General features: G+C 35.9%; 2 protein-coding genes and 1 non-coding gene across 3 annotated transcripts in view; all 3 read left to right on the top strand.

The window, feature by feature from the left end:
- Positions 1–45,319, top strand: part of LOC150097433 (uncharacterized) — a 364,972-nt gene extending 319,653 nt beyond the window's left edge. Inside the window, exons 10-14 of the mRNA XM_090407059.1 lie at positions 14,042–14,122; positions 14,567–14,767; positions 28,980–29,065; positions 31,596–31,707; positions 44,281–45,319. Of these exons, the coding sequence (XP_090263185.1) occupies positions 14,042–14,122; positions 14,567–14,767; positions 28,980–29,065; positions 31,596–31,707; positions 44,281–44,399 (599 nt within the window). The 3' untranslated portion in view covers positions 44,400–45,319. The remainder of the gene's footprint in view (positions 1–14,041; positions 14,123–14,566; positions 14,768–28,979; positions 29,066–31,595; positions 31,708–44,280) is intronic.
- A 62,466-nt stretch (positions 45,320–107,785) lies between these two features.
- On the top strand, positions 107,786–793,056 carry Kif3C (Kinesin family member 3C). Its single transcript, XM_090406914.1, has 16 exons — positions 107,786–108,062; positions 124,211–124,307; positions 188,355–188,510; positions 207,913–208,198; positions 267,718–267,948; positions 305,601–305,993; positions 331,953–332,026; positions 348,448–348,606; positions 416,047–416,186; positions 431,505–431,549; positions 507,119–507,234; positions 533,314–533,423; positions 543,977–544,238; positions 609,807–609,904; positions 646,597–646,702; positions 792,908–793,056. The coding sequence occupies exons 2-16, from the start codon at positions 124,233–124,235 to the stop codon at positions 793,054–793,056; spliced, it is 2,400 nt and encodes a 799-aa protein (XP_090263040.1). The 5' UTR covers positions 107,786–108,062; positions 124,211–124,232.
- On the top strand, positions 472,912–472,993 carry TRNAS-AGA (transfer RNA serine (anticodon AGA)). Its single transcript has one exon. It is a non-coding gene; the product is annotated as a tRNA-Ser (tRNA).
- Positions 793,057–1,075,870: the final 282,814 nt, after the last annotated feature.

The following is a 1,075,870-nucleotide window of genomic DNA, read 5'->3' as shown; positions in this document are numbered from 1 at the left end:
TATATATATATATATATATATATATATATATATATATATATATACAGGGTGTTCGGGATAAATTTGACAGTTTCGTAAGGAAAAAGAAAATCTTCTTTGTATCTATTAAATTTAATGAATTGACAAAAAACATTACAGGCAGAGTTAATTACAATACTATCAACAAGATTTACTCAAAATAACCACCATTAGCATCGATCACAGCTTCAATTCTGCTTCGGAACCTCGAACAAGCTGATGCTACAGTCTCCCTGGGAAGGGCCGCTAAAACTGTTTTAATTTTATCCATTAACTGGGCTTTTGTATTACTGGAAGTGCGATTGGTGTCTTTTTCAACTGCGCCCCATACAAAATAATCCATGGGGTTAAGGTCTGGGGAGTTTGGAGGCCAAACATTTGGACTGGTGAAGTCGTAGAAATTTTCAGACAACCATTTTTGACTTTTCCCAGAGGTGTGGCAAGGGGCCGAATCCTGCTGTCATACATACGGCCTACCATTGGCTACCCTTGTTATCCAGGGCTTGACTACAGTTAGCAACTCCACGAACAAAGCCCGAATTCCAATGCCAGGGTTCTTCAACACCTGTTCCTGCAGATTTGCGAGGAATTCTGCTGTACGAACGCAATCAGATCGTCTGCTAGGGATCTTTCTTCTTGCTACATCCTCGTAGTCACCATTGCAAGTCTCTAGTTCATGCCTGATTGTTTTTACTGTATTCAGGGAGCATTGGGCAGCAGTCGTAATATCCTTATTTTGATGGCGGGCACGAATCATCATGATACAAGTTATTCTCTTCCATGATTCAGGAGGGTTCCAGCTATCCATCCTTTCTCACATCTTGTATATGAATGAAGAAGGGTCCAAACTTTTAAATGAAGAGAAGTGTGTGTTAATACATGTAACTTACGGAAAAATATAATTAATTATAAATATGTCAAATTTATCCCGAACACCCTGTATATATATAAGGTCGAAAATAAGGTCGACCACAGTCGCACAAAACTTTATAAACACCAGGAAAATGCAGTTGGTTGTGTTTTGGTTTTGGTCGACTCAGAAAAAGAACGAAGTTTTTGCAGAGTAGTATAGTCGGTCTTTATGTTGAATTTCTTCAAAATCCTAGATAGTTTTGGGTAAGAGAGCTGATAAATGGTAACTGTATATAAGTGATAGGGTTGGAATCATCTTCTTGTCGAGGATGTTGGCGTGGTCTCAAACGTTTAGTGATGTTACGAGACGAATATCCATTATTTAAGAAGGTGTTTTTCAGGAAGTTAAGCTCATCGGTGCTCTGAAGGTCTTCTTCTGTGGAAGTGAGACATCTTGCTCGATGGGCAAGGGTGGAGATGATGCCCAGTTTCTGAGGAGGGAAGTGATGAGAAGAGCCATGTAAAGATCTATCAGTGTAGGTGGTTTTTCGAAAAATTGAAAATTTAAGACAGTCAGGTAATCTGCTGATCTTTAGATCCAAGAAGAGGAGAATGCCGTTAATCTCTAGTTCTGATGTGAATTTAATGTTCTGATGTTTGTTATTTAAATGGTTTAGGAAGTTTAGCAGTTCCTCGAAACTATGTCCCCAGATAAGGAAGACGTCATCAATGTAGCGTAACCACAGTTTAGAGGAACTGCAAAACTTCCTTAACCATTTAAATAACCAACATCACAACATTAAATTCACATCAGAACTAGATATTAACGGCATTCTCCCCTTCTTGGATCTAAATATCAGCAGATTACCTGACTGTCTTAAATTTTCAATTTTTCGAAAAACCACCCGCACTGATAGATATTTGCATGGTTCTTCTCATCACTTCCCTCCTCAGAAACTGGGCATCATCTCCACCCTTGCCCATCGAGCAAGATGTCTCACTTCCACAGAAGGACCTTCAAACAGAGCTTAACTTCCAGAAAAACACCTTCTTAAATAATGGATATTCATCTTGTAACATCACGAAACGTTTGAGACCACTCCAACAACCTCGACAAAAGATGAATCCAACCCTATCACTCACATACAGTTGCCATTTATCAGCTCTCTTACCCCAAAACTATCTAGGATTATGAAGAAATTCAACATAAAGACCGACTATACTACTCTGCCAAAACTTCATTCTTTTCTGAGTCGACCAAAACCAAAACACAACCAACTGCATTTTCCTGGTGTTTATGAAGTTTTGTGCGACTGTGGTCGACCTTATTTTGGCCAGACAGATAAATCTGTTTCACTTCGTCTTGAGGAGCATAGACGTTACATCTCTTACAGTAGGACACGAGCGAGCGCCCTTTCCGGTCATGTCCTCTTCTCGGCAAACTCTAACCTTGAAGAACAGCCACATCAAGTTGATTGGGAACGCACTACTAATTTATATATATGCAAAGATGAATTTGAAAGAAGAATTATCGAATCAAAAGAAATAGTTCTGGATCCTTCACAATCGAACAACAATCTAAGCTACAATTTGCCTGATTCCCATAGCGCAGTAATCCAGTACTGGCGCTCTAAAATTAGCTGTCGCACACATTCAACTCATGCCAACGGTAGCACGCTGTCACCTATTCAAATATGTCTGTTACTATTCTACTTTTTATTAGGCTGGAAAGTCCATGTTTTTTACCTTGTTATTTTGATTATGTTTTTTATTTCTCACCTGAAGAAGTCAGAGCACCGATGAAACTAGTCATGATTTATTAAAGGTTTTTGTTATACTTTCTCGAGTTCTAGTCATTTAAATTAATTTTATAAATGTATACATCCCGAGTAAATCCTAACTTCAATAATATGTGTGTGTGTGTGTGTGTGTGTGTGTGTGTGTGTGTGTGTGTGTGTGTGTGTGTGTGTGTGTGTGTGTGTGTGTGTGTGTGTGTGTGTGTGTGTGTGTGTGTGTGTGTGTGTGTGTGTGTGTGTGTGTGTGTGTGTGTGTGTGTGTGTGTGTGTTTTAATCATAATTTTACTGACTAGGAACAGTGAGATAAGATAAGATAAAAACTTTAATTAAAACCTAACTAGTTTCATCGGAATGCCGACTTCTTCAGGTGTTCAAATTACCACAAACTGGAAAAATAGCAAGATAAAACATGAACTTCTCATATGAACAAGCTAGGAATAACCACAGTCAAATTTGAACTAGCTTCCGCTTAGCGGTCTAGCGTGAGGCGTTAGTGAGTAGGAACTATTTCGAGAGCGCCAGAACTGAATTACTGCGGTGTGTGAGTCAGGTAAGCTATAACTTAAATTGGTGTTCATGTGTGAGAGGTCCAGAAATATTTCTTTTGATTCTAAGATGCGTCTTTCAAGTTCGTCAGCGCATTTATGGATATCAGTAGTAAGATTCCAATCTATTTGGTGTTGACGCTCTTCTAAATTACAGTTGGCAGAGAAAAGGACATGACTGGAGATGGCGCTTGCACGGGTTCTGTTGTAAGAGATATCACGTTGATGTTCTTCGAGACGTAGAGTGAGACCGACTTATCGGTTTGCCCATAATATGGTTTTCCTTAACTGCAGATCATTATATAAACTTCTGGGAACTGAAGTTGGTTATGTTTTGGCTTGAGTTGACTCATGAAAGAACGAAGTTTTGGTAGGGTGGTGAAGTAAGTTCTAATGTTAAATTTCTTCATAATTTTCACCAATTTTGGTGATAGAGAACTTACGTATGGTAATTGAATGTGTTCACTAGGATTGGAGTTATCTTCTTGCCGAGTTGGCGTATGTGGGTATAGACGGTTCGCAATGCCTTGAGGTGGGTATCCGTTCTTTAGGAAGGTGCTTTTTAGGTGGTTAAGTTCTAATTGAAGATCTTCTTCTTCTGAAATTAGAGATCTCGCTCGATGGGCCAGAGCGGAAATAATACCGAGTTTCTGCGGAGGAAAGTGATGAGAGGAGGCATGTAAGTATCTATCTCTGTGAGTTGTTTTTCGAAAAATCGAAAATTTGCGACAATCAGGCATCGTAGTTATCTTTAAATCTAAAAAGGCTAGGATGCCGTTCACCTCGAGTTCCGACGTAAATTTGATGTTTTGGTGGCGATTGTTCAAATGATCTAAGAAGGTTTGTAAATTCTCTTGATTATATTCCCAGATGAGGAAGATATCATCCATGTATCGCAGCCACAGTTTGGGTTTTAATGTAGCTCTTGAAACAGCTCTTTCTTCAAAGTCTTCGAGAATATGTTGGCTAACACTGGAGATAATGGGCTTCCCATAGCTAAGCCGCTGGTTTGTTTATAGATTTTTCCTTAAAATGAGAAATAGCCGGAGTTTACGCAATGCATTATTAGGGCGAAAATGTTTTGGGGGTCTTTGTTATTAACACCTCCAGGGAGCCCAAAGACTCATTGATGGAGGTCACCACTCAATCCACCAATGCCATCTGCTGCCCATTACCATTACTAGTATTTTTCACAGACAATCACAAAAATCCATGTGCATGGCGGGATTCGAACCCGCAGCCTTTTGACGGGAGCGGATACGCTAACCACTCGGCAAACTAGGCCGAATCACGAATCCGTGACATCAAAATCAACATTGACAACATCAGCTAGTATACCTGCCTTAACGCTTTCATTGTTGATTTTAATTTTTCATCCGTTGTATTGTTTCTTTTTTTTTATTGCTTACTGTGATACGTTTTACGTCTTTAGGTGTTCTAATCTTATGAAAAATAGGCACGTTCCTGATGAAGTCTACCTATCGGCCCACCAAACTATTCAAGCATTTGTAGGTTTAATAAAGTTTTGTTTTATTTAATATAAGCTTAACCATGTCGTTATTATTCGGCCTGGTTTGCCGAGTGGTTAGCATATCCGCTGCCGTCAAAAGGCTGCAGGTTCGAATCCTGCCATAGGTATGGATTTCTGTGATTGTCTGTGAAAAATACTAGTAATGGTAATGGGCAGCAGATGGCGATGGTGAATTGAGTGGTGACCTCCATGGATGAGTCTTTGGACTCCCTGGAGGTATTAATAATAAAATCATACAGGAATTTTGAATGTGATATATATTAATTTTTATTCGATAAATGACCGTAATTCACATATAAAACTTCAACAAGTCGATACTTATAATTTCTTAGTTTTGCTCATGTAAATGTTGCTTTTATGGTAATAGATCTGTCCCTGTATTTCAACCTGAGGAAGTCTGATCAAGATTCCACGAAATGCTAACACACCGTCTGCTGGCTTTGTACAGAGTGGCTGTAATTAAAGAGGAGATGTACAGAGCCTTGTAGCGAAAAAAATGTACTGAATGAAATTCAACCCTTAGCGTACGCGCACTCTGGAATATGAGGTTTTGATTTACAAAAAATTAAATAAATAAATAAACAAATAAATAAATAATAATAATAAATAAAAAGGACAAAATTCTGCCAACAGCATAGAGTCGGCGCTAGAATCACGTGATATCTACATAATCTTACTGTTTCACTGAAGTTTGGTGGATATAAGGAAGACCGAAACTGATTCGCGTCATTCTGATAAGACTGAAGAAAAATGATTTCAGGATTTGAAAATAGCGGATCTTAAGCAATGAGGCCAGGACAAGGGCACAAACGGATTATTTCTTAACAAGCTGACAAAGTTGCAGCTGTCGTCCTGGAACATGGAATGAATAACACACAAAGATCTAGCAGTGCTAGGACAATTGGGTATGCCATACTCAACTGTGTGGATAATCCTGCGTCAAATGCTAAGGTTTCTCCCTACAAGATCTTCCATACTCAAGCTTTGCTTCATGGTGATGCAGAAACTCGATCCTGACGTTTCTAGCTCGAATGGAGATGGATGATGCACGGTCGTGGAAGATCTTATGGAGTGACGAGGCACATTTTTATCTATATTATAAAAGCTAAGAAATTAGAAAAGGTGGTTATCTGCTTTAAAGCAGATAACAAATCACATGCATCGAATCAAGCAGCAGTAGAGACATGTAACCTGTGAAGATCCTCAAGGAAAGTTCTTTCTCTAGTTTTCTTCAACATTTACATTATACATGATATTAGCCGACTACTTATTTGAGTAACGATCTTCCAACACAAATGGCATAGGTATTGTCCTAATCCTGTGGCCTCTTCTCTTTTGAGAGGGTTGCAGCTGATTATTAGGGAGATAATTATGAAGCAAGGTGGTTTCCCGTTGCCTTACTTGCCGTAAGTATTTATAACTGTAGCCGTGTGTGTTCACGGGACCGGTTTGCTTGTTTTGAGGGATGAAAAACCCGTGTTACCAGAAGATAAAAACTTCCATCTCCGCATGAGAACGGTTAACTCACCTTTAGTCGAAAGAGACCAGATAGATTCCTCACGTCATGGACGGAAATCGAACCCAGATCTTTCCGACCACAGGGCTTCGTCTATACCGAAGGTTCTACGGAGGCTTATAGGTATAGTATTCCTATGCGCCTCCGTAGAACAGTCGGAGGCTCATAGTTATAGTATTCGTCCATACTTGCAACATGCAATACGACATCAATATGGTAACCAACTGGTACACAATAAATTCCATTCACCTAAACACAGTTAGATAAAATACCTAATATTATGCAATTCATTGAATTAACCAGTTGATAATAAGTATATAACAATCTGACGTTGATATTAAAAACAACAACAAAAAAGAAATAATAAATAATAAAAATTAAATAAGTTTCTTTTAAGATGAAAAAAATCTACTTAGTCTTAAAACATTTTCGATTTGTTTTCATTATTTCACGGACCCCCTCAACAAAACCTACGACCCACAGTTTGGGAATCGCTGGTCTAGAGTATCACTTATCTTAGAAGATACAATTCAAGAATGATAAAATGATCGAGTGCGTGATCTTTAGGAGGCAGCTGCTCTGTAATTAACAATATTCCACGCCTCGTCCCCATAATGCAAAGTTAATTAATAAAACCTTTGAAACTGGACCAAAATATTAGACTGCATCAATCACACATATATAGAAACACGAGAAAAACCATGACTATAACTATATATATATATATATGTTAACCTTGAGGCCTCTCCTATAAAATTTATTCATGTGTTCTCAAGTTACATTAAGCATACTGTATAAAGATTTGTCTTCTTTGAATCGTTCACCTTGGAATATTGTTAATTACAGAGCAGCTGCCTCCTAAAGATCACGCACTCGATCATTTTATCATTCTTGAATTGTATCTTCTAAGACAAGTGATACAGACTAGCGATTTCCAAACTGTGGGCCGCGGCCCCCTTGGGGGCCGTAGGTTTTTATTGAGGAGGTCCGTGAAATAATGAAAACAAATTGAAAATGTTTTAAGAATAAGTAGATTTTTTTTATCTTAAAAGAAACATATTTAAATTTTATTATTTATTATTTCTTTTTTGTTATTTTTTATATTTTAATGTAAAAAAATTACGCATTGGTGGGGGTTCACAAATTTTGCTTCCTGAGTATTTCGGCGCTTAATGAATATTAGTAAATATATGCTTATTCATATAAGTTTCATTTCAAAGCAGAAATCTAAGAATTACAATTTCAAATATTTCACCTGATATTGACTTTTTGTGTAGCAGTATTGAAACACATCCATCGCATTAAATTGTTATTAAACTTACTTTATGTTTTTAATTCTTTCTTTATTACTAATTATTTTACGTTTCATGTGCTTGTACTGCAAATGTACAATAATAATATATCTATCTATATAAAAATATGAGATAATGTGCCATGTCAAATGCGTATGTTTGTATTGAATATAAATACAATAAATATTATAATAATATATGCCTATATTACGATTTTTTTTCGAGGTGGGCCGTGAAATATTTTAATTTTTCCAAAAGGGCCCTGACATCCAGACGTTTTGGAAGAACTGCTCTAGACAACATTTAATGACACGCGTACGAAATGCACCAAGAACATGAATTGTGCATCAATACTGATCGTGTTGTATTTGAAAGAAGGAACCAAGAAATAAGGATCCATATTTTTTTCTAAACAAAGAAACGTTTGGTGCCTAATATAATTAGCTTTCATTTTATTTATTTATTTATTTTTATTTTACTCAAATAAAGAAAACAGTAAAGGGATAAAGCAAGAAAGACAATACCAGCGTGAAATGTATACCAAGCATAGGGTTTAATATCCGTCAGAACCCTTCTGTAGCATGGTTTCTGACAATCTCTGATATTGTTGATTACGTGACAAATAACGACTACAGTAGTGATTATCTCTTAGCATCAAGTAAACTCCGAATATCAGAATTTATGAAAGTAATGAAGTTCTACAGAGTGTAAAACGTCTCCAACAGAAAATAATATCAGAAACATTATTATTATTATTATTATTATTATTATTATTATTATTATTATTATTATTATTGTTCCGGGAAACTCCAATGAGTCGACAGACTCATCGAGGGAGGCCCTAAGATCATGCCTGGAACAACTATTCAACATTCACACAGTATTTATCATATCTTGCCTTGAACTCATTCACGGTCGTAAAGCTTATTCCACTCATTCACCACTCTCCAAGTAAAAAACCTAGCTCTAACACCCTTGTCAACCACGCTCTTGCCCAGCTTCCATGCATGGCCCCTAGTCCTCCCACCACCAATCATATTTTCAAAAATATCTTCTGGATCAATCTTATAGAAACCCTTCAGTAATTTGAATGTCTTAATCATATCACCCCTCCTTCGCCTATCGTCCAATTTCTGTAACCCACAAATCCTCAACCTATTCTCATAAGGGTCATTCCACAGTCCTGCTATCATCTTGGTCACTCGTCTCAGAACCCTCTCCACTTCCTCCTCATCACGAAGAAACCCTGGTGCCCATAACTGGGCACAGAAGTCCAGATGGGGTCTTATCAAGGCTCGATACAGAGAAACAACAACTTGTTTGTCTCTGCATGTTAAAGTATTTTTCATAAGCCAAGTGATTTGGTGAGATGTTTTAGTCACTTTTGCTATGTGCCCCCTAAACTTCAACTCCCTATCCACCAGCACTCCCAAATCCCTGGCTTCATCAATCTCCTGGAGTACGGTTCCACCAATGCGATATACTGCTGCTGTTCTTTTCACCCCAAAGTGCATAACCTTACACTTTGCCACATTAAACTGACATCCATTTTTCCTAGCCCAGTCCTCCAAACTATGCAAATCATCCTGTAAACTTTTGACATCCTGTGCACTCACAATTGCTCTACCCAACTTTGCATCATCAGCAAACAAGTGAACACTTCCTCTCAAATCCTTTCCAATATCATTGATGAACAAATTGAAAAGCAGTGGTCCAAGAACAGAGCCCTGCGGCACTCCACTAGTCACAAGACGTCTTTTTGACTCCACTCCTGAATAAACCACTCTCTGGTATCTCTCCTTCAACCACCCTCCTATCCATCTTACCAACCCTATATCTATCCCCATCTGCTCCAGTTTACTGATTAGGGTTCCATGTGGTATCCTGTTAAAGGCCTTGGCAAGGTCCAGTAGTATCACTGTAAACCCATTACCCCTATCCAGTTCAGCCGTCACTGTGTTATAAAACGTGAGCAAGTTACTGAGGCATGATCTACCCTTCACAAAACCATGTTGTCCCCCATACAATATCCCATTTTCATCTATCCAATTCTGTATTCTTTTCTTGACTAATTTCTCTAAGACCTTGACAATGATTCCTGATATGCTAATCGGTCGGTAATTTACAACAGCAGTCTTGGAACCACCTTTATGCAGTGGAACTATTTTCCCCTCCTTCCACCCGCTCGGGACTAACCCAGACCCGAGACTCAAATTAAACAAAATGGTCAAGGGTACTGACAATTCTTTAGCTGCTTCTCGTACTACACGAGCTGGTATACCATCCAATCCCACAGATGTATTGACATTGAGGTCATGCAATAGACTGCTCACCTCCACTTCATTCACCACAATTCCCGTATAATCTACTGGTTCATTCATTACTGCAGTGTCACCACCTGGATGATATATACTTGCAAAATGCTCACTCATTAATTCTACAATATCTACTGATTCGGTTACCTCCCTACCATCGGTACTCTTTAAAATCAATCTGCCATATACATTTTGTCTTTTACTTGCAATATATCTAAAAAACTGTTTAGGATTCTCTTTAGCCTGCATGGCCAATGTTCTTTCGTAATCCTTTTTTGCTTTTCTTACCACACTCGTCACCCTTCTGGCCTGCGCTTTATACCGTTCATGTGCCTGCCGGTCACCTTTCTCCTTAAATTCCCTCCATAGTTGTTTCTTTTTTTGCAGCTCAAGCTTCATGGTGTTATTCCTCCATTTAACCCCTACTTGATTTATTATTCGGACTCTAGGTATACAGTCAGCCATTGCTTCATGCAAGCACTTCCTAACTACCTCCCATGCACTATCAACTTCTAGTCCTTACAGTTGTACATGCCATGGCACTGAGCCAATCAAACTCCTAAGCTTTTCATACTTTCCTGCCCGATAATTCCACATGTACCCTGCTTAATTGAAAATTCTACACCTTTAGCCACCTCCCAAGTCAAGACCCTATGATCACTCTCACCGATTGGTGGCAATGTGGTAATATTTTTTACAGCCAAATCCTGAGATGTAATTACTAGGTCAAGCACGCTCTGACCCCTAGTATTTTTCATTACATGCTGTCGCAGATAGTTATCCCTTAATAACCGCATAAAATCCAATTCCTTCCTCCCGTGTGTCTCTCCTCACTCCAATCAATGCAACCATAGTTGAAATCTCCCATAATAATCACCCTCCTTCCACTCATTTCTTCTATTTGCTTGTGCATACTGTCACCACCATCTTTTCCATCACCTGGTCTATAGCAGCACCCAATTGTATATTTAGTTCTGCTAGCCACAATCTCACACCAAATGGCCTCAAATGTGCTCTTTTCTCTATCCTGCAATTCAACTTCTATTCTCCTTGGCTGGAGCTCATCAGCTATCATCAACAATACTCCTCCCCCCATTTTATTCTCTCTGTCATTCCTGAACACACTATACCCATCACATTCAATCCCACTAGCTATATCATCTACAGTCAGCCATGTTTCACTAATACCAATAACCTGTGGTCTGGAAGTGCCAACCATGGCCAAAAACTCTTCCTTCTTGTTCCTAATACTCCTAGTATTAGTGTACATGAATTTAAGACCCCCATTAGCCCCAACCCTACCTTGATGCCTTATATTAACTATCCCACTCTGGTTTGTTTTCCTTATTTGCTCTAGCATATTATATTCATTCTTACATTCAATTGCCTTCCTAAGGACTGTATATCTACTCCCCCCCCCGTAACAAATCTGGTTTCCCTGAATTTGCACATTCACTACATTCAGCAACACTCTCTCAAGTCTTCTTACACCATAACCATTCAAATGCAGGCCATCCATCTTGTATAGATCCTTTCGCCCATCAAACTCACTTTACACGTCCACAAATTCCACACCACTGATGAGTGGTGTGGAATTTGTGGAATACATAACCCTCGTATAAAATCATTCGCAATTATGGCCCTCCTTTTAAACATTTCACTGTCATACCGTGGCAAAAGACTAATCATTCTAACTCTCTCACTCTTTTCTTTTGCTTCCTCAAACAATTTATTCAGGTCTTCTATCATTTCCATTTTATCTCCTTTCAAATCATTCGTACCTGTATTATATATATTAAATATATTTATACTATAATTGTTGTTGTGGTTATATAACCATGTTGTTGTGGTTATAGCCTTGCAGCTGTTTAGGGGCAGCTATATATACACCACCACCATCTAGGGAAATGACTATGAACAAGGTGGTTTCCCGTTGCCTTCCTGGCCGTATTATATGCGCCAAGAACATGAATTCTGCATACTGATCGTGTAGAATTTGAAAATAAGGAACTAAGTCTTGTAATAAGGATCCATATTTTTTTCTAAACAAAGAAAAGTTTGGTGCCTAATATTGGGTTAGCAAATAAGTACGTTCGGTTTTTCAGAGTGGAATGAAATACATTTTATTTAATATATATAATACACACTAGTCAGTTATATATTGATCCTCTTTAAAGCAGATAAACTCCTTTTCTAATTTCTTAGCTTTTATAATATATATAAAAATGTGCCTCGTCACTCCATAAGATCTTCCACGACCGTGCATCATCCATCTCCATTCGAGCTAGAAACGTCAGGATCGAGTTTCAGCATCACCATGAAACAAAGCTTGAGTATAGAAGATCTTGTAGGGGAGAAACCCTAGCATTCGACGAGGATTATCCGCACAGTTGAGTATGGCATACCTAATTGTCCGAGCGCTGCTAAATCCTTGTGCGTTATTTATTCCGTGTTCCAGGATGGTAGCTGCAACTTTGTCAGCTTATTGAGAATAATTCGTTTGTGCCCTTGTCCTGTCCTCACTGCTCAAGATCCGCTAATTTCAAATCGTAAAATCATTTTTCTAAGATTTGTTATTGTCAATAGACCTTTTCTCTTATCCTTCAAACGCTGGAAGTCTCGAAGTACGGCATCAGGGTTCGCGTTGTGGTAGTAATGCTATATTATATGATTGTACCCTGTGTGTTCACGGGGCCTGTTTGCCTGCTTGCGGATTGAAAATCCCCAGATAAACTAGTGTAAAAAACCCTGTTGTCCACACCCAAGACCGGCTAGGCTATGGCTTAGGAAGATCCTTAATCAACGACGGGAATCGAACCTAGGACACTCCTACCCCAGGCATATGGTTGCAAAGCGCAAAGTCATTACTAACCGCACGGACTACTAAACCATAGAATAAGTCCCGGAGGTCGGTGACCGTGCAAGTCACTCACATCGACCGGAACCTTATTCTTTGTAGCATACTGCAGGACACCTCAATGCCAAGACTTGTGCAAGCAGTTATCTCGGCCAAAGGAGGATCAACATGAGGTTAGGTAAGTGGTCGTAATATTTTGACTCATGAATATATGAGAGAAAGTCGTCAAGCTAGAATCCCACATGATCCCACAAATGATTGACGATATTCAAATCAGGAGAATCATGCGATCATGCTTTGACTCATGAAGGAGGATCAACATGCGCTTAGGTAGGTGGACATAATGTTTTGACTCATGAATATATGAGAGAAAGTCGTCAAGCTAGAATCCCACATGATCCCACAAATGATTGACGATATTCAAATCAGGAGAATCATTCGATCAGGGAAGCACACAGAATGCTTGGATATTCTCTTCAAACCTAGAAGAGCATATCCAAGAAGATCTACCGAACTATATCCATTCACGGCACAGGATCCGAAAGAATTCCCATAATAATTAGCGATCAAGGTTTTAAATGGGAATCAGAGATTCCAATGCTGTTCCAATCATAATTCCAACATGAGAAAAATCCAGAGCAATCACTATACCTAGTTACTTCCATCACTATTTGCGGATATGCGTGCAGCCTGGTTGCCATAAACAGGTTGGGTGGTCATAATGTTTTTGGCTCGTGAGTATACATCATCTCTCTGAACGTGCTAGGCTCAACGGAGTTTTATGGCCAATGACTTGTCTTCAGAGAAAGTTAAGTCACACTACGATACGACAGTTAATCTTATTTTTCAAGTATGTAAACTGCATGTATTCTCTCTTGTGTGCATATTTAATATCGCTACACAAGGGCGGTTCAGAACCTACAACACGTTCGTGCTGCGGACAGTTCAGAGAGGAGAAAGAACGTACTGATATTCTTTTTGAATAGGTAGAGGGTGCGGTCTTTGTGAAAGACCGTATTTAAAAAACCTATTCCATAGCACGCAGGTAGATGGAATAAAAGAAGACCAAGGAAAAACATATACTGTATGCAGAAAAAGTTGATAATTTGGTCTGTTTGAATGTTTGGTTTTGGTTTCTAGAACAGCGTTTACAGGTTGTGTGACATTTTTTAGCCTGCTAATTATATAATGCTATTGTACTATAGGCCTTTTTGGGTGGGCAAAAAAAATATTTAGCTGTTTTTTTTTTAAGTTAAAACCTGATTTCCCCCTTTCCTCAAACAGTAATACATGTTTTCAAACTGAGTGTTTCTTTCAGGAAAAATTTACTCTCACGCCTCAGAGGCCTGCAATAACCAACACTTTGACTCATCTCAAGCCGAGTTCGTCACACTTACAAGTAAGTATTTTAAAATCTTAACTTAACATTGATAAAAGAATTAGTAGACTATTAAATGCCATCACAACTTTGATTATTGAAAAGACTGCTACTAAGACATTCATGATATGGCAAATCGTATTTTCCATTTCTTGGCATTTCTGTTTGTTGCTGCTTGTCTCTCTGACGTTGTTTCATTGGAGAGCTAAGCAACAAGTCAGTAAAATGAAATCTATTGGTCTTAGTAGCACTCATGTAAAAATGAGAAACCCTAATCACAACATTATATATTTCATTAAAATCAGAGTAGTTTGCCAGTTACTGTTTTGCGCATCTAAATACTGAACATTTTTATTTCCGATTGAATTTTATAATTTATATAGATGCATTTGGATTAAGACGTTTACACTGGATTTATCAAAGGTCTAATTTTACATTATTGTTTCTCCCTTTTATTTTATTTAGCTCAGGTGTCTGGCTCTCTGGATTGTCCCTTAGCTGGAATTTATTCGATGGAAGGTTCTCATCATCACTTTGGCCATTTGGTTGCTATCGATGACGCTAGTAAGCCTTCTTGTTCTGAATATGCAACTCTCGTCGCTGGTTGCTCCGCACTCGATCAGATGGATCTGCAGCAGGAATGTGCATCAGACCGACTGGTTAGGAGTAAGTTTTAAGTTTCTCTCTCTCTCTCTCTCTCTCTCTCTCTCTCTCTCTCTCGCATATTTCTCACTGACTGCGTGCCTGTTTGGCTGAATAAAAGATCCGTATCTGTGGAAGTAAAAGCTGTCATCCCCGTATCAGATCGGCTAACTCATGTTATTAATATTGCCGATTTCATATTGTAGTTTCGCGCTGGGATTAAGTGGTTTTTATCTGAATTGCCTAAAATTTTATGCTATTCATTTTGCTCATTATGATTCTGATCATTTTTCGGTCTTAGATGAAATATGAAACAACCTAGTAAATATCACCCATCTCTCGGAAAATCACATTTTACTAGCTACGTCCTGAGACGTTGTCTTCTCAGGACGTAGCTAGTAAATGGTCAAAAAAGCAGCTAAACAAAAACATCACACAATAATACAAGTTTTAGCACTGAGTGCTGCTTCCAGTTTGCTACAATTAGTAAGTAATGTATAGACGTTAATAATAATAATAATAATAATAATAATAATAATAATAATAATAATTTTTGACAATGACAAGGTTTATTATCATACAGAGTATTTACATATATATACATTAGACATATTTTCTGTACAGTACAAAATGCACAATACTTAATTCTCTATAAATATCATTATACATTAAAAAAAAACAACTAATTAACTATTTATTCACCATATTTACATATGGATTGGCTTGAATGTGCATACAATTCACAGTTCAATAGTAATAATAATAATGGAATGATTTTATATTAATATGCATTATTTTTCTGCATTTTGTCTTTTGTGTGTTTTTTTTTTCAATTTTTTTTTATAGATTCTATATTTAATACAGATATTTTACTTCTCGCCAAAAATTCAGTATACAAGTTACTGAGTACATTTTGTTGATATACTTGTTTGTTTGTTTGGGTGGCGTTTCTGCTTTCTTCCTCAAAGTTTATCTGAGGAAGATAATAGATTGCGGTGGTTTAATGGTTTTGTTTCACGAGCCAAGTGTAGATTTAACTGCTTATATATATATATATGTGCTTGGAAACTTATATATATATATATATATATATATAGGTATCCCTCGATTAACGCGGTTAATTAATCCCTCGATGTTACCGCGTTAATCAAATCTAATAATCAATGGTAAATATTACAATTCGTCCATGATCGATTACTCTATTAATAATGCGTTTCATATGGTACTCTTTTAGGTAAGATAAAAAATGAATGCAAAGGAAATGTTTAATAAATACTTGTACCTACATTATATACTGCAATTTTTTTTTATCAAAAGTTATCAAGAGTGGTTTGAACAGTTTTAGTTTCTTATCGGCATACATTCTACGATAATAAGCAAAATGACTCTCCAGACCTCGGCAAACAAGCAATAAAACATAAAGAAAAAACACTGCAAATATAACATATGATGGTACAAATTAAGTGGATATTGAATCCAACATTATTTCATAGCCGAATATAGAAACTACAAGAATTTCGTGCCGAATACATAGAAACTTAAAGTTTCGGAGGATGCAACCTGGTAAAGGCAACTCGTAGTAAAGATGGAGTAGGCTCCAGATCACCTTCCTTAGTATTTTCGTAATTAAAGCACATCTCCTAGAGGACATGTGTGATAAATAAGCTTTGGCTCTCTATTTCAGTAATACATGATAGTTTATTTATTTTCAGTTATTTTCAGTTTATTCAAAGCATAATAAAAAAAAATCCATACTATACTGACATCGAAGGTCGCGGTATCTCTCAGATACAATTTATTGTCAAGTATCACAAACCCTTACATAACATGTGCTAAACCAAACTGACAGCAAAAAACAGTGCGGAATATCACTCGAACATATGAATGCACAGCTATCTGTCAGATCAGCTGCGAACTCCGCAGGGGCGTTAATCAAAACTTGCCGCGTATATCAAGGGATTGGCGCAACTTATTTCGCCGCGTTAATCAAATCCCGCGTTAAGCAAGGGATACCTGTGTATATATATATATATATATATATATATATATATATATATATATATATATATATATATATACGCCCCGTGAATCCCAAATGGGAACAAATAACATTTTCGGCATAGTTTCGAACAAGACGCAAGCGAACGTAAAGTAAAAAGGTTTCTATTTAGCAACAACAATGCAATCATGCACAGTAGCAAGCGCATTCAGCGGTAATCTCCCTCGGCAGTCGGCATGTGTCTTCAATAGTTGTTCCTATGTTGATTTTGTGTTTGAGAAATAGGTTATTTGTATATTTAATTTGTATTTGTATATTTGTATATTTAGCTTTTAGTTAATTTGTATAAATATTTAGTTAATTTAATTTAACTAAATTAACTAAATAATATTAAATTAACGAAACTATACAAAAACTAAATAATACAAATTAACTAAATAATATTTAGTTAATTTGTATTTGTATATTTGTATATTAATTTGTTATTTGTATATTTGTATACTTAGCAACAATGCATCATGCACAGTGGCAAGCGCATTCAGCGGTAATCTCCCTCGGCAGTCGGCATGTGTCTTCAACAGTTATTCCTATGTTGATTTTGTGTTTGAGAAATAGGTTATTTATATATTATTCGCGATATTTTGTGCAACATGGCCCCTAGACGTCCAATCAAAAAATCTAGTCAAGAATCACAGGAAAAAAAAAGGTGAGAAATTGATCTTGAAACGAAGATGCAAGTTATAAAGCAATATGAAGCTATTAAGTCCGTCAATGTGATCGCACATGACTTCGAAAGGTCTTATTCTACAGGGACGGACATTTTCAAAAATAAGGATAAAAATCGTAGAGGCTGTGAAAGAATCTGCTTCCATTAAATCAACGATAGTGACGAAGCAACGACAAGGTCTTATCGGTGATATGGAAAAGTAACTTGCATCATGGATAGAGGACTTGAACCAAAAGCGCATACCCCTTCGCGCTATGACCATAACCATATGATATGACTATATTCCAGTTCACTATCGGAGCAATAAGAAATCGTGGATGACTCAAAAATTGTTTGCTGATGCCTAATCAACTGTTACGCGAGTGAATTGGAAAGCTGTTTTGTGAAAGAAAATGTAGAATTTAAAATTTATTAATTCTAGATAATGCTTCAACATGTTGAAGGAGAAAGCAGGACCCAATTACGACTACGAATTCAACGCTTTTTCCGGTTGGTTCATGAGAATCAAGCAGTGTTTTGCGCTGCATAATGTGAAAATGTATGGTGAATCTGCAAGTTCCGATGAGAAGCCTGCCAAGGAGTTTGTGAAGAAATTGCATAAAATTATTACGGAGGAAATTCTTTGCCGCAGCAAATATTTATTATGCATGAGACCTTCTTGTTGCGGAGAAAAAATGTCCCAGCGGACATTCATCCATAAAAAGCTATATTTTAAGGCATAAATCTATGCCTTAAAACTTATGACCGTATTGCGATTCTGTTAGGGGGGGGGTAATGTGGCTGGATATAAACTGAAAGCATTTGTGATATGGCAGAATGAGAGTCTACGAGCCTTCAAAAACATTAGGAAGCATTATCAAGTGTATCTCTGCTAATGAACTCCTCCAGTTCATTAGCAGAGATATACTATAAGGAGCCATGGATGACTCAAAAATGGTTTGCTGATGCCTACAACTCTAATGCGAGTGAATTGGAAAGCTGTTGTGTGAAAGAAAATGTAGAATTTAAAATTTTATTAATTCTAGATAATACTCCAGGCCATCCGTCCTATATCGATTTTCTTCACCAAGGTCAAGGTCATGTTTTTCCTTGTAAACACTAATTCAACTTCATTGATCCAACAGATGGATCGGGGTGGGGGATTCTTGCAGTGTTTAAGGTTTGTTATCTACAGAGAACTTTTTCACAAGCCATTTTTGCCACTGAACGAAATGACCAGACTCTCATTCATTTCTGGAAAGCATTCAGTATTTTTCATGCTATTAAAATATTGCTGTGGCTTGGGACGAAGTGACCTCTCATTGTATGAGTGGCATATGGAAAAAGACATTAAAAAGGGTTGTGCACGATTTTGGAAGTTTTGGAAAAAAATGAAGATCTTTGTAAATTGAGTGAAGAAATAGTGGCCCTAGCAATAAATCTGAACCTCGAAATGTATGATGAACTCGGAAATTGCTCCTGAAGCTTTGACCAACGAAGAATTGGTCGAACTGAAAGAACAACGCGTTGCAGAAGAGGAAGAACGAGAAAAGGAAGAGCCGCAGCCTGGTCCTTCACATAGGGAAGGTAATGAAGATGTGATTGTGCAGGAAGATTTTGGTTCATTATTCTTCTGATTTATAGTGGCAGTAACGCACAGTACAGTTTTATAATTAGGTTTAAAAATTAAAATGACAATATACTTAATACGGTTAAGTTCCTAATCCCTATAACTCTGTTGATTTAATGTATCGACTTACATCCTGCTGAATGGAAAGGAACCCTGGCGTAAGTCGAGGCATGACTCTCTCTCTCTCTCTCTCTCTCTCTATATATATATATATATATCATGGACGAGTACAAGCGCCCACGGACTACCACTGGTTGGACACGGTTTAACTTTTTTTGCAAAGTGGCTTGGATTGAGATATGTTATGTTTATGTCCTTGTAATGGTGTTTGAGATGGGGTTGTTATAGGTGTGTGTGTGTGTGTGTGTGTGTGAGAGAGAGAGAGAGAGAGAGAGAGAGAGAGAAATTTCCCTCTAATTTTCAGTCTGGCTATAATATTTATGTAGCGCCTGTTTCAGCTTTGTAGATCCCTAGGTTTCTCTCGTCGAATGGCAGTTTGTTTATCATGCCAGGTATGTAGAAGTTTCTAGTGACTTTCCGTAGTGATTACAATACTTATAGGTTATGTAGTTTGTTGACTGTGGTCTTGTTATTTAATATGTTGTTCTGGTTACTCTGTACGTTGGACGGAAGTAATGTGTTAGCATAACTATGTAGTGGCATAAGTTTTTCACCTTAAATATTTTGTGTTCTGTCCTTGCTGCTCGTGTAAGTGTGGGCTGTTCTCTTTGTTCCCAGAATATCAGTTTTACCATTTTATTTTGCAACTATTGTAATCTTTAAAGATTTTTAGTCTGTGCAGAATGTGTATGATGCAATTGCGTATCTTTAAATGTTTTCGCATAATGCTTTATAGATTAGTATTTTTGTGTGTGTGTGTCGGAGCAATGTATTTTAATCTATATAGTTTGCTTGCTATTATATTGAGTTTGTTGTGTAGGTAGTTTGCATGGCTATTCCAGCTTTGATCAACATCCAAGTGAACTGAAGTGTTGTTTTCACCTGTGTGATGGTTGTGGTTTTAGGATCGGCTTTGTGTATAGGAGGATGAATATTGGACAATGAGATATTTTGTGTCTATGCGTAGGATTTTGGGGATTTTTGAATATCATTAGCTTTGTTTTTTCAGAGTTTATATACGAGTACATATGCCTATTTCAGTTACCCAGCTAGTGAATTAGTTAATGTCGTGTTGCGTATTTGTGTAAGTGGTATTTGTGTTGTGAATGAATACTATGGCCGTATCGTCTGCCTATTGGAAGATTTTATTTTTTAAGGGAAGATGGATAATATCGTGTGCGTATTTGTTGAATAGAATGGGAGAAAGAACAGCTCTTTGTGGTACTCCACAGGTTACCGGTACCTCTTTGCTGTGCACTGATCCTACACTGTGATGTGCTTTCTGTTTTTCATGTAGGCTTTGAACTACTAGAACAGACGACCTCCGATTCCAATATGTTAGTTTGTTCGACAAGGTTTTGTGTGTTAGTGTGTCAAGCGCTTTTGTTAGGTCAATGAAAACGACTAATAGTATTCTGTTTTTTACCTAATGCAGCATTTATTAGGTATGTGAAATCTTCCAGGAATGTGAAGTAGAAGCTTTTCCATAAACACCATCCAATCGCTGTTTGATAGCACTTGGAGAAAGCCCTTCTTTGGTGAAAAACTTTATCACAGTGCGGCATACTCAATTTTTAACATTACAGCCACTTAGCGTGCCATGTGTTAATCAAACGAGTGCCTCCAACTTAATGATGGATAGAGAGTTGAAACTGGTATCCTAAGCTCCCCCACAGATGGCGCTATCTCTCATGCTCCGCTTTTTAAAATTGGTGCGAATTTTGTATGTCAGGCCGGAAACTTTTGGAACCTAACTTGAATATCATGTTGCATGTTTGTTTGTTTGGGCTTGCATTATTGGATGGACACTGTAGCTATATCGTCTACATATTGGAAAATTTTACCTTTGAGAGGTAATTGGTTAATATCATGCATATAAAATTGGAGACGGAGAACAGCTCCCTGTGGGATTCCATAGGTTACTCTGGTAACTCTCTACTACGATTGACCGGATAAGTGTGATTTATTTATTTGTTCTGAAAACAATTTCTAAACCACTTGTAGAGAGGCTCACCTGTTCCAACATGTTTCAACTTTTCTAATATAATTGCATCTATGAGTGTGTCGAATGCTTTAGTCAAGTCAATAAAGATAACTATGACAATTTTGTTTATATCTAAAATAACGTTAATTATGCTTTTAAAGTCTTCCAGGAGAGAAATTGATCCCTTATTCTTCTGAAAACTTTACTGTGTTTTTGGAATGAAATGAACCTCCTTTATATACGTTGTGATTTTTTAAGAACGATCCGCTCCATAATTTGGTTGATAATTTTCTGTATGGTACAGATTTAGTAATGGCATTTTTCACGGGTAGCATCCATGAAAATATCTATGGAAAAGGCATATTGCTGACACAGATCAGCTATGAGAAATTGATTGAAGGGAGTCAGTATGTATGTGTGTGTAAAGGAGAGAGAGAGATCATTTGTTGAGCTAGGAATGTTAAGCTGACCCACATTGATATATATATATATATATATATATATATATGTTTTAAAAAATAATAATATACTGACTAAAAACTTCGAGAAAGGAAGGAAAAACTTTAATAAACACGACTAGTTTCCGACGAAACTAGTCGTGTTTATTAAAGTTTTTCCTTCCTTTCTCGGTTTTTTAGTCAGTATATTATTATTTAATAAACTGACTAAAAAATAAAATAAACAAATATATATATATATATACTGGGGGGTGTCACCCCCCCCCTGGAGCCTACGGCTCCCAATCCCCCCGAGTTCCGGGCTGGTGAGCCGGTAAGACAAAAAACGTGACATAAAAACGTTTCAAGTTTCGTCTTATCTTTTTATATATATAAAGGTTATATAGCCTATATATAGGGTGTCCCAAAATTCACGCAAGAGGCCATTTACCCGATATGCTATTCCATGCATAACCCTATACTATATACTTTATGAATCAATAAGAAATTACAATTTTTAATTAAAAACCTGTGTTTTCTATCAAAATTACTTCTTGCCTGAATTTTGGGATACCCTGTATATACACACACACACACACACACACGCACGCACGCACGCACACACACACAATTTGTATGAATGAATGCATGAAGGTGGAAGACAATCAAACATACGCCATGTCCTAGGTAGGATTCGAATCCTCATCCTTTTGGCTGGAGAGCGGATATGCTAATCACTCGGGCAATCAGGCAGCGTGGTTAGCGTATGACATTTTCTGTATGCATTAAGCATCCTTAGGTTTTTGTTAAACCACTTCAAATATGAGAAGAGTGTTCCTAAGGTGGACGGTTTGGGGGATTTGTACAGTAATAGGAGTCATACAAGCAAGAAAAAGTGCCTTCAACCGAAGAGGCTACCAAATTTCTGAACGCCTGCTACGTACCTAATGTGTGTTCCCTAAACGCTAGAGATATAATTCAGTTCAAGAAGAGAAATCTGATCCTCACTGGAGATATGAATATTATCAAAAGTAAGGGGAAGATTGTGATTTTCTTTTAGAATAAAGACAAGGAAATGTTTTAGTAGCGCTAAGATATATTTGGTTCTCTTTCCACTGGAGAATGACAAGCAAATCACTATTTATGGATTGAGGACGAACTTTAAACTTGATTTAACGAACTGGTCTTGGTTAATTGTCGTTCACTTAATTAGTCAATTTGATAAGCTGTCTTTTGCTGAGTTGTCATTCATTGAACTATATTTTGATTATTGCTTTCAATGAATTTACTCAAATTTAAGCAGGCTTCCAGAAGAAACTTAAATCTGGAGCCACTTTCATTGACCTAACATCTGCTTATGACACTGTCTGGATCAGGGGCCTCCTCCTAAAACTAGGAAATATTATAAAGTGAAAAAAAAATTTCCAACTTTTTGATTCTATTCTCTCCAAAAGAAAGATCTGAGTCCATATTGGCAGAAAAAAGAGCAGGCCCAGATTCCTTCCCAACGGTCTTCCTCAGGGCTCTGTGTTATCCCCTATACTTTTTAACATCTACGTGTATGATATACCTCATACCAGATCAAGGAAGTATATGTACGCCGATGACCTAGCGATCTTACATCAATCCACCTCCTTTACCAACCTAGAATCAACCCCTTGAATACGGACCTGAACACCCTGGAAGAGTACTTCAAGCAGTGGTACTTGAAGCCAAATCCAACGAAAACAGTGTCCTCAGTATTTCACCTGTACAATGCAGAGGCGAATCGACAACTCAACCTCTCTTTCTGTGAAAAAATGGTAGAACACGAGCCTCACCCAAAATACCTTGGGGTGAGCCTGGACAGAAGCCTAACCTATAAAAGGCTCGTCATCAACCTCTCCAATAAAATTAAAACCAGAAATAATATAATTTCAAGGCTTGCTAGAACAACCTGGGGTTGTGGTGCAGAAGTCCTAAGGTCGTCCGCACTAGCCCTCGCATTCTCTGCAGCTCAATATTGTGCCCCTGTCTGGGAAGGAAGTACACACACTAACATTATAGACACCCAGTTAAACTCTACCATGCGCACAATTAGTGGGACAGTGAGAAGCACCCCTCTCTCCTGGCTGTCTGTTCTATCTAACATTGCTCCACCACACATACGGAGAAGACAAGCCTCGATTAAGGAATTTAATAAAGCAATGAGAAACCCACTCCTGCCCCTACACCAGACTCTCATAAACCCACCTAGTCTTCGCCTCAAATCTAGAAAGCCTCTCTGGTCCATGGACGAACTCTCTTCAGCTGCGCTGCCATCAATATCTGATATACTGTATGGAGAGAATACTGGTCCAACAATCTACCAACAAACGGCTTCCTGGTAGAAGATCTATGTGCTCCGCAGCCTGGTTTTGATCTTCCTAGGAAGGTTTGGTCATCAATAAACAGGATCAGAACTATTCAGGGCAGATGTGGCTACCTTCTACATAAATTATTTCAAGTATAAATTATCACAATACCCTTATTGTGATTGTTCTCCCGTGGCTCAGACGATTACTCATATTGTGTACGACTGCCCAAGGCGCCAATTTCACGGTGGTGGCCTACTGGACATCCACAAGGTGACGGATGAGGCCTTGAATTGGCTTTCCAGGCTAGACCTTGACCTGTAGTTGGTATTGTGGTGGCGGTGGTTATGGAGGAAACAGAAGATCACGGTTCCGTCTCACCACGAAGGCGTTATTCTCATAGTCACTCTCATAGTCCTCGTCATGGTATCAACAGAAATCCTCCTCATGTTAGAAGATGATGTAATGTGAAATGGGCCTCCTCTAATGAATCAAGTTTTCTCACACAAGACACAACTGCTCTCTAATTAAACCTAGGATACAGCTACATTTATGTTGTGAAGTGTTGTGAGAACATGCAGCTTGTTACAGCAGGACGATAATTGTACCTGGCTTGATTATGACAAGTTACTTTTACTTTATTGAAAAAAAAAAAGGAAAAACTTAGAAAGCTGGTTATGCCTTTTATGTAATGAACTTTTATATGTTAAGATTTTCATCATTTGTTGATGGAAATTGTGATTGTGCTTTTCACTTACCAGTTTCATGTAACCATAAGCATAAATAAATAAATGAATTTTCTGCATACTATGTATGGTGAGTACTCACAGAATAACCCACTTCAGATATTCTCTTATGTTTTCTGGCCAATAAAGTTGAAATGATCATTTGGTCTCATTTTACAAATAAGATTTATGCCTAAGAAGTACTGTTGAGATACATGGAATTTTTATGCACTATCATTTTAAATATATTGGCTATCCTGGTTGTTCAAGTGGATAGCATTTAAACTCTCCAGCTTTGATTTAGAATCCCACCGTGGACTGAGTTTTTGTGAATGTTTTAGGTGGTAGATGAATTTCATTAGATAGTACAATGAGTGGCATAATCAGGAAACCCTGATATGGAAAAAACCATATAACTTTGTAATGGTACTTGATATTGGTTTGCAGTCTTTCATGGGTGGGATTCACATATAAATGAATAAATAAAATTATTTACACATTTCCAATTATAAACTATTAATTATAAATAATAATTAATTTTTATTACAAATTACAACACTTTATAAAATAAAAAATATTTTAAAGTTTTAATATATGTAGTATTATAATAAAATTAAAATTATAAATTTAATATAATTTATTTTACATATATTTATCAGTAACTGTAATAATTATATATTTTCTCCGGTATTCTACCACGGTGTATTATGAATAGTTTATTGCGATTTAATTGAGGGCACAACTGCCTGAAATTGAAACATATTGAAACATCAGAATGTGAGAAAATTAATCGTTTGGTTGCTTTGGAGTGGCTTAACCAATAATAAAAAGTTTAATATACATATACTGAACTATATGACGTAGCATTTAATGAAGGCTGTTCCCGACCCATATCTCACTGAATTATGCGCAGGGAATTGAAGAAGCTTGGTATTGGCAGTCTCATGCCTATACGGAAACCATTGATTAATAAAAGCTTCTAGTTCATTGCTAAACATCGATCGCAGAAATTAATATGAAATGTAAATATTGAGAAAAATTATACATTCAGTACCTTTTCTTCATCTCTTATAATAATAGTAAATACGAAATGCTGGAATTAGAATTTCAAACATTGATTTGCTATGGCATGAATAATACAGATCATCGTGAGACATTTTTCTACCATGTTGAATTTTTTCTTGACAATTATTCATAAGACTATAACACTTTTTTATAAAATCTTTATCAAGTAGCTTTATTTTTATCCTCCTACATGTTTCGCCAATCTGTTTCTATTGGCATCCTCAGGGAATACAAATCAGTAAGCACAAAATGAAGGTTACAGACTAGGTTATAACCGATGGTTCTAAATCATACAAAAATTGGTATTGTGCGTGACAATGTGCGTGTCTCGTTAACGTGATTTATTCGTGATGACTCATGACGTAATTGTTATGAAAGTTCATTTCTTTGATGTTTAATGATCTGACAAAAGTTTTCCAAATTTCTGGTAAAATTAGACCTTGATTCTTGTTTAGGTTTTCAGTTATACGGGCGACTGTAGCTGCTTCTTTAAAGGTTCTTGAATGGTAGTTATCTTCTATGTATGGCATAAGGCTCTTATCCCACTCAATGTGATGGTTAGTAGAGGCAAAGTGGCATGAAAGGCCTGAAATGTCTTGTCTGTTATTTCTGACATATCCTATGTGTTCTTTCTTTCTCGTTTCGAAGCTTCTAGATGTCTGACCTACGTAACTAATACCACATGAGCAAGGAATATTATATACTCCAGAGTATTTGTAGAATGGGTGAGGATCTTTCGGTGATCTTAAAAATTTCCGAATAGTATTGATTGGTTTGAATGCCACTCTGATCTTGTATGGTTTTAAAAGGTTAGCTAATTTTTTGGAAAGGTTGTTGACAAAAGGAATTGTAATTGTACTGATGTATTGGACGGCATCACGTTGTCGATGTGATATATCAGTAAATAGAATCTGATTTGTAAATAGTTACTGATTTGTATTCCCTGAGGATGCCAATAGAAACAGATTGGCGAAACATGTAGGAGGATAAAAATAAAGCTACTTGATAAAGATTTTATAAAAAAGTGTTATAGTTTTCTACCATATTTAATTTGATGATTGGACATATCATTAAGCAGCGAAACAACAATAACAACAATGGAAATGTAGAGACTTAGAGAAGTAAATTAAGCAAAATGAATCACTTGTAACAAATAGTAATAAGCTTCAAGATGTTAAAGAACATGTAAATATATGATACTATTTATGATGTATTTATTCATTTACTACCATGTATTTATTTGTTATTGGTTTAATAAAATATACGTAGCCATGACAATGTTTCTGGTATATATTAAATTGCCAGAAGAACGACTGCTAATAGGTTCGATTCTAATCGCTGATTAGATGAAATTTTTCTCTACATGTTTTCAGTTGGTTTAGTCGATCTCTCGAACCGACAGACAAGGCGTTTTCTGTCCTGGGAACTTTGATTTTTTATTTAAGAAATATCCCCGAATGTTAGGAACTTATGAACTTATGAACAAGAAATGGCGTCAGTTGTCGCTCGATAACTCTAAAAAGCATCAATAGTCATTCACAAGTTATGACCTCTAGTGGTCCCGTTGCAGCGTTCCCAATTTCCAAAAAGTTTCCAAGGATGAAACCAGCTCTTTATACTCCTTTGGCGCAGTTAACAGAATGGTAATCTTGCACTGAGCGATGAAAAGCATCTACCACCTAATGACACCCACGAACATCTCTATCCGGGATAGAGATGTTCGATTTACTTTAATTTGTAAATATAGCAGACTGGCTGAAAATAAAGTTCTGACTTGGAAGTGTCTGTTAAAGAAATAAATACAATGAGATCCATAATGCTGATAGGATGCATAATTCCAACGATGGATTAAATGAAGTGACCTAAAGAGTGCCTAACTCTTTAGGTCACTTCATTCCTAACACAGAGTATAAGTGCATGGCTTTAAAACTCTCTTTTTCACTTAGCTCGATCATCTTTCCATCTCACATATACATTGAGATAATTGAAATAATTAAATTATGACTGAAGCAACTGAGATTACGATGCTATCCATTATGTCTGTTAACTGCGTGTGTTCTTCTGCCCAATTTGCCTGTTTTTGTGGGATGAAAACCCAAATTTTCAAAATTTTCAGGAATAAAAATTCTGCCATCTCCACATGAGACTAGCTAACGTGCTTTCATAAATGAGCCATTGTAAAAATTCTTGGTATCCTAGGCCACATTCTAACTCAACACTTTCTGGTAATATTTGAGTCCAATTTATAGGGGAGTCAGACCGCTAACTAGGATTATAAAGCATTATAATTATTTTGGAAAATACTACATTGCCTTATTTCCTTATTCCTATAATTCATATATCATTTTATGCAATTTAGCTATTCAAGATCTGGTGTAAACGGAAATCAAAGTGACTAGAAACATCTTAGCCAAAATTCGATATACTGAATTTCATCCGTTCCTCAAGACATCGTGATCTTAAATCGGATGGACAAATAAATGGATCCTAATTAGTTCTTATACATTTAAAATACATTATCAAAAATAAATTAATATACCAATAATAAAAATATTTTCCAGATTTAATTCCATTTTATCTTATTTCTCTTGAGTGGAAAGTTTGATTACATTTGCCAATATATTCTTTTATAAAGTTTTCTACTAATTCGAAAAAAGGGGCAGGGGAGGGGAGTGGCTATCAGTCATTGTTAAAAACAGTTTTGAATAAAGAGATTCCATGCTTACTTTCTAAAAACCGCCCTATTAATCGAAACTGAAGTGTATCATTAAACTTCAGTTGTAATTCAAAATAAATAATTAAATAAATAACAAAGTTTGTCTTAGTTCTGCTTTGTAAGATATACGTAGACAATATTAATTATGCTATCATTGATTAGCATCTGAATAAATCTAAATTGTTTACAATAATATCAGCAGGGTTATTAATGAGTCTTTTATTTATTAATAACATAAAATTGAAAATAAAGCATTATTCTTTAGTGTCTTGCTATGATCCATTAATACCGATCTCAGTTTGGGAAAAGTTGTAAGTAGTATTTAATGCACCGCGCATCTTTGTGCTATATTGCCTTGGGAGTGTCCGTCTACCCAATAAATCACTTAAAAATAGCTGCAAGCAGCTCGCAAGAAATTAATGTGCAGCACTGATGGACAAAAATACACTCGGGCTCGCGAGACGGACTTTGTGTGATGTCTTTTTCAGACTGATATTTGAACTTGAGTTTTTTAATTACAGGTTTCATGTGTCGAGGCAGCTGGGAGGAGAATGGCACCAATTACGTCATTGCTACAGCTGTCGGCACGAGGAGGCATTTTTGCATTGTAAGTCACTTATTTTTTCCTATATTAAATTCATGTTTTTTCAGTTATTATTATTATAACTCTAACAGAAGTACAGAAGATCAATCTCATTGGTTATTTAGCAATTGATTGAAGGCATAGCTTAAAAAAAAGGGAGGATTAAGTTTCTCGCACAATTTGCTTTCTAATCGAAAAGTTAATAATTACAGCAAATGCTTTTCTATCCATTAGAAGTTTTGAATAATAATTTGATTAGTCAATAAAGAGGCGACTCTTTGTAGTAATAATCAATCATGTACTCAATACTGCATGAAGATTATTTATACAAAACTGAATGGCAGACATATTATTTGATCGAAAGAATCTTGCACAATCTTCATTAGTCTTGGCGATATAAAAATTCCTGAGAAAAATTGATAAAAGCTTCTTAATAGCTGCTGTATAAAAATGTGCCCATTCCAAAATGTCTATTGCATTGACTCTCTCTCTCTCTCTTGACAACCAATTATTTGTGATGTATTGAGACTCTTACTCATCCCTCGACACCGTTCGCTTGCAGTATCCCAGTAGTGAAAACAGCTGAATGCGTCCATAATTGCTTAAAGTGCACCCTTGGGTGTCTTTAAAGTTTAGTGCCACAAGCAAGATTCATAGGTCGTATAAAATATGCAGTGAAAATGATTTCTGAAACTATCACGTGTTTACAACCAATGCTGAGTACCCACTCTGCCTGTTTGCTCTGCTGAATAAGGAAATAAAGGAAATCTACGCTGAGAAAGCAACGTTCTTCCTTGCAAGAGTCAGATTAAGGCAGTCACAATTAAACGTTCTGATTTCACAGGAGACATCAATAGCGATTTGAGTCATTGATATAAGTTAACCGTGCACAGCCGTACAATGTTCAATAATATGAATGTGTACGCAAGTCCCAGTAGCTCGGTAGGACGAATCTCTTTGTTTGAAAAGACCTTTATTAGAGTTTTTCAGTTGAACGAGTTTTCCTTCTTGGAATTTAGGTTTCTTCTGCCATAAATTAATGAAGTGAATAAGCCAGAAAAAAAAAAAAAAAAATTTATACACCAAAAAATAATATATTTAGACATGACTAAATTAAATTAAGACATGCCCTTATCCTAAAATTATGGTTACAAAAGATAAGGGCAGATTTTAAGAACCTGTAAGTACCATTATTATTATTATTTGAGATTTCTGTGTTAATGACGTAGAAGTCTCAGTCTTTGTTGTCTCGCTATGATCTCACAGGGAATAATGGAAAAGCTAAAAAAAACAACATCGTCATTTATTTATGCATTTAACTATTCATAACCACATCGGACAAGTTTATTTATTTTTCATACAAACTCTTTTCACTTTTAAATCGCTTTTCGGAGTCTTGTATATTTTGTGGATGAAAGTTACTGCACACAAGCAGTAGCAGTATTCGGTATAACTATACTTAACAGACCATTCCGTTAGTCGATGATATATAGACTGATGAAATGGTTTAAGCTCGTTTAGTCGAATATTATAGTTTCCTATTCTTGTCGTCCGTTATGACTTTGAAACTGCTTTTTTCACCAGCTGGTCTAGTTTGTTTATTTTATGGACTGAAAAATCCGTTTTTTTTTTTTTTTTTTTAAGAATCCTTCCAGTCCTATACGAGAACTGCAAACGCACTTGGATTATTTGAAAAGAACTTATAGAGGTTCTTTATTTGGATTTGAACCTAGGTCTCTCCAGTCAAAATTCATTGCCGATACTGACAGATCTATGGAGGATCGACATTAGACTACAGGAAAGGAGAAATTTCTTCCTGTAAACTGCGTCACTATATCACTACTAGAAGTAAACGTTTCAGTAATGAATGATATGAGCATGACTATATATCTTTTACAGTATTTTACTATGGCATTTTTTTCTGTAAAGAGATTTAAAATGGAAGATATTTAATTTAAACATATCATCGAGAATAAACATACAAAATCAAATCATAGCTAAAATGAGGGCTGGTGCATTTGTGGCATCTGAGAAAATAATAAATAATTCGGAGCCTTTATCCAAATCTTTGTAAATTGTTAGCATTTTGTGGTATTTCTGGAAATCGTCTCTTTCTCTCTTTGAATTTGTGTCTGAAGCAAATGTTCCTCCCTGGGACTGATTCTGTATGTGGTAGAGCAGGCGACAATTAAACAGTATTATGTTATAGAAAGAGAATATTCTTCAGCAAAAACAATCCTCGCTTCGTATCATACAAGATGAATCATTCACTATCCTAAAAACCTTTTACCTCCAAAAATTAGCCATAAGGGGTTCTAACGACAACACACACCCACACCCACACACACACACACACACACACGCACGCACGCACGCACGCACGCACGCACTCACAGGACCATTGTCTTTTGTTGCGCTTATGACTGTTTAGCTTACAAATTTACGCTTTTAGTTCTATTTTTATGAGTTTGCAGCTGACTCTATTATTCTAATCTGTATAATGTGAAAGAATATTTTAATGTGAAATTTTTGAAACTTATTTCACATATTTCAGGCGTACACAGAAAATGACAAAATCCTCCATTTCTCCGGGAGTGCTGACGGCTGTCTCAGAAACATTCAGCTCGGCAAGGACGGGTTGATAGCACTGAACGCTACTAACAGAGGTAAGATTTTCATCTTGAAGACTTTAAGAGAATAATTCAACTATTTAGTAGAAATTTTAGTAGAAAACTAAGGGACGAAACACTTTTATTTATATTCTAGAGTTCAATATTTTCTCACATATATCTTTACATTTGTATACAGTTCCAGACACTGGAATCAAGAAGTCTATCAGTACCAAATCCATTACCATGGGATTTAATGCAGAGGTTATAGCCTTGTTAATATGCATTTAAAACCACTGTGATTTTTATTGCAGCAGATCATAAATAAAAACAATTATATTGTGTGTAGTGTGGGTCTGTGATTTACTGTTAAATTGATCGTAGACGTAGTATACATGTTATTCAGTTTATCTGAAAGGCTTTACATAACTGTATATGAGAAAGAAACTTATTCAGCCCATGTATCTAAATTTTTGATAAATAAATGTTAGATTTGGTAATCAAGTGATATATACATTTGATAAATAAATTATTCTGTATTCAAATGGATTTCATCTCTGTCAATATCATGGTTCAAATCCTCTTATGAAAATTTATTTCCTCTGTTTACAAAGCAAAAACCACAGCGAGTACATGCATGCACTGGAAAGTGCAGCAAACTGCAGACCTCTATGTGGTGGACTACTTTCATTTTGTGGCGAAACCTTCTTGGCTTCTAATAGAAAACTTGAAATAACTGCTGCCGTATCTGGTTTCCAAATTTAGGACTCCCGATTTCTGTTCTGCCTGCCTTTTTACATGCATTGCTAGTGACACAAGAAGAATCTGCCAAATACATTGCGGACATCCAAATATTTCCCCATTTCAGCTTTACCATAGTGAACCCGGTTCTGCAGGCCGGCAACCAGATGATACACAGAATTGAATCTTATGATAACTCATCAGGAAGCCAGCTCCCACTTACTCTGCCAGATAGTACATGTAAAAAGTCAAGTATTAATAGTGCGCAAAGGAAACTGCCAAGGTCATGCAGTACTCAAGAGACTAGATGCTCTTCGTGTGTGTGAGGCATGACTTCGAGTCTTTCGTCTCTATTTATTACCTTCTTCCCCGAAATGTAACCACGCATGCAAGTTATCGTAAATAATTTCAATAATACTGCAGATCAAAAAAAAATTTCCGTGAGGAAACACTATAAAATAAAATAAAAATACAACAGAAACTCTTCTAAGAAAACGAATACTAATGAAGTGAGCATGAAACTCACTTCATCAGCATTCGTTTTCTTAAGTGTAATAAAAATGACGAGCACACCACTTGCAGATATCAAAACCCGACGTTTTATTCCAACAGAACCTCAACAATTGTGTCTACCCCAGTTTTTCAAAGTAGGCTCGAAGAAAAAATATTTCGGTGCGCAATAGAATAAAGCTATGTGTGGATAGTGAATAATGTTGTTGTTATATGTTAATTGAGGATTAAGTTATGGAGACAATGGGCTGTGTGGAAGTGCTTCCTTGCCAGGGTAGTAATTATAAATAATATTTCCCTTCCAACATAGGGGGCAGAATCTGTGCATTTGTCAAATGTGACGTCCCATATCAGAGATGCTAAACATTGAATTCCCTCGTTTCGATCTACTCTCTCTCTCTCTCTCTCTCTCTCTCGTAAACTTTTGCTTGCTTCATTCAATGACCTCATCTGTTTCTTTACCTTCTCAAATTCTGAGAGTCACTCTGGTGCTTTTCACATTTGCCTTTAAAGCTTAATGTTCTGCAGTCCAAATATTGAAACAAGCCTTCAAGCCTTCCTTTATACAATTTTGCTGATCAAGATAGAAGATATATCAAAATATTTGCAGTCAGCAATGAACTGTAAAAGTTGTCCATCTATCCATCTGAATATTAAATATCTTCTCCACCCTCATCTGCATTTGCATTTGCCAGCATCTCATCGGAATTAACTCTTCTTCTTTGATATACTGCAGATGTCACCTCTTCATGGTAACACAGATCATGACTTCATTGCATCTTTCTTTTATACCACTGATGCACCGGTTTCGGTACGCGAATAAATCGTATTCGACTGGTGAAGAAAGGGAACTAAAACAGCATTTTAAATTTTGTTATTATTTCGAGAGCCGTGTACATTCGTCGCTAAAATAAGTGGAAATAACCGAATTTAGAAGAATGTCGCATTCGTTGCGGCGAATATGTGAAACAGTTACAAAGTTACGTGTTGGTATCGTGAATCTCTTTCCTTTATCAATGTTGTCTATACCTGACCACTGCGTGTACAAAGGAAACTGCCTTTTATCTTAAAACTGACTGAAAACCAGTGGCGGACGGTGAAAATTTTAAATGGGGGTGCTGCATATACAAAATAATAAAAACAATAATAATTGTTTTTTCTTAATCAGTAACCAATTTATTAATAAATAAATTTACATATTAAAAAATTGCTTTATTAAAAATATTTCACTCTCACCACGAACACACACCAATAATAAAAGTTTCGTATTTCACAGAAATAATGCACGCATGCATACAATCTTATCTGTAGATAAATGTTATAGATGCAATTTATCTGTAACAAATGTACTGCGTTAGATCGCAGTACATTTGTTTCGTGTAACGATAATTGAAAAAATATAATTATTTTCATATTTTCAACAGTGACGCTTGTCATAATTCAGCCTTGTATCTATAATAAATAAATAATTATATGTCATTTTAACAGAATAAAATAAGATTTATAAAAAACTAGTTCACCCTCACCACGAATATGCACCAATAATAAAAGTTTCGTATCTCACAGAAATAACGCGCAAGCATACAATATCTCTGTAGCGACACTGCTCAAATGAGCAGTGTCTGATTCACTTGTTACGTGCAAACGAAATATCAGCGAGTCGAGCTGCAATTGACCGAACGTGATAATTCCAGCACTGCGTTAGATCGCAATGCATTTGTTTCGTAATCTAAACGTTAATCGAACAATTATTAACTATTCAATCAATGTCGAAACATAAGCTGTAACCTTTAGCATGTTGTATTGCATTTATATATATGCAATACAACATGTAATACAACATCTTGTAATTATTATTATTATTTATAAACACAAACAAAATTTATTTTTTTCATTTTTTCCTTGGGGGTGCTGCAGTGTCGCAGTGTGCTTATGTACAAGCCGCCACTGCTGAAAACTTACTTTTATCTGAGAAACTGACTGTATCAAACGCGCACATTAGTCCAGTGCTGTCATATGTAACGTGGTGGCAAAAAAGTCACATTTTAAACGTGGTGCAAAAAAAAAAAAAAAATAAATAAATAAATAAATAATAAAATAATATAAACTAAAATAAAAATACATCGATATAAGAATATCTGGTCTGTGAAGATGAGTAAAATCATGTGATATCACTTTCAGTAAGAATTATGATGTCTTTATTTCTCATTTGGCCAACTCTGTGAACGGTTGGTTTGTTGCTGTTCACTATTGAGTCGTAGGCACAATATTTTGCTGGAAACATTTTGTCCATAGCAGTTTACTTGGTAATAACAGTTATTCTGATTCTGGTTTCTCATGTCTTTCAACAATGCCATTATGGGTGATACTGTAAGTTCATGTGTACGTGCTTACGGAGAAGATCGATCCCTTGTGGAGACGATTTTTTGGTGACAAAAGACTCGCCATCCTTTAATTACGAACTTTCGAAGTGTTTCTCTTACTTGACTACTTCTTGCGTCATAAAGTAGGATTCGAGTGTCTAGTCCTTTCTCGTACCGCTTAACTTCCACCCATCCTTTATATACAGCAGTCAAGGTGGAAGGAACTTCTATTCTCGAACTCTTTTATCAGACATCACAAAATCGAGGACGGAGATATGAAACAAATCACACACGCACAGTGACGCTGATAGAGGAATATCTCAACGGTTTCAAAGCTGCGTCGTTTTGTTTTACATATAGTATACAATAACACGGGTACGATATCAGAGATAACGCTGCTTGAACTTTATTATACTGTATTACTATTTGTGGTTGATGAGGCAATGCATATAGCATGCATGCAATTGTTGTCGTATGATTCACAATGAAAACATGCACAGGTTATCTGTTCATTATTACAAGCAGAATAGGCAGCTTTACCAGAAGTATGCCGTGCACAATGAACTAAATTAACTGGTAAAGTCCTTTATGAAGTATATCTATGAACTGCTATTTCCATTCAGCACTTAGATGGGCCAAACGCGGCTGTCGATTTGGGACAGTAGACAGCGGCTCGATCTTTGAGTGAGATCTTTGTAAACTCTATCAGATCTATACACCAAAGTTTTATTTCTTTATCTACTCCAGTCGCCCTTCCATACTTCAGGTTTTTGATGGCTTTTACTATCTCAAGTAGCGATATGTACCCCTCACTGCATTCCTTTTGAATATCTTTCACTGTCACTGCTTGTTTCATTTAGCAGTCTTTCAAAGGAATTACTCCATAAATGTAAAATATCTTTATCATCAGTTTCATGTCACGTTTATCATTTCTGATTATTTTCCCAGTACTCTTTCGTCCATTTCTAAGCTTTTTCTAAAGCTACAGAATATTTTGCCACCTTCCTGATATTTATTTTCTATGTTCTTACCAAAGCTTTCCCAAGACTTTTATTTAGTTAGTTTTCTACAATGCTTCACTTTTCTACATTTTTCTCAGTATTCTCTAAGAGTACAAGCTAACTTATTTCCAGAAATAATTCATCAATTTTATTCAGAAATAATTCTTAACAATGAAATAATATTTTAATTATTTTAATAACCTAGATTTCACACATGCATTGAGGGACTAGGATTACGGTGAACTTCGGGAATACTTCAATTATTTTATTTCATTTATTTATTTCGGAACAATGATAGCTGCCGTGGTTAATGTATGAGGTTACCTGTGCAGTATAAAATGATTGTATTATAGCACCTGTAAGAGTTTCTTACTAGTGCCTGTGTACCTTTGAAAAGTCAACTTTTTTGTCCGTAAGAATAAACTGCCAAAAGAAAGACTTTTAAAGGTTGCAATCGCAAACTGGATTTTTTTTAATGTTTTCTTCTTGCGATTCCCGAATTACTCGATTGTATTTAAAAAAAAAAAAAAACGGAGAGTTTTATTCCTGCAACTTAAAAAATCCATGGAAATAGGAAGAAACATCATTAGCAAGGAACGCCATTACCGGTGGTACTGAGAGTACAGCTGCTGACTAATTTTCAAATTTAATTAGAGGTGTTCTCCTTTGGGGAATAAAATACATTAGAATATTTATTTCTTTATTTCGTTTTTCCTTTTAAATAAACCTGTTGAGCACTTTTACATACTTGATATTTCATGCCTCGTGCATATGAGAGGATTCGCAGAACACAAGTCATCAAATGATTTGGTGACGCAAACAGAAGCGTGCCCCTGTTCAGAGAATATGTCCAGGGTGTTTGAATGTAACATTAGTGAATATGGGATTTGTACACCGTTTGCCATAAGCGAGTACGAACGCCAGTTACGATTCTAACTCTTGGTGAACAGATGAACGTCTTGAACAGAAAAGAACACCAATATTTTTTGGAAAAATGAGGAAACTGCAGATGTAATGTCTTTGTGCCAGAAAAGGCTGGAGGTATAGTGGCGCACCCAGGGAGGAGGCCAAGGGGCCCTGCCCCCCCCCCCCAAAAGGAAAAAACACTAGAAAAATTTCCAAAAATAATCTTTTCCTAATTAAAATTATTTTTTATTTATTTATGTTGTGTCGTGTCTTCTATTTCTATACTACTTATGAATTAGCGGCCACATAAAGTGGGAATACCCTATGGCTCTCTAGAATCCCAACCGCTGTGAAAGCAAGGCGAACGAAGTAGTGTTCTTGCGGACCGAGCGCTACTTCGTTTGCCCGAGCCGGGCCAGAAGATATCACGGGTATCATGTATTGGCAATCACTGCAGATGCTCAGTCATAGGTCGTATGCATTCTCAAATCGTCTACTCAACTCGCCCCATCCCCAAGATTAAATCATGAGTGTCCCCCCCCCGAAGATTAAATCTTGAGTGCTCGGCCCCCTCCAAGATTAAATCCTGAATGCGTTACTGTGGAGGTAAATGTCGGTTCAAAAAGAAAGATCTCATAAAGTCTTCCGGAAAAAAAAAAAGAATAGATCCGCATTAGTGGCATTAATCCCCTCTTCATATTTTGGACAGGCGGTTTAGATACTGTAGCTGCGCAGAGGTAACGAAAACAAATCCTCGAACCCTATGTGTGTGACTTTGTACTGGGTTGGTACAGTTTTTTTTTTTTTCGCTTCCATAGAGCTTAAGTTGTGGAAGAGTATCTTGAAAATGAAGATATCCAACGACGGCCCTAGCACGATCAACATATTAAATCAGATCGAACATGTTTTGGATGCTCTTGGACTTCCGTTGCATGCCGATAGCCACCGCTTCGATCATTTGATGAGCTAAAGTCTGTTTTGGTGAAAGAATAGATTTATTGTCACAGAATTTTCTCGATATAAGGGTGTCTACCCTTATATCGAGTATTAAACTAATAAATACTTAGGTATATGAATCACACGGTAAATACTTTAAGAAAAAAAAAAACATAGCATACAATCTAACAAACATGACTTGTAATAAATAAATTAAAATATTTTATGACATTTTAGATATAAGGTATATCTAAAATGTTCCTTATAACTGTCGATGTTTCTCACTGTGTCCTCACTTCATTGTTATTCTGTTTAATGCCACCATAACAAATTTTGTTCTACTTCATCACAAACTTTACGAGTTATATACAATTTTAATAAGTGTTTTTCTACTTTTGTCGAGCATTGTACTCAGGACAGTTATTACTCCATGGCTAATGTATACGATTAACTTAAAAGGAATTTCAATGGGTAATGGAAACAAACTGTAATTTCTTTCTTGTGATTTATATAAAAAGTGTCTAGATACGGTATAAAAGTTCTAGCCTTCTTTATAAAAGAAGGAGGGAGGCCTAGGGGTCCCTAATTTAATTTTTATATGTGCATCGGATAGTATTAAACTAATAAATACTTAGGTACATGAATCACACGGTAAATACTTTAATAAAAAAACATCATAGCATACAATCTAGCAAATATGACTTGTAACATCTGGAGAAAGGATAGAAAGAGAAAGTATATGTTGATAATTCAATTTATCAAACATTTAGTAACCTAGGGAATTCCTATTCAGAAACATAACCAAAGTAAATACGAGTAAATAAATAAATTAATTAAAATATCATCATCATAACACTAATTACGGGTATAGACCATATTGGTCTGTTTCGGTCTCATTATCCATCCAATATCCTTTTTTTTGAGGTCTACCGTGCCTTCTCTTTCCAATTGGCTTATATTTTAGTATTTGTTTTGGATGTCGGGTGTTGGCGATGCGGTTTACATGTTCAATCCATTTTTGTTTATAATTGTTTAGTTTTTTTTTCTGTTGATTTTGTTTTTAGTTCTTTTAAAATGTCTTCGTTCCTTTTTTTTTTTTGATCTAATAATGTGTATTTTGTAGTTCTTCTCATAAATATAATTTCACTTGTTTTTATTCTTTGTTTATCTTGTTTGTTTATTGCCCAAATTTCACTGCCATATAATAATGTGGGCACTGCTAAGGTATTGTATATTTTCAAGCTTTATTTTTATTTTTGTACTATATTTGGATTGAGTGTTCTATTTATCAGGCCTATAATCTGTAAAAATTTTGAAGATTTTAATTTTATGTCTTTTTCTCCTTCATTAATAACTATTTTGCTTCTAACTGGAGTTTGTCCACAAAATTCCATTGTTTTATTTTTATCTATGGAAATTTTCGTTCCAAACTGTTCTACTATAATGTTTAAATTATATATTGCTCTTTGTAAATTGTCTTCCTTATCTGATATTATTACCTGATCATCTGCAAATAATAGTGTATTTATTTTGTTATTCCGGGAAATTTCTATACCTTGATTGTTTAAGGTGTTCCACTATATTAATATTTCATTAATGTAAATATTGAAAAGTGTTGGAGGCAGAGGGCATCCCTGTCTTACTCCTTGGTTTATAGATTGTTTTTCAGACAACTTTTCATTTATTTTTATTTTTATTTTATTATCTTTGTATATATTAAATATTGCATGTAGTAAAATATTAGGTATATTTGTTCTTTGTAATATATCAAACAGTATATATCTTTTTACTTTGTCAAATGCTTTTTCGTAATCTATAAACAAAAAATGAGTTTCCAAATTAAATTCTCTTCTTTTTTTCTATAATTAGTTTTAAACAGAAAGCTGCATCCATTGTAGAGCGTCTTTTTCTAAATCCATTTTGACATTCTAATAATATTTTTTCACTGTATATTTTTAGTTTATCATTAAGTATTCTGCTATATATTTTGTAGCATGTATTCAATAAACTAATACCTCTGTAGTTAGCAGGTTTTGTTTTATCCCTTTTTTTAAATATATGTATTACTATGCTTGTATTATATTCTATTGGTATTTGTCCATTTGTATATATTTTATTTAAAAATTTTAGTAATCTTTGATGAATTTTTTTCCAGCAAATTTATACAGTTCGGAATTTATCCCATCTTCTCCTGTTGATTTACCATTTTTTATTTTATTTTGGCGGTCCTTTAATTCTTTCATTGTTATCATATCATTTAAGGTATTTTGTAAGCTTCTGGTGTAATTATTTTTGATGCCAGTATTATCCGGCCAAAGATCTGTAAAGTAATCCAAGAATTCTTTTATATCTATTTCACAATTTATATTTGCAGTTTCTTTTATATCTGCATTCATGTGTTTTAGTATTTTGTACGCACTGGATCTTATTTTGTATATATCATTTTCTAGATATGATACAAAGTTTTCCCAGCTTTCTCTGTGTCTCTTTCTGGTTTTTCTTTTGGCTATTGCTCGTCTTTTTTTTATATTCAATTTCATCTTGTTTTTTGCTACTTAACCATCTTTTAAAAAGCCAGCTTTTTATTTTCAATTATTGTTTTTATTTCATTGTCCCATATATGTAATTTTTTATTTTTATAATATATTTTTTGTGTGTTCCTAGACTTTCATATGCTGCTGATGTGATAATTTCTTTAATATTATTCCATTCTTTCTCAATGTCTTAATTTTCTTGTATTTTTTTAAGTAGTAATTAATCCTCTGTTGGTATAAATTTCTTACACTTGAATAATTTAGTAGCTTACTTTGTAATTAGATTTTGTTTCTCCAGTTTGTTTATTTTTTGTATTTTTTGTAGCCAGTTTGATGGAAATCTCAGTTTTGCCTGTACTAAATAGTGATCTGTGTCAATTTCTAGCCCTCTTCCAACTTTAACGTCTAGGAAGAGGTTCGCTGCTTTTTCATTTGCTATAAAGTAGTCTATTATTGATTTTTGTCCTCTTGCACACTACGTATATTTATGTATATTTTTATGTTTTTAAAATGTATTCATTATTTTTAAATTATTATATATTGTATAATCAATGAGTAGCTTTCCATTTTTGTTTACTGTTGGTTCTCCAAATTTTTGTATATTATTGTTTGTTAATTTTTTTTTCCTTCCTATTCTAGCATTAAGATCTCCAGCGATAATTATATCGTCTATTTTATTTAATTTTTCATATATATGCCTTGTAACTCTTTGTAAAAGTAATCATTTTCTTCTTCTTTTCCTCCTTCAGGGGCACATACACTCCAACAACTGTTAAATTTTCTTTATTTAATTTTAATCGCACTTCTAATATTCTTTCATTCCAGTATGTATAATATTATTTTTGCTTTAATTGATTTATGGATCCAAATCATTGCACCAGCTTTTGCATGTATTTTTTATCCACTCCACTATATATGATATTGTAGTTAGCTGTTTCTTTTGTTCCTTTAAGTTTCTTTTTTGTTTCTGTAAGAACTGCAATTTCTATATTTTCGTCATTTAAAATTTTATCTAATTCTTCTTCTTTATGTGCAATGCTTCTAATGTTCCATGTAGCATATTTCACCACGTTTTTCTTTTCCCAAAGTTTCTTAACCTTTTCCAGTTTGTGGTCGTTTCCCACGTTTTATGTCGGGTTTGGATTTCGTTGAGACTTGAAAGTAATACGTGTTTCCCTATGTCAAGTTACTAGCATGACGATAGGTATCCTAGTGGTGGGGCTGCCACCTTAAGACAACTAGGCTTGCCTTTTTTTAGTAGATAGTGGAAACTACAGTTTGAAAGGAAAGAGTCACCCCCTTCGCCCTAGAGTTGCTCTAATAGCACTGGGGGTGGGGGGGAGTAAGAAGTAAGAGAGAGTAGAGGGAAAGAACAGTAGAAGACCAGTCTCCAGATATGATATACCAAGTGTATATTGTATGAAGTAAGATCAGGTCTAGCTTGGGTATCTCGGGTTTGCCCTGCCCGTACTAACCAATGTTTTAGCCCCTGAGAAATAAATTAAAATGAAATAAAAATATGTGATTTGTTACTAGCCAATCGGAACACTGAATAAAAAAATAAAAAACAAACTCCGATTTCGAAACAAACAACGTGTGTGTTTTCGTAAAAACAGGCAAAGGCTAGAAGAACACACACACACAAACAAATTCTATAGGCATAAGTCATTACGGGAATTAACTACTGTATTCTGTCGAATTTCGTTTCGAAAATCTGAGTCGTAAGGTGTGGCTCTGCACGTCAGCATAAATCAGAAGGTCAACGAAGAGAAAGATTTACGCATGTATTCATTTTTGCTTAGAGTAGTATGCATTAAAGTGATCCAGATATTAAATATATCCATATTAAGAGAGATACCAGTTTGGCATCTATAACTAAAATCCACAATTTAAAATCTATAACTAAGATCCACCTACATTCTTTACAAATGAGGGCTGCAATGAAGATCTGATGTTCTCTGCAAACTAAATTCTTACTAAATCCATATTAGGCTACGCATGGATGATTAAGCTCAGATTCAGCTTCATAGAAAATAGTGCTTTCCTTTTTGAACAGGATTGCATTTCTACGTTTTGACTGGATGCAAAATAGATAACGTGCCACATACACACATCTACATATACACGCGCGCGAATCGTTACGCACTGTTTTCATTTTTGTATCTTGTAATCTGTCGAGTTTTCCATGTTGCTAATATTTGTGCTTGATTTTTTTTTTTTTTTTAAGTTTTCCGAAGCACAGTGAAAGTGAGAAAGTAGTACGAATGAGTAGTTCTGTTTGGAGAATTCTGGCCACGAACGCATTTTACATGAATTCTACATTCTACATGAATTTCATGCATTTCCGCTTTATAAAGTTTCTTCATTGGTTTTCTCCACAGTTTTATTGGTTTAGACCACTCTCGAAATCTCTAAGGAGGAAACATGAAATTTAGCAGTTTAAACCTCATAGCTTTGGTTATGTAGTTTAATTATATTTAATTGTATGATATCGTAAAACATCCCCTAATTTTTATGTTTTTGTATAACACATTGATACCTGTGCAAACATTAAGAACCCTGCTTGGTTCTTAATGTTTCGTTATAACTACAGCTCAACAGAAGAAACTGAATCATCAGGAGGAAATTTGTTTGTTTCATATCACACCACATGAGTCCATCTCATCCATACTTTTAGGCTGCGTAAAACAGTGCTTCCAAATTTCTGGATGTCAGGACCCCCTTTTGAAAAATTAAAATATTTCAATGCCCCCCCCCCCCTCGAAAAAAATCGTAATATAGACATATATTATTATTATTATATTTATTGTATTTATATTCAATACAAAACATACACAGCGAATATTGCAAAAATCAAATGCAAATATCACATTTTTAGCATCTTACATAAAGATTTGACCTGGTACATTATCTCATATTTTTTATATAGATAGATATATTGTTATTGTACATTTGCAGATAATAAAGAAAGAATTAAAAACATAAAAGAAGTTTAATAATAATTTAATGTGATGGATGGGTTTTAATACTGCTACACAAAAAGTCAATATCAGGTGAAATATTTGAAATTGTAATTCTTAGATTTCTGCTTTGAAATGAAACTTATATGAATACGCATATATTTACTATTCATTAAGCGCCGAAATACTCAGGAAGCAAAATTTGTGAACCAAAACCAATGTGTGATTTTTTTCCATTAAAATATAAAAAATAACAAAAAATAAATAATAAAAATTAAATACGTTTCTTTTAAGATAAAATAATCTACTTAGTCTTAAAAGATTTTAATTTGTTTCCATTATTTCACGCCCCCCCCCCAACAAAACCTAGGGCCCACAGTTTGGGAAGCGCTGGTGTAAAAGACCAAGAAATGATCAACGTCGCTATTTTTATCTAAGAAATTGGATAGGAAATGAATACTTAATCTATACCCAATGAATATTTAAGCTTTTGACATTTAGTGAAATTTGATATTTATATATGACACATACAACTGTGTTTCTACAATAATAAATCATCTTTAATTATATTGGCCTTTGTGCATAACTGGGCCTGTATGCGTAATAACGTTCTTTATGTAATTCTTAGACTGATGTAAAATGATTTTACAGTTTATTTGTTTGTATATTTATTTTGCAGGTCTCTGTCGACAAACAGATGGAGCCACCCCTGTCTCTCCGATCCTGCTAACCGTCGTACGCATTTCTTTGCTCAGTTACATTTTCAGCTGTCAGTTAGTGGCGCCATCTACCCGGTGACGAGACAACTATTGCACATATGTGGTTAAGGTGAAGAACTGTTTTCGTTGAGAGATCAAGAGTGCGCTTATGACGTCGAAATGTAACCATCATCACTCACCGTTTCGATATTGGCGATACGTCACTTTGACCTTTCGATGTGTGTCGCTATGACTAAGTGATCACTTTCTTTCTTTTTTTTTTCTTTTTCTTTTTTTTCTTACAAAAAGAAAAAAATTCTGGTTAAGTTGAAAATTATCTTCACTCTCGAGAGACCTATTTAAAGCACAACTTCGCCAATACTTGACTATTGTCTGCAACCTTTGCTCGATTCTTTCAAACTTATCAAGACTGCTTTGAATCTCTGTTGCTGTATTTTTTGTTTGCTTTCGCTCATCACTCATGAAGGTAGCCGTCGAATATTCAGCATAATAATAACTACAAGAGAAACTCTTAACAAATTTCTGAAAATCTTTTTCAGCAAAATAAAAACTGGATTGCAAGATGATCGGGGAATGGGCAAGTGAAACAGCTCAGGGTAATGCTCACTACAACTGGCAGCTAAAACTGCAACGACGGATCAAATAAAAGTGCGAACTCTTGAGACACATTGATGATTTTACTTATGACTGAGAGGGGATTATGCAGATTGACCAGTTGCCTTAGGATGGTTCTGAACCCACACAGGTATATATGTAAATACACACCTTGTCGGCGGACGAACGCCTTACATGTCCGCATGACAGTTCCTTCAGTTAATAATGGATTTTTTTTCTTCATCTTGTAGCAGTCGGTGCCTTGTTGTAGCTGTTCACCATCTTCAGGAGCTCTACCAAGGAATGAAGCGTGAAATTAAGGTGTAGGTTGGGTTGAAACAAGAATGTCACCATGTTTCAGCACCAATCACTGAGTTGAAATAAAATTGTCAGATTTTGCTTGCTTTTTTTTTCTTTTTTACTTCTTCGAACACAATATTCACGCGCGCACATAACTTTCTTCAAAAAGTTTAATGCATTTTTCAGGACTAATTGAAGCTAATTAAAAGATAAGTTTGTAATATGATAAGGTAAGTATTACTTCCGTCGGATAAGACGAAGCATTTTTGTGGTAAAAAGCTGGGTTCGAATCCCTTCTAAGACACAAAGATCTTTACATGGTTCTGCAACGGAAGGTGAGTTAGACAGTCTCATAACGACATGGCAGGATTTTCCTCCCGAAAACTCGGGTTCTTCATGTTGTAACTACGTAAGCGGGTGAGAATAATACACACGTAGTTTATACACAGAAATGTATATTTAGGCATAAGGAGGGACGGGAAACTGAAAAAATAACGATTCCGATTTCAATTCAAGTTCAAGGGTTTTAGAAATATCAGTTTCGATTTCACTTTTATCGTTTTCCGATTCATTTTTAATCGATTTTAATTCACACAATTTGGATTCGATTCCAGTTTTTCAGATTTCTATACATGCATACATATGTTATTAGATATCTATCGTGAAATGTTTCTAGATTTTCATTTAAAAATAAAAATAAAAACTGTTCTACGATATATGTTTATTAAAATCCAACTCTTGTATAGGCTGATAATCTTGTATACGACAGACATTATACCTTTAAGTGTCTTCACTTTCTGATTCAGTAAACTCTTTCGCATTATTTCACCAACAGATGAAAATCTAACTCATTGCATTGGTAGATTTGCTGATTAAAGTTCGGGGTTCGAAACACGAATAGGAAAATGATTCTCATGAGATCATATTCCAAGTCATCAGAGAGTGGAATGTAATGCTACATTTCCCTTATTACATTCAGCGTTCACCACAGCCAAAGTCTGCAAGTAATCTCATGAAAATCAGTGACTATTCTTACTCGTGGGGGGGGGGAATTACATAGTTTTCTCCTTGTTGTATTTTTTATTAATTTAAATTTGGATTCAAATTTTTCATTTATTTTAGTTTTAGGTTCAAGTCCAAGAAAATTTCGATTTTATTGATTCGAAATCGATTCGGTTTCTACCAGCCTCGGCATACGACTAACCTTATCCTAAAATTATAGTTACCACTCTATTTTATTTATAATAGATATAGGTAATTTCGGAATGTTTTTTTAACCGTCTCCTGGACGGTTAAAAAAACATTCTAAATTAAACATGTATTACATTAGTATTATAAATGATTAGAGAACTATGATTTGGAATTCAAAATATTTAGTGACTTCCTTCAGTAGATTAAGTTGTACTGGTGTCAGTGGGAAGGGCCATTGCCAATAGAGTTTTCAAGCTGAGGACCGATCTTAATTAATGCAATTAAAAATAAAATGAGAGTATAGTAATTATATTGCATCTGTAAACATCATGATTTATAGACGACTATAAACAACTGCTGAATATTTGCTCAGTCGAAATTTCATTCTTTTCGTGAATGTTACGAACTTTCAATGGCATCCTTCTAGCCCATTTAAAGAGAATAGGATTACATATCCGTGAAGAAAAGAAACATACTCAAATTTACATATATTGTATATTTAAATTTATTTTACTTTCTTTTTTATTCAAGACAGTTATAAGTATTGTGGAGTTCTATTTCGAAGATAGATTTGTAGACTATGAATTTTTTTTCTTCAGGGTTGATGCAATACAGGTGAGCGTAAAAAACTTTATTGTAATTAGGGAGGTAGATTTTTTTGTAATTAAGTAGATAGAACCTGCACTGTTTCTTGTAGGCTTTACATGAAATAGTGCAGGTCTAAGCTTGAGAATAAAGCAGAACAGAGAAATATTCGAGTTCTTGGCTGTTTCCTATTCACGAAAAGTGAAAATCCGGTGCTCTTTGGAATGCTGGAATCGCTAGAATATTAAAAATTACTGCAAAAAAAAAAATTGCAATAATATAAAGCTTTACAACGAATTATTCATGTTGTGCAGTCTCTGCACAACATGAATATTTTTTGAATTTTTTTTTATCGACTAGAATTGTGCCCATCATATAAAATGTAATATATAACTTATTAAACAATCTAAACGTTTTGTTCGTGGTGCTCATGGGATTGATTAATTGGTTAGTTTATAGTTCATTGGCGCAAAAACAGCAAAGGTCATACTGCGCCATAGTAAAGGTTACAGCAATACATGATACGTGCTCATTATATGTGAGATTAACTTTAATCTCACTGATTTTCAAGAGTACATTATTATATTAACAACATTAAAATATTGAGAAGGATAAGCCATTTCATTTATTTATTAATACTCTATGGCCTAGACTAGTGGGTCTCAAACTTTTTTGTTTAGCAGCACACTAAAATCAATAAATAAATTTCACGGCACCCCTAGTATTATTTGCTTTTTATAGAGAGTAAAGTGCCTATTAATTGATTCTGAAAGACTCGCATATATAACTCATAAGTAAATTGATATTACAGATACTAAAGATATGAAGGGAAGCGTGTTTAAAAGAAAACATATTTTATTTAAACTAAATTGGTTTATATTCAAACAACCTCAAAACATACAAAACAAACACTATTATAAAGATTCAGATAATAAAATATGAACTTATTGTGAAATATGTGCCTGGTGTTGTTTGCATATTTCTTTATTATTAGACCTTGTTTTTGAGACACATATTCTCATCTCGTTTTCAAGAGCCTTTAGTCTTTCTCTCTTCTTTGTTTTAATATGTACTTATATCAATTAATTCTTCGGCTTCTATAAGACTTAACTCACTCATTGCTGATGTTGACTCTACAAATGGATTTCGAATCCAATCGTATAAATTGATTGAAATGTCTGGAAAATAATGGTCAATTTTTTCTTCTGACGATGTTAAATGACTGTAAATAAGCTTTTGCAGATCAGTGTTCTTACATTTTCTGGAGGCAACTTTAAGGAACATTTCTACATTATTGGTGCTTAATTTTATCTTCCACATTTTTATTTTATCTTTAAAAGCTTTAATTTTATCTGTAGATGTCAAAATATTCTCATTTCTTCCTTGCATGTTGGAGTTCAGCTTGTTCAGATGATCGAATATGTCTGTTAAATAGGCTAGTTTGGAACACCAAAAATCATCTTGTAATAATTTATAGAATTCTGGTTTGTCTTCATTTTGGAAAAACATTAATATTTCTTCTTTAAGTTCAAAAAAACGATCCAATACGCGACCTTTTGAAAGCCATCTTACTTCGGTATGAAGAAGAAGATTCTTGTAATGAGATTGCATCTCTTCACATAGTCCTGCAAATATTCTAGATTTTAATGGTCTGGCCTTGATATAATTAACCATCTGAATGATTTCTTCTAATACACTTTTTAATTCCAAGACTTTGTCTTTGCCACCAATGATTCACGATGAAGGAAGCAATGAGTCGCCTTTCATTTTCTTTTCTATCAAAGGAAACAAACCCTTTTGTAATTCCAACCATAGAAGGTGCACCATCTTACATATACCCACACAAGTTTTCCAAGATAGACCATTTGTATTAAAATATGTGTTCATTATATCAAAAACATATTTTCCCGTCGTAGTTTTTTCGAATTCCTTACGGCATAGAAATTCTTCGATAATATTATCATATTCAATGAATCGAGTAAAAACAAGTAAGTGTGCTTTACCACCGATATCAGTTGACTCATCTAACTGCAAACTGAAAAATTTTGATTCGATTATTTTGGTTATAACTGACTTTTCAATATCGACTGACAGATCATTAATATGTCTACTCATAGTATCATTTGATAATTTAATCTTCTTTATTTCTTCTTCTGCCTCAGTACCAAAAATTGTTCATGAGGCTTCATTTCCTTCGCAAATATTTCAGCGACTAAATAACTCGCTTCTTGAACTCGGTTGGAAATTGTAAAATTTCTTACAAAACGTTTACTTTGTTTTTCTTGTAATCTTATTAACTCTTTGATATTCAGGATTTTTATTCGACAAGTTGTCATGTTTTGTGGAGAAATGTCGCAATAATTTACTAGGAACCATAGCCTCATTTGATAGAACCAAACCACACAAAATACACTTAGGTCTGGGAATTAATTTATCACCACACCACGTAAATCCCATTTTTAGATAGCTCTCTTGATAGAAACGAGTTTTTACATTCTTTTTCATTGTTCCCTTTTTACATGAACTTATTCTTTCTGTTTCTGTTGTTTCATTAGTGCTTTTTTGTTACTGAACGTTAAAAATAGTCAAATCTTCATTAATGCAAATATCAGTTTTTGATAATTTATCAGTGCGAATTGGTTCGTTAGCTTTGCTACAAGTAGACATTTCTTGATCGTCAGAATCTTCACTTCTTCTTTTAAGGAAAAAAATTATTCATGGTTTTGAAGGGCATATGTAATTTTAATATTTTATTTTAAAATTTATTTCAAGTAAATAATTTTTTTTCCGGATGGAAAAAGGAAAAACGTTTGTTTACGATGTCTCTCGTTATAGTTGGAATATATAACAATAAGAAAAACCTCTACTCACTGAATTTAACGACTTTAATATCGTACTTCGTTTATTCTCACCGATGACAAAAGATTCATGATTTTTGTTTAGGGGAAATTATCATGTATAATACTTGTCACACTGAACAGGGAAATACTAAAACAGACAGAAGGTCAACTAATCATTCATTAGTTCATTTTCCCCAGTATTTATGTGCCGTCACATATCTAGTTACTACGACACACAGTGATCTAATAAAATCCCAGGATATAATATATCAGAGTGATGCAAAAAATGATAATTTTTATATACGCTTCATCCATTAAAATCAAAATATATAATTTTTTTGTTTTTGATTTAGTTATTTGTGGCAATTGAATATTTTGCTTTTTTCAAATAAACGATTCAAAATTTCGCGGCACCTTTGTAGCATACTTGCGGCACCCAGTTTGAGAACCACTGGCCTAGACCTTTACAGTTTCTGTAGTTACCAATTAGAGCAATTCTAGACTTTATTTTCAGTCAGTTTAGTCGATCTTTAGATGGAAGAGGTTATAATCCTATAAGAAACTCGAGTGTTAATAATCCTGTAATTAACAAAGTCATCCTCAAAATAAATTATAAATTACATTTATATGCTGCATTCCCTCTGGGAAAAGAAAATATATTACAAGAATTTTAATATAGATTTCCATGCTAACATAAATTCAATCTTATTATATACATATATTATATATAGTTTCATATGACTCGTCAAGGACCAGCGAGCATCTATGTACTATAAAGTATGCAAATTCATTTATTTTTTTCATGCGTAGCGTATAAATAAAAGTATGAACAATTTCGGGGAATCGAATCATGCACTAAAGGCTTCCAAAAAAAAAAAAAAAAAAAAAAAATGTTACTCGGAAATTACTTTCCGTGCAACCCGACCATGTCAGAAATGGCTTAAATGTTATCCTTCATAGAACAAAGAGCGAAATTGAAAAACTGCAGACGCGGCAAGAATTAAGCAGGGATGAAAAAAAAAAAAAAAAGCAAGTGATCCGAAAGAATAATAAAGACAGACCGAACAAACAAGAAAAAAAAGTTAAGAAGAAAATGATGCATGGAAACTCAATAATCAGGGGAAATACTTAACGAAAGCATGACAAAATCGTGTTTCTCGGGAGCAAAAAATTCACGATATTAGCCACGCTGTCCGGATGCAAAAAGATAAGTCAAAGAAAATGATTTTCTTGGTTGGTACCAATGATTTGAGAGGCCAGAAGTATTTTATGAGGGAGGATGTAAAGGAGTTCTTAGAAGAGGCAAAACTGATGAGCAATAAGGTGAAGATTGTAAGTCTCCTACCACACTATGATAGAGGCGAACTGAGGAGGAGGAGGAGGAGGAGGAGGAGATTCATAACCAATGAGTCTATATGTAGATTTTGCAGAAGGAATGATGTAAATTTTGTGGCTCTGTGGTCTCTGTTTGAAGGAAAGAAGGATTTGTACAATGGGGATGGACTGCATCTGAATGGTTTTGGTGTTAGGTGTCGGGAGAGAGAGCTTTGTTTACCGATCATGCTGACGTGCAAATTCAGGGAAACTTAAGAAATTAATGTGGAAGCAAGTAAGTGTGTGAAGGCACACATGAAGCGAGAGTGTGAGAATGACGAAGTGAGAAATCTTGTCTCTCAAGAAAAAAAAATATTGAATTGGGTAGTCAAATCAGAAAGTAAAGGTGGGTGGGGGAATAAAGAGATGTTGCCGTTTTTATTTCTATATAATAATGCAGGAAGTATCAGGAACAATATATGAAGTTTGTGAAGCACCCCAGATATCTTTTCAGATGTACCTTTAATGTATGGGATGGTGACAGTTTTTTTTTTTATAGTCTACTGTGGTAGACAGATGGGGGGATGTATGGAGAGCATTCAGTATTTTGTGTATCTTATGGGGATTATAGCCACTGGCCAAGAAGGTGTAACGTGAGTGACTGAGTTCAGCAGTGAGAGCAATATCACCAGAACGTATCGTTCTAGCTCTGTGGATTCGTGTTTTTAGAATACAATATTGTTGAGATGGGTGATGATGTGATTGTTCGAGTAAATATCTCCTATATGTGTGGGTTTTCTATAAACTGAGAATGATAAGGAACCATCTTTAAGACGTGTGATTAGTGTATCCAGGAAGGGCAGACAGTCATTAGCTTCCAGTTCCATTCTAAAATGAATTTTTGGGTGTGTCTATTCTTAGCACATTTAAATTGTCTCGCGTACTGGAGAAACTGGTTTTGTGCTCTGAAGATGCTGAGTTTCCAATTGAAATATCAGCAATAAGTTAATAAATAGTTATTTTCATCGGTCTGAATTCTCATCTATACCGTTAAAATTAATTAACATGTACGACGAATACATAAACCCTCTCACACGTTTGAGGATTCTTCGCAGAGACAATCTCGCACGCTAGACAATACGGTAAGTGGAAGTTAAAATTGGAACTACAACTGAAAAGGTTAGCCTTCTTAAAAAGGTGTGGAAACACCAATTTAATGCCGAACTGTGTCAAAATTAAGAACAAGTTTCACTCATCCAAAGCCCAGTACTTTTATAAAGGTGTGACGGATTTGTACAATGCGGATGGACTTTCTTCGAATTTCTTCGAATCAAAAGGTGATTGCAGCTGTAGAAGGACCAAACAGTGAGCGAGTTTAGTACTATTACAGGAAGAAACAAACGATACTTTCCTGGAGCTAACTAAAATAAATTCCTCCATAAATGCTCTACGCTACGAACTATTTAATATATCAAACCTGGAACTGTGGGATATCCTGGACAGCATCTCCGATACAACAGCGAACAAAGAATTCGTCAAAGTTAAAAACCAGCACCAGAGAAAATTTCAAAATCCTCCAACAACAACAACAACAAGTTCATAAAAGTTGATGGGCACTCTTCTCCTTCGTTTTTGACAATTAATTAATGGGTTGCCGAGTTTAAACATGGCCGTACCAGCCTTGAAGATGATCCATATGGAGGACGTCCAAACAGTATAATCACACCGGAAATCATTGATAAAGTGCACGATATGGTATTGGATGTCCGGCTAGTCAAAGTGCGTGAAATTGCTGAGACTATAGGCATTTCAAAAGAACGTGTAGGATATATTTTGCATGAAGAATTGCGAATGAAAAAGATTTGCACATGATCGGTGCCACGCTTGCTCACAGCTAATCAAACACGCACTCGGATGAAAATCTCTGAACAGTAATTGGAGTGTTTTAACAAGAATAAAACTGATTTTGTGCATTGATTTATTACTATGGATGAGACTTGGATTCAACATTACACACCAGAATCCAAACAGCAGTCAAAACAGTGGACAGAAGACGGTTGTTCAGCCCCAAAGAAGACAAAGTCGGTTCCATCAGCAGGGAAGGTCATGGCATCAGTGTTTTAGGATTCTAAAGGCATTTTATTTATTAAATAAAGGATAAAACAATAACCGGGGAATATTATTCCAATCTCTTAACCAGACTAGAAAAAATTCGTGAGACAGTTTGCTGAAGAAAAAAAATCATCTTTCATCAGGACAATTCAGCTGCCCACAAAGGTGTTTTGGCAATGGGAAAATTAAGGGATCTGCGCTATGAATTGTTGGAACATCCAACCTATTCCCCTGATTTGGCTCCCTCTGAATTCTATCTCTTCCCAAAACTAAAACTCTTTCTCGGTGGTCAGCGTTTTTCTTCGAATCAAGAAGTGATTGCAGCTGTAAAGGGATATTTTGCAGATCTTACTGAGAACCACTGCAGGGACGAGATAAAGGCGCTGGAGCAACGCTGGAATAAATGTATTAGTCTTAAGGGAGATTATGTTGAGGTTATACAAAATAAAAATAATTTTGAAATTATACGTGAACATAAAAAATATATCTGGCACTATGGCTATGGGAAGTCAGGTCTAGCAGACCATGCTTTAGATACCCCTACACACAGGATCGATTGGAAAAAAACAAAAGTGCCTCACATAAGTCTTTACAAGTCAGAGAAGTTGTTCCTGGAATCAACAGAAGCCTTGAAATATACTCCAAACTTCAACAAGTATGGTTGTATAAATTTGCCAAAGATTTGGGAGACAGTCATCTTAAGACCAAATTAATACCTGCTTTCTCTCTCTCTCTCTCTCTCTCTCTCTCTCTCTCTCTCTCTCTCTTTTCCAACTTAGATGGTGCCTAATTAGGACTTTAGTTTTGGCTTGTACGTCACAATTGTTCAAACTAGTCTTATTGTTATACCGGATTGTGGTTGTCTCACGTACTGTGACAAAGTGGTTTTGTGCTCTGAAGGTGCTGGATAGAATACTAGGAAGAATCCGCAATAAGTTAATAAATAGTTATTTTCTTATCATTCTGTGTTCTCATCTATACCATTAAAATTAATACCATTAAAACGGAACCATCTGGCAGGACTTAAGTCGATACATTAAATCAACAGAGTTATAGAGGTTAGGGACTTAACAGTAATAAGTATAATGTCATTTTAATTTTTAAACCTTATTATAAAACTGTAATGTGCGTTACTGCCACACTAATTACCCAAACTTCCTCCACAATCACATCTTCATTACCTACCCTATGTGAAAGACCAAGCTGTGGCTTTTCTGGTGTAACTTTTTTTTTTGATGAAAATGACCAATGTGCTTTGCTCATTCCTCTTCTTCTTTTCATCATAAATTTCTTTATAGAAAGCAAACTCATCACGTACTTTCCTTTCTACTAATAAGTAGCTTTCAACATTGGGGTCCTTGTCTTCAACCATTTTGAGAACATTGCTAATTGCAGAGAACATTTCTGCAAGACCCTTCACTGTGAATTGTTTAACTAAATCTCCTTGTTTCTCTTTTTTCTCTTCCTTTTCTTGTTCTTCTTCTTCTGCAACACATTGTTCCTCCAGTTCGACCAATTCTTCGTTGATCAACTATTCAGGGGCACTTTCTATGAGTTGAACTATGTCGTCATCATTCACTTCGAGATTCAGATTGTTTGCTAGGCTCACTTCCAAAGAACTTCCAAAATCCTGCACAAACCATTTTAATGTCTTTTTGCATATGCCACTTATACATTGAGAGATCACTTTGTCCCAAACTACAGTGATATTTTTAATAGCATGATAAATATTGAATGCATTCCAGAATTCCATGAGAGTCTGGTCGTTTCCTTCAGTAACAGAAATGGCTTGTGAAAATCGTAGATAATAAGCCTTAAACGCTACAAGAACTCCCTGATCCATCGGTTGGATCAATAAGGTAGTGTTTGGAGGGAGAAACATGACCTTGAACTTGGTGAAGATCACTGATATAAGATGGATGACCCGGAGTATCATCTAGAATTAATAAACTTTTAAATTCTTTATTTTCTTTCACACAACAGCTTTCCATTTCACTCGCATTACAGTTGATTAAGGCATCCGCAAACAATTTTTGAGTCATCCATGGCTTCTTATATCTCCGCTAATGAACTGTAAGAGTATGCTTCCTAATGTTCTTGAAGGCACGTGGATTCTCACTATGCCATATCACAAATGGTTTCAGTTTATATCCAGATGCATTATCCCCTAACAGAATTATATCACAGTTTTTAAGAACTTCGAAACCAGGCATAGATCTTAGTTTTTTGTGGATGAGTGTCCGCTCGAGTATTTTTTTTTTCCAAAAGAAGGAGGTCTCATCCATATTAAATATTTGCTGTGGCAAATAATTTTCTTCCGTAATAATTTTATCCAATTTCTCCACAAACTCCTTGGCAGCCTTCTTATCAGAACTTGCAGATTCACCATATATTTTCACATTATGCAGTGCAAAATGCTGCTTGAATCTCGTGAACCAACCGGAAGAAGTTGAATTCGCAGTCGTAATCGGGTGCTGCTTTCTTATTCAACATATTGAAGAGACTTAGTGCCTTAGCGGTTATGGTTATAGTGCTAAAAGGTATGCGCTTTTGGTTCAGGTCCTCTATACATGATGGAAGTAGCTTTTTCAATCACTGATAGGACCTTGTCGTTGCTTCGTCACTATCGCTAAACTTGCAACTTCGTTTCAAAATCAATTTCTCGCCTCTTTTTCTGTGATTTTTCTCTAGGTTTCTTAATTGGACGTGTAGGGACCATGTTGCACAAAATATCGCGAAATATTTAACGATAAATAAACAAATAACCTATTTGTTAAACACAAAATCAACAGAGGAACTGTTGAAGCCAAGTGCCGACTATCGAGAGAGGTTGCCGCTGAATGCGCTGTTGCCACTGCATTGTTACTAAATAAAAACATTTTTAGTTTATGTTTGCTTGCATCTTGTTCGAAAGTATAGTCGAAAATGTTATTTATTCCATTATGGTATCACGGACGTATCTTCGAACAGATGTAACTTGAACAGACGTAAGTCGAGGAATGCTGTATTATGCATGAGATAAAGTTTGCCAATAAATACCTTAAATCAATCAAAAACATCCACACTCATTGTGGGATTCAAGTTCGTTGCCTGTTGGTTGGAAAACAGACTCTTTACTACTTGGCCAACTAGACAAGTGATTCAAGAGTAATGTTAATGTACATCCTACATTAACACGGAAAATGCTACTGTCAACAAGCACAAATGCCGTTTTATTTTATTTTAGTAATTTAATTATTAAATGTGTATACATTTAAAACAGATTCAGTGCAATCCATTACCAATATTTTGGCTGCTGCAAGATACTGCAACATTTTAAGCATTTTAAATATTTGCACATTTTTAATAAGCTTTTTTTATTATTATTATTCCTGACCTCCATGGAGTCATGACTTATTGTGAGAGTTCCACCTTAGATAACAAGAAATGTATCATACCATTCCTTAAACTCATCTACTTTTTGCATTTTCACCATTGTTTCTTAGGCAATGCATTCCATGCTTCCACAACTCTTTGCAAAAAGAAACTTACTTCTCACCTTCTTACTACTTTCATTTGCAACTTCGAGAGATGACTCTTGTGTTTTTGTTCTTTCTCGCCATTCTAAATTTAGCTGTGAACACCACTGCATATTGCTAATATAATAAAAGCAAAAAATTCCGTATTTAGCCTAGCATCCCTATTTATATTGTCTGGCAATACTGTTCAAATTTATTCCCTACTTATTTTTTGCCTGTGGTATCGTGTCCTGCAAAACTCTGTTGTTTATGAAGACAGGCCTTCAGCCTGTCTTCATAAACAACATTGTACATCCTAATATCGTTTTTGTTTTCTGCCTCTTCATCTTCTCCATAATCTGAGTACTGAAGATCTCACAACCAGAAAGGAGCACGCTAATCATTACAGCTTTAAACAATGGAACTACCATTTCATTTCTGCTGGTCAACATGCTTCTCAATATTGCAGCAATTCTCTGGGTTGTCTTCACAATCTATGCAATAATGTCCTTTGAACTTAAAATTTTTATATACATCATCCCAATATTCCTTACTTCTTCTAGTATAACTGTACCAAGTATGAATCATCCCATTCGTGGATCCAAAATTTCAAAATCACATGTTTGGCTGTATTAAACTGGCATCCCCTTTCATTTGTACACCTATCAAGCTTATTGAAGCAAAAATCTTCAAGAGCCAAACCATCAGAACTCTTACAAATAACTTACATTGCCGTCCTGGTTGGACGAGTGGTTAGCGTATCTGCTCTCCAACCAAAAGGCTACAGGTTCGAATCCTGCCATGGGCATGGATGTTTGTGATTGTCAGTCAAAATACTACTGATGGATAATAGATGGCATTGGTGTAGATAATAAAGTTCACTGTAGTTGGTGGATTGAGTGGTGGAGATGAAGAATGTGCCCTACCTTGATGAGACTTGGATTCCTTGGAGGTGTCACGTATTAATAATCATAATAATAATTCCTGAGCTTCACATCATCATCATCTGCAAACAACCGAATATCTCCCTGCAGTCTAGTGACAATATTATTGAAATAAAAATTTAACAGCAATGTTCTAGTACTTGTGGCACTTCTCTTGTAGCCTTCCTACTCCATGATGTTACTGGCCCAAATACAACTCTTTCAATCTGTCAAAAATACTGTTAACAATCCACTAATCTGATATCTAAGCCCATTATGTTGCAACTTAATTAACCAACTTATCATGTGGCACCTCATCAAATTCCTTTAAATCAGTGGTTCTTAACCTGGGTAGTAGCGCCCCATGGGGGTGCTGTGAACACCACTGCATACTGCTAATATAATAAAAGCAAAAAATTCCGTATTTAGCCTAGCATCCCTATTTATATTGTATGTTTGGCAATACTGTTCAAATTTATTCCCTACTTATTTTTTGCCTGTGGTATCGTGTGGCGCACTTCGTTGATAATGTGTAACACTGTAGCCAATTATAATGAGTGAAAAAAGAAAGTATCGTCAATATTCAAGTTAAAATTATAAATATGGAGTTATTTAAATATAAATAATGAGAATTACCAATGTGCTTAATATGTGAAAAAAAAAAAATTCTCAACTGAAGCCTACAAGAATGATTGAGCCTTTAAGAATAAAGCATCCAAATAAAGCAAAAAAAAAAAAAAAAGACGTGGAGTACTTTCGCAAATTAAAGACTAAATTTAAATATTATCCTGGAATTAAATGGTTGGTTACACCAAACGTGTAATGTTCTAAAAAAGGAAAAGGTTGACATCGCATATCTTTCCAATATTTTCACCAAATTAAATGAGGTTAACATCAAATTGCAGGGAAGTAACAGGAATCTTATTAAAGCAAAGGGAATTATAAATGCTTTTACCAGCAAATTAACATTCTGCAAGATGAGATTTTTTGCAATTCCCAAGTCTACAAAAAAAAAAAAACAATGATGATTTAATATTAGATACAGATTTGTATTGTTATCGTTCCCATCTTCTGACACTGAAAAAAAGACCTGATTTAAGCTCATCAAAGACTTTGATGAGCTTAAAATACCCGATCGAGTCATAAATCCATTTCTGTCTGATACGACTTCTGTTCAGCCAAATTTGTGTGAAGAATTTATTGACTTAAAAAATTATTTTGAAGCTCAAGTACATTTTTCAACAGCATGAGTATGAAAGTCTTGCTAAACATGCAATGAAAGTATCCTCAGCTTTGGCAAGAAATAATATACTGCTCATTGCTTTTCCTTCTTCATACTTGGTTGAGAAAGGATTCAGCATCGTGTTGCCATTGTCAGCTAAGCAGCAAAACAGATTGCAAATAAATGAAAGAGGAGACTTGAGACTTTGTTTGTCAAACTCTGAATATGTTCATATGCTGTCTGATACTGAAAAATCAGCAGGATCTCATCAGGCTCAGGGTAGCCATTAATGATTGCCCTATTAAATAAGTAAATTTACATCTTTTTTGAATAAAAATTAATTTGTGTCAAAGTCATTAATTTTTAATTGACTGTCAGTTCAAATATATTGATGGTAACTTAAGTTTGCCTAATAATATATTATAATTATCTTGTTGAGTCATTAACCTAGTGTAAAATTGAACAAGAGGTGTCAGGCGATACAAATAGTTGATAGGGGGATACCAGACAAAAAAGGGTTAAGAACCACTGATTTAAATAATCTAAAAACATCATAATGTACGCCTTATCCTCTTCCAGTGCTCTTGTTACACTATTATAAAAGGCAACCAGATTACTAAAATAAGACTGTCTCTTCACAAATCCATCCTGGCTTGCATAAATGATATTGCTCTCAAATGCCCAATTCTGTATGCTAGTTCTTACCAATTTTTTTTTCAAAATCCTAACCATCACAGAAGAAATACAAACTGGACGAGTGGTTAGTTTGAAACCTCCATTCTACTACCACCCTTACAATGGCACTAATTTACCCCCCTTCCACTCTTCAGGATCCTGTCCCATTGCAAAACTTTTATTGAACACCATGTTAATCCCATAATCAGTTCCTTGGTACATGATGAAATCCTACTTAGCCTCTTCTTCCTCTCCACTCCCATCTTACTGATATCTAGAGTGCTCATAATTGGAATATATCCACATCATTCACTTACAATCCTTAATTCCCCCCACTTATCCCTCTAGGAATAAAACTTGAATTACCAGGATTGAACAGCCTAATAAAGTGATCAATAAATAGTTCAACTATGTCAGCTGCTTTGGTCACCCTACTACCATCTCCGTCCAGTAAGGTAATCTAAAAAAATCTGTTTAGAATGCAATGCCTAATCTCCCCTTATTCTAATTTTTCTCTCCTTACTATACTGGTTACCTTTATCATTTGAACCTTACATTCCACATGCAACTGTTCTCCACCTCTTTCCTTTCAATAACCTACTTTTCATCTATAATTCCTGTTGGATTTCTCTATTCATCCATTTCACTCCAAATTACTTTATTCACTTGACCCATCTGTTAAACCATCTTCCTTCAAATTCCTTCATCAATTACACTTGTCTTCAATTGTTCATCAATTTGTCTATTATAGTTGCCTGTCTTATAATTCCACATAAATTCCTTCTGCATGCTAATTCAAGATCATATCTCTCTCTCTCTCTCTCTCTCTCTCTCTCTCTTTCTCTCTATCTTCTTGGCTTGACTGTCACATTCAGTTTATCTTGGTACAACAAACATATTACATATACAGCCTCTAAAAAGCTTGATGTTCTTTTCCATACTAAACATTAATTCTATCTCTCAATTCCTAGTACTTTAAAAGCCTCAGATCTGACCAACCTTGGGGTAATGTTCCCATATTTGGAGTGGAGCATCCCTAAGAATTCTTAATGATATTTATTAAGAATATCATTAAGATATTCTTAATAAATATCATTTATTAATTTTATAATAAATGATCAATTGTCCACTTAATAGTTGACCCTTCCTCCACAGACTCCCTTCAGTCACTTTATCATACTGTGCCTTTTCTATAAGTACGTTCATGGCTACTGCTTCTCTGAATTGGTTGCTACCATTCCTCCACTTTCTTCTAACCAACCATGTAAGAACTAGAGCAGCCACTGGTCAACATCCATATGTTGTCCAGCTCCAAACAGACCAAACTACATTCTTATTATCTTTCTTCATTTCATCCACCTCTATTCTTTGGAATAATCCCCCCCATACTGTTTTTCCCATTGAGTATAACATCCCACTCTTTAAAAACATATCAATAGGCTACATTTTTCTCCCATGCACGCGCGCGCGCGCACGCACACACACACACACACACACACACACACACACACACACACACACACACACACACACACACACACACACAAAGGGCACTATAGTGTTACAGGTCTTGTCACCTTTCATGTGTGGGATCGTCAAAACAAAACATGAACAGCTGTCTTCAAAACATTTGTTTTGAAGACATCTGTTCCTCTAGAAGTTCAAAAATTCAGTTCCCTTAGTATGCTGCCTTCTGCGCAGTTTATATTATTATAGTTGAAGCCTACCATAATGATCAATTGTCAAACTAATTTGCATAAACTTTTATTGCTAATCACCATCAATGTTTCCTGGTCTATAGCAGCATTACACTAAGCATCTTATCCTATCTACTTTCATATCATATACTCTCAAAGCATTAGTATCATTTCCGCTCCGATTCTTTACCTTAAGAGGACCCAAATTCATCTCTTACCATGAGTAATATTCCACCATTCCTACCTTAGTTACATTCCCTATCCTGCTGAAATATGCTACACTCTTCAATTTCTATCCCTATCATAATACTTCTTAGTTAGCCATGTTTCAGTGATACCAACAATCTTTTGGAGAGACTGAGTCAATCAACGCCACAAATTTAATCCCTAATGGCATATGTATATAGTAAAAGGCAGCACATTGTCAGTATTCATATTTCTATTGTTGTGACATTCTCACAAAATCTAACAATATGTTTTTTTAATTTTAGATCCTCATTCACAATCACCCCTAGATTCACAATCTCCTCCACCTCTTTACTTTACAGCTTTATTATAAGAACTGCAAATTGCTATTATTCACCTTACTGATCTGTTATTTAATCTATACTGATCCCAATTCAGTTATTATCCTGTCATGTGGACTTCCAAATTTTAAAGCCTTATGATTTACAACATGGAATTAGACTGGAAATCACTCATGTGGCCACTCAGATAACCTCTATTCAAGCTGCTTATAAAGGCAATAATATCTGCGCTATTCTTCACAGTCCACCAAATTTACATCACCTGTAAACACCTGCATGTCTCCACTTAAACTTCTGCTGCAGTGTAAGTGGTGATGTTCTTTTCCTGGGATACCGCGTTCCCCCATGCACATGACAATATCTATCAGAATTGCCAATCTCCCATTCATTTCAGTGATCTATTATTTAATCCCTACTTATCCCAAATCAAATAATAATAACAATTTTAGCCAGCCTGGATGGACAAGTGGTTAGCATATCTGCTCTACAGCCAAAAGGTTTAGGATTCAAATCCCGCTGTGGGCATGGATGTTTGTGATTGTCTTTGAAAATACTAGTGGTGGTGCGTGGCAGATGCTGTTGGTAGTTGGGTGAGAATAAATCAATGCAAAATTCATACGTGAAAAGGATTAAAACAAAAGTATAATTTTGTTTTTATATACTGCTCAAAACAATTAGGAGATATTTTGGTTGTCTTGTAAATTATAAAGTTATAAAAATAATTTACAAATGTAACACAATTTGTAATAAATATCGATTATTTAAACAATATCTCTTCAATTACACTCTATCCATAAATAAGGCATATTTATTCATGTATAAAGTACCCAATAGATATAATTATTTCCAGAAATTTACAATTATCCGACAGAAACTAAAATAATCCACTTTACAGTTTCAGATCTTACTAATTTCTGTCACTTTTTCGAACAGAATAATAATTAAATCCGGCATCTTTTAAGGCAGAAGACAAAACTTTTCATTCAGCATTCCCCCTAACTTTGAATTAGAATGTTAATTCCAATATCTTTTATTTACTAAACACTTGTTGATGATCTCAACTCTTCCAGTTTAAAGATTCACAATGATACGATTTCTTTTCGGAATCTTCTATTAATATTCTCCTGACTGTCACAGTTTCTTTAAAACTTCCTCAGAACCTAATTCTCTGGTTGCAGTTCTACAATTTCCATTTCCTCCCACTTGTTTTCCTCATTATTATAGTGCCGGACATTGTCAGCTATCCACCACCCATCAATCTCCTCAGCGAGTATGTGCACTTTGTGTAAATGGCAAGCATGAAGTTATGTAGTAATGGCTGACACATTGTCATCGTCAGCGTTTCTCAACCTTTTTGTCCTTGCGGAACCCTTGAAATAATATCCATGTTGTAGGGAACCCCTACATAATAATTATTATATATCATTTTCTTTATTATTTATGAATTTAAAGATCATGAGGAAAACAAATATTAAGTGCTATAATAACTTTATCGTTTATTTGTAATTTTCAAAATAATAAGATAAATCAAAGTCATATAAACAAAAATATGTGCCAAAGAATTGTTATTTTTGAAACAAATATGAATAATAAAGTTTAATTTTCTAATGTGAAACCTGTGCTTGTCTTTTGGTACAAAAATACTTAATTCGCGGTCGGATTTTAGATAAACAAACACAGATTTCATCTTCAACAGAAAGGAGACGATTTCTGTCTTTGCTCTTAATACTTGTCGAACAAGAAAAAGCTTGCTCACCCATGTAAGACGATGAAAACTGCAGCAATATATATATATATTGCTTTCCTATGAATAGTAGGATACTCTTCTTTATCCATAATATGTCAAATGACATATCACGGATACGTCGACTTATCGTACTGTTCGAAAGTGGAATATTTTCAATTTCTCGTACTGCATCTTGTCCCAGCATTTTACGCACTATAATTTTACATGCAGGCATTACTAGATTCTCACCAACTGTCTGACTTTTCTTTTTCTATGCAATAATTTCTGCTACCAAATAACTTGCTTCACTGATACTGAATTTATTCATAAAAACTGCACTCTGTTTTTTCTTTCGAGATTGCAATAGCGTTTTAAAATAATCAGCACTTTTATTTCCATATCATTGTAATTTTTCGTGAAATGTCTTTTCAATTTTGCTGGACTCATTGCTGTCTTTGAAAGTTATTTGCCACAGACGAGACACAGTTGAAGAGGACAATCTGGATCACCAGTCAATGTAAAGCTCATTGATAAGTAATTTTCATTGTAAAGACGAACCTATTTTGTATTTGTGTTTTGAAATTCGGTATGAGATTCTAATTCTTCATCACTAGCCTCTTCAGAATTGTCTAGATTTTTTCTATTCAAAAATTTCCACATTTTAACGGTTAGAAATTTCTATAAAATAAAAAATGTAAAAAAGATGATAAATCACAATTAGACTAATAAAACTGAAGCACAAAACATAAATAAAGGAAAACAAAAGCAATACATGGGAAAACGGTTAGAGAGAGAGAGAGAGAGAGAGAGAGAACGGAGCAACTCCGGTATACGGTGATCGCTGTTTACGTAGTGCAAAGCACTTATGTAACCTTATTCACCATTCAGAACAAACTATCGATATATCGAATTGAAATTGTGAATATATTTTCACATAGGTTAGCTAACAGTGGTTGCCGCGTAACTCAAATGAAATTGGTCATGAAACAATAAAAATACTTAATACATGCGACACTATCATTAAAGGTATTAGATTTTTTTAAAAAAAATGGTTAAATTAAAGGTCACGAGAAAATTAGTTTATAAAACAGATTCAGTTATGTTAGTAATATAATATTTAGTAAATTAATAAAAATATAATTGAAAAAGTATAATAAAAAGAAATTAAACAAACAATCATGAAAAATCGGGTGGCCCCCCCGTTAATGCATAAGTACCAAAGAATGTAATTAATAATATTATTTAAACATAATTATTATTTATTTGAGTCTAATTTTCATAAATACATAACACCTAAATGCACAATTTGTAATGATATAACTAATAAATTGATGAAATAACAAAAATCGATTGCTCAAACTATCGACTGCAACCTGCAATCTTCCCAAAAATTACGATCACCGTAAAGTGGAGTTTAGCCGAGAAAACATACAAACTTTTCATATTAATGAGTGAATACGTACCTACACGCTAGAAAACACATAGGATTATGAGAGACCGACTGCGCTTCTCGCGTTTCTTGCTTGCACTGACTCATAAGCGACACTAGCTAGCGCTAGAACTGGCTCCAGTTGCCTTATGATAAGTGGGTCACGGACAGCATTGCCTCGCATCCTAGTGGGAGTTAATACAACTGATGCGAACTCGAATTTACTCCATTCAGAGAACGTTTATTATTTTCTTCCACTGTTTATAAGTTCATTTATTTGCCACTGCTATTCATTATTATTTCTCGCGGAACCCCTAGCAATGTCTCACGGAACCCTAGGGATCCGCAGAACCCCCGGTTGAGAAACTCTGATCTAGAGCGTCGGTTCCCAACAGGTGGTACGCGTACCCCCGGGGATACGTGCTGGGCCGTTCAGGGATACACGTAAAATAATCATATAAAATAATCATATAATCACAATGTAATAATTAATAAAATCTAAATATGAAATTTCTTCATTTGTTTTGTGATCTAGCCTGACATGTATCTATCGAACTCTTTTTTCTAAGAAATTTCGATTCTGTTTGAATTCGTTTTTCATATTTTTATAGTCCATATTTTGTTTCAATATAAAAGTTGGATTACAGAGGTTTTCATACAGTCTGATGTCCTACGGATGAATTCAATATATTATTTATTATGTCATTTACATACTTTAACAAAATTTGATATTTTAATCTTTTCGTCTTCATGTGATAAATCACTTCCTAGGTACCTGGAAATATTTACTTGTTTTAATATTTTATCGCTGTTTAACTTCTATGATAATGACCTAATTTTTTTAACATTACGTGACACCTCCACGGTGTCCAAAGACTCATCAGTCCACCAACTACAACGAATCGCAATTATTATCATCATTATCTACACCAACGCATCTACCTCCCTCCACCAGTATTTTCACATACAATCACAAACATCCATGCCAAGGAAGGGTTCAGAGTGGTTAGTGTATCCGCTACAAGAAAAGAAGAGAGAAGAAAATTCAATAAACTGATGATGATAATTATTGTATCTTAGGTTTGGCTAATAACATAAAATAGCATCTGAGCCTAAAAGTAATTGACGAATAAATTTAATTTAATGAAATTATAACATATCATTCGCTCTTGTCTGTTTACAGATTCTAGTACGTGCTTCTTCTTCTTCTTTTTTTTAATTATTTTATTCTATCGAAAGTCTTTTCTAAGTCAATGAAGCACATTGGTATTGGTTCAATAGTGATTTTTCTATTATTTATTTTAGAACAAATATAGGATTGATAAATGGTCTCCTCTTAAGTAGCCCGTGTTGTTTTTCATTATAATTTAAATGATAACGATATTATAAATAAATAAATCAACTAACACCTTTTATTCCTTTATAAGGAGTAGGCAATGTCTTTATACCCTGTCTAGCTTTTGGAGACTGAGTGGGCAGTTCAATCTCCACCTGTAGTCAATCAGAGATAGTTGACCCATGTCTATCACTAATTATAGTAGCCACCGATGAAGAGGCTGGCAAACAAGTGCTGCCATCTCTTGGTAGCTAACCATAACAAGATATGTTACTGTCTGAAATAATGTGGGTACTACGGTCAATTTTCTTGAGTCTTAGGGGATGAAAAACCCGCTTGCCCGTGCCAGAGACCGACTAACTCGGGAACCGGTCGAAGAAAGGCTTAGAAAACGTTCCTCCAGTCGGCGACTAGATTTGAACTTAAGTCAAACTTCAAGCGACCAAGCGCAGAGGACGCAAGCGCCACTTCCACAGAGCTACACAGACCGAAATTATAATTTCATTAAATTAAATGTATTCATCAATTACTTTAGGCTCAGATGCTATTTTATATTATTTGTCAAACCTATGGTACAATTATTATCATCAATTCATTTAATTTTCTTTTCTTTCTTTTAAAGTTTAGTTTCATTAAGTCCAGTCTTTTCATTTCCTGACTAACATATTTTAACTTTTCATTATAAAGTCCAACAAGTCCAACTAATTTCCTATTTTTTTTCAAAATTGGTTATTGATAACCTATTTTTGTTTGATGGTTATTGATAACCTCTTTTTGTTTGTTGGTTATTGATGGCCTATTGTTTATAACCTATAAACAATAACATATTTTTCAAAATAGATTATTCATCATCATCAAATTCCTGCCATGTACCCTCAAGGGGTATACAGGATATAATAGTACTACATAAAAAATTTACATCATTACTAACTTCCTATCTACAATTTTCCTCCAAATCAGTCTGTTACTTGTCAATACTCCAACATTATTAGATCTTATATTTCTATCGTCTAAGGCACTTTGTACCGTGTCAATCCACCTATATCTTGGTCTTCCTCTGGGTCGTTTTCCTGCCAATCTGGCAGATAACACTTGTTTTGCTAATCTTTCTTCGCCCATTCTGTTTAAGTGACCATACCACCTGAGATTAGCTCTGATAGCACATTCTTGGATGCTGACGATGTCAAGTTCTTTCCTAATATCCTCGTTTTTAATATGATATTGCCATTGATGCCATCTGTTCACGCCTCTAATCTTTCTCAGGAGTCTCATATCTGCGGTTCTCTAGTCTTTGGTCAAGCGTTTTACTTCTGACCCAGTTCTCAGATCCATAAGTTAAAACTTGTTTGAAAACTGCCCAGTATACAGCTAATTTAGTGTTCCGACTAATTTCTTCTCTTATTTCATGTGAATTTATTCAATTGACTTTCTATCATACCAGCTTTGTTGATTCTGTTGTATATTTTCATATTTAATTTACCATCTTCACTAAAAAGTAGCTGGAACAAGTAAAACATTTCAGCCTAAGTAGCTGAAATGTTTTACTTGTTCCACAGGTTCTCCATTCACAACGCAGTTGACATTTTCAAACTATTCTGCCTATTTTCATTGTCTTTGTCTTTTTATTGCTGACCTTCATACCATATCTATTACAATAGTTCAGGGAATCTTGCAGACTTGTAGCGGATTTATTTAGAAGTATAACATCGTCCGCATAAAGCAAAGAGCTGACATTAACATCTCCAATTTCGATATCAGGTTTAATACCACTTTCCTTCATAATGTGACCCATATAGATAATGAATAACAGAGGGGATAACGTACATCCTTGTCTAACACCATATTTAACATTAAACCATCTTCCTGTACTTCCTTCAATTTTAACAGCTGACTTACAATTCAAATAAAGACTAAGTATTGATTGATATAATGCTCCATTGATACCATATAACTGTAGCGTATTGAATAGCTTCTCTCTTGGCACCTTGTCATATGCCTTTTCCAGATCGACAAAACTTAAATACAGATCTTTGTTATTATATTCCCATGATTTTTCAACTGTTTGTCCTAAAGTATAGATCTGATCCTGCCAGCCTTAATAGGGAAATACTTCTGTAATTCTCACATTCAGTTTTATTTCCCTTTTTATATATGAGTACTACGAGAGCTCTGCTCCAGTCATCGGGAATTCCTCTCTCTGTCCAGGACTTCTGAACTATGCAGTGCAGCCACTGTAAGACTTTTATACCACCATATTTCAACATTTCTGGTCGAATATCATCTACTCCTGCTGTCTTTCCACATTTCAAGCCTTTGATAGCTTTTTCTACTTCAAGTATGGATATGTATTCCTGACTGTGTCTGTTGAGTGTTTTTTACCACTGTGCTATCGCTGCTTGTTTCATATAGATTATTCATAATAATAAAAATAATGTATCGCAGTGTAGAAGATAAAATAAAGAAATTGTATACTAAATCGAAGTATTAGTGCAAAAACTAATAGAAATATGTAAAATGTACAAGCAAGATTTTAAAAGTACTCTATTTTATTTCAGTATTTTTTCTATATTTCTATTGTTATCAACATTTGTGACACTTTTATTTTCTTCTCGTTTAATTTGGTACAATAATACTCTCATTGTTCTCTTTTAATGACTCATCGCAGAGTGCACTTACAATAAATAACCCACTCTCTACGCTACTTTAATCTTTCATCTTGTGTTCAGTGAATTAAGCATATATTTCTCTATTATTTCTTGCGTTTTCTGATCCACTTGTGGCCTGTATGCTGAATGAAATTGTATAATCAATTCACTATCGTTTCCCATTCTGAAGATGTTAGAACATCAGTATACTATATTTCATATGATTGTAATTATATAATGTTAGATATGCATTGCATGATCCATATTATTTCTCTCTGTTACGCTTTTCTTGATTCTTGTCATTAAAAAAAAAAAAGATCATTGATATTTAACTGTATCGTTTTGTACATCTCTGTAAAAAATAGTATAAAACGAAATTATTTTCTTTAACTTTGAGTAGTTAGGTAGCGTAGCGCTGTGAGGTACTTTTAATGCGGGGGTTTAATTCCATCCTTATCAAAAAGGAATTAAATTCATCCCCCTAAACCTGGTTTGAACTGGTTAAGCTTTGAGGTCAACGTAAGGCGTTATGTACAAGTGACAGCATCGTTTCTAGAATAGTTATAATCAGGGGGTTAATTCTTCCCCTCATCAAAAAGTCATTAAATTCATCCTCCCCCCCCTCGACCTTTGTTTCGAGATCGTATGTACTTGACTAGCGTATTTGTGCCCAGCCAATGGAGAGAGACTGACGAGACTCTACGTTATGATGTCTTCATTTCCAATAGTTTCTAGGTCATCGACTTGTTGTTTCGTTGCCTTGTTTTTGTTTTCGACCCGGGTCTGAGTCATGTCTCGTTATCAGTTTCCCCAGTTCTCTTGAAAGCGATTAGTGATTCTGTTATTTTTTTCTCATTTTTTTTTCATGGTAAAGCCAATTGTAATGTGACACTTTTCTTGGCCAGCTTCTCCTACACTTCTCGGAGAATCAAGACATTACATCGCAACAGTAACACTTTTTGTATAAAACGAATTGTTAATATCTCATCGTTTTCTAACTGTGTATTCTACACAGTTGGCACATGAAAGCCAGTTGCAGGTGTGAACATTAAACTCTTCAAGAAAAACACCTTTACTATTTAGAAAGCTGTATTGAAGAAAGTCAGCATACAAGAAAGGAATTTAATTTTTGTACACATGTTTGCTTTGATATGCCAAGACAGAGTTTATGATCTTTCCAAAACTGAGATAATTGTTTTTTCTCTGAATAGGAGAAAACGAAACAGCAGACTGCTGAAAAGAAGAAGCTAACTAGCAAGTTTAATAAATTTAATGTGGGTGTATATCCATCCCTGTTTGATTTTTTTATCACCTCAAATTAGGTAATTTTTGTACACATGTTTTCAGTGAATAATGTTCTACCCTAAACCATATACTGTCATCAACGTCCTAGTTCTTTGAAAACGTTTAGGATAACATATCTACACTGAATGAATTATCTAGTGGAGATAACGTTGTTTTGAACATAAAGTCAAATTCATTACTGAAATCTTTTTGTTTGTGCGTGTTCAGATGTTGGAAAGTTTTAATTTTCCTGGGGGGGGGGGGGGGGTCACAGGACTTACGTCATGATGTAATGATTCTGTACGTAACTGTAAGACCCCTGCTTTTTCCTTCTCTGGTATAAACTGTTTTTGTATAAAGGAGACGCTCATTAATTCAGGTTATGATACAAATATATATATATATATATATATATATATATATATATATATATATATATATATATTTATAAAAATAAATTTAACTGACTAGAACCCGAGAAAGTATAACAAAAACCTTTAATACATCACAACTAGTTTCATCGGTGCTCCGACTTCTTCAGGTGAGAAATAAAAACATAAGATATAAAATAACACGGTAAAAAATGAACTTTACATGTCCTTTTCTCGGCAAACTCTAACCTTGAAGAACAGCCACATCAAGTTGATTGGGAACGCACTACTAATTTATATATTTGCAAGGATGAATTCGAAAGAAGAATCATCGAATCAAAAGAAATAGTTCTGGACCCTTCACATTTAAACAATAATCTTAGCTACAATTTACCCGATTCCCATAGCGCAGTAATCCAGTACTGGCGCTCAAAAATTAGCTGTCGCACACATTCTACTCATGCCAACGGTAGCACGCGGTCACCTATTCAAATATGACTGTTATTATTCTGCTTTTTATTAAGCTGTAAAGTTCATTTTTTACCGTGTTATTTTATATCTTATGTTTTTATTTCTCACCTGAAGAAGTCGGAGCACCGATGAAACTAGTTGTGATGTATTAAAGGTTTTTGTTATACTTTCTCGGGTTCTAGTCAGTTAAATTTATTTTTATAAATGTATACATCCCGAGTAAATCCCAATTTCAACAATATATATATATATATATATATATATATATATATATATATATATATATATATATATATATATATATATATATATATATATATATATATATATATATCAACAGAATCAGTATCACTGAACGCAATGAAAATTGTATAATCATGTACAAAAGTAAGTATTTGGAATTTCTCACCAGTATCAATGTGATTTGATGGATTAAAGTGCTATTGCTAGATTTAATAATGGTTCTAAATATTTATTTACTATGATTGATGTATTTTCTCGTAAGGCTTGGGTTCACCCTCTCAAAAACCAAAGGAGGTTTAGAAGTATCCAGAGCTATGCAGAAGATGTTACTGGATGCAGAAGATCCTATACAGATACAGATTGACAGAGGAAAAGAATTTTGGAATAAACATGTGCGTGCTTTACTTGAAAAACGAGGGATATAATTTTTCTTTTCTAAAGGTGACACCAAAGCATCGATAGTAAAAAGATTTCACAGTTCTTTACGTGGCATGTGGCGTTATTTCACTTATAAAAATACATACATACATACACTTAGTACAGCGTCTAGGATTGTTAATATCTCATCGTTTTCTAACTGTTTGTTCTACACAGTTCGCAAATGAAAGCCAGTTGCAGGTGTGAACATTAAACTCTTCAAGAAAAACACCCTTACTATTTCGAAAGCTGTATTGGAGAAACAGCTTTCAGCATATAAGAAAGGATTTTTTAAAAAAAAAAATTCGATCACTAGGACATTACGAGAGATATTGAGACATCAATGGAATCTGATAGAATATACTGAGAATTTTATCAAAATAAGATAAAAAGTAATCAGATAATTCTGAATCGAAAACTCTCTGATGTGGTATATCAGAGCATGCCCAAAAATTACTAAGCTTGAGACGAAAAATAAAATCAAATAACTATGGATACACACCCAAATTAATCATTATTAAACTTGATAGTTATTTACGGTACTTCTTTTCGGCAGTTTACTGTTTTGCTTTCCCCGAACACTAATGCAGAGAATATGCGATGCTTTCCTGTACAGCTTGTACTTCATTTCTCGAAGGATCAAGGCTGCGGTAAAAACGAGTATTGAATGTATGTTGCGCAAAGGTTTTGAGTAATAGTCTAAAATGTTTTTTTGGAATATTTTTATTTAATTTCCAAAATTTATTAAAAAGTTCTTTTATAAAGTCTTCAGTTTCCGTATCAATAAGAATTATATCTTTTTTAATAAATGTGTCTCATTACTATTACTGGTATATTAAAGTTTGTAAACCTTTATTCTGAAAGTATTGACGATTCCTCTCGTGCGAATGAGAAATAAGGATGCAGTTTGATTTAACTATTAATGATTCTGTAAGTACCACAGAGTTTTTTTTTTTTTTTAAATCGATCACTAGGTCATTAGAAGAGAGATTGAGACATCAATCGAATCATATAGAATAGCACTGAGAATTTTATCCAAAGAAGATAAAAAATAATCAGATAATTCTGAATCGAAAACTCTCTAATGTGGTATATCAGAACAAACATATGCACAAAAATGACTAAGTTTGAGGCGAAAATAAAATAGGTATGGATACACACCCAAATTAATCATTATTAAACTTGATAGTGATTTTGTTATTTTCTTTCTTTCAGCAATCTACTGTTTCGTTTTCCCTGATTTCTAATACAGGAAAAAAAATGTCTTTTCCAATGAGAAAAAGTGATGTTCTTTTTTATGAATTTCTACTTGAAAAACACGTGTGTGTGTGTGTGTGTGTGTGTGTGTGTGTGTGTGTGTGTGTGTGTGTGTGTGTGTGTGTGTGTGTGTGTGTGTGTGTGTGTGTGTGTGTGTGTGTGTGTGTGTGTGTGTGTGTATTTACCCACCTTTAGCCCTGGGGTTGCACTATCTTTAGACTTGAACTACGTTCAGGCGCAAACTTAACTGTTTTGCTTACTTGGGAGAAGGCATAAAAAAAACCAAGTTTATAAAATTACTTGGTATCCTTAATATATATATATATATATATATATATATATATATATATATATATATATATATATAAATAAGAAAGGTTTAAATAAGAAAAATTTGATTGTTAAAAATGAGAAAATAACAGAAATCGTGGTCGGAAATCTATTCGTAGCATCAACTTCATGTGACTTTATGACAGCACGAACGTACATAACGAGGTTGTTGAGTAAGTTAATATATAATATATATATATATATATAATATATTTAATATATATGTATATATATATAATAAGAAAGGAAGTTTTTTTTAAAAAAAAAAACATCAATCACTTTTTAAATATATATATATATATATATATATATATTTAAATAAGAAAGGTTTAAATAAGAAAAATTTGATTGTTAAAATGAGAAAATAACAGAAATCGTGGTCGGAAATCTATTCGTAGCATCAACTTCATGTGACTTTATGACAGCACTCACTCAACGAGGTTGTTGAGTAAGTTAATATATAATATATATATATATATATAATATATTTAATATATATATATATATATATATAATAAGAAAGGAAGTTTTTTTTTAAAAAAAAAAAACATCAATCACTGGGGGCATTAGGAGAGAGAGAGATTGAGACACCAAAAGGATCTGATAGAATAGTACTGAGAATTTCAGCCAAAGAAGATAAACCATAATCAGAAAATTCTGAACCAGAAACTCTCTGACCTGGTATATCAGAGAAACATGACACAAAAATTGCCAAGTTTAGACGAAAAAAATAAAATCAAACAGGTATGGATACACATCCAAATTAATCTTATTAAACTGGATAGTTATTTTCTTCTTTTTACTGCCCTCAGCTATAGTTTAAATTAAATACTATCAACACACACTCTTTATATGAACATAAAAAAGCAAAAAGAAAAGGAGATTATTAATTCATAATTTTTTCTTGCATTAGAAACCGTGAGGGAAGGAAACACTTACTTACTTACTGTATTCTTCTGTCGGGGACGGGTTGAGTCTTCCATGTTTCCACAACAACCTCCAGGATTCTCAGCTTCTTGCGTGGCTGGTGAGGTACTGAATGTTGGAACTAGTTGTAACAGTCTGTTTTCATCTAAACAAGTAAAAAAAAAGATAATTCTTTCAAAATATACCTCCCTTCCCAGACTAAATACAAAAAAGCTTTTAAGAGACCTAAGTAAAACTGATAACGGATCATGACTCTGCCCTCTCCTCCCAACTGTTTTTTAAAGGGGATGAATATACATTCCTTCAGCTACCTTGAAAGGTAACCTCCTACTTTCAGTGTTTTGAAAGATCTCTGTAACATACTTTTTTATTGTTAATATATCTAGCATCATTCATAATTTTCCTAGAATCATTTTACTGTTTAGAAAATTCAATATGTTTAGTAAATGATTGTCACAAGTTTAATAAATAAAAACACAATAATAATAATAATAATAATAATAATAATAATAATTTTTTATTATGTCTCAGATAAATTACATACATAGATGCAATAATAATGATATATATATATATATATATATATATATATATATATTTTTTTTTTTTTTTTTTTTTTTTTTAAGAATAAATTTTATTTTAAGGTCAACTTTTTTGTGTCAATTATGTATTGCATTTTTTGCCTGTAATTCTCAGATTTTTGTAACCTCAATTTTTTATTACTGTGCTCTACCTTTAGTGGAATACCTGAAGAAGGTTGCAAAAGGCTGAAACTAGTTGTATCATTATCATTAAAATTTAACATTTTATTTCGGTTTAAAGTCATTTAAAATTTATTTTTTAAAATGTATCATTACAACCGAGTAGAAGATCAAGAATACATATATATATATATATATATATATATATATATATATATATATATATATATATATATATATATATATATATATATATATATATATATATATATATATATATATATATATATATATATATATATATATATATGTTAAAGAAAGATACCAAGCAATTTTAAACCTAGTTTTACTCCATTTCCCAAGTAAGCAAACAGACAAATAATGACAAACTCATGATAAAAGTAGAATAAGCTCTGATCACTAATCTTAATATTTACCCTTAATGCCAAAACATATCTCCTAGAGGAAATGTATCATGTTTTGTATTAAAGGTAAGGGGGCCACTACCCAGACCGGTTTCGACCTTTATTGAGGTGTATTTAAGTAAAGACCTCTCTAAAAATTAGGACGATCCCTAGACCACTCCATAGTGGCCGAAAGACCGTCCAACTCAGCGTTGTTCCACTAAGTGACAAGCTCACCCTGTCACCAAGAAGAACTTCTCAGCGTTGGCTCTACCCAGTGGCAGGCTCACCCCACCACCAGCCAGAGCCATAATCTCAGCGGTGGCCCTACTCAGAGACAGGCAAAAACCTATCCACAAGCAGAACCTCTCAAGGCCCGCCTCCTCCAGTTCCGATCCCTATCGGGGTCTCATCAGTAGGAGCCAGGCTAGAAATACCAAGATTTTAGTAATACAGAGCTTATAAGTATTTTACCATAACAAGTTACCATAAGGTGTTTTAAACCTTATTAAATAAAAATCTCAGGAGGAGATATAAATGTAGAAAGTATTTTACCTTGGGTAGAATAAATGTTAAAGATACCAAGCAATTTTAAACCTGGTGTTTAAAACCTGGTTTTTCTCCTCCTGAGATTTTTATTTAATAAGGTTAAAACACCTTATTGTAACTTGTTCTGGTAAAAGACTTATAAGCTCTGTATTACTAAAATCTTGGTATTTCTAACCTAACCTAACCTGACTCCCACTGATGAGACCTCAATAAAGGTCGAAACCGGTCTGGGTAGTGGCCCCCTTGCCTTTAATACAAAACATGATACATTTCCTCTAGGAGATGTGTTTTGGCATTAAGGGTAAATATTAAGATTAGTGATCAGAGCTTATTCTACTTTTACCATGAATTGCCTTGGTCTTGCACTACCTGTAGGATCAGCTAGACTTGCAACACTTGCAGGTGCAAACTTGACTTGACTTATATATATACTGTATATATATATATTCATTTTTATATAAACTGATTAAAAATCCGAGAATTATAACAAATTGAGATTTATTTGCAACGCAACATGTTTCGTCGGGATCGACTTCATCAAGCATTAAGAACATAGAAAGCTATTAAAAGACACTGAAAAGAAAAAAAAAACATTCAGACAAGCTAGAGCTATACAATTATAAAGCTATAATATCCAACTGTAAATTACAGTTATTATGAACTTGAGCTATAGTCCGTGTTAAAGTTCTATTGTTGTACACTTGTGCGTGTGTGGAACCACGAGATCGCCAGTATCTGATAGTAGAGCTGAAAGAGTCAGGCAAATTATAGCTTAGATTATTGTTCATATGAAGAGGGACCAAGATGATTTCCTTGACTCGACAATGCGGCGTTCTACCTCATCGTGGCAAATGTGTAGGTTTGAAGTTGTTTTCCAATTTACTTCATGTTGGCGGCTTTCGTTGTTCGTGTTTATTGAAAACAGGACATGGCCTGATAGGGCAGTAGCTCTGGTTCTCTTGTAAGCAATGTCTCTCTGGTGTTCCTCGAGACGTAGGAGGATAGATTTCTCCGTTTGGCCATAGTAAGGTTTTCCGCACTCACATCTGACGTTGTATACACCTGGAAATTGTAGAAGGCTGTGATATTGTTTGTAGTTGCTGAAACTTGATCTTATTTTTGGAAGAGTCGAGAAGCACGTTTGTATTTTAAATTTCTTTAAGATTCTACTCAGTTTTTTGGATAGTGTGCTGATATATGGCAAGGAGATATAACCTTTGGAGTCACCCTGTGTCTCTACGTTGCTACGTTGACGGTGGGATAATTGTTTGTTAATACTTTTTAAAGAGTAGCCATTGCTTTTAAAGGTTCATTTAAGATATTGTAGTTCTTTTTTTAGTTCTTCTTCATCTGACAGTACAGATCTTGCACGTTTGTATTTTAAATTTCTTTAAGATTCTACTCAGTTTTTTGGATAGTGTGCTGATATATGGCAAGGAGATATAACCTTTGGAGTCGCCCTGTGTCTCTACGTTGCTACGTTGACGGTGGGATAATTGTTTGTTAATACTTTTTAAAGAGTAGCCATTGCTTTTAAAGGTTCATTTAAGATATTGTAGTTCTTTTTTTAGTTCTTCTTCATCTGACAGTACAGATCTTGCACGATTCGCAAGAGTTGATATAATACCCAACTTTTGCGCTGGATGGTGATGTGAGGAGGCATGCAAATATCTGTCCGTGTGTGCTGGCTTTCTAAATATAGACACTTTTATTGATTCAGGCGTCTTGGTGAGTTTAACATCTAGGAAACAGAGGGAACTATCTTCTTCAATCTCCATGGTCAATTTGATATCCTGATGGAGGTTGTTTAATGGTTGAGAAACCTGTGAAGATTCTCAATACCGTTTTCCCATATGAGGAATATATCGTCCATATATCTAAGCCAAATTCTTGGCTTTAAACTAAAAAAGGAGATTGCCTTTTGTACAAAATCATCGAAAAAAATGTTGGCTAATATAGGAGAGAGGGGGATCTTCCCATAGCTAATCCTTTTATCTGTTTATAAAGTTTCCATTGGAATTCAAAATAGCCAGAGTTTACACAGTGAGATAGTAGAGAGAACATTTTATTTGAAATCTTGTTCTTTAAAATACGAAGAACTTCTTATGTCGGAATGTTGGTAAAGAGTGCTACCACGTCAAAGCTCACCATGATGTCAGAAGATTTGAGTTTTAAGTCCTTGATTTTAGAGACAAAATCTGTAGAGTTTTTAATATAAGAAGATTTTCTCGCATAAGCTTTTAACGATGACGCCAGATATTTAGATAACCTGTAGGTGGGTGAGTCAATGCTGTCTACTATAGGTCTCAGTGGATATGCACCTTTATGTACCTTAGGAAGACCATATAGCCTTGGAATGAGTAGGTGTAAAGAATGGATGGAAAGGCGTGTATTTCGTGGAATTTCTGTGGTCTTTTGTAGGAGATTATTGGTTCTATTGTGTATTTCTCTTGTTGGATCTCTCTCTAGAATAACTATCTGACTCTAACAATGTTAAGATTTTTTCTCGGTAGTCTATTTTATCTAGAACTACAGTTTCATTCCCCTTATCAGCTTTTAAGACCTTTTTAGAGAATTTTTTCTTCATCGGGACTTAGGACGTTATGACGATTTGTTAATCACAAAATTTTTAAGTCTGTTATGACAGTTATTTAGAGTAGATCTTTCTTGTATTGACTTAAGTAAGTTGAACTTCCTGATTAGCTTGTGTTTGTTTAAGTTTTGAGATCGTAATGCGGTGTGTACTTAATTCTTTAATATAATTCCAAGAATCAAGGTCTAAGCAGGCTGCTAATTAGTTTTCTAATGATGTTTTTTCTGTGAAAAGCAAAGATAAATTTCGTTTTGTATCGCAAATCCTCTCTGTTAAAAGATCTAGTTTAGCTTTAGTGTAAATTCGGTGCGCTCTTTCTGCAGTAATGATTTCTTTAAATTGTAGGAATTCGGAATAATTGAGGAAAACTTACATCTTTTCAAGATAAGTCTGTTGATATTAATTCCAATGCTGTTGAGTGTCTTCGCTTTCGTAAGTGCACAATTACTCTCGTCAGAAGGGAAATGATGACTACTAATATTAACTCGGAGTTGGGATATGTTCATTTATATATATATTAAAGATACTAAGCAATTTTAAATAAAACTTGGTTTTAATCCTATTTCCCAAGTAAGCAAACAGAGAAGTAAGTCATGTTTGCACCTGCACGTAGTCAAGTCCAGGCAATTCCAGGTAAAGATACCAAGCAATCTTTAATATATAACATACCCAAGGTAAAAAACTTTCTACATCTATCTCTCATCCTGAGATTTTTAATTAATAAGGTCAAAGCACATTGTGTCAACTTGTTTAGGTAAAATTTATAAGCTCTGTGTTACTTAAACCTTGGCATTTCTTAACCCCGGCTTCCACTGATGTGACCTCAATAAAGATCGAAACCGGTCTGGGTAGTGGCCCTCGCCTTTAATATATAGCATCAAACATCTCCGCTAGGGGATGTGCTTTGCATTAAGGGTAAATACCTTAATGTTTATTCCAAAATTCTTTTCCTCTGTCAACCTGTATCTGTATAGCATCTACCGCATCCAGTAACAACTTCTGCATAGCTCTGGATACTTCTAAACCCCCTTTGGTTTTGAGAGGGTGATCCCAAGCTTTACGAGAAAATACATCCATCATAGTTAATAAATATTTAAAACCATTATTAAATCTAGCAAATTGATAGATTTGATGGATTAGTGTAAAATAACGCATCTTACCTTCAGTCCTAAAATCTAAGGCTACAACTGCCATTTCGATGCTTTCTGAGAGTATTCTCTGCGTTCAAGAACAACTGCCTTTTGGTAGTATTAAAATCCCTTCAGAAGTCATCTTCAATAGCTTCTACCTGTTTTCTTGTACTTTGCGAATGCTTACTCCTCTTGAAAGTATTACGAAGAATTGAAATTAACAAAGAATTGTAATGCAATTGTATATCTATATTAACCACGCTACCGGCCAAGACGTCTATAGACGTTCACTTTATCATGGATGCGAAGTGCTTATTAAAATTGTAATACCATTGTTATAACAATGAAATATATGATGGATACGAAGCGTATGCGGATGCGTATTTGATCCATAACGGCCGGTCAGACTGTGTAAATAATGCCTTTTGATTTAATTAAATTGTTTGTGAACAACACACTGGATTGATTCTGTCAATGCACTATTCCGAAAATTTCGAACCTGAATAAGATAAAGTTTATGTGATCAATAATCAAGTCACGACTGAGTAAAGGTAAAGATTAACATAAGCGGGGAAATAAAAACAATATCTGCTTTGTTTTTAGTTTTAAAAAATGTTATATTCTCGCACTCAATATATGGTCTAACTGGCGCAGTAGAAAAACAATACCATACAAAAAACTATTGCATAAACAGAGAATATGGGATAACTTGAGTGGTGTACCCCTGGGCCAATGTTGTTCAATATATACAGTAATGGCATTAGGAAGTATCTAACAGGAGTGTTCAAGCGTTTGTTGATGATGGTAGGGAAATCAGGGATGTAGTGATATCTAGCGCTTACAGAATGATTTGGAAAGGCTGGAAATTTAGGCAAATGAATATGGCTATCAGTTTAATGTTAGTAAGTGTAAAGTTAAGAACGTTGGCGTAATAAGATTTCCAACGGCATATTATATTAGTGAGGTTATGCTACAATAAAACTGATGAAACAATGGATATTAGCATAATGGTCGACAGGAATTTGAAGTTCAAAGGTCACATAGAAAACATTGGAAATACAACACACAGGATAATTGTGAATGTTGAAGCGAACCTTGAGATTTCTCTGGTATGGTCAATCGCGCTTTACCATCTTGCAGTCCGACGATCGACTCTGAATTTGGTGGATGCTATATATATACCTGTGGGTCACTTTTAATAGGGGCAGTTAATTTATGCCTTATCAACAAAGTAATCGAAATAGAAGGAATAGAATTCCTTTTTCCTGAAATGCAGGTACCAAAATGCGTCCTTTATTCTGCAGTTACCCAATGCTTTCATATATCGTTTTGACGGTACTGAGGATATTTTTGTCTGATTACTCAGATGACGTTCGATAAAATTCAGGTCTCAATATTAGCGTATACTCTACTAGGTTTTTCTGATACAGCAGTTCTTTGATTGCCTTCCAAAATGTACGTCTTTTTTCATGTTCCGTGGTCCGTATTTGTATTCTTACAAAAGTTCCACCTCAGGGACTCTGGGTAACACGGATCTCGTGGGGGAGCAGTTCAATGTGGTATATCTTTTTAATTAGGGTAATAGACCTCTACTGGTGTTTTTATTTGCGAATTCGCAGGTGAGCTTATAATGCTGATGAAGTCTTTTTTTCTAGTCCTTCCACTGACTCCGCACCTTAGAGTCAATGGAAAGACTAGAATAAAAAGAGCGAGTAAATAAAAAAAATGAATATTTTTGTATTGAGAGAGATCTCGCCGTTGGCTACATCACCTTTTTTATACATGAACGTTGAACTAATTTAAATAAATAAGTAATTGTTTTGATAAAAATGCATGAAAACACGCAAAATATCTGAGAAAGTGAGTAAAGATAGTCGTAGGGATTCTACCGGGTCTAAAGGTAGTAGAAAGACGAAAAAAAAAAAAAAAACAACCGCTAAGAATTCACGAATTCACCCTAATAATGTTATTCTTATAATCAGTGGCCGATCGTGGGGGTGCTGCAACTTTCGAAATATACATACACACTGTGAGTACAGTGTATACATGTTTGGATAAAATATCAAAATTATGATAAACATTTTAAAAAAAAATTAAACATGAAAAAATATTGTTTATTATCGATAAAATTATACAGCTTGGTATAATTCACCAAATAGAAAAGGTGAGCATGAAAAGGGTAATCATAATGGGAGACTTTAATTATCCAAATATTGATTGGGTAGCAGTAGTATCTCGTGAGAAGAATGAAAATGCATTTATTGAGCTGTTGCGGGACAATTTTCTCAAGCAGCATGTGACAGAAGGAACTCGAGATCAAAGAGTGTTAGATTTGATGTTTGTGTCAGAAGGCGTTTCAGTTAAAGACGTAACTATTCTGCCTCCAGTTGGTGATAGTGAGTACCGCATGATTATCGACAGTGCATGGGAAGCATTTAAACAATACTTAAATGATGCGATATCAGAATGTGTCCGGACAGTTCGCAGAATAAATAGAGTAGGAGTCAAATGGATATGTAATGTTATTAAGCAAGAGATTCGTAAGAAAAGGACGATGTTGAAGGAATACCGTTTGCATAAGAATGACGTCGGTTATGAACGTTATAAGCAGCAGACTAGAATAATCGCAACTGTTGTACGGAAAACAAAGTCTGATTATGAAAAGAAACTGGCTCTACGTGCTAAAGACAACCCACAAGAATTCTATCGATATGCTGCAAATAAAAGAAAGAATGAATATGAAAGAATAACTCTTCTAAATCCAGATGGCGTGAGGGTGGATTACAGATGCAGAAGTGATTGTTCAGTTAAAGAGTGCCCATTTCGTTAAAAGCTATCAACCTGGTGAACACAACATTCAGCTCACTGTTACCTCTTCACTAGATGAAGAAACGCAGGTGTTAGGCAGAGGTATTAGAGCTGTTGCATAAACTGAATAAGAATTCCAGCAATATGAACTGATGGAATATCAGCAGTGTGCTAAAAGAGTTTTCAGCTGAACTGGCCATTCCTTTCACCAAAATGTTTAATATGAGTCTCAGAACAGGGAAAATTCCGCAGGAATGGAAGGAATGTATGGTAATTCCATTGCACAAGGGTGGTGCAAAGGCCGATGTATCCAACTACATTAATCCCTCGATTAATGCGCCCCCGATTAGTGCGCCCATATACATCTTAAAAATAAATGTTAGATTTTAAAAATTTTCTATCTATACATTTTTATGGCTAACTATTTTAAAAAATCACTCATCACAATGAAATAATTTAGTTACCGATTTAAAACATTTTAGAAAGTTATTTTAATAGCATACTACACTACTTCCATGTACACTATGTTTACTATGTTCCAAATTTTTACCGCCAAAATTTATGTCGTCTGCTATAGTACGCCCACAGATTCGATACTTCTGCGCATGCCACAAAAAGGAGAATCCATTCGGATAATCGGGTAATCAATACGTCTTCTGGGATGATTTGTTTATTATTACACGTCGGAAAATTGACTTCTCGTTTATGATCATTGTAGTTTTTAAAGTGGTAACTATTTTGCTTGTATAACAGTTGGGAAATTTTATCTATAAAGCATGTGATTTCGGGTGTTGGCGACCAATTAGTACGGCCTTCATTTCTTTCTCTCCTTCAGCATGAACCGTATTCTTGGAACCAAGCCAAGCGAAGCTCTACAAAGTGTGGAACGAATTATACTTTTTCCCATAGGTTTTTATATTCGATTAGTGCGCTTTCGATTAATGCGCCTGTTTTAAAGAACGCATTAGGCGCATTAATCGAGAGATTGCTGTATCGACCAATTAGTATATCAGGAGTGATGGTGAAGATTTTGGAAAAATTGGTTAGGGCCCACATTCAGAAATGAGTGGACAGTGAATCTCTACTTTGCAATGAACAACATGGGTTTATTAAGGGAAGGTCATGTTTTAGCAACTTGCTCACATTCTATAACAATGTTACATTGAACTAGATCAGGGGAATGGATACATCGTGATACTTTTGGATTTTGCTAAGGCTTTTGACAGAATACAGCATGGCAGACTACTGCGTAAATTGGAGAAAATGGGTTTGGGTTATACAATATTAGCACGGATAAGAGGATGACTGACTGACACATATCAAAAAGTAGTATACGGGGGATCTGGGTCTGCAAGGTTTAAGGTAACAAGTGGTGTACCACAAGGATCAGTGCTTAGTCCACTGTTATTCAATCTGTACATTAATTATATTGGGAAGGATTTGACAAGTGACATACGGTTATTTGCTTATGATGCAAAGATAGGTATTAATAATAATAATAATAATTATTATTATTATTATTACGAGAGGGCGCTATGTAGGCATACGAATGGTTGCATGGTTGTATCGCTGGTCCCGTTTTTATAGTTTTAATATGGTTTTAACTCCTGTTTTTAATTTAAAAGTGCCATAAAGTAACTCTACTTGTCACGCTGAAGACAGTGACATATAATTCATTGAAATCGGCAAAGTGGAATCCAAAATCGTGTGCTAAAAATTGAAGCGTACACCGCGGTTGCTAACGAGTATAGAACAAAGGACGTCGCCATCTTTGCAGCTGTCTAAAGGAAGAAAGGTGAGTCATGAAGTGTAACAGGTGTCAGAAGGAATTACTGTCCGACGGATGTTATATAACCTGCAGGAAATGCCATAGGAATCTTCACTTTACATGTCCCGGGCTTTCAGAAACAACCTGGCAACGCAAATCCAATGCCAAACGAGAAGAATGGAAGTGCCTAAACTGTAGAGAGAACAAAGAAACGGCACCACCCACGACGCAACTGATTACGCCGGAGGCAGAATCGGACAATGAACTGAATAGACAAAAAAATACCGGTGAGTCTTATAATTTGAGTTCCGTAAATTTATTACTAGAAAAAGGTTTAGAAAATATAAAAGCCAGCTTGGTAGATCTTGTCCAAGAACTATTTGATAAACAGAATAAAGAAATAACAAAAAAAATTAGTGAATATGAAGAGTTTGTTAAATTTAATAATTCAGAAGTTGAAGAAGTCTTACAAACGGTAAAAGACATTAAAACAGCATTAACTGACAGGCAGCACAAATTGATAAAAGACACATCGGAACTCCGTCAAGAATTTAATTCCCTGAAACTACAATACGAAGTTTTAAACCAACAACAACATAAAGAAGACCTTGTCATAAACGGTCTTCCAGAAACCGAATTCACAGAAAATCTCAGAGAGGTAATTTTAAAGTTAGGCCATGCAATTGACATCCCCCTACAGCACAATGATATTCAGACCATAAATCGGTTTCCCAGGAAGAACAAAAAACAAGGTTCGCCACGACCAGCACCAGTCATAGTTCGTCTGACAAGCAAGGCTACAAGAGACAATCTCATAAAAGCCAGCAGACTGAAAAAACCAGTAGTCAAGGATTTAAATGCATCGCAAGACGATACGCCAATCTTTCTATTGAGTATTTAACACCTTTCAATCAGAATCTTTTGTAACAAGCAAGAAAAGAAAAAACAGAAAAAAAGTATCAATTTTTATGGATCAAAGACGGCAAAATATTCTTGAGAAAGTCACAGACTTCAAAGTCTATACAAATAAAAAGCTCGGAAGATATAGACAGGTTGCCAGAGTGAAACAAAAGACTCCAAGTTAGTTCAATAAGAAGATCTCAACACAAGAAAAATGAATGTGAACCATCAGATAGATGTAATTACACCAGAATACATCAGTAATTGTACTTTCGAATCGCTTGATGCATGGAAACAAAACACAGTAAAAGCGAGAGGTCTCTCAATCTTGCATATTAACATCAGAAGCATCCTAAAACATTGCTTATTATTACAGGCATATCTGAGGAATTACACTGATATTGTTGATATATTGATTCTTACAGAAGTATCCATAACTAATGACGAAGCGACTGCTTTCCAAATTCTAGGCTTCCAACAACACAGATCATGCCGCCAAACAAAAAGAGGGGGTGGAATATTAATATTTATCAAACAAAAATTAATAGCAAAAGAAACGGCCTATCAGTTTGAGCATGCTGAAGCCTCGAAATCACTAATACCACCAATACACAGCATCCCATAATACTAAATGCTATTTACAGGCCACCAAACCTAAACATGATAAAATTCTTGCACGAACTTAATGGCTGGCTTTCAAGCTAAGAAATATGCTTAACCGTTTAATGATAATTGGCGACATAAACATAACTATTGCAAATGAAAACCAGAACAACACTGTACAATACCTAGACATACTATCCATGTATAATCTAATACCAACAATAACATCATGTACTAGAGAAGAAATATTCGGAAATACTATCACTGCCTCCTGTCTAGATCATATAAACGTCCGAGCACCACCAAATAGTTACACTGCATCAATCATAAAGTGCAAAGTAGCAGACCATTACTTCACCGCTCTAAACCTGCACACCAAGACAATATCCATGCAATGTCCCACAGAATAAAAGCGAGAGAAAACAATAATATACGAAGAAATAGTCAACCACGAAATAAGAAAAACAGACTGGGAACACCTGGCATCAGATTCAGCAGATATCTTATACAACAACATTAAACTCACACTGGAGGAAATATATAAGAAAGCTACAAAGAAAGTCCGAATTCGTTCAAAAAAACACAAAATCCTTGGATAACACAAAACTTAATCCTAGAAATACACAGAAAGGACGCTGTATGGAAAGAATTAAAGCGATATCCAAATAACACAGCTTTAAAAACTGAATATGAGATAACAAGGAATCGCCTTACAACACAAATCAGAAATGCAAAAAGAAGCTACTACAGAGACAAACTAACTTCCGCACAAAACAACATGAAACAAACCTGGCATCTGATCAATGAGATGCTAGATTTTGTTCCCAACACCACCGCCTCCTAAACCATAAAATACAGCTTCATGAAAGACCCAAAAACCTATCCAACAATTAGCAAATGACTTTAACCAATACTTTGCAAACTCCATACAAGAACTGCACAGAAATATTCCCCCAATCACAAGACCCTCCACTTGGACCACAATCAAAACAGACATTATGGTTCCCAACCATAAAAGAAGCAGAACTTCTCTCTGCAATACATCAAATCAAACCAAACAAAGGCTCAGGAATAGATGGTATCAGACCTAAAGATATAAAGCAACATGCAACTTGTTTAAGTTCTATCCTACTAAAACTAATAAATAAAATATTTAAAGCAGGACAGATGCCAAGTATGCTAAAGACCACCATAATCACACCCATATACAAACAAGGAAAAAGAAATTTAATCAGCAATTACAGACCCATAGCAACATTACCAATTATCAATCAAATTATGGAGCGGATCATACTGAAGAAACTCACAGTATACACTGAGATCTTTCATATTATCCCCAAAACACAATATGGTTTTCAGAAAAATAAGGGAACACTATCTCTGTTGGAAGACTTTACAGACGTAATTAATATCACCTTAGACAAAAAACAAAATTGCCATGGTAGTCTTTATTGATCTAACTAAAGCATTCGATACACTTACACATCAAACCTTGTTAGAAAAGCTGAGGCATGTTGGAATAGACGGGCCTCTTTACAGGTGGTTTACAAACTACCTTCAAAATAGAAAGCATATCACACGTATCTGGTCAAACCGAAGCAGAGAGCTACCAGTAACCTGTGGAGGGCCACAGGGAGCTGTACTCTCCCCAACTCTATTCAACATTTACACGCATGATATTAATCAGCTACCACTCAAAGGTAAGATATTCCAATACGCAGACGATACAGCAATAATATCCATCCATAATAACGCAAGCATAGCCCAAACAAATATGCAACATGATATAAATCTGATCATAGACTGGCTCACGAAAAACTCCATACACCTAAACTCAGAAAAGACAAAATTAATGATATTCAGAAATCGACTGACTAGACCAGTTGATAACAAATATATAACCATCCAACATCCACTTTCCAACATAAAAAACACACAGAACAGCAAAACCACCACAATCACTCAGGTTGAAACAATACGATACCTTGGAATTTACTTCGATGCAGATATGAACTGGAATAGCCACATAAACCATCTACTCAACAAACTCCGAACAATAAGTGGCAAACTCTACAGGTTAAAAGACATAGTTCCCATACGCCTAAAAACACTAATATACAAAGCACTATGCCAAAATATACTAAGATACGCTATAATAACAACATATGCTTTCTGTGAACCCTACAAATTAAATAGATTAATGTCGCTACAGTACAAAATGACAAAACTGATATTGGGAACAAGGATATAAACATTGCAATGTCAGAACACAAAATACTGACAGCAAAATACTTATGTCACTATGCAGCCTTGCTAAAACATTATTTGATGCCAACTACAGGATAGTTAGAAATACATACCTTATAACAAGACCTCAGACTACTAATTATATCACATATAAATACAATAATCACTACGGTAAGGCCACGCAAAACTTCTGCATCCCAGGCACGATAAACAAATTACCTTTTGAATACAGAAACCTTACAAACAACAATAGCCTGAAAAGAGCTCTAAGGACATACTATGAACAAGAAACACGCACCCAAAATACCATACAAACTTAATGAAACAAAATATATTCGTTCAGGCTTCCAGTTCAGCGACGCATCAAATACATTCCAAGTTATTGTGTGTGTGTGTGTGTGTGTGTGTGTGTGTGTGTGTGTGTGTGTGTGTGTGTGTGTGTGTGTGTGTGTGTGTGTGTGTGTGTGTGTGTGTGTGTGTGTGTGTGTGTGTGTGTGTGTGTGTGTGTGTGTGTGTGTGTGTGTGTGTGTGTGTGTGTGTGTGTGTGTGTGTGTGTGTGTGTGTGTGTGTGTGTGTGTGTGTGTGCGCGCGCGCGCGCGCGTGCGTGCGTGCATGCGATGCGCGTATGTGTGTGCGTGTGTGATGTGCGCGCACAGCAAAAAAAAAAAACAATACATAATAACCAACTGGTGTCATCCTCAGATAAGCTTACATATAAGCTTCGATGATGAAAGCAAAGAAATTAGTTCTCATCCAAGATGTATCATATGTAACCAAATGCATGTAATGTACGTATCACATGAAAACCAATGTATGTAATGTATGTATTATATGTAAACCAATGTACGTAATGTAAATATCACATGTAAACAAATGTAAGTAATGTATCATATGTAAACAAATGTAAGTACTGTATATAATAACTGTAACAAATGTATGCAATGTAAAAAAAAAAATTCTTTTAAATGTAAATCATGAGTTTACACTGTATGTTTGTGAGAATAAAGAAATATAATATTTAGATTGCATATGTGTAAATACTGTTCTATAATCACACTTTTTCGAACTTGAAAAAAAAATTAGTAAACTACAACATGTAATATTATACAACTTATGTAACTCTGAACAATATAATTGTAAATTATTATTATGATTGTTATATAAAAAAAACTGTTATCATCATTACTATTTAAATCTCATTATATGTAGCACAAAGTGCTGAACCTTGTAAAATAATATACTGAATAGATGATCATTGTTAAATATTTGAAAGAACAATAAAAAAAAAAAAATTTCTAAGCCTTTTTTTTTTGACCGGTTCCCGAGTTAGTCGATCTCTGGCACAGGTTAGCGGGTTTTATTCTACAGAAACTCGGATTTTTCGTCCTGTAAACTCAAGAAAATCGACCGTCGAACCCACACTATTTTCAGACATAAAAAATATTGTGTTAGGGTTAGGGACCACGAGAGGGCGGCACTAGCTTGCCGCCTTCTTCACTGTGTGCCAATGAATCAGTGATAGCCTTGGGCCAGCTATCTCTCTGATTGGCTACCAGTGGAGACTGAACTGCCCACTCAGTCTCCAAAAAGTTAGATAGGGTAAACGGCCTCGCCTACTCCCTAATCGGGAACCAATAGGCGTTAGCTGATTATTTTTTAATGTTTATCATGGTCTAGTTGAGCTGTGTTATCAATGTAAGTCAGTTTTTTTTATACTTCTTAGGTTTGTGTGTACGATAGTGAAGTTGGTATTGGTGGAAATGATGTCTGACCATTTCTTCAGAGAGTCAAAGTCCTTGAAGTTTATATTGTCTGACTGGATATGTTTGTATGTGTTTGAGATCTCCATTATATAGTTTTTAAGTAATTTCTAATCTTGTTCTTAAGGATGTGAAGAGTTAGTGTATTATATTGGTAGGCTGTGTAAATCGGGTTCACCTGTAATTATATAAACTCGAGTGTTTTCATTCTTTCTTATAAATATCTGTGAATCCTTAGTCCACAGGAACTTGTAGTTTTTCTCTGTTTTTGTCTTCCTTGCTTACTATAAAAGATTTTTGAAGTATTTTTGAGTCCAGTATTCCGTTCTATAGATTGGCGTTGGGAGTTTCTTGTCAGTTAGGCTCGTTGTTGTCGGCCTTGTTTTCTTGTTTGCTGCAAGAGTAGAGTCTCAGACTTCTGTTGGTAAAACGAGCGATGATTGGTGGCGATCTCTCTTTGTTTTTTTGTAGGCCTCGGTTAATAGAGGTGATGTCTGTGGTTGCGATTTGAATCCCGATTTTGTTGCCGATCAGTTGCATTATGTTGTTTAAGTCTTCTGTATTTTCTTTCGTTATTCCCTCAATTTGAAGTTCATTTTTTCTTTCTGTTTGCAGCATGTGTTCCATTTGACACTTGAGTGTGTTTACTTCTTTCCGCAATTCTTGATTTTCGCATTGTAGTATTTCTTGCGTTTCTATCGCTACCGTTAATTTCGCCTTTATTTCTCGCACGGTTCCTAACATTTCTTCAGAGGTCTCGTTATTGAACTGAATGTAACGTTCATACTCCTCAAATTTTTTGTTGATTTGTTCCATGTGTGTATTTAGCAAGTCTTTCACCATGAGTTTAAATGAATCAAAGTTATCTGTAATTTTAGGATCAGGAAGCGGTATACTTTGATGTGCGTCGTTACTTTTCTTTGGTGTCTGTTCTTTGTTCTTCGTTTTCTCACAGCATTGTAGACATCGCCATTCGGTTCCTTTTTTTTCGCTGCTCCTTTTGCTTTCCACGTACTTTCTGCGATCTGTGAACAGTGGAAATGTTGTTTCTGTCACATCCAGAACAATGCGGCCCGTCCCCTTCGTCGCTTAATGGCTTATTACAGCTCATTATGCTTGACCTGCGCTGTCTCGGTGACCTTTAGACTTTCTTCCGTTAGCAACTATAGTGCAACTTTTAAAATGGCGACGTCCTTTGTTCTTCGTTGGTTTGTGACTGCATTCGCTCTATGACTTTCAACACTGAAAATTTGAATATTTGTCATTCGATTTTGGTGATTTAAACGTCCCTGTCTTCAGCGTGACCAGCAGAATTAAACAGCAGCACTTTCAAATTATAAAAATCAGTTAAAAACCACTTTAAACCTATAAAACCAGAAGCAGTGATAACAACATATATACGTCAATCTGCTTACACAGCGCCTTCTCGCGCTTCATAATAATAATAATAATAATAATAATAATTCAAAATTACTTAAAATAAAATATATTCTTCTTGTTTTGTTTCACGAAAAAATATTGTTTATTATCGATAAAATTTTACAGTTTAGTATAATTCAAAATTACTTAAAATTACTATCACAAATGTTATGTTTTTGAATTGTAATGCCCAAATATTTAAAGAGATGGAGTAAACACGATAAGCACTACGAACACTCTACTACTGGCGCAAACTGCATAAACAACAGTGGAACTGCGTGGCAGACAGTGCCACATTTAAGCTAATAGCTCGCATCTCACTATGACATGCAAATGCTTGCGCGCGTAACAATGTGACACTGTGGAAAACACAGTACCGCTAACGTTCTTCAGCCTCCTAAGTTCTACAAGATGAATTTTTATTACAAAATAAGATAATTGTATAGGATTGTTGATGATAAAATTAAATATTACAAGCAAATATAAATAAATTAATAAATATATTTATATATCGAGAAAAATTGGGGGTGCTGCAGTTCTACAGTGCCTATGCACGAGCTTCCCCTGCTTAAAATATACTTTTCCAACTAAACTAATGAAAATAATGTGTGGTATAGTACAGTATAGTATAGACTAGAAATGGTAGCAAACAAAGTCCTCTGGACCGCATCCCCTTCCCCCAAAATCGAACTGTGCTATCGATCATTGGCAGTACATTCAAGTTTAACAGGCAAATAGTAGGTGTCGCAAATAATTTCTCGCTTCAATTATTTTGGATACGGTTTTTTTTTAATACACATTGTGAAATATATCATTTCACAAATAATATATTTCACTCGAAATCCAATATTCTTCTACAGATATATCTAGATTTTGCATTAAAGACAAAAGTGTAATGATTTGTATCGAAACAAGTCATCAGTGTCTATTGATGACTTGTTTCGGTACATTGCAGGAGAGGAGTGTACAAAGGATCACTCATGCAAATTGTGTAAGAGTGTGGTTAGCAAGAGTGTTAGGACTAGGTTTCTTCCTTAGAGGGTTGTGAACGGAAGGAATATGGGTTGCCAGAGGTAGTTGTGAGTGCCTCATCAGTAAATAAGTTTAAGGAGAGGTAGTGTATGAATAATGGATACCCCCACTGTGTTTTCTGATTAAATGCAGATAACTGTATAATAATAATAATAATAATAATAATAATAATAATAATAATAATAATAATAATAATAATAATAATAATAATAATAATTTAAATCTTAAAATCTTTAATAATTTTTTATTGATTGCTAAAATATTTATACATACAATAAATATCTTGTGTGACACTGCACCTTATAATTTTACAGATTTCAGCACTAAGTGCTGCAATTCCTACATTGGATTTCAATTAAAAATTTTAATAATACTTTTTTGCCTTTATATTATGTATTTACAACACATGTTCTTCTAATATTAACAATGAAGATTAAACAGAATTTTTTGTATTTTTTTAAATTTTTTTATTTATTTTTATTTTTATTTATTATTATTTTTTTTAAAGTTTGAGAAAGAGTGATTATACATACAAATTTCTGCATTTGCTTATAAGGATTACTTGTAGATGAGTGAGGCAAGTTAATCCCATCTACTTCGAAGCTTTGGTTAGCTTTTATGAAGAGAGTGGGATTTAGCCTTCACTGTTTGTGTTGTCGCTACTATTTATGTATGGGATGTGGGATGTAGGCATTGGATGCTAGTGATTTGTGATGTGTATATTAGTGTTAATGGTTTCTTAACTTTGTTGGTATATTTTCCAGAGTTCGTTTTTTAATGTTCTGTAGTTATCTACGTGTTTTAACTTTCTTGGTAGGTTGTTGAGTTGCGTGGGTATCTGATGTGATCTCACAAAAGAACCGTATGAGTTGGTGAAGGGTGTGTGTGGGGAAGTAGAGAGAGTTGTTGTTGTAGATCGTGTTATACGATATGTGTCTCTGTTGTTTCGATAGGTGATGTTGAAGTAATTCCTTGTTAATGTCATGTAGTATTCCAGGTTTTTAATGCTCAGAATTCTGTGTGTCGTCATGTGCTTGTCGGATATTGGTTGTTGCGTGTAAGGTGTCCAGATCACTGTTGACACGATTTTCCTGTGTAGTGTTTCTAATTTTGTTAGATGGCTGTTTGATGTATTTGCATAGACTGTTATTCCGTATCTGAGCAGGGATTCTCAGATACCGTGATATAGGAGTTTTTTTTTATGTTGGGTGGAATAATGTCTTTAACTTGGAAGAGTTTTGCTGCGATGATTCGGAGTTTGGTGTGTAGGTATTCTATATGTTTTGTCCATTTAAGGTGGGAATCTATATAGAGACCGAGGTATTTTGCGTGTGTTACAGGTTTGATTTCGGAACATTGGCAGGTATTTTTGTTGTTAATGCAGCGGTATGTATTAATAATAATAATAATAATAATAATAATAAAGTTTGGTAAATAAAATATGGTTTTACTGAGATCTCTTCTAATACTGTAATGTACTTCAGAAATGTGAAAGTAAAAATTAATTATTTCTCCTGTTAATAAATTAAAAACAGGAAGTAATTTTAAGCCTATTTCAATAACTTTTCTTACTGCTCGACTTTATAAGCCAAGAATGAGTGTGATATTGCCATTATTTATTAAAGTCATTTTTCTGTTAGTGTTCGAATATTAACTGGCTTAGCTACATGAGGAATATCTGCTAACCGCTCATTGCAACCTCAATAACTCGGGCGTACGATTTACGACTACTGGTATTAGAGATTCTCTGTGAGACTGGTTTCACTGGCAACGCTACATTCTCTTTATCACTTTGTGGTACTTCCTGATCGTTATAATTCAAACTGTCCTCTTTCGATTGACAGTTCTGCTCTGAAAATGAATTTTCTCTTGATGATGATGGTTTATTGCAGTGGCTCTTAACCTTTTAGTAGTCGCGGCCCCCTAAGTATCCTAAAATATTTAACGGTCCCCTAGTAACATAATAATAATCATAATTATTATTTTTTAAATAGTGGTTTTACTTTCTGATTATAATGACAAAAAAAAATTCACAAAACATAAATCAACTTTTCTTTTCTCTTAAAGTTTACCCCTTTTATAAGCGGGTAAATTTTAAGAAATAAAAAATCAGTATTACAGCACTGAAAGTTTCGAAAAGTAATTGCACTCAAGTAGCACTTAACGTTAAGTTAAGTGCTACTTAATTCGTATGCATTCGTACTAGTATTATTGTTTAAAACTTCAGAGAATCACTTCTATCATACATCCAGTCGGCAGATGTCAAGACTTGCAGTGTTGCCAGCAGCGAAAAGTCGACTTGTGGCGCCCCCACAGAAGAAACTGCTGCATTAAACTGCAGATTACTAACACAAAACGATAGTTTGGTACAAAGTAAAATAATGAGCAAAAAAAAAAAAAAAAATTTAAGAGAGTTCAAAATTTTAAAAACTAGAAACGTTCTATAAATTTTCCGCTGCCCACCGGTTAAGAATCCATGGTTTAGTGGATAAACTTCCTTCAATATCTCTGCTACTTTCTTTAAGAGGATTCTCAAATGACAAGAAGTCATTCGAAACTGATGGAATGGAGATGATACAGTTTACCTCCGGTTGGCTTTTGGTTGTCTGGCATTCTTTTTGTGATTGGCTATGGGAGTATTCAAGTGAACTTCTGTGCTCAGCATTACTTGCAATGGAAACGTCATCTGGTGTTGATGAGCGCTGAAGTTCATCATTCATTTTTTTCACCAGTCTTCACGATTGGCAAGTTTTCGATATTTTTCTTCTTGCAATACATATAATAGCAAGTCATAAGGAGAGCGGTAAGGAAGCTTACGGAGCACCAAACTAACTGCACGACCGTCACAGGTACATTACTAAATATATTACACATTCAGCATCTTCTTCGCTCTTTCTGCGATGAATGCTTAATTGAGTCTGCAGATTTATATCAACTGCTGTCCTGAACTGATTAATGTTGGCAATTGTGCTCGCTTGAACTCCATCATTTGCATGAGTGGTTATTTTATTCGTTATTGGAGGTAACTGAACATTTTAAGGGTTGTGAACGCCTGGCATTGACTTTCTGAAAGATGTATACGGAGGTCTCAACTTTGAGTTTTGATGTCTTTTTAATGAACTAAGATCTTCAAAAAAAAAAAAAAAAATTCCATCTTTGAATGTCGCGACCAAAGTTAACATTGTTTAGCTCTTCATGTTTGTGTTTTACATTTATGAACTGAATCAACCAGCAGGAGAACGTCTCGCTCAGTCAGTATAGAAAACCCCTTTGAATGAAAAGATGTTGGTTCGAATATCCCGTCTAGGACTGAAAGAACCATTATAGTACCTTTCAGCTGAAGGTGAGATAGCCGGTCCCTTATGACGGATAAACACTCGAAAATTTACAGCCATAGCACATAATGCAGCGAAGATAATGGAGCGAGGATTAACCGCCCTATCAACACACACACACACACACACACACACACACACACACACACACACACACTGATAAATTGACTATGTCCGGGTTTGAATGCTGGACAATGATACTTAACCCAGGATTATTATAAAATATATTGAAAATAATTATAAAACCGTAGGGAAACTCACGGAGATACTTTATTAGCATAGCATTTTCGCATAAATATCAATATCAGTACAAGGTCACAGAATGGCTATTAAACCTTAACAGACAATTCTAAAAGCCTACCTTAGTAGCTAATGTAAAATAAGTATAAAAATCAATAGTTTCCAGGGCCGATTGCTGGTTTTGAAATTCACGCTTGCTCTTGTTATCATTCAGGGAATGAGAGGTGTGATTGAAGTCTGATCAGAGGAATAATGAATTACTGACAGGCAAGCGGGTTTTTCCTCTCGGAAACTCGGGTTTTTCGTCCCATAAACTCAAGAAAATCGACCATAGTACCCACATTATTTCAGACAGTAACATATCTTTTTATGGTTAGGTGCCAAGAGATGGCAGCACTTGTCTGCCAGCCTCTTCATTGGTGGCTGCTGTAATTAGTGATCGACATGGGATAGCTATCTCTGGTTGGCTACCGGTGGAGATTGAACAGCCCATTGAGTCACCAAAATGCTAGATAGGGTATAAAGGCCTCGCCTGCGCCCTATAAGGGAATAAAAGGTGTTAGCTGGTTTTTTAATCTATGTTTTTCAATTTAGCTACTTGAATACAAATTCTACCATACAGTTCTTCTTTATGAACTTGTCAATAACATCGTCATAAAAAATTGGATGCAACTTAATTTTCCCAAGCAACACGTATACTTGTAAAGGCTGGCTGAAGCTCACTTGCTAGAGCTATGTTGACTGTGTATGGCCTGTGTTTAAGCAACAGAGTGAGATGACGTGAAGGGAGCAGAAATGGAAACTTTTTTTTGGTCCCTTCCAAATATACAGTGAATGTAGTGAGACCCCTGGGTAATTCTGACCACAACCTAGTTTTCATCTTCTTCCCCATGCAACAATGCATTCACAGTCACACCTGCACAAGTGTAGTCTGGCAAATGGGACAGACTCCCATTTGCCAGATAAACATTGCCAAATGGGACAGACTCTGAGACTACTATGCTTCATTCCGATGGTTGGACTATTTTCTGCAGTCTTCCAATCCAAACATATGCACCAAACACATTACCAAAGTAATCCACACTGGCATGATAACATACATTCCCCACACCACACTGAACTGCTGTCCCCTATACAAACCCTAGTTCTCCAAAAGATGTGCCAAGGCTCTACTAATAAAAAACCAGGTATACCACTTGGCTCAAATTAAGAACTCTATCCTCCTTCAGTGCCTATACAGAAGCCCAAAACAGATGCAAAAAAATTATCAATGATTCCAAAACAGAATTTGAACAAGCAAAAAGCAGTAAACTTGCAGCCTCTCCTAGCGGTAGCCATACCTTTTGGTCTCTTGCCAAAGCAATTGGTGGCAATTTTTTCCCTACACTACTCCCACCTCTATTATACCCAGATTGCTCAATTGCAACATCACCCACAGAAAAAGCTAATCTTCTGGCTTCCCCATTTGCCTGCACTGCATGCATAACCGACAATGGCAAATGCCCCCGATCATTCCAACTGGGCATTTGCCTGTATAAAGGGGGAAGGCTGTATCATCACACGGAAGTGTGATGATACAGCCTCCCCCTTTATACAGGAGTTCACGATAACATCTAGTCCCTCCCAAATTTTATCCAGGTTCTGGAACCGGCATAGGCTGACGAATCAGACCTATGGCTGGGTCAATATTCCTGACTGTGATCCCTATGTGTCCTGGACCGGTTTGCCTGCTTGCGGGATGAAAAACACCAGATAAACTGGCGGAAAAAACCCTGCTGTCCATGCCAAAGACCGGCTAACTTGGCTATGGCTGAGGAAGATCTGTGAGCTCCTCACGTCGTTGATTGGAATCGAACCTGGGACACTCCTTCCCCAGGCATATGGTTGCGAAGCGCAAAGCCAGTAGGCTAACCGCGCAGACAAAAGCGAGACAAATCGCATCCATCTAACTACCACCCTATATCACTCATCTCAATCCTATCTTACGTGATGGAAAAATTATCAATTCTAAAATACTACTCTACCTTGAAGGTACCCAGCTATTAAGCGATCACCAGTGCGGATTCCTCCGACGCCGACCAACAGGTGATCTGCTCTCACGTATCACCCATCTCTGGACATATTCCATGAAAAAATTTGGCGAATCCCAAGTAGTTGCACTCGATATCTCTAAAGCCTTTGACCGGGTCTGGAGCAAAAACTTACTAAGCAAAATTCAATCATTTGGACTGCCTCAGGACTTCTGCAGATGGATTGCCAGCTTCCTGTCTATGTGTAATGGTAGATGGCACCCTATCCTCCCACTATCTAACTAATGCTGGGGTCTCACAAGGTTCAGTTCTCTCACCGATCGTCTTCCTTCTATACATCAATGACCTACTTCAGTTGACCTCCAACCCAATACACAGTTTTGCAGATGACAGCACATTGCACTCCTTCCTTTCATTTGATAAACCTTACCCTATACCACTCACTTCAACCCACAGAATTTCCCTTAAAGCAGACCTGCAAAACATCCTCTGATGGGGCTCAGATAACCTCATCAACTTCAATGCTAGTAAAACCCAGTTCAAAAAAAGAACCATTTTCCCATAGTATTATTTTTGATAATACTCAAATCCCTGACAAGACGAAATTTCTCTTCTCGGAATTACCATGACATCAGGCCTCTCCTGGCATAAACACATCACAACCATTGCATTCTCAGCTTCCAAAAAACTGGGCTTTCTCTTTCACTCAAGACGTTACTTCATTTCAAAACAGCTGTTAACCTTATACAAATCGCAAATCCGTCCAGCTATCGAATACTGTTCTCACATTTGGATTGGGGGCTCCTAAAAGCTCCCTCAAAATGCTTGACTGAATACAGAGGAAAACAATTAGAGTGATAAATGATCCGTCTCTTACCGACTCACTCTCACCACTTTCACATAGATGTTTAGTCTCTGCAATTTGTATATTCTACAAATATTTTCATGGAAAATGCTCATCTGAAACAACATCAATAATTCCCCCACTCTGTACTAAACCCATTGGAACATGTACAGCCACCTCCCAATATTCCTTCACAGTACACCTTGAAACCCCAGAACAAGTTTCTTTTCCTTCTCCTTCATCCTTGCTACTGCTGTACTGTGGAATAGTCTTTCCCCTGAGGTATTTCCCAAGGAATGCAATATACAGGCTTTCAAATCTAATGTTAGCAAGTTCCTCCTTTCCCATCCCATTACCCATGTACGGTACTAAAATACTATAGGTTTACCAGCCAACCTCTCTTATACAGGTCCAACATAAAAAAAATATGGATAGACAAAATAAAAGGGACCTGAAAACCAAATCACAACAAGCGACACCAAACTGGACAGACCTGTTTGGACTCTAGGGATAGACGAAAGTGGAAAGAGTTCATTCTGCCTCATCATTATACACATTAATGATGGAAGAGAGAAAAAGAAGAAGAAGAAGAAAAGTTACCCCCTTTGTCCTTATCTCATTCCTATGTTATTCATGTCTATGCAGTAAATAATGCTCAGTAGCTAAAATGTCTAATCATATTTAATCTTATATCAACCAAAATATATCAAATGAATGTCCTTAGTCTATCGTTAATCAACATTACAAAATTCAGGTATACTTTTTTGTTAGCAGACTTGTTTTAACCCTCTAAATAACCTTTATTCATATTCAGTTCTTAGTCACCAGATCTGAGGAAAATAATTCAGTTCTGATATGATTAGACTTCTCAAAAATAGAACCACCACTTGGATTAGGGAAATAGCCATTTTCCTTTTCGAGATCTATTCTCGCTTGGTTTTAAAAAAGTTAGAAATTGCTAAAGCGCTTTTCGCCAGACTCTGTTGCTGTTTATAAAATATCATATTCTTATCGATCCAGTCCCGAATTCTCTATTTTAGCAATTTCTATAATATCTTAACCAACAGCCCTTAGATGCTGTCTTGGAGACTCCATCATGCAGTAGGGATTATTTTGCTCTCCTTCGAGTCCATTGTGACCTTCTCAGTACTGTGGGGTAAATTAAACAGGATTGGTCAAAAGAGCTGACCATTCCATTGGACGCTTTCGTAATACACTTGCCGATAAGCCATTGGCCATGTTCGCATTGAGGTCATGCAGTATTTTAATTACTTCCATTTCTTCAACATGTAGTCAGCATGAGTCCCCATATCAGGCATTGCATCATTACCACCTGTATGGTATTCTTTTTCAAAATACTCACTCAGTAATTCAACAATTTGGTTTAGTTCTGTTATCCCTCATCATCAACACTTTCTATAATCATTCTTCCATAGGTGTTCATCTTATTACTTGCCACATACTGAAATAACACTTTAGCATTTCTTTTGGCTTCATCAGCTAGCTTTCTCCAGTAAGTAGCTTTGGCTTTCCTTACCACACGGGTCACCCTTTTTGGTTATTTTGTGCTACTCATGAATATGCTGCTCATCTTTTTCTGCATATTCTATACACAAGTTTTTCTTTGTCTGCAACTTAATGGTGCTAATCATCCTTGTAATTGCTACCTTATTTATTATCTGACTCTGGATATACATTCTGATGCTGCTTTCTCAAATACCGTTTGACCACCTCCAGTGCACCACCAGCATCTTTCCTCTCAAATTTCTTATTCCACAGCACTAATGAAAGCCGATTCTTCAGCTTATCCTAATAATTTGTTTTGTAATTTCGCATATATCCATTCTTAAGAGGCTGATCATATTTCCTTGAGACAAATACTGGACATTGAGATGGCAAAAACGGGATGGGGGTTATGTAAGATTCTGTATTCATGAAAAAGACGATAAAAAAGTTTTATTACATAAACATACTGAGTTTACCATTATTCTTCAGTGAAAAAACCAATACAAAAAATTTAAGCAGACGTAGAGGGAATTGTATTTCATCACAATCAATCATACTATGAATATTTTTCCGATGAAGTGATCCTACGCAGCAAATTTTGATCTTTCAACACCTTATCATAAAACTTCTCACACCCCATGACACAATTTTGTCTTACAACTAACATAGCCCTCAATGTCTCAACACTTAATCTAGAAAAATATCTTGAAAGTCTAGGCGTTTTTCGCTCATTTCAGAAAAATGTATCCATTTTCGCAACACAACAGGGCATTTTTCTTGAGAAAGAAAATAAGAACGAAGCCCATCAAACATGCTTATAATTCTATCAATTGATGGCACCAAGAACATCTTAGGGCCATCAATCCCAATCTTGTATTTCCTTGTTCTAACAATTTAGCTTAATTGTTTCATGCAAAGTCAAAGGTTTTTCAGTTCTTCAACTCTGATTTGTGTATGTATTGATGTATTGGTATACTTTCACTGCAAAAGATTCAATTTCAATTGGTAAACAGTCGATATCAGCAGTACACTACAGCAGAACAAACTCCTCGTCTGCGATGCGTAACTGTTGTGAACATGTTTTTTTTTCTCTGAATAAATCACTGCAGATTCGATATTCACTGTCTAATAATGCGACTCCATGGTTATACAAATTACTGATATCCATGATATTAATATACGATTGTAGGTTATGAATAATAATAATTTATGATTGACCAATATTAAAGTATATTTGTAGTTTTTATTGAAAGCGGGACAAAACTAACATTTTTATTAAAACGACTGGACGGCCGGGAAATATGAAAAAAAAATGATACTGTCCCATTCAAAACTGTGCGTATGGTCAGCATAGATCTTCATCAGGGGAGAATGCTGATCTTGAAATTCACGTTTGCTCTTGTTATCATTCAGGGAGTGAGAGGCGTGATTGAAATCTAATTAGCGGAATAATGAATTACTGACCATTTAAAACTATATATTTAGAAATTTATGTATATTTAATCATACAAATACAACATTTATTTTACAAATGATATTCTATCTGTTTCAATTTAACTACCTGAATACAAATTCTACCCTACGGTTCTTCGAAGGTCTGAAGCTCACTGGCTAGTTCTACATTGAATGCGTATTGCCTGTGTTTAAACAACAGAGTGAGACGACTTGAAATGGTTATGCCCGCGCATGAAATCACAATGTGCTGAGAGGTCCTGGAAGCTGCTACAACCAAACAAGCCAAGGTAGCTTTGACTAGATAAGCAAGCCAAGGTAGCTTTGACTACAGAAGCAAGCATCGGCCTTCGATACACAACGCAAAATTCAATTATTGCCGCACAAGCTTAAAACGTCTTCTGTCTACAAAAAGAAAAGCCTAAACGGAATACTTATAAATGCATGCATTTATTAACAAATAAATATTTCTTCTTTCTCGATTGATGAGCTTGCACAGCAAGCATGGAGAATTCTCCCCTGAGCTTAATAGAAAATTCTGCTGCCTGCTAATCTTCAAGGTGACACCTACATGACCACATTCCCCTAATAGGCAGCATAGCTGGATTGGTAAGTAAGTTCGTGTTGCTGTGACCAAAACCACCACTCTGGTCAACAGCATCACAAGGCTTAACAAATCGTGTCTCATTACATGATGCCACATGCAGAAGCAGTACAAATTTCATTTCCTTCTCTGCTTGTGCCTATTTCTCCTCCCAATATGTCTTCATAGTTGACATCATGCTAACTTGCAAGTGCATACCAGCATATCGCCAACCTTTCTTCTCATACCCCCTAGATTATAGTACTGACCGATTATATATATTCATCCTGCTGGCCAGATTCAAATGAACTTCAGCCATCACTAGCAGACTATTGATCTCATGATCTATTTAGATCTAGTGATCATTCTATATATATATATATATATTTCTAAGCCTGGCTCCCACTGATGAGACCTCAATGAAGATCGAAACTGGTCTGGGTAGTGGCCCCATGCCTCAAATGCATAGCATCATACATCTCCTCAAGGAGATGGGCTTTGCATTAAGGGTAAATATTAAGAATAGTGATCAGAGCTTATTCCACCTTTACCACGAGTTGCCTAGACCTGTACTACTTTACGGGTCACCTAGACTTGCAATACATGCAGGCACAAACTTGACTTATTTGTCTGTTTGCTTACTTGGGAAAAACCTTACTTGGAGTAAAACCAGGTTTAAAATAGCTTGGTATCTTTAACATATATTATACCCAAGGTAAAAAACTTTCTACATCTGTCTCTCATCCTGAGATTTTTATTTTATTTAATAAGGTCAAAGCACCTTATGAAAAATTGTTTTGTTAAAATACTTATAAGCCCTGTATTACTTCACCTTGGTATTTCTAAGCCTGGCTGCCACTGATGAGACCTCAATAAAGGTTGAAACCGGTCTGGGTACTGTCCCCTTGCCTTTATTGCACAGCATCATACATCTTCTCAAGGAGATGGGCTTTGCATTAAGGGTAAATATTAAGAATAGTGATCAGAGCATATTCCACCTTTACCACGAATTGCCTAGACTTGCACTACTTTGTGGGTCACCTAGACTTGCAATATGTGCAGACGCAAACTTGACTTATTTGTCTGTTTGCTTACTTGGGAAATGGAGTAAAACCAGGTTTAAAATAGCTTGGCATCTTTAACACACACACACACACACACACACACACACACACACACACACACACACACACACACACACACACACACACACACACACACACACACACTTACTATGAAACAGTGGAGCATGGCTGAAAATCGACAAGTGATGCAGGGCTTCTACAGTTCAAACCCCTCAGTTAGGGGATTTCAGAAACGAATGTTCCAACTTTGGCTTGAACGACACCCAAACACTGAAACCTCAAGATGTAAAATGAGACTGTACTGTCTCTGAAGTGACCAAGAATATGAATGAAGCAGAACTAAATTCCAACATGCAGAATGCTAAAAATCTTGAAAAGATACAAATAGTTGAAAGAAAACTATCAGAGAAGGAACAAGAACTCGCAAGAAAAATTATCGAGCAAATGAACAGCAACCTGGAACGAATTCGGCTTCCAGTATTGAGTCAAGTACCTGAACGAAAACTGAAGCAACTCCTACAAGAGCCAATAAAGCTGCAAGGACTATTCCTACTGGAACTATTGGACAAACGAATCAACTTATATACTCTATAGCCTACGTCGTAACATCTGAATTAGGATATAAGATTAGTGAACCCAAAAGCAGTAAGTCTCAGGAACCAAAATGGAAGCATCGACTGGAGAATATTATTCTTAAACTCAGAGCAGACGTGAGCAATCTGAAAAACCTTAATAGTTGCAGATGTGGCTAAAATAAGAAGATACAGTGCACGCATTGAACAGAACAAGCAAAATTCGATGTTTGGCGCAAATCAGCACCAATTTTACAAGAAAAATTGATTGCTGCAGGAATGATAATCTTAAAGAAAATATAAATATAAATACCAGAGACAAAGAAAATACACTTAAAAACCTATGGGACAACTCTAAGAAGCACAATAACAAGGTAAAGTGGATTGAACAAATTACGAACGAATCTCAAGAACGAAAAATGGACCAATTGAAAATAACAACTGAAATGGTTCAAAGGCAAGCAAAAAAGATAAAATGGTCAACACCAGGGAAGGATGAATTACATGGCTACTGGTTGAAATATCTAACAGGCTTACACGAAAGAGTTGCTAACCAATTTTATGAATTTTTAGAAGGATAAAGGAAAGAAGAGTAGGTCACAGCAGGAAAAACATTTTTAATCATAAAGGATAAAGAAAAAGGTTCAAACCAAGAAACCTTCCAATCAATAACCTGCCTGCCAACAACCTTTAAGCTACAAACAGGCATACTAGCTGATAAAATATACAGGTATCTTAAAGCAAAGTCTCTTTTCCCAATTGAACAAAAAGGTAACAGCAAAAATTCAAGAGGCACAAAAGACCAATTGCTGATTGATAAAATGATTTTGAAAATTTGCAAACGTAGAAAAACCAACCTTCATATGGCTTGGATAGATTATAAAAAGCATTTAATTAGGTGCCTCACAGTTGGATTTTAAAATGCACAGAACTATTCGGTATTAGCGAAAACGTACAAAACCTTTTCCAATCCATCATGAAAAACTGGAAAACAACGTTGGTTCTGAATAGAGAAGAAATTGGAGAGGTAAAATAAAAAGGGGTATCTTTCAAGCTCATTATCTCCTCTATTGTTTATCTTGTCACTGATCCCATTAACTAGAATTTTAAATAAAACTGCTCATGGTTATTAAATGGCGCAAAAAAAAGTGCAAAGATATCTCACCTTATATATATATATAATGATCTGAAGTTGTACGCAAAATCAGAGAATGAACTCGTATCATTGCTTAATACTGTGCACATATTCAGTCCAGATATATCAATGGATTTTGGCTTAGACAATTGTGCAATTGCTGGAATAACAAGAAGAAAGTTTGAAGACCTGAACAAAATCGAGCTGCTCAATGGTGAAATAATCAAGTCAATAAAATTCGAAGATAGCTACAAATATTTGGGAATTTTAGAAGCATCGGAAATTTTGCACAATAAGATTAAAGAAAGAACTAGAGCAGAATACATAAAACGACTAAGAAAATTCCTTAAGTTAATGCTTAATGTTGGAAATTTGATAAAAGCAATTAATACCTGTGCCATACCTATTCTAAGATATTCCGCAGGAATTATTGAATGGACCCAGCTGGAGATGGAAGATTTAGACCAAAAAACTCGAAAACTAATGACAATGCACCATGCCCTCAATCCTGGCAGTGACATTGATAGGCTTTATCTATCATGTAAAAAGGAGGTAGAGGATTATTACAAGTAAAGTAAGTTATTGAAGAAGAAAAACGAAATTTGAATGATTATCTGCAGCAAACAACGGAAAAATGTCTAATTGAGGTAAGGAAAGAGGGTTTATTTAAACCTATGTAGAGAAAATTGGAATACAAAACCAACCAAGTTACAGTGAGAACTGAAAGATGAAAAAAATAAGGCATTGCATCAAAAGCACCTTGCAATGCCTTACAGCATACAGGACAGCGCTGACAACAACTTGACCTGGCAATGGTTGAGAAATGGAGCACTGAAGAAAGAAAACGAACTGGTAATTTTTGCAGCACATGAACAAGGCATTAAAACCAACGTTATGAAGGCAAAAATACAAAAAATCAAGAAGATGGTAAATGCAGATTGTGAAAAGAAAAGGAAGAAACAGTAGACCACATTATAAGTGGGTGCAGCAAAATCACAGAAATTGAATAAAAGGCATGATAACGTATCTAAGATAATCCACTGACATTTATGTAAAAATTATGGGTTTAATGTATCTAAATACAATTGGAAGCATAAAGTTCATCAGAAAGTGGTTGAGAATCAAAAAGCTAAAATACTCTGGAATTTCAAAATCCAGATCGACAAAAGGAGAGCCTGTGTAGCTCAGTAGAAGTAGCGTTTGCACTCTGCAGCGCTTGACCTCACGAAGAAAGAATTTGGTGGTTCAAATCTAGTCGCCGACTAGAGGAACTTTACCTAAGCCTTTTTTCGGCCGGTTCCCGAATTAGTCGATCTCTGGCATGCGCTAGCGGGTTTTTTTTCTCACGGAAACTCGGGATTTTCGTCCCGTAAACTCAAGAAAATCGACCGTAGAACCCACACTATTTTCAGACATTAAAAAAATATTGTGTTAGGGTTAGAGACGACGAGATGGCGGCACTAGCTTGCCGCCTTCTTCACTGCGTACCGATGAATCAGTGATAGCCTTGGGCCAGATATCTCTCTGATTGGCTACCAGTGGAGATTGAACTGCCCACTCAGTCTCCAAAGTTAGATAGGGTAAACGGCCCCGCCTACTCCCTTTACGGGAACAACATAGGCGTTAGCTGATTTTTTTTTTTATTAGCTCGACAAAAGTTTGAAATGTAATACACCCCATATAACAGTGGTTGAAAAAAGTGAAAACAAGGGCGTTAAGTTTATCGAAATATCAGTACCAGGAGATAGCCCGGATTGATGACAAAGAAAATGAAAAAATTACAAAGTATCGCGATTTGCAGGTCGAAGTTGAACGAATCTGGCAAAAGAAAAAAAAATGAATGCTGTTCCCATAATAATAGGTGCTTTAGATGCCATCCCTAAAACATTGAAAAAACATATTGAAGCATTCGAGTTAGATGAATTAAAAATTGGGAAGCCGCAAAAGGCCACTTTGTTCGGCACAGCATTCGTTTTCGGAAAGTATTTCCACAACTCATAGACCCTTGGGTAGGGCTGGAATTGGTGGAATATAACCAGCTTTTATACTTAAGATTGAGGAAGCAAATCAAGCTTTGATGAATATTATATATATATATATATATATATATATATATATAATATATATATATATAGTTGGCCCCTGCACGTATTGGAAGTCTAGCTGACCCTCAAAGTAGTGCAAGACCAAGGCAACTCTTGGTAAACGTAGAATAAGCTCTGATCACTAATCTTAATATTTTCCCTTAATGCAAAGCACATCTCCTGGAGGAGAGGTATGATGTTTTGCATTAAAGACAAGGGCGACCTTGCCTTTAATGCAAACCCTACCCAGACCGATTTCGACCTTTATTGAGCTCTCATGAGTGGAAGCCAAGCTAGAAATTCCAAGATTTAGTAATACAGAGCTTATAAGTATTTTACCAGAACAAGTTACCATAAGGTGTTTTAACCTTATTAAATAAAAATCTCAGGAGGAGATATAAATGTAGAAAGTATTTTACCTTGGGTATAATATTTTTATATTGGGTATAATATTGAGTATAATATATATATATATATATATATATATATATATATATAATTAATTAATTTTATTATATTTATATATATCTACGTGCGTGTGTAATGGATTTGTCCCTTGCTGAAATATTAAAAAAAAAAAGGAAAAGAAAAAAGAAAGAAAATTATTCTTAGCATAGTTTCTAGGTTTTTGAATCAATAGAGGGCGAGGAATTGTTGCTTAGAGATGTTATGCAGTCGGTATCTACGACGCGGTGCGTAGGTAACGACGACTGCGTAGGTTTTGTTGTGTGCTGAAGCTTGATGTTCCGTTAACGATCCACATGGTAGCAGCAGTTTTTCTGGAATGCGCTGATGAGTATTAGATGTCCCTGACATATAAAAAAGAAATAGAAGTTTATTTCTTTTTTAAAAGTAATTTTTTTTGCAAATATGTATTCCAGGATCTTTTCCTTTATTTTTCTATTGAATATATGTAGCAACAGAGAGCAAACTTTATGCATTTTTGCGACCTTGGCTTTAGTTATGTTGATCTACTAATACAATTGTCGATGCCATTAGGACATGCCATGTGTATTAAGAAGTTTTCACATAATCCACCTGTAACATAGGTACGCTCTTTTAAACTATTGCGTTAAGTATATTTATTGAGACTGAATGGAATAGTGACATTTAGATTCTTCAATGAATGTTTTCGAAACAGAAATTTTGATGAATGCTTAAGTAGTCTTGAGATTGTTGGACGGGAAATTGTTGCCACCAAAGGTTGGTCGATTGGTAGAGCCTCTGCTAATAATGGCTCGCAAAAACTTAAGCAAGTTTGAGCGCGGTTAGTAGTTGGAAGGCGTTCAATCGTTCGATGCTGTTGGTTACACTCTCCCTCGATGAGTCTTTGGACTCCCTGGAGGTGTCACATAATGATAATATTAACATCAGCCGTAGAGATGCAGTTCCGTTATTTTAGTCAGGAATATAATATTAAGACGACATTTTAATGAGTGCTTTGTACAGATTTTTGTAAGTATTTTATTTATGCTTTACAGGGCTCGTTACTATTCTTGTTGAATATTCTTTTCTCAAATTAGATGAAGAATTAGCAGAATAGTTTTTATTTTTTTTTTATTTTTATTCTAAATGACTTATGGTTCCATTTAAGGATGGTTCATTTTGTATCATTAATATAATGATTTGTATAAAACTGGATTTGACTGTAAACGTAGTACTCTATTACCGTAATCATAATTTTAAAACGAAGCACTACTACCAATGTGGAATTTGCAAATTATTTTTTAAGTGACCCCCACTCCCTCATCTCATGTACTATAGGTTATTAAACCTATAATACCTTTTCTTTCCTTTCGTATTGTTTTAATATAAGTTCAGAAAAGCAACAAGTTCATACATGTCACTCTGGTAATTGTTATCTTCATGAATAGTGATTATCATCATCATCTTCTTTTCTATTCATGGCAGGTTGAGTTCCTCAAAGTCTTTTTCTGCTGTCTTTTTATGAAGTTCTATTATGGGGGTAATGCTGTCAATCCATTTCTTTCTTGGATTTCCTCTGCTGGGCTGTCCTTCAATTCTGCCATTTAATAATATGTTTGGTAGTCTTTCTGGGTTCATTCTTGAAGCATGTCCAAACCAACTTAGTTGACTCCTTTTTAGTGCTGTAATTATTGTTTCTTTAAAGTTAAGTTCTTCTCTGACTTTTTCATTTGTGTTTTGTTATGTCCAATTTGTTCTATTGATTTTTCTTAGGCATTTCATTTCAAAAGCATTGAGTTTATCCATTTCTTTTTTTTTTCTTAAGATCCAGCATTCTGAACCATAGAGTACTGTGGGAATTATCATTGTTTTATATATCTTTAATTTGAGTTCTATGCTTAATCTTTTATCGTTCCATGTTTTTTGTAGTCTGCCCATTGTTATCCATCCGTTATTCATTCTGTGTTTTATGGTTTCAAAATATTCTATATCTTCAATGAACACTAATCCTAGGTAATTGAATTGCTTTACTTATTCTATATTATTGTTTCCTATTTTCATTTGGATTGCTTCCCTTTTTCTTCCTATTACAATTAGTTTTGTTTTACTAAAATTGATTTTCATATCATATTTGTTACTTGTTTGATGCAACTTGGTCAGGATATTTTCTAATTTTTCTTGGCTGTCTGTAGTGATAACTATGTTGTCAGCATACTTATATGTGTTATATTTCTTCCATTTACAGTTATGCCTTCACACATCTGTAGTCCTTGGTCTACTACTTCTTTTAGCTACAGGTTGAATAAATATGGTGACAATGGACAGCCTTGCATATGTACTTTTAGTATTGATTAAAAAAACAATGCATGCCTTCTACTTCTCTTTTGAAGATAGCACACAGAACTTTGTGCAAAGCATTTCTTCACTTATTTTATATTTTTAAGTACCTTTATTTTTATCACATTATTTCAAGTAAATAAGATGAAAATCCTTTCCCTTTTTTTTTTTTTTTTTTCACAAACCATATTATTTATAGATATAGGTATATGAAATGCACTATTTTTTGGTAACCAAGAATACACACCAAAGTCAAGTAGTAACATCACTCACTGTATGCAGCATCAGTCATGTAATAGTGCACAGTGGAGATAAAGAAAAGGTGATGTAGATAAAAAAAAATCGATATTAGAATTAAAAAAAAAGCCACACAAAATATGATCCAAAACACCCAACAATGCATAATAAAATTAGCAAAGTAGGCAACAATAATAAGACACAAATCCGATGCACAGGTGCAGATGCTTATTAAAAAAAAAAAAAAGATAAAGCAGATACCTAAAGATATTTGTTTGTTTTGTGCTGGGACAGGTATAATGTAGAATGCAAAAGGAGAAACATAACAGAAGCAGTCAAAGAAAATGAAAAGCTCCAGCTGAAACTCTGCAGTACCATGGTTACCATGAAAGCTAACCTGATCTTTTAAAATTAGTGAAACTAAGTCATCCTTCTTGATACATCCATAGCAATACTAGAAATGTGGGTGGTGCAAATTGGACACCTCTGACTTATTGAAAGGCAGTCTGATCTATTGACCTTGAGAGTCAGTGAAACCAACATATGACCACCTATGTGGAAACAGAAACAGCTATGAAAAGCAATGCATTCACCAATAAACACGTTACCAAACACCGTTAATGTGCAGCCCTTGAAAAAAAAAATGCACCAACTAATAATGCGTGCAGACACACACAAAAGAAAACAAAGATACCTCATGAAAATAAAAAAAGAAGTACACATATCACATCACCTCTTGAAAAATAAATGCCAATTACAATAAACATAAAAAAACTACAAACAATATAATGCGCAAAACAGTACATGAAATACACTTCTAAAAATACCCTTATCACAAACCACTAAAAAATGAATAACACCATATTCACAAAAAGAAGTTAACAAATCACTGTTCTGAATGCAGTTTATTATTTAAATGTGTATTTTGTATTGTATGTTGATTGTGTGGTTTTGCAGTCGTTAATTTCTGAAGCTTGTTTACTTATCTGTATCACATTTTCCAATCTCCAATTTTTGTCATGTGATTGATGGCATTTCCATTGACTTGATCACATGATCTTGCTGCGTCCTCAGTTATTGTAAAGCAATGCATTTGTATACTAATTGCATAACACTGGCACTTTTTTATTTATGTAAATATTTTTAATCATTTTAGGTTGTTTTAAGTGTACAATTCCCAATTTGGAAACACTTCAGTGAGAAATCTTTGGACAATACAGATATCTCTGTATAATTATTATTATCAGAGAGATACAGGAAGTCAAGGATTCATCAATGGTGGCTATACATCACTCACACCAGCTGTCATTCCATCTCTTAAACTCATTCACACTGGATGCACTCACTACTTCAACAGGCAAATTGTTCCAAACACTCACTTCTCCACAAGAGAAAAATCTAGCTCTCACAGCTTTCTTAACTGCACAGAAAAAATCTAACTTCCACTGATGCCCACTTGACCTCTCTTTACCTTCCATATAATTTCATCACTTGATTATGAGGGTGGTTCTATAAGTTTCTGGCCTGACTAATTTCTATAGGTGATAGAAAGAAAGCAACTGTCATTTTTCAACATAATCTCCTTTTACTTCAACACTTTTCACATCTTTGAATGAACATTTCTGTGACCTTGACAAAATAATCTGTACTTTGTCTGCAAAATGGCCTAAAACTGCATCTTTCACCTCATTGTCTTCTGCAAAATTTCTTCCTCGAAGGTCTTTCTTCAGTGTCAAGAAGAGGCAGTAGTCACTGTGTGCTAGATCTCGGCTGTAAGGTGGGTGTTCAATCTCCTGGAAGCCACAGACCTTCACTGCAGCCTTTGCAAAAGTAGCTTTATGGAGTGGAGCATTGTCATGAAGCAGGTGAATACCATGACTCAGCATTCTTCGTCTCTTCTCCTATAGTCACACAGTTTGTGTGACTAAAGGAGAAGAGTAAAGCATACCATTCTGCATTCATGGTGGTATTCCTTTCCCTGAAGTCAATCAAGAGAATTCTCTGGCAATTCCAAAAGATTGTTGATAGTCTGTGCTTTCAAGATCAAGAATGATCTTGAAAGTACAGATTGCCAAGGTCACTCAGTTCACTATGATCTTCTCAGTGGACTGAGTGATCTTGGCTTTTCTTGCAGTGCTTTGCCTGGTTTGATCCACTCCATGGATTCCCTTTTGGAAAGAGGATCATAATAAAGGACCATGGTTTCGTCGCCAGTGACAATGGATTCCAGCACTTCTCTCTGATGCTCTTTCTGAATTGAAGCTCTGACATGATGCTCAGGCCACCCACTTTGCACTGACCTCCATTCTGTGAAGCTTCTCATGAATGATGCAAAAGGCATTTGTTATAGAAAGCACCAGCCTTGCTGAGATTTCTTTGAGCTTCAGTCGTCTGTCATTGAGAAGTTCTTCTTCAACAAGAGAGACATATTCCTCAGTTATCACTTCCACAGGCCGATCATTATGATGATCATCTATGATGCTCTCTTCCTGGATGACACTGTTTAGCCCATTCCTTGGTGGTGGAATATGAAGGAAAAGCTTCCTCATAAACACCACCCAATTGCTGCTTGAAAACAGTTGGAGAAAGTCTTTCTTTCTACGGATATACAGTGATACGGATGCATTTTTCAAAATTATGGAGACAACGACCATGTTTGAATAAAAACTTTGGTTTCATATAACTAAAATCTACATTCGACATTTCGACTTTTATGTCAAGGTCATCTTCTGGAACATACAACTATACACAGAAAACAAGCTACACTACAATCAAACTGGTTTGTTAAAGATACTGACCAACCGCTACAACAATTGTTGGCCTGACCTCTGGTGAAAAAAAAAAAAAAAAAAATTATATCAATGCTAGAGTCCTATTATTAGTGTTATCTGTTGGTTGTAGAAATACATTGGGTGCAACAACAAGTATCTATCTATATACATATATTAACATCATGATTATACTTGTACATTCCAGCCAGTTGGTATGGAATGGTTTCTAATACTAGCTGAAGATTGGCTAGAGTCCTGGCTTATGCTGGATTTTATATATTAGGTAGGCTGAATGTGGGCCATCCAGATCCTTGGAATTTTCATGCCATCTTTGTTGTTGATGTTTGGGTGGTTTATCAGGATTTCACAGGCTTCCTTAAATTTCCTTTCATACCAGGTTTTTGTGTGGTATAAAGAGCGTGTGCTTTTCCAGTTGATTTGGTGTAAGGTGTTGAGCCCGTGGTCTGAGAGGCCTGCTTCCCTATAATGGTTATATTTAATGTGTCTAATGTGTTCTTTCTTATGTATAGGGATTGTCCATCCTGTTTCACCAATGTACGGTAAGTTACAGGTGCAGCAGATGCAATACACTCTATAATGTGCTAATGGGAGGAGAGGATCCTCAGAGGAGTTGAATATGGTTTTAAATTCAGTGGGTGGTTTAAAGGTGGCATTGAGGTTATAATGTTGTAGGATTCTGTTGATTTTTTCTGATAACCCTTTAATGTATGGGATGGCTATGGTTTTACTGTAATCTAGATTCGTTTTTGTTGTTGTTTTATGGAGTATTTTATTAATAGTATTTTTGTTATAGCCATTATTTATGAATGTGTTGCTGATGATTTTTAGTTCTTGTTTCAGGGCTTGTTGGTGAGAGCAAATTGTTGTAGCTCTGTTTTTAAGGGTGTTAATGACTCCATATTTTTGTGATAAATGGTGGTATGAATTAGCATGTATGTATTGGCCAGTGTGTGTCGGTTTTTGGTAGACCGTGAAGGATAGACTGCCTGAAGGAAGACATGTGACTAGTGTGTATAGGAATGGGAGTGAATTTTGATTTTCGATTTCGATGGTAAATTGTATGCGTTCGTGTTGTTTGTTCAGGTGGCTAAGGAATGTGTTTAGTGTTTGTTGCCCGTGCGGCCAGATCGCAAACACGTTGTCAATGTATCTAAGCCAGACTGTCGATCTTAGCGTGGCGAAATCAACAACCCTTTGCTCAAAGGTTTCCATGTAGAAGTTAGCGATTGGGGGGATAGTGGTCAGCCCATGGCTGTACCTTCTTTTTATAGGTAAAATTTGTTTTGCCACATGAAGTAACCGGACTGTAGTACATGGGCAAAGAGGGCTGTAATGTCGGGCAGAAATTCGTTCTGTAGTAGGAGAATTGTGTCATTGATGGGGACATTAGTGAAAAGGGCAGAAACATTGAAACTGACTAATAAGTCGGCTTTGTCGAGTGTTATGTTTTTAATTTTGTTTATAAAGTGTTGTGTGCTTTTTATGTAGGAGGGGGGGGATGACCTACCAACTCCTTGAGTGTTTCCGCTAATTTCTTGGCTAAGTGGTAATTGGGACTGTCTATTCCTTCCATGATTGGTCGAAGGGGCACATTTTGTTTGTGTATTTTTGGGACCCCATATATATTCTGGAGCAGGGGGGGGGGCATAGTGCGGTTTGAGTTTTTTTTAACCGTGTCTGGTGTCCAAGAAGTGACGGACTTGAGTAGTTTCTCTGTTTTATCCTTTATCCTTTTTGTTGGGTTATAATTTACCACTTTATGTGTGTTGTTATCGGCTACTAGTTGATTCTTCTAGTTGTTGGTGTTTATCGGTGTATTTGTGTTTATCACGGTCTACCGAAAACCGACACACACTGGGCAATACATACATGCTAATTCATACCACCACCCATCAAACAAACAAAATTATGGAGTCATTAACACCCTTAAAAACAGAGCTACAACAATTTGCTCTAACCAACAAGCCCTGAAACAAGAACTAAAAATCATCAGCGACACATTCATAAATAATGGCTATAACAAAAATACTATTAATAAAACACTCCATAAAACAACAACAAAAACGAATCTAGATTACAGTAAAACCATAGCCATCCCATAAATTAAACGGTTATCAGAAAAAATCAACAGAATCCTACAACATTATAACCTCAATGCCACTTTTAAACCACCCAATAAACCTAACACCATATTGAACTCCTCTAAGGATCCTCTCCTCCCATTAGCACTTCCTGGAATCTATTGCATCCTCTACACATGTAACTTACTGTACATGGTAAAACAGGACGGACAATCCCTATATGCAAGAAAGAACACATTAAATATAGCCATTATGGGGAAGCAGGCCTCTCAGACCACGCACTCAACACCTTAGACCAAATCAACTGGAAAAGCACCCGCTCTTTACACCACACAAAAACATGGTATGAAAGGAAATTTAAGGAAGCCTGCAAAATCCTGATAAACCATCCAAATATCAACAACAAAGATGGCATGAAAATTCCAAGGATCTGGATGGCCCACATTCAGCCTACCTAATATATAAAATCCAGCATAAGTGAGGACTCTAGCCAATCTTCAGCTAGTATTAGAAACCATTCCATACCAACTGGCTGGAATGTACAAATATAATCATGATGTTAATATATGTATATAGATAGATACTTGTTGTTGCACCCAATGTATTTCTACAACACAGATAACACTAATAATAGGACTCTAGCATTGATGTATAATTTTTTTTTTTTCACAAGAGGTCAGGCCAACAATTGTTTTAGTGGTTGGTCAGTATCTTTAATAAATCAGTTTGTGTAGTTTGTTTTCTGTGTATAGTTGTATGCTTCAGAAGATGACCTTGACATAAAGGTAGAAACGTCAAATGTAGATTTTAGTTATATTAAACTAAAGTTTTTATTCAAACACAGTAGTTGTGTATATAATTTTCAAAAATGCATTCGATCACCATGTAAGATTAAAAGAAAGGAACAGATCCACACAGCCCGCCAAAACCTAGCAACAACACAAAATCTGGTTTCAAAATTGCAATCTGAACTATCGAACTATATTAATCCAGACATTCTACAAGTACTTGAAAGAATTACTGACAATTCGGCCAAATGTACCGTGGAAAAGAATAAAGAAACACTCAAGACCAAATTCCACAGTTTGAAACAATGGCAAAATATGGCGGCCATTCACAGGATTCCATCCAGTCAGAAGACCTCCTCCCCAATAAACATGAACAATGAACAACAAACAAGGGAGACAAGGAGCAACCAACCGCTGGGAAGCAAGAACCATGTAATCAACTTATCAAGCCCCACCCTGAACAACGGCGAACTTACGCTACTGAATAAAGGACTTAATTACGCAATAGCACCTAAAAAGGTAAACAAATCGGATTTTATCTACCACATAGAAAGAGGCATCAGATCCCTACCTAACAAAATAGCCGATAAAATACGATTAGAAACTAGTAATGTAACAGAACAATCTCATAAAAACAGAACTTGCAGAAATTAAGTCATTAAAAGCCATACAAAACATAATAATAACGAAATCAGATAAAGGCAATGCCACTGTTGTGCTTGACAGGTCAACATACGTACTTCAGATGAATCAACTAGTAGCTGATAACAATTTACCCAACAATAAGGATAAAGGATAAAACAGAGAAACTACTCAAGTCCGTCACTTCTTGGCCACCAGACATGGTTAAAAAACTCAAACCCCACTGCACCCCCCCCCCCCCCCCAGAATATATGGAGTCCCCGAAAATACACAAACAAAATGTGCCCTTCGACCAGTTGTGGAAAGAATAGACAGTCCCAATTACCACTTAGCCAAGAAATTAGTGGAAACACTCAAGGAGTTGGTAAGTCAAAATTCGCTCCCGTTCCTAGACACACTAGTCACATGTCTTCCTTCAGGCAGTCTATCCTTCACGGTCTACCAAAAACCGACACACACTGGCCAATACATACATGCTAATTCATACCACCACCCATCACAAAAATATGGAGTCATTAACACCCTTAAAAACAGAGCTACAACAATTTGCTCTAACCAGCAAGCCCTGAAACAAGAACTAAAAATCATCAGCGACACATTCATAAATAATGGCTATAACAGAAGTGCTATTAATAAAATACTCCATAAAACAACAACAAAAACAAATCTAGATTACAGTAAAACCATAACCATCCCATACATTAAAGGGTTATCAGAAAAAATCAACAGAATCCTACAACATTATAACCTCAATGCCACCTTTAAACCACCCACTAAGCTTAAAAACATATTCAACTTCTCCAAGGATCCTCTCCTCCCATTAGCACATCCTGGAGTCTGTTGCATCCTCTGCACCTGTAACTTACCGTACATTGGTGAAACAGGATGGACAATCCCTATACGCAAGAAAGAACACATTAGACACATTAAATATAACCATTATGGGGAAGCAGGCCTCTCAGACCACGTGCTCAACACCTTAAACCAAATCAACTGGAAAAGCACCCGCTCTTTACCCCACACAAAAACCTGGTATGAAAGGAAATTTAAGGAAGCCTGTGAAATCCTGATAAACCACCCAAATATCAACAACAAAGATGGCATAAAAATTCCAAGAATCTGGAATGCACACATTCAGCCTACCTAATATATAAGATCCAGCATAAGTCAGGACTCTAGCCAATCTTCAGCTAGTATTAGACACCATTTCATACCAACTGGCTGGAATGTACAAGTATAATCAGGATGTTAATATATGTATATAGATAGATACCTGTTGTTGCGCCCAATGTATTTCTACAACACAGATAACACTAATAATAGGACTCTAGCATTGATGTATAATTTTTTTTTTTTTTTCTCCAGAAGTCAGGCCAACAATTGTTGTAGCTGTTGGTCAGTATCTTTAACAAACAAGTTTGATTGTAGTGTAGTTTGTTTTCTGTGTATAGTTGTATGCTCCAGAAGTTGACCTTGACATAAAGGTCGAAACGTCGAATGTAGATTTTATTTATATTAAACTAAAGTTTGTATTGAAACACGGTAGTTGTCTCCATAATTTTCAAATATGCACATGTAGATAGCCTTTCTTTGGTGAAAAATGTTATAACAGCGCGGCACTCAATTCTTAACATTATAGCCACTTAGCATGCCACATGTTAGTTAAATGAGTGCGTTCAACTGAATGACACAAGAAGGGAGTCTCCCCATAGATGGTGCTATGTCTCATGCATGGTGTTTTAAAATTGGTACGAATTTTGAATGTCAGGCCGAAAACTTTTGGAATCTACCTCGTACCTGTAACATCCTTTCAGAAGTTTATAGACCTCTATCATATCAACACTGGAGTAGTAATAAATATTCACAAAAAAAAGGTCCCAAGGACAAATGTGGAAATTACAGAGCCATTACTCTCTTGATAATGGAATCTAAGCTATATGCAAACATCTTAAAGAACAGACTAATTAAATAAACAGAAAATCATTTAGAAGAAGAACAGTGTGGTTTTTAGAAGAGGAAGAGAATACACAGATGCCTCTATCATAATACAACACATCATAGAAAAAAGAAAAGAATTTAACTTGCTCACTTTTCTTCTAATTATTGACCATGAAAAGGCATATTATCACTTGAACAGAAATCTACTCTGGAAAATATTACAAGATGATAAAATACCTCCTCAATTAATTAAAGCAATAAAAAGTCTATACAATAGAGATATATAGATATAGACTAGAAAGTCTATATATAACGTTGCATCACATTTGCAGATGGAACATTATCAGAACCTATAACTATAAATAAAGGAGTAAGACAAGGTTGCAGCTTATCCCCAATCCTGTTCAACATTTATATAAACAGAATCCTAAAAGAATGGGAAACAACTCTCAAAGATGGAATTAAACTAACAAATAATATACAGCTGAATACAATACTTCTGTTACACCTGATATCTTAGGAATATAGTATTCTCAGCTATCATGGTGTAACATGAAGAATAAATATCATAAATTAAAACCCCTGCATAAAAAAATGAATTATTTAATGGAAAATTTCTTGCATCCAGTAATATGTATAAAATGTAAGGGTTGTTGCTAAAGTAGCTGATAAAGGAAGGAATGTATTAATATCGTAATATGACTTAAAATAAGGAATTCTAACTAAATAAGTAGCTAACAAAGGAAAGTATAGATTAATATTGTAATACGATTAAAAATGAGAGTTAAGTAAATAAGTAGAACGGGGCGAGTCATAAAATACGTTATGTGAGAGATTAAGCTATTAAGTAGAATTCATAGAAAAAGTTTGAAAGGGGATTAAGTCAGGCTAGCACAAGAAAAGCAAAGCTATCGCTTAGGGCCGATCCCCAGATTGAAACATTGAGAACGGGCTTGCCGATCAAATGACGTTTAGCGGGAAAACGCCATCCTACTTGGTCGATGATAAAAAAAAAAAACAAGCAGAAGGAGGAGAAAGGAAGTAAGAAAAGGTGCCGTTAGGGGAGCAGCTATAAAAGGGTTGGTAACCCCCCTGGGGGGACACTTTTTTGGATAGTCGCTTTTGACCTTGGAGTTTGGTTTTGGTTCCGGTGGAGTTCACGAGGTTTTCCTGAGTGGCGACAGGGGTGATATCTCCTCGTCACAACACAAATGAAAGTGAGTGGGATTTCGATTCCTGTTTCCCGAGTAGGAAGCAAAGAAAAAAATTGCCATAGAGTCCTAGAAAAGGAGGGATCTTCTTCGTTTCGACGCTAGTGATAACTACGCAAAGCAGAAAGCTGTAAAGAGATCGATGTCCTCGTTGCTAATAGTAGAGCAAATATATGTGTGTTAAAGTATTCCAGAGTTACAAGAAGTTATACCAGAGGTTCGTTTGGAAAAGAATAAAGGCCCATACGAAAAGCTCAAGAAAGGTACTGTAAATCAGAACCTATGTTAGCTAGAAATTTGTCTGTGAAAAGTATTGTGATTCCAATACAGAACTGTTGAAGTTATACTAGGACTTTAGTATATGATAGAATGTGTTATGTGTAGATTGACTAGTGTTAAAGATTTGTGAATGATTAGGAGTCCTAAGGTATTTTTGCATGTCTATTATATTGCACAAGATATTTAAATGACATAATTGTGTGTTTAGTGCAAATAACGGTATAACGGAATAGTGTGAATTAAGTAATTACGTATCCTAAGAATTGAATGCTAATGTAATGTATAAAATAATTGAAATGTCACAAGTATGTGTTAGCAGTGAATAATTTGTTAATCTACTTCAGTATGAATAATCAGATAGTGTGAATTGATCTAATTTGTTCACATCAGGTGAATTTATGAATTAATGTGTATGGCGGCATAATCACAAATAGCCATATTGCTTGCTTGTAATAATTTAATGTTAGTCTTTAAGTATTTTAGTTTAGTATTTGAATTGTACCATGTTTAGAAACTTAATAAACCTTTTGTTCAATGATAAAAGAGTTGTCTGATGTTGCTAATCCAATGCACCGCTTAAAATCATCGTACCTAATCACGCGGGAAGTTTAACGTTGAGGAAAGAGATTAAGAGTCACGACTGCAATAATATTTAAATACTAAGAGATATATTCGAGATTGACTTTCTCCCTATTTATGACAACATAAATGGTGCAGTTGATAACCACTTGAAAATATTGTACTTAGTCACGCAGAAAATTTAAGTTGAGAATCGAGTTAAGTGTCACGACTGCAATAGTTACACTTTCAGATATATTTGAGTTCTTTCTCCTTGTTTATGTATGTAATATCCTAAACTAAATATCCCAAAAGGCGCAGTATAAATACAAATATTAGGGGTACTACGGGGAGCAATAACTTAGATATTGGTATAAGTTTTGGTAAAATCTCGGGCATAGAAGTTAAAAGAATATAGATAATGGGAATTTGTAAGATTAGAGTAGAAATCGTAAATTAGGACACAACACTTCATGCAGATGATCAAGTACTAATTTCAAATTCAGAAGATAAACTCCAAATTGCAACTATCCATCTAAATGAAATAACAAAACAATTTTAAATGAAAATCTCTGAAACAAAAAACAAAAGCTACGGCAATGTGTGGAAACACGATTCAAAAAGTCAAAATTACGCTTAACAATAAAATAAGACAACAAGTTATGGAATTTGAATACTTAGGAAATATAATCTTGCAATACTGATTCACAAATGGAAGCAAGACTACAAATTTACAATAAAATGAATGGCATAATTAAAAGAAATTTTGGAAAACAAATGACTAAGGAAACTCAATTAAGATTACATAATATGACCTCTAAAACATCTATCAAATTTGGAAGTAAAACTTGGATTCTAAAACAAAGAAACAGACAAAGATTGGAAGCAGCACAGATGAAGTTTTTAAGACCTCTCTTGGGACTCACTAGATTAGTGAGTCCCAGGAGAGGTCTTAAAAAGAGATTAACAGAAATAAGAGAATGATTAGATACAAAAAAACATCATACAGGAAATAGACAAATACCAGCAAAATTGGCTACACCACATGGAAAGGATCAATAGCAATAGGATTCCTAAACTAGCACTAGAATATAAACCTACAGGAAAAAGAGAGACCGTGGACGTCCAAGATTAAGATGGAAAGATCAACTTCATCTGCAGAGCAGGAACAGGACATATAAAGCCTATACCTAAATTGCACAGACAACCAGACGACAACTTAAACATTAACATGTCATGTGACATACTTGCACCTCCAGAAAAATTGCAGTATATGATTTTCCTCATATAAACCACTCTTGGTACTTTATTATAAGATGCTACGGGATTACTGAATCAAGAGTGCCTCTTAACATATTCATGCTAATTTCACAAATAATGTTACCCTCATTAGTTCAGTGCTGTATGTGAGCAGTTACTAATTTGTTAAGAAGCTTAACAGTAACAGAATAAACACCAACTGGTTCATAGTTTAATGGCCTGCTACCACCTTTCTCATACAACAACACTATCTTGGAGACACTTCCATTTCCTCCAAGTCTCATTGAACAGGCAGGTCAATTGTAATGCGAGTTACTTAGCACATTATTTTAAACACTTTGTGAAATCTCATCTTGTTCACTTCTAATTCTTACTCCTCCTCATCTCTCTCTCTCTTAGGAGTAAAACTTTGTTTACCATGATGAAATATTCTAATAGAGCAATCATTGAACATCTCCCTATATCATTGGTCTGGTGACCGAACCATTGTCTCCATCTAACAAAGTTCTAACAAAGTCATTCATCCAAAATAATTTTCTTCTTTTTAATTAAAGAAATACTTGAGATTTTCCAGGAATCATAGTGCAAGTCTCTCATATTCAAAATTTTCCTTCAGTGTATGTCAGTCACTTTCATAGCTTTATTATAATAATATAAGGGGGGGAGGGGCAGTCTGGAAAATTCTGATCTAGAACAAAAATTAATTAATTTTATGTCTTATATATCCTAAAATAAAAAGAACAAATTATTACAATTTGATGAAACATGGGGGTTAAAGAGTTTTAAGATATGTTGTTTCTTTTGGTTATATCAGTTGCTTTAATATCATTTTTGTTCTAGGTATTTATCAGAACTTTCCAGACCCCCCCCCTCTTGTAATTGCACAACTGCTCTGCTACCTTATTTTTACTTTTTTTGATAATCTCTTTCAGTTGTATTTCTCATTTGATTCCTTGGTTATTAGTTTCAATGATACTGTCACCAGACTAATAGGGAGATGTTCAGTTGATGTGAAGCTTGGGAGAGCTATTAGTAATAGCCAGTGGTGAGCTATGGAAATTTTAACAAAGGGCTTGCATCATTGATAAAAAAAAAAAAAAAAGCCTTAACCTAGCCCTTATAATACTTATATTGCGACTTTGTAGAGCTTCTGATAGATACGATAATTTCTGTAGGATATCGATCATTAATGCTAGATCTTTTAAAAATTCTAAATTGAAAAGTCTGTTTAAAAAGCCCTTATGTTTATTGTTCGATGCAAAATACTTGCATAAAGCTGGGTAATTTCTCCATAAAGCAAGAGCCGTTCGTAAACTGCAAGCTGCCCATCGGAGTCCAAACACATGGCTGATCTTTAAAATTTCGATACCAAGGTCTTTTGAAATTGTATCTAATTCTCGTTGATTTTTTGGTGATTGATGTTAAAAAGCATATAATTTATAAATAAATATTTCAAAATGATTTATTTCTTTAATGTTTTTTATCGAATTGTCTAATGCTAAGTGTAAATGATGAGCGCAATGCCAAATCACAACGTTGGGAAATTTTTGTAGAAGTTTGATTGCAACACCTGATTTGTTTCCTAACAGTACACTAGCTCAAAATGCAATGAAATGATTTTTTATATAGTTATCAGAAAATCCATATGAATTTAAAGTAGCAATTATAGTAGCATGTATACATTCCACGGTGGTATTTTCTAGTTCTACAAGATTATTAAACAAGAAGAACAAGGGGTTTGCAAATTTGAGAAAAATGTAACAAAGGGCTTTCATGAGCCCCTTATAGCTCACCACTGGTAATATCGCTGATGTTTTGGCTCTTCAAGAGAATTCAAATAAGCTGGAAAGGTGAGCAGACAAATGGGGATGTCAGTTTAATGCAGCTAAATGTAAAGTTTTAAAATTTGTGATCCACAGATGTGGAGTTATACCTGAAGAAGTAGAGGAAATAAGGAATCTTGGGATGATTGCAGATAGAGATTTGAAGTTCTGAGGACATATTGTAAAGGTTGTGAAGACATCTCAGAGAATTACTGCAGTGTTGAGGAGGATGTTGTCCATGAGAGATAAGTGTTGTGTCCCATCAGATAAAGCTTTGATCAGATCATATCTGGATTTCTGTGCTCAGATCTGGACATGGGGATTTGTAGGGGATGAAGTAACCTTGATGAGGGTGCTGATATATATATATATAACAAAAATGATATCAGAACTGTGCAATATTGATTATGAAGATAGACTGAGGGCATACAGACTGCATAGTTTGGTGGATGGAAGACAAAGGGGGGGGGAGATATGATTATTATCATGTTAGCACGGAGGAGATTTTTCATATAGTAGAACATGGGGAAGGAGCAAGAAGAAGGGAGTGGTGAGTAAAATGGTAAGAAGTTTTTCGCCTGAGAGGATGGTGAATGTGTTTAAGGAGTGATATGATAGACTTTGTGTTGACCTCCCACGATGAGTCTTGTGACTCCATGGCCGTAAGTAAAAAAAAAAAAATAGTTCACAGCTGTTTATCTTTCTCATGTGAGAACATAATCATCATTATACTTTTTTATTGTATAGCTGTATGTAAATTCCAACCTTTTAATCTAAAATTTTTTTATGTTTAATTTAAAATTTCATTTTATTTTATTTTGTCAGCTGATGATTTAATATTGAAGTTATGGCTTGTGAAACAGTGAAAGTTATAGTTCGATGCCGTCCCTTAAATCAAAGGGAAAAAGATTTAAAATGCAAAGTAAGCAGTTTTATATATTTTTATATATTTATATACCATTGCATGCACACACACACAGTGGCACACCCAGGGAGGGGGACAAGAGGTCCTGGCCCCCCCCCCCCCAAAAAGAAAAAGTTAAAAAACACTAAAAATTTTTCAAAATACTTTTCCTAATTAAAATTCATTTTTTGATTTATGTTGTGTCATGTCTTCTATTTCTATACTACTTATGAATTAGGGGTCACATAAGGTGAGAGTACCCTATAGCAGTGTTTCTCAACCTGTGGTCTACGACGATGGGACATGTGGTCCACAGGCAGACTTAAATTAACGAAATAAATATATATATTTTAATTATCCAAACAAAATAAATTAAAATTGAATAAGTAAGTAAAAATTATTGAAATAAAATGGATACTTAAAAAATAATGAAAATAGCGGCAGAATATTCATGGAATGAACATTCTGCCAGTATTTTAATTTGTAGTGGCAGAATGATGAGTAATAAAAGAGGTGTTAAGTGAACAACAATATGGCTTTATTGCTTCCACTTTCCCTTGCTGTTTTGTCAGATTTGAAGTGAACATGTGTTGTCCACATGACCACATTTCAACCAATTGCTTGTTGTTTATTGATTTTTATTGTTGAAGGGTTTCCTCCTTCAACCAAGGCTCAATATATCATCAGAAGTGCTAAGTAATACTTGGACAAAGTATGTTGTGATTTTCCAAAATACTTTTCCTAATTAAAATTCATTTTTCTATTTTGGTTGTGTCATATGTAAGGTATATTTTTAGGAAATCGTGCAACTGAAAGATAAAAGCAAGCTCCCAGTTCAGTTGAAATGCTAACTCTCTTCAACCAAATTCCATATGTGAAACTGCCATAACAACATTCACTATATATATATATTTCTTAGTTTTAACACGTTTGTGAATTTTAACACCTTCGGTTGAACTTAACTTTATTCGGTAGAACTGCTTGGGGTAGGCAAACTCACACACATCTAATTAATAACAATAGTTTTTAGTTAGATATTGTGTTTGCTGGTGCAACATATGGTTTTGCTTGAGTCTATACAGCATAGTTTCTGTATGAAGGACATGTGATTCATTAATTACTGTCATTTTTATCCCAGTTGTCTCTAATTGCACTATTTGTTGAGAAATATATTACACAGACTGCTGGTACCTTATTCACTGACATAAAAAAAGTACTTGTTTTTCTTGCCTCTGCAATATAGTGGCTATTGAGGAGGGTGTGTTGTTTACTGCGGGAGCAAGTTACTATCTCCTGCTCTGAACATGTTTCAGCTTTTTTTCATTTGTGAAGTATATGCGAAACTTTAATTTCTTTTTTTTAAAAGTAAAATCAGGCGTATGAATTATATTCGAGTAAATGCAATATCTCAATTATGGATAAGTACATTGGTACCTTCTTTAAACTGAAAAATAGCTTGGATGACAGTAATAATACAAAACGAGTCTGTAATGACAGTTTGTGTGTAGTTTCTGAAGAGAAAGAGGTCTGTAATGAATCCACAGATGGGAATCCACAGAATTCCCATCAATTTCAATGCGATAATATTAATATGCTGAATGAAAGGAAAGATTTGCTGACTTGCTGGACACTTGACCAGTGGATCTCATTCAAAGGTAAATACAATTGGTTAATTTGTTAGGAACATTTTTCTGTATTGTGACTTTTCTCCCTTTAAGGTAATTATGCCTACATTATTGTGTTATTATTCAACAATTGGTTACAGTTTTGAATGTGTATATAAATCAATATCAACAGCAGCCTGATTTCGAACGCGTGATGAAAGGAATGGTGAGGTTTGGAGCTTCCCTGTTCAAAAAGTAAATTCAATTGGTTATTTTGTATAGGGCCCCGAAACTTATTAGTTTAGAATTTAACCATTGGGAAAGCGTTTGTGTCCACCTCAAAACTCTGAAACAGAATTTGGAAACATATTTTCCGAATAACTTTTATAAGAAATTTCTGTGGGTTCATGATCCATTTCACGCTTGCAGTCACGAGAACGACCTTTCATTATCAAAAAAAAAGAACAGCTAATTGAACTTTCAAGTGACAGTGGGCCTAAAATGCAATTCCGTGATCATGGTTTGGCTCAATTCTGGATCTTGCCTTCACTGAGAAGTGAATTTCCCAAATTATCTGAAGAAGCATCGCAAATCATCATGCAGTTTTCTGCAACCTATCTTTGTGAGAAAGGATTTTCATTGCTTCTTCAAATAAAAACAAAATACAGAATTCGTCTTAGTGTGCGCCGATCTTTTTCTGAAGTTGACCAATATTGAGCCAGATAGCCAGCAACTTGCAAGAAAAGCTCATTTATGTCATTAAAAGTAAATAATAAATAATTATATCATGTTATTTATTTGTTTAATAAAAATTAAAACTTTGTTCGATGATGATACACTTTTAATTGTTTACATCCAAGTTAATTATGTTTCCATATATATTCAAAACATGCTTTTAGATTTATTATGTTATAAATGGCACAGTTTTTCCCAAATGTTGGTAATCCCCACATACGTTTTTAAAAAAATTACATAATTAGTGATCCATAGAATTGTTTTAGGCATTTTACTTGTCCTTGGGCTTAGAATGGGTAAGAAATGCTGTCCGAGCCGGGCCAGAGAGGATCGCAGGTATCATGTATTGGCCAATCATTGCCGATGCTCAGTAATAGGTTGTGTGCGATACGTTCGTATTCTGTGCTGTTTTGCATTGAGTTTGTTGAAAAGCATGTCTTGAACTTGAAACTTCTTTCCATCTCTGAAGAGTAAGTAACCTTACCATACGTAAATTCTTCAATAACATTTAAGTTAAAATTAAAATTTTAAAGTTAAATTTGTAAAACATTTTATTTTGTTTTTTGGATTTTGTGCTTCAAATTATGGCTGAAAAACGTACGCAGAGTATTTTATTGAACTATTTCAAAAAAACCAAAAAAGAATGATTCCAGTGTTAGTAGCAATGTTGGCGCTATTAATATTGTCAATACCGATTTGGATTCAGTTTCCCCAGTCATAGGTCTGACAAAACCATCGAATTATCCAGAACATCGCATGACATCGCATTTTTGAAAGAACAAACATTTAATTCTGATGATAATTTAGATGTTGTGAAAAAGTTGTGGAAATCAGAACCAAATTTTAATTTTCCTGCAACCGGTGCTGCAATTCACAACTGAAGTTTTCAATACACATGGTTTGAAAAATTTACATGGCTTGTGTACTCGCAAGTTTAAAATAGTGAGTACTGTAAATATTGTGTGTTTTTTGCACCTGCTAATATTGGAAAATCTAATTCTGAAATACCTGGGCAGTTAGTTATGCAAGGGTATAATAATTGGAAGAAAACAATTGAAAAATTTAATAATCATCAAAAAACAAAATATCATATAACGGCTGTTATGACTTACGAAAGGCTAAACAATATTCGAGATGGAAAATGTATTCCAATCAATTGACAAATTGATGTAGATAGTGCATCACAAGCTGCAGTTAATTGGAAACAATTAGAGCCGATTATAAAAACAGTAATTTTATGTGGTCGGCAAAATATATCCTTGAGAGGACATCATGATTATGGAGAATTTTCATTTGAACAGGAGCCAATCGCCATTGAAGGGAATTTTCGAGCTTTGTTAAGAATGAGAATCAATGCGGGCAACAAAAACTTGGCTGAACATTTTAAACATTCTGCCAAAAATGCTACCTACGTTAGCTGGAACATACAAAATCAAATTATAAATGCATGTAATGAAATCATTTTGAACCGTTTGATCGAAAAAATTAATTCAACGAAATGTTTTTCAATTCATGCCTATGAAACATGTGATATTTCTACCACTGAACATCTTTCCTTGTGTGTCAGGTATATAGATGAAGAAAATGAAAACAAAGTTTGTGAACAATTTTTACAATTTGTTCCTGTAACAAGCACCACAGGAAAAAATGTATCCGACAAAATATTAGAAAGCTTAAATAATTATGGCATCGATTTGTCATATTTATGTCGGCAAGGTTATGACGGTGCCTCATCAATGAGCGGAAAGTTTAATTGTGCCCAATCTCACATATCAGCTATATATCGACAAGCTTTATATGTTCATTGCGCATCATGTAGTTTCAATTTGGCAATTGGAAATGTTGTATCTGTGACTGAAATAAGAAATTGCATCGGCATAATTGAAAAGGTACACAATTTCTTCAGTATCCCCAAGAGACAGGATGTCAAGTTTGACTGACTAGGTCATGAAGCCATCATGGCCATGGTGGAATTATACGATGCAGTGATTTATACTCATCATCATCATCATCATCAAATTCCTGCCATGTACCCTCAAGGGGTGTACAGGATATGATAGTACTACATGAAAAAAATTGCATCATTATTAATTTCCTATCCACAATTTTCCTCCAAATCAGTCTGTTACTTGTCAAGACTCCAACATTATCAGATCTTATATTTCTATCATCTAAAGCATTTTGTACCGTATCAATCCACCTATATCTTGGTCTTCCTCTGGGTCGTTTTGCTGCCAACCTGGCAGAGAACACTTGTTTTGCTAATCTTTCCTTGCCCATTCTGTTTAAGTGACCATACCACCTAAGATTAGCTCTGCTAACGCATTCCTGGATGCTGACAATGTCAAGTTCTTTCCTAATATCCTCATTTTTAATATGATATTGCCATTGATGCCATCTGTTCACACCTATAATCATTCTCAGGACTCTCATATCTGTGGTCTCTAGTCTTTGGTCAAGTGTTTTACTTCTGACCCAGCTCTCAGATCCATAAGTTAAAACTTGTTTGTAAACTGCCCAGTATACAGCTAATTTAGTGTTCCGACTAATTTCTTCTCTTATTTCATGTGAATTTATTCAATTGACTTTCTATCATACCAGCTTTGTTGATTCTGTTGTATATTTTCATATTTAATTTACCATCTTCAGTAAAAATCGTGCCTAAATAGCTGAAATGTTTTACTTGTTCCAAAGGTTCTCCATTCACAACACAGTTGACATTTTCAATGATTCTGCCTATTTTCATTGTCTTTGTCTTTTTATTGCTGACCTTCATACCATATCTATTACAACAGCTATTCAATTTAGTCAGAGAATCTTGCAGACTTGTATCGGATTTATTTAGAAGTATAACATCATTCGCATAAAGCAAAGAGCTGACATTAACATCTCCAATTTTGATATCATGTTTAATACCACTTTCCTTCATAATGTGATCCATATAGATAATGAATAACAGAGGGGATAATGTACACCCTTGTCTCACACCAGATTTAACATTAAACCATCTCCCTGTACTTCCTTCAGTTCTAACTGCTGACTTACAACTCAAATAAAGACTAAGTATTGCTTGATATAATGCCCCATTGACACCATATAACTGAAGCGTATTGAATAGCTTCTCTCTTGGCACCTTGTCATATGCCTTTTCCAGATCGACAAAACTTAAATACAGATCTTTGTTATATTCCCATGCTTTCTCGACTATTTGTCGTAAAGTGAAGATCTGATATTGACAGCCTCTATTTGGCCTGAATCCAGCTTGTTCTTCACCAAGCTTTTCTTCCACAATTCTTCTCAACCGTTTCTCAAGTATACTTGCATAGATCTTGCCAGGAACACTCAGTAGGGAAATACCTCTGTAAATCTTACATGCAGTTTTATTTCCCTTTTTATATATGGGTACTATGAGAGCTCTACTCCAATCATTGGGAATTCGTCCCTCTGTCCAGGCTTTCTGAACTATGCAGTGCAGCCACTGTAAGACTCTTATACCACCATACTTCAGCATTTCTGGTCGAATATCATCTACTCCTGCTGCCTTTCCGCATTTCAAGCCTTTGATGGCTTTTTCTACTTCTAGTATGGATATGTATTCCTGACTGCATACCTGGTCAGTGTTTTTTACCACTGTGCTGTCATCACTGCTTGTGTCATTTAGCAGTTTTTCAAAGTAATTACTCCATTCTTCAAGGATATCTTTTTCTCCCGTTTTCATGTCACCTTTATCATCTCTAATTCCTTTTACAGCACTCTTTCCTCCATTCTTAAGCTTCTTCAGCAACTTCCAGAATATTTTGCCACCTTCTTGATATTTATTTTCTATATTCTTGCCAAAGTCCTCCCTTGACGTTTGTTTAGCTAGTTTTACACAGTGTTTAGCATTCTTGCATTTGTCTCTATATTCTCTAAGAGCACAAGCTGAGTTATTTGACAGGAACTTTTGGTATGCTTTCTTCTTTTCCTTCACTGCCTCTTTAACTTCCTGTGTCCACCAGGGAGTTCTGATTTTTTTATCCTTACAGATAACCTCACCACATGCCTCTCTGGCAGAATCAATCAATGTTTTCTTCAGAGTTTGCCACTGAATCTCCAAGGTTTGATTCCTGTTCTGAAACTCTTTCATTTTTTCTTCAATAATCTTTGTGTATTTTAGCCTACAGTTCACATCTGAGAGCTGCTCAACTTTTATTCGCTTTAAAACTTTCTTACATGTTATTCTTTTCAATATGAAATTCAATTTTATCCTGCTCAAGACTAAATAGTGATCGCTTCCAATTCAAATCCTCTGTACACTCTGGTGTCCTGCACCAGGGAGAAAACATCACTATGAACAATAACATAGTCAATGAGACTTTTCTTATTCCTAGCCTCTTCTCTCCATGTGAATTTGTGCACATTTTTATGTTGGAACATGGTGTTAGTAATAACCAGTCCATGTCCTGAGCAGAAATCCAACAGATATTTGCCATTATTATTAGCTTTGCTCTTTTCTCCAAATTTTCCCAAAATATTTTTGTATGTCTCACAATCATTTCCTACTCTGCTATTTAGATCACCAACAAGGACCAACTTTTCCTTTTTCATTGTGTCAGTTGCTTTTTCTAAAGCCTCAAAAAATTCCTCCACTTCTACCTTAGTAGAACCTTCTGTGGGACCATAGGCACAAATAAGTCTCATTGTGCAGTTCCCCATTCTCATATTTGCCCACATTACTCTACTTGAGACTGACTGCCATTCAAGAAGATTAGCCTCGTATTTTGTGTTGAATACTATGGCTACTCCTTCTTTTCCTTAATTGTCATTGCCTGCATATAACATTTTGTATTTATTGCTCAGAAAGATCTCACCAGTTTTGGTCTTTTTTGTTTCAGTCACTCCTATTATGTCGATCTGGTACTTATCTAATTCCTCAACTAGCTCCATTTCTTTGCCATTCAGGATTCTTATGTTGATAGTACCGATCTTTAACTCTGGTGATGTTGAGTTGGGGTTTATTTTCAGATTTGTTCCAGTAGCTGACTTTTCGCTGTTCGCCCTGGTTCCCTGGCGAAAACAACGGGGGCCTTGTTTAACCGGGCGACACCCCAGCCGGCATGAAATTTTGTCATGTTGTACCATCATTCTATATTTTGGTTTAACCAATAAGAATACAATTTGGTCGGCTAAATTACAAATTGTCAGCCCATCCTCGTCTGTTCAGTATCCAAGTAGATACCCAACAGGGTGCACCACGAGAAGGTGAGGATTGGACATTAGGTTAGAAGCCCTGGTCGGTTCTCCGCATTCCTTTAAAGGCTATGTGGAGGTCTCCTCTCAGTTATACAGCTTTGACCCTTAAGCACCCCTGATTTATAGTCTTGAAACAATAATTTCTTGGGAAGACAGAGACTTGTCCTCTAACGCAAAACGTTTGAATAATTCATTGTGTGAATTAGGTTTTATAATATCTTTATTTATCTTGCGTACACCTTATTTACATACACCTTACCATTGTTTAAAATAATGCAAAAATCTGACAGTGACCTCTTAATTGCCCTAAATTTTGTTGATGATGTTGTGGCTCAATTAAATACCATTCATGAAACACCAGTGTATAAAAGCCAATAATTTTAATATTGTAATAATTCTGTAGAAGAGTATTTCAGGAGAACTATTTTCATTCCATTTATTGATCAAATATTGACTCAACTTCAGGAATGTTTCATTCAGCACTGCAACATTTCGAAAAAATTTTTTTCTCTTCTACCAAATGGAAAAGATGCTCCAACAGCAAGTGCAATGGAAGATTTTCATCAGTTGTGTGAATTTTATGCCGGTGATTTGCCTTATACAAATCCAGCAATTTTGAACGCCGAATTCAAGTTGTGGTATAAAAAATTTGAAAAACCGTTTGCAGTAGTTCCATGCAAAAATGCCTGTGATGCAGTTTCAAAGTGTGACAAAATGATATATCCTAACATCTATAACTTATTAAAAATATTTGAAACACTTCCAGTAACAACATGCATCAGTGAAAGGTCATTTTCCAACTTGCACCTTTTTAAAAACCTATTTAAGATCTACCATGACACAATCACGATTGAATGGACTGGCTTTGCTTTGTATACACAGAGATTAATGTAACCACGACTAAAATAATTCAAGAGCTTTGTAAAAAGAAAAGAAAACTGGATTTTATTCTTTAAATATATTTTTATAATCACCTAATAAATTTTATTTAATGAATGAAATGTAACGAATTTTAGTTGAATGGATAAAAATATTTTTAATGCAAATTCATCGCATTAAAAATATTTTTATCCGTTCAACTTTGCAACCCCCCCCAAAGATTAAACCCTGGGTGCGGCACTGTACGCACGTGTGCACGCGCACACACGCACGCACGCATGCACACACACACTAAAATTAAACTAGACTAGAAAAGTTTGCTCTCTCTCTCTCTCTCTATATATATATATAAAGTAAACTTTTTTTTCATAACTGTCTGTAAGTATCATGAAATATATTTTTAATTTCAGAATTAGTTGTGTGTGTGTAACTTGCAATTTTTAGTGATTTAAAATAGTTGGTACTCAGCATTGGGCACTGATATGTTGATTAATATTAATGTATATTTGCTGTTATATTAATATCTTACTGCATGACAGGCAATAAAGGATGGAGTAACAGTTCTCTGTGTGTGTGTGTGTGTGTGTGTGTGTGTGTGTGATTAAAATCAATCCATATTGTTGCCTTTTATCTTTTCATTTAGTGATGTCATCCTTTGCAAATTACTTCAGTGTGCACACCAAGCTCTATAACACTTTTAATTATAAAAGAAAAGTGACCGATGCAAATAACAGGAAATTCTAATAACCTCAAGTGGGTTAGCAGATCAGCTGATTCCTTTAACTGCACTTTTTAATTATACATTCAGTTAAATCTATGGTTAACTATCCAGCAAATCCATTATCCAGCATGACTACATAATTAAGATGTATTTGGATGGTGTGAGATAGAAGTGAATGGAATCAAATACTTGGTGGGATGTTGTTATAGACCTGGTAATGTGGATGGTGGTGATAGGGAAATGTATAGTCAAATTAGCCAAGCAAATAAGAAAAGGATGATCATTATGGGTGATTTTAATTATGGTAATATAGACAGGAATCATGAGATAGCAACTGGAAGTAAAGAAAATGAGTTTCTTGAGTTTTTTGAGGGATAACTACCTCAGACAGTATGTAACAGAGGGCAAGCGAGGATTGAGGGTCTTGGATTTGGTCATCTCATCAGAGGATGTAATTATAAATGAGGTGCCAAATCATCTATCAATTGGTGAGAGTGACCATGAGGTGATTATCTGGGTGGTTGCCAGCAGTGTGAGGACCCTTCTGAGAAAAGAGTATATGTGGAACTACAAGAGGAGAGATTATGAAGAGCTCAGGAGACAGCTTGCAGGTGTAGCATGGAATGAGGAGTTAGTTGGAAAAGAGATCAATGCAGCTTGGGGGATTTTCAAAAACTATCTAGCAGATGCAATGTCTAAACGTATTCCAAGGGTGAGAAGGTTAAATAAGGTAGGTGTGAGATGGATGAATAAAGAGATCAAGCATGCGATACAGAGAAAAAGGGCATTGTGGAGGCTGCATAAGAGAAGTGGAAATAACCAATTTCATGAGGTCTACAAAGACCAGGCAAGGAGGGTGACTTGGTTGGTGAGAGTAGCTAAAGAGAGGTATGAACAGCAGTTAGCTAATGAAGCCAAAAAGAATCCTAAGGGGTTCTTTCAATATGTAGCCAGCAAAAGAAAGAATGATTATGGAAGGATGACATTGATTGGAGAAAATGGTATAAAGACAGCTGTTGCAGAATGTGTGCTGGAGATACTTAGTGAGCAGTTCATAAAGATCTTTCAATCTTGTGAATGTGACTTCATGGAGAGATTGAGAGCAGTTGATGATGGGGAGGAGAGACTGACTGTAAGTGAGCAAGACGTGTTTGGGGAGTTGAGTAAACTAGATATAAATAAGGCTGTGGGACTTGATAATATATCTTTGCGTATTCTGAAGGAAAGTGCCAGGCAGTTAACACCTGCCTCGACATATTTTTTTAATATGAGTCTTGCATTTGGTCAAGTTCCTAAGGAGTGGAAGGAGGGCAAGATTGTGCCACTTCATAAAGGAGGTGATCGAACTCAAGCATCAAACTATAGGCCTATCTGTGTGTCAGGTGTTGTGGTTAAGTTGTTGGAGAAGCTTGTGAGAACTAGAATCCAGATTTGGGTAGACAACAATGGTATAATCTTTGATGGACAGCATGGATTTGCTAAAGGGAGGTCATGTTTTAGTAATCTACTTACTTATAATAGTGACTGCCTCCTTGGACAGAGGAGAAGGATACACAGTAATATACTTGGATTTCGCAAAAGCTTTTGATAGAGTACCTCAGGATAAGTTGACAGTCAAACTAGAGCAGATGGGGTTGGATATTAGATTAGTGCATTGGATTGGAGACCGGCTCTCTGATAGGTATCAACAAGTTGTGTATGGGGGTGCGATATCCAAGAAAAGGAAAGTCACTAGTGGAGTGCCTCAGGGGTCTGTTTTAGGGCCATTACTATTTAACTTGTATATTAATGATATTGGCGAAGATTTGGATGGAGATATTCAGCAGATGATGCAAAGTTGGGACGAACCATAAAGAGTAGTGAAGATGTTGTGGCCTTGCAAGAAGACTTGAATAAATTTAGTGATTGGGCATGCAAATGGGAATGTGAATTCAGTGTTGCAAAATGTAAGGTTTTAAAATTTGGAAAACAAAGATGGGATGCAGAATTTATGCTTGGTGAGAATATATTGTTGGTGGTAGAGGAAATAAGAGATCTGCGAGTGATAGTGGATAGAGATCTAAAATTTAGGGGACACATCGCCAAAATTGTGAAGACAACACAAAGGCTTCTGGGAATGATGCGGAGGACACTGACATGTAGAAGTAGGGAGATTCTTGTTCCGTTGTATAAGGCTTTGATTAGGCCACACATGGACTATTGTGTCAAGATTTGGTCAACGGGTTTTCAGAAGGATGAAGATATGTTGGAAAGTGTCCAGAGGCGACTGACTGAGGTAGTTTCTGACCTCTGGAATGTTGACTGTGAAGAAAGATTGAGAAGATGTTATTTGCTGAGTCAGGTGGAGAGGAGGAAGAGAGGAGATATGATAGAGACTTACAAGTTGGTAAGGGGTTGTTATAAGATCAGTGGTGGAGAAGTTCTACAGAGAATAGTGGGTGATCAGGTGTCATCCCTGGAAACTGTATGAAGAGGGTGTCTGTGAGTAGGGGAATGAGAGGCAGGTTTTTTTCGTGCAGAGTTGTGAATGATTGGAATGCGTTGCCTGAGAGTGTGGTGTCTGCAAGGAGTTTAAGTGTGTTTAAGGCTCGGTATGATGAGATGTGTGTGTGTGATAAAAGGACCTCCCAGATGGGTCTTTGACTCCATGAGGTCTACGGGTAATAATAATAATAATAATTTACAGTTTTTGTTTCAACAGATGTATAATCATCATTGTTAGGAGTTGTATAAGGCACTGGTAGGAATACAAGGTTACATATGTTGGATACAATTCATATTAATCCATTTCATCTGTTGCCACTGGTGTTAAAGCATAAATTTTATGCTGTAAATATTTTATATGCTTAATTCACTTACTGTGCCTACCATGCTTGTTATTATGAACTATTTTCTTGACTGACTAATTTTTTTTGTAATGGAATACAGTCAATGAGAAGATAGGTATGCAGGCATCATTGAAAAAATAAATAAATAAAGAGAGCTCGAGCATAATGCAGATAACTAGCTATTTTCGGCATGGCAAAATGCTTCATTTACTGATTTGTATATTTATTTATTTTATGTGAAATAGAAATAAGTCAATTACTCATAGCAGTAATTAACTTATTTGTATCTGGTGATGGAATATACAGAATTTGCCACCATTAATACTGAATATTATTATTATTATAATGTGTCATGGAAATGTTGACAAGGAGAGAACGATTTCAACTTTGTGTTGTCCAGTTCAGACCTATGAAACGTATGCAAAGATGTCTACATGTAATGCACTAGAGAAAAATAGAGATCTACAAGTTGTCCAAATATGCCATGCAGACAAGAGTATACAAAAGAACATGTAGGTAGATTATTGTCTGTACACGAATGCCAGGAGTATCAGAAACAAAGGGGTAGACTTTATTGCCTTAGTAACTATGTTGGTACCTCAGATTGTAGACATTAGTAAGACCTGGCCAACAGAATCAGATATGCTAACTGGCGTGGAGTATACTATTTTTAGGAAGAAGAGGAGGGGTGTGCTGCTAATGATATCGGATGACTTGAGCCTAGTTAAGAGTTGAGACATATGATTCTAGTACTACAACTAACAGTATTTCATGTGGCAGTGAGTTTGATGCCATCTGAAGTGAAGTGGAATCTAACAAGATCAATTACATAGTGGGTTGTTGTTACAGACATGGTGGATCGGTTGCTAGTGATGAAGAAATATATCACTAAATAGACATGATAAGCATGAAAAGAGTAATCATAATGGGAGACTTTAATTATCCAAATATTGATTGGGTAGCAATAGAATCTCATGAGTAGTATAAAAATACATTTATTGAGCTGAACTGGGACATTGACTTTGAGTTTCTTCTGTCACATGCTGCTTGATGAAGTTGTCCCAGTTCAGCTCAATAAATGGATGCAGAATAGTTAAAGACCTAACTATTCTGCATCCAGGTGACAGTGATCATGCTGTACTCACTTGGGAAGTGACTAACTTTATGAATGTTCCATTCAGAAAAGGCTACATGCTGAACTACAAAGCATGAATTATAATGAACTGAGGAGTGTACTAAGTTCAGTCGAATGGGATTGATTGCTGGATGGAAAGAATATTGATGGTGTATGGGAAGCATTTAAACAATACCTAAATGATGCGATATCAGAATGTATCCCGAGAGTTTGAAGAATAAATAGGGTAAGAGTGAAATGGATGTGTAATCTTATTAAGCAACAGATTTGTAAGAAAAGGATGATGTGGAAGGAATACCCTGTGCATAACAATGATGTGCATTATGAAAATTATAAGCAAAAGGCTAGAATAGTCACAAATGTTGTATGGAAAGTAAAGTCTGAGTATGAAAAGAAACTGGCTGTGTGTGCTATGAAAAGAAACTGGCTGTGTGTGCTAAATACAACCCACAAGAATTCTATCGATATGTTTCAAGTAAAAGAAAGAATGGATATGAAAGAATGACTCTTCTAAATGCAGATGGTGTGAAAGTTACAGATGCAGAAGAGGTTGTTCAACTAATAAGTGCTCATTTTGTTAAAAACTATCAACCTAGTGTACGCAACATTGAGCTCACAGCTATGTCTTCACTGGATGGATAAATCCAGGTGTATCAGGATGAGTTATTAGAGCTGTTACACAAACTGAATAAGAATTCAGCAATAGGACTGATGATATATCAGCACGTGATATATCATGTCATATATCATATATCATGAGAACACTCTTTTAGTGTTCAGCTGAACTTGCTATTCCTTTTATCAAGTTCTTTAATATGAGTCTCAGAACAGGGAAGATTCCTCAGGAATGGAAAGAATGTATGGTAATTTCATTGCACAAGGATAGTGAAAATGTATCCAACTATCGACCAGTTAGTATCTCAGGAGTGGTGGTGAAGATTTTAGAAAAATTGGTTAGAGCTCGCATTCAGAAATGGGTTGACAATGAATCTCTACTTTGCAATGAGCAATGTGAGTTTACTAAGGGAAGGTCATGTTTTAGCAACTTGCTCACATTGTATAACAATGTTACCATTGAACTAGACAAGGGAAATGGATACACCATGATACTTTTGGATTTTGCTCAGGCTTTTGACAGAGTTCAGCATGGTAGACTGTTGCATAAATTGGAGAATATGGGTTTGGATTATAGAATATTATCGTGGATAAGAGGATGGTTGACTGACATATCAGAAAGTGGTGTATGGGGAATGTGAGTCTGTAAGATTTAAGGTAACCGGTGGTGTACCTTAAATCTTGGTTCGCTGTTATTTAGTCTATACATTAATGATATTGGGAAGGAATTTACAAGTGACATACATCTATTTGCTGATGATGCAAAGATAGGTAAGGTAATCAGGAATGCTGCTGATATGCAGTACTTGCAGAATGATTTGAATAGACTGGAACTGTGGGCATGGGAAAATGCATGTCAGTTCAAAGTTAGTAAATGTAAAGTCATTCACTTTGGCGTGATTAGATATTCAATGTCGTATTATATTGGTGGGATTAGGCTAGAGGACGAGGAGTCCTCTTGGGGTGTTAATAGATAGGAAGTTGAAGTTCAGGGGGTTATGTGGCAAAGATTGCAAATACAACTCAAAAGATAATTGCAATGCTGAAAAACATTCACATGTAAAGCTAAGGATATCATTTTGGTGCTTTACAAGGCCTTGATAAGATCTCACTTGTACTATTGTTTACAGGTCTAGTCTCCTGGTTTCTGTTGTGATTCTAATATATTTGGAGAGAGTGCAAAGGGGAGTGTTAAAAATGATATCAGGATTATAGAATTGGAATACTGATTATGAAGAGAAATTGAGAATTTGTTGACTGCAGACACTAGCAAACAGGAGAAAGAGGGGATGATATGATCGAAACTTCTGAAAGGGTAATAGAGGATTTCAATTTATGAAGGGTGGGGAAAGGACAAGAGGGCATCACTGGAAGCTGAGAATGAATGCCACTAAGAAGGGGTGTGGACTATATTTTTCTGTCATAGGGTGGCGCGTGATTGTGTTAAGTTCTGAATTTAACTGAAAATTAATTAATTTACATTTCATTCAGACTTAACATGTGTTTGCAGTTTTGTACATATATTATTGAAATATCAGATGTGCTAAATTACTTGCGACTTACCAGAAACGTTACTAAATTGAGGTTATTTATCCATAACTCATGTTGTAATATAAATATTGTGAATTGTTTGTGATTTAAGCTATGTTACTCTTGTGTAAATGCTTGTAAATTTGCTGGGAGAAAAGTTAATCAGATTAGATGCAGATGGCCTGAAGCTGAACACGTGAAATAAGTACGCGTGCACCAAGAATGGCAAGCAGCAGATCCCCCCCCCCCCCTTTACACACACACACATCGAGGAGCACACTAGGGAGAGTGTGGTGCTACATACTGGGAGACGTAGGGTGACTCAGGCAAAGGGGAGGGGAAAAGCAATGACGTAGAAAGGAAGATTGGCACGCGATTTAAAAACGGTAGCAGCGGCTAAGAGAGGGCTCTTTGGTCACTTTTTGTTTGGTTCTGGAACCTCCTTGTGGCACCTTCTCACCCCATGCTTCGACGAGGTCATCGAGACAAAGACTGAAGGAGCATACCGTGATATTCGTGAAAGCTTGCCGGTCAACATTTAGCCCAGCGGAAGGCAGTTTCCGATTCTCCAGGAAATAGCTGAACCATGTTGAACCAGTTGACTAGGGAACAACGGGCAATTACTTTTGGCTGCGGAGATATGTCCTGTCCGGACCACCAGTGGAACACTACAGATTATATAGAATGAGCCAGGAATCAAGAAGAGAAAGTTCAGTTGTATTGAATGAGATGGTCAAGAATAGTCCCCCAGCAAATGGTAATGTAAACCCTACATTTTGTTAAGTAACTGTGTTATGGGAGAAAGATTGTAAATTTATTGAAAGTTTATTTTTCACTTGGTTAGAGTATAATAAAATTAGTTTAATCCTTTATCCAAGTGTGAGCAAACAAAGTTTGCGCCTGAAGTATCTTCAGGACTAGGGTAAGGTGATACCACACCAGGGCAACTCGTTGCAAAGGTGGAGAAAGCTACCAACACTCCTATCTCAGTATCTCCTATAATGCAAAACACATCTCCTTGCGGATATGTCTAATGTTATGCATTAAGGGAAGGGCCACTACCCAGACTAGTTTCAACCTTTATTGAGGTCTCTTCAGTGGGAGCCAGGCCCTAGTGGAAATACCAGGCAGAAGCATTCGCAGGTCATCTCTACCTTCTCTAAATCCAGAGTAATTTATTAAAAAAGGGTGGCACACCAATTGGCAACTCCTATAGGTAGAGATGACCTGCGAATGCTTCTGCCTGGTATTTCCACTAGGGCCTGGCTCCCACTGAAGAGACCTCAATAAAGGTTGAAACTAGTCTGGGTAGTGGCCCTTCCCTTAATGCATAACATTAGACATATCCGCAAGGAGATGTGTTTTGCATTATAGGAGATACTGAGATAGGAGTGTTGGTAGCTTTCTCCACCTTTGCAACGAGTTGCCCTGGTGTGGTATCACCTTACCCTAGTCCTGAAGATACTTCAGGCGCAAACTTTGTTTGCTCACACTTGGATAAAGGATTAAACTAATTTTATTATATTGTAAATTTAGGAAGGATATTAAGTTTTGAGGTTATTAATTATGCTAAAGATTTTAGAGAAAGTTAGATTTGAAGTAGTGATAATATATGAAAATTTGAAGGAATTAGTGCAGAAGCACGTGGAGGTTACTTTGTGATTTGATAAGTGAGTAATCCTTAGCCTTGAAGTGAAGTGTATAAAAGTGCATGGCTGTTCATAGATAGAATTGCATACTTGAATTGATGTGTGTTGCTTGCTATGAGAAATTTAGAAGGTTTTGATTATTATATTCATTCTTTGATATTAGTGAAATTATATGTCTATTTATAATATGTAAATGTCTGAATTGAAATTAAATGTTCTTTTCTTTAAGTTTAACTAGTGACTTGCCTGATTTTTTATTTCTATTGCACCGTCTCATAAAATTCGAAACAGAAGCGGGAGATAAATTGATAGGGAGGCTACAACTGCAAAATAAGCTTAAGTGATTTAAGATAGTGTACTAAACTGAGTTCTGATTCCTTGATTTTGCGCTATTCAATAATCTAGGATAGGGTGGCACAGTATAATAGAAATTTTCCCTGAATCCGAAGAAGGAATCAGAACCAGTACTGAAACAAAAGGGATCGGCATTGTCCAGTAGTAACCCATTTGTCTTCAAAAACCACGTGCACTATTTTTAAGAGTGAATAATGGCCCTGAGTGAATCTCAAGACTGATAGAAAATTAGAGCATATTATTTAGACGAAACTAAGCTAGAGAGATTTAAGAAAGGAATTAAGTAAGAGTTATTCAAAGAAATTGAGTAAAAGTAATTAAAGTGAATAATATTTAAAAATAAACAAAGGCTTAAATATATATACATAACAGTTGGAATGGATTGCCATTGGATATTGTGACTGCAACAGTGTGAATGAATTCAAGAATAAATATGATGGATGGTCGTATAGTATGTGGCCTTCCTCATTGAGTCCCTGACTCCCTGGAGATCTTTCTTAATAATAATCATAATTTTACAGGTATCTTCTTAGTGTCAAGACTCCTCATGGGAGACCCACATTATTCATTGAGGCACTCACTACCTGTGGCAATCAATTCTACTCATTCACCATCCGCCAAACAAAAATCATTTCTGCACTCATATACATACTCATTTGTCCCAGATGTTAAATCTGGAATGAACACTTAAATTGTCTTTCAGTGTTTCATTCGGGATTTAACTGAGATGCAACATCTTCCTGAAAAAAAAAAAAAAAAAAAACTTGTAAATAGATAATAGTTGAATCTTTGTACATATAATATTAATAGTCTTTTCATGTAAAAATTTTATGTATAAGATTGTAAATGGTCCTTAAATAACGACAAGAAAATAAGGTATCGTAAAGGGGACTTTGTAACAAGAAGGTCAAAGTTTAGCATAAACAATCATAATCCGATTAATAACATGACTGCAGGCAAATTGTGATACGAACCGAAGGCATGTGTAAACTAACCTCGCAAAGACGCAATGAGAAGAGAAGGTGCGATGTGCAAAATATGGGTGGCGTCTACAAAATCAATGACGTAATAGGGAGAACATACGTGGAGCCTATAAAAGTTTTAGTGACACTAGTTCGAGGCTTCTTTTTGGTAGTTATTTTTCAACTCGTTCAGGTTTTGGGTGTTGGCTATCCCCTGCGGTTTTCCGTGGGTAGTTGCTTCGATGTGATGGGAATGAATAGGTGTCGTTCGGCAGCGATGATGTGGCTAAGTAGCAGGCTTGTCCAAGCATAGCATTTCATGCGACGAGACGAACAGTGAATGCCAAGGTTTCGAGTAGCACCAACGCATGTTTCTGTCTTATGGTTCCTGAGCATAAGGTTAGAAAGAAGCACATGTCCAAAGAATTATCGACTGGCCAAGACAAGGAACAAAGAATTGAAGGACAAGGAAGCGATTGGAAGAAAGTCTAAAGGAGCAGAATGAGAAATATCGTCTAATTGAATTCGTCAGGCTGGTAAAGTAGAGTTTGTCTTATTGTATAATATCTTGAAGCCAGGGTGAGCAATTGCATGTAAAATTTTTAAAACGATTTAATTCAGCTTTAACAAAAAATCTTTGTTAAAGCTAAATCCTTTAACAAAGATCTTTTGTATTAGAAGTGTAAAGTTTCAAGCATTATTGTTAATTTTAGGTTGCTGAATTGTATTGAAGTTAATTAAGGAGGAAGTGAGACTAAATCTACTGATATTTGTATTAAGTAATTGGGTTATGAGCAGGGGTTTATATCATCTGATGAGTAATACTCATTGTGAACCTTATCTTGTGTGTTAGTTTAGCTTATTTAATTTTGAGGACCTTTCAATTAGTTTAAGTTTTGTTTAACATATATCGTATTTAGTATGAATAAATTTCTTTCTCTTTTAACCCAAAATACATTTAAGTCAATGCACCACCTGCTTTAATTATAGAACCTGTATATGTAAGAAGTGTGGGAATTTAAGATAGGAAATGGTTACGACTCCAGTTAAGAGTAAATTAGTAAGGGCTTGAGTAATTCTGATAGTTTTGGAAATCGTGATAATCTCTGAATCATATCTCTGACAAGAAATTCTATCTTGTATAGGAACTAAGATGGCTCAGCTAAACAAATAAATTCTCTTAGTTCCGAAAAGGATTTGACCAGATTTTCAATCAGGGAGAAATTGGCTCTAGCTTGAGGCATTCTCTTAATTTGAAGGTTTTGCACATGACTTTTATTGAAAATAAGGCCACCGAGGATTATATAAAAAGGCGCAGCAAAAGATCTTATTTTGCAAGGAGTATAAGGAAAAAGAGAGATAAAGAACAATTAACAAGAGTTATAAAATAAAAATATAGAAAAACAATGGCATTACACAGGGATGTTTAGATGTTTTCTCGATCGCATCCCCCCCCCCCCATTAATATCTGTAGTTTTGCTGAATTTGCACTTCCAACATCTCACATAACACTTCCTCCAAACTCCAATACCATTCACATGTTAAATCAATGAATTGAAAAAAAGGGTGCATTGAAAGAGGTGATTGTTTTGGCACGCATAAATAATTTAGGTCAAAAATATGCAGTGAGAGAGGATATGAAAGAGTTGTTGAAAGAAGCAAAAATATAGAGTGAGAAATGAGAAAGAGTGAACCTGATGACTTGGCATGATATGATAGAACTGAGAATAAGAAGGGCCATGACTGCTAGCAAGTCATTCAGAAATTGTGCAGGAGGAATGGTTTGCAGTTTACAGATGCATGGAATGAATTTGATGGATGAAAGCCCATCAGGTATATACAAGTCCATTCATCCATCAAATTCCTTCCATACATCTGTAAACTGCAAACCATTCCTCCTGCACAATTTCTCAATGACTTGCTAGCAGTCATGACCCTATTTCTTCTCAGTTCTGTCATATCATGCCAAGTCATCAAGTTCACTCTCTCTCATTTCTCACTCTACATTTTTCCTTCTTTCAACAACTCTTTTATATAAGTATAAAGCTCAGGCCAGGATGGTAACAATGGTGGTAAGAAAAGCAAAAGCGGATTACGAAAGAAAATTGGCCATGCAGGCTAAAGAGAATCCCAAACAGTTTTTTCAATATGTTGCAAGTAAAAGGAAAAATGTTCATGGCAGAATGATCTTAAAAAATGCTGAGGGTAGGGAGGTAACCAAATCAGTCGATATAGTGGAATTACTGAGCGAGCACTTTGCAAGAGTATATCATCCAGGTGGTGACATTGCTGGAATGGAAGAACCAACAACAGCTTATACTGGAATTGTGATGAATGAAGTAGAGGTAACTAGTCTATTACAGAACCTCAATGTCAATACATCTGTGGGATTGGATGGTATACCAGCTCGTGTCGTACGTGAAGCAGCTAAAGAATTGTCAGTGCCCTTCACCATTTTGTTTAATTTGAGCCTCGGGTCTGGGTCAGTCCCAAGGGGGTGGAAAGAGGGGAAAATAGTTCCGCTGCATAAAGGTGGTTCCAAGGATGCTGTTGAAAATTACCGGCCAATCAGCATAACAGGAATCATTATCAAGGTCTTAGAGAAAATAGTCAAGAGGAAAATACAAGATTGGATAGAAGAAAATGGGATACTGTATTGGGGACAGCATGGTTTTCTGAAGGGTAGGTCATGCCTCAGTAACTTGCTCACGTATTATAACACAGTGATGGCTGAACTGGATAAGGGTAATGGGTTTACAGTGATTCTACTTGACCTTGCTAAGGCCTTTGACAGGATACCACATGGAATTCTAATCAGTAAATTGCAGCATATGGGGATGGATATAGGGTTGGTGAGATGGATAAGAGGGTGGTTGACGGAGAGATATCAGAGAGTGGTTTATTCAGGTGTAGAGTCCACAAGACGGCATGTGACTAGTGGTGTGCCACAAGGATCTCTTCTTGGACCACTGCTGTTTAATTTATTCCTTAATGATATAGGAAAGGATCTGAGAGGAACAGTTCATTTGTTTGCGGATGATGCAAAGTTGGGTAGGGCAATAGTGAATGCAGATGACGTCAAAATTTTGCAAGATGATTTGGATAGATTGGAGGTCTGGGCTAAGGAGAATGGATGTCAGTTTAATGTGTGGCAAAATGTAAGGTTATACATTTTGGGGTGAAAAGATTAGCAGCAGTTTACTACATTGGTGGAACTGTACTCCAGGAAATTGATGCGGCACGAAATTTAGGAGTGTTGGTGGATAAGGAGTTGAAGTTTAGTGGGCACATTACAAAAGTGGCCAAATCAGCTCATCAAATCACTTGGTTGCTGAAGAATACGTTGACAAGCAGGTTATTGTTCTTCTGTATCGAGCCTTGATAAGACCCCATCTCGACTACTGTGCCCAGATTTGGTCACCTAGGTTTCTTCTTGATGGGGAGGAGGTGGAGAGGATCCAGAGGCGAGTGACCAAGATGATAGCAGGTCTGTGGAATGAACCTTATGAGAACAGGTTGAGGATTTGTGGGTTGCAAAAATTGGTTGATAGGCGCAAGGAGGGGAGATATGATTGAGACATTCAAATTACTGAAGGGTTTCTATAAAATTAATTCAGAAGATATTTTCAAGAAAAGGGCTGGTTGTGGGAGGACTAGGGGACATCCATGGAAATTTGGCAAAAGTGTGGTTAATAAAGGTGTTAGAGCTGGATTCTTTACTTTTAGAGTGGTGAATGAGTGGAATGGGCTCCCAGAGTCTGTGGTGGATGCTGTGACAGTGAATGAGTTTAAGGTGAGGTATGATCGATACTGTATGAATGTCGAATAGTTGTGATGAATATGATTTGAGGCCTCCCTCGATGAGTCTAATGACTCCCTGGAGTTGCCCGTATTAATAATAATAATAATAATAATAATATCCTCTCTCGTATATTTCTGACCTAAATCATTTGTGCCTACCAAAACAAGCAACAATTCACTCTTCTTCAAACTAACAGCTTCACTAACATCCTTAATCTTTGCACTTTGGAAACATGCTTTCATTACTCTGTTATTAAGTACACCTCTTATCATAGAATTTTCATAAAATAATTTCTTACTACTGGTTTCTTGCACCTTCATGCTTTTTCTTTCATTCACTCTTCTGCTGTATCACAGCTAATCATTTCTTTAGTTGTGTGAATCTTCACATTAAGCTCCACATTATTTTCAGTCATGAGAGTATACTTTTATACTATCATTTTCATCTTGCCCGCCTGGTTGTCCGAGTGGTTAGCGTATCTGCTCTCAGGCCAAAAGGCTGCAGGTAATCACAAATATCCTGCCATGGGCATGGATAATGGTGATTGTCTGTGAAAATACTAGTCATTGTGGCAGGCAGTAGATGGCATTGCTGGGGTTGTCATTCGTTAGTTGGTGGATTGATTAGCGGAGATAGAGTTGTAGAGTAGGTGTCCTCCCTCAATGAGTCTTTGGACTCCCTGAAGGTGTCACGTAATAATAATGATAATAATATTATTTCATGCACTATTATTCATGGCATCCACTACAACATGTTTATTCTCCTGCCTTACATCGCTAATACCATTTAGTTCATTGTTTTACTTTCTTGTATTCATGCATGAAATAATTTTGATACATTCTCTTTACTCAAGCTTTCATACAAAAGTCCATTCACTCTTGACTGTGAATACACTGAACATGCTACATTGCACAAAATTCCTTGTGTTGAAATCATTGAATATCAAAGTCTTGACTGCAATTTGTCTTGTGAACATTGGTGCCATGTAGAATACTTTTTAAACAATATCTCGTAATAAGAATCACAGTTAAACACACTCAACTACACAGTAAAACAAAGAAAATACCACCAATAATTATTAGTGATAGTGTGACTATTTACTAAAAATGAAGACTTATATGAACAAAATGTGCAATCCTGCTGCTTCAGAGAACATGGAAAGATGATAAAGAAATATTAAAAATTTTTTATAATTTATTAGAACATGTCATTTCTTTATATTAATTCTATAAATTTAAAATGAAATGATTTTTGAATATTTCCTGAGTTGCCTCTTCATCTCATGACATCACTGTTTCTATCCATCTCCCAGTGTTTTGGAGCTGATCAGAATTCAAAAAACCTGCCGGTATAGTTAAATATTATTACTATTATTACACTACATATCCAGGGAGTCCAATGGTTCATCGTAGGAGGGCACTGAATTCTACTTTGCTAAATACATCATGCCCTCTCCACTACTACTAAATTCTCCTTTTACAACACTACTATCATCAATATTATCTACCGCTCATCATCACCAATAACATATTTTTTGTCTGTAAACTGCGTGTTCTGGAGGCTGATTTATCCTTATGCAGGATGAAAAACCCAAGTTTTTGGAAGAAAAAACCCTTTTATCCCCCCATATGATATCAGCTAACTCACCTTCAATTGAAAAAGCCCATATATGAATTCCCTTTATCATATGTATGTGTGTGTGGACCTAAAGGTTTTATTTTATAGAGAGGTTTTATGTTGATTTCAAAATTTTTTTTTATCCTTGACATTTATTTATAAATTCACAAAAGAAATTGTTTGGCTTTTTTCTTCAAACAAATGATTCAAGACATATATTATAAGAGGCAGAACTGAAAATGTGTATGAAAATTGGCATATATCTTTTAATAAATAAATAATAATAAATGGTTATGTGTTACTAATAAAATGAGGTTTTCTCATCATAGCTCAGTCTGATATACGAGAATGGTCTGAAAAGAATTAGGCCTTGACCATAGATGGCAACACTATAGCAAGATTTTTTTATTCTAAGTTGGTGCATCTGTCATAAGCATCCATGTGAAATTGCAAGTCATTCTATCAAGTAGTTTGTTTTATACAGCCGTCTGAAGCAAAACTGTTGTCGGCATCCCTTGAAATGGATAAAATTGAGTATCATGCGGTTATAAAATTCTTTGTAAAAGAAGGTTAAATGCCAAAATAAGTTCATAAAAATTTATGGGCACTCTTCTCTTTCGTTTTCGACAATTAAGAAATGGGTTGCCAAGCTTAAACATGACTGTACCAGCCTTGAAGATGACCCATGTGAAGGACGCCCAAAAATAAAAGTGTAACAACACCAGAAATCATTGATCAAGTGCACCATATGGTATTGTACGACCAGCAAGTCAAAGCGCATGAAATTACTGAAACTATAGGCATTTCAAAAGAACATGTAGGATATATTTTGCATGAAGGATTTTGCAAATAAAAAAGCTTTGTGCAAGATGAGTGCCACGCTTGCTCACAGCAGATCAAAAATGCACTTGCATGAAAATCTCTGAACAGTGCTCATAGTGTTTTAACAATAATAAAACTGATTTTGTGCATCGATTTATTACTATGGACAAGACTTAGATTCACCATACATACTTCCAAACATTAGTCAAAATAGTGGTCAGAAGCCAGCGCCAAAGAAGACAAAGTCCGTTCCATCATTAGGAAAGGTCATGGCATTGGTATTTTGGGATGCTAAACTCATTTTGTTTATTAATTATGTTGAAAAGGGTAAAACAATAACGAGGGAATATTATTCTGATATTTTAACCAGAGTAGACGAAAAAATTCATGAGAAAAGACGTGGTTTGCGGAAGATAAAAATCATCTTTCATCAGGACAATGCATCTGCTCACAAAGGTGAGCAGGTGCATTGTCCCTTAATTTTCCCATTTGGCAATGGGAAAATTAAGGGATCTACACGATGAATTGTTGGAACGTCCACCTTATTCCCCAGATTTGGCTCCTTCTGACTTCTATCTCTTCCTTGCTTGTCAGCGTTTTTCTTTGAATCAAGAGGTGATTGCAGCTGTAGAGTCGTATTTTGCAGATATTACCGAGAACCACTACAGGGACGGGATAATGGTGCTGGAGCATCACTGGAATAAATGTATTAGTCTTAAGGAAGATTATGTTGAAAAATAAAAATAATTTTGAAATATAAATTTGTTTTTTATTGATTGGCCGAGAACTTTTCAGACCACCCTCGTATGATGTAAAAACTCTATCTATATAAGTGATTGACATATCAGTCTTAACATTGGTAGTTAAACAGGATAAAAATTATTGATTGCATTAAATAAAGCTTTTAAACTGACCATTTATATGATTTAACATTTGATTATGATTTATCAACTAATTAAGGGTTGATACCTGACCAGCAACATATTTCTCAGCCTGCTGAGCTGGCACAAATTGTTTTCATGTTCTCTGTATACACCCACCCATTAGACACAGTTGGACTGATTGCAAGCATACTATTACTCTAATTTATACCAGCTACAAGCACATGACTCGTTATATGGCACAATGCACCTTGCCCACGAGAGTGTTCATTGACTTCTTTCCAAACACTGTGTGTGTGTTCATGTGCATACATATTTTATGGCTTCACCAATTTTTGTAGCAACTTCTACCATTTGAAATATATATATATGCACACACACTGTTTAGAAAGAAGTCAACAGATATCCCCATGGGCAATGTGCTTTGTGCCATGTAATGAGTCATGTGTTTGTAGTTGGTATATTTTATATACCAGCTACAAACACATGACTATTGTGTTTGTAGCTGGTATATAAATTTTGAGGAATAGGATGCTTTCAAGTCAGTGCAATTGTGTGCAGCTGGAACATGAGAAAGGAACTGATTGAGTTTGAAAGAGGCATTTTAATAGTATGCCATGTTGCAGTCCTATCTGTTCGGCAAATTGTTGACAAATTGGGACATCCCAGTAATACCATTTTGAGTTGGAAGCACAGGGAGTCAACTGCAAATGTTACCTCCGGGACGACCTACCACACTCACTGAATGTGATTATAGGGTCCTATGAAGGATAATATGTAAAAACTGCCATTTGTTGACCGACTCATTGTATGCGGAGTTCTGGACATTGACTGGAACATGAATTTGCACAAAAACATTCAGATCCAACATGGGTTTCCTTGGTAGGATCACAATATGCAACTCCCATATTAGTCGAACTAACATGCAGCTTTGTCTTCAGTGGGGCAAAGAGCATGTACAGTCGGATGTGGAAGCATAGAAAGCTGTGTTATGGAGCAGTGAATCTGGCTAAACCCTATACCAAGCAGATGAATGGGCTTGGGTGTGGCGATGCCTGGTGAATGTCTCTTACCAGAGTGGGTAAACCCACCTATGAAATTCGGAAATGACTGTGTAATGGTATTGTCCAGTTTTTCCTAGTTTGGCCTTGGACATCTGTTTGTGGTATTACAAACACTGAACTTTAAGAGGTATCTGAATATTGGGACAAAGCAGGTGCTTCCTGCTTTGTGGTATTTCTACAGAACTGACCATTGTGTCTTTCAGCAAGATAATGCACTGTATCATAAGGCTGCTGTAGCTGTGTAGTTTGTGAACATGAACGTCACCACACTTAACTTGGCTCCACAGAGCCCTGATGTCAATCCTATTGAACATCTGCAGGATGAACTAGAGCATTGGGTGAAGTCACCACAACAGTCCAGTACCCAATTACATGCATACAGGAATTGCTATTGTGCGCTTGTGGAAAATGTGCCTAGAATTGCTGCTATCTTTGCAGTGAAAGGAGTCCTACATCTTATTAAGGTGGGTGCCATGGCTGTTTGTTACTCACACTGTGGTGTCTGTTGACTTCTTTCCAGCAGTGTGTGTGTGTGTGTGCGCGCGCGTGTGTGTGTGTATATGTAGAAAGTATTTTACCTTGGGTATAATAAATGTTAAAGATACCAAGCTATTTTAAACCTGGTCTTACTCCATTTCTCAAGTAAGCAAACAGACAAATAAGTCAAGTTTGCACCTGCAAGTGTTGCAAGTCTAGCTGATCCTACACGTAGTGCAAGACTAAGGCAACTCATGGTAAAAGTAGAATAAGCTCTGATCACTAATCTTAATATTTACCATACTTGTGTGTAGAAGTGTCTAAACAGAAGTTATAGAAAGATTTCTTTGATAAGAAATACAGAAGATAAATATTAGAAATTTGAAAAAAAATTAGAAATGGAGGAAAAGTACTATGAGAAGAATAACAGATGATAAATAGAAAATGAAAACTGAAGATACAATCCTAGATATTTGGTGTAATTACTTGGAAAGATTGTTAAATGAAACAAGAAGTGAGATAACAGTGGTAGCAAATATTCAAGAGAGAGAGATAATATTGGGAGTTCATAGCATTGCCAGAGTTAAAAAAAAAAAAAGAAAAAAGCACCTGAAATGTGCTTTTCTTTTCTTTTTTAATTTTATTATTTAATTTATAACTATAAATTAAAGATGCCAAGAAATTGTATTCTTGGTGAATCCATTATTCAAGCGTGCAAACAATGTTTGTGCATGAAGCATCTTTAGGACTGGGATACTTCTATATAGAGACTAATGACTTCACATCAATTGTCTTACTATCCCATAAACACCCTTTAGGATGCATATAATCTTCTGGGTCTGGCTCTCACTGTTGAGGCCTCAATATGTCTGGGTGGTGGTGGTGGTGGTGGCCCTTCCCATAATGCATAGCATTATATGCATCCTGAAGGGGGATGTGCTTTGCATTATGGGATACTAAGGCAGTTGATGTGGGGTCACTAGCCACCATATACAAGTAGTCCAGTTGTGGAGATAGTTCACGTGCAAACTTGTTTGCTTACACTTGGATGATGAATTAAACCAAGAATATAATTTATTGTCATCTTTAATTTATGAGCTCTGAAGGTTTTACAGTAGTGATATGCATAAATCAGAAGTAGAGCTCCCATTAAATATATATATTCATGAAAAGGTAAATGAATTTCCCTACTGAGTTTTCAAGTAGGGAAATTTTAAAATAACAAAATGGTATAAATAAATGGAATTTGATGCTGACTGAGGCATCATTTGTTTAAATAAGCCCCCCCTCCCATCCTATCCCATTGTTTTTGTCAGGAAACCAGGTCAATGAAAAGTCAGCTACTTGAGCAAATCCAAACTCATCATCACTTGAGCTCAAAATTGGCATCAGTGGAAAAGCAATGGAAGGAACAGAAGAACTGGTTAAGTATCAGATAACAGGCATTACTAAAACAAAGAAAAAACCAGGTGAGATTTATCTGAGTAACAAATACAAGATGCTGTAATTTTGCAATAACAATGAGGGAAAAGAAGAAGTAGCTATACTATTCAACACTAAATATGAAGAAAATCTTCTTAGATGGCAGGCAGTATCAAGCAGCATGATGTGGGTAAATATTAAAATGGGGCAACTGGAGAATTAAACTTATTTGTGCCTGTGGTCCTATAGAAGGTTCCTAAGGGAAGAAGTAGAGGAATTTTTAGAGGCATTATGGAAGGCATCGCACACACACAAAAAAGGAAAAGTTGGTCAGCAGATTAGAAAACAATTACTAAACATATAGAAATGTTTTGGGAAAATTTGGAGAAAAGAGTAAAGCTAATAATAATGGTAAGTTCCTGCTGGATTTGTGTTCAGGATGTGGACTGGTTAGTAATAACCAATCCACATAGCTCACACAGCCACTCTCAAACAAGAGTATTTTAACATTGCCAAGTGGGATGGCCTCTGTGACGTCTATGCCTCATTCTTATGATTGAACTATTGTTTTCGGCCTTCCAATCTAAACATATGAGCCAGATGTATCACCAAAGTAATCCTTATTGGCATGGAAACATTTGTTGTCCACCTAATCTGAACTGCTGTCCCCCTAACTAAGCCTTAGTTCTCCATAGGTGTCTCAAAAAAATCAAGCATTCCATAACTGGTTTGCATCAAGAATTCCATTTTTCTTTGCTGCTTATACTGAAGCCTGAAACAGCTGCAAGAAACTATTAGTGCTTCCAAAACACTTTGAAAAGAACAAAAAGCAGGAAATTTGCATCTTGCCTGAATGGCAGCCAAGCGTTTGGTCTCTTGTCAAAGCAATTGGATGCTTCTTTTGTCCAACACTACTCCCATCCCTATCACACCCAGATGGCTCTGTTGCATCATCATGAACAGAAAAAGTCATCTCCTGGCTTCACACTCCAATGAACACATAACTGACTATGGTAAATGCCTCCCAACCATTCCATTTGCCTAATACATAATGCCTCTTCCCTTTTGCCATCAGAAGAATATTATCGAAATTAGACACTAAAAGTCTCCTGGCCTGATAGCATTCTTCCAGTTGTCTGAACTGGAAGAATGCTATCAGGCATTCTTCCAGTGAACTGACTACTGTCCTATTCTAGCTGTGTATGCTCTCACTTCACTTCACTTCCACTGAACTGACTACTGTCCTATTCTAGCTGTGTATGCTCTCACTTCACTTCACTTCCACTGAACTGACTACTGTCCTATTCTAGCTGTGTATGCTCTCACTTCACTGGTATCTACCCTGTCTCCTGGAAATTAGCATATCATGGAATCATTTGCAAGAAGAGTGACATATCATTAAAGATACCAAGCAGTTTTTATAAACTTGGTTTTAATCCTTTTTTTTCAAGTAAGCAAACAAGCAAGTAAGCCAAGTTTGCACCTGAAGTATTTTCAGGTCTGAGGCAACTCGTGGTAAAGGTACAATAAGCTCTGATCACTTGCATTATCTCCCATAATGCAAAGCACATCTCCTTGCAGACATGTATGATGCTATGCATTAAGGGAGGGGGGGCACTACCCAGACTGTTTTCGACCTTTATTGAGGTCTCATCAGTGGGTGCGAAACCCTGAGGTGGTGATACCAAGGTTGAAGTAATGCAGAACTTATAATTTTTACCTTTATGAGTTGCCACAAGGTACTTTGACCTTATTAAATAAAAATCTCAGGATGAGAGAAAGACGTAGAAAGTTTTTTACCTTGGGTATACTGTAAGTTAAAGATATCAAACAATTTTTATAAACTTGGTTTTAATCCTTTTTTTTTTCCCAAGTATATCCAAGGTAAAAAACTTTCTAGTGACATATCACTTTGAGTGACATACTATCAAACTACTGCTCTGTCTCACTCCGTTCAGTCTTATCGAAAGTAATGGAGTGAACCATCAATACTCAACTCCTGCGCTAGCTTGAAGGCACCCAGCTAATAAATAACCACCAGAATGGATTCTACCACTACTGATCAACAGGAGATCCACTCACATATCTCATTTATCTCTGGAAAAATACTACGGAATTATTTGGTGGAACAGGGTCTGTCACAAATGCCTATTAAGCAAACTCCCATCATTTGGTCTGTCTCATGACCTCTGCAATTGGACTGCAATCTTTCTAACTGGATGCATACTATGTATGATTGTGGATGATTCCTTATCCTCTCATTATTCAACTAACGCTTGGGTTCTGCAATTCCCTCTTGCCAACCTCTTCCTTCTGTATGTCATTGACCTACTTCAGTTGACTACCAACCCAATACAGAGTTTCACAAATGACAGCACATTGCAATCTTCCCTTTCATTTGACAAATTGCACTACTCTCAAACCACCTCCACTTACAGAACATCAACTTCCATGCCCTCAATTCTGATCTCCAAGCCATCTATCAATTAGGGTTCAGATAATCTCATCAATTTCAATGCTAGCAAAATTCATTTGCTTTATTTCTGCAAAGAAGAGGCATTTTCTTCCATTATTATCCTTGACAGCACCAAAATCTCTAAACAATATGAGATTTCTCTTCTTGGAATCACCCTGACATTAGGCCTCCTGGAATAAATCTCACAGCCATTGCTTCCTCAGCTTCAAAATAACTAAGATTTCTTTTTTACTCAAGGTGTTACCTCAAACAGTTATTAATCTTACACAAATCACAAATCTGCCCAGCTGCTGAATACTGCTTCATATTTGGGATGTGCCCTTAAGAGCTCCCTAAAAATATAGGGTGATAAAAATTAAAGTATCTCTGCTTAAGGCCTTGTGGAACACCACCCAGTGATCCAAATGCTGCTAAACTTTGCATACATTGCATGTCATACAAAAGCAATATCTGAGAGAAAAAAAAAGTAGTTCCAAATTTCTCCACCAAATGTATCAAATGTAGATGTAGTAATTTTTCAGTGTCTGCATGTAAGAAGGAGAAAAGTGATACAAGCATAAATAACATATTTTTATTCACTTCCATTATGCATTCTTGGGCTGTATTGTTCAATGTGCTGCCCTTCCAGATGTGCCACAAACTGCATTCTTAGAGCAGTGTGTTCATTGACAGAATGCAGCTGGTCAGGACTAATGTTGCTTGCGTGCTTCTTTATACTTTCTTTCAGTGCTGGCAAGTTATCAGGTTAATCCCAATAAACCCTGTCTTTGAGAAACTCCCAGAACCAGAAGTCATAGGGTCAGATCAAGTGAACAAGATGGCCACGCAGTGGGAAACATACAGTTGGTCACTCTTGATTCTGTGAAATGTTCTCAAAGAACGTCCTGTATTGATTGACTGACTGATTGATGTGTGGGCCTGATCCTGCATAAAAATGACTGAATCTGTGCATGCAGTTTGTAGCTGTAGCATAGCAAAATTATTTATCATATCGCAATACCTCTCGGCAGTAAATGAGGAGGCCACACAACCCGACTGGCTAATGTCCTCAAAGAAGAATGGTCCTATAATAAACAAAGCTGTAAACCTTAATGAGACAGGAACTTTGGGTCAATGCAAAGGAATTTGTTGGATTGCATGCAAGTTTTGTGTAGCCCCTTCCTGGCAGTTGTGGATATCATAGCTCTGTTCAGGTGAAAATGAGCCTTATCTCCCTACAAAATCATCCACAACCACGCAGCGTCCAACTCCACTCAAGCATGGAATGTTAAAGTGAATGCCAGTCAACTTTCAGAGCCCTGCAGGTGCAATTCCAATGTCAGGATTATCTTGAATGGGTAGAAATGCGGAATCTTCCCTAGAATTTTCCAGACAATTGTCATCATCATCATCATCATACGTATCAAGGATTTAGGCCTAGTATGGCCTGTTCCGGCCTTAAAAGTCATCATTGAATCGTTTAAGAGGACGTCCTGGTTTTCTTTTTCCTAATGGCTTGTACTTTAAGGATTGTTTTGGTAATCTTTCTGTTTTCATTCTTTGAACTTGTTCCATCCATTTATGTTTATATTTTTTAATTTTTTCAATTACTGGTTCTTGGTTTAATTCTTTCATAATATCTTCGTTTCTTTTGTGATCAAATAGGGTATACTTTGCAGTTTTTCTCATAAACTTCATTTCTGCTGTTGTTAATCTTTGTTTGTCTTGTTTTATTGTCCAGATTTCGCTTCCATACATTAAGACCGGTAGGGCTAATGTATTGTATACTTTTAGCCTGGTTTGTTTTTGAACTAGGTTTGGTTTAAATATAGAGTTAATTACTCCTGTTATTTTTAAATATTTTGCAATTTTTATGTTTATATCTTTTTCATTTTCATAAGTGATCATACATCCTAGGTAGTTAAATGAATTCACCTGTTCTAAGATCTTGTTATCTAATACTATTTTAGTTCTTGCTGGATCTTGTCCTTTAAAGGCCATAGTTTTTGATTCCGTTGATATTATCATATCATAATCTTTGGATATCTCATTTAGGTTTAAAATAGCTTTCTGTAAGTTATCTTCAGAATTTGTAATTATTATTTGGTCATCTGCAAAGAGGAGAGTGTTTAAGTTAACTGTAGGTGAAAGTTTAATTCCTTGATGTAAATTTTTACTCCATTTTATTATTATTTCATTTAAGTAGATATTAAAAAGAGTTGCTGAGAGGGGACATCCCTGTCGGACCCCTTGGTTTATCTCTCTTGTATATGATAGCTCGTGATTTAATCTTATTTGTATTTGATTATTTTCATATATACTTGTGACAGCTTTTAGGATATTATTTGGTATTTGTCTTTCTTTTAATATGTTAAATAATATGTTTCTTTTAACTTTGTCAAATGCTTTTTCAAAGTCAATAAATGCAATATGTGTTTCTAAATTATATTCTCTTCTTTTCTCTATTATTAATTTTAGGCAGAAGGCTGGGTCTATACATGATCGTCTTCCTTTTCTAAATCCATTTTGTACTTCTAGAATAAAGTTTTCGGAATATTTCATTAGTTTGTTATTTAAGATTCTGCTATATATTTTGTAACATGAATTTAGTATACTGATACCTCTATAGTTTTTAGGGTCATCTCTATTACCTTTCTTAAAGATAGGAATCACAGTTGCTTTTTTCCATTCTATTGGGGGGATACCAGTTGAGTAAATTTTATTTAAAAATAATAAGAGTCCTTCTTTGAATCTTGTTCCTACGTATTTATATAGTTCTGAACCTAGCTTATCTTCTCCAGGTGATTTTCCGTTTCCAGACAATTGTATAAGATACATTCATGTGATAAAGGATCTCATCTGTTTTTGGTCTTCATGTTAGTAATTTCCGTTATATGAACGTATTTCTGTAATATTCCAGAAGTTTGCTGGCCTTGTTGGTCAAGTGGTTAGCATATCTCCACTGCAGCCGGCAGGCTGTGGGTTGAAATCTTTCTGAAGTTCTGGATGTTTGTTACTATTATCATCCAAAGACCCCATGGAGTCAAAGATTCATTGCAGGAGGTCCCTTTGTCATACACATAGCTCATCATACTGTGCCTTAAATACATTCAAATTGTGTGCAAAACACTACACTCTCAGGTAATGCATTCCAATAATTCACAGCTCAGCTCTCCATGCAAGAAACTTGCTTCTCACTCCCTTGCTCACACCCTCCATATACAGCTTCCAAGGATGACCCCCCATGTTCTGTCCCCATCTCCTACAATTTTATGAAAACTCTCTTCAATATCGATCTTATTATTAACAACTCCTTACCAAAGTATATGTCTCTTTATCATATGTCATATCACCCCTCTTCCTCCTACCAACTAGACTGCAATTTGCATCTTCCCAATCTTTCTTTATTCTCAGCTTTCCAGAGACTGAAAATTACTTCAATCAATCACCTCTGGACACTTTCCAATATTTCTTAATCCTTTTCAAAACCAGGTGACGAAATTTTTGCATAATGGTCTGCACGTGGCCTAATCAAGACCTTATGCAGACTTTCCTTATCTCTACATGTCAGTGTCTTCTACATTATTGCCAGAATTCATTGTGTTCACCTCACAGTTTTGCAGTGTGTTCTCACCAAGAGTAAATTCTACGTCCCATCTTTGTTTTCCAGATTTTAAAATCTTACACTGTGCAACATTGAACTGTAATCACCACTTTTGTGCCCGTTCGCTTAGTCTGTTCAAGTCTTCTTGTAAGGCCAGAACATCTGCTGTGCTCATCATAGTTCTTCCCAACTTTGCATCATCTGCAAACAACAGAATATACCCATTCAAATCCTCCCCTAGTGATTTTCCTCTCCCAGGAGAGGAAAATCACTAGAGGAGGATTTGGGAGAGGAAAATCACTTGCTGATACCCATCAGATAGTCAGTCTCCAATGCAATGCACTAATCTAATATCCAACCCCCATTTTTACTGTCAACCTATCGTGATAATCAATCAAAAGCCTTTGCAAAATATAAGTATACAACTGTGTATTCATCTCCCTTGTCCAATGCAGTTGTCATTGTAATAAGTAAGCAGACTGCTAAAACATGATTTCCCTTGAGGAAATCTCTGCTGTTCAAAGATAATACTGCTGTTGTGAACCCAATTCTGGATCCAGGTTCTCACCACACTCAGTTTAATGACAACACCTGACACACATATTAGCGTATCATTTGATGCTTGAGTTTTGTCACCTTCCTTCCACTCTTTTGGAACTGGGCCCAGTGTAAGACTCATTAAACAAACTGCTACAGCAAATGTCAACACTGGCACATTCCTTCAAAACATGTGGTGATACATCATGAAGTCCCACAGCCTTATTGGCATCAAGTCTGCTCAATTCTCCTTATATCTCTTGCTCACTCAGTCAGTCTCTTTTTCCTCATCATCCAATTGCTCTCGAACTATCCATAATGTCACATTCACAAGAATGAAAGACCTTTATGAACTGCTCATTAAATATCTCAACTATATACACTTCAGCAGTTGTCCTTATACCATTTTCTCCAGTCATCCTACCATAATAATAATTATTATTTTTATTATTATTATTATTATTATTTTTTTTTTTTCCCTGGCTACGTAGGTTTTTTTTTTTTTTTTTGCTTCAATACCTAGCTGCCACTCATACTGCACTTTTGCTACCCTTATCTTAATATTACATCCTTACCAACCGAGTCACCTTCCTTGCCTGCTCTTTGTACTTCTCTTGGAATTGATTATTACCTCATGTTGCCTTCATAATGCATTCATTTTCTCTTCATTCATCCATTCATTTCACTCCTACCTTATTTAACCTTCTGACCTTTGGAATACATTTAGATAGTTCTTAAATAGCATCCAAGCAGTATTGATCTCCTTTCCACCTAATCCCCTCATTCCATGTTACAGTTGCAAGCTGTCTTCTGATCATCTCGTAATTTCCAGCCTTTTAGTTCCATATATATCCTTTGTAGGGAGATTTGACCTCATTTATAATGACGTCCTCTGATGAGATGATAAAATCCTCAATCCTTGCGTGACTTCTGTTACATACTGTCTGAGGTAGTTATCCTTCAAAAAATGGAGAAATTCATTTTCCTTGCTTTCATCTCAGGTCTTTTTTTATTTTCTATATCTTTATGAAAAACATCATACTCTTCCCTTGTCTCATTTATTTCAACAGTTTTTGGGTTTACAAACTCATTCAGTGCAACCATTTAATTCTTCTTGTTTCTGACACTTCTAGCATTTGTGTACAAACATAATAGCTCATTCCTAGATCTATAACAAGTTTCACTGATACCACTTATTACATGTGACTTCTCGATACCTTCCTTGAGCCATTTTTTTTCTCTTTACTTATCCCACAACCTTCTTCAAATCCAAATGTTCTCCCTACATCCCAGGCCATCTCATTCTCGTCTTCTCTACACACACATGCACTTCCTTTTTGAGTAACAATCTTTCTTATGGTATGCGCTCCTGTCCACTCTGCTCTTCTTGTTTCCCTGTTTGTCTTGCACACTTGCTTTCTCACATTCTCTCCACTCTTGCTACCTACTTTCATAAGCACCACTTCAATCTCTCCTTCCTTACTCTTCCTCTCTTTCACATTGCTTCTTACTTGCTCAGATTCTTTCTCTGCACTCATTTCTCTCCATTCCAGCAGCGTTCAAATTAACACTGTTCATTTGTATTATTTTCTAATATTTCCTAATATTTTCTTTGTAGCACCCTACGGTCACTTAATGTGACCGTAGGGTGCTACAAAGTTAATCTTTGAAACCTCATTCTTTGGCTGACACATTTAATGCAGAGCTCTAGCCATTGACTGGAACACGGCACTAAAACATTCAGAACCGAGGTTTACAACGTGGGTTTCCATGGTACGACTACAAAATTCAACCCCCATACTACCCACACAACATGCAGCATCATCTTTGTTTGTGCAAAGAGTGTGTGTATATTGGAAGACAGAAGCTTGGAAAGCTGTGTTATGGAGCGATGACTTACACTACATCCGCTACAGAGCAGATGGATGGATGTGGGTTTGGCAGATGCCCAGTGAATGTCTTTTATCAGAGTGCATAACCCCAACAATGAAATTTAAAGGTGGTGGTGTGATGGTGTGGTCCTGTCTTTCCTGGTTTGGCTTCTGTTTGTGGTGCCACAAACACTGAACTGCAAGAGGTATCTGAACGTTTGGACAAAGCAGTGCTCCCTACTTTGTCACAGTTCTACAGAACTGACCATATTGTCTCTTTCAATAAAACTGCTGAAAGAGACAATATGGTCTCTTTAATAGCAGAGATAAATACTGCTGCTGCTGTGACTGCATAGTTTCCATAAATGAACATCACCACACTTGACTGGCCTTTGCGGAGCCCTCTTGAGCATCTGTGGAATGAGGTCAAGGGACATCATCTTCACAACATCCCAGGATCTCATTATATATCTACATGAATAGTGGTCCAAAATTCCCATTGATTGCTGCTGTACACTTGTGAAAGTATGCCCTGTAGGAGTGCTGCAGTCATCACAGTAAAAGGAGGTCCTATATCTTATTAAGGTAGGTACCATGGCTGTTTATACTTTGCATTATGGATTCCATTGATTTTTTCCCAAGCAGTGTGTGTATCTCATGATGTTGCCTGCTCATTTTGGTTGAGTGTGCTATCATGTGGCTTATACAACCAGAGGTATAAAATTCATGTGAATTTGAAAAGTTCTTGGCCTCAACCATAGATGGCAACACTATCGGCAAGATTTTTTTTTCCTAAGGTGGTACATCTGTCATAAGCATCCATGTGAAATTGCAAGTCATTCTATCAAGTACAGGAATACCTTGCATAGCACGGTTAATTGGTTCCAAGAAGCGTCCACGCTATGCAAAACCGCGTTGTTCAAGGTCTATTTATAAAGGTTTTCAATTTAATTTGTTTATTACAAAAATTTAGGATAATAAAAATGTTTAAAAATGAAAAAAAAAATTGCTATTTTTATTAACTAAATAACAAATAAAATCCTTTTTAAACTTTTCTACAACTATTTAAAAGTTGTAGAAAACTTGTTTTCTACAACTTTTAAATATAAAAGTTGTAGAAAACAAAACAAATATTGCTTCAATTTTAGCATACAGTAATTTACTTTTTACAAAATGTTTGTTGAACCATCCTTGTCTTCTTTGTCTCTTACTAGATCTCTGTAGCATTTGATGGCATTATTGAGACTTTGTCTCACTTTGATGTTGCTTTCCAAATTCGGGTCGTCATTTATGAGAAAGTTGGAAGCTTCGTCGATTTTTCTCACAAAAGTTGAAAGGTCAGCAAAGGAAAATTCTTCAACCATGACATCAATGGGGTCATCTTTGTCTTCTTCATAGGCTCCTTGTTGTTCCAACTCTAAAAGGGTTTCATCATCCAGATCATTTGAATGAGAATCAATATATTTGTTCACATTGTTACAATCTAAACTTGTAAAACCAAGATCTTTACCCATCTGCACAATTTCTGTTGAGATTTCCTCTTTCTGTGTTGCAAAGGTAACAAAGTCCTTTGAACAATGTGGTAAGATATTATGCCATATGGCTCTCATGTTGCTTTGAGTCACATTTTGCAGTTCTTACTGACAACCACTACATGGACGGGATAATGGTGCTGGAGCATCGCTGGAATAAATGTATTTGTCTTAAGGGAGATTATTTAAAAAATAAAATTAATTTTGAAATTATAAATTCGTTTTTTCATTTTTAGGCCTAGACCTTTTCAAACCACCCTCATATATATGTACACATACATAAAATTAATGAAATATTGAAAAAAAATACTCGGTACCTTTCATGGATAGAGCTCACAAAAATTGTATATATACAGGGCTTTTTTCAGCCGGAATGGTCCGGAATGATGTTCTGGTAAGCTTTCAGGACCTTAATGGTCCTAAACACATATTTTATAAGTATTTCAAAACTAGGACTCCATTTTAAATCCTCAATTATGGTCATTGACATTGTAAATCAAGGGTCATCTTTGGTTCAAACAAGCTAGTGTTGGTATCTTGTGTTGTTGACACCGAACCTCGAAGATCGAAGTTTTCGATTAGAATCGATAGTTCGCCGGAAGCAGAACTTCTATGTGAACAATCATACAAGCAGACATTCTCTACACAAGTAGAGTCGCACTTTTACGACATTGATGAATGAGGTTAATGTATTTCATGGAAGTTTCACCAGTTTTATGCGACGAATAGTAAAATAACACAATTTTTCTTTTCCGCTCCCGCACCTAAAAAGTTAAAGCTCGAGAACAGTAAATGTAGTAATAGTGATGGGGCAAAAACAGATCCGATGGACAGTGATACAAAAACTGGAGGGATAAAACACTTGGCTGCTATGGTTGCTACAATGACGAGTAAAGACGCCCAAGATGATCTGCTCGACTGTTGGACTCTAGACCAAAAAAGCTGATTTTTGCAACAAAAATGAATGGCTGTTGGTGGAGAATAAAAACATTCGCTGTAAAATATGTAAGGAAGTCGCAAGTTTGGGATTAGAAAGGAATATGCAAGGTATGAATATTTCAAACCCATGGACAAATATTCAAATTTCTCATTATGGTAGGAATAAAAAAGAGCAAATGATTTCACTACGTAAAAAAATTCATAACCATAAGAACAGTTAAGCTCACATTGCTGCCGTTAAAATTATAGAATTTGCAAAAGAATGAAAACTGGAGTAACTTATTCAAAAGAACATGAGAAAGAAGTCACTTGTAGAATCTTCAGAACAGCATATAAAGTTGCAAAGAAAACCCAGGCTTTCAGTGACTTTGAATCAGAAATTGACCTCCAAGAATTGAATGGGAGTGACATGGGTCGAATTCTACATTCTACAAAAGCTTGTATGAATATAACAAATCATATTGGAACTGAAATGAAAAAAGTCCTTTTTAAAAAAATAATAGAGTCAAACTGTGAGATTTCCCTTTTGATTGATGAAAGCACCCCTATTAGCCAGTTGTCATTAATAATATATGTACGCACAGTTCTTCCTGATATGGAACAACACTCAAATATTTTTATTGACATTGTAGAGTTAAAAAATGTATCCGCACAAGGTATTTTCCATAGCTTGATGAATACTCTTAATGAATTGGGGTTTCATGATGATTATTTGAAAAAAAATCTTGTCATTGCCTGTGATGGAATAGCTGTGATGTTGGGTATGAAAAAAGGAGTAGTGGCTTTGATTAAGGAACGTTATCCTCGCATTTTGAGGTTCTATGGTGAGCACATTGGCATTGTGCTCACCATAGACTCGAGCTCTCTGTTAGTGATGTTGTAAAAAAAGACTTCCCAGAACAAATTAACCACTTCAAGTCATTTCTTGACAAACTTTACTGTCTCTATGACCAGTCACCCAAAAATGAAAGTAGTTGAAGATCTTGACAAGGAAATCTTCAAAATTGGAAGAGTTTTTAAGTACATGTTGGGTGGCTTCTAGTTTTAGAAGTGTTTCCAAGGTTTGGAAAGATTATGAAGCACTTGTGGCTCATTTTACAGCAGCAAAAGAAGATGTAAACAGAGAGAAGTCTGAAAGAGTAATGTATGAAGGTCTTTTGAAGGAATTAACAACTGTTGATTTTTGTTTTGGATCTTAGATTGATGTGTGATGCTCTTCAAGAATTGTCAGAGCTTAGTGTTGAACTGCAAGCAAGCAAGCAAAGGATATTACACTCTGCAAAGCTCATATCAGTGTATCAAGGCAAGAAAGTCAATGGCGGGCCTTTTTATCATGAAGCTGTACAAGCAGTTGAAAATCTGAACTCTAAAGGAGTGACTTTGGAGAAGAGGGTAACCAGTTGATCAACAAATGAGAATCATTTTCTTGATCCTACAATATTTTATGACTGTTTGAAACAACGAATGGAAAATCGCCTTGATGCAAATTCCAGAATGGACAAAAGTGTTGTATCCAGAATGTACTGAAAGGAATGTTATTTTTGGTGAGACTGAAGTGGAGAGTTTGTGTAAGAGGCTAAGAATTCCAGAACGACAGGTTGTTAGAGGTTTTCATGAATTTCTGACAGAGAAGAAAATGCCTGCTGAACTATTGCAGTTAATAAACACTATCAACAGCTTCTCCCATTTCTACTGCTTAACGTGAGCGTGGCTTTTCCCAGATGAACCTGATTATGACACCGAAAAGAACTTCTTTACAAATGAAGACTGTGATTACACTGATGTTCATCAAGCTGGTTGGGCCTCATCTGCCTGTTTTTTAACCCTTATGATATACCAATTCCTGGTTCCTGAAAGGCAGGCATCTAGCAACAGACACGAAGAGTAAGCAACGAACTCATGAAGATGGCAACACTAGCGTGACAAGCCCAATTTGGAAGCTATTGTGAAAATTAAGGTATTTTTTTAAACTTTTTTCACCTTTGCTTTAATGTTTAATGTTTTATTTCCATTTGATATATATAATATCCATTTGTCAAAAGTAAACGAATGGGAGCTTCAAAGGCCTGTTATGTTTCGATTTTATTGTGTTATGAGATTAGATGGTAGAGTTTGAGTAAACTTATATTTAGAAAAAAAGCCCTGTATATATATATATATATATATATATATATATATATATATATATATAAAATAAAAATCCTTCTCTTTTTTCCATTGGTCTTTCACAATGAATACTGAATTTTCCTATTTTCATTACTGTGGATGTTGTTCAGGTTTGCTAACAAAACCAGTAGGGCATTTGTTTTATCGTTGCTGTCATGATATTTCATCATTGTTATTGTTGCAGAATTTGTTTTAGTTTTATCCATTGTACCCTGCAATTTAGTTAGCTTTGTTTCTCTCTCTCTCTCTCTCTCTCTCACACACACACACGCACACACACACAGTTTGAGTGTTCATATATGCTTGTGATTGCTCCCCTTTTTAGAATGATTTTGTGTGGAACTGGAAAGCTGGATGTGAATCTAGTACCAACCGATAGCTTGTACAGTGTTCTTTCAAACAGTAAGTAATTTACTCCTGGCCATAATTCTAAAAGTGTATGAGGGATTTCTTATTCTATCCTTTTGAACTTTATCAGTTTTTCAGCTACTCTTAACAACATTCTCCTCACCATAGTATTAGCTGTTATATCAGTGAACCCTTCCCCTGCATGCACACTGCTGTCTCTTGGTGGGATAAAGGTCACAAGCAACAGTTCTCTGAAGGTCAAGTCATTGGAAGTGTAACTTCTAAGAACAAGTAAGCTTCATACCTTAGAGAATCCAACTTAGCAACTCAAGTCGGAAATTATAGTGTTACAACCTCGATTGAAACGAAACACCAAGATGAAGGCACCTGATAAAATGAAGTTTGAGAAAGCCCTCAGTTTGCCACAACATTGCACAAGTAAGCAGTCATTTAAGAAATGTTTTATGTAATGGGCATACTAACTGCAGTGAGTGAACTAAAGAAAGTATTGAACCAAATGAAAAATTAAAACTATCAAATGAGCCACAGTCGACTACAACCAAGTAGGTACAAGCTAATGTCGATCAGCCTGTTCTGCTATACGTGCAAGTAATTAAAACAGTGCTAAAAGCAAAGATGAATCTGAAAATAATTCTTGCTTTAAATTACTAGTTAGACCAGTGACTGAACTAAACAGCAAAGACTCTAGAGATATCCTAAAAGAGAAAAATAGATCAAAGAGAAATTGGAATCACAAAATTGAAAAGTATTAATAACTGAGGAGTCTTAATCAACTTCAAAGAAAGGCAGACATGACTTACCACCTAACGAAATCTCTAAGGAATCCAAAGGCATGTTAATATCAAATCCTAGTAAGAAATATCTTCAATGAATATTAAATTATTTCAGGAATTTACAAAGTATACTGGAATATTAATTAAAAGAAACTTTAATAAATACTTCCAATATTTTGGCAATGTGACAGCGGCATCTTCATGGGAACATAAAACTATGACTCATGCATGCAGGCACTACAAAGAGCAAATGAGGCAGAAGAGAGAAAAACTAGCATTGTTCATAGTGTCCTAAAGGTGCCCCTTAGGGCTATATTGGTTTGTTTTGGTTGTTGGGCTGAAGCTCTCAAGATGCAAACTTCCCAAATTTGGAGCAGTCTTATGCACCCAAATTTGTTGAGGTTTGGAAAGTTTTTCAAAGCTGAGGCTTATTCCATGAACAATCTTTCATATTTAAATTTGCTGCGTTGTAATAACATGGCTTTCTTCCAGGCTGTAAAAGTGACTTGCGACACGCTGACAAGCATATCAAACATAATAACTGTGATCAACAACAAGTTCAAGAACACCTGTCTCCAATCACACATACATGCACAACCAGACCTAACATTTGCACAAAGAGAACAAAGACCCAGCTTCGAAGACAACTCGAAGAAAAACTGATGTCAAAATGGTGACAACAGTTGGACCATTAACTACAGATAAGATAAACTGGTGAAAAAACCAAGTGATGCCACTAGCAGCCACCATGGAGACCAGCATGCAAGCACCACATAGGAAATGTGCAAGACCCATGCGGTCCAACATACGACTCACAAAACCCTACACATCCACTTCACCAACATCCGTGGCCTAAACTCCAACCTGAATAGTGTCCACTACCACCTACAGTCTACCAAATCCCACCTACTCTTCCTGGCAGAAACTCAAATCTCACCTCCCCCAGCACCATTTATCTCAACCTTCCAAACTACTCACTCTTCAACAACTTTTACCCCAAGGGTGGTGTCTGTGCATACATCTCCTCTGACATACCGTGCCAGAGAGCACCCAACTTTGACCTTCTTTGGTTGAAAATATCCCGCCCACTCAGTCCAATTCATCTGCTGTCTCTATCGCTCCCCCAACGCAACTAACCATCTTGAGCTTTTTAATTTCCTCTCCCTAAAAGTCGACTTTCTCCAATCCCACTTTTCCAACAGTGAAATCATCCTCCTAGGAGATTTTAATCTCCACAACACTAGCTGGCTTTCTTCCTCCAGTTGTACAGATTTTGCAGGCAGAGGTGCCGAAACATTTGCCATCACTAACGACCTTACACAACTTGTCCAGATGCCAACCAGAATACCAGATAACCCAAACCACTCCCCATACACCCTAGATCTCTTCCTCACCAATGACCCCTCCAAATACACAGTGAAAGTAGTGAGCCACCTGGGCAATTCTGACCACAACCTAGTGCTCATCTTCTCCCCCATGCAACAACGTTTACACAGACACTCCCATACAAGAGTAGTTTGGCACTATAACAGTGCCAAGTGGGACAGCCTCTGCAACTTCTATGCCACATTCCCATGGTTGCACTATTGCTTCTGGCCTTCCAACCCAAACATATGCACCAAGCTTATTACCAAAGTAATCCTCACCGGCATGAATACATACATTCCACACAGCACTCTGAACTGCCACTCTCTAACGAAACCCTGGTTCTCCAAAAGATGTGCCAAGGCTGTAGAGATGAAACACCAGGCATACCACAACTGGCTGAAATCAAGAACCTCATTCTCCTTGAAGGCTTACACCGAAGCCCATAATAGATGCAAAAAAACAACCAACTCATCCAAAACAGAGTTTGAAAGAGCAAAAAACAGGAAACTAGCAGCCTGTTCAAACGGCAGCCGAGTCTTTTGGTCTCTTGCCAAAGCAATTGGCCGTAACTTTTGTCCAACACTATTCCTACCCCTATCACACCCCGATAGCTCTACTGCATCATCACCCACAGAAAAAGCCAATCTTCTGACCTCATACTTTACTTCAAATGCATGCATAACTCACGATGGCAAATGTCCCCCAACCATTCCAGACACCCAACATACAATGCCCCCTATATCCTTTTGCCAGGATGAGATCAGAAAAATACTGCCCAAATTAGACACAAAAAAGTCTCCTGGCTCTGATGGCATCCCCCCAATTGTTCTGAAAGTTTGTGCTCCAGAACTGACCCCTATCCTATGTCACCTATATATACTCTCCTACACCACTGGAATCTACTCCACAAACTGGAAATTGGCCTATATTCAGTCCATTCCCAAGAAGGGTGACAAGTCACTGCCAGCCAATTACCGTTCTATCTTGCTTACCTCAGTCCTGTCAAAGGTAATGGAAAAAATCATCAATTCCCAACTCCTACACCATCTTGAAGACACTCACCAAATAAATGATTGCCAGTATGGATTCCGCCACTGCCGATCAACAGGAGATCTACTCACATACTTCACCCATCTCTGGACAGATGCTCTGGAGAGGTTTGGTGAATCTCAAGTGGTTGCATTAGATATCTCCAAAGCCTTTGACCAGGTCTAGCACAAAGGCTTACTAGGCAAACTGCCATCATTCGGTGTGACCGAGGACTTCTGTAGATGGATTGCCAGTTTTCTGTCCGGATGTGCACTGTTTGTGATGGTGGACTGCTCCCTATCCTCTCAATTAATGCTGGGGTCCCACAAGGTTCTGTCTTCTCATCAACCCTCTATCTGCCTTATATCAATGATCTACTGCAATTGACCTCCAACCCAATACACAGTTTTGCAGACGATAGCACACTACACTCCTCGCTTGCACTTGATAAGCCTTACCCTACACAACTCACCTCAACCTACACAACATCAACCACCACCACCCTCAACTCTGATCTCCAAGCCATCCTACAATGGGGTTCGGATAATCTCATAAATTTCAGCGCCAATAAAACCAGTTCTGTACTGTTTCCCATAAAAAAAAACAATTTTTCCCCAGTATCCTTTTTGATGATACCCAAATATCCAGAGAGTTTGAGATCTCACTCCTTGGAATCACCTTTCGAGGTGATTCCAAGGAAACCCTCCTTTCGAGTCTTCAAAATTCGAGTCATCAGATTTCAAGGAGAACTGGCCTACCAGTCCGGAACACGGGGTGGGGGGGGGGGTGGGGGGGGGGTAGGCATCATGTGTATTCAAAGTCTCCCTGTGTATGCAGGAGTATGTCAACTTTGCATCTGCTGCATCTGGAATGCTTGAATCCTTGAAACAAGTCCTTATTTATAGATCTGACCATGGATTTCTCTCCTTGTGTGCTTATTCCAACACAGCTTTTCCTATTAAGATTGGATGCATAAATGCATTTATATTGTTGAATATTTCTTCTCCTGTTGTGTGTTCTGGCAAGGGTTGGCCAGTCTGTTAACAAAATAAAAGGTTGTCATGAAGTTTTTGATTTTTTTTCGTACTTAATGAACATTAGACGAGGGCTACCGCATCAAGCGCGGGTGCGGTTAAAGAAGCGAGCCCAGCAGGTGGAGAGGATGTTGCGAGTGGGAACACTGAATGTTGGAAGCATGACTGGAAGGGGAAGAGAGGTGGCAGACATGATGAGGAAGAGGAAGTTGGACATTTTATGTGTGCCGGAGACAAGGTGGAAAGGGGGAAAGGCAAAGGAACTGGGAGATGGATATAAATTGTTCTACTCTGGAGCGAATAACGAGGGAAAAAATGGTGTAGGAATTGTGGTGTGTGGCAGAATGAAGGGTGAAGTACTGGACGTGGGTAGAAGGAACGACAGGATCATGCAAATGAAATTGGGTCTTGGAGAAGAGCGGGTGGTCGTATTATGTGTATATGCCCCGCAAGTTATTTGTACAGCAGAGGAAAAAGATGAGTTCTGGAACGGGTTAGATGAAGAAATGAGGGAATTGGAAGAAAATGAGATGGTGATTGTCGGAGGAGACTTGAACGGGCACATAGGAAGACAGAATAGAGACTGTGAAAGGGTGCATGGTGGCCACAGAGTGGGAATGATGAACCAGGAAGGAGAGAGGATTGTGGACTTTGCAGTAGCGTTTGATCTGGCAATTGTGAACTCTATTTTCTTCAAGAGGGAAGAACATTTGATAACATTTAGAAGTGGTAACAACAGCTCACAAATTGACTACATTTTGACTAGAAGAAAACATCTTAAGGTTGTGACAAATTGTTAAGTAATTCCAACAGATCAAGTAGCACAACAACACCGACTGCTGTGCACAGACTTTAAAATAAGATCGAAGATAAGAAATTCTGGTTGCCATGGGATGAAGACAATTAAGTGGTTTCGCTTAAAAGAAGAGAGTGTGAGGAATCGTTTTAGGGAGAGAGTGTTAGAGAGAATTTCGGATGGACTGGAAAGTGTACAAGATTGGTGGAAACATAATTCAAAAATAATCCTGAGCGGTGCAATCGAGGTGCTTGGTGAGACATCTGGAAAGATTAGAGAGCAGAAGGAGGGTTGGTGGTGGAATAATGATGTACAAGTGGCAGTGACAGCTAAGAGGAAGGCAAAGCAGAAGTGGGATGAGTCAAGAGTGGAAGAGGACAGAGAGGTGTACAAAGAGAGAAAGCAAGAATCCAAGAGAGTTGTGGCACAGGCGAAGGCCATGGCATATCAAGATCTGTATGATCAATTAGAAACAAAGGAAGGACAGAGAAAAATTTACCAACTAGCGAAATGTAGAAATAAAGCAGCTGAGGACATCTTACATGTGAGGCAGATCAAAGATGCTGAAGGAAGAGTATTATAGAGGGATGTGGACATAAGAAACAGATGGAAAATGTATTTTGAGGGACTTTTGAATGAGGAAAATGCAAGGACTCACAGAGGAGATGGGCAGCCTTCTGAGGGGATGGTGCAGAACATCAGTAGAATGGAAGTGACGGAGGCCATGAAGAGGATGAGGAATGGAAAAGCGGTGGGCCCCGACAGAATTCCAGTGGAGGCATGGAAGGCACTGGGGGAAGAGGGAATTGACCTGCTGTGGGACCTGTTCATGAAAGTTTGCCAACAGGAAAATATACCCGAGGAATGGAGGGAGAGTACTCTTGTTCCCATCTACAAGGGTAAAGGGGATGCACAAGACTGTAAAAATTACAGAGGAATAAAGTTGATGTCCCACACAATGAAGATCCTAGAAAGGGTTCTTGATGGTAGATTGAGGGAGGAGGTGGAGATTGCAAAGGAACAATTTGGCTTCATGCCTGGTAGATCAACAACAGATGCTATCTTTGGGTTACGACAGATGATGGAAAAATATTGAGAGAAACAAAGGGAGCTACATCTGGTATTTATTGATCTGGAGAAAGCATACGATAGAGTGCCAAGGCAAGAAGTCTGGAGGTGTCTGAGGGAGAAGAAGGTGCCAGAGAAATATGTCAGGTTGGTGCGGGAAATGTACAGAAATGTGAAGACGAGTGTTCGGACCTGTTTGGAACAGACAGAAAGTTTTCAAGTAACAGTTGGCTTGCATCAAGGGTCAGCATTAAGTCCGTTTCTGTTTAATATTGTGATGGAGGTGGTAACAGAGGAGGTGAGAGAAGATGCACCTTGGACAATGTTGTATGCAGATGACATCTTGCTGTGTGTAGATTCAAGAGAAGAAGCGGAAACTAAACTGGAAAGATGGAGAAAAGTACTGGAAGAGAGAGATATGAGACTGAGCAGAAGTAAGACAGAGTATATGTGTTGCGCAGTGGGCGGTGGCCAGGAGACAGATCTGGAGCTGTAAGGAAATGTCATCAGGAAGGTGAGAGACTAGATACTTAGGTTCAACAGTGGAAGAAGATGGAGGAGCTGAGAAGGAAGTGGGATGCAGGATACAAGCAGGTTGGAGGAACTGGAGGGAGATGGCTGGAGTGTTATGCGATAAGAGGGTGCCGATCAATCTGAAAGGCAAAATTTATATGACAGTAGTGAGGCCAGCTATGACATATGCTATAGAAACTGTGGCCCTGAGGAAAAATAACATTAGCAGGATGGAAGTAGCAGAGATGAGAATGCTTAGGTGGATGTATGGTGTGACCAGAAAGGATCATCTGAGAAATGACTATGTCAGGGGAACAGTGAAAGTTACGAACTTAGGAGCGAAAATACAGGAGGCAAGGTTCAGATGGTTTGGTTATGTGATGAGGAGGGAGGACGAATATGTGGGAAGAAGGGTTATGCAGATAGATGTGCAAGGAAGGCGGAAGCGTGGCGGTCAAAGGAGAGATGGAGTGGAGGGAGCTGGTAGAAGAGGACTTGAAGATGAAGAACTTGGATGTGGTGACAGCCCAAGACAGGAAGGTGTGGAGGAGACTCATAACAAACAGTGACCCCACTTAAGTGGGAGAAGCTGCAGAAGAAGAAGAAGAAGAAGACTTAATGAACATTAGACGATTTGCAAAATTTGTAATGTCAGAGGATTCATCAACCTGCAACGCATAATAATGACTTACGCATATTGGATAACAATGTTTATTTTATATTTTCAGCAATTTCAGTGTGTCGACTTTGCATCTGGTACAACAGCTTGAATGTTTGAATCCTTGAAACAAGTCCTTTTTTTAGATCCGACCATGGATTTCACTCTGTTCATGCTTATTCCAACACAACTTTTCCAATCAAGCTTCTTTTCCAACACAACTTTTCCAACCAGCTAAATGCATAAATGCATTTAGCTGGCTTGGTTGGCCGAGTGGTTAGCGTATCCGCTCTCCAGCCAAAACGCTGCTGGTTTGAATCCTGCCATGGGCATGGATGTTTGTGATTGCCTGTGAAAATGGTGGTCGGTGGTAGATGGCGCTGGTGTAGATGATGAAGGTAGTTGCGGTTGGTGGATTGGTGGAGACTTACAGTTGTAGAACATATGCCCTCCCTCGATGAGTCTTTGGACTCCCTGGCGGTGTTATGTAATGATGATGATAATAATAATTTCAGTGATTCTTCGATGAACAGTACTATTTGAAAGGCAAATCCAATCAAAAGACCGTTTTTGCATTTATCTCTGATCATTATTTCTGTTATTATTTTTGCTATGAGCTCGACCAAAGTTTCACCAATTGTTTCCGCTGCACCAATTTTTGCTATTAATATGTATTTTGCTATTAACACACGATATGAAGCCCTGACAATTGATATCATTTTTTGATATTCTTTTAATTTTTTTAGTTTATTTTGAAAAAATTCTACAGGTTTGTCCTTGTATTCGTTGTTTCGATTCAAAATGGTGACTTAAATTAGATGATTTCATGCTTTCAGTTTTTAAAGTTTCACCACAAATGACAAATAATGGAATAGGTTCCTCTTCATTTCCCGTTTATGAAAATCCACATTTCAAGTAATTCATTTTCTACATATGAAGTTTTTTCATCTTCTTCCTAGTTGGTTCTTTAGAGATGTCAGACGACACATCCTTATCAATTTCATATGATCCAGATAAAGTCAATGTATTCTTGTTGCTTATAGCTACTTGTACCTGCTGTATTGTTCTCTTTTGTGTGTTTTATAAATCCAGTCTATAACCAATGCTTAATACTTAAGAATTAAGCAAAAAAAATTATAATATTTATTATAAGTATTATAACTTCTGTTCATTATTAAAGCAATTATATCACTGTAAAAGTAGTACAAATCCATTAATCATTATTTTAACTAACAACAAATTTGTAATATGATCAAATAATGAAACACATTAATTAATATCTGCTTAACTGTCTTAACATTTACTAATGATTCATATAATTACTTTATTATCCGTCGCTATCATATGCTCTTCGAGTTGTTGCAGGCTCGCAATATACATTCATATATCTGAAGACAATGATTCACAAGTGATCACCCACAAATTTGCAAAACTATTCAAATGAAACAATTATCACAATTTGAGAACTCATACATAATATATAATTTATTGAGAAATGTATACTTTTAAAATAAATTTTTTTTTCTTAATAATTGTTCCACGCGTTAATGATGTATAGCCGAAAATTGCCACGTATCCTCAGGGATAAACGTAGCACACTTTGGGAAATACTGATCTACATCAAAGCCATCCACCGCCCATCACCACCACCACCACTAGTATTTTCACAGACAATCACAAACATCAGTGCCCATGACAGGGATTTGAACCCTCAATCTTTTGGCTGGAGAGCAGATATGCTAACCACTCTGCCAACCAGGCCGGCTCATAATATGTAGATAAAAAATATAAATGTAAATATAGGAAAATATAAATACAGATGTAAAAATATGAATCTAAATATGAATATAAATACAAATATTTTTGTATCTGTTATCCATTAATCAGATTATTTAGATACTACATATAATATACAATGCAACTGGAGCATATTACTATTATTGTTACCCGAAGATCCCATGGAGTCAAAGACTCATCTAGAAGGTCCCTTTGTCATACACACAGCACATCATACCTCACTTTAAACACATTCAACTTCTCTGCAGACACCACACTCTCAGGCAAGGCATTCCAATCATCCACAACTTTCTATGCAAAAAATCTGCTTCTCGCTCTCTTGCTCACATCCTCCTTATATAGCATCCAGGGATGATCTCTTGTCCTCCCTCCACCTCCCAGCATTTTATGAAAAACCTCTTCAATATTAACTTCTATGTCTCTATCATATCACCCCTTTTCCTCCTATCCACTAGACTGTAAATTGCATCTTCTCAACCTTTCCTAATATTCAACATTCCAGAGATCAGAAATTACCTTAGTCAATCGATCCTTTCCATCATCTCTTCATCCTTTTGAAAACCAGGTGACCAAATCTTGTGCACATTAGGCCACACATGGACTTATATGATGGAGCAAGAATCTCCTTACTTCTACAAGTCAGTGTCTTCTGCATCATTCCCAGAATTTATTGTTTGTCCTCACAATTTTGACAATGTGTTCTCTAAATTTTAGATTCTTATCCACAATCACTCCAGATTGTGGATAAGATCTCTTATTTCCTCCACTGCCAACAGTATATCCCCACCAAGCACAAATTCTACATCTCATCGTTGTTTTCCAAATTTTAAAACTTTACATTTTGCAACATTAAACTAGCATCCCCAATCTCATGCACATTCACTCAATCTATTCAAGTCTTCTTGTAAGGCCACATCTGCTCTACTCCTAATAGTTTGTCCCAACTGTGCATTATCTGCAGGCAACTGAATATCCCCATTCAAATCTTTCCCCAAATCATTAACACACAGGTTAAACAGTAATGACCTTAAAACAGATCCCTGAGACACACCACTAATGACTTTCCTCTTCTGGAATATTGTTTCCCCAACAACAAACTTGATACTTATCAGTTAGCCAATCTCCGATCCATTGCAATAGTCTAATATCAAACTCCATCTGCTCTAGTTTGACTATCAACTTATCATGGTAATCTATCAAAAGACTTTGCAATATGTAAGTATACTACTGTGTATCCATCTCCTTTGTCCAATGAAGCTGTCACCTTATTGTAATAAGTAAGTAGATTACTAAAACATGACCTACCTTTAGCAAATCCATGCTGCCACTCCAAGATAATACCATTGTTGTTAACCCAATTCTTGATCCTGTTTCTCACCAGCCTCTCCAACACTAACCCCAACAACTGTACCAACTATCAAATACACAGATAGGCATATAACTTGATGCTTGAGTTCTGTCACATCCCTTATGAAATGGTACAATCTTGCCTTCTTTCCCCTCCTTTGGAACTTGATCCAGTACAAGACTCATATTAAACAAATATGTCAAGGCAGATGCCAACTCTCTGGCATATTCCTTCAAAATGTGTGGTGATATTATCGAGTCCCACAGTCTTATTAACATCAGGTTTGTTCAATTCCCCATATAGCTCTTGCTCAGTTACAGTCAGTCTCTCTCACTCGTCAACTGCTCTCAAACTCTCCATGATGTCACATTCACAAGAATGAAAGACCTTGATGAACTGCTCATTAAATATCTCAACTATATCCTCTGCAGCAGTATACCATTTTCTCCAGTCAATGTCAACCGTCTATAATCGTTTCTTTTCTTTTTTTTTTTTTCTTTTTTTTTTTTGCTGGCTACATATCGAAAGAACTCCCTAGGATTCTTTTTGGCTTCATTAGCTAACTGCTGCTCATATGAAAATTTTGCTACCCTTACAAACCAAGTGTCACCATCCTTTCCAGTTCTTTGTAATTCTCATGGAATTCATTATCACCACTCCTCTTATGCTGGCTCCATAATGTCTTTTTATATCTGTATCACAAGCTTAATCTCTTTATTCATCCATTTCACACCTACCTTATTTAATATTCTAACCCTTGGAATACATTTAGACATTGCTTCTACTACACAGTTCTTGAATATCACCCAAGCTGCATTGATCTTCTTTCTGCCAATTCCTCATTCCGTGCTATACTTGCAAGCTGTCTTTTGAGTTTCTCATAATCACCAGCCTTGTATTTTCACGTATCCTTTCCTCGTAAAGGTCCTCGCACTGCTGGCAACCACCCAGGTAATCACTTCATGGTCACTCTTTGACACCTCATTTATAATAACATTCTCTGATGAGATGATCAAATTTAACACCTTCAATCTTCATGTACCCTCTGTTACATATTGGATGAGGTAGTTGTCATTCAAAAATTCAAGAAACTCATTTTCTTTACTTCCAGTTGCTAAGATCCCATCCTAGTCTATATTGCCATAATCAAAATCGCTCATAATGATCACCCTTTTCTTATTTTCATGGCTAATTTCATTATACATTTCATGGTCGCTACCATCCACATTACCAGATCTATAACAACATCCAACTAAGTACAGTAATTCGCCCCCCCCCCCTCCTTATCTGTTGTTTCAGTTATCCGTGGTCAACCCTGGTCTGAAAATATTAAATGGAAAAATTCAGAAATAAACAATTTATAAGTTCTAAATTGCACTGTTCTGAGTAATGCGAGGAAATCTTGCACTATCCTGCCTGGGACCTGAATCGAGCCTTTGTTCAGCATATCCATGCTGTATATGCTACCCAACCACTAGTCTCTTAGTAGCTGCCTTGGTTATCAGATCGACTGTTGTGTTATCGCAGTGCTTGTGTTCAATTAACCGTTACAGTATTTTACTACTTAATGGCCCCAAAGCGTAAGACTGTTAGTATTCGGACATTCCAAAGAGGATATGTAAAATGCTTTTTTTTAAAAGTGAAAAGGTAAAAGTTCTGGGCTTAGTAAGAAAAGAAAAGCATCATATGCTGAGGTTGCTAAGATCTACAGTAAAAATGAATCTTTTATCCATGAAATTGTGGAGAAGGAAAAAGAAATTTGTGCTACTTTTGCTGTTGCACCTCAAACTGCAAAAGTTTATGGCCACAGCGCAGGAAGACATGAATGGTAAATGAGTTCCAATTGATGGCAGCATGTTACTATTACTATTATTACGGGCAACTCCAGGGAGTCATTAGACTCATCGAGGGAGGCCCCAAATCATATTCATCACAACTATTTGACATTCATACAGTATCTATCATACCTCGCCTTAAACTCATTCACTGTCACAGCATCCACCACAGACTCAGGGAGCGCATTCCACTCATTCACTACTCTAAAAGTAAAGAACCCAGCTCTAACACCTTTACTACCCACACTTTTGCCCAGTTTCCATGGATGTCCCCTAGTCCTCCCACAACCAGCCCTGTTCTCAAAAATATCTTCTGAATTAATTTTATAGAAACCCTTCAGTAATTTGAATGTCTCAATCATATCTCCCCTTCTCCGCCTATCAACCAATTTTTGCAACCCACAAATCCTCAACCTGTTCTCATACGGTTCATTCCACAGACCTGCTATCATCTTGGTCACTCGCCTCTGGATCCTCTCCACCTCCTCCCCATCAAGAAGAAACCTAGGTGACCAAATCTGAGCACAGTAGTCTAGATGGGGTCTTATCAAGGCTCGATACAGAGGAACAATAACCTGCTTGTCAACGTATTCTTCAGCAACCAAGTGATTTGATGAGCTGTTTTGGTCACTTTTGCAATGTGTCCCCTAAATTTCAATTCCTTATCTACCAACACTCCTAAATCTCGTGCTTCATCAATTTCCTGGAGCACGGTTCCACCAATGCAGTAAACTGCCGCCAATCTTTTCACCCCAAAATGCATAACCTTACATTTTGCCACATTAAACTGACATCCATTCTCCTTAGCCCAGACCTCCAATCTATCCAAATCATCCTGCAAAATTTTGACGTCATCTGCATTCACTATTGCCCTACCCAACTTCGCATCATCCGCAAACAAATGAACTGTTCTTCTCAGATCATTATCTGTATCATTTATGAACAAATTAAACAGCAGTGGTCCAAGAACAGATCCTTGTGGCACACCACTAGTCACAGGCCGTCTTGTGGACTCTACTCCCGAGTAAACCACTCTCTGATATCTCTCCGTCAACCACCCTCCTATCCATCTCACCAACCCTATGTCCATTCCCATATGCTGCAATTTACTGATTAGAATTCCATGTGGAATCCTGTCAAAGGCCTTGGCAAGGTCCAGTAGAATCACCGTAAACCCATTACCCTTATCCAGTTCAGCCTTCACTGTGTTATAATACGTGAGCAAGTTACTGAGGCATTACCTACCCTTCACAAAACCATGCTGTCCCCGATACAGTATCCCATTTTCTTCTATCCAATCTTGTATTTTCCTCTTGACTATTTTCTCTAAGACCTTGACAATGATTCCTGATATGCTAATCGGTCGGTAATTTACAACAGCAGTCTTGGAACCACCTTTATGCAGTGGAACTATTTTCCCCTCTTTCCACCCGCTCGGGACTAACCCAGACCCGAGACTCAAATTAAACAAAATGGTCAAGGGTACTGACAATTCTTTAGCTGCTTCTCGTACAACACGAGCTGGTATACCATCCAATCCCACAGATGTATTGACATTGAGGTTATGCAATAGACTACTCACCTCCACTTCATTAACCACAATTCCCGTATAATCTACTGGTTTATTCGTTTCTTCAATGTCACCACCTGGATGATATACTTTTGCAAAGTGCTCACTCAGTAACTCAACTATCTCAACTGATTCAGTTACCTCCCTACCATCGGCATTCTTTAAAATCAGTCTGCCATGTACATTTTTCCTTTTACTTACTACATATCTAAAAAACTGTTTAGGATTCTCTTTAGCCTGCATGGCCAATGTTCTTTCGTAATCCTTTTTTGCTTTTCTTACCACACTCGTCACCCTTCTGGCCTGCGCTTTATACCGTTCATGTGCCTGCCGGTCACCCTTCTCCTTAAATTCCCTCCATAGTTGTTTCTTTTTTTGCAACTCAAGCTTAATGGTGTTATTCATCCATTTAACCCATACTTGATTTATTATTCGGACTCTAGGTATATAGTCAGCCATTGCTTCATGCAAGCACTTCTTAACTACCTCCCATGCACTATCAACTTCTAGTCCTTGCAGTTGTACATGCCATGGCACTGAACCAATCAAACTCCTAAGCTTGTCATACTTTCCGAATCGATAATTCCACATGTACCCTCTCTTAATTGAAAATTCTGCACCTTTAGCCACCTCCCAAGTTAAGACCCTATGATCACTCTCACCGATTGGTGGCAATGTGGTCATATTTGTTACAGCCAAATCCTCAGATGTAATTACTAGGTCAAGCACTCGCTGATCCCTAGTAGTTTCCATTACATGCTGTCGCAGATAGTTATCCCTTAATAACCGCATAAAATCCAGTTCCTTCCTCCCGTATGTCCTCTCCTCACTCCAATCAATGCGACCATAGTTGAAATCTCCCATAATAATCACCCTCCTTCCACCCATTTCTTCTATTTGCTTGTGCATACTGTCACCACCATCTTTTCCATCACCTGGTCTATAGCAGCACCCAATTGTATATTTAGTTCTGCTAGCCACAATCTCACACCAAATGGCCTCAAATGTGCTCTTTTCTCTATCCTGCAATTCAACTTCTATTCTCCTTGGCTGGAGCTCATCAGCTATCATCAACAATACTCCTCCCCCCATTTTATTCTCTCTGTCATTCCTGAACATACTATACCCATCACATTCAATCCCACTAGTTATATCATCTACAGTCAGCCATGTTTCACTAATACCTATAACCTGTGGTCTGGAAGTGCCAACCATGGCCAAAAACTCTTCCTTCTTGTTCCTAATACTCCTAGTATTAGTGTACATGAATTTAAGACCCCCATTAGCCCCAACCCTACCTTGATGCCTTATATTAACTATCCCACTCAGATTTGTTGTCCTTATTTGCTCTGGCATATTATATTCATTCTTACATTCAACTGCCTCCATAAGGACTGTATATCTACTCCCCCCCCCCCAACAAATCTACTTTCCCTGAATTTGCACATCCACTACATTCAGCAACACTTTCTCAAGTCTTCTTACACCGTTACCATTCAAATGCAAGCCATCCATCTTATATAGATCCTTTCGCCCATCAAACTCACTCCACACATCCACAAATTCCACACCACTCATCATACATAACCCACGCATAAAGTCATTTGCAATTATAGCCCTCCTTTTAAACATTTCACTGTCATACCGTGGCAAAAGACTAATCATTCTAACTCTCTCACTCTTTTCTTTTGCTACCTCAAAAAATTCATTCAGGTCTTCTATAATTTCCATTTTATCTCCTTTCAAATCATTCGTACCTGCCACAACAATCATTTCTTTCACCCTTTCCTTTTGCTCTCTAATAGATGCAGTTACGTCCTTTATGGTCGCACCAGGTTGGTACGATTTTGTCAAATCCTCTACTAACGCACCTCGTACTAACGAGTCTCCATACAGCACTCTATCCTTCATTTTGTTCATGTTCACATTCATACGTCTATTTTTCCTGTCATACCTTTTATTATTGGTTGGTTCATTCAGCCTACTTTTGTTCATGCACTCTAGCTGCTGTTTTGCTCTTTGTATCGCACTATTCAACAACGCGATCTCACTCAATGCATCTATCTCATCTTTTTTGTTCTCTGAGAAACCATTTATACTATCATTCACACTTTCTACATTCACACTCTCACAATTTTCATGTATAACCTTGCCGTTTCTTGTCATATCCCTATTTCCTTCATTCTGAAGGTTGACAAAAATATCACACTCACGATCCGAAATACACTTCAATTCCGCATTCTCCCTACATTTTCTACACACATTCAATCCTTTATTATCATCTAACCACACTCCGACCGCACTCCGCAAAGCGTACATTTCACAGCTAGTACACTGACTCATTTCTTTTATGCTACCGTTCTTTGATAACGATGGCGAACCTTCATTACTGGCCGCCATTTTCCTTCGCACAGGTGCCATAGTTATCTGTAACGTGTTTTGTCAAATTATACGTTATAACACACCAAAAATAGACGCACTAAAATACGCAAGGCAAACAAAACAAAACTACACAATATTAAGTAATTTGTATCGATAACTGAAAATGATACTTATCTTATCTGGAGCTTGCACGAACACTACACATTACGAATTCATCTAGCGGCGACTTCCCGACATAGATTTTGTTATAAAACACTTTAGTACACTAACCACGCTAATAAAGCTCCAATAATATACCAAAATTAAACACTTAAGTCCATTAAATTGAATCCAAAACACCAATAAATCAACAAAAAACACATCTCACAGGAGCTCTCCGATCTTCAGAAATGTTGCTTCAGAAAGCTTTTAGCCTATACGAAGACTTCAGCAAGGGACTACCCCTCCCCGAAATCCCCCAAGTTAGGATTTATAGTAAGTTAGGGATAGTTACACAGACTCAGGAATAGGTTTGGACTGAAAAATATAAATATTACTGGAGAGGCTGCAATTGTCAATGAAGAAGCTGCTGCCACATTTTCGGCAGACTTGAGGTTTTGAAGAAGTTGATTAAAGAGAAAGGATACCATCCAAAACAAGTCTTCATTGTGATGAAACAGGGCTCATCTGGAAGACGATGCATGCAATAAAAGTGCAAAGGCAGCACCAGAGCCTAAAACATGGAAGGACAGATTAACTCTGATACTATGTGTCAACACTGCAGGGCATATGATAAAGCCATGCATAGTGTACAGAACAAAGAACCATTGCACCCTCAAAAACAAAAAATTATCTGCCCATGTTCTTGCAAAATAATCAGAAAGTGTGGGTGGCAGCCATTTTGTTTATGGAATGGTTCCACCAATGCTTCATCCTAGAAGTGAAAAAATACTTGGAAGAAGGATTGGAATTTAAAGTCCTATTAATAATAGACAATGCATCTGACTATCCTCAATCTGTTTGCTATGAAAATGAAAATGTTGAAGTTGTGTTATTACATCTAAATACAACCTCATTGCTTCAGCCCCTTGATCAGGACATCATTGAGTTTGTCAAGGCCAAATACACCTGCCTTTTATTTAATTGCATTCAATTATCAATTGATGCAAACTCTAATCTGGACATAATACAGTGCATGAAATCATTCATTATTGCTGACGCAATAACATTCATGAAAGCTGCAGTGGATGAATTAAAACCAGAAACTGTAAATACCTGCTGGAAGAACTTATGGAGTGAAGTCATAAATGATTTTAAAGGCTTTCCAAGGATCGATGGAGAAATTAGGAATCATGCAGCAAGACAAATAGGTGGAGAAGGATTTGTCAACATGGTGAAGAAGTGGAAGAACATATTGAAGACAATTGAGAAGTGTTAACAAATGAGGAATTGGAAGAACTTGTTGAGTCATCTACAGATTAAGAGGAAGATGAAGAAGAAGGAACTGAAGCAGAACCAGCAATGTGGGCATTACTGAAATTTGCCGAAGTGTTTTGAATTGCACAGACATTAAAGTACAAAATTATAGAATACGATCCTCACATGGAACTCAGCATTACAGTTACCGTGTGATCATTGAAGGATTACAACCTCTGCAGCAACACTTTGATGAGTTAAAAAGAAAGAGACAACTTCTGATTACAATGTTCTTCCAGAAGGTTTCGGCAAAAAGACCTTCAGTTATTGAGGATCACCAACCATCAACATCGTTTGCTCCTAACATCCATTCATCAACATTGTCATGGCTCGATGATCCTCTATTGCAGCGTTTGGTCACTATAGAATCAATAGTAGCCTAACACTACATCATTCATCTCATGTAGGCATTGTATTATCTTACATCATCACAAGAAATTTAAAAAATCACAAAAAATTAAATTACTGTGCCTAATTTATAAATCAAACTTTATCATACACGAGTATGTATGTACAGGGAAAAACATGGTATATACACCCTCTGTCCAGAAACAAACTGTACTTTTGATAGAAAATAAAACACAGGCCAATTCTAATTATTCAAATCATTTATTTCAATCAATATACACTCCCTCAGCTTCGATACAGCATTTGGCACGCTCAATTAATTCATGAAATAAGTTTTTTTATATCGGTTTTTGGGATACTCTTGAGGGTTGTGGCTACTGCCACTTGAATGATTTCAACAGTGTCGTATTGCTTTCCTTTCATTGGCCTCACAATGTTCAAACGATGAGATGGTGCATTATCATGCAAAACTGACCAGCTGCCTGCATCATGATATTCATGCCATATGCGACAAATTCTCGCTATTAATTGCTTTAAAACTTTGAGATAAAACTCACCCTTGACTGTTTGGCCAGGTGGAATGAATTCTTTGTGGATAATGCCCTTGGAATTGTAGAAACAGATCAGTATTGCCTTTACTTTTGACTTCTCCAAGCGACTTTTTTTCGGATGCTCCTCTTCTGGTGGTCTCCACTGAGCGCTAGAGTGCTCATACTTAAAACACTAGGTCCTTGCAGTGTTCAATTCGATACTTTTTTGGTCATCGGTCAACTTGTGGGGAACAAATCGTGAATTCAATTTACGAAGGCACAAACTCAGTCAAAATGTTTTGCACTGTTGATTTTGGAATCCCCAGTTCATCTTCAATCAATCTCACGGATGATTTCAAGTTTTCTTTGATGAAGCCATGCACTTTTTGGATGTTAACTTTGCTCAGTCCGGTTTTTGGCCGGCCCGGCTTTTCGTTGTCCTCAAGCGTTTCACAACCACTTTGAAATTGCTTAAACCACTCGTAAACTTGAGTACAGGATAAGCATTCATCCCCGTATGCTTTTTGAAACATTTGATGCATTTTGGTAAAACTTTTACCAAGTTTAACACAAAAGTCAATTGCAGCTCTCTGTTTGAAACTCATTGACCGTTCGTCAAAACACTGTCACTCTTGGCACTATAACTCGGCTTCTAATGAAACAAATGTCATAAACAGTTGACACAACACTAATGAAGGTTGTCGCTTTTGACAACAAAAAGATACAACAGGTGGTGCCACTAGTTTCTTCTATTTTCGAAAAGTTCGGTTTTGTTTTGGCCAGAGGGTGTGTGTGTGTGTCTGTGTATATATATATATATATGGTTCGGTACTATCCTCGGTTTCAGGTATCCACGGGGAGGGGGGATCTTGGAGAATATTTTCTGCGGTTAAGGGGGAGTACAGTATTCCATTTTATTCACCTCTATCCTAAAGAATCAGGTTTTATTTAAAAAACAGAGAGAGAGAGAGAGAGAGAGAGAGAGAGTGCAGCTTGACCCATTTAAGTGGGGTCACTGTTTTTGGTGAGTCTCCTCAACATCCTCTTGTTTTGGGCTGTAACCACATCCAAGTTCTTCATCCTCAAGTCCTCCTCCACCAGCTCCCTCCATCTCTTCTTTGGCCCCCCCATACTTCCTCCTCCCCTGCACATCCATCTGCATGACCTTTCTTCCCACATATTCATCCTCCCTCCTCATCACATGACCAAACTATCTCAACCTTGCCTCCTCTATCTTCGCTCCTAAGTTCATAACTTTTACCGTTTCCTTCTCACTGTAATTTCTCAGACGATCCTTTCTGGTCACACAGCCCATCCACCTAAGCATTCACATCTCCGCTACCTCCATCCTGCTGATGCTATTTTTCCTTAGGGCCACAGTTCCATAGCATACATCATAATTGGTCTCACTATTGTCCTATAGATTTTGCCTTTTAGATCCTGGTTGTATCCTGCATCTCACTTCCTTCTCAGCCTCTCCATCCTTTTCCACTGTTGAACCTGAGTATCTAAATTCCCTAACCTTCCTTCCAGCTCCAGATCTGTCTCCTGGCCATCGTCTATTTTGCAACCTTTATATTTGTAAGTTTTGCTACCTTAATATTTGTAACTTGACAAGGGATGATAATAAACATAAAATGTGAAAATCCTAGTGGTATAATGGTACATTCAAAACCTTTAATGGTGTTAATTATGGAAAATTTAAGTTTCAAACCTTATGTTTGCAATCAGTTTTTATTTCCCAGTGATGGTTTGAATGAGGTTTGAAATATATATGTTAACCAACATCAATATGTTGTTCATTATCCATCTTTGATATTGTTTAAGAGTTCTGTGTAAGCAAATAATTTTGCTCCTTTTAATTTTGATTAAATTAATTAGTAATTAGTATATTCAATGATTCTTTAAAGAGCAGTTTATAGTGCACTTTATAGCAGGGGTTGGGCACAGCAGGTTGCTGCGCCCAACCCCCAAGTTCTGGACTGGTAGGTCGGGTTTCCTTGAATTCTGATGACTCGAATTTTGAAGGCTCGATACTCAGAGTAGCCCCTAAGTTTCAAAATGTTTCAAATAACTTGACAAAAAACGTGACACAAAAACGTTACATAAAAACATTTCATAAAAAGGCTTATCATTTTATATCTATAGGGTAGATTTACCATTGCATCAGTATAGGAAGTTGTATTTCACATTGAAAATGTTTTTTTTCCATTATTTAAATTAAGGGAATATTAAATCCCACATTGTTTTAAACCCGAATAAGAAACTCAAAGATTGGAATCAGAGAGTTTCATGCCGAATATAGTAAACTATAAAGTATCGGCGACCACTAGCATGAGCTAATGCAAGTGACCCTAGTACGTAGTACAATACCAGAGAACTCGCAGCACAGTCGGTAAAGTTCTGATCACTATTCTTAGGTATTTTCCATAATCTAAAAACACATTTCCTAGGAAATGTATGCTGTTATTACATTATGGTGGGAGGTCACTACCCAGACCGGTTTCAGCCTTTTTTGAGGCTTCATCAGTGAGTAGCTAGACCACATTAATACCAAAAAATGCAGAAAGGAAGCTTATTAGCTCTTTATATTTAATTTTTTTTTCCAGATATGCAGAATTATATAAACAGTGCTCCATTCTGACTTCTTCAGATGAAAAAGGTCAATTTATTAAACTTGGTTTAACATTGTGTTTAACATTGTGTATGTACCTCTAAAGATTTGAAGAAGAAGAAGTGTTTCAGGGCTGAAACTTCTATTTGTTTGAGATATATGGGCAACTAGAAACACAGTGAATCTGATATAAATATTTTTTAATTATCCATAACAACCATTTATCCTTTTAAAAAAAGAAAAAAAGCCTATAGACTTATGTATAGGAAAACTAGCAAATCCTGATACAAATACATCAACTCTATTCCCCATCCTATACCTTGTGGAATTTCTGTTAGTATTGTGTTATTACTTAAAAATTTAAATAATTAGTGTGGCTTATAACCCTGTCATAAAGCTACACATAGTGGATTTTCCATCGGGCATAGTTTTTGGAAAGAATATAAAAAGAGTTGCTAACTTTGGAGACCTATTTAGGTCTCCAAAGTTCGTAACTCTGGAGGAAAATTTCTTAATACTTCATACCTTAATTACTCTAACAACCACTGGAAAACAATGAGAAGCCTGATAGCAAGCATAATATTTGTAATTTTCCCATTAGTTTATATTGTTAATTGTTTTTATCGTATCATTCTGCAGATATCTTCTTTGCAAAACTGACTTGTTGGTTACATTATTAATTTATACTTGCCAAGAAATTATATTTTTATTTAATCCTTTAATCAGGTGTAAGCAAAGTTTGCATGTGCAGTATCTTCATGACTAGGCTACTTGTATATAGAGGCTAATGACTTCATATCAATTGTCTTAGTATCCCATAATGCAAAGCATGCTGATCTTCTTCATCTTCTCATCTCTGTGATTTTGGAGAAAGAGAAGTGAAGACTTGAAGTAACCTTTAATATTTCTTAAAATAGTAAGCCCATGCATTGTTACACTCCTAAGTTTACTGATGACTGTTTAAAATTATGGAGTTAAAGTAAATTAGAGTAGTCATCCTGAAATTAAGAGTACATCAGATTAACTCTAACTGCAGGATGTTAAAGGTGGTGGTGGTGGGGTGATACGTATTCTGTATTCAGCGTTCAATTTTTAAGTGATTCTGAATTCTTGATGTTATAATTTATATTGTCTTTAAATTTTAGGTTATTCTGAACATGGACTCTTCCTGTGGACAGTGTTCAATTACAAACCCTAATGATAGCTCAGCACCAGCCAAAACATTTGTGTTTGATGGTGCTTATTTTATTGGTTCTACCACAGAGCAGATATATAATGAGATTGTTTACCCGCTTGTTGAGGTAAATATTTTTATATTTATTTATTATGTCTATTATATAAGAGTTTAGTTTTAAATTGAAAGCATCATGAATATAAGAAAGTCAGGTATTCAGAAACTCAGTCATAAATTCCTAGATGGCTGTAATTAACCTGTTTGCTATCATTATTGTAAGGATATCACATAGTGGATTTTTCCACTATGTGGTATCTCCAAAGCATTTAGTGACACATTGTGAGAAGTTCACTTAACCTGTACATCACTTACCATACCTTCCTGAAATTCATTTACTGATCATGTACTCACCACTCTGATAGGCAAATGCTTTTCATTATTAAGAGAGAAAGAGAAAATCTAGTCATTAACTTCCAGGGAGAGCTCAGTTTGGTCTTGGGCAGGTGGGGGAAATCACAACCAACAAGTGGAATGAGTATGACTGGTTGTAGACCTGAACATGGATTGCTATGTTTATTTTTGAATGTCAGGAGCATCAGAAATAAGGGAGAGGAAATTATTTCACTGATCAAGTTTTGTTGTTGTTATGTGCCATCCAGTCATTTTTGACTCTTGGTTATCCTTGTGAACAATGGCTCCTCTCCATCTCACTCGGCCTCTTGTCCTTTCTTTCAGTAATAAGTTAAAGTTGGTAAGTTCTCTCATGTTGTCCATCCAACTCTTTTGTGGTCTTCCTCTTCTCATTCTCTCAATCTTCCCCAACATAACTGCCTTTTCCAATGATTCATCAGCTCGCATAATATGACCAGAGTACATCAACTTCTGTTTAGCAGTCATCTCCTCCAAGGAGGATTCTGTCTTTATATTCTCTGAAATCTTCTTATTTGTCATTCTTGCAGCCCATGAGATTCTTAATAGTCTCCTCCACACCCATAATTCAAATGAATCAGTTTTCTTTCTATCTTTCTTCTTAATAATCCAGCTTTCACATCTATATCACTATTGGAAATACCATTGCTTTGACAATTCTAACTTTCATAGCCTTACTCACATCTCTATCTTTCATAATTTTTGTCAAGTTTAACATTGCTTTTTTCTCCATCACTGTCTTTCTTTTAATTTCATCTTCACATTTACTATCATTTCTGATTCTGGACCCCAGTAAATCATAACTTTCGACAGTTTTTATCTACCTCTATTATAAATTCATTTAAATTGCCAGAAGCCATCACTTTTGTTTTGCTGATGTTTAAATTAAGCTTGGCTTTGTTATATTTTCCCTCTTAACCACCCTACCAGCGAGGTGGATGAAATAATGAGACCAAATTGCACTTCTTATCCATGTTATTCAACTGGTGTTACATAATCGTATCGAGATTTAGCTTGACATCTATAGACGTTGGCTGGTTGGAGGGTTAACCAATAGAATCAATCGCTCCAGATCTTCCTTAGTTTCTGCTGTGTATCATCTGCTCAAGTTTACTCACCGTAAAAACTGTTGAAATAAGTGAAACAAGGTTGGATGAAGATATATCCAAATGCCAGTAGTAATGGAAGAGTGTAGTGTTTTCCATGAGGATAGAAAGAACAAGATGGGAAGGGTAGTGCAAATGATAGCAGGGGATTATGCTTATGCATAGTGGAGATAATCATTTTGAGGCAGTTTGAAGTGAGATGGAGATTCACAGGAAGAGATATTTAATTGCATGTTGTTAGAGGCCATTGCATTTTGATGATGGTGATGTGAGGAAGAAATGTGTAAGAAACTTGAAACTTTGGTTATTGATAAAGTAAGGATGATCATTGTGGGTGATTTTAATTATGTTAATATATAGTGGAATGAAGAAATACCATTTGGAATAAGGAAAATAATTTCTTGAGAGACTACTATCTTAGGCAGCATATAAAGGATGACTAGCAAGGATTGAAAGTCTTAAATCAGATTATTTCATCGGAAAATGAAATGTGTCTCCTTTCTTTCCAGCTGGTAAGAGTGATCATGAATTGATGACCTGAGTGGTTGGCAGTCATATGAAGACTTCTGTAAGGAAAGGATACATGTGGAACTACAAGGTCCATGAATATGAAAAGCTCTGGGGACAACTTGGAAATATAGCATGGAATGAGGAGTTAAGAGGGAAGAAGATAAATGCTGTTTGTATAACGACTAAGAGATAATTAACAGCATCAGTGTATGACTGTTTTCTGAAGGTAAAAAGGCTTAATGAGTTAGATGTCAAAATCATGAATGAAGAGATTAAGCATGAAATCTAGAAGAAGGTATTGTGAATGCAGCACAAGATGAATAATAGGTAATGTTGGTAATATCCTGAAAGATATCTAGTGTGCTTAATCAAATACACACCACATTTAAATCTTATGTCAAAGTGGCAACTCTCATTCTTTCATCTAAGGAGAAATTCTCTTCATTATTGCATCCAGGATTATATGAAGTGACCTGTTCTTATAACCTGGCTTACTATGAAGAGACAGGAAGAACTGTTGGCATCTGCCTTGGAGAACATAAAAAATACATTTAGCACTATCATTATGGCAAGTTGGGTCTCGCAGACCATGCATTGGATACTCTTGGTTGAGAGTATCCAAAGCATAGTCTCCAAGCATCCTAGAATATCCAAGCAAACTCTTGGTTAGTGCGTAAAGTATTTACTAAAATAAAGAGCCAGAAGACTTCAGTTTGGCAATGCAAAATTATATAAATCAAGTGGATATTAAATCCAGCATAATTTCAAAGGATCTGCTGTAGGATAACTTGTAAGTGCGGCAAGTGTATTCCCATAAGCTCTCTGGTCGGTTTTCATAAGAAAATTTCATAGTTTCTACATTTGGTGTTGGAAGTTTATTGCTTGGAGTTTCCTGGTGTTGCACCACCTTATCTCAGTCCTGAAGATATTTTCAGGTGCAAACTTTGTTTGCTTACACTTGGATAAAGGATTAAACTAAATTTATTATTTCTACATTTGGCTTTGAAATAATGCTGTTTGCTTATGAAAAATACACCTCTCTGACACTTCGAGTTCCTTAGTACTGGACGAGTTTTTGCTCTCTTAAGGTTTCTGCCTGATCTCTGAGAAGAACCAGCCAGTTCGAAACAGCTGTCAGGCCAATGAAACCTTATCAAAATGGACCAATAGAAGGTGAATATATGGATGCTTGGGCAAAGCGATAATATCTTCTATAAAGTCTGCACTAGGGCAACTTGTGAGTGCTGGCAAGTGTATTCCCATCTGGTTAATTTTCATACGAAACTTTCATAGCTTCTACATTTGGCTTTGAAATAATGCTGGATTTAATATCCACTTGATTTATATAATTTTGCATCACCAAACTGAAGCCTTTTGGCTCTTTATTTTAGTAAATACTTTACACACTGACTGAGAGTTTGCTTACGAAAAATACACCTCTCCGACACTTCGAATTCCTTAGTACTGAATGATAGTTTTTGCTTTCTTAAGGTTTCTTCCGAGTCTAGCTTGCATTGAGGGAGGCTAAAATTTCTGGTGGGGGGGGGTTTCCCTTGAGAGAGAGAGCAACTTGAGTCTCCAGGGAAAGTGTTTTCAAGCATGGCTCATGTAGGACTTAGTCGGTGGAAGCTTTTTCCTGGAATACGAGCAGTTCTGCTCAGTGGTAGGGTGAACCTGTCACTGAGTGGAACCAATGCTGAGTTGGATGATCTTTCAGTCGCTCATATGGAGTGGTCTGGGGGTCGCCTAATTTTTAGAGAGGGGCTTTACTTAAGTATCCGCCTGGTCTCTGAGGAGATCCAACCAGTTTGAACATCTGTTAGGCCAGTGAATCCTTATCAAAATGGACCAATAGAAGGCAAATATATGGATGTCTGGGCAAAGTGATCATATCTTCTATGATGTCCATGCTAAAGCTTATTGAATTTAATCTGTTTGGCAAAATGTTTTCTGTACATAATAAGTTTTAAAAGAAACATGTGGAATACACATAACTGAACTTTTAAAATACTAATAAACTGCTGTAACTTGAAATGAAGTAGTTTGTTTATTAAAATTATTCTATTTTTTCCTCACTTCTTCATACTGTTGTTGCTGTTTGTTTTCAAAGTAACAAACAACATGGATTATTTTCTTCTTCTGAATAAGCCTGGTTTAGCCTAGCTTGCCTTTATCTTCTGTTTATCTCTTGTTTATATGAAACAGAGCAGCCAGTTTTGCTAATCTCTTCATCCCATGTACAATTAGATTTGGCTTTTATCTTCCAAAATCAGGGAAGTTACCATTTTAAATATTTAACATCTAGTGGCTTTTTGACAGTCATATTCATACTACTCAAAATTTTCATGATCCTGAAATTCCTATTATAATATGAGCTCCTGTTTCTCTTTTAACATATCATTCTTAAATGCTGAAAATGTGTAAAATTATGATAATTTTCTTTTGTGTTTACTTTTATTATTTATACATTGACTATTTAATTATAAATTGTAATTATCTTCTTATTTGCTTTTATAAAAATGGAAACCTTTTTATGTGAATGCCACCATGAGAATCACATGACAAAAGAAATTGCACATGTTCAGTTGCTGATAAAGATATATCTAATTTTAGGAAGGAAAAAAAAAAGCAAAAGTTTTTTAATGAAGGTAGTGAAGTAAAAATGTACAGAGATGATAGTAATAGTTGGTATGAATGACATGAGAGGTAGCATGAATCTTATCACAGGAGATGAGATTGATGTTAGGGATAATGCTGCAGAAATGTGTCAGGGGAGAGATAGTGAGTGTGTCTTGGCATGATAATATGTAGTGAAGGAAAAGAGCAGTGATAATGAATGAGATGATAGCAAGAATGTGTAGAAAGAGAAGTCTGGAATATGTAGATGCATGGAGCACATTTGAGAATAGAAGAGAGCTCTTATGCATGAGATGGATTGTATTTGAATGCAGAAGGATGCAAGCATTTGGAGAAACTGTTGGTTTCTGGACAAGTGAGCATGTTAGAGCAGAAACTAGAATCGTCAGGGTGGAAAACGTAGGAGGGATGGCCTTGTGCATAGATAGTGGCTTGAGAAATGAGAGGGTGTACATATGATGTTTTGCATTATAAATATTCTGAAAGAAGTGCACTTTGTATTATGTGATGTAAAGTTTTAACTTGCATAAAGTCATCTGCTCTCTACTTGTAAGGAATTCATTATTATTATTATTATTATTAGACACCTCCAGGGAGTCCAAAGACTCATCAAGGGAGAGTGTGCCGACAGCATCGATCGAAAGATCCCCTTCTGACTACTAACCACACTCAAATTTGCTTAACTTTTTTTCATGAACCATCATCATGACAGATTTGTCATGATGATACTTCACAGAAACTTTTGTTTGCTTTCTTAGTGTTAAAAGCAAACGAAAAAAAATTGTCATATATATACTTTCTGACTCAGTGAAAAACTTGTAACTTCACTGCATGATGAATGTGGTGTACACATTAAGGAAAAAAAGAAAAAACATAGAAAGCAGAACAATTATATATAGAAGATAGATTATTAAATACAAATTTGAATGCACAATGATGATGGCTCACAAAAAATGTTAAGCAAATTTGAGTGTGGTTAGTAGTTGGAAGGGGATCATTCGATCGATGCTGTCGGCACACTCTCCCTTGATGAGTCTTTGGACTCCCTGGAGGTGTCTAATAATAATAATAATAATGAATTCCTTACAAGTAGAGAGCAGATGACTTTATGCAAGTTAAAACTTTACATCACATAATACAAAGTGCACTTCTTTCAGAATATTTATAATGCAAAACATATGTACACCCTCTCATTTCTCAAGCCACTATCTATGCACAAGGCCATCCCTCCTACGTTTTCCACCCTGATGATTCTAGTTTCTGCTCTAACATGTTCACTTGTCCAGAAACCAACAGTTTCTCCAAATGTTTGCATCTTCTGCATTCAAATACAGGAAGAGGATATGGAAAGAGATAACAGGGATAATCAGAAATTTTATTTATTGAAAGTTTGGAAATAGAAAAAGCTGTGAAAGATATAAAAGAATAAGAATTCAGCAATGAATGAAAGGAAGTAGCGGTTAGAGAAATAAAGAGACACAAGAACTGAAGAATATAAACAATTGCATAGAGAATAAAAAAAAAGCCATCAGACAGGACAGAAATTTTTATGTTAATAAATGTGAAGAGATGAAGAGGTATGATTATGAAAGGATGTTTCATTTAGTTTGTACCTAAAGCCCACAAGTTTAAGCCCACATTGAATGTCATCAAAGATAGGAATGAAGTGGTACTAACAGAAGAGAACTAGAAATAAAAAAAAAATATAGATTGTAACAGTGCTGTAAAGAACTTTACAGTAGAGAGGATAAAGAAAATATGGAGGAGCCCCTCTTACTAAGAAAATTTTGATTTGGAATCTCTTCTACTTAGGTTGAAGGAGCAATTAAACAGCTTAACAACAATAAGGGCTCAGGTGCAGATGGAATCTCAGCAGAGTTAATTAAGGCCACAGTGAATGGAAGGATAAGAGTTCATAGATGAAGATAGGATCATGGCCTAGAGACTGGAAGAAGTCAATTTTTATTCTGCTGCAAAAGAAGTTTAATATGAAGGATTACAAAAACTATAGAACTATTAATTTAATCTCTCATTCAGCAAGATTTTATTAAAGATAATTCTGAATAGGATTGAGATTAAAGTTGAGGCATAGATGCTTGAGGAATAAACAGGTTTTAGGAAAAGCAAGGGTATCAGAGATCAGATCATTGAAAAATATAAAGAATTTTGATATCCTGTGATAATGTGTATCATAGATTATTCCCAAGCTTTTGACTGTTCATCATATGAAATTTTGGAAGGAAATGACATTAATTGGTTTCTTCAACACATTATCAGGTTGATAACTAATTTGAGCAGTGAGTAAGAAACAATGTAAGATCAGGTATTGAATTAAGTGATTATTGGCTTCAGGTTAGCAAAGAAGTTAGCAAGGATACCTACTTTTCTCCTCACCTGTTTAGTATCTATGATCAGGACATCATGTATGAAGTATTGGATGGTTAGGATTGTGGCAGATTGATCAGTAATCTGAGTCACATTAGTGATACAGTACTCCATTGTAATGATAAGGATGAACTAGGATAAATCCTTAACAAAGTTAATGAGATCAGAAAGAACAGAGGAGTTCAACTCAGTCCCAGCAAGACAGAGATTATGGTTCTCAAAGGAAATATAGACAAGGAAGCTGTCTATATTTCCTATATTAGAAGAAATCTTTGTGCCTTAATCGAATAAGAATTGAGGAAGTCAGCAAGTTCGAATACCTGGGATCCATGATAAATGTGAAGAATAGCTATTCAGAAGACAATTAGATATGGTTAAAACAAGTCAGAGATTTGTCTAAAATCTGGAAAGATGGATTGGAAAAACAATGTTGGAAAAACAGTGGTATCCAGATCCATCTGGATGCCACTGTTTTTCCAACAGTAACTTAAGGATGTGAGACTTAGAACCTAAAGAAGTCTAATAGGATAAAGATAATTGCTTTTGAGATATGTTTTTATAGAAGGCTCTTGGGGATATCATATACCCTGTTTACTAACTCTCAACAGTAGGTTTAAAAGTCTCAGTCATATCACCCTCTCCTTCTATCTACCAAATTCTGCAGTCCACAATCCCTCAGCCTGTCTTCATAACTAACATTGTACAGTCCTGATACTATCTTAGTTATCTTCCTCTGCACCCTTTCCACAGTTAATTTATCCCCTTCAAATCCAGGGGACCAAATTTGAGAACAATAGTCCAAGTGCAGTTTGCTCAGGACTTTATACAATGGAATGACAACTCTTTTATCCCTACAGGTCAGCATCCTTCTCAGTATTGCAGCAGTCCTCTGGGTTACCTTCACCACATTTGCAATACGTTCTTTTCAGGTTTTTATCTGTGAATTTCAGGTTTCTATCAGTCATCATCCCCAGATCCCTTGTCTTCCCTACATCCTCCGGTACATTTCCTCCAACAGAGTATGCAGCCTCCTATCGATGTATCCCAAACTTCAAGACTTTACATTTAGCTGCATTAAACTGACACCTATTTCATTTGTCCATCTGTCCAGTTGATTCAAATCCTTTTGCAGGACTACCACATCTGCACTATTACTAATATGAGGGAGGTTCTGACCTGACTAATTTTAGAGGTGATAGAAAACAACTGTTTTCTTAGTGTCACTTTTCAACATAATCTCCCTTTACTTCAACACACTTTTCACATCTTTGAATTAACATTTAGGTGCCTTTCAAAAAATAGTCAGTACTTTTGTCTGCAAAATGGCCTAAAACTACTTCTTTCACGTCATTGTCATCTGCAAATTTTCTTCCTTGAAGGTCTTCAATTTCAAGATGAGGTAATAGTCGCTGGTGCTAGATCTGGGCTGTAGGGCTGGAGTTGAATCTCCTGGAAGCCACAGTCCTTCACTTCAGCCTTTGCAACAATAACCGTATGGACTTGAGCATTGTTGTGAAGCAGGCAAACACCACGACTCAGCATTCCTCATCTCTTTTTTTTTTTTTATGGCATCATGCAGTTTGTGAAGGAGTGAAGCATAATATTCTGCATTCACAGTGGTATTCCTTTCCCTGAAACTCCACCAAGAAGATACTCTTCTTGGTGGACTGAGTGACCTTGGCTTTTCTCTGCCAGTGTTTTGCCTAATTTGTGCCACTCCATAGATTCTGTTTAGGAAAGTAGATATAATAAAGGACCATGGTTCATCCCCCAGTGACAATGCATTCCAGCACTTCTCTTTTTTTTTTCCTTGGCAAAGCTCTTGCAGGAACAGGTCACACGATGCTCCTTCTGAATTGAAGAGAGAAGTCAGGGCACCCACATTGCACTGACCTTCGTTATGTGAAGTTTCTCATGAATGATGCGAAGATAATTGGTATAGAAAGTCCCAACTTTGCTGAGATTTCTTTGTGCTTCAGCTGTCTGTCATTGAGCAGTTTCCCTCAGCAAGAGATGCATTTTTCTCTGTCATCTCTACCACAGGCTGACTATCATGAAGATCATCTTCAATTCTCTCTCTTCCTAAACAAAACTGTTTTGTTCATTTCTTCACAGTAAAATATGAAGGGGGACGCTTCCCCATAAACACCATCCAATTGCTGTTTGCCGTTCTTTGGTGAAAAACTTGATCGTAGCATGGTATTCAATTTTGAACACTGCATCATTCAGTTGGAGTGCCTCCAACTGAATGACACAGGTAGACTAACCTCCTCATAGATAGTGCTATCTGTCATTCACAGCATTTTAAATTTGGCACGAATTTTGTATATAACGCTGGAGACGTTTGGAACCTACCTTGTAACCCTTCCCAGCTTTACATCATTTGCAGACAACTGAATATCCCTATGCAATCCATTGACAATGTCATTGATATAAAGGTTAAACAATACAGATCCCAGTAATGAGCCCTGTGGGGACCTCACTTGTAAGTTTTTGTCTTGTTGATATTGTTCTCCCATACGACTGTCTGATATCTGTCAGATAGACAATCCTGAATCCAGTTCACTAACCTGATATCTAAACCCATGTACTGCAATATAAACATCAGTTTATCATGTGGTACCCTCTCATATATTTGATGCATTGACCGGAATATGTTGAGCAAGTTTCTTTCACAAAGGCTTAGGATCCTTGGAGGTATCCTGTAATAATAATAAAACAAATATTAAATACATGGTTACTGCAGCATCCATGCTGGACTGTAGAGCAAGCTTATTTGGCTATTCTGCATCTATTTCAGTTTTTGTACCTTCCTGTAATCATCTACTAGTGAGGCAGAAAAAATCCTATCCTTTTTTCCTTCTTTTTTTAACATTGATGATCATGATCTACAGTGTTAGTAATATATTTTTAATTAAAAGGCACTAGAGAAGAATAGAGATCTACAAGTTATGTAACTGTGTCATGCAGACTGCTGACAAGAGAACGTGCAGATAGATTATTATGTCTGTACATGAATGCTAGGAGTATCAGAAACAAAAGGGTAGACTTTGTTGCCTTAGTCAGTATGTTAGGACCTCAGATTGTGTGCATTAGTGAGGCCTGGTTATCAGAATCAGATATATTAACTGCTATGGAGTTTAAAGGGTATAGTATTTTTAGGAAGGATAGAGAGGATAGGATAAGAGGGGGTGTGCTGCTAATGATATCTGATTATTTGAATCCAGTTAGAGTTGAGACCTATGATTGTACTACTACTACTACTGACAGTATTTCATGTGGTAGTCAGTTTGAAGTCATATGGTGTGAGGTGTAGAATCTAACAAGATCAGTTACATAGTGGGGTGTTGTTTCAGACCAGGTGGATCGGTTGCTAGTGATGAAGAAATGCATCACCAAATAGAAAAGATAAGCATGAAAAGAGTAAGTATAATGGGAGACTTTAATTATCCAAATATTGATTGGGTAACAGTAGAATCTCTTGAGAAGTATGAAGATACATTTATTGAGTTGCTATGGGACAACTTTCTCAAGCAGTATGTGACAACTTTCTCAAGCAGTATGTGACATAAGGAACTTGAGGTCAAAGAATGAGTTGATTATATAGGGTGTTTCAAAAAGAATGTCTTGATTTGAAAATTGTATATCTCTGCAACCACTAACCACAAATGAATGCGACTTGTACCATGTGAACGGCCTTGGCCCAGATTTTGATACGATGACCGCTAGATGCCACTACTAGCACCCAAATAGCCGCTGCGCTTAGTTAGAATCATCTAGCTAAGCTAGATGATTCTAATTTCTAATTCTAATTCTAAGCTAGATGATTGGTATATTTCTCGGTTGGTGACAGTGACTATGTGGTACTCACTTGGGAAGTGACTAAGTTTATGAATGTCCCATTCAGAAAAGGTTACATGCTGAACTACAAAGCAGGAAATTATGACCAACTGAGAAATATACCAAGTTCAGTGGAACTGGATCGGTTGCTGGATAGCAAGATTACCGAAAATGCATGGGAAACATTTAAACAATACTTAACTGATGCGATATCAGAATATGTCCCGAGAGTTCGAAGAATAAATAGGGTAGGAGTCAAATGGATGTGTAATCTTATTAAGCAAGAGATTTGTGAGAAAAGGATGATGTGGAAGCAATATCGTGTGCATAAGGATGATGTCTGTTATGAAAATTATAAGCAACAGGCTACAATAGTCACAAGTATTGTATGGAAAGCAAAGTCTGAGTGTGAACAGAAACTGGCTCTGCGTGCTAAAGACAACTCACAAGAATTCTATTAATATGCTGCAACTAAAAGAAAGAAAGAATGAATATAAAAGAATAACTCTTCTAAATTTAGATGGCTTGAGGATTACAGATGCAGAAGAGGTTGTTCAACTAATGAGTGTCCATTTTGTTAAAATCTATGAACCCTGGTGTATTCGACATTGAGCTCACTGCTACCCCTTCACTGGATGAAGAAACTCAGGTGTGTGAGACCGAGGTATTAGAGCTGTTGTTGTTGTTGTCTTGTCTTTTGAAGAGTCTTAGATGTTTCCGTGTGCTCCTTGTACTGATTTGGCTATGTCGATGATTTTGTTTGTATAGAGCTGTTGTTCAGGATTATGATCTATTTCTTGCAAGGCTTCTGTAATTGCTAGACAGGTGAAGATGTGAGTGGGTTTCAGTTCAGTATTGGGGCAGTCGTTGCAGTTTCTATATGTTCTTGTATCATCTGTGTTGATCTTCATTCCTCTATAATGTCCTGTTCGTAGTCTTGCTATCATGATGGAGGTCTTTCTGTCAGCACTGATTTCGGGAATTTGATGTTGTATCACTGATTTCAGTGGAATTAGTTTAGCTTTTCCTAGTGCATTGGCATCAGCAAGAGTTTCTTGGTTGAGTTCTCTAGTCTATTTTGTTAATTTATCAGCTGCTTCATTGTAATCAATGCTTACATGAGCAGGAATCCATTGTAAAATGAACTTTTTCCTAAACACTTTAGTTGATTTAAGAGTTTATGGATGTCTTGTGTGAGCAGCTTGGTATTACCATTTTTGATTGCCTCCATAGCTGATCTTGAGTCACTGTAAATTATAATTCCTTCAGATTGTTGAGATGATGATAGTTTTAAGTAGGCTTCTAGTACTTTATTTATTGCATAGAGTTCGCTGCTAAAATTGGAAACGAACCTCCCAGATCCAACTTTTATTTAAAGTTTTTCACCTTTCGGGAGTAGAAGGAGAACACCAGTGCCTCCATTAATCATATTGGTGTCTGACGATCCATCAGCATAACAAATAACCTGTTTGGAGGATGAAAGAAGGTTGATAGTATTTAGGCCTTTTTCTTTGAGCATTTATTTTGGTTCTTTTTTTTTTGTACAGAGTTTGGTATGATGGAGGTATTTGAAGGTAAAGGACTGGAAAATGGAGGTTCTTTGTTTATGTGGGCATTTAGCTGATCAAGACCTATTTCTTTCTTGATAGTGTCATCATATTGTTAAGTTGATGATCTGTGAAGTCTGCATTTTTGGTTCCAATGTTCATAAGTTTTTAGGGAGATATGATCGCTTTGGTAGCTTCCGATATTATTTATGAATTTTATTGTGGCAAATTTTCATCTGTCCTCCAACAGGTCAAGCCCACATTCCTGTTGGGCTCTGATGTTGTTAGTGGATGAGACTGCACCAATGATAATCTTGGATGCTTTTGTTTGTATTTTGTCTAATTTTTTCTTTACCGATGAGGCCAAAGGTGACCAGATAGGTGCTGCATATTCCATTATTGGCCTTATTAGTGTAGTGTAAGTAGTTTTGAGGATTTTTGGCTTAGCGCACAATTTGTTCCACAAGAGCTGTTGCACAAACTGAATAAGAATTCAGCAATAGATGACATATCAGCATGTGCACTAAAAGAGTGTTTAGCTTAACTTGCTATTCCTTTTATCAGGTTCTTTAATATAAGTCTTAGAACAGGGAAGATTCCGTATGAAAGAATGTGTGGTAATTCCATTGCACAAGGGTGGTGCATATGTATCCAACTATTCACCAATTAGTATCTCAGAAGTAGTGGTGAAGATTTTAGAAATATTGGTTAGGGCTCGCATTGAAGAAATGGGTTGACAATGAATCTCTACCTTCCAATGAGCAATGTGGGTTTACTAAGGGAAGGTTATATTTTAGCAACTTGCTCACATTGTATAACAATGTTACCATTGAACTAGACAAGGGAAATGGATACACAATGATACTTTTGGATTTTGCTAAGGCTTTTGACAGAGTTCAGCATGGTAGACTGTTGCATAAATTGCAGAATATGGATTTGGAATAGAATATTATCCCTCTTATCCACGCTAATATTATAGAATATTAGCATGGATAAGAGGATGGCTGACTGACATATATCAAAAAGTGGTATACGAGGGATGTGAGTCTGCAGGATTTAAGGTAACCAGTGGTGTACCATAAGGTTCATTGCTTGGTGCACTGTTATTCAATCTGCACATTAATGATATTGGGAAAGATTTGACAAGTGACATACAGTTACTTGCTGATGAAACAAAGATAGGTAGGGTAATCAGGAATGCTGCTGATATGCAGTCTTTGCAGAGTGATTTGAATAGGCTGGAACTGTGGGCATGGGAAAATGCATGTCGGTTCAAAGTTAGTAAATGTAAAGTCATTCACTTTGGTGTGATTAGATATTCAATGTCGTATTATATTGGTGGGATTAGGCTAGAAGAAACTGATGAAGCAATGGATCTTGGAGTGTTAGTAGATAGGAAGTTGAAGTTCAGGGGCCATGTAGCAAAGTTTGCAAATACAGCTCAAAAGATAATTGCAATGTTGAAACAAATGTCGACATGTAGAGAGAAGTACAGTAAACCCTCTATTGTACGGACCTCGATTTAACGGACAAAATTTCCGGTCCGTATGTCACGTGAAAATTAACACCCTGTTAATTTTAAAATGCTTTTAACCAAGATTTGCTTATAATTAAATTAACAGGTTATTTTTTTTATTAATTTCCTGTTATTTTTAACAAATTTTGGCGAATAGGCCATCATATGTTGGAAAAACACTGTAGTAATTTAGCTGACATAAAGAGTCACCGCTCATGAAACGTGTTCGGCGAATAATTAGGACGTTCGGGTGCCATGACTTTCAGTTTGTTTACACACATTTTCATAATTTTAGGGAGTTAATTATAAAAAAAAAAAAAAACAGCAGAAGCAAGGTTTTTCAAAGTAGGATTACCTAAACCAAGTGCCTCACCATCGAACATTAACTTATCTAAAACTGTGAAAATTGTGTATAAAGGAATTGTTTTTGTTATTACAGTACTAATATTGATAAAATTGCAGTATGATGTTACAGATATTTTTATTTTAAAAAATTCGCAATTTAACGGACACTCCTTAGCCCCTACTAGTCCGTTAAATCGAGGATTTACTGTATGTCATTTTGGCTCTGTACATGGCCACCTTGATAAGACCTCACTTGGACTGTTTTGTGCAGTCTGGTGTTCTGGTTTTCATTGTGATTCTAATACAGTAGAGAGAGAGAGAGAGTGCAAAGGAGCATGTTATGCAAAAATGATATCAGAATTGTTTAATACTGATTATAAAGAAAGATTGAGAATTTCTAGACTGCAGACACTAGCAAACAGGAGAAAGAGGAGTGATATGATTGAGATTTACAAACTTTTGAAATTGTCAAACAGGATTTCAACTGATTTTTCAATTTACAGAGGAGTGGGAGAAAGGACAAGATGGCATCCTTGGAAACTAAGAATGAATGCTGCTAAGAAGGGGGTGAGGGCTAGATTTTTCTCTCATAGGGTGGTGCATGATTGGAATGGATTACCATTGGACGTTGTGGGTGCAAGCATTGTGAATGGATTCAAGGATGAGTATGATATCTGGTATATGTAGTATGTAGCCTCCCTGGAGGTCTCTCTTAATAATAATAATAATAAAATATCGTATTACTGCATCATCATCAAATTCCTGATATATACCCTCAAGGAGTGTACAGGATATGATAGTACTACATGAAAAACTACATGATAACTAACTTACTCTCTACAATTTTCCTCCAAATCAGTCTGTTACCTGTCAAGACTCCAACATTATCAGATCTTATATTTCTATCTTCTGAGGCACTTTTTACTGTATCAATCCACCTATATCTTGGTCTTCCTCTCGGTCTTTTTCCTGTCAACCTGGCAGAGAACACTTGCTTTGCTAATCTTGCTTTCCTTTCCCATTCTGTTTAAGTGACATACCACATGAGAGCTCTGCTAACACATTCCTGGATGCTGACAATATCGAGTTCTTTCCTAATATCCTCTTTTTAATACGATATTGCCATTGATGCCATCTGTTCATGCCCCTAATCTTTCCCAGGACTCTCATATCCATGGTCTCTAGTCTTTGGTCAAGTGTTTTACTTCTGACCCAGCTCTCAGATCCATAAGTTAAAATTGGCTTGAACACTGTCTTGTATACAGCTAATTTAGTGTTTTGGCTAATTTCTCTCTTATTCCATATAAATTTATTCATTTGACTTCCTACCATATCAGCCTTGTTGATTCTGTTGTCAATTCCCATATTTACTTTACCATCTTCACTAAAATTCGTGCCTAAGTAGCTGAAATGTTTTACTTGTCCTATAGGTTCTCCATTCCCAATGCAGTTGATATTTTCATTGTCTAAGTCTTTTTAACGTTGACCTTCATACCATATCTATTACAATAGTTATTCACTTTAGTCAGGGAATCTTGCAGACTGATAGTGGATTTATTTAGAAGTATAACATTATCCGCATAAAGCAAAGAGCTGAGAGTAACATCTCCAATTTGGATGTCAGGTTTAATACCACTTTCCTTGATAATGTGATCCATATAGATCAGTGGTTCTTAACCTCTGTTCCACGAACTGGTTACAAATGTTCCGCTGGTGAAAGATGGTACATGGCATCTTTTGAAAACATTACTGGCAATATTAAAACCTCTAGTAGACCAAGTTGTAAATATGATAAATTACATGAAGTTAAGATCTTTGAAAGCATGCCTTTTTAAAAAACTTTGCATATCTATAGAAGCCAAGTAAGAATCCTTGCTTTTTCACACTGAAATAAGATGGTTATTCAGAGATAAAGTGCTATTCCGAAGTTTAGAACTTAAAAATGAAGTATTGGCCTTTTTACAAAATGAAGGTATGGATGCTTTTGTAAAAATATCTTCAAAATGATATTTGGTGTACTAAAATGGCATATTTAGCCAATATTTTTAATTACTTAAATAGAGTTAATACAAGTATCCAAGGGAAAAATGAAAATATTTTGACATCCACTGACAAATTGTCAGCTTTTCATAAAAAAGTATCTCTTTGGAAAAACCACATAAAAGATTTCAAGTTACTTTCCTTCCTTAAATACACACAGTTATGACTGGATACAAAATCCATTTGGCACGGTTAATACATCGAGTTGTGAATTTTCGTTACAAGAACAATTACTCTAAAAATAAAATCCTCTGAAATAACTCTTGAGGAATTTTGGATTTTTGTCCAAGCTGAATACCCAGCTCTCTCTCCACAAGGGCACTAAGATTATTGATACAGTTTTCAACATTATATTTTTGTGAGCTCAGTTTCTCAGTATTAACTAATATAAAAACTTAAAAGCATGGAAGACTTACTAATATGGACAAAGAGATGAGGATAGCTATATAACATATTAAACCTGATATTGCTGAAATCTGCAAGAGCAGACAAGCTCAAGCATCACATTAAAATAAGTTCCATTTTTACAAAAGGCAAGTCCATGAATATGTTTACTGTTAGTTTTATGACCCTAATGCTTTTGATGTTCCCCAAATTTTTCTTATAATCAGAAGTGTTCTGTGACTTCCAAAAGGTTAAGAACCACTGATGTAGATCATGAATAACAGAGGTGATAATGTATATTCCTTGTCTGACTCCAGATTTAACATTAAACCATCTTCCTGTCCTTCCTTCAATTCTCTCGACTTACAACTCAAATACAGACTAAATATTACTTCATATAATGCCCCATTGACACCATATAACTCTAGCATATCAAATAGCTTCTCTCTTGGCACCTTGTCATATGCCTTTTCCAGATCTACAAAACTTAAATACAGATCTTTGTTATATTCCCATGATTTGTCAACTATCTGTCGTAAAGTGAAAATCTGATCCTGACAGCGTCTATTTGTCCTGAATCCAGCTTGTTCTTTACCAAGCTTCTTTTCCACAATTCTTCTCAACCGTTTCACAAGTATACTGGAATAAATCTTGCCAGAACATTCACTAGAGAAATACCTCTGTAATTCTTACATACAGTTTTATTTCCATTTTTATATATGGGTGCTGTGAGAGCCCTATTCCAATCATCCGGAATTCATCCCTCTGTCCAGGCCTTCTGAACTTTGCAGTGCAGCCACTTTAAGACTTTTATATCTCCATACTTGAGCATTTCTGGTCGAATATCATCTGCTTACTTTCCACATTTTAGGCCTTTGATGGCTTTATCTACTTCAAGTATGGATATGTATCCCTGTTGAGTGATTTTTACCACTGTGTTATCACTGCTTGTTTCATTTAGCAATTTTTCGAAGTAATTACTCCATACTTCAAGGTTATCTTTTTCTCCAGTTTTCATGTCACCTTTATCATCTCTAATTCCTCTTATAGCACTCCTTCCTCCATTTCTGAGCTTCTTCAACAACCTCCAGAATATCTTGCCAACTTTTTGATATTTATTCTCTATGCTCTTAAAGTCTTCCCATGACTTTTATTTAGCTAGTTTTATACAGGGTTTAGCTTTCTTACATTTGTCTCTGTATTTTCTAAGAGCACAAGCTGATTTATTTGCTAGGAACTTTTGATATGCTTTCTTCTTTTCTATCACTGCTGCTTTAACTTCCTGTGTCCACCATGGAGTTCTGATTTTTCTATCCTTATAGATAACCTCACCATGTGCCTCGCTGACTGAATGAATCGGTGTTTTCTTCAAGGTTTGCCACTGAATCTCCAAGGTTTGGTTCCTGTTCTCAAACTCTTTCATTTTTTTCTTCAATCATATTTGTGTATTTTAGTCTACAGTTCACATTTGAGAGCTGCTCAACTTTTATCCGCTTTAAAACATTCTTAATGTTCTTCTGTTCAACATAAAATTAAATTTTATCCTGCTCAAGACTAAATGGTGATCACTTCCAATTTCAAAAGCCTCTGTATATACTCTGGGGTCCTGCACCAGGCTGAAAATATCACTATCACCAATAACATAGTTAATGAAACTTTTCTTATTCCTTGCCTCTTCTCTCCATGTGAATTTGTTAACATTTTTATGTCGGAACATTGTGTTAGTAATAACCACTCCATGTCCTGAGCAGAAATCCAACAGGTATTTCCTGTTATTATTAGCTTTGCTTTTTTTTTCTCTACATTTTGCCAATATATTTTTGTATGTCTGACATTCATTTCCCACTCTGCTGTTTAGATCCCAAACAAGGACCAACTTTTCTATTTTCATTGTGTCAGTTGCATTCTGTAAAGCCTCACAAAATTCCTCCATTTCTACTTTAGTAGAACCTTCTGTGGGCCCATAGGCACAAATTAGTCTCATTGTCCAGTTCCCCATTCTCATATTTGCCCACATTACTCTACTTGAGACTGCCTGCCATTCAAGAAGATTAACCTCATCTTTTGTGTTGAATAGTATGGCTACTCCTTCTTTTCCTTGATTGGCCTTCCCTGAATATAACATTTTGTATTTATTGTTCAGAAAGATCTCACCAGTTTTTGCCTTTTTTGTTTCAGTCACCCCTATTATGTCGATCTGTGACTTATCCAATTCCTCAGCTATCTCCATTTCTTTGCCATTCAGGCTTCTTATGTTGTATTGATCTTGAACTCTGGTGATATTGAGTTAGGGTGTGTTTCAGGATTTGTTCCAGTGGCTGACTTTACGTTTGCCCTGGTTCCTTCCCTGGCAAAAATGACGGGGCCTTGTTTAATCAAGTGACATTCCCAGCTGGCATGAAATTCTGTCATATTGTACCATAATTTTATTTGTGGTTTAAGCAATAAGAATACAATTTGGTTGGCTAAAACCAAACTGCCAACCCATCCTTGTTTGTTCAGTATCCAGGTAGATATCAACAGGGTGCACCATGAAAAGGTGAGGATTGGACATTAGGTCAGTAGTGCTGATCGGTTCTCTACATTCCTTTAGAGCATATGTGGAGGTCTCCGCTCAGTTATATAGCTTTGACCCTTAAGCACACCTGTATTTTCCGCATTGATTATCTAATTATTTAAATGGAGAATCTGTATATTTGTCGAAATTTTGAAGACTGCTTTGTTCATAATGTACTCAAGGGAATATTTTATTTTTCTTTTACTAAAATACTTTTTTCCTCCATTTTACAGAGTGTTACGGAAGGCTACAATGGCACTGTGTTTGCTTATGGTCAAACAGGATGTGGAAAGTCCTTTACAATGCAAGGTATTCCAGATCCTCCTACACAGAGAGGAGTTATTCCACGAGCTTTCGAACATATCTTTGAGGCTATTTCTACTACAGAGAATACCAAATTTCTTGTACACGCATCATATCTTGAAATTTACAATGAAGAAATTAGAGATCTTTTAGGTGTGGACTCTAAAAAGAAATTAGACCTTAAAGAGCATCCTGATAAAGGGGTTTACGTAGCAGGTAAGCAAGAATATTTCCTGTTTATATAAAATACATAAAAAAATAATACAAAATTAGAAAGTTCAGGACATGTGTTTTAGAAAATACCCATTTTCTATAACACGTGTTTTTTATGGCAGTCCATAAGAGGTTTTATTAGTCCTGAGACCTATCTTGCATTAGTCCTGAGAGCTTAGATTCTAGATAATCTGGAAGATAACTCAATACTCTGGAGAGACAGAAGAAGGAGCTTTTACTGTTGGTAATTTGTTTTAAAATACTGTTAATATTCTAAATATCGATTCTTTGTAATTGTAGAAGGATATATAATACATTTTAGGGGGGAGGAGTGTTATTGATGATAGCCGATGAGTTGCAGCCAAGGAGTATAGAAGTTGAACTGCAGGATAGAGAAAAGAGCACATTTGAGGCTGTTTGGTGTGAGATAGAATCTAGCAGAACAAAATATACAATTGGGTGCTGCTATAGACCAGGTGATGGAATAGATGGTGGGGATAGTATGCATAGGCAAATAGAAGAAATGAGTGGAAGGAGGGTAATTATTATGGGTGATTTCAATTATGGTAACATTGACTGGAAAGAGGAGAGGGCACATGGGAGGAAGGAATTGGATTTTATGCGGTTATTAAGGGACAACTATCTATGGCAGCATGTAGTGGAAAATACCAGGGGGCAGAGAGTGCTTGACCTAGTAATTGCAACTGAGAATGTGGCTGTAATGAACATGACCATGTTGCCACCAATTGGTGAGAGTGACCATAATGTCATGACTTGGGAGATGGCTAAAGGAGTGGAATTACCAGGCTGGTAAGTATGACAAGCTTAGGTGTGTGCTTGGCTCAGTGCCATGGCATGTAAAACTGCAAGGGCTGGATGTTGATAGTGCATGGGAGGTGGTTAAGAAGTGTTTCAGGAGGCAGTGGTTGACTGTATACCAAGATTCCAAATAATAAATCAAGTAGGGGTTAAATGGATGAATATCCATTTAACCCCTACTTGATTTATTATTTGGAATCTTGGATGCATTATTTGGATGCGTTCTTAATTCCGTAAACTAATTACCAGCTCAAGCTGGTAATTAGTTTACGGAATTAACAACGCATATAAAGTATATTAATTAAAGGGTAACTTTAATGAATAACTTCTATATTTTGGCAACGTCACGTTGCCATCTTCAGGAACATAAAGATATGGTAGGTGCACGCAGGCACTAACAAAAGCAAATGAGGAAGAAAGCAAGAAATTAATATTGTTCCTAAAGTCCTAATGATGCCCTCTGGTGGGCTAATTTGGTTGTCTTGGCAGTTGGGCTGAAGTTCTCATTAATGTAAGTCTCCCAAATTTGGGGTAGTTTCATGCACCCAAATTTGTTGAGGTTAGGAACGTTTTTTAGAGCTGATGATGATTCCTTGAATAATCTTTCGTATTTAAACTTGCTGCAGTGTATTATTTTTGTTTTCTTCCAACGAATTCTATGGTGGGTATCTAAGGCATGGTCTGCCAGCCCAGAGCAGCTGTACTAGTGAAACCGGATGTAGTCTTTGTGTTCTGAAATCTTGATATTTGTTGTTCTGCCTGTTTGGCCAAAGTAGGACAATTTGCAGCTGCAAGGGACCTGGTATACACCAGGTAGGTCTAGGGGAAATGGTTGGTCTTTGGTAGAGCGGATAAGGGATGCCAACTTTTTATATGGTCTGTAACAAGAAGTAAGGTCATATTTTCTGAGGATATTGGTTATTTTCTTAGAGGTGCCCTGGATGTAGGGGATGGTGATAGATTTGGTGTAATCTTTATTGTGAAGGGGGGGGGATTGTGGTTTACTGGTTTTAGTATTTTTTGGATTTTTTTGGGGTTATAGCCATTGTGAATGTGGTTTAGTTCAGTAGTTAAGGCCTTTTCATCTGAGCAGATTAATTTTGTCCTTAAATAGTGTTTTTTATAACCCATATTGTTGTGAGGGGGGGGGATTGCTAGTGAATGTATGGGTGGGTTTTCTGTAAACAGAGAAAACCAAAGATCCATCAAGCTGGCCGGTGATTAAAGTGTCTAGGAAGGGGAGGGTGTTGTTTTCCTCTTTTTCTAAGCTGAACTGGACTCTGGGGTGTTGGTTGTTTAAGTGTGTTAGGAAGGAGTGGAGTGAGTCTGAGCCATGTGGCCAAATAGCGAACACATCATCCACGTAACGAAGCCAAATAGTGGGTTTTTGTGGGGCGGAGTTTAAGGCTTTCTCTTCAAAGCTCTCCATAAAGACATTGACCAAGAGTGGGGAAAGTGGTGAACCCATGGCTGTCCCCTCTATCTGTTTGTAGAACTTTTCTTGCCAAATGAAATAGCCTGAGTTCATTGGGAACTGAAATAGGGCTGAGATATTGGGAGGAAAGTTGGCTTGGATGAGCTCTAGGGTTTCTTTGAGTGGGATATTAGTGAATAGGGAGGAGACGTCAAAACTGACCATTATGTCAGTGTGTTGGAGTGAGAGGTTTTCTATACTGGCTTTAAAGTGGGCTGAGTTTTTTATGTGTGATGGTGTGTTGCCAGTATAGTGTGAGCATTTTGGCTAATTTATATGTGGGGGAATCAATGCCATCCACTATGGGATGTAATGGCACATTTTGTTTATGTATTTTTGGGAGTCCATATAATCGGGGGGGGGGGGATCTAGAGTTATAAGGTTTTAGATTGTTAGTGACTTCCACAGGCGAAGAAGTGACTTTCTTAAGGAGTCTGTGGAGAGTTCTAATCTGAGATCTGGTGGGATTATATTCAATAGGGAGGTAAGTAGTACGGTCTAGTACTAAAGCATTAAGCTTACCTTTGTAGTCTTTTTGATTTAGCACCACAGTGGCATTTCCCTTATCCGCTTTAGTGATTACTATTTTTTTGTTATTCTTCATTTCTTGTAGGGCTGCATGTTCGTCTTTGGATAAGTTGGCTTTTGGAGGTTTGGCTTTAGTGAGAACACCGACTACATCCAGTCTGACATTGTTGGCGATATGGTTAGGAAGGTTGCGAATCCCACGTTCTATTTGGATCATGATTTCCTTGGCAGTTATTCTTTTAGGAGCTAGGGCAAAATTGTGACCACGTGCAAGTGCGGTGAGTGCTTCGGGCTTTAAAACTACCGACGAGAGGTTGACTACAGTGTTGAATGGTGGCTGTGGTAAGGAAGTAGAATTCTTTATCAGGTTTTCGTAATTTTTCAAGTGCCGACTTCGTATTTTTTTTGAATTCTTTTCTTGCCGATGCACATGAGACGTCATAAAGTATCATCCAAAGGTCATGGCCGAGTGTATTTGAAAGCTCTTACTCTGGTGCCTGTAAGGTTTTGTTTACGTCGGCAAGGAGAACACGCATCGCGGAATTTGTTCTCTTAACAGGGCGAAGCTAGTGTGATTATAAATGCGCAGAGCTTTCTGTGAAGTAAAACGTGATTCAATTTAACACAATTAGGGATTACCTTGTTATCCCGGCAGCGTTTTAGGAACGTCAGACGACTTAGTTGTCTGGATATCTTCAACTTCATTTTGCCGTATTGACGGGCCTTTCGTGCGATGGAATCTCCGTGGATGATCACAATTCTAGTAGCAAAGCTTATACGTTGGTCATACATAACTGGGAATTAGTTTACTGAATTAACAACGCATATAAAGTATATTAATTAAAGGTAACTTTAATGAATAACTTCTATATTTATAACTTCTATAATAATAACTTCTATATTAAGCCTTAAACTCCGCCCCACCAAAACCCACTATTTGGCTTCGTTACGTGGATGATGTGTTCGCTATTTGGCCACATGGCTCAGACTCACTCCACTCCTTCCTAACACACTTAAACAACCAACACCCCAGAGTCCAGTTCACCTTAGAAAAAGAGGAAAACAACACCCTCCCCTTCCTAGACACTTTAATCACCTGCCAGCTTGATGGATCTTTGGTTTTCTCTGTTTACAGAAAACCCACCCATACTGGCAGATACATTCACCAACAATTCCCCCCCCCCCCTCACAACAATATGGGGTTATAAAAACACTATTTAACAGGACAAAATTAATCTGTTCAGATGACAAGGTCCTAACTACTGAACTAAACCACATCCACAACACTTTCTTAGCCAATGGCTATAACCCCCCAAAAAATCCAAAAAATACTAAAACCAGTAAGTCACAACCCCTCCCCCCTTCCACAATAAAGATTACACCAAATCTATCACCATCCCCTACATCCAGGGCACCTCTAAGAAAATAACCAATATCCTCAGAAAATATGACCTTACTTCTTGTTACAGACCATATAAAAAGTTGGCATCCCTTATCCGCTCTGCCAAAGACCAACCACTTCCCCTAGACCTACCTGGTGTATACCAGGTCCCTTGCAGCTTCAAATTGTCCTACATTGGCCAAACAGGCAGAACAACAAATATCAGGATTACAGAACACAAAGACTACATCCGATTTCACCAGTACAGCTGCTCTGGGCTGGCAGACCATGCCTTAGATACCCACCATAGAATAGTTGGAAGAAAACAAAAATAATACACCGCAGCAAGTTTAAATATGAAAGATTATTCAAGGAATCATCATCAGCTCTAAAAAACGTTCCTAACCTCAAAAATTTGGGTGCATGAAACTATGAAATTTGGGTGCATGAAACTACCGTAAATTTGGGAGACTTACATTATGAGAACTTCAGCCCAACTGCCAAGACAACCAAATTAGCCCGCCAGAGGGCACCATTAGGACTTTAGTAACAATATTAGTTTCTTGCTTTCTTCCTCATTTGCTTTTGTTAGTGCCTGCTTGCTCCTACCATATCTTTATGTTCCTGAAGATGGCAACATGACGTTGCCGAAATATAGAAGTTATTCATTAAAGTTACCTTTAATTAATATACTTTATATGCGTTGTTAATTCCATAAACTAATTACCAGTTATGTATGACCAACGTATAAAGCTCAGGCCAGGATGGTAACAACGGTGGTAAGAAAAGCAAAAGCAGATTACGGAAAAAAATTGGCCATGCAGGCTAAAGAGAATCCCAAACAGTTTTTTCAATATGTTGCAAGTAAAAGGAAAAATGTTCATGGCAGAATGATCTTAAAAAATGCTAAGGGTAGGGAGGTAACCGAATCAGTTGATATAGTGGAATTACTGAGCGAGCGCTTTGCAAGAGAGTATCATCCAGGTGGTGACATTGCAGGAATGGAAGAACCAACAACAGTTTATACTGGAATTGTGATGAATGAAGTAGAGGTAACTAGTCTATTACAGAACCCCAATGTCAATACATCTGTGGGATTGGATGGTATACCAGCTTGTGTCATACGTGAAGCAGCTAAAGAATTGTCAGTGCCCTTGACCATTATGTTTAATTTGAGCCTCAGGTCTGTGTCAGTCCCAAGGGGGTGGAAAGAGGGGAAAATAGTTCCGCTGCATAGAGGTGGTTCCAAGGCTGCTGTTGAAAATTACCGGCCAGTCAGCGTAACAGGAATCGTTATCAAGGTCTTGGAGAAAATAGTCAAGAGGAAAATACAAGTTTGGATAGAAGAAAATGGGATACTGTATCGGAGACAGCATGGTTGTGTGAAGGGTAGGTCATGCCTCAGTCACTTGCTCACATATTATAACACAGTGAAGGCTGAACTGGATAAGGGTAATGGGTTTACAGTGGTTCTACTGGACCATGCTAAAGCCTTTGACAGGATACCACATGGAATTCTAACCAGTAAATCGCAGCATATTGGGATGGATATACTGTTGGTGAGATGGATAAGAGGGTGGTTGACAGAGAGATATCAGAGAGTGGTTTATTCAGGAGTAGAGTCCACAAGACGGCCTGTGACTAGTGGTGTGCCAAAAGGATCTGTTCTTGGACCACTGGTGTTTAATTTGTTCATTAATGATATAGGAAAGGATCTGAGGGGAACAGTTCATTTGTTTGCGGATGATGCAAAGTTGGATATGTAATAGTGAATGCAGATGACGTCAAAATTTTGCAAGATGATTTGGATAGATTGGCGGTCTGGGCTAAGGAGAATGGATGTCAATTTAATGTGGCAAAATGTAAGGTTATACATTTTGGGGTGAAAAGATTAGCAGCAGTTTACTACATTGGTGGAACTGTACTCCAGGAAATTGATGCGGCACGAGATTTAGGAGTGTTGGTGGATAAGGAGTTGAAGTTTAGGGGGCACATTGCAAAAGTGGCCATATCAGCTCATCAAATCGCTTGGTTGCTGAAGAATATGTTGACAAGCAGGTTATTATTCTTCTGTATCGAACCTTGATAAGATCCCATCTCGACTACTGTGCCCAGATTTGGTCACCTAGGTTTCTTCTTGATGGGGAGGAGGTTGAGAGGATCCAGAGGCGAGTGACCAAGATGTTAGGAGATCTGTGGAATGAACCTTATGAGAACAGTTGAGGATTTGTGGGTTGCAAAAATTGGTTGATAGGCAGAGGAGTGGAGATATGATTGAGACATTCAAATTACTGAAGGGTTTCTATAAAATTAATTCAGAAGATATTTTCGAGAAAAGGGCTGGTTGTGGGAGGACTAGGGGACATCCATGGAAACTTGGCAAAAGTGTGGTTAATAAAGGTGTTAGAGCTGGGTTCTTTACTTTTAGAGTGGTGAATGAGTTGAATGGGCTCCCAGAGTCTGTATTGAATGCTGTGACAGTGAATGAGTTTAAGGCAAGGTATGATAGTTACTGTATGAATGTCGAATAGTTGTGATGAATATGATTTGAGGCCTCCCTCGATGAGTCTAATGACTCCCTGTAGTTTCCCGTAATAATAATAACAATTTGATGTAAAATCAGGTCTTAAGACAAGAGTACACACTATCTCCAATGTTATTCATTATCTATATGGTTTGCATTATGAAGGAAAGTGTTCTTAAGGCTAATATTGAAACTTGAAATATTAATCTCAGCTCTTTACTTTATACAGATTATGTTTTACTTTTAAATAAATCCAGTGCAAGCCTTCAGGATTCCTTGACTAAATCAAATAACTGTTGTATTGTAACAAATATGCCTGAAATGAGTTACAAAGACTGTAGAAATAGACACATTAAAAACATCAGATGCAACACGAATGGGATATCTGTAGAAAGAAGTAAAACATTTCAGCTATTTAGGCACAATTTCTAGTGAAGACAACAATGGAAAGAGGTAAAAGAATAAGTAAAGATGGAATGGTGGTGAATAATCTATGTAAGTGTGTATGGAATAAGAAAAATGAATTAATATACATGTATACATGCAATGTTCAAACCAATTTTAACTTTTCAATCTGAGAGCTAAGTTAGAAAAAAAAAGTATACAAAGTATATCAAAGTATACTGAGTTCTGTGTTCATGCAATGTGTCATACTATGGGCAAACTGAAAGATTTCTGAACATGAAGACCACATCTGGCTGATTAGATTGCACAAATTAGGCCTGGCATAGAATGGAATTGAAAATACAAACATAGGATCTGCTGGGAAACTGCAAAGCTTTTACAGATCTGCGTACAGATATGAAAGGCTATTCAAAGAAAGTACTGAAGCTCTACTTTGTAGACTGAATCCAATTGTAATTACTGCCTTACTATCCCAAAAGTTGGGGAAATTGTTATACTTAGTTGTGTTAGTAGATTGGATCATACTAATTAATTTAATTAATTATCATTTCAGCCCATTACTTTTAACATAACAAACACATGACTACTTGTACAAAGAGGGATTCAAATTTGGCAAATGCTGTACCGTTTTATTGTTCAAATTCCTTACCAGTGTTCCTCTTTCTCACTGATGATGTCTTATGCTATGTAAGATGAAATATTTGTAAAATAAATATTATTTTTTTTTTTTACTGTGGCACATATAAATTTTTAATTATACAAGAAAATCAAATTCTGGAGACAAATAGATATTAGAGTTTTGTGAAAAATTAGAGGAATTAACAGATGATATCAGTGGCAGAATGATATTAATGGCTGAATCATAATCACATTATTACATTCAGAAATGTGTGGGTAGAGCTAATCTTAGGTGATATGGTCACTTGATTAATATGGGAAAGGAAAAGTTAACAGAACAGGTGTTTAATGCCAGGAAGAAGATACAAATCAATAGGATTTTGATGGATTAATGTAGCTAGAAGTGCTTAAAATATTAAAATATAACATCTCATGGCATTGGAGTCTTGAAATAACAGATTGATTTGGAGGAAAATTGTTGATCTAAAGCTAATAACTTAAACTTTTCACATAGTACTATCATATCCTGTATACTCCCTCCCCCATCTCCATTGAGGTTACCTATCAGAATTTCATGATGCTCATTTATTACTAAAGATGCATCAAATTTTATGAAGAAGATATTTGAGATTCATATTTGGAATGTTGCAGCAGAAATGTGTCAGCGGAATGATATTTATTCCTTTGGTATGATCATTTGGAGTGGAATCTTTAAAGGTACCTATTGGCATAACTATACACAACAAATTACATGATAACCACAGTAATAAACTTTAATGAAAGTACAGATATTTCATAGTACAATAGATCATATTCAATCAATAAGCCTGCTTATTGTAAAATGCAATGAATACAACCTTTCTCTTCACATGGCCTTCATAGATTTTAAAAAAGCTTTTGATTGCATGAAAACATCATCAACAATAGAAGTTCTTAGAGATTATAGCATTGAAAAACAATTTATTAACATAATAAAATATATTTATGGATATGCTACATCAAATATGATTCTTAATGAAATAAGTGGGGATGCTTAAGGGTCAAAGCTGTATAACTGAGAGGAGACCTCCACATACCCTTTAAAGGAATGGAGAACTGACCATGGCTTCTGACCTAATGTCCAGTCCTCACCTTCTCGTGGTCCACCCTATTAGGTATCAACCTGGATAATGAATGAACAAGGATGGGTTGGCAGTTTGGTTTTTAGAACCAAATTGTATTCCTATTGGCTTAAACCACAAATAAAATTATGGTACAATATGACAGAATTTCATGCCAGCTGGGAATGTCGCTTGGTTAAACAAGGCCCCTCTAATTTTTGCCAGGGAACCAGGGCAAACAGCGTAAAGTCAGCTACTGGAACAAATTCTGAAACACACCCTAACTCAACATCACCAGAGTTCAAAATCAGTACTATCAATATAAGAAGCCTGAATGGCAAAGAAATGGAGCTGGCTAAAGAATTTGATAAGTACTAGATCGATATAATAGGGGTAACTGAAGAAAAAAAAAAGACAAAACTGGTGATATCTATCTAAGCAATAAGTACAAAATGTTATACTCAGGCAATAACAATCAGGGAAAAGAAGGAGTAGCTATAATATTCACCAATCAATATGAAGCTAATCTTCTTGAATGGCAGGCAATATCAAGTAGAGTGATGTGGGCAAATATGAGAATTGGGAACTAAACAATGAGACTTATTTGTGCCTATTGTCCAACAGAAGGTTCTACTAAGGTAGAAGTGGAAGGAATTTTTTTAGGCTTTAGAGAAAGCAACTGACACAAAGAAAAAAGAAAAGTTGTTCCTTGTTTGGGATCTGAATAGCAGAGTGTGAAATAATTGTCAGGGATACAAAATTATTTTGGGAAAATTTGGAGAAAAGAGCAAAGCTAATAATAATTGCAAATACCTGCTGGATTTCTGCTTAGGACATGGAGTGGTTATTACTAACACAATGCTCCAACATAAAAATGTGCACAAATTCACATGGAGAGAAACTGCAAGGAATAAGAAAAGTCTCATTGACTATATTATTGTTGATAGTGATGTTTCTGCTTGGTGCAAGACACCAGAGTATACAGAGGATTTGAAATAGTAAGTGATCACTATTTAGTCTAGAGCAGGATAAACTTGAATTACATATTGAAAAGAAGAACATGTATGAAAGTCTTAAAGCAAATAAAAGTTGAGCAGCTCTCAGATGTGAACTGTAGACTGAAATACACAAACATTATTCAAGAAAAAATGAAAGAGTTTGAGAACAGGAACCAAGACTTTGAGATTCAGCCAGAGGCATGTGTGAGGTTGTCTGCATTGATAGAAAAATCAGAACTCCATGGTGAACATAGGAAGTTAAAGAGGCAGTGAAAGAAAAGAAGGAAGCATATCAAAAGTTCCTGGCAAATAAGTCAGCTTGTGCTCTTAGAGAATACAGAAACAAATGTAAGAAGCTAAACACTGTGTAAAACTAGCTAAACAAAACTCATGGGAAGACTTGGTAAGAACATAGAGAATAAATATCAAGAGGTTGGCAAGATATTCTGGAGATTGCTGACTCAGAAATGGAGGAAGGAGTGCTATAAAAGGAATTAGAGATGATAAAGGTGACATGAAAACTGGAGAAAAAGATAACCTTGAAGTATGTAGTAATTTTTTTGAAAAATTGCTAAATGAAACAAGCAGTGATAGCACAGTGGTAAAAATCACTCAACAGGGATACATATCCATACTTGAAATAGAAAAAGCCATCAAAGGCCTAAAATGTGGATAGGCAGCAGGAGTAGATGATATTTGAAATGCTCCAGTATGGAGGTATAAAAGTCTTAATGTGGCTGCACTGCAAAGTTCAGAAGGCCCGGACAGAGGGACAAATTCCAGATGATTAAAGTAGAGCTCTCATAGTACCCATATATAAAAAGGGAAATAAAACTGAATGTGAGAATTACAGAAGTATTTTTCTCTACTGAGTGTTCCTGGTAAGATTTATGCCAGTATACTTGAGAAGGATTGTGGAAGAAAAGCTTGGTGAAGAACAAGCTGGATTCAGGCCAAATAGAGGCTCTCAGGATAAGATTTTTACTTTACAACAAATAGTTGAGAAATCATTGGAATACAACAAAGATTTGCATTTGAGTTTTGTAGATCTGGAAAAGGCATATGACGAGGTGCGAAGAGAGAGAGAGAAGCTATTCAAAATGCTACAATTATATGATGTTAGTGGGGCATTATATTATTATTATCATGGGCAACTCCAAGGAGTCCTTAGACTCATTGAGGGAGGCCCTAACATCATGTCAAGAACAACTATTTGACATTCACACAGTATCTATCATACTTCCCCTTGAACTCATTCACAGTAATGGCATCCACAACAGACTCTTGCAGCTTATTCCACTCATTCACCACTCTCCAAGTAAAAACCTAGCTCTAACACCCTTGCCCACCTTCCATCTATGGCCCCTAGTCCTCCCACCAGGAGTCCTATTCTCAAACCTATCTTCTGAATTAATATTATAGAAACCCTTCAGTAATTTGAATGTCTCAATCATATCACTCCTTTTCCACCTATCAACCAATTTCTGCAACCCACAAATCTTCAATCTGTTCTCATAAGGTTCATTCCATAGCTCTGCTGTTGAATTGTGATAGATTATGAAATTAAGATTTCCTATATTATCACAGTTTGACATGGGTTTCCCAATAAATAAGAAAGTAAGCACATATGTTTGCCTCTGGGTAATATAGGAGTGCAGTATATATATATATATATATATATATATATATATATATCAAATATTTCATTTTAAGAAAAATGTTGTGTTTTGGCATGGAAATTGAAATGTACATTATAATTTAAGGCAAAACTGAAGAAATGTCTAGTCTAAGAAATGTGCGACTTAACCCGTTTGGTACAGAGTCAAATGAAGGAATTTATTTAAGTTATTATTTAATTAGAGTATCCCATTCTATGTATTGTGTAAAAGCAAATTAAGTGTAAGCTAAAGTCCAAGGTTCACACTTTAACCATCCAGTACAACGTATGGCCTGAAGGAAGGAGAATTTATAAGGAAAGCGAAGCTAGAATTCATTCTCGGAAGAACACCACGCGCAAGTGAATGAGTGTGGTGCGGTAATCAACGTAATTAAGTGTGAGAATCTCCAAGAAAGAGAGGGAAAATATAAGGGTCAAGCTCCCCCCACACAAGGCTTTTTTTGATTCCTGGGTCCTGCGCTCTTGGACGTTGGCTCTCCACCTCTGCCAACGGGATGATTCCGGGTGGGCCGTAGAAGTCATGAAAGTCTTATCGAAGTTCGTGAGGCATTGCTAGCTATCTCTTCATAACAGAATAGCTAAGCTATATTGAGTGACCGATGATATAGATGTGTTCCTGCGGTTCCAGAGAAAGACCAGAACGGCACATCACCTTATCGACTCGGAGAACCTGATCGTGCTGCTATCAGAAGCGACTCGAAGAACGGTAGCCCACAAAGGTGCCTTGATGTCCAGAAGAGGCTGAAGACAGAGCAGAAAGTCATTCCATGGGATGGTAACGTAGAATGTTTAAGTATCTGATTTCCAATTAAAGATATGAGTGAACTCTGTAGGTTAATTTATGAATGGACAAGTTGTAGAGAACTTTAGTGATTATCCCATTTGGCAGTAACCTGTCGCTGTTTGGAACCCTAGAAAGGATCTGTATGTGATATAACTTTCATATATTTTGAGAGATGATTAGTGACCTTGGTAATTGATGACAAAAATAATTTAAGCTGGAAAATTATAGATATATAGGAGCTCTACGGTCCAAGTTATGATTTATGCATTATAGCGTTAGTATTGATATCAAATTTTTGCTTGGAAGGTAATTAAGTTAATCATGTACCTTATATTTTTCTTGTATATCTCTTAAGTCTTAATAAATATGTTTTATATCATCACCTGAATCCAGCCTATTTTATGAATTCAAATAGCCACTCATAAAATTACTAATGAATCTAGCGGGAGGAACATATGAAGATAGTTTAATCTTTTAGGCCGCGATTGCATGTAAAACAAAGAGAAGTGAGAGTAGTTAGATAAGTGTTTGAAATTTTATTACTGTGTATTATTTTGAGATAGCCACCTTGGATAAGAATCTTATCTATCCTCTGTATTGGCTGGTGCTGCAAAAAATAAATTCGTCAATATTTAACCGGCAGACTCTCTCAGAGGACATAATTTTAGATCCTTGTCCCATACATAGACAAAGCCCTAATGAATGAAAGGATTACACGTCACAAAATTTTGAGAGCGGCCTGAATCATGGTTTGTTTAAGAAAAAGAGAGTGATAGCTAATTTATATAACTTATTAGAAAACTATTACAGTAGCTGGAAAGCAAAGTAACTGTTTGGGAGCAGTGTAGAAAAGAATGGTAAAGCAATAGCAATGATAGGAATATACAAAGTAGAAGAAAATATAGATATAACACTGCTATCATCTTGTTCACTCGTCTCTGGATCCTCTCCACTGCCTCCCCATCAAGAAGAAATCCTTGCACCCAAATCTGGGCACAGTAGTCTAGATGCGATCTTATCAAGGCTCGATACAGAGGAACAATGACCTGTTTGTCTCTGCTTGTTAAAGTATTTTTCAGCAACCAAGTGATTTGCTGAGCTGATTTAGCCACTTTTGCGATGTGCCCCCTAAACTTCAACTCTCTATCCATCAACACTCCCAAATCCCTGGCCTCGTCAATCTCCTGGAGTATGGTTCCACCAATGTGATATACTGCTGCTTCTCTTTACACCCCAAAATGCATAACCGTACACTTTGCCTCATTAAATTGACATCCATTCTCCTTAGCTGAGTCCTCCAAACTATCCAAATCATTTTGCAAAATTTTGACATCCTGTGCACTCACTATTGCTCTACCGAACTTTGTATCATCAGTAAACAAATGAACACCTCCTCTCAGATCCTTTCCTATATCGTTAATGAACAAATTGAAAAGTAGTGGTCCAAGAACAGATCCTTTTGGCACACCACTAGTCACAGGCCGTCTTGTGGACTCTACTCCTGAATAAACCACTCTCTGATATCTCTCCGTCAACCACCCTCTTATCCATCTCACCAACAGTATATCCATCCCAATATGCTGCGATTTACTGGTTAGAATTCCATGTGGTATCCTGTCAAAGGCTTTAGCATGGTCCAGTAGAACCACTGTAAACCCATTACCCTTATCCAGTTCAGCCTTCACTGTGTTATAATATGTGAGCAAGTGACTGAGGCATGATCTACCCTTCACAAAACCATGTTGTCGACCCATACAGTATCCCATTTTCATCTATCCAATCCTGTATTTTTCTCTTGACTATTTTCTCCAAGACCTTGACAACGATTCCTGATATGCTGATCGGTCGGTAATTTACAACAGCAGTCTTGGAACCTCCTTTATGCAGTGGAACTATTTTCCCCTCTTTCCACCCCCTCAGGACTAACCCAGACGCGAGACTCAAATTAAACAAAATGGTCAAGGGCACTGACAATTCTTTAGCCGCTTCATGTACAACACAAGCTAGTATACCATCCAATCCCACAGACTATTCACCTCTACTTCATTCACCACAATTCCCGTATAAGATATTGGTTCATTCATTACTGCAGTGTCACCACCTGGATGATATAATCTTGCATAGTGCTCACTCAGTAATTCAACTATATCAACTGATTTGGTTTCCTCCTTTCCATCGGCATTCTTTAAAATCATTTTGCCATATACATTTTTTCTTTTACTTGCAACATATCGAAAAAACTGTATGGGGTTCTCTTTAGCCTTCATGGCTAATATTGTTTCATAATCCGCTTTTGCTTTTCTTACCACGCTTGTTACCCTTCTAGCCTGCGCTTTATACCGTTCATGTGCCTGCTGGTCACCTTTCTCCAAATTCCCTCCACAGTTGTTTCATTTTTTGCAGCTCCAGCTTAATGGTGTTATTCATCCATTGAACCCCTACTTGATCTATTATTCGGACTCTAGGTATACAATCAGCCAATGCCTCATGCAAACACTTCTTAACTGCCTCCCATGTAATATCATCATCCAGCCCTTGCAGTTTTATATGCCATGGCACTCAACCAATCAAACTCCTAAGCTTTTCATACTTACCAGCCTAATAATTCCACATTTACCCTGTGTTAATTGTAAATTCCACATCTTTAGCCACCTCCCAAGTCAAGACCCTATGATCACTCTCACCAATTAATTGGTGGCAACGTGGTCATATTCATTACAGACAAATTCTCAGATGCATTTACTAGGTTAAGCATACTCTGACCCCTAGTATTTTCCATTACATGCTGTCACGGGTAGTTATTCCTTAATAACCACATAAAATCCAATTCTTTCCTCCCATGTGTCCTCCCCTCCTTCCAATCAATGTTACCATAGTTGAAATCTCCCATAATAATTACCCTCCTTCCACTCATTTCTTCTATTTACTTATGCATACTATCTCCACCATCTATTCCATCACCTGGTCTATACCAGCACCCAACTGTATATTTTGTTCTGCTAGCCTAATCTCACACCAAATAGCCTCAAATATGCTCTTTTCTTTATCGTGCAGTTCCACTTCTATTCTCCTTGGCTGTACCTCATCTGCTATCATCAATAACACTCCTCCCCCCATTTAATTCTCCATCATTCCTAAACACACCATACCAATCACATTCAATCCCACTAGCTGTATCATCTTCTATCAGCCATGTTGCACTAATTGGTATTCATGAATTGAAGAAGTCCATTTGTCCTATCCCTATTTTGATGCCTTATACTAACTATCACATTCTGATTTGTTGTCCTTCTTACTTGCACGGGCATATTACACACATTCATACACTCAACCATCTCCCTAAAGTCTGCATATTTATTAACTCTAGTTTCCATGATTCTGCACATCCATTTCCACTTCATTCAACAACATATTTTCAAGTCTCCGTACACCAAATCCATTCATATGTAAACCATCCATGTTATATAAATCATTTTGCCCATCAAACTCACTCCACACATCCACAAATTCCACACCACTCCTCCTGCATAATCCACGCATAAAGTCATTAGTAATTTTGGCCCTCCTTCTATACTCTTCACTGTCATACCGTGGCAACAGACTCACCATCCTAACTCTCTCACTCTTCTCTTTTACTTTCTGAAGTAATTCCTTCAAATCCTCTCTCATAGCCATTTTGTCTCCTTTCAAGTCATTCGTACCTGCTACTACTATCTATTCTTTCACCCTCTGTTTTTAAGAGGGTGAAAGAATAGGGTGTGCTTAAGGGTCAAAGCTGTATAACTGAGAGGAGACCTCCACATAACCTTTTAAGGAATGTGGAGAACCGACTAGAGCTTCTGACATAATGTCCAATCCTCACCTTCTCATGGTGCACCCTTTTGGGTATCTACTTGGATACTGAACGAACGAGGATGGGCTGGCAATTTGGGATTTAGCCCACCGAATTGTATTCTTATTGGTTAAACCAAAATAAAAAAAATGATGGTACAACATGATAAAATATCATGCCGGCTGGGGCGTCGCCTGTTTAAACAAGGCACCCGTTGTTTTCGCCAGGGAACCAGGGTGAACAGCAAAAAGTCAGTTACTGGAACAAATATGAAAACACACCCTAACTCAACATCACCAGAGTTAAATATCGGTACTATCAACATTAGAAGCCTGAATGGCAAAGAAATGGAGCTAGCTGATGAATTAGATAAGTACCAGATCTACATAATAGGGGTGACTGAAACAAAAAAAGACAAAAACTGGTGAGATCTTTCTGAGCAATAAATACAAAATGTTATATTCAGGCAACGACAATCAAAGAAAAGAAGGAGTAGCCATAGTATTCAACACAAAATACGAGGCTAATCTTCTTGAATGGCAGTCAGTCTCAAGTAGAGTAATGTGGGCAAATATGAGAATGGGGAACTGGACAATGAGACTTATTTGTGCCTATGGTCCCACAGAAGGTTCTACTAAGGTAGAATTGGAAGAATTTTTTTGAGAATTTAGAAAAAACAACTGACACAATGAAAAAGGAAAAGTTGGTCCTTGTTGGGGATCTAAATAGCAGAGTAGAAAATGATTATGAGACATACAGAAATATTTTGGGAAAATTTGGAGAAAAGAGCAAAGCTAATAATAATAATGGCAAATATCTGTTGGATTTCTGCTCAGGACATGGACTGGTTATTACTAACACCATGTTCCAACATAAAAATGTGCACAAATTCACATGGAGAGAAGAGGCAAGAAATAAGAAAAGTCTCATTCACTATGTTATTGCTGATAGTGATGTTTTCTCCCTGGTGCAGGACACCAGAGTGTACAGAGGATTTGAAATTGGAAGTGATCACTATTTAGTCTTGAGCAGGATAAAATTTAATTTCATATTGAAAAGAATAACATGTAAGAAAGTTTTAAAGTGAATAAAAGTTGAGCAGCTCTCAGATGTGAACTGTAGACTAAAATACACAAAGATTATTGAAGAAAAAATGAAAGAGTTTGAGAACAGGAATCAAACCTTGGAGATTCAGTGGCAAACCTTGAAGAAAGCCCTGATTGATTCAGCTAGAGAGGCATGTGGTGAAGTTGTCTGCAAGGATAGAAAAATTAGAACTCCATGGTGGACACAGGAAGTTAAAGAGATAGTTAAAGAAAAGAAGAAAGCATATCGAAAGTTCCTTGCAAGTAACTCAGGTTGTGCTCTTAGAGAATACAGAAACAAATGTAAGAAAGCTAAATACTGTGTAAAACTAGCTAAACAAAAGTCATGGGAGGACTTTGGCAAAAATATAGAAAATAGATATCAAGAAGGTGGCAAAATATTCTGGAGGTTGTTGAAGAAGCATAAGAATGGAGGAAAGAGTGCTGTAAAAGGAGTTAGAGATGATAAAGGTGACATGAAAATGAGAGAAAAAGATATCCTTGAAGTATGGAATAATTACTTTGAAAAACTGCTAAATGAAACAAGCAGTGATGACAGCACAGTGGTAAAAACACTGACTAGGCATGCAGTCAGGAATACATATCCATACTTGAAGTAGAAAAAGCCATCAAAGGCTTGAAATGGGGAAAGGCAGCAGGCGTAGATGATATTCGACCATAAATGCTGAAGTATGGTGGTATAAGAGTCTTACAGTGGCTGCACTGCATAGTTCAGAAAGCCTGGACAGAGGGACGAATTCCCGATGATTGGAGTAGAGCTCTAATAGTACCTATATATAAAAAGGGAAATAAAACTGAATGTGAGAATTACAGAGGTATTTCCCTACTTAGTGTTCCTGGCGAAATCTCTGCAAATACTTGAGAAATGGTTGAGAAGAATTGATGAAGAACAAGCTGGCTTCAGGCCAAATAGAGGCTGTCAGGATCAGATCTTCACTTTATGACAAATAGTCGAGAAAGCATGGGAATATAACAGGGATCTGTATTTAAGTTTTGTCGATTTGGAAAAGTCATATGACAGGGTGCCAAGAGAGAAGCTATTCAATACACCACAGTTATATGGTGTCAATGGGGCATTATATCTAGCAATACGTAGTCTTTATTTGAGTTGTAGGTCATCAGTTAGAATTGAAGGAAGTACAGGAAGATGGTTTAATGTTAAATCTGGTGTGAGACAAGGATGTACATTATCCCCTCTGTTATTCATTATCTATATGGATCACATTATGAAGGAAAGTGGTATTAAACATGATATCAAAATTGGAGATGTTAATGTCAACTCTTTGCTTTTTGCGGATGATGTTATACTTCTAAATAAATCCGCTACAAGTCTGCAAGATTCTCTGACTAAATTGAATAACTGTTGTAATAGATATGGTATGAAGGTCAGCAATAAAAAGACAAAGTCAATGAAAATAGGCAGAATCATTGAAAATGTCAACTGAGTTGTGAATGGAGAACCTTTGAAACAAGTAAAACATTTCAGCTATTTAGGCACGAATTTTAGTGAAGATGGTAAATTGAATATAGAAATAGACAACAGAATCAGAAAAGCTGGTATGGTGGTAAGTCAATTGAATAAATTCATATGGAATAAGAGAGAAATTAGTCAGAACACTAAATTTGCTGTATACAAGACAGTGTTCAAACCAATTTTAACTTATGGATCTGAGAGCTGGATCAGAAGTAAAACATTTGACCAAAGACTAGAGACCGCAGATATGAGAGTCCTGAGAAAGATTATAGGCGTGAACAGATGGCATCAATAGCAATATCATATTAAAAATGAGGATATTAGGAAAGAACTCGACATTGTCAGCATCAAGGAATGCATTAGCAGAGCTAATCTGAGGTGGATGGTCACTTAAACATAATGGGCGAAGAAAGATCAGCAAAACGACCCAGAGGAAGACCAACATATAGGTTGATTCATATGGTACAAAGTGCCTTAGACGATAGAAATATAAGATCTGATAATGTTGGAGTCTTGACAAGTAACAGACTGATTTTGAGGAAAATTGTAGATAGGAAGTTAGTAATGATGTAATTTTTTTCATGTAGTACTATCATATTCTGTACACCCCTTGAGGGTACATGGCAGGAATTTGATGTTGTTAACATTCTTAACGTTCGCACCTGGTTGGTACGATTTTGGTAAACTCTCATCTATCAGACCTCTTTCTAAAGAATCTCCGTACAACACTCACTCTTTCATTTTGTTTACGCTCACTATCATACTCGTATTTTTCTTATTATACTTTTGCCTTTTATTAGTTGGTATACTCGGTAAACATTTTTGCCAATGCTCCAGCTGCTGATTTGCCCTGTGTATCACTCCGTGTAACCATGCGATCTCACTCATTGCATCTTTCTCATCATTTTTATTATCTGTTAATTCATTCATTCATTCTGTATGAATGAATGAATTAACAACCTTCATTCTCACTTTCGACGCCACTCTCACAGCTATTTGGTACTACCTCGCAAATATCACCATTCATACCTCACATATCACTATTTTCTACATTCTCACTTTCAACAACGATATCACTCTCACGACCTGAAACACTCTTTAAATCCTCACATTCCTTACACTTTCTGCACACATTCACTCCACTATCATTGTCTAACCAGACTCCAACTTTCTCAAGTTTTAGACAAAGATGGCGTCCTGGAATCCATTGTATTTATATTTCTCCTTATTGGCACCATGTTCACAAATAATAGTATCTATGAAATTACTAATTGGAAACTCAGAAAAAACACAAAAATTACTCAGACACGCTAAGATATGAAAAGTAAATAATACTTCATAAGATTTAAGCAAATTTACCAATTATTACTTAAAATAACACTTATCTGTTCAGGAGCTCTCTACAAACACTACGCACCATGTAGTCCCCTAGTGATAGATCAAGCAATACTTCGTCTTGGTCAATATACTTAGTCAATATTAAGGGAATTAAATTAAATAACCTAAGATTTGCTAATGATATTCTTATTATTGCAAACAATATGAAAGAATTAAAAGAAATAATAGAAGATCTAACAACTAATTCACTAGAAACTGGATTAGACATTGATTCTGAGAAAACCAAAATAATGACAAAACAAAAAGGATACGATGAAAGACACAACATTAAGGTAAACAATAAAGAAATTGAAATAGTAGATGAGTATGTATACTTTGGAAAATTGTTAACAATGAAGAAACAAGGAGTCATGGAAGAAGTGAAAAGAAGAATAGGAATGGGATAGTTGAATAACTTTTGGATAATTGAAGAGATTTTTAAACATCAAAATAAAATCTGAGAACAGAGTAAGACTGTTCAAAAAATGTGTATTGCCTTTTATGACATATCGAGCAGAAACCTGGCCAATCAAAGAGGAAATAATAGATAAAAAGAAAAGAACAGAAAGAAAACTGGAATGATGTCTACTAAGCATATGACTCAGAGATAAAATCAGAAATGAAGAAATAAGAGCTATAACTAAATTTTTAGATATTGGAGAAAACATACTTTGAAAGAAATGGATAGGAGCAGAACACATTGAAAGACTCAAGGACAATAGATGGACAAAAGTTTTACTGGAGTGGCAGCCATATGAAGGTAAAAGATCATCTGGAAGACCTGAAAGAAGATGGTCAGATGATATAAGAAAAACAATTGGAACTCTTTGGCAGCAACAAACTCAGGATTGAAACAGATGGAGAGAATTTGGAGACCTATAACCAGAAGTGGCTATAAAAAGGGTTAAAAGAAGAAGAAGAAGACATATTTCATACTGAAAATAACAGTACATCATCACTGTGTAGAAACAAGCAAATCAAAGAACAGGAATACAAGGTACATACAACAATCAGTTTACCAATAAGCACCTTGTATTGTTCTCTGATTTGCTTGTTTCTACACACCGATGATGTGTACTGTTATTTTCAGTATGAAATATATTTAACATCATTAAAGTTAAATACTGTGGTTATCATGTAATTTGTTCTTTAATGTGGATTGGAGGAGATCAATGATAATGAATGAGATTATAGCAAGCATGTATAGGGGAGAGGTCTGGAATATGTAGATGTGTGGAGTATAGAGAGTTGTATGCATGAGATGGATTACATTTGAATACAGAAGGATGAACATTTGAAGAGATTCTTGTTTTCTGGACAAGTGAATGTGTTAGGGCTGAAACTGGAATTGCAAGGATGGAACATAGTAAGGATAGCCTCATGTCAGAAGAGTGGTATGAGAAATGAGAGGTTATACACTCTATAGAGCCAGGTAGAATATGCAGGGAATAATGACAGCTTTATGAATACTAGCAATGCACTGGTTTTTCTGCATACAAATGCTAGGAGCCTTAGGAATAAAGGGAAAAAGTTTGTGAGATTGATTGATTCAGTCTCTCCCAAGATTGATGGTATCAGTGAAAAAAAATTGGTTAACCGAGGAGAATGTTCTTTGAGAAATAGAAATTGAAGGTTATTGTATACTCGGCAGGATAGTGAAGGTAAACGTGGTTGTGGAGTGTTACTCGTGATAAGAAAGGAATTGTGCCCACTCATAGTTAAAAGTAACAGTGGAAATAACACTAATGGCTTTGAAAGTATATGGTATAAGATAGATATTTATAAAAACAAGATATTTAATGGGATGCTGCTATGTATCAGGGAATATACAGGGAATATACAGGGAATGTAGATAGTGATAAGCAGGAAATGTGTAGGTAAGTTAGTCAAGTGCAAAGTGAGTGATAATTGTGAGGGACTTCACCCATAGAAATATAAACTGGGCAGAGGAAGCAGCATGCATTTTTGGATTTCTTGAGGAACTCCTGTCTTAGGCAGCATGTGGTGGAGGGAACATGAAGATTGGGAGTTTGGATTTCGTCAGAGGACCCGATTATGACTGAGATGTTATACTTGCCCCCAGTTGGTAAGTGTGACCATGTACTTCTGACTTGGAAGATGAATAGGAATGTAGAAGTGGAATTGTAAATCATGCAGCTCTCATAGATCTAGAAACCATCTTACAGCAGTACAGTGGATGAAAGAATTTGAAGGAAGAGAGGTCAGTAGTGCTTGCAAGAACCATAAGAAAAAATTGTTGACAGTAATGGCAGGTTAATATACCTTCAGTGAAGAAGATAAAACGATTTGGACTTAAATGGATGATTAGAAAAATTAAAGGAATTTCAAATGAAAATAGAGATTATGAAAGACATAAGGAGAGAGAGATGGAGAAAAGTTGCGCAAGGCACATAAGGATTAGACTAGGAAAGTGACTAGTGTGATAAGGAGAGAAAAATTAAATATGAAAGGAAACTAGTACTGCAATCCAAGGAAAATTCCAAGGAGGGATTTTTTTTGCTGTATGGTGAGTAGGAGGGGAAAATTATTGTGGACAGGATTACCTTGCTTGATGGTGATGGGACTAGGCTGACTAATGAAGATGACATAGTTGCACTATTTAATGATAAGTTTATTAGAATGTTCCATCCTGGTAAAGCAGGCTCTGTTCCTGGAGGGATTAAAAGTGGTGAAGTATTGAAAGTGAGTGAAGAGGTGGAGACTACGTGGGATTTCATCACATGTTCTAAGGGTATGTGCTGTGCCATTAACTTTGCTGCTTAATCTTGTAATGAGACATGTTCATGACAAGTAGTAGGAGTATAAGATAATGCCATTGAATAAAGGTGGTGGTAGAATGGAGATATCAAATTATATGCCACTTTCTGTTTCTTCTGAAGTTAAGATTTTGGAGAAATTGATAAGAACTCCATACAGAATTGAAGAGATGCAGACAATTTTATTTATGTAGGTCAGTGTGGCATATCCAATGAGTTTCATTCAGATACACCATATTTTTATTTATTTATTTGTTTTATTATGACATATATTAAGCAGTCTTAATAAAAGAATTGGAAAGAAATGGAGTTAATTAAATTTATCACCCCCCCCCCTCCGCTTACTGTAATGTAATAGTTTCTTTTAATATTTTGTTGTGAAAATTTAATACAGAGTTGTAATTAAATTCACCTGCCCTTGTCTTCATAAAGAGAATAAAAAATTAGTTAATAATTTAATTTTATAAAATGTTGGCATTGTTAAAATGGATTGTAACTTTAATATATGTGTTGTAAAGTATTGCCAACTTTGTATTTCATAATGGTGATGAAGACAAACGTGAACTCGAAATATACATAGTTCAAGTGCTGCACTACCTTTTGTCCAATACTAGTGAGTTTGAGGCTGGCATGCACATGCGAAGATTAGGGTCAAAAGAGTGGAGAGAAAGAAACATGGCTAGGAAACATGTGGTTACAAGGAGCCATAGTTATAGGAACGTATTCGGATAGCTGTAGACATATCTGAAATTGATTATTTCTTTCAAATGTTGCATGACTAACAGAAGATAATCTAGAAGAGGCTTCGAATATTGTTTTTGTTATGGCTGGGTAACGTGTAGATACTGTTGGCTATGAGGGTTGTTTGAAAAGTTTGGTAAAAAAAATAAGTTAAACACATTTTTTTTTTGGAAAAAATCACCTTTATTTCTCAACATAATCTCCATTGAGGTCTACACATTTGGTCCAGTGAGTTTCCAATTTATACATCCCATCTAAAAAGTAGGATTTGTTAAATTGTGCAATATAATCATTGACAGCCTTGATGACATCCTCGTACGAAGAAAATGTTTTTCCACCGAGCCAAATTTTTAAGTTTGGGAACAAGAAGTAGTCACACGGGGCCAAGTTCTGAGAAGACAGTGGTTGTGGAACCAACTTGAACCTCAATTCATGCAATTTTACCATTACGACAGCTGATGTGTGGGACAGTACATTGTCTTGATGAAAGAGCACTTTTTTGTGCACCAATCTTGGCTGTTTTTTCTTCACTTCTTCTTTTTAAACAGCCCAACAATGACACCTAATAGACTTACCCTTTTCCAAATAGTCTATCATGATAATTCGTTGGGAATCCCAAAAAACAGTGGCCATCGCCTTCTCAGATGACAAAACGGTCTTCCCTTTTTTTTTGGTGCTCTTTCACTGGGCATTGTTCACTGTTTTGACTGCTGCTTGGACTCAGGTATGTAGTGGTGGTGGATCCACGTTTCATCTACCATCACGAATCGACACAAAAAACTTGCAGATTGTGATTAAATTGCCAAACACTGTTCATTGAAATGTCTTTTCACATGCGTTTTTGACCGACAGTCAACAATAGCGGCACCCGTTGTGCACACAGCTTTTTCATGTGCAGTTTTTCTTGCAGGATATTATACATCCGTTCAGTTGAGATGCCTAAAATCTCATGCACTTTCACTCAGCTGTCTTCCATAACGATACCATGAATTTTGTCAGTAATTTCCTTCTTAGTGAGCGCAGTTGGACGTCCGGAGCACATTCATCTTCTATGGACTTATGACCACGTTTAAACTCGTTTATACAATCATTAAAGACTATTCATTTATACAAATAAATAGTCTTTAATGCTGGTGTTGAGTCCCCATGAACTGCATCTAACCCAACTTTCATATGTGCAGCTGTCCACTGCTTCAAATAAAAGTGTTTTTTCACTGCATGAAACTTTTTTCTCTCCATTTTTATGAAAATTGCAAACACAGTCATTTTAAATGTGAGAACTACGTCTCACATTTAAAATGACTGTGAAATGACATTTAAAATCACAATCGTTTTAAATGCGAGTCATTTTACCCATGTGAGAACTACGTGTCTCACATGGGTAAAATTTTGCTGGGGGTCATGAAAAATACGATATGTCCCGACACTGGTATGAATGAACGAATTGTGTCGCCGTCTATTGGAAATTTACCAAACTTTTCAAACAACCCTTGTGTTTCTGACAGATGAAAGGGTTATTGGATGTATTTGATACCAATGGATTTATGTTTTTTTATTATTATTATACAGTATCTTCATGGAGTCCGTAGCCTCATTGTGGGAGAACCAAACTAACTATTATTTACACAAAACCTAAGATACCTCTCCTTAAACTCATTCACTGTCAGGGAATTCACAACTAATTCTGGGAATCCATTCTACTCATTCACCACTCTCCATGCAAAAAATCTAGTCCACACATCCTTATACTCTTACACAACTTCTATGGATGGCCCCTATTACTCTATTTGTCATATATTTAAAAATTTCCTTCGCATCAGTTTTATAAATCCTCTTCAACATTTTGAAAGTTTCTATCATGTCTCCTCTTTTCCACCTATCAACTAAACTTTGTAACCCACATACCTTCAACCTGTCCTCATAGGAAGCATTCTTATTCTCTACCACCTTCTGGTCTCCAAGAAACACAGGTGACCAAATCTGTGCATAGTAGTCAAGATGTGGCTGAACCATAGCCTTATAAAGAGTGGTAATAACTTCCCTATTTCTACTTGTTATCATATTTTTCAACATCCAAGTAATCCTTTGAGCTATTTTACCAACTTTTGCAATATGCTCTCTGAACTTCAACTCTCTGTCCACCATTATCCCCATGTCTCTAGCCTCATTGATTTTCTGCGATCCAGTACTATCAATATAATACACCATATGCAACCTTTACAAACTGAAGTGTATAACCTTACATTTTGCAACATTAAATTGACAGTCATTATTCTTTGCTTACAGTTCCGATTTATTTAAATAATCCTGCTGTCTGCATCACTTTTATCAACTATTGCTCTCCCCAGTTTTGCATCATCAGCAAACAACTGAATATCTCCTCTCCTCTTAAATCTTTCCCTATGTCATTGATATACAAATTAAACAGTAGTGGCCCTAGTGCAAAACCCTGACGTACTCCACTGTCCCCCCCCCTCCCAAACCATGCTACGAGCTTGATATGAAAAGTAGTTATTTCTTTGAAATGGTGGGTGACCAGAATAATCTAGAAGGCCTTGAATATTGTTTCATTATGGCTGGGTAACATGTGGTTACATGTAATATGTGGTTATTGACAGAAGAAAGGGTTATAGAAACGTATATTTGGAGACCAGTGGATTTATGTTAAAGTAGTGATTTCTTTCAAATGGGGTATTCCGACCAGAGGATAATCTAGAATAGGACATGAGTTTTTTTTTTTTTTTTTGAATAAAAGAATATACAGTAGCTCAAATTTGGAAAGAAAAATATTCCAGCACAAGATATGTCTACCATTGTTTATGCAACCTTGTTTTGTTCCTATCAGTGTTTAAAAAGACAGAGCATTTTATCTCTAGCAGAAAGGTGTGTGTTTTTTCTAAATTTCTAAATAGTTTTTCTTGTGATTGTGTGTATTACATCAGTGGTTCTCAACCTTTGTGAGACCGTGACCCGGTAAATTCTTTTTTTTTTTTAGAGGACGAGGGCCCAGTCCCAGCAAATATACTCGTAAATACCTTTCCTTTTTTTTTAAAGTTCATACACTAAACTAACATAAGTCCTAGTAATTAATTATAGCATAATCATAAAGAGTACTAGTACACTAGTGGCCAAAATTGTGGAAACCTTTTGGAAAAAGTATATTTTTGAGGTTTGATGGCTCATAACACCACTTTTTTTTGGTGTAATACCATAAAATTATATATCAGTGGAAAGATAATTTAATCAAGATTGTAATGCAACGAAGTTTGTTCTATCCATATTCTATGAAAAGTTATAGCCAAATAAATTTTGATTACATAAATGATTTGTGGATGGAAGAAAGGTGTGTGCGAAGTGTGACCTGAACGAGGAACTGATGAATGCAAATATGAAATTGATGACAGAAAGTGTTAGTACCGATTGTGTCGCGAGTGCACGTTTGAAAGAGAAGGATGGTGAGAAAGAGGGACGAAAAAATGTTAAAAAATTATGAAAAAAGAAAAAGAGCGATTTGAAAACCATAACGGATGTTAAAAGGGATGAAAGTGAGGCAGAAAGAAACGAAATTGAGAGAATAAATGAAAGTAGAAATGGCGTGATGCAGAAATCGCAAGTAAAAAAAATCGAAAGAATAAATGATAGTGAAAAAAGAATGAATGATGGCGAAAGTTGGACGCATGTTGGACCAAAAGTACTGAAACAAAGAAAGATGAATGACAGTAAAAGTGAGAAGAATGATAGCGAAAGTTGGACGCATGTTAGTCCGAAAGTACAGAAACAAAGAAAGATAAATGAGAGTGAAAGTGAGAAGAATGATAGTGAAAGTTGGCCATATGTTGGACCTAAAGTACGGAAACAAGGAAGGATGAATGAGAGGGAAAGTGAGAAGAGGGGATCGAGAGTTAGAAAGTTAGAAAGATTTAATGATAGAGAGAATGTGTCGCGAGATTTGGAAGGTGAATTGGATTGGATGAGGCAAGAAATGAAATGGATGTGGAATGAAATTAAGAGAATTCAGGTCAAAACTATTAAAAAAAATCATGATGGCATGAAAGAGTTAACGAAAGATGAGCGAGTGGCATGTATGGTGACTCCATTATTAAAGGTGTGCTAGAGGATAAAATGCACAAAGTATGTTTTCCAGGTGGTAAAATGAGTAGAGTGATTGCGGCATTGGATATGAGGCGGGAGCTAGCAAAAGAGTTAATTGTATTAATTGGTACAAATGATTTGAGAGAGAACAAAGAGCATGTCAAAATGAGAGCATGTCAGATAAAAGAGAATAGTGTGACAGGAAGGGTAGTCAGTGTGTTGCCTAGGTATGATTGTAGTGAAATGAGGCAGAGAGCAAGGATTATGAATGATATTCTGGCTGAAATGTGTGAGGAGATGGGAGTACAGTTTGTTAATGTGTGGAATGAGTTTGAGGGACGAAGTGAGCTCTATAGGAGTGATGGACTGCATTTGAGTGGTTATGGTGTGAGTCACTTGGAGAGACTGCTGCTGGAAGGTAGAGAAGTGAATAGAGAGAATGAATCAGATCGAGAGTGGAGTGATGTGGAAGAGCAGGAGAGTAAGACAGGAGAGATTGAAGAAGTGGAAATGAATGGGGAAGTGAGTGGTATGAGTATAGAAAATGAGAGAATGGGTGTGCAAGAGGAGCAGGGAAACAAGGAGGCTCAGGGTGGACAGGGGTACACAGCATGAGAACGGTGGATGCTCCAAGAGGAGGTGAGAGCATGTGTAGGCAGAAAAGAAATGGGATGACCAGGGATCAAGAGGAAACAGATGGAATTGCAAAGGGTTCTGAAATGAAGAAGCAGAAAGGGAAATGGCCCCAGTCCAGCATGGAGAGATCACATCGAGTGAATGGTATCAGTGGAACTAGCTGTAGATCCAGAAATGAGCTGTTGTGTTTGTATACCAATGCTAGAAGTATAAGAAACAAGGCAGATGAAATGGTTGCACTAATTGCGTCTGTGCACCCAAAGATTGTCGGAATAAGTGAGACGTGGTTAGATGAGGATGACATCCTGACAGGAATAGAGATGGAAAGGTATGATGTGTTTTGTGAGGATAGAAGGGGTAAAAAGGGAGGGGGAGTGCTTTTTCTCTATTGATGATAGAGAAAGAGTTATGTCCATACAAGGTAGAGATGCAAGAGGGAAATAGGGCCAGTGGTTTTGAGGCAGTATGGTGTGAGATAGAGGTGAATAGAATCAAATACTTGGTGGGATGTTGTTGTAGACCTGGTAATGTGGATGGTGGTGATAGTGAAATGTATAGTCAAATAAGCCAAGCAAATAAGAAAAGGGTGATCATTATGGGTGATTTTAATTATGGCAATATAGACTGGAATGAAGAGATAGCAACTGGAAGTAAAGAAAATGAGTTTCTTGAGTTTTTGAGGGATAACTACCTCAGACAGTATGTAACAGAGGGCACATGAGGATTAAGGGTCTTGGATATGGTCATCTCATCGGAGGATGTAATTATAAATGAGGTGTCAAATCATCCGCCAGTTGGTGAAAGTGACCATGAGGTGATTAACTGGGTGGTTGCCAGCAGTGCAAGGACTCCTGTGAAAAAAGGATATATGTGGAACTTCAAGGGGGCGGGGGGTGATTATGAAGAGCTCAGGAGATAGCTTGCAGGTGTAGCATGGAATGAGGAGTTAGCTGGAAAGAGATCAATGCAGCTTGGGGGATTTTCAAAAACTAGTAGATGCAATGTCTAAATGTATACCATGGGTGAGAAGGTTAAATAAGGTAGGTGTGAGATGGATAAATAAAGAGATTAAGCATGCGATACAGAGAAAGAGGGCATTGTGGAGGCAGCATAAGGGTGAGAGTAGCTAAAGAGAGGTATGAACAGCAGTTAGCTAATGAAGCCAAAAAGAATCCTAGGGAGTTCTTTCGATATGCAGCCAGCAAAAGAAAGAATGATTATGGAAGGATGACATTGATTAGAGGAAATGGTATAAAGACAGCTGATGCAGAATGTGTGGTGGAGATACTTAATGAGCAGTTCATAAAGATCTTTCAATCTTGTGAATGCAACTTCATGGAGAGATTGAGAGCAGTTGATGATGGGGAGGAGAGACTGACTGTAAGTGAGCAAGACGTGCTTGGGGAGTTGAGTAAACTAGATATAAATAAGGCTGTGGGACTTGATAATATATCTTTGCGTATTCTGAAGGAATGTGCCAGAGAGTTGACACCTGCCTTGACATATTTTTTTAATACGAGTCTTGCACTTGGTCAAGTTCCTGAAGAGTGGAAGGAGGGCAAGATTGTGCCATTTCATAAAGGAGGTGATCGAACTCAAGCATCAAACTATAGGCCTATCTCTGTGTCAGGTGTTGTGGTTAAATTGTTGGAAAAGCTTGTGAGAACTAGGATCCAGAGTTGAGTTGACAACAATGGTATAATCTTTGATGGACAGCATGGATTTGCTAAAGGGAGGTCATGTTTTAGTAATCTACTTATTACAATAAAGTGACTGCTTCCTTGGACAGAGGAGAAGGATACACAGTAATATACTTGGATTTTGCAAAAGCGTTTGATAGAGTACCTCATGATAAGTTGACAGTCAAACTGGAGCAGATGGGGTTGGATATTAGATTAGTGCATTGGATTGGAGACTGGCTATCTGATAGGTATCAACAAGTTGTGTATGGGGGTGCGATATCCAGGAAAAGGAAAGTCACTAGTGGAGTGCTTCAGGAGTCTGTTTTAGGGCCATTGCTATTTAACTTGTATATAAATGATATTGGCAAAGATTTGGATGGAGATATTCAGTTGTTTGCAGATGATGCAAAGTTGGGACGAACAATAAAGAGTAGTGAAGATGTTGAGGCCTTGCAAGAAGACTCGAATAAATTGAGTGATTGGGCAAGCAAATGGGGATGTGAGTTCAATGTTGTTTTAAAATTTGGAAAACAAAGATGGGATGCAGAATTTATGCTTGGTGAGAATATATTGTTGGACGTAGAGGAAATAAGAGATCTGGGGGTGATAGTGGATCTAAAATTTAGGTGACACGTCGCCAAAATTGTGAAGACAACACAAAGACTTCTGGGAATGATGCGGAGGACACTGACGTGTAGAAGTAGGGAGATTCTTGTTCCATTGTATAAGGCTTTGATTAGGCCACACATGGACTATTGTGCCCAGATTTGGTCACCGGGTTTTCAGAAGGATGAAGAGATGTTGGAAAGGGTCCAAAGGCGACTGACTAAGGTAGTTTCTGACCTGGAATGTTGAGTATGAGGAAAGAATGAGAAGATGTAATTTGCAGAGTCTAGTGGAGAGAAGGAAGAGGGGAGATATGATAGAAACTCACAAGTTGATAAGGGGTTGTTATAAGATCAATGGTGGAGAAGTTCTATAGAGAATAGTGGAAGATCAGGGTAGAACCAGAGGTCATCCCTGGAAACTGTATAAAGAGGGTGTGAGTAGGGGAGTGAGAGACAGGTTTTTTTCGTGCAGAGTTGTGAATGATTGGAATGCCTTGCCTGAGAGTGTGGTGTCTGCAAGGAATTTGAGTGTGTTTAAGACACGGCATGATGAGATGTGTGTGTGATAAAAGGACCTCCCAGATGAGTCTTTAACTCCATGAGGTCTTGTTTAATAATAATAATAATAATAATAATAATAACCAGAAAAAAGAAGCACAACTTGCTTAGGTTGATATGAAGTAGCTTTCCTTCATTTGAATGTAGCCAATGAGCATGAGTGTTTAGAGAGCCAATAAGGTCACAGTAGGATTCAGCTATTGATGCTATGTATTGGAGCTGAGAACATTTTGTCAGTGTGTTATGTAATTGCTATCAAGTTGGTTGGTTTTTTTGTGTTCTTTCATTTAGTGAGCTTGTAAAACGTAATGAAATTAAAGAAATGGCACAAAGAGTTGACTGGTCACCCAGAAAGTAATGTAAAATACTACTATTAAGTGAACAAAGCTACAGTTATGAAAAAATTAGCAGAATATTGGTGGAAACTTAACCAAAGGTGGCATTTCTAAATTTTCGAAGAGGTATAAGGAGATTCATTCGCTACAAAACCAGACTTGTAAAGACAGGAAAAGGTGCACAACAGCAAGTGATAATAGAAGCATTGGGAGACTGTGCCTGCATGACAAGAAAATCATCTGGATGTATACAAGATGAAATTGCGCAATACAATGCGAAGTTGAGTGCAAGGACTGTTCGGAGCAGACTTCAGGAATTTGCTCTAAATGCTAGAATTCCATGAAAAAAGCCATTTTTATCTCTCAAACAAAGGTTCAAAAGATTAAACTGGGCTAAAACCCATGTTAACTGGACAGCGGAACAATGGGACAGAGTTATTTGGAGTGATGAGACCAAAATCTCCCATTTTGGTAGTGATGGTATAAAATACGTCAGGAGAAGAATCGGAGAAGTTTTGCATCCTGATTGCATTACACTTACCGTGAAACACCCACTTAGTGTTATGATCTGGGGTTGTATGACATCAAAAGGTATGGGCAGAATTTGCGTGATTAATGGGAATATAAATGCCCCAAAATACATAAATAAAATACTTGAGCCCAAACTGAAGCTTTCTGCACGTGATATTTTCCAAGATAATGAAGCATTTATATTTCAGGATTCAGCTCCATGTCCTGTTGTTGCTGTGTGCAAAAAGTGGTTTCAAGATAATCATATTCCACTGCTGGAATGGGCTGGGAATAGCCCAGACCTTAACCCAATCGAAAATCTATGGAGCCGACTAAAGAAACTTCTTAGTCAGGAGCAATCCACCAATAAAACCCAATTAATAGAAGCAATAATTCAATCTTGGTTTCACATTATAACAGCTGCAGAACTAAAAAATTTGGTTCACTCCATGGGAAGGCGTTGTAAGGCCATAATTAACGCTAAAGGCTACCCAACCAACTATTTTCTTGGGTATTCTTACAGTGTGAGTTAAGTATTAACTCAGATTATGAGAATTTTTGTATATCTAATTTTTTCTATGTATTTCACTTTTCTTCTTTATAACTGCTTTTCTAATAAAAAATCCTTCATAAAAGTTATTGTATTACATTCTTGATTAAATTATCTTTCCATTGATATATAATTTTATGGTATTACACCAAAAAAAAATGCTGTTATGAGCCATCAAACCTAAAAAATACACTTTTTCCAAAAGGTTTCAACAATTTTGGCCACTAGTGTATGTATGTGGTGTGGCATGTTGACAAATATATTACTTTTAAATTAGTTATCAATCACTGGACTAATGAAATCTTGTAGCATACTGTAGTTTCTTCAGGCCAACATCATTAAATTAATTTGTGCTGATTTTCTTTGACATATCCCATTTTGATCACCAAACATTTATAATTTTATTCAGTGAAAAATTGATTATTGTATTATTAAATTGATTTTAATGATGTTGGTTTGAAAAAAAACAAAAAAAAAAAAAAAACAGTAGTGAGAAAAGTATTTATGCATTGTAACTCACCATAGAAGTCAGCTGAGCAGAGGAAGCAGCAGAAGAATGTCAACCTATCCGTGAAACACTTATCACATACACACTTCAAATATTTATATATGCAAGGTATGTAATTTAATAAATAAACATTTATGAATCTCTCAATTCTAAACACTAGTGTTCCAACATTGATTAATATTTTCAATTTTAAAATGCAGCACTTTAACACAACAATTATAAGTTATTGAAAAAGTTAACTTATTTTTTTTTATTACAACTGAGTTTTTGAAGTTTTTAGTTAGGCTAGTGAGCTTTTATTGCTGTTTTCTGTCTGTTAGCTGATTAATTCTGGAATGAATTGAAGTGATAGCTAAACAGAGACAGTCAGAAAGTTGCAGGCAGTTCCTCTGTTTCTTTCTAAGCATTTTTCATGAAAAATGCTTAGAAAATTAAAATGACAAATTCCAAGAGAACCCCTCATAACCTGGCATAATTGATGCCAGTGCCTGGTATTGGGCCACAGCCTGGTGATTGAGAACACTGTGTTACAGAATACTGAAGATAAGAAGAAGAAAACTATTATTCATTTAGGATAATGAATAATAGCTTACATGTAGTGAAGATTGTGTCTAGAGAATTGTAGAAGAATAAACCCAACATTTGAAGAACTGAAGATAGTAATCATCAATAAAAGGAGTATTAATGGAAAGAAAATCAGACTTGCAGAAAAATTGGAAAAGTACCACGTGGACGTAATTGGCATTGCCAAGACAAAGAAGACAAATATCATTTGTACTAAAAATTGAGATTGCACTAAATAATACGGATAAGATATTATTTTCAGGTAAAAGTGATCGAGGAAAGGAAGGAGTAGTAGTAGAATTTATCACCACGGATGAAGATAAACTTCTTGATTGGCAGGCAGTTTCAAGTAGAGGGCAAACTTTAAAATGCCTATGGTCCCAAGGAAGAAGTGGAGGAATTTTTTTTTTGAGTCATTAGAACAGGCAACTGACATAAAAAAAATGGAAAAAGTGGTCCTTTTTGGAGATCTGAACAGCAGAGTAGGCAATGAATCCCACCAGGCATATAGTAACATTTTTGGAAAATTTGGAGAAAAGGGCAAAACTAATAATAATAGTAAGTATTTATTGGATTTCTGTTCAGGACACAGACTAGTCATTACTGATACCATGTTTCAATATAAAGATGTGCACAAGTTCCCATGGAGAGAAGATAAGAAATAAGAAGAGCCTCATTGTCTATGTCATTGCTGATAGTGATATCATTATGCTCATTCAGGATACAAGAGTGTACAGAGGATTTGAAATTTGAGGTGACCATTACTTAGTACTTAGCAAGATGAAAATGGATATCACATTGAAAAGAAAGTTTTAATGGATATCACATTGTAAGAAAGTTTTAAAAAGAATTAAAGTTGAGCAGCTTTTACAAGTAAATTGTAGCCTCGACTATACAAACATTATTGAAGAAAAGATGAAACAAATTGAAAACAAGCAAACCTTGCAGTCAAACTCTGGAGAAGACATTGATTGATTCAGCTAGGGAAGTATGTGGTGAAGTTGCCTTCAAGGATAGAAAATTAAGAACATCATGGTGGACACGAGAAGTTAAAGAAGAAAGCATACAAAAAGTTCCTAGCAAATAAGTTGGCAGATGCCTTAAAAGAATGCAGAAAAAAGTGTAAGAGAGCTAAACTATGTGATGGGAAGACTTTGATAAGAATATAGAAAATAAATATGAGGAAGATGGCAAAATGTTCTGGAGGCTATTGAAGAAGCTTAGCAGAAAGACTACTGTAAAAGGAATCAAAGATGATGAAGGTGATATAAAAACTGAAGATGAGGATATCCTACATGTCTGGAGTAATTACTTGAAAGACTTTAACCAACCAAGCAGTGACAGAACCATACTAGAAAATTTTCAAGAGGAATACAAAGAGGAGTACACATCAATACCAAGTATTGATGTTGTCTCCTTGATGCTGTAGTCTCCATATTAAATAACTGGTTGAAAAACAAAAGTTGGGAGACTGTGGTTGAACTGCATTATAGGACTAAAGTTGTATTAGAAAGCCTGATTTAACTGCAAAGAAGGATGAAAGAGTTTGGGTTATTGATGCTCAGATAGTGGGTACTGGGCATCCACTTGTCAGTCATAGGAAAAAGGTTTCATATTATGAGCAGAATATAGATGTTGCTTGAGAGATTGCAGAGTAGTTTGGGGCAGCTTCTCATTTCACTAGTGCTACCATATCCCTTTGTTAAATTTAATACTGGTTTATAATATAATTGTTAATTGATGTCGACTGCATCATTCTATTATCCTATGTCTATTAGCAACTTTGTATTTCTATCAGCTGTGCCTTTGTTATTCTTTTACATGTGCACTTTAGGCCTAACTTACTTCTACTTCACTCGGTCATAAATATAATCTTCCTAAGATAGACCTCTCTGTTAATCACTTATAATCTTCTTTATGTTTGCACTGCTAGTGAATGACCTTTGTTATTAGTCTATCCATGATAAACAGGTTACCAACTCTCACACTATGCAACTAGAAAAATTTAGTTGTTTAACGACTGTGCCATTCTACTAATTATATATTTGGTTTTAGTTAAGTGAAAAAACTTCCATAAAAATAAATGTGCCTTCTAATTTGTATATAGCTTGAGAATTAAAGTATGGAACAGAGGCAAGGTCAAATTTAACATACACAATCTCTTATAGCTAGTCGTGACGATTTTTAATCAAACAAGCTTGCAGGTTTGCTAATTTTTTGGGAAACAGTGCATTGGCAATAGATCAGGCAAGATCTATTGGCAATGCACTGTTTCCCAAAAAATTTTTTTACAAACAAAACATTTTATTTTGATTTTAGTATGAAACTACAAATCACAATGTAAGAGGAAAAAAATCTCTTTCTCAACCTAGTCATATACACATTAAGTGCAACATACAATTAACTTTCTCTTACATAACACTTGCTTAACCCTTTATATTGTTAACTCATCTAAATTTAATATACAGTTATGTGCTAACTTAGCTAATCTGTTCTTTCTATATACATAATTTACATTTGTTTCCTTTCATGACCATAACTGTTCACTTAACTAGTTATTAACAATTTCCTGTAAGCACTTTTGTTACATACATAAATTCCAACAGTAAACTTTTAAAACATTAACAAAATTTATGCTTGCTTACAGTAGCCTTTACAGATACAGTCCAGTTAACATGAACAATTCTTCAGCTAGGGTTGCTTGACCTTGCGACCTTTTCCTGGAATATGACTGTTGACTGGACGATGTCGGTTCTTCACTCTTGCAATTGCCAGGAAATTTAGGTAGATTTCTCCATCGAAAACAGGAAATGAATCAATATCTTCTGCTGTGTCCACGGATAGCTGTATGCTCTGAGCATGTCGTTGCAATCTGGCTGGAGTTCCATCGAAATATGGCCTCACCTTCACTACCAGAACTCCGTTCACCAAAAGGGACTGGCGGCAAAAGCCTCCATAATTCCAGAAGGAGAGTGATAGAGTGACCAGTGAGAATCTTCTAAATCCTCTATTCTCTATATTTTTGAGAGCCCTCTTAAAAATCTTGCCTCATTCTATGTAACCACATAATTGTTGTCAGGATCACCTGCTGGCACATAACGTCACATCAGCAGGCTCCATGCAAGACGCTATATCGTGGGTGCATGTTTTTATGTTTGCAAAAACTTGTGAATGTTTGTTTATGCACAGTCATCATTATAATCTCCACTAATCCTCTTTCCTTCATTTTACATACAACTTAATAAACTTATTTTTGTGCACTTTTACAGGAAAATTTGACATTCATTTTCTTACAACATAAATTCTATTTTATATATGTGGAAACCTCTGTAAAATCGAACTCGGAAAAAATTTAATTAATTTAATTTTTCATGAGAGATTTTACACCTTCATGGTGTATGATGCAATGAGAGTTGCAAAGACTTGGACTTTTATAGGCATTATTTCGGCAGACATAAGATCTTGTCACTTAGAGCTTTGCAGGACACACTGGTGGCTTGGCATCATCACCAACAAAAGACTTGTGGAATACCTCGTACTGGCGTGGGATAAGAGCTTTATGTGTTTTTGCTTTGGCCTTTCTGGCCTATTGGGATAAAGGCAATTGGCCTTTGGTTATACCATAATATGTAGCACTGCATTTCCGTGCAAAGTTTTATAAAATAAAATAGAAAAAGCCATTAAAAACTTGAAATGTGGAAAGGCAGCTGAAGTAGATTATATTTGACCAGAAATGCTGAAGTATGGAGGTATAAAAGTTCTGTACTGGCTACACTACATAATTCAGAAGGCCTGGTCAGATGGTTGAATTCCTAGTGATTGGAGTACAGTTTTCACAGTACCTAAGGGAATAAAACTGAATGTGAGAGTTACAGAGGAATTTCTCTTTTAAGTGTTCCAGGTAAAATTTATACAAGCATACTGAAAATACGTTGAGAAAGATTGTGGAAGAGAAATTTGGAAAAGAACAAGCTGGGTTAAGGGCAAATAGAGGTTGTCAAGATGAGATTTTCACTTTAAGACAAATAGTTGAGAAATTGTGGGAATATGACAAGGATCTATACTTAAGTTTTGTAGATCTGGAAAAGACATATGACACAGGGAAAAGCTTTTCGAATACTATGATATACGGGGTGAATGGAACATACATTATACAGAACAATACATAGTCTATATTTAAGTTGTTGTCAGCAGTTAGACGTGATGGAAATACAGGAAGATGGTTTGATGTAAAATCATGAGTAAGACAAGGATGCACATTATCTTCACTCTTATTCATTATCTATATGGATCACATTATGAAAAAAGTGGCATCACACCTGATATTAGAATTGGAGATGTTGAACTTAGCTCTTTTCTTTATGCAAATGATGTACTCCTAAACACATCTAGTACAAGTTTCCAGGATTTGCTAACTAAATTGTAAATTCACTAACTAACAGCTGTAACAAATTTGGCATGAAAATCAATAATAAAAATTACTGAAATAAGAGCCAATAGGCTTCACTTCGGCGAAGTAAAATATTCAAAATTAAGTGGATATTGAATATCACATTATTTCTTAGCCGAATGAGAAACTCAAAGATAGCTGACTAACATATCAAAAAGTGGTATATGGGAGATGTGAGTCTGTAAAATTTAAAATTTCTTCGCTCTCTTCCTAACCACATTGGTTACTCTCTAGGTGCATTGTCCTGACCATGACCTATGCTGACGATCTTATTCTCGTAGCCTCTACTTAAGTAGGTTTGCAGGAACTCCTTGACCGGGCAGTTGACTTCTTTCATGTTCGAGGCCTTACTATTAATGCAGAGAAGTCCTGCTCATTAGCTCTTGTCCCTTCTGGACATGACAAGAAGTTAAAGGTTTAGAGTATTGAGTTTTCCTTGCACGCTAGGCCATTACATTCTTTGACCATCCTGGAGGAGTGGAGATATCTTGGTGTTATGTTCACTCTGAAGGGGAGGTCTTCTATCCCTTCTGCCTTCAGTCTCTGGGCTTCTTTGAGGAAAGCTCCTCTTAAGCCAGCAAAGGCTCTTTATTCTGTCCTATTATCTTCTACCTCCTTACTATCATAATTGGTCCTTGGTAAGATCTATCTCTCGGTACTGTTCTGAATGGACAGGGCTCTCTGCTCAGCTGTTAGAGCTCTGGCTTCACCCAGACACTCCAGTTGCGTACTTTCATGCGAGGGTGAAGGATGGTGGACTTAGAGTTCCATCACTAAGGTGGCTAATCCCAGGACTTCATTTATCTAAAATATCAAAGCTTGAAATATCACACTCCCTGATCTGCAGGGAGAGAGACCTTTCTTAGTCCTATCATTCAAGAGGACTATACACGTGCCAAAGGCTGGTCCCAATACCAGGACTCCCAGATTGAGACTGCATCAGCAGAGCATAAGAGATGGCTCTGTAGATGGTGCTTGCTTGCTTGAAGGAATCGCATCTGGTGCCTCCCATCATCAGTGGGTACTGGATGGCACCAGATTACTCCTGGGTTATGAATACATTGATATTTAATTAGAACAAGAATAAACGCCCTGCCCACTAGGGCCCATACAGCCAGATGGGGCAGAGATGACATTAGCTGTAGAGCTGGCTGCCACTACAGTGAGACTTTGTCTCATATATCTTAATGATGCTTTTGCATTCATGGTGTTTGAGTGCAGAGACATGATGCCTTGGTCTCCATACTGAATAATCGTTTTAAGAACAAAGGTTGGGACACCATGGTTGAACCTCATTATAGAACTAATACTGGTGTTAGAAAGCCAGATATTATAATCAGAATTGATGGTGACATTTGGGTAGTTGATACTCAGGTAGTGGGTACTGGGTGCTCACTTACCTATTGCAATGAAAACATGTTCCAATACTATGAGCGGAATTCAGACCTTGTAAGGCAGATAAGAGAGGAGCTTGGGGCTGCCCTCCTCTTTACCAGCACCACCAGCTCTCTATGTGGCATATGGAGTACCGCTAGTTTACAATGATTTATATTCATTAGGCTTATCCAAGAAAGATTTTCAAGTGGTTTCCTTGAGGGCCCTGCAATGCACACTGGTGGTGTGGTGTTACCACCAACATATGACTAATATGATAACATGAACTGGCGTCAGGTAATACTCTTGAAAATTCTTTTGTACAGGCTTCGGCCTTCTTCAGAGTCCTTTTTAGGACTAATGTAAGAGTTGTACTGCTCACTCAGTATGAAGTTAAATAAATAAATAACTGAGAAGGATTTGACAGGCGACATACAGCTATTTGCTGATGATGCAAAGATAAATAAGTTAGTCAAGAATGTGGCTGATATGCAGTACTTGCAGAATGATTTGAAGAGGTTGGAATTGTGGGCATGAAAAAATGGATGTTAGTAAATGTAAAGTCACGCACTTTGGTATGATTAGATATCCAATATCGTATTATATTGGTGGGATTAAGCTAGAAGAAACTGACCAGACTAGGGATCTTGGAATGTTAGTAGATAGCAAGTTGAAGTTTAGGAGCCTTATAGCAAAGATTGCAAATACAGCTCAAAAGGTAATTGCAATATTGAAACAAAGGTTGACATGTAAAGAGAAATATGTCATTTTGCCTCTGTACAAGGCCACCTTGATAAGACCTCACCTGGACTGTTTTGCACAGGTCTGGTCTTTTGGTTTTCATTGTGATTCTGATACAGTGGAGAGAGTGCAAAGGAGCATGTTAAAAATTATATCAGAATTGTTTAATACTGGTTATAAAGTTAGATTGAGAATTTGTAGACTGCAGACACTAGCAAAAGGAGAAAGATGGGTGATATGTTTGAGACTTACGAACTTCTAAAAGGGTCATACAGGACAAGAGGGCATCCTTGGAAGCAGGGAAAGAATGCCGCTAAGATGGAGACAAGATTTAGATTTTTCTCTCTTAGGGTGGTGTGTGATTGGAAGTTGTGTGCAAGCAGTGTGAATGAATTCATGAACAATATGATAACTGGCACATGCAGTATGTGGTCTCCCTCAATGAGTCCTTGACTAACAGGGGGTCTCTCTTTTAATAATAATAATAATAATATTGCAAGGGTTATGAAGGCATATCGGAAAATTGCCTCAATATAGAGGAGGACATTGACTACGAGAGACATGAGGGTGGTGGTCCCATTGTATAAAGCTTTAATCACACCATCTCTGGAACAAAGGTCTAGCATTGACTTTTAACTTATCGTGAAAGGTCAATTAGCATTGACCTTTCAAGATGAGTGTTTTGACTCCATAGAGGCTGAGATAATAATAGTAATCAAGAAATCAAAAGTAGTTGGTAATACATCTGTTTTCCAGTCTGGGGTCTTCCCCCCCCCCCCCCAGAGGCAAAGCTGTATGCCATCGGATGGGTCTCCAGGTTGTGGATCGGGGAATGGCCACCAGAGATGATGGTTAGCTGTGAATAGCCAATAAGCAGTCCCGGACAAGAAGCAGCAATACTAATTGGTGAAGTGGACAACTCCAGTAACTCTATAAAATGCCACAGAAGTCCAATGACAGTACTGCGTTAAGGCAACCTTAGACTGCTCTAAACCTAAATCTATATTCTTTAGGTTAGTTTAGGTTAGAATTTTACCTCTCTCCCAAGCTCTTCAAGGAAGATTAAGAGTTTGTCAGATGTCAGATAAGTGTCGATGTGCTGACAGTAAAAAGAAAATACGATTGAAATCTGATGCCAAGGAACAAGAGAAAAGACTCATGCTGGCTTGGACGTCGCCCAGTCAAACAAGGTCCGCATCGCCAATCAAGTAATCAGGGTTGGATCGAAAAATCAGTTACTGAAAACAAAGAGAAAAAAATCAAACTCGGGCCTGTAAAGGATGGAAGATCAATTGGTACATGGAATGTCCATACACTCTGGGAAACTGGAAAATTGCAGTTGCTTCAAGAAGAAATATAGATATGATATATTGGGTATTTCAGAAATGAGATGGACACTGTCAGGAGAATCAAATGGTGGAAGAGTTCTCTGGTCAGGAAATGAAAGTAAGCATGAAGCAGGTGTAGGTTTCCTGCTAAGTAACAAGGCCTGTCAGGCAATGATAGGATACAAATCAGTTAGTGAAAGAATAATGGTTGCGAGATTCAGTGCCCAACTATTTAATATCACGACCATTCAAATATATGCAACCACTGCAGAGAGTGCAAATGAAAACATTGAGAGATTTTTCAGGGATCTACAACTAGGAATTGATGAGGTGCTGAAGCAGGATATATTCATCATTGGAGGAGACTGGAATGCAAAGATTGGCAAAACTAATACAGGATGGGAAAAGGTTATGGGAAAATTTGGATATGGAGAAAGAAATGAACGTGGAGAGATGCTTCTGGAATTTGCCACTGATGACAACCTGATGATTTGCAATACCAAATTCCAACAAAAAGATTGTCATAACTGGACATGACGCTCCTTCGATGGCAAACACAGGAATATGATCGATCTGATATTAATAGACCAGAAATGGAGAACCACAGTTCAGCAGTGCAGATCATTCCAAGGAGCTGATATTGATTTGGACCACAGCTTGGTAATTGCGAATATAAGACTAAAACTGAAACAGAAGTACAAAGGAAAGTTCCAAAAAGCTAGAGACATTATTTGCCAGCCTGGCTAGCTGAGTGGTTAGCATGTCTGCTCTTCAGTCAAGAGGCTGTGGGTTTGAATCCCGGCGTGGGCATGGATGTTTGTGATTGTCTCTGGAATACTAATGGTGGTGGTCGGCAATAGATAGTGTTGGTGTAGTTGCAGTCAGTTGGTAGATTGTGAGTGGTGGAATTAGAGCTGTAGAGTAGATGCCCTCCCTGGAGGTGACAAATAATGATAATAATAATAATAATCTCAAAACTAAATGAAGACAGGCTAAGAACAGTATATCAGAACATATTGGAAACTAAGCTTAAGATCCCAAGTGAAAAACAGAATATAAATACAAGAGCAGAATGACTGACTACAGTGCTAAAAAAAGCAGTAGAGGAAGTAATTCCTGAAAGAGAAAAGATCAACAAGAAATGGATAACTCACGAAACCATAATCTTGGTAAAAGAGAACTGAAACTTAAAAGAGATAATTCAGAGGCAGCAGATGAGTTATACCGTCAAAAATGCAATGAAGTATGGAAAGCAGCAAGATCTGATAAAGCCAAACGGTTGGAGGACCACTGCAAAAACATTGAACAGTGCTATGGAAAACACGAAACTAGAGAGGTATACAGACTTATACGAAATGTCAATAGGAAGTGGCAAACAAGATCAGTAGCAGTAAAAGATGAAGATGGTAAAGCCTGAAATAAAAATCAACTAAATACTGCAACAGAAGTAATCAAAGAACTAAAAGCAATCTCTCCACCAGCAGAGATCTTTGAAAATGACATCTTGGAAGAGGAGGTGAATAAAGCTATAAAACATCTCAAGAACAACAACAACAAGAGTCCTGGAGATGGCAACATAATAAGTGAGATGCCTAAAATATGGGGGGGAGAATCAGTTGTAAAAGAAATGCATATACTATGTAATGAAATATGGAGATCAGGGTATCCCCACGAAGAGTGGAAAAAATCGATCTTGATTGTTCTTCATAAGAAAGGCAGTGCTTTAGAATGCACCAATTACAGAACTATTGCATTAATGAATCATCTTGGCAAAGTGCTGAAGAAAATACTAACAGAACGCATGAAGGGTCATATGGAGGCACATCTTCCTGATGAGCAAGCTGGATTTCAAAAAGATTGAAGTACAGAGCAACAAATACTCACACTAAGACTAATAGCAGAGAAAGCTTGAAGAAAGAACAAAAAGATATACTGCTGTTTCATGGACTTCCAAAAAGCATTTGATAATATTGACCAAAATATAACATGGGCTGTCTTGGAATCCTTATGGTGTGGACAATAAATTGATCCTCCTGCTGAAAGATATACACAGCCAAGCACAAACAAAAATCAGGATAGCAGGTGCGACTGGAGATTGGTTTGTCACTAGTCAAGGCACAAGACAAGGGAACCCAATATCACCAGTCATCTTCATCACACATCTGGGAAGAACACTAGATAAGATTAAAGAAGACAGTGGAGGCATTTCAATAAATGGCATGAGAATAAACTACCTCTGCTTTGCAGATGACATTGTCCTGATTGAAGAATATGTAGCAAAGTTAGAACGGACATTGCAAACACTATACACAGAAGGAAAAAGATATGGACTAAATGTCAACTTTGAAAAAACTAAAACAATGATATTTGGACAACAGGAGTTATTGAACAGAGTTACCATAGACAGATTTCAACTGGAAAATGTGGAACACTTCACATATCTTGGATGCCAAATGACGCATGACTTGGACCTCAAAAAAGAGATAAAAATTAGAATAGCCAGAGCAACAAGTATTTTAAAAGCCATGAACAAAATATGGAAGAGCTGAGCTATAAAGATGCAAACTAAACTGCGCATTGTAGAAACCTGTATCTTCAGCAGCATGCTCTGTGGATGTGAGGCCTGAGTACTCCTGAGAGAAAATGAAAGGACGATATTAGCATTTGAGAGGAAGTGCTGTAGAAAGATCTTGATAATAAGCTGGATCCAGAAAGTGAACAATGAGGAAATCTACAGATGAATACAACCAAAAGAAAACCTGATCCAGAAAATAATCAAAAGGAAACTACGTCTCTTTGGCCATATATGTAGAATGAATGATGAGCGAAAAATAAAAATGCTGCTGTTTGGGATGATTTAAGGAAAGAACAAAAAAGGAAGACCAAACAGAGAATGGGATGATGACATTGACAAATGGTGCAGAAACTCTGTACACAAACTGAGTCATCTTGCACAAAATAAAATGCAGTGGAAGAATCATATCAAGATGGCATCAGACACCTATGGGCATTGGACCCATGGTTGTTGATGATGATGATGATGATGATAAGGGACTATGAAAAACTATGATAAACATTTTATTTTTTTTTGTTTTGCACCCTAGATGGTCAAACTCAGGTCTTTCTAGCCGAAGGGCATAATTGAAACAAACTGAGCTATGAAAATGGCCTAATTGGTTACCTCCAACTACATCTGTTTATCATGTGATCAAAGGCTTATGATTACAACATCAACATTGTTCAAAATAAATCGATATTGTTGATTTATTTTTTAATATGAATTTCGCCCATTAAAGGACATTAGCTATAGCACGTTAGCTACTAGAAACTTCGATCAAAACTTTCAGTTCGGCTCTTTTTTTTTTTTTTTTGTTTATTATTTTTTATGACAAAAGTCCTAGCCTAAGTCTCATAGATTAAATACTCCTTTAAGCTCACTTTTACAAACTGTAATAGTTCAGGATCAACTAACCAAACCTGCAAATGATGTCAGAATTAGTAGGCAACAAGAATTACAGATTGTATATTGATAACAGGAAAATGTTAATATATAGCAGGAACCACACATAAACAAAGGAAATGGCAGGAAACAGAACAAAAATAATGATAGACATAGAACAAAGGAAATATACTGGAAATCATACAGTGATAACTGAAAACACAAAGTATTAGTAGGAACTATACATAACATGAAAACATGAAAAAAAGTGCCAAGTGTAATGGGAGATATATAAGAAAGAGAGAATGAGAAGAGTGTGAAATTATGTTAATGAAAATCCTGAATTAATGTTTAAATTTAGAAATATTATATTAGCTTAAATTAATGTCACTTACCTGAAATCTTCATAATGAACTAAATTGTGCAGCAATCCCATTACAACTGAAAATTTAGATTCAAAAATTCTAATATAGAACTAGAATAGAATCTTACCTTATGGATAAAGAATCGTTCAAACAAAATAAACTATTATACACTAAAATGTCATAACTTTTAATTCAATTTTGAATTAAAGAAATCCTATGTTGTGCCAGATTTCTTTAATTTACAGAACAGTAGAGAACAGCATCAGTTTATGCCAGTTGTCGATCATTGGGTTTCTGTCTAGTTAGGAAGCTGACTTGTTCATACCAGCTGTGCCAATCACTTTTCTCTTCCCATTAAGCTGAGAGATGTTCATGATTTGTGTTTCCTCCAATTGGAGGAAACACAGTCCCTTGTAGTTGGAGGTAACCAGTTAGGCCATTTCCATAGCTCAGTTTGTTTCAGTTATGCCCTTTGGTTAGAAAGACTTGAGTTTGACCATCTAGAGTGCAAAACAAAAAAAAAAAAATAAATAAAATGTTTATCATAGTTTTTCATAGTCCCTTATAGTTGGAGGTGACCAATTAAGCTGCTTTCATAGCTCAGTTGGTTTCAATGATGCCCTTTAGTTAGAAAACCCCAGGTTTGAATCCCATCTAGGATGGAAAAAAAAAAACGTTTATCATAGTTTTTCAAGTCTTGAGTTAGCTAGTCTCATACAGAGGTGACAGGGTTTTTTCCCTCCTGCAAACTTGGGTTTTTCATCCCTCAACTAGGTAAATCAGGTCACTAGAATGCACAGTTGACTGACAAAAATATTATTTTGGTTACATAAGATAATGCTGTACTTGCCCATATGTGCCCTACAGCCATTGTATCATCCTACTCTAACTAACCAGTCATACAGCTGACTAACTGTCCATTATCAGAGAGCATCAAGTAGTCAAGGAATCATTGCTGGATGACATATATCACTGACACCAGCTGCCATACTTTCTCTTAAAATCATTTGTCCTTGATGCACTCACTACTTATACTAGCAAACTGTTGAGCTCACTTGCTGCTCTGCAAGAGAAAAATCTAGCTCTTATCCCTTTCATAAGAGCACACAAACTCCACTTCCATGGATGTCCATTTTCTCAATCTCTCTCTTGACCTTCAATATAATGAAAAATTCCTTCAACGAGTCTTATTTAACACCATTTCAGAAGCTGATAAACTTCTGTCATATCATACCTGTGTATCTTGTTTGCCATTGTCTATAGGTTTCATACTCTCAATCTGTCCTCATAATTTCTATTCCATAAGTATTGTTAAAGGTATTGTTAAAGAAAGAAAGAAAAGAGTGACAGAGTTAGAATGGTGAGTCTGTTACCGCGGTATGACAGAGAGGAGTTTAGAAGGAGGGCCATAATTGCAAATGATATTATGCGCAGGTTATGCGGACGGTGTGGTGTGGAATTTGTGGACGTGTGGAATAAGTTTGATGGGCGAAAGGACTTATACAAGATGGATGGCCTGCATTTGAATGGACTTGGTGTGTGGGGACTGGAAAAAGTGTTGCTGAATGAAGTGAAAATGGATGTGCAGAACCAGGGAAACTAGAACTACCAAAGAGGGGGGGAAGTGGATATCCAGACATCAGTGAGACAGTTGAGTGTAAAAATGTATATAATTTACCAGCAATAAGGACAAAAAATGGGAATGGGATATTTAGAATAACGCATCAAGATAGGGGTGGGACAAAGGGAACACTGCAATTCATATATACTAATGCCAGGAGTATTAGGAACAAGAAGGAAGAATTTTTGGCCTTGATTGGCTCTTCCTGGCCACAGGTTATTGGCATTAGTGAAACATGGCTGACGGAAGATGATATAGTTAGTGGGATAGAATGTGTAGGTTATAGTATGTTTAGGAGGGACAGAGAGAATAAAATTGGGGGAGGGGTGTTATTGATGATAGCTGAACTGCAGCCAAGGAGAATTGAAGTATTGCAGGATAGTGAAAGGAGCTCATTTGAGGCTATTTGGTGTGAGATTGATACTGGCAGAATAAAATATACAGTTCGGTGCTGCTATAGACCAGGTGATGGAATAGATGGTGGAGATGGTATGCATAAACAAATTAATGAAATGAATGGAAGGAGGATAATTATTATGGGGGATTTCAACTAATGGTAACATTGATTGGAAGGAGGAGAGGACACATGTGAGGAAGGAAATGGATTTTATTCAATTATTAAGGGATAACTATCTGAAACAGCATGTAATTGAAAATACTAGGGGTGTGAGAGTGCTTGACCTGGTAATAGTATCTGAGAATTTGACTGTAATGAATATGACCATGTTGCCACCTATTGGTGAGAGTGATCATAAGGTCTTGACCTGGGAGGTGGCTAAAGGTGTGAAATTTGTGATTAAGACAGGGTATATGTGGAATTACCATGCTGGCAAGTATGACAAGCTTAGGAGATTGCTTGGATCAGTGCCATGGCATGTACAACTGCAAGGGCTGGATGTCGATAGAGCATGGGAAGTGATCAAAGAGCATTTACAGGAGGTTATGGCTGATTGTATACCTAAGGTCCGAATAGTGAAACAAGGAGGGGTTAAATGGATGAATAACACCATTAAGCTTTAGCTGCAAAAAAAGAAACAACTGTGGAGGTAATTTAATAAAAGGGGTGACCTGCAGGCACACGAACGGTATAAAGTACAGGCCGGAAGGGTAACGAGTGTGGTAAAAACAGCAAAAGCCGATTATGAAAGGAAACTAGCTATGTAAGCAAAAGAGAATCCCAAACAGTTATTTCAATATGCTGCAAGCAAGAAAAAAACTGTACATGACAAAATGATTTTAAGGAATGACGATGGTAAAGAGTTCACTGAACCAGTTGATATAGTGGAGTTACTGAGCGTGCACTTTGCAAAAGTATATCATCCAGGTGGTGACGTTGAAAAAATGAAGGAACCATTAGTTTATATGGGAATTGTGATGAATGAAGTGGAGGTGAATAGTCTATTACAGAACCTTAATGTGAATACATCTGTGGGATTGGATGGTATACCGGCACGGGTCTTGCATGAAGCGGCTAATGAATTATCAGTGCCCTTGACCATGTTGTTTAATCTGAGTCTCAGGTCTGGCTTAGTCCCGAAGGCGTGGAAAGAGGGGAAAATAGTTTCACTGCATAAAGGAGGATCCAAGACTATGGTTGCAAATTACCGACCGATCAGCATATCAGGAGTCGTTGTCAAGGTCTTGGAGAAAGTAGTCAAGGTAAAAATACAGGAATGGATTGATGAAAATGAGATACTGTACAGGGGACAGCATGGCTTTGTGAAGGGTAGATCATGCCTCAGTAACTTGCTCAAGTTTTATAACAAGGTGACGGCTGAAATGGATAAGGGAAATGGGTTTACAGTGATACTGATGGACCTGGCAAAGGCGTTTGACAGGATACCACATGGAATTCTAATCCGTAAACTACAACATATGGGAATGGATATAGGGTTGGTGAGATGGATAGCTGGGTGGTTGATGGAGAGATATCAAAGAGTAGTTTATTCAGGAGTAGAGTCCAAAAAACGGCCTGTGACTAGTGGTGTGCCACAGGGTTCTGTTCTTGGACCACTGCTGTTTAATCTGTTCATTAACGATATAGGGAAGGGTCTAAGTGGGACAGTTCATTTGTTCGCTGATGATGCAAAGTTGGGTAGGGCGATAATGAATGCAGAAGATGTCAAAGTCTTGCAAGATGACTTAGATAGATTGGAGTTCTGGACTAAGGAGAATGGATGTCAATTTAATGTGACAAAATGTAAGGTTATGCATTTCGGAGTGAAAAGATTAGCAGCAGTATACCACATTGGTGGAACTGTACTCCAAGAGATTGATGAGGCCAGGGACTTGGGAGTGTTGGTGGATAGGGAGATGAAGTTTAGGGGGCACATTGCGAAAGTAACTAAATCAACTCATCAACTCACTTGGTTGTTGAAAAATACCTTGACGAGCAGAGAAAAACAAGTTATTGTACCTCTGTACCGAGCCCTGATAAGACCTCATCTCGACTACTGTGCCCAGATTTGGTCACCTCGGTTCCTTCTTGATGGGGAGGAGGTTGAGAGGATCCAGAGGCGAGTGACTAAGATGATAGCAGGTCTATGGAATGAACCATATGAGAATAGGTTGAAGATTTGTGGGTTGCAGAAACTAGTTGATAGGCGGAAAAGGGGAGATATGATTGAGACATTCAAATTGCTAAAAGGATTCTATAGGATTAATTCAGATGATATTTTTGAGATCAGGACTGGTGGTGGGAGAACTAGGGGACACCCATGGAAGCTGGGCAAGAGCGTGGTTAGCAGGGGTGTTAGAGCTGGGTTCTTTACTTTTAGAGTGGTAAATGAGTGGAATAAGCTGCCAGAGTCTGTTGTGGGTGCTATGACAGTGAGCGAGTTAAAGGCAAGGTATGATAGATACTGTGAGAATGTTGAACAGCTGTGTGAACATGATGTTTAGGGCCTCCCTCGATGAGTCTAAGGACTCCTGGAGTAGCCCGTGGTAATAATAATAATAATAATAATAATCGTGAAAAGAAGAGTTATAAAGATGATAATCTTTATGATTCTTCTTTTCACTCTCTCCATAGTTTTTGCCCCATCAGAACTTAGGAGACCAAATCTGTGCACACTAGTCTAGATGCATTTATATCAAGAGCTGACATTGCTTACTTATCCTTACAACTCAGTTAATTTGATCATTGCAGTTATTCTCCAAGTTGTATTTGCAACATTTGCTATGTGACCTTTGGATGTCAATTTCCTATCTATCTCTTTCAGTAAGAAGATACCCAGAGTAGACATATTAATTAAAATTATGATAACGGAATTAACTCACGTAAAATATTATTTATTAGTAGAATTTACACCTCAGTAACACAGGCATCTTCAGTAAAAAGCTAATTAAATAATAATTGACAATTCCAAAAGGTGCCACTTAAGTAGCTAATGTAAGATAACTAAAAAAGGTCATTACATTTCCTAACTTGTTTAAAAAAAAATAGATAAATAAATAAATAAATTCTGTACATATATTATTATTATTATTATTATTATTATTATTATTATTATTATTACGGACAACTCCAGAGTGTCATTAGACTCATCGAGGGAGGCCTCAAATCATATTCATCACAACTCTTCGACATTCATACAGTATCTATCATACCTGTCCTTAAACTCATTCACTGTCACAGCATCCAATACAGACTCTGGCAGCCATTCCACTCATTCACCACTCTAAAAGTAAAGAACCCAGCTCTAACAACTTTACTCACCACACTTTTGCCCAGTTTCCATGGATGTCCCCTAGTCCTCTCACAACCAGCCCTTTTCTCAAAAATATCTTCTGAATTAATTTTATAGAGACCCTTCAGTAATTTGAATGTCTCAATCATATCTCCCCTCCTCCGCCTATTTATTAGTAGAATTATTATTTATTAGTAGAATTTTCACCTCAGTAACACAGGCATCTTCAGTAAAAAGCTAATTAAATAATAACTGACAATTCCAAAAGGTGCCACTTAAGTAGCTAATGTAAGATAACTAAAAAAGGTCATTAAATTTCCTAACTTGTTTAAAAAAAAATAGATAAATAAATAAATTCTGTACATATATATTATTATTATTATTACGGACAACTCCAGAGGGTCATTAGACTCATCGAGGGAGGCCCCAAATCATATTCATCACAACTCTTCGACATTCATACAGTATCTATCATACCTGGCCTTAAACTCATTCACTGTCACAGCATCCAATACAGACTCTGGCAGCCCATTCCACTCATTCACCACTCTAAAAGTAAAGAACCCAGCTCTAACACCTTTATTAACCACACTTTTGCCCAGTTTCCATGGATGTCCCCTAGTCCTCCCACAACCAGCCCTTTTCTCAAAAATATCTTCTGAATTAATTTTATAGAAACCCTTCAGTAATTTGAATGTCTCAATCATATCTCCCCTCCTCCGCCTATCAACCAATTTTTGCAACCCACAAATCCTCAACCTGTTCTCATAAGGTTCATTCCACAGACCTGCTATCATCTTGGTCACTCGCCTCTGGATCCTCTCCACCTCCTCCCCATCAAGAAGAAACCTAGGTGACCAAATCTGGGCACAGTAGTCGAGATGGGGTCTTATCAAGGCTCGATACAGAGGAACTATAACCTGCTTGTCTCTGCTTGTCAGCGTATTCTTCAGCAACCAAGTGATTTGATGAGCTGATTTGGCCACTTTTACAATGTGCCCCCTAAACTTCAACTCCTTATCCACCAACACTCCTAAATCTCGTGCCTCATCAATTTCCTGGAGTACAGTTCCACCAATGTAGTAATCTGCTGCTAATCTTTTCACCCCAAAATGTATAACCTTACATTTTGCCACATTAAATTGACATCCATTCGTTTTAACCCAGACCTCCAATCTATCCAAATCTTCTTGCAAAATTTTGACATCATCCGCAAACAAATTAACTGTTCCTCTCAGATCCTTTCCTATATCATTAATGAACAAACTAAACACCAGTGGTCCAAGAACAGATCCTTGTGGCACACCACTAGTCACAGGCCATCTTGTGGACTCTACTCCTGAATAAACCACTCTCTGATATCTCTCCGTCAACCACCCTCCCATCCATCTCACCAACCTTATATCCATCCTCATATGCTGCAATATACTGATTAGAATTCCATGTGGTATCCTGCCAAAGGCTTTAGCAAGGTCCAGTAGAATCACTGTAAACCCATTACCTTTATCCAGTTCATCCGTCACTGTGTTATAATACGTGAGCAAGTTACTGAGGCATGACCTACCCTTCACAAAACCATGCTGTCCCCGATACAGTATCCCATTTTCTTCTATCCAATTCTTGTATTTTCCTCTTGACTATTTTCTCCAAAACCTTGATAATGATTCCTGTTATGCTGATTGGCCGGTAATTTTCAACAGCAGCCTTGGAACCACCTTTATGCAGCGGAACTATTTTCCCCTCTTTCCACCCCCCTTGGGACTCACCCAGACCTGAGGCTCAAATTAAACAAAATGGTCAAGAGCACTGACAATTCTTTAGCTGCTTCACGTACGACACGAGCTGGTATACCATCCAATCCCATAGATGTATTGACATTGAGGTTCTGTAATAGACTAGTTAGCTCTACTTCATTCATCACAATTCCAGTATAAGCTGTTGGTTCTTCCATTCCTGCAATGTCACCACCTGGATGATATACGCTTGCAAAGTGCTCGCTCTGTAATTCCACTATATCAACTGATTCGGTTACCTCCCTACCCTCAGCATTTTTTAAGATCATTCTGCCATGAACATTTTCCCTTTTACTTGCAACATATTGAAAAAACTGTTTGGGATTCTCTATATCCTGCATGGCCAATTTTCTTTCGTAATCCGCTTTTGCTTTTCTTACCACCCTTGTTACCATCCTGGCCTGAGCTTTATACTGTTCCTGCACCTGCTGGTCACCTTTCTCCTTAAATTCCCTCCACAATTGTTTCTTTTTTTGCAGCTCAAGCTTAATAGTGTTATTCATCCATTTAACCCCTACTCGATTTATTATTCGGACTCTTGGTATACAGTCAACCATTACCTCCTGCAAGCACTTCTTAACCACCTCCGATGCACTATCAACATCCAGCCCTTGCAGTTTTACATGCCATGGCACTGAGCCAAGCACACACCTAAGCTTGTCATACTTACTAGCCTGGTGATTCCACATGTACCCTGTGTTAATTGTAAATTCCACTCCTTTAGCCACCTCCCAAGTCATGACCTTATGGTCACTCTCACCAATTGGTGGCAACATGGTCATGTTCATTACAGCCACATTCTCAGTTGCAATTACTAGGTCAAGCACTCTCTGCCCCCTGGTATTTTCCACTACATGCTGCCATAGATAGTTGTCCCTTAATAACCGCATAAAATCCAGTTCCTTCCTCCCATGTGCCCTCTCTCCTTTCCAGTCAATGTTACCATAATTGAAATCACCCATAATAATAATTACCCTCCTTCCACTCATTTCTTCTATTTGCCTATGCATACTATCCCCAACATCTATTCCATTGCCTGGTCTATAGCAGCACCCAATTGTATATTTTGTTCTGCTAGATTCTCTCTCACACCAAACAGCCTCAAATGTGCTCTTTTCTCTATCCTGCAGTTCAACTTCTATACTCCTTGGTTGTAACTCATCGGCTATCATCAATAACACTCCTCCCCCCCCCTTTTTATTCACCCTGTCACTCTTGAACATGCTATACCCGTCGCATTCAATCCCACTAGCTTTATCATCTTCTGTCAGCCATGTTTCACTAATACCAACAACCTGCGGCTTGGAAGTGCCAACCAAGGCCAAAAACTCTTCCTTCTTGTTGCTAATACTCCTGGCATTCATGTACATGAATTGCAGAAGTCCATTAGTCCCACCCCTACTTTGATGCCTTATACTAACTATCCCATTCTGATTTGTTGTCCTTCGTACTCGATCAGGCATATTATACTCATTCATACATTCAACTGGCTCCCTAAAGTCTGCATATCTACTCCCCCCCCCTTAATAAATCTAATTTCCCTGGGTCTGTACATTCACTTCCACATCATTCATCAACATTTTTTCAAGTCTCCATACACCAACTCCATTCAAATGTAACCTATCCATCTTATATAAATCCTTTCGCCCATCGAACTCACTCCACACATCCACAAATTCCACATCACTCACCATGCATAACGCACGCATAAAGTCATTGGCAATTATGGCCCTCCTTCTGAACACTTCACTGTCATACCGCGGTAAAATACTCACCAACCTAACTCTCTCACTCTTCTCTTTTGCTACCTCAAGTAATTCCCTCACATCCTCTATCATTTCCATTTTGTCTTCTTTCAAATCATTTGTTCCTGCCATGATTATCAGATTATCATCCATTTCGCCCTCTGTTTTTGCACTCGAATAGATTCGCTGACGTTCTTTATGTTCGCACCCGGCTGGTACGATTTCGTCAAACTCTCAACTATCACACCTCTTAATAGCGAATCCCCATACAGCACTCGTTCCTTCATTTTATTGACGTTTACGAATATTCTATTATTTGTCGTCACAGACTTCCGCCGTTTATTAGTCAGTACATTCAGCACACATTTTTCCATACGCTCCAGTTGCCTTTTTGCTCTGTGTATCGCTCCGTTCAAACATGCGATTTCACTACTTGCATTTATCTCGCCATTTTCATTATCAGTCAAATCATCCATTCGTTCTGTATTTCTACCCTCATTTACACTTTCGACGATGCTCTCACACCCATCTGGCACTACCATGCAATTCTCTATAACACCACCATTTTCTACATTCTGACTATCGTTAACGATATCACTCTCGCCACCCGAAACACGCTTGAGATCCTCATTCTCCTTACACTTTCTGCACATATTAACTCCACTATCACCATTTAACCAGACTCCCACTGCTCTTTGCAAAGCATACATCTCACAGACAGCACATTGCATAAATTCGTTTACATCAAAACTCTTAAACAAACATGGTGATCTGGCCGCCATTTTTTTTTTATCGGTGCCATATGTACGCTATCTTATCTTAAAAATAATAATTAAAATAACACAGAAAACACACAAAAATTGCACAGATACACCAAGAAACAAAAACAAACAATACTACATAAAATTCTAGTAAAATTGCCAATTATAACACAATATACTACTAATCTTTTCAGGAACTCTCAAAAGCCGACGATCATATCAGTGCGACACCTAGCCTCAAACTAAATATATATATATATATATGCAGTTTAAATGTTAGGAAAGAATAGCTGATTTAAAAAGTACTATCTCTCATAAAGGGGGATAGATGTAGACCATCAGATCTGTTTAAGTTAGGAGAGTGAAGTAAAGTTTCACATGTTTCTTTATAAAGCCATTCTGTGAGGAACCAACTTTTGTGATGGACTCCCGTCTTGTTCCGATGAACACTAAACATTGGCAGAGCCTCTGCTACTAATGGCTTATGCAAAAAGTTAAGCAAGTTTGAGCCTGGTTAGTAGTTGGAAGAGATTCATTCGTTCGATGCTGTTGGTACACTGCTCCATCGATGAATCTTTGGACTCCCTGGAGGTGTTATATAATAATAATAATAATAATAATAATAATAATAATAACATATATCCAGTTCACAGTGGCATTTAAATTTATAGCTTGTCAGCAGAGCAGAGATCTATCAGATTAACTAGTCAGGTTTCTAGAATGGTAATAGATTACTGTTATGGAGAAATAACTAACCTGCTCATAGATATCATGTGATATAGTCACAAATTTAGTGATGAGCAGGTTAGTTATTTCTCCATAGATGAGATTTATTACCATTCTTCCATGTCCATTTGGCATTTTTATTTCTCAATGTGTAGTAGCTGTTAATGTAATGGGGTTTGAATTGATAGTGGTCAGTTTTCTTAAAAGCAACAATTTTAGAAAGTTACTGGTGTTTTTTATGTCATAAGTTACTGGTGTTTTTTATGTCATTTTGTGTAGCATACAAAAAATTGTATGCCATGAAAGATTAATCTCTATTGTTTTAGTACTGTGGATGATTTAAGTGTTAGATAATCTGGAAACCCTACTCTAGAGACCAACATGATACTTTTTCAAGCCACTTCAGATCGCTAGTAAGTGGGGGTGTAGTCTCACTCTAGATAATGGAATGTATCTATCACCTGATGACATTTATAAACATCTCTTCCTGCTATGGGATTTGAACACAGCCCACTTGTTGGAGAGTGGGTACCCTACCCACTTAGCCAACCAGACTGGTTTATTAACTATTTCATAATTTTGGATTTCTAGTTGTAATATAGCATCCTAATTATAATTAAAGTCCTAAGGGAGGTCAGAAATTTCATTTCAAACAAAAACTTTTAGTCAACATTGATAAGGAATGCACAGTATTTCTGATAAAGGGGATAAGCATAGTCTGCAGATCTGTTTCTCATCATCAAATTCCTGCCATGTACCCTCAAGGGATGTACAGGATATGATAGTACTACATGAAAATTTTACATCATTACTAACTTCCTATCTACAATTTTCCTCCATATTAATCTGTTACTTGTCAAGACTCCAACATTATCAGATCTTATATTTCTATCATCTAAGGCACTTTGTACCATTGAAAGTTTATTTTTCACTTGGTCAGACTATAATAATTTTAGTTTAATCCTTTATCCAAGTGTGTGCAAACAAAGTTTGAGCCTGAAAGTATCTTCAGGACTGTAGTAAAGTGGTACAACACCAGGTGACTCTTTGCAAAGATGGAGCAAGCTACCAACACTCCTATCTCAGTATCTCCCATAATGCAAAACACATCTCCTTGCGGATATATATAATGTTATGCATTAAGGGAAGGGCTACTACCCAGACTAGTTTCGACCTTTATTGAGGTCTCTTCAGTGGGAGCCAGGCCCAAGTGGAGATACCAAGGCAAAAGCATTAGCAAGGTCATCTCCTCCTATAGGAGCTGCCAAACGGTGTGCCACCTTTTTATTAAATTACTCTGGATTTAGAGAAAGATGTTGAAAGTTTATTTTTCACTTGGTCAGACTATAATAATTTTAGTTTAATCCTTTATCCAAGTGTGTGTGCAAACAAAGTTTGCACCTGAAAGTATCTTCAGGACTGGGGTAAAGTGGTACAACACCGGGCGACCCCTTCCCTTAATGCTTAACATTATACATATCCGCAAGGAGATGTGTTTTGCATTATGGGAGATACTGAGATAGGGGAAGTTGGTAGCTTGCTCCACCTTTGCAAGGAGTCACCCAGTGTTGTACCATATAGATAATGAATAACAGAGGGGATAATGTACATCCTTGTCTCACACCAGATTTAACATTAAACCACCTTCCTTTACTTCCTTCAATTCTAACTGCTGACTGACAATTCAAATAAAGACTAAGTATTGCTTGATATAATGCCCCATTGACACCATATAACTGTAGTACAAGTGCCAAGAGAGAATAGTTTCTCTCTTGGCACTTGCCATATGCATTTTCCAGATCAACAAAACTTAAATACAGATCTTTGTTATATTCCCATGATTTCTCACCTATCTGTCGTAAAGTGAAGATCTAATCTTGACAGTCTCTATTTGACCTGAATCCAGCTTGTTCTTCACCAAGCCTTTATTCCACAATTCTTCTCAACTGCTTCTCAAGTATACTTGCATAAATCTTACTAGGAACACTCAGTAGGGAAATACCTCTGTAATTCTCACATTCAGTTTTATTTCCCTTTTTATATATGGGTACTATTAGAGCTCTACTCCAATCATCAGGAATTCGTCCCTGTGTCTAAGCATTCTGAACTATGCAGTACAGCCACCACCATTCTTCAGCATTTCTGGTTGAATATCATCTACTCCTGCTGCCTTTCCACATTCTAAGCCTTTGATTGCTTTTTCTACTTCAAGTATGGATATGTATTCCTGACTGTATGCCTGTTGAGTGTTTTTTACCACTCTGCTATCACTGCTTGTTTTATTTAGCAATTTTTCGAAGTAATTATTCTATACTTCAAGGATAGCTTTTTCTGCCGTTTTCATGTCACCTTTATCATCTCTAACTCCTTTTATTGCACTCTTTCCTCCATATGCATTTTCCAGATTTCTAAGCTTTTTTTTTCAACAACCTCCAGAATATCTTACCACATTCTTGATATTTATTTTGTTCTTGCCAAACTCCTCCAATTACTTTTGTTTAGCTAGTTTTACACAATGTTTAGCTTTCTTACATTTGTCTCTGTATTCTCTAAGAGCACAAGCTGACTTATTTGCCAGGAACTTTTGATATGCTTTTTTCTTTTCCTTCACTGCTTCTTTAACTTCCTGTGTCCACCATGGAGTTCTGATTTTTCTATCCTTGCAGACAATCTCACCACATGCCTCTCTGGCTAAATCAATCAGGGTTTTCTTCAAGGCTTGCCACTGTATCTCCAGTGTTTGGTGCCTGTTCTCAAACTCTTTCATTTTTTCTTCAATAATCTTTGTGTATGTTAGTCTACAGTTCACTGCTGAGAGCTGCTCAACTTTTATTCGCTTTAAATCTTTCTTACATGTTATTCTTTTCAATATGAAATTCAATTTTATCCTGCTGAAGACTAAATAGTGATCACTTCCAATTCAAATCTTCTGTACACTCTGGTGTCCTGCACCAGAGAGAAAACATCACTATCAACAATAACATAGTGAATGAGACTTTTCTTATTCCTTGCCTCTTCTCTCCATGTGAATTTGTGCACATTTTTATGTTGGAACATGGTGTTACTAATAACCAGTCTATGTCCTGAGCAGAAATCTAACAGGTATTTGCCATTATTATTAGCTTTGCTCTTTTCTCCAAATTTTCTCAAAATATTTTTGTATGTCTGACAATCATTTCCCTCTATGCAGATCTGTTTAAATGAATTTAAATGATGTAGTAATATATCATAACTTACATTATGCTCTGTTCCTAAAAGGAATCTAGTATTTTTTTTTTTTTTGTATGATTTGATTCACTGTGTACGATAGCATGCAACTGAAAACATACGAACTGGTTCTTGTTAGTAACTTAAATATCACTCATAATCCCACAAAAATGCTTTGGTAAAAATGGGCAAAAAAGAAGGTTTAACCACGCTACTGGCCAAGACGTCTATAGACGTCAAGTTTATCATGGATGCGAAGTGCATATTAAAATTGTAATTCGATTGATATTACATTGAAATATATGATGGATATGAAACATATGAGGATGCATATTTGATCCATAATGACTGGTGAGGTGGTTAATATAACGGTAAATATTGCTGGATTTATTCCAGCTCATGGTGCTTATTGTACGTAAGTTCTTGGCAACAAATTTCTGTTGATTCTTTTGAGGAACTAAAAGGAAATGCAAGTGTATCTGCGAGGTATCTAATGAACACAAGAGATTTCTTGTTTTATTCTTTTAAGCATCATGAAGAAGAATAAAAATGATTATTAAAAAATACTGTCTGTTATCTGTAATCATTTTGTAAAATTTCATTTATTTCATTTTTTTCTCTTAGGTTTATCTTTGCACCCTGTTCATAATGTTCTAGAATGTGAGACAGTCATGGACCAAGGCTGGAAAAATCGTTCGGTTGGAGCAACTCTGATGAATGCTGATTCTTCTCGAAGTCATTCTATTTTTACTATTCATTTAGAAATGATGGACACTGAAGATATGAATGAACATATACGACAAGGAAAATTAAACCTAGTTGATTTGGCTGGTAGTGAACGGCAAGCCAAAACAGGTTAGTTTTTTTTTTTTTTTTTTTTTTTTTTGCATTATCTTTTTACATTTCATATATTGCTGTTTAATAGAATTAGAATACTTCCAAATTTAGAGTCTGAAGATTCATTACAGTAGATCGAACACTCACAGACCACAATAACTATCATACAGTGCCGTGAACATTAAGCATTGGAGCAGTCCCCACCCACTCTGGCAACACATTCCACTCATTCACTACTTGCCATGCAAAAAGATCACCTTTTAGCTTCCCTTCTCACCTGATCTTTGTATAGTTTCATGGAATAATCTCTTGTTCTCCCATCAGCCATTGTCCCATGCAATAATTCCCTTGTATCTATCTGGTTCCTCTTACCAAGTTATATGCTTCAGTTATAAACTAAACATATTTGGTCGTTTGATAATTAAAAATACAAACTTATTTAATACTGACCATTTACAAACATCTTACATTATAGCCTACCAGTTTCATCAGCAAACTGTCTAGCTTTTTCAAGGTGTTTACGGAAAGACATAAAAACTAGTGAATGCAAATTGAAAGGAACATAAAAACATTGTAAACAAACTAGTAGCTAAGGTTACACGTTCGCGTGACAGAGACTGAAAGGACTTATTGTTCTTATTCATTATATTTTTGAAAAATAGATATTTTTCAAAAATTATCTATACGGTGACAACCCCAGACAAGAAGAATCAAGCTCCCAGCACATTTCTACTGTAGTGATCCCTTTCATCAAGTCAATTTCTTATCAAATAGCCAGAATACTAAGAGTCTACAACATCAGAGTGGTCTTCAAACCAACCACCAGCATCAGACAAATTTTAGGATCCCCAAAAGATAAGGTGCCATTCTACAAATATCCAGGAGTATATTACATTCTTTGCTCCTGTGGTCTTGCCTACATCGGACAAACTTCACTGAGTTTAGAAATCAGACAAAAAGAACATGTTGGTGATGTAAACCACAACAGAAGTATCTCTTCCGGCTTAGTATCATTTCTGTATGTCTAACCACATGATAGAGTGGCAAAACAGCTTCATGCCATATCTGGATGACGACTACAGACATCATTTATTCAAGGTAGCCACAATAGTGTTAATAACCAGCAGAAACCTCAACAGAAATCAGGGTGCAATCCTAAACAGTTCTGTGCACAGAAATTCAAATTGGAACTCCAAATTATTGGAACTGTCACTTCTTATCTGTACTTGTCAGGTTTTTGCATTGTAACAGCAATGCTTTGGATTATCTTTACAACTTTTGTAGTGCATTCCTTGAATTTTGGTTTCCTATACATCAAGATGGCGAAATCCCTCACCTCCTGAATCAAAAGTTCCTCCAATATGAAACCTCGTTCCTTATGCTCTGACCAAAGTGCATAACTTTACACTTATCAACAGTGAAATCACATCCTCATTATTCAGTCCAAAGCACCAGTCTTTTCAAATCCTCTTCCAACAATGTTCCATCAGAACTTCCTGGCATTGCTCTTCCTAACTTAGCATCTTCTCTCAAAACCTTATAACATTATGATCACCTACCTAGTAGTGTGTTGGGCCTCCTTTGGCCAAGGTAACTGCTTACACTTGTCTTAGCATTGACACCCTGAAGTATTTTTACCAACTAGACAGATTAATGTTCCAGAGTTCATTAATGCATTTCTACCCTATAATAAATTTAGTGAAGCATTGGCTTTGACTGGTAGATACTCTGTTCTACATGATCCCAGAAATGTTCAATAGGATTCAAATCAGGAGAATTAGGTTGTCAGGGGAGTGAATGGAATGCTTGTACATGCTCTTGAACCATGTTTGCACAATGTAAACCTTTGACAAAGGTTATTGTCTTGCTAGAAGAGTCCAGAAAACCAGTGGGCCACATTACTATTGTGTAGGGCAATATCTGATTCAAAACATTTCCTGGATAAGAATTAACTGCCAAGGTGCATTCAGTGGGGAATGAGAGGACCCAGTGAGATCCATGAGAACAATCCCCATTTCTGCCAACCATGCACATTTGCATTATATTGATGTATAGTTGAACCATTGTCTCATTCACTTGAATTCTCCTTTGTGCACCTGCACCAATGTTCTGATTTCCACTGTTCTGGAACTTTTCCTTTTGCCAAACTCTTGTTGAAGAACCAATTCAAGGGTATCAGTTCTTTTCCACATTCACTTAATATTCATGATGATATCCCATTCATTTCCACAATCTTACCAACATGAAGGTTTTACTTAATATTCTAAACACTTGCTATTCATAAATTATCAGTTTTCTGTCTTCCAATTGTTATTCATCACTACTCCTAATCCCATTTACAAAGACTCATTTAACATTTCCACTATCTTTAACAGATGTGAACCTTTTTTCCATCGCCAACAATTAAAGTTATTCTTTTATATTCACTCACTCTTTCTTCTAGTAGTGACATTAGAATTCACTAGTGATTTTCTTTACTGCTGAAGCCAATCTCCTTTCATTTGCCAATTTCTTCTTCCTCACTACATTCATCACCTTTTATAGACTGCATTATTATTATTATTATTATTATATTATCTGAGACCTCCAGTGAGTCAACTACTCATCGAGTAAGACTATACATCAAACCAGCTGTCATACCTTCCCTTAAACCTATTCACACTAGATGCACTCACTACTTCAACAGGCAAACTATTTCACTCATCCCCTGTTTTGTGAAAGAAAAATCTAGCTCTTATCCCTTTCTTAGCCATGAACAAACTGAACTTCCATAGATGCTCCCCTTTTGTTCTCTCCCCATGTTTCATATAACAAAGAATTGAAATTTTTCGTTATATGAAACATCAGACCATATCCTATAACACCCAATCAGAAGTTTAGAGACCTTTGTCATATCACCCCTCTTTCTTCTGTTAACCAGAGCCTGCAGCCCACACACTCTCAATATGTCCTCGTAATCTAAATTCCATAATCCTGTTATAATATTTGTAACTCATATTTGCACCCTTTCCACAGCTTCTGTATCTCTCACTTAGAACTTGGAGACTAAATCTGCATGCAGTAGTCCTAAGAGCAGTCTTATCAAAGCCTTGTAAAGATGCCAAATGACCTCCATATCCTTACAAGTCAAGGTTTGCTTCAAGATTGCAATTATTACTATTATTACGGGCAACTCCAGGAAGTCATTAGACTCATCGAGGGAGGCCCCAAATCATATTCATCACAACTATTTGACATTCATACAGTATCTATCATACCTCGTCTTAAACTCATTCACTGTCACAGCATCCACCACAGACTCAGGGAGCGCATTCCACTCATTCACTACTCTAAAAGTAAAGAACCCAGCTCTAACACCTTTGCTAACCACACTTTTGCCCAGTTTTCATGGATGTCCCCTAGTCCTCCCACAACCAGCCCTGTTCTCAAAAATATCTTCTGAATTAACCTGCTTGTCAACGTATTCTTCAGCAACCAAGTGATTTGATGAGCTGATTTGGCCACTTTTGCAATGTTTCCCCTAAATTTCAATTCCTTATCCACCAACACTCCTAAATCTCGTGCCTCATCAATTTCCTGGAGCACGGTTCCACCAATGCAGTAAACTGACGCCAATCTTTTCATCCCAAAATGCATAACCTTACATTTTGCCACATTAAATTGACATCCATTTTCCTTAGCCCAGACCTCCAATCTATCCAAATCATCCTGCAAAATTTTGACGTCATCTGCATTCACTATTGCCCTACCCAACTTCTCATCATCCGCAAACAAATGAACTATTCCTCTCAGATCCTTTCCTATATCATTTATGAACAAATTAAACAGCAGTGGTTCAAGAACAGATCCTTGTGGCACACCACTAGTCACAGGCCGTCTTGTTGACTCTACTCCTGAGTAAACCACTCTCTGATATCTCTCCGTCAACCACCCTCCTATCCATCTCACCAACCCTATGTCCATTCCCATATGCTGCAATTTACTGATTAGAATTCCATGTGGTATCCTGTCAAAGGCCTTAGCAAGGTCCAGTAGAATCACTGTAAACCCATTACTCTTATCCAGTTCAGCCGTCACTGTGTTATAATACGTGAGCAAGTTATCCCCTGAGTTGTATTTGCAGTTTTTACAATGTAACCCTTGAACATTGAATTCCTATCCACCGTCACCAAAATCTCTAGCCTCATCTTTCTTGTAACATAACTCCGCTAATATAATATAATATGCAAAAGTGCATAATATGTTGAACTGATAGCCATTTTCATTTGCCCAAATTTACAGCCTATTCAAATCATTCTGTAAGCGCTTGATATCAGTACTATCCCCGATTGCCTTGCATGTCTTTTCATTATCAGCAAACAATTGGAAATCCCCTTCCTAATGTCATTGATGTATAGAATGAACAACAGTTGTCCAAGGACTTCTCACCTTAAATCTGGCAGATTCACACCCCCACTGCATGCCACTTTTTGATAGCTGTATTTCAACTCAAGAATTTATATTCCAAACTCATATTCTCCAGTTTATACATCAGCCTTTCATGTGGTATCCTATCAAAATATGTTAGCGAAATCCAGTGGTATCATAGTGTATCCATTCCATTTATCCAACTCTACCATAACATTGTTATAAAATATGAGCATGTTGCTGAAACCTAAAAGCTTACTAAAGGTATGCCATTGCTAAAAAGAAGTGCTGTTACTTGCACATTATGGCTTATCTCAACCCATTTCTGTATGTGAATTTTTACCATCTTCTCTAAAATCTTCATCGTCATACCAGAGATACTGATAGGTCGGTAGTTAGAAAATCTGTTTTTGCACCATACTTGTACAATAGAACTATCATACAATCTTGACATTCCTGTGGAATCTTTCCTAAGATGAGACCCAAGTTACACAAACGTGTCAAAAGCCTAGTCATTTCAGCTGAACATATCTTTAGCATACATGTTCATATTCAACCTGTCCCTATTGCCGAATTCTTATCTAGGTTATGCAACAGCTTTTCAACTTCATTGTCATGCACCTATATCTCTTATCCAGTGTAGTAGTAGTAGGAGGAGGAGCATTGTGCACCACATCATGTTATGTACACCTGGTTGATATATCTTAGCAAAGTGAGAATTCATTAACCCCTTACCATACAAAGATGTCTGTGACACGTCTTTTGTTTATTGCACCAAAATTGATTTTGAATTTTGGTTTCACATATAAATACAACCGAATATAGACGCTAGACAATCTTGTGCTTATTTCCTTTCAGCCGAGTAAAGTTGCCAATGGCGTGTATCGGTTATTTCGTTTGCGTTTGCACAAATTCATCATTATTTTTCAAATAATGATGAATTTGATCCAGCAAATCACCCTCGCCAAAAAATTGGCAGAAAAACAACCGCTTTCTGATTTTTAATTGGTACGTTAAGGGGTTAAGCGAACTATCTTACCATCTTCTGACACTAGAGTACCATCTACATTTAGTAAAGTTATTCTTCAGCATTCATTCTTTTTTTTACTTATGGCATAACAATAAAATTCTTTTGGCTTGCCTTTAGCCTGCATAGCCAATTTCTTTTTTTTTTCTATTCTAATTTGACTTTTTGCACAATACTTGCAACTTTTCTGACCTGCCCTTTTATTAATTCTCACCCATCTTCTCACAATATTCCTTCCATATCATCTTTGTCTTTGTCTTATCTTGCTTAATATGGTTGCACATCTGTTTCACTCCTGCCCTATTGTTCTTCGAACTCTAGGGATACATTCAGATACTGCATGATTTAGCCATCTTTTCAAAACTTTCCATGGAGTACTGATATCCTTCTCATTTAGTAATTGATACCATGGGACAAAATATAATATTCTCAAGTTGTTCATAATTCCCAGATTTCTAGTTTATCATGTAACCTATTCTAATTAAAACATCTATATAATTATCTACTTCACAGGAAAGAATGTCATGATCAATGTCACCAAACTGGTAGTAAAATAGTCATATTGTTAATTAACAGAGATCCCTTCTGACAATATAAAAAAATCTAACACCTTTTATTTCGAGTTTTAGTTCTTTCCTGCTTTAGAAAGTTGTCTTACAAGAACTCAATAAATTCTGCTTTATTCTTATTATGAGAGTTCTCTTTTGCCCAATCACTATTTGGATAATTAAAGTCATAATGATCATTCTCTTAGTACCCATCAGGGTAATTTGACAATGTACTTCATTTGCTACAGCTGTACAACAGCTGAACAACCAGGTCTGTAACAACACTCCACTACTTATTTCATCATTTTAGTCTGCACTTCACACGAGGTAGCCTCAAAGTAACTGCTACACATGACATTATTACTATTATTGCTTTCATGCATTTCTACCCTATAATAAATTTAGTTTAATCCTTTATCCAAGTGTAAGCAAACAAAGTTTGCACCTGAAGTATCTTCAGGACTGAGGCAACTCGTGGTAAAGATGGACTAAGCTCTCATCACTCCTTGTCTCAGTATCTCCATGCAAAGCCCATCTCCTTGCGGACATGTATAATGCTATGCATTAAGGGAAGGGCCACTACCCAGACTGGCTTCAACCTTTATTGAGGTCTCGTCAGTGGGGGCCAGACCCAGAAGTGGTGATGCTAAGGCAGAAGCATATTTATCTATATGAGTTGCCAAAAAAGGTGTACTACCACCTTGTTATTAAATTACTCTGGATTTACTGGATTATTAAATTACTCTGAATTCAGGTGCAAACTTTGTTTGCTTACACTTGGATAAAGGATTAAACTAAATTTATTATAGTCTAACCAAGTGGGAAAAAACTTCCAACATTCCTACCCTAACTGGGCTCAAGTGGTCTGATATCATTAGTAATACTGCCCCCCCCCATCCTCTCCTATCTCTTTTGTCATTCCTAAAAGTACTATGCCCTTTACACTTGATCGCAGTTATGATATCTGATTCTGATAGCCAGGTTCCACTTAGTCCACAATGTATTCAATAAAGCAATGAACTGAACACCTTTGTTCCTGATGCTCCTGGCATGTATATAGAAACATAACAACCAAACTCAAAGTATACATTTCCACTCTTTTACTAGATGCATAACCATGTTCAATGCCATTTGTATCTTTATCATGTTTGCATACCATAGCTGAACTTTCACAAACATTCTTGTCATTCCTCCTGTTATCAATATGCTACATAATATAGTACCTCAAGGAATTCAATCTAAGTAGTTAGTTTCCCTAAGTAGCTCAAGGAATTCAATCTCCGTATATCTATTTCCTGCTTCCATAGTTAAAATCACCCATTATTATCACCTTCTTGTCACACACTAGTCTCATCTGCCTAAATATTTCTTAATCATCTCCCTCTGTTTTCTGGCCTGTGCCATTACCTCACTAAATATTTAAAATGTATGTGCTTATCTCAACCTCACATCATATATCTTCAAAGCTATTATCACTGCTGCTTTCTTCAAGTTCCACATGTAGGGTACATAACTTTACTGAAAGTTGTGTCTCCTACAACTTTTCTTTTGATTTTTTGCAAATGCCATAACTGTTATATTCTATTCCCATGAGCAACATTATCCTTCATTAACCATATCTCATTAGCACCAGTGATTTCTGGTCTGACTAATTGTATCAGGATGATAAACTCTGTATGCTTATTCCTAATACCGTATATTCTTGTGTATTAGCACAATAGACTATACACCAATCCAAGGAGGTTTTGTTTCCCTGATCGACCACACACACACACACACACACACACACACACACACACACACACATACTGTCATCTACACATCAATGCTATACCAAGTTTCACATTACTGCTCTCACTTAAATGCACACCATCTGCAGCAAATAACTCTCTCCTACCTTCAAATTTGTCCCATACATCCACTCACTCAAGTTGTTCCTGCATATTCTAATTATCTTGGCATTCATTGCTGTTCTATTCAGCTTGCTACTTGATAGTAATTCAGCCACACACAATTCCCCTCTTACATTTTTCTGCTTTTGGCAATACTTGAAATCCCATGCTACCTCATTTACACTTGCCCATAAACCATATGTTCTAACCAGCACAGCCAACATTTCTGTTCCTCCTCCATCTCTCTTCTTCACATTCCCAGTCACTTTTCCTATCATTCCTTCTCTCAAACATACTTTTGACACTTGCCCATTTTCACATCTTATGCCACAGTCCATATACTACTTTCCACTGTTCTACTGTAATCATTCATCTCTGACTTATCTACCACTGACACCTTTCTTCTTACACTTATGATTACTATCCTCTTCTTTAAATGTTCTATTACATCTGCCTCAATTCGTTCCTCACTGCTTTTTGCTGATATCTTCATCATCATCAAATTCCTGACATGTACCCTCAAGGGGTGTACAGGATATGATAGTACTACATGAAAAAGATACGTCATTACTAACTTCCTATCTACAATTTTCCTTCAAATCAGTCTGTTACTTGTCAAGACTCCAACATTATCAGATCAACATTATCAGATCATCTAGGCACTTTGTATTGTATCAATCCACCTATATCTTGGTCTTCCTCTGGGTTGTTTTCCTGCCAACCTGGCAGAGAACACTTGTTTTGCTAATCTTTCCTTGCCCATTCTGTTTAAGTGTCCATACCACCTGAGATTAGCTCTGCTAACGCATTCCTGGATACTGACAGTGTCAAGTTCTTTCCTAATATCCTCGTTTTTAATATGATATTGCCATTGATGCCATCTGTTCACGCCTCAAATCTTTCTCAGGACTCTCGTATCTGTGGTCTCTAGTCTTTGGTCAAGTGTTTTACTTCTGACCCAGCTTTCAGATCCATAAGTTAAAACTGGTTTGAACACGGTATACAGCTAATATATTGTATACAGCTAATTTAGTGTTCCGACTAATTTCTCTCTTATTCCATATGAATTTATTTGACTTCCTACCATACCAACTTTGTTGATTCTGTAGTCTACTTCCATATTTAATTTACCATCTTCACTAAAAATTATGCCTAAGTAGCTGAAATGTTTCACTTGTTCCACAGGTTCTCCGTTCAAAACACAGTTGACATTTTCAGTGATTCTACCTATTTTCATTGTCTTTGTCTTTTTATTGCTGACCTTCATACCATATCTATTACAACAGTTATTCAATTTAGTTAGAGAATCTATTTTGCAAACTTGTAGTGGATTTATTTAGAAGTATAACATCGTCCGCATAAAGCAAAGAGCTGACATTAACATCTCCAATTCTGATATCATGTTTAATACCACTTTCCTTCATAATGTGATCCATATAGATAATGAATAACAGAGGGGATAATGTACATCCTTGTCTCACACCAGATTTAACATTAAACCATCTTCCTGTACTTCCTTCAATTCTAATTGCTGACTTGCAACTCACATAAAGACTAAGTATCGCTTGATATATAAAGCCCCATTGACACCATATAAGCATAGCGTATTGAATAGCTTCTCTCTTGGTATCTTGTCGTATGCACTTTCCAGATCGACAAAACTTAAATACAGATCTTTGTTATATTCCTATGCTTTCTCGACTATTTGTTATAAAGTGAAGATCTGATCCTGTCAGCCTCTATTTGGCCTGAATCCAGCTTGTTCTTCACGAAGAAGCTTTTCTTCCACAATTCTTCTCAACTGTTTCTCAAGATTACTGGCATTTGCCCGGAACACTCAGTAGGAGAAATACCTCTGTAATTCTCACATTCTGTTTTATTTCCCTTTTTATATATGGGTACTATTAGAGCTCTACTCCAATCATCAGGAATTCATCCCTCTTCTGTCTAAGCATTCTGAACTATGCAGTTGTTATGATTAAGGTTTGGTCTATTAAGTAGAGATTTAGTACTTTCTTTGAATTGCATTTCATATGTCTGTAAAAGTTTTATGTTTTACCCATTGTATCCTACATTTACAATTCCATGCTGAGCCAAGGCCGATTTCTGCAGTTTGATGGGCCAGGTGGGGTCTTGATGTTCAGAAACATGTTTGTAGACTGATCTTCCTGTTTGTCCATAGTACAACAGATTGCATGAACATGGGACAAACAGGAAGAACAGTCTACAAACAAATTTCTGAAGATCATTAACCACATCAACATCCACATGGATGAAATATATCATTCCTCATTCACTTCATATCCATGATATATCAATGTAAAATTGAGTTTGTAATTTTAATATGCACTATATCCATGACAACCTTGACATATACACTTCAAAGCCAGATGAATGTGATGTAAGAATTACAAGAAAACAGATTTTATTTTTAATAGTGATATTTTAATGGCCTGGTTGGCCGAGTAGTTAGCATATCCGCTTTCAAGCCAAAGGCTGCAGGTTCGAATCCTGCTGTGGGCATGGATGTTTGTGCTTATCTGTGAAAATACTAGTGGTGGTGGGTGATAGATGACAGTGTAGTTGCAGTTCATTGTAGTTGGTGGATTGCGTGGTGGAGACAGAAAATGTCCTCCCTAGATGAACCTTTTTACTTCCTGGAGGTGTCACATAATAATATATGATAGTATCTCCAAACATTCTACACTTGCACAACTTCTGCCCCAAATATTTTTTTAATGATATCTTCATTTGTGTTTATATTTTTCATGCTAGCTTCTTTATCATTTTGCCTTTGTTCTTTCATAGTTCCAATATTTCACATATTCCTACTCTCTGCCTTGTTATTACTGCATTTGTATCACATTTGCTATTCCTGACTTTTGCTGTGCTTTATCACTTATGTCATTATGTTATCAGTGATTGCTTTTTTCATTACCAGATCACTAGCTCAGTTTTTCGTAATGTTCTTACTGCTCTTTCACATTATCTCTGTTCACCGTCAGAATAAGAACTTCTTGTTACAGTCTCGCTATTCTCATCCTCAGTTACTTCTATATCACCACCCATTAGCTCTGCATTCATGTTGCATTTCATACGCATGCTCTCCTTCCATTTGCTAGGAAAATCCACAAATTATCTTTGGTATCGAACATATTTCACAAAACAACTAAAATTAAAATTTAATTCATTAATACACAAAGTAGCCATCACGTTTTTGATATTCAGTATATATGTTGCTCTTTACCTTTAAAGCCTATTAGAAAACTGAAAGGCACTTTACAAATGCTACAATTATGCAACTTCTAGAGCAACTTGCACATAAAAACCCACAGTTAAATAACTATGAAAATTATGTGAACCTGCAGTGTTTCTAATCACATTTACTAAATTTTTTACTCAGTTAACTTCATCAGTGAATACTTGCTGAAATAATAATATTACTTTTTATTACTTTTTAAATGAAACTTCCTCCAGAAATATTTATTTGGATATCTTCCACTCTTCTTTTATCAATCAGATTTATTTTGTATGGGGTTCTCCCCCATCCTTTAGGATGGGTTGAGTCCTACTAATGAGGGATTAAGTATGTATTTTATGACTATATCTGTTTGTGTGTGTGTGTGTGTGTGTGTGTGTGTGTGTGTGTTCATGTAGCTGGTTTGCCTATTCTGAGGGATGAAAAACCAGAGTTTCCAGGTGAAAAAACCCTCTACGTCTATATGAGACTGGCTAACTCACCTTTAGAGTAAAGAAACCAGATAAAGTGGTCTCTTTATCTGGATGGGAATTTAATGGATGGGAATTGAACCAAGGTCTTTCTGACCAGAGGGCTCTGTCTATAGCGACTGAACTACAAAGGTTTTGTCAATCAGATAAGGGTTTCAGCATAATACCATTTGTCTTATAAAAGAAACCTAAGTTAAAATCTTGTCTGTGTTTGGAGGTAGGGCTGTATAGACTTTTTAACATGTAATGTAACATGTTATTACTTTTAAAAACTCTTCTTATTGAATTTCATTTTTAGGTAGTTTCCAATTACATAAAGTTGAAATCTATTGTATGGTAAGAACTACAGATGGACCAAGATTAAATAATTCAGAATGTTCTAGAGGCCAAACACATTATACTTTTTCAAACCATTTCAAGTGACTTCAGACTTCTATGCAGAATAATGGTCTTACATGGAGGATGAAATTCTTCTACTGCCTAAGACAGTCAAAAAAGAAATAAGACAGAGATGCTGTCTTATCTCTGTTTGTCACTGTATTAATGTAAGTGTGATGCTTTGAGGTATTTAGTTCTTTTTTGCAGTATGTCCTCTGAATTTGAACTCTGTCTGCCATTACCCTTTAAATGTCTTCTTTATCAGCTTTTTGCAGTGCATTTCTGCTTTGTAGTACAGTCTGCATTTTCTTCTTCTGCTGCTTTTTTTTTCTTCCTTTCATCCTTAAGTGCATAACTTTATACTTGAATACATTCAGTTGGCAGCCATTATCCTTTTATCAGACTATCATTCTATTTAGATCGTCCTACAGGATCTCTGCATCTTTATTTTATTGCTTTCCCAGAGTAGCATTGTGAACAAGCATCTGGATATTTTTCCTCAAATTATTCATCCAATCATTGATGTACAAATTGTAAGTAGTATCCCTAGTACAGAGCCCAGTGGAATACCTCTCGATATTATCTGCCTTCTCTTTAATCCAGCTCTGCTGTACACTATTCTCTGATGTCTATCCATCAGTCAGTCTCTTATGCATTTGATCAGTTTCTTGTCCATCCCCATTTGCTTTATCTTGACGTGGTAGAATTCCTTCTAGTATCTTATGTATGTCAATGTTTAGTGGAATAAAACATACCTAAAGATATTAATTATACTTATTATTAACTAATTATAATTAATTTAATTAATATATAATTAATTTCATTATAGTATATTTTTGATTATAATATATTATTGAGCATGTGCATGCTCACACACTAGTAGGAAGGCTGATAGACTTCTTAAGGTTATAGACTGATTATAACATGGAGCTCTTGCACCCTCTATGAATGCAGTGATTTGCACTTGTTGAAAGTCTTAAAATGATGCTTCCAGATTTTTGGCAGTGTAATGCAGACAAATTTGAAGTTTGGGAATGTTGTAGTGCCGTGGTGGATTCTAGAAATAATCTCTCTCTCTCTCTCTCTCTGATTTGAACCTATTTCTGTATAGAAGGACGGTTTTCTTCCATTAGATTCAGTGATCCATATCCATGGCATGGTCTGCCAGCCTGGAACAACTGTAGTTTAGATGGAGGACATATTTTTTGTGTTCTTCCAGATGAATATTGGCAGGTTTCCTGTTTGTCCAAAGTATTTAAGCTTGCAGGGGATACTGTAAACTCCTAGATGATCCAGATGGTAAGAGGATCTTAGGTTAGCGGATAAGGGTAGCTAATTCTTGGTAAGGCCTGTTTGATGCTATACTTTTTTAAAACGTGTGTAAGTTTTCTGAGGTGCCCTGTATGTATGGAATTGTAGGATTTTATGGAGGTTGGGTTGGGTGGGTGTAGAGTTCTGTTGATTTTGTTAAGAGGAAGCCATTGGATAAAAATGTGTCCTAAATGTGATTGATATCAGTGGAGAGGCTGTTATGGTCCAAGCCAATTGTTCTAGCTCTGTTTGCTAAGGTTTTGATAACACCATACTGCTGAGAGAGGTGGTGGTGGATGTACCTACCATTATGGGTAGGTTTTCTGTATACTGAAAAAGATAAGGGTCTGTTTGCTATCCAGTTGATGAGAATGTCTAGGATGGACAGACAGTTTTTGTTTTCCTTTTCAATGGTGAAATGAATCTTTAGGTGTTGGCTGTTGAGATGTACTAAAAACGTTTCTAATGTATCCTTACTATGTGGTCAGATAAAAAACATCATCAAATTGTAGCATAGCAATATTGTGGGTTTGAGAGGGACATGGGGGCATTTAGGACCATGTTTTCAAAATGTTCCCTATAAAGATTAGCAAAGGGGTAAGAGAAGGTGGCCCATAGCTGTGCTTTCAAACTGCTTGTATGTTTTTCCTTGCCAGGTAAAATGGCCATATTGTGCATGGTGAAGGTGAATAAAGCTGATATTTCTGGGGGATAGAGAGTCTGAATGAGTTCTGAAGTTTCTTTTAGGGATATATTAGTGAAGAGGGAAGCTATATCAAAACTAACCATGATGTCAGTGTCTCTGAGGATCCAACAAGCAAGATTTTGAAGTACATATAGTTTTTTGCATGGGAAGAAATGTGGTCAGTAATGAGAGAGAGAGCTCTTTGGCTAAGTGTTTTGCTGCTTTTTAAGTAGGGGAACCAATACTTTCAAGTTATGTTCTATTTGTGTATTTTTGGTAATCCATAAAACTAGGGAGGCCTAGTGTATATGGTTTAAGTTTTTGGCTGGTTTCAGGAGACTATTTTTATCTAATAATTTTTTGAGAGGCCTTTCTGCTTTGGTGATGATCCTAGTTCTGGCATAGTGTTTTAAGTGTGGTCAATTCTGCATAAAATAATGTTCATTTTGGAGACTTTGCCAACTTTAAAATGTTGTCTACATCTAGCCTGATATTGTGGGGAAGGAAGCTGTAGATGCTATACTCTATTTTTGCTGAAATTTGCAGTCTTAGTATTTCTTTTATAGTTACTGCATATTTATGGCCGAGACTGAGGCATTTGATAGCTTCTTTCTGGAGCTGAAATGAAGACTTTTTAATCATCACATATTTTGTAGATAACTGAAACTTATTATTATTATTTTTTAATATTCTTGGCTAAATTATTATTAACTCTTGGATATGGCTAGCCTTTACTTTTATAAAACTTTTTTTTTTTCTGCCTAAGCATTGGAGATGTTAAAGAGAATCATTCACAGCTTGGGGTTCAGCATACTGAGCAGTTCATTCAGGACATGGTCAACTGGGTGATGGACCAGGTGGGCACCAGACATCTGGGCAACAAAATAATAGATCAAATGTGCAATGCTATTCTATTGATCTACTACCCAGTAAATTTAAATAATGTTTTTTTTTTGATAAATGAGTTAAAGGAATGGTATAAACATAAAATTTGAAAAATCTTGCTTATAATTAAGTTTATTTTTATTGTGTAGAATTACGGAATTGTATAGAAGTTATATTGAAATTTCCAATGCAAAAAAATGAATCAGCTATTTAATAAATATTTTCGTTTATATCATAATGACAGTATTAGTTTTTGGTCATGAAAGTTATGCAATGTAGAGCCAAAGCATGAATGAATTACCTGTTTTATATTGTTTACTACCTGATAAGACTCATGAAACATACACAAAATTATTTTATATGATAAATGAAATGTGGACATTACTTGATCCCGAAAATATAACTGTTGATTATGAAATTACCATTCATCAAGCTTTATGTATAGTATTTCAGCAAGCTAACATAAATGGTTGCTTTTTTCATTTTGTAGAAAATCCTCGTAAGCATTTAACTTCATGCTAAATGTTTTAACTTTTAACTTTAATTTTGTTTTGAATTTCATATACTTTTTTATTTGAATGTATATATGTAACATAAGTAAATATGTTTGTTAATTACAAAATAATATTAATAAATGAATTAAAAAACTGTATTTTTTCTTTATTTTAATATTATGCAATTATACGTTTTCATTTTTAAATCATTTTCGGACCACTCTTTTTAACCATCTCTTTCTTAAATGATCCTACAAATGTTGATATATGATATAATTTTTCGAAAACAAATTCTTCGAAAGTAAGTTTTTCGAATGATCAGCTCTTCGAAAAAATAACATTTTTTAATTTATCGAAAATTAAAACACCGGAGGCAAATTCACGCTGGTCAGATTAGGTCTGGATTATTATTATTTTTTTTTCAATTATGTGGAAATAACTCATAGTTCATAACTTATAACTCATAAGTCTTAACCATATTTACATTTATATATATTTTACCAATATTAACAAAAAAAAAAAAAGAATCTGCCAAAATGTTAATGAAGTTGATATACCTGCTAAGCGTGCAAAAATTTGTAAGTTTTTGTCACCCACGTGATGGTCGCCCAATTAACCGTCGCCCACTTTGCTATCGCCCAGTTGTTTCATACCCGTTCATCCTGTAGTGCTTGACTAATGCTGTTGGTATTATGGTGCATGTATCCTTGAGTTGTTCTTGTAAAATCACAAAACTAGTGCGATAGTAGATATGAAGAGCTTTGGAAGATTAAATGTGAAGCCGAACTATGTATAGTTCAGCAAAGCAGCACTCATGAAAATATCTATAGAAAAATACAGAAAGTGTTTTAGAAAGTGATTAGATCAGTGTGAGAGCAGGTTGATTTGGCCTTTTCTAGTGTTTCAAACATTTTAGGGAAATTTTTGATATTCAGTTTCAAATGTGCAAGCAGTATTCTTAGGTTTAGTAGATTTGAAATTTATATAGTGTTAGCAGTTACACAAATGAGAAATTGAGTCTTAGAATGGAAAAGGATGCTATTTAGAGACTGAGAAGGCTATGGATGTGATGTCATGTGCTTGTAGACTAGTTGTGTCAGTCATCTAGTCTGATTTTGCCTGGAGATCTGGGTATTAATGAAGTTAATGGAGAGTGAGGTAATATCCGTCATTCATGCAGGTAACTGGAGAGACCTAATTAGCTGCATGACAGGTTTACTTGGTTTTCTTGACTTTTACGAGAATGTTGGCCAAATCTGAAGAAAGGAAACTATCCATGGCAAGTAACAAACAGAGTGGAAGCTGGCAACCCATCTGCAGAATGGATGGTAGACCAAAAGATATTACTTTGGTAGGAGTCTTTTATATCAGACCAGATCAGATGCTCAGAAAATGTCAATAATAAGCATATATATATATATATATATATATATATTTTTTTTTTTTTTAATAACGAAACCTGTGGTGAGATCATAATTAAAAGAAACACACATATTAATCACAGTGAAAATTATTTAATTGTAAATATTTCATCCTAAGTATCTTAGGACATCATCAGTACAGTAGTTTAAAACAATAATAGGAAAGTAATAAAATGAAATGTCTGTCATATACACAACAGCATTTACTTCACCTCATTTTGTGAATACACCCCACATCTGGATGCAAATCCTGAAAATTTGGAGAAATATATATGGTTATAATTAAAAGAAACACACGTATTAACCACAGTGAAAATTATTTAATTGTAAATATTTCATCCTAAGTATCTTAGGTCATCATCAGGACATCATCAGTTTTCTGTAAGCTGAGAAAGAAGGAGTGCCATTAAAATGATGTGTAATTAATGTATCTAGAAGAGGCAGGCTGCTGTTTTTTTTTTTTTCCCTATAGTGAATTGAATTCACTTTGCTCTCTGTTGAGGTGGAGGAGGAAAGAAATGTGTCTGAGCCATGTAGCCACATCTTGGCCAGTCTCATGGAAAAAATACTCAAATTTTAGTCCCCACCTTTAAATCAGCCAAACAGTTAGCTAAATCTCTAATTTCACTTACTGGCCATACTTCATCTTATATAAAAACTTTCACTTTCAAATCTTTAATCCAAAATCCAGTTTTAAACAATAATGATATAATGGTATGCTTTGATGTCAAATTAAATTCAAGATACCAAGAGGTTTGATGTTGCCTTCTTATTTACAGATATCCTCCTTTCCCACACTTCAATTTACTGGAAAATGTTTTCTCCTCTTCCCCACGACATTATTAATCTTTTTAATTTTGCCACCCATACTGGTTACTTCTCTTAGAAAGATACCTTATATAAACAGACAGAAAGTGCATCCATGCATTCTCTTCTTTCCCCTTCTCTAGCCAATTTTTATATGAAACATTTTGCTAAACATGCACTCTTGATATAGCCAGTCTCAAGCACTTCGATTTGGCTAAGATATATTGATGATGTGTTCTTTAACTTTCTTTACTCATATATCTTCATAAAATAAAATGAAGATAAAATTTTAACTTCATAAAAACTTGATTTCACATTAGAGGTCATGCCTATATTAGGTTAATACAAAAAACATCAGACGCTACAAGAAATACACCACTGTTCTTAATATTACTCTCAACAGGTGGATGTCTGATTGGAAAAATATCACCCTTCTTCATCCAAAAGGGTTTGGAAGGGTTGGCAGTATCTCTAAAACAAATAAAGAAACTGCATCCAGGAGATATCCTTATCGAAGCAGCTAAAGTAGCATAATCATAAAAATTATTCCACACAACATCTGTTGGGAGAATATCCCACAACACTAAATTTTTCTAGAGGCATAACATCTGAGGGGATCTTGTTGATGTTCATGATGAACGTATATGTTCCGAACTCAAGGATCAAGAAGTGGCAGCCATAAGAAGAATCCTGATACGTAGGGATGAATATCTGATTCCCACAAGGAACATCCTTACTTTTAACAAACCAGAACTACCAACATCTGTGAAAGCAGGATATATCAGCTGTCCGGTACATCTCTGTATCCTATATCTTTCTAACAGGAAAGATAGAAAAGAACAGAACAATGCATCACATACCAGGAGGCGAAGACGCAATATACCACAACAATAGCAACAGCATCTGCTGAATCCTCTTACACTGAGAAGGCAACTGTAAAGAACATATCAGTTGAGACATTGACAAGGATGTCAGTCTTGCCTTCTAATCTTGAAAGATAGGATTTACTCACTATCTCCTTTGAATCAATAAAAAGAGAAATAATCATGAACTCATTCCTAAGGATATGCAAAAAAAAGGGTTTTCTACTATACAAAAATCATCTTACTAAACAAAATAATAGAACGTGCACTTCAGAGGATTAAAAAATATGCCTCGTCCATCAATATATCTGTTTCCCCTCAGGAAACTAAAACAATTAATATGCTGATTGCCCTAGAGGGAGTGGAATTAGAAATTTGGATAGTGGATATTTTCTCAGAAGAAGAAGAAATGATATATATACTGGTCATACACAATTCTTAAAAAAGAAAAAATCCAAGACTATCGAAAACAAAATCGCTTATCATAGGAACCAGATGATACCACCAAAAAGAAATAATGGAAACATTCTACAATGGAATTGTCACGGATTACTACAAAACATTGACAGCATTGAGGTTCTCTTGGAGAAGTATAAACCAATGTGCTTCTGGTTGCAGGAAACATACCTGAAGCTGAATGATGATATGACTCTCTGTAATATTACCATTATTCGTAAGGACAGGGCTGGAGATGGACCTACTCATGTAGGCATCACTATTCTTGTGGGCAACCATATCTCCTCTCAACATATCCAAATTAATACCAATTAATTTTTTTATAGTTGTTTCTATAGTTGTCTTCAACAACTATAGAAACAGTTGCTGTAAGACTCGATCAGAAATATAATAACAGTATATTGCATCTACCACCCTCCTGCTGCAGATGTTTCTCAAGACAACTTTGATATCATATCATAGTGACAATCTCTCCCTCATAAACACAGGAAGCAACACCTTCCCTTCTTCTTCTTTCACCATGCTTTATCCCATGTTAAATGGGGTCGGCGTTCCCATCTTTAATCTTCTTCTTCTTCTAGATTCTCTGGTCCAGGGCATCTTCCTGACTCCATCCTTTCTCCCTAAGATCCTCTGCCACCTTATCCCTCCATCTGAGTTTAGGCCTGCCTCTTTTCCTCCACCTCCATATGCTCCACTTGTTTACCAACATACTCCTCACTCCTTCTCTCTACATGACCGAACCACCTCAGCCTGCTTTCTCGTACCTCTTTCCGATCAGTTCCACCTTGATCGTCCCTCTGATATAGTCATTCCTTATCGTGTTCTTCTTTGTCACACCACTCATCCATCCCAACATCTGCATCTCCGCCACCTCCATCTTCCTCTCCTGTGCATTTGTTATAGGCCATGTCTTTGCGCCATGGAGCATCGCCAGCCTCACCACCATTTATACAGCTTTCCTTTCATCTTACAACTCACTCGCTTGTTACACGGGACCCCACTCATCTTCCTCCAGTTCATCCAGCCGCATGTTATTAGGTGCTGTATTTCCTCATCTAGGTCACCATTCCTCTCAATGACTGACCTGAGGTACTTGAATTTCTTCCCTGAAGTTAACCTTTCACCCTGGAGTTGTATGATCATATCCTCGTCACACCCCGTTGATATATATTTAGTCTTTACCCGGTTAATTTTCATGCCTCTCTTTTCCAATACCTTTCTCCACTCTTCCAGGGTCTTTTCAAGCTTCTCTCGGGATCATCGGCAAACATCGTGATCCATGGCACCTCCTTCTTGATGTCCTCCACTAGTACATCCATGACCAGATCAAAGATATAGGGGCTCAGAGCTGATCCCTGATGGAGCCCTATGACAATGGGGAACCCCTCTCTCATGCCGACACTAGACCTGACCTGAGTTTTCGCTCCCTCATACATCTCCTTCACCAACCTCACATACTTTTCCGACACCACCTTCTTCCTCATACACCTTCATACCTCTTGCCTGGCCACTCTGTCGTATGCCTTTTCCAGGTCTATAAACACCATATGTAGCTCCACCTGCATCTCCCTATATTTCCCCATCAATTGCCTTAGTGCAAATATTGCATCCGTTGTCCCTCTTCCTAGCATAAATCCAAACTGCTCTTCCACCAATTTTTGTTTCCTGCCATATCCTTCCTTCAATTACTCTTTCCCATATCTTCAATGTGTGTGACATCAGCTTGATCCCTCTTTAGTTGCCACAATCTTGAACATCTCCTTTTCCCTTGTAGATCGGGACAAGAATGCTCTTCCTCCATTCCTCTGGTATCTTTTCCTGTTGGGCTATTTTCCTCATCAGATCCCATAACATGTCTACGCCCTCGCTGCCCAAGCTTCTCCACACTTCTTCAAGTATCTGGTCTGCCCCCACAGCCTTTCCATTCTTCATTTTTCTCAGTGCCCAATACACTTCCTCTCTGCTTATGTCCTGCACCGATCCTTCATTTGCCTCTCCATCCTCACACCTGTCTCTTGGATTCTCCTCATTTAGTAGATTACAAAAATATTCTCATCTTCTTCTGATTTTGTCCTCCTCTTGTAGTACTACTTCTGTGGCATCCTTTATCTGCTTAACTGATGTTATGTCTTTCGAGGCCTTATCTCTAGCTTTTGCTATTCTCAACAACTTAGCTTCACCACCGTTTCTCTCCAGTACTTCATAAACCTCTTCAACTGCCCTCGCCTTCGCCTTTGCCACAGCTCTCTTTGCACTTTTCTTTGCTAATTTATATGCCTCTTTGTCGGCTCTGGTTCTAGTCATGTCCCATTTTTTCTTTGCTTCTTTCTTTTCCCTGATCTCCAACTGTACCTCTTCATTTCACCATCATGCCTCCTTTATCCTCGGGCGGCCCCCTTTCCTGATGTTATACTGAGCACCCCTTCTCCAATTTTTCTGATATTCCGACTGTTTACTTCACACCGTTCTTCCACATCCTTTGGTAACTTCATTCCTTCCAATTCCTTTTCTTTAAACTCATTCCTTAGACCTTCCTCTTCCAATTTCCTCAATTTATTTTCCTATCTTTCCACTGCCGTCTATTCTTCTTTTCCCCTTTTATATCACAGTCTACCACAACCAACCTGTGCTGTGCCACTACACTTTCTCCATTAATCACTTTACAGTTTTTCACCTCCTTCAGATATTTCCTTCTGAACATAATATAGTCAATCTGACTCATCCTATCCCCACTCTTATAAGTTATCAGATGTTTACTATAGCCGGGTCAAAGGCCACAGCATGCTCTACGATTCTCTTACCTTTTTCATTTCTTTCACCATTACTCCAACCCCTGTATACCCTTTCTTCACCACTTCATCACCTTCCTACATGCCCATTCAGGTCTGCTCCAATGATCACTCTCTCACCATCAGGGATTCCCATTACTAATTGCTACCTGGTCTAGTTCTCTCCAGAATGCCTCTTTCTCTTCCTCATTACAACCTACTTGTGGAGCGTATCCACACACTATCACAGCCATGCTTCCTCCAATCTCAAGCTTAACACTCATAATCCGATCGTTCTTTCGGCACACATTGCAAACTTCCCTTCAGCTCCTTGTCGATGATAATTCCAACTCTGTTTCTTCCATTCTCATTCAACCCACTGTAAAACAGTTTATATCCTTCCGCCAGCTCCTTTGCTTTATTGCCCTTCCACCTTGTCTCCTGCACACACACACACACACAAGATCTTCAGCTTCCTTCTTCTCATCATGTCTACTATCTCCCTACTCTTCTCATTCATTGTACCCACATTCAGTGACCCGATTCTTACTTTACACACTCTCTCTTTCTGTTGGACTCGCTTCTTTAGCTGAACCCGTCCTTGGTTCGGTAGTCCAAGTTTCTCCACTTCTCACAGTCCTTGGGTGACAGAACTGCATGTCGCTTATGGGGGATGTCCTAGCCATTTCCTTTCTCCATTATTCGACATTTCATTCCTGGTTTTGGCATGTTTTTTTACAGCCGGATGCCCTTCCTGATGCCAACCCTCCCCATTTATCCAGGCTTGGGACTGGCACCGAGATGGGCTAACTTGCCCTGCCCAGTGCCGGGCTCAACACCTTCTTCCATATGCCTACCCAAACATTCACTGTCATTGACTTGACTCTCTGCTCATCTTCCCTTTTCTCACTATTTAAGTGGGAAACTGATAACAACCTATTTGGGAGCAATCACTTTCCCATGATATCCACTTTTTAACATGGGCAGGGCCGTTTTAAGGTAACGGCGAACTCGGTGGCTGCCTGGGACCCCTCCGTTACCTTAAATCAGAGGCCCCCATTCTCTTATTTTTTAAAATAGAGAAACGAAACAAATTTTCAGTGCTCAACATGGGCCAGTTAAAATATTACATAACCCTAATATAACTTGATTCAAAGTATTTTATGAAAATGCTATGAGGAAAGAACTTAGAATTACTTTGAAAAGCTTACTTTAGTTTTGTTGATTGTTGTTTTCAAACTCTGGTTACAAGAAACCCGGTTAAACAAAAACTGTTATTAAACTTCTTTTTATTTCGGTGCTAAGCTATGAGTTTCTCACTTTTATGGAATTAATTAACTTGATTTGGTGCATCATATGTCGAGAGTCATGAGTTTCTGACCAATGCATTGTTGATAATGCTTATGTGCAAAAATTTTGTTCACCAAAGCTGATATAAAGCAAATTGAACCTTGGAAAGTATACCTGTATTTCTAAATTTCTATTTCAAGCACTGCAAAATATAATACATAAATGAATAGAAACTTTTTTAAATCTCGAATAACTTTCATAGCTGGAATGCCGCAACAATGAATGAATCTTCTCGTGTGGCCTGCAGCTTTCTGCTTTACAAGTTTAAACTAGTAGATAAGTATATTGTGTTATTGTCTTGGTCTAGTTTGAAAATAGTTAAAAGTTTTAGTCATAGGGGTATTACGAGAACACTCTTCCCTTCAGTATGAAACGTTACCAAAGTGGTTGTGCCAAAAAAAGAAAATGAAAGAACAGGAAAAGGCTATTCAAAAACTTCCAAAACTAACATTTTTTAACAGCAGTGAAAGTGAAGTTGTTGGGGAGAATGAAGCATGTAGGAAAAGGGAAAATACAGAATCGCCAGCAAATTCTGTTTCAAGCAAGTCCTTGTGCCGTAATAGTGCACAGGAAGAAACAACCTCTGCTGATGCTACAGCAAACGTAAGTACAAATAATGACAATTATTTGTACTTACGTTTGCTGCATTTGTACAATCTTATCTTACAGGAGTACTGGGTTCAAAAAGGAACCCAGTACTCCTGTAATGCCAAAATAATCAGTGCAGCTTTAGTCAGTCATCCCGAGAATATATGGTAGGAAGTAACAACTCAGATAAAAAAAACTAGGTATTTAACACCGGCAATGGTTGTTGAATGGAGAAACTCAACTTTGAGATTGGCTTATTTATTCTCCCACAAAAGGAAAAGTATATTGTTTTGTTTGTAAATTGTTTTCAATTTCTGATTCCCCATGTATAATGAGCAGATTCAATGACTGGAAACACGGAATAAAGGCCATTTCACATCATGAAAATGGGTGGAACACAGAAAATGCATGATGACATACTGCAGTCATTTAATAGTGCATGGGCATATAAACACACAATTGGTAATCTAGTTCGACAGTGAGTGTCAGTACTGGATAGAAGTATTGAAAAGAATAATTGCAGTTGTAAAATTTTTAGTGTCTAGAGGCCTGCCGCTATGAGGAGACAACCAAACCATAGACTCGCCTAGGAATGGCAATTACTTCGTTAATATTACTTAGCTTTCTGTACTTCGCTGAAGTACAGAAAGCTAAGTATTATTCCATATTGGTGGATCCAACACCTGATATCACACACATAGGACCAACTGACATTTATAATAAGATATGTTTTTGGAAGTATTCCTAAAGAGCGATTTTTACAGTTTATTTCCATTCATGGGCATAAAGCAGATATTCTCACTGACGTAGTCAAACTACTTTTTTTGGATCAAAATAATATACCACTAATGAACTCTAGAGGTCAGTCTTATGATAATGCAGCAGAGCATTATTATTATTATTTGACACCTCTAGGGAGTCCAAAGACTCATTAAGGGAGGGCACCTACTCTACAACTCTGTCTCCACCACTCAATCCACCAACACCATCTGCCGCTTACCACCACCACTAGTATTTCCACAGTATTTCCACAGACAATCACAAACATCCATGCCCACGGCGGGATTTGAACCTGCGGCCTTTTTGCTGGAGAGCAGATACGCTAACCACTCGGCCAGCCAGGCTGGCAAAAGTTTGTCCAGTCGGCAACTAGAACTGAACTCACGACACTCTTCATCATGCGATCTAGTACCATGTATGGCACACGCCACTTCTGTTGAGTATAGATGTTAGGGAATTACAGGATTTTTGATTATCGATGTCAGGATTATTCAGGATTACAGGCTAAAATTAAGGAATGAAATAAATAAGCATTGTATATACCATGCATGACATTCCTTGAACCTTGTAGGTGTTCATGCAGTAAATAGTACCTTAAATGTCACCATTAATTTTGATTTTGTTCAAGATCCTTACAATTTCTTTTCATCTTCGCCTTATCGTTGGGAAATGATGGTTTCACGTTTGAGATCTCGGCTTAAAGTGGTAAAGCAATTGTCAAGAACTCGGTGGGTCTGCACATGCAGATGCAGTAGGTGCTATATATGAAAGTTATGAAGAAATCAGATCGAGTTTGGATGATTTAGGAGGGAGTCAGGAATCATCAGAAACAAAGCTTACAGTTCAGGGTTTAAGAGACAAACTAGAAACAAATTTTCTAACTATTTTTTGGAATGACATATTGAAATGATTTAACAGTGTGAGCCAAGTCCTCCAGAAAGAGAGCATGAACATATCTACTGCTATGAAATTGCTTAAGTCTTTAAAGGCATTTGTAACTGAGAAAAGAAACTGTTTTGAAGACTATGAAAAGTCATGGGATAAGAACTACCAGGATTCATATAAACGAATGAAACAATGCTGCAGCACTCTAACATTTGGAGATGGTGGTAGAAACACAGATGATTCAGACGTGCAACTTAAGGGCAGCAAGAAATTTAGAGTGGACACATATTTACCGATCATAGATTCCTTGGTAACTAGTTTGGATACACGAAAAAAAGAGTACGAAGAAATATTTAATAAATTTGGTTTCTTAGAAACTCTTCATACTTTAGATGATCAAGACATAAAAACTCACTGTGATGATCTAGCCAACTTCAAAGCGAAGACCTTACTTCTACAGAACTATTCATGGAATGTCTCCACTTTAGGTCACACATGATGATGATGATGATGGATATAGAATCAATGAAGAAAGCAAACGTAGGTGATAAGACCTCAACCACAAATTTGAAGAAGACTGTGTTACCATTAACAAAATTTATGCTTATATGCATAATGAACATATGTTTTCAGTATTTCCTAATATGGAAATCTTGAGAATTTTTCTTTCAATGATGGTTACTAATGTCTGTGATGAATATTCATTTTCTAAAATGAAATTTTAGAAAATGAATATTCACTAAATTTTACTAAAAAATGAATTAAGAAACAGCATGGCACAGTCACGATTAAACCACCTAAGTTTAATAATCATTGAACATGAGATTTTACAAAATATTAACTTTGATGTCCTAATACATGATTTTACCACATCAAAATGTAGCAAAGTCACTTTATAATAATAGTTTTGCTATGGGGAAGTATGTGGGTGGGAAGTAGTGAATTGTTGTGTTATTTTTGTTTTGAACATTGGCTTCACATCCACCAATGGAGTTACTTGGGACACATAATCAAAATCGATGAGTATCTTATTATTATTACTGAACATTAGGAAATGTGATAGGGGCCTCACATTTCTCTTCCCACCAAGGGCTCAAGAAGGTGTTGATTTGGCCCTGTACATGGGCATCCAATATACTACATCACAGATATCAAAGCAGAGCAAAGTAGTAAATTGAACAAGTGACTGCTCCACCTTTTCATTGTTAGCAGATTTTGATTCTACAACAATCATTTCATCTCCTATCAGTGAAGCATGTAACAAAGTATGTTATAGCAGTAGCTGCAACTGCTCCCAAAACATATAGTTGGTTTCCACAGTTTCCTAAGCCATGATGAAATGATGATAGTTGCACTGCAGCCTAAGAAGTCCAGAATGACATGGTTTTTCCACAGGCACGTCACAACAACAAACCTAATTACTTTCACATGTGCCCAGGTTTCAGTTCGATACATCCATTGTCAGATCCAGAAGGAATTTTGGATCCAATTTACTTCTTTTATGCCAAAATCCACCAATACCAAAGAAGTATATGGAAAAAAAATACAGGAAATGAAAGGCATATATACCACCTTCTATCCCTGAGTACAATGGTTGCACAGTTGCTGATCAAGCAGCAATTGTTGACACACTTTGGGAGATTTTTTACAGAAATGTCTTCAACATCTTCTTATCCCTCTCCCAGCTTCCTTTTCCAAAAAAGCAAAGAAGAAAAATAACAAATCCATTTTTATTTGAACACAGAAGAATATAATAGGCTGTTTACTATGAAAGAAATGAAGGCTGCTTTGCTTGAATCTCATCCCACTGCTGTTGGACCAGATAATATCCATTAAGTTATGGAAAAACATCTGTCAACATCAGCCATGGATCAACTGTTGCACCTTTACAACAGAATTTTTCTGTGAGAGTGTATTTCCAGGTATCTGGCAAAAGGCAATTATAATTGCCTTTCCTAAATCAGGGAAGGATCCAAAATTCCCAGGTAACTACTGTCCAATTGCTCTGACCAGCTGCATCATTTATGTTTCCTGTGTTGCTCTCCAGAACACAATCTGACTTCTGAAAATACCATTCTACTACTGATCATCTTGTCTGCCTGGAGCCTTCCTAAACATGATCATTTAGTATTGGTTTTTCTTTGATATGGAAAAGCATATGACACTGTTTGGATATTTGGAATATTGAAAGATGTATAATTTCGGACTTAGAGAGAACTTCCTTCTTTTTAACAACTTCTTATCTAACTGAATCTTCCAAGTTCAAGTGGGAACTGCTCTATCATACCCCATAACGAAGAAGAGAGTCTCACAAGGTTCCGTTTTAAGTGTTATGCTTTTTGGAATCGAGGTCAACTTGATAGCAGAACAACTTCCTCCAGCAGAATAAGTAAAACCCTGTGAGTGGATGACTTTATCATCTTGTAAGTAATATGAGGATCATAGAAAAACAGCTGCAGCAAGCAATTGAAATAGGTGCTTGCAAATGGGTTTGGGTTTTCAGAGAAGAAGATTTTTACACTTTTGTCATAGACATGGTCTTCATTCTGACCCAGAACTTCAACTAGGACAATCACTAATTCCAGTTGCACCAGAAGCCAAGTTCTTGGGACTGATATTTGACAGTAAACTCAGTTTCCTCCCCTGCATATGTCAGTTAAGAGACAAGTACTGTAAGCAATGAGCATTCTACACACACTATCTTCCACCCACTGTGGTGCTGACAGATCTTTTATGCTTTATTTATACAGAGCATTGGTATGATCAAAACTTGATGAGTCCCAAGTCTATGCTTCTGCTAGGGAAAGTACCCTGCAATGGCTAGATCCTATTCACCATCTGGAGCATGTTGCACAACACCCATTTCTAGACTGTACATTGAGGCAAACAAACCACATTTATTGCTTCGATGCCAGCAGTTGCCTCTGTTATACATAACTAAAATAAAATTCCTGCCAGAGCACTCCATGTATCCAACTGTCATCCATAATTTGAGAATCTCAACAATATATGACAGACTGCCATAAAACCCTTTGGTTTGCAGAAAAAAAAATTCTTCTACAAATTGTAGAAATAGCCTTAGATAATATAACTCACACACCATCAAACCTACTTATACTGTGTCAATCATGCATGTAGCTTTTTTTTCGGCTAACAAAATTTTCTGCCCCCTGCTGTCATCTACTAGCATATCTTCAAAGCTCATAGAACTAATTACTCTGATTTTATGCCTGTCTACACAGACAGTTCAAAATCAGAGGATTAGTGGAATCTTATGCCATCTTAGTGGGATTGTGCAGACAATATTTTATCTGCACAATCCCACTAGAGTGTAACAGCTTTATAGCAGAGCTGTATGCAATAGAGCTTGCACTAAAATACATCAGATTTCATCGCTACCAAAAGTGCAGAATATATTCAGACTCGCAAAGTTCTCTTTAGGCAATAAGAAATTTGGAGCTACGGCAACATCCTGTGCTCTCTTTTGAATTAATCACTTTCTCTCAAAGTTATGGAAGTTACACCTTGATGTATACTTCTGTTGGATTCTAAGATATATTGGGATTAAGGGAAATGAGGCTGATGATATTGCAGTGAGGTGAGCTCATTTCGCACTCATCCACCATCTGCCTGTACCATACACAGATTATTGGCATATTATCAGACAGAAGCCCTATCCCAGTGGCAGTTATCTTGGACCAGAGAGAGACTAATAATAAGCTGTACCAAATTAAACCTGAAATTAAATTCTGGCAGTCTAGCTTGCACAGAGTTTGAACAGAGGAAGTTGTTCTTTCTCTGCTCTGCATAAGTCATCTTACACACACTTTCCTACTGAGGGGTGATGTGTGTTTTGAACTCTGGACTATCCATCACTCATATTTTAATCTCATTTCATCAACGAACACATTCATTATTTTAGCCACTTTTGTAATCTGCCAGAGGCCTACACACTTAGACAGATTTTATCAGACTCATTAACTGTCAACCTGGTTTTTGAAGTTTTTACAGAAAATTTATCTTTACCACCTTATATAAATTATATAAGGTGGTAAAGGTGGTGAATAAAGGTATGAATAAATTATATAAGGTGGTGCTCATTGGTCTAAGTTATTGTTTTAAATCTGTTTCATATTCATCTTTTGCATTTGTTTTTCTACACTGATTTTATGCTGTCTTATTTATTAAATAGTATACTTTTAAGAAATGTTTAATTTATTATCAATACACTGGTATTAATATGAGAAACTAATTAAAGTGTGTAATTAAAAAAATAAAAACATATGTAATTAAAGACCTAAAGGCCTTTAATTGCACTGCCTGTTGCTTTGGATGGGTGTTTTTGGCTGTTGGGCTGTCTGCCAATGAGGGGTTTCTCATATGAGAGGCAGTTTGATACAGCCATATTTGTTGAGGTTGGGGTAGTGGATGAGATTTGCAGCAGAGTTGAAGAAAAGCCTCTTTAATCTAAATTTTTTTCGTTGGAGTAACGTGGCTTTTTTTCTAACGATAATGTGCCAGGTGGTCTGCTAATCCTGAGCAACAATAGTGGTGAAAACACATGTAATCCTGATACTCTGATATATGGATGTTGGCGGTCCTACCTGTTTGTCCATAGCATAAATGGTTGCAACTGCAGGGTGGCACCCCGTACAATCCAGGTAAATCCAGAGGTTGTCACTGGTCTTTTGGGGGAGCAGATAAGGGTTGCTAGCTTTTTGTGCAGTTTATGAGTGGGCACAAGATTATGTTTTTTTAAGATCTTGGCCACCTTTTTTGAGATGCCATGAATATAAGGGGATGGTGATAGATTTGCTGTAATTGATGTTTGGGAGGGAGAGAGGTGCCTGGTGTTAAAATTCTTTTTATTTGATGGGAGGTCAAAAAGGGTTTTTTTTTTATGTGAGTTCTGTGTTAATTTATCTGAGCAAAGCAGTTTTGCCCAGTGGACCAAGGTTTTTATAGTTCCAAATTGTTGGAAGGGGGAGGGGTGATGCAACTGTTGATGGATGTATTTACCTATGTTAGTTTGTGTCAGTTTTCTGTTCAGAGATGCATTTGGTTGTCTTGTAACTAGGGTATCTAGGAAGGGCAGATTGTTATTTTCTGTTCTGTTGTGAATTGGATCCTAGGATGTTGGCCGTTCAATTGGGATAGGAAAGTGTGTAGGGTGTCCCAGCCATGTGGCCAGATCGTGAATACATCATCTACATAGCTTAGCCAAATAGTGGATTTTAGGGGGGGGGGGGAGAATTTAGGGCATTCTTTTCGAATGTCTCCGTGAAAAAAGTTGGTCAAGGGGAGAGAGTGGGGATCCCATTGCTGTACCCTTTGTTTGTTTGTAGAGTTTTTCCTTGCCAAACATTGAAACTGACCATTAAATCAGTGTTGCGTTGCATAGCGTGAGGTCTTGTATACTGGACTTAAAATGGACTCAGTTTATGATATGTGACGAGGTATTGCCAGTAGTACAAGAAAGCACTTTGGCTAAATGTTTAGCTAGTTTGTAGGTGGGGGTGAGTTTTTACAGTCTTCAACAGGGCATAGAGGTACATCTTCTTTATGGATTTTTGGAATCTCATAAATAGTTGTCCATAAAAGTTGTGCACAATTTGCGCTGCATGCCCAGGACACCATACACACTTCCATTTGAACAGCCAACATCGTAGGATCCAATTCACAACAGAAATAGAAAGTAACAGCAATCTGCCCTTCCTAGATACCTTGGTTACATGACACCCAAATAAATCTCTGACCTTCACAGTCTAGAATACCTCCCCCACACACACACTTAAATATATCCATCAGAAACTTTATTTCACTGGGGAAAATGAATTTGCTCTCATAAAATTGCACTTAATGCAGAACTTACCCACATAAAAAAAAAAAAAAAACTTTTTTGGCCAATGGCTACACCTCCCATCAAATAAAAATAATTTTAACACTACCCCCCCCCTTCCAAACATAGATTACAGCAAATCCAAGGCCATCCCCTATATTCATGGCATCTCAGGAAAGGTGGCAAAGATCTTAAAAAAAGCACAATCTTTTGACCATTTATAAACTGCACAAAAAGCTGGCAACCCTTATTCACTCCCCCAAAAACAGTTACAACCTCTGAATTCACCCAGAGTGTACCAGGTAGCCTGCAGCTGCAACCAATCATACTATGGATAAATGAGTAGGACAGCCAACATCCATATATCAGTGCACTAGGATTACATCAATTTCCACCACTACGGTTGCTCAGGATTTGCAGACCATTTTTTCCAATGAATCCTGTGCATATCCATCACAGGATTCATTGGAAAAAAGCCACCTTACTCCACCAAAGCAAATTTAAATTTGAGAGGCTTTTCCTCAAATCTGCTGTGGCTCTTACCAACTATCCCAACTTCATCAAACATGGTTGTATCAAACTGCCTTTCATAGGGGAAAACCCTCATCGGCAGACAGTCAACCCAACACCCAAAAATACCCAACCAAATCGGTGGTGTAATTATATACGACTTTAGGTCATTTTGTATCTCTCCATCTTTGTTACTGAAGTGTGCATGTGTTTAATACCAGTGTATTAATCACTGAAGATGTCGATTTAACTTCAGCAAAATATAGGAAGTAATAATTAAATAATTTTAGTTATCATCTAGTCTACGTTGGTTATTTCCTTAAATGACACAATGCTGGAGAATCAATGTATAACCATCAACACTAGGATTTATGATTACTGTTTTTATTTTGAATTTTAAATATAGTTTTTAAACTTATATAATCCATTTATTAGTTTATTAGTTTTTTTTGTCTTTTTGCCATTAAACCTCAAAACAAACTGATATTAGTGTCAGAACATTGAGTGTATTAATAGTAAATAAATTCTAATTTTTTTAAAATTAAAAATTAAATTTTTTTTAATTTTCAAAAAAATTTAAAAAATTAAAATATATATTAGGTTATGGTGGGGTACTTAAGGGTCAAAGCTGTATAACTGAGAGGAGACCTCCATATTGCCTTTAAAGGAATGCAGAGAACCGACCAGGGCTTCTGACCTAAATGTCCAATCCTCACCTTCTCGTGGTGCACCCTGTTGGGTATTTACCTGGATACTGAATGAATGAGGATGGGCTGGCAATTTGGGATTTAACCAACCAAATTGTATTCTTATTGGTTAAACCAAAATAAAAAATGATGGTACAACATGACAAAATTTCATGCCGGTTGGGGTGTCGCCTGGTTAAACAAGGCCCCTGTTGTTTTTGCAACGGCGAACAGAGAAATGTCAGCTACTGGAACAAATCTGAAAACACACCTCAACTCAACATCACCAGAGTTAAAGATCGGTACTATCAACATACGAAGCCTGAATGGCAAAGATATGGAGCTAGCTGAGGAATTAGATAAGTACCAGATCGACATAATAGGGGTGACTGAAACAAAAAAGATAAAAATTGGTGAGATCTTTCTGAGCAATAAATACAAAATGTTATATTCAGGCAATGACAATCAAGGAAAAGAAGGAGTAGCCATAGTATTCAAAACAAAGTACGAGGCTAATCTTCTTGAATGGCAGGCAGTCTCAAGTAGAGTGATGTAGGCAAATATAAGAATGGGGAACTGGACAATGAGACTTATTTGTGCCTATGGTCCCACAGAAGGTTCTGCTAAGACAGAAGTGGAGGAATTTTTTGAGGCTTTAGAAAAAGCAACTGACACAATGAAAAAGGAAAAGTTGATCCTTGTTGGGGATCTGAATAGCAGAGTAGGAAATGATTGTGAGACATACAAAAATATTTTGTGAAAATTTGGAGAAAATAGCAAATCTAATAATAATGGCAAATACCTGTTGGATTTCTGCTCACGACATGGACTGGTTATTACTAAAACCATGTTCCAATATAAAAATGTGCACAAATTCACATGGAGAGAAGATGCAAAGAATAAGAAAAGTCTCATTGATTATATTATTGTTGATAGTGATGTTTTCTCCCTGGTACAGGACACCAGAGTGTGCAGAAGATTTGATATTAGAAGCAATCACTATTTAGTCTTGAGCAAGATAAAATTGAATTTCATATTGAAAAGAATAACATGTAAGAAAGTTTTAAAGTGAATAAAAGTTGAGCAGCTCTCAGATGTGAACTGTAGACTAAAATACACAAAGATTATTGAAGAAAAAATGAAAGAGTTTGAGAACAGGAACCAAACCTTGGAGATTCAGTCGCAAGCCTTGAAGAAAACCCTGATTGATTCAGCCAGAGAGGCATATGGTCAGGTTGTCTGCAAGGATAGAAAAATCAGGACTCCATGGTGAACCCAGGAAGTTAAAGAGGCAGTGAAGGAAAAGAAGAAATCATATCAAAAGTTCCTGGCAAATAAGTCAGCTTTTGCACTTAGAGAATACAGAGACAAATGTAAGAAAGTGAAACACTGTGTAAAACTAGCTAAACAAAAGTCATGGGAGGACTTTGGCAAGAACATAGAAAATAAATATCAAGAAGGTGGTAAGATATTCTTGAGGTTGTTGAAGAAGCTTAGAAATGGAGGCATGAGTGCTGTAAAAGGAGTTAGAGATGATAAAGGTGACATGAAAACATGAGAAAAAGATACCCTTGAAGTATGGAGTAATTACTTCGAAAAATTGCTAAATGAAACAAGCAGTGATAGCACAGTGGTAAAAAACACTCAAAAGGCATACAGTCAGGAATACATATCCATACTTGAAGTAGAAAAGCCATCGAAGGCTTGAAATGTGGAAAGGCAGCAGGTGTAGATGATATTCGACCAGAAATACTGAAGTATGGTAGTATAAAAGTCTTACAGTGGCTGCACTGCATAGTTCAGAAAGCCTGGACAGAGGGACGAATTCCGGATGATTGGAGTAGAGATCGAATAGTGCCCATATATAAAAAGGGAAATAAAACTGAATGTGAGAATTACAGAGGTATTTCCCTACTGAGTGTTCCTGGCAAGATATATGCAAGTATTATTATTATTATTAAACAAGACCTCATGGAGTCACAGGCTCATCTAGGAGGTCTTTTTATCTCACACACATCTCATCATACCGTATCTTAAACACATTCAAACTCCTTGCAGACACCACACTCTCAGGCAAGGCATTCCAGTCATTCACAACTCTGCACGAAAAAAACCTGCCTCTCACTCCCCTACTCACACCCTCTTTATACAGTTTCCAGGGATGAACTCTGGTGCTGCCCTGATCTCCCACTATTCTCTGTAGAACTTCTCCACCATTGATCCTATAACAACCCCTTACCAACTTGTAGGTCTCTATCATATCTCCCCTCTTCCTTCTCTCCACTAGACTCTGCAAATTACATCTTTTCAATCTTTTCTCATACTCGACATTCCAGAGGTCAGAAACTACCTTAGTCAGTCACCTTTGGATCCTTTCCAACATCTCTTCATCCTTCTGAAAACCAGGTGACCAAATCTGGGCACAATAGTCCATGTGTGGCCTAATGAAAGCCTTATACAATGGAACAAGAATCTCCCTACTTCTACACGTCAGTGTCCTCCTCATCATTCCCAGAAGTCTTTGTGTTGTCTTCACAATTTTGGCGATGTGTCCCCTAAATTTTAGATCCTTATATACTATCACTCCCAGATCTCTTATTTCCTCTACTTCCAACGATATATTCTCACCAATCATAAATTTTGCATCCCATCTTTGTTTTCCAAATTTTAAAACCTTACATTTTGCAACATTGAACTCACATCCCCATTTGCTTGCCCAATCACTCAATTTATTCAAGTCTTCTTGCAAGGCCACAACATCTTCACTACTCTTTATGGTTCGTCCCAACTTTGCATCATCTGCAAACAACTGAATATCTCCATCCAAATCTTCGCCAATATCATTAATATACAAGTTAAATAGTAATGGCCCTAAAACAGATCCCTGAGGCACTCCACTAGTGACTTTCCTTTTCCTGGATATTGCACCCCCATACACAACTTGTTGATACCTATCAGATAGCTGGTCTCCAATTCAATGCACTAATCTAATATCCAACCCCATCTGCTCTAGTTTGACTGTCAACTTATCATGAGGTACTCTATCAAAAGCTTTTGCGAAATCCAAGTATATTACTGTGTATCCTTCTCCTCTGTCCAAGGAAGCAGTCACTTTATTGTAATAAGTAAGTAGATTACTAAAACATGACCTCCCTTTAGCAAATCCATGCTGTCCATCAAAGATTATACCATTGTTCTCAACACAACTCTGGATCCTAGTTCTCACAAGCTTTTCCAACAACTTAACCACAACACCTGACACACAGATAGGCCTATAGTTTGATGCTTGAGTTCGATCACCTCCTTTATGAAGTGGCACAGTCTTGCCCTCCTTCCACTCTTTAGGACTTGACCAAGTGCAAGACTCATATTAAAAAAAAATATATCAAGGCAGGTGTCAACTCTCTGGCACATTCCTTCAGAATCCGTGGTGATATATTATCAAGTCCCACAGCCTTATTTACATCTAGTTTACTCAACTCCCCAAACACCTCTTGCTCACTTACAGTCAGTCTCTCCTCCCCATCATCAACTGCTCTTAATCTCTCCATGAAGTCACATTCACAAGATTGAAAGATCTTTATGAACTGCTCATTAAGTATCTCCACCACACATTCTGCAACAGCTGTCTTTATACCATTTCCTCCAATCAATGTCATCCTTCCATAATCATTCTTTCTTTTGCTGGCTACATATCGAAAGAACTCCCTAGGATTCTTTTTAGCTTCATTAGCTAACTACTGTTCATACCTCTCTTTAGCTACTCTCACCAACCAAGTCAAGTATACTTGAGAAATGGTTGAGAAGAATTGTGGAAGAAAAGCTTGGTAAAGAACAAGCTGGATTCAGGCCAAATAGAGGCTGTCAGGATCAGATCTTACTTTACGACAATAGTCGAGAAAGCATGAGAATATAACAAAGATCTGTATTTAAGTTTTGTCGATCTGGAAAAGGCATATGACAAGGTGCCAAGAGAGAAGCTATTCAATACGCTACAGTTATATGGTGTCAATGGGGCATTATATCAAGCAATGCTTAGAGTGTATTTGAGTTGTAAGTCGGCAGTTAGAATTGAAGGATGTACAGGAAGATGGTTTAATGTTTAATCTGGTGTGAGTCAAGGATGTACATTATCCCCTCTGTTATTCATTATCTATATGGATCACATTATGAAGGAAAGTGGTATTAAACATGATATCAGAATTGGAGATGTTAATGTCAACTCTTTGCTTTATGCAGATGATGCTATACTTCTGAATAAATCCGCTACAAGTTTGCAAGATTCTCTAAGTTGAATAACTGTTGTAATTGATGTGGTATGAAGGCCAGCATTGAAAAGACAAAGCCAATGAAAATAGGTAGAATTGTTGAAATTGTCAACTATGTTGTGAACTGGGAACCAGTGCAACAAGTAAAACATTTCAGCTACTTAGGCACGATTTTTAGTGAAGATGGTAAATTAAATATGGAAATAGACAACAGAATCAACAAAGCTGGTATGGTAGGAAGTCAATTGAATAAATTCATGTGGAATAAGAGAGAAATTAGTCGGAACACTAAATTAGCTGTATACAAGACAGTGTTCAAACCAGTTTTAACTTATGGATCTGAGAGCTGGGTCAGAAGTAAAACACTTGACCAAAGACTAGAGACTGCAGATATGAGAGTCCTGAGAAAGATTTGAGGCGTGAACAGATGGCAATATCATATTAAAAACAAGGATATTAGGAAAGAACTTGACATTGTCAGCATCCAGGAATGCTTTAGCAGAGCTAATCTCAGAATGGGCGAGGAAAGATTAGCAAAACAAGTGTTCTCTGCCAGGTTGGCAGGAAAACGACCCAGAGGAAGACCAAGATATAGATGGATTGATACGGTATAGTGTGCCTTAAACGATAGAAATATAAGATCTGATAATGATAATATTGGAGTCTCGACAAGTAATAGACTGATTTGGAGGAAAATTGTAGATAGGAAGTTAGTAATTATGCAAATTTTTCATGTAGTACTATCATATCCTGTTCACCCCTTGACGGTACATATCAGGAATTTGATGATGATGTTATGGTAATTTTATTAAATTTCCTAATTTGAAACATATGCAGAACACTATTGAAACCTTTCATAAAAACTTCTTGCTTCATGCAATTTATGTGTGTGCCTTGTTTGTTTTTGGAAAATATTAATAGTACATATTTATTTTGTGCTTATTTTCTGTTAATAAAATTTACACTTATGCTATACATTTTAATTTAAAGAAGTTATAAAGAATTATTATTGAATATTGTTATTATGTTTTATTGTCTAGACATTTTTAAATTTTACTTTCTGATTTTTGGATGTTTGGTTTTGAAACAGGTGCAACTGGTGATCGATTAAAAGAAGCAACAAAAATCAATCTCTCTTTATCAGCACTGGGAAATGTGATTTCAGCACTTGTGGATGGCAAATCAAAACATATACCATATAGAGACTCCAAATTGACAAGATTGCTACAAGATTCCCTGGGTGGAAATACGAAAACTCTCATGGTTGCTTGCCTTTCTCCTGCAGATAATAACTATGATGAAACTCTTAGCACTCTTCGTTACGCCAACCGAGCAAAAAATATTCAAAATAAACCAAAAATTAATGAAGATCCCAAAGATGCATTGTTAAGAGAATATCAGGAGGAAATACAAAGACTTAAAGAAATGCTGAATTGCCAAAATCCGGTTAAAGAGTTGCATACTGGAAAAATATCTAGAAATAGTAAGATTTTATGATATAGAATTCTGAAAGATTTCATGTCACCCCGAAATTGTAACACACACGCAATCAACACACAATGTATTAAGATGTATGTAGCAAATCTTATTTATCTGGACTTACAGAACTGAAAGCCAATTGTTGGCTGTTAAAGGACTGAGTGGAAGTTTTTTATGAGGAATATTTTCTGATATATGCTTAGTGGGTCCTATTAATGGACTTTGAGACTGGAATGGAGCTCCAGTTTTAAAATGGTAAGTTGTGTTTTAAAACAGGTTGATATGTGTAAATTACCAAAAACAAGATGGTCATGAAATTAAATTTTAAATTTAGTTTTGTGAGCACCTTGTTTTTGGTAATTTATGTTTATTAACATGTTTTAAAATGTAGCTTATCATTTTTATAAAGGGAAGTGCCATTTTGTTTAAATAAGTTTTGCTATGTACAATCATGTTGAGTTTACAGTTTTGAATGGGATTATGGAGATATGATGTTACAGAGGAAATTACTTGCCAGTCTTAAAAAAAAAAAAGTGATGAACACACAATGCTAAACAATAATGAAGATATATTGCTTTTCATTAGAACATTCTGAGGACAACTAATAGTGAAATTATCTGTTCTCAGTGTAAAAAAAAAAAAAAAAAAAAAAAAAGTTATTATCATGTCATACTTAATATAATATACTTGGTATAAATATGTGTGGACATATGAATATAATTTCTTGTGCATAATGGATATTCACAGTAACACTGAATTATTGTAACACAGTAAGGAAATTAATGTTTTGCAATAATAACGCACTTCCATTAAATAAATTTCAATTGGATAGTGTTTCTTTTTGACACCTACATGGTGAGTTTGTGATTTATTTTAAAATCCCAAATGAATATTTACTTTATGACAAAATAGTAGTTGTTTTCTTCTTTGTGATGAAATAGACATCGAATTTGATCTTTTAAAATTTTGATCATTTAAAATTTTGACACAGTTATCAAACATTAAATAAAAGATTTTTTTTTTTTTTGTAAAGGATGTTAAAGAGTCTTTTTTTTCCCCCCTTTTGGTAAAGGATTTTAAATTGACCTATTAAGTAATTTGAATTCAATACAAAATTATATACTTACCTCTGCAAATATGTTCTTTAAAACTGAACTTGCAACAGCCACATTTCTCAATGTTATAGCAACATTTCACGCTTACCTCCTATCTTTTTCTTTAAGTGCTTTTCCTAATAGAGTTCAGCGACCGCCTTTGCCAATTCACTTCTGTCTTTAGTGGCTCTGTGTTCAGTTTAGTCCATGTCCTAAGTAGGTAGCAGTTTTTCTTCTTTTCACAATATTAATTAATTCTTGATTTTTATTTATTTGTCTCAGTATCTCTTCATTTCTCACCTTTTCTGTCCATGGGATCTTGAGCATCGTTATAAATATCCATATTTCAAAGGCTTCCAGTTTTTTTTTATTATATTTGCCTTTAACGTCTATGTTTCAACTCCATATAGTAAATTTGATCATTATTAGCACTTCGTCATTCATACTCGAATTTCAATGTTTAAGTCGTTGTTAAACATCGACAATCAAACTGTTTTACAATTTCAGTTCTTGATTTTATCTCCTTTTCACAGACCAAACTTTCATTTAGCCAGGATCCCAGGGATTTGAATTTGTTCACTTGTTCGATTTTATTTCCATTTAGAATTAAGTCAGCTGTTATTGAAGGGTTGTTGCTTATTATCATTTTTTTTTTGTGTTAATTTTTAGGCCCATTTCTGTGCTTTCTTTGTTGACACATTCTAGGAGTCACTGAAGATCTTGAATATTTATTGCAATTAAAGCAGTATAATCTGCCTAGCATAAGTTATTTATTAATTGGCCATTTATGATTACTATTTCCTTTCTTCCTTCTAAGGCCTTGAGGAAATAAGACTTCTGAGTAGATGTTAAATAGAAGTGCAGATAGTACACATCCTTGTTTCACACCTCTTTTAATTTTGATATTGCTTGTCCTGATGTAGTCTGTTAGGACAGATGCAGTCTTGTCCCCATTAGAGATTTTTAATGATTCTTACATCCTTATCATCTAGGCCTATTTGTTCAAGATTATATTCCTTAAATTTATTAAGTCTTTTCTGTTATAAGAAAATAGTGCCTTAATGTATTCAATCCAAACTTGTTCTTTTTTAGATGTTTTTAGGATTATCTCTCCTTTGTTAGTCCTAAGTAGCATAGGATGATTTTTCATTAATCTCGAATTCTTTAATTTTTTTTTTTTGTGAAGATTGAAGTCATCGTGTTTTTTTGTAGATCCTCAAATTCATTACATTTTTCTTTCATCCAGTTTCTTTTGCCTCTTTTATTTTAGATTTTATCTTTACCCCTGTCTTTATATTTTGTAGTATCTTTATGCAGTCTGCATTGGTCCATAAGGGATAAGATCTTGGCACTCATCCAATCCTTATGAGATGTACTATAACCCAGTATTTCTGTACTTACTTTTAATAAATCTTCTTTTAGTTTCTTTCATAATTCATTCACTTCTAGTTCGTCATCATTGGAGTTCCAAGGAATTTTTCTATTATGTTCTAATTTAAGTGTTTTTTTATTTTTATTTTTGTGTTCAAGTTTTTTAAATTTAGTTTTTTTCATCTTTTTTGTTTTCTGGATTTTCTTTAATCTCAATTTGATTTCTGCTACTAGTGGATTATGGTCTGAACCAATGTTAGCACTAGGATAGATCTTTACACTACTTCTAAAACATTGACTAAGATGTAATCAATTTGGTTTCTGACTATACTGTTGCTATTGCCTTATAGAGATTTCCATATGTAGGGTCTTCTGTTTGGCAGCTCAAACTACATATTTGTGATTATTAGGTCTTCTTGACAAAATTGTATTAAGCTATCTACTCTATCATTTCTTATTCTAAGTTCAAACTGTCCTACTGTGACTCCAGATGCACCTTTCCCTACTTTTGCATTAGTCTCCCATGATGTTGATGTCATGTTTCTTTGTCATTTTGAGTTCTTTCAGTTGAGAATAGAAAAGGTCAATTTCTGCATCATCCTTGTCTGTAGTCAGTGCATATACTTGTATAACATCGATGTTGATTGCTTTGCCCTTGAGTTGTAGGAGCATTAACTTATCAGAGAATGGAATAAAATTGAGTACACTTTTGGGTGTGTCTTTACTTATTAATATTCCTACTTCGTGAGTATTATTACTGCTTCCAGAGTAATATTAAAGAAATTCTCATTTCTTTAATAACATTTCTTAGCTTTCCATCTTCAAACATAGTTTTACATTCCATTTTCCTATTTTGATTGGTTCGCTGGAGATTCTTAGCATCCCTGTCCCATTTAAGGGATGCCGGGAACTTGGGACCATTATTCTTGTTGTGTTTGCCATGGTGGCTGGTCTCGGGGAAGGTGAATGCAGTAGTTTCCTCTCTTGCTTTCTGCATTGCACTACTGTGGCCATTACAAAAGTTCTATCCAGTCTTGAACCTTGTCAGTGTCATTCATCTTCAGCCTCATGATCAGTATGGTGTACGCTGTTACTTGCAACCATAGAAGTTAATTTGTCATATCTGGCTACTCTCTAATCCCCCCCCCCCCCCAAGACTAACATTAAAACTTGCAAGATGCTTCAGGCCTCCATGCAGTTGGTGATCTTATATTGGATGATGAAATAATTCAACTACCACCTAAAGACATTCAGAACATTCAACCTATATTTACATGACAGCATAATCATCGTCTCAAACTAACATTATCTATATGCCACATGCCTGAATACATACACTAACTCAACAAGGGCAAAACTATAATAAATTAATGAAAGAACAGTAGAATTCACATACTTGTGCTAAATGTTTGAATAGTGGTCTTTATTTTATTTTATTATTATTTTTAATTAGTGCTTTTAGGCTGGTAGGAAGATAATGGAGTGCACCAGAATTTGTTCTAAACCAATTCATTAGTTCTTTTACATTTTCATGGTTTTTGTATCGCTAAAGCTATTTTAAGTTTAATTTAAAATAATTAAATTTGATTTTTGTAGTGTCTTTGTTTTCATCCAAATCAGATGAAGTGATTTTTTTTTTTTCCAGGGCATGCTGTATTAATCCACTTTCGAGTTGTTATTATTGTAGTATGAACTAGTATGAACACCTAAAGAGAGTCCAAACTCATCACAGGAGATCCAAACTATTTACGCAAACTGTCATACCTCTCCTTGAATCCCTTACAGCCAATGCTCAAAAATGCCACTGTCAACCCATCCCATTCCATTCATTCACCACTCTCCAAGCGAAAAATCTGGTTCTCACATCCTTACTAACATTGCCTTTATTCAACTTCGTCTTGTTCTGCACCATCTTGCCAAATTCTGGGACATTTCTCCTATATCGGTCCTATAAAACCCTTGTAACTTATCACCTCGCAGATTGCCCACCATTTTGGTTATTTGCCTCTGAATCCTCTCCACCATTTCCTCATCCCCCAAGAAGCCCAGCAGACCAGACATGAGCACAGTAATCCAGATGTGGACATATCAAAGTCTTATAGAGAGAAATAAAAACAATGTTATCTCTACTAATAGTTTGAGCTATCTTAGCAACTTTAGCAGTATGCCCTCTAAACCTCAACTCATTGTCTACCACTATTCCTAATTCCTAAGCTTCATCTATTTCCTTGAGCACAGTTCCATCTATGTGTTACGCAGCATGTATTTATGTGGAGAAACTTGACTTTTCTCCACATTAAACAGATAACAATTATCTTTTTCTCATACTGACAGTCTATTTAAATCATCCAACATGCCTCCACATTGTCTTGATTAACTATTACTCTACCTAATTTTGCATCATCAGCAAACAACTGAATATTTCCTTTCATATTATTTTCTATATTGTTTATGTACAAAATAAACAGTAGTGGTCTTAGTACAGAACTTTGTGGCCAACTGCTTTCTTCTGGATACTGCACCTCCATATATCATTTTCTGATATCTCTCCAGCAGCTCCTCTTTTCCACATTACCCGTGTCACAATCATTCCAATTTGTTCTAATTTGTGTGTAATAGTGCTCTATGTGGTATTCTGTCAAATGCCTTTGCAAAATCCAACAGAATCATCATGTAGCCATTGCCTTTATCTAACTGAGTTGTCACTCTATTATAAAAAGTTAGTAAATCACAAAGCCATGTTGCTCATTATAGAGTATCATATTCTTATCCACCCATTATTGAATTTTCTTTTTGAACAATTTTTTCACTACTTTTACCACCACTTCTGAGATACTGATTAGTCTATGATTTGATACTGCAGTCTTAGAACCACCGTTATTCAAAGGAATTATTTTGGCCTTTTTCCAATCCCCTCTTCTAGAACCTGAGACTTAAGTTAAAGAGCCTAGTCAGAGGCATTTCCAATTCCCTTGCACATTCTTGCAAAATGCAAGCTAATATCTCATATAATCCCACAGTTTTATTTACATTGAGATTCTGCAATATCCTAAGGACTTCCAATTCATCCACCTCTGTTCCCATATCATGCTCTGTCACATGTCACAGCATTAACATCACTCAGATGATATACTCTTGCAAAAGTGAACACTTAGTAACTCAACAATTTTATCTGCTTCTGTCACCTTGTGTGAACCTCTGTAGCTCAGTCAGTATAGACGAAGCCCTTTGGTCAGAAAGACCTGGGTTCGATTCCTGTCAGTGATGTGAGGAACCTTTATCTGGTCTCTTTCAACGAAAGGTGTTAGCTGGTCTCTTACGGAGGTAGTGGGGGGGTTTTCACCCAGAAACTAGGATTTTAGTTCCCCCCCCCCCAGAACAGGTAAACTGGCCCCATGAAACACATGAATTACAGTCATGAATACATCCCAGCCATATGCCGGTCCTGAGCCCCGATAATATTGGGGAGGCTGGGGAAAGCAATGGTGAATTACCCTGTAAAAATCTCACCAGGAATACTTTGTGGGCAATGCCTACAAAGTCACCGATGGTTGGAAACGACTGAAAGGGAAAACCAGGTGTCACCTTGTCACCATCAGCACTCATTAATTTCCTCTTACTTGCCATGTAATGAAAGAACACTTTGAGATTTCCTTTGACCTGCTCGGCTAATTTCTTATCATTATCTGATTTTGGCTTCTTTACCATGCTGATCACCTTTCTCCTTATATACCCTTCACAAAAATTATTTATCTTTCAGCAGTGCTCATAACGACACAACACATACAGTATGCCACCCCCACGTGCCTTATCCTATGACACGTGTAGGTAAGTTATTTTTTTGGAATGCTAGTAATCTTTTCAAAATAACAGTAGATACTTTAAATACTCAGGAGTATAGGAGGGAGGGGGGTCCTTACAGCCTTTGATCTCTCAACTAGGATGGGAAATATGCATTATCCAGTTGTTTGTAGATTATTCTAATTATGTGACATTTCAGATGATTATTATTATTATGAGTGTCCCTCCAAGAAATCATCTAAGGAAGGTCCATTTTAACACATACATATTACATCTCTACTTGAACATATTTACTGAAGCTGCACTTAAAACATCTAATGGTAGTCCATTCCAAACTCTCAAATTCTACAAGAAAAACATTAACTTTACATGCTTCCCTAAAACATCTGTATCCTGCTTCCAGGAATGCTCCCTAATTTTTCCTCTGCCATCAATGTATATTACTTTCTATTCCTCCTCTATCTGTTCCTCAAACTTGGAAGACAACATTCTAATAGTCTACTTTCATATGCACAGTTCTATAAGCCAGTTATAATTTTGGATACTCATGCTGAATATTTCATCCATCTCCACATTCCCTTGGAACACAGATCTGTGCATAGTAATCCAGATGTTGTCTTGTAAAGTCAGAGAATAACTTCCTTATTCCAGCAAATTAGTGTTTTTTTTAACAGCATTTATCTCACATGATGCTGAAGGATCAAAGCTGTATAACTGAGAGGAGACCCCCACATAGCCTTTAAAGGAATGTGGAGAACCGACCAGAACTTCTGACATAATGTCCAATCCTCACTTTCTCGTGGTCACCCTGTTAGATATCTACCTGGATACTGAATGAATGAGGATGGGCTGGCAATTTGGGATTTTGCCAACCAAATTGTATTCTTATTGGCTTAAACCAAAATAGAAAATTATGGTACAATATGACAGAATTTCATGCCAGCTGGGGCATTGCCCCGTTAAAGAAGGCCCCCCTCATTGTTTTTGCCAAGGAACCAGGGCAAACAGTGAAAAGTCAATTACTGGAACAAATCCTAAAACATACCCCCAACTCAACATCATCAGAGTTCAAGATCGGTACTATCAACATAAGAAGCCTGAATGGCAAAAAAATGGAGCTAGATGAGGAATTGGATAAGTACAAATCGACATAATAGGAGTGAACTAAAACAAAAAAATTAAAAAACTGGTGAGATCTTTCTTAGCAGTAAATAAAAAATGTTATATATTTTATGCTTCAAGGAAGCATAAAAAATATAACAATTCTTTTCTCCTTCAAGGAAAAGGAGTAGCCATAGTATTTAACACTAAAAATGAGGCTAATCTTCTTAAATGGCAGGCAATCTCAGGGTAGAGTGATGTTGGCAAATATCAGAATGGGTAACTGGACAATGAGACTTATTTGTGCCTATGGTCCCACAGAAGGTTCCACTAATGTAGAAGTGGAGGAATTTTTCAGGTTTAAGAACAAGCAACTGACACGATGAGAAAGGAAAAGTTAGTCCTTGTTGGGGATCTAAAAAATAGCATTTGCAGGAAATTTGATGAGGGGTTCTTCTGGAGAGCTTCCTAGAATAGTATTGCAGGTAATGGTGGAGGGAAAGAAAGGAAGAGGAAGACCCAGATTTCAATGGAAATACAACATCAAAGATTGGACATGCTGTTCATCAGCTGCAATTCTCTTAAAGAGGAGGCCACAGGATTAGATTAGTGTGCTTTTGCTTACCACACTAGTTACCTTTCTGGTCTGTGTTTTGTCTGTTCGTGTGCCTGCAAGTCACCTTTCTCCTTAAATTCCCACCCCAATTGTTTCTTTTTTTGCAGTTCAAGCTTAAAACTGATCCAAGCAATCTCCTAAGCTTGTCATACTTACCAGCCTGTTAATTCCATATGTACTCTGTCTTAATTGAAAATTCCACACATTTAGCCACCTCCCAGGTCAAAACCTTATGTTTGTTCTCACCAATTAGTATCAGCATTTTCATATTCATTATAAACAAATTCTCAGATGCAATTATTGGATCGAGCACTCTCGAACCCCTAGTATATTCCATTACATGCTGTCTCAGGTAGTTATCCCTTAGTGACTGCATAAAATCCATTTCCTTTCTCCCTTGTGTTCTCTCCTCCTCTCGATCAATGTTATTTTAGTTGAAATCCCCCATAATAATTATCTGTCCTCCACTCATTGAGTCTATTTGCCTATGCATACTATCTCCATCATCTCCATAATAATGGCAAATATCTGTTGGATTTCTGCTCAGGAGATGGACTTGTTATTACTAACTAACACTATGTTCCAACATAAAAATGTGCAAAATGTGCAAGAGATCTTGCTTGTTCTCTCCAAGTTCACATGGAGAGAACAAGCAAGGAATAAGAAAAGTCTCATTGACTATGTTAATGTTGATAGTGCTGTTTTCTCCCTGGTGTGGGACATCAGGGTGTACAGTGGATTTGAAATTGGAAGTGATCACCATTTAGTCTTGAGCAGAATAAAATTGAATTTCATATTGAAAAGAAGAACATATAAGAAAGTTTTAAAGTGAATAAAAGTTGAGCAGCTCTCAGCTATGAACTGCAGACTAAAATACACAAAGATTATTGAAGAAAAATGAAAGAGTTTGAGAACAGGAACCAAACCTTGGAGATACAGTGGCAAGTCCTGAAGAAAACACTGATTGATTCAGTTAGAGAGGCATGTGGTGAGGTTGTCTGCAAGGATAGAAAAATCAGAACTCCATGGCGGACACAGGAATTCATTTTAGAAAAATTATGGACTCTACAACTGTGTTATAAATAACTGTTTTAATTGCCTGTTGTTTTGACTTCATATTAAGGTTATCACTATCAGCAATAACATAGTCAATGAGACACCTGACTTCGCTGAATTACATTTCGCACAGTATGCTAAAGAGACAATGATTTGATCAATAGTTATTCTACTGACATGACCTCTAGTGAGATTAGAATAAAAAATTAAATAAATAAAAATCCAGGCTACTAGAAAAAACTTGACCTTTACTCAAAACCAGGTACAAAATTTAAAATCTGAACTTTCAAGTTACTTGAATGGGTTATTCTTGAGAGGATTACGGGCAACTCGGCAAACCATATTCTTCAATCAAAGAAAGAAAATCTCATATCCAAATTTCATAGACTAAAAGATCGACAATATTTGGAAAACCAATGAACATGTTTGAATTTCTCCGCAGTGAATGTAAACAACCAACCAGCCAGTGATAAAAACAACCAACCAGAAGCAAGAAACAACAGGAGCCACCAATTGCCTTCAGTTAACATAGTCAACCTATCCAACCATGCCTTAAACAAAGATGAACTCTCGTTACTTAGCAAAGGTTTAAACTTTGCTATAGCACCCGGATTGATTAACAAACTGGATTTTATTTATAATATTGAAAGAGGCTTAAGATTCATCTGAACTACCATAGCATATATAATATATGTTTAGAAACCACTAACATTTTAAATGTAAATTATAAGAAAACAATAACGAGCAACTTTATGAAACACGAATTAACATCAATGATATCACTAAAATCAAATCCGGACATCATAATTACTAGAGCCAATAAAGGCAGTGGCACAGTTATTATAAATCAAACCACATATTTAGAAAAAATGAATCTGATACTCTTGGACAACAGTACCTCTCAACTTCTTAACTATGACCCAACCAATAGAATAAAAAAGAAAACAGAGAAGCTACTTAAATCAATCACTACATGTCTCGAAGATACAGTCAAAAAATTACTTCTACACTACACTCGTTCTATGGTCTACCAAAGATTCACAGACAAAACCCACCACTTCGACTGATAGTCAAAGGTATAGACAGCCCTAATTATCACATAGCCAAGAAATTTGCATCAACACTCAAGGAGTTGGTAGGTCATTTCCCCTCCTATATCAGAAACACACAACAATTTATAAACATAATCAAAGATTTTACATTAGAAAAAGATGATTTATTAGTCGGTTTTGATGTCTCTGCCCTCTTCACGAATGTCCCAATCAATGACGCAATCCTTCTTTTGCAGGACAAATTCCCTCTCGATATCATGACACTCTTTGCACATGTATTACATTCTGGTTATTTTGTGTGGCCAAACGCTTTCTACCTACAAAAAGAAGGCACAGCCATGGGCTTGCCATTATCCCCCCCTCCCCCTTATTGCTAACTTTTATATGGCATATTTTGGGCAATGTGCTCTAGATTCCTCTCCTTTAAAACCCAAAGTCTGGCTTAGATATATTGATAATGGTTTTGCTATCTGGCCACTGGACATTAGACACTTTCCTCAGCCACCTATACAAACAACACAAATGCATACAGTTCACAATTCAGATTAAAAAGCAGAACACACTTCCGTTTCTAGATACACTTATCACTCATCTTCCTTCTGGCAGTCTTTCCTTCACTGTTTACTGGAAACTGACACATACTGGCCAATATATACACATAAACTCCTGCGACCACCCAACATAAAAACTAGGTGTCATTAATACTCTAAACAGGGTGAAGATTTGCCCCAATGAACAAGCACTCAAAGATGAATTTAAAGTTATCAGCAATATTTTCTTAAAAAAATGGTTACAGCCAGAATACTATCAACAAAATTCTCTACAAGACCTCCACTAAAAAACAAAGATAAACTAGACTACAAGAAAACTATAACCATTCCATACATTAAAAGGACATCAAATAAAATAAACAGAATGCTACAGAAATACAACCTTACCGCCACCTTTAAACCTCCTGCAAAATTAAAGAACTTACTCAACTCATCTAAAGACCCACTGGTCCCCCCCTGGAGTATACCATATTCATTGCACTTGTAATCTACCTTATATAAGGGAAACAGGATGTACAATTCCTGTTCAGACAAAAGGAACATAAACAACACATTAAATATAATAACTACGGTGAAGCTGGATTTTCTGATCATGCCCTGAACACTTTACATTGAATTGACTGGAAAAGCACTGGTCTTTTACATCACACCAAAATATGCTATGAACATAAATTTAAGGAAGCCTGTGAGATTCTTATCAACCACCCTGATCTTAACAATAATGACAGTCTAAAAATCCCAAGCATATGGAAGGTACATATTCTACCCACTTAACCTTTTTCCCTAAGAGTTAACTATAAATAGGACCATAAGTAATTCAGAATGTTAAATCTAATATAACAATTGTCATGTTAAATTAGGACATCATTGTTACTGTAGGCAAACAATCTATATGAAAGAATGTGTCTCTGATGTTATCTTAAATAGAATATAGCTTTGATGTAGTTTTTAATTAAGCAGTTAATTAATTAATTTATTTTTATTTGTATTTATTTATTTATATTTTATTCTAATTTCACTATGCCACTAAGCGGTCATGCCAGTAGAATAATCGTTGATCAAATCATTGCCTCTATAGCATACTGCATGAAATGTAATTCAGCTTGCCTCTGTTTATATGTGTATACTCCAGATGATGACTTTAATATGAAGGGCAAAACATCAAGAAATTAAAATAGTTATTTATAACATGGATATAGAGTCCATAATTTGTCTAAAACAAACGCTGATCACTGTATAACACTAAAGAAAAGCGGACACAGGAAGTTAAAGAGGCAGTGAAGGAAAAGAAGAAAGCATATCAAAAGTTCTTGGAAAATAAGTCAGCTTGTGCTCTCAGAGAATACAGAGACAAATGTAAGAAAGCTAAACACTGTGTAAAACTAGCTAAACAAAAGTCATGTGAAAACTTAGGTAAGAACATAGAAAATGAATATAAAGAAGTTAGTAAAAAATATTCTGGAGGTTGTTGAAGAAGCTCAGAAATGGAGGAATAAAAAAGTGTAATAGTCTTATGAATAATTGTCAAGAAAAAATTCAACATAATGAACAGGATTGACGAGTTCACCAAACAAAAGGTACGCAATCTCGAAGGTTTAAAATGCAAAAAAGCTAGGTATTTAAACCATCTGACTTTTTTAAAAAGATGTAGAGACAATAGCGTGATCCCAAAATTTCTTCGTTTGAAACAATTTTATAAAACTAGACAAGCCAACTTGATTTACCAACGAACTTCGTATGCTCTTCTTAGAGAAAGAATTCGCCATACGAGATTCATGCTTAGCAAAATAGACTCACAGTGCTATAATTTATTCACAGATATCTCTAATAATCTTGACACTGAGACATGGCAACTATTAGACAATATGATTAACCACAGTTTTACCAAAACATTTAATCACAGCAAAAAGACACAAATTGATAAATTCAATTTACTGTATGATAATCATAACAACTGCAAACCTTCTCTACCAGATAAGCAAGTGATAATTAACCTATCTAAACACGTTTTAAGTAAACCTGAGATCTCTATCCTCAAAAAAGGTTTCAACTTTGCTTTAAAACCCACTGTCATTCCTAAAATAGAGTTCATCTGCAACTTAGAAAAAGCCTTCTCATTACTACCAGCTCCAACAGCTAATGACTTGTGATTAAAAAGCAGCATAATCCTTTCAGCTCAGTCAAGATCTCTTAACACCAACTCTAACCAAATGGAAAGAAGAACGCTTCTCAAATTAAGGAATAATAAAGATATCATCATACTCAAAGCCGACAAAGGTAATAATACAGTTATATTAAATACTTCAGATTATAAAGAAAAAATTAAAAATCTATTATCTGACAGGTCTGTATATGAAGTTCTCAGTAGAGATCCTACCACTAAAAATCATAATGACACCAATGAATTATTACGTGGAATGAATAATTGGCCTATAGAAATCATAAAAAAATTAAAATCGATGCACCCACTTACTCCTGGATTGTATGGCCTTCCAAAAATTCACAAAGAAGGTATACCATTACGTCCAATAGTTGATGGAATCTATTCTCCCACTTACCAACTATCCAAGTATCTTGCAAAGATTTTACAACACATTCACGTCTCGGATACTTATATTAAAAACTCAGAACATTTTATAGATAAAATAAAAAACATCCCTATTTTTGAAGAGGATATACTAGCAAGCCTGGACATCACATCTCTGTTTGCTAACATTCCAGTGGTTGAAGTCATCAACATCTTAGACAAATTGTTCCCAAGAAACATCACTACTTTGTTCAATCACTGTTTAACTTCTAACTATTTCATTTGGCAAGAAACGATCTACAAACAACTCACTGGATTAGCTATGGGTAGCCCCCTCTCACCTCCTTGTGCTGACTTATTCATGGAAGATCTAGAGAAAAAAATCTTAACCCAGATCTTTCCAAAACCGAAAATTTGGTACAGATATGTAGATGACATCTTTATCATTTGGGATCATACAAAAGAACTAATGAATTACCTCAACCAAATCAATAGTTTCCACAATACCATCAAATTCACATTCGAAATGGAAAAAGATAAAAAACTGCCATTCCTTGACATTTTAATAAAGAAACAATCCAATAATAGTATCAACCTATCTGTATACAGAAAACCTACAAATACTGGACGTTACCTCCATTTCAACTCAGCTCATCACATAGCTCAGAAACTTAGCATTATCCATAGTCTCAAGAAAAGAGCTATACAGTATACGACAGACAAGGATGACCTACTAACGGAATTAACCACAATATCCAGAGAACTTTCTTTAAATGGTTACCCTAAAAGACTCTATAACAAGATTCTATTTACTGATATACCACAATGTACTGATGTATTGGACGTCATCACAAACGTGATGACGTCCAATACATCAGTACAATTACAATTCCTTTTGTCAACAACCTTTCCAAGAAATTAGCTAACCTTTTAAAACCATTCAAGATCAGAGTGGCATTCAAACCAATCAATACTATTCGGAAATTTTTAAGATCACCGAAAGATCCTCACTCATTCTACAAATACTCTGGAGTATATAATATTCCTTGCTCATGTGGTATTAGTTATGTAGGTCAGACATCTAGAAGCTTCGAAACGAGAAAGAAAGAACACATAGGATATGTCAGAAATAACAGACAAGACATTTCAGGCCTTTCATGCCACTTTGCCTCTACTAACCATCACATTGAGTGGGATAAGAGCCTTATGCCATACATAGAAGATAACTACCATTCAAAAACCTTTAATGAAGCAGCTAGCTACAGTCGTCCGTAAAACTGAAAACCTAAACAAGAATCAAGGTCTAATTTTACCAGAAATTTGAAAAACTTTTATCAGATCATTAAATATCAAAGAAATGAACTTTCATAACAATTTCGTCATGAGTCATCACGAATAAATCACGTTAACGAGACACGCACATTGTCACGCACAATACCAATTTTTGTATGATTTAGAACCATCGGTTATAACCTAGTCTGTAACCTTCATTTTGTGCTTACTGATTTGTATTCCCTGAGGATGCCAATAGAAACAGATTGGCGAAACATGTAGGAGGATAAAAATAAAGCTACTTGATAAAGATTTTATAAAAAAGTGTAATAGTCTTATGAATAATTGTCAAGAAAAAATTCAACATAGATCATGGAAATATAATGAAGATCTGTATTTAAGTTTTAGAACTTAAATACAGATCAAGAAATTTATTTTAATTTCTTGATGTTTTATATTTCTTGATGTTATTGAAAAGGCATATGACAAGGTGCCAAGAGAGACAGAAGCTATTCAAAAATGCTACAGTTATCTGATGTCAATGGGACACTATATTAATGTTAAATCTGGTGTTACACAAGGATATACATTATCCCTCTGTTATTCATATCTATATGAATCATATTATGAAGGAGAGTGGTATTAAACCTGATATCCAAATTGGAGATGTTAATCTCAACTCTTTGCTTTATGCAGATGATGTTATGCTTCTAAATAAATCCACTATAAGTCTGCAAGATTCCCTCACTATGAATAACTGTTGTAATAGATATGGTATGAAGGTCAGCAATAATAAGATAAAGACAATGAAAATCGGCAGACGCATTGAAAATATCAACTGCATTGTGAATTGAGAACCTGTAGAACAAGTAAACATTTTAACTACTTAGGATGATTTTTAATGAAGATGGTAAATTAACTATGGAAATAGACAACAGAATCAACAAAGCTGGTATGGTAGGAAGCCAACTGAATAAATTTATATGGAATAAGAGAGAAATTAGTTAAATATCGAATTGTATATAAGACAGTGTTTAAACCAATTTTAACTTATGTATCTGAGAGCTGGGTCAGATTGACCAAAGACTGGAGACTGAAATATATCACTAGCGATATCATATTAAAAATGAGGATATTAGGAAAGAACTTGACATTGTCAGCATCCAGGAATGTGTTAGCAGAGCTAATCTCAGGTGGTATGGTAACCTAAACAGAATGGATTGGAAAGATTAGCAAACAAGCGTTCTTTGCCAGGTTTGCAAAAAAAAAAAAGTCCCAGAGGAAAACCAAGATATAAGTGGATTGATACAGTAAAAAGTGACTTAGAAGATAGAAATATAAGATCTGATAGTTGGAGTCTTGACAGATAACATACTGATTTGGAAGAAAATTGTAGGTAGGAAGTTAGTAATGATGTAAATTTTTCATGTAGTGTTATCATATCCTGTACATGCCTTGAGGGTACATGGCAGAAATTTAATGATGATGACCCCACATAATGACTTATAACCACCTTAGCAGTGTGGCTCATAAATGCCAAAACTCTAAGCTTCATTATCGACTTCCAGCAAATTTCCATTACTGCAATACTCTGTCTATAATATCCTTCATCAAAAATGCATAACCTTGCATGAGGTAACATTGAACTTATATTCATTTTCATTTGACCATATGAGCTGTCTGTTTAAATGAACGAAAAGCTTATTTATGATCCTATATAGTATTTACCATGGGTGGGTTAAGGATTGTTTTTCTATGTTTATTGCTATCAATTTATTTTATTTTTGTCAGGTTTGGAAACTCTGCTCTAGAAACCAAACATGGAACTTTTTCAAACCACTTCAGGCCTCCAATAAGCAGAGTGGTGGTCTCACACATAGCGATGAAATCAATCTCCCACCTAAAGACATTCACAAATATCTATGTCCACAGCAGGATTTGAATTTGCAGCCTGTTGGTAACTAACCACTCGGCCAACCAGGCTAATGGATGGAGGGATTCTGTATCAGCTACATTCTTAATCACTCTCTCTAACTTTTCATCATCAGCAAATAACTGGAAATCTTGCTCAAGGCTGTCTGCAGTATCATTTAATATACATGTTAAACAACAATTGCTGAGGTACAAAACCCAGCGGCACTGCTCATCCTCGTCTTCATAGAGTTTGAATTTTTGCATCTATATAATAACAGCATCTAGTTTGAAATCCTGTCAAAGGTCTGCAAAATACAGAGATAACATGGTGTATCCAGTTCTTATTCAGCTTTGCTGTTACTCTATTATAGAACATGAGTAGATTGCTAAAGCACGACTTATCTTTGTGGAAAGTTTTTGGTGTTGAGACCACATTATTATGTAATTTAAGAGTTTAATAAAAATAAGCAATTAGAACCGGACAAGTTTTTTAAGTAATAAGACTTACGTCATGGTACTGGTGATATTAAGTAAATATTAAGATTAGTGATCAGAGCTTATTCTACTTTTACCATGAGTTGCCTTGGTCTTGCACTGTGTGCAGGGTCAGCTAGACTTCAACACTTGCAGACGCAAACTTGACTTGTTTGTCTGTTCGCTTACTTGGGAAATGGAGTAAAACCAGGTTTAAAATAGCTTGGTATCTTTAACATGAATAACATTAGAGTGTTTGTTATACTATCTTATGAACTGCTTGCAGAAAGGAATGTTAGCTTAATACCATGTCATTTGCTATCTATCTCAGTTGTCAGTCACTGTAATTTGCATGCTTCATAACTTTTGATTTAATTTAGTTTAATAATTTTTTTGATTTTTTTTGATTTAATTTAGAGTATGTTAATTTCTTAACTCGAGCTTCCTTATTTAGTGTTGAAACTAAAAATTGAATGTATGAATTTCTTTAGTGTATTTTGCTTTGATATTTCAATGAACATGTTTTATTTACCTAAACCTGAGTCATGCCTGATTATGATTTTCCGATTTACCACTTATAAAAATAGAAACTCTTTTGGCAGGAAGGAATTAGAATGTGTATATAATTATAGATTTAGGTCACGACTGCAGTCTGAATCTATACGGCCGTGTTAAAATAAAACATTTTGTAAGAACGCCTCAGAATCTAGTATTGTCTCCATGAGCAAGCATCTTTTCTGCTATAGGATACTGGCTGGCACAGCATAATATAAATTTGCCAGTATCCGAAGAGGAAACAATCCTAGATGTAAGTATATTAGGCCAGATATCCGAAGAAGGTAAAAATAGCAATTGAAAGATAGAATAGGAAAATATAAATCAGTAAAATATAGTGAAAGCAGTGACATAACACTTGCAAGTAAGTCAGCATGTGCTCTGGAGGACACAGAGAAAAATAGAAGAAAGCAAAGCGTGTGTAAAACATGCTAATCATTTTTAAAGTTATGGGAAGATTTGATAAGAACAAAATTAAACATCAGAAAGGTGACAGAATATTCTGGATGCTTTTGAAAACGTTTCTTCACTTGATTATACTATAAATTAAAGATGACAAGAAATTATATTCTTGTTTCATCCTTTATCGAACTGTAAGCAAACGAAGTTTGCTTGTGAAGTCACTTCATAACTGGGCTACTTATATATAGGGATAATGATTTCATATCAGTTGCCTTAGTATCCCATAATGCAATGCATTATGGGATACTAAGGATACAACGCACGATGGGATATACTTTCAGACATGTATAATGCTATACATTACGGGGAGGGCCACTACCCAGAGCAGTTTCAACCTTTATTGAAGTGAAAAAGTAAAGGAATGCTTGTCATAGGTCTAGAGTAGTTAGTATAGAGCCTTATGGTATTATGAGAAAGAAAAGGCAGATAGATAATATGAGAGATAGAGAAAAGGTCTCTCTTTGATTTTCCCTTTCAGTCATTTTCTGACCGCAGGTGACCTTATAGGTATTATCCACAAAGTATTCCTGGTGAGAATTATTATAGGGTAGTTCATCATTGCTTCCCCCCCCCCCCATTTTATTTGCATAACGGCATATGGCTGGTACACATTCATGACTGTAATCCATGTTTGCTCACAACGCTGGTTTGCCTGTTCTGGAGGATGAAAAACCCAAGTTTCTGGACGGAAAAATCCTCTACCTCCATATGAGATCTGCTTACTCACCTTTAGTCGAAAGAGACCAGATGAAGGTTCCTCACGTTACTGACTGGAATCAGAAAAGTCCTCAGCTCTTTTATATCATCATATACCTAACCTAACCTTTCACAGCAAAAATAGACAGAATTTTATTTCCCCATGGTGATTATTGCATAATGTGGGTAGTCAACACCCCTATCCAAAAATATGATATCTTGTAGGATGTTTCTTTCTCAATACATAAATTGTCTGTCTGAACAATAAAATTTCCACAGTACAATATTATAAAGCATTTGTATATCATATTGCTGGTTTTCAAATCCAAGTTTCTTTCTAACCTTTCATAAATGGTATTTTAATTCATTAATTGTAAAAATCAAAATTCTCTTCCCATTGCTGACAGGTGGTGGGAGGGGAATGCCACTGAAGGAAATGATGATCTGATCATTTCCTTCAGTGGCAGAAATGGCTTGTGAAAAAGTTCTCCATAGATGATAAGCCATAAACACTTCAAGAGCTCTTTTATCCATCAGTTGGATCAACGAAGGAGTTCTTGATCAAAAGTATAGCTGAAAGGGAGAAACATGATCTTGATCTTGTGGTGAAGATCAACGATGTAAGGTGTTTTACCTGGAGCATTATCTCGAATTAATTAAATTTTAAATTCTATATTTTCTTTCACACAATAGCTTTCCATTTCACTCACATAACAGTTGATTAAGACACCTGCAAACAATTTTTGAGTCATCCGTGACTTTTTATTACTCCAATAATGAACTGGAAGAGTATGCTTAATAATGTTTTTGAAGGCTCGTGGGTTCTCTTTGTGTCATATCACAAATGCTGAATAGAAACCTTTTTACTTTATGCTCACTTGTATCTTGTTCAAAAGTATAGCCAAAAAATGTTATTTATTCCATCATGGGATCACAGCCGTATCTTTGAAAGGACATAAGTCGAGGGATGACTGTATATGGAATCATTGTCCTTCAAAGTGCCCACTACATCTTCGGCATATATTTTCCTTCACAGTTGAAGGAACTGTTCTTCCTTGCACAGCACATGTATTTGTTGACTTCCTGTAAGAAAGATTCATGAACCAGTTCAAAGAGCAATCGACTAAGAGTGCAACCTTGCTTGACTCCTTTTTGAATTTTGACTTGGTCTGATAGTAACCTATTAAGTAAGAGGTGAGTGGTTGAATTGGCATAGGCTCATGTAATAACAGATGGCAGCTTTTTTACTCACATCGATTTGTTGGATGAACACTATCAAATGCTTGAGTACGGACTACTGATAGCACTGCGATTGGCTACTTTTTCATATTAACTAAGCAGAGTAGATCACGTAGCAGAAACAGATTAAATTCTACTGCTCATCCTGGAACCTCGTTTACTTGTTTACTTTTAATTATGTATCTCAGTTCCCACTTTGAACCTGTTATTGATAATGTGGAAAAATATCTATATCAGATAGAGATATAGATCTCCCACTGCTGATTATGGTGTTATCTCTGTTAGGTTTTGAATGATATAGCTTGTTACAAATTCACTTGGTATGTGTACTGATGAGAGAAAGGAATTAAATAGTATAATTAGAATTGGAAGAATAAAATACCTGGCCTCATGGTCAAGGTTCTATCCCTAGACCATCAGGTCCTGAGTATTTTCTTGTCTGACATTCTTTATATGCTGTAGTAACTTCAGATGCTATAATCAGTCTGTCAATGACATCTTGAATATAAACAGGAAAGCCATTAACCCCGAAACCGGCCATGAAGTCTATAGACCTCCAGCTAAATCTGGATATGATGTAACACCCATTGAATAACTTTGAAAAGAAGAAGTGCAATTTGGTCTCACTGTTTCATCCACCTCTGCCAGTAGGGAAGTGGATGAATTACCAAGAGTTATACTTTCCCACAGTGAATTTACTGTGGGAAAATTCACTTTTGACTTCTATCTGTATGTTAATGTTTCTAATGATGTTTCTACATTCTATACAATTGTGTTAGTTTGCTATGAACACCAGCATCTCTCTTTATACAGGCCTTTCAACCTTTTTGTTTGAGAAAAGCCCTTTCCTTTCCCCATTCAATCATATTTGGTTTTACTGCTTGTTTGAATTTTAACCACATATCCCAGTTCCAGGTAACATTATTCCAGTTTGAACAGAGGGTCTGGAATTTGGTTGAAAAGATGAACCGAAAATTTGGTGGAAGTCTCCGTGGTCCAGAACTGATCTTTACTTGATCCATGCAGCGGAATTTAAGTAGAACTGAATTATGATCTGACATGTTGATGTCAAGATGTTTTATCTGAATAATCCTATTTACAAGGGAAGAAGAGATATGAATTTAATCAAGATGGGTACCAGTACCTTGATTCATGTACGTGTAGGTGTGGAGATTAGGATTGAGAATCCTTCATATGTCTACTAGTTGAGAATTGTCAAGACATGATTTTAACTGTGCATATCCCGCTTTTCCACTCCTGTAGTGGCTTCCTATTTTGTCTAATGTGGGGTTTTCAATACAATTCCAGTCTCCAACTGCTATGATGTAGGGGGCACCATATAAATATGGCTCCAATTCCTGGAAGAATTTTTCGTCTAACTGTTCCATTGGATGGAGCATAAACTTTTATAAACCTTATTACACATCCACAGTATTTCCAATCTGTTGTCAAGATTCTCTCTTCTGCATCCTTTTGGATATTACAGAATGACCTAAAGAAGTAGGCAAGAATAAGAACTCCTACTCCAGCCCTGCTAAATCTTCCAAAGCTCCAATAAGAAAGAAGAAGATACCTATCTGTTAAAGTTTTAAAATCTTTATACGGTATATGCAGAATTATGTTTCTTGAAGACACAAAAACCCGATATTATGGTTAATGTATCATGTGTCCATATAGTTTCTTGTTTGATTTGCCTTTGGAATCCTTGTACATTTAATGAGACAGTGCAGAACTATGATTAATAAAGTGTCACTGATAAGTCTTAAACTTATAGATTCTAGATGAATCTGATGCGGTTTCAATCTGTGAAGGAGCAATTGTGTTTCTTGCTTCGTGTAAACTGTTTTGCAGTTTTTTACAGTTGATTTCCATTATTTCAATTTCATGCCTATCATTTCTGATATGGAAATTTGTATTTCTTTTCATGTAGGTGATAATCGTACTGAGGAAACTTTGAATCAGTAAACTTTATTATTTTTTCCTTTATTGGTATCTTTTGGTTTCCCTTTTTAGTATGAGATGGTTTCATAGTCCATAAACTGTTCTGAGCATGAAGAGTCTTCATTTGATGATCCACAACATTCTTCATTTTTAAATTTTTATTACTTCTTTTTCTTTTAGACTTGGTTCCTTTTTTTTAAACATATCTTTTAATTTTTTTGTTTTGCCCTCAATTTTTTTTTTAATAATTCATCTTTCCTTTTTGATGATCTTGTCTTCATATTAAGTTCTTTCAGTTGTCTTATTGCTTTTCAGTTTCTTCTCCAGTTTCTCCTTGTAGAACAGTTTCCTATGTTTGCATTTCACCTTGTATCTGTTCAGTTGTTATACTATGTTCATTATTGGTAATTTCAACTAATATTGGTCCATCTATATCTGAATTTGAAAGTGGCTGCTGCAGATTTGGAATTTTGGGACTCATTTCTAGCTGGGTTGCACACTTTTTGTGATTTTACCAACAATAGTTTGTTTGAAAGTTCTGTCTTTACTAGATTGAATTGGAAGATCCAGAAACTCGTCTTTATGCTTCTCTGATATATATATATATATATTTATAAAATTAAAATTTAACTGACTAGAACCTGAGAAAGTATAACAAAAAACTTTAATAAATCATGATTAGTTTCATCGGTGTTCCGACTTCTTCAGGTGAGTAAGAAATAACATAAGACTTATAAAAATAACAAGGTAAAAAACATGGACTTTCCAGCTTAATAAAAAGAAGCAGAATAGTAACTGTCAACTTTTGCCCCTCTTACCACACTAGTTACCCTTCTGGTTTGTGCTTGTAGGTCACCTTTCTCCTTACATTCCCTTCACAATTATTATTATTATTTTTTTATAACTCCAGCTTGATGGTGATATTCATCCATTTATCTCCCACTTGATTTACTCTCCTTACTCTAGGTATGAATTTGCCATTACCTCCCTCAAGCACTCCTTTACCTTCCCATGCACTATCACCATCCAGCCGTTGCAGTTTTACATGCCTTGGCACCGATCCAAGCAATCTCCTAAGCTTGTCATATTTACCATCTCTGTAATTCCACATAGACTCCATCTTAACTGAAAATTCCACACATTTGGCCGCTTCCCAGGTCAAGACCATATGCTTGCTCTCACCATTAGTATCAGCATTTTCATATTCATTATAGACAAATTCTCAGATCCAATTATTAGATCTAGCACTCTTGAACCCCTAGTATATTCCATTACATGCTGTCTTGGGTAATTATCCCTTAGTAACTGCATAAAATCTATTTCCTTTCTCCCATGTGTCCTCTTCTCCTTCCAATCTATGGTCCCATAGTTGAAATCCCCCATAATAATTACCTGTACTCCAACTCATTGATTCTATTAGCCGATGTAGATAGCCCCTTAGACCCACTACTATTATGACACTTTATATTCTTATAAACCATTCTTATTGTACAAGTCGTTTTGTCCATCAAATTCACTCCATACCACTCCTCCTGCATAACCTACGTATCAAGTCATTCTAATTGCCATCCTCTGTATCAATTCAAGCATTTTGAGTGAGTTCTTATGGACCCCACCCCAAATGTGAGAGAAGTATTCAATAGCTGGGTAGATTTGTATAAGGTTAACAGCTGTTCAGAGGTGAAGTAACGTTTTGAGCAAAAGAGAAATCCTAGTTTTTTAAAAGCTGAGGAGGCAATGGTTGTGATGTGTTTATGCCGGGAGAGGCTTAATGTCTAGAAATGTGTGTTGTCAGAGGTAACACTGCTGTTATTTCCTTGTTCTCTCTCCCTCTACCCCTCCCCCCATCCCCAGAAAAAAAAAATCTGCTGTAGTGTATGAAACTATTCTTTCATTATTGATAATGTATAAATTAAACAGTGATCTCTCTCTCTCAGCCATACATCTATGGCATACCACTATTGAACTTTCCTTTCTGGGATTCTGTTTCTCCTATATATAGCTTGCTAATGCATAATAAACAACTCCTATCCATCTTACCAACATTATAACATTATAATATATTAATCAGGCAAAAATATATTGATGAAAAATAAAATTTATCAAAAAAAACAAAAAACTTTATAGCTTTCATTTCTCTAGTGCAACATTAGCATCATCAGAGCAAAAGAGACTGCAAGGTAAATAACATAAATTTGAATTAATTATATAATCACATATCAGGGTAAGGCATAAACTGTCATCTGGATTTCGTTGTCTGGCTTTCATTGTTACTATTTTCCCAAGGCTCTTAAGAGATTTTTTGTTCAAAAGTGGTGAACGGATGGAATGAGTTGCCAAAGGTAGTTTTGCATGCTGTGTTGGTGAATGAGTTCAGGGATAGGTATGATAGGTATTACATCAACATTTGTTCGATGTAATATTTGTTCAGGGATAGGTATGATAGGTATTACATCAACATTTGTTCGAGTGGGTCTCTCACAATGAGTCTCGGACTCGATGGAGATAGAAAAGTAATAATAATAAATAAATGGCATCACTTTGTTACTAGCTTATAGCAGTAGGATATTAAATAAAAAATTACGTGTGAATAATTCATTCTGGACTTTTGGGTTGAAAGGGTAAGAGGTTCATGTTTTCATTTCAGTAAGAATTATTTCAGTTGGTTAGAGCAGATGTCTAGGTTTGAAGAGCACACACAGTGAAGTGGGGAATGAGTAGAAATTGTGCAAATTCTCTTTTTTTTCGGTGTTTTTATTCAGATTTATTCAGTGTACAAAATCTTCACAGGATTCTGAATAATCTTGAAATTTAAAAGAATTGCAATTAATAAGTCTCATGTCCTGCCATTTAATACAGTGATCAGTATTATTGCCATGCTTACCTAATCCAGATATCGAGTTGAAAGAAATGTTCAGCTGAATGTCTAGTTTGACTAGCGCTTTTTCAGCAACATTTTTAATGTTTACAATAGTTATTCTGTTTTGATTTATATCAGATAATTGTTTAGGGACATAATTATTTAGCATATGATTAATTAGTAGATATTTCATAGCCATTTAAAAAGAGATCATTTTGTATCTGATCAGATTCACTTGCTAATATATTCTCATCAAAAATAACTCAGTCTCATTTTACAAGGATTTTAAATATGAAACTTTGATTTGATGGATGATTGGAAGAAATGATTTTCTACATCAAGTAAATTTCATTAAAGCTTGCTTTATGACATTCCCTCTCATTTGGGAAATTATCCAGAAAAATGAACATATAAATTGTTATTAGGTATTCTACTGCTGCTGTAAGTTATTAATAAACAGACACATTACTTTCAGTTTTAAGCACAATTATTTAATTGATTTAGGTGCCAGAATGCTAGTGTTACATGGGAGAAATATAAGCTGTGAAGTTTTTTTTAATAAACTTTAAATCTTTTTCCTCAATATGCAAAAATATTTTCAATATGCTACTGTCTTTGCTTCTCCAAGTCATGTACATCTTTTCACTCTGTGGTAATCAACAGGGTGATAGATGTAAGTTAATTACTAAAACACCACTTCCCTTGAAGAAATCTACATCTCCTGCTGTTATCAATTAATTCTTGGAAGATACCATAACCAACCCCATTAACATCTGAGCTACACAGGAAAACTAGCCTCATGAACACACATGGATTACAGTCAGGAATACTTAAGGCTCAGCCATAGGTCTGATTTGTCAGCTATATGCCAGTCCCGAGCCTGGATAAAAATGGGGGGGGGGGGAGAGATTGAGATAATGCTATATTAAAGGGGCCTCACAGCTGTTGTATCATATATGCTAAATAAATAAATAATAAACATCTACTCCAGATACACATACTGACCAGTAATTTAACATTTTAATATTTTATTTTTGATAATACATATTAAATAAAGATTTAAAATGATTAACATTTTAATCTTAATGCAGCAAAGCAATTTTATTCTTCTCTCATGTATTTGGGACTATCTAAATAGCCAGATCTTAAGCTAGCATGTCCAAATATATGTTCCCTTAAAACACATCTATATCCTATGAAGTCAGTCCTATTCCATTTTTTCCCCCTGATTTTTTATAAGCAGTTTTAAGTTTTATTTCTGCCTAAGATGATATTGAACTAATGACTTGTGTGATCTTATTCATCTGTTACTATTACATTAAAAAAAAAAAAGATCCCTGCCTGTATATTCATGAGATTACTTTGTTTTCTCTCTTCCCAGAAAGAAAGGCTGAACAAGATGAATCACATGATGATAATGATGTTAGTGAACATAGCGTGGAAAAGGTTATAAAGGTGGAACAAATTTAATTTTTATTATTATACTTCTCATTTCATAATTAATATTCTAATCTTTTTCTAGGCTTTAAATAAATAAATAAAAAATAAATATGTAAATAAATCATTTAAACTCCTTTTATATTGCATTGGAATATTAGGTAATAACAGCAATTGGCCGTCATCTTAACTTTTTACTATCATTGAAATTGCTGTGTATCTGACAAATTTGTATGTCAAAATAACAATTACCTTCTTTAAAGGTGCTTTGTTTGTGACTCATTTCAGATATTTTTCACTTTCTTTGTGCATTGCCACACTACTGCTAATCTAATAATGGATGCTCAGGCATTGATTATTTCATGTTGATATTTAGAGGAGAAAACATATGTGGTTGGATAATAATTAACTATCGATACAAAATTAATAACGGAAAAAACTCACGTATAAAGATTATTTAATAGTATAATTTTCGCCTGTGTGTCACAGGCATCTTCAGTACATTAAGCTCAAATTAAACAATAACTGACAATTCCAAAAAGTGCCACCTAAGTAGCGTGTTTAAAAAAAAAAAAAAAAAAAAAAAAATCTTATCTTACACCAACTACTTAGATGGCACTTTTTGGAATTGTCAGTTATTGTTTAATTTGAGCTTAATGTACTGAAGATGCCTGTGACACACAGGCGAAAATTGTACTATTAAATAATCTTTATACGTTAGTTTTTTCCATTATTAATTTTGTATCGATATGTCTACTCGCGGTATACCTCTTTTAAAACTTAATAATTAACTAATTTTTTTAGCTATTAAATTATTAGGCCAATATTTATATGGCATCTTTATGGGCACAAAGAAATATACTATGCAGGCAGGCACATCAACAAAAAGTAATACACAGGCTGATAGTAACAAGGTGGGATCCTGTAGTCCTAACTAGCATCTTTTATGGTTGTCTGGTGATGGATTCTTCTTGTACGTCTGAAGATTTTCGTCTTCTCAATTTTTGTTAACATGAAGCAGTTCAATTTATTTAGATTTGGAGCATTTTGTAGTCTGTACAGATTTAAGCTATTCTTCCAGTTTGTCCAAATTATGTTAATTTGCACGAGTAAGGACTTTTTGTACATCCTCTTTTCAAAAAGAAACTGAACTTTTGATAGAAAATAAAACACAAACTAAAATAAAATAAAACACAATTATAAATATTCAAATCATTTATTTCATTCCATATACTCTCCCTCAGCTTCGATACAGCATTCGGCACAGTCAATTAATTCATTAAATGAGTTTTTTATATCAGTTTTTGGGATACTGTTGAGGGTTGTGGTTACTGCCACTTGAACATTTTCATTGGTGTCGTATCGCTTTCCTTTCATTGGCAGATGAACTCGGGGAAGAAAAAGAAGTCACAGGGTGCTAAATCAGGTGAATATGGCGAGTGATCCAACACACAAACTTGGTTCAATTTATGAAGGCCCAAACTCTCGGTCAAAATGTTGTGCACAGTTGAATTTGGAATCCTCAATTCATCTTCAATCAATCTCACGGACAATTTTGGGTTTTCTTTGATGAAATCACGCACTTTTTTGGATGTTAACTTTGCTCAGTCTAGTTAAAGGACAGCCCAGCTTTTCATCATCCACAAGCATCTTACAACCACTTTGAAATCGCTAAACCTCGTAAACGTGAGAGCGAGATAAGCATTCATGACGATATGCTTTTTGAAGCATTTGATGCATTTTGGTAAAACTTTTACCAAGTTTCACACAATTACAGCTCTATTTGAAACTCATTTTCCGACCATTCGTCAAAACACACTGTCACTCTTGGCACTGTAACTCAACTTCTAATGAAGCAAATGTCATAAACAGTTGACACCACACTAATGAAGGTTGTCGCTATTGACAACAAAAAGATACAACAAGTGGTGCCACTAGTTTCTTCTATTTTCGAAAAGTTTGGTTTCTTTCTAGACAGAGGATGTAGATGCCTGTTTCTCTTGTGCCTGCAAACTAACATCATCATCAAATTCCTAATATATACCCTCCAGGGGTGTACAGGATATGATAACACTAAATGAAAATTACATCATTACTTACTTCCTATCTACAATTTTTCTCCAAATCAGTCTGTTACCTGTCAAGACTCCAACATTATCAGATCTTATATTTCTATTTTCTAAGGCACTTTTTACTATATCAATCCACCTATATCTTGGTCTTCCTCTGGGTCATTTTCCTGCCAACCTGGAGAGAACACTTGTTTTGCTAATCTCTCCTCTCCCATTCTGTTTAAGTGACCATACCACCTGAGATTAGCTCTGATAACGCATTCCTGGATGCTGACAACGTCAAGTTCTTTCCTAATATCCTCGTTTTTAATATGATATTGCCATTGATGCCATCTGTTCATGCCTCTAATCTTTCTCAGGACTCTCATATCTGTGGTCTCTAGTCTTTGGTCAAGTGTTTTACTTCTGACCCAGCTCTCAGATCCATAAGTTAAAATTGGTTTGAACGCAGTCTTGTATACAGCTAATTTAGTGTTCCGACTAATTTCTTTCTTATTCCATATGAATTTATTCAATTGACTTCCCACGATACCAGCTTTGCTGATTCTATTGTCTATTTCTATATTTAGTTTACCATCTTCAGTAAAAATTGTGCCTAAGTAGCTGAAATGTTTTACTTGTTCCACAGGTTCTCCATTCACAACACAGTTGACATGTTCAATGATTCTGCCTATTTTCATTGTCTTTGTCTTTTTATTGCTGACCTTCATACCATATCTATTACAACAGCTATTCAATTTAGTCAGAGAATCTTGCAGATTTGTAGCAGATTTATTTAGAAGTATAACATCATCTGCATAAAGCAAAGAGCTGACATTAACATCTCCAATTTTGATATCAGGTTTAATACCACATTCCTTCATAATGTGATCCATATAGATAATGAATAACAGAGGGGATAATGTACATCCTTGTCTCACACCAGATTTAACATTAAACCATCTTCCTGTACTTCCTTCAATTCTAACTGCTGACTCACAACTCAAATAAAGACTAAGTATTGCTTGATATAATGCCCCATTGACACCATATAACTGCAGCGTATTGAATAGCTTCTCTCTTGGCACCTTGTCATATACCTTTTTCAAATCGACAAAACTTAAATACAGATCTTTGTTATATTCCCATGCTTTCTCGACTATTTGTCGTAAAGTGAAGATCTGATCCTGACAGCCTCTATTTGGCCTGAATCCAGCTTGTTCTTCACCAAGCTTTTCTTCCACAATTCTTCTCAACCGTTTCTCAAGTATACTTGCATAGATCTTGCCAGGAACACTCAGTAGGGAAATACCTCTGTAATTCTCACATTCAGTTTTATTTCCCTTTTTATATATGGGTACTATGAGAGCTATATCCAATCATCGGGAATTCGTCCCTCTGTCCAGGCTTTCTGAACTATGCAGTGCAGCCACTGTAAGACTCTTATACCACCATACTTCAGCATTTATGGTCGAATATCATCTACTCCTGCTGCCTTTCCACATTTCAAGCCTTTGATGGCTTTTTCTACTTCAAGTATGGATATGTATTCCTGACTGCATGCCTGGTCAGTGTTTTTTATCACTGTGCTGTCATCACTGCTTGTTTCATTTAGCAGTTTTTCAAAGTAATTACTCCATACTTCAAGAATATCTTTTTCTCCTGTTTTCATTTCACCTTTATCATCTCTAATTCCTTTTACAGCACTCTTTCCTCCATTCCTAAGCTTCTTCAACAACCTCCAGAATATTTTGCCACCTTCTTGATATTTATTTTCTATATTCTTGCCAAAGTCCTCCCATGACTTTTGTTTAGCTAGTTTTACACACTGTTTAGCTTTCTTACATTCGTCTCTGTATTCTGTAAGAGTAAAAGCTGACTTATTTGCCAGGAACTTTTGATATGCTTTCTTCTTTTCCTTAACTGCCTCTTTAACTTCCTGTGTCCACCAGGGAGTTCTGATTTTTTTTTTTCCTTGCACACAACCTCACCACATGCCTCTCTGGCAGAATCAATCAATGTTTCCTTCAGAGTTTGTAACTGAATCTCCAAGGTTTGATTCCTGTTCTCAAACTCTTTCATTTTCTTTTCAATAATATTTCTGTATTTTAGTCTACAGTTCACATCTGAGAGCTGCTCAACTTTTATTCGCTTTAAAACTTTCTTATATGTTATTCTTTCAATATGAAATTCAATTTTATCCTGCTCAAGACTAAATAGTGATCACTTCCAATTTCAAATCCTCTGTTCACTCTGGTGTCCTGCACCAGGGAGAAAACATCACTATCAATAATAACATAGTCAATGAGACTTTTCTTATTCCTAGCCTCTTCTCTCCATGTGAATTTGTGCACATTTTTATGTTGGAACATGGTGTTAGTAATAACCAGTCCATGTCCTGAGCAGAAATCCAACAGATATTTGCCATTATTATTAGCTTTGCTCTTTTCTCCAAATTTTCCCAAAATATTTTTGTATGTCTCACAATCATTTCCTACTCTACTATTTAGATCCCCAACAAGGACCAACTTTTCCTTTTTCATTGTGTCAGTTGCATTTTCTAAAGCGTCAAAAAATTCCTCCACTTCTACCTTAGTAGAACCTTCTGTGGGACCATAGGCACAAATAAGTCTCATTGTCCAGTTCCCCATTCTCATATTTGCCCACATTACTCTACTTGAGACTGACTGCCATTCAAGAAGATTAGCCTCGTATTTTGTGTTGAATACTATGGCTACTCCTTCTTTTCCTTGATTGTCATTGCCTGAATATAACATTTTGTATTTATTGCTCAGAAAGATCTCACCAGTTTTGGTCTTTTTTGTTTCAGTCACCCCTATTATGTCGATCTGGTACTTATCTAATTCCTCAGCTAGCTCCATTTCTTTGCCATTCAGGCTTCTTACGTTGATAGTACCGATCTTTAACTCTGGTGATGTTGAGTTGGGGTTTCTTTTCAGATTTTTTCCAGTAGCTGACTTTTCGCTGTTCGCCCTAATTCCCTGGCGAAAACAACGGGGGCCTTGTTTAACCGGGCGACGCCCCAGCCGGCATGAAATTTTGTCATGTTGTACCATCATTTTTTATTTTGGTTTAACCAATAAGAATACAATTTGGTCGGCTAAATCCCAAATTGCCAGCCCATCCTCGTTCGTTCAGTATCAAAGTAGATACCCAACTGTTGTCTATTTTCATATTTAATTTATCATCTTCACTAAAAATCGTGCCTAAGTAGCTGAAATGTTTTACTTGTTCTATAGGGGTTCTCCACTCACGATGCAGTTGATATTTTCGATGTTTCTCTCTATTTTCGTTGTCTTTGTCTTTTTAATGCTGACCTTCATACCATATTCATTGCAACAGTTATTCACTTTAGTCAGGAAATCTTGCAGACTTGTAGCATATTTATTTAGAAGTATAACATCATCTGCATAAAGCAAAGAGCTGAGATGAACATCAACATTTTGATATCAGGTTTAATACCCATTTCCTTCATAGTGTGATCCATATAGATAATGAATAACAGAGGGGATAAAGTACATTCTTGTCTGACACCAGATTTAACATTAAACCATATTCGTGTATTTCCTTCGATTCTAACTGACAACTCAAATAAAGACTAATTATTGCTTGTTATAATGCCCAATTGACACCATATAACTGTAACATATTGAATAGCTTCTCTCTTGGCACCTTGTCATATGCATTTTCCAGTTCTACAAAACTTAAATACAGATCTTTGTTATATTGCCATGATTTCTCAACTATCTGTTATAAAGTGAAAATTTTGTCCTGAAAGCCTATATTTGGCCTGAATCCAGCTTGTTCTTCACCAGGCTTTTCTTCCACAATCCTTCTCAACCATTTCTCAAGTATACTTTTATATATCTTACCAGGAACACTCATTAGAGAATACCTCTGCAATTCTCACATTCATTTTTGTTTCATTTTTATTATGTGTCCCTCTCTGTTCTGCACTTCTGAACTATGCAGTGCAGCTACTGAAGACTTTTATACCTCCATACTTGATCATTTCTGGTCAAATATCATCTACTCCTGCTACCTTTTTCACATTTCAGGCTTTTGATGGCTTTTTCTACTTCAAGTATGGTATGTATTCCTGACTGCATGCCTGGTCAGTGTGTTTTACCGCTGTGCTGTCATCACTGCTAGTTTCATTTAGCAATTTTTCGAAGTAATTACTCCACACTTCAAGGATATCTTTTTCTCCTGTTTTCATGTGACCTTTATCATCTCTAATTCCTTCTACAGCACTCTTCCTCCGTTTCTGAACTTCTTCAACAACCTCCAGAATATCTTCCTACCTTATTTGTTTTCTATGTTCTTACCAAAATCCTCCCATAGCTTTTGTTTATCTAGTTTTACACAGTGTTTAACTTTGTTACATTTGTGTCTGTATTCTCTAAGAGCACAAGCTGACTTATTTGCCTGGAACTTTTGATATGCTTTCTTCTTTTCTTTCACTGCCCCTTTAATTTCCTGTGTCCATCATGGAGTTCTGATTTTTCTATCCTTGCAGACAACCTCACACATGCCTCTTTGGCTGAATCAATCACTTTTTTTCTTCAGGGCTTGCTATTGAATCTCAAGATTTGATTCCTGTTCTCAAACTCTTTCATTTTTTCTTCAATCATGTTTGTGTATTTTAGTCTAAAGTTCACATCTGAGAGCTGCTCAACTTTTATTCGCTTTAAAACTTTCTTGCATGTTCTTTTCAATAAGATTGAATTGTATCCTACTCAAGAATAAATGGTGATCACTTCCAATTTCAAATCCTCTGTACACTCTGGTGTCCTGCACCAGGGAGAAAACATCACTGTCAACAATAACATAGTCAATGAGATTTTTCTTATTCCTTGTCTCTTCTTTCCGTGTGAATTTGTGCACATTTTTATGTTGGAACATTGTGTTAGTAATAACCAGTCCATGTCCTGAACAGGAATCCAACAGGTATTTGCCAATTTGCTCTTTTCTCCAAATTTTCCCAATATATTTTTGTATGCCTGACAATCAATTCCTACTCTGCTATTTAGATCCCCAACAAGGACCAACTTTTCCTTTCTCATTGTGTCAGTTGCTTTCTGTTAAGCCTGAAAAAATTCCTCCACTTCTACTTTAGTTGAACCTTCTGTGGGACCATAGGCACAAATAAGTCTCATTGTCCAGTTACCCATTCTGATATTTGCCCACATCACTCTACCCTGAGACTGCCTGCTATTGAAATAGATTAGCCTCATATTTAGTGTTGAATTCTATGGCTACTCCTTATTTTCCTGGATCGTCATTGCCTGAATATAACATTTTGTATATATTGCTATGAAAAAGCTCACTAGTTTTTGCCTTTTTGGTTTCCGTTACCCCTGTTATGTCGATCTGTATTTATCCAATTCCTCAGCTAGCTCCATTTCTTTGCCATTCAGGCTTCTTATGTTGATAGTACCGATCTTGAACTCTGGCGATGTTGAATTTTGGTGGGTTTTTGGATTTGTTACAGTAGTTGATGTTTTGCTGTTTGCCCTGATTTCCTGGCGAAAACTACAACCCGTTGTTTTTCAGTTGAACTAGGCAACACCCCAGGTGGCATGAAATTCTGTCATGTTGTACCCAGCTTTGGGGTGCCTTTTAAATCAATTCTTGAATCAACTTTCAAATCAATCTGCCCCCCTCCCAAAAAAAAAAAAATATATATATATATATATATATATATATATTTTGGCTCAGTAATCACCCTCTTAAGCAAACTAACATATTTTGGAAAATCTAGGAAATAGTTTTTTTTTTTTTTTTCCCCTAGAGAGTTAATATCTGTGTGAAAAAACATAAAAACTATGTGCATTATCTGCACTGAAATCATTCCAGGTTGCAGACCATGTTGTGGGTACTGATCACCAGATACAATGGAAGGAAACCTCCCTTTTATACAGAAGTACATATAAATGAGGAACTATTGCCAGAATTCACTACAGCATTCTCCAAATCTAAACAAATATAGCAATCTTACATTATCAAAAAATCTTGAAGAACCATCATCTTGAGAACTTCATGAAGATATAATTGCTGCATCCATAGAGAGTGCCAGTTATGGCTATATGATTCTGCCTTGTTGCAGTCAATCTGTGCTTGCTTTCCTGCTGGTGTGCCTATGCTTAGTATATTATTTTTTGTTTCTGTGAGGATACCTTAAGATCAAGGTTAACTATTGACCTAACAGTTTAATAGCTAAATAAATATGGTTAATCATTGTTACTAGACATGGATTTTCTTGTCTAGTAACAAGAAAATATTGGGTACTACTACTTCTTGGAGATATTTAAGAAATTAATTACATCTGTTTACTTTTTAATATATCCTCAGGGGCTCGCTTTAGTGAGTACGGGCTTGGCAAACCCGAGGTACCTGATGCTGGACCATGCCTTACTTTATGTAATATACATCTGTTATATTATCTGTAGACTGGTCCTTCCTCTTCCTCCCTTGTTTCTTTCTTTCTTCTCTTCTTGCTCCTTCCCCCGAATGCTATTAGAATATTCGAGGGGAATCTTTCCTATTTTGCTGTGTCATTTCGTCTTGTACTAATAGGACATGATCAAACACTGTAACATGATAAAGCCATCAAACAATGTTCATACCGCATCGTCCGTTGCTCGGGTTACCAAGGGACGCGTTCAGGTTTTAGGCTGAGGAACCCGTTTGAAAATTATGTTACAGTCTCCCTTAGACACCACTCCTCAGCACTCTGCTAGAGGAAACTCCATCAATGGGCCTGCCACCCGTTTGGGGAGGTGTTTAGGGGCAGCGCAAAGAAATGGTTCTGCAAAAGGACGGAAATGGCAATGACAACGGCACCAGACTATGGCTTTGGGCAACTGGAACATCTTCTCTCTGACAGGGAAGGAGTTGGAACTGGTCGAGGAAGCCAAGCGCTACCGGCTAGACTTAGTCGGGCTTTCTTCGACCAAGAGGAGAGCCTTTGGAACTGTCGACCTGGATAAGGGGTGGAAGCTCTACTACTCTGCTGTGAGCCCAACAGTCTCTGCTCAGGCAGGTGTGGGGGATACTCACAAGCCCCCAGCTGTCAGACTGTGTTGCTGAGTGGATCCCATTGGGGGGACGGGTATGTGTGTTAAGGCTTCAGATGAAAAACCATGATTTGGCTGTGGTGCAAGCCTATGCACCTAATCTGGAGTCAGAATACTCTGCCTTCCTAGAGGAAGTGGATGCTGCTTTTGATAGGGTGGCAGACATGGAATCAGTCCTGCTGATGGGTGACTTCAATGCACATGTTGGAACAGATGACCAGACATGGAGGGGTGTGGTTGGGAGGAACGGCACCCCTGATCTTAATGCAAATGGGTTGAAATTATTGGACTTCTGCTGTACTAACAGCTTGTCCATAATGAATACTTTCTTCCAGCACCGAGAAGTCCATAAGTATACCCGGTACAGGGATACACTAGAACAAAGGTCTCTGATTGACTTCTTTATAGTCTCAGCAGACCTATTTTCCTCAGTGTTGGATGTTCGTGTGAGAAGAGGGGCAGAACTGTCAACTGACCACCACCTTGTTGTGTGCACTCTACGGCTTCAGAAACCAGATGCTACCATCAATGCTGGTAGGCCTAAGCAGCTATACCGCATGAAATAGGAGACATTGGAAAATGAAGCTGTGAGGAAGAATTTTGCAGATGACATTTCCTCCAAGTTCAAAGAGATTTTCAAGCATACTGCAGATGTCGAGGTGGAGTGGAAGCTGTTCATAACAGCTGTCAGTTGTGAGGGGGGGGGGTGGAATTGTTGGTGAATGTATCTGCTTGTATACGTGGGTTTTCTATAAACTGAGAAAACCAAGGTTCCGTCAGGCTGGCAGGTGACTAGGGTGTCTAAGAAAGGAAGGCAGTTGTTTTTTTCTTCTTCCAGGGTGAACTTGATTCTGGGGTGTTGGTTATTTAAGTGTGTCAGGAAGGAGAGGAGTGCATCGGAGCCATGTGACCAAATAGCGAACACATCATCAACATAGCAAAGCCATATGGTTGTTTTTTGTGGGGCAGAGTTTAAGGCTTTCTCTTCAAAAGTCTCCATATAAAAGTTGGCCAAGGGCAGGGAGAGTGGAGAACCCATGGCTGTCCCCTCTATTTGTTTATAGAATTTTCCTTGCAAAACAAAATAGCCTGAGTTCATTGAAATAGGGCTGTGATATCGGGAGGATATTTAGCTTGGATTAGCTCTAAGGATTCTTTGAGTGGGACATTTATGAATAGGGAGGAGACATCAAAACTGACCATTATGTCAGTGTGTTTGAGTGTAAGGTTTTCTATGCTGGCTTTGAAGTGGGCTGAGTTTTTTATGTGTGAAGGTGTGTTGCCAGTATAGTGTGTGAGGGCTTTGGCCAAATGTTTAGCTATGAAAGTTCCAGTGATAATGGCAACGTGACTTTGCTGAAATATTGGAAGTGTATTAAAATTTATTTTAATGTATATTCTATTGCACGTTGTAATTTCTTTAAGCTATTTGGTAAGAAACTAAATAATAATATCATGGATACATGGATCTTCAGAGGGAGCAAAATTGATAGTGATCACATATTAGTTGAAAGCAGATTTGAATTCATAAAAAGAACCTATACTTCAGAAGAAAAAAGATAATGAACCAACATCTAATAAACAATTTAAAATTCACCTCCTAGAGGTTTAAAAACTTATATAAAAGCAGAATAACTGATAAAATAAAACCGACCACAAACAATATTGAAACTGACTGGAAAAATATAAAGGAAAAGCAGCAGAAATATTTCAGGACACAAATCAAGGAAAAACAAAAACTGGCTCAGAACTTGGAATGATGACTTAATGGAATTAATCAAAAGAAAAAAAAAACAGGCTTTTAAAATCTATCTGCAGGATAAAAACACTGATTACTATATACAATATAAGAAATTATGGGCTGAAGTCAGAAAGCTTTCCAGAAGTATATATGCAGAGAAGACTGGAGTAAATATGTTAAATCATTAGAGCAGGATAACACTAGACCACAAAGAATAGGTTTTAAAATTTTCATGCAACTGAAAATTATGAAATAATCTAATTTCCAAAGAGGATTGGATAGAACACTATAAAATATTGTGGAATGAAAAACAAGAAATACAAAACAATGACAAAACTCACAAAGTTGAAGATACCAATATACAGGAAAGTACAGAAGAAATAGTAATGGAAGAATTAGAAAAAGAATTAAAAAACTCAAGAAATAGAAAAAGCTCGGGCCTGGATGTAATATGCATTGAGCTCTTTAAATATGCAGACAATAGCTTAAAAGAAAACCTATGTAAACTCTTCAGTAATATCTGAAAATATTAAAAGATCCCAAAAGAATGGGAAACTGGAGTAGTAATAAATATTCACAAAAAAGGTCCCAAAGACAAATCTGGAAATTACAGAGGCATTACTCTCTTAATAACAGCATCTAAACTATATGCAAACATTTTAAAGAACAGGCTAATTAAACATATAGAAAATTATTTAGAAGAAGAATAGTGTGGTTTTAGAAGAGGGGGAGGATGCACAGATGCCTCTACAATGCAACAGATCATAGAAAAAAAGAAAAGAATTTAACCTGCCCACTTTTCTTCTATTTATTTACTACAAAAAGGCATATGATAACTTTTTTGAACAGAAATCTACTCTGGAAAATATTACAAGATGATAAAATACCTCCTCGATTAATTAATACAATAAAAAGTCTGTACTGAGAAACAAAAATTTGCATCAGCTTTGCAGATGAAACATTATCAGAACCTATAACTATAAATAAAGGAGTAAGACAATGTTGTGACTTATTCCCAATCCTATTCAACATTTATATAAACAAAATCCTAAAAGAATGGAAAACAACTCTCCAAGATGGAGTTAAACTAACAAATAATAAACAACTAAATGCAATACTTTATTATTATTATTACATGACACCTCGAGGGAGTCCAAAGACTCATTGAGGAAGGATGTCTACTCTACAACTCTTGGTGTAATCTTTATTGCAGAGGGGGGGGGGGGTTGGTTTACTGGTTTTAGTATTTTTTGGATTTTTTTGGGGTTATAGCCATTGGCTAAGAAAGTGTTGAGGATGTGGTTTAGTTCAGTAGTTAGGGCCTTGTCATCTGAGCAGATTAATTTTGCCCTGTTATATAGTATTTTTATAACCCCATATTGTTGTGAGGGGGGGGACTGCTGGTGAATGTATCTGCCAGTATGGGTGGGTTTTCTGTGAACAGAGAAAACCAAAGATCCATCAAGCTGGCAGGTGATTAAAGGGTCTAGGAAGGGGAGGGTGTTGTTTTCCTAGACCCTTTAATCACCTGCCAGCTTGATGGATCTTTGGTTTTCTCTGTTCACAGAAAACCCACCCATACTGGCAGATACATTCACCAGCAGTTCCACCCCCCTCACAACAATATGGGGTTATAAAAATACTATATAACAGGGCAAAATTAATCTGCTCAGATGACAAGGCCCTGACTATTGAACTAAACCACATCCTCAACACTTTCTTAGCCAATGGCTATAACCCCAAAAAAATCCAAAAAATACTAAAACCAGTAAACCACAACCCCCTCCTCAATAAAGATTACACCAAGTCTATCACCATCCCCTACATCCAGGGCACCTCTGAGAAAATAACCAATATCCTCAAAAAATATGACCTTACCTCCTGTTACAGACCATATAAAAAGTTGGCATCCCTTATCCGCTCTACCAAAGACCAACCACTTCCCCTAGACGTACCTGGTATATACCAGGTCCCTTGTAGCTGCAAATTGTCCTACTTTGGTCAAACTGGCAGAACAACAAATATCAGGATTTCAGAACACAAAGACTACATCCAGTTTCACCAGTACTCTGGGCTGGCAGACCATGCCTTAGATACTCACCATAAAATTCGTTGGAAGAAAACAAAAATAATTCATTGCAGCAAGTTTAAATATGAAAGATTATTCAAAGAATCTTCATCAGCTCTAAAAAACGTTCCTAACATCAACAAATTTGGGTGCATGAAACTACCCCAAATTTGGGAGACTTACATTATGAGAACTTCAGCCCAACTGCCAAGACTACCAAATTAGCCCACCAGAGGGCACCATTAGGACTTTAGGAACAATATTAGTTTCTTGCTTTCTTCCTCATTTGCTTTGTGTTAGTGCCTGCGTGCACATACCATATCTTTATGTTCCTGAAGATGGCAATGTGACGTTGCCGAAATATAGAAGTTATTCATTAAAGTTACCTTTAATTAATATTCTTTATATGTGTTGTTAATTCCATAAACTAATCACCAGTTATTATCAAATCTTATATTTCTATCGTCTAAGGCACTTTGTACTGTATCAATCCACCTATATCTTGGTCTTCCTCTGGGTCGTTTTCCTGACAACCTGGCAGGGAAGACTTGTTTTGCTAATTTTTCCTCTTCCACACCTGAGATTACCCCTGCTAACGCATTCCTGGATGCTGACAATGTCTAGTTCTTTCCTTATATCCTCATTTTTAATATGATATTGCCATTGATGCCATCTGTTCATGCCTCTAATCTTTCTCAGGACTCCTCATATCTGCAGTCTCTAGTCTTTGGTTAGGTGTTTACTTCTGACCCAGCTCTCAGATCCATAAGTTAAAACTGGTTTGAACACTGTCTTGTATACAGCTAATTTAGTGTTCCGACTAATTTCTCTCTTATTCCATATGAATTTATTCAATTGACTTCCTACCATACCAGCTTTGTTGATTCTGTTGTCTATTTCCATATTTAATTTACCATCTTCACTAAAAATCATGCCTAAGTAGCTGAAATGTTTCACTTGTTCCACAGGTTCTCCGTTCAAAACACAGTTGACATTTTCAATGATTCTACCTATTTTCATTGTCTTTGTCTTTTTATTGCTGACCTTCATACCATATCTATTACAACAGTTATTCAATTTAGTCAGAGAATCTTGGAGACTTGTAGCGGATTTATTTAGAAGTATAACATCATCCACATAAAGCAAAGAGCTGACATTAACATCTCCAATTCTGATATCATGTTTAAATACCACTTTCCTTCATAATGTGATCCATATAGATAATAAATAACAGAGGGGATAACATACATCCTTGTCTCACACCAGATTTAACATTAAACCATCTTCCTGTACTTCCTTCGATTCTGACTGCTGACTTACAACTCAAATAAAGACTAAGTATTGCTTGATATAATGCCCCATTGACACCATATGACCGTAGCATATTAAATAACTTCTCTCTTGGCACCTTGTCATATGCACTTTCCAGATCGACAAAACTTAAATACAGATCTTTGTTATATTCCCATGATTTCTCAACTATCTGTCGTAAAGTGAAGATCTGATCCTGGCAGCCTTTATTTGGCCTGAATCCAGCTTGTTCTTCACCAAGCTTTTCTTCCACAATTCTTCTCAACCGCTTCTCAAGTATACTGGCATACTTGGAACACTCAGTAGGGAAATACCTCTGTAATTCTCACATTCAGTTTTATGTCCCTTTTTATATATGGGTATTATTAGAGCTCTGCTCCAGTCATCAGGAATTCGTCCCTCTGTCTAAGCCTTCTGAACTGTGTAGTGCAGCCACTGTAAGACTTTTATACCACCATACTTCAGCATTTCTGGTCGAATATCATCTACTCCTGCTGCCTTTCCACATTTCAAGCCTTTGATGGCTTTTTCTACTTCAACTATGGATATGTATTCCTGATTATATGCCTGTTGAGTGTTTTTTACGACTGTGCTATCACTGCTTGTTTCATTTAGCAATTTTTCAAAGTAATTACTCCACTTCAAGGATATCTTTTTCTCCCGTTTTCATGTCACTTTTATCATCTCTAACTCCTTTTACAGCACTCTTTCCTCCATTCCTAAGCTTCTTCAACAACCTCCAGAATATCTTACCACCTTCTTGATATTTATTTTCTATGTTCTTGCAAAAGTCCTCCAATGACTTTTGTTTAGCTAGTTTTACACAGTGTTTAGCTTTCCGTCTCTGTATTCTCTAAGAGCACAAGCTGACATAATATTTGCCAGGAGCTTTTGATACGCTTTCTTCTTTTCTTTCACTGCCTCTTTAACTTCCTGTGTCCACCATGATTTTCCTATCCTGGCAGACAACATCACCACATGCCTCTCTGGCTGAATCAGTCAGGGTTTTCTTCAAGGCTTGCCACTGAATCTCCAAGGTTTGGTTCTTGTTTTCAGACTCTTTCATTTTTTCTTCAATAATCTTTGTAGCAAAAAAATATAAAATGAAAATATCTGAAACAAAAGCTATGACAATGTGCAGAAACACCATTCAAAATGTCAAACTTATGCTTAGCAATAAAATAATAGAACAAGTTAAAGAATTCAGATACTTAGGAAATATAATCTCGCAATACAATACTGATTGACAATTGGAAGCAAGACTACAATTTTACAATGGAATGAAGCATAATTAAAAGAAATTTTGGAAAACAAATGACTAAAGAAACTAAAAAAACTGATAGTACATAATATGATCTCTAAACTATCTCTCAAATTTGGAAGTGGAAGCTGGATTCTAAAACAAAGAAACAGGCAAAGAGTGGAAGCAGCACATATGAAGTTTCTAAGACCTCTCCTGGGTCTCACTAGACAAGATAAAAAGAAAAACAGAGAAATAAGAGAACGATTAGATACAAAGAACATCACACAAGAAATAGAAGAATATCAGCAAAATTGGCTACACCACATAGAAAGGATGAATAACAATAGGATTCCCAAACTAGCATATAAATATAAGCCTACAGGAAGAAAAGACAGCTGAGATCCAAGACTAAGATGGAAAGACCAATTTCATCAGCAGAGCAGGAACAGGACATAAAAATAAAAGACGAATACCTGAATTGCTCAGACGATAACGAAAGATTTTTTAAATTGTTTCTTGTAGATGTAATTTTCACTTAGATGCGTTTGAGCTGTGTTGGGTGAATTAAATATGAAATTTATAAATGGGAATGAAGAATCAGAATAATGTGCAAGTAAAAAATAAAAGTACACTGAAAATATATTATTCTTGGATCTTATAATATTTGCATGTTAAATGGTCGAAAGGAAATATAAATTATCTAACCGATAAGGAATAGATAGAATAAATGTCGGTTGGCTAAATAAGATGGATTAAACCTTTTAGTTTCTTATGTGGCATTTTTGATTATAGTTCTAAATGAAATGATTTATTTGAGAATAAATTAGACTTGTTTTGCATAATTACTTAATTGTACACCGTGTTAACTTTTATTTTCATCAACTTTACAGTTTCTTAAATAAAAACATTATGCATTTATGTTTAGGAATATGATGAAAAGATGCAGGAATTAACAAAAAAATTTCAAGAAGAACAAGAAAGTAATGCAAGGCTCCAGCAAAATGTAGATAGATTGAAAGCATATTATGAAGAAGAGCTGGCCAAAATAAATATAAGGAAACCTGAACTAAATTCATCTAAATTGGTAAGCTTATTGTATTATGTAAATTTCTGATATGAAATGTCTGAATTAAATTTAATTTTCAGTACTAACCCAGAGTTTATAGCTATTTAAATAATAAGTATTTAAAACAACTATACTTGTAAAGTATTTATTATGATCATTATTTCTTGATCTTGTTTGAGTCACAAAGACTCATCCATGGGAGGCCAATGCTATATATCATGAGCCTATCATACTGCTCATTAAACTCATCCACTGTTTGCATTTGCTCACAAATGCAAACAGTGGATGAGTTTAATGAGCAGTATGAAACTTTACTCACTACCTAGTACCTGCTTTTGCAACTTCCAGGGAGGTTCTTTGTCCATGTTCCTTCCCCTCCTTCTAACATATGAGAAATCTCCCCATTGTCAATCTGTTAATATGTCAATCACATCCCTCTTTCATCTTCTATCTGCCAAATGCTATAATTTGTTTGCCTTCAGTCTGTCCTCATAAACCAACATTGTACAGCTCTGATATCAGTTTCATTATCCATCTCTGCACCTTCTCCAAGGTTATTCATCTTCTTTAAATCCTGATGACAAGATCTAAGCACAGAAATGCAGGAATAGTCTGAACAAAGCCTTATACAATGGGATCACTTATTTCTTGTGGTCACTGTCCTCCTTGATATAATACAGCACTCTTAGTTGTTTTTACAACCTTTGTAATGTCCTTTGAACTTAAAATTTTTATCTACAATCACCCAAAGATCCCTTCTTCATCCATTTCTTCTGCTGTAGAAATGGATGAAGAATGCAACTGAATGTAAACTTTTGATGTTTGGGATCCACAGATGGGATGCTTCATACTCACTTGGTGGAGTTAGAAGCATCCCATCTGTGGATCCCAAACATTAAAAGTTTACATTCAGTTGCAATAAACTGATGTTTATTCATTTTCCCATCATTCTAGCTTGTTCAAATTCTACTGAAGAACATAAACATCAGCACTTCTACTAATAATCTCCCCCCACCAAGATTCACATCATTTGAACAATAGTGGTCTCATTATTGAACCCCATGGAACTCCACTTGTAACAGTCCTACTCCCTGTTACTGCACCTCCATATATGACTCTCAGATATCTATCAGAAAGCAGTTATCAAACCAATCCACTCACTTTTCGATATCCATTCCATCCCATATTTTGCAAATAAAAACTAAATTATAACGTGGCACCCTGTATGGTTTTACAAAAAAAAAAGTGGTAATCCCATTGTATAGATAATACCTATTCTATCATACTACTCCTTAAACCCATTCATTGTTTGTACTCTCACTACCCTATTAGGCAATTCGGTCCATAGTTCAACCACCCTCCATGCAAAGAAACCAGCCCTCACCCTCTTGTTCATGATTTCCTTCACAACTTCAAGGGATGGCCCTTTTCCTCGCTCCTTCTCCTTGATCTATCATATGAAAAAATGCCCCACACTCTCAACCCTGTAACTGCCTCTCAACAGTCTCAAATATCTCAGTGATATCACTTCTTTTGTTTTACTGAACTTTGCAGTCCACAATTTGCCCATCTGTCCAGCTTATTCATATCCTTCTGAAGAGCTCTCTGCATCTGCACTATTAATAATAATCCTGCCCGACTTCAAATAATTTGCAAACAGCCAAATATCTCCCTGTAATCCATTGACAGCATCATTGATATAAAAGTTAAATAATATAGGTCTCAGTAGTGAGCCTTGTGGGATTCCATTTGTAACCTTTTGTTTCCTTGATGCTGCACTTTCATATACAACTCCTTTCAATCCAATTCACTAACCTGCCATCTAAACCCATGTGGTGCAACTTAAATATCAGCTTATCTTCAGCCTATCAAATACATTTGATAGGCTGAAGATAAGGCTGAATCAAAAATAATGACAGCATATGCCTTTCCTTCATCAACAGCTCTTGTTATTTTGTGATAAAAGAAAAAAACAGGTCACTGAAACACATGCCCTCCCCCCCAACAAATCCATTCCAACTCTCACACACACTTCATCATCCCATTCTGCACATGATCTTTCACCAGTTTCTCCAAAATCTCATCTACTGATGAAATACAAAATGGTCCACAATTTGATACCTTCATTTCACCATTACCCTTATGCAATGGCACTATCTTACCTCCCTCCGTACCCTGGGAACCTCTCCCATAATGAGACTCTCACTGAAAAGCCAGGCCAACAGAACTGTCAATTCTTTGATGAATTCCCTCAATACCTTTCATTCAGTCTCATTCAATCTCACTAAATTTCATTCAGTCTCACTGAATTTATTATTTTTTGCCTTATCAAAATCCAGAATACTCAGTATTTGAAAAACACTCTTCTCCTGCACTCCCAAACCTTACCTCCTTCCCATCTCTCTCTCCAGGATGAGATATCCAAATAAAGTAATCATTAAACAACTTCACCACATCCTTTGCATCAGTCACTCTACTTCCATCTTTATTTAACATAATATGTCATCTCTCCACAAGCATTTCTTCTCCTAATGGCCACAACAAAAGAATTCCCCTGAATTTCAGACTGATCTCTTCTCATATTCAAGTCTTGCCTTCCCATCACACTAATCTCTCTCTTAGTCCAAGTCCTGTGTTCTCCATTCACGTTCTCTTCCCTCACCCCATGCACCTGCAGTTCCCATTGACATCATTTGTTATCTACCCCCCCCCTCCCCTTACACTGAACTGTGGCCTCCTTTTCATTCAAGATATACAATCTTCTATTTCTGCTAATAAACACTCCCTACTAGTTCTCATGAACTGATGATATCATGGAGTTCCAGTTTCTCAATCTGCAGAACATCTCCAAGCTGATCACTACAGTTATCTGCCTTATAATTCCAAATAGATTCCTTTTTCTTTGATATCCCTGCATGTCTATCTTTGAAGTCAAAACCACATAGTCACACTCTCCAACCAGGGGCAGAGATGCCATCTAAGTTACAATCATATCCTCTGATGCTATGACCAAATCCAAAACTATTTTTTGGAATTATAGACACGTTAACACAAGAATATTTTAATATTTGCCAAATATTAAAATGAATGACTTGAGAGGCAGTGTAAATTGGGTGGCGAGAGATCTGAGATTCTTGCTTGAAGTTGTGCAAAAGAAAACACAGAGAGGGAAGATTGTGTGTGTTGCCCAGGTATGATAGTGATGAGCTGATCAAAAAAAGCAGCAATACTGAATCACATAATAGCCAGAATGTATGAGAAGAGAGGGTTTGGAATACGTGGATGCTTGGAGGGTGTTTGAAGACAGAAGGAAACTGTATGCTAGAGACTGCTTGCATTTGAATGAGGAAGGACGAAGGCATCTGGAAAAATTGTTGTTTTCTGAACGCATCATTGTGTCAATGCAGGGAAACTAGAATTCCCAGGGTGGATGGTAGCAGGGATTCTACTTATGGGAATAGGTAATTGGGGGAAGGGGGGATGATGTCAGGAAATATTGAGCCCAGGGGGGATCGAGATAGAAGCAGTGACAATTTTATGCTCTATACCAATATCAGGGGTATCCGAAATAAAGGAAATGAATTAGTGGCGCATAGCATCAGCCTGGCCAAAGATTATTGGAATCTCTGAGACGTGGTTGACAGAGGATGATATAATAACCGGAATTGAAGTGGCAGGATACATCATTTTTTGGCAGGACAGGAAAGGAAAACATGGTGGTGGAGTACTGCTTATGATAAGTGATAATTTATGTCCTCTTAGAGTAGAGGCTTTGGAAGGCAGTGACACAAATGGTTTTGAAAGCATATGGTGTGAGGTAGAAGTGGCCAAGACAGGATATTTATTGGAGTGTTGCTATAAACCAGGGAGCACAGAGGGTGGGGACCAGGAGATGTTTAGGCAGTTGAGCATGGCAAGTGCAAAAAGAATGATTGTTATGTTAGATTTTAACTACAGCAGTATAAGCTGGGAAGAGGAAAATGCAAGTAGTAAGAAGAGGATACAATTTCTGGAATTCTTGAGGGAGACAAATGTCTTTGGCAGAATGTGATGGAGGGAACAAGAGGTTCAAGAGTTTTGGATTTGGTAATAGCATCAGAAGAGCTGATAATAAGTGAGATGACATCTCTCCTACTTGGAGAGAGTGACCACATGGTTTTGATTTGGAAGATGCAGGTGTATCAAAGAAAAGAGAACATATGTGGAATTATAAGGCGAGTGATTATGGTAGTCTTAGGTATCAACTAGGGGCAGTTCCATGAAGGGCAGAATTGGAAGGCCAGGATATCATTAGTGCTTGGGAAATTGTGAAAGAATATTTGATAGCAGCAATAGTAAGCTGTATTCCATGGATGATGAAGCAGACACAATTTGGTGTAAAGTGGATGACAAATGATATCAAACAGGAACTGCAGTTGAAAAAGAGATTAGGGGAGATATACAAGGAGGGGGGTGGAGGACAGATACACGAAGAATATAAGACGCAAGCCAGGAGAGTGACCAGAATGGTCAGAAAGGCAAAACTGGAATACGAGAACAGATTGGCCCTGAGATCCAAAGAAAATCTTAGGGAATTTTTTAGCTATGTGGCCAGTAGAAGGAGAAATGATTGTGGAAGAATGATGCGGGGTAAAAATGGAAATGGAGTGACTGATGCAGAGGATATAGTGGAGTTGTTCAATGAGCACTTTATTGGAGTATTTCATCCTGGAGGAGGTTTTGATACTAGATGGATAGGGCAGGGTTTAGAGGTGCAAGAGGAGAGTGTGTTCCAAATACTGAGTACTCTGGATACTAATAAAGCTGTTGGACTGGATGGTATTTCACCACGGGTATTGAGAGAATGTGCTAAAGAACTGATAGCTCCATTGACCTGGCTTTTAATAAAAGTCTGGCTGAAAGAAAGAAAGATACCTAGGGAAGGGAGGTAAGATAGTGCCGCTGCATAAGGGTGGTAGCAGACTGGAAGTATCTGATTATAGGCCTGTTTGTGTGTCATCAGTAGTTGTTAAGGTCTTGGAGAAATTTGTGAGGGACTATATACAGTGTTGGGTAGATGAGGGTAATGTTATCTGTGAGAACCAACATGGATTTGTTAAGGGGCACTCTTGCTTTAGTAATATGATTGTCTTTTATAATAAAGTGACAAGAGCAGTTAATGAGGGAAAGGCATATACTGCCATTTTTTTTGATTTTGCAAAGGCATTTGACAGGATGCCACATGATAAGCTGATATTTAAGTTGCAGCACATGGATTTAAATGTCGAGTTAGTCAAATGGATTCTGGATTGGCTGACTGATAGGTATCAGAGAGTTGAGTATGACAGGGCAATATCAAGGAAGCAGAAGGAAGCAGTGGAGTTTTCCACAGGGCTCAGTACTGGGACCTGTATTGTTCAATCTTTATATCAATGATATTGCCAATGGATTGCAAGGGGGCATTCAGTTGTTTGCAGATGATGCGAAGTTGGGAAGGGTTATCTGTAATAGTGCAGATGTGGCAGCCCTGCAAGAGGATTTGAATAATCTAGACAGATGAGCAAATAAATAGGGGTGTCGGTTCGATGCAGCAAAATGTAAAGTCTTGAGGTTTGGGATCCATCAATGGGAAGATGCGTACTCGATTAGAGGAGCTGTACTGGAGGAGATAGGCAAGACAAGAGATCTGGGGGTGATGATTGTTAGAAAACTGAAATTCAGGGAGCATATTGCAAAGGTGGTGAGGGTAACTCAGAGGATTGCTGCAATACTGAGAAGGACGCTGACTTGCAGAGATAAAAGAGTTATCATTCCATTGTATAAGGCCCTGATCAGACCAACTATTGTTCTAAGATTTGGTCCCCAGGATTTGAAGGTTATAAATTGACTGTGGAAAGGTTATAGAGGTGGATAACAAAGATGATTTCAGGACTCTACAATATGAGTTATGAGGATCAACTGAGGGAATGTGGACTGCAGAGTTTGGTGGATAGAAGAAGGAGAGGTGATATGATTGAGACTTTTAAACTGTGGTGTGGCAGTTATAGGGTAGACATTGGAGAGCTCTTTCACTTGGTGGAATGGCAGGAAGGAGCGATTACAAGGGGTCATCCCTGGAAGTTACGAAAGGAGGCTGTGCCCAAGAGGGTGAGGAGTGGTTTCTTTGCGTGGAGGGTGGTTGAACCTTGGAATGCATTGCCTGAGAGAGTGGTTGGAGTGGGAACAGTCAATGGGTCCAAGGAGTGGTATGATAAACTTTGTGTTTCCTAAAAATGACATACGATGAGTCTTTTGACTCAATGGTGGCCTGGATAATAATAATAATAAAATATTTCAGTCTGAAACTAACAAACTATCTTCATTGGCTACATAGGAATAGTTTTTAACAGGATGGAATACCAACAATTGATCATTCAAAAGTAGAACGAGCCACCTGATGTTGCATTGCTATGCATTAAAGAAAGGAAAAATTTCATCAGAGTGATGACTAAATTATAGGTATTAATTCACAATTTCATATAATAATCTTAATTTATAAATAACATTAGATTAATGTAGGAATTAAAAGTCTTAATTTAAAAAAAAAAATTAATGTGTTATCTGGATTAAACTTTCCCATATTTTTGATAAGGATATACAGTCATTTTGATTCAAGTTAGGGCGTTGAAGTAAGGCCTCAGCACTCTCTTTGAATAGGTCTTCGAATTTATAGCGACATCTGTGTAGAAGGCGCGTCTTGGACCAGAGAGTGTTGTTGCTTGTCTCTATCCTGTACTGAGCTAATCCAGACTTATCGGATTTGTTGTGCAGAACGTATGATGTTCTTGTGTTAATGTGTCTATAATTCCTAATTATATTGTCTCAAGTGTCTCTGAAGAGTTCAAAACTCTTTTTGTTCTTTCAGTGCTAGATATTGCTTGACATTCCTCAAGAATTCTAGAATTCCATTCTCCTCCTACTACATGCAGTTTCTTCTTTCCAATTTATACTGCTATAGTTAAAATCTCCAGTAGTGAACATTCTTTTTGCACTTGCCAAACTCAACTGCCTAAACATCTCCTGCTCTTCATTCTCTTTGTTCTTTGACTTATGGCAGTATCCTTCTAAATATCTTTTTCTGCCCACCTCCACCTCACACCATGTGCTCTCAAAACCATTAGTGCTGTTGCCCTCGAAACCTCCACTTTGAGAGAACACAACTCATCACATGACTTAAGCAATACTACACTCCCACGTTTGCCCTTTGTATCCTGCTAAAAATGTTACTTTTGTTCTTGTCATTATGTCATCTTTTGTCAACCATGTGTCAATGATTCCAATAATCTTTGGATAGACTGTCGCTGTCAATGCTGTCGGTTTATCTCCTTTGTTCCTAACTCTTGTCATTTGTATAAAGAAACATCAGTGTACTGTAAGTACACTGATGTTTCTTTATACAAATATTTTCATTCCTAAACAATTATTAAAGAATAATTGTATAGGAATAGAAATCTCACTTGTTTAGAGAACAACATTCTCTCCAGATGCCCATATACCTAATTCAAATGCAAACTCTTTCTTGCATACGGTTCTTTTCTGTTCTCAAATTCACTCTAGTCATCCACGTAATCCAAGCCTTTCTTTTAACACATTCTGCTATCATACCATTCATTATTAATGATCTTTTCCCTCAGCTCTGCATTTTCATACCTAGGTTACACACTATTCTTCCTCTTACAACAAGACGGTCCGCCATCTTGCTGTAAGGTTGTTCTTAATAAAATCAATTAATTGCTGGTTGATTACTAATCAAAATATAGGGAAATGTATATTTATACTTTGCCACCCTATATTTAGATTAGCCTATGTAAAATAGAAGAATCAATCTTCAATTAACTTAGCAGTCCCTTTATTCATACTGGCCGAATTTAATATTTTACACTTAGGGCTCCCGCAAGGTTCGAACTTTTTATGAACGGTGCAACGAAAAAGAATCAGGCACACACAATATTGAAATCAATAAAACAAAACATTTAATACTAGGTTATATGACAAGTACATAAAATTAACTTTGAATTTAAGATAATACAATTAACTTGGTTCTTCAAGTCAGAACACTCTTATTGAATTAACTTCAAATCTTCAGATACTAAATTCAGAGTTCTCTCAATAAGGATTATTCACACTGTTCAATACTACAGAATTTCTTGCTAAATAAATTTGCTGGTATCACTCAGTTACACTCATATTTAACACTTACCAAGCATTTATAACATTATTAATCATGGCAGTCATTACTTCAAGGGGAATTACTTTCAAACTTCTAACTTTGCCTAAACTAGCGAAACGCCACAATAAATGTTAGGATATTCGAGACGGAGTTATCGCTTTAACCTTCATGCTGAAATAAAATTAAAATTAGGATTGTTCTTACCGGGATTAATCCTTAGTACATCAGATTTAATGTGAGCACATTTCAAAACTATATTCACTTATTACTCCGTTGGAACACTATTCAAAAGAATTCTTCAAGGAGATAACTGAATTATTATTTATCGCACTACACAATTCTTGACAGGCTTATTATAAGGCAGAATAATTATTCCATGTTTACTACTGTATAACAATTTGAGCTTTGCACAATCCTTCTTTAAAGCGATATAGGAATACATAGTAATTCTAAAACTTAGTGGATTTATTCTGAATCTTCCATTAATCTTCCGGTCTTTTAGTTATCCTATTACGGCACTAAATTCCTATTACTGCCACTGCTGACTTTACTGTCAGCTGTCTATAAGTTTTCTCGTCGTCTCCGTACACTTTTGAATGCTACTCCCTTGAATTTCCTGCCCTTGAGGGTCCTTGTTTACTTTTACCTCTCGCTTATATGCATTCCTTCTCCCCGACTAAACTTGTTCACTGGTCAACTCATTAATTCCATCTCTGCCAATTATCGAAGCTCACGCCCTACGCTCGCGCGTTCTATTTTATTTCTCTCTCCATGTCAACAATCAAAACAGAACGTAAACATAAGCATTAGCATTACATAAGGTTATACCTTTACACTCAGTAATATGAAAAATAATAATAAAAATATTATAGTTACTTAATTTTCTCCTTCACTTTCATTTACAAATAATAATAATAAAACATATGTTACAGTTCATATAAGACAGTTCATATAAGAAATCATACATAAAATTCCTCATAATATTATTGAAGGAATAAAGTAATAAAATAAATGTTATTTACTACAGAGTCCTTTGAATAACATAATGTATATTAAAATTATATAATTAAATAATAACTGATAAAATTCAAGAATAATACACGAATAATAAATCTTAAGCAAGGGACTAACAAATAATATTTAAATAAGTCTTGCTCAGTATATGGTATAATACTGAGTGTTAAATGTGAATGAATAATAAAAACATACAAAACAATTTCATTCACAGTTTAACACTTTCCCCTCAGCTCTGCATTTTCATACCTAGGTTACACACTATCTTTCCTCTTTCTGTATTCTGCTGTACAACCACAAGCATAAGCCTCAGATCTTTCGCACCTGATTCAGACTGCTTCTCAAGTTATTCAAACCCATTGTCTCATCCACTCTGTCACCTCACTTAATTGCCATAGTCATACTGTCTATCATTCTTTCAGGTAACACTCTTCTGTCATTCTATTTTGCATTCCACTGATCATTGAATCTCTACTCATCACATCTCTTTACTACTCTGTTCCTTCCTTGCTCACCTGCAGCCCTCTTCATGTCTCTCCTCTGACACTTTTCTCCTTGCTTTCCAACTTACCTGCCTTCATTTTATTCCTGCACTTGGTTACTAAGGCAATTAATGTGAAATCATTTGCCTTTCTATCACTGGTGGCTCGTGAAGTTTCAAGTTGGGGTGCTGCCTATACAAAATAATTTAAAAAAAAATGATTTTTTTCCTAATTAGTAACCAATTTATTAATAAATAAATTTATACAAAATCATTTTTAAAAAATTCTTTTTTTTTCCTAATCAGTAACCAATTTATTAATAAATAAATCTGTAATTTATTTATTAATAAATTGGTTACTGATTAGGAAAAAAATAATTTTTAAAAAATTTTGTATAGGCAGCACCCCCATTTAAAACTTCATGGGCTGCCACTGCTTTCTATACAAGTAGCCTAGTCATGAAGATATCTCATTTGCATTCTTTGCCTACCCTTGGATAAAGGATTAAACAAGAATATAATTTCGTGACATCTTTAATTTGATTTATAACAAAGTGAAAAACTATCAACAACTAGCTCTAATTTAGCATATTTTAATAATAAGGTGTTATACCATTTCACTACTTGCATATGAGAAATATATGACTTCTGCATTACTTCAACCATAGTATCTCTCCTGGGCCTGTCTCCCACTGATGATCCCACTCAATCAATCAAGAATAAAAAACTGGAAAATGATTTACAAGAAGCAGGCAACACAATTGCTCCTTCACAGATTGAAAACCTCATCAGGTTTATTGAAAATCTAGAAGTTAAAGCCCTTTCCACTGACACTGTACTAATCATATTATCTCCTTTCTGCAGTGCCATCATCAGGTTTATCGAAAATCTAGAAGTTAAAGACCTTTCCACTGACACTGTACTAATCATATTATCTCCTTTCTGCAGTGCCTCCTTAAATGCATCAGGATTCCACTGACAAATTAAACATTAAACAAGAAGCTATGTGGAAACTTATGCTACACTATAATTATTAGGTTTTTGTTTTACCATGAAACATACTTCTGCAGATATAAAGATATAAAAACTTTAACAGACACATGTCCACTTCTTTCTTATTAGAGTTTCGGAATAGCTGGAGTTCATACTCCAGCCTATTCTTGTCACCCTCCTTGGTTTCCTTCTGTAATATCCATAGGGATGCAGAAGGGAGAATCTTGACAAAAGACTGGAAATACTGTGGATGTGTAATAAGATTTCTTCTTCTTATTGTGCTATCTTCTATCGAAGGTCAGCGACCATCTTGGCGAACAAACTGCGATCTTGTGTTAATCTGAGCAGTTGTGCACTGCTCTTTCCTGTCCACGTCTTGATGTTGTCAAACCATGATATTCTTTTTCTTCCTCTAGTTCCTTTGCCATCAATTCTTCCTACCAAAATAGTTTGTAGAAGTTGGTATTTGCTGTTTCTCATGATGTGTCCAAGATATGATGTTTTTCGTTTCTTGATTATTTGTAAAAGATGTTTAGCTTTGCCAATGGATTTTAAGACATCTTCATTGGTAATTTTTTCTGTCCAATAAGATTTATAAATGTTTATACTTCATCCAATGGAGCAGTTAGATGAAAATTTCCAGGAAATTGCAACCATATCTGTATGGTTTCCCCACTACATCATAGCAGCTGGAGACTGGAATTGTGTTGAAAATCCCATATTAGACAAAATAGGAGAACACCCCAGAAGTGGAAAAGTGGGATATGCAGAGTTAAAAATATGTCTTGACAATGCCCATCTAGCAGACATATGGAAGATTTGCAATCCTAATCTCCAGGTTTGCATGCACATGAATTAAGATATTGGTACCCATCTTGATTGCATTTATATCTCTTCTTCCTTTATAAGTAGGGTAATTCAGATAAAACATCATTTATTTATATTTATAAATAAACATCTTGACATCAACATGTCAAATCATAATCCAGTTCTGCTTCAGGGAACAAAGTAGAAATCAGTTCTGGACCAGGAAGACTCCCACCAAATTTTTCTTTCATCATTTCAACTGAACTCCAGATCCTTCTAAGTGGAATTCCCTTCTCCACTTACCCAATATTACCACCTGTCAGCATTAGGAGAGAATTTAGATTTGGATAATTAATGAATTAAAATACCATTTATTGAAAGTTAGGAAGAAACACAGTTTGAAAACCAGCAATATGACATACAAATGCTTTACAGTATTGAATATTACATTATGCAATATTCACCAGCGGGAGATAAAATTCTGTTTATTTTTACTATGAGAGGTTTTTAAATTGTTCAGTCCTCGTAGTTCATTGTAGTCTTATGGTCAGCCACAGGGATGACCGGAGAGTAATCCCAAGCAGAGAAGGCTAACTCCAGACAGTTAACTCAGATAAAGCTAACCATCTGGGTATTATCAGTCACCTTTACACTTTAGTTTCGGTTTGTCTTTTAGTTGTTCATCTGCATGAGACTGGTGCAAAAGAAAAATATGATCGCCTTTGGCTAAACGATGATATTAAATAGCTGAGACCTTTCTCTCTCCCATACACTCTATCTGGCTTTTCTTTCTCCTAATACTATCAGCCTCTCTTACACCCCTATACCAACTACTCTAGGTCCGTGATGAACACCCCTTTACATTTTTTTACTTCAATAATGGTCAAACCCAGTAGTGTGCTTTTCCATAATGCATAGTGCCCCCCCCCCCCCCCCCCAAAAAAAAAAAGGAAGTGTGATTTGCATAATGGAATACTAAGGCAAGTGATGAGTAGTCATTTCCCTCTATATACAAGTAGCTCAGTCATGAAGATACTTCACATGCAAACTTTGTTTGCTTATACTTGGATAAAGGATTAAATAAGAGTATAATTTTTTGGTCTGTAATTTGATTTATGATGAAGTGAAAAAACTTTAAGCAAATAGTCAATGAGACTTCTTATTTCTCGTGTCTTCTCTCCATGTGAATTTGTGCACAATTTTTATAGGAATATGTTGTTAGCAATAACTTGTTCTGCATCTTGAACAGAAATCCCACAAGTACTTACCATTATTATTAGATAATCTTTTTCTTGAGCTGTTTAGATTACTAACAAGGACTAACTTTTCCTTTTTCATTGTCAGCTACCTTCTCTAATGCTCGTAAAATTCCTACACTTCTTTCTTAGTAGAAACTTCTGCTTCTGTAGGACCATAGGCACAAATAAGTCTCATTGTCCAGTTCCCCCATATCACTCTACTTGATATTGTCTGCCATTCAAGAAGATTATCAGCATATTTTGTAATAAACATCATATAGCTACTCTTTTGTTTGCCTGATCTTTATTTCCTGAATATAATATCTTGTATTTGTTGCTTCAAAAGATCTCACTTGTTATTGTCTTCTTTGTTATTATGGTATTATGTGTTAGTATATTTTTGCTATATTATGTCTATTTGTATATTGTGTTGTATTTATTGTTAAATTAAGATATTTCTTAAAAATTTTGTCAAAATTCCTAGCAGAACAGTAGAGCACAGTGCTGAATAAAGTCCAACTGATGCTGTAAAAAAAACTCAACATTGATGCCTTGTCTGCCCTTCCATTGCTTAACTGACAAGATAATAAGTGCTGAAGGTGAAATAAGAGATTGAAAATTCACTTTTCTTCCAGGCCAGACCCTACAATTATATTAAATAAAACTGTTTTGATTTTATTTAACACTAAATAGCAATAATCAGTAAGCAAATTATTTACTTATGACTAGGGCAACAGAAAAGAGTGCAAGTTTTCAACACTGTTTTATATAAGAATTTCTTAATGAAATTATTGTAACAAAAAAAAATGCAAAAACAAAAATTTATTGAAAATGATTTTTAATCATCCTAAGATTGTAAAGCAAAATAAGTACTGAGATTTTCTGTACTGAAATTACATGATCTTGAGAGCATACTTTTCAGTTTTTGAAGTCCTCTTTTTACAGGCAAAATAAAAAAAAATAAATAAATAAAATGTACCCTCAGTTTTCTCCAAGCTGCCTAAATCCTATGGTCTGCCTTCTTCACTCTGCAACTGGATCACCAACTTTCTCACTGGTCGCTCACTATGTGTTGTGTGGGATGGTTTACTCTCCTTAGATTTCCCCACCAATGCAGGAGTACCCAAGGCTCTGTTCTTTTACTGACTCTCTTCCTCTTGTGTATAAATGACCTGCAGTCACACACTTCCAATCCTATCCATTGCTTTGACAAACCTTGTCATGCTCAAGTAATAGAATTCTCAAGATCTCAAGATCATGACCATTGACCTGAACTCAGATTTCCTAGCTATATCCCAGTCAGACAAGTAAATTTCAGTGCCACCAAAACTCACTTCTGTTTGGTCTCTCACAAGAAAGAACTTGCATCCCTCTTCCATACCTTCAGTAATACTGAGATATCCAAAGATGAAAAGAATTCTCTTCTTGGACTGACCTGCACTCCAATCTTTCCTGGCACAATCACATTTCAACTATAGCTTCTGCAGCCACCAAAAAGCTAGGTGTACTTTTTTTGCAGAAGACACTACTTCACACCTTCATATCTGCTGACTATACAAGCCCAAATTCGCCCAGCCATGGAATATTGCTCCTATATTTGGAGTGGTGCACTAAAATCCCTTTTGAGATTTCTCAGTTTTATCTAGAAGAAGGCAATCTGGCTAATTTCTGATTTCTCTCTCACAGATGTTCAGTTTCTACCTTGTGCCTCTTCTTACATATATTTTCATGGACAGTGCTCTGCTGAATTGGCCAATATTATTCCTCAACTATCCTCCAGAATCATTAAAACAACACTCTTTTAAAGTCCACTTTGTAAACTCAATGAACCAACATCACTGCCTGCTCTTTCATTCCATCTACTTCTGTCCTTGGAACAGTCTCTCCCACTCTGCCTTTGCCAAAGATTACAATCCTCAGCTGCTTAAGCAAAATGTGAACAGATTCCTCCTTTCTGTCCATTAGGACAGAAAGGAGGAATCTGTTCACACCCCCTCCCTCTCCAATGTTCCACCCCCTCCCTCTCCAATGAGGGACTTATAACTAATTAATAGAGCTGGTTCGTCACTCCTCTGCTGCATCCCCTAAAGGCGATCTTCATGACTGTAATCCATATGTGTTCATTGGGCTGGTTTACCTGTTCTGGGTGACAAAAAACCTGGGTTTCCAAGTGACAAAACCTCCTACCTCCATATAGCAACAGCTAACTCACCTTTTGCCAAAAGAGACCAGATAAAGGTTCCTCACATCACTGACAGGAATCGAATCCAGGTCTTTCCAACCAAAGGACTTCATCTATACTGACTGAGCTACAGAGGCTCGGATCATATATATATATATATATATATATATATATATATATATTTATTTATTTTTTTTTTTTTATATAAACGTTCTTTTTTTTTATTAATGTTCTGTCTTACTTAGATACTACAAGCTCTGGAGGGAATACTACTGTCATATGGTGTTAATGGGGCATTATATCAAGCAATACTTAGTCTTTATTTGAGTTGTAAGTCAGCAGTTAGAATCGAAGGAAGTACAGGAAGATGGTTTAATGTTAAATCTGGTGTGAGACAAGGATGTATGTTATCCCCTCTGTTATTTATTATCTATATGGATCACATTATGAAGGAAAGTGGTATTAAACATGATATCAAAATTGGAGATGTTAAGTTTGCCCTTTGCTTTATGCGGATGATGTTATACTTCTAAATAAATCCGCTACAAGTCTGCAAGATTCTCTGACTATATTGAATACTTATTGTAATAGATATGGTATGAAGGTCAGCAATACAAAGACGATGAAAATAGGCAGAATCATTGAAAATGTCAACTGTGTTGTGAATGGAGAACCTGTGGAATATGTAAAACATTTTAGGTACTTAGGCACGATTTTTAGTGATGATGATGGTAAATTAAATATAGAAATAGACAACAGAATCAGCAAAGCTGGTATGGTGGGAAATCAATTGAATAAATTCATATGGAATAAGAGCGAAATTAGTCGGAACACTAAATTAGCTGTATACAAGACAGTGTTCAAACCAATTTTAACTTATGGATCTGAGAGCTGGGTCAGAAGTAAAACACTTGACCAAAGACTAGAGACCACAGATATGAGAGTCATGAGAAAGATTATAGGCGTGAACAGATGGCATCAGTGGTAATATCATATTAAAAACGAGGATATTAGGAAAGAACTTGACATTGTAAGCATCCAGGAACACGTTAGCAGAGCTAATCTCAGGTGGTATGGTTACTTAAACATAATGGGCGAAGAAAGATTAGCAAAATAAGTGTTCTCTGCTAGGCTGGCAACAAAACGACCCAGAGGAAGACCAAGATATAGGTGAATTGATACGGTACAAAGTGTCTTAGACGATAGAAATATGAGATCTGAGAATGTTGGAGTCTTGACAAGTAACAGATTGATTTGGAGGAAAATTGTGGATAGGGGGTTAGTAATGATGTAATTTTTTTCATGTAGTACTATCATAGCCTGTGCACCCCTTGAGGGTAAATGGCAGGAATTTGATGATGATTATGATGATATTTTTTTTTAATATATATTTTATATATAGATTTATGTATATATAAAACATATTTAAAAATAAATGTACAAGCCATTAGACACACATTTTATCATTTTTGTTTTCTTTGTGCTAATTTTCATACCATATTTTTTGTATATACTTTCAAATTTTTTCATTAGATGCTGTAATTCATCTTGAGTATTAGCTAATATTGCTTCTTTTATCATTTCTTCTCCGAATATATTGAGGAGAATTGGTGATAGGTTACCATCCTTTGTCTTATGCCTCTACCAATCATACATTTTTTAGTTTTTCCTACTTTTGTCTTTATTTTGGCAGTCTTGTTCATATACAATTCAGCTATTAATCTTCGGTTTCTCCAAACTAATCCTATTTTGCATAACACTTACATCAGCTTTTTGCATTTCACCACATGAAACACTTCAAGGTCAATGAAACATATATAAACTTCTTTATTTACTTCTATATTCCTTTTGCATAGTTGTCCTCACAACTCCAATTGCGTCTGTCATTGCAAATGTCTTAGGCAATATGTAACAGAGGGAACACTCTTCAAGAGTTTTGGATTTGGTTATAGCATCCGAAGAGCTGATAATAACTGAGATGACATTTCTCCCACCAGTTGGAGAGAGAGTGAACATATGGTTTTGACTTGGAAAATGAATAGACATGCAGGAGTATCAATAAGACGGGAACACGTGTAATTATAAAGCAGGTGATTATAATGTCTTAGACATCACCTTGGGGAAGTTTCGTGGATGGAGGAATTAGAAGGACAGGATATCATTAGTGCTTGGGAAATTGTGAAGGAATATTTGTTAGCAGCAATGGTAAGCTGTATTCCATGAGTGAAGAAGAGGACACAATTTGGAGTAAAGTGGATGACAAACAATATTAAATAGGAGTTATATGCGAAAAAGAGGCTATGGAAGAGATATAAGGAGACAGGTGAAGAGAAGATGCATGAAGAATATAAGACACAGCCCAGAAGAGTGACTAGTATGATAAGGAAGGCGAAACTGGAATATGAGAAAAGATTGACCCTTAGATCCAAGCAAAATCCTAGGGAATTTTTTAGCTATGTAGCCAGTAGGAGGAGAAATAACTGTGGAAGAATGACATTGTGGGATAAAAATAGGAATAGAGTGACTGATGCAGAGGGCATAGTGGAATTGTTCAATGTACACTTTATTGGAGTATTTCATTCAGGACGAGTAAATTGTAATACTAGAGGGATAGTTTAGGGCAGTTTAGAGGTGCAGGAGGAGAGTGTGTTCCAAATACTGAGTACTTTGGATCTCAGTAAAGCTGTGGGACTGGGTGGTATTTCGCCACGAGTTTTGAGAGAATGTGCTAAAGAACTGACAGTGCCTTTGACCTGGCTTTTCAATGAAAGTCTGGCTGTGGGAAAGTTGCCCAGGGAATGGAAGGAAGGTAAGATAGTGCCATTGCATAAGGGTGGTAGCAGACTGGAAGTGTCAAATTATAGGCCAGTTTGTGTGTCATCAGTAGTTAGCAAGATCTTTGAGAAAGTAGTTAGTACCATGCATTGGGCAGATGAAGGTAATGTTATCAGTGAGAGTCAACATGGATTTGTGAAGGGGCGCTCTCCATTTAGCAATGTGCTAGCCTTTTATGATAAAGTTATAAGAGCATTAGATGAGGGAAAGGCATATATTGCCATTTTCCTAGACTTAGCAAAGGCATTTGACAGGGTGCCACCTGATAAGCTGATATTGAAGTTGCACCACATGGATCTGGAAGTCAGATTGGTCAACTGGATTCAAGATTGGCTGTCCAATAGGTATCAGAGAATTGTGTATGGTGGAGCAATATCAAAGAGGCAGAAGGTTACAAGAGGGTTTCACATGGCTCAGTACTGGAACCTATATTGTTTAACCTTTATATCAATGACATTGTCAGTGGATTGCAAGGGGATATTCAGTTGTTTGCGGATGATGTGAAGCTGGAAAGGATTATTAGTAATAGTGCAGATGTGGTAGCCTTGCAAGAGGATTTGAATAAGCTAGATAGATGGACAAATGAATGGGGTTGTCAGTTTAATGCAGCAAAATGTAAGGTCTTCAGGTTTGGGAAACATCGATGGGATACCGCATACTCTATGGGAGGAGTCAACCTGGAGGAAGTAGGAGAGAGAAGAGATCTGGGTTTGATGATTAATAGAAACCTAAAATTTAGGGGACATATTGCAATGGTAGTGAAGGTAACACAGAAAATTGCTGCAATAATGAGAAGGACACTGACCTGCAGAGATAAAATGGTTATCATTCCATTGTATAAGACTCTGATCAGACTACGCTTAGACTATTGTTCTCAGATTTGGTCCCCAGGATTTGAAGGGGATAAATTAACTGTGGAAAGGGTACAAAGGCAGATAACAAAGATGGTTTCAGGACTGTACCATGTTAGTTATGAGGATCAGCTGAGGGAATGTGGACTGCAGAGTTTGGTGGATAGAAGAAGGAGGGCTGATTATGATTGAGACTTTGAAACTGTTGAGAGGTGGTTACATGGATGACACTGGGGAGTTCTTTCGCTTGGTTGAACAGCAGGAAGGTGTCATGACAAGGAGCCATCCCTGGAAGTTACGAAAGAAAACTGAGAAAGCGTGTGAGGAGTGGTTTCTTTGCATGGAGGGTGGTTGAACCATGGGATGCATTGCTTGATGGAGTGGTGAGAGCGAGAACGGTCAATGCATTTAAGCAGTGGTATGATATACTTTTGTATTTCCTAGGAGGGACCTCCCTCGATGAGCCTTGATAGACTTGTGTTTCTTAGAAAGGACCTCCCATGATGAGTCTTTTGAGTCCATGGAGGCCTGAATAATAATAATAATCTCTTATTCCACTGTCTTTTCTAAATCCAAACTGATCAGCTCCCAAAAAATACTCCACTCTGTTATACAGTTATCAATTTAATATTTTTAGCCATACTTTAGAGGCATGCGAGAGTATGCTTATAGTTCTGTAGTCACTGCACTTAGTAGGATTGCTTTTCATTTCATTTGGTGTAAGAATATTTTCTGTAAAATCTTTTGGCCAGTTTCCTGTTTTGTAAATGAGGTTGCATTGTTTCCATGTTTCTGTTATACCTTTGTTCTTCATTTGTTTTAAGATTTGACTAGGTATTCCATCTACTCCTTTCATCTTTTCACTTTTTTAATTCCTTAATTGCTGTTTCTACTTCACTCTTTAGCATTTCAGGACCTCTATCTTCTGTTGATATTTCACTTTGGTCTTCTAATTCAAGTTTCTCTGGGCTTTCATTTTTGCATAAAGTTCTTCAATTTATTCCTTCCATCTTTCACCGTGTATTTCAATATCATAAATTAATTTTCCTTACTTATCTTCTAATGGCAGCTTTCTTCTGCTTTTCTTTTTAATATTTGTAAGTTCTTTTGCTTTTTCAAACATTTTATCATATTTTCCCCTTCTATCCATTTCTTCAATTACTTTACATTCTTCTTTTAACCATTCCCCCTCTTGCTTTATCAGTTTTTCTTTTCAGTTCATTGTTAAATACTTTGCATTTTCCTCTTCCCCATGTTCAGTGTTTGCATTTTTCCATCTTCTTTCTTCCATTCTTTCTTCCATTTTTCTTATCATTTCATTTGCAATCCATGGCTTCTTAATTCTTTTTCCCTTCCACAAAATCTGTGTCCTCAGTAGCTTTTTCATATATCTAGTTTTTCAGTGGATTCCGTTTTGCATTAGTATCAATAGTTTCTTCATATATTTGTTCTTTGTTTTTTATTTTATTTTCCAATTATTCTCTGAATTTCTTACCAGCATCTCTTTTGAGTTTTTCTAGGTTCCACCTATACTTTTTTTTTTTTTTTACTTTCTTCCATTTTTCTTATCATTTCATTTACAATCCATGGCTTCTTAATTCTTTTTCCCTTCCACAAAATCTATGTGTTCAGTAATTCTCATAGAAAGGCTTAGACGTTGGTTGTACATGTTTACTAAATAACTTAAGGAAATTACGACGTACAATAAAATATACATTAAATTAAACTTTAATATATTTCCAATATTTCGACAACATCACGTTGCCATGGGAGGAAGTGGAGAGTATCCAGAGACAAGTGACCAAGATGATAGCAGGTCTGTGGAATGAACCTTATGAGAATAGGTTGAAGATTTGTGGGTTACAGAAATTGGTCGATAGGCGGAAGAGGGGTGATATAATTGAGACATTCAAATTACTGAAGGGTTTCTATAAGATTAATCCAGAAGATATTTTTGAAAATAGGACTGGTGGTGGGAGGACTAGGGGCCATGCATGGAAACTGGGCAAGAGTGTGGTTAACAGGGGTGTTAGAACTAGGTTTTTTACTTGGAGAGTGGTGAATGAGTGGAATAAGCTGCCAGAGTCTGTTGTGGGTGCTACGACCGTGAATGAGTTCAAGGCAAGGTATGATAGATACTGTGTGAATGTTGAATAGTTGTTCTTGACATGATGTTACGGCCTCCCTCGATGAGTCTGTCGACTCCTTGGAGTTGCCCAGAATAATAATAATAATAATCTTGAAAGGAGCTTGCAATAAAGACACGTGCATGCAGGCACTAAACACAGTAAATGAGAAACAAGGCGAGGAAGCTATTGTTTTTCTAAAAGTTCTGATGGTGCCCCCTAGTGAGCTATGTAGGTATTCTTAGCCGTTGGGCTGAAGGTCTACTGATGTAAGCCTCCCAAATTTGGGGCGCTCTCATGCAATCAAATTTGTTGAGGTTTGGCATGTTTCTTAGGGCGAGCTAATTCCATGAATAGTCTTTTAAATTTAAATTTGCTATGGTGTACTATTGTGGCTTTCTTGCACCATATTCTGTGGCGTGTATCTAGAGCATGGTCTGCAAGACCAGAATGGCTGTACTGGTGAAACTGGATGTAGTCCTTGTGTTCTGAAATTCTGATATTTGCTGTCCTGCCTGTTTGGCCAAAGAAGGATAACTTACAGATGCAAGGGACCTGGTATACACCAGGTAGGTCTAGGGGGAGTGGTTGTCTTTAGTGGAGCGGATAACAGATGTTAATTTTTTATATGGTCTGTAACAAGGGTCAAGTCATGTTTTTTTAGGATTCTTGTAATTTTTTCCGAGGTGCCTCGGATGTAGGGAATGGTGGTGGTTTAGAGTAATCCTTGTTGTGAGGGAAAGGGGGGGGGGTTGTGATTTACTGGTTTCAATATTTCTTGGATTTTTTGGGGGGGGAGGGGGCAGCCATTGGCTGAGAAAGTATTGAGGTTAGGGCATTGTCATTTGAACAGATTAGTTTAGCCCTGTTGTATAGTGTCTTAACAACTCCATGTAGTTGTGAGGGGGGGGTGGAATTGTTAGTGAATGTATCTGCCTGTATGGGTGAATTTTCTATAAACTGAGAAAACCAAGGTTCCATTAGGCTGATAGGTGACTAGTGTGTCTAGGGAACGGAGGCTGTGGTTTTCCTCCGTTTCCAGGTTGAACTTAATTCTGGGGTGTTGGTTGTTTAAGTGTGTTAAGAAGGAGAGGAGTGTATCAGAGCCATGTGGCCAAATAGCGAACACATCATCAATGTAGTGAAGCCATATGGTTGGTTTTTGTGGGGTAGAGTTTAAGGTTTTCTCTTCAAAGGTCTCCATAAAGAAATTGGCCAGGGGTGAGGAGAGTGGTGAACCCATGGCCATCCCCTCTATTTGTTTGTAGAATTTTCCCTGCCAAATGAAATAGCCTGAGTTCATTGTGAACTGAAATAGGGCTGAGATATCAGGAGAAAATTTAGCTTGGATTAGCTCTAAGGTTTACTTAAGTGGGACATTTGTGAATAAGGAGGAGATGTCAAAACTGACCATAAATCAGTATGTTGGAGTGTAAGGTTTTCTATGCTGGGGGAATCATTGCCATCCACTATGGGATGTAATGGCACATTTTCTTTATGTATTTTTGGGAGTCCATAAATATGGGGGGGAGGGGTATAGAGTTATATGGTTTTAATTTGTTAGTAACTTTCACAGGCCAAGAAGTGACCTTCTTAAGGAGCCTGCGGAGTTTTTTAATTTGTGAGTTGGTGGGATTGTATTCAAGAACTACTTCCGGATTCACCAGTACAGCCATTCTGGTCTAGCAGACCATGCTCTGGATATACACCATAGAATACGGTGGAAGAAAGCCACAATAGTACACCATAGCAAGTTTAAATTTGAAAGACTATTCATGGAATCAGCCTCAGCCCTAAGAAACATGCCAAACCTCAACAAATTTGGTTGCATGAGACTGCCCCAAATTTGGGAGGCCTTCAGGAGACCTTCAGCCCAACAGCCAAGAATACCTACATAGCCCGCTAGGGGGACGCCATCAGGACTTTTAGGAAAACCTAGCTTCCTCGCTTCGTTTCTGATTTACTGTGTTTAGTGCCTGCATGCATGTGTCTTTATTGTGAGTTCCTTTGAAGATGGCAATGTGATGTTGCTGAGATATTGGAAATATAGTAAAGTTTAATTTAATGTATATTCTATTATATGTTGTAATTTCCTTAAGTTATTTAGTAAATATGTCTTCAGTAGTTGTCATATATCAAGTTTTTCAATTGATTCCATTTTGTGTTAGCATCAATAGTCTCTTCATATATTTCTTCTTTGTTTCTTATTTTATTTTGCAATTCTCTGAATTCTTACCAGCATCTCTTTTGAGTTTTTCTAGGTTCCACCTTTACTTTTTTTTTATCTTTGTTTATTTTCTTAAATTGTATTCTTAATTCCAAAACAAGTAAATTAGGGTCTATAGATCTGAGTCAACATCAGTTCCTGGATATGCTAATATCCTTTTTACAATGTTTCTATACCTGTTTTGTATTAACATATAATCAATCTGGTATCTTACGATATCTCCCGGCATTTTCCATGTATCACTTCTCTGTAGAAGTTTGAAAGTATTACCAGTAATTAGTTTTTTGTGTCTTTTACAAAACTCTGTAAGTCTTTTGCCTCTCTCATTCCTTTTTCCAAGACCATATCTTCCTGTTATTCCCTTCCCTACCTTTTCAGCTACCATTTTTACCATTTTTACAATCACCTATCCAGATGATACACCTTTTGCTTCTGTCTTCTTCCGTTATTTCTTCTACTTCATTTTCATCATGGTCACTTGTGGGCATATATATCTATATAGTCATTATGTCCATGGGCTTTGCTTTCAGTTTAATCATAATCACCCTGCCACTTTTATATATTATTTTTTCTACTAAATTTTTAACCTTATCATTCAACGCGTGCTGCTCCATTTTTTTCCTCGTGTTCTACAGGAATATATAATTCTATTACCATCACTTTCAAAATCTCCTATATCTTCCCATCTAACTTCATTTATACCAACCACATCCAATATTATTCTGCATTTCTTTCTTTCTTCAAGTTCTCTAATATACCAGCTCTCAACATTGTTCTTATGTTCCAAGTTGTCACTCTTATAGTTCCTATCTTATTCTCTCCTGAACGTCTTATTTTATTCCTATTTTCCCCAATACCTGGGATCTCATTCTCATTGTCCATATGGGGGGTTTCATAGGGTAACGATGTGTGAAGCCCCATTTTTTCTTGTCAGGCATGACATTCATCATTTCCTGACAGACTCTATTAATGCTAATTGTGGAAATTAAATTTGCTGGGTTTACCACATTTCTTGGAAATAATACTGAGTGGTTTTCCATTGCCTTCCTCAGGAAACCGTTATGGTATGGTCTCAAATCTGTGAGATTAGCAGACTCCCACTGCTTAGAATAGGCTACTCCTCTCACTACTAAAGGTAGGAAAAAAAAAAAAATAGGACAGATTCACCCCTAGTCCTTGAATTACTCTAATAGCATTGGAGGGGGGGAACAAGAAGAAAACAAAAAGTATAAAGAAAGAAGAGTAGGGACCAACCTACAGATAATATAGCAGACATATATTACATGAAGTAAGGCACGGTCAAGCATCAGGCCTCGGGTTCGTCACTCCTGTACTCACTAGAGTGAGCCCTTGAGGGTGAATAGTTATTAGGGAGAATAAAATATTTAAGAATAGTTAGGGAGAAAGGGCACAATATTTAAGAATATTTATTCTTCTAACTGTTCACTAGTTTTCTGTTCAGCGCATTTAGATACCCATCCAAGTGTGATATATTTTTTTATCTGAACTAATTCAGAAGGAGAGGTGTTTCAATTATTGAATACACTTGTATTTTGAAACTTTTCTTACATAGGAAAGACATCTTGTATACTGCTATTGTTTGCAGAGCTAGTTTAAGATCATAGGTGCACTTCTGAGTAATTATATTAAAGAATATCATAATAAAATTACATACATCATATCATCATTATGTAAATCAGTATAAGCTAAATTGCCATCTGCGACTGCATTACTAGTCTTTACCTTTTCCTCCGATACTAGTATTTTATGACACTAAGAAATTTTAAATTTTATATTTAGTCTTCTTTACTGAAAAAAAAAAAAAAAATATATATATATATATATGCATTCTCCCAATGTGTAATATGTAATTACCATATATGTGGATGTATAGGACGACTGGCGTATAAGACGAGGCCTAAATTTTAGGCTATTTTTAGGTTTTAAGCTTATGTCGGTTGTATAACATGACCCCCCCCATTTCTTCTTCTTTCTTGTATTATTGCAACATTAGGTATTATTGTTATATCCGTTATTTTTATATCTATGCATATCCGTTATTTTTTCGCATAGCATAGATTTAGTATTAACACGAATTAACCTAATTAAAAGTGGTTAGCCCCAATTTTAATTAATTATTAATTTAGCATTTTTTTAAATTTTAAGATTATTAAAATTGTTATCATTTAAAATCACGGAACCAGCAACAAAACGAAGAAGGTATGAAGCTCGATTTAAAATAAGAGTAATTGAAATGGAAAAAAAAAAAATTAAAACTGTGCTGCTGCAAGAAAGTTTGACATAACCGAGAAGATGGTAGGAGAATGGAGGAAGAAAGAAGATATTTTTAAAAAAATTGGCAAAGAAAAAATGTGCGATGAGAATGGGGATCACTCGATGGCCGCAACTGGAAAATCACATTGCAGAATGGGTATTCGAACAAAGGCAGAATGGTTATCTTGTTAGAAGAAATATGATTAGAGCATATGCACTAAAATGGTCAAGATTGAATCTGGATGAAAGTATAGAATTTCAAGCTACTTCAGTATGGTGTAATCATTTTATGAACAGACAAAATCTGGTAATACGACAAAAAATGAAAATTGCTCAAAAATTACCAGCAGATCTTGACCACAAACTTTCTAGTTTCCATAAATTTATTATTCAGTTGAGACACGAACATGAATTTCTATTGTCAAATATTGGAAATATGGATGAAACTCCTATGGGCTTTGATATGATAAGCAATAAAACAGTGTAGTCTAAAGGTTGTAAGAATGTGCTAGTTTGAAGTACAGGTCATGAAAAAACAAGGTTTACGGTTGTGGTGTCATGTTTGGCTGATGGAACCAAGTTAAAGCCAATGATCATCTTCAAACGTAAAACTAAACCTAAGATAAAATTTCCTTCAGTGTTTTTGTACATTTTTTGTGAAAAAGGATGGATGGACGAAAGTGGTGTGAAATTATGGATAAATAATGTGTGAAACATGCGACCAGGTGGTATAATGAAGAAATGCAGTTTATTAGTATGGGATATGTTTTGTTGTCATTTAACTGAGAATACTAAAAGTCTTCTAGAAAATAAAAACACAAAAATTGCTGTTATACCAGGTGGTTTAACTTCTTTATTGCAACCACTAGATATCTGCTTGAACAAAACATTTAAAGATCACATGCGAGAAGAGTGGAATAATTGGATGTTGACTGGTGAAAAATCATTTACAAACTGTGGATCTGTGCAAGCTGCATCACTTGATATGTTGAGCAATTTTGTGATCAAAGCATGGAATAAAGTAAAAGTAGAGACTGTAATAAAATAATTTAAAAAGTGTGATATCTCTAATCTTATGGATGGTACAGAAGATGATCTGTTGTGGGACACCGATGGCGATGAAAATGAAATCAATTCACCGGATTCGAACTGGGATCCATATGACGATCATTTAAACAATGAATCTGAAGAACTATTTTCAACACATGATGAAGAAAATTAACATGAAAATTGAGGTTAATAGTTATTCTGACCTAATGTCCAATCCTCACCTTCTCGTGGTGCACCCTGTTGGGTATCTACTTTGATACTGAACGAACGAGGATGGGCTGGCAATTTGGGATTTAGCCGACCAAATTGTATTCTTATTGGTTAAACCAAAATAATAAATGATGGTACAACATGACAAAATTTCATGCCGGCTGGGGCGTCGCCCGGTTAAACAAGGCCCCCGTTGTTTTCGCCAGGGAACCAGGGCGAACAGCGAAAAGTCAGCTACTGGAACAAATCTGAAAACAAACCCCAACTCAACATCACCAGAGTTAAAGATCGGTACTATCAACGTAAGAAGCCTGAATGGCAAAGAAATGGAGCTAGCTGAGGAATTAGATAAGTACCAGATCGACATAATAGGGGTGACTGAAACAAAAAAGACCAAAACTGGTGAGATCTTTCTGAGCAATAAATACAAAATGTTATATTCAGGCAATAACAATCAAGGAAAAGAAGGAGTAGCCATAGTATTGAACACAAAATACGAGGCTAATCTTCTTGAATGGCAGTCAGTCTCAAGTAGTGTAATGTGGGCAAATATGAGAATGGGGAACTGGACAATGAGACTTATTTGTGCCTATGGTCCCACAGAAGGTTCTACTAAGGTAGAAGTGGAGGAATTTTTTGATGCTTTAGAAAAAGCAACTGACACAATGAAAAAGGAAAAGTTGGTCCTTGTTGGGGATCTAAATAGTAGAGTAGGAAATGATTGTGAGACATACAAAAATATTTTGGGAAAATTGGAGAAAAGAGCAAAGCTAATAATAATGGCAAATATCTGTTGGATTTCTGCTCAGGACATGGACTGGTTATTACTAACACCATGTTCCAACATAAAAATGTGCACAAATTCACATGGAGAGAAGAGGCTAAGAATAAGAAAAGTCTCATTGACTATGTTATTGTTGATAGTGATGTTTTCTCCCTGGTGCAGGACACCAGAGTGTACAGAGGATTTGAAATTGGAAGTGATCACTATTTAGTCTTGAGCAGGATAAAATTGAATTTCATATTGAAAAGAATAACATGTAAGAAAGTTTTAAAGCGAATAAAAGTTGAGCAGCTCTCAGATGTAAACTGTAGACTAAAATACAGAAATATTATTGAAAAGAAAATGAAAGAGTTTGAGAACAGGAATCAAACCTTGGAGATTCAGTGGCAAACTCTGAAGGAAACATTGATTGATTCTGCCAGAGAGGCATGTGGTGAGGTTGTGTGCAAAGATAAAAAAATCAGAACTCCCTGGTGGACACAGGAAGTTAAAGAGGCAGTGAAGGAAAAGAAGAAAGCATATCAAAAGTTCCTGGCAAATAAGTCAGCTTTTACTCTTACAGAATACAGAGACAAATGTAAGAAAGCTAAACAGTGTGTAAAACTAGCTAAACAAAAGTCATGGGAGGACTTTGGCAAGAATATAGAAAATAAATATCAAGAAGGTGGCAAAATATTCTGGAGGTTGTTGAAGAAGCTTAGGAATGGAGGAAAGAGTGCTGTAAAAGGAATTAGAGATGATAAAGGTGAAATGAAAACAGGAGAAAAAGATATTCTTGAAGTATGGAGTAATTACTTTGAAAAACTGCTAAATGAAACAAGCAGTGATGACAGCACAGTGATAAAAAACACTGACCAGGCATGCAGTCAGGAATACATATCCATACTTGAAGTAGAAAAAGCCATCAAATGCTTGAAATGTGGAAAGGCAGCAGGAGTAGATGATATTCGACCATAAATGCTGAAGTATGGTTATATAAGAGTCTTACAGTGGCTGCACTGCATAGTTCAGAAAGCCTGGACAGAGGGACGAATTCCCGATGATTGGAGTAGAGCTCTAATAGTACCCATATATAAAAAGGGAAATAAAACTGAATGTGAGAATTACAGAGGTATTTCCCTGCTGAGTGTTCCTGGCAAGATCTATGCAAGTATACTTGAGAAACGGTTGAGAAGAATTGTGGAAGAAAAGCTTGGTGAAGAACAAGCTGGATTCAGGCCAAATAGAGGCTGTCAGGATCAGATCTTCACTTTACGACAAATAGTCGAGAAAGCATGGGAATATAACAAAGATCTGTATTTAAGTTTTGTCGATTTGGAAAAGGCATATGACAAGGTGCCAAGAGAGAAGCTATTCAATACGCTGCAGTTATATGGTGTCAATGGGGCATTATATCAAGCAATACTTAGTCTGTATTTGAGTTGTGAGTCAGCAGTTAGAATTGAAGGAAGTACAGGAAGATGGTTTAATGTTAAATCTGGTGTGAGACAAGGATGTACATTATCCCCTCTGTTATTCATTATCTATATGGATCACATTATGAAGGAATGTGGTATTAAACCTGATGTCAAAATTGGAGATGTTAATGTCAGCTCTTTGCTTTATGCGGATGATGTTATACTTCTAAATAAATCTGCTACAAGTCTGCAAGATTCTCTGACTAAATTGAATAGCTGTTGTAATAGATATGGTATGAAGGTCAGCAATAAAAAGACAAAGACAATGAAAATAGGCAGAATCATTGAAAATGTCAACTGTGTTGTGAATGGAGAACCTGTGGAACAAGTAAAACATTTCAGCTACTTAGGCACAATTTTTACTGAAGATGGTAAACTAAATATAGAAATAGACAACAGAATCAGCAAAGCTGGTATCGTGGGAAGTCAATTGAATAAATTCATATGGAATAAGAAAGAAATTAGTCGGAACACTAAATTAGCTGTATACAAGACTGTGTTCAAACCAATTTTAACTTATGGATCTGAGAGCTGGGTCAGAAGTAAAACACTTGACCAAAGACTAGAGACCGCAGATATGAGAGTCCTGAGAAAGATTAGAGCTGTGAACAGATGGCATCAATGGCAATATCATATTAAAAATGAGGATATTAGGAAAGAACTTGACATTGTCAGCATCCAGGAATGCGTTAGCAGAGCTAATCTCAGATGGTATGGTCACTTAAATAGAATGGGAGAGGAAAGATTAGCAAAACAAGTGTTCTCTGCCAGGTTGGCAGGAAAACGACCCAGAGGAAGACCAAGATATAGGTGGATTGATACGGTACAAAGTGCCTTAGACGATAGAAATATAAGATCTGATAATGTTGGAGTCTTGACAAGTAACAGACTGATTTGGAGGAAAATTGTAGATAGGAAGTTAGTAATGATGTAAATTTTTCATGTAGTACTGTCATATCCTGTACACCCCTTGAGGGTACATGGCAGGAATTTGATGATGATGATGATGATGATGAGTTATTATTTGTTTTTTAAGACTTACATCTATTGTAATATTTTAAATAAATTTATGTAACAAAAAAAATTAATCTGATTTGTTTATAAACACTACCTATTTTCTTATATAACGATGTATTGTAACTATCTAAATGTTCATCCAAGAAATTAAGCTTCCCTTTTTATACTTGCCATATGAGACGACCCATGATTTCAAGGGGGTTTTCTGTAGTATTTGAGAGTCATCTTATATGCTGGCATATACGATAATTACTTCTTTTGTAAACTGTTCAAAAATAAACTGCAATCAGAAATCTCATGTCGTTAACAACCAACTACATAGCCTGTAGTCGGTTGTTATTATTCCTCATCTCTCGCACCAATGAGCTATAGATTTGAAATCTGCAATGGCCATAGATGTTTGTAATTGTTTTTAGGTGAGAGATGAATTTTGTCGTCTGATGTGAGACCACAGCACTGCTTATTGGAGGCCTGAAGTGGCTTGAGTGGTTTTCATGTTTGGTCTCTAGAGCAGGTTTCTGGCCCAGGTTAAAATGAATAAAAATTACAATGAAAACTAAATCAAAATAGATTTCATGTATAATATCATTTACATTGTTCTTTTATTTATTAAAAATAAGTCTCGATTATTATAACTATTGATTGTTGTCATTTCTGAAATCTGAGCTCTTTAATAATATATATAATAATCCTTTCTGGTTACTAGACAGTAATCGTTAGATATATTAGAAGATAATCCTAACTATCATCAGGCTGAAAGTAACATGAGATTATTCATCATGATTATGATATTTAAGTGCACCTATGATTTTAAACTAGCTCTGTAAATGATAACAGCGTTCAACATATCTTTCCTATTCAGGAAAAATGGAGCCATTTTCAAAATACATGCATATTCAATAACTAAAATACCTCATCTTCTGAATTAGTTCAGATAAAATATGTGTGTGTGTGTGTGTGTGTGTGTGTGTGTGTGTGTGTGTGTGTGTGTGTGTGTGTCACATCTGGATGGGTGTCTAAGTGTGCAGAAAAATAGTGAATGGTTCACTATTCTTAAATAAGTATTCTAATAAAGTTTAATAATATTTAATAATAAGTATTCTTAAATATGGTCCACTTTCTCTCTAAACCACCCTATTCCAGTTTCGTAAATATTGATATCCCATCAACAGAACCAGTAGTATCTAAGTAAGAACTTTCTTATGACCAAACAGAAATTAGGAAACTCACCGATCAATAAAATATTACTTCACTGTATAAGAATAAAAATATTATGAAAATCTAATTAAAATCTAAATAAATAATACATAAATACAACTATATTTTGTGAAATTTTTCTTGCACTGCATTTACTTTTCATATAACAGTATCAATGCAATATCATTTCAGTTTTCTAGCAAATAACATTTTCAGCAAATTATTTCTGTGATGAATATTTCACAGCATGAATTTTCTTGTAATGAATCGTCTGTAAACTGGTGTCAGGTACCTAGAGAAATTATTTATTGAAGTGAGACCTAATGCAGTTAGTCAAGGAAAGGAGATAATCTTGAGAGAACACTGAACATGTGTGTGTGTGTGTGTGTGGGCATGCACACGTTATTTCAGCTAGGATGTGCAGATGTAATAGTTATATATGAATGTTAGTGAGCATGGTCAACAGATGAACTGTTTTGGGTGCAGACTTTTTTTGTGTATGTCTGGGAAAAGAAGAGAAATTTGCCCATCTGAGCCAAGAAGACTGCATATAATATAAATATACAAAAAATCAAGGAGGTAACTTGTTATATCTGTGCACAAATACTAGGAGCACTAGAAAACTAGTTAGTGCAGAAGTGAGCAGTGAATTTGAGACTGTCTAGTGTGAAGTGGAGACTATCAGAATGAAATGTAAGGTGGGGTGTTGATAGTGACCTGGCTGTTCGTTTGCAGTGAACAGTGAAAAGCAGCACCAAATTACCCAAATGAACACTAAACGAGGAATCATTATCCAAATGTTAATTGGATACCCAAGAAAAATCATGATGAGGATGAAGGAGAATTTATTGAGCTGGTGCAAGATGATTTGCTCAAGCAGCATGTAAAAGAAACAACTTGAGACCAAGGCAAGTTGTGTCATCATAGTGTCAGAAAGGATTTCAGTTAAGGATGTGACTGTTATACCATCACTTGATGATAGTGATCATACCGTTCTGACTGGGGAAGTAGCCATCTGTATACAAGTTCCAATTAGGACAAGTTACATGCTAAACAACAAAGAAGAAAAGTATGACAAACTCAGAAAAATATTCTCTTTGGCCCCATTGTGAAGTAACTTTTATATCTGAGTGGGAAAGATACCTTTTCCTCACTCAGATACCACTTGGTGACAGTGATCACACTGTATTGACTTGGGAGATTGCCTATATAAATATAAATGTTCCAATTAGGACAAGTTACATGTTAAACTACAAAGCTGTCATATTTTAGGGAAATACAATGTATACTAAAATATTAATTAAAAAACTTTAATTAATACTTCCTTTATTTTGGTAATGTTACATTACCATCTTCAGGGAACATAAAAATAATGATATGTGCATGCAGGCACTAACACTAAACAAATATGGCTTAAGAAAATAACTGAAGTTGGTCCTAGAGTCTTAAAGGTGCTCCCTTGTGAGATAAATTGGGTTGTCTTGGCTGTAGTGCTGATGTTCTTAGAATGCAAGTTTCCTGTATTTGGGACAGTCTCCCTGCATCCAAATTTGTTGAGGTTTGGGTTTTTTTTTAGAGCTAAGGCTGATTCAAGGAATAATCTCTCATATTTATACTTGCTGCAGTGTAGTAAAGTCGCTTTCTTCCAGCCTATTTTGTGGCAGATAGTTCCAAAGCATGGTCAGCAAGTCCTGAGTGGCTGCATTAGCAGAACCAGATATAGTCCTTATGTTCAGATATCCTGATATTAGCTGTCCTGCCTGTTTGGCCATAGTAGGACAGTCTGCAACTACGAGAGACCTGGTATACTTCAGGTAAGTCTAGTGGAAGTGGCTGGTCTTTGGTGGAGCAGATAAGAGATGCCAATTTTTTATATGGTTTGTAACAAGTTGTCAGGTCTTTTTTTTTTTTTTTTTAGGATTTTTGTTAGCTTTTTCAGAAGTATCCTGAATATAAGGAATGGTGATAGATATGTGATAGATAGAATGGGGTTGTTATAGGATCAGTGCTGGAGAGGTTGTGCAGAAAATAGTGGGAGATCAGGGGAGAACCAGAGGTCATCTTTGGAAGCTGTATAAAGAGGGTGTGAGTAGGGGAGTGAGAGGCAGGTTTTTTTCGTGTAGAGTTGTAAATGATTGGAATGCCTTGCCTGAGAGTGTAGTGTCTACAAGGAGTTTGAGTGTGTTTATGACGCGGTATGATGAGCTGTGTGTGTGTGTGAGAGAGAGAGAGAGATAAAAGGACCTCCCAGATTAGTCTTTGATTCCATGAGGTCTTGGGGTAGTAATAATAATAATATCTCTGTAATCTGATAGTAATCTCTTTATGGAGGGGGGGGGGTTAATTGGTTTTAATATTTTAAAAATTTTTTTGGGAGTTGTAGCCATTGGCTACAAAGGTGTTAAGAATGTGGTTAAGTTCAGTAGTTAGGGCATTGTTATCTGAACTGATTAATTTTGCCCTGTTATATAGGTTTTTATAATCCCATATTGTTGGGAGGGGGTGTGTGTGATTGCTGATGAATGTATGTACCTGTATGTGTAGGTTTTCTATAAACAGAGAGAACCAGAGATCCATAAGGCTAATGTGTAATCAGAGTGTCTTGGAAAGGGAGATTGTTGTTGTTTTCTTTTTCCAAGGTAAACTGGGTCCTGGGGTGTTGATTGTGTAAGTGTGTTAAGAAGTTGTGGAGTGTGTCCAAGTCATGTGGCCAAGTAGCAAACACATCATCTAGATAACATAGCCAAATAGTAGGTTTAAGTGGAACCAAGTGTTGGCCAGGTGTGGAGAACCCATCGGTGTCCCCTCTATCTGTTTGTAAAATTTTCCTTGCCAAACGAAATAGCCTGAGTTCATGGTGAACTAAAACACCGCTGAGATATCAGGAAGAAATTTGACTTGGATGAGATTCAAGGTATCTTTGAGTGGGACATTTGATAATAAGTAGGAGACATCAAAATTGACCATTATGTCAGTGTGTTGGAGTGAGAGGTTTTCCATACTGGCTTTAAAGTGGGATGAATTTTTTGTGTGAAGGTATGTTGCCAGTATATTGTGTGAGCAAGTAACAGATAGAGGGGACAGCCATGGGTTCTGCACTCCTGGCCATCTTCTTTATGGAGACATTGGAAGAAAAAACCTTAAACTCAGCTCCACTTAAACCTACTGTTTGGCTATGCTATGTAGATGATGTTCGCTATTTGTACACACTTCACAACTTCTTAACACACTTAAACACTCTATGATCCAGTTTACCTTGGAAAAGGAAAACAATAACAATCTCCCTTTTCTAGACACTCTGATTACATGCCAGCCTGATGGGTCACTGGCTTTCTCTGTTTACAGTAAACCTACACATACAGGTAGATCCATTCACCAGCAATCACTATCCCCTCCCAACAATATAGGATTATAAAAAAAAACTGTATAACTGGGCAAAATTAATCAGTTCAGATAACAGTGCCCTAACTACTGAACTTAACCATATTCTTAACACCTTCTTAGCTGATGGCTACAGCCCCCACTCCCAAATATTAAAACCAATTACCCTCCCCCCCCATAACAGAGATTACTCTAAATCTATCACCATTCCTTATATCCGGGGTACTTCTGAAAAGCTAACAAAAATCCTAAAAAAATGACCTGAAATCTTGTTACAAACCATATAAAAAATTGGCATCTCTTATCCATTCCATCAAAGACCAGCCACTTCCCCTAGACCACCTACCTGGAGTATTCCAGGTCCCTTGTATTTGCAAACTGTCCTACTATGGCCAAACAGGCAGGACAGCTAATATCAGGATATATGAACATAAGTACTATATCCGGTTCCACCAATACAGCCATGGTCAGCAAGTGCTCTCAGCAAGTGCTGAGAGCACTTGCTGACCATGGTTTGGACACTCGCCACAAAATATGCTGGAAGAAAGCCACTTTATTACACTGCAGCAAGTATAAATATGAGAGATTATTCCTTGAATCAGCCTTAGCTTTAAAAAACTCCTGAAATTTCAACATATTTGAATGCATGTGACTACCTCAAATAGGAAGCTTGCATTCTAAGAACATCATCACTACAGCAAAGACAACCCATTTTAGCCCATTAGGGGGCACTTTAGGACTGTAGGACTGACTTCAGTTGTTTTCTTCAGCCATATTTGTGTAGTGTTAGTGCCAGCGTGCACATATCATTATTATTATGTTCCCTGAAGATGATAATGTAACATTACCGAAGTATAGGAAGTATTAATTAAAGCGGATATTAAATCCAATATAATTTCAAAACCAAATACAGAAACTATAAAAGTTTCATGCAAAAATTGGCCAGAGAGCTTGAAGGAATGCACTGCCACCATACTACGAGTTTCCCTAGCCGAATCTAATAGGAAAAACCTAAGATAAAGAGCCAGAGGCCAAAAGAGAAAAGTTTGAATGCTAAAAGTGCCTGTATACTGCTTTCTATTGGTCCATTTTGATAGGTTTCACTAGTCTGACAGCTGTTTCAAACTCATTGGTTTTTGTCAGAAAATAGACAGAAACCTAAGAGAGCAAAAACTCTCAGTACTAGGGAACTCGAAGCATCTGAGAGGTGTATTTTCCGTAAGCGAACCCTCAGATGGTGCGTAAAGTATTTACTAAAATAAAGAGCCAAAGGCTTCATTTTGGTGATGCAAAATTATATAAATTAAGTGGATATTAAATCTAACATCATTTCAAAGCCGAATACAGAAACTATAAAAGTTTTGTGCTTTACCTATTAGGTTCGGCTAGGGCAACTTGTAGTTTGGCGGTGGTGTATTCTTGCAAGCTCTCTGGTCAATTTTCACACGAAACTTTTATGGTTTCTGTATTCGGCTTTGAAATGATGTTGGATTTAATATCCACTTAATTTATATAATTTTGTATCACTGAAATGAAAACTTTAACTCTTTATTTTAATAAATACTTTACGTAATAAAGTATTTATTAAAATCAACATAACCGAGAGTTCGATTATGGAAAATACACCTCTCTGATACGTCAAGTTCCCTAGTACTGAGAGTTTTTGCTCTCTTAGGTTTCTGCCTAGTCTCTGACGAAAACCAGTGATTTTGAAACAGCTGTCAGACTAGTGAAACTTATCAAAATGGACCAATAGAAAGCAATATAAGGGCGCTTTTAGCATTCGCGATTTTCCTATTAGGTTAAGCTAGGACAACTCATAGTATGGCAGTGGTGTATTCTCACAAGCTCTGTGGTCAATTTTCGCAGGAAACTTTTATAGTTCCTGTATTCAGTTTGAAATGATGTTGGATTTAATATCCACTTAATTTCCAACAATCCCTCGATTAATGTGCCTAATGCGTTCTTTAAAACAGGCGCATTAATCGAAAACGCACTAATCGAATATAATAACCTATGGGGAAAAAGTATAATTCGTTCCTCAAATTTCTTTTTTGATCCTTAATTTTTTTGTTATGAAAGAATTAGGGTACATCTCAGGGCCTAGTAAAGAAAACCCTGAAGCTGAAAGACAATAAAACATATTCAGAATATGAATTTATTATTCTACTTCTTAACAAAGAATTGAGCTAACGTAGCATGCCAGGCATTTCTTTCATTATTATTATTATTATTATTACGGGCAACTCCAAGGAGTCCATAGACTCATCGAGGGAGGCCCTAACATCATGTCAAGAACAACTATTCGACATTCACATAGTATCTATCATACTTCGCCATGAACTCATTTACAGTCATAGCACCCACAACAGACTCTGGCAGCTTATTCCATTCATTCATCACTCTCCAAGTAAAAACCTAGCTCTAACACCCTTGCTAACCACACTCTTGCCCAGCTCCATGCATGGCCCCCTAGTCCTCCAACCTCCAGTCCTTTTCTCAAAAATATCTTTTGAATTAATCTTATAGAAATCCTTCAATAATTTGAATGTGTCAATCATATCAACCCTTTTTCGCCTATCAACCAATTTCTGCAGCCCACAAATCTTCAACCTGTTCTTGTAAGGTTCATTCCATAGTCCTGCTATTATCTTGTTCACTCGTCTCTGGATCCTCTCCACCTCCTCCCCATCAAGAAGAAACCCTGGCGCCCATTTCTGGTCACAGTAGTCTAGATGGGGTCTTATCAAGGCTCGATACAGAAGAACAATAACCTGTTTTTCTCTGCTTGTTAAAGTATTTTTCAGCAACCAAGTGATTTGATGAGCTGATTTAGCCACTTTTGTGATGTGCCCCTAAACTTCAACTCCCTATCCAACAACACTCCCAAATCTCTGGCCTCGTCAATCTCCTGGAGTACATTTCCACCAATGTGATATTCTGCTGCTAATCTTTTTATCTCAAAATGCATAACGTTACATTTTGCCACATTAAATTGACATCCATTCTCTTTAGCCCAGTCCTCCAAACATTAAATTGACATCCATTCTCTTTAGCCCAGTCCTCCAAACTATCCAAATCATCCTGCAAAATTTTGACATCCTGTGCACTCACAATTGCTCTACCCAACTTTGCATTATCAGCAAACAAATGAACAGTTTCTCTCAGATTCTTTCCTATATCGATAATGAACAAATTGAACAGTAGTGGTCCAAGAACAGAAGCCCGCAGCACACCACTAGTCACAGGCCGTCTTTTGAACTCTACTCCTGAATAAACCACTCTCTGATATCTCTCCATCAACCACTCTCCTATCCATCTTACCAACCCCATATCTGTTCTCATATGCTGCAGTTTACTGATTAGAATTCCATGTGGTATCCTACCAAATGCTTTAACAAGGTCCAGTTGAATCACTGTAAACCCTTTACCCTTATCTAGTTCAGCCATCACTGTGTTATAGAACATGAGCAAGTTACCGAGGCATGATCTACCCTTCACAAAACCATGCTGTCCCCCATACGGTATCCCATTTACATCTATCCAATCCTGTGTTTTCCTCTTGACTATTTTCTCTAAGACGTCGACAGTGATTCCTGATATGCTGATCAGTCGGTAATTTACAACAGCAGTCTTGGAATCTCCTGTATGCAGTGGAACTATTTTCCCCTCTTTCCATCCCCTTTGGACTAACCCAGACCTGAGACTCAAATTAAACAAAATGGTCAAGGGCACTGACAATTCTTTACCAGCTTCATATATGACACAAGCTGGTATACCATCCAATCCCACAGATGTGTTGACATTGAGGTTTTGTAATAGACAGTTCACCTCCACTTCATTCACCACAATTCCTGTATATAAGCTGTTGGTTCTTTCATTCCTGTAATGTCACCACCTGGATGATATACTCTTGCAAACTGCTCGCTCAGTAATTCCACAATATCAACTGATTCGGTTACTTCCCTACCATCGGCATTCTTTAAAATCATTCTGCCATATACATTTTTTCTTTTACTTGCAACATATCGAAAAAACTGTTTGGGATTCTCCTTAGCCTGCATGGCTAATGTTCTTTCATAATCCGCTTTTGCTTTTCTTACCACACTTGTTACCCTTCTTTCCTGTGCTTTATACCGTTCATTTGCCTGCCGGTCACCTTTCTCCTTAAATTCCCTCCACAGTTGTTTCTTTTTTTTGCAGCTCAAACTTAATGGTGTTATTCATCCATTTAACCCCTACTTGATTTATTATTCAGACTCTAGGTATACTTGCAGTTTTACATGCCATGGCACTGAACCAATCAAACTCCTAAGCTTGTCATTCTTACCAGCTCAATAATTCCACATGTACCCTGTCTTAATTGTGAATTTCACACCTTTAGCCACCTCCCAAGTCATGATCTTATGATCACTCTCACCAATTGGTGGAAACGTGGTCATATTTGTTACAGCGAAATTCTCAGATGCAATCACTAGGTCAAGCACTCTCTGACCCCTAGTATTTTCCATTACATGCTGTCTCATTTTTTTTTTTCATACAACTGACAGTATGGTCGTATTGCCTCTTTTACTACTTCTGCAAATTTTACTGCTTCTCTCTTCATTAGAATCAGCTTCTAAGCATTGTGCTTAAACACTTTGATTGTATGAAAAATATTTTCAAATTGTTTCTTTGAAATCTCTTTGGGCTTATCAGTGATTTAATTTTGTTCTTATTCTTCAGGATCTTCTTGCTGTACATCTAAAATTAGCAGGTCTGAATTACTCAAAATCTTTTGCACATTGTGGAAGAATGTACATCCAAATGGCTTGCATATTGCTAGCAGTAATTTCATTTGACTTTGCGACTCTCTAATCAGACTGAGATTTCTCCGGTTTGGCCAGAAAAGTCTTGGAAGGCATTCGCTTCCAAAAAAGGTGGTTTCACCGACATTAAATTTTTGTTGGACACAATAACTCCCCCCCCCCCCCCACTTCCACAATTTTCTTCAAAAATCTCTGGATAATTTGTGGCCACCTCCTTATATGTGGTTGCAGCTTTGCCTGTGATGATTAAACATTTTGTAAGCTATTTCTCTTTTTGAAACTCTCAATCCACCCAGCACTGCCGTGGAAATCTGCTTTTCTATCATTGATAACCCTTTCTTTCAAGGTTGCAAACGAGATCCATTTTTGGTTACAATCTTCGATCCAAGTAGCAAAAAGTCTCTCTAATTCAGTCATTATAATACTTTGATTTTGAGTGCATGAATGATGAACTTGAAGTAGCCTTACCTTTCTCTTTTTGAATCAACTATAAGAGGAATTTTTTAAAATTCCTCTTATAGTTGATTCACTCGTTTTTGTGTTCTTGTCCTATCTTTGCTCTGGACTCGCCTTGTTCATTTTTTCATTATCATTTCAAGTTTTCTTTCAACAAGATTACTTTTCGAATCTTTTTCACACTTCCACTTTTCTGCTCACTTATTCTTTTACTCTTGATGAAAGATTGGGAAAATACTTTAAAATAAAAAAGTAAGGAAAACAATTGCAAAGTAGGCATGAGTTATGATCAGCAAAATGTTTGGTGGTAAATTTGGAACATGGTGTACATGTTCCAAATTTACCACACTATTAGTGTAGTATGCTATTAAAAAATAGTTTTTTTAAAATGTTTTAAATCGGTAACTAAAGTATTTCATCCTGGTGAGTGATTTTTTTAAAATAGTTAGCCATAAAAATGTATAGATAGAAAATGTTCAAAATCTGTAATATTTATTTTGAAGATGTATATAGGCGCACTTATCGAATTTGGATATAGAAAAAAAATGACGCACTAAGCGGAAATGTACTAATCGCGGGCACATTAATCGAGGGATTGCTGTTTAGTAAATATTAATTAAAGTTTTTTAATTAATATTTTAGTATATGTTGTCTTTTCCTAAAATCTGACAGTTTTGTATTATCAACATATAAGTTTATGCAGCCTTAACCACAACATCCATAAGGAGAGGAAGACGACAATGTGGAAGGAATATCATAAAATTAAAAGTGAAAGGAGTTATAAAAAACATAAAGCACAGGCCAGAAAGCTAAGTTGGAATATGAAAGAAATTGGATGTGCAGGCTAAAGACAACCAAAATGAATTTTATTGTTATTCTGCAAGTGAAAGAGAGAATTAATGTGGAAGAATAACATTACCGAATGTATACGATACCCCTATGTCAGAAGCAGGTGTGATTGTTTAGAAATTGTGTGCTTGCTTCACTAAAAACTGTCATCCTGGTCTATATAACATAGTGTACAGTGCTAAGATAGAGGAGCATGAGGAGATTCCTAGAGCTGTTGCATAACCTGGATAAGAATTCAGCAACAGAATAGGTAAGGTATCAGCATGTATATTAAACGAACTTTCATTCAAAATGGCTAGCATGCAGAAAATTCACTGAAAAACATTGATTGAAAGGCAGTTTATTGAATGACAGTTTACTGAAAGCCAGGTGAGTGGATAGCATACTCGCTCTCCATCCTACAGATTGTGAGTTTGAATCTCACCTTGGGAAGAATGGATGTTTGTAAACTTGTGCTATAGATGATCATGCATAGTTCTTTTGGTTTATAAGACTTGTCTTTTTTAAAAAAATAAAAATAAATAAAATACTAATAGTGTTGATCAGATAGTTCACCTAGCCATGGCAGGAATACATGTGAGTTGAGCAACAAATCATCTTGTATAATTAGTTCTGCTTGTAATGGATACTTATTTCTATCTTTTATTATTATTATTGACATCTGACCTCCATGGAGTCAGAGACTCATCATGGGAGGCACAGATCATTGCAATCCTCATCCAACCATGCCTTCAACTGATTCAATGTGTCTACATTCACAAAACACTAAGGCAGTGCATTCCACTCACCAACCACTCTCCATGCAAAGATCCTTCTCCTCTGCTTACACCTTCCTTATACTGTTTCCAGCGATTGTCTCTTGTTCTACCCTCTCTCTCTCTCCCCCCCCATTCTATGATAAATCTCTTCCATGTCAACCTGATGACAGCTCCTGATTAGCTTATATGTCTCGATCATGTCCCCCCCCCCTCCTATTCACAAGGCTTTGCAATTTACATTCACTCAATCTGTCCTCATACCCTTATACCCTTTCCAACATATCCTCAAGTTTTAAAAGAGATATACCATGAGTAGACGTATCGATACAAAATAAATAACGGAAAAAACTCACGTAGAAAGATTATTTAATAGTATAATTTTCGCCTGTGTGTCACAGGCATCTTCAGTACATTAAGCTCAAAATTAAACACTAACTGACAATTCCAAAAAGCGCCACCTAAGTAGCTGGTGTAAGATAACTAAAAAGGTCAATAACTTTCCTAAAAAAAAAAAAAAAAAAATTTAATACAATAAAAAGTTAGGAAAGATTAGCTGATTTGTAAAGTATTATCTCCCATAAAGGGGATAGACATAAGCCATCAGATCTGTTTAAGTTAGGAGAATGAAGTAGAGTTTCACATGTTTCTTTATAAAGGCGTTCCATGAGAAACTGGCTTTTGTGAAGAACTCTTGTCTTTCTCCAATGAACTCTGTGTCTAGTGAAGATGGCATGTTCAGAAAGTCCAGACTTTTCAGGTTTAAAGTATTCAGTACAAGATTGGTGTTCTTCTAGCCGAATAGAGGCAGATCTTCCCGTTTGTCCGAAATAAGTAGTTTTAATATGTCTTTCTCTTCAAACACAGAGGAAATAACGCACATTACTATCCCTTATGTACAAGGCATCAGTGAACATATAGCAAAAGTTTTAAAACCACTGAATATTTTTGTTGCCTTTCGACCGTTTAGAAAAATCTCCACCTTTCTCACTTCTCCTAAGGACAAGCTTCCACATCTTAATCATCCAGGTGTCTACCAGATTCCGTGCTCTTGTGGATTATCTTATTTCGGAAAAACGGGAAGATCTGCCTCTATTCGGCTAGAAGAACACCAATCTTATATTGAATACTTTAAACCTGAAAAGTCTGGACTTTCTGAACATGCCATCTTCACTAGACATAGAGTTCATTGGAGAAAGACAAGAGTTCTTCACAAAAGTCAGTTTCTCATGGAATGCCTTTATAAAGAAACATGTGAAACTTTTCTTCATTCTCCTAACTTAAACAGATCCGACGGCTTACGTCTATCCCCTTTATGGGAGATAGTACATTACAAATCAGCTAATCTTTCCTAACTTTTTATTGTATTAAATTTTTTTTTTTTTTTAGGAAAGTTATTGACCTTTTTAGTTATCTTACACTAGCTACTTAGGTGGCGCTTTTTGGAATTGTCAGTTAGTGTTTAATTTTGAGCTTAATGTACTGAAGATGCCTGTTGCACACAGGCGAAAATTATACTATTAAATAATCTTTTTACGTGAGTTTTTTCCGTTATTTATTTTGTATCAACATATCCTCGTCACCAAACGTTTTATTTGTATTTTGTTTTGTTTCTAAGAATTTTCTTTAATTTACTGATGATCAGTATGCCCTTTTTACACTGAAATATATACGTAAATAATTTCCAATCATCATCAGAATAACCTCCCTTTCGTGTATCCCATCTTCATTATATAAGTTATTTTATTACAAATGCATTTCTTTTTGTCAGCAGCTTTTCTGTCTTATCAGTAACAGATATATCTTGCATATGCTAGTATTTTGTTGACTATGATAGATAACAGATACAGTCTATTTCATATAATATACAGAAGGATTAATTTTTATTCAGGAATAGGCGAAGAATTTTTTTACTCACTATATTTATTCTTTCCTAAGACTGGAATGAAAATGTTACTATCTCTAACAGAACCCTATACTGCAAAATCAAGTAAAACAAGTACTTTTATTGTATTACTAATACAGTAGAGATATTTACATTCTATGTAGTAGTATATCTAGCAACAGTAATTGTAATTTGAATAGTAATCTTATATGACGAAACACACACACACACACACACACACACACACACACACACACACACACACACACACACACACACACACACACACACAGTGCATACATGCAAGCAAAATAGTTTTATTATAGCACCAAACACAGCATCTAACTAATTGTATTTTTCCTAACAGTTTTCAAATTTTCAGTCACCAAAAATATCTAGTAACATCTGTTTATAATGCAGACATAAAGTGCAGAAGGCAAACAATTTATATAAAGCAATTTTTTTCTAAAGCAAATAAGACGTGTGTGTGTGTGTGTGTAATTTTAAATTTTAAATGGGTTTGAATTGCGTTTTTCATATCATTAAGACAGTAATTTTACCAATAAAATACTACCAAAAACTTTGCAACTAACATGCCATATGATCTCTGTGAAATGTATCTGTCTGACACAGAACATACATTCAGAAAGCGAGTTTCCACATCAGAGAAACATGCAGAATGCTGCTGGTTTCTTTAATTAATGCGTTAAACTCATTTGATGTTTGTGCATTCACCACACTGTTGGACAGTGCATTCCATTTGATAACCACTCTTCACACAAAGAACCCACTCCTTGCTACCTTGGATGCAGAGGTGCCAATTTATCAAGTGAACTAATATCTGCCCAACTGACTCCCACTGTTGTTGGCTGCAATTCATCTGTTATCATCAACAGTACCCCTCCCCTTCCTATCTGCTCAACCCTCCCTGAAAATACTAAACCCATCATATTCTATCTCTGTAATTACATCATCTGCTGTTAGCCAAGCTTCACTGATGCTTATAACTTATAGTGAGATTGCACTAACCAATGACACAAACTCCTTACTCTTATTCCTATGACTTCTAGTGTTATTATATAGAAACTGTAGCATCTCCTTAGGCTTCCAACCACCTTTATATCCTGAATTGACTACCACATTCAGTATTGTTGCCTGAGGTACTAGATTCTGCAACCTGCCACTGGTGACGGTTACGTCAAAGAATATAAAGTTATTTCATTATAAATTTCACCTAATAAATTGATTGAAAAATGATCTAACATGTAATGTTGGATCATTTTATCTAGTTAAGTAACAACATATAAGGAAATCTCTTTCATAACTCAGATACTCCAGAAGAAGGGCAAGAAGAGATTGGCTTCCTGATCTATAAAAATATCACACACAATGTCATAGACTTTAAACCTATTGAATACTAGACTTGTAATAGTAAGATTAAAAGTTTTATTCATTAAATATATTTGGGATCTCTTTTATAGCCCAGTGAATACCCTGATTTATGAAACACCTGAGGAAGACTTTGTAATAATGCAAAAGAACTGGAAAAAAAAAAGTCACCCACCAACTTCTTTCCATAGTAGGCAGTTGTCTGTATATTGAAGAATTTACAATTTTCTGTCATTTTTTATGGAATGAGGATCATTGAGAAGCAACTTCATCAAAGCAATTGATTACATATTGGGTTGTTGCAAATGAAATGGCAGATTTTAAGAATGATTGAAAAAGAAGAGAATAAAAAGAAGAAGAATACCTGTTTAATCAAAGTAATCTCCAGCAGCATCAGTGCATTGTTGCCAATGTGTGGCAAGGTCATTTATACCACATATGTAAAAATCAGTGTCTCTGGAAGTGATGAAACCCTCCACTGCCTGCTAAATTGATGCATCGTTGGCAAAGCATTTCTTGGACAAAAAATTGCTCAAATGCTGGAAAAAATGGTGATCTGTTAGGGAAATGTCAGGAGAGTATGGAGGATGAGGCACAATTTCATATCCCAAATTGTTGATTTGCTCTATAGTTGACACTACCATATGTGGTCGGGCGTTATCCTGAAGCAGTACAACTCCATGTTTATTCACAGTGCTGGTTGCTTAAGGCACAATTTGTCATGCATTTGCCACACATCTGTACAGTATTGAGCTGCATTTATCGTTTCACCTCGTGGAAGGAATGAGTAGTGAATGACACCAGCAGAAGACCACCATACAGTAAACAACATCTTCATTGGATGCAGAGGTGCCTTTGGAGTCCTTCCTGGAGCATCTTTCACTCCCAACCAATGTGACAAATGTGCACGATTGTCATAGAATATCCACTTCTCATCCACAGTGACAATTCATTGCAGGAACCTTTCTTCTTTACTTCTTAAGAGAGAAGAGCACACTTCCAAACGCCGTGCTTTGTTTTCATCAGTAAGTTCGTGAGGCATCCACTTGTCAAGCTTCCTTACTTTTCCTGTTATTGCCAAGTGCTGTGAAACAGTTGAGAAATATACATTTAGTGTCTGGGCGATCTCTCATACAGTTCGTCGTGGATTTGATTCGATTAAATCCTTTAATTCATTCGAATCAATGGAGGAAGGATGATGGCCACGGGGTTAGTTTTGTAGCATCAAATCTCCTGAGCGAAATTTTGCAAACCAATGGTAAGTGGATCTCTCATTAGTTGTTCCTCCAGCGAATGCTTTATTGATGTTTTTTACTGCAGCCACTGCAGAATTTCCCAATTTGAACTCATAAAGGTATAGCAACCTTAATTGACTGGGTTTCATGATTGACTTGATGTCGGTAGTATTCAATGTTTAATGCTCGTTGAACGAAACAAATACTATAATTGCATCATCCACGTGTGACGCTGTCACATGACATAAAAAATTTGCATATACCTCAGCGCTTGCTTTCTTCAGCAACCAGTAGAAACCTGACAGTCATTCAATGGCCATTTCATTTGCAACAACCCAATATTTTCATGGGCTCTTACTAATGGCAGGTTTTCAGCAGAAAAAAGAGTATCTGTGTAATTTGTTGCTCTTCATCCAGACCTAGAATTAAGAATGGAACAAACTGTTTTTTATAACTTGTTTTTGGCAGAAACTTACATGCATTGCACATGTTTGTCAACTAAGAAAATAGTGTGAAGAGAGCATCGGATATAATTTATATCCTATGTTGTACAGATTGATAATCTGTATTATATCTTTATTGTGCACTAGTTTGTCCAAAGCTTGATTATTCACACACTTCCTTGCAGAAGCATAAATATATGCTTCTGAAAAGAAGTGGACTTTGTTGTGGTTGGATTCCATCCACTGTCAGTGACTACTGATAAATTTCGCACATCATCCATTCAAAGCTTTATGTTGAAGCAACTGCCTTCTTTCTCTCTCTCACTTAAATGGAAACAATTGCCACTAACTATGCCCTAATAAAGTCTTTGCTTAAGCATCTTATGTGGACTAATACTTTCTCCTACACCAGGAAGTTCAGTAGACTGCCATTTGATATGCATGTAAAAGAGATTATATAGGCTGTTGATATGAATGTAGACATTCATATCAATGTACAGAACATGATAATATTCCACCATGAGAGGTTTACACATCCATTCAGTCTCTCATTGGTCCAGCCAAGAAAGTCACTCACTTCATTATTAGTTTACTTGCAGCTTCTTAATGCATGCACAACAGAATGATCTGATTTATTTTTTTACCTGTTCATACTGATGATATCTGAGTTTCCTGTTGGATGTGCTGGAATTTTTTGTTTTCCACATTGTCTGAAATTTGTTTCCACTTGAATGCAGTAACAATGATGCTGAACTCTATACCATACAGCTTTGCACTTCTATTAAAAAAAGAAAATAAATACCAAAACTGTATAATATATATATATATATATATATATATATATATATATATATATATATATATATGTATACCGTCTCACAGAGTTCTGTGTAGGCTATCTCCTCTCCTGTGTGTAATCCATATCCAGTGTTCTATGATGTTCTACCGTTATAATTTCTAATGAAGACTTAATTGTACTGGATTCCCAGCCACATTGTAATCAAGGAAAATGAGACTACAGATGAAGCTGGTAGTTTAAGTTAAACTTTCTAAGAATTATATTCTTGTTTAATCCTTTATCTTAGTAATTAAACAAAGTTTCACATCTTCACGACTAAGCTACTTGTATATAGAGCTTAATGACTTCACATTAATTGTCTTAATATGCCATAATGCAAAGCACACATCCTTTAAGGTGTATATAACAATGTGTATATAACAATAATGAGAAGAGCCATTGCTTAAACTGGTTTCAACTTTTATTGAGGTCTCATCAGTGGGAGCCAGTTCCCAGAAGAGATACACATGTTGAAGTAATGCAAAAGTCATTAGCTTCTATGTACAAGTAGCTTAGTTATGAAGATACTTCACACACGAACTTTGTTTACTTATACTTCAATAAATTATTAAACAAGAATATAATTTCTTGGCAAGTTTAATTTAATTTATAACCAAGTGAAAACGCTTTCCAACTATCGCCAGTCTAGAGTATTTTAATAATAAGATAATCCACCTTTTCATTACTTGTATATAGAAATATATGACTTATGCATTACTTCAACTGTCGTATTTGGTTGGTAGGTTGAGATTGAAGAATAAGATGGTGTTAGTTAGCGTTTACGTGTATTTATTATTAGTCTCGCGTTTTGATTAGTGTGATATTTTCGGGATTTCCAAATGATATTTAGAGGTAAGCTTTCTTTATTTTGTAACTATTTTTGCAATTATATATTGTTTAGCTGGTAGACTCTTGCAGGAGTCTACTGGATTTGTCAGTAAACCCTCCAAGATAGACAGCAATATTTAAAGACATTGGAATATTCCTTGATTACAAATGGTGTGCAAGGATGGAGAACGTAAAAGACATTAAGGATGCCATTCAAAATTTAAGATATGTCACTTGACATTCTTAAATTCATCCTAAAGAAATTTGAAACTGAATATCCTGGTTGTCTGAATCTTTGCACTCAAATTAATGACACGAAAGAAGATGATGTGGACATGGAAGGGGACTTTACACCTATTCCACCTACAAAGACTCCCAGACAGTTTGATTGCTCGCAGCAGGAGCAATCTAATAAAAGACGTAGAACTATCTGCAGATGAAATGGAAGAGGATGCAACAACACACGACACTCAAGTCACCCAAGAGAGAAAGGAAAAGTTCCCTCCAGTTATTCTTTGAGATAAAGAAAAATGGACCACAGTCTCAAGGTCCTGAGGGGAACAAAATATCAATTTCTCCTAGGCAAGAAATACCGACGAAGGTGTAAAGATTCATCCTACTACTGTTACAGATTATCACATGATGACGAAAATGTTTTACAACTCCAAATTGCTCTTCCACACCTTCGCGCTAGCTGGTGAGGAAAATCTAAAAGTGGTTCTAAGAGGGGTTGCTGAGGGCATCTCAACTGATGAGATCACAGCTGACCTCATCAGTCAAGGATTGACCCCAATCAAAGTCAGCAGGATGCTGAGGTCAGATAAAAGGCCAATGCCGCTGGTGTTGGTCGAAATCAGTAACACACAAAAAAGAATTTATGAAATAGCTGACATTTGTAAGCTCAAAATTACAACAGAACCTCTAAGGAAGAAGACATCGGCAGGGTGGTGTCACAGATGCCAAAGGTTCGGGCACGCCCAAACGCTGTGCGTGCAGAGCTGCCTACAGATGCCTGAAATGTGGTGAGGGTCACCAAACCAACTCCTGCACCAAGCCCAGATCCACACCTGCCTGCTGTGCGAACTGAAGAGTACCACATCCTGCTAATTACAAGGGATGCCTTTTCCATCCAAAAAACCATGGATCAACAAGAACGAACCACGCTTCTCCAAGCAATGACACCATAAACAACCAAGCAGGTCACCCTCCAGATCATAATCCTTTACATTCAGCTGCACAGGAAGGCACTCGACCTTCATCCATGTCCAAATCATATGCAGAGGTGGTACGAACTCAGACTCCTTCATTGCAAGAGCAAACAATCTCCAAACTCACATCAGCTCTAACCTCTTCACTTGCAACAATGCTGCACGAATTCAGCAAAGCAAGCATCTCACCATCTTCCAGAAAGATTTTATCTAGAAACCTAATCCATATTAACAGCTCTCTCTTTAAAAAATTCAAACCGAATTCCCTCATGATAACAGCATGGAATGCCAATGGCTTAACAAATAAAATTCTTGAGCTGCAAGAATTCACAAAGAGATACAATCCAGACATAATATTCATCAGTGAATCCCATCTCAGACCATCAAACAACCCAAGACCAAGAGGTTATATTCTATATAGGACAGACAGACTTAACTCTAGTGGTGGTGGCACAGCTATTTTTATTAAAAATTATTTGAGCCACAATGCATTGACCAGCCCTTAAACTGTAAACCTTGAAGTGACAGGCGTAGAGGTGCACACAAATAATGCAGGCAAACTCAAAATCTACGCAGCATACAATCCTCCCGGCATTTCTCTATTGACAGCAGACTCTATCCTCGGCTCCACGGATTTTATAATTATAGCAGGAGACCTCAACTTCAAACATATGGCTTGGATCAGGTCATCAATCAACTCCAAAGGCCTTACCTTATTCAACTACACATCACTCAACTCATCAATAGCAGCTGGACCCACTGAGCCCACTCACTACAGCCCATCAGGAAGTTTTGACGTACTAGACATAGTTATCCTCAGGAGCATCAGATATCAATACCAGCTGGAGGCATTAGAAGAGCTTAACTCAGATCATAATCCCATCCTGCTCAAGCTAGGACTTCAGGAGCAGCTATCTCACCATCATTCTTTCTTAGCATGGGACAAGCTCTCTAAGGTTCTCCCAGTCCACATCGGCCCACTTCCTGTCATTTGCAAAAAAGAAGACATAGACCTAGCTCTAAGCAATTTAACTAGGCAAACCAGCACAGCAATAGCATCAGTCACTCAAACAGAGATAATGGACCCGATTAGGGCCGAAGACAAAGCCAGAAAGCGATATCACAACACTAGAGCACCGCAGGACAAAACAACCTTAAACAACCTGAACAGACAGTTTCGAGAAGCCCTCCAGATACACAGGAATTACAAATGGGAATTCAAACTCACGGAAATCAACCCAGAAGATAAACTCATGTGGAAATTTGTAAAATCTCTTTGTATACCAAAAGACAACCCCTTTCCCCTATGAAGACCAAACTTGGAATCGCACACTTGGATGAAGAAATGTAGAAGCCCTAATTGACAATCTGGAAAATCAGTGCGGCCCATGTTATGAAAACTTAAATATTAATCTCATTTACAAAGTTCATCGTGAAGTTAGAAAAGCATTAACACAGCCTAAGGATGATTCAGAAATCATTATCCGCACATCTCCAACAGAAATAATCAATTATATATCCCATCTGAAGAACAAAAAGGCTCCCGGCCCTGACGACATTACCAATAGAATAATAAAGCTACTCCCAAGGAAAGCCATAATTCATCTAGTTAATATTACCAATTCCATTTTAAGATTCCAGTACTTTACCACAGATTGGAAAATCGCTGACGTTATACCTCTGAAAGAGCCTATGGTAATAACCTACAACTTCCCCAAAGCTACAGATCTATCAGTCTACTTTCCTGCCTCAGCAAAGTAACAGAAAAGGTCATCCTATCAAGACTACAATCAGCAGTGAACAAACATAAAATAATTCCAAATGAGCAATTTGGGTTCCGCAAAGCTCACAACACAGTGCAACAAATTCACCGACTAACAGAACATCTCGCCCATGGTTTTAACTGGCACCTTTACACTGCTGCTGTATTTTTGGATGTTGCCAAGGCCTTTGATAAGGTCTGGCATCAAGGCCTTATCTTCACACTAATTGAAAACAATATCTCAATTAAACTAGTGAAACTCATATACTCATACATTAGTGAAAGATAAATGCAAGTAAAACTTAACGGAATTGTGTCATCAAGGCGCAAAATCCTGGCTGGAGTACCTCAAGGTTCTCTCCTGGCCCTAATACTTTTCACAACTTGCATATCAGACATCCCTCTGAATTACGATTCTTCATGCCAACAACACCGCTATTCTAGCAAGGTCGCTCAGCGCTCGCCTAGCAATCACTAGGCTCCAAGTAAGTATCAATGCACTAGAAAACTGGTTCACCAAGTGGAGGATTCAGGTGAACCCCCTCAAAAGCTCAGCTATGCTGTTCTCCGGAAGAAAAGTCTGCATTAAAGAAGACATCTTCCTCTCTGGTCAAAAGAGTCCATGGCAATCTGACACCAAATACCTTCGGGTATTATTGGACAAGAAACTCCTTTTTAGCAAACACATCAATCTCATTGGCTCCAAGACTTCCAAAGTCACTGCGCAGCTCTACCCAATGATCAACCGCAAGAGCAGATTATTATTATTATTCAGGCCTCCATAGAGTCAAAAGACTCATCGTGGGAGGTCCTTCCTAAGAACATAAAGTCTGTCAAGACTCATTGAGGGGAGGTCCCCCCTAAGAAACACAAAGTCTATCATACCACTCCTTAAACTCATCGTGGTTCAACCACCCTCCATGCAAAGAAACACTCCTCACCCTCTTGCTCACAGTTTCCTTTCATAACTTCCAGGGATGGCCTCTTGTCATCACTCCCTCCCGCTGTTCAACAAGCGAAAGAACTACCCAGTGTCAACCCTGTAACCACCTCTCAACAGTTTGAAAGTCTCAATCATATCACCTGTCCTCTTTCTATCCACCAAACTCTGCAGTTCACATTCCCTCAGCTGATCCTCATAACTAACATGGTACAGTCCTGAAACCATCTTTGTTATCTGCCTTTGTACCCTTTCCACAGTTAATTTATCCCCTTCAAATCCTGGGGACCAAATCTGAGAACAGTAGTCTAAGTGTGGTCTGATCAGAGACTTATACAATGGAATGATAACCCTTTTATCTCTGCAGGTCAGTGTCCTCCTCATAATTGCAGCAATCCTCTGTGTTACCTTCACCACTTTTGTAATATGTCCCCTAAATTTCAGGTTTCTATCAATCATCAACCCCAGATCTGTTTTCTCCCCTACTTCCTCCAGTATAACTCCTCCCATAGAGTATGCAGCATCCCATCGATGTTTCCCAAACCTGAAGACCTTACATTTTGCTGCATTAAACCAACATCCCCATTCATTTACCCATCTATCTAGCTTATTCAAATCCTCTTGCAGGGCTACCACATCTGAACTATTACTAATAATCCTTCCCAGCTTCGCATCATCTGCAAACATCTGAATATCCCCTTGCAGTGGACTGGCAATGTCATTGATATAAAGGTTAAACAATATAGGTCCTAGTACTGAGCCCTGTGGGACCCCCACTTGTAACCCTCTGCCTCCTTGAAACCGCTCCACCATACACAACTCTCTGATACCGATCAGGCTGCCAATCCTGAATCCAGTAGACCAATCTGACATCCAGACCCGTGTGCTGCAACTTAAATATCAGCTTATCATGTGGCACCCTGTCAAATGCCTTCGCTAAGTCTAAGAAAATTGCAGTATATGCCTTTCCCTCATCTAATGTTCTTGTAACTTTATTATAAAAGGCTAGCATATTGCTAAAACAAGAGCGCCCTTTCACAAATCCATGTTGACTCACAGATAGTCAACATGGATATGTTGATTATCTGTGAGAGTCAATCACATCGTCTTAAGTTTATAATTAAGTTTTGCAGATGATGCAAAACTGTGGAGCATTGCAGAGTTAAGCAGATGTTAAGGCCATACAGGAGTACTTGAATTAATTATATGAATGAGCAGGTTAGTGGAACTACCAGTTCAGATTTGCAAATGTTGAACTGACAGTTCAATATAACATTTTGAAATTTGGTAATCAACAGTGAGATGCAAAGTGTACTTGGTGGAACATTTTAAAGGAAGTAGAGGAGATGAGAGATCTTAGTGTGTTGTTGGACAAGGACCTAAAATTTAGCAGCCACGTTGCACAAGTTGTGAAATCATCACATTGGATAATAACTGTGATCTAGAGGACCTTGATGTGCATATAATAAAGAGGTTATGATTTCAATATATATTGCCTTGATTAAGCCTCATATGTATTATTTTGCATAGATTGGGCACTGAATTTTCATGGTGACAAGGATGTATTAAAAAGGGTCCAGAGAGGATTCTGAAAGATGGTAACTAGTATGAAGACAGATTGAAAGAATGTAATTTTCAATGCCTTGTGAATAGGATGAGGAGGTGAGGATATGATTGAGACATATAAGTTGGTCATGGGTTGTTACCAGGTTAACGTGGAATACATTTTTCATAGAAAGGGAGAGGAGTGGTAGAACAAGAGGTCATTCCTGGAAACTGTATAAGGAGGGTGTGAGCAAAGGAGTGAGGTGAAGGTTCTTTACAATGGGGAGTGGTTGCTGAGTGGAATACTTTGCTTGATTGTATTATTCCTGAAAATTCCTACGCAATACAACAAAAATCAAGGCTTGATTTTAAATCAAGTTTGATCCGCGTTTATTAAAAATTTACCCATAATGGGCAATCATCTCGATTGTAAGGGAAGCGGCACTCCCATGGACCCTTAGCTGGATCTATCTCCTCTCCTTCTACTACTTTGATGAAGATCTACTTATTTTAATCTTTCCTATAAGGCCTTATTAGGCAACTTTTCTTATTTTATGACCCCTGTGCTATTAGAGTACTCGAGGGCCATGGGGTCTTTTCATTTGTGGCCTTGCAACTATGCCCTCTCTATTAACCTTACTGTAATTCTTCTATAATCTACTCTTTCCTCCTTCAATATACCCTATTCCTCCTATGGGTTAAAATTCGGTAGAAGGCTAGTTCAGAAGCCTTAAGGTAGCAGCCCTACCACTGAACTATTCCATCGTCAGGCTAGTCCCCCCTGACATGGAGAACATAATTCTACTAGTAAACTGACAGAAAATGATAATCGGATTGAATCTATAGGAAACGACGCTGGAATGGAAAAGGTAAAACAGAAATGGAAATGACAAAATATAATACACATAGCAAACTGGAATGTGAGAGGAATAGCATATAAAGAGATAGAATTTGGCCAATTATTAAATGAAAGAAATTTTAAAATATCAGTAATAACTGAAACAAAAAAGAAATTAAAAGGAACCATGAGAACTGAAAATTTTAATGTGATATACAGTGGAGTTGACAGAGACCAAAGAGCACAAGCAGGAGTCATGATTTGGATTCATAACTCCCTTTCAAAACAGTTAAAACATTATAAATTATGGAATGAAAGAATAATAGAAGCTAGAATAAAAATAGATAGAGCTATTTAACAATAATTGGTTTATATGCCCCAGAAGAGGGAAGAGAACAAGATAATATTGATTTTTATAATCAGCTACATAACATATATAATAAAATAAATAAAAATGATTATCTAATTTTAGCAGGAGACTTGAATGCAAGAATTGGAAACACAAAAATTAATAATAATATAGGAATACATGGAGAACATACTCTAAACAGCAATGGTAAAAAATTGATTGACTTTGTAGTTTATAATAACCTAAAAATAATGAATTCCTTCTATAAACATAAAGACATGCATAAATATACTTGGGCAGCAAGAGGATGGAAATCAATATTAGATTACTTTATACTAAATGAAAAGGCATCAAAATTTTCACTAGATGTTAGAGTTCACAGAGGATATGAAATAAGCAGTGACCACTTCCTTGTTAAAATGAAATTAAGATTACCACCTAAATGGCTACAAGTAACAAGAACAGAAAGAAAAATTGAAACATTTGTTTATAAAACTACACTATTGAATGACACAAATGTACAGCTATATGAACAAAGAATTAACCAATATCTAGACAAAATAAAACAAAATGAAGAAATAGAAATAGAATGGCTTAATATAAAAATGATACTAAATGCAGCAGCAAATGAAAGCTTAAGAAAGACCAAAAAATTCAATAAAAGGAAAAAACTGAAGATCTGTGATGATACAATGAAAGAAATAATCAAAAAGAAAAAAGAAGCCTATCACAAATGGTTAAGCAGTAAAAGATTGGAAGATGAAATAGAATATAAAAGAATAAGAGCCATGGCTAAAAGAGAAGTCAGCAAAAGACATAGAGAATCATGGAACAAATTTGTTTCTAATTTAGAACATGATTTATATAAAATAAGACCCAATGTATATAAAATTTTGAAACACTTAAATGCAGATACCAAAGAAAACATAAAATTAAACACTGAATTGAAATTAGAAGAATTTCTAAATTACTACACAGAATTTGGACAAACAAATATTTTAAAAAAGACAACTGGCAAACAATTAATGAAAAGGAAATAACTAAAGAAGGATTAGAAATCAGTCTGAAAGAAACACGAAGCGGAAAATCACCTGGAAAAGATACACTAGGTTCAGAACTATATAAGTATGCAGGAACTAGATTCAAAGAAAGACTCTTATTATTTTTAAATAAAATTTATTCAACTGGTATCCCCCCCCCCCCCCAATAGAATGGAAAAAAGCCATTTTGATTCCTATCTTTAAAAAAGGTAATAGAGATGCCCCTAAAAACTATAGAGTTATCAGTATACTAAATTCCTGTTGCAAAATATATAGCAGAATCTTAAATAGCAAACTGAAATATTCCAAAAACTTTATTTTAGAAGCAGAATGGATTTAGAAAAGGACGATCATGTATAGACCTAGCCTTTTGCCTAAAATTAATAATAGAGAAAAGAAGAGAATACAATTTAGAAACACATATTGCATTTATTAACTTTGAAAAAGCATTTGACAAAGTTAAAAGAAACATATTATTTAACATATTAAAAGAAAGACAAATACCAAATAATATCCTAAAAGCTATCACAAGTATATATGAAAATAATCAAATACAAATAAGATTAAACCACAAACTATCATATACAAGAGAGATAAACCAAGGGGTCTGATAGGGATGTCCCCTCTCAGCAACTCTTTTTAATATCTACTTAAATGAAATAATAAAATGGAATAAAAAGTTACATCAACGAATTAAACTCTCTCCTGCAGTGAACTTAAACACTCTCCTTTTTTGCCGATGACCAAATAATAATTACAAATTCTGAAGATAAACCACAGAAAGCTATTTTAGATCTAAATGAAATATCCAAAGATTATGGTATGATAATATCAACAGAAATTAATATCAAAAACTATGGCCTTTAAAGGACAAGATCCAGCAAGAACTAAAATAGTAATAGATAACAAGATCTTAGAACAGGTGAATTCTTTTAACTACCTAGGATGTACGATCACATATGAAAATGAAAAAGATATAAACGTAAAAATTGCAAAATACTTAAAAATAACAGGTGTAATTAACTCTATATTTAAACCAAACCTAGTTCAAAAACCAACCAGACTAAAAGTATACAATACATTAGCCATACCAGTCTTTATGTATGGAAGCGAAATCTGGACAATAAAACAAAAAGACAAACAAAGATTAACAACAGTAGAAATGAAGTTTATGAGAAAAACTGCAAAGTATACCCTGTTTGATCACAAAAGAAATGAAGAAATTATGAAAGAATTAAACCAAGAACCAGTAATAGAAAAAATTAAAAAATATAAACATAAATGGATGGAACACTTTCAAAGAATGAAAACAGAAAGATTACCAAAACAAGCCTTAAAATACAAGCCATTAGGAAAAAGAAACCAGGATGTCCTCTTAAACGATTCAACGATGATGTCTAAGGCCGGAACAGGCCATGCTAGGCCTAAATCCTTGATATGCATGATGATGATGATGATGACCCAGTTCAGACCTCGGACAGAGTGAAAGTGAACCACAGAACGCGACATCAAATAGCATTGTTTCCAGCCAATATATGATAACGGTTGTATAGATCTGTATTCAGTTTTTTAACAAACTTTTTTTTCATGTTCATAATACCAATAAATGAACTTGTTTTTTCGTAATTTCTTATAGTTTGTGCTTAAAACTGTAAGTTATCTTTACCCCTAAAGATGTTAATCTGACGACGAACGAAACTTGTCGGGTTTGTTTTTAGTGCTTATTTAGTTTAAAAAAAGTCTTTTTTAATAAAAAATGTGGTCACAAAACCAGAATGATTCGATTGAAGTGAATATCTGTCTGTTAAAGTTTAATGTATATGCAGAAGTATGTTTTTTGGAGAAACGGACCTGATATTATGGTGCAGCATGAATTTCCATATAGATTCTTATATAACTGGCCTGTGAAATCCTCATACACATAATGAGGCAAGAGAGAAGGGAGATGATATAATTAGTGTAGTGAAACTGATATCAACTTTTAGATTTTGGATGAATCAGGTGAGGTCTGCAATGTGTACTATGTGAAAAGTAGGGCTTTTGTGTGTAGCCCTTCTGGAAAATTCTTTTCCATTTTTTTTTTTTTCCCCAGATGTGTACCATTATTTTCATTTTATGGCTACTGTTCTTGATTTGTAAACTACTTAATTTCTTTTTGTTTAGATGGCAATCATAGTGAGGAAACTCTGCATTAGTAAACTTTATTTCTTCTTTAATTTTGACCTTTATTTGAGTGTTAAAGTGTGAGAGTAGCTCTCTGAAAAACTCTGAGTGATCTAGAAGAGCACCCTAAAGGATCGCTACTCTAAACTCATCATTCCAAGACTGGAAATTCAGCATTGGTTCCACTCAGTGATAAGCAAAACCCATTACTAAGCAGAATTTCTCTATTCTCCCCAGTAATCAAACTGTCATCAGTTGGAGCCAGAGACAGAAGAAATACCGCAGTTTTTAACCATTATCGCTACTGTCAGGATGGGTGAAGTACAAGTCCTTTTCACATTCCCCTTTGTCTGTAATGAGAGTTATTTGCAAAAAAGAAGTTTTGTGAGCAATTAAGCTCACCCTCTCAGGGCAGTTGCATTAGGTATGATCAGTTGGGAGTAGAATAGCCTTTGGTCTTTTATATTTGTGGTAATCTGTTTCATTGTAATTGACAGCTTGTATGATCAGCGGGTTTGAATGTGAACTTGACTTGACGAAGAATTTTTCTGCGAGATTGCAGAGAAGGGAGGAAATGTATGGAATGCCGGTTTCTCGATGAATCTGTGCATTTCTGATAAGCCATGTGGCATCCAGGATCATCCTCCAGCATTTATTTTGGATTCTTCGTAGTTTTGAAATATTTGATCGTGAAGTGTGACTCCATGCTGGTGAGGCGTAGGTAATAACTGGACGTATGACCATACGGTAAAGTAGAAATTTATTATGTAAGTTCAATTTAAAGCGGGGATATCATTAGTGCGTGGGAAATTGTAAAAGAATATTTGTTAGCAGCAATGGTAAGTTGTATACCACGAGTGAAGAAGAGGACACAATTTGGAGTAAAGTGGATGACAAACAATATTAAACAGGAATTGCATGAGAAAAAGAGGCTATGGAAGAGATATAAGGAGAGAGGTGAAGAGAAGATGCATGAAGAATATAAGACACAGGCCAGGAGAGTGACTAGTGTGGTAAGGAAAATGAAACTGGAATATGAGAGGAGATTGTCCCTAAGATCCAAAGAAAATCCTAGGAAATTTTTTAGCTATGTGGCCAGTAGGAGGAGAAATGACTGTGGAAGAATGATATTGTGGGATAAAAATGGGAATAGAGTGACTGATGCAGAGGACATAGTGGAATTGTTCAATGAACACTTTATTGGAGTATTTCATCATAGAGGAGTCAGTTTTAATGCTAGAAGGATAGGGCAGGTTCAAGGTTTAGAGGCACAGGAGGAGAGTGTGTTTCAGATACTGAGTACTCTGGATGTCAGTAAAGCTTTGGGACTGGATGGTATTTCACCACGAGTTTTGAGAGAATGTGCTAGGGAACTGACAGTGCCTTTAACCTGGCTTTTCCGTGAAAGTCTGGCTGCGGGAAAGGTGCCCAGGAAGGAAGGTAAGATAGTGCCATTGCATAAGGGTGGTAACAGACTGGAGGTGTCTAATTATAGGCCAGTTTGTGTGTCATCAGTAGTTGTTAAGATTTTGGAGAAAGTAGTGAGGGACCGTATACAGCATTGGGTAGATGAGGGTAATGTATATGGGGGACTGGTGCAGGGGTCTCTGTTGAGGTGATTGTTCAGTTCGTATATTAATAATACTGGAATGGATTTAAGTGGTGGTAATTTAAGTTTTGCATCATTTGTTTGCAGATGATGCAAAACTGGGGAGAGCATTGCAGAGTGAAGCAGATGTTATGGCCATACAGGAGTACTTGAATTAATTGTATGAATGAGCAGGTTAGTGGAACCAGTTCAGATTTGCAAATGTTGAACTGACAGTTCAATATAGCATTTTGAAATTTGGTAATCAACAATGAGATGCAAAGCGTACACTTTGCATCTCATTGTACAAAACTTAAATTACCACCACTTAAATCCATTCCAGTATTATTAATATACGAACTGAACAATGACCTCAACAGAGACCCCCTGCACCAGCCCCCCATATACAACTTTCTGATAGTTTCTCACAGCCAGTCATCGAACCAACTCACTAGTCTGTTATCCAATCCCATTTCTTTCTATTTAACAGCTTTTCATCTGGCAGTCTATTAAAAGCTTTTGCAAAATAGAAGAGAGAATAGGAACAGTAGAAGAGAGGGAATGAGAGAGAGTTATGTGAATGATAGAAGAGGAGAGAATAGGAACAGTGGAAGAGAGGGAATGAGAGAGAGTTATGGGAATGTTAGAAGAGGAGAGAGTAGGAACAGTAGAAGAGAGGGAATGAGAGAGAGTTATGGGAATGTTAGAAGAGGAGAGAATAGGAACAGTGGAAGAGAGGGAATGAGAGAAGAGGAGAGAATGGAAACAGTAGGAGAGAGGGAATGAGAGAAATACAAAAGAGCATTGGAACCAGGGATAGAGTGATGTCAGAAATGCAGGTAAGTAGCAGAACACAGAGAGAAAGTGTTAGAGGAGAGAGAGAGAGAGTGAGGGATGCATGTGAGCAATCAAGGAACAGGGTGGTGAGAGGTGTAATGTATGGGGACTCAATGATCCATAGTGTTCAAGATAGGATGCATGAGGAGTGTTTGCCTGGAGGAACGATAGAAAGTGTGGCTATGGCAATTAAGAGGGGTGAAAGGGTCGATGAGATGATTGTGATGGTAGGAACAAATAACTTGACAGATAGTGTAAATTGGGAAGAGAGAGATATGAGATTCTTGCTTGAGGTTGTGCAAAAGAAGACAGAGAGAGGAAAGATTGTGTGTGTGTGTTGCTAGGTATGATAGTGAAGAACTGAGCAGAAGAGTAGTAATATTGAATAACATATTAGCTAGAATGTGTCAGAAGAGAGGATTGGAATATGTGAATGCTTGGAGGGTGTTTGAGGACAGAGAGGAATTGTATGTGAGAAATCATTTGCATTTGAATGAGGATGGATGTATGCATCTGGAGAGATTGCTGTTCTGAGTGAGTTAGTGTGTCCCAGGATGGATGGTAGCAGGGGTGGCCTCTTGTGGGAATGGGTACTTGGGAGAAGGGGGACGACATCAAGTAATGCTGAACCCAGTAGAATCTAGAGAGAATAATGCTGGGTATAGAAACAATGGCATTTTTATGCTTTACGTCAATGCCAGGAGTATCCAGAATAAAGGAGAGGAATTGGTGGCGCTGATAACATCAGCCTGGCCAAAGATTATTGGGATCACTGAGACGTGGTTCACAGAAGAGGATATAATAACAGGAATAGAAGTAGCAGGGTACAGCATTTTTAGGTAGGATAGGAAGGGAAAGCGTGGTGGTGGAGTACTGCTTATAATAAGTAATGACTTATGTCCTCTAAGAGTGGATGCTTTGGAAGGCAGTGACACTAAGGATTTTGAAAGCATATGGTGTGAGGTAGAAGTGGACAGAACAGGATTTTTAGTGGAGTGTTGCTACAGACCAAGAAGCACAGAGGGTGGGGATCAGGAGATGTGTAGACAGTTGAGCTTGGCAAGTGCAAAAAGAATGATTGTTATGGGAGATTTTAACTACAGCAGTATAAATTGGATAGAGAAAGATGCATGTAGCAATAAGGGAATGGAATTTCTAGAATTCTTGAGGGACAAATGTCTTAGACAACATGCAATAGAGGGAACAAGAGTTTTGGATTTGTCATAGCATCAGAAGAGTTGATAATAACTGAGAAAAGTTGATAATAACTTGGGAAAATGTGAAGGGATATTTGTTAGCAGTAATAGTTTCCTGTATTCCACAAGTGAAGAAGAGGATACAATTTGGCATAAAGTGGATGAACAAACTTTATCAAACAGGAACTGCAGGTGAAAAGGAGGTTATGAAAGAGATATAAGGAGAAGGGGTAGAAAGCAGATGCATGAAGAATGTAAGACTCAGGCCAGGAGTGTGACTAGTATGGTAAGGAAGGCAAAACTGGAATATCAGAAGAGAGATTGGCCCTAAGATTCAAAGAAAATCCTAGGGAATTTTTTAGCTATGTGGCCAGTAGGAGGAGAAATGACTGTGGAAGAATGACATTGCACGATAAAAATGGGAATAGAGTGACTGATGCAGAGGACATAGTGGAGTTGTTCAATGAGCACTTTATTGCAGTATTTCATCCTGAGGAAGTAAGTTTTAATACTAGAGCAGGACTGTCTAACTCAGTTGGACTGCAAGCCATTTGTCATACAAGTGCATCTCAGTTGGCAGCAAAAAAATTTTCGACTAAATCCTGCACTAATTAGAATTGAAGGTAAGTGTAAGAATGAGTATAAATACATTGGAAAATTAATAATGCAAATTTTATTTACTCTAATGTGTCAGAAGAGAGGGATAAATGATTTTATTCCTCTTTCAAATGACACTGTTGGTCGCAGAATTAATGATATGGCAGGTGACGTAGAATCACAGTTAATCAAAAGAGTTAAGAAGAGCCCTTATTGTGCTTACAAGTAGACTACTGACGTTAAAAGTGATGCACAGTTAATATGCTACTTAAGATATGCACATGATAACAACATTCATGATGATATTCTGTTTTGTAGAACTTTGCCATCCCGAACAACTGGAGAAGAAATATTTCACACTCTCAATAATTACATAATACACAAAGGGATCCAGTGGGAAAAATGTATAGGCTTCTGTTCGGATGGAGCTCATGCCCTTCCAGGCAGGCAGGCATAGTGGGGTTGTTTCTATGGTCAAGCAAGCAAGTAGCTCCTGATATGAATTGGATACATTGTTTCACATAGGAAAGCATTAGCCTCCAAAGGAATGCCACCAGAATTTAAAACTGTGCTATACAACGCTGTAAAGTTAGTTACCTTATTTGTACAAAAATGGGGGACGCACCCCCATTTTTGTACACATTTTTTAGGAAAAAAACTTTATCACTGAATATTATAATGAATTTACAGCATTTCAAATATAAAGTAATAAGTAGGTCTACTTTCAACAAATACCCACCTTTTAATCGTCAAAACCCAGAAATTCATCTCCAGAGATAAATGAAGAGACACTTGATGCCTCTTCTAAATCAGAATTTGAGTCCTCATACAACAAATTGTCCTCTGTACCATCCAGTGCATTACTAATTCCACACTTCTTAAATGATTTAACCACTGTCTCAGTTTTCACAGCATCCCATGAAGCTTTGACCCACTCACAAACTTGCGAAATGCTAGGCCTCTTCCTTCTTCCTGCCGTAACCTCAAAATCTGAAGACTGCATCCAGATGTTCCACTTCTCCTTCATAAATCCCTTAAATGGTTTATTAATACAGACATCTAAAGGTTGAAGCTGACTAGTTAGACCTCCATTATAGCTGAATTTTAGCTGCGTTTTCAATTATAGCTGAATTATATTCTGAGTTTATAGCTGAGTTTTCAATTCCTTGAGTTTATTTGTAACATCGTCTCTTCTGTGAGAACGAAACTAATCCCATATTAGCATGGCAGGCTTCTTCAACAGTCCACCAGGGCACCTAGACCAAATTTTATCTATACATAACTTCATTCCTCCTCCATCCATCCAGCCTTTTGCGTGAACATGTACAAACACTCCTTTAAGCAGTTTTTCTTTGGATAGCATCTTCCTTTTAAAAATCAATACTGGGCGGCAATTTTGTGCTATCAGCACAGCAGGATAAAACAACCGTGTAGTGAGTTTTTTCGTGCCCAAAATTTTAATAGTAACACTTTTAGTGCCCTTGGAATCTACAATTTTGTTGGAGGGCACATCAAAAGTCAGGGAACCTCGTCCATGTTTCCTATTTGCACAAGTTCAAAATTTTCTCGTTTTCTTTCATTAATGACAAATCAATGAAATTCAATCATTTTTCTTCATATTTAGTTGGCATATTTTGTGATATTTTTGTTTTAGTCTGCATACATAGCTGGTTTCTCTTCATGAATCTTGAACACCATGATGTTGATCCAGTAAAGTTGGCGATCCCTCTGTTAGTGGCTATCGCTTTCGCTTGATGAATAATCATTTTTGTAGACACTGAAAGTCCTGCTTTTCTGTGGTCAAAAATCCCAGTATTCAGTTCTGCCTCAAGTTCTGGCCATTTTGTATTCCACTTTGTGGGTTATGTTTACTGTGAGTTGCTTTTTTTAAATCCTCTTCCTGATTCTGCCAAGTTCTATCATTTTATCAGTTGGGGGTGGTCCGAAATGCCTCTCTGCAGCCCTGTTTCCATGTTATTTAGCATACGCAATCACACGTAGCTTGCATGCAATATTGTAACAATGCCGATGTTTTTCAGCCATAATTTGTCAAGAAATTTAAAGAAAATTTAATGGCAGATATTTATCACCATTCACAACTGAAATTCACAATTGAAAGTTTAAACGAACAAGACACAGCTGTGATCATCGATGACAGCACATGCGCATCCACTGAACTCTACGTCAGTGTTTCTCAAAGTGTGGAATGCATACCCCCAGGGGTACGTGAAAGGTCTTCTGGGGGGTCCATGGAAATTTTCGGCTATGCATCATTAACACATAGAATATCCATGAAGTTCTAGATCGTAAAACGTTCCTATTGTATCACTAATAAGGTACAGAGACATTTGCAGGCTGTTAATATGTTTCTTAGCAAACAGTGCAATTAAAGACAACTGGGATAAAAACGGCACTAATTAATGAATCGCATGTCCCCCCCCCCCCATCCCACAGTAAATGCTGTATGACTCGAGCAAAACCATATGTTGCCTGTACAACATATGGTTTTGTTTGAGTGAACTTGTTAAAACGAAGAAATATATAGTGAATATGTTTCAGATATTATATAAGGAATTTGGTTGAAGAGAATTAGCATTTCAACTCAACTCTCAGCTTGTCTTTGTCATTTAGTAGCACGATCTTTTATTAATACCACACCAATCATATGAATGCGGATGTCTGAAGTTTGAGTAACACTGCTCTACGTAACTGGAATGCTCTCACGCACACTGCAAGGAAGCAATAAAGAAATTGCGTAACTCGGAACAGAGAAAATTTCTAGAAATGAAAATAATAAAAAACTGAGTATCGGCACACCCTGTTTTTCAGACCTATTTTCAAAGAAAAAAGTGTGTCTTATATGTCGGCAAATACGGTAATTTTATTAAAGCTCGACTGTTAAATAACAGGTTATTTTCAATACTCTGTGATGAAATGGACAGTGAATATATATACAACTTTTGCTTCATTCTGAAATTCACTGGCTTTCCAGTGGGAAAGTACTAACGTGGTTATTTCAATTAAGGCATGAAGTTTTATTATTTGTAAATGAACGTAATTCTGATTTTGCATCACTTGTTGATAAAGCATGGTTATCAACACTATCCTATCTTTCAGACATTTTTTCGAAATTAAATGAACTAAATCTCTCCCTTCAGAGAAATTCTTTAACTGGTTTTGATGCCTACGACAAAATAAAGGCATTCGAAAAAAATCTGGTGTTATGTAAAAGACAGACAATTTGCACCTTTTTCAACATTGGAATCCTTTTTAGTGGAAAATGATATTTTTGTTGATTCTGAGTTTCTGGAAAAGGTTTGTTACCACCTCAAAACTCCGAAACAGAATTTTGAAACATATTTTCCGAATAAATTTTATAAGAAATTTCTGTCGGTTCGCAATCCATTTCAGGCTTGCAGTCACGAGAACGACCTTTCATTATCGAAAAAAAAGAGAACAGTTAATTGAGCTTTCAAGTGACAGTGGACTTAAAACAATTCTGTAATCTTGGTTTGGCTCCATTTTGGATCTCGCCTTCAGTGAGAAGTGAATTTCCCGAATTATCTGAAGAAGCATTGAAAATCGTCATGCAGTTTTCTATATCCTATCTTCGTGAGAAAGGATTTTCATCGCTCCTTCAAATAAAAACGAAATACAGAAATCGTCTTTGTGTGTGTGTGTGTGTGTGTGTGTGTGTGTGTGTGTGTGTGTGTGTGTGTGTGTGTGCGCGCGCGCGCATTTATCTCCAACTGAAGTTGACCAATATTGAGCCAAACATCCAGCAACTCTGCAAGGGCTGAGAAGCTCAACCATCTCATTACTACTTACTTTTAATGTAAGTAGTAATGAGATGTATTATTTATTTGTTTAATAAAAATTAAAACTTTGTTCATTGATAATACACTTTTAATTTTTTACTTCCAATTTAATTAATTATATTTCTATATGTATTCAAAACATGCTTTCAGATTTATTATGTTATAAAAGGCACAGTTTTTCCGAAGTGTTGGTAATTCCTACATAGGTTTTTAAAAAAATTACAAAAAGTCCAAATGACGTGTAGGGAAATAAATTAAAGACACTGTTTATTTTTGAAGTAAAACTTTAATTCCAACATTCTAAATGTTATTTTTCTTGTTTTTCTGTTTGCAAAATTGTCGATGACATTGTCGTAGTCTATTTCATCACTTAGATGCTGTTTTATAGACAGTATGGCAAGATTTCTTGAACACCAAAAAAGTGCTGCCCAGGGCAGATCCCCCAGCTACGCCTCTGTAACTTAGTTGTTTGTGGAATTGTTTTAGGCATTTTACTGGTCCTTGAGCTTAGAAAGGTTGAGAAATGCTGCTCTAGGGAACTATGAGAAGGAATGTTTATTTTGCTCATGATATGAAATTAGGATAGTTAATAGTTAAAAACTGTGATGTAGGATGATTTGCATAAATGAGTAGTGTGGGCAAATGATAGCAGTTATCATTTTTATGTGGGAGAATGTCATATTAAGCACTTTGGGATTAAAAGATTATCAACCTTTTGTCTGTCAACCAAAACTGGAATTTGGTTGATAGACAGAATATGCTATAAAATTACAGAAGCAATTTTACAACTCAGAAAGAGAGAGAACAAAAGTTGAAAGTTTCATATATGTAGTTAACAGGAATATCAAGACTTAATTTTCAAGTCACCACATGAGAAGATTGGTGAATGAGTGGAGTGAGTTTTTTTTTGTCAGGGAATCAGCTTAAGTTGAGGTGTGATAGGCATTCTGAATAATTATCTGTGTGAGCCTTCAAAATCTCTCAGTACTTCTAGAAAGTGCCCCTATTATAACACACACACACGCACACACACATGAGAGAGAGAGAGAGAGAGCTAGAAGCTTCAGATATGAGAATTCTTGAGAAAAATATCGGAATTAGCATTCAAGAATGTGGAGCAGTGCTAAACTGAAAAACTGAGATTAGCAAAACAGATGTTCTGGAAAAAGAATCAAAGCAAGACGAAAATATAAATATATTCTTGCAATTATTACTGCTTTAAAAGACCAAAATGTAAGATCTGACAACCTAAAAATTGGAAGAAAATGATTAATAAAATGTTACTGATAATACTACGTTACATAATCCTCCTCTTAAATGCTATCATTGTAAAAGGTATTCTATACAGTATACCTTTTAAGGCGTCGAGGTTTTTTCCAACTATTCTTGCAACCTTAACTCAAGGATGAGGTGGTTGGTCCCATACTTCCTGGTGTATCCTATGTCTGTAGATGTGTGTGTATTCACGGGGCCAGTTTGACTGTTCTGGGGGACAAAAAACCCTACCTCTGTATGAGACTATTTCACCTTTAGGCGAAAGAGACCAGTGAACGTTCATCTCTTCACTAACGGGTATTGAATTCAGGTCTTTCCAACTAAAGGGCTTTGTCTATATCTACAGAGCTATTGAGGCTTGTTACTAATAAAATTAATTTGTTAGCTAGTTAATTTGTTGGCCAATGAATTGAAAAATTGATGTAATAAAATTGAAATTAATTTGTAAAAGAAATTGCAAAAAAAAGTAAAACATCTTGAGATAAATTATATAATTCTTTTCAGGAAAAAGAGCAAATAGACCAGTTGGAAACAATTGAAGATATCCCTTCCATACCAATGGTGGAACACAATGGACATCCTGGGCACACTAGTAATACATTATCTCCTTCACATACAGAAACCATTACTTCAGGAGAAGAGCAGTAAGTTTTAATCAAACAACTGACTTTATATATATATATACAAGGTACTGTTAGATCCTGAATGGACGAATTTTAAGAAATTATTCATTCAGAATCTAACATAAGAATTTGGCTAACTCAGATAATACCTGGTTGACAGCACACAGTTCTTAATTTATGTTGTATAGGAAGATGTGTAATAACATGTAAATCATACTAGAAAAATCTTGTAGTTGAAAACTAAACTGAAGGATTATAGGATTAATGAATTTGTAATAAGGAAATAGTAGTATAATCTTGTCCCATTAAGCTGTCTTAACCTTAATAAGTTGCCAAAGAAGTTAAGAGTATGAGTGTAAAGGTCAAGTTACATATGCACGTATATGCAAGCTACAATGTACGAGGAAGATGATGCAAGCGGGATTCCCTAGAATACAGCACCTAATGGCAGCTAGGACTTTGAGGGTCATCTTGAGGGCATGAAAACTAAGGGTCGTGTGGAAAAGAAGGGACAAAATATAAGGCAATGCATGCGATAATGCGAGGCTTTTTTCTGGTTGTTCCTGACTTCACCTCGAGGATTCCTGACTAGCGGACGGAGTAGGGACAAGCGAGAGGGTCCCATAAAGCCGGATAGCGGACAGGCATTCTGAGTAAGCTGAAATTGTGCCAGTCGCCGGATGTCCTACTCATGTAGGAGCAGAGACAGCACTGTAACGAGGCAGTGAGAAGTTCGAGTCCGGAAGAATGTAAAACAGACGGCGTAGTCGTAAGCCTATTGCAGAAGCAACCGATTGAAGGAAGACTCGAACAACACGTGGCCGTTAACAGACCTTCGGAAAAAGATTGGGTAACATAAAGACCTTTACTATATGTTTGAATGAGACAGAATTTAATGTTAGATTATATTTAAGTGGACAATTCATAGTGGACTATAATAAGGATTTGTATTTTGAGATAGAGTAATTCTGCTGAACAAAGGAATGTCAGGAGTGAAATTTTAGCTGCATGTGACAGAGATTATATGTGAATTTGTAATTTTGTAGATGATCTATACCAGAATAGTAACAGGTTGTGAAATGTGTTAAAATGTAGCATGCAATAAGAGTTTGACTTAGAATAACATAGTTAGCTAGTTTTAATGTTTTATAGTTTGTGTGTGGTTAGCAATTTGATCTGTGAGTGCTTTGTTAAATTAGCATTGAGTGACTAGCTTAGCAAGAGATTTTGAAAAGCTTAGTATAATATTCCAATTATAGTTGTAAAGTGTAATTTGTTCCAATAAACATGTTTTGTTGTATATGCCTGACTCATGCCTGATTTCGAGAATCCAAATTACCACTTGCAAAAATTTAGAACCATAGCGGGAGGGAATTTAATGAAAGTGTTAGATTATTGGCCACAATTGCAGTTAGTACCAGTATCTATTTAGTGTATATTAGAATGAATGCCAATTAACCTAGGAATATTCCCTGAATTTTGAATAAGCTCATATTATAGGACTCTGGCTTGCGCAGCAATAAAAAATAAATTTGCCAGTGTCCGAAAAGGAAGCATTCCTAGGTAGAGTTGAGTAAGGCATTCTTAAGGAAGTATATTAGTATATTATATCAATTACAAAATATAAAGGAGATATAACAGTACATCCTGAAAATAAGTGGTGACCAAACATACTGGTGGTGCAAGTGGCATGAGTGAGGATGACAGGAGTCAAGAAATATACAGTGGATATGTTTGCCATTGTATTGTAAAACTAAAAATCCCACCGGTTGTGAGATACAGTCGATGATAAATTTCTAAATACCAAAAATGTTCATCCGGATGAAATGTATTGACAAGTGCAAGTTAAGTGTATAAAGAAAGTGCCATGAGTGAAGGAATGGTGTAGGATGGTCAGTGAAGAGAGAATGAATGTGCACAGTAAAGACTAAACTGGCTGCCCATCACAGAGAATGTGTGCTTGAATCATTTTTTATTTGGGTATGCAATTCCCACACATTTCTTGTCCTTTTCTACATGAAATTGTCATAGAAACATTTACATAATTACAAGTTGTGTGCAAAATGGTTGCCAGAAATGCTCACTGATGATCACAAAACAAAATGTATGATGGTAGTAGTGAACTTTTTGGAATGGTCTCATTTTGAAACGTTATAATACGTTTCAAAAATGAATTTTTGAAACGTATTATAACAGGAGATGAAACATGGATTTCTCATATGCAACTAGAGAGTAAGCAACAATCAATGCAGTGGTGGTGTAGTGGATCTCCAAAGCAAAGAAATTCAAGCAGATGCTTCTCTCTCCAGGAAAACCATGCATATCATGTTTTGGATAGGCATAGGGCTGGATAATTTACTCAACAGAGGGGACACAATTGCTGTGTCCTCTCTGTTGAGTTTGAGTAAATTTGAGGTATAATAGCTTTTCAGATGCCCTTGTAATGATGTGAGGCTCGAAGCTGTAGCTCGTCTAGTGTATGCATTAATTTGGCCATGGACAGATTCATTGTTTTGCTCATTGACTTTATGCGTCAAATAGCAACAATAAATGCAAAGGTTTACTGTGGAATTCTAAAAAAAATTGTAGCAATTTATTTGAAAAAAAAGGCAGGTCATCCTGAAGTGTAGAGTTGTTTTGATTCACAACAATGCACAACTACACACTGCTGCTTAAACATGCCAGCTGCTTGAACAGTTCATCTGGATAGTCATCCAGATGAACCTTCCTATAGCCCCAATCTTTCCTCAGTAACTTCCATTCTTTTTCTCCACTTGAAGAGAATTTTAGCGGCTCAACAATTCAACAGCAGTGATGGTATATGAAGTCCATGAAGAATTGGGAGACAGTTAAGTTACAAAAACTTGTGCTCATATGTGACAAATATCTCAATAGAAGGGGGGTTGTCATTTCATTCATTTACACTGGAACTTAGTTTCTGGATGTGCCATATGATATATTCACTTCGCCAGTATACACAATAAGGGAAATAGAACAGTTCTTTTTCAGTTACAATTTGAAGTGTTTCTACAACTATCTAGTTGAGTGTTGTGCACTTGTCACAATTGTAATCTCTGCTCTAGAGAAGCAGGGTAGAAAACCAGTGAAATATTAGTAATTTCATTAAATAACTTTTATTTCATTTTTTGTCTCTTGATGTTGTTTATACCACGACGTACTGTTATGAAGGAAATGTTCGGACAAATTACTTTGGCAGATGCCAAGCTAATGATCATTATGGGAACTTTAACTAAAGCAGTATAAACTGGGCAGATGAAGCAACACATAGATAAAGGAAACAGAATTTTTGGATTTCTTAAAGGACAACTACTGTCTTCAGCATGAGGTGGAGAGAACACAAGGATCCAGAGGATCTGATTGTAACTGAGATGTCATACTTGCTTCCATTTGGTGAAAGGTAACCTATGTAGTCTTGACTTGTAGAATGAATAGGCATGGAGAAGGAATTTATATAGAATAATAAAGTAAGCAGCTTTGAAAAAAAAAATTTAAAACTCTCTTGGAAATCAGCTTAGAACAATACAGTGGATGAAAGAATTTAAAGGAAGAGAGGTCAGTATTGCATGGAAAATAGCTAACATTAATTACAGATATAAAAGGGGTTATGATTTAAAAGGCATAGAGAGAGAGGTAGAACGGGTGTATAAGGATACAAGGTTCAAGCTAGGAAGGTGGCTAGTATAGTAAAGATAGAAAAAAAATTATAATTCACGAGGAGACTAGTGTTGCAGTGCAGTTGGAATCCCAAGTAATTCTTTTGCTACTTAGCCAATGGGAGAAAAAAAAGATTGTGGACAGATTGACTTGCTGAATGGAGATAGCAGGTGACCACGGCAGATGATATAGATGAGCTGTTAATGATATTACTTTATTAGAGTTATATCTTGGTAGAGCAGGCTTTATATCTAGAGGTATGGGCATGAGGTAAAGAAGTAAAAGTGAATTAACATAATGGATTTGAATATGAGCGCTCTAGATATCAATAATGTAGTGGGACAAGATGAGATTTCACCACATGTTTTAAGGGAATGAGCCAAGAAACTGACATTGACATCAACTTGTGTACAGAATTTTACATATAAGAGCAATATAATTTATTCAGGCCAGCATCGATTTGGTAAAGAGTGTTCTTGTTTTCAAAATCTCTGCTTTTATTATAGAGTAACAATAGCAGTGGATGAGAGCAAAATAGATAGATAATTCCTAATATCAGAGAGTTGTATATGGGGGGGGGAGCAGGAGCAGGGAGTGGGAAGGTCACAAGTATAGTTCCACTAGTTACACTAACATATTTAGTTGTTTGGTGATGAATCTTGGGAGGATTATTAGTAATGGTGCTGATATTACAGCTCTTCAAGAAGATTTGAATAATCTGAAAAGGTGGGAAAATTAACGGGAATGCCAGTTTAATGTATGGGAGAAATACAAGAAATTATTGAGCCAGACTATATATACAGACTGACAGTTTTCAATTAACCAGTCAATGGCACTTCTCTGGGAGTAAATGCAAATTCCTGAGGTCTCCAAAAAAGAAGTGTATGGAGCAGTCCTCAGTGATATCATGCATAGTCTGCACAGCACCACACATGCAAAAGGATGACTGTGAAATTCCCCACAGATGTAATAAGTGAGCACAGCGGCCTTGTCCAGTCCTAAATCTGTTTAGCCAATTCCAGAGGTGTTAAGGTTAATTGAATGAAAAATTCATTCCTTTCTTGAGTGAAGTGCTGACACTCCACAGAACATGGCGAATGGCAAGATGGGTGTTGTATTGTTCATACATAGGTTGGTCATCAGCCCTCAGTAAATATGAATGTGTAAGATGACTATGACCTATGCTCAGCCTAACAAGAACAACTTCTTCTCTTCTATGTTTGCTAGTCTGCCAGTGCGTAATTTCTGGCTTCATCTCATGCCATTTATTGTCAGTGGTTCCTGCCATAATGACTACCATTGGTATTAGATTTGATCTTATAAGTTCTCTGTAACCTATATATAGGACTGACAAACAGTATATAGAAAAATTATCAAAAGATCTAGCAGCTGCACCTCAATTCCAATGTAGCTGGGAAATCCATCACAGCTGAATATTAAAATTATGTAATATCCCTTAACTTAAATAATTTCAAGTTGCCAAATTGAAGCCTTTGGCTCTTCATATAATTAGTAATTTATTAATATGGGATATCATCATCATCATCATCATCAAATTCCTGCCATGTACCCTCAAGGGGTGTACAGGATATGATAGTACTACATGAAAAAAATTACATCATTACTAACTTCCTATCTACAATTTTCCTCCAAATCAGTCTGTTACTTGTGAAGACTCCAACATTATCAGATCTTATATTTCTATCGTCTAAGGCACTTTGTACCGTATTAATCCACCTATATTCATGACTCATTTTTCGCGGTATTAAGAACACCACAAGCACTTTTATCAACAAAGATGTTTTATTAACGCTAATATTTCGCTGATTTTCAACTCAGCATCATCAGAGCACAACACACATGTAAACGAGACAGTGAGTGAGTGAAACAATATAATTGCAAAAGACAAAAGATCTAAAGTCCTATTTTTGGCACCCTTTAACGAAAAAAAAAAAAAAAAAAAAACAGCAGTTATCCAGGAGTTTTTCTTAGGATAACCATCTCCCAAATTTTTGGCAAATTAATGCAACCATATTTGTTAAGGTTGGGAGAATTCTTCAAAGCCATTGCTGACTCAAAAAATAATCTTTCAGATCTATAACGACTCCTAAATAGCAAATTCGTTTTCCTCCATCTAATCCTGTGTGAAAGAGTGTCCAAAGCGTGGTCTGCCAGTCCCGACTTGCCATAGTAATAGTAGCGAATGTATCTTTCATGTTCTTCCAGGCGGATGTTCACTGATCTTCCTGTTTGCCCATAATAGGCCAAGTCACAGTCACATGGAACTTCATACACTCCTGGGTGTGCTAAAGGGTGAAGTTTATCCTTTGGCGAGCGGATCAGAGTTGCCAGCTTGACATGAGGTTTGAAGGTGGTGCGAAGGCCATGTTTCAACAATACTTTGGCTATCTTTTCCGATGTACCTCTGATATAGGGAATAGAAATGGTCATGTTGTATTCTTGTGTATTAGGGGAGGGCAGAGTAATGGGCCTATGTAGTATTTTATCTATTTTGTAGGGATTGTAGCCGTTGGCTAAGAACGTATGGCACAGGTACTGGAGTTCAGTGGTCAGAGCTGTATCATTAGAACAAATGGCTCTGGCTCTGTGTGTAAGTGTTTTTAAAATGCCGTACTGTTGGACTGGATGATGATGTGATTGTTTATGTAGGTATCTTCCTGTGTGTGTAGGCTTTCTGTAAATAGAAAAAGATAGTGATCCATCTGAAAGGCGGATGACTAATGTGTCAAGAAATGGTAAACAGTTATTTGATTCTTTTTCTACTGTGAAGTGAATTTTGGGGTGTTGGCTGTTTAGGTAGGTGATAAAAGCATCCAAAGTGTCTTGTTCATGGGGCCAGATGGCAAACACATCATCTACATAGCGCAACCACACTTGTGGCTTGTATGTAGCTGTGGTAAGTACTTTGTTTCCAAAGTGTTCCATGTAAAAATTTGCTAACGGGGGAGAGAGGGGGGAACCCATAGCAATACCATTAATCTGTTTGTAGAATTCCCCCCCCCCCATGTAAAGTAACCTGCATTCATGGTAAATTGAAATAATTCAAAAATATCTGGGGGAAATTTAGACTTGATTAAATCAAGAGTGTCTATAAGTGGTACATTGGTAAATAGGGAGATGACATCGAAACTAACCATTATGTCTGAATTTTTTAGGATTAGATTTTTAACCAGTGTTTTGAAATGGATTGAATTTTTTACAAAAGTAGAGGCTTTGAAGAATTCTCCCAACCTTAACAAATATGGTTGCATTAATTTGCCAAAAATTTGGGAGACAGTTATCCTAAGAAAAACTCCTGGATAACTGCTGTTTTTTTTTTTTTTTTTTTTTTTCCCGTTAGAGGGCGCCAAAAATAGGACTTTAGATCTTTTGTCTTTTGCAATTATATTGTTTCACTCATTCACTGTCGCGTTTACATGTGTGTTGTGTTCTGATGATGCTGAGTTGAAAATTAGCGAAATATTAGCGTTAATAAAACATCTTTGTTGATAAAAGTGTTTGTGGTGTTGTTAATACCGTGAAAAATAAGTCATGAATAACTATCAACGCCTAAGCTTATCTGTTAGATAATCCACCTATATCTTGGTCTTCCTCTGGGTCATTTTGCTTCCAACCTAGCAGAAAACACTTGTTTTGCTAATCTTTCTTCGCCCATTCTGTTTAAGTGACCATACCACCTGAGATTAGCTCTGCTAACGTGTTCCTGGATGCTTACAATGTCAAGTTCTTTCCTAATATCCTCGTTTTTAATATGATATTGCCATTGATGCCATCTGTTCACGCCTATAATCTTTCTCAGGACTCTCATATCTGCGGTCTCTAGTCTTTGGTCAAGTGTTTTACTTCTGACCCAGCTCTCAGATCCATAAGTTAAAACTTTTGAACACTGTCTTGTATATAGCTAATTTAGTGTTCCGATTAATTTCTCTCTCATTCCATATGAATTTATTCAGTTGACTTCCCACCATACCAGCTTTGCTGATTCTGTTCTCTATTTCTATATTTAATTTACCATCTTCACTAAAAATCGTACCTAAGTACCTAAAATGTTTTACTTGTTCCACAAGTTCTTCATTCACAACACATTTGACATTTTCAATGATTCTGCCTATTTTCATTGTCTTTTTATTGCTGACCTTCATACCATATATATTACAACAGCTATTCAATTTAGTCAGAGAATCTTGCAGACTTGTAGCTGATTTATTTAGAAGTATAACATCATCCACATAAAGAAAGAGCTGACATTAACACCTCCAATTTTGATATCATGTTTAATACCACATTCCTTCATAATGTGATCCATATAGATAATGAATAACAGACGGGATAATGTACATCCTTGTCTCACACCAGATTTAACATTAAACCATCTTCCTGTACTTCCTTCAATTCTAACTGCTGACTTACAACTCAAATAAAGACTAAGTATTGCTTGATATAATGCCCCATTGACACCATATAACTGTAGCTTATTGAATAGCTTCTCTCTTGGCACCTTGTCATATGCACTTTCCAGATTGACAAAACTTAAATACAGATCTTTGTTATATTCCCATGCTTTCTCGACTGTTTGTCATAAAGTGAAGAACTGATCCTGACAGCCTCTATTTGGCCTGAATCCAGCTTGTTCTTCCCAAGCTTTTCTTCCACAATTCTTCTCAACTGTTTCTCAAGTATACTTGCATAGATCTTGCCAGGAACACTCAGTAGGGAAATACCGCTGTAATTCTCACATTCAGTTTTATTTCCCTTTTTATATATGGGTACTATGAGAGCTCTACTCCAATCATCGGGAATTTCCTCTGTCCAGGCTTTCTGAACTATGCAGTGCAGCCACTGTAAGACTCTTATACCACCATACTTCAGCATTTCGGGTCGAATATCATCTACTCCTGCTGCCTTTCCAAGTCTTTGATGGCTTTTTCTACTTCAAGTATGGATATGTATTCCTGACTGCATACCTGGTCAGTGTTTTTTACCACTGTGCTATCACTGCTTGTTTTATTTAGCAATTTCTCGAAATAATTACTCCATACTTCAAGGATATCTTTTTCTCCCGTTTTCGTGTCACCTTTATCATCTCTAATTCCTTTCACAGCACTCTTTCCTCCATTCCTAAGCTTCTTCAACAACCTCCAGAATATTTTGCCACCGTCTTCATATTTATTTTCTATATTTTTGCCAAAGTCCTCCCATGACTTTTGTTTAGCTAGTTTTACACAGGGATATAATGGCAATATTGCAATATGTGCGTGCAATATGGGATATAATATCCCTTAATTAAATAATTTCAAGTTGCCGAATTGAAGCCTTTTGCTCTTCGTATAATTAGTAATTTATTAGGACATCTTCTTGGCAATTCTTATAGTAGGGTATGTAAGTTCTGTTTGCTACAAACTTGGTATTAGCTAGGTCTACGTACTCACTGATGAGACCTCAATAAAGGTTGAAACCAGTCTGGTTAGTGAAACCTTCTCTCATAATGTAGAACAGTAATACAGCTCCTAGGAGCTGGGTTTCACATTATGGATAAATACCAAGAACAGTGATCGGAGCTTGCTCCACCCTTACTATGAGTTGCCTCAGTGTTGCAATATCCAGGTATTTGCTTATGCTTGGACTCGCCGAACTTATATAGTTTCTATATTCGGCATGAAACTCTTTGAGTTTTCTTATTTGGATATGAAACAATATGGGATGTAATATCTCTTAACTTAAATGGATTATTAATTTGCACAAAAATTGTTGAATCATGCAAAGCACTGTATGTGGATTGTACACAGGCAACGAGGGGGCCTGCATAGAGCTCAATCAGTCTGTATAAATCATACACTTGTGTTAGCAATTTTCTTTTATATAAACTGGGATCTGATTGGATATGATACATTTAGGAAATACAGCAGCACAGCCAACAGGGGCTCAGATCTTGAAGGTTTAGTATAGATGGGAAAGAAATTAGAGTTTTACTCTCTGTGTACATTAAATAATTGCATATAGAGATGTGATGGACTGTTAGACTTTATTAGTTGTCATAGTGAGAGGATGAAGTGCAAACTGGGATTTGATTGGATATCAGTAGTTGTTAAGATCTTGGAGAAAATAGTGAGGGACCGTGTACAGCATTGGGCAGATGAGGTAATGTTATCTGTGAGAGTCAACATGGATTTGTGAAAGGGTGCTCTTGTTTTAGCAATATGCTAGCCTTTTATAATAAAGTTACAAGAGCAGAAAATGAGGGAAAGGCATATACTGCCATTTTCTTGGACTTAGCGAAGCCATTTGACAGGGTGCCACATGATAAGCTGATATTTAAGTTGCAGCACATAGGTCTGTATGTCAGGTTGGTCAACTGTATTTATTCAGGATTGGCTGTCTGATAGGTATCAGAGAGTTGTGTATGGTGGAGCAGTTTCAAGGAGGCAGAGGGTTACAAGTGGAGTCCCACAGGGCTCAGTACTAGGACCTATATTGTTTAACCTTTATATCAATGACATTGCCAGTGGATTGCAAGGGGATATTCAGATGTTTGCGGATGATGTGAAGCTGGGAAGGATTATTAGTAATAGTGCAGATGTGGTAGCCCTGCAAGAGGATTTGATTAAGCTTAATAGATGGGCAAATGAATGGGGGTATCAGTTTAATGCAGCAAAATGTAAGGTCTTGAGGTTTGGGAAACATCGATGGGATGCTGCATACTCTATGAGGGAATGTGGACTGCAGATTTTGGTGGATAGAAGAAGGAGAGGTGATATGATTGAGACTTTTAAACTGTTGAGAGGTGGTTACAGGGTTGACACTGAGAGTTCTTTCGCTTGGTTGAACAGCGGGAAGGAGTGACGTCAAGAGGCCATCCCTCGAAGTTACGAAAGGAAACTGTGAGCAAGAGGGTAAGGAGTGGTTTCTTTGCATGGAGAGTGGTTGAACCGTGGAATGCATTGCCTGATGGAGTGGTGGGAGCGAGAACGGTCAATGAATTTAAAGAGTGGTATGATAGACTTTGTGTTTCTTATGGGGGGACCTCCCCTCGATGAGTCTTGACCGACTTTATGTTCTTAGGAAGGACTTCCCACGATAAGTGTTTTGACTTCATGGAGGCCTGAATAATAATAATAATAATAATATGATAAATTCATGAAATTCAGTGGCAAAATAAACAGGAGTTTATTGTGCTGCTGAATTTCATGAATTTCTTGCACCATCTTGAACTATCAGTATAGATGGGAAAGAAATTAGTGTGTTCTGCTGCTCTGTGTACATGAAATAACTGAACGTGGACAGGTGATGGAGTGTTAAACTTTCTTAGTTGGGACAGTGAGAAATTGCTGGATGGAATGCAAATATGCCATGGAGAAATGCTGTTGTGTTGGTGCTGTAATGTTGTCATAGCTTGTATAATCTTTTCAACATGCATGCCAAAAGGGCCAGGTAGTCTCACTTGTGATATTGAAGAATATCACTTAAAAACTAAAAATCTATTCTCTGGAAGAGACTTTATTTTTAGGATTTTGTTAAGAGACAGTTATTTCTGTGTGTGTGATAAAGCCAGTTCATTTGTTTCAAGATTAAAAGCTTTGAGTGGGTGAGGTGCAAAGGCACCAGTAGCTATCTGTAGTGATGGATGGGATCAAACCACTGCAGGCTACTCTGCCTTGCAGAACAGTAGACTTGAAACCTATAATCTCAGCTTTGAACATACAAGCATCCCATTCATTAGAGAATAAAGTTCAAAGGAGATTCAGTGCTCACTTATGCTTTTCTCTTAGTTAACTAACATGCAAGGAATGTAAGTTTTCTGTCAAACATGAGAACCAGTAACAACAGAAGCATGACTTCTGTTGTTACTGGAATAATAATTCATCCCATTCTTAACTCAGGATATGGGTGAAGAGTGTGTTTTGGCAGAAGTGTACACAGATGCTCTTTCAGCTGAAAACCCAAACCATTACTAATAGCCCATGGAGAGACACGATCATTTATTTGCTGAAGTTGTCTTTCAATTACCCTCATCTTACAAGAATGACTGTAAATTGTGAATTCATCAACATATAGAGCATTCTTACTGTTGGAGGAAACTGTTCAATAACTGAATTTTGTTTAACATCAAAGAGCATATTTAAGACAGAGGCTTATGGTCACCTTCTACTTGATTATGTGGCCGAGATAGCTTACCTCCCACTCAGACACTTGGAAAACTTGGTTAGAAAGAATGTTTTTATTAAATACAGGAAGGTTTCAATAAATACAGGAGAATACAGAATTTTTTCCCTCTGAGACTTAGGTTCTAGAGGTATTTTAATATGCAATATCTCCAAGCTGTGTCATAGGCTTTTTCCATGTTCTTGAACATGGAAAAAGCCTGTGGACTTTTCTTCCACATATTTCTAAACTGACCAAATGGTCCAACATTGAGCAATGTCTATGAACACCACATTGTGTATGGGAGAGAAAATAACTAACTGCTTTTTAAATACCAGAGAAGTCTGGCATTAATCATTTTATCCAATATCTTACAAAGACAGCTACTCAGAGCAATAGGTCAATAATTAATTAAATTAAGGGAATATTAGATCCCACATCGTTTTAAAACCGAATAAGAAACTCAAAGATTGGAATCGGAGAGTTTCATGCCGAATATAGTATAAAAAACTATAAAGGTATCGGCGAATACTAGCATGAGCTAAATGCAAGTAGTCCTAGAACGTAGTACAAACACGGGCAACTCGTTGCAAAGGTGGGGAAAGTTCTTATCGCTATTCTTGGTATTTTCCATAATGTAAAAACACATTTCCTAGGAAATGTGTGTTATTATTACATTGTGGTAGGGTGGTCACTACCCAGACCGGTTTCAGCCTTTTTTGAGGCTTCATCAGTGAGTAGCTAGACCAATTAATACCAAAGGGTATAGTGAAAAGAACTTATATACTCTGCTATACAAGTTGTCCAAAAGGTGCACCCATTAAGTTACTTAAATATAAATAAAGAGCCAACAGGCTTCATTTCGGCGATATAAACATTAATTAAATTACGGGGATATTAGATCCCACATCGTTTTAAAACCAAATAAGAAACTCAAAGATTGGAATCAGAGAGTTCCACAGAGTTTTTGCATTATGGAAAATACCAAGAATAGCGATCAGAACTTTCCCCACCTTTGCAACGAGTTGCCCGTGTTTGTACTATGTTCTAGGACTACTTGCATTTAGCTCACGCTAGTATTCGCCGATACCTTTATAGATTTTTCTATAAAGGTATCGGCGTATTTTACTATATTCGGCATGAAACTATCTGATTCCAATCTTTGAGTTTCTTATTCAGTTTTAAAACGATGTGGGATCTAATATCCCCTTAATTTAATTAATGTTTATATCGCCGAAATGAAGCCTGTTGACTCTTTATTTTTAAGGTCAGTAATTGTTTGCTTGTATTGGATCCTTTCCTGGTTTTGGGATGGCAGTGATAAATCACTTATGCTAAGAATCTGGAAACTCTTCCTGCATAAGTATTCTGTTGTATAGTCAGAGAGGATATCCATAAAAGATGATGGAAGATGTTTTATCATTCCATAATACAGAAAGATTTTAATAAATTTTAATTAGGCCTACTGCACTGGGATGAGACAGCAAAAGAGCTCTTTTTATTTCCTCAGTAATGTATGGTTGATTGTATTGCTCTAGCTCATTTATATAAAAAATGTTTAGCTGCTGTTTCTTTTGTTGCCCTTTCACTATTAAAAATTCAAGAGGATATTAAGCTATTGCTGAGATTCTAGTGAAATATTTCTCAAATTGTCTGCGGGATCAGCAACACTGCAGTCCATTATATTCCAAAATAGACAGACAGTGTGTTTTATATCTACCTTTCATTTTCTGGATTTCATCCCATACATTTTTATACTGCTTGTTTTACTAACTGATGATGGAAATTAGATCCAGTATTGTTTTTGACTCTGATGTTTTATATAATATGCCTTGACCTGAGCATGTTTAAAAGCTACTGGTTGGGTATCTATGAAATATACTAGTCCCATGTTCGGTCTTTGGCTTTTTTTTTTTTTTTTTAGTTGCTTGTTGGAGCTCTGGGTTCCACCAAGGATTTAGATAGATTGGAAATTGGGATGATGTTTTTGGAATTGCAGCTAATGCTGCTTGGACAACACATACTTCCCTATTTCATTGATAGCTGTTTAACTGACTGTGTCAACATCAAGAATTGCAAGATGATAAAAAGTACTCCATTCAGCCTGGTCCATTTTCCACATGGGCATAGAAATCACGGCTCCTGTGAAGACATAGTGCAAATAACAAGAAACTCATTGCTTCCTTATATGTTCTCAACATCTCACATGAGCAGTGGAAAAATGACAGGGGAGGATTGTAAGAGCTATTGCAGAATAGGAGCATGTAGGCAGATGTCTAGATGACATTTAGCAAAAAAAAAAAAAAAAAAAGAATGAGGAGAATAGAATGAATAATATGGGAAGAAAGGCAAAGAAAGAGAGACAGGATGAAAAGAGCCATTTTCATCCTGTCTGTGAAATAGGCAGAAGGTGCCCTCATGAGGGGGGGATCACTGTAGAAGTTGTTACCAAATACATGTAGGTATGGCTTATCACCATATTATTAAAATATTCTGGGTGAGAGAGATAGTTTTAGAAAGCTCTCACCCAGGGATAATTTTTTAAAACTCTGTTGCATGCATAGTTTATATAACATTGGTAGCCATTGATTAAAATAAATAAATAAATAAAATATTAAAATTGCACATAGAATTAGGTTCTCATTTGAACAAATATATATCTGGCACTGCATGTCAGTGTTTTTGAGGATACCATATTTTTAAGCTACACAGTGGTTTTTCTTTCTCTCTCTCTCTCTCTCTCTCTCTCTCTCTCTCTCACTCTCTCACTCTCTCTCTCTGTGTGTGTGTGTTGACTTTCTCTAAACAAGCAAAAAATAAGCCATTTGATAAAGTGTGGCTAATGTATAAGAAAGATAAATAGTTTGATTTTTTTTTTTTCTCTTTAATGAAGTTATGCTCTTGTCTTATGTTGTTAGGTTCTTTAGTCTCCTGACTTTTAAAATGATATTAGGCTCTTCACTCTTTTGGATGTTTAAAATGATGTTAGGGTCTTTAGTCTTTTAGATGTTTAAAATGATCTGTTTTAGTGAAATAACGTATTAAACAGAGATGTAATCTCGATGCTTATCAGTTGCAGTGTCTTGAATTTTTCAGGATGATATTTTTTTAAAAAAGTTTTCAAATGACAACACATTTCAGGAAAGTTGCCAGCTAAAGGAAGAGTGATTTTGTTAACCACATTACAGGTGGTTTTGTATGTTGAACTGACTGTACTGTCGGGGAGGGGGGGGGGGGGGGGGGGGGGGAAGCAATATTGGATTTTTGATTTTTTTGAGATCTTATATATTCAGCATGGTTTAACATATTTAAGCTTTTGAAAAAGCCTATAAATCTCTACATTTCTAGATAAGACTAGTTTTCATTTTTATTAATGAAAATCACATTCAGAGACAATCAGTTGTAAAAAACTTGCATAACTCAAATGACTAAGGATTGTGTAAAGTGAGACACAATTATAAAATTCAAATCAGTTATCTCTTGATATTTTATTACTCTTTGTAGGAATCCTCAAGCTATTGCTGAAATGCAAGCGCAAGCTTTAGAAAGGTAAGCAGATTTAGACCTTTTATGTTAACTAAATTAGGAAGTGTATTTTTTTCTTGATGAAAAGAAACAAGCATGATATTTGTGAGGTGCTTGGATGCACTTATTTTATTAATACAATTATTTAATAAAATAGTATTATAAACTGAAATTTTGGGGTGTGTTTCAAGCATACTCCTTATATTCCACTTATGTTTTGAATTCCAAATTCACTATAGGAAAGCGAGGATTAGACATTAGTTAGAATTTCTGGTGGTTTCTCTGCATTCTGCAAAAGAGGAGGAGACCTGTGGAGGTCACCCTTTGTTATCTAGCATACCAATTCATATGACCGAAAAAATTAATTTACTTCTTCGAGATCGTATAAAACCAAAATTGGATTTTGATCCTACGAATCGTCAACTCAGAAAATTAAATAAGCTACTTAATGAAACTTCCTCCTTAGATGAAGAAACAATCAAAAAACTTAAGACATACCATGCAAGACCTCCTAGATGTGGGGGGGGGGGGGGGTGGGGGGGGGGGGGGGTGGGGGGGGGGGGGGGTGGGGGGGGGGGGGGGTGGGGGGGGGGGGGGGTGGGGGGGGGGGGGGGTGGGGGGGGGGGGGGGTGGGGGGGGGGGGGGGTGGGGGGGGGGGGGGGTGGGGGGGGGGGGGGGTGGGGGGGGGGGGGGGTGGGGGGGGGGGGGGGTGGGGGGGGGGGGGGGTGGGGGGGGGGGGGGGTGGGGGGGGGGGGGGGTGGGGGGGGGGGGGGGTGGGGGGGGGGGGGGGTGGGGGGGGGGGGGGGTGGGGGGGGGGGGGGGTGGGGGGGGGGGGGGGTGGGGGGGGGGGGGGGTGGGGGGGGGGGGGGGTGGGGGGGGGGGGGGGTGGGGGGGGGGGGGGGTGGGGGGGGGGGGGGGTGGGGGGGGGGGGGGGTGGGGGGGGGGGGGGGTGGGGGGGGGGGGGGGTGGGGGGGGGGGGGGGTGGGGGGGGGGGGGGGTGGGGGGGGGGGGGGGTGAAAACCAATTTGTGCATGAGGTGTCACTTAAAAAAATGCTCTGGAAATGTCAAGTGCAACCACATGAATTTCTCCACTACCTGTGTCCATAGGTGGATAAGGCTCTCTGGATTAACATAAAAAGTGGATTCTCAGGTAGTAATGAAGCTGGTTGTTGATAACCTTTTCTCAAGATAAGAGTAGTGGGTGACAGTTTGATGCCATACCTTCCATTTTATGGGACATGCTTTTTTATAGTCCGCTTCTATGTTTCTAGGTGGATAATATAGGATGACTTATCTAGAGTTCAAATTTTCAGCACAACCATGGAAATCATTTGGACAAGAAAAACCTATGCCTAAAAGCTATGAAAGGATCCCTCTGTTGTCTTTCTGGGGAAAAAAAAAAAAAAAAAAAAAAATATATATATATATATATATATATAAAGGTTGGTCGATTGGTAGAGCCTCTGCTACTAATGCCTTAGTTAAGTAAGTTTGAGCGTGGTTAGTAGTTGGAAGGGAACCAATCGTTCGATGCTGTTGGCACACTCTCCCTCAATGAGTCTTTGGACTCCCTGGAGGTGTCAGATAATAAGAATATATATATATATTAAAAGCAACATGCAGTGAGCTGTTCTTGTGTAGTATAAGCCAATTTGCCTTGGCTATCTATACTAGAGTTAGAGGTGCACCAAAGCCAGGAGGTCACTTATCTTTTGTGATCACACAGTGGTACTATAAAATCTTGTATAGACAGAAATTTGAAATTAAGTTCTTTCTATACTGATTTTACTAAGGAATTTAAATTTAATGTATGGTGCAGCCGGTAGGATTTAATTCACGCATTTAATCAATAACAAATTCTGAATTAAAGTGAGCAAGTTTTGGTATTGAATCAGACAGTTATAAATTTGAAAACTTTTGTGAGTTTTTAAAATTGTTGAGAGTTAAGGAAGGTGAAATCACAAGCATGAATAATCTAATAGTGCAACTATGGATAACGTTGAGTTCTTTCGAACCATAACTCCTCAACTTCTCATTCTGCAATTTTCTGGCCAGGAGAATGATGATGATTTAGCCTTGTTTAGCTTCGTTGAGGAACCAAGGAAGGTTGGAAGATGGACTGACTTCCAACTACTTATCTTACGCAGGAGTAAACTGGTCAGAAGGCCAAGAGCTTCTTGTATTCATCCCCAATACTGAAGAATACTTTAGAATACTCAAAGTTCAAGAAAACCTTGATTTCCCAGTTCTCCAGAGTAAGAAGTCTAGGCCAAATCTCTGGAAACTCCAGAGGTGTGCTCAAGAGAAAAAAAAAGGAGAATGTGGCAGGATACTACAATAAGTTACTGACAACCACCAACAGTCTAAGCGTCTCAGTGAGGATAGCCCTCACCTCGAATGGGCAGTGTTTCACCAGTTTAGGTTAGGGTTAAAGGAAGAATTGAAAGAGGCTGACTACAAAAAGAAAATCACGAATCTTGAGGAATGTTTCCTCGCAGTGAAGGAGAGAGAGAAGGAAGCTTGGAGACATTCGTCCCACTTCTACAAACAGCCAACTTAACGTGACAAAAAAGGCAAATGGATTCCTCTTGCGAAAGTAAAAGTGAAAAGGACTCAAGCACTTGTAAGGGAAGGTCAAATAAGAATCAAAATGAGAGGGAGAAAGAGGAAGATCAGTCAACACTAATCAAGTGACTGACAGTAAAAGGAACATCCCGAAAGAAGTAGGGCCTACAAACATGGAGGAATTGCTTAATATAATTAGACACGAGGTAGAAAGGCTACAACAGCCTATGATGGACCATCTTGATGCTATTATACAGCAGTTGGCAGCTGTATAATAGTTCCTCTGAATTAACTCCACCTCAATGACAGAGGAATTATGAAGTAAAAGACAGAAAGGAGCCTCCCAAATGCTTTAATTGTAATAAATATGGACACTTGGGCTCGCAAATGTTTCAGAAACATGAGACCCACCAACAGAAATAATAGATATGAGTCCAATCTTGTACATACTCCTCATGGTTATTCAAACAAACCATGGAGAAGAGAGGGCAAGAATCGAAATTACTAAAGGAAGTCTAAAATGATCATAAAAGGAAAGGTACAAGGGTCGTCTTGTAACATATTATTAGATACTGGTTCTCAGGCCTCTGTCATAACTGGAGATTATTTTCAAGGAATAAAATCCCGTGCATGGCGAGATATTTCTAAACTGAAAAGACCGATCAGATTATCGAGACTTTCAACATCTGAGATTTATGCGACCAAGAAAGTAAGAGTTAAAATATACTTGATGGAATTTAATTTGTGTGTTTGGCAAGAATTGTTGGTCCTCCCTGGGACATCTCGCCCGAGCATGCAGATTATTCTAGGAACCAACTTTCTGGAGAGGTACAAATTCTCTTACGACTTTTCCAGAAATGAAATGTTCCTAATGGGTAATAAACAGTCAGGAAAAGGGAACCATAATTTTAGAGATAGAATTGAGACATCACGTGAAGGGAGAATGCTGAATGAAAGAAAGGTAGAGCCGACTGAATTGACTGAAAGAGGTAATGAAGAATATCAAAATAATCCGACTGATTCTTCTATTGCTTCAACATCCAAAAAGTTGTTGTCAATCCAAGACCTATCACATATCAAGCATAAGATTAGTAAATGATCAAGACAAAACAGAAGAAGAGTTAAGGGAGGTTAATCTAAAGGTAATAGAAATGAACATCATTGAGAAACCTAAGAGGTACAGAAGTTCCTATACCAAATCAAGATGGAACAGGTACAGAAAACATGAGGTTGAAATTTAGTCCCAGGGGCAGTTTAATTATGCCAACTTCCTCTGTTTTCTTTTTATGCTTAGAAAAGCTATAAGTGGATTGTTAGGTTGGAATTTAGTTATTGCTACACACTTACTAATCGATTGTGCAAGTTTTATGAGTAAGTTTAATGGAGAATTAATTAGGTTCAAAACTTTAAAAGATAGCAAGGAGAATAGGTATAATCTTGAGAGTAGAGCATATAGTTGAAAGTTTATTTTTCATTTGGTTAGAGTATAATAAAATTAGTTTAATCCTTTATCCAAGTGTGAGCAAACAAAGTTTGCGCCTGAAAGTATCTTCAGGACTGGGGTAAGGCAGTACAACACCAGGTCAACTCGTTGCAAAGGTGGAGCAAGCTACCAACACTCCTATCTCACTATCTCCTATAATGCAAAACACATCTCCTTGCGGATATGTCTAATGTTATGCATTAAGGGAAGGGCCACTACCTAGACTAGTTTCGACCTTTATTGAGGTCTCTTCAGTGGGAGCCAGGCCCAAGTGAAGATACCAGGCAGAATACCAGGCCTTACCCCAGTCCTGAAGATACTTTCAGGCACAAACTTTGTTTGCTCACACTTGGATAAAGGATTAAACTAATTTTATTATACTCTAACCAAGTGAAAAATAAACTTTCACCATCTTTCTCTAAATCCAGAGTAATTTATTAAAAAGGGGTGGCACACCTTTTTGCAACTCCTATAGGTAGAGATCACCTGCTAATGCTTCTGCCTGGTATCTTCACTTGGGCCTGGCTCCCACTGAAGAGACCTCAATATTCGCAGCATTATTCGCCAAGACGTGAAAGAGAGCTCCAGTTCGAAGAAGAAAGAACCTGTGCCTACTAGTCCAAAAGAGGATCCAGTTCCCGCATCCCGAAGAGAGAGCTCCATGCTCACTTTCTACAGAAGTACCTCGGCGTTGGTAAGACCTTTTTTCTTTTTATTGGCTCTATTACCCATTCCTTCTGGTATCTCTTCGCTTGTTGTGAGGGACACCGGGCGTTCCCCGACTTCGCTCTCCTTTACCTCCTCCCCCCTTCTACAGCCAGTAGTTAGGTCTTCCCCCAACAATGCCGTTTTTCTTACCCAGAACTAGAACGCTTGTCATCGAAGTCAAGCGGCTCCCAGATGAGCGGACGTTAGTGAAAGCTCTGATTGATACAGTAGGGGCAGAAAACATATACGGTTTCACACCGTGCTCAAAAGAAAGATTCCAAATTGTAGTCAAAAATGACCAAACAAGAAGCAAATTATTAGAGGGTTTCCCCTGTGCAGGACAAACGATCAAACCTTATTTAATAGGGAGTTTACGGAAAACGTTAAGAATAACTAGATTTCCCTTGGAATACCTGGAGAATGAAGACAACGTCAAGAAATTTTTTAGCCAATGGGGCGATATTATTAGTATCAAAGCATTTGAACATGCTGATTACAAAGGCTGGAAAACAGGTGACGTTGAAATACAGATGGATATGAAAAAGGAAGTTCCCAACTTCATTTTAGTGGGCCAAACAAGGGTCATGGTTAACTACCCGGGTGTTAAAAGATTGTGTTTCCGATGTGACTCTGAGGGTCACCTAGGGGCAGAATGCCCAAAACTACAGTGCAGAAATTGCAAATCAACAGAGCACAAAATAGTAAACTGCACAGAAGCTTGTCTCTAAAAAGTTGCTGTGTAAATTTTGATCTCGTCGATGTCTGGAGGAGGAATAACCCATCGAAGGTAGAAACAACGTGGTGCCGCGGCCAGATATCGACGAGACTAGATAGGGTGTACGTGTCCCAAAACTTGGAACAGTATGTTCAAATGACACGTCACACCACAGCACACAACATGTCAACAGACCACAAATTGGTCATTTTAAAAATTACACTCCCAGAGGTTATGGAAACAGCCAGAGGTCCTTGGAGGCTTCCTCCTACCTTTCCCAGTCTTTTTAGCGACCAGCTACAGAAATTCTGTGATGAATGGACAAACATCAACTGGGACTGCGAAAACTGGCTGCACTTTAAGTGGCAGGCTAAGGAACTGTTTCAAAAATGTGGGTGCGAAAGGGTCTACCAACAACGTAAACGGCTGAGGGATCTCTACAGGGAACTCGGCTGGTACCGGTCAAGCGAACGGAGCGGAGTTCCCTGCGGACATCTTATCAGACAGGTAGAAATAGAGCTGCAGCAAGAGCAGCAGAGTAGAGTCGATGACCTCGACTTTTGCACGAGACTCTGTCTCAGAAATTTGGAAACACCCTCCGCCGCATTCTACAATCAACAATGGGTGGCAGCAAACGATGAAAGAACGATTTACCAGATCGAGGAGAAAGGCCAGATTCTAAATTCAACCCATGAAATACTCCATCACTTTCACCAGCAGTATCTCGGCATCTTCGCTGACCAGCAAGGCACGGATGACTTCAGTGAGTGGGACATCAAACATTTTCCCGAGCATCTTAGCGCCCTGAATGACAGGCCGATAACTGCAGCTGAAATAAAAGCCACATGCAAAACAATGAAGACAAAAAAGACCCCAGGGCCAGACGGACTGGGGATAGAATTCTATAAATCTATCTGGGACCTTGTACTGCCAGCACGAGTAAAGATCTTTAACGAATTCCTCACTTCGGGAAACATCCCCGAGGAATTCGCTAAGAGCTATACAATCTTTATCCCCAAAAAAGACCGAGATTGGACCTTGTCAACTAACTGGCGTCCCATCTCCTTAACTAACCTAGACTATAAACTTTTCGCAAAAATTATCTGTACACGCACTAAGGGCGGAACAGAAAACATAATAACAAGTTCACAGGTCTATGGAATCCCAGGTAGATCTATGGAATTTAATCTCTTCCTGCTAAGAGACCTAATCAGACTGGCCAAGGAAAAAAAATACCCCCTGGCTCTTCTCTCCACCGACCTGGAAAAAGCGTTCAACAGCATCAGCCACACGTACCTACAGGACACCCTAAAAAAAGTAGGCATAGGCCCGATACTTCGGCGTACAATTAAACATATGTACGCGGAGGCCTCGACACAACTGTCTATTAATGGGTTTCTGACAGAACCAATTCGTATAAAGAGAGGGGTTAGGCAAGGCTGCCCACTAAGCCTCCTTCTCTTTTCCCTAGCATTAGAACCTCTCATCAAAAGAATAGAGAACACCCCTGCAATTAATGGTATTCCACTGCCCCAAGTCTCCAAACAGTGCAAAATAGTAGCATATGCAGATGATGTAGTGGCCACACTCAGAGACTCTGAGTCTATCTGCATCTATCTTGACATACTGCAAAACTTCAGCATAGTCAGTGGTCTCCGAGTTAATGCACAAAAAACCAAAATCAAAAATTTTGGAAATTTCCATAACACTGGACTTCCCTACAGTTTAGCGCTGCATACGCAGCTGCTAAAAATACTATGAGTTCCCTTTTCTGAGTCGCTAGCTTTACCAGTTAAAAAATTACAGGATATAAGTACGGAAAAGATAAGTCTATTCAAACCAACCTTTTTCTCCTTTTATGGCAGAGCCACAGTGATAAAAACAATCATTACCCCAATGCTAATGCCAATATCACAGGCATCACACTGCTACAAGAAAACCAATTATCCAAAAAACTCATAGATTTCTTCTGGAATGAAAAAAAACATGAGGTTAAAAAACAATACCTGCAACTAAAACATGAAGAAGGGGGGGTACGCTCTGCCTGATCTCAAAAGCTTGCTTTATGCAAATACATTCAAAACCTTACGGAAGGCCTTAAACTCAAACCATATTTCAGGCCTCCTAATTAGATATTTTATAGGACTTTTCCTCCCCCTCTTTGGAACCACGGACTATGTTGGACCCCGTGCAAGGGTTGTGCCCAAGTGGTACTGCACACTAGTAAAATCACTCACAGTACTTAGAGACAAAGGAACAGAAATCCTCACACACAAACCCAAAGCAGTATACTGGGATTTCTTCCAACTGTCCAGGCGTGATACACCAAACCTCGGGACAAACAATGAAATTCTCTTTAAAAACATCAAGAATAGCTGGGGACAGCCTTTTCATCGGGATCTGGCCTGGCGAATAGCTTATGGGCGGCTCCCGGTGAAACAGGTTAAATCTAGGTACGTACCCAGTCCGTGCGATCCCTTTTGTGATGTCTGCCGGGGCATGGAAACGGTGGAGCATTTCTTTTATTTTTGTCCACCAGCCCAACGCGTCTGGCAAAGACTGAGCACAGCACTGGGAATCCCGATGCTATCACTAGAAGAGGTCATACACCTGCAATTCCCGCCACCAGTCAACAAGACCCAAAAATTTGCCATTTTTTTAATTAACGTCTTAAAGTATCACATCTGGAAGGTACGGAAAAAATCCCAGGTACGGGACGCAAATTTAATGTACGCAGGAATAAGGAAAGGTTTCTTTTTTTATCTTCCTAAATTTCTTGCGCAAGAGAGACATCTACTAGGCGACTTTAAATTTGTGAACAAATACTGCAAACCACCGAAAACATGTTTTTTTATACAGGGACGCATCAAGCCCTGTATATTTCTTTAGTATCTCCAAAACTCCAACTAACTCTCCCTAGGAAAAGTAACAACCACTCTGTTCTTCCTCGCCACAAAGCTTTCGCTGGCACGGTTTCCTTTACTCCAAATAAGGGGGGTAGATCTGAGAACCCGGGCTGCGAAGGCTTACTGTGAGGCGGTGCTGCTTCTTGTGAGCGGCATCTCCCGGGCCAGTCTTCTACCCCATTCTAAGTCCCAATGGTACCAGGTCTGTAAGTTCCTTATTTTGTTCCCTTTCAGTTCAACTGACCGGACCTTAAGTCCTTTAATTTTTATGTAATTTAAAAAAAAAAAAAAAAAAAAAATGTTCTAACTGAAAATACTGTTTTCAAAACAGGTCAATGGATCTCCTTCATAGATAACTAGATAACTGACAAAATTATTAAGGATAAATTTATAAGTGAACTTTTGGTCAAAATTTTTATGGTTAAATTTTCTTTTTTTTTTTTTGAACAGATAAATTGAGAATATGTGTCATAGACCAATTAGCCATATAAGGCTAAACAGGTTGACTGAGGCCTCTTTTACCTCCTACTATCCTACTCTATCTTTCATTATTCTCCTCTCTTACTGTTTGTTGACCCTCAGCATGCTTTATTCTCCAAAGGCCTATGATGAGAGACATGAACTCCCATTCGACCTCAATAAAGGTCGAAACTAGTCTTGGTAGTGGCCCTTCCCTTAATGCATAACATTAGACATATCTGCAAGGAGATGTGTTTTGCATTATAGGAGATACTGAGATAGGAGTGTTGGTAGCTTACTCCACCTTTGCAACGAGTTGTCCTGGTGTTGTACCGCCTTACCCCAGTCCTGAAGATACTTTCAGGCGCAAACTTTGTTTGCTCACACTTGGATAAAGGATTAAACTAATTTTATTATATATAGAGCATATAGTGAAAGGAGGTACAACTTAGGACAAAGAGAAAATTTTAATGGGTATAATTTTAACAAGTTGATAGTCAGGACTCTGCCAGAAAATATGCAGGCATGAGGTTTTAAAAACCTCATGCCTGCATATATACACAGATATTTAAAATTAAATTCTTTCTGTACTGATTTTACTTAGGAATTTAATTTTAAATTAAATTTTACAAAAATCACGAGTAAATTACATTAATTTACTCGTGATATTTGTAAATATTTAACTGTTGAATTACTGTACAACAACAAAGAACAAAGAAAGATGTATAATTGAATTGTATTAATAGATTGCTAAAACAAAGAAATATCCCTGACAGGGTTAAGATATGACCTAAGGCTATCTCACGAACGAAGGTCAAGAATGTACGGGATTTCCCACCTTAATGCAGAGACCTAAAAGGGTGCAGGTTAAGATCCATGTAAATACCCAAGGAATTAAAGAGTAGCAAAATCCAAGGTCGATGGAGCAATATAAAAGGGGAGACATCGAGGAAGAAGGGGCGTCACGGTGAGTTCTTTTTTCATTGGAGAAGGTCAGTCGGCATAGCAGGAGTTTGTCAGGGGAAGGTTAGTCGTAGGTAGCCAGAGGACCGTTAAGAGGAGAGGCAATTATCGATAATCATCACTGGTTATGCACGCTTTTGCCCAGTTTTCTGTTCTGGCTCCCGGTTCGAGTATGTCCCATCGATTCTAGGTCAAGAGAACTGTTCCAGCCAACAGACACCCGAAAATGTTAGGTGGGTCGTTTAAGCAGTGAAAGAAGCAAGTTCTGGACTTCCAGCTGCCAAGGTGCATGATATTCGCCACCAGTATAAGTTCCCTGGTCAATGTCGTAAAAAAAAAAAATGAAACCCAGGTGTAAAAGGCAATATCGAAATAAAATAGATGGTAATGATCTCAAGTATCTACTGATGTGGACCAGATGTCTAATTACCAAGTAAGGTCTTCTATGTATGATTAACTAAAGGCAGAGATTGCTGTAACGTATTTGTTTCTTAGTATTACTTCAGGACTGAAGGCAATTAGCTAACTGGTGCAAATTTATCTGCTTAGTTGTGTAAGATAAGATTATTGCAAGACAAGAGTTAAATGTGCATATTGTTACTTATTGTTTTAAACTTGCCTGTTGTATAACACCGTAGATCATTTCTAATATATGATTTAAGTGTAGGTACATTTATTACCATAGTCTGTGTACATAATGAAAAATTGTTGATCTGGGTTTGAATAGTTTAAGATCCAAGCTAATATTGATGAGAAGAATCAGAATTAATTTCTTTTTGTCTAGTGTTAATCTTGATTGTAACTTGATTAGCATGAATAAATTGTTTTGTTTGTCAAATAAATTGCCTGATTCCTATATACCAATACACTGCTCATAAAAGTTGAACTTGTGTGACCAAAGGGGATAGTTAGCCACAATTGAAGAATAGAGTTTTACATTGCTTGATATAATGATGATAGTTAGAAGTATTTCCATGCTTAGCAAAGTGTTTTTTCTTAGGGAAGGATATTTAAATCTTATCTGCGATTTCTGATGGTGCAGTCAATAAAAAAAAAAAAAAATCAGAAATCAATATTGGAAAAATACACTTGCTGTTATAACAAAGGAATTCGGTTCTAGCCGGAGGCAAATTCCTAAGTTATAAATTTCACGTACACATGAATAAACATAGCCCTTGAGAAAGGGGAAGGGTCAAAAGGTTAAGAAAGAGGATTAACTGTAGTATTCTAAATCAAGCAATAGATAAAATAACCTCGGCGTTACGACCAAGAATTTACTACCATGATTTCCTGGGCTTGACTACCTGAGTGGCAGTCAAGACCAGGAAGCTTGACTGCCACTCAGGTAGGAGGCAAGTCCTTTGTATCCATCCCTTTTAAAAACTAATTTTTTGAGTGGTTGCAGGTTTTGGGTGGATTGTGAGATGGTCTTCATTGCAGGGATTATTTCACTTATTTGTTTGGATCCATTGTTTAGGGCAGCAGGAGGCAAAACTTGCAGTAATCAAATCTTGATATGGAGGAGGTGAAATTATGTAGATATCCATTCATCATGATTTTAGTGTCAAAAGACTAAGAATCCCTAGGAGAAGGGCATTGTATAAAATAAGAAAGGTGCACATGGTTATCGGCTAAATTACCAAGTTGAAAAGCTGGCATCTGCTATATATTTGAAAGGAAAACTGATTAAGAAGAGGTTAACAGTGTTTGGAAAATTGTGAGGATTATCTGGTATTATTCTGAGTGAATGAACAATGTCTCAGGCCATTACTAACAGAAAATACTTCATCTCTGATAGCTTTAAAAGTTTAGAATTAGAGGAGGACTAGTTCAAATTGTGACCATTGAAATCACCAAGTAAAATGACTGCACCATTTAAAGATTTTTTTCCATGTTTTTTTTTCTCCAAAACCAGATTCCCAGATTCTGTCCTCCATTTCTTCACACATGCAGTGCAGTCAGGTAATAGTGTAAAATTCTTGCGCAATAAGTTAAAATAATTAACTTATCAAGCTCAATTTTACAAGGTTTTCAGACATTTTTATGATAGAAATCATGTAGTAATTAAATGTTTTATTTTATTGTAAAATGTATTAATTAATTCCCATTGAAAGTTGTATGTAAACCTAAAGAGAGGGGATTAACCTAGATTAGTATGATGAATCAGCAAAAACAAACATTCGCAAAGTCTTGCGAATAATAAATGAGCACCCAAGATAGAGATACTCGAATGGAGGGGGGCCGAAGTGATGTCATCTTGCCGACGGGTAATCCCGGATACTGTGACATTGGAACAAAGGATTTGAAAAGATATTTAAGCGGACTGAGACGAGCGAGAAAAAAACATTTGGCTCTTAGTTTTTTCCTATCTCAGAAGATCCAGTTCCAGGTGTGTGGAGGTGAGGCTGTAATCAGGGGAACACCTGCAAGGATTCCTGGCATGTCCATGCATCCTAACAGGAGCTCTCCTGATTTCAACCTCATGTGACTACCTGCAGACGTAACAGAGACTTCGGCAGATCCTTCCCAGTAACCTGATGAGGAATTGCAGGCCGTGTTGACAGGAAATTACTCTGACTGTATCAGACAGTTTCCATAGCAAGAACCACCATATCGTCCAAATGACAATCATAACCAAGGATTAAGACACAGAGTCGAGCTATTCATGTAAAGTGATGAGGTTAAGTGAATGGTGTATGCAAAATAATCAATTGTATGTTATACCTATTAATTATAGATAGGCTGAGAGAAATATTTTCTCCCTTTGAGTATGAGAATTGTAGTCTCTTACCAATTAAAATAAAATGCTGTGTTTGATTAACAACTTTGCCTGATCATATGCCAATGCACTATCTCTAAAAAAACTTAGAGAACCTGTGTGCCAATTAGATAAAGAACTATCATGATTATCTGCATGACAATAAGTAATTTAATTATGATCTTGCCCGTATTCCTTCCCTAAATTCTCAGACTATATAAAATTCAATTAGAATGGTGTAGTCGTTAAATCAAATAAATTTTTCTGATTGAGAAGTCTGAGAAATTAGGTGACCTGCTTTCGTAGATTGACTGAAGGCTTAAAGCCTGTTTACTTGCAGTAGGAACAGAGGATAAGATTAAGAAGGATTAACTGAGAGAGATTTGTAAAGTATAATAGGGTTATATTAAGAGTAAAGTAAAACTGAGCTAAGTAAGGCATAAAGAACCAGAATAGTAACACATATAAAGTTAACAAGGTGCAATCAAGTATGGAATAAAAATGAATCACAAAATTAATAACAAAAACAAAATTAGTGCAAGGAGAAATAGAAACACAGAGAAAATAAAATATTACAATGGCCTTGTTAAGCATGTTCAATGCCATTATTAATAAATTGGGGAGCCAGCACCTACTCCATTTGAGAGTACCATGTGAAAGCAGTTTCAACAAGCAAGCCCCTACATACCCTTGACTCAACTAGATAGTAACTCATTTAGAGGCTTCCTGATCAGTTGACGAATAAGTCTGCTCTTGTTTACCTTGCAATTTGTGCATCCAAGACATGCAAGTGTGGCATATCAGAATGATTTTCATTCTGATATGCCACATTTTATGTTTTAATAAATTAGATAACTTACTTATTAAGCAATGTTATATATAAAAAAATCAAAAGATCAAAAGTGGTGGTGGTGGGCTGTAGATAGCAGTGATGTAGATGATGATGGTAGTAGAGGTTCAGTGTAGTGATGGAGAGCTGTAGAGTAGATGTCCTCCCTCAATGAGTTTCAGCCTCCTTGGGGGTGTCACAAAATAATAATAATGGCAACAGAGAGCCACAATGCATGAATTTTACAGTGTTCATTTTTTATTGACTGTGCTTATTTCTATCAGCAAATGTCAAGAATTTATTAAAATGCTTCATTAAATTCAAGAATTTATTAAAATGCTTCATTAAATTCAAGAATTTATTAAAATTTGGCCGATGTAAAAGGGCTTTTAGCCCTTTTACATCGGCCAAATTTTACTATGGAAAATTTATAGAACGCTTCTAGTTTTTAAAATTTTGAAATCTCTTAAAATAATTATTTTTTGCTCCTTATTTTACTTTGTTTCAAATTTGTATCGTTTTGTATTAGTAATCTGAAATATGCAGTTTAATGCATAGTTTCTTTTGTGGTGGAACCACAAGTCGACTTTTTGCTGCTGGCAACACTTACCTATAACATGTAGCTTATCTTGACATAACATCTGCCTACTGGACGTGTGATAGAAGTGATTCTCTGAAGTTTTAAACAATACTAGTATGAATGCATAGAGCTTACCATCGTTAAGTGCTACTTGAGTGCAATTACTTTTCACAACTTTCAGTGCTGTAATACTGATTTGTTATTTCTTAAAATTTACCCCCTAATAAAATGAACAAACAAAGAACATTATTTGATTTCTTAAATATAACAGTAAAGTTTTTACATAGTATTTAAGTAAAGTTGATTTCTATTTTCTGTTTTTTTTTTTTTTGTCATTATAATCAGAAAGTAAAACCACTATTTTAAAAAAGTTTAATTATTATTATTATTATTATTATTATATTACTACAAATTTGGGGCTGCAAAAATATTTTACGATACTTGGGGTCGCAACTACTAAAAGGTTAAGAACCACTGCTCTATGGTACTATCAAGTCCGATGACCCCTGGGATTTATTCATGGTCTCTTTTACATGGTCTTATTACTTTTCCTGCTCTCCCAATCCAAACAACTGCTTGGGCCGAGCATCTGAAATAATAAAAAGTGTTAGATATATGAAGAGCCAAAGGCTTCAATTCAGCGACATATGACTTGTTTAAGTTAAGAGATATTACATCCCATATCGTTTCTTAGCACTACCTTAAGGGTCAGTTGCTGCAGTATCCAGGTATTTGCTTGCGCTTGGAATCGCCGAACTTTATATAGTTTTTACAGTATTCGGCTTGAAACTCTTTGAGTTTCTTATTCAGCTAAGAAACGATATGGGATGTAATATCCCTTAACTTAAACAAATAAAAGTGGATTTCGAGCAGAGCTCATTAAGAAAAGGTCCATAGTGCTAGAAGAATGATGAGGATCATCTAGTATTCTGATTGGCAGGTTGTCAAATTTGTTGCCAGTTTGTTAATGGAATGAGGACTTTCATTCTACCCTCTTTTGCAAACTTCTGATCTCTCTACAGGCTCTCTGGTTCTTTAAAATATGTGCCTTTGCAGTCCAAGATATATTCAATGGCTACCAATGTCCTATCGTTAGTCAGTATTTTTGAAAGTGACGGAAAAGGTCATCAACAGCCAGTGATCCCTGATTTAGTGATCCTTGCTCTCTTTGTTTTCTGAAGCATTCTCAAAAATCTACAATATTGTGGCCTCCCACTTCGATTTTCTGATGACTGCTTGTTCATTGCATGTCATGAATGGCTTCTGCTCATTATTTTATAATCTGTGCTGGAGCACTACAGGGCTCTGTACTCCCATTCACACTGTACATCAGTGACCCTTCCCTCCTCTCTCTCTCTCTCTCTCTCTCTGTGTGTGTGTGTGTGTGTGTGTGTGTGTGTGTGTGTGTGTGTGTCTAAATTTGAATCCTATTCATAGTTTTGTTGATGACAGTACTGTCTCCTTTCTTTTTCATTTGAGAAATTTTGTAGTATCCAGATAATTCAGGCTTAAAGATCTTCCATAATCTGTCTTCATAGAGAAATGTACCAATACCTTATGTCCTAATAGAGCAGTAAAAAAGAAAGATTGGATGACTGATGAAATTCTTTCTCTCATGGATCAACGCAGATCATATAAAAATCATAATCCAACAAAATATGAAGAGGTTCGGAAAATTATTAAACACAAGATCAAAAAAGCAAAAGAAATCTGGATGAATGAAAAATGTAAAGAAATAGAAATTCTACAGGAAAAACATGACAATTTTAATCTACACAAAAATATGAAAGAGACCTCAGGTATATGTAAGAAAAAAGAATTCTGTATCCTTCGAAACAAAAAGGGAGAAATTATATCCAAAAAGGATGACAAAATACAAGAATGGGTGAAATATATAGAAGAACTCTTTACTGATAACAGACAGAACCCAGAAAATACTTATGAACATATGGAAGGTCCATGCATTCTAAAATCAGAGGTAGAATGTGCACTAAACTCAGCTAAAAATGGTAAAGCCCTAGGACCAGATAGAATACCAGCAGAAATAGTAAATTTATTAGAAGGTGACAACATTAACATATTAGTAAAGCTATTTATAAGATCTACGATACAGGCATAATCCCTCAAGACTGGTTACAGTCGACCTTCATCATGCTACCTAAAAAAGTAAATGTGAAAACTTGTAATGACTACAGAATGATCAGCCTAATGAGTCACGTTCTCAAAATGTTTCTGAAGATAATTCAAAAAAGAATATACAGAAAATGTGAAGAAGTGATACCTAATTCAGCTTTAGAAACGGCTTGGGAACAAGAGAGGCCCTTTTCTGTTCTCAGATCTTATTTCAAAAATGTATTGACCAAAACAAGGTAATATTCATTTGCTTCATCGACTTCAAGACAGCATTTGACAAAGTCCAACATGCTAAAATGATTGTACTATTAAAAAGAATTGGATTAGATGGTAAAGATATCAGGATCATTGAAAACTTATATTGGAACCAAAAAGCATCTGTTCAAGTTTATGACATTATTACAGACTCCATTAACATCGAATGAGGAGTAAGGCAAGGATGTGTGCTGTCACCTCTTCTTTTTAACATCTACTCAGAAGCCATATTTCAAAAAGTCTTGGAAGGAAGAAAGGAAGGGATTAGTGTAAATGGTGAAATCCTCAGTAACATCCGATATGCCCAATGTTACAGCTCTTCTGGCTGACAATATTCAGGATCTTCAAAATCTTTTGGAACTAATAAATGAAGAGAGTGAAAAAATGAGATTAAAAATAAATATCACCAAAACTAAATTCATGGTCATAAGTAAGAAACCAATTCTTAATTTAGCACTTTCTTTAAATAGGAAACAAATAGAAAGAGTGGCAAAGTTTAAATATCTCGGATGCTGGTTAAATGAAGATTGCAATCCAGAAATGGAAATAAAAGTTAGAATTGAAATGGCAAGAAAAAATTTTCTCTTGATGAAATCAACACTGTGTAACCGCAGTTTAAACTTAGAGCTTAGAGTACGCATGGTTAAATGCTAAGTATGGTTACTGCTGTACGGTGCAGAAACTTGGACCTTGAAGACAACATCAATAAAAAGACTTGAAACCTTTGAGATGTGGTTATACAGACGAATGTTAAAAATCCCATGGACAGCAAAAACGTCCAATCAGGAAGTACTGGAACAAATGGGGAAATCACGTGAACTTTTAGATACCATAAAAAGAAGGAAAACTGCATATCTTGGTCACCTACTTCATAATGAAAAATATAAGATACTTCAACTGATTATAAAAGGGAAGATAAATGGAAGAAGAGGACAGGGAAGATGAAGAAAATCTTGGCTGGCAGATATCAGACAGTGGACTGGTATGAACTCTGAGAGACTGCTCAGAATAGCTGAGAATCGCTCAAAATTTGCCAAGGTGGTCGCCGACTTCCAGTAGGAGATGGCACTCAAAGAAGAAGATCTCTTCACTGTTTTCAGGTGGTTGAAGATAATTTAATAAATTTCAAATGCTATCAAAACACACTCCTGTCTTATCATATAGAAGAAAGATTGTACTTCACTCTCTTTTTTTACTTTTGATAATGTTCCAATTTCCAATTAAGATCATTTACCCTCTAAATGACTATAACATGTAGCTTATCCTGACATAATCACATTATATCAGTAGCTTCCAAAACTCTTTATTTATTTATTAATTTTTCTCAAAACATGACTTCTTTCTTGCTGAACTCCTAACAATTAATAAATCCCATAATCCAGCTGACCTAGGAATCAGTGGCAGCGGTGAAAAATTTTAAGTGCAGGTGCTGCATATACAAAATAAAAAATTTAAAAAAATAAAAATAAAAATTCTTTTTTTTTCCTAATCAGTAACCAATTTATTAATAAATAAATTTACATATTAAAAATATTTCACCCTCACCACGAACAAACACCAATAATAAAAGTTTCATATATCACAGAAATAACACTCTCAAGCATATGATGGTCAGCAATAAAAGGACAAAGACAATGAAAATAGGCAGAATCATTGAAAATGTCAACTGTGTTGTGAATGGAGAACCTGTGGAACAAGTAAAACATTTCAGCTATTTAGGCACGATTTTTACTGAAGATGGTAAATTAAATATAGAAATAGACAACAGAATCAGCAAAGCTGGTATGGTGGGAAGTCAATTGAATAAATTCATATGGAATAAGAGAGAAATTAGTCGCAACACTAAATTTGCTGTATACAAGACAATGTTCAAACCAGTTTTAACTTATGGTTCTGAGAGCTGGGTCAGAAGTAAAACACTTGACCAAAGACTAGAGACTTCAGATATGAGAGTCCTGAGAAAGATTATAGGCGTGAACAGGTGGCATCAATGGCAGTATCATATTAAAAACGAGGATATTAGGAAAGAACTTGACATTGTCAGCATCCAGGAATGCGTTAGCAGAGCTAATCTCAGGTGGTATGGTCACTTAAACAGAATGGGCGAGGAAAGATTAGCAAAACAAGTGTTCTCTGCCAGGTTGGCAGGAAAACGACCGAGAGGAAGACCAAGATATAGGTGGATTGATACGGTATGAAGTGCTTTAGACGATAGAAATATAAGAGCTGATAATATTGGAGTGTTGACAAGTAACAGACTGATTTGGAGGAAAATTGTAGATAGGAAATTAATAATGATGTAATTTTTTTCATGTAGTACTATCATATCCTGTACACCCCTTGAGGGTACATGGCAGGAATTTGATGATGATGATGATGGAGCATATGATACAGAGCCCAAACGAGCAGTGTCGGAATCACTGGTAATGAGAAGTGCAAACAAATATCGGTGAGACCAGCTGCAATTGTCCTAACGTGATAATTCCGACACTGCGTTAGATCACAGTGCAATCTTTAATCGAACAATTCCAATTATTAACTATTCAATTCAATGTCAAAACATAGGCTGTAACCTTTAATGTGTTCTATTGCATTTATATAATGTTGTAAGCATTGTTATTATTTATAAACACAAACAAAATTTAGTTTTTCATTTTTTCCTTCGGGGTGCCGCAGTGTTGCAGCGCTTATGTATGAGCCACCACTGCTAGGGATATTGTTTTTACTTCTTAAAGTATTGTTTTCACTTCTTAGGTAGTTGGGTATGATATACCCAACTACCTAAGAAGTGACCCTCTCTCATAGGCATTCAGTTTCTGCATTTTTCCTCTTTTCATAGGCAATTTCATGGATATTGCTCTACTAAATTGGCCACTACAATTTCTTCACTTTCCTCTTATATAAAAACAAGCATCCACTGGTCGCTATTCATATACAGTTTAACTCCACACATATTTAACTAATATATCACCTTCTATCTGCTTCTTTTCTTTGGGACAGCCTCCTCCATAGTTTTTTTTTTTTCCAATGAATATATCCCCAAGCTTTTCAGGAAACTTGTTAACAGATCATTTTTCTACTTAACCAATCTGCTGTCATTGTTTTATAGATTTTGCAGCCTCTTGTGTATCTGTGGGAGGGGAGGGGTCAATGTTAAAAAATAAAAGACTGCAGCATAATATAACTGTACTTTCATTTAACCAAACTTTTGCTTATCCAACCAGCAAATTGATTTCTTGCTGCAGTTAGATAACCAAGGAATTACTGTATATAAGCAAAATATTTGGGACAGAGTAGTTACTAGAATTTGGAGAGAGATAACTGTTAATAAAAGTAGTGAAGCGTGGCAGGAATATTTTGAACCAGAGCAGATCATAAAGAGTAGATTTAATGTCAGAGAATGGTGCACCTAGAATCCACTTCTTATGATCAGCTCTGCTTCAAAATTTCCCTGCTATGCTTTGCTGCTGTTATCTCTTTCTCTAAATTCTGCTGTCCCAAATAATGTTTTGCTTATATCTAGTAATCCCGCAAGTATCTAGCCACTGCAGGAAATCAATTTGCTTGTTAGATAACTGAGGATCACTTAACTGTGGCACAGTACATCTTACAGAAGAATCATGTTAAATGTAATTTGTATATATGAGGTGGGTAGTAATTGTTGCAGCTACCAGGTATTTTTATAAAAATTAATGGAACTGTTTTAGATATACATGTTGTAATTTTACCATTAGAATGGTTCAGTAGTCAAACAAATTTCATTAAATTCTGTTTCATTAAATTGCTATTTCAGTTGTTTTTCACAAGAAAAAGGATCTAATTATTGTAAAATTATTATTACTATTAATTATAGTAATTATATTATTATTATTATAGTGTAAGATGAGTTTTGAGGGACAGATGAACTGAATGGAATTCATGGATGCATTTCAATGGTCTTAGTGTGAGTCAGCAGGAGCTACCAGTTCATGGAAAAATAAGTGATGAACTGAAGATCTGAGGAATTATGAGGTGAAGTAGAAGAGCTGGAGACTGGGGTAGGAGAGATTAAAGGAATTCTTATGAATGATAAATTAAAGATACCAAGAAATTATATACTTGGTTTAATCCTTTATCCAAGTTTAAGCAAACAAGTTTGCACCTGAACTATTTTCAGGACTCAGGCAGCTCATATATAGAAGCTTATAACTTTATAAGCTTCTATATATGAGCTGCCTGATACGAGTTGCCCCAGTCCTGAAAACAGTTCAGGTGCAAACTTGTTTGCTTACACTTGAACAAAGGATTAAACCAAGTATATAATTTATTGGTATCTTTAATTTATAATATAACCAAGTGGAAAAACTTTTAACATTCTTATGAATGGGTAATGTAAATGAAGACAATGAGAAAACTTTAATGTAGGATACAATTGGTGGGAAAGGGGTCAGAGAGAGACTGTTTGTGAGAAGGATGGTTTACAGAAGCAGTAGTGAATGCTTGTATGTGAGCAAACAACAAAGGAATGAGATAGCCTGTGGTGCAAGGTGAGCATTTGAATCTGGAAAAAATATAGAATAAGTTATAATAAGGAATGGTCAAGGGCAAGTGTGGGAGAAGTCACATCTGAGAATTAATGTCAATATGACTTGTTATAGACCCAGAAATGAACTACTATGCTTGTTCACGATTACCAGGAGTATCAGAAATAAGTAGAGATTGAAATTGTTCCATTGATACAGTTTATTATTATTATTCTGGCTTCCATGAAATCAAAAGACTCATTGTGGGAGGTCCTTCATAGGAAACACAAAATCTGCCGCACCACTCCTTGTACTCATTGGCCATTCTTCCTCTCACCACTCTATCAGGCAATTCATTCCACAGTTCAGCCACCCTGCATGCAAAGAAACCACTCCTCACTCTCTTGCTCACAGCTTCCAGGGATGATTGTCAACGCTCCTTCCACCTGTTCCACAAATGAAAGAACTCCCCAGTGTCAAAACTGTAACTGCCCCTCAACAGTTTAAAAGTCTCAGTGATAGCACCTCTCCTTCTTCTATCTAACAAACTGCAAATTCTTTGTTATCTGCCTCTGTACCCTTTCCACAGTTAATTTATTTCCTTCAAATGTCAGGAACCAAATTTGAGAACAATAATCTAACTGTGCTCTGATCAGGGTCTTATACAATAGAACATAAACTCTTTTATCTTTGCAGGTCTGCATCCTTCTCAATATTGCAGCAATCCCTGGGTTACTTTCACCACCTTTGCAATATAATCCTGAATTTCAGGTTTCTATCAATAATCACCTCCAGATCTCTTGTCTACACTACTTCCTACAGTACAGCTCCTCCAATCAAGTATGCAGCCTCCCATTAATGTATCCCAAACATCAACACTTTGCATTTTGCTGAATTAAACTGAAACCCCCATTCATTTGCCCATCTGTCTAGTTTATTCAAATCCCTTTACAGGGCTGCCACAACTGCACTATTACTAATAACCCTTCCCAGCTTCACATCATTTGCAAACAGCTGAATATCCCACTGCTATCCACTGACAGTGTCATTGATATAAAGGTTAAACAATACAGGTCCTAGTACTGAACCCTGTGGGACCCCACTTGTAACCTTCTGCCTCCTTGATATTGTCCCACCATACACTACCCTCTGATACCTATCAGACAGCCAATTCTGAATCCAGTTGACTAAGTTGCAGCACATGTAAACCCATGTGCTGCAACTTAAATAACAACTTATCATGTGGCACCCTGTTCAGTGCCTTTGGAAAATCCAAAAAAATGACAGTATATACCTTTTCCTCATCAACCACTCTTGTCACTTTATTATAAAAGGCAATCATGTTACTAAAGTAAGAGCGCTTCTTATCAAATTGATGTTGATTCTCACAGATAACATTACTCTCATCTGCCCTGCACTGTATGTTCCCTCACTAATTTCTCCAAGATCGTAACAATTACTGATTGAACACAAACTGGACTATAATTAGACACATCCAGTCTACTACCACCCTTATGCAATGGTACTATCTTACCTTCCTTCCATTTCCTGTATTCAGACTTTCATTGAAAAGTCTTGTCAACAAAGACAGAACTGTCAGTTCTTTAGCACATTCTCTCAAACCCATAGCAAAATACCATCCAGTCCCACAGCTTTACTGACATCCAGAGTACTCAGTATTTGGAACACACACTCTCCTCTTGCACCTCTAAACCACAAACCTGCCCTATCCCTCTAGTATTAAACTACTTCTCCAGGATGAAATACTCCAATAAAGTGTTCATTGAACAACTTCACTATGTCATCTGCATCAGTCACTCTATTCCCATTTTTATCCCAATGTAATTCTTCCACAACCATTTCTCCTTCTACTGGCCACATAGCTAAAAAATTCCCTAGAATTTCCTTTGTATCTTAAGGCCAATCTCTCTTCTGATATTCCAGTTTTGTCTTCCTTACTATACTAATCACTTTCCTGGTCTGAGTCTTATATTCTTCATGCATTTGCTCTCTACCCCTGTCCTTATATATTTTCCATAACCTTTTTTTTTACCTGCAGTTCCTGTTTGATATTGTTTGTCACTCACTTTACACCTAATTGTGTCCTTTTCTTCACTCATGGAATACAGCTTACTATTTTCCTTCACAATTTCCAAAGCACTACTGATATCTTGGCCTTCCAATTCTGCCCTCCATGGAACTGCACCAAGTTGATATTGAAGACTATTATTATCACCCACCTTATAATTCCACATATGTTCCCTTCTCTTTGATACTCCTGCATGTCTGTTCATCTTCCAAGTTAAAACCACATGGTCACTCTCTCCAAGTGGGGGAAGAGATGTCATCTCAGTTTTAATCAGCTCTTCTGAACTATGACCAAATCCAAAACTCTCGAACCATGTTGCCTAAGACATTCTCCCTCAAGAATTCTAGAAATTATATTCCTTTTTTATTACATGCATTTTCCTCTTCCCAACTTATGCTGCTGTAGTTAAAATCTCCAATAACAATCATTCTTTTTGCACTTGCCATGCTCAACTTCCTAAACATCTCCTACTCCTCATCCTCAGTGCTCCTTGACTTGTAGCAATAGCCCACTAAATATCCTGCCTTGCTGCCCACCTCACACCATATGCTTTCAAAACCATTAGTGTCACTGCCTTCCAAAGTCTCCACTCTTAGAGGATAAGTCATCACTTATCATAAGCAGCACTCCACCACCACCACCACGTTTTCTTTCCTATCCTGCCAAAAAATGCTGTACCCTGCTACTTCTATTCCTGTATTATTATTAATCTTTCATCAGCTGCATCTTGGAGATCCCAGTAATCTTCGGACAGGCTGATGCTATCAGCGCCACAAATTCATCTCCTTTATTCCGGATACTCCTGGCATTAGTATAAAGCATAAAAAGGTCACTGTTTCTATACCTCTCATTATTTCCTACAGACCCATCTGGATTCAGTATTATCTGATGTTGTCCCCCTTCCCCCAAGCACCCATTTCCCTGCTACCATTCACCCTGGGAATTCTAGTTTCCGTGCATTGACACACCGACTTTCATTCAGAAAACAGTAATCTCTCCAGATGCCTACATCCTTTCTCAATCAAATGTAAGCAATCTCTTGCATACAGTTCCATTTTGTCCTCAAATGCCCTTCCAGCATCTACTTATTCCAATTCTCTCTTCTGACACATTCTGGCTATCATGCTATTCATTAGTACTGCTCTTCTGCTCAGCTTGTCCTACAGTTTATTCAACCAAAAATTGTTGAAATAAGTGAGATGTAGTTGGATGAAAATGATGTTCTGATGAGAATCGATGTGGAGTATGGAGTGGATGCCATTGGTGATATGCCCATTCAAGGCAGGGATGCAAGTGGAAAATAGTGACAATGATTTTAATGCAGGAAAATCATTGTGAGGTAGAAAGGATGAATATTTAGTTCGGTGTTACTTATAGATTTGATAATGTGGAGAGAGATCAACACGGAAATGTAACATATTTTGCCTAGTAAATAAGAAGAGTTGAACATTATAGGTGATTTTAATTCTGGTGATATAGATTGGAATGAAGAGATAGCATCTGGGGAAAAAAGAGAATGAATTTCTTGAGTGTTTAAAGACTAATTGCAACAGAGAGCACATAGAGAATCAAGAGTCTTGGATTTGATCATCTTCTTAGATGTTTTTTGTATATGGGGTGGTATATCTCTGGGAAGTTGGTGAGAGTAACCATTAGATGATCATCTAGGTGATGGTCATCTATATCAGGGAGTACGCTGAAGAAAGGATATGACTAGAATTACAAGTCTAGTGATTATGAAATGCTTAGAGTTTCGAGCTGTATCATGAAATGAAGAATTGGATGGAAATTAGATCACTACTGCTAGAGTACTACTCAAGAACGTAGAGAAGTGATGTCTGAATACATTCCAAGGATAAAAAAAGTAGGCCTGAATTGGATGAATGAAGAAATTAAATATTATGTCTAGAAGAATAAAACATTATGGAGTGGTAATAATCACTTACGTGAAGAAGAGCATAATGAGCAGCCCAGAAATGTGGCCGAAGAACTACAAAAGTCCAGTATATGTAGCATTTAGCATATGGGGGAGGGGGGGGGAATCAGAGAGTGTTTTTAATATGTGACCAGTAGAATAAAGAATGGTTATGGAAGAATGATGTCGGTTGGTGAAAATGATATCCCCTGTTGAAAGTTTATTTTTCACTTAGTTAGACTATAATAAACTTAGTTTAATCCTTTATCCAAGTGTGAGCAAACAAAGTTTGCACCTGAAAGTATCTTCAGGATTGGGGTAAGGTGGTACAAAACCGGGCAACTCGTTGCAAAGGTGGAGCAAGCTAACATCACTCCTATCTCAGTATCTCCCATAATGCAAAACACATCTCCTTGCAGATATGTATAATGTTATGCATTAAGGGAAGCGCCACTACCCAGACTAGTTTTGACCTTTATTGAGGTCTCTTCAGTGGGAGCCAGGCCCAAGTGGAGATACCAGGCAGAAGCATTAGCAAGGCCATCTCTACCTATAGGAGTTGCCAAACGGTGTGCCACCTTTTTATTAAATTACCCTGGATCCTCGTATATTTAGTTATGCATCCGGTCACTGCATATCTAAAGTTCTTGTTGATGCATAAATTAAACTCTCGTAGCTTAATAAATCAGAAAACTGTCACATTGTCGATTTACCTGTTTTCGAAACTAGTCTGGGTAGTGGCCATTCCCTTAATGCATAACATTATACATATCCGCAAGGAGATATGTTTTGCATTATGGGGGATACTGAGATGGGAGTGCTGTTAGCTTGCTCCTCCTTTGCAACGAGTTGCCTGGTGTTGTACCACCTTACCCCAGTCATGAAGATACTTTCAGGCACAAACTTTGTTTGCTCACACTTGGATAGAGGATTAAACTAAATTTATTATTATGATATCCCCTGTGCAGGACATAGTTGAGAAATTAAATGACTAGTTCATAAAGTTGTTTCATCCTCATGAGTTTACATGATGCAGATGTTCAAGTGCAGTAGGAGGAGATGAGTAGGGATTGATGGTGTGAATAAATAGAAGATATATAAGGAATTTGATGTTAATAATTTGGTAGGACTTGATATACTTATTTAACCTGAATGGGCCATGTGCAAAATTACTGGAAAGAAGACAAAATTGTTCTGCTTTCTAAAGGGGATATTCAGACTTAGGATTCATATGATAAAAAATTCTCTGTCTAGAGTTATGCTAAAGCATTAAATAGGTTAATGAGAGCCATGATCCAGCATTATTTTTGACGGAAACATGGGTTTGCTAAAGGAAGATTTTTTTACTTATTACAAGGTGACAAGAGTGATGCATATACAAGGAGTGGCTATTAAATAACGAGACTGGTTGCGAAGACGTGGTTTATTATTACAATTGTACAGCTTAATTGTTATCCCCTTCAACATACTCCCGTCCTCTAACTATACACTGTTGCATATGAATTTTCCATTGTTGGAAGCAGCGCTGCAAGTCATCAGGTGTTATCTGCTTCAGTAGTGCTGCCATTTTCTCCTTTACCTCATCCACTGAGTGAAAATGGGTGCCCCTCAATGCGGATTTCAACTTTGGAAAAAGGTAAAAGTCGCATTGAGCTAAGTTCGGCAAGTAAGGTGGATGGTCCAACACTGGGATCTTCTTATCAGCCAGATACTGCTTTACAGACAGTGCACTGTGGGCTAGAGAGTTGTCTTGATGAGAATCCAAGCGTTGTTCTTCCATAGATCGGGTCTCTTCTTCCTCACTTCTTTCTCTCAGCTTGGCCAGAACCTCAAGGTAATAATGTTGATTAACTTTCTGACCCTCTGGTACCCATTCAACCATTACTACACCAATGATATAAAAAAAAAAAAAACGACCAGTATTGCCTTTAGTTTTGACTTGCTCATTCTTGCTTTTTTCATTCTCGGTGATGCAGGAATTTTCCAGTGCATCGATTGTCTCTTTGTTTCTGGATCTTACAGGAAATTCCATTTTCATCACATGTGATCTTCTCCTGCAAGTCCGGCTCCGCTGTAGCTGTTTCATGATGCTCATGACACAAGTTTTTGGGAAATATTTTGGTGCAGGCTTTGTTCATGTTCAATTGCTCATGCAAAATTTATCGTACAGTCTCCTTATCAATGTACACCATGTCTGCTATCATTCAAATGCTTAATCTATGATTATTGCAGACAAGTGCATTAATTTTCGCAATGTTTTGTTCAGTTGCTGCCGTGACAGGGTGACCTGGTTGTTCGTCATCTTCAACGTTTTCTCGACCTTCAGCAAAGTGTTTGTGCCATTCAAACATTCGTGCATATGGAATTACATTATCATCGTATGCCTACAACAGTTTCAAACACTCTATCGGTGATTTCTTCAATTTCACAAGGAATTTGAGATTAATGTGCTGCTCGAGTTTAAGGTTTGACATTATTCCAGCAAAGCGACTTCACACATGTTTCATTTACAACTGCCTACAGACTAACTACGAGTAACAGCGAACAATGCTTATCTCAACTGCTTCTAGAACCTTCAAGGTCATTCACAGCGCAAGCGCATTCCATTGCTATGAGTACACGATTCACAGCGCACCTCATATAGTGGTATATTTAATTTTGCAAAGGTCCTTTATAAATTCTCACATGACAAGTTGGTAACTAAACTGAATGGACAGAATTGGATAATAGATTAATGCCATTGGTTTGGATATTGGCTATCAGATAGATAGTTGTATATGAGGGTACAATATTCCAAAGAGAAAAGTCACTAGTGTGTATCCCAGTATCTGTTCTGGGAACATTGCAGTTTAACTTGTATGTTAATGATATTGGGAAAAAGTGAATAGGAATGTGCAAGTTGTTTGCAGATGATGCAAAACAACTGCAAAGTTATGTTGATGATCCAGAGGATAATGATATGTAGAAATAAGGAGGAGCTTTTTGGTTCCCTTGTATATTGCTTTAATCAGACTACATGTGGATTATTGTGGACAGGTTGCATTGCTTGGTTTTCAAATGGATGGAGTATGATTTTGAAAAAAGAGCAGAGGCTAGCAGCATGGGGAAAATAAAGTGCTTGGAATTTTAGGTAATTTTTTGTTAATAAAGTTGTGATATTCCATATAGTCTCACAGTCTTATTTAAAAAAAAAAAAAGTAAAAATAAAATAAAAAAAAAAACAGAATTCCAAACGGAGTGTGCAATGTCATGAAAGAGAAGACCGACAAAAAGTGTACCACAGGATTCTCTTCTGAAAAAAATATTTATAGTCTAAGAGGAGATATTCAGTTCTTTGTTGATAGCAATTAAACTGGGGAGAGTAATGTCAGAGATTTCTGATGTATTATGATCTTGTTACGTGTGGATTTGAATAGTTGGATGCTATGGTCAGATGAATGGTCATGTGACTTCAGTATTGCCAACTCTTTAAGCATTGGTTTTTAAACCATTGGAGATGGAAAAGGAGATATTGTATTGGTGGAATCTAACTCCAAAACATGGAGATAATGAGTGATCGTGGGGGAGGGGTATTGATAGACAGAGAACTAAAGTTTATAGGACACATGATAAAAGTTGTAAAACTTTCCTGGAACTTGATACCATAATGAAACACACAAGTAGGGATAGGGTTAATGAGGTGATTCTGCATTTCGCACATCAGGACATATTTTTATTTTTGTAAGAAGATATTGTCATTTAAATATCTGAATGATAAGGAAACATTAAAAAACATTGGAATGCTACGTATGAGAATAAATTAAGGGCATTATAGTCTACCAGAGCTTGGTGGATAGGAGGAAAATAGTAATATTATTATTATTATTGTCATGCCTCCATGGAGTCAAAAGACTCATCACAGGGGTGCAAACGTCTTGCATAAGAAGATCTTTAAACTGAGCTGAAAGTTTTCCAAAAGGGGAGATATGATTGAGACATTCAAATTGCTAAAGGGTTTCTCTAGGATTAATTCAGAGGATATTTTTGAGATCAGGACTGGTGGTGGGAGAATTAGGGGCACCTATGGAAGTAGGCAGGTTAGCAGGGGTGTTAGAGCTGGGTTCTTTACTTTTAGAGTTGTAAATGAGTGGAATAAGCTGCCAGAGTCTGTTGTGGGTGCTATGACGGTGAGTGAGTTCAAGGCAAGGTATGATAGATACTGTGAGAATGTCGTATAGTTGTGTGGAGTTTAGGGCCTCCCTCGATGAGTCTAAGGACTCCCTGGAGTTGCCCGTAATAATAATAATAAAGATGCCAAGAATTTATATTCTTGATTTAATCCTTTATCCAAGTGTAAGCAAACAAAGTTTGTGTGTGGAGTAACTTCATGATTCCGCAACTCGTAGATAGAGGCTAATGACTTCACATCACTTGCCTTAGTATCCCATAATGCAAAGCACATATCCTTATGGCCATGTATAATGCTATGCATTATGGGAAGGGCCACTACCCAGGCAGGTTTCGACCTTTATTGAGGTATTATATAAGGAAACATTTATCTCATATATAATTGAACATATCCCATAGATGAGACCTCAGTAAAGGTGGAAACAGGTCTGGGTAGTGACCCTTCGCATAATGCATAGCATTATACATGCCCATAAGGATATATGCTTTGCATTATGGGATACTATGGCAAGTGATGTGAAGTCATTAGCCTCTATATACGAGTTGTCTAGTCGTGAAGTTACTTCACGACTAGACATCATCAACAAAAAGACCAATTGAAATTAAAGCCCAAAGAAGCCCAGGTGGTTAACCTTATTTCAGGTAACTGTCTTCAGTTGCCCTTCTCTGCCTGGGATTGCTCTTCATTCATCCCTGCAATTTACCATAAGGCCACATTGAATTAAGACGATGAAACCATTTAAAAAATCTCTCACAGCAGAAATAGACTGTCACAGCAGAAATGAATATGATTGTCTCCCAGATCTTCGGCAAGATCTGGGAGACAGTCATATTAAGAAAAAACTAGCACTTTTCTAGGACTCTAGTAATATATGATAGTTTTTTTTTTTTTTTTTTTTTTTTTTTTTCAGATAGAGGGCACCAAAATCAGGACTTTAGTCTTTGTGTTGCTGCTACAATTTTGTTTAAGTACACCATGTTGTTTTAGTCTCGCGTATTGTGACAAACAGCATTTTTGTGCTCTGAAGATGCTGGTTATAATACCAGCGAAATATCAGCATCAAGTTAATAAATTAATTATTTACTTAGTTTCTGTGTTCTATTATACCGTTAAAATAATAAAAAAGTCGCATTTGATGGTTTTCAAATCCACGTTTCTTTCTAACCTTCCATAAATGGTATTTTAAATCATTAATTATAAAAATCAAAATTCTCTTCCCATTACTAATAGGTGGCGGTTACTGCAAAAAAAAAAAAAAACCATTCTGTTGTAAGTAATGGAATGCCCAACACATTACATAATATGTTCCAAATACTCAGGGCAAGAGGGCAGTTGTGGAATGCATGTTCTACTTATTAGATATGTGAAGAGCCAAAGGCTTCAATTTCTCTTCACGTATCTAATAATTTATTAGAGCACCTCACGGCAATACTCGTAGAAGGGGTACAAGTTCTGTTCGCTACAAACTTGATATTAACTAGGTCTGGCTACTCACTGATGAGACCTCAATAAAGGTCGAAACCGGTCTGGGTAGTGACCTGCTCTCATAATGTGAACAAAAATACAGTTCCTAGGAGCTAAGTTCACATTATGGGCAAATATCAAGAATAGTGATCGGAGCTTGCTCCACTTCTACCACGAATTGCCCCAGCTTGCACTACCCTTTGGGATCAGTGCTGCAGTATCCAGGTATTTGCTTACGCTTGGAATCGCCGAACTTTATATAGTTTCTACTATATTCGGCATGAAACTCTTTGAGTTTCTTATTCGGCTAAGAAACTATATGGGATGTAATATTCCTTAACTTAAGCATGTTCTACTGTTTCCAATCGGTAACAGATTTTACAGATTGGATCTCCAATGTTAAAGTACCTCCATTTGATGGTGTTGACTGAAAGGTGGCCATATGCAATTCTACAAGCAAGATCCCTGCTGTTAGGGTATCCTTGGAACTTCAGTAGATAATGAAACAAAGTATTATACACAATTTTTTCATGACAAAAGAGATTAAAGATTTCTTTATACCAAATTTTACTCCTTTTAATGGAAAGAATGTCAATGCCAGAATGTTGTCAGATTGTCTTAGATTTAAGCATAGTGTGTTGTAGTATTCAGGAATAATCTCAGTTTTGGGCCTTTATAATCATTTACTCCAAACAGGGGAAAATGAAAACCTAAGTAGTACAGGAGATGGTCTGCACATGCCTGATTGGTGTGCAATATTTTATGGATTTTTGAAACTGTATTGTTTGAGTAGCAAAATTTTAAGACTGGAATCCCAAATCCTCCATGCTTCTTTGATAGTTAAAAAAATTCCTTTTTAACTTCTTGGTATCCTTTGGACCCAAAAAAATTGCACAGGCTTACTATATAATTGCTTTTCTTCATCTTCTGTGATGTTTATTATGTAAAACTGAGCAGGAAAAATTATGGTTTTGAGTACTATGACTTTAGAAGAAAAGGAAAGTGGCCCTATTTTTTCCAGTCTTCTAAGGTTTCAAAGTTCTTATATATAAGTTCTTGAATTGGTAATATTAGGCAAGTGAAGAAGGGAATTCCAAGTATAATGAGAGGTTCTCTCTCTCTCTCTTTTAGGGGTTAGTCAAAAAGACCTACAAGATCCCATTTTCCAAAAATTTTTAATTTTGTTTTGTCTGCATTAGTAATTAATCCACTGATCTTGATAATTTTTCCATAATACCAAAAAAGATGTACATGGAATCGTTATCCTTCAAAGTGCATACCCTGCTATATCATCATCATCTCATCCGCTTGATAACAGGTTAAGTTCACTAAGAAGAAAGGTTCTCCACTTATCACGATCTTTAGCCATCTCAGTCATGAGTTTATAGCTAGGCAGATGGGAATGTTCTTTCAGCAACTTTATCCAAGTATTTCTTTTATTATTATTATTATTATTACCACGGGCTACTCCAGGAGTCCTTAGACTCATCGAGGGAGGCCCTAAACATCATGTTCACACAGCTGTTCAACGTTCTCACAGTATCTATCATACCTTGCCTTGAACTCGCTCACTGTCATAGCACCCACAACAGACTCTGGCAGCTTATTCCACTCATTTACCACTCTAAAAGTAAAGAACCCAGCTCTAACACCCCTGCTAACCACGCTCTTGCCCAGCTTCCATGGGTGTCCCCTAGTTCTCCCACCACCAGTCCTGATCTCAAAAATATCATCTGAATTAATCCTATAGAATCCTTTTAGCAATTTGAATGTCTCAATCATATCTCCCCTTTTCCGCCTATCAACTAGTTTCTGCAACCCACAAATCTTCAACCTGTTCTCATATGGTTCATTCCACAGACCTGCTATCATCTTAGTCACTCGCCTCTGGATCCTCTCAACCTCCTCCCCATCAAGAAGGAACCGAGGTGACCAAATCTGGGCACAGTAGTCGAGATGAGGTCTTATCAGGGCTCGGTACAGAGGTACAATAACTTGTTTTTCTCTGCTCGTCAAGGTATTTTTCAACAACCAAGTGAGTTGATGAGCTGATTTAGCTACTTTCGCAATGTGCCCCCTAAACTTCATCTCCCTATCCACCAACACTCCCAAGTCCCTGGCCTCATCAATCTTTTGGAGTACAGTTCCACCAATGTGGTATACTGCTGCTAATCTTTTCACTCTGAAATGCATAACCTTACATTTTGTCACATTAAATTGACATCCATTCTCCTTAGTCCAGAACTCCAATCTATCTAAGTCATCTTGCAAGACTTTGACGTCTTCTGCATTCACTATTGCCCTACCTAACTTTGCATCATCAGCGAACAAATGAACTGCCCCACTTAGACCCTTCCCTATATCGTTAATGAACAGATTAAACAGCAGTGGTCCAAGAACAGAACCCTGTAGCACACCACTAGTCACAGGCCGTTTTTTGGACTCCACTCCTGAATAAATCACTCTTTGATATCTCTCCATCAACCACCCAGCTATCCATCTCACCAACCCTATATACTTCCTATATATTCATTCAGAGTTAAATATGTTTTAGTCTATGAGCTATGTGACCAAACCATCTCAGTTGATGCTTAATGGTTGTATCTATTATGTCATTTGGGAAGTTTAAATCTATTCTGACTTGATCATTAGTCTTGTGTTGCATCCAGTGGGTGTTATTAATTTTTCTGGACATTTCATTTCAAATGCTTGAAGTTTCTTGATTGGTTGATGAGATAATATCCAGGCGTCTGAAGCATACGTAGCTGAGAGGATGATAATTGTTTTATATAATTTTAATTTTAGACTTGTTGGGATTTTTTTTTTCCATATTTGATTTAGTTTATTCATGCTGGTCCATCCTAGGTTTCCTATGTTTTACTGTTTCCATATTGTTGAGGTTACTAGAAATGAGACTACCAAGATATACATATTTATTAACTTGCTCCAATGGGTGATTTTCGAGATTTATGGAAATATTTTCTTCTTCTCTACCTATCTTCATTATTTTTGTTTTATAAAGATTTATTTTCATACCATAAGTTTTACAGGAGTCATTTAGCATATTAATAGTTTTTTCTAACTGTGATTTAGAATCTGCTAGGATAATGATATCATCAGCATATTTAATGTGATTAATGTTGGAACCATTGATTTTTACACCTGGTTCATCAGCTATGGTTTTACAGAATTCTTCTAGGAAGATGATAAAGAGTTGAGGTGAGAGAGGGAAACCCTGCATTATACCTTTCTCAACTCTGAAATCCACGATTTTAATGTTGTTCATTTTAACAAAAGCTTTGGTCTCTCCATAATAATTTGTAATAAATGTTGAAATATCCAAATCCATTTGGATATTTCAACATTTATTAAGATAGTGATCAATTTGTTTCTATTAACTGAATCAAAGGCTTGCTTGAAATCTATAAAACAACAGCATATGGGCAGGTTGTATTTCCAATATTTTTCTGCTATATTATTAATGGTGAAGATGTGGTCTATAGTAGATCTATGTGGCCTGAATCCTGCTTGGTTTTCCACTATGATTTTTTCTGTAAGCACCTGTGTTCTCTTTTGTATAATTTGGATGAGTAGTTTATAACTATGACTTAAGAGTGTTATAGGTCTATAATTTTCACATATTCTTTTGTCTCCTTTTTTGTGAATTGGTATAATAACTCCTGTTTTCCAGTCAGTTGGAATTACTCCAGTATAAAGAATTTGATTAAATAATTTCATTAAGAAGTTAATGGCTTCCTTGCCACCATATTTTCAGAGTTCTGTAGATATTTCATCTTTTCCCGTACCTTTCGAAAGTTTCATTTGGTTTATTGCATTTATAATTTTCTGCTGCAGTTATGGGTGGAGCCTTTTCATATATCATCTTTTCTGTTATACTTTCCTCCTCATATTCTTTTTGAAATAATGTTACTACATCATCAGCATATGCTAATACCTTATTTTCCTTCATAGTTAAAGGAACTGTTATTCCTCGCATAGCCTGAGTATTGTCGACTTCCTGTAAGAAAGGTTCAAGAACCAATGCAAATAGCAGTGGACAAAGAAGGCAACCTTGCTTGACTCCTTTTCGAATTTTGACCAGGTCTGACAAGAACCCATTAACTAGGAGGCGGATAGTTGAATTGGCATTGGCTTCTTTGATGACAGATGGCAGCTTTTTTACTTACACCAGTTTGTTGGTGGATGTGGAAAAGAAAGGGATGTCAGACATTTTCAAATGTTTGAGTAAGATCTACCAATAGCACTGTCATCGACTGCTTTTTCCATATTAATTAAATGGATTAAATCACATAGCAGAAATAGATTAAATTCTACTGTTCAGACTGGAACTCCATACACCTGTGTGCTTTTAATTTATGTATCTCATTCCCACTTTGAGTCTATTATTAATAATGTGGAAAAATATCTTGTAGTCAGTATTAGATAGAGAAATAGGTCTCCAGATTCTGATTAAGTTTTGATCGCTATTAGATTTTGGAATGAGGACAGTATGGCATGTTTCAAATTCACTTGGTATGGGTCCTGATGAGAGAAAGAATTAAATAGTATAACTAGAATGGGAAGAATAAAATCCCAGGCCTCATTGGTAAAGTTGTATCCCTAGACCATCAGGTCCTGGGGATTTTCTTGTCCGGCATTCTTTATGGGCTGTGATAACTTCCGATGCTGTAATGGGTCTGTGAAACCCATCTTGGATATGAACAGGAAACCCATTAATGTTCCAAGAGTTATAATTTCAAAGAGCACTATTGTCATCAAACAGTTTTTGTAGTGTTTTTTGAAAGGAGTCAAGGATGTCTTGAGTGGTGGAATGTCTTCACCATCAATGCAGATTTGAGTGATAATCCTTTCTTTGTGGAATTTAGTGAATTGTCTATCGAATAATGCACTGAAGGGCTATTATTATTACGGACAACTCCAAGGAGTTGATAGACTCATCGAGGGAGGCCCTAACATCATGTCAAGGACAACTATTCGACATTTACACAGTATCTATCATACCTTGCCTTGAACTCATTCACAGTCATGGCACCCATAACAGACTCTGGCAGCTTATTCCATTCATTCACCACTCTCCAAGTAAAAAACCTAGCTCTAACACCCTTGCTAACCACACTCTTGTGCAGCTTCCATGTATGGCCCCTAGTCCTCCCACCTCCAGTCCTATTCTCAAAAATATCTTTTGAATTAATCTTATAGAAACCCTTCAGTAATTTGAATGTCTCAATCATATCACTCCTTTTCCACCTATCAACCAATTTCTGCAACCCACAAATCTTCAACCTGTTCTCATAAGGTTCATTCCATAGACCTGCTATCGTCTTGGTCACTTGTTTCCGGATCCTCTCCACCTCCTCCCCATCCATAAGAAACCCTGGTGCCCATATCTGGACACAGTAGTCTAGTGGGGTCTTATCAAGACTCGATACAGAGGAACAATAACCTATTTGTCTCTGTTTGTTAAAGTATTTTTCAGCAACCAAATGATTTGATGAGCTGATTTAGCCACTTTTGCGATGTGTCCCCTAAACTTCAACTCCCTATACACCAACACTCTCAAATCCCTGGCCTCGTCAATCTCCTGTAGTACGGTTCCACCGATGTGGTATATTGCTGCTAATTTTTTCACCCCAAAATGCATAACCTTACACTTTGCCACATTAAATTGACATCCATTCTCTTTAGCCCAGTCCTCCAAACTATCCAAATCATCATGCAAAATTTTGACATCCTGTGCACTCACTATTGTTCTACCCAACTTTGCATCATCAGCAAACAAATAAACAGTTCCTCTCAGATCCTTTCCTATATTGTTAATGAACAAATTGAACAGTAGTGGTCCAAGAACAGACCCTGCTGCCCACCACTAGTCACAGACCATCTTTTGGACTCTACTCCTGAATAAACCACTCTCTGATATCTCTCCAGCAACCACCCTCCTATCCATCTTACCATCCCTATATCCATCTCCATATGCTGCATTTTACTGATTAGAATTCGATGTGGTATCTTGTCAAAGGCCTTAGCAAGGTCCGGTAGAATCACTGTAAACCCATTACCCTTATCCAGTTCAGTGGTCACTGTGTTATAAAACGTGAGCAAGTTACTGAGGCATGATCTACCCTTCACAAAACCATGCTGTCCCCCATACAGTATCCCATTTTCAGTTATCCAGTCGTGCATTTTCCTCTTGACTATTTTCTCCAAGACCTTGACAGTGATTCCTGATATGCTGATCGGTCGGTAATTTACAACAGCACTCTTGGAACCTCCTTTATGCAATGGAACTATTTTCTCCTCTTTCCACCCTCTCAGGACTAACCCATACCTGAGACTCAAATTAAACAAAATGGTCAAGAGCACTGACAATTCTTTAGCCACTTCATGTATGAGCTGGTATACCATCCAATCCCACAGATGTATTGACATTGAACTTTTGTACTAGACTATTCACCTCCACTTCATTCACCACAATTCCTGTATAAGCTATTGGTTCATTCATTCCTGCAATGTCACCACCTGGATGATATACTCTTGCAAAGTGCTCACTCAGTAATTCTACTATATCAGCTGATTCGGTTACCTCCCTACCATCGGCATTCTTTAAAATCATTCTGCCATATACATTTTTTCTTTTACTTGCAACATATTGAAAAAACTGTTTGGAATTCTCTTTTAGCCTGCATGGCTAATGTTCTTTCATGATCTGCTTTTGATTTTCTTACCACCCTTGTTACCCTTCTGACCTTCGCTTTATACCATTCATGTGCCTGCCGGTCACCTTTCTCCTTAAATTCCCTCCACTGTTGTTTCTTTTTTTGCAGCTCCAGCTTAATGGTGTTATTCATCCATTTAACCCCTCCTTGATTTATTATTCGGACTCTAGGTATACAGTCAGCCATTGCCTCCTGCAAACTCTTCTTAACAGCTTCCCATGCACTATCAACATCCAGCCCTTGCAGTTTTACATGCCATGGCACTGAACCAATCAGACTCCTAAGCTTGTCATACTTACCAGCTCAATAATTCCACATGTACCCTGTCTTAATTGTGAATTCCACACCTTTAGCCACCTCCCAAGTCATGACCCTATGACTTGGGAGGTGGCTCTCACCAATTGGTGACAACGTGATCATATTTGTTAGCCAATTCTGAGATGCAATTACTAAGTCAAGCACTCTCTGACCCCTGGTATTTTCCATTACATGCTGTCACAGATAGTTATCCCTTAATAACTGCATAAAATCCAATTCCTTCCTCCCGTATGTCCTCTCCTCCTTCCAATCAATGTTACCATAGTTGAAATCTACCATAATAATCACCCTCCTTCCACTCATTTCTTCTATTTGCTTATGCATACTATCTCCACCATCTATTCCATCACCTGGTGTATAGTACCCAACTGTATATTTTGTTCTGCTAGTCTCAATCTCACATCAAATAGCCTCAAATGTGTTCTTTTCTCTGCAGTTCCACTTCTATTCTCCTTGGCTGCAGCTCATCAGCTATCATCAATAACACTCCTCTCCCCATTTTATTCTCCCTGTCACTCCTGAACACACCATACCCCCTCATATTCAATCCCACTAACTATATCTTCTGTCAGCCATGTTTCACTAATGCCAACAACCTGTGGCCTGGAAGTGTCAACCAAGGCCAAAAATTCAATACAGTTATTCATATATATGTATGCCTGGAGATTAGGATTGTGAATACTCCCAATGTCTACTAGTCGAGTATTGTCGAGACATATTTTTAGCTGTGCATATCCCATTTTTCCACTCCTGGGGTGAACTCCTATCTTGTCTAATGTGAGATTTTCACATTCCAGTACAATTCCAGTCTCCAGCTGCTATCTGCTAAGTGCTGCTGCATTCTTATCTTAAAATTTATTTTTCTACTTGTTTCTGCCTTTCCACTTCTATTTCTGTGTTAATATTTCTAATGATGTTGCTACATTCTATACCATTGCATAGGTTTGCTATGAACCAGCTTCTCTCTTTATGCAGGTCTTACAACTTTTTTCTTTTGAGGAAAGCTTGTTCCTTTCCTCATTCCACCATATTCTGTTTTACTGCTTCTTTTAATTTTAACCACATATCCTAGTTTCAGGTAACATTATTCCAATTTTAACAGATTATTTGGAATTTGTTTGAAAAGATCAACAGAAAATTTGGTGGAAGTCTCCTTGGTCCAGAACTGATCTCTACTTGTTCTGTGAAGTGGAACTGAAGTAGATTTGGATTATGATCTGACATGTTGATGTCAAGATGTTTTATCTGAATTATCCTGTTTATAAGAGGAGAAGAAGAGATATAAATTCAATCAAGATAGGTACCAATACAATGATTCATTTAAATGTAAGCCTAGAGATTAGGATTGTGAATCCTCCATATGTCTACTAGTCGAGTATTGTCGAGACGTGTTTTTAGCTGTGCATATCCCATTTTTCCACTCCTGGGGTGTCCTCCTATCTTGTCTAATGTGAGATTTTCAATACAATTCCAGTCTCCAGCTTCTATAATGTAGTGAGCACTGTATAAATATGGCTGCAATTCCTGGAAGAATTTTTGTCAAACTGTTCCATGGATGAAGCATAAACATTTATAAACTTTATTACACATCCCCTATTTCCATTCTATTGTCAACATTCTTCCTTCTACACAGAGACGTAGCGAAGGTGTAGTGGGTTATCCACGGGTGGCACTTTGAACCTTTTTTAACTTTTGCAGAGAGTGTTACTCGAGACTGTGTTTTATAGAAACGCAGTCTCGAGAACTCATTTTCAAATATTTTAATATTACTGTGAATTTTCCTCACAATTGCTGTAAGTGTTACTAGTTGTGAGAGGGGTTTTTCTAAATAAAATCGATTAAGAATTACATACATTACTATGAAATAGACTTTACCAATGATCATTGACGATTTTGCTAACAGAAAAGCAAGAAAAATAACATTTTGGAATGTTGAAATTAAAAGGGTATAGTTTCTGGGAAAATTCCCATGCTACTCCCCTTAAAAATTATTATTATAATTACGGCTATTATAACCTGTTTCCACATAAGTAAACCCTTCCCCTTCTCCCCCCCCCCCAAATGCCCCCCTAAACACAATAATATATATATATATATATATATATATATATATTATTAATACATAATCTGGTTTTCCAAATTTATTTTTCCCACATCAAAACACCCCCCCATGCCCCCTTCCTCCTTACCCTCTCCCCCTCCCCCTTGTTATAAACAACCTTCAGTAGGATCATGAAATTGGAAGACATCCTAGAATCAAAACAAGGTATGTACAAAATTTTTCCACCTCTTTTATTCTGCTATAATTGCCTTCTATACTCACCCATAATGCCCTAAAATATATATACCCCTTTTTTTGAGTAATAATAGCCAATGTATTTAAAATAAGGGACACTCATAAACAAAAACAGGCTATAATAGCTGTAATTATAATAATTGAAATTAAAGTTTTATTTCAAAAATAAACATAGTGTTTTAATTTATTTCCCTATACATCATTTTGGCTTTTTGTAGTATTTTTGGTGTGTATTGAGAGGAGCAGCAAAAGCTCTAGCTACACCACTGCTTCTGCATCCATTTGGATATTATAGAATGACACAAAGAAGGGGAGGGGGGGGAAGCAAGAATAAGTACTCTTACTCCAGCTGTGTTAAATCTTCCAAAGCTCCAAAAAGAAAGAAGTGGATATCTATCTGCTAAAGTTTGTATATCTTTATATCTGCAAAAGTATGTTTCTTGGAGAAACAGAAATCTGATATTATGCTGTATCATAAGTTTCCATATAGTTTTTTGTTTAATTTGTCTGTGGAATTCTCGTACATTTAATGAGGCAATGAAGAAAGGAGATGTTATGATTAGTGAAGACCTCATCAAGTTCATCCCAAATGAACCTGATGAGGTCTTTAATCTGTGAAGGAGCAATTGTGTATCCTGCTTCGTGTAAACTGTTTTGCAGTTGTTTTCCATTATTTCAATTTCATGCCTATCGTTCTTGATTTGAAATCTAGTTACTTTCTTTTCATGAAGATGATAATCATACTCAGAAAACTTTGAATCAGTCAACTTTATTATATATTTTTTAATTGTATCTCTCGCTTTCCCTTTAGTAGCATGAGATGGTTCTTCCGTAAACTCTTTTGAGCCTGAAGAGTTTTCATTTGATGATTCACAACCTTCTCCATCTTTACATTTTTTATTAATTCTTTTTCTTTTAGATGCGGTCCTTTTTAATTTTTTTTTATTAATTTATCTTTCCTTTTTCATGATCTTGTCTGCATATGTAGTTCTTTCAGATGTTTTACTTGATTTTCTGTTTCCTCTCCAGTTTCTCCTTGCAGATCAGTTTCATTTTGTTTGCATTTCATCTTGTATCTGTTCAGTTGTTATACTAGGTTCATTATTGATAATTTCAACTGATATTGGTCTATCTATATTTGACTTTGACTTTGGCTCCTGGATCTGGAATTTTGGGGCTAATTTCTAGCAGATTTGGTCGTGCACTTTTTTGTGATTTTGCAAGTGTAGTTTGTTTAAAAGCACTGTCTTTTCTAGACCGAATTGGAAGATGTGGGAACTCTTCATTATGCCTCTCTGATATATATAGCGTTCTAATTGGCTCTACCAGTGCTCCTACTCTTTCAGCAAAAGTTCTAAAAGAACAGGTGTTAACGCGGTGTTCAGAACTTTCGCATTTCTGACATGGTTTGAGACACTGATTAGCAATATGTCTGATCTCCATGCAGTTGAAACATTTAGATTTGGTGCAGTTACCACCCAAGTAATCACATGAACCACAACACAGGCACTGCCTTTGTACTCTGGGATAGTTTAACATAGAGCAGTCGTGACTGAGTGGTTAAGGCGACGGACTAGAAATCCGTTGGGGTCTCCCCGCACAGGTTCGAATCCTGTTGGCTGCGGATTTTCCTTTGTATGTGTCAGGTAGTGAGATAGTTATGGTTGAAGAAAGCCAGAATTGCCAGAATGTGAGTTAAAATAGTGGCTTGATAGAGAATTGCGATGTACAAGATGGCAATGAGAGCGGTGATCTAAGAAAGAGTGAAAGCAACCATACTGAGAGAGAAAATGGTTTAAATGATAAAAATAATGAGGAATTATTTGTAGGAAGTGAGATCGCTAGGTTGCGCGCAGTGATACAAAATGCGCAGCGGCAATTAGAGCACCTGCAAAACTCTTTCCAGAGTGATTCGGATAACGTAAAAAAACAGTGCAAGAATGAGAGAGTTTCTAAAATGAAGGAAAGAGTGTTGTATGGTAACTCGTTATTAAGAGGGGTGATAGATGGCAGTGTAACTAAATCGTACTTACCGGGTGCGAAATTTAAGAATGTAAGTGAGAGTATTAGAGTGTAAAAACAGAGGGTGAAAGAATTAACAATTGTGGCGGGTACAAATGATTGAAAGGTCATAAATTTTTTATGAGAGAGGACTTGAAAGTATTGTTAAAGGTAGCGAAAGAAAAGAGTGACAGAGTTAGAATGGTTAGTCTGTTGCCGTGGTATGACAAAGAGGAGAGTAGGAGGAGGGCCATAATTGCAAATGACATTATGCGTAGGTTATGCAGACGGTGTGGTGTGGAATTCGTGGACGTGTGGAATGAGTTTGAAGGGCGATAGTACTTATACAAGATGGATGGCCTGCATTTAAATGGACTTGGTGTGCGGAGACTGGAAAGAGTGTTGCTGAATGGAGTGAAAATGGATGTGCAAAACCAGGGAAACTAGAACTACCAAGGAGGGGGGGGGGGGAATGGATATGCAGACATCAGTGAGACAGATGAGTGTAAGAATGTATATAATGTACCCGAGCCAGCACTAAGGACAAAAACTGGGAATGGGTCATTTAGAATAACGTATCAATATAGGGGTGGCACTAAGGCATCACTGCATTTCATGTATACTAATGCCAGGAGTATTAGGAACAAGAAGGAAGAATTTTTGTCCTTGATTGGCTCTTCCTGGCCACAGGTTATTGGCATTAGTGAGACATGGCTGACGGAAGAAGATATAGTTAGTGGGATAGAATGTGTAGGTTATAGTGTGTTTAGGAGGGACAGAGAGAATAAAATGGGGGGAGGGGTATTATTGATGATAGCTGATGAACTGCAGCCAAGGAGAATTAAAGTTGTATCGCAGGATAGTGAAAGGAGCTCATTTGAGGTTATTTGGTGTGAGATTGAGACTGGCAGAATAAAATATACAGTTGGGTGCTGCTATAGACCAGGTGATGGAATAGATGGTGGAGATAGTATGCATAGAGAAATCGATGAAATAAGTGGAAGGAGGGTAATTTATTATGGGGGATTTCAACTATGGTAACATTGATTGGAAAGAGGAGAGGACACGTGAGGAAGGAAAAGGATTTTATTCAATTATTAAGGGATAACTATCTGAGACAGCATGTAATTGAAAATACTAGGGGTGGGAGAGTGCTTGACCTGGTAATAGCATCTCACAATTTGACTGTAATGAATATGACCATGTTGCCACCTATTGGTGAGAGTGATCATAAGGTCTTGACCTGGAAGGTGGCTAAAGGTGTGGAAATTTCGATTAAGACAGGGTATATGTGGAATTACCGTGCTGGCAAGTATGACAAGCTTAGGAGATTGCTTGGATCAGTGCCATGGCATGTACAACTGCAAGGGCTGGACGTCGATAGAGCATGGGAAGTGGTCAAGGAGCATTTACAGGAGGTAATGGCTGATTGTATACCTAGGGTCCGAATAGTAAAACAAGTAGGGGGTTAAATGGATGAATAACACCATTAAGCTTGAGCTGCAAAAAAAGAAACAACTGTGGAGGTAATTTAAAAAAAGGGGTGACCTGCAGGCACACGAACGGTATAAAGTGCAGGCCAGAAAGGTAACGAGTGTGGTAAAAAAAAGCAAAAGCGGATTATGAAAGGAAACTAGCTTTGCAAGCAAAAGAGAATCCAAAACAGTTCTTTCAATATGCTGCAAGTAAGAAAAAAAACTGTATACACGGTAAAATGATTTTAAGGAATGACGATGGTAAGGAGGTCACTGAATCAGTCGATATAGTGGAGTTACTGAGCGCACACTTTGCAAAAGCATATCATCCAGGTGGTAACATTGAAAAAATGAAGGAACCATTAGTTTATACTTGAATAGTGATGAATGAAGTGGAGGTGACTAGTCTATTTCAGAACCTTAATGTGAATACATCTGTGGGAGTGGATGGTATACTGGCACGGGACTTGTGTGAAGCGGCTAAGGAATTATCAGAGCCCTTGACCATGTTGTTTAATCTGAGTATCAGGTCTGGTTTAGTCCCGAAGGCGTGGAAAGAGGGGAAAATAGTTTCACTGCATAAAGGAGGATCCAAGACTGTGGTTGCAAATTACCGACCAATCAGCATATCAGGAGTTGTTGTCAAGGTCTTGGAGAAAGTAGTCAAGAGAAAAATACAGGAATGGATTGATGAAAATGAGATACTGTACAGGGGACAGCAAGGCTTTGTGAAGGGTAGATCATGTCTGGGTAACTTGCTCAAGTTTTATAACAAGGTGACGGCTGAACTGGATAAGGGAAATGGGTTTACAGTGATACTGATGGACCTGGCAAAGGCGTTTGACAGGATTCCACATGGAATACTAATCCGTAAACTACAACATATGGGAATGGATATAGGGTTGGTGAGGTGGATAGGTTGTTGGTTGATGGAGAGATATCAAAGAGTAGTGTATTCAGGAGTAGAGTCAAAAAGACGGCCTGTGACTAGTGGTGTGCCGCAGGTTCTGTTCTTGGACCACTGCTGTTTAATCTCTTCATTAACGATATAGGGAAGGATCTAAGTGGAACAATTCATTTGTTCGCTGATGATGCAAAGTTGGGTAGGGCAATAGTGAATGCAGAAGATGTCAAAGTCTTGCAGGATGACTTAGATAGATTGGAGTTCTGGGCTAAGGAGAATGGATGTCAATTTAATGTGACAAAATGTAAGGTTATGCATTTTGGGGTGAAAAGATTAGCAGCAGTATACCACATTGGTGGAACTGTATTCCAAGAGATTGATGAGGCCAGGGACTTGGGAGTGTTGGTGGATAGGGAGATGAAGTTTAGGGGGCACACTGCAAAAGTAGCTAAATCAGCTCATCAACTCACTTGGTTGTTGAAAAATACCTTGACGAGCAGAGACAAGCAATTAATGTACCTCTGTACCGAGCCTTGATAAGACCTCATATCGACTACTGTGCCCAGATTTGGTCACCTCGGTTCCTTCTTGATGGGAAGGAGATGGAGAGGATCCAGAGGCGAGTGACTAAGATGATAACTGATCTATGGAATGAACCATATGAGAACAGGTTGAAGATTTGTGGGTTGCAGAAACTAGTTGATAGGCGGAGGAGGGGAGATATGATTGAGACATTCAAATTGCTAAAGGGATTCTATAGGATTAATTCAGAGGATATTTTTGAGATCAGGACTGGTGGTGGGAGAACTAGGGGACACCTATGGAAGCTGGGAAAGAGTGTGGTTAGCAGGGGTGTTAGAGCTAGGTTCTTTACTTTTAGAGTGGTAAATGAGTGGAATAAGCTGCCAGAGTCTGTTGTGGGTGCTATGACTGTGAACGAGTTCAAGACAAGGTAATCGCATAGTTGTGTGGACATGATGTTTAGGGCCTCTCTTGATGAGTCTAAGGACTTCTGGAGTCGCCCGAAATAATAATAATAATAATAACTTATGATGATGCCTATACCAAAATTTGGTACAGGCGTCTTCATCCATTGTGAAGGTGACATCACCAGAAAACCAGTTTGGATCTTCACCTGATAAATCCTTTTGTATGTTACTGATTTTGCCCAATTTAGAGAATGTCTGTAAAAGAATTTCATTATTGTTCTCTATTGGAAATCTTTTGATTTTTACTGTTTTTACCTGTCTCCCAACCATTACTGGAATAACTGTGCTACCTTCAAAAGTAAAATCCTGTAATAGTATTTCCCTTGTTTCCACATTTTTAACTACAATTAAATATTTCCCTCCGCCATGCCATCTGGAGTGAATGAATAAATCTTATTATCTCCAACTATCTCTTTTAAAACCTTAGTCACCCATCTCACTTCTTCACATCCTGAATTTCAATTCCTAGAGTTTCTACCCTTGGAGGAATCTCAGTTGGGGAAAAAGGCTAAAACCTTTTCATTTGATTCTAAGAGAGAGAGAGAAAAAAAAAAACTTTCAGTCATGAACTGACAATTAAATAATACCGTGATATAGAATAATTCTACACTACCACCACCAGTACTCTATTTGAGCTATTATAAAGTGGCTGCTGTGATACCCTAAAAGCAATCCCATAATGCAGATATTAACTGTACTGCCAAGGTTGAAGTAATGCTGAAGTCATTTTTCATATACAAGTAGCCAAAAGGTATCACACCTTATTTCTAAAATACCCTGGATTAGAGATAGATGTTGAAAGTAATATGTCCCCTGAAATTCAGAGGATATATTCCAAAGGTGGTAAAGAAAGTACCACAGAGGATTGCTGCAATAATGAGAAGGATGCTGACCTGCAGAGATAAGAGTAATCATTATGTTGTATAAGACCCTGATCAGACCACACTTACACTATTGTTCTCAGATTTGCTCTCCAGGATGTGAAGGAGATAAATTAATTGTGGAAAGGGTACAAAGGTGGATAACAAAGATGGTTTCAGGACTGTACAGTTATGAGAATCAGCTGAGGGAATGGATTTGCAGAGTTTGGTGGATAGAAGAAGAGGTAATATGATTTAGACTTTTAAACTGCTGAGAAGTGGTTACCAGGTTGACACTGGGAAGTTCTTTTGCATGGTTGAACAGTGGGAAGGAGTGATGACAAAGGACCATCCCTGGAAGTTACGAAAGGAAACTGTGAGCAAGAGGGTGAGGAGTGGTTTCTTTGCATGGAGGCTGGTTAAACCGTGGAATGCATTGCTTGATAGAGTGGTGAGAGTGAGAATGATCGGTGAGTTTAAGGATTGGTATGATAGACTTTGGGTTTCCTAGGAGAGACCTCCCACAATGAGTCTTGATAGACTTTATGTTTCCTAGAGGGGACATCATACGATGAGTCTTGATAGACTTTGTTTCCTAGGAAGGACCTCCTGCGATGATTCTTTTGACTCCATGGATGCCTAAATAATAATAATAATAATAGTATTTCCACTTGGTTAAACTATGAATTAAAGATGCCAAGAAATTATATTCTTGGTTTAATCCTTTATCCAAGTGTATGCAAATAAAGTTTGCTTGTGAAGTAATTTCACAACTGGACAACTCATATACAGAGGCTAATGACTTCACATCACTTGTCTTAATAAGGCTTATAATAAGGTGCGACATCTTTTGGCTACTTGTATATGGAAATATGACTTCCTCATTACCTCAACCATGGTATCACTTCTGGGTCCGTCTTCCACTGATGATACCTCAATATTGGTCAAAACTGGTCTGGGTAGTTACCCTTCCCATAATGCATTGCATTATACATCTGAAGTCATCAGCTGCTATATATGGTTGCCCTGTCATGAAGTTAATTTAAATGCAAACTTTGTTTGCTTACACTTGGATAAAGGATTAAACCAAGAATATAATTTCTTGGCATCTTTAATTTACAGTTATACACATACGAAGTGGTATCAAAAATTTTCGAGAGTAGCTCTGTTTATGATAAATTACGTGATGATGTCTAATTTGTAGATCAGGTGTTACCGTGAAATATTTGAATGTGGAACACAGTGTTTGGTTGAATTTCTAAGACATTATTACTTTAAATGCTTTAATTACTTTCAACCAATGTTTCTTGTTAGTGCTTTGATACAATATGGCGATTAAAGGTAGATCTTTGCATAGGTTAGTGTGAAAGACAAGTAAAGTGAATGATGTAATTTTTTCAAATGGTATGGTGCCTTGAATGTAGCATATATAAATGGGAAGATGTCATGAATGCTTATATGGAGAGGCTGAAGAAAAGAAAGGAGAGATTGTGGGTATGGGAAGTGCAATATTCTAATGGACCATGAAGCATTTTAAATGAGTAGGGAACATGGCATCATAATTGAAATGGTGATTGAGAAAAATTGTGCAAATGTTCAGAAAGTGTGTGGAAGTGATAGCAAGGAAAAGAGTTTGATTGACAATAAAGCATGTGATAATGATGTTGAAAAACAGAGTACAATTAAAAGACGACAAGCAAGGTTGGCAGAAAAAAAGCTTATGTGCCTCACAGTAAGATAGCAATAATGAATGATAGTGAAAAAATGATGCAAGATTTGAAAGCTAAGTTGGTGAAAATGAGGCAAGAGCTGAAACAGATGTGGAGTGAAATGAAGAAAATTGTAGATCTGTATCTTTCATGTCTACTCTATGTGGACCCAATTCCCCTGCTATCATCAGCAGCACATATAAATTCCAACCAGTTGGTTTGGAATGGTTTCCAATACCAGCTGAGGATTGCCTAGAGTCCTGAAGTATGCCGGATGTGTGCTATCCAGATTCTTGGAATTTTCATGCCACTATTATTGTTGATATTTGGGTGATTTATCAGAATTTCACAGGTGCTTCCTTAAATTTTCTTTCATACCAAGTTTTTGTATGGTGTAAAGAGTGGGTACTTCTCCAGTTGATTTGGTGTGAGGTGTTGAGAGTGTGATCTGAGAGGCCTGCTTCACCAAAATGGTTATATTTAATGTGTCTTATGTGTTCTTTCTTACGTATAGGGATTATAAGTCCTGTTTCACCAATGTACGGTAACTTACAGGTGCAGTGGATGCAATCTACTCCAGGATGTGCCAATGGGAGGAGAGGATCCTTGGAGGAGTTGAACATGTTTTTAAGTTTTGTAGGTGATTTAAAGGTGGCATTGAGACTATAATGGTGTTAGATTCTGTTGATTTTTTCTGATAACCCTTTAATGTATGGGATGGCTGTGGTTTTGCTGTAATCTAGATTCTTTTTTGATGTGGAAGTACTTTGTTAATATTTTTTATATAATGAAACCTGTAGTGAATTCATCACTAAAAAACGTAATGACTATTTAATTCGCAAATATTTCATCCCAAGTATCTTGGGACATCAGTAGTACAGTAGTTCAAACAATACGAGGAATAACATACAGGTGCATGATTACAATGTAATCTCAATTTGCATGCAGTAACATGTTATATAAGTAAATTAAATATAACTGAAAAAATTAAATAAATAAATATATATATATATATATATATATAAAGATTATTTTACACAATTTTGTATGACAATATCCCATACTTCAGGAATAGTAAGAACGTCGTTACGGTTTAAATTTGGTGTGTGTGTGTAGTAGGGCTTCAACACTTTCTTTATATAAACGTTCATATAGGGAGCAACAACTTTTACACAGATAAAGATCTGTGTAAAAGTTTTGACTTCTCCCAATGGATCCTATGGTTTGGATTTTCAGCTCCGTGTTGGGCGAGACCAGATTTCTACAGTTAAAAGACGAATGTGGTCTTGATGTTCCGAGATGCGTTTCTGTACAGACCTACTTGTCTGACCAAAGTTATAAAGAAATACAATTTTGACACTATTTACAAACCTATCAACCAAATCTATAACTTGTTACCTTCTCTTAAGGACAAACTCTCGCATCTGATGTTACCTGGCGTTTATGACATCTCGTGCTCCTGCAAATTGTCTTACTTTGATCAATTCTGATTAACCACCCAAATATCAACAATAATAGTGGCATGAAAATTCCAAGAATCTAGATGGCAGACATTCAGCCTACCTAATATTTAGTATCCAGCATACTTCAGGACTCTAGGCAACCCTCAGCTAGTATTGGAAACCAATCCATACCAACTGGTTGGAATTTATATGTATAATCACGATGTTAATATATATACATAGACTTGTTGTTGCTCCCATTGGAATTTTACAACCGATAGATAATATTAATAATAGGATTCTAGCGTTCATATAGTAATTTTTTTTTCTTCACCAGAGGTCAGGCGAATAATTGTTGTAACAGTTGGTCAGTAAGTTTAACAAACCATGTAGATTATAGTGCAGCTTGTTTCTCTATATATAGTATATATGCACCAGAAGATGACCTTGATATAAATGTCAAATGTGGATTTTGGTTAATATTAAACTGCAGTTTTACTCAAACATTGTAGTTGTCTCCATAATTTACCAAAATGTAATCAATGTTGAATAATTTTTTGATAAGCAGGAAATTTCTCTCCCCTGTTCAAACTGTTAACAGCAAGTTTTACTTTGAGGTTTTGAATTCGATGGGTTGTCATCCATGACAATGTGCCTCCCTCCTGCACATCACACATTGTTTGACAGTTCCGTTCCTAACTTCCATCAAACATGACAGTCATTCCTATCCCCCCCCATTAACCTAATCTTGTTTCCCCCCCCCCCCCGGTGACTTTTTCCTTTTTCCTAAGTTGTTAAAATTCTAGTGAAAGGGCATCATTTTGAGAAGATTCTGGTAGAATTGCAGGAGGTCTCAATATAGTCACACTTCAGGACTTCCAGGGATGTGTAGAATCATGGAAAAACTGCTGGGACCACTGTATATATGTCCTAGTTTCCACTGTTTCCTGCTTTGATGGAAACTAGGAATGAGGGCAAGTGCTTTTTTTGTTTAATGATAAAATTCTCTGTCTGCCTATTTTGCTTTCTGTTCTCACATTCTTGTCTCTGATACTACTGTCTTTTCTATTCACAAACATTTCAGTCTCACCCGTTCCACTTCTACTATTTTGCGCCACCTCTGACTTTTTTATGATCCCTTGTGCATGTCACTCATTGCACTTCATCCTAACAACAGTCCGTCCAATTGATTCAACAATGTGTATTCAACAACATTTTTCCTCATATAGCTCAGCTAGAATACTATATTTATTATTTTTACTTTCCACCATCTCAGGCCATCATTGTGCTACTTGGCAACACAGTAAATACCACACTTTTTTGTCCTTCATTCCTCAGCAGGGCTCCTGATATCCATCTTCACATTCTCCTTGTGCCCACAGCTACCACATACTTATTGATATACTTAGCACCTTTACTCCATGCACTCTGACTCTTTAGTCATGTCCACTTCTTTTTTTCCCACTGTCTTTAATGTCTTATCTCATTTTGCATATGCCTCATCTTGTTTCTCTCTCTCTCTCTCTTAATAATCTCATTTTTATAGTTGATTTTTTGCTTGGAGAGCGAATAAATGTTGCCCAGTGTTGATTAGCATAGAATGGCTTCAACATGATTTTTTTAATGTGAATCCTAACCCAGGAAAAGTTATAACCCCTATCATGCATTTAATACTGTGGGTATTGGCTAAGGCTTAGGTAATTGAGACATTTTGCTCTAGAGATCAAACATGGTTCTTTTTCAAGTTGCATCAGGCCAGTCTGCTTACTAGAGACTACCTAAACACATTTTAGGTAGTATCCTAAAATTTGCAGCCATCCATTTCTGGATTAGGATTTGAACACAAGGGCTCTTGGTTGGATGCAGATGAATGAGTTTAGGCTTAGGTGCTGGTTTATAATTAAATTTAATGGAATAAAAGCAGCACAGAGAAATAATGAAAAGGTTCAATCATTCTGATATTTCAACTTTGTCAAAGAAACATTTTCAAGAATACAATATTAAAATTGGAATAACACACACACACACAAAACAGTAAGTGGAAGAAATTAGATTATTTTAAGCCTAAAGTCCTATGAGGAACATTTTCTACGGGTGCTTTTGGCTATCCTTAGCTGCTGGGCAAGTGGCCTAAGAATTAAAGTTTCTCAAATCTTGGAAAGTTTAACACAACCATATTTATTTAGATTAGGCTGTTTTCTTTTAAATCTGGCAGCATCTTCCTTGAACACCACACAACTATAGTCAGGCAGGTTTAGCTGGCCATGCCTTTTGGTAACTTTGCACTGGATCAGGTGGAAAATAACTACTCTGTTTTTTAGAATCAGCAGCAGCAGCAGATTAAAAAAACAAAAAAAAACTAGCCTAATTTAAATTAATATGAATGTTTTAAACTTCCCAAGTCTTGGGAAACTTTAATTCTTAGGCTTCCTGCCCAGTAGCTGAGGCTAGCCAACAGCACCGTTAGAGGAAGTTCCTCAGAAGACTTTGTGCTTAAAATAGTCTAATTTCTTCCACTTATTGTTGTGTGTGATTTTATGGATGTTATTGCAATTTTGATATTTTATTCCTGAAGACGTCTCTGTGAGAGAGAGAGAGGAAATATCAGAATAATTAAACCTTTTGTTTCTATGCACAGTATTCGCTACGTAATTATCATCATCAAATTCCTGCCATGTACCCACAAGGGGTGTACAGGATATAATAGTACTACATGAAAAAATTATTATATCATTACTTACTTCCTATCTACAATTTTCCTCCAAATCAGTCTGTTACTTGTCAAGACTCCAACATCATCAGATCTTATATTTCTGTCGTCTAAGGCACTTTGTACCATATCAATCCACCTATATCTTGGTCTTCCTCTGGGTTGTTTTGCTGCCAACCTGGCAGAGAACACTTGTTTTGCTAATCTTTCTTTGCCCATTCTGTTTAAGTGACCATACCACCTGAGATTAGCTCTGCTAACGCATTCCTGAATGCTGACAATGTCAAGTTCTTTCCTAATATCCTCATTTTTAATATGATATTGCCATTGATGCCAACTGTTCACGCCTATAATCTTTCTCAGGACTCTCATATCTGCGATTTCTAGTCTTTGGTCAAGTGTTTTACTTCTGACCCAGCTCTCAGATCCATAAGTTAAAACTAATTTGAACACTGTCTTGTATACAGCTAATTTAGTGTTCTGACTAATTTCTCTCTTATTCCATGTGAATTTATTCAATTGACTTCCCACCATCCAGCTTTGCTGATTCTGTTGTCTATTTCTGTATTTAATTTACCATCTTCAGTAAAAATTGTGCCTAAGTAACTGAAATGTTTTACTTGTTACACAGGTTCACCATTCACAACACAGTTGACATTTTCAATGATTCTGCCTATTTTCATTGTCTTTGTCTTTTTATTGCTGACCTTCATACCATATCTATTACAACAACTATTCAATTTAGTCAGAGAATCTTGGAGACTTGTAGGGGATTTATTTAGAAGTATAACATCATCCGCATAAAGCAAAGAGCTGACATTAACATCTCCAATTTTGATATCATGTTTAATACCACTTTCCTTCATAATGTGATCCATATAGGTAATGAATAACAGAGGGGATAACATACATCCTTGTCTCACACCAGATTTAACATTAAACCATCTTCCTGTACTTCCTTCAGTTCTAACTGCTGACTTACAACTCAAATAAAGACTAAGTATTGCTTGATATAATGCCCCATTGACACCATATAAATGCAGCGTATTAAATAGCTTCTCTCTTGCCACCTTATCATATGCCTTTTCCAAATCGACAAAACTTAAATACAGATCTTTGTTATATCCCGATGCTTTCTCGACTATTTGTCGTAAAGTGAAGATCTGATCCTGACAGCTTCTGTTTGGCCTGAATCCAGCTTGTTCTTCACCAAGCTTTTCTTCCACAATTCTTCTCAACCGTTTCTCAAGTATACTTGCATAGATCTTGCCATGAACACTCAGTAGGGAAATACCTCTGTAATTCTCACATTCAATTTTATTTCCATTTTTATATATGGGTACTATGAGAGCTCTACTCCAATCATCAGGAATTCGTCCCTCTGTCCAGGCTTTCTGAACTATGCAGTGCAGCCACTGTAAGACTCTTATTCCACCATACTTCAGTATTTCTGGTCGAATATCGTCTACTCCTGCTGCCTTTCCACATTTCAAGCCTTTGATGGCTTTTTCTACTTCAAGTATGGATATGTATTCCTGACTGCATGACTGGTCAGTGTTTTTTACCACTGTGCTGTCATCACTGCTTCTTTCATTTAGCAGTTTTTCAAAGTAATTACTCCATACTTCAAGGATATCTTTTTCTTCCATTTTCATGTCACCTTTATCATCTCTAACTCCTTTTACAGCACTCTTTCCTCCATTTCTGAGCTTCTTCAACAACCTCCAGAATATTTTTTACCAACTTCTTTATATTCGTTTTCTATGTTCTTACCTAAGTTTTCACATGACTTTTGTTAAGCTAGTTTTACACAGTGTTTAGCATTCTTGCATTTCTCTCTATATTCTCTAAGAGCACAAGCTGACTTATTTGACAGGAACGTTTGATATGGTTTCTTCTTTTCCTTCACTGCCACTTTAACTTCTTGTGTCCACCAGGGAGTTCTGATTTTTTTATCCTTGCAGGCAACCTCACCACATGCCTCTCTGGCAGAATCAATCAATGTTTTCTTCAGAGTTTGCCACTGAATCTCCAAGGTTTGATTCCTGTTCTCGAACTCTTTCATTTTTTTCTTCAATAATCTTAGTGTATTTTAGTCTACAGTTCACATCTGAGAGCTGCTCAACTTTTATTTGCATTAAAACTTTCTTACATGTTATTCTTTTCAATATGAAATTCAATTTTATCCTGCTCAAGACTAAATAGTGATCGCTTCCAATTTCAAATCCTCTGTACACTCTGGTGTCCTGCACCAGGGAGAAAACATCACTATCAACAATAACATAGTCAATGAGACTTTTCTTATTCCTTGCCTCTTCTCTCCATGTGAATTTGTGCACATTTTTATGTTGGAACAAGGTGTTAGTAATAACCAGTCCATGTCCTGAGCTGAAATCCAACAGATATTTGCCATTATTATTAGCTTTGTTCTTTTCTCCAAATTTTCTCCAAATATTTTTGTATGTCTCACAATCATTTCCTACTCTGCTATTTAGATCCCCAACAAGGACCAACTTTTCCTTTTTCATTGTGTCAGTTGCTTTTTCTAAAGCCTCAAAAAATTCCTCCACTTCTACCTTAGTAGAACCTTCTGTGGGACCATAGGCACAAATAAGTCTCATTGTCCAGTTCCCCATTCTGATATTTGCCCACATTACTCTACTTGAGACTGACTGCCATTCAAGAAGATTAGCCTCGTATTTTGTGTTGAATACTATTGCTACTCCTTCATTTCCTTGATTGTCGTTGCTTGAATATAACATTTTGTATTTATTGCTCAGAAAGATCTCACCAGTTTTGGTCTTTTTTGTTTCAGTCACCCCTATTATATCGATCTGGTACTTACCTAATTCCTCAGCTAGCTCCATTTCTTTGCCATTCAGGCTTCTTATGTTGATAGTACCGATCTTTAACTCTGGTGATGTTGAGTTGGGGTTTGTTTTCAGATTTGTTCCAGTAGCTGACTTATCGCTGTTCGCCCTGGTTCCCTGGCGAAAACAACAGGGGCCTTGTTTAACCGGGCGACGCCCCAGCCGGCATGAAATTTTGTCATGTTGTACCATCATTTTTTATTTTGGTTTAACCAATAAGAGTACAATTTGGTCGGCTAAATCCCAAATTGCCAGCCCATCCTCGTTCGTTCAGTATCTAAGTAGATACCCAACAGGGTGCACCACGGGAAGGTGAGGATTTCACATTAGGTCAGAAGCCCTGGTCGGTTCTCCACATTCCTTTAAAGGCTATGTGGAGGTCTCCTCTCAGTTATACAGCTTTGACCCTTAAGCTGTATATTCACTACGTTAAATTCCATTATAAAGAATGGCAGATGTCCTATCCACTTAGCCACTCAGGAGGTGTGATATGTAATGCCATCCATAGAGAGAGTGTTGGAAGTTTTCCACTTGGTTATACTATAAATTAAAGATACCAAAAAATTATATACTTGGTTTATTCCTGTATCCAAGTGTAAGCAAATTTGCTCCTGAAGTGTTTTCATGACTAGAGGAATTTGTATATAGAAGCTAATGACTTCATATCACTTGCCTTAGTATCCCATAATGCAAAACACATATCCTTGAGGACATCTATAGAAGCTAATGATGCAAAGTTATGAGCTTCTGTATAAGAGTTGCCCTAGTCCTGAAAATACTTTAGGTGCAAACTTAGGGTGGTAGCGGACTGGAAATATCTAATTATAGGCCAGTTTGTGTGTCATCAGTAGTTGTTAAGATCTTGGAGAAAGTAGTGAGGGACCGCATACAGCATTAGGCAGATGAGGGTGGTGTTATCCGTGAGAGTCAACATGGATTTGTGAAAGGGGCGCACTTGATTTAGCAATATGCTAGACTTTTATAATAAAGTTACAAGAGCATTAGATGGGGGGGAAACGTATATACTGCCATTTTCTTAGACTTATTGAAAGCATTTGACAGGGTGCCAGATGATAAGCTGATATTTAAGTTGCAGCACATGAGTCTGAATGTCAGATTGGTCAACTGGATTTAGGATTGGCTGTCTGATCTGATAGGTATCAGAGAGTTGTGTATGTTGGAGCAGTATCAAGGAGGCAGAGGGTTACAAGTGGGGTCCCACAGGGCTCAGTACTAGGACATATATTGTTTAACCTTTATATCAATGACATTGCCAGTGGATTGCAAGGGGATATTCAGTTGTTTGCAGATGATGCGAAGCTGGAAAGGATTATTAGTAATAGTGCAGATGTGGTAGCCCTGCAAGAGGATTTGAATAAGCTAGATAGATGGGCAGATGAATGGGGATGTTGGTTTAATGCAGCAAAATGTAAAGTCTTGATGTTTGGGAAACATCGATGGGCTGCTGCATACTCTATGGGAGGAGTTATACAGGAGGAATTAGGGGAGACAAGAGATTGGGGTTGATGATCGATAGAAACCTGAAATTTAGGGGACATATTGCATAGGTGGTGAAGGTAACACAGAGGATTGCTGCAATAATGAGAAGAACACTGACCTGCAGAGATAAAAGGGTTATCATTTCGTTGTATAAGTCTCTGATCAGACCACACTTAGACTATTGTTCTCAGATTTGGTCCCCAGGATTTGAAGGGGATAAATTAACTGTGGAAAGGGTACAAAGGCGGATAACAAACTTGGTTTCAGAACTGTACCATGTTAGTTATGAGGATCAGCTGAGGGAATGTTGACTTTAGAGTTTGGTGGATAGAAGAAGGAGAGGTGATGCGATTGAGACTTTTAAACTGTTGAGAGGTGGTTATAGGGTTGACACCGGTGTGTTCGTTCGTTTGGTTGAACAGTGGGAAGGAGTGATGACAAGAGGTGATCCCTGGAAGTTATGAAAGGAAACTCTTTGCAAAAGGGTGCGGAGTCATTTTTTTGCATGGAGGGTGGTTGAACCATGAAATGCATTGCCTGATGGAGTGGTGAGAGCGAGAATGTTCAATGTGTTTAAGGAGTGGTATGATAGACTGTGTTTCTCAGGGGGAACTTCCCCTCGATGAGTCTTGATAGACTTTGAGTTTCTTACGAACGACCTCCCACGATGAGTCTTTTGACTCCATGGACACCTGGATAATAATAATAATAATGTCCATTTTGTTCAGTTAGACAATTTTTCTTTTCCTATTTGGCAAAATGATTCACACTGATATTAATAATTCTGTGCTGGATGGATGGAATTTAATGAAATTAATGAAATCGGGGAGGGGTGTTATTGATGATAGCTGATGAACTGCAACCAAGGAAAATTGAAGTTGTATTACAGGATAGTGAAAGGAGCTCATATGAGGCTATTTGGTGTGAGATTGAGACTGGCAGAATAAAATATACAGTTGGGTGCTGCTATAGTCCAGGTGATGGAATAGATGGTGGAGATAGTATGCATAAACAAATTGATGAAATGAGTGGAAGGAGGGTAATTATTATGGGGGATTTTAATTATGGTAACATTGATTGGAAGGAGAAGAGGACACGTGAGGAAGGAAATGGATTTTATTCAGTTATTAAGGGATAACTATCTGAGACAGCATGTAATTGAAAATACTAGGGGTGGGAGAGTGCTTGACCTGGTAATAGCATCTCACAATTTGACTGTAATGAATATGACCATGTTGCCACCTATTGGTGAGAGTGATCATAAGGTCTTGACCTGGGAGGTGGCTAAAGGTGTGGAATTTTTGATTAAGACAGGGTATATGTGGAATTACCGTGCTGGCAAGCTTAGGAGATTGCTTGGACCAGTACCATGGCATGTACAGCTGCAAGGGCTGGACGTCGATAGAGCATGGGAAGTGGTCAAGGAGCATTTACAGGAGGTTATGGCTGATTGTATAACTAGGGTCCGAATAGTAAAACAAGTAGGGGTTAAGTGGATGAATAACACCATTAAGCTTGAGCTCCAAAAAAGAAACAACTGTGGAGGGAATTTAAAGAAAGGGGTGACCTGCAGGCACATGAACTGTATAAAGTGCAGGCCAGAAGGGTAACGAGTGTGGTAAAAACAGCAAAAGCTGATTATGAAAGGAAATTAGCTTTGCAAGCAAAAGAGAATCCCAAACAGTTCTTTCAATATGCTGCAAGCAAGAAAAAAACTGTACATGGCAAAATGATTTTAAGCAATGACGATGGTAAGGAGGTCACTGAACCAGTCGATATAGTGGAGTTACTGACCACGCACTTTGCAAAAGTATATCATCGTAGAGACATTAAAAAAATGAAGGAGCCATTAGTTTATACGGGAATTGTGATGAATGAAGTGGAGGTGAATAGTCTATTACAGAACCTTAATGTGAATACATCTGTGGGAGTGGATGGTATATCGGCACGGGACTTGTGTGAAGCGGCTAAGGAATTATCAGAGCCCTTGACCATGTTGTTTAATCTGAGTATCAGGTCTGGTTTAGTCCCGAAGGCATGGAAAGAGGGGAAAATAGTTTCACTGCATAAAGGAGGATCCAAGACTATGGTTGCAAATTACCGACCAATCAGCATATCAGGAGTTGTTGTCAAGGTCTTGGAGAAAGTAGTCAAGAGAAAAATACAGGAATGGATTGATGAAAATGAGATACTGTACAGGGGACAGCATGGCTTTGTAAAGGGTAGATCATGTCTGGGTAACTTGCTCAAGTGTTATAACAAGGTGTCGGCTGAACTGGATAAGGGAAATGGGTTTACAGTGATACTGCTGGACCTTGCAAAGGCATTTGAAAGGATACCACATGGAATTCTAATCCGTAAACTACAACATATGGGAATGGATATAGGGTTGGTGAGATGGATAGGTGGGTGGTTGATGGAGAGATATCAAAGAGTGATTTATTCAGGAGTGGAGTCCAAAAGACGGCCTGTGACTAGTCGTGTGCCGCAGGGTTCTGTTCTTGGACCACTGCTGTTTAATCTGTTCATTAACGATATAGGGAAAGATCTAAGTGGAACAGTTCATTTGTTCACTGATGATGCAAAGTTGGGGAGGGCGATAGTGAATGCAGAAGATGTCAAAGTCTTGCAGGATGACTTAGATAGATTGGAGTTCTGGGCTAAAGAGAATGGATGTCAATTTAATGTGACAAAATATAAGGTTATGCATTTTGGGGTGAAAAGATTAGCAGCAGTATACCACATGGGTGGAACTATGCTCCAAGAGATTGATGAGGCCAGGGACTTGGGAGTGTTGGTGGATAGGCAGATGAAGTTTAGGGGGCACATTGCGAAAGTAGCTAAATCAGCTCATCAACTCACTTGGTTGTTGAAAAATACCTTGACGAGCAGAGACAAGCAAGTTATTGTACCTCTGTACCGAGCCTTAATAAGACCTCATCTTGACTACTGTGCCCAGATTTGGTCACCTCGGTTCCTTCTTGATGGGGAGGAGGTGGAGAGGATCCAAAGGCGAGTGACTAAGATGATATCAGGTCTGTGGAATGAACCATATGAGAACAGGTTGAAGATTTGTGGGTTGCAGAAACTGGTTGATAGGCGGAAAAGGGGAGATATGATTGAGACATTCAAATTGCTAAAAGGATTCTATAAGATTAATTCAGAGGATATTTTTGAGATTAGGACTGGTGGTGGGAGAACTAGGGGACACCTATGGAAGCTGGGCAAGAGTGTGGTTAGCAGTGGTGTTAGAGCTGGGTTCTTTACTTTTAGAGTGGTAAATGAGTGGAATAAGCTGCCTGAGTGTGTTGTGGGTGCTATGACAGTGAGCGAATTCAAGGCAAGGTATGATAGATACTGTGAGAATGTCGTATAGTTGTGTGGACATGATGTTTAGGGCCTCCCTCGATGAGTCTAAGGACTCCCCGGAGTAGCCCGAAAATAATAATAATAATAATAATGAAATGAAACTGGCAAAATTAGACTAAATAAAATTATATGTGTAGGGTATGTAAGCCGGAAATCAGTTACTTTCATGATCTATACTTTGATCCACTAATGGGCCAACAAAATGCAGTGTTCCCCAACTGCCATTCAATTTTCAACCCTGCCTTTTGATGATGTGGCCTGTTATTCACCAAGAGTGAAATTTTCAGCATGTTTACTTGCCACAGAGAGGCACTTTTCTAGTTGAAAGAAATAACAGATTATCCTATTCCAGTGAAACCTTGCTTATTGGAGACCTAAGTTAGCTGATTACATGTCACTTACTGAAGTAGATATGCTAGATTCTGTTCTCCTCTCTCTCTCTCTCTCTCTCTCTCTCTCTCTCTCCATTATGCACTGTGTGTGATAACCTTTCCTTCAAGGGCATGTGAAATGTGTAGCAATTTTGAGCCTCCTTCATTTGAGGATATAGTGGAAAATAAACAATTTCACAGCTGGCTGCCAGACTATACATGAGACTGAACCTGATAGTAATACATCAGGAAACTTCTGATCAGTTTTCACATATTCTGTTGTAACAGACACTGTCAGATTGTGCCTGGAGTACGACTAAGTAGTATGGTGTGCAGAAGTTATCATTAATGCTTGCAGTTAAAACAAAATCCTGCTAAAAATTAAAACATGCACCCATATAAAAAAAAAAAAAAAAAAAAAAAAACTATATCAACATCACCTGTGGCTTTTACACAAATTTCGATGATGTATACTACCACCTACAGGCATCAAGATCTTGACATTTATGCTGAACCCAAATTGCTGCTACAACTAGTCAACCTTAATCCCAGTTACACTTTGTATGAGTCCTTCTATCAAAAAAGGTGACCCTTGTGCACTCACATATTCCTTGCCAAATGATGCCAAATATTGAATTTTCTCTTTGACCTTCTCTGGCTTTCTTGTCCTGTTATATGGAATCAGTTGCAATGGTATAGTTACTAAGTGAACCCTTTGCAAGAGTATATCATCCAGGTTGGTGATATTGCAGGAATGAGGGAACCAACTGTTTATACGGGAACAGAGGTAAATGAAATGGAGGCGAGTTGCATATTACAGAACCATAATGTGAATATAGCTGTGGGATTGGATGGTATACCAGCTCGAGTTCCATGTGAAGCAGCAAAGGAATTGTCAGTACCCTTGACCATATTGTTTAATCGAAGTCTCAGCTCTAGGTTAGTCCCGGGGGGGGGGGATAGTTCCATTACATAAAGGAGGCTCCAAAGCTGATGTGGCAGATTACTGACCAATCAGCATATCAGGAATTGTAGTCAACGTATTGGAGAAGTTGAAGAGCAAAATACAGGAATGGATAGATGGAAATGGGATACTGTATGGGGAGCAGCATTGTTTGGTGAAGGATTGGTGAGATGGATAGGATGATTGATGGAGAGATATCAGAGAGTAGTTTATTCAGGAGTAGAGTCCAAAAGAAGGTCTGTGATTAGTGGTGTACTGCAGGGGTCTTTTCTTGGGCTACTGCAAATTAATTTGTTCATTAATGATATAGGAAAGGATCTGAGAGGAACTGTTCAGTTATTTGCCAATGATGCAAAGTTGGGTAGAGCAATATTTAATAGAGATGATGTCAGAATTTTGCAGAATGATTTGGATAGATTGGAAGTCTGGGGAAAGGAAAATGGATGTGGACTTAATGTGGCAAAGTGTAAGGTTATGCATTTTTGGGGTGAAAAGATTACCAGCTGTATATCACATTTGTGGAACTGTACTCCAGGAAATTGATAAAGCCAGAGACTTGGGAGTGTTAGTGGATAGGGAGTTAAAATTTAGGAGGCATACAGCAAAAGTGGCTAAAGCAGCTCATCAGATTACTTGGTTCCTGAAGAATACTTTCATGAGCAGAGACAAGCAGGTTATTATTCCTCTTTACCATGCCTTGATAAGACCCCATCTTGACTATTGCATGCAGATCTGGTCACCTGGGTTTCTTGTCAATGAGGAAGAGGTGGAGAGGATTTAGAGGCAATCAACCAAGATGGTTGCAGGTCTATGAAATGAACTTAACGAGAAAAAGTTGAAAATTTATGGGCTACAGAAACTGGTTGATAAGCAAAAAAGGATGATATGATTGAAATATACAAATTATTGAAGGGTTTTTTACAAGATTAATTCAGAAGGAATTTTTCAGAACAGGTCTGGTGGTGGGAGAACTAGGTGCCATTCATGGAAACTGAGTAAGGGTGTAGTTATCAAAGGTGTTAGAACTGTCTGCTTGGAGAATGGTGAATGAGTGGAATAGGTTGCCATAGTTTGTTGTGGGTGCCATGATTGTGAATGAGTTCAAAGTATGATAGATACTGTGCAAATGCTGAATAGTTCTTGGCATGATGTTTAATGTCTCCCACAATGAGTCTAAAGACTCCTTGGAGTTGATCATAATAATAATATATCATTTGTCTGTCTCTACTGCTAATGCATTCATCTATGCAAATAGTGAAGTCACATTCCTTCATCCACAACTCCAGCCAAATTTTATTTGTTTGTTTGGTTCTCTTGACCAAACTGGAAGAGAAGATGAAGTATTTGTTGTAAATTGCCAACCTCTCTGTTCACTCAGCATTCTAGATCTCGTTTTAATTATTCCTCTTTCGAAGTATACTTTTGAGTTCATTTCTTCATGTCTTCTCTTGGTAAGTAACGTAGAATATCTGCTATTTAATAACACCAGATTTTCTTACATGTTTTTTTTTTAAATTTAGCAACAGTCAATTAAGAGTTTTATTATATATGTAAACATTACGTTAAGTGTATAATGCTTTATTTCTTTTAATTAGTATTTATTTAATAATGTCTTGCATAAAAGAAATATATATAACTTACAGCTTATTGCAAACTGTAAGTAATTGTGATATTTATTGATAGCAAATAATAAATTTAGTTTAATCCTTTATCCAAGTGTGAGCAAACAAAGTTTGCACCTGAAAGTATCTTCAGGACTGGGGTAAGGTGGTACAACACCAGGGCAACTCGTTGCAAAGGTGGAGCAAGATACCAACACTCCTGTCTCCGTATCTCCTATAATGCAAAACACATCTCCTTGCGGATATGTCTAATGTTATGCATTAAGGGAAGGACCACTACCCAGACTAGTTTCGACCTTTATTGAGGTCTCTTCAATGGGAGCCAGGCCCAAGCTGAGATACCAGGCAGAAGCATTCGCAGGTCATCTCTACCTTATTGATAGCAAGAAAGCAAAAAGGCTTTACTTCAAATTTAATTTTATTTCTATAAGTTGAAAATTTGAGAGGAGAAGAAAATATTGAACTTTCCGACCAAATTTTCATGCTACTGAATAGCTGTAGTCTTGTTTATACAAAATAGTGATAATTTTGTTTTTGGTTTCACTGCCATGTTGTTTTGCTATGCTAGGTGAAAACTTTGCACAAACAATAATGTGCTTGCATAAAGTTTGTACTTCTAAGCAGGAAGTTTGATATTCTGAAAGAGAAAAAAAGAACAGCTGTTAGATTTGAACAGAATATATTTTGTTAGTTGGAAGTTTAAGGAAGTAATATAATTAACAAATGAAATTTTTCATAGTAAACTAAGTTGAAGGGAGAATAAAACTCTTAACAAGAAATTAACTAGTTTTTCCTTAAAGTAACAGACAGTTCCTTTTAAATATCAAAACTTGTTTTGATTAAATATTTTAAACATGAAAGAGATTATTTTATTTATTTATTTATTATTTTTTTTTTGTGCCCAAGGATAACAAAAAGGTTCCCATTATCAAAAAAGGGAACTTTATTTATTTTGTGATGCATTTCCAGGGAAACAAACGCTGAACTAATATGCAGTCATACCCTGCTCATATGACATGTTATTTCCAGACCACCATTGTATAGCAGATTTCATCGTATAGCAGATTGTTACCCTTTTTTTTAAAGAGTAGTCATATATGTGTGTATAACTGACATAGCTTTTTATTTATGTCAGTTATGCAAATGCAAAAATTTTTTAAATTTTGCAGGAAAGGGTTAGAAATGTTGAATGGTAGATTATCTTTTCTTTTTGTATTTCTCTATAACAGGTATACGGGTCTAAAATGTGCCCTTCCATCCAATCATCATCCAGCCCAGACAAGATGAATTCAGTCCCCTAATTAGACGTTATAAGTAATTAATGCAGCGGACTTGTCATTCCTCTACTGCATCACCTTAGGGCATGTATTTTATGTCAGCTGATGAATTTGTGATTTGTTCATTTCAGTTATTTAAAACAGTCAGGTTAGCTCTGTGAGAGTCACAGGACTTCAAAGTTAATTCAAAAGTGCTACACCTTTGCAAAGTGATATCATTGCAATTCAACTATTTCATCTGCATACATCAGAATTATTCTACCATAGCAATTAATCCATTACTTATCACTTACCAGAAGAACTCTTTGCGATTTTCTTTGGTTTGTAGGTTAACTCCTTGTACTAAGATTTTGTCTACCATACTGTTACTCTTCTGTCTATGCTATGAACTTCTGTCTATACTTATCTCTAATAAGTAGTAATTTTCATCGATTTATAGGCATAGTCCTGCTTGCTGCCAAGAAAAGTATTCCTAGAGGTATTAGACATAACTATATACATGGCTAGAGCAAAGAATGTGAATTACTTTATAATGAATATCAGATAAACAATGACCCAAAAACAGCAGACGAACTCCTAGAAAACTTGAATATATCCCGAAGGAAAAAATGGATAAATACAGTTGAAGGTATAGACTTTACTAATTCCAGCCATAAACTTTGGAGCCTTCTTAGGAAACTAGGTGGTAGTGCTCCTTTGATTAAAGAACAACCAAGAATCATCCCAGATCAACTAGCTATACATATTGTTCTTGTGTAGAGGCTTAAGTGCTGTGAGGACATTATGTTGGAGGTTTAATGGATTTTTTAACAACACTAAAAATAATTAAAATAGAATTTAATACTCCCTATATTTCGTCCTAGTCACCAGGACATCTATGGGGATTACAAAAACAATTAATGTAACATGCACACAAAAACTTACAATACTAAGCCCAACCACGTGGGTGACACTAAAGTCCTATCTAGGTGGAGCGCCCTCTAGGGGCGGTAGTAGGTGGCCTGGAATGTAAGGTGGGACCTCTGGTGATGAGTGTTTCCCAAGTCTTCGGAAGCTTAATACAACCATATTTGTTAAGATTTGGTTGGTTTCTGAGAGCTGCTGCTGCTTCTAAGAAAAGTCTCTCTTTCTTGAATTTGCTGTGGTGGAGCATGGTGGTTTTCTTCCATGATACTCTGTGGGTGGTGTCCAAAACATGGTCAGCCAAGCCTGAATGGCCATAGTTGTGTTTAACGATGTACGACTTGTGTTCCTCCAGGCGGATGGATGCTGATCTGCCTGTCTGTCCAAAGTACGCAAGCTTACAGGAACAGGGTACTTTGTAAACTCCAGGCAGAGAGAGAGGAGTGAGCTGATCTTTCGTAGAACGGATAAGGGTAGCAAGTTTGCGGTAGGGCTTATATGCTGTGTGTAGGTTATACTTTTTTAGTATCTTGGATATTTTTTCCTAAGTGTCACAGAAGTTGGGTATGGTGATAGCATTTTTATAATCGTGTTGATGAGAGGAACGGGGAATGGGGGAGGAATTGATTATTTTTTTAATACTGTGTTTGCTGTAGCCATTGGAGAGGAAAGTTCTGTGTATGTGGTTAAGCTCAGTAGTGAGGGCGGTTCCACTGGAACAAAGATTGTGGGCTCTCTTGGTAAGAGTTTTAATTATGCCATATTGTTGTGAGGGGTGGTGGTGGGAGAGTTTGTGAATGTATCAGCCTGTGTGTGTGGGTTTTCTGTATACAGTGAAGGCAAGTGTGTCATTAGGCAGGCGTGTGACTAAGGTGTCTAGGAAGGGTAAACAACTGTTCTTTCCCTTTTCCATAGTAAACTGGATTCTTGGATGTAGGCTATTGAGATGACTGAGGAAGGAGTCTAACGTGTCTCGGCCATGAGGCCAAATAGAGAACACATCATCTACATATCTTAGCCAGATAGAAGGTTTGAGTGGGGCTGAGTCTATGGCTCGTTTTTCAAAATCTTCCATATAGAAATTGGCAGGGGGGAGTGAGAGGGGGGGAACCCATGGCGGTTCCCTCTATCTGCTTGTAGATTTTGTTCTTCCAAGAGAAATACCCAGAGTTGATGGCAAAGGAAAAGAGATCTAAGATGTCAGAGGGAAAAACGTTTTCTAAAAGAGATAAAGTGTCAGTTAAGGGAATATTTAAACAAAGAGGAGATATCAAAGCTTACTAATATGTCTGTATTATTCAAGGTTAAATTTTCTGTGAGGGCTTTAAAGTGGGTCGAGTTTTTTATATAGGAAGCTGAATTTCCGGTGAGGGGGGACAGAGAGTTGGCCAGCAGTTTAGACAGTCTGTAACAAGGTGCATTGGTGGCATCTACTATAGGCATGAGTGGGGAATAGGGTTTGTGGATTTTTGGTAAACCGTATATTTGTGGGGGACAGGAGCAGAAAGTTTTAAGTTTTTTCGTGACGTCGGGGGGCCAGGAGGTTACTTTTTTAAGTAAGATTTTTAATTTCTTAACTTGTGTTTTTGTGGGGTCGTGTTCTAGCAGGATGTAGGTAGCACGATCGTGGAGGATAATATTCACAATGAATATTATGAATACAATGAACTATCTGACCATACATATCATAGATTCATATGGATTGGCTCCAGGGGGCTCAGTATTGAGGTCATCACCATTCGTTCTTTATGTTATTGATACATACTGTGAAGGATTTCAAGATGCAGTGTGTTGCTCATGGAAGATGCAAAGCTGAAAAAACATTCTTAATAATAGGCAGATGCAATGGTTCTTTGGGAGAGTTTCAGTGCACTGTGAGACAGAAAATCAGCAGGTATACCATTTTAATTTATTTAAATATCGATTTCATCTCTGAATAACTTTGTTATTCAGAGATGAATTGCTGCATATATATTTGTGTGTCTGCTAAAGGAAGTGGAGACAAATGATATTGGGGTAAACAGGACACATTGCAAAGTTGAGTTAACTGGATGATGTTTTTTGCATAGTGAAATTAATGCATTCACAGTTAAGAATGTGATCATTCCATTGTATATAATTATACCAACTGTACCAATTATACCAACTATAGTGGGTATAATTATATACAATGGAAATCTAGTCAACTGGATTTCAAGATGAAAAAATCATGCTTAACAAGAAATTATAATTTTATTTTTATCCTTTAACTAAGTGTGAGCAAACAAAAGTTTGCAAATGAAGTGATTGCATGATTCTTCAACCTTTTGGGTTTGTCCACTGTTGGACGAAGCCTCTCCCATCCATTTCTCTCTTGCAACTTGTTCCAGTTCATCCCTCCGCTTTCTTCTTGGTCTTGCTCCATCCATTGGTCTTTTTGCATGATTAGGCTGCTTATAAAGACAAAATACTTCACATCAATGTAACAAGAACTTGTTACAGTAAGATTCAAACAATAGGATGGGGTACAGAAAATTACAAATGAAGAGCTCTATCGGAAGATACAACCAAAGAAGAATCTAATGCAGAAGATTATAAAACAAGCTGCAATTATATGAACACATCTGCAGAATGAGTGAGGACTGGAAGATATAGACATTCATGTTTGATATTATGGATGGTACACTTCCTTTTGGATGTATGTTGTTATGCATTATGGGGCAAAAGATACAAGTGGATGGAATTGATATAAAAAATGTGAATTGTTCTACATATTTGGGAAGTAAAATTACATATGACTGGGACTATAAAATAGAAATAAAGATCAGGATTGCAAAGGGAAGAACGAATCTGAAGGCCACGGATAACATCTGGAAAAGTAAAGTGGCTGGCCTGCAAACAAAACTAAGAGTGCTGGAAAACATCTTTAGTGGTGTACTGTATGGATCTGAAACGTGGGTGATAAATAAGGAATCAAGAAAAAAAATTTTGGCATTTGAAAGAACTTGTTACAGGAAGATTCTAAGAATAGGATGGGGTACAGAAAATTTCAAATGAAGAACTCTATCGGAAGATACAACCAAAGAAGAATCTAATGCAGAAGATTATAAAACAGAAGCTGCAATTATATGAACACATCTGCAGAATGAGTGAGGACCAGAAGATATAGATATTCATGTTTGATATTATGGATGGTGTAACCAGAAGAGGTAGACCATATAGAGAATGGATAGACGACATAAAGTACTGGTGTGGAATGGGTGTACAGAAATTGCAACACTATGCACTGGACAAAGAAAGGTGGAAGAAGATAGTGAAGGAGGCATCAGGCACCAGTGGGCAGTGAGCCCATTGTTCATGATGGGGCAAAGGGTCACTATCCCTACTGGTTTCGACCTTTAGTGAGATCTTATCAGTGGGAATGATTACTGTAGAGATATACTGAGAGCAAAATCAATGGTGGAGTTATATTTATTGTTATTATAAATGCTGGGCCTCTGTGGTCAAAAGATTCATTGCAGAAAGTACACAACTATCACACACAAAAAAAAATCTAATCAGAAACTATGCTTCAAACAATATTAAGCATGTTTGCGTTCACCCCACTTTCAGATAATACATTCCACTCACCAGCCACTCTCCATGCAAAGAACCATTCAATTCTCCTTATTCATTTGCTCACACCATCCTTATACAGTCCAGGAATGGTCTCTTATTCTACCCTCTCTCCCATTCTTTGAAAAATTTCTGCCACATTAACCTGGTAACAACCAATGACCAATTTATTTGCCTGTCATATTCCCTCTCTCCCATTTCTAAAATTTTTCAAATTGCTTTCCCTCAATCTGTCTTCATATCTTATATTCCAAACACCAGTTTTCACCAGAAAAGATTCATGAACTAGTGAATCTTCTCTGGACCATTTCCAGTGTATCCTCATCACCATGAAAACCAGATGATCAAATCGGTTCACAGTAATCCATATGAAGCCTGCTCAAAGCCTTATTGAACAATGGAACTGTAACCTGATCTCCTCTACCGCTTTCAAAATTTCCCTGCTGAGCGTATACTTTGAATCACATCATTTCTTACCAAATTGCAGAACCTCACACTTAGCAACTATGAACTGATATTTCCAGTCACTTGCCCACTCATGAGTCTATTCAAGTCTTCCTTTAAGACACGATATCTCCTTGACTCCTCATTGTCACCTGAATTTTGCATCATCTGCAAACAGTTGCATATGTCCATTTAAACCCGTCTCAATGACATTAATATATAAGTTGAACAACAATGGCCCCAAATCCCAGACCCCTGCAGTACACCACTAGTGATTTCTTATTTCAGGATATTTCTCCCCCCACACACACACCCACATACAACTTGCTGATACCATTCTGACAGCCAATCAACTATTTACTTCACTTGTCTGTGATGCAATCCCATCTGTTTCAATTTATGAGAGTGGTCTGAAACGTTCTCAGCCTAAAAATGAAAAAACAAATTTATAATTTCAAAATTATTTTTATTTTTTAACATAATCTCCCTTAAGACATATAAACATATTCTATCACTGGAATATGTTTATTCCAGCGATGCTGCAGCACCATTATCCCATCCCTGTAGTGGTTCTCAGTAAGATCTGCAAAATACCCCCTGCAATCACCTCTTGATTTGAAGAAAAATGCTGACCAGCAATGAAGAGTTTTAGTTTTGGGAAGGGACAGAAGTCAGAGGGAGCCAAATCTGGGGAATAGGGTGAATATTCCAACAATTTATAGTGCAGATCCATTAATTTTCCCATTGCCAAAACACCTTTTTGAGTAAGGGCATTATCCTGATGAAAGGTGATTTTTTTCTTCTGCAAACTGGATCTTTTTTCACAAATTTTTTCATGAGAAAAGACCTAGTCTAGTTAAAAGATTGGAATAATATTCCCCAGTTATTGTTTTACCCTTTTCAAGATAATTAATAAATGCCTTTAGCATCCCAAAACACTGATGCCATGACCTTTCCTGCTGATGGAACTGACTTTGTCTTCTTTGGTGCTGAACAACCAACTTCTCTCCACTGTTTTGACTGCTGTTTGGATTCTGATGTGAAATGATGAATCCAAGTCTCAACCATAGTAATAAATCGACTCACAAAATCAGTTTTATTCTTGTTAAAATGATCCAAGCACTGTTCAGAGATTTTCATGCAAGTGCATTTTTGATCTGCTTTGAGCAAGCCCAGTACCCATTTTGCGCAAAGCTTTTTCATTTGCAATTGTTCATGCAAAATATATCCTACATATTCTTTTGAAATGCCTATAGTCTCAGCAATTTCATGCACTTTGACTCGCCGATCATTCAATACCATATCGTGCACTTGATAAATGATTTCTGGTGTTGTTACACTTTTTGGATGTCCTCCACGTGGATCATCTTCAATGCTGGTATGGCCATGTTTAAACTTGGCAGCCCATTTCTTAATTGTTGAAAACGAAGGAGAAGAGTGACCATAAACTTTTATGAACTTCTTTTTACATCAAACCTTCTTTTACTAAGAATTTTATAACTGCACAATATTCAATTTTACCCATTTCAAGGGATACAGACAACACTTTTGCTTCAGACAGCTGTATAAAACAAAGTGGTCTGATAGATTGACTTGCAATTTCACATGTATGCATATGACAGATGTACCAACTTAGAAAAAAAAAATCTTGCCAATAATGTTGCCGTCTATGGTCAAGGCTGAGAAATTTTCAGACCACCCTCGTAGTTACTAGCTGGTCATGTGGTAATCTATCAGGAGATTTCAAAATCAAAATATGTCACTGTATATGCATCTCCTCCTCCCCCTGCCCAGTGTTATCACTTTGTTAAATAGTCCATAAGCAAATTTGTAAAACTTGATTTCCTTTAACAAATCAATGTAATAGTTATAGAGAATACTCTATTATCAACCCATTTCTGTATCCTAGTTCTTTGTAATCTCTCCAATACTTAACAACAACATCAGACTGACCTGTAATTTGTAGCAACACCCTTATTACCACCTTTGTGAAGCAAAATAGTTTTACCTTCTTTCTACTCAGAGACTTGTGCTATTGCAAGACTCTTGTTAAACTGGTATGCAAAGGCTGTCACAAACTCTCGAACATTCCCTTAAGACATGTGGTGATATGTCGTCAAATTCTATTATCTTATAGTCATCACACTTACTTAATTCCTCATATACCTTCTGTGTGATTACAAGTAAGCCATCCTTTCCCATTTCCTCTGCACTTGTTGATCTTCTCATCATTTCACACTGATGAGGATGAAAAGCCCTGATGAATTGTTCACTGAATATTTTATCTATATCCTCTGCAGCAGTTACCACTCTGCTGTTTATCCATTAGTATCATTCTACCATAATTGTTCTTTCTTCCTTTTACTTGCTACATATCAGAAAATCACTAGGATTTTTCTTGGCATGATTTGCTAATTTTTACTTATACTGCAGTTTTGTTGTCCTTACCAACTGCATTGCCTTCCTCATCTGCTCTGTATATGCCTCATGCAACTGATTATTACCATTATTTATCTTGTTCTTCCTCCATGGTATTCCATTTTCCAGATTTTTTTGTCTTTTGATCTTCAGAATACATTCACACATTGATATTGTTAAATATCACTTATTCAGTTCCCAAGCTTCATTTACTACTTTCCACTTATTTCCTCATTTACTACTTTCCACTTATTTCCTCATTCCCTGCTGTCTCCTTATCTTCTCATAGTCACTGGCCATGTAGTTCTTCATATATCCTTTCCTCACAGAAGTTTTCATATGGCTTACCATCACTCAGGTAATCACCTCATGGTCATGCTCATCAACTTAAGGGAAATGTGACACCCTACTCACAATCACATATGCTGATGAAATGATTCTTCATGCATCCTCTGTCATGCCTAAGATAGTTGTCTCTCAAGAAATTAATTTTCCTTATTCCAGAATGCTGTCTCTTACTCCATTATGCTAATAATTAAAATCACCCTCCTTTGTTCATTAACCAAATTTACTTATAATTTTCTTTGTCATAACTGTTCACATTTCTTGGCATATAATGACATCTGAATAAATATCACTTCCTGTCAGTCTCCATTTAACACCATACTGCCTAAAAAACCATTACCACTATTCCTTTATGGCATATCCTTCACTGTCTATTCTTGTCATGATACCATCTCTATCCAACTGTGTTTCACTTATTCTGACAGTTTTGGAGTGAATAAACTCAGGCCGCTAAACTGTTTCATCATCCTTATTTCTGATGCTCTTAATGTTTGTAAATAAACATTGCAATTCACTTTTAGGTCTGTAATCAGTTCTCCAACCTGTGCCATTGGTTGTGATTTCCTCACCTGCTCATGGCCTTTATCACCACTTTCCCTATATGTCTCCTCAGACTCAACTACTGTCTTTACATTGCAGCCATCTCATTCCCATGCTGCTATCCCATACATTCTCTTCTATTTCCAACATATACCATGTATTTCTTTCTACCCCAATTTCCCAATTTCCTTGTCCATCTTGTATTCTTGTTCTCTCATCATCATCTCTCACATTATTATTATCTTTACACTCACATCAGTTCACCAGTTTTTCCTCTCTCTCTCTCTCCCAATCTTTCACTTCACCTCTTACTTTCTCAGATCTCATGTTCGCATCACTCGTTAAACTATGTTCTGGGAACAGTCCCTCCAGTTGATAAAATAAACAGGGAAGTTGAACAAACAATTAGTGTATATGGCAACAGTGTGATCATCATCAAATTCCTGATATATACCCTCAAGAGGTGTACAGGATATGATAGTACTACATTTCTTCCTTTTGCTTTTCTATACATTTTTCTATAATTTTTCATTATCATAAAGATAATGAAAAATTACATTATTACTAACTTCCTATCTACGGAGGCTGTTCAATAAGTTATAAGACTATATTTATACAGAAAACAGATTACCTTTAATCGTCATCATTTACATGGCATTTTTCGAAGTAACTACCATGAGACGCGATGCATTTGTCCCAACGTTGCGTCCACTTCTTAAACACATGTGAAAATCCGTTTTTTTTTTTAGTTCTTTCAAAACCGCCTTCGCAGCTTTTACACATGCTTTGTTGCTTTCAAAATGGTGGCCTCTTAGTGGTTTCTTGAGCTGAGGAAACAGCCAGAAATCGCACAGTGCGAGATCAGGACTGTATGGAGAGTGTGGTAGGATATCTATGTTGTGCTTCTGCAAAACGTCTACTACACAACCAGCAATATGTGGCCTTGCATTATCGTGGTGCAATAAGAAGCCATTCTTCAGCAATGGACGCTTCCTTTTGACGTGCTATACCATTGTCCGTAAAACATCCGCATAGTATGAGCCGTTTACAGTATTCCCGGGTTCTACAGCGTGTTGGTAAACAATGCCTTCATAGTCAAAAAAACATTATGGTCATAACTTTACCAGCCGATTTTACAGTTTTTGCTTTCTTGGGGATAGGCGAAGACGGATGCTTCCATTCACTGCTTTGTTGTTTCATTGTAGGGTCATCATGATACAACAAAACTTCATCTGCTGTAATGATGCGTTTTAAGAAGTTGTCGCCTTCTTGTTTCAGTCTTTCTTTCCATTCTGTGCACACATCCACTCGATGCTGCATTTGCTCTGGTTTCAAGAGTTTGGGAATCCATTGGGTGCAAACACGTTTCAGTCCCAAATGTTCAGCCATGATTAAGTGAACACTTCCCACAGAAATATTCAGGACAACATGCAGCTGGCGTACTGTAATTCTGCAATTCTCCTTGATGATAATCACTGCTGTGTTGATCATTGTCTCTTGATGGATGTTGAAGGTCTTTCCTCACATTCAAGATCTTCCACATTTTGCCTTCTTTCCTTAAAAGTTTTATGCCAGCGAAAAACACTTGCCGTTGACGTTGCTTCATCGTGAAAAGCTTTGCGTATCATGTTAAAAGTGTCCGATGCCGATTTTTGCAAACGCACACAAAATTTAATTGCATAACGCTGTTCCGAGGATGCTTCCATTTCGACGACTGGTCGCGGCTCGTAGGCGCACCGAAATAAGCTTGCGTTTAGTCACGTGACACTCTGGCACATCAGTCCATATACGCCATCTATCACCCTCTTTTGTTAATACAGACGGCAACATTTCTTTATTCCACAGAAATTAATATTGTGATGAGTGGTTTCGCGACAATTTTTTTCTTCCAAATTAGTCTGTTACCTGTCAAGACTCCAACATTATCAGATTTTATATTTCTATCTTCTAAGACACTTTTTACTATATCAATTCAATTATATCTTGGTCTTCTTCTGGAGCTTTCCTGCCAACCTGGCAGAGAACACTTGTTTTGCTAATCTTTCCTCTCCCATTCTGTTTAAGTGACCATACCACCTGAGATCAGCTCTGCTAACACATTCCTGGATGCTGACAATTCGAGTTCTGTCCTAATATCCACATTTGTAATACGATATTGCCATTGATGTCATCTATTCATGCCCCTGATCTTTGTCAGGACTCTCATATCTGCAGTCTCTAGTCTTTGGTCAAGTGTTTTACTTCTGACCCAGCTCTCAGATCCATAAGTTAAAATTGGCTTGAATACTGTCTTATATACAACTAATTTAGTGTTTTGATTCTATTGTCTATTTCCATATTTAATTTACCATCTTCACTAAAAATCGTGCCTAAGTAGCTGAAATGTTGTACTTGTTCTATAAGCCTCCATTCACAATGCAGTTGATATTTTCAATGTTTCCGCCTGTTTTCATTGTCTTTGTCTTTTAAATGCTGACCTTCATACTATATCTATTACAACAGTTATTCACTTTAGTCAGAGAATTTTGCAGGCTTGTAGTGGATTTATTTGAAAGTACAACATCATCTGCATAAAGCAAAGGGCTGAGATTAACATCTCCAATTTTGATATCAGGTTTAATACCACTTTCCTTCATAATGTGATCCATATAGATAATGAATAACAGAGGGGATAATGTACATCCTTGTCTGGTTAAATCTGACTCCAGATTTAACATTATACCATCTTCCTGTACTATCTTCAATTCTAACTGCTGACTCACAACTCAAATAAAGACTTGATATAATGCCCCATTGACACCATATAACTGTAGCATTTTGAATAGCTTTTGTTTCTCTTGGCACCTTGTCTACAAAACTTAAATATAGAGTTTTGTTATATTCTCATGATTTCTGAACTATCTGTCGTAAAGTGAAAATCTGATCCTGATAGCCTGAATTTGGCCTGAATCCAGCTTGTTTTTCACCAAGCTTCTCTTCCACAGTCCACAATTCTCGAGTATACTTGAGAAGTATACGTTAAGAAATGTATACTTCTCCGTATACCTGAGAAATGGTATATGCAAGTGTACCGTTTCTCAAGTATACTTGCATATATCTTACCAGGAACATTCAGTAGAGAAATACCTCTGTAATTCTCACATTCATTTTATTTCCTGTTTTATATATGGCTACTATGAGAGCTCTACTCCATCTTGAATTTGTCCCTCTGTCCTGGCTTTCTGAACCATGCAGTGTGGTTAAATGGTAAATGAGTTTGAGTGGTATGGTACACTTTCTGATGCTTAGTGGACCTCTAATGATGTATATTTATAAAATGGAGAAGGCACAGCAAATATCAATAATGTGTTTCTTTATATAATGAAGGAGACAAGAGTAATAATAACAATAATTAAAGCTATACGTTATCATTTTCTAGTAATTATTTATGCTTTTTAACTAGGTTGCAAGAATTACAAGATCAAATTGTAGGAGGGGAAAAAGCCAATGATATAGAACTGAAAGAAAAGAGAGCAAAAAGAAAAACTATTGCTGAAAAGAGAATCAGAGCACTTGCAGGTTTGCTAATAAATTTTCATCTTTTTAAATGGCATGAAACATCAGATTTTCTAAACATCAGTTTAGAAAATCTGAATGTTTTTATACTACATAATAATGTATTTTTATTAATTAGAATAATAAATGGATAAAATTTTAGATATATTATACATTATAGAGAGTAAATAAACTTAGAGCATTTAACATCATAAAGTGTTTTAAATACTATATATTTTTATTCCTTTCAGTTAAAAAAAAAAGAATCTTATATGTGTGTATGGTTAGAGATACCTCTCGTGATCGATCCAGTGACTCCACACATGTGCCATTTTGTATATTATTATTATTATAGAGGAGAGGGCCCCTTGTTTCAGTAATTTGCTTGCCTTTTATAATTAAGAAACAGGAATTGTCAATAAGGAGGAAAGGATATTTTGTCTTTTTTTTTTTTAGTTTCACAAAGGAAGTTGATAGTGTGCTACATTTTAAGCTGATATTTGAGTTACGGCATATGACTGACTGATTTTCCCTTTCAGTCTTTTCCATCCGTAGGTGACTTTGTAGGCATTCCCCACAAAGTATTCCTAGTGAGATTTTTGCAGGGTAGTTCATCATTGCTTCCCCCCCCCCCCCATTTTATCCAGGCTTAGGACTGGTATATGGCTGGGATGCATTCATGACTGTAATCCATGTGTGTTCACAGGGCCGGTTTGCCTGTTCTGGAGGACGAAAAACTCCAGTTTCCGGTGAAAAAACACTCTACTTCCATATGAGACCGGCTAACTCACCTTTGGTCGAAAGAGATCAGATAAAAGGCTCCTTGCATCACTGATGGGAATCGAACCCAGGTCTTTCCGACCAAAGAGCTTCTTCTACACTGACTTATCTATGGAGGCTCTACACTTTTATTTCCACCTGGAAATCAGTAGACAGCCAGCATCTTCTTCTATTGTCGAATTTCAGTGAAGTGCCACATCCTGCCACTACAGTAGAAGCAGCGTTTGCTTGTCTTCACTTGTTTATTTATTTGAATGTGCTTTTTAATGTACTGTCATCGATTTTCATGAGTTGAGGGATGAAAAAACCAAATTTATTTCGGAAAAAAACTATGTGCCAGATCGACTAATTCTGGAATGAAAAAAAAAAATAAAGATATAAAAATAAAAAGCCTATGCAGAGTAACCCTAGACTTTCTTTTGTATACCCAACATCATGGATTTTATGAGCCATGAAACTACACTATTTGAATCACTCAGATACACACGCACTCACCCATCCTCATATCTTCGGGATTCAAAGAAATGGCTTCCCTCCATTCTGTTCCTTCAGCTTTCCACTAGATCCTGTATGTCCCTTCACAAGACTGTGGTTTACAACAACTGCTGAGGTACCACTGCCCCACAAAACTGAACATAAGAGAAACCATAAGAAACTCTTAAAACCATGAACCCCTGCATTCTCAATCCACCTATCATGGCTGAACGACATGGCTCATTTGTGTTTCGCCCAACGTAATTCAATTCCACTAGAGTTACTGTATGGCTAAAAAAAGAATGCAGAATGATTGAAACAGTTGCAGAAAGAGCAAAAATGAGCTATATTATATGTATGTGCAAATTCAACTGGATTGTTCCGATTTTAAGCCCAGTAGTCTTCTGTTTGTGAAGCAAGTACCTTATGTCTGTTAGTTTGTGTGTTTACTGATGTGTTTTTCTATTTTGCTGTGGCTAAAAAGTATGTATTTTCGAGAGAAAACTTCACGAACACTGACCACAGCCGGGTGCTGCAGGTGTCCGTCTCACCAGAACATATTCATAGCTAGTTGCAATAGGAAAAAGTCCAAAATTGCTTGGTCTAAAAATGCTTCAGTTAATCCTGATTTTAGGCAGAGCTGTACAGCGAAAGCAATTCATCTAGTCCTTCTCAAATGAGTGTCCCATTTACTCACCATTTATACAGCACATAGTCATCTGATAAATACCTGAGTGCTTTGTCAAAGAAGTGGAAGTTATCAGCAATACCTTTCTGAAAAATGGCTACAGCCAAAATACTGTTGACAAAATTCTTCACAAGACCTCACTTAAAAACAAAAATAAACTAAATTACCATAAAACTGTAACCATTCCATACGTTAAAGAGATATCAGATAATATAAAAAGAATACTAAAGAAATACAACCTTAATGCCACCTTTAAACCTCCTGCAAAATTAATGAACTTATTCAACTCATTCAAGGATCAGCTTCCTCTGCTGGCCCACCCTGGAGTATATTGTATTCATTGCACCTGTAATTTGCCCTATATAGGTGAAACAGGATGCACAGTTCTTATCTGAAAAAAGGAACATAAATGGCACATTAAATTTAATAACTATGGTAAAACCAGCCTTTCTGATCATGCCCCGAATACTCTAAGAATTGACTGGAAAGGCACCTGTTTTTTACACCACACCAAATGGTATGAACATAAATTTAAGGAGGCCTGTGAAATTCTTATCAACCACCCTAATCTTAACAATAATGATGGTCTAAAAATCTCAAGAATATGGAAGGCACATATTTATTATACCTACATAACCTTTTGTCTAAGAGTGAATTATTAATAGGATCTTAACTCTAATATAACAACTCTCATGTTAATTTAGGACACCACTTTTGCTCTAATAAAACTATCAATATGAATTTGTTCTCTGATGATATTATAAATGGAATATAACTTCTTTTTTTTTTTTTTTTTTCACTAGAGGTCAAGCCAGTAGAATAACAGTTGATCAAATCATTGTCTCTTTGGCATACTGTTTGAAATGTAATATAGCTTGTCTCTGTATATATATATATATATATGTGTGTGTGTGTGTGTGTGTGTGTGTGTGTGTGTGTGTGTGTATACACCAGATGATAAAGACCTTAATATGAAGGTCGAAATGTCAGGAAATTAAAGTAATTATTTCTAACATGATTGTAGTTTCCATAATTTGTCTGAAATGAATAGAGTTCAGTACTGGGACCTTTTTATTTAACATTCATAACAGTGACATTGTCAGTGATTTGCAGGGAATATTTAGTTGTTTCAGGTAATGAGAAGTTGGGAAGGGTTATTGGCAATTGTTAGAAGGATCTGAATAAGTTGGATAGATGGGCAAAGGAATGGAGACATCAGCTTAGTACAACTAACTGTAAGATCTTGAAATTTGGGATCCATCCATGGGAGGCTGAATACTCTATTAATGGAGTATTCAGCCTAGCCTAGAGGAATGAAGGAAGCAAGGAATCCTGGGGCGATAATCAATAGAAATTTCAAGTTTACTGGAGATACCAGGAAGGTGCCGAAGGCAACCCAGAGGATTGCTGCAATATGGAGAGGAACATTGACCAGCAGAGATAGAAGAGTGGTTAATTCATTTGTATGAAAGTCTGATCAGATCATATCTTGGAGAGAGAGTACAGAAGGAGATAACAGAAATGCAGATGGACATGTGGATTGCAGTTTGATGGATAGATGATGAAAAGGTGATGATTGAGACATTAAAACTGTTGAGCGGTAGTTATAAAATTGACACAGGGTGAACATTTGTATGGTAAAACTAGGAGAAGGAACAAGGACATGGGACCATCCCTGGAAATTACAAATGAAACTTGTGAGGAGGGTGAGAAGTGACCAAATTTGATAGGCAGATGGACATGTATAGCATGTATATACTTGTTGTTTCAAGGATACTTGCGACATAAGACTGAATGATATAATTACAAGAAAGATATTTATTTAACCAAATATTTCGGTCTGGAAATAGCAGACCATCTTCAGTGGTATTACAAGAATGGTTTAAAAAATACAAGCTAGAATACTAACAATAGATCGTTAAAATTAGAACACGCCGCACAATGTTATATCACTAAGTATGAAACGAAATATTTTGATGTAGAAACATGATTGAATTTGCTATTAAAAAAAAACAAAACAATTAATTAATGAGTAATCTTGATTAGACTCTCCCAGATTTTTGATATAGATATACAGTCATTACGATTCAGGTTGGGGCGATGGAGCAAGGCCTCCACGCTTTCCTTGAACAAACGTTTGAACCTATAACGGGATCTATGTAAGAGGCGAGTCCTGGACCAAAGGATGCTGTGGTCAGTTTCAATCCCGTGTTGAGCCAATCCAGACTTTTCAGGTTTGTTGTGAAGAATGGATGATTGATGTTCTTGGATTCTTTTTTCAAGAGAACGTCCAGTCTGTCCAAAATAAGAGAGATCACAGTTGCAGAATTTGATAAACACCAGGAAGAGATAAAGTTGAGCATTTGTCTTTAGGAGAAGGAAAATGAGAAGACAATTTGTTAATAGGTGAATACATAGTTGTTAAATCATATTTCTTTAAAATTCTTACGATAAGTTCTGAAATACCGGAGATATAAGGAATAGGCACTCGACGTATTGAAATTTTGTTGTTTTGTGGAGGATTATAAGAATTGAGAAGACGTTGATTACTTTTTTCAGAAAAGCCATTGAGTTTCTTGTGTTGTTGGATAGTAGAAAGTTCTTTCTGTAGATAATCAAAAGTAGAACAATTAGTTTTGGCTCTTCTGATGAGGCATTTTATAATTCCTGTTTTTTGACATGGATGATGGGCTGATTCTTTAAGAATATAACGACCTGTGAATGTTGGTTTCCTGTATACTGTAGTTGTAAGAATATTTGAAGTTGATCGGATGAGGAGAACGTCTAAAAAAGATAACTGATTGTTTTCTTCTAATTCCATAGTAAACTTTATGCGATGATGCAAGGAATTAATACTGTTTAAAAAGGAAGGTAAAGCGTTTTTGCTGTGAGGCAAAATAGTAAATATGTCATCTATATATCTTACCCAAAAAGATGGTTGAGGGAAAATAGATGCGAAGAGGACTTTTTCTAAATGTTCTAAATAAAAGTTGGCTAAAGCTGGAGAAAGAGGACTTCCCAGCTGTTCCTTCTACTTGGCTATAAAATTTGTTTTCACATATGAAATATCCAGAATGTATTACGAAATCGAATAGTTTTATAATATCTTGAGGGAAGATGTCAGCAAGTAATTTTAAAGTTTCCTTGAGAGGTACATTAGTATATAAAGATTCTATATCAAAACTAACCATAAATAAGTCAACATCTTAACCGTAAATATGAAATTCTTTCGTCCAGACAATCCAAGCCATTCATAACTCCAGATAATTGGATCGTAAATATATCCGGACATCCTTTGACTAAAAGCGAAACCCTCATCCTGTCAAAATATGACGATAGGCGAAGGAGGGGTGATATGATTGAGACATTCAAATTACTTAAGGGTTTTTATAAGATTGATCCAGAAGATATATTTGAAAATATGACTAGGGGCCATGCATGGAAGCTGGGCAAGAGCATGGTTGACAAGGGTGTTAGAGCTAGGTTTTTTACTTGGAGAGTGGTGAATGAGTGGAATAAGCTTCCAGAGTCTGTTGTGGGTGCTACGACCGTGAATGAGTTCAAGGCAAGGTATGATAGATACTGTGTGAATGTTGAATAGTTGTTCTTGACATGATGTTAGGGCCTCCCTCGATGAGTCTGTCGACTCCTTGGAGATTCCCGGAACAATAATAATAATAATAAAAGGACATGAATTTTCTATTGTTCCAAATAAAATACCGTATATAGATTTCCTAGTTAACATTGAAAGGAATCTTAATCATCTAACCAGTGATAAAGCTAATGCTCTTTGCCTAGAAGTCGCTTAATCTCTACTTAAGGCTAAACTTCCTCCTTCCAAAATATCTCCTTCTGAAATGAAATCTTTACAGTCCTTGAGAAAAAATAATCACCTCATTATCACTAAAGCTGACAAGGGAAAAGCAACAGTAGTTATGGACTCAGCAAATTACAGAAGAAAACTTTCTCTTTTACTTTGAGATCGCTCCAATATCAAGAAATTGATTGGAATCCAACCAACAGACAACTAAAGAAATTAAATTCTCTCTTAGATGAAGTCATCAGTTTGGATAAAGACAATTGAAAGACTTAAAACTCATTTTGCAAGACCTCCTAGATTTTATGGCCTTCCAAAAATCCATAAGATTGACTATCCTCTTTGTCCAATAGTAGATTGTATTGATTCTCCTACTTACCATATAGCCAAATATCTAGCTAAATTATTGAAATCTTACATTGGCAACTCTAATTCTTTTTTAAAAAACTCCTCAGATTTTTTAGAAAAATTAAAAAATGTCTCATTACCACCTACAGATCTTATGGTTAGTTTTGATATAGAATCTTTATATACTAATGTACCTCTCAAGGAAACTTTAAAATTTCTTGCTGACATCTTTCCTCAAGATATTATAAAGCTATTTGATTTCGTAATACATTCTGGATATTTCGTATGTCAAAACAAATTTTATAGCCAAGTAAAAGGAACGGCCATGGGAAGTCCTCTTTCTCCAGCTTTAGCCAACTTTTATTTAGAACATTTAGAAAAAGTCCTCTTCGTATCTATCTTCCCTCGACCATCTTTTTGGATAAGATATATAGATGACATATTTACTATTTGGCCTCACAAGCAAAAATGCTTTACCTTCCTTTTTAAACAGTATTAATTCCTTGCATCATCGCATAAAGTTTACTATGGAATTAGAAGAAAGCAATCAGTTATCTTTTTTAGACGTTCTCCTCATCCGATCAACTTCAAATATTCTTACAACTACAGTATACAGGAAACCAACATTCACAGGTCGTTATATTCTTAAAGAATCAGCCCATCATCCATGTCAAAAAATAGGAATTATAAAATGCCTCATCAGAAGAGCCAAAACTAATTGTTCTACTTTTGATTATCTACAGAAAGAACTTTCTACTATCCAACAACACATGAAACACAATGACTTTTCTGAAAAAAGTACTCAACGTCTTCTCAATTCTTATAATCCTCCACAAAACAACAAAGTTTCAATACATCGAGTGCCTATTCCTTATATCTGCTGTATTTCAGAACCTATCACAAGAATTTTAAAGAAATATGATTTAACAACTACGTATTCACCTATTAACAAATTGTCTTCTCATTTTCCTTCTCCTAAAGACAAATGCTCAACTTTATCTCTTCCTGGAGTTTATCAAATTCTGCAACTGTGATCTCTCTTATTTTGGCCAAACTGGACGTTCTCTTGAAAAAAGAATCCAAGAACATCAATCATCCATTCTTCACAACAAACCTGAAAAGTCTGGATTGGCTCAACACGGGATTGAAACTGACCACAGCATCCTTTGGTTCAGGACTCTCCTCTTACATAGATCCAGTTATAGGTTCAAACGTTTGTTCAAGGAAAGCGTGGAGGCCTTGCTCCATTGCCCCAACCTGAATCGTAATGACTGTATATCTATATCAAAAATCTGGGAAAGTCTAATCAAGATTTCTCATTAATTATTATTATTTTTTTTTTAATAGCAAATTCAATCATGTTTCTACTTCAAAATATTCTGTTTCATACTTAGTGATATAACATCACGCGGCGCGTTCTAATTTTAACTATCTATTGTTAGTATTCTAGCTTGTATTTTTTAAACTGTTCTTGTAATACCACTGAAGATGGTCTGCTATTTCCAGACCGAAATATTTGGTTCAATAAATATCTTTCTTGTTATTACGTGATTATATCATCCATGTATATACTGTTGGACTGCACTTAAAGGGATTCAGAGTTAGCTGCCTAGAAAAAGCTTTGTTCACTGAGAGTGTGAAGCGCAAAGTTGGGGAAAACTCAGTCTATTAGCTTTTATCAAAGCAGGTGAGTTTGTTGCAGGTACCCATGAGGTAGGTAAGTGAGAATGACTAAAACATGCGGATTGTAGTCTTTAAAGCAACAAAATGGAATGGGGTAGTCAATACAAGGTGTGTAAATGTGGTTGGGGGCTGAAGGAGATGCCAAAGTTTATGTATTTTAATGCTAGATGTATCAGACATAAGAGGGAGGTGTTTTTTTGGGTGTTGGTTAGTACGATATTGCCAAAACTATGGATATTAGTGAGACTTGGGTTAAGAGCAGATAATGCAGTTGCAGGGATAGAATGTGAGGGATGTAACATTTTCAGAAGGGATGGAATATGGGATGGTGTGTGTGGGGGGGGACTGATAATACCAGATGAATTGCAGCCAAAAAGAGTAGAAGATGAAGAAGATAGGCTGTGAATGGCAGTTCATTTGCGATAATCTGGTATGAGATAAAAGCCTATTGGACAAAATATACAGTTGGTTGTTCCAGGGGATACAAATGATGATGGGGAAGACATGAATCAGCAAATTAGCATAGTGAGTGCATAATGATTGTTACAGATTTCAACTATAGAAAAGTAGATTGGAAGGTGAAAAGATGATATTCCAGGAAGCAAATGGAATTTATACAGCAAGAGGTAATTACTTGAAACAGCATGTGATGGAGGGGATGTAGAATATAAATTTGTTGGAGCTAGTTATGTGATCTAAAGATCTGTCCAAAACTAAGGTTCATAACATTGCTTCCAATCAGGGAGAGTGATCAGAGAGGTCTTGCATTGGGAGGTTGTTAAATGTGGAATTACAGGATGGATGGTAATGATAAGCTCAGATAGCAGCTTGAAGCATGGCCGTGGCTTGTTAGAATGGATGTTAACAGTGTGTGGAGGTGGTCATGAGGTATCTGTAAAAACTAATTTCAGATTGTATACCCATTGCCAAGAGGATAAATTAGGTAGGAGCCAGATGGATGAGCAGTATCATTAAGTAAGAGCTGGAAAATAAAAAAAAAAAATGTTTTAGAGGGTATATAAGGAGAAAGGTGATCAACAAGGTTGTGAGCAGCACAAGGCTCAGGTAAGAAAGGTTTCAGTTTCCAGCATGGTAAAAAAGGCAAAATCAGATTAGGGGAAGGAAATTAGCTGAGCAGGTCAGAGGAAATCCCAAAGATTCTTTTGCTGTGTGATAAGTAAACAAGGACAGATAAGTAAAGAACTCTGGACAGATAAATTTGCCAAGTGCAGATGGTAATCAGGTGATGGGAACTGAAAAAATAGTTGAGTTACTGAGTGACCACTTTGCAAGAGTCTGTTGTCCAATTTAGGATATTGGTGTGACAGATGTGACTGGAACTGACATGGGAATAGAGGTGAATTGGGAGTAATTCAAATATTGTGGAATCTCAGTGCATATATGGCCGTGGGATCTGATACATTGTTTTAAAACCGAATAAGAAACTCAAAGATCGGAATCAAAGAGTTTCATGCCGAATATAGTAACAATAAAAGTATCGACGACTACTAGCGTAAGCTAAAGCACATTGTCCAAGTACGTAGTACAAACTAGGGCAACTTGTAGCAAAGGTGGAGAAATAATGTTTACATTGCCGAAATGAAGCCTATTGGCTCTTTATAAATATTATTATTATTATTAAGTGATATTCCATATTCCACAATCCCTATATCATCTTTAACGTTCACCATTGCACACTCTCTCTTCTTTATTGGCATCACCACAGAAACCAGGAGACCAGATCTGCACACAACAGTCCAAGTGAAGTCATATCAAGAATCAGGGAATCAGGATCTCATCTAGGGAGAATACATATCACTTACACAGGTTATACTTTTTTTGTGAATTCACTCATACTGCCTACACTCACTGCCTCCAAAGGGAATCCATTCCAGTTACTCACAACTCTAGTCTATGAGAGAAAAATCTTGCTCATTCCCTTCATAAAATGAAAAATTCCATTTACTGGCGTCCTGTATGACGCTTTCCGAAATTTGTAAGTCTCAATCATATAACCCCTCTTTCTCCTGTTTGCTAGCACCTGCAGTCCTCAACTCAATCTGTCTTTATAATGCATATTCCACAATCCCTATATCATCTTTAACGCTCACCATTGCACACTCTCTCTTCTTTATTGGCATCACCACAGAAACCAGGAGACCAGATCTGCACACAACAGTCCAAGTGAAGTCATATCAAGACTTTGTAAAGAGGCAAAATGACTTCCTTATCTTTACATGTCAAGGATTATTCAGCAGTGCAATCATCCTCTGAGTTGTTCAACTCAGAGGATGATTGCACTGCTGAATAATCCTTAAATTTCAACTTCTTGTCTATTGAAAGTCCAAGTTCCCTAGCCTTATCACTTTCTTCTAACATAATCTCACTGATTAGCTAGCACATTACACCAGAATGTATGACTTCACATTTGCTAACATTGAACTGATAGTAATTTTCATATGCTCTTGATTCCAGCTGCAATATGTACCCTGCCCATCCTTGCATCATCAGCAAACAGCTGTATGTCACCTGCCAAATCCTTCCCAATGTCATTAATGTAAATATTGAATAAGAATGCCAATGGTTACCTTAAATCTTGCAGACTCACATTTCCCATATATACCTTTTTTTATTATATCTGTGATTTTTTAATCCAAGTGAATATTTTATAATCTATTGCCTTCCAATCCAGTAATCCAATGACTTCTGTATAGAACACTGGTTTTCTTCCATCTGATCCAGTGGGCTATACAGAAGTCATTACAGGCCAGAAAGATTATTTTTAGTCAACCATGGCTATGAAGCATTCTCCTAACCTGAACAAGTACAGCTGCATTAATTTGCCAAAAATTTGTGATTCTGTTATCTTAAGATCAAATCCTACATACTTGTAATGCTTCTTTTTTTTTTTTTGGAAACAACATTACAGGGCAACAAATTAGGACTTTAGATCTTTTGTCCATTAAAATTTGAATTGTTTCACTTATTCATTGTCATGTGTTGACTGTAACATATAATTACAGTTAACTTTGAAATCCAGCAAAATATAAGCCAGTTAATAAACATGTTTTTTTATAATTTAGTTTGTTGATGTTATAATCCCGGACAGACCCAATGGTTTTTTTGATAGGAGAGAATGAAAAAAATGAAAAAAATATATATATGAATGAGAAAATAGTGTGGAAGGTGTGAGTGACTGTGAAAGTTTAGGAGATTGTTTTTTTTGGGAGAGTGAATTTAGATTAAGAGTGACTGACCTGCAGAGGGAGATAGATGAGCTGAAAGAGGAGGTGGAATGTTTTGTGAATGAGAGCAGAAGTATGAAAGATAAGATTAGGAGAATGGAAGAGATAAATGCAAGGCGATTCAGAGTAGGGGAGAGAGAGAATTTTGGGAGTATGAGTGAGAGGTATGGGGGCTAGAGGAGGAAAGAATGGAAACAGTAGAAGAGAGGGAATGAGAGAGCGATATGGAAGTGCTAGAAGAGGAGAGAATGGAAACGGTAGGAGAGATGGAATGAGAGAGATGTATGGGAGTGCTAGAAGAGGAGAGAATGGAAACAGTAGGGGAGAGAGGTATGGGAATGCATGCTAGAAGAGAGAATAGCAGTAGAGGAGAGGGAATGAGAGAGACCCATGGAAATGAAAGACGAGAGAATGGAAACAATAGGAGAGAGGGAATGGTAAGAGGTATAATGTATGGTGACTCAATGATCCGTGGTGTTCAAGATAAGATGAGTGAGGAGTGTTTGCCAGGAGGAACAATAGAAAGGGTGGCTATGGCAATTAAGAGAGGTGAAAGGGTGGAAGAGATGATTGTGATGGTAGGAACAAATAACTTGAGTGGTAATGTAAGTCGGGCAGCGAGAGATATGAGATTTTTGCTTGAAGCTGTATGGAAGAAGACAGAGAGAGGAAAAATAGTGTGCGTGTTGCCTAGGTATGATAATGATGAGCTGAGCAGAAGAGCGGTGATATTGAATGGCATAATAGCGAGAATGTGTGACAAGAGAGGACTGGTATATGTGGATGCTTAGAGTGCATTTCAGGAAAGAGAGGAATTGTATGCGAGAGACTGCTTACATTTGAATGAGAAAGGACGTAGGCATCTGAAGAAATTGCTGTTCTGAATGAGTCAGTGTGTCCCAGGGAGGATGATAGCAGGAGTGGCCTCTTGTGGGAATGGATACTTGGGAGAAGGGAGACGATGTGAGGTAACACTGAGCCCAGTGGAGTCTAGAAGGGATAATGCTGGGTAGAGAAACAGTGGCATTTATGTGCTTTATACTAATGCCAGGAGTATCCGGAGTAAGGGAGAGGAATTGGTGGTGCAGATAGCATCAGCCTGGCCAAAGATTATTGGAATCACTGACACGTGGTTGACAGAAGGGGATATAATAACAGGAATAGAAGTTGCTGGGTATAGCATTTTTCGTCAGGATAGGAGAGGAAAGCGTGGTGGTGGGGTACTGCTTATGATAAGTGACGAACTATGTCCTCTAAAAGGGAAGGCTTTGGAAGGAAGCAGGACAAATGATTTTGAGAGCGTATTGTGTGAGGTAGAGGTAGGCAAGACACGATATTTAGTGGGGTGTTGCTACAGACCCAGGAGCACAGAGGATGGGGTCCAGGATATGTTTATAAACTAAGTTTGGCAAGTGCAAGAAGAATGATTGTTATGGGAGATTTTAACTGCAGTAGTATAAATTGGAGAGAAGAAGATGCATGTAGCAATAGGGGAATGGAATTTCTAGAATTCTTGAGGGACAAATGTCTTAGGCAACATGTAACAGAGGGAACAAGAGGTTCAAGCGTTTTGGATTTGGTTATATCATCAGAAGAGTTGATAATAACTGAGTTGACATCTCTCCCACCAGTCGGAGAGAGTGACCATATGGTTTTGACTTGGAAAATGAATAGACATGCAGGAGTATCAAAGAGACGGGAACTTATGTGGAATTATAATTCAGGTGATTATAATAGTCTTAGACGTCAACTTCGGGAAGTTTCATGGAGGCAGGAATTGGAAGGCTGGGATATCATTAGTCCTTGGGAAATTATGAAAGAATATTTGTTAGCAGCAATGGTAAGTTGTATACGACGAGTGAAGAAGAGGACACAATTTGGAGTAAAGTGGATGACAAACAATATTAAACAGGAATTGCATGTGAAAAAGAGGCTATGGAAGAGATATAAGGAGACAGGTGAAGAAAAGATGCATGAAGAATATAAGACACAGGCCAGAAGAGTGACTAGTGTGGTAAGGAAAGCGAAACTGGAATATGAGAGGAGATTGGCCCTAAGATTCAAAGAAAATCCTAGGGAATTTTTTAGCTATGTGGCCAGTAGGAGGAGAAATGACTGTGGAAAAATGATATTGTGGGATAAAAATAGGAATAGAGTGACTGATGTAGAGGACATAGTGGAATTGTTCAATGAACACTTTATTGGAGTATTTCATCCTAGAGGAGTCAGTTTTAATACTAGAGGGATAGGGTTGGTTCGAGGTTTAGAGGTACAGGAGGAGAGTGTGTTTCAGATACTGAGTACTCTGGATGTCAGTAAAGCTTTGGGACTGGATGATATTCCACCACGAGTTTTGAGAGAATGTGCTAGGGAACTGACAGTGCCTTTAACCTGGCTTTTCAATGAAAGCCTGGCTTCGGCAAAGGTGCCCAGGGAATGGAAGGAAGGTAAGATAGTGCCATTGCATAAGGTTGGTAACAAACTGGAAGTGTCTAATTATAGGCCAGTCTGTGTGTCATCAGTAGTTGTTAAGATCTTGGAGAAAGTAGTGAGGGACCGTATACAGTATTGGGCAGATGAGGGTAATGTTATCTGTGAGAGTCAACATGGTTTTGTGAAAGGGCGCTCTTGTTTTAGCAATATGCTAGCCTTTTATAATAAAGTTACAAGAACATTAGATGAGGGAAAGGCATATACTGCAATTTTCTTAGACTTAGCGAAGGCATTTGACAGGGTGCCACATGATAAGCTGATATTTAAGTTGCAGCACATGGGTGTGGATGTCAGATTGGTCAACTGGATTTAGGATTGGCTGTCTGATAGGTATCAGAGAGTTGTGTATGGTGTAGTATACAGTATACACATGTGGAGTAGTATCAAGGAGGCAGAGGGTTACAAGTGGGGTCCTACAGGGCTCAGTACTAGGACCTGTATTGTTTAACCTTTATATCAATGACATTGCCAGTGAATTGCAATGGGATATTCAGTTGTTTGTGGATGATGCGAAGCTGGGAAGGATTATTAGTAATAGTGCAGATGTGGTAGCCCTGCAAGAGGATTTGAATAAGCTAGATAGATGGGCAAATAAATGGGAGGTGTCAGTTTAATGCAGCAGAATGTAAGGTCTCGAGGTTTGGGAAACATCGATGGGAAGCTGCATACTCTATGGGAGGAGTTGTACTGGAGGAAGTAGGGGAGACAAGAGATCTGTGGTTGATGATTGATAGAAACCTGAAGTTTAGGGGACATATTGCAAAGGTGGTGAAGGTAACACAGGATTGCTGCAATTATGAGAAGGACACTGACCTGCAGAGATAAGAGGGTTATCATTCCGTTGTATAAGTCTCTGATCAGACGACACTTGGACTATTGTTCTCAGATTTGGTCCCCAGGATTTGAAGGGGATAAATTAACTGTGGAAAGGATGCAAAGATGGATGACAAAGATGGTTTCAGGACTGTACCAAGATAGTTATGAGAATCAGCTGAGGGAATGTGGACTGCAGAGTTTGATGTATAGAAGAAGGAGAGGTGATATAATTGAGACTTTCAAACTGTCTAGAGGTGGTTACAGGGTTGACACTGGGGAGTTCTTTTGCTTGGTTGAACAGCAGGAAGGAGTGATAAAAAGGGGCCATCCCTGGAATTTACAAAAAGAAACTGTGAGGAAGAGGGTGAGGAGTGGTTGCTTTGCGTGGAGGATGGTTGAACTGTGGAATGCATTGCCTGATGGAGTGGTGAGAGCGAGAACGGTCAATGAGTTTAAGGAGTGGTATGATAGACTTTGTGTTTCTTAGGGGGGGGGCCTCCCCTCGATGAGTCTTGACAGACTTTATGTTCTTAGGAAGGACCTCCCACGATGAGTCTTTTGACAACATGGAGGCCTGAATAATAATAATAATAATAATACCATTAAAAATAAGTTATAAATCTCTGTTCATCTCATCTGCATCTGTTGCTCACATGTCATCTGCATTAGCAGTTATTCTTTCATATTCATTCCTTCTTTTACTGGTAGCATAATGATAGAATTTTTTTTTATTGTCTTTAGCTTGCAGAGCCAGTTTCTTTTCATACTCATCATTCCATACAACAGTTATAATTCCTAGCCTATTCCTTAAATATTTATGACTGACATTATCCTTATGCTGTATTCTTTCTACATCGTCTTTTTCTTAAGAATTTTTTCTTTAATGAGATTGTATGTCCATTCCCTCCACCCCTGTTTATTCCTCATACTATAGGAACACATTCTGATATTGCATCATTTAAGTATTTTTAAATGTTTCTTATATGCAGCCAATATCCTTCTCATCTAGCAACTGTACTAAGGGACAGAACCTAGCATACTCCTCTGCAGGTCATAAATTTTTGCATTGTAGTTCAGTATGTCACAAGAATGTGCAAAAGAAATGGTATTGCCAACTTAAATCTAAACTTATGAAAAGTTCCACGGGAATGGAAGGACAAAGTAGTTCCTTTGCATAAAGAAGGTTTCAAGAGTGTTGTATGATATAATATTCAAATCTAGTCAGTATCTTGGGAGTGTGATAAAAGTATTGGAAAAGTTGATCAAAGACACAATTCAGGACTGAGTGTATAAGAATAAAATCCTCTATAGGAGCATCATGACTTTCTAAAGGGTAATAATAAGAATATGTTAAGCTTATCCCAGAAAAGGGAAGACAAAAGTTAGCCATCAGAAACCCACTCTTAGTCAGAGAGAGAGAGAGGTTAGGTACATTATCTACTTGGTCAACCAGCCTGACATTGGACTGGACCTGCTGATCCAGTGATCAGCAGGTCCAGTCCAATGCTCTTTATTCACAAATCATATTATTAGCTATACTGTTAGCAGTACCCTCTGTTCATTTTAATTTGATAAATCTTGTAATGCGCAGTCCTTCAAAGCTTCAAGATCTTCCATAATCATTTCTTCAACTCCAATCTCCTTGTCATTTTTCATTTTTTATGATAATAATGGGCTTTATGAGCATCATTCTACTATATTCTCAAAAGAAAGATCGCACTTCACTTTCCCTTACTTTTGATAATACTTAAATCCTCTGCATTTTTTTTAAAATACATAGTGTATATTTATCCCACACACAAAAAGCAGAAGAGCCTATAGCAAACAGATGCTGTATGAGGACAGGGTCAGAATGACTGTAATCTGTTGATATTCTTCTTGAACTGTTGAAGGTTGCAGTCTTTTGAAAATGCTTCATGAGGGAGACTGTTCCACAGAACTGAGATGGAATGAATAAAAGATGACTGGATGTAGCAGGTTCAGTGAGTTCAGTTTTACAGTTTGACTGTAAAAGGATGCTGAATAGCTGCAGTATGAATTCCTGTAAATCTTGCAGAAATATGAGGCATAAGATGCTAGTTCTGCTGAACAATGGCTATGGAAATATCTTTCGAAGAGACATTGCAGAAACTGATCTCCTATGGGAGAGTGGCTGAAGAGAGTCTGCAAGAGAAGTATCATTTATCAACTGGACTGCCCTTTTCTAAACAGCATTAAGAATTTTTAGGAAGATCTTAGGTGCACCATCCCATACATGAGAGCAGTATTCCACTGTTGGTTGGATTTGGGATTTATACAGTGTAAATAACTGTGTTAGTGTTAAAATCATTGATCAGATACTTTTCGCCATCTACATGCATTATCTGAATACCATAATACACCACTTTGAAAGAAGCTAACGTACATTCCCATAGGCAAGGTGCATTGTGCATATAACAAGTCATGTATTTATAGCCGGTATAAATTGGTGGAATATGATACTCCAAAGTCAGTGCAATTGTGTCCATGTGCCATGGCTGAGAGAAGGGAACTGATAGACATTGAAACAGGTTTTGTGATAGGATGCCATGTTGCAGACCTAGCTGTTCAGTAAATTGTTGACAAATTGGGCCATCCTAGGTCAACAATCAGTAATGTCATACTGAGATGGAAATGCAGGGAGTCAACTGCAAGTATCTCCAGTGGACGACCCACCACACTCATCAAACATGACTGTAGGCTGCTACGAAGGATAACGTAAAAACCATCATCTGTCAGCCGACGTGTTGAATGCATGAGTTCTGGGCATCGACTGGAATTCGAATCTGCACAAAACACTGAGATCTGAGGCTCATAACATGGGGTTTCTATATTAGAGCCACAATATGCAAACACCATATAGCTGAACCAATATGCAGCATTGTCTTCAGTGGTGCAAAGAGCATGTACTGTGGGATGTGGAAGCTTGGAATGCTCTGTTATGGGGTGACAAATTGTGCTACACCCTCTACCGAGCAGATGGACAGGTGTGGCGATGCCTAGTGAATGTCTTTAACCATAGTGTATAACCCCAACCATCAAAATTTGGGAGCATGACGATATGGTCCTATTTTCCTCTGTTTGTGGTACCACAAACATTGAACTCTGAGAAATATCTGAACATTCTGAACAATGCAATGCTTTCTTCTTTGTAGCATTTCTACAGAACCAACCATTGTCTCTTTTAGTAAGACAGTGCACCATGTCAAAAGGCTGCTGCTGTAACTGTCTGGTTTGTTGACATGAATGTCACCACCGATGACTGACCTCTACAGAGTCCTGATTTCAACCCTATTAAACATCTGGTGAGGGCAAGGGCTACCCTCCTCACAACAGTCCATGACCTCATTACATGTCTATAGGAAGAATGGCTCAATATTCTCATTGATTGCTGTCGTACACTAGTGGAAAGTTTGCCCCATAGGATTGCTGCAGTCATTGCAGCACAAGGAGGTCTTACATATTATTAAGGCGGGCACCATGGCTGTTTCTTCCTCACACTATAGTGTCCATTCATTTCTTACCAAGCAGTGTATACGCCTACACTATTTATGATATCTAAAAATTTAATTTCCTTTCAAAGAACTTCTCTCATTTCTTCAGGGCATTCAAGGTACTGTCTCCAAATGGTATTTATCTGACGAAATAGCAAGTTTTACATTTGAAAAATTAGCGTCAGTGGTTTGAATAAAGTTAAAAAATCTAGAAGAAAATGGATTCATCTTGCAAAATTCATCTTGTTGTGACATCATCCCCTTTTTCTTCCCTATTTCTGTAAAATGCATTATCACTGCAAAATAGTTATCAAGTGTAGTCAGTGCTCCCACTCTATTAGACATTCACCTTACTGAATTCAGATACTTGACCTTCAGAATATTTGTTTTGTTACATGGCTGCTACTCTTCCCAATTCTTTCCATCTTTTTGGTGAATTCTAGTTAAAAGTATATAATTTTTTACTACTGTTTCAATTTTTGTAACAAAAGGAACATCTTTAATAGAATTTAAAAGAGCCAGATTTAAATTCTATTAAAGATGTTCCCATTGATTCTTATTTGTGTATCATCCTTATTTAGCCCTTCTAAATAAGGATGATACACAAGTTTGTGAGGTCAGTAAATGATTTATTGAATTTAATTATATTTATTGAATTAGATGCTGAATTTTTGAATTATTTTTGTTTGAATGAGATGTTCATGAAACCTAAATATCTCTTTTGAAAGATCCTTGAAAATCCTGTAGTAACTAGAGTTATCATCAGCAAACTCAAGATATTTTTTAAATACATTGCAAAATGCAACTTCGTCTTCATAGCACAACCACTTGAACTCCTTCAGCTATTTATTTCTGAAAGCACATCTTACCCAATTGTTTTTACTTGATTGCACAACTCCAGTGTTAACACTTTCTGGTCCCTGCAATTTGCCTTCAGTTTTGCACTGTTTTACAAAACTTAAAAGTAGTATTTGGGCTTTCTTTCATTTATTGTTCATGATGAAGTGCAAATTCATACAAATTATCCATTAAAAAAATTGATAGGAAAGCTAATAAAATTCATGAAAACAAGATGGGTAGTACTCACTGTGGAGTTGGATTCACTTTTATAATCCAGTATTTGACTTGTCTTTGCAAGAAATGGAATTGTTCTAAATAACAGTATTAAAAAAAATCTTTTCATTATATTAAATGTTCAGGTATTTAATTAAGAATTTAATGAACTGTGAAAAGAAGCTTGGACAATAGTATATTACATCTGCACACTTGCTTAAGGATTAAATGTGAATAAGATTAAGATTTATAGATGAACTACAGTATTAAATTTAATTGTGCAATTTTAACTTTTTTTGTTTGCACTTATTATTATTATTATATTGCACTTTTGCTAGTGAAATTACACAGTTAAAAAAAGCACAATTTTTTTTTTAAATAATACATCATTTATAATGCATGTTGTGTACTGTGTATATAAGTGTAAGGTTAAATTTATTAGCAAATTTATTTTGTTAATTAATTTAATTTAACTTAAATGTATTTATTTCGTCGGTCTGGCTGGCCGAGTGGTTAGCATATCTACTCTCCAGCCAGAAGGCTGCAGGTTCAAATCGCGCCTTGGGCATGGATGTTTGTAATTGTCTGTGAAAATACTAGTGGTGGTGGTCAGCGATAGATGCCGTTCGTGTAGATCAGTGTTTCTCAACCTGTGGTCTGCGATGATGGGACATGTGGTCTGCAGGCAGACTTAAATTAATTAAATAAATATATATTTTTTTAATTATCTAAACAAATTAAAATTGAATAAGTAAGTAAAAATTATTGAAATCAAATGGAGACTTAAAAAAAACAAATATTGTGAAAATGTTCAAAGGCGGAAGCAATAAAACTATATTGTTGTTCACTTCACTCTTTTTATTATTCGTCTTTCTGCCACTAAATTTGTAGTGGCAGAATGACAATAATAAAAGATGGGTGAAGTGAACAATATTTATTGCTTCTGCCTTCCCTTGCTGTTTAGTCAGATTTGAAGTGAACACGTGTGTTATCCACATATCAACAATGGCTTGTTGTTTATTGATTTTTATTATTGAAGGTTTCCCTCCTTCAATCAAGGTGCAGTATATCTTGAGAATTGCTAAGTGATACTTGAACAAACTGTGTCCTGAGTTAACCCCAGTATTATATATTTATATATTTTTCGGAAACGTTTTTTAATAATGGAAAAGTGGCTTAGAACTAGGACTTTGAAAAGAAGGGCAAATGAAACAGGTGTAGCTAACCCTAATTGTGATACAAGTGTTGTAACGGCAAGTAAATCTGATACTATTAAAGAAGAAGAAACAAGCAGTTCAAAGAAAAAATACAGTAGGAAATATAACAGTTCATATTTGGAGTTCGAGTTTACTTGGTGTGGAGATGAAAGTGATTTCCTCAATGTGTTTTGTGTTATGAAGTGTTGTCGAATGATTGCATGAAACCTGTGAAACTCCGACAACATTTAGAAACTAAACATTGTGATGTGAAAAATAAGCCAATTGAATTTTTTCAGCAATGCTTAGGGACATTAAATCATGGGAAAGATATAGTTTCGGCCATGGGTTCCATAATAGCAAGGCACTGGAAGCATCCTATCTCTTAAGTTTGTGCATAGTGAAAACAAGGAAAGCTCATTCTATCTGGGAAAATTTGCTACTTCCAGCTGCTATAAAAGATGTGGTAAAAACTATGTTTGACAACAAGTTACTAAAAAATGTTGATTTGATTCCTCTTTCAAATGACACTGTCGGTCGCAGAATTAATTATATGGCTGGGGACATAGCATCTCAGTTAATCGAAAGAGTTAAAGAGACCTTATTATGCGTTACAAGTAGACTGCTGATGTTACAAGTGATGTGCAGTTAATATGCTATGTAAGATATGCGCATGATAACAACATTTATGATGATATTCTGTTTTGTAGAACTTTGCCATCCCCAACAACTGGAGAAGAAATATTTCACACTCTCAACAATTACATAATATACAAAGGGATCCAATGGGAAAAATGTATAGGCTTCTGTTCAGATGGAGCTCATGCCCTTCCAGGCAGGCATAGTGGGGTTGTTTCTATGGTCAAGCAAGCAAGTAGCTCCTGATATGAATTGGATACATTGTTTCATACATAGGGAAGCGTTAGCCTCCAAATGAATGCCACCAGAATTTAAAACTGTGCTATATAACGCTGTAAAGCTAGTTAATTTTTATTAAAGCTCAACCATTAAATAAATAACAGGTTATTTTAAGTATTCTGCGATGAAATGGGCAGTGAATATATATAACTTTTGTTTCATTTTGAAATTCAGTATCTTTCCGGGGGCAAAGTACTAACAAGGTTATTTCAATTAAGGCATGAAGTTTTATTATTTGTAAATGAACATAATTCTGATTTTGCATCACTCCTTGTTGATGAAGCATAGTTATCAACACTATCCTATCTTTCAGACATTTTTTCGAAATTAAATGAACTAAATCTCTCCCTTTAGGGAAATTCTTTAACTCTTCTTGATGCCTACGACAAAATAAATGCATTCATGAATAAACTGGTTTTATGGATTAATTATGTAAGAGGTAGACAATTTGCACCTTTTCCAACATTGGAATTCTTTTTAGTGGAAAATGATATTTTTGTTGATTCTGAGTTTCTTGAAAGGTTTTGTGACCACCTCAAAAATCTGAAACGGAATTTTGAAACATATTTTCCGAATAACTTTTATAAGAAATTTCTGTGGGTTCATGATCCATTTCAGGCTTGCAGTCACGAGAACAACCTTTTGTTATCGACAAAAGAACGGTTAATTGAGCTTTCAAGTGACAGTGGACTTAAAATGCAATTCCATGATCTTGGTTTAGCACAATTTTGGATCTCACCTTCAGTGAGAAGTGAATTTCCTGAATTATCTGAAGAATCAATGAAAATCATCATGCAGTTTTCTACAGCCTATCTTTGTGAGAAAGGATTTTCATCGCACCTTCAAATAAAAAAATACAGAAATCGTCTTCGTGTGTGCCGATCTTCGACTGAATTTGACCAATATTGAGCCAGATATCCAACAACTCTGCAAGGGCGAGAAGCTCAACCATCTCATTAAAAGTAAGTAATAACATAATTAGATCATATAATTTATTTGTTTAATAAAAATTAAAACTTTGTTCAGTGATGATACACTTTTAATAGTTTACTTCCAATTTAATTAATTATGTTTCCATATGTATTCAAAACATGCTTTTAGATTTATTGTGTTATGAATGGCACAGTTTTTACGAAATGTTGGTAATTCCTACTTAAGTTTTTAAAAAAATTACGAATAGTCAAAACGACGTATAGGGAAATAAATTAAAAACACTATGTTTATTTTTGAAGTAAAACTTTAATTCCAACATTCTAAAATGTTATTTTTCTTGCTTTCTGTTTGCAAAATCGTCGATGATATTTTCGAAGTCTATTTCGTCACTTAGTTGCTGTTTTATAGACAGTAAGGCAAGATTTCGTAAACGTCAAAAGAGTGCCACCTGGAGCAGTTCCCCCCCCCCCTTCTCCCTTCCTAGCTACGTCTCTGTAAATTAGTTGTCTGTAGAATTGTTTTCAGTATTTTACTGGTCCTTGGCATTAGAAAGATTGAGAAACGCTGGTGTAGAAGATGAAAGTAGAGTAGTTCGTTTTAGTTGGATTGAGTGGTGGAGACGGAGAGTTGTGGAGTCAGTGCCCTCCCTTGATGAGTCTTTGGACTCCCTGGAGGTATCATGTAATAATAATAATTATTTATTCTCATGGCAAAAGGAATACAAAGCAGTTACAGGTCATGTCCAGTCCAAAAAATGCCATTCCATGGCTGCATCTATCACCTTGTGGATGTCCTGGAGGCCCCCACCATGAAATTGGCGCCTTGGGCAGTCATTCACAATATGAATGATCATCTGGGTCACAGGGGAACAGTCACAATAAGGTTGGTCTGACAGTCTTCATTTATGTAGTAGGTAGCCACATCTGCCCTAGTTAGTTATGATTCTATTGGTAGATGATCAAATCTTCCTAGGAAGAGCAAAACCAGGCTGCGAAGCACAGGGATCTTCCACCAGGAAGCCATTTGTTGGAAGATTGTTGAACTAGTGTTCTCTCCACATGTCAGGTGTTGATGGTAAGGCAGCTGAAGAGAGTTTGTCCATGGACCAGAAAGAGTTTCTTGATTTTAGGTGAAGACTAGGTAGATTTATGAGAGTCTGGTGCAGGGGCAGGAGCGGGTTGCTCATTACTTTATTAAATTCTTTAATCAAGGCTTGTCTTCTTCGTATATTTGGTGGAACAATGTTAGATAGGACAGGCAGCCAGGGGTGAGGGGTGCTTATCATATTCTCACAAATTGTGTGCATGGTAGAGTTTAGCTGAGTGTCTATAATGTTAGTGTGCGTACGTCTTTTCCAGTATTCTGCTGCAGAGAATGCGAGGGGTGGTGCAGATCACCTTAGGACTTCTGCACCACAACCCCAGGTTGTTTCAGCAAGCCTTGAAATGATATTATTTCTCATTTTAATTTTGTTGGACGGGTTGGTGGTGTGTCTTTTATAGTTTAGGCTTCAGTCCAGGTGCATCCAAGATATTTCAGGTGAGTCTCATGTTCTACCATTTTGCCACAGAAAGAGAGGTTGAGGTATCGATTTGCCTCTGCATTGTTCAGGTGGAATGCTGTGGACACATTTATAATATGAAAAAATTACATATTTTGCTTGAAGAATTATGTGATAACATGTAATGGCAGCTCATTTTTCTCACTTCATGACTGAAATGAAACTAGAAAGTACAGTGCATAGTGGAGCATGTGGGGTAAGAAGAACACTGTATAATACTGTTGTGAGAGAAATTACGGAGGTTTTGTAACTTGATAAAGAATATTTATGAAGTAATTTGTATAGGAAGAAAAATGTTTACCAGTTATGTATAGTTATGTTATGACAGTGATGATAGGGCAGCACTTGAGGAAAAAAGATACAGAAGGTTGAGTTTTTAATGACTGTTCGTTTTTTCACAGTCATTCAAACAGAAAGAAAAATAATAAATTTCTGAACTTTCAAGGACACAAAAGGAAGATGGGAGAAAGTAAAGGTGATTGGTTTATGTTATGACTTTTAGAGAAAACCAGCAATTAAAATTTCAAATGTTTTTTGTGATTCTTTAAAAGGGAATACTGTAGTATTTTTAAGCATTTCAAATCCAGAAGCTTTATTTCCAGAGTTGGAAATAAAACTTCTTTGTCATCAGCCACTTTAACATTGATTTAGATGATGTTTTAAAATGAAAAGAAAAGTCTAAATTATGAAGAAAATAATATATTTTGAATGCATTTAGAATGGGGCTGAAAATTCACTTGCTACTCATCTCTGATAACTCACTGGTGGCGAGTGAAAAAGTGGATTTTTAGAACCTGGGTATAAATAATTCTCATTGTCCAATTTTCAGTTTTGGTGTTTTCCCATATCATTCTTCTTCAAACTCCTTACTTTTCAAGAAGATTATCTTCTTGTTTAGTGTTGAATATTGTATTTGATTCTTCATTTTCCTGATCTTGATTGCATGAATATAACGTATCATAGTAATTATCTGAAAGACTCTCAGTATATTTTTGTCTTGTTTTGGTAACATCAGTTATATTGATATGGTATTTCTCTAATTCTGTAAGTTCCACTTCTTTTCCATTCATGGTATCTATCTCAAATTCTGCTTATATTGAATTCAAGTTCCAGCAACTGAATTTTCACTGTTCACCTTGGTTTCTTCACTTAAAACAGTGCTGGCTTGTTTAACCAGGTGATATCCTAGCTTACATGACATTTCATGTAGTTTAATCCGATATGCAGAATGTGGTTTGGTTGGCTAAATCCGAAATTGTCGGCTATTCTTATTCATTCACCATCCGTGTAGGTACTTATTAATAGGTATGCACCACAATAAGGTGAGGCTTCATTAGGTCAGATCCCTGTCAGTACTATGAAGTCATTAAAAGACTGCATGGGATCATCTACTTTTCTAGCACTGGATTCTTAAGTGACCTTATAAAATACATGGAGAGAAAAAAATCAGTGTCTACAAATTGTGATTTAAGTAAGTCAAGCAAATGATGCCTCCAGTTAAACACACATATCAGCACAAAACAATAAATTATAAAGAATCATGAAAAATATTTATTAGCTAGCTTATATTTCATGGGATTTCAAATCAGCATCCTCAGAACACAGCTTGTATTACATCCTATGTGTGACAGTGAGTGTGTACACCAGTTCAAATTAGAATGGATAAAAGATCTAAAGTTCTAATGTGCCATCTTCTAATGTTGCATAGTAGAGGTGATTATAGTTAGTGTTGAAGTTGATCATAAGGGTAACTGTCCACCAAATTTTTGTCAGATGAATGCAGCCATACTTGTTGAGGATAGGAGAAGGTTTCATAGCTGCTACTGACTTTAAAAATAGTCTCTTTCACTTGTAACAACTTCTGTATAGCACATTGGTTTTCTTCCACCTAATCTTGTGTGAAGGGGGGGGGGTGTCCAAAGCATGGTCCTGTCTTGTTATAATGAGTAGTTTATGTATTTCTTGTGTTCTCAAGATAGATTTTAATGGATCTTCCTGTTTGTTTTAGAAAATTTAGTAGGGTGGTGGATTGTTCTTCTAGCACAGTTCCTCTATGAGGAACTGTGCTAGAAGAAATGCCATCCCCTGTTATTTCTTGAATTTCTCTAAACAATCCACCACCTTACTAAATTTTCTTTCCTCTTACTTTCATATTTTCTAGATATCACCGATTCCACTCTTTTCCAAACCATCATTTCTGTCTCTTTTTACTCTTCTTACTAAATACTTTGTGTCATGTCTCTCTCTTTCTTTTCCATATGCTCATCCAATCTATTGATGCTCATAAATTCTGTTACTGTGTCACTCTCACCCTTGCATTTATTTTACTTAGTCTTCCATAATCTGGCTTTCATGATTCTTCTCTTACCCTTACTCGATAAATTGTGCAGTAAGACCAAAAGAAAGCTGAAAAATCAGTTACATGTAAATCATACATGAAGGCATAATTTATTGTTATTATGATTTTATGTATATAGGGCTACAAAAGTGAATGGTAAACAGTGAGGAACAATACATAGAGTTCATTATACAGGTAAATTCTACTTCTTTGAAGTTTGAAAGCAAATGTTCCTACTAATTTTGCAGAGGCATTAGCTAAAGTTGATGATGAAGACCGAGTCATGCTGCAGGTTTACGATAACATCAACGAAGAACTGAAAGCAAAAACAGCATTGTTGAAAAGGGCTAAAAAGAAGGTAGGATGATATGAGTTTTTATATTGTTTATTTACTTAAGCAGTAACAAAAATATTTGATTTAGTTTACACACATGTTATGATAGTTATGATAAAGGAAAGAAGGTAGGTCTGATGCATGTATAGTTCTTTTTAGTCTGTTTATAGAAATTTTGTTAATATCTTATCCAATATTTTAACAAAATTTGGACAAACCAGGTAACAGTGCCTCACTTAATATGGGAGTATTCTGTAAAGTAATGCGAGCTGTTGGTGATTATTCATATCAGTGCTTCATGGTATATAATGAGCATTAAAGGAACAAATTAAGCAAATAATTTATTAAGTTGTACACTAAGTTAAAGCGAGATGGTAAATCCCGTTTTATTTTATAGCTGGGTACGAAACTCGGATCGAAATCCATAGAGTTTCATGCTGAAAAAACTATCGGCGAGCCCAAGTGTAAGTAATCACTTGGGTAGTACAACACCAGGGCAACTCCATGCAAAGGTGGAGTAAGCTCCGTCACTAACTTTAATATTCTCTCATAATGTAAAACACAGCTCCTAAGAGATGTATATATACTGTTTTACATTATGAGAAGAGGTCGCTACCCAGACCGGTTTCAACCTTTTTTGAGGTCTCATCAGTGAGTAGGTAGACCTGTAATATTAAGGTTTTAAGTGAACCGAACCTACATATACCTCTACTATAGAATTGCTGAACTGGTGTACTCTTATATTGTTATTACTACAAATAATAAGCCAAAAGACTATTTTTCTGGCGACATAAGTTAAAGGGAGATGGTAAATCCCGTTTTATTTTATAGCCAGGTACGAAACTCAGATTGAAATCTATAGAGTTTCATGCCAAAATACTGTTTCACTGGATTTCTATTCACAGTCTTCAGAGCATGATACTGAACTAGGTTTTTGCAGAAACTATTCAAATTGTAAATGAAAATGGAATAATGTTCTGTCAACGTGCCCCCAGAGGGCACGTTGACAGAACATTATTTAAGAATGACATAACAGTCATTCTTAGATAGTCATCTAGGAATGACTGTTTCCCATATATTTAACAGATTAATGCAGCCATACTTATTAAGGTTAGGTGAGATTTTCATAATGGATGTTGATTCTAAAAATAGTCTCTCAGGCATATAGTAGCTTATGTGCAGAAGAGTTGTCTTCATCCATTTAATCCTTTGTAACTTCATCCATTTAATCCTATGTAAGGGATTACTCAGAGTGCAGGCTATCAGTCGTGAATTACCTGATAATAGAGATGTGGTTTCAGTGTTCTTCGAGGTAGATGTTAATAGATCTGCCAGTCTATAGTTGAAATCATAGAACTTGACACTCCTGGATGAGCATGAGGATGAAACTTATCACTTGTGAAGAACTTTAGCTATCTTTTCAGATGTACAACAGATATAAGTGATGGGAACAGAGTGGGGACGTAACATTTTTTTTCTATTTTATAGGGGTTGTATTCATTGGTTGAAAAAAGTGTGATGAAGATAAATGGGTTCTTTGGAAAGATCGGTGTTATTAGAACAAATAGTCCTGTTCTCTGGATGACATACTGTTGAAACGGGTGATCATGTGACTGCTTATGTAAGTTTCTTCCAATGGGTATAGGTTTTCTCTAAATACAAAAGAATAATGAACCATTGAGTAAACATCTACCTATATCTACAAAACCTAGGCATGAATAATGTCTATGAAGTATGAATGGGAAGAAAAAGAGTTGTTCATTTCTTTTTTTCTGTTGCGAAGCATATTTTTGGTAGTTGGTTGAACTGTTTAAATGAGCTAAAAATGTATCTCATGTTTAAGCTATGAGACCAACAGAAAAAGACATCAACTACTGTCTTTCTTCACGTTTGTTTACATTGCACATACCTAACTTTGTAGACATAGATAGATGTCTACCAAATCGTTTATCATTCTATTATATTTATAGAAAATCTATAAATATCTATAAAAATCAATAAAAATCACAAGATCATCCATCTCAACTGAATGTCATCCAGAGAACAGAGCTGTTATACTGGATTTGCTTGTAGCATTCTTGAATGCTTGGTTTTCCAGATATTCTGTATAGAAATTAGCTGTGTACAGAATGAAACTGAAAAATGAACAGTCTCCTAAGACACACATATATCGGAATCTCCCATTAAGTCTCAGTGTAAAAGTGTATAAGCCTCTGTAGCTCAGTCGGTACAGATGAAGCCCTTTGGTCAGAAAAACCTGAGTTCAATCCCTGTCCATGATGTGAGGAACTTTTGTCTGGTCTCTTTTGACTGAAGGTGAGTTAGCCCATCTCATATGGAGGTAGGTGTTTTTCGTCCCTCAGAACAGGCAAACTGGCCACATGAACACACATGGATCTACAGCCATGAATACATACAGCAATGTGGAAGAGATATGGTCCTCACCACATTATTCTTGTCTCTAGTCAACCATGAGTCATATCCTGGTAGTCAGCCTCCTAGATGGAGACGACACATAATGATGATGATAAAAGAATATAATTATATTAAAAAAAAAAAAAAATCTTGTCCCAGTGAAAATTTTTTATGTGGCTCTCACCCAAGAAAGGTTTAATTGTGAAACCTGTAGTACATTTGTACCGTGGGTGGACTAAGCATATATTTTTCTATTTTTGATTGATTTATTTTTGTATTTTTATTTATTTTTATTACCTAATCTGGAAACCCTGCTCTAGAGACCAAACATGGAATGTTATCAAGTCAATTTCGGCTTCCAATAAGCAGAACGGTGGTTGAAGAGCAGAAACGTTAACCACTCAGCAAGCCAGGCTAGCAGATTAGGAGAAAACTGCACCCTTGTCACATTAAACCACACTGGATATATATAAAGCCTCACAAATTCATAAGCGTAGTACCCCATCATCCTATTGTTAATTGCAAAAATCCCCCCCGCCTTCAAATTTACCACTAAATCACATTTTCCTGCAACAAGCAACTCTCCCTTCATTAAAATTCCATTCATTTCAAAACTATAATAATAATAATAAAAACTTAACCTAAAAAATGCATATATCAAAATCAGCTTTGCTATTTCTTTATTTAATAAACATGCGGCACCTATAGCATTGTCTTCAATTTCGTTGAGTTCAGGAAGAATTATTATTATTATTATTATTGTTGTTGTTGTTGTTGTTGTTCAGGCCTCCACAGCTTCGAAAGACTCATCACAAGAGGTCCTTCCTAAGAAGCACAAAGTCTATCAAGACTCATCCTGGGAGGTCCCTCCTGGGAAACACAAAATCTATCATACCACTCTTTAAACTCATTGACCATTCTCTCTCTCACCACTCTATCACGCAATGCATTCCATGGTTCAACCACCCTCCATGCAAAGCAACCACTCCTCACCCTCTTGCTCACAGTTTCCTTTTGTAAATTCCAGGGATGGCCCCTTTTCATCACTCCTTCCTGCTGTTCAACCAAGCGAAAGAACTCCCCAGTGTCAACCCTGTAACCACCTCTCGACAGTTTGAAAGTCTCAATTATATCACCTCTCCTTCTTCTATACATCAAACTCTGCAGTCCACATTCTCTGAGCCGATCCTCATAACTAACATTGTACAGTCCTAAAACCGTCTTTGTTATCCAAAGATGGTTTTATGACTGTACAATATTAGTTATGATCCTTTGTGCGCTTTCCGCAGTTAATTTATCCCCTTCAAATCCTTGGGAATAAATCTGGGAACAATAGTCTAAGTGTGGTCTCATCAGAGTCTTCTACAACGGAATGATAACTCTTTTATCTCTGCTGATCACTGTCCTTCTCATTATTGCTGCAATCCTCTGTGTTACCTTCACTACTTTTGCAATATGTCCCCTAAATTTCAGGTTTCTATCAATCATCAACCTTGGATCTCATCTCTCTCCTACTTCCTCCGGTATAGCTCCCATACAGTATGCAGCGTCCCATTGATGTGTCCCCAAACCTCAAGACCTTACATTTTGCTGCATTAAACCGACATCCCCATTCATTTGCCTATCTGTCTAGCTTATTCAAATCCTCTTGCAGGGCTACCACATCTGCACTATTACTAATAACTCTTCCCAGCTTCGTATCATCCGCAAACCACTGACAATATCATTGATATAAAGGTTAAACAATATAGGTCCCAGTACTGAGCCCTGTGGGGCCCCACTTGTAACCCTCTGCCTCCTTTAAACTGCCTCACCATACACAAATCTCTGATACCTATCTGACATCCAATCCTGAATAAATACAGTTGACCAACCTGACATACAGACCTATGTGCTGCAACTTAAATATCAGCTTATCATGTGGCACCCTGTCAAATGGCTTCGCTAAGTCCAAGAAAATGGCAGTATATGCCTTTCCCTCATTTTCTGCTCTTGTAACTTTATTATAAAAGGCTTGCATATTGCTAAAACAAGAGCACTCCTTCACAAATCCATTTTGACTCTCATAGATAACATTACCCTCATCTGCCCAATGCTGTATATGGTCCCTCACTAATTTCTCCAAGATCTTAACAACTACTGATGACACACAGACTGGCCTATAATTAGATACTTCCAGTCTGTTACCACCCTTATGCAATGGCACTATCTTACCTTCCTTCCATTCTCTGTGCACCTTTCCCACAGCCAGACTTTCATTGCAAAGCCAGGTGAAAGGTGCTGTCAGTTCTTTAGCTCATTCTCTCAAAGCTCATGGTGAAATACCATCCAGTCCCACAGCTTTACTGACATACAGAGTACTCATTATTTGGAACACACTTTCTTCCTGCACCTCTAACCCTCGAACCTGCCCTATCCCTCTAGTATTAAAATTTACTCCTCCTGAATGAAATACTCCAATAAAGTGTTCATTGAACAATTTCACTATGTCCTCCACATCAGTCACTCTATTCCCATTTTTATCCCACAATGTCATTCTTCTACAGTCATTTCTCCTCCTACTGGCCACATAGCTAAAAAATTCCCTAGGATTTTCTTTGGATCTTAGGCACAATCTCTTCTCATATTCCAGTTTCGCCTTTCTTACCATACTAGTCACTCTCCTGGCCTGTGTCTTATATTCTTCATGCATCTTCTCTTCACCTGTCTCCTTATATCTCTTCCATAGCCTCTTTTGTTGTATTCATTTCCTGTTTAGTACTGTTTGTCATCCACTTTAGTGTCCCCTTCTTGACTCGTGGAATACAACTTACTATTGCTGCTAACAAATATTCCTTCACAATTTCCCAAGGACTAATGATATCCCATCCTTCCAATTCCCTCCTCCATGAAACTTCTCCAAGTTGACTTCTAAGACTATTATAATCACCTGCCTTATAATTCCACCTACCTTCCCATCGCTTTGATACTGCTACAGGTCTATTCATCTTCTAAGTCAAAACCATATGGTCACTCTCTCCAACTGGTGGGAGAGATGTCATGTCAGTTATTATCAACTCTTCTGATGCTATGACCAAATCCAAAACAGTTGAATCTCTTCTTTCCTTCTTTACATGTTGCCTAAGACATTTGTCCCTCAAGAATTCTAGAAATTCCATTCCTTTATTACTACATGCATCTTCCTCTCCCCAATTTATACTGCTGTAGTTAAAATCTCCCATAACAGTCATTCTTCTTGCACTTGCCAATTAACTGTCTAAACATCTCCTGGTCCCCACCGTCTCTGCTCCTTGGTCTGTAGCAACACCCCACTAAATATCCTGCCTTGCCCACTTCTACCTCACATAATTTACTTTCAAAATCATTAGTGTCACTGCCTTCCAAAGCCTCCACTCTTAGAGGACATAAGTCGTCACTTATCATAAGCAGTACTCCACCACCACGTTTTCCCTTCCTATCCTACCTAAAATGCTGTACCCAGCTACTTCTATTCCTGTTATTATATCCTCTTCTGTCAACCATGTCTCAGTGATCCCAATAATCTTTGGCCAGGCTGATGCTATCAGCTAAACCAATTGCTCTCCTTTATTCCGAATACTCCTAGTATTAGTATAAAGCATAAAAATGCCATTGTTTCTGTACCCAGCATTATCTCCTCTAGACTCCACTGGGCTCACTGTTACCTAAAGTCATCCCCCTTCTCCCAAGTAGCCATTCCCACAAGAGGCCACCCCTGCTACACTCACCCTGCGACACACCAACTCGTTCAGAATAGTAATCTCTCTAGATGCCTACGTCCTTCGTCATTCAAATGCAAGTGGTCTCTCGCATACAATTTGTCTCTGTCCTCAAGTACCCTCCAAGCATCCACATATTCCAATCCTCTCTTCTGACACATTCTAGCTATTATGTGATTCAATATTACTGCTTCTGCTCAGCTCGTCACTATCATACCTAGGCAACATGCACACTATCTTTCCTCTCTGTGTCTTCTTTCATACAACCTAGCAAGAACCTGATATCTCTCGCTGCCCAATTTACATTACCATTAAAGTCATTTGTTCCTACCATCACAATCATCTCATCCACGCTTTCGCCCCTCTTAATTGCCATAGCCACACTTTCTATTGTTCCTCCAGGCAAACACTCCTCACGCATCCTATCTTGACTACCACGGATCATCGAGTCCCCATACATTACACCTCTTACCACTCTATTTCTTGATTTCTCACATGCATCTATCACTCTCTCTCTCTCTCTCTCTCTATGTGCTCCCCTACTTACCTGCCTTCCTGACATCACTCTATCCCTGGTTCCAGTACTCCCTTGCAATCCTCTCTTCCACTGTTCCTATTCTCTCCTCTTCTATCATTCCCATATCTGTCTCTCATTCCCTCTCTTCCATTTATTCTATTCTCTCCTCTTCTATCTTTCACATAAGTCTCTCATTCCCTCTCTTCTACTGTTCCTATTCTCTCCTCTTCTATCAATCCCATAACTCTCTCTCACCCCTACTCTGATTCGCCTTGCTTCGTCTCTTCTATTCGCCTAATCTCATCTTTCACACTTCTCATCTCATTACCTAGACATTCCACCTGCTCTTTCAGCTCATCTATCTCTCTCTGCAAGTCATCCACTCTTATTTGCCATTCATCCTCCCAATTGAGACCATCTCCTAAAACTTCACAATGTAGAATATGCAGTAATGAAGAAACAAACAGTGTAATAACTCAGTTTGTTTATTGAACGCTCGTAAATGTTAAATCAAGCTTTATAAAATGCAGTTGGAAGCTGCTTTGCCAGTCCTGATATTATTACGAACACTGAAAATGTGAGTAGCCATAATTAACAAATAATAAGCAATAATAAAAACAAATAATAATGGAAAACGTTCTCAAGAGATTTTCCTTTTTATTGTATGGAATTTTTTGCTCAGGAATCTAGGGCATCAGCAGTAAAAATTTTAAATGAAACAAGCATAAGTAACAAAACAAAGAATTCTACAATGACAACCTGTGAACTACTTGTAAATGACACAGAGAAGCATAATCACAAGTATTTTTTTGGTCCTGAGTGCATTTGTTTTAAGCAAATGAGATATGGGATGGGATGTACAAAGAACATTTTCTCATAAGGGGGAATACTTTAGTCCATCATTAAATAAGTATAATCATACTACAAAAAAAAGTATCTTTGTGTGGTACCTTAGTCCTCTTCGAAAGGATCTAATTTCAAAGTGAAAAAGGATCATTCCATTTCAAGTCAGATGGAAGCCTTCAACTTTCTGTTTTTCATAAGAAAACCCACACCACACCTTATATCCATTCTCAGTCACATCATCATCCTTATAAAAAATATTTAGCACCATTAAAGTCTCTCATCCATTAGGTTCACACTTTATGCTCTACTGAAGCATTATTGACACAAGAAATAAATTTTGTTATGACCACATTTTTTTGTCTAACAGCTTCACCATGTCCTTTGTTAACAAGGTCATTGACAGTTTTGCAGTTTCTAAGTCACTTGCTTCTGGAATTAATCAGTCATATTGTCATCCTTGAGATCAAGGCTATTTCTTAGAGGATTGCTAGACTATTTATATCTGCTGGACTTGATGTAACTTTTCATCCTGTTAATAAATTTTCATTCTTTCTAGACCATTCAAAGGATAAACTTTAAATTCTATCCAATCCTCGTGTTTTTTCAAATACCCCAAGTAAGACAGCCTTTGTGGGCTATCTTTGGCCAGTCTGCAACTGTTCATCATGATTAACAGTTCAGCTACAGTTGATTCGAGGAGACTGATCAGACTGAACAAGTGATTTTTCACCAAAATCAGATCCTTTGGACAAAAGGCTAAGGTCCTCCACAAAAGCTTCTTTTAGAATTATTATACAAAAAAAAAAAAAAAAAATGCTCTGAAACTTCATATATCCCAATCTTAATAGAAATGATGAACAAAAGTTCTCTCTCCTTGTGGGAAATTATTCTTCTTTGTACATCCCATCCTTAGACAGTTTATTTTTTTAAATCTAATTTGCTTAAAAAATTATCATAATAACTAAACAGTTACTTGAGACTCTCCCTTTGTATGGTATTTTACATGCCATCCACATGTTCTCATTGTTCCTTTAATTACCTGTGCTTGTTTAATTTAAACTTTATACTGATGATTTCCTCAACACTTCTAGGAAATAAAAAACAATCTCTCGTGTAATTATTCTTACATAATAGCAGAATCTGAAAAAGCGAAATCAAATTAAAATTTAAAGATTTGAATTTGCACAGATAAACTGAGTAGGGGAACTGGAATTTGGATTAAGAGAATAGCAGAACTAGGAACATGAAGACTGCAAGTGTAGGAGTAGTATCTCTATTTCAGAGTGTGCATAGTGCAATCATATTGATGATGTCCTTTGGTTGGAAAGACCTAGATTTGGATTGAATCCCTTCTAGGATGCAAGGAATCTTTATAAGGGCTTTCAACTGATATTGATTGGCCATTTATGGGCAAAAACCCTGCCTATAAATGGGAGGGTTTATGATCTCAGAAACTAAATCAGGTTTTTCATACCACAATAAGAAAAACTGGCCAGGCAAAAACATGCAGTTCACATACAAAAATATATTCATATTATATAAATATATATAAACATATGTTATATATATAAACATGTGTTATATATAAATATACAACACATGTTTATATATGTATATATACACTGAGGAAGGTTTGCATTAGGAACACCCCCCCCCCCCCAATTTCCTTGTATGCCATGATTATGAAGTACATGTGATATCAATATCACGTATGGCTACTATAAATGGGCACACCTCTCCTCTATGCAATCAGTAAGTGTTTGCTTGTAATTGGGAAATGTTATGACCTAAGCCAGTTTGACCACAGGCAGATAGTTGGGGCTCAGAGGTGCGTGCCGGTATTTCAGAAACAGCTGCACTTGTTAGTTGCTTCTGCACTACTGTATCAAGGGTGTACCAGGACTGGATTAACTATGAACAGACATCTAGCAGAAGGGTTTACATTGGTCATCCATACTTGGTTGATCCTAGAGGTGAGTGTCAGATGTCACGACTGGTATCTCATCAACAGTCATAGCTCACCCACTAGTACAACAGCAGGGCAGTTTGAGTCATTTCCACATGCACAAAGCAAGATACTGTGCATGGTGCGTGTGGAAATGGCTCAAACTGCCCTGCTGTTTGAGCCATTGCTGTTGGTTCCACAGCTGGAGACCAACAAGGATACTCATGATGACAGCTAGGCATCACAAACAATGCCTCACATAGACCAAGGAATGTTATCAATGAACCCTGGACAGATGGAAGAAGGTTATTTGGGGTGATGCATCCCATTTCCTGTTGCACCATGCTGATGGCCAGGTTTGCATTTGGTGTAAGCTGCATTAATCTCCTGGTTGCAAAGTTGTAGTTCAACAGGCTGGTGGAGGTGGTGTTATGGTCTGGGGGTGCTTATTTCTCACACACCCTAGGTCTGTTGTTATTATTCCCACAAACACTGATTGGTGAACACTACAGGGACATGTTAGCCGACCATCTGCATCCATGTCTACAGGAGGCCTATCCCGATCACAATGCCATCTTTCAACAGGACAGTGACCTTATCATCAGGCTCGTACAACTACTGAGTGGTTGGAGGAACATGACAATGAATTTGCCACATTGCCTTGGCTCCCAAACTCCCCTGACTGTAACCCAATTGAACATGTATGGGATATGCTAGAACTGAGTGTGGGATCTGTTGATCCTCCTTCATGGAATGAGTGTGAACTGAGAGAGTTGCTGCACCAGACATGGGTTGGATTATGCATGGAGAATGTTCGACACCTTGTGGAATAGGTTCCTAGGCATCTGCAATCTGTGATTGCACAGAGAGGTGGACCAATGTGTTATTAGGTGGGTTATGGAAACCAGGGATAACTGGCTCTAAAGGAAAACACTACTGAAGAATGATGATAATTCTTCTCTGTGTAATAGCAGATCAGTCAATCATTTTGGTATTCTTTTCTATTGTTCTATAACATATCAGTGCATTGTATAAGTGGTGATGATGGTAATTGGTAGAGTAATAAATTTGTCAGAGAAATATTAATCCATTTTATTTATTTTCCTCTCTCCATTAGATTCAAGCATTAGAAAGAGAAGTACGTGACCTTCAAAGTGAATTTGAAATAGATAGAACAGATTATCTTGAAACTATCAGAAGGCAAGATCAACAAATTAAATTGCTGCAACAGATTTTAGATAAAGTTCAGCCTTGCCTAAGGAAGGATTGCAATTATTCTTATTTGGATCGCATTAAAGGAGAGAGTACATGGGATGAAAATCTACAAAAATGGAAAATTCCTGAATTAGTTATATGTCGCACCAGACTTCCCCCTACAGGTATATTGGTAATAAGAATTTTCAGATATTTCTGTACAATGAAAAACAACATATGCATTTTTAGTTGATGCTGCTAAGCCTTCAGAAATTGCTCAAACAGGTTCCTCACAAATGTTGTAAGAGCTTAGTCTATAAACATTCCAAATATTAAATCTCTCTGAAAATTTAAAAGTTATTTAATATTGAAAGATAAGAATTTCACTAGATACAGCTTCTGCTAGGTGATGTGTTCATCTATATGTATCATCTTTCATAATGATGCAATAGTTCATAATAATAACAGGAATTGTATTTAGATCTATATCTTTTAATGTTGAAAAAGTATGAAAGATCTTCCTAAATACAACTTCTGCTATGTAATGTACATAACAAGATGATATGTACCTCATGTATCTTTCATAATAGTGCATTTGGAGAAACAAAACAACATGCATCCTTTAGAAAAGATATGAGTTGAATTGTGACGACCAGGTGAAATATTTGTGTTGAGTTTGAATAAACTCCCCCTCTCCCATTCTCCCTCCGAACCATCTGCAAAATCGGGTGTTCATCGTACAAAACAAACAAAAGTATATTTAATTAGTTGATTGGAGTGGATTTCTGCTGTGAGGTCTAAGACACCATGGAGGTAGACAGGTAGTAATAATAGCAGGTAATAATAATAATCCAGTACTTTGTACTGCTCATGAGCTTAATGACCTCCAGAACTTTTTCTTTTTCTCGAAACTGTCATTTAATGATGCTGTTCATCCATCTAACTCCTGCCCAATTTGTCCTCCTGACTTAGCACACAGTCTGATATTGCTTTCTTTGAATAACCCTTGACTATCTCCCATGCACCTCACATCTTTTCCCTCTGGATTCTTATGCTGTGTCATTTCTTCAAGTTGGTTCCTCAGTTTGTCTTAAATCATAGGGATTTGTCTTAATCTGTAATTCCATATTCTTCATCATCATAACACTAAATACAGACCTTATGATTGGTTCTGGTCTCATGTTTAATCTAATAGCCCCGTTGAGGTCTATCCACCCTTCTCTTCCAACTTAGTTTATATTTCATTTATTTATATTTCACGATATCAAATGCTGACCCTTCACTGTGCATGTTCTTTCCAGTTTTTTTTTTTTCATTGATTTTATTTTTAGTTCTCTTAAATCATCTTTATTCCTTTTTGGGGTCTAATAATGTGTATTTCTCAGTTCTTCTCAAGAATCTAATTTCACTCATTCTTATTCTTGGTCTGTCTTGTTTGCTTATTGTCCAAATTATTATTGAGATCTACATGGAGTTAGAGACAAATTGTGGAAGATACACACTATCACACACTGAGTTTATCAAACTGGTCCCATTCATTGTGTCTGCATTCTCAAACAATACATTCCTCACCAGCCACTCTCTCCATGCAAAGAACCTGTCCTTCATTCCATTGCTCACACTCTCTTTATACAGTTTCCAGGGATTGCCTCTTGTTCTACTTCCCCCCTCTCCCATTCTATGAAAAATATTCCTTACATGTTAACCTGGTAACAACCCTGATCAACTTATGTCTCGATCATGTCCCACCTCCTGTTCACAAGGCTTTGCAAATTATACTCCCTCAATCTGTCTTCATATTCCACATTCCAAAGGCTAGTTACTACCTTTGTGAATGTGAATTTTCTCTGGACCCTTTCTAATATATCCTTATCACCATGAAAACCAGTTGACCAAATCTATGCATATTAATCCATATGAGGCCTGATCCAGGCCTTGTCCAGTAGAATCATAACCTGTTTATTTCTGCACACTAAGATCCTCTACATCAGCGCTTCCCAAACTGTGGGCCCCCTTGGGGACCATAGGTTTTGTTGAGGGGGACCGTGAAATAATGAAAACAAATTTAGTATTTGTTACACAAATTTAAACAAATTTATTAAAATGTTTTAAGACTAAGTAGATTATTTTTATCTTAAAAGAAACGTATTTAATTTTTATTATTTATTATTTCTTTTTTGTTATTTTTTTATATTTTAATGGAAAAAAAATCACACATTGGTGCAGGTTTACAAATTTTGCTTCCTGCGTATTTCAGTGCTTAATGAATATTAGTAAATATATGCTTATTCATATAAGTTTCATTTCAAAGCAAAAATCTAAGAATTGCGGTTTCAAATATTTCACCTGATATTGACTTTTTGTGTAGCAGTATTCAAACACATCCATCACATTAAATTGTTATTAAACTTTTTTTATGTTTTTAATTCTTTCTTTATTACTAATCGTTTTATGTTTCATGTGCTTGTCTGCAAATGTACAATAACAATATATCTATCTACCAAAAAAAAATATGAGTTAATGTGCCAGGTCAAATGGTATGTAAGATGCTAAAAATGTAATATTTGCATTTGATTTTTGCAATATTCGCTGTGTATCTTTTGTATTGAATATAAATACAACAAATATTATAATAACATATGTCTATATTACGATTTTCTTTTGAGGCGGGGGAGCTGTGAAATATTTCAATATTTCCAAAGGGGGCCCTGACATCCAGAAGTTTGGGAAACACTGCTCTACATCATTGCCATTATCCAATGTGACAACTTCACCACTTGTGTCATGTCCCGATTTCAGACAAAGTACAGAGACCACAACTGTGTTTGAAATAATTACTTTAATTTTCCGACGTTTCAAAGGTCATCATTTGGAGTAAACACACACACGTGTGTGTGTGTGTGTGTAGATAGATATATATATATATATATATATATATACATACACACTCAGAGACAGAGGCAAGGTATATTACATTTCGAACAGTATGCCATAGAGACGGTGATTTGATCACTGTCTCTATCACCGTTAACCCCCACCCCAATTGATAACTTTTATATAGAAGCTTTTGGGCAACATACTCTAGATCCCTTTACTTTAAAACCCAAAGTATGCCTTAGATATGTTGATGATGTTTTTGCTATCTGATCCCATGGCCACCAGACATTAGACACTTTTCTCAGCCACCTAAACAAACAACACAAATGCATACAATTCACAATTGAGAATAAAATTTTCTAGGTACACTTATCGCACATTCGTCTGGCATTCTTTCCTTCACTGTTTACAGCCTACACATACTGGCCAGTATATATACACATGAACTCTTATGTGTATATATGTGTCACCACCCAACACAAAAACTAGGTATCATTAACACACTAAAAAAAAACAGGGCTTTGAAGATTTGCTCCAGTGATCAAGCACTTAAAGTTGAATTAAAAGTTATCAACAATACCTTCTCGAAAAATGGCTACAGCCAAAATACTATCAACAAAATTCTTCACAAGACCCCACTTAAAAATAAAAATAAACTGGATTACAATAGAACTGTAACTATTCCATACATTAAAGGGATATCAGATAAAATAAACAGAATACTACATAAATACAACTTTAATGTCACCTTTAAACCTCCTGCAAAATTAAAGAACTTATTCAACTCATTCAAGGATCCACTTTGTCTGCTGACTCACCCTAGAGTATACCGTATTCATTGCATCTATATAGGTGAATAGCCTATTTGCCTTATATAGGTGAAACAGGATGCACAAATGCTATCTGCAAAAAAGGAACTTAAACAGTGCATTAAATTTAATAACTATAGTAAATCCAGCCTTTCTGATCATGCCCTACTGACATAAAATACTTATCCCTAGAGGGATGTAGCAGAGGAATGGCAAGCTGGCTGCATTAACTTGCATAAAGTTCCTAATTATGTGGACTTAACATGTCTTGGATGAATGTAAAATGGATGGATTATTAGAGAACCTCCATGGAGTAAGGGACTAATTGACAGAGGCTAAATATCACCCACATCAGCATCCTACTGTTTCTTGAATTCATTCACACTTCTTGCACTCACCACCTTAAAAGATAAGCCATTCCAACATCATACTCTGAGAGGAAAATCTTGTTCTCATCCCTTTCTTTACTGCATTCATTATCATCAGCTTCCAAGGATGCTTCTCATTCTCTCCCTGCCTTCTATAAAAAAAAATCCATCTGCCAGTATGGAAATCGGTTCAGAAGTTTGTAGGTCTTTATTATTTCATCCCTGTTTCTTCTATATGCTAGTGTGTATTTCACACATTTTCAGTCTATCCTTGTAATATACATTTCATAATCCTTAGCACTTTCGTGTGCATCACCACTATATTTGCATCGCTACATAAACCAGGAGACCAGATCTGTACACAGCAGCCAAAGAGACAAAATGACTTCTGTATCCTTACAAAGTTCTTTGTGTAACAGCATTGGTATTATCCTCTGAGTTGCATATTCATCTTTGCTATATGACTCTTGAAGTTCAACTTCCTATCAAAACTCTAAAAACCCTGGTATGATCAGTTTCTTCTTGCTTAATTGCACTAGTATAATATACTGCTGGATATTTCATCACATCAAAGTGCATAACTTAACATTTACTAACATCGAACTAGCTTTACTTATCTCCATTTCCAGTCTGTTCAAATCATTTTGCAATACAGGCAGTTTCTGATTTTCATAATAAGAGATTCCACAAACTTTACATAATTTGAATTTTACATAAATTGAATTTAATCCCTTCTTTGGTTATACAAAACCTGATTCGTACATGTTTACTGTGTATGTAGTAGTTCATTAATATATTTTAAAAGTTATTTCTGTTAGTTTCAGTCACATTATTTACACAAATTGCATTTCAATATGTAATTATTAACTCAAAGTAATGTAATACAGTAGAAATTGCATGAGAAAAGAGACGTTAAAAAATTGTTCCTTTGGCCATTCATCCTTTCTTATGTAATTATTAGAAGACGACTTGAATAGTGGCTTGTTTCTTCTCTTCATGAATCTCAGGCTAATACATATACATATACAGGCAGTCCCTAACTTACGTAACTTATGCAAATTATTGTGAAAGGGTAAAAAAAAAAAGAGAGAGAGAGAGAGAGAGAGAGAATTATAAAAATTTTAGTTAACATACCTATAATTTACATGCCATTTAATGGCATTCCTCCACAAGGTGGACAGACCATGTGACACGTGTGTACACTTTCCATGTCTTGTTTTATAATATAACATGATGTGCTATATTTTTTTTAGTTTTATATACATCTGTATTTTATTTTATTTTATTTTATTTTACAGGGTGTTCGGGATAAATTTGACAGTTTCGTAAGGAAAAAGAAAATCTTCTTTGTATCTATTAAATTTAATGAATTGACAAAAAAACATTACAGGCAGAGTTAATTACAATACTATCAACAAGATTTACTCAAAATAACCACCATTAGCATCGATCACAGCTTCAATTCTGCTTCGGAACCTCGAACAAGCTGATGCTACAGTCTCCCTGGGAAGGGCCGCAAAAACTGTTTTAATTTTATCCATTAACTGGGCTTTTGTATTACTGGAAGTGCGATTGGTGTCTTTTTCAACTGCGCCCCATACAAAATAATCCATGGGGTTAAGGTCTGGGGAGTTTGGAGGCCAAACATTTGGACTGGTGAAGTCGTAGAAATTTTCAGACAACCATTTTTGACTTTTCCCAGAGGTGTGGCAAGGGGCCGAATCCTGCTGCCATACATACGGCCTACCATTGGCTACCCTTGTTATCCAGGGCTTGACTACAGTTAGCAACTCCACGAACAAAGCCCGAATTCCAATGCCAGGGTTCTTCAACACCTGTTCCTGCAGATTTGCGAGGAATTCTGCTGTACGAACGCAATCAGATCGTCTGCTAGGGATCTTTCTTCTTGCTACATCCTCGTAGTCACCATTGCAAGTCTCTAGTTCATGCCTGATTGTTTTTACTGTATTCAGGGAGCATTGGGCAGCAGTCGTAATATCCTTATTTTGATGGCGGGCACGAATCATCATGATACAAGTTATTCTCTTCCATGATTCAGGTGGGTTCCAGCTATCCATCCTTTCTGACATCTTGTATGTGAATGAAGAAGGGTCCAAACTTTTAAATGAAGAGAAGTGTGTGTTAATACATGTAACTTACGGAAAAATATAATTAATTATAAATATGTCAAATTTATCCCGAACACCCTGTATATTGTATTTTTATTTTATATATTCGTATTTTATATACATCTGACCACAGCTGATTGTCTTGTACCTCCTACATAACATCTCGATACCGGTTGATTATGCAGATTCCCATAATCACCCACCTTGTAATTCCACATAAATTGCCTCTTGTCTGAAATCTGACCTCCTACCCCCCAAATATGTAGTCATGATCATTCTCATCACCCAGTTGGCAGTATTGGTACCTCATTCGCAACAATATCTTGTGAAGATATCACAAAATCTCGAATGCTCTAAAACCTCATGTTGCTTCTGTCACTGCATTAATTGCTCTTCAGAAACTCGAATTCATTCTTCAGTTTCCATACACTGTGTCCTCCTTCTAGTTCACATTCATATTATTAAAATCTCCCATTATGATAGTCATCCTTTTGTATGCCCAGTTAGTTTGGCTAAACATTTCATAATCAGTGCCTTCTGTATTCCCAGGCTTATGACAACATCATATTAAATATACTATTCTATTAACATGCTTGTGATGGGCCCTGTTTTGTGCCTTATGTTGCACAAGTACAGCACAAAACTCATCCCCGCATCTTAATAGATATGTGTAGGAGTGAATAATCAATTAACCTCAAAATCATCACGTGTACTATTATTTGCCACATCTGTGGCACTGATTTTAGTTGACCTGGAGAGATCTGTTTATCATTTGCCTTATAGTATCCCACATATCTCCTCTTATCTTGCCTAAAACAGATATTCATTAGAAACTAGAAATTCAATTTCTTTGTTTCCATACAAGAAAAAGATTTTGAAATTCACAAGCCTTTCATTAAAATCTCAGATTATGACACCCATTATACACATGCAAGTGAGTTTATCTAAACATTTCATGATCATTTCTTTCTGTATTCCCAGGTCTATTTAACGACATCCTATTTGATATGTTTTTAGTGCTACTGTTTTCAAGTTGGGATCTTATCATGTGATATCCAGTTCTTTCCTTTCTTTGCTTATCTTATCCTGAATTTTTTCCATTCTTCTTTTCCCCATTTTACTTTCCATTTAACTGGTGATAAGTTCAGTATGAGAGAGGACATGAAAAGGTTGTTGGAAGAGGCGAGAGTGAAGAATGAGAAAGTGAAAATCGTTAGTATTTTACCTCACTATGATAAAAATGAATTAAGAAGGAGACTATGATGGCAAACGATTCGATGCATAGGCTATGTAGAAAGAATGGATGTGAGATTTTGGATGTGTGGAGTGAGTTTGAGGGAAGATTGGATTTGTATAAGAGGGATGGCCTACACCTAAATGCGTTTGGTATCAAGTCTAGAAAAACTAATACTAATAATTGGTATGAGACCTAACACAGAGAATCAGGGAAACTAAATTATAAAGAGAGGAATGGTGTGAACGTGAGTGCAAGAGTGACAGTGTCATATAACTGTGTTAATAACGGGAATAGGCTTTGTCATGGAAATGTTGATGAGGAGAGAACGATTTTGGGTACAAACCCAAAATGATGATGCTATTAGAATCAGACCTACTAACTGGTATCAAATGTCAAGGGTACAGTATTTGTAGGAAGGATATGAGAGGAGCGGGCATACTGCTAATAACATTGCATGACTTGAATCCAGTCAGAGTTGAGACCTATGATCAGTGGTGAGCTATGGAAATTTTAACAAAGGGCTTGTATCGTTGAGCAAAAAAAAAAAAATAATAATACTTATATTGTGACTTTGTAGAGCTTCTGACAGATATGATAATTCCTGTAGGATATCAATCATTAATGCTAGATCTTTTAAAAATTCCAAATTGAGAAGTCGGTTTAAAAAGCCCTTATATTTATCATTCGATGGCTTTGTTTATTTTTTGATAAACAAGAAGATTGATGATAAAAAGCATATAATTTATCCATATATATTTCAAAATGATTTATTTCTTTAATGTTTTTTATTGAATCGTCTAATGCTAAGTGTAAACGATGAGCGCAATGCCAAATCACAACATTGGGAAATTTTTGTAGAAATTTGATTGCAACAGCTGATTTGTTTCCTAACATTTCCTTCCATGCAATGAAATGATTTTTTATATAGTTATCAGAAAATACATATGAATTTAAAGTAATAATTATAGTAGTATGTATACATTCCATGATGGTATTTTCTAGTTCTACAAGATTATTAAACAAGATGAACACAGGACTCGCAAGTTTCAGAAAAATTTAACTAAGGGCTCGCACGAGCCCTTTATAGCTCACCACTGCCTATGATTGTAGTAATACTAACAATATTTCATGTGGTAGTGAGTTTGAAGCCATCTGGTGTGAGGTGAAATATAACAAGATCAATTACATAGTGGGGTGTTGTCACAGACCTGATGGATCGGTTGCTAATGGTGCAGAAATGCATAACCAAATAGAAAAGATGAGCATATAAAGAGTAATCGTAATGGTCGACTTTAATTATCCAAATATTGATTGGGTAGCAGTAGAATCGCATGAGAAGAATGAAAATGCATTTAAGCTGTTGCGGGACAACTTCCTCAAGCAGCATGCGACAGAAGGAAGTTGTAGCAAGTTGTAAGGCTTCTGGTTCAGTATGCAACTGTAGTGCAGTGACATAATGGTCTGCCAATATACATGTTATGATGACTGCTGTATAGCTGTTTGAAGGGGGCCTGTGTATTTATGTGGTCAGTACAAGATGAAGTGATTGTAGTTTCAACTACCTCTTCTTGTATATATGACTGTATGGATGTAGTTATGTTATATGCTGATAAGAGATCTAGGTATTGTGTTGTGTTTTTATTTATGTTCATAATGTTTATATTTATGTCACCTATTATCAGGTATTTTGAGGCATCTTATTCCATGGCGAAAAACCATCTGTTTAATTCATCTAGAAATTTTGTGGTACTTAACAGGCTGGTCTGTATATTGCATTGAATATCGAGGAGTTCTCTAGTTTGGTATTTTTAACTTTGATGCATATATTTTTTGCAAATTCTAATTTATAGTTTATTTCTAGTGCTTCTAATTTATGTTTGCTGAATAATATTATACCACCACCTTATTTAGTTTGTCTGCAGTATTAGTAGTAGTAATAATAATAATAATAATAACAAAGACCTTCAAAAACAAGTCAAATTTATTAATCTGTGCAATTTGTGTATTGATAAAATAAGTGTGATGTGTGTCAACATTGTAATGTTCTTTATCTGTTGCATCCATACGAATGTAAGAGCAACACTAACCAACATCTATTTAGCCAGAAACATAAAGTTGCTAAGAAAAGTCTGAGTTGATTCAAAGCATAAGTTCATTTATCATAAGATATAATGATGGAGAAAGTGATAAAACAGCAGCATGTGAAGCTGTTGCTTCAGCAGCATGTGAAGCCTGTTATCATGAATCCAAATTTTCATGCCGAAGACTGCTTGTCAAAATTGTAAAAAAAAGAAAAAAAAGAAAGAAAAAAAAAGATTTATCAACCAAAATTTTCTTCTGCACAGAAGGAAGCAATAATCGCTAAACCCCTCCCATTTTGGCCTTAAAGAATTATGGTCAATTAATCTATTTCTAGTTTTTTTTTCCTGGTCTTCTGGACTTCATACACTAATAATGTTTAATACTTCCTCCTTTCTTTAGTTTTAAATGTAGTATTCCCCTTGATAAATAATTATATTCTTGAACTTGTTCTGTTATATCTTTATGTACGACGGTGGTCTGAAAGGTTCCCGGCCTAACAATGAAAACCGGTTTTTGTAATTTCAAAATTATTTTTATTTTTCAACATAATCTCCCTTAAAACATTTATACATCCCTTAATACGTTGATTTCAGCGCTATTATCTCATGTATAGTGAGTTCTTAGTAAGATCTGCAAAATACCCCTCCCTCAACAGCTGCATTCACCTCTTGATTTGAAGAAAAACGCTGAACAGCAAGAAAGAGTTTTAGTTTTGGGAAGAGATAGAAGTCAGAGGGAGCCAAATCTGGGGCATACGCTGGATGTTCCAACAATTCACAGTGCAGATCCCTTAATTTTCCCATTGTCAAAACACCTTTGTGGGTATGTGCATTGTCCTGATGAATTATTTTCTTCTACAAACTGGGTCTTTTCTCATGAATTTTTTCATCTAGTCTGGTTAAAAGATCAGAATAATATTCCCCAGTTATTGTTTTAGCCTTTTCAAGATGATTAATAAACAAAATGCCTTTAGCATCCCAAAAACACCGATGCCATGACCTTTCCTGCTGATGAAGCCGACTTTGTTTTCTTTGGTGCTGAACAACCGGCTTCTGTCCACTGTTTTGAGTGCTGTTTGGATTCTGGTATGTAATGGTGAATCCAAGTCTCATCCATAGTAATAAATCAATGCACAAAATCAGTTTTTTCTTGTTGAAATGCTCCAAGCACTATTCAGAGATTTTCGTGCGAGTGCATTTTTGATCTGCACGGCACCCATCTTGCCATTCTTCATGCAAAATGTATCCTACACATTCTTTTGAAATGCCTATAGTCTCTGCAATTTCACACACTTTGACTCACTGGTCATCCAATACCATATGGTGCACTGATTAATAATTTCTGGTGGTGTTACACTTTTTGGATGTCCTTCATGTGGATCATCTTCAACACTGGTACGGCCGTGGTTAAACTTGGCAGCCCATTTCTTAATTGTCGAAAACGAAGCAGAAGAGTGCCCATAAACTTTTATGAACTTCGAATGAATTTCTTTTGCCGTTTAAGCCTTCTTTTGCAAAGAATTTTATAATTGCATGATACTCAATTTTATCCATTTCAAGGGATACACACAACACTTTTGCTTCAGACAGCTGTATAAAACAAACTACTTGATAAAATGACCTGCAATTTCACATGGATACTTATGACAAATGTACCAACTTAGAAAAAAAACTCTTGCCGATAGTGTTGCCATCTATGTTCGAAGCTTTATATCATTATATCACCCATGTATCATTATTCCAAACCCTTTAGTTACTCTTTCATGTTTTCTTAACTCTTCTATATGTTAGTATGTAATTGTGTGCTGAAACAGCATTGTGTGTTTGCTTTGCTGAAACAGCACAATTTTAATATTGTGATTTTCAAATTTTTCAATTAATTCTTCTTTTCCAGTCAGTAATCTTACAGTCCAGATGACAGGTCTCAGTATTTTCTCTTTGGCTTTGCTTTCCCTATTCCTTCACTTCATATAGTCATCTGATCTTTCAAACATTAGTTTTCTTTGAGAGGTTGGGTTTACTGTTGTCTAGTGCTCCAACCCTACTAGAGAATGTCTCCTGTGTTGGTCAGGTATATTGATATATTCTTTCTTACCAAGGATGGCCATTTGGGAAGTATCAGGCCATCTCACAAGTAATGTCGTTCTTAGCATTAAGTTTTGAAAGGATATAAGAGGTAAATGACTTGCTAATTTAATCAAGTATATATTCTCCATTTGAATCAATAATGCTCTTCCAACATTGTGAAAGCTTCATAATGCCATTTCTATAGAATTCAAGAGGTTTGGAGACAAAGAAATGGCATAGGCTCAATTTCAGTGCCTCGAATGTATCATATTGTTTTCATTAATGAAATGTTGCAAACTTTGAAATAAGTGGTGATCTGAAGGTGCAAGATCAGAAGAATACAAAGAATGTGGAAACTTTACCCAGTCGAGGTCCTCAATCTTGGTACAGGTGACTCTTGCACTATGAGGGTGTGCATTATCATGATGAAAAACAACACCCTTTCAGTTAACCAGAGAACATCTCTTTTCTTTCAGTTTTACATTAATTTGATTGTTCACAGTATACTTCAATTGTGATTGTTTGGTTTTGTGGAAAGAGTTCAAAGTGCATAATACCAGCCATATCCCACCAAATGCTTAACAAAACCGTCTGAGGATGAAGATCTTCTTTAGATTGAGGTTTAGCCACTTCCTTCAGCACATAACATTCTTATAAAGTATCCACTTTTCATCCTATAGATGACTACACCACTCAAACATTGAGATTGAACCTCTCGAGAATGAAGAGCAGTTCAGATGTTGATGCACTCCCTTCGATTGTTGTTCATCAGTTTGTGAGGAACCCAATTGCCGAGCTTAGACACTATTTCAAGTTCTTGCAAATGGTGATGGATGGCTGATGATGGTGAATTAAGATCTTTTGCTAAACCTTCAACAGTTTTGCGCTAAATCTTCATCAGTTGCATTGGCATTTCTTGCAATAGCAGCTTCCAGCTTATGATTATCAAGAGAGAGCGAGACAGGGTGCCCAGAGTGAGGGGAGTCTTTCAAGCTAAAATCCCCTTGTCGAAATTTTTAGAACCATCGCTGGTACTTTTGCACATTCAAAACGTTATCGCCATACACTTCTTGCACATTTGTTACAGTGTTAGCAGCATTGTTGCCTTTTTTTTAAACTCGTAAAGTATGATGTGCCTAATGGGCTCTTCAGTGACCTCCATAGTAATAAAGAGTTATTTAAATAATAACTTATGTATGATGTTCTTGCATGGTGGAATCCCTTAGAATGAGACTGCCTCAGACTAGTGGTACTTATAAAGCTTTAAAAATTTATGTTTAGACAAGCTGAGACATGGAACCCAATTGCCGAGCTTAGACACTATTTCAAGTTCTTGCAAATGGTGATGGATGGCTGATGATGGTGAATTAAGATCTTTTGCTAAACCTTCAACAGTTTTGCGCTAAATCTTCATCAGTTGCATTGGCATTTCTTGCAATAGCAGCTTCCAGCTTATGATTATCAAGAGAGAGCGAGACAGGGTGCCCAGAGTGAGGGGAGTCTTTCAAGCTAAAATCCCCTTGTCGAAATTTTTAGAACCATCGCTGGTACTTTTGCACATTCAAAACGTTATCGCCATACACTTCTTGCACATTTGTTACAGTGTTAGCAGCATTGTTGCCTTTTTTTTTAACTCGTAAAGTATGATGTGCCTAATGGGCTCTTCAGTGACCTCCATAGTAATAAAGAGTTATTTAAATAATAACTTATGTATGATGTTCTTGCATGGTGGAATCCCTTAGAATGAGACTGCCTCAGACTAGTGGTACTTATAAAGCTTTAAAAATTTATGTTTAGACAAGCTGAGACATTTGAACAAGTACAAATAAAAAACATCACTTTTGAGATGACTTGATATATATATGTTTTACTTACATCACCTGTTCATGTCTGCTCCATGAGGTACAAGTAGGATTAGGAGAGGATAGATATGCTAATCTGTTTATTTCATTGTAATATGACATATTTTTGCAAACATCACAGATTGCCGTCGTTTATCTCATCATTAGCAGGTGCAGTTCCGTTTGAAAACATTAACAATATTTCCCACATCTTTCCTCCTTCCTATCCTTGCAGAAAATTCCTTATCATTGCATTTGTTTTCCAGCCTCTATATCAACTTAACCAAGTTTCACCTATCCTTGAATATATTACCTCATTGAGTGCATAAACTCAGCTCCCTTACTTCTAATACTCTTTGTATTAGTCATCATCAAATTTCTAATACGTTCTTTCATGAGGTGTACTGGATATTATGATGTATTTCATGAAACGTGTACATTATCATTAACTTCCTATTGACAGTTTTCTTCCAGATTAATCTGCTCTCTTTCTTCCAGGTTTGTTATTGTCAGCTCTTATATCTCAGTCGAAGTCACATCTAACTTCATCAATCTATCTACATCTTGCTCTCAAGCAGGGCTAATCTGAAGTGACAATACCACATCAGATTAGGCCTGCTCGCACACTCCTGAATGTAACAGTCAAGTTCCTTCCTAATATCTTCATATTTAATATAAATAGTTACGAGTTTTTAATAGAAATTTGAAGTTTAGAAGACTTATTACAAAGAATTGCTGTAATTAAGTAATAATAATAATAATATAACAAATTGCTTTATTTAAATTAAGGGGATATTAAATCCCACATTGTTTTAAAACCGAATAAGAAACTCAAAGATCGGAATCAGAGAATCTACGTACTAGAACTACTTGCATTAGCTCACACTAGTAATCGCCGATACGTTTATAGTTTACTATATTCGACATGAAACTCTCTGATTCCGATCTTTGAGTTTCTTATTCGGTGTAATAACAGCATACATTTCCTAGGAAATGTGTTTTTACATTATTGAAAATACCAAGAATAGCAATCAGAACTTTACCACCTTTGCTGCGTGTTGCCCAAGTTTGTACTACGTACTAGGACTACTTGCATTGGCTCACGCTAGTAATCGCCGATACTTTTATAGTTTACTATATTCGGCATGAAACTCTCTGATTCCGATCTTTGAGTTTCTTATTCAGTTTTAAAACAATGTGGGATTTAATATCCCCTTAATTTAAATAATGTTTCTATCACTGAAATGAAGCCTGTTGGCTCTTTATATTTAAAATAACAAATTGCCTTTAATACGTTTTTTCACTATCCTAATTTTTCTCAGAGCTCTTATATCTTCTGGTCTCCAGTCTTTATCAACTAGTGTGAGACCATCACCCCCACTTGGAAGCCAGAAGTAGCTTGAAAACATACCATGTGTGATGTCTAGAGGAGGGCTTCTGGACCAGGTTGTAAATTATTATTATTATCCCATCTGGTTGCTGGGATTTGAATGGGATGAAGTAACCTGTACATTGTTGATTATGAGGATAGACTGAAGACATGCTGACTGTGGTGGATTTACAAAGGGGGGGTGGTATGATTGAGACATTTTAGCTGTTGAAGGGTTATTAAAATACCCACTGTTAATCCAGTAATAACATTGGACTATCCCTGGAATGTAGAAAAGAAAGTAGTGAGTAAAAGGGTAAGAAGTAGTTTTTTGTGTGGACAATGGTAGGAAGCATTGCCTTTAGAGAATGGTGAAAGTGCAAATGTTGGGCAAATTGAAGGACAAGTACAATAGATTTTGTATTGGCTAGTGTTGATTTCCCATGTGGAATCTTGCAACTCCATGGAGTTCAAGAAAATGATGATAATAATAATATAACAAATTATCTTTAATACGATTTTTCACTCTCCTATTTCTCAGAGCTCTTATATCTTCTGGTCTCTAGTCTTTGATCCATAAATTAAAAGTGGTTTGAATGCTGTCTTGTATACTGCTAGTTTAGTGGTTTCGCTAATTTCTCTCTTCTTCAATATAAATTTATTCAGTTGACTTCCAGCAACACACTTTTGTCAATTCTGTTATCTGTTTCCATGTTTAATTTGCCATCTTCACTAAAATTATGCTTAAACAGCTGAAATGTTTTGCTTGTTCTGTAGATTCTCCATTCAGAATGCAGTTGATGTTTTCAATGTTCTTGCATATTTTTATACTTTTTGTCTTTTCCATTGCTGATTTTCATATCGAATTTATTATCTTGGATATTCAGTTTACTTATGGATCCCTACAGACATGTACTTAAATTGTTTTAAGAGAATGATATCATTTGCATAAAGTAAAGAGGTGACATTAGCATCTCTAGTTTTTGATAAGTTTAATGCCACTTTCCCATAATGTGATCTTTATAGATGATGAATAACAATGGAGATGATATACACACTTGTATCTCACCTGATTTTGCATCAAACTATTTTCCTGTATCTCCTTCAGTTCTAACTGCTGACTTACAACTTAAATATAAATTGTGTATTATATATGATGAGCCATTTACACCATGTAATCATAGTGTTTCAAACAGCGTTTCTCTTGAAACCTTGTCATATGCTGGCCTTATTGGTTGAGTTTTTAGCTTATTCAGATGTATATGATTATCTTTAGGTAGTAGATGAATTTTAACAACTAGTGTGAGACCATCACCCCCACTTGGAAGCCAGAAGTAGCTTGAAAACATACCATGTGTGATGTCTAGAAGAGGGCTTCTGGACCAGGTTGTATATTATTATTATTATTATTACGTGACACCTCCAGGGAGTCCAAAGACATCGAGGGAAGACACCTATTCTTCAACTCCACATCTTCACCACTCAATCCACCAACTACAACGAACCACAACTACCTTCATCATCTACACCAATGGCATCTAACGCCAACCACCACCACCACTAGTATTTTCACAGACACTCACGAACATCCATGCCCAATGTGGTATTCGAACCCACGGCCTTTTGGCTGGTGAGCCGATATGCTAACCACCCTGCCAACCAGGCCAGCTAAATAAGACTGGTAAATAAATAAAATAGGTACAAAAAAATTCTTAGCCAGCCTATGGTACTAGTGTACTATAGGTTTACAACTAATTAAACCTAGTGTACTATAGGTTTAATTAGGAATCCTATAAAAAGCCTTTTTCAGATTGACAGAATTTAAATACAAAACCTTGCTATGTTCCTATAATTTATCAGCTATCTGTCTTAGTGAAAATCTGATTTTGGCATTCTTTTTTTGGTCGAACTGAATTTGTTCTTCTCAAGTATGTGTGCATAAATCTTCTGGAACAACTAGTAGGGAATGCTCCTCTCAGCAAACCATCATTGAAAAATGTACACTGTTTGTCACATTGGATTTTCACCACATGCTTTGTTCCTCTTCTCACCACCATTTTGCCTTGTTAACCATAAAATTTATTACACAAAAGTTGCAACTACACCTACTAAGGAAAATTAAGCTGACAGTTGAGATTGAATTCCATAACCTTAATAGTGACATTCAGTCTCAACTATCAGCTAAATTTTCATCAAAACATATATAATATTTCACAAATATTATAGAAAATAAAATGTATCTTTGCTTAAGCAGTATTACTAGCATTCTTCTGATGCTTAATTTGAAGAAGTCCATTTTACACCACCATTTTTATGGTAGTATGAAACCTATGTAGTGGCATAACATATAATTTAGAAGGTCTAGCCTCAGAAAGTTGAATTCCACCCATCTGTGACAAGGAAAATAAAACCTGAATGAGATAATTGCAAAGGAATTGCCTAGGGTGTGTTCCATATAAGATTCTCACAAACATTTGAGAAATATTGTTGATGAGAAAATTGGTAAGTGTTCAGATCAAATAAGGGTTGTCAAGATCAGATTTTCACTTTAAGACAAGTAGTTAAAAATTGTGGGAATATAACTGAAGAGAAACTGTTCAAAATGCTACAATTATGCATAGCAGTACATAGCATGTTGTTAAGTTATGATACATCAGTTTGAATTCATAGAGGTAAATTCAAAAATGTTTCGATGTAAAGTCAGGTGTTATACAAGGAACACATTATCTCCATTGTTATTCATCACCTATATATGGATTACATCACAAAGGAGAGTAGCATTAAACCTGTTATCTAAATTTGATTTGTTAATCTGACCTCTTTGCAACAACAAGTACAACAGCAACATGCAGATGATGTTGTACTCTTAAATAAATTCAGTTCAAATTTATCGATTAGCTACTAAATTAAATTCCTCTACTAACTCCTATAAAACAAGTATCATAAAATATTTAGCTGTTATTTAGGCACAATTTTTAGTTAAGGTGAAAAATTAAATATGGAAATTGACAACAAAAATAAACAGACCTGGTATGGTAAGGAGTCAGCTGAATAAATTTATTTGGAATAATGAAATTATCCAAAACTCTAAACTAGCTGTATTCAAGACAGTATTCAAAACCAATTTTATATTATGGATCTGAGAACTAAGTTGAAAACAAAACATTTAATCAAATTCTGGAGATCAGTGATATGAGAGTTCTGAGAAAATAATAGGGGAGCTAAAAATGGCATTAAAGACTATTTTTCATATTAAAAATTCATAAATATTCATATTAAAAATAAAGATATAAGGAAGGAACATGACATTGTTGCCATTCAGGAATGTGTGAGCAGAGCTAATCTGAAGCGGAATTTTCACTTAAACAGAATGCAAGAAGAAAGATTGGCAGAACACGTGTTTGATGCCAGGTTGGAAGGAAGAAGATGTAGGTAGGATAATTGATACAGTTTCATCCTTAGAAGACTGAAATATAGGATCGGATAATATTAAGGTTTTGACAGATAACTCATGTTATACCATCATATGCATTTGTGGTTTAATATTATAGATGTGGTGAAGTTGTCTGATAGGACAGAAAAATAAGAACATCATGATAGACACAAGAAGTAAAGAAGCAGTCCTGGAAAAGAAGAAGCTAACAGATAAGCTTAGATGTTGACGATTATTCATAACTTATTTGTAATGGTATTAACAACATCATTAACAACATGATTTTATAAAACGATGTTTTATTAACTTGCTTATATTCACTGAATTTCAAATTAACATCATCAGAACACAACACAGCATGTATATACGACAGTGAGTAAGTGAAGCGATACAACTGTAGCAGACAAAATATCTAAAGTCCTATTTTGGTACCCTCTAATGTTGTAAAAAAAAAAAAAAAAAAATGTGGGAGTTGCTATTAAGATGCTAGTGTGCTCTGCATCATTCCTATAATTTGCTATGTCATTCTCACTGTTTTGGCAAAATTTCAAGTCTCTACCACCACAACTGCCCAAATCCTTTATCTCCTCCACCTCCTCCTCCAAAATATCTCCACCAATCCATCTTTGCTTTTGAAATTTGAAAACCCTACATATTGCAATATTAAAATGACATCCCCACATACTTGCCCATTCAAACAGTCTCTGTTCAGGTCCTCTTGCAAGGCCACAACATCTGCTCTACTTCCCGTAACTCTCCTCAACTTTGTATCATCTGCAAACAATTGTATATCGCCATTTAAACCCTATTCAATGTCATTTATGTGCAAATTAAACAGTGCCCCCAAAACAGACCCCTAGGGCATGCCGCTAGTGACTTTCCTCTTCTGGTGGGATATCAATCCTTATCCCCATACACAACCTGTTGCTACCTATCAGACAGCCAATCTCCAATCTACTAATCACTGTGCATAATCTACTATCCAACCCCATCTGTTCCAATTTAACTACTAGTTTGTCATGTGGTAATCTATTGAAAGCCTTTGCAAAATCTAAGTATACTATTGTATGTGCATTTCCCTTGTATTCGTCACCTTGATATAATAAGTAAGCAGATTGCTAAAACACACTCTTCCTTTAGCAAACCCATGCTGTCCATTAAAGAGAATTCTACTGCTGTCCACCCAGTTCTGAATCTTTGCCTTCACTTACTTCTCCAACACCTTGACCACAACTCCAGACAAGCAGATTGGCCTATAATTTGAAGTTTTAGTCGTGTTATCATGTCCTTTATGAAGTGGAACAATTTTTCCATCTTTCCATTCCTTTGGGACTTGGGGCAATCTAAGACTCATAATTAAAAATGTATTAAAGCTGTTGTTAACTTCCTGAAACATTCCTTCAAGACACACAATGATATACCATCAAGTCCCATGGCCTTGTTGACATCAGGTTTACTTAATTCCTCACATACCTCCTGCTCACTCACCATCTGTGGTTCCTTCCCCATTCCCACTGCTCTCAAGTTCTGCATTATGTTACAATTACAAGGATGGAATACTTTAATTAATTGTATTTATATCTATATCATTCTCCATTATCACAGACCATCATCACCCTCCCATAATCATTCTTCCATCTACTGGCCACATAAACAAAAAAACTCCCTTGAATTTCTTTTAGGTTCACAGACAGTTCATCTCAGGAAATTCATGAAATGGACAATTCATTGTGGAAAATTAATTGCGGGAAAAATCATCGCAAGGAAAATTCATCATGCAAACTATTGATCGCTGAAAATGTTATTCACTGGAAAATTGAAATGAATTGCATTGATACTGATGTATAAAAAGCAAATGCAGTGCAAGATAAATTGCAAAATAAAATTGTATATAAAAATATAATTCTATTATTATCTATGTATTAGTCTGCACTGTTATCCCAGTGACTGGTTGCTTCATAACCATATGCCTGGGAAAGGAGTGTCCTGGGTTTGAATCCCGTCGCTGACATGAGGAACTTAATATCTTTCTCAGACATAGCCAAGTTAGGCAGTTTGGGGCGAGGATTACAGGGTTTTTCTCCCAAGTGTATTTGGGTTTTTCCTCCTGCAAGCAATCAAACCAGCCCTGAGAACATAACACTTCTACAGATATAGGATACACTGGGAGGCTTAGGACCAACAACTTTATCCTCGTATAACGGTTGCAGTTATAATTTTGTAAATATTAATATTCCATCAACAGAATCTGTAGTATCAAAGTAAGAAAGAATATTTATACCATTTTAAGATGAAACAGAAATTGGGAAATTCACCATTCAATAAAATAGTACTTTCACTGTATAAGAATAAAAAAAATTATGAAAATCTAAATAAATAATGCATAGATCTGTTTCTCTTTTACTTATACGTGTCGAGAGTTTCTATTCCTTATGACTGCACATTGTATGAGGATAAGGTGGTTGGCCCTATGCCTACCAGTGTATCCTATGTCTGTAGAAGCATTACATTCTCAAGCCGGTTTGCCTGCTTGCGTGAAGAAAAAAATCCACATAAACTGGGGAGTAAAACCCTGCAGTGCTCACCCGAAACTGGCTAACTTGGCTAAATCTGAAAGATCCTAAGCTCCTCAAGTCAGCAACGGGATTCGAACCCATGACACTCCTTTCCCAGGCATATGGTCGTGAAGCAACTAGCCACTTGGCTAATCGCGTGGACTAATACATAGATGCATAATGTTTTTTTGTTTTTTTTTATGAAATTCATCTTGCAGTATCATTTCAATTTTTTAGCAATAATATTTTCAGTGAATTTTTTCCAAATTCAATAGTCCACCCCATGAATTTTTCGGTGATGAATTTTCCCCTCGATGAATTGTCGCTGATTATTTGTCCCACGATGAATTGTCCGGATACGTTTCTTTTAGCATCATTTGCTAACTGCTGCTTATACTGTACTTTACCCTTACTAAGTGAGTCACCTTCCTTGCTTCTTCTTTGTACTTCTCATGTAACTGATTATCTTCAACTTACCTTGTACCACAGGTTCTCGTCTTTCACCCCACTCTCATCCTCTTTTGTATAAATGGCCTACTCTCACAGACTTTTAATCCTATCCATAGCTTTGCCAACGATGGTACACTTCATTCCTCCTTTTCATTCAGCAAGCCTCAAACCTTGTAATTCTCAAGTATTAGAATTCTCAAGATCTACAATGAAGAGAGACCTGAACTCAGATCTCCTAGCTATATCACAGTGGAGCAAGGACTATTTTGTAAATTTCATTGCTACCAAAACTCAATTCTGTCTGATCTCTCAAAAGAAAGATCTCATGGCCCTCCCCCTTACCTTCAGTAATACTGAGATATCCAAAGGCAATCAAATTTCTCTTCTTGGACTGTACCTCCAATCTTTCCTGGCACAACCACATTTCAACTATAGCTTCCACACTTGCCAAAAAACTTCTTTTTTTTTTTTTTTTTTTGCAACTGACACTACTTTGCAGCTGCTAACTCTATATAAAGCCCAAATCTGCACAGGCATGGAATATTGCTCCCATATTTCAGGTGGTGCACCAAAATCCTCTCTAAGATTGCTCAGTTCTGTTCAGAAGAGGGCAGTCTGGTTAATTAATGATCTCTCTCTCTCTCTCAAAAACCCACTTCAGTCTGTTGCTAACACACCTTCAGTTTCTTTCTTGTGCCTCTTCTACAGATACTTTCAATATGATATGATCAAGAAATGTTTGTTTGGTGGTAAGACTTATACTTTGGCTATTCATAAGTGGAATTTTTAAAGGAAATTACAATGTAGACTAATATTAACTAAAATAAATTTAATTAATATTTCCAGTATTAATTAAATCCAGTATGGCAGAGTCAAATTGCCATCATCAGGGAACAAAATATAATAAAGTATGTGCACACAGGCACTGCACTAAGTAATGAAGATGAAGAGTAAGCCTTTAGCCGTAATCTTCATCTTCACTTTTAGACCTACTTTCAACTAAGAGTAGGCCTAAATTCATAAATAGTGCCCCCCTCGGTGGGCAAAATTAGGTGTCCTTGGCTGAATTACATAGGATAAGAGCTTACTAATCTCAAGAAATTTGGTTGCTTGAAACTTCCCCAAATTTAGGAAGCTCTCATGTTGACCTGCTTCATCTTCATTACTTAGTGGTAGTGCTTGAGTGCATGTATCTTATTATATTTTTTCCCTTGATGGTGACAATTTGACTTTGCCAAAATATTGGGAGTGTTAATTAAATTTACTTTCATGATTATTGGTCTACATTGTGATTTCCTTAAAAAATACAATTCAGGAAAGTTTTGGAGTAACAGTCAGCCCAAGAGCTGAACATTATCAAAAGTATGGAGAAGATCTGGGACCATTTTTGTGAGAAAATAAGCAAAAACATGTTTGAAAGCATTGAAGGTGACTAGGTTGTTTTCACCCTCAGTTAAGAATACTGTGAAAATCATTGTTCAGGGCACTGATAACATGAAATCTATTGGTATAAATTAAAATAATTTGAACTGTTTGTTGCCTGCTAAAACACCTGGTGCCAAGCAAAGAAAAGAAGGTTTCGGAATAATCAGCCTATAGCAATAGGAACATAGACAAAACGAAGTTATTTATAATTAATTTTCTGGTTCAAATAAGAAATGTAATTTACTAAAAGAAAGAGCCAAAGGCTTCAATTTGGTGATGCAAATTATATAAATTAAGTGGATATTAAATCCAACATCATTTCAAAGCTGAATACAGAAACTATAAAAGTTTCATGCAGAAACTATAAATGTTTCAAGCAGAAATGTAATTATTATTATTATCCAAGACCCCATGGAGTCAAAGACTCACCTGGGAGGTCTTTTTATCATACACATAGCTCATCATGCCGTGCTTTTAACACACTCAAATTCTCTGCAGACTGAAATATCTATAAATGAATGGATAAATTCTTATTATTAACACTAAAGTACTGCAAATTAAAATATAGTACAATAGATAATAGGAATAAAAAACACAGATAAAGAACAAAAAATTCAAATTGATTAGAAGAAAACAGTACAGTGTGTGTAACCAAGAGCTATAGAGGATAGAGACAAGCCACAAGACTCACCTTCTACACAGATGTCGCTATAAATGCGAACGCCTATTCAAAGAGAGTGCTGAGGCCCCTACTTCAACACCCTAACTTGAAAATCGAAATGACTGTATATCCTTGTCAAAAATAAGGGAAAGTTTAATCCGGATAGCACACTAAAAAAAATTTTTTTTTATTTGAGACCTTTAATTCTTACATTAGTCTAATGTTATCTTTAATTGAATTTATAAATTAAGATTGTTATATGAAATTGAATTAATACCTATAATTTATTCATCACTGATGAATAAATTATAGGTATTTATTCAAGCTACTGAGGATAATCTGTTAGTTTTAGACTGAAATATTTGGCAAACATTAAACTATTCTTGTGTTAACATGCTTATAATTCTTAATTTAATGTGACAAGTGTCTCTCAAGAATAGAATTCTATTCCTACATGGGGAAAACTTCACCAAAAAATCAGTAAAATAGGTATACTATCTGTAATACAAGGTAAGTTACGAGCAGGGATCATTTTTCTGAAAAAATACCGTGATAATCAGATTATTCCTAACTTTGCTAAGATAAAAGAAACCATCAAAGCTCAAAAAATCTACAGGAACACCAGCTTAGCTTTAATCCATAATCAACTCAGAGCAGCTAAACATGCTCTTGCTATTAACATTCATCAAGTTGCTGATCTCTGTACCTTTATCTCTGCAAACTTAGACCCACAACTTTCCGACATAGTTCTTAATGTGGCTAAACGCTCTATACAACATCATATAAAAACAGAATTGACATCTAAACCCCAAATTTGATGTCCTTGTATCTAGACAAATCGAGCCTTTCCATGTTCCAGATAATTAGGTCGTCAACGTGTCTGGTCGTCCTTTAACGAGTAGTGAAACATTCATCCTCTCAAAAGGACATGATTTTGCTATAGTCCCCTAAAAAGATTCCTTATTTAGATTTCCTGGTTAACATCGAATGGAACCTTAGTCATCTCTCCAGTGAAAAGGCTAATTCTCTCTGCCTAGAAGTTGCTTCTACGCTATTTAAAGCCAAACTTCCTCCTTCCAACATATCTCCATATCTCCTTCTGAAAAGAAAGTGCTACATTCCTTAAGAAGCAACTGTCACCTTGTTATCACTAAAGCAGACAATGGAAAAGTGTCAGTAATCATGGATTCTTCACACTACGGAAGAAAAATTTCTCTTTTACTTCGAGATCGCTCAACATACCAGGAACTCGATCACCCACTAACCGCAACTGAAGAAATTAAATTCCCTTCCAGATGAAGTGATAAGTTTAGATGCAGACATGATAGAAAGGTTAAAAACACAATTTGCAAGAACTCCTAGATTTTATGGTCTACCTAAAATTCACAAGACAGACATTCCTCTCCATCCTATAGTTAACTGTATTGATTCGTCTACTTATCGCATAGCCAAATATTTAGCAAAATTATTGAAATCACATATAGGCAAATCATGCTCTTTTTTTTGAAAAACTTCAGATTTCTTAAATAAATTAAAAAATATCTCATTACAACCTACTGATCTTATAGTGAACTTCAGTGTACATTCTCTATATTATTATTATTATTATTATTTAGGCCTCCAAGGAGTCAAAAGACTCTTCCTAGGAGGTCCTTCCTAGGAAACACATATCATACCACTCCTTAAACTCATTGACCGTTCTCACTTTATCAGGCAATGCATTCCATGGTTCAACCACCCTCCATGCAAAGAAAACACTCCTCACCTTCTTGCTCACAGTTTCCTTTCGTAACTTCCAGGGATGGCCCCCTTGTCATTACTCCTTCCCGCTGTTCAACCAAGCAAAAGAACTCCCCAGTGACAACCCTGTAACCACCTCTCAACAGTTTAAAAGTCTCAATCATATCATCTTTCCTTCTTCTATCCACAAAAGTCTTCAATCCACATTCCCTCAGCTGATCTTCATAACTAACATTGTACAGTCCTGAAACTGTCTTTGTTATCCATCTCTGTATCCTTTCCACAGTTAATTTATCCCATTCAAATCTTGGGGATCAAATCTGAGAACAATAGTCCAAGTGTAGTCTGATCAGTGTCTTATACAACGGAATGATAACTCTTTTATCTCTGCAGGTCTGTGTCCTTCTCATTATTGCAGCAATCCTTTGTGTTACCTTCACCACCTTTGTGATATTTCCCTTGAATTTCAGATTTATATCAATCATCAACCCCAGATCTCTTGTCTCCCCTACTTCCTTCAGTACAGTTCCTCCAATAGAGTATGCAGCATCCCATCGATGTGTCCCAAACCTCAAGACCTTGACATCCCCATTCATTTGCCATCTGTCTAGCTTATTCAAATCCTCTTGCATGACTACCACATCTGCACTATTACTAATAACCATTCCCAGCTTTACATCATCCGCAAACAACCGAACATCCCCCTGCAATCCACTGACAATATCATTGATATAAAGATTAAACAATATAGGTCCCAGTACTTAGCTCCACTTGTAACCCGCTGCCTCCTTGAAACTGGCCTGCCATACACAACTCTCTGATACCTATCGGACAGCCAATCCTGAATCCAATTGACCAACCTGATATCCAAACCCATGTGCTGCAACTTAAATATCAGCTTATCATGTGGCACCCTGTCAAATGCCTTTGCTAAATCCAAGAAAAACTCTGTAGTCCACATTCCCTCAGCCTTGTAACCCTCTGTCTCCTTGAAACTGCTCCACCATACACAACTCTCTGATCCTATCAGACAGCCAATCCTGAATCCAGTTGACCAATCTGACATCCAGACCCATGTGCTGCACCTTCAATATCAGCTTATTATGTGGCACCCTGTCAAATGCCTTCGTTAAGTCTAAGAAAATTGCAGTATATGCCTTTCCCTCATCTAATGTTCTTGTAACTTTATTATAAAAGGCTAGCATATTGCTAAAACAAGAGCGCCCTTTCACAAATCCTTGTTGACTCACACAGATAACATTACCCTCATCTGCCCAATGCTGTATACGGTCCCTCACTACTTTCTCCAAGATCTTAACAACTACTGATGACACACAGACTGGCCTATAATTAGACACTTCCAGTCTGTTACCACCCTTATGCAATGCCGCTATCTTACCTTCCTTCCATTCCCTGGGCACCTTTGCCGAACCCAGACTTTCATCGAAAAGCCAGGTTAAAGGCACTGTCAGTTCCCTGGCACATTCTCTCAAAACTCGTGGTGAAATATCATCCAGTCCCAAAGCTTTATTGACATCCAGAGTTCTCAGTATCTGAAACACACTCTCCTCCTGTACCTCTAAACGTTGCATTAAAACTGACTCCTCCAGGATGAAATATTCCAATAAAGTGGTCATTGAACAATTCCACTATGTCCTCTGCATCAGTCACTCTATTCCCTTTATCCCACAATATCATTCTTCCACAGTCATTTCTCCTCCTACTGGCCACATAGCTAAAAAATTCCCTAGGATTTTCTTTGGATCTTAGGGCCAATCTCCTCTCATATTCCAGTTTCGCTTTCCTTACCACATCTTCTCTTCACCTGTCTCCTTATATCTCTTCCATAGCCTCTTTTTCGCATGCAATTCCTGTTTAATATTGTTTGTCATCCACTTTATTCCAAATTGTGTCCTCTTCTTCACTCGTGGTATACAACTTACCATTGCTGCTAACAAATATTCTTTCACAATTTCCCACACACCAACGATATCCTGGCCTTCCATTTTCCATTTCTTCCCTTCATGAAACTCCCCGAAGTTGACATCTAAGAGTATTATAATCACCTGCATTATAATTCCACATAAGTTGCCATCTCTTTGGTACTCCTGCATGTCTATTCATTTTCCAAGTCAAAACCTTATGGTCACTCTCTCCAACTGGTGGGAGAGATGTCATCTCAGTTATTATCAACTCTTCTGATGCTATAACCAAATCCAAAACTCTTGAACCTCTTGTTCCCTCTGTTACATGTTGCCTAAGACATTTGTCCCTCAAGAATTCTAGAAATTCCATTCCACTATTGCTACATGCATCTTCCTCTCTCCAGTTTATACTACTGTAGTTAAAATCTCCCATAACAATGATTCTTCTTGCACTTGCCAACTGTCTAAACATCTCCTGGTCTCCATCCTCCATGCTCCTGGGTCTGTAGCAACACCCCACTAAATATCCTGTCTTGCCTACCTCTGCCTCACACCATATGCTCTCAAAATCATTTGCCTCACTTCCTTCCAAAGCCTCCACTCTTAGAGGACATAGGTCATCACTTATCATAAGCAGTACCCCACCACCACGCTTTACCCTTGTATTCTGATGAAAAATGCTATACCCAGCAACTTCTATTCCTGTTATTATTTCCCTTTCTGTCAACCACATAGTTCTTTATTTGATATTTGGTTTGGCCAATACATTTTTAGAATTTTTCTAAGACATTTGGTTTGGAAACTTTTTAACTGTTCTTGCATTTTACTATTTTCCATATTTCTGCTCCATAGAGGGACAGATCTAACATTACTTAAAAAGATTTTCAGTTTTGTTTTAATCTTGTATGCTGCAGATTTCGACATTTACTGTAAGCTTGTGAAAGCATTGCATACTTGGCTATTCTCTGTTTAATATCTTCATCTGTGCCACCATTTTGGCTGACTGTTGCTCCAAGATATTGAAAGTCTGTCACATCTTTCACTTGTGTGTTATCTAACTTTAGAGTTTTTTTATTTTTAAGCCTACTGAAAATACATTTTCTCTTAATCTTTCTGTTTTCTGTTAGTATAATTTTAAATTTGTATCCATATTTTGTTGTATCAAATAAATTTTTGTTAAAATTTTGATTTTTTCAAATTTATTTTAAAAGATTTATTTTGTCAAATAACTTTTTGTATTGTTTGTTGTGTCAAGGAGATTTTATTTACAAAGTTTTTGTAAATATGGGGGTTAATGTCCAGGAATTTTTTATATAGGGGGGTACTTAAACAGGGGGGTTGTATGTGGGGAGGGGTAATTGTCCTGTGACGGGTATTTTCACTATCACTTCTTCCTTCCACTGATCTGGTATTTTCTCATTTTCCAGAATAAGATTGCATGATTTAGTTATTCATTTACAGCAGCAGTGCCTTTATCTACTTTTAATAATTCAGTGTACATGTTATCATTTCCACATGCTTTTCTGGACTTTTGTTTGTTTATTGCATTGATTACTTAATTTTCAGTAATTTTTTCAATGCTTATGTTTGTGTCGTTCTTCCTGTTCTAATTTTTCAGAAGTTCTTGTTTGTTAACTTTGTCACCATTTTTTGTTGCATTCAAAGTTTCACTGAAATACTCAGCTTTTACTTCTTGTTCCTTTGTTAACAACTGTCCATTTTTATTCTTTACTCAAGTTTCCAATTTCCTTTTCTTTCCAGACAATTTTTGTGTTATTTCATATACTGCATTATATTGTCCCATGTCTTCTGCTCTCTGCGCCTCCATTGCCAGATTTTTTATGCAAGACCTTTTGTCTATTCTAGCTGATTATCGACAGAAGTATATTTTTCTTTATATATTTGATAAAGGCTTTGGACTTTGTACTCTCTTGTATTTTTATTCTTTTTCTTTCCTCAGCTAAATTCCAGGTTTTTTATGTTATCCATTCTTTGTTTACTTTTCCTCCAGTCAACTTTAAATGTTCTTTAGCAATAATTATAAGCATCTTGAAACTTTCCATTTATTATTTACCTTTTTGACAGTAATTTTCTTCTTCATCCATTTACTCTAGTTTTGTGAATCTGTTTCTAATTGATGCAACGAACTGTTCTTTTATTTCTTTATTATTTAGTTTTGCTATATTTTATCATTTCTATTCTTACTTTCATTTGTTTTATTTGCTTTTAGTTTTAATCTTAGTTTGGCTAGTGCTAAGAAATGACCTCTTCTTACCTTCACATCCAGATGTCGTCTTTTGTATTTTCCATTTAGTATTATGTGTTCGATTTGGTTTCTGGTTTTTCCATCAGGGGAAGTCCAAGTAAATTTATGGATATCTTTGTGTTTAAAAAAGACTACCTCTAACTATTAGGTCGTTTATCAATAAAAATTCTATTAATTTTTCACCATTTTAATTTATTTTACCACAAGCTTCTTTTCCTATTGCTTTACAACTGTCTTGAGTTTTTCTTCCTATTTATGTGTTAAAATCACTCATCATTATAAGAATGTCATGTTTGGGTTTTTTCTATTAGTTTTTTAGCAGTTGTTCATAAAATTTTTCCTTTTTCTTGTCATTTGTAGGTGCATTAATTTGTATTATTGACATTTTGACATACGTTGAATCAACCACCTTACTGGCCATTTTGAATCAAAAATACACATTCTCATACATTTTGTATCCATCATATATTTCAATGTAATATCAATGGTATTACAGTTTTAATATGCACTTCGCATCCATGATAATCTTGACATATATTGATAGATGTCTTGGCCGGTTAGCATGGTTAAAATGTGCAGTAATGATTCTGTCCTTTACTGGTTCCCATTTAATACTTTTAGTATTTTTATTTAGCATTAGTGCTACTCCCTTTATATGTCTGTTTTTATTACCGGAGTATTTGACTGTATGTTTATCTTCAGTTACCATCTGTCCAAAACCTACCCATCTGGGCTTAGTAATTCCCAAGATGTGTATATCATAAGCATCCATTTCTGATATAACCTGTCTTGTTTTTCCTGTTTCATATAAGGTTCTAACATTCCATGTTGCAAATTTTAAGTTACATTTTGGTGACAACATTTGACTCTTTTTCCATCTTAGAATTTCAAAAAGGTTTTCACTCTGAGACTTCATTTTTGCTGTTTTTACTTCCCAGCTGAGGTAATCACTGTCTGGTGTCTTGCAGAGTATTCTGTTCCTTTCATCAGTTATGGTGATATATTGGGTCATCTCCTAAACAAATTACTATGTGATCGATATTTCAGGGTAGTCACCAGAGGAAGCATCAGTAAACAGAGAGTACTTAAGAATGGATTACCTCATGGCTCAGTGCTTGTGCCACTACTTTTTAGCCTTTACATCGCAGATATTCCTGAAACAGCCAGCAGGAAGTTTGCTTATGCAGATGATCTAGCTTTGGCGATCAGCGACAAGTCTATAAAAAGAACTGAAGAAATATTGACAAATGATCTGGTGGCTTTATGGCGGTTCTATAAAAAATGGAGATTAACACCAAATCCTGGTAAAAGCCGAATGTTCTTGATTTCACTTCAATAACAGACTTGTAAATCACAAACCAGAGATATATGCTGATGGAACATTAATTTTGTTTAATCTGACAACTAAATATTTGGGAATAATTCTGGATAGAACTCTGTCATATAAACAGCATATGATTAATATCACTGCAAAAGTTCGCACCAGAAATAACATACCGTATATTATCACGTATAATGTGAAACATTTATGGTAAAAAATACTACTTAAAGTTAGGGGTTTGCATTATATGCGGATCCTAAAAAATATAACATCTTATTAGACTTGCACACACAATATATACTACCTAATGTCCTAGCAACCAAATCTACTTGACCCACTCGCATTCGGTGACCAAGCACACATCGTATCTGCGCATAAAGCCAGTAATGTAAATAGTGCTAATGATAGATCACCGTGAGATAGATAAAGCACAGTTAGGTATATCGGTTTAACCACAGTTCATTTTAAATGTTATTCATTAAACAAACCTAGCCTGAAAATGAGCGAACAGAAACATAAACGTTTATCTTTTGAAGCAGGATTTAAATTGCGAGTCGTGCAGTTTGCAGAAGAGCATAATAACAGTGTTGCAATGAGAGAATTTGGTGTAGCAGAGAGTAATATTAGACTTTGGCATAAGCAAAAAGACAGTCTTGAAAAAATCCCCAAAACGAAACTTGCCCGTCCTGGAGATGTAGCATCCTTTCCAGAACTCAAAGAAGAGCTAAATGATTGGATTTTGATGCAGTGACAAGATGGCATTATAGTAACAAGAAATGCAATTCATTTTTGAGCTCTACAACTCAAGCATGATAAATTCAAGGACACACCAGGTATTTCATCTTTTCTTGCTTCGCCTGGGTGGTGCAACAGATTTATGGAATGCAAAGCATTAACATTACAACACTGAACAAAAATTGCGCAGAAGTTACCAAAGCAGCTTGAAGAAAAAGTGGAGTCCTTCCATAAATTTATTATAAAATTACAGAACTGTCACAGATACGAACTTTCCCAAATTGGCAATATGGATGACATGCCCATGTACTTTGATATGCCTGGGAATCGAACAGTAAACTCGGTGAAAAGGCAACCAAATTAAAGCCGACAGTGATATTTAAAAAGAAGAAAATTCCGAAGCATATGAAATTTCCACCAGGTGTAATTGTTCACACCAATCAGAAAGGTTGGATGGATGAAGAAGGTGTAGAATTGTGGCTGGATCAAGTATGGAACATACATCCAGGTAGCTTGTTACGTCAACAAAGCATGCTAGTCTGAGATATGTTCCGGGTGCATTTAACGGAGGCAAACAAAGAGAAAGCACGTGAGCTATGTACAGACCTAGCAGTCATACCGGGTGGTCTAACTTCTGTATTGCAGTCACTTGAAGTCAGTTTGAATAAGCCATTTAAAGATCACTTATGTGAAAAATGGAGAGAATGGATGTCATCTGGTTTGGTGAAGATGACAAAGGGTGGGAATTTTCAGAAGCCTGAGATCACCCTAGTCATCAGCTGGGTTAAAGAAGCATGGGATTCGATACCATCTGAAATGATTCAACACTCATTTCTTAAATGTGGAATAAATAATTCATTGGATGGATCCGTCGATCATGTCATATACGAAAGCGAGGATGATGCACAACAAAATGGAGAGCATGAAGACGATGATGACAACTACTACACCGATGATGCAATCCCTACAGATGAATTTATAAATGAAATGTTTGATGACTCAAAAGATGAAGAAGAATTTAAGGGATTTTGATATTTTGTTTTAAAATTAATATTTTTTAACTTTAAATAATACAATTAATTCGTATTGTATTATTTATAATGTTATGGAATTATAAATAATACAAGATTAACAGATCGCATTATACATGGACATGGCATTTTAGGGCTAGTTATCAAACAAAATTTCTAGTTCGCATTATACGTTGATCACATACGCAAAAATATATGGTAGTTCAGAAGCTTTGTGGTACTATATGGGGCTCAAGTGCCACAACTCGGCGGTGCACCACTGTGTGACTAGTTTACAGTGCAGAAGAGTATGGTGCTCCTGTCTGGATTAATAGTTACCATGTCAATAAACTAGATGCTCAACTTAATTCCACTATGCATTTAATAACAGGTTGCATTAGGAGTACACCCTTACAGTGGCTTTCCACTTTGAGCCATATTGCTCCTCCGGAACTGCGATGACAAGAAGCCTTGCTTCATGAATATAAAAGAATTTTAAATAACCAAAACTTCCCAATACATGAATTTATTCAAGATGCTTTATCTTATAGACTAAAATCCAGAGGACCTGCCATAAAAACTGCCTGTAATCTTCTTTTTCAAGAATGAAGTATGGAGTAAGTAAGATGTACTTTGATTCCAAGCAGTATCACCTGAAGTTCATAATTACATAAACATCTTCCTAAAACCTTCTGGATTTGACCTGCCCAGGAATATATGGATGACAGCTAACAGGATTCGTACAGGCCATGGTGTATGTGGAGACTTACTTTCAAAGTGGGGTAAGATACCAAATCCCCAATGTCCCTGTGGAGCCGAGACCCAAACCATTCACCATATAGTACAGGAATGTGAGCTGATGGCATATCGAGGTGACTTTAAGGATATCTTTGACCTATCCCCAGAGGCAATCAATTGGATTAGAAACCTAAATGTTAAAATATGATTAATTTTCTGTCTGATGCTTGTCATAAATTTCATGTTTGTATTTTGCCTGAATGTAGATGTCTTACTTTTTATTTATATTATTATATATGTGTGTATCTTATCTATATTTATGTGTATTTTATCTTATTGTCTTTTAACACATGTGCCATACAATAAATAAATAAATCAGTTATAGTTTGTTCAAGATTTTTAGTTTCCATAATTGTTTAGTTTTTATTGGAAAGGGGGATTAGCCCTTTGCCAAACCGTTTTCCTTTCTCATCTGGTCTTGGGATCGGCTATGGCAGAGTTATTTGGGATCATTCTTCCTGCAAAATATGGCCCAGGTGTGTGTGGGTGTTGCTGCAGGTGGAAAATGTGATTAAAACTTGATGAACTGATTGAAGATAATGCCTTGTCACAATCTTTAATACTGTGGCTCATCATACACATATGATTTCTGCCAACTTGGTTATTGCAGCTCCTTCAATCTGCACTCCGATGATCATACCTTTTTGGAGGTCGCTTAGGTCTGACATCTTACACACTGACTGCACAACAGCTAATTCAACATTGACTACGGCACTGTTATGTGAAGCCAATATACCTCACATCAGGGATGATTTGCATATGCATTGAATGCACCCTCTTTCTATCGGTGTTTCCATTATTTTAATAACCCTCCCCTGTGTGTGTGTGTGTGTGTGTGTGTGTGTGTGTGTGTGTGTGTGTAGTGAGAGATAAGCTACATCCCTGTCTGACACCCTGATTAATTTCAATCTCTTCTGTTAATTTATTACCCAACTGTAACTGTATTTTTGTATTCTGATATAAACTGTGTATAGCTTGAACCAGTTGTAATGGATATCCTTGTTTTTTTAATATTTCATAATTTTCCCCTGGACTTTTTATCAAAGCTTTCTAATAATCTATAATTGCCAAATATATTATATTATATTAAATATAAAATTTAAAAAAATGCAAAAATGTATACAATTAATATGATGAGGAAAACATTACTATTTTTACAACACTTGCGGATACTTTAGGTAGGTTTTTAAATAAATTTTGTTAAATATTTTCAACTTAATTGCTTGAAACTTGCTCAGAAATAATTTCCACCGCATTCACAGCAAAAAAATATATATTAATAATATAATTTTAATATTTTTTTAATGACAATGATTCCAATTTTTTCCTATTTTATAGTATTTTCATATTATATATATATATATATATATATAATGCTCATGGCAGAATTTGAACCTGCAACTCATTAGTTGGAGAGCAGGTACACTAACTACTCGGCCAATCATACTGACAAATTACCTGACATGTATGTATTACTGTATTATAGATTTCCAAAATTTTTTGTGGTTATGGTTATGGACATAAAAAAATATAAAACAAATGGTGTGCACATAGAAGGCATGAATGTCCTGATGGCTCTCCCTATTTTTATTTCATTCCTTCAAAAATGTACTATTGTCCACTTCAAAGGAGCAATTATTAGTTTGTGTGTTATAAAAACAACTTTAAAAAATTCCTTTTCAAGAGTAACTGGAATCAGTATCAGGCATCTCTCTATCAATATTTATAGTCCTGAAAAGGAATTCTTTTGATTTCATACTGTTCAAGTGAAACAAAAAGGTGAACTCATAAGCACAAAATTTTCAAAATATAAAATTATGTGCATGCCCTCTTAAATAATCAAGAGTTTCATGATTTTCATAATTACTAACAATGTGCTGAAGTCTTTTTGCGGTGTCTCAATAGCGTTTCTTACCAGGAAGAGGTTAGGTGCAAGTTGCATATTGCTCTATTTTCTCCTCATTGAAATGTTGCTCATCTGTCAAAGTTTTTAGAAACTTCCATATTGTCTGATGAGGAGCACCTGTTAGTTTGCAGAATACATGATGCTACCCTTCACACGAGTTGTTTGTTTTTGGTCACCCTCCCAGAGCAGCATCTTAACAATTCCATAAGGCATGGCCAAAGCGAGGTGGATGATGAAGTGACTGACAATCAGGTCTGCCAATCCATGTGTTTTCTACATAGTGCAGAACAGACTGAGCTTCAGCAGGATAGTCGTTATTTTCACATAACTCTTCAAAAGCACATGCATTTATAGATGGCATAAAAGCAATTGTCAATATCATGCTTATTTTTATTGCAAATTCAGAATCGGTTTTGTATCATTGTTGAAGGCCATTTGCTTGAATGTTGTGAAATATACACTGAGCAAAGTGAAAAAAGCAACCTTTTTTGCTGAATGTTTGGAAATGCCTTACAGAACCCATTTATCAAAGCTCCAGAATCTGTCGTGATTAAATTTGGTGACAAATTTGCTTCCAGATTTTTTAACACTGTTAAAAAAATCTATGAACCAAATGTATCGTTTCTTCGAGGCATTAATGCATAAACAGCAGGAATCATATTATCATTTAAAATGTCAAAAAGAGATGGAGTAGTTTTAAAAGTGCCATCTGCATACCATTTTGTTGATTGTGACAATAACAGTAAATTTCATGGAGTAGAAAATATCAGCAATCTGTTGCCATCGTTGCAGTCATGTAAAAGGAACTCATCATTTCCATAGGTGACTATATATATACATATACGCGGAATATCTAAATTACTTAACAAACCTGGATTTGGTGGTACCTGTCCTGCTTGATTTCAGGTTGTTCAAATAGTCTTCTTTACAGAGGCATTGCTGAGCATTTGGCTGATAATGAGAAGAGGTGTATTTTCTGTGATAATTCAGTGAGTCCCATTGTTAGTTGTATCAGCTTGATCTTTAATCTCACTAAGTAGCTTCGCTGCTTCAACATGAGCCATGTTACTTACATGATTATGATTGTATAATTCATTTGGTAATGTTGACAGCTGTATGAATATGCGCATGACAGTGCATTTTTTGAAACTGATCACGTTTTCAAAAAAATCTTTTCATTTTCTTTGTCTTTTACAAGGTGTGGCTATTAAATAATGAGACTGGTTGCAAAAATGTGGTTTACTGTTACAATTGTACAACTTAATTGTTGTCCCCTTCAACATACTCCCCTCCTCTATCTATACACCGTTGCATACGAATTTTCCATTGTTGGAAACAGTACTGCAAGTAATCTCCTTTACCTTATCCACTGACTGAAAATGGTTGCCCTTCAATGCAGATTTTAACTTTGGAAAAAGGTAAAAGTCGCATGGAGCTAAGTCTGGCAAGTTGGGGATGGTCCAACACTGGGGTCCACCTTACTTGGTGGACTTAGCTCTATGCGACTTTTACCTTTTTCCAAAGTTGAAATCTGCATTGAATAGCACCCATTTTCAGTCAGTGGATGAGGTAAAGGAGAAAATGGCAGCACTACTGAAGCAGATAACACCTGATGACTTGCAGCACCACTTCCAACCCCTCCCAGTGATGGTACTGGCCCTTTTATTCTTCCTCTTTTTCTTTGCTTTTCTTCCCATATTCTTTGCTCTACTTCTCCTGAGTCTTTTTCACTACCCTTTTTCCAGACCACCATCACTGGGATCCAACGCCATGTTTGCCATGCGATGTAACCCTTGGACATCCGGAAATGGGGATCCTGGTAGTCTTGCACTACTTTTGCCCCTGCTTCAGCAAGACGGGTGGTCCAGGATGGCCTGGCCAGGGACAATCGGCTAGTGGGCTTGCCTGCAAGGGTCAACAGTGTTGCAGTAAGTCTCTCACCCCATGGTCTGGGGTCGGGATCCTAGACCTGCTGCAGTGCCGGTATAGCGTCCAGGGTACCCCTGGCGTTCCACTTCTGAGCACAGTCTTTGCTTGCCATGTAGTGGGCTTCCATGTGTGGCTCCATGGTGGGTGGGGAGCTCTGGCACCGAATTAAAAATTCCTTAAATATGAATTCTTCATCAATGTTTCAGGGACCCTAACAAAGTCCCAACCAAGTACTAATAATATAGACACAGCATGTGGAAACAGAAATAAGAAACAAAAGATACTGGATACTAACATAAATGTACCAACCTTTTTAATCATTCATGCAACAAGCAAAAAACCAATTGGGAAAATGTCACTCTTCTTTATCCAAAAAGGTTTAGAAAGACTGGCAGGACCTCCCAAAACTGTCAAGAAATTGCGTTCTGGTGAGATCCTTGTGGAAACAATGCAAACAACATTCCGAGAAACCACTGAGAGCAACAACAATGGGTGGAATACAAATTGCAGTAACACCTCACAGAACACTCAATTCCAGTAGAGGAGTGATATCAGAACATATCTGAACATATCTCCTGATGAGGAGATATGTTCAGAGCTTAAAGATCAAGGAGTGATGGGTGTGAGGTGCATCCTGATATGCAGGGATGGTCGCCTGGTCTCAACCATGAACATCATCCTTACTTTTGATACGCCTAGGCCTCCGACATAAAAGCAGGGTATCTTAGCTGTCCTGTTAGAATGTACATCCCTAACCCTTTAAATGTCAAAGATATGGACATGCCCAAACTGCCTGTCGAGGTTCTACTACCTGTGGCCAGTGTGGTAGTGAAAAACATGAAAATAAATCTTGCTGTGAAGAAAAAGCTAAATGTGTCAACTGTCAGGGAGATCATTCCATCCATCATCAGGGTATACGGATAGCTACTGGTGCCTTTCGCACCTCACCCACTCCAAGTCTCTATGTAGAAGCAAATGAACCGGCTCTATCACTGTGACAGAAACAGTGGTCTCTTAATTACGCTCTAAAAATAAAATCTCTCCCAGATCACCTGACATGGAATAGTATCTTCTCTCTGCGTTGGGAAGCTCAATATCACACACACATCAAACTGCTATACATCCTTTTGGTATGTGTATTAAAGAAACTGTGCAAGCTGTTAGTATAAATGTTGACAACATTAGCTACACTAAACATAACAGCATTCCTCCATGGCAGGTTTGCACACCATCCTGCAACCTCTCACTTTGTCAGCTACAGAAGTCTTATACCCCATCATCCATTTACCTGCAATTGTTTAATGCACACAGAGCAGCACACACTTATTTCTTACCCATCTATACTGATGGTTGAAGAACTAACACCTCTGTTGGCTGTGCTTCCTGACATTATTATCTCAAATCAGATCCCATCAGACTGCGGTAATTATACAACAGAGTTACATGCCATTCAGCTTGCACTTGTGCATATAAAAGAATACTGCTACCAAAATTGTATAATTTATACAGACTCATTGAACTCTTTACAGGCTATCTCCTCTCCTATGTATAAACCTCATCCAGTACTTTATGAAGTGCTATACCTGCTTCACAAAATGAAAATCCTTAATTTCGATGTTCCGTTCTGCTGGATTCCCAGCCACATCGGAATCAAAGGAAATGAGGCTGCAGATGCAGCTGCTCAATCAGCCCATACCTTCTCCACATACTATTTGACAGTTCCATATACCGACTACAGACAACTTATAAGATCAAAGCTAATTGCTCAGTGGGATTTAACATAGCAAGAAACATCAACAAACAAATTATATAACATTAAACCGGAAATTAAACACCGGCATTCTAGTCAATGTACAAAGAGAAGGGAGGAGGTTGTCCTTGCTAGGCTCTGCATAGGTCACAGTCACCTTACGCATTCTCATTTACTGAGAGCTGATGACACTCCCATATGTGAAAAATCCAACACAAATCTCACTATTCATCATATTCTGGTAGATTGTCAAAAATTTACACGAGAGAGGAAAGAAATTTTCACCTATCTAACCAAGCCATATACACTCAGGGAAATGCTAGCAGACTCAGGCAAATTGCATGATGTTTTTAATTTTTTAGAAAGAATTAATTTGTACAAACACATTTGACCATAAATTTGTTTATATGTAAATACTTTTTTTTTTTTTGCTTAACTTAACTTTTATACATATATATTATTCATTAGGTTAAATCTGACCAATTATGTATTACCATGGGCCTTGATCTTGTATATTTGTATCACCTTGTTGTAATTTTGTTAATATGTAAATACCATAATGCTAAACTTAAATTTTATGCATCAATGCTGTATATAATTCCTTTCTGACTCTTTAAGTATTAGTATAATAATGTTCGTTGTAATCTTACTAGATGTAGACACTGCTTTCCTTGACTTGTTTTGTATATACATATGTTAACCTATAGTTATCTATTTATGTACTGCTGAAACCTCTGCAGTAATTTTGTTTATATGTAGATACTGCATCACTTAACATACATTTTGTGTATGCATCTTATTTTCTACTTTATTTTTCTAATAATTATGTAGTGCTGTAGGACATCTTACCTATTTGTGTACTTTATAGTAATTCTGTTTATATGTATTCTAAATACTGTTTCTACTGCATTGCTAAATTTAATTTTCATCCATGCATATTGTATAATAATTCCTTTTTGCCTATTTTTGTACTGCTATGAAGGCATCTATTATAATTTTGCATATATGTAGATACTGCTTTCCTTGGCTTAGTGTTTCATATATTATTATTATTACTATTCAGGCCTCCAAGGAGTCAAAAGACTCATCGAGGGAGGTCCTTCCTAAGACATAAAGTCTGTCAAGACTCATCGAGGGGAGATCCCCCCCTGAGAAACACAAAGTTTATCATACCACTCTTTAAAGTCACTGACCGTTCTCGCTCCCACCACTCCATCAGGCAATGCATTCCACGGCTCAACCACCCTCCACACAAAGAAACCACTCCTTACCCTCTTGCTCACAGTTTCCTTTCGTAACTTCCAGGGATGGCCTCTTGTCATCACTCCTTCCCGCTGATCAACCAAGCGAAAGAACTCCCCAGTGTCAACCCTGTAACCACCTCTCAACAGTTTAAAAGTCTCAATCATATCACCTCTCCTTCTTCTACCCACCAAACTCTGCAGTCCACATTCTCTCAGCCGATCCTCATAACTATCCTTGTACAGTCCTGAAACCATCTTTGTCATCCGTCTTTGTATCCTTTCCACAGTTAATTTATCCCCTTCAAATCCTGGGGACCAAATCTGAGAACAATAGTCCAAGTGTGGTCTGATCAGAGACTTATACAACGGAATGATAACCCTCTTATCTCTGCAGGTCAGTGTCCTTCTCATAATAGCAGCAATCCTCTGTGTTACCTTCACTACCTTTGCAATATGTCCCCTAAACTTCAGGTTTCTATCAATCATCAACCCCAGATCACTTGTCTCCCCTACTTCCTCCAGTATAACTCCTCCCATAGAGTATGCAGCATCCCATCGATGTTTCCCAAACCTCAAGACCTTACATTTTGCTGCATTAAACTGACACCCCCATTCATTTGCCCATCTATCTAGCTTATTTAAATCCTCTTGCAGGGCTACCACATCTGCGCTATTACTAATAATCCTTCCCAGCTTCGCATCATCCGCAAACAACTGAATATCCCCCTGCAATCCACTGGCTATGTCATTGATATAAAGGTTAAACAATATAGGTCCTAGTACTGAGCTCTGTGGGACCCCACTTGTAACCCTCTGCCTCCTGGAAACTGCTCCACCATACACAACTCTTTGATACCTATCAGACAGCCAATCCTGAATCCAGTTGACCAATCTGACATCCAGACCCATGTGCTGCAACTTAAATATCAGCTTATCATGTGGCACCCTGTCAAATGCCTTTGCCAAGTCTAAGAAAATTGCAGTATATGCCTTTCCCTCATCTAATGCTCTTGTAACTTTATTATAAAAGGCTAGCATATTGCTAAAACAAGAGCGTCCTTTCACAAATCCATGTTGATTCTCACAGATAACATTACCCTCATCTGCCCAATGCTGTACACGGTCCCTCACTACTTTCTCCAAGATCTTAACAACTACTGATGACACACAGACTGGCCTATAATTAGACACTTCCAGTCTGTTACCACCCTTATGCAATGGCACTATCTTACCTTCCTTCCATTCCCTGGGCACCTTTGCCAAAGCCAGACTTTCATTGTAAAGCCACGTTAAAGGTATTGTCAATTCGCTAGCACATTCTCTCAAAACTCGTGGTGAAATACCATCCAGTCCCACAGCTTTACTGACATCCAGAGTACTCAGTATCTGAAACACACTCTCCTCCTGTACCTCCAGACCTCGTACCAGTCCTATCCCTCTAGCATTAAAACTGACTCCTCTAGGATGAAATACTCCGATAAAGTGTTCATTGAACAATTCCACTATGTCCTCTGCATCAGTCACTCTATTCCCATTTTTATCCCACAATATCATTCTTCCACAGTCATTTCTCCTCCTGCTGGCCACATAGCTAAAAAATTCCCATTTTCGCATGCAGTTCCTGTTTAATGTTGTTTGTCATCCACTTTACTCCAAATTGCGCCCTCTTCTTCACTCGTGGTATACAACTTACCATTGCTGATAACAAATATTCTTTCACAATTTCCCACGCACTGGTGATATCCCGGCCGTCCAATTCCTCCCTCCATGAAACTTCTCGAAGTTGACGTCTAAGACTATTATAATCACCTGCCTTATAATTCCACATAAGTTCCAGTCTCTTTGATACTCCTGCATGTCTATTCATTTTCCATGTCAACACCATATGGTCACTCTCTCCAACTGGTGGGAGAGACGTCCACTCAGTTATTATCAACTCTTCTGATGCTATAACCAAATCCAAAATTTTTGAACCTCTTGTTCCCTCTGTTACATGTTGCCTAAGACATTTGTCCCTCAAGAATTCTAGAAATTCCATTCTCCTATTGTTACATGCATGTTCCTCTCTCCAATTTATACTACTGAAGTTAAAATCTCCCATAACAATCATTCTTCTTGCACTTGCCAAACTTAGCTGTCTAAACATCTCCTGGTCCCCATCCTCTGTGCTCCTGGGTCTGTAGCAACACCCCACTAAATATCCTGTCTTGCCTACCTCTAGCTCACACCATACGCTCTCAAAATCATTTTTCTCACTTCCTTCCAAATTCTCCACTCTTAGAGGACATAGGTCATCACTTATCATAAGCAGCACCCCACCACCACGCTTTCCCCTCCTATCCTGACGAAAAATGCTATACCCAGCGACTTCTATATCTGTTTTTATATCCCCTTCTGTCAACCACGTCTCAGTGATCGCAATAATTTTTGGCCAGGCTGATGCTATCTGCGCCACCAATTCCTCTCCCTTATTCCGGATACTCCTGGCATTAGTATACAGCATATAAATGCCATTGTTTCTATACCCAGCCTTATCCCTTCTAGACTCCACTGGGCTCAGTGTTACCTGACATTGTCTCCCTTCTCCCAAGTATCCATTCCCACAAGAGGCCACCCCTGCTATCATCCTCCCTGGGACACACTGACTCGTTCAGAACAGCAATCTCTCCAGATGCCTACGTCCTTCCTCATTCAAATGTAAACGGTCTCTCGCATACAACTCCTCTCTTTCCTCAAACGCACTCCAAGCATCCACATATACCAGTCCTCTCTGGTCACACATTCTCGCTATTATGCCATTCAATATCACCGCTCTTCTGCTCAGCTCATCATTATCATACCTAGGCAACACGCACACTATTTTTCCTCTCTCTGTCTTCTTCCATACAGTCTCAAGCAAAAATCTCATATCTCTCGCTGCCCGACTTACATTACCACTCAAGTCATTCGTTCCTACCATCACAATCATCTCATCCACCCTTTCACCTCTCTTAATTGCCATAGCCACCCTTTCTATTGTTCCTCCTGGCAAACACTCCTCACGCATCCTATCTTGAACACCACGGATCATTGAGTCGCCATAAATTATACCTCTTACCATTCCTTCGCTCCTATTGTTTCCATTCTCTCCTCTTCTTTCATTCCCATACCTCTCTCTTCTACTGTTTCCATTCTCTCCTCTTCTAGCACTCCCATACATCTCTCTCATTCCCTCTCTCCTACTGTTTCCATTTTCTCCACTTCTAGCACTTCCATATCCCTCTCTCATTCTGTCTCTCCTACTACTGTTTCCATCCGCTCGTCTTCTAGCATTCCCATACCTCTCTCTCATTCCATCTCTCCTACCATTTCCATTCTCTCCTCTTCTAGCACTTCCATATCTCTCTCTCATTCCGTCTCTCCTACTGTTTCCATCCTCTCGTCTGCTAGCATTCCCATACCTCTCTCTCATTCCCTCACTTCTACTGTTTCCATTCTCTCCTCTTCTAGCACCCCCATACCTCTCACTCATACTCCTTAAATTCTCTCTCTCTCCTACTCTGATTTGCCTTGCATTTATCTCTTCCATTCTCCTAATCTTATCTTTCATACTTCTGCTCTCATTCACTAGACATTCCACCTCCTCTTTCAACTCATCTATCTCCCTCTGCAGGTCAGTCACTCTTAATCTAAATTCACTCTCCCATACAAAACCATCTCCTAAACTTCCACAGTCACTCACACCTTCCACACTATCAACTATTATTTTCTCATTCGCTCCTATCATACTACTTGTCTTCCTATTCTCCGTTCCTGGAACAACAAAGTTGGATATCGATATATCTAATGTATTTATTTCCTCCAACTGCCTGCATTTGGCGCACATACGCTCTCCACTCTCTTTAACAAGCCACATATGTAATTCCCGAGAAGCATACATGCCGCAAGTACTGCATGCCACAAAGTCCTTTATGATATTGCTAATAATTGAGTTCTTAAATGGCGGAGGACTTGGCGTTAAGCCACTTGCGACTGCTGCTGAATCCACCATCATTCCTTACTGCCGAGTAGCGTAATCTTTAATAATTATTCAATTAATAAATAAGAGGGGAAAAAAGTACAAACATCAGAACATTTAAAGTACTAAATATAATTAAATAAATGAAATATCACTAAATACAGTAACTTAGCTTTGTTTTGTCTTTCACCGTTACGCATTCGATTCCGACGGTACCAACATATATTGTATCGCGACAGCAACTAACTTCCAAAAAAAACAACCACTGAAGTACACTCGTATTCAGAGAAACAATTTAGCACTCAAAAACGTAGAAAAACGGGGGGAAAAGCGGACTATTCACCGATTAAAAATCACTTTCTTCTGCACAGCTCAAATTCACCGCCCTTATATTGTTAACTATTTTTGCACTACTGTAATAACCTCTGACCTTGTGTGTTGCTGTGCAGCAGTTCTATTTACCCAGAGATGCTGCTTTGTGAAACTAGATTCTTGTACAGACATATTGTTTACAGTTTTCTGTAAATGCTAATGTTGTAACCTTTAGTATGGCACAGTATGACCTTTGTAGTTTTTGTGCCAAATAAAGTATAAACCAACCAACCAACCAACCAACCAACCACTTCCAACAATGGAAAATTCATATGCAATGGTGTATAGATAGAGGAGGGGAGTATGTTGAAGGGGATAACAATTAAGTTGTACAATTGTAATAATAAACCACATTTTTGCAACCAGCCTCGTTATTTAATAGCCACACCTGATATAAATAAATGGCCATTACCACTCAATTTACACTTCATCTAATCTCTTAAAAAAAATTCCAGAGGCATCTTGCAATAATTGTAATTAATTACTAATAATTGGTTCTTAAACGTTAAACTTTTAAACTTACCAAAAGAAAAAAAAATATCAGAGATCAGACTTCTAAGAACATGTTACATAAAACTCTTTAACTTGGAATTTCCAGTGCAGAACTTCACTTTCAAATATGCTACTGTGAATATATTCTAAGCAAGAATATATTCACAGTAGCAGCTCCAATATCCTACTGAAACAACTTAGTGAAGCAGCTGCTTTTATACTCTGGGACCAGAGTGACAGAGAGATGTAATTAATATATATACAGTTGACCCCTTGAACAATGCAGGGGTTAGTTCCACTGACCCCCCCCCATGTGTTGTTTGAAAACCCGCACCGCATATAACTTTTGACTCCACAAAAACTGAACTACTAATAGGCTACTGTTGACCAGAGGCCTTACTGATAACATAAACAGTCGATTAACATATATTTTGTACAGTGTATATATACTATATTCTTACAAAAAAGTAAGCTAGAGAAAAGAAAATTTCATTAAACAATATCATAAGGAAGTGAAAATACGTTTAAAGTGTACTGTACTGTATTTATTGATACCATAAGTTTACATCATCTGTTTACAACATGAATCGTATGTCTGTCGATACCTACATCAATATTGTCTTATATGATACAAAACACTGTACATGTTATGTTATTATATGTTATGTATTACTAACACAAACATAGACATCAAAAATGAAAAGATAACGTGAAAAATAAATTATTCTTTAAAATAACCAAAATATATTATTGACAGGTATAATGATTCATGCATTGATAATGAAACAGCAGCAATATGATTGCTTCATGGTAGCCTAGTGAAATCGAGACAATTGCTTCCTGGTGGCCTAGCTGTACACCAATGAATGAATCATTATAAAATTTTTATTTTATGCTAATTAATTAATTTAACTAATTATTAAGAGTTAATTGTATGGGGTTATGATTAACACTGCATCTTTATATTTCTCTCAACAGCAAATGGCCATGTATGGTCTGTAAGTGTTTGTGCTGTAAGTTTAGATAAATTTTAACTTTTATAAATAGATGTTATAAATTCTGATGTTAAATGATAAAATAGACTAATATCTACATGTATTATATGCATTCATGACATATCTCACTTTTACTTAATTTTTTATATATTTCTAAGCTATGTGGTTCATCTGTGAGTTTTTTCAAATTGTCACATATCTCCAAAACTTTTTCCAATATTGAATGAATAATTTATTCATAAAAAAAAGCGTGTATAAGTGGATCTGCACAGGTCAAACCCACATTTTTCACGAGTCAACTGCATACTGAAATGACCCTTGAGGATTTAGAAAATCAGATTAACCATGATTGTGTTGAAACTAAATCAATAGTTTAACAATAATGGCCTTAAAATTAGTACAGATAAAATTAAATGCATATAGTTCACATTAACAGATAAGCCAGATTATGATATAACTATAAAATTTCATGAAACGAATTGTATTCACTCAAAATTTAACGTAATTTAGTCCAAAAAAAAATTAAAATCAGTAGTTCGACCACAGATGAGAGAACCCTTGACACTTCTGTGCATGGCAGAAGAAGGTGAATCCATTCTGATAATACGGTAATTCGTAGGATGAATGTTTATTATATATGTTGGAAAATTAGCTTTTCTTTTGTGAACATTCTATTATTATTATTAAACACCTTCAGGGAGTCCAAAGACTCATCGAGGGAGGACACCTACTCTACAACTCTGTCTCCACCACTTAATCCACCGACTGACCGCAACTACATCAATGCCATCTACCGCCGAGCACCACCACTTCCACAGACAATCACAAACATTCATGCCCACGGTGGGATTCGAACCCGCAGCCTTTTGGCTGAAGAGCGGATACGCTAACCACTCTGCCGGCTATAAGAAAGTTCGTTCCATCCTTGCAATTATGATATGAGTTGGTAGTCATATCATAATATGGCCCTCGAATTTCAACTTCCTATATACTAAACTCGAAGTTCCCTAGCCTAATCAGTTTCTTCTAGCATAATCCCACGAATATAATGTGACATAGGACATCTGATCACACCCAAGTGCATGCCTTGACGTTTACTAACATTGAACAGTCATTATCACACGCCCATAATTCTAGAAGTACTTCATTCTTGATTATTCTGCCTATCTTTGCATCATTTACAAATAGATGTATATCGCCTGTCCAGTCCTTTCCAAAGTCATTAATATATATATATATATATATATATATATTGAATAACAACGGACCAATGACCAATAACTTATCTGATCCTGGCAATCTCTATTTGATTTGAATCCAGCTTGGTCTTCTCCTAATTTTCTTTCACAATTCTTAGTCTCTCTCTCTCTCTCTTCTCGAAGATCGTTGCGTAATGTTACCTGAAACACTCGCTAGGGAAATCCACTGCAATTCGCAGATTTCATTTTATTTCTCTTATTTTAAGAAATAGTTACCATAAACTCTAATCATATGGAATTCGACCTTCTGACTGGGCATTCATAATTATGCAGTGCAGCCACTGCAAAACATTTATACCTGCATATTATTATTATTATTACTAGGCCTCCACAGAATCAAAATTCGAGCATTTATGGTTGAATATCATACATTCCAGCTTTCTTTTGGCATTTAAAGTATTTCTGATAGCATTTTCTACCTGGAGTACTGATATGTACTCCAGATTGTAATTTCTGTTGAACATATTCTACTACTGTTCTGTCACTTCTTTGCTCATTTAACAGTATTTCAAAGAAATTACTCCAGCCATCCAGATATCTTTATATTCAGTTTTCATGTCCCTTTTATAGCCACTGAACCCTTTGACAATATTTACTATCTTCTTGATATTTTTAACTTCTTTCTTTCAGAGCACATTCTGACTTACTTGCTGAAAATGTTCGATATAGTCATTTTTTCCCCCCATGCTTGCTCTTTACCTTCCAGAGTCCATGATATCTCATTCCTAATTTGTCGATGCTTATAATTTTGAAGCACAGTTTTTTTTTTTTTTTTTTTTTTAAATTTTCAAATATCGTTAGTCTTCGACTTACGACACCCATAATATGTTTACCAAATTAAGGATTACGTCCAATCTAGGACCAGGACTACGGATAATATTGGTGCCTTCAAAACATATTGGTTACTCTCAGGCGTTACTGAGAGTAAGAAAACTTCCCCAGACTTTAGGAAGAGACATAATATTGGTCTTCTCCAAATTTTCTTTCACAATTCTTAGTCTCTCTCTCTCTCTTTCTTCTCGAAGATCTTTGCGTAATGTTACTTGAAACACTCGCTAGGGAAATCCACCGCAATTCGCAGATTTCATTTTATTTCTCTTATTTTAAGAAATAGTTACCATAAACTCTAATCATATGGAATTCGACCTTCTGACTTCGACTTCCCCAGACTTTAGGAAGAGACATTGTACAAAGAATGCAGATGGAGTACAAAGCCAGACGACAGTAGATGCATGAATTGTCAAAATGAGATTGTCAAAGTGCCTCGATAAGTAGAGTATTCAATTCACAGCAATACAGCTCTCACAATTATGTTTCATACTATATATAATGGTGTCCAGTAGATCAGTTGGCATTAACTATTGCTTGCAAAACTCTCCTGCCCTTCAAGATTTTGAGAAGGGAGATTAAGAGCAACATGTCTATTTAGAGCATCCCAGACAGGCTCAATAAGGATTAACATCAGGAGACTCCTGGCTGGCTAGTCCATACATACGATGATCTTCTTGAAGATATTGATCCACGAGCTTTGCTCGATGATCCTATTCCCCCATACAGAATAGACCTGCATAGGGCTGGATGACACATAGGATTTCAGTGCTTTGTCTCTTGCAGCATTCATAGTTCCACTTGGAAGCACATACAATTAGTGTGTCCACCCAACGAGATGCTTCCCCAACCATTACACTGCATCCACCATGTGACCCTTTCACAGATATTAGAGCGATGATAACGTGGCCTGATACTTTTTGGATCAGAGCATGCCTGGTACAGCTTTGTAGAGCAAATCAGTCCACATCTGCAAACATTACTGACCCCATTGATCTTAGGTCCAGTTGATGTGGAGCCTGGTGTATTATTTCAAAGATTCACTCCTGTATGGGGAGATAGGGGCATACAGGCCACCTTCGCGAAGCCTTCTTCGAACAGTGGAAGCAGATACGAATGTTCCTGTAGCCAATGCGAGGTCAGATTGCAGTTGCTTCGGGGTAGCACTCCTGTTACGGTGAGCAGATAATCGGAGATATCAGTTATTCACAGCGGTTGTAACCTGTGGATTTCCTCCTCTGTATCTCCAGGATGCTGTTTGTGACTGCTGGACCTGACCCAAGTCTGTGAACCACGGAACGACCCATATGAAGCAATCTGGATATCTCCGCCTGACTTTGGCTGGCCCTCTAATCTTACGATGGTTCGCCAACTGTATTTATCCGTTAACCGTATTACAGCCACAACCTAGAATTTTGCTATCACCAAATGTATTGTTGTCACTCCAGACACGAAATAGAAAACCATTCCGTAATGCACGCTTTTATGCCACTGCTCATTTGTATATGATAACCGGACTTGGCATCACTTTTACATAATGTACTTGACTTTCATATGTACCTTTTCTTCTCTCCCGAATTATGGATATTTTTCTCTTTGTTCTTTATTTTATGGAAATCAGTGTGCTGTTGGACTAACTTACCGGATTCCTTTAAAATTATTATTAGTATTATGATTCAGGCCTCCATGGAGTCAAAAGCCTCACTGTGGAAGGTCCTGCCTAGAAAACACAGTCTATCATACCACTCCTTTAACTAATTCACTGTTCGTGCTCTCACTACTCTGACAATGCATTCCATGGTTCAACCACCCTCCATGCAAAAGAAACCACTAGTCAGCCGCTTGCATACAGCTTCCTTTCCTAATTTCCAGGGATGGCCCTGTGTCTTTGCTCCTTACCCATTCCACCAAGCAAAAGAACTCCACAGTGTCAACCCTGTACCACAAAGTGATAATTATTTTGCTTGTATAACAGTCGGAAAATTTTAAGCATAAAACGTGATTTCACGTGTTAGTAATGTAATGTAGGCAGTACAGTCACTAATATATTAAATGAGTGTATTGCCTACATTTGTATTTTTATAGTATCCAGTATTGGTCAGAGCTCTTGATTACACACATTGTACTATTCCTTCTAATCTGTTTAAGTTTTTTGTTCTGTATCTGTGTTCTTTATTCCTACTTATATGTTCTATGTAGTATTGTATTTTCATTTGCAGTACTTTCTTCTTCTTCTCTTCCGTTCATGGCGGGTTGAGTTCTTAAGAGACAAATTTTTGCCATTTCTTTCTTTCTGCTGTCTTTTTATGAAGTAATATTATGGAGTTTAAGTGAGTGCTTTCTTTAATGTTGTCAATCCATTTCTTTCTTGATCTTCCTTTGCTAGGCTGTCCTTCATCAATTATACCATTTAACCATGTCGCCGTCAATATGGATAAAATACATCACTCCTCTACACTTTGTATTCATCATTTATTTCAATGTAATATCAGTGGTATTACAATTTTAATATGCACTTTGCATCCATGGTAACCTGGACGTATATATACATCTTGGCTGGTTGGATGGTTAATAGTATGTTTGGTAGTCTTCATCTGGTAAGGTTCATTCTAGAAACATGTCCAATCCAGCTTAGTTGGCTTTTTTTTTTTTTAGTGCTGTAATTATTGTGTCTTTAAAGTTAAGTTCTTCTCTGACTTTTTCATTTGTTTTTCTTTCTGTCCAGTTTGTTCTATTGATTTTTCTTTGGCATTTCATTTCAAAAGCATTGAGTTTATCAGTTTCTTTTTCCCTTAAGATCCAGCATTCTGAGCCATAGAGTACTGTGGGAATTATCATTGTTTAATATATCTTTGAGTTCTTTGGTCAATATTTTATTGTTCCATATTTTTTGTAGTCTACCCATTGTTATCCCTCCATTATTGATTCTGTGTTTGATGATATCGAAATAGTCTAGATCTTCAGTGATCATTGATCCTAGGTAATTGAACTGCTTTACTTGTTCTATATTATTGTTTCCTATTTTCATTTGGATTGCTTCCCTTTTCCTTTCTGTCTTCTAGAATTTTAATGAGTTTGCTTCTGTTTATTGAGTCAAAAGCTTGTTTGAAGTCGATAAAACAGCAGTAGAGTTTTTATTTTTGTCTCTCATAAGATCTGCTAACCTGTTTAATGTGAAAATTGCATCTATTGTGCTTCAGCTATTTCTAAATCCCATTTGCTATTCTTCCATCTGTTCTTCATAGGAATGTTTAACTCTGTTTTGAAGAACCCTAATGAATATTTTATAGCAATGGCTTAGAAGGGTGATAGGTCTATAGTTAGTACAGGATCTGACATCTCAAATTTTGTGGATGGGTATGATCTGGCCTGCTCTCCATTCTGTTGGTAAATTTCCTTTCTTTAGTATTTTGTTAAACAGTTTCCTTAGGTAATTTATTATGCTTTCTCCCCCTTTTTCTAGAAGTTCTTTTTGAATGTTGTCTATGCCTGGTGCTTTACTATTTTTCATTTGTTTGATTGCTCTATGTATCATCTTCATTTAATGTCTTTTGTGTTGGAAGTTTCTTCTGGGTTGAAGGCGTCTTGGTCTATGTTTTCTTCAGATGCAAATGTTTCTTTAAAATTATTAGTCCATATTTCTTTTATTATTTCACTGTAAATTGTTGTGGTCACAACTTTTTTGCAAAATTGAAAACTGAGTTCGGTGAGTATGTTCAAATTATCTCTTTAACTATTTCATAAATGGTCTTGGAATCTGTTTTTTTATGCTTTTTCTTCTAAATATGTGATTTTTGCTAATCTGCATTTTTTGTCTTTTTCTTTTTTCAAATTTTGTATAATATTCTATTTTCTTTGTTATCTTCTTTATAGAGGTTAGTTTTGGATATTCTTTTTTTCTCCCATAAGTCCAAAATCTCTGGTGTAAGCCAATCTTTATTTACTCTTGCTTGGAAGCCCAGATGTTTTGTTGCTGTTTCTTTAATAATTTCTTCACCTTTTATCCAAGACTCCGAGACTGTATCTAAAGCAAGATTATTATCCAACTATTAATTTTTCTTTTAATGTTCTCTGATAGTTAGATCTTGTCGAGTTATCATTGAGTTTTGAGATGTCTATCTTATTTTGTTTTTGGTAGTTTGTTCTCTTTCATAGAATCTGTATTCTATGAAACGTTATAGCCAAATAACCAGAAAAAAGAAGCACAACTTGCTGATTTTTAGTTTGACTGATAGTAGTTCATGGTCTGTATCCATGGCAATCTTTTTTAATGTTTTGACATTTTGGAAGGAATGTTTCCACTTCTTATTAACGATTATATAGTCTATATGGTTTTTGATTTCATTGTTTGGTAATGTCCAGGTGTATGTATTTGTGTTGTGGCCTGTGGTAGAATAAGGTATTTGTGATTAACAGTTGAGTTATTTTGCAAAAATTAATCAAGTCCTCTCCTCTCATCTCCATGACTGAATTTTCCCATTACTTCTGCTTTATCTTCTGAGTACTGACTGACCTTTGTATTAAAATCTCCCATAATAATCAGGATATCTCTTGTACTTGTTTGCCTGATTTCTTCTTGCAATTGTTCAAGAAATTGGCTATATTCCTCCTCTTCATGTGATTTGCCTGGAGTATAAACTTCTATTATTTTATATATATGCCTTTTTCTTTTGCTTTGAATCTTACTGTGATTCTAGAAGAAATCGGTCTTACATCAGCTACACTAGTGGCCAAATTGCGGAAACCTTTTGGAAAAGTGTATTTTTGAGGTTTGATGGCTCATAACACCACTTTTTTTTTTTGGTGTAATACCATAAAATTATATATCAATGGAAAGATAATTTAATCAAGAATGTAATGCAACAAGGTTTGTTCAGTTATCTGTATTCTATGAAACGTTATACCCAAATAACCAGAAAAAAGAAGCACAACTTACTTAGGTTGATATGGAGTAGCTTTCCTTCATTTGAATGTAGCCAATGAGCATGAGTGTTTTTGAGAAAGCCAATCAAGTGTCGTCTTGTTTTGGCAATGAGCCAATAAGGTCACAGTAGGATTCAGCTATTGATGTCATGTATTGGAGCTGAGAGGAGGACATTTGTCAGTGTGTTATGTGATTGCTATCAAGTTGGTTGGTTTTTTTTGTGTTCTTTCATTTAGTGAGCTTGTAAAACGTAATAAAATTAAAGAAATGGCACAAAGAGTTGACTGGTCACCCAGAAACCGAATGTAAAATAGTACTATTAAGTGAACAAGGCTACAGTTATGAAGAAATTAGAAGAAAAATTGGTGGAAACTCAACCAAAGGTGGCATTTCTAAATTTTTGAAGAGGTATAAGGAGACTCAGTCACTACAAACCCAGACTGGTAAAGGCAGGAAAAGGTGTACAAGAGCAAGTGATGATAGAAAAATTGAGAGACTGTGCCTACGTGACAGAAGAAAATCATCCGGGCACAATGCAATGTGAAGTTGAGTGCAAGGACTGTTCGGCACAGACTGCAGGAATTTGGTCTAAATGCTAGAATTCCACGAAAAATGCCATTTTTATCTCTCAAACAAAGGTTGAAAAGATTAAACTGAGCTAAAACCCATGTTAATTGGATAGCGGAACAATGGAACAGTGTTATTTGGAGTGATGAGACCAAAATCTCCCTGTTTTGTAGTGATGGCATAAAATATAAGGAAAAGAATCTGAGAAGATTTGCATCCTGATTGCATTACACCTACCGTGAAACACCCACTTAGTGTTATGATCTGGGGTTGTATGACATCAAAAGGTGTGGGCAGAATTTGTGTGATTAATGGGAATATAAATGCCCAAAAATACATAAATGAAATACTTGAGCCCAAACTGAAGCCTTCCACATGTGATCTTTTCCAAGATAATGAAGCATTTATATTTCAATAGGATTCAGTTCGGTGTCATGTTGCTGCTGCGTGCAAAAAGTGGTTTCAAGATAATCATATTCCACTGATGGAATGGCCTGGGAATAGCCCATGCCTTAACCCAGTCGAAAATCTATGGAGCCGACTAAAGAAACTTGTTAGTCAGAAGCAACCCACCAATAAAACCCAATTAATAAAAGCAATAATTCAATCTTGGTTTCACATTATAACAGCTGCAGAACTAAAAAACTTGGTTCACTCCATGGGAAGGCATTGTAAGGCTGTAATTAACACTAAAGGTTACCCAACTAAATATTAACTCACATTGTGAGAATTTTTGTATATCTTATTTTTTCTGTTTCATTTTCTTCTTTATAACTGCTGTTCTAATAAAAAATCTTTCATAAAAGTTATTGCATTACATTCTTGATTAAATTATCTTTCCGTTGATATATAATTTTATGGTATTACTCAAAAAAAAAAGTGGTTGTTATGAGCCATCAAACCTCAGAAATACACTTTTCCCAAAAGGTTTTCACAATTTTGGCCACTAGTGTATTGAGTTTAGCAACCATTTTTTAATGATTAATGCTACACATTCTCTGTGATGGTTATCTTTCCTTGCTGAGTAAAATATGCTTGCGTATTTTATGTTGATTTTTCCATCGCCTGTCCAATGGCTCTCTGCAACTCCCACTATTTCCCATTTAAACAGTTCAAGTTCTCTCTCTATCAGTTTTAATTTGCCAGGTTTGTACAATGTTCTGATGTTGATAGCTGAAATATTATATATGCAGTTTGTGTTCCACATCTGTGTTCTCGCCTACTCCTGTTGGTCCATTGGGGGAGGGGGGTATTTCATTTCCCTCCTATCACCCTCAGAGGCATTCCAGATGCACCATCTGAGGACGTGCTCTCTATAGGTTACAGGTGTTCCCCCGGATGTTGCAGTACTTCAGTGTTAATAATAAAAATTCATCCATTCATTTATAGATGTTTCAATTACATTTCCTATCTGAACCAGAAAATTAATTTTAAATGACTTCCTTTTGTCTAGTTTCCTATTGCTATAGGCTGAAGGAATATTGTTTAGCAACAATAGTAAGCTGTATTCCATGGGTGAAGAAGCAGACAAAATTTGGTGTAAAAGTGGATGACAAACAATATCAAACAGGAACTGCAGGTGAAAAAGAGATTACTGAAGAGATGTAATAAGATGGGTGGAGAGTAGCGTAGATACATGAAGAATCTAAGACTCGGACCAAGAGAGTGACGCATATGGTGAAGAAGCCAAAACTGGAATATAAGAAGAGATTGGCACTAATATCTAAAGAAAATCCTAGGGAATTTTTTAGCTATGTGGCCAGTAGGAGGAGAAATGATTGTGGTAGAATGACATTGTGTAGTTGTTCAATGAGCAGAGGACAGAGGACATAGTGTACTTGTTCAGAGCTGATGCAGAGGACATACTGTAGTTGTTCAATGAGCACTTTATTAGAATATTTCGTCATGAAGAAAATGGTTTTAATACTAGAGGGATAGGGCAGGTGCTAGGTTTAGAGGTGAGTGTGTTCTAATACTGAGTACTCCAGATGTCAGTAAAGCTGTTGGACTGGATGGTATTTCACCATGGTTTTAAGAGAATGTGCTAAAGAACTGACAGCTCCTTTGATCTGGCTTTTAAATGAAAGTGTGGCTACAGGAAAGGTACCCAAGGAATGGAAGGGATGTAAGATAGTGCCATTGCATAAGGATGGTAGCAGACTGGAAGTGTCTAATTATATGCCGTTTTGTATGTCATCAATAGTTAAGGTCTTGGAGAAATTAATGAGAGACCATATACAGTATTGGGCATAGGAGAGTAATATTATCTGTGAAAAATGAATTTGTTAAGGGGCACTCTTGCTTAAATAATGTGATTGCCTTTTATAATAGACAGACAAGAGAATTTGACGAATGAAAGGCATATTCTGCGATTTTTTTGGATTTTACAATGGCATTTGGCAGAGTTCCACATGATAAGCTGATATTTAAGTTGCAGTGCATGGATTTAGATGTCAGGTTAGTGATCGGGATTCAGAATTAGTTTTCTGATAGGTATCTCAGAGTTGTTTGGGTGGAGGTAATATCAGGGAGGCAGAAGGTTACAAATGCAATACCACAAGACTCAGTACTGGGACCTGTATTGTTTAACCTTTATATCGATGACATTGTCAGTGGATTGCAGGAGGATATTCAGTTGTTTGCAGATGATGTGAAACTTGGTAGGGTTATTAGTAATAGTGCAGATGTGGTAGACCTACAAGAGAATTTGAATAAACTGAACAGATTGGCAAGAGAATGGGAGTGTCAATTTAATGCAGCAAAATGTAAAGTCTTGAAGTTTGGGATACATCGATCGGAGGCAGCATGCTGTGTTAGAGAAGCTGTACTGGAGGAAGTAGGGGAGGCAAGGGGGGGGTGATGATTGACAGAAGACTGAAATTCAGGGGGCATATTGCAAAGGTGGTGAAGGTAACCCCGAGTTATTGCAATACTGAGAAGGATGCTGACCTGCATCTATAAAAGATTTATCATTCCTTTGTATGACACCCTGATCAGACCGCACTTAGTCTATTGTTCTCAACTTTCGTCCCTGGGATTAGAAGGGGATAAATTAACTGTGGAAAGGGTGCAGAGGCAACTAACAAAGATGGACTGTAGAATTTTAATTATGAGGATTGGCTGAGGGAATGTGGACTGCAGTATTTTGTGGATAGAAGAAGGAGAGGTGTTATGATCAAGAATTTTAAACTGTTGAGAGGCAGTCACAGGGTGGACACTGGGGAGTTTTTTCACTTGGGGCCATCCCTGGATGTTATGAAAGGAATCTTTGAGCAAAAAGGTCAGGATCGTTTTTTTTTTTTTTTTTTTTTTTTTTTTTTTTTTTGCGTGGAGGGTGGTGGAATGCAGTGCCTGATAGAATGGTGAGAGCAAGAATGGTCAATGAATTCAGTAGTTGTATGATAGACTTTGTGTTTCCTAGAAAGGACCTCCTGCGATGAGTCTCTTGACTCCTTGGAGGCCTAAATAATCATCTTCATCATAATAATAATGATTATTTCAAAACCTTATTTTCTTTGATTGGCACCAGTTTTTTACCAGGTAACAAAACAGTTCAAATTATTTTAATTTTAACAGTAGATTTCATGTTATCTTTTTATATATAATATTGTTTATGGTGTTTTTCTAATCCCTAAAAATAAGTCTTAATTATGATAACTGTGGATTGTTGCCATTTCTACAATGTGTGGCTATTAAATAACAAGGCTGGTTGCAAAAATGTGGTTTAATATTACAATTGTACAACTTAATTGTTAACCCCTTCAACAAACTCCCCTCCTCTATCTTACACTGTTGCATATGAATTTTCCATTGTTGGAAGCAGTGCTGCAAGTCATGTTATCTGCTTCAGTAGTGCTGCCATTTTCTCCTTTACCTCAACCACTGACTGAAAATGGGTGCCCTTCAGTAAGGATTTCAACTTTGGAAAAAGGTAAAAGTCACATGGAGCTAAGTCTGGCAAGTAAGGTGGATGGTCCAACACTGGGATCTTCTTATCAGCCAGATAGTGCTTTACAGACAGTGGGCTGGAGCGTTATCCTGATGGAGAATCCAAACATTATTCTCCCACAGATCAGGTCTCTTCCTCATTTGTTCTCTCAGCTTGGCCAGAACCTCAAGGTAATAATGTTGGTTAACTGTCTGACCCTCTGTTACTCATTGAACCATTATCATGCCATTGATATAAAAAAAGACAATCAGTATTGCCTTCAGTTTTGATTTGCTCATTCTTGCTTTTTTTCATTCTTGGTGACATGGGAGCTTTCCAGTGCATTGATTGTCTCCTTCTTCCTGAATCATACCGGAAAATCCACATCTCATCACATGTGATGATCTTCTCCTGCAAGTCCTGCTTAGCTCTCAGCTGTTCCATGATGTCAGTACAAAATTGTTTCCGGATGTCTTTCTGCTCCTGACACACACTTTTGGGAACCATTTTGGCGTTGACTTTGATCATGTTCAATTTCTCATTCAAAATTTGTCGTACAGTCTCCTTATTAATGTGCACATATCTGCTATCATCCGACTGCTTAATTGGTGATCGTTGTGGACAATTTCATTAATTTTTGCAACATTTTGTTCAGTTGCTGCCGTGACAGGGTGATCCAGTTGTTTGTCATCCTCAAAAGAAAAAATTGTGAAGTCGCTTTCCCGGAATAATGCGTAATGTTAAACTCGAGCAGTGTATTAATCTCAAATTTAAAAATTTAATGTAATAATTATTACATTAAATTATATTAAAGAAAATTATAATAAAATTACATAAATTCTATCATCATGACGTAAATCAGCATAAGCTAAATTGCCATCTGTGACTACAATACTAGTCTTTACCTTTTCTGCAATACTAGTATTTTATGACACTAAGAAATTTTAAATTTTATATTTAGTCTTCTTCACGGAAAAAAAAAATTATATATAGATGTATGCTCCTAAAGTGAAATACAAGAAAAGTAATTAATTATAATTACTTTTCTTGTGAACCTTTCAAAAACAAACTCTAATCATGTCGTTAACAACCGACTACATAGTGTACCCTCTCCCACCAATGAGCTGTGGATTCAAAACTTGCAATAGGCATGGATGTTTGTAAATTTTTATGTTAGAGATGAATTTTGTCATCTGATGCGAGAACACAGCACTGCTTATTGGAGGTCTGAAGTGGCTTCCATGTTTGATCTCTAAAGCAGGATTTCCAGATGAGGTTATAGAGAATAAAAATTACAATGAAAGTAAATCAAACAATCAAAATGCTAAAAAACATTCCTTAGCCAGCCCATTCTTGTATAGCTATAGTAATGATATACTATAGCTGTACAGCTTTTGTTGGTAGTAGACATAAAGATATAACCCCCCCCCCCAAAAAAAAAATATATATATAGTGGAATAACCATGCAAACATGGCTGTGCATTGTTTTTCTACCCAAAAGATGACTCATCATATTAAAGGTACAAAGCAACCGCTTTAGAGAATTTATAATTTTTTGATAATAAGAAATGAGATTATTATGAATCAGAAATTTTATGAGGTTTGGGATAATTAGGTGGAATTACTGTACAAAATTATTGCATTCACCTATAAAATAAATATTTGCATTTTTGTTCAAAATTATTTTAAAGAATGGAACTGGAAATTTCTTACTTAAACTAGTTATTGCTTGCAGCTCTTTAGCATGTATTTGAAACTGTTGCAGGAGGTGTACTGTGATAAGGTAATGTCACCTGCACAAATGTTTGAATGGCACAAACGCTTTGCTGAAGGTCAAGAAAATGTTGAGGATGATCAATGCCCTGTCATGGCAGCAACCAAACAAAACGTTGCAAAAATTAATGTAATTGTCCACAATGATCGCCAATTAAGTATTTGGATGCTAGCAGACATGGTGAACTTCTGAGAATTGTATCTTCTTAAAGATCACTATCATGATGGATAATCTCACATAGCTTTCAGCCCCTACTGATTGTTAAGATTATTTTCTAGTATATATGTCCTATAGTGTGTCCTATTAAATTAAATTTTGTCAAATAATTAAATTTTTTGTAATGTAATATAATCATTATGATGATGATTATTATTATTCAGGCTTCCATAGAGTCAAGAGACTCATCGCAGGAGGTCATTCCTAGGAAACACAAAATCTATCATACAACTACTTGAACTCATTGACTGTTCTTGCTCTCACCACTCTATCAGGCAATGCATTCCACGGTTCCACCACCCTCTACACAAAAAAAAAAACAATCCTGACCTTCTTGCTCACAGCTTCCTTTCGTAACATCCAGGGATGGCCCCTTCTCATCGCATCTTCCTGCTGTTCCACCAAGTGAAAAAACTCCCCAGTGTCCACCCTGTAACTGCCTCTCAACAGTTTAAAATTCTTGATCATAACACCTCTCCTTCTTCTATCCACAAAATACTGCAGTCCACATTCCCTCAGCCAATCCTCATAATTAAAATTCTACAGTCCATCTTTGTTAGCTGCCTCTGCACCCTTTCCACTGTTAATTTATCCCCTTCAAATCCCAGGGACGAAATTTGAGAACAATAGTCTAAGTGTGGTCTGATCAGGGTGTCATACAAAGGAATGATAAATCTTTTATAGATGCAGGTCAGCATCCTTCTCAGTATTGCAATAGCTCGGGGTTACCTTCACCACCTTTGCAATATGCCCCCTGAATTTCAGTCTTCTGTCAATCATCACCCCCCCCCTTGCCTCCCCTACTTCCTCCAGTACAGCTTCTCTAACACAGCATGCTGCCTCCAATCGATGTATCCCAAACTTCAAGACTTTACATTTTGCTGCATTAAATTGACACTCCCATTCACTTGCCAATCTGTTCAGTTTATTCAAATTCTCTTGTAGGTCTACCACATCTGCACTATTACTAATAACCCTTCTCAGTTTCACATCATCTGCAAACAACTGAATATCCTCCTGCAACCCACTGACAATGTGAAGGTTAAACAATACAGGTCCCAGTACTGAGTCTTGTGGTATTGCATTTGTAACCTTCTGCCTCCTGATATTACCTCCACCCAAATACAACTCTGAGATACCTATCAGAAAATTAATTCTGAATCCAGTTCACTAACCTGACACCTAAACCCATGCACTGCATGTTAAATATCAGCTTTGTAGAAAGTTTTTTACCTTGGGTATCATATACGTTAAAGATACCAAGCTGTTTTAATTATAAACCTGGTTTTAATCCTTTTCCCAAGTAAGCAAACAGTCAAATAAATCAAGTTTGCACCTGCAAGTAGTGGAAGTCTGGGTGCCCCGCACATAGTGCAAGTCTTAGGCAACTCGTGGTAAAGGTGGAATAAGATCTGATCACTATTCTTAGAATTTACCCTTAATGCAAAACACATCTCCTTGAGGAGATGTATGATGCTATGCATTAAAGGCAAAGGGCCACTACCCAGACCGGTTTCGACCTTTATTGAGGTCTCATCAGTGAGAGCCAGGCTTCCAGAAGGTCAAAACTGGTCTGGGTAGTGACCCAGACCAGTTTTGACCTTCTGGAAGCCTTGACCTTTAATGCATAGCATGATACATCTCCTCAAGGTGATGTGTTTTGCATTAAGGGTAAATTCTAAGAATAGTGATCAGAGCTTATTCCATCTTTACCACGAGTTGCCTAAGACTTGCACTACGTGTGGGTCACCCAGACTTGCACTACTTGCAGGCGCAAACTTGACTTACTTGTCTTTTTGCTTACTTGTGAAATGAATTAAAACCAGGTTTATAATTAAAATAGCTTAAATATCAGCTTATTATGTGGTAACCTGTCAAATGCCATTGTAAAATCAAAAAAATGACAGAATATGCCTTTCCTTCATCAAATGCTCTTGTCAGTCTGTTATAAAAGGCAATCACATTACTTAAGCAATAGTGCCCCTTAACAAATCCATGTTGATTCTCACAGATAACATTACTCTCATATGCCCAATACTGTATATGGTCTCTCATTAATTTCTCCAAGACCTTAACTATTGATGACACACAAAACGGCATATAATTAGACATTTCCAGTCTGCTACCATCCTTATGCAATGGCACTATCTTATCTTCCTTCCATTCCTTGGGTACCTTTCCTGTAGCCACACTTTCATTGAAAAGCCAGATCAAAGGAGCTGTCAGTTCTTTAGCACATTCTCTCAAAACCATGGTGAAATACCATCCAGTCCCACTGCTTTACTGACATCCGGAGTACTCGGTTTTTGGAACAAACTCTCCTCTTGCACCTCTAAACCTCGCATCTGCCCTACCCCTCTAGTATTAAAACCATCTTCTCCATGATGAAATACTCTAATAAAGCCTCATTGAACAACTCCACTATATCCTCTGCACATATATATTCAGTAACTGATACACCTCACCCATCTAGTATTAAAACCTTCTTCTCCATGATGAAATACTCTAATAAATTGCTCATTGAACAACTCCACTATGTCCTCTGCACACATGTATTCAATAACTTAAACACATCACCTTCTGGATGGGTATCTAAAGGTGCAGAAAAATAGTGAATGATTAGAAGAAAAAAATTCTTAAATATTGTGCCCTTTCTCCCTAGCTAATCTTAAACATTTTATTTTCTCTAATAACTATTCTAACTATTACTTGGACATTCATAGTTAAGAATTTAAGGAGATCTAACACACATGTTAAAATAATTACTGTACTTAATATTAGGAAAATAACATTCGACATTTCTACCTCTGTATTGAGGTCATCAGGAAAATGCATATGTATAAAATACAAGCTACATACCACTGCACTTTACAAAGGTAAAATAAATAATTGCTTATTAATCTTTTACCTAGCCTGACCTCTTGTGGAAAAAAACTAAATCAATAATATTAAATTTAAAAAAATTAGAAATAGATTAAAAAATTAAATTCAAATAAATAAATAAAAAATAAACACATAAAATGTTTTTTTAAATAAACAAATTAAAAACAGAACTACATTGAACATACAAAAATTCATACCACCAACACAAAAACTAGGAGTCATGAACACCCTCAAACAAAGCACTACCAATTTGCTCGAATGAACGAAATCATTAACCAAACATTTGTAAAAAATGTTTGGTTAATGATTTACCATAAAAAAACTGTTCACAAGATCCTCCATAAATACCACTAAACACAAAAAAGATTACAAGAATGCCATACCCTATGTTAGAGGCATTTCAGAAAAAATAGACAGAACTCTATAAATACAACATCAAGACTACATTCAATTCCCTGACAAAATTAAGAAATTTATTCGGTTTTTCCAAAGATTCTCTTCCATACCTGACCTACCCAGGAGTTTACAAAATCCAATGTACATGTAACCTATTCTACATAAGGGAAACAGGATGCTTGATCCTAATCAGAAAAGAGGAATACAAACGACACATCAAATACCTCCATTATGGTAAAACAGGCCTATCAGACCACACACTCCAAACGTACCATAGAATTGACTGGAAAGGCACCAAGTCCCTACACCTCACCTGGTTTGAGAGAAAATTCAAAGAAGCCTCTGAAATGCCAACACAATCCAAACCTGAACAAAAATGACAGATTAATCATTCCAAGAAGGTGGAGGACCCATCTGCAACCCTTATAGCAACTGGTACAAGCCCAGAAAAAAATCTCAATATGAGGGGACTTCAGAAACGCTTAATGTAGTTCTGTTTTTTTATTTTTAAAAAGATATTTTGTGTTTATTTTTTATTTATTTTAATTAAATTTTTTTAATCTATTTCTAATTTTTTTTATAATTTAATATTATTAATTTAGTTTTTTCCACAAGAGATCAGGCTAGGTAAAAGATTAATGAGCAGTTAGAATCATTTTACCTTTGTGAAGTGCAGTGGCATGTAGCTTGTATTTTATACATATGTATTTTCCTGATAATGACCTCAAATCCAGAAGTTGAAATGTCGAATGTTACTTTCCTAATATTAAGTAAAGTAATTATTTTAACACGTGTGTTGGGTCTCCATAATTTCTTAACTATGAATGCTGACCACTGTGTAACCTTAAAAGAAAGAATTAGTTGGAAATAGCTTTTCTCCCTAAATATTTAAGAATATTTAGGGAGAATTGGGAAATCTTTTTCTCTAACCACACTATCCCAGTTTTATAAAAATTTATATTCCATATACAGAGCCCATAGTATCTAAGTAAGAAAGAATATCAATAACTTCATACGGAATAAAAAATTTTAGAACGCTGCATATAATCGAAATAATATCTAAAATATTTATTGTTTTTCGTATATGTGAATGACATGACAGTAGGATTTCAAATTTTCTTGGGATTAATTTTCCACACAGTCAATTTTCTCATGATGAAGAGTCTCCATGGTGTATTTTCTTCACAATGAATTGTGTGCAAAGAATTTTCCCACGATGAATTGTGTGGACACGGTTGTTGTTACAAGAGGATTTGAATAGTAATAATACTATTCAACAGGATTTGAATAAGTTGGTACTTTGGACTGAAGAATGAGGATGTCATTTTAGTGTTGCTAAGTGTTATGCTCTTTGTCCAGAGAAGATGGAATGAGGGTTACCACATTGGAAGAACTTTATTGTAAGAGTTACCCAAAAAATCGCTGCTATAATACAAAGGAGACATGTAAGGATGAGGAGGTAATAGTTCCACTCTATAGGGTACTAATTCAGCCTCATTTGGATTTTTGTAGATAGATCTGGCTTTATCAGTAATAAGGAAACATTGGAGAATGCACAGACTGATAACTGTGTCAGGACTCTGAAATATTGAGCATGAAGAAGATTGAGGGAATGTAGTTCATTGTTTTACATTGTTTTGCATAATTATTGCATAGAATAATGGGTGATGTGAGAACTAGAGGTCATCCGTGGAGGCCATATAAGAGTCATGAGTAAAGAGATGAAAAAGAGAAATTTTGCTTCGTGGGCTGTGAACGAGTGGAACCCATTACCAGAATGAGTAGTAAGTGCTTCAACATTGAATATGTTCAAAGCAAAGTATGATAGTTATTGTGGTCTCTGAGTATTCAACCCTCCCATTATGAGTCTTTGGACTCCATGGAGGCTTCAAAGGAATATTAATACTAATCTTTCACCCCCCCCTCCAGGTATAATGTCTGCTTTACCAGGATAAAACAGGATCATATTATTAAATGATCATTAAATAGCTCTACTGGTCACTCTACCATCTCCATCCAGCAAGTGTATCCATCAATGATAATTTTTCCTACTACTGGCCATATACCAAAAGAACTCTTTGGGTTGTCTCCTCTCATTTTTAATTTTCTCTCCATACTATATAGTTACCTTTCAAGGCTGAGCTATGTATTCCTTATGCAGCTCTTCACCAATTCTCTTACTCTCTTTTCATATGCCTTCCATAACCTCTGTCATCTGAGTTCCTGTTTGCTATTACTTAACATTAAGTAATATTTTCTAAAACACCCTGATGAGCTAAAAGAAATGATTAAAGGATTAGGTAAAGAAAGCAAAAAGCCTGGTCTTAGCATAAATATTGATAAAACTAAATAATGTACAACAAAAATATAAACTACAACCATAAAATAGAAATAAATGACAGAGAAATAGAAAATGTAACTAAATTCTTTAAATGTCTATGTCAAATAATTAACATAGATAGAAATAGGGAGCATGAGGAAAAACAAAGAATAAACCATGGATGGAGACAATTTAGAAAATAATAAAATTATAAAGAAAACATACCTGTCTGTCTTAAAACAAAAAAAAAAAAAAAAAAGTATATGAACAGTGCATCATACCAGCTATGACGTATGGAGCAGAAACTTGGAGCATCACAGGAATACTGGAAAATAAATTAGGTGCTATGCAGAGAAATGTGGAAAGATCAATGTTAAAGATAAAAAGAATAGATAAAGTAAAAAACATAGATATCAGAGGAAAAAATTATATCAGCGAATGTGATGTGCCCTGTCCATGTCTATTTTTTTTATTTCTTTAAAAGAGATCTTTAAAGAAATAAAAAAAAATAGAGATTGGCAGGGCACATCACAAGACAGGGAGACAACTACTGGAAAAAAATTTGTACAGAATGGCAAATACGAGAAGATTCAAGATGATCTGGCAGACCATCAACAAGGTGGAGAGATGAACTACATCATTCAGTGAGAAATGACTGAAATGGTTGGGCCAGAGACAGAGAAATGTAAAAAAATATGAAGGAAATCATCGTCCAGCAGTAGACAGATAAGGATTATGATGAACATTGAGATTTTGTGCTTTACCACTGATATGTTTTTAAACCTGTTTAAATTAGATAAGAACATTCATTTATAGGAATACTAACTATATTTGCTTATTTAAATTTATTTTTGTTTGTTTGTTTATTTATTTGAGGAATTCAGCCAGGAGCAAGGGTCTCTTCTTCTAGTGGTCATTCAGCACCAAGCTTTACTGGATATTTTGAAGAATGTTCTGAAGATAAATTTTTCCAGGTAACATGTTATTTGTTTTATTTATCACTTATTTAAGAGTGCAGTTCCTGTTTATTTAAACCTGTTTATTTAAAAATTTCTTAACTATGAATGCTGACCACTGTGTAACCTTAAAAGAAAGAATTAGTTGGAAGAATGCTGTTAAAATATGGCAGTCATGATATCACAGTTAATATAAATCAAATCCTTATTTTTTTGTATGTTTATGTTAAAAAAATAAATAAATAAATCAGATTATATTTCCACCACCTGAATATATTTAAAGTTAATGTGTGTACTACTATTCTATTAGAGAAAGACTGCATTACTGAAAAGGAAAAATAAATAAAAATTAAAGCATAATGAGCATTTTAGGCATCAGCTGTCTCAGACATGCTTAAACTTAATCCAAACTGTCATAATTTATGCTTTGTATCCATGTTATCTCAATGTTATCAAAATGTAATTTCAAAGAAGAGGACAGAATTTAGTGTGAAGTGGATGACAAACAATATCAAACAGGAATTGCAGGTTAAAAAGAGGTTATGGAAGATATGTAAGGAGAGGTATGGAGAGCAGATACACGAAGAATATGTCAGGCCAGGAGAGTGATTAGTATGGTATTATGTTGGAGGTTTAATGGATTTATTTATAACACTCGGAATGAATTAAATTAGAATTTAATACTCCTATATTTCGTCCTAGTCACTAGGCCATCTACGGGTATTACAAAAACTTACAATACTAAGCCCAACCACGTGGGTGACGCTAAAGTCCTATCTAGGTGGAGCGCCCTCTAAGGGCGGTAGTAGGTGGCCTGGAATGTAAGGTTGGACCTCTGGTGATGAGTGTTTCTCAAATCTTCGGAAGCTTAATGCAACCGTATTTATTAAGATTTGGTTGGTTTCTGAGAGCTGCTGCTGCTTCTAAGAAAAGTCTCTCTTTCTTGAATTTGCTGTAGTGGAGCATGGTGGTTTTCTTCCATGATACTCTGTGGGTGGTGTCCAAAACATAGTCAGCCAAGCCTGAATGGCTATAGTTGTGTTTAACGATGTACGACTTGTGTTCCTCCAGGCGGATGGATGCTGATCTGCCTGTCTGTCCAAAGTATGCAAGCTTACAGGAACAGGGTATTTTGTAAACTCCAGGCAGAGAGAGAGGGGGGAGCTGATCTTTTGTAGAACGGATAAGGGTAGCAAGTTTGCGGTAGGGCTTGTATGCTGTGTGTAGGATATACTTTTTAAGTATCTTGGCTATTTTTTCCGAAGTGCCTCGGATGTAGGGTATGGTGATGGCATTTTTAAATTCTTGTTGACTAGAGGGACGGGGAATGGGGGAGGAATTGATTATTTTTTTGATACTGTGTTCACTGTAGCCATTGGAGAGGAAAGTTCTGTGTATGTGGTTAAGCTCAGTAGTGAGGGCGGTTCCACTGGAACAAAGATTGTGGGCTCTCTTGGTAAGGGTTTTAATGATGCCATATTGTTGTGAGGGGTGGTGGTGGGAGAGTTTGTGAATGTATCTGCCTGTGTGTGTGGGTTTTCTGTATACAGTGAAGGCAAGTGTATCATTGGGCAGGCGCGTGACTAAGGTGTCTAGGAAGGGTAAACAATTGTTCTTTTCCTTTTCCATAGTAAACTGGATTCTTGGATGTAGGCTATTGAGATAACTGAGGAAGGAGTCTAACGTGTGTGGGCCATGGGGCCAAATGGAGAACACATCATCTACATATCTTAGCCAGATAGAAGGTTTGAGTGGGGCTGAGTATGGCTCGTTTTTTGAAATCTTCCATATAGAAATTGGCAGGGGCGGAGTGAGAGGGGGGGAACCCATGGCGGTTCCTTCTATCTGCTTGTAGATTTTGTTATTCCAAGAGAAATATCCTGAGTTGATGGCAAAGGAAAAGAGATCTAAGATGTCAGAGGGGAAAACGTTTTCTAAGAGAGATAAAGTGTCAGTTAAGGGAATATTGGTAAACAAAGAGGAGATATCAAAGCTTACCAATATGTCTGTATTGTTCAAGGTTAAATTTTCTGTGAGGGTTTTAAAGTGGGTCGAGTTTTTTTTATAGGAAGCTGAATTTCCGGTGAGGGGGGGACAGAGAGTTGGCCAGCTGTTTAGACAGTCTGTAACAAGGTGCATTGGTGGCATCTACTATAGGTCTGAGTGGGGAATTGGGTTTGTGGATTTTTGGTAAACCATATATTCGGGGGGGGACGGGAGTGGAAAGGTTTAAGTTTTTTCGTGATGTCAGGGGGCCAGGAGGTTACTTTTTTAAGTAAGATTTTTAATTTCTTAACTTGTGTTTTTGTGGGATCGTGTTCTAGCAGGATGTAGGTAGCGTGATCGTGGTGGATAGTGTTCATTTTACGTTTGTATTCGCTGGTATTAAGAACAACTGTGGCATTACCCTTATCCGCTCTGGTGATGACGATACTTTTTTCTTTGCGTAGTTTTTTTTTCTTTGCGAAACTACACAAAGAAAAAAGTATCGTCATCACCAGAGTTTACTATGGAAAAGGAAAAGAACAATTGTTTACCCTTCCTAGACACCTTAGTCACGCGCCTGCCCAATGATACACTTGCCTTCACTGTATACAGAAAACCCACACACACAGGCAGATACATTCACAAACTCTCCCACCACCACTCCTCACAACAATATGGCATCATTAAAACCCTTACCAAGAGAGCCCACAATCTTTGTTCCAGTGGAACCGCCCTCACTACTGAGCTTAACCACATACACAGAACTTTCCTCTCCAATGGCTACAGTGAACACAGTATCAAAAAAATAATCAATTCCTCCCCCATTCCCCGTCCCTCTAGTCAACAAGAATTTAAAAATGCCATCACCATACCCTACATCCAAGGCACTTCGGAAAAATTAGCCAAGATACTTAAAAAGTATAACCTACACACAGCATACAAGCCCTACCGCAAACTTGCTACCCTTATCCGTTCTACGAAAGATCAGCTCCCCCCCTCTCTCTCTCTGCCTGGAGTTTACAAAGTACCCTGTTCCTGTAAGCTTGCGTACTTTGGACAGACAGGCAGATCAGCATCCATCCGCCTGGAGGAACACAAGTCGTACATCGTTAAACACAACTATGGCCATTCAGGCTTGGCTGACCATGTTTTGGACACCACCCACAGAGTATCATGGAAGAAAACCACCATGCTCCACCACAGCAAATTCAAGAAAGAGAGACTTTTCTTAGAAGCAGCAGCAGCTCTCAGAAACCAACCAAATCTAAACAAATATGGTTGCATTAAGCTTCCGAAGATTTGGGAAACACTCATCACCAGAGGTCCCACCGTACATTCCAGGCCACCTACTACCGCCCTTAGAGGGCGCTCCGCCTAGATAGGACTTTAGCGTCACCCACGTGGTTGGGCTTAGTATTGTAAGTTTTTGTAATCCCCGTAGATGTCCTAGTGACTAGGACGAAATATAGGAGTATTAAATTCTAATTTAATTCATTCCGAGTGTTGTAAATAAATCCATTAAACCTCCAACATAATGTCCTCACAGCACTTAAGCCTCTACACAAGAAGACTAGTATGGTAAGGAGGGCCAAACTGGAATATGAGAAGAGATTGGCTGTGAGATCCAAAGAAAATCCTAAGGAAGTTTTAGTTATGTGGCCAGTAGGAGGAGAAATTATTGTGGAAGAATGACATTGTTGAATAAAAATGGGAATAGAGGTGACTGATAGAGATGACAGTGGAGTTTTTCACTGAACATTTTATTGGCATATTTCATTATACCAGTAAATTCTACTTCTACAAAAAAAAAAAAAAAAAAAAAAAAAAACTACTCCAGAATATTTCATATCCTGGAGAAGTTGGCTTTAATACTAGAGGGATAGAGCAGGTTCGAGGTTTAGAAGTGCAAGAGGAGAGTGTGTTTCAAATACTGAGTACTCTGGATGTCAATAAAGAAATGGGACTGGATGCAATTTCACTACAGGTTTTGAGAGAATGTGCTAAAGAACTGACAGGTCCATTAACCTGACTTTTCAATGAAAATCTGGCCAAGGGAAAGGTACACAAGGAGTGGGAGGAGGGTAAGATATTGCCATTGCATAAGGATGGTAGCAGATTGGAAGTGTCAGATTATAGACCAGTTTGTGTTTCATGAATAATTGGTGAGTTGGATAGGTGGGTGGTTGATGGAGAGATATCAAAGAGTAGTTTATTCAGGAGTAGAGTCCAAAAGATGACCTGTGACTAGTAGTGTGCTGCAGGGTTCTGTTCTTGGACCACTGCTGTTTAATTTGTTCATTAACGATATAGGGAAGGATCTAAGAGGAACAGTTCATTTGTTCACTGATGATGCAAAGTTGGGTAGGGTGATAGTGAATGCAGAAGATGTCAAAATCTTGCAGGATGACTTGGATAGATTGGAGTTCTGGGCTAAGGAGAATGATGTCAATTTAATGTGACAAAATGTAAGGTTATGCATTTTGGGGTGAAAAGATTAACAGCACTATATCACATTGGTGGAACTGTTCTCCAGGAGACTGATGAGTCCAGGGAGTGTTGGTGGATAGGGAGATGAAGTTTAGGGGGCACACTGCAAAAGTAGCTAAATCAGCTCATCAACTCACTTGGTTGTTGAAAAATACCTTGACGAGCAGAGACAAGCAAGTTATTGTACCTCTGTACCGAGCCTTAATAAGACCTCATCTCGACTACTGTGCCCAGATTTGGTCACCTAGGTTCCTTCTTGATGGGGAGGAGGTGGAGAGGATTCAGAGGCAAGTGACTAAGATGATAGTGGGTCTATGGAATGAACCATATGAGAACAGGTTGAAGATTTGTGGGTTTCAGAAATTAGTTGATAGGCGGAAAAGGGGAGATATGATTGAGACATTCAAATCGCTAAAAGGTTTCTATAGGATTAATTCAGAGGATATTTTTGAGATCAGGACTGGTGGTGGGAGAACTATGGGATACCTATGGAAGCTGGGCAATAGCTGGGTTCTTTACTTTTAGAGTGGTAAATGAGTGGAATAAGCTGCCAGAGTCTGTTGTGGGTGCTATGACGGTGAGTGAATTCAAGGCAAGGTATGATAGATACTGTGAGAATGTCGTATAGTTGTGTGGACATGATGTTTAGGGCCTCCCTCGATGAGTCTAAGGACTCCCTGGAGTCGCCCGTAATATTAATAATGAATAGTTGTTAAGATCTTGGAGAAATTATTAAGGAACCATATACAACATTGGGCAGATGAGGATAATATTATCTGTGAGAGTTAACATGGATTTGTTAGGGGGCACTCTTGCTTTAGAGATTATTAACGTTTGACTTCCATGGAGTCAGAGGCTCATCGTGGGAGGTACACACTATTTTACACGATTCTCATCCAACCTTGCTTTAAACTGATTCAATGTGTCTACAGCAACAACACACTCAGGCAATGCATTCCACTCATCAACCACTCTCCATGCAAAGAACCTACTCGTCACTCCTCTGCTCACACCATCCTTATACAGTTTCCTTTGATGGCCTCTTGTTCTTCCCCTATCTCCCATTCTATGAAAAATCTCTTCCTTGTCAACCCACTAACAACCCCTGATTAGCTTATGTTTCAATTATCCCCCCCCTCCACTCATACTCCACATTCCAAGGACCACTGACCACCTTTGTGAATCTTCTCTGGACCCTTTCCAACATATCCTTGTCACCATGAAAACCAGGTGATCAAATCTGTACACAATAATCCATAGGAGGCCTGATCAAGACCTTATACAATGGCATCATAACCTTTCTATTTCTGGATATCAGGGTCCTCTGCATCATTGCCATTATCCAATGTGACGTCTTCACAACTTCTGCAATGTGGCCCATGAATTTCATTTCCTTGTCCACCATCACTCCTAGATCTCTCATCTCCTCTACTTCTGTAAAAGTTTCCCTACAAAGTGTATACTTTGCATTCCATCATTGCTTACCAAATCTCAATACCTTACACTTTGTAACATTGAACTGATAGTTCCACTTACCTGCCCATTCATGCAACTTATTCAAGTCTGCTTGACTCTTCATTGCTCTCCCCAGTTTTCCATCATTTGCAAGCAGCTGTATATCACTAGTTAAATCCCTCCCAATATAATTAACATACAAATTGAACAACAATGGCCTCAAAACTGACCCCTGTGACATACCACTAGTGACCTTTCTCTTTCGGGATACTGCACCCCCATATACAACTTTCTGATACCTATGAGACAGCTAGTCACTGATCCAACTCAGAAGTCTGTTATCCAGTCCCATCTGTTTGAATTTATATTAGAGCTTGTCATATGGCAATCTATCAAACGCCTTTGCAAAATCTAAGTACACACCTGTATATGCATCTCCCTTATGCAAGTTATTTGTCACCTTCTTATAGTGCATAAGTAAGTTAGTGAAACAGGATCTCCCCTTAACAAACACCTGCTCATAACCACAGTGAACACTACTGTTATGAATCCATTTCTGTATACCACTTCTCGTCAATCTCTCCAGATATGCAGACTGGCCTATAACTTGAAGCTACAGCCTTATCACCACCTTTGTGCAGTGGAACAATTTTACCCTCCTTCCGCTCCCTGGGAACCAGTACTGTTGTAAGACTTTTATTGCACGTTACAGGCATGCCAATGCTACTGCCATTTCCTTGGAACATGCCCTTAAGATGTGTGGTAATATGTCATCAAATCCATGTGGCCTTATTAACATCAAGGTTATTTATTTCCTCAAAAACCTCATGCTCACCCACAATTAAGCCATACCCTCCTATGTCTTTTACACTTAAGTTCCTCATGATTCCATCCTGATCAGGATGAAACACCCTTATAAATTGAACACTGAATACCTCAACAATGTTTTCTGCAGCAGTTACCGTTCTATCACTTTCATCCACGAACTTCATCTTACGATGGTCATTCTTCCTTCTACTTGCCACATAGCTAAAAAAACTCTCTGGGGTTTTTTTCTTGCCTGATTTGCCAATTTCCTCACTAACTGAGTCACTCTCCTGGCTTGTTCTTTATACTCTTCATAATCACCAGCCTTATAATTCTACATACATCCTTTCCTTACGAGAGTCTGCATATGACTAGCAACAACACAGGTGATTACTTTATGATCACTTTCACCAAGTGGAGGAAAGTTTGAAAACCCTCTCGCAATTACATCCTCTGGTGAAATGATCAGATCTAGAACTCTTGATCCTCGCATGCCCTCCTTTATGTGCTGCCTGAGATAGTTATCTCTTAAGAACTCTATAAATTCACTTTCCTTATTCCCAAATGCTATCTCTTCATTCCAATCTATATTGCCATAATTAAAATCACCCCTAATAATTACCCTTCCTTTGTTCACTAATCCAAGTTTTTATATGTTTCTTCATCACCTCCCTCCTCATTCCCAGGCCTATAACAACATCTAGCTAAATATGTCTTCCTCTCAACCTCCACATTACACCACACTGCCATGTAACCATTGCCACTATTCTCCCCTTTCATGTCTATCTTATGTTGATTTAATTCCCCTGCTATCATCAGCAGCATTCCTCCTCCTCCTTCTTTCTTGCCCTTTGTATCCTCGCAGAACATACTGTATCCTCCTATTTCTATTCCCCTTATGATATCATCATCATTCAACCTTCTTTCACTTATGCCAATGATTTTGAAGTGAATAAACTCAATCACTGAAACCATTTCATCCCCCTTATCTCTGATCCTTGTGGCAATTGTAAACAAAAAAACAGTTCATTTTTAGGTCTATAGCCAGTCCTATCCAAACCATGTGCTGGTTGTGATTTTCCTACTACACCTGTCCAGCCACCTTTATCACCACTCACCACATATATCTGCTCAGTCTCAACTTCCCCACCCACATCATAATATACTCCATCTTCATACACACATTCACTGCTGCTTTCAACATCCACTCTCCCTATTCCATGTTTCCCTATTCCATCTCTCTCTGTTGGAAAAACTGTACTGGAGGAAGTAGGGGAGGCACAGGATCTGGGAGTACTTGCATCTGGCAACACTTTCTCCAGTACACTCACTCCAAAGCCATTTAAATGCAACCCATCACGCCTGTATAATTTCATTCTTCACTCAAACACATGCCATACATTCACAAGCTTCACTTCCTTCTCCTCCAGCTCCGCTAGCATACTATTCATGATTTTGGTTCTCCGTTGCAACTCATCATTGTCATACCTAGGCAACACACTGACAACCTTTCTTACTACACTGCTATCTTTCACGCTTATCAATAGTTTCCTAATATTCATCCTCGCATCCTTCTTATGTTCACTTAGATCATTCGTCCCTACAATCACGACTAACTCTCCTGCTCTTTTCTTCCTCATGTCCAATGCCTTAATTATCCTACTCATTCTCCCACCTGGATAACAGACCTTATATATATTCTCTCAGTAACTAGCCCTCTAATTATGGAGTCTCCATATACTACTATCCTGGAATCCCTCATCACCTCTTTTACTCTTTTTTTCTTTCATTCTATTTTCTTGCACACTTTCATTAGTTTCCACTAGATGTCTAACATCACTCCACATATTACTAATTTCATTTTTCATTTTTAATAACTGTCTCATTAAATCTTGCATTCTGACAATTTCACTTTATATTACTCCTGCAATCTTGCTACCTCTTGTTGCTTCTAGTGTGATTGTCTTATAAGGTGATAAGAGCAGTTGATAAGGGAAAGGCATATTCTGCCTTTTTTTTATTTTTTATTTTACAAAGGCATTTGTAAAGTTTACCACATAATAAGCTGATATTTAAGTTTCAGCACATGGGTTTAGATGTCAAGTTAGGGAACTAGATTCAGGATTGGCTCTCGAATAGGTATCTGTGAGTTGTGTATTGTGCGGGGGGGGCAATAAGGAGGCAGAAGGTTACAAGTGGGATTCTACTTGTGACCTTCTCACAGGGCTCATTATTTGGATGTACATTGTTTAATGATATTGTCAGTGGATTGCAGGAGGATATTCAGTTGTTTGCAAATGATGTGAAGCTGGGAAGGGTTATTAGTAATAGTGCAGATATGGTTGACCTGCAAGAGAATTTGAATAAACTTGAGCACACTGGCAAATGTGAATGGGGATATCAGTTTAGTGCAGCTAAGTGTAAAATCTTGAAATTTGGGCTACATTGATGAGAGGCTGCATACTCTGTTGGAGGAAGTAGGGGAGGCACGGGATCTGGGAGGTGATGATTAATAGAAACCTGAAATCCAGGGAACATATAGTAAAGGTAACCCATAGGATTGCCGCAGTACTGAGAAGGATGCTGATCTGCAGAGGTAAAAGTTGTCATTCCCTTGTATAAAGCTCTGATCAGACCATTGTTCTCAGATTTGGTCCTCAGGATTTGAAAGGGATAAATTAACTGTGCAATGTTAGTTATGAAGACAGGCTGAGGAAATATGGACAGGAGAGGTGATATGAATGACCCTTTTAAACTGTTGAGAGCTATTTACAGAGTTGACACTGGGGGAGTTCTTTTGCTTGATGGAAGAGGTGGGGGAGGAGGGAGCATAAGGGTCCATCTCTGGAAGTTACAAAAGGAAGCTATGAGCAAGAAAGTGAGGATTGTTTTCTTTGCATGGAGGATGGTTGAATCATGGAGTGCATTGCCTGATAGAGTGTGAGAGCACAACAACAGTCAGTGAGTTCAAAGAATGGTATGATAGACTTTGTGTTTTCAATATTGGGCCCTCCACAATGAGTCTTTTGACTCCATGGATGCCTGAATCATATTAATAATCAATGAACAACAACCACGGGTTCAATGCTGTAGGTGTTCTGATGCCATCTTCATAAGATTCTTCCACTGGATTCTATTTTGTGCAAGGTGACTCAGTTTGTGTATAGAGTTTCTGCACATTTGACGATGTCATTGCCCCATTCTCTGTTTGGTCTTCCTCTTTTGTTCTTTCCTTCAATCATTCCAAACCAACGTTTTTAATTTTCTCTCATCGTTCATTCTACATATATAGCCAAATAGATGTAGTTTCCTTTTGATTATTTTCTGTATCAGGCTTTCTTTAGTAATAATAATAATAAAGTCATTGCACCAATCAGAATGAACTCTTGTGTAATTATCTAACACTCGGTGTAAAATAATTACAAAAGAGTTCATTCTGATCATTTACTGTTATCAGCTGTTCCTGTTATTTTAAATAAATAGTACAGCTGTCATATTTTGTTTAAAATAGCAGGAACAGCTGATAACAGTAAATGATAAATAATAATAGCACAGTCAACAAGATAGGTTGTGACTTAACTTTATTTTTGACTCCAGAAAGCTTAAATTTGACTCGAGTATGATGGCCACAAGAGATAGAAATTCTAGTAGTGAAGTTTCTGCAAGTAAGGATGAGGAATTTTTTAAGTTTGTTAATCCAAATTTAGGAATACCTTCTTTCTCAGGTGGTAGTCATGAAAGCATAGAAACATTTATGCAGAAGAAATTATAGATTTAAGAAAATGGTTAGATTTCCATTTGTTAATTATACTTCGTAATAAATTATTGGGCAAAGCCAAATCGTATAATAAATTTAGTTTAATCCTTTATCCAAGTGTGAGCAAACAAAGTTTGCGCCTGAAAGTATCTTCAGGACTAGGGTAAGGTGATACAACACCAGGACAACTCGTTGCAAAGGTGTAGCAAGCTACCAACACTCCTGTCTCAGTATCTCCTTTAATGCAAAACCCATCTCCTTGCGGATATGTCTAATGTTATGCATTAAGGGAAGGGCCACTACCCAGACTAGTTTCGACCTTTATTGAGGTCTCTTCAGTGGGAGCCAGGCCCAAGCTGAGATACCAGGCAGAAGCATTCGCAGGTCACCTCTACCCATAGGAGTTGCCAAATGGTGTGCCACCCTTTTTTAATAAATTACTCTGGATTTAGAGAAAGATGTTGAAAGTTTATTTTTCACTTGGTTAGAGTATAATAAATTTAGTTTAATCCTTTATCCAAGTGTGAGCAAACACAGTTTGCACCTGAAAGTATCTTCAGGACTAGGGTACCCTAGTTTATCATAATTATCATCAAAAACCTCATTATTATCATAATCCAAGAAATCCAAGTATCCAAGAAAACTGCTCTGTTCCTTTGGGGCTGCTTTCCCACATTTCTAAATAAGAGATACATTTCTCATAAAAATTCAAAATATGCTTTTCAAAATTTTCTTTATTTACGTCTCCTTTGTTGGCATACAGAGACACCTTTTGCTTGCAAAACTCGGGGATTTTGTTTCTTCTAGCTATTAATTTTATTTTGAATTCTTTATACTTCAAAGGCTGCCATGAACAAATAAGGCTGATAATTCACTGAGTGGATATTAAAAAAAAGTCCGATTAGTTTGGGGCAACAATTTCACATTGTGAAAGGAAGTAAGGTTTCAGTCCTGCCTAAATCAGAAGAATCCTTTCCAGAGCAGGTTGCTGACTTAAAAATCTTATAGTACTGTGTGACAATACTTTTTTGTACTCAGTGTCTGCAAACTCGCAAAATTCTTTTAGTTTTTCTACACTTACTGTAAAAAATATGAAAATGTGTGTATATTTTAATTAGTCATATCTATATCAAAAGGTAGTTAATCAACACCACTCTGTACACAGTTGTGAACAATATGAGCAAAGTACCCAATTCCTGTGAATTTTAGTTTTCTGCCCATTTCTTGTTGTAACTTTGTATGAACGTTAGTTTTTGCCTTGCCTTTTCATTCCATGAAAATTTGTATTTGTGTTATCTGCACAGTATGATACGATTTTTTTTTCTATACCAACCTTTTGAAGAGTTTTAGTCATGTGTTGGATTAAAATATTTGCTCTCTCTCCTGTTAAATCATCAAATTCTCTCAGTCATACTTTAGCTCCAAAATGTGGAGCAAATATTCTAGTTAAGACAGGTACAAGTTTCATATCTAGTATGTTGGAGGCATCCACAGATATAGTAAAAATTTGGCGCTATTTAATTCATTTTGTAGTTTATCCATTACAAAAGCCGCAATTATATTATTAGCTATGGCCTCTGTTTTTGTTCTGACACTGGAATATTTTTGGTCATAAAGTTTTGAAATGAGTTTCGACTAGCAGTCACATAATTTAGAACTGATCGTGTACAACCGTGTGAAAAGAAAATATAGCTTCTTTAGCTGCACTGGCATAGTCGTCAGATTTCATCTGTTTGTTTTTTGCAGAAATTCCCCTCGTGACGAGGGGAATCCTTATATGGGCTTTTTTCAGTTGAAGCTGAGTTAGCCGATCTCATACAGTGGGTTTTTCATCCCACATACAGACAAATTGGCCTTCAGAACATATGCAATTTAGAGACAAAAAATACTGCTGTTGGTGATGATGTGCGATAGATGGGCGTAGTTGGAGAATTGAGTAGTGTGCCCTCCCTTTGACTCCCTGGAGGTGTCATGTAATAATGATAACAATCATTATTATTATTTTTATTTTATTTTATTTATATATTTATTAAAAAATAAATAAAAACATTTTATTAAATGTTTTTTTTTTAAGTGTCTTTGTGTTTAAGAATGTCACGCTGCCACCAAATCCAAGAATAAATTTACTGTTGCAGAAAAAACAAAATATGCTGTCACTCTCCTCATTCACTTATCCTAACGTCAGAAATTTAAATTCACTTTGTAATTCTGTATTAAAATGACTCTTTTATGACGTTTTTCTTTTAATGTAACTTTTGACATCATGGATTATTTTAAATACCATTAAAATTAGATAAAAATAAAAGTCAGCTACTAGAACAAATCTTGAAACACGTCTCAACTCAACATCACCAGAGTTTAAGATCGGTACTATCAACATAAGAAACCTGAATGGCAAAGAAATGGAGCTGGCTAAGGAATTGGATAAGTACCAGAAAAAAGGGGCATCTGAAACAAAAAAGACAGAAACTTGTGAGATCGAATAAATAAATACAAAATGTTATATTCAGGCAATAACAATCAGGAAAAAGGAGGAGCTGTAGTATTCAACACTAAATACAAGGCTAATATTCTTGAATGACAGGCAGTATCAAGTAGAGTGATGTTGACAAATATCAGAAAGGAGAACTGCCTATGGTTCTACTAAGGTAGAAGTGGAGGAATTTTTTGAGGCATTAGAGAAAGCAACTGACATAATGAAAAAGGAAAAGTTCGTTCTTGTTGGGGATCTAAATAGCAAAGTAGGAAATGATTGTCAGACATACAAAAATATTTTTGGAAAATTTGGAGAAAAGAGCAAAGTTAATAATTTTTTTTTATTATTATCCCATGGTATTATTATGCCAGATCATAGAGGTCAAATTAATGTATTTTATATAGCACCTTTTCTGGGTTGTTATAAAGTTCACATTTGGAAATATTCATACAATTTAGTAAATGCATTAGCAATGCTTCAGATTTTGCAGATGGGGAAGACTTTTATGCCATTGCTAAACTTGATTGGTCTTGTGTGGCCAGTCTTCAGGCAAGAGATCATTGTTGTCGCACAGCAATTAAACATGGAGTTGATGGTAGCTCCTGGTTTTACTGCTGAATACCAGTGGTTAGTCATGTCCTGGAGAACTCTTCTTATGTTTTCTTTTTAGATGGTTTTAAAAAGATCTAAATCTGTGGTATCACTTGATGTTGCAGCCATTTTTGCTACTTCATCTGCAGTTTCATTTCCCTTTAATCCCACATGGGATGGGATCCATTTGAAAATTATTTTGGAATCCTTATGTGGTTTGCTTATGGTTTTTGCTATGTCTCTAAGTATTGCTTGATGGCTAGTGTAGCAGTTCTTAATAGCCTGAAGAGCTGATAAGGAATCTGTGAAAAATATAAATTCCTTTGCGCTTTGTTTATCCAAATGTTGCAGTGCTGTGTTAATGGCTATTAATTTTGCATGGTATGAGTTGCATCCAGTACTGTTAGTTGTTTTTAGTTCTGTATTTTGAGAGCCATAGATGAGTGCGCCACTCCCAGAATTGCCATTTAGATTTTCAGAGCCATCTGTGTAGATCTTTATTAAGTGAGATCTGTATTCCATTATTTTTGAAAGAGCTAATGATCTCAAGATTTCAGGGTTTTTCTAGGCTTTTTTTCTCATGTTTCCCTATTTCCAAATTGATTACTATATTTTTCCTGTCTTGATTTGGAGGAAATGCTGGTTAGTTGGCTATTTTATTTGGACAATCAAAGAGAATTTTATTTTCCATGATTTCATGCATTGTTGATTTTTTCTTTATAAGGTTTGTTGGTTACCAATTTTTAAAACGTCCACTTGTTCTATGATGTGCAAGGTTGACTCTTTTTTCTACAAATTTAGGAAGATTTTCTTGCCACCTAATTTTTAAAGGGTCAAGGTTGGATTCAAATTCTGCTATTTTTCCAGGAGTTGTATTCCTTAGTCCACATATGATTTTAGCTGCATTTTTTCGAATTTTTATAAGCTTGTCTAAAATGGGTCGAATAATAGAGGTGTATGTGACTTTTATGGTTTTAGCATTGGCTCCCCACTCTTTACCTGAGATACTTTTCATGATATTTAGTCTTCTTTTTGCTCTGACTGCAACATTGTTGATATGTCTATTGAATCTTAGTGATGGATCCAGAGTAACTCCAAGGTATTTGGGGTTTTCATTAAATGTAATTACTTGACTGTTTAGCTTAATATTTGGTCTCCACTTTCTGAGGTGGTTATTAATAGTAAATACACAAATTTCTGATTTAGTAGGGTTAATTTTGATTTTTTTGGTTTTCAATGGCTTTGTTTAAGTGACCTTCTGCTGTTTCTAGATTGTTGTGAACTGAGAATAGGACCAAATTATCGCAAACATAGCTATCTTTGTTTGTTTATTTATCTAAGTCACTTAAGGAAATGGAAAAAAAGGAGTGGGCTCAAAATGCTGCGTTGAGGGGAAATGCTGGGAAACCCTGTCTTATTTTCACTTTCTTGGAAAAGGTATTATTTATTCTAACTCGAATTGTTCTATTTTTTAGGAAGTCATAAATCCACTTTAGAACTTTCCCTTCCCTTCTATTTCAATCTGACAAAGTTTGAAAAAGAGTTTCCGTCTCCACACTTATCAAAGGCATTGCTAAAATCTATAAAAGCTGCAATGGTGGATTTGGTAGGTTTGGTCTGGAAGTTATCTTGAATTGTCTGGATTAAGTAGAAAAAGTTGATCAGTTGTTGAGTGATTTCTTCTAAAGGCAGCCTGAAAATGTCGTAGTATACTATTTTTTTTTTTTAGATAGTAATTCAAATGTTGGAGTATCATTTTTTCCATCAATTTGCCTGGAATTGAAGTCATTGAAATTGGTCTATAACTTCCTGGTTGGTCTTGAGATTTGTTAGGCTTTAAGATTGGTATGATTGTGGCTGTCTTTCAGTCTTTTGGAGCTTTTCCTTGTTTTAGGCTATTGTTGTATAGGCAAAGTCTAGGCTAGGGAAGGAAGATGTTTGATCATAATTCCTTGTATGTTATCTCGTCCACGTGATTTATTTATATCTAGTCTCTCCAAGGCATCTCTCAATTCAGAGATTGAAAATGGATCCCAGAATAATTTGTTTTTATATTTTGGGGAATTTGCAGCATTTTTCTGGTGTCAAGTCTGTTTTGATAAGCTTTCCTAGTATTCATCTCTAGTTTGCTTATATTTTGAAAATGAAAGGCCAAAGTATTTGCGATCTTCCTGTCTTTAATTTTGTTATTTCCATTTGGATCTTTTAGCATGTTAGTCTCACTTGCCTTTGGTAGGTCTCTTTGTAAATTAGCAGTCAATTTCCCAAGTTTTGTATCTGAAATGTTTGGATTTAAGTTGTGGCAAAACTCTTGCCACCTAATTGTTTGTAATATACTATATTTTTGTTTAATTTCAGCATTTATCTTGTTGTACTCGATCCTGGTTTCTAGAGAGCTTGTAATTTTTAAGATGTTAAATAATTCATTTCGTTTAGTTATTTTACTGGCAAGTTAACCTTCCTACCGGCTAGGACGTCTATAGACGTCCAACTAAATCTGGATAAGATTCAGTCCACCTGTTTAAAGAACCTGGATAAGAAGTGCAATTTGACTGTCATGTCCATTAGAAGGTGTGATAAACCCTCACGCTGAAGAGAAAGGTTAATCGGATTATCTCCCGTTCGTAGCTGCCTCTCAGTTGCCTATAACAAGAAACGGACTTTCTTGTTCCATGCTGGTGAACTGGATTTTAGTTATATATGATAGACTAAAAATAGAGAAATTATTTATATTTTTGTTTTCTCTTTTTATTGTACAATACAGTTTTAATTTCTGGACAAAATAAAGGTCTTGCATAATTTCTTCACTTAACCAATTTAATTTTTTATTTTTTTGCGCTAATTTTTTTCTAATCGCTACTAGACAAAAGATTTTTCATTGTTCTCGAAGAAATTAATTCACGATGATTATTTGAAATATTCTTTTAAAAAAAGAAAAGAAAACCGGCTGCCGACATTCCAGATTATATTAATTTTATTTTTGTACAAAACAATCGAAATCGAATAATACTTAACAGATTTCCTTTGGCACACGCTTGAGCAACTTTGCTTTATAGAGAATAACATGAAATTCTTTTATCATATTACTAAATTTTTTCTTCATGTTGTATAGTAATCTGTACTTTCACTTTCTTGGTTTCCTTGTATAATTTGTCATTACAAAATGAAATTAACAGTTATGATTTAAATTTATATTTTCTGCATAATTCAGATATTTCATTCTCCAATTTTTAAAGTAAGCGATACATTTGCTTATTTTTATCATTCAAAATATGTATATCAAATGTGAAATTTCATTTCCATATTTATACAATAGAATTGAACTTTATTTCGCCTCTGATAGTTCAACCCCCCCCCCCCCCCCCCCCCCGTTGCATTACTATCGCACACCCGAAAACTGTTATGAAACATAGGTACAGTTTTTATTTAATTCGTTATTTTTCTCTAGTAATTGTTCCACATAACTTTAATTTTTCGATACTGAAACTATGTGGTGATTATTATAAATTAGCAAATTATAAATCAGACAATATACATATTTCCTGATAATTATAAATCAGGAAATTATGTGATATTCGGATATAGGTGAAATTAATATTTAAAATCACTCTCATCCTTCAAATGCAATATCAGAATAAAGAAAGTGAAAAACCCGAAGTTTCGAAATACATTTCGAAAGCCTGCTCTCGAAATGTATTGGTCTACAGACTGGATTCTGAACACGCCAATGTTCCGTGATGTTATGACTGAAAAACAATTCAGTCTCATCATGAAGTATTTGCATTTTCAGAATAATGAGGAATACGATCAGGCAACACATCCTTGCCCAGTCCTCAACAAAATTTATGATTTTCTGATGAAAATCCGTCAAAAATGTAGATCACTCTACATTCCTGAGAGAGACTTGAGTATCGATGAAAGCCTTATGCCATTCAAAGGTGGACTGAAATGTAAGCAGTATATTCCCAAAAAGAAAGCGAAGTATGGAGTAAAATTTTTTATGCTTTGCGAATCGGAAAGTGGATATCTTTGGGATTTCAAAAGTTATATGGGAAAGCAAACTGTAATCGAGCATGATAAATATTCGGATCTCCCCTTGTCGATGCATGCAGTAATGCAGTTACTAGACCCTTTACTGGGGAAAGGTTACTGCATTATAATGGATAATTACTATATATGTGTCCTGAACTCACTGATTTGCTTTTACAGCATCTTACAGATAGTTATGGTACTGTAAATGCAAAAAGGCGAGATATGCCTCCAGATCTGGCTTCAGGAAAGCTATCGAAGGTGGAAATCCGAATTTATCAGCGAGGGAAAGTCTTTGCACTACGTTGGAAAGACAAAAAAGATGTTTTTCTGCTATCTTCCCTGCAAATCCATCAGCGGAATCCGTGGAGAAGCATGGTTTGAAGAACGAAAAACCCATTGCTGTGTGTGCATACAACGACACTATGGGTTGAGTCGACAGGTGCAATCAGCAGCTATCATTCTACTCTGTAATGAGGAAGCAGCATAAAAAATATTACAAAAAACTGTTTGGACATGTTATTTGAATTTTGAAGTGTTTGGATTTTGTTATTTGGAACAGTTTCCTCCTGTACAAGAAAAAATGTTTGTCTACCATAACATATCTAGAATACAGAATAGAAATTGCGAAAGCATTGCTGCATGCACATGCACCTTCTTCAGCAAGCAGAAAAATAGGAAATCCTGCCAGACATCTGAGGTTGAACGCTGCTAATTCCAACCATTATCCCGAAAATCTATCACCAACGGCTAATAAAAAAAAAAACCTGCACTCAAATATTATGTATGTAATAAAAAAAAATCAGAAAGGAAACAAAAATCTGGTGCCCTGAGTGTAAAACTGCTTTGTGTGTTTACCCTTGCTTCAAGGTGTTCCATGCTGTTCAAGAATATCAAATTCTGAACAGTATGAAATAAAAAATGTTTGTTTTCAAGGCCATCAAAACAGTCCTTTTCAGGACTACAAATATTGATAGAGGGATACCCGAATGCACTGTTTCTTTTTCATCTTGAAGGCTAATTTTTAAGTTCTTTTTATGACACAGAGAAACTGGAAAGAGTATTCCAGGTAAAGCATTTCATCAAAACAATAAAAAATAATGAAATAAAATTTACCCTATATATATATATATATATAAAATGATAAGCCTTCTTATGTCATGTTTATCGAAACGTTTTGAAACTCAGGGACTACCCTGAGTGTCGAGTCTTCAAAATTCAAGTCATCAGAATTCAGGGGTGGAACCCCCTTTCGATTTATCACAATTGAAGGAGAACTAGTCTACCATACCGGAACACGGGGGGTTGGGCATAGCCCACCTAGTTAATAAATGAAATATGTAAATAATAACGGGAACATTTTCACCTTGCCAACACTCAACATTGATGTGATATGGGTTCCAAATTTCTTGTTTCGGAGATAGATATATATATATATATATATATATATATATATATATATATTACAAAGTTTTGTAATAAAAATTTCTGCTACAATGAAGTTTGGCAGAATCAACAATATTATTACCACCTTATTTCTGTTTCTCGTGTGAGAGAAAAATGGTAAAATGTCACTCTTATAATTACATGAGATGTTATAATGGCAAAAATAGTAAGAAAAAAGTCATTTGCACTTTCTCTTCAAAACACAAAGAAAGAACATTGTAAATTCAGCCAGTGGAAAAGAAAATACTACATATTTTTCTCCTGTTTATCTGATTTTTTTTCTTGTAGTACAAAGAAGAAATCACTGCATATAACATGAAGTCTGCAGGAGGGAAAAAAATCTGGAAATTGGTTACATTATAACGAATAGAGAAATCATGTCAGAAAAATTATTCACGTAAGATTCTAATCTCAGCAGACATAAAATTTTCTTTTAGATTACATATCTAAAGTAACTGAACCTTTGCTACTATTTTACACTAAAATGAATGGGTATTCCCCAAGTGATTTACGTTTGTAACAGCTGTCTTGCGAACGATTTATGAAATAAATTATCTGAAATATCTGCAGATTGATTAGGTCTATACCCCCCCCCCCCAAAAAAAAGAAGATTATGAAACGCTTATGCCCCTTTTCCTTGAAAATAATTCAAATACTCTATTTCAAGATAATTGTATGATTTAATTTTTAATTTTTGATAATAAAAGTGAAACTGATCATTATAAATTAAGCAATTATTTTGGCATAAATAATGTATAAGCATGTAAACGAAATATCAGTATTTCTGTTAGGATATAGGTAATCAACAATCGAAAAGGAAACAAGACATTCTTGACATATTCTGCACTACAGCCTGGGGCACTTTAGTGTTCTCCCCTTTCTTCTCAATAGCACTGAGAGTAATAAGCCTTCAACTTTTCCTGCAGCTAAGAGGATATTACCAAGTATTTAGAAGACATAGATTATTTCAGAAATAGCTTCCAGCATCCGAAGAAGTAATATTTAGATTTTTTTTAAAAGAAAAACAAACACAAATAATACTACTGAACTTTCTTTTGTGTGGTATGCATATAAACAATTTTGCATGGTGTAAATATAGCATATTATTTCTAAAATTTCACATAATTTCATTGGACAGTAGAACAGCTGGTTTTAGATTGCAAATAAATAGAACAGAATTAGAAGCTTCACAATACAATCTGATTGCCGTATATCTTTTGTCAAAATGGTAAAATGAAGTAATTGATTTTGAATGCTGTCTAGAAAAGCTTTCAAACCTGTATAGAAATTTAGAGTAGTTATGCAATTCAGTTCCAGGAGAGAATAAGGAGGGGGGGGGGAGCATTAGAAAATCTTCAAAATGAGCAAAAATGTTGAATCATTCCGTATATGATATTTTTCACATTATATTTTGAACATATCTATGAGGTTATGCACTAGATATTATCGTAATATGCATAATACAAATAAATAAATAAATGACGAAGGCGAAGAATCACTGCTAAAATATCATTGGATGTAAATTTTTGATACCAAAAAGACACGATCGGAAACCGAGTAATGCAATTTAGCATTTTAACATTTTTTTTAATTTTGTCTTTATGAATAACAAAAAATCGTTTCTAAATCTGAAATGTGATGATCCATATAATGCTATTTCGCTAGAAACGAAAGAAAAAGGACATATTTATTTCAATAAATATTATTTAAAAATATAAATATTTGACATAATATTTTCAAAGCAAACATTTGATAATTTTAAAATTTGAAAAAAAATTATTCAACTATTATACGTAAAGTGAAAGAACAATCAGTGCAACTCTTCCGGTGCACTGATTTGTAGAATAAAATACACCAAATTTACTATCACTAAATAGATTCATTGCAAAAGCTGATCAGTGGTCATTTCAGGATTGATTTTTTTTGCATATGTGAAATTCGTTTCAATTTTTGGGAAGAGACACAATAAATCATTTTAGAGGCAAGAAAGGTCAAATAACTTAGGACAGTAAATGAAATTCTAAGCAACACAATAGATGTAAAGACGGGGCAGGGGACACAAAGGTCACTCAGCAACAGTTAATCCACTAATGGCTATAGAATAGCCGTAATGAGATTAACAGCGGAGGAAGGTAATGGCATGATAAAAGGTAGAATGCCGACGAAGTTTTGATCCATGAAAAAAGCTAGGGAGTGTTGAATATTTCATCCACACCGGCCAGTTGGGAGGTTAATAGTAATGGCAAATACCTGTTGGATTTCTGCTTAGGACATGGAGTGGTTATTACTAACACAATGTTCCAACATAAAAATGTGCACAAATTCACATGGAAAGAAGATGCAAGGAATAAGAAAAGTTTCATGGACTATGCTATTGTTGATAGTGATGTTTTCTCACTGGTGCAGGACACCAGCGTGTACAGAGGATTTGAAGTTGGAAGTGATCACCATTTAGTCTTGAGGAGGATAAAGAATTTCATATTGAAAAGAAGAACATGTAAGAAAGTTTTGAACCAGATAAAAGTTGAGCAGCTTCCACAGGTGAACTGTAGACTAAAATACACAATTACATTATTCAAGAAAAAATGAAAGGGTTCGAGAACAAGAACCAAATTTTGCAGATTGCAGTGGTAAGCAATGAAGAAAACAGTGATTGATTCAGCCAGAGATGCATATGGGGAAGTTGTCGGCAAGGATAGAAAAATCAGAACCCTATGGTTGTTAACACTGGAAGTTAAAGAGACAGTGAAGAAAAAGAAGAAAGCATATGAAAAGTTCCTGGTAATAAATCAGTTTGTGCTCTTAGAGAATACAGAGACAAATGTAAGAAAGCTAAACACTGTGTTAAACTAGCTAGATGAAAGTCATGGGAAGACTGGTAACATAGAAAATTAATATCAGAAAGTTGGCAAGATATTCTGGAGGCAGTTAAAAAGCTCATAAATTGAGGAAAGAGTGGAGTAAAATAAATTGAGATGATAAAGGTAACATGAAAAGTGGAGAAAAAGATAACCCTGACATATGGAGTAATTACTTTGAAAAATTGGTACAGTTGCTACAGCACCGTGGTAAAAAACACTCAACAGGCATGCAATCAGGAATACTTATTCATACTTGAAGTAGAAAAAGCCATCAAAAGCTTGAAATGTGAAAAGGTAGCTGGAGTAGATGATATTCAACCAGAAATGCACCGGTCTTACAGTGGCTGCACTGCATAGTTCAAAAGGCCTGGAGAGAAGGATGAAATACAGATGATTGGAGTAGAGCTGTTATAGTACTCATATATAAAAAGGGAAATAAAACTGAATGTGAGAGTTACAGAGGTATTTCCCTACTGTGTGTTCCTGATAAGATTTATGCAAGTATACTTGAGAGACAGTTGAGAAAGATTGTGGAACAGAAGCGTGGTGAAGAACAAGCTGGACTTGGGCTGAATAGAGGCTGCCAGGATGAGATTTTCATCTTACTACAAATAATTGAGAAATCATGGGAATATAACACAGATTTGTATTTAAATTTAGTAGATCTGGAAAAGGCATATGCCAAGAGTAAAGCTATCCAAAACACTAGTTATATGGTGTTAATGGGGCATTATATTAAGAAGTACTTTGTCTTTCTTTGAGTTGTAAACGTGCAGTTAGAATTGAAGGAAGTACAGGAAGATGGTTTCATGTTAAATCTTGTGTCAGACAAGGATGTACATTATTCCCTCCGTTATCTATATGGATCATATTATGAAGGAAAATGGTATTAAACCTGATACCAAAATTGGAGATGTTCTTTACTTTATGTGGATGATGTTATACTTTTAAATAAATTCAGTACAGATCTGTAAGATTCCTTGACTAAATTGAATAACTATTGTGATAGATTTGATATGAAGATCAGCAATAATGACAAAGACAGTGAAAATAGGTAGAAGCCTTGAAAATATCGACTGCATTATGAATGGAGAATCCCTATAGAACTAGTGAAACATTTCAGCTACCTAGGCACAATTTTTAGTGAAGATGGTAAATTAAATATGGAAATAGACAACAGAATCAGCAAAGCTGATATGGTAGGAAGTCAACTGAATAAATTTATATGGAATAAGAGAGAAATTTGTCAAAACACTAAGTTAGTAATATACAAGAGAGTTTTCAAACCAGTTTTAACTTATGGATCTGAGAGCTGGGTTAGAAATAAAACACTTGACCAAAGACTAGAGACCACAGATATCAGACTCCTGAGAAAGATTATGAGCCTGAACAGATGGCATCAGTGGAAATATCACATTAAAAACGAGGATATTAGAAATGAACTCGACATTGTTAGCATCCAAGAATGTGTTAGCAAACTAATCTCAGGGTATGGTCACTACTTAAACAGAATGGAGAGGAAAGATTACAAAACAAGTATTCTCTGCCATGTTGGCAGGAAAAAGACCCAGAGGAAGACCAAGATGTAGGTTGATTGATACAATAAAAAGTGCCTTAGAAGACACAAAGATAAAATCTGATAATGTTGGAGTCTTGAGAGATAACAGATTGATTTGGAGGAAAATTGTAGATAGGAAGTTAGTAATGATGTAAGTTTTTCATATAGTACTATGATATCCTGTACACTCCTTGAGGATACATGTCAGGAATTTCATGATGATAAAATAAGATCATTCGCCAATGTAAAGTATTTTATCTGAATATTCGAGATACAACAACTCACCGAATTCATGATATAGTACAACATAATTCAAATTCCTGCAAAAATCGTTTTTGTATTGTTTTATTTTTTTCTGTTACATTTTATACAACAAATATGGGCATTTAGTTTATTTAATTGAAGTAAGGTATCTGCATGGTATTTAAAATACAAATTGTCCATACTAAATACAGATGTATAGTAACCCTGTAAATAATGAATCACATCATGATCAGCAAGAACCTTGTTATTATTTAAGATCCAGGAATAACGATTAAAAGAATTTTAAGTTTCATTAGATATAGGATAGATATTTATAATTTTTAAAAAAAATAAAAAATTGAGAGAAAGATGAAACTGATGTAAAAATAATCATAATTTATAATTATGAATCTTTTCACAATTGTTTTTGTTAGTATATAACATATAACAAAGTTTGTTTTGGTCCCTTGTTTGGTCCTTGATTTTGGCAGAGATTTCTTGCCAGCCTGGTTGGCAAGTAGTTAGCGTATCTGCTCTCCAGCCAAAAGGCTGTGAGTTCAAATCCTACCTTGGGCATGGATGTTTGTGATTGTCTGTGAAAATACTAGTTGTAGTGGTGGGTGGTAGATGCTGTTTGTGTAGACAGTTCACTGTAGTTGGTGGGCTGAGTGGTGGAGACAGAGAGCTGTAGAGTAGGTGTCCTCCCTTAGTGAGTCTTTGGATTCATTGGAGATTTCATGTATTAATAATAATAATCATAATAATAATAGTAACATGTATGATTGGCACTTGCGATGAGCCCGTTATTGATATTGTTATTATCAAAATGAAACATAATCCATTTGAAATTGTTGTACTTACTAAATTCTGTTAGTTGTGTTACTTTCAATCATTTTTATTGCAATTGAAATTTGTTACATGTTGAGATATTTCTTGTGTTTTGTCAAGACATTCTCTTTATGTTAACGATGACAGTGTGTCAGCCATTACTATGTAACTTCTTGCTTGCCATTTTCACAAAGTGCACATGCTTGCTGAGGAGATTGATGGGTGGTGAACAGCTGTCAGTATCCAGCACTGTATTAATGAGGAAAACAAGTAGGGAAATTGTATGGAAATTGTAGAACGGCAACCAGAGAAGTAGGCTCTGAGGAAGTTTTAAAGAAAATTTGAGTCAGGAGAATATTAATAAAAGATTCCAAAATGAAATCATACCATTGTGAATCTTTAAACTGGAAGAGTTGAGACCATCAACAAGTGTTTAGTAAATAAAAGATGTTGGAATTAACATTCAAATTCAAAGTTTGAGGAAATGCTGAATGAAACATTTTGTCTTCTGCCTTAAAAGATGCTGGATTTAATTATTATTCTGTGCCAAAAAGTGACAGAAATTAGTTAGATCTGAAACTGTAAAGTGGTTTAACCTGAAGAGCTCTACTTAGATATGTTGTTTATGTAGAAGAAACTGTTTTTCTCTGATAAAGAATCGGTGATTGTATGTCATATTGAGCTACATGAGGTTAGAATATTTGTACTCCAGTGAGGCAGAGAGGGTGATTGGAGCAGGTGTATGCTAAATCTACCCTATTGATATAAAATGATAAGCCTTTTTTATGTAACATTTTTGTGTCATGTTTTTTATCAAGTTATTTGAAACCCAGGGGCTATCCTGAGTGTCAAGTCATCAGATTTCAAGAACTGGCCCAGTCTGGAACTTGGGAATTGGGCACCGGGGGGGGGGGGGGGTTCTCCTTGAATTCTGATGACCTGACACTCAGGGTAGCCTTAGCGTCGAGTCATCAAAATTCAAGGAGAACTGGCCCAGCAGTCCGGAACTCAGGAGGGTTGGGTGCTGTAAGCGTCAGGGTCTGGACCCCCTCCCCCTTGAAGACTCGATACTCAGGGGCTACCCTACGTGTCGAGTCTTCAAAATTTGATTGCTCAGAATTCAAAGAGAACTGGCCTACCAGTCCGGAACTGGAGGGGTTGGGCGCTGTTAGATCTTGAATGAAGAGTTTTTTTTTTTTTTTTTGTTTAGAAATACTTCATTCAGGATTTAACAAGTTTAATAAATCAACAAAGATATACCTGTACATAGGTAAAGATGTAGATTGCTCAAGGATTTATAAATGAATACGTTTAATGTAGAATTACTCTATAGAAAAATTAAATGCAATCTGTTTTGAAGGTTTAACAATGAAAGAAATATTCTATAAAAATTTTTTATTACGATGTAAGAATAAGAGTTCAAAGTTCACTGGAAACTTTCAGATAAATGTTTGACCTGCGATATGCATGGGGAGGCAGTGCGCGCTCGTAATTCCCGGAAGACGCTGCAAAGGAAATCGTCTCATGTGCAAAAAGATCAGGGAGAAAACGTGATGCAGTGAGAAGAGGCCAAAGAAGGAACATAAAAGGAGTCTGCTCCCCTTTCTTGAGGCTTTTTTTTCTTCTTGGTCTTCTTGGGTTCCAGATAGTCCTCTGCTGCTCAGTATCGACACCTGTGGTTCCAGGATCCTGGCTCAAAACATCTTCGGAGATCAGTAGCTGAATGCGACCGTCGAAACGGCATATCAGACGGAGACAAGTGGCGAAGGAGCGGGCCAAGCTTGGACACATGGTTGGCCTTCCGTAGAGATCTGTACCTGATGATCGCCGTGAACGACCACATGTATCAAAACCAAGCCGAGCTGTTTCTAGTCCACTTCGGAGGAAGAGACCTAATAATCAGTTCCAAGTCTAGCCATGTAAAACAATCATCCAAACAAAGAACAAGCATTTCATAAGAATAGTTTAAGAATAAATAACTGATCTGATGAATTTCCTAAGAGTTGGTAATGTTCAACCCTTAGTGTTTCTTTTGTTGAGAAGGGGAAGAAATGTTATGAATTAGTAAGCAGGAACATTCTAATATAGAACTCTTAGTGATTATTTAGTAGCAGTGTCGTAGCTCCATGAACATATTAATGAGTGATTGTATAGATAAGTTATGTTATGCATGTTATGTGAAATAGTTAACGAAGTTAATAGAATAACTGTTTTGGAGGAAATTAGAGATCGGTGTATTGATAAGAGCTAAGAATTATTCTAGTAGTAATAATTCATGATAAGATTCAGTTGCATCGATTTTAGTTGCCATAATTAGCTTTATAACCCAGAATGCCATTAATTTAGCTGAGTGTATAATTTGTGGATATATATTCTAAGAATTCAATAAATGTATTTTTGTATTTTAACCTGACTTGTGGCCTGAGAATGAATCCAATGCACTGCTCATTTTAATCAGAACCTGAGCGGAATAGATTTGCTTAATTGAGACCATGACTGCAGATGAAAATTAGCATAAGTGATTTAGGTAATTTGATATTAAGTGTATTTGATAGATTGATCAGTCGTGTATATTTTCTGGGAGTTGTTGCTTGGTTAAGAGCTCTAACCTAAAGGTTAAATAGCTAAAACAAATAAATTTGCCAGTACCTAATTGAGGAGTAACTCCAGATAGTTGTTACAAAGGATTTGGCTCTAACCTGAGCCAAATTCTTTGTTTAATTAATTAATATGCATGATCAATCACAGGGCCAGTCAAAATTATTATTATTATTATTATTATTTCGGGCGACTCCAGGAGTCCTTAGACTCATCGAGGGAGGCCCTAAACATCATGTCCACACAACTATGCGATTACATTCTCACAGTATCTATCATACCTTGTCTTGAACTCGTTCACCGTCATAGCACCCACAACAGACTCTGGCAGCTTATTCCACTCATTTACCACTCTAAAAGTAAAGAACCCAGCTCTAACACCCCTGCTAACCACACTCTTGCCCAGCTTCCATAGGTGTCGCCTAGTTCTCCCACCACCAGTCCTGATCTCAAAAATATCCTCTGAATTAATCCTATAGAATCCCTTTAGCAATTTGAATGTCTCAATCATATCTCCCCTCCTCTGCCTATCAACTAGTTTCTGCAACCCACAAATCTTCAACCTGTTCTCATATGGTTCATTCCATAGACCTGTTATCATCTTAGTCACTCGCCTCTGGATCCTCTCCACCTCCTTCCCATCAAGAAGGAACTGAGGTGACCAAATCTGGGCACAGTAGTCGATATGAGGTCTTATCAAGGCTCGGTACAGAGGTACAGTAACTTGCTTGTCTCTGCTCGTCAAGGTATTTTTCAACAACCAAGTGAGTTGATGAGCTGATTTAGCTACTTTTGCAATGTGCCCCCTAAACTTCATCTCCCTATCCACCAACACTCCCAAGTCCCTGGCCTCATCAATCTCTTGGAATACAGTTCCACCAATGTGGTATACTGCTGCTAATCTTTTCACCCCAAAATGCATAACCTTACATTTTGTCACATTAAATTGACATCCATTCTCCTTAGCCCAGAACTCCAATCTACCTAAGTCATCCTGCAAGACTTTGACATCTTCTGCATTCACTATTGCCCTACCCAACTTCACATCATCAGCGAACAAATGAATTGTTCCACTTAGATCCTTCCCTATATCGTTAATGAACAAATTAAACAGCAGTGGTCCAAGAACAGAACCCTGCTGCACACCACTAGTCACAGGCCATCTTTTGGACTCTACTCCTGAATAAACTACTCTTTGATATCTCTCCATCAACCAACCACCTATCCATCTCACCAATCTTATATCCATTCCCATATGTTGTAGTTTACGGATTAGTATTCCATGTGGTATCCTGTCAAACGCCTTTGCCAGGTCCAGCAGTATCACTGTAAACCCATTTCCCTTATCCAGTTCAGCCGTCACCTTGTTATAAAACTTGAGCAAGTTACTGAAGCATGATCTACCCTTCACAAAGCCTTGCTTGCAAAGACTAGTTTCTTTTCATAATCCGCTTTTGCTTTTTTTACCACACTCGTTACCTTTCTGGCCTGCACTTTATACCGTTCGTGTGCCTGTAGGTCACCCCTTTCTTTAAATTCCCTCCACAGTTCTTTCTTTTTTTGCAGCTCAAGCTTAATGGTGTTATTCATCCATTTAACCCCTACTTGTTTTACTGTTCAGACCCTAGGTATACAATCAGCCATTACCTCCTGTAAATGCTCCTTGACCACTTCCCATGCTCTATCGACGTCCAGCCCTTGCAGTTGTACATGCCATGGCACTGATCCAAGCAATCTCCTAAGCTTGTCATACTTGCCAGCACGGTAATTCCACATATACCCTTTCTTAATCGAAAATTCCACACCTTTAGCCACTTCCCAGGTGAAGACCTTATGATCACTCTCACCAATAGGTGGCAACATGGTCATATTCATTACAGTCAAATTCTCAGATGCTATTACCAGGTCAAGTACTCTCACACCCCTAGTATTTTCAATTACATGCTGTCTCAGATAGTTATCCCTTAATAATTGAATAAAATCCTTTTCCTTCCTCACATGTGTCCTCTCCTCTTTCCAATCAATGTTACCATAGTTGAAATCCCCCATAATAATTACCCTCCTTCCACTCATTTCATCAATTATCCTATGCATACTATCTCCACCGTCTATTCCATCACCTGGTCTATAGCAGCGCCCAACTGTATATTTTATTCTGCCAGTCTCAATCTCACACCAAATAGCCTCAAATGAGCTCCTTTCACTATCCTGCAATACAACTTCAATTCTCCAAAATGTGTAGATAGCTCTTCTACCACAAGTAGTCTTGCATTTTAGAGTGAATAAGACGTACAGGTAAAAGCAACACCTTACATAATAAGAACAATAGAACAAAATAACAAAAGATACACAAAATAACATGAAAAGAACAAGATATAACAGTGCCGTAGATGTCGGGGGGGGATCCTTTCTTATATCTCAACTAGAGCCCCCTAGTTGAGATATAAGAAAGGATCAGAATCAAAGAAACTGATTCTGATGAACATTTCGTTGTGAAAATTTCTTGTGAAAACAAGGTGTTGAGTCTGGTAGACATGATTAAGTATTTGTTAAATAACCCAGTGATAGAATGAGTCGCGAATGAATTATTTTATGTTTTTTGGATAAGTAAATCCCTAAAGTGCATACTTATTATAGAAGTACTTGGATCCAATTTATTTTCTAGTTTATATGTAATTTTATTTAAATGTATATATTTTTTATTTAGTCTTGAGTTAGTGATTTTCTGGATTCTAAAAGAAATAGAGGTAAAAGTTATTGCACCAATTGAAATGAATTAAATTGGTGCAATTGATGATAAATACACTGTTCAAAAAAGATGATAAATACACTGTTCGAAATGATTAGAGGAATATTTTAGTTTCTGTCGGATAATTTATAAATTTCTGGAAATAATTATATCTATTGAGTACTTTATACATGAATAAATATTTCTTACTTATGGATAGGGTGTAATTGATGAGATGTTGTTTAAATAATCGATATTTATTACAAATTGCATTACATTTGTAAATTATTTTTATAACTTTATAATTTACAAGAAAACAAAAATATCCCCTAATTGTTTTGAGCCATATATAAAAAAATTATACTTTTGTTTTAATCCTTTTCGCCTATGACTTTTGCATTGATTTATTCTCACTAATCTCACAAATCTAGCTGTCACTTGATGAGAAGACTTCAGTAGAGATTGAAAGCAGTTTGTACAGTCGCCATTCTCAATACTGTCTTAGCATTATACACACCTTAAAGGAAGTGTGCTGTGCATCATGGGATACTGTAACATTTGATGTGAAGTCAACAGCCTCTGTATATAGTAGCCCAGTCGTTAAGATACAGCATGAACTTTGCTTGCTTATACTAGTATAATGTATTATGCCGTTTGTGATCAGCATCATGATGTTACAGTCAGTGACATAGCTCCACTGCCTGAGCTGGCCAAAACAAGAATGAGGATTTTGAGCTGTCATTACTGTGCCCCTCATTTACAAAAAAAAATCATTGATGTTGGAGATATGAATGAGGGATGGTATTCAGAATTGGATTGATAACATGTTGTCTGTAATGGCTATCATAGGTTCGTTAATGTGAGATTCTGTTTTACCAACCCACTTTTGTATTACAGCAGTTTGATATGTATTGGAAGAAGGAAATATATAAGTAAAATAATATATTTAAATTTTACTAAGGCCATTGATAGATTTCCACATCGAGGGAGGGCACCTACTCTAGAACTGTCTCCACCAACTGCAATGAACTGCAACTAGCAACAGCATCTACCACTCACCACAACCACCACTAGTATTTTTAAAGACAATCACAAACATCCATGCCCACAGTGGGATTAAAACCCTAAACCTTTTGGCTGTAAAGCAGATATGCTAACCACTCGTCCAACCAAGCCTAAAATTATTATTATTATTTGATTTGGGATAAGTGGGGATTAAATAACAGATCACTGAAATGAATGGGATATTGGCAATTCTGATAGATATTGTCATGTGCATGGGGGAACACAGTATCCCAGGAGAAGAACATCACCACTTATACAGCAGAAGTTTAAGTGGATACATGCAGGTGTTTACAGGTGATGTAAATTTGGTAGACTGTGGAGAATAGAGCAGATATTATTGCCTTTATAAACAGTTTGAATAGAGATTATCTGCAGCATGACAGGATAATAACTGAATTGGGATCGGTAGAGATTAAATAACAGATCAGTAAGGTGAATAGGGAATTTGCTGTTCTGATAATAAAGCTGTAAAGAGGTGGAGGAGATTGTGAATCTGGGGGTGATGGTGAATGAGGATCTAAAATTTAAAAAACATATTGTTAGAATTTGTGAGAATGTCACAACAATAGCAATATGAATACTGATAATGTGCTGCCTTTTACTGTATACATATGCCATTAGGGATTAAATTTATGGTGTTGATTGACTCATTCTCTCCAAAAGATTGTTGGTATCACTGAAACATAGCTAACTGAGGAGTATTATGACAGGGATAGAAATTGAAGAGTTAGCATATTTCAGCAGGATAGGGAATGTAACTAAGGTAGGGATGGTGGAATATTACTCATGGTAAGAGATGAATTTGTGTCCTCTTAAAGTAAAGAATCGGAGGGGAAATGATACTAATGCTTTGAGAGTATATGATATGAAAGTAGATAGGATAAGATGTTTAGTGTAATGCTGCTATAGACCAGGATGAGGATTATGATTATGACCAGGATGATGATACATAGATGATGATTAGCAAGAAATGTTTATGCAAATTAGTTTGACAATTGATCATTATGGTAGACTTCAACTATAACAATATAAACTGCACAGAAGGCAGCATACTAAGGGAACTGAATTTTTGAACTTCTTGAGGAACAGCTGTCTTAGGCAGCATGTTTTGTTTCGACGATCCCACACATGAAAGGTGACAAGACCTGTAACACTATAGTGCCGTGTGTGTATGCACCCAGGTGATTAAGGAGAAAAATGTAGCCTATTGATAGGTTTTTAAAGAGTGGGATGTTGTACTCAATGGGAAAAACAATATGGGGGGGGGAATTATTCCAAAGAATAGAGGTGCATGAAATGAAGAAAGATGATAAGAAGTTAGTTTGGTCTATTTGGAGCTGGACAACATATGGATGTTGACCAGTGGCTGCTTTAGTTCTTACATGACTGGTTAGAAGAAAGTAGAGGAATGGTAGCAACCAATTCAGAGAAGCAGTAGCCATGAAAGTTCTTATAGAAAAGGTACAGTGCAGTAAATATCATCAAGAATTCTTAGGAATGCTCCACTCCAAATGTGGAAACATTACTCCAGGTTGGTGAGATCTGAGTCTTTTAAAGTACTAGGAATTGAGAGACAGAATTAATGTTTAGTATGGAAAAGAACATCAAGCTTTTTAGAGGCTGTGTATGTAATATATTTGTACCGTGATAAACTGAATGTGACAGTCAATCCAAGAAGAGAGAGAGAGAGAGAGATGATCTTTTTTTTTCAAATGATAAAGGTAACCAGTATAGCAAGGAGAGAAAAATTAGAATACAAGGGGAGATTAGACATTGCATTCTAAAGAGAAACCCAAGAAGATTTTTTGCTGTGACCAGTAGAAGAAAAATTATCATGGATAGATTACCTTGCTGGATGGAGATGGTAGTAGGGTGACCAAAGCAGCTGACATAGTTGAACTATTTATTGATTAATTTATTAGGATGTTTAATCCTGGTAATTCAGGTTTTATTCCTAGAGGGATAAATGGGTGGGGGGGTAGTAAAGGATCGTAAGTGAATGATGTGGATATATTCCAATTATGAGCACTCTAGATATCAGTAAGATGTGGGGGAGGAAGAAGAAGCTAAGTGGGATTTCATCATGTGTCTTAAGGGAATGTGCCAAGGAACTGATTATACCATTAACATGGTGTTTAATAAATGTTTTGCAATGGGGCAGGATCTTGAAGAGTGGAAGGGTAGTAAATTAGTGCCATTGTAAGGGTGGTAGTAGTAGAATGGAGGTTTCAAACTATACAGCAGTTTGTATTTCTTCTGTGATGGTTAGGATTTTGAAAAAAAAAAATTGGTAAGAACTAGCATATAGAATTGGACAGGTGAGAACTATATCATTTATGCAAACCAGGATGGATTTGTGAAGAGACAGTCTTGTTTTAGTAATCTGGTTGCCTTTTATAATAGTGTAACAAGAGCACTGGATGAGGACAAGTCGTATATTATGATGTTTTTGGATTACTTAAAGCAGTGGTTCTTAACCCTTTTTGGCCTGGTACCCCCAACAGTTTGGATTGCCTATTACCTCCTCCTCAATTTTACACTAGGTTAATGACTCAACAAGATAATTATAATATATTATTATGCAAATCTAAATTACCATCAACATATTTGAACTGATAGTCAATTAAAAGTTAATGGCTTTGATACAAATTAGTTTTTACTCAAAAAGGATGTAATTTACTGTATTTAACAAGGCAATCATTAATTGCTACCCTGAGCCTGTTGAGATCCTGCTAATTTTTCAGTATCAGGCAGCATGTGAACATATTCAGAGTTTGACAAATGAAGTCTCAAGTTTCTTCCTTCATTTATTTGCAGTCTGTTTTGCTGCTTAGCTAACAATGTCAACACGATGCTGAATCCTGTATGAAGAAGGAAAAGCAATGAGAAGTATTTTATTTCTTGCCAAAGCTGAAGATTCTTGCATTGCATGTTTGGCAAGACTTTCATACTCATGCTGTTGAAAAATGTACTTGAACTTCAAAATCATTTTTTAAGTCAATAAATTCTTCACACAAATTTGGCTGAACAGAAGTCGCATCAGAAAGAAATGGATTTATGACCCATCGGGCATTTTAAGCTCATTAAAGTCTTTGAATCTTATCATCAGGTTTTTTCAGTGTTAGAAGATGAGAACGATAACAATTCAAATCTGTATCTAATATTAAATCATCATCTATTATTTGTAGACTTGGAATTGCAAAAAATCTCATCTTGCAATGCTCTGCTTGTAGAAAGTTAATTTGCTGGTAGAAAGCATTTATAATTCCCTTTGCTTTAATAAGATTCATGATACTTCTCTGCAATTTGATGTTAACCTCATTTAATTTGGTGAAAATATTGGAAAGATATGTGATGTCAACTTTTTCCTTTTTTAGAACATTGCATGTTTTGTGTAACCAACCCTTTAAGTCCAGGATAATATTTAAATTTAGTCTTTAATTTGCAAAAGTACTCCACATCCTTTTTTGCTTTATTTGGATGCTTATTCTTAAAGGCTCAATCATTCTTGAAGGCTTCATTTGAGAAAACCTTTTCACATATTAAGCACATTGGTAACTCTCATTATTTATAGTTAAATAACTCCATATTTTAAATATTCACTTGAATATTGACAATACTTTCTTTTTTTTTTACTCATTTTAATTGGCTAAAGTGCTACACGTTATCAACGAAGTGCGCCACACGATACCACAAGCAAAAAATAAGTAGGGAATAAATTTGAACAGTATTGCCAGACATGCAATATAAATAGGAATGCTAGGTTAAATACGGAATTTTTTGCTTTTATTATATTAGCAGTATGCAGTGGTGTTCACAGCGCTGGGGGGGGGGGGGGGGAGCACTACTGCCCAGGTTAAGAACCACTGGTTTAAAGGAATTTGATGAGGTGCCACATGATAAGTTGGTTATTTAAGTTGCAACATAATGGGTTTAGATATCAGATTCAGTATTTCTTATAGATTGAGAGAGTTGTATTTGAGCCAGCATCATGGAGTAGGAAGGCTACAAGTGGAGTGCCACAAGTATTGGGACCATTACTGTTCAATTTTTATTTCAGTAGTATTGTCACTAGACTGCAGGGAGATACAGAGCAACACATTTATAAATAATGGATATAACAAAAATACTATTTAATAAAGTTCTTCAAAAAAAGAATATAGATTACAGTAAAACCATAGCCATCCCATACATTAAAGGGTTATCAGAAAAAATCAATAGAATCCTACACCATCATAATCTCAATGCCACTTTTAAACCACCTATAAAATTAAAAAAACATATTCAACTCCTCTAAGTATCCTCTCCTCCCATTGGCACATCCTAGAGTTTATTGCATCTACTGCACCTGTAACTTACCTTATATTGGTGAAACTGGACTTACAATCCCTATACATATAAATGAACACAAAAAACACATTAAATATAACAATTTTGGTAAAGCAGGCTTCTCAGATCACGCTCTCAACACCCTGCACCAAATTGATTGGAAAAGTACCTGTTCTTTACATCATACAAAAACTTGGTATGAAAGAAAATTTAAAGAAGTCTGCGAAATTCTGATTAACCACCCTAATCTCAACAATAATGGTGACAAAAATTCCAAGAATTTGATGGCATGTATTCTGCCCACTTATCTAGCATACTTTTAGGACTTTAGGAAACTATTCCATACCAATTGGTTGAAATTTATATGTATAATCACATTTTTTTTTTAAATAAATATATATATATATATATATATATGTAAACTGGTTGCTCCCCAGCCCAACTCTTAATTTTGTAACCTAATAGATAATAATAATAAGACTCTAGCTTTGATGTAGGAAAGTTTTTTTTTTCCCACTAGAGGTCAGGCCAATAAATGTAGTAATGGTTGGTCAGTAACTTTAACAAACCATGTAGATTGTAGTGCAGCTTGTTTCTCTGTATTTATTGTGTATGCTCCAAAGGATGACTTTGATATGAAGGTCGAAATGTCGAGTGTTGATTTTGGTTTATATTAAACTAAAGTTTTACTCTATAACACATTGTAGTTGTCTCCATAATTTTTCAAAATGTATTGCAAATACAACTTAAAAGAAAATTGCACTGCTGAAATGAGTATTTACATGTAAAGATAAGGATGTCATTTTCAAGGCCTTGATAAGACCTCACTTGGACTATTGTATGCAGGTCTGGTCTCCTGTGTGATTCTGATAAATTGGAGAGAGAGAGAGTGCAAAGAAGAGTGTTAAAAATGATATCAGGATTATGGAATACTCAGTATAAAGAGAGATTGAGAATTTGTAGACTGCAGACCCTAGCAAACAGAAGAAAAAGGGGTGATATGGTTGAAACTTACAAACTTCTGAAAGATTCGTACAGGATTTCAATTTATGGAGGGTGGGGAAAGAACAAGAGGGCATCCTTGAAACCTGAGAATGAATGCCACTAAGAAAAATGATGGTTAGATTTTTCTCTCATAGGATTGGGAAGAGGAAAATGCATGTAGTAATAAGGGAATGGTGCATGATTGGAATGGATTTCCATTAGATGTCGTGAGTGCAAAAAGTGTGAATGACTCAAGAATAAGTATGATAGCTGGTGTGTGTAGTATGTGGCCTCCCTCGATGAGTCCCTGAATAACTGCAGGTCTCTCTTAAAAATAATAATAATAATATTTATTGAATATAAATTTCAGTTAATAAATTAACATAAATATATAAATCAAAAGAAAACACATTAAAAATAATATGATAATTCCTCTGTGCTTGTATTTTAAACAATAATTGTTTCATGTACTTTTTTTTTAGAAACTTGAGCGTGGTGAACAAGAGGATATTGCAGGAAATTATTTTAAGACTAAGAGACAATCGCAGATCCTTCATAAAGTTCAAGCAGATGCCAACAGAATGTTTCGTAAGTTGTAATGATATTTATAAACATAAATTATCAGTAAATGATTTTAATTATTTATTTTAATAAGTCAAGTAATCTGTGATTACTTGATTCACTGTTTATTATGCCTTCTTAAAAATACTTTACACAAATTACTATTACCAATGTGCAGAAAACATTGATCAATAATAACTTTTTTTTGTACTGAATTTGTCAAGATATTCTCGTCAGATTCTTTATCCAAATGCCATGTTTTTGTGTGAAGCATCTTCATGACTAGGTTACTTCTATAGAAAGGCTAATCCCTTCTCAGTTTCCTTAGTATCCTATAATGCAAAGCACTTTCTCTCTCAGATGTGTATAATGCTGTGACTGGTTTTTACCTTCACTGAGGAAATATTAAAGTGTTGGGATATTCTCCAAAAACTACCCGAGTGCTATACAATCTTAATCACTCTAAATCTCGCTGAATAACACCATCACTCTACTGAACTCATCCTCCTGACCAGAATCACTTCAGAAAACTCAGCAGTGGCAGCAAAAGCATACAACTTAGCAGAATCACTCTACTCCCGAAGCAAGCTGCCAGCCATCAGTCTGAGCCAGACCCAGAAGAGATACCAAGGATGAATAAATGCAGAAATCATGTTTCCTGTATACAAGTAGTGAAAAGGTGTATGACCTGATTATTAAAACATTCTAAAAGATAGTTGTAGAGAGTTTTGTTTTTGTTTTGTTTTTTCGTCCCAAGAAATTGTTCTTGTTTAATCCTTTATCCAAGTGTAAAAAGAAAGTTTGCACTTAAAATTATCTTAACGACTAGATTACTTGTGTATATAGAGGCTAATGATTTCAATCGATTGTTTTATTATTCCATAATACAACTAGTAAGTAGAACTTAAAATGCAATTTCCAAAAGCTTTGGATAATCAAGTTCCCTTCTAGCTGGTTGACTGGATAACTGAAAGTAATACTAAAAAATGAAACAGGAATAAAAGGGCATCTGTGCTTTGTTAACAATAGTATTTTTCATGTTAATGTCGGATGTACATCTACATTACTCTTAAATCACTTGTCTAGTTCGCCAAGTGGTAAAGCACCTGCTTTCCAACCAACAGGCTGCAAGCTTGAATCTCACCATGAGCGTGGATGTTTGTGATTGATTCAAGGCATTTTTTGGCAAACTTTATCTAGTGTATAGTGCATCAGCAAAAAAAAATTAAGTGTGTTCAAACTTTCTTAATAATGAATTGTTAAAAGTTGAAAATATTTTAAGCACATGACTGGTAGCATTAAGTTTCAGTCTGGTCTTTCAGCTATTAGGAATATCTATGATGATGCATTAGTTAATAAATTTTTTAAAAGAAAAGGATGATCCAAAATGAAAAATGCAAAACATTAAATATAAAACTTTATATTAGACTTACATTTATGATGTGTGATCTCTTCAAAAGCTATTAAATCTGAATTTGGACTTTGAAGAATGATATCTGTATATCTTAGAAGAATATATGTGTACAGGATAAATTAAGAAAATAAATAAAAAAACATAAGTTGTTGCACATCTTTTCATGAAGATAGGTGGTTCTGGGACAAGTTAGAAAGATACTTCCGAAAAATCTACAATTTCAAGGAGCTTCATTTCACTGTACAAATTACGGAAATAATTCTCCGATCTATCCAAAAGCTTTGTAGGGATCTTTGAAATAATCAGTAGAAAGCAGGTTGCTTGATAGGAAATAGTTTGCTGAACAAGTTGATGTGTCAGTGCAGGGAAACTAGAATTCCCAGGGCGGATGATAGCAGGGATGGCCTCTTGGGGGAAGGGGGACGACATCAGGTAACATTGAGTCCACTGGAATCTGGAGGAGATAATGATAGGTATAGAAGCAGTCATATTTTCATGCTTTATACTAATGTCAGTAGTATCTGGAATAAAGGAGATGAATTGGCAGCACTGATAACATCAGCATGGCCAAAGTTTATTGGGATATCTGAGACGTGGTTAACAGAAAATGATATAATAACAGGAATAGAAGTAGCAGGGTACAGCATTTTTCAACAGGATAGGAAGGGAAAACGAGGTGGTGGAGTACTTCTTAAGTGATGACTCATGTCCTCAAAGAGGACATGAGTCATCACTTATCATAGGAAGCTTTGGAAGGCAGTGACATTAATGGTTTCGAAAGCATCTGGTGTGAGGTAGAGGTGGGCAAGACAGGCTATTTAGTGGGGTGTTGCTACAAGCCAAGGAGCACAGAGGGTGATCAGTGGGAGATATTTAAGCAGTTCAGCTTGGCAAGTGCAAGAAGAATGATTGTTATGGGAAATTTTTACTATGGCAGTATAAATTGGGAAGAGGAAAATGCATGTAGTAATAAGGGAATGGAAAATCTAGAAATTTTGAGGGACAAATGTCTTAGCAACATGTAATAAAGGGAAGAAGAGGTTCAAGAGTTTTGGGTTTGGTCATAGCATCAGAAGAGTTGATAATAACTGAGATAACATCTCTCCTCCCCTGTTAGAGAGAGTAACCATGTGATTTTGACTTGGAAGATGAATAGACATGTAGGTGTATCAAAGAAAAGGGAATGTATGTGGTGTATTAAAGAAAAGGGAACGTATAAGGTGGGTGATTATAATAGACTTAGATATCAATTTGGGGCAGTTTTATGGAGGGCAGAATTGGAAGGCCAGGATAGCATTAGTTTTTCAGAAATTGCAAAGAAATATTTGTTAGCAGCATTAGTAAGCGCTATTCCACGAGCGAAGAAGACACAATTTGGTGTAAAGTGGATGGCAAACAATACCAAACAGGAACTGCAGGTGAAAAAGAAATTATGGAAGAGATATAAGGAGAGGGATGGAGAACAGATGCATGAAGAATATAAGACTCAGGCCAGGAGAGTGACAAGTATGGTGTGAAAGGCAAAACTGGAATATAAGAAGAGATTGGCACTAAGATCCAAAGAAAATCCTAGGGAATTTTTTAGCTATGTGGCCAGTAGGAGGAGAAATGATTATGGAAGAATGACATTGGGATACAAGTGGAAATAGAGTGATTGATGCAAAGGACATAGTGAAGTTGTTCAATAAACACTTTATTGGAGTATTTCATCCTGAAAAAGTAGGTTTTAATACTAGAGGGATAGGGCAGATTCAAGGTTCACAGGAGAGTGTGTTCCAAATACTTAACCCTCGTATTTCACCATGAGTTTTGAAAGAATGTGGTAAAGAACTGAAAGCTCCATTGACCTGGCTTTTCAATGAAAGTCTGGCCATGGGAAAGGTATCCAAGGAATGGAAGGAAGGTAAGATAGTAAGGTAAGACAGGCGATAGCAGACTTGAAGTGTCTAATTATATGCCATTTTGTGTGTCATTAATAGTTGTTACGGTCTTGGAGAAAGCAGCGAGAGACCATATACAGCTTTGGGCGGATGAGGGTAATGCTTTCTGTGAGAATCAACATGGATTTATGGAGGGAAAGGCATAAATTTGGATTTTGCAAAAACATTTGACAGGTTGCCACATGATAATCTGATTCTTAAGTTGCAGCACATGGGTTTACATGTCAGGTTAGTGAACTGAATTCAGGATTGGCTGTATGATAGGTATCAGAGAGTTGTGTATGATGGAGACGTATGACACCAACATCAAGGAAGCAGAAGATTACAAGTGGAGTTCCACAGGGCTCATTACTGGGTTCTGTATTGTTTAACCGTTATATCAATGACATTGCCAATGGATTGCAAGGAAATATCCAATTGTTTGCAGATGATGTGAAGTTGGGAAGAGTTATTAGTAATAGTGCAGATGTGGCAACCCTGCAAGAGGATTTGAATAAACTAGACAGATGGGCCAATAAATGGGGGATTTGGTTTAATGCAGCAAAATGTAAAGTCTTGAAGTTAGATATACATCAATGGGAAGCTGGATACTCGATTGGAGGAGCTCTGCTGGAGGAAGTAAGGGAGACAAGAGATCTAGGGATTATGATTGATAATACACTGAAATTCAGGGAACATATTGCAAAGGTGGTGAAGGTAACCCAGAGGATTGCTGCAATACTGAGAAGGACGCTGACATGTAGAGATAAAAGTCATGCCATTGTATAAAGTCCTGGTATTGTATAAAACCCACATTTGGACTTTTGTTCTCAAATTTGGTTTCCAGGATTTGAAGGGGATAAATGAACTGTGGAAAGGGTGCAGAGGCAGATAACAAAGTTGTTTTCAGTACTGTACAGTGTTATTAATGAGGATTGGTTGAGGGAATGTGGACTGCAGAGTTTGGTAGATAGAAGGAGGAGGAAAGGTGATATATTATTATTATTATTACCCCAAGACCTCATGGAGTCAAAGAATCATCTGGGAGGTCCTTTTATCACACACAGCTCATCATACCATGTCTTAAACACACTCAATCTCCTTGCACCACACTCTCAGGCAAGGCATTCCAATCATTTACAACTCTGAACGAAAAAAACCTGCCTCTCATTCCCCTGCTCACACCATCTTTATAGTTTCCAGGGATGACCTCTGGTTCTCCCCCAATCTCCCACTATTTTCTGTATAACTTCTCCAGCATTGATCCTATAACAACCACTTACCAACTTGTAGGTCCCTGTCATATCTCTCCTCTTCCTCCTCCTGTCCACCAGATTGCAAATTACATGTTCTCAATCTTTCCTCATACTCGACATTCCAGAGGTCAGAAACTACCTTAGCCAGTCGCCTTTGGACCCTTTCCGACATCTCTTCATCCTTCTGAAAACCTCTGGGCACAATATTCCATGTGTGGCCTAATCAAAGCCTTATACAACAGAACAAGAATCTCCCTACTTCTACAAGTCGGTGTCCTCCGCTTCATTCCCAGAAGCCTTTGTGTTGTCTTCACAATTTTGTCTGTGTGTCCCATAAATTTCAGATCCTTATCCACTATCACCCCTAGATCTCTTATTTCCTCCACCTCCAACAATATATCCTCACCAAGCATAAATTCTGCATCCCATCTTTGTTTTCCAAATTTTAAAACCTTCAATTTTGCAAAATTGAACTCACAACCCCATTTCTGTGCCCAATCACTCAATTTATTCAAGTCTTCTTGTAAGGCCACAACATCTTCTCAATATTGTGGCCTTACAAAATACTCTTCATGGTTTGTCACAACTTTGCATCATCTGCAAACAACTGAATATCTCCATCCAAATCTTCACCAATATTATTAATATACAAGTTAAACAGTAATGGACCTAAAAAAGACCCCTGAGGCACTCCACTAGTGACTTTCCTTTTCTGGATATCGCTCCCCCATAGATAACTCGTTGATACCTATCAGATAGTCAGTTTCCAATCCAATGCAATAATTTAATATCCAACCCCATCTGCTCTAGTTTGACTCTCAACTTACCATGAGGTACTCTATCAAAAGCCTTTGCGAAATCTGAGTATATTACTGTGTATCCTTTTCCTCTGTCCAAGGAAGCAGTCACTTTATTGTAATAAGTAAGTAGATTACTAAAACATGACCTCCCTTTAGCAAATCCATGCTGTACATCAAAGATGATACCATTATTGTCAACCCAATTCCGGATCCTAGTTCTCACAAGCTTCTCCAACAACTTAACCACAACACCTGACACACATATAGGCCTATAGTTTGATGCTTGAGTTCGATCACCTCCTTTATGAAGTGGCACAATCTTGCCCTCCTTCCACTCTTTAGGGACTTGACCGAGTGTACGACTCGCATTAAAATTATATGTCAAGGCAGGTGTCAACTCCCTGGCACATTCCTTCATAATACGTGGTGATATATTATCAAGTCCCACAGCCTTATTAACATATAGTTTGCTCAACTCCCCATACACCTCTTGCTCACTTACAGTCAGTTTCTCCTCCCCATCATCAACTGCTCTCAATCTCTCCATGAAGTCACATTCACAAGATTGAAAGACCTTTTGAACTGCTCATTAAGTATCTCCACAAAATATTTCTCAACAGTTGTCTTTATACCATTTTCTCCAATCAATGTCATCCTTCCATAATCATTCTTTCTTTCTTTTGCTGGCTACATATCGAAAGAACTCCTTAGGATTTTTTCTGGCTTCATTAGCTAACTGCTGTTCATACCTCTCTTTAGCTACCCTCACCAACCAAGTCACCCTCCTTGCCTGGTCTTTGTAGACCTCATGGAATTGGTTATTTCCACTTCTCTTATGCTGCCTCCACAATGCCCTTTTTCTCTGTATCGCATGCGTAATCTATTTATTCATCCATCTCACACCTACCTTATTTAACCTTCTCACCCTTGGAATACATTTAGACATTGCATCTACTGGATAGTTTTTGAAAATCCCCCCAAGCTGCATTGATCTCTTTTCCAGCTAACTCCTCATTCCATGCTACACCTGCAAGCTGTCTCTTGAGCTCTTCATACCCCCCCCTCCACCTTGTAGTTCCACATATACCTTTTTCTCAGAGAGGTCCTCACACTGCTGGCAACCACCCAGATAATCACCTTATGGTCACTCTCACCAATTGGTGGATGATTTTACACCTCATTTATAATTACATCCTCTGATGAGATGACCAAATCCAAGACCCTCAATCCTTGCTTGCCCTCTGTTACATACTGTCTGAGGTAGTTATCCCTCAAAAACTCAAGAAACTCATTTTCTTTACTTCCAGTTGCTATTTCATGATTCCAGTCTATATTGTCATAATTAAAATCGCCCATAATGATCATGCTTGACTAATTTGATTATACATTTCATTATCACCACTATCCACATTACCTGGTCTATAACAACATTCAACCAAGTATTTGATTCTATTCACCTCTATCTCACACCATACTGCCTCAAGACCACTGGCACTATTTCCCTCTTGCATCTCTACTTTGTATGGACGTAACTCTTTCTCTATCATCAATACACTCCCCTCCCTTTTTACCCCTTCTATCCTCATGAAACACATCATACCTTTACATCTCTATTCCTGTCAGGATGTCTTCTTCTTCCAGCCATGTCTCATTTAATCCAACAATCTTTGTGTGAACAGACGCAATTAGTGCAACCATTTCATCTGCCTTGTTTCTTATACTTCTAGCATTTATATACAAACACAGCAGCTCATTTCTGTATCTACAGCTAGTTCCACTGATACCACTCACTCGATGTGATCTCTCCATGCTCGACTGGGGCCATTTCCCTTTCTGCTTATTCGTTTTAGAACCCTTTTCAATTCCAACTGTTTCCTCTTGATCCCAGGTCATCCCATTTCTTTCCTGCCTACACATGCTCTCACCTCCTCTTGGAGCATCCACCTTTCTCACGCTGTGTACCCCTGTCTACCCTGAGCCTTCCCATTTCCCTTCTCCTTTTGCACACCCATTCTCTCATTTTTTGTACCCATACCACTCACTTCCCCATTCATAACCACCTCATCAATCTCTCCTGTCTTACTCTCCTGCTCTTCTAAATCACTTCCCACTTGATTTGATTCATTCTCCCTACTCACTTCTCTACCTTCCAGCAGCAGTCTCTCCAAGTGACTCACACCATAACCACTCAAACGCAGTCCATTGCTCCCATACAGTTCACTTCATCCTTCAAACTCATTCCACACATTAACAAACTGTACTCCTCTCTCCTCACAGATTTCAGCCAGCATATCATTCATAATCCTTGCTCTCTGCTTCATCTCGTCACAGTCATACCTAAGCAACATGTTGACTACTTTCCCTGTCACACTATTTTCTTTAATCCTTCTAAGCAGCCTCCTGATATCGATTCTGATATGCTCTTTGTCCTATATAAAATCATTCATACCTATTAAAACCATTAATTCCTTTGCTGGCTCCCTGCTCATATCCAATGCCTCAATCACTCTACTCATCCTACCGCCTGGAAAACATACCTTGTGCATCCTATCATCCAGCACACCTTTAATAATGGAGTCACCATACAATGCCACTCGCTCATCTTTCATTAACTCTTTCCTGCCATCATGATTTGTTTTAATCTTTTTTACTCGAATTTTCTTAATTTCATTCCTCATCCATTTCATCTCTTGCCTCATCCAATCCAATACAACTTCCGAATCTCGCGTCACATTCTCTCTATCATTCAGTCTTTCTAATTTTCTAGCTCTTGATCCCCCTCTTCTCACTTTTACTCTCATTCATCCTTCTGAGTTTCCATACTTTTGGTCCAACATGCATCCAACTTTCGCTATTATTCATTCTTTCGATGTTTTCCACTTTCGATTCTTGCGTCACGTCATTTTGGTTCATCCATTTTCTCAATTTCGTTTCCTTCTGCCACTCTTGCTTCACTTTCGTCCTCTATAACATCCGTTATGGTTTTTCAAATCGCTCGTTTTCTTTTTTACTGATTTTTTAACATTTTTTTGCCTCTCTTTCGAACATGCACTCATTTTCTCTGCGACATTCTTGCTACTAACATTTTCTTTCATCAATTTCATGTTAGCATTCATCAATTCCTCGTTCAGGTCACACTTTGCACATACATCCTCCTTCCATCCACCCTAAACATCCACGAATCATTTATGTAATCAAAAGAATACATATAGCACACCTCACACTTAACGAAACGACTGAACTCTAAGTTTAAAGTCATGGAATGACAAAGCCGCCGCCATGTTTCCTCTGCCGGTTACTACTATAAGGTCTAATAATAACGAATTCATAATTAAGTTTAGGCAGAAAAATTCCCCACACTAATAATACCGGTAGCGCACAACTATTACAGCAGCTCTTACTCAAACAAACACTCTTATATACTTAAGTATTCCAAGAATAACTTATCTCAATCCGGAGCTCTTCTTACACACATCCACCACGCTTGACTCACGAGTGCCCTCTGCCTGATTGAGACTTTTGAACTGTTGAGAGGTAGTTACAAGGTTTACACTGGAGAGTTCTTTTGCTTGGTGGAGCAGTAGGAAGAAGCAATGACAAGGGGATCATCCCTGGAATTTACAAAAGGAAGCTGTGAGCAAGAGGGTGAGGAGTAGTTTCTTTGTGTAGAGAGTGATTGAACCATGGAATGCATTGCCTGATAGAGTAGAAAGAGCAGGAACGGTCAATGAGTTCAAGGAGTAGTATGTTAGCATTTGTGTTTCTTAGGAAGGACCTCCCATGATGAGGCTCTTGATTCCATGGAGGCCTGAATAATAATAATAATAATAATTATTATTATTATTGTTATTATTATTCAGGCCTCAAGGTAGACCTCAAAAAAGATATTGGATGGATAATGAGACCAGAACAGACCAATATGGTCTATACCCGTATTTAGTGTTATGATTATTATTATTATAGTGGCCTTTGTGGTGACATTTAGTGAGAGTGAAATCAGAAAATTGTGAATCAGGCTTCACTTAAATGAAAGAGATGCAAATTCTGAATTTTGGATATACTTAACTGAAAAGATGGTTTCAGAAAAATTGAAGCATTTTGTGAATGAGAATTTTTTGCCAAATGAACCTGATTTGCAACCAAATAAGAGCTTGGTTGATGACAGAAATATTTTTTTTTGTTACTACTTATGAAAATTTCTGGGCCACAATACTAACATGCTTTGTTCCAGTAAAATATGTCAGTTTGTGGCTATGTAAAAAGTTGGCATATTGTGCCATATGAGAATGTGATAAAATTTTTGAATATTTTATAAAAATATGTAGATTTTACATATTTTTGATATAATTGTACAATAAATGTATTCTTAATAAACTGTGTGTGTGATTTGGTGTTATCTGCTTCATTTTTTTTTCCCAAAAACATTATTGCTTTATAAAGTAATAATGAAACAATGAGTAATGCAATGTTTAGTTTACTTTTCATATCATTTTAATTTTCAATTTTTTCTGCAAGCAAAGAATGAGCACCATTACTTATATGTTAAAAAAAGAGACACTGAGTTGAAAGTTTTTTTTTCATTTGTAATGAATTATATTAAAAATGCCAATAAATTATATTCTTGTTTAATCCTTTATCCCAGTATAAGCAAACAGTTTTCATATGAATTATATCTTCATGACTAGGATACTTGTGTATAGAGACTAATTATTATATTATTATTATTATTATTATTATTATTATTATTATTATTCAGACCGCCATTGAGTCAAAAGACTCATTGTTGGAGTTCCTTCCTAGGAAACGCAAAAGTCTATCATACCACTCCTTAAACTCATTGAACATTCTTGCTCTCACCACCTATCAGGCAGTGCATTCCATGGTTCAACCATCCGCCATTCAAAGAAGCCACTCCTCAGCCTCTTGCTCACAGCTTCTTTTTGCAACTTCCAGGGATGGCCCCTTGTCATCGCTCCTTTTCGCTGTTCCACCAAGCGAAAGACCTCCCCAGTGTCAACCCTGTAACTACCTCTCAACAGTTTAAAAGTCTCAATCATATCACCTCTCCGTCTTCTATCTACCGAACTCTTCAATCCACATTCCCTCAGCTGATCCTCATAACTAACATTGTACAGTCCTGAAACCATCTTTGTTCTCCGTCTCAGGGTCTTATACAATGGAACGATAACTCTTTTATCTCTGCAGGTCAGCGTCCTTCTCAGTATTGCAGTAATCTTCTAGGTTACCTTCATCACCTTTGCAATATGCCTCCTCAATTTGAGTTTTCTATCAATCATCACCCCAAGATCTCTTGTCTCCCCTACTTCCTCCAGTACAGCTCTTCCCATCCATGTATCCCAAACTTCAAGAATTTACATTTTGCTGCATTAAACAGAAACCCCATTCATTTGCCCATTTGTCAAGTTTATTCAAATCTTTTTGCAGGACTGCCATATTGGCACTATCACTAAAAACCCTTCCTACCTTCACATCATCTGCAAACAACTGAATATCCCCCTGCAATCCACTAACAATGCCATTAATATAAAGGTTAAACAGTACAGTTCCCAGTACTGAGCCCTGTGCAACCCCACTTGTAATCTTCTGCCTCCTTGATACTGCTCCATCATACACAACTCTCTACTCTCTGATGCCTATCAGACAGCCAATCCTGAATCCAGTTGACTAACTTGACATCTAAACCCATATGCTACAACTTAAATATCAGCTTATCATGAGGCATCCTGTCAAATGCCTTTGCAAAAAAAAAAAAAAAAAAAAAAAAAAAAAGGCAGTATATTCCTTTCCCTCATCAACTGCTGTTGTTACTTTATTATAAAAGGCAATCATATTACTAAAGCAAGAGTGCCCCATAACCAATCCATGTTGACTCTCACAGATAACATTATCCTCATCTACCCGATGCTGTATATAGTCCCTCACTAATTTCTCCAAAATCTTAACAACTACTGATCAAATACAAATTGGTTTATAGTTAGACACAACCAATCTGCTACCTCCCTTATGCAATTACTTCACATTAATTGCCTTAGTATCCCATAATGCAAAGCACATCATTTCAAGAGTGTATAATGCTATGCCTTATGGCAAGGATATTACCCAGGTTTTGATCATGTCTGGACAATTCATTGTGGAGAAAAATGATCGCCAATAATTCATCTCTGAAAAATTAATTTCACAAAAATTCTTCACAGATATATCGTGAGTAAAATAAATATTTCAAAAAATATTTTTAAAAAATGTAAGAAATTGTAAGAAATGTTTTATATATTATTTAATGTTTCAATTATATTTAGCTTTCTGAAAGTTTTTATTCTGTATAAAGTTATTAATATTCTTTCTTACTGCAGGCTCTGTAGATGGAATGTTAGTTGTTACAGAACTCGGAATGGTTAGGGAGAGAGCACCATATTGAAGAATATTTAGGGCTGCTAGTTATCCAACTAATATGTATATACAGGAATACCTTGTATAGTGTGGTTAATTGGTTCCAAGAAGAGTCCGCACTATGCAAAACTGCGTTGTTCGAGGTCTAGTTATATAAAGGTTTTCAATTTAATTTGTTTATTACAAAAATTCAGGATAATGAAAATCTTTAAAAATGAAAAAAAAAATTATTTTTATTAACTGAATAACAAATAAAATCCTTTTAATCTGATATAAAAGTTGTAGAAAACAAAACAAATATTGCTTCAATTTTAGCATACAGTAATTTACTTTTTACTAAAGTAGTCTTTTAGTGTTCGTTGAACCATCCTTGTCTTCTTTGTCTCTTCAAGTACTAGATCTCTGTAGCATTTGATGGCATTATTGAGACTTTGTCTCACTTTGATGCTTCTTTCCAAATTTGGGTCGGCATTTATGAGAAAGTCAGATGCTTCATCGATTTTTCTCACAAAAGTTGAAAGGTCAGCAAAGGAAAATTCTTCAACCATGACATTAGTGTGGTCATCTTTGTCTTCTTCTGCTTCATAGGCTCATTGTTGTTCCAACTCCAAAAGGGTTTCATCATCCAGATCATTTGAATGAGAATCAATACATTCGTTCACATTGTTACAATCGAAACTTGTAAAACCAAGATCTTTGCCCATCTGCACAATTTCTGTTGATATTTCTGTGTTACAAAAGCAACAAAGTCCTTTGAATAATGTGGCAAGATATTATGCCATATGGCTGTCATGTTGCTTTGAGTCACCTCTTGCCAAGATCATAAATAATTTGAATGGCATCTTTATTTTAAATTTCTTCCAAAATTCACTCAAAGTCCAAAAATCTTCTTCTTCTGCAGCTTTAATAGCTTGAGCAAAAGTTCGTCTTAAATAGTAAGCCCTTGAAAGTGGAGATAACGCCTTGATCCAGAATTGATGCTGCAGAATTGATGTTGTGTTTGGAGGGAAAAAATGAATCTTGACATTTTCATCTAAGTCAGTCAATAGAGTTGGATGGCCTGGCGCATTGTCTAATAAAAGAAAATTTTTAAAAGGAATTCGTTTTACAATAGCTTTTAACTTCAGGGCAAAAACAAGTTTTAAACCAGTCTTCAAAAATTGAACGAGTCACCCATGCTTTTTTATTCGAAAGCCAATGTACAGGTAAATTGTTCTTTGTAAAGCCCTTAAGAGCTCTTGGGTTTTCCGCTCTGTACACTAGCAGTGGCTTCAATTTTAAATCACATGATACATTACCTCCTAGTAAAAGTGTCAATCAGTCTTTTGACACTTTATACCCAGCTTGTATTTTTTCCTTCTCTGCTAGAAATGTGCGCGATGGCATTCTTTTCCAGAACAAGCCAGTCTCGTCAGCGTTAAAAATTTGATCATCTGTGTTTAGCCTTCCTTCTCAATAAGCTCCTTCAATTCATTGGGAAATAATTCTGCAGTTTTAGTGTCAGCACTTGCGCTTTTACCTTTGATTCTTACGTTATGGAGACCCATACGCTTTTTGAAACTGTAGAACCACCCGCTACTTGCTATAAAAGTTTCACTGGTTGTACCGCCTTCATTTTCGTTTTCATTTTCTTTTATTTTGTCACATAGACTTGTTGCTTTTGCCTGGATTATCATTTGACTCAAAGGAATCCTTTTGCTAATTACAATCTTCAATCCAGATCATTAGAAGGCGTTCCATATTTTCCATTGTAGAAGATCGATTTCTCGTGATCACTTTTGACATATAAGAAGCTGTGCTCATTCCATGTTGTTGAATCTTTTCTTTGCTCTGAATAATTGTTCGTACAGATTCATTCATTGAATTCTCGCATGCTATTTTAGCAAACGAAGCACCATTCTCATGACATTTTATAATTTCAAGTTTCTTCTCTAATGTCAACCACTTGCATTTTTTTGTTACTCCATCGGTGTCTTGTTTGTTTGTTTCGTCTCTTTTCACTCATACTTAAATAATAAAAAAATGTTAAATAATGTACATAATAAAATGCCGCAGGGGAAAGAACGTGTCTACGTGAGAGCCAATCGAATAACTACTACATAAACGTGGCTCTCGACTGTCACTTTCGGCGCCCAGGAGTCGCCGGTCAGTGTTGACAATGTTAGTGTATGTAATAATAAAAACTGCATTAGACCAAAACCTGCGTGTTCAAAACCGCGCTGTACAAGGTATTCCTATATATATATATATATATAGTTAACTATTTGCATATTCCTATTAACTATTCTATTAATAGTTAGAATAGTTATTAGGGAGAATAAAATATTTAAGAATAGTTAAGGAGAAAGGGCACAGTATTTAAGAATAGTTATTCTTCTAACCTTTTGCTATTTTTCTGTTCTGTGCATTTAGATATCCATCCAGATGTGATATATTTTTTATCTGAACTAATTTAGAAGGTGACATGATTCAATTATTATATACACATGTATTTTGAAAATGACTCCACTTTCCCTTCATACGAAAGAAAGACATATTGTATGCTGCTGTCATTTACAGAGCTAGTTTAAGATCATAGGTTCACTTTTGAGTAATTATATTAAAGAAAACAGTAATAAAATTACATAAATCCTATCATCATTATGTAAATCAGCGTAAACTAAATTGCCATCTGCGGATGCAGTATTAGTCTTTACCTTTTCCTCCAATGCTAGTATTTTATTTTTAAATTTTATATTTATTCTTCTTTAATGACAAAATATATATATAGATGCCTGCTTCCAAAGTGAAATAAGTAATTAATTACGTCTCTTGTGAGACATTCAAAAATAAACTATATCAATTATATGAAGAGTCAAAGGCTTCAATTCAGCGACATAACTTGTTTAAGTTAAGGGATATTACATCCCATATTGTCTATGTCAACTAGGTCTACCTACTCACTGATGAGACCTCAATAAAGGTTGAAACCGGTCTGGGTTTCAACCTTTATTGAGGTCAACCTTCTCTCATAATGTAGAACAATAATACAGCTCCTAGGAGCTAAGTTCACATTATGAGTAAATATCAAGAATAGTGATCGGAGCTTACTCCACCTTTGACATGAGTTGCCTCAGCTTGCACTACCTATAGGGTCAGTTGCTGCAGTATCCAGGTATTTGCTTATGCTTGGAATCGCTGAACTTTATATAGTTTCTATATTCGGCATGAAGCTCTTTGAGTTTCTTATTCGGCTATGAAACAATAGGGGATGTAACATCCCTTAACTTAAATAAACTATATCATTTTGTTAACCACTGACTAGATCGCCTACCTTCTCCCACCAATGAGCTGTGAATTCGAAACTTGCAGTGGGCATGGATGTTTGTAATTGTTTTCAGGTGAGAGATGTATTTTGTCATCTAATGTGAGACCACAGCCCTGCTTATTGGAGGCCTGAAGTGTCTTGAGTGGTTTCCATGTTTTGGTAATGGAATTTGAGCAGGATTTCCAAACCAATTTAAAATGAATAAAAATTATGACGAAACTGAAATTAGGAAAGTCACTGATCAATAAATATATTACTTTCATTGTTTAAGAATAAAAATATTATTTAAATCTAATAAAAATCTAAACAAATAATACATAAATACGTGAAAAAAAAAATTTTTGTGAAATTTATCTTGCATTGCATTTACTTTTCATATATTAGTATCAATGCAATATCATTTCAATTTTCTAGCGAATAACGTTTTCAGTGAATTTTTTCCACAATGAATTGTCCATGAACTGGTTTTGATCTTTATTGAGGTGTAAAAGTAAATTGATGTTCATTATAGGCCTGGAATAGTTAGTATATGGGTGCAAGAGAGCCTGATAATATTATGAGAAAGAAAGGACAGATGGGTAATATGAGAGATATAAAAAAGAAAACTGCCTCAGCTTTTTTTTATATCATCATATAGCCAATGGCTATCTTTTTTTTATTTTTTGCTAGTTTCATTCAGCTGAACAACCAAAAGAAGAGTTGAAACTAAAGCGCAACTATGACTGATATCCCCAGATGGTTAGTCTTATCTAAGTTAATTGCCTTGAATTAGCCTTCTCTGCCTGAGATTATTAGTACTGGAGAAGATCTACTTATGTGTGATTAGGCTAATATTTTATGGATTTTTGAAGCTATATTGTTTAAATAGCATAATTTTAACACTAGAGGCCTAAAGCCTCCATACTTCTTTGATAGTTGAAGAAATTTCTTTTCAACTTCTTGATATCAGCTGGATCATAAAAAGTGCGCAGTTTTACTATATCATTGTTTTTCTTCACCTGCTCTAATATCTTTAATATTTATTATGTACAGCTGAGTAGGTAAGATTATCATTTTAAGTACTCTGGCTTTAGAATAAAAGGAAAGTGGGCCAATTTTCTAGTCTTCCAAGGGGTGAATGGTTTTGTATATTACTTCTTGAACTAGTAATATAGGCTACATAGAGAATTAAATTCCAAGCACAGTGAGAGGCTCTCTCTTAGAGATTAGCTCCAAGGGAATGTTTTAAAAACTTTTAATTTTGCCTTGTTAGCTTTGGCAGTTAGTCTACTCATTTGTCTGAATTTAATTCTCCCAAATTGCCAAAAAAAGATTTCTCCCTCTTTCCTTCTTTTACCTTGTGGTGTTGAGGGTTAGCTAATCATCAGACCTCAAACTGTTCACAGGATAAGGTGGTCAGCCCTATGCCCTGGTGTATCCTATGTCTGTAATGTTGAGTTTTCAAGGTCAGTTTGCCTGCTTTGTGGGGTGTTTCATCCCAAGAAAAACTCTGCTGTCCACGCCAAAGACCAGCTAACTTGGCTATGGCTGAGGAAGATCCTTCAGCTCTTCATGTCACCGACGGGAATCGAACCTAGGACACTGCTTCCCCACAGGCATATGGTTGCGAAGCGCACAGCCAATAGGCTAACCACACAGACTCAAAAAAAAAGGATATATTTTGAATTGTTATCTATAAAAGTGCCTACTACATTATCAGCACATTTGAAGGAACTGTTATTCCTTGCTTGGCACATAAATTGTCAACTTTCTGATAAAAAAAAGCTCAAAATAAAAAACAATGAAAAGTGCAATGGACTAAGAGGACACTTTCATTCCTTTTTTTGAATTTTGATCCTGTCTAATAGGAACCAATTAACTACTAGGTAGGTAGCTGTATTGGCATGGTCTCCTTTAATAATGGATAGCAGCCTTTTTTCCCCACTAATTTTCGGGAGGATTTGGAACAGAAAGGGATGCTGGACATTATCAAATGGTTGAGCATGGTCCACCGATATTACTCCCATTGGCTGCTTTTTTCACATTAACTAGTCAGAGTTGATTGTGTAGCAGAAACAGATTAAAATTCCACTGCTTAGCCTTGGACTCCATACACTTGTGCACTTTAATTACATATCTCATTCCCATTTTGAGCTTGTTATTGATAATACAAAAAAATCTTGTAGTAGAGAACTAGACCTCCAGCTGTTGATTGAGCTATGATATCTATTAGATTTTTGAATGAGAATCTCATGGCTTGCTAAATGTTCACTTGGTATGTGACCTATAGAGAGAAAATAATTAAAGAATATAACTAGAATGGCAAGAATAAAATCCCTGGTCTCGTGGTAAAGTTCTGTCCCTAAATCATCAGGTCCCAAGGATTTTCTTGTCTGCCATTCTTTATAGGCTGTGGTAATTTCAACTGCTCGAATGGGTCTAGTTCATCTTGGATATGAATATGAAAGGGATTAATGTTCCAACAGGTATAGTTTCCCACAATACTGTTGTCCTGAAACAGATTTTATGGTGTTTTTGAAAGAAATCAAGAAAGTCTTGTATGGTGTTGTATTTTCACCATCCATGCAGATTTGGGTAGTAGTCCTTTCTTTATGGAATTTGGTAAACTGTCTGTTGAATAATGCAGCTGAAGAGTCATCTGTTAAATGCTGCCCTATTCTTACTTAAAATTTCTTTTTCCATTTCAGTTCCAGTTTTATGTTGATATTTCTAATGATGCCACATTCTGTACCATTATTTTGATTAGCTAGGAACCAGTTCTCTCTTTGACTATTAAATTATTTAAGGAATTTACCATGTATACTGGAATATTAATTAAAAGAAACTATAATAAATACCTCCTATATTTCAGCAATATATTTCCCATCTTCATGGGAACATGCAACTATGAGACATGCATGCAGACACTACAAAAAGCAAATGAAGCAGAAGAGAGAAACTACTGTTGTTACTAGAGTCCTAAAGGTGCCCCCCTAGCAAGCTATGTTGGGTTGTCTTGGCTGTTGGGCTAAAGTTCTCAAGATGCAAGCCTCCCAAATTTGGGGCAGTCTCATGCACCCAAATTTGCTGAGGTTTGGAAACGTTTTTAGAGCTGAGGCTGATTCCATGAACAACTTTCATATTTAAATTTGCTGTGGTATATTAATGTAGCTTTCTTCCAATGTAATCTGTGGTAGGTATCCAGAGCATGGTCTGCAAGCCCAGAGTGGCTGTACTGATGAAACTGGATGTAGTCTTCGTGTTCCAAAATCCTGATATTTGCTTTTATATTTCTTTGTGTTGCAAAATCCTGATATTGTCTGTTTAGCCAAAGTAGGACAGTTACAGCTGCAAGGGACCTGGTATATTCCAGGTAGGTCTAGGGGAAGTGGTTGGTCTTTGTTGGAGTGGATAAGGGATACCAATTTTTTATATGGTTTGTAACAAGAAGTCAGGTAATATTTTTTTAAGATTTTGGTTCACTTTTCAGAGGTGCCCCAGATATAGGGAATGGTGGTGGATTTAGTGTAATCTTTTTTCTTATGAAGGGGGGGGGGGGTTGTGATTAACTGGATTTAATATTTTTTGGATTTTTTCGAAAGTGTTTCTAATGTTTGTGAAAAGTTTTTTACCTTGGGTATAATATATATGTTAAAGATTAAATTAAGGAGGGATAAAAATCCCTTATTATTTTACAGCCAGTATGTGAAAGTTATTATTTTACATAGTTATTATTTTACAACCAGTATGGGGTAGTGACCTCTCCTCATAATGTTAAGCAGTATTACATCTCCTAGGAGCTGTGTGTTTTTACATTATGAGAAAATATCAAGGATAGTGAGGGTAGCTTGGATAGCGTAGCAAAGGTGGAGCAAGGATAGCTTGCTCCACCTTTGCTTCGAGTTGCCTTGGTGTGGTACTACCAGGTGGTCACTTACGCTTGGATTCGCCGATAGTTCGTCGGCATGAAACTCTTAGATCGTAGTTTTCGATTTCAGAGTTTCACATACTGGCTGTAAAATAATAAGGGATTTTTATCCTCCCTTAATTTAATTAACTTCGCCAGAAAAAAATAGCCGTTTGGCTTTTCATCTTAGTTATAATATAATATATAATATATGGACACACCTTTTTGGCATTCGTATAGTGAAGATATATAAGTTCTTTTCACTTAAACTTTGATATCATCCAGGTCTAGCTACTCACTGATTGAGACCTCAAAAAAAGGTTGAAACCGGCCTGGGTAGTGACCTCTCCTCATAATGTAAAGCAGTATTACATCTCCTAGGAGCTGTGGGTGTTTGCATTATGAGAAAATATCAAGGATAGTGAGGGAGCTTGCTCCACCTTTGCTTCGAGTTGCCTTGGTGTGGTACTACCAGGCAGTCACTTACGCTTGGATTCGCCGATAGTTCGTTGGCATGAAACTCGTAGATCGTAGTTTTCGATTTCAGAGTTTCACATACTGGCTGTAAAATAATAAGGGATTTTATCCCCCCCCTCCCTTAATTTAATTAACTTCGCCAGAAAAAATAGCCATTTGGCTTTTCAACATATGTTAAATATACCAAGTAATTTTATAACCTTGGTTTTAATCCTTTAAACCAAGGGTATAAAATTACTTGGTATCTTTAACATATATTATACCCAAGGTAAAAAACTTTTTACATCTTTCTCTCATCCGGAGATTCTTAATTAATAAGGTCAAAGCACCTTGTGGCAACTTACATAGGTAAAATTGATAAGCTCTATATTACTTAAACCTTGGCATTTCAGGGTCTGCCTATTCACTGATGAGACCTCAATAAAGGTTGAAACCAGTCTGGGTAGTGACCCCCACCCATAATGTATAACATCATACATCTCCTAGGAGATGTGCTTTACATTTATTTATGGGAAATACTAAGGAAAATGAACAGAACTTAATCCATCTTTACCACAAGTCGCCTTGGTGTTGCACCACCAAGAGTTACCTTGGTGCTGCACCACCACCTCCATAAGTCTTGAACCACGTTCAGGTGCAAACTTGACTTACTTGTCTGTTTGCTTACTTGGGAAAAAGGATTAAAACCAAGTTTATAAAATTACTTGGTATCTTCAACATTTAACTAATGGTGTTCCATCTATACTTAACAGGGAAAGTGATGCCTACACTTCTGGAATTTTTGGACTAATTTCTGGCTGATTTTTTCATATGCTTTTTTTTTATGATTTTACCAAATATGGTTTGTTTGAAAACACCCTCTCTGCTAGACTGAATTGGAAGATCTGGAACTCTTCTTTATGCCTCTCCAAACATATACACTGTTTAGATAGGCTCTACCTGTGCTCCCACTCTTTCAGCAAAAGTTCTAAAAGGACAGATAGTAAGGTAATGGTGATCAGAACTTTTTCATTTCAACAGGGTTTGAGACAGTGTTCAGCAATACATCAGATTTCCATACAATCAAAATATTTAGCCTTTGGGCAGTAACCACTTAAGTGGCAACCTTGTTATATTCAATGCTATCAAACTAGTCTTGCCTTTTCTTGTGCAAAAGAGATCCCAGCTCACGTACCCTTACCCTTTATAATACACAAATCACCAGACAAAATCAGATCTCTTTGCTTGGACTAACATTTACCTCCAGTCTTTCCTGGCAAAAACACATCATATCAATAGCTTCCTCAGCATCCAAGAAACTTGGCATCCTCTTTCGTTCATGAGTCTATTTTACACCTAACCAACTCTTAACTATATACAAATCCCAAATCTGCCCATGTTTAGAATACTGCACACATGTTTGGAACATCACACCTAAAACTTCCCTTAAAATCCTTGATACCATTCAGAGGTGAGCAGTTAGGCTTAAAATTGATCTCACCCTCTCTTACAGATTCACTATAGTCTCTATCTCACAGTTGCAATGTTTCAACACTGTGCCTATTTTACAAGTTCTTCCAGTATGTCAGTCCTCATTTGCATCCCACACACACAGCTCTGATGTGCTTATAGGTCCCTCGACCGCATGTGTATGGGATCAGTGTATATAAAAAAAAAAAAAGTGATCATGTGAACTACAATGTGCAGGCACTTCATCCGAACTTCAGGATAATTCACCATAACTCAGGTTGTACTGATGATAAAATTTGGTGTTGGCGTCTTCACGTTCGTTGTGAGGGTGACCCCACCAGAAAACCATTCTGGATCTTCACCTGATATACTTTTTTTTGTATGTTAATGATTTTACTCCATTTTGAGAATGTCTGGATAAGAATTTCATTACTGTTTTCTGTGTATTACTGAATTCTCTGCAGCTCAGTCAATTTTGAATGCTCTTTGGTTGGAAAGACCTGGGTTTGAATTCCATCTGGAATACTAAGAACCTCCATTATATAGTAAAACCTTTGAAGTAACTAAACATCCACACATAAACCACAGTAATTAAATTTTTAATAAGTAAATATTTCGTCCTAAGTATCTTGGGACATCATCGCTACAGTTATTACAAACAAGGAATAACACACAGTTAGAGCCAGTGGTTAAATTCTAAATGAATAAGTTCTGGGGCCCTATACAAAATAACCAATTGTATTAACCTTTGAATGCTATCTGGAGAAGCTCCAAACCTCCCCTGTCCCTTTTATCACACATTCATAATCAAGCGACTGTTGATATTGACTTTATATATACATTCAAAACTGTAAACAATTGTTGAATAATAACACACTAATGTGGGCATAATTACCATAAAGGAACAAAATTCTCAAAACAAAAAAATGTTCCTACAAAATAATCAAATGTATTTACCTTTGAATGCAATCCACTGGTCTAGTGCCCAGCAAGTCAGCAAATCTTTCCTTTCGTTCAACTTATTAATATTATCTCATTGCAATGGGAATTCTATGTTTCTGTGGATTCGTTACAGACCTCTTTCTCTTCAGAAACTACACACAAACTGTCATTACAAACTTGTTTTATATTATCACTGTCATCCGAGCTATTTTTCTATTTAAGGAAGGTACCAATGTACTTATCCATAGTTGAAATACCGTACTTACTAGAATATAACTTGGCCTTGCACCTCTGATTTTACTTTTCGAAAAAAGTTTCACATATAAAGTTACACATGAAAAAAAGCTTAAATATGTTCATGCAAACAACCTGTCCTCCCCAACAGCCACTATATTGCAGAGGCAAGAAAAAAAAACTACAGTGAATAAGGTATGAGCAGTCTGTGTAATATATTTCTCAACAAACAAATTAGAGACAAATGGGATAAAAATGACACTAATTAATGAATCACATGTCTCCTTATACAGAAACTATGCTGTATAGACTCAAGCAAAACCATATGTTCCACCGGCAAACACAGTATCTAACTAAAAACTATTGTTATTAATTAGATGTGTGTGAGTTCACCTGCTCCAAAGCAGCAATAAAATTCAAACAAACGTGTTAAAACTAAGAAATATATATATATATATATATATATAGTGAATGTTGTTATGGAATTTGGTTGAAGAGAGTTAGCATTTCAACTCAATTGTCGGCTATGCTTTTATCTTTCGGTTGCACGATTTTTTGTTAATACCGCACCAATCATATGTACTTCTTAACACGTTCGCTGCCACGCTCCTCGGGCATAGTTTGTTCCCGCACGCCAAGTGCTTTCGCGTCTTCAAGGTCACTACGAGTAATCTCGTAGCCGGCTTTCAGACAGAATTTTGTTTCATATGCCAACTACGAGTAATCTCGTATCACCCCCACCCGTATATTACATGCGCTGACGAATGTGTTTATTACATCTAGTCTCTTAAAACCTTCAGTTTGGCCATGACCAGTAAAAGAAAACTTACTAATAAAGAATTAGAAGTTTACGCTAATATGAGCGATGATGAATTTAATGAATTCATCATCGCAAATGGAAGGATAAGAGGAAAGTTCTTTCCATTTCAAATATGCACAAATTTTAAATGGTTGATGCAAAAAATCAGAATGGTAAAATTCAATTAAAACCAAATATCATTAGGGACTATAATTTGGGTATGTCAGGCATCGATCTTTCTGATCAAATGCTTTCTTGCTATTCGCCCTTATGAAAGACAATTAGATTGCCAAAGAAATTGGCAATACACATTCTTGATATATACATTCAAAAAGCGCATAAATTTTATAATATAATTACTGGAAATGCAATAACTGCGTTAAAATTTAGAGATCAATTTATTTCAGTTTTTGTTGGAACGGATAAGCTTACAGCATCACAAGCATCACAGATTATCAGCAGGATTCGGGATCTTCATTATTTGGAAATTTTACCACCTACAGAAAAAAATATTCGCCGACAAAGCCATGCCGAGTATGTACACGAAACAAACAACGACCCGAAACACGTTATTATTGTCCTGTTTGCCAGGAAAAACCACCATCGTGCATGGAAAATTGTTTTGAAGTGTATCATTCGTAATTTGAATAAATTGGTTTTTATTTTATTGATTTCATTTTGTTATTTTTATTGATTTTTATCAGTTTTAAATTGATTTACAAATTACGTGTTATACTACGGATTAGCTCGCGCTTGGCATAGGAGGTTGGTAATCGGCATACGAGCATATTCGTAGTTGGCGTCTGAGGCACATACATAATATACTATATTTTAGTTGAAATTATTTCCCTTCTTTCAAGCCCCCAGACGTGCTTTCCACTTTATTCAGAATCCAAGGGTCCAAATTAAGGTAATTACACTAAGGGTTAACTCATGTTTGGCATAGGAGGTCGGTAAATTGACATACAAGTATACTCTTAGTTGGCTTGTGAAGCTCATATATGAACTACAAGTATACTCGTAGTTGGCAGCAAATGTGTTAATAACCTGCTATTGTTGTCTGTTTTGCGTTAGGCTTAATTACGGTAAAGGGAGAAAAGTCACAAAACAGAAAAATGTTGATAAAACAGAAAAATGAAAGATACCTTGTGATGATTCTTTTTCTGGTGTGAATTTGATGCGAGGATGAAGATTGTTGATCTTATCTAGAAACGAGTATAGTACTTGTTCAGAATGACTCAATGAAAACTGCAAAGAAATCATCAGCATGTCGTAGCCAAATATTTGGTTTAGTTTCAAGCATGAAAATTTTTTCTTCAAGGTGTTCCATATATTCTAGGAGGCCTAGCATGGAAATGCCTAACCTAAGCTACACAAAAACAACATTCCACTCAGACCCACTGCAGATTCTATAAGCAGCCCGACTTATAAATTATCAAGATTTTTGTCTAACCTTCTCCGTCATCTCATAGGCCACTCAGCCTCGTCAATTAAAAATTCCGCAGAGTTTCACGCAAAAATAAAAGACGTTCAACTGTCAGGAACGGACATGCTAATTAGCTTCAACATTGTCTCCCTCTTCACTAATATTCCCCACAAGGAGACAACAGAATTGCTAACTCAAAAATTTCCATCTGATATTGTGGAATTATTCAAATTTGTTATTGCATCTGGATACTTCACATGGAAAGAAAAAAATTTACGAACAAGAGGAAATAACAGCAATGCTCTCCCTTATCACCAAACTCAGCCAACCTTTTTATGGAACACTTTGAAGAAAAAATTTTCACGATTGAAACATAAACCAAAAATTTGGATACGATATGTTGATGATGTTCTTTGAAGTCTGGAGTCATTCTGAACAAGAACTATACTTGTTTCTAGATAAGATCAATAATCTTTATCCTTACATCAAATTCATACTAGAAAAAGAATCATCACAAGGTATTTCCTTTCTTGATTGACACATCCAACATTTTCAGGTCGTTGCATTCACAATTCATTGGCTCACCATCCATCTCAAAAATATGGCATCATAAAATCATTAGTAGCTAGAGCACATAGATTTTGTTCCTCTGAAGAATCTTTAAACCAAGAATTAGAAATCATCAAAAATACTGCCATACTAAATGGATACAATCCAAAAACAACTCAAGAAATCATCAGCCACTTCCCTATGCATCAACCTAGAGAAGAACAAGCCCATTGGACTCCCATACCATATGTCAAAGGCATCTCTGAATGTCTGTCAAAAATTATAAAGAAATACAAACTTGATGCTATCTGGCATTTACAAAGTTCCATGTTCCTATAAGATGTCTTACTATGGAGAGACAGGGAGATCTATTAACAAACACATCTCTGAATATCAAGACCATGTCCTTCTTATCAAACTGCACAAATTTGGCCCCGCACACCATGGAGTTGAAAACCCAAACCATAGGATCGAAAGGAAAAACACCAAACTTCTACGTAAATCCTTATATAAACATGAGCATTTATATAAAGAAAGTGCTGAAGCCTTACATCACAGACCCAATTTAAACCGTAATGACGTTCTTACTACTATCCCTAAAGTCTGAAAAATTGTCATCCTGAATTGTATAAAATAAATTTATGTATGTTATTTTATTTTATTTTATTTATTTATAATTATATCTGATTTTATCAGATATATTTTAATTTAATTCTATAACATGCTACTGCACACATAGTGGGATTCCATTGTAATCATGTGCTCTAACTGTATGTCATTGCTAGTATTGTTTGTAATAACTGTATTGATGATATCCTAAGATACTTAGGACGAAATATTTACTTATTAAAAATTTAATTACTGTGGTTTATGTGTGACTGTTTAGCTAACTAAAAACCTTTTGCTGCGCTTTTTAACTGAAGATGAGTTAGCTGGTCTCCTACAGTGGTAGAAGATTTTTTCTCCCAGAAACTCAGGTTTTTCATAAGAACAGGCAAACCAGCCATTAGAACAGATGCAGTTAACATACATAATACACTGGACTCATAGCTCTTGAGTTGCTTCATCCTTAAATCTCAATAAACCAAACCAAATCCATGTATTTCATTGGAAATCTCTTGATTTTTATTTTTTTAACCTGGCTTCCTACAATTATAGGAATTATTGTGCTACTATAGCATTTTACATTCCAAGGTTTTTTCCCCTGGTTTCCACATATTTCTTTAACCGCAATTAAGTATTTCCCATCTGTCATGTTGGCATGAAAAAATAAATCTTGCTAGCCATAATATCTCTTTTAAAACATTAATCACTTGTATTGCTTTTTTCATATCCTGGAATTTTAATTCCTAGAATTCACACCCTTGGAGAAATTGGAACCATTATCTCAGAGGAAAATAACTTAAACTTCTGTGTTAATTATGAGAGAACCATCTCAGTCATAAGACTGAAAATTAAGGATCCCTTGATATAGAAACAATCCTATATTACCTACAAATAATGTAGCTGAGCTACTATAAAATGGCAGCTGTTATACTGACAAAACTAGTCCTGCAATTCATGTATTAACTGTACTACCAGCAGTCTTTTTAATATTTCATAAATAGTCCAGTTCTAGTGGGAATAAGCCACCATAATCACCAGCAAAATAAAATTAAATCATCAAAGCTGACAACATCCTGACAAAATTCTGAGGTATGTTAAATTGCAGGGATACCTCTCCAAGAACTCCAAGTAATCTACAAGTTTGCTTTCCGTCTCACTGAGTGATCTTAAAGGATCATTATTAAACTCATCACTCTTGACCTGAATCTCTCCAGGGTAGGAAACTCACCAGTCAATCCCATGCAGTGACAGGAACAGCCACTGAACAGAATCTCTCTACTCCCTGAGAAACAACCTACCATCAGTGGAAGCCAGACCCAAAAGAGATTCCAAGCTTAAAGTAATGCAGAAGTGATATATTTCCCATACACAAATAATGTAAAGGTGTTATACTTTATTATTGAAATACTCTAAATTAGGGCCAGTTGTAAATTTTTTTTTTTTTTCACTTGGTAATAAATTAAATTAAAATGCCAAGAAATTATATTATTTTTGATTTTGTTAATTTTCTTACATTTGATTAATTTAGGATTAAACCACATATAATTTTTTGTCATTTTTAATTTATTCCCAAGTGAATAAACGTTTTAAAATTATCTCTAATTCAGAATATTTTAATGATTTTAATAATAACACCTTTTCACTATTTGTATATGGAAAATATATGACTTCTGCATTACTTCAGCCTTGGTATAATTACTGTGTGTGACTTCTTGACTCCTTCTCATAATATTTAATAATGTTTGTCCTTGGTCTTGCCTGCTATCTGGGGGAGTAGAGTAGTTCTGCTTGCTAGTGAAAGGCTTTTACCTGTCACTGAGTGAAGCCATAGCTAAGTTGATCAGTGAACCTTTTGGATCACTCCATAATATTTAGTTTTAAGAGAAAATTCTACACAATACATAATATATACATGAAAACACAAGGTAAAAGTGTTATTTAGTAAATATACTCCCATATATTTCAGTCTGAAATTAACAGACTATTGTCAGTGGCTTAATAACAGTTTTTACAAGGTAGAATGCAAACAATTGATTTATTCAAAATAGAACAAGCTGTGTGATGTTAAATCAGCAATAACATTATGCTTTCAGTGAAGTCGAGGTTAATCATAAAAGTGTTAAATAAATTGCATATAAGTATAGCATTTTTTGAAAGGATAGGAAGGGAAAATGCAGTGGTGGAGTACTGCTTATAAGTTATGACTTATGTCCTCTAAGAGTGGATGCTTTGGAAGGCAGTGACACTAATGGTTTTGAAAGCATATGGTGTGAGGTAGAGGTGGACAAGACAGGATATTTAGTGGGGTGTTGCTACAAGCCAAGGAGCACAGAGGGTGATCAGTGGGAGATGTTTAGGCAGTTCAGCTTGGCAAGTGCAAGAAGAATGATTGTTATAGGAAATTTTTACTATGGAGGAGGAAAATGCATGTAGTAATAAGGGAATGGAATATCTAGAATCCTTAAACGACAAATGTCGTAGACAACGTGTAGTAGAAAGAACACGAAGTTCAAGAGTTTTAGATTTGGTCATAGCATCAGAAGAGCTGATTATAACTGACATGGCATCTCTGCCCTCAGTTAGAGAGAGTGACCTTGTGGTTTTGACTTGGAAGATGAATAGACATGCAGAAGTATCAAAGAAAAAGGAACATATGTGGAATTATAAGGCAGGTGATTATAATAGTCTTAGATATCAACTTGGGGCAGTTCCATGGAGGGAGGAATTGGAAGGATGAGATATCATTAGTGCTTGAGAAATTGTGAAGGAATATTTGTTAGCAGCAATAGTAAGCTGTATTCCACTAGTGAAAAAGAGGTTATGGAAGAGATATAAGGAGAGGGATGGAGAGCAAGTGCAAGAAGAATATAAGACTCATGCCAGAAGAGTGACTAGTATGGTAAGGAAGGCAAAACTGGAATATGAGAAGAGATTGGCCCTAAGATCTAAAGAAAATCCTAGGGAAATTTTTAGCTGTGTCGCCAGGAGGAGGAGAAATGATTGTGGAAGAGGTGACATTTTGGGATAAAAATGGGAATGAGGACATACTGGAGTTGTTTAATGAAAACTTTATTGGAGTTTTTCATCCTGGAGAAGTAGATTTTAATACTAGAGAAGTATTTATTTAATTAATTAATACTAGATTAGTATTTATTTAATTAATTAATACTAGATTAGTATTTAATACTAAACTTTAATTAAATTAAGGGGATATTAAATCCCACATAGTTTTAAAACCGAATAAGAAACTCAAAGATTGGAATCAGAGAGTTTCTTGCCGAATATAGTATAGTAAACTATAAAGTATCGGCAACACTAGCGTTAGCCAATGCAAGTGATCCTAGTACGTAGTACAATATCTACAATATCGGGCAACTCGTTGCAAAGGTGGGGGGAAGTTCAGATCGCTATTCTTAGGTGTTTTCCATAATGTAAAAACACATTTCCTAGGAAATGTATGCTGTTATTACATTATGGAGGGAGGTCACTACCCAGACCGGTTTCAGACTTTTTTGAGGCTTCATCAGTGAGTAGCTAGACCTATTACCGAAGTGTATAGCGAAAAGAACTTATTCTTTTCACTAAGTTCTTTTCGCTATACACTTCGGTATTAGGTCTAGCTACTCACTGATGAAGCCTCAAAAAAGTCTGAAACCGGTCTGGGTAGTGACCTCCCTCCATAATGTAATAACAGCATACATTTCCTAGGAAATGTGCTTTTACATTATGGAAAACACCTAAGAATAGCGATCTGAACTTCCCCCCACCTTTGCAACGAGTTGCCCGATATTGTACTACGTACTAGGATCACTTGCATTGGCTAACGCTAGTGTCGCCGATACTTTATAGTTTACTATACTATATTCGGCAAGAAACTCTCTGATTCCGATCTTTGAGTTTCTTATTCGGTTTTAAAACTATGTGGGATTTAATATCCCCTTAATTTAAGTAATGTTTTCATTGCCGAAATGAAGCTTATTAGCTCTTTATACTTAAGTAACTAATACTTTAATACTAGAAGGGCAGGTTCGAGGTTTAGAGGTGTTAAGAGGAGAGTGTGTTTCAAATACTGATTACTCTGGATGTCAATAAAGCTGTGGGACTGGATGGAATTTCGTCATGGGTTTTGAGAGAATGTGCTAAAGAACTAACTGCTCCGTTGACCTGACTTTTCAATGAAAGTCTTGCTACAGGAAAGGTACCCAAGGAATGGAAGGAAGTAGCAAGGCTTATACGTTGGTCAGACATAACTGGTAATTAGTTTACGGAATTAACAACGCATATAAAGTATATTAATTAAAGGTAACTTTAATGAATAACTTCTATATTTCGGCAACGTCACATTGCCATCTTCAGGAACATAAAGATATGGTATGTGCACACAGGCACTAACACAAAACAAATGAGGAAGAAAGCAAGAAACTAATATTGTTCCTAAAGTCATTAATGGTGCCCTCTTGCGGGCTAATTTGGTAGTCTTGGCAGTTGGGCTGAAGTTCTCATAATGTAAGTCTCCCAAATTTGGGGTAGTTTCATGCACCCAAATTTGTTGAGGTTAGGAACGTTTTTTAGAGCTGCTGAAGATTCTTTGAATAATCTTTCGTATTTAAACTTGCTGCGATGAATTATTTTTGTTTTCTTCCAACGAATTTTATGGTGGGTATCTAAGGCATGGTCTGCCAGTCCAGAGCTGCTGTACTGGTGAAACCGGATGTAGTCTTGGTGTTCTGAAATCCTGATATTTGTTGTTCTGCCTGTTTGGCCAAAGTAGGACAGTTTGCAGCTGCAAGGGACCTGGTATACACCAGGTAGGTCTAGTGGGAGTGGTTGGTCTTTGGTAGAGCAGATAAGGGATGCCAACTTTTTATATGGTCTGTAACAGGAAGTAAGGTCATATTTTTTGAGGATATTGGTTATTTTCTCAGAGGTGCCCTGGATGTAGGGGATGGTGATAGACTTGGTGTAATCTTTATTGTGGAGGGGGGGTTGTGGTTTACTGGTTTTAGTATTTTTTGGATTTTTTTGGGGTTATAGCCATTGGCTAAGAAAGTGTTGAGGATGTGGTTTAGTTCAGTAGTTAGGGCCTTGTCATCTGAGCAGATTAATTTTGCCCTGTTATATAGTGTTTTTATAACCCCATATTGTTGTGAGGGGGGGGGGAACTGCTGGTGAATTCTACTTCTTTACCACAGCCACCATTCAACACTGTAGTCAACCTCTCGTCGGTAGTTTTAAAGCCTGAAGCACTCACCGCACTTGCACATGGTCACAATTTTGCCCTAGCTCCAAAAAGAATACCTGCCGAAGAAATCATGATCCAGATAGAATGTGGGATTCGCAACCTGCCTAACCATATCGCCAACAACGTTAGACTGGATGTAGTTGGTGTTCTCACTAAAGCCAAACCTCCAAAAACCAACTTATCCAAAAACGAATATGCAGCCCTACAAGAATTGAAAAACAACAAAAAAATAGTAATCACCAAGGCGGATAAGGGAAACGCCACTGTGGTGCTCAATCAAAAAGACTACAAAGGTAAGCTAACTGCTTTAGTACTAGACCGTACGACTTACCTCCCCATTGAATATAATCCGACAAGCTCTCAGATTAGAACTCTCCACAGACTCCTTAAGATGGTCACTTCTTGGCCTGTGGAAGTCACCAACAAACTAAAACCTTATAACTCTAGACCCCCCCCGATTATATGGACTCCCAAAAATACATAAACAAAATGTGCCATTGCGTCCCATAGTGGATGGCATTGATTCCCCACATATAAATTAGCCAAACATTTAGCCAAAATGCTCACACACTACACTGGCAACACACCATCACACATAAAAAACTCAGCCCACTTTAAAGCCAGTATAGAAAACCTCACACTGCAACACACTGACATAATGGTCAGTTTTGACGTCTCCTCCCTATTCACTAATGTCCCACTCAAAGAAACCCTAGAGCTCATCCAAGCCAAGTTTCCTCCCGATATCTCAGCCATATTTCAGTTCACAATGAACTCAGGCTATTTCGTTTGGCAAGGAAAGTTCTACAAACAGATAGAGGGGACAGCCATGGGTTCACCTCTTTCCCCACCCTTGGCCAATTTCTTTATGGAGACATTTGAAGAGAAAGCCTTAAACTCCGTCCCACAAAAACCCACTATTTGGCTTCGTTATGTGGATGATGTGTTTGCTATTTGGCCACATGGCTCAGACACACTCCATTCCTTCCTAACACACTTAAACAACCAACACCCCAGAGTCCAGTTCACCTTAGAAAAAGAGGAAAACAACACCTTCCCCTTCGTAGATACTTTAATCAACTGCCAGCTTGATGGAACTTTGATTTTCTCTGTTCACAGAAAACCCACCCATACTGGCAGATACATTCACCAGCAGTATCACCCCCCCCCTCACAACAATATGGGGTTATAAAAACACTATATAACAGTGCAAAATTAATCTGCTCAGATGACAAGGCCCTAACTACTGAACTAAACCACATCCTCAACACTTTCTTAGCCAATGGCTATAACCCCAAAAAAATCCAAAAAATACTAAAACCAGTAAACCACAACCCCCCTCCACAATAAAGATTACACCAAGTCTATCACCATCCCCTACATCCAGGGCACCTCTGAGAAAATAACCAATATCCTCAAAAAATATGACCTTACTTCCTGTTACAGACCATATAAAAAGTTGGCATCCCTTATCTGCTCTACCAAAGACCAACCACTCCCACTAGACCTACCTGGTGTATACCAGGTCCCTTGCAGCTGCAAACTGTCCTACTTTGGCCAAACAGGCAGAACAACAAATATCAGGATTTCAGAACACCAAGACTACATCTGGTTTCACCAGTACAGCCGCTCTGGGCTGGTAGACCATGCCTTAGATACCCACCATAAAATTCGTTGGAAGAAAACAAAAATAATTCATCGCAGCAAGTTTAAATACGAAAGATTATTCAAAGAATCTTCAGCAGCTCTAAAAAACGTTCCTAACCTCAACAAATTTGGGTGCTTGAAACTACCCCAAATTTGGGAGACTTACATTATGAGAACTTCAGCCCAACTGCCAAGACTACCAAATTAGCCCGCAAGAGGGCACCATTAGGACTTTAGGAACAATATTAGTTTCTTGCTTTCTTCCTCATTTGCTTTGTTTTAGTGCTTGCGTGCACATACCATATCTTTATGTTCCTGAAGATGGCAATGTGACGTTGCCGAAATATAGAAGTTATTCATTAAAGTTACCTTTAATTAATATACTTTATATACGTTGTTAATTCCGTAAACTAATTACCAGGAATGGAAGGAAGGTAAGATAGTGTCATTGCCTAAAGATGTTAGCAGACTGGAAGTGTCAAATTATAGACCAATTTATGTTTCATCAGTGGTTGTTAAGATTTTGGAGAAATTAGTGAGGGACCACCCAGCCTGGTTGGTCGAGTGGTTAGCATATCCACTCTCCAGCCAAAAGACTGCAGGTGTGAATCCTGTTATGGGCATGGATGTTTGTGATTATCTGTGAAAATCGTGGTAGTGGTTGGCGGTAGATGCTGCTGGTGTAGACTGTGAAGGTAGTTGTGGTTAGTGGAGTGGTGGAGACAGAGAGCCGTAGAGCAGGTGCCCTCCCTCAATGAGTCTTTGTCCTCCCTGGAGGTTTTATGTAATAATAATAATATACAGCTTAAATTAAGGGGATATTAAATCCCACATAGTTTTAAAACCGAATAAGAAACTCAAAGATTGGAATCAGAGAGTTTCTTGCCGAATATAGTAAACTATAAAATATCGGCGACACTAGTGTTAGCCAATGCAAGTGATCCTAGTACGTAGTACAATACCGGACGACTCGTTGCAAAGGTGGGGGAAGTTCAGATCGCTATTCTTAGGTATTTTCCATAATGTAAAAACACATTTCCAAGGAAATGTATGCTGTTATTACATTATGGAGGGAGGTCACTACCCAGACCGGTTTCAGCCTTTTTTGAGGCTTCATCAGTGAGTAGCTAATCCTAATGCCAAAGTGTATAGCGAAAAGAACTTATATACTCTGCGAATTTTCCAAATAGGTGCAACCATTAAGTTACTTAAGTATAAAGAGCTAATAAGCTTCATTTCGGCAATGAAAACATTACTTAAATTAAGGGGATATTAAATCCCACATAGTTTTTAAAATAATATACAGCATTGTGCAGATGAGGATAATGTTACCTGTAAGAGTCAACATGGATTTGTTAAGAGGTACTCTTGCTTTAGTAATGTGACAAGAATTGTACAGTAATGTGACCAGAGCAGTTGATGAGGAAAGGTTTATTATTATTACATGACACCTCCAGGGAGTCCAAAGACTCATCGAGGGAGGGTACCTACTCTACAACTCTTCGTCTTCACCACTCATCCACAAGTATAGCGAACCTTATCATCTACACCAGTGCCATCTACTGCCCACTACCACCACTAGCATTTTCACAGACAATTATAACATCCTTGCCCACGGTGGGATTTGAACCCACAGCCTTTTGGCTGGAGAGTGGATGCACTAGGCCAACCAGGCCAGCATATTCTGCCTTTTTATTTTGCAAAAGCATTGACCAGGGTGCCACATGATAAGCTGATATTTAAGTTACAGCACATGGGTTTAGATGTCAGGTTAGTCAAATGGATTCAGGATTAGCTATCTGATAAGTATCAGAGAGTTGTGTATGATGGGGCAATATCAAGGAGGCAGAAGATTACAAGCAGGTCCTACTGGGACTTGTATTGTTTAACCTTTATATCAATGACATTGTTAGTGGATTGCAGGGGGATATTCAGTTGTTTGCAGATGATGTGAAGATAGGAAGGGTTTTAGTGATAGTGCCAATGTGGCAGTCCTGCAAAAAAATTTGAATAAACTTGACAAATGGGCAAATGAATGGGAGTGTCACTTTAATGCAGCAAAATGTAAAGTGTTGAAGTTTGGTATATATACATTGATGGGAGGGAGCAGTACTGGACTTAGTATATGAGACAAGAGATCTGGAGGTGATGATTGATGAAACCTGAAATTTAGAGAACATATTGTAAGGTGTTGAAGGTAACCCAGAGGATTGCTGCAATACTGAGAAGGTGCTACATTTAGTTAGCATCATGTGATCGCTCTCCCACTTACTAATCTTTAGGTTACCTTTATCCTTTCTCACCTGCATTCCCCTAAGCATTCTAGTTTTCCTGACTTTGCACTTCCAAATTCTTACTGAACAAAACTTTCTCTAGACTCCCAACTCCAAATTCATTCAAATGCAAACCATCTATCTGCCTTATATCAACCCTTCCTTCCATCAAACTCACTCCAAACATCAAGTTATAATGAGAAACTAGAAATTCTCTCTCTTTGCTCTTATGCACAATCTCTTCCTTCCATTCCACATTTTATAATTAAAATCTCTCTCCTTGTTACTTACCAGCCAATTTGTCTAAATATTCGATAATATTGTCCTCTGTATTCTATATTCTATAACAACTTCCTATTACATACACTATTCTTTTTATTTCACTCTCAAACCAAAATATCCTCAAAGCTCATTTGATCTTTAGTAGAATGTATGAGGGTAGCAAGCTTTCAGTGGGACCTGAAAGCCATGCAGTGATTGTATTTCTTTAAGACCCTGGCTGTTTTTTCTGAAGTCCTCAGACATAGGGGATGATGACAGCATCACTAAAATCTTTCTGAAGAGAAGGTTGAGGATTGCAGGAAGGAGTGATTATTATTATTATTATTTTTTTTTTATACTGTGGGAACTGTAGCCATTAAATAAGAAGGTGTGGTTATATATGATGAAATTCTGCTGTAAGAGAGGACTTATTGGAACAAAGGTTATAGGGTCTGTTAGTGTTAATGATACCATATGATACATTGAAGGAGGGATGGGAAAATTTGTAAATGTATCTGCCTGTGTGGGTGGGTTTACTGTATACTGAAAAAAAGACAGGTTACAATTGGATACACATGTTAAAGGTGTCCAGAATAGCTAAACTATTATTAGTTTTTTATCCATGATAAACTGGATTCTAGAGCGAAGACTACTCAGGTGAAAGAGGAAAGAATTTAATGTGTTTAGGCCATGAGTCCAAATGGAGAACACATCATCTGCATATCTTAACCAGATCGAAAGTTTGAGAGGGGCTGAGTCAAGAACTTGTTTTTCAGTTTTCAAAATATTCCATAAAGAAATTAACAAGGGGGGAGAGAGGAGAACCCATGGAGGTACCCCTATCTGGTTTGTTCTTCCAAGAGAAATATCCAGAATGGATAGCAAAGGAAAACAGGTCAGTAATATCAAAAAGAAAAATTTTTTCTTTATAAGTGATAAGGTGTCATTTAAGAGAATATTGGTGAACAGTGAGATGAGTGATAGCAAAGCTTACCAAAATATCTATTATTTAACATTAAATTCTCAGCAGAAGTTTTAAAATGGATAGAGTTTTTTATATAGGAAGTGGTATGACTAGTGAGAGTGGGGGATAAGTGCTTGCTAACTGTTTTGCTAATTTATAACATGAGGAATCTGTAGCATGTACTAGAGGTCTTAGGGGTGAGGGAATTGTGCTTGTGCATTTTTGGTAATAAATATATTGGTGGGGAGTGAGAAGGGTTTGAGTTATTTTGTGATTTCAAAAGACTAGGAATAAACTTTTTTTGAGTAGACTTTTAAATTTTTTGATCTGAGAGTTTTTTCTTTTTGATTCAAAAAGAAAAAACTCAGCCCACTTCAGTGCCAGTATAGAAAACCTTACACTCCAACATACTGACATAATGGTCAGCTTTGACGTCTCCTGCTTATTCACAAATGTCTCACTCAAGGAAAATTTAGAGCTAATCCAAGCTAAATTTTCTCCCAATATCTCAGCTCTATTTCAGTTCACAATGAACTCAGGCTATTTTGTTTGGCAGGGAAAATTCTACAAACAAATAGAGGGGACAGCCATGGGTTCTCCACTCTCTTTATGGAGACCTTTGAAGAAAAAGCCTTAGCCTCTGCCCCACAAAAACCAACCGTATGGCTTTGCTACGTTGATGATGTGTTCGCTATTTGGCCACATGGCTCTGATACACTCCTTTCCTTCTTAACACACTTAAACAACCAACACCCCAGAATCAAGTTCACCCTGAAAAAAGAGGAAAACAACAGCCTCCCTTTCTTAGACACACTAGTCACCCGCCAGCCTGATGGAACCTTGGTTTTTTCAGTTTATAGAAAACTCACCCATACAGGAAGGTACATTCACCAACAATCCCCCCTCTCACAACAATATGGAGTGGTGAAAACACTATACAACAGGGCTAAACTAATCTGTTCTAACGACACAGCCCTAAACACTGAACTAAATCACATCCTCAACACTTTCTCAGCCAATGGCCATCCCCTCCCCCCCCCAAAAAAAAATCAAAAAAATAACGAAACCTACAAACCACAACCCCCCTCCCCCTCCACAACAAGGATCACTCTAAATCCATCACCATTCCCTACATCCGAGGCACCTGAGAAAAAATTACCAAAATCTTAAAAAAACATGACTTGACCTCCTGTTGCAGACCATACAGAAAATTGCCATCCCTTATCTGCTCCACTAAAGACCAACCACTTCCCCTAGACCTACCTAGTGTATACCAAGTCCCTTGCAGCTGTAAACTGTCTTACTTTGGCCAAACAGGCAGGACAGCAAATATCAGAATTTCTGAACACAAGGACTGCATCTGTTTTCACAAATACAGCCATTCTGGTCTTGCAGACCATGCTCTGGATACATGCCACAGAATACGGTGGAAGAAAGCTACAATAATACACCGTTGCAAATACAAATTCAAAAGACTATTTATGGAATCAGCCTCAGCCCTAAGAAGCTCTCCAAACCTCAACAAATTTGGTCGTATGAGACTGCCCCAAATTTGGGAGGCTTACATCAGTAGACCTTCAGCCCAACAGCCAAGAACACCTACTTAGCCCGCTAGAGGGCACCATCAGGACTTTTTGGAGAACAATAGCTTCATCACTTCTTTCTCAGTTACTATTTTGTAGTGCCTACGTGCACGTGCCTTTTTTTGTAAGTTCGTTTTGAAGATGGCAACGTGACGTTGCTGAAATATTGGAAATATTTATTAAAGTGTAATTTAATTTATATTCGTATCTACATTGTCAATTCCTTAAGTGATTTAGTAGTGCATAACCAACGTATAAGCCTGTCTATGAGTACTATATACTTCGTGATCCCAGTTTATATCCTAGGCCACCAATAAGTACCCAGGGAGGGTGCCTCACCTAGTTAGGCCTCTAGTGTTTCATCCACACATTTCACTTAGTTTTGTATTGCCTCTATGTGTGTGTTATAAGGCTCATTTTGTACTCTCAGTCACTAAGACTTTGGAAGAATTAAATAATATTTTAATCCTTTCTCAAGTGCTGTTTCACTCCATTAAGCTCATTTTTATTATCTTACTCTCCTATACTTCACCTGTTATCATCCCTGAGATTCATTGTTCATGTTGACTGTGTAGTACAAACCATACTCATAGTTCCATCCAGAAAGGGACATCCTGGTGATGTGCATGTACTGCTTTAGCCCTGCTTCAGCAAAAGAGATAATCCTGGTTCTTCTCATCCAAAATCCATCAGTTAGTAGAGGCTTACCACTGTGAGTAAATGGGAGTGTTACAACGAGTCTGCTTCCTCATGGTTCAGGCACCTGGCCAAATGCTCACTTTAGCTCCAGTGTAATTACCCTGAAAACTACATTATATGGTGGTCATTCATGTGTAACACCATGTTTGGTAAGGAGCTTTTATTGTCCATGTGAAGTGACTACTGTAGAAATAACGGATCCAGTTTCCTGGATTTGTTATTTCTACAGGACACTTGACAAAAAAAAAAACAAATCAGAGTAGGATTTGCAGCTTCTTCACTGCAAGTCAGGTAGACAAGTGAAAAACACACAGAGTGACTAATGACCACTTCAGCTGGATGAATATTATAGTAAAATCATGTAAAACTTGGAGCCCTTTCAGTGATGCAGTATTACAGTTGGATATATTATTATTACCCTAAGACTCCATGGAGTCAGTGACTCATCTAGGTAGTCCTTTAGTGTTACACTCAGATCATCTTACCGCATCTTAAACATCCTCAAATTCTCTGCAGACAACACACTCTCAGGCAAGGTATTCCAATCATTCACAACTGTACATACAAAAAAACCTGCTTCTCACTTCCTTGTTCACATTCACACCCTCCTTATACTGCTTCCAGGGATGATCCCATTCTCCCACCATTTTCTGTAAAACCTCTTCAGCACTGATCCTGTAACAACCACTTACTAACTTGTAGGTCTCTATCATATCACCCCTCTTCCTCCTATTCACTGGACTCTGTAGATTGCATTTTCCCAACCGTTCCTCATATTTGACATTCCAGAGATCAGAAACTACCTTAGTCAGTCACCTCTGGACCCTTTCCAACATCTCTTTGTCCTTTTGAAAACCAAATGACCAGACTGTGCAAGTAGTCCATCTGTGGCCTAATCAGAGCATTATACAATAGAACAAGAATCTCCTTACTTCTACAGGTCAGTGTCCACTGCGTCATTCCCAGAATTCATTGTTTGTCCTCTAAATTTTAGATCCTTATCCACCATCATCCCAAGCTCTCTCATTTCTGCCACTGCCAGCAATATAACCCACCAAGCGCAAATTCTACATCTCATTTTTGTTTCCCAAAATTTAAAACTTTACATTTTGCAACATTGAACTGGCATCCCCAATCTCATCCCCATTCACTCAATCTATTCAAGTCATCTTGTAAGGCCACATCTGCTCTACTCCTCACAGTTGGTCCCAATTTTGCATCATCTGCAAGCAACTGAATATCGCCATTCAAATCTTTCCCGAATATCATTAACATACAGGTTAAACAGTGATGGCCCTATAACAGACCCCTCAGGCACTCCACTAATGACTTTTCTCTTCCAGGATATTGCTCTCCTTTACACAACTTGCTGATACTATCAGATAGCCAATCTCCAATCCAATGCACTAATCTAATATCCAACCCCATCTGCTCTAGTTTGACTATCAACTTATCATGTGGTAATCTATTAAAAGCATTTGCAAAATCTAAGTATACTACTGTATATCCCTGTCCTTTGTCCAATGAAGCTGTCATCTTATTGTAATAAGTAAGTAGATTACTAAAGCATGATCTCCCTTTAGCAAATACATGCATTCCATTAAAGATAATACCATTATTGTCAACCCAATTCTGGATCCTGGTTCTCACCAGCCTTTCCAGCACTCTGACCACAACAACTGTACCAACTATCAAACACACAGATAAGCCTATAATTTGATGCTTGAGTTCTGTCACATCTCATATGAAACAGCACAATCTTACCTTCTTTCCACTGCTTTGGAACTTTGATCCACTGCAAGACTCATAATAAACAAATATGTCAAGACAGATGTCAAATCCCTGGCATATTCCTTCAAAATACTGGTGATATAATATCAAGTCCCACAGTCTTATTAGCATCAAGTTTCCTCAATCCCCACATACCACTTGCTCACTTAATCTCTCCTCTTCATCATAAACTGCTCAACACTCCATAATGCCACATTCACAATAATGAAAGACCTTTATGAACTGTTCATTAAGTATCTTAACTATATCCTCTGCAGTAGTTGTTCTTGTACCATTTTATCCAATCATTGTCATCCTTCCATAATTATTATTATTTTTTTTTTTTTTTTTTGCTGGCTACTATCGAAAGAACTCTCTAGGATTCTTTTTGGCTTCATTAGCTAACTGCTGCTTATACTTCACTTTTGCTACTTTTACCAACCAAGTCACTCTCCTTACCTATTTTTGTAATCATTGAATTGATTATTACCACTGTTCTTATGCTGCCTCCATAATGCCTTTTTTTTTCTCTGTATTGCATGTTTAATTTCATCATTCATTCATTTCACATCTACCTTATTTAACCTTCTGACCCTTGAAATACATGTAAACATTTCTTCTACTAGACAGTTCTTGAATTGAACCCAAGCTGCATTGGTCTCTTTTCTAGCTAACTCCTCATTCCATGCTACACCTGCAAGCTGTTATCGTGATGTCTGATAATGAAATTTGCCCTGAACTATCAGACCAATGTAATTATGCCTGATGCCATGACAGGTATTATGCATGTCTGGTGCCAATGAAAAATACCATCTTTCAAACAAATTTCCAAAATTTATGAACATGACTTTCTCACAAACTGATTTGTCAGATTTTATATTCTGAACCCACAAACATCTTTTTAATTTTGTCTTGGTCACTGCTTCTTCTTTGGGTAATGGCCTTGTTAGGTTCAAAGCCATATTAGTTTATATCCCAAAGGAAAAAATGGGTAAATACAGTTGAAGGTTTAGACTTTACTCATTCCAACCATAAAGCTTGGAGCCTTTTTAGGAAACTAGGTGGTAGTGCTCCATTGATTAAAGAACAACCAAGAATTTTCCCAGATCAACTAGCCATACATATTGTTAACACATCACATACCCCAATCAATAAAAAGCATACAAGATATATCAAATGAAAATTAAAAGAATTTAACAAGTCTTCACCTATAACTTCTAATTTCACAAGCCATTTTATGCAGCAAGAAGTTGAAGCAGCCTTAAAGGAATTAAAGCCTAATGAGGCTCCTAGTTTTGACAACATTTATCCAGAATTTTTGCTTAATCTGGGAAGAAATGCAAGATTTTGGTTAACTAACTTCTATACTGACATACTTACAACTGGTAAACTTCCCACTTTTTAAAAAAGCAAAAATACTTTCAATTTTAAAGCCTGGTAAGTCTAATCATAAACCGGAAAGTTACCGACCTATTACTTTCTCCTTAGTTGGTGTTATAAACTCTTTGAAAGACTTATTTATAATAGAATAAGCTCCACTCCACTATACTGGCTTCAGACCAAATCATGGGTGTTGTGACCAGGTTATCTCTTTCGCAACTCACATAGAAGCTGGTTTTCAAAAATGTTTAAAAACATCAGCAGCCTTCAACACCATCTGGAAACAAGGCCTTCTATGTAAATTATATAAAATCATTCCATGTAAAACAATGTCCATATCATTAATATTATGCTAAGAGATAGAAGATTTATAGTGACTTTAGGTAATAAAACTAGCTGTGAAAGGAAGTTAAATAATGGATTGCCACAGGGATCTGTTTTATCTCCCTTATTGTTCAATCTGTATATACCTGATCTTCCCATCACTACATCAAGGAAATTTTGTTATGCTGATGATATAGCAACAACTATATACAGCATAAATGCATAAGTTGTACAGAAGAAATTATAAAAGCTGACTTAACTATAACTGAGTGAATATTTTAATAGATGGAGACTTTGTTTAAATAGGAGCAAAACAGTAATATCTTGTTTTCATCTAAATAATAACTTTGCAAATGCGGAACTAAAAATTGTATTGAACGACACTATACTTCCATATAATAAATTTCTAAGTACTTGGGAGTCGCACTTAACCATCCTCTCATTTTCAGGCAACATCTTTCAAACTTCGCATGCAAACTAAAGACACGTAATAATATTCTACAGAGACTCTGTGGCACTACTTGGGATTCAAGAGCCTCTACCCTTCGGACAACAGCCCTTTCTTTGGTATTCTCAAGTGCTGAATATTGTGCTTCTGGATAATTATTCCTCACATATGGATTATAGATTCTCAATTGAATGATACCTTAAGATTAATTAAAGGCTCTGTTAGATCAAAAAAGAGGAAACCAACTTATTGGTTACCTCTTTTAGCAGGCATTATTCCTACAGAACCTTGTAGATTGAATTCTTTAGTCCTTGATTTCAAAAAATTGCTGGTAATCCAAACCTACCTATTCATCAGGATCTCCCAACTCTTAACGTCAATTGATAGCAATCTCGCCATCCATCACTACGAGCAGCAGAAGAACTAGTTCTAAATAATTTTAATCCTTTATCAAAGTGGGAGGAAATATGAAAGGAAAATATGAAAGAATGTTTACATAATCTCTGCATAAAGGTGATCAAATCATTACAGGATCGGATCTACCTCGCAAAACCTGGATAATACTAAATAGGATTCGGACAAACCATGGCCTATGTGGAGATATGCTGTATAAATGGAACGGACATTCATCTCCAGCATGTGACTGTGGTGCTCCACTCCAGACTATGCAACATATTGTAAAAGAATTCACCTTTTGTGCTTATCAGAATGACTGATGTCAGAATATCTGAAAGGAAGCACAAAGGGTGCAAAAATAAGCATACCATTGCTGGTTTTCCATGTTACCACCTACAAGCTTATTGCCCAAATGGTGTAGCTGTTATGGTTTGAAGTGTGTGTCTGTCTACATTTAAATTTAATGTAGATAGACATTAGAATTTTTAAGCTGGTTCTTAGATATTTAACAGCTCCAGCACACCATCATAACTAAACCAATATGACCTAACTGTTGATGACACTATACAACTAGTAGTGGAGGGAGGAGAAGAGAGAGAGATGGAAAAAAAAAAAAAGATGAGTAGAATATCTCATATCAGGAGCCAAAAAAGAAGCCTTTTTTTTAATATATATATATATATATATATTATCGCATGGTATTATTACACCAGATCATAGAGATCAAGTTCATGTATTTTATATAGCACCTTTTCTGGGTTGTTATAGAGTTCACATTTGGAAATATTCATACAATTTAGCAAATGCATTGGTGATGCTTCCTTGATGTTACAGATTTTGCAGGTGGGAAAGACTTTTATGCCAATGCTAAACTTGATTGGTCTTGTGTGGCCAGTCTCGAAGCGAGAGATCATGGTAGTGGCACTGCGATTAAACTTGGAGTTGATGGTAGCTTCTGGATTTTCTGCTGAGTACCAGTGGTGTGTCATGTCCTGAAGAATTGTTCTTTTTATGTTTTCTTTTTGGGTGGTTTTAAAAATCGAAATCTGTGGTATCACTTGATGTTGCAGCCATTTTTGCTACTTCGCCTACAGTTTCGTTTCCCTTTAATCCCACATGGGATGAGATCCATTGGAAGATTATTTCGGAATCCTTATGTAGTTTGTTTATGTTTTTTGCTATGTCTCTAAGTATTTCGTGATGGCTAGTGTAACAGTTCTTAATAGCTTGAAGGGTTGCTAAGGAATCTGTGAAAAATATAAACTCCTTCAGGTTTTGTTTGTCCAAATATTGTAGTGCTGTGTTAATGGCTATTAGTTCTGCATTGTATGAGTTGCATCCAATACTGTTAGTTGTTTTTAGTTCTATATTATGAGAGCCATAGATGAGTATGCCACTCCCAGAATTGCCATTTGGATTTTTGGAGCCGTCTGTGTAGATCTTTATTGAGTCAGGTCCATATTCCATTATTTTTGAAAGGGCTGATGATCTCAAGATTTCAGGGTTTTCTAGGCCTTTTTTCTCATGTTTCCCTATTTCAGAGTTGATAACTATATTTTTCCTGTCTTGATTTGGAAAAAATGCTGGGTAGTCGGCTATTTTATTTGGACAATCCAAGGGAATTTTATTTTCTATGATTTCATGCACTGTTGATTTTTTCTTTATTCTGTTTGTTTGTTTCCAGTTTTTACAAAGTTCACTTGTTCTATGACGTGCAAGGTTGGCTCTTTTTTTCTACAAATTTGGTAAGATTTTCTTGCCACCTAATTTTTAAAGGAACAAGGCTGGATTCGAATTCTGCTATTTTTCCAGCAGTTTTTCTTAATTTTTATAAGCCTGTCTAAACTGGTTTGTGATGTTTGCATCCAGATTGACGAAGCATATTCCATTATGGGACGGATAATAGAGGTATATGTGATGACTTTTAAGGTTTTAGCATCGGCTCCCCACTCTTTACCTGAGATACTTTTCATGATATTTAGTCTTCTTTTTACTCTGACTGCAACACTGTTGATATGTTTTTTAAAGCTTAGCGATGGATCCAGAGTAACTCTAAGGTATTTAGGGGTTTTCATTAAATGTAATTAGCTGACTGTTTAGCTTAATCTTTGTTTTCCACTTTCTTAGGTGGTTATTAATAGTAAAAACACAGATTTCTGATTTAGTAGGGTTAATTTTGATTTTTTTTGGTTTTCACAGTATGTAGCTAAACTTTCAATTCAAATAAATCTACAGAGTCTATGAGAAACCTATCATGGTAACATCAAGTGGAAAGTCCTCTAAACACAGTGATATTAAAGAAATATGAACAGCTAGCACTTTTCCACCATTCTGCCTTCATATTCAGTTGATTCAGATATTCTGAATATCTCATATTTAGAGATATTCAGTTGTTTGCAGATGATGCAAAGTTGGGACGAACCATAAAGAGTAGTGAAGATGTTGTGGCCTTGCAAGAAGACTTGAATAAATTGAGTGATTGGGCAAGCAAATGGGGATGTGAGTTCAATGTTGCAAAATGTAAGGTTTTAAAATTTGGAAAACAAAGATGGGATGCAGAATTTATGCTTGGTGAGAATATATTGTTGGAAGTAGAGGAAATAAGAGATCTGGGAGTGATAGTGGATAAGGATCTAAAATTTAGGGGGCACATCGCCAAAATTGTGAAGACAACACAAAGACTTCTGGGAATGATGCAGAGGACACTGACGTGTAGAAGTAGGGAGATTCTTGTTCCATTGTATAAGGCTTTGATTAGGCCACACATGGAATATTGTGCCCAGAGGTTTTCAGAAGGATGAAGAGATGTCGGAAAGGGTCCAAAGGCGACTGACTAAGGTAGTTTCTGACCTCTGGAATGTCGAGTATGAGGAAAGATTGAAAAGATGTAATTTGCAGAGTCTAGTGGAGAGAAGGAAGAGGGGAGATATGATAGAGACCTACAAGTTGGTAAGGGGTTGTTATAGGATCAATGGTGGAGAAGTTCTACAGAGAATAGTGGGAGATCAGGGGAGAACCAGAGGTCATCCCTGGAAACTGTATAAAGAGGGTGTGAGTAGGGGAGTGAGAGGCAGGTTTTTTTCGTGCAGAGTTGTGAATGATTGGAATGCCTTGCCTGAGAGTGTGGTGTCTGCAAGGAGTTTGAATGTGTTTAAGACCCGGTATGATGAGATGTGTGTGAGATAAAAGGACCTCCTAGATGAGTCCTTGACTCCATGAGGTCTTGTTTAATAATAATAATAATAATAATATACCTAATTGCGACAGTTTCATTTGGTTTTCTTTATAGCAGCTGAAAGCATCCATTCCTTATGTTCTTAAAAAAAAAAAAAAAAAAGTCATCTTCCAGAAAAACGTCAAGTGAAATCTTCTGATATCTTTATAGAAACTTGAGATAGCAGTGTATCTAGAATAAGCAAGCATTATAAATATCCCAAATTTCTGCATAAGATCAGATGTAACAAACTTTGGCTGACCATTCTTCCCCCAGATCAAATAGAAAACACAAATGAATAGGCGATAAGCTCTCCAATTTATTCAGAATTCAAATAAATCTACAGAGTAAAGAACACATGAATTCTTACATTAGAACTATGATCGAATATCTCAAAAGATCAGTGTGTCATGGTTCTTGTTATATCTAAAGCATATATCTAAAACACCCAATAAGAACACCCACCCATCCCTTCCTTGTAGCTTTTAACTATTCTTTCTTTGTAAAGACAGAATACAGGTGAGGCCTAATCGTGGAATTTTCATCTTGTATTCTACCAAAACCCCACTCCAGTATGTCCAAATAAACACATTTCTAAAAGGATTCAGTAGGATTCTTTATTAGAGTTATTATTATTCAGAACATCCATGGAGTCACAAGACTCATTGTGGTAGGCCCATCATAGACAACACCAAATCTATCTTACCACTCTTTGAACTCATTCACTATTTGTACTTTCACCATCCTCCATGCAGAGGACCCATTCTTCCCCTCTTGTTCACAACTACCTTTCTCAACATCCTCCAACTTCCAGGCATGGCTCCTTGTCTTCTCTCTCTCTCTCTCTCTCTCTCTCTCTCTCTCTCTCTCTCCTTGTATTTTACCAAAACTCCACTCCAATATGTCCAAATAAACACAGTTATAAAAGGATTCATTGGATTCTTTATTGTCACTGAAATGCATTTCACAGTTCAACCACCTTCCATGAAAAGAACCCACTTCTCATTTTCTTGTTCATGACTTCCTTTCACAACTTCCTCCATCTTCCAGGCATGGCTCCTTCACCTCGTTCTACCATATCAAAGACCTTCTCCATGTGAGGCACCTGTTTGTGGTGGAGTGGATCTCCCAGTGATGGCACGGACCCCTTTCATTCTTCCTCCTTTTCTTTTCTTCACATATTTTTTCTCTATTTCTCCTGAGTCTTTTTTACTATCCTATCTTCCAGACTGCCACCACTGGGATCCAATGCTATGTTGTGCAACCCATGGACATCCAGATAGGAAGATCCCTTTGGCCTCTACTTCAGCAAGAATGTAGTCGTAGATGGCCCAGATCAGTCATTAGTGGACTTGCCTACAAAGGTCAAGAGTGCTACAGTAATCCACCTTCCCCATGGTCCAGGGATAGGGCCCAACGCTTGCTGTGGTGCACCACTCCCAAATACATTCATTGCTTGCTGGAGAGTGGGCATCCGTGTGTAGTTCTCTGGTGGATAGGGAGCTGTGGTGCTGAACAAAAAAATGTCTCGAGCACAAATCCTTCATCTTCACTTGTTTCAAGGGCCTAACAAATACCTGCCAAATAATGATACCATTGATATCGATACACCTTTCAATAACAGAAACAAGAAACAAAAGACTTGTTACCAGTATAAATGTACCAATTTTTCTATTCATTCCACGTAACAGGTGAAAAGTCAATAGAGAAATGTCGCCCTTTTTCATTCATTTATAAGGACTGTCAGGTTTCCCCAAAACAGTAAAGAAAGTACTTTCTAGCACTATCCTCAAAGAAACATCATGTCAACAAAAATAAAAAAAAAACTGCTCAGAGGGATCAAAAGGCATTTCTTAGATGTTCGTGATGAGGTGGTATGTTTAGAGCTGAAAGATCAGGGGATGACAGGTGTGAGGTGCATCCTGATCTGTAGGGATCAGGATGCACCTGGTTCCAACTAGAAACATCATCCTTACTTTTGATACTCCTACACCTCCAATATCTGTTCAAGCAGGATCTCCAATTGTCCTGTTAGATTGTACATCCTTAATCTGCTAAGATGCTTCAAATGCCAGAAATGTGGACTTGCCTAGACTACCTGTTATTGCTTTGCTACCTGTGCCTGATGTGTTAATAAAGAGCATGATAATCAATCTTGCTCCCCAAAGAAAGCTAATGTGTTAACTGTCAGAGAGATCATACTCTCATACATGTCAAGAAGTGGAAAAATGTAAAAGAAATACAAAAGATAAAAACAGAACAAAATATATCATCAGGATGCAAAAAGGCAGTTAGCTACTACCACACCTCTTCTGAGATCCTCTTATGCTGAGAAGGTTGAAGGTAAGAGAATGTCAACAGCTACTCAAACTCATGACTATTCTATTCCACCATTTGATAATTTGACCATACCTTACTTTAGACCTTACAAGACCATACTTTATGATTGTGAGTGTTTCTCTGTTGATCACATCAATCACATGATGTCCCATTCCATAAATGGTTCCATTTGATGAGAACCGACTCATGAAAAAAATTGGGGCAAAGTTATCACTTAAAGACAGACTATGAAAATATTGCGAGGTCCAAACAATGCCAAATGTCACATTAACTTTTTTTTAAGCACCAGTCCCTCGCACAGAATCAAAAAAAAAAAAAGGATACTTCAGTATTCACTGAAAATAGATTGATTTGCCAATGATCCTGATACATCTGAAGATGCATTGGATATTTTTCCATAGGAAGAGTAAGCAAACAAAGTTTACGCCTGAAGTATTTTCAGGACTGGGGCAACTCGTGGTAAAGGTGGGATAAGTTCTGATCACTTGACTTAGTATCTCATAATGCAAAACATATCTCCTTGCAGACATGTATACTGCTATGCATTAAGGGAAGGGTGAATACCCAGACCGGTTGCAACCTTTATTGAGGTGTCGTCAGTGGGAGCCAGACTCAGAGGTGGTGACTCGTGGGCAACTCGTGGTAAAGGTGGGATAAGTTCTGATCACTTGACTTAGTATCTCATAATGCAAAGCATATCTCCTTGCAGACATGTTATCTGCTATGCATTAAGAGAAGGGCGACTACCCAGACCAGTTTCGACCTTTATTGAGGTGTCGTCAGTGGGAGCCAGACTCAGAGGTGGTGATACTAAGGTAGAAGTAATACAAGAAGTCATATCACCATATACCAGTTTCCAAAAGGTGTCAACACCTTATTACTAAAATTCTCTGGATTAGAGATAGTTGATGGAAGTTTTTTCACTTGGCTATGTTACCAATTATATATTTGGTTTAATCCTTTATCCAAGTGTAAGCAAAGAAATTTGCGTCTGAAGTATTTTCAGGACTGAAGCAACTCGTGGAAATGGGATACTAAGGCAAGTGATCAGAACTTGTCCCACCTTTATCGCGAGTTGCTCCAGTCCTGAAAATACTTCAGGCACAAACTTTGTTTACTCACACTTGGATAAAGGATTAAACCAAATGTACAATGCTAGTTATGAGGACACTGAAGGAAAATGGACTGCAAAGTTTTGTTAGATAGGTAGTAATAGGGTTGACACTGGAATTCTTTCATATGGTTGACTGATTTGTGGTTTTATGCCACAAGGACAGCAAAAGTCATACTGCACCAGGACACAGGTTACTGTGTCCTGGTGCAGTATGACCATAAAATTAATAAAAACTTATATGGAGATAAATTAGGAATAAGTTAAAATGGATGTACATTGTTAAGTATTTGCATATTAAAGGTGTTAATGAATAGTTATCTGCACCTGGTATTAATAACTATTATTTATAAGAAGAGAAACGAATAAAGAAGTGAATAAATAAGTAAATCAAATAAAAAATTAAATTAAAAATAAATAAGTGAATGAGAAATGAAGAATAAAGAAGATAAATGAATGACTAAGTTAATGATGCTTCATTACATAGTATACATATGTATACTATATTAACATGGAAGTCTATGGGAGACCGCAGTGGACGCATTGATGTGTGAGTGTACACCTATTCTCCATTCACAGCCGCATGGGACATCACCAGAAGGAGGATGAAACAGAAGTTATGCAAAGTTGACGTACAGATTTGTGCACCACCCTGACTTCAACTTTGCATAACTTCCGTTTCATCCTCTTTCTGGTGACATCACATACAGTTGCGAACAGAGACGAGGTGTTCTCTCTCGCATCGGTGCATCTGCTGCAGTCTCCCGTACACTTCAATGTTATAGAAACAACCATTGGAAAGTAAAGAGTCCGATTTTCAAAATTGATTAATTCAAAAACTAATGATTATCCTAATTTCTCGTTGGTTGCACTTAACGATAAAAGGTAAGATATTGTCTGGTATGTAAATTTGCTCCGCTGGATACCCTGACAGTTGTCAGAAGAGCACACTCTGTTGCAATACAGCGACAAATGTGATGATTTTCTTGCTTCACCTGGCACAGGAGATGAAATGTGGGTTCTCCACTTTACCTCCAGGAGCAAACAAGACTCCATGACCTCCTGTGCACAAAAAAAATTGTTCCACTGTCCGAAAAGTCATGGCCACGGTGTTCTGGGATCGCCAATGAGTTCTGTTGGTGGACCTTGCTGAAGGGAGGACCAGTCAGTGCAGAGCTTTACTGTGCAACGTTTAAAAAACTGAAAGCCAACATTCGACGCAAATGACCAGGACTCCTGGCAAGAGATGTGCTTTTGATGCATGACAACGTTGCTACACACACCACTCCTAAGTGATGCTGTAATGATTGGGGAAACTCTGCTAAATCCTCACCTTCAGACTTCCATTTGTTCACCCCCCCCCCCTCACGAAACACCTTCCTGGATGGCATTTTACTGAGGATGAGGTAGTTCATCAGTCCATGCAATGTTGGTTACTGGTTGTGGGCATGGACTTATTTAGTACTGATATCTATCACTGGGAATGAAAACAGAAAGATTACCAAAACAAGCCTTAAAATACAAACCATTAGGAAAAAGAAAACCAGGACGTCCTCTTAAATGATTCAACGATGACTTCTAAGGCCGGAACAGGCCATGCCAGGCCTAATTCCTTGATATGCATGATGATGATGATGATGATCACTGGGACAAATGCATCAATAAATTTGGAGACTTCTTGGAGAGGCAGTGCATGGTCACTTATTTCTTGGTGTATAATTTCAGCTCCCTATTATTAAACATCCTCGAGAAAGAAAAAAAAGTGTTACCTTGCTTTTATTTAAATTAAGGGGATATTAAATCCCACATTGTTTCAAGACCGAATAAGAAACTCAAAGATCGGAATCAAAGAGTTTCATGCCGAATATAGTAAACTATAAAAGTATCGGCGACTACTAGCATAAGCTAAAGCATGTAGTACAAGTGCGTAGTACTAATTAGGGCAACTCGTAGCAAAGGTGGGTAACACTCTGATCGCTATTCTTAGTATTTCCCATAATGTAAAGCACATCTTCTAGGAGAAGGAGATGTATGATGTTATACATTATGATGTGAGGTCACTACCCAGACCGGTTTCAACCTTTATTGAGGTCTCATCAGTGAGTAGCTAGACAAAATTGATACTAAGGGTATAGCGAAAAGAGCTTATATACTTTGCTATACGAGTTATCAAAAAGGTGCACCCATTAAATTACTTAAATATAAAGAGCCAATACTTTGCTATACGAGTTGTCAAAATACATATACTCTTAGTGTTATTTTGGTTTAGCTACTCACTGATAAGATCTCAATAAAGATCAAAACCGGTCTCGGTAGTGACCTCCCACCATAATGTATAACATCATACATCTCCTAGGAGATAGGTTTTATATTATGGGACATACTAAGAATAGTGATCAGAGCTTTACCCACCTTTGCTACGAGTTGCCCTAATTTGTACTACGTGCTTTAGCTTACGCTAGTAGTCGCCAATACTTTTATAGTTTATTCTATATACAATATTGTATTCAGCATGAAACTCTTTGAATCCGATCTTTGAGTTTCTTATTCGGGCTTGAAACAATGTGGGATTTAATATCCCCTTAATTTAAATAATGTTACATCGCTGAAATGAAGCCTATTGCCTCTTTATATTTAAGTAATTTAATGGGTGCACCTTTTTGACAACTTGTATAGCAAAGTATATAAGTTCTTTTCGCTCTACCCTTAGTATCTATTTGGTCTAGCTACTCACTGATGAGACCTCAATAAAGATTGAAACCGGTCTGCGTAGTGACCTCCCACCATAATGTATAACATCATACATATCCTTCTTCTAAGAGATGTGTTTTACATTATGGGAAATACTAAGAGCTTTACCCACCTTTGCTGTGAGTTGCTCTAGTTTGTACTACGTGCGTTAGCTTACGCTAGTAGTCGTCGATACTTTTATAGTTTACTATATTCAGCATGAAACTCTTTGATTCTGATCTTTGTTTTTCTTATTCGGTCTTGAAACAATGTGGGATTTAATATCCCCTTAATTTAAATAATGTTACCTCTCCGAAATGAAGATTATTGGCTCTTTAAGTGTTACCTTACTTTTCGGAAACCCCTTGTATTACTACTAATAATGATGGAGCCTCCATAGTTCAGTCAGTATAAATGAAACCCTTTAGTTATAAACACATGAATTTGAATCCCTTGCATGAAACGAAGAATTTTTATCGGTCCTCTTCAACTGAAGGTGTGTTAATCAATCTCATATGGAAATTGGACAGTTTGACTCCTGGTGTGTTTCATCTCGCATATCTACATACATTAAGTCTGTTAAAAAACTTACTGAATAAGGAAGCCAATTGTTACCATACCAACCATTCGGTTGAGAGATAGAAGGATAAGGGGAAATAATAATTATTAATGTGTTACAAAATGCTGTAAAAAAGTTTGCAAAATGCTGATATTCTGATGTGAAGAGTAAAAAAGATAAAACTGAGAAATGTGCCCTGATGATAATCCCTCATGAATTTCATGAACAATGTTTGGGGAGCACTTGCAAGGTACTACAAAACAAAAGAGTGCTGGTTTTCATGATAAATTATTTTTAATATTAGTATCTTATGGTAAAATACTCGAAGGTTAAAATTTGTACTTTATATGTGCATCTTGTTGTTTTATGGTTTATAGTATATTTGTTTTCATTTTTAAGTAGCTGACTGTTTTCTCATCCTTTCTTTCTTTTTTCTTCCTTATAATTTAATTGTATTAACTCAGGTCACGAAATGAATTGGTAAACTAAATCAATTGTACTCCAAGATACACCTCTCAAATCATCAGTTAGTTCACTCAATACTGAAAAACAAACAAAAACCACCAGATTTAATTGATACCATGATTAAAAAATAATTTATCTCTCTCTACTTCAAAAAAATAATAAAAAATGGAAATATTTTATTATTTTTTTACTTATATATATATTTTATTACTTCATTCCTTCAAAAGAACAGAGATTATCAACTGAGTTTTCTATTCATACGGTATTCCAGTTCCAATGAAAGAAGGTGATTTTATTTGTTCTGCGTATCCGAGTACCGTATTTCATTTTAACTTTGATTTTAATAATAATAAAAAAATGAAAGACTGATGAATCTGGTAATGGTAATCAAGAAACAATAACAGGAAAGGGAAATAACATTTATGTTCACAATGAGGAAAGAAAAGGATTAAAAATTTTATCAACATAAAATATATTACATGAAATAAATACCTTAATTATTAATCTGCAAAATAGCAAGTGCGAATTATTAAAGCAGTTAGTTCAGTGTAGCACCTAAACAGTTAATGATGTTGTTACATTTGAAGATCAGAGGAAGTGAGTTGGTAGAGTGGGTCGTAACCAGCATTTTTTAATGAAATAGTGTAGAAAATATTAGTGGATCTCTCAGATTTTTACGAGATTTAAGACACAAATGGACAACACACCCCGCATTAAATAACAAAAAATATTTCATGTTTTGTTATGTTTTTGTTTTTTTATATGTAGTTGCACTTATTTCTCATTTCAATTTCATCACAATGTGAAAAAAAAAAAATTTGAAAAATACTACTATAGAGTGTATACCTATCTGTATTTTTGGGGATGCCATTTGTGTAGTTTGCTATGGTTTTCTCAGAATATAATGATAAAATATATAGGAAATCAGACTGATTAAAAAAAAATGGAAAACTTGAAAAATATTATCCTGTATTCTCATATCTTAAATTCATGTTTTACTTATTTATTTCTGTTTCTGCTTTTCCTCAAGGACAGTAGTGCCACTGCCCTTATCCCTCAAATGTCTTTGAAGACAAGTAATTGCAATTGATAAGGGAAGGATTAAACTAAGAATAATGATGAGTATCATTATTAATCACCTCAAACCCCTACCCACATCATTATGAATGATGTGGGTGGGGATTGAGGAGGTGATTGGGGAAGTATGTTAAAAAAGAAGTTTAAAAAGTTCTCTTGGAAAGTAATAAAAACAAGCATAACGAGTAAAGAAATAAAAAAAAAACTTGGGGGGAAAAAAAGGCTTAAATATTTTTGAATCATGTTCATCTTTTGTTATATTCAGATGAGCATCTCTTGGAAGATAGCATTCAAACTTCTCAAGGCTGCCAGTGGTCGACAGACCACAAGTTGGAAAACACTGCATTAAAGGAAAATTGGATTGGGTTTAGTTGTTGTGAATTACGGCCAAAGCAACCAGCCTTAATTAACTGTGTGTGTGTCTATCTGCTTTGCTTGCTTTCTGCAAGGAAAACCCTGGGGTTCAGTGAAATCCCTTCCAATACTGTATTCCATTCCATCCTGCAGGCAGAGATGCTGAAACATTTGCCATCAGTAACACGACCTTACACAAATTATTCACAAGCTGACCAGAATACCAGATAACCCGAATCACTCCCCAAATACTCTATTTCTCTTCCTTACTCTAGATCTTTCCAAATATCCAGTGAATGTAGTGAGCTCCCCCCCCCCGGGTAATTCTGACTACAACCTGTTGCTCATCTCCTCCCCATGCAACAATGCTTACTCAGTCACACCCACACTTCTCTGAATTGTTGTCCCCTATCTAAACCCTGGTCTCTCAAAAAGATGTGACAAGGCTGTAGAAATGAAAAATCAGGCATACCACGACTGGCTCAAATCAAGAACACCATCCTCCTTCAGTGCCTGTACTGAAACCCAATACAGATACAAGAAAATTATCAATGCTTCCGAAACAGAATTTGAACGGGCAAAGAGCAGGAAACTTGCAGCCTTCCCAAACAATAGCCTTTTGGTCTCTTGCTACAGCAATTGGTCGTAACTTTTGCCCTATTACACTATTCTCACCCCCTATCATACCCAGATGGCTCAATTGCAACATCACCCACAGAAAAAGCTAATCTCCTAGCTTTACACTTTGCCTCCAGTGCATGCATAACTGACAATGGCAAACGCCACCCCCCCAGTCATTCCAACTGCTCAACATATAATGCCCCTGTATCCTTTTGCCTAATTTAGTTTATTCTTTCATAAACCAGCTGTCTAATCTAATTTAGACAGCTAGTTTATGAAAGAGATCATAAACCAGCTGTCTAAATTAGACACAAAGAAAGGCTCCTTGCCCTGATAGCATTCCTCCAACTGTCCTGAAGGTCTGTGCAGCATAACTTAGTCCTATCCAATGCTATCTGTACATAATCTCTTGTTCCATTGGTATATATCCCAAAGCATGTTAATTTGACCTGTATTCAACCCATTCCTAAAAAAAGGTGACAAATCGCTGCCATCTAACTACCACCTATATCACTCACCTCAGTCCTATCTAAAGTAATGGGGAAAACTATCAATTCTCAACTCCTACTCTACCTTGAAGGTACCCAGCTGTTAAGTGACCACCAGTACGAATTCCGTCGATGCCGATCAACGGAATTCCAACGTCAATGCTGATCAACGGAATTCCAACGTTGTTTGGAATTCCGTTGATTTTGGTGAATCCCAAGTAAGGCTTACTAAGCAAACTCCCATCATTTGGACTACCTCAGGACTTCTGCAGATGGATTGTCAGCTTTCTGTCTGGACACACACTGTGCACAGTGATAGACGGCTTTCTATATTTTCGTCATCCAACTAATGCTGGGGTTCCACAGGATTCATTTCTCGATTCATTTCTCACTGACCCTCTTCCTTATGTATATCAATGACCTACTTCAGTTGACCTCCAACCCAGTGCACAGTTTTGCAGATGACCACACATTGCACTCTTCCCTTTCCTTTGATAAACCTTACCCTGCACAACTCACTTGAACCCACAGAACATCAGCCACAACTTCCCTTAATTCTGACCTCCAAGCCATCCTCATGGGGCTCACATAGCCTTGTCAACTTCAACGCTAGTAAAACCCAGTTTTATCTTATTTCCCACAAAAAAGAACCATTTTCCTCACAGTATTATCTTCGATAACACTCAAATTCCCAGACAAGATGAGATTTCTCTTCTTGGAATTACCTTGACAACAGGCCTCTCCTGGCATAAACACATCACAACCATTGCATCTTCAGCTTCCAAAAAACTAGGATTTTTCTTTCACTCAAGGTGTTACTTCACCTCTAAACAGCTGTTGCAACATCACCCACAGAAAAAGCTAATCTCCTAGCTTTACACTTTGCCTCCAATGTATGCATAACTGACAATGGCAAAAGCCCCCCCCCCCAGTCATTCCAACTGCCCAACATATAATGCCCCTATATCCTTTTGCCAGAAAGAGATCATAAATCAGCTGTCTAAATTAGACACAAAAAAGGCCCCTTGCCCTGATAGCATTCCTCCAGCTGTCCTGAAGGTCTGTGCAGCAGAACTTACTCCTATCCTATGCGTTGATTAGGTGCTACTATATGACAGTCGACTAACAAAATTTTACAAATCCGTTCTCACATTTGGAGTGGGGCTCCTAAAAGCTCCCTCAAAATGCTTCGCTCAATATAGAGGAGAGCAGTTATGATAAATGACCCCATCTCTTACCAACCCACTCCCCTCACTTTCACATAGATTATTATTATTATTCCTGACACCTCCAAGGAGTCCGAAGACTCATCGCTGGAGGACACCTACAACTGTCTCAACCACTACACCGAATCATCTCCATCAACGCCATCTACCACCTACCACCACAACTAGTATTTTTTGTCTGAAATTGTGTGTTCTGAAGGGCCGATTTGTCTGTATGCGGGATGAAAAACCCAAGTTTCCCAGAAGAAAAACCCCCCGGGAGAAAAGATGTTTGGTTTCTGCAATTTGTATATTCCATGAATATTTCCATGGGAAATGTTAATCTGAAACAGCATCAATAATTTCCCCCACTCTGTACTAAGCCCATTGGAACATGTACCACCCAATATCCTTTCACAGTACACCTTCAAACCCGCAGAACAAGTTTCTTTTCCTCCTCCATCATCCCTGCTACTGCTGTACAGTGGAACAGTCATCCCCCTGATGTATTTCCCAAGGAATACAATATACAGGCTTTTAAATCGAATGTCAACAAATTTTTCCTTTCCCAATCCACTACCCACATACGGTTCTAATGTACTATAGGTTGACCAGCCTACTTCTCGTATATATGGGCCCTGCATAAAAAAAAAACACTCCCATATGAAGACAGGCTAACTCGCCTTCATGTAAAGCCCTGATAAAAGCGTTTGGCAGCCTACATTAAAGTCAGATTTTGAAGTTATTTTGAGTCTTTTAATGAGGGTTGAATTTTTATTTTCTCAGTTTCTGCAGTTTTCTAGAAAGCAGGTTTAGAATGGTTATTTTCATGTGTGAAAGAAACAGAATGCTTTATGTATCCAACCCATGTGTTTTTTTGTTTTTTTCTGTGTTCTAGATGAGATTTTTTTTTCTAGTCAATTTTTGTGTTTTGGGGTTGGCGAGTTAACAGCATTGTTCTATATCATTTGACCAGAAGTTCATAGGCTTCACATGAATGTCTTTCCATGTGTAAATATGTTTAGCCTGAATCGACTTTTTTCTTCTTCTTGTATCTCATGCCTTCCTCGTCAACAATAACATCTGGTTGGAATTCACACATCTCACTTAATAAGTGGTGTTTTAACTACTGTGTGTAAATGTGAGAAAGAAAAGTGAAATGTTTGTTACTAATAACTAAAATTAAAAATATGGAAGAAAAAGCATCACTTTGTCGATAAAATATTTTAAAAACTGCATTTTATTCACTTCTGAATAATGTTGATTAGGTGCTGCTATATGACCATCTAACAAAATTTTACAAATCCATTTTTATTTATTTATTATGTTATTTTAATTAATTAATTTTTTGTGAAACTGGCCCAGATTTACTTTTTATATTATGTTTGTTTTAAATGCAAGTACGAGTACCATGAATTTTGGCAAACGCAATTATTAAGTGCAAAATGCAATCCTTCAATTGCCACCAATATATTTGGATCGGTGGTGGTGATCAATTCAATTTTTCCTATAAGCAGTGCTAATATTCATTCCAGTTAACTGATGGCAAATTCAGACTTCTAGAAGAAAACATTGTTCACTCCATCACTCTGTATTATTTTAAAAAAGCTTAATATTGGAATTGCTTTACTTGTTGCATGTTTTGGAATAGGTGTTTCTAACACTCTTTCAAGCAACTAATTACATGTAAGAGATTCGTTTGGCATACTGAATTTACTCTAACACCACTACCTCCTGTGGTTCTTCCTGTATGAACAATGTAGACATCTTGTAAACACCATACCATTCATAAACAACATGCACTACCCTTTGCTTTTACAGATCACCAAGCGGGAGATAAAATGTTTTTTTCCCTATGCCGGTAGCTGAAATGTTATACTATTCTGTGGTGTTTATACTATATGCTTGTAAGGTCAGAGTGCTACATGTGCCATTATTGATCCACTTTAGAGTTTTTTCATTATAAACTGAATGTACGAATCTGAATCATTTATCTGCATTGCAGTTTTTTCTTTCTTTATTGAAAACATTTTTTTATTCCTGATTAAATTACTTTTAAGTCAAGTTAGTTTAGAATTTTTTTTTTCAAGAATTTTCATCACTTATGGTTTCAATATTTAGAAAACAGGATAACAACAAAGTTCCTCAAGTGTCAGTTCTATTACTTTTTTTTTATAATCTATATAAATGACCTCTGTTCAATGGAATTGAAAGGGAACTGAATCAGATATGCTGATTTGTGATAGTTTTCTCATCAGATGACATGGAATTTGATTTATTAAGCCTGCATATGTAGTGCTGTGAAAATAAAATCAAAATGAACATTCAGAAAACTGAATATATCCAATTTGAACTGAAGTGTAAAGAAGCAATCCCACCAATTAAATATCATACCACTTCCTGCAACTCCATAGGTGACTCTTGGGCATACATGTGGATCATAATCTAAATATGAAACCCATATCTAAGCTATTACAAACAAACAGAAGCATACGTTGTATAGAATGTATAACATTAAACTCATAGTATCTCATAAATTTTTAGATACTCTATATTATGCACTGGTATACTAAAGAATTCTATATGAAATTTGTAGCTGAGGGGATCATAAAAAGAGATCCTTGGAAAATTACTCAACAAAATATTTTTAAAAATTTTCATTCTTAATCACACTGCGGTCAACAACGTAATTTAATACTCCTCAACATCAAGCATGCCTTTATTTAGTATACATTTATAGCATACTTATTTACCTACACACAAATAAACATTGTATTAATCCTCAATGACCAACAGTGTATCCTCAGACAAGAGCTACTTTTCTAGATACCTTAGGCAAAAAATAAATAAATAAATAAATAAAAAAAAATATATATATATATATATATATATATATTTTTTTTTTTTTTTTTTTGCAGCACAGTTCACATTCTTGGAACTAAGAATCTTTAACTCTCTTAACGGATAGCTCAGAATTTGAGAAAAATGGGAGCAGCTTATAAGAAAGAGGATTAACAGTATTTCTTGGATCCATAAATGACTCTGAAACATTGCTTTTATCTAGATCATAGGTTCCCAAACTTTTTCGGGCCACCGCCCACTTTGCAAGACATAAATTTTGTAACGCCCCCCATTATAACAGTTTTCCATATTCAAGCCGTTTGATATTTATGATGTAGATAGCAACTAATGATACATTGCTACTTATGCTGTTAAATTTTTAAAAAGAAGTGGCCAATATGTGCTTCATCTTGAATACAGTTATTGCTATACTGATTTTGGTGAAACATAGCCCATATGTAAAGATTATAAAATGTATGCCCGAATAACATTATGCACAGTTTCATGCAATGGTTTAAATATGAAAATGCGGAATGCAATTAAGAGATTGCATTGCATTAGTAATAATCATATTGTAATAATTAAAACACCATTAAATATATTGCAAAATTGTTTATTTCTAACTTATAAAGTAAAAATACAAAGTAAAAATAACAAATTAATGTGACATTTCATACAATGGTTTAAATATTAAGAGATTGCATTACATTAGTAAGAATCTTATTATTATAATGAAAACACTATCAAATTATGTGGATGGTTTATTTCGACTTACAAAGTAAAAATACAAATACAAAATAACAAATTAATGTGAAGGATGAACCTGGTGCATTTTTAAAGTTTGTTAATATCGGGTTCAACTTTCGTTGAAAACATTCGTAAATCACCATGCTCAATTATATGCAATCGGTTCCTTTTCTTTGATAGTAAATTCACTACAGCACTAAACCCACGCTCAACCAAATAAGAAGATAGAAATGCAATTAAAAATTTCTGCAATATTTCCCATAATCCAGGGCACAGTGTCGGTATTGATTTTTAAAGCCAAAACTCTTGGTATTCAGTTTTGAATTTTATTTTTAGTTCTTCATTTGTTGTGGGTTCTATGAGTTCCACTTCTAAATTTGATGATCCTGCTGTGCTTACATGTGAGAAAGGATCTAGAACCCAATTTGGTATATTCATGTTTAGAATACCCTTGAATCGCTCATTGAAATCAGCATGGAGAACCTCCAAGTGTTGGCAGTATGTAAGTAAATCTTCCTTTTTGAGAGAGACACCGCTGATAAATTTGAAAAGTGGCTATATTCTCCTTGGTCCATATTCTGCTTGAACAGAAGAAGTTTCCCTACAAAAGCGGCAATAATTTTTTGTTTTAATTAAATTCAATTCATCACCTTGTAGTTGTAGATTGACTTCATTAAATATTTTATAAAGGTCTGTCAAATAAGCGATGTTCATTTTTGGATGTAATCAGGTTGGCGCACGATCCGTCGTCTTTGTTTTCTAGGAACTCTGGTACTGAATCAAACAAATTGTAAAATCAATTCAGACAAATACCTTATGAAAGCCAGCGAACTTCTGTGTGAAGCAACAAACGATTGAAATCTTCATCGTTTTCACTACAAAGTTGGCTAAACAATCTGTCACTCAATGAATTGCTTCTAATCTTGTTGACTACTGTAATAACATAATGGAGCGACGTGTGCAGGCAATCACTTAAATTTTTCGCAACCAGATGTTGACAATGAAGAACACAATGTATAGCGAGTACATTTGGTACTGCTTGTTTCAAATGCGCTATGAAACCCTCGTGGTGCCCTGTCATTGCTGGAGCACCATCAGTAGCAACAGACAAAATATTACGAATAGGAATGTCTTTCTCTTAAAAAAACTTATTCATGATATTAAACATTGATTCTCCCTCTGTATCCACTTCCAAGTTTTTAGCAAATAATAATTCTTGACAAACTTTTTCTTCTTTTATGAATCGTACGTATGATAAGTGGTTCATTATTTGGGAGAGTTGATTCATCGAGTTGAATGGAAAATTGGCATGTCTTCAAATAATCGCACAATGATTTTTCAACGTCTTCAGCCATTTCATCGATTCTTCTTTGCACTGAATTATTGCTCAAAGGAATTTACCTAATGATATCTGACGCTGGCTTATGAAGCACAGTGTTTATTACTTCTTTTACTGCCGGCAAGATTAATTCCTTACTAATTGTGTGTGGTTTTCCCGCTTTTGCGATTAATAATGAAATATTATAAGAAGCTTGTAATCCTTCATTATCTTGTTTAGTGGACAACGTAAAAAGTTTTGATATAGTTAGACGTTTAAAATATTTTTCTTCTAGTACTTCAAAATAGGACAAATCTTTATCCTTTTTGTCAGCATGCATTTTAGTCAAATGCTCTTGTAGCCTAGAAGGCTTCGTTACTTCATTTGGAAACACTTTTTGGCAAATCAAGCACATGGGTAATAATTGGTTCGTAGGAGACTGAATAAAATCATATTTCAAATACTCAATACTGTACTGTCGACATTTCTTCTTATATTCAGACATAATGAAGTAATAAAATTTGCAAAAATATTCACAAAATAAAAGATTTAATTTACACTTTGTATGACTCCACTTATCTATTGCACTTTCGACTGATGATTTTTGGCAAAGCACACAAAAAATGAAACTTATTCCTAAACCATTGGTATTTATAGATTTGAAATCTAGCCTGAATCGACTTGCATGCATTGACTTGTTTGCGATACCGTCGTACTCGTGCTTTGAACAAGTCACTGCAAGCCGCCATATTCCTGTCAAAACATGCTGAATTGAGTGAATTACCTATGTAATAGTTGACCGACATACTACTAGTTAAGACTCATCTGCTGCATGGATAGGCTAAAGCCTGTATGGCACGATCAATTTTTACAGTAGCAAAAAACGAATACATTTTTTAAGTATATAAAAAATAGAAGTTAAAATATCTTGTCTGATACGTTCAATTTTTTATTTTGCACTCAAGCGTATTTTGTTCGTCCAACCACTACATTGTCCGAATAATTATAAGTAATAATTAATAAATAAAATAATTACACAAGATATAAACAACAAACCTACAAAACATAACCACAGAAAACAGTATAATAAGTTTCGAATAATATTTGCTTTGTTTTTTCCCTCTAGTTAGCAATATAAGTTAGTACTAACTAGGCTAACTAAAATTTATGATTTTATTTCTTTCTTGCCATTATTATTTTTACTCGTAATATTGAATTATATAAAATTGGGTTTATTTTTTTACAAATCAATTAGAAAGGTGGTTTTATATATTTTCTATATATTTTGAAATGAAATATAATGAATATATTTGCTACTGTAAACAGAACCTATTATACACACATATATACATACTCTATTTTCTCATTGAAATAGAAAATTGATAAAAAAAATGATCGTGTGAGATGGGCATAAGATGAATTAAAATGCAATATTTAAATTTTAAATGATTATCTAATCGCAAAATCACGAAAATAATTAATTTTTAAATATATATTATTAATTTCTTCTATACAGAGCCACCTACCCCTACACCCACTGAATGCCCCCAAATGCTTCTGATCCCACTATAGTCCCCCTAGAAGGCTTCAGTGCCCACTTTGGGAACCTATGATCTAGATCAGGGTTTCTCCAACTAGTGTTCCATGGAAGGTGAATAGGTGTTCCGTGAGAAGTTCTGGAATTTGTCATTTTAGTTTTCTAAGCATTTTTCATGAATAAATATTTTATAGTAAAAATATTCTGAGGAGAATAATATTTGTGAATATGTCGAACAGCTCAGACCCAGAACACATAATAACATTTGTATCGTTAATTTTCACACATCGAAACCTTTCAACATTTGGAAAAGGGAATGTCGCTGTTTATGACTGTTCATAAAAATTGCCTGTAAGCCCCTTACAACAATTGGTGTCATATCCTCTGTTCTCAAAACTGAAGTAAATGACATCTGTGTAACAAATGTCAGTGACCAAGCAGCATATTTTTAAACATGGAAATATTCATGAATTATCATTAATTTTTACACATTGAAATCTTTAAACAATCGGGAAAGAGAATACCGCCATTTATGACTGATCATAAAAATTGCCTGCAAGCTGATTACAACAATGGGCGTCATGTTCTCAAAACTGAACTAAATAACAGTTCTAAATGAACTAAATAACTGAACTAAATAGCAGTGTGTAAGTGCTTGTTCTGAAACCGGAGTGCTGTGATTTTTTTAAAAGTAATAGGAATACGGATTTAAATTCTAATATGAATAAGAGACAAGGCACTTTGTTTAATTTTCATATTAAGAAATCGCTTATTGAAGGTGTTTGTGAGGGAACAGATAGTGAGTCATCTACCTCAAGCCTACAAAGATCTCCAGGATCTACAAAAGGAGGGGAAAACTACCAGCACACAGGAGAAAAAGTCTGCATTCACTCATAAGCACTTATAATAATATTATAAATATATTTGGTGATCAGAATGGGATATGTCAATGAAAATCAGCACAAATTAATTTAATGATGTTTGCCTGAAGAAACTATGACATGCTACAAGATTTCATTAGTCCAGTGATTAATAACTAATTTAAATGTAATTTATATTTATCAACATGCCACACTGTATACATAAGTGTACTAATATTCTTTATGATTATGCATAATTAATTATTAATACTTATGTTAATGTATGAACTTTAAAAAATTTTGGAAAGGTATTTACGAGTAAATTTGTTGGGACCCGGCCCACGGGAAAAAAAAATCAGCTAACGCCTTTTTATTCCCGTATATAAGGAGTAGGCAAGGCGGCTTTTAAAAAAAGAATTCTTTTTACTCTTTTAACTAATTTTATAATTAATCATCATCATCATCATCAAATTCCTGCCATGTACCATCAAGGGGTGTACAGGATATGACAGTACTACATGAAAAAATTACATCATTACTAACTTCCTATCTACAATTTTCCTCCAAATCAGTCTGTTACTTGTCAAGACTCCAACATTATCAGATCTTATATTTCTATCGTCTAAGGCACATTGTACTGTATCAATCCACCTATATCTTGGTCTTCCTCTGGGTCGTTTTCCTGCCAACTTGGCAGAGAACACTTGTTTTGCTAATCTTTCCTCTCCCATTCTATTTAAGTGACCATACCACCTGAGATTAGCTCTGCTAACGCATTCCTGGATGCTGACAATGTCAAGTTCTTTCCTAATATCCTCATTTTTAATATGATATTGCCATTGATGCCATCTGTTCATGCCTCTAATCTTTCTCAGGACTCTCATATCTGCGGTCTCTAGTCTTTGGTCAAGTGTTTTTCTTCTGACCCAGCTCTCAGATCCATAAGTTAAAATTGGTTTGAACACAGTCTTGTATACAGCTAATTTAGTGTTCCGACTAATTTCTTTCTTATTCCATATGAATTTATTCAATTGACTTCTCACGATACCAGCTTTGCTGATTCTGTTGTCTATTTCTATATTTAGTTTACCATCTTCAGTAAAAATTGTGCCTAAGTAGCTGAAATGTTTTACTTGTTCCACAGGTTCTCCATTCACAACACAGTGGACATTTTCAATGATTCTGCCTATTTTCATTGTCTTTGTCTTTTTATTGCTGACCTTCATACCATATCTATTACAACAGCTATTCAATTTAGTCAGAGAATCTTGCAGACTTGTAGCGGATTTATTTAGAAGTATAACATCATCCGCATAAAGCAAAGAGCTGACATTAACATCTCCAATTTTGATATCAGGTTTAATACCACATTCATTCATAATGTGATCCATATAGATAATGAATAACAGAGGGGATAATGTACATCCTTGTCTCACACCAGATTTAACATTAAACCATCTTCCTGTACTTCCTTCAATTCTAACTGCTGACTCACAACTCAAATAAAGACTAAGTATTGCTTGATATAATGCCCCATTGACACCATATAACTGCAGCGTATTGAATAGGTTCTCTCTTGGCACCTTGTCTTATGCCTTTTCCAAATCGACAAAACTTAAATACAGATCTTTGTTATATTCCCATGCTTTCTCGACTATTTGTCGTAAAGTGAAGATCTGATCCTGACAGCCTCTATTTGGCCTGAATCCAGCTTGTTCTTCACCAAGCTTTTCTTCCACAATTCTTCTCAACCGTTTCTCAAGTATACTTGCATAGATCTTGCCAGGAACACTGAGTAGGGAAATACCTCTGTAATTCTCACATTCAGTTTTATTTCCCTTTTTATATATGGGTACTATGAGAGCTCTACTCCAATCATCGGGAATTCGTCCCTCTGTCCAGGCTTTCTGAACTATGCAGTGTAGCCACTGTAAGACTCTTATACCACCATACTTCAGCATTTCTGGTCGAATATCATCTACTCCTGCTGCCTTTCCACATTTCAAGCCTTTGATGGCTTTTTCTACTTCAAGTATGGATATGTATTCCTGACTGCATGCCTGGTCAGTGTTTTTTATCACTGTGCTATCATCACTGCTTGTTTCATTTAGCAGTTTTTCAAAGTAATTACTCCATACTTCAAGGATATCTTTTTCTCCTGTTTTCATTTCACCTTTATCACCTTTATCATTTCACCTTTTATAATTAATATCTGATTTATTTCCAACTGTTTAATTTTTGTTAGTGAACATTTTATCAAATCATTCTTGTTACAATTGTTTTTACATTATTTGATACAGTTTAGTACTTTTCTTACAAGTATTGTTACAATTCATATTTACTTTCGTGTGTTGCAGTCTTTTTTTACAATTTTGCATTATTCATTTACTTTTATATTATTCGACATTTCTTATTTATAATCTTATTGTTTTTCATACTAAAGTTACCTTTACAACACAATTTTATTTGTTTTTATTATAGCTCTGACAAATATTGGAATTTGAATATTATTGAAAAAATACCCATGGATTCTTGTTTAAAGACAGGAACTTTAACACAAGAAGGATCAAGTACTTCTGCTGACATCTACTTGTATGATTGGAGAAGATATGGAATTGGAAACTGTGGTTTCTTCAAAAGCTAATATTAAAGAACAAGAGTCATCTAAGAACAGACCAAAACGGAAGTACCATGAAAGTTATTTAAATTATGGATTTACGTGTATTGGCAGTACACATGCTCCTGATGCAATGCGTGTTTTATGTAATAAAATACTAGTAAACAGTTCTTTGGCTCCAGTTAAACTTCCTAGGCACTTTGAAACGAAACACACTGATTACAAAGGAAAAGATATACATTTTTTTAAGAGAAGACTTGACTCGCTAGAAAAATCTAAACTTCAAATGGCTACAATTGCTATAACTGAAAATGCAACAGAGGCGTCTTTTTGCATGAGTTACCACATTGCACTTCATGGTGAAGCTCATACAATTGGTGAGACGCTCATTAAGCCTTGTGTGAAAGATATTGTATCATGCATGTTAAACGAGCAGGTTGCTAAAAAAATAGATGCCGTACAATTATCAAATGATACTGTTTCAAGCAGCATCAAAGATCTTTCTGCTGACATAGAAAAAGAGCTAATTCATCGACTTAGACTTTGCAGTGAATATTCATTGCAAATGGATGAATCTACAGATTTCATAGGACTTGCTGTATTACTAGTGTTTGTTCCTTACATATTTGATAAAAGTATTGAAGAAGATTTACTCATGTGCGAATATCTACAAGAAAAACTACTGGAGAAGATATATCAACTGTATTAATAATTATATTACAAAACAGGAAATCGGTTGGGAGAAGTGTTTTGATATTTGTACAGATGGTGCTCAAGCATTGGTAGGAAAGATGAAGAGAGTTGCACCACGTATCCTGCAAGTAGCTACAAGAGCCACCAAAAGTCACTGTGTTTTGCATAAGCAAGCACTAGTAACAAAAAAGAATTCCTACATATTTAAAATCTATTTTGGATGAAGCCGTAAAAATGATCGACTATGTAAAATCTCTACCATTTCAATTCAGATTATTTAAACTTTTGTGCGATGAAATGGGTAGTGCATATAATGCACTTTTATTACATACTGAAGTGAGATGGCTATCCAGAGGAAAAGCATTATTGAGGCTTTTTGAACTTCGTAGTGAGTTAATGGTCTTCTTGACGTCACATAATTTAGGACAAAATTTTATTAAATTATTAAGAAATTCTTCATGGTTGATGAGTCTAGCGTATCTGGCAGATATTTTTACAAAGTGCAATGAAATTAACTTATCATTACAAGAAAGAATATTACAATTTTTAATACAAGAGATAAAATTGCATATTTTGATAGGAAGTTGCAATTCTGGATTTCTACAGTTGAACAGAATAATTTTGATTGTTTTCCCACCTTGCATGAATTTTTGACTGAAGTAAATTCTAAAGTAAATGAAGAAGTATCTAACGTAATTTTAGAACACTTGAATGATTTGCAATCAACCCTTTTGCAATTTTCCAAAATCCAGTGAGGACAATTCCTGGGTTCTGAATCCATTTACAGTGACAGCTAAGGCAGCAAGCTTCAGTGCAAGTGATTATGAAAAAACTAATTGACTTAATTATGACTCTGATTTAAAACAAAAACACAAGGAACTGTCAATAAATGAATTTCTGGACAAATTTAACAGAAGAGTACCCCAGCTTGTCAAAACTAGCTATTCTTGTTTTACATCCTTTTACTACATATTTATGCGAGGCAAGATTTTCATATTATGCTGCAACCAAATCAAAGTCCAGGAACAGACTTGATGCTACACCAAATATGAGAATTCAACTTTATAATATTGTGCCTAATATCAAAAGAATTTGTAATTCAAAGACCCAAAAACATCGGAGTCATTAAGAACATAATTTGCAATATACGTGTTTTACTATTTTTGTGTGTTTTGTTTTTACTAATCAACATTTGACAATAAATGATTGTTTTTTCTTAACGCTTAGGTTTGCTCATTTATTTTATTTATATTTACCTACCCTACAAAACCAGCACACAGGAGAAAAAGTCTGCATTCACTCATAAGTACTTATAATAATAATATAAATTTTTGGTTAGCAGAATGGGATATGTCAATGAAAATCAGCACAAATTAATTTAATGATGGTTTAATCGATGTTTAATTAATTATCAATCATTAATAATTAATTATCAATTCTTAATTAGCAATAAAATTAGCTAAATTACCAATTAATTATTAATTAATACATTACAAAATAACCAAGGTGTTCCGTGAACATTTCATGATTTGTGAAGTGTTCCGTCGTAGAAAAGGTTTGAGAAACCCTGATCTAGATAAACACTAATGGAGTTCATAGCAGCTTGATACACACACACACACACACACACACACACACACACACTGGGTGATCCAAAAGTCACAGAAAAAGTAAAATTTAATAATTCGAAAAGTATAAACAGTAGCACAATGCAATTTTCACAGAAATGCACAGAAAGACATGAGATTTTTTTTAATAACGAAAAATGTTATTACCAGAATAGTTACATTTGTCACCGACAGTTGACGCTGTACATGTCCCGGAGCTGCTACCTGTCACTATTTAAACTGTGAGGTACATAAATTTCAGATGTAGTGAATACTGAAGTTAAACTTTAAGCATTTAACGTTTATTACTGAAGTTAAACGTTCTGCCAAGGTGAGGCATGTTATTGTTATGAGATAAAGCACTTTTAGTTAAGCTGTATTATCAGAACTCCGAATGTGCAAGTGTGGCTTTGCGCACCTATCGTTCGATGTAGGGTATTAGAAGTGGAAAGGGACCGATGTCTTGTTCCTGACTGATAGCTATAATGAAAAGATTTGAGGACACTGGCAGTTTGGAGACACGTGCAAGAAACGGGAGACCGAAAAAAAACTATTGTAGTTCTGCACGAGATCGACACACAATCGGCAGCTTCTGCACATGGAGAATGCAGTGCGCGTTAAATTTCAAGACGAACTGGCATTTCTTATGCAACTGTGTGGCGATCACTCAGGATCATCCTCAAGAGGTATCCTTACAAAATCCAACACGCACAGGAACTGAAGCCAACCAATTTCGAGAGACATAATGAATTTGCAAATTGGGCTTTTCAACAGATGGAAAACAATGCAGACTGGCTGTCAAATGTCCTGTGGACTGATGAGGTGCACTTTTCGCTTAACGGAAGTGTAAATGCACACAACTGCTGCATCTGGGTGAGAGAGAACCCACACGCGATTGTGGAAACCCCTTTGCATCAGCCAAAGATAACAGCATGGTGTGGGTTCACTGCATCATTAATTATAGGCCCCTTTATCTTTGAGGAAGTCCACAGCGGTACATTTCGAACTGTTTCTGTCACAGGTTATGCAGCGCTTTTGAGAGAAAGCATCATTCCTTCCTTGAAAGACAGGCAAGCACTCCATCGTGTAACATTTGTGCAGGATGGAGCACCTCTTCACATCACAGGTCCTTTCCAGCACCTGCTGCAATCGACATTTGGCAATGGCCATATCCTCAGTCACTCTTTCCCGCATGAATAGCCACCAAGATCTCCAGACCTTGTGACTTTTGCTTATGGAGCTACTTGAAGTCACAGGTGTACAGAGGTCAGCTGACGTCATTGGCCATGTTGAAAGAAGCTGTTCGCCTTCATGTGACAGGAATTACAGCAGAAACCCTCTTCGATGCTGTGCAGGGTGTCGTGCCACAACTGACGTCCATTCTCATGAATGATGTCCGTCACAGTGAACATTTGTAATCCTAGCTGCGTTGCGAACTGTGTTGCGACACTGCACAAACTACTGACGTAACTGAAGCGCCACCTGTCGGTGGCAAATGTAGCTATTCTGGTAATAAAATTTTTCATTATTAAAAGAATTCCATGTCTTTCTGTGCATTTCTGTGAAAACTGCATCGTTTTATTGTCTATACTTTTCGAATTATTGAATTTTTACTTGTTCTGTTACTTTTAGATCACCTGGTATATATACACACACATACACATATGCAAAACATACATGTAAATGAAAATGTATATAAAGTATCAATAAATGTTAATAATAACAAAGAAAAAAATATTTCTAACAATTTCTTCATTGTTTAACACAACGGAATTTTGAATTGGATTTTTTTTTACCAACAATTAGATTTTGTTCCAATATTTTGCAAGATTTATTTCAAATATTTTGCAGTAACAGATGTTTAAATCTTAATCAGTGTTATTTGTTACACAGATTTTTGGGCTTTGTGAAGCTGTAATCCAAGCGACATGAGATTGCATTGCCATTCAAGCAGTTGCCAAGACCGCTAGTGGCAAGGTGTTTTACCAAATATTGGAACTGTCATACTTATACGAGAATGGTCTGAAAGGTTCTTGGCCTCGATCATAGATCGCAACACTATTGGCAATTGAGTATCACGCAGTTATAAAATTCTTTGTAAAAGAAGGTTTAATGCAAAAAGAAATTCATTTGAAGTTCTCCTTTGTTTTCGACAATTAACAAATGGGCTGCTGAGTTTAAACTTGGCCATACCAACCTTGAAGATGATCCACGTGAAGGATATCCAAAAAGTGAAAGAACAGCGGAAATCATTGTTCGAGTGCACGATATGTTATTGGATGACCGATGAGTTAAAGTGCATGAAATTGCTGAGACCATAGGCATTTCAAATGAACATGTAGGATATATTTTACATGAAGAATTACAAACGAAAAAGCTTTGCGCAAGATGGGTGCTGCACTTACTCACATGAAAAACATGAAAAAACATGATCAAAAACATGAAAATCTGTGAACAGTGCTTGGAACATTTTAACAAGAATAAAACTGAGTTTGTGCGTTGAGCTATTACTATGGATGAGACTTGGATTCAGCATTACACACCAGAATCCAAACAGTAGCCAGTGGACAGAAGTCGGTTGTTCGGTTCCAAAGAAGACAGTCAGTTCCATCAGCAGGAAAGGTCATGGCATCGGTGTTTTGGGATGCTAAAGGCATTTATTAATTATCTTGAAAAGGATAAAACAGTAACTGTGGAATATTATTCCGATCTTTTAACCAGACTAGATGAAAAAATTGGTGAGAAAAGACCGGGTTTGCAGAAGAAAAAAATCATTTTTCATCAGGAGTGCACCTGCCCACAAAAGTGTTTTGGCAATAGGAAAATTCAGGGATCTGCATTATGAATTGTTGGAACATCCACCCTATTCCCCAGATTTGGCTCCCTCTGATTTCTATCTCTTCCCAAATGTAAAAAACTTCCTTGCTGGTCAGTGTTCGTTTTTTCGAATCAAGAGGTAATTGCAGCTATAGAGGAGTATTTTGTAGATCTTACTGAGAACCACCACAGGAACGGGATAATGGCACTGGGCATTGCTGGAATAAATGTATTAAAGGAGATTATGTTGAAAAATAAAAATAATTTTGAAATTATAAATTCGTTTTTTCATTGTTAGGCTGAGAACTTTCAGACCATAATCATAATTGAAACCTCATCAAAAAGTTTATCTATTTCAACAACTCCTTTTCGAAATCAGATATGGAATTAACAAATCTTGTGGATGCTTCAACATCAGTGTACTGAAGCTCAAAATTCCGACTTGACTGTATCCAAGAAAACTGCTCTGTAGCTTTGAAACAGCTTTCTCACATTTTCTAAATAAGAAATACGTTTCTCATAAAAATTCAAAATATGCTTTTCAAAATCTACTTTATTTATGTCTCTTTCGTTGGCATACAGAGACTACTTTTGCTTGCAAAGCTGTGGGGGTGGAATTTTTTTTTTCTTTGACATTCATGTCATATTTTGCTTTCAAGAAATATGGTAACTACTTTCAGACACTTGTTAAGTTTAAAGTCATGAAAGAAGGCCACTCTATGATTAAAATGTTGCAAAAATATCCACGTGTTAGCCCTCGTGTCAGAATATCAATTTTGACAAATGAACCCATTATTAGAATTACACTTACATTATCATATTAGCAATGGTCTGTTAATATATAATATTAATTTTGACAAATGAACCCATTATTAGAATTAATCATATTAGCAATGGTCTGTTAATATATAATATTAATTTGGACAAATGAACTCATTATTAGAATTACACTTACAATATCATATTTGCAATGGTCTGTTAATATATAATAAAAGATTATTGGAGACAAAGATTTCTGTTTAATTATGCATGGAAAAATTTTACGATTGCAAATTACCAAATCATACTGCCATCTGTTCACACTACAGTGTGAAATTAACAGAACAGGATAATGGTGACTTTACTAACAAGAATACACAAACACAAAGTTCAATCCCATGTTTGTCTCATTTCCTTTAGTCAACTCTTACTACTGCAAAAGATAAATATGGCAGTCTAAAGTATAATCTTTGGAAGTTGCAATACAGGAATTAACTTGAAAATTATAATACCAAACCTAATATTCAGTTGAAATAATAAATAATTATTTATTTGTGCTGAAAAAATACATAGCATAATAAAGATGAAGAATATAGATCTTTGTAATAGATTTCATTTGATATGAACACAGATGATTAAGAAAATAACTATTTATTAACTTAAAAGCTAATATTTCACTGGTATTATATCCAGCATCTTTAGAGCACACAACACAAAGTTTGTTACAAATGCAAAACAACCACAATCCGGTGTAACAGTGGGGCTAGTAAAAGTAATTCCAGCGTGCAACACAAGACTAAAGTCCTAATATGGCATCATCTAGGTTAAAAAAAAAGAAAAAAACTTCAAAGTTTTGAAATAGTAGTCCAAATGATAGTATTAGAAAGCTTGAAAAAATGAAATAAAATAAAAGTAATAAATGTTAATTTGGTCTTAAGACGACTGTCTCCCAAATCTTTGGTAGATTTATACAGCCATACTTGTTAAGGTTTGAAGTATGTTTTAAAGCTTCTGTTGATTTTAGGAACAACCTCTCTGACCTGTAGAAGCTTCTATGCATTACTTTTGTTTCTTTCCAATTGATCCTGTGCAGGGGTGTATTCAATGCATGGTCTGCCAGACCCAACTTGCCATAGTGAAAGTGTCGGATATATTTTTTGTGTTCACTGAGGTGGATGCCCACAGTTCTTCTGTCTGTCCGTAGTAGGCTTGATGGCAAGAACAGGGCACTTCATAGACTCCTGGATGTGATAAAGGAGTGCATTTGTCCTTTGGTGAGCGGATGAGAGTTGCTAATTTTACATAAGGTTTAAATACTCTGCGTAGTTGGTGTTTGTTAAGCATCCTAGCTATCTTTTCAGATGTGCCTTTAATGTATGGAATGGTGATAGTTTTGTTGTAGTCTTCTGTGGTAGATAGAAGGGATTTCTGGGTAGCATTTAGTATGTTATCTATTTTATGGGGATTATAACCGTTGGTTAAGAAGGTGTGTCGTAGGTGAGAAAGTTCAGCAGTGAGAGCAATGTCATTGGAACAGATTGCTTTAGCTCTATGGGTTAGTGTTTTTAAGATATAAGTATCTCCGTGTATGTGTGGGTTTTCTATAAACCGAAAATGATAAGGGACCTTCTGGAAGACGTGTGATCAGTGTGTCCAGGAAGGGTAGGCAGTCATTGGCTTCTGGTTCCATTGTAAAGTGGATTTTAGGGTGCTTGCTATTTAGATGCACTAAAAATGTATTCAATGTGTCTGGGCCATGTGGTCAAATAGCAAACACATCATCAACATAGCGTAGCCAGAGACTAGGTTTGAGAGTGGCTGTGTTGATAGCTAATTTTTCCAGATGTTCTGTTTAGAAATTGGCTAAGGGGGGAGAAAGGGGCAAACCCATAGCTGTCCCATCTAATTGTTTGTATATTTTCCCTTTCCAAGTAAAATAACCTGCCTGTACTGTGAATTTAAATAGCTGAAATATATCTGGGGGAAATTGTGAATTTAGTAAGTTAAGTGTTTCAGTCAGTGGTACATTAGTGAATAATGAGGTGATATCAAAACTCACCATTAGATCTGAACTATTTAAGGTGTGGTTTTCTAAAATACTTTTTAGGTGGGTAGAATTTTTAACAAAAGAGGAAGAATTGTTTGTGTAAGTGGTTAGTAATTTGGCTAAATGTTTAGCTAGTTTATATGTAGGACTGTTTATACTATCTACAATAGGTCGCAAAGGTGTATCTTGTTTGTGTATTTTAGGAGCACCATATATTCTGGGTGTTTTAACGTGCAAGGGTTTGATTTTTTTGACAATTTCTTTTGGCCCGGAATTGACTTTGTTCAATAACTTTCACACCTTATTCTTTTGTGAGTTGGCGGGATCTCAATTTATGATTTGATATGTAAACCGGACTTGGAGCAGTGTGTGCATTTTGCTTTCATATTCTGTTGTATCCATTACTACAGTGCCGTTACCTTTGTCTGATTTTCTTATTGTAATGTGGTTATTATTGCATAGTTCTTTTAGAGCTATTATTTCTTTATGTGGGATATTATTTTTGGGAGGCTTAGAATAGATAAGGATATTGGCCACGTCTAACCTAATATAGCTGGAGGCAAGTGGTAAATCCCGCTTTCAACGGAAGCCATTATTTTGGTTTTAGGCACAATTTTAGGAGTAACGGCAACATTGTGTCCAATTAATGCACTCGTGGCCTCTTTGGATAAGGTTGTCGATGATAAATTCACAACACCACCATCTTAATGGAATTGTGGCCGCTGCGTAGCATTGCGTTGTTGGAGGATTTCAAATTTTTTCCGGTGTCAGTTTTTAACTTTAGCGAATTCTTGATTGGCTGTTGAGTCGGAGATTCTATCCAAGATATCCCATAGCTCCGGGTTCAAAATGTCAGATAATATATCACGTAGTACACTGATGGAGGAATTTATTTTTGAAAGTTCTCAGTGAGTAGCTCCAAACCTTAACAAGTATGGCTGTATAAATCTACCAAAGATTTGGAAGACAGTCATTTTAAGACCAAATTAACATTTATTACTTGTATTTTATTTCATTTTTTCAAACTTTCTAAGACTATCATTTGGACTACTATTTCAAAACTTTGAAGTTTTTTTTAACCTAGATGATGCCATATTAGGACTTTAGTCTTGTGTTACACGCTGCAATTACTTTTACTAGCCCCACTGTTACACCGGATTGTGGTTGTTTTGCATTTGTAACAAACTTTGTGTTGTGTGCTCTAAAGATGCTGGATATAATACCAGCGAAATATTAGCTTTTAAGTTAATAAATAGTTATTTTCTTAATCATCTGTTCATATCAAACTGTGAAATCTATTACAAACGTCTGACGAACACATAAACCTATCCATGTGAAGAATATAGATGAAAAAAAAAATGAAATTTCAGAAATGACTAGCATTATATATGTTTCTACAATTTCTTTGTGAAGACTCAACTTTCTTTCCTAAAAAATTTGTATTTCAGATGGAATCATTGTAAGCCATACAATGACAAAACCACCTTGTATGTAGAATGAATTACCTGAAAAAGTTAAAAAGCAGAATTCTTAGTTAATGGGACATTGGTTCTCTTTCTCTGGACAAACTAAGAGATTGGATAATACAATCAACATGCAAATATCAAATATTGCTCGCCATAGTTAGAGAAAAATCAAAAATATTATCCAAATATTAGGCATACCTGTTCTTGATTTAAATGATATTGGTTGTCCAAAATGGGAAGATATAGACTGTACTGATTCATGTTACTGGAAACATAAAAAAAGATTTTGTGCTTATATCAATTCTCAAAATGGCTGAATGAGAGGCAGAGTAGCTGTTAATAGTTTGCTGGCTTAAATTTTTCTGTCGATACAGAGGAAATGCAACAATTCATTCATTACATATAAAGCAAGAAAAAAAATGTGCTGAACGTGATGGTTGGCACAAATGATCTAAGAGGTTGTAATAATCGGGTGTCAAAGAATTAAGAACAATGTAAAGAACAAAAGATTTAAGAACGATTTAAGAAAAAAAATGTGCTGAACTTGATGGTTGGCACAAATGATCTGAGAGGTTGTAATAATTGGGTGGCAAAAGATTTATGAACAATGTTAGATATCATGAAGCAGAGAAGTGTCATTGATAATTATCAGTTAAGTAGAAGAGTGGTAATAATAAATTATATGATTGCAAGAATGTGTAAAAAAAAAAAAAAAAAAAAGAGATCATGGATATGTTGATGTTTGCAGAGTGATGGCAAAAGACAACAATTTGCAAGCAATGAATTGCATCTGAAAATGGAAGGTTTGAAGAGGTTGCTGTTCTCTGAACTAATTGAAGTATTTGTGCAGGGAATTCTGGAATTGATAAGATTCAGATTAGGAAGGAGAGGGTTATCAAAAGAATGTATTTCTGGTGATCATCTGTCTTGGAATAATTTGGATAACAGAGTGAATAAAAATCGTTTTGGGTTATTGAAATTACTGGAAAGTATACAAGGTATAAAGGTGGTATGAGAACTAAAGGAAATCTACAGCATTTTGTATAGTAATGCAAGAAATGTTCGAAATATGGTGGATGAGTTTTTGGCATTAGTGAAACGTGGCTAACAACAGAAAAAGTGAAAGTGAATTGTATTTCGAGGAGGGTTGAACGGGAGAAGTAATATTGCTGATGAGAACTGCAGAAGAAAAAAATCAAAAAGAGAGGCATGTGAATGGTAAGTAACTCATTTTTAAGTTATTACTTTGCTCCAACCAACGCAAGATTAGTTCTAAACATATGGTACATTATGTACCCCGAGAAAGATGGAGATATATATATATATATTTTTTTTTTTTCTGTTTGTCAATTTTATTTATTTTTCATTTCTTTTTACTTAGACAGGAAATCCTGCTTTAGAGATCAAATGTGGAACTTTTTTTCAAGCCACTTGAGACCTCTAAAGTTGAGATATTCATCTCTCACCTTAACGTAATCACAAGCATCCATGCCCATGGTAGGATTGAAACTCACCGCCTATTGGTAGGAGAGCAGCTGTCGGCAATCTGGTATAAAACAGTGGTCAATGGAACAAAATGTAGAGTACAAGGTGTGATGTGGAAGACACGAGTAATATTCCAGTCACTTTAAACCAAATAGGGATAGGATAAATGTACCGATGTGACATCACTGTCTGTTCTTATCAGATGTAGATAAGTGACACCATTGATCAGAATTAGGTAAGTGACGCCATTGATCAGAAGTAGATAAGTGAAGTCATTTTGAGATGTATTTTTGTGACATCATTGTAGTGGGCATCTGTGATTTCATCTCTTTCCCGGATGCATGAGTTGTGTGACACCCTGTTTTTTTGTTTGGTTATATTGGTGCATTATAGTAATTGTTCATATATAGAATTCTGGGTGATGGTTAGAGTATGGAATTCTGGGAGGTGGTGTGTTGAGTCCATTTGTCAATGACTTAACATTTATTTTGGTTCGAGCATGGAATTCTAGGTATCGGTTACAGTATAAAATTCTGGGATGTGCCCAGGTGCTGTCATCTGCCAGTGATGTGCGGTAAGCCTTTGGTTCGAGTGTGTGTGGCGCTATGGATAATGATTTTCTTGTCATTAAGTAGCGGTTAGACATTTTCTAAAATAATTAACTACTCGATCTCAGTGGTGTCCCCATCAACCTCCCCCCCCCCCCTAAACACACACAAACTCACAATTTTTTTTTTCCTGGCAACTCCTATAGGTAAAGAGGACCTCGTCATTGCTTCTGCCTGGTATCTCCACTTCTGGGCCTGGCTCCCACTGAAGAGACCTCAATGAAGGTCGAAACTAGTCTTGGTAGTGGCCCTTCCCTTAATGCATAACATTATACATATCTGCAAGGAGATGTTTTTTGCATTATGGGAGATACTGAGATAGGAGTGATGTTAGCTTGGTCCACCTTTGCTACGAGTTGCCCGATGTTGTACTACCTTACCCCAGTCCTGAAGATATTTTCAGGCACAAACTTTGTTTGCTAACACTGGGATAAAGGATTAAACTAAATTTATTATAGTCTAACCAAGTGAAAAATAAACTTTCAACATCTTTCTCTAAATCCAGAGTAATTTCATAAAAAGGTGGCATACCTTTTGGCAACTCCTATAGGTAAAGATGACCTCGCTATTGCTAATGCCTGGTATCTCCACTTCTGGTCTGGCTCCCACTGAAGAGTCCTCAGTGAAGGTCGAAACTAGTCTGGGTAGTGACCCTTCCTTTAATGCATAACATTATACATATCCATTATACATAACAGAAATTATACATTATACATAACAGAAATTAGTTTGTATGGCGACTCCATTATTAAAGGTGTGCTAGAGGATAAAATGCACAAGGTATGTTTTCCAGGCGGTAAAATGAGTAGAGTGATTGAGGCATTGAATATGAGGCGGGAACGAGCAAAAGAGTTAATTGTATTAATTGGTACGAATGATTTGAGAGAGAACAAAGAGCATGTCAAAATGAATGTCAGGAGACTGCTTGGAAAGATAAAGGAGAATAGTGTGACAGGAAGGGTGGTCAGTGTGTTGCCTAGGTATGATTGTGGTGAAATGAGGCGGAGAGCAAGGATTATGAATGATATTCTGGCTGAAATGTGTGAGGAGATGGGAGTAGAGTTTGTTAATGTGTGGAATGAGTTTGAGGGACGAAGTGAGCTGTATGGGAGCGATGGACTGCATTTGAGTGGTTATGGTGTGAGTCGCTTGGAGAGACTGCTGCTGGAAGGTAGAGAAGTGAATAGAGAGAATGAATGAGATCGAGAGGGGAGTGATGTGGAAGAGCAGGAGAGTAAGACAGGAGAGATTGAAGGAGTGGAAATGAATGTGGAAGTGAGTGGTATGAGTATAGAAAATGAGAGAATGGGTGTGCAAGAGGAGCAGGGAAACGGCGAGGCTCAGGGTGGACAGGGATACACAGCGTGAGAAAGGTGGATGCTCCAAGAGGAGGTGAGAGAATGTGTGGGCAGGAAAGTAATGGGATGATCAGGGATCAAAAGGAAACAGATGGAATTGCAAAGGGTTCTAAAATGCAGAAGCAGAAAGGGAAATGGCCCCAGTCCAGCATGGAGAGATCACATCAAGTGAGTGGTATCAGTGGAACTAGCTGTAGATCAAGAAATGAGTTGTTGTGTTTGTATACCAATGCTAGAAGTATAAGAAACAAGGCGGATGAAATGGTTGCACTAATTGCGTCTGTGCACCCAGAGATTGTCGGAATAAGTGAGACATGGTTAGATGAGGATGACATCCTGACAGGAATAGAGATGGAAAGGTATGATGTGTTTCGTGAGGATTGAAGGGGTAAAAAGGGAGGGGGAGTGCTATTGATGATAGAGAAAGAGTTATGTCCATACAAGGTAGAGATGCAAGAGGGAAATGGGGCCAGTGGTTTTGAGGCAGTATGGTGTGAGATAGAGGTGAATAGAATCAAATACTTGGTGGGATGTTGTTATAGACCTGGTAATGTGGATGGTGGTGATAGTGAAATGTATAGTCAAATAAGCCAAGCAAATAAGAAAAGGGTGATCATTATGGGTGATTTTAATTATGGCAATATAGACTGAAATGAAGAGATAGCAACTGGAAGTAAAGAAAATGAGTTTCTTGAGTTTTTGAGGGATAACTACCTCAGACAGTATGTAACAGAGGGCACAAGAGGATTAAGGGTCTTGGATTTGGTCATCTCATCGGAGGATGTAATTATCAATGAGGTATCAAATCATCCACCAATTGGTGAAAGTGACCATGAGGTGATTACTTGGGTGGTTGCCAGCAGTGCAAGGACCCCTGTGAAAAAAGGGTATATGTGGAACTACAAGGGGGGTGATTATGAAGAGCTCAGGAGACAGCTTGCAGGTGTAGCATGGAATGAGGAGTTAGCTGGAAAAGAGATCAATGCAGCTTGGGGGATTTTCAAAAAATATTTAGTGGATGCAATGTCTAAATGTATACCACGGGTGAGAAGGTTAAATAAGTTAGGTGTGAGATGGATGAATAAAGAGATTAAGCATGCAATACAGAGAAAAAGGGCATTGTGGAGGCAGCATAAGAGAAGTGGAAATAACCAATTCCATGAGGTCTACAAAGACCAGGCAAGGAGAGTGACTTGGTTGGTGAGAGTAGCTAAAGAGAGGTATGAACAGCAGTTAGCTAATGAAGCTAAAAAGAATCCTAGGGAGTTCTTTCGATATGTAGCCAGCAAAAGAAAGAATGATTATGGAAGGATGACATTGATTGGAGGAAATGGCATAAAGACAGCTGTTGCAGAATGTGTGGTGGAGATACTTAATGAGCAGTTCATAAAGATCTTTCAATCTTGTGAATGTGACTTCATGGAGAGATTAAGAGCAGTTGATGATGGGGAGGAGAGACTGACTGTAAGTGAGGAAGAGGTGTTTGGGGAGTTGAGTAAACTAGATGTAAATAAGGCTGTGGGACTTGATAATATATCACCGCGTATTCTGAAGGAATGTGCCAGAGAGTTGACACCTGCCTTGACATATTTTTTTAATACGAGTCTTGCACTTGGTCAAGTCCCTAAAGAGTGGAAGGAGGGCAAGATTGTGCCACTTCATAAAGGAGGTGATCGAACTCAAGCATCAAACTATAGGCCTATCTGTGTGTCAGGTGTTGTGGTTAAGTTGTTGGAGAAGCTTGTGAGAACTAGGATCCAGAGTTGGGTTGACAACAATGGTATAATCTTTGATGGACAGCATGGATTTGCTAAAGGGAGGTCGTGTTTTAGTAATCTACTTACTTATTACAATAAAGTGACTGCTTCCTTGGACAGAGGAGAAGGATACACAGTAATATATTTGGATTTTGCAAAAGCTTTTGATAGAGTACCTCATGATAAGTTGACAGTCAAACTAGAGCAGATGGGGTTGGATATTAGATTACTGCATTGGATTGGAGACTGGCTATCTGATAGGTATCAACAAGTTGTGTATGGGGGTGCAATATCCAGGAAAAGGAAAGTCACTAGTGGAGTGCCTCAGGGATCTGTTTTAGGGCCATTACTATTTAACTTGTATATTAATGATATTGGCAAAGATTTGGATGGAGATATTCAGTTGTTTGCAGATGATGCAAAGTTGGGACGAACCATAAAGAGTAGTGAAGATGTTGTGGCCTTGCAAGAAGACTTGAATAAATTGAGTGATTGGGCAAGCAAATGGGGATGTGAGTTCAATGTTGCAAAATGTAAGGTTTTAAAATTTGGAAAACAAAGATGGGATGCAGAATTTATGCTTGGTGAGAATATATTGTTGGAAGTAGAGGAAATGAGAGATCTGGGAGTGATAGTGGATAAGGATCTAAAATTTAGGGGACACATCGCCAAAATTGTGAAGACAACACAAAGACTTCTGGGAATGATGAGGAGGACACTGACGTGTAGAAGTAGGGAGATTCTTGTTCCATTGTATAAGGCTTTGATTAGGCCACACATGGACTATTGTGCCCAGATTTGGTCACCTGGTTTTCAGAAGGATGAAGAGATGTTGGAAAGGGTCCAAAGGCGACTGACTAAGGTAGTTTCTGACCTCTGGAATGTCGAGTATGAGGAAAGATTGAAAAGATGTAATTTGCAGAGTCTAGTGGAGAGAAGGAAGAGGGAAGATATGATAGAGACCTACAAGTTGGTAAGGGGTTGTTATAGGATCAATGGTGGAGAAGTTCTACAGAGAATAGTGGGAGATCAGGGGAGAACCAGAGGTCATGCCTGGAAACTGTATAAAGAGGGTGTGAGTAGGGGAGTGAGAGGCAGGTTTTTTTCGTGCAGAGTTGTGAATGATTGGAATGCCTTGCCTCAGAGTGTGGTGTCTGCAAGGAGTTTGAATGTGTTTAAGACCCGGTATGATGAGATGTGTGTGAGATAAAAGGACCTCCTAGATGAGTCTTTGACTCCATGAGGTCTTGTTTAATAATAATAATAATAATCCACAAGGAGATGTTTTTTGCATTATGGGAGATACTGAGATAGGAGTGATGTTAGCTTGGTCCACCTTTGCTACGAGCTGCCCGGTATTGTACTACCTTACCCCAGTCCTGAAGATATTTTCAGGTGCAAACTTTGTTTGCCCACACTTGGATAAAGGATTAAACTAAATTTATTATAGTCTAACTAAGTGAAAAATAAACTTTCAACATCTTTCAATAATCTTTCTCTGAAATCCAGAGTAATTACATAAAATGGTGGCACCCCTTTTGGCAACCCCTATAGGTAAAGATGACCTCGCCGTTGCTTCTGCCTGGTATCTCCACTTCTGGGCTTGGCTCCCACTGAAGAGACCTCAGTAAAGGTCGAAACTAGTCTTTGTAGTGGCCCTTCCCTTAATGCATAACATTATACATATCCGCAAGGAGATGTGGTTTGCATTATGGGAGATAATGAGATAGGAGTGATGATAGCTTGGTCCACCTTTGCTACGAGTTTCCCAGTGTTGTACTACCTTACCCCAGTCCTGAAGGCACAAACTTTGTTTGCTGACACTTGGATAAAGGATTAAACTAAATTTATATTTTTTTTGCATGCATAATTAAGCAGAAATCTATGTTTCTAATAATCTTTTTACATATATAACTCAAGAAATATTTTGATCTTTGTTAAAGATTCTGCTTAAAGATTCCTTTGTAGCCAAATATGCACAAGTGGTCTTCGTATAGTTGTCATTTTCTAGATCTTAAAACTTCATTAGTATTTTTCCTCATTAAATGTTAACTTTTTTTTACGATAAATAAACAGAATTGTATTAAGGGATAAAATTTAGAATTGATATATCAACTTCTAAACAGAATAACTGAGTAAAAATCTAAAATATTTTTTTGCATGCATAATTAAGCAGAAATCCATGTTTCCAATCATCTTTTTACATATATAACAGTCAATATTTTGATCTGGTTTGAAGATTCGTTTGTCACCAAATGTACACAAGCCATCTTTGTATAGATGTCATTTTATAGATCTTAAAAGATCATTATTTTCTTCCTAATTAAATTTTGACTTTTTTTTTTACCATACATAAACAGAATTGCATTAAGGTATAAAATTATGGATTTAATATCAAGTTCTAAACAATAACTGAGTAAAAATTTCACTGTAATGTAACTTAAATATTGAAAACACTCCAACAACACAAAACTTAGTTCATTTAGGTTTACAAATACATATTTATTTTGCTGAAATATTATTTATAAGTATATTCACAGAGAATAATTAAAACATGTAATTATGTAGAAATATTTCACAAGATTTAGTACACACACTTAACATTTTCAAATTAGTTTAATAATAAAAATGTTCGTTACTCACTTTTTTGGGGGAGGGCAGTTTCAGTAAATCAAAATAGCTGGTCATACAACAGAATCATAAGATTAGATATCATAGGAAGCACTATTTCATACATCTGATACGGTGTCAGTCTGGAAACCACATGATGCCTTGTTAATGATTCCAAGTATTCCTATGTCACCAAATATATACAAGCCATCTTCGTATAGTGTTCGTAAATGTCCCAAAATAACAAATCTTTATCGAATTGTATACAGTCTTGAAAGTCTAATTTAATCATCGAAGAGTTGAGATGAGTGGCTATAATCCTTCCTGTTATTCTCATGTCTGGTAATTCAGTTTCCAAAAATACTAAATGATTATCAGTGTCTTACAGTTTTGGTGAAAATCAGTTAGCTTCTTCGCAGCTAATAGAGAAAACTTTACTTACACCATCTCCTGTTTCCTCAATGATTAGTTCACCATCTTGACATTTGAGAATATTATAATCTCTAATATCCAATTCGTAATCTACTCTTGGTTGCAAGTGTTTTGTCGTTATCTATAGAAATTATCGTTCTGTATACCTATTATACCTCTCTTATCAGTCACCCTTACTTTGCAGTCACTCTATGTGTTTGCTTACAATCTGGTCCTGTCTCCTTTTCGGACATAAACGAATTTATATTAAAAAAGCTGCGCCAGTCTATATCCTATGACAGATCAATATACTACTCAGAGAGACATTACCAGTAATCCTACACGTATATAGATACTAATTCCTTCTATCAGTCGTGGCCAGATTTTATCCAATGCTACAATTCCCTCACGCTTTAGGTTCATACTTTTATGAGTGGTGAGTTGACACTCAATATCAGGCAAAACTCAGTTTAAAGGGGAAATACATATTTATTATCAACCTTATATATAACATACAATTATATCAAGGTACGCTTTCAATAAGTTAAGTCACACATATCAATGCTTATTTAAGGAAAGTAATTCATTCTAAGAACTGTGCAGTGGATGCATTAAATAATTATCTAGCAAGTTGCTAACCATAGCTTTCAACAATACAATTCTTTCTTCTGGCTATCCCCTCTATAAATTGGGGTTACCAAGTTAATTTAACTTCAATCTAAATTCTAACCATAACCCATATGATGCATGTATATTGTCTCAAATTCCCTCCAACAATTCGTCTAATTCACTTCGACAACTAGATATCAGGTTGTACCTTATTTCATTAATCACTTAGAGTTCTCTAATTAGTAATGGCCTGACATGAATCAATTTTCACAATAATTTCCTTCCTACAAACTAGTTCTGAATCATACAACAAAATTTTACATTACCCTCACTGAGTATGGAATAGGTCTGCTGATCTATACTGCCTTTGTTGTTCCTGAGAACTGGATCCTTTCTTGTGCCACATGCAGCGTCACATTTTTTTCAGGATAGGCCTTCCTTCATACGCACTTATGGCTACTTCGTTTATGGAGATTTTACTGGGGACTTCTACAAGCTTGCGAGCTCTTGCTAGGAAAGCGTTCACTGACTCGCGCTGGAATTTCCGTCAGCTGTATTTCAAGTAAACTACTTCAGTTCTCCCGCCAACATGCATCTCTGCCTATCGCACGACCTGGAACCACTTCTCGATCAGATGATCCCACAACCAAGAGTCCGGGGAAAAAAGAGCCTTGTATGTCCTTGTGCAATTGCTTATATTTTCTTTGCACAGCACACCCTTTTTCTTTTTTCTGGATCTCCTACATGGTGCTATGCCATTCTCGTTCTCATGATTATCTCAGCATTTTTTGCTATGGCAGATTCCTCGGAACTGCTTACGCACTTCACCTTCTGTGTATTATTCAGCCTCGGGCTATGCGCCAGCAAGTATTAGACCTTTGGACTTACCCTTACAAGTTGTCCAGTGGAATATTCTTATTTAACTTAATTTTAACTGAATGATATAATACAAATGATTTCCTGTTCACTTAGCAAAATCTTGAATAATATACCACTTTAATACAATGCTATACCTCATCACTCTTTCTAATTAATACATTCTTATGTGGTTTTAACTAAATGCAAGCCTTTCATTAAATTTTTAGTTAATATGTTAAGCCCTGAATGATTTGTTCATGTTCTGAATCAAAACCATTTAGGGTGCAACACAAGTATCCCAGGACATTGTTCCACCTTTGCCATATTTTCTCCCATGTGCTTCTCAATAACCACATCACAGTGGATGTATCTTCCAAAATATCGATCGGTTTCCATCCTTTTAGACCTATGTGGAGTGTTTTGTCTCGTGCTATTTTCCTGAAGAAAGAAAATTTCAATGGCTTTTGGGGCTCACTCATTATATTATATACCGGATACACAGCACAACACACAATACGAGCTCTGGCCTGAAAGAACGAATTGCAGTAAACTGAAAATGCGCTCGAGTCTTGTTCCTTATAGGATTGTTTACCCTGTCTGTTCTTAATTGGGGCAAAGTGCCCCAGTTACATCGCAAAGTAGTCATCTCTATGCCCGTCTGGTACTTTTACTTTAGTAAAATTAATGCATACATATATATATTTTTTAAACCAATAGATATATTTTTGAGGATTGATATAAGCATAAAATTGGAGGAAGAGGGGAGATATGATAGAGACAAGTTATTAAGGGGTTGTTATAGGATCAGTGCTGGAGAGGTTCTACAGAAAATAGTGGGAGATCAGGGGAGAACCAGAGGTCATCCCTGGAAACTATATAAAGAGGATGTGAGTAGGGGAGTGAGAAGCAGGTTTTTTCATGCAGAGTTGTGAATGATTGGAATGCCTTGCCTGAGAGTGCGGTGTCTGCAGACAATTTGAGTGTGTTTATAGCACGGTATGATGAGCTCTGTGTATGATGAAAGGACCTCCTAGATGAGTCCTTGACTCCATGGGGTCTTGGGTAATAATAATAATAATAAAATCTTTGGTTATGTTTCCAGTAACATGAGTAAGTACACACTATATCATCATCTTTTGGACAACCAGTATCTTATAAATCAAGAACAGGTCTGCCTAATAATTCGGATAATATTTTTGATTTTTCTCTACCTTTGGCAAGCAATATTTGATATTTGAATGTTCAATGTATTATCCAATCTCTTAGTTTGCCCAGAGAAAAAGAACTAATGTCCCTTTTCAGTTGATGGTTGTCTTTAATTAACCAAGAATTCTGCTTTTAACTTTTTCAGGTAATTTATTACACCTACAGGGTATTTTTCAGAGGAATATACTTTCTTTAAAAAAAGGTGTTGGAATTTTTTTTTCTCACTTGGTTAGACTATAATAAATTTAGTTTAATCCTTTATTTAAGTGTAAGCAAAGAAAGTTTGTGCCTGAAGTATCTTCAAGACTGAGGCAACTTGTGGTAAAGGTTAACCAAGCTCTCATCACTCCTTTTCTTAGTATCTCCCATAATGTAAAACACATCTCCCTGAAGACTTCAGGTGCAAACTTTGTTTGCTTACACTTAGATAAAGGATTAAACTAAATTTCTTTTAAAAAAAAGTGTGTCATTGTTATTTGTTCATAGAACTCCAAGCAATTCACATCTGAAGTCACTTTTATGTGAAGGAGACGATTAGTGTTTTCAGTTAAAAGTGTTTCGATCAGCAGACCAAACATTGTTCATCAGAGAAAAAATACTTTCAAAAAAATGCTTGATCGCGTCAAGCATTAGATGAACTCCATCAGCTTTTCAAAGTTTTGACATTCACTCCCATTGTGTTTTCATCATTTTGAATACTGCAACTCTTAAATTAACAACACTCTATGTGGCCTTCTGATATGCTTCTATATTTCTTCAATCTGATTGCTTGTTTTTCTCAATTTTGCTTTTAAATCTTGCAGTATTATTTTTATAATGGAAACCTCATCAAAAAGTTTGTACAACATTTCAACAACTGCTTTTCTAAATCAGATATGGAATTAACAAATTCCATGGATGCTTCAACATCTATACACTGAAGCCCAACATTCTGACTTGATATCCAAGAAAACTGCTCCGTAGCTTTGACACTGCTTTCTCACATTTTCTAAATAAGAAATACATTTCTGAAACAGAAGGTTACAAGTAGTGTTCCACAGGGCTCAGTGCGGGGACCTATATTGTTTAACCTTTATATCAATGACATTGTCCGTGGATTGCAAGGGGATATTCAGTTGTTTGCAGATGATGTGAAGTTGGGAAGGGTTATTAGTAATAGTGCAGATGTGGTAGCCCTGCAAGAGGATTTGAATAAGCTAGACAGATGGGCAAATGAATGGGGTTGTCAGTTTAATGCAGCAAATTGTAAGGTCTTAAGGTTTGGGACACATCGATGGGATGCTGCATGCTCTATGGGAGGAGTTAAACTGGAGGAAGTAGGGGAGACAAGAGATCTGTGGTTGGCGATTGATAGAGAACTGAAATTTAGGGGACATATTGCAAAGGTAGTGAAGGTAACACAGAGGATTGCTGCAATAATGAGAAGGACACTGACCTGCAGAGATAAAATGGTTATCATCCCGTTGTATAAGACTCTGATCAGACCACACTTAGACTATTGTTCTCAGATCTGGTCCCCAGGATTTGAAGGCGATAAATTAACTGTGGAAAGGGTATAAAGGCAAACAAAGATGGTGTCAGGACTGTACAATTAGTTATGAGGATCGGCTGAGAGAGTGTGGACGGCAGAGTTTGGTGGATAGAAGAAGGAGAGGTGATATGGAAGACGTTTAAACTGTTGAGAGGTGGTTACAGGGTTGACACTGGGGAGTTCCTTCGCTTAGTTGAAAAGCGGGAAGGAGTCGTAACAAGGGGCCATCCCTGGAAGTGACAAAAGGAAACTGTGAGAAAGAAGATGAGGAGTGGTTTCTTTGCATGGAGGATGGTTGAACCATGGAATGCATTGCCTGATGGAGTGGTGAGATCGAGAACAGTCAATGCATTTAAGGAGTGGTATGATAGACTTTGTGTTTCCTAGGAGGGACCTCCCTCGATGAGTCTCGATAGACTTGTGTTTCTTAGAAAGGACCTCCCACGATGAGTCTTTTGTCTCCATGGAGGCCTGAATAATAATAATAAAAATTCAAAATATTCTTTTCAAAACCCTTTTATTAACGTCTCCTTCGTTGGCATACAGAATCTACTTTTGCTTGTAAAGCTGTGGGGATGAACTTGTCTTTTCTAGCTATTAATTTTACTTTCAATTGTTGTACCTCATAGCTGCTTCTGTAGCTGAAAGCTATTAACTTTACTTTCAATTCCTTGAACTTCAAAGCTACTTCTGTAGCTGAAATTTCATTTTTTTATCAACTGTTGACACAGTTTCTTGAAAAAATTGAAGGCTAGCTTGAACAAATGAGGATAATAATTCACCGAATGGATTTTTAAAAAAATATCTGATTAGTCTTGGGCTAGAATTTTCACACATGAAAGAAAGTATGGTTTCAATCCAACCCAAATCAAAATAATACTTTGCAGACCAGGTAGCAGACTTCAGTATCTTATAGTACTGTGTGACAATACTTTTTCGTACTCAGTGTCTTCAAATTCGCAAATTTTTTTCGGTTTTTCTACTCTTTCTGCAAAAAATGTGAAAATGCAAGAGCCATTTCCTAAAAGGTTTCTGCACATTTCCTGTTGTAACTTTGTACAAACATTAGTTTACTCTGTCTTCACATTCTCCCAAAATTTGTATTTGTGTTATCTGCACAGTACAATACCTTTTTTTTTATTTTCCGTATCAAACTTTTTAAGAGTTTTAGTCACATTTTGGGTCTGCTCTCTCTCTCTGTAAAATCACCAAATTCTGACAGTCGTACTTTATTTTCAAGTTGTTGATCAGATAGTCTGTTGGAGACATCAATAGACATACTAACAGATATAGTCACTATTTAATTCATATTATACTTTATCCATTACAAAATCTACAATTACGTCATTAGCTATCGCATCTATTTTTTTTTCTGCCTGTGGAATAGTAAGGGAATAGTAAAGTTTTGACTGGCAGTCACATGATTTTAAACTTTTATCATTTACAGCCGTGTGAAAAGAAAAGAAATGTGCCTTCTCTTTATTTCTGAAAACATCATCGACAGTTACTAATATTACTACCTCTTACAGACTTTTGATGTTTTGAAGTGTCTAGTTCTGTCACTTATATGTCAGAAATTGTTGGAATGGAAAAAAAAAAAGATAGTTCATAGGAAATTAGACTTAGTTAATCTATTTTAAGTATTTTTTACATTTGTGACTGCTGTATGGTATAATCATGTGATAAATTGACGTAGATATATAATTGAATAACTTCATGTAATTGATCCATTTTTACAGTTATCACCAGCTTGTAAGTTTGAGGTGAGTTAGCCTGTCTCAGTCAGATGGGAGGCATTGCCCGGGTTTTTCATCCCCCCAGAACAGACAACTGTCCCCATCAACACCCTAACTACATTCAGAAATATTGTCCTTATGGGATGCAGTAAGGAGTGGCAACCTGGTTGCATTAATTAGCTGTAGGCAGGGCCATCGCCACATTAGATAATGCCCTGAGGATAACAATTAAATATAGCCCCTGATGGATTATAAGACAAAAATAAGAAAATCTCCAAATGCTATTTTGTTTTTATTACAAGAGAAATATTAATGCAAAACAATTACATAATAATATTAGTTAAATGTTTGCTCTACAGGGATATCACACAATAAAACTGTTTATAAGCTCTTCTAAATTTAAATTATTATTATAAGCTATGTCTGCCTCTATTGATATATTGTAGTTACTAGACCAACCAATCTTTCTTGGGTCATTGCTGTTCGCAAATAATTTTTTATCAGTTTATGCTTAGAAAAACTTCTTTCTGTACTTGCTATGCTAACAGGAATTGTTAACAATATCCTTAGGGCAGTTATAATGGGATAAATTTCTACAAGATTTTGGTTATATATATATATATATATATATGATAAAGTTTGGTGTGGACCAATTTTCTCTTATTATTTTTGAGTGAGTTTTTAATTCATATAAATCTATTTCATCTACATCTGATGTAAAATATCTTGTTTCCCTAATACGGTGCCTACTGCAATATGGCTGAACGAGCACCCTTAATTAAGCAGCACTGGGAGGCAGACTGCCTCTATCTTACACCCTGTCGACGGTACTGGCTGTAGGTCTCCTCGTTAGGGAGTGGGTCGAACTCAACCTGGCCTAGGATAGGATGAACGAGCAGATATAATATGAATAATAAAACATGGTTGTTTTATACTTAGATCTTGGAAAGGGGAAATAGAGAAAACTGCAACTGATTATTATTATTATTATTATATGACACCTCCAGGAAGTCCAAAGACTCATTTAGGGAGGGTACCCACTCCACAACTCAGTCCATCACTACGAACCGCAACTATTTTCATCATCACACACCAAAGCCATCTACCACCGACTACCACCACTAGTATTTTCACAGACAATCAAACATCCATGTCCATGGCAGGATTTGAAAGTGGATAAGCTAACCACTCGGCCAACCAGGCTGGCAAAATTGCTTGACATGATGGCAAAAAAGAAAATATAGAAATAAAGGGAACAAGAACTGGGTAGCTCTAACAGAACAACTTGCGGATACTCCTGCAATTCATCAACTGTAATTTATTGATTTAGTTTTGTTTAAAATTATCGGCAACGTTTTATTATTTTTTTCTTCTAACTCTTTAGAAATTGGCAAAGGAGTTTAGGGAAATTTTCTTAGCAGAGTGGACACTGTTATCTTCTTACTGTATTTTTTTCCTATTAATTATGGACAATTTAAAGTTTGAAATTCATTTTTTTTAAAGAAAGTTATTTAATTTTTTTTTTCTGAAAAGAACAAAAGAATATAGTATATTTTTATTGGAGGGGGAGCTAGATTTCTCTGTCTGTTGAAAAAAAGTAAGTTATAAACAGTTAAGGAAAACAACGTCTTTCTATTAGAAGCAGACTAAATATAGCAGTAAAACTACCAATTTTGTTTACAGTTTGTTGGGAATCTAATGGCTAACTGCTTTTGTTTGCTTGTGAGAAAGCCATTATGCTGCAAATGTTATTTACTACTTTTTTTTTCTTTTTTAAAAATTGGTATAATCACTGAAGCTTTTTGGTCAAATTTTAATTTAACAAGAACTCGAAAAATATTTATTAGCCATTTATTTAAATAAAAACATTTATGATATATATTTGTGTGTGTGGTTAATGATGTCAGATAAAATTCAAGGTAAAATGTATTGCCTTCAGTGAAAAAGAATACCAGTAAAGATATTGCAATACATTCTAAGATTAAGATGGTTAAATTGAGTGTTGATTGAGAGAGGACGCAGGCTAAACTTTCGTCGCGCTACTGATGTCATATTTGTTAACAACAAAGATAAAGTTCGTAATCAAATGAAAACCGCTACACTAGCTATGCGTAACCATGACAATCTTATTAACGAGATGGAAAAAACGTTTCATGTTGTCAATTGATGACCAAACAGGCTGGCTCATTCACTTAAGCCCCACTATTCAGAATAATTTTTACGTTTGCAAAAATTATTCTTAAATTTTCCGTTTGCATAATTGACGAAAATCAATGCTTTATTTGTGTCATTTATGCATATATGACTGCAACGTTTTTTAACCATTACAAGCACACTTCTTCTCTCTTCCATCATCTATGTGGATGATGATGAGGCCGAATGAACTCTTTCCACTTCTGTCTGTCCCGGGAGAGTCCGAACAATTCTGTCCAGTTTGGTGTCGCTTGTTATGATTTGATTTTCAGGTCCTCTTTTATTTTGTCTATCCATCTAATTCTGGACCTTCCGTTATTGTATTCAGGGCTTTAGATGGTAGTCTTTCTGTTCCCATTCTGGTCACATGGCCAAACCATCGCAGTCTTTTTTCTTAGATTTTGTCTATTATTGTTTTTTCTTGTTTTAGTTGTTTCCTTATGTCTTCATTTCTTAGTCAATCCATCAGTTTGTACAAGCACTCTACAAGTGATAAAAAAAAAAAAAAATAACAATTGTATTCGCTATAATTCAATGATCTTGTACCTAACCGATTTATTACTTTGCCTGATGTTTGTCTAATAAGATTATTTGTAGTCCGATAGTATTCGTGAATCATTTATGCTCGAGCTCCTTTGTGGTTACTTATACTGAAGCAAGATGAGAATATCATAGAATATACTTGACCACATGGTTGCTGAGTGGAGAAAAGAGCACTCTTAATCATTCTAATGATGTTAGTAAAGAAGCGATATATCATACATGGGAAATCAAATCTGCCTTGTAAGCAAGGAGAAGATGATGCTCAAACTCCACCTCTTGTTCGCGATGATTCCAAAAAGAAATGAAGTAATAGTTTGTACAAATCATTTGCTGTAACTGTAAGAAGGATGACATGTCATAATGTAGGGAAGATGACAATTTTGATTATAGTCACTCTTGCTGAAAAGGAGAGAAGACCGATATGTCCCATTCACATAAAGTGATTTTGCTCTCCACCTCTTGTTCACGATGATTCCAAAAAGAAATGAAGTAATGGTTTGTACAAATCATTTGCTGTATCTGTAAGAAGCATGACATGTCATAATGTAGGGAAGAGGACAATTTTGATTATAGTCACTCTTGCTGAAAAGGAGAGAAGACCGATATGTCCCATTCACGTAAAGTGATTTTGCTCTTGCTGGACTAGTCTTCTGTTGTTAGTATTTGAGCTACCAGGAATGGCACTCCTAGGATATTTATAGGATCTGTCATTGGGATTAATAACCTGTTGTTATAGAGATGTTGTGGATCACCTAAAGGTCAGTCAGCAAACTTAGTATGTCCCACATACCTGGAGTAAACACCACTTGGTTTTATTAGGGTTGGCCTCAAGTCCACTACTTTCTCCTAACGGATGGAGTATGTTAAAGAACATGTTAATAGAAATTTATGTTATCACTGAAGGTAGAGATTAAATCATCTACAGAGGCGAATGTAGATGATTTAATCTTATCCAGTCTTGAGATGGTTGATGGTAGAGGTATTGTTCACTCATCTCAGAAACGGTTCTAATACCAGAGACTAAAGTAGTGGGCCAGAAGGACAATCCTGACGTATTGTTTTGTAAAGGGACATAGAATCTGGTTTGATAGCCATTTACTATCAAACTGGCTTATTCTTGTGAGTAACTTGTCTATGTTATTGAGTGCACTGGGACGCCAGTTGCCTATGATTCTGTCATGGTGGGGGGGGGGGGGGAATATTGTGTAACTCTTGGTGAAATCCATTGGATAATGGTATGGGTAAGAAAGTGTTATATGCTGCCCTATAAACTTCTATTTCCAGGCCATCTGGCCTTGAATGTTTCTTGGTCTGCACTGCTTTATCCAGTAGTTTGATTTCATCTGTTGCTATAGAACTGTTGTGGATCACTTAAAGATCAGTTGGCAAACTTAGTATGCCCCACATATCTGGAGTGAACTCTGCTTGCTTATCTGAGGAGGCGTCTTAGTGGTCAGTAAAAGCCTCCAGAATTTCCTGAGTGTTGCTTACTGTTCCCCTGTAGCATGATTTCCTTGATGGTTTTCTTCTCTTAGCGGTCCAGAGTCGCTTTTTATAAAAGACTTTGGAAAGAGCATCCACGTATCTGAATCTCATCCTTACTTTAAAGTTTTCTTCTGCTTTCTTAAGAATTCTCCTGCGAGACTACTCTATAAGTGAAGGGTCTTCTCCAAAAACTAGGCTATTCCCCCCCCCCCAGATCGCTCTAATCACAACAGGTGGCCTGAAGGATGATTTAATTCATTATTCAGCAGTGGTTCTATTCAGTGACAAGATTCCCCGTATCATCAAGAAGAACCATTCATATCCCAGAGAAAGGTATTCACCGAAGAGGCCACCCATGAAAAAAACTAATCCCCCGAAAGCTTTGTTATGTGCGGGGTGCCTACCAAAAACTCGGGCGATCCCTCGGATCCAACAATGAGTGCTGCGAGGATCATTTAACTCAGCAGTGGTCCTACTCAGTAACAGGTTTACCCTACCACTGAGCCTGTCACTGAGTACTACTGCTGAGTAGTGAGTTAAATAATCCTTCGGATCACTCAATGTGTTTAGAGTGATCAGGAAGGGGGGGGGTGGAAATTGCCTAGTGTTTGAATAAAAACCCTTTATTTATACAGCAATCTCCGAGGAGAACCAACCAGTTCGTAACAGCTATCAGGGCCAGTGAAATCTTATCAAATGCTCTAATGGCTTTGGGCAGCAGTTGTGTTCTTTTAAGTAGTGCAGACTACGGCAACTCTAATGCCGAAGATTATACATAGAACTTACGTATTTTTGTAAGCTCTCTGTATAATATAATAAATGTTTCTTACTATTGGTCACTTCTGCGTATAGCAGTGTAAACTTCTAAAACCTAACATACTGTCCTAAAACGACGGTGTTTCATAGTTGAATTTAGCAAACTATCACCCACTATCCCTGCCTCCCATTCTCTTCAACCTTTAATAACAATACACAGCACAGCTGAGAATACCACTCATTCTGAATGAGTGGTAATCCATAGACCAAGTTTTAAAAGATTTAAACATATTTTACTGCAAAATATTTCATTTTTCTTTTTAATACAGTGCATTGGAAAAATTTCATTCTTGATGTTTTCTGTTAAATAACAAGGAAATTCTCAATTTTTCTTCTTCTTTATATTTACATTTAGGTACATTTATTTACATATACATTTACTACAAAAAATTACATGGATTGATGATATTTGGGTTTCTGCATCAAAGGAGAAGCATGCAGTTGATGATCAAGGCCTCAGAGATGCAATAAATACAGCATGTGCTTGGTATTAATCGAAGGCACACACTGTTCTCCATCTCTTCTGGCCCTTCAACTCCTTTTCAAGAATTTTTTTTTGTTTATTTATCTACACATTTTACGCAATAATAGAATGCATAATATCCGATCATTATCAGAATTATCCACCCTTTTGGGAATCCTACATTCATTAGTTTTGTGTGTGTGTGTGTGTGTGTGTGTGTGTGTCAGCGGCTCTTCTGTCTTATTAATAATAGAAGATGTCATACATACAAGCAATCCTTCAATTAATGCGTTCTTTGAAACAGGCACATTAATCAAAAATACACTAATTGAATATAATAACCAATGGGTAAAACTATAATTCTTTCCTCTTATTTCTTTTTTGACCCTTAATAATTTTTTTTTTATAAAAGAATTAGGGTATGTCTAAGGGTCTAGTTAAAGGAAAACCATGAGGCTGAAAGATAATAAAACATACTCAAAATATAAATTTATTATTCTGCTTCTTAACAAAGAATTCAGCTAACATAATTTGGTGGGCATTCTGTTTCTTTTTTTCATACAGCTGACAGTATGGCCTTATTGCCTTTTCTGCAAATTTTAGTGCTTCTCTCTTCATCAGGGTCAGTCTCTAAACATTGCTGTTTAACAACTTCGATTCTATGAAAAATATTTTCAAATTGTTTTTGTGCAATCTCTTTGGGCTTGTCAGTGATTATTATTATTTTTTTTATACTCTTCTGGATTCCCACTGTGCACTTAAATTTAGCAGGTCGGAATCACTCAATTCTCAGAATGAGATTTAATTAACTTTCATGTGAAAAGCCTTTTAAACCATTTGCACATGGAAGAATGTGCTTCCAAATGGCTCGCATATTGCTAGAAGTAATTTTATTCAACCCTTGCGACTTTATAACCAGGCTGAGATTTCTCTGATTTGGCCAAAAAAGTCTTGGAAGGCATTCGCTTCCAAAAAAAAGGCCGGTTTTATCTGCAATAAATATTTGTTGGTCACAATATTTATTCCACAATTTTCATCAACTCAAAATCTCTGGATAATTTTGCAGCGACCTCCTTATCTGCACTTGCTGCTTCACCTGTGATTAGAACATTATGTAGGCTATTTCTCTTTTTGAGACGCTCAAACCACTGAACACTAGCTTGGAATTCTACTTTTCCATCATTGATAGTCCTTCAAGATTTCAAGGTTGTAAAGAGACTTAATGTTTTTGATTTAATAATGTCAGCGCTAAGTGGGATCCGTTTTTGGTTACAATCTTCGATCCATGTAGAAAGAGGTCTCTCTAATTCAATCATTATAATACTTTGATTTCGAGTGCATGCACGATGAACTTGAAGCAGCCTTACCTTTCTCTTTGTATTCAGCAGCTATGCTTAAAATTGCTGTTATAGTTCATTCACCCATTTTTGTGTTCTTGTCCTTTCTTTGCTCTGGACGCGCTTGTTCATTTTCTTTATTATTTCAAGTTTTTCTTCCAGTGAGATTACTTTTTGAATTATTTTCACACCACCACTTTTTGCTCACTAATCCTTTTACTCATGATGAAAGGAATGGGAAAATACCTATACAATAAAATTAAAAAAAAAAAAAAAAAAAGTAAGGAAAACAATTGCAGAGGAGGCACAAGTTATAATCATCAAAATGTTATGTACAGTAATTAGCAGACGACATAAAATTTCCATGTACGCTATGTTTCAAATTTACCATTTATGGTAAATTTAGAACATAGTGTACATGGAAATAGTGTAGTATGCCAAAAAATAACTTTGTAAAATGCTTTAAATTAATAACTAAATTATTTCAACCTGGTAAGTGATTTTTTACCATAAAAAATTTGTAAAATCCGTAACATTTCTTTTTAAGATATATATATATATATATATATATACACATATAGGTGCACTAAGCAGGGGTGCATTAATCGAGGGATTGCTGTATATTTATTCCAGCTAAGCTCCAGCGCTATTATCCCATCTCTTTAGTGGGTCTCAATATGATCTGCAAAATACCCTCTACAGCTGCAGTCACCTCTTGATTCCGGAAAAAAAAAAAAACGTTGACCAGCAAGGAAGAGTTTTAGTTTTGGGAAGAGATAGAAGTCAGAGGGAGCCAAATCTGGGGAATAGGGTGGATCTTCCAACAATTCATAGTGCAGTTCCCTTAATTTTCCCATTGCCAAAACACCTTTAGGCAGGTGCATTGTCCTGATGAAAGAATCCTGCCATGGGCATTGGTGTTTGTGATTGTCTGTGAAAGTACTAGTAGTGGACAGTGGTAGATGGTGTCAGTGTGGATGATGATGAAGGTAGTTGCAGTTGATAGAGAGTTGAAGAGCAGATGCCCTCCCTCAATGAGTCTTTGGACTCCCTGGAAGTGCTATGTAATAATAATAATAAAAATAAAGAAAGCAATGTTTCAGTGTTATTTATGAATCAAAGAAATAGTCTTAATCCTGTCTCTCTTAAAGGTTGCTTCCAACTTCACATTTCTGAGGTAAGAGAGTTAAAGATTCTTGTGCCAGGAATGTGAAATGCCACTCCAGAATACTTTTTCCTGGGGTATCTGGAAAATTGGACCATCATGTCTGAAGGTATGGAGTAGGTCAGTGAGGTCAGTTAATTGCAGTGTGATTAAACATGAAAATATTCTGTTGTGTCGATTATACAATTTTCCAAGGATATTTTTGTATGCACCCTTAAGCTAAGGGTGCATACAAAATTCCACACCAAATTTTTCAGTATACCAGTGCATAATATAATCTGTAAAATTGTGAGATACTATGCATTTAACCACCTTACCAGCCATTATGGATCAAATACGCATCCGCATACTCTTTCTATCCATCATATATTTCAATAATATCAATGGTATTACAATTTTAATAAGCACTTCACATCCATGATAACTTGAATGTCTATAGACGTCTTGGCCAGTAGCGTGGTTAATATTACACCTTCTATACAATGTGTACTTTAATTTGGTTGTGACAGCTTGGATATGGGTTTTCTATTTTTGATTATGATATATGTGTATGCCCAGATACTGGTATCTATAGACTCACTGAGTAGCTTTGCAAATGCAATCACTTCTGGGGTTGCAAAAAGTTGTATGATATTTAATTGGCAGGACCTGATGCTCTTCCCTTCAGTTCAAATAGGATAAATTTAGTTTTCTGAATGTTCATTTTGATTTTGTTTTCACTGAAACGTGTATGCGTACTTAATAAATCAGATTCCTCTTTAAGGTCGTCATGTCGCTTGATGAGAAAACTATTGCCATATTATCAGTATAGCTGATTAGGTTTCCTTTCAATTCCATTCAACAGAGGTCGTTTATATAGATAATGAAAAAAAGTCTCAAGGCTCCTTACTTTTATCTAGAACTGAGACTTTAGGAACACCAGTTTTGATGAGTTGGTATTCATTCAAGCTACCGTTTCTTTGAACTGCTTGCCATCAGTTTTCTAAATAAGATTGAAACCATAGGTAGAGGAAATTCTCAGAAAGAATTTTTCTTTCCAAACTAATTTTACTTAAAAGTAAATCTAATCAAGAATAATCAGTTTTATTTTCAAGAAACAAAAGCTGCGATACAGGTAAATGATTCAAACACATACATTCCGCTAATGTTACTGGTAGTATTTAATAAAAACAAGTTTAAATTTGGTCATAGCAACATGTGGACCTTTATGACCTGGCAAACAAACATCATAACACCACAATTTTATAACATTAGGGAATGGGAATGAGCCTTTCATCCCCTGCTGGAGGTCTGTAAAATCAAAGGGCAGAGCACTATGTTTATTTCCTTCAAGGACGATTGCATTAGAAATGAATTAGAAACACACGTGTGTATACAAGCTAGCTACAATGTTTATACAAGGCGAATGACAGGAGGTGGTAGTGAAGTAAATCCCATGTGAAAAATGAATCATTACATAATACATTATTAGTCTTTTGGCTGAAAGTGTTAGAAGCACACATTTAAAACAGGTCCAATATTAAGTTTTAAAAATTTAACTGCTTATTGGAATGGACAAATGTTTTCTTGTAAAAGTCTGAATTTGGTATAATGGACTGTAATTAGATTGGCACAACTTGTAGGAAAATTGCATCATTTGCCTTGGATGCATTTCTGAAGGCTTGTATTTTGCACTTAATTATTGCGTTTGCTGAAATTCACGGTGTTATGTCGGGTTACTACCCTGTTATTATTATTTTATATTATTCACTTATCATATTTATTTTCGGCTCTTCCGTTGCCAACAAATTTATATTCTTTAAGTCGACTGCGCCAGCTGGAAACTGAAGTCTAAGATACAATTTTAAGCTACTGAAAACAATATAGGGATCAAGTGGTTTGCAGTCATGGTCCCCCTTTCTTAGTTGCTAATGGATTCCCCTACTAATTATGCATGGTCCGAATTTTAACAAGTGGTAACTCAATTCTCAGAACAATGACAGACTCATGAGGTTTGAGTTAAAGAAATACATTTATTTTAGACAAATACATATATACATTTCAGTTAGAAAATTCAATTCTAAAGAGCCTGAACTTCCCTTCCCTCTTAAATTTACATATCCAAAAAAATTTTACTCTAAAATCTTATAGTATCAATCTCACACTCTTCTTTGTATAACTATATTCAGGCTCGGTTAATTTCTGCCGAGTTGCTCAGTTCCCATATATGGGAATAACACATATACATAGATACATTCTACAACCCTAGTGTGAAGCATATCAGACGTACTCCATCTTGCAAAATTCACATGAGACAATATTCTCTCTTATGTTCAGACTTTATCCTCCCCCAAAATTCAGTTAATATTTAAATTCAAATTTAATACAATGGTAACAATGTTTCTTCTAACAAACAGTCCGAAGCCTTGGTTCCCAGCTCAGCTTAAGCTTAAGGTGTCACTTGCTCTTTAGACGTAGACAGAATGTCCAAAAGATTACAGTTCTTTAGATACAAAGTAGAAGTGGACTATATGGAGCTCCTTGACGTTCTGTTTCTTATACCCTCTTTGATTATTATTCAATCTTAATATGAAAGCTTGCATCTTACCGATCTTGCTTTTCTAGTAGCTATTGGAACTTCCTTAACTAGATTTCCGGATTTTCTCACTGTATATATCTTATGGCATCTGCGACATACTTCTATTCTTTTTGAAGAGATTCACCTCTTTGCTGCTTTATACGTTGGCATGGCTAACCATCGGCCCTTTTCTGGAACTCTGGCCACATTCCTCAGTGATGGCTACGGTCGACGCGGCACATACAACAATGGGAAATGTTGCTGGGCACGACGGCAAGCTTCACAGCTATCCAGCCTTTGATCAGGAACCAGGAACAGAAAATAAGAGGACGATTGAATTCGGCACCGAAGCCTATATAGCTCATGTGAGCGCCCTCTCTTGGTGGCTACATCACGCACATAGCGGCGGCCGATTGGTCACCGCAGCTCCGAAATGTTTTGGACATGGCTCAATACATGTATTATCTTATATATATCTTTCAGCATTCATACATAATCTTCCTCTCTTAATCAATCTACAAACATTATCTATTTAAATTATGGGTTAGTCAACATTCACTTAATATCTACAAAAAATGTTTAGACACAGTTCTGGCTTACCAAGATGCACATTTTCTTCTGGTAGGCATAAACATGTCCATATCCATGGCTTTTAACGTTACCTTATGTTGGGTCGGAAATAGGATGACAAACATTATCTATTTAAATTATGGGTTAGTCAACATTCACTTAATATCTACAAAAAATGTTTAGACACAGTTCTGGCTTACCAAGATGCACATTTTCTTCTGGTAGGCATAAACATGTCCATATCCATGGCTTTTAACGTTACCTTATGTTGGGTCGGAAATAGGATGACTCATTAAAAGTGAATCATCACTTTTTCCGACACAACAACGGTGCTTATTCTTGCATTTAAACAAATACAAGTTTATTGAAAAGTTTGCCAGCCTGGTTGGCCGAGTGGTTAGCATATCTGCTCTCCAGCCAAAAAGGCTGCGGGTTCGAATCCTGCCATGGGCATGGATATTTGCAATTGTATGTGAAAATACTAGTGGTGGTGGTCGGCAGTAGATGCCATTGGTGTAGATGATGCAGTTCGATGTAGTTGGTGGATTGAATGATGGAGACGGAGAGTTGCAGAGCAGGTGGCCTCCCTCGATGAGTCCTTGGACTCCTTGGAGGTGTCGCATAATAATAATAATAAATCTATCAGTTTCACAAAAGGCAAATGCTTTTGTGAAACTGATATTTCTTCTATTACATTTCACAGTAGGTGTTATTTTAGATATTAGCAACGAACCTCTCACTTCCCTCATTTATATTTTATACTTAAACACCATTTATTAATTGAAATGTGTGAATTTCAACCCAAATGTTATTGTTGAAAAGAAGGCATGAAATAGAAAAAAAAAATTCGATTCAGTTGAAGCGTATTTACATGGCAGATATTTACATATGGAACGACGTTGAACTTGTGGTCAAATTATATAAAATCACATTGTTAACTCGAAAACTCAAAACAGAAAAATTAAGAAACATCTCATCCAGAAAATAGAAAACTACAAAACCCAGGTGTGAATGTATACAAAAATGAAAAGAAAAAACACTCCTCCATGCTAAACTGATTTTCTACATACAGAAACTGAGAATAGAAAAATTATACATCTCATTTAACAAACCTACTGAAGAGGACATCAGCATCTTACCTTCATCTGAGCTGACTTTATCAGAGCATTTCACCAGAAGGTGAGTTAGCCTGTCTCATGCAAGGATCAAAGGTGTTTTTCCCTCCTTGAAACTTGGGTTTTTCTTCCTGAAAACAAACGAACCAGTTAGAAATACACACACAGTGATTTAAGGCCATTTGCTTCGGTTTTAATTCAAAACAACTTAACCCAATCCCATTTTCTTTATCGCTGTGTTTACTAACTTTGTTTTGCCGACCATTAGCATTCTTCAGAAGTTCAAATGAGACTTACAACCACTGCTCATCGAAATATAACAACAGATGAACATGCTTCAACTCCGCATGGTTAGCCTAGTGGCTCTGCGCTTCCCAACCATATGCCTGGGGAAGGCGTGGCCTAGGTTCGATTCCCGTCGATGACGTGAGGAGCTTAAGGATCTTCCTCAGCCATAGCCAAGTTAGCCGGTCTTAGGCGTGGGCAGCAGAGTTTTTTCCACCAGTTTATATTCTGCAAGCAGGCAAGCCGATCTCGTGAACACACACGGAATACTGACCCAGCCATAGGCCTGATTCTTCAGCATGTGCCAGTTCTAGAACCCGGATAAAATTTTGGGGGTCTAGATGGTGCCGATTCCCCCCCCCCCCATAAAATGGCTACTCACCGCTACATATTAAGTATTTTTATTGCTATTAGTTTATTAAGTGTGCACAATGGCATTCCAGGTCATTTCTCTAAAACTCCACACAATTCCTTGAAATGTTGAAAGATATTATTTTCCTGCATTCATCAGATATTCTGCATGCTTTCACTTTTTTTTATTTGACCCCCCCCTCTCTCTCTCTCTCTCCATAAAAGATTGTAAACCAGTTGTACATTAGTGATGTGGGTGGGATAAGAATTCTTGAATTATCCAAGATTGAACATAACACACTCAGCCTGCCTACTGGCATCCTCACTTTCTGCTGAACTCCAGGACATCACTGCAGACAAACTAAACATTCAGCAAATAAAACATTATTTACTGCCCTTAGGGGAAATGTTTTTAAAAAAAATATGATGCTAAAAAGAAAAATGGGACAAGCACTTTTTAAATAGAAAAATGAAATCTTGAGAGAGATATGGCTATTCTTTTTCCTTATTCCACAGCAAAGTTAAAATCAGGTCTGTCTTCACAAATATTGTGAAGGTGAATATTTTATCAAAAGGATTTAATTTTCCTTTAAACTCCTGATAGTATCCACAAAAATGGACATACATTATTGCCAATGTAGAAAAAGAATGGGAATATTTCTGAACGACTCTGCAAACCTAATGCACATTCAAACAACATCCATATTTTTCATGTGGTCTTTTTTTAGCAGCTAACTCTATATGAGATCAGCTAACTGATCTTTGGTGTTTGAGGAAAGCAGACTTGATGAATTGCATGATCGCCAAGTATGTTGAGATAAAAAGTAATAGAAAATACACAGTATGAGAGGTTTTCCAATCAGATAAAAAAAAGTTTAAGGAAGCACTTTGTGTGCGTGCGCGCGCGCGCTGCTGATCCCGAAAAAAATAAATCTAAGTCTAAACTGTTTTGTAAATAATTCTCTATATTGCATGTGCTGTTTTCATTGAAAAATTTTATTGAGAAAGGTACAAAAATTAAAAACTATTTTAAAGGTATTATGTATTTTTGTGTATTAGAAAACATTAAGAGTTCTTTGATGTTTAATTATTTATTTATTTCTGATGGAATTCTTTTCTGTGTAGCTCAGCATCTTGCATCTAATGCCATAACAAGCCAAAAAGAAACAAATGACAATTTATTATACCATTCTTCCACTTTCAGTGGAAATTTGAATAGTTCACTTGCATTAAGTAGTCAAGATCAAAATCAGAGGAAACCAGCAAGACTGGAAGCGCTTCCTTCTGGTGGTAATGGAGGATATGGTAGCAATGAAATGAACTTTACTAAGAGAACAAAAAAAAAAAACAGATCAAATGTAGGAAGTAATGAATGGCCAATATGACAATTACTGTCCCCCAAATCAAAGTGGAGGGTACTCAATGCCTTACCTCCTATTCGTCCAAGATCAGAAGAAGCCAAACATAGAAGAATAATACCCTAATTTCTTCAAAACTGGTATTTCTCTTATGGAGAAGTATTGTATTTACTTAATTTCGCATATGAAATTAGTTTTGTAAATCACTACAATATATTTAGACGATACGAAAATACTTTTATAAGGAGTACCCTTCACTATTTGACTGGCCTTTTTTCTGATGAAACTGTCCTGCAGGATGTATTGTTGAATTGGTACAAAGTTGATGTTTATTATTATTATTACTCAATAGTTGACTAGTTATCTTCACAAATAAAGAGATTAAGTTATCTTATTAATGTGTTAGTATTTTAAAGATAAAACCTAAATTATACTATTCGTTGTTACGTTTTTTTTTTTATTGTTAATGTTCTGATTGGCGTAAACATTTGCTTTCAGTAGCTTCATATTATTATTATTATCATGACCATCATTAGACCTGCTAGGAGTTAAACATACATCATGGAAGGTCACATATGCATACTGTGCCTTAAATGCATTCACCAACACTCTCAGGCAATGCATTCCAACTACCTGCCACTCTCCGTGCAAAATACCTATTCATCACCCCTCCTCCTGTCTCTAGCATATCTCCCCCTCCTATCCACCAGACTCTGCAAATTGCATTTCTTGAACCTGTCCTCTTACTCAACATTTCCAGAGACCAGCAGCCACCTTAGTCCATCATTTCTGGACCCTCTCCAACATCTCTTCATCGTTTTTGAAAACTTACAACTTGACTAAAGCCTTATACAGTAGAACAGAAACATCCTTACTTCCACACATCAGTGATTGTTCCCATCATTGCCATAATTTGCTCTGCTGTCCTCACAACTGTAGCAGGAACTTTATTTCCTTGTCCAGCATCACTCCAAGATCCTTCATCTCCTCCACCTCCTCTAAGATCTCCCTTATGAACTGCATAATCTGCATGAGATCTATGCTTTCCAGATTTTAAAATCTTACTCTTTGCGATGCTGAACTGGTAACTATATTTATTTGGCATTATTGAAGTCCTCTTGCAAAACAAAATCTACTATAATCCACTGCCCATAATTATTCCGAGCTTTTCATTATATACAAGCAACTGCATATTATTATTATTATTTAGTGGGACCTCCAGGGAGTCAGAGACTCATCGAGGGAGGCCACATACAGCTATCATACGTATTCTTGAATTCATTCACACTGCTTGTACACATCCACAACATCCAAAGGCAATCCATTCCAATCATGCACCACCCTCTGAGAGAAAAATCTAGTCCTCACACCCTTCTTGGCAACCTCATTCTCAGCTTCCGGGGATGCCCTCTCATCCTTTCCCCACCTTTCATTAATTGAAAAATTAAATCAATTGAAATCCTGTATGACCCCTTTCAGAAGTTTGTAAGTCTCAATCATATCACCTCTCTTTCTCCTATTTGCTAGTGTCTGCAGTCTACGAATTCTTAATCCGTCGTCATAATCAGTAATCCACAATCCTGATATAATTTTTAACACTCTCCTTTACTCGCTCTCCAATATATCAGAATCACAACGTAAACCAGACCTGCGCAAAATAGTCCAAGTGAGGTCTTATCAAGACCTTGTAAAGAGGCAAAATAACATCCTTATCTTTACATGCGAACTTTCATTTCAGCATATGCAAACACTCCAAGAACCCTAGCCTCATCAGTTTCTTTTAGCCTAATCCCACCAATATAATACAACATTGGATATCTAATAATGCTGAACTGAATGACTTGACATATACTGACATTGAAATGACACCCATTTTCCCATGCCCACAATTCCAGCCTATTCAAATCATTCTGCAAAGACTGCATATCAGCAGCATTCCTAATTACCCTACGTATCTTTGCATCATCAGCAAATAGCTGTATGTTGCTTATCAAATCCTTCCCAATATCATTAATATACAGATTGAATAACAGTGGTCTAAGCACTGATCCTTGTGGTACACCACTTTTTTTTTTTTTTTTTATTATTTTTTTTTTTTATTAATCTTTGTACTGTTTATGGGCAGTACTACCCTTACATCACATCCAGACTTGATATAGGCCTAAGCCTTTACAAGTGTTTTACTCTATGTTCTAGTCATCATTGTAGTCATTCTCTAGTGGCAACACCATGCCACCAGTGTGTGCCCTGTAGGGCCCTCAAGCAAAGAACTTTTATATCCTTCTGTGTAAGCCCAAGCTGTTTTAAGTCCTTATAGCTATCTGCGCTCCATACGACATGTAAAGAGATGGTGGTGCTGGTAAACCTTGGAATTGCCCCATGCTCCTCCCGTATCTTAATAACTAGATCTTGGTTATTCTTATAATAGTTTACCTTATTATTATGGCTATAGTCTAGAGGCGCCCTGTTCCCACCACCTAGGTATCAACTACCCAAACATCACCATCTCTTTTAATCACTAAGTCTGGCTTACACAAACCCGTGGAGGTCCTATAATGTGGTTCCACTGCAGTCTCCGAACCTTTGTTCTTAAAGCGATTGTTCAGTATGGAGACCATGACGTCATGCCTCCACATGTGGACCCCATGGGTGCAGAAGCAACACTGGACTATATGAGACAATGTCTCACTGTAGTGGAAGCCAGCCCTACAGTTTGAGTCGTCACTACCCTATCGAGCTATGCAGGATCAAGTAGGCAGGGCATTGATCCTCGTCCTGATAAGGTCAATATACTCAAGCCCAGGGAGGAGTCTGGTACCATCCCTTACCCAATCATGGTGGGGAGGCACCAGATATGACTCTTTTAAAGGAGCACCATCTACAGAACAGTGCAGCAGAGAATACCCATCTCTTGTGTTCTGCAGGTACTGACTCAGTTAAGGTACCTTGATAACGGGACCAGCCTTTAGCCCACCTAAAGTCTTCTTGTATTAATGGGCTACAGAAAGCCTCTCTGCAGATAGGGGAACAAGATGGTTCTAACTTCGCGGTATTCTGTCAAAAGCATTAGCAAATCCAAAAGTATCATGGTGTATCCTTTCCCCTTGTCTAGTTCAGTGATAACATTGTTATAGAATGTGAGCAAGTTGCTAAAACATGACCTTCCCTTAGTAAACCTATGTTGTTCATTGCAAAGTAGAGAATCACTGTCAACCCATTTCTGAATGCGGGCCATAACGAATTTTTCCAAAATCTTCACCACCACTCCTGATGTAATAATTGGTCGATAGTTGGATACATCGATCTTTGCACTGCCCTTATACAATGGAATTACCATACATTCCATCCATTCCTGTGGAATCCTCCCTGCTCGGAGACTCATATTAAACATCCTGGTCAAAGGAATGGCCAGTAGCTAAACACTTTTAGCACACGTGCTGATATTCCATTAGTTCCTATTGCTGAATTCTTATTCAATTTGTGCAACAGCTCTAATACCTTGACCTCACACACCTGCGTTTCTTCATCTAGTGAAGAGGTAACAGTGAGCTCAATGTTGCCTTCACCAGGTTGATAGCTTTTAAAGAAATGAGCACTCATTAACTGAACAGCCTCTTCTGCATCTGTAACCCTCACGCCATCTGGATTTAGAAATGATGTTATTCTTTCATATTCACTCTTTCTTTTACTTGCAGCATATCGATAGAATTCTTGTGGGTTGTCTTTAGCATGCAGAGCCAGTTTCATTTTTATACTCAGACTTTGCTTTACTTATAACAGTTGTGGCTATTCTAGCATGCTGTTTATAATGTTCATAACGGACGTCATCCTTATGCAAATGATATTCCTTCCACATTGTCTTTTTCTTATGAATCTCTTGCTTAATAAGATTACACATTCATTTGACTCCTACTATATTTATTCTCCGAACTCTCGGGACACATTCCGATATCACATCATTTAAGTATTGTTTAAATGCTTCCCATGCACTGTCGATATTCTTTCCATCCAGCAACCCATCCCATTCCACTGAACTCAGTATACTTTTCAGTTGGTCATAATTTCCTGCATTGTAGTTCCCATGTAACATTTTCTGAATGGAACATTCATAAACTTAGTCACTTCCCAAGTGAGTACCACATGATCACCATCACCAACTGGAGGCAGAATAGCTACGTCTTTAACTGACACGCCCTCTGACACTATAATCAAATTTAACACTCTTTGACTCAAGTTCCTTCTGTCACATGCTGCTTGAGGAAGTTGTCCTGCAACAGCTCAATAAATGCATTTTCATTCTTCTCACGAGTTTCTACTGCTACCCAATCAATATTTGGATAATTAAAGTCCCCCATTATGATTACTCTTTTCGTGCTCATCTTTTGTATTTGGTGATGCATTTCTTCATCACTAGCAACCGATCCACCAGGTCTGTAACAATGCCCCACTATGTAATTAGCCTTGTTAAATTCCACCTCACACCAGATGGCTTCAAACTCCCTGCCACATGAAATATTGTTAGTAGTGTTACTATAATCATAGGTCTCAACTCTAACTGGATTTAAGTCATCCAATATCATTAGCAGCATGCCCCACCTCCTCTCCTATCCTCTCTCTCTCCCCTTCTTAAAAATACCGTACCCATGACACTCGATACCGGTTAGTAGGTCTGATTCTAATAACCAGGTCTCACTAATACCTACAATCTGATGTTGCAACATATTGACTAAGGCAACAAACTTTATCCCTTTGTTTCTGATACTCTTAGCATTCATGTATAAACATAATAATGTACGTGTTTGTTCTTTTGTGTTGTCTCGTCTGCAGTCTGCCTGATGTAGTTGGACAACTTACAGATCTCTATTATTCTCTAATGCCTTACACATGTAGATATCTTTGCACACATATGATGGGTCCAAACCAGAAGAACACAAACTCAAAATCGTTCTCGCCTCGTCAACATTTCCATGACAAAGCCCATTCCCATCATTAACACAGTTATATTACATTGTCGCTGTTACACTCACATTCACACCATTCCTCCCTTTATAATTTAGTTTCCCTGACTCTGTATTAGGTCTCATACCAGTGATTAGTTTTTCTAGATTCCTGATACCAAATTCATTCAGATGTAGGCCGTCCCTCTTATACAAATCCAATCTTCCCTCAAACTCATTCCACACATCCAAAAACTCGCACCCATTTCTTCTACATATCTATGCATTGAATCGTTTCCCATCATAGCCCTTCTTTTTAATTCATTTTTATCATAGTGAGGTAAAATACTAACAATTTTCACATTCTCAATCTTCAGTCTTGCCTCTTCCAACAATTCTTTCATGCCCTCTCTGATACTGAACCTATCGTCATCTGAATCATTCATACCTACTACAACTACGATTTCATTTATTTTTGAATTGCTTCCGTTATATTTTTAACTTTTGCTCCAGGAAAATTCGATGTTATAACTCACTCATCTGTAGCATGTTTTGTTATAGAATCACCATACCGAATAACTTCTTTTTTTTTTTTTTTACTAACAACGTCACTTACTTGATTTCCATTATTTCCTGACTTATCTGTTTCCTTGCTTTGCTATTTCTTATTTTCCTATTCCTTTTCTTTTTTCTCCCTATCATCATTTAAACGTCTCTCAACTTTTTGCAATTTTTGCATCGTCTCTCTGATGATCTGCTTCAACTTCGCTATTTTGGTGGTTAATTCATTTTCGTTAACCTCCTCCATGTGTACAATAACCTCATTAGCAGGGCTAACCTTCTTGTTCTCACCTGCGGTGCATTTTTTAGCATTACATTTCTTGCCCTTTTTTGGCTCCATTTTAAACATATACTAAATATTGAAATATCTTAATAAAAATATATGATAAAATACTAAGTACACTATAAAACACTACCATCTACACTGGTATACTACAAAACACTAATTTTCCAAGGGAAATGCAATAAAAACAGACAGAAATCACCAACTTTACAGAGCACTAAATTCGCCAACCAACCACTATGTATCTGTGAACCAGAATTCATTACTATTCAAACTTTTCCCAGTGTTATTAACACACAAATTAAAAAGCAATGGCTCCAAAACTTCTTTTTCTGAAATATTGCTTCCCAATACCCAACTTGCTGATACCTGTCAGACAACCTATCTCCAAACCAGTGTATCAGTCTACTGTCCAACTACATTTGATCCAGTTTAATTACAGCTTATCATGTGGCAATTTATCAAAGGCCTTTGCAAAATCTAAATTTATTTATGTGTATTCTTCTTTATCCAATGCAACGTAACCTTTTTTTTGTAATAAGTAAGCAGATTGCTAAAACACAATCTTCCTTTAGCAGATCCATCAAAGAGAATGCTGCTGTTATCAACCCAGTGCTGAATCCTAGTCCTGACTAGCCTTTCTAACACTTTAATAACCACAACTCCAGACACAAATTGGCCTATAATTCAAAGCCTTTCTAATTTTAACTTTAACCATAACTCCAGACACAAATTGGTCTATAATTCTTGTCACCTCCTTTATGAAGTAGAGCAATTTTTCCTTATGTCCATTCCTTTGGAACTTATTCCATTCTAAGACTTGTATTAAAATGATATGCCATTGCTGTTGTTAAAGCCCTGGAACACTCCTTCAGTGATATATTATCAAGTCCTGCTCACATTAAGTTTACTAAATTCTATTTATATATATATCTCCTGTTCACTTATCATCAGTGTCTCTTTTCTCCATCCCTCTGCACTCAAGTTTTCCTGATTCCACATTCATGAGGATGAAATACCTTTATGAGTTACTCCTTTACTAATATCTAAACTACATCCTCTGCAGTGGTTATCATTCTGTCATTGTCACTAATATCATCCTTGCATAATAATTCTTTCTTCTAATGGCTACATATCAAAATAACTCCCTGGGATTGCTTTTAGTCTCATTAGCCAAACTGCTGCTCAAATTGTACTCTTGTTACTGTTATCAAGCACGTCACCTTTTTTGCCTGCACTTTGTACTTCTCGTGCAGCTGATTATTATCACTCATTTTATGCTGCCTCTGTAATGGACCCCTAGGAACTATCCTCCATAGTTCCTAGGGCTGGTTGGGCCCAACCAACATTAATCTCATTCCTATCCAGTTCCTCATTCCATGATATAACTGCAAGCCATCTCCTGAGTTTTTTCTAATCACCATTGTCATAGTTTCACATATATTCCTTTCTCACAAATGGCCTCATATGGTTGGCCACCCACTCAGGTTATCATTTCATGGTCATGTTCACCATCTAGAGGAAGATTTTATATCTCATTTATAATAACATCTGATAAGATGATCAAATCCAAGATCTTTTCCCCTTGTCTGCCTTCTGTTACATATTGTAATATAGACAGCTACCTATCACACTGTAAAATAGACAGCTATCTATCAACAAAAACTCCAGAAATTCATTCTCTCTCTTTGCTATCCACATGCCATCTCTTCTTTCCAATTTTTATTACCATAATTAGTCACCCACAATGATCACCGTTTTATTATTTGTCAAGCTAATTTGCCTGTGCATTTCCTTATTCATGCCCTCTACTTTACCAGATTTATTGCAACAACTATAAATTTCATCCTGTCTCCTTCTGTCTCAGACCATACTACCTCAAAACCATATTTTCTCCTTGCATCTCTACCCTGAACTCCTCTGCTGCTATTCAACAGCACTCCTTCCATCTCCATTTCTGTCAGGGTGTCTTCCTCCTCCAACTTTTTGTTGCTTATTCCAATAATTTTTGGGGCGATAAACTCAATCAATGCAACAATTTAGTTTTCCTTATTTTGAATACTTCTGATATTCATATACAAACATAATAGCTCATTTACAGTTCTGTAACAAGCCTCACATACACCACTTCTCAGATGTGAATCCTCTTTACCTTCTCTTGACTATTTCTCTTTTATCAGCAATCTTACAACTCTCACCAAACTCATACACTCCTTGCATATCAGGACATCTTATCTTTTGCACTGATACATTCACATCTAAATCCAGCATGAATACTTCTCACAGAATCTGTTCCTGTCTTCCTTTTGTTCATACCCTCTTTATTCACACCACTTACTTCTCCATTCATAAGCTCTTTTACCTTATTTCTCTGCTCTTACAAATCATCTCTTATGTCCTCAGATCTATTCACTGCAGTCATTACTCTCCTCTCCAGCAACTGACTCGCACCAAAACCATTTAAATGCACTTTGTCTCTATTATACAGTTCCATCAGTCCTTCATCTAGTATATTTACAAAATGTACTCCTTTCTCTTCATACTCTTCTAGCATATGATTCATAATCTTCACTCATCTATCATGCCTGCACAACACACTAATCACCTTTCCTACACACCATTATCTTTTACTCTCCTTAACAACCTCCAGGTATCCAATCTGACATTTGTTCCCACTACTACCACCACCATCTCTTTTGCTTGCTTATTCCTCATATTCAATGCCTCACTCACTCACTATGCTCATTCCATCTCCAGGAAAACAAAATTGTGCACCTAATCATTCACTACCTCTAATAATGGAATCTCCATACAGAACCAGTCTCAAATCATTTGTTATCTCTTTCGCATGGCCATCTTTCATTTATTTTTTCCTTGTAATGCTATAATCTTCTCGTTTTGCTCCTTGTATGATCTCCACTTTCATCTCTTCAGTCACTTCCTTACTGCCATTCCTACTTGCTATCATGTCACTCTCACTGCCATCCACACCTGCTTTCTACACACCATATTTCCTATCACTACTGCACCACCAGTTGCACTCTCCCTGCAGTTCATGCATGCTGTCACATTCCCATATCACTACTACACTACCAGTTGCATTCCCTTTTTCACCACCATTGTCACCTTACCATCAACCTTGCTTGCTTCTGTAGCTACACTAATGATCTTCCACTCTGTCTTTTGTCTGCTACCACTCACATTCGAAAACACCTTATAGTCCATAAGCATGTTATACTTTTTATATTATATACCCATGCTCTCATCTCTTCACAAGGACATCTTCAGCATCTTCCCAAGAATACATATTGCATTCAAGACACCTCACCATTTTCTAAAAGTCTATACCACTTATGTTCTTCTTTTTCCAATCTATGTCTCACTGGCATTTTGTTCAATCTCACTGCCACACAGAAATATCTATCTAAAGAAATATAGAAATATCTGAAGATTTCTAAGAAACAACTTGATACCGGTTTATTAAGATCATTCTTTAAATTTCAATACTTTAAATACAGAATGAATTAATATACAGTTTGAGCTTTTTTTACATTTTTTTTAATAAAAATAACGAAACCTGTGGTGAGATCATAATTAAAAGAAACACACATATTAACCACAGTGAAAATTATTTACTTGTAAATATTTCATCCGAAGTATCTTAGGACATCATCAGTATAGTAGTTTAAACAGTAATAGGTATAACATACAGTTAGGGCGCATGATTACAATGGAATCTCATTAAACGTGCGTAACGTGTTACAGAAGTAAAAAAAAAAATTATTTTACACAATTTTGTATAACAATTTCCCATACTTTAGGAATAGTAAGAACATTGTTGCGGTTTAAATTTGGTCTGTGTAGTAGGGCTTCAGAACTTTCTTTATATAAACGTTCATGTTTATATAAAATGTAAAAAGTTTAGACTTTTTCCAGTGGATCCTATGGCTTGGATTTTCAAGTCTGTGATGAGAGAGGCCAGATTTCTGTGGTTTAAAAAGATGAATGTGGTCTTGATGTTCCAAGATGCATTTCTGAACAGACCTACCTGTCTGTCCAAAGTAAGACAATTTGCACGAGCATGGAATCTCATAAATGCCAGGCAACATCAAAGGTGAGAGTTTGTCCTTAGGAGAAGGGTAACAAGTTGTAAATTTGGTTGATAGGTTTGTAAGTAGTGGCAAAATTGTATTTCTTCATAATGTTAGAAAGACGTTCGGAGATGCCTTTGACGTAAGGTATGGGAATCCTACTATGGACTTCTTCTTGTCTGGTTCGATGTGTGGGAAAGTGACTGATGATTTTTTGAGTTGTTTTAGGATTATATCCATTTAGGATGGCTGTATTTTTATTCTTGGTTTAGAGATTCTGCAGAGGAGCAGAATTTGTGTGCTCTGGAAACTAGTGATTTAATAATGCCAGATTTCTGAGATGGATGATGAGTGGAAGAATTGTGAATGTAGCGACCTGAGAATGTAGGCTTGCGAAAGACAGATGTAGCGATGGAACCGTCTTCTTTTCTTTGAATGTGTAAATCCCAAAAGGAGATACCCTGTGCAGATTCTTTTTCTAACATAAAGTTGATGCGATGATGAAGAAGGTTAATTTTATCTAGAAACAATTGTAATTCATGTTTGGGATGATCCCAGACTGCAGATATATCGTCGACATATCTTAACCAAATTTTGGGTTTGGGTTGAAAAAAAATTGTATTTCTTCATTTTTTTTTTTTAATTTTTTTAATATTTTTTAATTTTTATTTATTTTTTTTTACTTCTGTAACATGTTACGCATGTTTAATGAGATTCTATTGTAATCATGCACCCTAACTGTATGTTATTCCTATTATTGTTTAAACTACTGTACTGATGATGTCCTAAGATACTTTAGGGTGAAATATTTACAAGTAAATAATTTTCACTGTGATTAATATGTGTGTTTCTTTTAATTAAGTTTGAGCTAATGTAAAAAAATATAATAATGTTATTATTAAATTTTACATATGCTCCTTTAGATAATTCAGCAGTAACTAAATTGTTAATATTATATCATTTTGGGATCATTCATATATAGAATACATGAAGAAAATTTCCAAGAAATAACTTGATACTAGTTTATTAAGATCATTCTTTAAATTTCATAGGTTTAGTATCAGAGCAGAATTTCAGATTAAGACCAGCTTCTATCTTGGGACTATCAGTAAATTCATACCTAACTGTAAATGTTCTCATTTGGGCATGTGTAGATGTACGATTGTATATTTTTGCATTGGCTATGAAGCTGATTTGTATATTTGTCTAAGGTGCAATCATTATATACATATAACTGAAAACTAATAGTTAAGTGTCAGTTTTAGTTTAAATGACATTATAAGCAGGTATATATATTCTTTTTTTAAATTACTTTTAGAATCATATATATTGATAAGAGAAAAACAAATAACTTTTAAAGTTAAAGAAATACTATATATAATACTACATATACACATGCACACATTGTTACTTTGAAATAAAATTGCTCCAAGACAGTTAATACTTTATCAGAATTTTGCAATACTGTATTGAAATCATCACTAGATGACTATCTGTGTCTCGATTAATTTATCTCATCACTGGGTCTAGTTAGCTTATTTTCCTAGTAACTCACCACTGGTGAAATATTAATAAATCTTTTCTTCCATTTACATTTTAAGATAATTTTTAAATATGCATAAACATCTATTTATAAGAAAGAATAATAAATATTCTTTCTGTAAACAGAAAATTCAGTATTAGCAGTAGAGTTGCGATGTATTAAAGTATCCAAAAAGGGAAGATTGTTGTTAGATTCATGTGCAGTAATGAACTTGATTATCCTCCAAATGTTTCAGATGGAGCATTTAGAGGATAGGATTTCTAACACCATTCCCTTCGAGACTTTAAATATGACTAAGTTTTGTGGATGTCATCTTTGGAATCTGGGCTCACTCTGAAACTGAACCACATCAGTTTCTGAATAACATTAACTCCTTAGATACTCGCATGAAGTTCAGTACTGAACATGAATCTGACAACGATCTTCCCTTTTTGAATACTTTAATACATTGTTACTCTGCTGGTAATATTGAGTTTTCTGTTTACATAAAATCATCCTTTACAGGGAGATATATCCATGCATCTTTAAATCATCCTTCCAAAAAAAAAAAAAAAAAAGGCATTATCAAAAGTACACCTTGTACATCAAGCACACACAATTTGTTCTTCTTAGTCTCTTCTATTAGAAGAATTACAATAATTAAACTTACTCTATTACTTAATAGATACAGCAAGACCTTGATACAGAAAATATTTGATACTTATCATCCCTCTTCCAGATTGGAATCTGATATTAAAAGGATCAGCATACCTTACTTTAAAGGAACATCTGAACAAATAGCAAGGAAGCACCCTTCACAGATATAATTTGGACACCTTCAAACCAGCCCAAAAGTTGTCATATTTCTCACCACCTGTCAAAGATACATTATCTGTATCTTTTATCCTTGCCTTGTGTTTATCAAGTACTCTGTTCTTGTCATCTTTGCTACTTTGGACAGACTGACTGTTCTGCTACTATTAGAATCAAAGAACATTAAGATTATATAAGATTTTTGGATTCTAAAGGTTTAGGCCTTGCTTCTCATGCCATCAATGCTAGACACAGAGTTCACTGGAACTGTACTAAGATGCTCCACTACAGTAGGTTCAAATTTGATTGTGTATTTTTTGAATTGTGTGAAGCCCTATGCCACCATCTTAATTTTAATCAGACAGACTATATGCCTATTTCTAAGTTTTGGGAAGTTATTGCTGTTAATTGCTTATACATTTTTTTAAATTTATTATTATTTTTAATTAATTAATTTATATCTGTATCCACATCTCTGAACTCCTACTGTAGTGTTTACTATAGTGTTTCCTCCTACTATACAGCTGCAATTGAGAAGTGATATTATATGCATGCTGCATGATTCATTCTTATATTCATAATTTAAATGTCCTTACCAGTTCTTCTTCCTTCTCCCTGAATGAAGCTCGTGGTATACTGAGAATTTATCTAAATAGAATTTATTACATAGGAGTAATAAATTCTATTTAGTTTTCTCTTACATATGTGAAGCCATCATTCAAAAAATATAGTATATTATATTATTTCGTCAGTGGTGAGTTACTAGGAAAATTAGCTAACTAGATCCAGTGATGAAGTAAAACTATTTAAGAGTGGGAATAATAGATTTCCATTATTATATTATAGAAGCAGCACATTGTTTGCTTTGAGATCTTAGAGAGTGTTGAATGTGACGAAGAGCTCACAAGATTAAAACTTTGGCATGAGCATTGTCTTAGTATTGCTCCACTTTAAAATGACTGCTATGTCTGAGCTACTTTTCATTAAGGATTTCACTGGCCTGATGCTGTTATGAACTATTGGTTCATATCAGAAAGGCAGAACCATCCTATCAATACCATGGAATCTCTTGTTTGAAAAGTTGTATTTTCCACTAGTGAAATCTCATATGCTGCCGAAATTACAAGTATTGAGGGATAATAGAGCCTAAAAGCTTTTTTAGCATCAAAAACTATTTTAAAGAAAGAATAATAATATATATTACAGTGGATGTCTACTTACCATGATTATTTGGGACCAAAAAAAAGTTTTGTTGTTCTTCCATAAAGTTTTCAAAAAAGTCAAAAATTGTATGTGAAATATCATTTTTTGGAAAGTACTCAAAAAAATGTAAATAAAAAATAAAAAAAAAAGAAAAGAAAAAAAAAGAAATGTTGTTTTAGCAACCTGTTCTAAAACAAAAAGAACATTCACATCTTTGAAATTAAAGTTTGTTAACTCCGTACTACACCTTTGATGAGACAGTTGAATATCATTTCCTATAATTGAAAGTCAGTTTTACTGGATAAAGTCATTTTTGCAGTCACTTGGTGATCAGAATTGCTCTGCTCACAGAAGAGACAAAAATCAGGGAACTTTTACTCTCTCCTCCTCCTATCATTGGTGGGCATCACATATTTAAAAAAAAATTGGTTTTCTGATGTGGAGGAATTAGATGCTCGATATTCTTAAGAATGTGACTTAATCTGAATATAACGATAATGCCTTGAGTTTATATGCCTCATTAATTTCCTTGAATAAAGAATAAGAATCAGTTTTCCTCATGTTTTGGTTTCAACATCTTGTTCAGAATAAACAATTTAAGTGACTTCTATCCACAAAGATTGTAAATCTATATTGCCATGGATGGGATAAGATATTTTTCTATTTAATCTTTTTTACTTGTGGTTCAGAATGAGAATTATACAAGGCTTCAGTGTTATTAGTCAGGATCATATGAAGACAATAATGCTTTTAGTTTATGTGCCCCATTCATTTCTTTCAGATATTGCTTCACAAATTCTTTTGTAGTCTCTATATTCAGGTCCTGATACAACTTCTTCAATGAAGGTTAGGATTTTTCTTCAATCTGACCTAAGAAGTCTTCAGAATAAATCTATATAAGTCCTCCACATCTTCCAATGCCACTTCAAGGCAAGGATTTGCTCCAAACCTGCTTCTTCAGTTTTGTTTTGTTGTTTGGCAATTCAAAATCAGCAACGATTTGGAACTACAAATTTTTCCATGTTTGTCATTGTAATTTCTGTTCATCCTTCATATTATTAGTTCTTTAGGACATCTTTTTTTCCTAGAAAGAATAAATTTCATAAAAGTTGAAAACTTGGGAACATGAATAATAGACAAGATCTTCAAATTTTCCACAAATTTATGTACTGACGATGCATTTCTGCTCACACATTTTTATCTTTATTACATCTCCCTACTTAACCAGTTTCTTTTCAAGAAGTAGTAAAATTACTACTTGGTTTAACTAATTTTATAGTCTTGTGCAGGCATTTCTATCTCATGATACTTACTGATGATAATGTTTTACACAGTTGACAGAAACATATTAAAACATTGTGCAATGTTTTAATAATATCATATCAGCTTGTTTGATATGAAGTTTGTGTATTCAAATCCATAAACTTTTGTTTAGGTTCACTAGTTTTGTTTTTGCTTAAAACAGATTTATTAACATCATTTTCCTTTTTTTGGTGTGTGACTTCATAATTGGGGTGAAAAGTTTGTCATGTCAATAATATTGCATTGAATCACTCAAGTATCCTTTTAAGAATAAAAATTGCCCAAATGTTCTAAAACTAAAAACACATGTCTATTTGTATTCCATGAGTGTATGAGTGCACAGTCTTTTCTTATTGTCATGCATGACACAGTCAGAGAGCATTTCATTCTCTAAGCATATCTCATATCTGCTGACAAATCAGTATCATTTTCAAATTGATCCACAAACTACTTCATTTGTTTCTATGTTTATTTTCAAGAAGCAATATAAATTCCTCCTTTAGCTTTGCATGTCCTTAACTACCTTTCATAGCTGACAGTGCCATAAACAACAAATTCTCATAGAATGTTTCATTGTACCTCTTTTCTCCTTTGTTGCTACCCACATATTATAGATTGTATCCTGTGAGATCAGACCAAAAAAAAAGAAGATTTGTACTTTCTCTATGACTAATTGGAAATTGGAAACAAAAAAAAAAATCTCTAACTAATGAATAAATACACAAAAAATGGCTAAAATTGGCTGGGCATAAAAATATAGTGAGAGAACTTTCTGTTAAGTTTAATGCTTTATTCCTGAGTACACACCTCTAATATGCAGTATGAAATTGTGCTTCCTTCAACCACAAAAAAAAAAAAAAAAAATTAAATTAAAAAAATCCAATGATGGTCAAGCACATTTGACAACAATTTTCTTTGAATGCATTGCAAATTGCAAATGAAAAATTGTTGCAAGGCGTCAGGAAGTCAAGGTATATCTGTTAAGTGAACATTCACTGTATTGTTTTATTCCAATGTAGCAAAATATCCTTTTTGTTTACACCAACAAAATTTTGTCCACTACCATTTGAAGAGTGTGGCCATAGAGAATACAATAATAATGCACATGATAAAATTAAAAGAACACTTCTTCAGATTAAAATGAATAAATATATTAATTTAAATTTAATTTATAAAATTAAAATTAAAAAAAACAAAATTAATTAAAAGAACACTTCAAATGAGTTTCATTCACTGGATAGTAAAAAACATATACCCTTAATGGATGTACAGGCTACTATGACAGCCATACATGATTAAGTTTACATTATTATTAATCTCTTTATCAACAGTTTTCTTCCAAAGTAATCTTTTATTTGTCAGCACTCCACTATTGTTGTATCTAACATTTCATTCTTCTAAGGCCCTTCTGACTGAATCAATCCACCCAGATCTTGGTCTTCCTCTGGATCTCTTTCCTTCCATTTTGGCATCAAACACCTGTTTTGCTATTAATATCAAGTTCCTTTCTAATATCTTCATTTTAAATATGATTCTGCCTTCAATGGCATCTGTTCAGGCCCTTAATATTTTTCTCAGGTCCCTCATATTTGTGGTCTCTAATCTTTGATCAAATGTTTTCTTTCTAACCTCTAACCCAAATCTCATATCCATAACTTAAAACTGGTTTGAAATTGTCTTGTATACTGCAAGTTTAGTGTTTTGGCTAATTTCTCTGTTATTGCAAATAAATATCATATATCCATTTTTTTATAGATGGTTAGTGTAAGAGCTGTACTACAGTCATCTGAAATTCAACCTTCTGAGCAGGCTCTCTGAATTATGCAGTGTAGTCACCACCAAACTTTTATACTTCCACATTTGAGTATTTCTAGTTGAATATCACCTATTCCTGCTTAAATTTTCTGCTACTTTTCTGTTACTGCTTGTTTTGTTTAACAGTCTTTCAAAGTGATTGCTCTAGACATTTAGGATATCCTTATCTTCAGTTTTCATGTCAGCTTTATTATCTTTGATTCCATTTACATTAATCTTTCCTCTCTTTCTATGCCTTTTCAGTAGCCTCTAGAACATTTTGCCACCTTCCTCATATTTATCTTCTATTTTCTTACCAAATTGTTCTGATGACTTTTGTATAGCTACTTTATATCTGAACTCTCTTACATTTTTCTTTGTATTCTCTTTGGGCATCTTGACTTATTTGCTAGGAACTTTCAGTATGCTTTCTTCTTTCTCAGGACTGCTTCTTTAACTTCTTGTGTCTACTGTGGTGTTGTTATTTTTCTATCCTTGAAGACAACTTCACCACATGTCTCCCAAGCTGAATCAGTCGATGTTTTCTTGAATAATGTTTGCATAGATGAGTCTAAAGTTTACCTGTAAAAGCTACTCAACTTTAATTATTTTTAAAACTTTCTTACATATTTTTCTTTTCAGTGTGATATTCATTTTTAATCTACATAAAATTAAGTGACGATGATTTCCAGTTTCAAATCCTCTATACACTCTTGTATCCTGAACCAGCACGAAGATATTACTATCAACAGTGACATAATCATTTAGGCTTTTCTTATTCTTGAGCATGTCTTTATGTCTTAACAGAACATTGTGTTAGTAATGGCTAGTCTGTATCCAGAGCAAAATCCTGCCAATACTTACTGTTATTATTAGCCTTGCTTTTTCTCCAAATTTTCCCAAAACTTTTCTATATGTCTTTTGAAGTTCATTTTCTACTCGGCTTTTTTGTTCTCCAACAAGGATCCATTTTTCTATTTCTTTATGTCAGCTGCCTGCTCTAATGACTGCAAAAATTCCTGCACCACTTTAGAAGAACATTCTGTGAGACCATCAGCAAAAATAAGTTTCATTGTCCATTTCCACATTTTAAAGTTTACACATATAAGTCTACTTGAAATTTCCTCCAAATCAATGTTTATCTTCTTGTTTGGTGTTTATTACTATTGCTACTCCTTTCTTTTCTTGATCTTTAGTGCCTAAAATAAACCTTCTAATTATTATGTAGTAAGATCTCCTCTCTCTCTCTTCTGTTTTTCTCTTCTTTGTCTAAGTAATGGCAATTACTTGCATGTCCACATGGTACTCCAATTTCCATTCCATTAATACTCTTTATGTTGATGGTTCCTATCTTCAATTCATCTGACATTGGGTTTGTTCATCTTCTAGGTGTTGAGTTGGAGTGCCTATTATACCTTTGTTTAAACTCAGTCATCATTCTCCAAAAAACCAATGTCAGCCTTTCTAATGTCACTTAGCTTCTTGTTCTATATTGAAACTTCTTGTTTTATATCTGTTTCCTGTTGTATATTGAAAAATATATTTTGCATGTATACTGTAAAATCCCTTTAGTGACTCTTGCTATCCTGTCCTTTTTTTTTTTTTTTTTTCTGGAATATGAGTGTCTTTCAGTGGTTGTTTTTGAAGTTAGTTGTTGTCGCTATATTGTGTATTTTGGTTACCGAGAAGACGTGGTCAGAATTGGATGCATAATGGTGGAAGACAAGACGAAGATAACATAAATTTTCATTAGTTAGTTTTATTTTATTTATATGTAGTATACTTAAATGTTTTGTTTGTAATTGCTTGTACTTTTACTTATATAGTTATACTCCCTTATATTTATTTAGTGTTTAGTTGTGACACTGTTTTGAATAATGGTGGCAGCGGCAGTTAAAATTGCAAATGGCGTATCACCAAATCCTCCCCCATTTAAGGACTCCATTTTGCGTGATATTATACAGGATTTTGTAGCATGCGGGGCTTGCGGAATGTATGTGTCCCGGCGGTTGTATATGTGGCAGGTGAGAGAAGGGGAAATATGTATATGCGCAAAATGCAGGCAATGGGAGGAACTTGGTGAGTTAGAAATAACTATAACTGACCTCGTTGAGTCAGAGACAGGAGATTCTCCATGTAGAGAGATGAGTGTATGATAGAGGGCAAGAGAAATATGAATAAAATAATGAGAGTGGGGAGTATGGAAAGGTTGAATGATTGTGAAGATTTCAGAAATGATCTCAATTGGGAAGATGAATGGCAAATAAGAGTGGTTGACTTGCAGAGAGAGAGAGAGAGAGAGAGATGAGCTGAAAGAGCAGGTGGAATGCCTAGGGAATGAGATGAGAAGTGTGAAAGATGAGAATAGGCAAATGGAAGAGACGAATGCAAGGTGAATCAGAGTAGGAGTGAGAGAGAGTTATGGGAATAATAGAAGTGGAGAGAACAGGAACAGTAGAAGAGAGGGAATGAGAGAGAGATGGGAATAGTAAAAGAGGAGAGAATAGGAACAGCAGAAGAGAGGGAATGAGAGAGAGTTATGAGAATGGTAGAAGAGGAGAGAATAGGAACAGTGGAAAAGAGGGAACAAGAGAGAGTTATGGGAATGATAGAAGAGGAGAGAATGGAAACAGTAGGAGAGAGGGAATGAGAGGAATGTAAGGGAGCACTGGAACCAGGGATAGAGTGATTTCGGGAAGGCAGGTGAGACGTGGTAGGGGAGCACAGAGAGAAAGTGTTAGAGGAGAGAGAGTGAGAAATGCATGTGAGCAATTGAGGAACAGGGTGGTAAGAGGTGTAATCTATGGGGACTCAATGATTCGTGGTGTTCAAGATAGGATGCCTGGAGATACGATAGAAATTGCGGCTATGGCAATTAAGAGGAGTGAAAGGGGTGGATGAGATGATTGTGATGGTAGGAACAAATGACTTAGGAGGTAATGTAAATTGGGCAGCAAGAGATATGAAATTCTTGCTTAAGGTTGTACGAAAGAAGACACAGAGAGGAAAGATAGTGTGCGTGTTGCCTAGGTATGATAGCGTGACGAGCTGAGCAGAAGAGCAGTAATATTAAATAACATAATAGCTAGAATGTGTCAGAAGAGAGAATTGGAATATGTGGATGCTTGGAGGGCGTTTGAGGAGAGAGAGGAATTGTATTCGAAAGATTGCTTGCATTTGAATGAGGAAGGACGCAGGCATCTGGAGAGATTGCTGTTCAGAACAAGTCGGTATGTACCAGGGTGGCCTCTTGTGGGAATGGGTACTTGGGAGAAGGGGGGACAACATCAGGTAATGCTGAGCCCAGTGGAGTGTAGAGGGGATAATGCTGGGTATAGAAACAATGGCATTTATATGCTTTATACTAATGCCAGGAGTATCCGGAATTGGTGGCACAGATAGCATCAGCCTGGCCAAAAATTATTGGAATCACTGACACGTGGTTGACAGAAGGGGATATAATAACAGGACTAGAAGTTGCTGGGTATAGCATTTTTCGTCAGGATAGGAGGGGAAAGCATGGTGGTGGAGTACTGCTTATGATAAGTGACGAACTATGTCCTCTAAGAGTGGAGGCTTTGGAAGGCAGTGATGCTAATGATTTTGAAAGCATATGGTGTGAGGTAGAGTTGGGTAAGACAGGATATTTAGTGAGGTGTTGCTACAGACCAAGGAGCACAGAGGGTGGGGTCCAGGAGATGTTTAGACAGTTGAGCTTGGCAAGTGCAAGAAGAATGATTGTTATGGGAGATTTTAACTACAGCAGTATAAATTGGGGAGAGGAAGATGCATGTAGCAATAAGGGAATGGAATTTTTAGAATTCTTGAGTGACAAATGTCTTAGGTAACATGTAATAGAGGGAACAAGAGGTTCAAAAGTTTTGGATTTGGTCATAGCATCAGAAGAGTTGATAATAACTGAGATAACATCTCTCCCACCAGAGAGATGTCATCCACTTGGAGAAAGTGACCATATGGTTTTGACTTGGAAGATGAATAGACATGGAGGAGTATCAAAGAGATGGGAACGTATGTGGAATTATAAGGCAGGTGATTATAATAGTTAGCAGCAAAATGAAATATTTGTTAGCAGCAAAAGTAAGCTGTACTCCTTGAGTGAAGAAGAGGACACAATTTGGAGTAAAGTAGATGACAAACAATACTAAACAGGAACTGCATGCAAAAAAGAGGCTATGGAAGAGATATATAAGGAGACAGTGAAGAGAAGACATGAAGAATATAAGACACAGGCCAGGAGTGTGACTAGTATGGTAAGGAAGGCAAAACTGGAATATGAGAAGATATGCCCTAAGATCCAAAGAAAATCTTAGGGAATTTTTTAGCTATTTGGCCAGTAGGAGGAGAAATGACTGTGAAAGAATGACATTGTGGAATAAAAATTTGAATAGAGTGACTGATGCACAGGACATAGTGGAATTGTTCAATGAACACTTTATGGGAGTGTTTCATCCTGGAGGAGTAAATTTTAATATTAGAAGGACTGGGCAGGTTCGAGGTTTAGAGGTACAGGAGGAGAGTGTGTTCCAAATACTGAGTACTCTGAATGTCAGTAAAACTATGGAAGAGATATATAAGGAGACAGTGAAGAGAAGACATGAAGAATATAAGACACAGGGCACGGATGGTATTTCACCACGAGTGTTGAGAGAATGTGCTAAAGAACTGACAGCTCCTTTGATGTGGCTTTTCAATGAAAGTCTGGCTATGGGAAAGGTGCCCAGGGAATGAAAGGAAGGTAAGATAGTGCCATTGCATAAGGGCGATATCAGACTGGAAGTGTCTAATTATAGGCCAGTTTGTGTGTCATCAGTAGTTGTTAAGATCTTGGCGAAATTAGTGAGGGACCATATACAGCATTGGGCAGATGAGTGTAATGTTATCTTTGAGAGTCAACATGGATTTGTTAAGCGGTGCTCTTTTTTTAGTAATATGCTAGCCTTTTATAATAAAGTTACAAGAGCAGTATGAAGATGAGGGAAAGACATATACTGCCATTTTCTTGGACTTAACGAAGACATTTGATAGGGTGCACATGAGAAGATAAGCTGATATTTAAGTTGCAGCACATGGGTCTGGATGTCAGGTTGGTCAACTGAATTCAGGATTGGCTCTCCGATAGGTATCAGAGACTTGTGTATGGTGGGGCAATTTCATCGAGGCAGAGGGTTACAGGTGGGGTCCTACTGGGACCTATATTATTTAACCTTTATATCAATGACATTGTCAGTGGATTGCAGAGGGATATTCAGTTGTTTGCAGATGATGCAAAGCTGGGAAGGGTTATTAGTAATAGTGCAAATGTGGTAGCCTTGCAAGAGGATTTGAATAAGCTAGACAGATGGGCAAAATGGGGGTGTCGGTTTAATGCAGGAAAATGTAAGGTTTTGAGGTTTAGGACATATCAATGGGACATTGCATACTCTGTTGCAGGATATAGGGGAGACAAGAGATCTGGGATCGTTGATTGATGGAAACCTGAAATTTAGGGGACATATTGCAAAGGTGGTGAAGGTAACACAGAGGATTGCTGCAATAATGAGAAGGGGACTGACCTGCAGAGATAAGAGGGTTATCATTCCGTTAAATAAGTCTCTGATCAGACCACACTTGGACTATTGTTCTCAGATTTATTCCCTAGGATTTCAAGGAGATAAATTAACTGTGGAAAGGGTACAAAGTTGGATAACAAAGATGGTTTCAGGACTGTACAATGTTAGTTATGAGGATCGGCTGATGGAATGTAGACTGCAGAGTTTGGTGGATAGAAAAAGGAGAGGTGATATAATTGAGATGTTTAAACTGTTGAGAGGTGGTTATAGGGTTGACACTGGGGAGTTCTTTCACATCATTGAACAGCAGGAAGGAGTGATGACAAGGAGCCATCCCTGTAAGTTACGAATGGAAACTGTGAGCAAGAGGACAAGGAGTGATTTCTTTGCATGGAGGGTGGTTGAACCATGGAATGCATTGCCTGATAGAGTGGTGAGAGCAAGAATGGTCAATGAGTTTAAGGAGTGATATTGTGTTTTTTTGGAGGGACCTCCCATGATGAGTCTCGATGGACTTAGTGTTTCTTAGCAAGGATCTCCGTGATGAGTCTTTTGACTCCATTGAGGCCTGAATAATAATAATAATAATAATAATAATAATAAAATTATGTATCAAATCCTTAAGAGTGATGAGATTATTAACCTCCTAGTATTTAATTATTCCTAAGCTTGTCAGTTTAGTTTATTTAATGGTTCTAGTCAGTGTTATTCAAATAATTTAACAACCGGTTTGCTGCCCTAATGACCGTTTTAAGTATAAATATAATGATATACCGAAAGGTAGTTTATTATTTCATACAGTTAATATTTAAATAAGAACAATAAAAGAGGTACATACATACTAGATTATGTTATAAGAAAGAGTTTTAAAATATTAATGAAAAATATTAAATAATACCTCACAAAAAACAATAAAACTGTTATTTAAGATATTTCCATATTGCTTCTTGATTGGTGTCCTCACTTGCAATTTTCTTCACTTTTTTCCGAGCATCATTGACTGTGTGATTTATCCTTAACCATCTTTTCGCTGCAGGAGTAGGATCCCATTATTATTATTATTCCGGGCAACTCCAAGGAGTTGACAGACTCATCGAGGGAGGCCCTAACATCATGTCAAGAAGAAATATTCGACATTCACACAGTATCTATCATACCTTACCTTGATCTGACAGCTTATTCCACTCATTCACCACTCTCCAAGTAAAAAACCTAGCTCTAACACCCTTGTCAACCACATTCTTGCCCAGCTTCCATGCATGGCCCCTAGTCCTCCCACCGCCAGTCCTATTTTCAAAAATATCTTCTGGATTAATCTTATAGAAACCCTTCAGTAATTTTAATGTCTCAATCATATCACTCCTCTTCTGCCTATCGACCAATTTCTGTAACCCACAAATCTTCAACCTATTCTCATAAGGTTCATTCCACAGACCTGCTGTCATCTTGGTCACTTGTCTCTGGATCCTCTCCGCTTCCTTCCCATCAAGAAGAAACCCTGGTGCTCATAACTGGACACAGTAGTCCAGATGGGGTCTTATCAAGGCTCGATACAGCAGAACAACAACTTGTTTGTCTCTGCATGTTAAAGCATTTTTCAGAAGCCAAGTGATTTGATGAGCTGATTTAGCCACTTTTGCAATTTTCCCCCTAAACTTCAATTCCCTATCTACCAACACTCCCAAATCCCTGGCCTCATCAATCTCCTGGAGTACGGTTCCACCAATGTGATATACTGCTGCTGTTCTTTTCACACCAAAGTGCATAACTTACACTTTGCCACATTAAATTGACATCCATTTTTTCTAGCCCAGTCCTCCATACTATCCAAATCATCCTGTAAAATTTTGACATCCCATGCACTCACAATTGCTCTACCCAACTTTGCATCATCAGCAAACAAGTGAACACTTCCTCTCAGATCCTTACCTATATCATTGATGAACAAATTGAAAAGCAGTGGTCCAAGAACAAAGCCCTGCGGCACACCACTAGTCACAAGCTGTCTTTTAGACTCCACTCCTGAATAAACCACTCTCTGGTATCTCTCCATCAACCACCCTCCTATCCATCTCACCAACCCTATATCCATCCCCATCTGCTCCAGTTTACTGATTAGGGTTCCATGTGGTATCCTGTCAAAGGCCTTGGCAAGGTCCAGTAGAATCACTGTAAACCCATTACCCTTATCCAGTTCAGCCATCACTGTGTTATAAAACATGAGCAAGTTACTGAGGCAGGATCTATCCTTCACAAAACCATGTTGTCCCCCATACAGTATCCCATTTTCATCTATCCAATCCTGTATTCTTTCCTTGACTAATTTCTCTAAGACCTTGACAATGATTCCTGATATGTTAATCGGCGGTAATTTATAACAACAGTCTTAGAACCACCTTAATGCAGTGGAACTATTTCCCCTCTTTCCACCCCCTCGGGACTAACCCAGACCCGTGACTCAAATTAAACAAAATGGTCAAGGGTACTAACAATTCTTTAGCTGCTTCTCGTACGACACGAGCTGGTATACCATCCAATCCCACAGATGTATTGACATTGAGGTTATGCAATAGACTACTCACCTCCACTTCATTCACCACAATTCCCGTTCCTTTAAAGGTAGGCCGATTAGAATAATAGTCATTGTGTTTGATATATTAGAAACAGTTAGGTGACTTCTCTTCTCTGAACATATTATGTTCAATATTAGAAAAAAACCCTTTCCGCTTCTGCTGAACTTACAGCAATTGTTCTGACAATATTTTTAGCTCATTGAACACTTTCAATAATTGCATAATTCTGGGAATTTTTTAAAACATTTTCCACGAAATCTCGATTATCATTAATATCAATTTGGTAATTAAAAATGTCATTAAATACGAGCAATTGTTCTTCAGCTGCTTTCCATGGAACTAGTACTACAATATTCCAGTAATCTGGCTCCAAAAAATTGAGAAATTGTAATTTATTCCTATCTTGAAATTGGCTATAACTTGCTTTAAAATGTTCACAATCCATTATCTTTTTTTCAAATTCGTTACGATGTTTTCTAAAAGTCTTTCCCAAGTAGCCCGAGAAATGATTTTCTACAAATTTTATATTTTTGAAGGTTCTGAAGTAATTAATTCATCAACTTTTTTTTCGTATGGATCCTTTTCCTTTCCAAGCATTTGAAATGCTTTAATAGATCTTATCACGAGTTTTTCAGCCTTTATTATATCTTTATTTCTTGCTTGCAGTGCATTTGAAAGAAGAGAAATTTCATTTAAAATATCAATCATCAATGGCAAATCAATTATAAAATAAATATTTCAAGACAGGCAGTCATACCTCTGGATAAGTGCACCACACAGCTAGGGTTGACCTTAAACTAGGTCCCAAAACTCTACCAATCTTGGTCCCAAAACTGTACCAATCTTTATAATTTCAATTCCAAGTTGTTCGAATATTTTGGAAAGTCCAATTTGGTTCTTATTGGATTGATGAAAAATAGTATATATCTTATCAATAAATATTTTAAAGTGATTTACTTGCTTTATTTCCTTTATTGAATCATTTAAAACAAGATGGAGGTGATGGTTTAAACAGTGCCATGTTATTATGTTTGGAAACTCTTTTGCAATCCTAGTGCTCACGCCAGATTTTCTCCCAAGCATAACGCTGGCATCATCGGAGCAAAATCCTATTAATATTTTTTCTGGGTAGTTCTCAGTAAGCCCAACATTATTTAAACTTTCCATAACTGAAGAACATATTGTCTCTGCATCTTGTTTTTCCAATTTCAATTAGTTAACTAGTTCAACGAAAATTGTTGGTGATATAACTGAATCCTCAACTTTTAAGAAAAGTATAATAACTGGTTTGCAAGCTTGTTTTATCTCTTTATTTTTCCCTGATGCCTCAATCTGAAAACATTTCCATTCTTTTGACACATGAACACTTTTCTCTTTTATAAAGTCATATTTTGCTCAATACTCACTAGCTAACTTTTTGTTAGAAATTAGTAGTCTGTCATATTTTTCTCTAAAATTGTTATATTGTTGCACTGTCCAGCATTCAGGAAGATTATTTTCATTTTGGAGTTGTTATCATTTTTTATTTCAATAATTAATGTGCTGCTTTCTTCAAGTTGGAGTGGTTGTGCTTGTGACTGTTTTGTACCATCCAAAGTCAATTCTGATACAGATCACGATTTTGGTTTCTTATTGAAAAAATCTGTCAAACTTTGTTGCCTTTTCATCCTTTTAAGGCTACTGCAAAAAAAATTAAAAAATGTTTTATTTTAATATATTATAGAGCAGGAGCAGAGATGTGCTTATATATTTGAATATTTTTACTGGTTCTGTCCACGTGTGGACATATCATAAACTTTTATAAACAAAGCACTGTACTTATACTATTCATAAACATCAATCAGAATATACATTTCTTCATTTTATCGATACTAAACGAAAATTTCTTGTTGAATTAATAAATGGCATAGGCTATGCAAATTAAATACGATAGAATAATGTGTACGACAAACCTGTTTGTCATGAGAAAGGTGTGATAAAAACTGCATTTTTATCACAAGTTTTTCCACCTCTTCAGAAATGGGCGATAAGATAACCCTTGAAATCTATATTTCAATTGTTCATTGTGTCCTAGCTTCCTATTGGTTTTACCGATCAGAGAACACCAGCGCACTCATAATATCTCTTGGGAATTTGGGGCATAACACAAAGCTGAAACAAATGACAGCTTGTCACCCCCTGATTGTTCGGCACTTTTTCTCTTTACGCTATATGTTTGTTTACAGAAGTAACAAACGTGAAGGAATAAAACTGTAGTATTTCATCAAAAGTATAACAAGTTTTATGAAATGAATAAATATGTATTACAAGCATAGTTCCATCTAATATTTTTCACCTATGGAGGGAATGAACATTACTATGGGTATCAGTTCTGCTAAACCGGTGCAAACCGGCTGAATCCCACCACTGGTTCTAGTTCACAACAAGAATAATAAGAAAATAATTAATACTTATTTGCTCATATTTTGCTGGTTATTATTATTATTAATCTCTGACCTCCATGTAGTCAAAGTACTTGTTGTGGGAGGTCTGTTCTCTGATATTTTCAGATTTTTTTTTGTTCTGTTTGTGGACTTTTGGAGTATGCGCCTTGAACTTTGAAATCCCTTTTTCACCATCATTCCTTGGTCTCATTTCGGTTCCTTGCATTTTAGCTTTCTCTGGATAATACATTGATTATTAGGTTTTTTCAGTCTACATATGGTTGAAAAGAAGGTTCTTTTCAAACCTTACACTTTATCATATTGAACTGGTCACCATTATTCTTTGTCGACACTTTCAGTCTGTTTAAGATCTATTTAAGACCTTCAAGATCTGTACATCATTTCTTTACTAATGCCCTTCACAGTTCAGCATCATCAACTGACAATTTGATATACCTTCTGTATATCATCATTAAGATCAGTGTACAAATTAAACAGTAGTGGTCTAGGTAAAGAACCATGTGGCATACCATATATTAAATATTATTTTAATATATACCATTATCCACTTTTAGTGTGATTATTGATAAATTTTAATCATATAATTTTTGTTTTATATGATAATATATTCATTTTGTAAGTAATAGAAGAATCATTTCTGTGCACAGTAATGTTAGTGCTGTAAGCAGATTTAAAATTATATAATTCAGAAACCTTGATCTAGACACTACAAGATAGTTTTCCGAGAATGCTTCTTCATATCTGCCAAGTTAAGAAATGTTTTTAATATCTTTCTGTAGCTTCCGTGCATGTAAGGAATATTTTACAATATGTCACAGTAATATCATGTCTGAAGAGCAGCCTGTGGAAAGATTTTGCATTACTCATGTTTTTATCTAAGAGGTTTCTCTATTTTATTTATTCAAAATTGATTGGTATTTCTAAGTTATTTGTAAATTTATATATGTATGTATGTGTGTTTGTTATATTATTATTTTTTTTTATATGAATCCCACATGTGCAAAAGGTTGAAAGGTTTAGATCATTGGTTCCCAACCTTTTTCCACTTGTGTATCCCTTTTAAACCATTTCTATAAATTGTACCCCCTTGTTTTTAAAATAGCTGTTTTTAAATAGTGATACTTTTGTTCTGTGCCTGTCTTAATGTAAAATAGTGGAAATGAGGTAATGAGTTGTGAAAGGAAAATTACTACACTAAAAGATTTAAACCACAGATTTAATTTACAATATTCGTAACACAGAAATAAATATAGCTTCATGTTAATTATTGATAATGATGATGAGGACATTCATCATCCTCTACAAATGAAAACCCATATTTAATATACTTGTCACAGTATTTCCTTTTCTTCTGTGTAGTACCTGAGGCACGCACCTTTTTACTATCTCCTGGTGTGGGTGTACTCATAGCTGCAGACACATGTTGAGAATACAAAATAAATAATGGAAAAAAACTCACGTAGAAAGATTATTTAATAGTAGAATTTTCGCCTGTGTGTCACAGGCATCTTCAGTACATTAAGCTCAAAACTAAAAAGGTCAAAATATGACCTTTTTAGTTATCTTACACCAGCTACTTAGGTGGCGCTTTTTGGAATTGTCAGTTAGTGTTTAATTTTGAGCTTAATGTACTGAAGATGCCTGTGACACACAGGCGAAAATTATACTATTAAATAATCTTTCTACGTGAGTTTTTCCCGTTATTTATTTTGTATCGATATGTCTACTCACGGTTTACCTCTTTTAAAACTTACATGTTGAGAAGTATTTGGCGATGGGTTATAATCCACATAAAGTTTTGGTTTTTTAGCCATTCCTGTTTTCAACCACTGATCCATAATTGACATGCTTAAAAATTACCGACAATAATAACTGAAACTACATTAAACATTAAATAAAAAAACTACTTGAAAAGAATCACAGTTAAAGACAACGCACTTACTTATACTCTGTCAATAACTGAACTGATCAAACAGTCTGGCTACAGATGTATTTATATTTTTGGAGAAGTTCTAGAATTGTCAAAAATGGAAGGTTCATTATCTCAAATGTCATTTCTTAGTAACATGCGATTGTTCTGGAAAGGAGTATGGGTGACAACAGTGATGCATGAACTGTGCGTAATGATTGGTAGAAGAGTGGTTTGGGAGGGGTTCATAGTCGCACTCACCAATCATCATTCACTAATGTGAGCTAGTTTTGAAGTGTCTCCATTAGCGGTGATTCAAACCTAACATTTATTGTTCCATAACTAATGTTTTGCATTTTGTTTGCCTTACCTGTTTTTACGGCATTGCTGATTATTTTTCGTGTACCCTGACCAGCTCAACACATACTCCCAAGGGTATGCGTACCACTGGTTGGGAACTGATGGGTTAGATTTACTAGTAATCCCTGCTCTAAAAACAAAGTAAAGAACTTTTTGTCAAAGTGGGTGATGAAATCCATATATCACCTAAGGACATTGTTAAGCTATATTTGGTCACAATTTAAGCTGAAATATACATTGATTTTTAATTGTATGTTTATGAATCACCTGAGGATATTCATGAACTTATAGTGTCCATGGTGGGATTCAGATCCACAGCTTGCTAGTTGGAGAGTGGTAATTCTTACCTCTCAGATAACTTGTGCCTGCAAATATAAGAGAAACATAATATAGTAAAAACATTTTCTGCTACCTCATTTATATGACTCATTTATGTTGTCGGTATACAAAAAATGACCTCGTATATGAGAACAAGATCTTGCAAGCACAAGTGTCAAATTTTTTGGCTAAATGTTGCTTTAAAACAGGGAGGGCATGTTGTCAAGATGCTTTACTGACAGCTACTTGTATAGGAAAGAAATTGGTAATAAATAATTCTTTTGATAAAAAAAATTATATCTGGAATTCTTAGCATTCCAGATACAAAAAATTAAAAATAAGGATAAATAAATAAATAAACACTTGGATTGCAAAACAAACCATAAATGATTTTATAATACTTATGACCCATGCAACTAGTAGTGGATTCTAGTGGATACCTCTTTGCAACTGTAACATGTAACAGCATTACACAAAATCTCAGTCTGGTTATATTATTGTCAAGTCTTGTATATTAAGTATATTCTCTCTCTCTCTCTCTCTCTCTCTCTCTCTCTCTCTCTGTCTGTCTGTCTGTCTGTCTGTGATTTACTGTGGCAGTGACAAAATTCATGTCAAAACATAAAACTTTATATTATGTTTATTTACTTAAAATAATGAACAATTCCCTGTGATTTCTAATGATCAACTTTTGAAATCAGTATTTTCAAATAATAAGTATTTGTAAAGTAGCCTAAATTAAATAGATATCATCTAGTGCAAAGTATACCTGTAAAGATTTTGTAATCTATATTTCAGTTTTTGTTTAATTTTGATACAGTAGGAATAAAGTAATAGAGAATATTTTATACGACAAATGAAGGCACTAAGTATTTTAGACATATAAAATTCAAAAACCACGTTAGTAATAACTCAATCATCCAGGACCAGTCCAACTGTCCATGCCCACCTGTACTTTGCTGGAATTAAAAATTACATTTAAAAAATACTTTTTCACTATGTTGTTTGTTCTGTAAATTTATTTTGTATGGATAGATATGTAATATAAATATTTTTAGTAAACTCTTCTTACATGTAGAAAATACTTAAGCACTGGCTATTATTTGTGAAATTATTTGGGTAATAATCCTGATTAAATAGTAAGACAAGGGAAAGTAATGAATATATATTAATGAACCAATCAGTTTATTTTGTCTTATATGATGATGATGTGAGTTATTATTCTCAAAGAATATATTAAAAAAATAATAATAATCAGTTTTTTTGCTGTGATATTTACATTTTATTTATTTGTATATATGTGCAACAATAAAGTTTTATATATATGGCATGAAATCTGTTACTAGAGTAAACATACATTCTCCATGGTTAGCAATAATATGTTATATTACACATATTACTACAACTGACCATTGAAAATTGACAATAAAAACATGCAATATCATTGCTCGGGAGTGGGGCAGTCCACCCCCTCTGCCCTTTGCGTTTTAAGAAATACTGTCTATAGAACAGCAACTGGGTAATGAAATAGACTTCGACAATGTCATCGATGATTTTGCTGATGGAAAAGCAAGAAAAATAACATTTTAGAATGTTGGAATTAAAGATTTACTTCAAAAAAGCATAGTGTTTAATTTATTTCCCTATACGTCGTTTTGACTTTTTGTAGTATTTTTGGTGTGTGTTGAGAGGAGCAGCAAAAGCTCTAGCTATGCTACTGAAAACATGAATAACCAGGTGTCATTAAAAAGGAAGCTGCTTATATAATAATCTTATGCTTATGACCTACAAGAAGCTTAGGAAACCATTACCCCTTCTCCAAGCATCTCTGTATGATGATGATGTTTGGATAGTCTGTAAATAATAGATATCTCAATAATTTGTTTTCAAATGCAAAAGTTTGCAAAACAAGAGTTCTTAAAGGAATTTTGAAATTACATTTATTCTGATTCTGACTTGTACATTTCACTTCGAAATTTCTTAGACTGGTTAGTGAGTGACTACTCGCTAGGTAACTTGAGAATAACCACTCCATAATTTTCCATTCAGTTTGCACCTTTTGCAGATCTGCACCAAGTTAAATTCTTATATGATGTGCAGCATTTCCCAACACCATAAAAAAACTCAGTAAAATTATTCAAAATGTATCACATTTCATTGCAAACTTGAAAATAAAAAAGCGCTGGGAATTGACTGATTTATTTTATACACTAAAATAATTGGAAATATAATAAATAATGTATCTCAGATGAGCAAACAAGGATTTATGAAAAATAGATCAACAATAGATGCAATATTAAAGCAATTAATAGAGAAATCAGTTGATTACAATGAACTGCTCTACATGTGCTTTATTGATTTAACAAGAGCATAATAGTAATGGAATACAGTTAAAACATATAATAATCACATTAAAAACGAGAAAAATTCCAAAACAAATTTTTGAACTGATTAAGAACATAATCACCAATCCACTGCTAGATGAAAGCCTTTCCAAGATTACTCCAAAACTGTCTGTCCATGGCTCTCCTTTCCCATGTCACTTACAAATCTGATGATATCATCTCTCCACCTTGATTTAGGTCAGCGTCATGGTTGTTTTTCCTCTTGTGGAATCCAGTGCAGTATTTCTTTCTCCATTATTGATGGACAAAGGAATACTGCACTGGATTCCTTTGTCCATCATTGATCTTGTTTTCAAGCAATATTCCCAGCCTTGCCACTTAAGACGTTTCACTCTTCCTATTATGTCAGAGACTTGTTTGATTTCTTATCCACGTGTTCCTTTTGTGATACCAAGCATACTTTCCATACTAATTTGTGTTGTTCTTAATTTTTGAATTTCCTTTGAATATTATAGAAACATTTACATTACTAAAAGGGTTTATAAGATTGATGGAAGAGAAATATTTCAGGCAGTTGGCTAATGCTGGAAGAACAAGAAGTTATCTCTGGAAATTAAGCAAGAGTGGGGAGTACATTTTTTAGTTGGAGAGTGGTAAACAAGTGGAATGCGTTGACAGAGTCAGTTGTTGAGTGCTGTTAATGAGTTCAAAGAAAAGTATTATAGATATTGTTTGGATCAGTAGCGCACTCAGGATTTAATCTTGGGGGAGGGGAGCCCGAGTTGAGTAGACGATTTGAGAATACACTATGCATCGCATAAGACCTGTGCATGTGAAATGATCACTAATTCATAAGTAGTATAGAAGTAGAAGACACGAAACAACATAAATAAAAAAAATGAATTTTAATTAGGAAAAGAGTTTGGGAAATTTTTTCCCCTTTTTCTTTTTTTTTTGGGGGGGGGTTGGCTCCCCCCCTCTGGGTGCACCACTAGTGTGGGTTGTTTGGGTCTCCCACGATGAGTCTTTGAACTCCATGAAGGTGCCCGGATCATTATAATAATTGCAAGTTTTTGATTAACAACTTATGATGATAAGGCATACTGGGATTTTGCAAGGAAAGAAAAAAAAAATTCAATTAATGTTATTTGAAGCCATCGTATTTTTCATACATATTTAGCATAATTATTTTCTTGCAAGCATTTGAAAATAGCACGAAAAATTTATATAATATTTTCAGCAAAATTAAAGAAACTGAATAAAATACTGTATTCATTGGCCTAATTGGAAAAATAAAAGATAGCAAATATTGCCAGCAGTAACGAATGTTAAGATTGATCTCATATTTCGAAATAAGTGTAATTTATTTTATTTTCACACATGCGAAATTTTAATATCTCTCGTCAACAAACTAAATAAATAAAATGTGAAGCATAACGTTTTTATCCTTGCAATATCGTAAAGTAGTTTATGTATGTCAATTTGGAAATGTACGCGCTTTGGAAATTATTGAAGAGACATATGATGGGCTCATTGGACGTTTCATAGGAACCATTGCATGTTCCAAAGCACCGGGTAGACAGTACTGTAGTATATTTTCAGAGGAAACACTCGCATTTCTCAAGAAGCTGGTCAATATATCTACGACATCGAATTTTCTCTCTGCACCATTATTACTATTATTACTCAAGACCCCCATGGAGTCAAAGACTTATCTAGGAAGTCCTCTTATCAAACATACAGCTCATCACACCGTGCTTTAAACACACTCTCAGGCAAGGCATTCCAATCATTCACAACTCTGCATGAAACAAACTTGCTTCTCACACCTTCCAGGGATGACCTCTGGTTCTCCCCTGATCTCCCACTATTTTCTGTACAACTGCAAGGGCTGAACGTCGATAGAGCATGGGAAGTGGTCAAAGAGCATTTACAGGAGGTTATGGCTGATTGTATACCGAAGGTCCGAATAGTGAAACAAGTAGGGGTTAAATGGATGAATAACACCATTAAGCTTGAGCTGCAAAAAAAGAAACAACTATGGAGGGAATTTAAAGAAAGGGGTGACCTGCAGGCACACGAATGGTATAAAGTGCAGGCCAGAAGGGTAACGAGTGTGGTAAAAACAGCAAAAGCCGATTATGAAAGGAAACTAGCTATGCAAGCAAAAGAGAATCCCAAACAGTTCTTTCAATATGCTGCAAGCAAGAAAAAAACTACATGGCAAAATGATTTTAAGGAATGACGATGGTAAAGAGTTCACTGAACCAGTCGATATAGTGGAGTTACTGAGCGTGCACTTTGCAAAAGTATATCATCCAGGTGGTGACGTTGAAAAAATGAAGGAACCATTAGTTTATATGGGAATTGTGATGAATGAAGTGGAGGTGAATAATCTATTACAGAACCTTAATGTGAATACATTTGTGGGATTGGATGGTATACCGGCACGGGTCTTGCGTGAAGTGGCTAAGGAATTATCAGTGCCCTTGACCATGTTGTTTAATCTGAGTTTCGGGTCTGGCTTAGTCCCGAAGTTGTGGAAAGAGGGGAAAATAGTTTCACTGCATAAAGGAGGATCCAAGACTATGGTTGCAAATTACCGACCGATCAGCATATCCGGAGTCGTTGTCAAGGTCTTGGAGAAAGTAGTCAAGGGAAAAATACAGGAATGGATTGATGAAAATGAGATACTGTACAGAGGACAGCATGGCTTTGTGAAGGGTAGATCATGCCTCAGTAACTTGCTCAAGTTTTATAACAAGGTGACGGCTGAACTGGATAAGGGAAATGGGTTTACAGTGATACTGCCGGACCTGACAAAGGCGTTTGACAGGATACCACATGGAATTCTAATCCGTAAACTACAACATATGGGAATGGATATAGGGTTGGTGAGATGGATAGCTGGGTGGTTGATGGAGAGATATCAAAGAGTAGTTTATTCAGGAGTAGAGTCCAAAAGATGGCCTGTGACTAGTGTGCCACAAGGTTCTGTTCTTGGACCACTGCTGTTTAATCTGTTCATTAACGATATAGGGAAGGGTCTAAGTGGGACAATTCATTTGTTCGCTGATGATGCAAAGTTGGGTAGGGCGATAGTGAATGCAGAAGATGTCAAAGTCTTGCAAGATGACTTAGATCGATTGGAGTTCTGGACTAAGGAGAATGGATGTCAATTTAATGTGACAAAATGTAAGGTTATGCATTTCGGAGTGAAAAGATTAGCAGCAGTATACCACATTGGTGGAACTGTACTCCAAGAGATTGATGAGGCCAGGGACTTGGGAGTGTTGGTAGATAGATAGGGAGATGAAGTTTAGGGGGCACATTGCAAAAGTAGCTAAATCAGCTCATCAACTCACTTGGTTGTTGAAAAATACCTTGACGAGCAGAGACAAGCAAGTTATTGTACCCCTGTACCGAGCCCTGATAAGACCTCATCTTGACTACTGTGCCCAGATTTGGTCACCTCGGTTCCTTCTTGATGGGGAGGAGGTGGAGAGGATCCAGAGGCGAGTGACTAAGATGATAGCAGGTCTATGGAATGAACCATATGAGAACAGGTTGAAGATTTGTGGGTTGCAGAAACTAGTTGATAGGCGGAAAAGGGGAGATATGATTGAGACATTCAAATTGCTAAAAGGATTCTATAGGATTAATTCAGAGGATATTTTTGAGATCAGGACTGGTGGTGGGAGAACTAGGGGACACCCATGGAAGCTGGTCAAGAGCGTGGTTAGCAGGGGTGTTAGAGCTGGATTCTTTACTTTTAGATTGGTAAATGAGTGGAATAAGCTGCTAGAGTGTGTTGTGGGTGCTATGACAGTGAGCGAGTTCAAGGCAAGGTATGATAGATACTGTGAGAATGTTGAACAGTTATGTGAACATGATGTTTAGGGCCTCCCTCGATGAGTTTAAGGACTCCCTGGAGTAGCCCGTAGTAATAATAATAATAATATATCCTATAACAACCCCTTTAATAACTTGTAGGTCTCTATGATATCTCTCCTCCTGTCCACCAGACTCTGCAAGTTGCATTTTCTCAATCTTTCCTCATCTCGACATTCCAGAGATTAGAAACTACCTTAGTCAGTTGCTGCTGGACCCTCTCCAACATCTCTTCATCCTTCTAAAAACCAGGTGACGAAATCTGGGCACACCTAATCAAAGCCTTATACAATGGAACAAGAATCTCCCTAATTCTACAAGTCAGTGTCCTCCATATCTTTCCCAGAGGCCTTTGTGTTGTCTTCACAATTTTCGCTATGTCCCCCCTAAATTTCAGATCCTTATCCACTATCACCCCCAGATCTCTTATTTCCTACACCTCCAACAATATATCCTCACCAAGCATGAATCCTGCATCCCATTTTTGTTTTCCAAATTTTACAACCTTACATTTTTCAGCAATGCACTCATACTCCCATTCCCGTGCCTAATCACTCAATTTATTCAAGTCTTCTTGTAAGGCCACAACATCTTCTCTACTCTTCATGATTCATCCCAACTTTGCATCATCTGCAAACAATTGAATCTCCATCCAAATCTTCACCAATATCATTAATATACAAGTTAAACAGCAATGGCCCTAAAACAGACCCCTGAGGCACACTACTAGTAACTTTCCTTTTCCTGGATATCGCCCCCCCATACACAACTTGTTGATACCTATCAGATAGCTAGTCTCCAATCCAATGAACCAATCTAATATCCAAGCCCATCCACTCCAGTTTGACTATCGACTTGGCATGTGGTAATCTATCAAAAGCCTTTGCAAAAGCTAAGTATATTACTGTGTATCCTTCTCCTCTGTCCATGGAAGCAGTCACCTTATCGTAATAAGTAAGTAGATTACTAAAACACGACCTCCCTTTAGTAAATCCATGCTGTCCATCAAAGATAATACCATTGTTTTCAACCCAATTCTCTATCCCAGTTCTCACAAACTTCTGCAACAACTTAACTACAACACCTGACACACAGATAGGCCTATGGTTTGATGTTTGAGTTCTATCACCTCCTTTACAAAGTGGCACAATCTTGCCTGCCTTCCACTCCTTAGAAACTTCGCCAAGTGCAAGACTCATATTAAAAAAATATGTCAAGGCCTTCCTCAATTCCCTGACACATTCCTTCAGAATATGTGGTGATATATTATCAAATCCCAGAACCTTATTTACATCTAGTTTGCTCAACTCCCCATACACCTCTTGCCCACTTATAATGAGTCTCTCTTCCCCATCATCAACTGCTCTCAATCTCTCCATGAAGTCACATTCACAAGATTGAAAGACCTTTATACGCTCCTCATTAAGTATCTCCACACCTTCTGCAGCAGCTGTCTTTATACCATTTTCTCCAATCAATGTCATCCTTCCATAATCATTCCTTCTTTTACTGGCTACATATCGAAAGAACTCCTTAATAGTAGTGTTCTTTTAATTTTTCATTTTGTGAAAGTAATAGTGAAAAAAGCACCTAATTCATCACCTTGCATGAAGTGAAGCAAACAGGTGATATTAAATATTCACAAGGAATTCGAAATTATAAAAATAAAAAAAAAGTGGGGAATCGTTCACATATATTATTAAGAAACTCTTGGTTTGTGAATTTCTATTGGTCGCCATACTCATTATTTTCCACAAATTTATCATTGGAAGGTTACCTTGGTGGTTTTTTTATGTTGTTCCCACGAAAGGTTATCAAACCTTTACACTAGTACACTTTGTATCGTGAGTTGTTGTCTAAGGATTATTTTCTATTTTTATCAATTATATATATGTATAGAAACTTTTTTACCTTGGGTGTATAGTATGTTAAAGATACCAAGCAATTTTATATAAGCTAGATTTTTAATCCTTTTTCCGAAGTAAGCAGACAGTCAAGTTTCTGTCCGAACATAGTTCAGTAAGTCAACTTTGCACTTGAACTGTGTTCAGGTGCAAACTTGACTTACTTGGGAAAAAGGATTAAAAATTAGCTGAGTGGTGGCAAACCTTTTTATGTCCATGTGCCACAAGTTTACAAATCGAGTTGCTGACGTGCCGGTGCATGCCAAAAATTTACAAATCAAGTTGCAGATGTGCTGGGCACATCAGAATATAATTAATGCAACACTAATTAATTAACATTAATTAATACAAAATTAATTGGTGAATTTTATTGAGACAAGTTTAAAAATCGATATAGAATTTCATAATAATGAACACATAATTTGACATACACATTGTCATATCTTCTTCTACTACGCATTATTCCCGCTTCCCATGCAGGGTCCGCGTGTTACTTTAGATGCGACTTCTTGTTAGTACTACTCCCAACCGACCCGTCGCCTGGTCTGCCGCTGGGGGGGGGATATATTTTGACTGTAGAGGCGTATGTTCATGGGGCCGGTTTGCCTGTTTGCGGGATGAAAAATGCCAGATAAACTGGCGGAAAAAACCCTACTGTCATATACAAATCAATATTAACCTTTTATTAATTTATCAATATCAATTTATTGATGAGATTTTTGCTGTTGTACATGAGATGCCAAATGCTTTATATCAGGTTCATATTTTGTCACTTCTAATAATTCACACCTGGAAGTAGATTCATCAGTCATTCTATTTCTTAAACCATCTTTTATAAAATTCATTTTAAAAAATTAATGACTCGCAAGCATATGTAGAGAAAATTGATAATATAGCCATCGCTAGTTTTTTTAAACAACAAAAGATTTCAGGAATGGCATTCCAAGTTTAAATATTTCCTCTTCCGCATTCTTTTTAATTGTCCCCAATAATCGATCATTTTCCATTATTTCCAAGTCATTTCTTAAACTGACAAACGTTTGTTTCCATATTGGACTAGATTGAAAATCGATGAGTTGCATTTCTACATCTTCCAAATTGAGTTTGTCTGTTGATGTGTCCATATGCAAAATAAATTTTGATGTCTCTGCAAATTGCCTGAACTGCACAAAACTTGAAGAAAATTCGTTGATTATCAACTGAATAACTGTAGAAAACATTTGTCAATTTAACTTGATCTGTTTTTTCATGGGATTCTAGATCTGCAAAGACTTTTTGTATTTGGAAAATATCGGAAGGTATTTGAAATGACGTCACGATTAAATATTGGTAATTTAGCCTCGAATGCTTTAATTAAATCAAACATGACAATAATTGTCTTGTTTAACACCTTGCAGTTTAACATTTAATTTGTTTAAATGTAAACACAAATCAGTAGAAAACATTAATTTCGACAGTAGTATGGGTGTCACTAGTGACAAGATCAAGATAAGATAAGGAATCGTGATGTGATTGGTTGTTTATTTGATGACGTCATTGTGGGCATGATATCATGAGTTTGTGATGTTAGGAATTTCCCAGCGGGAATATATGTGTGTGTGTGATGTCACGTTGATTGTTTTGGTTCGCGTATGGAATTATGGGTGATGGTAGCGATAAAGATTTGTGTTGTGATTGGTGGAGCACTAGTGACAAAATCAAGATAAGATAAGATAAGGAATCATGATGTGGGTATGTGTTATTAGGAGATGTAGATAAGTGACGTCATTTCTTAGTTGTAAATAAGTGACGTTATTGTTTTGAATGAAAATGGGAGATATATTAGTGGATAAGGAATCGTGTCGTGATTGGTGGGACACTTCTGACAATCAAGATAAGAAGGAATCGTGACGATGTTTGTTATTATAGATTTTGGAATGTTTGGAATTTCGCTGGGACCCTCATCTGTCAGGGACATCACGTGGTGTGTTTGTTTCGTTTATTGCATTGTGGGTGATTTTAGATATAAGAATCATGACGTTATGTGTTTGGAAATTTCTGGGGAACATATGTCTCTTTGTGATATCACATGCTGTTTTGGTTTGGCTATGGAATTGTGGCGATGTTTTTGAGATAAGATATCTTGGAATTTTCCCAGGGTGACGCACATCCGTCATTCTCATGTTTTGGGTTTGGTTGTCTATAGATGAGTACTAGTTTTCCAATACATTTTGGGGTATTCCTTTCCTGTTAAAGGGTGGGAATTCTTAGAGTAGAGTAGAGTCGTGCTGGCGGCCGTGTTTAGGGTTTTCTGAATAATTTAATTATATGCGAATGTCACTCAGACATACAGTTCTTTTTGTTCTTCTGTAGATGGCTGTACTAATTTGCCATTACATTTTGGGCTATTTCTTTCCTGTTAAAGGTGGGAATTCTTAGAGAAAGACGTGATGGCGGCATGTTTCGAGCTTTTCTGAATAATTTAATTATATACTGGTGTCCCTCAAACAAGCACTTTTTTTTTGCTCCAAAGTTTTCGTTATCAGTTGGAGGTGATATTACTACAAGATTATTGGTAAATGACGACCTCTTTTTTGAATTAACGTTATCTTGTTTACAAATGTTTGGGTAATGGTGGTTTTATTTAGTTTACATGAAGAGAAAAAATCAAACGGTATTTTTAAAATAAATGGAGACTTAAAAGGTTACAATAACTTTTTGATATGTAGTCTAGAGATTCTAATGATAATTTAAATTTACTTAAGTTTTCCAGAATGATTCTTCTTAATGCAAATAGATATTCCAAAATAGTTGAATTTTTATCCACACAAAAACACAATCTTGAAAGAACGAAATTTCTGTAATAACCTGCAAAGCTTTTTGACTTTTGTTCCTTAGATTTTCTGTCCATTTGGTACACTGTTAATTCCTTAGCATTGGGTCATATGATGTTTCTAATGTGACTATATGTTTTTAGCATTCACATGATTCATTCATTCATTCATTGTGACACACATATCCTAAGTCGTGTGTTTTTCATGAGTAATACCCGGCAGTGAGCGGTAACTTCAAATTGCGCTATTCACCTTTTTCATGACTCATATTCTCTCTTTGATGTTTTGCACGGTTTTATCAGTTTGGGGAAGTACGACTGTTTTTCTAGTTTAAAATTCTTATGACACATCCTAAAATTATTCATTTCTGATTAAGGATTTTATACAGTTATTGTTTTCAACTAGATGGCTTGTTTGTTTGTTTACATTTTGTGTAGCTAGGAAACGAATTTATTTCAAATGAATAATAGCTCTATAATCTCTTATGTGGTTGCCAATTTTGTTGTATGTAGATGAGAAATCGTGTGTTTTAGGTAGGAACTCTTTGTTCCCGTGGGAAATTATTGCTGTAGTAAATTAATGCTTACATTTATTTTTTTAAAGCCAATATTGACTATTAATTTTACCTGCGATTCCTTGTGCTCTTAACCTATTTCTGTAACTGAAATTTAATTAATTTATTTTTTTCTTTAGCATTAGTAATTTTAAGTAACAGACATGCGACAAACAAGGTTTTGAACTCAACGTGGCATTTTCTTTTAGAAATTTCTTTTGCCAGCACAACAAATAAATAGTTATTTCTTATTATTTCAAATGAATATTAGCTCTGTAATATATACTTTGTTAATTTCTATGTTACCTTTTATTTGACTAATATTATCAAATTGTATTTACTGAATCTAACATACAGAAATTAAATAAAGTGAAAAAAAGACACTATTTTTTTCTTATTCTTTTGCTTTAACATTTGCGCCTGATGTTCATAGTGTATGATTTGCCACTAGTAATTCAGGTGATTTTCTCCATGTGACATTTCAAAACAAGTTGAACTATATGGCTATTAAGTTCGTTAATGTTTTTTTTTTATTTTGTCTTCCAATGAGTATTTGATATATGCATGTTGATTCACTTGATTTTATTTGCACACTATGATACCTTTTTTCTACAGCAATCTTTTTAAGAGTTTTAGTAACATGTTGGTTTGAAATATCTAATGGCTCTGTAAAATAACCAAATTTTAACAGTATTGTAACTTTTCAGGTGAAATCTCCACTAAAATTCTGGCTGTTAATTTAATACCCGATTATTCCTTTTGCTTCCAAGAGTTGCAGTTTCTTGAAATATTTGAGGGCTTGCATGAACAAATAACACTTAATTCACTGAGTCAAAAAAAAGTCTGGTTAGTTTGAGGCATGAAATTTCACAAGGAAAAAAAATGTTATGGTCTTACTTAAATTTGTATAGCACATCAATGACACCCAATTTGTTCATTTAAATTTACACATTTTATTTGAATGAAATATTATTTACAAATTGTATTTACTGAATCTAACATACAGAAAATAAAGTAAAAATACAATCTATTTTTTTTGTTCCTTAATCTTATTGTTATTTTTAATTAATTTATTTTTTAGCATTAGTAATTTTAAGTAATGGACATGCGACAAACAAGGTTTTGAACTCATAGGTTGTTGTTCAAAGGTTCTTCCCATGCTTGTGGAATTGCCATCATGTGGTTTTAGACAATGTGACTCTCATCTGAAAGTTAATTGTCATTTGATGATCATTGCGAATTTACTGTAGTAAAATTAAGGGTTGCCTATTTATTTTTTGGCACCAATTAATATACTTCTGAGAATTATTAAAAGCACAGAATCTTTCATTATGTTTCCAAAAGCATTTAAAAGTACATGTTATATTTTCACGTTTTGGGCAACTAAATTCATTTAAATCAAGAACAGGCCTCCCTATTAATCTCGTTAATGTTTTTGATTTTTCTCTTCCTTTGGCAAGTGATATTTGATATTTGCATGTTGATTCTATCATCCAATTTCTTAGTTTGTCCAGAGATAGTGAACCAATTTCCCACTTCAGCTGACGGTTATATTTGATTAACCAAGAATTCTGTTTTTTAACTCTTTCAGGTAATTCTTTCCAACTACAAGGTGATTTTATCAATGTTAAAAATTATGTTGTTAAAAAATAATTAAACATATCTTACAATAATTCCATCAGAAATACAAATTTCTTTAGGAAATAAATTTGAACTCTTATTCAAAAGAATTGACAATCAATTATAGCAATGATGACCGAAAATTCGTATTTTTCAACCTCTGTCGATTTTTCATATTCATTTTCGTTCATTCTACTTCTTAGATTATTTCATATGGCACCAAAAATAAATAGTTATTTATTATTATTATTTCACTGATTATTAGCTCTGATCTTATATTTTATGTTAACTTTCTGTTACAAAATTCTAAACAATTAGAACTTTTCACAAAGAAACTTTCAAAGAATTTTGTAGCTCACCCATTATTTTTACATTACCACTCGTAACTCGCTTGGAAATGCTTATTTCGATTCGAAATTTTTTATATAGGTATACGGCAGTGCTACATATCAAACTGTGCTAATAAGAACTTAACCTCCCAAACGGCTAGGACGTCTATAGACGTCCAACTAAATCTGAATATGTTTCAGCCCACCTGTTGAAAGAACCTGGATAAGAAGTGCAATTTGACTGTCATGTCCATTAGAAAGTGTGATAAACCCTCACGCTGAAGAGAATGGTTAATTGGATTATTTCGCGTTCGTAGCTGCAGTTGCCTATAACAAGAAACGCACTTCCTTGTTCCATGCTGGGCAACTGGATTTTAGTTATATAGGATAGACTAAAAATAGAGAAATTATTTATATTTTTGTTTTCTCTTTTTATTGTACAATACAATTTTAATGTCTGGACAAAATATAGAACTTGTATAATTTCTTCACTTAAATATTGCCTTACCTTGGAGAACCAATTTAATTTTTATTTTTTGCGCTAATCTTTTTCTAATCGCTTACTAGAGAAAAGATTTTTCTTTGTTCTCGAAGAAATTAATTACGATAATTATTTGAAATATTCTTTTGAGAAAAGAAAAGAAAACCGGCTGCCGAAGTTCCAGTTTATATGATTTTTATTTTTGTACAAAACCATAAATCGAATAATACTTCACAGATTTCATTTAGGATACGCTTGAGCAACTTTGCTTTATAGAGAATAACATGAAATTCTTTAATCGTATTACTAAATTTTTTATTCATGTTGTATTGTAATCTACTGTTCTTTGTACTTTCACTTTCGTGGTTTCCTTGTATAATTGGTCATTACAAAATGAAATTAACAGTTATGACTTAAATTTATATTTTCTGCATAATTCAGATATTTTATTCTCCAATTTTTAAAGTAAGCGATACATCTGCTATTTTTATCATTCAAAATATGTATATCAAATGTGAAATTTCATTTCCTTTCACAGTAGAATTGAACTTTATTTTGCCTCTGATAGTTTAACCCTCCCCCCGTTGCATTACTATCACACACCCAAAAACTGTTATGAAACATAGGTACAGTTTTTATTTAATTCGTTATTTTTCTCTAGTAATTGTTCCACATAACTTTAATTTTTCGATACTGAAACTATGTGGTGATTATTATAAATCAGAAAATATACATATTATTTCCTGATTATTATAAATCAGGAAATTATATGATATTCGGATATAGGCGAAATTAATCTTTAAAATCATTGTCATCCTTCAAATGCAATATCAGAATAAAGAAAGTGGAAAACCAAACAAGAAATTTCTGCCTGTAAAATATTCAGATATTGCTTGAGGCTCTTTAGTGTGCTGCATGTTCTATTGTTCTGTTTCTCAGTGGGGGTTAGTAATCTCCATTAGCTTTGAGCTGGGCAGAAAAGAATTATTAGTAAGTATATTCAAAACACAATTCATTTACAAGATGGCAAGCAGCAGTAGTAGCAGTGACACTGATAGTAAGAAAAGAAAACTTCGTGGGATGCAGAAAAGTTGGAGCCTTCGTCTTTCGAGCAGCTCTTGTTCTACCGATGAGGAGAGAAATCTTTCTAGCTCTGAAGATAGCTATTCTGCCTGTACTTTAGATATGTCTTCGTGCAGAAAATGAGTGATCACCACTGAACGTACACCAGCTTGTCCATGGTTTCCCTTCATAGGTAAGCCAGGAATTACTGAAGACTTTGACTCCAGTAATATTTTAGCTCTTTCCGTCTATTTTTAGACGATGATATTCTGCCCTTCGTAGTGGAACAGACTAACCTTTACGCTTGCCAACATCAGCAAGTTGAGTACAGTCCGCATTCTCGCAGAAAACTTTGGAGCCCAATAGATATCAACATGCTCCTTACCTTTAATAGCACTCTTGATTGTGCAAGGTATCGTTAAAAAGCCCGCTCTCGAAATGTATTGGTCTACAGACTGGATTCTGAACACACCAATGTTTCGTGATGTTATGAGTGAAAAACAATTCAGTCTCATCATGAAGTATTTGCATTTTCATAATAATGAGGAATACTATCAGGCAACACATCCTTACCCAGTCCTCAACAAAATTTATGATTTTCTGATGAAAATCCGTCAGAAATGTAGATCACTCTACATTCCTGAGAGAGACTTGAGTATCGATGAAAGCCTTGTGCTATTCAAAGGTAGACTGAAATGTAAGCAGTATATTCCCAAAAAGAAAGCGAAGTATGGAGTAAAATTTTTTATGCTTTGCAAATCAGAAAGTGGATATCTTTGGGATTTCAAACCTTATACGGGAAAGCAAACTGTAATCGAGTATGATAAATATTCCGATCTCCCCTTGTCGATGCGTGCAGTAATGCAGTTACTAGACCCTTTACTGGGGAAAGGTTACTGCATTACAATTAAATAATTACTATATGTGTCCTGAACTCGCTGATTTGCTTTTACAGCATCGTACAGATAGTTATGGTACTGTAAATGCAAAAAGGCGAGATATGCCTCCAGATCTGGCTTCAGGAAAGCTATTGAAGGGGGAAATCCGAGCTTATCAGCGAGGGAAAGTCTCACTACGTTGGAAAGGCAAAAAAGATGTTTTTCTGCTGTCTTCCCTGCACAATCCATCAATGGAATCCGTGGAGAAGCATGGTTTGAAGAGAGAAAAACCCATTGCTGTGTGTGCATACAACAACGCTATGGGTGGAGTCGACAGGTGCGATCAGCAGCTATCATTCTACTCTGTAATGAGGAAACAGCATAAAAAATATTACAAAAAAGTGTTTGGACATGTATTGGATTTTGTTATTTGGAACAATTTCCTCCTGCACAAGAAAAAATGTTTGTCTACCATAACATATCTAGAATACAGAATAGAAATTGTGAAAGCATTGCTGCATGCACATGCGCCTTCTACAACAAGCAGAAAAACAGGAAATCCTGCCAGACATCTGAGGTTGAACGCTGCTAACTCCAACCATTATCCCGAAAATCTACCACCAACGGCTAATAAAAAAAACCTGCATGCAAATGTTATGTATGTAATAAATAAAATATCAGAAAGGAAACATAAATCTGGTGCCCTGAGTGTAAAACTGCTTTGTGTGTTTACCCTTGCTTCAAGGTGTTCCACACTGTTCAAGAATTTTTAAATTCTGAACAGTATGAAATAAAAAATGTTTGTTTTTCAAGGCCATCAAAACAGTCCTTTTCAGGACTACAAATATTGATAGAGGGATACCTGAAGGCTAATTTTTAAGTTCTTTATATGACACAGAATGAAAATTTATAAGGAATAAAATATAAGAGGAACTGGAATAGTCTTTCCAGTTCCTCTGGAACTGAAAAGAGTATTCCAGGTAAAGTATTTCACCAAAACAATAAAAAATAATGAAATAAAATCTACCCTATATATATATAAAATGATAAGCCTTTTCGAAACGTTTTGAAACTCAGGGGCTACCCTGAGTGTCGAGTCTTCAAAATTCGAGTCATCAGAATTCAGGGGCAGAACCCCCTTTCGAGTTATCACAATTGAAGGAGAACTGGCCAACCAGACCGGAACACGAGGGGGGGGGGGGTTGGGCATAGCCCCCTAGTTAATAAATGAAATATATAAATAATAACGGTAACATTTTCACCTTGCCAACACTCAACATTGATGTGATATGGGTTCCAAATTTCTTGTTTTGGAGATATATTACAAAGTTTTGTAATAAAAATTTCTACTACAATGAAGTTTGACATAATCAATAATATTATTACTACCTTATTTCTGTTTCTCGTGTGGGAGAAAAACGGTAAAATGTCACTCTTATAATTATATGAGATGTTATAATGGCAAAAATAGTAAGAAAAAAGTCATTTGCACTTTCTCTTCAAAACACAAAGAAAGAACATTGTAAATTCAGCCAGTGGAAAAGAAAATACATATTTTTCTTCTGTTATCTGATTTTTTTTCTTGTAGTACAAAGAAGAAATCACTGCATATAACATGGAGTCTGCAGGAGGGAAAAATCTGGAAATTGGTTACATTATAACGAATAGAGAAATCATGTCAGAAAAATTATTCACGTAAGATTCTAATCTCAGCAGACATAAAATTTTCTTCTAGATTACATATCTAAAGTAACTGAACCTTTGCTACTATTTTACACTAAAATGAATAGGTATTCCCCAAGTGATTTACGTTTGTAACAGCTGTCTTGCGAACGATTTATGAAATAAATTATCTGAAATATCCGCAGATTCATTAGGTCTATACCCCCCCCCCCCCAAAAAAAAAGAAGATTATGAAACGCATATGCCCCTTTTCCTTGAAAATAATTCAAATACTCTATTTCAAGATAATTGTATGATTTAATTTTTAATTTTTGATAATAAAAGTGAAACTGATCATTATAAATTAAGCAATTATTTTGGCATAAATAATGTATAAGCATGTAAACGAAATGTCAGTATTTCTGTTAGGATATAGGTAATCAACAATCGAAAAGGAAACAAGACATTCTTGACATATTCTGCACTACAGCCTGAGGCACTTTAGTGTTCTCCCCTTTCTTCTCAATAGCACTGAGAGTAATAAGCCTTCAACTTTTCCTCCAGCTAAGAGGATATTACCAAGTATTTATAAGACGTAGATTATTTCAGAAATGCTTCCAGCAGCAGAAGTAATATTTAGATTATTTTAAGAAAAACAAACAAAAATAATACTACTGAACTTTCTTTTGTGTGGTATGCATATAAGCAATTTTGCATGGTGAAAATATAGCATATTATTTCTAAAATTTCACATAATTTCAGCGGACAGTAGAACAGCTGTTTTAGATTGCAAATAAATAGTACAGAATTAGAAGCTTCACGGTACAATCTGATTGCCGTATATCTTTTGTCAAAATGGTAAAATGAAGTAATTGATTTTGAATACTGTCTAGAAAAGCTTTCAAACTTGTATAGAAATTTAGAGTAGTTATGCAATTGAGTTCCAGGAGAGGATAAGGAGGGGGGGGAAGCATTAGAAAATCTTCAAAATGAGCAAAAATTTTGAATCATCCTGTATATGATATTTTTCACATTATATTTTCAACATATCTACGAGGATATGCACTAGATATTATCGTAATATACATAATACAAATAAATAAATAAATAAATAAAAGACGAAGGCGAAGAATCAACGCTAAAATACCATTGGATATAAATTTTTTATACCAAAAAGACACAATCGAAAACCGAGTAATACAATTTAGCATTTTAACATTTTTTTTTATTTTGTCTTAATGAATAACAAAAAATTGTTTCTAAAACTGAAATGTGATGATCCATATAATGCTATTTGGCTAGAAACGAAAGCAAAAGGACATATTTATTTCAATAAATTTATTTAAAAATATAAATATTTGACATAATATTTTCAAAGCAAACATTTGAAAATTCTGAAATTCGAAAAAAAAATTATTCAATTATTATACATAAAGTGAAAGAACAATCAGTGCAACTCTTCCGGTGCACTGATATACCAATATACCAATAACATTAATGACAGGATGGGTGAAGCACTAGTGTTTTTCATATTCCCCTTTATCTGTAATGAGAGTTGTTTGGGAGTGGGAGATTTGTGAGCAATTAAGCTCGCCCTCTGAGGGCAGTTGTGTTAGCTATGATTGGTTGAGAGAAGAATAGCCTTCGGTCTTTTGTGTTTGTAGTAACCAGTCTCGTTGTCATTGACAGCTTGTACTATTAGTGGGTTTGAATGTGAACTTGACTTCACGAAGAATTTTTCTGCAAGATCACGAAGAAGGGAGGAGATGTAAGGAGTGCCTATTTCTCGGTGAATCTGTGAATTTCTGACGAACCATGGTGCATCCAGGATCATCCTAAGGCATTTATTTTGGATTCTCTGTAATTTTGAAATGTTTGATCTTGAAGTGTGACTCCATGCTGGTGAGGCGTAGGTAATGACTGGATGTATTACCATTCGGTAAAGAAGCAATTTATTATGTAGGTTCAATTTGCTCTTACGGTTGATCAATGGGTAGAGCTGAGCTATGACTTTGGAAGATTTGGAGCAAATGAGATTGATGTGTTTGTTGAAAAGGAGTTTCTTATCCATTAATACCCCAAGATATTTGGTCTCTGATTGCCATGGGATCTTTTGACCAGAGAGCAGGATGTCTTCTTTGTTGCAGATTTTTCTTCTTGAAAACATTATGGCTGCACTTTTGAAGGGGTTCACTTGAATCCTCCAGTTGGTGAACCAGTTTGCTAGCTCATTGATACTTACTTGGAGTCTAGTGATTGCTAGGCGAGGGCTTAGTGATCTAGCTAGAATAGCGGTGTCGTCAGCATAAAGGGCCATAGTAGTTGTTCTTAGATTGAGAGGAATATCTGCCATGTAAGTTGTGAAAAGTATTGGGGCCAGAAGAGAACCTTGAGGTACTCCCGCCAAAATTTTGCGCCTTGAAGAAACAATTCCGTTGAGTTTTACTTGCATGTATCTTTCATTGATATATGAATATATGAGTTTCACTAGTTTAATTGGGATATTGTTTTCAATTAGTTTGAAGATAAGGCCTTGGCAACATCCAAAAACACAGCAGCAGTGTGAAGGTGCCAGTTAAAACCATGAGCGATATGTTTTGTTTGTCGGTGAATTTGTTGCACCATGTTGTGAGCTTTGTGAAACCCAAATTGCTCATTTGGGATTATTTTCTGTTGGTCCACTGCTGATTGTAATCTTGATAGGATGACCTTTTCTGTTACTTTGCCAAGACAGGAAAGAAGACTGATGGGCCTGTAGCTTTGGGGAAGTTGTGGGTTATTGCCAGGCTTTTTCAGAGGTATAATGTCCGCGATTTTCCAATCTGTGGGAAAGTACTGGAATCTTAAAATGGAATTAGTAATATTAACTAGATGCATTATGGCTTTCCGAGGGAGTAGCTTTATTATTCTATTGGTAATGCCATCAGGGCCGGGGGCCATTTTATTCTTCAGATGGGAAATGATATTTATTATTTCTGTTGGTGATATGGGGGGTTATGGTTTAGGAATCATCCTTAGGCTGACTTAGTGCATTTCTAACTTTACGATGAACTTTGTGAATAAGATTGACATTTAAATTTGCATAAGATGGGCTGCATTGATTTTCCAGATTGTCAATTAGGGCTTCTACTTTTTCTTCATCTGTTTGTGTGCAATTCCAAGATTGGTCTTTAAAGGGGGAAGTGGTTGTCTTTTGGTACGAAGAGATTTTACAAACTTCCACATGGAGTTATCTTCTGGGTTGATTTCTTTGAGTTTGGTTTCCCATTTGGAGCTCCTGTGGATCTGGAGGGCTTCTCGAACCTGTCTGTTCAAAGTGTTTAAGGTTGCTTTGTCCTGCAGGGCTCTAGTATTGTGATATTGATTTCTGGCCTTATTTTTGGCCCTGATCAGATCCATTATCTCGTCTGGGATCCAGTTAGGAGCGTGGAAGACAGTAGTTTGAGTGACTGATGCTATTGCTGAGTTGATTTGCCTAGTTAAATTGTTTACAGCTTGATCTATTTCTTCTTTTTTACGAATGACAGGGGACAGACCGATGTGGACTGGGAGAATCTTAGAGAGCTTGTCCTGTGGTATGAAAGAATGATGGGGAGAGAGCTGATCTTGAAGTCCTAACCTGAGTAGGATGGGATTATGATCTGAGTTAAGCTCTTCTACTGTCTCCAGCTGGTATTGATATTTGATGTTTCTGAGGATAAATATGTCTAATACATCAGAACTTCCTGATGGGCTGTAGTGTGTGGGCTCAGTGGGTCCAGCTACTATTGATGAGTTGAGTAACGTATAGTTGAATAAGGTATAGCCTTTGGAGTTGATTGACGAACTGAACCAGGCTGTGTGTTTGGAGTTTAGGTCTCCTGGTATAATTATGGAATCTGTGGAGCCGAGGATGGAGTCTAAGTCTGCTGTCAATAGTGGAATACTGGGAGGGTTGTATGCTGCATAGATTTTGAGTTTGTCTGCATTATTAGTGTGCACCTCCACACCTGTCACCTCAAGGTTTAGAGTTTGTGGGTTAGTCAGTGCATTGTGGCTTAAATAATTTTTGATAAAAATAGCTGTGCCTCCTCCACTAGAGTTAAGTCTGTCTGTCCTGTATAAAATATAGCCTCTTAGTTTTGGATTGTTTGATGGTCTGAGGTGGGATTCACTGATCAAGATTATGTCTGGATTGTATCTTTTTGCAAATTCTTGCAGCTCGAGAATTTTATTTGTTAAGCCATTGGCATTCCATGCTGTTATCATGAGAGAATTTGGTTTATATATTTTTAAACATAGAGAGCTGTTAATATGGATTGGATTTCTAGGTAGAATCTTTTTCTGGAGGATGGTGAGGTGCTTGCTTTGCTGAATTCATGCAGCATTGTTGCAAGTGACGAGGTTAAAGCTGATGCGAGATTAGAGATGGTTAGCTCTTGTGATGAAAAAGTCTGGGTTCTTACCACTTCCACATATGATTTGGACATGGATGAGGGTCGAGAGCCTTCCTGTGTTGTCGAATGTGAGGTATTATGATCTGGAGGGCGAACTGCTTGGTTGTGTATTGTGTCTTAGGAACTTGCTTGTAGGAACATGGTTAGTTCTTGTTGAACCACGGTTTTTTGGATGGAAAAGGCAACCCTTGTAATTAGAGGGATGTGGTCCTCTACAGTTAGCACAACAAGCAGGTGTGGATCTGGGTTTGGTGCAGGGCTATGGCACTGCCCTGTCGATGCCTTCTTCCTTAGAGGTTCGGTTGTAATTTTAAGCTTACAAATGTCCGTAACTTCATAGATGCTTTTTTGTGTGTTGGAGATTTCGACCAACACCAGTGGCATTGGTGTTTTATCTGACCTCAACATACTACTCACTTTGGTTGGAGTCAATCCTTGATTGATGAGGTCAGCTGTGATCTCATCAGTTGTGATACCCTCAGCCACTCCTCTTAGAACTACTTTTAAGTTCTCGCTAGCTAGCGCAAATGCGTGGAAGGGCAATTTAAAGTTGTCAAGCATTTTCATTATCAAGCGATAATCAGTGACAGTGGTAGGGTGAATCTTTACACCCTCTTCAGTATTACTTGCCCAGGAAAAATTGATATTTTTTTCTCCTAGAGATCTTGAAACTGAGGTCCATTTGTCTTTATCTCGAAGGATGACTGGAGGGAGCTTTCTTTTCTATCTTGGGTGGTCTGATTTTGTTGAGTTGTTATATCAACTTCCAATGTTCTGTGTCTTTTATTAGAATGTTTTTCATCAGAACAATCGAACTGTCGGCGAGTCTTTGAAGGTAGAACAGGTGTAATGTCCTCGTCAATGTCCAAATCATCATCGTCAGTGTCATTTACTTGAGTGAAGAGATTCAAGCGACCAGGATAATCTGTTTCAAATTTCTTTAGGAGGAATTTGAAAATGTCAAGTGACATATTTTTGTTTAACAACCTCTGCGTTAAATTATGTGCCATATATCGAAATATACTTAAATACACTCAAATAGCTTCATTTGATAGTGTTTGTGTGTGTAACACACGTTAATAATGTTTCCATGAAATTTTGCAAAAAGTGAATTTTTTCGTGTTTTTTAGTCAAAAATTGCTTGACTTCACCATTACAGCACAGATCGGCTGATACTCGCTGGAAAATGATTCCAGCGATATGAAAATTTTTATATAGGCATAGGGCATGCTAACTATCAAACTGCGCTAATAAGAACTTAATCGGGTGATATGCAAATTTTTAAAAAAATTCAACATTAGTTCGATTACAGCGCCCTCTAACGACATAATGTGGAAACAAGGTATAATGCACTATACAATGTATTGCTGGTTTCTTTAACAACCTCTGCGTTAAATTATGTGCCATATATCGAAATATACTTTAACACTCAAATAGCTTCATTTGATAGTGTTTGTGTGTGTAAAACAGGAAAATAACGTTTCCGTGAAATTTTACAAAAAAGTGAATTTTTTCGTGTTTTTTAGTCAAAACCTGTTTGTTTTCACCATTACAGTACGAATCGGCTGATGCTCGCTTGAAAGTGCTTCCAGCGATATGAAACTTTTTATATAAGCATAGGGCCCTGCTGATTATCAAACTGCACTAATAAGAAGTTAATCGAGTGATATGCAGATTTTTAAAAAATTCAACATTAGTTTGATTACAGCTCCCTCTAACGACATAATGTCGAAACAAGATACGAGCACTATCCTATGTATTGGTGGTTTCTTTAACAACCTCTGCGTTAAATTATGTGCCGTATAATAAAATATACTTAAATAAACTCAAATAGCTTCATTTGATAGTGTCTCTGTGTGTAAAACACGAAAATAGCGTTTCAGTGAAATTTTGCAAAAAGTGAATTTTTTCGTGTTTTATAGTCAAAAACTGCTTGTTTTCAACATTACAGCACGGATCGGCTGATATTCGCTGGAAAATGCTTCCAGCGATATGAAACTTTTTATATGGGCATAGGGCATTGCTATCTATAAAACTGCCCTAATAAGAACTTAATCGGGTGACATGCAAATATTTAAAAAATTCAACATTAGTTCGATTACAGTGCCCTCTAACGATATAATGTCGAAACAAGGAATAATGCACTATACTATCTATGTATTGCTGATTTATTTAACAACCTCTGCGTTACATTATGTGCAATATAACGAAATATTCTTATATACACTCAAACAGCTTCATTTGATAGTGTTGTTTGTGTAAAACGCGAAAATAACGTTTCGTTAAATATTGCAAAAAGTGAATTTTTTCGTATTTTATAGTCAAAAACTGCTTGTTTTCACCATTATACCACGAATCGGCTGATACTCGGTTGAAAATGCTTCCAGCGGTATGAAACGTTTTATATAGGCATAGGGCATTGCTCTCTATCAAACTGCACTAATAAGAACTTAATCGGGTGATATGCAAATTTTTAAAATATTCAATATTACTTCAATTACAGCGCCCACTAACGATATAATGTCGAACCAAGTTATAATACAGTATACTATATATCGCTTGTTTCTCTAACAACCTCTGTGTTAAATTATGTGCCATATAACGATATGGCATATATACTTAAATACTTAAATACACTCAAATAGCTTCATTTGATAGTGTTTGTGTGTGTAAAACAGGAATATTCGCTGGAAAATGCATCCAGCGATATGAAACTTTTTATATAGGCATAGGGCATTGTTAACTATCAAACTGCGCTAATAAGAACTTAATTGGTTATATGCATATTTATAAAAAATTCAACATTAGTCGATTACAGCGCCCTCTAACGACATAATGTCGGAACAAGGTATAAGCGCTATACAATGTATTGCTGGTTTCTTTAACAACCTCTGTGTTAAATTATGTGCCATATATCGAAATATACTTAAATACACTTAAATAGTTTCATTTGATAGCGTTTGTGTGTGTAAAACACGAAAATAACGTTTCTGTGAAATTTTGCAAAAAGTCAATTTTTTTCGTGTTTTTTTTCAAAATCTGCATGTTTTCAGCCTTACAGCACGAATACGCTGATACTCGCTGGAAAATGATTCGAGCGACATGAAACTTTTTATATAGCCATAGGACAGTGCTATCTATCAAACTGTGCTAATAAGAACTTAATCGCTTAATATTCAAATTTTCAAAAAATTCAAAATAAGTTCCATAACAGCGCCCTCTAACGACATAATGTCCAATCAAGGTATAATGCACTATGTATTGCTGGTTTCTTTAACAACCTCTGCGTTAAATTCTGTGCCATATAAAGAAATATACTTAAATACACTCAAATATCATCATTTGATAGCGAATGTGTGTGTAAAACACGAAAATAACGTTTCGTGAAATTTTGCAAAAAGTGAATTTTTTCGAGATTTTTAGTAAAAATATGCTTGTTTGCACTCTTACAGCACGAATTCGCTGATACTCGCTGGAAAACGCTTCCAGCGATATGAAAAGTTTTATATAGGCATAGGGCAGTGCTGTCTATCAAACTGCGCTAATAAGAACTTAATCGGGTGATATGCAAATTTTTAAAAAATTCAACATTAGTTGGATAACACCGCCCTCTAACGACATAATGACCAAACAAGCACTATACTATGTATTGCTGGTTTCTGTAACAAACTCTGCGTTAAATTATGTGTCATATAACGAAATATATTTAAATTCACTGAAATACCTTCATCTGATAGCGTTTATGTGTGTAAAACACGAAAATAACGTTTCCGTGAAATTTTGTAAAAAGTCAATTTTTTCGTGTTTTTTAGTCAAAAGCAGCTTGTTTTCACTCTTACGGCACGAATACGCTGATACTCGCTGGAAAATGATCCGAGCGATATGAAACTTTTTATATAGGCATAGGGCAATGTTATCTATCAAAGTGCGCTAATAAGAACTTAATCGGGTGATATGCAAATTTTTAAAAAATTCAACATTAGTTCGATAACAGCGCCCTCTACCTACGTAATGTCCAAACAAGGTATAAAGCACTATACTATGTATTGCTGGTTTCTTTAACAACCTCTGCATTAAATTATGTGCCGTACAACGAAATATACTTAAATACACTCAAATAGCATCATTTGGTAGCGTTTGTGTGTGTGAAATACGAAAATAACGTTTCCGTGAAATTTTTCAAAAAGTGAATTTTTTCGTGTTTTTTAGTCAAAAGCTGCTTGTTTTCACTCTTACCGCACGTATACGCTGATACTCTCTGGAAAATGCTTCCAGCGATATGAAACGTTTTATATAGGAATATGGTAGTGCTATCTATCAAACTGCGCTAATAAGAACTTAATCGGTTGATATGCAAATTATTAAAAAATTCAACATTAGTTCGATAACAGCGCCCTATAACGACATAATGAAAAAACAAGGTATAAAGAACTATACTATGTATTGCTGGTTTCTTTAACAACCTCAGCATTAAATTATGTGCCATATAACGAAATATACTTAAATACACTCAAATAGCTTCATTTCATAGCGTTTGTGTGTGTAAAACATGAAAATAACGTTTCCGTGAAATTTTGCAAAAAGTGAATTATTTCGTGTTTTTTAGTCAAAAGGTGCTTGTTTTCAATCTTACAGCACGTATACGCTGATACTCGCTGGAAAATGATCCGAGCGATATGAAACTTTTTATATAGGCATAAGGCAGTGCTTTCTAACAAACTGCACTAATAAGATCTTAATCGGGTGAAAAGGAAATTTTTAAAAAATTCAGCATTATTTCGATAACAGCGCCCTCTAACGACATAATGTCCAAACAAAATATAAAGCATTTTACTATATATTGCTGGTTTCATTAACAACCTCTCCTTAAATTATGTGCCATATAACGAAATATACTTAAATACACTCAAATAGCTTCATTTGATAGTGTTTGTGTGTGTAAAACACGAAAATATCGTTTCCGTGAAATTTTGCAAAACATGAATTTTTTCGTGTTTTTTAGTCAAAAGCTGCTTGTTTTCACTCTTACACCACGTATACGCTGATACTCGCTGGAAAATGATCCGAGCGATATGAAACTTTTTATATAGGCATAGGGCAGTGCGATCTATCAAACTGCTCTAATAAGAATTTAATCAGGTGATATGCCAATTTTAAAAAATTCAACATTAGTATGATAACATCGCCCTCTAACGACATAACGTCCAAACAAGGTAGAAAGCAATATACTATGTATTGCTGGTTTCTGTAACAACCTCTGCGTTAAATTATGTGCCATATAACGAAATATATTTAAATACAAAATAGCTTCATTTGATAGCGTTTGTGTGTGTAAAACACGAAAATAACGTTTCCGTGAAATTTTGCAAAAAGTGAATTTTTTCGTTTTTTTTAGTCAAAAGGTATTGTTTTCAGTCTTACAGCACGAATACGCTGATACTCGCTGGAAAATGATCCGAGTGATATGAAACTTTTTATATAGTCAGAGAGCAGTGCTATCTATCAAACTGCGCTAATAAGAACTTAATCGTGTGATATGCAAATTTTTTAAAAAATTCAGCATTATTTCGATAACAGCGCCCTCTAACGACGTTATGTCCAAACAAGATATAAAGAACTATACTACGTATTGCTGGTTTCTTTAACAACCTCTGCGTTAAATTATGTGCCATATAACGAAATATACTTAAATACAATCATGTAGCTTCAGTTGATAACGTTTGTGTGGGTAAAACACGAAAATAACGTTTCCGTGAAATTTTGCAAAAAGAGAATTTTTTCGTGTTTTTTAGTCAAAATAAGCTTGTTTTCACTCTTACAGCACGAATATGCTGATACTCGCTGGAAAATGCTTCCAGCGATATGAAACTTATGTAAGCATAGGGCAATGCTATCTATCAAACTGCGCTAATAAGAACTTAATCGGGTGGAATGCCAATTTTAAAAAAATTCAAGATTAGCTTGATAACAGCGCCCTCTAACGACATAATATCCAAACAAGGTATAAAGCCCTATACTATGCATTGCTAGTTTCTTTAACAACCTCTCCGTTAAGTTATGTGCCATATAACGAAATATAGTTAAATACACTCAAATCGCTTCATCTGATAGCGTTTGTGTGTGTTAAACACGAAAATAACGTTTCCGTGAAATTTGGCAAAAAGTGAATTATTTCGTGTTTTTTAGTCAAAATAAGCTTGTTTTCACTCTTACAGCACGAATATGGTGATACTCGCAGGAAAATGCTTCCAACGATAGGAAACATTTTATATAGGCATAGGGCAGTGCTATCTATCAAACTGCGCTAATAAGATCTTAATCGGGTGATATGCAATTTTTTAAAAAAAGCCAACATTAGTTCGATAACAGCGCCCTCTAACGACATAATGTCCAAACAAAGTATAATGCACTAAACTATATATTGCTGGTTTCTTTAACAACCTCTCCGTTAAATTATGTGCCATATAACGAAATATACTTATATACACTGAAATAGCTTCGTTTGATAGCGTTTGTGTGTGTAAAACACGAAAATAACGTTTCCATGAAATTTTGCAAAAAGTGAATTTTTTCGGGTTTTTTAGTCAAAATCTGCTTGTTTTCACTCAAAGAGCACGAATACTCTGATAGTCGTTGGAAAATGCTCATAGCGATATGAAACTTTTTATATAGGCATAGGGGTATGCTATCTATCAAACCGCGCTAATAAGATCTTAATCGGGTGATATGCAAATTTTTTAAATATTCAGCATTAGTTCGATAACAGTGCCCTCTAACGACATAATGTCCAAAGAAGGTATAAAGCACTATTCTATGTATTGCTGGTTTCTTTAAGAATCTCTGCGTTAAATTATGTGCCAGATAACGAAATATACTTAAATACACTGAGATAGCTTCATTTGATAGCGTTTGTGTATGTAAAACACGAAAATTACGTTTCCGTGAAATTTTGCCAAAATGAATTTTTTTGTGTTTTTTAGTCTAAATCTGCTTTTTTTCACTCCTACATCACGAAAACGCTGATAATCTCTGGAAAATGATTCCAGTGATATGAAACGTTTTATATATTAATAGGGTAGTACTATCTATCAAACTGCACTAATAAGTACTTCATCGGGTGATATGCGAATATTCAAAAAATGCAAAATTAATTCGATAACAGCGCTCTGTAACGTCATAATGTCCAATCAAGGTGTAAAGCACTATGTGTTGCTGATTTCTTAAACAATCTCTGCTTTAAATTATGTGCCATATAACGAAATATACTTAACTGCACTCAAATAACATAATTTGATAGCGTTTGTGTGTGTAAAACACGAAAATAACGTTTCGTGAAATTTTGCAAAAAGTGAATTTTTTCGAGATTTTTAGTAAAAATCTGCTTGTTTTCACTCTTATAGCTCGAATACGCTGATACTCTCTGGAAAATGCTTCCAGCGGTATGAAACTTTTTATGTAGGCATAGGGTAGTGCTGTCTCTCAAACTGCGCTAATTAGAACTTAATCGGGTGATATGCAAATTTTTTAAAATTTCAACATTAGTTCGATAACAGCGCCCTCTAACGACATAATATCCAAACAAAGTATAAAGCACAATAATATGTATTGCTGGTTTCTTTAAAAACCTCTGCGTTAAATTATGTGCCATATAACGAAATATACTTAAATACACTCAAATAGCTTCATTAGATAGCGTTTGTGTGTGTAAAACACGAAAATAACGTTTCCGTGAAATTTTGCAAAAAGTCAATTTTTTCGTGTTTTTTAGTCAAAAGCAGCTTGTTTTCACTCTTACAGCACGAATACGCTGATACTCGCTGGAAAATGATCCGAGCGATATTAAACTTTTTATATAGGCATAGGGCAGTGTTATTAATCAAATTGCGCTAATAAGAACTTAATCGGGTGATATGCAAATTTTTAAAAAATTCAACATTATTTCGATAACAGCGCCCTCTAACGACATAATGTCCAAACAAGGTATAAAGCACTATACTATGTATTGCTGGTTTCTTTAACAACCTCTGCGTAAAATTATCTGCCATATAACGAAATATACTTAAATACACTCAAATAGCTTCATGAGATAGCGTTTGTGTGTGTAAAACACGAAAATAACGTTTCCGTGAAATTTTGGAAAAAGTCAATTTTTTCGTGTTTTTTAGTCAAAAGGAGCTTGTTGTCACTCTTACAGAACGAATGCGCTGATACTCGCTGGAAAATGATCCGAGCGATATGAAATTTTTTATATAGGCATAGGGCAGAATTATCTATCAAACTGCGCTAATAAGAACTTAATCGGGTGATATGCAAATTTTTAAAAAATTCAACATTAGTTCGATTACAGTGCCCTCTAACGACATAATGTCCAAACAAGGGATAAAGCACTATACTATGTATTGCTGGTTTCTTTAACAACCTCTGCGTTAAATTATGTGCTATATAACGAAATATACTTAAATACACTCAAATTGCTTCATTAGATAGCGTTTGTGTGTGTCAAACACGAAAATAACGTTTCCGTGAAATTTTGCAAACAGTCAATTTTTTCGTGTTTTTTAGTCAAATCAACTTGTTTTCACTCCTACAGCACGAATATGCTGATACTCGCTGGAAATTGCTTCCAGCGATAGGAAACGTTTTATATAGGCATAGTTCAGAGCTATCTATCAAACTGCTCTAATAAGAACTTAATCGGGTGATATGCCAATTTTTAAAAAATTCAACATTAGTTCGATAACAGCGCTCTCTAACGACATAATGTCCAAACAAGGAATAAAGCACTATACTATGTATTGCTGGTTTCATTAAGAACCTCTGCGTTAAATTATATGCCATATAACGAAATATACTTAAATACACTCAAATAGCTTCATTTGATTGCGTTTGTGTGTGTGTAAAACATGAAAATAACGTTTCCGTGAAATTTTGCAAAAAGTGAATTTTTTCATTTTTTTTAGGCAAAAGCAGCTTATTTTCATTCTTACAGCACGAATACGCTGAAACTCGCTGGAAAATGATCCGAGCAATATGATACTTATTATATAGGCATAGTGCAATGCTATCTATCAAATTGCGCTAATAAGAACTTAATCGGGTGGTATGCAAATTTTTAAAAAAGTCAACATTAGTTCGATAACAGCGCCCTCTAACGACATGATGTCCAAACAAAATATAAAGCATTATACTATATATTGCTGGTTTCTTTAACAAACTCTCCGTTAAATTATGTGCCATATAACGAAATATACTTATTTACACTGAAATAGCTTCGTTTGATAACGTCTGTGTGTGTAAAACACGAAAATAACGTTTCCGTGAAATTTTGCAAAAAGTGAATTTTTTCATTTTTTTTAGGCAAAAGCAGCTTATTTTCATTCTTACAGCACGAATACGCTGAAACTCGCTGGAAAATGATCCGAGCAATATGATACTTTTTATATAGGTATAGTGCAATGCTATCTATCAAATTGCGCTAATAAGAACTTAATCGGGTGGTATGCAAATTTTTAAAAAAGTCAACATTAGTTCGATAACAGCGCCCTCTAACGACATGATGTCCAAACAAAATATAAAGCATTATACTATATATTGCTGGTTTCTTTAACAACCTCTCCGTTAAATTATGTGCCATATAACGAAATATACTTATTTACACTGAAATAGCTTCGTTTGATAACGTTTGTGTGTGTAAAACACGAAAATAACGTTTCCTTGAAATTTTGCAAAAAGTGAATTTTTTCGTGTTTTTTAGTCAAAAGCTGCTTGTTTTCAGTCTTACAGTCCGAATACACTGATACTCGCTGGAAAATGATCCGGGCGATATGTTAACTTTTTATATAGGCATAGCGCAGTGCTATCTATCAAACTGCCGTAATAAGAACTTAATATGGTGATATGTTTTATAAAATTTTTAATTAGTTCGATAACAGCGCCCTCTAATGACATAATGTCCAAAAAAGGTAAAAAGCAATATACTGTGTATTGCTGGTTTCTTTAACAACCTCTGCGAAAAATTATGTGCCATATAACGAAATATACTTAAATGTCCTCAAATAGCTTCATCGGATAGAGTTTGTGTGGGTAAAACATAAAAATAACGTTTCCGTGAGATTTTGCAAAAAAGTGAATTTTTTCGTGATTTTTAGTCAAAATCTGCTTGTTTTCACTCTTACAGAACAAATACGCTGATACTCGCTGGAAAATGATTCCAGCGATATGAAACTTTTTATATAGCCATAGGACATTGACATCTTTCAAACTGCTCTAATAAGAACTTAATCGGGTGATATGCCAATTTTTAAAAAATTCAACATTAGTTCGATAACAGCGCCCTCTAACGACATAATGTCCAAACAAGGCAGAAAGCACTGTACTATGTATTTCTGGTTCCCTTAAGAACCTCTGCGTTAAATTATGTGTCAAATAACGAAATACACTTAAATACGCTCAAATATCTTCATCTGATAGCGGTTGTGTGTGTAAAACACGAAAATAACGTTTCCGTGAAATTTTTCAAAATGTGAATTTTTTCGTGTTTTTTAGTCAAAACCTGCTTGTTTTCACCCTTACAGCACGAATACGCAGATATTCGCTGGAAAATGATTCGAGCGATATGAACCTTTTCATTCAGGCATAGGGCATTGATATATATCAAACTGTGCTAGTAAGAACTTAATCGGGTGATATGCAAATGTTTAAAAAATTCAACATTAGTTCGATAACAGCGCCCTCTAACGACATAATGTCTAAACAAGGTATAAAGCACTACACTATGTATTGCTGGTTTCTTTAACATCCTCTGCGTTAAATTATGTGCCATATAACGAAATACACTTAAATACACTCAAATTGCTTCATCTGATAGCGTTTATATGTGTAAAACATGAAAATAACGTTTCCGTGAAATTTTGTAAAAAGTGAATTTTTTCGTGATTTTTAGTCAAAATCTGCTTGTTTTCACTCTTACAGCACAAATAGGTTGATACTCGCTGGAAAATGATTCCAGCGATATGAAACTTTTTATGTAGGCATAAGGTATTGATATCTCTCAAAGTGCACTAATAAGAACTTAATCAGGTGATATGCAAATTTTTAAAAAATTCAACATTAGTTCGATAACAGCGCCCTGTATTCAATTTTCATCATTGTTCATAGTCAGGGTTGTGTTACTCATTTATTAAATATTTCCTGAAGATAGATCACCCTCAGGGTACAAAAATAGCGACTTTCATATAGAGAGAGGGTGATGCTCAAGGTAGATCGGCTGGAGACTGCGTTCTACCTTCAAGTTCATCGTCCCTAACGAGGGAACATGAAACTGAACGGTGTGGATTCAGTTCAACCTTTAGGTTCATCGTCCCTAACGAGGGAATATGAACCTACAGGGTGTGGAGTCAGTTCAACCTTCAGCGTCACCTTTCAAACAAGAAAGCACTGTACTATGTATTGCTGGTTTCTTTAACAACCTCTGCGTTAAATTATGTGCCATATATCGAAATATACTTAAATACACTAAAATAGCTTCAGCTGATAGCGTTTTTGTGTGTAAAACACGAAAATAACATTTCCGTGAAATTTTGCTAAAAGTCAATTTTTTCGTGTTTTTTTGTCAAAAGTTGCTTATATTCACTCTTACAGCACGAATAGGCTGATACTCGCTGGAAAATGATCCGAGCGATATGAAACGTTTTATATAGGCATAGGGCAGGGTTATCTATCAAACTGCGCTAATAAGAACTTAATCGGGTGATATGCAAATTTTTAAAAAATTCAACATTAGTTCGATTACAGCGCATTCTAACGACATAATGTCCAAACAAGGGACAAAGCTCTATACAATGTATTGCTGGTTTCTTTACAACAACTGCGTTAAATTATGTGCCATATAAGAAAATATACTTAAATACACTCAAATAGCTTCATTAGATAGCGTTTGTGTGTGTAAAACACGAAAATAACGTTTCCGTAATATTTTGCAAAAAGTCAATTTTTACGTGTTTTTTAGTCAAAAGCAGCTAGTTTTCACTCTTAGAGCACGAATAGGATGGAAAAAATAGGCTGGAAAACTCGCTGGAAAATGATCCGAGCGTTATGAAACTTTTATATAGGCATAGGGCAGTGTTATCTTTCAAACTGCGATAATAAGAACTTAATCGGGTGATATGCAAATTTTTAAAAAATTCAACATTAGTTCCGATTACAGCGCCCTCTAACGACATAATGTCCAAACAAGGTATAAAGCACTATACTATGTAGTGCTGGTTTCTTTAACAACCTCTGCGTTAAATTATGTGCCATATAACGAAATATACTTAAATACACTCAAATAGCTTCATTAGATAGCGTTTGTGTGTGTAAAACACGAAAATAACGTTTCCGTGAAATTTTGCAAAAAGTCAATTTTTTCGTGTTTTTTAGTCAAAAGCAGCTTGTTTTCACTCTTACAGCATGAATACGCTGATACTCGCTGGAAAATGATCCGAGCGATATGAAACTTTTTACATAGGCATAGGTCAGTGTTATCTATCAAACTGCGTTAATAAGAACTTAATCGGGTGATATGCAAATGTTTAAAAAAATCAACATTAGTTCGATTACAGCGCCCTCTAATGACATAATGTCCAAACAAGGGATAAAGCACTATACTATGTATTGCTGGTTTCTTAAACAACCTCTGCGTTAAATTATGTGCCATATAACGAAATATACTTAAATACACTCAAATAGCTTCATTAGATAGCGTTTGTGTGTGTAAAACACGAAAATAACGTTTCCGTGAAATTTTGCAAAAAGTCAATTTTTTCGTGTTTTTTAGTCAAATGCAGCTTGTTTTCACTCTTACAGCACGAATACCCTGATATTCGCTGGAAAAGGATCCGAGCGATATGAAACTTTTTATATAGGCATAGGGCAGTGTTATCTATCAAACTGCGCTTATAAGAACTTAATCGGGTGATATGCAAATTTTTAAAAAATTCAACATTAGTTCGATTACAGCGCCCTCTAACGACATAATGTCCAAACAAGGCAGAAAGCATTGTACTATGTATTGCTGGGTTCTTTAACAAGCTCTGCGTTAAATTATGTGCCATATAACGAAATATACTTAAATACACTCAAATAGCTTCATTAGATAGCGTTTGTGTGTGTAAAACACAAAAATAACGTTTCCGTGAAATTTTGCAAAAAGTCAATTTTTTCGTGTTTTTTAGTTAAAAGCAGCTTGTTTTCACTCTTACAGCACGAATACGCTGATACTCGCTGGAAAATGATCCGAGCGATATGAAACTTTTTATATAGGCATAGGGCAGTGTTATCTATCAAACTGCGCTAATAAGAACTTAATCGGGTGATATGCAAATTTTTTAAAAATTCAACATTAGTTCGATAACGGCGCCCTCTAACGACATAATGTCCAAACAAGGTAGAAACACTATACTAAGTATTGCTGGTTTCTTTAACTACCACTGCGTTAAATTATGTGCCACATAACGAAATATACTTAAATACACTCAAATAGATTCATTAGATAGCGTTTGTGTGTGTAAAACACGAAAATAACGTTTCCGTGAAATTTTGCAAAAAGTCAATTTTTTCGTGTTTTTTAGTCAAAAGCAGCTTGTTTTCACTCTTACAGAACGAATACGCTATTACTCGCTGGAAAATGATCCGAGCGATATGAAACTTTTTATATAGGCATAGGGCAGTGTTATCTATCAAACTGCGCTTATAAGAACTTAATCGGGTGATATGCAAATTTTTAAAAAATTCAACATTAGTTCGATTACAGCGCCCTCTAACGACATAATGTCCAAACAAGGCAGAAAGCATTGTACTATGTATTGCTGGGTTCTTTAACAAGCTCTGCGTTAAATTATGTGCCATATAACGAAATATACTTAAATACACTCAAATAGCTTCATTAGATAGCGTTTGTGTGTGTAAAACACAAAAATAACGTTTCCGTGAAATTTTGCAAAAAGTCAATTTTTTCGTGTTTTTTAGTTAAAAGCAGCTTGTTTTCACTCTTACAGCACGAATACGCTGATACTCGCTGGAAAATGATCCGAGCGATATGAAACTTTTTATATAGGCATAGGGCAGTGTTATCTATCAAACTGCGCTAATAAGAACTTAATCGGGTGATATGCAAATTTTTTAAAAATTCAACATTAGTTCGATAACGGCGCCCTCTAACGACATAATGTCCAAACAAGGTAGAAACACTATACTAAGTATTGCTGGTTTCTTTAACTACCACTGCGTTAAATTATGTGCCACATAACGAAATATACTTAAATACACTCAAATAGATTCATTAGATAGCGTTTGTGTGTGTAAAACACGAAAATAACGTTTCCGTGAAATTTTGCAAAAAGTCAATTTTTTCGTGTTTTTTAGTCAAAAGCAGCTTGTTTTCACTCTTACAGAACGAATACGCTATTACTCGCTGGAAAATGATCCGAGCGATATGAAACTTTTTATATAGGCATAGGGCAGTGTTATCTATCAAACTGCGCTTATAAGAACTTAATCGGGTGATATGCAAATTTTTAAAAAATTCAACATTAGTTCGATTACAGCGCCCTCTAACGACATAATGTCCAAACAAGGCAGAAAGCATTGTACTATGTATTGCTGGGTTCTTTAACAAGCTCTGCGTTAAATTATGTGCCATATAACGAAATATACTTAAATACACTCAAATAGCTTCATTAGATAGCGTTTGTGTGTGTAAAACACAAAAATAACGTTTCCGTGAAATTTTGCAAAAAGTCAATTTTTTCGTGTTTTTTAGTTAAAAGCAGCTTGTTTTCACTCTTACAGCACGAATACGCTGATACTCGCTGGAAAATGATCCGAGCGATATGAAACTTTTTATATAGGCATAGGGCAGTGTTATCTATCAAACTGCGCTAATAAGAACTTAATCGGGTGATATGCAAATTTTTTAAAAATTCAACATTAGTTCGATAACGGCGCTTTCTAACGACATAATGTCCAAACAAGGTAGAAACACTATACTAAGTATTGCTGGTTTCTTTAACTACCACTGGGTTAAATTATGTGCCATATAACGAAATATACTTAAATACACTCAAATAGATTCATTAGATAGCGTTTGTGTGTGTAAAACACGAAAATAACGTTTCCGTGAAATTTTGCAAAAAGTCAATTTTTTCGTGTTTTTTAGTCAAAAGCAGCTTGTTTTCACTCTTACAGAACGAATACGCTATTACTCGCTGGAAAATGATCCGAGCGAATGAAACTTTTTACATAGGCATAGGGCAGTGTTATCTATCAAACTGCGCTAATAAGAACTTAATCGGGTGATATGCAAATTTTTAAAAAATTCAACATTAGTTCGATTACAGCGCCCTCTAATGACATAATGTCCAAACAAGGGATAAAGCACTATACTATGTATTGCTGGTTTCTTAAACAACCTCTGCGTTAAATTATGTGCCATATAACGAAATATACTTAAATACACTCAAATAGCTTCATTAGATAGCGTTTGTGTGTGTAAAACACGAAAATAACGTTTCCGTGAAATTTTGCAAAAAGTCAATTTTTTCGTGTTTTTTAGTCAAATGCAGCTTGTTTTCACTCTTACAGCACGAATACGCTGATATTCGCTGGAAAAGGATCCGAGCGATATGAAACTTTTTATATAGGCATAGGGCAGTGTTATCTATCAAACTGCGCTTATAAGAACTTAATCGGGTGATATGCAAATTTTTAAAAAATTCAACATTAGTTCGATTACAGCGCCCTCTAACGACATAATGTCCAAACAAGGCAGAAAGCATTGTACTATGTATTGCTGGGTTCTTTAACAAGCTCTGCGTTAAATTATGTGCCATATAACGAAATATACTTAAATACACTCAAATAGCTTCATTAGATAGCGTTTGTGTGTGTAAAACACGAAAATAACGTTTCCGTGAAATTTTGCAAAAAGTCAATTTTTTCGTGTTTTTTAGTCAAAAGTTGCTTATTTTCACTCTTACAGCACGAATACGCTGATACTCGCTGGAAAATGATCCGAGCGATATGAAACTTTTTATATAGGCATAGGGCCTTGTGATCTATCAAATTGCGCTAATAAGAACTTAATCGGGTGATATGCAAATTTTTAAAAAATTCAACATTAGTTCGATAACAGCGCCGTCTAACGTCATAATGTCCAAACAAGGGAGAAACACTATACTAATTATTGCTGGTTTCTTTAACTACCACTGCGTTAAATTATGTGCCATATAACGAAATATACTTAAATACACTCAAATAGCTTCATTAGATAGCGTTTGTGTGTGTAAAACACGAAAATAACGTTTCCGTGAAATTTTGCAAAAAGTCAATTTTTTCGTGTTTTTTAGTCAAAAGTTGCTTATTTTCACTCTTACAGCACGAATACGCTGATACTCGCTGGAAAATGATCCGAGCGATATGAAACTTTTTATATAGTCATAGGGCCTTGTGATCTATCAAATTGCGCTAATAAGAACTTAATCGGGTGATATGCAAATTTTTTAAAAATTCAACATTAGTTCGATAACGGCGCCCTCTAACGAGATAATGTCCAAACAAGGTAGAAACACTATACTAAGTATTGATGGTTTCTTTAACTATCACTGCGTAAAATTATGTGCCATATAACGAAATATACTTAAATACACTCAAATAGCTTCATTAGATAGCGTTTGTGTGTGTAAAACACAAAAATAACGTTTCCGTGAAATTTTGCAAAAAGTCAATTTTTTCGTGTTTTTTAGTCAAATGCAGCTTGTTTTCACTCTTACAGCACGAATACGCTGATATTTGCTGGAAAAGGATCCGAGCGATATGAAACTTTTTATATAGGCATAGGGCAGTGTTATCTATCAAACTGCGCTAATAAGAACTTAATCGGGTGATATGCAAATTTTAAAAAAATTCAACATTAGTTCGATTACAGCGCGCTCTAACGACATAATGTCCAAACAAGGTATAAAGCACTATACTATGTATTGCTGGTTTCTTTAACAACCTCTGCGTTACATTATGTGCCATATAACGAAATATACTTAAATACACTCAAATAGCTTCATTAGATAGCGTTTGTGTGTGTAAAACACGAAAATAACGTTTCCGTGAAATTTTGCAAAAAGTCAATTTTTTCGTGTTTTTTAGTCAAATGCAGCTTGTTTTCACTCTTACAGCACGAATACGCTGATACTCGCTGGAAAATGATCCGAGCGATATGAAACTTTTTATATAGGCATAGGGCAGTGTTATCTATCAAATTGCGCTAATAAGAACTTAATCGGGTGATATGCAAATTTTTAAAAAATTCAACATTAGTTCGATTACAGCGCCCTCTAACGACATAAAGTCTAAACAAGGGATAAAGCACTATACTATATATTGCTGATTTCTTTAAGAACCTCTGCGTTAAATTATGTGCCATATAACGAAATATACTTAAGTACACTCAAATAGCTTCATTAGATAGCGTTTGTGTGTGTAAAACACGAAAATAACGTTTCCGTGAAATTTTGCAAAAAAGTCAATTTTTTCGTGTTTTTTAGTCAAAAGCAGCTTGTTTTCACTCTTACAGCACGAATACGCTGATACTCGCTGGAAAATGATCCGAGCCATATGAAACTCTTTATATAGGCATAGGGCAGTGTTATCTATCAAACTGCTCTAATAAGAATTTAATCGGGTGATATGCAAATTTTAAAAAAATTCAACATTAGTTCGATTACAGCGCCCTCTAACGACATAATATCCAAACAAGGTATAAAGCACTATACTATGTATTGCTGGTTTCTTTAACAACCTCTGCGTTAAATTATGTGCCATATAACGAAATATACTTAAGTACACTCAAATAGCTTCATTAGATAGCGTTTGTGTGTGTAAAACACGAAAATAACGTTTCCGTGAAATTTTGCAAAAAGTCAATTTTTTCGTGTTTTTTAGTCAAAAGCAGCTTGTTTTCACTCTTACAGCACGAATACGCTGATACTCGCTGGAAAATGATCCGAGCGACATGAAACTTTTTATATAGGCATAGGGCAGAGTTATCTATCAAACTGCGCTTATAAGAAATTAATCGGGTGAGAGGCAAATTTTTAAAAAATTCAACATTAGTTCGATTACAGTGCCCTTTAACGACATAATGTCTAAACAATGGATAAAACACTATACTATGTATTGCTGGTTTCTTTAACAACCTCTGCGTTAAATTATGTGCCATATAACGAAATTTACTTAAATACACTCAAATAGCTTTATTAGATAGCGTTTGTGTGTGTAAAACACGAAAATAACGTTTCCGTGTAATTTTGCAAAGAGTCAATTTTTTCGTGTTTTTTAGTCAAAAGCAGCTTGTTTTCACTCTTACAGCACGAATACGCTGATACTCGCTGGAAAATGATCCGAGCGTTATGAAACTTTTTATATAGGCATAGGGCAGTGTGATCTATCAAACTGCGCTAATACGAACTTAATCGGGTGATATGCAAATTTTTTAAAAATTCAACATTAGTTCGATAACATCGACCTCTAACGACATTAAGTCCAAACAAGGTATAAAGCATTATACTATGTATTGCTGGTTTCTTTAACAACCTCTGCGTTAAATTATGTTCCATATAACGAAATATACTTAAATACACTCAAATAGCTTCATTAGATAGTGTTTGTGTGTGTAAAACACGAAAATAACGTTTCCGTGAAATTTTGCAAAAATTCAATTTTTTCGTGTTTTTTAGTCAAAAGCAGCTTGTTTTCACTCTTACAGCACGAATACGCTGATATTCGCTGGAAAAGAATCCGAGCGATATGAAACTTTTTATATAGGCATAGGGCAGTGTTATCTATCAAACTGGGATAATAAGAACTTAATCGGGTGATATGCAAATTTTTAAAAAATTCAACATTAGTTCGATTACAGCGCCCTCTAACGACATAATGTCCAAACAAGGGATAAAGCACTATACTATGTATTGCTGGTTTCTTTAACAACCTCTGCGTTAAATTATGTGCCATATAACGAAATATACTTAAATACACTCAAATAGGTTCATTAGATAGCGTTTGTGTGTGTAAAACACGAAAATAACGTTTCCGTGAAATTTTGCAAAAAGTCAATTTTTTCGTGTTTTTTAGTCAAAAGTTGCTTATTTTCACTCTTAGAGCACGAATACGCTGATACTCGCTGGAAAATGATCCGAGCGATATGAAACTTTTTATATAGGCATAGGGCTGTGTTATCTATCAAACTGCTGTAATAAGAACTTAATCGGGTGATATGCAAATTTTAAAAAAATTCAACATTAGTTCGATTACAGCGCGCTCTAACGACATAATGTCCAAACAAGGTATAAAGCACTATACTATGTATTGCTGGTTTCTTTAACAACCTCTGCGTTACATTATGTGCCATATAACGAAATATACTTAAATACACTCAAATAGCTTCATTAGATAGCGTTTGTGTGTGTAAAACACGAAAATAACGTTTCCGTGAAATTTTGCAAAAAGTCAATTTTTTCGTGTTTTTTAGTCAAATGCAGCTTGTTTTCACTCTTAGAGCACGAATACGCTGATATTTGCTGGAAAAGGATCCGAGCGATATGAAACTTTTTATATAGGCATAGGGCAGTGTTATCTATCAAACTGCGCTAATAAGAACTTAATCGGGTGATATGCAAATTTTTAAAAAATTCAACATTAGTTCGATTACAGCGCCCTCTAACGACATAATGTCCAAACATGGGATAAATGGGTGGGGGGGGGGGGGGGTGGGGGGGGGGGGGGGTGGGGGGGGGGGGGGGTGGGGGGGGGGGGGGGTGGGGGGGGGGGGGGGTGGGGGGGGGGGGGGGTGGGGGGGGGGGGGGGTGGGGGGGGGGGGGGGTGGGGGGGGGGGGGGGTGGGGGGGGGGGGGGGTGGGGGGGGGGGGGGGTGGGGGGGGGGGGGGGTGGGGGGGGGGGGGGGTGGGGGGGGGGGGGGGTGGGGGGGGGGGGGGGTGGGGGGGGGGGGGGGTGGGGGGGGGGGGGGGTGGGGGGGGGGGGGGGTGGGGGGGGGGGGGGGTGGGGGGGGGGGGGGGTGGGGGGGGGGGGGGGTGGGGGGGGGGGGGGGTGGGGGGGGGGGGGGGTGGGGGGGGGGGGGGGTGGGGGGGGGGGGGGGTGGGGGGGGGGGGGGGTGGGGGGGGGGGGGGGTGGGGGGGGGGGGGGGTGGGGGGGGGGGGGGGTGGGGGGGGGGGGGGGTGGGGGGGGGGGGGGGAACTTTTTATATAGGCATAGGGCAGTGTTATCTAACAAACTACGCTAATAAGAACTTAATCGGGTGATATGCAAATTTTTAAAAAATTCAACATTAGTTCGATTACAGCGCCCTCTAACGACATAATGTCCAAACAAGGTACAAAGCACTATACAATGTATTGCTGGATTCTTTAACAACCTCTGCGTTAAATTATGCGCCATATAACGAAATATACTTAAATACAATCAAATAGCTTCACTAGATAGCGTTTGTGTGTGTAAAACACGAAAATAACCTTTCAGTGAAATTTTGCAAAAAGTCAATTTTTTCGTGTTTTTTAGTCAAAAGCAGCTTGTTGTCACGCTTACAGCAGGAATACGCTGATACTCGCTGGAAAATGATCCGAGCGATATGAAACTTTTTATATAGGCATAGGGCAGTGTTATCTATCAAACTGCGCTAATAAAAACTTAATCGGGAGATATGCAAATTTTTAAAAAATTCAACATTAGTTCGATTACAGCGCCCTCTAACGATATAATATCCAAACAAGGTATAAAGCACTATACTATATATTGCTGGTTTCTTTAACAACCTCTGAGTTAAATTATGTGCCTTATAACGAAATATACTTAAATACACTCAAATAGCTTCATTAGATAGCGTTTGTGTGTTTAAAACAGGAAAATAACGTTTCCGTGAAATTTTGCAAAAAGTAAATTTTTTCGTGTTTTTTAGTCAAGAGCAGCTTGTTTTCACGCTTACAGCACGAATACGCTGATACTCGCTGGAAAATGATCCGAGCGATATGAAACTTTTTATATAGGCATAGGGCAGTGTTATCTATCAAACTACGCTAATAAGAACTTAATCGGGTGATATGCAAATTTTTAAAAAATTCAACATTAGTTCGATTACAGCGCCCTCTAACGACATAATGCCCAAACAAGGTAGAAAACACTATACTATGTATTGCTGGTTTCTTTAACAACCTCTGCGTTAAATTATGCGCCATATAACGAAATATACTTAAATACACTCAAATAGTTTCATTAGATAGCGTTTGTGTGTGTAAAACACGAAAATAACGTTTCCGTGAAATTTTGCAAAAAGTCAATTTTTTCGTGTTTTTTAGTCAAAAGCAGCTTGTTTTCACTCTTACAGCACGAATACGCTGATACTCGCTGGAAAATGATCCGAGCGATATGAACGTTTTTATATAGGCACAGCGCAGTGTTATCTATCAAACTGCGCTAATAAGAACTTAATCGGGTGATATGCAAATTTTTAAAAAATTCAACATTAGTTCGATTACAGGGCCCTCTAATGACATAATGTCCAAACAAGGTACAAAGCACTATACAATGTATTGCTGGATTCTTTAACAACCTCTGCGTTAAATTATGCGCCATATAACGAAATATACTTAAATACACTCAAATAGCTTCATTAGATAGCGTTTGTGTGTGTAAAACAGGAAAATAACGTTTCCGTGAAATTTTGCAAAAAGTCAATTTTTTCGTGTTTTTAGTCAAAAGCAGCTTGTTTTCACTCTTACAGTACGAATGCGCTGATACTCGCTGGAAAATGATCCGAGCGATATGAAACTTTTTATGTAGTCATAGGACAGTGTTATCTATCAAATTGCTCTAATAAGAACTTAATGGGGTGATATGCAAATTTTTAAAAAATTCAACATTAATTCGATTACAGCACCCTCTAACGATATAATGTCCAAACAAGGTATAAAGCACTATACTATGTATTGCTGGTTTCTTTAACAACTTCTGCGTTAAATTATGTGCCATATAACGAAATATACTTAAATACACTAAAATAGCTTTATTGGATAGCGTTTGTATGTGTAAAACACGAAAATAACGTTTCCGTGAAATTTTGCAAAAAGTCAATTTTTTCGTGTTTTTTAGTCAAAAGCAGCTTGTTTTCACTCTTACAGCACGAATGCGCTGATACTCGCTGGAAAATGATCCGAGCGATATGAAACTTTTTATATAGGCATAGGGCAGTGTTAACTATCAAATTGCGATAATAAGAACTTAATGGGGTGATATGCAAATTTTTAAAAAATTCAACATTAATTCGATTACAGCGCCCTCTAACGATATAATATCCAAACAAGGTATAAAGCAGTATACTATGTATTGCTGATTTCTTTAACTACCTCTGCGTTAAATTATGTGCCATATAACGAAATATACTTAAATACACTCAAATAGCTTCATTAGATAGCGTTTGTGTGTAAAACACGAAAATAACGTTTCCGTGAAATTTTGCAAAAAGTCAATTTTTTCCTGTTTTTTAGTCAAAAGCAGCTTGTTTTCACTCTTACAGCACGAATGCGCTGATACTCGCTGGAAAATGATCCGAGCGATATGAAACTTTTTATATAGGCATAGGGCAGTGTTATCTATCAAACTGCGCTAATAAAAACTTAATCGAGTGATATGCAAATTTTTAAAAAATTCAACATTAGTTCGATTACAGCGCCCTCTAACGACATAATATCCAAACAAAGTATAAAGCACTATACTATATATTGCTGGTTTCTTTAACAACCTCTGCGTTAAATTATGTGCCATATAACGAAATATACTTAAATACACTCAAATAGCTTCATTACATAGCGTTTGTGTGTGTAAAACACGAAAATAACGTTTCCGTGAAATTTTGCAAAAAGTCAATTTTTTCGTGTTTTTTAGTCAAAAGCAGCTTGCTTTCACTCTTACAGCACGAATGCGCTGATACTCGCTGGAAAATGATCCGAGCGATATGAAACTTTTTATATAGGCATTGGGCAGTGTTATCTGTCAAACTGTGATAATAAGAACTTAATCGGGTGATATGCAAATTTTTAAAAAATTCAACATTATTTCGATTACAGCGCCCTCTAACGACATAATGTCTAAACAATGTATAAAGCACTATACTATGTATTGCTGGTTTCTTTAACAACCTCTGCGTTAAATTATGTGCCATATAACGAAATATACTTAAATACACTCAAATAGCTTCATTAGATAGCGATTGTGTGTGTAAAACACGAAAATAACGTTTCCGTGAAATTTTGCAAAAAGTCAATTTTTTCGTGTTTTTTAGTCAAAAGCAGCTTGTTTTCACTCCTACATCACGAATATGCTGATACTCGCTGGAAAATGATGCGAGCGATATGAAACTTTTTATATAAGCATAGGGCAGTGTTATCTAGCAAACTGCGATAATAAGAACTTAATCGGGTGATATGCAAATTTTTAAAAAATTCAAAATTAGTTCGATTACAGCGCCCTCTAACGATATAATATCCAAACAAGGTATAAAGCAATATACTATATATTGCTGGTTTCTTTAACAACCTCTGCGTTAAATTATGTCAATATAACGAAATATACTTAAATACACTCAAATAGCATCATTAGATAGCGTTTGTGTGTGTAAAACACGAAAATAACGTTTCCGTGAAATTTTCAAAAAGTCAATTTTTTCGTGTTTTTTGTCAAAAGCAGCTTGTTTTCACTCTTACAGCACGAATACGCTGATACTCGCTGGAAAATGATCCGAGCGATATGAAACTTTTTATATAGTCATAGGGCAGTGTTATCTATCAAATTGCGCTAATAAGAACTTAATGGGGTGATATGCAAATTTTTAAAAAATTCAACATTAATTCGATTACAGCGCCCTCTAACGACATAATGTCCAAACAAGGTAGAAAGCACTATACTATGTATTTAACATATCACCCGATCTTTTTCTTTAACAACCTCTGCGTTAAATTATGCGCCATATAACGAAATATACTTAAATACACTCAAATAGCTTCATTAGATAGCGTTTGTGTGTGTAAAACACGAAAATAACGTTTCCGTGAAATTTTGCAAAAAGTCAATTTTTTCGTGTTTTTTAGTCAAAAGCAGCTTGTTTTCACACTTACAGCACGAATACGTGATACTCGCTGGAAAATGATCCGAGCGATATGAAAGTTTTTATATAGGCATAAGGCCGTGTTATCTATCAAACTGCGCTAATAAGAACTTAATCGGGTGATATGCAAATTTTTAAAAAATTCAACATTAGTTCGATTACAGCGCCCTCTAACGATATAATATCCAAACAAGGTATAAAGCACTATACTATATATTGCTGGTTTCTTTAACAACCTCTGCGTTAAATTATGTCCCATATAACGAAATATACTTAAATACACTCAAATAGCTTCATTAGATAGCGTTTATGTGTGAAAAACAGGAAAATAACGTTTCCGTGAAATTTTGCAAAAAGTCAATTTTTTCGTGTTTTTTAGTCAAAAGCAGCTTGTTTTCACTCTTACAGCACGAATGCGCTGATACTCGTTGGAAAATGATCCGAGCTATATGAAACTTTTTATATAGGCATAGGGCAGTGTTATCTATAAAACTGCACTAATAAGAACTTAATCGGGTGATATGCAAATTTTAAAAAAATTCAACATTAGTTCGATTACAGCGCCCTCTAACGACATCATGTCCAAACAAGGTATAAAGCACTATACAATGTATTGCTGGATTCTTTAACAACCTTTATGTTAAATTATGCGCCATATAACGAAATATACTTAAATACACTCAAATAGCTTCATTAGATAGATAGCGTTTGTGTGTGTTAAACACGAAAATAACCTTTCAGTGAAATTTTTCAAAAAGTCAATTTTTTCCTGTTTTTTAGTCAAAAGCAGCTTGTTTTCACTCTTACAGCACGAATGCGCTGATACTCGCTGGAAAATGATCCGAGCTATATGAAACTTTTTATATAGGCATAGGGCAGTGTTATCTATCAAACTGCGGAAATAAGAACGTAATCGGGTGATATGCAAATTTTAAAAAAATTCAACATTAGTTCGATTACAGCGCCCTCTAAAGACATAATGTCCAAACAAGGTAGAAAGCACTATACTATGTATTTAACATATCACCCGATCTTTTTCTTTAACAACCTCTGCGTTAAATTATGCGCCCATATAAAGAAATATAATAAATAAATAAATAGCTAATTAGAGAGCGTATTGTGTGTGTAAAACACGAAATAACGTATACAGTGAAATATTGCAAAAATTCGATTATTTTCGTGTTATTTAGTCAACCAGCAGCTTGTTTTCACTCTACCCAGCCCGACTACCGTGACACCCGCCTGGAAAATGATCCGCGCGATATGAAAGTCTTATATATAGGCCTAAGGCCGTGTTATTTATCAACCTGCGCTAATAAGAACTTAATCGCGTGATATGCAAATTTTTTAATATTCAACATTAGTTCGATAACCAGCGCCCTCTAACGACATAATGTCCAAACAAGGTAGAGAGCACTATACTATATATTGCTGGTTTCTTTAACAACCTCTGCGTTAAATTATGCGCCATATAACGAAATATACTTAAATACACTCAATAGCTTCATTAGATAGCGTTTGTGTTTGTAAAACACGAAAATAACGTTTCCCTGAAATTTTGCAAAAACTCAATTTTTTCGTGTTTTTTAGTCAAAAGCAGCTTGTTTTCACTCTTACAGCCGAATGCGCTGATACTCGCTGGACAATGATCCGAGCGATATGAAATTTTTATGTAGGCACAGGGCAGTGTTATCTATCAAACTGCGCTAATAAGAACATAATCGTGTGATATGCAAATTTTTAAAAAATTCAACATTAGTTCGATACAGCGCCCTCTAACGAAATAATGTCCAAACAATGTATAAAGCACTATACTATGTATTGCTGGTTCCTTTAACAACCTCTACGTTAAATTATGTACCATATAACGAAATATACTTAAATACACTCAAATAGCTTCATTAGATAGCGTTTGTGTGTGTAAAACACGAAAATAACGTTTCCGTGAAATTTTGCAAAAAGTCAATTTTTTCGTGTTTTTTAGTCAAAAGCAGCTTGTTTTCACTCTTACAGCACGAATGCCCTGATACTCGTTGGAAAATGATCCGAGCGATATGAAACTTTTTATATAGGCATAGGGCAGTGTTATCTATCAAACTGCGCTAATAAGAACTTAATCGGGTGATATGCAAATTTTTAAAAAATTCAACATTATTTCGATTACAGCGCCCTCTAACGACATAATGTCTAAACAATGTATAAAGCACTATACTATGTATTGCTGGTTTCTTTAACAACCTCTGCGTTAAATTATGTGCCATATAACGAAATATACTTAAATACACTCAAATAGCTTCATTAGATAGCGATTGTGTGTGTAAAACACGAAAATAACGTTTCCGTGAAATTTTGCAAAAAGTCAATTTTTTCGTGTTTTTTAGTCAAAAGCAGCTTGTTTTCACTCCTACATCACGAATATGCTGATACTCGCTGGAAAATGATGCGAGCGATATGAAACTTTTTATATAAGCATAGGGCAGTGTTATCTAGCAAACTGCGATAATAAGAACTTAATCGGGTGATATGCAAATTTTTAAAAAATTCAAAATTAGTTCGATTACAGCGCCCTCTAACGATATAATATCCAAACAAGGTATAAAGCAATATACTATATATTGCTGGTTTCTTTAACAACCTCTGCGTTAAATTATGTCAATATAACGAAATATACTTAAATACACTCAAATAGCATCATTAGATAGCGTTTGTGTGTGTAAAACACGAAAATAACGTTTCCGTGAAATTTTGCAAAAAGTCAATTTTTTCGTGTTTTTTGTCAAAAGCAGCTTGTTTTCACTCTTACAGCACGAATACGCTGATACTCGCTGGAAAATGATCCGAGCGATATGAAACTTTTTATATAGTCCTAGGGCAGTGTTATCTATCAAATTGCGCTAATAAGAACTTAATGGGGTGATATGGAAATTTTTAAAAAATTCAACATTAATTCGATTACAGCGCCCTCTAACGACATAATGTCCAAACAAGGTAGAAAGCACTATACTATGTATTTAACATATCACCCGATCTTTTTCTTTAACAACCTCTGCGTTAAATTATGCGCCATATAACGAAATATACTTAAATACACTCAAATAGCTTCATTAGATAGCGTTTGTGTGTGTAAAACACGAAAATAACATTTCCGTGAAATTTTGCAAAAAGTCAACTTTTTCGTGTTTTTTAGTCAAAAGCAGCTTGTTTTCACTCTTAAAGCACGAATACGCTGATACTCGCTGGAAAATGATCCGAGCGATATGAACGTTTTTATATAGGCATAGGGCAGTGTTATCTCTCAAACGGCGCTAATAAGAACTTAATCGGGTGATATGCAAATTTTTAAAAAATTCAACATTAGTTCGATTACAGGGCCCTCTAACGATATAATATCCAAACAAGGTATAAAGCACCATACTATATATTGCTGGTTTCTTTAACAACCTCTGCATTAAATTATGCGCCATATAACGAAATATACTTAAATACACTCAAATAGCTTCATTAGATAGCGTTTGTGTGTGTAAAACACGAAAATAACGTTTCCGTGAAATTTTGCAAAAAGTCAATTTTTTCGTGTTTTTAGTCAAAAGCAGCTTGTTTTCACTCTTACAGCACGAATGCGCTGATACTCGCTGGAAAATGATCCGAGTGATATGAAACTTTTTATATAGGCATAGGGCAGTGTTATCTATCAAACTGCGCTAATAAGAAGGTAATCGGGTGATATGCAAATTTTTAAAAAATTCAACATTAGTTCGATTACAGCGCCCTCTAACGACATAATGTCCTAACAAGGTACAAAGCACTATACTATGTATTGCTGGTTTCTTGAACAACCTCTGCGTTAAATTATGCGCCATATAACGAAATATACTTAAATACACTCATATAGCTTCATTAGATAGCGTTTGTATGTGTAAAACAGGAAAATAACGTTTCGGTGAAATTTTGCAAAAAGTCAATTTTTTCGTGTTTTTTAGTCAAAAGCAGCTTCTTTTCACTCTTACAGCACGAATGCGCTGATACTCACTGGAAAATGATCCGAGCGATATGAAAGTTTTTATATAGGCATAGGGCAGTTCTATCTATCAAACTGCGCTAATAAGAACTTAATGGGGTGATATGCAAATTTTTAAAAAATTCAACATTAATTCGATTACAGCTCCCTCTAACGATATAATGTCCAAACAAGGTATAAAGCACTATACTATGTATTGCTGGTTTCTTTAACAAATTCTGCGTTAAATTATGTGCCATATAACGAAATATACTTAAATACACTCAAATAGCTTCATTAGATAGCGTTTGTGTGTGTAAAACACGAAAATAACGTTTCCGTGAAATTTTGCAAAAAGTCAATTTTTTCGTGTTTTTTAGTCAAAAACAGCTTGTTTTCACTCTTACAGCACGAATGCGCTGATACTCGCTGCAAAATGATCCGAGCGATATGAAACTTTTTATATAGGCATAGGGCAGTGTTATCTATCAAACTCCGCTAATAAGAACTTAATCGGGTGAAATGCAAATTTTTAAAAAATTCAACATTAATTCGATTACAGCGCCCTCTTACGAAATAATGTCCAAACAAGGTATAAAGCACTATACTATGTATTGTTTGTTTCTTTAACAACCTCTGCGTTAAATTATGTACCACGAAATATACTTAAATTCACTCAAATAGCTTCATTAGATAGCGTTTGTGTGTGTAAAACAGGAAAATAACGTTTCCGTGAAATTTTGCAAAAAGTCAATTTTTTCGTGTTTTTAGTCAAAAGCAGCTTGTTTTCACTCTTACAGCACGAATGCGCTGATACTCGCTCGAAAATGATCCGAGTGATATGAAACTTTTTATATAGGCATAGGGCAGTGTTATCTATCAAACTGCGCTAATAAGAAGGTAATCGGGTGATATGCAAATTTTTAAAAAATTCAACATTAGTTCGATTACAGCGCCCTCTAACGACATAATGTCCTAACAAGCTAGAAAGCACTATACTATGTATTTCTGGTTTCTTGAACAACCTCTGCGTTAAATTATGCGCCATATAACGAAATATACTTAAATACACTCATATAGCTTCATTAGATAGCGTTTGTGTGTGTAAAACAGGAAAATAACGTTTCGGTGAAATTTTGCAAAAAGTCAATTTTTTCGTGTTTTTTAGTCAAAAGCAGCTTCTTTTCACTCTTACAGAACGAATGCGCTGATACTCACTGGAAAATGATCCGAGCGATATGAAAGTTTTTATATAGGCATAGGGCAGTTTTATCTATCAAACTGCGCTAATAAGAACTTAATGGGGTGATATGCAAATTTTTAAAAAATTCAACATTAATTCGATTACAGCTCCCTCTAACGATATAATGTCCAAACAAGGTATAAAGCACTATACTATGTATTGCTGGTTTCTTTAACAAATTCTGCGTTAAATTATGTGCCATATAACGAAATATGCTTAAATACACTCAAATAGCTTCATTAGATAGCGTTTGTGTGTGTAAAACACGAAAATAACGTTTCCGTGAAATTTTGCAAAAAGTCAATTTTTTCGTGTTTTTTAGTCAAAAACAGCTTGTTTTCACTCTTACAGCACGAATGCGCTGATACTCGCTGGAAAATGATCCGAGCGATATGAAACTTTTTATATAGGCATAGGGCAGTGTTATCTATCAAACTCCGCTAATAAGAACTTAATCGGGTGAAATGCAAATTTTTAAAAAATTCAACATTAATTCGATTACAGCGCCCTCTTACGAAATAATGTCCAAACAAGGTATAAAGCACTATACTATGTATTGTTCGTTTCTTTAACAACCTCTGCGTTAAATTATGTACCACGAAATATACTTAAATTCACTCAAATAGCTTCATTAGATAGTGTTTGTGTGTGTAAAACACGAAAATAACGTTTCCGTGAAATTTTGCAAAAAGTCAATTTTTTCGTGTTTTTTAGTCAAAAGCAGCTTGTTTTCACTCTTACAGCACGAATGCGCTGATACTCGCTGGAAAATGATCCGAGCGATATGAAACTTTTTATATAGGCATAGGGCAGTGCTATCTATCAAATTGCGCTAATAAGAACTTAATCGGGTGATATGCAAATTTTTAAAAAATTCAACATTAGTTCGATTACAACGCCCTCTAACGATATAATAACCAAACAAGGTATAATGCACTAAACTATATATTGCTGGTTTCTTTAAAAACCTCTGCGTTAAATTATGTGCCATATAACGAAATATACTTAAATACACTCAAATAGTTTCATTAGATAGCGTTTGTGTGTGTAAAACAGGAAAATAATGTTTCGGTGAAATTTTGCAAAAAGTCAATTTTTTCGTGTTTTTTAGTCAAAAGCAGCTTCTTTTCACTCTTACAGCACGAATACGCTGATACTCACTGGAAAATGATCCGAGCGATATGAAAGTTTTTATATAGGCATAGGGCAGTGTTATCTATCAAACTGCGCTAATAAGAACTTAATGGGGTGATATGCAAATTTTTAAAAAATTCAACATTAATTCGATAACAGCTCCCTCTAACGATATAATGTCCAAACAAGGTATAAAGCACTATACTATGTATTGCTGGTTTCTTTAACAAATTCTGCGTTAAATTATGTGCCATATAACGAAATATACTTAAATACACTCAAATAGCTTCATTAGATAGCGTTTGTGTGTATAAAACACGAAAATAACGTTTCCGTGAAATTTTGCAAAAAGTCAATTTTTTCGTGTTTTTTAGTCAAAATCAGCTTGTTTTCACTCTTACAGCACGAATACGCTGATACTCGCTGGAAAATGATCCGAGCGATATGAAACTTTTTATATAGGCATAGGGCAGTGTTATCTATCAAACTGCGCTAATAAGAACTTAATCGGGTGATATGCAAATTTTTAAAAAATTCAACATTAGTTCGATTACAGCGCCCTCTAACGACATAATGTCCAAACAAGGTAGAAAGCATTATACTATGTATTGCTGGTTTCTTTAACAACCTCTGCGTTAAATTATGCGCCATACAACGAAATATACTTAAATACACTCAAATAGCTTCATTAGATAGCGTTTGTGTGTGTAAAACACAAAAATAACGTTTCCGTTAAATTTTGCAAAATGTCAATTTTTTCGTGTTTTTTAGTCAAAAGCAGCTTGTTTTCACTCTTACAGTACGAATACGCTGATACTCGCTGGAAAATGATCCAAGCGATATGAAACTTTTTATATAGGCATAGGGCAGTGTTATCTATCAAATTGCGCTAATAAGTACTTAATGGGGTGATATGCAAATTTTTAAAAAATTCAACATTAATTCGATTACAGCGCCCTCTAACGATATAATGTCCAAAAGAGGTATAAAGCAGTATACTATGTATTGCTGGTTTCTTTAACAACCTCTGCGTTAAATTATGAGCCATATAACGAAATATACTTAAATACACTCAAATCGCTTCATTAGATAGCGTTAGTGTGTGTAAAACACAAAAATAACGTTTCCGTGAAATTTTGCAAAAAGTCAATTTTTTCGTGTTTTATAGTCAAAAGCAGCTTGTTTTCACTCTTACAGCACGAATACGCTTATACTCGCTGGAAAATGATCCGAGCGATACGAAAGTTTTTATATAAGCATAGGGCAGTGTTATCTAGCGAACTTCGATAATAAGAACTTAATCGGATGATATGCAAATTTTTAAAAAATTCAACTTTAGTTCGATTACAGCGCCCTCTAACGATATAATATCCAAACAAGGTATAAAGCACTATACTATATAATGCTGGATTCTTTAACAACCTCTGCGTTAAATTATGTGCCATATAACGAAATATACTTAAATACACTCAAATAGCTTCATTAGATAGCGATTGTGTGTGTAAAACACGAAAATAACGTTTCCGTGAAATTTTGCAAAAAGTCAATTTTTTCGTGTTTTTTAGTCAAAAACAGCTTGTTTTCACTCTTACAGCACGAATGCGCTGATACTCGCTGGAAAATGATCCGAGCGATATGAAACTTTTTATATAGGAATAGAGCAGTGTTTTCTATCAAACTCTGCTAATAAGAACTTAATCGGGTGAAATGCAAATTTTTAAAAAATTCAACATTAATTCGATTACAGCGCCCTCTTACGAAATAATGTCCAAACAAGGTATAAAGCACTATACTATGTATTGTTGGTTTCTTTAACAACCTCTGCGTTAAATTATGTACCATATAACGAAATATACTTAAATACACTCAAATAGCTTCATTAGATAGCGTCTGTGTGTGTAAAACACGAAAATAACGTTTCCGTGAAATTTTGCAAAAAGTCAATTTTTTCTTGTTTTTTTGTCAAAAGCAGCTTGTTTTCACTCTTACAGCACGAATGCGCTGATACTCGCTGGAAAATGATCCGAGCGATATGAAACTTTTTATATAGGCATAGGGCAGTGCTATCTATCAAATTGCGCTAATAAGAACTTAATAGGGTGATATGCAAATTTTTAAAAAATTCAACATTAGTTCGATTACAGCGCCCTCTAATGATATAATAACCATACAAGGTATAATGCACTAAACTATATATTGCTGGTTTCTTTAACAACCTCTGCGTTAAATTATGTGCCATATAACGAAATATACTTAAATACACTCAAATAGTTTCATTAGATAGCGTTTGTGTGTGTAAAACACGAAAATAATGTTTCCGTGAAATTTTGCAAACAGTCAATTTTTTCGTGTTTTTTAGTCAAAAGCAGCTTGTTTTCACTCTTACAGCACGAATGCGCTGATACTCGCTGGAAAATGATCCGAGCGATATGAAACTTTTTATATAGGCATAGGGCAGTGTTATCTATCAAACTGCGCTAATAAGAACTTAATCGGGTGATATGCAAATTTTTAAAAAATTCAACATTAGTTCGATTACAGCGCCCTCTAACGATATAATGTCCAAACAAGGTAGAAAGCACTATACTATGTGTTGCTGGTTTCTTTAACAACCTCTGCGTTAAATTATGTGCCATATAACGAAATATACTTAAATACACTGAAATAGCTTCATTAGATAGCGTTTGTGTGTGTAAAACGCGAAAATAACCTTTCAGTGAAATTTTGCAAAAAGTCAATTTTTTCGTGTTTTTTAGTCAAAAGCAGCTTGTTTTCACGCTTACAGCACGAATACGCTGATACTCGCTGGAAAATGATCCGAGCGATATGAAAGTTTTATATAGGCATAGGGCAGTGTTATCTATCAAACTGCTCTAATAAGAACGTAATCGGGTGATATGCAAATTTTTAAAAAATTCAACATTAGTTCGATAACAGCGCCTTCTTACGACATAATATCCAAACAAGGTATAAAGCAATATACTATATATTGCTGGTTTCTTTAGCAACCTCTGCGTTAAATTATGTGCCATATAACGAAATATACTTAAATACACTGAAATAGCTTCATTAGATAGCGTTTGTGTGTGTAAATCAAGAAAATAACGTTTCCGTGAAATTTTGCAAAAAGTCAATTTTTTCGTGTTTTTTAGTCAAAAGCAGCTTGTTTTCACTCTTACAGCACGAATGCACTGATACTCGATGGAAAATGATCCGAGCGATATGAAAATTTTTATATAGGCATAGGGTAGTGTTATCTATCAAACTGCGCTAATAAGAACTTAATCGGGTGATATGCACATTTTTAAAAAATTCAACATTAGTTCGATTACAGCGCCCTCTAACGATATAATGTCCAAACAAGGTATAATGCACTATACTATGTATTGCTGGTTTCTTTAACAACCTCTGCGTTAAATTATGTGCCATATAACGAAATATACTTAAATACACTCAAATAGCTTCATTAGATAGCGTTTGTGTGTGTAAAACACGAAAATAACGTTTCGGTGAAATTTTGCAAAAACTCAATTTTTTCGTGTTTTTTCGTCAAAAGCAGCTTGTTTTCACTCTTACAGCACGAATGCGCTGATACTCGCTGGAAAATGATCCGAGCGATATGAAACTTTTTATATAGGCATAGGGCACAGACTGCGCTAATAAGAACTTAATCGGGTGATATGCAATTTTTAAAAAAATTCAAAATTAGTTCGATTACAGCGCCCTCTAACGACATAAAGTCCAAACAAGGCAGAAAGCATTATACTATGTATTGCTGGTTTCTTTAACAACCTCAGCGTTAAATTATGCGCCATATAACGAAATATACTTAAATACACTCAAATAGCTTCATTAGATAGCGTTTGTGTGTGTAAAACACGAAAATAACGTTTCCGTGAAATTTTGCAAAAAGTCAATTTTTTCGTGTTTTTTAGTCAAAAGCAGCTTGTTTTCACTCTTACAGCACGAATGCGCTGATACTCGCTGGAAAATGATCCGAGCGATATGAATCTTTTTATATAGGCATAGGGCAGTGCTATCTATCAAATTGCGCTAATAAGAACTTAATCGGGTGATATGCAAATTTTTAAAAAATTCAACATTAGTTCGATTACAGCGCCCTCTAACGATATAATAACCAAACAAGGTATAATGCACTATACTATATATTGCTGGTTTCTTTAACAACCTCTGCGTTAAATTATGTGCCATATAACGAAATATACTTAAATACACTCAAATAGTTTCATTAGATAGCGATTGTGTGTGTAAAACACGAAAATAATGTTTCCGTGAAATTTTGCAAACAGTCAATTTTTTCGTGTTTTTTAGTCCAAAGCAGCTTGTTTTCATTCTTACAGCACGAATGCGCTGATACTCGCTGGAAAATGATCCGAGCGATATGAAACTTTTTATATAGGCATAGGGCAGTGTTATCTATCAAACTGCGCTAATAAGAACTTAATCGGGTGATATGCAAATTTTTAAAAAATTCAACATTAGTTCGATTACAGCGCCCTCTAACGATATAATGTCCAAACAAGGTAGAAAGCACTATACTATGTGTTGCTGGTTTCTTTAACAACCTCTGCGTTAAATTATGCGCCATATAACGAAATATACTTAAATACACTCAAATAGCTTCATTAGATAGCGTTTGTGTGTGTAAAACACGAAAATAACCTTTCAGTGAAATTTTGCAAAAAGTCAATTTTTTCGTGTTTTTTAGTCAAAAGCAGCTTGTTTTCACGCTTACAGCACGAATACGCTGATACTCGCTGGAAAATGATCCGAGCGATATGAAAGTTTTATATAGGCATAGGGCAGTGTTATCTATCAAACTGCTCTAATAAGAACGTAATTGGGTGATATGCAAATTTTTAAAAAATTCAACATTAGTTCGATAACAGCGCCTTCTTACGACATAATGTCCAAACAAGGTATAAAGCAATATACTATATATTGCTGGTTTCTTTAACAACCTCTGCGTTAAATTATGTGCCATATAACGAAATATACTTAAATACACTCAAATAGCTTCATTATATAGCGTTTGTGTGTGTAAAACAGGAAAATAACGTTTCGGTGAAATTTTGCAAAAAGTCAATTTTTTCGTGTTTTTTCGTTAAAAGCAGCTTGTTTTCACTCTTACAGCACGAATGCGCTGATACTCGCTGGAAAATGATCCGAGCGATATGAAACTTTTTATATAGGCATAGGGCAGTGTTATGTATCAAACTGCGCTAATAAGAATTTAATCGGGTGATATGCAAATTTTTAAAAAATTCAACATTAGTTCGATTACAGCGCCCTCTAACGATATAATATCCAAACAAGGTATAAAGCACTATACTATATATTGCTGGTTTCTTTAACAACCTCTGCGTTAAATTATGTGCCATATAACGAAATATACTTAAATACACCCAAATAGCTTCATTAGATAGCGTTTGTGTGTGTAAAACACGAAAATAACGTTTCCGTGAAATTTTGCAAAAAGTCAATTTTTTCGTGTTTTTTAGTCAAAAGCAGCTTGTTTTCACTCTTACAGCACGAATGCGCTGATACTCGCTGGAAAATGATCCGAGCGATATGAAACTTTTTATATAGGCATAGGGCAGTGTTATCTATCAAACTGCGCTAATAAGAACTTAATCGGGTGATATGCAAATTTTAAAAAATTCAACATTAGTTCGATTACAGCGCCCTCTAACGACATAATGTCCAAACAAGGTAGAAAGCACTATACTATGTATTACTGGTTTCTTTTACAACCTCTGCGTTAAATTATGTGCCATATAACGAAATATACTTAAATACACTCAAATAGCTTCATTAGATAGCGTTTGTGTGTGTAAAACACGAAAATAACGTTTCCGTGAAATTTTGCAAAAAGTCAATTTTTTCGTGTTTTTTAGTCAAAAGCAGCTTGTTTTCACTCTTACAGCACGAATGCGCTGATACTCGCTGGAAAATGATCCGAGCGATATGAAACTTTTTATATAGGCATAGGGCAGTGTTATCTATCAAACTGCGCTAATAAGAACTTAATCGGGTGATATGCAAATTTTTAAAAAATTCAACATTAGTTCGATTACAGCGCCCTCTAACGACATAATGTCAAAACAAGGTAGAAAGCACTATACTATGTATTTAACATATCACCCGATCTTTTTCTTTAACAACCTCTGCGTTAAATTATGCGCCATATAACGAAATATACTTAAATACACTCAAATAGCTTCATTAGATAGCGTTTGTGTGTGTAAAACACGAAAATAACGTTTCCGTGAAATTTTGCAAAAAGTCAATTTTTTTCGTGTTTTTTAGTCAAAAGCAGCTTGTTTTCACTCTTACAGCACGAATGCGCTGATACTCGCTGGAAAATGATCCGAGCGATATGAAACATTTTATATAGGCATAGGGCAGTGTTATCTATCAAACTGCGCTAAGAAGAACTTAATCGGTTGATATGCAAATTTTTAAAAAATTCAACATTAGTTCGATTACAGCGCCCTCTAACGACATAATGTCCAAACAAGGTAGAAAGCACTATACTATATATTGCTGGTTTCTTTAACAACCTCTGCGTTAAATTATGTGCCATATAACGAAATATACTTAAATACACTCAAATAGCTTCATTAGATAGCGTTTGTGTGTGTAAAACACGAAAATATCCTTTCAATTAAATTTTGCAAAAAGTCAATTTTTTCGTGTTTTTTAGTCAAAAGCAGCTTGTTTTCACGCTTACAGCACGAATACGCTGATACTCGCTGGAAAATGATCCGAGCGATATGAAACGTTTTATATAGGCATAGGGCAGTGTTATCTATCAAACTTCGCTAATAAAAACTTAATCGGGTGATATGCAAATTTTTAAAAAATTCAACATTAGTTCGATTACAGCGCCCTCTAACGATATAATATCCAAACAAGGTATAAAGCACTATACTATATATTGCTGGTTTCTTTAACAACCTCTGCGTTAAATTATGTGCATTATAACGAAATATACTTAAATACACTCAAATAGCTTCATTAGAGAGCGTTTGTGTGTGTAAAACACGAAAATAACGTTTCCGTGAAATTTTGCAAAAGTCAATTTTTTCGTGTTTTTTAGTCAAAAGCAGCTTGTATTCACTCTTACAGCACGAATACGCTGATACTCGCTGGAAAATGACCCGAGCGATATGAAACTTTTTATATAGGCATAGTGCAGTGTTATCTATCAAACTGCGCTAATAAGAACTTAATCGGGTGATATGCAAATTTTTAAAAAATTCAACATTAGTTCGATTACAGCGCCCTCTAACGACATAATGTCAAAACAAGGTAGAAAGCACTATACTATGTATTTAACATATCACCCGATCTTTTTCTTTAACAACCTCTGCGTTAAATTATGCGCCATATAACGAAATATACTTAAATACACTCAAATAGCTTCATTAGATAGCGTTTGTGTGTGTAAAACACGAAAATAACGTTTCCGTGAAATTTTGCAAAAAGTCAATTTTTTCGTGTTTTTTAGTCAAAAGCAGCTTGTTTTCACACTTACAGCACGAATACGTGATACTCGCTGGAAAATGATCCGAGCGATATGAAAGTTTTTATATAGGCATAAGGCCGTGTTATCTATCAAACTGCGCTAATAAGAACTTAATCGGGTGATATGCAAATTTTTAAAAAATTCAACATTAGTTCGATTACAGCGCCCTCTAACGATATAATATCCAAACAAGGTATAAAGCACTATACTATATATTGCTGGTTTCTTTAACAACCTCTGCGTTAAATTATGTCCCATATAACGAAATATACTTAAATACACTCAAATAGCTTCATTAGATAGCGTTTATGTGTGAAAAACAGGAAAATAACGTTTCCGTGAAATTTTGCAAAAAGTCAATTTTTTCGTGTTTTTTAGTCAAAAGCAGCTTGTTTTCACTCTTACAGCACGAATGCGCTGATACTCGTTGGAAAATGATCCGAGCTATATGAAACTTTTTATATAGGCATAGGGCAGTGTTATCTATAAAACTGCACTAATAAGAACTTAATCGGGTGATATGCAAATTTTAAAAAAATTCAACATTAGTTCGATTACAGCGCCCTCTAACGACATCATGTCCAAACAAGGTATAAAGCACTATACAATGTATTGCTGGATTCTTTAACAACCTTTATGTTAAATTATGCGCCATATAACGAAATATACTTAAATACACTCAAATAGCTTCATTAGATAGATAGCGTTTGTGTGTGTTAAACACGAAAATAACCTTTCAGTGAAATTTTTCAAAAAGTCAATTTTTTCCTGTTTTTTAGTCAAAAGCAGCTTGTTTTCACTCTTACAGCACGAATGCGCTGATACTCGCTGGAAAATGATCCGAGCTATATGAAACTTTTTATATAGGCATAGGGCAGTGTTATCTATCAAACTGCGGAAATAAGAACGTAATCGGGTGATATGCAAATTTTAAAAAAATTCAACATTAGTTCGATTACAGCGCCCTCTAAAGACATAATGTCCAAACAAGGTAGAAAGCACTATACTATGTATTTAACATATCACCCGATCTTTTTCTTTAACAACCTCTGCGTTAAATTATGCGCCATATAACGAAATATACTTAAATACACTCAAATAGCTTCATTAGAGAGCGTTTGTGTGTGTAAAACACGAAAATAACGTTTCCGTGAAATTTTGCAAAATTCGATTTTTTCGTGTTTTTTAGTCAAAAGCAGCTTGTTTTCACTCTTACAGCACGAATACGTGACACCCGCTGGAAAATGATCCGAGCGATATGAAAGTTTTTATATAGGCATAAGGCCGTGTTATTTATCAAACTGCGCTAATAAGAACTTAATCGCGTGATATGCAAATTTTTTAATATTCAACATTAGTTCGATAACAGCGCCCTCTAACGACATAATGTCCAAACAAGGTAGAGAGCACTATACTATATATTGCTGGTTTCTTTAACAACCTCTGCGTTAAATTATGCGCCATATAACGAAATATACTTAAATACACTCAAATAGCTTCATTAGATAGCGTTTGTGTTTGTAAAACACGAAAATAACGTTTCCCTGAAATTTTGCAAAAACTCAATTTTTTCGTGTTTTTTAGTCAAAAGCAGCTTGTTTTCACTCTTACAGCCCGAATGCGCTGATACTCGCTGGACAATGATCCGAGCGATATGAAATTTTTATGTAGGCACAGGGCAGTGTTATCTATCAAACTGCGCTAATAAGAACATAATCGTGTGATATGCAAATTTTTAAAAAATTCAACATTAGTTCGATACAGCGCCCTCTAACGAAATAATGTCCAAACAATGTATAAAGCACTATACTATGTATTGCTGGTTCCTTTAACAACCTCTACGTTAAATTATGTACCATATAACGAAATATACTTAAATACACTCAAATAGCTTCATTAGATAGCGTTTGTGTGTGTAAAACACGAAAATAACGTTTCCGTGAAATTTTGCAAAAAGTCAATTTTTTCGTGTTTTTTAGTCAAAAGCAGCTTGTTTTCACTCTTACAGCACGAATGCCCTGATACTCGTTGGAAAATGATCCGAGCGATATGAAACTTTTTATATAGGCATAGGGCAGTGTTATCTATCAAACTGCGCTAATAAGAACTTAATCGGGTGATATGCAAATTTTTAAAAAATTCAACATTAGTTCGATTACAGCGCCCTCTAACGACATAATGTCCAAACAAGGTAGAAAGCACTATACTATGTATTTAACATATCACCCGATCTTTTTCTTTAACAACCACTGCGTTAAATTATGCGCCATATAACGAAATATACTTAAATACACTCAAATAGCTTCATTAGATAGCGTTTGTGTGTGTAAAACACGAAAATAACGTTTCCGTGAAATTTTGCAAAAAGTCAATTTTTTCGTTTTTTTTAGTCAAAAGCAGCTTGTTTTCACTCTTACAGCACGAACACGTTGATACTCGCTGGAAAATGATCCGAGCGATATGAAAGTTTTTATATAGGCATAAGGCAGTGTTATCAATCAAACTGCGCTAATAAGAACTTAATCGGGTGATATGCAAATTTTTAAAAAATTCAACAGTAGTTCGATTACAGCGCCCTCTAACGACATAATGTCCAAACAAGGTAGAAAGCACTATACTATGTATTGCTGGTTTCTTTAACAACCTCTGTGTTAAATTATGCGCCATATAACGAAATATACTTAAATACACTCAAATAGCTTCATTAGATAGCGTTTGTGTGTGTAAAACACGAAAATAACGTTTCCGTGAAATTTTCAAAAAGTCAATTTTTTCGAGTTTTTTAGTCAAAAGCATCTTGTTTTCACTCTTACAGTACGAATGCGCTGATACTCGCTGGAAAATGATCCGAGCGATATGAAACTTTTTATGTAGGCATATTGCAGTGTTATCTATCAAACTGCGCTAATAAGAATTTAATCGGGTGATATGCAAATTTTTAAAAAATTCAACATTAGTTCGATTACAGCGCCCTCTAACGATATAATGTCTAAACTAGGTAGAAAGCATTATACTATATATTGCTGGTTTCTTTAACAACCTCTGCGTTAAATTATGCGCCATATAACGAAATATACTTAAATACACTCAAATAGCTTCATTAGATAGCGTTTGTGTGTGTAAAACACGAAAATAACGTTTCCGTGAAATTTTGCAAAAAGTCAATTTTTTCGTGTTTTTTAGTCAAAAGCAGCTTGTTTTCACTCTTACAGCACGAATACGCTGATACTCGCTGGAAAATGATCCGAGCGATATGATCGTTTTTATATAGGCATAGGGCAGTGTTATCTATCAAACTGCGCTAATAAGAACTTAATCGGGTGATATGCAAATTTTTAAAAAATTCAACATTAGTTCGATTACAGGGCCCTCTAACGATATGATATCCAAACAAGGTATAAAGCACCATACTATATATTGCTGGTTTCTTTAACAACCTCTGCTTTAAATTATGCGCCATATAACGAAATATACTTAAATACACTCAAATAGCTTCATTAGATAGCGTTTGTGTGTGTAAAACACGAAAATAACGTTTCCGTGAAATTATGCAAAAAGTCAATTTTTTCGTGTTTTTTAGTCAAAAGCAGCTTGTTTTCACTCTTGCAGAACGAATGCACTGATACTCGCTGGAAAATGATCCGAGCTATATGAAACTTTTTATATAGGCATAGGGCAGTGTTATCTATAAAACTGCGCTAATAAGAACTTAATCGGGTGATATGCAAATTTTAAAAAAATTCAACATTAGTTCGATTACAGCGCCCTCTAACGACATCATGTCCAAACAAGGCATAAAGCACTATACAATGTATTGCTGGATTCTTTAACAACCTTTATGTTAAATTATGCGCCATATAACGAAATATACTTAAATACACTCAAATAGCTTCATTAGATAGATAGCGTTTGTGTGTGTTAAACACGAAAATAACCTTTCAGTGAAATTTTTCAAAAAGTCAATTTTTTCCTGTTTTTTAGTCAAAAGCAGCTTGTTTTCACTCTTACAGCACGAATGCGCTGATACTCGCTGGAAAATGATCCGAGCTATATGAAACTTTTTATATAGGCATAGGGCAGTGTTATCTATCAAACTGCGGAAATAAGAACGTAATCGGGTGATATGCAAATTTTAAAAAAATTCAACATTAGTTCGATTACAGCGCCCTCTAAAGACATAATGTCCAAACAAGGTAGAAAGCACTATACTATGTATTTAACATATCACCCGATCTTTTTCTTTAACAACCTCTGCGTTAAATTATGCGCCATATAACGAAATATACTTAAATACACTCAAATAGCTTCATTAGAGAGCGTTTGTGTGTGTAAAACACGAAAATAACGTTTCCGTGAAATTTTGCAAAATTCGATTTTTTCGTGTTTTTTAGTCAAAAGCAGCTTGTTTTCACTCTTACAGCACGAATACGTGACACCCGCTGGAAAATGATCCGAGCGATATGAAAGTTTTTATATAGGCATAAGGCCGTGTTATTTATCAAACTGCGCTAATAAGAACTTAATCGCGTGATATGCAAATTTTTTAATATTCAACATTAGTTCGATAACAGCGCCCTCTAACGACATAATGTCCAAACAAGGTAGAGAGCACTATACTATATATTGCTGGTTTCTTTAACAACCTCTGCGTTAAATTATGCGCCATATAACGAAATATACTTAAATACACTCAAATAGCTTCATTAGATAGCGTTTGTGTTTGTAAAACACGAAAATAACGTTTCCCTGAAATTTTGCAAAAACTCAATTTTTTCGTGTTTTTTAGTCAAAAGCAGCTTGTTTTCACTCTTACAGCCCGAATGCGCTGATACTCGCTGGACAATGATCCGAGCGATATGAAATTTTTATGTAGGCACAGGGCAGTGTTATCTATCAAACTGCGCTAATAAGAACATAATCGGGTGATATGCAAATTTTTAAAAAATTCAACATTAGTTCGATACAGCGCCCTCTAACGAAATAATGTCCAAACAATGTATAAAGCACTATACTATGTATTGCTGGTTTCTTTAACAACCTCTGCGTTAAATTATGTACCATATAACGAAATATACTTAAATACACTCAAATAGCTTCATTAGATAGCGTTTGTGTGTGTAAAACACGAAAATAACGTTTCCGTGAAATTTTGCAAAAAGTCAATTTTTTCGTGTTTTTTAGTCAAAAGCAGCTTGTTTTCACTCTTACAGCACGAATGCCCTGATACTCGTTGGAAAATGATCCGAGCGATATGAAACTTTTTATATAGGCATAGGGCAGTGTTATCTATCAAACTGCGCTAATAAGAACTTAATCGGGTGATATGCAAATTTTTAAAAAATTCAACATTAGTTCGATTACAGCGCCCTCTAACGACATAATGTCCAAACAAGGTAGAAAGCACTATACTATGTATTTAACATATCACCCGATCTTTTTCTTTAACAACCACTGCGTTAAATTATGCGCCATATAACGAAATATACTTAAATACACTCAAATAGCTTCATTAGATAGCGTTTGTGTGTGTAAAACACGAAAATAACGTTTCCGTGAAATTTTGCAAAAAGTCAATTTTTTCGTTTTTTTTAGTCAAAAGCAGCTTGTTTTCACTCTTACAGCACGAACACGCTGATACTCGCTGGAAAATGATCCGAGCGATATGAAAGTTTTTATATAGGCATAAGGCAGTGTTATCAATCAAACTGCGCTAATAAGAACTTAATCGGGTGATATGCAAATTTTTAAAAATTCAACAGTAGTTCGATTACAGCGCCCTCTAACGACATAATGTCCAAACAAGGTAGAAAGCACTATACTATATATTGCTGGTTTCTTTAACAACCTCTGCGTTAAATTATGCGCCATATAACGAAATATACTTAAATACACTCAAATTGCTTCATTAGATAGCGTTTGTGTGTGTAAAACACGAAAATAACGTTTCCGTGAAATTTTGCAAAAAGTCAATTTTTTCGTGTTTTTTAGTCAAAAGCAGCTTGTTTTCACTCTTGCAGAACGAATGCACTGATACTCGCTGGAAAATGATCCGAGCTATATGAAACTTTTTATATAGGCATAGGGCAGTGTTATCTATAAAACTGCGCTAATAAGAACTTAATCGGGTGATATGCAAATTTTAAAAAAATTCAACATTAGTTCGATTACAGCGCCCTCTAACGACATAATGTCCAAACAAGGTATAAAGCACTATACAATGTATTGCTGGATTCTTTAACAACCTCTGCGTTAAATTATGCGCCATATAACGAAATATACTTAAATACACTCAAATAGCTTCATTAGATAGCGTTTGTGTGTGTAAAACACGAAAATAACGTTTCCGTGAAATTTTGCAAAAAGTCAATTTTTTCGTGTTTTTTAGTCAAAAGCAGCTTGTTTTCACTCTTACAACACGAATGCCCTGATACTCGTTGGAAAATGATCCGAGCGATATGAAACTTTTTATATAGGCATAGGGCAGTGTTATCTATCAAACTGCGCTAATAAGAACTTAATCGGGTGATATGCAAATTTTTAAAAAATTCAACATTAGTTCGATTACAGCGCCCTCTAACGACATAATGTCCAAACAAGGTAGAAAGCACTATACTATGTATTGCTGGTTTCTTTAACAACCTCTGCGTTAAATTATGTGCCCTATAACGAAATATACTTAAATACACTCAAATAGCTTCATTAGATAGCGTTTGTGTGTGTAAAACACGAAAATCACGTTTCCATGAAATTTTGCAAAAAGTCAATTTTTTCGTGTTTTTTAGTCAAAAGCAGCTTGTTTTCACTATTACAGCACGAATGCGCTGATACTCGCTGGAAAATGATCCGAGCGATATGAAACTTTTTTTATAGGCATAGGGCAGTGTTATCAATCAAACTGCGCTAATAAGAACTTAATCGGGTGATATGCAAATTTTTAAAAAATTCAACATTAGTTCGATTACAGCGCCCTCTAACGACATAATGTCCAAACAAGGTAGAAAGCACTATACTATGTATTGCTGGTTTCTTTAACAACCTCTGTGTTAAATTATGCGCCATATAACGAAATATACTTAAATACACTCAAATAGCTTCATTAGATAGCGTTTGTGTGTGTAAAACACGAAAATAACGTTTCCGTGAAATTTTCAAAAAGTCAATTTTTTCGTGTTTTTTAGTCAAAAGCATCTTGTTTTCACTCTTACAGTACGAATGCGCTGATACTCGCTGGAAAATGATCCGAGCGATATGAAACTTTTTATGTAGGCATATTGCAGTGTTATCTATCAAACTGCGCTAATAAGAATTTAATCGGGTGATATGCAAATTTTTAAAAAATTCAACATTAGTTCGATTACAGCGCCCTCTAACGATATAATGTCCAAACTAGGTAGAAAGCATTATACTATATATTGCTGGTTTCTTTAACAACCTCTGCGTTAAATTATGCGCCATATAACGAAATATACTTAAATACACTCAAATAGCTTCATTAGATAGCGTTTGTGTGTGTAAAACACGAAAATAACGTTTCCGTGAAATTTTGCAAAAAGTCAATTTTTTCGTGTTTTTTAGTCAAAAGCAGCTTGTTTTCACTCTTACAGCACGAATACGCTGATACTCGCTGGAAAATGATCCGAGCGATATGATCGTTTTTATATAGGCATAGGGCAGTGTTATCTATCAAACTGCGCTAATAAGAACTTAATCGGGTGATATGCAAATTTTTAAAAAATTCAACATTAGTTCGATTACAGGGCCCTCTAACGACATAATGATATCCAAACAAGGTATAAAGCACCATACTATATATTGCTGGTTTCTTTAACAACCTCTGCTTTAAATTATGCGCCATATAACGAAATATACTTAAATACACTCAAATAGCTTCATTAGATAGCGTTTGTGTGTGTAAAACACGAAAATAACGTTTCCGTGAAATTTTGCAAAAAGTCAATTTTTTCGTGTTTTTTAGTCAAAAGCAGCTTGTTTTCACTCTTGCAGAACGAATGCACTGATACTCGCTGGAAAATGATCCGAGCTATATGAAACTTTTTATATAGGCATAGGGCAGTGTTATCTATAAAACTGCGCTAATAAGAACTTAATCGGGTGATATGCAAATTTTAAAAAAATTCAACATTAGTTCGATTACAGCGCCCTCTAACGACATCATGTCCAAACAAGGCATAAAGCACTATACAATGTATTGCTGGATTCTTTAACAACCTTTATGTTAAATTATGCGCCATATAACGAAATATACTTAAATACACTCAAATAGCTTCATTAGATAGATAGCGTTTGTGTGTGTTAAACACGAAAATAACCTTTCAGTGAAATTTTTCAAAAAGTCAATTTTTTCCTGTTTTTTAGTCAAAAGCAGCTTGTTTTCACTCTTACAGCACGAATGCGCTGATACTCGCTGGAAAATGATCCGAGCTATATGAAACTTTTTATATAGGCATAGGGCAGTGTTATCTATCAAACTGCGGAAATAAGAACGTAATCGGGTGATATGCAAATTTTAAAAAAATTCAACATTAGTTCGATTACAGCGCCCTCTAAAGACATAATGTCCAAACAAGGTAGAAAGCACTATACTATGTATTTAACATATCACCCGATCTTTTTCTTTAACAACCTCTGCGTTAAATTATGCGCCATATAACGAAATATACTTAAATACACTCAAATAGCTTCATTAGAGAGCGTTTGTGTGTGTAAAACACGAAAATAACGTTTCCGTGAAATTTTGCAAAATTCGATTTTTTCGTCTTTTTTAGTCAAAAGCAGCTTGTTTTCACTCTTACAGCACGAATACGTGACACCCGCTGGAAAATGATCCGAGCGATATGAAACTTTTTATATAGGCATAGGGCAGGGTTATCTATCAAACTGCGCTAATAAGAACTTAATCGGGTGATATGCAAATTTTTTAATATTCAACATTAGTTCGATTACAGCGCCCTCTAACGACATAATGTCCAAACAAGGTATAAAGCACTATACTATATATTGCTGGTTTCTTTAACAACCTCTGCGTTAAATTATGTGCCATATAACGAAATATACTTAAATACACTCAAATAGCTTCATTAGATAGCGTTTGTGTGTGTAAAACACGAAAATAACGTTTCCCTGAAATTTTGCAAAAAGTCAATTTTTTCGTGTTTTTTAGTCAAAAGCAGCTTGTTTTCACTCTTACAGCACGAATGCGCTGATACTCGCTGGACAATGATCCGAGCGATATGAAATTTTTATGTAGGCATAGGGCAGTGTTATCTATCAAACTGCGCTAATAAGAACTTAATCGGGTGATATGCAAATTTTTAAAAAATTCAACATTAGTTCGAATACAGCGCCCTCTAACGAAATAATGTCCAAACAATGTATAAAGCACTATACTATGTATTGCTGGTTTCTTTAACAACCTCTGCGTTAAATTATGTACCATATAACGAAATATACTTAAATACACTCAAATAGCTTCATTAGATAGCGTTTGTGTGTGTAAAACACGAAAATAACGTTTCCGTGAAATTTTGCAAAAAGTCAATTTTTTCGTGTTTTTTAGTCAAAAGCAGCTTGTTTTCACTCTTACAGCACGAATGCGCTGATACTCGCTGGAAAATGATCCGAGCGATATGAAACTTTTTATATAGGCATAGGGCAGTGTTATCTATCAAACTGCGCTAATAAGAACTTAATCGGGTGATATGCAAATTTTTAAAAAATTCAACATTAGTTCGATTACAGCGCCCTCTAACGACATAATGTCCAAACAAGGTAGAAAGCACTATACTATGTATTGCTGGTTTCTTTAACAACCTCTGCGTTAAATTATGCGCCATATAACGAAATATACTTAAATACACTCAAATAGCTTCATTAGATAGCGTTTGTGTGTGTAAAACACGAAAATAACGTTTCCGTGAAATTTTGCAAAAAGTCAATTTTTTCGTGTTTTTTAGTCAAAAGCAGCTTGTTTTCACTCTTACAGCACGAATGCGCTGATACTCGCTGGAAAATGATCCGAGCGATATGAAACTTTTTATATAGGCATAGGGCAGGGTTATCTATCAAACTGCGCTAATAAGAACTTAATCGGGTGATATGCAAATTTTTTAATATTCAACATTAGTTCGATTACAGCGCCCTCTAACGACATAATGTCCAAACAAGGTATAAAGCACTATACTATATATTGCTGGTTTCTTTAACAACCTCTGCGTTAAATTATGCGCCATATAACGAAATATACTTAAATACACTCAAATAGCTTCATTAGATAGCGTTTGTGTGTGTAAAACACGAAAATAACGTTTCCGTGAAATTTTGCAAAAAGTCAATTTTTTCGTGTTTTTTAGTCAAAAGCAGCTTGTTTTCACTCTTACAGCACGAATGCGCTGATACTCGCTGGAAAATGATCTGAGCGATATGAAACTTTTTATATAGGCATAGGGCAGTGTTATCTATCAAACTGCGCTAATAAGAACTTAATCGGGTGATATGCAAATTTTTAAAAATTTCAACATTAGTTCGATTACAGCGCCCTCTAACGACATAATGTCCAAACAAGGTAGAGAGCACTCTACTATATATTGCTTTTTTCTTTAACAACCTCTGCGTTAAATTATGCGCCATATAACGAAATATACTTAAATACACTCAAATAGCTTCATTAGATAGCGTTTGTGTGTGTAAAACACGAAAATAACGTTTCCGTGAAATTTTGCAAAAAGTCAATTTTTTCGTGTTTTTTAGTCAAAAGCAGCTTGTTTTCACTCTTACAGCACGAATGCGCTGATACTCGCTGGAAAATGATCCGAGCGATATGAAACTTTTTATATAGGCATAGGGCAGTGTTATCTATCAAACTGCGCTAATAAGAACTTAATCGGGTGATATGCAAATTTTTAAAAAATTCAACATTAGTTCGATTACAGCGCCCTCTAACGACATAATGTCCAAACAAGGTAGAAAGCACTATACTATGTATTGCTGGTTTCTTTAACAACCTCTGCGTTAAATTATGCGCCATATAACGAAATATACTTAAATACACTCAAATAGCTTCATTAGATAGCGTTTGTGTGTGTAAAACACGAAAATCACGTTTCCATGAAATTTTGCAAAAAGTCAATTTTTTCGTGTTTTTTAGTCAAAAGCAGCTTGTTTTCACTATTACAGCACGAATGCGCTGATACTCGCTGGAAAATGATCCGAGCGATATGAAACTTTTTTTATAGGCATAGGGCAGTGTTATCAATCAAACTGCGCTAATAAGAACTTAATCGGGTGATATGCAAATTTTTAAAAAATTCAACATTAGTTCGATTACAGCGCCCTCTAACGACATAATGTCCAAACAAGGTAGAAAGCACTATACTATGTATTGCTGGTTTCTTTAACAACCTCTGCGTTAAATTATGCGCCATATAACGAAATATACTTAAATACACTCAAATAGCTTTAACAACCTAACGTTTCCGTTCAAATTATGCGCCATATAACGAAATATACTTAAATACACTCAAATAGCTTCATTAGATAGCGTTTGTGTGTGTAAAACACGAAAATAACGTTTCCGTGAAATTTTGCAAAAAGTCAATTTTTTCGTGTTTTTTAGTCAAAAGCAGCTTGTTTTCACTCTTACAGCACGAATACGTGATACTCGCTGGAAAATGATCCGAGCGATATGAAAGTTTTTATATAGGCATAAGGCCGTGTTATCTATCAAACTGCGCTAATAAGAACTTAATCGGGTGATATGCAAATTTTTTAATATTCAACATTAGTTCGATAACAGCGCCCTCTAACGACATAATGTCCAAACAAGGTATAAAGCATTATACTATATATTGCTGGTTTCTTTAACAACCTCTGCGTTAAATTATGTGCCATATAACGAAATATACTTAAATACACTCAAATAGCTTCATTAGATAGCGTTTGTGTGTGTAAAACACGAAAATAACGTTTCCGTGAAATTTTGCAAAAAGTCAATTTTTTCGTGTTTTTTAGTCAAAAGCATCTTGTTTTCACTCTTACAGCACGAATGCGCTGATACTCGCTGGAAAATGATCCGAGCGATATGAAACTTTTTATGTAGGCATATTGCAGTGTTATCTATCAAACTGCGCTAATAAGAATTTAATCGGGTGATATGCAAATTTTTAAAAAATTCAACATTAGTTCGATTACAGCGCCCTCTAACGATATAATGTCCAAACAAGGTAGAAAGCACTATACTATATATTGCTGGTTTCTTTAACAACCTCTGCGTTAAATTATGCGCCATATAACGAAATATACTTAAATACACTCAAATAGCTTCATTAGATAGCGTTTGTGTGTGTAAAACACGAAAATAACGTTTCCGTGAAATTTTGCAAAAAGTCAATTTTTTCGTGTTTTTTAGTCAAAAGCAGCTTGTTTTCACTCTTACAGCACGAATACGCTGATACTCGCTGGAAAATGATCCGAGCGATATGATCGTTTTTATATAGGCATAGGGCAGTGTTATCTATCAAACTGCGCTAATAAGAACTTAATCGGGTGATATGCAAATTTTTAAAAAATTCAACATTAGTTCGATTACAGGGCCCTCTAACGATATGATATCCAAACAAGGTATCAAGCACCATACTATATATTGCTGGTTTCTTTAACAACCTCTGCTTTAAATTATGCGCCATATAACGAAATATACTTAAATACACTCAAATAGCTTCATTAGATAGCGTTTGTGTGTGTAAAACACGAAAATAACGTTTCCGTGAAATTTTGCAAAAAGTCAATTTTTTCGTGTTTTTTAGTCAAAAGCAGCTTGTTTTCACTCTTGCAGAACGAATGCACTGATACTCGCTGGAAAATGATCCGAGCTATATGAAACTTTTTATATAGGCATAGGGCAGTGTTATCTATAAAACTGCGCTAATAAGAACTTAATCGGGTGATATGCAAATTTTAAAAAAATTCAACATTAGTTCGATTACAGCGCCCTCTAACGACATAATGTCCAAACAAGGTATAAAGCACTATACAATGTATTGCTGGATTCTTTAACAACCTTTATGTTAAATTATGCGCCATATAACGAAATATACTTAAATACACTCAAATAGCTTCATTAGATAGATAGCGTTTGTGTGTGTTAAACACGAAAATAACCTTTCAGTGAAATTTTTCAAAAAGTCAATTTTTTCCTGTTTTTTAGTCAAAAGCAGCTTGTTTTCACTCTTACAGCACGAATGCGCTGATACTCGCTGGAAAATGATCCGAGCTATATGAAACTTTTTATATAGGCATAGGGCAGTGTTATCTATCAAACTGCGGAAATAAGAACGTAATCGGGTGATATGCAAATTTTAAAAAAATTCAACATTAGTTCGATTACAGCGCCCTCTAACGACATAATGTCCAAACAAGGTAGAAAGCACTATACTATGTATTTAACATATCACCCGATCTTTTTCTTTAACAACCTCTGCGTTAAATTATGCGCCATATAACGAAATATACTTAAATACACTCAAATAGCTTCATTAGAGAGCGTTTGTGTGTGTAAAACACGAAAATAACGTTTCCGTGAAATTTTGCAAAATTCGATTTTTTCGTGTTTTTTAGTCAAAAGCAGCTTGTTTTCACTCTTACAGCACGAATACGTGACACCCGCTGGAAAATGATCCGAGCGATATGAAAGTTTTTATATAGGCATAAGGCCGTGTTATTTATCAAACTGCGCTAATAAGAACTTAATCGCGTGATATGCAAATTTTTTAATATTCAACATTAGTTCGATAACAGCGCCCTCTAACGACATAATGTCCAAACAAGGTAGAGAGCACTATACTATATATTGCTGGTTTCTTTAACAACCTCTGCGTTAAATTATGCGCCATATAACGAAATATACTTAAATACACTCAAATAGCTTCATTAGATAGCGTTTGTGTTTGTAAAACACGAAAATAACGTTTCCCTGAAATTTTGCAAAAACTCAATTTTTTCGTGTTTTTTAGTCAAAAGCAGCTTGTTTTCACTCTTACAGCACGAATGCGCTGATACTCGCTGGACAATGATCCGAGCGATATGAAATTTTTATGTAGGCACAGGGCAGTGTTATCTATCAAACTGCGCTAATAAGAACATAATCGGGTGATATGCAAATTTTTAAAAAATTCAACATTAGTTCGATACAGCGCCCTCTAACGAAATAATGTCCAAACAATGTATAAAGCACTATACTATGTATTGCTGGTTTCTTTAACAACCTCTGCGTTAAATTATGTACCATATAACGAAATATACTTAAATACACTCAAATAGCTTCATTAGATAGCGTTTGTGTGTGTAAAACACGAAAATAACGTTTCCGTGAAATTTTGCAAAAAGTCAATTTTTTCGTGTTTTTTAGTCAAAAGCAGCTTGTTTTCACTCTTACAGCACGAATGCCCTGATACTCGCTGGAAAATGATCCGAGCGATATGAAACTTTTTATATAGGCATAGGGCAGTGTTATCTATCAAACTGCGCTAATAAGAACTTAATCGGGTGATATGCAAATTTTTAAAAAATTCAACATTAGTTCGATTACAGCGCCCTCTAACGACATAATGTCCAAACAAGGTAGAAAGCACTATACTATGTATTTAACATATCACCCGATCTTTTTCTTTAACAACCACTGCGTTAAATTATGCGCCATATAACGAAATATACTTAAATACACTCAAATAGCTTCATTAGATAGCGTTTGTGTGTGTAAAACACGAAAATAACGTTTCCGTGAAATTTTGCAAAAAGTCAATTTTTTCGTGTTTTTTAGTCAAAAGCAGCTTGTTTTCACTCTTACAGCACGAACACGCTGATACTCGCTGGAAAATGATCCGAGCGATATGAAAGTTTTTATATAGGCATAAGGCAGTGTTATCAATCAAACTGCGCTAATAAGAACTTAATCGGGTGATATGCAAATTTTTAAAAAATTCAACAGTAGTTCGATTACAGCGCCCTCTAACGACATAATGTCCAAACAAGGTAGAAAGCACTATACTATATATTGCTGGTTTCTTTAACAACCTCTGCGTTAAATTATGCGCCATATAACGAAATATACTTAAATACACTCAAATAGCTTCATTAGATAGCGTTTGTGTGTGTAAAACACGAAAATAACGTTTCCGTGAAATTTTGCAAAAAGTCAATTTTTTCGTGTTTTTTAGTCAAAAGCAGCTTGTTTTCACTCTTACAGCACGAATGCGCTGATACTCGTTGGAAAATGATCCGAGCGATATGAAACTTTTTATATAGGCATAGGGCAGTGTTATCTATCAAACTGCGCTAATAAGAACTTAATCGGGTGATATGCAAATTTTTAAAAAATTCAACATTAGTTCGATTACAGCGCCCTCTAACGACATAATGTCCAAACAAGGTAGAAAGCACTATACTATGTATTGCTGGTTTCTTTAACAACCTCTGCGTTAAATTATGCGCCATATAACGAAATATACTTAAATACACTCAAATAGCTTCATTAGATAGCGTTTGTGTGTGTAAAACACGAAAATAACGTTTCCGTGAAATTTTGCAAAAAGTCAATTTTTTCGTGTTTTTTAGTCAAAAGCAGCTTGTTTTCACTCTTACAGCACGAATGCGCTGATACTCGCTGGAAAATGATCCGAGCGATATGAAACGTTTTTATATAGGCATAGGGCAGTGTTATCTATCAAACTGCGCTAATAAGAACTTAATCGGGTGATATGCAAATTTTTAAAAAATTCAACATTAGTTCGATTACAGCGCCCTCTAACGACATAATGTCCAAACAAGGTATAAAGCACTATACTATATATTGCTGGTTTCTTTAACAACCTCTGCGTTAAATTATGTGCCATATAACGAAATATACTTAAATACACTCAAATAGCTTCATTAGATAGCGTTTGTGTGTGTAAAACACGAAAATAACGTTTCCGTGAAATTTTGCAAAAAGTCAATTTTTTCGTGTTTTTTAGTCAAAAGCAGCTTGTTTTCACTCTTACAGCACGAATGCGCTGATACTCGCTGGAAAATGATCCGAGCGATATGAAACTTTTTATATAGGCATAGGGCAGTGTTATCTATCAAACTGCGCTAATAAGAACTTAATCGGGTGATATGCAAATTTTTAAAAAAATTCAACATTAGTTCGATTACAGCGCCCTCTAACGACATAATGTCCAAACAAGGTATAAAGCACTATACTATGTATTGCTGGTTTCTTTAACAACCACTGCGTTAAATTATGCGCCATATAACGAAATATACTTAAATACACTCAAATAGCTTCATTAGATAGCGTTTGTGTGTGTAAAACACGAAAATAACGTTTCCGTGAAATTTTGCAAAAAGTCAATTTTTTCGTGTTTTTTAGTCAAAAGCAGCTTGTTTTCACTCTTACAGCACGAATGCGCTGATACTCGCTGGAAAATGATCCGAGCGATATGAAACTTTTTATATAGGCATAGGGCAGTGTTATCTATCAAACTGCGCTAATAAGAACTTAATCGGGTGATATGCAAATTTTTAAAAAATTCAACATTAGTTCGATTACAGCGCCCTCTAACGACATAATGTCCAAACAAGGTAGAAAGCACTATACTATGTATTTAACATATCACCCGATCTTTTTCTTTAACAACCTCTGCGTTAAATTATGCGCCATATAACGAAATATACTTAAATACACTCAAATAGCTTCATTAGATAGCGTTTGTGTGTGTAAAACACGAAAATAACGTTTCCGTGAAATTTTGCAAAAAGTCAATTTTTTCGTGTTTTTTAGTCAAAAGCAGCTTGTTTTCACTCTTACAGCACGAATGCGCTGATACTCGCTGGAAAATGATCCGAGCGATATGAAACTTTTTATATAGGCATAGGGCAGTGTTATCTATAAAACTGCGCTAATAAGAACTTAATCGGGTGATATGCAAATTTTTTAATATTCAACATTAGTTCGATTACAGCGCCCTCTAACGACATAATGTCCAAACAAGGTATAAAGCACTATACTATATATTGCTGGTTTCTTTAACAACCTCTGCGTTAAATTATGCGCCATATAACGAAATATACTTAAATACACTCAAATAGCTTCATTAGATAGCGTTTGTGTGTGTAAAACACGAAAATAACGTTTCCGTGAAATTTTGCAAAAAGTCAATTTTTTCGTGTTTTTTAGTCAAAAGCAGCTTGTTTTCACTCTTACAGCACGAATGCCCTGATACTCGTTGGAAAATGATCCGAGCGATATGAAACTTTTTATATAGGCATAGGGCAGTGTTATCTATCAAACTGCCCTAATAAGAATTTAATCGGGTGATATGCAAATTTTTAAAAAATTCAACATTAGTTCGATTACAGCGACCTATAACGAAATAATATCCAAACAAGGTATAAAGCACTATACTATATATTGCTGGTTTCTTTAACAACCTCTGCGTTAAATTATGTGCCCTATAACGAAATATACTTAAATACACTCAAATAGCTTCATTAGATAGCGTTTGTGTGTGTAAAACACGAAAATCACGTTTCCATGAAATTTTGCAAAAAGTCAATTTTTTCGTGTTTTTTAGTCAAAAGCAGCTTGTTTTCACTATTACAGCACGAATGCGCTGATACTCGCTGGAAAATGATCCGAGCGATATGAAACTTTTTTTGTAGGCATAGGGCAGTGTTATCAATCAAACTGCGCTAATAAGAACTTAATCGGGTGATATGCAAATTTTTAAAAAATTCAACATTAGTTCGATTACAGCGCCCTCTAACGACATAATGTCCAAACAAGGTAGAAAGCACTATACTATGTATTGCTGGTTTCTTTAACAACCTCTGTGTTAAATTATGCGCCATATAACGAAATATACTTAAATACACTCAAATAGCTTCATTAGATAGCGTTTGTGTGTGTAAAACACGAAAATAACGTTTCCGTGAAATTTTCAAAAAGTCAATTTTTTCGTGTTTTTTAGTCAAAAGCATCTTGTTTTCACTCTTACAGTACGAATGCGCTGATACTCGCTGGAAAATGATCCGAGCGATATGAAACTTTTTATGTAGGCATATTGCAGTGTTATCTATCAAACTGCGCTAATAAGAATTTAATCGGGTGATATGCAAATTTTTAAAAAATTCAACATTAGTTCGATTACAGCGCCCTCTAACGATATAATGTCCAAACTAGGTAGAAAGCATTATACTATATATTGCTGGTTTCTTTAACAACCTCTGCGTTAAATTATGCGCCATATAACGAAATATACTTAAATACACTCAAATAGCTTCATTAGATAGCGTTTGTGTGTGTAAAACACGAAAATAACGTTTCCGTGAAATTTTGCAAAAAGTCAATTTTTTCGTGTTTTTTAGTCAAAAGCAGCTTGTTTTCACTCTTACAGCACGAATACGTGATACTCGCTGGAAAATGATCCGAGCGATATGAAAGTTTTTATATAGGCATAAGGCCGTGTTATCTATCAAACTGCGCTAATAAGAACTTAATCGGGTGATATGCAAATTTTTTAATATTCAACATTAGTTCGATAACAGCGCCCTCTAACGACATAATGTCCAAACAAGGTATAAAGCATTATACTATATATTGCTGGTTTCTTTAACAACCTCTGCGTTAAATTATGTGCCATATAACGAAATATACTTAAATACACTCAAATAGCTTCATTAGATAGCGTTTGTGTGTGTAAAACACGAAAATAACCTTTCAGTGAAATTTTGCAAAAAGTCAATTTTTTCGTGTTTTTTAGTCAAAAGCAGCTTGTTTTCACGCTTACAGCACGAATACGCTGATACTCGCTGGAAAATGATCCGAGCGATATGAAACGTTTTATATAGGCATAGGGCAGTGTTATCTATTAAACTTCGCTAATAAAAACTTAATCGGGTGATATGCAAATTTTTAAAAAATTCAACATTAGTTCGATTACAGCGCCCTCTAACGATATAATATCCAAACAAGGTATAAAGCACTATACTATATATTGCTGGTTTCTTTAACAACCTCTGCGTTAAATTATGTCCCATATAACGAAATATACTTAAATACACTCAAATAGCTTCATTAGATAGCGTTTATGTGTGAAAAACAGGAAAATAACGTTTCCGTGAAATTTTGCAAAAAGTCAATTTTTTCGTGTTTTTTAGTCAAAAGCAGCTTGTTTTCACTCTTACAGCACGAATGCGCTGATACTCTTTGGAAAATGATCCGAGCTATATGAAACTTTTTATATAGGCATAGGGCAGTGTTATCTATCAAACTGCGCTAATAAGGACTTAATCAGGTGATATGCAAATTTTAAAAAAATTCAACATTAGTTCGATTACTGCGCCCTCTAACGATATAATATCCAAACAAGGTATAAAGCACCATACTATATATTGCTGGTTTCTTTAACAACCTCTGCGTTAAATTATGCGCCATATAACGAAATATACTTAAATACACTCAAATAGCTTCATTAGATAGCGTTTGTGTGTGTAAAACACGAAAATAACGTTTCCGTGAAATTTTGCAAAAAGTAAATTTTTTCGTGTTTTTTAGTCAAAAGCAGCTTGTTTTCACTCTTACAGCACGAATACGCTGATACTCGCTGGAAAATGATCCGAGCGATATGATCGTTTTTATATAGGCATAGAGCAGTGTTATCTATCAAACTGCGCTAATAAGAACTTAAACGGGTGATATGCAAATTTTTAAAAAATTCAACATTAGTTCGATTACAGGGCCCTCTAACGATATAATATCCAAACAAGGTATAAAGCACCATACTATATATTGCTGGTTTCTTTAACAACCTCTGCTTTAAATTATGCGCCATATAACGAAATATACTTAAATACACTCAAATAGCTTCATTAGATAGCGTTTGTGTGTGTAAAACACGAAAATAACGTTTCCGTGAAATTTTGCAAAAAGTCAATTTTTTCGTGTTTTTTAGTCAAAAGCAGCTTGTTTTCACTCTTGCAGAACGAATGCACTGATACTCGCTGGAAAATGATCCGAGCTATATGAAACTTTTTATATAGGCATAGGGCAGTGTTATCTATAAAACTGCGCTAATAAGAACTTAATCGGGTGATATGCAAATTTTAAAAAAATTCAACATTAGTTCGATTACAGCGCCCTCTAACGACATAATGTCCAAACAAGGTATAAAGCACTATACAATGTATTGCTGGATTCTTTAACAACCTCTATGTTAAATTATGCGCCATATAACGAAATATACTTAAATACACTCAAATAGCTTCATTAGATAGATAGCGTTTGTGTGTGTTAAACACGAAAATAACCTTTCAGTGAAATTTTTCAAAAAGTCAATTTTTTCCTGTTTTTTAGTCAAAAGCAGCTTGTTTTCACTCTTACAGCACGAATGCGCTGATACTCGCTGGAAAATGATCCGAGCTATATGAAACTTTTTATATAGGCATAGGGCAGTGTTATCTCTCAAACTGCGGAAATAAGGACGTAATCGGGTGATATGCAAATTTTAAAAAAATTCAACATTAGTTCGATTACAGCGCCCTCTAACGACATAATGTCCAAACAAGGTAGAAAGCACTATACTATGTATTTAACATATCACCCGATCTTTTTCTTTAACAACCTCTGCGTTAAATTATGCGCCATATAACGAAATATACTTAAATACACTCAAATAGCTTCATTAGAGAGCGTTTGTGTGTGTAAAACACGAAAATAACGTTTCCGTGAAATTTTGCAAAAAGTCGATTTTTTCGTGTTTTTTAGTCAAAAGCAGCTTGTTTTCACTCTTACAGCACGAATACGTGATACCCGCAGGAAAATGATCCGAGCGATATGAAAGTTTTTATATAGGCATAGGGCAGTGTTATCTATCAAACTGCGCTAATAAGAACTTAATCGGGTGATATGCAAATTTTTTAATATTCAACATTAGTTCGATAACAGCGCCCTCTAACGACATAATGTCCAAACAAGGTAGAGAGCACTATACTATATATTGCTGGTTTCTTTAACAACCTCTGCGTTAAATTATGCGCCATATAACGAAATATACTTAAATACACTCAAATAGCTTCATTAGATAGCGTTTGTGTTTGTAAAACACGAAAATAACGTTTCCCTGAAATTTTGCAAAAACTCAATTTTTTCGTGTTTTTTAGTCAAAAGCAGCTTGTTTTCACTCTTACAGCACGAATGCGCTGATACTCGCTGGACAATGATCCGAGCGATATGAAATTTTTATGTAGGCATAGGGCAGTGTTATCTATCAAACTGCGCTAATAAGAACTTAATCGGGTGATATGCAAATTTTTAAAAAATTCAACATTAGTTCGATACAGCGCCCTCTAACGAAATAATGTCCAAACAATGTATAAAGCACTATACTATGTATTGCTGGTTTCTTTAACAACCTCTGCGTTAAATTATGTACCATATAACGAAATATACTTAAATACACTCAAATAGCTTCATTAGATAGCGTTTGTGTGTGTAAAACACGAAAATAACGTTTCCGTGAAATTTTGCAAAAAGTCAATTTTTTCGTGTTTTTTAGTCAAAAGCAGCTTGTTTTCACTCTTACAGCACGAATGCGCTGATACTCGCTGGAAAATGATCCGAGCGATATGAAACTTTTTATATAGGCATAGGGCAGTGTTATCTATCAAACTGCGCTAATAAGAACTTAATCGGGTGATATGCAAATTTTTAAAAAATTCAACATTAGTTCGATTACAGCGCCCTCTAACGACATAATGTCCAAACAAGGTAGAAAGCACTATACTATGTATTGCTGGTTTCTTTAACAACCTCTGCGTTAAATTATGCGCCATATAACGAAATATACTTAAATACACTCAAATAGCTTCATTAGATAGCGTTTGTGTGTGTAAAACACGAAAATAACGTTTCCGTGAAATTTTGCAAAAAGTCAATTTTTTCGTGTTTTTTAGTCAAAAGCAGCTTGTTTTCACTCTTACAGCACGAATGCGCTGATACTCGCTGGAAAATGATCCGAGCGATATGAAACTTTTTATATAGGCATAGGGCAGTGTTATCAATCAAACTGCGCTAATAAGAACTTAATCGGGTGATATGCAAATTTTTAAAAAATTCAACATTAGTTCGATTACAGCGCCCTCTAACGACATAATGTCCAAACAAGGTAGAAAGCACTATACTATGTATTGCTGGTTTCTTTAACAACCTCTGTGTTAAATTATGCGCCATATAACGAAATATACTTAAATACACTCAAATAGCTTCATTAGATAGCGTTTGTGTGTGTAAAACACGAAAATAACGTTTCCGTGAAATTTTGCAAAAAGTCAATTTTTTCGTGTTTTTTAGTCAAAAGCAGCTTGTTTTCACTCTTACAGCAGGAATGCGCTGATACTCGCTGGAAAATGATCCGAGCGATATGAAACTTTTTATGTAGGCATAGGGCAGTGTTATCTATCAAACTGCGCTAATAAGAACTTAATCGGGTGATATGCAAATTTTTAAAAAATTCAACATTAGTTCGATTACAGCGCCCTCTAACGAAATAATGTCCAAACAAGGTATAAAGCACTATACTATGTATTGCTGGTTTCTTTAACAACCTCTGCGTTAAATTATGCGCCATATAACGAAATATACTTAAATACACTCAAATAGCTTCATTAGATAGCGTTTGTGTGTGTAAAACACGAAAATAACGTTTCCGTGAAATTTTGCAAAAAGTCAATTTTTTCGTGTTTTTTAGTCAAAAGCAGCTTGTTTTCACTCTTACAGCACGAATGCGCTGATACTCGCTGGAAAATGATCCTAGCGATATGAAACTTTTTATATAGGCATAGGGCAGTGTTATCTATCAAACTGCGCTAATAAGAATTTAATCGGGTGATATGCAAATTTTTAAAAAATTCAACATTAGTTCGATTACAGCGCCCTCTAACGACATAATGTCCAAACAAGGTATAAAGCACTATACTATATATTGCTGGTTTCTTTAACAACCTCTGCGTTAAATTATGTGCCATATAACGAAATATACTTAAATACACTCAAATAGCTTCATTAGATAGCGTTTGTGTGTGTAAAACACGAAAATCACGTTTCCATGAAATTTTGCAAAAAGTCAATTTTTTCGTGTTTTTTAGTCAAAAGCAGCTTGTTTTCACTCTTACAGCACGAATGCGCTGATACTCGCTGGAAAATGATCCGAGCGATATGAAACTTTTTATATAGGCATAGGGCAGTGTTATCAATCAAACTGCGCTAATAAGAACTTAATCGGGTGATATGCAAATTTTTAAAAAATTCAACATTAGTTCGATTACAGCGCCCTCTAACGATATAATGTCCAAACAAGGTAGAAAGCACTATACTATGTATTGCTGGTTTCTTTAACAACCTCTGTGTTAAATTATGCGCCATATAACGAAATATACTTAAATACACTCAAATAGCTTCATTAGATAGCGTTTGTGTGTGTAAAACACGAAAATAACGTTTCCCTGAAATTTTGCAAAAAGTCAATTTTTTCGTGTTTTTTAGTCAAAAGCAGCTTGTTTTCACTCTTACAGCAGGAATGCGCTGATACTCGCTGGACAATGATCCGAGCGATATGAAATTTTTATGTAGGCATAGGGCCGTGTTATCTATCAAACCGCGCTAATAAGAACTTAATCGGGTGATATGCAAATTTTTAAAAAATTCAACATTAGTTCGATACAGCGCCCTCTAACGAAATAATGTCCAAACAATGTATAAAGCACTATACTATGTATTGCTGGTTTCTTTAACAACCTCTGCGTTAAATTATGAGCCATATAACGAAATATACTTAAATACACTCAAATAGCTTCATTAGATAGCGTTTGTGTGTGTAAAACACGAAAATAACGTTTCCGTGAAATTTTGCAAAAAGTCAATTTTTTCGTGTTTTTTCGTCAAAAGCAGCTTGTTTTCACTCTTACAGCACGAATGCGCTGATACTCGCTGGAAAATGATCCTAGCGATATGAAACTTTTTATATAGGCATAGGGCAGTGTTATCTATCAAACTGCGCTAATAAGAATTTAATCGGGTGATATGCAAATTTTTAAAAAATTCAACATTAGTTCGATTACAGCGACCTATAACGAAATAATATCCAAACAAGGTATAAAGCGCTATACTATATATTGCTGGTTTCTTTAACAACCTCTGCGTTAAATTATGTGCCATATAACGAAATATACTTAAATACACTCAAATAGCTTCATTAGATAGCGTTTGTGTGTGTAAAACACGAAAATCACGTTTCCATGAAATTTTGAAAAAGTCAATTTTTTCGTGTTTTTTAGTCAAAAGCAGCTTGTTTTCACTCTTACAGCACGAATGCGCTGATACTCGCTGGAAAATGATCCGAGCGATATGAAACTTTTTATATAGGCATAGGGCAGTGTTATCAATCAAACTGCGCTAATAAGAACTTAATCGGGTGATATGCAAATTTTTAAAAAATTCAACATTAGTTCGATTACAGCGCCCTTTAACGACATAATGTCCAAACAAGGTAGAAAGCACTATACTATGTATTGCTGGTTTCTTTAACAACCTCTGTGTTAAATTATGCGCCATATAACGAAATATACTTAAATACACTCAAATAGCTTCATTAGATAGCGTTTGTGTGTGTAAAACACGAAAATAACGTTTTCGTGAAATTTTCAAAAAGTCAATTTTTTCGTGTTTTTTAGTCAAAAGCATCTTGTTTTCACTCTTACAGTACGAATGCGCTGATACTCGCTGGAAAATGATCCGAGCGATATGAAACTTTTTATGTAGGCATATTGCAGTGTTATCTATCAAACTGCGCTAATAAGAATTTAATCGGGTGATATGCAAATTTTTAAAAAATTCAACATTAGTTCGATTACTGCGCCCTCTAACGATATAATGTCCAAACTAGGTAGAAAGCATTATACTATATATTGCTGGTTTCTTTAACAACCTCTGCGTTAAATTATGCGCCATATAACGAAATATACTTAAATACACTCAAATAGCTTCAGTAGATAGCGTTTGTGTGTGTAAAACACGAAAATAACGTTTCCGTGAAATTTTGCAAAAAGTCAATTTTTTCGTGTTTTTTAGTCAAAAGCAGCTTGTTTTCACTCTTACAGCACGAATGCGCTGATACTCGCTGGAAAATGATCCGAGCGATATGAAACTTTTTATATAGGCATAGGGCAGGGTTATCTATCAAACTGCGCTAATAAGAACTTAATCGGGTGATATGCAAATTTTTAAAAAATTCAACATTAGTTCGATTACAGCGCCCTCTAACGACATAATGTCCAAACAAGGTAGAGAGCACTCTACTATATATTGCTTTTTTCTTTAACAACCTCTGCGTTAAATTATGCGCCATATAACGAAATATACTTAAATACACTCAAATAGCTTCATTAGATAGCGTTTGTGTGTGTAAAACACGAAAATAACGTTTCCGTGAAATTTTGCAAAAAGTCAATTTTTTCGTGTTTTTTAGTCAAAAGCAGCTTGTTTTCACTCTTACAGCACGAATGCGCTGAAAATCGCAGGAAAATGATCCGAGCGATATGAAATTTTTATGTAGGCATAGGGCAGTGTTATCTATCAAACTGCGCTAAAAAGAATTTAATCGGGTGATATGCAAATTTTTAAAAAATTCAATATTAGTTCGATTACAGCGCCCTCTAACGATATAATGTCCAAACAAGGTAGAAAGCACTATACTATGTATTGCTGGTTTCTTTAACAACCTCTGCGTTAAATTATGTACCATATAACGAAATATACTTAAATACACTCAAATAGCTTCATTAGATAGCGTTTGTGTGTGTAAAACACGAAAATAACGTTTCCGTGAAATTTTGCAAAAAGTCAATTTTTTCGTGTTTTTTAGTCAAAAGCAGCTTGTTTTCACTCTTACAGCACGAATGCGCTGATACTCGCTGGAAAATGATCCGAGCGATAGGAAACTTTTTATATAGGCATAGGGCAGTGTTATCTATCAAACTGCGCTAATAAGAACTTAATCGGGTGATATGCAAATTTTAAAAAAATTCAACATTAGTTCGATTACAGCGCCCTCTAACGACATAATGTCCAAACAAGGTAGAAAGCACTATACTATGTATTTAACATATCACCCGATCTTTTTCTTTAACAACCACTGCGTTAAATTATGCGCCATATAACGAAATATACTTAAATACACTCAAATAGCTTCATTAGATAGCGTTTGTGTGTGTAAAACACGAAAATAACGTTTCCGTGAAATTTTGCAAAAAGTCAATTTTTTCGTGTTTTTTAGTCAAAAGCAGCTTGTTTTCACTCTTACAGCACGAACACGCTGATACTCGCTGGAAAATGATCCGAGCGATATGAAAGTTTTTATATAGGCATAGGGCAGTGTTATCAATCAAACTGCGCTAATAAGAACTTAATCGGGTGATATGCAAATTTTTAAAAAATTCAACAGTAGTTCGATAACAGCGCCCTCTAACGACATAATGTCCAAACAAGGTATAAAGCACTATACTATATATTGCTGGTTTCTTTAACAACCTCTGCGTTAAATTATGTGCCATATAACGAAATATACTTAAATACACTCAAATAGCTTCATTAGATAGCGTTTGTGTGTGTAAAACACGAAAATAACGTTTCCATGAAATTTTGCAAAAAGTCAATTTTTTCGTGTTTTTTAGTCAAAAGCAGCTTGTTTTCACTCTTACAGCACGAATGCGCTGATACTCGCTGGAAAATGATCCGAGCGATATGAAACTTTTTATATAGGCATAGGGCAGTGTTATCTATCAAACTGCGCTAATAAGAACTTAATCGGGTGATATGCAAATTTTTAAAAAATTCAACATTAGTTCGATTACAGCGCCCTCTAACGACATAATGTCCAAACAAGGTAGAAAGCACTATACTATGTATTGCTGGTTTCTTTAACAACCTCTGTGTTAAATTATGCGCCATATAACGAAATATACTTAAATACACTCAAATAGCTTCATTAGATAGCGTTTGTGTGTGTAAAACACGAAAATAACGTTTCCCTGAAATTTTGCAAAAAGTCAATTTTTTCGTGTTTTTTAGTCAAAAGCAGCTTGTTTTCACTCTTACAGCACGAATGCGCTGATACTCGTTGGAAAATGATCCGAGCGATATGAAACTTTTTATATAGGCATAGGGCAGTGTTATCAATCAAACTGCGCTAATAAGAACTTAATCGGGTGATATGCAAATTTTTAAAAAATTCAACATTAGTTCGATTACAGCGCCCTTTAACGACATAATGTCCAAACAAGGTAGAAAGCACTATACTATGTATTGCTGGTTTCTTTAACAACCTCTGTGTTAAATTATGCGCCATATAACGAAATATACTTAAATACACTCAAATAGCTTCATTAGATAGCGTTTGTGTGTGTAAAACACGAAAATAACGTTTTCGTGAAATTTTCAAAAAGTCAATTTTTTCGTGTTTTTTAGTCAAAAGCATCTTGTTTTCACTCTTACAGTACGAATGCGCTGATACTCGCTGGAAAATGATCCGAGCGATATGAAACTTTTTATGTAGGCATATTGCAGTGTTATCTATCAAACTGCGCTAATAAGAATTTAATCGGGTGATATGCAAATTTTTAAAAAATTCAACATTAGTTCGATTACAGCGCCCTTTAACGACATAATGTCCAAACTAGGTAGAAAGCATTATACTATATATTGCTGGTTTCTTTAACAACCTCTGCGTTAAATTATGCGCCATATAACGAAATATACTTAAATACACTCAAATAGCTTCAGTAGATAGCGTTTGTGTGTGTAAAACACGAAAATAACGTTTCCGTGAAATTTTGCAAAAAGTCAATTTTTTCGTGTTTTTTAGTCAAAAGCAGCTTGTTTTCACTCTTACAGCACGAATGCGCTGAAAATCGCAGGAAAATGATCCGAGCGATATGAAATTTTTATGTAGGCATAGGGCAGTGTTATCTATCAAACTGCGCTAAAAAGAATTTAATCGGGTGATATGCAAATTTTTAAAAAATTCAATATTAGTTCGATTACAGCGCCCTCTAACGATATAATGTCCAAACAAGGTAGAAAGCACTATACTATGTATTGCTGGTTTCTTTAACAACCTCTGCGTTAAATTATGTACCATATAACGAAATATACTTAAATACACTCAAATAGCTTCATTAGATAGCGTTTGTGTGTGTAAAACACGAAAATAACGTTTCCGTGAAATTTTGCAAAAAGTCAATTTTTTCGTGTTTTTTAGTCAAAAGCAGCTTGTTTTCACTCTTACAGCACGAATGCGCTGATACTCGCTGGAAAATGATCCGAGCGATAGGAAACTTTTTATATAGGCATAGGGCAGTGTTATCTATCAAACTGCGCTAATAAGAACTTAATCGGGTGATATGCAAATTTTAAAAAAATTCAACATTAGTTCGATTACAGCGCCCTCTAACGACATAATGTCCAAACAAGGTAGAAAGCACTATACTATGTATTTAACATATCACCCGATCTTTTTCTTTAACAACCACTGCGTTAAATTATGCGCCATATAACGAAATATACTTAAATACACTCAAATAGCTTCATTAGATAGCGTTTGTGTGTGTAAAACACGAAAATAACGTTTCCGTGAAATTTTGCAAAAAGTCAATTTTTTCGTGTTTTTTAGTCAAAAGCAGCTTGTTTTCACTCTTACAGCACGAATGCCCTGATACTCGTTGGAAAATGATCAGATCGATATGAAACATTTTATATAGGCATAGGGCAGTGTTATCTATCAAACTGCGCTAATAAGAACTTAATCGGGTGATATGCAAATTTTTAAAAAATTCAAAATTAGTTCAATTACAGCGCCCTCTAACGACATAATGTCCAAACAAGGTAGAAAGCACTATACTATGTATTTAACATATCACTCGATCTTTTTCTTTAACAACCACTGCGTTAAATTATGCGCCATATAACGAAATATACTTAAATACACTCAAATAGCTTCATTAGATAGCGTTTGTGTGTGTAAAACACGAAAATAACGTTTCCGTGAAATTTTGCAAAAAGTCAATTTTTTCGTGTTTTTTAGTCAAAAGCAGCTTGTTTTCACTCTTACAGCAAGAATACGCTGATACTCGCTGGAAAATGATCCGAGCGATATGAAAGTTTTTATATAGGCATAAGGCAGTGTTATCAGTCAAACTGCGCTAATAAGAACTTAATCGGGTGATATGCAAATTTTTAAAAAATTCAACAGTAGTTCGATAACAGCGCCCTCTAACGACATAATGTCCAAACAAGGTATAAAGCACTATACTATATATTGCTGGTTTCTTTAACAACCTCTGCGTTAAATTATGTGCCATATAACGAAATATACTTAAATACACTCAAATAGCTTCATTAGAGAGCGTTTGTGTGTGTAAAACACGAAAATAACGTTTCCGTGAAATTTTGCAAAAGTCAATTTTTTCGTGTTTTTTAGTCAAAAGCAGCTTGTATTCACTCTTACAGCACGAATACGCTGATACTCGCTGGAAAATGACCCGAGCGATATGAAACTTTTTATATAGGCAGAGTGCAGTGTTATCTATCAAACTCCGCTAATAAGAACTTAATCGGGTGATATGCAAATTTTTAAAAAATTCAACATTAGTTCGATTACAGCGCCCTCTAACGACATAATGTCCAAACAAGGTAGAAAGCACTATACTATGTATTGCTGGTTTCTTTAACAACCTCTGCGTTAAATTATGCGCCATATAACGAAATATACTTAAATACACTCAAATAGCTTCATTAGATAGCGTTTGTGTGTGTAAAACACGAAAATAACGTTTCCGTGAAATTTTGCAAAAAGTCAATTTTTTCGTGTTTTTTAGTCAAAAGCAGCTTGTTTTCACTCTTACAGCCCGAATGCACTGATATTCGCTGGAAAATGATCCGAGCGATATGAAACTTTTTATATAGGCATAGGGCAGGGTTATCTATCAAACTGCGCTAATAAGAACTTAATCGGGTGATATGCAAATTTTTAAAAAATTCAAAATTAGTTCGATTACAGCGCCCTCTAACGACATAATGTCAAAACAAGGTAGAAAGCACTATACTATGTATTTAACATATCACCCGATCTTTTTCTTTAACAACCTCTGCGTTAAATTATGCGCCATATAACGAAATATACTTAAATACACTCAAATAGCTTCATTAGATAGCGTTTGTGTGTGTAAAACACGAAAATAACGTTTCCGTGAAATTTTGCAAAAAGTCAATTTTTTCGTGTTTTTTAGTCAAAAGCAGCTTGTTTTCACTCTTACAGCACGAATACGTGATACTCGCTGGAAAATGATCCGAGCGATATGAAAGTTTTTATATAGGCATAAGGCCGTGTTATCTATCAAACAGCGCTAATAAGAACTTAATCGGGTGATATGCAAATTTTTTAATATTCAACATTAGTTCGATAACAGCGCCCTCTAACGACATAATGTCCAAACAAGGTATAAAGCATTATACTATATATTGCTGGTTTCTTTAACAACCTCTGCGTTAAATTATGTGCCTTATAACGAAATATACTTAAATACACTCAAATAGCTTCATTAGATAGCGTTTGTGTGTGTAAAACACGAAAATAACCTTTCAGTGAAATTTTGCAAAAAGTCAATTTTTTCGTGTTTTTAGTCAAAAGCAGCTTGTTTTCACTCTTACAGCACGAATGCGCTGATACTCGTTGGAAAATGATCCGAGCTATATGAAACTTTTTATATAGGCATAGGGCAGTGTTATCTATCAAACTGCGCTAATAAGAACTTAATCAGGTGATATGCAAATTTTAAAAAAATTCAACATTAGTTCGATTACTGCGCCCTCTAACGACATAATGTCCAAACAAGGTAGAAAGCACTATACTATGTATTGCTGGTTTCTTTAACAACCTCTGCGTTAAATTATGCGCCATATAACGAAATATACTTAAATACACTCAAATAGCTTCATTAAATAGCGTTTGTGTGTGTAAAACACGAAAATAACGTTTCCGTGAAATTTTGCAAAAAGTCAATTTTTTCGTGTTTTTTAGTCAAAAGCAGCTTGTTTTCACTCTTACAGCACGAATACGCTGATACTCGCTGGAAAATGATCCGAGCGATATGATCGTTTTTATATAGGCATAGTGCAGTGTTATCTATCAAACTGCGCTAATAAGAACTTAATCGGGTGATATGCAAATTTTTAAAAAATTCAACATTAGTTCCATTAGAGGGCCCTCTAACGATATAATATCCAAACAAGGTATAAAGCACTATACTATATATTGCTGGTTTCTTTAACAACCTCTGCGTTAAATTATGTGCCATATAACGAAATATACTTAAATACACTCAAATAGCTTCATTAGATAGATAGCGTTTGTGTGTGTTAAACACGAAAATAACCTTTCAGTGAAATTTTTCAAAAAGTCAATTTTTTCCTGTTTTTTAGTCAAAAGCAGCTTGTTTTCACTCTTACAGCACGAATGAGCTGATACTCGCTGGAAAATGATCCGAGCTATATGAAACTTTTTATATAGGCATAGGGCAGTGTTATCTATCAAACTGCGGAAATAAGAACGTAATCTGGTGATATGCAAATTTAAAAAAAATTCAACATTAGTTCGATTACAGCGCCCTCTAACGACATAATGTCCAAACAAGGTAGAAAGCACTATACTATGTATTTAACATATCACCCGATCTTTTTCTTTAACAACCTCTGCGTTAAATTATGCGCCATATAACGAAATATATTTAAATACACTCAAATACCTTCATTAAATAGCGTTTGTGTGTGTAAAACACGAAAATAACGTTTCCGTGAAATTTTGCAAAAAGTCGATTTTTTCGTGTTTTTTAGTCAAAAGCAGCTTGTTTTCACTCTTACAGCACGAATACGTGATACCCGCTGGAAAATGATCCGAGCGATATGAAATTTTTAGGTAGGCATAGGGCAGTGTTATCTATCAAACTGCGCTAATAAGAACATAATCGGGTGATATGCAAATTTTTAAAAAATTCAACATTAGTTCGATACAGCGCCCTCTAACGAAATAATGTCCAAACAATGTATAAAGCACTATACTATGTATTGCTGGTTTCTTTAACAACCTCTGTGTTAAATTATGCGCCATATAACGAAATATACTTAAATACACTCAAATAGCTTCATTAGATAGCGTTTGTGTGTGTAAAACACGAAAATAACGTTTCCCTGAAATTTTGCAAAAAGTCAATTTTTTCGTGTTTTTTAGTCAAAAGCAGCTTGTTTTCACTCTTACAGCACGAATGCGCTGATACTCGCTGGACAATGATCCGAGCGATATGAAATTTTTATGTAGGCATAGGGCAGTGTTATCTATCAAACCGCGCTAATAAGAACTTAATCGGGTGATATGCAAATTTTTAAAAAATTCAACATTAGTTCGATACAGCGCCCTCTAACGAAATAATGTCCAAACAATGTATAAAGCACTATACTATGTATTGCTGGTTTCTTTAACAACCTCTGCGTTAAATTATGTACCATATAACGAAATATACTTAAATACACTCAAATAGCTTCATTAGATAGCGTTTGTGTGTAAAACAGGAAAATAACGTTTCGGTGAAATTTTGCAAAAAGTCAATTTTTTCGTGTTTTTTCGTCAAAAGCAGCTTGTTTTCACTCTTACAGCACGAATGCGCTGATACTCGCTGGAAAATGATCCTAGCGATATGAAACTTTTTATATAGGCATAGGGCAATGTTATCTATCAAACTGCGCTAATAAGAATTTAATCGGGTGATATGCAAATTTTTAAAAAATTCAACATTAGTTCGATTACAGCGACCTATAACGAAATAATATCCAAACAAGGTATAAAGCACTATACTATATATTGCTGGTTTCTTTAACAACCTCTGCGTTAAATTATGTGCCATATAACGAAATATACTTAAATACACTCAAATAGCTTCATTAGATAGCGTTTGTGTGTGTAAAACACGAAAATCACGTTTCCATGAAATTTTGCAAAAAGTCAATTTTTTCGTGTTTTTTAGTCAAAAGCAGCTTGTTTTCACTCTTACAGCACGAATGCGCTGATACTCGCTGGAAAATGATCCGAGCGATATGAAACTTTTTATATAGGCATAGGGCAGTGTTATCAATCAAACTGCGCTAATAAGAACTTAATCGGGTGATATGCAAATTTTTAAAAAATTCAACATTAGTTCGATTACAGCGCCCTCTAACGACATAATGTCCAAACAAGGTAGAAAGCACTATACTATGTATTGCTGGTTTCTTTAACAACCTCTGTGTTAAATTATGCGCCATATAACGAAATATACTTAAATACACTCAAATAGCTTCATTAGATAGCGTTTGTGTGTGTAAAACACGAAAATAACGTTTCCGTGAAATTTTCAAAAAGTGAATTTTTTCGTGTTTTTTAGTCAAAAGCATCTTGTTTTCACTCTTACAGTACGAATGCGCTGATACTCGCTGGAAAATGATCCGAGCGATATGAAACTTTTTATGTAGGCATATTGCAGTGTTATCTATCAAACTGCGCTAATAAGAATTTAATCGGGTGATATGCAAATTTTTAAAAAATTCAACATTAGTTCGATTACAGCGCCCTCTAACGATATAATGTCCAAACAAGGTATAAAGCACTATACTATATATTGCTGGTTTCTTTAACAACCTCTGCGTTAAATTATGTGCCATATAACGAAATATACTTAAATACACTCAAATAGCTTCATTAGATAGCGTTTGTGTGTGTAAAACACGAAAATAACGTTTCCGTGAAATTTTGCAAAAAGTCAATTTTTTCGTGTTTTTTAGTCAAAAGCAGCTTGTTTTCACTCTTACAGCACGAATGCGCTGATACTCGCTGGAAAATGATCCGAGCGATATGAAACTTTTTATATAGGCATAGGGCAGTGTTATCTATCAAACTGCGCTAATAAGAACTTAATCGGGTGATATGCAAATTTTTAAAAAATTCAACATTAGTTCGATTACAGCGCCCTCTAACGACATAATGTCCAAACAAGGTAGAAAGCACTATACTATGTATTGCTGATTTCTTTAACAACCTCTGCGTTAAATTATGCGCCATATAACGAAATATACTTAAATACACTCAAATAGCTTCATTAGATAGCGTTTGTGTGTGTAAAACACGAAAATAACGTTTCCGTGAAATTTTGCAAAAAGTCAATTTTTTCGTGTTTTTTAGTCAAAAGCAGCTTGTTTTCACTCTTACAGTACGAATACGCTGATACTCGCTGGAAAATGATCCGAGCGATATGAAACTTTTTATATAGGCATAGGGCAGTGTTATCTATCAAACTGCGCTAATAAGAACTTAATCGGGTGATATGCAAATTTTTAAAAAATTCAACATTAGTTCGATTACAGCGCCCTCTAACGACATAATGTCCAAACAAGGTAGAAAGCAATATACTATGTATTTAACATATCACCCGATCTTTTTCTTTAACAACCTCGCGTTAAATTATGCGCCATATAACGAAATATACTTAAATACACTCAAATAGCTTCATTAGATAGCGTTTGTGTGTGTAAAACACGAAAATAACGTTTCCGTGAAATTTTGCAAAAAAGTCAATTTTTTCGTGTTTTTTAGTCAAAAGCATCTTGTTTTCACTCTTACAGCACGAATACGTGATTCTCGCTGGAAAATGATCCGAGCGATATGAAAGTTTTTATATAGGCATAGGGCCGTGTTATCTATCAAACTGCGCTAATAAGAACTTAATCGGGTGATATGCAAATTTTTAAAAAATTCAACATTAGTTCGATTACAGCGCCCTCTAACGACATAATGTCCAAACAAGGTATAAAGCATTATACTATATATTGCTGGTTTCTTTAACAACCTCTGCGTTAAATTATGTGCCATATAACGAAATATACTTAAATACACTCAAATAGCTTCATTAGATAGCGTTTGTGTGTGTAAAACACGAAAATAACGTTTCCGTGAAATTTTGCAAAAAGTCAATTTTTTCGTGTTTTTTAGTCAAAAGCATCTTGTTTTCACTCTTACAGCACGAATGCGCTGATACTCGCTGGAAAATGATCCGAGCGATATGAAACTTTTTATGTAGGCATATTGCAGTGTTATCTATCAAACTGCGCTAATAAGAATTTAATCGGGTGATATGCAAATTTTTAAAAAATTCAACATTAGTTCGATTACAGCGCCCTCTAACGATATAATGTCCAAACAAGGTAGAAAGCACTATACTATATATTGCTGGTTTCTTTAACAACCTCTGCGTTAAATTATGCGCCATATAACGAAATATACTTAAATACACTCAAATAGCTTCATTAGATAGCGTTTGTGTGTGTAAAACACGAAAATAACGTTTCCGTGAAATTTTGCAAAAAGTCAATTTTTTCGTGTTTTTTAGTCAAAAGCAGCTTGTTTTCACTCTTACAGCACGAATGCGCTGATACTCGCTGGAAAATGATCCGAGCGATATGAAACTTTTTATATAGGCATAGGGCAGTGTTATCTATCAAACTGCGCTAATAAGAACTTAATCGGGTGATATGCAAATTTTTAAAAAATTCAACATTAGTTCGATTACAGCGCCCTCTAACGACATAATGTCCAAACAAGGTAGAAAGCACTATACTATGTATTGCTGGTTTCTTTAACAACCTCTGCGTTAAATTATGCGCCATATAACGAAATATACTTAAATACACTCAAATAGCTTCATTAGATAGCGTTTGTGTGTGTAAAACACGAAAATAACGTTTCCGTGAAATTTTGCAAAAAGTCAATTTTTTCGTGTTTTTTAGTCAAAAGCAGCTTGTTTTCACTCTTACAGCACGAATGCGCTGATACTCGCTGGAAAATGATCCGAGCGATATGAAACGTTTTATATAGGCATAGGGCAGTGTTATCTTTCAAACTGCGCTAATAAGAACTTAATCGGGTGATATGCAAATTTTTAAAAAATTCAACATTAGTTCGATTACAGCGCCCTCTAACGACATAATGTCCAAACAAGGTAGAAAGCACTATACTATGTATTGCTGGTTTCTTTAACAACCTCTGCGTTAAATTATGCGCCATATAACGAAATATACTTAAATACACTCAAATAGCTTCATTAGATAGCGTTTGTGTGTGTAAAACACGAAAATAACGTTTCCGTGAAATTTTGCAAAAAGTCAATTTTTTCGTGTTTTTTAGTCAAAAGCAGCTTGTTTTCACTCTTACAACACGAATGCGCTGATACTCGCTGGAAAATGATCCGAGCGATATGAAACTTTTTATATAGGCATAGGGCAGTGTTATCTATCAAACTGCGCTAATAAGAACTTAATCGGGTGATATGCAAATTTTTAAAAAATTCAACATTAGTTCGATTACAGCGCCCTCTAACGACATAATGTCCAAACAAGGTAGAAAGCACTATACTATGTATTTAACATATCACCCGATCTTTTTCTTTAACAACCTCTGCGTTAAATTATGCGCCATATAACGAAATATACTTAAATACACTCAAATAGCTTCATTAGATAGCGTTTGTGTGTGTAAAACACGAAAATAACGTTTCCGTGAAATTTTGCAAAAAGTCAATTTTTTCGTGTTTTTTAGTCAAAAGCAGCTTGTTTTCACTCTTACAGCACGAATACGTGATACTCGCTGGAAAATGATCCGAGCGATATGAAAGTTTTTATATAGGCATAAGGCAGTGTTATCTATCAATCTGCGCTAATAAGAACTTAATCGGGTGATATGCAAATTTTTTAATATTCAACATTAGTTCGATAACAGCGCCCTCTAACGACATAATGTCCAAACAAGGTATAAAGAACTATACTATATATTGCTGGTTTCTTTAACAACCTCTGCGTTAAATTATGTGCCATATAACGAAATATACTTAAATACACTCAAATAGCTTCATTAGATAGCGTTTGTGTGTGTAAAACACGAAAATAACCTTTCAGTGAAATTTTGCAAAAAGTCAATTTTTTCGTGTTTTTTCGTCAAAAACAGCTTGTTTTCACTCTTACAGCACGAATGCGCTGATACTCGCTGGAAAATGATCCGAGCGATATGAAACTTTCTATGTAGGCATAGGGCAGTGTTATCTATCAAACTGCGCTAATAAGAACTTAATCGGGTGATATGCAAATTTTTAAAAAATTCAACATTAGTTCGATTACAGCGCCCTCTAACGACATAATGTCCAAACAAGGTAGAAAGCATTATACAATGTATTGCTGGTTTCTTTAACAACCTCTGCTTTAAATTATGCGCCATATAACGAAATATACTTAAATACACTCAAATAGCTTCATTAGATAGCGTTTGTGTGTGTAAAACACGAAAATAACCTTTCAGTGAAATTTTGCAAAAAGTCAATTTTTTCGTGTTTTTTAGTCAAAAGCATCTTGTTTTCACGCTTACAGCACGAATACGCTGATACTCGCTGGAAAATGATCCGAGCGATATGAAACGTTTTATATAGGCAAAGGGCAGTGTTATCTATCAAACTTCGCTAATAAGAACTTAATCGGGTGATATGCAAATTTTTAAAAAATTCAACATTAGTTCGATTACAGCGCCCTCTAACGACATAATATCCAAACAAGGTAGAAAGCACTATACTATGTATTGCTGGTTTCTTTAACAACCTCTGCGTTAAATTATGCGCCACATAACGAAATATACTTAAATACACTCAAATAGCTTCATTAGATAGCGTTTGTGTGTGTAAAACACGAAAATAACGTTTCCGTGAAATTTTGCAAAAAGTCAATTTTTTCGTGTTTTTTAGTCAAAAGCAGCTTGTTTTCACTCTTACAACACGAATGCGCTGATACTCGCTGGAAAATGATTCGAGCGATATGAAACTTTTTATATAGGCATAGGGCAGTGTTATCTATCAAACTGCGCTAATAAGAACTTAATCAGGTGATATGCAAATTTTATAAAAATTCAACATTAGTTCGATTACTGCGCCCTCTAACGACATAATGTCCAAACAAGGTAGAAAGCACTATACTATGTATTGCTGGTTTCTTTAACAACCTCTGCGTTAAATTATGCGCCATATAACGAAATATACTTAAATACACTCAAATAGCTTCATTAGATAGCGTTTGTGTGTGTAAAACACGAAAATAACGTTTCCGTGAAATTTTGCAAAAAGTCAATTTATTCGTGTTTTTTAGTCAAAAGCAGCTTGTTTTCACTCTTACTGCACGAATACGTGATACTCGCTGGAAAATGATCCGAGCGATATGAAAGTTTTTATATAGGCATAAGGCAGTGTTATCTATCAATCTGCGCTAATGAGAACTTAATCGGGTGATATGCAAATTTTTTAATATTCAACATTAGTTCGATAACAGCGCCCTCTAACTACATAATGTCCAAACAAGGTATAAAGAACTATACTATATATTGCTGGTTTCTTTAACAACCTCTGCGTTAAATTATGTGCCATATAACGAAATATACTTAAATACACTCAAATAGCTTCATTAGATAGCGATTGTGTGTGTAAAACACGAAAATAACCTTTCAGTGAAATTTTGCAAAAAGTCAATTTTTTCGTGTTTTTTCGTCAAAAACAGCTTGTTTTCACTCTTACAGCACGAATGCGCTGATACTCGCTGGAAAATGATCCGAACGATATGAAACTTTCTATGTAGGCATAGGGCATTGTTATCTATCAAACTGCGCTAATAAGAACTTAATCGGGTGATATGCAAATTTTTAAAAAATTCAACATTAGTTCGATTACAGCGCCCTCTAACGACATAATGTCCAAACAAGGTAGAAAGCATTATACAATGTATTGCTGGATTCTTTAACAACCTCTGCTTTAAATTATGCGCCATATAACGAAATATACTTAAATACACTCAAATAGCTTCATTAGATAGCGTTTGTGTGTGTAAAACACGAAAATAACCTTTCAGTGAAATTTTGCAAAAAGTCAATTTTTTCGTGTTTTTTAGTCAAAAGCATCTTGTTTTCACGCTTACAGCACGAATACGCTGATACTCGCTGGAAAATGATCCGAGCGATATGAAACGTTTTATATAGGCAAAGGGCAGTGTTATCTATCAAACTTCGCTAATAAAAACTTAATCGGGTGATATGCAAATTTTTAAAAAATTCAACATTAGTTCGATTACAGCGCCCTCTAACGATATAATATCCAAACAAGGTATAAAGCACTATACTATATATTGCTGGTTTCTTTAACAACCTCTGCGTTAAATTATGTCCCATATAACGAAATATACTTAAATACACTCAAATAGCTTCATTAGATAGCGTTTGTGTGTGTAAAACACGAAAATAACGTTTCCGTGAAATTTTGCAAAAAGTCAATTTTTTCGTGTTTTTTAGTCAAAAGCAGCTTGTTTTCACTCTTACAGAACGAATACGCTGATACTCGCTGGAAAATGATCCGAGCGATATGATCGTTTTTATATAGGCTTAGGGCAGTGTTATCTATCAAACTGCGCTAATAAGAACTTAATCGGGTGATATGCAAATTTTTAAAAAATTCAACATTAGTTCGATTACAGCTCCCTCTAACGACATAATGTCCAAACAAGGTAGAAAGCACTATACTATGTATTGCTGGTTTCTTTAACAACCTCTGCGTTAAATTATGCGCCATATAACGAAATATACTTAAATACACTCAAATAGCTTCATTAGATAGCGTTTGTGTGTGTAAAACAGGAAAATAACGTTTCGGTGAAATTTTGCAAAAAGTCAATTTTTTCGTGTTTTTTCGTCAAAAGCAGCTTGTTTTCACCCTTACAGCACGAATGCGCTGATACTCGCTGGAAAATGATCCGAGCGATATGAAACTTTTTATATAGGCATAGGGCAGTGTTATCTCTCAAACTGCGCTAATAAGAACTTAATCGGGTGATATGCAAATTTTTAAAAAATTCAACATTAGTTCGATTACGGCGCCCTCTAACGACATAATGTCCAAACAAGGTAGAAAGCACTATACTATGTATTGCTGGTTTCTTTAACAACCTCTGCGTTAAATTATGCGCCATATAACGAAATATACTTAAATACACTCAAATAGCTTCATTAGATAGCGGTTGTGTGTGTAAAACACGAAAATAACGTTTCAGTGAAATTTTGCAAAAAGTCAATTTTTTCGTGTTTTTTAGTCAAAAGCAGCTTGTTTTCACTCTTACAGCACGAATACGTGATACTCGATGGAAAATGAGCCGAGCGATATGAAAGTTTTTATATAGGCATAAGGCCGTGTTATTTATCAAACTGCGCTAATAAGAACTTAATCGTGTGATATGCAAATTTTTTAATATTCAACATTAGTTCGATAACAGCACCCTCTAACGACATAATGTCCAAACAAGGTATAAAGCACTATACTATATATTGCTGGTTTCTTTAACAACCTCTGCGTTAAATTATGTGCCATATAACGAAATATACTTAAATACACTCAAATAGCTTCATTAGATAGCGTTTCTGTGTGTAAAACACGAAAATAACGTTTCCGTGAAATTTTGCAAAAAGTCAATTTTTTCGTGTTTTTTAGTCAAAAGCAGCGTGTTTTCACTCTTACAGCACGAATGCGCTGATACTCGCAGGAAAATGATTCGAGCGATATGAAACTTTTTATATAGGCATAGGGCAGTGTTATCTATCAAACTGCTCTAATAAGAACTTAATCGGGTGATATGCAAATTTTTAAAAAATTCAACATTAGTTCGATTACAGCGCCCTCTAACGACATAATGTCCAAACAAGGTAGAAAGCACTATACTATGTATTGCTGGTTTCTTTAACAACCTCTGCGTTAAATTATGCGCCATATAACGAAATATACTTAAATACACTCAAATACCTTCATTAGATAGCGTTTGTGTGTGTAAAACACGAAAATAACGTTTCCGTGAAATTTTGCAAAAAGTCAATTTTTTCGTGTTTTTTAGTCAAAAGCAGCTTGTTTTCACTCTTACAGCACGAATGCGCTGATACTCGCTGGAAAATGATCCGAGCGATATGAAACTTTTTATATAGGCATAGGGCAGTGTTATCTTTCAAACTGCGCTAATAAGAACTTAATCGGGTGATATGCAAATTTTTAAAAAATTCAACATTAGTTCGATTACAGCGCCCTCTAACGACATAATATCCAAACAAGGTAGAAAGCACTATACTATGTATTGCTGGTTTCTTTAACAACCTCTGCGTTAAATTATGCGCCACATAACGAAATATACTTAAATACACTCAAATAGCTTCATTAGATAGCGTTTGTGTGTGTAAAACACGAAAATAACGTTTCCGTGAAATTTTGCAAAAAGTCAATTTTTTCGTGTTTTTTAGTCAAAAGCAGCTTGTTTTCACCCTTACAGCACGAATGCGCTGATACTCGCTGGAAAATGATCCGAGCGATATGAAACTTTTTATGTAGGCATAGGGCAGTGTCATCTATCAAACTGCGCTAATAAGAACTTAATCGGGTGATATGCAAATTTTTAAAAAATTCAACATTAGTTCGATTACAGCGCCCTCTAACGACATAATGTCCAAACAAGGTATAAAGCACTATACTATATATTGCTGGTTTCTTTAACAACCTCTGCGTTAAATTATGTGCCATATAACGAAATATACTTAAATACACTCAAATAGCTTCATTAGATAGCGATTGTGTGTGTAAAACACGAAAATAACGTTTCCATGAAATTTTGCAAAAAGTCAATTTTTTCGTGTTTTTTAGTCAAAAGCAGCTTGTTTCCATTCTTACAGCACGAATGCGCTGATACTCGCTGGAAAATGATCCGAGCGATATGAAACTTTTTATATAGGCATAGGGCACTGTTATCTATCAAACTGCTCTAATAAGAACTTAATCGAGTGATATGCAAATTTTTAAAAAATTCAACATTAGTTCGATTACAGCGCCCTCTAACGATATAATGTCCAAACAAGGTAGAAAGCACTATACTATGTATTGCTGGTTTCTTTAACAACCTCTGCGTTAAATTATGCGCCATATAAAGAAATATACTTAAATACACTCAAATACCTTCATTAGATAGCGTTTGTGTATGTAAAACACGAAAATAACGTTTCCGTGAAATTTTGCCAAAATCAAATTTTTCGTGTTTTTTAGTCAAAAGCAGCTTGTTTTCACTCTTACAGCACGAATGCGCTGATACTCGCTGGAAAATGATCCGAGCGATATGAAATTTTTATGTAGGCATAGGGCAGTGTTATCTATCAAACTGCGCTAATAAGAACTTAATCGGGTGATATGCAAATTTTTAAAAAAATCAACATTAGTTCGATACAGCGCCCTCTAACGAAATAATGTCCAAACAATGTATAAAGCACTATACTATGTATTGCTGGTTTCTTTAACAACCTCTGCGTTAAATTATGTACCATATAACGAAATATACTTAAATACACTCAAATAGCTTCATTAGATAGCGTTTGTGTGTGTAAAACACGTAAATAACGTTTCCGTGAAATTTTGCAAAAAGTCAATTTTTTCGTGTTTTTTAGTCAAAAGCAGCTTGTTTTCACTCTTACAGCACGAATGCGCTGATACTCGCTGGAAAATGATCCGAGCGATATGAAACTTTTTATATAGGCATAGGGCAGTGTTATCTATCAAACTGCGCTAATAAGAACTTAATCGGGTGATATGCAAATTTTTAAAAAATTCAACATTAGTTCGATTACAGCGCCCTCTAACGACATAATGTCCAAACAAGGTAGAAAGCACTATACTATGTATTTAACATATCACCCGATCTTTTTCTTTAACAACCACTGCGTTAAATTATGCGCCATATAACGAAATATACTTAAATACACTCAAATAGCTTCATTAGATAGCGTTTGTGTGTGTAAAACACGAAAATAACGTTTCCGTGAAATTTTGCAAAAAGTCAATTTTTTCGTGTTTTTTAGTCAAAAGCAGCTTGTTTTCACTCTTACAGCACGAATGCGCTGATACTCGCTGGAAAATGATCCGAGCGATATGAAACTTTTTATATAGGCATAGGGCAGTGTTATCTATCAAACTGCGCTAATAAGAACTTAATCGGGTGATATGCAAATTTTTAAAAAATTCAACATTAGTTCGATTACAGCGCCCTCTAACGACATAATGTCCAAACAAGGTAGAAAGCACTATACTATGTATTGCTGGTTTCTTTAACAACCTCTGCGTTAAATTATGCGCCATATAACGAAATATACTTAAATACACTCAAATAGCTTCATTAGATAGCGTTTGTGTGTGTAAAACACGAAAATAACGTTTCCGTGAAATTTTGCAAAAAGTCAATTTTTTCGTGTTTTTTAGTCAAAAGCAGCTTGTTTTCACTCTTACAGCACGAATGCGCTGATACTCGCTGGAAAATGATCCGAGCGATATGAAACTTTTTATATAGGCATAGGGCAGTGTTATCTATCAAACTGCGCTAATAAGAACTTAATCGGGTGATATGCAAATTTTTAAAAAATTCAACATTAGTTCGATTACAGCGCCCTCTAACGACATAATGTCCAAACAAGGTAGAAAGCACTATACTATGTATTTAACATATCACCCGATCTTTTTCTTTAACAACCTCTGCGTTAAATTATGCGCCATATAACGAAATATACTTAAATACACTCAAATAGCTTCATTAGATAGCGTTTGTGTGTGTAAAACACGAAAATAACGTTTCCGTGAAATTTTGCAAAAAGTCAATTTTTTCGTGTTTTTTAGTCAAAAGCAGCTTGTTTTCACTCTTACAGCACGAATACGTGATACTCGCTGGAAAATGATCCGAGCGATATGAAAGTTTTTATATAGGCATAAGGCCGTGTTATCTATCAAACTGCGCTAATAAGAACTTAATGGTGTGATATGCAAATTTTTTAATATTCAACATTAGTTCGATAACAGCGCCCTCTAACGACATAATGTCCAAACAAGGTATAAAGCACTATACTATATATTGCTGGTTTCTTTAACAACCTCTGCGTTAAATTATGTGCCATATAACGAAATATACTTAAATACACTCAAATAGCTTCATTAGATAGCGTTTGTGTGTGTAAAACACGAAAATAACGTTTCCATGAAATTTTGCAAAAAGTCAATTTTTTCGTGTTTTTTAGTCAAAAGCAGCTTGTTTTCACTCTTACAGCACGAATGCGCTGATACTCGCTGGAAAATGATCCGAGCGATATGAAACATTTTATATAGGCATAGGGCAGTGTTATCTATCAAACTGCGCTAATAAGAACTTAATCGGGTGATATGCAAATTTTTAAAAAATTCAACATTAGTTCGATTACAGCGCCCTCTAACGATATAATGTCCAAACAAGGTAGAAAGCACTATACTATATATTGCTGGTTTCTTTAACAACCTCTGCGTTAAATTATGTGCCATATAACGAAATATACTTAAATACACTCAAATAGCTTCATTAGATAGCGTTTGTGTGTGTAAAACACGAAAATAACGTTTCCGTGAAATTTTGCAAAAAGTCAATTTTTTCGTGTTTTTTAGTCAAAAGCAGCTTGTTTTCACTCTTACAGCACGAATGCGCTGATACTCGCTGGAAAATGATCCGAGCGATATGAAACTTTTTATATAGGCATAGGGCAGTGTTATCTATCAAACTGCTCTAATAAGAACTTAATCGGGTGATATGCAAATTTTTAAAAAATTCAACATTAGTTCGATTACAGCGCCCTCTAACGACATAATGTCCAAACAAGGTAGAAAGCACTATACTATGTATTGCTGGTTTCTTTAACAACCTCTGCGTTAAATTATGCGCCATATAACGAAATATACTTAAATACACTCAAATAGCTTCATTAGATAGCGTTTGTGTGTGTAAAACACGAAAATAACGTTTCCGTGAAATTTTGCAAAAAGTCAATTTTTTCGTGTTTTTTAGTCAAAAGCAGCTTGTTTTCACTCTTACAGCACGAATGCGCTGATACTCGCTGGAAAATGATCCGAGCGATATGAAACTTTTTATGTAGGCATAGGGCAGTGTTATCTTTCAAACTGCGCTAATAAGAACTTAATCGGGTGATATGCAAATTTTTAAAAAATTCAACATTAGTTCGATTACAGCGCCCTCTAACGACATAATGTCCAAACAAGGTAGAAAGCACTATACTATGTATTGCTGGTTTCTTTAACAACCTCTGCGTTAAATTATGCGCCATATAACGAAATATACTTAAATACACTCAAATAGCTTCATTAGATAGCGTTTGTGTGTGTAAAACACGAAAATAACGTTTCCGTGAAATTTTGCAAAAAGTCAATTTTTTCGTGTTTTTTAGTCAAAAGCAGCTTGTTTTCACTCTTACAGCACGAATGCGCTGATACTCGCTGGAAAATGATCCGAGCGATATGAAACTTTTTATATAGGCATAGGGCAGTGTTATCTATCAAACTGCGCTAATAAGAACTTAATCGGGTGATATGCAAATTTTTAAAAAATTCAACATTAGTTCGATTACAGCGCCCTCTAACGACATAATGTCCAAACAAGGTAGAAAGCACTATACTATGTATTGCTGGTTTCTTTAACAACCTCTGCGTTAAATTATGCGCCATATAACGAAATATACTTAAATACACTCAAATAGCTTCATTAGATAGCGTTTGTGTGTGTAAAACACGAAAATAACGTTTCCGTGAAATTTTGCAAAAAGTCAATTTTTTCGTGTTTTTTAGTCAAAAGCAGCTTGTTTTCACTCTTACAGCACGAATGCGCTGATACTCGCTGGAAAATGATCCGAGCGATATGAAACTTTTTATATAGGCATAGGGCAGTGTTATCTATCAAACTGCGCTAATAAGAACTTAATCGGGTGATATGCAAATTTTTAAAAAATTCAACATTAGTTCGATTACAGCGCCCTCTAACGACATAATGTCCAAACAAGGTAGAAAGCACTATACTATGTATTGCTGGTTTCTTTAACAACCTCTGCGTTAAATTATGCGCCATATAACGAAATATACTTAAATACACTCAAATAGCTTCATTAGATAGCGTTTGTGTGTGTAAAACACGAAAATAACGTTTCCGTGAAATTTTGCAAAAAGTCAATTTTTTCGTGTTTTTTAGTCAAAAGCAGCTTGTTTTCACTCTTACAGCACGAATGCGCTGATACTCGCTGGAAAATGATCCGAGCTATATGAAACTTTTTATATAGGCATAGGGCAGTGTTATCTATCAAACTGCGCTAATAAGAACTTAATCGGGTGATATGCAAATTTTTAAAAAATTCAACATTAGTTCGATTACAGCGCCCTCTAACGACATAATGTCCAAACAAGGTAGAAAGCACTATACTATGTATTTAACATATCACCCGATCTTTTTCTTTAACAACCTCTGCGTTAAATTATGCGCCATATAACGAAATATACTTAAATACACTCAAATAGCTTCATTAGATAGCGTTTGTGTGTGTAAAACACGAAAATAACGTTTCCATGAAATTTTGCAAAAAGTCAATTTTTTCGTGTTTTTTAGTCAAAAGCAGCTTGTTTTCACTCTTACAGCACGAATGCGCTGATACTCGCTGGAAAATGATCCGAGCGATATGAAACATTTTATATAGGCATAGGGCAGTGTTATCTATCAAACTGCGCTAATAAGAACTTAATCGGGTGATATGCAAATTTTTAAAAAATTCAACATTAGTTCGATTACAGCGCCCTCTAACGATATAATGTCCAAACAAGGTAGAAAGCACTATACTATATATTGCTGGTTTCTTTAACAACCTCTGCGTTAAATTATGTGCCATATAACGAAATATACTTAAATACACTCAAATAGCTTCATTAGATAGCGTTTGTGTGTGTAAAACACGAAAATAACGTTTCCGTGAAATTTTGCAAAAAGTCAATTTTTTCGTGTTTTTTAGTCAAAAGCAGCTTGTTTTCACTCTTACAGCACGAATGCGCTGATACTCGCTGGAAAATGATCCGAGCGATATGAAACTTTTTATATAGGCATAGGGCAGTGTTATCTATCAAACTGCGCTAATAAGAACTTAATCGGGTGATATGCAAATTTTTAAAAAATTCAACATTAGTTCGATTACAGCGCCCTCTAACGACATAATGTCCAAACAAGGTAGAAAGCACTATACTATGTATTGCTGGTTTCTTTAACAACCTCTGCGTTAAATTATGCGCCATATAACGAAATATACTTAAATACACTCAAATAGCTTCATTAGATAGCGTTTGTGTGTGTAAAACACGAAAATAACGTTTCCGTGAAATTTTGCAAAAAGTCAATTTTTTCGTGTTTTTTAGTCAAAAGCAGCTTGTTTTCACTCTTACAGCACGAATGCGCTGATACTCGCTGGAAAATGATCCGAGCGATATGAAACTTTTTATGTAGGCATAGGGCAGTGTTATCTATCAAACTGCGCTAATAAGAACTTAATCGGGTGATATGCAAATTTTTAAAAAATTCAACATTAGTTCGATTACAGCGCCCTCTAACGACATAATGTCCAAACAAGGTAGAAAGCACTATACTATGTATTGCTGGTTTCTTTAACAACCTCTGCGTTAAATTATGCGCCATATAACGAAATATACTTAAATACACTCAAATAGCTTCATTAGATAGCGTTTGTGTGTGTAAAACACGAAAATAACGTTTCCGTGAAATTTTGCAAAAAGTCAATTTTTTCGTGTTTTTTAGTCAAAAGCAGCTTGTTTTCACTCTTACAGCACGAATGCGCTGATACTCGCTGGAAAATGATCCGAGCGATATGAAACTTTTTATGTAGGCATAGGGCAGTGTTATCTATCAAACTGCGCTAATAAGAACTTAATCGGGTGATATGCAAATTTTTAAAAAATTCAACATTAGTTCGATTACAGCGCCCTCTAACGACATAATGTCCAAACAAGGTAGAAAGCACTATACTATGTATTGCTGGTTTCTTTAACAACCTCTGCGTTAAATTATGCGCCATATAACGAAATATACTTAAATACACTCAAATAGCTTCATTAGATAGCGTTTGTGTGTGTAAAACACGAAAATAACGTTTCCGTGAAATTTTGCAAAAAGTCAATTTTTTCGTGTTTTTTAGTCAAAAGCAGCTTGTTTTCACTCTTACAGCACGAATGCGCTGATACTCGCTGGAAAATGATCCGAGCGATATGAAACTTTTTATATAGGCATAGGGCAGTGTTATCTTTCAAACTGCGCTAATAAGAACTTAATCGGGTGATATGCAAATTTTTAAAAAATTCAACATTAGTTCGATTACAGCGCCCTCTAACGACATAATGTCCAAACAAGGTAGAAAGCACTATACTTTGTATTGCTGGTTTCTTTAACAACCTCTGCGTTAAATTATGCGCCACATAACGAAATATACTTAAATACACTCAAATAGCTTCATTAGATAGCGTTTGTGTGTGTAAAACACGAAAATAACGTTTCCGTGAAATTTTGCAAAAATTCAATTTTTTCGTGTTTTTTAGTCAAAAGCAGCTTGTTTTCACTCTTACAGAACGAATGCGCTGATACTCGCTGGAAAATGATCCGATCGATATGAAACTTTTTATATAGGCATAGGGCAGTGTTATCTATCAAACTGCGCTAATAAGAACTTAATCGGGTGATACGCAATTTTTTAAAAAATTCAACATTAGTTAGATTACAGCGCCCTCTAACGACATAATGTCCAAACAAGGTAGAAAGTAATATACTATGTATTGCTGGTTTCTTTAACAACCTCTGCGTTAAATTATGCGCCATATAACGAAATATACTTAAATACACTCAGATAGCTTCATTAGATAGCGTTTGTGTGTGTAAAACACGAAAATAACGTTTCCGTGAAATTTTGGAAAAAGTCAATTTTTTCGTGTTTTTTAGTCAATAGCAGCTTGTTTTCACTCTTACAGCATGAATGCGCTGATACTCGCTGGAAAATGATCCGAGCTATATGAAACTTTTTATGTAGGCATAGGGCAGTGTTATCTATCAAACTGCGCTAATAAGAACTTAATCGGGTGATATGCAAATTTTTAAAAAATTCAACATTAGTTCGATTACAGCGCCCTCTAACGACATAATGTCCAAACAAGGTAGAAAGCACTATACTATGTATTTAACATATCACCCGATCTTTTTCTTTAACAACCTCTGCGTTAAATTATGCGCCATATAACGAAATATACTTAAATACACTCAAATAGCTTCATTAGATAGCGTTTGTGTGTAAAACACGAAAATAACGTTTCCGTGAAATTTTGCAAAAAGTCAATTTTTTCGTGTTTTTTAGTCAAAAGCAGCTTGTTTTCATTCTTACAGCACGAATACGTGATACTCGCTGGAAAATGATCCGAGCGATATGAAAGTTTTTATATAGGCATAAGGCCGTGTTATCTATCAAACTGCGCTAATAAGAACTTAATCGTGTGATATGCAAATTTTTTAATATTCAACATTAGTTCGATAACAGCGCCCTCTAACGACATAATGTCCAAACAAGGTATAAAGCACTATACTATATATTGCTGGTTTCTTTAACAACCTCTGCGTTAAATTATGTGCCATATAACGAAATATACTTAAATACACTCAAATAGCTTCATTAGATAGCGTTTGTGTGTGTAAAACAGGAAAATAACGTTTCCATGAAATTTTGCAAAAAGTCAATTTTTTCGTGTTTTTTAGTCAAAATCAGCTTGTTTTCACTCTTATAGCACGAATGCGCTGATACTCGCTGGAAAATAATCCGAGCGATATGAAACATTTTATATAGGCATAGGGCAGTGTTATCTATCAAACTGCGCTAATAAGAACTTAATCGGGTGATATGCAAATTTTTAAAAAATTCAACATTAGTTCGATTACAGCGCCCTCTAACGATATAATGTCCAAACAAGGCAGAAAGCACTATACTATATATTGATGGTTTCTATAACAACCTCTGCGTTAAATTATGTGCCATATAACGAAATATACTTATATACACTCAAATAGCTTCATTCGATAGCGTTTGTGTGTGTAAAACACGAAAATAACGTTTCCGTGAAATTTTGCAAAAAGTCAATTTATTCGTGTTTTTTAGTCAAAAGCAGCTTGTTTTCACTCTTACAGCACGAATACGTGATACTCGCTGGAAAATGATCCGAGCGATATGAAAGTTTTTATATATGCATAAGGCAGTGTTATCTATCAAACTGCGCTAATGAGAACTTAATCGGGTGATATGCAAATTTTTTAATATTCAACATTAGTTCGATAACAGCGCCCTCTAACGACATAATGTCCAAACAAGGTATAAAGCACTATACTATATATTGCTGGTTTCTTTAACAACCTCTGCGTTAAATTATGTCCCATATAACGAAATATACTTAAATACACTCAAATAGCTTCATTAGATAGCGTTTGTGTGTAAAACAGGAAAATAACGTTTCTGTGAAATTTTGCAAACAGTCAATTTTTTCGTGTTTTTTAGTCAAAAGCAGCTTGTTTTCACTCTTACAGCACGAATGCGCTGATACTCGTTGGAAAATGATCCGAGCTATATGAAACTTTTTATATAGGCATAGGGCAGTGTTATCTATCAAACTGCGCTAATAAGAACTTAATCAGGTGATATGCAAATTTTAAAAAAATTCAACATTAGTTCGATTACTGCGCCCTCTAACGACATAATGTCCAAACAAGGTAGAAAGCACTATACTATGTATTGCTGGTTTCTTTTACAACCTCTGCGTTAAATTATGCGCCATATAACGAAATATACTTAAATACACTCAAATAGCTTCATTAGATAGCGTTTGTGTGTGTAAAACACGAAAATAACGTTTCCGTGAAATTTTGTAAAAAGTCAATTTTTTCGTGTTTTTTAGTCAAAAGCAGCTTGTTTTCACTCTTACAGAACGAATACGCTGATACTCGCTGGAAAATGATCCGAGCGATATGATCGTTTTTATATAGGCATATGGCAGTGTTATCTATCAAACTGCGCTAATAAGAACTTAATCGGGTGATATGCAAATTTTTAAAAAATTCAACATTAGTTCGATTACAGGGCCCTCTAACGATATAATATCCAAACAAGGTATAAAGCACCATACTATATATTGCTAATTTCTTTAACAACCTCTGCGTTAAATTATGCGCCATATAACGAAATATACTTAAATACACTCAAATAGCTTCATTAGATAGCGTTTGTGTGTGTAAAACACGAAAATAACGTTTCCGTGAAATTTTGCAAAAAGTCAATTGTTTCGTGTTTTTTAGTCAAAAGCAGCTTGTTTTCACTCTTACAGCACGAATGCACTGACACTCGCTGGAAAATGATCCGAGCGATATGTAACTTTTTATATACGCATAGGGTAGTGTTATCTATCAAACTGCGCTAATAAGAACTTAATCGGGTGATATGCACATTTTTAAAAAATTCAACATTAGTTCGATTACTGCGCCCTCTAACGACATAATGTCCAAACAAGGTAGAAAGCACTATACTATGTATTGCTGGTTTCTTTAACAACCTCTGCGTTAAATTATGCGCCATATAACGAAATATACTTAAATACACTCAAATAGCTTCATTAGATAGCGTTTGTGTGTGTAAAACACGAAAATAACGTTTCCGTGAAATTTTGTAAAAAGTCAATTTTTTCGTGTTTTTTAGTCAAAAGCAGCTTGTTTTCACTCTTACAGAACGAATACGCTGATACTCGCTGAAAAATGATCCGAGCGATATGATCGTTTTTATATAGGCATATGGCAGTGTTATCTATCAAACTGCGCTAATAAGAACTTAATCGGGTGATATGCAAATTTTTAAAAAATTCAACATTAGTTCGATTACAGGGCCCTCTAACGATATAATATCCAAACAAGGTATAAAGCACCATACTATATATTGCTAATTTCTTTAACAACCTCTGCGTTAAATTATGCGCCATATAACGAAATATACTTATATACACTCAAATAGCTTCATTAGATAGCGTTTGTGTGTGTAAAACACGAAAATAACGTTTCCGTGAAATTTTGCAAAAAGTCAATTTTTTCGTGTTTTTTAGTCAAAAGCAGCTTGTTTTCACTCTTACAGCACGAATGCACTGACACTCGCTGGAAAATGATCCGAGCGATATGTAACTTTTTATATAGGCATAGGGTAGTGTTATCTATCAAACTGCGCTAATAAGAACTTAATCGGGTGATATGCAAATTTTTAAAAAATTCAACATTAGTTCGATTACAGCTCCCTCTAACGACATAATGTCCAAACAAGGTATAAAGCACTATACTATGTATTGCTGGTTTCTTTAACAACCTCTGCGTTAAATTATGCGCCATATAACGAAATATACTTAAATACACTCAAATAGCTTCATTAGATAGCGTTTGTGTGTGTAAAACAGGAAAATAACGTTTCGGTGAAATTTTGCAAAAAGTCAATTTTTTCGTGTTTTTTCGTCAAAAGCAGCTTGTTTTCACTCTTACAGCACGAATGCGCTGAAACTCGCTGGAAAATGATCCGAGCGATATGAAACTTTTTATATAGGCATAGGGCAGTGTTATCTATCAAACTGCGCTAATAAGAACTTAATCGGGTGATATGCAAATTTTTAAAAAATTCAACATTAGTTCGATTACAGGCGCCCTCTACCGACATAATGTCCAAACAAGGTAGAAAGCACTATACAATGTATTGCTGGATTCTTTAACAACCTCTGCGTTAAATTATGCGCCATATAACGAAATATACTTAAATACACTCAAATAGCTTCATTAGATAGCGGTTGTGTGTGTAAAACACGAAAATAACGTTTCAGTGAAATTTTGCAAAAAGTCAATTTTTTCGTGTTTTTTAGTCAAAAGCAGCTTGTTTTCACTCTTACAGCACGAATACGTGATACTCGATGGAAAATGATCCGAGCGATATGAAAGTTTTTATATAGGCATAAGGCCGTGTTATTTATCAAACTGCGCTAATAAGAACTTAATCGTGTGATATGCAAATTTTTTAATATTCAACATTAGTTCGATAACAGCGCCCTCTAACGACATAATGTCCAAACAAGGTATAAAGCACTATACTATATATTGCTGGTTTCTTTAACAACCTCTGCGTTAAATTATGTGCCATATAACGAAATATACTTAAATACACTCAAATAGCTTCATTAGATGGCGTTTGTGTGTGTAAAACACGAAAATAACGTTTCCATGAAATTTTGCAAAAAGTCAATTTTTTCGTGTTTTTTAGTCAAAAGCAGCTTGTTTTCACTCTTACAGGACGAATTCGCTGATACTCGCTGGAAAATGATCTGAGCGATATGAAACATTTTATATACGCATAGGGCAGTGTTATCTATCAAACTGCGCTAATAAGAACTTTATCGGGTGATATGCAAATTTTTAAAAAATTCAACATTAGTTCTATTACAGCGCCCTCTAACGATATAATGTCCAAACAAAGTAGACAGCACTATACTATATATTGCTGGTTTCTTTAACAACCTCTGCGTTAAATTATGTGCCATATAACGAAATATACTTAAATACACTCAAATAGCTTCATTAGATAGCGTTTCTGTGTGTAAAACACGAAAATAACGTTTCCGTGAAATTTTGCAAAAAGTCAATTTTTTCGTGTTTTTTAGTCAAAAGCAGCTTGTTTTCACTCTTACAGCACGAATGCGCTGATACTCGCAGGAAAATGATTCGAGCGATATGAAACTTTTTATATAGGCATAGGGCAGTGTTATCTATCAAACTGCTCTAATAAGAACTTAATCGGGTGATATGCAAATTTTTAAAAAATTCAACATTAGTTCGATTACAGCGCCCTCTAACGACATAATGTCCAAACAAGGTAGAAAGCACTATACTGTGTATTGCTGGTTTCTTTAACAACCTCTGCGTTAAATTATGCGCCATATAACGAAATATACTTAAATACACTCAAATACCTTCATTAGATAGCGTTTGTGTGTGTAAAACACGAAAATAACGTTTCCGTGAAATTTTGCAAAAAGTCAATTTTTTCGTGTTTTTTAGTCAAAAGCAGCTTGTTTTCACTCTTACAGCACGAATGCGCTGATACTCGCTGGAAAATGATCCGAGCGATATGAAACTTTTTATATAGGCATAGGGCATTGTTATGTATCAAACTGCGCTAATAAGAACTTAATCGGGTGATATGCAAATTTTTAAAAAATTCAACATTAGTTCGATTACAGCGCCCTCTAACGACATAATGTCCAAACAAGGTAGAAAGCATTATACAATGTATTGCTGGATTCTTTAACAACCTCTGCGTTAAATTATGCGCCATATAACGAAATATACTTAAATACACTCAAATAGCTTCATTAGATAGCGTTTGTGTGTGTAAAACACGAAAATAACCTTTCAGTGAAATTTTGCAAAAAGTCAATTTTTTCGTGTTTTTTAGTCAAAAGCATCTAGTTTTCACGCTTACAGCACGAATACGCTGATACTCGCTGGAAAATGATCCGAGCGATATGAAACGTTTTATATAGGCAAAGGGCAGTGTTATCTATCAAACTTCGCTAATAAAAACTTAATCGGGTGATATGCAAATTTTTAAAAAATTCAACATTAGTTCGATTACAGCGCCCTCTAACGATATAATATCCAAACAAGGTATAAAGCACTATACTATATATTGCTGGTTTCTTTAACAACCTCTGCGTTAAATTATGTCCCATATAACGAAATATACTTAAATACACTCAAATAGCTTCATTAGAGAGCGTTTGTGTGTGTAAAACACGAAAATAACGTTTCCGTGAAATTTTGCAAAAGTCAATTTTTTCGTGTTTTTTAGTCTAAAGCAGCTTGTATTCACTCTTACAGCACGAATACGCTGATACTCGCTGGAAAATGACCCGAGCGATATGAAACTTTTTATATAGGCATAGTGCAGTGTTATCTATCAAACTCCGCTAATAAGAACTTAATCGGGTGATATGCAAATTTTTAAAAAATTCAACATTAGTTCGATTACAGCGCCCTCTAACGACATAATGTCCAAACAAGGTAGAAAGCACTATACTATGTATTGCTGGTTTCTTTAACAACCTCTGCGTTAAATTATGCGCCATATAACGAAATATACTTAAATACACTCAAATAGCTTCATTAGATAGCGTTTGTGTGTTTAAAACACGAAAATAACATTTCCGTGAAATTTTTCAAAAAGTCAATTTTTTCGTGTTTTTTAGTCAAAAGCAGCTTGTTTTCACTCTTACAGCACGAATACGTGATACTCGCTGCAAAATGATCCGAGCGATATGAAAGTTTTTATATAGGCATAAGGCCGTGTTATCTATCAAACTGCGCTAATAAGAACTTAATCGGGTGATATGCAAATTTTTTAATATTCAACATTAGTTCGATAACAGCGCCCTCTAACGACATAATGTCCAAACAAGGTATAAAGCATTATACTATGTATTGCTGGGTTCTTTAACAACCTCTGTGTTAAATTATGCGCCATATAACGAAATATACTTAAATACACTCAAATAGCTTCATTAGATAGCGTTTGTTTGTGTAAAACACGAAAATAACGTTTCCGTGAAATTTTGCAAAAAGTCAATTTTTTCGTGTTTTTTAGTCAAAAGCATCTTGTTTTCACTCTTACAGTACGAATGTGCTGATACTCGCTGGAAAATGATCCGAGCGATATGAAACTTTTTATGTAGGCATATTGCACTGTTATCTATCAAACTGCGCTAATAAGAATTTAATCGGGTGATATGCAAATTTTTAAAAAATTCAACATTAGTTCGATTACAGCGCCCTCTAACGATATAATGTCCAAACAAGGTAGAAAGCACTATACTATATATTGCTGGTTTCTTTAACAACCTCTGCGTTAAATTATGCGCCATATAACGAAATATACTTAAATACACTCAAATAGCTTCATTAGATAGCGTTTGTGTGTGTAAAACACGAAAATAACGTTTCCGTGAAATTTTGCAAAAAGTCAATTTTTTCGTGTTTTTTAGTCAAAAGCAGCTTGTTTTCACTCTTACAGCACGAATACGTGATACTCGCTGGAAAATGATCCGAGCGATATGAAACTTTTTATGTAGGCATAGGGCAGTGTTATCTTTCAAACTGCGCTAATAAGAACTTAATCGGGTGATATGCAAATTTTTAAAAAATTCAACATTAGTTCGATTACAGCGCCCTCTAACGACATAATGTCCAAACAAGGTAGAAAGCACTATACAATGTATTGCTGGATTCTTTAACAACCTCTGCGTTAAATTATGCGCCATATAACGAAATATACTTAAATACACTCAAATAGCTTCATTAGATAGCGTTTGTGTGTGTTAAACACGAAAATAACCTTTCAGTGAAATTTTTCAAAAAGTCAATTTTTTCGTGGTTTTTAGTCAAAAGCAGCTTGTTTTCACTCTTACAGCACGAATGCGCTGATACTCGCTGGAAAATGATCCGAGCTATATGAAACTTTTTATATAGGCATAGGGCAGTGTTATCTATCAAACTGCGCTAATAAGAACTTAATCGGGTGATATGCAAATTTTAAAAAAATTCAACATTAGTTCGATTACAGCGCCCTCTAACGACATAATGTCCAAACAAGGTAGAAAGCACTATACTATGTATTTAACATATCAACCGATCTTTTTCTTTAACAACCTCTGCGTTATATTATGCGCCATATAACGAAATATACTTAAATACACTCAAATAGCTTCATTAGATAGCGTTTGTGTGTGTAAAACACGAAAATAACGTTTCAGTGAAATTTTGCAAAAAGTCAATTTTTTCGTGTTTTTTAGTCATAAGCAGCTTGTTTTCACTCTTACAGCACGAATACGTGATACTGGATGGAAAATGATCCGAGCGATATGAAAGTTTTTATATAGGCATAAGGCCATGTTATTTATCAAACTGCGCTAATAAGAACTTAATCGTGTGATATGCAAATTTTTTAATATTCAACATTAGTTCGATAACAGCGCCCTCTAACGATATAATGTCCAAACAAGGTATAAAGCACTATACTATGTATTGCTGCTTTCTTTACCAACCTCTGCGTTAAATTATGTGCCATATAACGAAATATACTTAAATACACTCAAATAGCTTCATTAGATAGCGTTTGTGTGTAAAACAGGAAAATAACGTTTCGGTGAAATTTTGCAAAAAGTCAATTTTTTCGTGTTTTTTAGTCAAAAGCAGCTTGTTTTCACTCTTACAGAACGAATACGCTGATACTCGCTGGAAAATGATCCGAGCGATATGATCGTTTTTATATAGGCATAGGGCAGTGTTATCTATCAAACTGCGCTAATAAGAACTTAATCGGATGATATGCAAATTTTTAAAAAATTCAACATTAGTTCGATTACAGGGCCCTCTAACGATATAATATCCAAACAGGTATAAAGCACCATACTATATATTGCTGGTTTCTTTAACAACCTCTGCGTTAAATTATGCGCCATATAACGAAATATACTTAAATACACTCAAATAGCTTCATTAGATAGCGTTTGTGTGTGTAAAACACGAAAATAACGTTTCCGTGAAATTTTGCAAAAAGTCAATTTTTTCGTGTTTTTTAGTCAAAAGCAGCTTGTTTTCACTCTTACAGCACGAATGCGCTGATACTCGCTGGAAAATGATCCGAGCTATATGAAACTTTTTATATAGGCATAGGGCAATGTTATCTATCAAACTGCGCTAATAAGAACTTAATCGGGTGATATGCAAATTTTAAAAAAATTCAACATTAATTCGATTACAGCGCCCTCTAACGACATAATGTCCAAACAAGGTAGAAAGCATTATACTATGTATTTAACATATCAACCGATCTTTTTCTTTAACAACCTCTGCGTTAAATTATGCGCCATATAACGAAATATACTTAAATACACTCAAATAGCTTCATTAGATAGCGTTTGTGTGTGTAAAACACGAAAATAACGTTTCCATGAAATTTTGCAAAAAGTCAATTTTTTCGTGTTTTTTAGTCAAAAGCAGCTTGTTTTCACTCTTACAGCACGAATGCGCTGATACTCGCTGGAAAATGATCTGAGCGATATGAAACATTTTATATAGGCATAGGGCAGGGTTATCTATCAAACTGCGCTAATAAGAACTTTATCGGGTGATATGCAATTTTTTAAAAAATTCAACATTAGTTCGATTACAGCGCCCTCTAACGATATAATGTCCAAACAAGGTAGAGAGCACTATTCTATATATTGCTGGTTTCTTTAACAACCTCTGCGTTAAATTATGTGCCATATAACGAAATATACTTAAATACACTCAAATAGCTTCATTAGATAGCGTTTCTGTGTGTAAAACACGAAAATAACGTTTCCGTGAAATTTTGCAAAAAGTCAATTTTTTCGTGTTTTTTAGTCAAAAGCAGCTTGTTTTCACTCTTACAGAACGAATGCGCTGATACTCGCTGTAAAATGATCCGATCGATATGAAACATTTTTATATAGGCATAGGGCAGTGTTATCTATCAAACTGCGCTAATAAGAACTTAATCGGGTGATACGCAATTTTTTAAAAAATTCAACATTAGTTAGATTACAGCGCCCTCTAACAACATAATGTCCAAACAAGGTAGAAAGTAATATACTATGTATTGCTGGTTTCTTTAACAACCTCTGCGTTAAATTATGCGCCATATAACGAAATATACTTAAATACACTCACATAGCTTCATTAGATAGCGTTTGTGTGTGTAAAACACGAAAATAACGTTTCCGTGAAATTTTGGAAAAAGTCAATTTTTTCGTGTTTTTTAGTCAAAAGCAGATTGTTTTCACTCTTACAGCACGAATGCGCTGATACTCGCTGGAAAATGATCCGAGCTATATGAAACTTTTTATGTAGGCATAGGGCAGTGTTATCTATCAAACTGCGCTAATAAGAACTTAATCGGGTGATATGCAAATTTTTAAAAAATTCAACATTAGTTCGATTACAGCGCCCTCTAACGACATAATGTCCAAACAAGGTAGAAAGCACTATGCTATGTATTTAACATATCACCCGATCTTTTTCTTTAACAACCTCTGCGTTAAATTATGCGCCATATAACGAAATATACTTAAATACACTCAAATAGCTTCATTAGATAGCGTTTGTGTGTGTAAAACACGAAAATAACGTTTCCGTGAAATTTTGCAAAAAGTCAATTTTTTCGTGTTTTTTAGTCAAAAGCAGCTTGTTTTCACTCTTACAGCACGAATACGTGATACTCGCTGGAAAATGATCCGAGCGATATGAAAGTTTTTATATAGGCATAAGGCCGTGTTATCTATCAAACTGCGCTAATAAGAACTTAATCGTGTGATATGCAAATTTTTTAATATTCAACATTAGTTCGATAACAGCGCCCTCTAACGACATAATATCCAAACAAGGTATAAAGCACTATACTATATATTGCTGGTTTCTTTAACAACCTCTGCGTTAAATTATGTGCCATATAACGAAATATACTTAAATACACTCAAATAGCTTCATTAGATAGCGTTTGTGTGTGTAAAACACGAAAATAACGTTTCCATGAAATTTTGCAAAAAGTCAATTTTTTCGTGTTTTTTAGTCAAAATCAGCTTGTTTTCACTCTTACAGCACGAATGCGCTGATACTCGCTGGAAAATAATCCGAGCGATATGAAACATTTTATATAGGCATAGGGCAGTGTTATCTATCAAACTGCGCTAATAAGAACTTAATCGGGTGATATGCAAATTTTTAAAAAATTCAAAATTAGTTCGATTACAGCGCCCTCTAACGATACAATGTCCAAACAAGGTAGAAAGCACTATACTATATATTGATGGTTTCTATAACAACCTCTGCGTTAAATTATGTGCCATATAACGAAATATACTTATATACACTCAAATAGCTTCATTAGATAGCGTTTGTGTGTGTAAAACACGAAAATAACGTTTCCGTGAAATTTTGCAAAAAGTCAATTTTTTCGTGTTTTTTAGTCAAAAGCAGCTTGTTTTCACTCTTACAGCACGAATGCGCTGATACTCGCAGGAAAATGATCCGAGCGATATGAAACTTTTTATATAGGCATAGGGCAGTGTTATCTATCAAACTGCTCTAATAAGAACTTAATCGAGTGATATGCAAATTTTTAAAAAATTCAACATTAGTTCGATTACAGCGCCCTCTAACGATATAATGTCCAAACAAGGTAGAAAGCACTATACTATGTATTGCTGGTTTCTTTAACAACCTCTGCGTTAAATTATGTGCCATATAACGAAATATACTTATATACACTCAAATAGCTTCATTAGATAGCGTTTGTGTGTGTAAAACACGAAAATAACGTTTCCGTGAAATTTTGCAAAAAGTCAATTTTTTCGTGTTTTTTAGTCAAAAGCAGCTTGTTTTCACTCTTACAGCACGAATGCGCTGATACTCGCTGGTAAATGGTCCGAGCGATATGAAACTTTTTATGTAGGCATAGGGTAGTGTTATCTTTCAAACTGCGCTAATAAGAACTTAATCGGGTGATATGCAAATTTTTAAAAAATTCAACATTAGTTCGATTACAGCGCCCTCTAACGACATAATGTCCAAACAAGGTATAAAGCACTATACTATATATTGCTGGTTTCTTTAACAACCTCTGCGTTAAATTATGTGCCATATAACGAAATATACTTAAATACACTCAAATAGCTTCATTAGATAGCGTTTGTGTGTGTAAAACAGGAAAATAACGTTTCGGTGAAATTTTGCAAAAAGTCAATTTTTTCGTGTTTTTTCGTCAAAAACAGCTTGTTTTCACTCTTACAGCACGAATGCGCTGATACTCGCTGGAAAATGATCCGAGCGATATGAAACTTTTTATATAGGCATAGGGCATTGTTATCTATCAAACTGCGCTAATAAGAACTTAATCGGGTGATATGCAAATTTTTAAAAAATTCAACATTAGTTCGATTACAGCGCCCTCTATCGACATAATGTCCAAACAAGGTAGAAAGCATTATACAATGTATTGCTGGATTCTTTAACAACCTCTGCGTTAAATTATGCGCCATATAACGAAATATACTTAAATACACTCAAATAGCTTCATTAGATAGCGTTTGTGTGTGTAAAACACGAAAATAACCTTTCAGTGAAATTTTGCAAAAAGTCAATTTTTTCGTGTTTTTTAGTCAAAAGCATCTTGTTTTAACGCTTACAGCACGAATACGCTGATACTCGCTGGAAAATGATCCGAGCGATATGAAACGTTTTATATAGGCAAAGGGCAGTGTTATCTATCAAACTTCGCTAATAAAAACTTAATCGGGTGATATGCAAATTTTTAAAAAATTCAACATTAGTTCGATTACAGCGCCCTCTAACGATATAATATCCAAACAAGGTATAAAGCACTATACTATATATTGCTGGTTTCTTTAACAACCTCTGCGTTAAATTATGTCCCATATAACGAAATATACTTAAATACACTCAAATAGCTTCATTAGATAGCGTTTGTGTGTGTAAAACAGGAAAATAACGTTTCCGTGAAATTTTGTAAAAAGTCAATTTTTTCGTGTTTTTTAGTCAAAAGCAGCTTGTTTTCACTCTTACAGAACGAATACGCTGACACTCGCTGGAAAATGATCCGAGCGATATGAAACTTTTTATATAGGCATAGGGTAGTGTTATCTATCAAACTGCGCTAATAAGAACTTAATCGGGTGATATGCACATTTTTAAAAAATTCAACATTAGTTCGATTACAGCTCCCTCTAACGACATAATGTCCAAACAAGGTAGAAAGCACTATACTATGTATTGCTGGTTTCTTTAACAACCTCTGCGTTAAATTATGCGCCATATAACGAAATATACTTAAATACACTCAAATAGCTTCATTAGATAGCGTTTGTGTGTGTAAAACAGGAAAATAACGTTTCGGTGAAATTTTGCAAAAAGTCAATTTTTTCGTGTTTTTTCGTCAAAAGCAGCTTGTTTTCACCCTTACAGCACGAATGCGCAGATACTCGCTGGAAAATGATCCGAGCGATATGAAACTTTTTATATAGGCATAGGGCAGTGTTATCTATCAAACTGCGCTAATAAGAACTTAATCGGGTGATATGCAAATTTTTAAAAAATTCAACATTAGTTCGATTACGGCGCCCTCTAACGACATAATGTCCAAACAAGGTAGAAAGCACTATACAATGTATTGCTGGATTCTTTAACAACCTCTGCGTTAAATTATGCGCCATATAACGAAATATACTTAAATACACTCAAATAGCTTCATTAGATAGCGGTTGTGTGTGTAAAACACGAAAATAACGTTTCAGTGAAATTTTGCAAAAAGTCAATTTTTTTGTGTTTTTTAGTCAAAAGCAGCTTGTTTTCACTCTTACAGCACGAATACGTGATACTCGATGGAAAATGAGCCGAGCGATATGAAAGTTTTTACATAGGCATAAGGCCGTGTTATTTATCAAACTGCGCTAATAAGAACTTAATCGTGTGATATGCAAATTTTTTAATATTCAACATTAGTTCGATAACAGCGCCCTCTAACGACATAATGTCCAAACAAGGTATAAAGCACTATACTATATATTGCTGGTTTCTTTAACAACCTCTGCGTTAAATTATGTGCCATATAATGAAATATACTTAAATACACTCAAATAGCTTCATTAGATGGCGTTTGTGTGTGTAAAACACGAAAATAACGTTTCCATGAAATTTTTGCAAAAAGTCAATTTTTTCGTGTTTTTTAGTCAAAAGCAGCTTGTTTTCACTCTTACAGCACGAATTCGCTGATACTCGCTGGAAAATGATCTGAGCGATATGAAACATTTTATATACGCATAGGGCAGTGTTATCTATCAAACTGCGCTAATAAGAACTTTATCGGGTGATATGCAAATTTTTAAAAAATTCAACATTAGTTCGATTACAGCGCCCTCTAACGATATAATGTCCAAACAAGGTAGACAGCACTATACTATATATTGCTGGTTTCTTTAACAACCTCTGCGTTAAATTATGTGCCATATAACGAAATATACTTAAATACACTCAAATAGCTTCATTAGATAGCGTTTGTGTGTGTAAAACACGAAAATAACGTTTCCGTGAAATTTTGCAAAAAGTCAATTTTTTCGTGTTTTTTAGTCAAAAGCAGCGTGTTTTCACTCTTACAGAACGAATGCGCTGATACTCGCAGGAAAATGATTCGAGCGATATGAAACTTTTTACATAGGCATAGGGCAGTGTTATCTATCAAACTGCTCTAATAAGAACTTAATCGGGTGATATGCAAATTTTTAAAAAATTCAACATTAGTTCGATTACAGCGCCCTCTAACGACATAATGTCCAAACAAGTTAGAAAGCACTATACTATGTATTGCTGGTTTCTTTAACAACCTCTGCGTTAAATTATGCGCCATATAACGAAATATACTTAAATACACTCAAATACCTTCATTAGATAGCGTTTGTGTGTGTAAAACACGAAAATAACGTTTCCGTGAAATTTTGCAAAAAGTCAATTTTTTCGTGTTTTTTAGTCAAAAGCAGCTTGTTTTCACTCTTACAGCACGAATGCGCTGATACTCGCTGGAAAATGATCCGAGCGATATGAAACTTTTTATATAGGCATAGGGCAGTGTTATCTTTCAAACTGCGCTAATAAGAACTTAATCGGGAGATATGCAAATTTTTAAAAAATTCAACATTAGTTCGATTACAGCGCCCTCTAACGACATAATATCCAAACAAGGTAGAAAGCACTATACTATGTATTGCTGGTTTCTTTAACAACCTCTGCGTTAAATTATGCGCCACATAACGAAATATACTTAAATACACTCAAATAGCTTCATTAGATAGCGTTTGTGTGTGTAAAACACGAAAATAACGTTTCCGTGAAATTTTGCAAAAAGTCAATTTTTTCGTGTTTTTTAGTCAAAAGCAGCTTGTTTTCACTCTTACAGCACGAATGCGCTGATACTCGCTGGAAAATGATCCGAGCGATATGAAACTTTTTATGTAGGCATAGGGCAGTGTCATCTATAAAACTGCGCTAATAAGAACTTAATCGGGTGATATGCAAATTTTTAAAAAATTCAACATTAGTTCGATTACAGCGCCCTCTAACGACATAATGTCCAAACAAGGTATAAAGCACTATACTATATATTGCTGGTTTCTTTAACAACCTCTGCGTTAAATTATGTGCCATATAACGAAATATACTTAAATACACTCAAATAGCTTCATTAGATAGCGATTGTGTGTGTAAAACACGAAAATAACGTTTCCATGAAATTTTGCAAAAAGTCAATTTTTTCGTGTTTTTTAGTCAAAAGCAGCTTGTTTCCATTCTTACAGCACGAATGCGCTGATACTCGCTGGAAAATGATCCGAGCGATATGAAACTTTTTATATAGGCATAGGGCACTGTTATCTATCAAACTGCTCTAATAAGAACTTAATCGAGTGATATGCAAATTTTTAAAAAATTCAACATTAGTTCGATTACAGCGCCCTCTAACGATATAATGTCCAAACAAGGTAGAAAGCACTATACTATGTATTGCTGGTTTCTTTAACAACCTCTGCGTTAAATTATGCGCCATATAACGAAATATACTTAAATACACTCAAATACCTTCATTAGATAGCGTTTGTGTATGTAAAACACGAAAATAACGTTTCCGTGAAATTTTGCAAAAAGTCAATTTTTTCGTGTTTTTTAGTCAAAAGCAGCTTGTTTTCACTCTTACAGCACGAATGCGCTGATACTCGCTGGAAAATGATCCGAGCGATATGAAATTTTTATGTAGGCATAGGGCAGTGTTATCTATCAAACTGCGCTAATAAGAACTTAATCGGGTGATATGCAAATTTTTAAAAAATTCAACATTAGTTCGATACAGCGCCCTCTAACGAAATAATGTCCAAACAATGTATAAAGCACTATACTATGTATTGCTGGTTTCTTTAACAACCTCTGCGTTAAATTATGTACCATATAACGAAATATACTTAAATACACTCAAATAGCTTCATTAGATAGCGTTTGTGTGTGTAAAACACGTAAATAACGTTTCCGTGAAATTTTGCAAAAAGTCAATTTTTTCGTGTTTTTTAGTCAAAAGCAGCTTGTTTTCACTCTTACAGCACGAATGCGCTGATACTCGCTGGAAAATGATCCGAGCGATATGAAACTTTTTATATAGGCATAGGGCAGTGTTATCTATCAAACTGCGCTAATAAGAACTTAATCGGGTGATATGCAAATTTTTAAAAAATTCAACATTAGTTCGATTACAGCGCCCTCTAACGACATAATGTCCAAACAAGGTAGAAAGCACTATATTATGTATTTAACATATCACCCGATCTTTTTCTTTAACAACCACTGCGTTAAATTATGCGCCATATAACGAAATATACTTAAATACACTCAAATAGCTTCATTAGATAGCGTTTCTGTGTGTAAAACACGAAAATAACGTTTCCGTGAAATTTTGCAAAAAGTCAATTTTTTCGTGTTTTTTAGTCAAAAGCAGCTTGTTTTCACTCTTACAGCACGAATGCGCTGATACTCGCTGGAAAATGATCCGAGCGATATGAAACTTTTTATATAGGCATAGGGCAGTGTTATCTTTCAAACTGCGCTAATAAGAACTTAATCGGGTGATATGCAAATTTTTAAAAAATTCAACATTAGTTCGATTACAGCGCCCTCTAACGACATAATATCCAAACAAGGTAGAAAGCACTATACTATGTATTGCTGGTTTCTTTAACAACCTCTGCGTTAAATTATGCGCCACATAACGAAATATACTTAAATACACTCAAATAGCTTCATTAGATAGCGTTTGTGTGTGTAAAACACGAAAATAACGTTTCCGTGAAATTTTGCAAAAAGTCAATTTTTTCGTGTTTTTTAGTCAAAAGCAGCTTGTTTTCACTCTTACAGCACGAATGCGCTGATACTCGCTGGAAAATGATCCGAGCGATATGAAACTTTTTATGTAGGCATAGGGCAGTGTTATCTATCAAACTGCGCTAATAAGAACTTAATCGGGTGATATGCAAATTTTTAAAAAATTCAACATTAGTTCGATTACAGCGCCCTCTAACGACATAATGTCCAAACAAGGTATAAAGCACTATACTATATATTGCTGGTTTCTTTAACAACCTCTGCGTTAAATTATGTGCCATATAACGAAATATACTTAAATACACTCAAATAGCTTCATTAGATACCGATTGTGTGTGTAAAACACGAAAATAACGTTTCCGTGAAATTTTGCAAAAAGTCAATTTCTTCGTGTTTTTTAGTCAAAAGCAGCTTGTTTTCACTCTTACAGCACGAATGCGCTGATACTCGCTGGAAAATGATCCGAGCGATATGAAACTTTTTATGTAGGCATAGGGCACTGTTATCTATCAAACTGCTCTAATAAGAACTTAATCCAGTGATATGCAAATTTTTAAAAAATTCAACATTAGTTCGATTACAGCGCAGTCTAACGATATAATGTCCAAACAAGGTAGAAAGCACTATACTATATATTGCTGGTTTCTTTAACAACCTCTGCCTTAAATTATGCGCCATATAACGAAATATACTTAAATACACTCAAATACCTTCATTAGATAGCGTTTGTGTATGTAAAACACGAAAATAACGTTTCCGTGAAATTTTGCAAAAAGTCAATTTTTTCGTGTTTTTTAGTCAAAAGCAGCTTGTTTTCACTCTTACAGCACGAATGCGCTGATACTCGCTGGAAAATGATCCGAGCGATATGAAATTTTTATGTAGGCATAAGGCAGTGTTATCTATCAAACTGCGCTAATGAGAACTTAATCGGGTGATATGCAAATTTTTTAATATTCAACATTAGTTCGATAACAGCGCCCTCTAACGACATAATGTCCAAACAAGGTATAAAGCACTATACTATATATTGCTGGTTTCTTTAACAACCTCTGCGTTAAATTATGTGCCATATAACGAAATATACTTAAATACACTCAAATAGCTTCATTAGATAGCGTTTGTGTGTGTAAAACAGGAAAATAACGTTTCGGTGAAATTTTGCAAAAAGTCAATTTTTTCGTGTTTTTTCGTCAAAAACAGCTTGTTTTCACTCTTACAGCACGAATGCGCTGATACTCGCTGGAAAATGATCCGAGCGATATGAAACTTTTTATGTAGGCATAGGGCATTGTTATCTATCAAACTGCGCTAATAAGAACTTAATCGGGTGATATGCAAATTTTTAAAAAATTCAACATTAGTTCGATTACAGCGCCCTCTAACGACATAATGTCCAAACAAGGTAGAAAGCATTATACAATGTATTGCTGGATTCTTTAACAACCTCTGCGTTAAATTATGCGCCATATAACGAAATATACTTAAATACACTCAAATAGCTTCATTAGATAGCGTTTGTGTGTGTAAAACACGAAAATAACCTTTCAGTGAAATTTTGCAAAAAGTCAATTGTTTCGTATTTTTTAGTCAAAAGCATCTTGTTTTCACGCTTACAGCACGAATACGCTGATACTCGCTGGAAAATGATCCGAGCGATATGAAACGTTTTATATAGGCAAAGGGCAGTGTTATCTATCAAACTTCGCTAATAAAAACTTAATCGGGTGATATGCAAATTTTTAAAAAATTCAACATTAGTTCGATTACGGCGCCCTCTACCGACATAATGTCCAAACAAGGTAGAAAGCACTATACAATGTATTGCTGGATTCTTTAACAACCTCTGCGTTAAATTATGCGCCATATAACGAAATATACTTAAATACACTCAAATAGCTTCATTAGATAGCGGTTGTGTGTGTAAAACACGAAAATAACATTTCAGTGAAATTTTGCAAAAAGTCAATTTTTTCGTGTTTTTTAGTCAAAAGCAGCTTGTTTTCACTCTTACAGCACGAATACGTGATACTCGATGGAAAATGATCCGAGCGATATGAAAGTTTTTATATAGGCATAAGGCCGTGTTATTTATCAAACTGCGCTAATAAGAACTTAATCGTGTGATATGCAAATTTTTTAATATTCAACATTAGTTCGATAACAGCGCCCTCTAACGACATAATGTCCAAACAAGGTAGAAAGCACTATACTATGTATTGCTGGTTTCTTTAACAACCTCTGCGTTAAATTATGCGCCATATAACGAAATATACTTAAATACACTCAAATACCTTCATTAGATAGCGTTTGTGTGTGTAAAACACGAAAATAACGTTTCCGTGAAATTTTGCAAAAAGTCAATTTTTTCGTGTTTTTTAGTCAAAAGCAGCTTGTTTTCACTCTTACAGCACGAATGCGCTGATATTCGCTGGAAAATGATCCGAGCGATATGAAACTTTTTATATAGGCATAGGGCAGTGTTATCTTTCAAACTGCGCTAATAAGAACTTAATCGGGTGATATGCAAATTTTTAAAAAATTCAACATTAGTTCGATTACAGCGCCCTCTAACGACATAATGTCCAAACAAGGTAGAAAGCACTATACTATGTATTGCTGGTTTCTTTAACAACCTCTGCGTTAAATTATGCGCCACATAACGAAATATACTTAAATACACTCAAATAGCTTCATTAGATAGCGTTTGTGTGTGTAAAACACGAAAATAACGTTTCCGTGAAATTTTGCAAAAATTCAATTTTTTCGTGTTTTTTAGTCAAAAGCAGCTTGTTTTCACTCTTACAGAACGAATGCGCTGATACTCGCGGGAAAATGATCCGATCGATATGAAACTTTTTATATAGGCATAGGGCAGTGTTATCTATCAAACTGCGCTAATAAGAACTTAATCGGGTGATACGCAATTTTTTAAAAAATTCAACATTAGTTAGATTACAGCGCCCTCTAACGACATAATGTCCAAACAAGGTAGAAAGTAATATACTATGTATTGCTGGTTTCTTTAACAACCTCTGCGTTAAATTATGCGCCATATAACGAAATATACTTAAATACACTCAAATAGCTTCATTAGATAGCGTTTGTGTGTGTAAAACACGAAAATAACGTTTCCGTGAAATTTTGCAAAAAGTCAATTTATTCGTGTTTTTTAGTCAAAAGCAGCTTGTTTTCACTCTTACAGCACGAATACGTGATACTCGCTGGAAAATGATCCGAGCGATATGAAAGTTTTTATATAGGCATAAGGCAGTGTTATCTATCAAACTGCGCTAATGAGAACTTAATCGGGTGATATGCAAATTTTTTAATATTCAACATTAGTTCGATAACAGCGCCCTCTAACGACATAATGTCCAAACAAGGTATAAAGCACTATACTATATATTGCTGGTTTCTTTAACAACCTCTGCGTTAAATTATGTGCCATATAACGAAATATACTTAAATACACTCAAATAGCTTCATTAGATAGCGTTTGTGTGTGTAAAACAAAAAAATAACGTTTCGGTGAAATTTTGCAAAAAGTCAATTTTTTCGTGTTTTTTCGTCAAAAACAGCTTGTTTTCACTCTTACAGCACGAATGCGCTGATACTCGCTGGAAAATGATCCGAGCGATATGAAACTTTTTATGTAGGCATAGGGCATTGTTATCTATCAAACTGCGCTAATAAGAACTTAATCGGGTGATATGCAAATTTTTAAAAAATTCAACATTAGTTCGATTACAGCGCCCTCTAATGACATAATGTCCAAACAAGGTAGAAAGCATTATACAATGTATTGCTGGATTCTTTAACAACCTCTGCGTTAAATTATGCGCCATATAACGAAATATACTTAAATACACTCAAATAGCTTCATTAGATAGCGTTTGTGTGTGTAAAACACGAAAATAACCTTTCAGTGAAATTTTGCAAAAAGTCAATTGTTTCGTATTTTTTAGTCAAAAGCATCTTGTTTTCACGCTTACAGCACGAATACGCTGATACTCGCTGGAAAATGATCCGAGCGATATGAAACGTTTTATATAGGCAAAGGGCAGTGTTATCTATCAAACTTCGCTAATAAAAACTTAATCGGGTGATATGCAAATTTTTAAAAAATTCAACATTAGTTCGATTACAGCGCCCTCTAACGATATAATATCCAAACAAGGTATAAAGCACTATACTATATATTGCTGGTTTCTTTAACAACCTCTGCGTTAAATTATGTCCCATATAACGAAATATACTTAAATACACTCAAATAGCTTCATTAGATAGCGTTTGTGTGTGTAAAACAGGAAAATAACGTTTCTGTGAAATTTTGCAAACAGTCAATTTTTTCGTGTTTTTTAGTCAAAAGCAGCTTGTTTTCACTCTTACAGCACGAATGCGCTGATACTCGTTGGAAAATGATCCGAGCTATATGAAACTTTTTATATAGGCATAGGGCAGTGTTATCTATCAAACTGCGCTAATAAGAACTTAATCAGGTGATATGCAAATTTTAAAAAAATTCAACATTAGTTCGATTACTGCGCCCTCTAACGATATAATGTCCAAACGAGGTAGAAAGCACTATACTATGTATTGCTGGTTTCTTTAACAACCTCTGCGTTAAATTATGCGCCATATAACGAAATATACTTAAATACACTCAAATAGCTTCATTAGATAGCGTTTGTGTGTGTAAAACACGAAAATAACGTTTCCGTGAAATTTTGCAAAAAGTCAATTTATTCGTGTTTTTTAGTCAAAAGCAGCTTGTTTTCACTCTTACAGCACGAATACGTGATACTCGCTGGAAAATGATCCGAGCGATATGAAAGTTTTTATATAGGCATAAGGCAGTGTTATCTATCAAACTGCGCTAATGAGAACTTAATCGGGTGATATGCAAATTTTTTAATATTCAACATTAGTTCGATAACAGCGCCCTCTAACGACATAATGTCCAAACAAGGTATAAAGCACTATACTATATATTGCTGGTTTCTTTAACAACCTCTGCGTTAAATTATGTGCCATATAACGAAATATACTTAAATACACTCAAATAGCTTCATTAGATAGCGTTTGTGTGTGTAAAACAAAAAAATAACGTTTCGGTGAAATTTTGCAAAAAGTCAATTTTTTCGTGTTTTTTCGTCAAAAACAGCTTGTTTTCACTCTTACAGCACGAATGCGCTGATACTCGCTGGAAAATGATCCGAGCGATATGAAACTTTTTATGTAGGCATAGGGCATTGTTATCTATCAAACTGCGCTAATAAGAACTTAATCGGGTGATATGCAAATTTTTAAAAAATTCAACATTAGTTCGATTACAGCGCCCTCTAATGACATAATGTCCAAACAAGGTAGAAAGCATTATACAATGTATTGCTGGATTCTTTAACAACCTCTGCGTTAAATTATGCGCCATATAACGAAATATACTTAAATACACTCAAATAGCTTCATTAGATAGCGTTTGTGTGTGTAAAACACGAAAATAACCTTTCAGTGAAATTTTGCAAAAAGTCAATTGTTTCGTATTTTTTAGTCAAAAGCATCTTGTTTTCACGCTTACAGCACGAATACGCTGATACTCGCTGGAAAATGATCCGAGCGATATGAAACGTTTTATATAGGCAAAGGGCAGTGTTATCTATCAAACTTCGCTAATAAAAACTTAATCGGGTGATATGCAAATTTTTAAAAAATTCAACATTAGTTCGATTACAGCGCCCTCTAACGATATAATATCCAAACAAGGTATAAAGCACTATACTATATATTGCTGGTTTCTTTAACAACCTCTGCGTTAAATTATGTCCCATATAACGAAATATACTTAAATACACTCAAATAGCTTCATTAGATAGCGTTTGTGTGTGTAAAACAGGAAAATAACGTTTCTGTGAAATTTTGCAAACAGTCAATTTTTTCGTGTTTTTTAGTCAAAAGCAGCTTGTTTTCACTCTTACAGCACGAATGCGCTGATACTCGTTGGAAAATGATCCGAGCTATATGAAACTTTTTATATAGGCATAGGGCAGTGTTATCTATCAAACTGCGCTAATAAGAACTTAATCAGGTGATATGCAAATTTTAAAAAAATTCAACATTAGTTCGATTACTGCGCCCTCTAACGATATAATGTCCAAACGAGGTAGAAAGCACTATACTATGTATTGCTGGTTTCTTTAACAACCTCTGCGTTAAATTATGCGCCATATAACGAAATATACTTAAATACACTCAAATAGCTTCATTAGATAGCGTTTGTGTGTGTAAAACACGAAAATAACGTTTCCGTGAAATTTTGCAAAAATCAATTGTTTCGTGTTTTTTAGTCAAAAGCAGCTTGTTTTCACTCTTACAGCACGAATGCACTGACACTCGCTGGAAAATGATCCGAGCGATATGTAACTTTTTATATAGGCATAGGGTAGTGTTATCTATCAAACTGCGCTAATAAGAACTTAATCGGGTGATATGCACATTTTTAAAAAATTCAACATTAGTTCGATTACAGCTCCCTCTAACGACATAATGTCCAAACAAGGTATAAAGCACTATACTATGTATTGCTGGTTTCTTTAACAACCTCTGCGTTAAATTATGCGCCATATAACGAAATATACTTAAATACACTCAAATAGCTTCATTATATAGCGTTTGTGTTTGTAAAACAGGAAAATAACGTTTCGGTGAAATTTTGCAAAAAGTCAATTTTTTCGTGTTTTTTCGTCAAAAGCAGCTTGTTTTCACTCTTACAGCAGGAATGCGCTGAAACTCGCTGGAAAATGATCCGAGCGATATGAAACTTTTTATATAGGCATAGGGCAGTGTTATCTATCAAACTGCGCTAATAAGAACTTAATCGGGTGATATGCAAATTTTTAAAAAATTCAACATTAGTTCGATTACGGCGCCCTCTACCGACATAATGTCCAAACAAGGTAGAAAGCACTATACAATGTATTGCTGGATTCTTTAACAACCTCTGCGTTAAATTATGCGCCATATAACGAAATATACTTAAATACACTCAAATAGCTTCATTAGATAGCGGTTGTGTTTGTAAAACACGAAAATAACGTTTCCGTGAAATTTTGCAAAAAGTCAATTTTTTCGTGTTTTTTAGTCAAAAGCAGCTTGTTTTCACTCTTACAGCACGAATACGCTGATACTCGCTGGAAAATGATCCGAGCGATATGAAAGTTTTTATATAGGCATAAGGCCGTGTTATTTATCAAACTGCGCTAATAAGAACTTAATCGGGTGATATGCAAATTTTTAAAAAATTCAACATTAGTTCGATAACAGCGCCCTCTAACGACATAATGTCCAAACAAGGTAGAAAGCACTATACTATGTATTGCTGGTTTCTTTAACAACCTCTGCGTTAAATTATGCGCCATATAACGAAATATACTTAAATACACTCAAATAGCTTCATTAGATAGCGTTTGTGTGTGTAAAACACGAAAATAACGTTTCCGTGAAATTTTGCAAAAAGTCAATTTTTTCGTGTTTTTTAGTCAAAAGCAGCTTGTTTTCACTCTTACAGCACGAATGCGCTGATATTCGCTGGAAAATGATCCGAGCGATATGAAACTTTTTATATAGGCATAGGGCAGTGTTATCTTTCAAACTGCGCTAATAAGAACTTAATCGGGTGATATGCAAATTTTTAAAAAATTCAACATTAGTTCGATTACAGCGCCCTCTAACGACATAATGTCCAAACAAGGTAGAAAGCACTATACTATGTATTGCTGGTTTCTTTAACAACCTCTGCGTTAAATTATGCGCCACATAACGAAATATACTTAAATACACTCAAATAGCTTCATTAGATAGCATTTGTGTGTGTAAAACACGAAAATAACGTTTCCGTGAAATTTTGCAAAAATTCAATTTTTTCGTGTTTTTTAGTCAAAAGCAGCTTGTTTTCACTCTTACAGAACGAATGCGCTGATACTCGCGGGAAAATGATCCGATCGATATGAAACTTTTTATATAGGCATAGGGCAGTGTTATCTATCAAACTGCCCTAATAAGAACTTAATCGGGTGATACGCAATTTTTTAAAAAATTCAACATTAGTTAGATTACAGCGCCCTCTAACGACATAATGTCCAAACAAGGTAGAAAGTAATATACTATGTATTGCTGGTTTCTTTAACAACCTCTGCGTTAAATTATGCGCCATATAACGAAATATACTTAAATACACTCAAATAGCTTCATTAGATAGCGTTTGTGTGTGTAAAACACGAAAATAACGTTTCCGTGAAATTTTGCAAAAAGTCAATTTATTCGTGTTTTTTAGTCAAAAGCAGCTTGTTTTCACTCTTACAGCACGAATACGTGATACTCGCTGGAAAATGATCCGAGCGATATGAAAGTTTTTATATAGGCATAAGGCAGTGTTATCTATCAAACTGCGCTAATGAGAACTTAATCGGGTGATATGCAAATTTTTTAATATTCAACATTAGTTCGATAACAGCGCCCTCTAACGACATAATGTCCAAACAAGGTATAAAGCACTATACTATATATTGCTGGTTTCTTTAACAACCTCTGCGTTAAATTATGTGCCATATAACGAAATATACTTAAATACACTCAAATAGCTTCATTAGATAGCGTTTGTGTGTGTAAAACAAAAAAATAACGTTTCGGTGAAATTTTGCAAAAAGTCAATTTTTTCGTGTTTTTTCGTCAAAAACAGCTTGTTTTCACTCTTACAGCACGAATGCGCTGATACTCGCTGGAAAATGATCCGAGCGATATGAAACTTTTTATGTAGGCATAGGGCATTGTTATCTATCAAACTGCGCTAATAAGAACTTAATCGGGTGATATGCAAATTTTTAAAAAATTCAACATTAGTTCGATTACAGCGCCCTCTAATGACATAATGTCCAAACAAGGTAGAAAGCATTATACAATGTATTGCTGGATTCTTTAACAACCTCTGCGTTAAATTATGCGCCATATAACGAAATATACTTAAATACACTCAAATAGCTTCATTAGATAGCGTTTGTGTGTGTAAAACACGAAAATAACCTTTCAGTGAAATTTTGCAAAAAGTCAATTGTTTCGTATTTTTTAGTCAAAAGCATCTTGTTTTCACGCTTACAGCACGAATACGCTGATACTCGCTGGAAAATGATCCGAGCGATATGAAACGTTTTATATAGGCAAAGGGCAGTGTTATCTATCAAACTTCGCTAATAAAAACTTAATCGGGTGATATGCAAATTTTTAAAAAATTCAACATTAGTTCGATTACAGCGCCCTCTAACGATATAATATCCAAACAAGGTATAAAGCACTATACTATATATTGCTGGTTTCTTTAACAACCTCTGCGTTAAATTATGTCCCATATAACGAAATATACTTAAATACACTCAAATAGCTTCATTAGATAGCGTTTGTGTGTGTAAAACAGGAAAATAACGTTTCTGTGAAATTTTGCAAACAGTCAATTTTTTCGTGTTTTTTAGTCAAAAGCAGCTTGTTTTCACTCTTACAGCACGAATGCGCTGATACTCGTTGGAAAATGATCCGAGCTATATGAAACTTTTTATATAGGCATAGGGCAGTGTTATCTATCAAACTGCGCTAATAAGAACTTAATCAGGTGATATGCAAATTTTAAAAAAATTCAACATTAGTTCGATTACTGCGCCCTCTAACGATATAATGTCCAAACGAGGTAGAAAGCACTATACTATGTATTGCTGGTTTCTTTAACAACCTCTGCGTTAAATTATGCGCCATATAACGAAATATACTTAAATACACTCAAATAGCTTCATTAGATAGCGTTTGTGTGTGTAAAACACGAAAATAACGTTTCCGTGAAATTTTGTAAAAAGTCAATTTTTTCGTGTTTTTTAGTCAAAAGCAGCTTGTTTTCACTCTTACAGAACGAATACGCTGATACTCGCTGGAAAATGATCCGAGCGATATGATCGTTTTTATATAGGCATATGGCAGTGTTATCTATCAAACTGCGCTAATAAGAACTTAATCGGGTGATATGCAAATTTTTAAAAAATTCAACATTAGTTCGATTACAGGGCCCTCTAACGATATAATATCCAAACAAGGTATAAAGCACCATACTATATATTGCTAATTTCTTTAACAACCTCTGCGTTAAATTATGCGCCATATAACGAAATATACTTAAATACACTCAAATAGCTTCATTAGGTAGCGTTTGTGTGTGTAAAACACGAAAATAACGTTTCCGTGAAATTTTGCAAAAAGTCAATTGTTTCGTGTTTTTTAGTCAAAAGCAGCTTGTTTTCACTCTTACAGCACGAATGCACTGACACTCGCTGGAAAATGATCCGAGCGATATGTAACTTTTTATATAGGCATAGGGTAATGTTATCTATCAAACTGCGCTAATAAGAACTTAATCGGGTGATATGCACATTTTTAAAAAATTCAACATTAGTTCGATTACAGCTCCCTCTAACGACATAATGTCCAAACAAGGTATAAAGCACTATACTATGTATTGCTGGTTTCTTTAACAACCTCTGCGTTAAATTATGCGCCATATAACGAAATATACTTAAATACACTCAAATAGCTTCATTAGATAGCGTTTGTGTGTGTAAAACAGGAAAATAACGTTTCGGTGAAATTTTGCAAAAAGTCAATTTTTTCGTGTTTTTTCGTCAAAAGCAGCTTGTTTTCACTCTTACAGCAGGAATGCGCTGAAACTCGCTGGAAAATGATCCGAGCGATATGAAACTTTTTATATAGGCATAGGGCAGTGTTATCTATCAAACTGCGCTAATAAGAACTTAATCGGGTGATATGCAAATTTTTAAAAAATTCAACATTAGTTCGATTACGGCGCCCTCTACCGACATAATGTCCAAACAAGGTAGAAAGCACTATACAATGTATTGCTGGATTCTTTAACAACCTCTGCGTTAAATTATGCGCCATATAACGAAATATACTTAAATACACTCAAATAGCTTCATTAGATAGCGGTTGTGTGTGTAAAACACGAAAATAACGTTTCAGTGAAATTTTGCAAAAAGTCAATTTTTTCGTGTTTTTTAGTCAAAAGCAGCTTGTTTTCACTCTTACAGCACGAATACGTGATACTCGATGGAAAATGATCCGAGCGATATGAAAGTTTTTATATAGGCATAAGGCCGTGTTATTTATCAAACTGCGCTAATAAGAACTTAATCGTGTGATATGCAAATTTTTTAATATTCAACATTAGTTCGATAACAGCGCCCTCTAACGACATAATGTCCAAACAAGGTATAAAGCACTATACTATATATTGCTGGTTTCTTTAACAACCTCTGCGTTAAATTATGTGCCATATAACGAAATATACTTAAATACACTCAAATAGCTTCATTAGATGGCGTTTGTGTGTGTAAAACACGAAAATAACGTTTCCATGAAATTTTGCAAAAAGTCAATTTTTTCGTGTTTTTTAGTCAAAAGCAGCTTGTTTTCACTCTTACAGGACGAATTCGCTGATACTCGCTGGAAAATGATCTGAGCGATATGAAACATTTTATATACGCATAGGGCAGTGTTATCTATCAAACTGCGCTAATAAGAACTTAATCGGGTGATATGCAAATTTTTAAAAAATTCAACATTAGTTCGATTACAGCGCCCTCTAACGATATAATGTCCAAACAAAGTAGACAGCACTATACTATATATTGCTGGTTTCTTTAACAACCTCTGCGTTAAATTATGTGCCATATAACGAAATATACTTAAATACACTCAAATAGCTTCATTAGATAGCGTTTCTGTGTGTAAAACACGAAAATAACGTTTCCGTGAAATTTTGCAAAAAGTCAATTTTTTCGTGTTTTTTAGTCAAAAGCAGCTTGTTTTCACTCTTACAGCACGAATGCGCTGATACTCGCAGGAAAATGATTCGAGCGATATGAAACTTTTTATATAGGCATAGGGCAGTGTTATCTATCAAACTGCTCTAATAAGAACTTAATCGGGTGATATGCAAATTTTTAAAAAATTCAACATTAGTTCGATTACAGCGCCCTCTAACGACATAATGTCCAAACAAGGTAGAAAGCACTATACTGTGTATTGCTGGTTTCTTTAACAACCTCTGCGTTAAATTATGCGCCATATAACGAAATATACTTAAATACACTCAAATACCTTCATTAGATAGCGTTTGTGTGTGTAAAACACGAAAATAACGTTTCCGTGAAATTTTGCAAAAAGTCAATTTTTTCGTGTTTTTTAGTCAAAAGCAGCTTGTTTTCACTCTTACAGCACGAATGCGCTGATACTCGCTGGAAAATGATCCGAGCGAAATGAAACTTTTTATGTAGGCATAGGGCAGTGTTATCTTTCAAACTGCGCTAATAAGAACTTAATCGGGTGATATGCAAATTTTTAAAAAATTCAACATTAGTTCGATTACAGCGCCCTCTAACGACATAATGTCCAAACAAGGTAGAAAGCACTATACTATGTATTGCTGGTTTCTTTAACAACCTCTGCGTTAAATTATGCGCCACATAACGAAATATACTTACATACACTCAAATAGCTTCATTAGATAGCGTTTGTGTGTGTAAAACACGAAAATAACGTTTCCGTGAAATTTTGCAAAAAGTCAATTTTTTCGTGTTTTTTAGTCAAAAGCAGCTTGTTTTCACTCTTACAGCACGAATGCGCTGATACTCGCTGGAAAATGATCCGAGCGATATGAAACTTTTTATATAGGCATAGGGCAGTGCTATCTATCAAACTGCGCTAATAAGAACTTAATCGGGTCAAAACGCAAATTTTTAAAAAATTCAACATTAGTTAGATTACAGCGCCCTCTAACGACATAATGTCCAAACAAGGTAGAAAGTAATATACTATGTATTGCTGGTTTCTTTAACAACCTCTGCGTTAAATTATGCGCCATATAACGAAATATACTTAAATACACTCAAATAGCTTCATTAGATAGCGATTGTGTGTGTAAAACACGAAAATAACGTTTCCATGAAATTTTGCAAAAAGTCAATTTTTTCGTGTTTTTTAGTCAAAAGCAGCTTGTTTTCACTCTTACAGCACGAATACGTGATACTCGCTGGAAAATGATCCGAGCGATATGAAAGTTTTTATATAGGCATAAGGCAGTGTTATATATCAAACTGCGCTAATGAGAACTTAATCGGGTGATATGCAAATTTTTTAATATTCAATATTAGTTCGATAACAGCGCCCTCTAACGACATAATGTCCAAACAAGGTATTGCTGATTTCTTTAACAACCTCTGCGTTAAATTATGTGCCATATAACGATATATACTTAAATACACTCAAATAGCTTCATTAGATAGCGTTTGTGTGTGTGTAAAACACGAAAATAACGTTTCCGTGAAATTTTGCAAAAAGTCAATTTTTTCGTGTTTTTTAGTCAAAAGCATCTTGTTTTCACTCTTACAGCACGAATGCGCTGATACTCGCTGGAAAATGATCCCAGCGATATGAAACTATTTATATAGGCATGGGGCATTGTTATCTATCAAACTGCGCTAATAACAACTTAATCGTGTGATATGCAAATTTTTTAATATTCAACATTAGTTCGATAACAGCGCCCTCTAACGACATAATGTCCAAACAAGGTATAAAGCACTATACCATATATTGCTGGTTTCTTTAACAACCTCTGCGTTAAATTATGTGCCATATAACGAAATATACTTAAATACACTCAAATAGCTTCATTAGATAGCGTTTGTGTGTGCAAAACACGAAAATAACGTTTCCGTGAAATTTTGCAAAAAAGTCAATTTTTTCGTGTTTTTTAGTCAAAAGCAGCTTGTTTTCACTCTTACAGCACGAATGCGCTGATACTCGCAGGAAAATGATACGAGCGATATGAAACTTTTTATATAGGCATAGGGCAGTGTTATCTATCAAACTGCTCTAATAAGAACTTAATCGGGTGATATGCAAATTTTTAAAAAATTCAACATTAGTTCGATTACAGCGCCCTCTAACGACAAAATGTCCAAACAAGGTAGAAAGCACTATACTATGTATTGCTGGATTCTTTAACAACCTCTGCGTTAAATTATGCGCCATATAACGAAATATACTTAAATACACTCAAATACCTTCATTAGATAGCGTTTGTGTGTGTAAAACACGAAAATAACGTATCCGTGAAATTTTGCAAAAAGTCAATTTTTTCGTGTTTTTTAGTCAGAGGCAGCTTGTTTTCACTCTTACAGCACGAATGCGCTGATACTCGCTGGAAAATGATCCGAGCGATATGAAACTTTTTATATAGGCATGGGGCAGTGTTATCTATCAAACTGCGCTAATAACAACTTAATCGGGTGATATGCAAATTTTTAAAAAATTCAACATTAGTTTGATTACAGCGCCCTCTAACGACATAATGTCCAAACAAGGTAGAAAGCACTATACTATGTATTGCTGGTTTTTTAACAACCTCTGCGTTACATTATGCGCCATATAACGAAATATACTTAAATACACTCAAATAGCTTCATTAGATAGCGTTTGTGTGTGTAAAACACGAAAATAAAGTTTCCGTGAAATTTTGCAAAAAGTCAATTTTTTCGTGTTTTTTAGTCAAAAGCAGCTTGTTTTCACTCTTACAGCACGAATGCGCTGATACTCGCTGGAAAATGATCCGAGCTATATGAAACTTTTTATATAGGCATAGGGCTGTGTTATCTATCAAACTGCGCTAATAAGAACTTAATCGGGTGATATGCAAATTTTTAAAAAATTCAACATTAGTTCGATTTCAGCGCCCTCTAACGACATAATGTCCAAACAAGGTAGAAAGCACTATACTATGTATTGCTGGTTTTTTAACAACCTCTACATTACGTTATGCGCCATATAACGAAATATATTAAATACACTCAAATAGCTTCATTAGATAGCGTTTGTGTGTGTAAAACACGAAAATAACGTTTCCGAGAAATTTTGCAAAAAGTCAATTTTTTCGTGTTTTTTAGTCAAAAGCAGCTTGTTTTCACTCTTACAGCACGAATGCGCTGATACTCGCTGGAAAATGATCCGAGCGATATGAAAGTTTTTATATAGGCATAAGGCTGTGTTATCTATCAAACTACGCTAATAAGAACTTAATCGTGTGATATGCAAATTTTTTAATATTCAACATTAGTTCGATAACAGCGCCCTCTAACGACATAATGTCCAAATAAGGTATAAAGCACTATACTATATATTGCTGGTTTCTTTAACAACCTCTGCGTTAAATTATGTGCCATATAACGAAATATACTTAAATACACTCAAATAGCTTCATTAGATAGCGTTTGTGTGTGTAAAACACGAAAATAACGTTTCCGTGAAATTTTGCAAAAAGTCAATTTTTTCGTGTTTTTTAGTCAAAAGCAGCTTGTTTTCACTCTTACAGCACGAATGCACTGATACTCGCTGGAAAATGATCCGAGCGATATGACACTTTTTATATAGGCATAGGGTATTGTTATCTATCAAACTGCGCTAATAAGAACTTAATCGGGTGATATGCAAATTTTTAAAAAATTCAAAATTAGTTCGATTTCAGCGCCCTCTAACGACATAATGTCCAAACAAGGTAGAAAGCCCTATACTATGTATTGCTGGTTTTTTAACAACCTCTGCGTTACATTATGCGCCATATAACGAAATATACTTGAATACACTCAAATAGCTTCATTAGATAGCGTTTGTGTGTGTAAAACACGAAAATAAAGTTTCCGTGAAATTTTGCAAAAAGTCAATTTTTTCGTGTTTTTTAGTCAAAAGCAGCTTGTTTTCACTCTTACAGCACGAATGCGCTGATACTCGCTGGAAAATGATCCGAGCTATATGAAACTTTTTATATAGGCATAGGGCTGTGTTATCTATCAAACTGCGCTAATAAGAACTTAATCGGGTGATATGCAAATTTTTAAAAAATTCAACATTAGATCGATTTCAGCGCCCTCTAACGACATAATGTCCAAACAAGGTAGAAAGCACTATACAATGTATTGCTGGATTCTTTAACAACCTCTGCGTTAAATTATGCGCCATATAACGAAATATACTTAAATACACTCAAATAGCTTCACTAGATAGCGGTTGTGTGTGTAAAACACGAAAATAACGTTTCAGTGAAATTTTGCAAAAAGTCAATTTTTTCGTGTTTTTTAGTCAAAAGCAGCTTGTTTTCACTCTTACAGCACGAATACGTGATACTCGATGGAAAATGATCCGAGCGATATGAAAGTTTTTATATAGGCATAAGGCCGTGTTATTTATCAAACTGCGCTAATAAGAACTTAATCGTGTGATATGCAAATTTTTTAATATTCAACATTAGTTCGATTACAGCGCCCTCTAACGATATAATGTCCAAAGTAGACATCACTATACTATATATTGCTGGTTTCTTTAACAACCTCTGCGTTAAATTATGTGCCATATAACGAAATATACTTAAATACACTCAAATAGCTTCATTAGATAGCGTTTCTGTGTGTAAAACACGAAAATAACGTTTCCGTGAAATTTTGCAAAAAGTCAATTTTTTCGTGTTTTTTAGTCAAAAGCAGCTTGTTTTCACTCTTACAGCACGAATGCGCTGATACTCGCAGGAAAATGATTCGAGCGATATGAAACTTTTTATATAGGCATAGGGCAGTGTTATCTATCAAACTGCTCTAATAAGAACTTAATCGGATGATATGCAAATTTTTAAAAAATTCAACATTAGTTCGATTACAGCGCCCTCTAACGACATAATGTCCAAACAAGGTAGAAAGCACTATACTGTGTATTGCTGGTTTCTTTAACAACCTCTGCGTTAAATTATGCGCCATATAACGAAATATACTTAAATACACTCAAATACCTTCATTAGATAGCGTTTGTGTGTGTAAAACACGAAAATAACGTTTCCGTGAAATTTTGCAAAAAGTCAATTTTTTCGTGTTTTTTAGTCAAAAGCAGCTTGTTTTCACTCTTACAGCACGAATGCGCTGATACTCGCTGGAAAATGATCCGAGCGAAATGAAACTTTTTATGTAGGCATAGGGCAGTGTTATCTTTCAAACTGCGCTAATAAGAACTTAATCGGGTGATATGCAAATTTTTAAAAAATTCAACATTAGTTCGATTACAGCGCCCTCTAACGACATAATGTCCAAACAAGTTAGAAAGCACTATACTATGTATTGCTGGTTTCTTTAACAACCTCTGCGTTAAATTATGCGCCACATAACGAAATATACTTACATACACTCAAATAGCTTCATTAGATAGCGTTTGTGTGTGTAAAACACGAAAATAACGTTTCCGTGAAATTTTGCAAAAAGTCAATTTTTTCGTGTTTTTTAGTCAAAAGCAGCTTGTTTTCACTCTTACAGCACGAATGCGCTGATACTCGCTGGAAAATGATCCGAGCGATATGAAACTTTTTATATAGGCATAGGGCAGTGTTATCTATCAAACTGCACTAATAAGAACTTAATCGGGTCAAAACGCAAATTTTTAAAAAATTCAACATTAGTTAGATTACAGCGCCCTCTAACGACATAATGTCCAAACAAGGTATAAAGCACTATACTATATATTGCTGGTTTCTTTAACAACCTCTGCGTTAAATTATGTGCCATATAACGAAATATACTTAAATACACTCAAATAGCTTCATTAGATAGCGATTGTGTGTGTAAAACACGAAAATAACGTTTCCATGAAATTTTGCAAAAAGTCAATTTTTTCGTGTTTTTTAGTCAAAAGCAGCTTGTTTTCATTCTTACAGCACGAATGCGCTGATACTCGCTGGAAAATAATCCGTGCGATATGAAACATTTTATATAGGCATAGGGCAGTGTTATCTATCAAACTGCGCTAATAAGAACTTAATCGGGTGATATGCAAATTTTTAAAAAATTCAACATTAGTTCGATTACAGCGCCCTCTAACGATATAATGTCCAAACAAGGAAGAAAGCACTATACTATATATTGATGGTTTCTTTAACAACCTCTGTGTTAAATTATGTGCCATATAACGAAATATACTTATATACACTCAAATAGCTTCATTAGATAGCGTTTGTGTGTGTAAAACACGAAAATAACGTTTCCGTGAAATTTTCCAAAAAGTCAATTTTTTCGTGTTTTTTAGTCAAAAGCAGCTTGTTTTCACTCTTACAGCACGAATGCGCTGATACTCGCAGGAAAATGATCCGAGCGATATGAAACTTTTTATATAGGCATAGGGCACTGTTATCTATCGAACTGCTCTAATAAGAACTTAATCGAGTGATATGCAAATTTTTAAAAAATTCAACATTAGTTCGATTACAGCGCCCTCTAACGACATAATGTCCAAACAAGGTAGAAAGCACTATACTATGTATTGCTGGTTTCTTTAACAACCTCTGCGTTAAATTATGCGCCATATAACGAAATATACTTAAATACACTCAAATAGCTTCATTAGATAGCGTTTGTGTGTGTAAAACACGAAAATAACGTTTCCGTGAAATTTTGCAAAAAGTCAATTTGTTCGTGTTTTTTAGTCAAAAGCAGCTTGTTTTCACTCTTACAGCACGAATACGTGATACTCGCTGGAAAATGATCCGAGCGATATGAAAGTTTTTATATAGGCATAAGGCAGTGTTATCTATCAAACTGCGCTAATGAGAACTTAATCGGGTGATATGCAAATTTTTTAATATTCAACATTAGTTCGATAACAGCGCCCTCTAACGACATAATGTCCAAACAAGGTATTGCTGATTTCTTTAACAACCTCTGCGTTAAATTATGTGCCATATAACGATATATACTTAAATACACTCAAATAGCTTCATTAGATAGCGTTTGTGTGTGTGTAAAACACGAAAATAACGTTTCCGTGAAATTTTGCAAAAAGTCAATTTTTTCGTGTTTTTTAGTCAAAAGCATCTTGTTTTCACTCTTACAGCACGAATGCGCTGATACTCGCTGGAAAATGATCCGAGCGATATGAAACTATTTATATAGGCATGGGGCATTGTTATCTATCAAACTGCGCTAATAACAACTTAATCGTGTGATATGCAAATTTTTTAATATTCAACATTAGTTCGATAACAGCGCCCTCTAACGACATAATGTCCAAACAAGGTATAAAGCACTATACCATATATTGCTGGTTTCTTTAACAACCTCTGCGTTAAATTATGTGCCATATAACGAAATATACTTAAATACACTCAAATAGCTTCATTAGATAGCGTTTGTGTGTGCAAAACACGAAAATAACGTTTCCGTGAAATTTTGCAAAAAAGTCAATTTTTTCGTGTTTTTTAGTCAAAAGCAGCTTGTTTTCACTCTTACAGCACGAATGCGCTGATACTCGCAGGAAAATGATACGAGCGATATGAAACTTTTTATATAGGCATAGGGCAGTGTTATCTATCAAACTGCTCTAATAAGAACTTAATCGGGTGATATGCAAATTTTTAAAAAATTCAACATTAGTTCGATTACAGCGCCCTCTAACGACAAAATGTCCAAACAAGGTAGAAAGCACTATACTATGTATTGCTGGTTTCTTTAACAACCTCTGCGTTAAATTATGCGCCATATAACGAAATATACTTAAATACACTCAAATACCTTCATTAGATAGCGTTTGTGTGTGTAAAACACGAAAATAACGTATCCGTGAAATTTTGCAAAAAGTCAATTTTTTCGTGTTTTTTAGTCAGAGGCAGCTTGTTTTCACTCTTACAGCACGAATGCGCTGATACTCGCTGGAAAATGATCCGAGCGATATGAAACTTTTTATATAGGCATGGGGCAGTGTTATCTATCAAACTGCGCTAATAACAACTTAATCGGGTGATATGCAAATTTTTAAAAAATTCAACATTAGTTCGATTATAGCGCCCTCTAACGACATAATGTCCAAACAAGGTAGAAAGCACTATACTATGTATTGCTGGTTTTTTAACAACCTCTGCGTTACATTATGCGCCATATAACGAAATATACTTAAATACACTCAAATAGCTTCATTAGATAGCGTTTGTGTGTGTAAAACACGAAAATAAAGTTTCCGTGAAATTTTGCAAAAAGTCAATTTTTTCGTGTTTTTTAGTCAAAAGCAGCTTGTTTTCACTCTTACAGCACGAATGCGCTGATACTCGCTGGAAAATGATCCGAGCTATATGAAACTTTTTATATAGGCATAGGGCTGTGTTATCTATCAAACTGCGCTAATAAGAACTTAATCGGGTGATATGCAAATTTTTAAAAAATTCAACATTAGTTCGATTTCAGCGCCCTCTAACGACATAATGTCCAAACAAGGTAGAAAGCACTATACTATGTATTGCTGGTTTTTTAACAACCTCTACGTTACGTTATGCGCCATATAACGAAATATACTTAAATACACTCAAATAGCTTCATTAGATAGCGTTTGTGTGTGTAAAACACGAAAATAACGTTTCCGGGAAATTTTGCAAAAAGTCAATTTTTTCGTGTTTTTTAGTCAAAAGCAGCTTGTTTTCACTCTTACAGCACGAATGCGCTGATACTCGCTGGAAAATGATCCGAGCTATATGAAACTTTTTATATAGGCATAGGGCAGTGTTATCTATCAAACTGCGCTAATAAGAACTTAATCGGGTGATATGCAAATTTTAAAAAAATTCAACATTAGTTCGATTACAGCGCCCTCGAACGACATAATGTCCAAACAAGGTAGAAAGCACTATACAATGTATTGCTGGATTCTTTAACAACCTCTGCGTTAAATTATGCGCCATATAACGAAATATACTTAAATACACTCAAATAGCTTCACTAGATAGCGGTTGTGTGTGTAAAACACGAAAATAACGTTTCAGTGAAATTTTGCAAAAAGTCAATTTTTTCGTGTTTTTTAGTCAAAAGCAGCTTGTTTTCACTCTTACAGCACGAATACGTGATACTCGATGGAAAATGATCCGAGCGATATGAAAGTTTTTATATAGGCATAAGGCCGTGTTATTTATCAAACTGCGCTAATAAGAACTTAATCGTGTGATATGCAAATTTTTTAATATTCAACATTAGTTCGATAACAGCGCCCTCTAACGACATAATGTCCAAACAAGGTATAAAGCACTATACTATATATTGCTGGTTTCTTTAACAACCTCTGCGTTAAATTATGTGCCATATAACGAAATATACTTAAATACACTCAAATAGCTTCATTAGATGGCGTTTGTGTGTGTAAAACACGAAAATAACGTTTCCATGAAATTTTGCAAAAAGTCAATTTTTTCGTGTTTTTTAGTCAAAAGCAGCTTGTTTTCACTCTTACAGCACGAATGCGCTGATACTCGCTGGAAAATGATCTGAGCGATATGAAACTTTTTATATAGGCATAGGGCAGTGTTATCTATCAAACTGCGCTAATAAGAACTTAATCGGATGATATGCAAATTTTTAAAAAATTCAACATTAGTTCGATTACAGCGCCCTCTAACGACATAATGTCCAAACAAGGTAGAAAGCACTATACTATATATTGCTGGTTTCTTTAACAACCTCTGCGTTAAATTATGCGCCATATAACGAAATATACTTAAATACACTCAAATAGCTTCATTAGATAGCGTTTGTGTGTGTAAAACACGAAAATAACGTTTCCGTGAAATTTTGCAAAAAGTCAATTTTTTCGTGTTTTTTAGTCAAAAGCAGCTTGTTTTCACTCTTACAGCACGAATGCGCTGATACTCGCTGGAAAATGATCCGAGCGAAATGAAACTTTTTATATAGGCATAGGGCAGTGTTATCTTTCAAACTGCGCTAATAAGAACTTAATCGGGTGATATGCAAATTTTTAAAAAATTCAACATTAGTTCGATTACAGCGCCCTCTAACGACATAATGTCCAAACAAGTTAGAAAGCACTATACTATGTATTGCTGGTTTCTTTAACAACCTCTGCGTTAAATTATGCGCCACATAACGAAATATACTTACATACACTCAAATAGCTTCATTAGATAGCGTTTGTGTGTGTAAAACACGAAAATAACGTTTCCGTGAAATTTTGCAAAAAGTCAATTTTTTCGTGTTTTTTAGTCAAAAGCAGCTTGTTTTCACTCTTACAGCACGAATGCGCTGATACTCGCTGGAAAATGATCCGAGCGATATGAAACTTTTTATATAGGCATAGGGCAGTGTTATCTATCAAACTGCGCTAATAAGAACTTAATCGGGTCAAAACGCAAATTTTTAAAAAATTCAACATTAGTTAGATTACAGCGCCCTCTAACGACATAATGTCCAAACAAGGTATAAAGCACTATACTATATATTGCTGGTTTCTTTAACAACCTCTGCGTTAAATTATGTGCCATATAACGAAATATACTTAAATACACTCAAATAGCTTCATTAGATAGCGATTGTGTGTGTAAAACACGAAAATAACGTTTCCATGAAATTTTGCAAAAAGTCAATTTTTTCGTGTTTTTTAGTCAAAAGCAGCTTGTTTTCATTCTTACAGCACGAATGCGCTGATACTCGCTGGAAAATAATCCGTGCGATATGAAACATTTTATATAGGCATAGGGCAGTGTTATCTATCAAACTGCGCTAATAAGAACTTAATCGGGTGATATGCAAATTTTTAAAAAATTCAACATTAGTTCGATTACAGCGCCCTCTAACGATATAATGTCCAAACAAGGAAGAAAGCACTATACTATATATTGATGGTTTCTTTAACAACCTCTGTGTTAAATTATGTGCCATATAACGAAATATACTTATATACACTCAAATAGCTTCATTAGATAGCGTTTGTGTGTGTAAAACACGAAAATAACGTTTCCGTGAAATTTTCCAAAAAGTCAATTTTTTCGTGTTTTTTAGTCAAAAGCAGCTTGTTTTCACTCTTACAGCACGAATGCGCTGATACTCGCAGGAAAATGATCCGAGCGATATGAAACTTTTTATATAGGCATAGGGCACTGTTATCTATCGAACTGCTCTAATAAGAACTTAATCGAGTGATATGCAAATTTTTAAAAAATTCAACATTAGTTCGATTACAGCGCCCTCTAACGACATAATGTCCAAACAAGGTAGAAAGCACTATACTATGTATTGCTGGTTTCTTTAACAACCTCTGCGTTAAATTATGCGCCATATAACGAAATATACTTAAATACACTCAAATAGCTTCATTAGATAGCGTTTGTGTGTGTAAAACACGAAAATAACGTTTCCGTGAAATTTTGCAAAAAGTCAATTTGTTCGTGTTTTTTAGTCAAAAGCAGCTTGTTTTCACTCTTACAGCACGAATACGTGATACTCGCTGGAAAATGATCCGAGCGATATGAAAGTTTTTATATAGGCATAAGGCAGTGTTATCTATCAAACTGCGCTAATGAGAACTTAATCGGGTGATATGCAAATTTTTTAATATTCAACATTAGTTCGATAACAGCGCCCTCTAACGACATAATGTCCAAACAAGGTATTGCTGATTTCTTTAACAACCTCTGCGTTAAATTATGTGCCATATAACGATATATACTTAAATACACTCAAATAGCTTCATTAGATAGCGTTTGTGTGTGTGTAAAACACGAAAATAACGTTTCCGTGAAATTTTGCAAAAAGTCAATTTTTTCGTGTTTTTTCGTCAAAAGCATCTTGTTTTCACTCTTACAGCACGAATGCGCTGATACTCGCTGGAAAATGATCCGAGCGATATGAAACTATTTATATAGGCATGGGGCATTGTTATCTATCAAACTGCGCTAATAACAACTTAATCGTGTGATATGCAAATTTTTTAATATTCAACATTAGTTCGATAACAGCGCCCTCTAACGACATAATGTCCAAACAAGGTATAAAGCACTATACCATATATTGCTGGTTTCTTTAACAACCTCTGCGTTAAATTATGTGCCATATAACGAAATATACTTAAATACACTCAAATAGCTTCATTAGATAGCGTTTGTGTGTGCAAAACACGAAAATAACGTTTCCGTGAAATTTTGCAAAAAAGTCAATTTTTTCGTGTTTTTTAGTCAAAAGCAGCTTGTTTTCACTCTTACAGCACGAATGCGCTGATACTCGCAGGAAAATGATACGAGCGATATGAAACTTTTTATATAGGCATAGGGCAGTGTTATCTATCAAACTGCTCTAATAAGAACTTAATCGGGTGATATGCAAATTTTTAAAAAATTCAACATTAGTTCGATTACAGCGCCCTCTAACGACAAAATGTCCAAACAAGGTAGAAAGCACTATACTATGTATTGCTGGTTTCTTTAACAACCTCTGCGTTAAATTATGCGCCATATAACGAAATATACTTAAATACACTCAAATACCTTCATTAGATAGCGTTTGTGTGTGTAAAACACGAAAATAACGTATCCGTGAAATTTTGCAAAAAGTCAATTTTTTCGTGTTTTTTAGTCAGAGGCAGCTTGTTTTCACTCTTACAGCACGAATGCGTGATACTCGCTGGAAAATGATCCGAGCGATATGAAACTTTTTATATAGGCATGGGGCAGTGTTATCTATCAAACTGCGCTAATAACAACTTAATCGGGTGATATGCAAATTTTTAAAAAATTCAACATTAGTTCGATTATAGCGCCCTCTAACGACATAATGTCCAAACAAGGTAGAAAGCACTATACTATGTATTGCTGGTTTTTTAACAACCTCTGCGTTACATTATGCGCCATATAACGAAATATACTTAAATACACTCAAATAGCTTCATTAGATAGCGTTTGTGTGTGTAAAACACGAAAATAAAGTTTCCGTGAAATTTTGCAAAAAGTCAATTTTTTCGTGTTTTTTAGTCAAAAGCAGCTTGTTTTCACTCTTACAGCACGAATGCGCTGATACTCGCTGGAAAATGATCCGAGCTATATGAAACTTTTTATATAGGCATAGGGCTGTGTTATCTATCAAACTGCGCTAATAAGAACTTAATCGGGTGATATGCAAATTTTTAAAAAATTCAACATTAGTTCGATTTCAGCGCCCTCTAACGACATAATGTCCAAACAAGGTAGAAAGCACTATACTATGTATTGCTGGTTTTTTAACAACCTCTACGTTACGTTATGCGCCATATAACGAAATATACTTAAATACACTCAAATAGCTTCATTAGATAGCGTTTGTGTGTGTAAAACACGAAAATAACGTTTCCGGGAAATTTTGCAAAAAGTCAATTTTTTCGTGTTTTTTAGTCAAAAGCAGCTTGTTTTCACTCTTACAGCACGAATGCGCTGATACTCGCTGGAAAATGATCCGAGCTATATGAAACTTTTTATATAGGCATAGGGCAGTGTTATCTATCAAACTGCGCTAATAAGAACTTAATCGGGTGATATGCAAATTTTAAAAAAATTCAACATTAGTTCGATTACAGCGCCCTCGAACGACATAATGTCCAAACAAGGTAGAAAGCACTATACTATGTATTTAACATATCACCCGATCTTTTTCTTTAACATCCTCTGCGTTAAATTATGTGCCATATAACGAAATATACTTAAATACACTCAAATAGCTTCATTAGATAGCGTTTGTGTGTGTAAAACACGAAAATAACGTTTCCGTGAAATTTTGCAAGAAGTCAATTTTTTCGTGTTTTTTAGTCAATAGCAGCTTGTTTTCACTCTTACAGCACGAATACGTGATACTCGCTGGAAAATGATCCGAGCGATATGAAAGTTTTTATATAGGCATAAGGCTGTGTTATCTATCAAGCTACGCTAATAAGAACTTAATCGTGTGATATGCAAATTTTTTAATATTCAACATTAGTTCGATAACAGCGCCCTCTAACGACATAATGTCCAAACAAGGTATAAAGCACTATACTATATATTGCTGGTTTCTTTAACAACCTCTGCGTTAAATTATGTGCCATATAACGAAATATACTTAAATACACTCAAATAGCTTCATTAGATAGCGTTTGTGTGTGTAAAACACGAAAATAACGTTTCCGTGAAATTTTGCAAAAAAGTCAATTTTTTCGTGTTTTTTAGTCAAAAGCAGCTTGTTTTCACTCTTACAGCACGAATGCACTGATACTCGCTGGAAAATGATCCGAGCGATATGAAACTTTTTATATAGGCATAGGGTATTGTTATCTATCAAACTGCGCTAATAAGAACTTAATCGGGTGATATGCAAATTTTTAAAAAATTCAAAATTAGTTCGATTTCAGCGCCCTCTAACGACATAATGTCCAAACAAGGTAGAAAGCACTATACTATGTATTGCTGGTTTTTTAACAACCTCTGCGTTACATTATGCGCCATATAACGAAATATACTTGAATACACTCAAATAGCTTCATTAGATAGCGTTTGTGTGTGTAAAACACGAAAATAAAGTTTCCGTGAAATTTTGCAAAAAGTCAATTTTTTCGTGTTTTTTAGTCAAAAGCAGCTTGTTTTCACTCTTACAGCACGAATGCGCTGATACTCGCTGGAAAATGATCCGAGCTATATGAAACTTTTTATATAGGCATAGGGCAGTGTTATCTATCAAACTGCGCTAATAAGAACTTAATCGGGTGATATGCAAATTTTAAAAAAATTCAACATTAGTTCGATTACAGCGCCCTCTAACGACATAATGTCCAAACAAGGTAGAAAGCACTATACTATGTACTGCTGGTTTCTTTACCAACCTCTGCGTTAAATTATGCGCCATATAACGAAATATACTTAAATACACTCAAATAGCTTCATTAGATAGTGCTTGTGTGTGTAAAACACGAAAATAACGTTTCCGTGAAATTTTGCAAAAAGTCAAATTTTTCGTGTTTTTTAGTCAAAAGCAGCTTGTTTTCACTCTTACTGCACGAATGCGCTGATACTCGCTGGAAAATGATCCGAGCGATATGAAACTTTTTATATACGCATAGGGCAGTGTTATCTATCAAACTGCGCTAATAAGAACTTAATCGGGAGATATGCAAATTTTTAAAAAATTCAACATTAGTTCGATTACAGCGCCCTCTAAAGACATAATGTCCAAACAAGGTGGAAAGCACTATACTATGTATTGCTGGTTTTTTAACAACCTCTGCGTTAAATTATGCGCCATCTAACGAAATATAGTTAAATACACTCAAATAGCTTCATTAGATAGCGTTTGTGTTTGTAAAACACGAAAATAACGTTTCCGTGAAATTTTGCAAAAAGTCAATTTTTTCGTGTTTTTTAGTCAAAAGCATCTTGTTTTCGCTCTTACAGAACGAATACGCTGATATTCACTGGAAAATGATCCGAGCGATATGAAAGTTTTTAAATAGGCATAAGGCAGTGTTATCTATCAAACTGCGCTAATAAGAACTTAATCGGGTGATATGCAAATTTTTAAAAAATTCAACATTAGTTCGATAACAGCACCCTCTAACGACATAATGTCCAAACAAGGTATAAAGCACTATACTATATATTGCTGGTTTCTTTAATAACCTCTTCGTTAAATTATGTGCCATATAACGAAATATACTTAAATACCCTCAAATAGCTTCATTAGATAGCGTTTGTGTGTGTAAAACACGAAAATAACGTTTCCGTGAAATTTTGCAAAAAGTCAATTTTTTCGTGTTTTTTAGTCAAAAACTGCTTCCTTTCAATCTTACAGCACGAATACGCTTAAACTCGCTGGAAAATGCTTCCAGCGATATGAAACTTTTTATGCAGGCATAGGGCAGTGCTATCTATCAAACTACACTAATAACAACTTAATCGGGTGATATGCTAATTTTTAAAAAACTCAACATTAGTTCGATTACAGCGCCCTCTAACGACATAATGTCCAAACAAAGTATAAAGCACTATACTATGTATTGCTAGTTTATTTAACAACCTCTGCGTTAAATTATGTGCCAAATAACGAAATATACTTAAATACACTCAAATATCTTCATTAGATAGCGTTTGTGTGTGTGTAAAACACGAAAATAACGTTTCCGTGAAATTTTGCAAAAAGTCAATTTTTTCGTGTTTTTTAGTCAAAAACTGCTTCTTATCACTCTTACAGCACGAATACGCTGTAACTCGCTGGAAATTGCTTCCAGAGATATGAAACTTTTTAAGTAGGCATAGGGCAGTGCTATCTCTCAAACTGCGGTAATAAGAACTTAATCGGGTGATATGCAAATTTTTAAAAAATTCAACATTAGTTCGATAACAGGGCCCGCTAACGACATAATGTCCAAACAAGGTATAAAGCACTATACTATGTATTGCTGGTTTCTTTAAGAATCTCTGCGTTAAACTATGTGCCATATAACGAAATATACTTAAATACACTCAAATAGCTTCATTAGATAGCGTTTGTGTGTGTGTAAAACACGAAAATAACGTTTCCGCGAAATTTTGCAAAAAGTCAATTTTTTGGTGTTTTTTAGTTAAAAACTGCTTCTTTTCACCCTTACAGCACGAATACGCTGAAACTCGTGGAAAATGCTGCCAGCGATATGAAACTTTTTATTTAGGCATAGGGCAGTGATATCCATCAAACTGCGCTAATAAGAACTTAATCGGATGATATGCAAATTTTTAAAAAATTCAACATTAGTTCGATAACAGCGCTCTCTAAGGACATAATGTCAAAACAAGTTATAAAGCACTATACTATGTATTGCTGGTTTCGTTAACAACCTCTGGGTTAAATTATTTGCCATATAAAGAAATATACTTAAATACACTCAAATAGCTTCAGTAGATAGCGTTTGTGTGTGTAAAACACGAAAATAACGTTTCCGCGTTTGTGTGTGTAAAACACGAAAATAACGAAAATAACGTTTTTTAGTTAAATCTGCTTCTTTTCATTCATACAGCAAGAATACGCTGAAACTCGTGGAAAATGATCCGAGCGATATGAAACTTTTTATATACGCATAGGGCAGTGTTATCTATCAAACTGCGCTAATAAGAACTTAATCGGGAGATATGCAAATTTTTAAAAAATTCAATATTAGTTCGATTACAGCGCCCTCTAAAGACATAATGTCCAAACAAGGTGGAAAGCACTATACTATGTATTGCTGGTTTTTTAACAACCTCTGCGTTAAATTATGCGCCATCTAACGAAATATAGTTAAATACACTCAAATAGCTTCATTAGATAGCGTTTGTGTTTGTAAAACACGAAAATAACGTTTCCGTGAAATTTTGCAAAAAGTCAATTTTTTCGTGTTTTTTAGTCAAAAGCATCTTGTTTTCGCTCTTACAGAACGAATACGCTGATATTCACTGGAAAATGATCCGAGCGATATGAAAGTTTTTAAATAGGCATAAGGCAGTGTTATCTATCAAACTGCGCTAATAAGAACTTAATCGGGTGATATGCAAATTTTTAAAAAATTCAACATTAGTTCGATAACAGCACCCTCTAACGACATAATGTCCAAACAAGGTATAAAGCACTATACTATATATTGCTGGTTTCTTTAATAACCTCTTCGTTAAATTATGTGCCATATAACGAAATATACTTAAATACCCTCAAATAGCTTCATTAGATAGCGTTTGTGTGTGTAAAACACGAAAATAACGTTTCCGTGAAATTTTGCAAAAAGTCAATTTTTTCGTGTTTTTTAGTCAAAAGCAGCTTGTTTTCACTCTTACAGCACGAATGCGCTGATACTCGCTAGAAAATCATCGGAGCGATATGAAACTTTTTATATAGGCAAAGGACAGTGTTATCTATCAAACTGCGCTAATAAGAACTTAATCGGGTGATATGCAAATTTTTAAAAAAATTCAACATTAGTTCGATTACAGCGCCCTCTAACGACATAATGTCCAAACAAGGTAGAAAGCACTATACTATGTATTGCTGGTTTCTTTAACAACTTCTGCGTTAAATTGTGCGCCATATAACGAATTATACTTAAATTCACTCAAATAGCTTCATTAGATAGCGTTTGTGTGTGTAAAACACGAAAATAACGTTTCCGTGAAATTTTGCAAAAAGTCAATTTTTTCGTGTTTTTTAGTCAAAAACTGCTTCCTTTCAATGTTACAGCACGAATACGCTTAAACTCGCTGGAAAATGCTTCCAGCGATATGAAACTTTTTATGCAGGCATAGGGCAGTGCTATCTATCAAACTACACTAATAACAACTTAATCGGGTGATATGCTAATTTTTAAAAAACTCAACATTAGTTCGAATACAGCGCCCTCTAACGACATAATGTCCAAACAAAGTATAAAGCACTATACTATGTATTGCTAGTTTATTTAACAACCTCTGCGTTAAATTATGTGCCAAATAACGAAATATACTTAAATACACTCAAATATCTTCATTAGATAGCGTTTGTGTGTGTGTAAAACACGAAAATAACGTTTCCGTGAAATTTTGCAAAAAGTCAATTTTTTCGTGTTTTTTAGTCAAAAACTGCTTCTTATCACTCTTACAGCACGAATACGCTGTAACTCGCTGGAAATTGCTTCCAGAGATATGAAACTTTTTAAGTAGGCATAGGGCAGTGCTATCTCTCAAACTGCGGTAACAAGAACTTAATCGGGTGATATGCAAATTTTTAAAAAATTCAACATTAGTTCGATAACAGGGCCCGCTAACGACATAATGTCCAAACAAGGTATAAAGCACTATACTATGTATTGCTGGTTTCTTTAAGAATCTCTGCGTTAAACTATGTGCCATATAACGAAATATACTTAAATACACTCAAATAGCTTCATTAGATAGCGTTTGTGTGTGTGTAAAACACGAAAATAACGTTTCCGCGAAATTTTGCAAAAAGTCAATTTTTTGGTGTTTTTTAGTTAAAAACTGCTTCTTTTCACCCTTACAGCACGAATACGCTGAAACTCGTGGAAAATGCTGCCAGCGATATGAAACTTTTTATTTAGGCATAGGGCAGTGATATCCATCAAACTGCGCTAATAAGAACTTAATCGGATGATATGCAAATTTTTAAAAAATTCAACATTAGTTCGATAACAGCGCTCTCTAAGGACATAATGTCAAAACAAGTTATAAAGCACTATACTATGTATTGCTGGTTTCGTTAACAACCTCTGGGTTAAATTATTTGCCATATAAAGAAATATACTTAAATACACTCAAATAGCTTCAGTAGATAGCGTTTGTGTGTGTAAAACACGAAAATAACGTTTCCGCGTTTGTGTGTGTAAAACACGAAAATAACGAAAATAACGTTTTTTAGTTAAATCTGCTTCTTTTCATTCATACAGCAAGAATACGCTGAAACTCGTGGAAAATGCTTCCAGCGATATGAAACTTTTTATTTAGGCATAGTGCAGTGATATCTATGAAACTGCGCTAATAAGAACTTAATCGGGTGATATGCAAATTTTTAAAAAATTCAACATTAGTTCGATAACAGCGCCCTCTAACGACATAATGTCCAAACAAGGTATAAAGCACTATACTATGTATTGCTGGTTTATTTAACAACCTCTGCGTTAAATTATGTGTCGTGTAACGAAATATACTTAAATACACTCAAATAGTTTCAATAGGTAGCGTTTGTGTGTGTAAAACACGAAAATAACGTTTCCATGAAATTTTGGAAAATGTCAATTTTTTCGTGTTTTTTAGTCCAAAACTGCATCTTTTCACACTTAGAGCACGAATACGCTGAAACTCGCTGGAAAATGCTTCCAGCGATATGAAACTTTTTATGCAGGCATAGGGTATTGCTATCTATCAAACTGCGCTAATGAGAACTTAATCGGTTGATATGCAAATTTTTAAAAAATTCAACATTAGTTCGATAACAGCGCCCTCTAACGACATAATGTCCAAACAAGTTATAAAGCACTATACTATGTATTGCTGGTTTTTTTAACAACCTCTGCGTTAAATTATGTGCAATATAACGAAATATACTTAAATACACTCAAATAGCTTCATTAGATAGCGTTTGTGTGTGTAAAACACGAAAATAACGTTTCCGTGAAATTTTGCAAAAAGTCAATTTTTTCGTGTTTTTTAGTTAAAAACTGCTTCTTTTCACTCTTACAGCACGAATACGCTGAAACTCGCTGGAAAATGCTTCCAGCGATATGAAACTTTTTATGCAGGCATAGGGTAGTGCTATCTATCAAACTGCGCTAATGAGAACTTAATCGGTTGATATGCAAATTTTTAAAAAATTCAACATTAGTTCGATAACAGCGCCCTCTAACGACATAATGTCCAAACAAGTTATAAAGCACTATACTATGTATTGCTGGTTTTTTTAACAACCTCTGCGTTAAATTATGTGCAATATAACGAAATATACTTAAATACACTCAAATAGCTTCATTAGATAGCGTTTGTGTGTAAAACACGAAAATAACGTTTCCGTGAAATTTTGCAAAAAGTCAATTTTTTCGTGTTTTTTAGTCAAAAACTGCTTCTTTTCACTCTTACAGCACGAATACGCTGAAACTCGCTGGAAAATGCTTCCAGCGATATGAAACATTTTATGCAGGAATAGGGTAATGGTATCTCTCAAACAGCGCTAATAAGAACTTAATCGGGTTTTATGCATATTTTTAAAAAATTCAACATTAGTTCGATAACAGCGCCCTCTAACGGCATAATGTCCAAACAAGGTATAAAGCACTATACTAGGTATTGCTGGATTATTTAACAACCTCTGCGTTAAATTATGTGTCATGTAACGAAATATACTTAAATACACTCAAATAGCTTCAATAGATAGCGTTTGTCTGTGTAAAACACGAAAATAACGTTTCATGAAATTTTGGAAAAATTCAATTTTTACCTGTTTTTTAGTCAAAAACTGCTTCTTTTTAACTCTCTTTAACTCCGAGTTTCAGCACGAATACGCTGAAACTCGGGGGGAAATGCTTCCAGCGATAAGAAACGTTTTATGTAGGCATAGGGCAGTGCTATCTATCAAACTGCGCTAATAAGAACTTAATCGGGTGATATGCAAATTTTTAAAAAATTCAACATTAGTTCGTTAACAGCGCCATCTAACGACATAATGTTAAAAACAAGGTATAAAGCACTATACAATGTATTGCTGGTTTCTTTAACAACGTCTGCGTTAAATTATGTGCCATATAACGAAATATACTTAAATACACTCAAATAGCTTTATTAGATAGCGTTTGTGTGTGTAAAACACGAAAATAACGTTTCCGTGAAATTTTGCAAAAAGTCAATTTTTTCGTGTTTTTTAGTCAAAAGCAGCTTGTTTTCACTCTAACAGCACGAATGCGCTGATACTCGCTGGAAAATGATCCGAGCGATATGAAACTTTTTATATACGCATAGGGCAGTGTTATCTATCAAACTGCACTAATAAGAACTTCATCGGGTGATATGCAAATTTTTAAAAAATTCAACATTAGTTCGATAAGAGCGCCCTCTAACGACATAATGTCCAAACAAAGTATAAAGCACTATACTATGTATTGATGGTTTCTTTAACAACCTCTGCGTTAAATTATCTGCCGTATAACGAAATATACTTAAATACACTCAAATAGCTTCAATAGATAGCGTTTGTGTGTGTAAAACACTTAAATAACGTTTCCGTGAAATTTTGCAAAAATCAATTTTTTCGTGTTTTTTAGTCAAAAACTGCTTCTTTTCACTCTTACAGCAGGAATACGCGGAAACTCGTTGGAAAATGCTTCCAGCGATAAGAACTTTTTATGTAGGCATAGGGCAGTGCTATCTATCAAACTGCGCTAATAAGAAATTAATCGGGTGATATGCAAATTTTTAAAAAATTCAACATTAGTTCGTTAACAGCGCCCTCTAAAGAAATAATGTCCAAACAAGGTATAAAGCACTATACTAATTATTGCTGGTTTATTTAACAAAATCTCCGTTAAATTATGTGTCATATAACGAAATATACTTAAATACACTCAAATAGCTTCATTAGATAGCGTTTGTGTGTGTAAAACACGAAAATAACGTTTCCGTGAAATTTTGCAAAAAGACAATTTTTTCGTGTTTTTTTGGCATAAACTGCTTCTTATCACTCTTTCAGCACGAATACGCTGAAACTCGCTGGAAAATGCTTCCAGCGATATGAAACTTTTTATGCACGCATAGGGCAATGCTATCTATCAAACTGCGCTATTAAGAACTTAATCGGGTGATATGCAAATTTTTAAAATATTCAACATTAGTTCGATAACAGCGCCCTCTAACGACATAATGTCCAAACAAGGTATAAAGCACTATACTATGTATTGCTGGTTTATTTAACCAACCTCTGCGTTAAATTATGTGTCATATAACGAAATATACTTAAATACACTCAAATAGCTTCATTAGATAGCGTTTGTGTGTGAAAAACACGAAAATAACGTTTCCGCGAAATTTTGCAAAAAGTCAATTTTTTCGTGTTTTTTAGTTAAAAACTGGTTCTTTTCACTCTTACAGCACGAATACGCTGAAACTCGTGGAAAATGCTTCCAGCGATATGAAACTTTTTATGTAGGCAAAGGGCTGTGCTATCTATCAAACTGCGCTAATGAGAACTTAATCGTGTTATATGCAAATTTTAAAAAAATTCAACATTATTTCGATAACAGCCCCCTCTAACGACATAATGTCCAAACAAGTTAAAAAGCACTATACTATGTATTGCTGGTTTCTTTAACAACCTCTGCGTTAAATTATGTGCCATATAACGAAATATACTTAAATACACACAAATAGCGTCATTAGATAGCGTTTTTGTGTGTAAAACACGAAAATAACGTTTCCGTGAAATTTTGCAAAAAGTCAATTTTTTCGTGTTTTTTAGTCAAAAACTGCATCTTTTCACTCTTACAGAACGGATACGCTGACACTCGCTGGAAAATGCTTCCAGCGATATGAAACATTTTTGCAGGCATAGCGCATTGCTATCTTTCAAATTACACTAATAAGAACTTAATCAGGTGATATGCAAATTTTTAAAAAATTCAACATTAGTTCGATAACAGCGCCCTCTAACGACATAATGTCCAAACAAGGTATAAAGCACTATACTAGGTATTGCTGGATTATTTAACAAACTCTGCGTTAAATTATGTGTCATGTAACGAAATATACTTAAATACACTCAAATAGCTTCAATAGATAGCGTTTGTCTGTGTAAAACATGAAAATAACGTTTCATGAAATTTTGGAAAATGTGAATTTTTTCGTGTTTTTTAGTCAAAAACTGCATCTTTTCACACTTCCAGCACGAATACGCTGAAACTCGCTGGAAAATGCTTCCAGCGATATGAAACTTTTTATGCACGCATAGGGCAATGCTATCTATCAAACTGCGCTATTAAGAATTTAATCAGATGATATGGAAATTTTTAAAAAATTCAATATTAGTTCGATAACAGCGCCCTCTAACGACATAATGTCCAAACAAGTTATAAAGCACTATACTATGTATTGCTGGTTCATTTAACAACCTCTGCTTTAAATTATGTGTTATATAACGAAATATACTTAAATCACTCAAATAGCTTCATTAGATAGCGTTTGTGTGTGTAAAATACGAAAATAACGTTTGCGCGAAATTTTTAAAAAATTCAATTTTTTCGTGTTTTTTAGTTAAAAACTGCTTCTTTTCACTCTTACAGCACGAATACGCTGATACTAGCTGGAAAATGTTTTCCAGCGATATGTAACTTTTTATTCAAGCAGAGGGCCGTGCTATCAATCAAACTGCGCTAATAAGAACTTAATCGGGTGATATGTAAATTTTTAAAAAACTCAAAATTAGTTCGATAACAGCGCCCTCTAACAACATAATGTCCAAACAAGGTATAAAGCACTATACTATGTATTGCTGGTTTATTTAACAACCTCTGCGTTAAATTATGTGTCATATAACGAAATATACTTAAATACACTCAAATAGCTTCATTAGATAGCGTTTTTGTGTGTAAAACACGAAAATAACGTTTCCTTGAAATTTTGCAAAAAGTCAATTTTTTCGTGTTTTTCAGTCAAAATCTGCTTCTTTTCACTCTTACAGCACGAATACGCTGAAACTCGCTGGAAAATGCTTCCAGCGATATGAAACTTTTTCTGCACGCATAGGGCAATGCTATCTATCAAACTGCGCTATTAAGAACTTAATCGGGTGATTAGCAAATTTTTAAAAAATTCAACATTAGTTCGATAAAAGCTCCCTCTAACGACATAATGTCCAAACAAGGTATAAAGCACTATACTATGTATTGCTGGTTTATTTAACAACCTCTGCGTTAAATTATGTGTCATATAACGAAATATACTTAAATACACTCAAATAGCTTCATTAGATAGCGTTTGTGTGTGTAAAACACGAAAATAACGTTTCCGTGAAATTTTGCTAAAATGTCAATTTTTTCGTGTTTTTTAGTTAAAAACTGCTTCTTTTCACTCTTACAGCACGAATACGCTGAAACTCGTGGAAAATGCTTCCAGCGATATGAAACTTTTTATGTAGGCAAAGGGCAGTGCTATCTATCAAACTGCGCTAATGAGAACTTAATCGTGTGATATGCAAATTTTTAAAAAATTTAAATTTAGTTCGATAACAGCGCCCTCTAACGACATAATGTCCAAACAAGTTATAAAACACTATACTATGTATTGCAGGTTTCTTTAACAACCTCTGCGTTAAATTATGTGCCATATAACGAAATATACTTAAATACACTTAAATAGCTTCATTAGATAGCGTTTGTGTGTGTAAAACACGAAAATATCGTTTCCGTGAAATTTTGCAAAAAGTCAATTTTTTCGTGTTTTTTAGTCAAAAACTGCTTCTTATCACTCTTACAAATACGCTGAAACTCGCTAAAAAATGCTTCCTTCGATATGTAACTTTTTATGCAAGCCGAGGGCAGTGCAATCTATCAAACTGCGCTATTAAGAACTTAATCGGCTGATATGCAAATTTTTAAAAAATTCAACATTAGTTCGATAACAGCGCCCTCTAACGACATAATGTCCAAACAAGGTATAAAGCACTGTACTATGTATTGATGGTTTATTTAACAACCTCTGCGTTAAATTATGTGTCATATAACGAAATATACTTAAATACACTCAAATAGCTTCATTAGATAGCGGTTTTGTGTGTAAAACACGAAAATAACGTTTCCGTGAAATTTTGCAAAAAGTCAATTTTTTCGTGTTTTTTAGTCAAAATCTGCTTCTTTTCACTCTTTCAGCACGAATACGCTGAAACTCGCTGGAAAATGCTTCCAGCGATATGAAAGTTTTTATGCAGTCATACGATAGTGCTATCTCTCAAACAGCGCTAATAAGAACTTAATCGGGTGATATGCAAATTTTTAAAAAATTCAACATTAGTTCGATAACAGCGCCCTCTAACGACATAATGTCCAAACAAGGTATAAAGCACTATACTATGTATTGCTGGTTTCTTTAACAACCTCTGCGTTAAATTATGTGCCATATAACGAAATATACTTAAATACACTCAAATAGCTTCATTAGATAGCGTTTGTGTGTGTAAAACACGAAAATAACGTTTCCGTGAAATTTTGCGAAAAGTCAATTTTTTCGTGTTTTTTAGTCAAAAACTGCATCTTTTCACTCTTACAGCACGAATACGCTGAAACTCGCTGGAAAATGCTTCCAGCGATATGAAACTTTTTATGCACGCATAGGGCAATGCTATCTATCAAACTGCGCTATTAAGAACTTAATCGGTGATATGCAAATTTTTAAAATATTCAACATTAGTTCGATAACAGCGCCCTCTAACGACATAATGTCCAAACAAGGTATAAAGCACTATACTATGTATAGCTGGTTTATTTAACAACCTCTGCGTTAAATTATGTGCCATATAACGAAATATACTTAAATACACTCAAATAGCTTCATTAGATAGCGTTTGTGTGTGTAAAACACGAAAATAACGTTTCCGTGAAATTTTGCAAAAAGTCAATTTTTTCGTGTTTTTTTGGCATAAACTGCTTCTTATCACTCTTACAGCACGAATACGCTGAAACTCGTTAAAAATGCTTCCAGCGATATGTAACTTTTTATGCAAGCAGAGAGCAGTGCTATCTATCAAACTGCGCTAATAAGAACTTAATCGGGTGATATGCAAATTTTTAAAAAACTCAATATTAGTTCGATAACAGCGCCCTCTAACGACATAATGTCCAAACAAGGTATAAAGCACTATACTATGTATAGCTGGTTTATTTAACAACCTCTGCGTTAAATTATGTGCCATATAACGAAATATACTTAAATACACTCAAATATTTTCAATAGATAGCGTTTGTGTGTGTAAAACACTTAAATAACGTTTCCGTGAAATTTTGCAAAAATCAATATTTTCGTGTTTTTTAGTCAAAAACTGCATCTTTTCACACTTACAGCACGAATACGCTGAAACTCGCTGGAAAATGCTTCCAGCGATATGAAACTTTTTATGCACGCATAGGGCAATGCTATCTATCAAACTGCGCTATTAAGAACTTAATCGGGTGATATGCAAATTTTTAAAATATTCAACATTAGTTCGATAACAGGGCCCTCTAACGACATAATGTCCAAACAAGGTATAAAGCACTGTACTATGTATTGCTGGTTCCTTTAACAACCTCTGCGTTAAATTATGTGCCATATAACGAAATATACTTAAATACACTCAAATAGCTTCATTAGATAGCGTTTGTGTGTGTAAAACACGAAAATAACGTTTCCGTGAAATTTTGCAAAAAGTCAATTTTTTCGTGTTTTTTTGGCATAAACTGCTTCTTTTCACTCTTACAGCACGAATACGCTGAAACTCGTTAAAAATGCTTCCAGCGATATGAAACTTTTTATGCAAGCAGAGAGCAGTGCTATCTATCAAACTGCGCTAAAAAGAACTTAATCGGGTGATATGCAAATTTTTAAAAAATTCAACATTAGTTCGATAACAGCGCCCTCTAACGACATAATGTCCAAACAAGGTATAAAGCACTATACTATGTATTGCTGGTTTATTTAACAACCTCTGCGTTAAATTATGTGTCATATAACGAAATATACTTAAATACACTCAAATAGCTTCATTGGATAGCGTTTGTGTGTGTAGCTGGTTTATTTAACAACCTCTGCGTTAAATTATATGTCATATAACGAAATATACTTAAATACACTCAAATATTTTCAATAGATAGCGTTTGTGTGTGTAAAACACGAAAATAACGTTTCCGTGAAATTTTGCAAAAATCAATATTTTCGTGTTTTTTAGTCAAAAACTGCTTCTTTTCACTCTTACAGCACGAATACGCTGAAACTCGCTGGAAAATGCTTCCAGCGATATGAAACTTTTTATGTAGGCATAGGGCATTGCTATCTATCAAACTGCACTATTAAGAACTTAATCGAGTGATATGGAAATTTTCAAAAAATTCAACATTAGTTCGATAACAGCGCCCTCTAACGACATAATGTCCAAACAAGGTATAAAGCACTATACTATGTATTGCTGGTTTCTTTAACAACCTCTGCGTTAAATTATGTGCCATATAACGAAATATACTTAAATACACTCAAATAGCTTCATTAGATAGCGTTTGTGTGTGTAAAACACGAAAAAAACGTTTCCGTTAAATTTTGCAAAAATTCAATTTTTTCGTGTTTTTTAGTCAAAAACTGCTTCTTTTCACTCTTACAGCACGAATACGCTGAAACTCGCTGGAAAATGCTTCCAGCGATATGAAACTTTTTATGTAGGCATAGGGCAGTGCTTTCTATCAAACTAGGGTAATAAGAACTTAATCGGGTTATATGCAAATTTTTAAAAAATTCAACATTAGTTCGATAACAGCGCCCTCTAACGACATAATGTCCAAACAAGGTATAAAGCACTATACTATGTATTGCTCGTTTCTTAAACAACCTCTGCCTTAAATTATGTGCCATATAACGAAATATACTTAAATACACTGAAATAGCTTCATTAGATAGCGTTTTTATGTGTAAAACACGAAAATAACGTTTCCGTGAAATTTTGCAAAAAGTCAATTTTTTCGTGTTTTTTAGTCAAAAACTGCTTCTTTTCACTCTTACAGCACGAATACGCTGAAACTCGCTGGAAAATGCTTCCAGCGATATGAAAGTTTTTATGTAGGCATAGGGCAGTGCTTTCTATCAAACTGCACTATTAAGAATTTAATCGGGTGATATGCAAATTTTTAAAAAATTCAACATTAGTTCGATAACAGCGCCCTCTAACGACATAATGTCCAAACAAGGTATAAAGCACTATACTATGTATTGCTGGTTTCTTTAACAACCTCTGCGTTAAATGACGTGCCATATATGGAAATATACTTAAATACACTCAAATAGCTTCATTAGATAGCGTTTGTGTGTGTAAAACACGAAAAAAACGTTTCCGTTAAATTTTGCAAAAAGTCAATTTTTTCGTGTTTTTTAGTCAAAAACTGCTTCTTTTCACTCTTAGAGTACGAATACGCTGAAACTCGCTGGAAAATGCTTCCAGCGATATGAAACGTTTTATGCAGGCATAGGGCAGTGCTATCTATCAAACTGCGCTATTAAGAACTTAATCGGGTGATATGCAAATTTTTAAAAAATTCAACATTAGTTCGATAACAGCGCCCTCTAACGACATAATGTCCAGACAAGCTTTAAAGCATTATACTATGTATTGCTGGTTTCTTTAACAAACTCTGCGTTAAATTATGTGCCATATAACGAAATATACTTAAATACACTGAAATAGCTTCATTAGATAGCGTTTGTGTGTGTAAAACACGAAAATAACGTTTCCGTGAAATTTTGCAAAAAGTCAATTTTTTCGTGTTTTTTAGTCAAAAACTGCTTCTTTTCACTCTTATAGTACGAAAACGTTGAAACTCGCTGGAAAATGCTTCCAGCGATATGAAACTTTTTATGCAGGCATAGGGCAGTGCTATCTATCAAACTGCGCTAATAAGCACTTAATCGGGTGATATGCAAATTTTTAAAAAATTCAACATTAGTTCGATAACAGCGCCCTCTAACGACATAATGTCCAGACAAGGTATAAAGCACTATACTATGTATTGCTGGTTTCTTTAACAACCTCTGCGTTAAATTATGTGCCATATAACGAAATATACTTAAATACACTCAAATAGCTTCATTAGATAGCGTTTGTGTGTGTAAAACACGAAAATAACGTTTCCGTGAAATTTTGCAAAAAGTCAATTTTTTCGTGTTTTTTAGTCAAAAACTGCTTCTTTTCACTCTTACAACACGAATACGCTGAAACTCGCTGGAAAATGCTTCCAGCGATACGATACTTTTTATTTAGGCAAAGGGCAGTGCTATCTATCAAACTGCGCTAATAACAAATTAATTGGGTTATATTCAAATTTTTAAAAAATTCAACATTAGTTCGATAACAGCGCCCTCTAACGACATAATGTCCAAACAAGGTATAAAGCACTATACTATGTATTGCTGGTTTCTTGAACAACCTCTGCGTTAAATTATGTGCCATATAACGAAATATACTTAAATACACTCAAATAGCTTCATTAGATAGCGTTTGTGTGTAAAACACGAAAATAACGTTTCCGTTAAATTTTGCAAAAAGTCAATTTTTTCGTGTTTTTTAGTCAAAAACTGCTTCTTTTCACTCTTACAGCACGAATACGCTGAAACTCGCTGGAAAATGCTTCCAGCGATATGAAACGTTTTATGCAGGCATAGGGCAGTGCTTTCTATCAAACTGCGCTGATAAGAACTTAATCGGGTGATATGCAAATTTTTAAAAAATTCAACATTAGTTCGATAACAGTGCCCTCTAACGACATAATGTCCAAACAAGGAATAAAGCACTATACTATGTATTGCTGGTTTCTTTAACAACCTCTGCGTTAAATTATGTGCCATATAACGAAATATACTTAAATTCACTGAAATAGCTTCATTAGATAGCGTTTTTATGTGTAAAACACGAAAATAACGTTTCCGTGAAATTTTGCTAAAATGTCAATTTTTTCGTGTTTTTTAGTCAAAAACTGCTTCTTTTCACTCTTACAGCACGAATATGCTGAAACTCGCTGGAAAATGCTTCCAGCGATATGAAACTTTTTATGTAGGCATAGGGCAGTGCTTTCTATCAAACTGCACTATTAAGAACTTAATCGGGTTATATGCAAATTTTTAAAAAATTCAACATTAGTTCGATAACAGCGCCCTCTAACGACATAATGTCCAAACAAGGTATAATGCACTATACTATATTGCTGGTTTCTTTAACAACCTCTGCGTTAAATTATGTGCCATGTAATGAAATATACTTAAATACACTCAAATAGCTTCATTAGATAGCGTTTGTGTGTGTAAAACACGAAAAAAACGTTTCCGTTAAATTTTGCAAAAAGTCAATTATTTCGTGTTTTTTAGTCAAAAACTGCTTCTTTTCACTCTTAGAGTACGAATACGCTGAAACTCGCTGGAAAATGCTTCCAGCGATATGAAACGTTTTATGCAGGCATAGGGTAATGCTATCTATCAAACTGCGCTAATAAGCACTTAATCGGGTAATATGCAAATTTTTAAAAAATTCAACATTAGTTCGATAACACCGCCCTCTAACGACATAATGTCCAAACAAGGTATAAAGAACTATACTATGTATTGCTGTTTTCTTTAACAACCTCTGCGTTAAATTATGTGCCATATAACGAAATATACTTAAATACACTCAAATAGCTTCATTAGATAGCGTTTGTGTGTGTAAAACACAAAAAAACGTTTCCGTGAAATTTTGCAAAAAGTCAATTTTTTCGTGTTTTTTACTCAAAACTGCTTCTTTTCACTCTTACAGCACGAATACGCTGAAACTCGGGGGTAAATGTTTCCAGCGGTATGAAACGTTTTATATAGGCATAGGGCAATGCTATCTATCAAACTGCGCTAATAAGAACTTAATCGGGTGATATGCAAATTTTTGAAAAATGCAACATTAGTTCGTTAACAGCGCCCTCTAACGACATAAAGTAAAAACAAGGTATGAAGCACTATACTATGTATTGCTGGTTTCTTTAACAACCTCTGCGTTAAATTATGTGCCATATAACGAAATATACTTAAATACACTCAAATAGCTTCATTAGATAGCGTTTGTGTGTGTAAAACACGAAAAAACGTTTCCGTTAAATTTTGCAAAAAGTCAATTATTTCGTGTTTTTTATTCAAAAACTGCCTCTTTTCACTCTTACAGACCTTATACGCTGAAACTCGCTGGAAAATGCTTCCAGCGATATTAAACGTTTCATGCAGGAATAGGGCAGTGCTATCTATCAAATTGCTCTAATAATCACTTAATCGGATGATATGCAAATTTTTAAAAAATTCAACATTAGTGGGATAACGGCGCGCAATAACGACATAATGTCCAAACAAGGTATAAAGCACTATACTATATATTGCTGGTTTCTATAACAACCTCTGCGTTAAATTATGTGCCATATAACGAAATATACTTAAATACACTCAAACAGCTTCATTAGATAGCGTTTGTGTGTGTAAAACACGAAAATAACTTTTCGGTGAAGTTTTGCAAAAAGTCAATTTTTTCGTGTTTTTTAGTCAAAAACTGCTTCTTTTCACTCTTACCGCACGAATACGCTGAAACTCGTGGAAAATGCTTCCAGCGATATGAAACTTTTTATGTAGGCATAGGGCTGTGCTTTCTATCAAACTGCGCTAATAAGAACTTAATCGGGTGATATGCAAATTTTTAAAAAATTCATCATTAGTTCGATAACAGCGCCCTCTAACGACATAATGTCCAAACAAGGTATAAAGCACTATACTATGTACTGCTGGTTCTTTTAACAACCTCTGCGTTAAATTATGTGCACTATAACGAAATATACTTAAATACACTCAAATAGCTTCATTAGATAGCGTTTGTATGTGTCAAACACGAAAAAAACGTTTCGGTTAAATTTTGCAAAAAGTCAATTATTTCTTGTTTTTTAGTCAAAAACTGCTCCTTTTCACTCTTACAGTACGAATACGCTGAAACTCGCTTAAAAATGCTTCCAGCGATATGAAACAATTTATGCAGGCATAGGCAGTGCTATCTATCAAACTGCGCTAATAAGAACTTAATCGGGTGATATGCAAATTTTTAAAAAATTCAACATTAGTTCGATAACACCGCCCTCTAACGACATAATGTCCACACTAGGTATAAAGCACTATACTATGTATTGCTGGTTACTTTAACAACCTCTGCGTTAAATTATGTGCCATATAACGAAATATACTTAAATACACTGAAATAGCTTCATTAGATAGCGTTTCTGTGTGTAAAACACTTAAATAACGTTTCCGTGAAATTTTGCAAAAAGTCAATTTTTTCGTGTTTTTTAGTCAAAAACTGCTTCTTTTCACTCTTACAGCACGAATACGCTGAAACTCGCTGGAAAATGCTTCCAGCGATATGAAACTTTTTATGTAGGCATAGTGCAGTGCTTTCTATCAAACTGCGCTGATAAGAACTTAATCGGGTGATATGCAAATTTTTAAAAAATTCAACATTAGTTCGATAACAGTGCCCTCTAACGTCATAATGTCCAAACAAGGAATAAAGCACTATACTATGTATTGCTGGTTTCTTTAACAACCTCTGCGTTAAATTATGTGCCATATAACGAAATATACTTAAATTCACTGAAATAGCTTCATTAGATAGCGTTTTTATGTGTAAAACACGAAAATAACGTTTCCGTGAAATTTTGCTAAAATGTTAATTTTTTCGTGTTTTTTAGTCAAAAACTGCTTCTTTTCACTCTTACAGCACGAATACGCTGAAACTCGCTGGAAAATGCTTCCAGCGATATGAAACTTTTTATGTAGGCATAGGGCATTGCTTTCTATCAAACTGCACTATTAAGAACTTAATCGGGTTATATGCAAATTTTTAAAAAATTCAACATTAGTTCGATAACAGCGCCCTCTAACGACATAATGTCCAAACAAGGTATAAAGCACTATACTATGTATTGCTGGTTTCTTTAACAACCTCTGCGTTAAATTATGTGCCATATAACGAAATATACTTAAATACACTCAAATAGCTACATTAGATAGCGTTTGTGTGTGTAAAACACGAAAAAAACGTTTCCGTTAAATTTTGCAAAAATTCTAATTTTTTCGTATTTTTTAGTCAAAAACTGCTTCTTTTCACTCTTACAGAACGAATACGCTTAAACTCGCTGGAAAATGCTTCCAGCGATATGAAACTTTTTATGTAGGCATAGGGCAGTGCTTTCTATCAAACTAGTGTAATAAGAACTTAATCGGGTGATATGCAAATTTTTAAAAAATTCAACATTAGTTCGATAACAGCCCCCTCTAACGACATAATGTCCAAACAAGGTATAAAGCACTATACTATGTATTGCTCGTTTCTTAAACAACCTCTGCGTTAAATTATGTGCCATATAACGAAATATACTTAAATACACTGAAATAGCTTCATTAGATAGCGTTTTTATGTGTAAAACACGAAAATAACGTTTCCGTGAAATTTTGCTAAAATGTCAATTTTTTCGTGATTTTTAGTCAAAAACTGCTTCTTTTCACTCTTACAGCACGAATATGCTGAAACTCGCTGGAAAATGCTTCCAGCGATATCAAACTTTTTATGTAGGCATAGGGCAGTGCTTTCTATCAAACTGCACTATTAAGAACTTAATCGGGTTATATGCAATTTTTTAAAAAATTCAACATTAGTTCGATAACAGCGCCCTCTAACGACATAATGTCCAAACAAGGTATAATGCACTATACTATATTGCTGGTTTCTTTAACAACCTCTGCGTTAAATTATGTGCCATATAACGAAATATACTTAAATACACTCAAATAGCTTCATTAGATAGCGTTTGTGTGTGTAAAACACGAAAATAACTTTTCGGTGAAGTTTTGCAAAAAGTCAATTTTTTCGTGTTTTTTAGTCAAAAACTGCTTCTTTTCACTCTTACCGCACGAATACGCTGAAACTCGCTGGAAAATGCTTCCAGCGATAAGAAACTTTTTATGTAGGCATAGGGCAGTGCTTTCTATCAAACTGCGCTGATAAGAACTTAATCGGGAGATATGCAAATTTTTAAAAAATTCAAAATTAGTTCGATAACAGCGCCCTCTAACGATATATTGTCCAAACAAAGTATAAAGCACTATACTATGTATTGCTGGTTTCTTTAACAACCTCTGCGTTAAATTATGTGCCATATAACGAAATATACTTAAATACACTCAAATAGCTTCATTAGATAGCGTTTGTGTGTGTAAAACACGAAAAAGACGTTTCCGTGAAATTTTGCAAAAAGTGAATTTTTTTGTGTTTTTTAGTTAAAACCTGCTTCTTTTCACTCTTACAGCACCGATACGCTGATACCCGCTGGAAAATTATTCGAGCGATATGAAACTTTTTATGTAGGCATAGGGCATTGATATGTATCGAAGTGTACTAATAAGAACTTAATCGGGTGATATGGAAATTTTTAAAAAATTCAACATTAGTTCGATTACAGCGCCCTATAACGACATAATGTCCAATCAAGGCAGAAAGTATTGTACTATGTATTACTGGTTTCATTAACAACCTCTGCGTTAAATTATGTGCCATATAACGAAATATACTTAAATACACTCAAATAGCTTCATCTGATAGCGTTTGCGTGTGTAAAACACGAAAATAACGTTTCCGTGAAATTTTGCGAAAAGTGAATTTTTTCGCGTTTTTTATTCAAAACCTGCTTGTTTTCACTCTTACAGAACGAATACGCTGATACTCGCTGGAAAATGATTCGAGCGATATATATCTTTTTATATAGGAATAGGGCAATGATATCTATCAAACTGCGCTAATAATAACTTAATCGGGTGATATGCAAATTTTTAAAAAATTAAACATTAGTTCGATAACAGCGCCCTCTAACGACATAATGTCCAAACAATGTAGAAAGCACTGTACTATGTATTGCTGGTTTCTTTAATAACCTCTGCGTTAAATTATGTGCCTTATAACAAAATACACTTAAATCCACTCAAATAACTTCATCTGATAGCGTTTATATGTGTAAAACACGAAAATAATGTTTCCGTGAAATTTTGCAAAAATGAATTTTTTCGTGCTTTTTAGACAAAACCTGCTTGCTTTCACTCTTACAGCACGAATACGCTGATACTCGCTGGAAAATGATTCGAGCGATATGTAACTTTTTACATTGGCTTAGGGCATTGATATCTAACATACTTCGCTAATAAGAACTTCATCGGATGATATGGAAATTTTAAAAAAATTCAACATTAGTTCGATAACAGCGCCTTCTATTCAATTTTCATCCTTCAACACAGTCATCGTTGTGTTACTCATTAATTAAATATTTCCTGAAGGTAGATGACCCTAAAGGTACAAAATTAACGACTTTCATTCAGAGGGAGGGTGATGCTCTAGGTAGATTGGCTGGCGACTGCGTTCTACCTTGAGCATCATCGTCCCTAACTAGGGAACTGAACCTGACGGGTGTGGAGTCAGTTCATCCTTCAGGTTCATCGTCCCTAACGTGGGAATATGTACCTGAAGGGCGAGGAGTCAGTTCAACCTTCAGGGTCACCTTAACAAGAAAGCACAGTACTATGAATTGTTGGTTTCTTTAACAACCTCTGCATCAAATTATGTGCCATATAACGAAATATTCTTAAATACACTCAAATAGCTTCATCTAATAGCGTTTGTGTGTGTGTAAAACACGAAAATAAAGTTTCCGTGAAATTTTGCAAAAAGTGAATTTTTTCGTGTTTTTTAGTTAAAACCTGCTTGTTTTCACTCTTACAGGCACCAGTACGCTGATACCCGCTGGAAAATGATTCCAACGATATGAAACTTTTTATGTAGGCAAAGGTCATTGATATCTAACAAACTGCGCTAATAAGAACTTAATCGGGTGATATGGAAATTTTTAAAAAATTCAACATTAGTTCGATAACCGCGCCTTCTATTCAATTTTCATCCTTGTACATAGTCATCGTTGTGTTACTCATTTATTAAATATTTCCTGAAGGTAGATGACCCTCAAGGTACAAAAATAGCGACTTTCATATAGAGGGAGGGTGATGCTCAAGGTAGATCGGCTAGAGACTGCGTTCTACTTTGAGCATCATCGTCCCTAACTAGGGAACATGAACATGAAGGGTGTGGAGTTAGTTCAACCTCAGGTTCATCGTCCCTAACGAGGGAACATGAACCTGAAGGGTGTGGAGTCAATTCAACCTTCAGGGTCACCTTCCAAACATGAAAGCACTGTACTATGTATTGCTGGTTTCTTTATCAACCTCTGCATTAAATTATGTGCCATATAACGAAATATACATAAAGACACTCAAATAGCTTCATCTGATAGCGATTGTGTGTGTAAAACACGAAAATAACGTTTCCGTGAAATTTTGCAAAAAGTGAATTTTTTCGTGTTTTTTAGTCTAAATCTACTTGTTTTCACTCTTACAGCACCAATACGCTGATACTCGCAGGAAAATGACTCAAGCGATATGAAACTTTTTATATAGGCATAGGGCATTGATCTGTTTCATTCTGTGCTAGTAACAAACTAATCGCGTGATATGCAAAAAATTCAACATTAGTTCGATAACAGCGCCTTCTATTCAATTTTCATCCTTGTACATAGTCAATATTGTGTTACTCATTTATTACATATTTCCTGAAGGTAGATGAACCTAAAGGTACAAAATAGTGACTTTCATTTAGAGGGAGAGTGATGCTCAAGGTAGATCGGCTGGCGACTGCGTTCTACCTTGAGCATCATGGTCCCTAACTCGGGAACCTGAACCTGAAGGGTGTGGAGTCAGTTCAACCTTCAGGTTCATCGTCCCTAACGTGGGAACATGAACCTGAAGGGTGTGCAGTCTGTTCAACCTTCAGGGTCACCTTCCAAACAAGAAAGCGCTGTACTATGTATTGCTGGTTTCTTTAACAACCTCTGCATTAAATTATGTGCCATATAACGAAATATACTTATATTCACTCAAATAGCTTCATCTGATAGCGTTTGTGTGTGTAAAACATGAAAATAACTTTTCCGTGAAATTTTGCAAAAACTGAATTTTTTCGTGTTTTTTAGTTAAAACCTACTTGTTTTCACTCTTACAGCACCAATACGCTATACTCGCTGGAAAACGATGCGAGCGATATGTAACTTTTTCTATAGGCATAGGGTATTGATATGTATCAAACTATGCTGATAAGAACTTCATCGGGTGATATGGAAATTTTTAAAAAATTCAACATTAGTTCGATAACCGCGCACTCTAACGACATAATGTCCAAACAAGGCCTAAAGCATTGTTCTATGTATTGCTGGTTTCTTTAACAACCTCTGCGTTAAATTATGTGCCATATAACGAAATATACTTAAATACACTCATATAGCTTCATCTGATAGCGTTTGTGTGTGTAAAACACGAAAATAATGTTTCCGTGAAATTTTGCAAAATGTGAATTTTTTCGTGTTTTATAGACAAAACCTGCTTGTTTTCACTCTTACAGCACGAATACGCTGATACTCGCGGGACAATGATTCGAACGATATGTAACTTTTTATATAGAAATAGGGCAGTGATATCTATCAAACTGCGCTAATAAGAACTTAATCGGGTGATATGCAAAATTTTAAAAAATTCAACATTATTTCGATAACAGCGCCCTCTAACGACATAATCTCCAAAGAATGTAGAAAGCACTGTACTATGTATTGCTGGTTTCTTTAACAACCCCTGCGTTAAATTATGTGCCATATAATGAAATACATTAAATACACTCAAATAGCTTCATCTGATAGCGTTTTTGTGTGTAAAACACGAATATAACGTTTCCGTGAAATTTTTCAAAATGTGAATTTTTTCGTGTTTTTTAGTCAAAACCTGCTTGTTTTCACTCTTACAGCACGAATACGCTGATATTCGCTGGAAAACGATTCCAGCGATATGAAACTTTTTGTAGGCATAGGGCATTGACATATATCGAACTGTGCTAATAAGAACTTAATCGGGTGATATGGAAATTTTTAAAAAATTCAACATTAGTTCGATAACAGCGTCCTCTAACGACATAATATCCAATCAAGACAGAAAGCATTGTACTATGTATTACTGGTTTCTTTAACAACCTCTGCGTTAAATTATGTGCCATATAACGAAATATACTTAAATACACTGAAATAGCTTCATCTGATAGCGTTTTTGTGTGTAAAACACGAAAATAACGTTTCCGTGAAATTTTGCAAAAATGAATTTTTTCGTGTTTTTTAGTCAAAACCTGCTTGTTTTCACTCTTACAGCACGAATACGCTGATATTCGCTGGAAAACGATTCCAGCGATATGAAACTTTTTGTAGGCATAGGGCATTGACATATATCGAACTGTGCTAATAAGAACTTAATCGGGTGATATGGAAATTTTTAAAAAATTCAACATTAGTTCGATAACAGCGTCCTCTAACGACATAATATCCAATCAAGACAGAAAGCATTGTACTATGTATTACTGGTTTCTTTAACAACCTCTGCGTTAAATTATGTGCCATATAACGAAATATACTTAAATACACTGAAATAGCTTCATCTGATAGCGTTTTTGTGTGTAAAACACGAAAATAACGTTTCCGTGAAATTTTGCAAAAATGAATTTTTTCGTGTTTTTTAGTCAAAACCTGCTTGTTTTCACTCTTACAGCACGAATACGCTGATACTCGCTGGAAAATGATTCGAGCGGTATGTAACTTTTTATATAGGCATAGGGCATTGATATGTATCGAACTGTACTAATAAGAACTTAATCTTGTGATATGCAAATTTTTAAAAAATTCAACATTAGTTCGATAAAAGCGCCCTCTAACGATATAATCTCCAAACAATGTAGAAAGCACTGTACTATGTATTACTGGTTTCTTTAATAACCTTTGCGTTAAATTATGTGCCATATAACAAAATACACTTAAATACACTCAAATAGCTTCATCCATGATAGCGTTTATGTGTGTAAAACACGAAAATAATGTTTCCGTGAAATTTTGCAAAAAGTGAATTTTTTCGTTTTTTAGTTAAAACATGCTTGTTTTCATTCTTACAGCACCAATACGCTGATACTCGCTGGAAAATGATTCCAGCGATATGAATCTTTTTATGTAGGCATAGGGCATTGATATGTATCGAACTGTACTAATAAGAACTTAATCGGGTGATATGGAAATTTTTAAAAAATTGAACATTAGTTCGATAAGAGCGCCCTCTAACGACATAATGTCTAAACAAGGTAGAAAGCACTGTACTATGTATTGCTGGATTATTTAACAACCTCTGCGTTAAATTATGTGCCATATAACGAAATATACTTAAATAAACTCAAATAGCGTCATCTGATAGCGTTTGTGTGTTTAAAACACGAAAATAACGTTTCCGTGAAATTTTGCAAAAATGAATTTTTTCGTGCTTTATAGACAAAACCTGCCTGTTTTCACTCTTACAGCACGAATACGCTGATACTCGCTGGAAAATGATTCGAGCGATATGTAACTTTTTATATAGGCATAGGGCGGTGATATCTATCAAACTGTGCTAATAAGAACTTAATCGGGTGATATGCAAAATTTTAAAAAATTCAACATTATTTCGATAACAGCGCCCTCTAACGACATAATCTCCGAACAATGTAGAAAGCACTGTACTATGTATTGCTGGTTTCTTTAATAACCTCTGTTAAATTATGTACCATATAACAAATAGCTTCATCAGATAGCTTTTATGTGTGTAAAACACGAAAATAACGTTTCCGTGAAATTTTGCAAAAAGTGAATTTTTTCATGTTTTTTAGGCTAAATCTACTCATTTTCACTCTTACAGCACCAATACGCTGATACTCGCTGGAAAATGATTCCAGCGATATGAAACTTTTTATATAGGCATAGGGCATTGATATGTTTCATATTGTGCTAATAAGAACCTAATCGCGTGATATGCAAATTTTTAAAAAATTCAACATTAGTTCGATAACAGCGCCTTCTGTTCAGTTTTCTTCCTTGTACATAGTCATCGTGGTGTTACACATTTATTGAATATTTCCTGAAGGTAGATGACCCTAAAGGTACAAAAATAGCGACTTTCATTTAGAGGGAGGGTGATGCTCAAGGTAGATCGGCTGGCGAATGCGTTTTACCTTGAGCATCATCGTCCCTAACTAGGGAACATGAACCTGAAGGGTATGGAGTCAGTTCAACTTTCAGGGTCACCTTCCAAACAAGACTGTATTGCTGGTTTCTTTAACAACCTCTGCATTACATTATGTGCCATATAACGAAATACACTTAAATACATTGAAATAGCTTCATCTGATAGCGATTGTGTGTGTAAAACACGAAAATAACGTTTCCGTGAAATTTTACAAAAAGTGAATTTTTTCGTGTTTTTTAGTCAAATTCTGCTTGTTTTCACTCTTACAGCACCAATACGCTGATACTCGCTGGAAAATGATTCCAGCGATATCAAACTTTTTATATAGGCTTAGGGCATTCATATATGTATGAAACTGTGCTAATAAGAACTTAATCGGGTGATATGGAAATTTTTGAAAAATTCAACATTAGTTCGATAACAGCGATTTCTATTCTATTTTCATCCTTGTACATATTCATCGTTGTGTTACTCATTTCTTAAATATTTCCTAAAGGTTGATGACCCAAAAGGTACAAAAATAGCGACTTTCATTTAGAGGGTGGGTGATGCTCAAGGTAAATCGGCTGGCGACTACGTTCTACCTTGAACATCATCGTCCCTAACTAGGGACCATGAACCTGAAGGGTGTGGAGTCAGTTCAACCTTCAGATTCATCGTCCCTAACGTGGGAACATGAACCTGAATGGTGTGGAGTCAGTTCAACCTTCAGGGTCACCCTCCAAACAAGAAAGCACTGTACTATGTATTGCTGGTTCTTTTACAACCTCTGCATTAAATTATGTGCAATATATCGAAATACACTTAAATACACTCAAATAGATTCATCTGATAGCGTTTGTGTTTTATAAAAACGAAAATAACATTTCCGTGAAATTTTGCAAAAAGTGAATTTTTTTGTGTTTTTTAGTCAAAATCTGCTTGTTTTCAATCTTACAGCACCAATACGCTGATACTCGCTGGAAAAATATTCCAGCAATATGAAACTTTTTATATAGGCATAGGGCATTGATATATATCGAACTGTGCTAATAAGTACTTAATCGGGAGATATGGAAATTTGTAAAAAATTCAACATTAGTTCGATAACTGCACCCTCTGACAACATAATGTCCAAACAAGGCAGAAAGCATTGTACCATGTATTGCTGGTTTCTTTAACAACCTCTGCGTTAAATTATGTGCCATATAACGAAATATACTTAAATACACTCAAATAGCTTCATCTGATAGCGTTTGTGTGTGTAAAACACGAAAATAACGTTTCCGTGAAATTTTGCAAAAAGTGAATTTTTTTGTGTTTTTTAATCAAAACCTGCTTGTTTTCACTTTTACAGAAAGAATACGCTGATACTCGCTGGAAAATGATTCGAGCGATATGTAAATTTTTATGTAGGCATAGTGCAGTGATATCAATCGAACTTCGCTAATAAGAACTTAATCGGGTGTTATGCAAATTTTTAAAAAATTCAACATTAGTTCGATAACAGCGCCCTGTAACGACATAATGTCCAAACAACCTAGAAAGCTCTGTATTGCTGGTTTCTTTAATAACCTCTGCGTTAAATTATGTGCCATATAACAAAATACACTTAAATACACTCAAATAGCTTCATCTGATAGCGTTTATGTGTGTAAAACACGAAAATAACGTTTCCGTGAAACTTTGCAAGAAGTGAATTTTTTCGTGTTTTTAGTCAAAATCTGCTTATTTTCACTCTTACAGCACCAATACGCTGATACTCGCTGGAAAATGATTCCAGCGATAACAAACTTTTTATATAGGCTTAATGCATTGATATGAATCAAACTGTGCTAATAAGAACTTAATCGGGTGATATGGAAATTTTTAAAAAATTCAACATTAGTTCGATAACACCGCCCTCTGACGACATAATGTCCAAACAATGCAGAAAGCATTGTAGTATGCATTGCTGGTTTCTTTAACAACCTCTGCGTTAAATTATTTGCCATATAACGAAATACACTTAAATACACTCAAATAGCTTCATCTGATAGCGTTTATGTGTGTAACACACGAAAATAACGTTTCCGTGAAATTTTGCAAAAAGTGAATTTTTTGGTGTTTTTAAGTCAAAATCTGTTTGTTTTCACTCTTACAGCACCAATACGCTGATACTCGCTGGAAAATGATTCCAGCGATATGAAACTTTTTATGTAGGCATAGGGCATTGATATATATCGAACTGTGCTAATAAGAACTTAATCGGGTGATATGGAAATTTTTAAAAAATTCAGCATTAGTTCGATAACAGTGCCCTCTAACGACATAATGTCCAACCAAGGCAGAAAGCATCGTACTATGTATTGCTGGTTTCTTTAACAACCTCTGCGTTAAATTATGTGCAATATAACGAAATACACTTAAATACACTCAAATAGCTTCATCTGATAGGGTTTGTGTTTGTAAAACACGAAAATAACATTTCCGTGAAATTTTGCAAAAAGTGAATTTTTTTGTGTTTTTTAGTCAAAATCTGCTTGTTCTCACTCTTACAGCACCAATACGCTGATACTCGCTGGAAAATTATTCCAGCGATTTGAAACTTTTTAAGTAGGCATAGGGCATTGATATATTTCGAACTGTGCTAATAAGTACTTAATCGGGTGATATGGAAATTTTTAAAAAATTCAACATTAGTTCGATAACAGCACCCTCTAACGACATAATCTCAAAACAATGTAGAAAGCACTGTACTATGTATTGCTAGTTTCTTTAACAACCTCTGCGTTAAATTATGTGCCATATAACAAAATATACTTAAATAGACTCAAATAGCTTCATCTGATAGCGTTTGTGTGTGTAAAACAAGAAAATAACGTTTCCGTGAAATTTTGCAAAAAGTGAATTTTTTCGTGTTTTTTAGTCAAAATCTGCTTGTTTTCACGCATACAGCACCAATATGCTGATACTCGCTGGAAAATGATTCCAGCGATATCAAACTTTTTATATAGCCATAGGGCAGTGATATCAATCAAACTGCGCTAATAAGAACTTAGTCGGGTGATATGCAAATTTTTAAAAAATTCAACATTAGTTCGATAACAGTGTCCTCTAACGACATAATGTCGAAGCAATGTAGAAACCACTGTACTATGTATTGCTGGTTTTTTTAATAACCTCTGCGTTAAATTAAGTGCCATATAACAAAATACACTTAAATACACTGAAATAGCTTCATCTGATAGCGTTTGTGTGTGTAAAACACGAAAATAACGTTTCCGTGAAATTTTGCAAAAAGTGAATTTTTCGTGTTTTTTAGTCAAACTCTGCTTGTTTTCACTCTTACAGCACCAATACGCTGATACTCGCTGGAAAATGATTCCAGCGATATCAAACTTTTTATATACGCTTTGGGCATTAATATGTATCAAACTGTGCTAATAAGAACTTAATTGGGTGATATGGAAATTTTTAAAAAATTAAAAATTAGTTCGATAACAGCGCCTTCTATTCAATTTTCATCCTTGTACATAGTCATCGTTGTGATACTCATTTATTAAATATTTCCTGAAGGAAGATGACCCTCAAAGTACAAAAATAGCGACTTTTATTTAGAGGGAGGGTGATGCTCAAGGTAGTTCGGCTGGCGAATACCATTCTACCTTGAGCATCATCGTCCCTAACTAGGGAACATGAAACTGAAGGGTGTGGAGTCAGTTCAATCTTCAGGTTCATCGTCACTAACGAGGGAACATGAACCTGAAGGGTGTGGAGTAAGTTCACCCTTCAGTGACACCTTCCAAACAAGAAAGCACTGTACAATGTATTGCTGGCTTCTTTAACAACCTCTGCATTAAATTATGTGACATATAACGAAATACACTTAAATACACTCAAATAGCTTCATCTAATAGCGTTTGTGTGTGTAAAACACGAAAATAACGTTTCCGTGAAATTTTCCAAAAAGTGAATTTTTTCGTGTTTTTTAGTTAAAACATGCTTGTTTTCACTCTTTCAGAACCAATACGCTGATCCTCGCTGGAAAATGATTCCAGCGATATGAAACTTTTTATGTAGGCATAGGCCATAGATAGGTATCGAACTGTGCTAATAAGAACTTAATCGGTTGATATGGAAATTTTTAAAAAATTAAAAATTAGTTCGATAACAGCGCTTTCTAACGACATAATGTCCAAACAATGTAGAAAGCACTGTACTATGTATTGCTGGTTTCTTTAATAACCTCTGCGTTAAATTATGTGCCATATAACGAAATATACTTAAATACACTTAAATAGCTTCATCTGATAGCGTTTGTGTGTGTAAAACACGAAAATAACTTTTCGGTGAAATTTTGCAAAAAGTGAATTTTTTAGTGTTTTTTAGTCAAAACCTGCTTGTTTTCACTCTTACAGAACGAATACTCTGATACTCGCTGGAAAATGATTCAAGCAATATCAAATTTTTATATAGGCTTAGGGCATTGATATGTATCAAATTGTGCTAATAAGAACTTAATCGGGTGATATTGAAATTTTTAAAAAATTCAAAATTAGTTCGATAACAGCGCCTTCTATTCAATTTTCATCCTTGTACATAGTCATCGTTTTGTTACTCATTTATTAAATATTTCCTGAAGGTAGATGACCCTCATGGTACAAAAATAGCGACTTTCATTTAGAGGGAGGGTGATGCTCAAGGTAGATCGGCGGGCGACTGCGTTCTACCTTGAGCATCATCGTCCCTAACTAGGCAACATGAACCTGAAGGGTGTGGAGTCAGTTCAACCTTCAGGGTCTCCTTCAAAACAAGAAAGCACTGTACTATGTATTGCTGGTTTCTTTAACAACCTCTGCATTAAATTATGTGCCATAAAACGAAATATACTAAAATACACTCAAATAGCTAAACCTGATACCGATTGTGTGTGTAAAACAGGAAAATAACTTTTCCGTGAAACTTTGCAAGAAGTAAATTTTTTCGTGTTTTTTAGTCTAAATCTACTCGTTTTCACTCTTACAGCACCAATACGCTGAAACTCGCTGGAAAATGATTCCAGCGATATGAAATTTTTAATATAGGCATAGGGCATTGATATGTTTCATATTGTGCTAATAAGATCCTAATCACGTGATATACAAATTTTTAAAAAATTCAACATTAGTTCGATAACAGCGCCTTCTATTCAATTTTCTTCCTTGTACATAGTCATAGTTGTGTTACTCATTTATTGAATATTTCCTGAAGGTAGATGACCCTAAAGGAACAAAAATAGCGACTTTCATTTAGAGGGAGGGTGATGCTCAAGGTAGATCGGCTGGCGACTGCGTTCTGCCTTGAGCATCATCGTCCCTAACTAGGGAACATGAACCTGAAGGGTGCGGAGTCAGTTCAACCTTCAGGTTCATCGTCCCTAACGTGGGAACATGAACCTGAAGGGTGTGGAGAAAGTTCAACCTTCAGGGTCACCTTCCAAACAAGAAAGCACTGTACTATGTATTGCTGGTTTCTTTAACAACCTCTACATTAAATTATGTGCCATCTAACGAAATATACTTAAATACACTCAAATAGCTTCATCTGATAGCGTTTGTGTGTGTAAAACACGAAAATAACGTTTCCGTGAAATTTTGCAAAAAGTGAATTTTTTCGTGTTTTTTTTGTCAAAATCTGCTTGTTTTCACTCTTACAGCAAGAATACGCTGATACTCGCTGGAAAATGATTCGAGCGATATGTAACTTTTTATACAGGCATAGTGCAGTGATATCTATGAAACTGCGCTAATAAGAACTTAATCGGGTTATATGCAAATATTTAAAAAATTCAACATTATTTCGATAACAGCGCCCTCTAACGACCTAATGTCCAAACAATATAGAAAGCACTGTACTATGTATTGCTGGTTTTTTTAACAACCTCTGCGTTAAATTATGTGCCATATAACGAAATACACTTAAATACACTCAAATAGCTTCATCTGATAGCGTTTGTGTGTGTATAACACGAAAACAACGTTTCCGTGAAATTTTGCAAAAAGTGAATTTTTTCGTGTTTTTTAGTTTAAATCTACTCGTTTTCACTCTTACAGCACCAATATGCTGATACTCGCTGGAAAATGATTCCAGCGATATGAAGCTTTTTATGTAGGCAGAGGGCATTGATATGTTTCATACTGTGCTAATAAGAACCTAATCGCGTGATATGCAAATGTTTAAAAATTCAACATTAGTTCAAACACAGCGCATTCTATTCAATTTTCATCCTTGTACATAGTGTTCGTTGTGTTACTCATTTATTAAATATTTCCTGAAGGTAGATGGCCCTAAAGGTACAAAAATAGCGACTTTCATTTAGAGGGAGGGTGATGCTCAAGGTACATCGGCTGGCCACTGCGTTCTACCTTGAGCATCATCGCCCCTAACTAGGGAACCTGAACCATAAAATTATGCATTAAAACTGAAGGGTGGGTGTGGAATCAGTTCAACCTTCACGGCCACCTTCCAAACAAGAAAGCACCGTACTATGTATTGCTGGTTTCTTTAACAACCTCTGCATTAAATTATGTGCTATATAACGAAATATACTTAAATACACTTAAATAGCTTCATCTGATAGCGTTTGTGTGTGTAAAACACGAAACTAACGTTTCCGTAAAATTTTGCAAAAGTGACTTTTTTTGTGATTTTTATTTAAACCTGCTTATTTTCACTCTTTCAGCCCCAATACGCTGATACTCGCTGGAAAATGATTCCAGCGATATGAATCTTTTTATGTAGGAATAGGTCATTGATATGTATCGAACTGTGCTAATAAGAACTTAATCGGGTGATATGGAAATTTTTAAAAAATTCAACATTAGTTCGATAACAGCGCCCTCTAACGACATAATGTCCAAACAAGGTAGAAAGCACTATACTATGTATTCTGGTTTGTTTAACAAGCTCGGCGTTAAATTATGTGACATATAACGAAATACACTTAAATACACTCAAATAGCTTCATCTGATAGCGTTTGTTTGTGTAAAACACGAAAATAACGTTTCCGTGAAATTTTGCAAAAAGTGAATTTTTTCGTGTTTTTTAGTCAAAATCTGCTTGTTTTCACTCTTACAGCACGAATACGCTGATACTCGCTGGAAAATGATTCCAGCGATATGAAACTTTTTATGTAGGCATAAGGCATTGATATATATCGAACTGTGCAAATAAGAACTTAATCGGGTGATATGCAAATTTTTAAAAATTCAACATTAGTTCGATAACAGCGCCCTCTGACGACATAATGTCCAAACAAGGCAGAAAGCATTCTACCAAGTATTGTTGGTTTCTTTAACAACCTCTGCGTTAAATTATGTGCCATATAACGAAATATACTTAAATACACTCATATAGCTTTTTCTGACAGCGTTTGTGTGTGTAAAACACGAAAAAACGTTTCCTTTAAATTTTGCAAAAAGTGAATTTTTCGTGTTTTTTAGACAAAACCTGCTTGTTTTCAGTCTTACCGCACGAATACGCTGATACTTGTTGGAAAATGATTCGAGCGATATGTAACTTTTTACATAGGAATAGGACATTGATATCTATCAAACTGCGTTAATAAGTACTTAATCAGGTGATATGGAAATTTTTGAAATATTCAACATTAGTTCGATAACCTTCTATTCAATTTTCATCCTTTAAACATTGTCATCATTGTGTTATTTATAAAATATTTCCTGAAGGTAGATGACCCTGAAGGTACAAAAATAGCGACTTTCATTTAGAGGGAGGGTGATGCTCAAGGTAGATCGGCTGACGACTGCGGTCTACCTTGAGCATCATCGTCCCTAACTAGGGAACATGAACCTGAAGGTTGTGGAGTCAGTTTAACCGTCAGGGTCACCTTCCAAACAAGAAAGCACTGTACTATGTATTGCTGGTTTCTTTAACAACTTCAGCATTAAATTATGTGCCATATAACGAAATATACTTAAATACACTCATATACCTTCATCTGATTGCCTTTGTGTGTGTAAAACACGAAAATAACGTTTCCGTGAAATTTTGCAAAAAGTGAATTTTTTCGTGTTTTTTAGTCAAAATCTGCTTGTTTTCACTCTTACAGCACCAATACGCTGATACTCGCAGGAAAATGATTCCAGCGATATGAAACTTTTTATGTAGGCATAGGGCATGTATATATATCGAACTGTTCTAATAAGAACTTAATTGGGTGATATGGAAATTTTTAAAAAATTCAACATTAGTTCGATAACAGCGCCCTCTAACGACATAATGTCCAAACAACGCAGAAAGCATTTATACTATCTATTGCTGGTTTGTTTAACAACCTCTGCAATAAATTATGTGACATATAACGAAATACACTTAAATACACTCAATTAGCTTCATCTGATACAGTTTGTGTGTGTAAAACACGAAAATAACGTTTCCGTGAAATTTTCCAAAAAGTGAATTTTTTCGTGTTTTTTAGTTAAAACCTGCTTGTTTTCACTCTTACAGCACCAATACGCTGATACCCGCTGGAAAATGATTCCAGCGATATGAAACTTTTTATGTAGGCACATGGCACAGATATGAATCGAACTGTTCTAATAGGAACTTAATCGGGTGATATGGAAATTTTGAAAAAATTCAACATTAGTTCGATAACAGCTCCCTCTAACGACATAATGTCCAAACAATGTAGATAGCACTGTATTATGTATTGCTGGTTTCTTTAATAACCTCTGCGTTAAATTATGTCCCATATAACAAAATACACTTAAATAAACTCAAATAGCTTCATCTGATAGCGTTTATGTGTGTAAAACACGAAAATATCGTTTCCGTGAAATTTTGCGAAAAGTGAATTTTTTCGTGTTTTTTAGTCAAAATCTTCTTGTTTTCACTCTTACAGCAACAATACGCTGATACTCGCTGGAAAATGATTACAGCGATATGAAAATTTTTATGTAGGCATAAGGCATTGATATGTATCGAACTGTGCTAATAAGAACTTAATCGAGTGATATGAAAATTTTTAAAAAATTCAACATTAGTTCGATAACAGCGCCCTCTGACGACACAATGTCCAAACAAGGCAGAAAGCATTGTACCATGTATTGCTGGTTTCTTTAACAACCTCTGCGTTAAATTATGTGCCATATAACGAAATATACTTAAATACACTCAAATATCTTCATCAGATAGCATTTATGTGTGTAAAACACGAAAATAACGTTTTCGTGAAATTTAAAAAAAAGTGAATATTTTCGTGTTTTTTAGTCAAAATCTGCTTGTTTTCACTCTTACAGCACCAATACGCTGATATGATTCCAGCGATATGAAACTTTTTATGTAGGCATATTGCATTGATATGAATCGAACTGAGCTAATAAGAACTTAATCGGGTGATATGGAAATTTTTAAAAAATTCAACATTAGTTCGATAACAGCGCCCTCTAACGACATAATGTCCAAACAATGTAGAAAGCACTGTACTATGTATTGCTGGTTTCTTCAACAACCTCTGCGTTAAATTATGTGCCATATAACAAAATACACTTAAATAAACTCAAATAGCTTCATCTGATAGCGTTTGTGTGTGTAAAACCCGAAAATAACGTTTCCGTGAAATTTTGCAAAAAGTGAATTTTTTCATGTTTTTTAGCTAAAACCTGCTTGTTTTCACTCTTACAGAACCAAAACGCTGATACTCGCTGGAAAATGATTCCAGCGATATGAAACTTTTTATGTAGGCATAGGGCATTGATATGTATCGAACTGTGCTAATAAGAACTTAATCGGGTGATATGGAAATTTTTAAAAAATTCAACATTAGTTCGATAACAGCGCCGTCTAACGACATAATATCCAATCAAGGCAGAATGCATTGTACTATGTATTGCTGATTTCTTCAACAACCTCTGCGTTAAATTATGTGCCATATAACGAAATATACTTAAATACACTCAAATAGCTTCATCTGATAGCGTTTGTGTGTATAACACGAAAACAACGTTTCCGTGAAATTTTGCAAAAAGTGAATTTTTTCGTGTTTTTTAGACAAAACCTGCTTGTTTTCACTCTTACAGCACGAATACCCTGATACTCGCTGGAAAATAATTAGAGCGATATGTAACTTTTTACATAGGCATAGGGCATTGATATCTATCAAACTGTGCTAATAAGAATTTAATCGGGTGATATAGAAATTTTTAAAAAATTCAACATTAGTTCGATAACTGCGCCTTCTATTCAATTTTCATCCTTGTACATAGTCGTCGTTGTGTTACTCATTTATTAAATATTTCCTGAAGGTAGATGACCCTCAAGGTACAAAAATAGCGACTTTCATTTAGAGGGAGGGTGATGCTCAAGGTAGATCGGCTGGCGACTGCGTTCTACCTTGAGCATCATCGTCCCTAACTAGGGAACATGAACCTGAAGGGTGTGGAGTCAGTTCAACCTTCAGGTTCATCGTCCCTAACGAGGGACCATGAACCTGAATGGTGTGGAGTCAGTTCAACCTTCAGGTTCACCATCCAAACAAGGAAGCACTGTACTATGTATTGCTGGTTTCTTCAACAACCTCTGCGTTAAATTATGTGCCATATAACAAAATACACTTAAATAAACTCAAGTAGCATCATCTGATAGCGATTGTGTGTGTAAAACACAAAAATAACGTTTCCTTGAAATTTTGCAAAAAGTGAATTTTTTCGTGTTTTTTAGTTAAAACCTGCTTGTTTTCACTCTTACAGCATCAATACTCTGATACTCGCTGGAAAATGATTCCAACGATATCAAACTTTTTATATAGGCTTAGGGCATTGATATGTATGAAAGTGTGCTAATAAGAACTTAATCGGGTGATATGGAAATTTTTAAAAAATTCAACATTAGTTCGATAACAGCGCCCTATAACGACATAATGTCAAACAAGGCAGAAAGCATTGTACTATGTATTGCTGGTTTCTTTAACAACCTCTGCATTCAATTATGTGCCATATAACGAAATATACTTAAATACACCCAAATAGCTTCATCTGATAGCGTTTTTGTGTGTAAAACACGAAAATAACGTTTCCGTGAAATTTTGCAAAAAGGGAATTTTTTCGTGTTTTTTAGTCAAAACCTGCTTGTTTTGACTCTTAGAGCACCAATACGCTGATATTCGCTGGAAAATGATTCCAACGATATCAAACGTTTTATATAGGCTTAGGGCATTGATATGTATGAAACTGTGCTAATAAGAACTTATTCAGGTGATATGGAAATTTTTAAAAAATTCAACATTAGTTCGATAACAGCGCCCTCTGACGACATAATGTCCAAACAAGGCAGAAAGCATTGTACTAAGTATTGCTGGTTTCTTTAACAACCTCTGCGTTAAATTATGTGCCATATAACGAAATATACTTAAATACACTCAAATAGCTTCATCTGATGGCGTTTTTGTGTGTAAAACACGAAAATAACGTTTCCGTGAAATTTTGCAAAAAGTGAATTTTTTCGTGTTTTTTAGTCAAAATCTGCTAGTTTACACTCTTACGGCACGAATACGCTGATACTCGCTGGGAAATGATTCCAGCGATATGAAACTTTTTATGTAGGCATAGGGCATTGATATATATCGAACTGTTCTAATGAGAACTTAATCGGGTGATATGGGAATTTTTAAAAAATTCAACATTAGTTCGATAACAGCGCCCTCTAACGACATAATGTCCAAACAAGGCAAAAATCATTGTACTATGTTTTGCGAGTTTCTTTAACATACTCTGCGCTAAATTATGTGCCATATAACGAAATATACTTAAATACACTCAAATAGCTTCATCTAATAGCGGTTGTGTGTGCAAAACACGAAAATAACGTTTCCATGAAATTTTGCAAAAAGTGAATTTTTTCGTGTTGTTTAGTCAAAATCTGTTTGTTTTCACTCTAACGGCACGAATACACTGATACTCGATGGAAAATGATTCGAGCAATATGTAACTTTTTATATAGGTATAGGGCAGTGATATCTATCAAACTGCGCTAATAAGAACTTAATCGGTTGATATGCAAATTTTTAAAAAATTCAACATTAGTTCGATAACAGCGCCCTCTAACGACATAATTTCCAAACAATGTAGAAAGCATTGTATTATGTATTGCTGGTTTCTTTAATAACCTCTGCGTTAAATTATATGCCATATAACAAAATACTCTTAAATACATTCAAATAGCTTTATCTGATAGCGTTTATGTGTGTAAAACACGAAAATAACGTTTCCGTGAAATTTTGCAAAAATGAATTTTTTCGTGTTTTTTAGACAAAACCTGCTTGTTTTCACTCTTACAGCACGAATACGCTGATACTCGCTGGGAAATGATTCTAGCGATATGTAAATTTTTATGTAGGCATAAGGCAGTGATATCAATCAAACTTCGCTAATAAGAACTTAATCAGGTGATATGGAAATTTTTAAAAAATTCAACATTAGTTCGATAACAGCCCCTTCTATTCAATTTTCATCCTTGTACATAGTCATCATTGTATTACTCATTTATGAAATATTTCCTGAATTTAGATGACCCTCAAGGTACAAAAATAGCGACTTTCATTTAGAGGGAGGGTGATGCTCAAGGTAGATCGGCTGGCGACTGCGTTCTACCTTGCGCATCATCGTCCCTAACTAGGGAACATGAAATTGAAGGGTGTGGAATCAGTTTAACCTTTAGGTTCATCCTCCCTAACGAGGGACCATGAACCTGAAGTGTGTGGAGTCAGTTCAACCTTCAGGGTCACATTCCATACAAGAAAGCACTGTACTATGTATTGCTAATTTCTTTAACAACCCCTGCATTAAATTATGAGTCATATAACGAAATATACATAAATACACTCAAATAACTTCATCTGATAGCGATTATGTGTGTGTAGAACACGAAAATAACGTTTCCGTGAAATTTTGCAAAAAGTGAATTTTTTCGTGTTTTTAGTCGAAACCTGCTTGCTTTCACTCTTACAGCACAATACGTTGATACTCGCTGGAAATGATTCCAGCGATAAGAAACTTTTTATGTAGGCATAGGCCATTGATATGTATCGAACTGTGCTAATAAGAACTTAATTGGGTGATATGGAAATTTTTAAAAAATTCAACATTAGTTCGATAACAGCCCCCTCTAACGACATAATGTCCAATCAAGCCAGAAAGCATTGTACAATGTATTGCTGGTTACTTTAACAACGTCTGCGTTAAATTATGTGCCATATAACGAAATATACTTAAATACACTCAAATAGCTTCATCTGATAGCGTTTGTGTGTGTAAAACACGAAAATAACGTTTCCGTGAAATTTTGCAAAAAGTGCATTTTTTCGTGTTTTTTCTTGAAAATCTGCTTGATTTCATTCTTACAGCACCAAAACGCTGATACTCGCTGGAAAATGATTCCAGCGATATCAAACTTTTTATATAGGCTTAGGGCATTGATATGTGTCAAACCGTGCTAATAAGAACTTAATCGGGTGATATGGAAATTTTTAAAATTTCAACCTTAGTTCGATAACAGCGCCCTCTGACGACATAATGTCCAAACAAGGCAGAGAGCATTGTACTATGTATAGCTGATTTCTTTAACAACCTCTGCGTTAAATTATGTGCCATATAACGAAATATACTTAAAGACACTCAAATAGCTTCATCTAATAGCGTTTGTGTGTGTAAAATACGAGAATAACGTTTGCGTGAAATTTTGCAAAATTGAATTTTTTCGTGTTATTTAGTGAAAACCTGCTTGTTTTCAATCTTACAGCACGAATATCCTGATACTCCCTGGAAAATGATTCCAGCGACATGAAACTTTTTGCGTAGGCATAGGGTATTGATATCTATCAAAGTGCACTAATAAGAACTTAATCGGATGAATTGTAAATTTTTTAAAAATTCAACATTAGTTCGATAACAGCGCTCTCTTTTCAATTTTCATCCTTGTACATAGTGATGGTTGTGTTACTCATTTATTAAATATTTCCTGAAGGTAGATGACCCTCAAGGTACAAAAATAGCGACTTTCATTTAGAGGGAGGGTGATGCTCAAGGTATATCGGCTGGCGACAGCGTTCTACCTTGAGCATCATCGTCCCTAACGAGGGAATATGAACCTAAAGGGTGTGGAGTCAGTTCAACCTTCAGGGTCACCTTCCAAAGAAGAAAGCACTGTACTATGTATTACTGGTTTCTTTAACAACCTCTGCGTTAAATTATGTGCCATATAACGAAATATACTTAAATACACTCAAATAGCTTCATCTGATAGCGTTTGTGTGTGTAAAACACGAAAATAACGAGTCCGTGAAATTTTGCAAAAAAGTGAATTTTTTCGTGTTTTTAGACAAAACCTGCTTGTTTTCACTCTTACAGAACCAATACGATGATACTCGCTGGAAAATGATTCCAGAGATATGAAACTTTTTATATAGGCAGAGGACATTGATATGTTTCAAACTGTGCTAATAAGAAATTAGTCGGGTGATATTCAAATTTTTAAAAAATTCAACATTCGTTCGATAACAGCGCCCTCTAACGACATAATGTCCAAACAAGTTAGAAGGCACTATACTATGTATAGCTGATTTCTTTAACAACCTCTGCGTTAAATTATGTGCCATATAACGAAATATACTTAAAGACACTCACATAGCTTCATCTGATAGCGTTTTTGTGTGTAAAACACGAAAATAACGTTTCCGTGAAATTTTGCAAAATTGAATTTTTTCGTGTTATTTAGTGAAAACCTGCTTGTTTTCAATCTTACAGCACGAATATCCTGATACTCCCTGGAAAATGATTCTAGCGATATGTAACTTTTTGTATAGGCAGAAAGCAGCGATATCTATCAAACTGCGCTAATAAGAACTTAATCGAGTGATATGCAAATTTGTAAAAAATTCAATATTAGTTCGATAACAGCGCCCTCTAACGACATAATGTCCAAACAAGTCATATAGCATTATACTATGTATTGCTGGTTTCTTTAACAACCTGTGCGTTAGATTATGTGCCATATAACGAAATACACTTAAATACACTCAAATAGATTCATCTCATAGCGTTTGTGTGTGTAAAACATGAAAATAACGTTTCCGTGAAATTTGGAAAAAAGTGAATTTATTCGTGTTTTTTAGTCAAAATGTGCTTGTTTTCACTCTTTCAGGACTAATTCTCTGATACTCGCTGGAAAATGATTCCAGCGATAGGAAACTTTTTATGTAGGCATAGGGCATTAATATTTTTAAAACTGCGCTAAGAAGAACTTAATCGGGTGATATGCAAATTTTAAAAAATTCAACATTTGTTCGATAACAGCGCCCTCTATTCAATTTTCATCCTTTTACATAGTCACGCTTGGGTTACACATTTATTAAATATTTCCTGAAGGTATCTGACCCTCAAGGTACAAAAATAGCGACTTTCATATACAGGGAGGGTGATGCTCAATGTAGATCGGCTGGCGACTGCATTCTACCTTGAGCATCATCGTCCCTAAAGAGGGAACATGAACATGAAGGGTGCGGAGTCAGTTCAACCTTCAGGGTCACCTTCCAAACAAGAAAGCACTGTACTATGTATTGCTGGTTTCTTTAACAACCTCTGGTTTACATTATGTGCCATATAACGAAATATACTTAAATACACTCAAATAGCTTCATCTAATAGCGTTTTTGTGTAAAACACGAAAATAACGTTTCCGTGAAATTTCGTAAAAAGTGAATTTTTTCGTGTTTTTATTCAAAACCTGCTTGTTTTCACTCTTACAGCACGAATACGCTGATACAAGCTGGAAATTGATTCGAGCGTTATGTAACTTTTTATATAGGCATAGGGCAATGATATCTCTCAAACTGCGCTAATAAGAACTTAATTGGGTGATATGCAAATTTTTAAAAAATTCAACATTAGTTCGAAAACAGCTCCCTCTATCGACATAATGTCAAAACAAGGTAGAAAGCAATTTACTATGTATTGCCGGTTTTTTAACAAACTCTGCGTTAAAGTATGTGCCATATAACGAAATACACTTCAATACACTCAAATAGCTTCATCTGATAGCATTTGTGTGTGTAAAACACGTAAATAACGTATCCGTGAAATTTTGCAAAAAGTGAATTTTTTCGTGTTTTTAGTCAAAAGTTCCTGTTTTGATTCTTACCAAACGAATACGTTGATACTCGCATTAAAATGATTCCAGCGATATGAAACTTTTCATATAGGCGGCTTTGATATGTTTCACACTGTGCTAATAAGAACTTAATCGGGTGATATGCAAATTTTTAAAAAATTCAACATTAGTTCGAAAACAGCGCCCTCTAACGACATAATGTCTAAACAAGGTATAAAGCACTATACTATGTATTGCTGGTTTCTTTAGCATCCTCTGCGTTAAATTATGTGCCATATAACGAATACACTTAAATACACTCAAATAGCTTCATTTGATAGCTTTTATGTGTGTAAAACACGAAAATAACGTTTCCGTTAAATTTTTTGAAAAGTGAATTTTTTCGTGTTTTTGATTTAAAATCTGCTCGTTTTCACTCTTACAGCACCAATACGCTGATACTCGCTGGAAAATGATTCGAGCGATATGAAACTTTTTATATAGGCATAGGGCATTAATATGTTTCAAATTGTGCTAATAAGAACTTAATCGGGTGATATGCAAATTTTTAAAAAATTCAACATAAGTTCGATAACAGCGCCCTCTAACGACATAATGTCCAAACAAGGTAGAAACCACTGTACTATGTATGGCTGGTTTCTTTAACAACCTCTGCGTTAAATTATGTGCCATATAACGAAATACACTTAAATGCACTCAAATAGCTTCATCTAATAGCGTCTGTGTGTGTAAAGCAAGAAAATAATGTTTCCGTGAAATTTTGCAAAAAGTGAATTTTTTCGTGTTTTTAGTCCAAATCTGCTTGTTTTCACTCTTAGCACGAATACGTTGATACTCGCTGGAAAATGATTTCAGCCATATGAAACTTTTTATATAGGCCTAGGGCAATGATATCTATCAAACTGCACTAATAAGAACCTAATCGGGTGATATGCAAATTTTTAAAAAATTCAACATTAGTTCGATAACAGCGCCCTCTATTCAATTTTCATCCTTCTACATAGTCATGCTTGGGTTACTGATTTATTAAATATTTCCTGAAGGTAGATGACCCTTAAGGTACAAAAATAGCGACTTTCATATAGAGGGAGGGTGATACTCAAGGTAGATCTGCTAGCGACTGCGTTCTACCTTGAGCATCATCGTCCCTAACGAGGGACCATGAACCTGAAGGGTGTGGAGTCATTTCAACCTTCAGGTTCATCGTCCATAACGAGGGAACATGAACCTGAAGGGTGTGGAGTCAGTTCAACCTTCAGGGTCACCTTCCAAACAAGAAAGCTCTGTACTATGTATTGCTGGTTTCTTTAACAACCTCTGGGTTAAATTATATGCCATATAACGAAATGTACTTAAATACACTCAAATAGCTTCATCTGATAACGTTTGTGTGTGTAAAACACGAAAATAACGTTTCCGTGAAATTTTGCAAAAAGTGAATTTTTTCGTGTTTTTAGTCAAAACCTGCTTGTTTTCACTCTTACAGAACCAGGACGCTGATTCTCGCTGGAAAATGATTCGAGCGATATGTAACTTTTTGTATAGCTATAGAGCAGTGATATCTATCAAACTGCGCTAATAAGAACTTAATCGGGTGATATGCCAATTTTTAAAAAATTCAACATTAGTTCGATAACAGCGCCCTCTCACGACGTAATGTCCAAACAAGGTATGAAGCACTATACTATATATTGCTGGTTTCTTTAACAACCTCTGCGTTAAATTATGTGCCATATAACGAAATACACTTAAATACACTCAAATAGCTTCATCTGATAGCGATTTTGTGTGTAAAACACGAAAATAACGTTTCCGTGAAATTTTTTAAAAAGTGAATTTTTTCGTGTTTTTTAGTCAAAATCATCTTGTTTTCACTCTTACAGCACGAATACGTTGATACTCGCTGGAAAATGATTCGAGCGATATCAAACTTTTTATATAGGCATAGGGCATTAATATGTTTCAAATTGTGCTAATAAGAACTTAATCGGGTGATATGCAAATTTTTAAAAAATTCAACATAAGTTCGATAACAGCGCCCTCTAACGACATAATGTCCAAACAAGGTAGAAAGCACTGTACTATGTATGGCTGGTTTCTTTAACAACCTCTGCGTTAAATTATGTGCCATATAACGAAATACACTTAAATGCACTCAAATAGCTTCATCTAATAGCGTCCGTGTGTGTAAAGCAAGAAAATAATGTTTCCGTGAAATTTTGCAAAAAGTGAATTTTTTCGTGTTTTTAGTCCAAATCTGCTTGTTTTCACTCTTAGCAGGAATACGTTGATACTCGCTGGAAAATGATTTCAGCCATATGAAACTTTTTATATAGCCCTAGGGCAATGATATCTATCAAACTGCACTAATAAGAACTTAATCGGGTGATATGCAAATTTTTAAAAAATTCAACATTAGTTCGATAACAGCGCCCTCTATTCAATTTTCATCCTTGTACATAGTCATGCTTGGGTTACTCATTTATTAAATATTTCCTGAAGGTAGATGACCCTCAAGGTACAAAAATAGCGACTTTCATATAGATGGAGGGTGATGCTCAAGGTAGATCTCCTAGCGACTGCGTTCTACCTTGAGCATCATCGTCCCTAACGAGGGACCATGAACCTGAAGGGTGTGGAGTCAGTTCAACCTTCAGGGTCACCTTCCAAACAAGAAAGCACTGTACTATGTATTGCTGGTTTCCTTAACAACCTCTGCGTTATATTATGTGCCAAATAACGAAATATACTTAAATACACACAAATAGCTTCATCTGATATCGTTTGTGTGTGTAAAATACGAAAATAACGTTTCCGTGAAATTTTGCAAAAATGATTTTTTTCGTGTTTTTTATTCAAAATCTGTTTGTTTTCACTCTTACTTTACGAATACGCTGATAATACCTGGAAAATGCTTCCAGCGATATGAAACTTTTTATACAGGCATAGGGCAGTGCTATCTATCAAGCTGAGCTAATAAGAATTTAATCGGTGATATGCAAATTTTTTAAAAAATTCAACATTAGTTCGATAAAAGCGCCCTCTAACGACATAATGTCGAAACAAGGTATAAAGCACTATACTATGTATTGCATGTTTATTTAACAACCTCTGCGTTAAATTATGTGCCATATAACGAAATATACTTAAATACACTCAAATATCTGCATTTGATAGCGTTTGTTTGTGTAAACCACAAAAATAACGTTTCCGTGAAATTTTGCCAAAAGTGAATGTTTTCGTGTTTTTTAGTCAAACTCTGCTTGTTTTCACTCTTACAGCACGAATACGCTGATACTCGCTGGAAAATGCTTCCAGCGATATGAAACTTTTTATATAATCATAGGGCAGTGCTATTTATCAAACTGCGTTAATAAGAACTTAATCGGGTGATATGCAAATTTTTGAAAAATTCAACATTAGTTCGATAACAGCGCCCTCTAACGAGATAATGTCTAAACAAGATATAAAGCACTATACTAAGTATTGCTGATTTCTTTATATATATATATTATATATTATAGCGCTCTATATATATATATATATTAGAGTGCGCTGAAATCGAAGTAATTTTTAATTTTTTAAAAATTTGCATATTATCCGATTAATTACTTATTAGCACAGTTTAATGTGTAACACTGCCCTATACCTATCGAAAACGTTTCGTATCGAAATAAGCATTTCTTAGCAACTTACAGCATCCGTGATCTGTAATGGTAAATAAGGCAGATTAAAAAAAAAACACAAATAATTCACTTTTTGCAACAGTTCACGCGAGCCTTATTTTCGTGTTTTACACACAAAAACACTATCAATTGAAGCTATTTGGGTGTATTTAAGTATATTTCTTTATATGACACATAATTTAACGCAGAGGTTGTTATATAATACAGCAATACATAGTATAGCGCATGACAGCTTGTTTCGACAGTGTGTCGTTAGAAGGCTCTGTAATCGAACTAATGTTCAATATTTTAAAAAATATCCATATCACCCGATTAAGTTCTTATTAGCACAATTGGAAATGTAACACTGCCCTATACCTATAGAAAACGTTTCGAATCGAAATAAGCATTTCCAAGCAAGTTACAGCCGCCGTGAACTGCTATTGTAAAATAAAGCAATTTTTGAAGAAAAAAACGAAAAAATTCACTTTTTGCAAAAGTTTACGGGATCGTTATTTTCGTGTTTTACACACACAAACACTCTCATTGAAGCTATTTGGGTGTATTTAAGTATATTTCGTTATATGACACATAATTTAACGGAGAGGTTGTTAAAGAAACAGCAATACCTAGTATAGCCCCTTACAGCTTGTTTCGACAGTATGTCGTTAGAATGCGCTATAATCGAACTAATGTTCATTTTTTTAAAAATTTGCCTATCAGCCGATTAAGTTCTTATTAGTAAAGTTTGATGTGTAACACTTCCCTATAGCTATAGAAAATGTTTCGAATCGAAATAAGCATTTCCAAGCAATTTACAGCCGCCGTTATCAGTAATGGTAAAATGAAGCAGTTTCTCAAGAAAAAACACAAAAAAATTCACTTGCAAAAGTTCACGGGAGGGTTATTTTCGTGTTTTACACAAACAAACGCTATTAATTGAAGCTATTTGTGTTTATTTACGTATATTACGTTATATGGCACATAATTTAACCCAGAGAATACAGCAATACATAGTAAAACGCCTTATAGCTTGTTTCGACAGTATGTCGTTAGAGGGCGCTGTATTCGAACTACTGTTCAATTTTTTAAAAATTTGTATATCACCCAATTAAGTTCTTATTAGCACAGTTTGATATGTAACACTGCCCTATACCTATAGAAAAGTTTCGAATCGAAATAAGCATTTCCAAGCAAGTTACAGCCGCTATGAGCTGTAATGCTAAAATAAAGCAGTTTTTGAAGAAAAAACACGAAAAAATTCACTTTTTGCAAAAGTTCACGGGACCGTTATTTTCGTGTTTTATACACATAAACGCTATCAATTGAAGCTATTTGGGTGTATTTAAGTATATTTCGTTATATGTCACATAATTTAACGCAGAGAATACAGCAATATATTGTATAGCGCATTATAGCTTGTTTAGACATTATTTCATTAGAGGGCTCTGTAGTCGAACCAATGTTTAATTTTTTAAAAATTTGCATACATTCGATTAATTTCGTTATATGGCACTTAATTTAAGGCAGAACGCGTTAAAGAACACAACAATACATAGTATAGTGCATTTATAGAGTGTTTAAATGTCTGAATTGGCCTATTCTGTATACATCTTATTTTCTGAGAAAAATTCATCACATATTCACAAAGATTATTGACTTTTGTTCTTTTTCCACTCTGACTCTCTAACCTGTATCTGTCGCAAATCGCAAGTTTCCCTGTTTTTGATCATTTTCCCATTTTCTTTATCCTTTATCAATAAATGTTATAAATGCCACTAAATATTATAAATTCCATGCTCTCAATCCGCTTAAGTGATTGTAAAAAGTGATTGTAAACAGTCACTGAAGAATGAGCTTGATAAATGGAAGGAATTTTTTTGCAAACTCATCCCAAACTTTCATAAAATGAATATTTTATGAATGTCTGCGATGAGTATTCACACCCTTAATTACAGAATTCCTTACAACACAGTACTTTTTTCTTTCTTTTAAAGATGACATCCTTACATCCGCTGATGCTTGTTTTTGTCCCTGTCTCTCTCTTAGATTCTTCTGTAAATCGCTCAGTAATCTCTGTGTATATGTTTCTGCACTTTCATTCCACGCACACACGCACACTTAATTAGTTACTAAATAATCTGTAATTCTTCACTCCCATATGTTTTGTTCCATAAAATTATTAGAACATATTGGAACGCTGCAAGATAAACTTTACAAGTTGGTCTGTTCAAAATTATATAATATATTCCCGTTCCCTTGTCCCAGGAAAGCTTGTACCGCACAATTTACTCCACATGCTTCTATCACTCTCGTCGTGGTATGGTTGTGTAAGAAGTCATGCCTCCTATGAGACTGATCGAACTTAAATGAGAAGTCTTGATACTCACATAAACTTGAAACAGTAGACAAACCAGATGTATCATCATATATCTGGAAAACCTTGTGTTTCTATGAGTCAAATAAAACAGGCGAAACAGTAGATACATTAGAAGATGCGAAATTGTTTGCATAATCTTTCGTTTCAACCTTGATATCAGGTTCAAGAGCTGATAACACAGATACACAGATGATATGTTAAGTATTCTGGACTAACATCCGTTGTGACTATAGAAGAAATGGTAGATTCTGATGAAATTTCAAAACTAGAAAATAAAAGAATATTTTCATCAGGACCCAAGGTCTGATTGGCAGGTGAGTATTGACTGAAGCATTAGAAGCTGGAATATAAAATACCTGGATACGTATAGATTCACCTGACAGTTGACCTTGAACAAACAGGTCAGGACCGTTTGTTCAAGGTGTTTGTTCATTAGGCAAGTCCGGCTCCTTATCCTTTAATGATACCAACTCATCTATAACACTGTCTCTTGAGTTTTCAAATAATGTTGTCGAATATTCACCTGGTTTTTAATTTTACTAAGTGGGGTGGAAACCAGCGTTTTTAGATTCTTAATCCATGACAACGACTGTCTTACATCATCTATATCAGACAACGAATTAGATAATTCAATTATTGATGACTTTTGGCTTTTTGTAACATTGAGATCAAATTCCATCACGTCTTTTTTATCCCTCGTTGACTCTTATTTATTTGTGTCTCCATTGTGGACAGTCGTTTTCTTTGGTTTCCTACTTCCTGATGATCATTACTTGAAGTTCCCTGCTGTGTATCATAGCACTTGCTAGTAATTCCAAAAATACTTTAATTTTTTATCAATTCCGCAACCTTTATGATGCTTCAATATACTGTATGTGCCATCAACATTAAGTCATTAAACTTCGTGTCACTAAATGCCGCTACAGCATTATTACTTGAGTTCTCTAAAAACAAACTATAGAGAATAGGACTAGTTGCGGTTAAAACTATTTTAAGACCCTTAAGGGTCATTCTCTCACACAATAATGTTACATCAACCAGACTTTCACTAGCATGTAAATTATCAAAGGCAGTTAATATATTAAATTTATGATTGCGCGCCCTTTCAAGCAAATTTTTCTGTGATCTAGTCATCATATTTAGCAATGAATGATCATTAAAATAACATACTTATATTAGGATTCCTTAACCAGATTGAGCAGTATTGATAGTACAATCGATAGCAGAATTCCTATAGCAGATACATATAAATAACACACACACACACACACACACACACACACACACACACACACACACACACACACACACACACACACACACACACACACACACACACACACATACCATACTATGTGATGCGCTTACTTGAATTGGTTTCGCTTCACTGAAATTAGGCTTATTTGCTTGCACATTCGCTATCATTACAGTTACATAAAATATGCTCTTCAAAAATCAACAGATAATTTACAGAAACCTATATACCATGTGTTCAATCTAAACATCCTAATATAAAAGAAACTCCACAAGAAGAATATTTCACTAAAAACATTAACAAGTTTGGAGCACTAATATTTATTATTGACTTTACAATTATAGACATATTATATGTATGTTACTCATTTTTATTTATATTCTGAATCCAGTTTGAGCATATTGTTAACCTGCATATTCTGTATAAATATAAATGTAAAGGCATCAGGCCAAGATGCTAGTTGTTGTTTTTTCATCCGCTGGAACACATTTTCGAAAAGCATGACTGATATTGGGCTGAAAGGGGGATTTTTAACAGTGGAGTGTCCTTTGGGAGATGTGCTTTACATTATGGGAAATACTAAGGGAAGTGATTTGGAGCTTACTCCACCTTTACTACGAGTTGCCCATAAGGTTGCTTATGCTTGCATCCGCCGAAACTTTTAGCTTCTATATATTCGGCATGAAACTCTTGTAGTTTCTATATTTGGCTATGAAATAATGCTGGATTCAATATTAACTTAATTTGTACCATCATGTATTATATTTGCAGTGGGTTTTCTTTATGTTTCATTTCCAAGGTCTGTAGAGTCATTTTGCTTGTTATCGTAGAATTTATGCCGATAAGAAAAAACTAAAACTATTCAAACGACTCGATAACTTCTTTTATAAAAAAAAAATTGCAGTAAATAATTTACTTTGCATTCATTTTTTATCTTTCCTAAAAGTGTACCATATAAAATGAATTATTAACACAGTAATCGATCATAGACGAATTGTAATTTTTACCATTGATTATTAGATTTGATTAACGCGATTTTGATATACGCGGTAACATCGAGGGATACCTGTATTATTATTTATGAATCTTACTTTGAAATGTTTGGTAAATTTATGTTATTTTCTGATCTATTTATTTTATTTTATTTCAAGTCATTTTTTAATTATTATTTATTATTATATTTTTGTACTCCAACAGCGGCTAGTAGGGTTGATATTAATAATATGCGAATAAATTTATATGTGATGCAGCTTATGGTATATAGCTTTTTTGCTGTGTGTGTGTGTGTGTGTGTGTGTGTGCGTGCGTGCGTGCGTGCGTGCGTGCGTGTGTGTGTGTGTGTGTGTAAGGAATATATAAAATACAATGCAATATACGCTATATAAAGTAAATATACAATATGGAATATATAAAGATAAGAACGAGAATTTTAATATACTTTAAATCTGCATCTCAAACGATAGCTGACTTTATAAATAACGGCTATTCACAGTTTAATTTCAGTAATTGAAAGTAAATACTTGATAATCTGTAGCATTTTATTGATAATTGATAAGCTAAGCAGATGATTTTGCGGCACTCGACAATATGAACAGATCAAAATGTTTTTCATGAATAATTTATATTTATTAATGTTTCCAAATATATGATATAATGAGCACTCTGGCATGAAAATTCTGAGAATCCAACAGGAATTGTTCTATGATTCTATAGATCCGCACAAAATTTAAATTGCTTAATCCTGTAAAAACACAGGTTGTAATCACATTAACTCATTCTGGCTTGCTCAATGAGTTAGCCGCATCGCCAGTACCTTCAGAATTGCAAGTCATTATCATTTAGATGATTTTATGATATGTCAACCCGTTGAACGACAAGAAAATGGGAAATCTCAGGCGAAAGTGGAACGTTGGATTTATGTGTCTAAAAATGCAGTTTCAGGAGATAGAAATTAATACACGAAGAGGCAAGGACTAGCCCAGAACTCTGTATTTACTAAAATAATAGCAAAAAGGAACCATACGACGCCTAATCACCAACTGTGTCTTGAGGTTTTTGTGAACCTGAAGGTTATTCAATGTTCAATTCGAGTGGAATCTGTGCAAGAAATTTTGTATTTCATTAACTACAAATCACCACAGAGCTCTTCAAAATTGATCACATGATAACGAGGTTTGAAAATGGGATATTCTGAGAAAAGAAATAGTGTTCTATTTTCAGATGAATACCATTACAACATACAAACAAATTTTAGCCATTGTTAGATCTGGAAACTACGAGGAACGTAGTATTATTCTTCAGCATCAGACAGTAGAACAATTAGAGGAAATATTCTTATGTGGGATGGATTATTGAATTAGTGATCAACGCTCACAGCTAGGGTGACCAGATTAAAAATTTGGTTTTGTTATATCATACATAGATTATGGGTATTCATGATAAGGATTTGGGGTATTCATGATTAGGTTTTGAGGTATTCATTATTGGCCTTTGGGATAATCGTACTATCAAAAATAAAGAACGAATAATATAAGCACTTAAACACAAGAAAGATATTTAATTAACCAAATTTTTCGATATTAAGATGGTCTGGAAATAGCAGACCATCTTCATTGGCACTACAAGAACAGTTTTAAAATATATAAGGTGGAATACTAACAATAGATCATGTTAGCAGACCATCTTCATTGGCACTACAAGAACAGTTTTAAAATATATAAGGTGGAATACTAACAATAGATCATGTTAGCAGACCATCTTCACAATTGAAGATGGTCTACTATTTCCAGACCGAAATATTTGGTTAATTAAATATCTTTCTTGTGTTTATGTGCTTATATGATTCAGTCTTTATGTCACAAGTATCCTTAAAACATCAAACATAAAGAACGAACAAATACAATAAGATTATTTTATTTCTATATTTGTAAATTTTCACAATATACAAATACATGAAACACAGAGCTGGTCAAATCTTGGTACAATTAGTCAAATTCATAGCAAGTCTTTAAACAAAATTTAAATATTTAATTTTGGCAGTTATGAACACTAGTAGTAGTAGGGGGGCCACTAGTCACAAGATCAAGTTCAAGATAAGATAAAGATTCGTGACGGCGTTGTGTGAGGAAATCATTGACGTCATTGTGATGGAGGCGTGGCATAACGTCATGAGTTTGGAATGTTTGGAATTTTTCTGGGGAACATATGTGTGGGTGACGTCACGTTGTTTGTTTTGTTCGCATAAGGAATTGTGGGTGATGGGTGGAGATAAGGATTCGTGTCGTGTTTGGTAGGACACTATGAACAAAATAGGGGTAGAGTGAATGGAGGAAGCGAAGTCCTTGTCGTGGATGTGTGTTGTTATCAGATGAAGATAAGTGACGTCATTTGTTAGTTGTAAATAAGTGACGTTATTGTTTTGAATGGAAAAGGAAGATATATTAGTGGATAAGGATTCGTGGTGTGATTGGTGGGACACTTTAAACAAAATATGGATAGGATGAATAGGGGAAGCAACATCAGTGTCCTGGATGTGTTTTGTTATCAGATATAAGGGTATTCTTAGTTTAGACTCCAGATGGCAGCAGCGTTTAGACCTTACTGAATAATTAATTATATGCTGGTATCCCCTCAAACACACACGTGTTTTCTCATATACATAACTCATCCGAATATTTTGATTTGTCTATAATTTAAGATCTTAAAGATCAATAAATAAATTTGGGAATTTTTTTAGAGTCAAGAGTGATGATACTAGCGTTTAGACCTTTTCTGAATAATTAATATAGGCTATCATTGTTGCCCCTCACACGCACACACACACACACACAATTTTTCTTATTGTTATCTTTTTTACAACTCTAAACAGAATAACTGAGCAAACAAGTAAATAAAGTGCATGTGAATTCACTGTGACTTCAAAAAACAAAATATATGTATATATTTATATATATAGGGTCTTACTTGACTGATTTGATAATTGTTCCCACATGACAATTCATTCTACATAGCTCACAAGTATTAGCACTAATATAAACCAGGCCGTTAACGTTTTTTGCAATGGTTCTTGATTTTTCACATTCCAAAGGAAACTTATTAAATCTTGTTCCTTATAGCTCTCTTTCTAGAGATATATAATCCTTATAATTTCCCAGGGTGACACCCATCTCTTATTGACGTCGCTTTGTGGTATTTAGAGTGTGGAATACACGAATTTCCCATATAGGTATTTCATTCCTTTTCTGACTATGGCAATTTTTAGCTTAGTCACTTTCTAAATAATTAATGATATCCTATATTGCGGTCTTGTTGGTAACTGTGGTAATGCAGAAGTTTCCCACAGTTGCAGAAGTGTCTTTTGGCACTCTTCTGCGAAACTTTCTTCATTTGTGAACGTGGGAATTGTTTCTGTATTATAATTAAGGATTATATTTTTATTTAACCCAGTTTTGTGCTGATAATCCGTATTTTCCCCTCACTGTGGATATTCATTTTCTTTTTCTTCATTGTAATTAGGTTGCTTCTTTTGAAACCATAAATAAATAAATAGTTTATTATTATTATTATTTCAGTGAATATTACCTCTGTTATTATGCATTATCTTAATTCTGTTACCAACTTCCAATCATTTAGAACCTTAAAATATAGTGTTATCTCTCATTTCCGGTTTTAGTGGCGGCCGTCTGTGATGATACATGCCTACTAAAGAGGTTATTATCAGTTCTTGTTTTCGACTAGATAAAGTATGTTTACATTATCTAGCAAGGTTTGGAATTTGATCTCATATGAGTGACGAGAACTATGGTTATTGGATGTCACCTGTTCTCGTTATTGGTTTTCCATTGGTTATTGGATGTGATGTCACATGGTCACTTCAAATGACACATAGCTACTAAAGAGGTTATTATCAGTTCTTGTTTTCGACTAGATAGAGTTTGTTTACAGCAAGGTTTGGAATTTGATCTCATATGAGTGGTGAGAACTGTAGTTATTGGATGTCACGTGTTCTCGTTATTGGTTTTCCATTGGTTATGATTCTATATAAATATACTGATACGGTTTCGAAGATTCGTTCCCCCACCCGGCAAACTACAGAGGCTGCAGTCACTATCCTAAGAATAAAACAGACAACAAAAGGAAACAGATCTCTCAACCCTGCCCAGAGACTCTAGAGTTGACGGCTCCCCAGTTGCCTGACACCCAACAAAAGACAACAACAAAATACCAGCTCTCACGAATGGAAAATACCAACAGTCTGGAAAGCCACCGTCGAAGCAGGACTTTCGCCGAAGTAGCCCGCTCATCCAAAGATATCCAACAGGACCAAATTCTTCGAAACATGACAACGGTCATCACAGCCTCATAGGCAAACATGTTTCAAAACTTCAGTAAGTCAAACCCTTCACCAAACTCCACTAAAAGATTTCTGAAAGAAATTCAAACCATATTATAAATGCTTGTTAATGAATAAAACTAGATTACTCCCAGACTCACTACAGATCGCCGCTTGGAACGCAAATGGCCTAAAAAGCAAGATACTGGAGCGTCAAGAATTCTTTCACAGATACAACCCTGACATCATCCTAATTAATGAAACTCATCTAAGACCTGCAGACAATCCAAAACTGAGAGTCTACACACTATATAGAAATGACCGACTGGACTATAGAGGTGGTGGTACAGCCATATTTATCAGGAACTGCATCAGGCACAATGGAATACTCACCCTCCCCCAACCTCCAACCTAGAAGTTAACGGTTTCGAAGTCCACACAAACTCAACTGGAAGACTTAAAATCTACGCCGCCTACCCTACAACTCCCCCGCTAAGACCCTGCTATTTTCTGACTTGGATGCTGTACTAGGCATAAATGAATCCATCATCGTCGCTCGGGACTTAAACTCCAAACATCCCTCCTGGAACAGCAGAACCACAAATAAAAATGGCCGTATCCTCTTCAGCTACACAGGATTAAACAACGCTGTCGTAACAGGACCCACTGAACCAACCCACCACAGCCCAACTGGCACAGCCGACATCCTAGACATCGCCATCCTACAAAACATCAAATACCAGCACAGCATTCAAGCACTGAACGAATTATCATCAGACCACAACTAAATCCTACTTCACTTACAGAACAAAGACCAGTCACTTCTCCCCCCCCAAACCTCCATTGTCTGGGAGAAACTTAGGAAAGTGCTACCAGAACACATTGGTCCGGTTCCCCATATAAAAGCCAAGGAAGAAATAGACACGGCAATAAAGAACCTCACCAATCAAATCAATAAAACCATAACAGCAGCCACAGTATCCACGATTACCCACAAACAAAATTGTCTCCCTGAAGAAATCATGGACTTAATAAGGGAAAAAAACAGACAATGAAAAAGATATCACAACACTCGTGCTCCTCAGGACAAAACAGCCCTCAACAGATTAAAAAAATCCGTCCGAGAAGCTCTCCAGAACCATCGGAACCAACAATGGGACAACAAGCTCACCTCCATCTCCACAGCAGATCATTCCATATGGAAATTCCTAAACAACTTCAGGAACAAGCGCAAAAATCCCCCCCCCCATCTGCAAGCAGAGCAGCACCTTGCACACACAGATGCTGACAAAAGCCGAAGCCATTGCAAGAAACCTAGAGAAGCAATGCACTCCTGCATATGAGAACCTAAACATCAGCCATGTATACAAGATCCATCGTAAAGTCAGGTTCACAGTAAATCGTCCCGATGTCAATCCAAGTCCTATAATGCCTACCTCACCTACCGAAATAATCAGCATCATCAACCATCTCAAGATCAAAAAATCCCCAGGTCCTAACGGCATCACTAACCAAGTCATCAAGGCACCACCACGCAAAGCCATAACACATCTGGCAAACATCATAAACTCCATCCTCAAATGGCAGCACTTCCCCAGTCATGAAAAATAGCTGACATCATCCCAATTCACAGACCAGGCAAAGACCCACACCTACCTGAAAAGTACCGTCCCATCAGCCTGCTATCCAGTTTAGGGAAAATAGCTGAGAAAATCCTCCTCGTCAAACTCCAAGATCATGTCAACCAACTAAATATCATTCCACAAGAATAATTTGGCTTCCGTCAAAATCACAGCACCACCTAACAGATCCATAGACTGGTAGAATACATCACCACATGATTTAATTGGAATCAACACACTGGAGCCGTCTTCCTAGACATCTCAAAGGCCTTCGATAAGATCTGGCACCAAAACCACCTCTACAAACTTATCATCGTTAACCTTCCACTAAACATGATACACCTGATCAAATCATACCTCTCCACTACTACGCTCTCTAGCAGAAAAATTCTTTATGAAGACATCTACGCATCCAAACCAACTAATACAGCAAGCCGGAAACTATGACGGTAATGACCACTGGAAACATAAAAGACCGAAAGCCATCCTAACACTCAACGACGAATAACCACTTCTGCCCACTCAGGGCGAGCAAAAATAGCTCACAAATCTCTCCCATCACTGCTCCCGAAACAGACAACAGGGAATATGAAAAGCATCAAGTTTCACCCTCTGTGCCATATATGTCCTGCATCCTGCGTCCTGTGGAGATTCGTTATTCTGATTAATTCTAATATTTGGAATATCTGTTTTTGCATTCAGAATTATTTCCAATATGAGCTATTCTGGAGAAAAAGTAAGTTATTGTTTCTTTGTGTAGTTTAACATAACAATGGGGATTGTTTGTATTAATATAAGTTGAGGTTTTTATTTGCAATTTCAAATGACCAATGTTCATAAAATGTAAATTCCTGTTTGGTAACAGGAATTTAAATTCTAATAATAATAAATTCTAATAATAGTTTTTATAAAATTAATTATAGGGTACATACATTAGAGAGTACATTAGCGAATTTTTGTTAGTTACTAATGTAATGTTATCAGGTGGTTTGGCAATGGAAAAAAAAAGAAACATGTTCATGAAAATATTTACAGATGTTTTGTGTTAAGTGAAAACCCATAAGACATTATATATATATATATATATATATATATATATATTTTTTTTTTTTAATTTTTTTTTTTTTTTTTTTGCTTGTTAGGTGATTGGGGAAAGATTTTGTGGGTGGATGTTTAGTAAAATTGTGTTAGAGAAGGGATCGTATAGTGTTCAAGTTGTAAAATCAGCTTATGTTGAGCAAAATTTATTTATTTATTTATTTGTAAACAAGATATCTGAAATCTAGAAAGTAATTTGAGATTTTATTTGTAATTTCAAATGACCCATGTTCATATGTTTTTGGTAACACAGATTCATATTCTAATACTGCATAGTTTTTCATAAATTAATTATAGGGTACATACATTAGAGAGTACGTTAACGATTTTTGTCAAAGTTACTAATGAATGTTATAAGGTGGTTTGGCAAAGGGGAAAAAAAGAAAAAAAGAAACATGTTCATGAAAATATTTCCAAATGTTTTCTGTTCAGTGAAAACCCATAAGTCACATTTTTTTTTTTTTTTTTTTGCTTGTTAGGTGATCGGGGGAAAGATTTTGAGGGTGGATATTTAGTAAAATTGTGTTAGAGAAAGGATCGCGTAGTGTCGAAGTTGTAAAATCACCTTATGATAAGTAACATTTATTTATTTCTAAAAGAGATATCTGAAATCTAGAAAGTAATTTTTTTTTCAATAGCGATCATCTATTATTCAATATCTTGATGCTGACAGGAATGTCTCTAATCATTCTCCCCTGATTGTAGAGGTTGATCTGACAAAGAAATTACAGGAGAAAATGAACAAAGCACAGGACATGGTGTTAATCCTCATGTAACACTCGCTGGTGTGACTGGAGGAAGTTGCTACCCCCCAAAATAATTTACATAATTAACATTCAGTTTCTGAATGTGAAATTAAAGTCTCTACTTCTACTATTGAGCCCTAACTCTATGGGTATTTTTATACTGTTTCAATGAGCCGGTCACAGTTCTCTATCAAATATCAAAATCGTCATTTGGAGTACCAAATTAGATTTTGTGACCTTGAACTCCTCCCACCGCACTCGTTTTTTGTAATGTTTCGAGATATGCTTAATGAGATCATTCATCGTTTATCGAATTTAGGAACTTTTTCTCACGTTCGGCTGGCCATCCAGTTTAGAGAACAACATTAACTTTCCATTCATGTTGCTTTCTGAATATAGCTACCCAAAGGATAGTTGATTCATTTTATGCTGTTTCTGAAATTGTTCGCCCAATTGAAATTTGAGTTTCTTTTGGCAATCGATTTTGCTATAGATGTCATACTTATCAATATCAATAACCAAGGTGGTGGCAGAAGCAATGTGAAAAGAAGAACGCTATTTAGCCTGGATGAATTTACTAAAATCAAAAGAGCTATTGTGGAAACTAACAACAAGGACAATCTTTGCATAGCCCGAGCACTTGTCCTGGGTGTTTCTTCACACAGTGATGATGATGCCAAAACATACAGACAAGTGCGTTTAGATTGTAAAAAGTTACAAACAAAGAGGGCTTTAACACTCCACAAAATTGCAAGAGTTCTGATCATTTCATGTGGTATTCAAGAAGCAGCTCTTTTTCAAAAGCATTTGACTCCAGAATACCAAATCATAATTTTTTCAGCAGGTGCTAATTTTTCTGTGGTGTTTTGGGGACCAAATGCCAAAAAACAGATCTGTCTTTTATATCATTCATCTCAATATGATTTAGTGTAGTGTCACAGCTCTGTTTGGGAATAACTATTATTGCCACAGTTGCTTTCGAACATTCAGAGATTCTAGCAAATTGCAAATAAATGTAAAAATGTGTGCAACCACTGTTGTACAAACGCCACTCATAGTGTGCAGGACCTGCTATTGTGTGATTCATGCAATAGATTTTTCTACAGCAACGAATGTCTCAATTCGCACATACAAAATAATATTTGTCCAAAAATCCATCGTTGTGGACAGTGTTTGGCTACTTTCTCTTCAGAAAAAAGCCACGTCTGTCCAGCTAAAAATTACTACTGCCACTGCAAGTTAGTTCAGCCAAAACATGTGTTTTGTGCAAAAATCTGAGGTCTCAAATAACCAGGTTTCTATGATTTTGTTTGACACAGAAACAATAGCAAAAAATCATCATGTGTTCCAGTATTACATATAGCTGATTTTGATAGGTCACGAACGTGAGTTCTGGGGTAAAAACTGTATGGGTCAGTTTGTAGACGAGTTGTTTTCTGTCAAGAATATCATGGAATGGGATTGAAATGGTAGGATCCTTGGATTGTCAAACCAAAATACGAAAATGTCCGTGCAATTGCACACAATTTTCGAGGGATTTGATGGATATATTATTTTGGAATATCTTTTTGCAAAAAAATTTCGAACCCCGTGTAGTGTTTGACGGATCGAAAATACTTGCTATCTATTATGACCCATTAAACATCATATTTCTTGACAGTTTTTCATACATTAGTGTTGCTCTTAGGAAACTACCAGCCATGTTCGATCTCCCAGAAGTTCGTAAGGGTTTCTTTCTTCATAAGTTTCACACATCCGATTCTCTGGATTATCGCGGAGTTATCCACAAAAAATCATATTTCCATCCAGAATTTATGAACAAAGAAACTCATACAGAGTTCGAGACTTGGTACGAAAATCGGCTAAACATTGAATACTGTCTGAAACAGAACTTTTAGCTTACACAAAAGATGACATGTGTGGCTTGCATGAGAGTTGCAATACTTTTCGTACTCTCTTCATGCAGCTCACCCAGATTGATCCCTTTCTCCATGCCATTACAATTGCAGGAGTAATGGCATGGAGTATTTCTATAATAGAGTATTTCTCTAAAACATTTCGAAACCTAACACTTTGGCCATTCTTCCTGCTCAGGTTACATAGGGGTAAATGGGCAAAGTCGAAAGGCTTTGGCTTGGCTCAAATGGCAAGAACAACAGAACAAGATAACCATACAACATGCACATTCTGTGGGGGGTCTGTATTGGACCTTCTTTGTCGATGGGAAAAGTGGAAGCTTTTTACATGAATTCAATGGCTGGTTCCATCATGGTTGCCAAAAATGTTACAGACCAAGTACATTCCAACCATACAGAAACACAGACATAATTTCCCTTTTTGAGCAAACGATGGATCGCGAAAACTATTTTCTTAGCAAAGTAATTGATGTGATCTCAATTTGTGAATGCCAGTTTAATAGAGAAATTTCAGAAAACACAGCCATGAAAAACTTTGTTGTTGCTCTTAAAATTCCAGATCCCATTTTAGATCTCGTAGTGCTCTGCATGGTGGTCAAACTGACTGCTACAAAATGTATCCCAAAACTCAGTTGGAAGGGGAAGTTATTCGCTATTTAGACTTCAATAGCCTTTATCAATGTGTGATATAATACCGGGTATTTCCTAAGGGGCATCCCGAAGTTATTCTTGATAATTTCGAAAATTCTCCTGGGGTATACTTTGGTATTTGCAATGCAAAAGTGGAAGCACCTGCCGAACTCCTTTTATTGGTTTAACCTATCACAGTGAACGAAAAATTATTCTTTCCCTTGTGTGGAATATGTGCTCCTGAAATGGCCCCATTGTGCTCTCAAACGGACCGATCGTTTACAGGTTTTTGGTGCACTCTAGAATTAGATTTAGCACATCCTTGCGGTTATACAGTTATCGAATTTTACGAGTTGTGGCATTTTTCTCAAAAATTTGAAGGTGAAGAAAACCTCTTTGCTCACTACATTGATAGCTTTCTGAAGCTGAAACAGAAAGCATTTGTATGGCCTGACCAACAGTCTTGTCTGGATGAGTTTTTGGTAAGGGAAAGTGTTATGTTAAATAGTGAACACATTAGTAAAAATCCTGGTAAACATTCACTTGCTAAGTTTTGTTTTAATTCCCTATGGCAAAGGCTTGGTATGAGAATGTTGAAAACTCGGATTCAGGTGAGTTCCTCTTATGAAGACCTCGTAGAACTATTTTTATATAACAGTAAAATTATCCAACATGCCAGGCTACTTTCAGAAGAGCAGATGGTTGTTGCTTACTCTCCTATTGAAGGCACTGAGCCAGAAAATAGGAAAGGGAATACTGTCATCTCTTCATATGTAGCTGCCTACAGACCTCATATAACTTTATGAGGCCATGACCTCATAAAGTTATATGAGGTAATGGCCTTTGCAAAGACGGCTTTTGTATACAGATACCGATTCTGATATTTTCAGTGAAAAACTGGTCGATTACTCACCTTACCTTGGGGATCTAGGTGTCGAACCCGATGGTGATTTTATAGGCGAGTTTGTTACTATAGGCCCCAAATCTTATTCCTACAGAACTGGGGATGGGGGGCATAAGATTGTGACCAAATGCAAAGGCATTACTTTAAATTCTCGCGTGGTGACTGATAGTAATCTGGAATCTATGATAGCAGAAGTAAGGCGTTAACCACAAAACATCCAAATTCCTGTACGATTTTCTGTCCATAGAGACAAATGGAGCTGTCAATTCAAAACGACCTCCGTAACAAAAAGTTTGGATACACTTTTGTGAAGCACAAGTGTCAACAGTCACATGCACTTTTCTCTTTGGGTATTTTAAAGGATAATTCCTTACACTCACTTACCCCATAAGCCAAACATGCCATCTATGTGACAGAAAACTAAACAACATTCTACCTGGTAGGTAAAAATCCATGATTCTTTCCCAAAACGACAATTTGCAGTGTCGGCCTTCTCTTGTAGAGTTTTCACATCACTGTTATTGTTACTATTATTCCAAAATAGCTTTTTTCCCTTAGAATTTAAAAAGAAAAAAATCGTCTTAGCATGACTACATGGTGACTGTGATAAAAAAAAAATTTATGGGGAGATTTTTTTATATTAAAAACAAGTATCTATCTGTTTTTACATGATCTCTGATTTTATAAAAATAATCACAGTCTAATTATGTTATCATTTTCGCTATGTTCATACATTCATTTCCATGCATTATTTCGAGAGCTACTTAGTCAGGAAAAACAACATTCATGTTGTCTCTCATAGAACGAACATCGTAATCAACTAATCAAACCACCACTGGAGCAAATCGTTTACTGTTACAGTGAAAATCAGGATAAATTTAAAACATTTACCAACATAGAATTTGTGAATGGTTTGAAGTTACCTGAATTTGATTCAAATGTGAAAACTTTACTCCAAATAGATTATTTGGTTCACCAGGCTAAACACAGCACGGAAATAGCTGATGCTTCCATAAAAGCTTCACATCACCGTAACCTCAGCGTAATTCTGCTGACACAAAATTTATTCTGTCAAGGAATATATTTTCGTACAATGTCTCTCAATAGCCATTATGTTATTGCATTTAAAAATCCCCGACACTCATCACAAATTTCTCATCTTGCTGCTGATGTGTTTCCGGGGCAGTCGGGTGTGTTGGTAGAGATTTATAAAAAGCAACACGGGAACCCCACGTATATTTAATTTTAGACTTTAGACTGCAAACATTGGATAATTTACGGTTACGCTCAGCCATCTTGCCTGGAGAAAACCCAATATTTTCTACATTCCAGAATGGTTGATCGATCAAACTATATGCATATCTCATCAACTACTTATCTCATTCCTCTCCCAAACAGACAATTGATGCTCTAAAACACTGCACCTACTGCCAAATTACAACTCTCTGTGATATCTGCAAAAATATTATATCTGGCAATATTCCACTAAATAATAACCAGAAATCTCGCCTTCGAAAGAAAAAATAATTACATGAACACTAAGCAACAAATCGGTTCCATTCATTACTAGAAGAAAACTGGTGTTACAGCATGGGGAGAGCACTGTTCCCATTATTAGGACGTATCATTGTTCCTTTATTGAGTTCACTTTTTCGAAAATGAATCTAGTCTTTAAAACATTTACGCTTTTACATCCGCCATAGTAGCTTGAGTTGTACAATCTAGACAATGAAATGAGTGCCATTTTAAAAAGGTCTAATGAAAATCCAGATGAAAATGTAAAAGCATATTTAAGTGTTTTTCAGAACTATTTACGTTTGAAAAAACCAACTAACTCACACAGAAGGAGAGTAACAGGAGCATCAGCTATCACATTAGGAAAAAAAGCATCTGGATTCCACAGTGTGCAAAGAGAATACCCAGCCTCTTCCCTGTCAGGCATCTACATCAATCACTCCCAGTAAGGAAAATATTTCCAGTCCACTCCCCATCTGGAGGAGAGGTCGGAGTACCAAAGCCTATTTCATCTTTTTATCTCCCCAAAAACTGTGTGGGAATAAGAAACTGGTGTGGAAAAGCTGGTAAGTGAAAAGGGTTTTTTTTAATTATTTTTTATTTTCAGTAAATGATCTGTTACAGCATAGGTGACAGCGATATGATTTAACCAAAAATCATTAGAATAACATTTGCTACTAATATTTTGCATAGAAAGACCACGACATCTCAATATTAAAAAATATACACAGTGCAAACCACATGAGACAGATTCCTTCGCTTGTACAGGTACGCAGTTATAATGCCATAAATTAGTGTTGATATTCAGAAAGTTAACAATGTCACTTTTGGGTGACAAAAGAACAATGAAGATGAAGTTATCGAAAAAATTGCTGCGTTTGTCTTTGATATAGATAGTTTCCAGATGTTGTCTTGGCAAACAGGTCGGATCCGTGTTCACAACGAATATCGACTGTTGTTGTCTGATCGGATGAATCGGCAATTCATCATGAGCACATACTCCTAAACCCACTTTTCTTGTGGTGAGTTCTAACTCTAGTATGCTTACTAATTGTTCAGTGTTCATAGTCCAGTAACACAGAACGATCTTTTGTTATGGATAATGTACACTCAAATTCTGCATAAAGAACCACTTTGAAGTTTTTAGGAAGAGGTTGAGCAAATTTAAGTTCGAAGCGCACACTTCCTCTTCTTAACAGGTTGACATGGGGGACAATGACGTTTTGATCTGGCAATAAGCTAAATCCATAGAAACGTTTCCCTTTACGTATTCCTGATAACAACTGTAATTATCACAGTCTCTGTTCCACTTACCGAGCGATGTGAACAGTAACATGTAACATCTGCTATAATGCCCTTCTCTTTATTTCGGAGTCAACGGTAGCAAGGGATAAGGAATACCATCAGCAGTCATCACAAGGAAATTCAGATTAAAATGGTGAAAATTAAACGGATTTCTATTGAAAGCGTCATTACATCCATCACTAGCGACCAGTCCACTAATTAATCTCGACAGTGTTTCACCTAGATACAGGTTGTCTCGTGTGGTACTGACATTCCCTTTGGAATCGAAAAATAAGACGCACTCAATTGATGGGATATACAATGTTTGATTTGTCTAACACAGACAAGTGAGCCAGTTGAATCTTTTGGTTTATTTTGACTTTCCAGACAAAAAAGTACCTCTTCAATTTGCAGATTAGCCTTAGCATCACCACTTACAACAAGTAAATGAAATTCAGGGGAACTGCGAACATGAAGAGAAACGTTGTTCATCAAGTACAGTAGTAGGGGGGTCACTAGTGACCAAATGCTTCCAGTGGGCGCGGCTTCCTGACATCATTGTGAGTGATGTCATGAGTTTGGAATGTGTTGAAATTTCCCTGAGTGCATATGTGTCAATGGCTTCACGTATGGAACTGTGGGGGATATTTTTTTGGTTCGCCTATGAAATTATGGGTGATGATAGAGATAAGGATTCGTGTTGTGATTGGTGGGACACTTTATTGGATATTGGATGTTGGATATACTGTTGGGACACCAACAGTATATCCAACACCATGTGAAAACATGTCATTGAGTCATCTGCGCAAAAGGTTCATTTTTGAAGGAACGGTCAGGGTAGGGGATGGTAAGTGTAAACACTACTATAAGAAAATACCATAGAGTAGAGTGACTTTGGAGTTAAGGTAATCGTTCATCCACTGCAGCTGCTGTTTTGCGATTTGTGTTTGGTAATGCAAAAATAATGGATGAGCCACAAATTCTTTGAAAGTTTCTTTGTGAAAAGTTCTAATTGTTTAGAATTTGGTAAACGAAAGTTACCATAAAGTATACGATCAGAGCTAATAATCAGTGAAATAATAATAAATAACTATTTATTTGTGGTGCCATATGAAGTAATCGAAGAAGAAGAATGAAGGAAAACGATTATGAAAAATCGACAGTGGGTGAAAAATACGAATTTTCAGTTATCATTGAGATAATTGATGTACAATTTTTTTTTGAATAAGAGTTCAAATTTATTTCCTAAAGAAATTTGTATTTCTGATGGAATTAGTGTAAGATATGCAGTGACAAAATCACCTTGTCGTTGGAAAGAATTACCTGAAAGAGTTAAAAAACAGAATTCTTGGTTAATAAAATATAACCATCAGCTGAAGTGGGAAATTGGTTCACTAGCTTTGGACAAACTAAGAGATTGGATGATAGAATCAACATGCAAATATCATATATTACTTGCCAAAGGAAGAGAAAAATCAAAAACATTAACGAAGTTACTAGGGAGGCCTGTTCTTCATTTAAATGAAATTGGTTGCCCAAAACGTGAAAACATAACGTGTACTTTTAAATGCTTTTGGAAACATAATAAAAGATTCTGTGCTTTTAATAATTCTCTGAAGTATACATATTGGATTCAAAGAAATAAATACACAACCCATAATTTTACTACAGTAATAAATTCCCAACAAACGCCAAACAAAATATTAACTTTCAGATGAGAGTCACATTGTCAAAAACCAAATGATGGCAATTCCACAGGTCTAAGAAGAACCTTTGATGTATTTTTCAGTTTATTTATTTATTTTCTGTATTGTTAGATTCAGTTAATACAATTTTTAAAAAATATATTATTGAAATAAAATGTATAAATTTAAATGAACACTTGAGTGTCGTTGGTGTGTTATATACAACTTTAAGAAGGAAGATAATATTTTTTTTTATTTTATTTTTCCTTGTGAAATTTCATGCCACAAAGTAACCAGAGAGTTTTTTTTATTAGATATTTAAAACCAACGACACGTTACAAAACTCTTAAAAAGATTGCTGTAGAAAAACGCTGCGGAGAGTTCAAAACCTTGTTTGTTTCATATCAGTTACTTAAAATTTACTAATGCTAAAGAAAAAAATAAATAAAATAAATAAATTCCACTTACAGAAATAGGTTAAAAGCACAAGGAATCGAAGGTAAAATTAATAGTTATATTGGTAATTTCCCAACGGAAACCAAGAGTTCGAACCAAAACACACGATTTCTCACCTACGTACAACAAATAGTGAGCAGATAAGTCAGATATATTTAAGATAAGACTTAATGAGAAATATACAGTTTTGGAAAATAAATTCACATACACTTTTTATATATTTTTTAATTTTGCTCAGTTATTCTGTTAGAATATGACCTTTAAAAGTAAAATACAGAAAATAACCAATCAATTTGAAAAAAAAAAAAAATAATAATAATAATAATAATTTCACTTGTCAGAATTCCATACTCTAAGAGCAATCGGAATTCGAAACGGGAAATAACACTTGCTCTAAACAAAACGCCGCATAGACTTTCCCACCAAGGTTGGGCAACAGTGGGAAAGATTTAATACAGAGAATCAATCGGATACTAAAGTAAATTAAGTAGTCCACTAGCATTTCTGGTTATTTACAGAAATATCTTTCAACTCCTATGTTTTGTGTGCTTTGTGGTGTGAATATATGTTATAATGAAAAAGTGAACTGCAATTTTCAGACTTGTAATTGTGTTCTGTGAATATATGTTAATCAACAATTTGGAATATTCAGAAAACCTAGATAGTACCAAGATGTTCTCATTCTGGAAAGAAATGTAAGTGAATTTTTAACTTAAACATAACAAATGATTGTCACGCACAATACCAATTTTTGTATGATTTAGAACCATCGGTTGTAACCTAGTCTGTAACCTTCATTTTGTGCTTACTGATTTGTCTTCCCTGAGGATGCCAATAGAAACAGATTGGCAAAACATGTAGGAGGATAAAAATAAAGCTACTTGATAAAGATTTTATAAAAAAGTGTAATAGTCTTATAACAATTGATAATTGTAATACAATAATCATTGGTGGTATGTTTTTAGTAAACGTAATTCTAAAACTGAACGGTTTTTTTTTGTTTTCATAAGAATAATCACAGGGTATATTCGAGTATCAACATGGACACATTAGCGACTTTTCATGTCATATGTATGTGTGTGTGTGTTTTAAGGGACACCAGTATGATAAATTATTCAGAAAACTCGAAACACGGCAGCCATCACGACTTTCTCTAATAATTCCCACCCTTTAACAGTAAAGAAATACCCCAAAAGTTATTGGAAATTAGTACAACCATCTATAGAAGAAACAAAAAAGGTGTGTTTGAGTTACATTAGTATATATAATTAATTATTCAGAAAAGCTCGAATAGCTTATTACACTGCCGCCATCACGACTTTCTCTAAGAATTCCCACCCTTTAACAGTAAAGAAATTCCCCAAAATGTATTGGAAAATTAGTACAACCATCTATAGAAGAAGAAGAAAAAAAAACTGTATGGTTGAGTAACATACCATATAATTAAATTATTCAGAAAGCTCAAAACTGTGAAAATCCAAACACAAAACGTCACGATTCTTATCTCTAAATATCACCCACAAGGCAAAAAACGAACCATAAACATCACGTGATGTTACTGAGAGAAGGAGCCTAGAGAAATTCCAAACATTCCAAACTCAATAACAACAAACATTCACGTCACGATTCCTTATCTTATCTTGATCTTGATCTTGTCAGAAGTGTCCACCAATGACAACACGATTACTTATACAATAATATATTTCCCTTTCCATTCAAAACAATAATGTCACTTATTTACAACTAACAAATGACGTCACTTATCTACATCTCATAACAAACATTCGCGTCACGATTCCTTATCTTATCTTGATCTTGATCTTGTCAGAAGTGTCCACCAATCACGACACGATTTCTTATCCACTAATATCATCCTTTCCATTCAAAACAACAATGCCACTTATTTACAAATAACAAATGATGACATTTATTTACAAATAACAAATGACGTCACTTATCTACATCTGAAAACAACACACACCCACGGCACGATTCCTTATCTCTATCATCACCCACAATTCCATATGCGAACCAAAACACAAGAACTGAAGCCATTGACACATATGCCCTCAGGGAAATTCCAACACATTCCACACTAATGACGTCACTCACACTGACGTCAGGAAGCCACGCCCACCGGAAGCATTTGGTCACTAGTGACCCCCTACTACTAAGTACTGGTCTTGATGCATGATGTCAGCGTGTATTCGCCTAAGCATCTGGACACTTTTCGATTGGTTAATTCGAGTGTGTCGTCTACGCATCCCACATTCGCTTTTGGTAAATGTATAATGAACATCTGCCACGTCATCTTTAACAAATCGCTCGCTTCTCAGTTGACTACTTTTAGCATCTCTTTCAAAATTTAGCAGGTTTTCAATATAAGCGCTACAAGGATACTCTTCTGATTCCACATTCACTAATTTGTCTTGGAGGAAAATGTCGATAATAGGGAATGGAGAAATTGTTCATGACACCAAATGAAGAATCTTCAATAGTTCAGTGATGTGCACACGAACGCATAGGTATGATTTTCTCAAATCCAATATTCTTCAGACGTACCTGGAATGCAAACTTCCATGGGACCTCCACTGTCAGTACTGGATATTGGGTGGTAGGTGACATAAAAATCTCTTTGCACACACAATTTTACACAAGGGCAGGAAAAAAGATCTAAATCTGACATCATACCCTCATCAAAAAATGTCATCTCACTTGGGTTTTTTACTATTCGTCTTCTTCTTGCTTCCTTGACCTCTCTGAAGTAATCAGCTCTCAGCTTTATCAGCAATGGTTTCCCGAACTTCTAATGCCCTGTTTATAAATGCGCCACATACAGGTACCCCTTCCAATACATCTCCTATCATTTGCTGACCGGTGTTTAAGGCTTGACAACCGACAAATCGAGCAGCAGGTTTTAAAAGTGGACTTAAAAGAAGATGGCACTTCTGAAAATACTACCTAATCCAACCCCCGCTGTATTGGCTGCCCCATAAATACTTGAGCCTCCATCTACCTGCATTGTGTAATATTTGAGATGATTAGTCATCCTTCACTTGGCAGATCTGTAAAGATCTGCCAAGTGAATTTAACTATTGTCTTGCCGCCACGAAAGTGAAACATTTCACCACTGTCAGAACGAATTTCAATTCTGATTGACTGAAATGTTCGTTTTCATATCGGATAATAATTAGGGTGAGCAAAAACGAAGGAACACTTGGTGCTGCACTGAACAACTCGTAACAATGGTGCACATGTATCACCAACTACTCGGTGGATACCTTAATCCAAAAGCAGATTTAATCCTCTGGTCTTGGATTAAATCAGAATAAACAAAATATGCGGCTACACTTCTCTTTATATCAATCGGATATTTCCCAGTGATTGTGCCTTTCAGTCTAACACCAATCTGATTAAAACCCAGAGTAGAAGGTCCAACGCCGGGGACTCCTTGGGAAACAACAGGTTGTAATCTTTTGGGACTGTCAGAGAAATAGTGCTGTTTGGGTTCTTTTTTTCAAGTAATCGCAGAACTCACATCAAAACCCTGCTTGAAGCAGTTCAGAGGATGAATTGTAACTGTCATGAAGAATCTTATACACTTTGTAAAATCCTTCTTTAAACTTTTTAAAAACATTATTTCCTGTGATGTTGTTGATGATGATATCGACTCCTCCTCCTGCTCCTACTCCATGTGTCATATAAAACTCCTCGTAACCGGGATCGATGTTATTAAATTCTCTCGGAAGATGAATTTCGGTAAGAGCAACTTCCCATTTACCTTTAAGTCTGATCTCGTGTGGTATTCCACTTGAAATTTCGTTTGCGTGTTAGTCGGAAACATTTTGATACTTACGTTACTGGGAAGGGTTAAGTAAATTATCTTCGCTACGAACCCAAGAATTATAATGATGAAGATAACCGAGCCACTTAACAATATACTGAAGATTTCCTTTCTGCTTGCGCTTTTTAAATACTTGTTCGATTAGATACACTTCTTCAGGTAGTTAATTGGGTATATCACCATTTGCAGTTGGGGTTCATAGAAAGTTTTCTCCAATATCACTACATCCCGACTGCGAACTCTATATACCACAGGGTTTCTATTAATAACCTGTGCAATAGTGAACAGTTCTCGTGTCCATTTACCCCAAAACCCTTTTGAGGTATCATCGCTTCAAATCGCACTATCACCTACCTGAAATTTTGGTTTGGTAGCCTCCTCTTGGGTTCCATACAAATATTTCCAAACACTATCCTCTTTGTGAAGGTTAACTTCCGAAGGAACCATACCAATCGTGCAGTGTGAGTGAGGTATAAGTATGTTCAAGAGTCGGCAATATTTACGTATAACTTTTACTTTTATACGTTATCCATTTGTAGATCTTTGTTTTCAATGTTCTGATAAATCTGCAATGGGCGCTTTCGTTTCACTCCTGGTCGTATAGAAATGAATATGATGGTTCTTAAATAATGCACGAACTTTCTTGTTGCAAAACTCCTTTCCTTGATCTATGTTTATGTAACATGGCACTTCTTTAAAAATAGACTCGAAAGCATTAATAACAGCGTCTACTGAATTCTTCTCACTGTTGGAACCCACGCAAATCAGGAAAAACAATCAATGCATATAAGAAGGGAACACACGCCCCATTCTGTTTTGCATGGGATGACATATCTGCCAAATCACATTGAAAAGTGTTTAAAAGTGTCGGGACTTTGATTTGATTGCGTTTAAACTTTCTTCTAATGGGTTTATGTCTCACATAAGTAGTCTGTGTTTCTGACCAATTTTTTACGGTTTCATGTGGCAATTTTGAATGTTTCTGTAATGCATTGATACTCACAAAACTACCTACTGCGTTAGGATTATAGTAATCTTCTAACTTTTCCGTCACTAACAATAAGATTTCTTTGCAGTTGAAAATCAAAAACTATCGCTCAAGCGTCAGCTGATTGTTTATATACTATCGCTGCTTATGCTTTTGAGTTCTGAAATATGTATTCTTGTATGAGAAGCAGTATCAAAAACAGGCAGTCGGACATGTCTCATCAGTGAAATGTTATGACAAGAAAAATACCACAGGCAATGGTGATGTCAGAAAAAAAACCTCTGTTTCTGTATGTTAGATTCAGAAATACAATATTATAAATTGTAACAGTCAAATAAAATGTGGAAACTTAAATGAACAACTTATGGTGTAAATATATATATATATATATATATATATATAGATAGATATTTTTTTTAATTGTAAACATAACAATCTTATATACAGGATTAACCGGTTTTTGGTTCTCTGCAGTCAGACAGAGAGGTTACATGCTCACACTCTTGTTGAGGTATGTTACATCGAAGTCACTTATAAGGCTAATTACATTTTTTTTTAAAATAAATTAAAGCCATTAAGAGTTATTTTAACATGATAACATAAGTACTTATTTTAACATAAGAACATAAATGTGGAAGAACATAGAAGTTACTATTGCACAATATTATCTATTAACATGAGAGTGCCAGCTGATTAACTTTCGCACTGTTAAGCACAACAATCCTTCTTTCTTCCCCTTTCTTTTTTTTTGGGGGGGGGGGGGGGGTAAAGGTGTCACTTCTATGCTGGAAAGTGGATTATAATGCAGTCGCCCTGCTCAGCCAGGAGTTGATTCCGTGGATTCCATTCTTGGTGGAAAAGATCTAAGGTGTTGTTTTGCCTATGGTGGTGATGCTCTTGTAGGATCCGACTTCTCACCTTTTGTTGGAAGGCTGCAGTAAGTTGGTCAGTTGCCTCTCTCTGTGGAGTTGCTGTGCTGTCTGGTCTTGTATGTCTGAGGTAGAAGTTGTATATTACCGCTTTTGCTGTGATGAAAAGGTAATTGCAGAATGAATGGTTATTTGACTCCACATGGACGAGATTGAAATATTCCTCTTCTGTATGAAGATTACCACAGGTAAGAGCTGCCGTTTCCCGAGTCAAACTGATTAATTTAGTGTTGACTGGGCATTCCAAGTAGATATGCCGGACCGTTCCTAATTGGTAGCAGAAGAGGCAGTTATCTGAGACGTTTGAGTTAAATTTTCGTAATATAGTAGGAGTGGGTAATATATTATGCCACATTCTCCATTGAATATCTGCGTCAGGTTTGATGGCTCTTGTGCGATATGGTAGATCCCATTGAAATAGTGTTTGATCAGATGATGCAGGATTTTCCAACAAAGTGCTTTGGTTCGACTGTTGTGTTAGTGTGCTGTAGATCTTGTTGGTGTTGCTGGGTGTAAGTTTCTCCCATGAGTTATTGGTTTTTATCAGAAAGATAGGCGCCAAAACTTCTGAGTTTGGAGGGCTAAGCCCCACTTCTGTTATGCTATCAGGCACAGCGGCTTGAAACGCGGCCTTTACGGTGTCTATCTGCTCAGACTCATTCCCATATTCTAGGTTTTCGAGCGAATTTGGAAAGCGCCTGGTGAGGCTTGGAGAAAGAATGTCACCCAAGATCCTCACGTTTCGCCAGCTCCATGGAGGAAAGAAAAATTCTTTCTGAGTGATCGGGCTTCTTACCATGGTGTTGTGAAAGATGGGTTCCATGAGGATTTCAGGTAGGGATGCTGTCTTCACTGTGTGCTGGAGGTTTAGCTTCTTCCATCGTCGAAGGGCATCTTTGTAGAAGTTTGTTAAATTTACAGGCACTTGAGCTGTTGTCATTCTTAAGGTGGTGGAGAGAGAGAGACCTCTAGTGGTAGAAGTGAAAATATACTCAGTGGTGCATTTGTGTGATATTTCCTGTTGTAGGGCATTTATGAGAAATCGAGCGCGGAACGTTGTTATCCTGTTGTCAATGGAGACCAACTTTTGTCCTCCATCTTTGAGAGAAGTACATAGCTGGGAGTAGGAAAGCCAGTTTGTTTTATTCCATATGAATCGATATATGGTTGACTTTATTTGTTTGATGAATTGCACTGGTGGCGAAAGAATCTTTAGTGGCCAATCTTTAGTGCACTGGTGGCGTAAGAATCTTTAGAATTTTTATGGCGTAAGAATCTTTATAGATAGATAGATAGATAGATATTTTTTTTTTTTTTTTTTATTGTAAACATAACAATCTTATATACAGGATTAACCGGTTTTTGGTTCTCTGCAGTCAGACAGAGAGGTTACATACTCTTGTTGAGGTATGTTACATCGAAGTCACTTATAAGGCTAATTAAATTTTTTTTTTTTTTTTTTTTTTTTTTTTTTTTAAATAAATTAAAGCCATTAAGAGTTATTTTAACATGATAACATAAGATCTTGTTTTAACATAAGAACATAAATGTGGAAGAACATAGAAGTTACTATTGCACAATATTATCTATTAACATGAGAGTGCCAGCTGATTAACTTTCGCACTGTTAAGCACAACAATCCTTCTTTCTTCCCCCTTTCTTTTTTTTTGGGGGGGGGGGTAAAGGTGTCACTTCTATGCTGGAAATTGGATTATAATGCAGTCGCCCTGCTCAGCCAGGAGTTGATTCCGTGGATTCCATTCTTGGTGGAAAAGATCTAAGGTGTTGTTTTGCCTATGGTAGTGATGTTCGTGTAGGATCCGACATCTCACCTTTTGTTGGAAGGCTGCAGTGAGTTGGTCAGTTGCCTCTCTCTGTGAAGTTGCTGTGCTGTCTGGTCTTGTATGTCTGAGGTAGAAGTTGTATATTACCGCTTTTGCGGTGATGAAAAGGTAATTGCAGAATGAATGGTTATTTGGCTCCACATGGACGAGATTGAAATATTCCTCTTCTGTATGAAGATTACCACAGGTAAGAGCTGCCATTTCCCGAGTCAAACTGATTAATTTAGTGTTGACTGGGCATTCCAAGTAGACATGCCGGACCGTTCCTAATTGGTAGCAGAAGAGGCAGTTATCTGAGACGTTTGAGTTAAATTTTCGTAATATAGTAGGAGTAGGTAATATATTATGCCACATTCTCCACTGAATATCTGCGTCAGGTTTGATGGCTCTTGTGCGATATGGTAGATCCCATTGAAATAGTGTTTGATCAGATGATGCAGGATTTTCCATCAAAGTGCTTTGGTTTGACTGTTGTGTTAGGGTGCTGTAGATCTTGTTGGTGTTGCTGGGTGTAAGTTTCTCCCATGAGTTATTGGTTTTTATCAGAAAGATAGGCGCCAAAACTTCTGAGTTTGGAGGAGTAAGCCCCACTTCTGTTATGCTATCAGGCATAGCGGCTTGAAAAGCGGCCTTTACGGTGTCTATCTGCTCAGACTCATTCCCATATTCCAGGTTTTCGAGCGAATTTGGAAAGCGCCAGGTGAGGCTTGGAGAAAGAATGTCACCCAAGATCCTCACGTTTCGCCAGCTCCATGGAGGAAAGAAAAATTCTTTCTGAGTGATCGGGCTTCTTACCATCGTGTTGTGAAAGATGGGTTCCATGAGGATTTCAGGTAGGGATGCTGTCTTCACTGTGTGCTGGAGGTTTAGCTTCTTCCATCGTCGAAGGGCGTCTTTGTAGAAGTTTGTTAAACTTACAGGCACTTGAGCTGTTGTCATTCTTAAGGTGGTGGAGAGAGAGAGACCTCTAGTGGCAGAAGTGAAAATATACTCAGTGGTGCACTTGTGTGATATTTCCTGTTGTAGGGCATTTATGAGAAATCGAGCGCGGAACGTTGTTATCCTGTTGTCAATGGAGACCAACTTTTGTCCTCCATCTTTGAGAGAAGTACATAGCTGGGAGTAGGAAAGCCAGTTTGTTTTATTCCATATGAATCGATATATGGTTGACTTTATTTGTTTGATGAATTGAACTGGTGGCGTAAGGATCTTTAGTGTATGCCAAAGGACACTGGTGGCTATTTGGTTAACGATTATTGTTCTCCCTCTTGTGGAGGCAGAGGCTCGTATTGCTGCCCACTTTCCTAGAACTTGCTTGAAACGCTTGTTTAGTGTTTCCCAGTTCTTATCCACATAAGAGGGTGTGTTTCCTAGGTAAATCCCCAGGTATTTGTTTCCCTCTGTGGACCAGGTACCAGACATTGGGGAATCGGTTCGGTTTTTCCATTTGCCACACCACAGTCCTATGGTTTTATGTGTGTTTAGTTTGGCTCCTGAGGCTGCCTGATATTGTTGGTATGCCACTTGTATGTTATGAAAGTCCTCTTCTTTGCGGGCTATGATTGTAACATCATCAGCATATGCTGTCAGGGTTATGGTTTGGTAGGGAAGTTTAGGGCGGCATGCTTTGAGCAGCATGCTGAGTCTACACAGAAAGGGTTCAATGGCAATTGTGTAAAGAGGACCAGAGAGTGGACAGCCTTGTTTAATACCTCTGCTGTATGGTGCAGTTATGGTAAGCCTGTTGTTTATTTTCATGCAAAACTGTGCCTTGGCATACAACATTTTAATAGAGTGAATGATGCCTGAGCCAAAGCCAAATGCTTTCAAGCAGTTGAAGAGGTAAAGGTGTTCAACGCGGTCGAAAGCTTTTTCTTGGTCTAGTGTTACAAGACCCATTGTTTCACTGTTGTTGTTCGCTATGCTTATGAGATCCCTTATGAGATGTAAGTTTTCGTGGATAGATCTTCCAGGGATGGAATAGCTCTGATGCCTATTTATTATTTCGCTCAGAGCGGGTTTAAGTTTGTTGGCAATGGCTTTGGATATAATTTTGCAGTCGGTGTTTGTGATAGAGATGGGTCTCCAGTTTCCTAGTTTCGTCGCGTCTCCTTTCTTTGGAATGAGTTTGATAACTGATGTTGTCATATTGAGTGGAAAGCCATTGGTATTCGCTTCGACAAATACTCTGTAGAGGATAGGTCCAAGCTGTTCCCAGAAGGACTGATAAAATTCAGTGGTGAGCCCGTCTATGCCAGGAGATTTATCTTTAGGTAAGGAGGTGCAGGCAGTTTTCAGATCGTGTAACGTGATAGGGAGTTCTGTGTTACTCCTTGTTGTTGGTGAGAGTCTTTTCACATCGGAGAGAATTTTATTCGTGGCCTCCATAGATGTTGGGTTGACTTGGTACAAATTTTTGTAGTACTGCAAGGTATATAAGAGGATTTCGTCATTATTTTCTATGATGTTTCCATTATCTGTTTTAATAGCAGATATAGTGGTGCACTCTTGTTGGCGTTTTTCTAGTGAAAAGAAATACTTTGTAGGGGCATCTGCGAAGTTAATATGTTTGCGTCGTGCTCTTATTAGTGCTCCTCTTGCAGAGTGCTCTAGGTGTGAGCGTATGGTGGCTTCTAGGGACTGGTATTCCTCAGATTCTGGATGATGCAATTGCTGTTGTTGTTGCAAATTTTTAAGGGCTGAATGCTTGTTCAAATTTCTTCGGTGACTATATTTTTGGGTGAATACCTTAACTTTGGATTTAAAAAGTGACCACCACTCGGAAATTGATTGTGAAGTAGGTATATCTCTGATGAGAGTTTCGATATAGATTTTAGAGGTTCTGAGATATTCTGTATCCTTTAGTAGGCTGTTGTTAAATATCCAGTATGCTCCTCCTTTGTATCTGGTGTGTCCAGGAAAGCAAATGTTAAGAAGGATGGAATCATGGTCTGATGCATGAGATGGATGGTATGTGACTCTCCTGATGTAGGGTATTGTGTGCATCGATGTGTAGTATCTGTCGAGCCGTGCCTGGTATAAGACACTGGTAGGACCACCTTTGGCTCTCCAGGAGAACATTTTCTCATGTGGGTGCAAGTGTCTGAAGGTGTCAGTCAGCTCGAAGTCATTTATTACATCCTGGAGAAGCTGAACTAGTGAGTGTCGATGTTCTTGGCATTGCTGTCTGTCCATTGCAGGATCCAGAGTGCAGTTGAAATCCCCTGCCAGTATGATGTGGTCATTGACCTTGCTGAGGTGGTTTCGCACAAACTCCAGTACCTGCACTGCAAGCTGGTCATTTTGTGGGATGTATATGTTAATGATATTTATTTTCTTTCCTGTCTGAGTTGTAATGAGTGCATATATTGCACACCCAGGAAAGGTATCGATTATTTCTACTTTTAGAGCGCTGTTTTGGTGAATTCCAATGCTGACTCCCGATCCATGAAGTTGTATGGCAGGACAGTGGTGCATGGTATAAGGCCAGTTCTTCCAGTGTTGATATGAAGCTTTGCTATTGCAATGGAAGTTTGTTTCCTGCAGCATAACTATTTCTGGCCGTTGGGCAATGATATGCTGCAGGACCAGCCTGTTTCGCAGTGGTGTGGCACATCCTCTAGCGTTTAGTGAGAGAAGGTTTATTGAGGTGCTCATTATTTTTATGGTTTAGTTTTATTTGGTGCGGTAATCCTCACTTCCTTTATGGATAGTTACGCTGCCGCTGGGATTCAAGCCCGTTTATCAGGTAGTATATCCTTTTCCTGAGATTGGTGGTTTTTCTCCCTCTTTTTCCTGCCAGAATAGTTCTTAACTCTTCCAGCTGGGTGATAAGACCACTGATGTCAGCGGTGTAGTCATAGGCTGTCAGCAGTTTTTGTGAAGAGCCTCGAACTTTTTTAAGAAAGCTCTGAAGCTGCTCACTTGTGAGTGGGCCTTCAGTGTGAGGAAGACTTGCATTTCCAGTTTCCTCTTCATCATCTGAGGACTCAAGAAGCTCGATCTCTTCATCCCCCTCTACAGGCTGCTGGGAGGGTTCCAGAGTGCTTGGAGGCAAAGGTTCCCTGCTGCAGCTGCGCTGGTTTGTCTTTGGCTTTTTTTTTTTTTTCCGTTTTTGTTTCTTGCTCCTCTTCGTTATTTGTATCTTTATCAGAGTTAGTTAGTTGTCTGTGTTCCGTTTCCTTTTCTCTAGGATTGCTTTTAATCGATAGATAGATAGATAGATAGATAGATAGATAGATAGATATAGATATAAATATATAGATATAAGTCACAGTGAATTCACACAAAATTTATTTATTTTTATTTTTATTTTATTTTATTTTATTTTATTTTATTTTATTTGCTCAGTTATTCTGCTTAGAATTTGTAATAAAGTTAACATTTAATTACAAAAGTAATGAACTTTGAGATCTTAACATTTTAGACAAATCACAATATTCCGATGAGTTAGGTATATGAGAAATGGGGGGGGGGGGGTGGGGGGGGGGGGGGGTGGGGGGGGGGGGGGGTGGGGGGGGGGGGGGGTGGGGGGGGGGGGGGGTGGGGGGGGGGGGGGGTGGGGGGGGGGGGGGGTGGGGGGGGGGGGGGGTGGGGGGGGGGGGGGGTGGGGGGGGGGGGGGGTGGGGGGGGGGGGGGGTGGGGGGGGGGGGGGGTGGGGGGGGGGGGGGGTGGGGGGGGGGGGGGGTGGGGGGGGGGGGGGGTGGGGGGGGGGGGGGGTGGGGGGGGGGGGGGGTGGGGGGGGGGGGGGGTGGGGGGGGGGGGGGGTGGGGGGGGGGGGGGGTGGGGGGGGGGGGGGGTGGGGGGGGGGGGGGGTGGGGGGGGGGGGGGGTGGGGGGGGGGGGGGGTGGGGGGGGGGGGGGGTGGGGGGGGGGGGGGGTGGGGGGGGGGGGGGGTGGGGGGGGGGGGGGGTGGGGGGGGGGGGGGGTGGGGGGGGGGGGGGGTGGGGGGGGGGGGGGGTGGGGGATCGTATATTGATATGATCAATGCATGATTGTGTTAGTGAGTTATTGAGTATTTCTTCTCTTGTTGGGGAGTTAATGGTAGGGTTTATGTTGTACTGACTTAGTATATCAAAATATGGGTTAGTGGTTGAAGAAGCGTGGTCAAGAGTATTTATGTTAATGTCTCCTATTAGGATGAGCCTGTGTGTTGTACGCGGTTCGATGCCGCTTAGCCATGTTTCTAACTCGTGAAGAAAACTGAGTGGATTATTATCTGTGGGTCTGTATATTGTGTTTATTGTGTATTTGATACTATTGTGGCTATTTGTGAGTTCCAAAATTAGTGTTTCCACATGTTCGAAGTGAGTTTGTTTTTCTGTCACATTGTATTTTTCTTTGATAAATGCCACAATACCACCTCCTCTTTTGTTTGGTCTGCATAAGTTGTAGGTTTGATAATTATTTATGTTGTGTGCGTAAATGTCTGTGTCGTTTATTGCAACTTCGGTCAGTATTAGCGCATCTATGTTTACCATGGTATAATTGAGCTATGTTATCAATGTAAGCCAGTGTTTTTTTATACTTCTTATGCTTGTGTGTATGATTGTCAAGTTGGTGTTGGTGGAAATGTTGTCTGACCATTTCTTCAAAGAGTCAAAGACCTTGAAGTTTATGTTGTCTGACTGGATATGTTCGCCTATGTTTGAAAACTCCATTATATAGTTTTTTAAATAAGTTCTAATCTTATTCTTAAGGATGTAAAAAGTTAGTTTTTTATATTGGTAGGCTGTATAAGTCGGATTCACTTGTAATTATGTATACTCGAGTGTTTTCATTCTTTCTCAAATATATCTGGGAATTCTTTGTCCACAGGAACTTGTAGTTTTTCTCTGTTTTTGTCTTCCTTGCTTGGTATAGAAGATTTTTGAAATATGGAGTCCAGTGTTCCGTTATATAGATTGGTATTGGGAGTTTCTTATCAGTTAGGATCGTTGTTGTCGGCCTTGTTTTCTTGCTTGCTGTAAGAATGGAGTCTCTCAGATTTCTGTTGGTAAAACGAGCGATGATTGGTGGCGGTCTCTCTTTATTTCATTGTGGGTCGCTGTTGATATAGGTGATATCTGTGGTTGCGATTTGAATTCCAATCTTGCTGCCGATCAGTTGCATTATGTTGCTTAAGTGTTCTGTATTTTCTTTCGTTATTCCCTCAATTTGAAGTTCTTTTTTCCTTTCTTTTTGTGGCAAGTGTTCCATTTGACACTTGAGTGTGTTTACTTCTTTCCACAATTCTTGATTTTCGCGTTGGAGTGTTTCTTGCGTTTCTATCACTACCGTTAATTTCGTCTTTATTTTTCTCACGGTTCCTAACATTTCTTCAGAGGTCTCGTTATTGAACTCTATGTAATGTTCATACTCCTCGAATTTTTTGTTAATTTGTTCCATGTGTGCATTTATAGTTATTTATAATTTTAGGATCCGGAAGCGGCTTACCTTGATGTGCGTCGTTACTTTTCTTTGGTGTCTGGTCTTAGTTCTTCGTTTTCTCACGGCACTGTTGACATCGCCATTCGGTCCGTTTCACAACTCCTTTTGCTTTCCACGTGCTTTCTGAGATCCCTGAACAGTAGAAGTGTTGTTTTTTGTTACATCAGGAACACTGCGGCCCGTCCCCTTCATCACTTAATGGCTTATTGCATTTGTTACAGCTCATTTTGCTTGAACTTCGCTGTCTCGGTGACCTTTAGACTTTCTTCCCGTTAGCAACTATAGTGCGACTTTTAAAATGGCGACGTCCTTTGTTCTTCGTTGGCTGGTGACTGCAGTATACTCGATGAACTTCCAACACTGGAAATTTGAATCTTACTTATCAGATTTTGGTAATTTGAACATCCCTGTCTTCACCGTGACTAGTTGAATTAAATAGTAGCACTTTCAAGTTAGAAACATGAGTAAATTAACACTTTAAACCTATAAAACCAGGAGCAGCGATACAGCGTACGTGCATCTGTCTGACGTATATTATGTACATCAAACATCCAATAGACATCCATAATAGGCATCAGCCAGATGCCTATTATAGATGTCTATTATATACATTACATAATTTTTTTTTTTAACATTTTATTATGTCTCAGTATAAATTACATACAATAATAATATTTACAATATTTACAATAAGGTTTATACAGAATTTTTGAATTTAGAATATAATAATAATAATAATAATAATAATAATAATAATATTTTTTTTTTTTTTATAAACGACTTATTTGTTTTTACAATAAAAATGATAAGGTTTACTATCACACAGAGTATCTGCACAAACACAATGAAAAACATATTATCTTTTCTGTACAGTATGAAAATTCGATATACAAAATGCAGAGTACATTTTATAAATATGAATATACATTTTTTAAACTAGCTAAATATGGATTAGCACCAATGTGCACACAATTCACGATACAATGCAGTAATGCAGCATACACACACAATTCAATAATAATAATAATAATTTTTTTTTTTTTTTTTTTTTTACATTTTATTATGTCTCAGTATAAGTTACATACAATAATAATATTTACAGTATTTACAATAAGGATTATACAGAATTTTTTTTTTTTTATGTCTCAAATGAATTGCATACATAGTTGCTGTAGTAATTATATGTATATAATATTTATAACGCATTACAAGTGTGTATAACAGATACTTGCAAGTTAGTAATTTTCTTCCTCGAAGCTTAGCAGAGCTTATCTGAGGAAGATAATAGATGACAGAGGGTGGTGGTTTCATGGTTGTGTTCCTATAGTGGTCACAAGCCAGATGTTGATTTTACTGTTTGTTGGTACGTGTTTGTAAGACTTTGACTGCTATTACAGTTTAATTTTTTTTTTTTTTTGTGCAAATAGGGTTGGATTTAGACATGGTGTATTTGTTTCTTTGTGTTCTTGTAGTGGTAGTTTTTTGAGAGGGGGGTTGTCGTGGTTTGTGTGTGTGTGTATGTGTGGTGGGGGAGAGAGAAACAGGAATTGCTCTAATTTTCATTCTCGCTATAATATTTATATAGTGCCTGTTTCAGCTCTCTGTATATTCCTAGGTTTCTGTTGTCGAACGGCAGTTTGTTTATCATATCAGGTACGTAGAAGTTTCGGGTGGCTTTGCAATGGTGATTGTTGTACTTATATGTTATGTAGTTTGTTGACTGTGGTCTTGTTATTTGATATGTTGTTCTGGTTACTCTATATGTTGGGCTGTAGTAGTGTTTTAGCATGACTTGTGTAGTGGCATAAGTGTTTCACCTTAAATATTTTGTGTTTTGTCCATGCTTCCTGCATAAGAGTGGGTTGTTCCCAGAATATCAGTTTTATCATTTTATCTTGCAACCATTGTAGCCTGTTAAGTCTGTAGTCTGCGCAGAATGCGTATGATGTGATTGCATATCTTAAAATGTTTTCACATAATGCTTTATAGATTAGTATTTTTATGTGGGTTGGGGCAATGTCTTTTAATCTGTATAGTTTCCTTGCTATTATCCTAAGCTTGGTATGTAGGTAGTTTGTATGGCTATTCCAACTTTGATCTGCATCGAAGTGAAGTCCAAGGTAGCGTGTTGTTTTCACCTGTGTGATGGTTGTGATTTCAGGTTCTGCACTTTGTGTATAGGAGGATGGATGTTTGATAGTGAGATATTTAGTTTCTATGGGCAGGGTTTGGGGGTTTTTGAATATCATTAGCTTTGTTTTTCCATTTGGTTTCCTTTGGTTTATATATATGCCGTTTTCGGTTAACCAGTTAGTGATTTGATTGATGTCGTGTTGCATATTTTTGTAAGCGATTTTTGCAGTGTTGTGAATGGATACTATGGCAGTGTCGTCTGCATACTGGAAGATTTTACTTTTTAGGGGGAGTTGGCTTATGTCGTGTGTGTATATGTTAAATAGAATGGGAGATAGGACAGCTCCTTGCGGTACTCCACAGGTTACATGTACCTCTTTGCTGTGTGCTGATCCTATACGTGTGATATGCTTTCTGTTTTTAGTGTATGCTTTAAACCACTGGAGTAGACGACCTCCAATTCCGATATGGGTAAGTTTCGTTAACAAGGTTTTATGTGTTAGTGTGTCAAATGCTTTTGTTAGGTCAATGAATACCACTAATGTTATTCTGTTTTTATCCAATGCAGCGTTTATTAGATCTGTGAGGTCTTCCAGGAGTGTTGCTGTTCTTTTATTTTTTTGAAAGCCATATTGTGTTTTGGGTATGATTTGAAATTTTTCAACGTATGTCGAGAGTTTCTGATGTACAATGCGCTCCATGATTTGGTTGATTACAGGCAGCGTGGCGATAGGTCTGTAATTACTTATTATGTTTCTTTTTCCCTGTTTGTGTATGGGTGTGATTAGTGCAGTCTTCAGTGTTTCAGGTATGTGTCCCGTTTCGAAGATTTTATTTAACAGTTTTTGTATAACTGGAAGTAGGTCGGTTGAGTGTTTCTTGATGTCTTTTGGTCTGATTCCGTCTATCCCCGGTCCTTTGTTAAGATTAATTTGTTGAATTGCCAGTGATAGTTCTTCTTTTGTTACTGTGGGGAACCACATCGACTGGGTTGCTCGTGGACCTAGTGGAGAATGTTCGTATGTGTGAGGAAAGGTTGTTTCTTGTAGCTTTTGGACAGAGTTCACGAAGTGCTGATTAAAGTTGTTTGCCAACTGTTTAAGGGATTTGGGGTCGCAGGCAAAACTGTGTTTTATTGTTTCTGTGGCAGTGGTTCTGTGTATATTGTCCAGCATTTCATTAATCAGGTGCCAGGTTTCCTTTATGTCATTCTGTGCTGTTGCTGTAATAGTTTCTTTTTGCCGTTCGAATCTGGGTTGTTAGGAGATTCCGTTTTCTTTTGTATTCAGCTTTTAAAGCGATATTGTTCGGTGACTTCTTAAGTTGTTTCCATAGGGCGTCTTTTCTTTGTATGTCTGTTAGTGTGTTGTCTGTTATCCATGGATTTTGTTTCGTTTGGGGGCGTATTTTTATTTTTGTTAATGCTTTGTTGTATATTTTGTTAAATGCAAGTTTAAGTTTATTATAAACAGCTTCTGCAGAGTCTAAAGATGCTATCTGCATCCAGTCTGTTTTTCTGATTTCATCGTTCACTATTACTTCGTTTACAATGCTATGATACTGTTTTGTAGTCTCAGTGATTTTTATGGGTTCTGGTTCAGTGTGTAACTGCAATATAATAATAATAATAACAATAATAATAATAATAATAATAATAATAATAATAATAATAATAATAATAATAATAACCTGCATTGCATAAATACGTACATTTCATTACATATGTACATTACATAATAATAATAATAATAATAATAATAATAATAATAATAATAATAATAATAATAATAATAATAATAATAATAATAATAATAATAATAATAATAATAATAATAATAATAATTTTTTATAGTTTATAGTTTAACAAATAATAATACTATCCTCGAAATCGGAGGCTTTGGCTTGCACTACTTAAAAGACACATGGGCACTGCAGGGGAATGGCACTGCAGAATACATTTTTGTGACTGAGGTATCTGGAATAGTAGATAAGCTTGCCTGGGGGTACGGTGGGGGCCCAACAAGGCTAATCCAATGTTTATTTCAATGTAAAATGACCAGTATTCTATAAAGGTATATTTTTATATGCTGGACGCTGAGGAAGTTTAAATTAGGTTGTTAACTGCATTAATGTTAAAAATGCAGATTTTCTTTAATATTGTGTTGTGTAGATGTTATAATTTGTGAAGGATATTTTTATGCTCATCATTCCCAGCAAATTCTGTATCGAACTCTTATATATAGTGCATTAGATATTCAGTAAAAATTATGAGATACTATGCATTTAATGTGATGCATTATATACAATGTATACCTTAGTTTGTTGGCAACTACAAAACTCCAAACTCTTAGAGAAAAAACTGGTTATTCCGTTTATTAAAAGAAAAGGGAAGTAAAGATGATTTAATTATGGTAGAATTATTCTGCTATATGTTGAAATATTAAAAGCGAAGTTAACCAGTACTGTAGTGATCAAACTACCAGAATAACAAAATGGATTCCGGAAGTCCGATCTTGCACAGACTCAATTTTTGCTCTTAAAAACCTTAATTGAAAAGCGAAGAGAAATTTTCTAAACGAAACACAAACGTGGCCTTCATTTATTATGAAAAACGCTTTGAGAAAATTAACAGAGAAACCTATTTAAGATGTTTCCAATCTAAATATATTAAAAAAGCTCTTACAGCTTATTCACGATATATATACAGGAAATAGAATAGCAGTCAAATTAGAACAATTATTAGAACAAAGAATAAAAAGACATATCAAGAGGAGTACGACAATAATGTATCCTATCGCCTCTGCTTTTTAATATATATACTAGGGGGGACACTGCCCCTCTGGTTCCGGACTGGTAAGCCGGAGACAAAAAAAAACGAAAAAACCTGACATAAAAACGTTTCAAATTTCGGCTTATCTTTATATATAGAGAGAGAGAGTAGATATACAGTACGCCCTCAGTTATGAGACCCTTCGACACTTCTGCGCATGTCAATAGAAGGAGAATCCATTCCGAAAATACCGTAATCAATCTATTGTGGGATGAGTTGCTTATTATAACACGTCGGAAAAGTAACTTCTCTTTTATGATCATTGTAGTTTTAAAGTGGTAACTATTTTGCTTGTATAACAGTTGGAAAATTTTATCTATAAAACCAGATTTCGCCTGTTGGCGACCAATTCGTACATCGCCTTATTTCTTTCTGCCCTTCAGCATGAATCGACTATTCCTGGCACAGCCAAGGGAAGCTCTAAAAAGTGTGGGCGTACTATATATAGAATTTTTTTTACCACAGGTTTATTGTATGTTAAAGACACCAAGAAATTTTATATTTGATTTATATATTCAGTAGACATGATGAATTTGGCCAGAAGATCCTTAGGGTGGACTGGCTGTTTATTGCTGTTGCTCATTTAGCACCATCCAGGAGCCACGCATAGCTTAGGGATCGCTACGGACGCGAGCGACAATTTTCCCTGTACTTGGTTTTTAGTCCTTTCCCCAAGTAAGCAAAACTTTGAAGTAATGCAGAAGTCATATATATCTCATATACAAGTAGACAAAAGGTACTTGATCTTATTAATAAAAAATCTCTGCATGAGAGAAAGATGTAGAAAGTTTTTTTTTTTTTTTTACCATGGGTTTATTATACGTTAAAGATACCAAGAAATTTTATACTTGGTTTTAATCCTTTTCCCAAGTAAGCAACACAAAGTTTTGCGTATGAAATATATTCACGTCTGAGCTACTTGTGTACAGAGGCTAATGACTTCAAAGAATCAAATTGTATTAGGTACATCAGAAGATGATCTACTGAGTTTTCAGTATGATCATTAAATGAAATTTCAGAACAGTATAATATGGGAATATCCTAGTAAAGAAAGACAAAAATAATGGCTTTCAAATGAGAAAACCCAATAATAAGGATTAAAATAGTGAATGATAAGAAAATATTAGAGCAAGTGAATATTTGCAGATGCCTGGGATGCGAATGAAGATAAAAAATGGACATTTCATTAAAGTAAACGGCATGTTCATTAGTATACTGTATTTTATAAGCCATCCTTGAGACACATCAGAATCACACTGTATCATGTTCTATCTAAGCCAAGTTTATTACATGGAAGTGAAATATAGACCATACAAAAAAAGAATGAAAAACGGATTCAAAGAACGCTAATGAAATTTCTCAGGAAAAGAACTGGTATATACCAAGTGAGACCATAAAACAAACGAAGAAATTTTTCAATCTCTGAATACAAAATCAATTAAGTTCTATATAAGTAAATATAAACAGAAATTATTACAACATATAAATCGAATCGACAATAGTAGGTTGCCAAAAATACTATACGGATATCAAATAAATGAAAAGGGAAAAAAATTGAGAGAATGGGAAGACAAAGAAAGCGATGGCATAGGTGGGCCCGGAAAAGACGAATTGGTCCAAAATCCATGAAGAAGAAGAGCAAGAATTAATTTGACTTAAAAGTAACCTAATAAGGAATTTACAAAAAAAAAAAAAAACTGAATCTCAAGGAAGCAAAAACTGTGAACAGATGAGTGATTCGAATACGTACGTTCAGTTTACGTATCAGAAGTGTACCGCTAAGGACTCAGCAGCAAAGAGAATAACAGTACGGCTACCGGAAATAATGAAAATAAACATTATATATCCTGCTTTGCGGTCTGTAAAAGCAAACGGCAGGGCACATTGTTTATTACCTTCAATAACGGTTGTAGTTCAGATATGAATTACAAGTACAAGATGTCTGCATTGTTCGTACGGGGAGAACCGTGGGAAGTAGTGGCAGTAGAGTCAATCCAGTGAGCCAAACGAATGTCTTACTTAATATATAATTAGGGGCTTGACTGAAAGTGATAGAAGCACATATTTCAAAATATGAAATGAATAAAAACAATTCCAATATTCAGCTTTTAAATTTTAATTGTTTGATGGAATGGACAATGTTTCCTTGTAAAAGTTTGAATTTAATATAAGTAAACTGTAATACAATTGCCACAATTTGTAGGAAAATTGCATCAATGACCACCGATTGATTTCTGATCGCTTGTACTTCGCACTTAACAATGGCGTTTGCCAAATTTCACGGTTCTTGTGCTTGTATTTAAACAAATACAGTACATCGAGATGTAAATCTAAGTGAGTTTCACAAAAAAGTGGTCGTCTTTTTGTGAAAGATTGTTGTTGTTGACAGCACTATATTATTACCTAATCGACAGGTTATTCAGAAGTGGGGAAAATATAGTTTTTGAAATCCTTTATCAGCAAACTCATGATTTTTCTTCCATTACATTACGCGGGTGTTATTTACTTATTAGCAATGAACGTTTCTTTCCCACATTTACATGTACTACTTAAACAACATTTATTATGTGAATGTCTGAATTTCCACCCAGATGCAGTTGCTGACAAGAAAGGTCCGAGAACACCGTTATGAGTTAAATTAGTTGTCATAGAATCCTGAATGTTAGCAAATTCCTAAACTAAAATAAACACACTAAAGAATCTCAAATGTTTTATTAGAAGTTTAAATTCTCTAAAAACACACAGTATTAATTATCAGTGAGGGTTTTATGATAGAACTTCGCATTAGTAAAAACGGACGACTCTCTTCTAGGTATTATGCATATACACATTCTTGAATATACGTAAAATATACATTGCGCTATTCGATAGGAAATGATCTGAGTTCGAATCTCGTCGTGATAGAGGAACTTCACATGAGCTTTTTCAACTAAAGCTGAGTTAGTCCGTCTCATACCGTGGCTGCAGAGTTTTTCCTCATGGAAACTCGAGTTTTTCATCCCGAATACAGACAAAATTAAGTACATGGCATTCTGCGTATTTGGTGGATGAAGTGGTGAGTTGTAGAACAACGGCCCATCCTCAATTAACTCCTGAGAGGTTTCCAGGTCCGTCGCCAGATTAGATCGCGCCCTGAGGCAAACCATTAAATATCACCCCTTATGGATTATAAGACAAAAAATCTCCAATTACTATTTTGTTTTTATTACAATAGAAACATTAATACAAAACAATTGCCTAATAATATTAATTAAATCTTTGCTGTACGGAGATTCACATAATGAAACTCTTTATAAGCTCTTCTAAATTTCAATTATAAGCTCTGTCCGCCTCTATCTTTATAGTTGCTAGCCCAACCAATCTTTATTGGGTCATTGCGGTTCGCAAATAATTTTTAATCAGTTTAAGCTTGGAAAAACTTCTTTCTGCACTTTCTACGCTAACAGGAATTGTTAGCGTAGCGACGGCCCCGTCCGCAATATGGCTGAACGAACGCCCTAATTAAGCCTCGCCGTGAGGCACGCTGCCTCTATGCTACACCCTGTCAACGGTACTGGGTATGGCATAGAGGCAGCCTGCCTTCCATCATAGGAGGATGGAAGGATTTTCTTTCCTGAAAAATGGTTTTTTTTCTTGCCGAAAAACAAGCGAACCGAATAGGAAAACATACGTAGTGATTTAAGGCCAGTTGCTTCGGCCTTAATTCAAAACAACTCAACCCAATTCCAATTTCCTTTAGCACTGTGTTTTCTAACTGTGGTCCACCGACCACTGGTATCCTTCAGAAGTCGAATAAGACTTCCAACCTGCTCATCTAAATATAACAACAGATGAGTATGCTTCAAAAAGGTTTATAGGTTTGTTTTTTACGACTCTTTATTCATCATTCCTATTTTATTATTCTCCTAGAAAATATTTCAACATTTTTTAAAATAAAAAGAATTCCACCGATCACCTCCTGCAAACTCAGAAATATACCCACGCATATACTCATCAATATTCTTAGCTTAATCCTCCTCATATTAACTGCAATACTTGCTTTCGAGGTTATTCGGGAGATAAGTGCATGTGTCACTCCTGTCGTTGAGGAATAACAGAAACAGGAGTAAATAAGTGAAACATAATTGAAAAATCTTCAGGAATGATTTCTTTTTCAAGTTTTCCAATATTTTACTCTAATTCCTGTATATTTTATTATTATATTGTGAAAAATATTTATATCAAATAATCAATTCATTATGATTATTATTATTTAAAAAATTATTATTTTTAATTAAAAAATTATTATTATTATTATTATTATTAATATTAGCATTCGAACGGTTGCATGGTTGTACCGCTGGTCTCGTTTTTTTAGTTTTAATGTAGTTCTAACTCCTGTTTTTAATTTAAAAGTGTCATAAAGTAACTCTACTTGTCACGCTGAAGACAGTGACATATAATTCATCGAAATCGGCCAAGTGGAATCCAAAATCTGAGTGTGCTAAAAATTGAAGCATACACCACGGTTGCTAACGAGCATAGAACAAAAGACGTCGCAATCTTTACAGCTGTCTAAAGGAAGATAGGTGAGTCATGAAGTGCAACAAGTGCCTGAAGGAATTACCGTCTGACGGATGTTATATAACCTGCAGGAAATGCCATAGAAATCTTCACTTTACATGTTCCGAACTTTCGGAAACAACCTGGCAACGCAAATCCAATGCCAAACGAGAAGAATGGAAGTGCCAAAACTGTAGAGAGAACAAAGAAACGCCACCACCCACAACGCAACTGATTACGCCGGAGACAGAATCGGACGATGAACTGAACAGAAAACAAAATACCGGTGAGTCTTATAATTTGAGTTCTGCAAATTTATTACTAGAAAAAGGTTCAGAAAATATAAAAGCCAACTTGGTAGATCTTGTCCAAGATCTATTTGATAAACAGAATAAACAAATAACAAAAAAATTAGGAATATGAAGAGTTTGTTAAATTTAATAATTCAAAAGTTGAGGAAGTCTTACAAACAGTAAAAGACATGAAAACCAGCATAGTAGAATGGGAGCCACTTTAAACAAGATCAAGATCAAGATAAGATAAGGAATCGTGACGTGTGTGTGTGTGTTGTTATGAGATGTAGATAAGTGACGTCATTTGTTAGTTGTAAATAAGTGACGTCATTTATTTGTAAATAAGTGACGTTATTGTTTTGAATGGAAAGGAAGATGTATTAGAGATAAGGAATCGTGTCGTGATTGGTGGGACACTTTAAACAAGATCAAGATCAAGAAAGATGAGGAATCGTGATGAATGTTTGTTGTTGTCAGATGAAGATCAGTGATGTCATTTGTTAGTTATAAATAAGTGACGTCGTTGTTTTGAATGGAAAGGGAGATATATTAGAGATAAGAAATCGTGTCGTGATTGGTGGGACACTTTAAACAAGATCAAGATCAAGATAAGATTAGGATTCGTGGCGTGAATGTTTGTTGTTATTGAGTTTAGAATGTTTGGAATTTTGCTGGGGCCCTCGTCTGTCAGGGACGTCACGTGAGGATGTGAATTTGATGGGAGGGATGTTTTTGGTTCGTTTTTTGCCATGTGGGTGATATTTAGAGATAAGAATCGTGACGTTAAGTGTTTGGAAATCCACAGTTTCGAGGTTTTCTGAATAATTTTAATTATATGTTATGTCACTCAAACACACACACTTTTTTTTTCTTATTTAGATGTCTGTACTAATTTTCCAATACATTTTGTGGTATTTCTTTCCTGTTAAAGGGTGGGAATTCTTAGAGAAAATAGTGATGGCGCTCTTGTTTCGAGCTTTTCTGAATAATTAATAATATACTGGTGTCACTCAAACACACATACGTTTTCCCCCATAGCTCATCCGTATTTTCTTCTATATTCATATTCTAATCAAGTTCATATTTTATTCATAATTCATCCTAATATTTTGATTTTTCTAAAATTAATATCTTAAAGTTCAATAAATAAATAAATAAACAAATCATGTGTGTATTCATTGTGATTTCAAAAGTGTTCTTACTTAAACATACATAACACATCAAAGACACTGATTGTTCTTTTAAGTTTACATATTTATTTCAGATATTATTTACAATGCAATATGCAGAAATAGGAATTTACATGTAGAGTCGTGATGGCAGCCATGTTTAGGATTTTCTGAATAATTTTATTATATACTAATGTCACTCAAACATACATTTTTTTTTCTTCTATAGATGGTTGTACTAATTTTTCAATACATTTTGGGGTATTTCTTTCATATCTCGGTCAGATATGAAAGAAATACCCCAAGATGAGATGTGAAAGAAATATTTCATGTTAAAGGGTGAGAAATCTTAGAGTATGTCGTTATGGCGGGTGTGATTAGGTTATCTGAATAATTTAATTAAAATGGTGTCCCTTACACACACACACACGCACACATAACACACACATTAGGCATGAAAAGTCGCTAATGTATCCATTTTGATACTCTAATATGTACCCTATGATTATTCTTATGAAAAAAAAACAAAAAAAAACATTCAGTATTAGAATTACGCTTACCAAAAACATATGACCAAGGATTATTGAAATTACAATTATCAATTGCTATGTTTAAGTTAAAAAATTAACTTACATTTCTTTCCAGAATGAGAACACCTTGGTACTATCTAGGTTTTCTGAATATTCCAAATTGTTGATTTTTAACATATATTCACAGCACAGAACACAAACACAAGTCTGAAAATCCTATTGACTATTCATTATAGGTTTTACTTTTAAAATTCAGTTAACTATATATTATAACCAGAATAACTGAGTAAAATAAATAAATAATTAAATTGTGTGTGAATTATTTTCCCACTCTGTTAATTTTCATTAGACTTGTTTCTAGATAAATGAGTGATTCATTTCCAGCCAGTCAGTCATCGTTCTTTTCTTAGCAGTATAGCGGTTTCTTCAAAGGTAAAATTTTTCCAGGGTAGTGTATTAGTCAAGCTTTCTGATGTGAGTAATGTTTACAGTAATGTAAGGTAGCAAAGGTTAGTAATTGACCTCATGTGATTATGAGAACTATGATGTTTGAATCACTTCCTTTCCTACGCGTATAGCAGTTTCTTCAAAGGTAAATTTCCCCAGGATTATGAATTAATCAACCTTTCTATTGTGACTAATTGTTTTCAAGGTGATACAGGAATTGATTACTAAGTTATTCATTGTCACATGATGTGGTTATTGGTTTTCCATTGGTTCTGATTTTTTTATAAATAGACTAATGGGGTCGGTGGTTCCATTTGACTTTCTAGTAGAATTTGTAATATTTGTATGCATTCAGAAGATTGTAGTTTCAAAATGAGTTTTCTGAAGAAAAGGTACATTAATTTATGTCATTTCATAGTAATGTCATTGAAAATTTAACATAAGTGGAATTTTTAGTGACTACATTAGCGAATTTTGTCTATAAAGTTATAAGGTGATTTTTGCAATAGAAAATTAAAAGTCATGTTCATGATTTTCAAACTGTTTTGTGTTAAGTGAAATCCCGTAAGTCATTATATATATATATATATATATATATATATTTTTTTTTTTTTTTTTTGTATTTATTTATTTTTATTGGGAAAACCTATTGAGTGTGGTTATTTAGTAATATTTTATTAGTGAAACCATCGCGTAGTTTCGAAAATTGCTACAAACATTATGATGAGTACCATTTAGTTTTATTTTTTGGTTATTTGGGGAAAATTTTTGAGGGGTGATATTTAGTAAAAATGTGTTAGTGAAACTCTCATGTAGTGTCGAAATTGCTAAAATCACCTTAGGACATTGCATTTTTTATTTCTAGATGATATTTCTGAAATCTAGAAAGTAATTTTTTTTTTAATAGCGATCATCTGTTATTCGTTTTGTTGATGGTAATGGTAATTCGTTTTGTTGATGGTGGGTTGATGAATGAATAAATATATTCATTCATCAACCCACCATTGTAGAGGTTGATTTGACAAGAGAAATTTGTTGAGAAAATGAACAAACCACAGGACGTGGTATTAATTCTAATGTAACAATCGCTGGTGTGGCTGGAGGAAGTCGCTACCCTCCCCAAAATTTATATAATTCACATTCAGTTACTGGATGTGAAACTAAACTCTCTACTTCTACTACTATTGAACCCTCACTCTACAGGGACTTTTATACTGTTTCGGTGGCCCAATCACATAATTCTATCAAGTATCAAACTCAACAATTGGAGTATCAAGTTCGATTTCGTGATCTGAAACTCTTTTCACCACAATGTTTTTTTGAAATATTTCGAGATTTGCTTAATGAGATCATTCATCGTTTATCGAGTTCAGGAACTTTTTCTCATGTTCGGTTGGGCGTTAGTGCATCCAGTTTAGAAAGCAACATTAACTTACCATTCATGTTGCTTTCTGAATAACTATCGAAAGGATAGTTGATGTTTTTTATGCTGTCACCGAATTGAAACGTGAGTTTCTTTTGGCAAATGATCTGATTATCGATGTCGTACTTATCAATACCAGTAACAATGGTGGTGGCAGAAGCAATGTTAAAAGAAGAATGCTGCTTAGCCTGGATGAATTTGTGAAAATAAAGAAAGCTATTGTGGGAATTAACAACAAAGACAATCTTTGCATCGCCTGAGCACTTGTTCTGGGTGTTTCCTCACAAACTGATGATGCCCAAACATACAGACAAATGCAGTTAGATTGTAAAAAGTTACAAGCAAAGAAGGCTTTAACTCTACACAAAATTGCAGGGGTTCTGCTCATTTCTTGTGGTATTCCAGAAGCAGATCTCTTTCAAAAGCATTTGACTTCGGAATACCAAATTGTAATTTTTTCAGCAGATTCTGATTTTTCTGTGGAATTTCGTGGTCCATATGCAAGTAAACAGATCTGTCTTTTATATCACTCATCTCATTATGATTTTGTGCATAGTGTGCCAGCTCTGTTTGGGAATAACTATTATTGCCCCAGTTGTTTGAAAACATTCAAACAATCTATCAAATTGCAAATTCAAAGATGCCAAAATGTGTGTACCCACTGCCACATACACGCCAATCATTTTTTTTGTGCAAGCTTCTTTTGTGCAAGTCATGCAATAGATTTTTCTATGGCAACGAATGTCTGAATTTGCACATACAAAATAATATTTGTTCAAAATTCCATCATTACGGACAATGTTTGGCTACTTTCTCTACAGATAAAAGCCACATCTGTCCACCTGAAAATTTCTGCACTCACTGCAAATTAGTTCACTCAAAACAAATGTGCTATGTGCAAAAATTGGAGGTTTGAAATAAGCAAATTTCTATGATTTTTTTTGACACAGAAACATTAGCAAAAAATCATCGTCATGTTCCAGTATTACACATAGCTGATTTTGGTAGTCATGAATGTGAGTTCTGGGGTTAAAACTGTGTGGGTCAATTCCTAGACGAGCTGTTTTCTGTCAAGAATATCATGAAATGGGGATAAGATGACAGGATTCTTCAGACTGTCAAACCAAAATATGAAAATGTGCATGTGATTGCACACTTGTTTCATGGTTTTAACAGGTACTTTATTTTGGAATATCTTTTTTCAAAAAATTTCCAACCCCGTGTAGTGTTTCATGGATCGAAGATACTTGCTATCTATTATGACCATTAAACATCATATTTCTTGACAGTTTTTCATACATTAGTGTCACTCTTAGGAAACTGCCAGCCATGTTCAATTTTCCAGAAGTTCGTAAGGGTTTCTTTCCTCATAAGTTTCACACACCCGATTCTCTGGATTATCGTGGAGTCATCCCCGAAATATGATATTTCCATCCAGAATTTATGAATAAAGAAACTCGTACAGAGTTCGAGACTTCGTCCGAAAATCGGCTAGACACTGAATACTGTCTGAAAGCAGAACTTTTAGCTTATATGAAAGATGACGTGCGTGTTTTGTGAGACAGTTGCAACACTTTTCGCACTCTCTTCATACAGCTCACCCAGATTGATCCCTTTCTCCATGACATTACGATTGCAGGAGTATGTTTGAGAGTATTTCTCCAAAACGTTTGAAACCTAGCAAATTGGCCATACTTCCTGCTCATGGTTACATAGGGGCAAATGTACAAAGTCCAAAGACTTTGGCTTGGCTCAAATGGCAAGAACAACAGAACAACATAACTATGCAACATGCACGTTCTGTGGGGGGGAGTCCGCATCGGACCTTATTTTTTCGATGGGAAATGTGGAAGCTTTTTATATGATTTCTATGGTTGCTTCTTCCATGGTTGTCAAAAGTGCTACAGACCAAGTACATTCCAACCATACAGAAATACAAACATGATAACCCTTTTTGAGCAAACAAAGGATTGCAAAAACTATTTTCATAGCCAAGGATTCGATGTGATCTCAATTTGGGAATGTCAGTTTAATACAGAAATTTCTGAAAACACAGCTTTGAAAACCTTTATTGCTGCTCTTAACATTCCAGATCCCATATTATCTCATAGTGATCTGCATGGTGGCAGAACCGACTGCTACAAAATGTATCACAAAATTCGTCAGAAGGGGAAGTTATTTGCTATTTGGACTTCAATAGCCTTTATCCATGGGTAATGAAATACCAGGTATTTCCTATGAGGCATCCCGAAGTTATTATCGATAATTTCAACTATTCTCCTGGGGTATACTTTGGTATTTGCCATGCAAAAGTGGATGCACTTACTAATCTCTTTTTACTGGTTTTGCCCATCACAGTTAACGAAAAATTAATCTTCGCCCTGTATGGAAAATGTGCTTCCGAAATGGCCCCCATTATGCTCTCATATGGACCGATCATTTACAGGTTATTGGTGCAGTCCAGAATTAGAATTAGCACGTTCTCGTGGTTATAAAATTATTGAATTTTATGAGGTGTGGCATTTTTCTCGAAAATTTTAAGGGGAAGAAAACTTCTTTGCTCATTATATTGATACCTTTCTGAAGCTGAAACAGGAAGTATCTGGATGGCCCGACAGGTTTATCTGGACGAGTTTTTGCTAAGGTATTATTTGGAAGGTATTATGTTAAATAGTGAACACATTAGTAAAACCCTGGTAAACGTTCACTTGCTAAGCTTTGTTTGAATTCTCTATGGGGAAGGCTTGGCATGAGCATGTTAAGAACTCAGACCCAGGTGATTTCCTCTTATGAAGACCTCATAGATCTTTTTTTAGATAACAGTAAAGTTATCCAAGATGCCAGGTTAGTTTCAGAAGAGCAGATGATGGTTGCCTACTCTCCTACTGAAGGCTACTGAGCTTGAAAATAGGAAAGGGAATGCTGTCCTCTCCTCATTTGTACCTATGGTAGGATAAAGTTATATGAGGTCATGGAACCTTTGCAAAGACGGCTTTTATACACAGATACTGATTCTGTCATTTTCATTGAAAAATTGAGCGATTACTCACCATCCACTGGTGAACGTTGACACTACCTTGGGGAGCTAGGTGACGAACTCGACTGTGACTTTATTGTTGAGTTTTTTACCACAGGCCCCAAATCTTATTCCTACAGAATGCGGGGGGTAAGATTGTGACCGAATGCAAAGGTATTACTTTAAATTCTCGCGCAGCCACTGAGATTAATCTGGAATCTATGATAGCAGCAGTAAGGGGTGAGCTACAAAACATCCAAATTCCTGTACCATTTTCTGTCTACAGAGACAAATGGAGCTGTCAACTCAAAACGACCTCAGTAACAAAAAGATTTGGATACATTTTTGCGAAGCGCATAGTGTCAACAGACACATGCACTTTTCCCTATGGGTATTTTAAAGGATAAAACCTTACACTCACATACCCCATAAGCAAAAGATGCCATCTATGGGACAGAAAACTAAAGAACATTCTACCTGGTAGGTAAAATCCATGGTTGTTTCCCAACATGATAATTTGCAGTTTTGCCGTTTTCTTGTACAGTTTTCACATCAATGTTATTGTTACTATTATTCCACAATACCTTTATTTTGATTCTTAGAATTAAAAAAGAAAATTTTTGTTTTGGCATGGTGACTGTGATAAAAAAAATGTTGACAAGGAGATTTTGTTTTATATTAAAACAAGTATCTATCTGTTTTTACATGATCTCTGATTATATAAAAATAATCACAGTCTTATTATGTTATCATTTTCGATATGTTCATACATCCATTTACATGTATAATTTCGGGAGCTACTCAGTCAGGAAAAACAACATTCGTGTTGTCTCATAGAACATTGTAATCAACTAATCAAACTACCACCGGAACGAATCGTTTACTGTTACAGTGAAAATCAAGATAAATTTAAAAAATTTACCAATATAGAATTCGTAAATGGTTTGAAGTTACCTGAATTTCATTCTAATGTGAGAAATTTACTCATAATCGATTATTTGGTTCACCAGGCTAAGGACAGCACGGAAATAGCTGATGTATTCATAAAAGGTTCACATCACCGTAACCTTAGTGTCATTCTACTGACACAAAATTTATTCTGTAAAGGTACACATTTTCGTACAATTTCTCTCAATAGCCATTATGTTATTGCTTTTAAAAATCCCCGAGACTCTTTGCAGTTTTCTCATTTAGCTTCCCAAGTATTTCCAGGACAAACGAATGTGTTAGTTCAGATTTATAAAGATGCAACCCGCGAACCCCACTCATATTTAGTTTTAGACTTTAGACAGGAAACACCTGATATTTTACGCTTGAGGTCACGGATTTTGCCAGGAGAAGAACCCAATGCAGTATTTATCCCTGAATGGCTGATAGACTCAAACGCTATGAATATCTCATCAAGTACTCATCTCATTCCTCTCCCAAACAAGTAAATGATGCTTTAAAACATTGCACCTCCAGCCAAATCACCACACTCTGTGAAATCTGCAAAAATATTTTATGTGGAAATATTCCACTAAAAAACAACCAGACGTCACGTCTACGAAGGAAATAAAAAACTATAAGAGCACTAAGTAACAAATCGCTTCCCTTCATTACCAGAAGAAAACTGGTTTTACAGCACGGGGGAGCACTGTTCCCATTATTAGGCAGTATCATTGTTCCTTTATTGACTTCACTTATTAGAAAATGAATATTTTTAAAAAATTTACGCTTCTCCAATCACCAGAGGAGCGTGAACTCTACACACTCGATGATGAAATTAGTGCTATTTTAAAAATAAGAAATAAACATGCAGATGAAAACGTAAAAGCATATTTAAATGTTCTGAAAAAGTATTTAGGGTTGAAAAACCAATTGGCTCACACAGAAGGAGAGCAACAGGAACATAGACTACCACGTCCAGAACCTTTACTGAACAAACCAAATACCCAGAACCATTCCCATCAACCATCAACGTCACCCAGTCCCAGTGAAGAAAATGCTTCCACTCCAATCCCTCTCCGCAAGAAAGCTCGAAGAAGGAGTACCAAATTCATCTCTTTATCTCCCCGAAAGCTGCGTAGGAATACGAAACTGGTGTGGAAAAAATGGTAAGTGAAAAAAACATTATTATTATTTTTAATTATTTTTTTTTATTTTCAATAAATGATCTGTAACAGCATTAGTTACTACAATATCATTTAACCACAAATCCTTGGAATAACATTTGCTAATAATATTTTGCATAGAAAGACCACGACATCTCAATATTAAAAAATACACAGAATGCAAACCACACTCGACAGATTCCTTAGCTTGTACAGCTACAGAATTCTAATGCCATTTATTAGTGTTGATATTCAGAAAGTTAACAACATCGTTTTCAGGTGGTCGACCGAAACTATCGAAAAAATCACTGTGTTTGTCTTTAATATAGATAGCTTGCCAATGTTGTCCTGGCAACCAGGTCGGATCTGTGTTCACGACGAACATCGACTGTTGTTTTCTGATCGGATGTTGTGGCAATTCATCACGAGCACAAACTCCTAACCCACTTTTCTCGTGGTGGGTTCTAACTCTAGTATGCTTACTAATTGTTCAGTGTTCATAGTCCAATAACACAGAACGATCCTTTTTAAGGATAACGTACATTCAAATTCTGCATAAAGAACCACTGTGATGTTTTCAGGAAGAGGATGAGCAAATTTAACTTCGAGTCGCACACTTCCTCTTCTTAACAGGCTGACATGGGGGGAAACGGCATTTTGATCTTGCGATAAGTCAAATCCATAGAGAACGTTTCCCTTTACGTATTCTTCATAAGAAATGTCATTACCACAGTCTCTGTTCCATTTACCTAGTGATGTGAACAGTGACATGTAACATCTGCTGTAATGCCTTTCTTTGAAGTTCGGAGTCAAAGGTTGTGAGGGATACTGAATACCGTCAGCTGTCACTACAAGAAAATTCAGATTGAAATGATGAAAATTAAATGGATTTCTGTTGAAAGTGCCATTAAATCCATCATTAGCGACCAGTCCAATAATTAATCTAGATGGTATTTCACTTAGATACAGATTGTCTCGTGTGGCATCTGACATACCCTTGGGAATCGAAAAATAAGACACTTGCACACGATTGATGGGATATATCACGTTTGACTTGTCTAACACAGACAGGTGAGCCAGTTGAATCTTTGAATTTATTTTGACTTTGCGGACAAAAAGTGTAGCCTCTTCAATTTGCACTTTAGCCTTAGAATCAGCATTTGCAGTCAGTAAACAAAATTCGGGAGAGCTGCGAACCATACGAACATGAACAGTAACGTTATTGATCAAGTACCGGTCTTGATGCATGATGTCAGCGTGTATTCGCCCAAGCATCTCGACACTTTTCGACTGGTTAATTCGAGCTTGTCGTCTACGTATCCCACATTCACTTTTGGTAAACATATCACTAACATTAGCCACATCATTTTTAACAAATAGTTCATTTGTCAGTTGACTGTTTTAGCATCTCTGTCATAATTTAGTAGATTTTCAATATAAGCCCTATAAGGATACGTGTCTGATGCCACATTCACTAGTTTATCTTGGAGAAAAAAGTCAATTTGACTGAACTGGGAATGGAAAAAATTATTCACAACACCAACTGAAGAATCTTCGATAGGTTTATTATCATTGTCAGTGATGCGCACACGAACACGTAGGTATGATTTTCCCAAATCCAAGTATTCTTCAGATGTACCTGGTATGAAATACCAGGTACATCTGAAGTAATCGACTCTGTCTTCATCTCGATGAAGTCATTCATCGAGATGACTTCAGAGGATTACTCTGAAGTCATCTCGATGACTTCAGAGTAATCCTCTCTGAAGTAATCGACTCTGAGCCTTTTCAGCAGTGGTTTTCCCAGCTTCTGATGCTCTGTTTATAAAGGCTCAACGTACAGGTTACCCTTTCCAATACATCTCCTATCATAAGCTGAGGGGCTTTTAAGGCTTGACGACCGACAAATTGAGCTGCAGGTTTTAAAAGTGGACTTAGAAATGAGAAGGCATTTCTGAAAATGCTATCTAATCCTTACCCATGCTGTATTGAGGGCCCCGTAAACATTTGAGCCCCACCTGCCTGCAATGTGTAATATCTGAGATAATCAATCATCCTTCACTTGTCGGAACTGTAATTTAACTATTGTCTTGCCACCACGAAAGTGGAACAACTCGCCGCTGTCAGAACGAATTTCAATGCTAATTTACTGAAATGTTTGTTTTCGTAACGGATAATAATCAGGGTGAACAAAAAAAACCAATGAACACTTAGTGCTGCACTAAACAACTCGTAACAATGGTGCACATGTATCAGCAAATATCTGTTCTTGTATTAAATCAGAATAAACAAAATATGCGGATATACCTATCTTTATATAAACTGGATATTTCCCTGTGATTGTACCTTTCAGTTTAACACCAATCTGATTAAAACCCAGTAGAAGGCCCAAACCCTTTTGTTTCCCTCCTTGGGAAACTAAAGGTTGTAATCTTTTGGGACTGTCAGAGAAATAGTGTTGTTTGGGTTCCTTTTTCCAGTAATCACAGAACTCACATCAAACACTGCTTGAAGAAATTCAGAGGGTGAATTGTAACTGCCATGGGGAATCTTGTACACTTTGTAAAATCCTTCTTTAGTCTTTTCGAAAACATTATTTCCTGTGATGTTGTTGTCAATATTGTTGATTCCTCCTCCAATTGCACCTATCATATGAAACTCATCGTAACCGGAATCTATGTTATTAAATTCTTCCGGAAGATGAATTTCGGCAAGAGCAACTTCCCATTTACCTTTAAGTCTGATCTGGTGTAGTAATTCCACTTGAAATTTCGTTTGCGTGTTTGTAGGAAACATTTTCATACTGGCATTACTGGGAAGGGTTAAGTAAAACATCTTCGCTACGAACCCAAGAATTATACGATGAGAGATAACCGAGCCACTTTACAAAATATTGAAGCTTACCTTTCTGTTTGCGGTGCTTAAGTACTTGTTCTATTAGATACACGACTTCCGGAAGTTCATTGGGTATATTAGCTTTTTGCCGTTGAGGTTCATAGAAAGTTCCCTCCACTATCTCTCCGTCCCGACTGCGAACTCTATATACTACAGGGTTTCTATTAATAACCTGAGCAATAGTGAACAATTCTCGTGTCCAGTTACCCCATTACTCTTTTCTAAATTTGTAGGTATCATCACTTAAAACGACACTATCACCTACTTAAAATTTTGGTTTGGTAGTCTCCTCTTGGGTTCCTACAAATATTTCCAAACACGATCCTCGTTGTGAAGGTTAACTTGCGAAGGAGCCATACCGATAGTGTGGTGTGGTGTGGTGTGAGGTTATAAGTAAGTACAAGGGTCGAAAAAACTTTCGTATAACTTTTACTTTTAGTATACGTCATCCATTTGTCGATCTTTGTTTTCAATGTTCTGATAAATCTTTCTGCAATAGGTGCTTTGATTTCACTCCTGGTCGTGTAGAAATGAATATTATGGTTTTTAAATATTATACGAACTTTCTTGTTGCAAAACTCTTTTCCTTGATCAGTGTTTATGTAACATGGCACTTCCTCTTTAAAAACAGACTCGAAAGCATTAACAACATCGTCTGCTGATTTCTTCTTCAGTGTTCGAACCCACGCAAATCGGAAAAAATGATCAATGCATACAAGAAGGAAACACACACCCCATTCTCTTTTGCAAGGGATGACATATCTGCCAAATTGAAAAGTGTGTAAAAGTGTCGGGATTTTGATTTGATTGCGTTTAAACTTTCTTCTAATGGGTTTATGTCTCACATAAGTAGGTTGTGTTGCTAACCAACTTTTCACGGTTTCATGTGACAAATTTGTATGTTTCTGTAAAGATTTGATACTTCCAAAACTAACTACTGTATTAGGATTATAGTAATCTGCTAACTTTTCCATTACTATCAATGATTTCTTTTTTCTTTGCAGGTGAAAATCAAGAACCATCGCAAAAGTGCCAGATACTTGCTTTTATAGCAGTACTGGTAATATTAATGACCGCAGAAATTGCCGTAATCATTTGGGAAGTAGTATCAAAATCAGGCAATCAACCTTGCCTCATCAAAGAAATGTTATGCCAAGAAAAACACCATTTCCATTGGTGATATATGTAAATTCCTATTTCTGCATATTGCATTGTAAATAATATCTGTGAAATAAATATGTAAACTTAAAAGAACAATCAGTGTCTTTGATGTGTTGTGTATGTTTAAGTAAGAACACTTTCGAAATCACAATGAATACACACACGATTTATTTATTTATTCATTTATTTATTTATTGAAATTTAAGATATTAATTTTAGACAAATCAAAATATTCGGATGAATTATGAATAAAATATTATCTTGATTAGAATATGAATATAGAAGTAAATATGGATGAGCTATGGGGAAAAAAAAAGTATGTGTGTTTGAGTGACACCGGTATATAATTAATTATTCAGAAAAGCTCGAAACACGAGCGCCATCACGACTTTCTCTAAGAATTCCCACCCTTTAACAGGAAAGAAATACCACAAAATGTATTGGAAAATTAGTACAGTCATCTAAAGAAGAAAAAAAAAGTGTGTGTGTTTGAGTGACATAACATATAATTAAATTATTCAGAAAACCTCGAAACTGTGAATTTCCAAACACAAAACAAGGCAAAAAACGAACCAAAAATATCACGTGATGTCCCTGACAGACGAGGGGCACCAGCGAAATTCCAAACATTCCAAACTCAATAACAACAAACATTCACGTCACGAATCCTAATCTTATCTTGATCTTGATCTTGTTTAAAGTGTCCCACCAATCACGACACGTTTCCTTATCTCTAATATATCTTCCTTTCCATTCAAGACAATAACGTCACTTATTTACAACAACACACACACACATCATGATTCTTTATCTTATCTTGTTCTTGATCTTGTTCAGAGTGTCCCACAAATCACAACACGAATCCTTATCTCTACCATCACCAAAAATTCCATACGCGAACCAAAATACAAGAACGGAAACCATTGATACATATGCCCAAAGGGAAATTTCTAACATTCCAATTCCATGAAGCCACCCCCCCCAATGACGTCAACCAACACATCACGATTCCTTATCTTATCTTGATCTTGATCTTGTTCAAAGTGGCTCCCATTCTACTCAGCATTAACGCATTAACTGACAGGCAGCACAAATTGATAAAAGACACATCGGAACTCTGTCAAGAATTTAATTCCCTGAAACTACAATACGAAGTTTTAAACCAACAACAACATAGAGAAGACCTTGTCATAAACGGTCTTCCAGAAACTGAATCCACAGGAAATCTCAGAGACATAGTTTTAAAGTTAGGCCATGCAATTGACATCCTCCTAGTGCATAATGATATTCAGACCATAAATAGGTTTTCCAGGAAGAACAAAAAACAAGGCTCGCGAAGACCTGCACCAGTCATAGTTCATCTGACAAGCAAGGCTACAAGAGACAATCTCATAAAAGTCAGCAGACTGAAAAAACCAGTAGTCAAGGATTTAAATGCATCGCAAGACAATACGCCAATCTTTCTATCTGAGTATTTAACACCTTTCAATCAGAATCTTTTGAGCCAAGCAAGAAAAGAAAAAACAGAAAAAAAGTATAAATTTTTATGGATCAAAGACGGTAAAATATTCTTGAGAAAGTCACAGACTTCGAAGTCTATACAAATAAAAAGCTCAGAAGATATAGACTGGTTGCCAGAGTGAAACAAAAGACTCCAACTTAGTTCAATAAGAAGATCTCAACACAACAAAAATGAATATGAACCATCAGATAGATGTAATTACACCAAAATACATCAGTAATTGTACTTTCGAATCGCTTGATGCATGGAAACAACACACAGCACAAAAACACTAATTTACGCCTTAAAAACGCCTAAAAACACTAATATACAAAGCACCATGCCAAAATATACTAAGATACGCTATAACAACGTATGCTTTCTGTGCACCCTACAAATTAAATAGATTAATTTCGCTACAGTACCAAATGATAAAACTGATCTTTTGGGAACAAAGAGAAAATAACGACCCTATATATATTGCAATGTCAGAACGAAAACATCTATGTCACTATGCAGCTTTGCTGAAACATTATTTCGATGCCAACTACAGGACAGTCAGAAATACATACCGTATAACAAGACCTCAGACTGCTAATTATATCACATATAAATACAATAGAGAACCTGTGTGGCTCAATAGAAGTGGCGTTTGCACTCTATGGTGCTTGACCGCACGAAGATAGGATTTGGTGTTCAAATCTAGTCGCCGACTAGAGGTAATTTTTCTGAGCCTTTTTTTCGGCCGGTTCCCGAGTTAGTCGATCTCTGGCACGGGCTAGCGGTCTCCCCAAAACTCCTGTTTTTCTTCCCGTAAACTCAAGAAAATCGACCGTCGAACCCACTCTATTTTTAGACATTAAAAATATTGTGTTAGGGTTAGAGACCACGAGATGGCAGCACTAGCTTGCCGCCTTCTTCACTGCGTACCGATGAATCAGTGATAACCCTGGGCCAGTTATCTCTCTGATTGGCTACCAGTGGAGATTGAACTGCCCCGCTGAGTCTCCAAAAGTTAGATAAGGTAAACGATCCCACCTACTCCCTATACGGGAACAACATAGGCGTTAGCTGATGAGGTGATAAATACAATAATCACTACGGAAAGGCCACGCGAAAATTTTACATCCCAGACATGATAAACAAATTACCTTTTGAATACAGAAACCTTACAAACTAGAATAGCCTGAAAAGAGCTCTAAGGACATAGTATGAACAAGAAATATGCACCCAAAATACCATACAAACTTAATGAAATACATTCGTTCAGGCTTCCAGTTCAGCAACGCATCAATACATTCCAAGTTATTGTGTGTGTGTGTGTGCCCGCGCGCGCGCGTGCGTGCCTGCGTGCGTGCGTGTTTCTGTGAGTGCGCGCGCGCGAACTTCTCAATCATAGATTTCGTAGCTTCCCAACACAGCAAAAAAAACAATAAATAATAACCAACTGGTGTCATCCTCAGATAAACTTACATATAAGCTTCGAGGATGAAAGCAGAGAAAAAAATACTCATCCAAGATGTATCATATGTAACCAAGTGCATGTAATGTACGTATCACATGTAAACCAAAGTATGTAATTCATGTATTATATGTAAACAAATGTATGTAAAGTAAGTATCATATGTAAACAAATATAAGTAATGTGTCATATGTAATCAAATGTATGTAATAACTGTACGCAATATAGAGTGATTATATCCATTGATATTGTATATATAGAGTGTAAAATTGCAAAGAAACATCTGTAAAAATCATCATTATGAATATTATAATAATATATGTTGTAAACAGTTTATTGTTATTATTATTATTTTTTTTAAAAAATGCATGAAAGTATTTGTAATGCATAATTGTCTTCATATAATGTATGTAATTTATCTGATAAATAATAATAATATAATTATTAGTAGTATTATTATTATTAGTTTAGTTCTAGACTAAACTAAATAGAGAAATTAGTTCTCATCCAAGGTGTATCATATGTAACCAAGTGCATGCAATTTACGTATCACATGTAAACCAAAGTATGTAATGTATGTATTATATGTAAACAAATGTATGTAATGTAAGTACCATATGTAAACAAATGTAAGTAATGTATCATATGTAATCAAATGTATGTAATGTATGTAATAACTGTAACAAAAGTATGCAATATAGAGTGATTATATCCATTGATATTGTGTATATAGAGTGTAAAATTGCAAAACAACATCTGTAATAATTATTATGAATATTATAATAATATATGTTGTAAACAGTCATTGTTATTATTATTATTTAAAAAAAAAACTTTATGTACGAGAAAGTATTTGTTATGCATAATTGTCTTCATATAATGTATGTAATTTATCTGAGAAATAATAAAATGTTAAAAAAAATAAATAATAAAATAATAATAAAAATAAAGCCTAATCACTCCGTAATAGGCCTACTAACTTACCTTCAGTTGAAAGGGCTGATAAAAATTATGCGCCTCGTACATTTATTAATGGACAAATTTTACTAGGATTTGGTATTTGAAACTTTTAGAAAAAATTGTAACCTTTACAGTTTTCAGTTCAGCTATATTCGAGGCTACAAAGAAAAGTGTGGAAATTATGTATTACAATAACTCGTTGACTTAGCAGAAGTTTTCAATACAAGAAGCTGTCTGTACGGTTCAGTTTTAGTTCCAAATGTATCACTCTTATCACAACATCTCCGTAAACAAGTTCTGAAATGATATTAGCAATTCCGCTCTGGCTGGATGAAATTTAATGAAATTTTTAATTTCAGTCTGACTAGAGTTATTGTGACGAAATTTGGCAGAACGAAATGTTTTCTCTATAGATAAATTCCTATCTGCACAATGAAGCAGTATGCACACATACATTAAATGTTCTAAAATGCAAGAAATTAATTACTACGTTTCAGTGACCTCTCCCATATGTTGTCTGTATATGCATGAGTAACGTTCCGTTTTGTTACTGAACATTTTTAAACAATGCTTTGCAAGAAAAATGACTTTTCGATGAATTATGAAAGAATTGCCTTTTCGACGAAATGTCATTCGTTAAATTGTCGTTCGATGAATTGTTTATTCGGTGAATTGATTTTTCGATGAATTGCTGTTCGATGAATTGCATTCGGTGAATCGTCTTTCGATTAACTGTTCGCAGTTAATCGAAAGATTAACTACGAACAGTTAATCGAAATTTGCCTGTCTACTTCCTAAATTGGAAACCCCAAACATTATTGTCTTGACCATATAATTATAAAAGAAAGCTAAACATAATTCCTGGTTGATGTTAAAATTACTTGTTGGATGAGAAAAATGTCTTTACCCTTCAAGGCATAGAAGCATATCTAAGATATTATCAGATTTAAAAAAATATGCTACGATGATCATTCTGTGGAAAACAGTTAATGAGATACGATTACAGGCCGAATGTAAAATTGAGAAGTAGGGGAGTATAAAATAGGAAAGTGAAAAATAAATTGGATGGAAAAGAGGCAAAATGATATTTCTTCTGCATACAAGTAACGCTCTTATCTATCACACAAGAAAAGGTCGTATGTATTATACACGAAAAGATTTTGTCTGTCAAACAGGAAAGGATTCCCAAAGCTCTTCTTTTTCGTGTATATTTTATTTTATTGCACTTCTTTTTAATTTCTTTCGATTGATTTTTGTTTCTGATTTTATTACTTTCGTAGTAATTCCGGATTGTAATTTAAATATTAAAATAATCGTGATTTATTATTCAGCTATTTAAATGTTAGATATTATAACTTTCGTAGCCAAATCGCAATTTCGTCAACTCTGAAGAATTGATTACCAAGCAACAGATGAAAATTTTGATCAATTTGACATAAAAGCGTTCTTATCTTATATCTAGAAAATAAAATTAATTTGTTTGAATGCACTTTTTTTTAAATTAATTCATTGAATTATCAAATTCCAAACAAGATGATTAATTACTTTAGAAACTAATCTTTCATATATAAAAAGTATTAATATACATCGATCTGAACGTATGTCTTATGCAGTGAATACAAAGTCGGTTATACCGAAAAATCCAACCCTTAGTTGAAAAGCTCTATGTAGCCATTTCCTGCCTCAGTAACATTATTGGAGTCTAGGTGTTTTTAAACTGTAGGAGAAAAGTGGCGACTTCTTCGCTACTGAGTTATAGAAAATATACATATATTTAATGCATATGTTAAATGGAATTAAAACAAAATCCATTTGCACAAGGATGTGGAGTTCTGCCTTCTCAATATATTTCACAATGATCATATGTCCCGACTATTTAACGTAATCACTCTCCACCAACTGGATGCTGCTTTGAGCACCACAGTAGGCATTAATGTGTGTGATTGTGGTGAGGTGGGAGATGTATTTCATCAACTGGCATGAATCTATCGCCACGCACATTGGAGGCTTGAAGAATGTGCATACTTGATTTCCAGAACAGGGTTTTATCGCTTACGTAAACAATAAAATAATAATCCTTAACCGGCTTGTGATACTAGTGTAAGTATGGGTTTACAACCTCTCATGGGTGGGAAAACATTTAAGAATGATATAATTCGAAGGCATCATAGAGACAGTCAGATTAATTTTTGTGGATATATTTTAGAAACTACCTGCAGGGTTGGCCACTTTGAAGACTATAAGTATCAACCAAAAACAATTAGTTACGACTATGCTGAATGAAGGTACACAGAGGACTTGAGAAAAGTCGCACAAAATTATGAATAGCGGTTCTCTTTATTTGATACAGACAATAGCATAGAGGCCACAACACAAGCCATAAATCCATCATGCTTTGCCATAGTAATGCAATGTAGTGATGGTAGTGTAATCATTGAAGAAATTTTTACTGGCGCATCTTAAATTTTCCGTTCATAACAAGCAGATGGATAGCTGAAAAGGGCAGTCTACCTAAGTGCTGCTGCCGATATTTGCAATTTGATCCTGCCCAGTTGCTGATATCACGAGGAACCGTGTAGACTTGAGTGGAGATTAAGAAGGGATGTAGGTAGTTTTCCTGATGGAGGCTTGGAAGCTACATGGAAACTCAATGTTCCAGGAAAGAAAAGCTGTTCACCTCCATATCAGATCGACTAACTCACATTCACTTGAAAAACCCTGATAAAGGTTCTTCACGAGTAATAGTAGTGTGGCAACTTCTGACAAGATCAAGATCAAGTTAAGATAAGGAATCGTGACGTGATTGGTTGTTCATCTGACGATGTCATTGTGCGTGTAACATCATGAGTTTGAAATTTCCCTGGGGCATATGTGTCAGTGACGTCAGTTCTTGTGTTTTGGTTTGCATATGATATTATGGGGGATGGTCAGTGGCGGCCCGTACATCGTACAGCACTGCAACACTGCAGCACCCCCAAGGAAAAAATGAAAAAATTAAATTTTGTTTGTGTTTATAAATAACAACAATGCTTACAATATTATATAAATGCAGTACAACATGTTAAAGGTTACAGCTTATGTTTTAACATTGATTAAAAGTTAATAATTGGAACTGTTCGATTAATGACTTTAGATTTCAAAACAAATGCACTGCGATCTAACGCCCCGATATTCGTTTGCTCTTGTCATTGCACGTTACGTCACTTCCAACTGTAACTGCTCAAACGGCAGTGTATTTTTAGTAAGCTTACGTGCCTTATTTCTCTGAGATATGAAACGTTTATTATTGGTGCATGTGCCTGGTGAACTATTTTTTGTAAATCTTATTTTATTTTGTTAAAATAACATATAATTATTTATTTATTATAGATACAAGGCTGAATTATGACGAGTGTCACTGTTGAAAATATGAAAAGACTAATATATTTTCAATTATAGTTACACGAAACTGCGCAAATGCACTGCGATCTAACGCCGATAATCGTTTGCTGTCGTTGCATGTTATGTCATTAGATACACTGCCGCGTTGGCAGTATATCTTATGCATGCGCTCATTATTTCTGTGAGCGCATGAAACGTTTATTATTGGGACATGTTCGTGATGAACTATATTTTTGTAAATCGTATTTTATTTTGTTAAAATAACTTATAATTATTTATTTATTATAGATGCAAGGCTGTATTATGACGAGTGTCACTGTTGAAAATATGAAAAGAATTATATTTTTTCAATTACTTTATACAAAACACATGCACAGCGATCGAACGCTGATATTCGTTTGCACTTGTCATTGCTATTGATACAAAACTTTTATTATTGGTGTTTGTTCGTGGTGAGGAAGAAATATTTTTAATAAAGCAATTTTTAATATGTAAATTTATTTCTTAATAAATTCATTACTGATTAGAAAAAAATCTGTTCTTTTTTTTTTGTATATACAGCACCCCACTTAAAATTTTCACTGACCAGCACTGCTGACAGTAGAGATAAGGATTCGTGTCGTGATTGGTGAGGCACTTCTGACCAGATGAAGATCAAGTTAAGATAAGGAATCCTGTCATTGGGGGTGTGTTGTTATCAAATGTAGATAAGTGGCGTCATTTCTTAGTTGTAAATAAGTGACGTTATTGTTTTGAATGGAAAAGGAAGATATATTAGTGGATGAGGAATCGTGTCGTGATTGGTGGAACACGTTTAACCAGATCAAGATAAGATAAGATAAGAAATCGTGAAGTGGATGTGTGTTATTATCAGCTGTAAATAAAACAATAAGTGATGTTATTGTTTTGAATGGAAAAGGAAGGAATATTAGCGGATAAGGATTCGTGCCATCCTTGGTGGGACTCTATGAACAAAATAGGGGTATGGTGAATGGGGGGGAAGCAAGGTCTGTGTCATGGAAGTTTGTTGTTATCAGATGAAGATTAAGTGATGTCATTTGCTAGTCGTAAATAAGTGATGTTATTGTTTTGAATGGAAAAGGAAGATATATTAGTGCATAAGAATTCGTGCCGTGATTGGTGGGACACTATGAACAAAATATAGGTATGGTGAATGGGGTAAGCTATTGGCAACAATGTTATGAAAAAAAACTAATCAGTATTAGAATTGCCCTTACCCAAACATACAAAGCAGAGGTTATTGTAAATACAAATATCACTTGTAATGTTTAAGTTTAAAAACAAAAAAAAAAGATTAACTTACATTTCTTTCCAGAATGGGACATCTAGGAACTATTGAGGTTTTCTGAATATTCCAAATTGTTGATTTTAAACATATATTCACAGCACAAAACACACAAACACAAGATCTGAAATGCAGTTAACACTTTTTTATTATAATATACTGGGGCGTTTCTTTCTCCTTCACTTTTAGCTATGTTTTTTTTCACATTTCTGGAGTTTCTTTGCTTACCGACATCCTGGAAGTAAAGTAAACTCAGTGCTTGCCTTTCTGTTAATTTCACAATATAGTGCGACATTTTTACTTAGAATTGATATTAGCACTCTTAAATTTTTCCCTCCAATCTAGACTACATACAACTTTTGTATGTAGTCTAGAAATTCTAATGATAATTTAAATTACATACAGTCTTTCCAGAATGGCTCTACTAAGTGGGAATATTCCAAAATAGTTGAATTTTATATCCACAACACAACAGACACTCACACATGAGTTGAAAGAACAATATTTCTCTAACTAACCAGAAAATCTAGACGAATACATCCTTTAGATATCTTTCCCACTGTGCTCATTTTTCCCAAGCTATCTATCCCCAATGACATCATAGTGTAGGGTACGTGTGATTTCCTTTTTCTTGAATTCCAATAGCTTTATTATTAGGACTCTTAATTTTTTTCTCTATTTTACTTCAAAAATCAGTTAACTACGTTTTTCTACACAGAATAACCGAGCAATAAATAAATAAATGAATAAATAAATAACCGTGTGTGAATTTTTCTCCCCCCCCACAGTGTTTATATTTTTATTAGTCATTAATTACCTGTCGTAGTTTTCGGTCCAATTTCAGTTCCCAAGGTAACTAAGTGATTTAAATAACAAATTCTAATCAGAATAACTAAGTAAAAAATTCACTGTGGAAAAACACAAAAATAAAAGTACACATCTTTGTTCATTTAAGTTTACAAATGCATATTTTACTTTACTGAAATACTATTTAGAAGTATATTCACAGAGCAAAATTCGAAACATGAAATTACCTAAAAATATTTCATAATATTTAGTTTACACTCTTAACATATTCCAAACAGTTCAATAAAGAAAATTTTCATTACTCTTTGTTTCTTGGTTACATTACATCAAAATAGCTGGTCATGCAAAACTGTTTCTAGAAGAGATACCATGGTACGCACAGCTCCTTACACTTGATATTGTCAGTCTCTAAATGATACCATGCCTCGCTAAACTTTCTGTGTATTCTTTTGTCACCAAATATGAACAAACAGTTTTGGTAAAATGTTTTTAAATGTGCCAAAATAAAGCATCTTTATCGAATAGGATAAAATCTTGAAAGTCTAATTTTATCATTGATGAATATAAATGATTAGCGATAATTTACCCCTGATTCGAATAGCTGGTAATTCAGTTTCAAAAAATAGTGAATAATAATCAATGTTTTACATTTTTGGTGAAAATCTCTCAACTTCTTCACAACTAATAGAGAAAACTTTACTTCCATCAGCTCCTGTATCTTCGAGTATTAGGTCCCCATCTTGGAAATTCAAAATATAACACTCACTGAAGACCATTTCATAGTCAACTCTTCTTTTCAAGCTGAGGATATCAGACCATTTCCTGCATAACTTTTCCGAAGTAGTCCTGGATAAATACATCAGAATGTATGCCTTATAAAATAATAATCGGTTTCCATACTTTGAGAGTTATGTGAAGCATTTTGTCTCGTGATATTTTCCAGAAGAAAGAAAATTTCAATGACGTTTATGGCTTACCCAGTATTTTACTTTACGGGACACAAAACACCACAACACAATACAATAGCTGCACTGGATGAATGAATTGCTGTAACAGCAAAGACACTTGACTCATTTGTTTTTCCTTATAGTACTTTTTACCTGACCATCACCCTGACTGTTCCTTCTAAAATGAAACTTTCACAGAGATGATTCACAGACATGTTTCTACATGCTCTCGAATATGATATTGATGTGAGATTATCTTATTTTGTGATATCATTGGGCAAACCTTATCTCTATGGCTCAAAGGGTATTCTATATTATTTGTTCTTATTATGTTAAGTATTTTATCCTCAAACAGTGTTTTTGATGTTAGATCATGTGACTAGTTCTCTCACTCATATGTCCGAAATTTTTATAATGGGATAAAAAACAGCATTAGTGGTGGAAGTGAAAGGGTAGTCAAGAGGGTGACAAGGATCTTTGTGCAATGTTTCCCCACCCCACCCTCTAAATCTCCTCATCCCTCTCTTCTCCCCAGCTAGTGGAGATGAGAGAGCTCATCATCTGTGAATATCTTTTAGTGATGTCACCTTCAACTGATACCGATACCTTTTGAGGAAAAAAAACGTGTTTTTTTTTTTAAACAGAGTTGAGGACAATATGCATTTCGGTGAGTGTTATATGAGAAATGCCAAGATTGGGAATTAATACTTGATGATACAGGAGCTGATGGAAGTAAAATGTTCTCCGTTAGTTGTGAAGAAGCTGAGAGAATTTCTCCAACAATGTACGACATTGATAAACATTTACTATTTTTCAAAACTGAATTACCAGCTATTTGTATCATGGGAAAAATTATCACTGATCATAAAATTCATCAAATGTAAAATTAGAATTTCAAGATTTTATCTAATTTGATAAAGATTCTTTATTTTGAGACATTTACAAACATTTTATGAAAACTGTCTGTATATATTTGGTAAAAAAAGGATACAGAGAAAGGGTATTCTAAAATTTTAGAAATCTGTTCTAAAAACACTTTTGTGTGACAATATATTTTGATGTAATGTAACCAAGAAACAGTGAGTAACGAACATTTTTTGAACTCTTTGGAAAATGTTAAGAGTGTAAACTAAATATTGTGAAACATTTTTAGGTAATTTCATGTTTTGAAGTTTTCTCTATGAATATACTTATAAATAGTATTTCAGCAAAATAAAATATGTATTTGTAAACGTAAATGAACAAAGATGTGTGCTTTTGTTTTTGTGTTTTTCCACAGTGAATTTTTTACTGTTATTCTGAGTAGTATTTGATATTTCAATCCATAACTTTATAACTTAATGCAATTCTGTTTAATTATTTTAAAAAATCACAACTGTGAAATTAATGCCAGGAATGGGGGGAAAGTGGTGAAAACTGATATTCATGTAATTGATTATTTTATAAATTCTCTAATGCTACCTATTGACATTGTTTGAGTTATCTGTAAACATTTCATTCAGATAATCTAAAATCCACGCTGATAGAATTTGGTGGTTTTAAAGAGAGACCACAGATAATTTAACCCAAAAACGTGAATTAAATTCTTAAAGTTGGTATAGAAAAAAGGTTTGTACTCTCCATATAATACATATACAAATTTCACCTTTTCCCACATAAAGTAAGTAAAAAAACACATCAAAATTTTCTAATCGTTTAGAATTGTAACAGAAATTTAACATAAAATATAAGATCAGAGCTAATAATCAGTGAAATAATAATAATAATTAACTATTTATTTGTGGTGCCATATGAAGTAATGTAAGAAGAATGAGGGAAAACGAATAGGAAAAATACCAATTTTCAGTTATCATTGGCATAAATGATTTTCAATTTCTTTTGAATAAGACTGCAAATTTATTTTGTAAAGAAATTTGAATTTCTGATGGAATTAATTCAAGATATACTTTGACAAAATCACCATGTATTTGGAATGAATTACCTGAATGAGTTATAAAACAAGATTCTTGGTTAATAAGATATAACCCTCAGCTGAAGTGGGAAATTGGTTCACTATCTCTGGACAAACTAACAAATTGGATGATGTAATCAACATGCAAATATCAAATATTGTTTGCCAAAGAAAGATTAAAATCAAAAACATTAACAAGGTTAATATGGAGACCTGTTCTTGATTTAAATAAAAGGGGATGCCCAAAATGTAAAAACAAAATGTGTACTTTTAAATGCTCTTGGAAACATAGTGAACGTTTCAGTGCTTTTAATAATACTGAAAAGTATATGTATTGGTTTCAAAAAAATAAAAATGTGACCCTTAATTTTACTGCAGTAATAAATTCCCAATGATCACAAATGAAGAAACATTCAGATGAGAGTCACATTGTCAAAAACCACATGATGGGAATTCTGCAACCATGGGAAGAAACTATGAAAAAAAGTGCAAAAGTAAAAATAACCCAATAATTTTATTAATTAACCCAAATAAAGTTACCCAATATTTTGAGTAAATAATATTTCACTGAAATAAAATGTGGAAATTAAAATGAACTAAAGGGTTTCATTGATGTGTTATGCAGCTTTAAGTAAGACCATATATATTAAGTAAGAATATATATATATATATATATATATATTCTTACTTAAATAATTTTTTTCTTGTGAAATTATATATATATATATATATATATATGTATATATATTCTTACTTAAATACTTCTTTTCTTGTGAAATTACTTGCCACAACCTAACCAGAGACTTTTCTTTTTAATTTTTTTACAAAAAAAAAGAAAAGAAAAGAAAGTATTTTTCACTCTGTGAATTAAACGTCCCAAAACTGTTGACGCAGTTTCCATAAAACTGTTTCAACTCTTTCAAGCAAAAGGAATCATGTATTAAATCTAGAATTTTAATGAAGAAGATTTCACCTGAAAAGTGACAATTCTTTTCTATATCTGTAGATATCTCCACCAGACTAGAAAAAAACGGCCGTACTGAAAGTACGGCTAAGAATTTGGTTATTTTACAGAGAGACAGTAGATAATTAAACCCATCACATTTCCCAAACTCTTAAAAAAAGGTTTGGTTTAGGGGGGGTAAGACAGATATGATAGCTAATAATGCAATTTTTGTCTTTAGATTCTAGTAGAAAACGCTATCGATGTGTTTAAAACCTTGTTTGTCTCTCTATGCGTTACTTAACTTGCTAATACTAAAGAAAAACAAAAAATAAGATAAATTTCAGTTACAGAAATAGTTGTTTCCACTAGGGAACCAGGGCAATCAGCAAAAAGTCAGCTACTCGAACAAATCTGAAAACACAGACACACAATATCACCAGAGTTAAAGATCGGCACTATCAACATTAGAAGCCTGAATGGCAAAGAAATTGAGCTAGCTGGAGAATTAGATAAGTACCAGATCGACATAATAGGGGTGACTGAAACAAAAAATACAAAAACTGGTGAGATCTTTCTGAGCAATAAATACAAAATGTTATATTCAGGAAATGACAACACAGGAAAAGAAGAAGTAGCCATAGTATTCAACACAAAAAACGAGGCTAATCTTCTTGATTGGTAGGCAGTCTCAAGTAGAGCATTGTAGGCAAATAACAGAATGGGGAAGTGGACAATGAGATTTATTTGTGACTATGGTCCCACAGAAGGTTCTACTAAGGTAGAAGTGGAGGAATTTTTTGATGATTTAGAAAGAGCAACTGACACAATGAGAAAAGAAAAGTTGGTCCTTGTTGGGGATCTAAATAGCAGAGTAGGAAATGATTGTCAGACATACAAAAATATTTTGGGAAAATTTGGAGAAAAGAGCAAAGCTAATAATAATGGCAAATATCTGTTGCATTTCTGCTCAGAACATGGACTGGTTATTACTAACACCATGTTCCAACATAAAAATATGCACAAATTCACATCGAGAGAAGAGGAAAGGAATAAGAAAAGTCTCATTGACTATGTTACTGTTGATAGTGATGTTTTCTCCCTGGTGCAGGACACCAGAGTGTATAGAGGATTTGAAATTGGAAGCGATCACTATTGTCTTGAGGAGGGTAAAATTAAATTTCATATTGAAAAGAATAACATGTAAGAAAGTTTTAAAGCGAATTAAAGTTGAGCAGCTTTCAGATGTTAACTGTAGACTAAAATACACAAAGATTATTGAAGAAAAATGAAAGAGCTTGAGAACAGGAACAAACCTTGGAGATTCAGTGGTAATCCTTGAAGAAAACCCTGATTGATTCAGCCAGAGTGGCATGTGGTGAGGTTCTGTGCAAGGATAGAAAAATCAGAACTCCATGGCAGACACAGGAAGTTAAAGAGACAGTGAAGGAAAAGAACAAAACATATCAAACGTTCCTGGCAAATAAGTCAGCTTTTGATCTTAGAGAATACAGAAACAAATGTAAGAATGAGAAACACAGTGTAAAACTAGCTAAACAAAAGTCATGGGAGGACTTTGGCAAGAACATAGAAAATTAATATCAAGAAAGTAGTAAGATATTATGGAGGTTGTTGAAGAAGCTTAGAAATGGAGGAAAGAGTGCTGAAAAAAGCAGTTAGAGATGATAAAGGTGACATGAAAACAGGAGTAAAAGATATCCTTGCAGTATGGAGTAATTACTTGGAAACATTGCCAAATAAAACAAGCAGTGATAGCACAGTGGTAAAAACACTCCACAGGAAGCATACAGCCAGGAATACATATCTATACTTGAAGTAGAAAAAGCCATCAGAGGCTTGAAATGTGGAAAGGCAGCAGGAGTAGATAATATTCGACCAAAAATGCTGATGTATGATGGTATAAGAGTCTTACGGTGGCTGCACTACATAGTTCAGAAAGCCTGGACAGAGGGACGAATTCCTGATGATTGGATTAGAGCTCTAATAGTACCCATATATAAAAATGGAAATAAAACTGAATGTGGGAATTATAGAGGTATCTCCCTACTGAGTGTTCCTGGCACGATTTATGCAAGTGTACTTGAGAAACGGTTGAGAAGAATTGAGGAAGAAAAGCTTGGTGAAGTACAAGCTGGATTCAGACCAAATAGAGGCTGTCTGGATAAGTTCTTCACTTTACGACAAATAGTTGACAAAGCACGGGAATATAACAAAGATCTGTATTTAAGTTTTGTAGATGTGGAAAAGGCATATGAAAAGGTGCCAAGAGAGAAGCTATTCAATACGCTACAGTTTTTTGGTGTCAATGGAGCATTATATCAAGCAATACGTAGTCTTTATTTGTTGTAAGTCAGCATTTAGAATTGAAGGAAGTAGAGGAAGATGGTTTAATGTTAAAACTATTGTGAGGCAAGGATGTACATTATCCCCTCTGTTATTCATTATCTATATGGATCACATTATGAAGGAAACTTCATAATGAATCATGATATTAAACATGATATCAGATTTGGAGATGTTAATGTCAGCTCTTTGCTTTATGCTGACAATGTTATATGCTTCGAAATATATATACTTCTAAATAAATCCGCTACAAGTTTGAAAGATTCCCTCACTAAATTGAATATCAGTTGTAATAGATATGGCATGAAGTTCAGCATTAAAAACACAAAGACAATGAAAATAGGTAGAATCATTGAAAATATCAAGTGTGTTGTGAATGGAGAACCTGTGGAACAAGTAAAACATTTCAGCTACTTACGCACGATTTTTACTGAAGATGGTAAATTAAATATGGAAATAGACAACAGAATCAACAAAGCTGGTATAGTAGGAAATCAATTGAATAAATTCATATGAAATAAGAGAGAAATTAGTCGGAACACTAAATTAGTTGTATACAAGACAGTGTTCAAACCAGTTTTAACTTTTGGATCTGAGAGCTAGGTCAGAAGTAAAACACTTGACCAAAGACTAGAGACCATAGATATGAGAGTCCTGAGAAAGATTAGAGGTGTGAAGAGGTGGCAATATTGTATTAAAAATGAGGATATTAGGAAAGAACTTGACATAGTCAGCATCCAGGAATGTATTAGCAAAGCTAATCCCAGGTGATATGGTCACTTAAATTGAATGGGCGAGGAAAGATTAGCAAAACAAGTGTTCTCTGCCAGGTTGGCAGGAAACCACCCCAGAGGAAGACCAAGATATAGATGGAATGATACGGAACAAAGTGCCTTAGACGATAGAAATATAAGATCTGATAATTATTATTATTATTATTATTGTTGTTGTTGTTGTTGTTGTTGTTGTTCCGGGCAACTGCAAGGAGTCGACAGACTCATCGAGGGAGGCCCTAACATCATGTCAAGAACAACTATTCGACATTCACACAGTATCTTTCATACCTTGCCTTGAACTCATTCACGGTCGTAGCACCCACAACAGACTCTGGAAGCTTATTCCACTCATTCACTACTCTCCAAGTAAAAAACCTAGCTCTAACACCCTTGTCAACCACGCTGTTGCCCAGCTTCCATTCATGCCCCTAGTCCTCCCACCACCAGTCATATTTTCAAAAATATCTTCTGGATCAATCTTATAGAAACCCTTCAGTAATTTGAATGTCTCAATCATATCACCCCTCCTTCGCCTGTCGACCAATTTCTGCAACCCACAAATCTTCAACCTATTCTCATAAGGTTCATTCCACAGACCTGCTATCATCTTGGTCACTCGTCTGTGGATCCTTTCCACTTCTTCCCCATCACGAAGAAACCCTGGTGCCTATAACTGGGCACAGTAGTCCAGATGGGGTCTTATCAAGGCTCAATACAGAGGAACAACAACTTGTTTGTCTCTGCATGTTAAAGTATTTTTCAGAAGCCAAGTGATTTGGTGAGCTGTTTTAGTCACTTTTGCAATGTACCCCCTAAACTTCAATTCCCTATCAACCAACACTCCCAAATCCCTGGCCTCATCAATCTCCTGGAGTATGGTTCCACCAATGCGATATACTGCTGCTATTCTTTTCACCCCAAAGTGCATAACCTTACACTTTGCCACATTAAATTGACATCAATTTTTCCTAGTCCAGTCCTCCAAACTATCCAATTCATCCTGTAAAATTTTGACATCCTGTGCACTCATAATTGCTCTACCCATCTTTTCATCATCAGCAAACAAGTGAACACTTCCTCTCAAATTCTTTCCTATATCATTGATGAACAAATTGAAAAGCAGTGGTCCAAGAACAGAGCCCTGTGGCACTCCACTAGTCACAAGCCGTCTTTTAGACTCCACTCCTGTATAAACGACTCTCTGGTATCTCTCCTTCAACCACTCTCCTATCCATCTCACCAACCCTATATCTAACCCCATCTGCTCCAGTTTACTGATTAGGGTTCTATGTGGTATCCTATCAAATGCCTTGGCAAGGTCCAGTAGTATTACTCTAAAAACTCATTACCCCTATCCAGTTCAGCCGTCACTGTGTTATAAAACGTGAGCAAGTTACTGAGGCATGATCTATCCTTCACAAAACCATGTTGTCCCCCATACAATATCCCATTTTCATCTATCCAGTCCTGTATTCTTTTCTCGACTAATTTCTCTAAGAACTTGACAATGATTCCTGATATGCTAATAGGTCGGTAATTTACAACAGTAGTCTTGGAACCACTTTTATGCAGTGGAACTATTTTCCCCTCTTTCCACCCCCTCGGGATTAACCCAGACCCGAGACTCAAATTAAACAAAATAGTCAAGGTTCTGACAATTCTTTAGTTGCTTCTCGTACAACACGAGCTGATATACCATCAAATCCCACAGATGCATTGACATTGAGGTTATGCAATAGACTACTCACCTCCACTTCATTCACCACAATTCCCGTATAATCTACTGGTACACTCGTTTCTGCAATGTCACCACCTAGATGATATATTCTTGCAAAGTGCTCACTCAGTAACTCAACTATATCAACTGATTCAGTTACCTCCCTACCATCGGCATTCTTTAAAATCATTCTGCGATGTACATTTTTTCTTTTACTTGCAACATATCTAAAAAACTGCTTAGGATTCTCTTTAGCCTGCATTGCCAATGTTCTTTCGTAATCCTTTTTTGCATTTCTTACCACACTCGTTACCCTTCTGGCCTGCGCTTTATACCATTCGTGTGCCTGCCAGTCACCTTTCTCTTTAAATTCCCTCCATAGTTGTTTCTCTTTTTGCAGCTCAAGCTTAATGGTGTTATTCATCCATTTAAACCCTAGTTGATTTATTATTCGGACTCTAGGTATACAGTCAGCCATTGCTGACTGTATACCTAGTCAGCCATTGCAAACACTTCTTAACTACCTCCCATGCACTATCGACTTCTAGTCCTTGCAGTTGTACATGCCATGGCACTGAACCAATCAAACTCCTAAGCTTGTCATACTTTCCAGCCCGATAATTCCACATGTACCCTGTCTTAATTGAAAATTCTACACCTTTAGCCACCTCCCAAGTCAAGACCCTATGATCACTCTCACCGATTGGTGGCAATGTGGTCATATTTATTACAGCCAAATCCTCAGATGTAATTACTAGGTCAAGCACTCTCTGACCCCTAGTATTTTCCATTACATGCTGTCGCAGATAGTTATCCCTTAATAACCGCATAAAATCCAATTCCTTCCTCCCGTGTGTCCTCTCCTCACTCCAATCAATGCGACCATAGTTGAAATTTCCCATAATAATCATCCTCCTTCCACTCATTTCTTCTATTTGCTTGTGCATACTGTCACCACCATCTTTTCCATCACCTGGTCTATAGCAGCACCCAATTGTATATTTAGTTCTGCTAGCCACAATCTCGCACCAAATGGCCTCAAATGTGCTTTTTACTCTATCCTGCAATTCAACTTCTATTCTCCTTGGCTGCAGCTCATTAGCTATCATCAACAATACTCCTTCCCCCATTTTATTCTCCCTGTCATTCCTGAACATACTATATCCATCACATTCAATCCCAATAATGATGGAGTCTTGACACGTAACAGACTGATTTGGAGGAAAATTGTAGATTGGAAGTTAGTAATTACATAAATTTTTCATATAGTACTCTCATATCCTGTACACCCCCCCCCCCTTGAGGGTACATGTCAGGAATTTGATGGTGATGATGAGGAGGAGGAGGAGGAATGAAAGATAAAATTAATAGCCAGGGAAAGACAATCAGTTATTTTTTTTTTTTGCTCAGTTGTTCTGATTAGAATTATATGTATTGGTTTAAAACAAAATGTAAGCATTAATTTACTACAGTAACAATTTCCCATGGGAATGAAGAATTGCACCCTAAACACATGATTTCTCACCTAGGTACAACAAATTGCAACCAGATATTAGACATATCTACAGTGTTGGGAAAAGAAATTCACATACGATTTATTTATTTATTAATTTTGCTCAGTTATTCTGTTAGAATATGTAGGGTACCGAATTTAAATGTAAAATAGATGAAATACAACCAACCAGCACAGCGAACGGTAATGACACAGTTTAAGATAACACATTTGAAAAATCTACAGTGAAGAAATTCACAATTTATTTATTGATTAGAATTATATGTATTGGTTTAAAAAAAAAAAGAAAAAAGTTTGTGTGTTGTAGTGTAATAGAAATTAATAAAATATATTACAGGGCTAATATTCATTTGAAATAATAAGAAATAACTATTTATCTATTTGTGGTGGCAAAAAGAAACCGCTAATGGAGAATTCCAAATCTAATCAGAGGATGTCTGTTGTATGGACAACAAAATAGCAAAAGGAAATGAGTCAGGTTAAGATAACACATGAAATATCTACAATTGGGGAAAATAAATTCACACACACATTTTATTTATTTATATTACTCAGTTATTCTGGTTATAATATGCAGTTAACTGAATTTCAAAAGTAAATAGAAAAAAAAACACCCATTATTTGAAAAAAAAATCCCCATTGAGAAATACGAAGTTGTTGGTCATTGTCGGATCTTTGCCAGGAAAATATATGTTGAGTTAATGGAAAATTGTTGCCTCTACTGTAAAAACCACATTCAACTCAGGTGAATGCCAAAGTCACTTAGTCAACGTGGCAACTGAGAGAGGACCGAAAACTAAGACCGGAAATTAATGACTAATCTTCAAGAAAGATTAATGAAAATATTATATTTTCATTAGTGTTTCTTGAAGATTAGTCATTAATTTCCTGTCTTAGTTTTTAAGCACTGTGGGGTAAAATTTCACACACAGTTATTTATTTATTTATTTATTTATTTATTTATTGCTCACTTATTCTGGCTAGAAAAATGTAGTTAACTGATATTTAAAGTAAAACAGAGGGAAAAAATTACAAGTCCTAATAACAAATCTATCAGAATTCAAAAAACAGGAAATCACACTTATTTTATACTATTATGTCATTGGGGACAGATAGCTTGGGAAAACATGAGCACCATGGGAAGGATATCTAAAGGATGTAGTCAACTAGATTTTCTGGTTATTTACAGAAATATTATTCTTTCAACTCATGTGTGAGAGTGTGTTGTGTTGTGGATATAAAATTCAACTATTTTAGAATATCTTTTTTGGAAAACTCCCATTTAGAAGAGCTATTCCGGAAAGACTGTAAGTAATTTAAATTATCATTAGAATTTCTAGACTACATACAAAAGTTGTATGTAGTCTAGATTGGAGGGGAAAAAATTACGAGTGCTAATATCAAATCTAAGTAAAAATGTCTCACTATATTGTGAAATTAACAGAAAGGCAAGCACTGAGTTTACTTTACTTCCAGGATGTCGGTAAGCAAAGAAACTCCAGAAGTATGTGAAAAAAAAAACATTGCCATGAGTGAAAGGAAAATGCCCCAGTAACTTATAATAAAAAAGTGTCAACTGCATTTCAGATCTTGTGTTTGTGTGTTTTGTGCTGTGAATATATGCTTTAAAATCAGCAAATTGGAATATTCATAAAACCTCAATAGTTCTAAGATGTCTCATTCTGGAAAGAAATGTAAGTTAATCTTTTTTTCTTCTTTTTTTTAAACTTAAACATAACAAGTGATATTTGTAATTACAATAACGGCTGCCCATATGTTTGGCTAAGTGCAATCTAATACTGAATAGTTTTTTGTTTCATAACGCTTCCGCCAATCGCTTTCCCATTCACCCTACCTATATTTTGTTCATAGTGTCCCACTAATGATGGGACGAATCCATATCCAGTAATATATCTTCCTTTTCCATTCAATACAATAACGTCACTTATTTACAACTAACAAATGACGTCACTTATCTTCATCTGATAAAAACAAACATCGACAAAATGGACCTTGCTTTCCTCATTCACCCTATCCCTATTTGGTCATAGTATCCCACCAATCACGGCACGAATCCTTATACACTAATATATCTTTCTTTTCTATTCAAAACATTAACATCATTTATTTACAACTATCAAATGGCATCACTTATCTTCATCTGATAACAAAAAACATTCACATCATGGACTTCACTTTCCCCGTTCAATCTACCCCTATTTTGTTCATAGTGTCCCGCCAATCATGGCACACATCCTTATCCACTAATATATTTTTTTTTTAATTCAAAACAATAACATCACTTATTTACAAGCAAGTAGCCATATTAACAAAATATAACTTAAATAAAAGTAATAACTAATAATTCCTGAAAAGAAAGGAAAATTCTCTACCAGTCGTTTGTTTTAAATCATCTAATAGTCTAGAAATATCGACGTATACGTCACACAAATGACATGAGAAGGACACAATTGATTGAATGTCTTTATTTAAATTTAAATTAAATGCAGCTGGGTTTGTTCAGTATTAAATGCCATTTAATTCATCAAACGCAAACATCATTCGCTTGTTTTTCTTATAATAGCAGTCAGCAGTAACCAGGTGACAAACACCGTTTTGACAATTTCAGCAGAATACTGTGTAAAGACCTGAGTCTAACTCCATACCACCACGGAGGTGAAGGATAACAGAAATTTATATTTAAAAATTAAATTTGTACATTGTACTTAATTTGATCTGATGTGATTTTTCCCTTTCAGTCGTTTCAGACTTAGGTGACTTTGTAGACATTGCCCACAAAGTATTCCTGGTGAAACTTTTACTTGGGTAGTTCACCATTGCTCACCCCCCTTTTAATTTGACAAAGTATAATTAATTTGTAAAATTAAGACAAAGGTGAAAGATGAATTATGACAAAGAGTATTATGATGTTGAAATAAATTATCTAAAAAAAGTAAATATCTTCTCTCGTTCCGACAGCGTACATATTGCCAAATATATTTTCGCTTCACCGTTTATTATATTTTAAAATGTTTTTTCGAATACAAATATTTATTCCTTAGGGAAAAAATGTGAGATAAATTCAATATCAAAAACTAAAAATACATTCGAATTTTTATGTTGGAAAAAAGTATATAAAAGTATCATTTCACATACGTACTTAAATCCCAATTTATGTTTATTTATTTATTTTTTTTTGTCATTTGCATCCATGCCATGTTCTTTGTAAACCTATAGTGCATTTGTTCCTGGGTGGGCTAACTTGTTTTTTTTTCTATTTTGTCAATTTTATATATAATATCGTTTTTGCAATTTCTATTTATTTTAGCATAGCCCGAAAACATCTCTTTCGAGACCAGTCATTGAAATTTTTCTAGCCATTTCAGGCCTACAATAAGCATTTCGGTGGTCTCACACAGGGAAATGAAATGCTTTTTCCAACCCAATGACAATCAGAAATATTCATACCCATGCGAGATTCGAATCCACAGTCTTCAGGTTAGAGAACGGATACGCTAACTTGGCTAATCAGCCTGAGAATTATCTTGTTTCATGGCAGTTCCAGGTATCATTTGACGAATCATGAGTTAACGAAAATTTGATTCTAAATTTTCTAGTCAAATTTCTACAAGAATCTTTGATTTTATTTTGAGTCTGTTTAGGGTGGCCATTGTTGCGAGTAATTTGTTGTGTCAATCATTATAAAATCAAACACTAGATGTTATCTTTCCGGTAGTAGTATCATATAGTCACTGGTCGAATTTTTGAATGTTATTTTGTAGGTAGACAAATCAGATATAAAAATAGACATATCCAATGAATTGTTATTTTTTATTACTAGTATCTTTTATTATTAAATGATAAATTATTTCATTTCAGTTTATGAATCATGATATTGAACCATTAATTTACTTTTTCATTGTTATTTCGAATGATAGCTTGTGAAAGAGTGAAGGTGGCTTTAAAATGTGGAAAAGTTTCATCCTCTGCACAGTAGCTCTTTATAGTGTGAGTGTGTGTGTGTGTGTGTGTTATAGATGGTAATTCAGTTTCCAAAAATAGTAAATGATTATCAGTGTCATACATTTTTGGTGAAAATAGCTCAGTTTTTTGGCAGCTAATAGAGTAAACTTTACTTACACCATCTCCTGTTTCATTGATGATTAGTTCACCATCTCGGCATTTGAGAATATTACGGTCTTTTATGTCAAATTCATAATCTGCTCTTCTTTGTAAGTATCCAAGGATATCACACCCACCAGCGGCATAATCTCGATAACCAAATCATAATATATGTATCTTCCAAAATAACAAATTGTTTCCATCCTTTTAGAGTTATGTGAAGTGTTTTGTGTTATTCTCTATGCTATGTTCCTAAAGAAAGAAAATTTCAAGGGTTTTCGGGCTCATTCATTATACTACTTTACCACACACACACACACACACACACACACACACATATATACAAAGAAAATCTCTGGCCTGAAAGAATGATTGCAGTAAATTAAAAAATGCGCTGGAATCTTGATCCTCACAGAATTGTTTACCCTATCCTTCAAAATGTAACATTTGCACAGATGATTCATGGGTATGTTTTTGCATGCTCGTGGATCTGACATTGAACTAATGTTATCCTACTTTCAGACTTCACCGGGAGAAAAGCTTATTCATCTCTCACCTCGTCTGGGGAAATTTTTCTGTAATAAAATTGATGCATACATTTTTCTTTTTTTAAACCAATACATATATTTTTCAGCTTTGATATTTTCACAAAATCTTTCCTTATGTTTCCAGTAACATGGTTAAGTGTACACTATATATCTTCACATTTGGTCAACCAATATTGTTCATATTCATTAAGAGGTCTGCCTATTCATTTAGAAAATATTATATATTTCTCTACCTTTGGTGAGTAATATTTGATATTTGCATATTGATTGTATTAAACAATCTCTTAGTTTGTCGAGAGAAAGGGAACCCATTTCAGTTGGTGGTTTTCTTTAATTAAACAAGTTTATTAACTTCTCAGGTAATTCATTCCACCTACAAGGTGTTTCTGTCATGGTATGTCTGGCAATAATTCCATTTGAAATAAATAATTCAGTCTTCGTCATAAAGAAATTGCGCATCTATATGCTAGTAATTTCTGAAATTTCGTTTTTTTTTTTCATCTATATTGAAATGTTTTTTTTTTATTTTCTTCATTCTCACTATGTTAGGTATTTTTACAACAAAAAGAATAATTATATATTAAATTATATATTATTATTGACAATTGACATTTATGTCTTTAGGGGTGAAGGAAGCAAGATGTTTTTCATATTCCCTGCTATCTGTTGTGGTTATAGTGAAGGTAAAATTTGTGAGCAGATTGCACGTCCTGAATGGGCATTGGGATTATGCATCACTAAAGAAGGCTAATATAACGTTTGGTCTTCTATATTTGAATATGTCCGTTGGATCGTATGCTGCAGCTTGCTGAACCAAATCGTTGGGATGTGTGGACATCTTTAAGAAAAACTTGGTTGCTAAGAATTGTAGAAAAGAGAAAATATAGGGAATATTTGTGTCTCTGTGGAGTTGATTGTTTCTAACATACCGCAGAACATTCAGAATCATTCTCAAGCACTTGTTGTGCACTCTCTATATTTTGATATTGTTAGCATTAGACGTGTGGCTCCAGGCCGGAGAGCATAGGTGATTATAGGACGAATTGTCATCTGGTATAGTTGCAATTTGATTCTGTTGCTGAGCTTGCTATTTCTATTAATTAGCGGATAAATCTGAGCTATGGCTTTAGATGCCTTTGTGCATGCAGACTTAGTGTGCTGATTGAAAGATAGCTTTTTGTCTAGAATAACACCCAGGTAATTTGTTTCTGTCTGCCAGGGAATTCTAGTATTGAATAGTAACACATCTCCTACAGGAGACATTGGCCTTTTTGAGAAAAGAACGGCTGAGCTTTTCTGTGGGTTGACTTCCAATCTCCACTTAGAGAACCAACCCTTTAGCTTTAGAATGTTTTCTTGAAGCTTTCTGGTAACGAAATGGGTCTGAGAGATATGGTTGGTATTGCCGTATCGTCTGCATACAGGGACAAAATGGAAGTCATCGGATTGTGCGGGATGTCTGACATGAATATAGAGAACAGGAATGAAGCCAGCAGAGATCCCTGCGGCATTCCAGCAAAGATGTGGCACTGGGAGGATGTAGATTACTTGCATTGATCTATTCTGAAGATATGAATGGATTCAATGAATCATTTTTAGTGAGGTACCGGCTGAGATAAGTTTGTGCAGGAGTCCAAAATGCCAGATTTTGTCAAATGCTTTGGATAAGTCTAGGAAAACAGCGCCTGAGCACTGGTGCCAGTTGTAGCTGGTGGTGGTGATGTATTCGACAATTCTGTGGATTTGCTGGGTAGCACTATGGTGTTGTCTAAAACCAAACTGTTCTTTAGGGAGGGTGTTTAGGTCCTTTACTGAGGTTTGGAGTTGTGAGAGGATAACCTTCTCTGCAACCTTACCCAGATTTGAGATGAGACTGATTGGATGATAATTTTGCGGTAGGTGTGGGTCTTTGCCTGGCTTATGTATAGGAATTACGTCAGCCAGTTTCCAAGTGGAAGGAAAATAGTGAAATCTTAAAATTGCATTTATTATACTGGTCAGGTGCACTACTGCTTTTCGGGGCAGAAGTTTAATCACCCGATTACTAATGCCGTCTGTCCTATGAGCTTTTTTTTTTCTTTAATTTTTTAATAATGTCATATATCTCGGCAGGTGATGTTGGTGCAATATGGTCAGTGCTGGTGATAGGAAATTTGAGTGAGTGTCTTACCTTACTGTGAATCTTATATATGTGGTCAAAGTCAAGGTTTCCATACGAAGGCCTACATTGCTCCTTTAAGTTGGATGCTATAACTTCTGCTTTGTCTACATCTGTGTGAGCAAGGCCCTGGTCAAAGAATATTGGGGGAAAGGATCGGTCTTTGTTTTTGATATTTTTCAGTAGTCCTCAGATGGAGTGATCAGTAGGTGAAATGGAGGATAACTTTTCATTCCATACTTGGTCTCTATGAGCTTTGAGTGAATCTCTTACTGCCCCATTTAATCTGTTTAGATTTATTTTATCTTTTGGTGCACACGTGTTACGGAATCTTTTCCTAGCTCTGTTTTTGTCTCTGATCAAGTTCATGATGTCTTCAGGCAAACGATCTGGCTTGCGTGCAGATTTGTAGGAGGAAGCTACCTTAATAGCAGAATTAATTTGTTGTGTGAGATTTGTAACTGCAGTTTCTACTTCTTCTTTTGTGCGTATGTGAGGGACAGGTCCAAATAATCCTTGAGTGCTGCTGACAGTCTTTCCCATGCAATGTAGGAGTGAGAAGGAGGACACAGGTGTTCTTGATTTCCCAGCTGTAGTAGAATTGGATTTTGATCGGATGATAGTTCATCCATAGATATGATGCTGTATTGAAGTTTGATATCCTTCAGGATAGCTATAACAAGGATGTCAGCAGTGCCGAACATACTGAGATGAGTTGGTTCGGTGGGGCCTGCCACAACATCGTTGCTTGATCCTAAGTAATTGGAAAGGATGCAACCATTCTTGTTTGTGGTTGTACAATTCCACGCAGGATGCTTGGAATTCAGATCCCCGGCAGTAATGGTGGGCTTTCTGATGCATAAGCTGGCATTTAGATCAGAGTGAAGTAGAGATTTTTGGGGAGGGTTGTAAGCTGAGTAGATTTTTAGTTTGCCAGTGGAGCTGGTGACTACTTCCACTCCTGTGATCTCAAGGTTAGTGGTTGAGGGATTGCTCACAGAGTGGTGCTTAATGTAGTTTTTAATGAAGATGGCGGTGCCGCCGCCTCTGTAGAGTAGTCTGTCATTTCTGTATAGGTGAGAGCCCCTTATTGTAGGATTGTCTGAGGGTCTTATTTCAACTGAATATTACTATAATTATTATTATTATATTATTATTAAAAAGGTGTGGTACTATAAATTTCAAATTAATTTCTCTGTACAACTTCCAAAGATTATAATTTAAGCTGTCGTATATATCTTTTGCATTAGTAAGTGTTGACTAAAGGAAATGAGACAAACTAGGAATTGGGCTCTGCATTTGCATTTTATATTTAGTAAAAGTCACCGTTATCCTGTTCTGTTAATTTCACACTGTAGTGTGAAATTAACAGAACATCGTACAGAGATGTTATCCCCAAGAAAATTCCAAGGATTCCATACTTTAATCATTGCCCATCATGCCACACTCGAACCAAAGGTTCAACTCACCTTACTGACAGATGACGGCACCAGGGCACATCCCAGAATTCCACACTCTGACAATTTCCCAGAATTCCACACTCAAACCAAAAGACACTGTGATGTCACGAGAGATGTACCCCCTAGGGGAAATTCCAAGGATTCCATACTCTAACCATCACCCAGAATTCCATAGGTGAACAATTACCCATAATGCACCAGTGGAACCAAACAAAAAAGAGGGCAGTAACACAACTTATGCATCCAGGATACAGATGGTGTTCACAGATGCACCCCATCAGAAGGAATTCCAAGGATTTCATACTCTAACCACCATGAAGAATTCCATACACGAACAATTACTCATAATGCACCAATGCAAACAAACAAAAAGAGAGAGCTCACACACCTCATGCATCCATGATACAAACAGACACAGATGCCCACTACAATAACAGTAAAAAACTACATCTCAAAAATGATGTCATTTCTCTACTTCAGCTCGATGATGTCTCGTATCTACTGCAGCTCAATGAAGTCACTTCTCGTTATCTTATCTTATCTATATATTGATCTTGTTCATAGTGACCAGTATACTACTGGGAGCAAATATGGAGTTTGTCGTTTTTTGTCAGCTTCTGCTTCATGAGTGCTCTAATGACATTGCATGGCATAAGATTTAATTTAATGATTAAAGTTAATGGAATGAAATTATTATATCCACAATTTCTATTGAAGCAGGAAAGAAATTAATGGGTATTAAGTCCATTTAAGTCACTTTTTGATAATTTTGAGATTCCTTTAGTTTTCGAATATTACTCGCTTTCACTATGCAAGCAATTTATGTCACTAATTACAGTTATTATCCTGTATAACAGTGATTCCCAAACTTCTGGATGTCAGGGCCCCCTTTGAAAAATTAAAATATTTCACGGCCCCCCCCATCGAAAAAAATCGTAATAGAGAGATATATTATTATAATATTTATTGTATTTATATTCAATACAAAACATACACAGCAAATATTGCAAAAATTAAAAAATGCATATATTATATTTTTTGCCTCTTACCGTTTGGTTCTGAAGAGGCTGTTCTGGTAAAATATGAAATACTGTCCTTTTTTTGAGTTTGTTTCTGCTTCTTCTTGTTCGCGGGATTTTTTTTTATTTTTTATCAGCCACTTATCCATCTGAGGGTTAAATTTTTTAATGTAGAACACATGAAATAATATCACCACTTACCGATACTGGCACACCACAGACTGATAACATGAAATTAGTGAATATTACCTGAATAAGGGAATCCCCGGACCAGGAACATTTTTCTCTTTGGTGACTTTTCTCCCTTTACAGTAATTAAGCCTAACGCGAAACAGACAACAAAGGCAGGTTATTAAAAAGTGCATATGATTGGTGCAGTATTAACAAAATATTGCACAACCGAAAGATAAAAGCATAGCTGACAATTGAGTTGAAATGCTAAATCTCTTCAACCGAATTCCATATGTGAAACTGCCATAACATTCATTATATATATATATTACTTAGTTTTAACACTTTTACGAATTTTAACACGTTCGGTTGAATTTTATTGCTGCCTTGGGAAATCGAACTCACACACATCTAATTAATAACAATAGTTTTTAGTTAGATACTGTGTTTGCCCATGCAACATATGGTTTTGTTTCTGTTTATATATACAGCATAGTTTCTGTATGAGGAGACATGTGATTCATTATTTAGTGTGTTTTTATCCCAGTTTTCTCTAATTGCACTATCTGTTGAGAAATATATTACACAGACTCCTCATACCTTATTCACTATCATAATAAAAGTACTTGTTTTTATTGCCTCTGCAGTATAGTGGCTGTTAGAGAGGGGTGTTGTTTACCACTGTTGTTTACTATCTCCCCACATGAATTTGTTTAAGCTTTTTTTCATGTGTGAAGTATATGCGAAACTTTTATTGGTGACAGAAAACTAGTTTGGATGACAGTGATAATATAAAAAGTGTTTTGATATGTATATAAAGTCAATATCAACAATCCCTGCTTACGAACGCGTCATGAATTGGACAGGAAGATTTGGAGCATCCCTGGAGAGCATTCGAAGTAAATACAATTAACCACTGATTTGAAATGAAACATATCAATAAGCAATATTTACTAATATTCATTAAATGCCGAAATACGAAGGAAGCAAAGTTTGTGAACCAACACCGATGCATGAATTTTTCCATTAAAATATAAAAAATAGCAAAAAAGAAATAATAAATAATAAAAGTTAAATACGTTTCTTTTAAATTAAAAAAAATCTACTTAGACTTAAAACATTTTAAATTTGGTTTCAATATTTCACGGCCCACAGTTTGGGAAGCGCTGCTGTATAACGTTTGATGTAATACCATGAATATAAAATCTTTCATTTTTCAATATTTGATTTTATGGACTTGGTTCGACTGGCTTGTGAACCATTCATATTTATATCTAATTTTCATATAGTCGATTTTAGAGTTGTATAGTTCAAGTCAGTTCTGTATGCATCTTCTGTGGCTTAGAAAAAGAAGTGTTAGATTCATACCGTTCAAGCAGCTTTTTCTTATTTAAAAAATCCATATTATATTTTAGTGTCTATAAATTAATTTTGAATCTTGAAATTTAATAAATAAAAACTTTGTTGTTGTGAACAGAAATATCTTGCTGGCATTTGACCATCAAGCATTCAGTCACCATGGCTGCAGTTGAGAACCACTTCAGCAATGCAGTTACCTTTATGAGTAGAGAACGCATGAAAAATGAAACTGTACAAAATAAAGAATCTACAAAGAAACTTGAAACTCTGAAGAGTTTGCTCACAAAAATTAATTTTCGTGAGTATTGTTTATAATGCTTTTATATCGTGAAATGACAAGTGCAGGATGAAACAGGTGATACTGAGGTTTTAGCAATGTATATCGTGCTAATTATTTTTGTTTTATTATGATAATTTCATATAAGAGAATTATCATAATAAAACTTTATATGCATTTCGTTTCATAAACGAGCATTACTCGTTTAAGAAGAGTTTTCTCACAAAAATTAATTTTCGTGAGTATTGTTTATAATGCTTTTATATCGCGAAATGACAAGTGCTGGATGAAACAGTTGATACTGAGGTTTTAGTAATGTATATGATGCTAATTGTTTTTGTTTTATTATGATGATTCCATATAAGAGATGTTTTATATGCATTTCGCTTCATAAACGGGCATTACTAAAAATTATTATTAATAATAATTAACAATTACTAACTACTATATAAAATTTCATACACATTTTATGTGAATTTCAGTACAATATTTGCAACATTTGTTTTATGCACCGGGTGTTCTAGTTATATGCAGGCGTGGAAAATACATGAAGAAATACCTTTTTATCAACTATTTATTTCCAATTTATTTTTATGTTATTTATTTTAAATAAGTTCATGATTTGTATCAGTTATTTACTTGAAATGAATAGCCATGCAGATGTTACAAAGATAATTCTATTTTGTTTTTAATTGACTATTATTTTTATCCTTCTCTACAACAGGAAATAGTCCAATTATTTTTAAATCAGAATACGAGATCAAGTTAAAACTTCTAAAGAAGGTAAAAACCGTGTGCCTCTTCGAAATTAATGGCTATTAGATTTCGACAAAAAATGACATATAAATAGTACAACAGTTCATTAATTCAGTGAATTTGTGATGCAAATTTAATAATTTTTTTAATAATTTTACCTTGCCACAGTAACAGCCATTAGAATACTCACCATCTGCCACGAATATCGAGGTTATAATGAATGCCTTCACAGATTAGGAATTTTAGGGAATCTGTTGCTGTAGGATTTCACTACACAACCAACTTGCTGTAAGTGATTATAACCACAATAGTGGAAAACATAAAACTTTCGTTAACAGCAGTGAACCACCGATTGTAGACTGCCATGGTAAAAAATGAACAACACTGTAGAGGCATACTACTTCGATTCATTGCTCGAATTTTGCTTCAGGGAAAACCCTTTCGTGAATTCATCAATTTCCTAAAGAAAAGCATTTTTGAGCTCCCTCACATCAGAAGCACTGATTAATGGTAAAATGAAAATAACCACCACGTACATATACGGAGTCAATAAAACTCCAGTAAATACGTTTAATACGTTCTATCTTGAGAATTGCTCTGCTTAGATTCGGACAAGTTTCATTAATGCAATTCTGTTTAATTATTATATAAAAAAACACTACTGTGAAATTAATGCCAGGAATGGGGGGAGTGGTGAAAACTTATATCCATGTAATTGATTATTTTAGAAATTGTCTAATGCTACCTATTGACATTGCTTGAGTTATCTGAAAATATTTCGTTCATATAACAGAAAATCCGAACTGTTAGAATTTGGTGGTTTTATGGAGAGACAGCAGATAACTTAACCCAAAAAGGTGACTTAACCTCTTAAAGTTTCATATAGAAATGATGTTTTTGTTCTCCAGATAACAGAAGTACAAATTTTACCTTTCCCCACAAAAAGTAAGATAAAAACACATCAACAGTATATCCAGCAGCATGCAAAAGCATGTCGTTGAGTCATCTGCACAAAAGGTTCATTTTTGAAGGAACAGTGTGGGTAGGACATGGTAAGGGTAAAAAGTACTATAAAAAGAAACAATATAGTTGAGTGACTTTGGACTTAAGGTAATCATTCATCCACTGCAGCTGCTAAGTTCTGTGGTGATGTTTTGGGTCCAGTAATGTAAAAATAATGGGTGTCACAAACTTCTTTGAAAGTTTCTCTGTAAAAAGTTCTAATTGTTCAGAATTTTGTAACAGAAAGTTAACCTAAAATATAAGATCAGAGCTAATAATCAGTTAAATAATAATAATAATTAACTATTTATTCATAGTGCCATATGAAGTAATGTAAGAAGAATTTAGGAAAATGAATATGAAAAATCGACAAAGGATGAAAAATACCAATTTTCAGTTATCATTGGTATAACTGATTGTCACTTTCTTTTGAATAAGATTTAAAATTTATTTCCTAAAGAAATTTGTATTTCTGATGGAATTATTTTAAGATATGCATTGACAAAACATCTTGTAGTTGGAATGAATTACCGGAAAGAGTTCACTATCTCTGGACAAACTAAACAATTCGATGATAGAATAAACATGCAAATATCAAATATTGCTCCCCAAAAGAAGAGAAAAATCTAAAACATTAACAAGGTTAATAGGAAGACCTGTTCTTGATTTAAATGAAACTGGACCTAAAACTTGAAAACATGACATGCACTTTTAAATGCTTTTGGAAACATAGTGAACGTTTCTGTGCTTTTAATAATGCTCAAAAACATATGTATTGGTATTGCAAAAATAAAAATGTGTCCCTTAATTTTACTACAGTAATAACAAATTTCCAATGATCGCAAATGAAGAAACTTTCAGATGAGAGTCACATTGTCGAAAAGCACATGATGGTAATTCTGCAACAATGGGAAGAATGCTTGAACAGCAGCGCAAAGTTAACAATAAGTAGATTAAGGACCAAAAAATACGATTGTATTTTTCACTTTATTTATTTTCTGTATGTTAGATTCAGTAAATATATTGTAAGTAATATTTTACTCAAATAAAATGTGTAAATTAAAATGAACAAAAGGGTGTCATTGATGTGTTATGCAATTTTAAGTATCATCATCATCATCCTCATCTTCAAATTCCTGCCATGTACCCACAAGGGGTGTACAGGATATGATAGTACTACATGAAAAAATTATATCTTTACTAACTTCCTATCTACAATTTTCCTCCAAATCAGTCTGTTACTTGTCAAGACTCCAATATTATCAGATCTTATATTTCTGTCATCTAAGGCACTTTGTACCGTATCAATCCACCTATATCTTGGCATTCCTCTGGGTCGTTTTGCTGCCAACCTGGCAGAGAACACATGTTTTGCTAATCTTTCCTCACCCCTTCTGTTTAGGTGACCATACCACCTGAGATTAGCTCTGCTAACGCATTCCTGGATGCTGACAATGTCAAGTTCTTTCCTAATATCCTTGTTTTTAATATGATATTGCCATTGATGCCATCTGTTCACGCCTATAATCTTTCTAAGGACTCTTAGGTCAAGTGTTTTACTCTCAAGTAAAACACTTGACCAAAGACTAGTGGCTTACTTCTGAACCAGCTATCAGATCCAAAAGTTAAAATTGGTTTGAACACTGTCTTGTATACAGTTAATTTAGTGTTCCGACTAATTTCTCTCTTATTCCATTTGAATTTATTCATTTGAGTTCCCACCATACCAGCTTTGCTGATTCTGTTGGCTATTTCTATATTTACTTTGCCATCTTCAGTAAAAATCGTGCCTAAGTAGCTGAAATGTTTTACTTGTTCCACAGGTTCTCAATTCACAACACAGTTGACATTTTCAATGATTCTGCCTATTTTCATTGTCTTTGTCTTTTTATTGCTGACTTTCATACCATATCTATTATAACAGCTATTCAATTTAGTCAGAGAATCTTGCAGACTTGTAGCGGATTTATTTAGAAGTATAACATCATCTGCATAAAACAAAGAGCTGACATTAACATCTCCAATTTTGATATCATGTTTAATACCACTTTCCTTCATAATGTGATCCATATAAATAATGAATAACAGAGGGGATAATGTACATCCTTGTCTCACACCAGATTTAACATTAAACCATCTTCCGGTACTTCCTTCAATTCTAACTGCTGACTTACAACTCAAATAAAGACAAAGTATTGCTTGATATAATGCACCATTGACACCATATAACTGCAGCGTATTGAATAGCTTCTCTCTTGGCACCTTGTCATATGCCTTTTCCAAATCGACAAAACTTAAATACAGATCTTTGTTATATTCCCATGCTTTCTCGACTATTTGTCGTAAAGCGAAGATCTGATCCTGACAGCCTCTGTTTGGCCTGAATCCAGCTTGTTCTTCACCAAGCTTTTCTTCCACAATTCTTCTCAACCGTTTCTCAAGTATACTTGCATAGATCTTGCCATGAACACTCAGTAGGGAAATACCTCTGTAATTCTCACATTCAGTTTTATTTCCCTTTTTATATATTGGTACTATGAGAGCTCTACTGCAATCATCAGGAATTCGTCCCTCTGTCCAGGCTTTCTGAACTATGCAGTGCAGCCACTGTAAGACTCTTATACCACCATACTTCAGCATTTCTGGTCGAATATCATCTACTCCAGCTGACTTTCCACATTTCAAGCCTTTGATGGCTTTTTCTACTTCAAGTATGGATATGTAGACCATATATATATATATATATATATATATATATATATGGTCTTATTAAATTATTATTATTTTTTGTTGTAAAAAATTTCTTGCCACAAACTAACCAGAGACTTTTCTTTCTTTCTATTCTTTTTGGTTTTTTTTGAAAATCCACTCAGTGAATTAAAAGTCTTATTTGTTCATGCAACCCTTCAAATATTTCAAGAAACTGTGTCAACTCTTGCAAGCAAAAAGAATCGAGTATTAAATTAATAGCTAGATATTCAATAGAGAATATTACGCCTGAAAAGTGACAATTTGTTACTATATCTGTGGCTACCTCCATCAGACTAGAAAAAAAGTCATACTGAATGTACAACTGTTAGAATTTGATTATATTACAGAGTGACAGTAGATAATTAAATCCATCACGTTTCCCGAACTCTTAAAAAAAAGTTTGGTGTAGATAAAAAAAGAGAGATGTGATAGCAAATAATGTAATTCTGTCTTTGGAAATGAATAAAGCACAAATGAATTAAGTAGCGACAATATCTGTAGATGTCTCAAACAGACTGGTATATTGGATCATCATTTGGAATTAAAGTGTGACTGTTAGCATTTGGTGATTAGAAAATTATCTAACGCTACCTATTGACCTTGTTTGAGTTATCTGTAAACATGTCATTCACATACTCAAACTCAGAACTGATAATCTCTAATAGAATGATGGTATCATCATAAGAACACACTGTGCAAACATCAAAAGGGAATAACATTGTATGCTCATGTAAACATGTCATATAGTCTAAAGTTTTAAATGATTGGACATTGGTAACATGGAAATTAAACTAATTACAAAGTACAGAATACTACTGAGCTAATATTAATTTGATATGATAACTATTTATTTGTTGTGCTGGCAAAAAAAAAAGTTTCTAAAGAAACGCTAATGGAGAGTTCAAAATCAAAGTCTCAATATCCGTTACTAAATTTGGTAATGCTAAAGGAAAATTAAATATTAAAAAAAATAAATTTCAGTTACAGAAATAGATTAAGAGCACAAGGAATCGAAGGTAATTAATAGTCAAAGAAGGACAATCAGTTATTTATTTATTTATTTATTTTTGCTCAGTTATTCTGATTAGAATTATATGTATTGGTTTAAAAAAATAAAATGTAAGCATTAATTAGTACACTAACAATTACCCATGGGAACAAAGAGTTCCAACCAAAACACACAATTTCTCACCTAGGTACAACAAATTGCGACAGGAAATGAGTCAGGTTAAAGTTAACACATGAAATATCTACAATTGGTGAAAATAAATTCACACACATTTATTTATTTATTTATTTTACTCATTTATGCTGGTAATAACATGTAGTTAACTGAATTTTAAAAGCTAAATAGAAAAACAACCAATCATTTGAAAAAAAAGAACCATATTAAAAAAATCCGCATTGAGAGATGCGAAATTACCGATCGCTGGCGGATATATTAGTCAGGAATAAAAACATAGTATTTCCAAACTGTGAAATAATTATCAAAATATTTAAATACTACCAAAATATTTAATAAGATCACAGTAAATTCACACACGATTTAGTTATTGATTTATTTATCAAACTTTAAGATCTTAATTTTAGACAAATCAAAATATTCGGATGAATTATGAATAAAATATGAATTCGAATTAGAATATGAATATAGAATAAAATATGTCAGAGCTATGGAAAAAAATAAAAAAGTGTGTTGAGGGACATCAGCATATGTTTAAATTATTCAGAAAAGCCTAAACGCTGCCGCCATATCGATTCTACTCTAAGAATTCCCAACCTTTAACAGGAAAGAAATACCCCAACAGATATTGGAAAATTAGTACAGCCATCTATAGACAACCAAAGACAAAACATTATGACAATAACGAATGTGTGTCACCCTGGGAAAATTGCCAGATATATTATCTCAAAAAAACTGCCGACAATTCCATGATATACAGTATGTTTAATATGTGTTTGGAAATTTTTCCGAATATTCGAAACCCATGACGTCACGATTCCTTATCTCTAAAATCAACCACAATGCTATACATGAACCTAACACACCACGTGATGTTCCAGACAGAATGGGGGCCCCAGCAAAATTCCAAACTTTATCTTATCACCCATTCATTCCAAACTATCCATCACCCATAATGCCATATGCAAACCATTTACTTATTTGCAACTCATAACAACACACATCCACGACACAGACATCGCAGCCCCATTCACCCTATCCCTATTTTGTTCATAGTGTCCCACCAATCACGCCACTAATCCTTATCCACTAATATATATTCCTTTTCTGTTCAAAACAATAACGTCACTTATTTACAACTAACAATTATGTCTCTTATTTTCAACCCCCAATTTACGTTACTTATCTTCATCTGATAACAACACACATCCAAGTCACGATTCCTTATCTTATCTTGATCTTGATATGGTTAAAAGTGTCCCACCAATCATGACACGATTCCTTATCCACTAATATTCCTTATCCAACTCATAACAACACACATCCACGACACAGACTTCGCAGCCCCATTCACCCTATCCCTATTTTGTTCATAGTGTCCCACCAATCACGCCACTAATCCTTATCCACTAATATATATTCCTTTTCTGTTCAAAACAATAACGTCACTTATTTGCAACTAACAATTATGTCTCTTATTTTCAACCCCCAATTTACGTTACTTATCTTCATCTGATAACAACACACATCCAAGTCACGATTCCTTATCTTATCTTGATCTTGATATGGTTAAAAGTGTCCCACCAATCATGACACGATTCCTTATCCACTGATATATCCCCTTTTCCATTCAAAACAATAATGTCACTTATTTACAACTAAGAAATTATGTCACTTATCTACATCTCATAACAACACCCACCCACGGCATGATTCCTTATCTTATCTTGATCTTGATCTGGTCAGAAGTGCTCTAGCAATCACGACACGAATCCTTATCTCTACCATCACCCATAATTTCATATGCAAACCAAAACACAAGAACTAACATCACTGACACATATGCTCCAGGGAAATTCCATACATTCCAAACTCATGACGTCATACACACAATGACGTCATCAGATGAACAATCAAACACATCACAATTCCTTATCTTATCTTGATCTTGATCTAGTCACAAGTGACCCCCTTACTCCTTAAGTCCTTTTGCCCATTAAACTCACTCCATATGTCCACAAACTCCACACTACTCCTCCTGCACAAGGTCATTTGCAATTATGGCCCTCCTTCTCAACTCTCTTCTCATACCACAGCAACAGGTTTGGGATTAAGTTATTCCTAAGGTCACAGCAATTAATAATCTCAGTACTATTTACAATTGACGCTATCACCTGCCTGCCTAGCAAATCTCTTTTCCCAGTTGTTTTTCCATTTATTCTATCCTTTATCAATAAATGTTCTAAATTCTAAGTTCCCAAACCATTTAAGTGCAAACAATCTCTCTTAAAATACTCTTTCCTTTTAACAAACTCATCCCATACATTCATAAAATGAATATTCAGTTCAGTCTTATTTCATTGCATAAGCTTTTACAAAATGTTGACATCATTCCATTTACTATAATTGCCTTCTGTTTAATTCATCACTATCAAATCTTGGTAACACCCTCATGATCTTTCCACTCTCGCTCTTTGCATTCATTGCTATCATTAAATCCTTCAAATCCTGTCTCACAGAAAATCTTTCGCTACCTAGATCAGCCGTCCCTGTATCTGCAATAATCTCACTGCAATAATCTCACTCACTGCAATAATTTCACTGCAGATAATGAAGACGATTACAATCGCCTTCATTATCTGCAGTGAAAATCTTATGCGACATAAACCATGCAGTATATGGTATCGTTCGATTAGGATGAATCCTATTACTTCCTGCACTCTACATATGGACAGTGATGATTCATAAATATCACCTCACTGCAATCGTTGACAAAATAAACATATTCGTCTACAATCAACAAAATATCTGCACATCACGTCGCTTTAGTCAGGTGTGATTACATTCACTTA

The sequence above is a fragment of the Typopeltis vanoorti genome, chromosome 17, assembly GCF_054136105.1.
Source record: "Typopeltis vanoorti isolate ZY-2024b chromosome 17, IOZ_Tvanoo_1.0, whole genome shotgun sequence".
In the NCBI taxonomy this organism is placed as follows: domain Eukaryota; kingdom Metazoa; phylum Arthropoda; class Arachnida; order Uropygi; family Thelyphonidae; genus Typopeltis; species Typopeltis vanoorti.
Note: the sequence above shows the minus strand (reverse complement) of the source record. Positions and strands in the feature narration are given on the sequence as shown.

Bases quoted from the DNA above. Each gene is read 5' to 3' on its own strand.
- Kif3C (XM_090406914.1), top strand. From the start codon at position 124,233: ATGGCTTGTGAAACAGTGAAAGTTATAGTTCGATGCCGTCCCTTAAAT. The intron at 208,199-267,717 runs GTAAGCAAGAAT...TTTTTCTCTTAG, and splicing joins TAAAGGGGTTTACGTAGCAG to GTTTATCTTTGCACCCTGTT. The intron at 267,949-305,600 runs GTTAGTTTTTTT...GTTTTGAAACAG, and splicing joins TGAACGGCAAGCCAAAACAG to GTGCAACTGGTGATCGATTA.